The sequence below is a fragment of the Dromaius novaehollandiae genome, chromosome 11, assembly GCF_036370855.1.
Source record: "Dromaius novaehollandiae isolate bDroNov1 chromosome 11, bDroNov1.hap1, whole genome shotgun sequence".
Classification (NCBI taxonomy): Eukaryota; Metazoa; Chordata; class Aves; order Casuariiformes; family Dromaiidae; genus Dromaius; species Dromaius novaehollandiae.
The window spans coordinates 7741868-8784481 of record NC_088108.1 but is presented as its reverse complement, the minus strand read 5'-3'; the positions used below and the strand labels follow the sequence as shown (position 1 = coordinate 8784481).

Here is a 1042614-nt window from a genome sequence, read left to right as displayed (position 1 = left end):
TAAACTAAGGGATTTAAGTATATAGATAATATTTTTCACAGATATTATAAATTTCAAAGTAATATTAATTCAGAGCATAATATGTTTAAAAATTGGTTTCAGGGAAAATATCGCTGGCAGCAGCAATTGCCATCACCATCCCAGGGCGCTTTTGATCCAATCTCGGGTTCTCTGCTGCACCGCAGAGAGGCAGAAGGCAAAACTAAGGCATTTGCCAACATTTAGGCCTTTCCATTACAAGAAAGCTGTTTTAACCTAACGTCTTTCCTCCTTCCCACCTCAGTTACTTACCTTTCATGCTGCTCCAAGCACAGGCTGTCACAGGGACCGATCCAAACATACCAAGGACGAGGCTGATGGTGGCCACAGGGCCCAGGAGATGGCGGCCATAGGGCCCACAAGATGGAGGCCACAGGGCCCACAAGATGGCGGCTCCAGGAACAATGCAGGGCTTTCTGCCGCCAGAGCTCGAAGCCTGCACTCATCCCCGCAACCCTCCACACAGAGCAGTGGCAGCTTGGTGGCAGCACAAAGCCAAATTTGTGACAGCAAGTCTCTTCAGCTTCAGCCACTCCAAAGCTTTTGCAAGAAAGAACAAGTGAACTGGGCGGCCAGGTGAGCCCTGGCAGGGCCGTTTCCCTGCCCTCGGCGCAGCCCACCTCACTGCGGCCCAGCCCTGGCACTCACCCCTCGCTGGAAACGCGGCAAGGCCGGCACTGCGCCCCCTGCTCCAGGCCGTGCCGCCCCCAGGAAAGGGCTTGCAGACAGCCAGCAGGGCCCACGAGGCTGCCCACAAGGCTGCAGCTGCGGTGCAGCGTAGCCAGCCCGCGTGGACTGGGGCTCCCTGTCTTTATCGCATTAGCTAGCAAGGGAGGTATTACTGAAAATGGGCTGTAGGGTGGAAACATATCTGGCACAGCCACGCCAGGGGTGTTTGTGCACTTTCCGCAGGTGCTCAGCCCAGGTACGAGGGTGGCCCAGACCGCCGTGCCTGCCTTGCTAGGAGGCCTGCCGCCACCGGCAAAGGCCAGAGCAGACAGTGAGGGGGCTGGCTAGCCTTTCTGCTTACGCTTGCTGCCTTTCTGTTTGTCCACTCGTTTTACTTGAAGCTTGTCTATATGACAGCTTTCCCTTTGACACCATGGCAGTGGTAGGCGGATGTGCTCCACGTAGGTGCCACTACAGGCTGACACAAGGAGCAGGATAATGAAACCTTTTCGCTTATAAAAAGCATTTATTTATTCTGGTTTCTAACATTGAACTGTTATCCCTAAATTATTTACTATGTCTGTACTATTTGAGGATGACAGGACATCTTACAGAAGAGCACGAGGACGAGGTCACGATCAGAAGCGGTGGGATGGGGCGTGAGCAGGACGGAAAGCGTAATGAGAAATGACGGATTGGGGGCGAAGGGAGACAGAGGAAAAGGGAAGAGGAGGCTTTTGAGATAAGCATTATTTCCAAATGGTGAAGGGGCTGCTGACATCTCCAGCAAGCAGGCAAAATTGACACCCAAAGGTGACCTCGGAGCCCATGTGTAGCAGCAGACACAGACCGTAGCGCATCCACAATGCAGTGCAGAAGAAGCTGTGCCCACCTGGCCTGGCCTGCCCCTGGGAGACGATTACAGGGAATCCACATCATTTTCTTTCAGTTTCAAGTATTACTTTATTTTGAGGTGTGTGAAAGAAGCAGTGAATAGCTGAGCTTCACCATGTAATATGAGCAAAAGGGAGAAGGCTGTGAGAAATGACTGGCCAACCTGACACCAAACCAGGGCTGAGTGCTCAGGCCAGGCGTGGAAGAGCTGCCCAGGCGGACCAAGGCGGTGCAGGTCTGAGAACAGGGGCCAGCTGTACAAGGCTGCCAGGCACATGGCTGATTAGCAAAGGGTTAACAAAGACCTGCACAAGGCACCTGCAGCCTTCTACAGCCAGGACAAGGCACAATACAAATAAAGCATGTAAGAAAATGCACAATGCAAGCCAAACATATGATGCTGGTAATGGCTGGTGCTTTATATAATGTTTATCATATAGATGAAAAAATTAAGCAATTAATGACTGTGTGGCAGATACTTGATATGTTAAAACCAGTAGGAAAATGGATGATATAACACAAGACTGGATTAAATGCATGTACAAGTTGAGCTCAAGCTGGACAGTGAGCAGTCCATACTTGGGGGAAAAAAGTCAATACCAGAAGGCCCTGGTCCCCAGAACACCATGAGTGCCCAGAAAGGCAGATCTGGGAACCAACCAGGTGCAGCAATGGGTCTCTTTCCCATTTGTAAAAATCTAACATATTGACCATTAAGAGCATAGCAGAGTGTTTGAACTTAGATATGAGACTGCAGGCACTGAGAACTGGACAACTAGTTCTAATGGTGTCTATCTACTTAAAAACAAACACAAACTTTAAACCTATGAAGTTTTGGCTTCACAGAAGTGTTCTTGTGCACAATGCCAGTGTTTGGAGCAACACTGACATTCAGTGGCCAGTATGGGTGGGAAGTATTAATTTCCTGTGCTTACCTATTTGATACAGCACGCATATCCTAAACTCATTTCCCTGCCTACAGCCCTGACATTACTACACATTTCCAATGTGGAGCCAAGGAGACTCAGCAACAAGCAGAATTGACCCCCCAACAAGAGTTACCCCACCAGAAGCCCAGTACATGCCCCTTACTGAAAATCTCCCGAGGTCAGCATGACCCTACGAGAAGCACACAGCTTTGTGCTGCTGCCAGCAAGTCCGCTCAGTTCAAGCTCATGGTTTTGCAGTGTTTTTGCCACTGTGTAAACCTGTCAGTATGAGACTAAATCACTTCTATCCATGCTGCCTTGAAAGCTTTCTGTCCAAGGCTGGCATTTTCAAAAAAGCAGAGGTGTTTGCTCTGTGAGCATATTTTAATATGATTTGAAGCTTTTCAACAAACACTGAACTTGAATTCCAAATATGGGCTGAGCAGGCTAATTACCAAAAACCTACAAAATTAATGTAAGAGCCACATTTTGATCTGAGGCAAATAAATATAAATGGTATTTATTTAATATTTCCCTGCCCTTTAAACAGGGGAAGTTTGCCATATCTTATTATAAAATAGCTAAAGTTGTGACCTATCACAGATGCTGTAGATTATACAGAGTGATTAGAATATCACATCAGACAGGCTGCACCAGAAACTGGGCTTAATTAATGACTTTTTCTTTCTTTTTTTTTTAAAAAACAGATTTTCTTCAGATGCCATTCATGTAGTATTTTGCTTTGTAACATTCCCCAGAGGTGAACATGCCCACAATCCAGAAGGAATGGGGACATTATAGCTCCCCCGACGACCCAGGTCTGCAAGCCCCATGGTGAGTCAGTGCTCTCATGCTGGTGCTGGTGCCCTGCTCACTGGCTTGCGAGCCTGATGCCAGCTTTCCTTCTCCCCTGCAACTCAGTTGATCAGATAATCACAGAAAAGGCTATTGAAAACGCAGATGAGCACATCCCCAGTCTTGCAGCCACAAACCTGCCCCGGCTTGAGCGCCTTCCTCTCTTCCTGCACTTTCCTGCCTCCTTCCTCCAGCATCTCGCTGCACCCTGGGACTCGCTAGACATGTGGTTCCCATCCCCAAACACCCCCACGCTCCCGCTGATGTCGCCATGCATACACCCAAGCCCTTACAGAGTGCCATGCGTGAGAAATAATTTAACTTCCTTTTAGAAAGTTTCCTGGGCAGGGGAGGAATAATCCCCTAGGCATAAGCTGGGTGACTGTTATTTTTTATTAGCCTTTTTAAGGAAACAGGAAGCTTCAGAAAACATTGGGAGTTAACCCAGGTACATTATGTGCTTTCAGAAAGTCAAATAATTTCCTTCTATTTTGATTGCTGCAGTTTGCTGCTGTTAACTTTGCACTTATCAAACAAGCAACAAGTTCCAACTAAGCATCCCAGTCCCACTCGATTCTCCTTTCCCAGCACAGCTCACTGTGCCAGTACAACCACTGCGCTGCTTCTACTGCACAATCAGAGACATCGCCGTTAGAGGATAAATCCTCCTGCCAGTACAGGGACATGATTCCTTGAAGTTTATTTTTAATGATTATTTCATTTCTGTCTGAGCTGACAGATTCTCTTCTGTTTCCTTTGAAGATTACACTATATTCAAAGACCCCAATATGACCTTTTTCTTTGCTTCGTTTAATCCCTAAATACTGACAGATATCTTTCAGAAGCCAGTTGTTACCTCCCCAGCTGTTTGTCATTTACACAATCAGCAAGCCAAAGCCTGATCTCATTTGCACTCATCTAAATCCCAAGGGCTATAGTGACTTTGATGGAAGTATTCCATTTCATACTGCCCTAATAAGTTAATTAAAAGCTTGCCCAAGTATTTAGCTTGCTTACTCTTCTTTTTAGCAATTCTTCCTCACCTCTAATTAGCCTGGTAACTCTTACCCGAATCCCTTCCCAATTTGTCTCTTTCTTGCACTAGAGGACAAGGATTTGTAATCTTGCCTAATTCATTCAGAAATAACCTTCTATTAATAAGGACAAATCTAATCAGAAGAGTTTTACTGATCAAGTCTATAAGCACTACAGTTCCTGGATAGTCAACACTAACTACAGCTGCAAAGAGGACACTGCTCTGTCCCAAATCCCAGATTACTTAAGGCACAAGCTGACCTCCACAGAGCACCAGGTATGTCCTACTTGTGATTCAAGTTTATTTTTTCTAGACTATGTGAAAACTTTTTAAAGCAATATTTAGCATACAAGTAAACATTTGTGTTGAACACTACTAATAGGTGATACAAAAATGTTAGGGTTATCATTATAGTCAGCAAATATTCTATTAGCTTTATTCTTTTCTTTATGATGTTGAAACAATGCAAAAAATGTACTTCTAAATCCTCTTGAGAATAAAACATTAATTTGCTTCATGGACAGTGCCTGTAGGCCAAGATCTTCATTTTGATTAGAAACCTAAGTTACAACTTTACAAGGCTGTAATTTTAAGCAGGCAGGTGCTCAATCTCCTGACAGTCACAGTTCGTTTAATGCAAAAAAGCACCAGGCACAGGAGTACCACAGATCCCCATCACTTCCGAAAACAAGCAGGCTCATTGCTTCAGGTAGGACAAACAAAGTCACTTTAAAAATCGTTTACTAAGAGCAACACAATTCTAGGAGAAAAAATTGCTATTTTGCAGTTATGCTTAAAAGGTTTTTATAACATTTTTCCTAACATTTGTCACATGTATTTTGAGAACCAAAGGAAAAGAAATCCCTCCTGTTTCAAAAGGCCACTCACAGTGAACACCCCTGCACAATTAGTCCCAAGTGCGGCAGGAGCATGTACATTTGTCTGAAGTAGACACTTGCAATGAACTAACAGAATGAGAATCACAAGCAGTCGAGCTATGTGCATTGGCAATTTCCCTACTTCTCAAACTAATTTCTCTAGTTTAAAGACACTCATTAACTACAAAACAGAATCTCTTCACAGAGATGTTTAACATGTGCCTCAACTGGTGAACAGGAAAAGCAGGCTATGCTAATTATTTGTAGCAAGTATTTCAGCAGCTGTAACATCCTCAGACAACTAAGTAATGAAAGATACTCCTAGAACTGGGAAGAGAATTTAAAATTAGTTGCTCACTAGTTAAACAACTAATTCCTGATGCAATTTTATTAGGCTCAAAACTGTTAAACACACTATCCTTTTAACACAGCACGTACATTTTATTTACACATTTTACTATTTTAAAAGTTAACATAAGCAAATTCTAAACACACACTGATACAGCTTCATAGAAACATATGCTCAGCACTTGAGTCTCAAGCCAAAACAGACTTTCTGCTTCATCTTTTAATAAAGTTATACTGACATAACCCTATTTGTAATCAACTATAGTGCAGTGTATTTCCTTGAAAAATAAACCACCCTCAATAGAAACTTGAGCTCTTAATGCCCTCTTTCTCCTAGCTTCATATAGGATGCTGTTGGATTATGGGAAGAGCAGGAAAGAACAAAACAATACAGATGTGACATTTCATATAAATCAAAACAACTTTGAACACAGCATACAACAATTAACTTATTTGGAACATGATTTAAATTGTTAATCTGTCATCCTTATTTCCTTGTGAGCTTCTAAAATAGAAGTTCACATGAACAGAATATCGAGCACTTAAATCTATTAAACATGTTTCTCAGATAGAACAATCACTAAAAATTAGTTTACTCTAGCAGAGTTGAATTTTATACACTTCTCTGTGAGCAAACCCTATTTTCCAAGGCTGTTCAATAAGGACCAATCTCCCTGTGTAAACTTAAGTTGATTTTTATCAATTTCACTAGTAAGCATCAATGAACCTCCTTTCTGGTCCACACAGCCAACAAAGTACTTATGGGAATCATCACTACTAGAAATGAACTGCTTAGCACAGGTAAGAAGAATGAATCAATAGGGAATGTTGCTGGCAGTAACACAAACCAAAGCAGTCAAATGAATGGAATAAATTTCTTGCTTGGAAACCTGAATGAATAACCCTGAAAAATGTCATTGTCCTCTTATGTTGGAGGTTATAAGAATGAAAATATACTCCTTTACAAAACCCCCTTAAGGACTGTATTACATAAAGGAAAATAAATCGCAGTCCTAGAGGAAGTTGTACCTATGAGAAATTTTGGTCTCAGCTGTATAGATCACCTCTCTCTTTACAGGGGTTCAGTCTTTCAAGCTACTTGGATCCCACAGCTCCTGTAAGGCTCTGGTCCTTAACTATCATGACTTCATCTTTGAAAAAAATTAATTATTCCAGTTAAAGAGACTCTGATTAGTTTTATATTTGCTGTGACTTCTAAAGATGGGGAAAACTTCTCTCAAGCATTTGGGCAGCAAGCATGGTAGCTCCCACTACTTCAGCTCCTAATTTTCTTAAGTGGCACAAGGATAAAATTTAAAAGGTTTGTTTTACACTTTTGCTAGTTATTTCAGTCTTAATATTGTGGAACAACTCCCACTAGCATCAGACTTCCTCCCCAACATAGTTTTATTTAATCTATTTTGAAAAGAAAGCAGATTCTTGTCAAAGGGATGAGCAGAATTTGATTTAAAAAAGGAGTAGTAAACACAAAGGCTGCAGAGAAACTACTCAGTGCAGTTTCATATTACAATTCAGTTGATTTGATTTGTGTCACCAGAAGGGGGGAAGTTGTCTCCTCCCCTCCAGGTCACTGCTTCTCATTCTACCTTATTGATTAACCACAGAGGCAAAGGACTTCTTTGTATCACAGGACTCCAGGCAGACAGAAGGAACAACTGCATTTGAAGTTTACTCAATCCTGCAGTATTTGCTGTAGAGAAAAACACATAGACGCACACTGTCTCCAAAATACAAGAAGAATCTAGGTGTAACAATGGCTCCTGCCTTTCTGTCAGTACAGATTCATCCTGTATTTAAACTACTGTACCCAGGCCAAAAAAGTTCATGTTCCAACTCTACTTTTTTAAAGTCCAAATAGCAAACAATTTATCTGGACAAGATATTAGCATCAGCCCTTCTCCAAAGAATACGAACTGGCATTGATTTCACAATCCACATTTTCTAGTTCAAACAAACTACTGATCCTTTTAATTCAAAAAAACCCCCCACACCTTGCAGGTGGGAGGAGGAATTAAACTATTAGTCATAAAGGCAAACTTGAAGACTTCTAGATCTGAAGATTTCTTATCCAGGTGAATGTCTAAACCTCACCAAAAATACAGTGACCTGCTATATCATGTCTTATGCCAGGCAGAGTCCTTATTGTCAGGCATTAAGGGCTGTATACAGTCAACAACATTTGTATTTACTTTTATGAAATAAAGAAACAACAAATTAAGCATAGTATCAGTCAGGCAAAAGAGGGCTTCAGATTCCTTCTCTATCTCACACTGCAAATGTAAAGAACATCTTAAGACTGCTCAAATTAAAGTAAAAGAAATTTTAAGGGACCCTAAATCAGTCTAACTTAGCTAGATTAGCAGATCTAGAAAAAGAGTGTCAAAGATTTTAATGAGCTTTAGATCAGGGACAAATGCCTCAAGAGATAACTGTAAACTTGACGGAATGCAAGTAGTCAAACCCTGAGTTCTTCCTGAAACCACAGTTAAAGTGTAATACACATCTGTGTTTCTACACTAGGCAGATGTGCTCGGGTTGTTGACACATCATAGATTCGGACCCTTTCAAGAGGCATCTGATCAGCAAGCAAGTACAGAGGACTCATGCATGGCAAAGACAAAACACCCTCACACATTTCCACACCCATTAACACCAAAGTTTCATAACAATACATAAACTAATAAAGCGACCACACACACACAATGATTTACGACCCATTGAGAAAACTATTGTTTATTTAGAAAAAAGGTTACACTGGTAGAATTCAGCAGATAAAAAAATTTTTTTGTTTTTTTTTTTAAAAATGTCATTGTGAAACTTTTCAGACTAAAGTTCAGCGATACAAAGCTCCTGTAGCTGTAATTGAAACTTAATTTATTTCAGTTTTGAAGAGAGCATTTCCAATTAATCTAAAAACATCATGACAAACAAAAGGTGTGGCAAGGGACAACTGAGCACAGGTTTAGGGTGGGGTGGAAGGGACGGGGTTCGTTCTTTGTTTTTTAAACAAGTCAACGTTGTACACATAATATACAAATAATCCCTAAGCATTGCATGAAAACAGTGCTCCCACTTGTTTTTTTTTAGTCACTGATATTAAAAACAGGCCAAGTAATAAATAAAACTGAGTTTAAATGAGGTAAATTCAAAAAGGTTCAATAACTGTTTATTTGTGGTTTTCAAACATCTAAAAGAATGCATTTCAGATCGAAAGAATTACTAAACTCAGGCAGTATTTAGACAACCTAAAGTGGAACTCTGTACACATGAAACCTCATTTGCACTATGGCAACTGTTTGTTTGCAGCACATTGTGCTAAAATATGGAATAGGTAACACTTTCAGCCAGGTACTGAAAATAAATGTGTAAGAAACTAAGCAACAAGTTAAAATACAGTAATGTACAACTCAACAATTAAATCTTCAGCATGGGGGAAATAAAGCAGAGAACTGAATAATTTAAGGAGATGCAGATGGGTCCTCTTCATTCACAAATTTCTGTGCAATCTATACTCTGGAAAATACATTGCTGGTCACAGCTGGATATCTTCCCATTTCAATTTCACCTGCAATCAAGGCATACAAAATTGCAATTAGATGTCATTCAAAGAAATACTAGTCTCACAACTCAGCATTTTATTCCATTCACAATTCAAAGAATGAGGGAAAAATGAAATTTTAATTAGTCATTCTTCCATTAACTCAAGGTTACTCTGTAACAAGAGTTGTATTATGTAAGCATTACATTTTAAGTAGTGAAATACTAACTTAAAGATACAAATAAACACGCCATCACTTGTCAAAGTAAAAGCTGATTTAGAATTACAACCATCCTCAAAATGTTAGTATCTCTAAACTAGACAAGAAAAATAAATGCAGTCAATCAGAAGCTGTACATTAGGAAGAATGTTTAAAAAAATTAACAAACAGGTACACAGGAACATTAGATTTCACAACCGTGTTGCCATAAAAAGCATTTTTTATACTTCACTATGCAAATTATGGAGAAGTATCAGTATTTTATGCCAGATGCTCCAGTTTAGCCCATTACATAACTGGATATGAATTTACTGCAACTGACATTTACCTAAGCACTTTCCTTAAATCATGATACAGTCATAAAAGAAATGAATAAACCTGGGATCAATCCACAGAGATCAGGCAATAATGACTTTGTTGGATGCAGAATCCACCATATACCATTAATTTTTTCCAGAGGACTGCTCCCAATCATTCTGTTTGGAAGCTATTCACAGAAACATCTTCTATTATTTCAAGAAGATAAAACAGCAATAATACTAAGAAGCAGTAACCCCAACTCTTACTCTTTTTCTCCTCCACCAACACCCTCTAAGGAGCACAAGGTATCAGTGTGATCTTTGTTACCCAAAAACCCCTCCACATATTTGCCCTTGGCTTCAGTGGCTGAGCAAGCAATGTCACCAGTCGAAACTCCTGAGATCCTTTTTCCAATAATCCCCCATTGCTCTTTGAGGCAACAATCCACCTGCAGAGATTATCTTCAGAAGACATTTCAGGATGATCAGAAAATTTCAGAAAGTTTCTTCCCCTACCACAGCTGCATATTGGAAAAAAGACAAAGCAGCTTTCCTGCATCATTAGACTTCTGGGTCCAAAGCAAAAAGCCTTTGCTATCCCATCAGAAGTTTTGTCACAATTGTTTTGGGGTTTGTTTGTTTTCTGACCCGACCAAAGCACAGATACTGCTGTAATTCTCTGGTAGAAGACCTTTCCAAAACATTCCTTCGTAAATGTTATATAAACCATTTTACTACCCTTACATCTCTTGAAAAAGAATTACCAACAACAAAGCGTTTACACCTTTCAGATTTGGTCTTTGTTTTACTGCAGCTGTCAGATGCAAACAGGATGTGGAACTGCGTCAAGGTCCCTTTCTCTGTCACCTAAAGCAAGCATAGCCACTGCAAGCAGCGTTAATTGGAGAGTCCACAGCCAATAACCTCGCCAGTAAGTTCTGTCATATAGTATCACCTTAGGTATAAATATTCTAGTTCTCAAAGCAGGATATCCATGTAATTGAATCACAAAATCATCAAGGTTGAAAGGGATCTTTGGAGATCATCTAGTCCACCCCCACTGCTCAAAAGCAGGATTATCTAGAGCAGGTTGCTCAGGACCACATGCAGCTGGATTTTGAATATCCTCAGAGATGGAGACTCCACAACCCCTCCAGGCAGTTCTAGTATTTCTCCATTCTCACAGTAAAAAGACTTTCTGTTTAAGTGGGATTCACAGCAAGTCATTTTGTGAAAGGTAGCATCTTTTTTTTAGACTAATCAATGTAGTCATGAAAACAAGACAAATTTTCAGCCTCATTAATCCTTCTGCAAGATCTGAGATGTAAAGAAGGACTTGTGCACCTAGTCTTGTCTTCCCCCTCCTCCCCAACTGTAGCCCTTTGTCTAACAAAGATCTCCTTCCACATTCTGCCTGGCTTATATATTGTATAGTAATCAGAACAATATTACTCTGAGAAAGCAGACATTTCAAATATCAAAAAAATGTGCAACTGCATAATAATAATAAAAACGGTTTCAACTTCATTTCTCCTTGTGTTCACTTGGAGTGCTCACAGAATCTACAAACAAAATTTTCACAGAAATAATTCATCAATTCTGAATAAAGAACAAACACGACAAAAATAATAAAGCACCAAGACAACTTGCAAACAGAGAAAGTGAGAAGCTCTATCTTTCTGTATTTGTTGAACATCGGTCATTTTCATATTTTCCCAACCATATATACACAGTTTATAGAATGTAAAATTGTCATTACCCTATGGAGAAAGACTGGTAGCGATGTGTTGACTCACAGGTTAGGTCGGTCAGCTGAACTAATTTTAAGTTCAGTGCAGCACTCTCCTGTGCTTCCAAAGTAACTGAAAATGAATTATTCTGAGACTCCTAAACTGCTTATATGCAAAGCAGGGGGGGGGGGGGGGGCCACCCTCGTAAAACTCAGTTTTAGCCTCCACATATCTGAGTGGGTCTGAAAAAAAACCTAGAACACTGCTTTAAGCACAGCTTATTTTTCTCTAAGTTCCAGTTTGAATATAGGTTAATCAAAATATACAGTTTGAAGTTTCTTTACATTCTGTAAAGTAGAAGTTTTCATTTGTTATAAGATGTGAAGAGGAAGAGATCAAAGACTAAACAGACATAATTAACTGACTTACTGCTATAGGACAATTTTTAATTACGTTTCCAACACATACGGCAAGATATTCTCAATTAACAGGTAGACTACCAATCCTGAAGACTATCAGGATTCAGTGATTCATCTCTTTGATTTTTTAATCCACCTTTCTTAGAACAAGTACCAAATGTGCAACCGTGCCCCAACATTCTTTACAGCCCATTTTATATCTTTTGTTTGGCACTTGCAAAACAGGCTTGAAGATCTAGTCAATTCCTATGCTGAGGATACAGAAAGTTCTCCCTGAGCTAGAACAGAAAAAAATGTATAGTTCCGTTCACACACAGGCTGTTTGTATAGTATACCAGTCTATAGTGGCTATAGGAGCTATCAGTCAAATAAAACAAAGCATAAAAATTTTACCTTCACTGGAACATTCTTCATTATCTGTGCTTGTCTGAAGATTTATGAGTAGATTAAACGTTAAGGACAAATACATCTTATTACAAATAATGAAATGAAGCTACTTTTCAGTATTTATCTTAAATGCTGATGTGTTAAAAGGATATTGTTTCTTTTCTTCTTTTCCTCCAGTGCTGTCTCGTTTTTCTTTCTTTTCTGTTTTTTCTTTATCATGTCTTGATTCCTTTGCAAAAATACATATATGGGAAATAGTTTATTATGGTATACATTGTATAGTCTGACTAGAAGGATCATGCACATTTAAAATTATAACTAGCCACAGTGGTTCTACATAAAGAAAACTGACAGAGTGAAAGTAATCAGATTCTATGATTTGAGATTTTTGTAACTTTATCTTACAGTTTTACAGTAACCTCTATCACTAAAGAGTTATAACAGCTGGGTAATATTGTCTGGTCTTTTACAAATATGGTTACAAGATATTGCTCTAGTTTCACAAAAAAAGCTGTGCTGACATGTACTTAACATATGAATATAAACAGACTGGTTTATACATAGATAAACCCTGCTTTTACATATTTGCTCCCCAAACTAGTTTGCAAATATACTTTCAGTGTTGAATACTCTCCCATAATTTATGAATTTCCTTGGCAACTACCAAAAATAACTATTTCTCTAATTTATCCAGTCAGGGTGACTGCTGACATATGTATAGCCACAAGATACCAGAAATTCCAGAACATTTTGCTACACATTCACAACATGTCTTTTTAATTTAGGCCATAAACAGACAACAAAATCTAGAAAAAACAATCAGCTAAATTGTTTATAGGGAACAGAAAAAGAGACTAGCTTATTTTACCTTTTTGCTACCAGAGGAACTCTTCTCCAACTTCTCTGCTTTGATTGAGTCACCTTTTTCTTTACCTGAAGATTTTGATTTGTTCTTCTCCTTTTCCTTTTCATTTGAGCGAGGGGAATCAGAAGGACTTTCGCTTTTACTATGTTTTGAAGAACCAGCTAAAAACAGAACAGAAAGTTGTGATTCACAACAACAATTAGAAAACCTAACACACACGCACACAAAATAAAGTACATACTTGTCCCATTTTCCTCTTTGCGTCGTTTAGTTGAATCCTGTGGCACCTCCCGGTCACTGTTTGAATGATCCTAATACCAAATACAATTATGCAAATGTTAGCAGACTAATACAGTCATACTCCTGAAGTAGCACCCTACTTATAATCTAAAGAACTTATTTTTTGAATACTTAAAAGGTAACTGAGATGTCACATATTGTTTAAAGCTTCTGGAGATTGGTTTTGAAGAGTAATAATTTAGAATGTATTAATGTAAACCGACCTTTGAAATACTGACAGAACAAAATAAAACACAACCCTGATTTGGGTAACTTCTGCTTTGATAGGTTGTACCACCAGTTATTATTGCAAGAGTTTTCAGCAGAGAGCTTTCCAAGTGTTTAACAACTTTCTAAACTATTTCATAAAAATTTCACCAACCCTTTTTCGATCCTTCCTGTCCTTTTCATCTTTCTTCTCTCTCTCTCTTGATCTTTCCCTTGACTTGTCCAAATCTTTCTTGTCCACTTCTCTCTCCTTACTCTTGGACAGTGTTGGAGTAGTGTGGTTAATGTAGTGCTGTTAAATTAAGGCAATATCATTGGATAATTAACATGTATTTCTAAATGTGTAAATGAAAGTCTTACTCTATTGTACCAAATCTAGCTCAAAGAACAAAATTAAATATTGGTACTATACAAGCAATAAGTAAATAAATTGAAGATGCTTTCAAACTGGTCATCTATAGTTTAATCTGTAATACTGTTTTCTCAACACTGAAAATCCAAGAACTCTTTCACTTAACTGAAACACTTATATTGAATACACACAAAGTTGTTTACCAGTATTGTTTGATACATCAAAGCAGTACTATTGATACAGGATGTGCAGATTCCTGGACTGACTTAGCACTTGCAATTCTGCCTGGAATGAATGAATGGAATCAGTTTCTTAAACAGGTTCTAATTTTTAAAGAATGACCTTAATCCACAAAGTATTTAAGCCAATACTTTGAACAATGTTTTTTTCAGCTAATATAATACAGAATTCAACGGTAAACCCTAAACTTCAAAAGATAAAAGTAGCTGAAACTAGAAGACAGTTGTGTTTGCTCTGCAAGGTTCTAGCCTGTTGTTCCACTCCTCTTTCTAACCAATTTTAATAAGCTTTGTAAAAAATACTAGTTTCAAAGCTAAATGTTTTTATATACTAAACTTTTTTGGGGGGAGGGGGAAGAAAACAAATCACAATAGTGTCAAGTATAACACTTGACAAAGTTCAAAAGCTACTATGTCTATATATAAGGTAGCGCATGTTTTGAGCATCAAAACGTTATAGTAACTAATTCTGTATTTTAATACAATTATTTTTTGTACTCAGATTTAAGAAATACTTTTCATAAATATAAAAAAGCCCATTTTAAATGAAAAACAGCATTTACTAGTATTTTAGATAGCTAAGTTATAGCAACACACAGATTTAAATCAGTACACTTGAGGTTTTTTTTCAAGTTCTATAAGCTATCAATTTTGTCTGGTTTTTCAATTGAAGTGTTCTTTACATTTCTTTTTAGAGAGACCTCCTACTTAAAAGGACGCCACAGGAAGAGCCAAGAGCAAGACTAGTTTAAAACAATACAGAAATCACTTAAACTAACAAAATCAAATAGGGTTTCAAGTAATTTTGTTCTTTTAGTCATGCTAATCCTACCCCTCTCCAGTTTTGAAAATGTTTAACTTGCCAAAACTTCATGTCACTGGTCTTAGGTTAGAAAAACAATGACAGTATCTTGGGTCCCTTTACTTTTTATTACTTACTGGTAATTTGCTACTCTCCTATGTCAAAGGCTGAACCTTCAGTATCCCTTTCACTGGATACTTTTCTTCTTTTTGCTCTTTTCCCCTCACTCATCTTCTCTTGTTCCTTTCCCTGTCTTTATTTTACAAGCAAATTTATCCTCGCCCCCTTGTTTATTATCAACTCTTAGCAGTGACTTGCAGACATGGTTTCTCAATGCAGCCCTATTTATCTGCCTTCCACGGATGCCTTCTACGTTAAGAAAGCAAAGACTTAACTCTGCTTTCCTCCTTCTCTGCTCCTTACATCCACATGGTCTTCCATGACAGATTGCACTGCTCATCTACCATTCCAATTCAGAGTTGTGGAAAACTGCATTTGTTTGTCCTTTACAATAAAAGGCTGGATCTACCTTGTCAGGCTTTACCATCTGGCTTCTAAAAATGCTGCTAGCTGAAACCACATCAAATTTGCAATGCTGCTGTGTGTTGTGTAGTCTGGGCAAAGGCCAAAGTAAGAATAATGCAAACTCAACTCAAGTCTGGCAACATTTATTCTACAACGTGCAATGTTAAACACCACTTCAGTGGTCTGGCCCAAAAACCCAGGCTAAATCGGGAAGAAAGCAAGCCTAAAAGCATACAGAAGCACTTGACTTCTGTGAACTTGCAATGAAAGCTGAACTCATAAGTCTCTTACAGGCTTCTGAATATCACATCCTTTCCCCAAACAAGTACACAAGAGTATTTAACTTGTCTTATACCATACACAGGCAACATAGTCAAAAAGTGCCTTAAGTAGGTTAAAATGGCACTAAAGAATGAAAATTAGTTAATTAAGACAGAGTAGAAAATAGCACGTAGAAGCGAGCAAATAAGGGCTGGGAAAAAAAAAAGCACTTCACAAGCAATAAATCCATGGAAAAAGTCACAAAACTGCAACACTTCCAACTACATCTATACAAACATGTTATAGTTAACTAAAATTTAACTTTTGATATTGACTAAAAATTCGAGCCATTTTTGATGATTTAATTACAAATAGCTCCACTGTCTGATTGACTACTATGCCAGTGCGTTGACATGTAAAATAAATTAGCTTTAAAAAAAAATATTTAAGTAAAACTTAACTGAAGTTTAAATTAACCAATTGAAACTTAACTAATATGAGAAGGGAGGGGAAAAGGAGAATAAGCAGACTGCCAAATACTACACTTGGTATAGATGCGAGTTCAAGACATGTTATCGTTCTCTAAATTCAAAAAACTAAGTTTACAAGAAAATAAAGACAATGACTTATAAATATTTTTTGAAACTATCTGGATTGGATCCACAGAAGCTATCATCTAATCAGTTGTAAATTATGAGAATCAAAGGATGCCTCCCCAGTAAATACACACAGCTGGCACTGGAAAGATTCCATTAAAAGGCATCAGCAAATGTCCATTATAAAAATCACAGCTATTCCAAATTAAAACACACAAAGTGTTCTGAACACCTTGTTTAAACAGAGAGCTACAATTAAAACATTAGTGCAGCATACAATATAGAGCAAGAAGTGATAAATCCATTATGCATTTTTAAATTTACTTTATAGGGAAAAAATGTATAATTCTATTGGGTCCACTGTACATGTAAGCCAAGGCTAAGGAAAAAAGAAAAGCAACAAGATAGCTGCAGAATCTGTTTCTAAAAATATCACAATATTCTTAAATTTCATTCAACGCTTAGAAACTTTCTTTAGCATATATTCTCATAAGATATTGAATCTGAAGTGCATTTATAAAAAGGAAACACACAAAGATGGTCATTTAGAAGTTTGGCTATGATGTTTAGAAATACAGTACTTGAAATATCTGTTGGAACATATCAATACAACAGCAGTAAGGGGAAAGGAGAACTGATATTCCAGGTGTCTCAAACTTTTTTAATAATTAAAATTTCTTATTGGTACCAAAAGAGAATCAACTACTCTAAGAGATGATTTGTATGTATAAAAATGTCTTTATGTTTAAGCAATTTATGTAAATTTAAATATTTCAGGAAGGACCAGAAAAGATATTTAACTGGTACAGAATATTCAAATAGCCAGCATTTTTTGCTTTTTTAATTGACTATTCAGGTACACAATTTTGTTTACTCATTTGGAAATGAGTAAAGCAAAGACAGTACTGACAGCTGTGCTTTATTTCTTCCTATAAACTGAAGGTAAAATTGTCAACTATGGAAGAAAATCTCTGAAAAATATCAAAAGAATGGTAAATTCAGGAGCTATTTTTTAGGTTGCTTCCACACAAATTCCCCCATCACAGACCTGCAGGCAAGAGTGGGCCTCAAGGATAGCACAGCACAGAAGTTCTATGCACCAGGAAGGAGAAGGGAAGAAAAAAAGAAAAAGAAAAGAAAAAAAGAACAAAACAAAACAAATGGGGCAAAACCCGCCCCAGCCCATTCTGTTACTACATTAGCATTTACAGGAATGGAATTTGAGTTTTCTGATGGAGTTTGCCACAAAACCAGTAATAAGTTTTCTCCGCAACAAAACACAAGAGTAATCTTTGGTGGTGTCTAAAAGATTCAAACCTTTGCTGAAGAGTCCTTGAGTTCGCTGAGGTTGTCCTGTAGAAAATGAATGGAGATGACACGTAAGCTGGAATAGTTTTCAGAAACCAGAGGAACTTTGGGAAGCACGGCCGTACCCTCGAAACAAAAAACAGCTACTCCTTCTGAAATAAATCTTATGTTAATACTTTACACTGAACAAGGCTAGGAACTACAGTAATTTTTAAAGAAGGAAAAAAAGTCATATCTATTCTCTACAGCCAATTATACCAATAAAAATATGCAAACTACAAAATTTCTTTATATCTAATTTTTCATAAAATATTGAAAATCTACTCTCCCACCAAGACTTCTGCAAAATATGAAAGAAAAAAAAAATCTTAACTCTAAATACAGCTGAACCACAGGTGAAATACAAGTTAAAAAAATTAAACCTATCTTCTCCACTTTCAGTTAAATGTGGTAGAAGTCACTCTAGAATGACTTTACATTGCCATTTACAAAAACAAGTAAAAAAAAATACTGTCACCCATTTCCTCGAAAATAATTACAGCTATTTTGGAGTTCTCCAAAATTAGTCTAAATCTTTCAAGTAAATCTTACAGAGAAAGAGAGGTAAACTTTGAAAAAACAAAAAACAAAAGAAAAGCTTGTTCTAAAGTTGGTAAGATGGTGAAGTTTAAAAGCCCACATAATCCATCACAGTGCTCTTGATGAAGTATTAGTAACTTACAGTTTTAAAGGTTCAACGTACTGCAAATTCAAAGATTCCATGAACATAGAGATGGTTTAGAAATAAAATAAATATGGAGCAAGGATTGGCTACCCTGAGTCTTCAAGTAGGCTACACCCATGGTTTTGTGCTGCGCTTGAATGCTTGGGGTTTCTCTTTGCTGGTTAGTAGGCTTGGTTGCCACATCTGGTTTTATCGTAACGCAGGGCTCAACACGGTGGGAACCCATTGGAAATAAACAAACCTCGAAGGGAAGGTAACAACAGAAGCTGCATGCTCACTGAATACACACAACTACAGGAGAACTGATCACCAAGGAGACTTTAAAATGGAACGCCTTTCAAGACTCCTCCTTAGAAGGCACATATCGGTATGATGCTCATCAAGAAGCCTGATGAATTCAGAGGTATTGTACATCCCGTATGATCCAGGAATCTTCAGTGCTATAGATTCTTCAATAGAAGTGCAGAAAAATATGCTCCACTCTGCTGCAAAGACTCATTTGCTTGTAGCTACCATTGCACTCCAAAAAAACTGACTGCTTAAAACAATGAGGCACTTCTGTGTAAAAATTCTCTTGCAATTTCCAAAACTATTTACAAAATTTGTGCTAGGTCCTTGAAGCTTTATTTTGGTTAATTAAAAATATTTTTTTTTTTTAATACAAAAAAGACAGTCCGCCAATAAAGAAAAGGAATGCATTTTCTAATGCAATATAAAACCTCCAGTGGTTCCAGTGTATACTTGGCACAAAACTTGAAGGAAGTCGGATACTGGCATCCCAAACTTGTGAGCCTAACATGGACGCTGCCTTCCTCAGGCTATACTAACCTTTACTGTTGAGGAATGTGATGGAGAAGAATGGGTATCAACTTTGCGGCGTTTTTGTTCTGAAGGAAGAAAAGAACAATAGCATTATTAAAACACAAGTAAAACAGGATAAATCTAGTAATATGGCTTTCTGGAGTACCAAAAGAATTTAAGTTAGAATTCAGGTTTTACCACTAAGGAACCTAGCAATAGCAGCATGCCTCGACTGTTTACGTAAGCTTGCAGGGAAAAAAGCAAAACTTAAAGAAACTGTGCTGCAAAATTATGCTCTGTTCAAACTTTCACTTTAAATATGTCTATACCTAACTCTCAAAGTTGCTAGGAAGACTGAAAAGGTGAACCAAATGTAAAGCATTCCAACCCTACTTTACTTGATGTGCAACAAATAGAATATCCCAACTATACACCTCAACATCAGTCTCAGATTGCTATAACTTGAAATGTTGACATTGAGGACTTGTTAATCCTTAATAAGGAAGGAATTTAAAAAGCTTCCTGTGCCCTTCTAAAGGGTAAAAAGGCCCCTATCTCCTGTTTCCTTTCAATTCAAAGTTTATGATGAAACTCTCAAGGATTGAAGATTTTTGCATTAACTCTTGGCAAACTATGTAAGGCCTCAGTTACAGCAACACATTATAATAAAGATTTAGATTTATACTAGAGGTGTTCAAAATGTCAGCATAACTAATTACAAGCTGATAGACTATATGAAAGTGAGCACTTACTAAAGATATGGGAAGTTCAAGCATTCACATCATTTGCCTTTTGAAGAGAACCTGAATGACCTCTTCTAGGCACTAAGATATTTAAAAGCCAATGCTAAACACAAGCTGCTATGTCGTCATGCTTTCTCACCATCTCCGGGACATTTTGACATTCATGGATTTTTCTAAAGACATAGCCTAAACACACAAACTTACCCCTTTCAGATTCTGATGTTTCTGATCGGGGAACAGGTGACTTCAAGGACCCAGCTACTGGCATCTTTTCTCCTCCTTTAGCATTTTCCTTGGATTTCATATCCTTCGCTACATCTCTTTCTCTGGACGGCTCCTTTTCTCTCTCCTTTTCTGCAGCTGACTTTGAATCAACGTTGGTAACAACTGTCTTCATTTTTTCTTCTTTTGAAGTTTTTTCTTCTTTCTTGGCTTTTTCCTTCTCTTTGTCAGATTTTGGCGTTTTCTCCTTGATCTCTCTTGCTTTATCATCTTTATTGGCCCGTTCTTCCTTCGGTTTATCTTTTCCATCCTTCCCAAGTGCCTTGGTCTCTGGAGTGGCAGCTGGAGTCTTTTCTTTTTTTTCTTTATCTTTTTCCTTCCCACCTTTTTCTTTATCATCTTTTTCTTTAATAATTTTGCTGCATAAAAAAAATAAAAAGGCCAATTAGCGTGTATACAAAACTAGCTTTAGTTTTATCACAAGAGTTTTACTTCTAACGATTTGATATATCCTCCTGAAAACACCAGCAGTCAGTCAGATTTTTTGCTGTCACTTTATCAGAACAGCAACAAGCAAGCACTCTAATTTATTTCACATTTTTTAGCTGAAGTGGAATGCATTTAACAATAACATCTGCTTAGTACAGCTGCATATTTTGAAATAATTTTATTTACTAAACATTGAAGAAACAGAAAAAAATTATATGGAATATGAAAGCAAAAAAGAAAGTCAGGTCACTTTCAAGCACAATTCTAGGGTTTGGAAGGAAGAAAATGCGGAATATTGAAGACTAAGTTCCTCACCTATTAGAAGCACTGTTTCCATTGCTTGTTGTCACCTTTGGCGTAGCATTGACAGCTTTATTAATAACTTTCACAGCACCCTGAGATTTCTCCTTTAGTTTATCTGCTTAAAAAGACAAAAAAGTTTGTTTCAAGGGAATATAGAGCTCACCGATTAAAATAAAACAAACATCTCCACTTATTCATGCAAGATCAGTTGCAACTGACTGTTAAATAAGTAACAATACAGAACACCCTCTCTCAAAATCCACTAAAAATATGTATTTTAAAGAACATGTTGGCCCTATTTAGTATCACATTTAGGATTTTTTTTTCAGTTTAACAATCCCAATTTTCAGGAAGTTGTCTATAATATTATAAGAATTCTACAAAAAGCAGAGGTTTACCAGTCTCCTCAGCAGTGCTTTCTTCCAGTTTAGCTGTATTTATTGAGAGAGATGTAGGCATCCCAGCACCACCTGGCCCATTTTGTACTGTTGCAGCTACAGCATTCCTGGCAGGTGGGTCTTTGTGGTGGAATTCATTTTCAGGTACCATGTAAGGCTTCCTACTTTTCAACTGCCCAGAATAGCTGCAAGTCGCACAGATTGTTAAATATGCACAAACATAAAGCAAAATATGGGTTGAATTTAAAATGATTTAACATAACGGTTCATCTGTTATTTCGCAGTTTTCCCCAAATGATATGCAGTTTCTGGTCCCTTCAATCGCCTCCAAAAAAAAGAACCCAGAAACCAAAAAACTCACCCTGACTACAAAACCTCTCCAATCTCTCCCCTCCTTCCCTACCCAAACACACACAAAAAACAACCTATTGACAAAACTTCAACTGTTATAGCAATCTGAACGGGCCATCGAGCACACAGATGATTCTGCATTCACCACAGAAAGATGTAAAACATAATTAAGCATTTTAGTTTAACATTTTAGAACTGTATAAACTTAGACCAAAAACCTACGCACTTAGCTTTCTTCATTTTTACTCTATCTGCTTGTTACTACACTATTTCTCTAAAATTAAGTTAAGCTCTTATGAGTGGAAACCTTTACTATTAAATGTGCTTTACTAGAGTCTTGTAAAGGCAATTAACGATCATCCAGCACGAACTGTAAGTTTTCATTCACACTGCCAGCCCTGAGATGCAGGATAGCGAAATCTTCTGCGATAAGGTAAAAAATCAAATGTGTTAGGACTGCAAAGTTCCAAGTCTTTAGAAGCCTCTCATGATCCACTTCTAATCACTTTCTTAAAGTAAGGTGTTGTTACCCCATAGCCAATGCATATAGATCAGGTCTCTTCTCTTTCTCTTCCTGACATATCTTATGTACTCTTCTTTCCAAGGCTTGGCCCAGGTTCAATACTTTTGGATACCACGGAAGGATTTTGGTCAGCACAATCAGGATATTTCTGATGTGTGTATATTCACCTGTTTCAAGGCAGTGTACAGAAGCCTAGAATACAAATTAAACCCAGTCAAGATTTTTTCCATTAACACTTCCACAAACATGAACTTCCCAGCATCCTTATTTACCTTAGTTAACTTATAGTGCCATTTGTGTACCACATGTCTAAAATTCTCATAATCCAATTGATCAGCTTTATTTCCGCCATCAAATCCAGTTGCCCGTAATATAGTGAGGAAGCCTGGATAGTTGCCACATTCCTACATGTGCATAAAAGGAACAAAAAATCAAGTCTTTTTCAGGAAGCATAAAAATAAGAATTCAGCAAAAGTTAATACGACAACTTTATCACCAATGCTGCTGAAGATGAAAATGGGAAAGGGAGAGGTTATATATACTGGAGAGGGAGATTCTGGATTAGAGGTGAAAAGATTCTTTACAATTTAGCTAACTTTTGCAGGAAGTATTAGGAGAGTCTCTCATAAGCTCCCTAAACTGTTATCTTCATGACAAACTATGAGAAACCAGAAATACAAGTCATATTTTATGTATGAATTTACTTATGAATTTATGAATTTACTTATGAATATTAATTACAGAAACTCAATTCTAAAATCAGAATACCAGAAAAATTCACACTTAGTTTTCACTAAATCCATCTTTATTGGGCCTGATTATACAAGTGGACATTATATAACTCTTTTCATGAGCAAAGATGTTTTAGCAACTATACGTACCTTTTCATATATGACTCTGTCACTGTGCCATCTAGTCACGGTCTCCAGCATACAGCATAAAAACCTGCCATATCTACTAGCTTCATTTTCAGTGCAACTTGCTACTGTATATATAATATCAGAAAAAACCTAAGAATAATAATAATAGAAAGTTAGCTTTGACTTGTTCAGTTTACTGAATTACAAAGTAACAAGAGCCAGCAGAATTTAAATTTCCTCTAGTCTAAACAGCTGTTAGGCTAGTTTCTAAATATAACAGAATTCAGGTAACAGAAATATCTGGAAACTGCATCTAGTCTGATGAACCAAATCTCATTCTACTCAGAGAAACAAATAAGAAAGGCAGCCTTGTCTATTATCTACACAAACACTTTATTAAATATTCTTAGTTTGCTTTCAAGACTTTTTTCCACCCCAACTTTCAGTTCTTCATAAATAACCTTGAATCGAAAGTACATACACATACAGCTGCTGGCGATGTACAGTTTTCCATAGTTAAAGTGCATCTTCAACGGCATATAACTGCTTTGTTTCCAAATTAAGTATTTGGTTGAGCAGGTAGAAAAAAACACCTAAGCAAGCTGATGCAAAAGGATGTTTTTTTGCTAGCTGCACAGGTTCATTAGGCAGTCAGTTGTACAAAAAACAGCAAAACCCTACTTTTGTCACATAGAACATGGACTGAAGATTTGAGCAAGAATGCCATTTTAGACCCATGAAATCAGAGTGGATACCTACTTCAAAAGTCGTATCTGAAAGGAAACCAGAACAACTTTTAACTCAATGTTCATAGGAACACAGTCTCCACCCTAATTTTTACAGTACAGTCCCACATAAATCCTTTTAATCAAAGCTCACAGTCCAATCTGTTATAACTGTACAGATGACTTGCTAACTTACTGCTATTAAGAAGCTAAATTAAGTGCCAGAATGGTTCTGATATCCTAGAACTGTATACAGAACCAACAGCTGTTGGAGCTGAATCCATCCTGCAAGATTCTTTCATCTACACTCATCCCTTTTTCTTCCACAGGAAGAAAAAGAATGGCTATGCAAATGGTGAAAAAAGTCTGAACAGCCAACATCTCTTCCAACTGCCCTGTTTGACCCAGAAAGTCAGGCTGCGCTGCTGCTATCAAAAGTACTCTTTATGGCACCATATCCTCCCCTTCCCATGCCTCAGCAGTGATACAAATTTGTCCCATCTCCGCAGTACTGTACACTTGGGTCCAAAGGATGATGCTTGTTGGGGGAAGCATAAGAAAGCTCCTACCAGAGTGGTAGGGCGCACAGCTGGAATGGGAGGGTAGATGAGGTCACGGAAATGCAAGCCACAGGAAGCTTGCAAAACCTGAATCTGACTCCTGTGACTGCTAAGATTTGGATCACTCTAACCTATAACAGATACAAATGACTTTGCTCTGAAACTCTATCCTCATTAGGATAAATCAGGAAAAAAAGTTTTTTGAAAATAATCCTCTGAAGCTCTAGGAAAGCTTAGTTTGTACAATCCTAAGCCCATAAGGGAACTCCTGATTACCATGTAGATTCTGGAATTAAACACAGGTAGCGATTTTGTTAAGATCTCTTCAAAGCAAGGCAGTAGGAGGAAAAAAACACCACAGAAAATACTTTCAAAAATAATAATTAAAAATATATATACTGTTCTAGCTACTTACTCTATCATAACAGAGAAGTGTTGAGAAGTTGGGTGTTTTCTGCTGATGCACCAGTTCTACAAAGTGAGCACAATAAACCGCATCGATTGCCGAAAAAATGCAGCGAGGAAATATACACAACTGCAGAAATTTTGTGATAGTCTCATTTTTGGTAGACTCTTCAAAAACAAAAAGAAATTAAGAGGAAAAAAAGACAGTAAATTAATGAGATAACATTCAAAACACTCTTTTCCCCAAGAAGTTCAATATCATTCATCTATATTCCAGAAGTGTATTATCCTACATTGTAGGTATATCTTTGCTACTACTGGGCAAAAGTCAAAATACGCTTTTTAGTGGTTTAAGAAAGAGGGGAGTGGTAGGAATGGGGTGACAGCAAATCTTTTTTTCTTATAGGGAATCTTTTCTGTTTCTCAATGGAGGAAAAACAAGCTCTAAACAACTGTGATAAATTGCTTCAACTATTCAAATTCTGTGCGTTAGCAAAAGGAACAAAGTTTGCTATTTCCTCTAGAACATGTATTTTCTCCTTTCTAGATGGGACTAGCTTTCAGCTCAGTTGCTTTAGGAAAAGAGGAGCATGCTGTCTGTGTACAGTCTCTTAACAGTTGTTTCTTTCCCCCACCCACCAAGCAACCAAGAAGCAAAGAAACAGAGTAATAATTTAGCTACCTCAGCTTCCTGTTGTGAAAGTCCCATTCTACCACTGAGTAAAAGCTCAACAATTAGCCGTTCCATTTGACCCACCAGTGAAACACACATCAAAACTAGTCCTATGGCAGCTCTTGCCCAGTTAACAAGGAATGTAAGAACAAGCTGAGAGGGCTGTGCAGCACAGAGGAAGGCATGAAGAAAATGAGCAAATGGAAAGAAGAACTGAACTGAAAACTGAGAAGGTAAGCTAAGGAGGAAAACCAGTTGCGATCCTCATGACGGCAATTGGCATTACTGCACTGGGACTCTGCACAGGCTGCAGGGCACAGTTCATAAGAACCAGGGTTTATTTGCTCTGATTCCATGATGCTCATAAAATAAAACTTCTTCAGGAAAGGATTATCAGCTTCTACTTAACTAAAATTTCTATATTAATTTTATTAAATTTTAGTATCTACCTATCACTCACAAGTTAAAAACAACACTTAACCATTTTTAATGAAGTCTAGACAGTCATGCCTGATACAGACAACTGTCCAAGTTTTAATTCAAAAGTTTAAGTTAAAAAAGCAAGCAGTCATACTCAGATTAGCTACAGTTTTTTAATGTTAAAACTAGCAAACTAAAGTCTGTTTAATCAACAAGTTATCCCACTGTTAGCAATGTAACCACTCACAGGCAAGAAAGCGGTCTGTAGGACTGTAACCAAAACAAAAAACAAACAAAAAACCCAGCTATTACAGAACTGTTACTACCACAGTCAATGTGCTGCTCAATTTCCTTATATAGCAAGACCACAGATGATTTGTTTCAATGTGGAAAGTGGATTCTTGTTTAAAGTGGTTAAATATCCCTTTGCAAGGAATATCCCCTGTGAGAGACACAACAGTAGTGCCTCTCAGGACAGATTTGAGGAGTTTTAATAAGTTATTTGAAGAACACAAGAACTCCAAAAAGAGAACAGTAATTATTGCAGACATCAGACCTTGTTCTCCTTTAACTTTTATTCGCAAAATGGAACAGAAGTCTGTGCACAAACTGAGGTACAAAATACCTGCAGTGGCCCTAGAACCTGACGAATGACAGCAGCTAAAGCTGAAGACGTAACCACATACCACTGAAATAACTGCTGCACCATCACAACAGAAGCAAGCATCTCAGCTAGGATCAGGGCAATTTCACCAAGACAAAAATTCCTCCAGAGAAGAAAACTGACTAGAGAAAAATATTTCAGATTAACCACACTGATCAGTTCTGAAAATTCTTCAGAAGTACAAAAAATTACAGATGTTCTGTCACAGAAAAAAAGTTCTGCCTCCTGCCTATCTGCATTTGTTATCTTTCATTTCACTATTAAGCTGACACAATACTTATTTTGTCATTGGACTAGGGTTTATTTTACTGTCTGAATAACAGCATATAACGCTGTACATGCTCCTAATCTTGTGCTCCCATACACTCTGAAACAAAGTTAATTCAAATCACTCATCTGGATTTTAATCCACACATGCCTGTTCCTTACAATGTAACAATCAGTTATCCTGACTTTAGTAGTGTCCTAAACAGCAAGCCATTTTGTAATTAAACCTTCACTGAATTGGTCGATCTTATATTTATTTTTTAAAGTAAGTGCAGTACTTAAAAGGTCTCTGCGTTGCAAGAAGCAAGCAAAACATCTCTCTGAAAAACAATTACTCCACATTTGAAGTAAAACTTTTAGCCTGAAGATAATGTGTCTTATCTTGTTAATAGGCCTCAACATACGAGATCAAATTCTAACACCAACATTTAGAGTACCAGTCTATCAAGTCTCAGATCAGATGAGCTTTTAGGTCTGGGGACAGGGATGACTACAAAAACATCCAGAGTTTTTCCCTGCATACTCACTTGCCAGAAGCCAGTTATCCTTCTCCAGTTTCAGTCTCTGCAGAACCCTTTGCACATGCTCCAACTGTTTCTTCTCCTCTTCAAGAAGCTTGTCCTGAAGAGCTGTACAGCGTTCTTTTTCTTTTTTCTTTTTATTTGGAGGCTATAAATGTCAATGCAATTCATTTAATATACTAACATTTGCTATAGATAAATCCCTAATAATGCTAAAGAATATTTGAAAAGCTTTCTATTTCACTAAATAGTACACTGCTGTAGTAATCACCTGATTTTACCTACAAAAACTGAATGATTAAAGCCAAGATAAAAGTGAACAACTAAACTAGAATACAGAGACAGGTATCAAAGTCTGTTTTCCAAAACACAGATATTCCAGTAATTTTGATTTAGTGAAGCCACTAGTATTTTTAATATAGGAATTCTCAGGAAGACTCAATCCAGATTAAGTGAATGTGAGAAACCAGAATGGATGAATTAGGTTATATTAAGCCTCTCTGAATGGACCCACTTATTCATAATTAATAAGCTTTGACTTTGGTTAGCTTAATCCAAAAATATATTTACATAAAATAGGCGAGAGAGCAGCTACCTAAGTGATTTAATTCAACATGGTACCTGAATTGGCAATCATTTAAATACAGCAAATTAATAGTTGATTTGTCATATATTTCTAGCTTAAAAACAGACAGAGAACAAAATCACATACACTAGCATACAGACTACCTTACTCTATGAAAAAAAGCAAAATTTAGAACACAAAAAAATACGAAATGTGTGTATAACTTGCATGCCAGCAGGGACAGAACTTTCCCTGCAACTACAATCAGTAACAATATCACAGCAAGCAAATACCGTATTTCCTTTATTCTCTTCCTCAGCACTAAGAAGCACATACAAAAACATTATTTGCATAATTTTTAATTCTTTGCTATTAGCTATACAAATATCCACCATTATCCAAAAAGAAATAAGCAAGTCTGCAGAACGTCATTTTGAAAAATACTACTATGAGATGTACACAGACAGTTGTTTTACACTGTTTAGATATGGGGTTACAATCATCTAATATAAGATTTCATAAAGCAAAGTCTTTCAACATTAGAAAGCCTAAACCGGAACACAAAATTATATAAACATACCATTTCCTGATTGTCATCTATGGCTTTCATCTGGACTTTAAGTTTATTGACTTCTCTGTCATAGCTACTATGTGGGACAGCAAGGTCATACATTGTCAGTGACCAGAACGTAGCATAAAACTGAGGACTGATGTCATCCCAAACCTTGGGAAGGTGCAGAGAGATCACAGCATCATGAACAGGAGCCATCACCAGCTCACATGATGTAATGTATTTGTGAACTTTGTGCTGCTGTTTATTTCCCTTCTCAGCTTTTTTTAGTTCATCATACTTTGACTGTGGATTAAAAATGAGAAATAGAAATATGTAATCTTTGTACACATAAAAATACCATATAATTTTCTCAAAAACCTTTAAGAGTTTACACATGGCGTTTGTACACATAAAACACTAAAAAAGTCCCACAGAACTTTTAGTATTAATCTATACTGGATGGATTTGATCTTTCTTCATTGATGATGTTATATTCTTCCAATTCACCAATTGTTACAGGAAAACACTTTACCACACCAACAAAAAATTGCTATCAACGTTTAACAACATTCTAGATTCAGAGGCAAATTCGTTTCTGACACTTCCTGGCCTACCACATCTGTCTGCAGCTGCAACACTTTCCTCCTTAGCAAAAAGGCATCTAAAACACCTGTCAAAACTTATACATTTGTAGGAAGAAAAAGAGAACTTCTTGTCATCACCCAAATCAGAAGACATGACTTCACTGGCTACAACTTCAGTTGTGCAGAAGTTGAAGAGTAGGCTGTATTTTCTATAAAAATATGGCATAATCTTTGTTTCAGTCCACAGCTTATTTTCCCTGCCTTAATTCTTCATAAAGATAAAGCTTCTGCAAGGTTTACTTAGCAATCAAACTGTAGAAGACCCTAACACACACAGTCATAAAACACAATATTGCAGCTCTAAAAGGAGACGAAGAAAAGAGTTTTACTTACTGAAATATGGTGCGCATACATGGGTCTTGAAAGGAAAAATGCAGCATCATGAGGTGTGTGAAACTCATTACAGAGAACATCAATAGAAGGCACTCGCTTAATGTAATCCTCCGTGCTTAGGTTGGATGCTAAAAATCCACCAAATTGTACCAGGGTGTCATGGCACTGCATATAAGAGAAAGTTAGAAGACAGTTCAGAAGTGAAGGTAGAGAGGGCTTAATTTTTTTTTTTTTTTGAACAACATACATCACAGTAAGAAATTATTATTCCCTAAATACTTTTTTCCAATGGGGGAAAAGATGCTAAATTTTCCATACCACATCCTTCTGTCATTCAATGCTGACTCAACCACTCCTGCACCTAAAAAAAGCCCCACAAAAGCCAGCAGAACTAAGAGCATTCTGTTTCATTAGAATGAAACAAATGAAGAAAGGAATTAAGGCTGCTTCTTGAAAAAAAAGAGGAAGTTTCTCTAACAAAATAAGATCAGAAGAGCATAATAGTCAACTTAAAAATATAAATTTCTTGTTTCCTATAACAAAGGACATCTTAATCTTTCACTCAGAGGTCAATTGAAGGAAATGACAAATCATCAAAAGCTTATGCAAAGCAGTAACCAGTGTTTCCTAAGAGAGACAGACATCTTACTTTACATGGACAACATGTCAAAAGTGTTATCTTGAAAATATTTTCAACTGTATTTTTCTTAGTTTTGTACAGTCATTACCATATCATCTTTTGTTGAACTCTGTTATCTGCAGTTGACTCTAAAATAGCAACTCAGGAACAAAATATGGGGACAGGGAGTGTGGGAGAACAGAAAAATGAAAAGAAAAAGAAAACATCACACCAAAACCCAACTTCGTATTCTTTCAAACCCTATATAGGCAAACTGAGCCATACATCTAGAGAGACAGGACCTCAGCTGCACACATTCACAGCATAATGCACATCTATGTCAATTTATTAAATGAGATCACTGCAACTGGTTTTGCAAATTCTTATCTACTGTGTTGATACACCAGAATTTACCAAAGAAAGGGTTCTTACAAATGCATGCTTTTACTTGCCTGATCATAGAGCTTTCCCACAAGCTTCAGATGTTTTTCCCCTCCCTCTTGAAAGATCACACCATTTCTCTGTTGAGCCATAAGCAGGCACAGTGGAAGGGCAAGATCATGGTCCAACAATGCATCCTTCAATCTCTGAGAAGATTTTTTTGTGTTCCTGATTTGGCCAAAGTACCCACCCTGCATAGTAGAGACAAACTCCCTAACTTTAGAAATAGGGCATCATAAACATATATGTATATAAACTGTATATGCTTCTGACTGAGAAATTGCATATAAACAATCTTCTGTCAAAAAAATCTCTCTCTGGATCTAATACTGTAATTTATGTATATAAGAATCAGAAATAAATAGTCCTGTACGCAATTAGTCCTCTACACAGTAAAGAGTGACATTTTAATCCCCACATCTCTCCCAGAATCATTTTTACATCCACGTTTAGAGCAATATTAAGATCACAGTAAGTGAAAGCATCCTAGACTACATGACACTGTACTTTAGACTTAAATTTGCCATCATCTGCTCCAAGTCTCTTCTCTGTTTAATAGAGATACTTCAGACTTCAGTTCTGATTAGAGATATTCAGCTCCTTAGAGAGCATACACAAGGTCTTTGATGCAAAAACTAAAACAGATTTAACCACTAAGATGGTTTAAGTGTTACTGTACTCAACAGTGTTGCTACTCTCAGAACAAGTCCTGCAATAACAGGACTACTATACTGGCTACTATAATTTGCAGACTGTCATATAACACTGGATAATGAAGGCTGTTTTCATTAGTATGGGATACCGTGAAGCACAGCAACTACGGCTCACACGCACTTTGTTTTGGCTGCCTGTCTGCAAGGCCCTTAAGCTCACTGGAGTGGGCAGCTCTGCAATGAAAGCAGTAGCCTCTTTTACAACTCTGTTGCCAGAATTCATGAATCAGTTCTTCAAAAGCACCCCTAGCAAGCAATAGCTATCATTAACCTACTAAATAAACTAACATGAACACACCTCAGCTTTTAGCTGTTCTCCACCAGTCATGGCTTCCAACTGTTCCATTGTCATTTCTTCAGTAATTTCTATCCCAGCCATTTTTTGTACCACCTCTTTTAAAATAAGCAAATCAAAGCTGCACAGAAAACAAAAATGGAGCAGAACAAGAAAACTTCTGTAAGAAAAGGAAGCTATAATATTCAGTACATAGTACAAAACAATGCTATAATGCACATTAAACCAGTTTTTTTAAAATCAATTAAGATATAACTAGTATGTTGAGTACATAATGGCTTCTTTCCTGCAGGCGAAAAGTTATTACTTAAAAGCAACATAGACCTTCAATAGCTGGATTTCAGAATGCCTTGGGAGAAGCAGTACAGCATTGATTTTAGAAACAATAGTGAGTGTAGTAACATTAAAGTATCAACAAACTAATCATAAAAATGTAATTGTTCCTTTATGTTGTTTCTACACACTTCACACTGTATCTACCTATACAGCTATTTCATCTATGATGAACATGGAATTCTCTGGGAAATTCCCTGCCCTCCCCCCTTTTGTCCCCCCTGTTCTAGAGCAGTATACAACCTTAGAAATTTACTGGCAAAGTCAGTCTAGCAAGCTTATTTTGATCATGGACACTGTGACTTAAAGCACAGAAAGTACAAAACACTCCAGTAACCATCCCCTCCAAAGACTAGGCTTTACTCTATGCCCTGAATTAGAAAGAGAAATGACTTTTCCTCAACTGAAGCCTCGCAAATTACACCATGATCATTCAAATCTGCAATATTTTGTAGCAACTTCTGAAATTTGTGACCTATTTAAAAAGAAGTGTCGACCTATGCCCTCCAAAATGAAGTTTTATACTTAGACCTTTAGATATTTTTATTTTTCATAGGTATACTTTGCTTGCTTACTGTTCCAGCCACAAATATATTTTTTGTTTAGGAACTGTACAATTCCAGTATATGCTCTAAACAAAATATTGCGTCCCATGGAACAGGCCACACTGCTAAATCCACTTTAATTTTACCATCCCAAATATTAAGCTGAATGTTAAAACTAATTTGATTTTTTCAAAATACTTAAAGCCTTACTACTTAATAGTGGGCAAATACAAGAAACATTACTTACCTTTCTTCTGTAGTTCAATGTGATTGTACCATCATCAGAATACAAAACAAATTGGGGACAAGGGAGCACATGAGACTGAGCGTCTACATTGCAGGGAAGGGAAAAAACTAGATTTCTCAACATGAATACCCTGAAGTAACATGCTGCATTATCTCCACTGGTAAGCTGCCTTTCAGCAAGCATATGGGGATTCATAACAGACCGTATTATAAATCAATACTCACCTACATGATAAAAAAAACATCCATTCAAAATAAACAAAAAAGAAAAAGCAATAATACTAAGCAATGACAGGGAAGGACAACAGAAGGAACAGGAAAATTGAAATTGCAAAGTTTGTTTAAACGAAGTTTTGAATAAATGATTAACATTGATGTATCAAGGAGCAATTCAATGGTCATTAAATAAATCAAAGAATTTGAGTTAACAGAAACGTTAGAGACATTTCTGCAGAAAAGGTATTCTGAGACACAGTAAAGTAAAACTGTAACAATCACACCCTTTGCTATCATGGATATTTCTTTTTTAAATAATGTACAGTAGTTTCTATGATAGTATTCCAAACAGGGAGAGGTTTTTTTACTTTTTGTTCATCTGGTTGGTTAAGACAATTGGTATCAAAAATACATTGCCGATAGAAACAGTACTTCAAAAATATGCCACAACTATACAATCAGAGGAAAAAATCTACTAAGTATATCATTCTTTCTGCTAATTTAATTTCTTAACTTCTGGATAATAGAAGTTGAGTTTTACCACTGCTAAAGTAACTACTCAGAAGTACTGCCCCTATAGTGCCCCTTGAGTGCCCTTGTATCAGCTAATGAAACATCCAAAACATCCATTTCACATTATGAAAATAGAGTTTATAAAGAACAATTGTGCAAGACTTGCCTTTTCCCAGCTTTCAGTTGGTTGGCTACATATTGAAGTAAACCAGCAAGTTCAATTGGGTATTTTCGGAAAACTGCACCACAAAAGCTAGCAAGGCCTAAAGCAAGAAGAAACAGCTGTGACTGAACCCTATGCAGTATTAAACATAAAATAAGTATTAATCAAATACATGTGGGAAGTCAGTAATATATATTTTGTACTACAATGAAAGATACAAGGAACTTACCATCTCACTGCTTTGTTTGAAAAATTAACTAGTATGGCAGACCATAGGAAAGGCAAAGTATTTTAAATACGAATGTAATACATAAAATAAAAATACTAACTCTGCAGCCAGCTTGAGATTGTGGTGTCATCATGCTTCATTCTCTCCTTCTCGGGATTTGCCAGAGCTTCAATAATACAGTCTTTAGTGGAGTTAAAGAGAATATTTTGCCTCAATTTGTCAAAAAAAGCCATACAAATGTTGTTCCAGCTTTAGAATTTGTAATAATTAACGTATTATGCAAGTATAGAAAGCACAGGACAGGTGATCCACTAACAAACAGCTATGATATGAATAATATAAAAGTCATAAAAGAGACAGCAACATAAGAAGTCTTACCTCACTATTTATAGGATTACTAGGCCTTCAAGAACAGAGTGAAAGCAGTATAATAGCTTAAAAATAAGATATCATTTTCATAGTGTCCAAGTGGAGAAACAACAAATAAAAAGAGAAGCTCTGTAACACAGGAAGTGGGCAAGATACTTGCAAATCTTACTAAAGTATTTCTAGCAAAAAGCAACAGTAAAAGAAAACAGTATTTACTGAAGGACAGCAGATATAATCTGGAATTCAGCTACAGTTGGAACTATTAGTTCCAGTTATTAGATATATCAATTCACATTAAAGGATACATGCCAAGACATCGTAATTCAGTGAAGTGAGGTATTTCAGTGAATCAACAACTGGAGTTATTAAGTTATCATACTTCTGTATTTGTGATAAAATCTGAAAATTACAAAAGATGCATTCAGCTGAACAGGAACAGTATTCCACAACTTATCTTTTCTTAGTAAATTAAACTAATAAGCCAAAGTTTGTCTCCAAATCCTAGAAAAAACACCTTTTGTAATTAATATTAAAAGATGTCCTAAAACACTTCCAAAGTAAAAGGTAATCTCACTGATTTATCTAGTATCTTAGAGACATCAGTGAAGCATGCTTTAACAGGTAAAAACAATTCTGTGTTAACATTTTTCTTTAAAATGAAATAGTTGCAGTTTTCAAACTATCACAAAATAAAAAAAAAAAATCCACAAAAACATTTCACTGATATTTTTCCCTAAGTAGGAACAAAAAAAGACAGCCACTTTCCAAAATACCTAAAGCTTAGCAGTAATTTTCTCTTGCTGGTTATTATAATAAAAAATACAAAAATAACCTAGGTCTTCATTCTCGTGTAGTAATATGAAAGAGAATAAAAATATTCTGTACTAATCCAATTTTAGAAAGTTCTTACTGGTATACTATAGTTATATACAATTAACATACTAACTCTTTGAAGCAACATCTAACTAACTAATAAAATCACAAATCACATCTGTAAATAAGGTGGAAATCCATCAACATACTTCTATAGTTATCAGGCATTCTGTAATATCAAGCAATCTCAAAAATCCTCCCCAACCTTGTACTTAAGTTTTCAGCTAAAGGACCTCAGGTATAAACATACCTTCGTCTCACACACGCACAACTGCCCAGAGCAGCCTAACTTGAATTTGTGTGATTAGCACAATACTTGCATACCTTTGAGTCTCACCTCAGCCATCTCAAATTAAGTGCTTTACTCCTACACAAAAGTGGACACAATTTTCAGGGCAGTCGTGGTTATCCAAGAGCTATTGTAATATTTAACATCTCAGATCTGTGTTTCTATGCTATTACGGAATTATCATACTTAAAGCTGTCATCAAGAGAGTCAAAAATACTGATTTTAGAATTACCCTCTCATCAAGACTGCAGGTTCCCATATTTAAATACCTACAGACAGGACCTAATAGTATTCAAATACATATAATTACATACATAATCGAATAAAATTGTAGGATTGCTGTGGCTGAGTTTTCCAATTTGTCTTCCAGAGGGTTTCACATTTTCCTTTGTTAGACGCCTGTAAAAGAGAATACATTTTATTGCAATAGACAAACTATCAGAATCCTAAAATAATGGGTCAGTTCTGATGAAGAAACACGTTTATCAGTTGCACCGATTAAATCCTTACTAGCAGATATTTTTTTAAAGAAATCTAAGCATAGTAATACTATTCCTCTGGGAGTCTGAATCATATAGCCCTATGATGTACAGTGGGTACAAGCTAACAAAACAATCATCCCCACATTACTCTGCACTGTACTCTATTTTCAACTCGGAAGCTATCAGTGGTGCCTATACCATATTTGAAGATAGCCTATGATGCTTCTACTTTCTCCTGCAAATTTAGTTTAACTGCTGCACAGTTATTTTTACATTTGTTGTGTTCTGTTCATTGGAAAACAATACCAGTTTCATTGGGTTTCACTTCAACAGCATTCCCTACTAAAGATACAAGCTTAATAGTAAATCTTAAGTCAATGTACAAAAGTAAACTGCACATATAACTATTAAAGTAGAATGGTGACACTTTGGCACTTTAAGCTTTACTTATTTTCAGTCCATAACTCACACACATATGATTTCTGCTTCAGTGACTGTAACATTACAACACCACCACAATCCCTAGTAATTTGTCAAAAACTTCTATGAAATAAGAATCTACCATAGAATCCAGGATTTCTTGCTGCATGTTCTGAAATGATTGATTTTGTAAATGTAAATTGCCTATACCAAAACCAAATCAAGAGCATAAGAGAAAGCATGGTATCTGCACTTAAAAGAAACACACCTGCAAAGGTTACTTAAGAGAGAAAAGGCCTCATTGGTTCGCAGGGGTGTGTGTGGGGGTGTTAAACTATCCAGCACAAAAACAAGTTTGTTTCGAGTTACCACCACCAAGCCTCTTAGTTAAACAATACTTCCTGGGAAAATTTCTTTTGTACTGAGATTCATATTGTGAAATTTAGTTAACGGTGACTGATTAATCATACTATATTTAAAGTGTCTGCAAGATGACTTCAGTACTTAGCACAGATTTTGCAACTTTTTGAGTTAGCCTCCAAAAAACCAAAACAAAACAAAAAACAAAAAAACAAAAAATCAAAACCACCTCACTACTGTACAAGTAAAGAAATGTAAACTTTTCTGGCTTTTTGGGTCTAAGCTAGCTATGCAGGAAGTCATAAGAAAGATTCATAATCATCCCTTCTAGCTTTCACATCTGCAAGTCCAAAAATCTTTTACCAAATAACAATTATTCTGTCTTGACTATGTAGAAAGGTTCTAATTATCCACATTATAAAACCACAGCATTTACTTTTGGTCCAAACTATACAAAAGATGGAGAATCCAAATGCCTGACAATGATGTAGGAGAAGCATTATATTTGAGGTAAATCTAAAATTGCTGCAAGCCCACATGAAAATGAGAATAAAGCATTCCGTTCAATTCAACTTTGAAGAAAACCGTCCTACTTCGAAACCTACAGAAACTGTGACAACAAAAGTGAAGAAAAGATTTTTGAGATTGTTGCAATTAAATGATCTCCATACCCAGAGAAAAAATTCTGCACTAAGACATTTCTTTAAGTAAGGCAATTTATCAACAATCACATACCTACTATGGAAAAGGTTAAAGAGTTTAACTAGACTTACTCTTCACAGATGAAATACCCTTTTTGATGACAAACTAGTCTGTACCACTACTTATGAGAGTTTTTAATCATAGTGCATTGATAATTCTTGTTCATAAAGTATTTAATGAAAAAACGAGTCTAAGAACAGAGTACTTTTGTCAAGTTTTTCTTCCTTTGGTGACATGAAACACAGTATGTCACATTTGATAGTTACCTATGGAATTCAGCAACTTACTTCATGATATATTTGGCTCGGTCTATGGTTTGAGCTTTAACTTTCACTAGAAGTGGGTGACTATTGTATGTTTCATTCTTCCATTGTCCATAAAGACGATACCTTGAATGATTGGAAGCAGAAAAATGAAAATTATTGTTTATACTGACAACTTAAGAGAGATTGCTTCCAAAAAATGGAAACTAAAACCATTCTACTCACCGGTACTGGTACGGAAAAGTTTTGAACATTCCCCACAATTCTTCAGACATGCATGCATTGCAGTCCATCAAAGAAAGAGATGGAAGCAATACTTGATCGGTAATACTCAACAAACAGCTAAATAAGATCTCCTGAGATAAAGGCAATTAAAAAAAAAAAACCAACAAGTATATCAGAAGCAGTAACATTCATAAGTTACACATCTTAACAGACCAATAAAATACAAGTTTATTTCAAATTTATGACTTCCTGAACAAAAAGAAACATCTAAAAGGACTTAAATACCTCCCACCATAAATCTTCTGTTAGCTAATTCATGGACTACTTATACTGTCAATGTTTTATCTGCCTATATAAAATGCTTGTAGGAAGCAGATGAAGTTCTCAGCAGGCTGCATTCAAAACTTCAAAGAATTCATAAGAAAAACAGATACAGGGTGGACTTGTATGAAGTGCAATAGGAGAAAAAGGATTTTGAAAATTGCTTTCAATATATTCAAATATTTCTTTCCATTACCTCCATTTTCAACATCTCAGATTAAAACCTGAAAGCATTACACCTGTTCCCAAGGCACAGTGACAACTTCCATGTTTTCTGTATCCTATTCCCCCCCCCCGGGCTATGTCAGAACACTGATAGGAGCAAAAAACAAACAAACAAAAAAACTTCTCATCTTAATCTCTTATGTAATTGTATGTAATCATTTATTTGTAGTCATAAGTGAGTATTTTCACAAAAGTGACATTTTTCATGTGATATCACATCCTACTTCATATTCTGTAAACACTGGAAAAAATTGATATTATATATATAAAATGTACATATAAGACTGATATATATATGTAGATAGCTATCTATCTATCTATCTATCTATATATATATATATATATATCAGTCTTTGTGTTTAAGTCAGCACACAACTCATATCTCCATGCATGAGGGAGGATAAGCACTTGCCAATGCCTCCAGCTGAGATTTCTGCACAAATGGCTCAGCCACAGACAGGACAAGTCCAAGAGTCTTAACTCCTTGACAGTTATGAGCTAACATTAAGCAGCAGTTTTTTCTTAGTCAGAAATGACCAATTTATGAACTGCTTGGCAGTGTCTCACTGCTGAAAGTCAAGCCTTCACAAAGGTGAGAATGAGTGGGTTCAACAACACCTATGAAAAAGCAGTGATCTGTAAAAGACTGCATGACTCACACTCATCTGTAGGCCGAGAGATCATAACAGAACTACAGATGACATCAGTCCAGTTCTTTGAAATCTTACGTAACACTGATCAAACTGAACAGTGACTCAGATTTACTCTTAGTGCTTTTAGGAACAGTTCAGAAATTTTATTTTCTCTGCAAAATTTCAGGAAGTCAGGAAGTCATGACAAGTAAGATACAGGAGTAATAAGTACCTGTTGGAAACTGTGCAGACTTCATATTGAGAACTTATATGTTAATTTAGAAAAATGAATGCTTATTTTATAAATTAGATCTCATTTGGGCACTAAGGTTTGGTGGTAGTCAATCTTGAATTACTCAAATCTTAACGAAAAATTAGCCATTCTACTATAAATACCTCCTTTACTTCCAATTTCCTTTTCTCTACACTTTCCCTAGTAATTCTTTAAGATGCAAGCTGCCACCAAGGCAGTATATTTACAGAATGAAGGTACCTTTGCTGATTCTGAACAAATAAAAAGTAGAACACACTAAACTAAAAGAACAAGACTAAGTTTGAGCAACCTAGGAAAGAGACACAGCAATAAAATGTGATGGGCTCAAACTTGCCTACAAAATCACAACAGAAAGTCTATAGTGAGCATTTGGCAAAGAGTAAAATTCTACTCAGGAAGAAGAGTTGAGTAGTTATTAAATATTAGGTCTCACTTACAATCTAAAAACAAAAACAGCTTCCTCCAAAATAAACTCTTTCCTGAAAAGACAGGATCAGTAAAATTGAGAATACTGCACAGGTTGAGCTCCTTGAATTAAAAAACTGTCATCTTACTGAACTAATAATAAAAGCGCTGTGCAGGAGGAATGACATCACTAGAACATTTTATGGCCAAAATGGTACAACCCTGTCAGTGAACAAGCACTAGTTCTACTAGAAATATTACGTTCATTTTCAGGCGGAGAGTCTTTAAGAAACTCACCATTTTCTCTTTATCTTCTTGTTTGCTTCCATCAGACTGAAACTGTAACAAAGACAGTCATGTTAACTGTAGAATAATTAACAATTTTAGAACAAAGCTACCTCAGCAAAAGCATGAATCTGAAGGGCCACATGCCTAGTAGATGTTTAATTTTCCAGATCTGTTAGCATTTAAACTGTTGTAGGCCTAGTGAGTGGAAGGGCACCTACAAAGCTACACACATCCTCACCAACCTTGCTACAGTGTGTTTGCTCCCAATTCCACATGCTGCAGTGCTCCCATCTATTCAGATAAAGGCTCTTTCTCCTCCACCTCTCTCTCTTAATATCTGCCTTTGTCTCTGAACTTTATACTGGACACAACTAAGCCTCATGCATAAATACTGTCTTTTATCCATTATGTCATGCAGGATTTGCAAACCCCAGATAAAGTTTTAAAATACACCTTATAATGCACCTAAGATTCCAGTGGGTGAACACTTTTTTATAATGCTTCTGGAAGAAAAAAACAAAAAACAAGAATACCCCCACACAATTCATGGAAAACTGAAACCTACAGGTAGTTAAACTACTGGGGGGGGGGGGGGGGGGGGGGACGGGACAGGGAAGAGGGGAATAAAAAAAGAGAAAGTCAGACTTAAAATGTTATGTCACTTCACTAATACGTACCCAAGAATATTAAATTCATTTTTGTATCTAGCACATACAAATATGAAAACCTGGTTCTCCTGCAATCAAATTACCCACTTTCACTTAGCCAAGATTTCAAGTAATTTTTTTTTAAATCTAATTAAATTCATAAGTAGATATCAATCCTGTACATTTTTTCTAACATCAGTGTTTGTTCTAGAAAACACTGCAAACTATACACCAACTGAAATGATTAAATTACTTATTTAGAAACATGCTAACAATCTAAAGACAGATGCCATCCTGCTGGGGTAAGTATTTTTGCTTCAATATCCTGAACAGCTTTTAAAGCAATGCACAGTGGATTAGATTATTCTCAGCAATATGCATGGCTCATGAGATTATTTTGCTAGTATGAGTTCTGGTCACCTCCCAAACCCCTGAAAAAGGGAAACTGATCTCCTATAATCCAAGATCAATAATCTAACTTTCACATGAGCTTAAGAGGGAACCAAAAAGAAGCTTTTCGTTCACATCTTTTTCCTGTGTTTAGGCAACTTGTTTTCAGCTCAACAAATGCATCATCCAGAACTGTATCTTGTGGTCCACTATGGAACAGAAAAATGCCTGAACTTCCATACGCTGAGCAATTCAGCAACAGTAATGCTGTGCTCTGCTGTGATGCTAATTTGAAGTTTCTGGCATAACAAAACCAAAACATTTATCAGAGTTGATAAGATTTACTGCTAATAAGCAATAGAAAGAAAACATACTAGCCACGCAAATTCTCTGGTAAATCAGTAAGTACTATTACAATTTCTCAAGAACTTCTAGAGACAAAAATATTAATACATTCGGGAGCTATTTAATAATCATCATGAGCAGAATCAACACGGAAATAGTATTTTTTAAAAAAAAACAAATTCAAACACGTATGAAATATATTGCTTACATATATAGTGACCTATTCTTTTGTTGAAATGTGCAAGAACTAAAATATCAAGGAAATGTTTTATTATATAAAACACACTGAATTTTCTTACTGAAGAGAGAGAAGCCACATCTGGCATTCAACTTCTTTCAAAATGAATAGGACTTCCAATCCAATTATCAAGCACAGCTATCGACTATATGTCCAGCTTTCCCTCACAATAAAACCCATTCAAACTTTTAGTTATTACCAAATTACTCCTTTTCTCTCTTCTTGTTCCACTCACCATGAAAAGCATATTAAGCCTACAGAGCAGTAAGTGCACAATATTTTAAAGTTACACTTGAGCACAAAAGCTGCAGTGCAATGTTAGTAAACTAACTTTTAAACTACTGTATAGGTTAGCTTACAGTCAAGTAACCTCCAGTTATGTTTCTTTTGTGTGTTAAATGTAACTTTTATCACTATATAAACAAGCTGATGGCAATAAGTGCATTAAAAAGAACTTTCCCTATGTTACCTTAACCACTCCGTCACTGATGAATTTCTTCGCAGTTCCAACCTAAAGCAAATAGCTAAGATGTTGCTCATTCTTGTCATAAACGCGTTAAGCTATCATATTTGTGTATTTAAAATAAAACTACATAAGACTTCTAAAACCAAGTCATCTGCCTTTTACTGTAAATGTCCACAAAGAAACAAGGGCTTTCTCACAAACCCTCAGTAATTTGAGCTTAATTACAGAGTAGTCCCGATAGTTTGCTCGCAGCAGTAAAGTCTTCTCGCAGTAGTAAACTAAGTTATACCCTTGAAATTATAATTTCCAAATTAACTGCACTGTCAATGCAAAATATTGTATCATTCAAATACCAGTCATCTTATAGTTCAGCAAGAAGTAAGTGTGCTATGAAAGTGGGAGTATCAGCCACTGGGAAGTCCCACAGCTCTGACAAAGATACCAAGAAATTACACTTCCTACAACAGTAAGAAAGTAGACGAAAGAGGGAAATGCTTAAAGTTACTGTGACATTACTGCCATCAGTAATTGGAAACCAAACTTAGTGTAACTTCTGCCACCCAATCATTGCAACTTGGAACTTTGAGTTAGACCAAACTCACTCGCCCCAAATCCAAAAGCTTGACAAGGAGCATCTTCAGTCCCCAGATGTACCTGTGTTCTTAGTTCTGCATCACCAAGTATAGCTGGATACAAGAGCATCACCTCGGGTGGGTATGTTCAGAATACAAGTTTTGAACATTCCAATACTAGTTGTAGTCGAAATTGAAGATACTTTATGAAAAAAGTTATAAAACTGAAACACCTCCCAATATAATTCAGATCAACCAACACATCTCTTCAATTGTTTTGCTGTTAGAAATTATCATAAAAAGCTGGAAAACAGGAACTAGTGATTTCCAGTTTTTTTATATATAAAAAAGATATTTATTCCAAAGACTATAAATTCCAAAGTTTGTCCAAACTGCTATTAAAAAAAAAAAAAAAAAAAAAAAACCACACTTCATCTACCCTGATTTTTTTTTTTTTTTTGGGGGGGGGGGGGGGGGGGGGGGAAGATGGTAAATAAAAATTGCTGGTCAAAGAGCATACTGCCAGAAAAGCAGCAGAGAAGAATTTACTGGCCTCAATTTGAGCAGCTAATTACATTCTAAGGAAGTTTAGAATAAGTTCACTTGCACCCTTTTAGAACAGGTCACGCTATCTATCCTTCAACACATACAAAGGAAATTATGGTCAAAGACAATAACAAACCTCAAGAGGTCATTCTATTTTTAAAGCCAGTTATGTTAGGCTTTATACAGTATCTTAGATCTCCACATTGAACTCATCATTAGTGGCACCCAGAGAGTATATACTGGTCACTGATACAAGTTCAAAAACAGCAGCATTTTAATTGGAACAACAGGGACACCACACTAATAAAAAAAAATTAAAAAAAGGAACATGCCCTACTTAACCTAAGAGGTGAAAGAAAAGAACAGTTTTAGAGTACTGGATCTGTACCAGGTTACCATTCTCCATTGTTCTCAGGGTCGCTCTAAAAAAATGTAAAAGTTTCCATGCAATTAATATCACACCTTCATTTAAAAACAAAAAAATCTATACAAGAATAATGTTGTAAAAATAGTACAATGAAGGTGGTCTGTAAGTGGGGACCATATGAAGACTTCAACGAGAAATTAGTTATCACTAAGTTACTGGTTGTAAACCTGGTATGCTTAAGCTTTTCATAAAAACATCTATACTTGACAAAAGCAGCTCTGATTAAGAACAAATTTGGAGATTATTTTAATTTTTTCAGTTCCTTATGTTCCAGTACTTGAATATATACATTTTTAATAAGAATCAATACCATTTTCTGACATTAGAAGGACTTGGCTATTTCTTAAGTTCAGACAAACTGTTCTTCTGTTACCAACCTCTTTCATAAATGCTTTTCCAAGGCGTACCACTTTTGCAAATAAAATGGGATCATGGGAAAGATGAGGACCAAGGTAACAAAGCATGTTGAACACTTCCTTTCTCAAGTCTTCAAAACTGTCTGCTTGTTTTGGTGCTCTCTTGTTTGGCAAAGAAGGAATTGGTGACCCTTTAGCCCCTTTAGGTACTCCAACTCTGGAAATAAAATGAACAGAATTTCATGTGAGGCAGATGTGAAAGTCTTTGAAACATGTTAATACAGTTAGGCTTACTAGTGAATTTACGTTTACAAATGTTATGTAGTTTTCCCACATTTAGCAATAGAATTCTACTCTTCACTTTACCTGCGATACAGAGGTTCAATTGTCACATGTACAAGCTGACAAAGGGCAATTGCAATAGGCTTGTGTGAAGTGGCATAAAATGGAGGCATCTGATCCATAATACTTTGTGCATGCTGCCAATCACCAATTTTTAATAAAGCTTCCAATAAACCAAGCTTTTGATTATCAGGTGGCTGCAAGACAACAAACAGTTAGTGAAAAAGTGCATTCGTGAAATCTTTCTAATATTTCCTCTTAACCAAAACATAGCTGTAACTTAAAGCTAGACATAAAACTAATGTTATTCCAGCTATGTAATGATGCATTAATAAAAAAAATATTTAAAACAAATATCAGCCAGACATTTATCCGATAAGCACACTTCAACAACAACAATCCAAGTAGAAGCAAACGTCAGGATCAAAGTTAAAAATACTGAGAAGTTAAAGTTTAACAAAATGTCTGATCATACTTCTTAAAATATCATAATCTATTACAGCTGGTTTCTTTACATAACATTAAGACAAATGCAAGTATTTAAAAACACAGTGCAAAGTGTTTTGATCTGGATTTAAAAATGCAAGTTTTTCTTGCATTTTCGCCAAAGAATTTCTCTTACAAAAACCAAATTTTAAAACCCGTCTCTTATAAATTGCTGTGTACTGTAATTTTCATATTAGCATCTATTCTAGAAAAATATAATCCTAAAGGTAAACCTACAAGTTTTCCACATATCCCAATTTGCAAAATAGGTAGAAGAGGGAATAGGGGTTCACAATTAAGACTGCATCTTGAAGCATTTTTGCAGGGTCATAGTATTGATACATTGCATTGCTATAAATGGGTTTTCCCTGTTCCTCCATAGTACAGTAGATCTTCTAAGTGACTAAAGAAGGAGAAAAGTGACTGCAAACTACCTGTACATAACTACGATGCTAAGATAATTTTTACATTGAGGAAGGAAGGATTACAGAATCTAGGATAAAACATTTCATTAAGTATTTTAAGGTGACAAGAAAGTTCTTTTTAAATTAAATGATGCAAATAGACAAGACAGACTGATAAGAACGAAAATGAAATACAGAGATGCTTCTGAGGTTAAGGTTCACATGGATATTTTTTCCCTTTTTCAGACCACTTTAGCACTGGCAGCTGTATTTTTTCTGACAGATGGTTTATTATTTTCAAAATTTTCCTTTGCGTGTTACTGTATAATAGTTTCAGAACAGAAACATGCATAGATCAATTCAATATTCATGTTGAAATCATGTAGTAATGAAAACAAAATTTCATCATTTCCTTCAGAAAAAGATGCATATGCATACCAGATCAGCCTCTAAAAGATTAAATACATATATGGGAGATCAGAAGTGCACATGCCAATCTTATTTTACCATGAATTATAAGACTTTTAAAATGCACAGGAACCTTATGTAATACTTTGCAAGTTCCTCTGACACCATAGATTGTTCTTTTAAGTCAATATACACCACATTAACAAAACAGTACAGTGATCCTTTACTGAAGTTTCTAAAAACTTTACTTGTGCAATATAAGCAGGAAGCTTGAAATCCACACTCAATGCAACATACTTAAAATAAGTTTATTATTGCAGAAAAATCAAGTCATAATTATTTAATTGGTAAGAACACACTAGTAAACATCAAATTGTATTTTTGGGTGATCTCTAACTTCAGTTGAATCCGTATATCTAAACACACCATCTTTCCAGAACTTGTGTTAATATGCTATTACTTTTCTAAAGCAGTCACTGCTCTCACATATACCCTGCTTGACCGTCCCTCTCTTTAAGTAAACATGCTATTCTGGAACAAGCTCTCCATAAGCGAAAGCATGTATAGCACAGAGAAGAGTCACTCTGGACTTCCTGTCAAATCTACTCATGCAGCCGTTCTCTGTGATCTCTCAAAAGTCTGACTCCCCCCTCCACCTGCTTTCACTATTATTTGGTTATCTTAAATGCACCTCAAAAGGCAAGAGTAGATACATCTGCTAATGCTATACATTCGTTAACACTAACCTATTCATATCACAGTCATGGCAAAATAATAAATATTAATCACAAGAGACAACATTAAATAAGATTAAAAAAGGTTAAGCCAATAGTGGTTCAACATTTTTTTCTACCTTATTCAGGCATTTTTTCATGGTATTACATCAAAAGTTGTAGGTTAAAACTGCATACGGGTTACAAAGTATTCAAACTTAAACTGTCAACAGCTTTTAGATACAATTACTCTATTAATTGCTATGAATTGCATAGCTAATCACATATTAACATAGAAACAAAGCTTTCAAGAAAGGGCATGCATTGCCTAACTCAGTGTCTGAAGAGTCCTAGAAATTGTTTTTGTTAAGTACAGCTCTCCATTTTCTCACCACACAGGCTCAGACTTCATTATTTGTCATTGTAATCTCTCAGAAAAATACTGCAAGCTGCCCAATCTGACTGTAGAAAAACGGACCAAAACTGTGGTGTAGGAAAAAGGCATATTGAAATAATGAGTGGGAGGGAAGTCAGAAACTTAAAGCTAGTGAAAGGAATCAGCTTAAGCAGCAGATGTGACTGCAACTGAGAGCCAAAGAGCAGTGACTGCATCAGCTGCCTGAGGGAAGAGAATGAAATTAGATTTTTCAAGCTAGGCTAGAAAAATGGAAGGAGGAGGGAAGGTTAGAGATGCACTGAGCCAAGGTGGCATAGAACAAATGGGAATGAGTAGACAGAACAGACACGCATAATGAATCCAAGAGCATAAGGAAAATTAAGAATAGAAGCTGTCAATATTGATGGATTTCCCTCCCCACATACACACTCTGTGCCTCAGTACCCCATTTACAAAATGCAAGTAACAAGCTTTCATTTCACAAGTATTTTTAAAAATAAGATATTGGGTAGCAGTCAAGACACTCAAATGAAGAGCATCACAGAAAAGCCCCCCAGAAATTAAATGATTTTGTTTTAAAGTAAGCTTTGAACACACTGTAGCAAATTAGACCCAGGGCAACATGAACAATACATTGAAAATACGACAAGACATAGTAGCACTTTAATAAAAAGTATCCATTTACACATACACAGGAACAGATGAAGCAGAAAGCATGCAGACTACCCTACAACAAAAACCTTCTTCATAATGCAGGATAGTTACACAAGAATGGCAATCTTTTCAATTCTAGACTGAGGGAAATAAAGAATGTGCTCTTACTATATCTGCTTCTTTAAGAAGTCAACCAGAATTATACTACAACAAGTCCTAGAAAGTACAGTTGTTAGAAGTCTGTACAGTATATGAGTGCTGTGATATACTGAAGCTGATAAAAGTCAAAAGGAAGAATGAAATGAATTAGCCATGGAACCAAGAATTTTAAATTGAATTTTTTTAATTGAAATCCAGAACGAATCCTAAACCTTGCATCTTTGGAGGTGAAGCATATCCACCGCAACAGAAGTGCCATTAAAAGACAGATGTGAACACTATGAAAAGTAAAGATACGCGTATATCTGTATTTGTATTTCAAGCAAATACAAAAATGCTTTCATAATAGTAGCTATGTTAGGTTTAAAATTGTTTTATTGAAAAAAGTTGTACACACACACCTTTTCAGTTTTCTCCTCCTCCTTTTCTTTTTCCTTCTCTTTTTCTTCAGTCTTTTCAGAGGACAAGACAACCATTGTCAGTTTTCTGACAATTTGCTTAGCTTCTACTATCTCTCGCTTGTGTTCCTCAATGATGGCATTATCCCCTGGAAGAAGCTAAGATGACAAAACATATACATTATTTCTGAAAATTTCAGTGACCTACAGCTACTTTTGATCACCTGAGCTCCAAGCAGACCTTATGTCCTTCCTTGTTCTAATCAGATGAACTTATTCTATGGAAGATTCTTTTCCTTGCTACCATCATTCCAAAAGGAAATATGCTATTACTGGACCATTTTGAAATCAAGAACAGCTGAGGAATAACACTGTATGCCTTCCTCACAACCATTAGTTGTGTAAGCCCTATGCCCTGGCCAATTTAAAATTAATCTATAGCTGTATTGTTACAACTACACACATATTTGATGATATCATTTACAAAATTCAACAGCTTAAAGTGAATATTCAAAAGCATCATATATTTTCACTTGCACATCTAAATGCAAGAAAAATTTCATCACTAAGGAAAAACCAGGTAACCAGCTTAGATACATGTTTTGATTTCACTTCATTGCAAGGAATACCATTACAAATTAACCACTATTTCCTGTTTATCAGTAGATTCTTTCCGGTTAAACACATATAGCACTTTTCCTAAGGAACAGACCTTATGTGCTTTAGCAAGATGATACTTAATATCGATTTAAGATAAAGCCTCAGCACAATGTTGTATGTGACAATGATGAGCCTGAGAAAGATATACATGGAAGTTTAAACTGTGAATTGGGAGAAAAGATTTTTTCCTTGACAGAACCAAACTTCAGTTTCATTCAGATTTAGTTTCTAAAGTCATAGTTAAACTTGAACTGCAAGTAACTAACCATAACTTACTGCGGAGTTTTAACCTCTTTATATACCAGTATTTTCTTCTATTGGTTTTAACAAGGGATGATTTTTTTAACATGAGACTAAGCATCAGCTTCTTCAAGGATACCGTAATTTCTGGACTTCGTAGAAGTTTGGAAGAAGGAAGAGTGAGTGAGTGAGTGTACACCCACTTTAGTCTCCCCGTCCCAACATGAGGCCAAAATTCTTCATGTAAAGCACTAGCTTTCTCCACAGTCCTGACAGCTGCTCCAGTATGAAATCTGCACAATATATGCCATTTAAGATGAACACCTACACAACAGTAAATTTTCTTGAAACTCCCGTAACAAGTGAAATTAAGCCTGACTGAACAGAGAAGAACACATTAGAACAAGAAAAGGGAAGTAAGTAGAGAGGCTGGAGAATAAACACAAAGTCAAAAGACAAGACCACAGACTAGTAGGGAAACTCTGGAAAGAAAGAGGAATGAAAGAGGAGGCTAACAACCAGCATAACACAAGCAGGCAGGAAAATGAATAAAGGGGACATTCTAGCCATGAGACCATCATAACACATGCACACTTTTACACAGGTCTGAGTTGAGGTTACACAGGCCACCTTAATTCAGAGCCTGAGCATTCATTTTGTAATCTTACTAACACACAGCATTATTGTCATGCTTTTATCACATGCTATTGTCATGCAGTTTCTGACTCTACACTGATTATCTGAAAGCTACACACATGGACTCCCACTCCTGCTCCACCTGACACTTTTAAACAAAAACAAAACAAAACACACACAAAAAACCCACAAAGCCAGAACCAGTAGTTGATGAATCAGATCATGACTGCTGTTGACTGCCAGGAAAATTAACGGAAGAAGGACTACATTCCAGGATTTCTATAGCTGTAATTAGAGGCTGTTTGCTTCATTTCAGTGAAAGAGTCAAACCTCTTAAAATATCTCTGGATATTCTGAAATTAACAGCACACTGGTGTATAACGTAAAATATTTTGGTAACTGTAACATTCTGTTTATCAGTTGTCAAATTGGTATGTTGCTTGTTTGATAGAGTGCTAGACTGGAGAGAATAATCCTTCTCAGATAAAATCTGAGTGTGATAGGCAGTTACTTCTTTCAATCTAACAAAGGGTCAGAATTCTTGTAGGTGGAATTAGGTTTTTTAAACTTTTACCTAACCTTGAGTTACCTCTGAAATCCTGGAAGACCTCCATTATTAAACTAAACAAACACTGCTAGAAGCTGACTGTCGTATCACTTTTTTCTATAAACTGAACTTGAAAAGCAAAACATTCACAGGGTCTAGCTCTTGAGGAAAGTAACTCAGGCATTTAAAGTGTATATAAAGTTAAAACATAAGCTACTTGTATTTTATTTGCAAAAGATCTGGAGGATACCACATGGATAAGATGTCATATCAGCATTCACATTTCACTATGTGTTTGTTGAAATATGCACCATTCGTAAGCACTGGGAAATTTAAAACACATACATCTACATATACAGGTATTACAAGATATTCCCTGAGTCTTACTCTAGGAATGACAAAGTATCTCGCTTTCTATTTTCAATTATTTCCTCGCTTGTGGCATTTGACGGAGGAGCATTGTCACTTACATGAACATAAAGATCTTCCAAATCAATGAGATTGTGCTGCAAAAGGACAGCAGCAACTCTGTATAAGGAAGAAGGTGTCTCACCACTTGGATCCTAAAAAAGACAAGACCACAAACTTTAGGGTGGCGGGAGGGAAGCAAACAAGCCACTGCAAAAGGTTATGAAACAAGAAAACCTGTCTGAAGTTGAGAGGAAACACGTATTAACCCACAGTTCTCCTTACTATCATGTTATTTAAGTGCTACTACTCCAGTGCCACATTGCTTCATTATTAGACTAAATTGGAATACAGAATGAGAAGTTTTAGAAACAAAGAGATTCAGTTATCTTCACACCTTATGGTGCTTGTACGCAATTCCTATTCATACATTTCAGCAAGCTTAAGTATTGTATCAAGTATTAACCATGACTCCTTAGCAGACATGCTCTTCACTCCTGGGTGAACGATGCAATTTCTTCATTAATGCCAACCCTTACTGAACTCTACAACTTCGAATGGAAGGTGTCACGAAGAAGATGGCTAAACATTCTCTGAGACAGCCAGATGAAAATTTTCTCCACTAAAACATGTTAGACACTTCCATTCAAAACCATGAAATTGTTGCTTTTAAGACCTAATTTCTATGTTAAAAAGAAAACACACACACAAACAACCCTGCAGCAAAAACCTATTATCACTGCAGTTCAACAATGAGTACGAACAGCTACCAAAAAACAAAGCTTCAGAATGAAAATACATTACCTGATAAAATTTGAATTTGAACCCAAGGATATGGCAGAGAGTTTGAGGTTCACACATGTACATGTAGGACTCTATCAATGGTACAAAGAAATCATCATACTCAGGCCTGCACTCATAGACTTCTAGGATAATGTCCAAAACTCTGTTAGGATCAAGGTTAAAACATCCTAGTGGAGAAGAACATAAAACAGAAAAGTTCAATATGGCTACTTTTCACTTTCATTCTGTTACTAAAACAAAGGCATTAATTAAAAAAAGTTAATTCTGCCTCAATTTCAACACAAAACAGTTATCCACAGCAAAATAATCTGGATAACCTACAAATACAGCACCAATCATTTTGACTTGTATTATGCCTAAAATTGAAGCAGGTAATGAAACTAAGCAGGATTTTCAATTCAGATTAAATGAAAACTAGAAATTACAGTCTTAAACCAACTTTTAACAACTAAAACCCAAACCTCACCAATCCCAACACTGCCACCAAAAGGGATGGGCTTTTTCTGCTCCCCTTGTGCTGGCACTCATTCAGACAACCACAAAAGTCATCCAGCTCGAAATTATTTTAAATCCAAAAAGTATTCTTGGTTTGCAGCTGGACTCAGATCTAGCTGTTTGTACTGTCATGTTAATTCAGTCTTACTGCTAGCATTAGGGAGAAGGGTTTCTTAATTCTGGGGGAAGAAAGGAGAAGGGAAATGAGCACTTTTCCTTTAAGTAAGAGCATGGATTTAGATCAATTTAAGCCAACATTGTAACTGTATCTACTTCTCATTATCTGACCATTTTCAGCAAAACTCCAGAAGCAATGCTGACAAAGAAATTTTACTGGTATCAGAAGAATTTTGTGAACACACATCCAGACTATTTTTCTTCCTTGTGCCATGAGAAAACACACATGCACGCACACATCTACAATGCAGGTATGTAATTACATCAGTCTTTCATTCTCCAAGTCATTTCCACTACAGCAGAACCTGCTGCAAAACAATGCTTTAAAAGAACTGCTATTTTATAGGAAGTCTATTCACAATTTCTAAAATTCTGGAAGAAAGTAAAACGGTCTATTATAAATATTCTTCAAACTGATTATGTATTTTTTACTGTAACAACTCAGGGCAGGGAAGATAATGGAAAAGGATCAGTTACAGAGATGGTGAGATTTATTCAGAGATCTATAGTTTCTTTGAATCTTACTCCACTCTTCATAAAGGCAGATCTCATTGGGTAGAGATGAACAAAATCCAACAACTGCATTCCCGAGAACGGAGTAATTTCAGATTGGCTCTTTCTTGGAAAAAAAAAAAAACGCATCTCCTACTTTTAACATTGCTAATTTCTAGATCTTTGAAATAAGGGATGTTAGCATAGAACTTCATGCTGTTCAAGAACACATATGTTGTAATCGCTCTAAAATCTTTTATTGGAAGGGGAATAAAAGATGGGATTCTTGTTCTTTTCTGACAAAGACTTTAAAAGAAAAAAATGTTTTCTTAATTGTAAGAATAAAGAAGAGGGCTGCACTGGAACAGAGATTTGGAATTCCAGTATATTTGCGAGTTCTGCACGTTACCCTGAATTATTATATATCCACACATACACATCCTCTTTTACATGACAAAGATTAACATTTACTGTCAGTATGGCTATGTTTGGGCAATACATACAAATGTTCTTAGCAAATTCAATTGTTTAAAGTTATAAATAATTAAAAGATAAATTTATTTAGATGACTAATTTGAACCTGGGATGGTGACCATTTGAAAGAGGCAAAATAGAAAGGAGTGGTCATATTCAGGAAGACTATCACTGCAGAAATTCTTTAGGAAAAAAAATTTTGCAACAGATTCAAAATAAATTCTTTATTCCATGAATGAATGAGGGAAAGCAGCCAAAGAACTGGACAGGAAGAGAGAGAAAACATCTGTAACAGGCCTCAGCGCTTTAGGTGTGGATCTGCCAAAATGGTGCACAAGCAAGTTCCTAGTGAAAGACAATCACTTAGTGTCATCCTTTCACTTATTATAATAAGTAAACAATGCAACTTTTATTTAAACATAGCTGTAAGTCTGAAATAACAAGCTACTCCTAGCTTGAGGCTTTAAATGGTAACTAGAAGCAGTCTATGGTTTGAGATACGGCACCGATGCTCCACATTGGTGTGTTACCAAGGTTACTTTTCAGCTCGATTTGTCCCCTGACTTACCACATAACATGGCAATATCAATTGTTCTAAAACAGCGGTAAGGAAACAAGCAGGCAGGGACTGCTTACATGAGTTTTTTAAACAGATAGCCTTCAAGGTTACCTGTGTGAAAAATTGGAACTCAAACTTCTAATCATGCAGCAAGATCATTAATAAACAGTCTCTACAATAATATAAACTTTATATTTGAATCACTGTAATAGACATGTTAAATATTTTGCACTTTTATCGTGACACTCCTTTGCTAAGATTCATAATTTAGAAATATGGATGAACCACAACTAGAACTCATGCCACTTCATTAGATATCACTTATTCAACTTCTTTAAGAATACAGGAGAACTCATGCATTGAATTCAGTACCTCAAAATGGAAAAAAAAAAAGATTACTTTGTTACATTCTAAGAGATGCTGAGAGATGACAAGTGCATCCTCAAAAATATTATTCTTGAATACCTATTGAAATGAATGAAAGTCACAGCTTGCATATTTGGGGCTGTACTACGAACTCAGTATCTAAATTAAACTACACAACATTCCCAAAATTAATTTTTTTTTTTTTTTTACAGAAACAGGAGCTTCCAAATTTTCTAATTGGGTCCAAGATGGTCTACAATATAATGTATTACTACCAGACAATGTGCCCGCATTACTTAACATTTGATCCACAAAATCTCAAAGAGCAGCATAAAGGCACTTTCTGTAGTCACAAGACTATGTAGAAATACCAGTATCCATATTCCTTCAGCAAATTCCTTACCTATTAAGGATTTGATATTTTCAAGGATTAAATCACTAGTGATATTTCCAGATAAGTCTTGCCCCAGTTCTGCAATCAGCTTTGCATAACCTTCATTCTCCTCTCTTAACAAATTAAACTTCTGTTGCTTATAACTGCAAGTAAACAAAAATTAAACATCATTAATTGGATACAAAGTTAAATATATTTCTACAGTGATGCCTGTTTATACTATCAATATTAAATTTGTATACAAACTGCCAATTTTGAATACATTTCTAAGAACTTGTAATTTGTTTCCACTATTGCAAAAATTATAGGACAGAGTACAATAAGCCACCTTTAAACATTTGCAAGGTAGCTAGCATTCTCCAAACAAATCCAGCTCTCCTTTAATTTCAAAGGCAGTCCATTTAAAAGCAACATTATGGTTCTACTCAACAATAAAGCTTGCTCTTGCATGCTTTGCTGGAAAAGCGCTCGGCACCTTACCAGATTGTTCCCTAAGGACCTATTCTCATTTTAAAAGTTCTTCTTGGATATTGAGACTGAAACTCCAGACACAGAGGCAAACACAAACATACACATACAACACTTTGCTAAGAGAACATTAAATATTTTATTGAAAGAAACATTACACACTTTCAGAAAACATTATTAACAGTTACCAGACTAGAGTACCATCCCTTCTCACCCCCCCCCAAAAAAAAACATACCCCAAAACTTACAACAGTTTTGTCTTTATTTTAACAGATTTCTGATTGAACTGTTGAGACTGCTTGATAAGTCCTAATGACTCCAGTGTTTCTGGGTCTAAACGCTCTTTTAGGACAGTGTCAGATACAAGATACTATAAAAAAAAAACAAAGACCAAAAACATGCATCAGATTTCTCAATTACACAAACCTAGGAAGAGCCTAACCTTGATTTTAGACTACACAGGTACCTTAGTAAAACAGGAGGTTCGAATACAATGATATACCATCATGCTAAATGCATTCTGTTTCAAACACTGAAGTGGCCAAAACCGAGGGGAAAAAAAAAAAAAACAAGCCCTGCTTAACTGAAATTAGATTTTAGAAGTGTGCATTTTATACTAGCAAAACACCTTGAATAAACATGCCTAATGCCTAAATTATTGGTTACAAAGTCTACATTGTCTAGCATCTAAGGATTTTCCAGTTTTACCACAAGAACTGCGTATTTACAAAGCCAAGTTTCCTACAGCTAAAGCTGATTCTACACAGTGAAGAAGACCACTTCTAAAGATGGAGGAGGTTGCATGAACAGGAAGTCCAACTGGAAACATACTTTAGAAGCAAAATTTCTACTGAACTGAGAAGAGAAAAAAAAATTTTAAGTTCTCTCAAAGTATCTTAAAGTGAGAGCTATACTATATTAGTCTACCATAATGCTTTAAAATGCAAGAAAAAGATATGTAGAAAGTACACTTTTATTAGATCAGTTAAAATGGACAGAAAACGTAAAAACACTTTTTCTACTTCGCTGGTCCAATAAAAGATCTCATTCCCCTTCTTTTCCGAATACTTCTCTTTTTTCCCATTTTAGAAAATTTTTAAAAGCCTATCTAATCAAATTTACAAAAAGGATAACTTTTTGAATTTTAATGCATTTTATAATGGCATCTGTAAAAATGCCTTGGTATAACTGATATAGATATAATATGAAGACCAGTTGGGATAGCATTATAGGAGATTTTTAGATTGAGAAAACTGAAAAAGTATGCATCAATACAGATGCTTTTAGGAACCTGAAAAAACAGTCTCAATTCACGATGCAGGACAAAATTCTGGATCAAAACTGTGTGTTATGTCTCATTCCTGAACAATCACTGTTTGTTTCTGATGGCATGCATTGTATTTATGATTGGTCTTGTTTGATCATTTCTGGGTTCTCTGTGATACATCTCCCCAGTCCACAAAGCACTCAAACAACCAGGCAATAACCTTACTGCAAGACAAGCTTGTCTGGTCACAGAACTTCTGAAAGCCACCAGATGCTTTGCATAGGGCTAAAAATAGCAGAAATATAAATGCACCATTCTAATACAAGCAACTCTGTAGTTCATCTTCATCTAGGTTAAACTGCAGGCCCATATTATTATAACACTAAAACAAAAAATAAATACTTTCCAAGACTGTGAAAAGTAAAGTTTTCCCACAAGCTGGGCTGCATCTTTAATTTTCATCTAAACTCAAGGACAACAGCTAGAACAGTGACAAAAAAAATGAGCATATAACCACTTTACTTTTCTTTGATGGATAGAGCTAACACTTCCCAAAGACACCTTCCCACCCAAACTAACTGCAACACAGAAGATACAAATGAAAAGTCTGATAGTCCTTTCTCAAATTCTTCCAATCCGTATGAAGAAACAGAATGACTGCAATAAAAAATTATCAAATGCACAGTAATTTGAATGCTATTATAAACCAGTTATCAATGACAAACTGTATATATATTATTTTTTTCTCTGAAACCAATTAACAGATCATTTTGTGCAATAATAGAGCAGCAAGTTCAAGTTTATTTGCATTGAAATATAAACAAGAACCTACGTATTTGCCAGTCTGATAAGACAACAGGTCTACCTCGTCTGATGCCTACTACTCTAGAAGATTGAGGAATTGTTCAGCACTATTTTTATTGTAGACAATAAACATCCAAATATATAGTAAATTTTAATATTTAAGATATCTTGTAAAAACTGCTCTTCCTAAAGATTTTGTAAATATTTCATAAAAATCATAATATTTAAACTAATTTTAAAGTAGGTAGTATGTTATAGCATTTTGATAGCTCAAAAATAAAAAGCACTCAAACTCTCCCATTGTCAGATTTAAACATATACTTTTATGTATCAAAAAGAATCTAAGTACAACTTACCAAACAGGCTAATACCAATTGGGTAAAATGATCCCTCTTACTTTTTTCTTCTAAACAACTTGTTTCAATATCTAAAATAAAGGAAGGTGGGGAAGAGGGAATAAAAATAATAATAATAAAGACATCAGTATTTCTGGAAGTTTTCCTCTCAGACATCACCACAGAAGAGTTTCTTCCTTTCGGAACTATTCTGATGGCTCCTAGCCATGACAATGCAAAGCAGTTTATAACATGCTAGCTCCCTGCCACATTCCGGCTACATCATATTTTGATGACAGTTCTTACACATCCATAAGTCTCATGAAAAGGTAGACCAGACAAACTGGAGGAATGCCACAGTGATCTTTTTTTGCCCTTCCCTGTCAGAATGATGATTATGACAAGCATTAAGAATCAGTTATAACAGGAAAGGAGAGAAACATGAGTTGCAGAAAACATGATGATCCTATCCTCATTGTAATGATATTTTAGTATCTTTTCCATCTTCAGAGTAACTACTGTTTACTGCCTGGCCTGCACTCTTTTACCAGTTTTAACTCCATATTTTCACTCTTCTTTGAACTGTCAACTACTAAATGCAATTCATGGCAATTCATTTCTGTGGGAGAAGAGGCCCTAAAACAATGACCGAGTAAGTATGCCTATTTTAAAACAAAAAACCCAAAACACATGCACACGTATGCATGCATGTGCATTAGAACTAAGCAGAAAATGCCAACAACAACAATCTGAGCAAATCCCCAAACAGACTGGGGCCCAGTGATGTAGGGAGCCTGGGAAGCGACCGGATATCAGAGAAAACCAGTTAGCAGACTTGCCAGATGTCTGGACCCTAGCACTCAAGCTTCTTAGCCATGAAGAATCTGCAGGAAAAAAAATTAGTCTAGGAAATATGGATGAGTGGATAAAGACAAGAATAAAAATTCTGATGTATTGAGACATACTGACTATAAGAATACATTAGAAAAAGATGGAAATATTAGTAGATAGAGTGCTAAAACACGTTAGAGGGGATGAGACAGTTCGGGAAAAACAACCAAGAAAGAATCTCAATGCCATTTGTCCCCAGAGTTTGAAACCTAGCTCCTCATACCGTTCCTCTGCTACTAATACAGGCAGAGCATTTGACCTCGTACTAGCTTGCAGAAGAGGGCAAACGCAGATCTACTATTTCAAATGACTAGTAGCTCAAGCAGCAACTGATCTGAGTTTTCTAGCCCAGCTGAAAAACCAAAAGGGCATCAGCATAATACCACACTACAAAAATTGATTTTAGAACAAGATGACAAGTACACAGAACGAAACATTATGAATGAAACAGTCAAATTCATCCATTAAATGCTACAGAATTGAGGATGCACATGCAAACTTAGTTAAGCCTCACTGTGCATATGCCATCACAACACACGCTCATATTTTTTTCTGGAGAACCCCTGTCTCCTTCAGTATATAGGACAGTCTGTGACTAATGGACTGTCAAATTAGTTTGCAGAAGTTTGTTGAAAAGACTAAAGAGATATACAACAGGGCATGGATTGCAAGTAGTTAAGAGTAAGACCTGATAAGAAATAAGTATGCAGGATTAAAGTTCTCAAAGCATGAGAAAGCAGCTTTAGTTCAACATTATACAACATAAAACTCCAGAGGTTACTACCAGAGTAAGAAGTACAGATCTTTAAGTCCTTCTCAGTTCGCAGATCATAATTTTGCACACAATGCCAGCTGCCTTGAGATTTTGGACAATTAGTATAAGCTTCACTTCACTAACGATGACTATGCAAACAAAATATTTACAAAATACATTCTGAGAAACAGAAGATCTACCTACTAACAAGATAATAATTTCTACAAGTATTTAAAATAAAACTTATTACAGAAAGTCACTGATTACATGAGCTAACAATCAGCACTCTTACAAGCTAGCTCCTTGAGCTTTTCTTGGCACATGAATTCCCACTGCCTTTATATAGGTAAACATACAGAAACTGTAATAGAAAAAAAGCAGAATTAAAAGAATTAAGATATAGATATATTGAGGAAGAATCAACGCAGGTTTTGTAAAGGGAAAAATCATACTTCATAGATGTAAAGAGATTCCCTGAAGAAGTCAACAAACAAATGCATAAAACACATTTCTACAAATCTGTCCCAATGCTGAAAGAGAGGGAACACAACTTACCTAATATGCAGAACACATCAGCTAAGATGGAGGGCATGTCTTCACGAAATTCCTAACAAGGAAAGAGAAGATCATACATAGTAGAGACAGAAATCTCAATATCTAGACTTAGAAAATTATTATTCCATTGCATAAAATAAACACATAATTGATCAAAAGATAAGTTCAAATTCATTAATAGTGCATATAAAGTAAATGGAGCAGTTAATTATTGACTAATATCTAAAATAAGTGTTGCTGATGTACTGATTATTGATATAATGGAAATGTATTGAAAGACCCAACAAGAAAAATGTTGGTAACATCTGAAAATCTCAGGCCAGAGTAATCTGCAGATACATTTTAGGCTGTTAAAACTTGAAAGGGTACTTGTATCACTAGTCACAATTTCAGGTGCCCCTATACACGTGCAGCTATCAACTTCAAGAAACAAATTCTCCATATTTGCTTACAAGTTGTAGAAAGCAAAATATGAATGTGCACACATTAAATATTCATATATATATATATATATATATAAATATAATATATGAATATCTAAAAAAAAAATCCCCCTCCCCTACCAAGGGGCTTTTCTCACATTCTGGAACACCAAAGTGAAAAATCTAGACTCTGTAAGAATTCATGATTTCCTTAAGGAAACACACACACAGCTTGATGCATACATGTCAATATTTAGGTATGTCAGTAACAGATATAATGATGAGATCTCAAATTTCCAAATTCACAGGCTGTAAAATAACTAACATTGTATTAATGCAGACTTGGGTTTTGTTCCCCAAAACAAGCACATCCATCTATACACACACCCCCTCTTATTTTGCGCACATTACAATTACAGAGTTACAATTACTCTTACACTGACTGCTGATTAAGTATTGTTAGAAAAAGGAGACTTCAACTAGCAGTTACCCTAAAGATAACATCCTACCTCTGAGTATCTCCCCTTAACATCCAGAATAAGGGTAACTGACTCATAGTATTAAACCTGGCATCAAACCAGCAACAGGCTTCTCTTAAATTACAAGTGAGTAGTTAGTTTACCCCTATCCCAGGCCTGCCTTCATCCAAAGAACTACTAATTGGGAGAACAAATTCTTAGGTATATTTTCTTAGCCAAATCCTGAATCTTAAACCAAAAGTCCCTGTGTTTTTTAAAGCAAGTGAAATGCAGATAAATCAGATACAACTTCTAACTAAAAAAACATATAGCATGGTGCTGAGAACTTATTTTTCTTCCTGCAACTTCAAGTATCCCATATTCTTCTACAATAAATATATGAGATACGGAGCATGAAAGGGTTAGCTCGTATTCTAGGCATATGAGAGAAACTAAGAAAACTTACGGATTTCTCATCAAGCAGGACTAAATTTGTACTAAAGTATTGCCTCCGGCAATAGAATATCAGCATCAGAAAAATTCCAGTCCTATCAGCCTGAAACATTTCCAACAGTTAAATGAATTGGCCATGTCACTATTTGAAAAAGTAATCTAGATCCGATTTAATGCACACTTGTCTATAATTGGACAGTAAACAAGTTGCAGTTCTCTTCCGGAATCCTTGATTATCTGCTATTATATACAGTGGTTCAATTATTGTTCTCTTTACAATGCCTGTAAGTGTAAACTTCAATTGGACAAGGGAATTACACAAATTAATTGGTAAGTGTATTCATAAGATATTACTAAAATACTTGTTCCTTACTTCACCTTTCCACCATATTCTTTCCATTAATATCATTTGGTCTTAGCTTTAGAAAAATTTTAAAGTTACAGTAAAGATGCTTAACCCTAGCATATGATTTCCAGCTGTCTTAGTACACCATTTAGAGTCAATGTGTTGCAGTATCAATATGATAATCTCTTCTCTGCTTACAACTAACATAAAACTGTAAGAGACTACTGACTACTACCTGTGTCAACAAGGAAATTGAATATACTTTAATTTGCTAAAGCGCTGGAAAGCTAAAGCTTCTATTTTCTTCTCCTCCAATTCCCTCTGAACAGTTTTATCCAGCTTCTTCCCAATTAAATCACTCGGTCCTAATTCAGGCTGTTCAGAATTAAACTGCCTTTAATTTTCTTTATACAAAGCAGATACCAGATTTCTTGACAGCTTAGTATTGCAGACATTAGGAATGCAGGTATTGTTAACATGAATTTTCCACTGGAGAAAAGTATGGATAATTTTACAAGTCAAGGAAAAAAGTTATGTAAATACTCGTGTAGTTGTGCAAATATTAAGTGCCAATTGCCAGAGTTTTACATACAAACTTTATTTCAGAGTCAATCCAAAACAATTAACTGAAATACTTCAATTAATAAGATCAATTCAAAAAGAGAGCATTTAAACTAAAATATATTGACATTTTCAATGAAAGGAACCACAGGAATCTTAACCATTACAAAATAAGCTGACTAAATATTCCAAACATAATGCAACACAAAGTTTTGTTGACAATTCTGAAATCCAAGTAAGCCATTGATCTTTAAACATAATTTGACAACACAGCAATCATCTTCTAATACAATTAAAAGAAAAAAAAACATAAAAGCAACTTTTTTCCAAAACTAAGCCCGGGGGGGGGGGGGGGGGGGGGGAAGCAGGAAGGACTCATTCAGTTCCCCTGCTTCCAGCAATTCTCAGTCTAAACCAATAAATGTCAAAGTTTATTTTGCTATACATTCAAATGGCAAAATTAAGAACTATTTCAATTCAAGAACCATTTTCAAGCCATCACTTGGATTACTGATTCTTTCTTCTATAGGAATAGAAATGCTAAAGCAAAACAACTATATACAAAAAACCCACACTAGCAAACAGGAGCATATTTTCTCTAGCACAATGGAACTTTGTCTGAAGAGCTACATCAGCCTATAGAGTAAACTACACTTTCTCATGCACCAACCAAATTAAAGTTTCCTACAGGAACTAAGATCAAACATTATCAGATACCATCCCAAGAGCAAGGTGTATTGCAGCCTTGGTTTCTCTCAAATCTAAGGCAGAAGTTTGAAAACCTAAAAAGAGTTATCCCAGAATAGATTTCTGCAATACCTGTTTTTCTACTTAGTGTTCTATAGATGTAAAGATAGTAATCCAAGAACTGACAAAGAACAGGAAATCATTTTAAAAAGCTACTTTTTCCTGAAAAAAATCAGTTTAAACAATTTTTTTTAAACACACAATATTTTGGGAATCTTAAAAGTTCAGAGGAAAATATTCTTTTCCTTTCTTTTTTCCTAAAATGCTTTGATTTTTAAAAAAGTGTTTATTCAGTCTAATGCATTATTTTAAAAGTCATCGCAGGACTCATTTCAGTAATAAAATGGTAGACAAACGCACAGTTACGTTGTAAGAAACAGATGTAACTAGAAAAACCAGTAGGTGGCATTCCATTCACACTGCAATAGCAAGTGAAATCTATTTTAGCACACATGAAAAACTTCAGCCTCCCCATACCCACAAAAACAAAAAAAAAACCTTAATTTGTAACTTATGGTAAAATTAACATATATTTATTCCTCTCCAAAAAGCAGGAATTAAATAGAAACCTTGACAGCCTACATATTTCAATTGCACGTAAGTGAAGAAAGAAGACCTGACATTAACAATATCTTGTTAGATATGAAAAATCAAGTCTGTTGACTACTGTCCTGCTTGATTTTTATTCAGACTTTTACAATAGACTACAAAAATTTAGTAAGTATTCAATTACTCGAAATATATATACTTACTATAACATCACCAAGAACGTTAGAAGCTTGATCATGCTTTAGGTTTCCTCTGACAACATGATATGCAAGCTCATACAGAGCCTGTTGGATATCTGTTGAAAGACAACGGATGGTTAAGGAATTCTTCATTTGACTTTTAAAGCAACATCTGCAATAATGTTGTAGACTTCAGACACTTCACAAGCAAAGATGATATGCTTCTCCTTACAATGAGGGGGATCATTTTTATTGCTACTGCCAAATTAAATTTGAATGGCTATCTGCTTGTATGATGTCTTAGACATTGTAAAAGGTGATCCACTTCTGAGAGATTTTATGGAACAACAGCAAAATACAATGAAAAACTGCAAGAGCCCTGAGCATGAAAACTTGAGTCCCAATAGTCAGTTAAATAAAAATAAATAAAAACAAAAAACAAACTTTCAACCTGTAATTCACATGAACTACATAAACATCATTTTATTACAATACTTTTCCTTAATCATATCCCATAACAGATTTGCTTTCAAAGCCTATTTCTCTAGAAGAAAGTAAAATTAACTGAGAAAAAGGGTCGAACAAGGATTTCTTGAGGAAAGTCTTCCATAACTGAAGGATGCTGTCTTACAAAAGCTTGCATATGCAATCTTCACTGCCTCATGGAACATGGTACCGCATTTGAGAAAAAGCTTGGAATGTTAAACACAGAGGCTGCAAGCACAGCTATGGTAAACTTCTAAAGAATTGTTAAGTAGTACCCTGCAATGCCATTATACTCTTGAGTACATGAAAAACAAGAAAATCCCATGCTTTCGACTTGCATTTGTAACATGTAGTCTGCTTAAATGATATCCTAAGTGGGTATACAAGCTACAGATCTTAATGACTTAACTCAAGTACTCAGTAACTTAGTGACCACAGACCACCATAGCTGCATTAAAAGATGGTAATTTCAAAATCTGGACAGGCTAGTTAGCACTCTGCTTTTCACAGAGTACACTAATTCCTCAAGGCTGGGATCTAGCAGGATTGGTTCACGCATCCATTCTACGTAAATCATACCCATACTACTTTGGAGGTCCATTTGATAGCACATTTCTGAGCTGTACCCAATTTAAAAATTTATGATTAAACCAAACCAGCCATAAATACAGCCTCACACATGTCTCTGCAAGAGTGGTCTCCGTATTATGGAAAGTTTGTTATGTAAGTACACTGCCAACCCAACCTGCCTTCATAACTTTGTGGTATACTATGCTTCAACAAAATGTCTTTCTGGAACTAAAGGGCAAGGCAGTACTGTGCAAGTGCCAGTGTAGTCTTACAGAACAGGATCCAGGTCACATGAACTCAAATTCTTAGCAGTCAATATCTCTGTATTTTACAGCAGATCATCAATGTTTTCAGGGTTTTTCTATTACCTGAAGGACCTCAACCACTTCTACCCTTTACTAATTCCTTGAAAAGAGCCCACCGAGTATACAGTCATTCCTACAGGATCTGTTAGATCTTTGCAGCAAGGCCAAGAAAAAAGAAAACAGCACATAAAAATTGGTCATCCTTGGTCTAGAATAGAGAACATCTGGTGACCAGCCTTAAAAAGCTTTGGGAAGAGCAAGTTTTGCTTTGTTGAACAATAAATACTTCCTCTTCAGTAATGTTACTTATAATTTATATTGAAATGATTTAGTTTATTTTCTCTACTACTATAGCTGCCCATAATGACTATTTTAACAAGAACCAAGACACCACCTGAACAGTGTAGCTGTTTTGCTGTCTTTACAATATAGAAACTTTTCTTCCAATGGATTCTGCAGAGCAAGTTAAAATTTATTTTTCCTTTAAAACTTCGAAGATTTCTTAAAATAAGAATTTCAAAAACTTAAAGACAACAATGTATTTCACTAATGAAGAAGAAATTAAGGCTGTAATTCAAATAACTGTTTAAAAAAATATATTTTTTGTAGCAGATAATCACACTTGCATACATCAATGGTTTCTATACAGAACTTGCTTTTAGAGTAAAACCTGGCTCTTCACAAAGTAGTAAACAGTCTTCCGTGAGCCTTCTTGTATGCTGAGTTCAAAGAACCGTATTTTCTACAGCACAGTGCAGATAATGGACCACCCCACCACTGTTTATTACTGTCTGAGAATCTCTCTCAACTGGACATCTGAACCTAGCTGCGGATGGTTGTATTGCCTTGCTATTTATAGTATTCTCCATTAAGATGCATCAACTGTCACTGCATATGAACAATCCAAGCAAATACATGCATAAACATTATAATCAACTGTTTCTATGCTATGTTTCTTCAATAAAAACAAAAACAAACTTACCTCTGAAACCCATATTATCATGGCTTTTGTTTTCACTGAGAGTGCGGCATAGTTGCAAACTGCAATAGAAGAAATAGTATTTATACAATTTCAATCAAAAACAATACAAAGCATAAAAGCAGTCCTGTATTAGTATACACACACCTCTGTTTCAGTGTTTTCTTTCCTGGCTAAAATAACTTTAAACTTTGGCAGTTTAAATGCCTGTCTACATTTTAGTTTTCATAGAGTAAACATTAATTCAGAGAGGTTACACAGTAAAGAAATACAGGACTCCCAATTTATAATATACAGACTAGGGCCTTTATACTTCCAAAAACTACGCTTCCTCACATTGCTCTTGTTCAAACACAGAAAAGCAAGAAAACAAGGCAATATAGGGATATAAAAGGAGGCATGGGAGTGCGAGCATTAGCCTACTGTTAACCAACAAGCAAATGCTTGTCTGTATCTATGACTTCTGACCATTTTCAAACTGGCCTATAGATTTAACATTCAGCCATGTGCATGATTTCCTGATACACAGTCTTAGCACAGAAAAGACGGAAGTTTACTGGTAAGTACACACTCTATTCACTAACAGAACTCACTATAGGCTGGGAAGACCTGTTATGTTGATGTCCTATAGTCACTTCTGAGGCCTCCTTCAACCAAACTAGCCATAAAAAAAAATTTTAAATACACTACATTGACATTTTCTAAAGGGATATCTTTTCAAGCTACAGGGATTCTCTCGTCCTTCACCTTTTTCTGTACAGGTGAGGCTTTTAAAATGTTTTTTCTTCATATTTAACAGCAACAGTATTCAAAAAAGGTAGACAGATCTATACTATTATAGCCACCAACATATATCCCAAGAACTGCCATCACTCTTGCAAATTCTTAATCAACTGTTTCATGTATAAGAAATTATTGGATAAAATATGATCTGTAGACACTGAAGATTGTAGCCTTACATTACACAGGGATACTGTACAGCTCTGATACAATTTTCTCCCGTAGGAAATTTAACAGCATTCTCTTACACAGTGCATGTGTATAATTATTAGATGCTTACCACAAAAAATGAACCATAAAAAAGGATGCTACAGCAATCAGTTACCTCATTTTACTTGCATCCTATACAGATTATTACCTCTCTAGCAGGGCCAAACAGCTGTTCCAGCAGTCAGAGGATTATATTTAGCAACTACAAGGCATATATTCATATCCTTTAAAGACAACTGGAATATGGGCAATTTGGCATACAATGCAATCAGCAAAAATATACAAGTGCAACAAAAAGTGATGGTATACCCAAGATGTTCTTAATACTATTGAACAGAATGCAGTACATTTTGACATAATGAGAACAGACATGCCAAAATAGAGTAATGGGTGATTTATTTTTCACTAATGGTGATGGTGGTTCTCTCTTTCTCCCCACCTCCGTCAAGCAATAGACTTCTTCAGCTGTCCCCAAAGAATATATCAATTTGGCCTAAGGCAGATCTTCTTAAGTTTTAATTACTACCCCTCCATAAAGAAGTAACCCTATATGCATTCATTTCTAAGCTCTGCATACAAATAGCAACAAAGTGGCAATCCTACAAAATCCTATCTGAGATGCACAATTTGACCTCTCTGTCATGAGGTAATGTCATCAAACAGGCTACATCAGCAGCTACACTGGCTGCTTGGACTGAAGAGCTCACTTAAGTATACCTAATACAAAATGAGAGTTTTAGCTTCTTCTAATCCGCGTTTCAACAATACCAAAACAGTAAAAATCAACTTCATGTTACCTTATGTTGATCAAACAGATTTGTACCTTATCAAGAAACCACATTGAAGATCAGTTTGTAAGACAATTTGCTTTATATTTATCATTAAAACCTCTTAAATTATTAAAATTGAAAAATAAGTACTTAATTTTCATCAAGTGAAGGTCTACATGGGAAGTTTTGCTAGTAAGAAAAGAAGATGCAGGTACTGTTTGGATCTAAATTAATATGATTGTGCTCTTGTTCTTCCATACAGATGCCCTTTCTCCAAAACACAATGACCTTTCCTGAAGGTGCTGTCAGGCAGTACAGCTGAGCTGATTTAATAGCTTGTTGCTGCACTAAGGGGCCATTTCATTGATAGTTCATCCCTTCCTTCCCTCCCTTCTTAGCCATACAGTTCAAGCCCTTGTGTCAGTTAAATAACCTGACAAACCTGGCATAAAACTGATCAAAAAGCAAATTTTTTGCCAACTTTGCAAGTTGGATCAGCTTACCAAGAGATCAGATAAGCATAAGATTAAAGGGAGCCATAAGAAATGAAGACGAGGTAGAAGCACTCCTTTCCAATACCAAGAAGGCATTAGAGTAATTCTTCCAGTCTTAACTCAAGACATGTTAAACTAAATCAAAATAGTTGCTCTTTCACCAGAATAAAAGTGTCAGCATTAGTTTGATTAGTAAACCTCAAGAAAAAGCCACCACAACACTTCTCCACCTAAGCAATGACTAGGAAAATGAAAATTTATTAGGCCCACTTTTCAGTTCAACAGATACAAACATTAAAATTTCTATTGAAACATTTATTACTCTAACCTTGTATTTCAGTTGTGCAAGTTTAGGATGGATAAGAACTCCAGTGTCCTACCATAGCCTATGCCCCTTCATTTCAATGTAAATATATAATAAATTTGAAATAAAATTAAAAAGATAACCTAGAAAGTAATTTAAAAAAATAAAATCAGAATCAATTCTGAAAACTAAGGTTTTTAAAATGGAATTGGTTTTGGACTAAGATGGGATAGCTTTGTTTAAATAATAAAGACAGATTCTGAAGTACTGTTGAACAGCTGTAAAACAAGTTTGCATGGCAGAGCCAGAAACGGAACCCAAGCCTACCAATTCACATGCAATGCCCTATATTCTCAACTATACTCCCACACATAGTATATGGCAGTACTTACCACAAAGTGCATGTGCCTGCAAATATTTAAGTATATGCATAGTTTAACTGATGTTGGCAGGTCTTTTGTTGAGATAAAGCACAAGCAATTGCATTTTACAGTCAGGATGGCACAACTACAACTAAATCCTGCTTTCCTGACGATTACGTTTTCCTGACTCCCAGTCCTTTATCTGCTACTTCATATTATGGTGCAAGCGAAGCAACAAACGTGTCTAAAGCGCTTGGAAGACTGAGTATCAAAATTTCACGTTCGCAGAACGTTACGCTCCTTCAGTTTATCTTGAAGCTTAACACATTACATAAACCACCAGCCAAATAAACTATTAAAGCCATACTTCTCCCTTGAAGGGTCCTTGATATGTTCAGTCTATCACAAAACAAGTAGAGGCATCACTGTATTAAGTTTTTATCAGTATATGAGTATTATCAAAGTATGTATCGGCTACAGTCACAGACCAGCATATTATTGTGGCAGGCACTATACAAAGAACAAGTTTCTTGCCAGAAGAACCTACAATTAAGTACAAAAGAGAGTATATAGATACACAGCTAGTACAACAAGGAGTCCAGACTGATCAGCATACTAAGCAGCTGCACACAGATTCCAACACAATCTCCGCACAGTATCTGGCAGCAGAAAAACAAATATGTAATTTAAAGTGTATTTAGACAGAGATGAAACTGAAGAAAATAACAGACATATATAAGATGACCACATCCTGGCCAATGTCTGGCTTTGGTAAATAACTTACTTAGAACAGTTGAATCTAGCATATAATGTACATTTTTATATATGTATTAGATATTATTACATACCAGCAACAGAGCTAATTCAACGCATGTACAGTTATGAATAAGGGTTCCAAAAGAAACTTCTAGGAAGTAAATGGTCACTACTGCTTAGTTTCTACTATGCTGCCTTACTAACTCACATAATGACACTCAGGATACATACAAAAACCTTATCTTCCAGTTTTTAGACAGTAAGGTCTTATGTTAACAAAGCAATCACATGAGCAAAGCTAAAGTTGGTATTCTTCATAATACTTCAAAAATAGAGAGAAAAATCATTATTTTAAAGGTGACTTCATTACTGGATTTCTTTAAAACACTGTTTTGTTTTCTTTATCAAACAAGCAAACTTTTTAAAAAAAACAGCAACTCCTACCAACTACAGTAATATTACAAATCCTATGTTTTAGGGCATAGGCTGATCATCACCCTACTACACAAGATAATATAAAAATACCAAAGATTGTCTTACACACTCATTAAACACAGTGGAAGCTGAAATGTTAATAAAGACACTACCATTTCCTTCTCTCAATACAGCAAGTGTCACATTCCCCAATACACAATTTTATGTCTTATTTATTAGGTAGCTGCTAACTCTGCCAAATACAGTCTTGGGCTGATCTGCTCAGATCCCATAAGCCATTTTATATACTGACAAATAGGTATTTCCTCATATGATCTAATCTTTTCTTTCTACTTATAGTAAGTTTTCTTCTGTAATCTTTGATTTTCAATAAAGTTTGGTATTTCTCTCTCTGTGACTAAGCCCACCACTTTTAAAAACAGATATCCATACAAGAGTGGATGTAGCCTGACTTTGTGCATTGGCTTTAATAGACCAGGCCTCCATACAGAAATATGAATTTCTAAGTTTTTTGCAAAACTCGTATTTGCTAGAATTGTCAATTTTGTCCTTTTATAACCTTCTCCTCCCAACAAGTCTTTTGCAAAATACCTAATTTATACTTTGGGGAGATTTGTAGATAAATAATTCAAGAAAATATGAAATATTGCATTTGTTCCTTTTTTATTGTTACTAATGTTTAAAAAAAAATACTGTATGTTCTTCATTTTGGTAAGAAAATAATAGCTTTTCTCTTTCCAAAACTTCCCAACTTTCATTTTTCCCCAGTAAAATAGGATTACGTTACTCAGTGAAGACTCACAAAGAAAACAAGTTTTCATTTCATAAAAAGTCTCCTAACTATTTGCTAGAGATGGCAGTCTTTTCCTTTTAGAAGCTATTTCATGCATTTTTTTATACATGTATAAAGCTATCACTGCAAAAAATGACAACTGTAATCTAGACATAATCACATTTTCTTTAAAGTTCCTTTAAAAAAGTTTTTTTAATCGTGTACAGGACTGCATTTAAGCAGTATTCCAAATCAACTGGAAACGCCATATATGTAGGAACTTAGCCTATCATTTTATTGGCCCCACAGTAAACTAGAATACCCCCTCCAAGTCATAGTTAAGAAATAAAACCAGGGGAGGGAGGGAAGGGGATCATGAAAGGCTTTATCACAGTAAAAAAAATAAGCTAACTTGCACTTCCCACAGCAAAGTTTTGAGAACTCAAACAATGCAGCAACCATTACATGATCAACTGAAATTTCTCTTCTCATGCAAATTTCATAAAATCTCAGTAACCATGTGAGTTACAAAAAGCTGTAACCATATTTGACTTCTTTGGGCAAAAATGACTTAAGTATCATAACAGAAAAAAACCCCCAGCAAGTTCATCTACCTGAATGCACTATTATATATAAAATATAAAAAGACAATGTTTTATTATAGCCACTTAAGCATTTTCAAAAGGTATCAATTAGTACACATTTGTACATTTCATTCTTTGTTATTCATACAGAAGTTTCTAAATACTTAAGTATAATAAAAAGGCCTCGATACTTATCGCAAACATTGCTCTGCTGATAAAAATTCAGTTATCACCATACAATCTTAAGGAGAAGGTGATTTTAAAAAAAGCAATACGAACCTCATCTTTTTGGGGGGATTCCTGAATACTCAGGTTATTATTATCAGAAATGCAGCTACTTTTTGCTTGGCCTTTTATCATTCACAATACATACCAAAACATGTTAACCTGATGTGCTAACATGATCATTGCTTCAGCACAACTCAAGGACAGTAACAACATGGCAAAAAAAGAGGGGGGAGGGGGCTTTTCACTATGAACTGGAGGGTCTGGGTAGAATGGGCTTTTTTGTTTTTTGTGCAGGGAGCCTGTTTCCTATTCTCTATCTCACTACCTTTTCTTCCATGCATAGAGAAGATTACCACTGTTGCACTACCTTTTAAAAAATATGAACAAAAGGAAATAATATGAGAAAGACTACTAAAAAGTCTCTCATAAAGTCACTCCTAGATGTCTATATTTCAAACCTTTTTTAGTTATAATAAACAGCACAAGTGAACAGAAAATTAAAATAAGAACTTTTTTTTTCAAATATAGACAATTAACCGGGAACCCACATCCAAGTTAACATATTAATGTAAGTTTGAGAAACTGGTAAATAAACACCTGAATGGAAGCGCTCCTGAAACACAACAGCCAACACATTCAGTGAACCTGCCAGCTTAGAGATTTGCTCAAGACAGAAATGTTAAAGACCCTGAGAAGGAAAGTCCCTACCACACCTGGATTGATTTGGGAAGCTGTGAGGAGACCCTTTAGAGCACAAAGGTTGCCCTACAGGATGAACGGGAAGAACTAGCTGATCCTACCCAGCCTGGATCAAAGGAGACAGCGCTAAACACCTCGGAGGAGAGAGAGCAGGGACAGGGGTCGAGACTTCAGCCAGAAAGGTCAACTCTGAGGAGCCAGTGAGGCAAGGAAGCATCAGGCTCCATCTTACCTCCGGCGGCCCGGCTGAGGAGAAGGAGCCCGACACCCGATAAACCTGACCCAGAAGCAGGAAGGGGGCGCTCGGGCCCGGGCAACGGGAGCCAGGAGAGCTAGGCCTAGCAGGCGAGGACGGGGCCGAGTTTCGGCGGAGGTCGTTAGCAAACGACAAAAGCGGCCGAACGGCCCGGGAGGGCGGTCCTGGCCCTCCACCCGACCAGCGCTTCACCCTACGGCCCGACGGCGAGGGCACAGCCCCAAGCTGCGTCCTCTCCGCCCGCTCCCACCTCCGCCGGCCTCGAGCGGCCGGTGAAGCCCCGGCCCTCCCTCCTTCTCTCCCGCAGGCCGGCGGCCTCCAGCACCCCCCCGCCCTCCTCCGTCGAGACCCGGCACTCACAACTCGCTCTTGCCCGCTTTCTCCCAGTTCTTTATCCACTCGGCAGGGAGCGCCGCCGTCGCCGCCATCTTCCCCGTGTGGCGCCGAGAGCCCGGATGGGGGAGCGACGGGCCCGGGTCAGAGGGGACGGAGCGGCCCGCGGGGCATGACGGGACGCGAGCCCGCGGCACCCTGGGAGACGGCGCGCGCCGTTCCATGGCCCGCCCCTCCCCCCGCGCGGCCGCCGCCTCAACCGCCGCCGCCCCCTAAATACGGCGGCGGCCCCCGGGCGGCCCCGAGTAGCCCTCCGCGCGCCCCCCCGAAGCCGAGCCGATAGCAGCACCCCGAGCCGCAGGCCGGCCGCGGCCGAACAGCCCTGGCTCCACCCAGGAGCCGTCTGCGGCCGGCGCTGCGCTGCCCCGGTATCAAGTGAGCGCCCCCAAGCACGCGGCGCGCCACACAGCGCCGCTGCGCTCCGAGTGCCCGCCCGCCGCGCGAGCAACGCTCTCCGCGCCCCCTCCCCCCCCCCGCCCCGGCCTGGTATGGCGGTCACCGGCCGCCCCGCACCGACGCGCAGATTAAAATCTGTGCGTGTGCGAGGAACCTCTTCGGGCAGTTTATAACGAGCTGCGTAGCCAAAAGTCAACCCTCTGACTGCGTTACGATCTCACTGTGCAGCTCGCGTCCGCAAGTCTTTAACAACAGTGTGAATTTGAGTATTTTTTAACCACCCGGTTCAGGAAACTCACCAAGTGAGACCGCTTGTTAAATGTATTTTAAACAAAGGTGACATGAAATGTAATTTGTATTCCAAGTCCATTAAAAACCAGTTGTAACAGTTCTTTTTCAAATCTTAGCCTCAGAACTCAGATTCTGGATTCAGCATTATTTGAAAAAAAGACATTCAAAAAAAATTCAGATTCTAGAACAGGAATAAAGCTACTAACTGCTCTCAGGTCGCTTTGCACCACTGTTCCCCCCAAAACATTCCTGAACTTTTAATCCTGCATAACGTGTTGGCTGTTGTCACTGCTTCCCAGAAGCAAAGAGACTGTTTAAGGGTGAGAGTTAACACGGAGCACAAGGGGATTATACGCTTATGTCCTCTTTTGGTCCACTCCTCCAGTAAAGCTAGATTGAAAATATATAAACACTTCTGGGATGCAGCCTTCCTTGTAAGCAACCTCTTCCTCTAATTTACAGGTACTCAAAGCAGGGGCTTATGTAAGCAGTGCTTAGCTTTGTACAGATGCGTGAATAACTGTCGCATGAGCACAAGAGCCAGATCTGGACTAACTGACCCTCTGAGAGCTAACACACAAAATTAGGGTTAAAGAAAAGCACTTAAAGGAAAGAATTTAAAGGAAACAGAATTAAAATGTAGGTATGATTTTCAGAGCCTAGTGCACCTGAAGGTTATGTGCTGCTCAACTGGTATTTTGGGGTATTTTACTTGTTCTTAAAGTTCTGCATATTTGGAAAGTCTTCGTCAAACCAGTGTGTGTATGTGTGAGCGCGCACATGTCTCCAGTTGTTGTAAATACATGGAACTGCAAAACGTTATAATCCTATAATCATTCAAAATCCCGAGATCCTTGTCCATGTTGATCAGCTCTCTCCACATCCTTTGTGAACCATGTTACAAAACAAAGAGTGTTTTTCTTTCAAAATAAAAAGCAGATTTTCTTCCTCTTTTGACACAACATTTTTACCAATAAATCATGAAAATAATTTTTCAATAACAATTTAGATCATATTTTGAAAACTAAAATATTTTTCATTACCCACTGACAAGTTGGAAGTAAATTATTTTAATAGGTTATTTCATTTATTAAATTAATTAAATTAGTAAACTTAGTAAATTCAGTAAAGTATTTTAATAAAAATTGTAAAAAAAAAGTAAAAATGATTATGAAAAATCTAAACTTTTTATTGTATGTTAACCTTCAACTTTCCTCAGACATTTTTACCACAGTCACACTCATAATATCTTTGCGAGGTAACTTTTGTATAAGCTACAATATCGAACCCCAAACCTGCAAGTACACACTTCTTTAATTGATAATATCGCATAAAGTTTTGCATATATTTAAATCATTTGCTTTGAGCTAGTGAGGTCATTATTTACAATAGCAACAACATACCATTTAAGAAGTGAAATGTACCATTTAAGTGTTTTGCACTCTGCCACCTCTTTCCACAAAAGTATTTTATACTTATTCTGTTATAGCCTTCAATAGAAATTCAAAATATCAGTGATATATTGTACTATGTTTGCATCTTGATCTTTTTTCAGTTGGTGCACCCTCTTAATTACGGATATAAACATTTAAGCAGCTATGTGGATGTTCTCCTCTGATCATCATCCCTAATACATGTGCCCATCTCATTATGTGTTGTTCATCTCTGCAAGTTTCTCAAAGCTGTTAATTTATTTTGGCTGCTAATTAAGATAATATGAATTAAAAAATACTTAATTTGCTCAGGCAGCACATGTCGTTAGTTTTCCCATAAATTCCCCTTGCCCGTCAGTTGTAAAGTCTTTATTTTGTCTGCCTTCTCAGTCTTGTACATACTTCCTCATCTATTGAGGTTTAAATCATTTCACAAAAATGATGAAACTGAAAAACAGCTGTGAATCTTAGCTGCACATTTGCAAATGTGAAATTTTCATTTCATGATGAGGGTGAAAGGAAGCTAGTCATTGCAGCAGCAAAAAGGTTAAATCCAAATTTATTCAAGGAAACGAAACTACTTATTTTGTGAACTATATTGGCAACACACTGGAACAGGCAGAATATAAAGGTAGCCATTTCATGCAATGTAAACATATATGCAACAGAAACAATTTGAAAATCTAGTTGATAATAACTAATATTGTATAAAATCTGTGAAAAGCGTGTACTTGTGATATGTTTCTTGCTGGAACATAATCACTTTAATATCAAGATCATTGGTTACGTTTTATTATATGTGTACAAAAAGTCATTTCAGGTCAATATAGCAACCTTATTTTTATTTTCATTATAACACAGGGAAGTTTGTCTTCATATGATAATGAAAACATCACAACAACAGTTTTCCAGCTATAAATTGCAAAACTCCAACTTTTCTTTTAGTTAGATTTTGTAATTTGACAAGGAGAAAGCTAGTAGAAACAAATTAAAGTATTGTGAACCCAAATATGTGCTTATATAATTGAATTTGATTTTAAAATATACGAATGATCCTGTTATAGAGACTACTTAACTGTTCAGTGTTGCATAGTCTTGCAAAATACTGAGTACTTCTGCAAATGTTTAGATCTTTCAGCCATCACTGATAGCAGTTTCGCTAGAAATAGTCTTCCTTCTCTCTTGGCTAGAGCTAATTAACTTCTTTTTAAAGAACATTTTATATATATACACATATATTTATATTTATGTTTATGTTTATGTTAAAACATTTTAATGTTTACTTCACGCAGTACCAGTTTACTGCCATGAAGTCTGCGGATTTTTGTAGCAGTGGCCTGTGGGTCTGGGCCTCCTACAGTAGTAGATTGCCATGTAGCCCTGATTAGTGACTGTTATTGTATAATGTTTACACTTTAGCTAGTGATCATGATAATTAACAATACAAGGGTAGACTTTGAAAGATATTAAAGATGCAACTGAGTCCATAAAAAGATGTTACAAAAGTAGGTTAGATGCCTAGCTCCCATGGGTTTCAATGGGTCTGTTACAATTATACTGTTGAGGTACATTTACCTAGTAGGCACCTGCCTGCAACTTTAAACCTACAAGTATCTTTGGATAGCTGAATCTGAGACTATATGCAGTTAAAATATAATTAAAGTGTGATATACCTTCTCATTTTTAGGATGAGAGTTTTATGTGGTTTCATGGTTTCTAAAGCTTCACAGTGAGAATGTCACAGAAACGAATTTTAGAAAACCTAGAGGAGTGTTTTACATCAACCATTCAACAGTGATTCAGTAAAAGTGTTTCATTATTGTAAGAGATGGGCTATTAATTCAATAGCTCATTAAATACTTAAATACTCACAGAATAATTAGGCCTGAGATTAAATTACAATCAATGATTATCAAACAATTTTACCAAATCAACATTGCTATATTTACTATATTGTCTATACATTTCACTTATACTAACTAAATGATATAGTTAAATTGTGATGAATGGCACAACTTTTACAATAAAGGAAATGTATTAGCTATGGGTGCTGATATGTGGGAATTCTTTTGTGTGGTAAATACATTGTCAGTTATTTACAATCCATTTAGAGTCTATTCTTGTGAACATTTATGCTCATGAGTAATTTTAGCTGCTGAGACTTGCACAGATTAGATGTGACTTAAGTTCTTCTCTTATGTAAAGGTTTTCAAAATCAAGGACTTATATGTTACATTTTATTTTATATGTAAATATATTGATTTGTAGCTCAAAATTATTTATACTTTTCAACACATTGTAATTCTCAACTCCAAATTATTCTTTTCAGGCTGTTAATAAAGGGAATTTAGAATACTAAATAATTATAGGTAGAGCATTATTAAACACTTTTCTTATAAGTCCACAGGAAGTGAATCTTTTTCCAGAAATGATTATCGAATGGAGGACTACATATTTCCAATTTCATATTTAGAACTACATCATAAAAAAGGGAATGGAAAGCATATATAAAAGTACAACTCGAAATATACTTGTCTTTTAGAGATATATTTATTCTATTCTAGAGTGAATCTTTTTCCAGAAATGATTATCGAATGGAGGACTACATATTTCCAATTTCATATTTAGAACTACATCATAAAAAAGGGAATGGAAAGCATATATAAAAGTACAACTCGAAATATACTTGTCTTTTAGAGATATATTTATTCTAGACACAATCTGCTTTCCATTATTTCAATTAACTTTACTGATACTGTTGTATTTTTCCAGTTTAAGATAGATATGAGACAAAAAACAGATACAGGTCTTTATAAGGGACCTTAATGAAGCTATTTAGCACTTGGCTAAAATATATTTTAGATAGGCATTATGTTTACAGAGTTGAGAGATTTTATAGCTTAATTTTCATTACTGCAATGAATTAACACAATTCAGTATACTCTGTTTCCTTCTGCTTCCCTTGTCTGTATAAATGAGAGCCTTGATAAAATTTTCTGCTTCTGCTCCTTTTTCCACATACCCTTTATCTTCAGGTCTGATTTTCATTCCTCCAAAATAATTCCTTTATGTTCTTGTGCTACGATAATGACAATAACTAATATTCACTCATTCTGAGTACTGCTGTTTTTTCCCTATGACTTTTCAAGTCTTATCTCTCCACCTTCTCACACATCTCCTCTCATTTCATACATATATAAAGAAACATAACTTTATCATTAGAAGGATACTTGGATCATTACCTATTTAGAAAGTAAATTAAAATTGTCCGTGCTCCTTGAAGAATTTCTCTAGAATCTTGAGACAATCCTTTTTCTCCCTGCCGAGGTATTCCTGCTCTGACAGTCTAACTGCTTCCAGCTTCTCCCCCCACTTTCATATGATCTCAACATGTTGGTGTTGATACATAACTTTTAGCTAGAAGAGCCTTCCTGAATTTCTCTTGCAGATGGTTTAGCTATTATATGTTTCCTCCTTGCTTAGTCATTTAAATTTTTCACAGCTTTCAGAGTCATAGAATCACAGAATGATTTAGGCTTGAAAGGACTTTTGGTGGCCATTGATAAGCTCTACTTACAGGCATCTACTTACAGGCAAAGCAAATATTTTGAAAATAATCATGCACCTATTCATCTTGAGATAACTATGTTATTGACACAGAATAGTTCTCACTCCTAGGCTATAAAATCATATTGAAGTTTGTTTTATACTTGCTTATGTGTTGCACAACTTTGTCAATAATAACTGTTATTATCTGAAGTGTGACAAATTACTGGGTTCAAAAGTGAGATATATATTTTTAGTTCAACACAACAGCTTTTTAGTTTATTCTCTGTCTCTTCATGAGGTTTTTGTGTGCTTGAAAAAGCATCATGGGCATCCTAGGATGCCTACAAAAGAGTCAGACACCCTTGTTAAAGGCTAAGATGTTTCTCTCATTTCCAAAATTGATAGATTTCCATTTCAATTGAAATATTTATTTGCCTCAGAGGACTTTTTTTTTACTTTTGGTTCCTTTGATTATTTCTAGAAATTGACATTTCTAAAAATTTGGATAAAATAACATTTTGAAAAGGAGAATCGCAATGACTGCAAAGCTGCAGGACGTTACACCGCAGTTTTAAGTCACCTACTGTGCCTCCTGCCTGAGTAGGAACCAATCTGAATGTTTTGTCCCAACTACATTAGAGTTACCTCAGTTGAGCACTGTGGTAACAGTTGGATAGCAGTAAGAAGTTTTTTAGCTGAACTGCAACTGTAAGGATTTCAAGGGTATAGCATATTACCCAGCAACCACATAGAATTAGCAAAAATATAGTGTTAATGTTAATGTAATTTTATAAAAACATATTTATTCTTGATTTTCTAAATAAATACTGCAGACACCAGTTATGAGAGTTGCAAATGTACAAAAGCAGAAGAAAGAAAATGTCTGAACAGCTCATTTCCTGTGTATTAACCTACTGCATATATTCATTTGACTAGGCACAACTTTACTACCTGGTCTGAGAGGTAAACATCAGCTGACTGTGTTACTTTTCTTGTGTAGACATGCAAGAGTGGCTGTTTGGAATAAAATGTCCTTTAATACTTAGATTTTATATTATGTATCTTTAAGAATTATCTTACTCTAAATTCCTAAAATGTATGCTGTTTTTTTAAATCTGTCATTCTTTGGTGATTGTTTCTTTTCTGGGTATATTCCCAGAATAGAATACATAGAAGAAAAATGGTACTAAGAAGGCAGGCTTCCACATTTTCCAAATGATTTCCATTTGGTCAATGGTGTTTAGACAAGTAAGAATCCCAAACATTAGCTAGTACTGACTGTTTCTATCAAGCTAGGCAATTGAAAGGAGAAACATTCTCAGATAAGTGATTGCCAAATAGATCTTATAACTTTTATTTTTTTAATAGCTAAACAAAGTATTACTTCATCATCCCAAACTATAAGATGTACACTACATTTCTAGAATTTGGGTTAAGATCATTAGTAGTGGAGAAACATGCTGTTTGAGAAAAGTTTGTTTTCAGCACAGAGAGAGCAGGAATGTTTTAGTGAGCATTGTTTATTGTTTGTCTTTCTTACCCAATTCCAAGTACAGGCAAGAGCCAGCCACAGATTTAGGTTCAGTTCCAAACCCTGTTGGCCTGGAAGTATTCTGATCGGGGTTTTGGAACAATATCATTCCTCTTCTTAACTTTTTGATTCTGTGTATGTTGATGCACCTGCTGATGAGGAATGGAAAGCAGAAATACAAATTAAGCTCTCATCTACACAATTTGCTTGCAGAAGTAGCTTTGTTTATTGAAAATGGAGCTGTGAACAAAGCCTAGAGCAATTCATCTGACCTGTGATTGGAACTGCATTTGGTAGGCATTAGACCACTTATGTACTTGACAATATATTTCACGCTACTTTAAATCAGAGTGAATCAGAGTGAATAAGATCACAGTCAATATGAAAAGACCAAAAGACACTGCCCCCCCCCAAATCTATGACTCAGCAATGGCATTGAACAACAGAGAAATCTACAAATACCAGAAAAAAGAGAATTGTCTCTTTAATCCCATTCTTACCAGTAGTCAACTGAAGTGGAGGTCTGCAAGACAATTACTGATAGGATTTATTTGATGGATGGAAACACAAGCTCTTTTGAGGGACTCTGCTTCTAGCCTGTGCTGGAACAGTTAAGAGCAATAATGCTTCCTTCTTGCCTGCCTTCAAGAATAGATGCACAATGGAAAAATAATAAATGCTGTAAGAAGCTTTTTTTTCTTCTCTAGTACATACACCTTCCTAGCAAGTACTATATCAAAGTCCATTATAGGAATCTCAGATATTAGTATGCAAAGTGTGAAAACATGGACAAAACTGGGAATTTTGTATGTTTTATAAGGTGGCAATGCAGGTTCAGTGACAATGCAATTTAGAGACTTGCAGCATTACCTGAGTTCACTAGTGCAGAAAGGTAGAGTACAACTTGTAAAACAGGTATTCCTGAACTCACTCACAGCTCATGCAGTCACTCAGAGTAGCTGAGTAGTCTTCAGGACAGGCCTGCATCATCATGCCTTTTGGGTTGTATACATCCCACAGTAAATTGTATTTGACTTACTGCACTTTGCTGACAAAATCCCTTTGTTAACTTCAGCACATAAGTAGTCTGCAGTCATGTGTATGAAGAGTCCAGCAGAGGAGCTCTGTGGCAGTGGCCATTTGGTGGTGGGAGACCCAGGCAGCATATGCTGGTGTCTAAGCAGCTCCAAGGCAGCAGTCACTTAGAGTTTGCTTTTGCCCATCTCTCACCTGGGACGTGTCCAGAGAAAACTGCAGATGACAGGAGCATCTGCTCAGGGTCGGCTGGGTATTGATGATGCAGGAAGGGTAGGGAGGCAGAGTCTGCAAACAAGAGACACTGCTTATCAGTGGATGGGCAGTAACTGCAGTTTGCAGTAGCTGATTGGGCTGACTGTTACTGAAGTTCACAGGCATTTACCCAGTGACACTTATGAGGAAGTAAAAGTTGGAACACTGCAGTTACCTCATGCCATTTTATTGTGGCATCGAGCAAATATGAAGATTTGAAGGTAAACCCTAAAGCTGGTGAGTCATTATCAACATGGCCCACACACTCATTTGGGTTGTGTACCCCAGATATCAGGCATGTTAACATGGAAGTGTGTCTGTGACTAATGATAATCATGTAAGAGAAGACCTGAATTCCTGAACTTGGGATTTGCAGACCATCAGGCAGTCAAATAAGCTACTTCTAACACTGTCAGTCGTGATCCCTCATTCTTGGTCCCAAACTAGAAAGTACTCTGGTAGCACTTTGTCCATTGTTTCTCTGTTCTGCTTCTTCTTCTTCTGGTATTTTGATTCTGACCAGAGTCCAAAGTCAATATATATTTATTATATACACGTGCTTTTGATATGTGAATATGTCTTTTAACCTGTCTCTTGTAACCTCCTACCTAAGCAGCAATACAAAGGATTTGTGAATTACAGGAAAGTATGCCCTGCTAAGGTCTGGACACCATCTTGAGTTTCCCCCATATACAAAAATTCTTGGACATCATCAACAAGACATGCAGAAGAATGAATGACCAAAGTGATCAAGTAAAAAGGAGATGCTTGTTAACCACACTGTTCCTCTTCTCTCCGCTCTCCCTCTTTTCTCCTTTTAGGATAGCATGTGGTGAGCAGAAAGCAGGGAATAGGCAAGGGATGTTTCCACTTACTACATCACTGTGACTTATATAGTATCTGTATGCCAGCACTAATATTCCAGCAGGAAGGAGTTACAAATAGAAAGCCATGTATTTGGCCATATGCCACATGCTTGCTAAAACCATAATCCCAGCTCTGGATAATTATTTCTTGCATTAATCAGTTCAAACAGAACTCTTTATTTGGTCTAGCTGCTCAATGGGTTTTGAAGGAAAGTAAATACCCTTTGTTTCTTCCTAAGTTGATATCACATGTAAGTGAATTTGGAAGTAGTTTCAGGTAGCAATATACCAAAATATCAAAAGAAGACTGAGTTCTTACATGCTTAAAAGCTAACTTTTCCACAGGATGTATGTACATTGTTGGGCTTAGTACTGCAGCCAAGCTTTGATGCGTTTAATTTTAATGAGAAGGATTTTTTATTACGTTCTATTTGATCAGCAGAGAATCTGGAAGTTACAGGAAAGTTTTCCTAAGATTTCATTGCTAAACTTGAAAAGGCTCATCATGTTTTTTCCAAATATTCCTATTTTTGTACAATGACCTCTAACCCTCTCTAACTTCCTTTTGGACTTTTCCACTACATTCACTAAAATGTAATGAGAACGATGTTTATCACCTGCTTACAGTGGGGGGAAATGAAGAATATGCTGTAATAGTAAGTGCTATGCATAAAAGGAATGGGTGTCAAACTCATCTGGAAGTGAGAGAGTCAGATATGATTTTCTGTGGAACAGCATAAAAATGCAAGACTTTTGTATTCCCATCAAACACTGCATCTCTTCCTCCAGGGGTAGCAGAAATATTGAATGCATGGGTAAAACATACACAGTTTTTTATTGTCATACTCATGAGAAAATGTTTCTTGTCAGGCCACCGTTTTGTCATTTGGACCTTTCATTTCTCCATCACTCTTTTACTGTTTCTCTCATGCTTGTCTCTTCCATTTTTTCATTTGACTGATTTTCTTTCTCTGATGCATCTCTGAAATTCTAGCTCTGCATTGCGTAGCTCTTTCACTCTGTTTGTTAACCTGATAGTAATGGACCAAAAATGTTAGCATTTGAGGGTCATCACAATTCACAATCACAATGGGCTTTATGATTCCTAGGTCAATGGGATTAGTAGGGAATAAGAAGTTACATTAATTTCTTAGCAAATATATCAATAAACACAGATTCCCATATGAACCTCCATGACTCATGACCCATTATCGATCAGAAACTTCATGTCAATAAACTGTTTGCTAAGTCTAGTTTATATTTATCTGACTCAAACAGCTTCAAGCTGATTAAAATCTGTAACATGATTGTGTAAAAAAAAAAGTTTCAGAGCATTTGGTATGATTTGATTTTTCAGTTTTCATTAATTTGTTATGTTTTTAAATCATAGAATAATTCAGGTTGGAAGAGACCTCAGGAGATCATCTAATCCAGCCTCCTGCAGGGTCAGCCATGAGCTCAGACCAGCCTTTATCCAGTCTGGTTGTGAAAACCTTCAAGGATGGAGACTGCTTGACTGTCCCCATGGTGAAAATCTTTTCCTTACACCCAGTCGGAACCTCGTTTCAATTTATGTCCATTGGCTCTTGTGCTTCCACCATGCACTGCTCTGAAGAGCCTAACTCTGACTCCTTGGCAGCCTCCTTATAGGTACTGGAAGGCTGCTGTTAGGTCCCCTCAAAGTCATCTCTTCTCCAGGCTGAACAAGCCCCATTCCCTCAGCCACCCCCAATGATCCTGCTGGTCCAGGAGCGCTGACCTCACTCCAGTTGATTGACACCTTCCTTGTACTGGGGGCCCGAGCACCGGATGCAGTCTTTTAGATGTGAGCTAATGAGTGCTGAGTAAAGGGGGATAGTCACTTCTCTCGATCAGTAGGTGTGCTGCTCTTGTTCCTACAGGCCAGGGTGCTGCTGGCCTTCTTTGCTGCCAGGACACACTGCTGGCTCATGTTCACTGCTATCTGCCAAGATCGTAGGTCCTTTTCAGCAGAGCTGCTCTCCAGGCAGTCAGTCCCCAGCATGCATTGTTGCAAGGGGTAATTCCTCCTCTTGCAAGGAGTTTGTGTTTGTCCTTGTTGAATTTCATACAGATGTGTATAATTTCATTAAAATTCACCACATTATTCCAAAATAGGGTATTTAAGGATTTGTAATAGTAATTTAAAAAGCATTTTTCTGTATTTTTTACTAGAAATGTTAGTTAAAGATACATCAAATTAATCTAGAAATGTTATCAACTTCCCTCCTCCCCAGAGGATATTAGGTCATCTTTACATGAAATGATCTGTAACATTCCCAACATCCGTAATTGTCCATACTACAAAATGTTCATGTTCACCAGTAAAAAATAACAAGCAGAAGTCAAAATCTGAAGAATCTTTTTAATTAGGGCTTCAAATCTTCTTCGCTTAGCAGAAAATCTCCAAAATCCACCTACTGGACTTCCCTTAGGGTCATGCACATGCAGTGGTGCTCCTTTTTCTCCTTCTGTATCTAAGCATTACTCCTTCATTAAGCAAACATACCTTTTCAAGTAAGATCCAGTCAAAATCACCATTCCCACACCCTTCAGATTCCCCAGTTGCCTTGCAATTACCTTTTTAAATGATATTTTCAATGAAGAACCTCAATTTAAGTCAACATTAATGTAATAATACATAAGGTAAGTAACTTTGCTGATACGGAGTTAAATTAAACTAGTGTGATGTGCAATACCAGGCTTGGGAGAACAGTATGTAGCGTATCACCATTTATGCTACATAGCATCCAATTTTCAACCTAACTTGCTTGTTTTGTCACTTATCCATGGCATAAATTGCATATGGGCTGAAAAAAAACTAATATGGTCAGCATGCAGGTACACAGGGCATCACAAACCAGTGTGTACATATGCATACATACACTGCCACACCATAAACTTTTCTTTATCTCACTAAAAGTTCTTTTCATATCTGTAAAATTTTGGTTCTTTTTTTTCTCACTTCATCTCAGAATAAAATACCAGAATAAGACAAAGATACTCAAACTAATCTAAGGACAAGTGGAATTGCTCTGCAGTCAATCAAGGGCAATACTTTAGTGCCTACTGGTCCTTCCACAAAAAGTACACAAAAAAGCCCAATGAGACTACCTCTATAGAAAGTCAGTAAATTAGACTGTAGGCTAAATGTACTAACATTTTACAGTTCCTTCTCCAGTGAAAAGTACCTTAATACTATTAGTTCTAATGTTGTTAGGTCACTGAAGGCATTGCTAGTTTTGGCATACAGTACAATTGACAGATTTGGAATTTTACTTCAAACTAAAATTTAAGTTGGCTAAACTTACCAGAAAACAAAGAACTAGCTTTCATAGAAGATAAACATTTTAGGAGCATTACTGTCTTTATTGTGGAAATTTTTCTTTTCTATTATGATTTCTTGTCTCCCAATTCTTCTAGTTACATGTGTTTCAGGGTTTTTTTTAAGTCTTTGATTTAGAGATCAAAACCTGTAAATGGGCCACAGTAAAAGCACCTCATGACCTCTAGAAACAATGTTTTGTTCAGAAAAGTATGAAAACTTCAACAAAGCAATGACATTTTTGAAAATCATTGCTAATGAAAGTATTAACAATGGGGCATGACAAGGATTTATAAAACTAAATATTCTTGTTTGCATTGTTCGCATATTAAGGTACTAATTTTTTACTGTGTCATACTATGCCGAAGATCATGACATAAATAATCTTACTTTGGACTGATGTGAAGTGAGTTTTGATTGATGCAAATTTCTACTACTGAAATAGAGCTGTTTTGCAGATAAGTAACTGTGTATGGTTATCATCTCAGAACTTTTAGGTAACCAAAGTCTGTCCGGCTTGCACAAATAGTGCCTGCAATGCTCCAGCCTTTTACTCTTGATTGAATTCTTTTAAAGAAGTACAGAATACACATGAAAAATAAAAATGGTACGTGCATACATTATATAAGAGAGAGATGTAGAGGTCTGCTTTATAAATTTTCACACAGTTGTGTGTCTAAAGCAATCTTTTTTCTTGGAATATTTCTTGAGGTCATTTCTGTTTATATTAAAGAACATCCCTGAAATACTTATATTTTATAGTATTTTCCAGAACAATGGCTTGCATTTTCTGTACAGGTGGTTTTCTTGTTTAAAAAGTACTCAATTTCTTGTTTTTACTCTATACAGATGACTCTGAAGGTTTCTAATTATAAGAAGTGCCAAAATGCTGAGAAATTAGCCAAAACATTAAAATTAGGAGACTATAAAAATTATTTATTCTCATCAAGGACTGAGTGCCACAGTAACCTCACTGGCTGACAAAAATATAGAGTCAGGTCTAATGATACAATTATTTTCAAGAACCACTGTAAATTTTTTTTTATTTTTGCAGAACAAGAAATGTTAGAACTACAAGACTTTAGTTAGATTGTAAGCTAAATAGATGATTGTCTAAAGTTAAGGATGTGCATGATCACATCTTTGCGGTATCAAACTACAACAAGTTTATAGCACTGCAATCAGTTTTTTGTTTTAATAGAGAAATGTTAACTAGCATCTATCTGCAGTAATATCTTCTGTGATTGTTTTTATGACTACAGTCTCAGACCCTGTGAACCATTTTTTCCTTTAGTCCAGGGAAATCTTTGTTTGGTTTCTTTCTCATAGGCCCAGATTTACCATTAGGCTACTATCTGTAAATCTAATATTTTAGTTTTAGGGTTATTCTTTTTCTGGACCAGAAGTCCTATCAGAGCAAGTTTTATATTATGTGGAATCACATCTTAACTTTTTGAATACTGTTACCGATTACTGAATACTCATTATGATTTTTTTCTAACTGACCAAAAGGAGTTTGTTAATATTTCATTACTTATAATAATTCAAGTTACTATAGTTACTTTTAGCAACTAGAAGCTTCAAACAAAATTGGGGTCTCTCAATCCCTATGCAATCCCTATGCTTTTAGTCTAAGCCCTGGAATGTGGAAGCATTCTTGCATATTGTGTAATTAGATTCATTGCCTCTGAATTTGTCCGCAGTGCTTTGCCCTAACTCTTCGGAGGCATAAGATAAAAAAATTCAAATTAAGTCTCTACTGAGCATGTGCACAGTGAGAAAACGCTGAAGTGTGACAACATTTTTCAAATCAGTTGGCTTTTGCTGAGGATAGCAGAAAGCATGTCCCCTATATAAAGCCAACTATTTTGGCCACATTAAATTTGCTGCATCAATCATGAGGGCACTTGAGTTTCTGGAGAAAAAAAAAAAAAAGGTTAATGGAATATTTTAATATTGCAAAACAAGTCTTAGTCTTGGAAATGATTAAATGATTTTGGTTACAACTACTGAAGAAAATAACCTGAGGCTTCTATCTGACTCGGGAAATTCCAGTCCAAATGAAATTTACCAAGTTTAATAGCTACAGAAAATGCAGTCCAAAAAGCAAGTCCTTGGCAAAGTTAGTAACAGGTAGCACTACCTGTGCTTCAACATTACCTCTGTTTCAATAGTCATATAATTTATTATTAGACATTAAGAAACAATCATAACAGTGCAAACTCTAAGTATCTTCAGTAGGCATCTCATATCCTCAGTGAATACTTAAAAGATCAGCATCCAGCAGATTATTTCTCAGTTCCCTTGTGTAGCCAATTAAGAACAATCTATGGATTTGAAAATAAATCAATCTTTGCACTTTCATGCCATCTTTCATTATAGGATGACCCTTCACAGTCCTATTAAAAATAGCAACCACAGTCTTAATTAAGCATGCTTTATTTATATCCAACTCGCGAGTTTGTTTGTATCAGTCTTGTGAGCAGGCAGGAGACAGCACCTGTGAGGCTCCGAAGGCCCAGCAGGCCCAACCGGGACGGGATGCAGGAACTCTCCCTCCCACTCCGTTCCCGCATAGTTGACAGGTTTAAGTCAAGTGGTTAACAGCGAGCACCAAGGACGAGAGCCAGCAAAGGCAGCGCCGCCTTTAGCGAGATCCAAAGCAGAAACCGCCTGGGCAAGACCGAGTGAAATGAAGGGGCTCCTCGAGACGCTGAAGCAGGAGAGGGCGCCTCGCTCCCGGCTAGGCCGGGGCGCGGCTAGGCCGGCGCGGCTGTGGCGGCCGCAGATGGGGGGTGGGGTCCGGCCCAGCCCGGTGCACAGGGCGGCCGCGAGGCGAGGCCAGGCCAGGCCCGGCCCGGCCCGGCCCGGCCCGGCCCGCCGCCCGGCGCTGCGCAGCTGCTGCCGCTAGATGCCGCCCGCCGCCGGCGCGCGCGGGGCTGCCGCGCGGCCATGAGCCCGCCCGGGGACGCTGCTCCCCTCTGCGGCGAGCGCGGGTCGCAGAGCATGCCGGGAGCCGCCATTTTGTCGGTGCTTGTTGCTGCTGAGCTGTTCGCGGAGCCGGTGCTGGCAGGGCAGGGCAGGGGAGGGGACGCGGCGCGGTGAGTTGACCAGCTGGCGCGGCCATCGGTCCCCGCGGGCAGCGCAGGCCTCTGGCTGCCCGCTCCGGCGGCTGCCGGCTGCTCGCGCCGACTGGGCTGGGCTCCCGGCGCGGGGGCAGGGGCGCTGGCTCCCGCCGCGCTGCCCGGGCACTTGCCGCCCCTCACACATGGTGCCGCCGTCTCAGAGCCGGCGGGGCCGCCGCTGCCCGGGCGGAGTTGCCATGGGAGCGCGGCGTCTGCCCGAGGGCCTGGGGCGCGGCCGGGCCGGGCCGGGCCTGCCCCGCCCGCTGGGGCGCCCCCACCGCTGGGCGGCTCTCCGAACCGGGCCGGGCCGGGCGGCCGCAGCCGCGGGTACCGCCGCGTCTGGCTTCTCTCTGTGGGCTCCGCCGCGACCCTGCGCCGTGCGGCTGGTGCAGCTCGTGCGGCTTGGGGCTCGCTCAGGGGTGCCCCCCGCCCGCTGGGGCTGCGCGGCGGTTCGTGACAGCACTGCTGCGGTCCAGCTCAGGCTTCTTTAGAGTAGCTCCACTGCTTTATAGCAGTGCAGATATTTCCTAAAGGGCCCCGCAAAACTCAGTATTATTGCGGGACTATCGAAATAAGCACTTGTAAAGTGCTGCTGTGCCAAAGACTCCTACTTTTCTAATGAAAAAGTCTGTGTTTGTCAGGTCTGTTAAACCTTCTGAGGTTTTGCAGGTCTGACAAAGCCTGTTGGCCAGGAGTTATCTTCTGACCTGTGAGAGTGCCCTTCAACAGCACAAAGGCAAGGCAACTTGTCATCTGCAGCCTTGGCAGCTGGATCACTGCCTTTATGGGGACTATGTTTTGAGAGAGTTTTCCATTTTTTGTGTCTTCTATTTCCCTTGTATTTCTCTCCAATATCTACTACTTTTGTCACTGGTACCCTTTCTTAATGCAGATCCCATCATTTGTCTTATTTGGAAATTGGTCCTCTTGGTCAGTGAGTAGTGGCAGACATCTTTTAAAATACTCTTTTACATATCTGTTATATCTTCATGCTGATGTTTTTCTCGTAACGGTTAATATGTTTCCATTACTGTAGTATTGTCTGTGCGATGCTCATGTGCTTCATGATGCCATATAAATGGATGTAAGAGCTCACATTGGTCTTGATGATTTCTGTGTTTTTTTAAGTGTCATTTTAAATTTGCATTTTCTAAAAAGTCTACATTTGTTCTTTAAACTGATTTCAGATAGTTTTACAGAATGGCATTATTATCCTTTGATTACTGTAAATTCACGTTATGATTTTAGTACTTCATATAGCTAAGTGGAAACATTTTGTTTTCCAAACAATCAGAAATTACAAGATCTTCCTACACTAGACCAATTTGGAAGGAAAAACAACCAACTAAGGGGGAAAAAACCATTTTTTTATCAAGACAAATGTCAATTTTTTTTTATTTAGTATAGGTAAGTAGGATGGACTTTACTTAATTTACTCTGTGCATCATGAGCTAAATTGCTACATAACATGGAAGACAAAGTTACTGACTCCAAGAAAAACAAGTTTTCAGGTGGTGGATTTGCTTGGTTAAGCTTTTATTTGGATAGTTTTGATTTTTACGAAGTGCTTCCTTATTGCCATCTGCCTGAACGCTCTGCAGTTTTCCTGGAGCCCTTTAAAGAACACCCAAATACCTCTTTCCTAGAAAACTGTACACCTATAGCATTGGCCAAGAGAAAGGGAAAAGAAACAAGTTAATCGTTCTGTGACTCCTCTGACCTTGCCCTTTGTAACCAGCAACAAAAGTGGAAGAAGTTCTGCTGGGCTTTTTGACTGCTCCCACTGATATGAGACAGAGTTGTCATTTGTTATCAGAACAATTAGAAAATGTATGTTCATATCTAACTTTCAGGAGCTGAAGTATGAATATGGACTTCGTTTCAGGTATCTATGTGCCCATGATAGTTATTCAACATGTCTGTTGCTATCCTTTTCCCAGGGTGGGAAAGAGACAGCTGCAGGGAGATGAAGAGTTTCAGGAAATACAGTTCATAAACTAATACAGAATTCCCTGGAACAGAGAAGAGAAGGCTGAATCATTGGATTTTATTTTGTCTGCTGTTGCACTTTCCCCATTTTCCCTCCCCTCCAGAAATAGATGAATTTTTGAACCTCAGGGGAGGAAGAAAAAATCTAGTTGAACATGAAAGTGGAAGGTATGTTAAGACTGCAGAAGACATGTCATAGAATTTGAATTGGATTGTCCTTCAGGACCCAAAATGTGGAAGAGTTGTTGGTGATCATTCATAATAGCTGTAGCTATGCCATAGAATATTTCTTCTTGCCTTTTCTATCCTTGCTTAGCTATCAAGCTGATACCAACAATAAGACCTTTAGCACCCTGTAAGTTGCTGTACTTTTGAGTGAGTGAGGAAGGGACAGTAACCCATTTCATGAAGGGAGAGTCTTCCTATCTATTTTTGGGAGCACTTCCTTTTTTAGAAATGGAAATTGTAATACTGTAACCATGCAACTGAAAATTGTTACAGGAGAACCTGTCTGTCTCCCATGTTAATTTGGGACTTGAAGACTATCCAGAATCTTCTTTACTAGAGAGCAGCTTCTATTTTAAACTTACTTAATGGGATCTTGCTGTTTAAGTCAAGAAGCCATTCTCAATGGTGAACAGTGTCACTCCCATTATATAAAATGTATAATGAAACTGCACGTATCTTGCAGTTCATCATCTTCCTTCTGTGCTCTGAAGAGTTTCTGTTAAATAGAAAAGCAAGCTTATGTTGTCAACAAGTGCAATCTTCGTTTGTCACTTCTGGTACAATATTAGAATTTATCCCCAAGTCCTCCAAATTTCCTGATAGGCTTCAAATTAAAGTATGGAAGATAACTGAAGAGAGATTTTTAAGTTGAATTTACAAGATGAGTTGTGTATATATACAGATACAATATAAAAAATTACACACACAAGTATACCACACTTATTAATGGAGAAGCATTCATGATAGTGATATGAGGAGGTACTGCAATGCTGCTTCTCTGTCAGGCTACCATTAATGTGAATAATGAACTAACTGGCATTGTACTCACGTAGTCTGAAGTATTAGCTGTGAGGAAGGTGAGCTGCTGAATGAATGGATAATGCAGGATATTATAGGCTCTGTGTGCTTCTGTAGCTTTATAACTTACTGTTTTCTTTAGAACCAGAATATTCAGTTTTTTTCCTGTGGCATTAAGCACTTTGTTATAGCTAAAGTCTCATTTCATTATATCTCCTTGATGAAAGCTGCCTTCTCTTCTCTGTTTTTTCCTTCAGTGCAAAGCTTAAATGATTTTTAACTAAACAGTAAAAGGGTGGGAGCTAGAGCAAAGCTCCTACTTAAGAAAGAAGATGCATCCCAATGCACTACAGTTTTTGCTAGCTGTTTTTCAATACTGGCTAGTCTACTTAATACACTCCTGCTGAATGACAATTTTGTGTTTCTTTATGAAAAGAGCAGTAACTCAGCTCTCTGAGGTTACATTTCTGTAGTGATACACGTTATAATCACAGAACTATACTTTTTTGTATTTCAGTTTTATTTGTATGTAGCTCATCTGCTTCATAGTTCATGAAAGTAGCTTGTAATTTCCACTTTTACGTGGGCGGGAGCTGCATAGCTTGCTTGTTCAAATTGTTTTGTTGTAGCTCAGCTGCATGTATCCTTTTCCTTAAGGAATTTTATGATAGCTTTATAAAGAACTGCAATCTTTCTAGCACATTTTGGAGACTGCTAATGTTGATGAGATTGATTTACGGTAGTGTCATTAAAAAACAAACCAGCCCCCCAAAAGTATGTATTGGTAGGCTTTTGTGGATGGAAGTAAGTTTCAAATTGTATTAAATACAGCTTCTAAGCTGTTTTCTGTTAAAGGGAAGGGTTCAGGAAGTTTAATTGCAGTTTCTTTGAGGAAGAATTTGAAGCTAAATCAAATTTCTGTTAACAATACAGTAGTGAATGAGTTAAATGTTCTAAAGTAAAACATAAAAACAACTTAAAACTCAGACTCATTTCAATTAAACTTCTAAAATGTAAGTGTACAGTACAAAAATAAATCATTTGAAAAATTTTGGTATCCTTGTTTTCCCTTTGCACAGTAGTTCTGTTGTAATACAAAATTTGAAATGTATTTTCGTCATGACTGGTGTAAGAAGCATTTTATAAAGGGGGAAATGGTAAAATATTTAAGCAAGTGTAGTTATTGGTAGGTAAGGTGGAAACAGGATGGAAAAACTAATGGGCTGATTTTCCTAAGTGGGGGAAAAAAAATCCAGAAATGTTAAAATTCTTTCCATATGATTCACCTAAAAAAATACTTACATTATGTTGTTAAACATAAATGGTAAAATTCAAGTGGATTTCTAATTAAAAATTGATGACTAAATCATAGGCCTTTTTATTATCTACCAGAATACAGTGCCTTTCATGAAAAGTATTTCATTATGTTCCCACTTATGCCACCAATAAAACATTTGTCCTAGTGGAACTGTCAGACAAAATTGAGACTGTCAGGATTGCTCTTCCTCCTTTTTTTTTTTTTTGTTTTGATATATGGTTGTTTGAAATCTTGTGTTCTTGCTGCCAGCAATTATCGTGTCTCCTGCTCTTCACTTTCCCTGTTAGTCTCTCTTTCCATCTCTTTTTAAGTAGGCCTGAGGTTTGGGTTTGGATGTTTTTTTTTTTTCTTCTCCTCTACCTTATTTTTAGGTACTGTCATCTGTAGGCAGTTAATTTCTGTGGCAGCAATTGTCATATCTAAACTTCTCCTTTAGAAAGGGTTTTTCCTGCCCTAATTAAAATGCTAATATCTCTCCCATATTTTACCTTGATAAGGTCTAGTACATGGGAAAATAGTTTTCCCGAGACCTTCACTCCTCTTCCTTGGTAACTTTGGATGGCACATTTGTTAAGGGCTGTAATTGGACATGTCTGTCTTTGACTTTTGACATCTCTGTAGGACCTCATACTTATGCTTCCTCTAGGTCATGCTGGGTTTTTTTCTATACCAGCTGATCTTTACTCTTTCCTCATACATGTAGCTAAAATTCTTCTCGAGACATTTATCTTACAAGCTGACAAATGCAAATATTTTCCTTTGCCTTTGGCAGGTAGAAATTTGTCCTACTTTTATCCACTCAGAGCACTGCCATGAATCCATTCTTCACTTATATTGCTTTACCCCATACCCATGTGGTTTATTCTTGAAGAAGAAGATGCCATGAAAATTAGTCTCAAAGTGGTAGGTTTCTATTGGCCTGCTTATATTTATTTCTAAGATTCATGGAGAGAGTGTAAAAATCCTTGTGACTAATGTCAAGTATTGGGAGGGTCTAATAATTTTCTATAACCTTGAGCAGCCGACTGACTTGTTACCACATCAAACTTTGATGGGAAGCTAAGTAGGACCTGTTTGAAAAAACAGACAAAGCTGTGGTAGACTAATTTTCTCTAGAAAATAAAAGTTGTGTTGTTGTTGATACATTTATGTAAGATTTGGTGCTGAATCAGAGGGCTTTGTGTGACCATATAGTCATTTTATAAAATAAAGCACTCTCTCCAAGCAAAATACTTTTTTAAATAGCTGTTGATACTTAAATGTAAATATGCTAAGATTTGTAAACACTGTTTAAATAAATCCTATGTTTCCTATGTTAGTAAGCCTTATAAATACATTTTCAGTTAGTAATGTGTCCTCCTTGATCTAGTTGCAGTTGAGCAGGCGCAAAGTGAACTTCAAAGAAGTGACATATGCATAATCAGTATATCAGCTGGTACAGTATGTTCTGTTTGATATTTAATTGCTGCACCACTCTCACATTTCAAAATCAAGTCAACAATAAACACTAACATTGCTCTCATAGTGAGCATGCCAAGTAGTAGCAGCTCTGTGCTCAATGTACCCTTTGGTCAGGAACATGAGGCGATGAAAGTATGTATCTGACTTGAAGGTTACTGCCACGCTTGTCATGGGGGAAAAGGAGAAGAATTAAAAATAACTCCTTATAATGCCAATCTGATTTAGGATTAAGGATGGAAATAATTGTGTCTAATAAAATATATGTGAGAGGAAAAAAAGCAGTTCTTTTACTTTGAAGCATCTTAGTTCTTGGTAATGTGATGATATCATGTTTTTACATAAAATCATACCTGTTAGTATTTTTAAATCTCAATTGTAAATGCTTCACTTGCAAAACCATGGTTTACTTTTCTTGCATTTTGAGTAGGTTCTTAAATGCTTTAAAATTTTTTTGCTGAAAAAGTTTGTCTTAATTGATTAAGTTTCAACAGAAAAAATACTCTGTAAATTGGTATTTTAGCTAGAGAGTGGAAGGTGTCTTGTGGAGAAACCATTAAAATATTTAAAAGCAGGATTAAACTTGGCTCAGCTTCTGGAAGTGTTTCAGGCTGAAATATGCTTTGTTTACTCACTGCATGTATAAGAAGACATCTAATGCTTCAATAATAGTTTAAAAAAACACACACAAAAAAGTCCACCCTCTGAAGTAGTACAAGTAAAGACTAAGTTTAAAATTTATGGACCTTCTATTTTTAATTAGGATGAGATTAATTAAATCTAAATGTAGAAAAGCTTAAGTAACTTTTATATGCATAAAGTCTATTCCCTGAACTGGCTTGGTGCTGGTATGTATTGTGCAGTCTTGTGTCACATGTTAGTTGGCTGCTTACTATCTTTAATTTCTGTTTCTCAGCAGTAAAATGTTCCAAACTGATTTTACTTGAGCTATCTTTCTTCTGCAGTTAATGCTGGTCTGAGTGCTGTTATGGTGCAAGATACTGTTCTTAATTCTTATTTCAGCAAATTTGTAAGGTGAATGTTAAAATACCTGTGTAGAAATATTATTACTAAGCAACTATCTGGTTTTAATCTTATACTTTGAAGGGTTTCTTTTAACAGACGTTTTAAATAGAAATGGTTAAACCTAATGTTATATTTAAAGCACATGTCTACGCAAGAAATTGTTTGGCTTGATGCTTAACAGAGTATGTTAACGTTAAACTATGAATCGCTTTTTCTCTCAGATAAAATAATACTGAGAGATGTAAAATGGCTATGTTAGAGGGGATGCCGTAGTGAAAGGTCTTTGTGACGTGGACTGAGCATAGTAAAGGCTGGCTGATACCTGTGAGGGATTTGTGTTGCTTCTGTCGTTGCAGTATCGAGAGGTGTGTTAGAGGGGCTCCTAGAATGATGGTTCAATCTTTTTGCTCCAAAAGATCAAGATTATATGATGTGGTTGATATAATCTAAAATAGGTATTTCAGGTTAAAGAATTAATTTGTGGTGGTTGGACCTTTTATCAGTACTAATTATTGATATTTTGCTCTGTGCTTTTCATGCTATTTTGATTGTGAGAATCAAGACAGATTGCATATCTCTGGAGAATCTAAATGTGGCAGACAAGTATTTTAATTAACATCATGTTGGGGACATGCTTTTTTTATACACCATGTTAACAGAAGGAGTATTAGTCTTGATAGTACTATAGAAAAGTAATACCTTTTGAAAGAATAAAGATGTTAGTCTCAATCTTCTGAGTGATGAATTATTGATTAAAAACACTTTGTCAATGTTTATTTACAATCGTATTTTCCCTCAATTGTTAGAAGTGTTTCAATGCAGAACACAGATCTTTTGTCTGCTTTAGATACTGCTGCAGTTTGTGGGTAGGATGTTCTGTAATTTCTGTTGCAGCTGAGGGTAATACAGTTCTACTGATTAATTTTAATTAACTATGAGTGCTAGATAAAAATAAATCACAATTAGCTGAAATGATAAAAATGAAAAAGAACATGTCAGTTAATTGAATATAATTTCCATCCTAATATTTTGGTTCAATCTTTGATCTTCATCCTTCCCTGCTACCTCTCTCTGTCTTTGCCCAAGTGTTTTCTTTCCAATTTCTTAGTGTCATTAAAACATGCACATCTTTCCAGGAAATACCAAGTGGCTTACTGTAAGCAACTACACAAAGGTTGTAGTAAAATTCAAACCTGGTGCATATGAACGTATTTTATTTTGTCCCTTGCTGATCAGCATACCATGCTGAGGACAATTCCGATCTTGAAAACATGCAGCTGCTAAGAAATACTGTGATACTGAGCTCCCATAGTCTGATTTATGGATTGAGAGAAGCTGAATTAGGTCTTTCCTTTACCTTTAAGGTGAGAGTGAATGGAACTTCCACATGTTATTGTATAACTGTTTCAATTTTTCAGTTTATAAAAGCATAGAATGTATGGGAAGCCAGCATAAAGCTATAACAAAAAAGAACTTTTTGACTTCGATATGTTTACTGCCATAGCAAACTTTTTTTTTTCCCCCAGAATGGAATAATTTAAAGATGAGTTGTGATAATGCAGCACTTTAAAAAGTGGTGCTTACAGTAGAACCAGTAGGTAGCTTATGAGAAATATAGGCATAATTAATTCTGTCTCTTTTTGTAACTTGATATATCATACTCATCATCAGAGTATGATATAGAGGTCACCAAATAATGTGCAAGAACAAAGAAACAGAAACCAAGAGGGGACCTGTGTGTCTCCAGTGAATTCTTGAGCTCTATCAGACTTGAACCTTAATCTGTTTTTACTTCTTTCACTAAGGACAGGGAGGGCAAATTACAGAGAATGGCTGAGTAGATCATCTATGATTTACATCAGTTGTTTTGTATGCCACAGACAAAAAGAGAGGTGTTATTCTGCCCTATTCTGATTTTAAAATAAATGTAAACCAAAAAGTTAATATATAAGAAATTTTAATCAATAGGGTGAGTTGTTTTTGCACACTGCTTCCCAACTTGTTTCTGTGTGCGTAAAACAGAAGTAAAGCTACTGCTATTCATAGTTCAAAGCATATGTATTTGTTTTGTTTTTTCAACATACAGGTTGAAAAAGAGTTTCTGAACTTTGGAAGGTGCAAAGTAGGCTTTGTTAGTCTTGTAGTGGAAAATATTTTAGGCTTTCAAAAAAGAAAATTAGTGTGCAGCTAAGGCTATTTGAGTAAAATAAATTATTTTATGAATGCAGTGTAGTAGTAATGATAATCTCATAAGGTCATTTGAGATCTTCATGGAAACAGTGCTAGAGGATTTAAAATAAGATTTTAAAGGGAAATAAACATGAGCTTTTAAATTTGTATTATAAAAATTGTTGATTTTCCATATATAAATATATGTTTTGGAGCAGTTTTCATATTGCTACGTGTAATTACTGATTTTTGTCGAAACAGTCATCTAGGTCAGATTTGTAAATCAGTCAATGAATTTTATTCAATAGCTATTTTTTAATTTGCTAAGCTCTTTTAAAAAAAAACTAAAACAGAAGAACACACTATAAGTCATTACATTACTCTCAAAATGACTTACACAAATAATTAAAGCTGGTACTCAGAACTATAGTCATGTATCCATGATTACATACAGTAAACATGCTGGTTCTCTAACATTGTGTTTTCTCAACCTGCTTATTGGTTTAATTATCTGTGTCATTTTGGCAGAGGATGCAGTGATCCTGCAATGCAGAGTACTTCTCCCTCTCCCTCTCCTGAACTTTAAAAAAGATCTTGCCCTTCCTGTGGTGGCTGAGTCTGGTATTATACTGTGTAAGCAAATGTAATAATCGTAACATCTGTGTTGACCTTACAGAAAGTTTAATCAATATTAATGCAGGTGTTGAGAGGAAGGAGGAGCGAGAACAAAACTCATAGCCAAGTTAGGCCATGCTGGGTTTTAGATGTCTTTAGAGTCAGGCATTTTTTTTAATTTGTTTCGTTTTTTTTTTTTGTTGTTTCTAAGTGTCTCAAGAGTGAGTGCTTCTGTTTGAGTGAATGCAGCTGTCATAAAGGGTTGGATTTTTTTTTTTTTTTGGTGATGGAGCATTGAACTGAAATCTTTGACAAAAACCACTGACAGTATGGAGGATGTTTTTGTAGGATGATAAGTGTTAAGTGTATATAATACCGACAGCCAATTTTTGTTTTGCTTTATATATCTTACCCATATAAAATACACAACAGTAATGGGCATAAGTAGCGGTTGGCTGCAGTGTTTATTTTCTTTTTTAAATTAAGCTCCACCAATAACAAGTTATTTAGATGTTCATTTAAGTATTTTCCCTCAGATGGAGGGACCACACTGCAACACTTCTGCAACTGGAACCTCTTGCAGGGATATGAAATTTTCTGGTGAACAGTCTCAAGATCAGATGCTAGTTTTGCTTCTAGTCTTGGGCTGTCCTGCAAGCTCTCCGTAATTTTTCAAATAAATCACTGATAGTTTGGGGGCAGTCGAAGGAAGAGAAATGTTCTTTGACCACAGAACGTGATGATTTGGTGTGTCGTGTATTTGTATGGTATAGCTAAAAGAGGAATCGGCCTTCTGAATTTGTGATTGGCTTATTGCAAAGATTATTGCTAGGCATATTTTTGGAATTTTTAAAAGAAGTGTAGTACTATTTTTCCATATTATATGCCATTTTTGTTGTGGCGTAAGGGCAGTTTCTTTCTTGTGCAGTTTAACAGCCACTGCTACCGAAACAGTGGTTTTGTAAGGTGCTAAAAATGTTAGTATGTCCTTTAAGAAAGGAACTAAAACTATAATTTGCTTCCTAGCTGTGCTCTAAATCCAGTAGACATTTATGAGAATAAAAGCAAGCAAAGATATAAGGTATCTATTGGTTTTAATTACATTTTACTGGTAGTAAGGCGAAGCATATCCGTAAGTATTTTTAGGATTAGGATCTAGCATTTTAAAATTATAGTTATTAAATAGTAAACTTGTGTGATGTTCTTTTTTTCCCCCCCTAAATATATTTTGAACTTGAGAGTATGTAGGACAAGAAACCACAACTCTTGAAGTTTGAGGCTGACTTGTACCTGAAAAGGATTCTTCTATCTTATTCTCCGTTCAGCTCTGCACCTGGGCAGCATTTGCTGAAACAATGACAGAATTGGTTACATGATCTTGTTTCCTTGAGCAAAAGGTGCTGTAAAGGGAAAACAACTGAATTTAGGTGTCTACATTTTTCATTTCAGTTGATTAGGTCCTGTTGGACCTCTCCAGAGTAAGTAGGATCCACCCTGTTGAAGATTAAGCTATTCAGCAGCGCATACCAGGGAACAGTTCTGATTTGCAATGCTGCCTGTATCTCATTACATTTATTTCTCTTTCTGAGAAATGTAGTTTTTTTTTTTTTCTGTCAGTAAGACACATTGGTTAAAGTAATACACTTAAGTAATAGGAACATGATTTTCTGTGCATCTGTTGAGGGGAGTGTCTTGCTGCAGTAGGCATATTAACAGTATCTTTTTCCTTTTTTGGGCACTAATTTTTATGACAGTTAACTTTAAGGACTGTATCACCTTGCCAAAATGGGTATCACCTTGCCCAGAATATCTGAGCTCAGATATTCCTGGCAAGAACAGAAGAAGGCAATACGGATGACCTGGCTGTTAAATACATCTTGTTCCTGCCACAAGAAACTAAGCTAGTGTGTTCACTTTCGATCTGGATATATCTACAGTCCTGTGTTTTGGTTCATTCAGTGGAAAATTCATGATAGTTCACTTCGAGCTATATCATAATATCACAAGATTAGGTATATTCATATTCCAAATTCTGTTGTTAATCAAGAATCTTGGAAAACTCATGTTTTTCTTCGTGTTCTTTCCAGACTGCAGTTTTTAATAAAAAGTTTTATGTAATATTAGGGCAATATTATCATTTACACTATTGTGATTTTTTTTGAGTGCTTTGTATTAGCAATAACACTTCTAGTTATGTCATATAGTGTATGGAACAGCTATCTATCAATGTTTGTTGTTTCTGTTGAATGAAACGTCTTTGCAAATAATAAATCTTTCCTAGTTGTGTTTTCCAAGCACTGCTGAAGAACTGATTTAGACAGACCATTAGTGTTCTTGAGAATATTTCCTGAATTTTCCAGCTTTCTGTGTTATTGCTTCCCTAGCACTACTGCCACTGCAAAATTTGTGCCTGATGGCCTACCTCATAAAGGTGAGGAATGGAAATAGAGGTATTTCAGGATTCATATAGAAAACTGAGAAAGACACTTGATTAAATAAATAAATACATTTTGTTCTTCCTTATTGCATTTCTTTTTGCTAAATGGTGAATTATTATTGTTTCATACTAATGGAGTTTATTTGGGCAGTCTCCTGATTAATTAAATTTACCACTTAATGAAGGAGTAAGCTTGAGATGTTTTTTCAGCAGTAGTCTGCATTTTACATGAGACCTAAGAAAATAAATACTAGTATCACTACACTTGTCAGGACAAGAGATGGACTTTTACTGTGCTCTAACTTCATCCGTCTTGGGATGAAGGTCGTGACTGTCAGTTTGTGGTTCTTGCACATGACCAGTGGGAAGTGAGTTGCTTTCTCCCTTCCTTATGGGAGAAGGGGCTCGTTTCAGTGATTTGCAGCCTTCTGGCAGGGCTAGCAGTATTCATACTGGCAAAGTGTAGGCAGAAACAGGAATGTGGGGCAGGTGGTAGGGCTAATGACATTGCTGCAGGAAGGAGAGAGAAGAAAAGGTGAGGTGATGGCAGAGGTGTGGGAACTAGTACTTTTGACAGAACATGCAGGCAGGGGAAGGGGTGTGCTGGGCACAAACACTAGTGCTGGTTAGTCCAGGGCACTGATCCTAAAAGTAGAGCCTAGTACCTTTGTAAAGTGCCCCAATGCATCATCTGTTAGTTCGTTTAATCAGAGGTTTTGCTAAAAGGAAAACAACATAAACACAAATCCAAAGGCTTTTTTCTTTTTGATCATGATGTTGCCAGTTAATGCACTGATCTGCAGGTGGACATGGTGGTCATGGTCTTAGTAAAGGAAAAAAATAAAGATTTTGAATCGGGCTGTAAAATCTTGCAAATGTGGTCTGGCTTAGGTCAGTATATTAAATTCAGTAGCTTCATACTTAGGTTTGGAAGCCTTTTGGTAGAGCTTTGCTCAGCCTTTTTGTTAAATAATTTGTTAATTCTATTCTTGTAATGTTTGTTTGTTAAGAGATAGAACACTTTTTTAAAGCTTTAAACATATAAACCTGCATATTTTCCAAGTAAATTTTTATGGGTCAGATTTTGTAATGTGTTTCTGGGAAACTTCATGGTCTGTCTGTCATGTTTATTCTGTGGGGTGGGGGAGGAGGGTGAGATGACAGGGAAAAGGAGAAGACATCTTTCTGGTATGTAAAGGATGACTAGTTTAGTTTAGCCAGTTCCCAGACTTGCTTAGGTGTATAATGGATTCTTTTGCATGTGAAATTAAAAAGTATATGCTTTGTTTAGGGAATCTGAAAGGAGAGTCCTGCTTATGAAGAGATGACGTGTAACGGCCCAGAAAACTCGGAAGCTTGTGCCACTTCAGACACTGGTTGTGACCAGGAATGGGCACAGGAACACTACCGACTAGGAACTTTTGTTAGATTTCCATTTGATTGTCCAGTTTCAGCATCAGTGCTAGCACGAGCTGGCTTTATTTACACTGGAGAAGGTGATAAAGTGAAGTGCTTCAGTTGTCATACAACTATTGAAGGATGGGAGCATGGAGATTCTGCATTTGAAAGACACAAAAACCTTTCCCCAAATTGCAAATTTATTACTGAATCTACTTTTTTGGAAAATAATATTCATCCTATTGTCCAGAACCTCCAGGATAGAACTGAAAATTGTTCCAGCAATTCAACCATCTCCTGTACTTTAGATGACTCATCTGATGTTGAAGCTGATTACCTTTTGAGAACTAGGCAGGTTGTGGATATGTCAGATACTTTGTATCCTAAAAACCCTGCAATGTGCAGTGAAGAAGCTAGGTTAAAGTCTTTTCATAACTGGCCCCTCTATGGCCTGTTGACACCAAAGGAATTAGCTAATGCTGGACTTTATTATACAGGTGTTAGTGATCAAGTGGAATGTTTTTGTTGTGGTGGAAAACTGAAAAACTGGGAACCTAGTGATAGAGCCTGGTCAGAACACAAGAGGCATTTTCCCAAATGTTTTTTTGTCCTGGGCCGGGATGTTGGAAATGTTCCAAATGAAGCTGTTTGTGCTGAGCTTGAGAGAGGTGGTCTAAACAATGTGCAGTATCCAAGGAATCCATCTATGGCAGAATATGAAAGACGGATACAAACCTTTTTAACTTGGAGATACCCTGTTAACAAGGAGCTACTTGCCAAAGCTGGGTTCTATAGCATAGGTAAGCCAGATCTGAAAACTGGTAGTATCTTTTACAAGAAAAACTTTATATGATATGATTTCAGTAAGAATTTCTAATTCTAATGTCAAATGACTTGCCAAAACTCTGCGCTTAGGTAAGAGTTGAAATTCATTGTACTTAGGTGTTTTGTAAACTACTTTTTTACCTGAAGTTATTATTCTCATAATTTTTACTCTTATAAAATGACATATCAAATATTTTAATAGCAAGATATGAAGTTAGCCACAAATTATTTTTTAGCATTAAAACTTTAAAGTGTGTTTTCCTTGCCTGTTACAAAACTGTCTTGAAGATATTTTTCACAATGACAATTATTGAACTTAACATTAGAAAAATTAAAATGGTGTCCTGCAGATATTGTGCTCAGGTCTAAGTAGCAGAACATGGACTTGTGGTTCGTGTACAGGCCTGTGAACAAGGCAGTCTAGTTTGTGTGCCATTTTAGTTGTTGTTATGCATTTGCTTTATCATAGCATCCCGACACTTAAAACAAGCAAATGCTGTTGTTACCTACTGTAAAAACTTTAGGAAGAAAATGACTCTAGAGTGGGAGAGCTTTTAATCTTAGAAATGTAGTGTATGGCTTGGAATAAGACTCTTAATATCTTTGTACATTGGTTTCCCTACCTGGAGAAGGTGAATAGTTTTGTATTAGGTTTAATTGGATGCTGCAGATACAGCTCTTTGAAATTCTTGACCAAAAGATGATGTACAAGTGCAAAGTGTTACTATTATTAGGTCACAAAGAAAAGGGGATTATCCAGGAAAATTTCTTGCTCTCATCTTAATTGGGTTTTCTCTTGGTAGCTCTCAGAACTCTCTAATCTGATTCCATTTGTTTTACTTGTTGCCCTGAATAAAACTGTTGATATATTCTTTTATCAGTGATATATGGGCAATATTTGTAGCCTCCTCTTGTTTCAGTAAACACAATGTCTAAGCAGTTTCTGATGCAGCCTTTGATTGCAGTATGCACAGTACCAGAACTGAGAGAATTCAATTTCTTCTAATGTCCTCTCCGTCAGTTACTGCCATGTGGAGTCCATTAGTCTTAACAGTGAAATGGAGGACCAAGAAGGCATATAAACATCCCTTTGAATTCTGTTTCTATTAATAATTTCCACTCTTGCTTAACTGTGATTTAAATAGAAAACAGAAGACGGGTCATGAGGGCAGATAAAGATGTATCAATTTCAAATAAATTCTTTGTGGTAGAATACTGCATGGCTTGTGTACCAGTGGAATGTGCTATCTGATAATAGAATATTTTTAACATTCTATTTTTAATCTATATAATTACTTGCTAAAATAGAATTCAGAAACATTTTATATGACTCTTATCTAGTATTTTTTTAAGCACAAGGTTTTCCTGAACATTTGTTTCAGATGATATTTATAATGTCCTCACTTAAAACAGTTCTTTTTAGTTGTAATTGCTAATTATTAAAATAAATGCTTTTTTCTTAGTAATGTGGAGTTTTAGTTGAAGAATTATTTTTATGCATACTAGAAGCATGTGACTTTATCCTCGGGTGTTTCCTCAGGTAATGGTGATCATGTTGTGTGCTTCCACTGTGGTGGAGGACTGCAAGAGTGGAAGGAAAATGAAGACCCCTGGGATCAACATGCCAAATGGTTTCCTGGGTAGTGCATTTTTACAGTATTTTCTTGTTGCATGTCTGAGTCTCATTTACAGTACATCTTAATGACAGAATAAAAAAATAAAGACTTCAGAAGGTTGATTCTGGCTTAACATTGTTTAGTTTTATGAAGAGAACTTAACTTTTTTTTTTTTTTGTTACTCTCATCCCTTCTCCAGTCTCTTCTCATCCTTCATTTTTGTCATGTAGGCACTAAAAGCATAACAGTTATCTTCAGTGGTAACATCTTTACTTTTCAGTAAGAAGAAAAGCTTTTAGGGAGGTTTTTGCATGAGGTCCTTATTTTTGTTGTTCCATCTGTTCCACCTTGCTGTAGTCCTGCTGCTACATGTATAAGTGTTAATATATCCTATAGTGGTACATTGGCAGTCTCAGAAGAGGGCATTAATCGAATATCGTCTTTGACAGGTAGGTGACAGTTCTTCTAATGTGCATGGGAAAGAGAGATAAATCTTGAGTGGTTGAGGGCACAACTAATTCATTAGAGGTGATCAAATTCTGAAAGGTTGCTATGAAAACGTACCTTCTGAAATTCTTTATCTTTAAGCCAGTATTGTATTTATAGCCAATCAGGATTGTATTTATAGCTTGTTTGTAGGAATTATTAAAGAGAGGAGATTTAGTGTCTGGACCTACTGCCATCTCATCTAGCAGAATAGTGAAGTTTTGTGAATACAGGTCTGACTTTGGCAAGCTATTAGAATAACGATTAGAATATTTTGCTTGGATAATGAGACAAAGTTTTTATTTTATGTCAAGATACAAAATGACTAAACTTCTGCCTTGGTTCAAGCAAACCTGAAGAAGCCAGTAGTGGTATTGAATTCAAAATGTACTTCTAAATAATTTTAAAGGACTGAGGATTCTAGACCTAGAAGTAATTTTTAGAAAGGTTGCTTGTTTTGTACGAAATCAATTTTGAGAAAAGAAGGAATAGTATATGACTCATTGCTTCTTACAGGTAGATAAAAGCTGTCCAAGTGCAAAGTCTTAGTTATTGTATAAAAAGATGAGAAATCTCTCTCTAATGTGATAGTTGCCAAACTTGTTTTCTGTGGTGAAAGATTCTCTGGAAGCTGGAAGTTAATATTTAGGCATTAGCTGATCCTTGTTTTTTTAGTAGTGGTGCAGGCAGCTTTTAATTATTGGTCTCTCCCAGTTGAATGATTCCAAGTTTTTGGCTTGGCATTGCGAATGATTAAAAGATAAATTTTCTTGCTACATTTCATTCCTCCTCATTTTTTTTTTTTATTATGCCAGATTTGATCGCTTCCTTTCAAATCATTAACTACCTTACATGGAGTTTATTTTTTTTTACACATCAGCTTCAGTAGCAGTGTTTCAGAATCTCTCAGGATGCTATGCATGTCCATGAGCTGCTGAAGGTAAACTAACTCCTGAAGCTAGTGAGCTATTATTGAGAAGTCATCGCGTTCTCTTAATCTTCTTGTATGGAAGAACCATGCCCAGTGGCTGTAAAATAGCAAAAGAAAACAGATAAGGCACCTGCTTATCATTGACTGCTTTTCATTGATTACAAAGGCTAAAAGAACCAACATTTTAAAGTAATGTTAATCTTTCATTGGAGTCTTTACTTTCATAAACCTGTGGCACCAGATGTCATGGACAACAGCTATTTAGCTTTCTGTTTCATTAAAAATGAGAGAGAGACTTACTGCTGAAGTGATTAATTGTTTTTCACTTAAGGTGTTTATAGAAATATTTAATCAACATGAATAATGTCATTTAAACATTTAGAGAAGATTTCAAAGTAAACATTGTCTATGATGTAGTAATTGTATAGAACCTTTTCAAATCATGTAATCAGTCTTTGTTTGCTGCTTACGCAGTTTTCTTATAACTAAGTATTTTGGCTTATAGGTGCAGGTTCCTGAGAGAAGAAAAGGGACAAGAATTTATAAATAATGTTCACTTAAGAGATGGATGCAGCAATTCCATGGTAAGTGCCTTGCTTATCAACCAAAAATTGTTTTGTGAAAATAGGGGGGGGAAAATCTAATTAAGATTTTTTTAGACTACATATAACTGTAGTATGAAGTCACTCTTCTTATCACCTGAATATCATACATCATACTGCTTCTTTCATTGACAGGAAGCAGAGGACACTGAAATATATTTCAGTCCTGTTATACAGGGGTTAGAGATCTCATAGTCCTCTCTAGCTGGATTATGGATATAAGAGATGGGGTACCTTGTATATGTTGTATATTGGTACTGAAGAAGTGGTACTTTTTGTGGCCTAGGAACCAAAGTTTACAATGGATAATTTTCTTGTTTGAGTGTAATAGATTTTTTTTATGAATTTTTATTTCCTGTTGATAGTGAGAACATTGTATACAGTCACTAAAAAATAAATCCGTTGTTACTTTAAAATTCTTCCGTAGGCAAAGAACCATATACATATTATTTATAAACAGGATGGGTTAAAAAGAGAATTTAAATAAAATAATATGAAAGACAGCTGACAAAACACTGATTCCTTTTGAATCTGTTCTTAATAATTGCATAAGTTTTACTCCAAGTAACAGATCAAGTAGCTATTTTTTGTCTTTGCAACTGTGTAGCTTTCCTTCTGTGCTCTCTAGAATTGTAACTTTGTCTGTTTATATTTTTTAGATAGAAGCTGCTGAATTGACAATACTTCCTAAAGGTATCCATTTAAAAAAAAAAAAAATCTATTTTGGACTATCCATATTTGCATGGATAGTAAAGGAAATGGTTAATTTCAAAGATAACCATTTTACATTTTTAAATAAAGAGCTTCAGGTAAATTGTTGAATGGTACTCTTTCATTGCTTCGTTGCTTTTCAACAACTGCAATTTTATTTCTCTTAAGGGAAACCTAGTGTTACATGGTTAGATAAATACTATGAAGTAAAGCCTGTAAACCATAAAAGAAGTATCTATAATATGCATACTTACCTCTATAGCTAGTAAGCATCGAGTATTGAATTAGCAGTGCTTTGGGATGAATATTAAAGAACACTGACGTGAAATAATCGTTGTTGCTTTTCATGAGGAAGGAAGAATTAGTCTGTTAAATAGCAGTAAGCTGAGAAAGCTCAAATAGCTTGTTTTGTGTTCCAGTACTACAGGTTCCTGCAACATTTCTCACAAATACGAAACAATAAAACAACAAGACATTTAAAGGGAAAGCAGGAAGTCAACCAAGCAGCTTTCATCATGGGGAATGATAGCTGTTGCTAGTAAAGGTGGTTACACAAAACCTATTTTAGAATTTTCTCAAACAGTGCTTGCATATGAGAGAATTAGGTTAAAGAATTTAGCTCTTTGAACAATTTCATGAAGTAAAGAAGAAATCAGTTACATGCAATGAAAAGAATAGAAAATAAGACACATGACTGACAAACCTATTCAAAAAATTCCATTGAAAAGAGGGAGGAGGAGGCCCAACTGACTGAAAAACAGTTTCTGTAGTCCTGTGTATTATTGTGGAGAGGCTTGCTTCAGAAATCATGAAATGATTGCTTATTGTGCTGTGTCTTGGTTTTATAATTTCAGTTTATTGGTTTATCTCACCGTATGTATGACAGTTTGGGGCGGGGGGATAGGAACAAATCAATGTAATGTTACCAAATGTTTAGGTATCTATTGTGCTTTGGGATTTTGGATAAATTTCAATTAACATTCAGTTATGAAAGTTGTGATGTTAATTAAATAAGACTATTTTTTTAAGAAGTTATGTTGAAAATGTTGAAGTTGATGTTGAATAGCTAATCTAGGAGGACTTTTATATTATAAATAGGTGGAGGGATACTGGGAAAGCTAGTATTGAAGGAATCTTGAATCTGCAGTTTTCTGAATTTTCTCAATGTAGTTTTTACAAATAGTAAAATTGTCAAATCAGAAATATAGTTTCCTTGGTTAAATACTGTAGAGGTGTCTTAGACTGTAGTGAATACTGTCAGATACTCAAGCTGATTCTTGTTAAATTGTTTTTTTCCTTTCTTCTTTGTTTTAGATGATCTCTTACAAAATCGTTTGGTACAAAATGCCGTACACATGGGTTTCAGCTTGTCTGAGATTAGGAACATTATGGAAAAGAAAGTGCAGGTGTCTGGAGAAAATTATACGTCTGTTGAGGATCTAGTAGCAGACTTGATAAGTGCTCAGAAAGAAAATAAAACAGAAGAAGAATCAAATGAAAGCCCACTAGAGAAAGGTGAACTTCTTAAATTACAAAACCTATATGCATACTTTCATAATAGCTCTGTAGTCTATAAAATATATCCTATAGTTATTTTTCTACCTTCTGACTCAATGCTTAATGTGAAGTTACAATATTGTAACATAAAATTCAATAGAGTATTTTTGGATATAAAAAGTGCTGAAAAAAGTGTTAAAAGTATTTGAGCTTAGCATTTACAAGTATTCTGTCTACTACAAAATAACAGAATAGCACTAATTCTACAAAACTGATAATGTTGAAGTAATAGTCTAACGTGCTTCTTGGAAAGTTTATATGTATTAAAAAGCCATAATTTTGTGGCAATCACATTTTGTTTAAAAAAAAATAAACTACAGGTGTGGAATTCTGGTGGCAGAGTAGAATAAGCTTAATAGTGTTCTGTCAAATACTCGGTATACACAGCTTGAAAATATGTAATACCCCTGCTAAGATTTTTCAGGTATAAAACTTTGGATTAGTTGTAATAGCAGGTAGAAGCATTTTCTTTCTTGGCCAATAAGAAATAATGTACTTCTAGATGGTGTTTCTTCTCAACTTTTTCTATCCTAGCTGTGCTAGGATATGCAGGTCATGCTCAGAAACGCCTTGTGCTACGCACTGTACAAACAAAGATTTCTGATTCAGAAGACTTGTAGTTTAAGACACGCATATGGGTGAATTCATATTGAGGGAACAGACCATCTGTTCGACATGATAGACGGATCTTACCAGCCTACTCTTGTTAAGATGACTTTTTTAATGGATAGTATAGGAAGAAAGAATTTTTGAAGAAGATAGGTGTTATTTTTGTGGCTGTCTGAGGGGAGCTTTTTCCAAGTGGGAAGGGGAAGCCTTTTGAGGTTTGTGTTTTCAAATACACCATACTAGAATAATGTAGAGCTAATGTATAGTGCAAAATTTGTTCTTTCCGTATTACAATTTCTTAAGCTCTTGAAGTATGACATTTTAAAAAACGCATGGAAGGAAACCACATGGAAGGTAATTCAGTGAGGAAATTTGCTGGAAAGGTGAAATACAAATTATTTAACCAGTAGCAATGAGCTTTTCTTTCACCTTCTGTGCAAATTTTGAGAAAACTGTCGGTGGGAAGTCTCTGAAAAGAATGGTGTCTGGTTGAGATATGCATATCCTAGATTCCATAGATATTTTAAACTCTTGCATATCTCTGTATATGTTTATATAGCTATGTATATATCTTGTATTGGTCTGGGAGATGTAATAGGATGCAAAATGGTGGACAGGGAATTCCAGGTGGCAGCTTAGTTTCCCTTACGAAGAACACCTAGTGCTTGCGTGGGGAGGAAAAGAAATGAGATTAGATGCTATGTAAAGTACATTAACTCCTTTCTATGTGTTTGTTTTCCTTAGATCTTAGTACCGAGGAGAAGCTGAGACGTTTACAGGAAGAAAAGCTCTGTAAAATCTGCATGGCTAAAGACATATCGGTAGTCCTTATTCCCTGTGGTCACCTAGTTGCTTGTAAGGAATGTGCTGAAGCAGTTGATAAATGCCCTCTGTGTTGTACAATTATTATAAAAAGACAGAAAATTTTTATGTATTAGTCAAATATACACTACTGAAAATGCAAATGTCTCCTGCTCTATTGCTTTAAATATGTGTGATGCAATAGCAGACGGTTGGGTGTTCAGCAGTCTAGCGCACACATTTATGGGGCTTCTCACTTTAGGGATAATGTAAACAATAAAGCTTTAATCAGCATCCTGAAATCTATGAGTTGACAGTCAGAAGCTGTTAGATTTTTGTTTACAGTACCCATATTCAGTTGCCTCCTTATTGCTGCTTAGTTTGTTGTGTTTTTACTTCAACTGAAGTTATAACCTAAAATAACTGTTACTGTATTCTCAGATCTTCTGTCTGTATGAGTGTTCACAGTTGTGTTAATGTACTACAAATGGAGGAATTAAAAAATATTCTTTCATAAAATGGCATGGGAAAACTGAATGTTCTGATTAAGTAGTAGCTATGCTGCACTGCTTGTTTCACTAACAAGTTTCAGAAAGTGTACTGAGTGAAAAGTAGATTTTTACTTCTGCTATCTATTTATAGGCTATGTTTCTGTTAATAGTCGTTTGCTCAGCTCTCATTTACCAAAAATAGAATAGGTTAACTTTTTTGTGGAGACAAGGATAAAAACATTTTAATGAGAGGAAATAAATTGCTTTAAAATAGAATTTTAACCTCAGAAAATAAATTGAGACAGTAAATATTCAGAACAACAACAAAAATACTTTCTGATTCATTAAGATGCTAGTTAAAATATCCTATTTGAGGGAAATATGTCTTATCCCCTACTAGTGCAGTGTTACTGGTTGGGATTCTTCTATTAATTTTATTCTTGTCTCTTACACGTTGTAACAGTTATATTTCTAGAGCATCAGTAAGAACTTTTGCTATACTGACTTCTGTTGTTTTTCCAGATAAGATTGCCCAAGTGTGGTATTTCCTAGATTCTTAATTAGATGCCTGTACTACTACTGAAAAATGTCTATTTTCATGTCATTTGTATTTACGCTTGTAAACTTCTATAACCAGTCTCCAAATAATCATTAACAACCAGGGTACACAAACATAAGCAACACACAGAAAGAAATAACTCTAGTCCTGATTTTCTTTTCTTTTCTTTCTGGATTGACAAGTTAGCAACACCTTCATAATTAATAGACCCCTTTTAAACTACTCTAAACCTTTAAAAAAAATCATAATTGCCTCTGTATAGCTGTGACTAACAAAAGAAAGAAATTTTAATTGATGGATGTCATCATGTTAATCAGAACACTCATTCCTAAGTTCATTTTATGTGCTGCCTGTAAACGTTGAAAATGCAGTTAATTCCAGGAGGTAACCATTACTTAGATTTTTCTGCTGTCAAGCTCTACATACATTTTAACATTTTTAAAGTTATTTTCTTAATTGAGTTTTTGTATGTAAAAAATGATAATAGAGGGCAAATATCTTCTGTAAGTTCATTTCATGGGCCTGACTGGGCAAAGTCCAAGTAATGTAAAGCTTTATTTATGTGATTGTTCCTCTACTTGTGTACAGAATCAGTCACTACGTAAAACTTGCATATGCTTCTTGTAGAAATTCACCTACTTATTTACATGTATATAGTATCTGAGTCGTTAGCTTCACAAAAATATTATGTGTGATTGAAAATGCTACCTTATTTCTTTACCTTTGGTTGTGACATAATTCAGAGAATATGTGTAAACCAGCTGCTGAAAATTTCACCTTATATTTGTTACTGTTACTTTGCAAGTTTTTGTTTTGATATATAATTCCTGTCTTCCTGTTTAACCTGTAGAAGTTGGCTTTACTTAACTATTTTTAACCTTCAGTTTTTCACAGCGATACATGTGCATATGGAATGAATGTTAATTTAACTCCTTAAAGGAGAACTCAGCAGAAGTGAAGGAGACTTTATGTACCTTTTGCCCTTGATCATGAAAGGAGCTGTCTCATTTTTAAATTCTCCATGAGCACCAAATGGTCTTTATTGTCTGGGTTTTTTCCCCTCATATTTGTAACATTTAGCATTTTCCCAATTCATTTTTCTGCTAGTAGCTTGTGGTGCTTCTGTGTTTTTTTTTTTTTCCCTTATAAGAGAAGATTAAACTCTCTTATCTCCATTAAGATTGATTCTTTTATCTTTAGTGCACAGCTCATTTTATAAAACCTTCATTTTGTTCTTGTCTATCCTGTCAGTTGGCATTATTTAAATTAAAAAGTTAAGAACTATTCTAGCTGTTGTCACCTTAAAAGTCTTTTAATTAAATATTTTGTACTAGATTAATCCTGCATCCTCCAATGTAAAAGTTATCATATCTTTGTATTTAAATACAGCTGGTTTATGATCACTCTGCTCAATTACGTGACTTCTTTATTTGGTGGAGCTACTACTAATACATGTTCTGTGTATATAAAAATTTTATCTTGGATACACACTGAATATATTTAATGATACTTTATACAGAATATAGTTTTTCACATGATAAAACCTTGAAATGCAATGCACAGAAATTTAATGTCTATTTTTTTAATATTTGCTGTGGTTTTATGAGCATTCACAGAACTGACATGTTGCTCTTGTGCAAAGTTGCGAATATTTATAATAAAGCGTAATCCATTTGTTCCTTGAGTAACACATTTGATTCTCACATGCAAAAAAAAAAAAAAAATGTTGCTTTCTGTTGCTTTTTGGTTTTGTAATTCAACTGTCACTAATTTTAAATGAATGTTAGTAAGGACAATAAATATATTTTAAATTGAGAAGAAATAAAATCTGTGGTCTGTATGAATTAAAATTCTGCTTATGTTACTTTTGCTAGCTTTTGTAATATATCAGGTAGACTGTGGTTCTTAGGAATAGTTGATGATTATAATTTGGTAACTAATTCAGCACTTGCATTTGTTTTCCTCTTCTGGAAAAATAGTAGATTTTCTCCATCCTGTTCTGATAAGAAAAGTTTCTATTTTTGCCTTTCTCTACCTTTGCAAAGATTTTAGTGTTTGGGGCAGTTCTTTCTTTAGTGTTTGGGACAGGACTTTTTTTAGGACAGATACAGACTAGCTGTTATGGCAGGTTTGTTTCTAGTTCCCATTTTCAGTGGTGGGGAGGGTTTTCTTTAATTTTTAAGGGAAATTAGAGGGGTGTGTGCATGTTGTGTTTGCATATGAGCTAGTATATCTTGCCTGAAATAGCTTGTTTAGTTAATGTTGCCTAACAGAACTACTTACTATGTGCAAGCCATGTTATGCTGACTTGCTTAAGCAGATGGTTTGTTACCCAACCTTGACCAAAGTCATGTGCGAGAGACTATCTGGATGTGTTAGATCTAACTTATAGACTGAAAAAATTGGAATGAGCACTAGACAAAGCCATATCTGGGAAAGAGATTGACCAAATGGTGTTTAGAATTGTCTTACAAAACTAAATCCTAGTAGAGAGGTGATTATGGATATACATAAAGTATGTAAACTGTTTGAGAAAAGCCTGTAAATAGGTTACTAGCAGTACCATCTAAATGGAAATGGAACAAAGTATCCAAATAATAGGCAAGTTGCATAAAATCCTTCATATTAAAGCTTCTTAGTCCTAACTTTTCAAAAGTGTACTGGATCGCTAAGTTTATCATAATCTTTAGATAAATGTTATAGAAAATAATAGCACTTCAAATTTTAATCATTCTTAGGAATGTTAAAGGGTTAAAAGCCTGTTAGACTACAAAATAACTTCTCTGTAGGTTTGGGGGGGGTTTAATTATAATCAGAGTTCTATTCAGGCTAAATGTGAGAAAATAATTATCATAGTCGTCAAATTGTGACAGCTTGAATTAGGAAGTTGTTTTTTTTTTTTTTTTTTTCCTAAAAAATTGCTGTGATTGTCAGTGTCTTAAACAGAGGATAAATTCCATGGAGACTGATACTGGGCTAGATATTTAAAGAGGTAGATATGGAGGGTGCAAATAAGTGGAATAGAAGCACAGGTTCTTTGTCCTTCTAATAACTGTCTTTTCAAAGATGCCTGGGTAGTTGATTTTATAAAAGAGGTACTTGGATTGAAGAACTATGGAATATATTCAATTATTGGTATCAGCCGTATATATTCAAACATTCAGTAGCTTTTTTTTCTATTGGCTTCTATGTAAAATGATTCTTACTTCCATTTTACTGACAGTGGCAGAACTATTTGTTGCTGTAAATACATGGGAACTTTACATAGGTTTTTGATAAAGTATTTTGGAATTTTTCTCTTTAGAAAACATGGACGTTGCATGCCTAGCTTAAGAACAGAAGGATAAAATAAGGAAAAAAACATAAATTCAAAAATTGTTACACAGTTTGTTTTTTTTTCTCAATGCCTTGAAACATGTGCCTTGAAAAGTAATATAGACTAATTCCACAGAATGCTGGAGCCTGTAGGAAGAACTCTCCAAATACTTAACCATACATATTCTTTCATTCATTTTGGGCTTGATCCAAAGCCTACTGCACAGTGAAGAGATTTTCGTTGATTATGGATTTTTTTTTGGATCAACTTCCCTTTGTAAGTAGAATGTTTAAAACATTTTCTTAATGTTGCATGATTAGTTTGACCATAACACATGCCGAAATGTTTATTTTTGTTGGCTGTACGTGTAGCCTGAAGCTATAGGACAAATACTTGGTCCAAGTTTCCAAAGCATTTCTGTTAACGTGGGACATGGGCCTGTAAAGTTAGCTTTCATTTTTGTTCTTAATAAAATGAACCAGAATTTAAATATAGTAGGCTGTTACACTTGAAATATAGCTGGGTGAGAAGTTAATGCAAACATCTGATTATCATGGTAACATGAAACTTCAAGCTGAAGTGAAACATTGTATACTAGGATTAAACTTTTCAAGGAGCAGTGAAATTTACTGCCATAATACAATATATCACCATAATACAATGAATAACTACTCAGAATTCGTTCTGCTGTTCCAGGCTTACAAGTTCCAGTATATTACGTATAAAGCCTATCCAAAGGGAAGGTCAATTCTTTACAGAGTAAGAAACAATTGTGGAAGCCAGAAAAAAATATTCAAATCCTTTTCTGCAGAGATCTGTACGTGAACAGAGTTGTTGAGCAGTGTTCCTCTCTCACCCTCTGCCTTGTCCTAGACGTCAGTCTGAGATCCTATTGGCAAGCCCAGCGAGAAGGCTGGATGCTGAAGTGGGTGATAGGAATTACTTCTGTGGCTGCACTTCAGGCTCTTCGAACACCCAGCTGGATTGTCCTTAACTCTTGAACCTGTTTGGTGAAGGGTGGCTCCCTTCCCTGTGCAGCTGAGTGGGGAGAGCCTGTCTAGTGAGATCACCTTTCCTCATGGAATTGAAGTATGAGTGAATACCTTTTTTCCTTCCCCATATTTGTGTTTTATGTGCATAAATTGTACTGAGTAGCTTGCAAATTCCATAATCTATTCTTCCTTATGGCCCTGTCCTGCCTTCACACTACTTCAGGTGGCTGAAAATATCTCACTATCTTCATGAATGTCGCTGTGTCGTGTCTCAAAAGAGATGTACTGACACTGCTGCACAAAGCCACACTTGTTACATGGCTTTCTGTAAGGAGATAAATGACCCATGACAATAAAGAACCTTTGCTCAAATTCAGATTTCATGTAATCAGGAGTCCCTATTTAGTAGTTCTACTGTAATGTTGATTTCAATATTGTTTAGAGTTGCTAATTCAGAGAATACAATTGTGTGGCTGAGCTAGCAAAAGAACTCACTTTTCCTAGGACAGGAAAGAAGAGAGTACATTTTGGTGAGCTATAAATTTACTTGGATAAACAAAATGTTCAGGAAAATCTAGGAGAAAATTGTATTGAAATATATATTCATGATATAATTAATATAGATGAAAACAACCTAATTGTCTTAGGATAAGTACTAATTTACACTTTTATAGCCTGGGCAGCTACTGAAGATGGCGGGGGTAAAAAGCTTCTGAAGTGAAAATTACTAGAAATGTACTGGAGAGGTATTTCAATTAGGGTTTTGCTCTTAGATTGCAAAATGAAGCTTACTATTGAAAAATGAAAAACACTTTTGCAGAGTCCTGCTGTGAAAACATCTAGGTGAATAATTACAATAATTATTGAAAAGTCAGGGTTACTAGAACTGCATATGGTCGTGTGCAAATTTTGAAGAATGAGTTAATCTAAACTCAAGAAATTCTCAAGGCAGAGAGCATTTAAAATTATTCATGTTTTTTTTTTAATCTTATGAAGTTAATCTTGCTGCAAAAATCTGACTTTCTCTTACGTAACTTTTTATTTTTGCACAATATGATGAGTTTCATAGCTTAAGCAAAATACTTAATCTTGTAAATACAAGCTTTTTGAAAGTGGGTGTCAAGCTACAGTAGTCTCTTCCTTTTAACTCTTGCACAAGAAGGTTAGCTTCTGGGTCTCAGATTGACTTCAGCATCCTCGTGACATTAGGGGACACATCCTTGTGCAGTCAGTATGGGAATCCTGTTGATCCAAGAAAACCCTATTGCTTCCAAAGTCTTTTTTGGTCCATTGCAAAATATAACATACCAAAAGTAACGTTAATTTGACATCCATTTGTACATTATTTAGTTCTTTTATAAGTTCATAAAGAACTTTATGCTTAACCAGCAATTGCAAATTTTTGTAATGAGGACCCATGCTTTAGGTTAGAAGCCTCACTTCTCTTAGGCTTGTAACTGCAAATAGAGATACAAATAATGGATGTAAACTTAAAAGTATTAGGAGACTGAATTTGGGAATCGCTGTCCTAGGTGCTTATATATCTTAATGTATTTCCTCGTCGTACCTCTTGCCGTGGGGGGGGAACCCAAACACTTCAAGTGCCATTGATGTCACTCTGAGGCTTTCCAATAGTACTATAATCGTGCTAAATTAACTTACGTTCTTAAAAAAAAAAAACTTTCAACTATTTTGAGCATGTGTGAGAACCGCAAATTTCATAAACTAACACTGTTATATTACTTGCTACTTTTTATGCATTATGCCACTTACCCCAAACCAAAATCACTGCTAATGAAAGCAAGATCGCACTTTGCGCTGCTTACACGCTGTGCAGTGCTAGGGAGCTCAGGCAGCGTGAACAGCCTCGAGCCTCACACGTGATTAGGAAGGGAGGTGACACCTAAGAGGCACTGGCTGAGAGAAACCTTAATGGTGGCTGATGAGGAAAACTAAACCAAAGGAAACTGGCTTGAAGATGGAGGTAGGATCTTGGAAATGTGACAAGTTGGAACACTGTAAAAAAAAAAAAAAAAAACAAAAAAAAGCAAAAAAACCCAAGCTTATTATCTGAAAAAGTAATCAGTGTCTCAAGAACCTTATCTCTCTTTTAAGTAAGAACCCTCTACTGCATATATGCCCACTTTAACCCTCTAATTTCTAGCTTTCGTAGCTTATTTGTGGGGAAAAAAACATAGATAAACTGATGCATTGTCAACATCCAAAACTGGTGCATGCCTGAAACTACAGAAGGGAGCTGTCTGCTTCATTTGATGGAGTATTATCTTTAAAGCTCATTGACAATTTAAACATAGCTGTCATTGAATTTATTGTTTAATTGTTTTAGCACAATCTTTTTGCTCTATAATCTTGAGCAGAGGTTAAGCTGAATAACAGTGTTTCTGTCCCAGTTCCACTCTCACCTCATCTAACCATGCCCTTGATTTACCCAACCGGCTAATTTGAAGCACATCTCGGAATCCTGTTTCCTCTGCAGATTTTGTCATTGGGGCTCTTATGGCCCCTGACTTGTAACGAGATCCTTGATTTGTGGTCCCTCTGCTTGGATCACCTGCAGGGCACAAGTGTGGCTTGATCTTGTCTCCCCTGGGAGGAGGCGGGAGGGTGCCCATGGCTCAGGAGGGGTGGCCGGAGTGGAGCTCACCCTTGTCTGCGGACAACACTGAGGCAGCGCCTTATGCCCTCGCGCCTCCTCCTCCCTGAGCCTCGGAGGAGGAGGGCTTTGCGTTATTTTCTGCCAGTACTTGCTGTGGCCCCTACACAGTTTTAGTGAAGAAAACTTTAAAACAGGACTAAGGGATTTTTATCTCAAAAAAGAAGACAGAGCAAGAACACCTCAGCTCAAACAGGAGAGGCAGGCTGGGGCGTTAGGTGGCAAGTGGGACAGATTGCTGAATAAAGCTGCTGCTAATGGAACTAGCTGGGAGGCAAATGTGACTTTTTTCTATTAATTTCTAGAGTCAATAATGAGGCAGGGTTAAAGCTTCCTTCTTTTTTGGTGATAAAGGAAAAAAGCTGGTTCTGTTCTTCGCAGGGCAAGCAGAAATTCACCGAGTCAAAGAAAACTCAAGCTTGAGCGAGGAGTTCTGGAAATGCCTGCTGAGAAACGGGGCCACACCGGGGTGTTGCATGTAGGCAGCAAGAGAAGACATGAGTCGCAGAACAAGGAAAGGCCTAAGAAGCTACTGATGTGAAATCTCTCACCTGCAAATTACAAGAAAGTAACCAATTTTTTGGTCTTTATTTTGTTTCTTATGTAATAGTTCATCTCCAAAAGGATTTAGTCTAGATTTCCCTGGAGTGACTGAGCCAGTTTCAGAAATCTGGGAAATAAAATCTGATTGGGAAGCTTGCTTTTTCCTCTATACTCAGCTAACGAAACAAAAAGAGAGGTATGGCTTCTATCTAGTACAGGTATGCAAGGTGACCACCTCGCTTTCTCACCTTGGCATGAATCCAGCACACAATTTCTGTTGTTTTCTTCTTTTATTTCCAGCTCTCATAAGCAAATCCTTAAAAAAAAAAAAAAAAAGAAAAAAGAAAAAGATGACAAGGGGTTGTGACTTTTTTTATATACAAAAAAGAGGAAACAGTTGCACAGGGAGTTCCTGTTCTGCTGCCCTCAAAGAGAAGGAAGCAGTGGTGGCATAAGTCTCATGCCTGGAAGAATGAATCAGCCTTCTGGCAGCTTGAGTGAATTCAGATCTTCTGTAATGGTGAGCCTCTGGCCATTAACTGAGACATGGACTTGGTATCTGTCCTTTCCTCACACCGTTTCTTAAATGGGTGAATCTGATCAAGAACTCTATTTGGACCCAGCATAATAAAAATTCCTATTGTAAAGTCTCTCTTAAATCATCTCTGAATTGGGCTCAGTGTCAGTAATAGTGGACATTGAAGATCATAAGAATAGCTGTTTTGAGAAAGATGGACATAGTCCCAAAGAATACTTTCTCCTGTCATTTCTCTCAGGCTTTCTTTTCTGCCAGATACAAATCCTTTTTGGGAAGGCAAGAATTTAAAAAAAATTCATTTCCTTACCACACTTGGAAAACACAACTTTTTCCTTCATCGTATTAGGAAGGATGCTACTATTCAAAAACCATATAGAAACTTTGGGATGTTCTTTGATTTCTTCACAGAGTCTGGAAAGATGGTAGAAGCCTGTTCTGGAATTATCACCACCACTTAGCTTAGAAAAAGTGGCCTGCTAGCAGAGCAAATGCTTTTCATCATGTCTTCCCTACTGTACGAGCAGGAAGGCTCAGTCTCACAGGCATGATCAGACAGTTAACAGGGAAAATGCAGAAGTTAGGCTCTTCAGAGTGTCATCTTGTCCCTCCCAAGACAAGAAATTTACTGATTATTTTAAGAACCTGCTCCATTTTTCTGTCCTCTATATTCTTACCCACAATTTGAGGGATTCTTCTGTTAGCTTCTTAGATGTCTTGTGTATAAACTAGTTTACAATAGCTGTGTTTGATCGGAGCCTGGTTCTGTGTTATGAATCCCTCCAGGGCACAGCTGGTCGAGGAGACTCCTACGTCTCTTCACCTGACCAGACTGCAAACATCCCAGGCCCCAACAGGAGTTCACTGCACCTTCACTTGTGCTGATTCAATTGTTTATGTACCCGTACTCCAAACAGGATCTAAGAAATGATCTGGTCAAAAAAAAAAAAAAAGTAAAAACCAATCCCTTAAAAAAGAAGTGATGCCCCCTCCTCCCTCTGAGCACGTACTAGTTCTGCTTAGGCAGCATCCACAGAAACGGCTGAATTGAGTGATCGGGACAGAGGAAATGAACTGGGGAGCACAAAACCTGCTTACGCAGGCTCTGTGACCAACGACTCGCGCAGTGCGGCTGCACCTGGGGTCTAGTCTCTAGAATGTTTCCACATTTGTTGTCAGGAGTCTAAAAGCCAAATTCTGCCATATGAGTCAGGACATGAATCCGGACCTTTAAGGTCTGAGTCAGCTTTGGTAACTGGCTGAACTATCTGCCATGGGGTTGTCAGCACTTGTACACTCATTCCTGCAAAAACACACCCTAAATCTACGTCATGTTTCATTTCTGTTAAATACATTTACATAAAAGATCTCAGCTGTGAAGTCAAGTGTCTTTGAACTATGTTTTCTCAGTAGACCAAATGTCTGATACACATACTAATACTTGGATTTTAAGTACAGCTGACTGATCTGCTCTTGCAGCAGATTGTAAAAATTTTCAAAGTTTCATATTTGAGTTTTCATCTGAGTACTATTATATTTCAAGCAGAGGATACAGTACTTGAATTTCAAATGCTGGCAAAATGTTAGCTTTGGACATGTGTAGTTTATTTTCACATAAAAGCTGTCTTCAACTTATCTGGTAGTTACCAGAAACTGACTTTGTAGGGGAGACACAAATGAATCAGGCTCCTTTTGATCTTTTCTTTCTATTTGTAATTTAACAACTGTATATAACACGTACAAGTTTAAAATTTACCTGAGGTTTGTTTTTTTTTAATTAAACAGATTAACTATCCTTTATTCACAATTCTTCTATAACTTCTAGTCATTAACAGATTCACATTTGACATCAGCAACAGCACCTGTAGCTGTAACTGAAACTGTGAACATAGTTCTCTGACTAGACATTCAAGATACTATTTTAAAGTATTCCCTAAAAGGGAATTTTTCTGCTTATTTTCTTCACTCATATTTTTCCTTTTGTTTTCTACAGAAATAACACAATGAACAATTTAAAACTTCTTTTTATTTTAAAATACCTGAATGTACTCTGCTTTTTGCCTGTTTGCTTACTCCCTTGATCCCTTTAGGCGTTGGCAGGAGGGGAAAAAAGATTCTTAAAGGCAAATTTGAGCTACAGAATATAATTTATGTTTCTAAGTCTGTCTCATGTACCAACCGCCTGATTATATCTGGAATTCCTCGGTGACATCAACTTAAGTTGCATTAGCATTTTATTTTAAACACCCCTTATCTGACCACAAGTTAAAAGTGCCATTTGCCCGCGCTGCCCCACCTCAGCTCTGAAAGAGCCGGAGCGGATGGCTGCTCTCCCGCTAAGCGCCCTGCTTTGTTCGGCCGCCCAGCACGGGCACCCAGCTTAGCGCCTGCTTAGTTATGCTAACCGCCCCCCGAAATTAAAAATGGATAAACACAAGCGGACGATTAAGGGCTAATGACCAGGACAAAAATATTCCTGTGCTGACTAACTAGAAGCTTATGTGCTTATAGCTATACTATTTAGGATAAGTAACATGATTAGCATTACACAAGACCAAAAAAAAAAAAAAAAGGGCAGAGGAATCTAGTGGATTTTGTGTGTTTATAAAAATAAAACAGCCGGATATAAAAGTTGTGATGGTTAAGTACTACTTGTACGTGATCTTTTCAAGTTCGTACGGGTCTTCACGCGGGGAGAAGGGAGGAATCCCGCCCGGAGCACAGGAGCCAACGCAGACCCCGACGGGGAGCGAGCGGGACGCGCTGCGGGCAGGCGCCCTCCGCCGCAGGCAGAGCCCCGGCGCCAGCCAGCGCCGCTGCCGCCGCGTGCCCAGCCCGCCCCGGCTGCCCCCGAAACGCCGGCCCGAGCACCGGCCGTTAACCGCCGGGCAGCTGCGCCGAGCGGCTCACGAATCACTTCAGCGAAACCGGACTTCGTGCCAGCCGAACGCCCCGCGCGCAGCCGCGACGCGTTGCCACAGCGCTTCAGCGCTACGAGCGGGCCGCGGGGGACCCGGCCCTCGCGGCGCCTCCCGGCTCCTCCTCCCAGTCCTTCCGCCCGCCTCGGCTACTCCGCCCGCCTGTGAATGGAGCCGGCAGCTGGGCCCGCCCCCACCCCAGCCGCGGGCCGCCGTCCGGGGCCGGTGTCCGCTCGGCCTCCCGGCGGCGGCGGCGCCCACTCGGGCCGCGGCCCGCGGCGGCCCCGCCCTCGGCGCGGCGGCCGGGAGGCGCGCGCATGCGCCGCACCTTGTTTACCCCGCTCGGCGCGGCCGCCCGCGGCCGGCCGGCAGATGTCGCCCCACGCCCAGGAGAGCCGGGCTCGCCCTGTGGCCGCCAGGTGGCGCCTGCGCCCTCCATTCGCTCGCGAGCCGCCGAGCAGCGAACACCCCAAACAATCCCCAGCGCCGCCGCCAAATTAAATAACCTGCCCGCTCCCAGCGCCGTTCCCAAACCCCCCCTCCGCGGCGAAGTCTCCGGGCCGGGCCGGGCGCGCAACCGGCAGCCGGGCCGGGGATATAGGAGCGGAACAACGAGCCTGGGCCTCCTCGCTGCCTACGCCGACACTGGGCAAGGTAAGTTAGAAAATGGCGGCGAAGCTTCTGGAAGTTTGGCGGGGGGACTCGGGATCGGCGTGTGTGGCTCGGGAGAGAGGCTGGGGCCGGGCCTGCGGCTCCCGGGCCTGCGGGGACGGCGCGGGGCGCTAGGCCGGCTGGCCACAGGGACTCAGCGCAGCCAAGATGGAGGACGGCGGGGCCGAGCCGCGAAAACACTCCAGCCCCCCGCTTCCCCACCCCCCTTTCCCAGCGCGCCTCGGCGGGGAGGGGGGGAGAGAGCGAGAGCGCGAGCGAGAGAGTGAGAGGGCGCCGAAAGCGGCCCCCACTGCCCGCCCGGAGCCCCATTCCTCCGCCCCGCAGTCGGCCGCGGGCGAGCTGGGCCCAGCGCTCACAGAGCTAAAATGGAGAACCACCTTCTCCTCCTCCTCCTCCCCCCTTCTCCCGAGCCGAGCAGGGGCTGCTGGCAAGATGGAGGACTCGGGCATTGTGTGTGTGTGTGTGTGTGTGTGTGTGTCAGCGAGCCGGGCCGGGCCGCTCGCGGGGGGAGCGAAGGGGGGTCGGGGCCGTTGCGGACGGAGCGAGCCGCGCTCGGGGGAGGAGGGAACTGGGCCGTGCGGCGCGCACGAGAAAATGGTGGGGCGGCTGCCGCTGCCCTGGGGTTGAGTGTCGGAGGGAGGCCGACGAGAGGGGACTCCCGCACCTGACAGTGCTCGCTGGCGGGCGCTCCCTGCCCCCCTGCTTCCCGCCGCCCAGCAGCTGAGCTCTTCCTGCCAGCCCCGCGCTCCCAGCTACTTCCCCGCAGAGAGAAGTGTTGAGGGCTCAGGATCTCCCTCCTCCTCCGCTCCTGCCCGTCTCTGCCGAACTGGGGCAACTCCGGCAGCCTCTTCCCGGGCGACTTTAGCGGAGGGCCGGAGAAAGAGTTTCCTCGACTTAAGTGAGGACATGGGGGCTGACCTGCGCGGTTCTCCCCCCTCCTCCCTTCGCTGCCTCTTCCGAAAGAGTTGGCGAGCCCCCCCTCCCCCCCGGCTCCGTGGAGAGCCTTTGTGGGCAGTTTTTCTCCCTCCGAGTGACTTTCAGCGAGCTACTCGGCAGCTGCTCACTAAGAGGAAGAGTTGTGGCAGTTTCCGTTCGGCTTTATTTATTTTTTTGTAAAGAAAGGGCAATTGCCAACTTGTGTGGGGGACGCCTGATGCCGGGAGCCGCGTGTTGCTGGAGCCCTGCTGGGCCCTCGCCGGCTCCGCGGGGGGAGGGGAGGAGGAGGAGGAGGAAGAATGCTTCTTACTGGGGGGTTTTGGCGCCACTTTTGTTTTAGATAGTGCTCCTCTGCCCCCCTCCTTCCCGGCACGCACTGAACTGAGCTGAACCCTGCCCAGGTAGGAAGCGAGAGCTTTCCTGGTGTTTTTCTTTCCTGGGCACTTATTTTCTCTATACGCCTAAAAAATACAGTTGTTGACGTGGTTAGGAGCTCGTTGGGGACAGGGGAGATCAGGAGCGAGTGGCGGATTAGAGGAGAGCGGCAGCAGATAGTTGGGCTGAACTTGGAGGCCCTGTTTTTCATAATTCTTCTGTCGCTGCGTGAGCACATCGCTCGTTTCTGGCGCCTGGGTTTATTGGGTGTGAGTGTGTGCATCGATGTCCTCGCTATCTCCGTGCTCTGTTTCTCCATGCTTCCTTTATAGCCAGTAGCGTTGTATAATCCTTCCGTCCCGTAAAAACCTGGGACGGACCAACTTAATTTTTTTCTCCCCTCTCCCCCCCCCCTCCCCGAACATAGAAGATTCTTAACTCTCGGTGCTTTTTATTTATTAATTTTATGTCGTGATCTAGTGATTACTTTGTTGTCTTCCCACGAGATACTGTGTTCGGAGTTGATACAAACTTTCAACAACCGCCAGTCCTGAGCTGTAGTTACTGGATTTTTTTTTTTCGTCCGATACTTCTTGGCAGGCCGGTTGGAGTGATTGCCCCCCGCCCTGCACTCTAAGCGCTCTCTTCCCGTGTGCTCGCTGGGGCCACACCCTGTTGTGTCCCGTCTCATCAGGCGCTTTATCTGCTTATTTGACCCCTTTATGTTCCTCTCTGTCCCCTCGGAGGAGCGCGCGGTCCGCCCGGCGGCTCCCCTGCCCTGTAAGGCTGTAGCGAGGAGCCTCGGAGGCCGCCCGGCGCGGGCGAAGTTGCGCCTTTCGGCGGCCGCCGTCTCCGTCGGCGGGGTGAGGAGGGGCCATGTCAGCGCAGCGGTCCTGCGGGGGGGGGGGGGTCGGGTTACCGAAGTGCGTCACACGCGGCCCCGCCGGGCCTGCTGGGGAGCCGCGGCCGCTCCGTGCCTCCGCCGCGCTCGCCCGCCTCCCTCGCGCCGCCTCCCATTGGCCAGCGCGCGGGCGGCAGGCGGCGGCTTCCTCCTGCGCCCGGGGCGGGCGGGCGGCGGGGGAAGGGACTGCGTCCGGCACGTCCGCCGGCTTACGGGCAGCCGCGCTTTCGGCTAGTTTGTATTTACATTCAGAAAGCGGGGCTTTCACAGCTGGTAGTACTTGAAATGTGCTTAAAGTGCAGCTGTTTCAGAAACCCGACTTCAGCGTAAAGGTCACTTGGTGTAAATTACTTCCATATCTTTAGAATTTCGTTGGGTTTTGTTGAATTAGAAGGTGAGAAAAACGCCTGTTGGATCTGCTCCCTTGAAGCCATTGTGGGATTGTTTTTATGCTATCTGGGAGTTTTGTTCAGTCTTGTTGTAAATAATCAAACTAGAGTTCCTACAATTTTCTGTAGTAGAACATTCTCCAAGTATAGTAGATCTTACTGTTAACTCTTGCCAATTGATGACTTCTTTCTCATTTATAGCGCTTGGCCATTTGAAATGACTTTTCCCCTTTTCCATATACTCTTCTCCCTAAATGCGATATTCTTTTTATTTTGATTTTCTTTTGACTACTCCAGTATTTTCTCTGGTATTGAACTGTCCAAGACTTCCAAAATATCTGTGTGCAGGCCAGTTGGTTGTGTTTCAGATAAATATCAGGGATGATCATGCAATTTACAGGCATTAATCTTTGGTTTTTTGGTATTTGCTTGTTTATCCCCAACTCTAAATTTGTGGATTGATCACCACAAAGATTTATCAACAGCATCGCAGTGTCTACCAAATCTTTTATGGGGCTGTTTACTCGGTAACATTGATTCTTTCACTTATAGCTATGGTGATAGTTTAATTTGAAAATGAAAAAAGTGGGAAAACAGCCACCATGTTGTAGGCATAAGCCTTAATCTGTTTTGCTGCTTTCTGCACTTGAGTTGGATGGGATGGAATCCCCTAACTTTCTGATAAGTTAAATGAAGACTAAGAAAGTATCAAAATGATACAGAGGAGAAAAATGTGATCCTCCCCCAACGACTTGGGTTGGCTTGTTAGATTAGGAAAACAAAAAACCTAAGTTTTTAACATGTCTAGCCCCTGGGGGGGCTCCCCCAGCCCCTTCTGTGACCAGCGGGGCTCTAGAGGTTGCTTTGTAGCAAAACCAGTGATGTTTTGCTGTGTCATCTACAGGTGGGTTTTAAGCAACCTGTGGGAGAAGTCTGTTGATTTTTGTTGCTGTGGTGAACTTAACACTGGATGTCGTATTAGCTTAAATTCAAACAAACAAGAAAACAGCCATGTGGATGGGGTTGAGTGGGGGAGGTATTCCTTAATTTTCCAGAGAAATTTCCTAGTGCTCAGATAATTCCCATATTATGCACTTGGGCCAGAGTTACATGCTTGAATCTTTTTCCATCCATTTATTGTTTCAGGAAGATAATGCTCAGTAAAGTTAATAAGCAATGCTATGGGTTAGTTAATCTTCCTTGTCCCTACAAGCTCCTAACCATGTCAACAGCTGTTTGTGCGCAGCTTATTCCTTTTAGACATTAAGTTTTCTTGATATTTTACAACCAAAAGCGTTAGAAATTCAAACCAAATGTTAATTTTTTTAATAAGTTTATTCAAATTAATAATGCTGCGATACTTTAATATACCAAAAACATTTGGGAGCTGTGTAATAACAAAAAGTTTGGGTAGTTTCATGGGTTATTACAATATTTTCAGTTAAGAAAAGTGGTGTGCTGCTTGATTATCTGTTTTCAAAACAGCAGTATTCAGTTAGTTGCCGGTTAGTCTAACTCAATTTCCATTAATATATCACATTGCTGCTTTACATCTTAAAGTTCTTAAATGCAGAAATGTATGGAGGGAATTAATTTTCACTTGGAAAGGGTGTAAGTAATGTTTGATAGTTAAGTGGTCTCTTTAGTTTTACTTTGTTTCAGTAAAACTTATAAAACAGCAACTGAATCATTTTATAAAAGAAATGTAGACAGCTTCTCTTGAATATTACATGCTAGTACAGCCTCCTATAGAAAATAGCTGCAGGCTATAAGCCACTTGAAAGTGAGTGCTCTTCTTGGTGGAAGCAACTGCATTAGACTTATGCTAAATATTACTTCACGATTTGACTATCGGAACATTATGAACTTTTTTTTTATTAGACTACTCTTTGTCATTTAAGGTTCAAATTTAGTATGATCTGGGAGTCCTGACTTGTGTCATCTTCATTTGTACTGTTACTGTGTCAGTTGTCTTACTGCAAGCAAATGTTACAAGAGATTAGGTTTTATGGAACTGAGTGGCAACATAAACAGGTTTTAGGATTTACAGTAACCCTGAACACTCTGGCTACTTATTTCTGACAAATGAATCCCAAAATGTAACCAAGAATTTTTGATGGCTGCTTAAGTTTCTTGGTTGTATTACTGGAATGCTGTGTTTTGTCAAGTAAGATGAGGTTTTGAACTCAATAGTATGATCTCTGCCTACAATGTGACCGCTTTTAATACCTCTGATAAATTAAAAAACCTCAGAGGACATCATTGATGTGAACTTCCAGAATGTTACTGTGAGGAGTTCTTGAGTGGGTAATCAAGGGAATGTAGTAGAAAAAGGTGAATGTAGGTGGTGTCTCTGTCAGCTAGATGCTGGAGTTTCTAAGAGCTTCCTCTGCTTCGTTAATTATCTGTAATGGAAATAAGTGATTGATAGTAGCCATTAATGATAACAGCTTAATATTCTCAGTATCATTTGAAACAGTTATATTCTGAAAAACTTCCGCATGGCCTTTAACTTCCTTATATGAGAATCACTGACAAAGAAGTGGAGAGAATGAAGTGATAATCCAGTCCTTGGAAAAACTAGGGTGAGTGAGGGAACTGTGGAGTTGTTAGTTTGGAAAATAGGAAGGTTATACACAGAAAATCTGTGGAAGAATGGACAGAGCTCTTTTTCATATGTGCCACAGAAGTTTAAATGGTGATGGTATGTAGGCTTATTGCATAGATTTATATTCAAAGCCCATCTCACATTTAGGGCCACCTCTACTTTTGAAATAAAAGGGTAAATATAAAAAGGAACCTCTGCTTAGTTCCATTGCTGCTCTGTCACTGGCCCTGGCAATTCTGTGGTCTGGTCTTCCTTCCCCCGACCTGCTCCCACTTCTGTCCTACTGGCTATGGACATAGGTGGAACTAAATAGGGCTACAGGCAGATTAGAAGGCCTGGTTAAGACTTAAGATTTATACCTCTCAGGAAGGAGTTTGTGCCCTGTTACCTCCTTTAATCTGTTGAAGATTGGGCTCCTTCTGGAGCAAGTTCTAGAGCCACTGAACTGGTTTAACATGGCCTTAGGTAGCTGCTGTTGCATCAGCTACCCCTGCACCCCAGAGGGCGCTGCTGAGGCTTTGAAAGAGTTTTCATGGAAAAGCCATGTTGGGAGGGTAGTCTGTGAAGGTAGGAAGACTTGAATTTTTGTTTTAGTAAATTAAAACAGGGGAACCTTGTGGTAACCTTTGCAATATTACATCAGCATAACTGAAGTGGTTGTCTAGCCTTTTTCTGCTAAAAAGATTACTTCTCGAATAAAATGGTTAAACTCTTCTACCTTTCTGTGAGCAATCTTCATATTTGAAGATTGGTCCAGTGACTTGGGTTGGCTTGTTAGATTAGGAAAACAAAAAAACGAAGTTTTTAACATGTCTAGTTTCTTTGTGGTTTAAGGGTGGGTCTTGAAATCCAATGCAACTTTTAACAAAGCCATGTATTTGCCTCTTAGTGATATAATAAAAATCTTTGAGAGTTGAGAATTCAAAATGTGTTTTTGTTATTTTCGTTCAGATTGGTTTTCTTTAAATTCAGTTATTATCTCACGTTGCGGTTCATGAGACTCTGGTCAAGGCGCTTTCCCCCCCCCCCCCCCCCCTTTCCTTTAGAGAATAATTATGAAGTGACAGAAGCTTCTGAAGAAGGCCCACCTCATGTAGATCACCACAGGCAAGTCTAGAGCTAATGCTGACCTGTTCAAGTTGGGAAGTTTAAGGGGCCATTGCCTGATCGGGTTCTAACTTGTGAAAAACATTCTACTGTTTACAAAAAAGTTTTTGTGTTAATAGCTCTTTATCCTTTTAGTACTTTTCTTCTTTCTGACTATAAAACTTCTGGGAAAGAAAAAGGAGAGTTTGATGGTCAGGATCACTAAGACTAGACCAAAGAGTCCTAAATTTGACAGGTTATGCCATTGCAGTGTTTCACAACACTATACTCTGTCACTCTTTGGTATCTTTCTATCGTCAAGTATTGCACCATTAAGAAAATACATAGACCTGAGGTCCTGGATAGAGAAGAAGGGAAAGTGGAGAAGAGTTTCTCTTGTCTCACTAACTTTTTCCCTAGCTGGTCTGGTCTAAGCAAGGATCTGCCATCTAACTTTGGAGTAGAGGGTATGGAAAAACTTGATCCTAGAGATTATTCCAACAGTCCCTTGGCTTTCATGCAACAATTGGCTCTTTTCTAGCTTTTACTGGCTACAGAGAGACAGGTGGGAACACAGTTTGTTTTTAAGTTCCTTTATTCCACTCTGAGTCAGAAAGTAAAGCACATGTAGAACTCCAATTGTATGCAGTAACCTTTTGTCTTACTGTGACTTTGGAAGGAAATGAAAAGTAAGCTGTCATGTAACTGGTTTATCCAGATACATACTTTACTGTTGTCTCTACTATACATTTTTTGACTGTGTAACTAGCTGTAACTTTTTTCTGCTCTGGAGGGCTAATTTTTGTAAAACAATGTGATCAGAGGAGTCAGTGAACATGAGAAGATTGGCATATATTGAAGAGCAGATTGTGATGTATCATTGAGACGATAACCACAGTGGCTGCCTTAAAACAAATATCTAGAGAGAAGAACATGTGATGTTTGGACTGACATTGTGTTTTCTTATGGATTGGAATTTGATGGTTCATTAGTCCTGACTTTACACAACTTCTTATGCATTTTATTTTTCTGTTTTTGTTTTAGTTAAGGGTAGTCATTGGTTTAGAAAAATGGTGCTTACAAGGGAATTTACAAGCTTGCCTATAGCTTTTGATTATGTTTTGAAAAAGTTTTCATGTATATATGCTGATATATTTTGGTATGTATTATGTATGTCTGCCGTTGTCTAGATTAAGCAATTACAGCCTGAGTGCAAATTTGAGGATTTTCTGTTAATAAGTCATGAAAAGAAATCAAACATACTAAAATTTTGGAATGCACAAAATATTTTCAAAACTACTGACCACTTAACAAACCTTAGGGATACACGTTTCATTTAGCTGGGATTGCATTCCACAGTCAGCCTCAAGCTGCTGCCAAGGTTTGGTGAAATGCTGCTCGATTTTTGGCCAGTGAATGAGTTTTATGTGATCTGCAGGACAGCTAACCTAACCTGCAGCTTCCTCCTGAGTTTCTTCCTTTCCCAGTAGTACCCCATCCCCATTGTGTGACAGGCATTGTTTAGTGTATACATGCTGTCAATTAGACACTTCTTTGGAAGACATGGCGATGTCACGTTGCAAAGGTGACTTAATGCACGGGTTTTTCTGTTGCTTAAAAGGTGTAATCTGCCTGGATGGGCATTGATATCTTTGATTTGAAGGTAACGCTGCAGTTCTTGGTTGTGTATTTGGTGGGTTTTTTTTTTTTTTTTTTTAACCTAAAATAGGATTTCAGCCTAAACTTTATGGAATACCTTCTTTATGGTGTCTCATATGGGGAGAAAGACTGAATTTTACGTTATTTTCAAATAGAAATAAGCTATTTAAGGTTTTCTCTCCCTTTCATGCAGTTACCTGTTATACTTTTAAGTAAAGCTTCTCTTGCTTAGTTCTTCAAGAAAGGGAAACTGGAAATTTGGACCATATCATGTTTTAATAAGCAAATAATATGCAAGTAATATAGTTGGAAGATTTTATTTGTGTGAGTATAATCTTACATCAGGGAATGTTTAGTATGAGGAAAGTTTTTTACAGAGTGGGGAGGTGATTTGAGAGGGAGCATTGAAAATCTGTATTTTTTATATGATATTTTTATTATCTGACTATGAGCAATTGAATAGATAGGTAACTGAAGGTTACTAAAAAAACCCAATGTAGATAGTAAATGTAAGGAGCACAGGTTTGTAGTGCATGTGGCATGGGTTTAGGTTTCTAGTTCTCAACTTTAAGGTGATGCTATGTGAGTTCTGGAATAAGACAGTCTGGATAAAGTGGTCAACTAATTTAATTTGTCTGAGTGATAAGGAGGCACATCCTGACTACGGGCAATATTTTTCATTTTTATTTCTCATTAGAAGCAGAGAACTGATTAATCATAATGTTTCTCCCTGGGGGGAAAACTGGGGAAACTTGGTCAAAACGCTCTTGTATGGTGGCTTTTTTTGTAACAAGAATGACCAGCGACCGCAATCCAAATATGGCAGCACTGTGCCTGTGGAAGACAAATGGGAAGTGAAATTGATGGAGACTAACTTCCTCCATTCGCTATGTTGATTCAGAGGAAAGAATAAATAAAATTTAAATCAAGTTGAAAAGAAATAATGCAGTCTTCATAATTTAAGATTTATAGCATAAGTAGTTTTCAGATGTTATTACTTTGAACTATTTTCATGTGAGGACTATATTCTTACAGAGAAGTTCCAGTTTTGGCATGCTGCCATATACTGTTCTGTTTTGATCATTGCTTCATGTGCATCTTTGAGAACTGGATCCAGGCTACTTTCTTTTAATTCTTCTAACATGAAATAAAGCTTTGGGTCCTTACACCTCTGTTCTAAACTGGCAACTGCTTCCTAGAAGTGATACTGCAATGAAGAAATTACGTGTTTTAGGTCACAGAATCATGTAGTATGGAAGAATCCTCTGGAGGTCTAGTCCAACCTCCTACCTAAAGCCTGTCCAGTTAGACCAGGTGCTCAGGAATTTGTCCAGTCAAGTTTTGAATATCTCCAAGAATGGAGTTTCCATGATCTCTCTGGCAACCAGTTTCAATATTTTTGTTGGAAGGGTTTTTTTATTTCAGTTCTTAGGTTGTCTTAAATTACTAAAAAGATTGTTTTATTTTTTCCCCCCAAACCCACAATGTTTGGAAAGTACTGCTTGATCATGGAGGCTTGGGAAGCTGGTGACCTGAGTAGAGCTGATTGTGTCTTTTTTATTGGGAATTGTTGGGAGAAAGAGAGATGAAAGACTACAGAAAAAACTCACTCCAAAGCTTTTTTTAGTGTGTACTTTCTTCTTCCCTCTGGTCCTAATTATCATCTAACCCCCCACCCCATGCTTCACTGTGTCTATGACAAGTCCTTGCGAGTAAAACTTTCTTTTCTAAGCAAGTCACCTGTTCACTTAGGCATCATTGATAAACCTATCAAAAAGGTTCTTACATGCTCTTCTCTTACATACAGTTTTTGTATTTAAACAGTGATATTTTTACTCCTTCTCGTAAGTATAATTTCAAGAAATCTACAGCTCATTTGAAACTATGGTAACCAGAAAGGAAAACTGCACAAGTGTCTGTGTTCCATCTGTAGTATAGGTCTGTCATTACTTGCCTAATAAAGGATTGGCCAGAAAAGGTGAAACTGACTTTTGCATATTGATCTACCAAACATGAAAATGGTTTATTAGAGCAAAATGTTTAAAGCAAATGCTTCAGTAATGAAGGAAGAATGTTTGTTGTTGGGTGTGGGGTCTTTTTGTTTGTTTGTTTTTTGGTGTTTTGTTTTGCTACCAGTTTGTTTTTTGTCTCTGATGTTCCATGTCTGATCTGCTCTTGTTTTATTAAGTGGGCTTCCATTTGACTTATTTTGGTAAGCCCTATTTTCAAAACCAATGCACTTACACCAATATTGGCTTAATTTTAAAAATGTTTATCAGTTAAAATGCATCACTGATGTAACAATGTGCATACCATATTACTGCACCAGTATTACATAGAACAGCTTTTGTAAGCTAGAAGGCATGTGGCTTGACAGTTGAAAAATAATCAGAAAAATCAGCCTCTGGGCGTTTTATTTTCTTTTGCTTCACTGCATTGTCTTTCTGATTATACTGCTAAATTTCTGTTCAGTGATGTGATGGTATTATGAAAATTAATAAAGTTCTGTACTTGGAAGTTAGTATGTTTGTGCCTTAGAGCAGCAATCTCTGTGAAGTAAGACACAGGTTGTACACATCAATATGATATGAAGGTGACAAACATTTTTAAAAATTTCTAGCTTGATCACACTGTGGGTAGAAGAAAATACCAGAAGTCATCCTCTCTATGTGCAGTAGGCCAGGCATTAAGGTTCTTCATATGTACCTCCAAATGCAGTAACACTTAATCTCTGTAAATCTGTATTCTTAGTTTCTCTCCCCTTTGTGTCAAGGGGGTATAAACTATGTTGGACATACCTTGAATACAAAACTAGTTAGGGAAGTTTTATTTAGGGAGAGGATTTATGCATTCTTGCATAATCCTAATCTCCAATGGAGAGGAGCATGGAAAATCCGAACAATTCATTCAAGTGCAGGATTGGGTCCACGTTTTTAGTAGATATGGGATTCAGGAAACTTATTGAAGTTCTTCGTTTTTCTTTTACAGTAAGCAGTATTTTACAGTAAGCATGTATGGAATTAAGCATCCTAGAAGATGAAATAGAATTACCAAGATGAAGGAAATAATACCAAGGAAGATGGGAAAGAGATAGAAGTGTAAGAGTATATTGATGCTCATTGCAACCACTTTGCCTTTTGGGAGGCACAGGAAGGAAAAAAGGAGAGTGGAAGTCAGGCTGGTAATCCAGTGAAAATGGAGAGGGGTGTGTGTGTGTGTGTGTGTTTAGGTTGTGGTGTGTGTGTTGTGTGTGTGATTTCCCCCCCCCCCCCCCCCCCCCCACAAAGGAGGATAGTTGATGGAGAGAATTATTATTTGAACTGATGTGAAAGAGCAGAGTTGGGTGGTTGCATAACTGGAAGTCATTTTAGATCATACCTCCATGTGCAGTTGTTTCTTCCTTCTTTTCATACTCTTCTTTCTAGCTCCTCCCTTCAAGGCACTGAAGATAGGCCTTTATGATGTAACTAAGCCAGTCTAATGGCTAGCTGTCACTAAAAGGGTGGTCTTGCTTCCATGTCCTGTCCGCATGCTTCTGTGTGCTGACCACATGCTCTTTTTGTTTGCCTTCTGTTTGTGCTTATGATCACTTGAACCCTATTGGTGCACTGGCATAAGGAGCTAAACTGAAGAAAAAGGAAGTAGCTTTCTGTTTATTTAAATCCCTGTGGAGTTGAATGGGTGCTCCTGCTTGCAGGGGAGGGTGCAGGAGCTTTCGAACAGTAGGAGTATAGAGTTGAGCTGGGCGACCCCTTTCAATAGTTGGAAGTGTTGTATCAGTTGTCTGGTGAAACAGCAGTGGGAACATAACTCCTGTCATCTGCTACTCTTTTACCTGATCTTACCTTTAAAAACTGTTTCGGCTGTATGCCAGTTCCAGAAGTAATTCTATAATCTTTGTGATCTGTGTTTTATCTTTCTGTCTAAAATGTTACATAGTCTGTAATAGACCAGTTAGAGCACTGCAAGGAAATTAAGGACTCTGCTGCTGATTTGTATTAATTTATGCAGGCAGGAAAATTATGTTGGTTTTTCTTTAGTTTTAGGCCATGCGCTTGTCAGAAGTTTAGCAGGTGTTACTCGGATAATTGGACCTCTAGGAAGAAAGTCCCCTCCCCCACCCCCATCAAGATTTTCTTCTGGTCTTAGCATGATTATTTGTACGTTAGATGCTGTTGGTCAAAATCCTGCTAGACCTCCTTTTTCAGTTGGATGCTTACCAGCCTGCTGTGGTTAGATCTTGTTATGAGCCTTTGCACTCAAGTTTTCCATGGTTTAAAGAAGGTGCAGTGCCAGTTCTATGCTTCAGGGTTGTCTTTGGCCTTTTTATAGAATGGACCATCCTACATGGTGATCTTGGGTCCCACCCCTGCCAACTAATGAATTTTTTGGGAGATGTACTGTGGTTGCAGGTTTCAATCTCCAGGAGCACCTCATAATATACCAGATACAGCTTTTTTTTCCCCCCTCATAAAATATTAATGTCATCCTTCAGAGATACTGAGGAATAGGCAATACTGAGAAACAGGCAAAATAATGCCTGAATATATTCCCTGCCTCTCTTTCCTATTCCACTTCAGGCTTAGTTCAGAGCAATTTGTTTTCAACTGTAGACTTGCAGAAGGTTTTTTATCATGTGGAATCAGCTGGTTTTCAACCAGCTAGAAGATGCTCTGTGTAGTGTGTATATTGGGGGGGGGGGGGGGTAAGCTTGTCTTGAGTGATCAGAAACTATTGCTTAATTACTCACCATTTTAGAATGTAGCTCTGGAGAAACTGATCTGCTTTAGGCAGAAGCTATGATTTGTAGAAGGAAGTTTCTGTGTGAAATAATCAAACTGACAGCTACACTATATGCTGTGTTTTGTTTTGTGAACTTGTAGTCTAGTCAGCAATACTAGGCAACAGGAAAAGCCACACACATAAAAGGAGGTTTGGAGTTTTGTGAAACGCATGATGTCAAACAAGTTCCTTAGATTATTTTAGATTGTATGGAGGATTAAAGAGATTCAGGTTGTTCAGGGTCCATTTATATTGCCCCTCGTTGGAACAGGAGTCATTTTTAGATGCTATGTTTGCAGAAGGCAGTGGGTAGAGTGTAGCTGCTGGGAACTGGTTCTCCCAATTTTGTAGGTGCTCCTTAGAAATACTACTGTTGTGAATTTAACTGCAATTGCCTGATCTATGTCAGTTTCTTTTTACTGCTGTTAAAATGTTTCTGTGGGACTTCCCAGCTTGGAGGAATGCCAAAATGAGTGTGTGGGAAGACTTAATACTTGCTACTTGCATAGCATTTTGTATGTTCAAAGTCTTCTGCAAATATTAACTAATCTTTATTTAAGATGCGAGTCCAACTTCTGCCAGTATACATGAGTAACAGCCAGTTATGACCCGTACTTTTTTGATGTCAAAAGAATGAAATGCTGTAACTAGTGTAGTTAAGAGTAATCTTTATCATCTTACTAGCATACTGTTTTTGTCATTCCGCTCTTCTGGTTTATTGTGGTGGAGAAAGAAGTTATGAATAGAATATAGTACTACTCTTCAGGAGGTCCCTGAGTTGCAGGATGCTAACTGCTGGAAGGAATGGCATTTCACTTTGTGTGTGATATTTTGATCTTTTCTGTAGCAGTTTTTGTTTCTGCTCTATTAAGATTTGTTTCTTTCCAGTCTGAGGAGCCATAGCATATGCATAACAAGTAATACTCCAAGAAGAATGTTCGTTCTGAGCTTGCCTCTTGATAACTGTCATTCTTGTAACTTAAAACATAGTCTTAAGCTGAAAATGGTTTTGATTCCTACAGCATATCTGTGCTAAAAAGTTAAGGTTTCCCCTATCTATGTTCTGGCATGTTAACAGTAATTTTTAGTTAACAGATTATTTATTATGTGTAACCAGTATACCAAACTCACGAAGCTGCAAGTGTAACAGTAAAATTGTAAACAAAACTGAAGTATCTATGGGCATTTTTTCTAGGATCCTGTATTCTTCTTTGAAACTTAAAATTGAAAAATTGGTATTACGCTTCTTATTGTTGTTTATGCTGTTGATTAGCTGAAATTGGACATGTTTTCATGTTAGACATCCTGGCTTCAGCAGTTCTGACTTAAACTTCAAGATGTCATTGTAACTTTTCCTTAAAGACCTAAAGGTGAAAACCTGCAAGAATGTGTCTACACAGTAAAATGTATGCTGGAAACGTTATGGTGTTCTACTTGGACTAACAGAAACAAACACTGAAACTGTGGCCAGTTAGCATAGGTAAGGTACAGTGTTAAAGGAGCTTTCTTTCTTGCATCAAGACTGACCTGGATACTTTCTTGTGGCATTGTGTTGCACCTTGGAAATATGTATAGATTGATTAGGAAAATGGAATGGTGGGTAGGGCATATGACTTAAACTTTTAGCAGAGGGCTGAAAGAGAAATCTCCTAAATGGATGCAACAAAGCTGGTCTGATAGATATATATGGTCTCTGGGGATACATAGAGTCATTTTCAGTGTTTTGAGAACAAAATTACATTAGTCGGTAAGCGCTCATGAGTTTAACTTGTAACGTTAAAAACCCTACATTTCAGGGGAGGAAGGAAAAACTGTCTATAGAAGTGGGTCAAATCCTGTACCCCTTGTTACTTTTCCTTAGCCAAATACTCCGCCACTCTTGCATTGATTGTTGCACATTAATCTGTTGCTAGGTTTTGGTTCATGAGGGTTTTTTCCCCTTTGTTCTAAGGTTCCATAGCTTTAGAAACTTGAATGGTTTTGTGACTTTAGATCTTCACTAAGAGAAACATTTAGATACCAGTTTATGAAAAGTAGTGTTGTTTAAAAACAAATCCATGAGTAACCCATATGCTGACCCAGTACTGCCTTTACCTAAGATCAGGAGTTTGGAATTTTTTTTTTTTTTTTTTTTTTTTTTTTTTTACGTTTCTATTTGATTATCATCTGACAAAAGGTTAGTCAGAACAACTCAGGTATGAGCACAGTCTAAAACTTCAGTTTTGTTTGTTTTCTGTAATGGCGTGATTTTAGAAGATGCACAGATCAATGAAGAAAATCATTAGAAATAGAACTAGTTCTCATTACATACTCATACAATATTAAATACTCAGTGGTGAGTGCAGTCTGTAATAAAGCTAGTTTTGGCTTTATATAGAGTAATGGCAGATTCTAATCATGTCTGATATACCGAAGAAACATTGTAATAGTAATGGCTTATAGAACCTAAATGCCACTACTCTTAGCTGTACTTGGTAAAATGAGCTAGTGGTTCTTTGTTCAGCAGGGATGTAACGTGTTTCTATTTCTGTCACATCTCTGCTGCTTTCTTTGCCATTTTATATAGGGTTTAGGCAAAAGTGATCAGCTACTGGCTTGTTAACATTTATTCAAGCACTAAGGAACGGAACATGTTCAGAATTTTTTGTTATTGTAGGAAAAGCAGCAAATTGGGGCACACTTTTGTTTCATAGCTGGCTAGGTAATATTTGATAGTGGTATTTGGGTGATGTACTGAGTAATGGCATCACAGTGCTGTAGGAAGAGACAGTAAACTAGATTTGGAGCAGACTATGGCAGCTTTTGTACCAGTTTTAGCCTGCCAAAATCACAGGGGGACAACTCCCTCTTCCTTTGATGTAACTGGGTAGTGGATCATATCTGTTGTAGCATCTCACTCGTTTTGAAAAGGGCTGTTTCTGTGTACCAGCCAGAGGACTTTTATTGAGCCAGTTCAATTATTAAACCATTGGAAAGCTAATTTATTCAAAATAAAATTAATAGATTGTTGTTCAGCTGGCTCAGCAAGGGATCTGACAAGTGCCCTTGGCCAGGAGATATGGCCAAAAGCAAACACAGGGAGAAGGGTCAGTGGGACTGACCCTTTTACCAGTAGCAATCTATGTATTGTATCATCAGACCACTGGTTACTGTTTTGGCCTTGTTCATGGTTTAGCAGCAAAGAGACTAGGTATATTTAATGTAGTCTGTTCAAATTGGCATAAAATGTGCTTTCAGTTGATAATTGAAAGGAATATTGGAAACACTTTTTGAAATGGCTAATACTTTGCCGACTTGTTTCCATTGGACAACTTGTTTTCTGGAGTCGAATGACAATTCGAGAAGGCATGTAAGAGGCAAAGATTGTGACATACAGAAAGAGGTAAGTGGAGATGTCATAAGTTTTAAATGGGATTTTGTATAATGTGTGTATAATGTGTTTTATGTTATAACTAAATTCTCAATGAGAAGAGTGTAAAAACTTTCAACTGTTAGAGCTTGATGATTTTAAGTACATACTTTGGATGTGATAGTTTCTGCACAATAAAACCTGAAAGGTAAATGGCATTTACAAGTCCTTAAAATAACATTTTGGATTGAAAGATACTTGTTACAGGTTGTACAATGGGACCCATGTGCATCACTATATTGTAGAAGATTAGTCTAGAGTGCTAGAATATTCTAGGTCATCTGTGTTGTCAGGTTGTTAAAAATTTTACCATATTGCTATTTCCATGTAAGTGGTTCTCTGGAGCCACTAATCTAGAAATATATTATACTCCAACTAAAATGGAGGCAAATTGTTCAAATTACCCAAAGAACATGTATATGAAGGAATTAATGAATTGAACAGGCATGTCAAACAGTATAACCTGCATGTTGTTGTAAAAATATTGCTATTTTGGGCATAATAGAAATTTTTTTCTTTCTTTTTCTTTTCTTTTTTTTTTTTTTTTTAAACTAAGTGTGAAGTAGTATATTGCAAATATACTCAGTATTGCTGAATGATGCAAAAGATTATGCCATTTCTCTGGAGTTGTATAATGCTCCAGAAATATGCATGGGCTGCTACCAGAATCACTTGAAGAAAAAAGCTTAACTATTTATTTGCAACTGTCATGCTCACAAATGATATTTTATAGCAGATCGGTTACATCAGTTAACATCTTTTATGATAATGAATTAGCAAAAATTTTGTTACTGGCATGCAAAGAAAAGTTATTTGAAAAATATTTAACTATTGTTGTGCTAGATCTCCAAATCCTGAGAAAACAATGCTAAGGGGTGTCTCTTTGTATGGTGTACATGAAATGAGACCAAAAGCAGAGTGGTTTAAGTTGAGAGGAACCTATAAGCTACTACGCTGAAAATAGAATAATCAAGAATTGTAAGTTTTAGTAAGAAAGTATTTGATTAGAATACTTTAATGACACAATGTAATGATGTATCAGCATTGAAGGAAATGAAAACTTAGGAGTGCTGTTAAGGAAAACTTAATAGAAGGTATTTGATAATGTGTTTGGAAATACTATATTGCTTTGCTGTTGGGCATATACTGTAGTATTTTTGGTTTGTTGTATTTCTTCTATATTGGTTTTGCTGGACAGAAAGCCTGTTTATCTTTGCTTTTGGAGATATTTTGTCCTGCTAAATAGTTTAGGGTGGATTTTCCTCTTAAAGTCCTACTGTTTTAACTTTTTAACTTTTGAATAGCAGTGTCATCTGCAGCTATGCATATGCTCTGTACCCTCTCATGCATTCCTTTTTTTTCCTCCTCTCCTTTTTTCTTGTGTGTGGTGGGTTTTTTTGCGTGTTTTTCTTTTTCTTTTTCCCCCCTCTCCAGTGTAGGCTCTCTTTTAGAGAGAGCACATCTAGGGACTAAATTGAACAAGTGTTTCATAAAATAAGGACTTAGGTTATACATAATACTGGTCTTAGAATTGCTTCGGTTAGTTAATGTTTTTATGATTTACAAAGCAGTCATATTCGGTACCATCCTTTGTGAAGAAAGCCTGGCAGCACACTAAATCTATGAATAAATCAAAAATGCCACTGCTACACGTCAGAAAGGTATTAACTCATTCTGCCTGTTTAAAAAAAAGATCAGGTTAATTTCACCAACAGGCTCAATGTTGAATCATATCTTGTGTCCAGCACAGATTTACATTATCTGTTCCCACTAATTTAGCAGAAATGCAGTTGTATGTTTCAGTCCAGCCTATATCAAATTATCATGAGTGGGTGATCCAGCACTATATTGTCCAAGTATTAACAATTGTGTTATCACTGTTGAAGGACTCTCTCAGTGTACTTCTGTGCCCTGTAGGCATAGAATGTGGATATTTATGCAGAAACCTGAAAGATGGTGACTTGAGTATCTTGCTACAGTTTTTGACTGTTGTGTAAACTACATCTCCCTGTGCTTAGACTCTGCCTCTGGTGACTTAATTTTAGAATTAGACTATTACTTCTTCTTAGAATTCTGTTAAGTTGTTCAGAAGAGACTTTTTTTTTTTTTTCTTCCCCTGAAGGTTGTTCCCTGTGGAGTGTGTATGATGATAGTGTAGACGAGCATGCCTGTTAATGCGTTATCCGCCCGTATTGTTTTATGGTGTGCAAATAACATCCATAACTTGTATTATTACTGAAGTTTCTAATAACTATGAATCATTACTAAAGAATTATTGCTAAAAATTACTATTTTGCTTAATAAAGACCAAATTACGTGATAGGTAAATACAGTCAATTTCATTATGGCTGAATATTAGTAATCTTATTCTGATTTGGCAGCAATTACATTCCTGAACTAATTCTTGATCCATGACATTTCATTTGTCTCCCCCTTCTTCCTTATTCTTGCCTCACGTATTTGGATTAATGAATAACATCTGTCTTTTAACACTGATTCTAACTCCTCTGTCTTGTAGAATTCTCTGTTTATACACCTGTGTGAAAGACATGGCAGCACAGCCCTATTTAATTGCATTAAAAAATCTTTTTCTTGTATTGATATTTGCTAATTCTTCATGTGAGGTAAACTGTCTTCCCTCATAGACGATAGAAACAAGGGAGTTGTCACTAATGGAGATGCAGGCTAATGGATCCATGTTAGCAACCACTACTGAGTAGGCATAGGAAGCTTAATCAGGACTTTTTTTTTTTTTTTTTTTTTTTAAAAAAAAAAAGCTGTTAAGAAAGACTAGGTGACACCCTTTTTCAGGGAAACTATTCATATGTACGGAAGTAGATTTGATCATTTAGTGCCAGGTATGGCAAAAGGCTGGAGAGGGAGAAAGGAAGTATTTTCCCTGTGTTTCTGTCATTCACTATTAGTTGGTTAGAGGTGCAGTTTCCTTTGTAGTAGTATAAAGGCTTGATTTTTAAGATACGTTGTTATGCGTTTAGGAGTTTCTTCCCCACAGAAATGTGAAGTCCCAAAAGCAAGTTAGTCATAAATTCAAGTTCATGAAGCAATTGTTGAACTGATTTTTTTTTTTTTTTTTTTTTTTGTTCTTGTATGTATTGATGGAAAGGGGGAAAAAAGTGTCAGTTCACTATCAGAAGTTTCTATAGTAGACCAGTCAACATTAATTGAAATGATGAATTCAAAGGGAAAACCAGTACTATACCCCTGAATAACAAAAGTTGCTAAGAAATACTCTGTTAACGTAATTCTAGTTTTTTAATGTACAACGCTTATAATCTAACTTGGATATGTGATAATGTGTGCTGCTTGAACTGCGCTGTGAAAACTCAAGCTTAGAAAAATGGCTATTGGAAGGCCATAATCAGCTGGTGAGTGGGCATGTTGTTGAGTTCTTGAGAAAAGTGTAGTTGGTTAGGGATAAGACAGATGAGTGCTGTTGCCCATACAGAAGAATTTGAAAAATTGAAAACAAGAATTTTAAAAGATCATGTGAGTATCAGTGATCTTGCCATTTGTTTTAGGTAGTTTTAACAAGGAAAGCTAAAAACTGGGCTGTGCTTTGGAGTTTCAGTTGTTCTTCAGAGTATCCGAAAGCACCTGGGTAGCTTCACAGTAATGGGTGGTTATCTAGTTCCATATGCTTTTGCGAACCATATTTAACTGTTTGCAGTTCTGTGTACAGTATACCTAGCTTAAAGATCTGTTCTAAAACTCATACCCATCTAAGAAATACTCTGAAAACTGCCCTAGTATCCAGTCATGAAAGAAGAATTTACTTTGCACAAATTTGTATGCATTTGGGACCTTAATTTTTCTTCACATGAACAAAGCATGTGAGATTCAAGTAAGCAGCCTCCAGAATTAAAAAATTTGGAGATTGCATAGTATTATCAATAGTGACTTAGATTTTTAAATCTGTTTTTCCTGTTTTAGTGCCATTGGTTGAGAGAACCATAGCTTTTTCAGGGAACAGTACAAAGCTTGCCTTGTCTGAAAGGTAACTGTTAGGTTAATAGCCTGTTTTCAGGAATAAGTTTGATATAATTAAAATGCTCTTTTTTGTGAATAATGGTCATATATCTGCAGATATTAGCGACAGACAACGTTTTTGTCTATATGAATATTCTGCTAGTAGCTTTCACTGCATATCTTTTTGCTTATAGCTTTAGAATGATGCAAGAGCTTTTCTTACTAACCATTGATAAATCAGCTGGTGGGTTATTGCCTGGATCTGTCCTTTGATTGCCAGCACTCCCCAAGTGGCTGTAGGATTTTTAGTTCATTAAAGATTTGTGGAAGCCTCCCAGAAGTTCTGAATAACTTTCAAAAGTTGTAGTGGGATTTAGAAAACTTTGTAGAAATGTATAACTCCCACCTTCCTTGCAACTGTAAGGTATCCTACAGGGTGTAGGGAGCCTATGCTGCCAGGGCAAAGAGATGGATTGTTAGAGGCACAAATTGAGAGTGCTGTCTGTATGCTAATACTTGAGAAGGTTTTGAGAACTAAATATCTGTTGCAAAACACGATCCCTTCTCTCCCCCCCAACATATGAAAGTGCAGGCAGCACGAGAGCTGATATAGTAGAAATACTGTCTACTGTAAAATGGCTGGAGAAAGACAAGGAAAAGGAATATGACTTGTTGCAACTCTGCAGTGTTCTTTGGAGTTTGGGTTATGGGTGGCCTCTATTCTTTCTGGTTTAAAGTTGTTTACTGGAAAATAGATGACTTGTATCCAGTACATGTAAAAATTTTTCTTATGTATAAAAAACTGTGAACTATTTGTTTTAAATGACTGGAAATTATGATGTTTCTCAAATTATATAATGTCTTTAGTCTTTCTTTAAAGTGCTGTTCTTCATCAGTGTTTTTTAATCTCTCCATTAAAAATACTCCAATACCAGTATTTCCCATGAAAAAAGGGAGTTTTCCTAATATTGGATTAACAATTTTTCTTATGTTAAGCCCTCTTCACTCATTACAAAATACACATGCATATTTTCAAGTGGTTGAGGGGACTGGAATATTGCAGTATTGCACCTTTTTTGATCCCCCCGCTCCCCCAAGTCAACACATGTGATGTAGTCTTTCACTTTTTTTTTTTCCTCTCAATAGCAGTGTGGGGTGATTGTTACCTACCTGTGCATAGCTGGATATGTGTTACTGATGCTGCTTTAATCAACCATAAGTAGTTTCTACAGAACATCTTGAAGGCACATGGTTTCCTTGGGGATTTATTGCATTTTCAGCATTGCACCTCCATTCCCATTGCTTACGGAATATATTTATTAGCCATTAGTGCTGAATATTTTAACATGGTCACTACCTAGTGTTTCCCCTCTCATTTGCAATTTCTATCCCACTTCTTATTAAGATTTGCTCCCTAGTGTGTCTAGTCTCTGTTCACCTCTTTCATGCTCTGTGTTTATTCCTGTACTTCCCACTTCAGCATAAGTTCTTCCTAGTTGTTAGCCTTTGCTGACAGAAAAAATGATTTTTTTAACATCTTTTTTTTTTTCCTTCCTTTTCTCACATAAGATGAATAAAAGCTTCTTTCTTTTACTAGTGGTGTCAGTCTCTTTAAAAAGATTCATTTAAGGTGGGCGCTTTCTCCCCCCCATCACTTAATCTTGTATATATGCTTTAGAAGACTGAAAAATCGCATCAAAATTTTTGCATTTTGCCTTTATGTTGCACAGATTAGAATTGTTATCGAGTAATACGTCATATTGCACAGTGGAGACTTTGATATATGTGAGAACGTCAAATGGTGTTTCAACCCTGATTTATTGCTTTACAGCATGCATTGATATTGTCATATTTGTTTACATCCTTTTGCAGTCCTTGAAATAGGTGTGTTTTTAACCATTGCTGCTTAGGTGAAACAAAATTGTGATTTCAGAATTTAGTTACTTTATATCCATATATGGTTTGGGATTTTAAGATGCTGCTACTGTTTTAATCTGGGAATGGTAAGTATCAAGACTAAAGCTTGTTCTTTGCATTTCAGGATGCGGAATCTTACAGCACAAACCTTGGTGTGCTAATTAGTAAGAGATTTGGATTGAAGAGGCAGCTATGACACTTTTGTCTTTTCTCCCTTGACAAATTTTGGCTTCCATTTTGAACAAGAGTATTTTGATAATGGGGAACCATTTAATGGCATTATTTTATGCTAGCACATGAGAGCTGTAAGTATACAAGGAAATACTTGGATATTTCCTGAGCTGAGAGTTGCTTCTTGGGTTACTTCAAGGAATTGCCTCATATTCAGAAAGTGAGTTACTTGATGACTGCTTGACTCTCCTGAGGGCTATTGGAGGAAGTGCAAATATTTTGATGTCTGCTTTCGAAAATAATAGCAGACTGTAGTCTTTTTTTCTTTATAAAATACTTTTTTCCCTTTCCAGAGAAATCAGTTTCTCCAAGTTCAGATGGAAGTTAGGTAAAGATATGGTAATACCATGAAAAAACTCAATTTTTTAACTACCAGTGTCCAAAGAGCTTTGACTTTTCTCCCTGAGGTGCTCAGGGGGTGTGTGTGTGCCTTATCTGTAATTAAAATTTTAAAGTATGTGTACTCATTTGTGCTGTGATAGCTAAATATAAAAATACTCTAATAAAAAGAATGATTAAACCTTCATTGCTGTAGGATGTTACTTGTAGTCTGTAATCATCCTATAGTTAATACGTTGTTATATTGTCTATATAGAGAAATAATACCATTAAATTATTTTTCTCAGAAAGAGATTAATATTTGTATGTGCTACAGAGAAACCTGATGACGTCCTATTAGGCCTGAATTGGTAAGGTGTCCTTTGTAGGTTGGCTTTTTTGTAGACAGCATAAAATGTCAGAATTATTTTCTTAACTATGTCCGGGGTATTATGGTTTGTATATACTTACTTGTGAGAAAGCTATGTGGATAATAACTTAGAGTACTTTTTATTTCTCTGTCTCACTGCTGCAAGGGTGGTAAAGGTTCCTTAGGAGCTAGTCATTGGAGTGCATGTTTCTTGTGTGTAAACTGAGTGCTAAGCTGGATATCTAATTGTCAATACTTAGTATACTTTTTCATTTTTATTAATCTTTGGGTGGTTTTGTGTGTGTGTTTTTTTTAAATGTATGTGGGTCTTCTAACTTACTAGAGTTGATTCTCTGGTAGAGTTGTGCAGAGTTCTGCAAGTCAAGTGACACCTTGAGTTCTTGTTAAAGCTTTTTTGGCTTTTTTTGAAGGACTAAAATAGAAGAATGACAAAGCTGCTGCTGTTTCAATAGTAGAATGATTAGAAGATGTTTTCACCATATTTCTAGCCCTTCAAATGCTCTAGCTATGTTCCTAGGCCATCCCTTACCATTTAAGTTAAATTCTCAAATAGCTAATTACTACTCATTCTGTGGTCCATCATCAGTCTTCTCTGAACTTACCTTTCTTTATTCCCTCCCTGCAGCGAAGACTTTCAGAGTTTTCTAGTTTGTTTCTTAACAAGTATATTTTGCTAAGATCAGCTATGAGAAGTGCTTGCATGCTTTTCTTTTTTTTTTTTTTTTTTTTTTTTAATTCTTTCTTGTTTTCCTAGTGGGCTGCCTATTATACAAGACTCTGCAATTCTAGAGTGGTTTTTACACTTAGTACATAAATTGCTACATGAATTAACTTAAGACTTTGTTCTGTAATTAATATTTTTGACAGGCATCTGTTTCATAGGAATGAATTGATAGCAACTCCTAAAATGTCTGTGTTGATTGTCTAGAGAATTGTAGGAAAAGTGGCATTCCAAAATCTTTCTTATAATTGAATCAAATGGGCTGCTTTATGTTAACCCATCTTTTCTTGGAAAAACTTCCCAAACTTTGAACTGAACTTTATCCAAAAAAAGGAGGGTTTTTTTTGATGGATTGTTTTTCTCTTGATCTTTGCGTTTAAAGGGAAAATATTCTTTTTTCAGATGCATCCTAAAATAAAATTAGAAAAAAAAGTATGCTAAAATACCCAGAAAGAAGGTTTTAAAACAAAATTGATACATTTTTCTCTATTATCACACTTGTCTCTACTTTTGAACAGCAGGCAAAAAAACATGGCTGTGATTGCTGGTTCATTTTAGGTTGCTTGCAAGACTAAATTCGTAGCATTTAATGATCTAGGATTTTTGTACCCTAGGGCAAGATTATAGTAAGTGGAGGTCAAGCTGAACAACCGCCAAACCTAATTTACACTCAGATAAAAATGTTCTTGTCTAACAATTAAATTGAATGCGATTGCCTCTTTCTGTAACTTTTGCTACATCTCATTTTATGTTGTTTTGAGACCAAGATAGTCTGATGCCAAGTAAAGATCCTTCGAATGGAATATTAGACTCACCCTTCTCTTTTATGAAATTGTACCGTATCAGGTATCAATATTAATGGCACACAGTGTGCTTGTTCTGGAGGGGATATAAGACAATCCAAATAGAACATTTTTTTAACCTATAAACTTTTCCTTAATACAGGGTCTCTAAGAAAGCAGCAGTCAATAAAAGTTACTTCTTCAGATCAACTGATGTATTAGTAACCTGTGTCTTACTGCCTATGTAAAAAGATCATGACCAAAATAATGAGAGGGTTTTTCAGATAGGTTATGTGAGGAAGAAAACCTTATAGGTGACTCTGGTACTTCGAGTATAACTTACTACCCTTAAAAGTGTGTTTGCATAAATGAAAGATGGCAAATAAGTTTCAGCTGAAGTAATGTGGAGACTATTCATTATGTGTAGCTATTTTGTCAGGTAATGTTAACTTCTGGTTGCATGTAAGTGTAGGAATTCCATTTAAATTCCTGAAAACTTCAAGTGCAAACCAATTTGAAATAAGGTATTGTACTTGTAATCCTGATTAGCGAGTAGTACAACAGCATGAAAATTCTATACTGCTGTTTAATTGTAAAAGCAATTCTAAGTATTAAGGCACTTTTTGAGTGAGCAGAATGCAAAGTTGGCATTTTGTATTACTAATGTAAAGAGATTAATATAACATAGCTTATTGCTGATCTAGCGTTCTTAAGAAATCAGTGCCTTGTGCGTTAAAATCATGAAAAAGATTACTACTTGATTATACTTCAGAATGCCAGATTATTTTTTTTTTGTTGTTGTTAAGGTATTTTAAACGTGCATGAATTCTAGTCCAGTTGCTTCATTGTTAGTTTCTTCCCTTTTCCCATCATATATAGCCAGTCCTGTAATAAGAAGCGATACATAATTTAACAACAACCCCCCCCCCCCCCCCCGGTAGACCTTAATTTCAGGAGCTGTGAAGGAGGTGTAAGTAGCAAGTACGTAATTCTTATCAGGTTGAAAAACCTTTTACTTGCTGTTAAATTTTATGATTACATGTTAGAATCGTGAATGGTGGTCACAATCTGTTGGTAGAAATCCTGTTTGAGAATAACATGTTAACCATAAATAAGAGCAAAATCTGCTGAATTCAGTACAGGAGTACTGAAAAATTATGTAATTAATGGCTAACGAATAAAGTCAAATGCTGCTCTTGAATAAGTAGCTATAATAACCAAATAACTTAATATGGGGAATTCACCTAGATTTCATTTTTGTATTTCAGAAATACAAACATGCAGTTTAGAGAAAGTATATTGACTGTTACTCAAGCATTGCAATATTTTAACAGCGTACAACGTGAAAAAAGGATAGAAAGACCAAAGCAATCTAAAAGAGGTATTGCCTATTTTAAATAATCCCTCTTCTTTTTAAAATACTTAGTTATTAACTGCTAGAAGGTAGAGAAACTAAGATGAGACTGAAAAAGAAAAGCCCTGTATGCTTAACAGTACTTTTCAGGTGGTGGTATCCATTTCTGATTTGAGAGGAGTGTGGGGTTATGGGGAATATGTATTCATACAACACAGAGGAAGAGAAACCTTTGTTAAGAGTAGCAATGCAGTTAATTGTGAAACCACAAAAACTGTTGGGGAAGACTTGGTGGCAGATACAGAACTTGCAATCTAGCAAATTCTTATTGTAGTAATTAGAGGTAATTTCAAACTGATAACAGTCAAATATGATCTTCAACTGAAAACCACAAGAAGATGATACAGTTCAGATTCTGAATCAAAAGCTGAAACTATAGTGGGCGACTGAAGCATTTTTTCATGCCATCGTTGGACAACTATAGCTTTTGATAGCTGTCTTCTTGTGACTCTTACCATGGCAGTTGACAGTTTTCCATACCTTTGTTGGAGGTTACCACCCATGTAATGTAAGTCAGTGAAGTGGAATTTGTCAGCTCTTCAGTTTCTCCCCATTTGCAGTTCAGGATATTAGCTTTAATTGTCTGAAGATCAGTTGTCATTAATAGATCTGACTGTAAACTAGAGCATATGAAATGTGGAAACATGTTAATTCTTTCTCTCTGACTTCCTCCCTCCTCTCCCCCTCCCCCCTTTTTTTTAAATGCAGTGATGATAATTGATGCAGTTAGGGGTTGGTTAGTTTGTTTGCTTAGTCCCCTCCCCCCAGGTAGTAACCTGTCAAAAGTCCTAGGAAGGAGTTTAGCAGTAAATGTCTTTGAATTTGTCACACAAGATCACAAGTACTAATCTGCTGTGCAAATTAAAATACAGTTACTGTAAATACAGTCAACACTGCAATGGAATGTTAATTTACATTCTATAAATATTTACTGACTACCTTTATAGTAGAGAAAAATGGTTTGTTGGTATGCCTCGTGCTGAAGGAGTTGGTAAACTATGTCAAATGAAAGGGGTGTTCTTTTTGTGTTTAAGGTATGGTGAAAATAGCAGTTAAGATGCTTTGCTTATGCCCAAGATTGCATTTTTGTCTCAGCTGCTTAAAAAAAAAAAAATCCTTTAACATGTGAGATTTTTCATGTGCTGAGGTGAGTATATCTGTACATGACTGTGATACCTTGGAGTCGCGGAAGTCTGCTGAGAGTTTCATGGGTCTGCTGGGAGTTTCATGGAATTCGAAGAGTATGGCAGCAGTTCTCCGAACTCAGTTAAATGGCACTGTGGGGTACACCCAGTTCCAGATTTTCTTTCTTGGAGTGGGGGAAGGGAGGGGGGGGGAAATCACAGCATGTTTAGCTTGTTTAAGAGACATCTGGCATTACTATTCCTTTTATTTTTATTCTTTTTTTAAAAAGAAGGAAAAAAGCCCCACAAAGAAGGTGAAAGTAACTAGCTTACTGGAACAGCTTCTACTGTCTTGCTGAACTAATAAGTGCTGAAATGGTGGTTTTAAAAATATTTTCTAGGTATTTAACATTACTTAACTGAAATATTTACTTACTAATATTTACTAAGCTGTACACTTATTTTAGATCTCTGGAATGGATGTGCTCCCATATCCCTGAGATGCCTAATGCATGATATTTGAGAGACTTACGAGAATGTGTTTCAAAAGGAAGAGTCCTACCGACCTTTGTTTCAGAATACTGGCCTTTGTTTCATTCAGAATATTTTTTACACATCAACAGTTTCTCGTTATTTGTCAGCTTACGTATTAAAACGAACTTGATCTTGAAAAATGTTTTTGACAATTTGAGTATCTTTATTCTTCACATTAGCTTTTATAGAATAGGCATAGCACGTTACAGCTCTACCAGTTGGCATAATTCATTACCTGCCACAAGTGAGCAATTACAGAGTTCAAAGAACTTATTGATTTGGATAATGTCAATATTTTTTCAATGTTTTTAGGATGTATGCAAGTGGCCAAGCTAGTTTTCTGTGGATGTTTAACAAAATGCAGTAGCTAACTCCAGGTCTCCATAAGTGAGCTTTCAGCACCAGTCTTTTCTCCCATAGAGCTGTTTTCTCTCTCTCTCTAAAGAGGACTGTTTTAGGATGAGTAGAGAAAAAGGAAGAGAAGGCTTTTTGGACTTGATGATTTTTTTTGTTTTGTTTTTTAATCTGGTAATGACTTCATTAATGGATTATTAGCATTCTGCATTGTGGATATATTCAGTTCTCTAAATTGTGTGGGGGAAAGCCATGCAGATCACAATTGCTGTTTCATATAAAATTAGTATTCAGCGCTGCAAATCTCTGAACAAATCAAGTGGGATTTTAGCCCAAATGTTATGAGGGAGAACAGGAACAAATGTTGGGTATTAAAAATCTTTAAGTTATGACTGATGATGTATGGGGCACAGATGTTCTGAGGTTGGCAGAATTACAAGAATAACTTTTTAATCTGCAGATAAGATTTTATCTATATTTCTTCTGGTGTAGAGGTGAAAAAGCTTCTGAATACATGAGTGGTTGCGTGATTTTATTTTATTTTTTGGCTGATTTAGATTGATCTTTGAAAGAGCCGTAAGCCACTTCTGACAGCTAAAACTGAAGGCTTTCATATTGCTTGGTTTGGATGCAGCATGATATTTGTTCCTTTTTTCTTAAATATTCCTTTCCAATACTAATGGCATAGGTTTAATTGCGCCATTTAATTGTCTTCTGCACTACTCAGCCTGCCATTTGAGTTGGGGAGGCGGAAGGGGGATGGACAGCTGCTGTTGATTATTTACCTCTGTGTTTGTGTAATGGCAGTTTTGGGAGCTTCACTATAAATAAAGTTTTATACTGCCGTTGTGCATCTCATAATGACAGTAGTTACCCAACTGAGACCCTGATAGAACAGGAGAGCACATTGCGTGGGGGTGCAGAAGCTGCTGTATTCCTGCAGGTGGTCCCCAGGGAATCTCAGAAAGTGATGCCTTCTCTCTAGTCCAGGATTGGTGAGCCATGATAAGGCCTGTTACTTAAAGGAGAAGCTGAGGTGGCGGGGGGGAAGTAGAAGGATGGAGCATGAAGAGAAGGGAGCATGGCAAAGGCTCAGCAAATATGAGCAAATGCAGAGCTTGCCTTCAGAGAATTTGTGGTTGCCTCTTTGGGAAATCAGGGATACCTACTTGGTGCTCCTCTCCTTTTTCCTTTTCAGGAGATACATTTGGGTGTATGCAGGTGTGAGGAGGAAAACTTCATATGACAGCTCTCTAATGGTGAAAGCTTCTCTTAAGCATCTATTTTATTTTGCCCAAGTCTTGTGATCAAATTATAGAATGTATCATTCAGGAAAATGTAAGAAAGTCAAAGTACTTGTATAAATATGCAGTGAGTTAGACTCAGCCAACATACTGGCCTTCACATTTTAGAGCAAGGCCAGGAGAGACCAGTAAAAGTTAGTCTGCTGTAGGTGAGTCTTGATGGCTGGAAAACAGCTACTGGTTTATCTAGATAGGTTGCAGATTAGGTTGTCTGTAGATCCAACATACCTGAGTTGGTTCCATGCAGACTGATTTTCCCGACCCCCTCCCCTCTTCTTTAGATCTAGTCAGACTAATTGTTTGTCCTGTGCTTACTCTTTTCTACTTGTTTCTATGCTGAGCTTAGTCTCTTCAGTTTTCATCTGGAAGCAGTTCAGCCATTTTTATGTAGCGTGAAGCTTTAGCTAATAAACTCTGGTGGATCACAGCTGACAGAACACAGAACCAAACTGATTTTTGCTTCTCTCTCCCTGCCTCAGAATGCTTGGGATCACAGTGCAGAGAAACCTGGCTCCTCAAAGGACTATCCAAAATTCATTATGACCTGGGCTCATATGAGCTGACTCTGGGAGACATGCTTGAGAGGTTTTGTTTTCCACTCCTCCCTAGTTCTATCTGATGGGGTTTTCCCTTATTCGAGATAACTAATATCTGACTGTTTGTGTTATAGTAGCAGCTGATGCTATTGTAGTACATAGTGTATATAGTCTTTCCTCCAGAGTGTATAATTGGAGGCAGTTGTTTTTAGAAAGGCCTAGACAAAGATGTGGGCACAAAACCCTGGTGATCTGTTTGACTAGAATTTTTAGAGGAAAATCTATATGGTAGGAGGGGAAGCAGAGACTCTCACTAAGTGAGGCAACTTGCAGGCTCACATTGATCAGTAGGAGAACAAAAAATAGAACTTGCCAAATGCAATATCTTGTCTGTTGGAAAACTGTACCTCTGAGCGTACTGAAGCAATTTATCACCATTCACTGCCCATTTGAACAACGCTAGTTTTGTTCTAGTCTTATCTTTATTGTGTAGGTGGTTACCTGCTTGCAATGGACAGTGTGTGTGCATCTAATCCATATTGCTTACAAGAGAGAAAATGTTGAGAAGTGCAAAGGCGCCTATGTTTTTAAGAGATCAGCATGAGGAGAGCTGTATTGATCTATTCCATGGTTTAGAAATTTTGGACAGTTAGCTGAGAGTTATGCTTGCCTTGTATCCGAAACTAACTAGTAGTTGTCTTTTTGGCCTTTTTAATAAGTTCTTTTTTTATCTTGGTTGTCATCCGACTTGGCTTTTATTCTTCCTAAGAGCCTCATTTTCCACGCAGTCAGACAGCAACATCTGGAAGCCATGTCTTCTTTGGCAGGGAAAGATGTGACAGATAAACTGAGCTGTAACTTCTACTTGTGTTACTCTACCTTTGCTTTTATTTATTTATTTTTTTATTAAAGGAAAGACATCCAAAAATGTTTAGATATATGGGAATTTTAGGTCTTTTTTAAGAAGCTCAGGATGAGTAAGGAGAACATTGTTGAGTAGCATCATTAAAATTAATATAGGTAACTTTCCTTTAATAAGGATGATAGCTGATTCATTTTGCAGTGTTTTGTGATACTTATGAATCATTTTAAACCTGGATGTTACTGGACAGTGTAAATTAGTAATTATATCTATAAATTCTTTACATGGTTTAAACCATAATGTATTTATATTACAAAATATTTATTACATTGAGGATATTGACATCATTGATATTACTTTTATGAATAATCATGTAACTGAAGCACTGCAGCAAACTTTCTTCCTTCCAGGGTAGTTGTTGCACATGCTTACTCAATAAAACCAGTAGAAGTCCCAAAAATATTTTTGAAGAGGGGGACTATTTCATGGCTAAGTTGAGGTTGATAAAGTTAGGGTGGTGCAGAGGTCCTTATGTTGTTCTTTTTCAAATCTCCAGACTTGCTGTAAAGTCTAAACATTTATTTAGGATTTATCCTGCCTTTTTTCAGATGCCTTTTAAACTTTTTAAATAAAACCTGTTTAAGCTCATTAAACTGTGAAAATATTTTGCTCCTCTGTTTCTTCTGTTTGGCAGTGTGTATATCTTCAGGGACCTATGTTCTTTGTGTGTTTTACCTTTTCCTGGCTGGTCTCTTTCTGAGGGCCCACTTAGACAAACCTGTGGCCTGGATGGGTGGTTCTGGTGGTAACCAGCATAGGTATGCTTCTTTTCTGAAGGCTAGTAAGAAGCAAATTGTTAGTTAATGTGCAGTCTGCTGTATAATGGAAATACAGGAAGCCTTGTGAAAAGGAGGAGGGGGAATGCTTTGGAACAGCCAAGACCAGGCAGATGCCTGATAGCATGTTCAGCCAATAGTTATCTTGGAGGGCCCTGCCCCATGCTCCTTGTGGGTTGTAGATTAGGTGTTTACCTGAAGCGCTGCTTCTAGGCATCTGCAGGTAGACAGTTGCAAAAGTGGGAGCCCAGCAGAGCTAGCGCAAGGTCTGGGGCTTACCACTTACTGCCTATTTGAGAGACACAGAAGAACAGCCTGTTCGTTGTCACCCTTCCCCAAGAGAAGGGTACGAGCATATAGCAGTAACTATTTCAGGGACTCAATTTTGCCATTTCTCTCTTTGGCAGGAGCAGTAGTCAGAAAAATGGATCTCTGGGGTTACCCGTTCTCACTGTGTTCCTTCCTCTGTGGCAGCAGAACTCTGCCCCTGCTGTTGAGGCCTTGACATAACAACTGAACCGATGTGGTGTGAATTTGTCAAAGGGGTGGATTGCAGCCACCTCTGTTGTATTGCATCTAGTGGTTTGTGTGACTTCAGGATAAGCCGATTCAATGGAGTGGTAATGATACCAAAAAAAAAAAAAAAAAAAAAGTGAGGGAAGTAAAAGGATGGTTTTGTTTTCAGAATTTTCTTTCTGTTGGGTCAGTTGAGTGCTAGAAGAGAGAAGGGAGCAGAAACTTTCCTGTGTGTTTGGGGAGTGGGAAGGAGGACTACCACTTTCAGCAGCAGCCCACAGTTAGAATATTTCAGCTGTGTCATAAAAGCGTGTTCTAAGATGGCTCTTTCCCACTTAATCAGCAAACTTGTTACATGAATCAAAGAGCAAACATCATGAAAACTGAATAGAGGGCCAGGGAATAAAAACAGTACAGTGTGATGACACAGTATCAGTGGCCACCATAACACTGCTTCTTCATCCTTTAAATGATGAAGGCAAAGTGAGATGTGTGGACAGAAGCACTGGGGGAGGTGGGAGGGAAGAGCTGGAAATTTTGAAAACATTAAGAGGAAAGAGGTTGAAAAGATGAGACGTATAAATTAGGTCATTTAGTTTTTTTTTTTATGGGAGTGATAACTGTTTGGTGACACCATGAGCTGTTGTTATTGTGTATAAAGACAGTGTTGCTGTTTATAAGCATGGAAGAATGCATATGGATGATGTCTACTGCAGGTGTTCTTGTAAAAGAATTACGAGACTTACTTAAGTGTACGGCACAAAAATAACTGTGCGTCTAAAGGTTTTAATTGCATTACTGTTCAGTTTAGTCTTGATTATGCTATCATAATGGGATCAAAACTACTGATATGGTTATAACTAAATTGTATTAAAATACAGTTGTTACAATATAAAATGCAATTTGAAGAATGTTTTCTTTATTTTACTCAAATTACAGAATCGCTTTAAAGCTTGATAGCAGTTGAAATACTAGGGTCTGCAATATTAGTAGAAATAACATACTCTTTCAGGCCTGTAGGGAATGTGTCATACACTTGCTCAAAATCTCACTCAAAAATTTACTGTATAGCCTTACTCTAATATGAATGCAAATGTAATAAGCATATTTATTACTTGGAAACTCCCCCCACAACCATATTTTTAAAAAAACCCAAAGTTTAGGTATACTCTAGTCTGTCTCTCTGAGGAGTATGAGATGTGATATTGTTTATATCAGCTTTCTCTACTAAAATAGTTAAAAGGAAAATTTTTGAAATACTTCTGGTCCTTGATTTACACTTTCTCCAGCTAGCATTCTATTGTTGCTGCATAATTGGTTTTGAGGCATCAGCACCTCATTCACGGATAAATAAATAATTTTAAGATGAACAGCTTCAGCTGTTACCATTTCTATAGCTCAGTGCATCACAATTTTAGAAGTCCTCATTTTCTGAATTAAGGTGGTGAGGTCCTTGTTTTTAAAGATGTGGAACTGAGTTGGGGGGAAAAAATTAATTTGCCTCTGAGCAGTCACTTTACATCCCTTGAATCTTTCTCCTGTCCATGCAGCCATTTTTAATCTTTGCATTTCTGCCTTGCCTGTTGCTGATTTGCCCTATAAAACTTCACATAATTGACTCTAAGCAAAAAACGCAAAACAAACGAGAAAGATGATGATGATGATAAACCCCAAATCCACTTTAGCTGAAGCTCTTTTCTGTGAACTTGTTAAGTAACTCAATTTACTGTATTTATGTGAGTGTATGAAATGCAGATTCCTGCGACAAATCTTCTGATTCTTCATATATTTATATGTAAAATATATACACACTGCATCTTAACAAAGGCTGCTGGCTGAATAGTATTAATGTTTGTTTAGACTCTTTGTGCATATAATAAAATTGCCAGAGGATGAGTGGCACTCAGCAGCTGTTAATTGTTTTATGTGTTATTGTGTGAATTGTGCTGGTGTATTTTGCCAGACTTTTGCCAGAGCTCAAATTCTGGCTGATGTATTTGAGTTAAAAGTACCACCACATCTGAATGACTTGTTTATGTATAAGGGAAAAATATTCACCTTTTAAATCAGCTTCTTAGTGAAGGTGCATTCTAGTTCTTTATGGTGCTTTGGGCTTAGCTTGCTTTTCCCCCCTTCTTCTCCCCCCCCCCCCCCAAAAAAAAAAAAATCGGTCAAAATATTTTAAACTGTTACATTTAAAGTTGGCAACATATTATGAGATTAGTGTTTTTGGATTCCTTTTGTTTATTTCATTAGTGTTTGGTTGATTAAAAACTTTAAATGAAAAGATGCAATAAAGGGATGCATTATCTCTGCTATTAAAATATATCTTGAAATTCTGCTTCCTTTTTTAGAACTATATACTCAGAGTGGTCATACTGCAGCTGCCAGATGCATCTCTGTCTTTAGAAAATTCATTGAATCAAACATAAGTATTTTTTTTCCAAACAAGAGGCAGGAATCTTCTGGTGTCTCTGTATAATTTAAATACAAATCTAAAGGAAATGGGACACAATATTATTGCTGTTTCAGTAATCTATTATAAAGTTTATTGCATAGAAATAACTAGGTCAACCTCTGGATGACCTGTCTTTTGGAGTTTCTTCAGTTAGCTTTAGGCTAGAGCTCCACCTTGTGATCTTTCAGCAGGATACATTTTCTTTTTAAAAGTTAATAATTTAATTATAATTTCACAAAGTTGAGTGACTTTTTGAAAGTTTTCATAGACTGGCAGAGAGATTTCAGTATCTGCTTGGGAAATTTAAAGCTGGAATTGTGTGAATGTGCAAACAGGCAAAAAACCAAAGAGCTGCTTTTATGATGCATCCATTTTAGTTTAGGCAGATTTAACAGCTATTAAAAGAATGTGCTTATTAGGGCACATCAATGGATAATTTAGACTTCTGCTCTTTGGAATGGCATCTGCAAGAGTTTTTTTTTCATCTGCATTATGATAAACTTGCATGTATTTTAAAAGTTCTAATAGGATACATATATGGACAGTGTTCCTCTTTCTCAACAGCTTTCCATACCTGGCTCTTTGAATGAATCATCAAGTATGTGCATGAAGAGAACGTGACTGACAGTCTTTTTGAGTTTCCGGAAGGCATTTGCTGAGATGGAGGATAATAGAGAGTGACCAATGACAGTCTTTTCCAATATTAAAACTAAAGAACATCAAATAAAATCAGGAAGTGATAAATTCAAAGCAAAGAATGTTTCTTTGCAGTATGCACATAGGCTGTGGAAGTTCCTGTTGGGATATCATGGATGCTGAATATTGGATTTGAAAAGTAATTGAAAAAGTAATATTCATGTGGGGAAAAAATATTGATTAGAGGCTATAAAATGCAAAGATAGTCTGCTTGGCTTAGAAAATGCTTAAGTTATTTCTGGATGCTGGGAGGATATTCAGGGAATATATCGCTATAAGAACAAAGCAGATGTCTTCCCTGGGCAGCTTCTGTTGGCTGTTTGCCATTATCGTTTCTATAGCTGAGTGCATCACAATTTTAGATACTCTTTATGTAAAACTTTTAAAATTATCTTTCACAAAGGGGTTTTTGGTCATTGCTGGGGCCTGAATGTGATGATGTGGGAGAACTGTTCCTGTCTTACCTCACATATTCTTCGAAAGCATTCATCTGTAACTCTACTGTTTTCCATAATATCAATATATAGTTTGCTACAGTACATTATTCATGAAATCTTATGAATTCTAGGACTTGTATTATGGCACTGATGAAGGTCAAGTATCTTCTTCCTTCAAGAAAAATGATTCTTGAAACAGAAATCTTAAATCTAGCTAAACTCTTCAGCATCTAGTAAGAACTTGATATTTCTTTCATGTTTTGTATGGAGTGATTATGCCCAAATGTTTTGTTTTCCTTTTCTTGTTTGTTGCTTGTCTCAATGTGAATGGTCCTCACAGGAGATGCAAGTTGGTATAAGGTGCAGCCAGCTACTTTTATCAGGCGATTTATTTAACTTGTTCGATGCAGAGAATATATAACTTAATCATTTGCCCATCCTTTTTCCTAGTTTGTTATCAATTTTTTTTTCTTTAAAATGTTTCTTTGATTTCATGAAACTCTTTTTGAGAACTATTTTTCCAAAATTTGACAGGTAATAAATTAGATATTTCTGCATGGAGCTAAGAATACATCCTAGTTCTTTCTGTGACTGAACAATTTTGGTTAGCTTTCTTTGTGTCTCTATGCCTTCAAGTTTTATGGAATATGTAATTGTATTAGTGTAAATAGGTAGTATTAATGAGCCATAGTACTGAAATTTCATGTAAGCTTTCTGATCAGTATAGCAGTTTTGTGTCACTTTTCCACATCTAAAAGTGTAAACTAGAAAAAGCCAAATAATATGTTGACAGGTTGAACTTGATACTGAGCAATGTGGTTTGCGCTGGGGTAGACTCACAAGCATAGATCAAAAAGGACTTCTGCGGATTGGATTTTTTTCATTTAGGTACACTTCTGAGTGGGCAGCAGCCTGATGACCAAGACACTAACATGTACTGTGGGATTTCCAAGTTCAGGTTGCTGATCTGAATCTGAGCAAATCTTAGAAAAATTCTTGGCCTTGGTATACTTGGAAGAATTATAATCCAAAATGTAGAGCATTTCACCCATGTCACACATTGCTAGTGTGGTTTTTATTGAGAGCCTGGATGGCCTAATAGCTCCTTGCCACCAAAGTAAAGGAGTCTTGCTCTTCCCTCCTCTGCTCGTGGCTCCGAAGTTTGTTTACCGTGTGTTAGTTCTGGATGCCTGCTGTTGAACCAGTTGATCTGGATAATCCAGGAAAAATAATCTTGAGGTATATTTTGTCCATTTTATTGGGGAATTAAATTGTGTAATCCTGAATGGCAGAGCCTACAAAGATAAATGATGGGGGAAGGGATGTTATCCTACCTGTGAATAATTGTTTGCTAGAGACAAGGTATAACCAAGCAAGAATGTGAATGCCCAGGTTATGCCCCTTTGGTTTTAGGGAACGGAGGAGAGGAATGACAAAGGGTTGTTGCTGTTCTCCAGGAACAACTTTTTGAAGCCCTGATGCTTTGTATCTTCTACTGTGTTCTGAATGGAATGTGTTTCAGTAATTGCAGACCATCTTGAGATGCACCAGCCTATCTCTGACCTTGTCTCTTTTTGCCACTAATTCTCTTGGCTCTGATTTCTCTGTCTTTATATTATTGCATACAGTGAGAAGAAAGAGAGCGTGAGAAGTTCAGTATTTACGGTTTCTCTGATTTCTACAAATTCTGGAAGCTGTAGTGGCCCCTAGTATTTGGAAGAAGCACTTGCAGGAAAAAAATCTACTGGCTTTATCTACATGCTCAATTTAAATACAGTCTTTGAAGCATAGAGCTACCAGATGTTAAGCAACCTGTGCTAAACATGCCAAAATTAAATCTTGCTTTCAAATACCTAATTGCTCCAACAAGGTCTAAAATTAGTAGAGGTGCTGCCTCTGAAGGTTATTCTTCTTGCTGTTTCATCTTTAAAGTAGTAAACCTAATGTTTTCTTAATTTAACCATGTAAACTTCATATGAGGCAGACAGTTGCTCTGGAAGATTGTAGCCTGCATGGTTAGGTCTTACATTTGAAGCATTTAAGGAAGCTTTTTTCCCTAAACAAAGGAAAATCAGTTAAAATAAATAGGTGGCAATAGTATAATTAATATAAAAACCGAGCATTGCATTGTGTTGTGCTATGCTTATTCTGGTGGTTTTTTTTTTTTTAATAAAATGGGGATGATCATATTTTTCTTGATGTTAGTTAGATGCATGTCACCTGCTTTAAATGTTAAAACTATTGTAAGCCTGGTTTATCAACTCTGGAAGACAGAGTTGTGAAACAGCTGGTTAAGTTGTAATAACTTCTTAAAGAGTTTATCTTTGCAGAAAATGCTGCGAAAGCTTACAAATCAGGGGTACAAATGTGGTTTACATAATGTACTTAAAGTTTAAGTCTAACTTAAAATCTGTGGTGATGTGTTGTAATTAACCAGAGTATGCTTGTGTTGATAGGACTGTTGGGCTCTGCAGTGCATCATTATAAGTTGATTCAAATTTAATAACTTTTTATTTGTAACCTATACTAGACTTGCAAGATGTTTGTGAAAACTATTCTGGTTTGTTTGTCCTATTCAGAAAGTGTTTTCTGTATTCTCTCTTACTGTGATGCCATTAACATTTGTTGGGATGTTTTGTGGTAAGATCATGGGAGGAGTCAAATGTATAAAATCTTTATTTAAAAAGGAAGAAGCTTGGTTGGAAACGGATGGTGGTATGATCTAATGTTTTCTAGGTTGCCAAGCCTTCTCTTCCCCCCCCCCCCCCCCCCAAATTCACGTGAGGAAAAAATTTTCACTCTATTTAACTTTTTTATTATTATTATTATAGAAATTGTCCATCACAAAGGAAGAAAAGCAAGTAAGCTTGTACTTCAGACTGGTTTTTGGATATCTTTCTAATACAGTGGTGTTCCAGAAGATGATAAAGAAATGATAGCAGCTCCAGAAATACCAACTGATTTTACTCTCCTTCAGTAAGTGCTTTAAGGATTTGCTCGTTTGATTTTTAAGTGTACTGGTACTTTCTAGTGTTAATACTTGTGCTGGTGGTCTTTTTCTTGCTGGAGAAAACAAAACGAGGGAATGGGGTTCTAGATTTTTTTTTTCCTATCAAGAAGTTGATAAATATACAGCATTGCTTGAATTGTCTCTTTTGATATTCAAAGGGAATTAAAATAGGCATTATAGAAGTGCTTATTTTTTTCTCTCTTATTTTTAAATCCTTTTAAAGCTTTGCTAGTGTGGAATTCATCACAACAGAAATATTTTTTCCCTTGTATAATGTATTTTTCGTGAATAAATTCCTTCATGAGCAATACCAAAAATCTAGGTTTCCTTTATTAAGCTGTCTTCATAGAGATTAAGTAACTGAGGTGTTAGCCCATAATAACCGAGGTGGTCATCTAATACTCATGGTACTCTAGGGCCAAAAGTTTTTGCTATTGCCAGTCTTAACTTCCCTCAGGTATCAGTTCCCAGGTGTTTGTGATGACATTTTACTAGATCACTAATCTTCCTACAATTTTTAAGAATCGGTATCTGATTTGCCAAAGTGTAAAATCAGGACTAGATTACGTTTTGGGCAGAGAAGTAAAATGATTAGTAGAAGTAGACTAACTTAATAACTAAAACAGGTTCTCACCTTTTTGTTGTCAGTAGACATGAATCCATTTGATTTTTCTTCCATAATTCACTTAAAATCCAAAAGTACTTTTCAGTCATAACTTCAAGTGAAAACATGGCAAGCCTGCAGATCCTTAATTGAGAATATTAAGACTGTCCAGAGTTGATGAGATTATTTTAAAAAAAACCCATAATTTGGCACATACTTGAAAGTACAAAATTAAAGTTTTTACTGTTATTTTCAAAGCAGTCGAATCCCTGGGAATAATCTTGTCTGAATTAGATCTATTCAAATGTAAAGTCTATTAAGTTCTTCCATGCTTAGACTTCTGTTTGCTGCATCTCACTTTCTCCACACAGAAGGAGGAAAACAAATAAAAGGGCAGTTGAAATAATATTTGAGAATTTTTGGAGCTAATTTGTGCACAGTAACATTACATCCTTTATCTTCTACTTCCTATATTTTTAGAAAGATCACTCTTTAATATATGTGTTGGGGTAGGGAGTTGTTTGTTTCCTTGGAAATTGCAGAAAAAATTTCTAGGTTCTGTGTAATGTCTGTCTTTGAAAGCTGCACGGATGTGTGAAGAATTAATAAGACTAAGATGACACGGCTTCACCTTCTGCAGAGTTTAAAAGTTAAGAAAAAGCAGATGAGGCTTGGAATCTCAGCAACTGGTTGAAATAATATTTAATTTAAAAAGTCCAAAAAGATGCAAAGAAAAAGTTTTGTGGATTTTGTATGTAGGGTTTTGGGGTATGTTTTGGATTGTGTTTGTAGGATTTTTTCTTTTTAATGAGAAGAACTGAAAGGAGAATGGTTTAAAGATAAACAACTGTATAAGCAGTATTTTAAATGTTTTTTGACTAAGCTGCTATAGTTCATTTCCTAGTGAAGTGTTTGGAATTTGTATTCTGTCCTTGCCTACAAAACTAAGAACACTTAAGAGATTTTGAAGAAAGATTTCTTGCCATTGTTTACAAATTTGGAGATGTTTCCAGTGCATATCAGAATGCCACACAAAGCTGATAAAACCAGAAATGCCAAATAGGTGTTACAAGGCAGAAAACTCCTTTTAGACAGTTTTACAAGAGTGAGAGACCTTAAGTTTTTGGATTATTTAAAAACTTGCATATAAACACATAGAGAGGGGTCTCCCCCCCGCCCTTTTCTTGCAATCTTAACAATTGCATTTTGAATCAAATCAGGTAGTGCATCTCAGAAACTTGTGATAGCAGCCTGAATTCATCGTTCTGCCTGTATATGTTAAAACAAGCTGTAATAACATCATTTAAGTTGTATTTTAACAGGAAACCTAAAAATAGAGATTATATAACCTAAGCATTCTTCCATAATTCAGGTGATTTTCCCCCCCCCCCCCCCACCTTGGTGTAGGTGCTTAAAATGTTAGTATTTCGATGCAGCATGTTTTAATGAACCCCCCCGCCTGCCCCAAGCTGCAGATAGCTTTTGAGCAGAGAAACTTCACTGGAAACCCCCCCGCCCCCCCCAGTGTGTGCAACTCTTGTCCGTTTGCTCAGCGTCTCAGAGCATGAAGAGACCTGCTGAGGCACTTCAGTTGTGAGGGAAGCTGGGTTTTCTTCTTTGTTTTTTCTTTTCTTCTTTCTTTCTTTTTCTTTTTTTCTTTCTTCTAAGGGTAGGGTGTGAGTGTGAGAGATACTCTGTTCCTTGACAGTGGACTTAAACAGAAGGGGAAAAAAACTTACTTTACTATTGGAGTTGACTTAGGTTTACTGAAGGTATTATATGATTTAGGTATTTTTAAGAAGGTTTCTGATGAAATGTGTAACTGGTTTGTCTTTTATCCTTGCAGGGAGTCTGAAACGCACTTCTCTTCTGATACGGACTTTGAGGATATTGAAGGAAAAAACCAAAAACAAGGCAAAGGAAAAGTATGTTGAGTTTATGGGGACACTGTAATACTTAAACTGTTCAGCACTTGTTTTGAAGCTGAATGAGCTAGGAATAGTTTTGAAGATGCAAGTGTTGTGTGAAGAGTTCATATTGAAGTGCTTGCAAGATGCTCTCTAAGTATTGTAGAGGCACAGGAATAAAAATACCTTGATTATTCTCTGTGTGTGTGGTCCATTCTGTACTTAAGCTTGCTGCTAATATTACTTTTTGGTTGGTGTTACTAATTCTGGCTCTCCTTTCATTTTAAGAGTGCTTGCACAGAAACCATTGCATGTGGGGTTCTTGAGCTAGGTGGTGACAAAGCAGCTGCGCTGCCTGGGTGGGAGGTGCCTTGTGTGTGGGCCCCCCCGCCCCGTTCCTCCCTGCCCTTTGATTGGCCTAGCAGCCCCCCATGAGCCTGCACTCCTACAGGCTGGAGTGCGGGTGGGGAGCACCTCACTGTTGTGAGAGTGTGATAACTATTTTCAAATTGCAGCAGTTTAAATTCTGCTTATGGTTAAGTTTTTTTCCTACTCTAAGTCACCCTTGGTTCAGGTGTCTGTTCTCTTATTTGATACCCCGTCTACTCTCACTTCCACCCAACTTATGCTTAAATTAAAAAACAAAAGGTTGGTGAGTTCCAGAGGAGACTGTTTCTTATGCAATGCATTAAGGGAATTGCTATAGCTGTTTTAAGTAAAATCTGGATAATCTATTTCACAATTTAAACAAGAGGAAAACTTTTTCGTGTCATACGCTGTCACTAATCGCGTTATTGTTTACTGAAAGATTTTGAATGAAAACCTGATGAAACGGAAGTGATGAATCCCATTAGTCTTTGTGTCAAATCAGAATCAGCTAAAACTGTCAACTTCGAATTTTAAATCTGATTGCCTAAAACAAAAGTCCTTGTATATAGCTGTCACTTAAGAATAGTAATTTGTTTTTTAAATTACTATATAATAACCAAGTAAAACTTCCTTTGTTTGTGTGTGTGTGATTGCAGACCTGTAAAAAAGGAAAAAAAGGACCAGCAGAAAAGGGGAAAAGTGGAAACGGAGGAGGGAAACCTGGTGGTCCAAATCGGATGAATGGACATCACCAACAGAATGGTGTGGAAAACATGATGCTGTTTGAGGTAGTTAAAATGGGCAAGAGTGCTATGCAGGTAAGACTTCGGATCTCTCTGGGACTTACATGAATATACAACTTAAATATAGCAGTAGTATTATTTTTCTGTAAGGTATGATTTAATAAAATTAAGCCTAGAGTGAGTTCTGTGTTCATTCTGTAGTTTTTAGTTCCAGGTTAAGATTAAAAAAACACCCCTGTTTTTGCACTGTTAATATTTGAATTTGAGAGACCTGATTTTTCATTTCCAAATGCCAAACTCGGATAATCACATATATAGCAGAGAAACTTAAAATACCATTCCAAGTGAATTCTAGTGTCCTGAGTGAAGAAAAGTGAGTTTACGCTGTATGACTTCTAAGTCCTTTTTTTTTTTTTTTTTTTTTTTTTTTTTTTTTTTTTTTTTTAAATGTGGCTGTAGCTAAATAGAGATGTGGTTTATGGCCATGCTTGTCAGAAACACTTGGCAATAAATCTGTAGTTTGTAGGTGCTCCCAGCACATAGGTTTTCTGAAAAGAAGTAGCTGTTTATTCTTTCCCATAAAATAACTAGCTGCAGCTGAAGTTTTGACTAAGTTGATGCTCATGTGCATTACTGCACTGGAATTGGCTGGAATTTGGGTTAGGAGAAATTAACCTGTCAGAAGTTTCTGGATTAGGCACTCTCTCCTTTAGGTAATAGGACTAAAGTTGGTCTGTTAAAAAATGAAGCTTGTTAGACATTTTTATATGGAAAATGAAGTTAAATAAGTAAAATGTTTGCTTGACTTTGTAAACTCTCCAGTGAAGGGAGGGTTAAAATGTAAGCCTGTCAGCCATGAAGATTTCCTGCTGACTCACTCATGTGACTCCTCAGCAGCCTAGCAGAAAGACTATCTTTGGGATTGAAAATCTAGGGTTTACAGCTTCTCTGATACGTATGCAGGAAGTTGGGTCTATATGCAGTCCTCTCAAGATTCGCAGGCTCCTGGGAACTGGGGACCTTGAAGCGTGAATTCCTTGGCAGAAATTTAGTCCAGACTTAAAAAAACAAAAAAAACAAAACAAACAAAAAAAACCCAACAACAAAAAAAAGACTTTCATTTATTTGCACAGGGAAATTATATTTCTGTCCTTTGTTTTGTTCTGAGTGTTTTTTTTAACTTGATATGGAATGGGAAATGATCTGGTTGTTGCTCTATGTGCTACATTTTCAGCCATTCATCAGAGATTTTATTTTTATGACATTCTAACTGTGTATGTATGACATTCTAACTGTGTATAATGATAAACAACCAAAATCTTTTGCTGTAGGTAGTTTTTATGAAAACTTATTGTGAAGACACACTTTCCAAGAGAAAAATGGACATTTGCCAGGCTAGATTATTAAATGGGAGAATTGAGATCTGGGCAATAGATTGAATTTTAGAATGTATATTTTTGTCAAAATTAAGGAAGAAATCTATGCTCAGAGAAGATTTCTAAAGTAAAATAAACTCCAGCGCTCACTATAAGAGCTTTTCTCTGTAGCCCTGAGCTTGCTTGGTTACCTCAAAAGACTTTAATAATTAAAGAAAAAAAAAATCTGTATTTCTGTTCTGTTCCATTCCTTCTTCCCATTTTGTCTCTGTTCAACAAACAAATTGTTCATCCACTGAAACAAAAAATTTAAAGCAACTTAATCCTCTGCTGGAGTGTGTGTGTGTGTAGATTGGTTGGTTGGTTTGTTTTGAAGCTTTTTTTTTTTTTTTTTTTTTTTTTTTTAAGAGAAACAGCTGCCTAAATGAAATGCTTTTCCCCCTTGTCCTAATATTATCCTAGTCTTACACAATGACCTTCCTTATGGGCCTAACATAAGACATTTCCAATTTTCTTTCCATAGTCAGATCAGTACCAGTTTTATAATTTTCCCAGTAGGAACAGAACCTATGGAAGTTTCACTTTGAATGCTTTTTTTCTTTTTCTTTTTTTTAATCCCTCTTGTCTTGCTGACTGAAGTTGTATGTCATGCTATGACCAATTTCATTCTAAGGAAGAGGAATTTAGCTATGTTTCTTAGTTTCTGCTCAGGAAGTTTTCAGCATGGCAATATGTCACGTTGCCTTCACAGCACTGATGTCTGGAAAGAGTAAGCTCTGAGAATAAGCAGGAATCATGGTAGGCTTCAGCATCTAATTGTCTTGAAATTTTGAATTATTCTGTAGGCTCTTATTTAGAGTAACTCTAGGTTTTAGGGCAAGATATCAATATATTAATCAAAACTGCACTTTATTTTCTTTCAAGCTCTCAAATACTTGTGTTAATAAATTAATTGTATTGATGTGCATTTTTATATGAACTTCGTGTATTGCTATTCACCTATGGATGAATTTAAAAGCTATTGCATGTAAATTCTTTTTTTCCTTAACAGGAAACTTGTGATAACATTTTTAATTTGCTTCCCTTTAAGGTTTGGTAGTAAAGAGTTCTTGAACCTATTTTGTTTTATTAGGCAGTTTGCTCTGGTTAAGTAACACTTAAGCAATTAATGTCCATGTAGCATAGGAGGGTGCAGTTCATCCTGTTACTGCTAATGTGCAATGAGCACATTAACAAGAGACATCAAAGAGACAATTTCTGAAGAATATAGGGAGTTGTAGCTGTTGGATTTGAACACCTAAGTGGTATCTGTAGAGAAGCTTCACCAGTTTAAAAAACACCCCCCCCCCCCGCAAGCCCCAGAACTGCTTCTATACAACTTGCTAATTTCTTTTTGTGATCTTCCTCAAAAAATACTCATTGTCAACTTTGTGCTTGTATGTTTACAGAATAAAGAGAGTTCTTTTCTTGAAAACTGATTCTGTGAAAGTAAAGGATGATTGTAAGCGTTTGTTCTGGATCTGTCAGAATCTATCAGAAGATCCAGAGTTCCATTTAGTTCTGGAAGAAACAAGAATCACTCTTACTGCAAAGCACTTAAATAAAACTAACTCTTTTCAATTTATAAAAACTAAGAAGTGCCTTTATGTATTTCTTTTCAGTCTGTAGTGGATGACTGGATAGAGTCATACAAACATGACAGAGATATAGCACTTCTTGACCTCATAAACTTCTTTATTCAGTGTTCAGGCTGCAAAGGTAAGATTTTTTTGAAGTATTTTAGAGCTGTACTCCATTTAGGCAATTTTATGGCATGTTTCTCTTTACTTTTATGCCACGTATGGTGTAGGACTACTCCATTCCTGGGGCTAGTCTACATTAAGTTCTTGTAGTATTTTTGAGATTGGGAGTGGGGTAGGGGGGAGTGGGTGGTTTAGAAATGCCGTAGAATTATTTCAAAGTGTAGATTAAGCCTGATTCTGACTGGAGAGAATGCAGTACTGTTACGTAACACTTCCCACGTCTTCCTCAGTTGCTATAATTATTTCAGAAAGCCATCTCTCTCTCTCTCAATATTAATAGTTTGTTTAACTTGCTTAATCCTGGAATTTTAGTTTGGATATATTGCCTTCATTTTGGTGAGTGTTCTAAGTTTGTATCATAGCCTTTTTGGAGATACTTGATTTAAAAGAGATTTTGGACAGCTCTGTAGTAGCCTGTCTGCAAGAAGACTCTTCCCATATTTTATTCTCCCTTTTGCGGGGGGCTTCTGGTTTTCTTTCCTCGATTTCACATCCTCCATTCTTTTTCTTCCTTACCTCCTTTTGAAGAGGAGAAGGTAACCAGCTCACTTTGCTGTGTCACTGCACTTGATAGACTAAGTGGGACTGAGTATAATTTGTTCTGCTGAAGTGTTTCTCCATCCTGATAAACTTTTAATGTGCATAAATCTCCAGAAGGCTAAAAGTGTACCTCAGTAGAGGCTTTCCATGCTTTCAAGAGCAGTGAATCTTTTGATTATTTTATCAGAAAAAAAGCTATGGAATCTTTTTATGCCTTTTGAGATAATCCTTGCATGTATGATGCAGTACACTTCAGAAGGTCTGTTTGTTTTTATACCATCTTTTACAATCTAATGATTTGAGTCGAAGGAAGATAGAAGTTATGTGAAATCACTGAGTTTATCACTGTACAGAAGACAGTAGAGTAGCAATAGAACAGTTCATAATTGTCTTATTGTACAATTTAGAATCTTGAATCCTGAAAGGTCACTTCATATCAGTGCAGCCTCTCAGCTGATGAAAAGGTCTAGCACAAATATCTTTGACTTCTGAAAATGAATGAGTGAATTTTAGATTTTTTGCATGTGTGTATACAACACACACATATGTACATAACTATATATAAAAAATATTGGTGCTGAGCACCTGTTATATACAAATGTGAGGATGAATAATGGGTAACTTCTTAAATACATGTCTCATCTGTAGACTACCTGAAAACTCTCCATTTTTATATTGTAGCAGGAGGCAGGTTATCTGTCATCTAAGTCTTTTCATATTAAAAGTGTTAATAATCTAATGTCTATATTGTAGGAGTTGTTACAGCAGAGATGTTCCGACATATGCAGAATTCTGAAATAATCCGAAAAATGACTGAAGAATTTGATGAGGTAACTTAATATGCTAACAATGTATTGATACTATTTTTTAATTTTCCCTGTCCTCACCTTACTGGATCATGTTGCTACAGGTTTGTTTCAAGGATAGGGTCAGCTGTAGAAATGGCCAGTCTTTCATGAATGAAAATCTTAAACTCATTTCACTGAACTTTTGAGACTATAGAAAATAAAGGTCTGTACGTAATTGTTTTATATAATAGTTTAACAAATAAATATCCACACTCTGTTTTAGAAAGTGGAAACCCCTAATACTGAGGGGCTGCGCATGTTCCCTTTGTGTATGTGAGGCTCTAAAATCTTTAACTTTCAAAATGATTGTTAAATTTATCTGTACATGTTCATTAATCCACAAGTCCTGGGGATTTCAGTTTGATTAATCTCTAACTGAAGACTTTGCCTTTTATGGGACTTTCTGGCCTTTTTGCTTTTAAATGGCCATTTTATTTTTTGTCTCAGTAAATGTTGATGTAAATGAGATACCCTTTTTTTTTTTTTTCCTTAAGTTGGGTTCCATGTGCTCTGCGTTCCAAGCAACGTAAAAGGGGCTTTAAAACTTTCCCAACGTTCATCTATGACGCAAATAGTTTTTTCTCACAAATTAAAATCCAAAGAGCATCTGCAACATCAACAGAGGGAAAAGTAGTCTGCACTGAAATTTTAAAAGCTTTGTTTGGGACTGTTTATTCAGTTCTTTGATCAGTGGGTTATACTCACTCTTCTAACAGAATTCTAATGAATAAGTGCACTCTCAGATTTTTAATCTCTTCTCATGCATGCTGCCTTCATTTTTAAGTTGTAATGTTGTTTAGTCTCTTAGAGTAGGGGGTTACAGAAGCACTGAGAAAAATTATTGTTGATTTATTGTTGATCTTTTACATGACATTTAGACCATTATTTGTAAAGATTCTCAAAGCAGAAGAGGAAGAAGACACTATTTTTAAAGTGTTATAGTAGGTTGTCTTACGATGTCAGGAATTTTCAGTCTGATGGAGGAGCATCTTCCTATAAAAGTTATCATGGTCAGAAACTGAGTGTTCCTGAATATATCAGCTAACTGTTTGTGTCATGGTTCTCTGCTTCTAGTGTAAACAGAAGCAGATGTGTAAGGGGGTGTAAGGTTTCTTTTTGGGGGTAGGACAGAGATAGGAAACTTAGAATGTTAGTTCAGTACGTATGGTTTTGTGTGATTTTTATTGTACAACGTGTTGAAAGTTGTCTCTGCCTATAAGAAACCTGAGCTGGAAAGCACATGTGTTTTTGTGTAATCAGGTTCTTCAGATGAATTGTTTCATGCCATCAAAAATCTGGGCTCTTAAGTTGTACCTGTCTCTTTTTAATCTTTATTAAATAAATAATTTTAAGTTGTTTTGAAAGAGTTTCGTATTTGCATCCCATTTTGTTTTTTAATAGGATAGTGGAGATTATCCATTAACTATGGCTGGTCCCCAGTGGAAGAAGTTCAAATCCAGCTTTTGCGAGTTCATTGGAGTACTTGTCCGACAGTGTCAATATAGCATCATATATGATGAATATATGATGGATACTGTTATCTCACTACTTACGGGACTGTCAGACTCCCAAGTCAGAGCATTTCGGCACACTAGCACACTGGCAGGTCAGTGAATTTTTCTGTGTTCTGTTTCCATTTTACTCCTGTGTATTTCGCAGGAAGAAACTGTTCTGGATAAACTTCTTGATATTAAATACTCAACTCATGTTTTGTTGTGTGATATGTTTTTCCTCTAATGCAATTTGTTTTGGTAAAGCTTTCTGGTATTGTCTTTGTTTTTCATTATTGGAAAACACAAAATTATTTTTAAAGTATCCTTATCAGCTCTGTAGTATTTCATTTTTGTTAGCTTTAGATGTAACAGGAAAAATAAATACGAAGAAACTGAAGTTGACTGTACAAGTTTTTCTTCTGTCATAATTTTGTTCTGTAGTAATCTTTTGAAATGTGGTTGAACCTGTCTGTCTTGCATTAAATCAAATAAGAGTCATTGTATTTTAAATTGGATGTAACATTTACTACAAATTAAAACTGCACTTTACATCGAGATAGTGGCCCAATGTAATTGAGGGTGATGTTTTCACTGATTACACTAGAAATAAATTTGAACAACAACAGTACAGCCACTGAGTTTCTGTATGTTTTTAAAGAATTGTCCTTCTTTACTTGATTTTTTTCCCCAAAAATCTTTTAAATTATGGCTGTATTCTTTATGAGTTCAGTATGTTAGATATGTTTGTTTAAAACATAAAACCCATTCTCCAATATCATATGATAAGTTAGTTGGTTCTAAATCTGCACAGATTAATGAAGAACAGTCTCGTATGGCACCATGTAGCAGTCCAGTCATGTAAATTTTTTTTCTTTTTTTTTTTTTTTTTTTTTTTTTGGTAGCAATGTTAACCTGAACAAGGTGAATTTAGGCTGCACAGGAAATTGAGTTTTTACCAGGCTGGAAGTAGTTTGTTAGCTTCACAGAACTGATTGATCTGCAGCTAACTTCAGTTGTAATGATCTGCTCAGTTGTTCTGTTTCACTGACAGTCTCTCTTAAGTATACGTTGTAACAGCACACTTTGGGCTGTTGCTGTCAGACTCCCGCTCCCGAAGGCATTTTTCGTAGGAGGAGTAAAACATTTAATTTCAGGAGAATATACTAATTCTGCTCTGTTGTCAATTCAATTATCGTACCTATGAGACCAATATAAATTTAGAAACAAGTTTTTCCCTTTCTTGAGTTGTGCCTGAATAAAAGTTGCACATATCACCCTGTTGCATGTTTATTTCTATCAGATGAAATAATTTTTAGTAATAGTCTGTTTGCATTGGTTTGCATCAGTAGTTTTATTGATTCTGTTTACGTAGTGTCATTACTTGTGCATTGCATATAAAATTACAGCTCATATTCTTGATGTATGAATTTTGTTTCAGATAGAGACAACCAACAAAATCCTTGTATCCATCTTTACTGCTATTTGCAGTAATTTTGGTGTCTATGATTAGCTCTGACTTGTATTTTTTTTTTCCATCCTGATATCCTTAGATATCATGGAATGTGACGGTATTTTGATAGGTCTGCATGTCTTTATGCCTCGTTCATCCACTTGATGCTTTATGCTAGTGACACTCAAACTTTTTTTAATTGCTGTTTATATGCTCTCTCTGTGTGAGCCCTTTCATGTCTTGTTACAAAAGTTCATAAGAAAAACAGGTATACTTTTGGCCACCTTCTGTTTTATGGAAAAGGCATATTTGTCTGTACCCCTTTTAAAAAGGGGAGATTCAGAAATGAAAACATACCTACCAAAACAAAAACCCCAAACCACCTAAGCGTAGTTTCCCTTTTTGTCAATTCCCTGGCTTCTAGTTGGCTAATATGCCTTCTCTGCTTCTGTTAAAAAAGAATACTTAAAGCTGCCTCTCATTAAAATTAAATTGAGGAGACAAGATTGGCATACTCTGGTAGTGTTGCTTGTCTAAACCACTTCCTTTTGAAGGAAAAATCCTCTTCTATGTTTGAGGTTGAATGTTTGGGTAATACCATTCTATTAACTAATTTTAGTAATGGAATCCTTGTAATGTTTCTTGGGGTAAGCATGTGAAATTTTACAAATCAGCCTTTTTCTGGGAAAGCATATATTGCTCAATTCAACAGTAATGCTTATAATAGAAACTGAACAAAAGGAATAGAATAAAATATAAGATTTTATCTATCGTGTTGATAAGTAATGGTGTAGAAAACCTGCAATTTTGATAAATTAATACGATTTGGTAAGGCAGTGCTCAAATCCTAAAGTTTATGTATCTTTAAATTTCACTGAATATGTTTCACAATATTTTTGTAAGTCCGAAAATTATGAATAGGAGGAATCAGGATGTTTATCAACTTTCTTACATTAGATAACTTCTCTAATAATCCTTATTCTTTTCACTTTTTTTGTAGCCATGAAATTGATGACTGCTTTAGTGAATGTGGCATTAAATCTTAGTATTAACATGGACAATACACAACGGCAGTATGAAGCAGAACGAAATAAAATAATTGGGAAACGAGCTAATGATAGGCTGGAACTCTTACTACAGAAAAGGAAGGAGGTTAGTGTAATTGTGTGCAGCTGGTGTGCTTTAGGACTGCTGGAGGTGTAGTTATTAGCCCTTCTGTTTCTTTGAATTGTACATTTAATGTTTGGAAGACTTAATTACTCTGAAAGGTGCTTCTGAACTTTTAGTTTTATATATATGAGGTAAATGCAGAATTTCGGATGCTACCTTCATAGTAAAGTTAGTAAGAGAGACTTGGTAATAGGTGAAATTCTGTTTATTTCTTGACTGGTGTCTTAAAATGAGCTCAGATACATAATGAGCGTTACCATCCATTGACTACTTTTGGCCTCTAGAGAAGAGCCCCGTTATCTTGGTTCAGAACATTGTTTTTGTGATGTTGTACCAATCTCAGGAGAAGGTGTGTTTAGGGGATTTTGATAGGGTTTTTTCTTCTACAGAAAATACTATCAGAATTGAAATTTTAATTTACTTCTCTTTTTCTTCCTTTCTGTGTTTAAGGGACATGCTGATTTATTACTGACAGCGCTGTCTTGTTGTGAGCCCTAGTTCATTCGGATTTTAGTTTTTATATTCTGGGGAACTACTGGATTTTTATTTTTAAGATGTTAGAAATAGTTTTCGGATGACCAAAGGCAACACCTTTCCTTTGCTTTTCACCTTTTGTGCTGTTACCTATTATATTTTCACTTGCTTGAACAATTAAGATAAAGTAATAACTTTGTCTTCTGTTCACCTCCCAAGGATCTTGGAGTTCGAGACATCCTTTAAACACTCAGTGTCGTTAAATCTAGTTGTGCTGAATGTGTGTGTCCGGGCCCATCCACACACTATAAATAATACATGTATACACAGAGAAAGGCAGTGAAGTGAAAATCGAGACTTTCTCTATCTCAGTTGCTCTTAAGTATATTGACTTTTAGGATTTTCCACCAGCAGTTTTAGATTTGATTTTGTTTTCCAATTTTTATTGTACTGGATGAAAGTAAGCTTCAAAGTAGCATTTGACTGTATGGCTGCATTCAGGTTTTGTTTCTTGTAACACAACCTTATCCAGTATAGAAATTATTTTATTCTTGATTCTTCTTTTTCTTTTGCATATCTTTCATTTTCATATTTTGAATGTACTACTGTGGACAGTTGTCGTTAGACTTACTCCCAGAACATGTTAGATATTTTTAGTTTGTCTTTTTTTTTTCCTTCTGCTTAGCCTTTCCCCCTCTCCTCATTGTATTTCCTTATTTTTTTCATTCCAGAATCCTACTGAAATCTCTACTTCCTTAGTCCTTGAGTCTTCTCGTTAATATTGTTTTAATCTAGCCTACCTTTATATTTCAGACTACAAAAAAGTATGCCATGTTTGCTCCATTCTCTCCAAATCTTTTAATTGACTTTCTTGCACCTTCCAAGCAAATATAAATTACTATTTCTTTGTTTCAAAACATTGTGTGCACCACTTATCACCTCATTTGCATGTCTTGGTCTTGTGTTGTTATCCCAAGAGACTGGATTCCATCTCCTTCATTGTTTCACAGCTTGGTAGTCTTGAATTCAGTTCTTCTGCAATACCTTCTTCAATTTCAGCTTTTTTTTTTCTGTCAAATGTTAGGTGAGGAGGAAAGAGGTATTTAAAGCAGTGTGTGTGAATCCAACTTTACTGCTTGTGCAGCCATTAACAAAGTACTTCTGTATCTTGTCTATTTAGATTATAAGTTCTTCAGGGTACAGAACAGGCTCTCTGTAAGCACCTTACAGGATTTGGGTATTTTTCTGATAATATGTATCCATAAAAATATTGCAAGTGTGTTAGAAATTAGCTTGAACATGAAGCTTAAAAGATACTAATTAGAAAATTAACTTAAATTAGTTTTCCTTATAATTAATTATATCAGGGGCTTGCAGAAACCTAAAACATGTCTGTTGCAGTTGAAGAGCAGTTTTCCGATGGTCAGAACTATGAATATTGATATACTGTGATAGACAAATTTCTTAACTAGTAACATATTCTATTAGCAACTGATTTGTGAATATTTCAGGGAAAGATTTAATAATCATACTTGTAAATGTTAACTTAGCTTAGTTTGTCCAGCACCAGTGCTATTTAATCTGATTGTAAAAGTCCTGCTCAGTTTTTGATGTACTTTGTTCATTCTTTCAGCTTCAGGAAAATCAGGATGAAATAGAAAACATGATGAATGCAATATTTAAAGGTGTTTTTGTGCATAGATACCGGTAAGTTTTTCCTATGAAGTAGTATATAACTTCATTAATTTTTTTTTAGAAGCTTATAATAAGTTATTTCTAATTATCCATCTCCTTGATCCTATTTCTCCCCCACACCTCTCCCAATAGAGATGCAATTGCTGAAATAAGAGCTATCTGTATTGAAGAGATTGGAATATGGATGAAGATGTATAGTGATGCCTTTCTCAATGACAGCTATTTAAAATATGTAGGATGGACTATGCATGATAAGGTAAGCTGCCTTCAGAAGAAGGAATAGAACCATCAAGTGTAAGTCCATATACTTGGTCTTTGATCTTGCCAAACTAGGTTCTGATCTGTTAATTATTCTAATGAGTACCTGCTTTTATTTTGTTAGTCTGAAACACTGATGTTTATGTATAAAATAGACTTAAATAGTTTTAGAGAGTAAATTCAAATTTTTAAGGAAATAGCTTTTTTTCTTTATTTTGCTGATGCAGACCTCTTTTGTAATACCTAATTATTTAATGCATTTGGTATGGAGTAACTCAGTCACATGTTCAAACTGTTTCTCTGTTTTGCTAAGGTAAGAAATTGTTTAGCCTCCTCAGCTAACTGTAAAACATCCACGTAAGAAGTCCTCTTTAGTGCTGGCCAGTGCCTCAAACTGTTAATTATCAGCTACCAGCTAGAGATTATTCTCTGCTTGGAGCGGTGAACAGGTGTAGTTCATGAATGCTGCTTGATCCACTATAGAGTCAGCAGATCAGCTCAGATCTCACATTGAAGACTTTAAGCTATTGACTTTGCAGTGAAACAAATAAGGGATGATCATACATGTTCATTGGTTTGGCTGCAAAGAACAATAACCTCTGGCAGTGGGGTGATAATAAATTGCATGGAGATGGCAATAGTCAGTTGTCCTAGATGTTTGCAAAGTGTATCTGAATCTACACCTTAAAACATGTTCTCTGATAAAGAAGAATTCCTTGTCTCAGTAACTTCTTTTAATTTTAGTATAATGAAAGACTCCCATTAATGATGTAAGTGTTGCTGGTTTTAATTGAAGTGAAAGGAAACACACAGAATTCTACTTAGAAATGTCTTGAGCATTTAGAATGTATCCTGTGAGAATGAAAAAAGTGTATTTTGACTTGCATAGAAACTAATTGCAGTGAGACTTTTTTCTTTCACTGGCTTGTTATGAGACAGGACGCATTCTCTTGGCATTAACATTATTATTGATAGCATAACTTGGCAAAATTAAGTCTTTGTCTCTGAATTAATTCAGGCTGTAGCAGGTGAACTGTATGATTTGAAGATCGTATCTGTATCCTATACTTAACTTTTAATCCAGTTCTTAATTTTATTTTAGCAAGGGGAAGTAAGACTCAAATGCCTAACTGCTTTGCAAGGGCTTTACTATAATAAAGAGCTTAATTCCAAATTGGAACTCTTCACCAGTAGATTCAAGGTTAGTACCTTCACACTTTCTAAAAACACTTCAGTGTTTTGTAGTTATTTTTTCCCCTCTTTCCTCTTTGAAAATACTTTCTTTTTTGTTCTTAGGATAGAATTGTGTCAATGACTCTTGACAAAGAATATGATGTTGCAGTCCAAGCAATAAAATTACTCACTCTTGTTTTACAGTAAGTATATGTATCTGACCTGTATCAAATACTAAAACTGAAAGTATTCTTCATATTTTCAGGCAAGGACAATAGCTCAACAGAATTGAGATAAAGTCTCAAGAAATGTCTATGTATCTTATACTAGAACAAACCGAATTCTAAAAGTAGTCTGGCTAGGACACTGCCATTACTTATCCACTACAGTAAATATGTGAAAAGGCTAGAAATGCAGAATTCAGCCTCCCGGATTTGAAGCTATTGTACAAAAGATTTGAACTGAAGAAATGTGGCATGTATTGAACATTAGACAATAGTTGAACTTTCAGCAAACACTGACACTTTATCAGTATTTCTCAGTAATTTTGTTTAGGAAGACTTTGGAACAAAGATATCTTATTTCTTTCTTTAGGATGATAATTTAAAGGAAAAGGCTTGAGTTCACCTTCATTTCCACCTATATCATTAGAGTTTATGTTCTTCTGAGTCAGCCTGTTTTTTCTCTACTTCCCCCCACCCCAGGAGTAGTGAAGAAGTTCTGACTGCAGAAGACTGTGAAAATGTCTACCATCTGGTTTATTCAGCTCATCGGCCAGTAGCAGTTGCCGCAGGGGAATTTCTCTATAAAAAGTAAGGGGGGAAATTATAGTTAACTTCATACTTTGTTCGAGCTTCTTGTAGATTTTAGAGTGCATATTAATACTATGATTCTGATTAGCTTTAATTAAGAAAAGGAAAACCTGAATAATGAAGTGGGCTTCGGAATTAACTTTTAGAAAATGTAACGCTATTGTAGTTCTTGAATTGTATTTTTTTTCTTAATGGGAAATCAGAAGTAATTTTGAAGCCTGCACTTTAAAAGCTTGTACCTGCAGGGAATATAACAAAACACTTTTGTTTTTTCTTACCCTCTCCTTCCTGTTCTTGTGAAACATTTAAAAATACTCACACAGAATGTACTGAAACCTTGGGCTTTTATCATAATATGGGTATGTTTCTTCCATTTGTAGTCCCATTATTCTTGTTACAAAAAGAAACTTTCTGAAATGGTCACCTGATCCAACTTCTGAAAGTTTTGTTCAATCCTAGATCATGTCTTAAAGAACAAAGTTTCCATCTAATACTTTTCGGACCTTCTCCCGATATTTCTTTGCTACTTTAAAGTCTTGTGGGGAGATTCAGCAAATGTAGTTTCCTAAAGGGGAGCAGGCAAAAACTTCTGCAGTTATCACTGGTTGATTGTATTTTGTGATAATTATATGTTCCACTGGAAACAATCAGTGAAATACCAGCTCAGCTAAATATAAGATTGTTCAAAAGACATTTGTTTTAAGGAAATGATTTGGGCCAAAAACAACACCATGTAGAGCTACATGGCAAAATACTAGGTGCATGTCTGTAAAAACAGTATCTTGATATGAACTGACTATGGCAAAGGTAATGAAGAAATTTTGCCCTGAAATAACTTGTGTTTTAGGCTTTTCAGCCGCAGAGATCCTGAAGATGATGGAATACTTAAAAGGAGGGGAAGGCAAAGTCCAAATGCTAACCTTGTGAAGACATTAGTATTCTTCTTTTTGGAAAGTGAAGTAAGTAGAGTTTCATGGGTTAATTTTCCTTCCTTAATAACCACGAATCTATTTGAGTTTTCCACCAGTGCTTTGACAACCTGGGGGAATGAAACACAACCATACCGAATAGCATCTTAAAGGATCTGTCCAGGGCACAGTATTGAGATAGGCTATGAGCTTTACTGTGACAAATACTCTTTCCTCAGTCTTCATGGTATTATGTAGATGGAAAGAGATGTTGATTTAAGAGCTTAGTAAGAAGAAATTTCCCTTATAGAAATACAAGGTTACCAAGTATTCTGAGCACCCAAATCCTGCTTCTAAAAGGAATTGAAAACCTCCTTTAGATGAGAGAATTTAGTATTTTTGTTATTTCTTAGGGTCATTACTCTACTGTAGGACTTGTAGTTATGAACGTTGGGCACACAATCAGTGTTGTTTATGCTGTTCCAGAAGCTATGGAAAACTCATGTTTTTGCATTCTACCATTCTATACTGTTCCCAGCAAGTAGCTCCTTAAATGTCAAGTAGAAAATAAAAAAGTAACAGATTCTGACAGATCTTCTAGCACTTTATACTATATTCTTTGTAATAGTTGATCTGTATTCATCTCTTAAGTGTACTGAGGGAGAGAGGTTTCTGTTGTGCCAGAGGACTCCCAAATTTTCTGTGGTTTCCTGCTACTAACAAGAGGCAGCAAGAAAAATTGATTGTGTTGTAGCAATTTCTTTAATCAACTTCATTACTGATTAAGAAAAACTGTCTTCTCATTTTTAGCTGCATGAACATGCTGCTTATCTTGTGGACAGCATGTGGGACTGTGCAACAGATCTCTTGAAGGACTGGGAATGTATGAACAGTCTTCTGTTGGAGGAGCCTCTCAATGGAGAAGAGCGTAAGAGATTTTAGTGGATCTTTCTGTATATTGCTATGCAGTTCCTTTTAGTCCTGATTCATGAGGAAATAAGAGGTGTACATTTATCAGTACCCATATATTCTCTACTTTTTTGCATTGCTGTAATAAATGCTAATAGTAATTATAAAACATAAAGTGTAGAAAGAAATCACCTCTGGTGTGGAAGTGAGGTACTCAAAAAAAAAAAAAAAAAAAAAAAAAGGGGGGGGGTGGGGAAGGGTAGGGAGAGAAGAGGGGGAATAAGTATGTAGTGTCCAGTTGCTTTGCTGTTTCACAGGTTTAGGCTGTGCCTGTTGATATTAGAGAAGCTGGAAGTTGCCTGTGAAACTGGTTCTTGTATTGAATGTTAAAATTACTGTATGGAAAAATACTGTCTTTTTTTTGTTTGTTTGTTTTAATGGCACAAAAAGAAGGATAATTCTGTAATTCCGTAGGTCCTATAAAAAAAAAAAAACCCTCCAAATAATGAAAAGGAACTAAAATGATTATAAAACTTGATATTTGCTTCATCCTGTTTTGTGACTCATCCTATGCAATTTCCTCAATTTTGAATATTTTTCTGTGTTGTTTTATAGGGTGCTTCTGGGTGCTTCTCTTGTGTGTCTTTCCCCACCAACACACCCAGAGAAAGGAGCTATTGGCCCATGTGCCTCTTTTTTAGCAAACACATTTTTGTCCTTAGATACTAATGCTTACAGAAAATGACAAATAAAACAAGCTGTATTAATGTGTTTCTTAAATTTCAGCTTTAACAGATAGACAAGAAAGCGCACTGATTGAAATAATGCTTTGTACAATTCGACAAGCAGCTGAATGTCATCCTCCTGTGGGAAGAGGAACAGGGAAAAGGGTACGAACTAAAAGCCACTTCTCTAGAGATGTGGGAATGGCTAAGTGGGGACAGTGTGGGAAGAAGGAAAAGATTGTAGGCTGTTGCTGCTGAAAGGAATGAATTGAAAAATACAGATTCAGTCTCCATAGCTGCCAGTATTTGATTACTTTGATTAATTCACTTTTTCAGGATCTTGGTGTGTGCCGAATTTTGTTTGTACTACTGTATTTGTTTTTACTATTAGAGCTATTTAAAAACTGGTTTTAAAGAAGTATTGTTTGGAAAAGAGAGCAAAATCCTGTGTTTGGAAAAGCTAAAATTATTTTCAATTTGAAGAATAGCAGTAAAATGGGGGAGAGGGGATATACTACACAGTCTCTTTGGAAGGACCACAGTCCAGTTTTTTGCTCCCAGCCATTTGGTGTTTTTTCTGATATGTATAGTATTTAGGCAGCCCTGTTTTAATGAGGGGTTAAGCAGGGAAGTGAGGTCATTTAAAAAGTCATTTAAAAAGCTGTTAGTAAGAAACCTGTTCAGATATGAATTGACAGCTTGTTTGGATGTGAAGACCTATTTGGAATATGAATTGAATAAATACAAATCATTAAAAATCATAAGTAAGCTGAAAGGTTTGCTGTTCTGTCACTGTCAAGAAAAACATTCTAATCATGGCATTTGTTTTTAATGAAGATAAATTAACCTTTTGTTTTAGATTGTCAATTCTGATTTCAAAGTAATGTGGGTAATGTTAAGTGTAACTTTTAAATTGCCTTTTTTTGATAGTTGTAAAAATGTTTATATTGACCTTTTTGAGGCAAACATGAGGCAAACTCTCATGAGCGAGAGTGTGATTAGTACAGTGTATATAAAAAAGAATTTTATGTTAGTATTTTACAGTGATATTAGAAGGCCTGTATACCTAACTATCATTTTCTTTGTGCTAATGAAACTTTGTATCAGAACTATTAACTATAAAATCTTTACAACAACTATACTTTAGGTGCTGACAGCAAAGGAAAAGAAAACCCAGCTGGATGACAGGACAAAAATTACAGAACTGTTTGCAGTGGCACTTCCTCAATTGTTAGCAAAGGTAAGTTTAATTCCATTACTTGCTGATGGGCTGCTGTTAAAATGTTAAATAGTATAGTTTCTGTAATTAATTGTATGATTCAAACAACTCTGTTTTTCATATTAGCTATTATTAATGTGTGATTATTTTAAGACTAACTGTACTGTTAGAATATGTCCAATATACTTAAAATTAAACCTTTTCTTGTGAATTTTACAGTATTCTGTAGATGCAGAGAAAGTCACCAACTTACTACAGTTGCCACAGTACTTTGATTTGGAAATTTACACAACAGGGCGATTAGAAAAGGTAATGTAGCACTCAGTAACACTTAACATGGAAGGAGAAAACCTGAATTTAAACCTTATTACTGGAATTTCAGTCACCATTGTAGGTGCAGGTTTTTTTGCATATATGTGACTTGCTTTATTGTAAACCTCATGGAGAATGAGACCTGAACTTCGCAGTCTTGACTGCCTCCTGTTCATAGCCTGAAAGTTTGAGTTTTCTAAGGCCTCTCTGGCCAGTTTTAACAGAGAATCTTGTCACTAGTACTTCTTGAAAAGAGTTGAAAAATACCATATCATAAAGCATGCAGTTATTCCTCTGAATTTATCAGCTGTGGTGACAAGTTGGTGTAAGCTGTTCTTGCCTTTACTTCCTCCTTCTCAGGTGCACTATTTTGCAGAGCTGCATTGTGAAGCAGGTAGCTGGAAATCATTAGGATCAAAAACGTAATGAAATATTTAGCTGATAGCACAGTATGGAGGTGATAAAGAGCAGCAGAGTGAGCAGCTCTTGAATGAGGGGAGGCACGTAAGAACTGAAGTTTGCATTAGTGCCTGAAACCTGAGTGTTATGAAACTAAATCTTCAGTTATCAGGACTGTGTATAAATGCTTGTGTGGTAGGAGATAAATGCTGTTGTGTGTTGTTCAGTTGTCATTGTGGATTCATGTTAAATAAAAACATACTGATGACTGTGAATTTTTTGGTTTTTTTTTTTTTAAACATAATAAATTTATTTTAACAAAACTGAAGCAGGAGCCTTTGACAAACTCCTGCTTCATTTTCTTTAAAATAAATTCACTTTACTCTGAAGTTTAACCAGTTTCCCAGAAGTGTTTTGTGTTCTATATCATAGTTATGAACTTAATAAATTGAACTTCTCTTTAAAAATGCCCTAAGTTTTACAATTGAAAAAATACTTCTTTTCTTTTTTAAAGCATTTGGATGCCTTACTGCGACAAATCCGGGATATTGTAGAGAAGCACACAGATATAGATGTTTTGGAAGCCTGTTCAAAAACGTACCATGCTCTCTGTAACGAAGAATTCACAATCTTTAACAGAGTTGACATCGCAAGAAGTCAGTTAATAGATGAATTGGCAGACAAGTTTAATCGACTGCTTGAAGACTTCCTGCAAGAGGTATTATAATGTGCAAGATCATCTTTTCCTGCTCTTGTAAATATTTCCAGTATGTTTTTTGGCCTTCCTATGCAAGTCAGTTAATTAGGGATGTAAAGTTCTCTCTGACTTCCAAAACTCTTAGGTCAAGTGTAGTAATACAGTGGTATCATTATTGTGATATGTGAACTCAGATTGTTCTTTTATATTAGGACAGTGGTTCTTTAATCTCCTTTTGGACAAGTATCTTTTGGGAATTTAAGATACATTTCATAGGAACTATGAAGTTGCATAAATTTTTCACCTTTGGGTTTCGAAGTTCATGTTGCTGAGAGATGTAGCTTTGTAGTTCTGGTAAGATTCTCTTCAGATGTACTAGTGTTGCTAGCCTTGCCTGTGGTTGCATATTGCTGTTCGTAAAAGATGAAAACATCTTTAAAAAATAAAAATTCTTAACAATCCCCCTGCCCTTCCTGTATGCACATAGATGCAGTTAATAACTAAAAAGCATTTTGTCTGTATGTTATATTAATTTGAAGATTAAGAATTTTCTGTTCCGTTATTTAACTTCATTCTGTGAGCCTCTGATATTCAGACAATACCTGTTTTTCTTCCTCCTTATCTGTGATGAGGGAGCATGGGGTGGTAGCATCGCTTTGACTTCTTTTTTCACAGTACTGAGATGCAGACTTCCTATTTTACTAAGCTTTGCTCCTGTTCCCCAGGCTTGTTGGCCTGAACTAGGATGCCACCTTAGAAACCCTAGACATACATGGACTGTGGGGAGAAAAGTAAAAGGTGTATAGTAATCCATTAATTCCCCCTTTGTGAGAAAAGAGAGAACCAGGAATTTCTAGAGGTAAAATAGGAAAAAGAAATGTCAAATAGTTGACCTGAAGGAAAATGGCAAATGCTGTACTACTGTTGAAATCCATGGCACTTTGGTAAGATAAGATTGTGCAACTACAGAAGTGTAAAATTCATTGGACTTACGATAATCTCTCATATATTGATCAAGGTTCTTCGTGGTCTCAAAGAGTTAATATGTAGATTAAAGATAATCCTTCTTTCCTAACTGACAGTTAAATGTTTTTGAACCCTTTCTTTTTGCTGCTTTTTTTCTCCAAATGCAAGTTTATAAGATGTTTTGAAAAAATTAGAATAAAACATTTCCTTTATCTCTCTTAGAGACTTTCATCTGTGATTAATGTAAGATTGAGGTACTGACCTGTGGCCCATCTAGTCCAGTATCTATTGTCTGATAGTGGCCTCTGCTGGATTCTTCAGAGAAAACTGAAACACCTACATAATACATTGTATTCAGATCCTAGACTTCTTTTTTTCTGTATAGCATATTTCTCCTTGAGCTGCTGATCATCTTTCTTCTAAGTGTGAAGGCTGATTACTCTTGAAGCACTGTTTGGAATGTGCTTTGTGTTACCGTCTCTCTCAAACTCTCTTAACTCTTCCAAAAAATATGCATCGTTTATAAATGTTTAGATACTTTTAAAATTAAAGTTCTGTAGTTTGCTTAGCATACTTGTTTGCAGGATTTCTTACAGTATGATTATTAAATAGGGAGAGGAACCGGATGAAGATGATGCTTATCAAGTCTTGTCAACACTGAAGAGAATCACTGCTTTCCACAAGTAAGTAGACTTGTGTGTCACCTTTTTTTTTTTCTCTAAATTGGTAGCTCTAACTCTGTGCAGCTTTTTTCCATTCACTGAGAACAACTGAGCGTTGTGCATAAGTCCTTCATTCAAAACGTGTCACATTATAAGATTGCACGGAAATACACACAAAACTATCATCTTCAGTTTTGGTTTTCTATTAGGGCAGTTAAGTTTTAAGTAGTTGTCAACATCAAATTGCAGATAATAGTTTAATAAAATGTTAGTTAAGTTACATATTTGCCTCATTTCCATTGTTTCCAGTGCTCATGACCTATCAAGATGGGACTTGTTTGGCTGCAACTACAAGTTATTAAAAACTGGCATTGAAAATGGAGACATGCCAGAACAGGTTCGTAGTTGAAATGTGCTCTTTAGTTATAACAATGAATAGCTTTTGCTGCTGTTTATCAGCCTTTTTCATCTAATACTTTTTGTTGTCTTGATTGCAGATTGTTATTCACGCACTGCAGTGTACTCATTATGTAATCCTTTGGCAGCTAGCGAAAATTACTGAAAGCAGTTCCACAAAGGTATGCCTTGTTCCAGTTGTGTTGGTAAATAAACATTTGCACGTACCTGCAGTGTCATCAAGTGGGAAATGTGATGGAAAGGATTAGGAGTCACAATTTCTAAGTAGTTATCTGCCAAAAGCTGCATTTCTAAAAAGTTTTTGTGATTTCATCATTTTAATTTTGGGAAGCTTGATGTTTAAAACCTAATTTCTCTAAATTGTTATGTTTTTATTTATTTACTATTTAAATGTCAATATTATGTTCAAAATTACAGAATTTTAAAGCAACTGTAGTAAAAGAATTAGCCTAACAAAGTAACAATACTTAGGAGTAGAAAACCAACTCTAAAATACGTCATGGTTTGTAAACAAATTCAAACCCAAAACATACCTAAGAGTAGTAAAAGAAAACTGTACTGTGTCAGTGACAACTCAGTGAATTATGAAAATAAGAATTGCACACTGTCATAGTATTTCGGTTGTTCTTTATGTTGCACTCGTACTTTGTTGCTCTTTGTTAATCTTTTAAATGTGTTGTTAAATGAAGTTGCACAAAGATTAAGTTTAAAAATCTCAATTTCTCAGAAGGATAACAAGAGTTTCTTTTTCAGACTTTATAATAATCTTGGAGGGCAAAGCTGTGGCAAATGTCATATTTATAACTTCACTGTTTGAAAACTCTTAGAGGAAGGATTAGGGTTTCTTGCATGCACTGGGCAGCATTGCTATAAGAAGGGGCGGTTACATGGTTTGCTATGTGAAGTGCCTAATGCAAGGCCAGCCAGTTTAGAACAGACTTTATAAGTCAGAGCACAAAGAACTGTGCTCTGGCTACCTATGTTAAAATTAGACACTTTTTTGCAGAAACTTTCTGTAGTCCCATATAAGGATCCATTTTGTGGTGTTCCACCTGGAACTTACATTGGAGTTTCACTTTGTTATTGGAGTTACTGATGTCACATCCTTTGCCAGAGCTGAAAAAAGCACATTTTGAGCCTTTTGAAATCCCTTGATAGCCATATTTTTAATAAATAATAAAAAAAGTTGTAGACATCTCTGGTAATTTATTAGGGAAAAAATAAGATAACTCAATAAAATATAAACAGTAAATTATAATTTAATATTAATGCTTAATTATTACAATAAAATCTTTTTCATGTGAAGAAGTATACGTTTTTTCTTTTTTGTTATTTTTGGATATTGTAGTGCGAGTATCTGTTAGATGATAAAAGTGAGCGGCATTCTGTATAGCTTGTATTAGTTTCTTTTATAATATAGAACACCTACTGAGTTAGTGTGGAATCTGAAGGTCTGTTAAATAAATGCAAACTTCTTCAACACACACTGGCTGACTATTTTACTGTCCAGCTTTTAATAGTTTTTAATGTTTACAAAGCCCCAAATATCTGACAATAAGTGTATATATAAGTTATTGAAAACTACTTATATGTGAATGAAAAATTTGGAGGCTTTGTTAGCTTACTCTTTACAGGGGTAGTAGTGGTCTGAATTTTTTGTATTGAAACTGTGGAATATTTGGTAGTACTTAAGGCTTTGTCACAAGCCTAATTGCCGAAGCTGGACAAAATATTGAAAAGTTAGGTTCATAGAAATGAACATTAACTTAGCTATTGTGCAGTAAAACATAAACCGTAACATTTGCAGCAGGAATATAGAGAACTTTTTTGAAAAAGTGATCCTTTATTGAGATTATTTTCTGTTCCTGTATAATAAAATGTTGTAAATTAAAGCTTTCATAGCTCTGGTTCAGAAGTTGAACCTGATGGTTTTATTTAACTGCTTGACTGCTGCCAAACGTACCAGGTACGTAGAGCAAGTTCCATTGATTTCTGCTTGGTTGCCAATGGAACATAGCAGCAAAGAAGATGAAGCACATTGCCAGTGATGTCCTGTGCTCTACTTTTCTTTTTAAACACGTTCTGTTTATGAACAGATTGATTAAGTTTGGGAATTAGGCTGTTAAATTAAAAGACTGTATAAGTAATTTGATATCTATTAAACTTTAAAAGAAAAATTCTGTATAAAGGAAAGAAAATATTCACATCTACAGTTCTCTTAACATCAGTATAGTAATCTGACTGGTGAATATTGGGAGAAGAGTTTGTGTAGTGAAAGGGTTATTAAAACATGACATACTTAAACTCTGTTCAGCCTTAGGCAACAAGCAGCTGTTGCGTTTGTGATTACTGTTGGGATTAAGTGACACACTATACTGGTGTGTTACCTGGCCTCTTGAAGGCAGAGGCCTCTAGATGCTTCTTTTCAGTTGTCTTACCAATTACAAGATCTGGTACCTAGTAATAACGTCTTTCCTACGACTGCAGTGTTGACAGTCCTGGTCTTTGTGAACCAGTCACCCGATGGGTGAATATAGTTGAGAAAATGGCCGAGTGTTCCAGTCCGATTCTCCTTTCAGCTCTGCCACTGTCTTGTCGTTTCCGTTATGTCTGTGATACAATGCTGCAGGTTGATTTCCATCTGAGCTATGGATATGTAACTGTCAGTCATTATATGCTTTTGAAGCCTTTGTTGTTCACTTGTCAGCTTGAGTCAGAAACTCATGCTCTCCTGACTTTGAGTTCAGTGGAGCTCTCCCTCCTCTAAAAGGTAGCATTTGGAGTATTGTACTCCACGAGAAGGTACGTGCCTGTGTTGCTACTTCCAAATAAATAATTTCTCTTCCAAATAAACTTGTAATTGCTATGCACAGAAGCAGGCATTGAAAAAAAATTAGTATGCATATTATACCTTATACAAGTGTGATACAGTTTATGTATGTTTGAGCTGAAGGATAGCATTGATTAAATGAACCAGGGGATCAAAAGGGGGCGAAATTTGCTTTTAATTGAAAGCAGTTCTGAAAGGGCTCTGAGCTTCATAAATGTTTCATGGCAATCAGGGTAGTGTTTTGAAAACTCAGGATTCTATGTCTTAACTATTCTTACTTTCTCTTGTAACCCATCTTTGTTCTGCTTTCTTTTCTTTTGCACCCTGTTTTCCCTTTCCTCTGACAAAAAGGTGGGGTGGTTAGGTAGCTGAAGTCTTGGGATTTGAATGAAGTTACTCCTAGGATAGATTTCCTTTTATATGCAACTTTCACATACTAATTTATGTCAGAGAATGAAAAGAGAGGATGGCATAATTTTCTTTGTGCTTTTCTTAACAGAATCATATGTAGGAGCTATAGAATTAAATCTCTTTAATCAAAGGCACAAAGTGAAAATGCAGCTTTTTGTTTCAAACTAAGCTCTAGAAAAGTGTGTGTGTGTCCAGGAGGGTGGTTGCATGTGATGCTTTTTTCCTGCCTCCCTTTGGTGCGTTTCTCCTTTGTCTGGACTGATGCTGGTTATACACTTGGTCTGTTGTATATGAAGTATATATGAAATATGTCATCTTCAGTTCCACCTGGGCTGGAGTCTTCACCTATGCAATTGATACGGTAACTAGGAGCTGGGGCACTAGATATATACTGCACAGGATGATATTTGTACAGGGTGGATTGTTCCAGTTTGCCTACTTTATTTGCTCACTAATCTAGTTTTTGGAAATTATTGCATCATTGAATTACCTTTTTATAGAAGATGAAAAATACCCAATCCTTACCTGACATTTTCCTCTTTCATCCCCAAGCTGTGATTTTTTTTTTTTAATTATTTAAAAAATTACTTAATTACCATTAAAATGGAGCCATGTCTGTTTTGGTAACAAACAGCTATGCAAGGTTCATAATCTGGGTTGAAAATACAGGTGTATATGTAAAAGAAAAAAGGCTTTGTGCTCTGATTTTTTTTTTTTTTTTTTTAAACTAACTATACTAATTTTTTCCCAACTCCTATTTCTATTTGTGGTAAGTAGAGCATGACAAAAATGAAGAAATTGCTACTTATATTTGTAGTGAGCTTAACTAAGGTGGTGGGCTTTGTCAAAACTGCTTGCAAGGTCTGTAGTTGATAGCTCTGAAAAGGTATGCACTACATTGTTAATATAAAGATGAAAAAGCAAAACTGTTATTTGAAATTCTTCTCTTTTTAAAGGAGGATCTTCTACGTTTAAAGAAGCAAATGAGAGTGTTCTGTCAAATCTGTCAACACTACCTGACCAATGTAAACACTGCTGTTAAGGAACAGGTTAGTGATTGTTACTTATCTGTATAGTTTTTTAATACTGTTATGCTTTTAAAGTGGTTTAGAAACATTAGCAAGAGGAACTTTGCACCCTTAGGTAGCAATGTGGTGCAAGTGCCTTGGATGCTTACTCTTAGTGCCCTTCGAGGCTGCGTATGTACTGTACTCCTATATTTGTCTGCCTTTAGGTGATTTAGGTAGGAATTCAGAATCAATTAAAACAACTCTAATAATTTTACATAGTGTAAACTTTTATTTTCCTTAAACAGTGACTGGCCAGGTGCACTGTAGAAGCATTCTAGTTTGTAATTTAAGTGGGAGAGTTCCATTTCAGAACTCTGGCTAACATGGGTTTACACATGTACACTCAGTGGAGCTGATTACTGATTCACAGCCTCAAGTTCAGCAGAACTAGGGGCAGTTACTTAAAAGAGAGAAATTATTTTTTTTATTCTTTAAAGCTTTTCCCTTTCCACATTTGCACTGCGATATGTAGGTGCCCAAGCACTCAAGACCCTTTAATAAAACAACCTTCCCCCTCCCACTGTAAACCTGTGGGCACATGCATGGGCAATTTCTGTCTACCCGCCATGTTGCTGCATACAGAATATACACCTCAGTTCTTCAGAATCCCAGGATTTTGAGGGTCTCTAGGTCAGGATAAAAAGAATGGATACGTACCATGAATATATATATGCACTGTACAGGAACATACACACACACACACACACACACACACACACACACACACACACACACACACACATATATATACACACACATATATATATACACACACTGTAACTGAGGTGATTTTATTGTTGACAAGTGGTGTTTCTTTTGTGTGGTCACCCTTCTGTATGCTCACACGCTGATTAACTATTAATAGTATTGTTTAGAGGTAATGGGAGATTATTCTGGCAAGTGTTTGGTAGCCTCAATAAAGGTGTACTGCTCAGAAGGGATATGAGCAGAGCTTCAGATACAAAGTATTAGGACATTGAGTAAAGCTTGAGACTTGCTTGAGTTCTAGCAAATTGCATTCTGGTGGCTTTTTTCATTTTACTGGTTTCGTAGTCAGTCATTCATACAGTTGTTGTTCTTGTGGTAGAGTTTAGAGGCATGCAAGTTAAGTATCTGATGCCTCAGGTAGGAGACAAAGCTCTGGCTTTTTGAAGAATACAGGTGTGAGGGTTTGGGGCTTTTTTTTTTTTTTTTTTTTTTTTTTTCCCCCTATTGAGACATTGTCTTGGGAAATACTTGCTTTGAATTCTATGAGTAACTGCGTTGGAGAAGAAGGTTAAGCTATAGGGGCTGGGCCTCTTCCAGCCTATGGTCAAATAGTTCTCCAGTCAGGACACTTCTAGGAGTTTCAAATTCTACTGAAGAGCGCAGGTTGTTGATAGCAGGAGAAATTAAAAGTAAATCCCTTAACCTTCAGAATGCTAAAATGAAGAAATAAATTATCTCTCTAGGGGAAGGACCAAACTGTCTTCTGTTTGCCTAATTGAATAAGCAAGGAGCTGCAAAAGATAAAAACTTGATTGAGCTTGAAGTTGGAAATCTAGTCCACTGAATCACACAAGTGCAGCTTTTGAAGTTCTGCTTGTTATAACAAGAATATTTTCTTTCTGGAGCTGAATAGGTGTGCTTTAAGTCTAAGCGCTATCTAGTATCAAAATCACAAGATGTAGGGTGTGAAAGTGCGAGTAACATTATTCAAGTTCTGAGAAGTTCCATTTATAACTAAGGTCTGGGTCTGTATAGTCTGTGATTCTGCTTGCCCCCTCTAATCGCATGAAAAGATGCAAGGGACTTGAGGGGAGCATATGTATTTCCTTGACCAAAAAATTGGTAATATGTCTTTTGAGGAGTTTGGGAACAGATCTCCTTGTTAGAATGGAAGTACTTATGCCCTCAGAGGTGAAGAAATGAGGCCCAGTGCTAAGCAGCATAAGGTTAAGCAGGTCTGTTAGTTTGAAGAATGCAAGTCTGGTTACTGATATGTTCAGAGCTTCCAGGGGAGTAGAGTACAGAAGTTTGAATCTGGTGTCAGATGCAAAAGTTTGCCAGCAGAATGAAGAGGTGGTTGCTTTCTTAAAAGCAAGACAAACTAGGATTTGAAGGGATTGAGTGGCCTCAGCTGTGTTAGACATTTTACAAGTATGATCAAAACCATTAAAAAAGCAAGTGGACTGTGCTGTGGTTGGTATCTACCTAATGTAACACCCTTCAGGCTGAATTTGAGAGATTCAGGCTCCTCTTGATTTAGTTTTAGAATATTTTGATACTCAGTTGGCTTCATTTGTGCAGTATTTTTATTTACAGATCCAGCCTCCATACAGCAGTCTTGTACAAGAAACTCTATTCGCATATTGGCCTGTTCAGTCAAGTAAGACTTAGAGGCCTGTGTACAGAGTTGGGCTCTGAATAAATGCTTTGTTCAGTGCGAATACAATATTCTCTATTTAAATAAATCAGAATTAAAATCCAGTTTCTAAAGAGGTATTTATTAAGGCTTCTTTTTAATAGGCTTTCACAATTCTATGCGATGTGTTGATGATCTTCAGTCATCAGATTATGACGGGAGGGCGTGATATGTTGGAGCCACTTGTTTACACTCCTGATTCTTCATTGCAATCCGAACTACTCAGTTTTATTTTAGATCATGTCTTCATTGATCAGGATGATGATAATAATAGCGCAGGTTTGTATAAAACCTACGTTTCCTTTCTTTATATTATTTGTCTAACTAGTATATTTTGTTTGTGTATCCAGTTCTGTGGGGGTTTTCTCGTTTTTGTTGTTGTTTTTTTTTTTTTTTTTTTTTTCTCCCCTCCCCGGCCTTGAAGTGTGCATGAGCACAGAGGTAAGTTTGCCTTTTAAATGTCAGCAGCTGACTAAGCACTTTATATTTTGGGGACATGTTGTATAATCTTGGTGAAGGCTTGGCTTAATAGGCATAAGTATGTCTCCTTTTCAGAAAGAGACACTTGTCAGTGGGCAACGAAATGCATTGCTGTCAGAACAGAGATTTGAATCTCTGAATCCTGATTGTTAGCCCATATCACTTTTATATAACACTTAAATACGAAGTATTTGAACCTGACACTTTTCATGTTCTGAACTCTTATCAGATGGACAGCAGGATGATGAAGCTAGCAAAATTGAAGCATTGCACAAAAGAAGAAATCTACTTGCAGCTTTCTGTAAACTCATTGTATATACTGTGGTGGAAATGAATACTGCTGCAGACATTTTCAAGCAATATATGAAGGTACATCTGAAGCCTAGTCGTGATGCTTCATAAAACTACTAAAATATAACAGTTTGGGTTTTTTTAATGTTACTATTTAATTTTTATTCTAACAAATTTCAAAATATGAAGATTCCAGACATCCAAATATTACTTTGTAGGCTTCTAAAAGTTCTTTTTCCATAGGGGGAGGGGGGAGGAGGAGGAGGAGGAGGGACTGGCTGAGATAATTCCAAACCTTGTGTGGGTGATGGTGGGGAGAACCTGATAATTGTTTCTACTTTGTTTTTAGTAGGTTTATTTCTCATCTTGATTCATTATGTATTTTTACTTCAGTAATAAACTTAGCAGGCTTTCTAAGAATTTTCTTACAGAGATTAGCCCAGTGTTTAGCCGTATCAAATAATTGCAACTTAAATTTTGTAGAAGAGGAGAAAACATTAGTTGGAGAGTTTACTTTCTTCCCAAGAAAATTGTATTATTTATATCTGTTCCTATCTTAGTTCAATATAAAATCCCTTCTTGGCACCTGGGATTCACAACTGCACAATGATGAGAGTTCTGTTTTTGTGAACATGGTAAAACTTTGCTCCTTTGTGATTTACATTAAAAAAAAAAAAAAAAAAGAAAAGAAAAAGAAAAGGAAAAAAAAAAACCTTGCAGGCCAGCCTGCTTTTGTCTGTCTGACATCTTGAATCACTTAATAACTAATTGGGTCTTCAGTGAACTTTAAATATTTTCAAAATCAAACAGGCAGTTGTCTTGATTGGAAAAATTATGGCTATGAAGCTATCCATAAATACTTCTTTTCAGTAGAGAAAATGGAATTTTCCTGACAGAGTTATAGGAGTTGCTGAAAAGATTATCCTGTGCTCTAAGGGAGTCAACACGTGTCTTTCACAAATGAGTCATGAACTTGATTCTGCCACTAAACTGATGCGATGACTTTAAAAAAGTATGAAAAGAAGTGGAAATCTTTTGGGGTTTATGGGTATTTATCATTTTGGAGATATTTTAGAATATAATATCGATGATGGTGTAATCACCAACATGTTAGTATTAGTTTTTCCTTTTCAAAGTGTCTTAAATTTTTTAAAGCGGCGTATCCTAACTGTTGTTTTCTGAAGAGTTGGGTAATTGTAATGTTTTCAACTAAAATCAAAAGTTAACCTATTGCGTTTGGATTTTTTTGTAGTATTACAATGACTACGGTGATATTATTAAAGAAACGATGAGTAAAACAAGACAAATAGACAAAATCCAGTGTGCTAAAACGCTTATTCTTAGCTTGCAGCAGGTAAGAATGATTTACTTGTAATATTTTATGTATGAAATTCCATACTGTAGAAGATCATGTTCTTCTGTTTAATAGCTAGAGTAAGAAATTCATGAAGGAATTTGTATGGAATATAAAGATAAATAGATTTGAAATGAAATGTGTTTTCTGCAACTATTTGAAAAAACTGCTAGAAGTCTTCCTGTACTTTTTCAAACTTTGTCCTGCTGAAAAGTATGTGGGAAGGATGATAAATATCAAATGGAGGTAATAATGATACCTTCTTACTCTAAAATAGTAGTTCAAGTCGCATATACAAAATGCATTGTGAACTTTGTAGCTTATTTATTCTTGAACAGATAAAGAAGGAAAAGCATTTCCTGATTTTTTTTACTGTGCCTGTTCTGAAAAGTAATGAGAAATTTTGGTAATTGAGTATTTCTTAATGTTTGGTAGGGGCTTCACCCATCTTTGAAATTAAAACATAATTTAATGCACTCTTCAGTAAATGGTCTTACTTGTATGGAGACCCGATGAATTCAGTGGAGGTCAGTCAGATTCATCTGCTCACATAAGCCATCTGCATGAATCTTGCAGGAGTGAGGTGATCAGAACAATAAAGCCATAGCTCTGCAATGCACTTTAATCCAACATAGATTGTGCTTTTGTTGAAAGGAGCAACGTCCCTCTGTCCCCTCTCCCCACCCTTTGGTGTCAGCAGTGGAGTTCATGGAGCCGTGTACTGGATCTAGATCTAGATATCGATCTGGTTGAAAACTAACCTGAAAAAAGTAGTTTTCAGTTTATGGAAGCCTCTGATCTGGTTAATGAATATTATTGCCAGTACAAGGGAGGAAGAGACCTTTCCTTTTGACAGCAGTGTGACTTTAAGTAGCTGGGGGAACTGCAGTGTGAAATATACAACTAAATGCTAGTTTCTCCTTTTACAATTGTTGATGACTTTTCAAGTTCACAGTTTTGTCGTATCGGAAAAATATTTTCCTTATTAATCTTTTCTGTTCCATAAATAACCTGTCTTTTTATATTTCAAAGGACAGACAGAAGAAGTGGATGTAATGGGTACAGTTACACATGTAATAGGGCAGTTACACAATCCTAATGTGCAAGAAGAATAGTAACATGAAGGGACCCAGATATCTTAAACAGACATTGAATTTAAACATGTAAACTAGTGTTTTTCCAGGAAAACTTCTTAGAAAAGGAACCAATCTGAGAGGAAATACTAGAAGAGATAGTTGATAAAGGGAGTACCGAATTTGCAGTGAGCTGTACCAGCATAAAAGGCAATGCAGCACTTATTAACTGTTTGGGCCAAAAGATATCTAAAAAGTTAATGTGCAAAGCCCCAGTAAGTCCAGTTTTGGTTTATTATATTCTGGGTTATCTGGGGGAAGTGTAATAGACAAAATTAAAACATAATAGAAAAATTGATTAGAGAATTAGGGTCCGATTCAGCAGGATGGTGAAAGGATTGATCAAAGAAAAAATTTACAAAGATCGGCATGTTCAGCTTTGCCAAGTATTGATGGATAGTAACAATCTGAGCCTTGGTGGCAAAGCTTCTAGTGTTTTCAGCAGCTTCCCCGAAGCCTTGTTTTCATTTTGGATAATTTCCGTTATATTTCTATTTGGAAAAGGTACAAAAGATGAGTTAGGAATTAGTAGTTGAATCAGTTTTCACAAACTGTAGCAAAAAGGCCATGTGAGAATTTACCCTATTTATTTCTTCTCTGTTAGTGTACAGATCAGGGAGTTTTATTAATTCTCACTATTCTCAATTCTAGAACAGCTCATTTAGGAAATTATTGAAACCACTCTTGTTCAGCATATTTAGTTTGACACAAACTTGTACAATGTTGGCGTTTCAAGGATTAACTATGAAGTACAGACTCTTTAAGAGGAGCCTTGTCTTGACTTTCCTAAACTTCCAAGTTTGTCTTTTGGGGTTGTCTAATTAAGCAATAAAACACATTTTGAAACTTTTAGCTCTGCCTAGTTTTGTCCAAATTTGGCATAATCTTTAATAATAAATGAAAATCTTTTTTTCTTTTTTTGTACAGCTTTTCAATGAAATGATCCAAGAAAATGGTTATAATTTTGACAGATCATCACCGACATTCAGTGGTATAAAGGAACTTGCTCGACGTTTTGCTTTAACATTCGGACTGGATCAATTGAAAACAAGAGAAGCTATAGCTATGTTACACAAGTAATTGTGTGCTTTGTATTACTTTTTTGTAAATACTTTGTTGGCTGATGTGATTCCAGAATCTTTTCTGTCTTTCAAAATTAATTTTGAAAGTGCTAAGGACCTTTATTTTGACTATAACCTATTTACAAGTTAGGAGCTGACTGCATTGTCCCTGAACAAAACCAAATGTTGAATAATGGTGCTGCTGTTCAGCATCATTGTAGAAGCCTGTAAATGATAGCGGTATTGGTGCTGTCACGAAAAAGCATTAATGTTTTGTCCGTAACAGTAGTGACTCATCCTCTTGATTATTTGTGGTTGTTATTTTTGCTATGTACAGAAAACTTTAATTAAAGAGAATTATGAAGCATTATGACAAAAGGAGTGCATCCAGGTTCAAATTACGACTAGTTTTGACTTTTTAAGAATATGGCAACATCTAAGAACTTCAGCTGCTGTCTTAAAATAGGGGAATGTTGTTCAGTTTCGGTAGCTCACTGTGCTTAGAACTCTTTCTTTTCTTTTTTGCCTTATGCAACTTAGTTCCTTTTGCTTTTTTAACTTTAGGGATGGCATAGAATTTGCCTTTAAGGAGCCTAATCCACAAGGTGAAAGCCATCCACCACTGAACTTGGCATTTCTTGATATCCTGAGTGAGTTTTCCTCCAAGCTTCTCAGACAAGACAAGAGAACAGTGTAAGTATTTTCTTAGTATTCTTAGTATTTTATTTATAATGATAATTATCAGAAAGCATGCACCTGAGTAAACCTGTATGTATGGGTATTGCATTCATCTAAAATGAAATCTTTGGCACATAAGACAGTTTTAACCTGTCAAGTCAGTTGAGTATAATCACAGAGGGTAAATTGTTTTTATCCTTGTCATTCTCATTTTATGGTGGATGGAGAGAAAACATATTCTGAATTTGCTGTGGTTAGAGCTGTTTGTTAACTAGGTGAGAAGAGCCTTGGGTGTTAAAGTAGTTGTTTGTCTTCACATGTGAACATCATCTTCTTACCAATATTTTGCATCTTTCTAATTACTTTTTCTATTTAAAGGTATGTTTATTTGGAGAAGTTCATGACCTTTCAGATGTCTCTACGAAGAGAAGATGTGTGGCTTCCTCTCATGTCCTACAGAAACTCTTTGTTAGCTGGTGGGGATGATGATACTATGTCAGTCATCAGTGGAATCAGTAGTCGAGGATCTACAGTAAGAAATAAGAAAACAAAGCCAGCAACAGGGAAACGGAAAGTACCTGAAGGTTGCAACTTTTTCCTATTTTAAAATTTACCAGAGTAGATATTCAGGAATTACATTTGTCAGTCATTATTTTTGTTAGCATGAGTGAATTTGCATACTTTAAATTTCTTTTAACTAGTGTAACTTCTGTACGTGCATGACTTAGTGAAAAACTGTTCATCTTGGGAGTCTGCTGATGCACAAAAGGAGATGAAGGAACTATGCTACTTATAGTAGCAGAACATAGAAGTATTTTAAACACTTTAGCCAGCAGTAACATATAAAGGCCTTTTGGGGCACACTTAAGAATTTATGTATCAAAAAGTAAAGAAATTGATTTGCAGGATGCATTAAGTCTTACTTAAACATTTAATGTTTGACTAGTTTTGAAAAAACTTTTACTGATATCCTGTTTCATTCCAGCTGAAGAAAGCAGCAGTAGTGACAGTATGTGGCTGAACAGGGAGCAGACAATGCACACGCCAGTCATGATGCAGACACCTCAACTTACTTCCACAATAATGAGGGAGCCCAAGAGATTGCGACCTGAAGAGAGTTATATGGGTGTCTATCCTATGCAGCCTGAACACCACCAAGCACCACTCGATTACAAGTACGTAGAGATGAGTAGATCTGCTTTGTGTTAGTGTTCATACACAAAAACAGTTCTTGTTTAAAATAGAATAATGGTCTTTTTAAGCACGCAAGTAACGTGGATGTTGGCTCAAAGGCAACAGGAAGAAGCCGCACGACAACAACAGGAGAGGGCAGCAATGAACTACGTCAAGCTGAGAACCAACTTGCAACATGCTATGTGAGTTGAGAATGAAATGTTATTTCAGTGGTTTAGAGGGGGGAAGGTTTCTTTAAATGTAATGTTACTCCTGTATCTCTTAAAAGGGGTACATGTTCTAGTTTCTGAGTAGTGTTTAATTACACTAATTATGATCTAGGGCAGGAGGGAAGGTGACACAGGGGTTTTAAATTGCCTTCCTACCTTTGGTACTTTGGGTACATCCACATAGGAAAGTGGTAGTAAAAGTACATGGGGATGCATTTAGCAGAATAGATTAATCCCTTTGATTAGTTTGTCTTGTTTAGTTTTGAACTAAAATTCCAGAAATGTTAACTAGTTGTGAGCTTCATATTAAAGGTAACTGGGTATATTGCTAAACTGACTGCTATCTCTCTGTGGCAGATTTTTATAATCAATGCAACATGTGAAACATCTTTATGTATTGTGTGTACACAGTTCTCAACTGCAGAATCTTTTTTTTAGACATAGGACATTAAAATGCACTTTAGGATACATGTCTCAATGTGTTCAGAAATTCAGTTCTACTGTTTTTTTCCTTCAGACTTCTGAGTTGTATGTTTAGGGTTCAGCTGCTTTCTTTTTAAGAAAAATACTCATTTTAAAGAAACTGTTGTCATCCATTTGTGATTGACATGGGTTTTGTCTGATCGGAACCCTCGTTAAGGTTGAGAGGAATACTATAGTACCTGAAGTCCCGTTGTATACGTTGATTATCCTCCAAATCTTTTGTAGGTCTTTCCAATTCAAAACCACAAAAATAAAAAAAATCTTGTGAAATCTTCCAGTTTATAAATGGAGATGAAGACAGGCCAGTGTTTCTTAAATGAACGCTGTTTTTCAGAGACCATATATTCTTAATTTAATGGCATTTACTTCATTGTGGTTGATACAGTGTGCATTTTGACATGCACACTAGTGAAGTTATGCTTCAGAGGTGGTTTAGCTGAGGAGGGGAAGGCTAGTTTTAGAAGTCCTCTGTTTATATGATGCCTGTATGGTTCTACAGAAGAAAGGTAAAAGTTTTAAATTAAATCCCTGGGCATAGATTAAGGAGTGTTACATCTTTCCCTTGCTTGTTTTTAATTTTTTAACACCAATACTTCACGTAACACAGTTTTAGGATTCTTATGTAGTGTCACCAATTAGTGTAACTACAGCAACTCCTTATTGTTCTTATGGGCTTAATGTTGTATTTAGAAGCACCAAGGAAGGGGGACGAAGTATTGTAAAGGAATGTTTGACAAATGAATTCATACACCTACTTTATAATAAAGATGTTACTTTGTGGCATGTCATAAGGCAGAAAAAAAGTTTTCTTTAGGTGGCAAACACATGTTCTCTCTCTCTCTCTCTCTCTCTCTCTCTCTCTCTCCCTCCCTCCCTCCCTCCCTCCCCTGAGCTTGAACATGTGCATGCAAATCTGTGGAGTAGCTGTAGTTTCAATCTGCCTATCAATTCCTGCAACCTCTTGGTATACCTGTTTGGAGAAGTCTTTCAAAGTTTCATAAACTGATCTTAGCTTGTCATTCTCTTAGTATTTTCTAGGTGATTAAGTACTTCTTTAGTAGTAGTTGTGGGTGAGTTTATTTTCTTTTTCCCTTTTTTTATGATTACTGAAAACAGTTCCTTCTGTTTAATGGACTTGTCATGTATTGGCAGTTCCTTATTAAGCATTAGCTCTTTAAATACACAGATAAAACTTAGGTTGATTTGTTTGCTTTTTCTTTTCAAATTCAGTCGACGTGGCACAAGTCTAATGGAAGATGATGAAGAGCCGATTGTTGAAGATGTGATGATGTCATCGGAAGGGCGAATTGAAGATCTCAATGAAGGCATGGATTTTGACACCATGGACATAGACCTAGTAAGAAACTTGCTTGGCTTTTACTGGATAGTGGTTTTATTTTTCTGTTTCTAAAGTAAGGTATTTGATTCATTTTTTTGTTGTTATTGAAACAAGAAATAATTCCTGTTGATCTCTTGCATTCTTAAACAGCTGTGCACGTACAGTTTGTTCACACATACCTGCGTGCACATACAGTTTGTTCACACTGTCATATGAAAAGCAAAAACATTTGCCATAATAATCATGTGAAATACGAAAATTTATCCCCAGTAAACTCTTAACATTTGACAATTGAACTTCATCTATTACACATAAAAACTACCTGTGTGTTTTTTTTTAATGGAATTACTGCTAACGTGTTGAATGGCTGTTCATTTGCTTGCTTTTCTTAGCCGCCATCAAAGAACAGGAGAGAAAGAACAGAGCTAAAACCAGATTTCTTTGACCCCGCTTCAATCATGGATGAATCGGTAGGTTAACATCTGTAAGAGCAACGTACGTAGAATCAGTCTTATGTTTACAATACTCTTACTTAAAATTTTAAGTGGAAGGAATTAAATTTTTAGGTTGTCCTTAGTATTTCCTTATTTTGACAGACTGCTCCGGTGGTTGAAATATTCTGTGCTGTAATTTGGCCTTATAAATTCCAAAGTAGTTAATATTCTTGAGGTCTCAAAGTAGAGAGGGGAGAATTACCATGCTCATACCAAGACTTGCATTTATAGGGTTTTTTGTTTCTTAATACTTTATATGTAGCTATGTAGAAATCAGGAGCCTTTCAATCTAAGAACAAAACACATCTAGTGTGGTGAAGAACCTTGCAGAGGTTGGTAGGGAACAGCTTGAAAAAATAAATAAAAATTGCACACACATGACATTAAAGGCAAGTTTCTTGTGATGAGCTAATTCAAGGAACTCTGTCATTACCAGTGGATACCACTGTCGATACCAGTGAATAGCTTGGGCTTTTTCTTTAGTTGGCATGTTAAATTTTGTTCATAAGTAAGGTAATAGAGAAAATAGATAATAGAGATAATACGGATTTCTGCTTATAGAGATGAGAGGTATCTTTTCTTTCCAGATAAAGCTTTAGGTCCAAACATCTGAAGCGTGTAGTTTCTGCTTGCAGTTGCCCTTTTTTCCGACTTGATAATATCATCTGCAGTCTCTATTCTCTTTTAAAAATCTGCATGAGTGATCCGTTCTGTCTTGAACCACTTGTAATGTATGCAGCCACTTTTGACCTTGTGTAGCTGGTACAAAATTACACTGGAAATAACAAGCTGCAGCAACCCAGCAAAGGACAGTACAACAAGGCTTCCTGGGAATCTTGGACAGCTTGGTGGAAATTGGAAGACGATTATATGCTTTTACAGTATTATTGCAGCATGAAACTTTTCTTGTTATGGGGGAAAGAAGTCTTAAATACTGTTTTAAATGCAGATCCGTATATTTTGTACTGGTAGGCATTTGTTTTAGTAATGACGAATCAGATTAGGTGTGCATCTAGCTTTTGTGTGTTCTGTTTTGAAGTAACACATAGAAAGTATATCTCCTGTTTTTTGATTTTCTGTTTTTAAAATAGTTGTTCCCCTTCCCTTCTTATTTTTAACTAATTGGTCTGTGAAATACCAATCATTTTTATTCTTCCTACAGTGATGAAAATTTGGTCAGCTACAGGTATTTCATTGATTTCAGAAACCTTGCAGCTTTTCAGTTTCTAAAGCAATTAAGAATAGTTTAATAGGTTTACCGTTAGCTAGTGTTCTTTCCTGTTACTTTTTCTCGTTCTTTTTACCACCATCTCATGTGAGTGCAGGATTTGCTAGGCACTCCTTAGCTGCAGTTTGGGAGTATCACCACATGATGGCAGCTGGTTACAGTCACATTGCGCTGCAAGCTTTTGGAGCCTGTTTGGAGAGACATGCTAGCAGTGCCCTGCCTCTGTGTGCCAGGAGAACAAGCTGTACACTATTGCTCTGCAAGGAGGGAGCAGTGGCGCACTCAAACACATAATAAGTTGGCACTCAAACATGTAATAAAAAGGGCGTCATCTAGCAAACCTTCTTCCCAGTCAGGGCACAGCAAGGGTGCATATCTTGGAACCAGGACTGCAGAAAACAGCTGCATCATGGAACACAGCTGCTCTTTAGCATAAACTCCACCTAAATGAATTTAAATGGAAAGATCTATTAACTGTTTCAGAGACTATGTTAATCCATATTGAAGCAGAGCTGAAATTATCACTCAGTATTTTAAATGTAAAAAATAGTTTCATGAACACAGATCCCTCAGAGCACAAACCTACTTTGCTTTTTTCATATAATTTCTTGCAGAGGTCCATCATCCTTGGAGTTGGTGTGCTTGTTTTTGATAGACCTAGATGTAATAAATCTGTTTTTTAGTTTATTCTGATGCACATGGTTTAGACTCAAAATTTTAGTGATCCTCTTACCATTTTATGATGTGTCCAGTTATTGCTGGCACCTGAGGCAGTTCGTTTCTTAGCGCACAATATTGTATGATGCATCTGTGGTGAATTTGATGCCAAGAACAGTAAAAATTGGTTTGGAAGCAGATAAATATGAACAGCAGTCTTTAACTTCTTGGTATTCAGGAGAATTAGGTCTTTTATGTACCTCTATGGCACTTTTTGATTCTATAGTCCTGTAAAAGGTAGGGCAGTCGCAAGATCTGGATGTTCCTCTTTTAGCATATCAGTAATACCTGCTTTCATTGGCATAGAAAATATGGTTTGCTCCCACTTAGGAAGTGGAAATTGATTTTTCATTTCAGGCAGGCTTTTTCTTCACTTAATCATATAGACTCCCAAAGAACAGTGCTTTGGTTTAACCTGATTATTTTTTGATTTTTCATTCTCTTTCCGAAAGAGACAATTATTTAATGCTAAGTTTGTGTCCTTCCTAGCTGCTGTGGGATGACCTGTTGTCTTTATAAACACACGCAGCAGCAGGCAGTATATAGAGTGTTCTGGCCCAGGCTTAGCTGCTACACGCTGCACACTTGGTTTCAGATTAAGGCCTATAAAATTACCATTGTCAAAGAACTAACTGAAAATTTTTTTGCAATTATTATCAGAGATAAGTAAAGCACAGTCTTTATTGCATTCATACTGGATCTGGTTTTAATTTCAAGTGTTGAGAAACATTTTCTAATAAATGAGGTGCCCTTTTCATATTATAATATAAATCATAAGTGTGGTGAATTTGGTTTGGAAGAAAAATAAACTTACAATGCCTTAACATATCTTGAAGTGTCTTAATCTTATCATATACTAATTGCTTTGTTTTTGTTAAATGTATAGTAGACTACAAATTGACACCATTTCTAACTTTTTTTTTAGGTTCTTGGGGTGTCAATGTTTTAATACCAGAGCAGCAAATAAATCAGTGGTGAAGTCATTTTCTAAGTGGAAGAGGAAGTTTTTCAATACAAAATTGTGGTAGATACAGTGAAATTCTGAACAGATTTTTCTCTAAGGAGAATGACATGCTTTCAAGATCAAGTGCATTGAAGGGGCAGTTTTGTTTGCCTGAAAAAAAGAAATGTAAAGGACAAGTAAACAATTTGAGGATAAGCTACACTTTTTTTGTTGGAAAAAATCAATATTTTATTTATGTACTCTCAATTTATTCCGGATCATAAGAAGTATTCCCTCTTAGTTTTAATCAGTCTGAGAGGTGTTTGGTACAGATTTGAGCCCCTCTCTTTATACATTTGCTGGCTATCCTAATTAATCATGAGCTCTGCTGGATTGCTGTTTACATCCATGAACTGAAATAATAGATGGATTGATTTTCTTACAGTGATAGAACCAGAAGAGTGTCAATATTCTAAATTAAATGCAAACTTCATCAACAGAAGCTTTGTTTTAATTAATCATGTGGAAAAAAATGCCTAAAAGTGGAATTTCAACAGCTTTTTTTCATCTAAAATGTTCCTTTTTTCCCAAAAGCTTCATGCTAGCCTTCTCAGAAAGGTCCAGAAAATATGAACTACCAGAAAGTAACAGATCACAGTCATGCTTGCCCATTACCAGCCCTGAAAGTTTGCTTGTCCTTTAAGAAAAATGTAATGTTGTGAAATTCCTTCCAGTAGTGCCACTGTATTTTGTCTCCAAATAAAAGAAGCTTATTGTAGTATGTTTGCAGAAAAATTCTAAACAAAAATTATACAGCTTATTAGAGTGTGGGAATAGGGATCTAAATTTTAAATAAAATTATATATATATATAAATTGGTGCTGATTTTATAATTGCGCAGTTTGTTTAGTTTTTTCTTACTTTTAAATTCCAACTTAAAATTATGAGGTTTCAGAAATATATTGAAAGTTTAACAATGTTTAAAAATAGAAGAGCATGAGAGTTCATGCTTTAAAAATGATTTTTAAATTTGTATTTTATATTGTTTTATCTATCTGTCTTTGCAAGCAGTCTTCAGGTTAAAGATACTTCTAACAGGTTACAGTACATTTCCTCTGTATGTAAATTAGATTGGATAATAGAAATTCATAAACAACCCATAATATTCTTTGAAAGCTAAGCTTTAAACTTCATTTTGTGTCCATTCACAAATAAATCAAATTGGTCTAAAACAGAAAGTTGGATCTATGCCATTTTGACATCCACTCATTTTGCAAGGCTTAGGCAGCTAGACATCATTTTAAAGGAAATATTAACTTATATTACATATGTATATTTTTTGTCAGTTGTCTCTCAGTTCTTGAGGTATATTATTTTAATCATTCCATGCCTTAATATGCTTGCAATACAAGGATCTCCCCAAATGGGTGAATACGAAAAGGCTTCCTGTTTTTAGACTCAGAAATTAAACATTCGGCTGTGGTAGCCAAAAACCATAGATTATCTAAAGGATCATGATAAAATATAATTATTTTACTAAGTCATGGGGTAACAACAAACTCAAAACTAGATCTGCCTAACTCATTTTACATAAATAAATACTCTCATGTCTAAAAGTACTGCCTATATTGTTTTTCACACCACTGCATTTAATAGAACTGCTGAGAGGACTGTATATATGATTTTAAACTTAAGTTGATTTTTTCTTACTCTTGAAGGAGTGTTTCTTTGTGAAAGCAGTTCTTACAGCTTTGTTTTCAACCAGCTAAAATGTTTTATATATTTACCTTAACCTGTTGTCCTCCACATTCTATTGTCCTAATTGTACTGTTTTCTGATTTGTATTTATGTCTTGAGACAGTAACTTTTTGAATAAAAATAAACCTACAGTATGTTGTATGTTTGATCTTTTTAAATCGGGGGTAAGGGAGGTCAGTGAAGAAAGGGGAGTGAGTAATGCAAATGTTATGTTTATAAAAATCAAAATCTTTTTCCATGTCTTTTAAGTGTTTGTCTCAGAGTTGGGATAATGTATGGAAATCTGCACTGTTTTATATTTGTAATAAATTGTACAAGTTTTTAAAATGTGAATAAAGCACTAATTGGGTTAATAATTTAAAGTAGAAAAGTTATGCAATCATGATTGTTTTAAATATGCTTTAATTTGAGATAAATTTGTTAAAAGAATTAGCAGTGTAAATACAGAGTGAGCTTTTCAAGAGGCTAGTACCTGCAAATAAAATTTTTAAAATTTGTATAGAACTTTTACATGGCAAGAAATCAATGGTTAATTATTTTTGTGTTACATTTTTTAAAAGGTGTGTCAATAGCCTTTCTGTTGGTTTCTTTTCCCTGTTAACTTTTATCTGATGTTCTTCAGAATGTTTTTGATTCAGACATTGGAAGTATTGCATATAACCAAGTTGGGCTATTCGGTTCACTGAATGTGCATACTACTTTCCATTCCTTACGTTTATCATACACCTGATAAAATAAACTTTTTGCCTAACTGAGAAGATGTCAAGAAAACGAGCAAAAAATCCTTAGCATTCCTCATTCCCTCCCCTGCAACAAGCCTGGATGTGTGCTGAAAATTATAAAGGAGTCATTTAAAATCTTACGGATGCATACTTCTAATCCTTGCTAATGTGACTCTGAATTTTGTTTTTTATTTTATTTTCTCATTACGAATGTATCCCATCTCTAAATCCTGCTGCGAGCTCAGATGATTTTAGTAGGCTTTAAATTTATAACTTAAGAAAAATACCTTCACTACTCAATATGAAATCTATTACAGTGATACAATTTTGGTACAGATGCCTGTAAAAGAAGGTATATTGGGTTGGTTTTCTTTTTTTATTTTTGAAAGGCTATGCGATAAAAATGTAGAAAATAACAAGCACTACAGAGAAAGTAAAGACTGTCCTCTAATTTACCAAAGAGGCCATGCAGGAGGTATTGATATTTAATGAGATTCAAAGAAATAGTCTTTGCATATTCTGTAAAAAGTATTTGCTGAAATTAAACAGCCAAAGACAATATGTAAGAAGTTGATGATTGCTCGTCTGTTTTGTCTTTTGTTTTTGTTTTTTTGGGACGGTTTTCCTGTTTGGATGATGTGTTGCTGATTGATACAGCTTACTAGAGTCATTAAATTCCCATCTATTCTAATCTCAATTTAAATAAAGAATTGCCAATTTGAAGTTTTACTCTTCTCTAATTTTCAGAGGATTTACACAGACATTTGTCTTAGCATGGAATTTCAAGGTACTATTAACTTTACGTTTACTCTTTTTTTTTTTTCCTTTTCTTTTTGAGGTGGTTTGCTGCTTTTCAATCTATAGCCTTTTAATTTTTTTAATAGTCTGAGTGTCGTGGACTTCGTTCTTTGAAGCATTTGACAAAACTGTCAATACATGCTTTGGAAGTCTTTTGATAAATACTTTCTGGTTCCTTAAAAATGTACAGATTCTTGCTTAAATGTTTTGACTGCTTTAGTTTAATTTTCTTTAATCAATTTATGGTACTGAAATACAGCTTATGTCATTCCCTCATTGTTCATAATCCTAAGTGATCTCTAGTACTGAGAGTTTAATTTGTTGTTTATTAGCATGCAAGGCTTATGCCTTTGATGGATGAGGGAGATGACATATTTGAAAAATAAGGTAATGTAGGACAATATTATTCTATAATAATGATTTATATAAGGAAGTGACAATTCGAAGTCAGTTGTGGCTGTCATATTATTTTCACCTCTTCTTTGTGTCCCGTTCTCATGTTGCCAATGTGGTGCCCTAAATGTGGTGGTCTTTTGATTAAATCTCTTAGTTTTCATATTTTTAAATAAGCTTTGAACAGCTGAAGTTCTAGTCATTAAAAATATGGCGTAAATGAGTGCCTTCCCACTGGAAGGGTGTGGGGTGTGTTTTTTTGTTTTGTTTTTGGTTTTTTGATACAGTGCTAAATTCTAGAAACTTATATCATAGTGGAAGTACAAATGTTAAAAAACTATACCTGTGCCCAAAAACATCCAAAGCATTTTAAGTCAACAAGAAGTATTTTGGCAGCTGTGTCATAGAACCCCACATAAAACTTGTGTTGTACAGTTCTTTGTAATACAATCATCATTCCCCAAAAGGGATTGTGTAACTTGCGCTAAAGCTTTTCAGAGTGATTTTGATTGAAAAAAGAGGAAAGCACATCATATTTTGCTTACATTAGCTGTATTTGTCTGAAAGAGAGCCTGTACGTAGTTTTAAAAAGAAAATTTCTATGTTCAGCTGATGACAGCTTCAATTCTTTACGTTTAGAAAAACTGGCCTTAAAAAAGCTGTAAGACGAAATTTTAGAAAGATAATAGTCAAAATGACAATTCCTTTGATGGAACTAGAGCATCTCAGATAAGGAAGAGGACCCAGAATTGGACCTTGCTTCATTTAAAACAAAAACAAACAAAAAAACCTCCTCAAATTCATGTTATAAAAGAAAAGGATTTGGAGAAATTGAACAATTAATTAGTCTACTGTTGAAAACAATTTCTAGTGTGTTGAGGTGGGTAATGACAAGGTCAGATCAATGCCAACAGCAGCAAATTGTTTCAAATTTGGTGGATTGTAGACATTCCTAGTGTGCTCTCTTGAATAAGCTAAGAATATCCCATCTATTTCCATTCTTTATGAGTGCCTTGAGAAAGCGCTGTGCTGGATACTAATACAGTTATAACTTACTTGTCATAATTTAAGCAGGGATAGCATGTTTGTTTGGAGAAAGGTCGTTATTTAATCTGGCTTCCCATTAGAGTAAGGCATATCTTTTTAAGGGTTATGATCTAAATTTTAATAACCCTGTCTAGAATGCTCATTTGATATATTTGACCTTAAGCTTAACGTTCTTCCGTGTCCCTTTCTCTCAAAATCGCCTATAACATCTGCCAACAGATATTGTAAGACAGTAGCCTTCTTGGAAATTGATACAAATACTGTGCCATAGTTAATCCAGCTAATGGTTATTTTTGGTTGGCTCAGAGCTGCGGTGTGCGTATGATGGAGGCTTCATCTCAACCTGCTGATCTTGCGCTCATCAGCCCAAGTATTCTACAGAGTGCTTCAGAATTGGAGTACTATGTTGGCAGCTCCACATGAAAGCCCTTATTATTTACCACACCATATGGCCATTCCAGGAAGCCATGCATTTTGCTGTTGCTTTTTAAATAGCAGTTAAACCACAGTTCTTGCGTGACGTACGCACAGATCTCTTATTATTTTAACACACTGTTTTCACAGGTTTATATTGTTTTCTTCTTTTTAGACTGTTGAACTCCACTATAAGCAAAAAAGCAAACCACATCCACTTGTTTTTCATATCATGCACAAAAGCACTTAAAGATGTGCCATATCTTGCATTTAGACTGCTCTTAGTATTTTTCGTCTTAAAATACTGAGTTGTCGTTTGCACAATTCCTCTTAGTATCAACTGACAAAACCTGTCTCTTCATTATTTCTCTTTCTGGCTTGTAATCTTGCATGTTGAAAAGCAGGTTCAATTTTTGTGGTTTTCTTTTACTGAAGTGTAACAGCCAGGAATTGAAGTGATTTATGGAACATAGTATGGATTAGGGAAGTGACTTTGTCAGTAAAATACACTATCTTGTCATTTTCCTCCTCTTTGAGGTACTGATGGTTTATAGTTGAAGGGCATCCTGTGTAAATACTCAAAACTGCAGAAGCCTGCCTGTTCAAACTCTCACTAGTTTTTCTTGTTTAGGAACAGGGTTTTTTTGTTTTGTTTTGTTTTTTTTCTTGCTCAGTTCAATGGCTTGTTCTTGGTGAAAGCAGCTTGTTTGAAATGCTATGAGGCTAAGAGGAACAGATGTTCTATTTTGAGTTGCTTTCATTACAAAGTTGTCTTTTTCTTCTTTTTGCTTGCCTTGCAACACTTCATCTTTCACTTCAGAATGACTTTTAACTTGCGTAGTTTTCTAGCTCACCTTGGTTGGATTTGTAGATCTGACAAAAAGTGGCATACTGTGAAACAGCTGAAATTCTATCCTTAGGACTTTGCATTACCTTATGTTTTGTGGGATTCAATTTGAATTAACGAGATAGTAGTGCACCACAACATATGTAAACAAGATATCTATTTTTGTTGCAGATCTGTAGGGGATTCTGACAAACTGTTTTGAAGCCTCATTTGTTCATGTGCTGTTCCTTTCATCAGAAGTATTAGATTTGGGTCACTCGATCCGTTATTAAGGTTCCAAAGGCATGTCATTTAGAGATTTGTTAAATCCCTACCTGCAAGGAAAGTTAGATTTCTTCTTAAACTAACGTGACTGCTACTCATTGCTTATTCATTTAAGAGAAATGGATGGTGTGTAGAACAGTCAATAGAACAAAAACACACCAATAAGCGATACATAATCAAAAATGTGTTAACTTGGCAGGATGGCTGTAGCGGGTGGATAATGATTCCTGTTCTAGGAAACACAAACATACGTACACACAAATCAGAGCTTCAGGTCTCGTTAAAGACCAGCATGTGGATCTAGGGCAGCAGGATACTCCAACCAACCAACGTTGTTGGGTCTTGGCTGACAGCTTGACCACAATGCTTAGTGGTTTCTCCTCGGGCTTGGCCTTCTACATGGTGTCGAACATCTGCATGCTGCCCACCTCCTCTCTGAAGGGGCAATTAATTTATTCCTGTGTTAGTTTGTCACTGAGCTGCTGACGGCCTTGCCAGTCATGTAACCCTGGATCAGTCACCTCCTGACTCCCACCAAAACAGTTACCTTTGCTGTCCAACTTAGTTTAAACTGATTAACCTTGCCAGTTTGAGCTGGGCAGATGCCGCTAGGTCTCACCTTTCTGAAAGGTGCCCCCAGCCCGGATACATAGTGGCAATAATGGAGAGGTAAACCCTTTACAACTATAAATCATTTTTAGTCAAAAAAAGTTACAGAGAAATTGAACAGTTTGTTTTTTGGCCAGGGCTTTCAGACCATTGTATTCTAAGAATAAAAAGTGTTGCTGCGTCAGTACGAGATATGTCTTACGTCCGTGTAGGTCTTGCTGGAGGAGAGAAGTGGAGAAGGTACTGGTGACCTGCAATGTCTTTTTTCGAAAAAAGTCTTTATTAGAAGAAAAAAGTAGAAATAACCCTAGCTTACTTGCATTTTGTTTTTGAGGAAGTCCTCCTGCTTAAAATGTCACTCTCTCTCTTTTTTTTTTTTTTTTTTTTTTTTTTTTTTTTTTTTTTCTCCTCTCTCCACTCTCAACGTGAATTTAGGAGGCCTCTCTTATTCCACTCTGTATTTAACTAGTCAGAAGAGCAATACAAGTGAGAGTCCATTGCTATTTCCATCCTCAAACAGTGCTGTAGCTAATAATGGGAAAACAGGAAAAAGTGTTTTTACTGGGATGTTCGAATTATGGGTATTCAGAAGAATTTCTGCTTTGGCAAGGCACCATCTTTAACCTGCATTGATTGAACAAAATAATTCTTTTCTGTTTTTGTTTGGTTTATGAGGTATGTTTCTTTCCTTACAGTTTTAAGGTACAAAGGAGGATGTGTGTTAAGGGAATTTGGATGGAATGTTTTGGGGAAAGGAGTCTTGTCTCTGGGGGCAGATAAGTATCATTCAGTAAGCTGAAGTTTATGCTGCAGTTGATTACAAAGAATTATGCTTTCAAAAGATGGTGCTAGTAATGTTTACTTAAAGTAAAGATCAAGTTAGTAATGCTATTTAGCTCAAATCAGTATGAGGTTATTTTCAAAGCAATGGCTTGTAGCTTTTGTGAAGGTCAAATGAAAATCTCTTACTCAGTTTTCATTCTAGTACCATAGCAGTTAAGGGTGAGAGTCGCCTGACTTTTTATGAGCTCCAGATCTGGATAAATAATTCATGTCAACTTACTCATTGAATTTGGCCTCTGATTTGTTCAAATGGTGGGTGTTTTTGCAATTTTATTTCAAGTGCTACTATTCCAAACTTTGAGATTCAGGTATGTTTTTTTCTGCCTCCCTTCTGAATATAGAGAACTCTTCCAGTGGTCACTGGCAGACTTTTTTTTAGTGCCTTGTAGTAGCAGCACACAGACCAGTCCTATAGAAGTTCTGTGATGTAGGAAAAACTGTTGTGGTGTGGTGGTGGGGTTTGTTGGTCTGTTTTTTTGGTTTTTTAAATGTCTACTTTGGAGAGCCAGGGCTTTAAGATGTTTCAGCATAGCTCTTTTGACACCTATCACATTACTGAGTAAAAATTTGTTATTAACAGACAAAAGATTTTTTTTTAAAGTCAACCTCTAATTGTCAGCTGGATTAAGAAAAGCTGTAAATATTTGTTTACAAAATCCAAAACAAACAGGTTATAGGTCTTTCTTTTTAATGATCATAGAAACATTGATTAGAAAGGATCTCTGGAATTCATCTTGTCCAGTTTCCCCCTGAATGGTAGGCTGTTGCCAACACCGATTTAGGTCAACCTTAATTTACTGGCTTTTTCTAGCTGAGCATTAAAAACTGCCAAGGGTGGCAGCTCCACCAGCTCAGGATAACCTGTTGCAGTGCTGCACTACCTTCCCGATTAAGAAATTTTTCATATGCCTCAAGCTGAACATCCAAAGATGTAGCTTTTGTTCCCATTGTATATCATCTGCCATGACCAGGAGAAGTTTGACCCCATCATCTTTGTAGCTGCCCTTGAAGTAGTTGTGGACTGCAGGCTGGTTGTCCTTCCTCACCAGGCTGAACAAGTCCAATTCCCCTGTCCTCTCCTGTAGGTCACATGCCTCTGCCATGACCATCTCAGTAGCCCTTCGCTAAGCTACTCTGCTTTCTCATGTTCCTCTTGATCTGAGGGGCCCAGAGGTGGGCATGCTGTTCCGGATGTGGCCTCACCAGAGCTGAGTAGAGGAAAATAGTACCTTTGTCTGCTGGCCATGCAAACTGAGGGAAGAAATGGAAGATCATGTGTAATCTTCTTAAGCCGGGATCAAGCAGTTCTTACATTCATTTGACTCTTGGCAGACATTTGCAGAATTATAAGGCAAATGTTCTATTTACATCATATTAATATGTCACTACTTTAGAGAGTTATATAGTTAATATTCTGTGTATGCTAGTTTAGTCACTTGATCTGCATGAGCAGAGAGGTTGACTCTAATGGAAAGAGGCCCTCTGCGAGAGTTGTTTTGGAAAGATGCATTGCTTTCTGTGGCACCGCAGTATGCAGACTCACAGGAGGTGATGTACTTTTCAGCAGACTAACAGGTGCAAGAAGACTTAGAAAGTTTTTGAAAGAGAAAGATTTTTGTCTGTCAATTCTAGTTTTTGTGTATAAATTCCAAGTATACTACCTTAAGATAGTGGACTGTAGAAGAAGCCAACCCCATGAAGATGGTCTGCTGTGGAGTATTCTCTTCTGACAGGCAGGTACTTGAAAAAGGAGAGCTGAAATAAAGAGTGTTTCCAGCTCAAAGGTGGTGTGTGGGTGGAGAAACAAAGGTGAGATTTATCACCAGTGTAAAAACTTAACTGAGAATTCCCTAGCTACATTTTGTGACTGAAATTAAGGGAAAAGATAAATCTACCCCTGGTAGTACCTGATTAAGTTTAGGAGGGGTGGTGTTTTTTGGTTGTTTTGTTTTAACTTTGGTTTCTTGTCGGAAGAAGATAGTCAAGGTTTAGGTAAAGCCACATCTGAGACCAGGTATAGGGTTATACAGATTAAATTTCTAAAGATTTCTCTACAGGGGGGTGGTCACTGTTGCTGTGTTACTCATTTTGCATTCTTCTCAGCCTCTTAATGTTATTTCCCATATGCTGTGTCTATTAACAACTTGATCAGATACAGGAGATTCATAGATCTCAGTATTAGTGCAGGACACACGCTGTTTGGATATTTTATGTTGGCCTGGAGTTGGTTTGATTTCCCTAGCAAAATGTCCCTACTGTGTATGGTACCTAGCCCCCCCCCCACCACCACCACAAAAAACAGAACAAAACACTACCACCACCATTGATGGGGAATGTGTAAACTTGGACGTGGACTATGCGTCCAGTGACTAATAACTTCTTTTTCTGTCACTTTGTAGCTGCAGATCTTCACAAATCATAGTTCTTGGTAAGAACACACAAATATGCAGAGCTGTTGCTGTTGCGCTATGGTGAAGAAATCCCTTTTTCCAGAGGAAAGTGTCCAAAGGTCATGATGAGCTACTTTAGGGCCAAGATAAAATTGGTTAACAAGACTCTTTGTAGAGAAGAACAATAGAGATGGAGAAAATACCCTTCTTAAAGCATACTTCAGGGTTTGTACTTTGAGAGCAGATTGGGGCTTTTCTGCTGGGTTTTATAGACAGTGTGTGGTTGTTTTTTTTTTTTTTTTTTTAATGTCACTTTAGTTGACGGAGTTCTGATTCTGCCTTCGAAACAGGCCTTTTCAGAGGAAAATAGAAGGGGGGGAGGTTTCTAGAAGTACTGTTTTTAATACAAAGTGCTTAATGTTCTTTTTCCAAGGATAGATCTGTAGTGTGCTCTAGCAGCCTTAACCTCTGCTGAAACTTCCACCTTTTGGCTCACGGAGGATTACCTCTGTGTTAGTGAACAAAATGGCCAGTACTTTTGGAACTGAAAGGAATGATTTGCTAGATTAAAGTGGGCCAAATTTCGTGTCTTACAAAAATATAAAATGTTAGGAAAACGTTAAATTACAGAAGACTAATGGAGGTTAAAGACTCCAGCAAAAGACAAAATAGGTGTTTACATGATTTTCATGGCTGAGATGTTTGAGAACAGGTTGTACTTTTCAGTACTGTCAGGATGTGATTTGCTGATATTCTGGTTTAGATGTGTAACAGAAGACCTGTTTTACATGCTGGACCATGACTGTAGTGAAGACTCTTGTACTTGCCATTGGAGAGAAGGTCAGGTGAGCCATGTTTGGCTGTTGGACGAAGAGGCCTTCATAGTTCTGTCACTTGGCCAGAAATTTGGGGAAGAGGGTAGTTTTAGTGCAGCCTTGAGAGCCATAAATATGTAGCTAAACTTATTCTAGGACCCAGAATAACTTGGGAATGTGAGTGGCGGTGCCTTGCTCCATGCACCTGTCCTTTCTCTCTGCTATAGCTCCTCCAGTTGCCGATGATTTATTTCGGACACTCTTGAATAGACTTTTCATGGCTGCTGAGTTACCTGGCTGGGATGTAGTAATTTTTTTTTCCTTTTTGTGGTTTTCTGACTTACCAGTAGCATAAATTCTTGGAAGTGCGTTATCCACATTCATATTCAAGCTAGCTATCGGCACCTTTTTCTTTAACCCTGACAATGGCAGTCTCTCAGATGGATGGCACGTCTCAAAACCCTAGTCACTGTAAGGTAGGTAACTGCAAGATAACTTCTTGGTACAAAACCACCAGTAAACCGTAAAACCAATAATATGAGAAACCACGTGGTTACTGTCATATGTTAAATGATGAAACAAGATACTAAATTTTATAGGTATATTGTTTTAACTGCCAACCTAATCAGTTCTTGCAAGTGGCAAGCATGAAATGACTGGATTATTGGAAGTGCTATCCTCCAATCTTTTACTGTTCAAACCTTTTCTTTCTTAAAACTGTTAACATTTCTTAACTCATTAGACATTTGAATAATTAATTGTTAAAAACATTCTTGGCATAGTAAAAGACAAAACCATATTTTTATTTAAGACTGAATACTTTTAAACTTGAATTTATTTGAGTTCAAGTTCAGCTCCTGAACTGATGTCAGGGCCTAAGCAAGCTACTAATCAGTATCACTTCAGAAGAAATCTAGTTTCTATCAAATTTGATACTCTTTCTACTAAATAATATTTTTTTATTTCTCCTCCCTCTCTCAATGATAGTTGAAGTCTCTTTAGTGCTATAGATGGATTTGTTTTAAGCCAGGCTAAAACTCTGCAGGATCTTCCTATCAGTAAGGCATCATTACAACTATAAAAAGAGATGTTATCGAAGAGGCAGTTGGAGCAAAAACCTTTCTTTCTCAAGGAATGACCATAAAATATAGGACAAGTGTTTTTGTTTTTTGTTTTTTTTCCTCCATTTTACATTTTCTGTAATTGGCTCCGTAAGGCTGATTTATGTTTCACAAAATCCCTTTTATACTGCTGTGCTGAGCTTTTGTGGCCTTGGGAGTGGAGCTTGCCCATGCCACGTGTGCCAACATGCCGGTGGAGGCTGGTGCCACGGTCGGGGCTGGTGGGGAGCCACGGAGTGAATTGCCCCTCCAGGCAGTTCGTTGGTGACAGACTGGGGCAGCTGATGGACTCAGGCTGGGTGGAAATGGGATCCTCATGGTCAGCAGGAGCAAAAATGGTGCCCAGGGTGGTGTCACTGCCCTGCCTGAAAGAGCACAGCTTTGGCAGCTGGGCTGTCATGGATAGGTGCGTTTTCAAACTAGTTTTTGTTGGCTTCCTAGAAATAGTGGGTGAGATAGTGGGTAGGACCTGAGGAAGTGGTTGGCTGGAAGGAGGAGTTTTCCACATGGATGAATTTTCGCCATGCTGATACCTTGAGTTCAAAGATAGAAATGCTTCTGCCTGCCTTGGTTGGAGTGACGCAGGCTGTTCAATAGGGTTGTTGCTTACGCAGGCCACTTGAGGCTCTGCCACTCTGGGAGTAACAGAGACATAACCTTTGGAGAATAGGGGGGGTTCCAGCTTTCTCATGAGAACAGCCGTTGTGGACCGCCACCGCGGGGCCACAGGTCTGGGGCTGTCCCTGCTTCATGCCACTGAGGGCGCTTCTGCACGTGACCAGCTGAGGTGGGCACCCAGGAGCTGCTGGGGGAGCGCCACGCACCCTGCTCTGCGGGGGACCTGGTCTGTAGTGAGAACACCCGCGGAAGATCTGGCGAGGAGTCAGTGACTGGCAGAGTACGTGGTAGCAGCCCCAGCGTGTGAAACTACACGCTGACCAAATTCCCATCGGGGCCAGGCAGGCTATTCCATTCTGTTAACAACGTCTAGCTGCTTCCTGGGCAGTAGCTACTCCAGGTTAGCGCAGCTGAGATAAGGAAACAGTTCTAGTAGATTTAAGGGGCCCTTAGGAGCAAGGAGTCGAGTCCTGTCTGCGCGTCCAGCAGCCTCCCATTGGCGACCTCTCCGCACGGCTCCCCGTGCAGCCTGTAGCGTAAGTCCTTTGTTAAACCTACCCTGTTTAACCCCTTATGAACTTTGAGTGTCTCTCCCCTCTGCTATCCGACCCTCTCTTGCCCACGTGGTAGTCACGTGGTCTGTCTGATGAATCCTAAAGCTGCATTTTAGCAAAAACAGGATCCTCTGTCACTTAAATGGCTTAACAGAAGGCTAAGCTGTAGGAACCACACAACAGGTTTTTCACTTGCAGAAAAGGAAAAGAGAAGTATTCTCAGGTGCCAGAATGATTTTCTAAGCAGTTTGGAAGATTTGCTGAATTGTTTCAGTATTGTAGGACTAGTAAAATCGATGATACCTCTGCAAGACTGATGGTTATCTGTACCACATGGAGCTTCTCACCTCATCTATGACTTCCTAATCATCTCTAAGTGCATTGCAACAGATCACTTTCTACAGCTTTTAAAAGTTTACATGCAAATTAAAATCAACCCTTGCCTTTAACAAGTGCCAGATATGTACATCTGAGTAATGGCATGTCTCAGAGCCCAGCAGAACACAGAAGTGTCTGTAACCTGCATCCATTTTGCAATGTGCAGGCACATGATTATGGTAGCACCATGCAGTGGCACTGATTTGGGTCTTTGTGTAGAGGAAGAGATCCTGTAGTCCCTACGAGCTGGTTTCCAGACTCACCTTGAAGCCACCTAAGGGCGGATGGACAAGAAATGGGGCTGAGAGGAGAAAGAGCAGATTTTCCTACAGATCTGCTTAGTTCATTTAGGAATCCTTGGAATTGTGTGGGTTTTTTTGTTTTTGGGTTTTTTTTTTTTTTTTTTTTTGCCATTTTTCTACTGCATGGTGATGTTCTGTATATAACTGATGCAAATCAGTGAAGATGGAAAGTCTTGGAGGTTGTGACATGCATGCAGGGTGGTACCTGAAAAGACAACATGGTGTGAAATGTTGAAAAAAGAGATGATAGGGTGAGCTCTGGTCTAGCTTGTGCATGGAAAGGTCTGGTATGGGCTCCTTGACTGCACTGAGATGGTCTTTCATGCTGGGTGTGTGCACGCAGGGGAGTCCTGAAAGAACGGATGGGAACCAAGCAAGGAGAGAGAGAAAGATATGGGTTAAAAAAGGGTAACTTGAGATGGGAAATAAAGGGAAATCTGTTAATAACAGTCAAGGTGCTTATCTGGTAATTAGATGGGCTTGCACATGTTCCAGGAAAAGAAGCTGTTAGGGAAAAATCAACCTGTCAGCAATGAAGAGAGAAGTGTAACTCATGAGAACCTACTGAAGCTGCTGTATGAAATCTCGGCTTAGAAGAAAACTGCAGTGTTGGGTGGAAAATCTGAAGTCAGTAAAATGGAAAGAATGAGGAAGTTGCAAAGCTCTGTAGAAGCCAACAAGTGATGCAGAAGCCTAATCGTTAATGATCAGGCGGTGGGAGTTCTGCTCAGGTAAGAGAGGCAGGAAATGCAGCTTCCTGCTGCTGTGATAAAAGGCCACGTTTGGCTGGTACAGGGGGTTTAGCGCTTATCACAGACTTATGCAGCTTTTTGAAGATCTTGCATCACAAAATCCCATGTGCCTCAGATGGATGAGAGGGTCCCTGTCTTGCTGGTTGTGGCTCTTCATCCAAAACCCAGCAAAGAGGAGGAAAGCTGGTCCAGGGGATGCGGTGGGCTCTGGCTGTGGGCCAGGCTTGCAGCCCTCGTGCCCTTGCGTGATGTCGTTGACTGATGCCGAGACATGTTCCTAGTGAGAAACGGGCTTGCTCATGTTGCAGGGCTTATGGTTACAGGCTTGCTGTTGATTCTGCAAGTGAAAGCTGCTGGTTTGAACCTGCTCGCTCATAGGGAGACCAGTTTCTGCAGAGGCCTCTGGGTATTGTTGGTGTTTGTAAGGGGAATGATTGCAAAAGGCCCTGATCCTGCCACCAGATGAATGTTGGCAGACAACTAAGATGTGGAAGGGAACCTGCAACATGGAGAGTTCACAGATTTCCAGGGCACAAGGCTTGTAGCAGAAGGGGTTATTGGCTTCTCTTGCTGAGTCTCTTGGCTCCTGCTCTTTCCCTTTGCTCTTCAAGACAGACACTGACAGTCTCCTCCTTCGCAGAAACCTGAAATCTGTGAAGAACGGTGCAAATTGCCAAGAACCGAAAAGACCCTATCATTGTGGGATTGGCAGGTTTTTATCGATCTCCTTGAGATGCTAGTGCATATGGGAATAAAGGAATCCAGCAAGGGGGGGAATAGGAGCCAGGGTATGTTCTCCCAGTAGCACAGATCATAGATTAACAGAGATCAAATGCTAAATTTTGGCTGATTTCACAACATCAAATAAGGAATCAACCTTATACCTAAATGAATGGTTTTATCCTTCTGGATTAAGCATAATAAGGCACATAAAATAATACCTGCTGGTTTCATGGTGAGGTTAATCAGACCTTTTCGTATAACTGGGACAGGCAGCGCTGTGGGACGCCAAACGTGAGTCCCTGGGTCTGTCTGCTAGATCTGTGCTCCTCCGCCTCTCGTCTCTGCACGGGTAGCAAAGGTAATGGGGCTGATGCAACTGTATGGTACTGCTGCTTCCCCCGGGGAAAAAAAGTGGGCTTTTGCTTTTTGTTTTTGTTTTTTTTTTTCCTCTCCTCATTGTCACCGTTGCCAGCTGTGCCCAAGGACTTCTCGGCGTGCAGACGTCCTCTCCGGGGCTGGCCAAGTTCCTCTTTGGTTCCCGTGCAGGCAGTGGAGGGTTGCAAGGGGGTGCTGCTGAACGGGCAGCTTTGGCCTTCCCAGCTGAGTAGCTGAAGGTGTGATATGTTATTGAAATGTTTCCCGAGAAAGAGCTGTGGGAGCCAGCTGGGGAGGGTGGACTGCCCTGGCAGAGACCGGAGAGCCAGGAGTGCCCGCCTGCTCCTGCCCTCCCTTTCCAGGCTGGGTCCTGCACGATCCATACCCCTGCCCCGGTTTCTCTGCTGTAAGGTTGGGACAAGCTGATCTTGCACTGATGTCGTTGTTGAGATGGCCAGGAGGTTTTAACAGCATGCTGCTTCCCGCTGGAAGTGCTGATTCTGGGAAAAAAGGCGTAGATGGAAACACAAAGCGTTGTTGAAGGAGAGGTCTCATTCCCAAGACACACAGGGTTTGGTGGTGCTGGGCAGCTCCGTCCCTGCGTGGTGCCCAGTGGTCGCTGAGCCCCAGCTGTCCCCCCAGTGTCCTCCTCCGGGTGTCCCGGGATTGGGCACTTCGTGCGGCTGGGGGAACCACATGCTCCTGGCTCTTAAGAAACATCTGGCGAAAGGTTTCTTGACCTTTCCAGACTGTTTGGGGAAGATGAAAAGAAAAAAAAACACGCCAGCCTCCTCAGATGCTTGAATAAATGTCACTTACTCTGGTGAGATAGTCATGGCTGCATCACTGAGATCAAACTGAAGTGGGTTTGAGCTGGGTCACCAATAAAAAAAAAAATATTTGCATTTCTGTTTCAAGCAATGTTCAAAGCGCTCAGCTATAGCGGTGGCAATTTGTGAGTGACTAGTGTGCTGCATCGCTTACAGTCCCTGCACACACAACTCTGCTCTGCTTTGTGCTTTTATGCCAGATTTTTGAAAAAGGACAGAACTCACCTGAGGTTGGATTGTAAAAAGCGCACCATCTAATTCAAACAAACAAAAAGCAGATAAATGGTCTTGTAAAGGTGATCAGTTTGTTCATGTGCATGAGTCGGAGAAGCATCTCTTGGAAAATCCAAATATCCACTTGTCCTAAATCAAAGCTGTTACATGCTGTGGTTGTTTTGTTTTGTTTTGTTTTTAAGTATCTGTCTGTTATCACGGGTGAACTACACCTTTAAATGACAGGGTGAGAAAATGCATGCAACCTTGCTGGTAAGAACGTATTGGGAAAGAAATGTGATTTGTGTCTGTGTGCGAGCAGTGACAAAATTGAAGTGTAAATAAGGACTGAGGATATATAAATCTGACACTGCACTGGGTGGTGTGAGACGGTAAATTTGAACACCCTGCACCCCGGATGAAGGGGGAGGAAGCGAGACGTTGGGGTCCTGTCGGCAGGAGCAGGCGGCCTGCTGGGCGCGGGAGCAAGCGGCGAAGCCGGGCGAGGGGCGCGAGCCTGGTGCGAGCCCGGCACGGAGGGGCTGCGCTTCCCATGGGCCAGGTCCCAGCAGGCCCGGGCAGCCCCCCAGTCCGCCGCGTGTTTGCCACCAAGGTGCGTGGGGTGGCTGTGCGGTGTTGCGATGCGCGGGTGTCCTCCTGGAAGGGCGGAGGGACGGAAAGCGTTTCAGCGCCGCAGCCGAAATTCAGCCGGAGCCTGCCCAGGAGAGCAAATTAGCTGTGAAATCCGTTCAACAAGCTGCGTGCTTTCTGAAGGTGTCTGCACTCACTCAGTGCTGTTATTAGCATCCGTAATCTATGTATTTATTTGTTTGGAGCATGACTATGAGAGAGAGAGAAAGCAGCTCAGCTCTTCTCTGTCCCTTAATTTTCCGTGCCGGCGCCTGGCTGTGCCCCAGAGTCACCTGCTCCCAGGTGACAGCCCGCTTTCCCCTCCCCTCCGACACAGAGCGGCAGAGGCTGGTCCCTGCGTGCCGGGACTGAGCCCTGCTGCCCGCGCTCGGCGAGGAAGAAACCTGCGGGTTTCGGTCGATTCCTGGAGGCAGCGGATGGCGGGGGCCCGGGAGCCCGGCGGGTGCCGTGTGGCTCCTCGGCCCAGGTCCCCCACGAGCGCCACTGCCTGAGTCATGGCAAAGCTGCTATAAACTTTGCAGGATTTCTCTCCCAAAGTCCTCTTACCTCAGCGATACCCCAAGCGAGGCTGGTTGTGCTGTAGTCGCGAAGGTGGCCAGCATTTTCAGCGCTGGTTTTGCTTGCCTGTGCTCCCAAGCGCATTTGTTTGGACGGAGACTTCGCTTGCTGCACGTGTCCGACTGGGAGAGCTCAGGGAAGCTTTAGCCACTCGGGGGCTTGTTGCACAAATACAACTTGGTGGTGCTTCAGAGCCCTTCAGGTACCCCGAGTCACGAATAACGCGTGGGGGAATTTACTCAATGCTTCAGAACTCTCATGGGCATAAACGGACACTGGGATGGGAAAAGGGGAGAGTCACTCCTGCTTTCTCCATGAACAAAGCCACGTCGCAGTGGGGCCACCTGGGATTTTACAGGGTTTATGTTCATCTTGCTGCACAAGTAGACGAGGTGGGAGGCTGCCTCGTGTGGCTGCTTGGCCTTTTTGGGCCCCTGATGGGTCTTGCGCAGCTGAAGGGGCTGCGTGCCGGCCCACAGGGCTACAGGGCCACCAGCTCTGGAGATCAACAAGGTGCAGCCGGGAGGAAGGAAGAAAACATCTCCCTTGCTTTCGTGGGGCTTGGCTGGGTCCAAGAGCCGCCTGTGCCACGGTGAGCTCTGCTGGCTGTAGCATGTCCCCGCTGCCTGGGCGGCTCTGCATGGGCCAGGGCCGCGTCCCCAGGGGCCCGTCGCCAGGTTGGATGCGCACCGCGTGCCGTCAGGGAGCAACTTACCCATGAAATCCATTTCCTAAGGGACAGCTGGTGTTGTGACTGAATTTTCCTTTCTGATGGAAAAAACTGGGAGCTGCATCCTTCCTTCCAAATGTTGGCTGGGGCAAATTCAAGTTGGTGTGTGTGCAGCGTGGGGACTGGGGGTGGCGGTGAGACCAGAGCTTAGGAGCTTTTCTAAGCTGTTTAATAACTGCTTTGCACTGATCAAAAAATGATCCAGTTTCCTTACTGGATGTAAGCAGGTGACCTTTCTTCTCTCCTTCCCCACTCCCTTTCCCTTGGGAAGCTCGTGGCCAGAGCACGGGGCTGGATAGGGCTGGTGGGAGCGTCCTGGGGCTGCAAAGAGCTGAGGAAAGGAAATGCGACTTGGGCATTTCCCTGGCGCAGGAAGAGGCAGCGCCGGCTCCTGGGGCTGCTGCTGCCCCTCGGGCTTCGCCCTCCCGTGTGGAAGGGAGGGTCCTGCGGAGCGGGATGGGGGAGGCAGAGTAATTCTCCCACTGGGGTTTTACCACGACGCTGGCAAGCAGGACCGAGAGTGAGCCTTTGGTCTGCTGGTGACCACGCTTGATTCACCCCAGGATAAAACCGCAGTGACTTGCTTATTGCCAGCTTGGATTTTATAGGAAGGTGCCAATATCACCTATTACCATGAGGCAGCAAAGACTCTTCTCCAGACAGCTCGTTTCTGCTGCTTGAGCCAAATGACCAAACCACACCAAAGGCCAAAGCTTCTAGCTAGGGGTTTGCCTGAGAAAGTTGGGATGTTGTCTGTAAGGTCTTGTTTATTTTTTGATAGCTCACGTATGAAATGGATGTCCTCACTGAACTGCGTGTTCCTCCCCTGTTCAACCAGCTGCTCCTGAGGATAACGTGTACAGTCGTGGTGTCCAAAGGAAGCGCTGAAGATGCCCCTCTCGGCGTTCGCTTGGGAAACGTGCTCTGCTCTCGGAGTTTTGGCGTTAACAGAGGCTGGAGGCTTTACCCTCTTCCGCTCTTGCTGTGTTTATCTTTCACATGCTCTTGGGAGAGGTAAACACTAAAAGCCAAGACCAAACTGTACAGCTAATTTTTAAAAATGAATGCCAAGAACACAGCGCGCAGCCCCATGCCCTGGGGACGTCCCTGCAGGTTTTGGGTTGGCCAAAACTAACCTACTAACTAACCTACTGTAAACCCTGCAGGTTTTGGGTGATCCAGCCCTGTGTTGTGGTACCCTCGACGGAAACGGAGGGATGCTCCAAAAACTAACATTACTTTTGAAGCTCCTTTGAATGCAACCTAATATTAAATTGATGAAGTTGCTCGCAGTAGCCCTGGGCTTGTTTCAGTGGCCCAAGAACCTGGAGACACAAGACAGAAAGCGACTTGATTTACCCACTAAGGACGCCGGTCCCGCAGCCTGCCTGCCATGCGCCCAGCCCTGTGCCCCGGGAAGGGCAGAGGACCTGCACAGCCTCAAGCACAAAGTGCCCAAGTCATCGGGCAAGCAAGACACAAGCTGCACTAAGTCCTGCTTGAGAAATCCAGCAAGTCTCTGAATGAATTGCGATTTTAAAACAAGCATTTCAAAGGTGGCTGGCAGTGGTGACAGGCCTTCCCTTAGCAATTACGGTAAGAGCAAGGGTATGGTAAGTATGGTAAGAATAAGATTATATGAGCCATTGCCTGTCGTAATGCTGAATAAGCCCTTTGTGGTTTAAATGCGACTGAATTTTACTTTTTAACACGCGCCAGGGAATGAGTAAATGGCCGGGGATGCCGTAGCTACGTCAACATCCGTTCACCCACAGGATGGCATTTCAAACAGCAGCTCTCACTCCGTTTGCACTTCTAGAGTGAATTGCTCCAGGAGGCGAAGCCGGCAGACCGTGGCGGCTGGTGGGTCCCGCTCGCCGCAGCCTGGGAGCGGCAGCGGAGGTGATGGCACCTGCCAGCACGGCGGCAGGCGGGGATACTGCAACGACAGCAATGACCTCCTTGTGTCCCAAGCTGAACGGCCCTACGGCACGCGCAGGTGCATGGCGGTATTGCTTCCCTGCGGGGCGCGTTTCTCGCCGTAGGGCTGGGCGTTTTGCCCTCTGGCATGGGCTGACTCCCCGCGGGAGCCTCCTTGCCGCCTGGAGCCACGGTGTGGGTTTGCAAGCCAGCAGGATAACGTGGTGGGAAATAACTGTACTGGGGAAAGAGAGTCTGTAGAGGGATGAGATAAGGTAACAAAGGGGTGAATGGCACTTGCTTTCGGTGCTCGAGCAGCCTCTGGCCGTTGGGGGTCTCCTGGAGCCCTTGGCTGCTGCGTGGGCAGTGACGTCCCTGGTGCCCTGCTGGCTCCTCTCCCGCACACGGATGCTCACCGCTGCGGCAGAGCGGGCACCCCAGGAAAATACCCAGCTGGGCCAGAGCTGTAAAAGGGAGCCCTGGGGCGAAGGCACGACGGGTGCAGAGCCGGTGGCACAGGCTGCAGGCTCTCCCCCCCCTCGGCGGTGCCACGGGCAGGGTGCAGGGAAGAGGTTTGGGCACGGCCGGGTTTTGGCGAAGAACTGGGACCAAAGCCCCTGGCGGGGAGGGTTTTCCAATCCCGCGTCTTGCCCTTTGGCCTGTAGCGGCAGATGGAGATGCCTGAATCGCGCTCTCCAGAGAAAAAAGCCTAACCCCAACCTGCCGCCTGGGCGCGCGGAGGGCGAGACCGCGGCGCCCGCACAGCCTGGGGCACCTGTGCGCAGGCCGCCACCGCAGCCGGCCGCCCTGTCGGATGCCGAGAGCTGCAGGTGACGCAGCTGTCGTCACGCAAAAAGTGACGAAGCCGTGCCGATGTCGAGGGGGCTGGAGCTGAGCTTCCTGCCCGCCTCGTCCAGGCGGAGCACCAAACAAGAAGCTGAACACCGAGCCAGGGAGAGCCGGGGCTGCGCGGCAGCCCGCGGTGTCGCGGCAGCCACCCACGTTATTTTGCCTCTGTTTAATTAAAGCTCAGGAAGCGTAAACTGTGACAGCTCTGCAAAAAGGAAACGATACCGCAGATGACTTCCTCAACAGAAGCAATCGTCGTACATTTATGTTTTTGGTTGCAGTCTGTGGCTGTAGGTGTGTAACTGATGTGCGCCGATCCTCCCCACGCGGCGACCGGCCAGGCAGGGCTTGGTGCTGGGCCCCCGGCCGCGGCGCGAGCGGGCAGCCCAGGGCCAGACCAAGCAGCAGGGCCTCTTGTGCGAAGCAACACGCCAAGCTCTTTGCGTGCTGGGTTTACATCTTGCAGTGCTGTCTGCTGTCAGCTGATGGAGAGGATTTAATTCGGCGGCTCGGGTTGATGCAAGTTAAACTCAGAAGTTGTTTGCGAGGTAGTTGAGGAAGGGAGCCGGGGAGCTGAAGATGCTAATTTGCAAACTTATGAACAGGAAAGTTAACAGGTAAAGCAAAAAAAAAAAAAAAAAAAAAACCCAAACAAAACCAAAACAAAAAAAACAAAACAAACACAGCTCTGATTATGGAGCCAGGACCACCTCCACTGCTGTCCGTGTGCGTTGGTCACTTTGGTAGCTGTTACGAGAGCAGCTGAGGACATGGTTTTCCCACGCCACAAAGCGCGAGGTCAAGCCGCTCTGCGTGGGGCTGCTGCCGCGTCCGCGAAGGGCCTGGCTGGGGGGCTGCCGGCCGCCCTCGCTGCCCCGGCCCTGGGGCTGCCGCTGGGGTGTGAGGGGGGAGCCGCTCGTCCCCCTTGGTTCGTTCCCTTTGCTATGGCAGATAGAAGTTGACTCTGGTTCCTCTTCCTCTGGGGGGGCCCTGCAGCACTTTCTATTTGCCCTGGGGAGAGGGGGAAAGGCTCCAGCCACTCGGGTACCCACCTGGCCCTTGGCTCCCACTGGTATGAATGGCTTTCACTGCGTTTCCTGCCTGGGTTTCATCAAAGTTGGCACATTACTGCAGAGAGTTTTAGTTTTGGTTTTAATGAGCTTTTATTTTCAAAAAAAAAAAAAAAAAAAAGTGAAAAGAAAAGAAAAAGAGACAAAGGTGACGAGCACTGTTGGAGCTGCCTGTTGATGATCCCTGCACGCGGCTCCTCCCGCAGCCGGCGTGGGCCGTGACCACGGTGCCCGGAGCGGCATCGGCTCGCCCGCGCTCCAGCCCCGGCGCTCCCGGCACGCAGGAGTCGTGCGGTCACACGTGCCGGCCCCAGCATCCCTCTGCCTGGGCGCTGCGCTGAGCAAGTGGGAGCTGGTGGAGCTTGCTGTGCCGTGCGGGGGGCCCCGGGCTACTGAAAGAGCGTGGAGAAGACCGAGCTGCCGACACCGTTTTCCCAAGGCAGCGCTAAGCCCTCTGGTGAGGTAGGAACGGGTTGCCTTGCCCAAGGTTCATGCTAGGTTAAAGCTCTCGATGCTGTATGTATGTATATGTATGTATTTGCAGAGCTAACAGTGCTGCGCTCTGCAGGAGCGTCGTAAATACGAGCCCTTCCTCGTCACCTGCACTTATCTTGATTTTAGAGCTCTCTATGGCACCCGGAGTATTTAACAGGCGTCCTGACTCTGACTAATGGTTACAGATGCACATAAAATAGCGGGATTAGCAACTCAGCTGTCTGATTAATATGTAAATGTACCCAGTTATGTGTGAGTGCTTTTAATGAAGTAGCTCACACTTCTGCCTCCATATATCAAAGGTGATTGATGGAAAAAGCACTGTATGCTGGAGAGCATGAAAGTTGTTTTTGTCTATATCTTTCCTTTAAAAAAAAAGCTGTAGACCTAAGGCTGAGATTTCCTTAGGGAGAAAAAACAACCCAGTCTGAGTTTAATCTAAACTAATCCAAATTGTTGGCCACGCTCCTGCAGTATCTGTAAATTCTCAGATAGAAATAATCCATCAGGATCTTGTATAACAATCCACATGGTATCTTAAATAAACCTTCTCTTTGGCTGTAGCTGACATCTACTGTAAATTATGTGATGATATTTTATATGAAAGGCTCTGGGCTGAAGCGAGCGTTGGGGGAAACGCAGGAGGCCCCTGCCCAGGGGAAATGTCCCTTTCCCCTTTTTCCCTGCCGGTTATGTTCTGCAACGCAGCTCTGCTTTGCAGCGCGCCTTTCGGGCGAGCGGTGTGCTTTGCTGGGCTGAGCAGCTCAATAGAATAGAAATCCAGAAGCACCAAGTGATTTGTGCAATGCGAAGGGCTGTGGGGAAGGCTGTGTGCATCAGGACGTGGGCTCCAGCCTCGCAGCCGCGGTGGTCTACGGCTGCAGCCGGGCCTGGTGCGCCAGGCGCCTTCGAGAGCGGCTGGGGCCGCGGCTTGGTCTGAACACGGCTTGGGCAGCGATGAGGCGGGAGGGCCTTCGCTCCTGTCGTTTCTGCAGGAGAGGTGCCTCCCGCCGGGGCCGCGCTGTGACGAGGGCGCCCGTGGCGTCGCAGGCAGTGACATACCTTTTCCTCGTTCGAAGGACAACCCTCGAAACGCCACCAGAGAACACCACGGTGAGTCAGAGCCTTCTTTCATCCTGCCCCTGAAAACCACGGTGTATGTTTCAAAATCACTTTTTGCAAAATAAAGACCATTGTGCTGAAACCGGTGTGGGGAGAAGTTTTGCAGTGGTAGTAAAATCCAGACAGATGCTGCCAGCTAAGCATTATATAACGTCTGCTTGTTGGGGTTTGAGCTGTAAAGCTCTCGACTGCTGCAAGACCTCCCAAAGATAAAGCGCACTACAGCACCTTGCTGCCAGAGGAGTGCACAACGTTCAAATCCTGTTATCGCTCTCCCTGCCTCAGCCTTCTCCCTCTCGCAGGGACTTCGGAGGCCCAGAGCACACATCATTTTCACCTCCCCTCTGTGTCTGTGGACGATTCACGACGTGCCATCCCCTTCGTGAGATGGCCCCACTGTTAGAGGCGACCTGGTAGCTCTGCTGATTAACACAGTTGCCTGGCAATTCTCATTATAATGCTGCCTTGCTTTGCTCTCTCCTTCTAATGGTGTCTTGTAGCTGTATTGGAACGTAATTGCTTCATACAAAATTTTCCGTGCCTCTAGCTGTTTTTTGTTTTTAAACAGTTAGGCTTTTTTTAAGAACGAGGGTAGGAGAAGCATGAAGTTTTGTTATTAAAAATATTTGCTGACGTTCTCTTTGTAAGTGAAAATGTTGTTTCCATCAGGATACAAAAGGAAGGAGGAGCAAAAGTGCAGAAACGCAGCAGGTCTTAATGCTGCCAGCAGTAAAACCAGCCACCACCACCACCATGACCACCACCACCATGACCACCACCACCACCAGGCGCTCAGCCCCGAGGGAAAGGCGTGCTGGGGCCACCGCTGGGGCCCTGCTGCTGGCCAGCCGGGCTACTCACAGGGCAGTCCGCGGAGGCTGGGCTGCGGCGTGGGCCACGGTGGTGCCAGAGATCACCACCATGAGAACATGTCACCGTACATGAGCACCATGTGAGGCTCTGCTCTCTGAAGTCTTATTTCTACTTTTAACTTTAGTGGTAATTCTACTCGACTAGTTTCTCCCCTGTCTAAGTGCAGCAGCCTGAACACACACTCTGGCATTTTAAGTATATTTTTCTTATTTTCTTCCAGTTCCTCTGATGCAGGAGAATCAGCTCCTTGTAAGCACTGATGTAGAGAATGGTTTATTGTATTCTGGATGACAAATTAATTTAAGATAATTGTTGGGCAGATGTTTAAAGCTTCCAGTGCAAATCAATGCAATTCAACATGAAATAATACTTCATAATTCACACCGAGAAATACCTTTGTCTGAGGCTAATGTTTCATAATCAAATTTTATTTTAGAACCGTTGAGTCCCTGTAAAGTGGGTGTGAAGCTGGTGGGTCCTGAACTGGGATTGGAACAGGGTCATTTCTCTCCCTTGAAGTCTCGCGGGCTTTCCTGGCTATTCTGTTCTGCTTGCTGTTTTTGTCATAGAACACAGCTCTTCCTGCAGCAGTGGTCAAGGCTGCTTCAGTAGGGATTTGTTTCTTCCTTGGGATGTGTTTTTTGGAGCCCAGTGCACTCTAACACTCAAGGTCCCCTGCTCCTGTCCCTGTTAAGGAAGGATGGTTGCTGGTGGCCAGCCCGGAGGGTGAGGCAAAGCTGGTGGTGCGGCGCCGCTGGAGAGGAGTCCCGCAAGCTGTGCTGACGTGATGAGGGGCCGACCTGCACGCACTGGGGAGAGGTTTCTCTTGTTGCTCTGCAATAGCAGAAAGAGCTCTTGGCCTCAAGGTCTTTGCTACAGATTTTCATCACCTTCGTGCAGTACGTTTTCTATATTGCCTTCTCTTCCCAAGTTTGTGTGAAAGGCAAGTAGAAAAGCAAATCAATGGTCATTTGGGTTTGCTGCATGTTGGTCTGCTCTTCAGCTGGAAAACGTTTAAGCGTTCACCAAGTGGAAAAAAAAAAGTCAAGAAGTATTCATCTCCCAGAGAGACTGGCTAAAAGTACAGTGAAAGATATAGCTTTCTTTTGAAATAAGAGACTGGTATCATTACCCTGGCACGATAATCCTGTGTCTATCAAAGGTAAGAGACACCAAGATTCAATCACTTTTTTTCTGCCTGAGAGGACTCAATTTCATGTCTCCTGTCTTTGGAGACTTCCCTCATCATTAGGCTCTGGGATCCTCTAAATGTGAGCATTTTCCATGCTCCCCTTTTCCATGCTCCCCTTTCAGCCGTGGCAATTGGCAAGAAGGAAAAAGATTAGAAAAGAATAAGGTTGCCTGTGTGGGAAGGGGGCAACTTAAACTCTGGTGGTTTAGGCAGTTCCTGGGAGAAAGGCAGCTTGAGTTCTGATTTTTATTTCAAAAGTCACTATATTTTTACCCAATGACTATTTGGTGCCTTTGCAACTGAAATGCCCTCAGGGTGGATTGAACTTTAGGAATGTCAGAAAAGTTGGCCACTCTCTTATTGAATGGTACTGTAACTCTCAGTACTGATACATATATATAAATATATGTATATATAAATGGGTATAGTCTATTCACTTTGCGGTCATGTAATAATACATGAATAGTCTAATAATTATTAACGGCACAGATCTTACATCCTGCTAGGGGGAGAGTATCTAAAGTTTCAGTAGCTTGATCCTGTCTGAAGGCCTCAAATACCTTGATCCTACATTACAGAAACGTGTTTAAAAGTTGTTCAAGGAACAGACAGTATTTCAAAGCCTTGTTTCTCAATCTGACACCACTTTAAAACTCCACTGCCAAGCAGTGCCAGCCCATGCATTCCCTTCCAAGGGCTCACATGATGGTTGAGCATCACAAGCAGTCCCAGAGCAACCTTGTGTTGAGTTCATCTTCAGTCAGCCACCTGTTTTCACCCTTTTACAGCCATAGCCAGATCTTTTATGGTAGTTTTTTCTCTATCAATTCCAAAGCCTTTCAATGGCAATAAACATATACCTGATCTGCCATGTTCCAGCTGCAATTTATATTGTCTCACATCAGCAGCAACTCTGGCACCCAAGACAAGGAGAAGTGCTTACTGCTGTCAGGCTGGTGAGCAGAAATGAGTATGTGCTATTTAATTAGGAGCAGCAGCAGCTTCCTGCAGTGCACTGCCAGAAGGCAGCATGTGCAAGATCAGCCCCAAAATGGGGGACCCTTCCCAGCTCCCACCTCTCACCCTCGCCAAAGGATGTGGAAACCCCTCCGAGCAGTGCAGGACCTTGTGGGATGCAGCTTGCAGACCCAGCTGATGCTGCTCCAGTACTCGTCTAGGTATAAACTTGTCAGAATAACCTCTAAATTGTCAGATTAACCACAAAAAAAGAGATTCTAGAACAAAGGTTCAATTTGAGCAAAATCTTGTTTTCCGTTTTGGCAACCCTAAACACAATGTATAGCTAACTATGAGGAGTATTTTGCTTGCCATAGGGAGGGCACTGTTGTTTTTCATGCTACAAACTGCTCTGGGTCTGCTCAAGTGCAAAGACTCTTCTGCACGTCCTGCTAAGTATATGCTAGATGGAGTATAAACCACCTGGGACAGCAAAGTTGTCAGTGCAGAAGGGATGCTGGCTGACTAATAAACTCGATATTCTCCAAAATCATTGAAAAGTTGTCAAGGAAGAACGTATGCTGGTGGTGTTCTTTGATCTATTTTTCAAGGGCAGAAATGAAACCCCACTTCCCATGATACAGACATAAAACATCAGGAAGAGCCTGTCAGAAAAGTTACAGTGCAGGGTATTTTCCTTCTCCGCTCTTCCTCCTTGGCCTTGTATGCAGGACGAACACTTCTCATCAGTTTCTGGGATACTCCAAAGAGAGCAAGTGAAAAAAAAGGCTAGGAGAAATACAGACAAAACTAGAAACAGCAGGATGTGGTGGATATATTTGCATATCATTTTGCATTTGTGAGAACAATCATAACCCACTTATAGCAGGGTGACAGAAAGGTCTACGCTGTCAGTAAATCAGTTTTAAGGCACTTCACTTTTTTTCTAAAATAAGTTCTCTGCAGTTATTTTCCTTCATAATCTGGGCACATCAATCTACTTACTAGGATTTATGAACCGAAATTTGGCATAGCTTTATTTTATCTGTCATGCCAAAAGCCAGATAAATAAACATAATCTTATTAAGTGGGACTGGGAACCCCAGAGCTGTGGGATAATTATCAGGATTGGTGTGAACTAGGCCCGCCAGTGAGTGTAAGCAGGGGTCAGAAGCAGGATGTCTCTGGGGGGCTCTGAATGTCTCCAGCCCACCTGATCTAATCATCCTGCCGAGCCGCCCGGGTCACAGGTGAGCCCATGCTGCTTGGAAAGGGCAGCTCGTAAATCCTGTCCCCCCCATCTGGCCCCAAGGCTGAATGCCAAACTAGTCAGTTATTCGAGGAGGCAGCGGTTGCCAGCGCGCAGGAAGGATGTGGGGCGCAGCGAAGGAGCGCCCTTGACCCAGGTCTCGCTGGAGCTCATGGCTGGAGCGGCAGGGAGTATGAGGAAGCCCACGAGGACCCTGACTGCCACATAGCCCAGAGTAAGACATTGTGCTGCCAGCCCTTCACTTGAGACAGCTCCTTGCCTCACCTTGGCTCCAAAATTCTGAGCAGACCTCAATAATTTTAAGAATATTTGAGAAGGGAAGGCATCTTTTGGTCCAGTTACCAGACAAACATTGTAGACAAGCCATTGATAATGTAAGAAAAGACAGAAGCATTTAATGAATGTGTCATGACTGGTGGGAAAAATGCTTCAGCTCTGGTCATATCCCAGGGTGGAGATTCTCACAGTGACCCCAGGGTGGCTGCATAGCAGGTGCCATCACTAGACACTTTAACCTAAACAGGTCCCATAGCTCACAGCTGGTGCTGGTGCTCTGCACTGGTCTGCTGATTTTCTGTGATGCTTGGGTCGTTGTGGTGCTGCAGAAATGAAAGCACGCTACTGTCATGCTATAATTTTAAAATTAGCTGGGGACGACAACCCAGCTTGACACCAATCCTAGACAAAATATGTAACAACTGATCCAAGGGTACAACTAATGAAGGATGGAGAGTTATTCCATCACTGTAGGGTTACAGAAAAGAACTTGATATCTTTTTAATGAGATTGCAAATTAGACTGCTAAAGGTAATAATGTTGCTGTAATTTACTGCGGTGTTTGATTCTTCAAAGCTATTGATTAAGGACGTAGAATGATATAAAATTAATATAATACATACTAAGTAGATTTCAAGCAGTCTGATTTGCAAGCCTCACAACAGGATTGCGAATAGGGCGGCAAGGGGACATGTTTCTGCCTGGATTCTGCAGGGCTCAGATCTTGCTCTGTCACAATTTAACATGTCTGTCAGTGTTCTTGGGAAGAAAAAGGAGCATTCAGAGAATGAGGTGGTAAGTCACAGAGGCTGAGCATCTGGGGTTTGTAGCTAAGTACAAATAGATGATGTTTGTTTTTTAATAAGGTCAAATGTGAAGTCCTGAGTTCTGGAAACAAGAACACAGGCTGTGTTTACAGGGCAGCGACTTCTGCCCAGACACGCAGGGATCCAAGGGAGGACTGAGAGATTATGGTAAATTAAAACTTCTTGTTCAACACTGTAGCCTAAAGGTACAAGAATAATTCTGGCTGGATAAAGAAGGTAATTGCAGCATTAGGAATGAGACACTATTATTTCTGCACTAGATGACATATGAATACTCCTGAAACCTGTGTCCATTTCTGGTCTCTTAAGAAAATTATTGCTGATGTGGAGAGGGTTCAGAGAGGAGGCAGGAGTGCATTGTATGAAAAAAAGTCTGAGAGGGAAGAGAAGGCTGGGCAGGAGCCTGTACTGCCTGCCCTGCCGAGGGGCCTTGCTGGGTATCACGTGCATGGGGCCCTGGGCTGGTCCAGGTGCTCCCAAGAGGAGCTGCGCAAATGCCGCTTTGATAACATGGCTGAGGGTATAAGATCCAGCAGCAGCAAGTTGAAGTTAGGCACAGTCAGACCGAAGGGAGATGAAACACCGAGCGCAGCTAGGCATCACAGCCACAGCCCTCCAAGCGCTGGTGTGAGCATTTCACTGTTGGAGAGTCACAGCGAGGAGCTACATGGCTGGCATGTGCTACAGGGGCTGATTACAGGGACCCCTTCTGACCCTATAATCTATGGACTATGCTGTACTTTTTCAAAAAAATCCCCAGTGTTGGGGGATTGAAAGCGTGCGACCACACGAGATAAGCTTTCTCTCTCTAGACCTCTTGGTTAGAAGGAAGATGTTTGTTCCTGCATCCCCTGCTATAATTTTTTGCACTCTGGACAAAGCAACACGTGCAGAGGCGGGGCGAAAATCAGAGAGATCGATAGGATGCCTTTTGCCTTTCTCCTTTGCCCCAGCCTTTTCCTCTTCTGTAGTGACTCAGTGAGAGCCCCCTGCAGCCTTCAAACATCAGAAATATTTAAAAATCATCCTCTTTGCTTGGGAGAACGATGGTACAGCAAACCATTGCCATGTTCCCTGTGAGATCAATAACACCCTGCAGGAAGTTAAATCGTCCTTTATTTATCTGATGAATTAACCTGATACAGGGAGGAACAGATCAACAGCATGGAAAATAAATGTATGCCCTGCAGCAAAGCTTGTCAGCTATGGAAATGGAACTATCTTTCCTTTTATCCATAAAAAATAAACCTAAAAGTTAGGCTAGGAGACCAAAGTGACTTCTGAGGTTTATCAGTGCTACATGGATAGAAAAATTCACTTCTGTCTTTGAAAAGCAATTACACAATCATGCAGAGATGAGCAGTTTCCCTGCTGTGCCGCTGAATTAGAAAGCCTGAATATCTTCCTCCTTACTTTAATAGGGCCTGATTCAACAAAATACTTAATGCACGTGTTTAAGCATCGGAGTCATCCAGGGGAATATCAGCATTAGCCTTGCAGAATCAGGATCCTGGTAAAAGAAGAAATGAAAAAGCATCAGATTTCCATCTTGTGCTGAAGAGGGCAAAAATAAGGAACAGAAAGAAGCACCTCTGAGCAGATGCACTGGAGAAGTAGAAATGGCACTGTGTTTTTTCCCTTGACTACATGAGAACAAGCCGCCCATGGGCATGTGGGTTTCTTTCGGAACATGGTGTGACCAGACCATTCCTTATAAAATGTGCTAAGTTTTCAGAAAGTCTGTGCTTTTCTTTCAGTCTGGCTCTGCTCCCCCTTGCAGGTTATGCAGTGAGCACCGGGTCAGTCCCTCCCGGCAGCGTGGAGGCAGCTGTCTGGGAGCACCACACAGCCTCACCACGTCCCGCCATCTGCCTGGTCCCTGCATCCGAGCATTCCCAGAGAGAGCAACTCGGCAGCAAGGAGCTGGTGAACATTTTGCTGGTGAAGGGCAGTTACCTTCCCGCAGCTGCGGTTGCTCTGCAGCACTAGCAGGTACGCTTCCTAAAGTCCTAGTAATATAAACGTGAACTTTCACACCTCAGCCAGGGCCACTGGGATGTCAACTCTTACATTATTTAACGTATTCTTATGGTGATGAAACAGGAATTTCAGTTTTTATTTGAAAAGTCTTATATTTCTAGCTTAAGTTGTCAGAAAATGTCTGAAAAAATTTTAAATCAGCTTTAGGTTCTCAGGATACATCAGAATTTGTAAATGGTTGGCCATGGCAAACCGGATTGATAGATATGTCCTTAAAACTGCTATTTTTAGGGAATTTTGTTGCTCTGAAAGATCTTCAGGCAGAAAAAAGTTCATGGATCTCAATTTACTTCCCCAAGAGAGTCAAGGGCTATATTTTTGCTAGTAAATGCCAGAACCTGAGTCATAGACTGAAATACTTGGCTCTCTAACTCAGCCTTATTTCCAACCTATTTTTAGTTTTTTATTTTAGAAAAAATACAAATACACAAATGATCCCTCACTGTCAATGAAGCCATTCTTTGCTAGCCATAAGATAGCACTGAATAGAAGGAAGGGACTTCTGTAGATTCAAAACCCAGTTCAAAGAGTTTACCACCTTCAGTGTCAACTCTTTGCTCTATACCCAGCCCTGTTGGCAAATAGGATTTTTTTTTTTGGAACCTTTAATCTAAAGCACTGAGTAGAGTTAGGTAAATCTGGCACAATGAGGAAGGTTTTTAAACTGTGATAGGTATATCATGGTCTTCTCCCATTCTGTGAAATTGCTTTACAGCCAGGCCATAATCACAAAGACAGGCATGCTTGATTGAGTTTTGTCTCTCTGTTAATCTATGGAGTCGTTTGCAGGTGAAAATGAAGAGCTGTGTGTATCTGTTAAACTGTGTATGCATTGAAAAATTAGCCTTTTAATACTGAGCATGGGGATTCTATCATGTTATTGTATGAGCGCATTTTGGGATTATGCTTTGGAAGCTTCTCATTATAACAGTGATTTATTTTTTAATATTTTTTTTCCATAAAGTAATATTAGAGATTAAGGAGCATATATTTTACTTGATGGTGAGAAACTGAAGATTAAGGTAGGGTATTGAGAATGTGTGTATATGAGAGATGGTAAAGATGACTCATTTCTTTAACGCATCGGGCAAAAGCTTAACTGAAAAAGTAATAGATGAGAGACAAAGCACAACTGGTGTTTTATTGTCAGATGCTGAAAAGTGACATTTCAAACTATCAGGGGAATTCTGCCTGGGCTCTCCCATTATGAGTGCAATTTGTTGTATGTGAAAGAAAGGGATGACTAGGAGATAGATGGCATTTCATGATAGAGTAAGGAGGGAAGCAATGGTGTCCAGGCAAGGTTTTGACTTGCAGTAACATGTCCTGAAGGTGCCAAGGAGGCTGACTGTACCCTCTGCTGGTAAGCATGAGCTCAGGAGCAGTATGCCAAAGCGTCCCTGCTGATGGAGAGGCTCAGAGAGACCAGTCACCTATCAGAGCGGGATCCAAGATTAAATCTGTCCCTTGCAGAATTGGCCATGACCGCTTGGTTTAACAGGCCAGTGCACGGTGCCACCAGGCTTGCCTCTCCTCAGCTCTACACAACCGGGTGTCTGCACTGCTGCTGGAGCCTTGCATGGCTGCTGTCATCCCTGGCAGCCCACGAGGGTTCCCACCACCTCTGGGAAACGAAGAGCGCTGCTTATCTACAAGACTTTGCTCAGATATCGAGATGATTAAGTGCACGCATTTGTAAAACGTGCCTCAGCACTTCTTATTATGTATGATGATTGGGACCAGTGAGTCAAAGTGAAAAAACCAAGTACTAGGCAAAGCACTGGTAAAATACTGTTAAAATATCCAGTTACCAAAGTCCTCTTGTCTTCTGAGGCTGTTTCCCAGCCAGCAGGAGAGATCCTGCTGAAAATCAGGTAGGCCACATTATAGAAGGGGCAGTGGGATGGTGGGTGCTCTTTGTTTAGATGCTACTGTATGTGTTGGTCCACTTGTATAAGAAGAGGTGTCCCCCTGCTTTGTGATCTGGGGTACAGTGCAGCCCTAAAAACACATGCCAGGAGCCAGAAATAGGAAGGAGATCTCTGCTGGGCAGCATGGGACAGACAGGTCTTCCAAGGCTGAGTTCCTTCTTTCACCTTGAGAAAGAAGAGGAAGAGAAGAGAAAGTGAAACAAACGGTATCCTGACACATTGATTGATTTTTATCCCTGAGGTCCATGTCCTCAGGATCCCTGCTATTTCCTCTTGTCTACACCTAATTACACATAGACTGAGATGTTGACTAATGGAAGATCTGATCATACTTCTGTGAAAATCAATGGCAAATCTTCCCCGGTGCAGGACCAAACTTCAGCGAGGAAAGTACTTCTGTGAACTAGCAAAAATATGCAGGAGAAAAAAAAAATCTTTTAAAAAGTTCTTTGTGGTGATAAGCCTTTAAATGTGGCTGTCCAGAGACTTTTGACCCAATGCAAGTGGAAAATTGTAACCTTTGCTGAAGAGCATGATCCAATTCAGTGGGAGGTGACAGGGTGTTCTGGATCTTGTAGGCTTGGACCCAGAGGGAGGTGTGTTTTTAGGTCTCAGGCTGACTAACTTCTCCTCTCTCATTTAGAGAGGGTGGTGTTACTGTAAGGGAGGATATTCAGATGATCATTGCCTTGGGCCATTCAGAAAAATTATCGCATTTTGCATTAAGGGCAACCTTTCTCACATAGTACATCACTGCAATTAATTGTCTTGACACATGATTAGTACCTGGGGGCAAGGACATATCATTCTGTTGATTGGGCAGGGATGCATTATTAATTGTATAAACTGGCTCATAGTCAAAGGACACAAACCAGCGATTACAGTTAGCGTCACTGTGGAGCTGGTGTTTGAAACAGCTCACCAAGATTTGTGGTGCTGTAATGCTCTCTTGACATCACAATATTATTAAGATTCGCTCAGTGCAACTCGTAAGAAATTAGTCTTTAAACCTGATCCCCCCCCCCCAACACGAGGGCACTTTATATTTCCGTTATGGTGCTGTATACTCCCACTTACAGTGGGGCTTCTATTTCTTCTTATTCTTTTTGCAGACATGAAATCCAGCGGACTGAACAATGCAGGTAACTTTTCCCTAGTTAGTAGGGAGCAGTTAAGAGTTTTATACTTAAAAAATGAACTGACTGACCTTGACTCATTCTGAAATGACATATTGTCCCATTTAGAGATTTAGTTCCATTTTCTGCCAAGAAGTCATTTTGAAAAGACATAAGTTTATGAAGGGTGGTACAGGATTTAGCAAAGCAGAAGTAAATAAAATAAAATAAAAATAATGATCATATCCTATCACTTATTCTCTCTGCATCCCATGTAGATGAAGCAATTTTATAGCTATTATTACACTATGCAGGATCCCTTCTTAGTATTAATTTCCATACAGTATAATACAATTCAAGCCTTACATCCTTCAATGAAATGAATGCTAAAGTATTTCACTGCTGATTACAATTTGCATATACCAGTGAGGGTGCTTTGGAGGGTGCACACAGGCACGCAGGAGGCATCTACAGAGCTTGGGCAGGAGGGGAGGCAGAGGATGCTGCTGGGTAGAGGTGGTGAAAGTCAAGAGTCATGGGATGGCGGGGAATAGGTGAGTTTGTGATGCATCATGAAGATGGGGCCAAAGACAGGGTTTCTTTCAGACAGATAGTATCAGTTGTGCCTACGTCACTGCAGCATCTCTGCTAACCAAGGTGCATTTCCATGTACTTCATTTCACTCGTGTTTGTTTGCTGGTTGTTTCCAGGCTCTGCAGGCTCTGGCAACACCAGTCGACACCTGCACGCTTCCGGCTCTGTCCTGCGTGTGCAGGCTGGAGGCTCTTTTCAGACCGTGCTGGCTGGGTTCAATGTAATGCCACGCTAACTGCCCAAATTCCTCATTTTGACGGCATCGCACTCCATCCTCGTTGCGTTAGGACTAGGAATTGTACATACTGACTTTTTAGAGTGACACCTAAAGGGATATGTGTTATGTTACACACTGTTATTAAGTGCCTGAGGCTCAAGCAATCTTTTTTCCTGCCACTATTGATTCATTAAACAGCATATGGAAGTATTGTAGTGCCTCGTATTAGATTATATTCCCCTAGCTAACCAGACGCTGATTTTTCTTCTCCATTTTTATTTCCAGTGTTTTGAGTTGTTGTAATGAAGAACAAATTGCATAGGACACAAAGCACCTCTCGAATTTTTGCTTTTGGGCCTGTGCCTTTCAAGGAGGCATGTGCACGTCACCCCCATGGTTTTTTATGTACTTGAAATTGCAGAGGAAGACTCCTCTGTCTGAGAGCTATCTTGACTTACGCAGGCTTTAAAATGGAGAATGAACGTCTCGAATTTAGGAAATGCTTCATCTGCTTACTAAAGGTGTTAATTAAAATAAATCGTTTAAATACAACCCCGAAGTGCATTTCCTGGGACAAGGCAAAATGCATGCTGCGTGAAGCCGGTCGGGGCCGAGGAAAGCTTGCACGCAGGACTTGGCAAGGCCTGAGGCGCTCACCACTGCCGTGTCGTCTCTGCAGAGGTGCTAAAAGGTCTCAACACCATGGTTTTCGCGGGCCTCATGCACTGCGCATCTTCATGGTGGGGACGTGTAACACTTCATTTTTCAGTTGATCGCCTCTGAGTTTGTGTCAAACCTCACAACCCTAAAATGAAAGCTAAACTGAGGCAACCCACCCCTTGCAAAAGGCAAGGTGTGCGAGCGGCGTCCGGGGAGCGCTCAGGCCGGATGAGTCTTGCTGCCGCCCCGGCATCCCTTGGGCCTGCAGCTCCTGCGCTCGGTGGTGCCGGCGGGCCTGTGTGAGGAGGACGGGCTGGAGCAGCTCACCGCCCCGGGCATGGCGCCTTTCCCGGCAGCTCCTCTGGGCCCCCTGGGCAGGCGCGATAGCTAAGGCCTGTTGTTTATTCGTTTATGTGGGCTTTTTGGAGCTGGGAGCTGGCGGTCTCCATGCGGGGGCATTTCGCTCAGCTCTGTGGGCACGTGGCAGCTCGTCGTGGGGCCTCAGGCGCCCGCTGCCGCTAGGGAAGATGGCTGCTGGCGGCACCGCCACCGCTCGTGCCTGCCTTCAGAGTACTGAACGTCCTCAAGTACTGACATCTTCAGACGGCTCCTAAAATCCCGAGAAGAGTAAAGCTGCAATAACAGTGATATACGCGTCTCTTATAATAAAAGTCAAGTGCACCGTTAACCGAATACTTCACTTCTTAATTCAGTTTGAATCCTGCTGTGACAAATTCGCTCTTTTGAAGGGGACGAAAGGACATTTTCGGTATTGCACTCGTGGGCGCTCTCAGCAGTGGCGGGAGCGGAGGGCCCGCAGGGACGAGGTGAGCGCAGCCCAGTGCTGGATCCGGCTCTGGCGGGGACCCGAGGAGCCCCGGGGCGGCTTTCGGAGGCGCAGGAGTGTGCGATGGCCTCGGGGCGCGGCGGTGGCGACGCGGTGGTCGCGCGGAGGTGGAGGTGAGCGCTGCGTGCGTGCTGGGAGCTGTGCGGGGAGGCAGGTCTGGGGCCCCGGGGCTGTGGCGAGGCCTTTGCACGTCGGTGCTTCCTCCAGTGTCTCCGGCATGCCACGTGCGGGTGATCTCGTCTCTTACTGGTTTTGGTGGTAGGCGTTAATTGATGAACAATTTTCTAAGCGAAACAGAGGCTGAACTTCTGAAGCAAACGCACACAACATGACCTTTATATCACAAATACCACTGTGATTCGCTGTCAGGTTTGCTGAATGCTCTGCACCTTAGCCTTCGACAAACTACGAAGGAATTAAATGTATTAATGTAACCTTTATAAAAATAGTTAAAATGATAGTTTAGTTTTTAATCTCTCACAGTGGCATTAAAATAAGCTCAGTAAACTTTGGCAGTAAGTTGCATTCAGAAGGAACTTAATTTAAGTAACAGTATGGTTATGATAGTGAGCAAGTTCTGTGCTGAACTGATGCTCCAAGGGAAAAAAGGCGATTTAGGGCACAGCTGTTGACCTTATCTCTGTACTACCCAGTTTTCAGAAGTGGATTTGGAACCATAGGTCCCTTTTCTTGCCTCTCCTGCCCAAACGATCAATGGGATGTTGTAGAAGAACATCTCTCAGCAGCCAGAGCAGGGGAACATTATGTATTTGAGCTGCAATTTTGTGTTTGTCTTTAAGGAAAGAGGTGCACGCAAGAAGTACCAGAAGACTATTGGAGGGGAAGATGAAGAAATGAAACAAAAGAATGGGTTAAGCAAGGTCATGCATTTGCTTGATAGCTGAAATGATTTCTTAGATAAAATGATATGGTTTGCTGGGTGAACATTAGAGACCTGTGGAAAATCAGGCTAAGGCTGTGGTTCTTGAGTACTTGTTGCAGATGGAAAATGCTATAGGCTCACGTACACAAATATGTGCTAGGTGCTGGAAATAATGCATGACAGTGCTGTGGGACTCTCGAAATCTGTATGAGAGAGAGAAGTTCTTTCTTTAGAAATGTATATAGAAGAGTGCGTGTGCCATCTTGCACGGAGGGATCTTAAAATATTTCACAAACACATTTTTTTCAGAACTGTTTTACCTGAAGTGCTTTCTTTCTGTAGTTAGTTGTGACCTAGCAGTCTTCATCCACTGGCCTGGATGAAATTTGTATCTCAGTTTTGTCTAAATGGACAAAACATGCACTGGAAGGTGAGGGACACGTGTCGATCATTGGCTTGGTTGGTTGCTTTAATTCACAAGGGATATCAGCTTTCTATTTGTTCTCTTGCAAAATTAAATCTTTCTCCCGTAGAGTCAGCCTGTAGTTGCCTATAGTGTTTAGATAGTACTTGGACAGGAACCATAAAAGTACTTTGATAAATAGGTAGGACTACAAACACAGCTGTGTCTCAGCGCTGCTCTCCCTCTGCTGCATCTGTGCTCCTGAGTCTGTCTGTAGTATATAATGGTAGAAGGGGACACACTGCCTGTCATGGGGAAAGTGCCAAGGAAGTTAAATATAGTGAGAAAATGCACTAATGCCACCATCTCCGGTGGGCCAGGAGCTATTACTGGAGAACTGGCTTTATTTTTTATAGGTGTCTGGAGGTTTCTGTTTCCTTGAAGCTGTGGAGAGTACAACTAAGCAGTAGGAGGTAATGTTCAGTGAGGGGAAGAGAGACAGAGGAATAGCAGAGTTTATACTAAAAGGGAAAATGAGCTGGAGAGAAGGAAATAAATCTTACCTTTAGGCAGTAAAAAGTCGGATGCACATCATGTACTAGTGGATGCCATTTTCTGGAGAAATGGTAGTATCTACTAGCAGATGTTCTGGACTGCAGGACTAAAGGTTCATTGCGTTGTTCCTGTGCTGCTCTGGGCTTACTTAATTTCCTATTTCCTCTACAAAGAAATAATCTTCTGAGTGAGTTTTAGTGTATAATTTCCAGTGAATGTAATCTAAAAAGGCTTCAGTAAAACAGCTCTTCAGCCCTTGAAGAAAATTGAGGAGTAAGAGGTCAAAAATTAGTGATCTGTTTTCATGTTATTAGATTTCCCCCAATCAAGGCAGCAGTGAAGATACTACATTAATAGTGCCAGCTGTGCAGAAGAAATGGATTGTGATTTTTTTTTATAGCAATATGTTTTTATGGTAGTACTATAAATATTTTGTCCCTACGTATCTCTGTCACTGGAAGTCAAGAATGATGTTTAAATCCATGTGAAGAAAGTGCATAATCTTATCTCCATAAGGGTTACTTTCGCCTTTCTGTGACCGAACAGGAGCATGGGGGGAGGGGGGGTTAAGCATCTACCCTTTCTTCTTAAAGTAGATGATTCTGTTACAGACCCTTAAATGGAAGGGGCTTCGTGCCTGTGCTTATGCTGTTATCGCTGTGACCTTAGTCAGGTTTGGGGCATTCGCACATCTGAACAAAAGTAAGCCATAATTTCTCTCCTTCAAGGGGGCACAACTGATAAGAAAGGAGTGGGCTAAAAATGCAATGCTCCAGGAAGCTGTCTGACCCCAAAGCCCTGGAAATTAAGAGGAGTGTTTCCATTGATTTGTATTCTGGACAAGGCTCAAAGTCAAAGGGAAAACATGTAACTTGCTAGTTTTCTTTTCTTTTTTTTTCAGTGGCTATTCCCTTTGTTCTAATAAATGAAATAATGCTAGCTAATATCTAGATTTATCTCATTTTTGTTACTTCTATGTGCTTTTCCTTTTCTTACTCAGTAATTTTTCAGTTATTTTCCAGATTAAGTATATACATGTTATTACACAGAAAATAACATTAGGTTTTCATCTCTGTCATTTTTGTAAAAACTATGGGAATTTTGGAAAACTTATGAAAGAAAATAAAATTATGACTTTGTAAAATCTTGCAGAATCATTCTAGTGTTTATCAGAAATTATGGTTGAAGACAGTGCAGGAAGAAGAGTAAGGCTGGAATTTTAACAAAACAGAAGGGCAAATTTTAACAAAAGGTTTATGTAAAAACTAATTAAACGAAAATTGAAATTGGATTTGTATTTTGCTTCAAAATTTGCTCTAAAACATCTTGGGGGGGAATCCCCCTCCCACCTCACCTTCGATGGAAAATTCCCTGGGGTAGAAATAATGATCAGGCAGGAGGCTTTAGCAGTCAGACAAGAGCAGGAAATTGAAGGCAAACACCTACATTTAGCAGCAAAGGACGGATGTGCAGCGTTCAGGTGCAAAGTGCTGTCTGCCACGGTCTGTGTGGAGCATCTGCCGTTTCTCCAGGGGCCTCGGCGTGTGGCCACTGCTCTGTTTGGGGTGCGAGCCCCAGGGCTGCTGCGTGCAGCGGTCGGCGGAGCATGCCGGCTGTGGTCGCCTTCTCGGGCCGGGCACTGTAATGTGGCACCTCAAAATGTTCCTGAACTGATCCCTCTGTATGCAGGGCCCTGGTGTGTGTTTTGGCCAGCCCTGAGCAGGCTTATGAAGAGTTCATAGTAAAAGCTTCCATGGAGAATATAAAAAGTAATTAAATCTTAAGGGCTCAATGTTTACATTTTTTAAACTACAGATTGGAAAGCCTGAGTGCAAATAGTTCAGACATTGCTAACATCCTTGCTATGAGGGGATTTGTGGTAAGTGTGGGGCAAAGAATGTATCTTGGTGGTCCAGTGTCTCCTTTTTTCATTTGCATTTTCCTTGGCCAGTTAGATGTTAGAGAATGCAGTTATATTTTACAGGGCAGTTCCCTCAGAAAAAGGAGTGATTGCTGTCTGTGGAGCATCAGACCCCAGGGAACAGGGGTTGGCCTGGACCTAACCCAGGAGAGGAGCTTGGGATGAGGCTGTCCCTTAAACACCGCCAGATGGTCCTGGGATGCTGTCCATGTGGGAACCACGATGACTCTATACAAACGAAACAAGACTCAAATGTGAGGAATTTGATAGCTTGTTTTTAGGGGCTGGTCCCACATGCTAGCCAGGCTTGCTGGAGCCCTTCACCTTGGTAGGAACTTGGGACTGACCTCACTGAAACCTGCTAGCAACCTTTCAGGTGTATGTTATGCCAAGTCAAGTAGCAAATTTAATCCCCAAGTTAAATTTTCCCTTTGATGTCTTTGAGGGGCTGATCTTTTTCCTGCTCTCACACCTGGACATTGCCAGCTTACCTTGACTGTGACCCATGGGCCAGGAGATCCATAGAAAGGGTGGCAAAGGTAAAAGCTTTCTTTCAGCCTCGCAGACTTTGAGTTTTGGTGTCTGAGGCATTTTTATTTATCTTAAAATAGAATAGCATGAATCATAGTAGTGCAGTCTTCCTCATCTTGTCCTGATTGCTCGTCTTGACCCTGACATGAAGGGTGAAGCTGTGCTTGGGACATGGCTTCTCAACCAACAGGGCTGCCAAAGAACACCAACCAAGAGGGAAACATCTCTCGCCAAGGGCACGCATGAGAATACTGGCTCTCAAAGGATACCCATCTGGTACTGATTGAAATTGGTGACCTGGAGGTATGTGGATCCTCTGCACAACCTGCAGTCTTCATCTGCTTAGCTTCTAACCTTTGAAAAAACCCATATGCGCTACAGAGAACTGCCTTAAATGCACAGAACCATGACAGTGATGCGAGGAATAGGAGCCTCTCTTGGCATGTAAATATCGCTGTCTTGGCCAGCTCAATTTCGTTTGCTCTTTTCTCTTATTGTATTTGATTTAGCTTGCAATCAATAGTCAAATGAAAAGGACATGTGGGTTTAGTCCACCCACAGACTTTCACTGTGTTGCCTGGAGCTGCCAAATATGCAGGGCTCTGCTATTCTGTGCTATTGCAACGCGGGAAGGATCTAATCAGAAGTCAAATGCTTGGTAGTCCTTGCCTAAAGATTGCTGCTCTCCAAAAATACATGCTTCCTGTTTTCTGCTGAGAGAAGTTTCACCTGCTCTTGCTCTTGCTACAAGCAGGATGGTTCTACTATTGATTTCAGTCAGAACAGGATAAGACCTACTTGTCATTTTACTATTAATGTAGCTTATGATATGACAGTACAGCCTGGTATTGTCGTGTCCAATATGAAGTTTTCTTTCTTGGGCTGAAGTAAAATAACTCTGTTGCAGTCTTTCATTGGTGGGAAAGGAAAGAGTGCAAGCAAGGCATTTTGCAGGAACTGTCAGGAAAAAAAATTAATACATGTGGGTTTTTTAAAATATCTAAGCACCATGTATATATGTATGTGTGTATACACACACATCTTCAGTTCCATTTATTTCATTGTTTTTTTTTTAAGACAGAAATGTGATTTCTCTTGTTGTTGAAGTCTGTGATGTAGGCCAGAAAAGCAATCTGTGCCCGATATACTCAGGTAAAAATTTCAAAGAGCAGATTGTGTCTGTTTTGCTGTCATGCTTGTGATATAAGCATGCAGCGAAATCCACTACCAATATGCTCTCTGTACAAAATATTAGGAGAGGGTGTGTGTGTGTGTATGCGTAATTATCTACACTGAGACCAATGTAACATCACCACAATAGATTTTGAATGATTTATGAAATGAAAAATCTCTCCTTAGTGCAAAGAGGAAATAAATGCAGGGCTGTACTGAACTATTTGCTCTAACATTTAGTTTAAACATGGTCAATAAACCATACCAAACTTAAAAACTTAAGAGAAAAAAAATCCAACTGTTTTCCCTGTGTGCTGTTACAAATAAACTGTGGCTGGAATTTCAAAATATTAGAAACACAGGTTGGAAACAGGAGTGTGCAAACAGTCGCATTTTTATTTTGCCACGAGCAATATTTGGTTCCAGGTGAAGCAGTTTGAGAATGAACAGAAATTGGAAGAACTATATAGGGTGATGAGGTGAGTACAGTCATAAAATAAATCTGGATTATACAACAAACTTTAGAATCAAATGCTAAATACTGAACTCTGTATTTATGAAATTTTGGCATGGTGCAGTTTCTCTCACCCTACAAGTGGTGAGTTGTGTACTGGAAAGCAAGGACTGTGCTCTAGACTAGAGGTTCGTAACAGCAAAACAATTTAGTATGTGCTTCCAGTGCAATGGAGACCCCTAATACCTTGCATGTGTCATCAGCATCCTGAGCAGGAGCTGGGCACTGCTAAAAGACATTGGGCAAAATAAAAATACACAGACAAGAAGGGCTGGAGAAAACACTTCACCATGTGAATCTTTAGACTGAAGTGAAGGCTATTAGAAGAAAAGAACCAAAAGAGAAAAAAAATTTGAGAGGTTACTTGAATCCAGAGAGTAAACACTTACACAAGGGAAAAATAATGGGTGCCAAAGGGTTTTTAACTTAACTTGGAAAAGTGTAATGAGAGCCAGCAGGTGGAATCTGGAGCCAGACAAATTCAAATTGCAAACATGACCTACATTTTCAACAGTGAGTGCGATTAACCATTGGAACAAAGTACCCACAAAGTAGTGGAGTCTCTCCCTCTTGATGGCTTCAGATCAAGACTAGATGTCTTTCTGGGACATGAGCTTTAGTCAAAAATAGTTATGCTTTAGTCAAACACGTTACAGGCCTCAGTACAGAGGTAACTGGGGAGATGTAATGGTCTGTGATATCCAGGAGGTCAGGCCAGATGGAATAATGATCCCTTCTGGCCTCAAACTCAATGAATCTCAGAATGAATACAAATGCTATCGTCTGGATGTGCATTTGAAATAATTGCGGGCAGAGATTAGACACACAATTGCATATGGTTCAGAATTGATTAACTTTCCTCCCCTCCAAAACAAAGACACTTATTTATGCCAGATTACGTGGTGCTGTTGTAATTCAGATAAATATCTCTTAGGAACTAGGACAGGACATCAGCAAGTCAATTTTAACTACTGTATGTGTGTGTGTATGTGTGAAAATCTATTTTTTTAAACTTATATTCCAGACTTGCTCACACATGAATATATCCAGGAAAAGCTCCAGTGTGGACATCTACTCTACCCGAGAGTGTCTTTATATGATTTAGCTCCATCTACTTTGAAGCTGATTAAGTTAAATCACAGAGACACTGAGGTCCTGGTTCTCAAAGCAGTTGAGTGCCTAATGCTCGTGACAATCAGTGCATTGACAATTTTTACAGGAAAGGGTTGTTGAAAGGGTAAGAGCAGAAAATGAAAAGGTGCAAGCTGCTATGACTAGTTTTGCTGATGGTGACATTATCACAAATGGCATCTCTGCTTAGGTAACGCACATGCACATGCACCTGCAAAATAGCCAGCTCTTGCAATGCTTCTGGAGAAAGAAAAAGTGCAAAATATTAACCGGTAAAAGAAACCGCATTAAGACACAGATAACTTTTAATATGATTTTCTTTGTATTCTGTAGCTTTCAATTTTAGTGTTATCTCTCTCACAAAACATTCAAAACAACTGCACAGGTAATTAGTGAGGCCACGCAGAGGAAATAATATTGTTAAAGTTCAGCGAAATGTCATCATTTATGATATGTATGTATTTACCTGTGCTCAGAAGACAAACGATGAGTAAAGAGCATGGTTTCATTCATAAAGGTCCATAACCTTTCCATATCCTCGGTTGTCCCCCACAACTGATACCTATCGAGGCCTTGTAACACCCGCTTTCCAGATGATGAGAATGATTATTTTTTTAAAGCTCTGAGCACTGGACAGAAATCCTCACAGTATCACAGAATCACCGATCCTCAAGCAGGGTCACCTAGAGCAGGCTGCTGAGAAGAGTCTGGCTCCATCTTTACACCCTCCCTTCAGATATTTATATACATTGATAAGATCCCCCCTCAGCCTTCTCTTGTCCAGGCTAGACAGTATCAGCTCTCTCAGCATCTCCTTGTATGAGATATGCTCCCATCCCTTAATCACCTTTGTGGCCCTTTGCTGGACTCACTCCAGCGTGTCCATGTCTGTCTGGAACTGGAGAGCCCAGAACAGAGCACTGGACACAGCACCCTGGATGTGGCTTCCCCAGGGCAGAGTAGAAGGGAAGGATCACCTCCCTCGACCTGCTGGCAATGCTCTGCCTAATGCAGCCCAGGATACCATTGGCCTTCTTTGCCTCATGGGCACATAGCTGGCTCATGGTCAACTTTTGTGATTTCACCTAGGACTTATATTTAATTCGAAGAGGGCAAAAGCCTGGATCTATAATCTCCCTCTCAATTACCCAAACATTTAGGCAGTTCTGTGACAATCCAATCTTCCAGATGATTATCCTTTCTCTAAGGTCAGCTCAATGAGATCTGAACGATATATGTATCCTGGAGTGTAGAGAAAGTTTGGAATCCACATCTGGATCCAAACTTTATTTATTATAACCATCTTCTAATTTTCCTTCCTTTTTTGCTCCAAACAACGTATGTAGCAGATCCTGGCTTAACATGATGGCTGTAGCAATGTATTCTAATATGTGACCCTAAAGCCAAAGCTTCTTTGGATTCTCAATCTGTACTGATGATCAGGACCTTACAGATAATTAGGTATTTACTGATTGCAGCTTGCTTTCCTCAATCTCTTTCATTTCAGCTCAAAAAGCAAAGCAAACATGATAATAATGACTCCATAGATCCTGTATAGAGTGACCAATGTTTTACTGATTCTCAGTATTACTTTCTTATGTGGACATCTATCTACAGATACTATTCCATACAGTTGTTCTGGATATTTTGTTAGATTACACTAAAAATGAAAGTGATATGAAATAATGAAAATCATTTTTAAAGTTAGTTGTGTTTTAATGTGGCTTTTTGCCAGTTAATTTTTTTTTTCAGAATCATTGCAATAGCTGGTGATTTTGAAGCTGCTTTTTCGGTACCTCTATAGAGATGGCATTTAAGATAATACCACTGCACCAGCAAAACTACCAATTCAGTTATCTTAGTTTTATCTTGCTTTATAGCCCTTTATACAAGGTCTTCCTATAACAGTTCTGCAGTGGCATTAATTTCATAAAGGTCCTGAAGGTCATTCTTATTTTCAGTCAAATAACAATATTTGAGAATTTTAATGACGTTCTTGCATTAGTGTTGTAATATCTAGAATTGTTATAAAATCCAACAATGTATGAAAATGTCATCATTAGGGATGAATGAAGCAATTCAGTTCAAAATGAAAATCAGCTCAAATCTTTGCAGGTGTTCAAAAAACTTAAGGTAATTTCTTTTTCTCTCCCCTACCTCCACTTCTCAGGCACATTACAAGTTCCTGTGTCTGGAATATCATTGTAACTGATTTTTATAGGCAAAGGACGTGCTTAGAACTAATTATCTAAACTTAAGTGCAGCATTTAGTATAGTGCCAAATGGGAAATTATTAGCTAAAATGCAAGATTAGTACAAAAACTGAAAAAGTGAGTAGTTGGAGAAGATAAGTGTTGAAGGGAAGGTAGAACTTCTCAAGCATCAGTATGGGGCCTGATACTGCTTAATATTTTTTTACTAATGATGATGGCATAAAAAATAGGTATACATTCATGGAATTTACTGATGGCATAAAGGAGGGAGATACTGTCAATACAGAGGCAAATAAAATTCTCATTAGGAAGAAGTGGGTGACCTTGAGGACCAGAATAAGATAAACTGGCTGAAATTCATAAGGATTTGAGTACAAGTTTCCCTCGGGATTGTTAACCAGGATTCTACTGTACTTGGATGCTTATAGGTAAGAAATGCCTAAGGAGGGGACATACGACATGCAAAGCAAGGCATTGTCACCAGAGTAACGAAGTACCGGTAACGGTGTACAAGGCACTTGGTGGAATTTAGCCAGGATATCGCGCACTATTGACAAATTATTTGTTTCACTTTTGAGAAGCTGCAGAGAAAGCCTATTAGATTGACCATGAGAAGGGAGAGCCTAACTACGCGAGGAGTTTGGGAAAACGAAGGCTGAGAGAGGGCTCTCTATATAACTCATGGGCCTAAGCTCCAGGAACAGAGAACATCTATTTAAACTAAAGGACAACACTGGTACAAGAACAAATGAGTATAAATTGCCATGAATAAATTCAGGTTGGAAATTGAAAGCATGTTTCCAAACAACAGAGTAGTGATGTTCTGCAATTGCTTTCCTATGAGAACAGTGGGAACAACAACAACAACAACAACAACAACAACAACAACAACAACAACAACAACAACAACAACAACAACAAACCCCGAGCTACTTTTAAGACAGGGTGTGATGAGTTGCTGAAAGGGATTATATGATGTTTTTGGCTAAGATAGCAGGGAACTAAACTTGATGACCCAAGAGATCTATGCAGGCCTATCTTTCTAAGCCTGTTTTTCATGGCCAAATATTTCAGAGCACTTTAAAGTGCTTCCTTTCCTTCATGTATTTTTTAGATAATTTTTTCATAGCATACTGCAGGGACTGCTAGCTTGACTGATTTAGCCGAGGCCAAAGCTGTGGCATGCACGAATATGGTGAATGCGCTCCCAGCCAAGTAAGAGAAGGGACCATCCAGCACCCTACAGGGCCAGCCGTGGGGTGCTCATAGAAGTCACCCATTTCCACTGGAAGGCAATGGAGGCTGAGTCCTCGTGCGAGCAGCACCCCTTCGATGCTCGATTCTCAGTTATTTCTCCCACTCTCCAGAGCCTACTGCTGTATTTTGCAGTTTGCATTCTCAGGCTGAGTGAGTGCAGCGTCACGAAAGAGGATGGCAAGCAACAATTCTGTTGCATTTTGTTTCAAAATAAGTGGATAAAAAATGGAGCAGTTGCTGTGAGTCCAGCTGGGTTCCAGCCGTGCGAAGCTGCAGTGAAGACAACTTGTTTGACGCAAGGGAGGGTTTCTCCAGCCTCGGTGGCATGGCGCAGAATAGCAACAGCGGTATCACGGTATCTCTCTTAGCCCACGCAGCACCGGTTGTCATTGGTTTTGGAGCAGTTTGTATTGTGCTCTGTGCCTTGACACCTACCTAGTGTCATATGTCACATAGCTCAACATTTCAATTTCTTCCTAAAAGCTTCATATCCCCTAATTAGCGTGGCATTAAGGGATTTGTATGAAAGCCTTGGCTTCAGGGCTTGTTGGTGGGAGTTTTGTGGGTTCTCTACCTAGCATAAGCAAAGTTCAGTGTTTACAGCCCTTTCTTTTTCAGTAATAGATGCTGCTTCACCAACCTGCTGGAAGTATGCAGATCAGCCAGGTAACACTGTGACTCTGCAATTAAGAGAGCTTCTCATAGTTGAAAGTTTTATAATTTTCTACAAATGCCTGGGTTGAAATCAATGAGTGGGAAAATGATATCTGTGACACTGGATGATTCTGGTTGCTTTCCTTTCCAGCTAACATCACACATATTTCTGAAATCAACGATTAATATTGAAAATAGGCTGAGAAATCGGAAAGTTAGATGAAATCCCCCAGAGTACAGATAGTTTGAAAAAGGAGAAAAAAACGTGCAGCAGCTTTACGAGGGAATGGTGCTTTGCTTATACCTTGTCACCATCCACATTAATCCCATTTGCAGTAGGCAGTAGCTCTGCTTTGTTGTGCAAATACTTTAACAACTGATTTTAAAAAATAAGCAGGAAAGCTGAGTCCCCAGGTTCACCTGAACAGAGTAATGAAAATCTATGTAACAAGCCTGAACAGCTGTAAACACAGCAGTTGAAGCTGTCAGTCCCCCGTAAGCTGAGATTTCCCTCAGCCTTCTCAGCCACCGCGGTCCCGGGCAGGGAGGCAGTGCCTGCTCGGGGTGCTGCCGCGGGGAAGCGGCTCCTCGGGCCTCTGCCAAAGCTGTAGCTTTGCCAGCAGTGACCGGCGTGCGCTGCTCTGCGTCTGAGCTGCCCGTGGCGATCTGGGCAGCAAATGCCCGCCCCTAAAAACAAAAAGTTAAATGGAGTTTGAAAAAAATATTTGTAAGGAAAAGCTGTTTTAAAGGTCAGAGTTGAAAGATGCACACTTTGAAAGGATCGAGAGAAAATATTTTGATTGATGGAAACCTTAAAAAGCCCTTATTTTTGGTTTGATTTTATTTTCTTGTTTTTCTTTCTTTGTTCCTAAGATTTGTGTCTCAATAGACCTATTTTTCACCATACTGAACTTCGACCAAGACACAGTATTCTGTGAACAATTGGGTAAGATGATTTTATTTTGCCCTACCCTGCTAAGAAACTCAATTTGGAATGATGTTTAATCAGTTATAAACACGACCTACACTTCATGCTGTATTTTAGTGAATTCTACCACTTTTACACCCGGTTTGCAGAGTTTTGAGTACATACATAAGACGTGAAGCCACAGCTTGCTGGGTGAGTTTGGGGGAGTTACCCCGGGATGAGCTCAGTCTCGAGCCCGTTGCAGCCGGATGAGCCCAGCGGGACGGAGGAGGAATGTGGCCCCGGTACTGCCATGTGCTGCTGTTCAGCTTCAGCAAGCAGGCTCAGTTTTTCCATGAGTGGAAATATCTAAGGGGAAAAGTAAATTTTCAGCCTGTTTGCAAACAGAGCCATTTGCAAGCAGGAGCTTATCAGAGGTTTCGGATTGCAAGTGTGCCAAGGAAATGTGTGTGACCGCAGGAGCGGCGAGAAACGTCTTTTTCAGCCACGTCTCTGGATTGCTGCTGCCGGCTGGCGTATCGCGCCAGAGCACCTGCTCGCGATGGGGCCAGGAAGGATGTGCAGGGCCTCCCGGCCCGCGAGGAGGCTGCTGCCGCCGCCCGCCCGCCGGGGAGCCCGCGCTGAGCCGCAGGCACGGAGCGCACGGCTGTTTCGAAACGCTGAAGGAAAAACATTTTGAAATGTCAGATGTGGTCCATAAAATACACAGCCCTGAGCACCCTGAGGTTAGTGTGCCAGAGCGCTGGGAATAAAGCATCATCTGCCTCCGAGCGGAAATGATTAGTGTCTCTGACATTAAGAGTGTGTACGCAGCACCGAGCCCTCGGCGCAGGGCCGTGCCTGCAGCGGGGCTGGGGCTCCTCCGGCCCCGCTGCAGGAGCAGCCGCGGTGCCGGCTCTGTGCTGCTGGCTCTGTGCTGCCAGCCCGGCGTAGAGGTGCACGCGGGTTGGGGGGAGTCGTCTCCAGCTCATCTCCGTGGCTTCCCGCGCCTCTGCCCGGCTGTCTGCAGGGGACCGCGGGCCGGTGAGGTGTTTCGAGCTTGCCAGTCCCCTGCTGCTCTGGCTTCAGGGCCAGGGGCCATGCAAAGCCAGGCGCACGAGCCAGGCGCGAGGTGTTTTGCATGTGGTGATAAAGTTTCGAAAGAGAACAAGTTAAAAAAGTACCCTTGCTCCCCGAGCACCCCAGGGCGCCTGTGGCCCCTGCCGGGGCAGGCGGCTGTGGCCGTGCTCATGCCGTGGCGCCCCGTGGGCACCCGCTGCGGGGCCGTTCGACCCGGCTTTGTTCTAGCATTTGTTTTAGGCCCAGAAGAGACAAGTGCCTCACTGCAGACGCTACCAGATGGTGCTGTGATATTGGCGCTCCGAAACCCAAACCAGATTGCACGCTCGCTGGACAGCTGGGGAAGGGCCGCCAGTCCCATTTATTTTTGCTAGGGGCTCCCGGCCTCTGTGCGCTTTGCCACTGCACATCTCTGTCGAGCTTTGGGTTGTGTGAGCGAGAGTAGTGTTCGAAATGGCACCTCGGTGTAATGGGTGCGAGATCGTGAGCGTGTCACAGCCTGAGAAAAGATAAAAAGAAAGCCATGTTCGTTCCTCACTCTTTCCTCAGTGCTGTGCCTCACCGCCAGCCCCAAAAGGCACTCGAGGTGTGAACACATCCTGTTTACATCTGTCATTGAGTCACAGATGCTGGCAGGAGACAGCAGCTGAGGAGCAGTTGGAGGCAGCACCGTGCGCTGTGAGCACCGCTGCGTCCGCCACGCTGGGACAGGGCCTCCAGCGGCCGGGCCGCCATGGAGTCACTGCCGGTGTACCACGGGAGCATCACGCGGGAGGCTGGCGAGAAGCTGCTGCTGGCCTCGGGGGTGGACGGCAGCTACCTGCTGAGGGACAGCGAGAGCATCCCGGGCGTGTACTGCCTCTGCGTGCTGTGAGTATAGCGAGCCTGCGTCGCTGCTAGCACCTCCTCAGCGCGTCCTGGGGAGATCGAACGGCCTCTCCTGGCGCGCTGGAAGCGGGCCTGGCACACAGCCAGCTGGTGGCTGAAGGACTGGTGGCACGGAGACCGCTCAGCAGGCCACCAGCTGGTCTCCGCACGGGTGCTGGTTTCCACCACTGCGTTCAAGGCATGTGGTGTTCCCACACAGCTGAGAAGGAAAATGTCCTAATAGTGCTGTTTGCAAAGACACATGAGAATTTAGCTCCCTCACGTTGACATAAGGTGGAGGAATATGTAAGGAGTGCGGGGTCCTTTGCAGAACCAGGCAGAAAAGGTTTTGCCTCGCAGAGGCCACGCTTCTTACAGGCCTAACCCGGAGAGAGGGGGCAAGCTTGTGCGGGTGGAGGAAGGGCCAAGGAGGCTACAGTGGAGACGGGCCGGGCGGCTTGGCTTGAGGACTGTGTGTGCTGCTTCTAATCCTCTTGCTTTTTGACAATTCTCTTGTGCTTCTCTAACCTGCTTGTCGGTGCATTTCTCAATATCCCCAGCTTCTCCCGTTTTTGGGAGGTAGTTGGGAACGGCAGCGCAAGTCATCATCATCCAGGACGAAGGCTTCCCTTCACTTCTGGGCGCTGTCTGTCAGGTTGTGCGTCCCCCGAGTGATCATACATAGCACAAACTGCCTCAAAGTACATGACACAGTGGTGGGTAATGAACTAAGTGGTAACGTTTCATCAACTGGGGTAAAAGAGGAAAGATCCGATTGGATGGTCTGCCAGAAAGAGGGTAGAGAGGTTTCTCTGACAGAGCTGTGGGACTGTAAAGTCATAGGCCCTCATTTTAATGAAGCATTTTAATTACCCTACTTTTGGCAAAAGCTGAAGAATGAAAAGTCCTGAGACTTAGCACTGCACGAGGCAGTACAGTTGTACTGAAAGAACAAAGATGTATCTATCAAGGCTAAATAGACAATTGCTTCTTACTTTGGTTAAAATCTCAAAGTTGGGGGAAGAAATACGAGAGAAAACTGCTTTCGTACCAGCAGGAAATTCACTAACAGATAGCAAAGACAGCAGTTAGAGGTACCAAGCAGAAAAATAGAAAAGGAAAAGTCATAGGTCGAGTTTTCCCCAAAGGTCTTGAAAACATTTCAAGCAACCTGTAATTAAGCCCTGGGTGAGCATTATTATTCTTGTGATGCAGCCCAGTAAATGGAGACCTGTGAGAAGGTTATAGGCGATCCACAAATACACCACCACCTTTTTGGGAAAGGTCTTCATGGCAGAAGATGTATTCTTTCTTTCTTCTCTCATGAAATCAGAAGGTGAACACCACCGCTAACAAATACTTTACCTCAGCTTTTACCTGCAAGCTGAAAAATGGGAAATATGAAGCATCCTGAGATAAATGAAAATGGAATAGCTGTAGAAAGAGGTAAGGAGTGCTATGATTCCAGTGAGAGGATAGGCAATAAAAGCAGAATCCTTTTTAAATAAATATTAGCGGAAATGGTGATATATCTCCTAAACACTCAGAAGTCATTCAGTGCAGGGGAAACACTAAGGAATTAGAAAAAGGGTCAAGCAGAATGTTACAATGCTGCATAAAACAGAGAAGCCTAAAATAAGTCCATCATTAGTCTAAATCAGGATGTAAGTATATAACAAGGTCTTTCATCTGCACGCAATCAGTTGGGATTTTTTGCTATATTAATGGCAATTTATGTTCTTAGGATGAAATTTCTTGAGTGAAATAAGATATATAAAATGAAAATAGGAAGAACAGAAAAGTTTGTTAACTATGGGCCTTTTCAAGCTTTGGGGAAAAAGAAAAAAGAATTCAATAAGGAACAGAATTCTACCTAATTGTTTCTGGAAATTATGGGACCTTCATGTTATAGCTCTGTACTCAGAGATATACACGATGAGCAAAGGGTAGAGGTAAAAAAATATTCCCGATATATATTATGCAGGCTTCTTATATAATATAGGTCCTCAAAAATGTTTTATAATCCCTAATGTATGAGAGAAATGTTCAATAGCATCTTGGATAAATCCAGCTAAGAAATTAAATGAAAAATGTTACCATGACTATGATCCAATATAGTTGGCTGAAAAATGCCAGCGTTAAGCCTTGGTTCCAATACTTCCTGATACTTCAGTTCAGAATATTGTGTAAGAAATAGATGATACAATAAACAACGTATCACACAATAACTTTGCAGACAGTTATCATAAAGATACCAGGAAATGGTCTCACACTGAAGATAGCAATGACAGTTTAGAGAAATGTGTACCATAAACTAGAGAAGTGCTTTAATGGGCAAAAGTTTACTAAAGTAGAACACTTTTGTAGAGAAACTGGAGGAGCAAGTAGGGAAGACATTAGAGATGTATTCAATGGAGGATGCTAAGCCTATATTTGGCAAAATAAACCAATGGATTCAAACCCCCAAATTCTAATCAGAAGAGCAGGCACAGGGGTGACCCAGGTGACAAGCGTGTATGTGCAAGAGAGCTTTGGTAAAAACCAGGAGGGAAACGTGGTTGTTGCATTCGCTGTTTTTGAAAAAGAAAATAAAAGAAAGTATTTCTCTGTTGTTTTATACTTCCTTCTAAGTAAATAATTAAAATGATAAGGAATGACAAAGTTATTCAGAAATTTATATCTCTGTCCAGAATCTGTGCTGAAGATCACTCTAGGAATACCTAGTATATGTCTGTACTAAGATGAGACAAAACATGTATTTACTAGAAGCGTAGTCATCCTGAAGCAGTCTTTGAAGCTTGGGAAACACAGCTTGTAAGCCATTAGATAAATCATATTAAATATCAGAGCTAAACAAAAAATTATACATCTTTCGGGTGAAAATTTTTAATGGAAATGAAAATGTCATGTGAAAGAAAAAGAGAAAAACATTCAATTTTCCAAAATCAAATCAGTCTGTCTTCTTTATCTCCCTGCATTTCCCTGGAATTACAGTGGAGAAATAAAACAAAACAAACAAAAATCCCCCAGCTCCCAGTGCTTCTTAGTTTTTTTCTAGGGGAGGACAAGGGAGTTGTCAAAATAAAAAAATCATGGTTTTGCTCAAAAGAAAGAAACATTTATCCAAAAAGTCATTAAACGAATATTAGGAGGCCATCGCAGTGACCAGCGTGAGCTCATGGGGACGCGAGCCCTGCTCTCCCAGCTCCAGCTGCAGCAAGCGGCAAGTCCTGCGACAGCTGCTGCGGTGCTCAGGCTCAAACAACATCTCATTTTTCCATGAGATTTCATAAGTTGATGCCACCCCTTCCCCTCCCCTGGGCACCCCCAAAAAACCCTGACATATTTTGGCAGCCTTAGAGCCTCCTCAGGCGCGTAATAACGGCAGTGATGTTTATGGCCAGGCTCAATTGCCTTTTGTTCTTCCAATTAAGAAGTGGAGCCCTGACCTTTAAAAGGGAGAAGAGTCAAAGACTTCCCGAAGCCCTTGCGGTTGACACTGATTTTATAGGGCAAGCATAAAAAAGACAGGTAGTGGCATAAAACCTGAGCTATAGCACTGGGTAACGGTGACAGGCAGGCCCCTGTTGTTTGAACACTTAGCTAGGAAACCCTGCTTCCTCTCCTGTATCTCCTAAGTACTGCTCTATTTTTTATTGAATGCTGCTTTCTACTGCCCTAAGTCACAGTGTGCACGCTGCATGCATGCAAGCCTTCAAAGGGAGCATCTTTTTTGGTGTGGCTGTGGCAAAGCACAAAGAACCCACTTTCATTAATATTTTAAGACCACGATAAAACTATACATGGAAAAATGGAATGGTTTTGATTTGCAGCGGGGTCCCCTGGGACTCTTGTATATGGAGGTGCTGCCTGCAAACTTTCCCAAGGTTCCTAAAATCAAATGCCCTCAAGATCTTCCTTGTATGAATACCATTATTAAACTGATAATATATACTATAAGGCTGTTGTTCTTCCCATTTTGAATGCCTTAATAGAGGAGCACAATGATTTCCTGGAAATTTTTATGGTTGCACTGAAAAGTAAGAAGATTTTTTGCTGTTCTTGAAAACTGGGATAGAAGAAATGTTTATGCTTTAAAAAATATGTAAGTCCTACCTGTAGACAGGTTAGACACTATATGCAGTACTCCAGGGTTTTAATATCAGAAGCTGATTGTTCCAGGGAGCTTTCTTTACTGGTATGTTTTCCTCTTCACTCGATACCATGCTTGACATTTTTAGCACCCTCAGAAATCCTCTGTGCACGTTGCTCCTAATGAAGTCGACAGCGGACACAGGACACAATAATGGTGGCTAGTTTGGGAAGCAGCCTCTTAAACTGTGCCGGAAAAAATGCATAAATAAAATGTCTGAGAGTACCAAAAGCACCACTTTACAGATATAGGAGTGCATATGCAGAAACAAGTAGCTCATGCTTGAACTGGCCAAGATAAAGCATTTGTAGTTTGGGTCTTAAAATTCATATACTTGAAATGTTAGTAGTTGTTTCAGACCTTTAAATATTTCTGAGGGAGTGTTCAGGTAAACACGACATACTTGTCAAACCGTATGTTCAGATTATTTGTTTGAAATCAGCCATTCATGTACGGTGCTGCATTCAATTTGTGGAGAATAATTAAAAACTGAAATAGAAAACTGTTTAGAGCTCTTGAAGCAACAGTAATGGCAACAGGGATAGGCTGCAGTCCTATCGGATTTTACATATGCTATTTTTTTCTGTCACTGTAACCACAGTGCACAAGTTCAGGCAATGTGCCGAAACTTTCTGATGCAGCAGATGTATCAGCTGTGCAGCATGAAGGTGTACTACATGATCACGAGTCGGCTTCCGCTTAGCACGTCTTTTGTTTTCCATGTAATATTTCTGATTGAAATGGCAGAATAATTGTGTTTATTATAACACTGCACATAATAATCATCAGCATTTAAAATGTAGTTTGGAACAAAAGCTTCTCTCCAAGGAGGAGCCCCTCAACTCAAGGTTGCTGTTGTAAATATCACGCACTAGTTTCTGCTACAAAAACTTCTTTTACAGCACAATGCTAAATTTACTGAGGTGAGCTCCCTGCTCCCTTCAGCTCCCTGCTAATCAGAGTAAGCTCTGCCTTTGCTGAGAACACCTTTTTTAGTGGCTTTCAGCTATTCCAGTGGATTTTCTTAGAAAGATCTTAGAAAGATAGACGATCTGAACAGTGGGTAATCACTATGCAAACCTAGAAAGAATGGGTAAAATCGCTGGATAATAGAACCTAGATTAGCTATATCCTCATTTTGCAGGCTTGAGCCTTGAGGACTTATTTTGAGCAATGATTTCAGGTTCAGGAATTTTATGGTCAGAGCCATGCCTACCTTTCTCTGAGAAAAACAAGAAATCTATTAAGCAGCTGCACCAAATGACTCCTATTCCCAAATTATTCCTAAATTACTATTTCATAGAAATATGAAACAGTAACATTTATAGTGATGTTGTCAGTGTTTTATCTATTGCAGTTCTTGTCAGTTTGGCCTAAAATGAAAGAAATGTCACCAGATCACCTTGTTTTGTGAGTTATTCCCTTTGTGAGGAAAGGAAATTTCTACAGGTAATGATAGTACATGAAATATGGTTACTGACTTGCCATAAAGTAAGTTCTTTCTGTTTATTGGCTCAGACTTGATCAATTCTCATTTTATTTCCAAATTTGAAGAAATTCCGGCTTGGGACATCACTTACAGCTGGCTTCACCTTGTACCAGACAGACATAAGCGCCTTGCGAAGGCTACGCATTTGCTCAATAGGTCAGTCAGCAGCTCCACTACGCATAGGAGTGGCCAAGTGATGAAGATGCTGACAATCTTCTATAGCAAACTCTGTGTAAATTCAGAGGTGTTTCATGAGCTTTGACATGCTCTTTTAGACTTCTATTAGTTACAGAACACCAAGACAATGCATTTGCTTTATAATGCCATTATGTTATGGTGTTACGGATTTAGGCTCGAGGCAAATTTTTGCCACAAGAAGTGTTGGTAAGGAAATCAGCAACAGAAGTTTAAATTCAGTGGGGGTATACAGCGAGCTGCTGCGAGGCAAGCAGCAGTAACTGAAAGTGGGGCTTTTCAGATCTTGTAAACACCAGTTTAAACAATTTTATTCGCTCTTGCTGACATTGAACTTATAGCTTGCACATCATCTCAATGTGCTATTTCTTCAGCTTGGGTTAGTTGATGGGCGGTAATTGATAAGTTGCTGTACCTTGATTGTATATCTGAGACCTAAATAAGCCAGGAAACAAGCTGCTTGTCAACCAGAAAATGCAAATTCCAGGACAGAGGGAAGAGCTGTAAGCTTAAATCGGATTTTCTCCTACATTAACTAACAAGACTTTTTGACCTTTCCACGACAAATAAACCAAGCAGAAGCATAGCAATTAAAAAAGAAAGAAAGAAAGAAAGAAAATGAAGCAGAAAGCTAACACACAAATTAGGACACGACGAAGTTACAGTCTGGCTCCTGCAGCCTTAATTGGCCCTGTTTTGCACGGGTGTTACTCTAACGGGCCTTTAACTCAGTGGTCCGTGGGCTCGGCACTGAAAACCACCTTTTTTCTCGTGGACACCCACCCCCGTGCACGCGGCGGGCTGGACTGACCATGTCGTCCTTTTGCTGCCGTCCATGCTGGTTGCCCTGGCGCCGGCCGTGCTCCCTGTTTCCTTGCCCAGTTCATACAGCTGTGGAGCCCCTTCGCTTTCCTTCCACACCAGCTCCATCGCAGCCCAGGCCCAGTCTTCCCCTCCGAGATCCCCAGTCTCAATCACGTTCCAGTTTTTGTCCCCCCGATCCAAGCCAGGTGACATCTCTGGGTGCTGCTTTAGCTTAAGTCATGGAGCTGCTTTAGCTGTGCACCCCAGACGTGGCCGGCACAGCAGAGCCGAGCTGACGACCACTAACCAGCTTCAACAGCCACCGCTGCTTGCTCTTGGAGACCGTAGGAGACATACCTTCCTTTGAGCAAATGTTCAGTCTTGCTTTAAAAATTGCGCAACCCCCCCCCCCCCCAATTCCCCCATGCAACATCGAAGACTTTTTTTTCTTAACATATGGAAAACACATTGTTTTTTCTAACACCCTCATTTTACTTTTCCGTCCTCCACCCCTGAATTAGGTTGTGGTGACACCAATGAGCAAAAGCCTGAAAGTCACCAAGTATGGGCCCCTCCCAGTGCTCAGGACCATTTTTCACAGGTTGCACAGCTGGCTCATTCTTAAGCAATATTGTCTAGCTGAAATCCCAAGGTGAGGTCAGGAGGCAAATGCACCAGGTAAGAAGAGTTGATTATTATAGCGCAAAGACATCAGAAAAGAGAGAGATGTAAAGAGAAGGAAATTGATGTCATTTATTGCTGACATTGCTTTTCCTCCATCTCTCTATCTTTATCCCTTTATATTCCATTTTGGACTCAGAAATGAATACAAATTAATTTAATAAAATTTCCCAACTGAGATGCAAAACATTTGGAAATGATTCTAAAATGTACCATGCAGCCGAAATGTCATGGTTAATTTTAAGCTGCAGCATGCGGCTAATATCCTCTAGCTATTTCAGTGGTGCGGAAGATTGTAATTATTCACCTGTTAAAGAAAATACGGCTTTAGCAAGTCTGATCACAGTTGAAAAGCAGGAGTGGAGAGGACAGGTAGACAGATGCTGTCTTGGTATGTCATCTGTGAAAGATGCCTTTGTAACTCTTTGGGAGGAATTATCTATCTATAAAGAAAAAAAACCTGTCATACAAAGTGGACTGTTCCCTGTCATAGGAACTTTTCCTAGATTTTCCTTTGACAAAGTTTTCCTAATTATGGTATTACAACAGAGACAGTGCTAGTGTTGCTCCCCGCTGGTATAACACACCCTTTGTTACGGAGATGAAAAAGAAAATGAAATATGTGAAATGAGGAAAAAAAAAATCAGTGGTGACTAAACTACTCTTTCTTAAGTGCTGCCCAATGCTGTCTTTTTAGCAAGAGTTGTTTTCTACTTCACCTCACCAGCATTTTCAAGATGCACCAGCATCTTCCGCTTTTGATTGAGAACCTGCAGGGCTCAGTTCACCAAGCTGCGAATTCAGGAATATGCCCTGATTACTTGAGCCTCACTAGCACAAAACGGGAACTTTGCACTAGCGAATCAGGCTTGTAGCAGTCCCCAGGCCAGACAAAAGGACAGAGTTGCCTTTTTTGGGGTCTTTACCTGGATGCGAGGTCATCCTCAAAGAAAGCCTGACAAGCAAATGTCACTAAGAGTCCACCTGAAGTCCTCCTCTGATTGACCTGCTGCAAGTCCTTCTCCTTGGTTTTCCCTCCCGGGGGAGGCGGTCAGGTCCTGGCTCTATATGGGCAATGGCCTTGCTGCATGAGCAGTGAGGTGGGGGAACGGCCACCAGCCCCGCGGGGACAGCTGTGCCCAGGCCACGTGGTGCTCGCTTCACGGGCTTCAGCAGCTCAGTTCGCTGGCAGCACACGTGGGGACATCCTGTAAACGAGCCTTTTTCTGCCATGACCTGAGTAAGCTGTAGAAAACTGAGCTGTCCCCTGATGGTGGCTGGGGAATTTCTCATCTCCTGAGACCTAAGGGCCAATAAGTGCACTTTTCTGCTTGCATTCACCCGGTGTTTTGTCTTTTGCTAGTTGGAAGGTAAGCGTTCTACACAGTCTCAATTTTTAATTTTTTCTTCTGATTTTTATTTTAAGAAAAACAGCTTGTTCCTCCTTCAGCCCCACTGATCTCAATTTATGTTGGATAGCTTAAATCTTAAGATGTTTCTCATGGGAGACTGTGCCCATGTAACAGAGAATTTGGCTCGTCAAAATCATGTCACTCACACACTAAAGGTAGAAAGCACTTTGAAGTGGTAATGAAGTAAGTTCCTGCTGTTTAACAGAAAGTCTTGATAAGATCATATTCGTTAGGAGCGTAATTATCAGAAAAGCCTTCATTCTGTGGAAACAAAGATCCTGATGGAAAGTGTTTTGATGGGAAGACCTAGTTGTTCACATTCTTAACAAAACACATCCTTATTTCTTGGTCCATTCCCTTGGAAGAAGCATCTATAGAGCTCTTGTGTCATCTCCCTTTGCATGTATGGGCTTTCTTTACTGACGGCTTCAGAGCCAGCAACAGATGAGAACATTGCATTTTTCAGCTTAAGCACGGTAAAACCCCTTCATGCCTTGCAGTGTTTCCTCCTCTGGGGGAAAAAAAAAATGCAGATTTGCCAAATGAATTGAAGCTCTCACTTGTCACTGGCAAGGCTGTGACAGCAATGTCATATTCCTCTCATGCTCCGCATCATGCTCAAAGTGTCCACGTTCCCAGATTCTTTTTCCTTTTTCTCTTCTGTATTATCATTTGTGCTTTCCCCAGGCTTGGCTGAGGTATTTTACAGTTGGGATTTTTTTTATGCTAGGTAGGTGGCTATCTTATACCTCATCCTGCTTCAGCCCTGAATATTACTTTGTCTGGACTTTATTTTTCAGCTTGTCCAGCTTAGTATACTCTTCTGGCAGTGTGCTGAAAGCCGTCAGACCTTTGAGCACCCCAACCCCTCAACCACTTCAAGTCATGCAGTCTCTTAGGAAGAGAAAAAGACAAACAACAGATGGTAGTTTTCCAGGCAACTGAGCTGTTTGTGGAAAAATCAGGTTTTAAAGTGATTGAAGCACTTGGAATGCTTCAGGACAACTAAGCACAAGCGCTAGTGATCTTCGCAGTTTATTAGTAAAAACAGGAGGCAAGAGAATGCGTTTTAGATTTTTACAAGTCAGGTCTGTTGGTTTTGAGGTTTGAAAAGAAAAATCATCAGGAAGATATAGTCAAATACCTGTTTCAATGAGAGGGGACAAAATGCAAGAATGGGTTTGGTATTTCCCTTTAGACTGTGGCCTAAAAAAAAAAATCCTAATTTTGGTACCTGTACATTGACCGTTATCTTGCATATAATAGGTGGCAGGAAAGCCCCTTGTGATTTCTAGAAAGATAATGTGAACATCAGCTACTCGAGAGAAGATGAGTATATAGGCACAGCTTGCGGCAGTCTTAAGATGTGGTACTGCAAGACGGTCTAAGGGCTGTAATGGGGGGCACTGACTTCTCTCAACATGAACACATCTGGTGGCCTATCTATGGATGCACTTTAAACAACTGAGCTTGAGCTGTGTTGTCAACCACTGTGACCGTCCGAGGGTGGGACGGGGGGACAGCAGTGCTGGCTGTCCGCGTTGGTCCCCTCCACTACCCCCACAGATTGTCCATGAACGGCACAACAAGGCCACCCAGCTGCTTCTCGGGTCCATCTGGCACCAGCTGGGGAGTTGTGACTCCGGGAAAATTTACCTTTGCTTAAAAGAGGAGGTGGACGAAGTTGTGGTGGGAAGCTGGGCTTACTGTCGGACGTGTATTCCCCTACACGAGCAGCAAGGCAGTTTTGCGGCTGACGCAGAGATCATTCGTGTCCCCAGCAAGTTGGACAGGAGGGACTGTGCTTTGCATCTTAATGCCTCCGCGTTCAATCGCAGCGGGAGTCCGGTGGGGAAAAGTTCGCAAATCAGACCTGAGAATCTGGCTCCCACTTTGTGGTGTTAGAGCAGTGTGACAGCTTCCTCCTTGGCTGAATTTTGTCAGAAACCCCTCTGCAGAGGTTGCTATAATGACTTTTTAATAAGAATTTGTCCAGGAGCCATGACATGGAGCGTAAGTAATTGCAATCGTATGGTATCTGTGTCATTGATGGTTTCCACTATTTTGTAGTAACTACTGTAACACTGCGTATAATTGGAAAGAAATATAGTATTTTTCTGCTTTCTTAAGAATAAGTATTGATGCTGAAATAGCGAATGGTCCCTAAAATCCTGCTGTGCAGTCATGTAATCTGTGAAGTATAAAATATACTTTTTTGTGTCTGATACCGTCTAAACTAATGTTGCGCCCATGGAACTGTTATCAGTTGTCCCTGTTCTAAGTTGAAACTTTGGATATTGGTGTAACGTTTTACCATGTAAATCATTCACTGTCTTGGGTTCTTAGGAGAAGTAGGACTGACTCCAGACATTAATATGTCTTGTGCTGTTAGTGTTTATTCTCAAAGGACTCTAAATAGATTTAAAAAGAAGGAAGCTTTCACACTCTCATAAGGTCCAGGGGCTCCTCTATCACTGTTTGGGAATTGGGAATGTACTGGCAAGGCAAAAAGTAATTTACCTGTATTTTGTGGTTCTAGCTTGCCAAATAAATTACACTCATGGTATCACTTCTGGGAAGATCTGCATTCAAATAGATCACATAGCAGCAATGCTGTCTGACAGTAATACACATTTTCTTTTTCCAGAGAAATTATGTCTGATATGTGTCGGTAAAAGGAGGTCACTGAAAAAGTAAAAATAAAAATAAAAATGCTGAGGCAGGAAACACAACAATGTCATTTAACCTGGAATAACTGGTCTCTAAACTAGATCTGGGTCAGACCAATCCCTCTCATCCAAAAAAAAAAAAAAAAAAGAAAAAAAAAAAGAAAAAAAAAGAAAAAAAGAGGGTCGAAGACCGCTTCTGAGCCAGGTCTCAGTTTTGCATCTAACTAGAGCCTGTATGGAGGAATTTATTAAGAAAAGGTTAGTCTCCCACATACCAGAGTGTACTGCATGTGAAACCTGACAGAATAAATGACTAATAAATAATCCCTGCTGATTTTTTTCACAGGCATCAAGGTTACGTTTATACCTACAGAGTGTCCAAGACAGAAACAGGGTCCTGGAGTGCTGAGGTGCGTGCTTTCCCTTTTCCTTCTGAAAAATCCCTGCATCCTGTTCATGTTGGTATTGATTCAATGAAGTATATTCAAATTATTCATGTTTCCGCATAGTCTGATTTTCATCGAAGGTAATTGATCTCGAGCGAGCCCATCGCTAAGATGTCTCGGTGCCAGTTCTGATGGTCTTGAGCTCATAAATTCCTTCCTTGTTACGTTTCGGCTCTTGCATAATGCAATAGTGCATTATTTTGCATCATTTTAAATGGCAAAAATATTGTGTTTGACAAGCACCGTCAGTATTCAATGCTCTTCTATCATACATGTTATTGATGCCAGAATGTTTAAAGAAATTCAATGTACAACATTCAACATTTTAAACTTTATTTCTGTCCAGATTAATTCATCACTGGTGTGAAATACATATAGGATACAAATACATACATATACACACACATATATATGTGTGTGTGTGTATATATATACAGGATAGCCAAAACCTGATACAAAATGCATCTTCACCTGTCTGATAAGCAACTGGTAATGCAGGTGTGGCACAGCACTATTTGCCGTATAGACCGTGATGTAGGTGGAAGGAGCCTGAATGTTAACCTTTATTTCCTCTGTGAAGGGCTTGTTTTTTGTTTGGATGCAGCCAGCATGTTAAGGCATAACAAGCTTTTGGTTTGCACAGTAACCAACACTGATTTACAAACAGTAAATAATTGCTTAACAGGCTTAATTCTTTGGCCGTTATTATAATAGAAGAATTTGCAGTGCTCTGGAAGACAAGACTGATTTCTGGTGTTACTCAGATCTGGGAGTAAAAGTGATTCACATTACTGCAGAGATGATTTAAAAAAAAAAAAAATTGTTATCTGCATCGTCCTTGGGAGCAGCGCAGAGGCCGGATCAGCTCGTTGCTCGGGCGGGGGGCAGTGGGCACCATCCGCCCCGGGCTGACGCCTCGGCCTTGTGGCTTTGCAGACGGCGCCCGGCGTGCACAGGCGGCTCTTCCGGAAGGTGAACAACCTGCTCACGGCCTTCCAGAAGCCCGACCAGGGCATCGTGACGCCCCTGCAGCACCCCATCGTCCCCGAGGGCAAGGCCAAGCCCCCCGCAGGTACGTGCGGTGCCCGGGGGCCGCGGCGCCAGGCTTCCACCCGCGCGACCCAGGACGGCGGCTCTGCCAAAGCGTCCTGTAGCTTTGCTACTGGGTGACCCAAGCGATGGTCGTCCGATGCTGCCCGAGTCCTGCTAACATGAGGAGAAGGTTGCTTTTGCACGCACTTTCCTGACCGGGAGCCTGGCACAGCTCCCTGCCTCCCTGCAGCCGTCACCCTTGCGAGAGCAAACGTCGTGCTCGATCCCCTTCTTGCTGAGGTCTGCCTGTCATATTTTTGTGATTGTTTTTCTTAGGGAGAAAGGAAGGCCATGACTTCTACCTGCAGCCGTCATGAAGACGCCCCCCCCAAGCGTGGCGCACACGTCCTTCCCAGTCTCGCCTCTAGTCCGTGCTCTAGACCAGAACGATTTATATGATAATACAACTCCATGAGTTTTCTTGTAACATTTGCAGAAATGTGTATGTAATAAAACTTGTAATGTTTTTAGCTAGAAATTCTAAGTTTCAAAAAGTTTCAAAATGTTTTGAATTTAGATTTGCCTTTTTTTTAAGAGAGAAGATAAAAAAATGTCAACCACTAAACGGTGTAATGTTGTTTTCTTTTCTTTTCTTTTTTTTTTTTTTTTTTTTTTTTTCCTCTTTTTACTCCCAAGTACAAACCTTTTCCCCTTCAAGATTAGCTCCTGGTTTTTACGTGACTTGACTTTAGCCTCTGCTGTGCAGACTGCTCTGGCTGAAATGCCTGCAGGACTGGGCCAGGCCCCTTTTACATCCTCAGAGAAGCTGCTTACAGGAAGGTGTCCCTTCCTTGGGTGGGCTGGCTGCGTGGTGGCGCTTGCATGCCCTGGCTAAAGCTCTTCCAGGAGAGGCACCACAAGGCTGCCGCTGCCTTGTCGCACCAGGCTCTCCTGCCGTGCAGTGCAGCACAACCGGCTGGCACAGCCCGTGGGCGGACAACTCACAGTTTTGCACAGGCAAGTGAAAGCCTTAGCAACATGCTGAGTACCCGGGAGCAACCAATGAAGCAGGGAATGTTGTTTTTTAGATATTCTCTGTATGTCAACCCCCGCCCCATATATGATATAAAAACAAAAATTATTTTCGCATGCCATTTGCTCTGCTTTTCCTTACCTAGTTGTGTGTTTTGGTATGCTGTTGCTGCGCTCCTCTAGCACGAGGAGAGTCACATCTCCACGCTTTGCTGCCCATGGGGGTGTCACTGGTGCGAGCTGCCTCACTGAGGCACCGGCACGGCTGCATATGTGGCTACGTATGGGAGACATGCTAGGGAGCCCCATGCACCCTTGTCCAAAACCCTGATGCGACCTCACTGTTGGTCTCCTGGATCCACACGTTGTCACCTTGCCCAAGGCAAACGGGCGCAGGCAGGGAAGGAGCTCAAGGGGCTGCAGCTGCAGTGGTTAAGCAGTGTAAGTCCTCTGCGAGCAGCATTTTGCATTGCCGTTTAATAAGGCTGGCAGTTTTACCTCATTTTTTTTTTAAATGGGTGTGTGTGTGTGTGTGTGTGTGTTTGTGTTAAACCATGTTCCCTGTAAAACAGTGCTGGGAATAACCATCCCCATGATAAAGTGACAGGTGGACAGTACTGTTGTGACTTTGTGACAATTTTTGTTCATTGCTCTAGTTTTCGCTACATTAAGGTCAGCTTTCATTTACAGTGCAATGGCTCCCCATCCTCCCCGCAACGACACATGGCATATTGCAGCGTGCATGGTGTTACAGTATGCATTAGGCTCCAGTCCCTGTTGCATGAACCTGCTGGTTGAACCAAGGTCCTTATCTTAATTGTGCAACACAGTGGTAGATCCAGCTTGATTTGCTCTTAATAAAACATTTAGAAGCTGCATTTTTTTTTAATTATTGTTACATAATTCAGCAAACATGAGCCACGGAGGTGCTCAGCTGAGCATTACTGGCACCAGAGGCGATGTCGGGGAGCGCCTGGTTGCTTTACGCCCATGGTATTGGTTGACCCTTTTGCGTGTTGGGGCTCGCCATTGCCACGCGTCTCCTCCCCGGCCCCTGCCTGCCGGCAAAGGCAGTCCTCTCCCCGACCGAGTCCCAGGTAGCTAATTCTTGACTCAGTCGTGTTTTTACCTGCCCCCAAACCCTCGCGGAGCCCCGGCAGAGCTGCCGCAGAGCTCAGCTGATACTGCCTGCCAGGCGGCTCGTCCCCTTGCGCTCGCCTTCTGCGCCTGCCCCCAGCAGCAGCCCTCCCGGCCCGGCCCCACGCTCCGTCTGCTTTGCACCACATAAACTCCCCTCTCGCCTTAAACCCACCTTGCTGGCAGCCTTCTGCCGCCCCCCTCCCCACAGCAAATGGCGGGTGTTTTGATTTCTTCTCGCAGGCCTATTTTTGATACGTGCAGTCATTCATCACCATCTATTTGAAATAGGCCAGGAAACCATCTCCTGAACGTGTAAGTGCTGCAGCTTTGCTCTTCGGCCCCTCGGCTGCACCCACTCACTTCTTGGAAGTGTGCTGATGTTTACCAGAATTTTTTTTTTCTCTCTCTCTCTCATTTTTCTGATGAAATGTAGTCACCTGTGCACAGAACTAGGTTGTGATTTCACATGCAGTGCTATGAGAACGATATGCATGAACCTATGGTGAATCAGAAGTAAAATTAAATACTGCCGACAACAGCCCTCCCTCCCCAAATTTTTGCATCAACAAACACAGTTTGAAGCCTGTATTTAGGAAGTGCCTCATCAGCTGTATGGAGGTACTTTTTAATGACAGAATCAGAGTATCCCACATATGTGGTGTAAACAACGACACCGTCCCACGCGATCAGTTTGCACCTTTATTTTTTAAAAATGAAATAGTCAAAGTACTTTCTTTTTCAAATATCGACACATAATATATTAACTTTTAATATTTACAGCGTGTTGCTGGGATGTTCTTGTAGAAAATGCATGCTTCTGGTCTGAAACCCAGAGCAAAATGCATCAGACCATTTCACTGCAGCCATATAACATAAACCTGTACAGTATCCAGTCACTATTCAGCACAGGAGTTAGAGCAGGAATAAAAAAATTGGAGCCTATTGTTTCCTAGCAACAAGGCTTAGGCCATTGTAACACAATTTCTGTAAGATCAGAACCTCTAACTGATGTTAGGCAGAAACTGAAGATCTTGGCATACATTGTAAACATTTTTACTTTTCATGAGAAAGCTAAAAGGAACATTGCTCTGACATACAGTGTATGCTATGCTTCTCTTTCTCTTTTACTGACACGTTTGCCAGAAGAGTATGAGGATTTTAATGTTTTATCATGGTTCATACAAGTAAAATACTGTCAAGGACACAATCTGATATACTAACATTTATTAAGAGGCTAAAGTCCACCACAAGATCTAAGGAAAGACTGGTAATCGTCAAACACGTTTCCTTAGACAAATAATGGCCGATGATGAACGCCTAGACAAATCCACAGTACGAAGTCGAGCTCTACCGGCATCAGTTTCTGTGGAGAAGTGATTCTTCTTACAGTCAGGATGCTTTTGACCTGAAAATGTTTTGTATCAAGGACAGGTTTAAGTAACAGTCAGCATTTGCTGGGGAAAAGCCCTCGGGGCTGTCTGCGGACGCAGACGGGCGTGCGGCAGCACCTGCCCAGCCCTCCGCCCCGTACGCGAACACCTGAGCTCCTCCGTCCACCCCGCTCCGCTTGAGCAGCTGCACCTTGGCTTCCACAACCTTCATCCCCTTGAGAGGCTACCGCTCGGTAACCCCGACACGGCGGCCCCCTCCCCGCGGCGCGGCTGGGACGAGGGCTCGGCCGCGGGCCTCTGCGCAGAGCCTCTTGAAACGAAACTTCCCAAAGCGCGTGAACGCATGGTAAAAAAAGGGAGGCCGCGTCTAGCTAGTGTACAACTGAGAGGACGCTGAAGATCTCGAACTAAACAGCTAGGATGTGTATACCGAGTTGCACATTGACCAGTTCATATATATTTATTTGGCTATGTTCTACATATATATCTATATATATATTTATACCTTTGAAATGTTCTAGATTTGCTAAATAAATATGAAAGCAAAGGAAACATTACTTGTACGCACTATTTGTTTGGCTGTCATAAAAAATATAAAGTATCTTCTCATGGTAGGTACTTCACTACAGGATAGTGTGCAATAGTGTTTTTTAAAATTTAGTTTGTGTTTTTCCACTTTCAGAACCTCGTTCACAGTGCAGAATGCTAGCATCAAATTACCTCATCTAATTGACAAAAAATTTTCTGTGCCATTAGTAGTCTTTTTGTTTTTTTTCTCATTTGGGTTTCTAGGCTATAGTGCAAAATTAAAAAAGAAAGAAAACTACAAAAACACTCAAAAGCTGGCCTAACTACCAGAAAATAAAAAAAAAAAAATGGAGACAAATATTCTCTGCCTCCATCTGAGGTTGTTCATGAACAAGATGGTCCAAAGCTATTTGTTTGCCATAGTTCTCATCAGTCACTACTGGCTGGCCCACGTGTAGATGCACCACCAGTCTCCAGTGCTCTTCTATTAATTATTTGTTTCTTTAGCACTGTTACCTCAAAATGACATTTATTTTTAGTTTTCTAAATTCCTGAAACTGTTATAAGGAAGGTATTTTTTTTTTTTGTTTGTAACAGGGCGATGTAATGGCATGTGATTCTTCTTACATCAATATTCTTCTAAGAAATATTATTCAAAAATGTACCTTAGAATGTCTCCCCAGGAACTGGGAAATGCCAAATCTACTTTCAGAGACAAACCTGTAATACATTTCACTCTTTGACCTTTTGGCATAATATGAGAACAACAATAATCAAGGCAGTATTAAAAAACACAGCTGTAGGTAATACAAAGTGCATTTCCTGCATATAATACAAATATAAATTTAAGAAACTAAAGGCACAAGCTAACTAAATATGTATTACATACTAGAAATGCACAGTTCAAGGTAATTCTAAGAGCTTCAAATATTTGTTTATAATGGATATTTAAAGCAGTTTGAAAATGATACTTCATTAGTGAATTGCAAAAAAGTGTAATTGCTTAAAATATAAGTAAAATAGACTCTAATATTGACATCTTGGATCAGTGATAAAATACATCATCACGTTTATGAATGCTCTCTCTATATACAGTTCATAAATCATTCTTCCATTGATTAAAAGCATATTAGAGGCTCAAGGACTTTGAAGGTCCATTTTTAGGCTGGTGTGGAGGTATTCAACTTCTCCATGATTTTATGGAAAATTACGGAAATCAGAGCTATCAAATGTGGATGTTGCCAGCTCTAAATTCTGTACACTAGTTAATGATGAGCCTGATCCAAAGGGGTGCATGCGGATTTCAACCCAAATTCCCCGCCGGGTCAGGGAGCAGAGGGTGCCCTTGGGGCCAGGCTCTGGCTCAGCCCGATCCTGCAGAGCAGCCGCGAGGCCCTCAAGAGGCACTCGGGGCGCGAGGCCGAGACCCGAGGCCGCAACGATGAGCGGGCATCCGCTCTGACAGCCCAGCTCAGGCTCATCTCTAACGTCGGTACAGTCTGCTCCACTTGCCCAAAAACTAGGGAAAAAAGAAAAGTGGAAACAAATGAAGAAAGACAAAGAAAGCACTTTGTTGCCTTCGGTAAATATGAGCAGAAATTGTTTCAATATATTTGCTATGTCTGTTTTGAAAGAAATGTGCGATAACATCACTGTTACGGATACACAGGCTCTATAACAAGACTTCTAGCTCCCTCTGAAAGTCAGGAAAGGAAATCTGCTTACCCATCCCACCCCCCATGTGCCTCCACCCCCCCAAGATAATCACGTCTTTTAAAAATGACAAGCTAAAAAAAGGATCGCCTACTCTGCTATGAAATAACTGTGCCAGCAGCGCATGATACCTTGGGAAATAAAAATTTCTGCCCATGCAATATAATGTTTTTCTGTGCGCTCTAGATATTGAGCTGAAAAGTGAAGTCATCTCCAAAAGGTTCTACATTTATCAACATATTTACTATCCACACTTAGATTCATCAACTCCCAACCCACCAATCTTCTTCAGACTCAAAAAAATGAGTATTACAACAGGATTATTAAACCAAGATGAAAACAACATGAGGCCTAAAACCAACACTGCGATTTACAAATGATTTGTGAAGAGTCCTGGTCCAACAGATACAGGGTGTCCTGCTCCTGCAGGGCTTGCTTTCTAATCGCCACTCGCACCGCACCAACCCTCCCAGCTGGGCGACAAAGGTTGTCCCAAAAGCACCGAGTTAAAGCCCAATCCAGAGAGACCGGAGAGACTCCTGCTGACTCCAGTGCTATCAAAGGACGTTTTTGTCCATCTCTGACACTCGGCTGGACCTCAGCAGCGCCATGCGGCATCGCACCCCCTGGCCAGGGCGCTCTGCAGCTATACTGGCGTTAGCAGACTCCAGCATAACCCAGGGCCCACGGAAGACCTCGGGGTGAGAGGCCACCCCATGCAAAACCAGACACAACGTGGCATTCGTCACTGAGTGAATGAGAGGCGGCTACGGCCGAGCAAAGGTAAATGTCATAGGGGACAGCCTTTACGCACCGTTGTATCCAATATAAGCTGTATTTTCCAGGTTTGGAAATCCCTGACATCACAGCTGTGAGAAATGACATGGGCTGGGTTGGTGAGCAACTAGGAAGCTTCCGTACCCGGTCTGGTTTCCGCACGCCACCCCTGAATGCATGGGACATCTCACTGGAATAAAAGCTACCCAGGAAATACGGGTTGCAGAATCAGGCTCTATAACCTTTTAAATAACTGGTGAATTAAAATCAACAACAAAAAGGACGTGTTTCTTTAGAAGACAGCAGAGCACGCTGCGTTCTCAGGCACCCTGCGCGGCGGCGCGGGTCGGCCGCAGCGGCCCCCCGTGCTCGAGCTGCGCCGCCGGACGGCTAGTGCTCTGCCTCGGAAACGTCTGAATACTGCCACACGAGAACTAAAAATCTCCGCTGTCATCTCTCAAAGAGTTAAACGAACAATATTAAAATACCATCTTCTGTCACATTTAAAGGCAGTTGGATATGTTTTTTCCTCTATATTTATATATACAGAGTTCTGATCTAGAAAAACCAATACAATAAACCATTTTATGTTTAAAAACAGGCAGTCTTTGGTGACGCAAAGGCAGAGATTTTCTTTGTTACCTTCTGCCTATTTCACTCTGTCTCATAAAGTGAATATTATTGGCACTGTCAGAAAGTTCTAGATACTGCTCCACAGATAAAACAAAATATCCATCGTAGCCTTGCACCCGCCCAGTGCTTAAGAGCTGCTGTTTCTCTCCATCTGTCCATGCCCTAATCCCTTCTTCCCCTTCCTGCAGCCGTCTCTGTTCCTTAGTCCAGGCCTGAGCCACTGCTCTCTGCCTGGCTATTTCTAAGACATGGTTCTTTTCTTCTTCTATGGTTGTTCCATACCGAACGTTAAAGCACAGTGCACCGTGCTGGAGCTGTATATCGGCAAACCGTCTAGTCCTTCCATTTATCACAGAAGTCATCTGAGACACAGTGACATTGACACCATTCTCCAAAATGCGTCGTCCACCGGTGTTGCCAATGAGCGCCAAATCTTCTTCTAAAGACCCCAGCTTGATGAAGTAATGGGTGTCGCGGCCGTCTATGGTGAAATGCAGATTCTCCAGATAGTGAGCGTTGTTGAGGATGGCAGCAATGCGCCGGCTGTCCTCGTTAGCCACGCCTATAATGTCTGCTGTCACTATACCATCCTTGATAGCAAATTTGATGCCTTTTCCAAAAACTGAGGGAATAGCGGCAAACCTGGCTTGCTTCACTCCTTCGTAGCACTTGCCGTCACTATATCTGGGTGTCATAGGAAGCTGATCCAAAGATATGAAGTTCCGGAGTTGCTTTTGTAGCTCACACTGAATACCAAGGATAGTCTGGAAAAGGAAATACCAACAAAAGTTAAAGGAGAGGAATTCTGCAGTTCATGACAGTGTCTCACAGTCCCTATTAATCTCTCAACTGCTTAGAACGGATCTTCTAAATCTGTTTGCAAATCGTCACGCACATCCACAGAGCTTGGGTATATGCACAGGACTTCCAACTGCCTACGGTATTGCTTTCTGTATCTTGGACTCTTTAGTTTCCATGAAACAAATTGAAAATGTGTTTATCACAAATGTTATTTTCATGTTTATTCTTTCTTTTCTTCTCCCTCTCCTCCTTGAATTGTTATTCTAATGGCTGGTCTTTCAGCTTGTAGGCTTGGGGAAACGCGAATTCAAAGCTCTACCCTGTCATGTGATTCTAGACAAATCACTCAGTCTCTGTGTGTCTCATTATGTCTTCTGTAAAACAGCAACAACATTTTTTATAGCTCATTCCTTAAGGAAAGCAGACTGTGAAGGTCTCAAAACAACAGAACAATAGGAACCAGGAAAGTACATAAGATCTGTAGATCTCACTCTCCACTGAGGATAAGAAAATCTTACTTCCAACCATCTGTTTTCTCTTTTAACACTACCTGTCACTGCACTCTGTGCCTTTGTAATATCTTCTTTAACCTGTGAGAATTTTACATGGACATGCTCCTAAATCTGGAACCAGCTCTGACCCTCCAGCCCTTTGCACTTTGTGCAGTCATCTGTGAATGGGAAAGGCATCTCTTCTCCTCCCTCTTTTTAAAACATGCTGTTTTGTTCACAGATGCTCATGTGTTTAAATGCAAAACATGAACACCTGCTCAGCATATCTCTTGGTAGTTGGGCCTGTGGCAGTTTCATGGATTGCTGGACACTGATAGCTTCTGCATGGCTGTTCCTGAGGGACACTGAGCCCTGGAGCCCGGTTGAGCTTTACTGCTAAAAAACAACTGCCCCCTCCCCCCCCAAATCCACAACAGCAAAATTTCTGTTTTCCTGCAAAAAGTTTCAGAGGAATAGACTTGTAAAGCTGTTCATATTCTTGGCTGCTGTGGCACCTTTGCAATCAAAGATGAAAATCTGTTGTTTAAATTTTTTAATTACATAAAATTTTGTGTAGCTTGTTCAATTTTCACACAAGCACCTTTAGCCTTTCACCTATGCTGCCCCCCGCCCAGTTTTGAGGGTTTCTCTGTAAGCAGGTTTCCTCATTATATGTTCCTATAAGCGTCTCCTTACAACTCTCCTCTGTTGTGATGCCAGTAAACAACGTGACAAGAGCTAGTTTGCTAGCATGATTAGACTATTTGCCTGTCAAGTTGAAAGATATTGCCACATCATTTCCTTGGTCTCCATTATATTCTACAAAAAGTTCCTTAATTTAGAATTAGAAACATTTGAACAGCCTGAGTTTTTGCTAACCTTTCCGGGATCCCACTCTTGGGTTTTTGTTTGAAGCTGTAAAAGTTCGTATGTTGTCTCCAAAGCTTCTATCTCTGGTTTTGGGAATCCAGGTAGTACGTTGTGTAACTGGAAACCAAACAGCTCTAGCCAACTTCCAATGTCTACAAAACAAAACAAAGCATTCTAGCAAGGCCATCTAATTAGGCATGTAAATTTTAGAAATCCCAGCTATGTAGAAATAATGATTTCAGATCAGTTTATGTTTTCAGTACTGGTTTCAGCATTTATTGAAGAAAACAAATGATCTGATTAAAAAACATAGCTATACTGAAATCAATAGCGTACCTTCTTTCTACTTAAAATGGAAAAAAATCAGATTATGCTGCCTCCATTCTTCTTCTGATTTTGGCATGTAGAAAAGCAGCAAATACGACTATCAATTATTTTATCGATTATCTAAAAGGCTATAGAAAATAGATAAAGCTCTGTAAGACGGTAGCTATTAAAGAAACAACTTTAACATATGCAAGAGCAGAGCCAAATAGTATTTTCTGATGAGTGCAAATGACTTCTGAAGTCTTGGATCCATACAGGAATTTGATCCCAGACTGTATTTGCATAAGAAATATATTACTTTTACCTGTTGTATACTTAGCAACATCCTGGATTCTGCCAACGGGGTAGTTATTTTCAAATGAGTAGAGATTAAACGGTTGTGGGACAGCATTCAGGTGCTTCCATATATGATGATTCGGTGTTGTCCACCGACCAGCAATAATATCGTAATCCCTCTGGCCCAGATGCACGAGTTTAGTAAGAGAATCATAGAGTCCTCCATGAAAACCAATGATAACCTGGAAATCTGGATTCGTGTCCTGGTAGATCTCTCCGTAGGGAGTGTACAAAATTTCTTTTATGACTTGGCCCCGACTGCTGAATACAGCTAGAGGTGTTCCAGTATTATCGCAAGCAACATAATACTCTTCTCCACTGCTTAATTCCATTGCAATGAGATGACCTTGAAGATCATAATATAGAGATGTTATTTCTGAGCTAGTATGATTGTACAAGTGAGTAACTCTTATTGGGTTGGAGAGATCAGCATAGAAGAATTGTAGGTGTTGTCCTAGACTTGATTTGCTTGCAACTCGTCTTCCAAGACCATCGTAACAGTATTGCACAGTCCAGCCAGACACTTTATTGTAAGCTTTGTTCAGTAGACCATTGGAGTTGTACTCAAAGATTTCATTGCCTCTTTGTCTGAGAAAACCATCTTCATCCATTTTATACTGAATTTCTCCAAGTCTGGTAATGCGATCCCTAAGATCATATCGCAGAGGAGTGAGGCGAGCACTATTTCCATGACTCAGCAAGTTGATGTTGCCATTAAGGTCATAGCTGTAGCGCCACTGGGTTTTATCATTCACAGACACAGTCTGAAGTTGACCATCAGCATCATATTCATAAAAGTATCTTGTTATATTGGCATCTACACCTACGCGTATATCGCAGATCACCATACGACCCATATTATCATACTGGATGGTCATCCAGTAAGCAATAGATTTAAGAATCTCATATTGTACTTCGATCACCTGGCCATTGGCGCTAAAAATTTTGGTATGCTTCATCACAGTGGTGGTTATAACTTGGTTTAAATCATAATTAATTACACTGAATTTCCCAAACTGTTCAGTCCTGCCAGAGACATCAACGTAACGGTATAGGTCTATGGGAAGAGGTGTCTCGTTTATCATGGCCTGCATGCTTGTGACACGGAAATTGTTGTAGCTGTAGTCAAACCTGGCATTTACAAGTCCTTCTTCACTAAACCTGAAGATCTGGCGACCAATAAGTGGACCTGTGCATAATAAATAGGAAAAAGGGCAAAAGCAAGGAAAATAATGAATTATGTCCACAGTATACTTACAGAACTAGCAAAGACAAGCTATGAATTCAAATATACCCCTGAGTCTTGGTACTACTTGCCTGTCTCAGACTGTAACATTAAGTAAGAATATGTTAGATTATTCTCTCACAAACCTTTATTAATGCTTGCTCTTCAAAATATTTATATTTTATTAACATTTGTTTAAAATGAATGCTATTTTATTCATAATTATGATTTCTCTTTACTTATGAGATAATTCTAACTTGAACTTATTTTACATGGTGATTTCCTTCCTCATATAAACAGTCCCTTTGAATTTATGTTCTGGTATGGTATAAACAGAGAAACTTGAAAATACAAACAATAAAACAACCTGATTTAGTATTTAACAAATATCCACACAGTGGAATAAAAACAATCAAACATTAGGAGAGCTATTCCATATCAAGCAATAAAAAGAAAACTGTGTATTTCAAATGGGACAGCTATATATGCCTGTGGACATAGACATAGAGATATACACACGTATTTTTCTATTAAAACATAAAAATGAGAACATTTATATATAAAAAATAATGGAATTTCATGCCAGGCAAGTGTTGTTAGCAGAATCAAGGCCAAAAACTTTAGCAAAGTAGTCACAGTTACACGAACCTGTTTGCCTGTATCTGATGGTGCAGATGAACCCATCATGCATTAAGTGTATTGTTTTAATAACCCCAGAAGATTCCTCGTAGGTGAAGGTGACTTGGGTAGTATCATAAAGAATCTCTGACAGTCGGGACTGTTTGGTGTATTTGTAAAGGACTCTGCGTCCTGTTCCAGGATATAATGTTTGCAGAAGGCGTCCATCCCTGGTGAAATCTTGTATGAACGCAGCGTTACTGTCGGGCGGGGTGTAGACGTTTCGGTAGTACCCGACGGAGAGCATGGTCTGCAGGCCGTGGCGCACCATGCTCGGCATGGTAACCGAGAGCAGGTAGTCTGACTGGTCGTACTCAAAGATGTAGCGGCGCTGGCTGTGCAAGAGGAGCATCACCGACTGCAATCAGACAGGAACGGCAGTGTCAGTGGCCGAGCAAGCAAATGATCATTAATCTAGTGAGGGCCTGAAGATTAAGGAAATGCTGAAATGACCATCCACTCTTGTAGTTTGCTCTTACTCTCTGCACGACCCAAAATAAAGCTCCAGGAAACCTGGCCGTCAGTGTGGCTCAAAACAGAAAGGGAATGATAATAAGTCAAGATGCAAGGACCCCAAACTGGAAGGCAGATGTGGCTCTCAGTAGCATTTCAGCCTCATGCTGACTTGCTATGTTGCTCTGAAATATTTAGGTCCTTCTCTCAGGAAGCAAAAACAGAGGGAACCTGTCCCCCCCGTGCACAGGTGGAGCATCTGTTCCAGCAATGGTACAGATGGTGTGCATGAGGTGCTTAGCTTTTATTGGCACTGTGCATATTTCTAGCATAGACATACACCCCTGTGTATCTTCTACTAAAGGCATATTGCCCTAGAGGTCAGAGTATCCCCAGGCTTATGGATGGATCAAAATGCTCTGCAGGTTTTTTGGTGTGACTACCTCTACCTCTGGCATTTAATATTTAAAAAGAAGAAAATTTCTACACCAGTACTTGAAAACTGCCCTGTGTTGGTTAATCATGGTTCGTCAATGACATCTGGTTGGTTTGTTTGGCAGATGAATGTGCAAGCATGGCAGACACATTTTCCTGTGCAAATTTAAAGTTTGCATTCTCTAAACCCTTTCCACCAGTCACGTGTAAGGTCACAGAGCGCAGAGTACAAGGCCACTGGTGAAGCGTCACTGTTGAAACAAGCATAATGAAAACACAGAGGGAAAATCCACGGGAGAACTTTGTAGCGTTCTCCCAGCTCTAATAAGCTGCTTGGCTGTACTTGAGCGCTGTGCAGCCTCACCACAACGTCTGAGCTTAAACGTAGCTCTGATATTGCAAAGTTCTTGGCCCAAATCTACCAGGTGCATAAGCAAACTTGTGCTTTTGCACAGCTGAGGCAAAACAAATTCTTTTGAGAAACACTGTAATTGTGCTTTTCCACAAAGCATTGGGGAAAGAAATCAGAAAAATTGGGGAAAGAAATCAGAAAAAAGACTTTTTTCTCTAAGCTCAAGAAACTCAGGGAAGAAAACACCAAGGGCTCAGCCTGCAATGGGTTAAGTAACATTGGTCTAAGCCACTTTGCTCTGACAAAAGCCCGAGGTGCCTACCTGAAGGGTTGAAGATGGGCTAAGCCTCAGCCATCCTCCTTCCCCGCTCCTTCCCTCCCCTTCCCTTCCCTGCTGCCCTCTCATGGTGTATTTCTTCCTGCCTTTAGCGAAAGACATCTGTCACCCGTCCGCAAGCCAGGGAGCACCAGCATATGCCACTCGCAGGCTAGCCAGTGCCAACTGGTGATAGTAGCCCTTTCTACCAAGCTTTTTCTGACCGCTTTATTGCTGGTCTGCCAAGCATTTCTAACATACACAGTGTTTATTTTATTTTCACCTTCAGTCACCAGTCCCCAGCCTGCAGTAAACCACTGGCTGAACTCTCTCCTAGCACTGATGTGATGCCTCGCTCTATATACGGCTCCCGGGCCTGCTTTTAAGCTGGCTGCCATTGACAGAGCATGAATAACAAGATCAGAAACATCTCTAATATAACTTTAGTGCCCCTGTGTGCCACTTTTGCAGTATTTTGTGGCTTTTCCACTTTTGTCCAGGATAGTAAAAAGATAGACACTAGAAGGACTGGAGACTTAGTATCCTGTCTATAGTATCAGAGGATACTATGAAGAGAAATGAAGTAATTCCCTATTCATCCTAATAATATTACAATAGATTTTTGAACTATTTACACAAATTGGGCTCTAATTGTTTTAAAGGATTTCAGAGGGTAGCTCATAAAATATCCAAAACCCTGTCATTTTATAAAAGCGACTGGAGCCCGGTCAGCCTCCTCTGATTGATGTCGCATGATGCATTGAGAGAAGCAGTGGCGATTACTCGGCGCTCTGCTGGGAATACACAGAAATGCTGCAAATGGCCACTAGATGTCATTTCTGTGCAACACACACACGCCATCGCTCATCTGTTTTGTCTGGCTGTAAACAGCAGGATTTCACACCTAAGCTTTGAGAACTCAGGAGATTTTATATGGCCATTAACTAATTACTGAAAGGGACCAAAACAAGGGAAATTGAATCTGATTAGTAAAAGCCATTTACAGTACCACTATCATAGTGCTTTTTAAAATTTAAATTATTGTGACTAACCTTGGAAAGGAGAGATTCATGAAGACATACAATTAACTCACAAAGTGCTAATAAATGAAAAAGTAAATACCTATAAATTGGAGGTGAACTATATAATTGATTTTTTGGTAAAAGGAATCACTGGGTCTCATCAGGTTTCGGACGACCCTTAACAATCATTACATAATTAACACAATGAGCTATTGACTTCAATGGGGCCACAAAATGGTACCTCAATGTCCAATTTTGACAGTGAATTTGTTTTTCTTTGCAACAAACAGTGATGAAGGTACATTAAATGTCTGGGAGATTACGTTCATGGTGTCTACGACTTTCAGTAATTTTAATGACAAGTTACAGCATCAATCAAGCCTATTTCTACCCGAACTAGTATGCTTTTGCCATTTGCTTCTACGAGATCAGGATTTGTCCATTTGTGCAGGATTCCAGCACATCAGTTTTAAGTTACATGACTTATTTATAAGCTTATCATAAGCTATGAACAGATAAAGTGGTTTGGAAAGATAAAAGCATACATCTTTCCAAATTTATGGTCCATTAGGCCCAAAGAAGAAATAAAAGACTCTCTGAAAGGCACATTGCCCAAATATTTGAAAGCTGTACTAAATGCCTGTTTACTTGCAATTTGCAGAAGAGCATACAGACAAAAGAAGCCCTGACAAATTTATCTGAAGCAAACTTCTGAAGCTTCTAGGGCTTGCCAATCTTGTTAACAAGTGCGAAAGCCACTCTGCATGCAGACAAGGAAAGAACCACATTTTTATGCATTCGCCAGCATGAATCATTTTTTTCTCTGGGTTAGATACAAGTTTTTTGAGGATCAGGCTGAAACACATTCAAAATAAGTACAGCAAAGTTTATCTTAAAAGTACACATTTGGAACTTTTAAATATATAAATAACTTCAAAGTCATTGGATTTCTTGCGTGTAATACTCCAATCAGTTTTACCTCACCTGCCCCCTTCTATCCTTTCCCTGTGGTTAACAGGTTCAGAAAAAAATGTTTTACAAACTCAGGGTACATTGGAGAGTCTACGCCTGTGCTATTTAAATAAAAGTTTAAAAGGACTTGTGCTATGTGAATATAAATTCACACTAAGTTCTGAAAGCTTTAAAAATGCAGATTGGCTTTTTGGGTTTGAGAGAAAAAATAGTATCAAATGAGATTCATCAACAGATGAACAAGATGCAGTTTTCAGTGACTACTATATTTTTCACTTTTTGTTATACAGAATGGCAACGTATTTTTCAACAGTGACAGCTTCACTTGAACTTGGACTGAGACCAATTTTACCTACCTACTAAACAAATGGGAGGTGCTAATAAATTTCTCCATAACTAAACTATAGTTGGTTTGAGCTGGTGTCATATGGGATTAAGCATTTTAATCTCCACTTTTTTTTTACATCTGAAAACTATCTATCTACAGGGTTCTGATAAAATAGATGAGCTGAATTTAGACAAAAAGTCAAAGTTGGTGGTTTAATTCAGTGTGCCTAATGTAACATAAATGTGTGACTGAATAACATTACAGTCTGTAGCATTATTTATTTTGCATCAACATTCAGATTTGAATTTCTTTTGGAAATAGTTTGTTTTCAAATCTATTTGTAAAAATTAAATTAAAAAACATTTCACTGAATTTTAGTTTTAATAGTGATTAAACACAGTTCTGAAAAGAGATGACTGTCCAAAGACATCTAGTTATATAACTGTATGCAATTTCTGTTTAAAAAAATCTTAAACACTCTTGCTAGAGATATGATTATAACATTGTTCACAATACAGTATCTTCATCAAAACAAATATTTTCTCCTTGGTTCAACAATCCACTTTTAAAATGATTTACCTTTTCTAAATATGTGTAACTCCATATTTTACCATCTGCCCATGTTCTGGAAATAATGTTCCCACTTGGATCATATTCCATTTTCTCAGTCCAGGTTCCTCTTTGGATATAGGTCACTAATCCAGAATGTGAATAAGTGATATTGACCTCATTATACTTGCTGATGGGTGACCACAAAACTGGGCGTCCTGTCTGGTCATACATAATCCGAAGAGTGAATTTTCGGTGATCATCATAAATCTTTCCTGTTCTGGTTACGTGATCAAAGTCAATGGACAGCAGATTTCTATTGTGGGCCTAAATACAAAGATACAGCAAGGTAAGAAAAACAATGCATAGTAATTACATACAATAACTCTAATCAAAATGTGCAAAGGTTTAACAGTATGATTGTTAACTCAGTGCTTACTAAAGACAGGAAAACAGAAAAATATTCTCATGGGAAAGAAGAGGACCAAGAAACAGAAAACACTACTTGCATTCGGTTTCACTATGTGTCACATTACACCATGCTTCCTATATCCATGTGCTCAACTTTCTTTCCTCTCTGCTCTCCTCTTTTCCTAAGCTCTTCTTCTTTCCTTTCTCCTCAACTTTCATCTTGCTGTGGATTGACTTTTTGAGGCCAAAGATGTGCAGTTGAGTTGGGTTCACAAATCAACAGAACCACCTTCTCTTGCATACTCTCTCCTGAACTCCATTAATATTGGTAGGTTAGCTGCTCCTCGGAGATAGCTGATGGTGGGCTGCACACGGACACTGGGAAGGGAAGAGCGATGTTTGCGGGTACCCACGGCCCTGCTCATGGTTGCCCTTCTCCTTCGTCCCAAAGGCAGCCCACAGCCAGGGCTCGGGCCGCTCACACTGGCGGGGGAAAGCTCTCATGAGAAGAGTCAAGTCAAATGCTGAGCCAGATTCCCAGAGACAAAATACATTTATCCAGTGCTCTCATCATCTGCCTTCTTAAATGATGCAAGTCACTGGGCAGTCACTATTAACATTAAACTCCATTTAAATCAGGGATATAATTTAGGTAACCTTAAAACATTGTTTATTGACATGTCTTTTTCAGATCAATGCTCCATGCACTCATTGCATTAATTCACTGTATTTCAGCATCATTTGTATTAATCTATTCCAATTAATAAATTGCAAGGTAATTCCTCGCAGCAGAGATGATGCCAGTTTAGGTGTTCGCATGGTGCCCAGCACAGTGCTTGGTCCTCACTGAGACCTGCAGGCATAGCTGTAAAGTAAATGGTTAAGAATGCCTGTTTAATAATTCAAGCTGTGATCATATGGTGGCAGTGATTAGAAAGAACATTTTTTCTTTCCTCTTTCTGTTTTTAGATACAAAATAATTTGAAAATCTAGAAGAAGCAGGTGTTCTTTCTCCAACTACCATTCCTGTGGTTTTATATGCACACATGTCTAACTTTAATACTGCTCATTTACAATAGCTGTAAAATACCTATATACCCCTGTAGACTGCTGTAACTATTACGATTTATGCTCTAATGATTGGTAAGGAGCCCAAGTAAAATGTGATGCTCAGTTCAACTATATTTGCTTGTATGCAGTCTGATGGATTAAGTTTATGATAATATATTTCTTTGCAAACTTCCTGCAATTTCTGAAAAAACTGCTCGTGGTAAAATATCTGAAAAGCAAGCAGGGGATATAGCCTAGCTCATATTCATTTACTATCTATGTACATATTTAATGTTCTTATTGCTATTATTATTGTAGGATACAGACAGTAAAAAGGAAAGTCTTGAATACAAATCTCTTGCAATCTAGATTTCAGGAATGATACAATCAGTAAGAGTGAAAATCAAACAGACGCAGAATTAGCAGTGAAGAAGGGTAAGAGCAGTATTTAAAAGCTCACATAGTTAAAACAGGTATGTGTATATTTTATCACTTCCTTCGTGTTCCGTATTTTATGTCTCGTTTGTTTACTTTCTTAAACAAGATTTGACTTAAAATCTAACACCGTCTCAAGGCAAGACGGGGTAAAACACGGACACCAGCCCTCATTTCTATGTTGTCACTGAAATGTTCGTTTCAAATCTCCATGGTTTCTGGAAGATGACTCCTCCAGCATATATAAAACTTAGTAAGGTGCTCCTAAGAGAAAATGGAGCTCCTGTATGTTATTACAAGCTAGGAAGAACTGGTTTCTAAAAGCTACGTCAGGCCAGAATTTCAGCTGATGAAAACAGGGAAAAAATTCAGCTGATTTCAATAACAATGCTAATGGTTCATAAACAGACATATTTACTATATATTTTAAAACAGTATTTGGCTATGCTTTCATTAGTTCTAGTGCCAGAAATATTGCAATGTAAATAATCACACAGGTGTATCGTTCTTGAGTTTAACTCTCAAACCTAAAGTATCTAAAATGGGTAAACTGGAGGAGATGATTATGTTACTTCCTTGTCTGTATTTTGATTTGAGTGGAAGTAGATTGATACACAGTAGCTCCTCAGGGTCCAGAGGACGTCCTGTCATTAGGACTTCCTATAAGACTGGTTAATAAAGGAGAATAATTTCCTAAATACCATAATAAATATATCTATCAAAGCCTATATGTAAAGGACTTTTGAATTGAATTGGGGCCAATGCATTATCTCCATTTTTGTTATTTAAAAAAAGAAAAATAGTACGCATAAATAAGTAAGACTGGCCAAGCATCCAATTTTCAATTTTGTAGATATTCACTTACAAAAACTGGATTACATCCAATGCCAAGTTCCTTCTAAGTTATGCAAAAGACAGGAGTGAACAGAGCTGAATTCTAATCAGTATATTACTATGCATCATGCTCGTTGGTTTTAACAACAGCCTTTGCTTCATTTTTAGAAGTCAATTAAAATAGCGATTCAATTGATAAAAAGAAGTCTTGCTAGATCAAGATTGATGTTAAAATGCCTGATTGTAGACAGATTTATTATTAATATAAAATGCATACAAGCCTACAGACTGTTTTATATACTTTCAGGAAATACCAGGGCAGGCAATTCTACACTTACTTAAAGGAAAGCTGTGATTAATTCCCACTTCCCCCATTGAGTCAGATACTGAGATGAAGTTAGATGTCTTTTCTAGCATTTTAGCTAACTTACTCATTTCTGCTCTATTTCTGAAACAGGGAATTCACACCATGCAGTAATTTCAGTTTAAAACACAACTTCTACAATATTCTTCAGAACATGCTAACAGTGGCCTCTTATCCAAAACTGATTTTATACTAATAGCATGACATGCTTTCAAGATGTCTGTTAATTGTGATTAAGAATTAAAAATGTTAGGAAGTGGCAGAGAAGGAAAAGCTTTCTACTTTTCAACAAGGTCATCCTTTTTCGCATTCCCAGTTACCTGCTTTCTAATTTATACCTCTAAGCACTCAAACCATTTGCTTCAATGACTTTATCAGCATTGATCTTTAAGTGACATCTTTAAGCCTGATTTTTTTCAGAAAAAGTTCTTTTTTTCAGAAAACTCTTCCACTGTGCTGTTTTTTCTTTAACTGAGGGCTCCTGCAAGTCTGTTCATTTCCACTGAGAACTGGTCCAACGCCCAGAGCTTTTTCTTACATATATTCTCAAAGTTCAGCATAGTACTTATTGCCCTACATTGCAAGCTTTCCAACACACTTCCTATTGTGCTAATCATGGCATATTAAGTGCTTAACTTTATTTTCAAAATATGACTCACTAGAAGTTTTCTGAGCAAGGTCTCACCAGAACCTCATCCAGCACAAGTGCTTCTATTGCTGCTACCTTTTCTTTTCTGCAGTACTGAAGGATTTGTCAACAAAAAGCCCTAAATCCCTTTCACTACTGGACTTACTGCTTCAAACACGATATGATGGTATTTTTGCTCCTGATTTCTTGCACTTTTCCTTTAATAACCAAGTCACCAGGTAGAGACAGCTGCCTCTGGGTAAATGCTACTGATACTTTGCCTTCCTCTCCAGCGGCACTGTTCCAGCTCCTTACACCTCCATCAACTCCCCACTTTATTGGCATCCCATGCAAAAGTCTCAGCATTAAAGCTGAACACCATGAGCCATATACTTCACCTCCAATGTCCTCTTTATTGGCCTCAACAGGCTGCTTGTCCATTTCTCTTGTCCATATTTACATGGCATATCCTATGCTCAGAATACTTCTCCTCCTCCTTTCCACTATCAAATCCTCAGTTAATACTCTACCCCACCAGATCGCCCCAGCCTTGCCCCATGACAGCCCTCAGCCCCTGGCGGACAGACGGTCCCAGAGCTCAGCGCAGTCAAGGCAGGGGAAAACCTTGTCATACAAGCAACTGACAGGTCTTTTTGAGTAGAGAGGGTCAATCCACATGTGCCCTTAATCTTGGGTAGGTATAAAAGGCAGCTGTAGTTTTGCAGAACCAGTGATGCAACATCCAGCTGCTGGGCTGTTTGTTAGTGGACACTTTTGGAGGGGCAGAAACTTTAAGACAGCAGCACATCAAAGCGATTCTTACACTGCAGATCCTGTCACTGGGCGGATGGTGACGGGGGAGAAAGACTAATACACTAGTGGTTCTGTGCACCAAGAGACTGACAGAGAGGGCAAACAGTTGACCTCTGGATGGCTTAAGTTCTGAACTATTTCCATGAACAGGTGTATTTTAGGCCTGCAGCCAGAATCCATCTAATCCTGACCAATTTGTGAATTTCTTCCCATTTTTTTTTTGGCATGCAATAATAAGGAACAGAGAGAAGCAAGGGAAAATATGTTAAAACAACCTGCAATCAATTTCAGCAATAGAAAATATAAATTGCATTACAGGAAAACTGCAGAATGCAGTATGTTAAAATATAACTGTCAGGAACAATTTGGCCCTTGCAACATAAGCAGAATAGATGACTGACTATGTAATTTCCAATTGAGACTTTTATTATGTAACGCCCTTAAATAAATACACACTATGCAGTTATTTAAGCACGAAATCATACTGAATGCATTGATTATGTAAAGTAAGCCATGGAGGCCATAACTTGCATCCTGCCATCTTGTAACACATACATTTGCCATTGTAATAGGGTAAGGAGCTGTTCAGCAGCATCCCTGGTCAGGGCTATGAGGACTCATGCTATGATGGAGAAGAGGCAGTCAGAGGAAGGGCAAGAAAAACTAAATGAAGTTTTTTCCCATTTGCAACATCCTTATAAAATAATTGTGACTGTGAAGTGTGAAAGATGCCCTTTCAAATGTGTGTTTCACACACGGTGGACAGTCTGGCCAGATTATCCAAGCCTAGGGTTTCTGATTCATCAGCACAATTGAAAATTGACCTGATGAACTTCTTGAGTAAAAAATACGTAGGGCCTGACAATCAAAAGACAATCCAGAGATTTTAACAACCAGTTTGTACTTTCAGAGCTAAAAGATATACTTTGAGAGATGCGCCTATCCAGACAGGTTGCAGTTAATAATGCAGTATTTTTAAGGCTAAAATTCTCAGTCCTACTATTGTTACAGGCGTTTTCAGCAGTATTCACACGAAAAACAACACGGATTTCTTCAAAAACCTTTTCGGCAAGGTAGCAGTCGCTTTGAGTCTTAGCTTTACCTAATTAAATGCTGAATGTTGACCATCTGGCATCGTAGTCTGTGAGTTCTCAGGAAAATAAATACAAACCACGGATGCAATGTTAAAATAATTCTTTGTTAGAGCCATATTGTAACCCAGCTAGTGGAGTGAAGAGGTTTGAAACTGCATCATGGGTAGTATGAGGAGGTAGAGGGCAACATACACAGCCTGCCTGGATATACAGAGAGGCTCTGCGCTATTACTGCATGCAGGAGATGTACTGGCCAGGACACCAAGGGTGGGGGCCCTGGGAAATCATCTGCACCAGGCACAGGCTGGCACATGTTATTTCCCCCAGAACAAAAAGGGCTGCTAGATCTGAGAGAGACAGAACCTGGTTCCAAGTCTGCTGCTGTGCCAGAGTAACTATGCATCGTCCTTTGCTCGCAGCTTCTTCCAAAGGCATAATTAAGTTCTTAGTTGAAAAAGAAGCAGAATAGAAAAAGTAATTATGTCTTCAGGTCAAGTCTAACAACGAAAATCAAACAGAGATCAAACATCCCTGTGAGTGCCGGTGGAGTCTGGTTTTGAAATTCATGGCTGGGGCCCACCATTGATACAAACTTTCCATTGCAATTCTTATAAAGTAGAATATTTCAACTTGGCTTTTGTTCAATGGCTTTCAAAGGGAACACTGCACTTTACACAAGAGGAAGCCTTACCCTTAACCTTCTCTCAAATGTAGAGATATTGCCTTTGGTCTGCTCCCTCCTTTGCCTCCATTCAATGAGATTTGAGTTATGCTCTCCAGGAAGGGAGATATTGCACTTCCCTAAAGTGGGGCTGACGACTCCTGCTAGAATATGAGGCTCTGTGTTAAGAGTGATTTCCATTCCGCTGGCAAAGGTGACTCTCAGAGACCCATCTGGGCTGACCCGGTAGATATTCTGCGTATTATCTGTCAAAAAAACAACAACCAAAACCAGGAAACACAGGAAAGTTCAGATATACAGCTTTATAAAGCAAATGTTAGATGCAAAAGGGTTTTGTTTGCCCCTAGTTTACAGACAGCTGAATACATACCAACTGCAGTGTGATTTCTGCAACCTGTAACCTGCAGGTCTTCCCGTCTGTAAAGAGCTTTTTTATTATGTTTGGCCTGATTATTTCTATTGTGAAGGCTTCCTGCAGCAGACATAAAGAGCTTTTGCTTTCAGCCTAAAAATATGCAGATTTGTAAGCTAGGTTTTGACCGCCGATATTCTGATGATTTTAGCATGTTGGGACATGCTAACAGAATATCACGCTGTTTAAAATGAATGAATGCGCTGAATATCTAAGGTCAAGCATGAAAGCTATTTTCATAAATGTCTAGGATGACAACCGGTCTCCCATTCTGGCCCTTCTGCTTGGTATCACTGTACTAAAAAGGTCTCCTCTCTCCCATTAGTAGCAGGACGTAAGGGTACAGGCGCAGTGATGGCCAGCCACAAGCCTGAGGTCTGATGCACGAAGGACACTGGGCAAGCAGTGCTGGGAGAAAAACAGCCAGTGGTAGCACAGCGAGCAACTCCAGAGGTGCAGGACTGCGCTGCAGAAGGCTGACACCTCCTTTCCCTTGCCTGTGCACTGCAATCCCTTCCCTGCGCTTGGGAGAGGCTAAGGATGTGCACGGGGGAAGTCACTGTGGCTCAGCCGACAGGTGATGACTTGATCCTGAGCCTGTACATTTAGTGCTGAGAGACAAAGTACAAACTCTCACCCTTAAAATACGACTGAATACACAGCACCTTACCAGCTAGTGACTATGAGAAGGATCCTTTATTTAGCTGGTCCACATGGAAGCAATTGGTGCAGCTCTTGGGACATGAATACATGGAAAATATTTGGCCATGTCAGAAAGTGAAGATAACAGTCATTGCATTGAAAGAGACTTTGTGACTCAGACATAAGGTGTCTGATTGTATGTTTACAAGATGCTTCATGATAGTTTCACAGAGATATGGAAATATGCAAATTATACGAATTCATAAGCATGCTAGCCACAACTATGGCTGTTTATTTCTGATGCTGCTTGCAGCACGCTAGGCACTTTCCTAAGATAGAATCAGCTAACATCCCAACCTTGAGAAGCTGCATATTTAAGGACAAACATAATCATGCAGTGGGTAGCTGAAGCAAACTGCAGATGCAATCACCCAAAGACTAAAAGGTGATACAATGCTATAATATAGCATAATACTTTCCACTTCTTCAGCGTCTTCTCTCTAATACATCAGTGAAGAGGAATGAATGCCTTGTGAGGTGAGTTCTTCCTTTTTTCTTTTATAGATTAAAAGCTGAGAGGCAGGAAAGTTCTGTGACTTGCTCAGGGTTACAAAGCTTTTCTATAGCAGATCTGGAAGTAAAGCAGACCTATTTCCCACTAGCAGTTCTCTCAAAGCTTCTCCCCCTCCTCCTGCAATCCACTGCCAACAGTGGATCAACAAAGAGAAAAAAACCCAAATTGATTAAACTGTATAAAAACAGAACTGTGATAATCTGCAAAATCTGAAGGAGGACACTGGGGGACTTTCTTCAGGCAGGGAGTAAGTTCTTCTCAAGAGATATGATATACCAACAGACTGAAGCTGCCAGGGAAGTACTATGATGTCTGCAGTGGCCTAGTCAAAACTTCACCCCAGAGGCAGGCACTAGCCCATGTGGGTCATGCCTTGGTCCTTCCTGCAAGTCCTGCTGCCAGGATGCAGCACTGCCAGAAAGAATCACAGCGGCAGCTAAGCAAGGCACTGCAGTGTTAAAGAGTCGGTAGAGCACGTCACTCTTTGGGCAGTATTTCTCAGAGTAACAAAGCTCAGTGTATTGTAGGTCATTCCAACTCCTCTGAATACTGAAATTGTAGCATATACATAAAGACTGGAGACATTGGAGATTTCAATAAATGGAACCTATCTGCAGGACTGAGCACTTCCTAGGAGGAAAAGAAGTCACTAGTGGCTGGTTTCTAATAGCTACTCCACGAGAATTGTAAGTAGTATCTAGCTGTTTGTACTGAAGCAAGCAAGAAAGAAATGAACCGGCTTTAGTCTTTTTTGGCAAATGGTTAGGAACACAATAATGTCTACAGTTTGAAATGCAATAATTAGGGAAGAAGTAACAGAAATGCCTTACTTACCTTGTTTTAAAGTATATATTGTAGAGGTAGCGGAGAAGTTTGTGGCTGTGATCACATTTTCTCTGTTTGAAGTATCAAGTTCTACTCTTGTCAGTTTTTCAACATCGCTGTGGAAACTGCTAACTTCACCAGTCGGGAATGTTGCGTTGGTCAGATGGCCATCAGAGTCATATCTGAAATAGATGATGATAAAAAAGAGCCATGAACATACATCACTATTGCTTTGCAGATAATCCTAAGAGAATAAAAGAATAAAAGAAAAAAAACCCTTCTCAACACTGCGCAATAAGTAAAAAGGTAAAAATTGTTGCATTTATTTACTCAAAATGCTGCATTACTTTCCTGAATTCCTACTTAGACTGTTTTTCAGTGGTGCTGGATAAAATATAATTGGAAATAGTATGAGATGTCAACTACATGATTCAGCCTCTGCACACCTCTGCGCACCATTTGCGCACACAGTGGTCAGGGTTGAAACCTGCTGCGATGTGATACAAGAGGGTGGCCGCTGGAGGTCACTCAGCATTCAGGCAACCAACCCACCTTGGAAAAGGCGTTTTCCTACACGTAAGTTAAAATAAATCCAGTTCTAAGACACTGCAATATTCAGTAACTGCCTTTTGTTGCTGATGTTTAAGTACATAGTATGAGTGCCAAATTTAAAGAGGATTTTAACTGGACTGAAATCTGCAGCGATTAAGTTGTCTACATGGTATTTACTTACGTGTTAATTCCCATGGGCCTGCTCAAATCAGCAAGAACTTCTCCTCAGAAGCGACAGCAAGAGAATCTAAACCACCACATTCTAGCTAACCTACATGTCACCAGTGCTACAGAAATTCTTTTTGTTTGAGATACTTTATATGAATCAGGTCATGTTACGGAAAAGTGAGTAATTAATGCAAGGGATTTGGAGCAGCGTTTCCAATGGGTCTTCTTAGTTCTACAGACACGTTTGTTCTTTCTGATGGTTCACATGAAAAACAATGCAGAGCAATGATCACTGCTTGATATTCTTACATATTAATGTCTCCCATCTTAAAACCCTATTGATGCTAACACATTTTATTCCTCCAAGAGACCTCACTGATACTGCTGATCCATTTGCATGACTAAAAACAACTCATGTTCATAAAGCAGAAGCCTATTTGTGCAGTTAGGAAAGCATAATTAAGTTTTAATGTTTTATTAACTGTCTCCTCTCATTCACAAAACATGTCCTCAGCTGGTTTATCAACTGGCATAGCTCCATTGCCTCCAATGGAGCCCTTCCAATGCCTATCAACAGTGATCTGGACTTGTCCTCCACTTCGTGTTAGCATCATTTCTTTGGGACCCTCATTTCCCTCAATTAGTCAGACAAAATCTATATGTCACAAAAAGTATTTGGGAACAAATACTTTCTCCCCAAAATAATTTGAGAACAAATACCCTCTCCCTGATATAAAAAAGAAAGACAGAGCAGCTGCTTTTTTCACCTGATACACTGGAGAAAGAACTAGTGAACATCTTGCATTTTTTGACAAATGAATCCATCAAATGTTAAATATACTATAATCTCTCTCTCCTTCACTTCCTATGGCACTCATATACACCATGCAACTTATTTACATTCCATCCTTATGCTGGCTCTGTGTAAACTGACTGGCTTCCACACCCAGCGATGAAAACTGATTCAGATCCCTGCTCTTCATCATTTAGAAAATGCCATGAGCATTGGTCAGTTGTATTTCATTTACTGCTTGATTAAACAGATAGGAGAACTTGCTGGTCTATTTGGACTTTCTACCTTACCTTAGAAAAATCCCCAAATCATGAATTTTTATGGCGTAAATGCAGCTAGCTTACTGCAATGTTCTTGCCCATAAGACTCAGGATCCATTTCTGCTAAGGATCCAGCTCTGCTGCTGATAGTGCTAATGATGAGGCACAAAACTTCCTATGTAGCTGAAAAATGGTGTAAGTAGTTACTGGATGGCAGGACAGATATGGCACTGAGTAATTATAATGATATTGTAGGACACATGTCGATGGATCCATACTTGTGTACCTGATCCCACTGACTTCAGTGAGAACACGCAGATCAGTGTCTCAGTAACGAATCCACAGCACGACCATCTAAAGGGTTTTTTTATTCCCGATTGCTCCAAGAAACCTAACCCTTTGAGGACAGATTCTGCCACCTTTCACATGATGAACAGTAGCATACTTGGAAAAATTCTTGCAGAGCAATGTTCTACCCATACTGATGGGGATAGAATCACGACATATTTCTTGATGTTAATTTGGGGCTCAGTTATGCCACTGTTAATCACGTCAGTGACCATTTAATCATGCAAATAATTGCATTGATTTCAGTACTCACATGAGGAAGTGCTCACCAATATCTGAAATGCACACTTGGGGATATATCTTCACAATCTATTTGCATTTCTATGCGTAGCATACAGTTAAGAGTTATATAATTTCAAAGGGAAAGCAGTCTAATTAATTTTTTCAGAGAGAGTTGTTTCTTGCAGGTGTTTTCTTGTCCTTGATTTAATAGAGGCCCAGTGCCCCTCTCCTCTTTTATGGCTTTAATGATCCAACATTAAAAAAAATCTAGATGACTGGAAATTGTACATTAGCTGTAATTTTATGCAAGAGCTCTTTCAGTACTTTCATTCCATCAGATTAGAGTAGATGGATGACAAGTACTTTTGTAGGTGGTTTTCTACCTCTTAATAATTTCCCTCTGTGAGGGAATCTGACATATAGGTAGATGTTCTGAACAGTTCATTATCTTTGCTCATATTCCCAGGTATGTGTGATACGTGTTGTTAAACAAACTCATCCCTGTTTCAGCTTGACAGTGCCACGGGTTGAACTTTTATATGCGAATGCAAATCTAGCCTAAAAAGAAAAGATGATTCCAAGCAATTTGAAAGTTGTTCATATGGTAATTCTCTTAGCTCCAATACTGTGTTTATATGGGAACTCAGAAGCACTTCCAGTATTAAAGTAACCCCTCCAAAAAATCTAATTTTCAAACTGAAATCAGATGTCAGCTCAGAATGTGACCTGTCTGGAAAATACTGTCTGGTTAAAGAATGACTAAGGACCATCACGCCCCATAACCTACTTATGGCAAAAGGTGGGAACCAGCTCCTGAAAACACCCCTCCCCAGCATAGCGTTAATTGTACTGAATTTTCCCTCTGACCACAGCAGCATGTATGACATTTTATATCTCAGTCTCTCAGGAAGTTGTAATATATTAGAAAGATGACTTAAAATTTTGGACCAAACAATAAATATTTATGACATTACTTCACTATTTGATTTTGCTGTTGTTTTTGTTCTGATAGTAACTGTAGTTCTGTTAAATGCTACTGACTGTCCTGGAATAAAAGAACAGAAGGAAATGGGGATACCCATGGGGAAAGCCAGCTGGGGAGACCCCTGCTTCTCTTGTCACTACAGTGAACCCATTTCTGTGAAGACGACAGCTCAGAAAGGAAGGGACAAGGAAAATCACAATGCCAAACAGGCATCTGGCAGGAGTGCACGGATGTGCGGGGTGCAGTTAAGCTAGTGAAAGTGTGAAAAATGTTTGATTTAGCAAAATATCCTTGTGTTAGTCATAAACATTGTATTATTTTGGAATTTGTTTTTGTCTTTAAGCAAGTTATTCTCAGAAAATGCAACATCCTTCCAAGGCACAGGTATCTTCGTGTGAAGAAATCTGTGTTATACACAATGGGAGGCAATTGCAAGAAGGTGTCATCCTTTAAAAACAAGATCTCACTGTACTTGAGTCATACTTCAATCATCAACTTGCCAGAGGACAACAGGCCTAAGCAATAACTGCATGAAATGGTTTAAACTGAATGTCAATGGGACAGAGTAAGAATACCAAGATTAAAGCCACTGAGAAGCACATGACTACAAATAATCTGCTCTAACATTCCCATCTACTCAAATGACAATCAAGGCCCTGCAACACACGATGTTCGCTATTTTAAGAAGTAATAGGCATGACTTAGAGCTATTGTGAAAGCTTTTTGAAAGCATCATTGATTCATGGTCTGGATTGATCCCATCCTCATGTAGTGATTTAAATGGGGCACTCTTAGTGTTGAAGTTATTACAAAGAAGCATGTATTTGAATTGAGTTATGCATGTAATAGGTGACAGTCTCAGATCAGTGTTAAAGCAGCACCAGGACAACAGTGAGCAATGTTTTGTTTCATGATAATTTAAAATTCTATCAGTAAATGCCTGATAAAGAGAACTGAAGAAGGAAGGCCCTGTATGGTTTTGTTTTCCAGTATACTGACAAAAATGGTCCTCTAATTGTGTATACTTATGTTAACCCTAATAATTTAGTCTGTCTTTGGCAGAATAATGGAGGGTAGGATGGGAAAAACATCCCCTTGAATCCCACGCAATAGGCAGCAGTCTGCTCTGCTTTGATCCTCCTTGCATTGTAATAAAATATAATTCAAAAACCTCTAATGATGGTGACTCAACTACCCCTCTGGGGGATTTATACAGTAACTTAATTCTCCTCAGTGTGTTTTCTGTTCATATCTCACCTGGATGGCTTTTCATCTTAGTTTTTGACCATGAACCCCTGTAAAGCAGGCATTATTACCCTCTTGGAAGAGCTATGAACTAATAGTAAAATGTTAACATAAAATTTCCATCAATCACCTGTCACATCCTCAAACAGGGATTAAGACAACTTATTATAAATAATGAGAATTCCTGATACATCCCACCTCTTTATAAACCAAAGGTGAACTTTTTCTTGGATTCATTTCTCTCTGGGATTGTACTGGGATGTTCTGACTGTTCAACAGCTCTTCTAAGGCGAGTGTATTCAACTGCCTTTGCTTGCCCTTTGGAAGTTGTCAGGGTTCTCCTGAGTATTTGCTTACCAGGCCATTCCCAATCCCCTTATTATATATCCCTTTGTTATTATAGATCCTCTTCCCTGTGGTGGACCAATGAATGAATCTTTTTGCCTTAAACATTTCTTGGTGCATGGGGTGCAGGCAGGCCATAACCCCAAGCAAGCCATCTGTCTCTGGCAGAAACAGGACTGGGCTGCTGCGACCCCCGAGATGGTCTCCCTGCGACCACCCGGGACACACCGAGCCTGCACTGAACGAGACCACAATCGGGCAGAGACTTTGGGATCTGGACTGTAAATTATTGTCCGTTTTTAGCGCAACTTCTATAAGACTTGCTTGATGTGAGTGGCTGAATTTGCTGGAGCCTTGGGCCACACTCCCTAGTTCGGTGAGAAAAGGGCCCCAGAGCTGGTGCAGGCGGGAACGATAAGGGAGTTACCAGCAATTTGCATCTGAAACAGTGCTAATTGCTGGAGTTACCAACTCTTTGTCAGGACCTTGAGAGACAATAGCAGAACCCGAGGAATGGAGACACACCCGTGGAAGAAACTGCAGCAGAAAACAGCCTGCCTAGGAACGACGATGAGATCCAATAAGGAGCAGGAGACCCCAGACCCAGAAAATTACTATTGGTCCAAACTACCATGTGAGGGGTGGAGAGCTTAGACTGGAAGGTATAATTGTCCAGGGATTTCTTTGTTCGGGATCCCTTTTCAGAGGTACCCAACTCGAGCCATGTGAAGAGGACCGACTTGCCACCAGACGGGAGCCCCCCCTCCACTGCTGAGACTCCCAAAGGAAGAGGACCAACGGGACAACGCTGGATCCACGGGTGGTGATATCTTTTCTCTCTCTCTCTCTCTTTCTCTCCTCTCTTTTCCCCTCTCCTTTGTTGAATCAGTAGGAAATGTGTGGCACAGGACTTGTCTAGCTAGTTGGTTATCCTATTTGACCACATGCCTTATCTTTGTGTTAATAAATCTTAAAACTGGTTGGCTGGTGTCGTTTCACCTTAATTCCGTCCAAGGGCATCACGAACTTGGTCGTTTGGTCCCAAGGGGAGGGAGGTCGTCCTGAACGACTCCCTTCGGGCCACGACATTCCCCTACTGCTAGAGACAAGTCCACCCTTGCCTTTGAATATTCCTTCCTTCGAGAGTCTCACTTTCTTTTGTGACACTCCCTTCTCCTATGAGTATGCTAATACTATTTTTTTTTAACCTACTTCAGGAATTTTGCAAATTCCTGCCTCATATTACAACCTGCCTCCTCTCCTTCAGTTACAAAGAAATTCCATAATCATATTTTCATTTAAAGAAACAGAGATTCACAAATAATAAAGTCTAAATGAAGCATAATTTCAGGTAGCTTTTGCTACACTTAATGGGCACAGCTTACAGAGCTTTCACATGTGACAGGCTTTGGTACTTAAGAAATGGTACTTTTGCATTGTATAAGCTTATACAACAGCACTACTTGTCCTCTTATCATGCAGCACTAGTAGCAGGGAGTCTTTTTAAATTGCTAGAATTGTCTAAAAAATTTCAGTGTTCATTTCAAATAGTGTTCTTTACACCAGGCATTTAACGATGTGGACTTACTCATATACAGTTGTCCATCCATTCTCATCACTTTTGGTTGCTAAAAGTCCGGTGTTTCCAGGATATGTCATCAGCGCCAGGTTGTAGCCTTGGGCATACACTCTTTTGAGAACACCATTGCTGCTTATCGTCAGCCAGTACACCTGGCCTCCGGGAACCACCAGCCACAGGGGCAACCCGCTCGTGTCTCTGCGAATATGAACTGAATTCCCATTGCTGCTCGTGATCGTGCCAATATCCCCTTCTCCACTGTAGGTGAAATTGTAAATATAGTCCCTGGTTATGAGGTTGAGCGTGTGGAGGTGGGTTCCATTGATGGTGAACTGATAGAGCTCCTGGTCTGCCGGCGATGCAATCTCATACATATTCATGTCACTGAGATGAGCCTTGTTTCGGCTGACTGCACGGATGCGGACGTTGCCAAGGTCTGCTACATACAGTGTGTCATCAGGCGAGACTGCTAGAGAAGAAGGTGCTTTCAGCTTTGCATCTTTGGCATATCCACCATCACCTAGAGAAGAAACAGTAATTATTTTAGTAATCTGTAATGTCTATATTTTACCAGAACCCCTAAGCCTGCCACACTGCTTCTATTCAGTATCATTTACAAGTCGATAAAACAGTATCTTCTTCCAATGAATTAAACCTCCACTGTATAAAATGGTGCAATTTTAAATCAGTTTCACTGAAGACAAACAGTAAGATACAATATCTCATTTACCCCATTTTTGCTGATTCCCAAACCCTGCCGCTCAGGGAGGTATTACATGGTAAAATGTGAAAGAAAAAGAAATCAAATATCTGAAGTTTCATTCCCTACTTTTTGTCTGCTGGCCTGCAGTAAAAGTAGAATCATGATATAAATAAAACAAAGAAAAAATAAAAATTCAGCTAAAATGACACTGATGCAGAGATTAGTTTATACTTACTAAAACCTCAACACTGTATGAAAACAAATGAAAATACTAGCCAAAAAGTACTTTGAGGAAATATGCCCTTCAATATCACTTGGTAATTTAGATAGTTTAGGTTTTTTAAGGTTAAAGGAGGACATTTTCAAGATCATGGGCTCAACATACATATCAAAATGATTTTGCATGAGCAGAATTTTCTACAACTAGCAAGAAAGTGTATTAAACCTCACTCTTGGAGAAAAGCACATTACTGTTTGTATTGCTCCCCTTCTCCTAGCGGAGAAATTAAATTTGATGGAGATTTTGAGCAAAGCCTATGTTGCCTTGGAAATGCAAAAATTAGCTGGTGTTTCTGACAAGCTGGCCATGCCTTTCACCAACTCAGCACTGGCACAATCATTAGATTTGCCACAATTTTTCATTTTTCAGCACTGAGGGCAGATTCTTCATCCTCTTTCCTGTTTGAACAGGATCCTATTTAGCACAGTTCTACCATATCTGTAACTGAAGCTAGCACCACTTAGAAATGCACGTGATACTTTGATTATCATTACAACACGATGTCAGCAACCCACCTCCTCTGGAAGACAATTTACATTTTTTTCTCTCCCTTCTTGACACATTTAATGTTAGTAATTAACCTTTTATTTGAAAGGGGAGTCCTAAGAATTATGATGACTTTACAGAACTGAACAAAACGATCCTTAGAGATGACAAGGTAACATACTGCACTTGTCTGTATGTCCCATTATGAAACAGATTTTTATGAGAAAAAAAAAGTCGCAGTTTGGTTTGCCTCCCCAGGTGTGTGTGGGGGAGTGCAGCTGTGTTGCTGAGAATAGTGAGTGGCACAGTGTGGGCCTGGTGTTGTCTGTGGCACTTTAAAACATGCAAGAAAGGAGAAGTTCTGAACATTATGCGTTTGCATCATTTTGCTGATCATGCAGTATGACTCAAGTGCTGAGAAGTCATAAGTTTGTGTTTTTCATTGGATGTGGTTATCATCCTTGGTGAAAAGACCTATCTGATCCATCAGCAGCAACACATAATCTGCAAGCTGCATCAGGGCAGGTACCATCCTAAACCTGGGCAGACAAAGCCAATGCAGAAAGGTAGACTTGGAGCTAGGTTTGAACAGTGTGCAACCTCTGTAGTGAAACGGGTAAGGCCACCCTGAGGTTCCTCCAGTGCCAGCTGCAGCAGGACTCACATTTCTGCATCCAGCGGATTAAACAAAGCCATGAAGGTTAGCTAACAAGGTTTGCAGCTTCCCAAAGACATTCAATCACTGTTCATCTGTCCTTCCCCTTGCTACGCTGCTAATCTGCAACCATGCTGGGGATCTCAACAGAGCAGCAACAGGAAATGACTAGCATTGTCTCACCTGAGAAACAGTCACAATTAGGATCAATCTTGCAGTCACAGTCTGACGGGGCTCCAGCAATTACAGAGATCTCGCCATTGGTTGTGACCTGTTGAATACGGTTGATCTTTCTTTCATCCGTTTCTGCAATGTACAGTATGCCACTGTGAGATACAGCGATCGCTCTGGCTGACTCCAGGGTTGAATGGATGGCCACCTTGCTGACGATGAAGTGATCGATGCCTGGCACCTGGCAGTGAATCGGGCGCCCCGCAATTATCCGCACACGCCTATTCTCAGAGATCTGCAGAACGATATTGTTGTCCAGGACATACAGTGAATTGTCTAGTGGGTTCACTGTGAGGTCTGTTGGCCACTCTAACCGCACCTGGAAAAAAAAATTAAGGGGAAGACAGAGAAGCAAAAGGAAAAAGAATGATTAAGTCATTAAAGCAGTTCTGCTCAACCATCTCTGATCATCGTAGGCTCAAGGCATTCAATGGATTCATCCAGTGCTGCTTCACTAGTATAGACCTTTAATTTTGTGTGGCTGAAGAAGTTTTAAAAAGCATACTTTTTTGTAAGATCCAAAATCACTATGGAACAAAACTTGATTTCAAAAGTAATTTAGCATCCTCTGAAAGGTATTTGCCAAGTCCATTAAGGTGGGAACTTTATTATACCTACACACTCATGCAAGTAAAAACACATGCTCCATGTCACGCAACATCAGCTAGAAAATTTTCCAGGTCTGAATGTTATTGTATCAAGGTTGCAGTCAACATTGGCAGAGTGAAAAACAGTTGGGAGCTGTCACTATTCTAACACAAAAGGAAACCTACATTGCAGAGGAGTGCAACATGCTTCCACAGTTTATGCACGAATTTGGAAAAGTTAGCAAGACTTATATGCCATCAAAAGCTTGATAATTCTTTGTAACATAACAGTACACAGTATACCACACTTCCTACAGTACAGTAGCGGATTAAGTAAATTCCTCATATTTAAGGCTAGCCTTTTGTCTTTTTCCATGCAGGTGAGGGTGACAACTAAGCAGTTTTGCAAGAAATGGTATAAGAATAACCTCCCTTTCCTGATCCGTTGCATCAGGATCTGGAAGAATTAAACGTGCTCCCCATTAAAGGTGGGGCAGCCTGTCAACTTGAATGACACCTAATAGCTTGGCTGTCGACTGCAGCATGTATTGGCCAGGGCTTCAAGCTCCTCCTGTTGAAGAAGTTCAGCAGGCTGTGCAGGATTTCTGGACTGGGTAACAACAACTCAGGAGGCTGGTCCCCTTTCCCAGATAATGGTCAGTGCAGGATTTGGGCTGCAGCTTGTCTATAGGAAGATCAGAAAACAGCTGAGCCAGGGAGGTCGTAAGACAGTCTATTTCTGTCTTTCTCAAGATGCTTTGCTTGTTAGCTTTTGTGAAGAGAGGGCTGCTTTTATTTGAGCGGGATTTTTCTGGACCAAGTATTTCAATCAGCAGAAGAAAATAAATGCCTGGCTAAAATGCAATGGTCTTTATATGCAGTTATCACAGAAGCTTCTATTATTTCATTTACTGATTTTGTTGCTATTCTTGTTTGTTTTTCCACTGCACTGATTAAAAGATCTATGAATTTAGAGGCCACAGATGCTAATACAATGTTCAACACTGAAGAATAACATATGGTGGAGAGTGTGGCCATCCCGAGCCACCTGCTTGCCTGGGGTCAGCTCAGGCACCAGGCTGAAGGCCAAGTTTCTTTGGTTCTCAAGCATCAGTATTTCCTGAATAATCTCATTTCCAGAAGTACATTTCTGTACATTGCTAATTCATGTTTTAATATAGCAAGGGCATTGTGGCTACTCTGTCTTGCCCTGCGTGGTTATCTGGTGCACCACACAATTAAGAAGGCTCACTGAATAATCGAAGTCCTCCCTGTGCTCAGTTCATTTTACTAGACAGCATAATAACTGGCATTAAGACTAATGCTGTTGGGTTCAAGATCTCTTCTGCACCAGGTGGTAGAGTCATTCCAAATGATGATAGATGTGGTGAAACAGTTGGAAACAGATTCCAGGCATAAAGGTGCTGATTTCTGTGGATGCATGTGAGAGTGTCTGGATTCTGCCGGATGGGTTAGGGCTGATTTAAACATAGCTGCTAGCTTATGCTTTCTTCTTTGCAACTGAGATTTTGCTGAGAAGCTGAACAAAACTATTTAGGTAGCATAAAATGTCTAGAAGACTACTCTCGTGAAACTTGGACAAACACATATTTGCAACATACCTTTAACACAGAGTGTCTGATTGCTTTATCAAAGTAAGCACATTATTTTTGTTGGAAAACATACACCACCAACCTTAGCACCTCCTTCACAGACCACTCTAGTGCAAAGACAGCCTTTGATTAATCATAACTAGATTGTGAGTGATAAAAACGTTAGGCCAGACCTGACTATTTTTGCCATAATGACACTCCTTAGCATCTGCCTCATCTTAGTAGCTGGTTTTACTTTGTGGGCCAGCCACGTTGCCTTTGCCTCAGCAGATAATCTAAATTCCTCTCACCGTGGAAGTATATCTGGTGTCCTTGCAGACAAACAGGGACTGATCTGGGCCAAAACAACTTTTTTTGTGGTAGATTTGAGGCTAGTTCTGTTTACTGAGATAGAAGCTTTTACGCAACTGTACATTTTCCTTACAACAATGTCCCTAAAAGCTAAGAAGAAGCTAGATTCCTCACAGGTATATTAAGCTGTAAGCACATTTAGTTTGATACTGATCACATTGTAAGCATAGCTGCATTATGATAAAAACAAATAAAATTTTAACTGGGGACACCTAAACCATTTCCATTACTATACCTGACCTCTGTTCCCTAGCCCACTGCAAAGCTAACAGAAGGTATAGCCGTAGCTTCCCATTCCTGGGTTTGAAGCTGTCTTGGGTGTATTCATAGGCTAATCCCAGGTAAGATGATTAAAGCTAGCATGTACATGTCTGGAGACTGCAGCATAGATAACAGCTGCTGCTCACTGCATGCTTACGCTAGTGCAACGAGAGGGGAAAAAAAGTCCAAACAAACAAAACCCTGGCCATTCGTTGAGGAAGAATTTCAAAGATTTAGACAAAATCTGCCTTGCTCATGTCAGGATGAGGCTTCATGACAGCTAAAAGTGGTGTAAGTCGGGGCTGCCGCAGCCCTGTCCCTCCCCGGCTCCCCCGCAGCAGGGCTGGTGCAGTGAGCTGGTCCAGGACACTTTGCTGGCTCAGAACTAATCATCTAAATCACCTTAAGCTGAAGTGTAACTGCACCCTGAGGTTGACTGTTACCTTCAAAAGTCACTGGTTGTTTCTTTTCTTTTAAAGCAAGCTGCCCTCTGGCAGCTTTCTGTGACTAAACCATCAGTTGTGCTTCATTCAAACCCAATAAACATATTACAGAGAAGGACTTCAATTCTCATCTGATATGACTGTGCCCATTAAAAAGTTTCCCCAGACAAAACATTCAGGGTTAGAATATTAAGTCAGTTAATATACTTTTTAATCTCAGGCAACACGTTATAAGTCCCTGCAAATACTCCTCTCCCATACATACACGTTTTTCTTACATCTCAAAACTGGGACAACTGGAAGTGGTATTTCTGATATTTGATGGGTTCTTTTCTTTTTCAAGCAGCGCGCAGAAGTGGCATTGCAGAATATCCCATTATAAACAACCAGACAACATTTGTCTGGGAGCAGGCAGGACCTTATACTCGTCACACACCCATGCTGCCAGGTGACAATCCTGGTGTGGTTCACTGGAGACTGGGTATATTCTGCAATGCAAAGCACTGCAGAAACAAATGAACCCTTGAGCCATGAGGCTTTTTGCATGTAAGTATCAACATGCCAAGGTTCTGGGAATTCAGCTTTTAATTTTCAACACCAAGGCTCTAGCTGTATCTGATAATCAATGTCTGGTTTGAGAAGTGCAAAATTAACACCTAACGGTCTGGCTTTCTAATATATTTTCTCATGTCAAGCATTCTAGAAACACAAAGTGCACTAAAATGGTTTCGGTTTAAATGAATTTTGGATGATAGACCTACATTTAGGTAACTACATAATGGTATTTTTGGGCGTTTGTTTCTTTCTCCCAAATAGATACATGTACTTGTGTGTATATATATGTGTGTGTATGTATATGGTTTTGAAAACTCTTTATATATTTTCCCCGCAGCAAAAGTACAAGTATTACAACTAAATAATGTGGTTTTTTTGCAAAGCAGGACTGGTACGAGAGCATGCACTCATATGCTTCTTAAACGTGTACACACACAAGCACACACATTTAAGTGTTAGCTTGGGAAGGATACTGTTCTATTTTTGGTTTTGACCACACAGCTAAGACTTTCTTCATGTTTTGTGCGGCATTTTATGGCTGTGGCATTTTTGATGTTATTTTTAATAAATCAGATCAAACACATTCTACTGTTCCTATCAAAGTAAGAAAAGTACCAAGGAGAAGAATTATCCTTGTCTACAGATGCAAATTTCAAGAGCTTAACTGTTTGGGGTACAGGGGGAAATTTCACTGGATTAAGTTTCATTTATCATGGATTAAAAGAAGCTGCATAAATCCATACAAAGGCTTCACCTTTCCTTTGATTTCTTGCCATGCATTGCTTGTGTATTTTGATTCAATTTCACGTAGCAGTGTGAAATTCATGCCAAAATTTTTCTGATAGTCCTGAGTGATGGATTACTTCCTATCTGCACTGCTCAGCCTCGAGCACTTCTCTCTATGCTAACTTTGTCTTTACTCAGCTGTACGATGTGCACTCACAGCCCTGATCAGGCCCTCCTCCACATCTCTCTTTTCCTGTTACTTTGCGTTTTCACTTCCTCCCATTCGTACTCACTGCAGCTGTTTCCAGGCCAAACCATTTTCACTCACCACAATGCCCTTCTAAACACTATTTTTCTCTCTCTCTGCCTAAACCCCTCGCTCTGATTCCTTCTGCGCAAGAAATGGCTCTGAGGAAGGACTCGCCGGGATGGCCCATTAGTAATGAGCATGTAGTTTACAAGGCTGACGGGGACCCGTTCTGCCTCCCTGAACCTTTTACAGGATGTCTCACTACATGCATTTCTCTCTATTTTCTCGCAGCTGACAACCGCAGATATTTTTTCATCATCTTCTGTCAGTCTGCTCTAGCTGCTAGGATATCTCTTTTGTTGACACGGACGTTGTCAGCTCCTCTCGGCAGCTTAGCTTCTCTCTTAACGGCGCAGAGAGCGCGAATCCAGCTCGCTGCAGTCTGACACCGGGCGAGCGCTTCCTTACGGTGGCATTACAGCCTTCCTCTCGCTTGGAAAGAAGCCTTTGTTCCTCGTGTTCCTCGCGCGGCATGTCGGGAAATCAGAATGATCCCGCTCAGCTGGAGCAGGCCCTGTGCTAAACTTTGCAAATGTTGCTCTCTCTGCATTCATCGCTGCCTGGTGTAAAACCCAAATAAATGAGTTTTGTATACGGAAATTAGAGGGCCTTTCTGAAGGAAACCCTCTTCACTAGAAAGGAGTTTGGCAGCCTGCCTCCCCCTGCTTTCCATCCCTAGGCTGGGAGAACAGCTGGGGCACATTTACAGACACAGCTCAGAGGTCTGAGGCCACCAGTTCTCAGGATCACGGCTTGGGTAGTCTCCTCCCAATCTGCTTTTACCGTGAATTATTTCCAGTGGATACGAAATCTGGCACAGGAATGCAAAAAGGCAAGGCACCACCATCCTTTCGTTGCTTGTCTTCCTCATTTCACACGCCGCAAGCTTCACTACGCTCTCCCTTTCCACCTCTCTGCTTGTTTCACAATTTCTTATTTATGATTTCTTCTGCTTCACAACTTCAAAGACCATATGAGGAATCTTGGGTCTACTAAATCGATAGCAAAAGTGGATTTCTATGGGGACAGGTTTCACACCATCTTTATTTAATAATAGAGGGAATATTTTCCAGAATCACATAAGCCCACTATGAAAATCAATGGGACTTAGATTCGTAAGCCATTTAAGTCCTTTAAAACATGGTACCATGGTTTATACAGGTTATGAAAAAAATAATTTGTTAAACGCCCAAAGGTAATTTACAAAGTATTTCTAGCAGTCTGGTACCTCTGAGAGGAGGTTGCTTAGATTCTTCAATTAAAATGTCTCAAAATAGACCTTGAATGTGAATCTAACCTGAACGTATCTCTTGTGCTGGAGTGGGAATAGATGTCCTCCAAACAAACCTTTACAGCTAATTTGCACAATCAAAAGGAGCGAGCAGGCCTAAGTGGTAATCTAGCTAATGGAACTGTTCCTGTTTTGCCTTGCCTTCTACCTTGGACTTCCAGACACCATTCTCGCTAAACTAGGCAGTGTAAACGTAAGATTGAGTAAATCTTAGCAAGTCTCATAGAAGTTTTGGCCTCATCTTTCCATTTTGAGCTCAGATATAGAAAGCTAGTGTGCTACTAAAGAAAAGTGGAAGATATTGAAGAGCTTTAATTGAGACAGTGATTAAGAGCTGTTTGAGAATAGTGAGAGGCTAGAGCTAAGTATATTCAAGTGCCTTTTGCTTTCAGTAACTATTGAGGCTTGTAAGAGCATCGGGTCTGAAAACCGAGAGGAAGAGAAGATACACAGAAGTGAAGTTTCCGTATCTGAAGAAAGCCCCAGGCAGTGAAGAAAGCAAAAGCCCTCGCATTGAACAACAGAGGCCATTGTGAATGTATCACTCATCTACTCTGTATGTAGGATTGACTCTTGCACTCTTGCCTGAATACAGAATCAAAGTCAAGATTTCTTTCTTGGAATTAAAACTTCCTATAGATTTGACTTAAACTGCCCAGGAGATTGTGTCCCCATGGTCCCAGGACCATGACTTCTCACAACCATGCTGCTCCCCAGGGCAGTGCTTCCCTGACCCCAAAGCTGGGCAGAAAGTGAAAACAGAAGAAGAGAATGATGAGGACTGGCTGTCTCAAGTGGGAGCTGGGCACACAGGAGACACAAACATCTCCTCAGCTGGATCAGGGGTGCAAAAGGTATCCCCATAGGGACTGGAATGAATGCTAACTTCACAGCTTCCACAAAAAAACACAAATTCATTTCTGTGACTTAAATTTTTTCCTTAAGGATTACAGCATTAAACGACAAAAAAAGTTCTGCAAATGAAAGAAGGATGGGAAAAAACAGATATTCTGCAGTTTATGGCAGAGCATCTTCCTTTGGCAAGTTCCTACAGCAATGATACAGAATTCAACAGCTTTTTTAACCCACTAATTCTTTCATAAATGGAAACAGATAGAGCAAAACAGCTGTAGATAAGTTTGAATTTCTTCCTTATATTGTACAGATTTTTTCATATGTATATAAAAGTTCTAGAAAAAAGAGTAATTGAAATAATGCAAGTTCCTACTTTGGCAGAAATTAGTATCACAATTAATTGTTGTCAAGTCATGATCTTCTGCAACCTAATTTTTCACAACTATTTATATAGTAAACATTTTAACTGAACGAAATCAATGTAATTAATTAGCTATTATGCAGCATTGAAAGCAAACACCTACTGCTCTTTGTTAGATTTTAAAGAGCTAATAAAAGAATTACGGCATGCTATGCAGAGCAAACAAGATACTGTATTCCATGCAGAAACCCTTACGCATGACTATTATTTACATTGATTAGGGACTTGTAAGAAAACACACTGGAGAATGTTTCTTCCAAGCATGAGACTGGAAGCAGGCACTCTGTTTTAAATTTTTGTCAACTAAGGGCATTGGGTACTGCTGTGATGCATACTTGGATATGCAGTGTCAGATCGTGCCAGAAAGGCAAACAAAGATAAGGTTTAACACTAAAGTTTTCAAGCAAAATTGAAGAAATAATCCCTCATGACTAACCGACCTCCTTTAAGCCTGGTGTGCACACAGCGCAGACAGCAGTGGAGAGGCGCTCAGTCTTCCTCACCTCCACAGAGGTTCTAGGCAAAGGCTATACACGTGCACCTGAAAGCTCTAAAAAGACTCTTGCAAAGGAAAAAAAGGGTTGGGGGCAGGAGGCCCATGAAGGGATCCATTTACAACGGCCCCATAAGGGCTCTGGAGCAAGAAAAAGCCCCCAGAACTAGAAAAGGCTGTTGAGAGGCTCCAGGAAGGCTCTGATACTGTTCAATACAAGCTATAGAGGAGATCAAGAAAGGCTCCACAAAAGTTCATGAAGGGCAGCACAAAGGCTCCATAAAGGCACTTGGCAGGCTCTGAAGAAGGCCTCCCAAATGTTCTAGATGGCCTCCAGGAAAGGGTCTAAAACGGCTTTCCATCTAGAGACAAGCCAACAAGGCTGCAGAGCAAGAAAGGCCCCAGATCTACAAAGTTCTCCAAGTCTTTATGAAGGCTCTTGACCGCTCTAGCAAAGCTGCAGATCTTTGACTCTCCAAATATCAAGGAATCTCTGGCAATTTCTAGATCTAGAAAACTCTAGGAATCTCTAGATGGTACAGATCCAGACACCTCTGGAAACTGCTTTTTGAAACTTCTACTTCTTTTTATTCCATACCACAAAATCCAAAGAAGTTGAAGCAAATAGTACAAATTACAAATCTTGCTGGATGGGAGCATATGAAAACTGTTTCACAATTTAATTGCTTGTTTATGGCTAGGCTTCTTCTACCAAGTTTTGACTATCGGACCTTTCCTGATTTTCAAAATTTTGACATATCATTTTATGACCCTTCCAAGATGTTTACTATAGTTAGTGGTAATAATAGTGAAAAAAGTTGGCTTTGTTGTCATCATTGATATGGACACAGAAATCGAATTCTGAATTGGCAACAAAAACAGAATCTGTTCAAATTCTTGCCCTACTAAAAAATACATATGGATGGAGGACCTAGAGGGTTTTACATCATATCATGACTTTCCCCAGTTCTCACTAGAGACAGCTACATGCTGTTCAGTTTCCCATTTTGCTTGGAGGGTTTGATTGAATGGCTATTGAGTGATGTTCAGACATTTACGATTTTTCTGCAATGTGACCTACATTGCTAAACTTCATAAATTTATTCTCCAAGGCAGTGTATCATTTTGCATGCCATAGCTATCCCAAAGGAATCTATCAGCAGGAGATGAGGCCCAGTTTGTAAAAGCTGAATGTCCTTCAGACGTTTTTAGCTAATTTGTTTGTAAATGTGAGTGTTATTGTCAGAATAACACACTGCATAAAATGGTGTTATCATTCTATTTGCGTGTGTCTGTGGCCTAAGCATTGTAATATGTGGCTAAAAAGGTAACCTCTGTATTGTATGCCAAAGACGGATATTACCAATTTCTGTCCTGACATTTGCACTTTCCTCCACTGAGATGATGTCTTTTCATTTTTTTTCATGACAGAAACAATGGTAGAAAAGATGCAGAAACAAAAACAATACCAGGAAGAAGAGAAATCAGGCATTCTGAATTGTCATTTCCTAGGCTGCAGCTCCTTTCACACTACTTTCTGGTGGTTGTCACAGCTTGCTTTCTTTTGACTTCAGCAGGCTGCAAGGATAACTCAAAAAAAACTTAGTCCTATTAGTAAGACTAGAGATATCATTAATACTTCCAAAGCAACACTTCTTGGTACTAAAAATCCTTTCAGTCTTTATTCATAACTAGCTTTGAGACCCTAGAAGCACTGAGACAGCAAGGGAAACAACACCCCATAGAGTTCTCTCTTGCTGACATGCTTCAAAGCCCTGCCCTTCGTAAGCTGTTAATATTACAGCATTGTTTTGACAGGATCTAAAGATTTTCAGATTCCCCTTAGCTCCTGGAGCAATTTGCAGGCCAGAAGTATCGCTGCACTGGCTTTTCAGAGCACCCTTAAACCAGTAACTGCGTGGCAATGTTTTCACTCATGCAATCACATCCACAATTTATTTTGCTGTTTTCATACGCAGCTCTTCAGTTCTCAGCTATGTAAAATTTCAATGAACTCATCAAAGAGTTAAAGGCCTACATTCCTTTTTCCACTTTCAATGGTTTTATTCCTTTAATTTCAGTGACCTTTCTCCTGATTTATGCTGTTATCAAGGGAGACCTGAAGGCCAAAGACCAATCCTCACTCCTCTAAGATGTAGGACAATCTTCCATTGAATTAGTCAATGCAACAACTTCTATCCCAACAGCGTGAGACAGCTCTGCAGGAAGGGCAGTGCCACCTTTGGTGACTGCTGTGCTCTATTTCAGAGATGTCCTGGATTCAAACTCCAGAGCTGTGCTAGCACATTTGGTCTCCCTCACCCTGATGTTGTGCTACGTCTCCAAAAGCCCAAACTAGACTATGTGGGGCAATCTGAAAGGTTTGGAATAGAGGCAGTAAAGAGAACTCCAAGTTAAGCTTGATTATTATTGTTACTCACTTCTAACACAAAAAACCTGCTCCATCTGTGGAGGATCTCTTACTCCATAGATTTGTGCAGGTTGCCTGGTGAATCTTGAACTGCTGCAGGGAGATGGGGTGCTCCTGAGAGAGAAGAGCAGCACACACACAGTACCAGGCCTGACAACCTACAAAATGCAGAATGTAGAAATGCTAGCACAGAAATTGCCCCTCTCCTTATCTAATTACTTATGGTAGGTCTGCAGTAGATGTAGATGCTGTATATAGATATGTGTATATAGATACAGCTTTTATATATATATATAATATACATATATATATAAAGAAACTTATGTAGTCTTCATGAATACATTATGTCAACTATGTTTCCTCAAAAAATGAAAAAAAAATTGATATTGTCATCAATATATCTCAACCCACTGCAGCCTCTCACCAATGTGGCAGAGCTACGCTAAAATTTACAACAGCGTAATTCAGCACTGCAGACACAAGGCCTCTGCCACAAATAACTCACCAGCTAGACTCCATCATACTGAAACAGTATTTAAATGAGAGAAATAATCAAAGGCTACATGTGCATAAGGAATAAAAAGTGAGGCGACCGGGTAAGTGACTATTCCTTTCATTTACACAGTTTAACAACAACATCAAATGAGACTTTGGTTGAGTCTCTCTAGTTAGAACTCGCAGAGCTCTTTCCTGACTAACAAGAACAAATCGTTTTTGCCCAAAAGCAGCACAGGAGCTTTATACTGAGGAAACTGCTCCACAGAACTACCTGCTCCCAAAGACCTAAATGTCTTCCACTAGGTGTGAGGGAAAAATCTGTTCTCTACAAGCTGGAAAAATTATGAGGAGAGGTCTGCCCATTCTCCTCCTCTTCCACATGGATCACATGGAGCTCCTAGCATTCCTCGCTGCCACAAGAAAAGGATGCAATTGCTGAGAGATTTGATTAAAATGTATATAGCATCTTACTCAGTAATAATGCATTATTTATGGCAGATAATTGAAACAAATTGCTGCTTTGCAGGTGACCAGCAGAAAAATATCACTTGGGACTTTGAGGAAAAAATTGCAGTGTGACTTCACCAAACTGTATCTCGTTACTATGACTAATATTTCAAATTCAGTGCTAGGATAATTTGATTAGAATACAGATTAGCTGTGATGAAACCATCATGCTTTCTGTTTGATATTCTAAAAATCACATTACACATATACAATTTTGATTCATGAGTTCTCACAGATTCTTTTCCACCTGAGGTCCTAATCCTCTGAGCCTCTTTTCTCTCAGTTCCTGTTAGAGGGAGGCTACTTAACCTTTCCTCCAGCCTGGAAAAAGGATTGTTTTATCTTCTACCTGAAGATCCTTCTTAAAAAAGGCAATCAGCTTGGTTTTGCTTCAAAGTATGGAGCCTAGTGATTGCTTTTTCCTGCAGATGCTGTTATGACTGGAATTATTTCATATATGTTTATGGTTCCAAAGACTAACTCTCAGTTAATTTAGGAAGGGGACTCATTTTTACAAAGGTTTGAAAACACCTTGATAAAACCTCTGTTCCTTACCAAATTTTGTCCATTTTCCATAAGTATTTTTCAGAACATTGTCTTACGATACAATTGCTCCTTGCTACACACTTGCCACCCACTACCCTTTCAACTAAGCTTGCGAAAGCAACCGGCGCGAAGCCCTAGCTCCACTGAAGTCAGGGGCAACACAGGCACTGATTTTGCTGGGGCCACAACTCCACCTCTGGTTAGCTGCTCTGCAATTGTGGCAAAAATAGCCAGGGAAAATTAAGCAGCAGAGTAAAAAGAACTAGAGAACTTTATATTGGAAAAAACAACATCTTTTCTGGGCTCCTTCATACACCACAAATTAGAAAAAGAGAGTAATAATAATCCTTTTTTAAAAAGAAAATAAAAAACTCTGAAAGTATCCTACAAAGAAAGATCACAAAAAATCAAGGACCTAAATATCATCATTTCCCTTTTTTTGCATCTTTTTGTTCACTGTTTTCAAGAATACATGTAACAATTGTGTTTCTGCAAAGCACTACAAAAAATGGTTCAGGGATTTGGAATATTTAGGATGCATTAATTACACATAGGTAGAACAGTGTACCAAAAGCCTCACACATGTAGGAGCCTAAAAGTAATCAGCAGCAGGGGTAGTCTTACCACACCTTGCTACAGTGAAAATAAAGTTGTTGCTTTTTCATGGCAGGTAGATGCAATTAGAATATTAAATGCCTGGTGTTAAAATAAATCAATGAGAAAGCATTTTGTGCTCTCTGCTCTTACAAGAGTGCAGTATATACTGCTGGGCATGCAAGGAAGCACCTAAATGGCTAGTGTCCTCCTTCAGCCTGCAACACTAACGAATTAATTGGCTCCGTGTAACCCTGCAGTTGCTTTGTGATAACTACTCTCATGCTGGCTTAAAGTACTCTGCTCTAGAAACAATTTTGTTTTTACACTGTCAGTGGCTCCCCCCATTCCTCACCCCTTCATTAGATCAAGCTTGTCTTCCACATTTTCCTTTACTGCCTCCAAATGTACTCAGTTAAAGTTACATTTATGCTTTGTTTATTCTGTCAAGCAAACCTTCGCTGTTGCTTTCAAGTGAGGTCACGGTGTCCCGTGAGCCTTTTGTTCTGCTCAACAGGCTTTCAAAATCCCATCTAAACATACTGTGCCGTCGCAGACACTGCTGGGGAACGCCTGCAGCACTTGTGACTGCGGGAGCAACATCAATGTTTGCATTTTTGAGATAAAAACTATATTTTAAATCAATTCACTCATCTTTACTCCTGATTCCAGCATTCTGTCTCTCACTTCAGTATTTCAAGTAGGTCATCAGCAGAATTACTGTTTTGCTCTCTCTCCTCTCCTCCACACCAATCATTCACAGCAGGCTGTCCAGGACACTGTATTCTTGCAAAGGATGGGTCCCTGTCTAGACACTCCCCTTAAAATCTCATTCTAGAAATGTGTCTTATAATTTGACCTACGCAAGCAAATTGACTACATAACTAAAATTGTCACATTTTTTATGAGGGAGCAAAACATTCTGCAGCATCACTGAAGTTTATGTGAAGCAACACAATATAGATGGATCCCTCACGTGGAGAACTGCCGAACAAAGGCTGATGAAGTGCAAATGTCAAGAAAAAGTCTTCAAATCAGACCTTTCATTTTGGAACACAGCAGTGACAGTTATTAACACTATCAATCAGTCAGGAGCTATTGCTCTGGCACAGAGTCGTGCCTCGTGGAATTGACATCAGTACAAGAACAAGGCCATGGTTATGGGCGAAGAGAAGGCTCTCGGGACGCATTTGCTGTTGCATTGCAAATGTTTAGTCTGTGCATTCGCGGGAACTGTGCTCCAGATTGGTTTAAACTCTTCCCAAATACTAAATGCTAACATTTGCACAGCTATAAATGACTTACGGTTCACAGTGGTGGAAATTCAGCCTACATATTTCTCATGGGAGGAAAGATATAGGATGAAATTGCGAGATGGTAGAAATAGCTGCTAATTTTCTCCTCAGTTTTTGCCACAGCAATGGAGGCAGAAGCGAAATGAAGCTTATCGCTCAAGCTGAGCTGGAAGTGTTTTTACTGTCTCACAAAACCTCCCACAATGTCAATATTACTTCTATGAACACTGGATCTAATGAAGTCTGGCTTCCTAAGGACTTCCGTCGCATGGCTGACTGACTTGGGAGTTTAATAGGGTCCAAGCACCAAATGAAGCCTTTTCTGTGAACAGGGCATTTATTAGATCCTGTGTGGAATCTCAGGAGTTTAATAAAAGTTAGCTCATGCTGCAATACTTCCTTTCAAAAAGGCACTTTAGATCTGTCCCCTCTAACTGGATTAAGATTTTTTATGGAACTTGCAGGAATTTAATTACTGTGAAGACTGGTGTTCCTCTGACAAATTTGGTGGGAATTGGCCAAAGATTTCAATTTACTGGGAGGAAAAGAATACCAACAGACAGACAGACATACTCAAACAGGTGATGTGCTCTTGTTTGCAAGCAGTAACTGGGCTAAAAAAATTCTATTTCCCCTAGAGATGCAGCAAGCACCATGAGATTGTGTGCATTTGAGAAAAAAAGACCTAGAGATGCCTTTGGTATCGACCAGAATCAAGCATAAATCTATCCGGCAGCGAAGCAGAACAAGAACCCCCTCTCTTCTCCTTCTGTCCCTCTCCATCCCAGTCTCCTTCCTCAGCGCTGTCCACTGTGGCAGGCAACCGGGAGGTCCTGCGATCGGGGATGTGACCCAGCATGTCTCTGCTGATGAATAGAGAATAGCCTGTAGTGCAGTAATTTAAGGAGACAGTCAAATATCTTAGGCCAAATTTCATGTCCCTGGTTTAGATACCTACGTACTCTTCCTATCCAAAGGGTACTGGGAAGGCAGGTAATGCAGCAGGAAATGCTATGTTCTCTTCAGCTGGGCCTCAATTTGATAGAAGGAAATATTACAACCATAAGATCAATTAGCTCAATTTATGGGGCCTTCAGCTCAGATGCAGCAGTGTAACCGGTTCAGCATGGGTTTATTATTCATGTACTTAACATACAACAGAAAAACTTCTGCAGAAGAGATGAAGAATGGGACCCAGTCCCAGAAGACACCAAGAAGCAAGCAGTATGGGCACTCCTCTGAACAGTCAGGCACAGAGAGACTAGGTGCTGTATACTAGCGTGGTCAGTATTCAAACTCACAGCTCAAATGAATATCACAGCCCCCTATTTGCCAATCCTGGAAAATGTTTTGCCTTTAAAATTCAGCACTTGTTCACAAGCTAGTAGTCAGGGTATCACAAAGGAAGTACGGGAGAGCTGACCTTAACGTAGGTGTCTGCTAAAATCATGGCACCTATGGTGAGTGCTGAATGTGTGTGTGTGTGTGTGTTCATAAATTAGGCTCTGAAGAACAATTTTCTTTATATTTCCTCCTTATTAACTAGTTGAAGAACACTAAAATCACTTGACTTGCACTGCAGTGAGAAGAAAAAGTCTTCCAAGTTTTGTACATGCAGACATAGCACAGAGAAGACCAGCACACCATATAAATACCTCAGTGTAATGTCCTTTCCCTTCTAAATTCAGATTAACATCCTCACAGTCAAGTATGAGAGCAAAGTAATTAGTCAGAGCTTGGTGGTTTATTTGCCACAACAAATAATCTTCTCAGCCCCAGCTGTCCTTTTTTCCTCCTTTATGAATGCAGAATACTATTGCATGGTTAAGAACGAGAAGGCAGTGAATAACAAGTACAGAATGATTAATATGAAGTGTTTCTGTCAAACTGATATTGGAATAAATGATTAAACCCTTTCATAATCAACTCATATATTAAAGTGAATGCCTTAAAGTGAAAGCTTGTCATTTATAGTAGTATTTGCAATGGGCAGTTATTCTATGTGTTTACTTCAGGAGTACATTTTTGTATTTCTGTAAATCAAGAAATATTGATTTTGAGCAAGTCGTTGATTTTATTGTCAGAGCAAATTTCGCTTTTAGAATTGATTTTATTAACGTATTTCATAAGTTCTTCTAAACATGCAATTTGTGAGCAACCCACATTCTCTTGACGTAAATGCTATTTGTGACTTAGCCAAAAAACAATTCAAGTGGAGATGGGCCAAATTCATCTTTCATTTATATTTATGCCATTCTGGAATACTCTCAGCAGACTTGCAAGGATAGACATTGTTTTGGACCAAGTAAAAATATCATTTTGTTATTTTTCTATAATTTCAGATTAACATCATTTACTTCCATGGGATATGACTACTTCATAGTTTTCTGGTTATCAGCAACAGCTTTCGAAAGAAGACTATCAACCGAATTCGATATAGCTACCTTTCAGAATCTTTGTTCTGGGCATTTATTTAGGGTCTGTGTTCTTCCATGCTATGTGAAAATACTCAAAATCCTGGATTTTGTGAAAAATTTCCATATGACAGTTTGCTTAGTCCCCCACCCCAACAAATCTATAAAGCTGGAAATGCTTCAAGAAGCTGTATATACTTTGGTATTGCAGACTGCCAATAATGTGACTTCACCAATCACTGACAGACAATTATTTAGCAAGATTGAATTAATTTCAATTAAAAAAAAAGTAATTAGTTTGCTTGGCTACTTTCTAGGGGTCCTTTATATGCCATCATTTATTATGTTGTTTAGAATATTTATTGGTTTAGAATATTTATCTCAAAATAATCCCAATCTATGCAGTAAGAACATATCTTGACTTCCGAGAATGTTGAAACATCTGCAAAATTTTACGAAATGTGCAGCAAGAGATTCCTGTAGCATGCAAGCATGGTGTTGGCTTTATTCACGGAAGAAAACAGTTCCTTTCTGCCTCTGTGAAAAGGCAGCACTACCCCATCAAAATGCCGATGCCCTGAGAACAACATGGAGAAGTATTTGCTCTACAACATGCTTTCTGTTATCTATGATTTTGTGGAGGCCCTTCCTCCATGCATTGCAATTATATTGTAGAGTAAGGTAAACTAGACCTGTTCTTTCTGGCAATTAGACAGCTCACCAAATAATAGAATTTTAGGGCCTCCCAAAAGTTTAACTTTGTAACTTCTCATTTTAAAAATAAAATCATTTTGCTTCCACATTTGCTAACCCCCTTGCCACAATTTATTCGCTAAAGTATATTTCCGTTTTTTTAAAAAAGGAAAAAAAAAAAAGAAACATCAAATTTCAGATTACTGAGACATTTTGTTTGGACACAAAATGTGGGTATTTTTTTCATTTCATACAGAAAATGAGCAAAAATTTGCACACAAACACACACTCCCTCATTACGTGGCCAGTGAAGCAATTATGTGCACAGCCCTAAATGCAGATCACAAGGAGAAGGCAGGCAGGGAACAGATATTGCACCTGGCACCATTCCCTACACCTCGGAGATCTCTAATCTGGTTACGGATGCTCCAGGCGGTTGTTATATGTATCCAAGAAATAAGTAAAATGTGCTTCAGGCAGCATTAAATTCCATGAAGCGTCACTCGTGCCAGCTGCTGTGCAGCAGTGGGGCCGAGCGGCTGCTGAGGAGCGCTGGTCGTTTTAGTGGGGTCGTGCACGCCCTCTGCGGGACGCGGTACCCTACAAGAGGTGACAAAGCAGAAGCCGAGGTGTCCAGAGCAATATGAGCTTAAGACATTTACTAGGCTAGCTTAAACTTGGATTTAACTCACGAAAGTCAGTTGATCCTGTTCCATTTACATGGAATACTGAATTTCTAGCGGACCAGAATTTTTTTGCATTTGAAAAAACTGACTGTGCAGTGACATACGAAGTGGAACGAGGATATGTTTTTCTATTTTGATTGTAGTGGCAATAAATCCCAACTCCTTTGGTGACTCTGGCATCAGATTCCATTGACTGCCCCCATGAAATCTGTTACAAACTAGCCAAAATATCAATCCCATATTCTCTGTGTACATGACTACAGGATCACAGTAACCTGCTGCTACTACTCAAATTCTGCATACAAGCTCTTAACAGAACAACTCAGGAAGGGGGGGAAAGGAAAAAAAAGAAATGTGAAATCAACTGCATTCTGGTTATTATCTTATGCATTCCATAATATATCTTTACGATGTTACTTGAATGTCTCAAGTTTTTTTAAATACAGCTTTTCCCCCATTTTGAAGCTGACTAATTCAAGTATTTATTGGCAAACACTAATCCCTTCCTTGTGGTATCTAAGTGTTGTTCACTGACTAGTCAGGAGTACCATTTGTGTTTCTTCACGTTTATCTGTTTATCTTTTTTACCAAAAACTGGAGAGGCAAAAAGTGTTTTTTAGCCCAATTTCTTTTACACTGCTTGTGGAATAAGAAATATTCCTATAATAATAACTGAAAAACACTTTGAGAAATGTACTGAAATGCAGTAGCTTCTGTACAGCACCACTGTTTTGTTGTCATTTACAGGATTTACGGCCAAGCAATCTCATCACTTCTTTTTTAATTGAAACTAATTCAAACTTACTAAATAATCCTCCAGGATTTAGAACAGAGGCTTAGATGTCAACAGAATATATATCTTTTCCATTTAGTGGTTCAAGCAAATCAGTCGGAATGCTGGACCAAAGAAAAGTGCTATAAACTTCTCATCGTTTAAAAGATACATTTCAAAGTAGCAAGTAACTTTCTAAGGCAGTTTAGACATACTCTGTATTCATTTTATAAGCTCCTCTAAACATTCATATGCAATCTCCTGTATAAAATCAAAAGCATGCTTCTGCATTTATATGCTATACCTTACAATAATTATTTGAATGGAAGATCCATGTGTAGCACAAATCACCGCTGCTCTTGAAAACGTGTCTATAAAATGTGCAGTACAGAATTACCTGATTCATCCAGCATATCCTGATACCTAATTTTTGTAGGGGAGACTAAGTTATTTGTCTCCATAAGGTGTAAAACAGTGACAACGCATGAACAGCAGGTGTCTACCTGAGTGATGTCCATCCCAGAGTCACAGCTCAACGGCTGGGTTGATGTGAGGCCATTTGAACCTATTATTGTTGTGATCACACCATTCTCATCAATTTTCCGAATCATGGTACCATCAACGAAGTAAATAAATCCGTGCTTATCTACAGTGATACCTGGATGAGAGGAAAGGTTAAAAAAAAAAGTTAGCACTGATATTATCTAGATTGGAAAGCATGACCTTAAAATGTTTACTCTCTTCTTAGATTCTGAAAATCTGATGATTAAAAAAAGTATGAGTCGATTTTCTCTATTACTTATTTGAAGCTTATACAATTGTATATGGAAAAACATTATCCAGATATCAGAGTGTCTCTGACCTACAGAGACATAAGACACAGAATAAAGCAGCATACGTGCTTGTAACATATATTCATAGAATTACGCTCTTCAATAACTTTGCACCATGTCCTTCATCACAGACAGTGGGCAAGACTAGCTTCTCTAAAACTTACCTTATAGCTGATTTGTCTTCATTTTCACTTTCTTAATTCCCATGCAGAAGCAAAATTCTTATAATACTATACTGTGTGCATTATCAGAGCACAAGGGCAAGTAGGAAGCACCCACGAAAAGCCACAGAGATCCTTTTTGTGGAAGAGGTTATCTATATGAATTGTCTGGTCCCAAGGAATAGCGTACTATTGAACGTCTTGCAGTGCAGTGTTCCCCAAAACACATGGTCATGTACCAGAAACAGGCTAGTTCCCCAGCAACAGAGGGCTTCAGCATACTGCAGCATGAGCTAACGTGGCTCTCTCCCTTCTGGTACCTGCAATAGCTCTAGCACCACTACACTGCACTGCTTTGCAACGCAGGGACAGACGCCAAAGCAAACTAGGAGGGCTAGGCAAGGGGCAGTTCATGTTCTTCTTTATTTCAGTGGGGGAGCTGAGGCGCAGAGCCAGGAGAGCGCTTGCTGTCTCGCGTTGGCCGTGTCCGTGGAGCCGCGCCACGATGTGCGCCCAGCCCTGCTCCGTCCCAGCCTAACGCTTCCCCCCCAGGTCTTCCTGCACTCCTGCTTTGTTAGACTTTTCTGTATTGCACGAAATGTAAGTACAGTCTTTTTTTCCTGAAATGTTGAAAATAGCTAGAAGAGCACTTCTATTCAAGTTGGGTTTGTAAAACACTTTCTACCCAAACCGTTCAATTTCTTGCTTTAAACTACTTCATAATTTCCCATTTAAAATTGCATAACTTTGCAATTATAGCATCTGCTGCGCACAGCCAAGCTCTTTTAATAATGAATTTATGTTCTGCTACATAGAAACGAAAGGCAGAGGACTTGAACAGATGGTTTGGACAGTGGCTTATATGGCTCTTGATTTTTGTCCCCTGCATTTAGCACAACTGAAGGCTGTGTGTATGCCGAGTTTACAAAATGCTTGCTTGCATGCCAGCTTGGAAAACCATACAGCACTTCCATGAGCCATTAAGAAAAAACGAAAAGAAAAAACCCAATCCCCCTCCACCGCCTTGTTGCATGTCTTTAATCTTTCTTTAAATATATGGGGGCAGCCGGGGCATGCAGCAGGGGGAGGACAGGCAGCGCTGACAGGGAGCACGCCAGTCCCCAGGGGCTAGGGACGGGGCAGTGTCCCGGGGCCCGAAGACACCCTCCGCCTGGGAGCTGGATACGCCTGGCAATTACAGACGCTTGAGCACAACACGGTTTCTCTTAGAGCACTAACACCCAGCGGAAGCGCCGAGTACGGCTGTGAAGGGTACAGGCTTTTAGACATGCCCTCTCGTAACATCCCCAGCTGCTTCAGCTCCCATTCGGAGGCACCTTTTCACTGTGTATGACATTTAGGCAGCTCTCCGAGGTCCGAGGGTATCACCATAAAAAAAAGAAAAAAAAAATCCAAAGGCCACAGTAGTTAACTTTTTAGTGTCTAACTCTCCTACCGCGTTCAGTCCTCAGGCTATTGGGATAGTGCTGGTAATTGAAATTAGTACTTTGAAATTAGCAATTTGGTGTATTCGCCTGGCTGTAAACTGCAGTTAAAAGACCGGTATTCACTGTCCTGTCACGTCCTCCATTTTGGACAGAAAGTGCCCAAGGACTGCTTAAATGCCTTAGGACACAGGACACATAGGTGCATCGCCTGAGACGGCTCCCCACCGAAACGCAGAAGGCAGACGTCAGCGGGGGGGCGACGGTCCCGGGGTGCGGGAGCTCCCCGAGGATGATCCCTCCACGCGGCGCTCTCAGAGGATCTTTACTCTCTAATTAGAGAGTGACGGTGCAGGCAGACACTTCACACACAGCCTGGCAGCTCCCGTCCGCCACGTGCTTCTACGCGGTCAAGCTACAAACCCGAACGGCTGGAATGGCTGACGGGGAGCTGAGGTGCAGAGCGCGTCCAGGAACCAAAGGGGCAGCTCTGGTACCGAGGGCACGAACTGTGTGCCCCAGCTGTCGGGAAGGGACTGCACGCCTGTCTGTCTGGCACACACACACACAAGGTGAGAGTTAGGGCTACCGGTCAGACTTTCAGCCTGCTCAGAAACTGAGACTACATGGGCAGTGAACTGCAAAATCTCTGGATGCAAACAAGCTGCAAAAACAACCACCCTAAAACCCAACTGAAGCAAAAAAAGAAATCCAGTCTTAATAACCATGTCAACAAGTAATTAACACACCAATCTGACAGGCTTTTTGCAAATGCTCCTCCCAAGGGAATGCCCGTGGCAGAAGCCAGCAAAATGCACCACCGGCGGAAAGGCCGGTGCCTTTACCGTGATCGGCTGCTGGGAGGCCGGCAGCTTTCCCCAGCAACAATGCCCAAAGGGCCAAGGTATTACCTGCTGTTTGGTATGGGGAGGGTTTGAACTGGCCGCTGTGCATGGACACATCAGCCCTTCAAGAAAGCAGCAGGGCTGGGCTGACTCCAGCACCCCAGCTCGGGCCCCGGAGCACGTGGAGCCCGGGGCCCCAGGCACCTTCTGCCCTCGCGCCGGGATTTTGGGGGTCCCACCACCTCCGGCCTGGGCCCTACCAACCACCAGAGCAGGGACACCGTGGAGCCCAGAACATGCAAATGGAGTAGAAAATGGAAAAGCTGCTAGGAAATCGTGCCGGGGTTTCTTCTCGGATGAGTGATGGGTTGTGACAAAAGCCTCTGCAGCTCCTGCCTCTCTCTGTTTTGGTGGGAGTCTCCGAAAGCCTCCTATTCCGGAGAAAAAGGCACTCGGACTGCTGTGGCCCTGAAGGCGTAAGGAGCAAGGACTGCCTCACGTGATCACTGCTGGGTGCAGGTACGACTGCCTGTTGGGGTGCTTTTAACCCTACCGATGTTACACTGTGGAGCTGTTAGGTGGGATTTCACTTACTTCCCAGCCTAGGTCACAGGCTGAAGCAAGGAAGCCCCCTGGGTGGCGGGGAGGGGGCTGCGGTGCACCCGGAGAGGAGCCCCTGCGCAGCCCGGGCGGGAGCCACGTCGCGGGCAACGCGACGCCACCACCTATCCCCACGGCACGCGCGGCTCCAGGCTCACGCAATTTCCCCGCGAGCAGATGGCCGTATTGGCTGCGAACCATCCATTATATAAAAGTCCAAAATCATGCAGCAGTGAAATACAGCTACTCAGCTGTGCTGCTGAATGGATTTCAAATACTGCCTGTATAAGAAAACCAAAGATCCTTTAACGTTGAGAGTGTGCTTTTCCGGCCTACAACCATCACAGTAAGGCAATCTACGTGCAGGGGAAGTACGTACACCAGTGTAGTAACATGCACAGGACCATGTCCGTGGTATCGGTACTAAAGATAACAAATTCCTGGCACTTCCTTAGAAGCCAAGTTTCGAGCACCAGTTTATACATGTTCAACACAACCACTGCATCCAATGCTTATTCCTGTGGAGCTACTTCACTCAGAAAAAACCCATCCTTTTCTTAGTTTTTAACTTAAACCAAAATAACACCAGTTTACCTGTTGGAAAAAAAGTACTTATGCATTTAAATCTTGTTGACAAATGCCCTACTGATAACACAGCACTGAAAAACAAAATACAGATCTGTGGCTAAACTGTCCCAATTTATTCATTATTAGATGTTGGACTCATTAATGCTCCTGTCACAACTTGCATGATGCTTCACATAATCTGTACTCCAAGAGCTTATTTTTAATCCTTTCGTGACGTACAGTGTGATACAGAAGAGAAGCCCACACAGCACTTCAGCTGCTCTTTAATCACTTAGGAAGTTGGGGAGGAACCATGTACTTCCCAAGTGCCACTGTAAGCATAAATTGCTCTAAGTATGAATACTGCTCACTCCTTGACTGAGTGAAAAAGCTCATTTTTACATATCTTCTTTTCTTTGCACAGAGAGTAAAATGTAGTTTGCCTTAGGGCCTCATTCTGGCTTCCTATGGGACCGTAGCACTGAACTGTATGCCTCACCGACACGGTCTCTGGGCACAAATGTGGCTTATTGCCCACATGACACACCTCTGTTGCTTGGATAGCTGAGATCCCTACTCTAACACGGATGTCTGAATACAGACTAAGTCCTCCTGTGCGAGAACTGGTCGTATCCTTTGACTCAAAGGCTGAGCACAATCTGTTTTTCTGAGTAACATCTTGTCCTGAAGGACTGCTTTAGTCATGTTTAGTCACTGGAACTGTCTTACATGGGACTAGATTGTACGGACCTGAATGTAAAACAGGAGCTCTTGCTAACTTCCATCTCCAGTGGTTTTATGCTCGGACGTCTTAGAACAGTATTTATTTATCATTACAGATCTGTTAATCAGTTCCATTTTAATTCTGCCAACCAACATCAAAAATGCTGCTAGTGCATTCATACATTGGCTACTGCCTATCATCACTAGAAAGGCTTTGCAAAAAAAGTCTTGCTCTTTGCAACTTTTCTGTGCAAAATAGTAGCTAGCAGACAGGCTGGATACAGCCACGGCAAACACAGATGGCAGATGGAGTAACCTCTCCTGTGCTATGCCCTGGGGTGCGAGTCTGGTAAAAGGGTTAACTCTTTTGATAGATCTCCCTTAGTGCACATACGTACACAATTATCAATGCAAGTAACACTTTGAAAGCAAACTGCTCATTTCTGTGCGAAACTAACATAGGTGTAATTTCAAAACAGATGTGAGTATTATGCAGCTGACCTTTATTTTCAGTCTAGAAATCTTGGCCTTGCAATGTTAATGGAGCTAAGCTTACGGTAGATTTGTAATTAAATTACAAAATATGGATTAAAATTAATAAAGCAAGTTCCCTATTGAGATATTTTATCTTTCTTTTTCATAGCATAGCCCACATTGCATTCGAAGACAATATTTTTGTGAACAAATCCTCCTCAAACACATCGATGAACAACAGCAAGAGCTATTATAATGTCCACTTCTGGAAATTCTACTTGACACTTTTTGCCCAGTTAAAAACTGCAAATGAGCTTTTTACATTGAAAACTTCTAACTAAACTTCTGAAGATTTTGTACATGAACATCTAAAACTACTGGTGAGGACTGATAAAAGAGAATGTGCTACCTTCTGCTGAAGAAAAACTGTATTTAGAAGGAACTTGCTAGTCTCATAAAACTTTTAATAGGAAGAAGTGAATCAAATTGGTTAATTACCATTTTATGGTTGGTAAAAGGGCAAATTACATGCCATCCATTTCTAAACTTCTCAATGTCTCTGGTGCTTTTAATTAAAGCTGCCATCTAGAAACTACTAAAGCAATTTTATGCAATTAGTTATTTATAGGTTACCATAATACACCACTCCAAATATGATTCAAATGATTTGCATTCTGTTGCTTTGTGATCTTTGTCATCTTCATTACTTTCTCAGTACTGGCAGCAAAATGTTCAACTATTTTTTGTTAGCTGGAATGACTTCAGTATTTGCACTTGAGTGTCGTTCTCTTTGGAAATGCCTAACAGCAGTGCTGGTGAGAACAGCATTATTTTAAGTACTCATTCTGAATGAAAACATCCCGTTTCCAGTTTGAGACACCATGACTGGGGTCACACTTATTGCTGACAGTGTTTAGCAGAAAAGTAACTTTCTTACGCATTCAGATGAAGGTTGGATGAAATTTAGGAAAACTTGCTTTGCAAAAAGTTTTCATTAAAAAAGACTTCTACAAGATTCACAGACTTCTGAAATCCTAAGTAACTAAAATCACTGATGAAAAAATAAGGAATGCACATTGGTGAATCAAAAATGGAAAGAGCTGAATTTTTTATTTTATGACGCTCACATCATGAAATTGAATGCAATGATACAAGTTTGAAAATCACCTTGCTTTATGGCTGCTTCTTACTTTGCATGTTGATACTGAGCATCCTGCTCCCTTCTGCTTTTCTTTTTGGACTGTATAGAAGGTTTCAACAGCTCTTACAGATTTGTAAAATGGCAGAGACTGCTGAATAAATCTTAGTGACTAATTAGCCATGAAAAGGGGGTCTTCACAAAATGCTATATTAAGAATTGAGTCTGAATCTTACCGAAGCTAATAGGAATCTTTTAGCTGAGCAGAAGCAGACCTTAAATGGGCTACTGTCATATGACAAATGTAAAGGTTTAATCTGAGCAGTTGTTCTTACAGCTTTATTTACTTTAGAAAGTAGCGCTGCAGATGGTGAGCAACAAGACTGATTATTTCGGGATGTAAGCTACTGGTTGGGGGGTATCACCTTTTTCAAACAGTGATTTTTTTTCTAGCATTGCCTTAGTAAAATAATTTCAAGCAAAATGAATAAAAGTACACTGCAGGATTGATTTTTAATTTAAGCTTTCATTTGTGTTGCTAGTTCATGGCCATGGATCAGAGTGAAAAAAGGTACTTTGCTGCGGCTGTGAATAAGGCATCTTTATGCATGGGACTTAGAACTCATTCCAACCTTCTGCATTTCCCTGGTGCTTACCCTGAGGTCACTGCATCTGTAGTGGGGTCACCGCACTGCATTTAAATAGTCTGTACTCGCTGTGCAGTTTTTAATGTCTTCTGAAGCAGTAACTCTCTGTACAACTTGCAAAGACAGTCTGTGCATCTATTTCCCAGCTCAAGAGCCTGGTCTGGACCCAGGAGTCAAAAAGCAGGCACTGCCGTACCTGGGATGCCCAAATCTTTGGATCTAGTGCTTACACTTCTAAATGCTGCAGGTCACCTTTGAAAACTAGCATTCAAACATAGGAGAGACTTAGTGTTTTATTAAGTTACTTAGTTTGCTGTTCCACAATAGCCATCCAGGGTGGATGCTCTGAGGCTGTGACAAATACAAGGTAATTCAAATCAGACATTAATCTACGTCACTTTACTTGGCATACTTACTGAGAGATACGGCAGCTCAGCAAAACGTGGTAACTTGATTGTCTCAGACTCCCACTGCCTCTGTCAGTTAAGCTTGAAAAGTCAAAGGCATTTACATGTCTAAAGCCCACTGACTTCAGAGGAGCAGGGTGAGTGCTTAATACCTTTGATCCAGGCATTGGCTTTGCAAGTGCTAAGTGGAACAACTCCCAGGTATTTCTGTACATTTTAGTGCTTCTTACTCCTCCAGTATTCAGTGACTTACCTAGTAAAAATCAAGATGCTGTCCCTTAGTGCCTTGTTGCAAGTATTAGTCCAGATTATTCAAGCGGTACAGCTGCTGACTAGCTGTGCCAGAATATTTTTACAAAAAAATTCCCAAACTCACCAAACAGAACCCTCCACCCCCAAATTAAAATCTGTTACTTGGTAAAGTTCAAGAGATGGGAATTCAGTCAGTGATTAATATCTTGTGTAGTCACTTCTTCATTTTCAATATCTTCTTGTGTAATAAATGTGTTCAGCTTGTCACAGATCTTATTTTATGTCCCCACCTTGTATCATTTCACATTCTGCTTAAGCACTTGGTCATCTATTACATGACTCATTAGTCTGAGTTCTCTACAGAATTAAAGAAAGTTGCAGTAAAAATAATATATTGAAGTTCAAGTTTCAACTACATCACCCATGCATGTTTAAAAGCATATTTCAAAGTCAGCTCAAACACATACAATTGTGCAAGATTAATGTCCAGTAAGCCCCTTCCTTCTTCTTCGCTCCTTCATAGAGGAGTGGGAACAGACTGAACAAAGCTACACAGCTTGTGAATCACCAGCAAAATAAAAGTTGAGGAAAGTAGATGGAATGGTAATTGACTAGTGTGACTTTACTATGTTTTATTGTCAGGCACTCAATTCTTGGTGATTAGGTAAAGACGGTCATGCCAAATAAAGATACAGAGAAGTAAAAGTTTATGAAAGCCTTAAGTGATTAAAAAGTATTCTAGAACTCTACAAAAAGTACTTGGATGCCTACTGAAGTAGAATAATCAGTGTGAGTTCAGAAAAGTCAAAAAAGTATTTGAAGCAACTTTCACTCAGAAAAGTAAATTAAAAAAGAATATGTGAATTTCCACTTATTCCCATACATTTGAGGAATGTTATCAAACAGTATTAAGTTTCAAATCACTGTTACACAGTAGGTATTGCTTATCAGTTTTATAAATGGATAAACTGAGTCATAGAGATAAGCCTATATTCAAAGCTACAGTGAAAATGTAACTTAAGCCACAAATAACCAAGGTCAGACAGTGACTAAACTGAATTCTTTTCCAGATACTACCTTTCTCCCAAGTAAAACAGCTAAATCTGTTACCTTTTTCATTTACTGCAAAAGAATGAATATTGAGGACAAAAATAAAAAGGTAGATAAAAAAAAACCCAGAGCTAAAGTTTCTCTACATCAGATTAAAAAATAAATGCTAAAATCTTGTCTGGTCATTGAGCAATTCTATCATCTGCATTATCAGGCACATGTTTTTTGTGTTGCAAATACCCTGAAGGATTAGAATAAATTAGAAATGATTCATTTGTTCCTGTGGTCAGATGATACATAATGTTTTGTTGCTTTGTGCCCAAGTATGTTTAAACGTGGACAAGATGTTGGTGAGTCTGTGCACTCACCAAAAATTTTATCTGTATTTCCTGTTTTCCAGAAAAAAGATTTTGCAAACACTGTTTGAATGCAATTTCAGTAGAAATGTGACCTGATATCTTGTGACTTAGTAATGATTCTGATAACAAGCAAAATAAGTGATCAAAATAATCACCAAACTGTATTGAACTACATGAAACTTTTAGGTTTCCTTATATATAATAAATTTACTGGTACTAGGCAAGCACTTCTGACTGCTTTCAAGGTTATTCAACTTCTTGCAGTTAAGAGGAAGATAATGTAGCACACTTATAAGACCATTATGATAATACACAACTAACTGTTCATCGTGTGATGGTGACTACATGTTGACGCTGTACCAGGCTAGGCCCTGTGCAAATATGCAGTGGGGCAGTCCATAACTTCCTGAGATTAAAATCTAAAATCCAAAGCATAACAAATGCAACAGAAACAATTTCAAGGTAAACTGTTGTAATTTAGAGCAGGTGCTTAATTCAAAACCAGCTGGGAGCCACTATCTGCCAATATATGAGCCATTGTCCACTACAGTAGATTTTACTAACTTTTGCTGGCTGCCCCAGAACTGATGAATTTTATTTTTATTGCTGTTAATTTCTTTGTGACTAGAACTTTCTATTGAGGAAGCCAGCTATGCATGGGTATTTTTAAAGTAGAGAGCATATTACAGATATTCACCATACTTCCCCAATAAGAAAAGAAGATGGAACAACTAATTGTGGTGTAATTAGATATAATCAATTGTAATCAGCAATAATACATTGATTTTTTTTTCTGCTAAAGGATCTGAAAACCCTTGTTTTCTACTATTTTTAGAATTGATGCATTACATTAATTAGCTGACTGAAGATTAACATTTATTTGTACTTACCTTGCACTTACCTTCTATCATTAAAGACACGTTAAAGTCACTCTATCTATAATTACAATGTGTCTCTTGCTAAGCCTTAGAACAGGATTATTTGCTTGTCTTAGAAACGTTTCTGTCTGGATATACATTCTAATTTCCTACTGATATACAGCCTTCCTTTATTAGCTCACGAAAAATAATCAAAACTCTCCCTTAGAGCTAGTCATTAGGAGTAAGCAGTTCGCTACAGGGGGAGCATGCTAAAAGCCCACTTAGAGCTTGGCCATCAGAGATGCTGAGTACCCTGTGGTCCCAGTGATTTCAGTGGGAGTTGAGGGCGAACAGCTTCATTAGAGGATCAAGTCCAGAGACTTTATCATAGCTCTAAAGCACGCTGCAAGTGGATTAATTGCGGCGCTCTTGGGGATTCAAGACTGCACATGCATTTTGCCCGTGACAATACAGGAGGTATTCTAAAAGCAGGGTTGCATCAAAACACTCATTTCACTTGGAGTACATGAGATGTTGACACTTTGCAAAGTGTATTTAATGAGGAAGGACAAACTATAGATTTCCAAATAAACTCAATTTTGCTGGCTCTCTAATTTAAGAACACTGACTTAATATGTATGCGTAAGCTCCACTAGCATTACAGGAGTCACCTGAATGCATTAAGTCTCAAAATGGACTTCACACCCACGTTATTTGCTTCAAAGTTAAACATAATTAAATGCTTCCATTCTGTAACAGAACGGTAATTAAAGAGGAGTGTTGCCACACAAGAAAAGACAGCATTTCAGAGGACACTAGCTGTAGTGTGCTGCTCACGCTACTCCCTCATAAAGGATCGCCTGTATCAAATACATGAGTGAGCTTTGTGAAGTGATTTAGTTCACTTAAAGATTGAATCACATGTCAGCTCAGACCCCTTTTTGTATATCCAATTGCATCTGGGTTTCTAAGCAAGGCAAGGACCTGACAGAAGACTACCACTGTGTGCTGTGGGCAGGTTCTTCTCCTACCTCTCGGACTGTTGAGCGAGGCCTCGGATGCCTTCCCGCCATCGCCGCAGTGACTCTGGTCAAACGGCAGGCACTGATCACCCGTGCCGGCCACCACGTCCACGTTCTTGGCCAGGTCCTTCGTTTCAATGAGAGATTTTGCTTTGTAGACTTTCCTGGTGTTTGTATCCGACAAGTAAAGGGATTCTGACACTGGGTCAATAGCCAAGTAATATTTATGTGCAGGACTTGTACTAAAACAGAAGAAAACAGCATCAAAGTTAACTAGTTGTTTTTCCTTATAATCTCCGTTCGCGGTAATACAACGATTGTATTCTCTTACTGATCTGAAAGACACGTCTGTTCAGTTATTTGGAGAGAGACAGAGGCGTAAGTGAGATCGGCTTTAAATTAGCTCATTCAAGTACCATGGATGAGAAGGAAGGAATGAGGACTAGCTATAAAGCCTGACCAGATTGCCAGCTACATGTTAGGGAGCTAGCTTATGCAAAGAGTGCTATTGCCGGAGGTAGCCTGCCATCAGCACCAAGCCAACTAGTATAAAGCTAACTGGAGTGATTTCAGCATAGTTTTAACTATTATTTTCCAAAGCAAGGTCATTTTTCTATATCCACTAAGTCCTAGTACTCCTGACACCGAGAAACCAATCTATGACTTACAGCAGAGAGAATCACAGACTCTTCTGCAGGGGCACAAATACCTACTCCTGGTTATTTTTATCTGTTTTTAAATCTTAGGAAATATGAAGGTGTGAAACATGGTGCCTTAATTCAAGCCTACTGTGTTGTCAGGAGCGAGGCAGAAGGCCAAGTACTGTCAGTGCGACTAGGCATGAATTAATGCACCATAATTCATGCACTGAAGTGCCTTATTGAGGTTATAAAATGTTATTTAAAAAATATTTACATATGTTAATTAAATGGTGAGGATCATAAATTCTAATCAGGGAACTGGGCTGCATGTTATTAAGCAGTAAGACTTTGGGTTTCTTTTTGAGTGCAAAGTTAATTTAGGTTCAGGAAATTGTCTAAGAGCATGGCATGCCACACAGTTGTGCTGAACCTTGTGAGATTGCAGTGGTTCTGATTATAAAACAAAATAAAAATGCAGATGGGCTTAGATCCTTTAGATTATGCAGACTTTTACTGAAATGGTGGGAGATGAGCACAGGCACCATCGTGCTGTTAGCCACCGCTTGTCAGGGGGCCAAAGCTCCCGGACAGGATTGTTGTCGCTGCAGTGTTTCTGCTCTCAGGCAGAGAGCTGCATTAGACACTGACCTTCCCATATTTCCTGTAACTTTATATGGAATTTCCCCACACAAATGTGCTCTCAAGTATTATGTTAGACAGATTAGAAAGGCTGTGAAAATCACACTTGGCTAAGAAGAAATTTTAGAACGTTTTTACAACTAACTAACATGCAAGTGTTGTAACAAAGTTAGGAAAAGAGATTTATTTCCCTTGATTCTGTCAGTTTTGTTTAAATGGTGGATTTGACAATGCTCTATGTACAGCTCTTTCTGCATGCCCAGGTTTTCGTGCCACAATACATTGGGAAAAAAGGAATCTACGTGAAGTATAAGTGGTGAATTGTTCAAGACTCCAGAAGAGATATGTAATGTCTGAAATGACAAAGACTTTTCTTCTTCTTTTTTTTTTTTTTTTTTTTTTTTTTTACTGATTAGATTGAAGGTTAATGGAGCCTCCTTAAGTTTGAAACTTTTGCTTGGATGAGGGAGATGCTAAGCTTCATTAATCATCTATTAGACAGTTCCACCTTACTGAGCAATATTACAAACCAATTTAAAAATACTTATCAGTATCTCTTTTAGTTTAGCAATCACAACTCGGTACTCTATATATTGCTAAGAAAGCTCTAACAGATGATCAGCTGAAATCTCATATTTCTATTTGTGAGAGACTACGTCAAAGCTGTGCCATGATAAATGTGACAGAGCTTGGGCCAGTTTCTCTCAATTCTCATTCCCTGTCCAAAAAGGGGCAGAAACTACTCACCATCTCTGAGGACTGGGCCACAAGCTAAGCTAGCTTAATGCTGACCTTCATCATAAGTTTTTTATAAAAACCAGAAATGTAAAATACAAGGAATGAGATATTCCCACAGTGACGGAACAGATGTGAAACCCAGGGCAAGGAAATATAGTGTATGAGAGAGGACCTTGGTAAGATGAAAATGAGTAAGAGGATGAAGTAAAGGCAATTAATCCTGAATTACATATCACCATTACTACAAAGTTTTGTTTGTTAAAAGCTTTAAGAATCATTTGTGCTCTCTGCAGCAAGCTCAGAAGAGACTGGCTAACCAAAAGATGATTTTTCAATAAAATACTGTTGTGGGAAAAGTTGCAAGGAGAATTCCAGAAATTGTAGATGTTAAATAAATGCACTCTCCATCATGCAGAAACTACAGAGGACCAGGGGTCTTTATATACCCCCCTCATACACACATCTTCTGTCGTCTTTGTCATTATGTTTAATGCACTGGCTTTTAGAAAACTCTTGACGTTATCTTTGCTCGAAGCCTTGAATACTAAGAGGTTTAAATCTAAAAAGTATCAGCAAAAATGGAACAAAATCAAATACTCCTAACCTTCGGGAAAGTTTGCAATCAAATCTAAATCTGGGCCTATTTAAATTAGCCTGTTAAAAACTGCGTCAAGTAGACTGGTACTTACAATGATTCCTTCCAGAACAAGTTATTACTTTCACTTAGTTCAATTTTTACTCAAACTTCAAAGCCTACTTTCCATTTCATCAGTTATCAAACAGCTTTGTTATTTTTTATTAAAATCTCAATGACAGGAAAGTTTAGAAAATTAAACTGGATGAGTTGATTTAAAAAGTCAAATATAAGATCAGTGGCTTTTTGTGTCTTTCCTGGTCTTCAAACGCTATTCTTTTCTACACAGCATTTCGCATTTCCTTTTTTCCTGAAAAAAGAATAATTTTTCCCCCATTCTTTTGGAGACTAAACGCTGCGTTGAGGGCTTCAATTTGGAAGCCTTTTCCTGCTTGCATTGTCAAAAGCCTGACTTCTATTGCCTCCAACAACATTCAGTTGTTGCTCCCACATGCTTATTTGAGCTTGCTGGAAATCTCTGGGACAGGCATAAACCCGTATTCATCTCAGCATGGCTGTGGCCTTCACCAGCTTAACAGAATATATGGTGTACAGTGGGACTGATGAGTACTTCTCCATAACCTCAATGACTGCATCACCTTCAAGTGACATCCTCCAATTTACCACAGACTGCTTCACTTAACTTGAACATAATATAGATAGTTTGGGATAGAGTTAATTATTATTCTAATTAATAGGTCTGGGGCACTTGAGTATGAAAAAATCTCACAGCTTGATTTAACTAAGGTTTAAGCTCCTCTAAAGAAACTAGGAACTTGTTCTAGTGAACAGATATACAAAAGAAACGTCTAAATTACAAACCTGATTAACACTCTGAATGCATTACAGAGCAAATACGTTCAATTTGTGTCTTTTCATCAATTTAACATACAGGCAAAGGGAAATGATCCTTCAGTTAAAATATGGAGCTTACACTTATCAACTAGGAATTATTATTATTATCTTTTTTAACTAAGCTTTCATTTTAAAATATATGAAATGTGACATCTTTTATCAATGAGCTGGCAAATAACCTGTGGCATTCCATAGCATTATTGTGGCTAAACCAACTAACTCCGACCAGTGCTCTCAGGCCTCAAAATGTGCATTCAGTCCACACACTGTTTCCTACTATCCCAGGCAGCCATCAACTTAGGTTGAGCTAGTGCTGCTTTATTGATCTCACTTCTATATTGAAATGCTAAGAAGATTGTCTCAGAGGATGCCGAGCGGCTTGGTGCAATGCCTGCAACGCCATTTCTGCAGATTGATTCTTGTAACTCCCTTACCATCCTTTGCAGCCTACCACCCAATATTCATTGTTTTAAAGAAATCCTTACACTGCAATATCAAAATGTTAAATGAAAAGGGCAGAAGCAACTTGCTTTTGCTATTAGAGAGAAGGAGCGAGGACTGAGCTGTGACCGCTGGCCTCAGCTGTGTGCCCTGCTCCGGACCCCACGTGCCACCTGCAACCGGGGCAGGAGGCACACTTTCCCCTGCCTGGGCACTGCCAAGCCCCAGGCCCCTCGTGGGTGACTCTAAAGGCTTTCTTTTAATTTGCTTGTTTCTCAGTTGCTAAAACTCCAGTTTCCTTGGGCGGCTATATCTGTGATCACGTGAAATGAATACGACAGCTATGAAGAGCATACCCAGCCTTCAGGCTGAAACCTCTCGACCTGTGATCAGCAAACTGATTTTTAGAGACTGACTTCGTCCCTTCAAACGGAACACATCAAACCTTCTTTATGATAAATAAAAGTGAATTTGATTAACATTTACTAAATTCACAGTTTCTTCCATATCCAGACTTCTAAAAGGGCTTTTGTAAGACTGTTTCCTTAAATCCACGCAGTTCACATGCCACTGCTACTGTGTTTTACTCACCTGTGTCTTGTATCTCTATTCCTAACAAGTCAGATCAGTTCAGGATTAAAAAAAAAAAAAAAAAAAAAAGAAAAGAAACAGTAATCAGTATCAGTTAATGCAGCTATATTCTTTGTAAACTGCTTATGGAGCTATCTACCAATATCAAAACATTGCTTATTCAATCACTCAGTATCACTTCTTCCCCTCAAAATTCACTGTTTCCTTTCCACCACCTGTGCATTTTCAAGTTCATCCTGAATGAACAGCATGCAATCTCATTGCCAGTAACATTAACTAGTTAGAGATTTATGGGTTTGAAGTAAATACAAGTTTGGTGTATCAGTGTCCAGAATCATTCATGCCTTCCCCTGCAACTCCAAGAGCGAATCCCAAGCCTAAGCCATAATTACAGGGGAGTCTGCAATGCCTGGGTCGTTCCTGTCTGCTTAAACCCAACCATACTCTTCTGTTACACATGAGGAACAATTTAATTATATTAAGTTTAAACATGGTAGGTCCACCTTCAGCCACAATACCATCATCTGACATGATCTGTATATATTCGCTCTTGAATTATTCTTTTATTCTTAAAAAATATACTTCATGGAAGATTTTAACTAATTTCTGAAAAAATAAATTTACAAAAAAGCCATAGGAAGAAAAATCAGCTCTTTTAATTTTGCACTTTGTAGAAATTCGTTATGCAAAACCTGTTCTAAAGGCCATTTAAGGTGGGTGGTAATGCCCTTTTTAACTGATCACTTTAAAGTAAGCCTAAGTTTTCAGATGAGTTTGTTTGACAGTCAGTGAGCCACACTGTCACTAGGCAACTAAATGTGGCTGCTTCTCTAAGTCACATTAGGAAAAAAAAAGGCTCACTGTAGTTTTCACCAGGATAATGACCACCAGTTAGGGAAAGTTTTTCTTTTTCCTTTTTTTTTTTTTTTTTTTTTTTACCTTAGCTCTAAGATGCCAATAGAATTCCCCGAGGGGAAGACCCGTCTGACAAAATTGAAGTCACCGATATACACACTGCCATCGGGACCCGAAGCAAGAGCAACGGGGGCAAAGAGTTTGCTGTTGAGCGCGAGCCCGTTGCAGGTGGAGCAGGAGACGCTTCGCTGGTGCCCGTTACCCATCACAGTCGAGATGACCGGCGGCTGCTGGGAGATGAACATGTTCTCCCCATTGCCTTTGTGCACGATCCCTACGAGAAAGCAAACAAAAATCACAGAGGAGGCAGTAAAAACGTGCACATAGCAGTTAAACTACTCTGCAGTTTATCTTTGGATTTTGCGTTCCTGTCGGAAAGCGTATTAGCAAAACAGCAATGAACAATCAGACCTTTTAAAGACTGCACCACAGAGTTCCCCTAATCTCTCCCAATTTCATGCAGTCCCAAGTTTCATCATCACCATTTTGTCGATTAGTGGTTAGTGGCTATTTTAAAAGCCAACATCATGAAGAGAACTCATGGTTGGTTAATGCTCTAACAAATTGACTGTTAATTGCAGTGCTATCTGATTTCTTGGGGATTACTACTTTAATATTCATTTTATTCATAAATTTTTATTAGGTAGCAGAGGAATTTCTTAGGCAGTTTGAATATTTAATTAAAGGAGATTAATAGCAGGACTACTATGCATTTTTCAGGAAAGAGCACTGAGTGGCAGTACAAAATCAATATTCAGATTTAAATGCAAGTCCTTCATGGTATATAAAAAGGGTGCCGACGCAGCACAGCCAAGTTAAAAGTGGAGGAGTAATTCTGAGGCACAAGTGTATTTCTTACCAGTAAGGATACGTTAAGTTCTGCCATAAAGTGTAAAACAACTTTCCAATGTGTGAATATTTCAGCACTGTTCTGCAGGATACATTGCTGAAACTCTTTCCAATTACCAGGCTGGTAATATCAAGACCAATACAAACATTTTTTTCAAGGAGGTATCTGTAGGTTTTTTTAAATAACAATGTGGCAATATAGGTAGCAATTACCTTCAAAATGACATGTTATTACAAAACTTAGCTATTTTTGTAAGGAAGATAGGTATCCTTTCAGACTACACTTCCAAAATCTCTTATTTCCATTAGAAAGCCCAGTACTTTATCAAAAAAGTGGCACGATAAAAGCAATAAACACAAGGGAATGACTTTCTGATCGCAGTGCCCCAGTAGATGGCTTGTCTTTATATGACACACTGTACCTTCCATGTACCGAAATCAGCCTGCCTAGCTAGAGCTTGAACAACAAAAATGGGAGCAGAAAACCCCTTTGTATTGTACAATACGCAGCTTTTGCAAAAAATGATCACGCTGAAAGCCGCCTTTGTCGCCGCCGTTAGAGCACGTTTCAGCTGCTTACTCACACTTCCACTGCCTGACGCCACAGCGCTTCATTTTTGCTCCTGACATGAACAGCAAAGCTGCTGCAGGTATTATTTTCAGGAATTTCATTGCTTTTGCTGTCGCTCCATCACTTTAGCCCACAGAGGGTTGCGCAGGCGCTTGCTGCGTGAAGCGCTGGCAGCTCGCCCCTGTCGGCGGACGGGGTTCCCGGCTGAGGCACGTTGTGCCGGTAACGAAGCCACCCCGGCGCCCTCAGCAAAACGCTCCTCCCCAGCTCAAGTGCGAGCTGAGCGTCGGCCCCGGAGGGCTGCGCGTGCAGCAGAGCTACAGGCTGGAGGGCTCCCACCTCCAACCTGGGAACGAGCAGAGGCTCGGTACTGCAGCCCGGACACACGGGGACACTCGAGCATTTTCTCGGAGTGCGACAGACGTGTATGTGTACTTTGTCTACCAAATTTGCTTTGTGGCTTCAGGTAAGTCTGAAACTAACATTCGCCTTGAAAGTTACAGGGTGTTGTCATTATTTTTTCAAAGGGAAATCTATTCTTTTAAATTTATTCCTGAACGGCAAAGGACAGAATACATATATTTCTTTGGAGCTGAACGCTGGCATAAAAAAGCATCTTGGAAATATGCCAGCATAATTAACGGCCACTTCCTCCCTTACCTACCAGATAAAAATACCACTAAATGAAGATGCTGCCTTTTGGCTGAAATTACCAACGTGAAGGTAATCTTTCAACTGCCTCGTAGAAATGCCAGTAAATAATTAGGGCTCTGGAGAATACGTTTTGCTCTCAATAAAGATAAGCATGTGCTCAATCCCAGGCTCGCAAGTTGCTTCTTTAATTTAAGTCAGCGCTGGGTTGGATTGGGGCTACAATTACCATAAAGTCCCTTTAAAATTACTCCTCCTTCCCTCAAATAAAAATGAAATCAATACATTTGACAATCAGAGAAAAATCTAATTCAAAGAATACTCTGAAAATGATTAATAGCGTATTTGTTTGTATTCATGAGCTATCTGGGCCTTTAAAAGGACTCTATACGGGCACAAGCATTTATGGTATGTGTCCTCTACTTGATTACGTGAAACGCTGTGAAGATCTTCTAAACTGACCAAACCTTTGTGCTGGGAAACATTAAATGAGAATCATGTCACAAACTGTAAGTGAACAAACCTCCGGAGTGGGGGAAGAAAGTGGAAAAAGAACAGTTTAGTACAGCTGAGAACACAGTGTGATCCATTATCTTCGGTAACATTACATTCTTATTGGTGCAAAAATGTATTCATCCAAAAAGCTTGAGCTTCCAATGACAACCGTGTGGGAATCACACACAGCTTTTTCACATCCAGTCTACTGGAATCAGTTTGTTTGTTTTGTTCTAGGTACTTAATCCACCAATAGAATATGGTTTTTACTTTGTATAGTTTCTACATATCAATATATGTACCTCCAGAGCTTAGACTGTGCTATGAAATGCAGTTCTGTGTAACTGCATCTATTTATTTTCACAACTTTTCTATTGTGTGATTGAATTTATTTTCTAACGTCTCTAAAATGAAAGGCCTTTATGGGCAGGGAAGGAAGCATATACACCTTGTCTGAGAGGAGGAGAGCACACACAGCAGCACATCCGCTGCAAGAGAAGGTTTACTGGTAGAAGTTAAACATAAGCTCTTCACGAACAGTTAACTCAGCAAACAGAATGGTTTTAGTTTTAGTCTGAAAAGAAAACTGTAATTTGCAGTGGAGAATTTTTAGAAATATACTTGTATTATATTCCAGTGCTATTTCTGTAGTTAATCCAATGACAGTATTTCAAAATGGGTGTAAATTTCATGCTTCTAAAATATGCAGCTCTTCATATGTACAGAGGGAATGCTTTAATTAAAAATGAAAATTTCAATATATCATGCTTGAGAAGGCTACTCATGCTTTCCATTCCACTCACAGTGGTGTGGAGGTAAGTCTGAAACGTACAGTTCTAAGTCTGAATCACAATTTGGTCCTTATTTAAAAGTACATTTTTGCATATCTGAAATTGAAGAGCGGTTCCCTAGTCTCTTGAGAAGAGCAGAAATGTACTAGTTATTTTTATCCTTTTGACTGACACAGTTGATTATTTGGTTTGTTGCTTAACACGAGACTACAGGCTACTTTGTTAGGTGCGTACTTCACGTGGTCATTATTTTTCTGGTCCTATACATAAGCCAGATGTGCATGGCCAAAACCTGTAATGATCAGAGGACCATCTGCGCCCAGGGCCAGGGCAGCAGGCCCAGGCCTCGCACTTTCGGGGAGGAGACGTGCCCCGTTCCCGTCGGCACTCGCCGGCATTTCCGGAAAGTTTGGGCCACACAGCTGAAAACGGCCAGGGAACAGTTTGTCACCACATAGCCCACGTTCAGTAAAGCAGTGATTTAGCCCTGCTCAGATTATAATTGTGTATTTTATAAAATCTCAAAACACATCAGTGCCTATGGGGTGAATTATAGTAGTAACCACTGCAGTTAGTGGATAGTCATATAAATTGGAGTTACTGCCAGCAATTTAGTCTGGAAATTAAACTATGCAAGTGGCAAATTGGCACTAAGGAGGAGACTATGGGGCTCACAGTTGGGGGCTGAGCTGGCTGAGGTCAGATTTCTCTTTGTGTTAAATGTCAATAGCTGGCATTTAAAAGAGACAATCTATACAAACCAGTAAGACAGGGTATGAAAGAACGGCTGTTTAAAATGTCAAACTATTTTAAATCAAAACAGAAATCCAGATAATTTACAAACTAAATCTGACCTTTTGTATTTGGAATATTTATACTGTAGTTGTGCATTCAACAGCAGAACTTGCAAAAAACCTCACAGCTATACATCTGTGCATGGATCTCCATTACAGAAGTTTGCAGATGGAAATAGATTTTAGTGGACAGACTCTCAGCTGGAGCAAATTGAGAGAACTTTACCGAATCCAATACTATCCTGATGTGTATGTGCTGAAATATGACCCTAAGTTTCTCTTCCCCAGGGAAGTAAGATATCTGTTTATCTGCTAAATTATATTTTTCCGGTTACCATAATTTATATACAAGTATTGGTTTAATAAATTAATCTCACTAAGAGTAATTCCTGATTTTAGGTGTTAAGCAATGAAAAACCCAAGAATAAAATAAGAGCAATGAGAAAACAGATGAAAGTCTCCATGCCTGAGGAATCTGTACACAGGGTTACTGTTAGAACAGCACAAGGACTTACAGATTTTTTTAATGCCTTGGACAGCGCTGGGGGGCAGCTGCCAAGGCCCTGCCTGCCAGGCTGCTCGCGGGGCCGGCCGCGCTGCCTCACGCTCCGCTTTCCTGCTTTCGGACACATTTGGTGTCTTTCTGTGACTGCCGACAACACTATTAACAGATGTTAGCTATGGGTTGTATTAGGGATGTAGACACTTCACTGAGAATATGACACACTATAAACTGACTTCAAATTTAGCGCTGCGATACCAACAGTGTGGGGATGAAAGTTTCTAATCCCGAATTAGTGTGCCCTTTGCCCATCCAAATGACCAAAATGAGCCAGAATATTAAGAATATCCCTTCAGATGGCATTTACAGTCCAGGTCTCAATAAACAAGGGGACATATTCAAACAAAAAGGATTAAACATTATAAAGTGTAATACTGAAAATCTGAACAATTAATTCTTTTAAAATTTGTTTCTCTTCCACATGGCCAGTGAGAGAAGGAAGGACTTACCGCTTTGTGGATTCAGCACGTGGTGTTTGTTTATAGACCAGCCTCCCAGGTTTGAAGCATCCATCTCAAAGCCTTGAAGGATTACGGTTCTTTTCTCCCACAGAATAAAATCGGGACACGTTTCATATTCATATCCCACAGACACTGCAAACAAATAATTAAAGATATATCAGTCTAGCTTTTCTCTGTGAACTACAGGGTAATTTTTCATTCTAGGTTTCAATATCCACCTGTCAGGTAATGATGCCACTAATTATCTTCTGCCTGATTGCTAATGGGGGAGGGTATTTACAGAGTTTAAGAGATTAGTATCTTGTGAAAGCTCCGGTTACTACAGTTTCAAAGCAGAGTATTTCCCGCAGTATCAATTATGGATTGTCTTATGAATATAAATCCCCTCCAGTGACCTCTGACTTAATTGTTTATTGCATTTCTACTAACTACCTGAATAACAGCTTAAACAGAAAAATTCTGCATTGAAACTGAAACTGTTTTTGTTTGTTTGTTAAGCCTGACAATATCACTTCTAAATTCGCACAGACTGGATAATTTTGAAGCTTCGTGATCTTTATCCTAAAGGTCTTGTTGTAATTGTAAGAACTGTGGTTGGGAAGAAATGGATTGCCAGCTGAAAATTTCTAGAATTAAATAAAAAATCTGTCAGCAAGCTTGCATGTCACATGCCTCCCCCTTACAGCTGGCCAATGCACTTGCTGTAAATCTTGATTTTCCCTAGCAGTGGAGTTCTTCAGGGGATAATTGGCTCAAGCTGACCGAAAATACTTCCCATTAGTATTTCAATGAAACAAACAATTCTTCAAAATTTAATTTTTGGTAACTCCAAAATGACTCACTCCAACCAATATATTTTCTTTATATTTAGTTACTTTTCTCCTCTAGTTAACCTTTTTACATTTCAGTGGAATTCAGTCCTAAACGAAGAACGTTATTTTGAAATCAAGTCCCAAAAGTTTGATCTAGGAAACGCTGAAATATTTCAGCCTTTAAGAAATAAAAACATCTTTAAATATATATGAAGATGAAATACAGAAGTATTTTAAGAAATGTAGTCTTCTGACATTTTCAGTATTTTCCTCTCACTTTGTCCATCTAGCAGTTTTATTTACTTTTTACCTGAACCATAAATAGTTTTAATTCCATCAAAATTCCATTACAGGATGCAATCAAAATATTTTGGCCAGCTATAGCAGGGAGCATTTGTGTTTGTAAGATAAATATTATGGCAAAGCGAAAGCTGTTGCCAACAGCGACTTCGCTTAGCAGAGCTGCTTCATCATTTTCGCAGAAAGAACCTGGTTTTGCAGCTGAACTCTGACTCCTAAAAACACATCTCCTCAGGTACTGTGCCTACGGTATGTTTATTAAAACTTCATAGGTTTTAGTGGTTATTCTGAGTGCCCAGCAGCCACTTTGTCCAGTTGACTTAGCCGAAGGAGCTCCTGCGACCACAACCAGCAGCGCTCCTAGGCAGCTGCGCGGTCAGCCTGCCCCACGGAGAGCCTGCCTGCTGGCACGGTTCCTAGGACGTAGCTAACACCACAAAGCTGCTGCTATTCCCTGCCTGTATCCGACGTTTCTCAGCTGCCAAATGCTCTCCAGAGACTGCTGCCCCCTCTCTCACAAGTGCACTGCTCCTGCTCGCGCTGACCCTGCGCGCAGCTGCCTTTCTGTCCCTTCTCGTCAGTAAGGGACGCTCGGACATACGCTCACTTGGCCTGTGTTTACAAACTTGTTTCTACATATACATACACATATTTAGGAAAAGAGTCTATTCTGCACAGCAAAGAATTTCTGTGTGCCCAAAGGAGCATCTGTGTCATCTTCAAGCAGGATCTCCTGAACCTCTTCGGTGGAGGTACCGACATGCCATCCATGAAAATCTCCTCACTCACAACTGCTTTGCGCACGCAGGCATCAGGGTGAAGCATAACAACTACAAAGTCAACCAAGTGACTGCGCTGCCACTTGAAAAATATGTATTTTGTTTCTGGCAGGCTTTGCAGGAGGCTGCAATCTCATAAGCAAAATGACACGATCTCAGTCAGCTTAACTCCTTGTGGGGTGGCACTTTCTGGGCAAACTCGCTCACAGACAGCAGCCCATTTGGGAAGCGGCTGGGATTTCACTGCATGAAGGAATGAAAGAGCAGAGCAGTAGTAACTATGTTTTTGGAAAGTAATAACCAGCAAGTACAGCTGCAGCCTCAAAATGGATTTCAAAAGATGATTTATTGTGCACCAAAATCTACTCTTTTCATATAATTATTTAGAAGAATTAAGATTAAACTGTTTATTGAGCTAGCATATCATAAATCACGGGCTGCTGCTGTTTCTCCTGATACTGTTGCAAAATACAGGTAAGAAATCAAAGACATGATTAAACTGGACGTAATCTCTACCTCATTCTCTCCTGAAGTATTTGTACTTACCAGCATCTTCTTTGACCAATAACCGTAATGAACTAAGCTAAAATAACAAGTAAACTAATAAACTGCGAAGACTTAAGAGCATAATGTTTGAGGGTTGGTTCATACCCTGTCCAGAACGATCAGCGCTCACATGCCGCTGCGTCCTGCCGTGTGGGAAGCCAGGGCTCCCAGGAATAACCCTGACATCCACGGAGGGTCCCGGGGCAGTTACTGAGATTTCCACTGAAATCTTCCCTTAAGCTATGTTAACTCCCAAGAGCGCGTAAACTTCACCGCACAGGTTTTATGTGGCAACATCCTCATGTTGTTTTTATTCAGAACAAAAAAAGGCTACTTTATCATCTCTGCTGTTACTTGGAGAAGAGAAAATGGCCTCTCTGCTAGAGACTTGTGGAATAAACACACATTAGCAAACATTTCTCCAACAAATTTGAACAGCACCTCTTGTGTGTGCAAGCATGCTCAGAAAGCCTTCTTTTCTGTAATGGGTTGTGTGATCATTGCTGTTGATAACCCTGAAGAAAAATAGAGATGCTTACAGTATTTATAAAACTAAAGCCAGATGGTTATATTCCTGAGTTGCCAGGACCTCAACCTGCTGCAGTTTAATGTAATTAAAATGAAATCTGAACAGAATGCAGTATTAAATATTGGTAATATACAGGCAGAGGAAATAATTTTGACAAAATTCATATAACGGATGCAGAGAAAGGTCCCCGAATGCTACACTGTCAAATTAAATACATCTCTATTGGAGTGTAACAAACCATGCTAACAATGCACTTAAATATAAAGATTTTTGCTTCTATTTTGCAAGAAGCATAATTAAACTAAACCTTTAGTAAATTAAAAAAATTAAGCACCAATTAAATAATTAAAAGTTGTTACCCAGCACTATTGTATAGGTTTTATTCATATTTAAACATGACTCTCATCTATTTTTAATTTGAGATTTAGGTAATGGATGCACCATTTTATAAGAAGCTAGGTATGTATTTGATTTAATTTGGTTATAAAGTCCAGATATGCACTGGATTTCATGGTCATGGAAAAGCTCTTAAATGATCCAGAGGGAGCTACATATGTGAGTGCTAACATGCGAAGCATGAACCTGCACAGACGGCACGTGTAGATGCACCAGTGGGCACATCTGAATGGGTTTCCATTTCTGCACTTGCACAAGTACATGTAAGTTGAACCAATGACTCATTTAATACCTTCCTGCACTGCAAGACACTTGCAGGAATCGATACTTGCAATCGGTTAAGGCCAGATTTCACACCCTCACAGAGGTTTTGTGAGACGGAGGAGCCAGAAAAGGCTGATGTGATGAATCAGGTGCACATGCGATAGATCAACTCAGGAAAGCCTGGGCTAAGGTTGGAGTTTTGATTGCTTCAGACCAATCTAAAGTGTGAGCTACAGCTGAAATGTGTAGACCTGCACTTCTGCACTAGCATTCATAGCAGATCAGGAAACTAATGAAGCCTAAAATTTATCACTTATTTTCTGGTTGCTTCACTTTTCAGCTGAGTTTGTTCCTGATTTGGCTCATTTCATGATCAAATGAATGTGAGTGGTGGCTCAGGGGAGAAGGAGGGAACGTGGGAACGTCCCTTCTGGCAGCAGCCTGCAGTAGTATCTCTTTAAATTGATTGTGGAACCACAGCCTTAGAATACGCTCCTTATTTTTTGATATATTCCTTTGTGCATTGCATGATGTAAGTTATACTCCATATTTTTGACTATAACATTATCCTTTGCTGACACCAGTGACTACGTATGCACCACTCTCCAAGTAGAAGTGACTGTGGAAGCGATATATTCCTTCCCTCACCCATCTCCTCTCCCCACAGCTGCCTCACAAACTACCTGAGTGCACATGATAACACAGTGAAGTACTAGATATATGGGGACTTGTAGGATCCTGAGAAGCCTGAAAGGCACCTTTTCACTGTCTGCAGGCCAACATAGTCTGTACGGCCAACACAACGGGCACTGAACAGAGTTTCTGGCTGCCCCTCAGAACAGCGTTGCGCTATATGGAACGAGACAGCACGCCTTGCATGGATGAATGGCTCCATGTAGTCCTTGCTTATCCTTGTTTTATAGTCTGATCCTGCAAATTTTTCTTGTTATAATTCCCCTGACTTAAAAAGCAAAACAAACCCTTTAAAAATCAAATAATTTAACTCATGAAAAAAATGCCCTGGCTAAATAAAATGTATTTTCACAAACAGCATTTCAGTAGCAATTCTCACATCTGCTTGTGTCACTTGGTAAAGAAAGCCTAGGTAACATGATGATTTTCACATAAACACCTTTAAACAAAATACTAAGAAGTTTAAACTCATGGGGACACGAAACGTAGTGAGAGAGGATGCCTGAAAGTTAGAATTTTGCAAACCCTAAGTGGAAATGACATTTTAAATGTCACAGCCAAAAAATGACAGAGACAATGACACACCAAAGGTCATATTCAAAGTAACATTCAAAAATAGAGAGCGCTGAATATAATGCCATTAGCATGTAACTACTCTCAGAGGGAAAAGGGGATTTTCAAATTGATTAAGTTAGAATGAAGATGTTGAAGGAACAAGAAAATAAATGTTTCTAGAAAATCATACAAGTCTTTTTAATTAGTTAAAGAAGCATTTGATTGAAAACTATGCAAATGAAGCAGCAAAATATTAAGTTTAAGTTTTAGATTAAATTTTAATTTTCCTGGCTTCATATGTGTTAGTGTTTCTGCTTACATCAAGGTGATTCTACATACCCGTTGCCTCTGCCAGACCAGAAACCTTTTGCCCATATATATCTGTCTTATTCCAGGCAAACGTGTAGACCAAATTGGTTGCAGCAGGAAACCATTTCTGGAGCAGACGTCCTTCAACAGCAACTATCAGATGTACTTTTGTCATTCCAGGAGGGATGGTAGTGTGTGTCAGAATAATGCGCAGCAAAGTTTTATACCCCGGTGTTCGACTGCTGAGATAACTAAGCTTCACAAAGCTGGAAGGAATTGGGATTTCCTCCTGGACCACCTTGGATAAAAACAAGCATATGATTATATCTATGGCCAAGAAAAGTGCAAAATTATGATTATTTTTAATAATGACAGGTGTTTACTTTACATTTCACAATCATGATCTGAATACGGTATCACTTAAAACACTGCTCTTACGTGAGTTTATTTCGGCAATGCAGTAGCTAGGCATAATGCAAAATCTCCAACACTAAAAACTGCTTTTTCATCTTGTTGGATGGCAGTCGGTCTACTTTGTTAAAGAACCTCTTCCTCTAACTCTTCACTATTATCCCCAGAGATGCGAATACAATCTCTGTGATCATATTCATATGCATGAGCATTACAGCTGCACCTTGGCTTTATTATTTGGTCTACTTAATGAGTCTTTTAACTAGAATATAATTAAACAAAAGGTTTTTTTAAGTCTGTACACACATTATGTATCACACAACGATTTCAAGACACTGTCCTGCTTTGGAGGTAATGTGGACCTGCCCTAACTAAGGGAGAGCGAAGAAAGAAAATAGATCTTGCTGATAAACCAGCTGCTGGGCAGAACTGCTTGCAGTGAAGCTAAGCTGCAGCAAGCAGGGGCACGGCACAGCACAGGAAGACATGGCACAACAAGCTAGCTGGGGATATGCAGCACTGAACAGGAAAGCAGCACTTGGGTGTCAGACTCATCTCGCTAACAGGTAAAGTCCCCAGGGCGTGCTGTATAGCTCAAATCCCATTGCGCTGCTGTCATTGCTGCTGTCTGAAACAGTTGGCGTAAAGCTGGCTTGGATGTGCCCACTCTGGTGCAGCGAAGATACGCCCTCAGCAATGAGAGGGACTGCGGAGGCCGCAAGCTCGTGGGGGAGGGAGAAAACCTGGCCTTGGCCTTTTGAATGATGGGGGCCTTGGAGCTACGGAGAGGGATCTAGCTCCCGCAATGGCCTGAGAGCAAGCGCTCTTCTGGGAGCAGCTTCTTGGATGAGTCCATCAGGCACTCACAAGCCACCGGAAACTGGTCTGTGCTCCGGTTAGGTTAACCTCCAGGAAGGTCAACGATTTTAGTACGCTGCAGTAATAACAAGCCAATCTGTCACAATGTTAAATTAGTACAGCTTGAAAAAATACAAACTGTGTTTGGTTTATATTCCCCAGTTTTTCCTTTTTTTTTGTTTTGTTTCTTTAACCATAAATTGCTTCACTTTCAAACCCCTTTTATTTACATATTGCCACAGTATCACTGTCACAGGATTGCTGCAGTCCTGCTGGAGGCCTGCCAGCACTTGTCGTTTGGACATATGAAATGCAGTGTTGCCAGGGAATTCCTGCTCCCTTTACTGTTCCTGACTTGCAGTGGTCCCCTCTTTCCTGCTGACATCCCAGCTGCCCCCTCTGTCATACATCTGACATCTCTTCTTATTTTTTAATAGAAAAAGAGGAAGAAATATACATGTACTAATATATTTTGATATATCTCTTTCTCTTGCTATTCTGGGTTACTTTTTATTCATCTCCCAGTCCTGTACAATAAAAATCAACACTCTAAGGACCCTTCATTGCCAGCAAAGGGACTGGGAGCAGTTTCTCTTATGAGCAGACTGCATCTTTAGGTACCTTACTGCTTAAAAAAGACCTAGGAATACTTCATGTGGAATAATGTGACCCAGTTTTTTCTTACTAGTGTGCATCAGTTATTCTTAATCTATGTTCATTAGTTTCACCTATTATGTTCTATGAAGCAACACTGTGGTCATCAGCTAGCTGAAACAAGATAATGTGTTTATCATTATCCAGATGTTTAAATATCGTTGAGTTCAATCAGAGGGCTCCTACATATAGGATAAGGGCCCTTTGTCAGTAGCAACCCTTTTAAAAGAAAAAAGGATGGAAATACTCATATTTACAGGTAGCCACCAAAATATCTTCCACGCTTCCTCAGCAAAATTAAAAGAGAACCCAAAAGAGGTCTTACTGCAGGGCTTTGGCTTACAGTTTATCTGCTCAAATAACATATGGAACATTAGGGGGGTTAGCATGATCTAAAATCTATGTAGTTGTATTTTGCTGGATGTTTGACTTCCACCATCTCTTTTAAGTCCCAAAGAACAGAATAATTAAGTGCAAGGCTAATTAGAAAGCAATTCTAAACGCATATTGAAGGGAGACTCAAGAAAATAAGACATTTAAATATAACCCATTGGAAACAGCATGTTAATATTGTTCTACCTTGGAAAGAAAATAAAAAAAAAAAACAAGGAGTAACACATAGCTGGAGATGCCATCATAAATAACTAGAAGATATGAAAGGATGAAAAATCCCTGGGAATCTTCACAGCATGCTGGGTAATGTCTCACACTGATGTATGGTGAAGCTGTGCTGTTTGTCTGTAACCTAGGAATGGTTTTGTGCATCATTATAAATAAATCAGGATTTCAATAATAAATCATAGTAGCACTCCCCATCTTCTCCTTTTACTTGGTGGGAAGAAATAAACATCTTAAAAAAATGAAGAAAATTAAAAAAAAAAGGAGGAAAGTGCTTCGCTCAGCAGTGCTAAAGAAGCCTGCACTGATGTCATTCTGAGAAGTGCATAACATCCCAGCAGTTAAATGGTCATTATCTGGTAGCATCCCCTTCACAGCAGCACTGCCAGAACTTTCTAGGAACAAAGGAAGACGTTAAGGCAGTGTCACTTGTCCAGTGAATACCCACCACACACCATCGCTCCAAATTAGTCTGAAAGCCTGAAACTGTAACTTTTAAATGGAAAGTTCAACTTCCTATGTCAGTGAAATCCAGGTTTTTTAAACCCTTATAAGTCTAATATCTATGTGCTCTAGTATTTATGCATGCACATCAGGAATATATATGATTTAGGCAGAAAAGTTTAATAAAACTTTTATGATAATACACTGATATGAGCAATTGTGCATGCAAATTTAATGATAAAGGTTGGATCTGCTTGACATTCAGTGTCAAATTGTCAATATCACCAAATAATTATGTCGGTTCCATTAATAAAGGTCAAGAATGGTAACTTTTAGAATTGCCTAGAATTTTTTCTGGAGCTGAACATTCTGTTAATTTGAAAGCATTTTTATTACCTGTAACTCTGGAATAACGGTTCCTCTTTCTGGACAGGAGCCTCCAAACGCTGTCAAGGGTGAAGGGAGTACGATGGGATTTGGGCTAATAAAACTACTGATGTCACAAGATGGTATTTCTGACTCTGTTCTTTGCATTACAACTTTGTCTACAATGATAAATCTATTCCAAGGTAACCAAAGTGTCCTTTTTTCAGATATGAAAGGAGATCTGTCAAAAACTAGAGTGACAGAGATGCCTCCAACAGCCACAAGGTCAAAACTGAAAAAGACAAAACAAAATGCTTTGTTTCATTTTATTTTCATCCTCATACTGCCACAACTTTCAATGCATCACAAAAAACCTCTTTATATTGTTCATTACAACCTTTCATTTGCTATGTGAAATCATTCCAGTATATTTTTCCAATGCCACTTTGGCATTCATGCAGAAGCTTGATCTCTTTCTGCTCTCTCCCTTACTTATCATTAGCCAGGTACGGTACTCCACTGTTACCTGTCTACTCTCCCTCGTTTGTCAACTAGAATCACTATTAACAAGTAATCTATAACAAGGGTGGGGATCCAGTTACTTTGGTCCGTATGAAAAGAAATTCCTAACCCACCAAAGGGATGCTACTCAGAATCTATGCAGGTACAGCATGCAGAATAAAGAACTCTTAAGCCGGAGAGGCCTTTTCTTTATTAACATATCCTTTTCCCCTTTTCTGAAAGTAGCAGGAGGAAAAGGTTTAGTACACTGAGCAGGAGACCAGTCTGTGCAGGATATGAAGATTTTGGGAAAGAAGCTGATTACCTGTGCTGAGAACTGAACCAGCTCTTGTACGTATGGCAGGTGCTCCTCTGGGAGCTATTGCGAAGAGCCCTTGGCATATGTGGGCTGCAAAGCAGTGGGACACAGAAGGCAAGCTATACACAGTCTCAATTCTCTGAGTTTCTGACATCTATAGTCAGGTACCATAAGGTAATATGTAAATTGACACTTCACCCTCTGTATTATTGAATGCATCTATTACGGAGGCTTTTGATGGTAACAAACTGTGATAAGAAGTCAGACTTAATTATGCATCTCTCATCACATTTCCCAAATGACACCGATTACATTCACAGCAAAATACAGGTAGCATATCTTTATGCAACAACTTCATCCAGGCTAGCGTAAACAGGAAATGATAATTACTAACTTTCAGTAGCGTGATTTGAAAGTCAAGAAAATAAGAGACAATCAATATGCATGCTCTTTACTTCTAACAACTGACAATGCCCCCCAAAACTGTGCAAACAGCAACAAATTATTTCTTTCCCTGTTTGAAGATATCTTCTAATTTCTTGTCATTCACAACACAGTCAAGGAAGATGAAGTCTTTAAGAGCCCTTAGCAATTGAATATGACTAAAGTTCAGGGGCAAACCATGACTCTAATGCAAATGGATGGCCAGTCTTGGAGTGCAACAGAGAACATACAGGAAGTCGTCTCTTTTCAGGAACTAAACTCAGCCCCAAAAGGCTGGGGAAATGGGGGAGCCAGGATTGCTCAGGTTTGGCTGCAGAACAGCAGTTTAATCATTCTGGCTCTGGTAAGAATCTGTCTTTATTTTTATGGGTGTGCCTCAGGTGATCAGCTAAAGGAGTGAACTTTACTGAATCCTCAATAAACTACTTGAAGATTCACACTTAAAGACAGAAAAAAAGAGGGAAGACAGGGAATTCTATGGAAAACCTGACTACTGAAAATACTGAAATGTCAAGGAGGTTAGTAATATGCCAAGCAGTATGTCATCAACACCATCTCAGAACAGAGACTCACTGGAGGTGCCATGACAGCAGTACAGTCGCACTTGGACTCCAGGTGTTTGAATGCCACTGTAATTTTCCAGGTGCTATTGTTTTTTTATTCTTCCTTTTCTTTTTTGGCCTCTTTACGACAGAGAGCTCTAATTAGATGTGCTCCCAGAACAGAGGACCAGATGCCATCCTCAGTCCACATTACGAACAGCGATGTCTATGAGAATTTTGCACATGAACAGAAGGCGCTGGATGGCCCCAACTGTAAAAATCTAACTCAATGAGAGGCCATACATAAAAGTCTCACCTTCCATCTTGTCGACTGATGGTATATCCATACTCGTTGTGGTGTAGAAAACTGACATTCACTCCAACCAAAGGTGTCCCATCTATTGCTACCACCTGCCCTCGAATGACACAGGCACGTCTGTAATGAAACAAGCAAAGGTAACAGTGTGAGACACATAAGGAGGGTGAGAACAGTATTATCTCAGAAACTCTGCTACACTTCTGTCCTGAACACAGGCAGAACTACCGTGAAATCATCGTGACTGTTGATTTTGAATGAAGATTCAAAGAAGCCCAAAAGATTGATTTGAAAAAGCATTATCTCATGAAGAAAACACATAGACTTCGCTATGAATTTTTGGTGTATCAGGAATATATGAATACATTTCCATTTCCAGCTATCTTTCAGTACACCGTTTGTTCTGCCATTGAATAGTGTTGCAAAGGTTTCATGATAGCATGATTTAGCTTGCTGCAGCTCTAGTGGTGATGATTTGTGAAAGGGGAGAACCAAACCCAATTCTCTGGTGCTAAGAATGGAGCATCACTGTCTGTTAGAGAAAAGCTGAACTAATGTGATAAGGCAGCAGTGAGACACATGGCCTTCACTGAGCTTTGGAAAGTTATATAGGTAAATCCAGAGAGAGCCTAACCAGGTGTAACATACATCACACATTATGCCTTTTAAAAATCCCTCTAGGAGGAGTTAGACTTGCACCCATTTACCAGCATTAAAAAAAAAAAAAAGTACGTGTACGTGTAAAGTACATGTAAAGAGGGGGTTATATGGCAGAACAGAAGAACATATCAAACTCACTGGACAGGAAAGCGAACTCATAACTAAGTGGGTCTAAGCGGAGGCTAACAGAATCACGGATCATAGAAAATGAGAGCTGAAAGGAAATACAAGACTTCATGTTGTCCATTTCTTTGCCTCAGGTAAGATCAACTATACCTACATTATTCCAGACAGATGCTTGTCTAACTCCATAACCTCACCATGCAACCTACTGCAATGCTTCTGTATGAGTGCTTTACTCATGGCAAGTCTTTCCTACTGTGTAATTTGAATCTCTACGCTGCCCTTTAAGACCAATACTTTCACGCTAGCCATGGATATTGTGAAAAAAATTACTCTTTTTCTTAGCTTTAGTCTTTTATGCATTTGAAGACTCATAACCTGAAATATAAAGGAAACAAGTCACATCAAAGATGAGGAATAGGACATGAAATACTCTCACAGTGCAGATTAAGACCTTGTGAGATTTTGTAAGGGCTTACACAGCTCAGTTCCACTGAAACCGCTTTCATATTTTGCCCCACGCCCTCAGGTCTACATTAGTATACTTCCATTGGCTCAAAGAATCTGGGTTTGGGTATCTAGTGATACAATTGCACAGATGAAAGGTAGTTTCAAATAGCAGAGTGAACAGTGTATCCACAAGACTTTTCATAACAGTTTACATGTAGACAAAGACATGTAGGGTCAGAATGCCAGAATACCTATAAACATTTCCGGTATTAATTACTCAATATAAACAATAAGCATAAATTTAGACACTCTTAACGTTTCTCTCTCAAGTTACAAATTTGTACTTGTCCCAACAGACACATCCCACCTTTGCACAGTGACTATGTATTCTAAAGGAAAAAATCAATAGCTCTTTAAATGAAAGTTATGTGAGAGTCTATATGTGAATTTAAAGAAGATGCCTTGAGAGATTAATTGATTTTGATGCAATGAAATCGTATGTGCAAGCTGGACTAATAATTTCTCAGAATTCTGACATTTTGTAAGATCCCACTCTCCAAAGCCACTCAACAGGACATTGATTTATAGCTATGATACCATCAAACTCAGCTGACTGCGCCCTGAGAAAATGCAACTGGTAAAAATTAACCCCTTTGGGAGCATGCCGTTCACCACAGTGGCTCACACTAGTTCCAGGCTCTCGGCATGCAGACTGATAGCAAAGTTGCTGAAAAACCCAGCTGAATATGAAAAGTAGGCTGCATTACTTTCAGTATGCAGAACAGATTTCTAATTTACCACCTTTTAGTTTTCTGCGTTACCTAAGTTGGTTGTGGCCCTATTTGTGGGCAAAACCAGTTGCTCCACTGAAGGCAATCAAGCTCTCATATGTCTCAATAGACTGTGCCAGGTTCCACTACTTTTTGATTTGTTAGAATAGAAACTACAAGTGTCTATTGTTTTCTCATATTTTCTGACATCTACAGACCTGTCTTTCCTTTTCTAATCCCTTTATTTGTGCATTCCATATATTTACCAAGTACACTGGTTTGAGGGAGAGAGTCCCCTAAGAGTCATCATTATTCTGTACATTATTCTAGTGTTCCTCTGTTTGCTCATTCACTGTTTCTCATTCTGCAAAGACTTGTCTTCTGACTCTACTCCTTCCTCGTATTTTATCAAGCACACAGATTTGTGTGATAGCAACTCATCAGTCTTCTTTATTTCATACGTTGTCTATCTTCCCTCTACTCACTCACTTTGTTTCTCATTATTCATAAACAATATTCAGAGACTTATCTTTCAACTTTCTTATTCTTTTTGTATTCTTTGTATTTTATGAGCCACACACATTTACAGTATGTGATAAAGACTTACAAACCTCATTATTCTACGTTTATCTGTATTGAACTGTCTTTGCAATTTTTTAGATTTTAAGTGTTCTAAGCCTGCCTGTATGTTGACCTCATTATTTTCTGTCTTTTTATTATCCTACTCTGAGTTGAAGAGTCTTTTCCTCTTTGGCATCTTCTTGAATTACCAGCACCTACTAAATCTTTGATTAACAGTATTCAATCCTAATTGGTTTTAATTTCTGCATTTATCACAGGCTCTGCAGCAGGCTCCCTCTCCTCCCTAACGCCTGCCATCTCCCGAAGGGGATGACGGCACTCTGGAGGGCGCCTGGCTCGCTTGCAGTGTCCCAGCGCCTTTGCAGCTTGCAGGAGACCCCACTTTGTTCTGACCCTTATTTAGGGTAATTTTAGAACTTTTTTAGAGCTGATAGAATGTGTTTCCTGCAGTGATGTCACTTTTGACACAACCACCATTTCACACTTTTCTGACTTCAGCGTTCACTCTCCTTCTGGCAGAGTTGGCCTTAGACCTTGCTACTGCTTGCTGCTCTTCTTGATTCTAGCAGAGCAATCTCTGGAGCCCACCAGGCCTCCTCAATGTGCTGTATTTCCCTCTTCCACTCTCAGCCTCTAAGGTTTATTCTACACACTTGTGACTGGCCTGCTTTTATTTCTCATGCGGATAGTAACTCATACAACCTTTCTAACAGTCATTTTATTTGCAAAGATTGCACAATCTTGGACTAAGGCTGCCAAACTATAACGTCCAAGCTGTGTAAGTGCAAAAATGTCTTCTCTAGTTTGAAAGAGCTGGAAAGCCTGGCGTCTATTTTCTGTCTTGTATCTGGGGAGGAATGTGTCCCTGATAAGCTGCCTTAGTCTTCTCAAATGCATTAAAAATCCTTCTGGTCCCCTGGCAGGCTGTACTAAATCTGCAGCTCCAGAGGGAGCAGTTGCTTTTTGAGAGAAAGCAGAGATTCCCTTGGGCTGCAGGGGCATTGAAGAAGTAGGATTTCTTTGTAAATGCCTCATGGGTCATTCCACATGTAGCAGAGGATCTCAGATCTCTGCCATGAGGCAGTTTGTTTGACATCTCTAATTTAAAATATAAATAGGACTTTAAAATTCTAGGTGCATTATTTCACTACTTCTGAAGCATTTTATTATTCCACCACTGTTCTGCCTTGCTCTACTACTACTTATTTGTTATTCTTTCACTTCTGGTTTTTGTGTTAAGTTTCCAATGTTCTCTGAGCACCTCAGGCTGAGACATTAGGCTCAGACATGTAACTCTGTCAAGGAAACTTGTGAATTCGCAAGTGTCATGTTATCAGAAGATGTCATTTACTGTATTACATTTCTGATTAAAATCTTCAATCAGAGAAATTAAGCTAAAGGCTAGTAAGGTACATTCATTTCTTTCTCCTGACAATGTTGCTGTAAGCAGCCTTTGAAGGGTAATTAATTCAGTACCATGCACTGGACTCTTTTTTGCAGGCAATTTGCAGCGAGTCAAATAGCTTGCCAGCAGCACGCATTAAAAATACTCAGTAAAGAAACAAGCTAAAAACCTTCCTGAGAACATAAGTTGCTAAAACATTGTAATCTGCTACACTCCACTACATGCAATGGGTCAAAATAATTCCTGATGTAAGCAAGTACACTTTCATTTATTCTCAGTTTGTCTAATCTGCCTTTAAGCATGTCACAGTTAAAGTAGGGATTTTGTAGAAAGCCAGTACAAATAACATAACAGAAAGCAAAATACACTTCTAAAACATTCAGCTCCTTAACATTAATTTTGGTCTAGTATTTGGCCATGGCTCACTCCCTGGCCTTGACTGTGTTGTAGAAGCCAAATATCTGAAAGCTTGAAATAGCTGCAAGATCTAAGGTAAAGTCAAGATGCAAATGCAGAAGGAAAGATGTCCCAGCAGTTGTTGGAACAAATAATTTTGGTATTTCAGAGGATGCTGAGAATGCCAGCATGTGGCAGAGACCAAACGCTTTCACAGTCTGAAGACAGAGATAATCTTCGCCTTCTTTCGATAGCATTCCCAAATCTATGCAACATCACCTTAGCCTTATCTAGCAGGAGATTCATGCAAACATCACCCATAACAGATATGAACTCTTGAGCACCAGCAAGGAGGAGATAAAAACCCAAACATGCTTTGGTCAGTACCAGATAGGCAGGTTCACAGAAGTCTGAGGTATTTACAGTAGTAACAGTTGTTACTTTTTGCTACCTTCTTTTCAGTAATCTTAATTCCCAGGAGCAGAACAGACACTAGATGACAGCCTGACTGACAATGTCAGGGGAAGATTTCTGAACAGAGGCAGCCCAGCTAAGCCATTGCTTCCTCTGAGACACTACTTATCTGTGATCCTTAAGGAAAATTTTGACAGTTTTTAATAATATTTGACTTATGGATGAGCAATTTTTCAAGAGCCTGGAAGACTTGAAGATCAAGGAAAGTGTGGACCAATGAAGTCCTTAGGGTGCCGCAGACATCACAGATTACTGTTGACAAAGCCCAGGAGACACGACACAGCGTCAGCCTCTTAAGGCACTGCCCTGATTCTACACATACAGACAGCATCATCTGAATCCCAACAATCGTCTCAGTAAACTAACCAGTAATTTCTTTACAGCGGGAGGAAATGATATCTGGGGTGTGAACAATGCAGGAATCCAACTACAAGTCATATTCCTTATTATTATAAAGTCTGAAGTATCAAACCATGGCTAGGGTGGGCTGCTGGCCATGTACTGCTGTTTGCCAGAGCCCTCCCCCCCTGCAGTTACAGCAGTTTCTAAGGACAGATCACCAACAGACCTTCATTATTCCTCATTCTCCAAAGGCATGCCAGATACCAGGGTAAAGAAATGAAATACTCAGAAAAGTCTTTTAAATCCAAGTTAAATCCCATCAATGATAGCTTTAAAAGATCAGTTCCTTATATCTATAAAAGCACGTTGATGGGATTATGTGCAATCTGGCTGCTAACATTTGCCATGCCACAGAGCTCTGTACGGGCGACTTGAGTGCTCACCCTCTCTGTGAAAACACCTTCCTGCGAGGCATTTTGATGAGGAACATCTTTCACTGGCGACTTTTTGTTTTAAACTGCAGTATGCGCCGCTACGTGTACAGTTAGCCAAGGATGCTGCATGAGGCGCAGCGGCACTCTTCCGTTAGTGACGGACACGCCGAGAGACCCGGCATTGTCAGGTGGAGGCTTTCCATGCAGTTCATTTCCACGCACTATTGTTCCACATATTTATAACATCCTGTTACATTATTAATAGTGATTAAATGTTTAGGTATTTCGGATCGATAAAGACTCAGTCTACATATTTATTTTATTAAAAATTAATAAGTTACAATGAAAGAGTGCACTGAGTTTGTGTGCAGCTACAGAATGAAGGCAAGGTTGTGATCCAAGTGCTATTTACTGTACTATGAAAATAAAAAATTCTTATGCTCTCATTATTGGAACATGGTTTATCTAATGGACAGGCCTAGTTGACAGGGCAATAGTCAGATGATGCGGATGATTTGTGGATCTCTTTGTCAGCCTGTAAGTTATAGCTTCCCAGGTGAACTACAGCATAAAAACTTATGTGCCCCTATATTTCAGATGTTCAAGAAAGTCCGTGCTATCAGGTTTGCTGAGCTAGTGTGTGCCCCTTCCTATTGCACAGTCTTTTCCTCTTAAAGGATGTGCCAATCTCACAAACACTCTGCACTATCTGCATGGCAGTTTGAGAGTAACCTGCAGCACAAAATGGTAAACTCCACACATTGCTGGGCAGAAAGGTGAGGGAATACAGCTCATATGAATCCAACCCGTCCTTCTGCCTCCTGCCATCAGATGCATCTACAGCATAAAGAGCTGAGCTTTCCCCCACTTATTTTTGAAGTACAAGGCAGTTTACCTTCCACAGCCATCAGTCTTCTTAATAAAAGCAGTACAGTTTGCTACAGTGACACTTTTATGAACTAGACAGAGTAATAAAGAGAATTTGACAAAAAAAGATTCTGAGCTGTTGTGACCTGGAAGTTTACTATCCAAATATTTTTTGATCATCAGTGAAGAATTCTCAACTATCGATGTGTCAGTGTTTTTTCCTGGTTAAGAAATTTCACTGCTGCTCTTAACGTTCAGAAAAGTCTTTCATGTAAAAGAAAACCTACCTGCTCTCAAATGAGACATCTCCGGGGATTACATGAGTGCTTTCCTTCCCAATGAGGAATCTGATTCGATCATAGAAGAGCCTTGGAGGATGCTGCGAGAAAGGCGGTTGGCTGTGTTGAATAAGGTCAAGGGGATCAGGGGACCCTTGGCAGAGAGGGCTTGCGTAACAATTGCTCTGCTGACAGCAGTCAGGGTCTACACAGTCTGTCAAGCCATCTGAAAACAGAGAAAATAGAAAGTTCAGGAAATTGAGTGTTTCTGAGAATAAAGCAAAGTGCTTACTACTGGAAAGCACAGGAGAAGAGGCATTTAATCGATTGGAAGGCATGCTGATTAGGATGACACAAAAATTTAAATTTAATAAAGCATTTATGTACACGCTTAATTCAAGGTGGGTATTTCTGTCTAGTCATCAACACTGCGTGAGCTCAGAAAGTCCTCACCAAACAGTGAGAAAATAGAACCTATAAACTAAGTGAACATGGAAGAGTGTGACTGTCTTCATCACAGAACAGACAGAAAAAGAAAATCACCACACAATACTTGTTAGTGTGTAGCTGATTTCTCTAAAAGTCATCTACTGTCACTACTGTCTGTTCACAACTGTGAAGGATATACATTTGCTACTGAGTATGCAATAATCTGAAGTCTAAAATGTTATCTAACTTTCATAAGCATCTTCACTGTAGCGGTTAAAAAAAGGTTTTTGTTACAGTTTTCCGACTTGCATTTTAAGCCCTACAATACTTTTATTAGTGCTTTAGGATGTTTATTTCTCATTTATTTGTTGCTACACTAGAGTGACCCACAAAAGCAGAATCATGACTACACTCCTTTTGTAGTTAGTGCTATACAAATACACACCACGATGCAGGCGCTGACCCAATAACCTGACAGATACAGTCTTCTCCATGGATGCCTGCCCTCAGGGAAGCAAATTTGGAAAGTGGAGATAAAACTATTCCTCTTTTCCCCATTTTCAAGCAGGAAAAATAGGAAAAATAATTATTAAAAAAAAATCTACCTTTCTTCATGGAAAAAAATGCAACTATATTTGTGGGTGAAATTGAATTACTTGAATATCCAAAGCTTGTGATTAAAAGTGTAGCACTGAAATTAGTCTAAATTAAGCACCTAAATACAACTTAAAATTGGGCTATCAGCATTTAACTAACTGCTTCTACCTATCATCACATTAGACGTCTACATTGCCTAAATTATATACTCAACCAGAAACAGTCAGAGTTAATACAGTATGGTAAAAATGTTCAACTACCTTCTTACAGGCAACATTCATTTTATGACCTACCAGTTGCTAACTTGCATATACAGCAAGATGAGGCATCATATCCTTCAAGAAAAGACATCTTTTTGTATTTTTAACAAGGTCAGGCTGTACAAATGCTAAGTCATCATCTCACAGGGCAGATTTCCCTTATGTTAAAACTGGAAGGCTATAGTATCAACATACTGTCAGACATTTTCACTTCATACTTTGACTTTTTATGCTCTGTTCCTGCCAACACTTTGGTTCCTATAAAACCGTATGTCCTCAGGGCAAACTCCATCATCGGGGAAGCTACTGTAGTTCTGTCATTGACTTTAATGGCTGCAAGACCAACCTGCAGACCAGAGCACCTCTCCTCTCTCCTCAGTAGAGCACACGGCACGCTGCACGTACTTGCTAAGTAACAGTATGAAATATTTGCTTAGAGAGGAAAGCAAAAGCCCTTCTGCAGAACAAACAAGCAACCCGAAATGGACTTCCCCGGAATCGGAAAATCCTTGCCTGACCTTGAGCGAGGGAACTGTTTGCCTAAGCAAAAAATATTAACAACTCTCTCCTCCTGCAGCTGGGAAGTCAAATAGAGCAGCCTTGTTTTTGTGACAATGAACCAAGCGCAGCTGTAAACAGGCAGCGACAACGACGGGAGAGCCTCAGACTGGGCAAAGCTGGGCACAGCTACAGGTCACTGCACGTGTGTTTCAAAGCAGTTTTACCTTCCTTCTACACTCCCCAGGCCAGGCATTTTCCAGCAGCGGGAGAAGAGCTTCACAGGGTGATGCTGAGTTTACTGACTTGGAGTGTGGCAGTCGCTTCTTATTCGGAAAGCTAAAAAACTACTGAAATTCTCCCGGAAATCAGTAGGCTGAAACAGTAAGGGGCCTGCAGCCTAAACAAAGCCATGTGGGAAGCTGATGGAGGCGTTAACTATACGAACCAAAGGGGTTTTTATTGTGCTCTGATGAAAAAAAAAAGAAAAAAAGCTTTTTGGGTTGAAACCTGAACAGCAGGCTTGGAGCTGCAAGCAAAGAAAATATCCTCTTACTGTTTCCTCTTTTGTGTCCAAGGAACAAAACTCTCTATATCCTTAATAAGGGAACTGAAAAGCATCAAATTACTACTAAATTCTCTAAAATTGCAAATATTAAAGAATTCTACTAGACTAAAAAGGCAATAAAGAAATAGAAATCTATTGCTCTTGCTTTTTACTGGTGTGGATGCCTGCAGGGGGTCCTTCTGCGGTGAGGCGCAGCTACTCCGGGCAGGTTTCGGCTGGTGGGATGGCTGTGGCACTGACAAGTCTTGCTCAAGAAGTCAAGGTACTTTCTGGAAGATACTAATTTCTACAAGCTGACTGCTACCTGCCTGGAAAATTTGAAAAATGTAGCTCTGGCAGAACATGTATTAATCAGAAAAAGGCATACTTACTCCAGAATAACAGCATCCATGGGGAAGCTATTTATTCCACAATAGCTATTCTGATTAATTATTCCTTGTCAACAAGCTATTAGATGTGTGAACTGAGCTGACCTGATTCTCTCATTTATGTAAAAGTAAAAGTGAAAATTCATAGAAATATTTGAGCCTGAAAATGTGTTTAGAAAAGAAACAGCCATAAAAAACGACAATTAAATATTTCACTGTTGCCTCATTCTTTTCGGCACTGGTCACCAGCTTACATGCCTGGCAATCAGCACCGTGCACTCACACTGTCCGCACAGAAACCAAGCAAAGGGAAAGCAGTCTTCCATTTTCCAGTCAGACTCAATTTTCATCTTTCTTTTTTGCAGTCTACCTGTCAGCAAAATGAGTATCTTATAAACTCTTACAGATTCTGCTAATGGAGTTATTTCTGCTCAAGTGACTTGCACCTGGTTGCCCTCATCTCTCCAGGCTCTCAGGGCTGGGAAGGGGTGGGTTTCCCATTAGGAGGGGTGTGAAATCTTAGAAGCAGATCTGAATAAACCGCGAGAGAAAGGTACTCTCCACCCTAAGAGCATCACAAATGTACACTGTTCTGGACGCACAAGTCTGAGACTGCCGGCAAGAGGTAGCAGTCACTAACCAGGAGATACAAATGTCACACGCAAAGCAGTTTTCTAGGCTACAGATAATCATTAATGGCGCCTCTCTCTCATACTATATCTATTTTTCTTTTCATTTTTGGATCTTTTAGTTGATTAGGTGACATTTTATTCCAATCTCCCTTATCAGCCGTGCAGAATGAAATGGGAGGAAAATGCAAGGTTTTGAGAAAATGCTCCGTGGGCAGCAGGACAACAAGCTCCGAAGCAGCAATTTCTCAACAAACTCTTAACACTACGTATTTGGCTGAGGCCTAACAAACTCAGGCCAGCGTGTATGTAAGAATAACTAACTAGAATTGTATGAATACTGCAACTATTTTTTTCTAAACAAACAAATTTAGAAAAAAATCAGCTTGCACAAAACTGAAGAACATTTTACCTGCTTTGTGTTGATGTAAAAGAATAAAACATTTGAAACTTTGAGGCAAACGTGGAACTCTTGAGCCAAAATAAAACATTTGCTCCACTCCAGGCTCATTTAACCCTTTTGTTTTAACTTAGATCCATTTTAGAAAAAGAGAAAACCCCCAGACCAAAAAAGAAACATTTTGTTTTGAAACATTAATATGAAGTGTTCTGTGATCTGTAAACAGAACAACTTCATTAATAGATACTGAAAGCAATTTGTTCCAGTCCCCTCCTATACATAAGTCGCATTATTTGGACCTAGTGACAGAGAGAAATGAAGACAAAAAGCCTTTCCTCACTTAAGGCTCCATCTGCAGAACACTTCAGGAGTCAGATATTTCTGCTTCCTATAAATATTTTCTTCAACTATAGCGTGGCTGTTTACTATGGTAATTCAACATTATACTCATTAAAAGGAATCTGGGAAAACATTCTGGTGCAGACTCTCGAGTTACATATGGAGGCAGTGTACGGTACTGCAAATCACATTAGTAAGTGCATGTGAGGATAACATTTTCAACAAGCCAATCCCATGCTGTAAGTACATTATTTTCAATCCTCAACCAACGGTCGTGTTTTTTAGTTAAATTTTCATACCAGAAGCCAACTATTAAAAAACTCACAGTGTTAAGAAAGCAGCAAGGTTTCTATTAAATCTCAAGAGACAACAGTCAGGAGTATGAACAAACTACTACAAACAGCAAAAACTGTAATTCATACAGCAGGGGAGCCTCTATGCTGAACTTTTTACTGTCAATTACCACACAGAGCATCACAGCATAGGTGCAGACTAAAATGTATTACAGAGGTGTAAATGACTTTGCTTTACCATTGGCATTTCTTTTCTTTTCTTTTCTTTTTTTTTAATATAAAAGACAGCCAGGCACCTCCACCAGTGCAGTACAGATGATATAATAGAGTGATTCAGATTTTGATGAGTCAGATTCTAAATTCATGAGACACCTAGTAGTATGGGTTCACATCTTCCAGATACCTTGTTTTGCACGTGAGAGGTAATGTTGGACCAGATTTTTCCTTTTAATAAATTAGACAATGAAAATATTTCTAACACTACCGCTAAAATAGGATTCACAAAGACCAACCTGAGGATAAAGGAGCACTTCATAGCACTCTCAAGTAATTTAAACAGCCTCGAAGAAAAGACAGAGCACGCTAAAGCAAGTGGCTCTGTTCTCAGTCACACTACTCCTCTCCACATTGCTGTAGCTCACACAGTTAGGACAAGATTTTCCCATTTCCTTGCTGGGGAAGGGATCCTTTCAGGAAATTTTCTATAAGGAATGGTATTAATATTTACTGTATCAGGAGTTTGCATCAGTGGAATCATAAAGTGTTGTTCATCGGATGAGACACATTTTCTCACATGTATATGTGTGTGAATATACATATGTATTTCCTTTTTAATATGATGGAAAGAATGTCACAAAAGTGATCCAACTAACTCCTCACCTATATTTCTATAGTAATCACTGAAGACTCCATTTGTGCTACATACAGTACATTCTTAAATGCACAGATCGTGCAAGCACACTCTTACACATGCACGGCACCACTGGCAGCTAGACAAACTGGGAGTGGAGCTATGGACCAACCCCTTCCTTGGTTGCTCTCTGGCAATATGCCTATTTATTTACCACGTTTGGGAAAATTCTGTATGGTAACTGTATTTCATATTTTTTGTATTTGAGCTTTATGTGCACTTCACATCATCAATATTCTCAAGAAAACAGAACAACAGTTGGAAAAGAAAAAGGTCAGCTTTGAAGTCATCTTATTCACTAACATAAAAGTTAATATAAGGAACATGAAACAAGCCAAATATTTAAGGCCTGATATGAACATTTCTATGCCAACCCCTTTCCAGATCCTGGCTCTTCTAGTCTTCTCACCTACTCTTGCATTTCCTGCACTTTATGACTGTAAATCTGGGAATGTCACAGTAACACATGTTGTTGAAAATGGATCTGTGTTTGCAATTAGTACAAGTTTTCTCAGTAGCGGAATACGATCAGCGTAATGGAGATCAGGGCAGAGGCTCGGGAAAGGCGAGCGCAGAGCAAGGCGGCGCTCGGTTCCGAGGCAGTGGCCTCCCCAGCTCCCCAGGGCAGCACGCGGCAACCTTCAGAGCAGCCTCTTTTCTATCAAAACACTGAGAGGTTTTATTAACTGGATATGAAACGACAAATTCAATCTGACTATCTGCTGTGTTACTGAGCTACTTATTTAAACTAGTCACTATCATTCAGCTCTGCCAAGCAGAATACAAATAATTAATAAAGACTCTTAAAATTGTTATTCTTACACTTTAAAGTTCATTAGGAGAGCACAGTTCTCACCCCTTTAAGCTTTCAACATATTTGAGAAGACACTACTAGCGTTAGCCACATTAGGTCTGGAGTTTTAGGATTAACTCCAGAACAAGAATGCTACAATTAATGCTCACATAATGTGTGCATGTAATGCACATGCATGGACAGGTATGCCCACATATATACACAAACACACACACACACACTAATAAATGGAGATGCTCTGTCACATGAAAGTCAAGTCCTTCTCTAAGCAATATGCTATTATTTAATATCAATAATACCAGTGAGCTCCATTTTCACTGCTGCGGTGCAACCTTGAGGTGTGCGTGTATGCACTCGCCCTCTCTGTACAGAGCGCAGCGAGCCCACGCCAGGGATGGAGCTATGAGAGCCTCGGCCCATAACATTTTCTCAGAGAGCAAATGGGCTATAACTGTCTCCCTTCAGCAAGCAGGTTTTGTTCTCTGAATTCCTTATGTAGGACAACCTAAAAAACACAGTACCATGGCTCTCAGCTCTTGAGGGATTTGAGATTTTCCGTCTTTATACTCATGTAGTCAATAGCTTAATACTATTGTTCTTTGTGGAAAAAAAAGTCCACAGGAGTCTTCACCTTATGTTTACTTGCCTTTTTTACAGATTTCACACAAGCATTACCCAACGCCTGTGCCTACCTGCTTCACCACAGGCTCAGTTAAGTCCAATCAGAGTTGCCAGGAACCTGAGCAAACCGAATTAGTGAGACTGTAAGGCTCATCTGTTTGCATTCATCCAAACTGCTTCTCGAATTTTAGCTGTAATACGTAGCACTCCCCAGCAGCCAAGGCAGCCGCTAACTGAGCGCGCCGCGGTTTGTATCAGGACATTTGAAACCAGCCGGTGTGTGTGTGCGGAAAGGCGGCACCGTGTTTTATTCAATGAATACCAGTGGTGTTTGGCCTTCTGCACACAATAGGATGCAAATAAATCAGGGTATGATTTTCAGAAACAGTAAGCATCCCTGGGGAGCCCTCGCTGCTCAGCAACAATGAAAATCCTTCCCATCAGTATTATATGTATTGTGTAATAATAGCATATTACTTATATATGGACTCAATATCTCTGTGATGGATAGGCTATTAAAATGCCAATGGATGGGTCAGAAATACATCAATATTTTAGATGCACTGGCTATCAACCAAAGGCTATGCTGAGTCATCTGTTTTCTTGTGCTTGGAAAAGCTTGGAGAACGCTGCAGTAAGTGAAAAGTGACTGAAGGGACTTTTGGAAGCAAATCCAAAGCTTGTAGTAAACAGTACTTTCCTTTAAAACAAACAGTTGAGATTGATTCATGAAAGAGAGAAAATGGTGAAAAGAGATCCAGGCAAATTTAAAACAGAGATCAGTAACAAAGAAATTAAGGGGAACGATGGGCTGCATCTTTGAGCTTGTACGTACAGCATCAGTGTAAATATATGTAAGGACAGCATGTAAATTGTGGCTTGGCAGGGCAGAGGAGTGACCCGCAAGGCGGTGCCCAGCACTCTGCACGTCCCAGGGCTGCCGCGCCAGCGTGCTCCGCCTCCCTGGGCCGTGGACAGCGATAGTCGGATTAACAGCACTCAGCAGAGCGTTTCAAGCAATCTCCTGGAGCTACTGAAGCTTCCAGAAGAAGTCAAAAGTAATGGTAGGACAAGAGAAAATGACCTGCTCAAATGAGCTGAATAGTCATCTTATAAATTGAAAACGAAATCATGTAAGTCATGACAGTGAAAGAATGAAGATACGAAATGAGAACAGGAAATAACGTAACGCTGAGGAAAGCCATAGCGAGGCAGAGCATATCCCACCGCAAAGGACATCTGCTCGAGATCGTGGCGTTGCTTAATGGACATCGCACTGCTAACAGACTGCAGATGTATTCAGCAAGAGCAAGTGCAAACCATGTCGTCGTGCATCTGTTATAATGCTAAGACCTTTTGAATGATATTTGTAGTGGTATTTGAGCAGGTAAACATGCCCTTAAGTCTGCAAGTAGGAAAAAGCTAACAGAGAGTTATGAGATGGAAAGTCAAAGATGGTCACGGTACAGCCAGGGTCCAAGTACTGCAGATACTAATGGGATCTAAAAGAAAAAGTACTCCCCCTTCTTGGGAAAAGTATTTCTGCATGTGTTTAACCTTATCACCGTGAAAAACTGCACTGATGTGGAACTGGGGCTTCAGTGTCCGTAGGACTGGGACTCACGGGAATATGTTTTCAGCTTACCATGCATACTAATATAGCAATCCCTGAAAAAAAAAGGAACTGAAAACTTCCTCTCCCCCAAAGCTTTTGTGCTGTTACTACAGACCAAACACTAAAACTAACACTTCCTTATTCCAAGAAAGTGACATTATTTGATGCCTTGGAACTAATAAAATACTTTTATTTCATATATTAAAGTTACACATTTTTTCTACCACGTATTTTTATACAGTAAAAATGTCAGGCTTTCATTCTCAAAGTATTGTATAATCAATCAACCAGAAACTGCACCAGATTATCATGGTGACTAACCCCTGAAATTAGAGCTTGCTTGGAATAGTAATTGTACAACATTATTACAACTTTATCCTTTGGTTGTGACTTTCTCCTAATGAACTTGAAGCACAAAACAGCCCCTAAGCACTGAGATACAAATGTTTGATTTAAACACAATTGGGATAAATAAGACCTTTCCTAGGTGAGAAAATCGTGATCTGGAATATACAGCTGCATTAAACTAGGTACTAGAGAGTGATCTCCTGTGGCTGCATGTCACTGGCAGGAATGTGATCACATCATAACTTCAGAAGTTACTACCTGTCAGCCGAGTTTCTGTAACTCACCTACGTGCACGCTCTTAGCTCACCACAACTGCAGGCAAAACCATATTAGCTTCCATCTTTATGAACCGAATCCAGTTACGTAGCTTGACAGAGGGCAAGTTGTTACGCTGCCACAATACGCTTATAGCCTACGCAACCATCTCGCGGCCAACAGGACTTCACAGATGATGTCACCTCGCTCTCCTGCTTCCTGTTTTCATCACTCCGCATGCACAAACCCCCAAATCCTAGGAACCAGCTTCTGCTTTCGTATTAACTTAACAGTGGTGCATCACCAGTGACTTTAGGGGAATTTTTTTTCTAATTTATGCTTATGCCAAATCAGGCCTTTGAATTTCATATATAAAGAGAAGTGGTTTCAATATGTAGATATAATTTTCTTTTTTTAATATAAAATTAATTGTGAAGGAAACTTAATTACATTTAGCCCATCTGTAGTAGTCAAATTAATTAAATATTTCTCTCTGCACTTATCTCTAATTGTAATGTCAACAGAGCTGTCCTAGTCCATGTTATGCTACCATTAAAAAAGAAAAAGAAAATTACTTTTAAAACCTGCAGTGAAATGATGTTAAGTGTCTGCCTTAAATTGACAAATTCAAGGAGATTTAGAGTTAAGACTGCCAACTCTTTCAATAACTCACTGCTACTGCAGAATATAAAGCATACAAAATCACGATACAGGGCAATTTATACAGAGCCAGTTCTCAGAGTGTATCAGAAAATGCTTTACATACATTATGGGCTAAGCAGGGCTTTTGTGGACAGATTTAAGAGCGCGAGTGACTCAGTGGCTCGGCCGGCAGGGGAGAGCAGCAGACAGATGGGAAAGCACGGGGGAGGCAGCGAGCCCAGCTGTGGGCACTTGTGTGACAGGGATACGGCCCGGGCCACCGAGCCGAGAGGAGCCGAGTGAGTGGGCAGAGAGATGGTTACCGAGGGCTTGGAAATAAGATGGAAAAGGAAGAAGGATTAGGGAGGGATAAGGCAATTTTGAATGGGATTCAGAAATGAGGAAGCCTCTGCCAAAGGACAGCATGGTCATAGAGCCCACAGGATACAAAATCAGAAAGTCTCAAAATATATCCGTAAATGAGGAATCATCACTGAGTCAGAGTGTTTCTACTGAGGTCCCACTGTGACCTCAGTTCTTGGCCCTAAATCAAGCTTATTTTGTCAATGACCTAGAAGAAAATACACAATCATTATACTGAGGTTCGACACAACGCTGGGGTGTGAGATCTCACCCAAGATACTGAGATGGTCTGTTAAGTGTGACACAGGCAATTAATACTTATCTCAATACATCCCAAAGGTAAATTTAAGGACAAAGAATATAACCATGCTTGGGGCAGATATAGTCACAGTCTGAATGAGAAATCTGCACAGCTCCAAGCATGGGAGCAAGCACACTGTAAGGGATGGTAATAATTAAAAAAGAGGAAAACAATAGTCCTTTCTGATTGCCAGGTAAAGAAGTATTCCTCATTAAAAGAAAAAAAAAAAGAATAATTAACTCCTAGAACAATCAGTAAGGATTGCTGTTGCTTTTCTGCCACTAGAAGCTTTAACATAAAGACAGGATATTTTTCCTCAAAGAAATACACTAAACCATGCGTTAGAATGAACTGCTAGAAATGAGGCAGAATAATTTGTGCAAGAACTATGTTTTTCCCAGTAGTCCTAAAACATATAAAGCCCTGGAACGAATCAAGGCTACCGAGGGCTGAGGTAGGGAACACCTAACTGCAAATGCCTTGGTCCAATTGGTGGGAAAGAGTGAATGAGTATTTTTGCAGAGGGCTCTGTTTATGGTACTTTCGGAAACTACTTCTGCACACTTTCTACACTGACTCGCTCAGCAGTTGTTCAAGCAGAGGTCCAGATAATTCTAAGTACTGTGCTGTATCCCAAAGGTAACATTAAGAAACAGAAACATCTCTAAATCTATGCTTTATGTTTGCAAATGTGTTTATTTAATATTAATGTAAGACTAAACTGTGGATGCATTTTGTCAGGCATGGAGTATTAGGATAGACGGTTTCTTATTTGGGTCTCAGTAGGATTTTTTTTTTAAATACATATTAGAGCTATTTTGAATGTGAGGAAGAGTGGAAAAGAGATAAAAATAACATTTAGTAGTTACTATTAAAACATGCTTTTCTTGGAAAACACTCAGGTACTAGGACAACAGGGATGGCCTAAGCCTATACACAGATTCTGCCCTCAAGAAAATCTAACACAAGAGTCTGATCCTGCAACTGTTCACTCACTGCCCTGGTTCAGCTCCAGTCAATGCTACGACTGCCTTGAGTAAACAGGCACAAGACTGACATTCTGTGATAAAAAAAGAAAACATACACCAAAACTACATATATATATAGAAAAGACACTCTAGGATGTGAAGAATAAACAAAGAGACATGAATTATGTATCATACCTCCATCATTGTCCAGGTTATCTCCACACACCATTTCCATGACAACATTACATCCTGCACCACTCCAGCCCACTTGACAAACACAGTGCCATCCGTTCTGATCAAGAGTGCATCTCCCATTTCCATAGCAGAGCCCTGGGCAGCCATCTATAACAGAAAATGTACAAAAGAAGCCTTCATGAAGAAGTTTCGTTCTCTTCGTTTTAGGTTGTAATTACTCTATAACATTCTTAAAAGTAGCATCGTACTTCTGGCCTTCAAATTATCACAGTACAATACTTTGTACTCCACTTATATTCTTGGCTAAGTATGCAAAAATCTTCATCCTGGTCCCTCCCTTTGCTTGCCCAAGAAGTCAGGTCTCAGTGACGAATTATACTGTTTTAGTATGTGAGATTTTGTGCAGAGGAAAAACTCACCAGTGAATAAATGTGCAATAAGATATTTAACAGCCTGCTGTGTCCGTCTTTCTCTCCCCGATGCAAAAATATGTTGTATAATACAAGGAAAAGCACATACATATGCAAGGCTTTTATCAAAGGTATGCACAGAAAATATTGTTTAAATGACAAATTGGCTTTTGTGGGCATACTCCTCCTATATCTCATAGGGAGGGAGATGGTCTTTTTATTTTGTTCATAAAGACTCAGCTGAACAAGAGAAAGACGATTCGATTCATTCTACAAAACAACAATTTTTTCCACAGAAAGAAAACAATTATTTCCTTCCAATGCCCATTGGCCGCTTCCTCACAATGATGTATCTGACTCAAATAGGACGAACACTTGCCCTTTAGTGGCTGTGATTCTAGATCAAAACTGGAACAATGATCGCACCATCCCTGGATTATATGCTTGTAAACTCTGAATCAATAGTAATTTGGACATTCTCAGCTAGATACCTCGCTCTGTATGCCTGTAAGAGGGACGGAGGGATTGTCTCTTGGATGTGCACACTCACGTCCATCTGCTTGCAGAGTTTGGTGCCAGCTCAGACATTTGTCAAATCCTCACCATATCACACAAGGAGCCGAAGGACTGTGGATAAAGCTGAGCAATAAGCTCAACATCGCAAGTGGCATCCCTTCTAAGAGGGCTCCTTTCTCTTTGCCAGCACAGACTTACAGGAATTGACTGCTCTCCTGTACTTGATAGTCAACATCGACACTTCTGTGTTATCAGTGGGAAATTTTTTTTTGATGAAGAAAGAAAACGACTCAGTCTGCATGTGTCTTTGGCAGCCTCAAGGGATAGATGCTCCAGCAGGGCCTTGGAAGAGCTGACCAAGGAATCAGAGAGCAGGTACAACTGGTCTATCAGGTTGTGACCCAAAGCCCAGAATGCAGCACATTTCCTGGCAACTTTGCACATCATCCGTCACCTCCTCACTCTCTGGGCAGTTCATGGATCACAGCTGGACACTGGGAGAGAGGTCAGTCTGGCCCTCACCTTACGAAGAGCTGGAGAAGGGAGCACCATGTTTTTGCACGGGAATTCGGGAACTTGCTGCTCTGAAATTGCATGGGGTTGGCAAACACCATGTACACTACGAAACCCATTCTTTGCCTCTTTTAGAGGATTGGGGGAAAGGGCACGATTTGAGCGTGGTTCTGGGTAAAGGGGATGTTTTTCCACTTTAATTCACTGTCCAGCTGTGTTACTTCACTATTCGACTATGATTATTTTGCTGCTCTGTGTGGTTATCCTTCCAGATTATAAGTCTAATCAAATCAGTGCCTAACCTTTTTATTATTATCTAATTCTGAAAATAAAAACACAAACAAATGCCCAAGTCTTTGGAGAATTTTGGTTAGTTTGATATTTCTGCTAGGAGCATTTTTGAAAGGGGCAGCGTGCATTGTTGCTCCGCGCAGCATGGCTAAGACGGAGAGGGACTGCTGCCAAGCGCAGGGAAGGCAGGTACTTGTAATCGAGCAGGACCTCGGGCAAGGCACAGAAATCTAATGAGCAGCACCAGGCACAAAACAACATTAAAATTTAACTCTTGCTATCAAGTGATTTGAGGAGAACTACATCACATATAGACTAGAGAGTTTTGAAAAATGAGAACTTTTCTATCAAAAGAAACTTACTCCAACTGCAAATGACAAAAATATGTAAAATTTTGTTTTCATGGAAGACAGGGTCAACAATATTTTTTTCCAGTAAGTCCTCAGCTCTGTCATTATTTTGGAATGGTAACCAAGAGCAAAAATCTCATTTGCCTAACATAACAAATTAGATATCCACATGAAACATGCTTACATTGCTACAACTTTGCAAATGAGTTGAACACACTTTCTGTTAAAAGCTACATTTTTTCTGTATCTCTCTCTATGTATATACATATACCTCTATAATCAAATATCTGATCTGTTCTGGCAACTTATAACAGTACAAAAGCTCAGACAAAACAGGTAACACAGAACACGTCACTCCCACTACTTTTCTATCTTTTCATTATTCTTTGCAATGCTGATATGAAAAACTTACCTCGAACAGCATCTAAGTAGTGAGCTTAAAAAAGAAAAGAACAAAACTGAGATGGATTGAATTTCTGTACCAAAATAAAAATACAGAAACCATTTGCTTATGGTTTGCCACCTGCTGGTTAGACATAAACTGTCTCCCTCTTATTACAGTTAGGTCTGTTGCTACTACTATGATCAAAACACATTGCTTGTGTGTCTGCTCTCCATTCGATCACAAGGATGCGGAGGACAGCTTGGGCCATACCTGGTAGTGCCTACAACGTGATTAACAACGACTTAGGAAAAAAGCTCTATTTCCACCTTATTATTCAAGCTCTATTGTCATCATATTATTATTTTTGTCCTTTCTTGATTAAAGATTATATCCTTTCTGGATACAGAGCCTTTTGAAAATTAGGCCCTTCTTCCTCACCAAATCTAATTCTAGAATTAGCAAATACAATTCAGCAAATTCTAGAGCTAGTGAACAAATTATCTTAAAATGATCAAGATAAAGATAAAACATTCTACTTTTTTATCAAGAAGCAAGCACGAAAGCTTATGCTGCTTACCTCTGAAAATTAGATACCTAACTCTTTCATGCAATTAAAATATTTATGAATAATACTGCTCTGGAAAATTATTAATGACATTTTAGATAGAACCACTATAAGGCTTCACAAAAAAGTGTCATATTTCATTAAAAATATAACAATTACATTTGTACAGTAGAGTAATGACTTTGGAAAAACCCAGACATTTGTTAGGACCCAGATACCTTTATATGTTTTTTTTTTCTTTAATTAATGCATCAGTGCTATTTCTTATAAACAGAAAGCTGCACTGAGTTGCCATTCTGCGGGACGAACAGGGTGCATCATCACCAGAGAGGCACCTTTTCACACCTGGCCTGATTCTGTGTCCCTGGTTTTTCAAAATGACTTGAATCTGACTAATGACTATAGCAGATGTTTGTATAACTGGTTTAGATCTTATTTGTTTTATTTCTAGGGGTACAAAAGCCTTACCGATGGTGCAGTGGTCCCCTTCCCATCCAGGGCTGCACTCACACTTCCCATCTTTGCACTGGCCATGCTCAGCACAGTGAGAGTGGCAGGTGCGTTCTTCACAGGTTGGTCCTACCCAGCCTTCTTCGCACTGGCATATCCCTCTTGAACAAACGCCGTGGCTGCCACAGTCCAGGGTACAGAGCTCTGCACAGGATTACAAAAATGGATAAAGTGAAATGGCAATTTCATACTGGATATAGACCTTGCATGGATAATAAACATAACCAGTTCCAGACTAATGCCACTCTTCAACTGGATCAAATACCAGTTACATCACCCACTTCAGATCTCACCCAACCTGACTGCTTCCTTCTTTAGCAGATATCTGCAAGATCATCTATTTGTTTGGGCTGGGGACTGCAGATGATAGTTTTGCATATGGTAGGGCAATGGGTCCAAAACAGACCAGTGGTGATGCAAAGAAGTCCATTTCTTTTGACTGACTTCAGCTGAGGCCTTTGAGCAATTGCGTGCCATACCCAGTCCTGGGTTGCACTGGCTTACTTCTGGAATCTACTGTAAACGCAAATATTATGGGTGGGCTGAGACAAAAAACAAAGTGGCATGTTAAATACACAACAGCAAAACAGTCTTTGAGATATTCAGTGGTTTGTAGTGACAGTAATGGCATTCACTTCCAGTAAGAAGAGTCAACAGGAAGGGAATACTGAGAAAGAGGAACAGCAAGGAACCCACTGTCATGGCAGCATACAACATGACATACCATATATGCCATGCAGATCCCCCTAGTTTGAAAACGGCTTTCAAGGATTAAAGCTTTTTTCCCCCACCTCCTGACCCTCCTGAGCCAACTGCTAAAAACCCATAAAAACCACTGCAGGAAGACAGGAGTACTGTCATTTCACTCAGAACAGTTTCTCTACCTGGGTGTTGTAGAGCTCCACTTAGTGTGAAGTGGAATGAAAGTCCTGAATTGTTTCAATACATCACAATATGCCAATCGCAATTCTACCTCCACTTAGACTAAAGTTGCTCTGTGAAAACAATGGCTTCATTATAAAAGAGTTCTATATAGTTTAAATTTATTTAGAATAATTAGTGTCAGGAGACAGAATTTGCTTGTTATTCTGCAATTAACCTGCCATAGAAATGTTTCCTCCTTCCTCCTCTCAGAGAGCAGCTGATAGTACTATGAGTGCAAGCCAAATAACCATGGCTGTGCCGATTTAAAATGCCAGTGCTACATATTTAGTAGTGGAAAGATTTTTCTCTTGACAGATTTTAAACAATGATCATTTATATCTTGGAACTATTGTACATACACATTCCTGAAAGCATCCGTACTGACAAACACTGCCACTGTCCATACCAAGCAAAGTTCATAAAGTTCAAACTGAAATCTTATTGACTCCAAACATTATAACACGAAGAAAAAAGCAGCACAGAGATATAACTACCCAGTGACACCACCGGGGGGTCCGGGGTCTGTCTTGAGTCAAGTTTCAGCCATTATTTTCATTAATAAACTGGCTCACAGTATATATGTATAGAATTTGTGAGTGAAAAACTGGAAGAGAAGGGTCAAACTCAAAATTACCCTCAGAAGCTGAGGACTTGGTTAAAAACCTCAGTAAAAAAAGTTGCAATAAAATTCAGTAAAAGCAACTATCAAGTACTACACTGAGGAAAGCAAAATAAACTACATAAAAAATGACTAATTTTATTATTCAGCAAGGGACTTGTGAAATATTGGAGCACAAAATAAACATAATTATCTGATGATATTCCCCCAAAAGAGTAAATTATACCCTCTTTTGCATATAAGACAAGGAAGGGGACTGCTTGGCTATACTCTGCTACAAAGATGCCCCAAATAAAAAACTGTGCCCAGTCTGGGGCATCAGCCTTTAGAAAGACTTGACGGCTGCCCACTGATCACATATTAACCTAATGCTTCATGCCTTGGACTGCTTGCCTGCAGGTACCAGGAGGGATTGTGCATCATTTGGCTTGGCTTTTTTGTTTTGTCACTTGTTTGTTCCTTGGAAACCTGGGAGATGGCTCAGAGAGCAGGGGGAGGACTTGCTCTGTCATTTCATTCATATCAAAACCACTCACATACTCCGTTCTCCTCAGATGAGGAGGTAACTCATCCCCAGTTCTGGGACCACAGAAGAATCCTCTCCCCACCGCAGGCCAGACCGGCAGAGGATCATTGCAATTATTTTTGCTTACCTTTATAGCACGGGGCATGGGCTAACTCCTGAGAATTAAATCGAACAAATTACCTGCTACTTCAAGGATTTAGGCTGTTCGAGGGATGCCTTTGATCTCTTCTGATCCCCCTCTAGTTCATTAAAATTATAGCTTTTGGTATTTCATTATAAGCGGAAAAGATTGCAGAGCAGATTTTAAGAAACAGTCTGTGGCCTACACTATGTAGGGCTACGTGGAGTAGATGGTTTTGGACCATTCTGGATTAAATGTCCTCTACACAGCTTTTTGCAGTTGTGGGACTGCTTTAGCTCAAGTAATGCCAAAACTTCAGGGAATATTCAAGACATCAGTATACATAACTTAACTTCAACCTGGAAAGTCTGAAGTGGGGAAAGACAGTGATAGATAGGGCTTTCCTATCTTTTCAGCAGCTCTAGCAGCTTCCTCCACTTCTCTAAGTGCAAATAAATCTCAGAGAATGAGCTGTGGAAAACCTTCCTGTACACATTCCCGTACAGCACGCCTGCCTCACCTCTGCCCACCTTCCTACCAGGTTTACTCTTGACACTTATGTCTTCCAAAGAGAAACAAAAGAAATATGCATTATGGAGTGGAAGGGCATGTGGACATACCCCTGCTCTGGTGGGAAGAAGAGACTGTACAGATCTGGCGCATGTTATTATTTTATAACCCAGGGAATGAAATGGACCTACATGTCTGAAATTTTTTCATCATTTTTTCTCCATGTTCCACACTAGAAATAAAATGTTTAATCACTATTTAAACTCATGAAGTCAATCAGATTAATGACGCAGAGCTAAAAGACTTCCTATCTTTTTAACAGTATAATGGGCCAGTCACTATACAGTCTTTAACTACAAGGCTCCTTTTTCTTATTCTGTTTTGTCACCTAAGATGAGACACAGCCAAGCAAATTTTCCTTTACTTTTAGCCTATTGGAACACAGTGGCTTCATCTATCCCAACCAGACTGACTTGGAAAGACAACATAGTGGCACAAATCCTGGATGCCAAACTGGTTCTCTGTAACAGGAGATGTGAGGTTCGTTGTCCTGTGCCCCCTTATTCAGCTTTTACACCTAATCTCTGCTGTGAGTCCGAGCACAGTAACCATGTACCAGTATCTGCATAAGAAGTGTTACAAGAGGAAAGCCTGACCTAATTTGAATCGGCATAATTTGATTTTAGTCAATGCAGTAATGCAAATGCATACTAGGTGATAATCTGGCCCATCCTTTCGTTGCTAGACAAGTGGATATAATTAGCTGCACTGGAAGAACTTACCAAAACAAGAGAATCTAACGACATTGCAAGAGGGCTTCTCAAGAATGCTTTGTCAATAACCAAAGGAGAAATACTTAACTTTATCTGAACTTTACATACATAATGCCATATAGTGAGACACACATGCGGAATTTTGGAACAATAAATTATTTCAGCAAAATTTCACAGTCATCTATATTTTACTTACAAGAGAGAAGGCACCACAGCTGCAAGGTTATTATTTTTATTAATGTAACTCTTTAGAAAGTGTTACCTCATGAAGTTATTGCTGGGCATAACTATGACCCCAGCACATTTCAGTGAACTGACAATTCAATGCATGTGGTATAAATTAAGGAATGAGAAAACTGTAAGGAAGACACCTGAAGAGTCAAACAGTCCATCGCTCTGCACTGAGGCACAGTAAATAACCCTGCCTGGTCCCTGATGGACCTCTCTCAAACTCATTCCTGGTGGCCTCCAGTGAAGGAACGCCAGAATGAGCTCACCTAGTCCTTGCCTTTCCTTTCCCCCCAACCTCCCAAATATCTAATCTAAATCTTCTTTGATGCAAATCAAGAACAGTGTTTAGCCTGGATAAACACTTCCACAAGCAAGCAGACGTAATGAAGTCTGGTTTCTTGGTTTGGATGAGGCATTTCCCTCAGTTACCCCAGTTGTCCAGCTGCTCAGGCCACTCTCATTTTGTGGCCACTAAGGCCAATCTGTAGATTTACATTTGCTTCAATGATATAATATGAGGCTTCAGAAGTGCTGTTTATAGTAATAATGTAGTCTTGTGCCAAGCAAAACCAAGGGCAGTTCCTAAGATTCTCCCCAGACTTCTGTTTTCATGCCAAGCAAGTGAACTCAAGCCTAACATCATCCTATGTATGCTGTGGTAGTACATACACCTTTAATCCACTTCCAATTCAAACAACTAAGACTAAAAAAAATATATATATCAGTTCAGGTTGTCCTGTTTTTAATGCAAAACAATTCCTTAGTTCTTTCTGCGGATAAACAAGTACAGAGAAACCAGAATAGGAGGGGGTCCCATTAGCATTTGCATTTGCACTGTGGGACTGTGTCTCCACAGCAGATGTGACAAAAGGAGGTATTCTCAGTGGATGGTGACCAAGTGCGATGGAAAGCAATATATTCACTTGAAATAGATTAAGGGCTTCTTACGAGGCTGATGTGGTTAAAGGTCAGACAGCAATGAAGTCAGACAGCAAGTCAGCCATCAAGCAACTCTGCTGTGAAACGGAGGCCTTCTCCTCCCACCGCCGCGGGTGCTGGTGGGCTCAGAAGCACCTCAACGCAGCAGGTGCGCCAAGGAGCCAGGGCAACTGAGCGGTGGTTTTGGGGCTGGGTAGACACAGGAGTCGAGCCAGCCCAAGAGCTCCCTTCTGCTGTGAAGTGCTACCACGCTCCCCTCCTCGCCACCCGCCTCCTGGCTGTGTGGACCCTGTCCGCAGCTCGTGCAACGGCGGGCAGCTGGCTCACATCATGAGCCGGGCAGGCAATTATTCACTGTACTCTGGTGTAGTACCTGCAAGCTTGCTGAGGGCGCAGGTGAGCTCCACACACAGGGCAGGAGAGGAGATGGAGACCCAGCAGGACGGGGCCTGGCCTGTTCGGGAGCCCCGAGCTGTTGCACCAGACAAGACTACAAAGCACATGAGCAAGGGAGAGGTGACTTATTTAAGACAAGAAAGCAGGCAGATGACAGTTTTGATCAGAAAATTGGACTCTGGGGGATACTACATCACTAGCCTCTAGTTAGGCTGTTGCAATGATGTTCATTCATTCTCACAAGGTATAGCACAATACACATCACTAGTGAAGCCCTTCAACTGTGCGTGTGCTTAGGCCTGTGGACCTGCATGAAAGCAATCGCTTCTCTCCTGCTCCTCCATGGCACAGGCTGGCGGGACACGCTCCCGCCCGGCGGCCCCAGCGCTCCAGGCAGGTCCCCAGCGCTCCTGGGGGAGGCGGCTCGAAGGCTGCTCTGCGGCCGGGAGAGCAGCTCCTCAGCCAGCGACACTTCTCCCTGCTCCAGCAACACCAGCTGAATCACCCGAATTTACAGGAATCGAAGGCCTGTCTCGGCATTTGCACGTGTACACTTTGCAATCAAAACAAGGTTCTCTAAACACAGGGCTCCTTATTTAAAAAAGCCCTAGGCTGTGCAGACTGACTGCGAGCAACGTGCTGACACGTTGCTGCGTGCTGGGAGCTGGCCTCAACCAGACCCTGCCATTTCTTATAGACTTTCACAAAATACATCAAATACTAAATTCAGATTCCTCAGATATAAACCAAGCAATGAGTAAGAGACTTAAAAACTGTTCAGTTCAAGCTTCCTAGAATCTTTAGTGATATGTCCTTAATCCTGAATGTCCATTAATTTTATTGGAAGAAGGCAAACTGGAAAAGGAAGCATTATTTGTACATATGCTTGAGAAGGAGACAAATACCTTGATCGTTCCTGAGCTAATCTGAAAAGCATTAAAAATTCACCCCATACTTTTCATTTTAATTACCTAAGTCAACATTGAGTCCTTTTAAATGTGTTTTATAATAAGCTTTTACTTATGTAAAATGAAAAGGGAAATTAAAGCTAAATATTTTATAATTTGTAATGATAAGGGAAGATTTTAATGTTAATTCAACATGTTTCAGGAATAACTCTTAGAAAATCAAGTCAAGAATACAAAAATATATGTAAACAAAAGTGGTCAAATAATCGTAATATGAAAACACTTTCATTTTACTTTTCTTCACATTCAAATGGTGAGTCGTGCAACAGACAGTCTAAACCCTTAAGCATTATATTCATAACTTGGCTATCCATTTTTTAATAAGTGGATTTCCATAAAGATTAGAAATTAATCTAACCTGACTTTCACCCAATATGTTTAAATGCTGGAGGCAGCAAAAACCCACCTATCTAGGCCTAATAAAGAAAGTTTTTTCAATTTAAATATACATTGCATTTAATAAGCTTGCATGATAATTTCAACAATGTTCCTGAGCTTTTCTAAATTACCTTCTTGCTGTGTCCTGGAGACAACTCTGTTCTAGCTTTCATTTTCAGCAACTGATTTTATTAATACAAGTTTTTACATCGTAAAAAGGTTCAAAAATGTAAAGTTTAAAATTTACAGTCCAAAAGCACTTGAGCCACTTTTTTTCAGTAAAACCTAATGGAAAGTTGTCCTCCCTAGAGAAGGTTACCTGATGGAATGCAGTATAGAGGCTTAAAACCAAGTTTTGCAAGTCTGTAACAGAAAAGGTGTTATTTTTATGGTATACCTTATATCATTTCCCCGATTTAAACAAGCTCTCTGGCAATGTGGTTGTTCCAACTGCATCTAATCTGGGCTTCTCCTGATGGAGTTACAGCACACCAGTTAGGTGCACAACTTTGTACTTTCTTAGCCAGCCACAACTATACGAACAAACTTTTCAGCTAAAGACCTCAAAGCTACAGGCTGCATAAAAGGTGTTCTTTCTATTCATTCTTTCCTATTTTCATGGACAGATTAGATATCCTTATTTCATAATAGGACAAGAAGGAGAGACGGTTAAGGAAAAGAAAAAGCATAGCAAAGGTAATAATCAATCTGTTTAAGCCATAGGTATTTCATTTTTGCTTCAAGAGAAAAGTAAGGATAGTTTATTTAATTTAGTACTTTGATAGCAACAGATAATTGGAGCTCCCACATAAAAATTAGGCTGTCATTCTCACCAAAACCTAATACCCATGGCGACACTCAGCTGAAGCATGAGAATTTTGTTATTGTCTAGGAACACATTTTTAATGTATCATTTGTAACTTTTTGATAATACAGCTGTAATTCCAGTCCCACTAAATAATTACTTTCTTCTATTAGTAAGTATGTTTGTAGGTAACATGGTGAATCAGCATAAAACCAAGAAACTGCAGGCTATAATCTTTCTATAAAGGCAAGGCAGAAGAATCACAAGGGGTATGAGAGCATCCAAGAGCACCTGCTCTTCAAGCCAGAGCAGGAAATCGCAGGGACTTGGAAGTGTCTGCAAAACATGTCTTTTGAAGTCTTAGGCTGTCAGCTGTTGGTGTCTGTGACCATGCTTCCTCCGGCAAACCGAAATGAGCTTCCTGCAGGCAACACGCAGTAAAGGTCCCTTCCCAAATCGCAGATAAAATCCAAACAATTCCAGCTACATAGTCTATCTTTCATACCATCAAGCAACACTCAATGGGAAAAAGCTATAGAACTTTACACAAAATTTGGTACAATCAAAATTAAATCAACATGCTATATCGATCATCACCAACCGACAACTGTTTGCATGAAACAAAAGCCTCTACTGCCAGCGTACTAAAATAACATCTATGGTCACGACATGCACCTAGGCACATAGCATAGCTGACCTCGCTTTATGTAGATTTATATAAAACAGGACTGCAAAGGCCTTCATATGATCGTCTAGTCCATCCTCATTCCAAATTAAATATTTGGCACCACTCAAAAAACTCCCAGCAACAGAGAATGTAAGTTAGCACTAGGTAATCTATTCCATCACCAGACTGCCCTGTGACAAGTACTTTCTCAGTCTCAACTTCTTTTGCTACAGCATTTCTTGTCCTATTCTCCATGCATCACGTACTCAAACCGGACAAGGAAATATATAGGTCATCTAATGATACCACAACAATTTGTGGATTTAAGTAGTTTGTTCTATTTGTGTGAGTAAATCAAAAGCAACATTTTAATGCTATTTAAATGAACACCCTGAGTCTACTGCACTGAATTTATTCTTACAGATATGTCCAAAATCATTTCCACAGATTCTGTTTCTTGAACAAAGTGGGACATGATGGCCCATCCCCATATAAGACACACAGAGGGAGATCCATCTCAGGCAGCTTCAGCATCTGTATCTGAAATAGTTTTCTATTGAAAATCCAGATCAAGTTCAAAATAGCTAAAGGTTAGCTTACCAGTAGTTTACATTCCCAAATTTTTGATTGTGATGAAGAAAGAGAGCCAGCATACAAAGCTATGTTCAGAAATGGTTTTAGAACGGAGGAATGGTTTTGGAAAAATTCTCCACGAAAACAAATCCCACTCCAGGTCATATTTGCCCTTATTTCTGACTCAGAGGATCATAACATATTACAACTATCTGTGCATTTCCATGGGTTACGGAAATATAAGGACATTCCCTAAACTTAAAAAAGAAATAAACTAGTAATTGCATCAAATAAGTTCTTGGGTGTTCTCACGGAAAGACAGTATAAGCTAACTGAATGGAGGGCTGACTGTGGCACTCCTGTCCACACTGCGACCTGCTTTACCCCAGGAGGGTTTCTAGCAGGGGGGCAGTAAGGCGGCACAGCAAGCAGGGTCTTCCTCGGGCTTGCCCACGCGAGCGGCAGGGATGCACTGTTACATGATGAATGTCCTCAGGCCAAATGGGAAAACCTAGACTTCACACAGCCCAAATTATTATTTAGGATAACTCAGCCACGATTAACACACAATCATCAAATATTTCCACGGGCATAGCAAAGCCAAAACTTCTCCAAACATTGTTTCATTTTAAACCTTTTTAGCACAAGCTTTATGCAGTAAACCTTTTTGGTATCTTGCTTCACAGATTTCTAACTACCTTTCTTATCTTCTCACCACAGCCCACAACACACAAAACCAGACCACTGGAACTAAAATGCCATATCCTCACTATTGGTTATTCATACTGTTTCCCCATCAATCTAGTAACTGTTTTAATTGCTTTCTGGAAATAATCCTACCCTCATCTCATTGAACTTACTCCTGATGCAGTAAGTACTCTAAAAATAGCTCTTCTGACTTCCAGTAGGAACAATGCCATTAACAGTGTTATGTACCTTAAAAGATATGAATGCAATTGCATTTTTTTTTTAACTGTAATGTAACCTCTCATAATACTATACCTATTTGGAAAATATCTTTTCCAAACTTGGGAGCCCTGATTTGCTTGAAAATGCAGTCACGTGAGAAAGTAACCACTGGGCAGACAGAAAAGTCTGAGAGGCTAATACAGCAAGCAGAGGGAAACGATAGAGAAACACCACTTCGGTGAACTTTTCCCCCTTTTTGGATCTTTTATCACACTTTTCTTTCAGATTTATTTTTCATCTGATGAAGAATATTTTCTTCCTGATCCAAATCCAATTTGTATATATAAAAAACTTCACCCTTTATTGATTTCACTGTGCTTCAGAATGGTATTTTTACAGTGCAAAAATTTAATCAATACAATCTTATGAGTCTGGACTGGTAATGGTAAACATACTAACAGATATTTCATTTCAAGGAGCCAAAGCTCTGAAAATTGATATCACTGAAAAGGATTACTCATTTGCCGTTGGGTATATCTGTGTTTACCCAGCCATAGTGTTGGTGTAAAGCAGAATACAATTATGCTGTGCTTGACACACAAGGGATTTTAGCTGCAGAACCTGTCTCTTTCTTGGACATGATACAGGTTGGCAGGTCAGATAAGGCCTTTGTGGGAAATGTTTAAAATAAATGAGCAGAAATATAACCTAACAGCAAGGAAGATTAGACTGACACGAGGGTGAGGAGAACCACACAGAACTCTGACCAGAATAACCTTTTCTTTTAATATTGTGCTTCCCAAGTAAACACCGAGTTACTTCGTCAAATTTTGTCCTGTTTTATAATTTGTCTCCACTATTTGATTTCATCTGTACATGTTGTAAAGCACTGAAATTACAGCAGTCACTGGAGATTCATACTCTGACTAACAAGCTTCATAAAATCCCTCACAACATACAGAGAACCACAGAAGGAAACGTCTGTCTTGTGTGATATTTTATGTGATCGGGAGACTAGCAAGAAAGCAGGCCAGAACAACCTCTCTTGAGCCAATAATGAATGAGACGAAAGCTATGAAAGCTAAGGCTTTGTGCTCACTCACGGAGGGAAAATGCAAACCACGGGTCCTCGGGCTGAAAAGCCGGGGGTATAGGAAAAATGGAGAAAAAGGAAACCTGTCGGGTAAGTGACAGACGGCGAGAATCAGTGAAGGGCATGAGGCAGCGTATGATAATGATGAGGAACATGGAGAGCAACCAAATTGTTCTGCAGGAAAAAAGGAAACAGGCGAAGCAACTGCTCAGTAGGTACATTTAATAAAACTGTCTCACAGGTACAGCCTGAACTAATACAGTATCGAAAGAAAATAAAAGAACAGCTATTTTCAGCCAAGGTTTGCAAGCTTGCCCAAATGGATTGGGATGCATCTTTTATATAAGCACTAAATCTTTCATGATACACGGAGAGGTATTAACACAGAATAGGGCTCTACTCTGAGCATTAAGTTTTCAAAATTGATTAGTAAATTTGATTAGTCATATTTAGTAAAGAAGTAATGGTTTATTTAAGCACTGCTTCCAAAGAGGAGGCACCAACTTCAATTCGCTGGCTTACAGGTTGACCTTTGAGCATGGATCTAGTCCCCAAAATGGCTCTGTTGAATGCTTAACTCACCCAGATCACATGCTCTGTACGTTAGGAACAACTGCTGACTTCAGTAATCAAGATGTATTTTACTTATCAGACTTCTGAAGGGCTCAAAATGCTGAAAAAGCAGGCACTGGTCCTACTTCTCATACATTATCACGAGTATCCAGATTCACTTGTGTAAAAGCAATGGCAGCCCCAAACCCACAGAGGAGCCACTGCCGACCAAATCTGGCGCGGGGTTGCTGCTAAGAGGGAAAGGAGACTGACTTGTGCAATCTAACTCAGCGTTGCAGGACTGGCGGTTTTTGAAAGGAATCCCTTTTGATATATGATAATAGCCAAAAAAAGCACATACTTCTCTTTTGACCAGTTTTTTCAGTGAAGAAGCACACACCAGTGACAGACACGGGGGATCAACCAAAATAAGCCTTAGGGACTCCGTGTTCCCAACAAACAAACAAAATATCACAGTAAAGACTAATATCAGAAATTAAAGGTCACTACCAGGTACTGAGCAGCACCTCAGTTTCCCAAACAGCAGCAAAAATCAGCTGAAGTTGGCCTTGCTACCTGTCTTTTTAGCACAAGTAACTCATTTTGGGGGCAAACTCAGCCGAGGCAGGCGACCCGAGCTCTCCCCACGAGCAAGGGCAGCCGAGCACCAGCAAGAGCAGCCGTCGCAGCGCTCAGCGGCTGACTGGGAGCACCGCCTACACCAACAGCCAGTAAACGCTGGTAGGTTTAACTGTCTCCATTGCTGCACTTGTGACTTTGAGTACAGAGAGAGACGAAGCAGCTAGCAGCAAGCAACTTCCTCTGTGTCAGCAACACGAACCGAAATAGCAACACGCATCTGGCAGCTGCTCTTCTGCCTCGTCGCTGCTCAGAGACGCAGCGCCTGCCTTGCAGGCTTCCTCCTCCCGCGGGGAACGGCAACCCGGCGCACGGCCCTGGGTGCGAGCGAGCACTGCTATGCCACATCCTCAGCGTCCCTCTGTCCTGCGCACACCTTCCCGCTAACTCGGCACTGCTCTCCCGTTCTTCCTCCCCCTGCAAACACTTTGCTGAGTTAGGTCCAGCATCGCCTGGACGTGCTGCCCAGTCACAGGCTGCTCAACAACCAGTTTGTCTCCTACGCGGCTTCTTTTCACTCGGCACGGCTGGCAGAGGCACGCAGGGGCCATCCTCCTTCCAGCCGCGTTTGTAATGAGCTGCACGGGCGAGGACAGAAGGAGCTGAAAATGCAGCAGGTTAACAATCCGCTTTCTGCAGTCCCTCAGAAAATGATTTTGGATCACAAGGTGATAGATACTATTTTAATAAGCTGCTTATAAAATGGCTGAGGCTTCCTAAACAGCAACATGCATGAACATACACCGCAGCTACAACGTGCGTGGAGTTTTTGCTCTATCACCGCTGAAATGTTTTTGCATAATTACTATAATTCTATTTAAAAAGTGTCACCTGAGCCTAAACACTTAAGCAAAAGTCCTTGCTTAAAGAGGGCAAAGACCAGTAATTCTTTAAGATGTCTACATCTATTACCCTTGCAATTATCTACACAGTCGAAAAGCTCAACAAGGCAATTTGCAGGAGAAATGAAAGTTTCCAAGCAGGAAAAGGCTTCCATGATTTAAACTTTTACTGATAGCAATTTCCTAGATTCAGAGGCAAGTTAAATTTAGCAGAAAGACTCTGCTGCATATTGAAATGATAGCTATTTTTGTAAAACTCTTACCACAACAACAAAAAAATGTTTTAAATATCTGTTTTGGGGGGGACTTAAGCAACACATTTTGCAGCTGAGTGTTCTGAAATTCACTGAAGGACAAAAACTCCGGTTGTTTTGGTTGTTTGTACTCTTGCTCCAGCATTTTGCTTTCCCAGCTTTGAAGACGGGATGCTTCCTCCTGACATTAGCACCCCCTTGAAAGGCCGGTGGGGTGGCTGCCTTCCCGCTGGCTAGCAGCTTGCTGGGGTTTTGTCACTGGCACTGACTTAGCAAATTAAAAGGTGAAGACCCTGCATACCGTTACCGCTCTCGTGTCTGCCGAGGCTCTTTATTTCCACTCCGTTATGGCACCTACAACACCAGCAGAAGCTATTCCCAACTTGCCTGCCCTAGAGTTAGGGTGGGCTACTGTGGAGCATCGGCCTTTCCTATTCAGAACTCCTCTCTTGGTATTTTCTTGGACAGAGTATTCGTCAAAGTCCTTCCCATACAAAATCCTGTCAGCTGTTTTACTGTGGTCCTCAATGACTTTCTAGTAGATCTACTACCATGTAGGTAGTAAGGATGAGATGTTCAAAGGGATGTAGGCGCCTAATTACAACTTTAATTGTCTAAACCCAAGATGTAGATCCTTAAACTTTTGCTCAGCTTACCTAAATTGTTTAAATTACTTAGGCACTTGAATTGCTACCAAAATTCACACTTATTTGCCAGGTTTTGCTACTAGATAATCGTCTAGCTGTCTTGCCGTACAACCTGGTGTTAAGCCCTCTGGATTCACAATTGGCATGTTCCTTACGTGGATCTTGCCTGCGAATCTTAATCAGCATCACTGTCAAACCAGATCTATTGGATTAGGTCTAGTAGAAAGCACACTGAAGCGGGTGTTTGCTGGCAACACCAGACTCCCTATACAGGTGCCATATTGTGCATGCACAGAGGAAAGTCTCTGTCAGCCCCCAGGAGGAAGGAGAGCCAGGAACAAGCTGCTGTCACCAAAGCAATTCCTGTATCTTGCCCTCGGATAGGGGAAGAGCGCCTGGGACAGGAACAGCCGAACTTGGCTTTGCAGATTCCACCCAATGGACTGAGTAATACCTTTTTCTGGATTAGACCAGGATCTACAAAAGCTGACTTAAGTACATTATAATTATATTTCAATGAGCGATATTTCCAATAATTGCCAAATGAGGAGTAGACAGCAATAGATTAAGAATCTTAATTTTCAGGTTGAAAAAGAAATAGCCATTATTTTTGGCATATCTGCAAAATAAGCAGCAATCTGTTGAAAAATATCCCAAGTTTCCTCATTGTATCTCTCATACCCTTGACTTATCCTACTTCTTAAATCAATACATGACTACACCAGGTCTTCCTGGTTCCCTCTGGACTGATTTCAACAGGCAGGAGAATTAATTTTTATTGGAGTACTTCTTCACTGCCTTAAATTTCTCATATTTTAAATTCTCCAGCAACACGTATTCAGCATTGCAATCTTTAACTACTGAGTTTTTAATAGAAATCTTGCTCACCAGATATCTTTTTGCAAACTCTTGCAACTCTACAGGAGATACAAATCAAACTAGTCACATAGTTTTTTCTTTTCAGTGAAATATATAGCAGTAGGAAGAGCCTTTCTACAATGTCAAACAACGTACAGCAGGGGAAACTTCAATCATCCTTTTAATTAGCATAGCAGTAATAGTCAAAGCTCCTCACAAATTAAAGAAACAGGACAGTTAGACGAAATTAAGTAAGTCCATCATTTCTGCAGAACAGAACAATGAGGGATGGTTACAGTAGATAAAGTTCTTCAGATTTTTCTAAAATAGGAAGTACAGTAAAAGTGTCAGCATAGAAAAGAACAGTCTGTAGAAAATGCATGACAGTACATCATGTATGGAAGAAATTTCAAGGCTATTTTCACTATTTGAGTTGTTTGTATTGAATACCCTTGTCCTTGGCAAATCAGAATGACTGACACCCATAATCTGCAATTTCCTAAATCTGAAGAGTTTTCTGATTGCAATGAAATGGTTTTACCTAATTATTTTTTCAAGTTGCAGTTTTTGATGTTTAATTTTGAAATCAATTTGAGATGTCTTGAACTATATTAATATACTGTTTTATGCCTTCATTTCTTTTTGAAGCACTTTACTTTAAAAAATGCATACTTCTAATGATTTTTAAATTACTCTACTCTGCACATATCAATTTACAACAATTACAACATTTTGCATTTTTCAAAGCACTTCAGTTTAGAGAGGTTTTATGCTCTGCAAGATACTGAGAGAAGAGGCTGCTGATCCATTTTTACCCTTTGGAAAATTACCACCAATCTTGCTAGAGAGAGTTTAACCAAAAATAGATATGCTAAATATATACCATCTACATATAATCATTTTAGGATGAATGTTTTCATGACAAAGAACTGCCACTATTCTTTTACCAATCATAATTAGGTTGCTTCAGTGGTATAAATGGATTCAGTGGAATTATGACAAATGTCCTGGAGTAAGGAGGACAGAAATTGGCCTACTTTGGCCGAATTGAATAGAGTCTAGAGAAATGAATACAGGACAGGATGTCAGAGATATCAGCTCTGTCATAGATTTCATTACTTTTCAGTCTATAATATTTTGGGCACAGTGCAGCAATTAATTAATGACTCAGGGCTGGAATCTCAGCTGAAATACACTGGCAATGCTTTGGTGGAATCACTGCAGTTATACTAATTTATGCTAGCTGAGGATCTGCCCCATTGAACAACCCTGTCATCAACTTTTGCTTGATGTTTAACTCCCTTAATCTCAAGGCTCCGTGTTACAGACGTCAATCTAAGAAAGGAGGATGATGTTTCCTCTTCAGTTTGTTCGTGCTGCACTTTCACAGAATCTCAGAATGGCTGAGGTTGGCAGGAACCTCTGGAAATGGTCTACTCCAACACCTGCTCGAGCAGCGTCAGCCAGAGCAGATTGCTCAGGACCAGGTCAAGACAGCCTTTGACTGCCTCCAAGGATGGAGACTCTGCAACCTCTCTGGGCAACCTGTTCCAGTGTTCAATCACCTTCTCCGGAAAAAAGTGTTTTCTTATGTTCGGAGGGACTTTTTTGTGTTTCAATTTGTGCCCATTGCCTCTTGTCCTGTTTTAATATTTCTGATGTTTTATTCACAAGGTTTAGCTTTTTAATATCCTGACTAAGGCAGGTCTTGTGGTCCTGGTTTTATCTGTGGAGACAGCACGATCTTGGAAAAGTCACTCCTGCTCTTTGGGTTTTATAAAAGCACCAAGCCATCTTTTTTACAGAGGTGGAGTGAACTAATGACTGTATAATGTGAGAATAGCATGTAGATCAATCTAATTAGCTAGAGCTCCCTTCTATCTGAAAAGGAGCAGTCAGTACCTGCAAGTTTGAGTTTGTCTTTCTGAAATGTATTGCCTATAGATCTCAAAGGGAAATCACTCATTAACATCAAGGGATTTTGGATGACAGTCTATAAATAAAGCAACAAAGATACACAGACAATAAGCAGAATGTTGACTGTACTGATGTCCTGGTGACATCAAAATAGTCTACTATCAGTCTTCCATTCTGCTATTTTATTTTGCCATGTATGCAGTAAATCACCCCCATGCTGCACAGGTTAACTGAACGATATATCAGAGGTCTGAATAATAATGGATTTTCACATACAATCATAACTGGATTCAGGATGGTGTAAAGCTGCTGCGACTCTGAAATAGGCAAGGATGACCTTTTCCAGTACAAGCACTTTTCACAAAAAATATTTTATAATCAGTCTCACTTGGAACAGAATATGACATTTCTATTCTCTATACAGCTTTTAGGGGAGAGGGAAGACTAAGTGAGAAATAGAACCCAATCTCTTGTGCATCTCTCTTAGGCATATCCACAGTCAGATGACTGAATCAATAATGGCCATAAAGGAGGCAAAATCTACATCTCTAACTTCTTTGGACATTTTTGCGTGAGTTGCCAAAGGATGAACAAACTAGGAAAAAACCAAAAACCAAAACAAAATGAATAATGTGATAAACAAGATAGTAAGGAATGAATTCAAACACAGAATACTCACCTTTATACATTGAGTAGTATCATGTAAAGCATTTCGGTGCTTTACATGAGGGCAGCATTTCTTTTTCCACAAATTAATGATTAGAGAGAAAATCATACGTTTTTTATGAGCATCAGATAAACCATGGTGATGCATGAAGAAGAACTATTTGCTTCACGGTATGTGTGGTTGTTGTGGTCAATGTTGTGGACAGTGTGGAACTATAACAGTGCTGGCTTTGTTTCTTTTGGTCTTGGAAATACTCTAGGAATCAAAAGGGTGGAAAGATAGCAAGCTGGTCTCTGCTACGCTGCAGACAAACCCTGGCCTCAGGCCTCTGATGATAACAATGAGATCTTGAAGCGCCTCAGAATCATCACCCCTTGCCTAGAAGTTGGCACAGGTGCCTCATCAGGAGAGGAGGACAGTGGTCTTGGCAGCAGGCATCTGCTCTCCCCAGCTCCGAGCTGTTAACAGTATGCTCCGGTATTGCAACGCTAGAAAGGTGACTGACTGCCAGCTAATGCTCCTAAGTAAAAGATACTCAAGCTGACAGGTCCCATGAAGGACAGTTTAACTAGAGCAGCAAGTCAGATGGATTCTAGCCTGGTCATAGGTGCTTGGTCCAGTGCCACAGCTCTCTTCTCCACAGGCATACATAAGGAGTATCTCTAGCACCAGTTATGAGTTATTTTTGGATACTTCTATTCAGTAATTCTGAGCTCTAATCTTAAACTAGGGAGCTGCCCTAGTTACACTGGCCTTTGTAGTACAGATGTTGTCTATCAAATTATTCTACTCTACTGAATAAATTAATTCTTTAAGAATATGCACGAGGCCTAAAGAAAAAGGAAGAGCTCCACAGGAAAAGCACTGTACAAATTCAATGGGCAATCTGAGGCATTTAGCTGCTGACCCCAAGAAAGAGATTATGGCAGATTCATATCCCTATATGGAGGCCTCCAAGCAGGACCGTGCAATATTTAGACAGAGCACAGCTACGGCCTCTTCATTCTCACAATCCTTTTAGAAACAATGCCTCATATGAGGGACGACTGGAAATAAACCCCACCCATTCCATTACTCTGTACATTTGTGCATTTACTCCCCCATCATACCATCTACACATTTCTCCTTTTCTAAACTAGCCACTTCTTACTACCCAATTAGTTCAATCATGTCAGAGTTCAGAGTTTGTTATATCCACTCTCAACAAGCAACTTCTTGTAAAATCAAGTATATACAAGAGCAACTAACTGCTTGAATGATCAAGCAATACATCTTTAGCAAAATGGCATTTCTTTAAGTGAGAAAAATGATAAGTGTTTCATAAGAAACACGGGAAAGATGACTCAGTTAAGGCATAGGTATCTTCTTTTGTCTTTCCTTGACCTTTGCATGTTTAAGCTTAGAATTTTAGTGTTTGCTTGATGTCATTTTACAAAAGCAAAAGAAAACTCTATGTGGTCAATCATACTTCCAAAAGGACTACCTGAAAATACAAAATGCATAAAATGTTCTGCCTTTTTTGGCATTATATTTTTATGAAGGGAAGGAGGAAAGGAGAGATTAAAAGAGAGAGAGAGATTTGTGTGTGTGTGTGTTTGTGTAGGTACAAGAAATGCATATCATTACAAGAAAGAAATTGATGTAAAATATTGGCTCCTTTTATACTGATTTCTATAATCATTAAGGACAAAAAAAATCAGTTTTGAAAACTTTTTTTTTTTTTTTTTTTTTTTTTTTTTTTAAAGTCTGCCTACAGATGAGAGTCTTTTTGGCTTGGTTGCTTTCTTTTTGTACTGTAGGTATACTGGCGACACTTAAAAAGCCTCTCCCATTTTGAGGAAAATTACCAGAATTAGCACCACTCTCCATTGCATATATGAAAATTTCCTTAAATCAGTAAAACTCTAAAAAGTAAAGTATTTCACATTCACACTATTTAAAGTAAAGATAGACTGGCTCTTACAGAATTCCTGCCAGATCATTCATTTTAACAATAAGATACACTTCATTTGAGAGCACTTCTCCATCCTTACCTGCATTGCTCTATCTTTTTAAATACACTTCCCTGATTTGGAAAATGTTTAGAAAGCTTCCAGTTGGACACAGGATCAGATGATTTTCTATGCAACTAAAAAAGTCTATAGGAAAATGAATCAATGGGAAGAACCCCTTAAGGAGATCATTATGTTAGTTTTAGTTTACTGAAGAGATGGATAAGAGGTGAAGAGAGTAGGAACATGTAGGAGAAGAATCTGACAGTCTCATCTAGCAGAAAGAGGCACAACAGATTTTTCACCTATTCAAATTGGGATTAGAAAGTGCACGTTTTAGCGGTAAGGGTCAGACATGATTGAACCAATTTACCTAGGAATGTAGTAGATTACCGTTCATTTGCAGTCTTTTGGTGAAGGTTGAATTACTAAAAAATACACAGTCTATGAGCGTCAAGCAGAAATTGAAGGATCATTTTTTTTTGGTACACATTCTACAGAAAGTCAAACTATACGAACACTATGGTCTTTCCTAGCCTCAAAAATCTCTGAATGACTCCATTAGATTTCAGGCTGTGGCTCCAAACCTTGCCCATCCTTCGGGATATGCATGAGTCACACCCTCACTCTTCATCTCTGTCCATACTGTTTTCTTTAAATGTCTGCGGCATTTTAAATGGAACTTCATGTTGTATGAAGAGCTAGAGATGGGCAGGCTGGGGAAGGTACTGTACAGATGGCTCACTCCTTTGCCAGTGAGCCACAGTGTATGTGGGACAACATAGTCAGAAGTACTGCAGTTCCTTTGCTATTGCTGCTTTTTACAATACAGCAAGACATACTAATTTTCTAATTAGGAAAACGTGAAACTCAAAAATAATTTCCCCTTTTATTTTGAAAATGCTTGGCATTTGCTGGGGAACGCAGAAAGTGTCAAAACAGAAGCCCATGCGCTTGACAACAATACAGAAAGGCATATTTTCCCATTGCCAACAACGACTCTTCCACTTCTCTGGCTTGAGGTACTGAGGTGCTGGGAAAGTGCAAGGGTTTGAGACAGGCTGACAGACTCCTGGTATATCACTTGCAAAGTTTTCCTTTCTTTCTGATTACAGATGAGTGGTCTGTCCTTTATACCTTTTCATCCTGTTCACTATACAGAACTTCACGATTTTTTTCTATTCACATAAGAAAGCTTTTACTGTGACCCTGTTGACTTAGCCTTCTGATGTTTTCCTTCCTAAGATCAAGTATGCACAGTAATCACTGAGCCTAAGAAGACAGTCTCCAGCAGCAAATGAACATCTACGCTTCAGTCTAATCCTCATTGTATTGTCACAACAATCCTGAATCAAGTTTAATAGCTACGAAGAAAGAGAAATTTGAAAGGAGAAACCTGAAGTATCTAGCTATAGAGGTATCTGTTGGTGGTCATGAAAGCATCCTGTAAGTCTGAAGACAGTAGGGACAAAAAGAGGTGTCTTCCCTACTGGTTGATGAAAGTAAAGAAAAAATTACCTTCCAAGAATTCATCAAAATAACTCTGAAATTGAGACAAACATGAAATGAAGATCCTAGAAGACAAGACAGCAGCCTCTTTGCTGCAGTCATTTACTATCTCCATGTTCTTTTACTTAATATCCAATTGCCCCATGCAGCTGACACAATAGACCCATTAGAGATTAACAACTCCTTTTGAGCTACAGTAACTTCCTATTAGAACAGAATTATCTTGTATATTTTGTGGGAAACAAATTTAGTACATAACTAGCACCTTACCTAATTATTTGCTTCATTACTGAAACTACCACTATATTACTATCCTTCAGCAAACATCTTCAGCACATAATGAAACACATGATAAAAATCCAAGCAACTGGAGTTTTGCTGAAAGCCAGCACAGACAATTCTTGTCAAAGCATCACCTCCAACAGTGTCAGACTGACGTTACACGTATTATTAATTTCAGAGCATGGAAATCGGGGTCTTTGTAACAAACACTCAAAATTATTTTTTTCTTTGGTAACGACATGCTCCATTACAGGAGTAAAATGCCCTGAGCATATTCATTTCAAGAATACTAAATCTACAGGTACGAAGCACATAGAAAATCCATTTGAACTCTTAAACAGATTCAGTGGGATTAAAACTTGATGGTCCTCTCAGAAAAAACAATCTTTATCCCAGCAGGAGAGAACAGGCAAATGTTTTGTTCAACATTCTTTTGACAGAAGCTTCTTACTGATGAATCATTAGGTTTAGACCCTGTTTTCATATATCTCCATATTCTCTCAGAGTTGTGGACTCCCTCATTGCATTGGAGGCATGATCCTAGGAAGTGCTGGACAGCATGAGAGAATCCTGCTCAACTCCAACCACAGCCAGGAGGCAGCTGCCCTCCCGTAGGACTACCGAGCTCGCTGTCACGCCATCAGTCAGAGTTCTTGTCACGAGGAAAAAGCCATTTTACCCTTGCCAGGAGAAAGCCAGCTGCTGCCAAACTCACTTGTGTATCCCACAAGAAATCAGACTTCAACACCACAGCACCTCTGGTTCACCTCATCTTGTGTTTTAAACTAATACTTGTACTTTCTAACACAAGCCCAACAGAAAACAAAAGCTTTTAACAGGTTTCATCAAGAAAGTAAAATCGTGTCATACCTGTTGAACAGTCTGAACCCGTCCACTGTGGCTCACAGCTGCAGAGTCCTGTATCCAGGAGAAACGTGCCGTGACCCGAGCACTGCTCCTGGCACACAGGGAGAGACGTCTCGCAGTTGACGCCGCCCCAGCCGGCGGAGCAGTGGCATTCCCCTTGGACGCACACGCCATGGCCAGAACACATCGGATCCAGGCAGTCCTCTAGAAAACAGGGAATGTACAATTCATGGCTTAAACCTTGCACCTTTACTGCAAGCCTTCCTAGTGAAATACAACATCAGGGATTCGGGTTTATTAGGTAAAAAAAAAAAAAAAAGTGACTTCTGTGCAAATACTCCAACTGAAACAATGTTAACGAATAAACAAGAAAAAACAGTCTATGCTAAGAGCTGTGCAAAACTGTAAACTGAAAACAGGAAAACAAGTACATACGTAGATTGTTAGAGATCTAATGATTCTACCTGTCATTTGTATTTTCTTATTTTTAAAATGCAGGTTCCCTGGAGAGATTCAGTGTTCTAAATTAGCCAAGTCTATGTTTCAGTAGCAGGAGCTGGCAAAGAACTGAAGCAATTAACAACTATTTCTACAACTGTGCATTGTATTTCCATCTGGGCCTTTGCGGTCTATGTTTTATTTACATTTGTGAAAAGAGATTTATTCTTTGAAAATTCCCGTGGAAAGCTACTTTTATAGCAGAGAATTTGATCCCCCCAAAACGGTCATCCACTAACCTTGAATAGTGCATCTTTGACTGAACACAAACCACAAAAATCTTATACACTCATAAAAAGTATGTGCTGGGCAATTGCAGATAATGAACAGATTCATAAAAGACATAACGTACTGATGAATAATTTGCAAACAGACAAAGAGCAAGATTTGTTCTCAACTTGGATTAAACTATTCCTAGTGAAGAATTCAGGAGCTCTGTAGAAGAATTTAAATCAGCTGGTTAGTCCTGTATAATCAGCATATTCTTTCATAAAGACCCAGCATTTTGTTAACAAGGCAAACGTTAAGCAGACCACATAGCCTGCTCTCTCTGGAGGCACCAGTAAGACTGCTTAGCTGAAGAGAAATTTGTGGGGTGTCCGAGCACGCAAAACAATCAGCCAAAAGCCTATCTATGTTAGATCATGCTTCAAGCTAGTCTTAAAATGGCATCTTGAAAGTTCTTCTATGTATATTTCAAGTATGAGCATCAGATCTTCTTTAGTAATTTAATTGTAAACTTAAAACCAGTATTCTGTGCTGCGTGAATGAAGAGACCGCTCTCTGTGTCAGTGACAGAAGACTCAATACTTCAGACTTACAGACTAATGGCCTGCACTTCACTGAACCTTTTGACCAAAGAATAAAGAAGTGACAGCTTATCTTTTGAGCATGCTATGCCACCAAGGCAAGATCTTATTTCAGGATTTGTTCTGTATCTTTTTCAGCCTTCCAGGTGTGTGCACAGTGCAATGGACTTAAAAGGGGAAATCAGTGTTTCTGGACAAAGTACATCTTGCTGAGCACACGACAAAAGTACTTGGCAACGTTTTCTCATCCTGAAATACAGTTCTTTGATGTGCTGATCTTTTAAAATTAATTGAGTGATTCCATGAACAGTTTAAAAATTATCACTTAGGACAGTACTGATAATCTGACAGGACAAACTGAAAGGATGTCCATAGCAATGAATACATATGGCTACTGGTATTCTCTGGATATTACATCTGTTACTATGTCTGTGATGTTAACGATACTGCTATAATACTAAATTCAACAGTTAATGATCCTCAGGTTTACATACAATAATGTAATTTGAATTATTGATAGAATTACTTCCACATGCTGTGCAATACAGTAGATAGTTAACAGTCATGTCATGCACACATTGTCACAATAAAAATGTGCCGTACAAAGTATAGGTTGTAAAGGTCTGTTTCATCCATCCTATGCCTACACAGTTCCCCTCTTTTTTCCATTTAAGTGTTTTTCTCCTTTTAAAAACCCCAACTTTTTCATGATCTTAGTTTCAATGGCTGTCTGAACACATTTATCTCAATTACTTTTTCAACCGTTTTACAGGATCACATTATGTCAACAAGCAAAGCAACTGAATAAATTTCAGTCAACCTTTCATCAGCTACAGGCTTGTTCAGTACCATGGCCTCAGTGTGTAAATGTGTACATTGCTTGCTTTTTTTCATTTCATTTCTTTTTTTTTTTTGATTTTGTCCATTTTTGAAAACACCAACAACCAGGTATGCCAGAAGCGCTCTCTTGATCTTCCCTTTTAAAACCATATCAGATATGTAAAATCCATCCAATGTATCCCGATCTTCTGCATTTTTCTCATTAGAGAATTCAGGCCATGTAAGAACTTCCTTTGTGTGTTACTCGAAAGAAGTACCTAAAATCCATACAACAGGAGGCACGAAGTGCGCTGTCACTAGCTTCAGGGTAAGGGGACTACTGAAAAAATCACCAAATCAGGGCAAGCATGAAGAACAGTTCTGCTTTTCATGGCTATGCACAGGGGAAGTAAGTTGTAGCTGATGAGCTCTCTCAGAAATGCTAACAGGCAAATGACAGCTGCTTCTTGCTACAGATGAGGGCAGACACACATCGGTACTATAACCAGCTAAAGTACAATTACTTGTTCTTGTAATTTCCCACATTTTATCAGCCAAGCTTTAAAAGATGCCATTTTAGTACCCTGAATATAGGCTCACAGTAAAAATGACATACGACAACAGAATTACACAATACACTCTGGTAAACTGAAACTGTTTGCTGCTATCTTGACTCTATAAAGTCAGTACATTCTTCATGGAAAAAATCTAAGATGAACAGAATGTAGAAAGAGAACAGCTGATTATGACTGGCTGATTACTTTGGAAAATGACCACATTATATTTCATTTAAATGATCTTCCAGTTGTCTTACCCTTAGCCTTTGACAAAGGAAAAAAAACTGCCCAGGCTCTGGTAGTGCACACTATGGGACTAGGCTACTGGTTGCAGAGAGGCTCTGTGGCGTTAGCGTTAGCCACCCTTACTGAAAGGAGCATGAGGAGTCTGAGAGAAGGAAAGTAAAGAGAAACAAGTCAGGATGATCTCACAGCTTTCACAAAAAATAAGAATCCTTGGCTTGCAGGGCCACTTTGCAGGAAACTCCTGAGGGACTGAGAATCCATCACTCGCTGAAAGGCAAGGACTTCCACCAGACCTGGCTGTTGGCATTCAATGGCAGGAGGCAAGTGAAATCACCTGCAAGCTACAGTCTTCCCAGACCAAAAGAGAAAACGAGCATTTCAGAGGTCTGCCTGTGCTACAGTGATTAGATATTCTAATTAGACAATGTTAAATAGCTTTAATCTTTTAATCCTGGAAATTATGTGATCAACTCCCACAACTGTCATTGGGCCTAAATGACTTCTATCAACATTACTTTCCATGAGACAGTAACGGTGCTTTTCAGAAAAACAGTACCACTTCACAGTAAGTTTCTTACATCTATGTGAGTTCTTAACTACCGTTAAACTTAGAACAGGTTGGGCGATTTTAAAGACAAAATCGAAAACGCTAATTAAAAAGAGGGAAACTTCACAAACCTTCCTCACAAATCTCTCCTTTGTATCCAGGGACACAGATGCAGACTCCCATGATACAAGTGCCGTGGCCAAAGCACGTTGGATCAATGCACTGTTCTTCTGGAACGTCACATTCTGGTCCCTTCCACCCATTTCGACATACGCAGTGACCTTTCTCATATTCTCCGTTTCCACTGCATAGCACTGGGCATGAATCTGAAGAAGGCAAATTGACCTCTGTAATGTATGTAAATACTCACATATTATAACGCATAATGCATTTATCACTCTGTAATTCTTTTGTTTCCATTCCAGCCCCCTCTGCTCCCCACTTTGACTCTGGGCTGTGGCAGGCTGAAATGTTTGAAATAGGAAGCGCAACAGTAATATAAGTTGCCTCATCCTGCCTTGCCAGTATACCTTAATTCTGACCTGAAATGGGACATCTCAGAACACAAAAATGGTTCCCTGCTCTTGACTTGCCTCTGTTGAGATTTGCACAGTGATGCCTGCTTATGATTTTCTGTAATATTAGCATTTGTTCCGGTGAACTGGAGCAAGATATCCACCTTTTCTTCTTCTAAGTAGACTTAACATAATTGAAGTTTGAGCCGTTACTGATCTGAGTGTAAACCAGTGATCTGGAAGCTTAGTTTTACAATGCAGTACCAATTTCTGAGCCAACCAATCTCTTAAAATATAAAGTCAATCATAAATTCGAGGAAACAGTAGGAAAAACATGAGAATCTCCAGACATAATATACTGAGTATGTCAGATAATACTCACAGAAATATATGAAACAGAAATAAGCTCGCTTACAGTATTTTTAGTAAGTTTTTGCCTAAAACACTGGAAAATAGTTTCTAAAAGGTTTCTCTTCTACACCCTATTCAAGTTAAGGCCACAGAAGCATGTGATTGTCTCCTGCATTTCTTCAAAATGAAACAGCTGGTTTGTCACTTTTAAATAATAGTACACATATGCTAAGCTAACATTTGTTAAAAAAACTACATTTGTTACAAATGTATTTTTAAGAGTGGGTGCAAGGAGGGCTGGAGGAATTTTAATTCCAAAGGTCACTGAGGTAGAAATGGTTGAGGCATCTTAGCAAGAATACAGCATAAAGAGACTTGCGATGCCTGTGCTTGTACTCTATCTGCCATCTGGCTGGAAAGAGGAATTTAATCTCCCTTAATCACTTTGAATCTTTGCAAGCACAGCAGTCACACACAATAATCATGATCCCTGTCATGCACTGTAGATCAGTTAATATGAGATTACCTTTTGCACAATCAGGACCAAGGAACCCTGGGAAACAGTGGCAGTGCCCAGAGATGCATTCACCATTCCCATTGCAATTAGTAGAGCAGTCATCCAAGGCTTCTATTTATCCGGAGAGTTGGGCACAAAGAAAAACAGAAATGGGTTGACTTCTGAAATGAATGGCATCTTCACCACTCTGCAGGACACATCTCAACATACAAGTAGGTGCAGAGGCAGTAAATGGCCCATTTCCATTCATAGGGAGCATAAAACAAAATTCCTGTTCAAGCAACTTACGAATATTCGATTTTGCCTTGACAGCTTGGAGATAACAAGTGCATCATTTATATTACACAAGAAAGCTTTTAAAGTAAGTGTTCATGTAAAATTTACCACCATGAAAAGCACTATAAGAACCAAAGCATTTGCTGAGAAAAGTCCACCTTAACCACTGTCTTTTATTGTTGAAGTAATTTGTTTGAAACCTGCTTATAGAATAAATTGTCTTCTAAGCTGTTCATTTGAACCATGTGAGTGGACTTCAATGGGGAAGGGAAAGATTTCCATTTCCACACAATCAGATGAAAAAAACCACCGTCTTATGTAAAGTGATGAAGCTCAATGCAATAAAAGACTAAGAACTAGATCTCAAGAAAAAAATCTCAGTTCTGCTCTTACATGTGCACGTTCCATCACATGGTTTTGGCTACGGAACCTCTTAGCCTTACACATCTCAGGGCAGTGTGGCACAGGATGGGAGGTGGTCACAAAACTGCAGGAACCAGGCAGCCAAAAGACTATTTATTGTGTTGGCACAAGCACCCAGAGACCTGGGCAAGTACCGCTGGCTGCAGGAAGACGGAACGTGACCCACTCCTGCAGAGTAACAACTGTTGGGGAAACAGAAGAAAACCCAGATCCTTTCGAAGAGTCTCTGTCCACAGCAGATGTTTTGGGAGAAGAAGCTTTTCTCAGGAAAGGCCATACCATTGGAATATTTAAGCTGATCAAATCTGATACACTTTTAAACTCAAATTTAGCTTGTCAAAAGACTGGCTATAAGCATATCCTACGACTAGTACGAATAAATGAAATACATTTATTTTGATCTTACTTATGGACACTCAGACAGATAAGAATTAGTTCCTCTTGGAAAATCCCACTGTTTTTTAAAACATTTGCTTCCTTTCAGATTATCGGTTTATACCAATGAAGGTGCATTTGCTACCCAGCAGTTCACCAGATACTCACAATCAATACTCAGATGTCTGTTTCAAAGACAAAAAATTAGCTTTTTTCAGAAGTAATTTTTTTTCACAGACATGCTGATCACTATTAATTTTTACATATCATTGTTCATTATCAAGTCTTCTCTTATGCTGTAGATATCTATCTACTTGCCTGACTTCTCAGCTTTCCAGAACCACCTGGTAAGTTATCCCTACTCTGACTTGAAATGAGGAATTGACAGTCTGCAAAGTGAATTCCTCCGGATGCAAGGTCCAGTTTGGGCTGCCCTTCATCCAGTCCATGAAAGTACTTGAGGCGTGCCATATTTTGCATGCAAATTAGACAACCCTCCAGGGGAAAGTCTGACCAGGGCTTTAGCAGAAGTCCTAGCAAAATCCATTTTATACATAACTGAAACCCAGCAACTCCAAACACCGCCTAACAGGCGCTGCGCAGGAGGGCACGGCTGCTGCACGCGGGGCCAGAGGCATGCGGCAGAGACGCCGTCAAGCTTTCTCTGCATCCGCCGTCTCTGCATCTGCGCTCTGGTTGATTCTCTCGCCAGGAGAGAGAGAAAATACGAATCTAGCTCTAGACACCTCCCAAAGTCTAGGGTAAAGAGCATGGGCCAAGAATCAGAAGACAGTTGGGGTTATTTTGGTGAATATGAGAGCACCAGGGGAAAAACTCCAAAGAAATGAAGAACCATCATACAAAGGGAAGCGTGAGAAGAAAATATACAGACTGCGGAGACACAATAGCAGGCATTATTTTCAAATGCATCAGCAGTAGCTTCTTGCAGCAGGAACCCTCCTTCTCCTCCCATTTACCTCCTCACAGACGTTTCTGAGTGTAAGGATGGGGCATGTGGCCTGTATGGTGCCCCGCGCTGCTGCCCGCTCCGAGATCCTGCCGGCCAGGGGCAAGAGGAGGGATGCAACGCCGTCTTTCTCCCCAAACGGGACAAGAACAAAACTGCAGCTTTCTCTTGGAGAGGGTATGCTACTCAGCAATGAAATATTGCTTAGAAATGCTGGTCAAAACACTTCTGTGTTATAGCAGAAATAAACAAGAAGGAAGGTGTTTGTATTCTGATCTGGGTTGCAGCTCAGCCAGGTTTCACACTCTTCATAGAGCATCTGTGAAGATGCTTCACAGACTCCTCGAGTATTACTTTCTCCTACAGGATTGACTAATGGCATCTCTCCTGCTAGTAAAAGATGCTTTTTTCTAAACTTCACAAATAAGAACTTTCTCACATAAAATCATCATTACAATTCAGGGTTTTTTAAATTATTTTGTGCAAGCCCTTCATAATCTTGGTATTTGAATGATACTGTCATTTTCTGCAAGGTATTTACCATCTAGTAAAAATAGCATCTAATTGTTCTAAAGAGCAGATGGCATGTCCATTACTAGTAAAGACATCTTGCTAAACATATGGTTGAACAGGTTAACTAAAGGGCAAAGTGGTTAAGATCTGACAGCAAACCAACACTGTCACAAATACTACAACACTTTACCTGATATTAAATTCCAAACAAACTCTATGTGTGAGCAGTGCTCACTAACAACAACTAAAGTTGCAAACATTTGTCCACCTTAATTTATTAAAAAAGCAATGGCGATTTAAGATGCCACTGGGACAGTGTCTCCTATATTTGCCTTTTGTGTTCCAAACAAAATGGTGCAATGAAATAACCATATAAAATAACAGCAACTCTCCATCAAACAACCACCACCACAACCAAGCCCACAAAAGCTGCCTTTTAGATTTTCTAAATGATTAACATAATGGGAATAAGAACCTGAAGTCTGGATTTATGATTCCTATATAAAAAGAGAGGACATACATATTCTCTTTTACTTTGAGCAAGATATCACCAGAAATTACTCAGATACTTAAGCTAGCATGTAATAATCTTAAAGCACATGAAAATGTCACAGTTCTTGATAATATACATCTTTAATACAGAAATGCTGTTATTTGTCTAATACTGGCATAACCATGAAGCTACTCCACTGAGGTTAAATATACTAAAGCTGAAATAAAACTTACTTAAGAGCATATTTAAGAGAAGCTGGAATCAAGGTCAATGATATCTTTTCAAATGCAGTTTCCCAACATAAAAATCAGAGCAACAATTTTATCGTAATTGTCCTTACCAATCGCTGTAGTTAGTACAAACACTTGCTCCACTTTCTTTCCATCATTGTAAAATGCCATGTGCCAAGCTCCTTGATCCATATATTCAATGAAACCTGTTTCTTGCAGTGAAGTTAAGATCAGATTCCTGGGAGCTTGCTGAGGCTCCTCTGAGTTTCTTGGTTCTTGTTTAATTAACTGTTTTCCATCCATCAGTTTTACAAAATCAAACTGAAATAATGATGAGTAAAAATTAACCACCTGGCAAATTTTTATAGAATGTACTCTGCACTGCTTCAGTCAAAGAGGGCTAAACCATTGAAATCTTCAGAGGAGCTGCCCGATTGAATAAGTATTCACCAATGTGAACAGAAGTTGCATAACCTGGTCCATTTAGCTTCAGTCCTTCATTCCATATAAAAAAGACCTATAGCAGGTCAGAAATCTGGCATCAAAATTTGCTCTCTGCTACAGCTGGGTAAATTCAGACCTGCTCCATTAAATTCAGCAGACTTACTTCAAAAACTACATCTCTTCAATGGGAACAATTCCAAAATTTTGAAGCTGTAGTGCCTAGGTTACACTGTGATTAATCTCAAACACTAAATATAGATTAAATAGCCTATCGTTCTATACCAAATTTTTAAATGTTTGTCAGTTAAATACCACATATCAACACCTGCATATACTTTTTTCTTTATATTTAATTTTATTAATGTAAATAAGCATCTACTTTGTGACACTGAAATAAGTAATACTTAATAGAGTGGATACCGACAGCTTTAAGGCCAATTAACCTCAAAGTATGTGAGAAGATGTAAATCTTTCTATCAATCCCTGTTTAAGCGATGGATATATTTCTCTAGTTTTTTCTAGGCATTCTCCAGCCTGATTTTCAGAAAAGTTCAACTTCAGCTCAACTGAAGACACAGCTTCAGTTAAAGCCAGTGACAGCTATGAGCATTTAACATTTCTGAGATGAAAGCTCTAGTGAATCATTTTTGAGGTTGTACTTGATTACCTCCAGAGGTCTCTTCCAATCAATCTTTCCATGATTCCATGTATTTCTGAAAATTTATTACATACTGTACGATCCTGCTATAATAAAACTGATAAATCTCTTAATTATCCACATAAATGATAGTTTAATGTGCCAAATATTTTGTCTAAAAAATGATTCAGCATGACTAGCAATACTGCATATTCTTATTGCTTAGCTTATTGCTTTGTTTTCTCCTGCAAAATCCCTCGTAGTAAACACTCAGAAGTTACTTCCATATTAGAAATCAGAATTAGAAACAGCTCTTTTTTTTCTATTAGATCTTTACACTAATGATGTAATCTGTTTGTTTTGATGGAGATGAAATACTTAAAAGACTAAAGCATTTTCAAATGATCTGGCACACCAGCCCACTGCCCCCACAGAAGGTGCTTGTGCCACTCGGTTACGCAGTGGCACCCATCCAGCCTCCCCCACACTCCTATGGTGTGGCCAGAATTGCCGACCTTTCTAGTACCATCCTGTCCCTCCGTCTGAAATAGCACAGCTCGAGGGTATAGCCAGACCTCAGTAAAAGAAAGGGATGAACAGCCTGCTTTTTGTGGTTACATCCAGTTCCTTCCTCTCATCCTCTGTGCTTTGAAAGTGCAGTGTGAACACTAGCATCCACTTTGCTCTTTGCTGTTTGAAAACATAAAACATGATAGAATTACTTTATTACCAATTACCTGAGTATGAGTAGGTGGAATGTTTCTTCTGCCATAAATTCCCAGCAGAGAATCCTTCGCCAGGGAAATGTTAAATTTCAGGTACATGGGGTGATGTATAGTAATCTGAAAGCGCCAGAATAAACCGGGTGGGATGGTCTGCATGACTTGGGCTCCAATCTCAACTTCTCCTGTGTCTATGGCCCGTCCCTTCTGAAACACTGATTTTCCAGAAACAAAGAAAACAATCAATTGTCATATTCATAGTGGGTGAAAATAATAGGTCAGGCCCTCAGATATATTGGAATATACTGAAACCAACCCCTAAACTGGGGGCATTTCGCTGAATCCACTGTATTTTTTGTTCAATTAATTGAAAAATATAAACAAACTTACCCACGATATTTACAACAATACACACCACAAAGCATTTTTGCCCTGGACATCTTTGAGCATGTTCCTGATTAGAGCAAGGTCCCACTGACACTGAGGTAACCACGGTCTTTTCATGTGACCATCAGGCTGTGCAAGCACAACCACGCAAGTGTGAACGCACAGACCGGGCATGGGGCAGCTTCCTCGGGCACATCATCCAGACTACCGCCGAAGGGCTACCGCATCAGCTACAAAAATGGATGCCGGTGAAGGCAGAAAATGCATCAAATCTGGTAAGTTGGAGACTATGTCCAAGCCTGGATTTCTATTAACCACTGTTGCTAATGATATTATTATGGCAGAGATATTCTAGTCCTAGAGAAATAAAGAACATCTGTTTTTGCTTGGTCTTCCTGCATAAAAGGATATACAAGGGCATAAGGACAGGGACAGGCATTAAATCTATAGCAAAAATTGGCATAACTTCACAATGCCTAACAATAAATTTGCAGACATCTACAGTATGTAACTTTACACAAGGGTATGAGAGAGCTGAAATAGAAAGGGAAATGGAATGTGTAAAGAAGCCATTGCCAAACTAAATGGGAGCTGGCTTGCTTTGCTGGCTGGTATCACCATCTTTCTGTATTTTAAAGCCTGCCAGCGATCAGCATCCTGACAAGCTGCAAGTCATGGACTCAGTCTTGCTAACATCTGAGGTAACTCCATCATAAAATTTGCAAAACTCGTGTTCTCAACTACAAAAAAGCAAGATAAGGTGCTACATCCAAGAAGGACCCAAGAGCAGAAAAATGAAATCAGCAGCCTTAGCCATTTATGCTTCATTTCATTCGAACATCAGGATGACGAATAAAGAGGAGCAATCAAAAATGACTGGAATCTCACTTTTTACAATAACGCAAATAAATATATAATACAACATAATCTACCTGAAATAGTGTAAATTTCCATTGGAAATGAAAATGGCAGTAGCAAAGCTATGGCCAGCTTTCTCCTAAACATTATTAGCATTAAGATCCTTGGTGGGCTTTTATGTAGGCTTTAACTAGCGTAGGAGGTACTTAGCATTCTTAATGAATAGATACTTAATTTACAGGGCAGGAGCAATTCTCAGGCTATTGGATCTTCCAGCTTTATGGCTGTTTTGTGTCACCAGAAACAAAGCTACAGCAAAAACTAGAAGTGACTTTCAACACCTTGCCATGTAAAAACATCTGTTCTTAGAGCACAAAAGTTATTTTCTAGAACTCCAAAAAACACACGTTACTTCGTTCATGAGTTAACTTATTTTAAAACTGCTGCTTTAACAGTGCTTTTTCAATTTTTTGTGGAAACGCCCCCAACCTTGAATATTCAGTTTTGAAAATATATTTAAGCTTCTAATGCAGTTGGGCACAAAAGGGGCACCTTCTCCCGTCCCAGCCCACATACTAGATCCTACTTGGCCGATGTAAATTTAGATTTTTTCCCCGTATTTTCAGTACTCCAGAGATATTAAATCTTAGTGATTCTTTGCAAGCAATTACCTTGGGTTAAATAAAACACTGAGGAACTTTTTGGTGTTATTGACACACAGTAATTAATGAGATTCAATTACAAAATGGCAGAGCACTAGGTAGAAAGTCAAGGATACAGTATCATTTCTGAAGTTAATGGCATTATTGGTCCGTGTTCAAGGTCCTTTAAAAATAGAGTAACTGTTTTTCAGTTTCTCAGAGTGAAAAGGCCCAGTTCTTTGTTGAAAATAAAAAGCACCACATCTTTAGTTAGGGCACAGGCATCCTTGGAGAAAGAGTATTTTAACTAATTGATGCCATCCAATTTTGCTTAATTAATGTGCTAGCTTTGCTAGGCTCAAAACAACATATCTCAGAAGTTTTTCCACATTTGGCTGAAAATGCCTTTGTTCTGGTAATGATTTCATGTTCTTCATGTTCTCTTTAAAAAAATCACATGCATTTAGATTTAGTTTTATCTCATTATATATGAAAGACGTGCATGTTGCTATTGACAACGGTAGCATAAAAATATATATATATATATATTGCCCAGAGAGAATGTAGTTGCAGCATCCCTCCCTTTCACGTTATTTTTTCAGATAATCATACAGCATGAAATGGCTACTGTAAGAGCCATGTCTGAAGTGCACATCTTCATATTCACTGAGCTATTGTTCCTTCTTTATAGAAAAATACTTCAGCTATGCTTAACTGAACTACACAGGTATTTGGCTGTACAAACAAGCCATCTGAAGATGCACTATTCACAGACTATCCTCTTATGCCTTCTTGCTCTTCTCTTGAAAGATACCGTGAAATAAGCATTTCAAATTACAATACAATACAAGTCCTGCACTTGTTCTCAGAACATCTTTCTTGTAACAGCATCATCCCTATGAAAAAGCATCATTTAATTATCGACCTTCTATTCCTGATATAGCTCCCGATCTCACCAGCTGGTATTACATCTTTCCTACTCTTTCCAAGTACACTTTCTTTGTAAGTCTAAAAGTCTAAGATAGATTCCTAATCACAGGTTTCTTTTGGCTTCAAGAAAGTAAAACTCTGAACAGCATGGTGCCAATTATCTTCACAAGAAAGTACCCATATGCTGATTATTACTGATCCTGAAACAATCAATCTCCTTGTAATCCCCGGGTAAACACCAGCGTCAATAGGATGTCTGAGTTTTTAATGACATTGCTACGTATTAAAATGTTAACTCATAGCCACGGGTCAGTGTGTTATAAAATGATTTCTTAAAGAAATCTGACTTGCTGGTTTGTCAACTTGATTTTCATTAAAAGATTAGTTAAAATATATGCTTTCAAAGTCTGGCAAAGCATCCTATGCAGCTACATAGAGTTGGGAAACTGGGAGGTCACAATAGCTGGCAGTACTTATTTATTCCCGTGAAATCGCACTAGAGGCTTCAAATTTAGAGGCAAAAGATCAGCTCTTTCTGTGGTACACTGCTGAAGGGCAAGGAGCTGCCTGTTTCCAAATCCTCCTTCCCACTGCATCTACATGGAGGATTTGGTGCAAGCACTGGGAATAAAATTACTGGTATCTACTAAAAAAGATGGGGGGATAGGAAATCAAAAAAAAAAAAAAAAAAGAAAAAACAGAAAATAGCCAGAGCCCATGTACCGATGCCAGGTAGTAAGCTTGCACACTTTTTTCTTGTGCTTTACCAAGTGTATCCTCCCAGTTAGCATGCCCTGTACTATAGGTTACCCCTAAAGGTGGACAGGGACAAGGTGGGACAACGGTCTAACTACATTCAAGACTGGCCTCTGACACTGCTTGATGGGCTCTCAGCGACAGGTCTGTGCTTCAGTGTTTTTGGTGAATCCTGTGGCTTCACATGAGGTTCGGACTATTCGGGGCAAGCGGATTCATTTGTCTTTTATCTACCACATCGAGTCACTATTGACCCACATCTTCTCTTTTCTGTTTTCAAGCATCTCTGACTTTTAAGACCATGTTTTTGATGTTTTTCCTGTACCTCCTCCTTCGGAAGCCTAATGCTTTGGAAGAGCCTTTGTTAAATCTGTAACCTATTGAAAATTTTTTTTAATGTAGTTGAGAAGAACTATTTGAGATAGGTTGGATGTTTCCCACAGTGTACCTGGACAACAATACCAAAGTCTATAAAACATTTAATGTAATTCACCATCAGTCCATTCTAAGGGAAGAAATAATGGAAAATAACAATATCATTGCTCATTTATCTAACATGATCTCTTAGCAGTTTTGCCACATTGACTTGTAAGACTACTGTTGTGGGATGTTATCTTCCTTCTGGGGGGACTGGAACAATAACGCTCCACCTTGTCTCATCAGGAGTCAGATCTCACCTGGCATACACAAAACCAGACAGCTGCTCTGCCACGGAAGTCGAAAACTCTGCAGATATCATATTTTTGCAGAGCTCTCAGGACAATTTTACCTTCCTTCTAATGACTGGTGTTTGTATTATACTCCCATTCACTTTTCTCTGATCTAGTCTATTTGATTTATCCACTTTTTCTTTTTTCTAAGTATTACAAGAAGAAATGGGAGGGCCATCTGCTTCCTACAGTCATAAAATATCATTGTCGTCAGTCATCACATAGTGGTCAATGGAAAGTATGTGTCAGAGCTTGTAACTAATACAAGGGTAGTTGATCTAGCAATATTAAATGAAAAGATTTGACAGGAAAAAACTGCACGTCTCTCCAGGATGCCCTGCTCTCTGCTTCACTCCTGGCTGTGCAGGCCTGAGCCAGCCCTGGCACCTGTCTGCCCCTTCAGAAGGGCCAGCTCAGCTCACTAACGTGGCAGAAGACTATCCACCTTCCCCCCAAAGCCATTTTCTGCCTGCAGAGCAAACTGAGGTGAGTCACTTGCACCTCGGACAATCCCTGCAGGGGCACGAGGAAGCTGTGAGGATGCACAGCGAGAAAGTGGGGCGGGAGCCCCACCGTCCCGGGGCTGCAGGGAGCCTTTGGACCAGCACAGCCATTACGTGAAACCTCAGAGGATTCCTGCAAGCTCAGTCACTACAACTGGGTGAACCAGGATTTGACAGGGATGCTGTATTTTAGCTTAAGCCTTAAAGGATTGGATGCCTTTAAAGTCATTAGGATTTCTAACCTTCTATGTGTTCTGGCCTGTCAGTACAAAGATGTTCACTTTCCCTAAGACTGGCTTTGGTCTATGAGACACAGGCGCAGCATTGAGCTTTTGCATAAATGGGGTCTTGGCAGATAGGGTCTCCCCTTTCCTGCCTTAAAAAAGAACCCCCCCAAACTCTCTAACCTCCTTTCTCTCACAGAAGAAAGGCAATTGTTTTGGTATGGAACGTAACTTTCCTAAAGGCTTGGTTCACTCTGGTAATTTCAGTAAGAGTTCTCCTAAAGGAAACGTAATCAAGATAGGGACTTTTGATATCCATTTTAAAATTATACCAGAGAAGATACAACTTTTATTCAAAATCTGCAGCAAATACAGAATCAGAATTGTAGTAGTGTTTAGATGTTCCTAAACTGTCTTCCCCCCCCCCATTCATACATACCTTTTTTTTCTGTTTTATCAGAAACTTTTCCTCCAATCGGCGAGTAAGTAGTATCCGTGGATTCTGTTCCTCTGTTTCCTTTGCTAACTCCATTTTCATATAGCTGCCCTTCAACAGGCTGTAGTTGCCAGGTTAAACCAAACAAGTGTACTGCTGCAAAAAAATGAAGCCCAGTTAATTGATTTCTAAGCTACGGCACCATCAGTCAGACTAAAAAAGAATGCTATGACCCAATTTCTGCAAAGTGAATATTATTTAGTTCTGTCAGGAATAAATCAGAATTCCATTGATTCTAATGAGCAATTTACTATTTTACCTTAAAACTCAATGTTTAATTAGCTTCCACACTTTCTTTTGGAGCTCAGCCAGTTCAGGGTGATGAATTTCTACAGCAATTAATGGAAATACTTGCAATAACAGGATAACAGTTGCATGAATTAAATATTCTGTGACAGACTCTAATGCTACATCAATGTTGTCCATCAACTTTCAACTGCCAAAGAGCTCAGAGTTTGTCTGATTAAAACACTAGCATGAAGTAAAATTTCTAACCCTTTCCAACCCAGTTCTAAGTGAAATTGTGCCCACTGCATTCCCAAATCTTCTCATTTAGATTAGTCTAAACATGAGTAAAAACACTGCCTTGGATAGATTTACTCTAGAATTACACTGCAGATAAGATCCTGGCTCTGTATCTAAAATGTATGCAATTGGTCTATAATGAACAAGAACAGAAAATAGTTGTTATTTATGCACTGGGAAAGCTATTAAAATTATTAATCCATTCTTGAAGTTATAAAATGTATCTTTAGCTACCTACTCCATTCTGGCTACATAGCCATTCACTTTTTATGTTTTCCTTTCGGTTGCTTTTGATCTGAGGCACTGAAGGATGGTAGGAGAAAGACAGCAACAGAAGATCTTATTTTAAGCATAATACAATTGTACTGCAGTCCTTCTAGCCAATTACCTAGGTCTTACTGAGGAGGACAAATTATTGAAGGAAGAGGTTGCCTCAGCATTGAAGTAACTCAGCAGGGAGGACTGATGACCCACTAAAATATGGATTGAGGATACCCCTCCACAGACAGGATGAAAACATCATATAAAGGGCAAAAACTGAGTAACAGTCTCTTTAGCCACATGCAGCAATTTGCATCGAGTAGGAGCTGCCCACCACGGAAGCCTAAAAATATAGGCAATATATTTGCTTTTCCTGAATGGTATAGGAACCTCAAGGACGCAGAGGAAAAATGAGGGTGATCTAGCATGGGGCCCTGCATTTAGAAAGTGTATTGCTTTCTCTTACACTTGCATATACTTTGAGAAAAAATCATGATATGAACAGGAAACCTACACATTGCAGTCTGCATCTGTTTTCTGGGCATTTGCTCACGTCTCCCTTGCATGCTTAACAGCTAAATTGTAAAGCAGAGACCCATGCCTGCAATGGGTTCTTGCCAAGGGCTTGCCAAACCCACCACAGGAATGCGAAGCTGTCAATCCACCAGCATTAATTCCAGATCTGTGCCCTCCTGGATCACCCAGCAGTAGAGATATGAGCCAAGTCAGGCACAGGCAAATGACAGCATTTCTACTGAATTAGTGAGGTGACACTACATAGACTCTGTGCCACATTTGTATTTTCATACTGGCTTCAGGAGAAGAGAGGCAAGTTTACTGAATTCTCAGACCACGGCTTCAGGATCAGACCTGGGCTCTGGAGACATCACTGAAGTGTAAATTCCCACTGCTCAGAAGAGATGCTAGAGGATTACTCCCGTGTCAGAGGAGAGCTCTCAAGCCAGAGATTTGCCTCGATTGCTTCGTATTTCATTGACTGGAAACTGCCCAGGGACCATGACAATGCTTTGAAAAGGGGGCTTGCAGTCAGATCACACAGACCTACGCTCTGATCCTCAAGCTTATTAATGCAAGCCAGATTACTGCTACGTAAAAAAGGTACAACAGAAATCAGCATGCCTTCACATCTCCAGAGCATGCAGCATTTGCTCCTGGCCTGAGCTTCTGGGCATTATTATGATTTAAAAAGTCAATAACAACAAAAAGGAACAAAGCGTAATGGGATCGATAAATAATGAATGCATATTTAATTTATACTAATGCAAATAATTATATTAATACATGAGACATTAACAGCAGATGCAAAGCATAACCGCATATATAAAATTGTTTTTAGTGGTCATACAATCACAAAACATAACCTATACTTTCTTATGCTATTTTCATTGTTGTTACTGTACCTATCTTAAGATAGTATTTGCATGTGCTACAGAGGGCACATCACAAAAAATTTACACTGAACGTGTAATGCATATTTTCCCTTACTCTATGTCATTTCCAGATTACATACATTATGCATTTTGTCATCCATTCGCACCAATTTGACTAGTTTGCTTGCTTTGTCTTCCCTTCAGGCTGAGGAAGTGCTGTTGTTTTTATAGTTCATGCCAAAGCTTGGCAAGCTAGCAAAACTGTTTGTATGTATGTTTGACAGTCTGTTTCCTCCCTGAAAACACCAACTGCCTTATAGAGATGCTGGTCTCTGCCAGCCTTGGACTCCTGACTCCCAGGCTGTGGGAGACTGCGTGTGATACTGGCAGACCTGCTTCCTGCTAAACCACGCAGAGATGGAGCACTTGAAAACAAAGCACATTGCTATGAAAATAAGTTCTACCTGAATTTAACTGACTGCTATCACTGCAGAAACCTGGTCATCTTGCAACGCTAAAATAAATCTGACTTTCATTACATTACCTATCAAGTCGGTGTGCAGGCACACTGTAGCTCTTGACAAATTACCTTCAGATCCAGGTATTACTCTAGTAATAATCAGACTACATACAGCACCAAAAGCCACTAATTCTTAGAGACACCTTTTCCAGACTACAGGGAATAATACATGTAATACATGTATATTTAGTAGACGCAGAGCCTTAGCTTGCCTATTTGTTTTCAGTGATACTTTTCTTTTACCTAAGGTAGACAGAATTTGGATGAAGTCTCTTTCCTGTATTGTACATGCATTATATTGTAAATATTCAGATACTTCACCAACTGAGTTTAACTTAAAATTTTCAACTATATCTCTCTCAACTCTCTTTAGAAGATCGTAAAGACAAGTAAGTAGGCATGTACTGACTTTTACTGAAAATATCAAAAGATCTTCTCTTTCAAGTCAGTCTCCCTTTTAATTTTCCAGTGGATTTCTGGCTTTTGCTCTTCCTCCTGTACACAAAAAACTCAACACACCATGGGAAGGATGACATAGATGCTGGACTGGAATCGAATACAAGGCCACAATGTTTTTTACCACCACATAAATACATTTGTAAGATTCAACTGTGCTGGGTAAAAAGGAGAGAGATTTGGTTTCTGAGGAAGGCATCTGCCTTTTCCTTGAAGTTCAGTCTTCCAGACTGATATTTATAAAGAGAGGTCTGGACCTTGCCTACAGCAGTTCTGAGGCTGGCTGTTGACTCCTCAGTGGCACTGAACCCCACCATTACGACTGAAGATGCACTATTAGGCACAGGTCAACTTCTGACAGAACACAAAAACAGCGCTTGTGGTTTGATGACTACATTGCAATTACAGAAAAAGCAAAAATCTATCTACTTAGGCTCTGCCCACCTGGCATTTCAGAGAAATTTTGCAATCAGATATCTTATATTTTGCACCACTTAGAGTATCTTAGCTACTAGCAGGGTGCCATAAGATCATTGGTGAATTCTCCAGTTTCAAGCAAAACCACAGACTACTGGGTAAGGGCAGACTGAACAGCTTCTTGGCCTCAGTGAGCTTCACAGCTGCAAAATTCCTGCTTAAAGTTAGGAAGGGCTGCAGTGAGTCACCAGGCGAATCAACCCATATCCCCTTATCTGGGCCTAACCAAATTTCTCATACAAAAGTTGAGTGCCAATATTTACACTGCTGCTAGCAACTGCGCTTCTTTACCTGGCATTCTTGAACATCCACCTTGATTCCTCTGTTTTCTTGATTCTTCCATCCCACTGCAAATCTCATCTGAAAAGATATTGTTTCTTGGCTTGCTTGAACCTTCAGTATATTTGCCCCTCTACCATTATATTATTTCTCTGCTCTATGTTACTTATGAGTTGCATCCTGCTATAAGCAGAGTTCTACATTGCTCTGATTAGGGTGATTTGGAGGCAGACAAATATATCTAAAGGCAAAATTTGACCCTCTTTACAAAATGTCTGGAGATATTATCTGTGCTCATTAATACATTTTTAGATAGTCCTGTTAAATTCAAATAAAGTTTCAGATAATACTGTAACAAAAAAGTGGATGTACAGTTTTTACAAGATAGATAAGGATTTTAGTCCAGCTACTACATTTGGTGGCGGTAAAGAGAATGGCAGGTGCCACGTGCCTATGGCGAAACCAAGTTTCTTCTCTGGACAAGCTGCAGAGGGGAGTCACTCAAGGTAACTTTAAATTAGTTATCCTGAACACAGGAGATTCTATTTGTGGTAGTGCAGAGTTTCTCTTGGCTAATTTATTATGCCTCTTAGGAAAAAAATAATTATTAGGTATAAAACAGATCTCTTGCAGAAAATAAATTAAAGGCCTGTATCTTCTATCCTACCCATAATTTTCCTTCAAGGAAAAACGACATGAAAAGCTAATATGGCTTTACGCTGAGGGATTTTCTCTATCCAGAGGCAGATTTTTGGTTACTTCACATTACTGCTGTAATCAAAGCCAGCTGGGATCTGTTCAGAACCAGAGCTCGGGCCTTTACCTGTGAAGTAAATGACCAGATTGCTTATTTTGTTCAACATTTAAATAAAACAAACCAACACTTTCAGATAAGATAATTCAGTTCTTGTAATTTTGCAGCATACTCAAGTAAATATTCACAAACATATAAGCATTTTTTTCAGAACCGACTTCGCAAACTGGATTAACCCACCATCTGCTATGAAGCCAATGATCTAATTTAATTTATTCTTATCTACCTTCTGTGTAAGCACAGCTTGTCAACTCCTGTGCTACATGCTTGGCAGTATGTGAATAAGAGGCTTGGCTCAAGTGCAAAACAGACTCTCAGTAGTGAGGAGATGTCAAAAAGTCCTGTGCAATAAGTACTTATCAACCCCCAAGATGAACTTCAGAGGACAGAAATCCTAGAAATGTGAATTTCTCCAAATTGTTGACCTGCACTATACGCTTTTGTTTAGCTTTCTGTGCTGTGTTTAGCTATTTTAGAAAATCTCACTGGATCATCCCCCATGAAGCCTAGACTTTAGAAGAGCCGTAGTAGAAAGCAGATCTGCAGCTGACTATTCTTTCTGCACCTGCTCTGAGCAAATGCCAGAAAAGCAGTTACCTGCTAAAACTGCTAGCAGGTTCTGCTTATAAAACTGGATTTGACTGTGGCATAAGGCCACTTTGCGCATTACTTCTTCAGTTCTATTTGGGCAGTATAAAGGAGAATTAATGTGAAAAAATCTAATACAGCTAAGAGTCAAGAATCAAATTCTGCTGCTGAATCCCAACCTACAGACAGGGTGCCTTTCTTTTTTAGGCTTGTTTTGTAGATAAAATGCTAATGTCATTCTACTATAATGAAATTTGAGACTGTTAATACTGGATTCAGCCTGAAGCATCCTACCATTTTTTTTTCTTTTTGGATTTGCATTGAAGTGACATGTTATTCTGGACCATACAGTTTTTATATCCATCTTAACTTTCAAGCATTCTCCTCTATCTCAAGCAGCATCCTCTTTATATATATTTTTTATACCTGAGAATGAAAATATTCCCCCTCCCCTGCAATCCTCCTACTCAGACATAGAATAATTAGCCTGGTCTCACTTTTCATTACTAAGCCGTCTGTTAAAGTGAGGAACAAAGTAATCTTAGACAATAATACAGCGTTGTCAAGCCTTTTCCTCAGTGTAGCTGAAGGTTTGCGACAATACCAGATTTGCCGGCGAGACCCTGGCTCGGAGGGAAGAGATGCCCTGATTTCCAGCTGGGAAACCCTGATGTATGCTCCTCGGTGAGAACGATCCCACTGACAAGCTCCTTAATGCGACAGAGTTGCACATCTAGACCTGACGCATTTACCAGTGTGTATTATACCATGACACTCTTCAATGTAAAATCAGCAAATTTACTACTTCAGCCTTCTCTGCCTAACTTCTAGTTCTCAAAGGCTTCTATTTTTCCCACTGTTCTTTATTGTGTAAAGCCATAAAATCAATGTTACAAATCTATGGACTGAGACACACACGTCCTCAAAATTTGGCCTAGCCTTTCCGCTGCTAAAGCCATCACTCCTTTGCCTTGTCCAGAGTATGAGAAATGAGAAAACCAGTGGCAAACAGCAGAGAGGTTTTAATTTCCTCGCCCTCCATATGAGCATAATCTTAGACCTAACAACCATCTCCACTGCCTGCTCACAAATAGTGGTAATATCGTGAAGGGCAGGGATAACTTTGCATTCATACTTGAGAATTCATTTGTATATAAAATAGCCATTTTGTAGTCAGAGATGGTTAAATCCAGGAACTTGGGATCCAATTTTCAGAGGCACTGAACATTTGCATCTCCTCTTAAAATCAATAGAAACTGTAGGAGTTCAGCACCTTTGATCAATAGGACCAGTGATTTGCAAGTCCTAATCAGATACTGATAAAAGGGTAAGACATCATGGAAGAAAAATCCTACTGAATAACGGGCTAAAAATAACTGACTAGATGAACAGTCACACCATCAAACATTGTATTGTATTTAAAGAAAATAGTATAGTAGTGAAGAACTACAGAAAAAATATATACTTCTTATTTTAACTCTTACATTTGCCTTATATGCTCTTTTTAAACTTTTGGTCAAATTTTTGTTTTAATTGGTGATGGATTCTAAGGTTTTTATTACAATAAGAGTAAAAAAGAGAATATTTAGCGATACTGCTCCAGAATGGTAAGCTATCTCCTACTGTTTACAGCAGCACAGACTAATAGATGAGCACAGAGACACAACTATCGACTGCACTGAATCAAACAGATACGGTCGTTTCTTTCATGTGATAATTAGGAATCTCTGTTATGGTCATTAGACGCACCTCATGCCACAGACAGAAATATGCACCGACACAAAGCCAGGAATTTATCTGTTTCTCTTTTATAATCAAAATTAAAAACTTTGACTGTAACTGTATTTCTATAATTTTCCCTCAAGTACAGTCAGATTTTTTTTAATTTAAGCATTCATTCGCACATTTGCCTAAACCTTTAAAACATGAACAGTTTATACAGCCTCCAGACAGAGCGTGTGCTAGGAGGCAGATTTTGCCCACTTCACACTGCTTCTTGGTAGACAAATTGAAGCAATTGTGCCCCAGATGGGCAGGAAGGCATTATTGTTGCCAACATATATGAAAGTATAAACGAAAAATATATATATATGCCTTTATTCAATAGAGAAATAATTCAATGCATTTACAGAGAGGAGACCAAACACCCTCTTTATGAAATGAGCACTTAGCAATAGTAACTACTGTGACTTTACAACCTACTCATAGAAATTACTCCTGCTAAGGTGAAAATGTTTTACTTGCTAAACTAAATACTGTGACTAAAGGTTTTCAATAAATCAGCTTTTATACAAGCATTTACAGGATTCTATAATTTCCTTATCGCCCATAATACTCAAATTTATTTTGGCAAGAAGGACCAAATAATAAACATGCTTAATTATAGGGCAAAAATGGGAACATAGAGAAAAATCTATATTATTATCATTTTTTTTTAACTGACTAGGAGTTCAAAAGTTAGAAAACGCAGAAGAAATATGTGTTCTCAATTAAAGTTTCTGTACTGGGACTTACTGATAATAAGGAAAGACTGAAAAGTAAAAGAAGGAAAATTTAATAATTCATCTTCTGAGGAAAAAGAAAACAATGACAGTTTACACCAATATGGAACAGGTCTTGGTTGGTTCCTTATAAATTTTAGAGCCATTTGCAAATTTTTGATCTGGAATAAGCCTTGAATTTTCAAGACTTTGGGCCTGTTCTGATCTGATGCTTAGATATGGGCCTTTTTTCTTTTTTAAAAAAAACAGTAACACATAGCTCTTGCATCTAACAGTAGTAAAAGATAGTTGATAAAGCACACTTAAGCTATTAGATATGCATAAGAAAAAGCTTAGATGTTAAATTTTGACCTAGGTTCATCTGGCCTAAAATCTCAGCTCATTGCATGTTACTGTAGACTATGCCATAAAACATATGATGGAAATAATTCTGCCTTTACAAGCTCTCCCTTATCCTTCCGGTAACAATCACTGAGTTGATCGCAGAGAGGTTTGATCCTGAAAGTAATAGGAACTTTGCTCCACAACTTGGGCCCAAGTCTACAGTCCTCGCTCACGGGTAACTCCCTTTGACTTTAAGGGAAGCTTCCTGAAGCAAGGACTGAGGGACCTGACGCAATGCGGATCACAGCGAAAAGAAAATACTTGCTGGAGAGTATTTTAACTGGAGAGTGTTGCATGCAGTCTGATTCTGTATATTCACCTACCGTTATTTGAAACTTGCACATTTAAATTCTTGGCATGAAAAGATATGCAAGTATGAAACCCTAAGAACAACTGAACTTTGAAAATAATTTATATGCTATTATCCATACTTAACAAAAGGGAAAAAATTAAGGTACCTGACTCAGAACAACAGACCGTGAACATATTTAAATATTTAACCAACCAGAAATAGGCAGCATAAATATTAACTTGGAATAAGTTTACTAGTATTTGCATTTACAAGAAAACTTTTGCAACTGAAAAATTTCTGGGGCAAACAAAAAGAAATAAGTGCACTTTGGAAATTTTTCTGAATTAATATTTCTGGTTCAGAGATTTGTATTTTGCTATAGAAAACATCAGTAGAAATACCTATAAAATATAAAACATAAAGATATATTACTTTTAGTTAGTCCTGCCTAACTAAAAACAGGTGTAACACCTTTGTGATGCTGTGTTAAGATACGTACAGACATGCCTATAGGGAATTCACATAGGGCTTTTCCATTCGCAGCGGTGCGGAGCTCCTACGGCGTTCTCAGGCCGAGGATGTGTGGCACTGTACTTCTGCAAAGTTAAACAGTTTTTCCCAGTGGCAGACTGAGATCTAGGCAGGGATGAAGCAGGCAGTGTTTCATCCAGATAAAACTGAGATGGTGTGGGTGGGATATATATGTAGCAAACAGATGAGGCTGCAAAAATTATACAGCCAGTCCTAAGTGAGGGCATATGCTCACCAGCTGTTATGTAAATCTGCAATTAATGTAGCTTACTAGATCCTCAGGTGCTTTCAAATAATCATACGCCAGAAATGATCAAATCTGCTTTCCCATCTGCATTAGACCAGGGTGTTAGAAAAAAATCCCTCCTGATGAACATCTCACTGATAATAACTAGACCTTTGTCACTGTGGGACCAAAAATACAGTGGAAAACAAAATGACTGGAATTTTCAGTGGGACTTGGTTTAGAAACCCAAATCCCTCATAAAGACTTTATTCAGGGAATATAGAAAAGCAATGGCTTCTCTTCTGGTTGAAGGTATATCTCAGTATCCCTGCACAAATTCTCCCCAGTGCAAACTCCTCTTTCAGGCAAACCCAGAGACATTCCTATTCCAGCTAGAAGTTGCTGGTGATACTCTGGCTCCTGCTTATTTGCAGACTGGCAGCTACATCAGCAAAGTAAGAGTCTATGTGAGAAAGTGAATCACGCAAGCAAAAATTCGTTAGACTTCCTCGTGTTTATGGAAGCCACAGTCACATCCTAAGAGTCAGCATAATGAACATCCTGTCATACTTACATTTCAGATTGCAAAACCAACATGGAAATTAATGTTCAGCCAATATGTCATATATTAAGTCAAAAAGATTTGCTCTCTAGTGTATGATTTTAATCACACTCACTCCAAGTGCGATTCAGTATTTATTTTCCAAATAAAAGGAAGGAGTTTCTAACTACTTTGATAAATCCTACCAATCTATTGTGGTAACAAAATTGCGAAGTTACTTACCAAAAATGAGTTTGAAATTAAATAAGTGCACTTCAATCTATGTAACATTTTTCTGAAACATAAATTCGATACAGGCACAGCAAAATATGTCTTAGAAAATAAGGTATAAAGTGCTGGGTATTTTTAAAGCTAGCTACAAGTCTAACCAATGATGCAAGGGGAAAATACAAAAGTGTTAAATTTTGATCAGATCAAAGAAATGAAAGAAAGGCAGCAAGGCAAAAATACAATAGAGAGTTATCAATATCTTTTATGAAAAACTATTTAAGAGTAACAATATTGTAAGTCTTAATACGAAAACCAAACCTTTAATTTAAGAAAAATACCACGGCAATTAAAATCAGTAGGAGTCCTCTGCTAGTGCAAACATGTCATCTTGAATAATATTTCTTTCTCTATTAGGCAGTATTGAGGTTAACAGAGTAGAAAGTTAATGAGAACTCCATGTCGTGTGCAACCTCTAGCCAATCTAGTATTTTGCTTGCCAGAATTTACAGAGCACCCAGTGGCAAATAGTATTAGTAAAACATGATATTTATATTAGTGCAAAAGCAAGCATGACAACAGAACAGAAAAGGTAAAGAATAATTCAGCGTAGAAAATAAACAGAGGCTTACCGATAACATAGGCTAGCAACAACGCCAGTGTAACTGTAATAGCAGTAGCACTCAAAGCAGTGCACTTCCAGTTGCAACACCTGTAAGGTTTGTTAAAAGTGAAGGCAGGTCTAGAAAAGGTGCTTCTAGGAAGAGGCCTAGGAGGTGGAGAGTAAACAGTATTGGATGTTAAAGGATAGTTCTGACTGGCTGCACTGAAGATAGCTGAAGACCCAGATCCGTGTTTAAATAGGAAATGCCTACAAAAAGAAGACAAAGAACCACGTTGTAAACACCAGTCTGTGCTTCAAAAAGTGAAAGGAACTACATAAGCATCGTAGCATGACCAATATGTCTATAGAAAGCATAAAGACAGGAAAACGTATACTTGAACACCCTCCGAATTGGAAGTATAGCATTTTAACCACACCACAAGATCTTCAGTGATTTTTTAGTGAGGTGACATCAGGTGAATGCACTCCCCGTGCCCCCAGCAGCTCCGAGCGCGCGCGGGGCAGGCCGAAGGGCCCGGGCAGGACGGGCCCCGCGCTGCCGCAAACGCCTCCGCCCAGCTGCGCGCACCTCACCCGCAGCATACAGAAAGCGCAGAAGCCACCACCGCTCTGAGTATTCACTTCTTTGTTTTTTACCACAGATTCTCGCCAGAGAATAGGGAAAAAATAAAAAAAGGAGAGAAAGGAGACTCCCGAGTGGGAAATCCACAAGGACAACCCATTTGAAGGATGCTAGTTACTGTATAGGAAAGTACACAATCTGCTTAGTATTCTTAATTGAGCTATATCGAGAGCAGCTTTTCTTCAAATGCTTTTCCCTACAGTGTGTGGTTCTCAAATATACCAAGTTAGCAAGCTCATTTGGAGACCTATTTCAGTACGGGTGGGAGGACTGCCTTCAAGAAGGAAAAGCACCCAAGCAAAGACTGACATTAGCATCAGAAATGTGCCTTGCAGAACAGGCTCTGCTGTATGAATGCTGAGCAGTAATCTGTAGGAAGATGGAAGATTTTCAGGCCTGGCAAGTCCTCTCCAGGAAAATTAGGGAAGGGATATTTAATTTTTAAAAAATAACTTGCTGTCCTATGTGCTCAGATACTGTGGCAGTAAAGGACACAATCAAGTCTGACCATACAAAGTGTTCTTCTTTTGGAAGCACCGATTTTTCTGCACTTCTTTCCTTTGCTTTATGTGAGCGATAAGCTGGCACTGCACAGCGTGGGCGAGCAAGGACTGCCTTGGCCGCAGAGCTGCCGCCGCGGGAGCTGCGGCTTTAGCCCATACGTCTCTGTGGCCCGTAGCTAACTGAACCGACCCCTGGACAACAGCGGCATTTCTAGGGAGCAGCGCTAGCTCTCCCGAGCCAGCCAGCTCCTTGCTTTGGGAGCCAGGCCCCGGCGCGACCCTTCTGCAGCTCAGGTGCTCTGAACCGTAGGCCCGTTCGCACGAGCTCCCAGCTTCGTAACGGTGCGCGAGCGCCGCTGCTGTCGGCTCCTACGCGAGCCGCGTCTCCGTTCGTCCACCAGCTGCGAGACTCACGAGCGTCCCGGGCAGGGCGAGCACCGCCACAGCCCGCGTGCCGGGATGAGGGGTAAGAGCCACGGGTGAACGGCACAAGCAACCCAAACGACACGGAGGAGTTTCCAAGCTGAAGCTCACGGACGAGCACTGACATCATTTATGGCCTTTCAGATGACCAATGTGCCTTCACACCTCCAGGAAGGCACGAGAGAAGTTCTGGATGCCCATATAGATCGGTCACTCTGGCAGGAGTCCCCTGGTACGTCCACAGCGGGACGCACGCAGAGTCAAACGCTCGGGGGAAACGTGAGCATACCGTGACGTTTGACACAAGAATACTGTAAATCCAGGCTCATGAAAAGGTAATTGTTAAGATGGTGCAAGGGGTATGGTATTATCTGTTTCCATTGTAGGATTTTAAAAGAAAGGTTGCAGTTCTCCAAAATGCCAGATTATAGAAAATAAAAAGGTACTACAGAGCAGATTTACTTGTAAAGGGCCTTTTTTCAGGCAGTTACATAAAATGCAAATGAGAACACTGGATAACTTGTGTTACCGTTTGCACTGCCTACATACATGGATTCTTTTGACAAACCATCGAGAGCCAAATTCTGCGTTCCTTGCTGTGTTGAATAACATACCCAGGCTTCAGACTTAGGACACATGTAAGCAGTACTCAGCCCGATACAGACAACCGAATTTGACTGAGTACAGCACCCTGGGGGTACGTCAGACAACGCAGTCGAATCTGCTTTCCCATTCACTAGCATTTCATAGCTGTAGATATATAGAGTATGGCCCTTATTTAATAATGGCAATGCTCTGAACATGTTAATGTTCCCTGTAACTATGAGTTCAAAAGTTTTAAATTCAAATACAGTCACATAATAAATTCCAATGAAATAACATAACTGTCTATAAGACTACCTACTTCTGCTTCCCTCATACCAGGTCATTGGAAAATGCTTGGTTATTCTGGCTTCAGTATTTCTTTAGACTGCTTCACCGGCACGCATGAAGGCTTTCGCGAGTGTGTGGTTGTCTTGATTTTTGGTCAGCAGTTAACAAGATACACGGCCACCTAGACTTCGGTGGTGGTGACCTTCACAACAAAATTCCTCCTAATATTCAAGGGACCAGGAGCAAAATCACAATATAAAATAAGAAAAGTATTATTACAATTTATTTTAACCAGTCAATAGTTCTTTAAGTGGTTTACATGTTCAGGATATAATGACAAAAACCTACTTATCTGATACTTTTTCATTTAAAAATTTCGGAAATTACTGTAAAATGGCCTGATACTGGCAGTATTGATCGTCCTATATGGTGCACAGTTCAAAGATATCAGAGGTAACGGCAAGGAGATGCTGAACCGAAAGTTATTATTAAAGCTCTAATAGCCTAGCAATCAATAGCCAGGAATAATTTCATTCTCTTGCACAAGGATTTATAAATGGGGCTTGATAGCCTGATGGTAAAATACTAGTGTGCAGGGGGATTTCTTTAATAGCAGAAGAGCATGAGAATCTGAGTACACACAAGATGGATTCAGCTCACACCCTTTCAGCCAGATAGAAAACTATAATCACACACAGGAGAATTTATATAGCTCTAATTTGTTGTTATAAAACTGAGATCATGATGCAATACTACACTGAAGGTGAGCTACCAACGAAACACTGTCAAGAAAACGTTACAAACGGCAATTGTTAATGCATCCCATTTTGGGGAGTGTATAATGAGCACCTCACGACATTTCTGTAGAATTTGAAAAACACTGGTGGCACAGAGACAAATTTCCAAAGCTAGACTGTGACTATGTTCTCATAAACTCCGATGACTACTCATCTGTCTAAGCACACCACTGTTCCCAAAGGACATTAGGACACAGTAAACTGTTGCTATCAATTCTATAATATCAGCCTCTCTCTAAAGAGCAAAATAATAAAAATTGGAGTTCAAGAGTTTATATGTGACTATAGCTTGGTGTGTGCCTTAATATTCGATCTAACAGAAAAGGAGAGGCTTTTTTCTGAATTGAGAGCACAAGAAAAATCAGAGGATTTATAAGATTGACAGATAAGACCACTCATAGTGAGTAAAAAAGTTCTAAACGTTCACAAAAATGTCAAAAACATTCATAAAGACAAAAATACTACTCTCTTAGAAAAAGAAACACAAGACAGCCTGCAAGGCATCTGTGAAATAAAAGTCACTTAATATAAGGCTGATAATTCCAAGACATAAAAATATTCAAGGCTCAGTAATAATTTCACTGCACAAAACATACAGTTGGAAAACTTTCTTTTTTAATGTAATCACCATGTCTGTTTGCCTATCTGTCTACTTGGTCGTCTCTACAAATGCAAAACCTCCGAACTTTGAATTCTTGCAAACAAATCTGACAGGAAGAAAAAGATCCTACCAGTCTCATGAAAATCAGCAATGAGACAGAGGACCCCAATGCTACCGAGCTCCCATTAATAACCTCAGCTCCTCATCCCCTCTGCAATGCTCCCACCAGCTGTGCACCCTGCCTCCTGGGGCTAACGACTCAGGGTGCAAATCGGCTGGGAGCACCAAGGTCCAGACCTGCTGCCTTGACTCCCCCGGTCAGACAGGGAGTTATTGGGGAGCTCAGCTAACATAAGGCATGAAATCAGCCCCCTTAGTCCTGCTGATAGCAGAAAAGCTCATTTTCAGTAACGGAGGGGTTTCACATGGCTCATCTAAGCGTTCTTGCTCTTGTTCTACCTCAAGAGGAACAGCACGTAACTCCAAGCATCCAGCTCACACAAAAACATTGAATTCTTAGTTAGGAAAAACTTAGAGAATGGTAATTCATTTCTTTCTTTACACATTCCTCTGTCAGGATGTTTTGTTACATACTTTTGGCTTCTTACCTGGAGTGGCAACCTAAGTCCTATAAAAGCTACACACAAAGCAACATCCCAGCTGAATTCATGAGATGGTAATGGAAAACCATTACAGAATCTAGATTAACCACACACAGCATTCCTTAATTAAATCCTGAGAAAGTATTTTGCTATCCCAGTACTGTAGCTGTGTCCCTCTACTCTGTTGAGGGCTTGGCATTGCTTCTGTATGTTGTAAGCACTTGCCCTATGTTTCAACCTTTAATCTGTGGGCGTAGAAGTTTACCTTGTACATTGCAACATGTTTTCCTTCATTTTATTAAAAAATACAAATTTGTAAGAGAAAAATGAAGGATGAAAGGAGATTTGAAAGCAATCCAATGGAGGAATTAGGAGAAATACAAATGCAAAAGAAATCTTGCAATGCCTGGGCCAAAAGATTTGTCTGCATTTCTCCTGGATAAAGCAAGTAGGAACACATTTGTACTTGCATGCATTTCAGTTTCAAGCAGCTATTAAAAGCCTAATAATCTACTGCATAACTAAGTGACAACAAAGCTAGAAGGTCTTTGGTTTGGTCATGTAAGTATTTCAACTTCTTTTTAACCGAGTTAGGTAACTGTATACTCAAACTTAACCAGGCAATTGAAATAATTCTAATTTAGATGCTAACAGAAGCAGCAAGGGGAATTCTTTAATAGCATAATTATTGAACCATAGGAAGAATGCTCTCTGATTTTTGGCATATCCAAAAAACATGTAAAGATGGTAGCCAAAAGATTAGCTTTAGAATTGATATAGTTGCCAATCTACTTTGGCTAGCATTGACCACATGCCCACAGCCCTTTTTAGTTGTGCAGTATTTCCTGTGACACTGGAAAGAATTAGAAACTTGCTCTTTACTGATTTTCTATCCATTCTACTCTATACCATGAATGTGAGGAGAAGGAAACTCCTAAATTTAGATAATAATCCGAATATGGACCTTTGTATATAAATCATTCCTTATCTCCCACGTGGCTCTCAGTGAAGTATATAGTATAAAAACAAGATGGCTGTTCTATAACAATAATAAACTAATTATACTGTCTTGTTTAAAACCAATCTGGCAAAAAGGTATATGAATTATATGACATGACTCATAATTACAGATAGAATCTGACCTATAATTGTATCTGGTGCAGCGCTGTGCCCTATTCTAGCTATTTATTTATGAGAACACGGATGAAAGAAGAGGGAAATGGTTATGAAAAGTATGTAGCTAATTTATTATACGATTCTATCTTTATATGTATAATTGAAATTCATTTAAAGACCCATCAGAGATTTGTCTTTGGGAATACAACTGCATTGTTTTAATTCCCTTTTGAGTTGGATTTGCCTTCTGAATCATTTACACAGAATTGCCTCCCTTTACGCACTCATGTTTACTTTGCATGGTGTTTGAAAACTTAGCCCCGTGACCCTGCACACAATGGGATGTGAAAAGACCGTCTGTGTCCCTTGGTGATCACTTCATTAGAGAGCACCAACAGAAGTGACACGACGCTGAGCCGCTCGCCCGTCACTGCCCTAGGCAGGCTCACGCGCTCAACCAGGCAGCTCAGCTTTCAAGTCCCCGGCACAAATCTGGGACAATAACTATATAAAAGCAGGACACTGCCAAAAATCAGTCAAGAGCAGTTCTAATATGGGACAGTCCTCTGAAATACAATCTTCCTCCGGTTTCATTGGCCATTTACTGAAAAAGCAGCCAAAACAAAAGCTACCATATTGGAGGCAGAAATTAGTCCGGTATAGATTAGTATGTGCTTTACTGTTATGATGCACAGTGACATTGCTTTACCAATGCCATATTTTTAAATTCAAAGGGCTTTTCTGTGGATTAGGACCTTAACAAACAGTACAATTCAAACAACATCTGAGTAAAACTGATCAATGTACACAAGGATTAGTGGGGCAAACACTATGGGAGCTCATGGTCTAGTCTATTTTTTCAGTAATTTTCTAATTTTCCATTGGTAAAATGAGAATGATAGTACTTACAATACCATTTACAAAGGTTTTATAATGAACAGTTAGGTAATATCTGAAGGGTACTTTGAAATCATAAAGTGAGAAGGACAAACACATCAATACTGTGGTTTTGTTGCTCACATCCGTGATTATAAGCACAGCTTAAAACAAAGGAATGAATATGAGATAACTAAGGCAGAAATAGTTGCCCCATAGTTCTCTTTGCCATGTATTTCCTCCTGTGGGTGTTCATGCATATTCCTTCCTACTTTTCCTCCTAGCAGGTGAGCCGACATCCAAACACCTACACTCCCATGCAGATAGTCGAAAGCCAAGCTGTACTGCAACAGTGACAAATAACACTCTCAACATATTCAACTCGGCAAGAGGTGTATCACCTTACCTATCTAAATATTATCTAATCTTCCAGAAGAGAATACCTGGAAGGAAGCTCTCTGGGGCACGGATACATGTTTCCAGGCAACAACATTCCAAATATGTAAGTTTCTCCTTAAAATGAAAAGATACGATCTTCTGCATACCTATGTCCCTTTCTGCTACATATATTCTGTTTTCCAAATCAGATTAGACCCTCTGTATTAACCTGTTAATATTTTTCTCTTTCAAAATTTATACTTAGTCTGCTTCTGTTTTAGTAAATGAAAATACTGTGCTTTATAGAAAGCTACCAGGCCAACTTGGTTATTGGTGGCCATAAAATAACGACATATTTTTACTCTTATTTATTACTTTATACACTAGTCCATTATTCAAAATGAGCAAAGAGTATCTACAGCATGGCATTTCAAATTACTATATCCAGTCTGGATAAAAACACTTGCACATACAAATACTATCATACTGTTCCAGGGAAGCCCAAACCTGACCTTCTCCCAAAGAAAAATTACAGTAGAATAAAAAACAATTTAAATTGCCTTATAGTGACTGGATTCCAGATTATTCAAGAGAAGAACAGAGCCTCAAGTGCCATAGCTGGAGACATTAAAATTGTAATTCATTGGAGTTGACAAATGTTTGTATTTTTATTTCCATAAAAGATGGTTTCATCCTTGCATTATTAAATTTAGGGTCATATTTACAGCTTTTATATTAAGTTCACGGTCATATTTATGGCTTTCAATATATCTTTTTCAATTCAGAAGTCTTAAATATTTTTAGGTCTTTTCTTTTCTGCAGTGAAAACACATGGGACTTTGAATTTCTAACCCTTACCATGTGTCTGCGTTTAATACGATCAGCCTCTCTGTAGGTTAGATTTATTGCTTAATTAGGTAGAAAATGACAAAATACAAGAACCATATCAAAATAGCAGATAGCGAACAACACGATTTGAAGGAAAGATCATAAATGAAATCTCCCTGCATTTATTTTTGGAATAACCACAAGTAAGGCCATTTAACTCAGGAGCAAGTCCCATTCACAAACAAGGTACTGATGAATTGCACTGCTCAAACAGTAATTGTCTCCTTGCTTGGTGCTTTGTGGTCATCAACACCTGTCTGCCTTCGGAGCCGTAACAAAACATTCCGTTTGCTGTGGAAAACCTGGAAGTGGGAAAAGGAAGGCACAAAAGCACTTTCTGCATCTCTGCAGTGGGGCAACATTTTCAGGATGATGAAGTGACCAAGGAGAAAACTGAACTTTGTGTGTGCATGTACTTTTACGTGTTTTATTATTATTTCTGCATGTAGCATGACTCCAGCTTAAACTGACCAAGACTGAGTATGCACAGGTTTCTGTGGTCTGGAAGACTATAAACATATGTGCAAATAATTATGAGCTTGATTAAAAAAGGGAAAACCATAGTACTGAATAAATGTTTTGGTAAGTGACAGTTGTTAAGATCATATTAAAAAACACCACAAACAAGACAACATTTTCATGAAAACAGAAATCCAGAGAATCTTAAATATGCACCTTTAAACAACTACATGATATAGAGAGGAATGACACTGTCTGTATAAGGGGCTGATTAAACTTCTTAGACTCCAAAACTCTTAAAGTTTTTAAATGCTTAGAACCAGAATCAAATTTTAGGGCTCTGAAATATTGCTGAATAATAACTAAAAATCACAACTGCCTTGAACCCCAAATACTTCTCTTATTATCCTACAACTTTAAAGTTTTATAAAAATTAATGATAATTGAATCTCAGGTTCATGGTCTGGTACCTCACTGTCCCTTTAGAGAAGCTATTACCATGGTGATAAGATTGCTTAAATTAAGCTGTCTTTTCCACAGTACTTGGCTCATTGCCAGTGCACTGAAGGGAGATTTCAGTCCATTCAGCACAGCATTAACCTTACTGCCAACACTGCTAAATGGGTTATAGGAATGAGAAAGAAATTTGATTTAGAAAAAGAAGGAACAAGCAAATATGTAAAATCCTGAAGCACAAAATACAGGACCAAAAAATACACACTTTGAAACAAAGTCAGAATTAGATAAGTTTTGATGTTTTGACAGAGAATTTAAATATCACAAAGTAACACGCACCTAATACCCAGGGAGTCTAAATGCAAAACCATATTCAAAATAAGCCTGTCCAATGGTTTATCCATGAGAGGGAACTGTAGCATAACACACAAAGGATCAGAAATAGTATCAACTGAAATACACATTTAAAATCTAATCTTTTCTTTGTATTTTGGAAATTGACTGAAAAAAAATAGCAAGCACCAGAAAAAAACAAAATATCAGGTACATAAACAAACGCTGAGTCAACTAACAGGGAACAGAGAAAATGAGAAACACACTCTTCTGAATTGTCAGGGTTTAAAACATACTCCATAAAAAGCAGTAAGCCATGTTCAAATGGCGCTGTCAGAGATAATGACAATGTATAACACTGTAAATCATAAGATTTGAAACATTAGAGGAAAGTATCTATGAAACCCAAAAAAACAATTATTTTAGTGGAAAGGAAGGGAACAGGCAATAGGTTGCAAGTACTTTATTCTGGCGGAGAAGAAAAAAATCAATTTATGTAAAAGCCCAATAACATTATGCTGCTAAAAAAGAGAATCAATGTTTCCTGTGTTTTTATGTGATGCAAGAGAACCTTGCAGTCTTTTCTTTGGCAATACTTACAAATTATTTTCTGTGTGACACAACGAAATTACTGCATGTTCCTAAGTCATTTTAATAATGAATAAGTTGTGTTCAGTACCGTATGTGCGTGCATACAGATAGAGCACACATTTGCATTCGCAGGGACGTCACAGCCCTGAAGGCTGCAGCGCGGTCAGCTGGCAGGTTAAGCTGTCACACTTCCTACAGGTACAGTTTTTCTCCTATTTCTTCATCAAGGACTATTCTACATCTCATCCTCTGAAGCCGTAAAGGTGTTCCTACTCCCTGGCTTCACCTGGGCTGCTTTCAGTCCGAGCAACAGCCGGAGGCAGAAAACTGGCCCTGACAATGACGAAGACCTAGATTCCATTTTTGGCTTTGCCAAAAGCTGGTGTGAACTTGAAGGAGCCATTTCACCTTTCTATTTCAGTCTACTCATTAAAAAGGTGGGATAGCAGGTTGGGGCCTGGCAAGAGTGTTTTGTGGATTAGTCCGTGCCTGCAACACCTTGAGATGAGGCACAGAACACTTACAGAGTTTCTGATTAGCCCTTTTCTATGAAAACATAACAAAGTTTTACTCTACAGAAAAACTGCTGGAACATACCACCTCTGCATAAGTCTCTACTGCACCCCTTTCCAGTCTAATGTAGGTTTTCAAAGCCTAATTATATAAGAATAGATTTCTAGTCAGTATGTTAAATATATTTTCAGAACTACAGAGTTTTCTTTCATGTAAATGTGACACATTACCATTACAAGCCAACTCATAAATGTGCTTCATTTCTGACTATCCAGAGCAAACAGGACTTGTAGGCAAATGATTAGTTCCAGGAAATCTTCTCCTGTCTGAAAATTCTCCCATATTATGCGATGATAGCTAAACTGTGCAAACACATGCGCTGTTTATGGATTAACGGGAGATTCTGTTGGATAGAAAGGCTGAACATGTGCATTGTGATTTTTGTCCAGTTATTACAGTAGGGAATAAATTACTGTCTCTAAATCTTCTTTTTGATTGCAAATGTTCCAAATTAAAAAAATAAAATCTGCTTATACATATTAGGTACAAATATATTAGGTAGATTTTGTACTATTAAAGATTTAGCACAGAAATACAGCTGCCATTGACATGTTTCCATTTATTTTGCAGGATTATTTTTAATGGAGGGCTGAACATTAACGGAGGAGAAAAGGAAGAGAATCCAGATATTAGGCCAAAGTATTTTCAATTCCATCTGAATCATTCCCCGTTAAAGAAGGAAAACAAAGTTCCAACTGTTCTTTTTCTCTAAGACTGTGTTGTGCGGTACAGACTTCTGGGAAGTGGTGACCACAAATATTTTTTATTACAATGTTCCCCTGCTATATCACTTGTCCCTACATAAACTGCAGATATACCTTGGCGAACAGTTTTGTAGATTCTGCTTTAAGACTATATAGCCTTTCAGGCAGGTTCATGAGAGGCTGCAGCTAGCTTCCAGAGGGTGCTCAAAATCAGCTAAAACAGCCACTGAAGGTTAGCAACGGGGAAAATTCCCAGACTTGGTGAGTCACCGAAGTGTAGCCTACAGTATGTTCTACAGGTTGGATTCCTAATCCACTGCACAGCCCTCTCACCAGGATCCAGTCTGATAGAGATATGTATATATCTAGAGAATACCCTTCATGCAAAGATTCAAATTTGTAAAAATAGTAAGCCAGAAAAATCGAAGAGCTTACAAACCAAACCAAAAATCATAAAGTACTTCCCCCAATAAGGAGGGCTGAAGAGAAAATACTAAAGGGATGGAGAAAGGCTGCAGAAGATTTACCTAAGTGTTAACCGAAGACAACCAAAAAGGACTCAGTGGGTCCAGAATGCCTACAGATCAGGTTCAGAGGCAGCAGAAGGTATAGATATACAAGCTTGTTACAGAAATGAGAGAGATTTATCATTATAAAAATTAAGTAAAGAGGAATTCTGATTCTATTTATGGAATACTGAGGTTTTTAAAAATTTATTTAAGAGATAATAGAATTTGACTGATACTTACTGATGAATGAGTGCTAGAAATTTTTATTTTTTATAGTTTTCAATGTATATTATGTCACTGTTGTTATCACTTTTTTTCTCCTCAAGTTCTCATCTCCAAAAAGCTAAATGTTTTCTATTTTGATTCAATCTTCGACTAAAAAATTGTATTCTGAAAAATGGATAAATGTGGTTAAACATGAATTTCAAACAGAAGCATTTAAAAAATTGCTTCCAGTTCATCTATTTGATATAACTTTGAAAAAACACAGATTGAGGGACTAGTGGGACTAAAATTTTGCATATGTTCAGCTTGGGGAAAAAGTTTCTTTACTCCTTGATTATTTTGTGGTATTTCAAGCAGATATCCTTAAGACAAAAAAAGAAAAGTTTTATTTCAGAATGAATCAGCTCATTCTTCAATTCCAATTCAACAGCCCTTCAAAGACAGACTTATTCTACATGAGATTTCTGTTTGGCAGCAATTATATGTTTAAAGATTTATACTAAAATTAAATTATGTTATAAAATCAAAAGGGTTTAAGTGATTAAATAATTGTGATAACTGGTAATTGGACATATATATATATATTTATAAAGCCACATTTATGCACATTACATTATATTCTTTGGGTCAGGTTAGTCCAATGTCAGTTCATCTGAGTATCACCAAATATCTTTCAGAGAGTCCTGTGCTTTTTATGTTGTAGACTGTTAAAACCCAAAGGAAACCCTAGTCAAAACTTGGTGCTATATTCACAATGATTCTAAAAGGAAGAGAAGTGTTGTAGAAAATCAAGGGCTGATTATATGCATCAAGTCAGCAGACACAACTGTATTTAAAGGCCATCAAATTAGCTAATACTTGCCAGGAACAAAGAAGCTTATAGCCAGGAAGTCAGGGGAAGCTGTGCATGCACCTCCGCAGGCAGAATTCTGGGTACTGAGTCACAGGTTTTCCAAATACGGAATGTATTTGCTTGCCATTATTTTCCAAAGTAGATTATTTGTGTAAATTACAGATGATTCTGAAGTTGAACCCTTTGTGCTCTGCCTCCCAAAAGTAAGGCTTTTCATGTTCAATACATGTCTTTGGCCTGTATCATTTCTATATTATCAAATGATTATGGTATTCTTTGTGTATATATGCATTAACATGTTTAAACAAACATGGAGGAAAAAAAATACTTCAGCTTTATTTCATATCTCTTTTTTATCGCCAGGATGCCAAAGCCTGGACTGACTCCAGAGCCGCCAGAGCACACCAGTTAAACAAAACTTCCCCTATTTGCGGCTTGCTGCTTGTGCAGAATGTCCCCGGGAGAAGGCGGGATGGTGGCACAAGTGTGCAAGCACCAACCTTGCTTGCACACAAACCAAACCCAAGACAGCTGTGTAATGTACACATCTTAAAAAAATCCACCTCTTCCCAAACTTTACAAAACATGCTTTTATGAGCACTAATGATCTAGACGAACCGAATAAATACGGCACACAACAAGACGGCCTCAGATCAACATGCTTTGGCAGGGCCTGAATGACAAATCTGTAATGGCCTCTAACCTCCTCGTCAACGTGAGGCCTCCGCCCCAACTTTTTCTTAACGTTTCAGAGCTGCTGGGTAGCAGGGGTGGGTCTGTACCTGGTTTCCAGCGGTATGTTGCTGTTCAGGACCCAGCTGTTGTGGAGATGCACGGACTCCTGGGCGCTGGCGGGGGGCGTGGGGGCCGCGGGGCTGGGCTGGCTGCGCGTCGTCATCGACCTCCGCTGCAGAGAGTCGCCCGGCGGCGGCGGCTTCCGGCTGCAGGTGCAGGCGTGCGGCGGTGGCGGGGGCGGCGGCAGCGGCCTGAACGTGAACTGGTTGTGGGGGCTACCCGGCATGTCTGAAACAGCAAAGAAACCCACGGCGACTTGTGATTTCAGAACAGAGCAGGAGAGCGCGATACAACACTTAACGGGATTAAAGCATTGTGCAACCGATCACGCCGTTAAGTCGGGTATTTGTAAAACGTTACTGCAACTCGCAGAATAATTTAAAATACAATACTCTAATGAAATAAAGAACATTATAAACAGAATAAGGAATATTATACGTGCTCCAGCACTGTAGTTCAGTTCAGTTAAAAAAAAGAAAAAAGACAACAGAGCATTGATGTAATTTGTCATAGGATTTTTTGGGGAGGAGGGTAAAGAACAAATAAATCAAGCTGACATTGAATTACAGCACAGATACCAACTGATTTCATCAGGTATAAATCTCATTTAAGAACAGCTGTGAAAGAAACAGACACACTATAAGAATAAAAATCTTGCACTTCAAATCAAACGAGAAAATAATTCAGAGATTCCTTTTGCAAAACCACCGCCTAACGAGCATCCTCCACAAAATGAGGTTAACACAGTTCTGCAACTATTTTACTGCATTTGTTAAATTAGACCTGGGGAGCGGATCTCCTCGAGACTACCTGGAGCACTAATTATCCACACGCCTGAGTAGCTTTTATGGCAGCTGGAGGTGGCCCTGGAGCCCACAGCCACCAGCTCGGGCTGTAAACGGGGGCGGCGTGACCGAGGCTCCGCGGTCCGTGCGGCGGCAGCTGCCCGCGGGGCAGCGTGGCCGGGAGCAGCCCGCAGCGGGCACCACGTGCTCACGCGGCCGCTCTGCCTTGGCGCGTGCTGGGCTGCAGCGAGCTCGGTTGCCTGCAAAAGGAAGACGCAACTACGGAATAGCGGCATTTTGAAGGGACAATAACATCATGTTCTCTCCACTCCCCACAAGACTCTCAGGGCAGCAAGAAATGAAGTTATGGAGAACTGAGGCTTCCTTTGTAAAGGAACGATAAAAAATACCTTGCAAATGCTGAATAAAAATTGCTGCCAGATTGAGCAAACTGTGAAGCTATTAACTTGAAACTCTTCCAGTCCTAAATCTTGTCTTTTAGAAGTTACCGACTTACTAAGAAGTAGTTTTTGACCCTTTCAAAGGACATAACTAACGAAATGACCCAGATGCTTTCAGAACCCGTGAGCAGCCCCCCCAGCGAGCTTTGCGCCACACGTTGCCCTCACACCCTTCCCGTACGTCGACAGTTTCCTTGGGAAGGAAGGGGAGCTTCCGCTTGCGGGCTTGCACGACCTCGAGGGCTCGGCTGGGTTGCCTGGACAAGGGTTTCTGGCTCTCTGCAAGATGCCCCGGGTGTCCAGGCGGCGTGCGGGGGCGGTGGGCATGCCGCAGCACACGCGGGGCAGCGCTGCTCCGGGGCGGCCGCCGGCAGCAGGTCCGAGAACACCAGCGACGCCCGTGAGGAACCATCACACCCGCACGTCCCACTGCGAGGACCCTTGCTATGTCGAAGCACCCAGAGGTACAGGCATTTTCCTTCTGCATCACACACGCCTATGCAGGGGACAGACCTATTTGCTAATTAGTTTGTAGGGAAGAGCAGTTAAAGCGACCTTGCTGTCAGCCTCCAGGGAGCGGTGATGGAGGCATTTTTTCCCACCACAGCAGTGACTACTGCTGCCTCCTGTTTCTTTCCCTACAACCAGCTACACAGCCCCTCTCATGTAAGACCTCTCAGCTTGCAGGCACGGCTCACAACAGTTTCCGATGCGATAGCCAGGAGTCACACAAGGGAATTCAAAAAGGGGACGGGGCGGCCAGTGCACCTCGGCCGCGGCTGCTGCTCTGTGCCCTCCCCGCCCGCCCTCCCTCCCCCCGCTTTACCTCAGCCGCTTACACTGCAGCTAAACCTGCACCAGACCCAGCTGGAAGGCAGCTCCCCAAAAAACCCCCTGCAAGGAACTATGGTTGACATCCACTGACACCACGCAGTTTGGGGAAACTCCGGCAGGATCCACCTTCGTGACGCAAGGTGAAAGCGTGCCCCTGCCCTTCTTGGAAAGGCCGGCGGGAAAAAGCACTTTTTCCTCAGTGCCGACCACAACTTACCCCAGCTGGAGGAACAAGGTTGCTTAGCGCTCAGCGTAAGCTCTTCCATGCTGTGGTAAGCAAAGCTGTCACGGATTCGGCCCAGGTTTAATCCTTTTAAATTTCATTGATCTTTTATCAAGGCAGCATTCTTACATTTGCATTAAGGTTTACACTGGAATATTAGTTTGCATATACCAGAAAAGCATTTCTAAGCATATTAGAAAACTGGAGACCTCAGTAAATTAAATCACTGGAGTCAACAGTCCAGAGCTCTGAAATAATCTGCTATGCCACTTTCTTGTAAAAATTAATCTCAGTAAATCCTGTATCCTGCTATTTTAGAATCGAAAGCTACCAAAATTTTGGACATAATATTTGATGCCCAGCATCCTCAAGTATTTGATCAGTGACTTTGCCTTATTGGTGGTATCAAACCTATTTCCACCCTACAGAAAATCTGCAGGATTATTATACATCCCATAATTTGCATGACAAACCATTTTAATAGCTGTGCCACTGTCCTGTCAGCTAGAATACAATGATTTAAGCGATCTTTGCCATGACAGGCAGATTCCAGAAGGCACGTCCAAAGCCAAGCGGCAAACGCTGAGCAGTCGAGGCAACTGCTTCTGCAAGCACGGGAAAATGGTACAACCTATTTAGCAGCACGTTTTTTAGCTCCTTTCTTCTCCTTTTCCTGTGCTACCCCAATCCTGTTGACAGCACACCATTATCCAACAGATAATTTAGTTTGTTCCATGCGATAGGCTAAAGTTATTCGGCGAACCCTGCATTCCAAAAAATATTGCTGGTCAGTAGGGTACCTTATCTCCCAGCGCTGCTTCCCACAAGGCATTAATGCATCTGCGTTCACGGGGATTCGACTTTCATCATCTCACTTATCACCCCTCTGTGCAGCTACCGCCGCCACGGAAAACCTCACATCAGAGTCTACGGGATTTTAGTGATTTAAAGACAGATCTGCATCAGACCTTCCCTTCAATGAACCATTGTAAATTCACTGAGCTGAGAATCTGGTCTGAGTTTCTAATTAGTATTTACAGACTGTTTCTAATTTAGCAAAGTTATTTTTATTTTGCTTGAAACTAAGTCTACATCTCATTGACTTTATTTTTATTCCATTAAAAAATGTTGCTTGTGATAAAACAGCATTGTATCTAAATCTCCATACTGATGATTCTTCAGATCTCTGAATGAACAGCAGACCCTGTAAAATAACTTCATGCAAAATCATTTAAATATCTAAAAAGTGAAATTATGCATGATAACTTGTCTAAAGCCAACAAGTATCTGGAGTGTATGGGAGTGATATGGAAATTAGCTTAGTTATGAATTTTTATCCCGCTGCTATTGTTCTGCATAATGCTATCTATCCATGACAATATTTGTTTCTATTTTTAATGGTTGCTGATAGAGTAATGTTCAGGTTTTATTTGATTTCTCAGATCAGAAAGTCTACATATGAAATGATTGATACATTTATTGACATGTTAACAATCTCCCTTCCTCTAAAAACATAACTATAAAACTGATTTCAGCTAAAACTTCTCATTTACAATAATTTGCATCAGATCAGATTCTCATCTGAGGACCGTCCAAACCAGAAGACACCCTCTTTGGCCTCATGACGCAATGTCATGTGAAGGCAGATGGCCCCCACCTTGCTCTCCTTTGGAGATTGAAGGGAGGAGCTCTGGTTTTGACCTGCATGTTTCTTCTTCTCTGGCTCTGACTCATTCTTTTGGACTGCCCTTGTTCAATACCGAGCACACGGTGCCCCTGGCAGCTGACTGCTGAGGTTGGTTCCTACTCCTTTTCCACTGCTCAGTTCCAACCACTGGGGCGTTTTCCTTCTGGGAATACAATAATTCAGATTTTTTTTCTACTGGGCCTCTGCTTTTCAGAAAATGGAAAGTTAATTATCTTAGAAACTTCCATTGCTCTATCATGTTCGGTTGAGTGTCGCCATTCTGCTCAAAAGTTATTGGAGACACAGACCAATGGACACCAAGAGCATTAATATAAACTCATTTTTCTTAAGAAACAGGCTAAAGTGCCTTTGTGATCACAAACATGTAGCTGAATTTTTATAGACAAAGATGAAACAGGATGCTTTATCCGCTAGTTAGCTCCTGATTAAAAATTATTTTTGAAAATAAACCAGGCCTTTTGTTAAACCCTTTTCCTAACAGTTTTGAAGTATACTCTTTGGATCCACTAAATAAGCAGGGGTAATTGAACTGTTTTATCATTTACTGAGAAGGCTACAATGCTGAGTGAAGTATATCAGAGAGAATACAGTAAAAGTAATGAACTTTAGAAGGTCTGCATTTAACCTGTAGTGCTTTTGAGATATTTTTTTCAGTTCCTAAATTCACTATATACATATACATATATGTATATGTGTTTTTTACTAGATGTGTCTCAGCTGAGTATGAATTAGCTTGCAATCCATTATTTAATGAACTAAATAGTAACATATGTTCAGAGAGTTTAGTGTAGGTTTCTATTTAAAAGTTCTGTGGGTATAACTCAGTTTCAAAGCAATCTGTAATGTTTTATCAAGCAGAGATGAATGAACATAATCTTATTTATGAAAACAGAAGCTACGAAGACAGCATCATACAGAAAGACATGTCTGATAACACAGAAGAGAATACAAGGATTATGCCCAGAGCACTGTGCCCAGTTTATACAAATGGGCACTGAAGAACTGGAAAAGACTCAGTGCAGGGAGGACAAAGACTCTGAAAGCCTAGGAGTAGAGCTAAAAAGCATATACTAAAATTCTTAATTTTACAATGAGATTTATGCTCAGGGTCTAAGATGACAAACTAGGAATTAAATGCTGGTGTTACAGTTGCAGAATGCTGGCTCTGCTCCATGTTAGCGTATGTACTGATCTTGTGAATACTCACACCCTTTCCTTCCATTCTGACTCCACCAGACTGTATCTTCAGACTTAAAATGTTTTTTCTACCTATGTCGCTATGACCTTATCAAGCCTCTAATTATTTGTTGCCTACTTCTGAATTCCTTCTTTTTTTTGCTGTTATGTACTTTGAGAAAAGGTGAATGTGAAAGAGAATTGTGCATGAGATTCTCTGTTGATGTATAAATTTACATTGTGTTTTAAGTAATATATTCTATGCTTAGGCCTTCTGATACGGCTCAACATGTAGTCAGCCTACCTCGGGTGCAAAACTCTTTGCTTCTGGAACTTTGTCAGACCACTATGATATTATATTTTTTGTTGTACATAACTTTTTTTCCATCTTACTACACAGTAAATCTTCCAGAATATAAAATATTAAACATCTCTAAAGAACGCTACAAAATACACTGTTTTATGCAAGATAAAGATTATAATGCAATGAAAGCTTATAAACTAAAGGTCATAGGAACTAAAAGCTTACATCAGTGATGCTAAGTAAAAGAGATCTAGATACCTCCAGAGACCAAGGCTACTCCCCTGCACGCTCTGCTGGCTTGTGCCTGCGGGGCTCTGAGCCAGCCTTGGGGAGCTGGTTGGGATGCTCCAGACCAGACCGAGGGAAAGAGGGAACAATTAAGCCTTCCAGATGATCAAGGAGCCCTGGGCCCTTTATTTATCAGTATAGATGCACCCTAAAATAGGCAAGTATATAATTTCCTACCATATTACCATTCTAACAGTAGAATGCACCCCCTGTATCATTATTTAGGCTTTGCTGAAAATACAACCGTTCTGAAGAAAAATTAACAGAGGTCTTAGATCCTCTATTTTCAACTGTGTCAATGAGCATAAAATACTGACAGCTGGATTTGCAATACAATAACCTAATGATGTCAAACTAGTGATTTATGATACTTAAACCTTCAGTCCAGTATGTTCATATGGATCCCATTAAATGTTTCCATTACACTCTTAGTAACACATATATTCAATATACTTGAATCTCTTACAGTTATACGGCACACGTTAACAGCTTCTAACTTCTCATTTATGGGTCATTTTAACACAGATAGATCTGGTAAAATAAGAATTCTAACAATTTCCTAATGGTAAAAGAAACTTATTTCTTCTGCTTTTCTTCAACATATTAAAGTTTAGCCATATTTACAAATGAAATATGATGGCAATTTAATTCTCTTTTAAAAGCAAAAGTAATATTTATGTTGACTGTTGTATGGTCTAACTCTATAGCAAAAAAAAATCTTTTCTGTAGACATCAGGATGGTAAGGGCTTCTTCCTTATGAACTTTGTGCAATGCTTTCTTTCCTATTCTTAAATTAATAAAAGATCTTGTACTGTGAGACATAAGTGACTATAATTTTTAAAGACTGATAATGAACCTCTTTCTAGCAAACTTTATGAAAATGTAACTACCCAGCTTTGAACACCAGGGTAAAACAGAATGCTGGGAGCATCAGCAGAAGGAAATATTTTCTGTTTCTTTAACTCTGTTTAGTACAATGCCCTGTGAAATACTATTATTCAGCTAATTTTCTATCTGGATTCCATATTTATTTATGCAGATTAATATAATCCTAGTATTCTCTCATTACTTTAATTTACATTTTTGTTCTACTTTGAATAGATACACGTTGTAAAAATTTCTATAAGGTTAACATGAAATTTTGAAATGGATTACTTAATCTTAAAATCTACTAGAAACTATGCAATTCAAACAGCATAAACAGACCGAAAATTATCTGCATATGAAATTGATATTAAATATGAATGCCTTATGACTGCTATCAACATAGAGCATTAGCAATTTCCATCATCAGGACTTCTGTATTTGGGTCATTACTGTTGCATGTCAGAATGGTAACGCGGCTGGGCTCTATTTCTGGTAAGACATCAAACATGATGCTATCAGCCCATCATTAGCAGAATGATGAAAGTGAAAAAAATATCAGAGATAATGTGTTTTTGGAAAATAAAAAATAGCTACCGCAGAAGTACCTCCGCAAGCAAACTGTTTCTTTACTCAGCTGCAGAAAGAAGTGGGAGAATTTTTCAGGGTAAAGAATGGAGGTTAGAATTCATTAGAGACGGAAAGGCAGTGATTTATCACCAGGGAACTATCACATGGCAGCCCTTTCTAACTTTGCTGATAGGATGTGTTTAATAATAGTCTGCCTTTTAAGATTCAAAAGATTTTAAAATTCTGGCATCTGTCTTCTTTGTCTACCATGTACTTAGCTTGTCAATTTTTACTTTGTAAAAATCTTGGAAAAAAGACTGATTTATTTATTTCTTTAGGTGTGTGTGTGGGGGTGGTGGTTTTGCTTTTTATGATGACACAAGTGTTAATACACTCAAAGCAAAAGAAGGGTTTATGTGCCCAAAGCTTATCTATTTTTGTTTTCTAGCTGTATCAGCTGATGCAATAAAAGACATTACCTTTCCTGACAAACTTTGCCTCACTTAGAGGCACTTATATCTGTAGATCATTAGCGCTACAACAGCACTACTCCTCCTTAATTAACTCCATCACTCAGTGTTTTAACTTGAGAGTCTGATTGCTGAAGTAGAATAATTTTGGACATAAACACTGCACTATAAGATGCCACTCTCTGTGCTGTAGTTTGTAACCAGAAATGACTTTTGGGTTATAACACTGCGTACCATGGATAAGATGCAAGTTTTAAATGTTATCATGCAGTAGCACCTGACACTGTAATCGCACAGATGCTTGTTCATATAAAATAAACACTGCCAAAGGGGAGTGAATAACTAGAGCTCCTGAGGTGTTTTTATTCTGCTGAATTGTCTGAATTACAGTTTTGCTTTACACTATTTGTTCATATAGCTGTTAAATACCAATTCACTCTACATATAATATTTATGTGAAAATCTATCACATTCATGTGAAATGCTGAAATGCTCACATTTGTGTCAATTAATAAGACAAATTAGAAATGAAACTATCCTACTCGGTCTTCTCCATCTCCTTGCTTGCAGGTGGTACAACAATGCACTAGAAGCCATGCGTCAGATTTTCTCAAATACAGATCAAGATCATTCTCTTAAACCACTACAGCATGTTCCAACACAAGACCTGTCGGTGGCTGAGTCACACAGGTCAAGGGAAAAATGGGGACGGAGAAGCAGAGAGGCAGTCCAATTACGAGGGAGACTGAGGGAGCGATTGGAACAACCCGCTCTGGCTTCCAGTGGCTTGTTTAGCAGATCAAGCAGCTGCTAGTACAATTAACGTCACGCAGTATTCATAGGATAGACGTGGAGACTGACAGCTCCCAGCCAGCTTAAAGGTGATATTTCAGGAGAATGCATAATTCCTGCCATTACTTACAAGTGGTGGGTTCAGTCAACAGCATCGGCTGTAACTTCTATCAGTGGCAACTCGCAGGGGACAGTAAATTACTATTCTAAACCTCTGAACAAAGAGAGGGAGATTACAGCTTACATGGTAAGCCTATCATCCAGGTTTACAAAAGCCAGTTACACGTAGCCTGGCAGCAAATGTTGCTGACCTTACAGGTGAACAGATTTTGATTAAAGAGCAGTTTATGACTGGTAAAATAGGTTGCAGCTAGGCATGGCTGTAAATATTAACATTTCCACAGTTACTGACAGTCTTCAGCAGGGTGGTATATATTCAAGTTTTGGCCTTTGCATCACTAAATTCATTAGTAGTGAGAGCTTTTTAAAAGGGATCTATAGGTAATGGCATTAGGAACTATAAATTATAATGAAATACATAGTGTATTTAGTCCAGCAGTTCAGTGGAAATATGAATATAGACATATTAAGTCACTTTGTTAAGGAGCCTTTCTACAACGGCTAATAACCTTGCCTGTCTACCTCTGATCCGTTGCCTATTTGTTCTTGTTATTTTGCAGCATTTTTACAAAACAAGAACTGCTTGAGGTCAAGCCATGTTACAGGCCCAGATCAGGTAACAGAACTGCACCCCTCCAGTTCAGCACACAAGGATGGCTCATGACCCCTTCCATTTAATCCCATGCCCTCTCGCGTTTGGGGACAGTGATACAAGATACATTGATTTACTGACAAATAGAATCCTATTCAATGAGGAGCTCAGCCATGAGAAAGATCAGTTTGTTAGTTGGTATTTTGATAAATACAAAATACTCTGTGGCTCTACAGACACATGAAAAGATGTTAAGGCCTAGCTCCCGTTTATAAACTTGCCAGTGATGTCAGGAGTCAAACTCAAGCCCTGCAGAATGTGCTCCTGCACAGCTCCTAACACTGCTGGCGTCAAAATCCCCAAATATCCCCATCTATCCAGGTTCAGGCAGTGCTAGCGCTTGGTTGGCAGCACTGGAACCTTACTACACCTTTCTTTCAAGAAGTGCTTGAACTTTCCAGACTCATGGACGAATCACTGCCCAGTTTCTCCAATCTGGACAGACAACAGCTTTGCATGGGACACCTAATTCTCTGAATTCCAGATTATTGTGTGAAATCCACATCTCCAGCCTGTCTACTGGCATTACTTTGCAGAGCAAAATTTAAATACTGGATCCATTTTTATCATCAATAGCATGTACAGATAGAGAAACTTGAAGCTTTACCAGATCATTCAGTAATTGTGTCCCCGTGCCCAGATATTTATTTCATTTTTGTGACAGTCCCTTCAGAAAGATAGCTATGGGGGAAATATTGGGAGAAATATGTACTAGTTCTTGCATTCACAATACTCTGAAGAATGTGTTTATAGCTTACGTGAGAAAATAAAGGTCTCTGTGTTATTCAGTGGAACAGTACCCCACATACTTTTCTTACGGATTTCATATGGTCACAGAATTTCTTGATATGAGTATCTTCACAAACATTTCCAGTGACTGTTACATGACTATAGGCAATATCAAAAAAAATCATGAGTTTACCTGTGGTTATACAGTAACCAGTTGGGGGGAACCCTCTGCCCAGCGTGCACATAGAGACGGCAAGCTTTCCTTTACTCGACAGATTCCTTAAAGAAGAATTCTTTAAGACAAATTGCAGTTTCAAAATATATATTGTCATTTTGAAGTTCTGTTTCTGAAGCAAGCTACCTTTTTTTTAAGCACAAGAAGCATGGAAATCTTAGCTGCAGGACAGTTATCATCAGTTTATTTTTGGTAACCCTTAGAAGTGCATTTTATTGTTTAAGAAGGACGCTGTACGCAACTGTCAGATAATTCAGGCTTAATACAGTTCTACATTGTATCTACACACTAAATCACTTTTAAAAGGGTATATGCATAGACACTTTAGCATGGGATTAACTGACCAACTGTTTCTGCCTTTTACCCCTACAGGTAGCTAACACGTTCCTGTCCTTCTCAACTTACTCCACAAATAACCTAAATACTCTAACAGAAAGATCTGTTCTTGCCATTGACGTTGGTAATATTTTCTTTAGGAATGTTGACACTTCTCCTACCATATTAAGCTTGCTTGGAGGAAAGACAACGTTACAGGTGTAACTGACAGCAAACAGTAAGTCGATTATTTTTTAAAGCAAGGAAAAACTCCTTTGGGGAAAGACAAAATAACAACAAATAAACAGCTGATGTAATGCCCAAAAATGAACATACTAGGGTAAGCATAAACCCACAGTTTTCAAGTTAGTCTCTCAAATGTGCATTTAGACATTTATAAACAAGCATACAGATTTTCAGAAATACCAATATGCCTAAACCCTTCCACTCAAGTGGAGGTTGTGGCCCAGTTCTTCGATCTATTTAGGACTTTAACTGCACACTGGGTTTTATTAAGAGTTAGGCACTCCTAAATACCCCTGAAGATCTGAGCCCGGGTACCTCATCAAGTACCAATCAAGTCATTTGCAAATAAGCTGATTTAGCTAGTTAACATTAGGAAATAAGGTTTGAAAAATTTCTCCTGTTATTCTTGCTCAGCTTGCAAAAGAAATCTGGTGCAATTCAAAATTAATAAAGTTGACAGTATTTTACAGCATTAATAGGTTATAAGAGCTCTTGGCGACCGTTTTCTCAGTTCACCTCACAATACATTTCTAAGGTGCTTTTCATTCAAAGCTTATCTATATACAGTTATTTAAACTCTTCGTAAATAAGACATGCATTTTTGAATATTACTAGAAATTATATCTATAAAATATCAAATAAAACCTTCAAAATAAATGCATAAAGAAGTATCTAGGGAAGCATACTTTTTCATACGAATCTAACCAACAAAGTATTTTAATGAGTGCACATCTATTAAAAGAATTCTCAGGATGCCGTAATTATTATTCATTTTCTAGAATTGTTTCACCATGAAGCTTTATGCTACTACGGGGACTTTAATGTTTATGTTTTGTGACGGCTGCGTTGACTATTAAAAAGCAATTTGGCTGACATTTTAGGTCTTTTGTTGCCAGTTTTAATTGGATTGTTCACCAAGCATCAACTCCCCCGTTAACTGCAAAAATTAGAGGCCAACATCAGTTTATAGTAATGACTGTTTAATGATTTTATCCTGTCAGTATGCCAGCTTCATATGGATGCATGCATGATTAGTTTCATATCAAGACCTGTAATTAAATAATGGAAACCTAAACAAAACAGAATATCGAAAAAAGAACACATCCTTCAAAAACACTTGAAGATTTACCATGATACTTGCAACTAATTAAAGACAATTAAAGTTTCGAGTTCAAATACTGCAAATATATTTGAGTTGGTGTCAAGGGAAAAAATTCTCTGCATCTTTTCCAAATTCAGGGCTATAAATTTAGCCCTGAATTTTACAGAAATTTCCCCCTAAGTGATGCAAAGTTTCAGAGTGCACTGTTGCGAGCCTTTGCTTTATCATTCTTAAAAGCAACTCTGATTATTCAGAACTCATTATCAGCTATTTTTGTTTGCTTTCCAGACTAGGCAGAGCTACTTTTATAATAATTATTCTAAGATATAACAATAATTATACCTTGACTGAAACTTGCAATGACTACATTCAAAGAACAACAAGCCCGTTAACTTCTCAGAAATTTTGATTCTTGAAAGAAAACTGATTATTATTCTTTGTTCAGTTCTGAACCCTATGTCAAACTCCTACCTGTTTTAGAAATTAAAATAATTACAGCAAAAAAAAGACTTTATACTCGTAACTCTTTGAAAGCGCGGAATATCCATGAAAGTGAAGTGAGACAGAAGGACTCCCAAAGCAGGGCCAGCACTGCAAAGATGGCAAGTGCCTCCTCATCCTGGTCTAAGCGAGTTCAGTAAGCTGGGGGCTTCTTAGGAGAATTTCACACCTTATGTCTTTGGCCATCACACATGGATGGGTAACTTTCTCTGGGTATTTAAAGTTCTGATATTGAGCAGAACTTGATATCCCACACATTTTGACATCTGAAAAAACCACGGGGAAAAATATTATTGTCCGAGGAATAGATTTTTAAAAGGTTTTCACTGACTTACTAATAAGCACATCTGCACTATAAAATTTGGGATGGGATGTGTGTGCAACAATGTCTCTATAAACTGAGAAACGAACCAGCATATGTTTATGGATTCCCATTAAACTTAGCCCTGAAAGGTCAAATACCAGACTTTATTGTGTTATGCATTCAGGAAGTATTAAGGCAAATTTCAGCAATTTATAGCAACTTAGAGGAACTTATGCTCATCTGTTTTCAGACTTTGACATTTATAGGCTATAGTCACCTACTAGAAAATATTAACCTACTGGAAAGTCAATAGATTTTCAAGGTTGTTTCATTTTTATGTACAAAAAGCTGTACGCCTCACAGAATCATTTATTTTCCTTTTATTGCCAGGATGATGGCTTAAAACCTGTTCTGACCAAACTTTTGAGCAGATGGCTTTATTTGAAAGATTTAGGTGTAAATTTAGGATCCATCTCTTTTCCCAGTTACAACAGCATGATTTCAGATTAACTCAATTGATTTCAATTATGTTATTCTGACTCAGTTTACTAGGTGTAGCCACAGAGGCTAGCAGTCCTCCCCTGAAAGGGCATACCCATTTTTTTACAAATTTAGAAATAGTACATTTATCACTTCAAAATATCAGCTGTGGAGCACCCCATGATTCTATTCCAGAAATGGGGTTACTGTATTTATATGTGACTTAGGAAGGGATGAACATCAAAATGGTAAAATACAGGTTGATGCAAACTTATCTGAATTTGTAAAGATAAGAAGACCGAGAACATTTAGCAAGGTCCTGCGGAGGTATGTGAAAAGGCAGCAATCTTCATCAGCAGATCAAAATTCATGCTGACAAATGCAAAGTACCACAAGTTGGTTGCTGAGATCTAAATTAACTGCAAGTACTCAGAAAATGGACCTGTGTCTAGCTGTTAGCAGCTCAATGAAAACCTCTTTTCTGTATACAGCTCTACTACCAGAATGTAGCAGTATCAAAAACAGAGAGAACGAGACAGAAAGTAAAATGCAAAATAGCGTTACATCATTGCATATACGTGCTGTGGAGTACTGTGCTCTACTCTTGACACTTCTCTTCAGATCAATTTAGGAAAAAGAGAGGTGATTTTACAGACAGGTGACTAGATTAGTGGTATGGAAAAGCCACTATATGAGGAGACACTAAACAGATTGTGTGGCTTAAAGACAAGACAAGTAAGATCTAAATGACAGAGAAACAAGATAATGAACTCAATAGGAAAACAACTATTTACATTCACAATAAAAGTACAGAGGATCCCTAAATGAAACAGGAAGCAAATTTAAAACCAATAAAAGGGAATACTCTTTTTCTTCTTTTTTCTTTTTTTTACAACACAGTTAATCTGGGAACTTGTTGCTACAAGCTATCATTGAGAAAAGAGGTTGCTAGTATTTTCTTTAAGTGTAAAATTTTATATAGCTAATTATTTATCTATATGTAGAGTTGGAAGTCAATGTACACACAAACCTAAGCACATCTGTACTTAAAAAGGATGCATTTTATGTGTATATGTATATAATACATACACATGTATTTTATGTATACATATAAATATAGATTTTTTCCATCTCTTTCAGGTGGAGATCCTGTAAGGAAGGGGGAAAAGCAAGGAAAGGAGGGCAAAGACAGTCAACCTTAATGTACGTACATCTCTCTAATACAAAGCTTCTGCCAACACGTTATTAAAAACCTCCACTGAACTGAAATCACAACCGAAAGAATAAAATTTAGACTGATATTTGCTCAGTTCATTTACAAGACTAAATTTTTATTACATTGAGGGATTTCATGTCATACCACTGAAAATAACATCATGGAGTAAACTGCCCTCATTGCTTGCTCCTGGTACTGATCAGAGAACATTAACCAAATCCATTGGTAAAAGTCTCCCTATCTCATCTGGACAATCCTGTTTTAGTCAAAAGACACATATGGGGATAACAAGAAGAGTATATAGTTTACTCAGCCAACTGATGAAAAAAGTTTAAGACATAAACTTCATAGCTGTGAAAGAATACATCTGCCCTGAAGTCACATACCACCAATAATACAAAAATTAGAGGCCAAAGACTTGATTTGCACATTTTGGACTGAGGTAGGTACTGACACTTAAAACAGCACTTTTAAACTTAACATACGTAAGTAGTCCGTAAAGCCACATCTATAGGATGTTGTTCAGAATACAGTAATAATTTCAGAATCATTTTGTCCTGACATGTTTAAATTCTAATTTTGACACTCACTTACTTACAACCTTTTGAAAAATGTGCTCTTAGTAAATATTGCAGATAACTGCATACAGATTTTGTGAACGCTACAAATGCAATTACTGCACTCAAACCTGAGTGAAACAATAACCACAACAAAAATACCTGATACCAAACTCATTTCACAGTATTGAATTTCTGCTTACATACCTGCAATGTGCTTCATCCACCTGCCTTTCTTTATCACGGATTATCCAGACTGAATACAAACAAAGCAACTGTATCATGGAGGTGGAGGAAAGAGCTGGTTATAATACAGACTACAGTTACCTTTTTCTAAAGAGAATGGACAGAATGGGTGAAGATCACCAGACAGTTTCAACTTACATAATTTCTAAATGATCTGTGAAATGCAATTATTAGAGCCAAGTTGTAGCATTCAGCTAAAATTGAACTCTTTAGAATTTCATGCACTTAGGAAGTAGAAATCATGAAAATATGCATCAAAAAGGTGTGGGCTACTCAGACCCTGCTTTCCTCCTGCTACAGTCTGGTTTTACATCTTACATTAAAAAAAAAAGTGACATACCACATAGCTATCAAAATAAAGCATATCCTATTGTAGAAAAAACACATAGCTGAAATGAATGAACAACTAAACCACGTTAATTAATCAGTTCCGACTGCAGAAAGTAGAACTGAGTACAAAGATCCAGTGTAAGACAGCTGTATGGTAGTTCATAGTCCAAATCCAGATGCTTGGGATGAAGATTTTGCCCAGTAATTTAGGAGGGAACATGAGATGGCTGCAGAGACGCTCTGAGGCTAGTTTACAGCCTGTAGTAATCTCCAAAGTCCTAATTCTGTCCTTTTGATTAGAAAAGGGAAGGGAAGGATCTGTCACCGGCTCTGTTCTGCAGCGTACGTGCTAGCACCCCTACACAGCTCACTTTGGGACCGTGCCGGTCCGTAAGTAGCTGTGAAGAAAGAACTGGAACATCTGCAGGCACAAAATTCATCTCATGTGAATATCCCGGCAATTTGATAGTGCAAATAGGATTATATTGCTACATCATTTATATTAAAAACTTTGCTGTGCACTAAACATGACAGCATAGCTAATGCAAAAGCAACTTTTACTTCATAAGACAAAGCTAAATGACCAAAACTGTAGTTGACATTTATGGTATTGATCTGGCTCCAAAGCTTAATACAAAGTAAAAAGGTTTGGGAAGTTTATCCATTTACTGATTAGTGATTAATCTCCTTCCAGATGATCTCAGAGTATGACAGTGCTGTGTATGTTTGCCTTCACCTTCACTGGGAAGCATTAGTTCTATTTTGAATGACGTTTTCCAAAACTTGATAAAGGCAGCACTAAAATTGCTGTGCTTTACATATATAGAACTAAACATTTTGTGCTGCTTTCAAAAAGACTCTTTCCTAAAAAACACAGGGAAAACTCAGAAATCACAACAGCAAACTCCATCTCTTGTAATAGGAAGCCTCTTAAGCCATTAGTCAAAGACTTCTATTCAGTTAAATTAGTAGAGAACCCTCGAATGGGCCAGGTTATAAGTGAGTACTTTTGTTCGTGTCAACCCTCAGTATGTAAAATCACCAGGAAGATTTCCAGCACAGATTCCATGAACTATAAGGAAATGGTGCACCCAGTCGTACCGTGAATTGCATGCAGAGCAGGACCGTGTACAACTGCTATACACGGTATACAGTGAGCACAAGCATACAAGTTCCCTAGCTGAGCCATAAACCAGGGCAAACTATTGTCATCAGAGCACAAGCAACCCTCTGAGATGCTCCTTCCTAAAAGTGGGAAGGGAGAAGCACTGATGAAGTGGGACTCTGGCTTATTTCCCTTTCATACTAGCCAGGCGAGCGCAAGGGAACTGCAAATGCCCTCTCCTGATGCATACAGTCATATCCAGTCTCTCCTGGTGCTTCCAGTGGTGCAAAGCAGCTCTTCACTTTCTGTTCTGCAGTCCCTACCGTCAAGCAAAACCAAGCAATGAATGGGGAAATGCTTCAGCTGAGAGCAGACTTTAGTATTTCTGTAACACCTGGAACATAGAAATGCACTATAGAAGTGCTAGGACGCATTAAGCTTGGCAATAGTGGATGCAAGGTGACAGTTTCCCTAGCAGTGGCAGTACCGTTCACCACAACACGCCAGGGTGGATAAGCACAACCGGGCCATGCAGATAATACGTAAGGGTAGAGGAGAGAGGGAACGATCCCTGCCGCGCATCGAGAAACCCCGTCTTACGGCATCCACCTGAGCACGGGAGCCTCAGCTCTACTTGCTCTGTCTGACACAGAAATGGGACTTGCGCCTCAGGCTCTCACACCAGACACCTACCACCTGAGAAGTGCCACTTTGTACCATTAAAAATCAGTTGGCACAAGGAACTGAACTTCAGTCCACCACGTAATACTGGAGTGCCTGATCACTGAGCTAGAGAGCAAGCTGGGGCCCCTGTCTCTCCAGTCAATAAATACTTGATTATTTACACACGGTGAAGTATTTCCCAAGAGATTATGAGAAAGAATGAGAAAAAGAGATGACTACCTCTGTACCAGGTGCGGGGATATCGTTTCTAATCCTCTCCTTCACCATTATCTGACTTTCCAGGTGACCACCTCCACAGCCTCCTTCCTCGGGAACCTCTTGCTCCGACAAGGAATTTCACCTCCAAACAGAGCAGGCCGCTTTGGGGAGAACGACACTGAAGCTGACACATTTCCTGAAATATCTGGGTTTGAACACACTTTCAACAAAATGCAACTTTACATTTTAAAGATCTACGGTAGACATATAGGGAGCACTGTAGGGCTAGACCCAAGTTGCAGCAGAAGACCTCTCTCCCGCAGACAGTGGCTTAAGCCTTAACTTGGAGAGGACCTTTTCTGCCTGGTTTACCGCAGCCTCATGCTCTGCCAGGCCTGGGCACCCACCCTCGGGGCCAGCAGGCCTACCTACATGGCAGTGTCACCAGCTTCCACCGCTCTTATTTACTATTACTACCAAAAAATAAAGTAAACAAAATCCAGGCTAAGTACGACCAGCAGGAACGCATGCTGGTTTCACTAGGAACTGTATATAACCATCCGAGTGCATCACTTCAAATCTGTTCAACATAGCGAATAACTAATTCACTAGTTTTTCTTCATGGCGCAACACAGGAGAGACGAACTCCATGGATAACGAACGTTTCCATCCAGTTGCACTGCTGATGCTATAAAGACAGACTAATTCTACTATACAGCCCAATAAAAGCTGGATACCTGGTAATCTGCCTTCGTGCCGAGCAGCGCTTCCTCTGATCTCATGCAGCAGAGATAAGAGATGGCACTGAAGCTAAAAGGACAGCGCTTCAGCCCTTTGTTTGACAATCTCAATAGACAGCGTTTTTAAAAAAATTAAATGGGTTGTATTCAAATGCAGCACAAAAGGAGATGGTGTCTAGTTCAGGCTGGGCCCAGCAACCTGCCCTAGTTTGCGGCAGAACAAAAGCGTAAAAGCAAATGATAAAGTTCCATTTTGTTATACAATATTTCATTAGGGAACTAATTAAACAGGCTGCACTCTAACGCAGCATATAAACAATATTACACATGAAGGGGAGCATTTCTGGAAAGGTATTAGCTGATAGCACTAACATAAATGATTTTAATTTTTTTTCTTTTCTCAACAGTTAGGAACAAAAAGCTTTTTTCCCCATTACCTCATCCTAAGTAGTTTTTCAAATCAAGCCCGTGTTCACACTCACGCTGTCACTGATAATGGATCTTGTGTCAAATAAGAAGAGAGTAAAGGACCTGATAATAAGTGCAATTATAAAACATCAAAAATGGTAGATCAAAGTGGATTTCCTTTATTCCGCTGTGTACAGTCACTTCACAGCTTTTCAGCGCTCCTGTCGCGTGGTCCTGACAGCATATATTAATTTTCTCTATTATCATAGCAACAAGAATGGCACACTTCAGAAAGCAGCTGACAAATGCAGGTCCTTATTATTACTCTGTCTTACTTTTATTCATTTTGTTTATAAAAAACACTTTTTAAACCCCCTTCTCCTGAGACTTTCAGGCACAACGATAGCCACCACAGGCTCGACAACCTCGTGAGAAAGGAAACTCGGGGATGGAGCCTCAAGCCTTCAAGTATCGCCGCTCTCCCAAGAATAACTGAAATCTACAGCCTACAAAAATCTCAGACTTCATAACAAGTTAACATTAGAAGAGCTTGAAAATTTACCTACGCATTCCCACTCCCACTCTAAAATGCATAATTATGCAAAAGAACACAGACCGGAGCCCGAAGAAGGCATGAGATGAATCAAGCAAATTGCACCACACAAACGAGCCTATGCGAAAACAAAAGTCCTGAAGCAATATAATGTCATATCAAATTGTACATCTCTGTTGAAGTGAGTAAGCCGTAACAATTTACACTAAGTGAAGATCTAATATTCACACTAAAAACTCAAAATATTATATTCCGCGTGTAGAATTTCGTAGGATAAATCCTACTCTAAACATGCATGCTAAAACAGAGCACCATATCCAAAATCAATGATGTTATCTTGGATTTAGAGTATACCGTACCACTATTGACTTTCATGACGAGTTCAAAAGAGTAAATCTAAATTCACGAATGCAATTGACTCTCACACAACTCGGCACAGCTGGAAATCAGCGGAAGTACCGTTCTACACTGCCATCGCAAAGAATAACTATCTTGAATATTAGTATAAAAGCGGATGCAGCAGTTTCATATCCTATCATTGGAATATTATGGCAATGATGCGTAGAAGTGATTTACATCTTCATTATTTCTCGACTGTAAGAATCGCTATTGCTAGCACTTTGTAGAACCGTTTGCTAACATTTAAGCAAGTTATGATTAATGCAATTTGAATAGCACGCATATTGGACAGATAGATTATAGCCCTGCTGATACTGTATGTACAATAATTAGTACTGTGACAACAGCTAATTATTTTTAATTTTAAAGCTGAAGGATTTTATCCATAAATTTTGTGGCTGGAGTTAATAGTTCAGTTCTTTCAATAGCCAAAACAAGCTGACAGAAAATATGCATTAAATAAATGAATAATTTCTTACCAATATTTAAATTTAATGGAGTGCCAGTCAATAACAGCACTAGACTTTTAAACCACTGCTACTAAGCATTACTAATAAAATTAGTATGTATTTCATAAAGCACCCAAATCATCGACCCACCTGTGGTGCCAAACAACACAATGAAACATATTAAAATTAAAAACATAAAAACTACCTCCTTGAAATTCAGGAGAACGAAGACACCAGCATGAAACACTGCTGCAGATGTATGGAAGCCCATCTGTCTGCCTAAGAACCGGAGTGGAAAACCAGATTTTCAGACAAGCTCAAATGGAGTTACTGCACTGACTCTGCTGGGCTGCTCTAGGAGAGGAAGCCTGCAGCCGGCACCAGGACCTTGCTTAGCTGCTAATGCTCAAAGTAATGCCCTGCACAGCATGAACACACACGTCTAAGAATTTAGATAGCATGACGCCAGGAAAACTATGAAGAATTCATTTAAGAATGAACAATGGGTTTATTTCAGACAGGAAGTTGTCAGTTTAAAATATTCCCACAAGTTTGAAACGTTAGAAAAAAGGTATTCAAAGACTAACATAAAATTCCTAGAAGCCAAAAAACAAACAAAAAAAATTAGTGCTGGATTGGCACAAGCAGACGCTGCACAACATGAAATAATCTGTAAGTATGCGGAACTTATTCCAATATACGGTATGTCTCAGCTACTTCAGCTACAGGTATGCTATGGGAGGACAGCAGCATTGAGGAGCTGCTCCCAGCACCAACTCCTGCTTTTTCTATCCCAGCAGAACTCACCAATTCCCCAGCAACTGGTTTGTGCACAGTCTATAGTTACTGGCGTGAGCTGCCGCCAGACTGTACGGTCAAAACCCAACATTTGGATGGCCTAAAGTAATGAGGCCCTGAATACACTATAGGAAGGCAAACAGTATTTATGACCCCAACTGTTCAAAAACCATGAATAAAGCCCCAGGAAACAAGGGATTAATTTAAACTGAGGGTTTTTTTTAAACCCATTTATCTATTTCCCTGGGAATTTTTTTTAGTCCTGAGGGCACTTTTTTTTTTTTTTTTTTTTGGTTAACAATTGAGAAGAACACAATCTTCTTGGAAAAGAAAGCTGAGATTCTCACATCACCCTGTGATCACTCCTGCCTCACATGCTGCTGGGGAGGGGACGAAGCTGCGAGAAGGCCGTGCTCTTGCAGCCTGGCCCAAATCTTGGAGGAAGCTTGGGGCTGCACTACGTTATGCTCCATTATACGCATTTTCTTTTAGCCCTTCCCATTTTCTGGCAATATAGAACATTAATAATTGATGCTCCATTGATTTGGTTATTTTCTTTATAAATGTGCAAACTTCTTCCTCTGCTACAATCTGCACAGTGCTCCCAGACACATTCCTTTTTATCTTTATTTCTCTGACTGGCTTAAAATCAGTTTATTAGTCTTAATTTGCACCCTTGTGTCTAACATGCAGGAAGTTATTCTTTCACTGACTAAAGAAACAACCCTTAAAAACAGAAAGTAGTAAGCACAAAAGCTCTCCCAACAGAATAGTATTTTAAAATTAGCAGAACAAGTTTCTTGGTTTCATTTATTTGGGTGGTAATTGCTTGGTGCAACTAAGAAGCCATTTCTAACAGACGCCTCACATCCCTAGCTCCTTTAAGTGTTTTCGTTATCAGATTAAATATTAATACAAAATAAGCTGTGCTGTTCAACTACCATGTATGCCTGCTTATGAGCTACTATTTGACACTTCTCTGATTCAGAATATGCTGGCATTACTTCTCTATAAAGCATCACATCCTGAATTAGATGCGAGACTCTCTGATGTTGATATGAAATGCACTTAGCTTTTCTTTAAAGTCAATGTGTTTTAATTTATACAAATAGAAAGGTACTCATCTTTTTGCACTTCAGGTTTTCCTGAGCATCTACATCTCAGAATCATTGCAAGATGAAAGAAATGGTCAGAAATACAAAAAATATAATTTATCAGGCAGAAGTTCCTTTACAGTACAAGTGGAAAAACCTAAGAAAGCAGTCAGATAACTATGCCCAAACATGAGTCTGTTGAGAGATCTGAAAAGCCAGCAGACTCACTCATAATTTCCAGGTGTGCTGAACAAGTGAGACTACAGTTATTACAAAGGATACACTACTTCACTGTGTTCCTGCCACATACCTCCGTACATCCAAACATCACTACAAATTCTACCTTAATCAGCTTTATTTAGAATTCAGCACCTTTTGTCTCATGGGGTATTGAATGAGGAAGAACCAAGAAATTTTTCAGCTACTTAAAACACGTTCTTGCCTGCATACACCTGAAGAAGGAGCAACATCTCCTGCACAAGCAGACTGGGCGACGTGATCTGCGAGACCAGCAGTACCAGGAGAGGTCCCAATGCCAACGATTCCGAAGCTTCCTGAACAGCCCCAAATATTATATATACTCCAATACACTTCAAAATTATATTGGAGTACGGTTGAATGGAAGTGGCTCTACCTGCTCCAAGCAGCCTGCCAGCGCTCATGCTACTGTACAGGGCGGTTCTCTCGGACAAAATGGTGCCCGATAACAAGTATTCTTTCAACAATTTGCACACAATTTGGCCAATGCTTCCCACGCAATGCTGAGATGCCATGTCCCACGGTCCCCTTATGGGCCGTGCCCCATGCACACCTGCGGCTGGCAATGGAAGACGTAACCAGAGGACCGAGCCTGACGAGGGACACCGAGGCCGGGGCAGAAGCACAGGCTGCCACAGGGGGGTAGTCAAAGCAGGGGCCTGTAACTCCTATGAACTGTAAGTGCACTAATCAGGAGACAACCAATACTAACTTGCCTTGAGCTCAAATACAAGCATCCTAAAACAGTATATCCAACAGCAGCATGCAAGTGTTTTGCAACGCTTGATGGCCCAGCTGGACACACTGTGTGAGCATCTTGGGTAAGAATGTGATCAAGGGCACCAACCAAGGGGCAGAGACTTACACTAGGTGTCACGGAAAAGCATGTACACCGTGATCCCAGTAACAGCGTTTGCAGGAGAAAGAGCAGGATAAGCACAAGGGACTGCAAACTGACAGGACATCCTTACCTCAGCGTGTTGTTAATGAAGAACTCCAGTCAAGTTTTGTTTTAAAGTCAAACAGTGGCCTGATTTAGAAGACTGACCTAACCACTCCCACCACAGCTATCGCTAATTCCCTAACTGATGTATGTATGTATGTATGTTTGTGTATATACAGAGAGAGACAGACACACACAGACAGGGATATATATGTGTTCAGCTGCAGCAGAGATGACCCTGCCTTGCCTGAAATCTGTGAGGTTTGGGGCAGGCCTTATGCCCTTTCGATAAAGACTTTAGTCTCACCAGGTGATTAAATGCAATCTGACTCGAGTTCCTACTTCTGCATTATCATCCAGAGTGTCTTCTCCTCACAGGGCTGACATTTCAGAAGCAAACAACAGCTTGAAGCCCCACAGGAATAAAGACTGAAAGTAGTAGCAGATGCCTAAAAAAGAAGCTGAAGCAGGAAAACACAAAAAGAAGCATGGGTGACACAACTGTGTTCCCATGGATTTTAATGCTTTTTTAAAAATCATAATTGGCACTAATTGCACTATTTACATGTTAATGAACAACACCTGGCCTCAGCTGGATACAAAGAGGCTGACAATATTTTTCTCTCACCTCACTGACAAAGAGCGGAACGTGTGCGGTTTTCCAGCGACGGGCTTGCCACGTAGGAGGAGGCACCAATAATCAGCAGGGCAAGGTGAAAGCAAACTAACCGCTTCACAATCGCTAAACAAATGTAAACAGTCACTGAACTTAACTTATTCTGAATTGTTACAGAACTGGACTGGAACTGAAAGAGTCTAAAACACAAATATGGGAGAAAAAGTAAAAGAGGAGACTAAGCCCGATTAAAGAGTTTGTCTTTTGGCCATAAAAAAAAAAAAGACCCAGTTACCTTGTGGATGAGAAGTAGATAAAAAAAACTCTGCTGAATAGATAACCTACTATTTATCCTTATGATAAAAGTCAGTATACTGCAGGACACACAGGCAGAACCCTCACACGATTCCAGCAGCGGGAATAAAATAGTGATTATCAAGCTCAAAATTTGGATCTACCTGATTTCTCACTAAAGAGCTTTCTTCCTACGAAGCTGAGCTGGACCAACTGAAAAATACATTACTTATTTTTGATTAATCAGTGAGCCATTTCCAAAACAGCAACTTTAAAAAAATGTTCCAGTTAATTTGCTTTATCTCATTTAAACATGCACTTTTTCAACAAATTTACAGCTGCTCCTGAAAAGCTCCCTTATTGTGGCTACTGTTCACATCTCTGGGCTTTATTTCAGAACTCTGGTCCTCCAGCAGCTCCCAACTTAAGAAACAACCACAAAACCTCCAAAACCAAATCAAAGAAAAAAGTAAAACCCCCAACCTCCCCCCAACCCAAACAGAAAGCAGTCAAAGCCCTAACACAGGCCTGATCAAATCCTAATGAATACAAATCTGTCCCAACTAACAGCGACGTGCGAGCACAGCCTGAAGGATTCTGCCCACCTTCTGAGCATCAGACAAAACGTACTCTGGATGTGAGCTAAGGATCTATCAGTCTCTTCTGATCATACATCCAGATCCCCTAATCATTCTAACCAGATTCACGTAGTATGTTCAGAAAATATTGAGATTTAGTTTTTAGTTCTGTTTCATTTAAAAAATTTAGAAATATCTTTCTCAAAAAAGTAACATAATTAATTATATGGTGCTAATTTTACATTGTTTAAAAATGTTGTTTTAATTGTTAAATGTTTTGATGTTCTAATTATGTTTTTCCAAAACGCCAAACATCATTATAGTTCAAATGACTATTGTCCCATACAAAATTTGTCAGAAAAAACATGCAGAGAAGCTAAATCAATTCAATACTAGCGTTTGGTATGAACTGCTACTGACGTGCAGACAGCATTTATACATAAGAAAAATATAACTTTGTTTTGCATATAACAAAACTCAGCCTATGTTAAGTAAAATAGGCTCAGAATAACTAAATATAATTGTATTTAACCATACGGTATGCAACAGAATCGAAGCAAATGCAGTCAGACACAAGTCTCCCAATGGAACACAACCTAAGGGGACTAGCTACGATCATACTTTAAGCTGAGGACAAAAAAGGAGGAATTGTTTAAAAGAGAGGGCCAAACATGGCTGCAGGAAGAACTGCCATGTTTAAAGCAGAGAGATTTGCTGCAAATCAAAAATGCCATTTTAACAAAAACGTAGTTTAATCAGGGTTTACAGACATACTTTAAGGATAAGTAGGACTGCAAATCATGATACACATAAAACGAAGGAACAGACCGTAGAATACCACGGCTCATTTGCTATTTCTACTGAAGCACCAGGAAACGGTACTATCTGTAAACAAGTTTTACGATACAATAACAAATAAATGCACAAAAAAGACATAGATGTTAGAGGGAATGCAAAGACTGCAGGAGCAAATGGAGAAGCTGCTGTAGGAACTTTAGTTATACTATCAGCATTACTTTGAAGAATGAAGACAGATGAAGCAGATAACTAACTCCTACATAAACTGCGTGCGCAAGAACGAAATTTGCTCCACGCCTATGCGGCCAGAGCAATCAGGCTTCCTGGGAGGATCTCCCCAGGGAGATGCTTGGAAAACTGTGCAGAGGCTTTGCTGCAAGTCGCACCTGGGACACAACGTGCTGAGTACACCTCTTGGTTCCCACCCCAAGGACCTGTCAACAGCCTTTCATTGCCTCTGCAGAGGATGAGGTAGAAAACAGGGAAAACCTAAGGACATTTGTACAAATACACACAGAAGTTTAAAGTGCACTTCAAATATACAAAAAAACACAACAAAAGCCCCAGTAATATAATGCCTAGTGAGGAAGGTCATTGCAAAGTCAGTGTTGCATGGACAAAATACAAATATTAAATTAAAAGAATTGCAGTTAAAAAAACCCAACAACATGTGCAGTTCTGACAAGGTCTCTGAAGTCAAATACATCTTATCCAATTTTAGCCTATTAACTGAAATGACTAGAAAAAGGGCCCTGAATTTCCCATGTATATGCTTCCAAAGGGCGCTTAGGAGTTCAGTCAATTTTTGGAGCTACATGTCTCTCCAATGACGACGGAGACAAACGAGGCTCTCGGATAACGTGCCCCAGGCAAACGCCCGAAGGCCAGAAGGGCGAATCCAGCCCTCAGCACACGCATACGGCAACGGCACCCGCCGACTCCCCCGCAGCAGCACGCAACCCTTCACGGCGTGCAGCTGAGGGATTCGGGGTCTCACGCGACGCCCTGCCTGCCTGGCCTCCATCGCAGCTCTGTTTCCCCATCCCACTTCATGTTCATCAAAGCTCTGTACTTCACCACGATAAAACCTTTACACTGATAGTTTTTCAAGTAATTTCATATAAGCAGGAGAGACGTCTCAACAGTGTTGCCATTTAACACAATGGAAAACATTTTTATATGTGAGGGTTCATTTACATAAATGCGTATATATTTTTATCATAAAAAAACAGTCTAAAGAAAAAACTCTGTTGCAAGTAGCCTCTTCTCCAGCTGCCTGTCGCACACTGTTGTGCACTCCTGGTTACTTGCCAGAAAAAACTGAATTATGAAATTTATGAATCTCAGAAACCCACACAAACATAAACATACACAGCCAGATCTAAGGCCAACGACCAAAGCAGTCACATGCTCTGGGACGTACCGAGAACAAAAAGGGATGAAAACACTAGACCAGGGCATGGCACAATATTAATCACTTGCGTACAGTGACAAAAGACTCTTGTCCAAACTCATTTCTCGGGCCAAGCCTAATTCCAAGCCTGTACACCTACAGCATAAACACACATACTACTCACCCCACCACTCCCCCTATAAAACAATGCCATGTATGCATACACATGGTATGCATGTGCTAATTAAACTGCTGACATGAAAACTTTCGTTTTCACTCTCATCTTTAGAAACAGGATTTAGCAGCAACAGCAAAAGACATGAAATACAATCTTCATGAAACTCAGTGCTCCATCAATCACCCAAGAAAGAGAGAACTTTATGAGAATCCTGGAAGAAAAATCTAAGGCTGCAGCAGAACGTAAGAAGCATTTGAAAAGGGGTCTGGTTTTGGTGAAAAAAAAAATGAATGTGAGATGAGAGGCAGCACTTCATATAATGTACAATTGACACAAAAAACAATGGTTACATATGTGAAAGATCAATAGGGATAAATAAATTTGACAATAAATAGCCAGAACTGCCTTTAAGAACAAAATGACAAAAAATTAACTACAGTTAAGGGTGACATTCTGTAATGAATGCCTTTGTAAATCACAGCTGACAATTCCAGATTTTATAGGTGTGAAACCACTTACAGAGACAATTTTGTACAGATCTAGCATTTGAACTTAATTTCTCACTTTTTGTCAGTTCAAATTATGCCTCTCTTATTTATCTGTATTATAAAAAAATCACAACACCTTTTCAACAGTTCTTTTCCTGAAAGCTAAAATTGTACTGTACTCACGGTTACTGAAATATTGATTTGTAACATAGATCAGCAAACACAAGTGCTGGAGTAGCTTCTTTCCCAAAGGAAACCAAAGCCAGGCAATGGTCATTACGTATACCTGAATCTGACAACAGAAAAACCTACAATTTTAATGCTGAGCTTCAAAGTAACATGGCATAGGTTTGAGGCCATCAGTTTTTCTTCACTACGAAGAAAATTCGCTTCATTCGAAATTCGCTTCATTCCCTCCTCTCCATAAACAACAGACCTTGCTGGCTGTCTTCTCGAGCCCTGAAGCACCTCTGCTTATGTTCCTAACTGGTATTTTACAAAGTGAATATATCAGTTCTTTCTCTTTGGCTACTGAAGTTAATCTACTTTAAATAATGTGAACAAGAAAAAGTAAGTTTGGTAGAGAAAATGACCATCTTCACCTTCTTTACATTATAACCTTCTACTATCAGAGAGAAAACACAACTCTCAATTAAAAAACCTTTAATATGAATGCTCACCCTTGCAAGAACTCACGGAATAAGGGAGAAGATCCCACACAGGCAGAGTTAACAGATGAATGCATACGATGTGATGTAAAAATAAGAAAAACACATTTAGAGGGTCTTGCTTTGGCTCTTTGTAATCACATTATTTCTAGAAGTTTAGATTTCATAGCAAATCATATGCAAATAAGAATGGCACAGTGTTTTAGCTCTTTTGGTCTTTTTGCTGAAGTCTACTATCGCCTCCTGCACCGGAAAATTTTTAATAAAAACGGCTAGCATTTAGCAATAAGTGTGGACAATCACTAAAACCCACTGCATGTCAACTGGCCGTCAGAGTAGGCGGGTAAGCTCTCCCATTCTGCAGCACTGATTCTCCTCTCCTGCGATATGTTGGTCATGATGTTTTTATACCTGTTCCTTTAACTACCATTTCTATCATTTCACTTGGTCATGAAATCAAGATAATAAAGCCATCAGTAAACATCAGGAAAAATCCTTGTCTGACATTTTAAACTGACTTCCGAATTTCATATGCATTTTTCCATTATATTTGTTAATAAAGCTTGACTTTCTCCTCGTTAATAACCAGACTTGCTTTGCCACGGCCTGGCGCCTCCGGGCCCACGTGCATGAGCGGGGGTGCCGCGCTCCCAGGGAAGGGGCTCCGGCCCGGGAGGCGGCGCTGCGGGGGCCCCTCTCCGCCGCGGGCTCTGCACGCCTGTGCTAGCTCCCCGCACGTATTTTGGAGGCTGCAAGGGAGATGTTTCCTATGCATTCCCCCCACAAACCGAAACGGCAGAGGGGGCCACATCAGCGGCCAGGTTACTTCAGGGACGAGAGTGCTAACAAGCGCTTTGAGGCAACGGCAGGGCCGGGAGAGGAGAGCGCACGTAGCGTTGGGGAGCACACAACCCCAACCCACACGACTTCAGCACCGTCTTTCGTGAGAATGACCTTCTTGGCTGATACCATGAGTGTTTACAGTACGCTGCAGCGCTGAAGCGGCTCATCCCAAATGTACAAGTCTACAGGGAAGGAAACAAACTAGAAGAAAAACCCGGCTTTACACTCACAGTTGGGGAGACAAGGAGATTACTTCTGTACTCAGGTTTTATGTGGTACCAAAGCAGTATGAAGAGCATCGCTCTTATATGTCTTGACAGACTTGCTACAGGTATTTTTATTCAGCAGATCCGTTAAGAAAATATTAATCTAAGAAGTTCCTAGGAGTCAGTTTCATCACATTTCTGCACTGGCTGCTACAAAATAAACCAGGTTTCGCAGTAGGGGAATAGCACTCTGTAAACTAATGGATTTTCCTGTGCACTGACTATTGTTAAGGCTTTCAAAGACTAATGTGCACAAACACACAGAAAAACTTATGCAAATGTCAATCTGCAGACCTCTAGCTCTGCTGACTTAACCTAACTGCTAAGTGACATGCAACGCTGTCCCCGCCAGCAGGCAGAGGGCCTTGCTCAGCCACAGGCCGGCTGCGGCACTCGGCGAATCCTACAGGAAAACCAAGCAGGAGAACAGAGCCAGGAACAACAGCTGCCGGCTTGAATACTCAACAGCATCCTCGATAAGATGGAGCAATAGTCCTGTCTCCATGGGTATTAGGAATAGGTACGCCGTGGAACATGCGTGTTAGTATAAACGGGTAAAAGTCGAGTAACACACTGGAGAAACAGGACTGAGCACAGACCAACCCGCTCCACAGAATCAGCCGCTCTGCCACCATTAGCTAACGGAGAGCAAGCTCTCAGGATATTTAATACATATTCTCAGAGAAAAGGGTGGATTTTTTTTCCAACTGACCTTCTAAAATACCTCCGCAGAATAGAGGCCTTGTGATAGGTAATTGTGAGGATCTCTCACAGCAGTTCAAAGTCACAGAGAGGCAGTTGCCGCCTTGGAGAGAGACTTGTTTCCATTGCATAGCATCTCCTCCGCAGCCCGCCAGGCCACTTACGTGGCTCTGCCCACCGAGAAGAAAACACAAAGGCTTCTGTGACTTGGATGATTTTACTGGGATGAAGCTTGTATAAATTATAGCCAAGATTTATGACCTTAATAACATCCACGGGCTTGTCAGACATTGAAAGCTGCCCAAATAATTTCAGAAAAGTAAAGCCTTTCTGCAAGCTTATCCCGCTTGAAAAATGAAGGCCTGCATCTGGAATGAGACGTCAGACAGGAGTATTAAGCAAAACTAAAATACCTCCCGGTCTTTTTTTTTTTTTTTTTTTTCATTTAAAGTGAGCCAGTCACAACGAGCAGCACAACGCATCTAGAAACTGAGCGATACAGAGAAAACTGGTACTGGGCAGTCAATCTCCAGCAGCTATTTCAAAGCCTTCAGCCATAACATAAATTTTGAATACAAGAATAATTATTGAACAAAAGATGATAGCTCCACTTTTTTTTTTTTAATAGGTTGATCTCTTCCTTTCTGTTACAGTCACGAAAAATAACGTGCAAGAAAATAAATATGAGAAAAGCCTTGAACTTACAGGACTGAAGCCCCTACGTTAAAAGCCAAAGCATGTTAGGGCTAGGTCTTTCCCCTTTTATCTTGACACCGCTCAAAATCAAATGTAACCCAAATTAATAAGCTAATCTGTGAATTGGTAAAGCAGGAGTCTGAAGAACATGAGTCTTCTGGGGTAACGTGAAGTTAAAGTGTCTAGCTGCTCATGCGTAGGGAGCGTGGTCAAGCCCGAAGGTACTGAGTGAGCTTCAGCCACCCCTTCAGCAGTGTTGGAGAGACGGCAGTATTCACAGGAGCAGAACTATTTGTCTGTGCAAACTGCAGTCAAAATTGATGCTGCAGGACTGAGCTGGTAGTGTTTTATATTGGCAATCTATTGGAAGAGTCAAACCTTCCTGCGATGCAGTGTTTACAGTTTCATTAGCTGTGCTAAAATACAAATAAATTGAAATATTCATCAAAACAATTAAATGCAAGTCAAAACCTGTTGAGCAACAAAATCTAGCATGCCTTCCGAATGCCATTTTATCAGGAGTTCATGTTGCTACAACTCGTTTGCTAAATTTACCATTTGCTTTCTATCCCTGCCAACTTCTCACAATCCATCAGCAGGTCTTCAACATGACATCAGCTACTACACATCAATTAAAAAACCCACAAACAAGCTGCCTGCTGGAAATTGAGTTAATCTGAGTAAGAGAAGTTGGGGACTCTGCTTAAGCTCCTACACCATCCCCTCACCCTGGGGAGGGCATTTTAGGTTGATGTAACTCAGAGAAGCCGTAATTCTGTTCTCTGTCCCATCTCTGGTTACTTCCCTTGTGCTGCTCGCTCCACTGTCTGTGCAATTGCATTTCTTCTCCTCCTGAGCCTTCTCTGCTATCCCATTCCTTGGGCAAACACACAGGGCAGCGGGGGGTCCTGTCTTGTAAGTATTTCATGGCAGCTGAACGCTCGCCGAAGTCGATGGCAGTTTTGTACGGGAGCTAGCAAGACAGGGACCCTCGTGTAGCAATGGTTTCATAAAAAAACTATTTTAAAAGAACTTTTTTTTTATTTAATCATCTCAGTACGTATTCTTGTCATTCTGGGCAAACAGCCAGGAGCAGATTAGGAAAAAATAATTCTGCAATAGTAAGAAAACACATGAAATTGGTAATGTTATGATTCAGCCATTTATTCTACATTCTACAAATACAAAACAACACTTTGTATTTTTAGTTTTAAACAGGTTCTATTTTCTGCTAAATGCAGTGAAGGTGCTTAAGACAGATCTTTTAAAGAAGAAGTAAAAGTTGCAGACATCATTACTATTAAAATGCTGTCTTTAAGCTTCAGTTTTGCCGACTTCTTCGAGAAGTCTGCAGTGCTCATGAAAAAATCAGGCTGACAGCCCTGGAGCCTTAAATCTGTTTCCTACCAAACAAGTACAGCACCTCTTTGGTGAGAATACAGTTAATTCCCTTCGATCTTCACTCAGTCCTTGGCCTATGGCTGACACCGACAACAAGGGCACCCATTAGTGCCAGCTGTGGTTTTGTGATAGGAAACCTAGATGCCTAATTATGAGCACTTACATGACAAGATCCCTTATTAACCATTTCACTTTGGAATTGCTAACAGCTAAATCAAGGTAATGTACTTTCTAATGCACCATGATATTCTTCTCATGTCCTGACCTTTCATTCATTTAAAAACATGTTCTGTGAGAATCAAATTAATAATATATTTCTCTCTTTTCAGCAGCATTTCTAAGTCTGCTTCAGACAGGTGTCAGCTCAGGGAAGCAGTTGCTTAAGTGTGTTGTTTGGTGAGGCTGCAGCAGTGAATGATGGATGTAATAAAAACATTTCCTAAATGCTTCTTAAATGGAGAAAGAGTAGCTCATTCTCGTAGTCCATGTAGGATTAAGAGTGCACAACATAGGAGAGCATTTTTACAGCATTTTCACCACCATCATCATTATTCCCTTTGTAGGGTGGCTTCCACATCCACATGCTCCATGTTCTTCAAACTGTAGTTTCTCCTAAAGTTTCTAACAGCCTCTTTCCACTATTATAAACATTGTGTAGATTCCATCATTTGAGTATTAAAACTTTTGATTACTTCTGAATTACCTCCAAATAACACTGATGCAGTAACCTCTTGTCCATTCTGCAAAGCACAGACTCTTTACTCAGAGATGTTTTTAAGCATTCATAAACGCTTTGCACATTTGAAGTGTTAATTTCCACCTTTTCATTTCACTAACAATCCCTCCTCCACAGACTTTTTACTGCATCACATATTCTTCACCCCTTTTCACAATGAATGTACTAAACACCCCTATCAAATTCATCAAAAACTCAAAAGCTAGGATACTGATAATGACAAAAACATAATAGCAGGTTAGAAACATTAGAATATGTGGAAACTGAGAAATCTGTGGATTATTTAAAAATTTCAATGCAATACTGCAAAAATTCCCACCAGCTTTTCTTAATCCTTGTTTGAATGCTAATAGTACAACAGTGAAGATACAGAGTTCCAAATATGGAACTGTCAAAAAAATTAAGGAAAACAGATTAAAAGTCATTTCAAGTATGAAACTAATATTCTGAATCAGTTCATCATTTCATGTACACACGCAGCTAAAGCGTGCTCCAGCAATACAACAGAATGATTACTCAGTTCCTTTGCAACAACAAAACTCAAACTACTATTACAAATTTTTAAAATTGGCTTTTATATAACCAAAAAACCCCTTTAAATTACAGCTTAACTAAAAAGAATAGTTTGTGGATGATGACTGAAGAGCAATAAGACAAAATTGTTCATAAAATGTGAATTCAATTTACTGTTCTTTTAGCTATATGGGATTATATTATAACTCTACTCCTGACAAAAACAGTGCTGTAAGTGAAAACAATTAATTATGTATGTCCAATGACAACATTTTTTGCAATGACAATTTAGTAACAGGAATACTCCTGATTTTCTAAAACCAATCTCCCCATGCAGGCAGTATATGTTGCCATTTACAAATATGGAATAGTGCTATTTAAAGTTAGTCTCTCAGTGTGGGGAAAAAAAAAGGATTTATTTTCCTTTTCTATTCCTTAGTTAACATAAGGCCTATATAAGGTTCTGGAGGTAGAAAGCTAGGTACTGCAAATTTCAGTTCACACAGACATTCGTATACCTGAATCAAACAGTTCTGCACTAATTTATTACATTTTTCAGGGATCAATTTTGCCTGCTTGTATAATTTTAAAATTAAGACTGCAATTTGTTCAGTAATCAAAATGCATGGCCCTCAGTGAGGAAAAAGATCATAGGTCTTTCTCAAGTCCAGTATGTTCTTATCTACAAGCCTAGAAGCCAGTATATCCTCCAAGTCAAAAAGTGATAATTTTCCTGTGCCAGTGCTATAAAAGTAACCATTTCTAACTTCAACAGATCACAACAGATCACAAGTCTACCACTGGAATATTGTGTTTCTTGTACCTAAGCAGCACAGAAAAAATCCTTGAGTAGAGGAAACCTACAGAAAAATTTGCCTCTTTTTTATAGATTTTTTTTCTGGTATTTTTATTATAGCATGAACAATGGTTTGCTAAACCTAATAAGGGTGGTGCAGATAGGGCTGCTGGTGGCCACATATTCTTCCCTGGTATTATTAATACATCATGCATAACCACTAGGAAGACCTCAAAGTGATCTGAAGACTCTTGAGTTCCACAAGAACAGTCTATTGAATACCTCTTGCGATATGTAATTTATAAAGTATTTCAACAATCCATACAACATAAGAAAAATTATAAACTGAAAAAACTTGAGGAACAGCACAAAAATGCTAACTCAGAGAAAGCCGCAAAGCAGGCTGAATGGAAGGAAAGCTAATAAATCTGAATGCTGTATTCCAGAGGAACATAAAGATGTCACAGCGGACTTTGGTATACATTCAGAAACTACAGTCCTATTGAATAAAAGAACCAGGAATGAAGTGTAACACCACAAATATAACACAGGTGTAAAAAACAGACAGGAGAACCTGTCTTGAATGAAGTGTGCGGGAGAGGAAAGAAGGAGCCTCAGGGGTGATGGAAGGCCCATGAGAGGAAGAGGAAGGAAGGAGCTACCTTGGTCCTCAAAGCGAGGAGACTGAGGAGAAAACAGGAGGAAAACAAATTCTTCCGTAGTCTCCCTTTTCCAATGGGGAAAGGAGGCGCCGCACCTCTTATCCCGGGGACCATGGCTGAGGGCCAAGTCACTGGGATACTTGAGGTGTCCTAAGCCTTTAGAAGTACGCTGCAATCTACTTCAGCAATATGCATTTGCTTTTAGTAACCACAGGACACAGGGCACGTGAGTCAGAACAGTTTGTGCAATGGGATATAACCCAAACAATAAAACTCAGGATCAAGGAGGTTTTCTCCATTTGTCTGGTCGCTAAGTGGTAGCACATGCTTACTTTCATAAATAATTCAAGCTAATGTAAGTATCAACTTTAAAGAACTTATTAGCAAAAACAGTGCTTTGTATAGGAAGCACAAACAGCAGTATTAAAAAAAATCAGTAGCCTTGGGAATAATTTCATTTACATTCATTAAACCTATCTTTTCCAAGGACATCAATGTAGATAAAATGGGGTATTGTATAGCATCCCCTGCAACATAAACATGGCACCGAGTGGAAAAAATATTTGGCTGAATCACAAACGCTGAACAGGGCTGAGACAGGCCAGGCTGCAGCGGAGCTCCAGGTAAGGCCAGGTGCCTTAGCAACAGAAACTAAAAGACAGGTGTATTCTTTCACATGGTATCACTGTTCTCAGTAATATTTTACACCTAAATAAGATGGATGCTCCCCAGAATGGATTTTTTTTTTTAAACAAATGTTAAGAGCACTCAAACTAGGGTTTTTTTAGAATATTTTTTTTCTCAAGGCATAAAATATGTATGTCAAAAAATAAGATCAGGGCAGTTTGCAGAGAAGGATCCAAGAAGTAAATCATCATCATAGCAGGAATTAATATTAATAACGGTTTCCTCATATGAAAGAAGAGGATTCATTTTTTCCCAGAAAAATTAGGGGCCTAATCCAAACCCAGTAATAAAACAGAACTCATGGGGAAACTCTGGATAACGTCTAATGCAGGAACATGGAGCTACCGGGCAGGATGCGTGGTAACAGTCTAGCAGCGCAGATGAAACTATTTTGGGTACAATCGAAGTGACTATTTGGTGAATGTTTTTAGGCTAGGGGAATATTGCAAGTATCAGACAGCAATGTTGTACACTAATTATGACTGTTAGTTCACTAGCTTTTTAAATTGAAATTCTAGCATAGGATAATTACTACACAGCTGAAAATACAGGAAAAACAAACATATTACCGGTAAGTTGAAAAACCCTCAGGCTACACATCACATCTCTTACTGAACTTATATATACATACACACATATTTTTTCCACAGCGTCAATCAATTATTAGGTACTGCACGCAGACACGACAAGCAGCAGCACATGCACTTACCAAGCGAGGCCGAAAGAGCCTCTGCACGGAGCACTCCTGACTGCTACAGCAGTCAAACCTCCTGGATTAACAAGCTCTGTAAACGTATCCCTCAACACCCAAACAAGACAAGCAGGACAGACCCCCAACGGGCTAAATGTGCCCCGCTCCCCAAGGGGACGGGGACAGGGACAGGGACGCGTCCGCAGGGCGGCAGCAGCGCAGCCGGGGCTCCGCGCGCCCCAAGGAGCCACGGCTCCTCCGCCAGCGCCAGCGGCAGAGGAAACGCAAGCGAAGCTTTCTGGCTTTCCAGGGAGATGCCAGCTTCGTACAGCACCTGCGTACGTACGGCGAGGTAGGAACAACAGGGCTATTTTAAGAAAGCCTAAAAAACTACAAAGGAAGCAGCCCGTAAGGAAGTTTAAATTTTATAACAGGCAACTCTCTAAGTATGTGCTGTTATACAAATTTGTACTTCTTACAAATTTGCATTTACAAAATTTACATTTATTAACATACATCCTCAAAGTTGATATGCACTGAAGAGTTACATCTGCCCTCCCTTAGAAGGAAAAAAAAAAATCTTACGGAAAATACCCCAAGGTTTTCCTTCATAACTGCCCTCATCCTTCATTTTTAACATTAACTGACTATCTCTGAACAAAGATTTTAGCAGGGCACGCTAGAAAATCTTTGTACAACTCAATTCTCCAGCAACGTGTAGAGACAGATACCTGCCTTTTGACTACATTATAGGATATGCCTAAACTCACGAACATCTGCACTGATTGTGTGTCCAGATGTGCACAGTTCACATAACCTGAATCCCTCATTCTGGTCACATCACAAACATCATTCAAATCAGGATCATGTGACAGGAGCAAGCTGGAAATTTTGAAGGAAAAGGATGGCAGATTAAATGAATTATAGGGGGTGGGGTGGGGGATTGGGACCATTAGTTGAGTGGTCAGACAGACAAAAAATACAAAAGGAGAGGAGGGCAGGAGCACAGCCCTTGAGCAAGACTACTGAGATCAGATCTCCTGAAGACTGGTACAGTAAAGTGACTGGAACTGGGAAGGAAATCCCAAAGGGAAGAAATTAAAAATGGCACAAGTGTTACCAGTTCTCAGCTGTCAGTTAACATCTGAGATACCCGAAAGCAATACATGGACTCCTTTGGCGTTCAGTGCTGGTTCGAAGAGGAGGCAGCTTTTGACTGCTATTGACAGCTCACTAGCTCAAGCAGCCTAAGTCTTTACATTGAATCTAGGTGTTAGAAACTGCTCATAAACCAACTGGTGTCACGTGATATTTCAACTTCTCATTTTGCCTTTTTGTAAAGCTACAGAGCCGTAACTGAAGTCAATGAGAGCTATTATTATTATATTGCACTAATGTTCAAAGTATTCTGAAAAAATCAGGTGTTGGGTATTTCAAACTAGACACCCAAGCTTAGCAGGTATTTGACTTTAATCTGTATGTATGTGAACTCTCCACCCATAAAATGGAGGTACTACCCTCATCATTTTCCAGGGTTATTGCAAAGAGAAATAAATGAGTTTGTGAAGTATTTGAATACTGTAGTGATGAGCACTGCAGAATTGCCAACAGGAAATTAATACTGTTGTAGGAACAAGGTTTGAATAGCAGTAATAAATAAGGCTTAATGCTATACGTTGAACAATAAAAAGAAAGTAAAATACTGTATTGCTTGTCATTAAGCTGGCACACTCTATCCTGTACACTGAATATGAGAGAGTTCCTGTGGGAGAAGGGACAGTGAGATAATACAGATAACTGTAACATAATACATATGTATACGCACCTTTAATTCTGATACTTCCTAATTTTTGGACTACTAGATTTGATATTCATAGATTAGTGATCATTATCATTAGAAGGAAAGCACATAAATACAGAAAAGCAGCACTGTTCACATGAAAAGGTAAACAACACTGAAAATACACCTGTAGGCAGGTAGGAATATGCGGTATTGCTGAAAAGATTAAAGTTCTACAAGGTGGTGGATGATAGATTGTAACATTTTCTGCCTGACTTCTCTTAATCAACCAAGGAACACTTACTCTAACTGAGGAATAAACGAACACATGAGTTTCCTTTGTCCTGGATCCTTTTCTCTCTGCACGTATGTCTGCATACAACCACAGGAGATCATTACTCCGACTTCTACAGGAGCATCTTTAATTTCATGGTATGATAAGTTACACACACCTATACACACCCTTACTCATTCACCTGTTCACTTCTCTGTGATCTCAGCCTGTGTGAGGAATAAAGGTGATTAAGTAGAGATTTTTTTTATTTTATTCAACGTGATAAAGCAAATTCAGCTTCCATTTAATCTAGATTTATATCGCAACACTGAAACCTTCCCATTCATAAAATGTATGGATTAGTTAGCATACAAGTGTCAGTGATAATTAAATTAATTTAGTAACATGTATTTACACATAGCGAGTGCCTTCTTCATGATCTATTATTAGCACTTCTAAACTAATTCTTAATGAGGTAGCAGCACTAAGCATGATGAAGCTAGCGAAGTATCTGCCCTTTCAAAGCAACTTCTAGGAAAGCCCATGATCTTGTCCCTACTCTGGTGAGTCACCTTCTCCTTCCCAAATCATGCAACCCTTCCTTCAGGTAGAAAACCCAAGTCAAACCAATTTTTCTGCCCAAGGACACAGTCGGAAGGCAAACAGAAGCAGCCGGGGCAGCCCGGGCTGTGCCGGCCACGCGGCGCGGGGGGAAGCCCGTCGGTTCCCTGCCCGTTCCCGCGTATGGCACGCGCTGCCTCTCGCATTGCACTGCCGTCACAGCCTCTCTCTGGGCTTTTAAAATCAAAACAACCTGACATACACTCTAACTCAAGCTCTGGACTGCATTAAGAAATTTCAGGGCCGCAGGCTGTCGATTCGTATCACCTCACGTTGATGGGCTGGTCGCGAAGTATGCCACGCGAGCAGCAGATAACCAAGCACCTTCCCCTACCTCGCTACATGGCGCAGTCACAAAAGGAAAGCAAAACGCAAGTCAAACAGATAAAAGAGAAGCTACCCAATGACACATCTAAATGCTTGTGTAAATGCACTTAAAACACTGATCTACTGAAGCAGAGTTAATATACTGTTTTACACTCGCACTTCAGTCTGGTTTCCCTGGTTCTCAATGAACGCTGACAGCATCTGATTGAAAACATTTGTTTCAAGGTCATTTAATTTCTTCCACTGGCATCAAACTAGTCACACATCAGTCCATGGACAAGACAGATGCCTGTTAGGTTTCTTCTAAAGAGAAAGTCTGTAAGGTTTAGAAAAGCATAACTCTCTCTTCACATTAATTGTTGCTCAAGGGTAAGTTGAAAGAGAGTCACCATCCTAGCGCGGTAACAGAAAGACACATCCTGGAGAGACCCTTCACAGACACAGGACTTACAGGGCAAATATGTTCCTGTGATATTAAAGCTTTGCTAAGAAACAGAGGTATCAGCTAGGATGATGTGCTTCACACTTAGAAAGGAATCAAAGTGAGGACAGAAGAGGACTCGCCTCATTCACAGCTAGTATTCAGCAGGTAGCCAGGGGAGACCACAGCTGAGTTAATCAGGCTGTGTTTGTATCATCACATTCCTAAATGCAAAATAAGCTATGCTAATTATGGCCACTCCCACTGCAGTCCAGTCTTTGTTGTTTAAAAGAAAAAAAGAAAAAAAAAGATGTTCTTAAGATAACTGACTTAAGATAAAAGTCTAGCGAAAGCACGGCAGACTGTAAATTTTGAGTCATTAGGTCAAACTTAAGTCTGCCAATTCACATTAAAATGACAAAATGGCTTTCCTGGATCTTAGCTTTAAGCTAGTTAATTCAAATATTAAAGGGTTTAATGTTTTTTTTTTATGGGGAGGTCAATGCTAAAATTCAGAAATAAAGACAGAAATCCTAATAGAAGACTTTCATTATCTACATCAAGTGCTCTGCTAGAAATACAGACATGCTCAAGAGATTTATGAAGTCCTCCATTCCAAATTTTCCAAAGCTAGTACCTGGAAAGTGTGTTTCTGTTCGAAGAGATGAGGAGTACTCACAAGCAAGATAAACTGCGACAGAGATGCTGGGGATCAGCCACTCAAAACCCATCGTCGCCCTGAGGGGATTCATTCGCATCGTGTCCAGGCTTAAACACGAGTTCTGGGAACTGAAAAAATACTCTGTGTGGATCCATGAGAAGACTGCAAACTGAAACTGGGCTGGCAGAACCAACGTGCTTGAATAGACAGCAATCTTTCACAGGAGACGGGACCTGTCCTGGGAGGACAGCAATGAGGCAGGGTAAAGGAGGGAAGGGTCTGATTTAACCTTGGTACAACTTGATTAGATGTGTTTTTCTTTGATTTCTTCACTTTTACCTTTTAGAAAGGTTTGTCTGTTTGGGAAACCATGAATAAATACCTTTGCTTGCATGTTACCTCAACTCAACTCCCCCCTTAGTTAACTACTGATTGATTAGTGTACAAATATTTCTCTTAGGTTTTGGCATTATTTTACAAATGGGTTCTACCAGCTCATTCCCAGATGTACAGTCTTCAGATTCAATAAGCTTTCTGTATAAACTACAGATTGAATGGCCTTTGTCCTTCTCTGCGGATAGAAAATTAATTTCTTGGTGTTATTTTTCTTTCATTTTGGGCCAGTTGTGAACTTACAGTGCAGCAGCTAGAACTACAGACAGTATCACACAGAGATGGAAAGATCTATTAGGCTATTTTCTTCAGCTACAAACTCATGAAGAACTGCAATCAATGAATCACATGCCTGTCATGCCCTCTACAGCATATACTCAATTGTGCTGGCTAGTTTTAAGTGACGGGAGCCCCACAGCCACTTCATTTACTACTTCATACTACTCTAAACAGACATCATGTTTGAAAAATGTAATATTCAGTAAAAACATAATGGCTTTACAGATTAGGAAGCTGGAAAGAGTTGATGTGCCCATCCAGTCTGATCACCTTCAAAATCAGAAACACAGTTTCACCAGCAACTCTCACATTAGCCCTAATAATGCAAGGTTCAGCTTAAGCATGTTTTGAGAAATATCCAATTCCGAAGGGCCACAGGTATTAAGGACTTACTGTCCTTTAGCAAATTATCACCATGCTGAATGACTAAACTGTTCTAAAACTGTATTTGATTTCATGTTTGAATTTCTCAGACTTCAGATTGCAGCAACTGAAACAATATTGACAGGTCCATGGCTGGCAGCAGATACATCCTTACTGTGCTGCATTCCCCCTGCGTCCGTGACACTGTGTGACTTTGAGATGGCCTCAAAATTCTCCTCCAGCCCATGTTGCTTAACGACATTCACGGACTTGTTTGACAGTTATCACTTCTCCCTGTTAGAGGTCTCTTGGCCATCCTCTACATATTCAGTCCTTTTAAAAATCTTTCCTCAAATAACAAGTCTCAAATAACATTTTGTGCTCCTCTGACAGTCTCTTCCATTTCATACATTCCTGCTATTGAAATGCCCCAAACTGACTAGTCTTAGCAACATCTGCTATATTTCATAACTCCTTTACAAGATGTACCTACCACAGCCCAAAGTAGCATTTGACTTGTGTGCTCCATTTATGTCATTTACTGGCCCTCTAGGTCTCTTTCAGCATTACTGCTTTCCAAAGTAGCTCCTACTAAGTATTTTATTTTTTCTACTGCCCCCAACTCTGAATCTCATTTGATTTCCTTCGTATCCTTCTGGCTCTTGAAGTCTTCTATATCCACTTCTATGCCAGCAATGACATTTATAATGTCTTCAGCTTAAACATCAGATTAAGTAGCATGCTGCTGACATCTTTCATTCCAGTCTCTCATAGGGATGTTCATGTCCCTCATACAGATATGTGGCACACTACATTTCCTTTTCCTGTTTCGGATATTAAAGGGGCAACCAGATAAAAATACTAATATTGTAAGAAATATCTGTATTACCTATTGCCTGCTAAATTGCAAAGAATTTACGAATTCAAAATATTGTATTTAATTATTTCTCAACATAAACAACAGTAATAATGTAAGCAAGTGCTGCTTTTTATGGTCTGCTCCACTTTCATGTTTTAACTTCCAGGGTGCAAAATACAACAAGGAAACAAAGGCTTTCAGTAAATTAAAAATTAAAAAAAAAGTCCTTGACATAATAAAAGCTTGCTTATACAGAAAATAAATATTTGGGCAAATTCTGACTTGATGCTATCTTAACAACAGATAAGAAAAGGATAATAATAAAATTCTTCACAGTTAGTAATGAAGTTCTGTATCTAGCAGCTTTATGTATATTATATGAGACTCAGAATGAACCTGTGAATGATAACAGAGATAAAGTGATCAATCTACGCATAACATTTGGGCTCTTCAGAAGACTGACTCATCTTTTAACTGTCTGTGTAGCATAAAGTAAAGTAAGTCTTGATTTTGATATGGATCTATTAGTATTATTGTAATAGAAATAATAATCACTGCCCAGAAACGTTGTTTAGGAGACTACAGAAGAATTTCACAAAACTGTCAAATGAAAAGGTTAAAATAGTCAGCTAAAACCTTTTGTCGTGAGCTGCCTCCAGTGTCCTATTATGATTAGGACTTTTTCTTTCTTCTTCTTCATTTTTCCTACTCTTCCATTAACTTAAGAATAAACTCAATTATGTATATTGAACCTAGGTAAACATTTCAAAGTAATTTCATAGAAACCAAAAAGAAGAGGAAATCCTCCTGTGTTATGAGCACAACTAGAGTATTTCTAAATGCTTTAAATTCCATCCAGCAGAATGGGACTGACTGCAGCTCAGGTACAGCTTTCTCATCTCTACAATTTGTCACGTTTAAGCCTCCGAAGCGACAGCTTGATGAAACTGGGTTTTCTTCTTTTTCTCTATTTTGTTTTAGGATGACTACAAATTTCAATCAGAGTTATCAGTTTATCGCACCACTGAGGTGACCCAGAAGCATGTCTAACTAATCCCCTAGGTGCCCCCAGATTAGCAGACACAAGCCACATTCAAGAGAAAAGTCAAGAAATTAATTCAAAGATGTGGATTTACAAAATGCCATCGTATTTGGTAGGCATTTAAAATTAATCAGGTTAGTTTAGCAGAATGCTGTTCCTAGTTCTGCTCTTAAGGAAATAAAATGACTGATCTGACTGTCTGCCTTGAAATATATTTAAGCATTTGTCATTATCTGTTTTGAGATGACTATGCCTATTAAAAACAAACTTGAAAAATATTTTCAGAAGTAATTAAATCAGCTAAACACAGTGAGTCTGTAAGAAAGACCTACTTATAGAGGAGAACTTCAAATTAACTGTGCCTAATTCTCTTCTCGCTGTTCTAGTGGTTCATTGGGGGGCATCCAAAGAAGGGTCTAAATCTGAAATTACCAACACAAGTTGCTTGAGGTAAGTCAGTGGGAAAACCGCCAAATACAATTATTATTCATATGAACAGGAACAAATGCTGGACTGCGAAATCAGCTGCCCCTTGGGATGTTTGCTTTTCTTGTATTTGCATGTGACTCGACATGTGATAAAAAGAGGGTGCCTAATCTGAGGACTTTTGAAACATTCACTGGCTTTTCCAATTAATTGAAATTTCGATGCAACAGTTGTGCAAGTCAAACTAAAAGACAACAGCAAATTTACCAACTGAAAAGAACAAATTCTACAAATGCTTTCCACCTGCTCACCTTTTTCATTTGAGTACTGACTGATTTCCGTGCAACCATTCATATTTGTGAAGTTAAGTATATAAATGCTTTCAGGACTCAAACTTTTCAAGCTGCTACGAGTAGCAGCTTTATTGAGCCAGAGCATGTGGGTATTTGTTATTTAGCAGAATAAGCAGTGTGGCCAACGCCAAGAGTTACATCCTAGAAGGCAACCCAGAAAGAGTCTGACTCACACTTCAGAAGATCTCTTTCGGGATGACATAGGTCACAGGAATATAACCAGGTCCTCTGGTTCTCCATGAATGATTGCTTCAGAATATTATATAGACTTGTCTTTTTCTTCTTTTTCCTTTCTCTTTTTTTAACTAATTTAGCACCTCATATTTCCACTTCTTGACTCCTGTCAGCTTGATTTTTTTCAGCTTTATCATGTGGGATTCAAGCTTCAGAATATTATCAATCATAGACTTTATCAACACCATCAAATAAATATGTAGGTGTCCTTAGAGAACATAAGGAGACTTTAACCGAGGCAAGCAAGCAGAGAACATTTTGACAGGAAGCAGGGAAAGCAGCAGGATGGGAAGTTGCTGCCACGACTTCTTGGCAGCTATGCTGGAGACCTGAACTAAACGGCTACACTTCTAAGAGGACTCGACTACTTGTTCTTTCCTATGGGCATATGAAACTGCAAATTACATCATTATACACTGAAAGGGCAGCAGTGACAGTGGCAGTAGTGCAGGCGGCTCTGCATCTGTGGTGATGGGGATTCTACAGGGAACTGCCGTCAAAGATGATCATCGAAACACGACCTGAGCTGGCAAAGCTAACAGGCAAACATCTCCGCTTTGTGGACTGTCCTTGCTGGTTTCCAATCTGGCTGCAGGTTATTTATGTTTTCTCCCTCTGCCTCCTAATGCATATTTCCCCAGTGGGAAGCTACAACCTGAGTTCTGCCAGATGTCTAGAGGTTGGATCAATTTACATGAGTTCACAGCCAGGAACTATATTTTATTTCATGACTGCACAAACCTAAAGCTTTGGAAAAAAAAACAGCTAAAACAATTTGCTTTGATTTGATTTGAGGCTGAAGCCATTTGAAAACAGCAACTCACAGTCATTTTTCTTAACAGAGACTACTTGCCACAGATTTGACCACAGTTCAGTTTCTTAAGAGCTCTTATCAAGCCTGATAGAGAAACCTAACTCAAATTTCAGGCTTTGATGTAGGTTTCTGCAACATGAAGAGCTGTAGAGTTCTGGTTTTTATTTTTGTTTTTTAGCAGATGGTAGATAATCATTCTTTCTAAACTATTGTAGAGGCAATGAATGAACAAATAATGCCACAATGATTTATGCTAAAAGTTTACACATAATTGATTTAGACCGTTTCCTTATTATGGCTCTTTTTTAACATTAATAAGCATGGCTAAAATTCTAAAGTAACTGCATATAAAATGTCTATTTTATCGTATCCATAACCATAATATTTTTTAAAAATGCATTCAATATAAAATCTTTCTACCTTTTTTCTTCCAGAACTTTATAATATAGTCTTTTTGCCACTATTAGCCACCAACCAATTTTTAAGATACCTACAAGACAGCTGAAAAAAATGCAACTGCAGTAAGCTGGTAAAGTACAGAAAATGCTTTCTATTTGATTTTGTATTAAAAGGAAATTGGATATCACAAGACTAAAATGGTGATGCCAGTCAGAAAGATATTTTGAGATAAAATGTAGAAGACTGACTTCAGAGAAAAGATGTAAACAAAAATGAGTGACTGAAATTATGTGGACCACTTCAGACACGGATGAGAGGTACTAAGGATCAGAAATAAATTATTACGCTCTAAAATGATCTCATAAAAATCGAACTGTAGTGCAGTAATCAGAAAATGTATCGGGAAAAAGGATAGGTTATAAAAAGAAAAAGGAGCTTTCAAGCACTGCGGATTATTAGCTGCTAGGGAGAAATCTGTATTCAGGAGATTATATTTCTAACAAAATATGCAAACATCCAAACACAGTTGAATTTGCTGTTTGAAAGGAAGTGAATTATAAAAATTACAAAGCCAGAGTGGAGACAGAATCACCAGCTGGAATAAACACAATCCGCGCAACCATCAGCAGGAAGGTGGACAGAGATGGGACGGACGGAGCACACAACCAGGCAGGTTGACGAAGAATGACTCAATTATATTTTCCCCCATGGGCAAAACCACAAAAAAGTCGCAGACACATTAAATATCACAAAAAAGCATGTGGGCAATGCCCCTCGTTACAAAGGGCAAACAGCCAGTCGAAATGGTGAATAATTATAGGCATTGTGGAAGAGAAACAACCTCAGGGCTTGGCTGCCTTTGGGCCCGGCAGTCCCGGCAGGCCGCAGCCTCGGCGCCCGCCTGCACCGGTGTCCAGCAGGTCGCCTCCCGCCGGCGGGAGGTCAGGCCACAGCACCACCACCTGCCTTTACACCAGCCGCGGAAAAGCACTGATGGGCCGGCTTCTCACTGACTTCTGAGCCTGGCGTGGGGAGGAGGAACGACTTCTAAGGGTTTTTGAAGGTGGCACAAAACCCTTCCTTAAATAACTTGCTGCTAAATTGGAGCCAAGGGAGAGAAGGGACGCAAAGGCTTCCTAATGTGCCCGCACCACAGATAACATCTCATAGTCTCCCCGTATCACACCAGGCAGATTTCTCAGGACTGCAGCATCCCTCACTCCACTGAGGCAACAAAACATACCTGGGACTTGGCCAAACAACGACAGCCAGCCCCAAATGCACAGCCTACGTCTGAGGGAGCCCACACTGCATCCAGTCTGAGGGCAGCACTGTGCACAGAGCAGCAGCTTCTGCTTCCCCTCTCACTGTGCCACAAAAACAAAAAAGGATGGATCCTCCCATCACGTTTAGGCTACTGAGGTAAAAATGTTTCTTGAGAATCAACATAGCACAGTAAAGCCTGAATAAATTGACTGTGCTGTAGCACAGTTCCCCCAAAAGGGAAATCTGGGTTGCAGAGCCATGCACGAAGATGGCTTTTCTCTGCTGGACTAAATTGAACGAGCTACTACAAACAAAACGTGCATCGCCTTACTTCCCAACACATGACCTCTGGCTGGACCTACGCTAAGCCTGTTATAATTATACCAGGAAGGTGACCATCACAGGAAGCTAGGGCATATTCCTCACCTCAATCTCAGCATTTTTAAAGCAGTTTCTGTGACTACAAACGCTGCTCCATCACTATCATCTTCCTCATCAAGGATATTCAGAGGCTTTTGGTCTCCTGAAAAAAATTCTTAAGTACTTAAAAACAAATTTGGAAACTTTCCCTTCACCAAGAGCAATATGCCTTATAGCCAGTGTCCAAACCCCACCTGTGATTAGCAGCATATTCTAAAACAGCACCCCTTTCTGACAATGACTGCAGGGCAAATAAGCCATTACAACCCCCAAGATCAAGCGCTCCTGCAGTAAGTAAAATCTGGTTCGGGCAGATTGCTAGCGAGAAGAAACCACAAACCACACCATTAACTTTCAAAGGAGTTTGAGGACCTATAACAGTAATTATAACCCAGGTACTTTCTGCTACTAAGATATTTGAGGTAATTGAAGGGGTTGCAAGTATCCATAATTTGTACTGCCAGAAATATAAAGCAAGCAAATTAAAAGTCTCTGCTGCTGAGCTAGAAATACTGCACTGCTCATCAGGACCCATTAACAAGGCACTTGCAGCAAGCAGCTCTGTTCTGTGATCCCAATATCACGAGTCCAAGCAGATTCGATTGAAATAAGAATCAATTTGTAAGTTACATCAAATATCTTGTGATTGTGCAACTGAATTTATCTGTCCATAGCAAAGTACACAGAAAAGCACGAGTCCCGAGCATGCATTGATTCCCACGCTTCAGCAAACAGTCAAATACCTGTTCTAAAAGGGCTTAACACAACAGAGCAATAGCAGGTACGCACTCTCAAAAGCTCTGTTTGGGGAAAAGTTAATGAAATATGAGGACATTCTCAAACCAAAAGGGCCACTTTAAATTGCTGTTGGATGAAGCAATGAGAAAGGCATTAAAGTCAAAACAAGTGTTACCATGGATGTAAGTGCACTGAAACTATATGTCTTATTTTATATTTACCCCGAAATAATTGTAGGCAGAGAAAGAAAATCGTATTGCATATACATTTCAATTACATAGGAAAATATGAGCAATACCCTTTTGATTAAATGTATTTTGCTCTGCTAACTACACTTTTCTTTTGGTGTGTTTGTGGTGCACAGACCCTTTTTTCTCCTTGCTGCCTCCCCGTAAGACAAAGGCATTGCTTCAGGGAGCCACCTAACACTATGGCAAATGCTAAACTTCCCACCAGTGAGCTGTGGCTAAGCGGAGTGACAGCACGCCGAAGGTCCCCCGGGCTAACTTACCACAGCACAAGCAAGCAGTCTCTTTCACCTGCTGCTCCTAAGTTTCTTGAAGTTCTTCTAGGGACAGCGGTTCATTAAAGAAATTGTTCCACTCATGCCAGCATAAGATATGCCTTTCACCCTCCCGTGGCTGTAATACTTGAATGACAGGGAAATGTAACAGTATTTTGGAAAAGACAAGAATAAATCACCATAAAATAATCCAAGCTCATTTACAAGCGGTATTTCATTGCAGCTTCAAAACAAGTGACATGCTTACTGCAGCTATATAAACAAGCCCAAAGCAACATTCAGTAACGCTCATTGCAATGACTAGATTTAAAAGCCAGAAGAAAATTAGTAGTTCATCGGTAACATTCAACTCCTCCACAAATATACCCCCAAAATGAGACAACATTGGCTGTATCAAACTGGAGTCATTCTCTGCAGAATCATTAGCATAATCAGCATAAAACTAAATGGGGTCTTCAGAGAAAGAAAAATAGGGAGAAAGCCTAGTACCTACAGTCACAAAAATATTTCAAAATCATTGATATGCATGTGTTCAAACTTTTATAACATGGGTATCACTTGGGGACAAAGTGAAATTAAATAGGAACCGATAATTATCTCTTTTAACTTGCCTTTATTTGAAATACTGATGCTTTTCCTTCTCTTAGCTTAAGAAAAATTTTCCAGTGTACCATGCTCTCTTGATTACTACACATTTCTAATTGTGTTGGAGAAGATATAAAGCTCTAATGTACAAAACTGGGGAGGTGGCAAGGGAGCAGCACTGTGGACCATAATAAATGCTATACACAGCTCAGCGTGCCCCTATCTTATCTTTGGTCCCGTGAGTTTCATACATTTTCTTGTTAGCTCTTAGCAAAGTCTCTGGTGGATCAATCTGAACAAAACTCTGACCTGATACCCACACCTTCACCCTCCTAAGCCATCCTCAACTCATCATTTTCTCCTACATGCAGGTCTTCCTCAAGACTTCTTCTAGCTCCTTTTCTGGCCAACACCGGAGCCAGAGGAGCAGAGCTGTTCTAAGGCACCCCGGTCTCTGTGCCTGAAGGGCTGCTCCCCTGCACTGCCAATGCCGCTCGTGATGAGTAACTCGCCATCAGATGCCAACATGTGCTGCTTGATCCAAAGTCAGTGTTGTGAAACACTGTATAGAATTTACATTGCAAATCATCAGGAGTAAAAGCTTAAGATAAAGGAACCACATTGGCAATATAACTAGTCATCAGAAAATGTGAATCTAATTAAAATATTACTCAAAAACATCTGTTAGGGAGAGGAAGCAGCCTGAAGGAATTACTCAGTGCTCCTGGACCCGTGTTCCAGAAGAGCTAATTATACACAATTCCTCTTAAGCTTGTTACAGAATATGAAATTGTGCACAGAGCTAGATATGACTGAAGAAAACAAAATTAATATCTAAAACATTGTGTTACTTTTTGTAAGACCTGTATATGAAAGCAAGGAGAAACAAGCAGTATTCCATTCTGTATTATTCTGTATAAACTAACTGTAATTTCATATACAACTTCCGATTCCTATCCTACCTTCTATTGCAGAAAAAAGAAATACAGGGCCTAGTATGTTTGTTTTCTCTTTCACTTTTAGAAGACTATGAAGGTCACAATCACCTTTTACCATTTACTTTTAAACTCTCTGACCAAGGCTATTTGCTGCTATCAATACTTCTCCTTTGTAAAATGAGGATATGACAATATTTGTAATTCTGAAAAATACAGATTTATGCTGATCTTCATCATACTCCCACCACAATGTGAAATGAAATACTATCAAACCTGAAAATGGAAAATATGACTTTCCTCTGTAATTTAACGCACGAATTAAATGTCATCCGTAGGTTGACCTAATACATTCTCAGAAGCTCTCATACTGTCATGAAGAAATGTTATTTAGATTAAATCTTGCTATCCCTAAAAGGATAATTTGTCAGTATTTTCCACTTTTCTACCAATCCTGTGCTGATTTCCTAGATCCTTTCTTTCTATCTCATTTACAGCAATTCTATTTGGAACAGATGAAAAGCATTCTGCTGGGGAAAAAAGAGCCTAGGTATCTCCGTATTTAAAAATCTCACTGGCTGAGGAACCCACAAGAGTAATTTGACCTTATTTATCTAGCAGCCTTAAGTGTAATTCTCCTGTGATCAGAATTCAGAGGACTCCTGTTTTACGTGCAGCTTTCAGCGGAACATCCCCGACTTTGATGAAAAACATGTTCCAACTGTCAGATCTTCTTAGCGGGACTGCGACTTTTTGAAGATTATACAGTTATGAAATAAACTATAACAATCTTTGAAAATCTTTACAGTATAACTACAAAATTACACAGTTTGATGTAGTAGCTAAGGTTTAGCATAGTAATTATACTGGTTTGAAAAAGTGGTAATTCCCTTCCCAAATGTCATCGTAACATTGGTTGCAGCTCTACCAGTCCTCTTCCTTTCCACAAATACCCAAAACTCTGATATTAACTGTACATGCTTTTCCTTATATGACACTATTTCCAAAATCAAACACTACAGGCAGGTTTCCTACCTTTCAGATTCAAACAATATGCATAAGAATTCCTGCACTGTTAAGTGATATAATTAATAATACAACTTCATTATATTTTCTTCTTTTACCTAGCAAATTACTTCTGAATTTTATACATTTTATAAAAATAATAATAAAATAACATAAAAAAAATCAGCATAGACACGTCTGTTGTTTAGAATGCAACTGTTCCCAGCAATATCCTAAATCGGACCTGCTCTCACGTAGGGTTAATGACACACACTGAAACAGATAAAAAGTATTTTGTTCTGGGTCCCCCCATCCTCAGGGAGCTTGCCAAAATGAAGGGGCAGCTGATCCTCGTGCTTTTGCACTGCAGCACTCTGATAGGAGCCAGGCGCTTTCCGCCTGTCCCGTCTCACCTCCGCCCTCCGGGGCAGCCCAGGTAAACCGAGTTCCCACAAGCGTCAGCAGCACTGCAGCATCATTTTGCGTTGTGCAACGTTTGTGGGAGTATTTTTCCTGCACACGCATTTACACCAACAAAAGTCAAAAGGATCCAAAAGAAAGAGGGAGCAGTAATTACAGTGCTACAGGCTCCTTAGCCATATGTGTTATCCCCCCTGCATAACACAGAGGAGGAAAGCCAAGTGATTTTTTTTTTGAGCTTTTGAGCCAAGTTACTCATCTCTGAGATACAAATTAGTCCTGACTGTTCTCCTCAAGCTTCCCTCCCTCCCCTCTCTTAGTAACCAATAAAAGAAAACAAAACTGCAGGGCTAAAAATAATACACAATCTTGGGTAAATATATAGCTGCATTTTACTATGCTGTAGGCAAGGGTCATATGGATTCTGGAATATCAAAAATATTTCTGCTATATTCTAAATATTTTTTCACTGTGTTTAATGCAAAATACTAAATACTGTTTGATATTTGTCCTGAAATGAATGTTCATTGGGGTTACAAAATAAATACAAAAAAGAAAGGGAGTGTTTTAACACCACTGTATACTGATTTTAATATATCATATGAAAACTGTAAAGGCTGAAACAGATATGCAGATGCAATACCCTTGTCAGTCAGCAAAACTAATGATGACAGTTATTTCAAAGGACAGAATTTTTCCCCACAATTCATTTTTAACTAGATTTTCATATGTGAGCAATTTCGTAAATGAAATTCCATGAATGCAAAGCTTTCACAATATTACAGGTGAGATGGTGTTATAGAAGCATCTCATACTTACCCAAGACAATTCAGATGACTTAAATGTCTCCTGTGAGACAGTAACATTTCTAAAGGAAAAAAGCATCTTACATTATGTAACTGCTCTGTTGGAGTTGTCAAATGTCAATGTATACTCCAACACTCCCCAAAAGTACTGCTATGTTACTGCAGAGATTCACGCACTTCCTCTGACACCGAGGAGGCTTATTTGAAACAATGATGAATGTAGTAGAAGCAACCAATAAAAATATTGTTTAAGCACTAGAAAAGAAAAAAAAAACCATGACAGAAGCAAAAGAAGTCTTGTATTGAGAGGATTAATGGCCCTTTTCTATCAAATATCTTAGAGAATATGTCAACTATCTGAGATGTGATCTTAAAACTCCACAAATTCAAGGGATTTCACCATAGGGATTTGCATTTTGTGTAAACTATGTGGTTGCCCAAATCCTGTGGGTGACTGGAAACATCCAATGCACGACCATGATTTTACATACAATCCATGCCGCAACAACAAGGAACGCTAGGAATGGAGAGGAAAATATTAAATGATTCAGATAAAAGGGGATTAAGACTGATGTTTACCTTTATATTTTCAAGGCTTCTTACATATATTTGACCTAACTGCTCTACTTGCAAATTAGTAACTCGATTTCTTAATTGCTCCATTGTAGATAGAGAGCGACAGGACCAAAGCTAATGGAAATACTTCAGACACAGCCACAGTTATTACAAGCAGAGTCCTGCACAGGGAGTCACGTGGGTAATTTCTCAGCACATGTATTGTTATTATAATGTAGCTGTTGGCAATAATTTCCTGGAGAATTGAGAAAGTGAGAGACCAGCTTAATGACTGACTTGTTTACAAAAGAACAGTAAATAACAGCAACATTAATCCCAAAGCTCTCACTGTCTTGCATTAAAACACAACACTTCTATGAAGAGCTGAATTCAGGTCTAATTTAAATAGGTGTGATTTCACAGTAGATCTATTGACACCCACTCTAAATTAAATCAGAATCTTGTCCTTAGTTAAATTCTCCCCATGTTTGAAAAACTACAGTATTCACAAAGCTGCATATTTAAAATTTCAGCATTTCTTTTATTATTTAAGCATCTTTATCCCTTTAACAGATCCTGGAACTGAAGTGCAAAGAGCTGAGGTGACTTGCTCAGAGCCACCCACCTGCCCAGCAATCAAAGGATGGAATCCCCCCCCCCCCCCCCCCCCCCCAAGATTTAGGGAATTGGAGTCAAGAGCTCTATTAAATGGACCATTGCTCCCACGATGTAAAACAAATATGTAGGTGAATTACACAATATTAATCTTACATGTTTCTGTGTCATTAAACTCAGCTTTAATCTGTAACCTAGCACAATAAGGATTTATAGAGGCAGGCATGTGCCATCCAGGCTGGAATGCTGGAACTGCATTCTGATCTCATCTGAATTGACTTATATTAACTTCGGTGAAGCTATGCATGATTTTAACTGGCATATTTTAAATCAAAACTTAGTCCCAGGAGTGAGAATTAGGGAACATCTGATTCACTATGTGAACACAAGAAAGTAACTTATCTTCAGTGTTCCTTAGTTCTCTACTACTTCTACTTATTAACATCTGGCTAATATTTTATTCTGTCTTTGTAATCTGCTGTTTAAAATTCTTGATATTATTAAAACATTTATTACTCCAAATAGAATTTGATCCTGAATGTTGATGTTAAGAGGCTTCCCAATAATTTCTGTGGGAAAATGGAAACTCTAAACTGTGCATAGCATTTATTTTTTAATTTTTTTCCCTTGTTTTGTTTTAAAAAAGACAAATATGTTATTAAAAAAAATCCCCTGCCCAGATCTTAAGCACCCCAAAGTGATATTCCATGATCAATCTAGTCGTACTTCAGCCTGTACAAACACCCTCATTTCTTGCCTACAAATCTCAGAGAATCTACTGAGAACTATAGCCAAAGTCCAGCTTTCATAAAATTGTGCAGCCAGAGGAATGGAGCATGTATCTACCCCCAAGAATGAGGATGCATTTCATACTACACTGGAAGCTAGTTTTCTGCTATTGGTTCTCACCATTTAGTAGAGAGGGGTAATTAATCGCATAAAAATATCCAGGTCCATGTCAGAGCTAAGCCGAACAAGCTAGCCTTTAAAACAGTTCAAAACAATCCAACTGAACTTGAAATAGGCTAAAAATTCTGTTATTTTAGAGATGGCTCAAGTTCCTTACCACCTCTCAGCTGAGATATGGTACCTAAAAGTAAAAGAGCAGATGGTTGTGCTAACAAGTCAAATGTGATTCAAAAATGCTTAGTAGGCATTGCATGGCATAAGCTTGGGATACAATACATTGCTTTACAGGATACCTATGCAGTTGTAAAACAGAACATAAGGGCTGCATGAACCATTTAATGGGGAAGAATATAGGGAGGCAAAAAGAACTTTAGTCTCATTCACACGCTAGCTAGCCCAAGATGCAGTCCCGTGTCATATGATGTATTTTTAGATATATGACCAAAGAACAGCCTTTTTTATTTTTTCCCTCCCCAGAAATCAGGGTTATATGCTCTCCCAGATCAGATCTTTTACTTCATATAAACAAAAAAACAGAAGCAAACTCAACATAACACAATAGTGCATCTTCATACAGTTCTCAGAAGCAGTAGAAAGCACTATGAAAGTAGTTTCAGGCCTGTATTTTCATTCCAAGATACTGTAATTTAATTAAAAATGTATCTGTAGATATTGGAGTACGCTGTAACATAGAGTACGTATCAGCTCAGTCTTCCCAGAGACTAAATAACTGAACTCCTGCAATAACAGATATCATCATTCCGCTAAATGAAGGGTAACTGCAGTTTCCTTCAATGAAATAAAGCAACTATACTTAATATTGTTGTTTTGCAGTGTTTCTGTTGGAAGTCTACATTCACACATTGTAGGGTAACACTGTTCATGATAAAATAGAGCTAGTTATACCATAACAGAGATAACCAATGATACCCAAGAAACTGGCCATTCATTACTTGCAGTTAAAATATATTTTGCTTAGCCTCAGGCAAAGCTGAAGGCAGTTTGTGCACTAATAGGCTATTATTAGTTGCCATTAACACTGACAACACTAATTTAAATGGGAATGTTGGTGTTTCACACAATCTGTTCAATGCTTCCAAAACAACCAGAGAGTGTGTTTAAACAGTGATTATTTCAGACCTGGTCTATGTGCCTGGGAATAAAAACAGTCCTCAAGTAAATTCTCAAATGTGGCTACTCAGAATACACAATAAATACATATCATGTTATAAATAAACTCAAGAGGAAATATGCACCCTCCATGATCTACTTAAGAGTAAGAAGGTCCTATAAGCTACACAGGTCAAAGCCGAAAAATTAGAATTTTTTGACCCAGTACTTAAAATTTCCTAGTAGTCTTAGATACTGATATTCTGTTCTAAGTGTACCATGTACACATTTCTAAGTGACCTTGTTTTTCTACATTAGAGCATGTATTTTCACAGCAGCAGGCAGCATATGAGCAGGCACTTACCCAGAACACTGACACACTGGGTTTGACAAAGAGCAGAGAAAACAGACTGAAAAAAGTCTCATGATCATCAGTTCACTTTTACAGCTGTAGGGATAGCGCTGATCTCAGTTATCCGCGCTCAGACCACTAGCATCACAAAGATTATGGGGTTTAAGTAAAGGTTATGCTTAATTATTCATTAGTAATTGAACTCTCTTGCACGTTACTACTACAGATGCACTAACATTTACCATTGTCAACACTGAAGTCACATGTGCCATTTTCACTGTTTCCCTGATCTCTTCTTAACTACTTAAAAAACTTAACTGCCCTAATATGAAGCTATTAAACACAGAAATTAAGAAATAAACTGAACTTGCTGATATTGACATGATAAATTTGTTTATTTACTATACACTGTAGGAAATATTTTTAGCAGATTTTCATTATTTTCAGCTTGATGCACTGAGATAAATAATAATCCCATTTTCAACCCTCTGTTATGCAACTAAAAACACACTTTTTCCTTCTGTGACACACTACGCACATAAGCAGAAAAAAATCCTGGAACAGAACAAATAGTTAAAAATAAAAATCTAAGCTGAAATCCCACCTTCCACGCACAGAGAAACACAGAAAGGAGATATGAAAGGGCCCTGTTCAGTTCTTGTGCGCACAGCCCAAAAGTCTTAGCCCCAAACTGAGTCTTAGCCCGAAATGATGGCTGAAGTTAGTACTTAGGACTCCAAGTAGTCTCTCTGCAGCCACCCGACTGCAGAGTCTTAAAGCTGCACTCAGGAGCCAGCACGTGCAGGATGGATCGTACACAAAATATACGTGATAGAAACGTGTAAACAGGAATTTATTTAGAACCTAATTTCTAGGCCATTAAATTCAATTGATATACTTCCTATTGCATAAAGATTGGAAAGTAGTTGGTCTCTAGAAGAATTACACATTTTAACAAAACCACTGTCTCATTTTTTGTCTTAGGGTAAGACAAGTGTAAGTTTATGCTATAAACACAAGTATCAAGTAATATACTTTTTACCTTTCATATAATACAGAGACCTAAGGAGGAAGGAAGGAAGGAAGAAAAAAGAAAATGAAAACAAACGAGAAGAAGGAGAAGAAGAAGAAGAAGAAGAAGAAGAAGAAGAAGAAAGGTTCAACTTCACTAGTACTACTACTATTTTAGCGCAGTAGATGCATCTCTTTATTACCATTCTCCCCATCAGACTTCCTCTCGTGGTCAGTGTCGGTCAGGGACAAGGCGGAGTTTGCCCGGCTCGACAAGCAGGAGCTGTGCTCCGATTTCATCCCCCTCATCCAGAGGCGCAGGGCATGGTCCGGCGAGGCGCCGCCCTCCGTCTCCGTGTCCCCGTCGGAGCCCACCTCCAGCGGGTAGCTGTGCTCGGCCGCCCCGCGCCCGTCGGCCTGGTAGCCCGAGCACAGGATGTGGGGAGGCTCGCAGAACTCCATGTCTGCAAAAAAAAAGATGCAAGAACAGATTTAGAAGAGAAAAGCAATATACACTTGATTTTGTTCTGGAGAATCTGTTTTGAGAATTAACGCTGTTAATCCAACTGGACAGGCAACTTGGTCAATGGCTCATGTGGCCATCTGATCTACTCTAAATATAATAAAATCTAAAAGAGTGTAATTCTAAAATATGTAAGACTGTACTATAATTGTGCCTTTTTGTCTGATAGAGATATATATTACAGCTCAAATGTGTGTATTTACACGTACACCCACGCAGATAGTACCACATCAATTTACAACTGAACTGAGTAAATATTAAAGACTTAGAAAGACAGATAAATGCTTGCTTTTTTCTCTTTTTTTTGCCATGAAGGAAATGCTTTTAGAATTAATCTCACAAATCAGAAACCTCAAAACTTTTTATGATAGGGAAAGTGAATTCAGTATTTGCAAATAGGGAATTTACAAAATTACGTTTGACGTTTTCAGTCAAAGGCAGAAGAAGAGGCAGGCTACTTACCAGGGAGGCGTGCTTTGAGAGCGCTCTCCTTGCATATTCACACCAGGGCTCTTGGCTCTCCAGCGCTGGTGAACTACAGGAACTTCCCCGAAGAGCACTGGCTACCAGGACTGTACAAGTGCCCTCTCACGGCACCAAGCAATCAGGGATTTAGAGTTGTACAGCGCTCAACGCATCCGTTGCTCCTACTAAACACCGTAAGTGCAGGGCAGCAGGACTCCGAGGGAAAACAGGAGGAGGACAGGAACCGTAGTGTGAATATGCAGAGGAAAGAGTCTCGCCGAACGCCGGGCAGGCAACGCACGCCAGCCAAGCACAACTTCCCTTTGAGGTAGCCTCTGCATATTCTCACTTGTGCGAATCCAATTACAAGTGCAGCTCCCAGGGAGCACGACAAGGAGCTCTAATTAAATAAGGATTACCGAGCCGTACTCCCTAATTGAACAGCAGACCTGGGATGCCATCTTGAGAGACTAAATACAATCTCAAACACGCATACAGTATTTTTTTCAATTTCTAGAAAAGAAACATTAGAGACAAGGGGCACTGATAGAGACGGAGACCAAATGCTCTCTTCTACTGTCATCCTAACTAAAGCCTTAATTTGACAGACTAATCCACTTACCAGCCAGTGAGAGGAACGGTTCTCATTTTAAGCATCCTCTCAGTGGTGACAGAAAGCCCTGGTACTCTCCTGAAGGTCTTGAACAGAATCCACAGACCTAACGCTAAGCTATCATACACTGAGGTTGCTCAGTCTTCACTTCATCTGTGTATCTTTACTTCGCTATCCTGAAGGTCTCCGTTGCAGTGATAACCCCCAAGAGCTGGCTCGGTGCTGAGGCAAATTACTTTGCTACGGCAGCATGTTTTCGGGAGGGCATGGGAAATGGGAGGACAGAGAACAGAAAGAAATGAGCATGGCCTTAGGCAAGGGTCCTGCAAGGCCATCGCGGCCCCATGGCTGAGGAGGCAGCGTTACTGCTAGGGCTGGCCTGCGCCAGCAGCACCAGCAGTCGCTGCCCCGCTCCTCTTGCCTGGACCAGGGTGGCCAGAGCAGCATGCCGGCTGCCAGGCTTTCTGCAGAGGCCTCCCTCACTGCTCTCCCTGCTTCTCTGCCCTGGACTCACAGGAGGAGGACTTGGTCCCAGCCTTACACTTGTGAAGCTCCAGAATGATGCCACCTTCCCTAGCTCTGCTCTCCAAGTCTCTCAAATGCTGTGAGGGGGCCTCTGAGGCTTGACAGAGATGGTTTGGAGGAAGTAGCCCAGACGGGTGGGAAGGAGCTGCACAGCCCAGGCAGCAAGGGCAAAACCTGGCATTCAGGCGCGTACCACTCGCACAAGGCTTTCCCCTACCACTATGGTGCAGTGCTCCTCCATGCTGTCTGCGGCTGACTGGCAGAAGGAGGAAGAAACGGGGTACGAGGCAGGATGGCGGATGCACATGGAAGCTGGGGGTCACTACTGGTTCTCCATCCTACACAGATGCGCAAGAGAAATCTTGAACCCTACAAGGGCCGCTGGAAAAACTCCCCGTTTCTGTCCTTTGCCTGTGGTGAGGATGGTAAGCACAAAACATCTAGTCTCCAGAAAAGCCCCCTTTTTCTGAGATTTTCAAAGCTCACTGGATATTGGAGACATACACAGAAGCAATCTCACAAAATGTTACTGCATGTAACTAAATATAGTGTTGTTCATACAGTGCCTTATTTCAGTTTCACTTTAATTCTGTATTATATACACAACAAACAAGCTCTTCTTGGTTTAATTAGACAACATGGGCCAAATCTTTGTATGACGTGAACACTGCTGACATTGATGCTGAATACTCAACCATCATAACCGCACTACACTCCCAGCTTCTACTTTCCTTTTCAAAACATGAAATGAATACAAACCCTCTTTATACAAAACACGAACTCAAACGGTACATGCCAACTCTTACTCTTGACTAAATTAAAGAAAAAAAAAGACTTATACATGAGCCAACAATTAAAAAGCCAACAACAGTGGTAGATTATTAATGCAGTGCCCAGTATCAATGAAATAAAGACTGAATCGGGTAAACAGGCTCATTCGATTCCAACTTGGAAAGATTATATTGTGCATTTAAAGGGAAGTTGTGGATGTAACTGTACACTACACACATTATTCAGTAACAAAAACAGTAAGTAAATGCTTTCTTGGAAAACAGCTGATTAAAAGTTCTGCTTAAAAGAAATGAACTGCCATAAAACAGCGCCAAGAGCTTCACTCCGCATACTACACCTGAGCTCTGAAAAAAAGGCGAAAGCCAAATCTCGCTGGCAAGTGGCTCACAACCAGCAATGCAACTAGCTCTTGTCACATGCAGGGATAAAGTCCAGACTGCTCACTATATCAAACAGTTATGATGGTTAACACATGCTTTAGCAGATGTCATGAGAAGGGGGAATTATGAGTACTGCCATTTAAAGAAAAATATGATAAAGAAAACTAAGATTTATCTGCTAAAACCATTAAAATTCAGGGAAAGCAAATTACGCTCATCCATTTGAAGAGCTGTATTTAAAAACACTAGTAGGTATAAGCAGTAATGAGAGAGATTTCCAAAGAATGATCGTTTATTGCAGTACATTAAGAAAAAATTATATTGAAAAAATATTATTTCCTCATGAAATAGAAGAGGGCCAACAGAATTCGCTACCAGCCTTGGTAACAGTCTCAATTTTGATTAAAACGGGCATACTCTAAGAGAACAATTGCACTGATTTTTGGATTTCACCATCCTAACAGTTGAGACTATTGCTCAGCTTGGAGCAAGAGAACGTGCCTACTTTGCAATGGCCGGACTCCGTTCCTGCGCGCGCAGAATCCGAAAGAAGCAAGGCCAATTTGCTGGTGCAAACTCCAGCAAGCCCCTTACGGCTCGTCTCATAATACAGAAACAACCTGCAATGAACCTGTCCCACGATGGGTTTTTTTGTTCTCTCAAAGAACAGTTTTATTCTCATTTGCAAACTTAAGAGTTGTGTAAAGTATGACAGCAATGCAAGGCTCTTGGATTATTTCTTCTCCTGTCAACTAAAACTGTGATCTTAAGAGCTGTTTTGCACACACCTCCTTTCCCTTCGAAGCAGATTTTGCCTCCTTTTCACCAGTTAAGGAGCCTCCCCATAATCACACGCGGCGCCACGTGGCCGACGCCAGGCCCCCGCGGAGCGGGGACACGGCCCTTCCCGTCCTGCCGCCTGCTCCGGGCAGCTCAGCCGCCACCGGCACCTGCAGCCCAGCCTCTGCCCGTTTGCAGTTGCGCAACTAAATCTCACAAATGCTAATTAGATTACACATGTTTACAAAACACAGAATTTACCCTTTGCTTGGTATGTTAATTCAAAACGTAGCAGCTAGCATATTCAATATTGTAGCTATTTTTTTTCCGGTGGAGCAGCAGAAATTGACTTCTTTATGCTATTACTCATATTCAACTGACATCCAACACAATGCATTCCCTTAACAGTCTATTTCTGAAGTATACAAGCCTTTGTAGTATTTTAACTCCCACAGGATGCATTTTCTGAAAAGCACTTTAGAGTGCCAAAAGTGGCTGCTTTTAGTCTGCATACCTAACCTTGTTACCTAAAATACTACTTATTTCCACAAGGAGATAAAGTTCAAGTGGATTTATGATAGATTTAGTCCATCATAAAGTCTATCGTACACCAAAAAGACACACACAGAAGATGAATGAGGAAATACTAAGATGAAATTCAAGTTTTTGCCTAAACTACGGACAGAGGAAAAAAAGGTTGCAGTTATGAATTTATATGGAGGATCACAACAGGATTTTATGCCTGGGGCCTGGCGGAATAGCCCATTCTAAGTTAAAGGTTAAAAAACAAGTATTTCATCCCCTATTTTTGTTAGAAAGTTAAAATCAAAGTAACGTATACAGGAATGTAAAGTATTTTATGCTATCGGGAAATGGAAAGAAGTCTGGGTCCAAAAAAAAAAAAAATTTAGCATTTCAATTAACAGATCCTTTCTTTCTGCCCTTATGCAACATGTTTTTCTCTTGAACAAAATCTTCACAGATGAGCAGTCGAAGAGCAGTCTTACCCCTGGACAACGGTGCCTTTGCCGCTCTTAAAGGTGCCCTTGGTGCTACGAGACCCAGGCAGTGGCCGGGCAGTGCCCACGGCCCTGCTCCCGCCCTGCTTACTGCCCCAGGCAGCTGCCCACAGCTTCTGCCTTCTCCCTGCCCACACGGGGACTTAGCGCAGCACCAGCTCAGCCACGGGTGCAGGTAACAGTTTACAGTTTGGATTTTCGTATTTATGTAAAGCATTTATCTCAGTGCATTTTCAGGACCACCTCCTTGTCCTCTGAACGGGCAGGCGTGTCTGTGCGTCAGCTCCACTCTGCGCACCCCTGTTTCGTTTCTCCGACAGCAGCAAAAAAAAATTAAGCGAGTGAGAGAGCATGGAGGTCCTCCTTGGCAGCTCAGTAGTTCTGCAAACTTGAGTAGACCTGCAGGATTTGGGGAATTTCTGCATTGCTGCCAATTGCCAAGGATGTGGCTGATTTCAAAGAACTGCCCAGGAGAGGAAATAAAGAAATCTTTGTTTCAATAAAATATTTAACATAAAGAAAAAGGACTGCCAAAACAAAGTAGATAAAAGAATCACAAAACTAGTGAATAAACAAAGACCACCAACCATAAAGAAACTTCCTTTCAATTTTTCCTATTCCCTTAAGGCAAAATGTTATTCTTTATTAATAACAAAATGGCAAATAATAATACCTATTACATAATAAACTTACCTGTTCAGCTAAAGAAAAAGCTTACACAAAAACACAAGATTGTTTATAAACTGGAATAGTTTGATGAGTTGCTATTATATCCATTTTATGAACTCTATTATATAGCTAAGTACTTTTGGCTTGCATATTTTAAAAGTTTCTTTTAACTTCATCTATTTACAAATTTATTTTATCCTCAACTCTTGGTATGCAGTTCTTTTTATTCTGAGGAAAAAAACAACCTCAAAAACACACAAAATCAATTATCGAAATGAAAACTTACAAATTGCTCTGTCTCCACAGCAGTAAAATTATAAAGCAAATCTGTAAACAGAAACTGGGGGGCAGGGAGCCTACTTAGCTGAAAAGCATGGAGAAAATGACAATATATTGGAAGTTCAAATCCATATTACTCATTTCTGGCCAGTGTCCTTCCTCTTTTACACTTATTTGAGAGTAACAGGACTACCAGAGTCTAGAGAGCCGATCCTCTCTTGGATCCTCTGTAAACATCCTGAACAATAATGAAAGGAATTACAGAACTGAAAAAAAAAACCTTGTATTAACCTGAATAGTGTTGTTTGACATTAGTCCCCAAGCTGGTGCCTGAAGGAGTGACAACAGGAATGCAGGTGAAAAACCCCCCAGCGCTCAGGTTTTGAGGTCACCATACGGTGCAGGATGTTCTAGTGTGCTATTTATCACTGAACCTGTGTTTGTGGTTTCCCCACTTCAAACTTGGGCCAATAGCTTAATCAGCAAGTACATTTTATATGTTTCAAAATGAGAAGAAGGTAAGGGCAGCTACTCATGCCATAAGAAGATTGAGAGGGAGGAAGAAGGGGGGGAGGGAGAAATGTAAATCAAATGGGAAAGTGAAGTTCCCACTCAGTTTTGAAGCGGTACATATGCACCCTCCTAAACGAGAAATTTTGAGGGCTATTGAGCACTCTGCAAAATTCAGAGTGTTCAACGGCCCTTAAAATTTCTCATTTCTCACCCGAGCACCATGGTTTACTGGCTGTACACTGGACTTGAGAATTAAACGCACGGAGATCTTAAGGTACTCCATAAAGTCATTTGTGTAACACAACCTGCTAGATAAGCTTCTGAATTTCTTTCTGTTTACATTCCATTTAGTCAAAGTCTTTTTTTTAAAAAAACTTGTTTTCATGTTGAGAACATGTTGCATCTTTCCTAGGACAATATAATTTAAAGACATTAAACTTCAGTTAGCATTCATATGAAAATCATTGAGAAAGAGACCAAAATTCAATTAATTTGCAAAAGCACATTACATTGGCTATTAATTTGCTCTGTAAGTCTTCTGTTTATCACCAGCTACACAATTATCACAGTCCAAAACAGATTTAAAGTTGCATTTATTTTAATAAAACAGAAAATTAATTTGATATACCAATTACACATAGGTAAATACTCTACATATAAAATATGCCATTTGCGCTTTTATACTTCCGTACCAAATACATACTAGTGCGTATGTTTTCTTTTACCGCATTTCAACTTCTCCTTACATTTCCTCCACTGTGTAGTTTATTTTCCTATATTATTCTGCAGTTACCAGCAGAGGTGCTGGAAAGTTAATAATAATAGTAATAATCTAATAACAAATAAAGAGAGATTAAAATGGGAGTCAGAGTCTGCAATAGCACTGAGGAGTTTCATGAAATTTGCAGATTAGGCACCTAAGGGATTAGGAAAGAAGTCTGCACTTTCAGAAAGCTCTTTCTTAGAAATTTATGAGAAGGAAAGCAACTTTATCCCTCAGGGCCTTCCCTAGAGGAATCAAAAAATGAGGTTGCACCCCAAGCCTCATGGCAAATACGTTTCTGTTCTCTTCTTCAATCCAATTCTTCAAACGCAAGAAAGAGGACAGGAGCAGAGCTGCACCAATTTTTCGACATGTGCCCAGAGCTCTCAGATAGCTTTTTTTTCTTCTTTTTTTCTTCTCCCAACTGCTAAAATCAACAGAATAAGGAAAGGTACTTCTCAGATTCTGCATGGCATCCGTCCTGATCTTACGAGGACATAGACCACCTTCTTCTTCCTCTGGAAGTGTAACAGTCTTTCTGTAGATCATCAGAAATCTACAATGTTAAAGATTTGTTTTTCAAGAGTCACTAGCAAGATGCCAGAGGTAAGGCAGTGTAGACGTAGTAGGTCTCAGTTTTAATTTAGGAAGAAACACTGTCATCGTCAGATCAGATTATCAGACAGGGAATTAAATTCTTCAAATTCCAATACATCTGAAGTATGGGTGGCTAAGGCCCTTCCCATTGCTGGAGCACGGCTTTGTGATGTGAGGGACTTCCACTCGCATGGATTTTGTTAAAAAGAAATTTCTACTGCAGGCACTCATAAGTGTATCTCCTTTAATGAATTTTAGAACTATAAAACCATAGTAAACACTAGGAGGTAGCATTTAACCTATATTTCTGATAAAAGAAACCTACTTAATTGCAAATAATGACCACATTAACTCTACTCTATTAAGAAGAAAAAAATCTGATTATCACAGATGAGAAAAAGCATCACTATCATCTGAGAAGAAAAATGAAGTTCCTAAAATGCTACAGCTGAAATAGAGTTTGGATAAACTTGCTTTACAATACATTCAATTACAATTTCATTTTCCATGTGCAAAAATGTATTAGGAAATGGAGAATTTTCATAAAAAAATCTGTTTTTCCCCCCAAAACTGTATTATAAAGAAAAAAACATTCCAATTTTCTTTCAAGAACGTTAAGGTTCTTTGGTTCTGAAACCCCTTTTTCAACCAGAAGCTTTGCAGTTCTGGATGTGTGGGTAAGTCACGCTTTCAAGGAAGCAATAAATAATGGATCCTTTCCCTTTTTCATTAACTTTTCAAAATTAAAACCAGTCACAGTGTTAGTCTGTGGACTTCATAAAGTTTGTATATAAAAAAAGACAAGACTTTCATGAAAGAGAGCTGTGCAGCTAATCTATACATCAAACCATCTACAGCAGATTACTAACTGACTTTTCTTTTTGAAAGAGGTTCAGATGAACAAATATTCTTCCTTAAGACTCCAAAAAGTGGAACTGTGAAGTGCTGATAGCTTCAGTGCACTGTGTTTGCAGCTCCAACAGGCAAAGTTAAGATGGTGGTTCTAATCTCCCTGAAAGTCTGTATCTCGTTCAAGAGATGAAAGATTGACCAAATTTCCCTTTATTTATTTTTTTAAACAGACTTATATATCAACATTCTTTAAAAAGAATTTACCCTCAGGCTGTTGCTATATCCCTACAAACTTGACTCCAACTCAGAGATGCTCTTCTGGATGTAATCTCTGCGCACACTTAAATTTAAAGCAGAATCACTTTCATTCAAGCATCAGTTTTTGGTTTCACAACAGATGTCAATTTCTGCTAGAATTTAGGGTGGAAATATGAAGCTGATTACTACCAATGGTTTTGACTGCAGATTATAAAATAAAGAAAATTTACATCTTGTGTTTCTAAAAATATTAAGATTGCTTCCTCTTTTAAGATCCCAGTAGAACCACTGACATAAGTGACATGAGTATCAGAGCCTTTTTTGAATGAAAGGTGTGTAAATTAGGTATCTTTGTATTTTTCATCAACCTAGCATCAGAAGACAACATATTGAAAAAAAAGAAGTCCAAGATGAGATTTCATCTATACTGCTGTAAACCCAGGAATAATTTCTGCAAAGCCAGCAGGCCAGATAAAGAAGCCAGCGCTGAGGCTTCAGGCCGGCACGACGCTCTCAGGGTAAGCATCTGCAAGCGCACATCTTCACGATAGTGGAAATGGTTTTAGAAAGCTGGTGTGAACAGAAACGTACCAGACACCGTCTCCTTTCACGGTGCGATATCCAAGAGGCCTGAGAAGCGCAATTCCCCGTGCGGACAGACCCGAGGAGCCTTGCTGCGGTCGCTGCGCTGCCGCCGCAGAAACAAGGCAGCTCCTGGAGGAGCAGCCTCTCGCCCGACACCATGTCAAACTAGGTAACATCAGCTGGGGGCTTTGCTGTCAGCTCGGAGGCCTGAGCCGGCGGCGGCAGCGGCCGAGCGCGCGGCTGAGGAGCCCTGCCTTCGGACGCGGCTCCCCCTCGGCAGCCTCGCAGAGCAACCTTCGAGGCAGAGCACAAGATATTTATTCTTTTTAGCATTTGAGTGGTTTTTGTTTGGATCTCAGGGCTTTTCTACAAAGGCTATATGTAACTGGCTGATTGACTTTGTATTTTATTTTTTGCAATTATTCTGTTGTAGTAGTAAGTCACAGAAATGAGTAACTAAGTGAGGTTTTATTGCCCGCTCAAACCTCAGCAAGTAGCTGGTACTTTTGAGCAAATATTATGTTGAAAAGGAATGCGCTGCTTTTTCCATGTCCTACTACCTCCAAGCGTGTGGCTGGGCTTGGTTGAAAAAAGGCAAAGCAGGAAGAAGAGACTCTATGCAAGCAATTGCCCCCTGTCCAAACCAACAACTCCCCAACAGGATTAGCATACGTATCCTCTCCTTTTTTGTTGTGAATCAGCTAGAAATCCAGAGCAGAAAATTTGCTATCACAAATCAAAAGAGAAAAAGCTGCAAGTGAGAGACAAAAGGCAGCAGCATCAAGAACAAACATCTTTGTAAATCCCGACAGACACTGCAGGCTTTGCAGGGTGAACTCTCTGCTGCAGCTTTTGACAAGACAGGAAACAGAACGAACCAGAACAATACTATATAATTGTTTGAAAACTGTCCCTTTCCGAGTACTCACGTAAAGGCTGATGAACCCCAGCCTGCCAGCTTCCAGTGCCACCAGGTCTGCTGGGCAAAGGCAGCGGAGCCATACTGCCTGCCAGCCTCTTCAGACCACGGACGCCGCCAACCCTGCGCGTACGGCTCGTTCCTCTCCCAAGCACCCACTGCTAAGGGGGACGTCGAATGAAGACAAGATCTGAACATTTCACCCACTCTCTTAGTGTCATATCTGACATCTGCAGAATAATATGCTTCATTTTGTACTTCTTTCTCTCTTTTATATATGTATACATATGCATGTATACACACACACACACACACACACGCATGAAATATTACATATGCATAAATATAGATATGGAAGGATATAAAATTGTAGAATCATAAAACAACTTAGGTTGTAAGGGCCTTTGGTGGTCATATTGCTCAGGGCTTTTAATGAAGAGCATTAAAGTCCATTTACTGAGCAAAGACTGCTATCGTCAAATGCAGAGCACTAAGAAGCATTTTAGTATCAGGTGACGCTTTCAAAAGAGACAGTGTTATGCCTCTAAGAATAAAGCTTGATATCCAACTTTGTTTTCATGATTTTGAAAATCCCATCCACACTGATTAAGGTTTCACTGTTAAAAGTGAAATGCTAAAAACCCATCCATAAAAATCCCATTTGCCCTAGATATTCACTAGTGGCTTTTTAGTGTGTAATCACCTTTCCCACTAAAAATCAACTCAGACTGTGAGGTAGCTCCTACTTGAGCTTAGGACAGCTAAACAGACAAACTTTGTCCTTCTCTGGGTTAGGCATGCACATATCTCCATTTTTTCTTCCTTTTTTCCACATCTCTCTCTGTATTTCAAAAATTTACATGTAGCAGACACAATCCTAATAAATGAACATCTATAATGCATGCAGCACTTTCCTGAATTCGGATTAAACCACTCAAGTAACATTCAGACCAACAATGTACTCTTCTGATTCACCTTGGAACAAGAGTGTGTGTGCGTGTGTTGTGTGTGTTTGTGCACGTGCGTGTGCACGCGTTGTGCGTGTACGAGTGTGCACAGCACACACACCCCCTTTAGTACTTCCATTCACTTCCCATTACTTCCAGTTGCCAATCTGACATCAATGAGAACATATGCAAGACAACTTGGCACATCTGCTACATCTGATTAGCCAATCAAGGATACAGATTGTCAGTCAAATAACCCCTCTTTCCCCAAAAAAACTCTTGAGGGGATAATCATCAAATGTTCCATCTGACCAAGAAATGGGAGATCAAACTGCCCTCAAAAACTTCTGACCCCTTCTATCCCCTTCTTTCTTCAAGCGCTCAGTTTACCAAAGGGACTTCAAAAACAGCAGCTCAGACTTAAACATCAGCCTTACAGCAGCTTAAGTAATGTTAAAGCAATTTAACAGAAATAAATGTTTTCAAATTTCTTATTTTTAATATATATGGCCACAGTAACTATTTAACAACTGTTTATACTCCCTTCCTTCCAGGATCTTTATTAGATTTTCTGCTATTTCCAGATATTATTATTTCTTCTAACTACATTTCATTTACAAATTACTTGAATTATACATATTCTCTCTCAGCAGCTACAAAATGGGCTTGTATTTTTGCTTTGATACCATCAAGATGTGTCTAAGTAAGTCACCTGAAGATGGTGGGGTCATTCCAGATGTGTGTCCCCCAAAACCACACTGTGATAATCTTGCATAAACACCACATAGCAGCATTACTGTTCAAGTTAAATAAACAGTTCTTGAGAAATATTTCACCTCAAAATGCACAGCGGAAAAGACGAAAATCTGAGCCATTTATGTCAGCATAATAAACCGAGATTCCTACGCATATTACATGTTACCGACAAAATCCAGAGTTGTTAAGGTAGAGAAACTGAGCACAGAAGGGAACAATGACTATACCTCAAGAACATTTTTCAAAATTAATCTGATAGCATTTGTTTTTATGTTGTTAATCTACTTAAACATGTGCTACAAGAGGGCCAAGTCCCTGTATTTTAGGAGGGATATATGTGTTTGGAATACCGAGCACTGTTTTCACTTCCGTTCTCACCTCGCCACCTGATGCGGAGCTCCAGCAGAGGCAACAAGCACCACAGTTCCTCGTCTGTGCCAGAGGGAATTAAGCATGCGACCAACTCCAAAGCACACCAAACCAAAGACCACTGTACGTCTCCACAACGTTTAAACTAGTGCTTTGAGTCTGCATGATCTATCAAAACTTATCAAAACTTTGGGAACAAAAGGACAAAGCCACTACACTGAGATAATTCTAGTGTTTTAATGTAGGGTAGGAGGACTTGGCTACATTTTTTGGAGCTCCAGACATTTTCAGCTACCTTGCACTTTCTTAATGTGAGTTCTAATCGTTTCTAAATACTACCTGGCTTATTTAGGTGTATAATACTCCTTTCGGTAGCTATTCTAGGCACTGACTCGGAAAACTCCAGCCTGTGGTTTAACCACACAGCATCTTATTATCTTTATCTTTCAGTCAGACACAGCCATATACTTGACACTTAGCAAATAACAAGTCACTGCCTGGGAAACATTAAAATGCGACTGCTCTTCTTTGAAACTGAGAAGGCAGGCACCAGCTCTTTCCAGTGCAAACGTAATGTTGACTTCATCATCAAATCAGTGGATTCAACTGTATTGCTAATGTGCATAAATGTGCATTAGGAGGCTGGTTACCTACCATGAGATATCTAGAAATAGGTAACTAAAGAATGGACTATTTTAGAGAAATCCTCAAAAAGCAAATCAGAAAGTGAAATTATTAGTTTGGAGCTTAATGGACTGGAAAACGCAGGCAGAATGAACCACGGTATTAGCACTTCACACACAGAACCTGGAACGTCTCCCGACGGCCGCCGCTGAGCCCTTTTCTGGTGGGACGGCAAATGCGCAGCGCGGCCTTCCAGCACCGCGGCATCCCTCGCGCTCGGCCCCCGCGACCCCAGCTCGGCAGCGCAGCCCGGCAGCCTGCGAACTCACCATAACTCATCACTCTGCAGAGAAGCTGCTTGATCAATGATGCTTGGGAGAGGCAAGTTACGAGTCTCCACAGCAGCTGAGAGTACTCTAACCCACAGAAAATAAATCAAACCAAAAGGGCAAGATATCTCACTAACAGATTAGCCTACAGCAGCCCTGTATACTCCCCCATGCCCTGAAGGAAAGCCTGCCATGGGCAGATAAGAAAAGCTTAAGTTCGGTATTACTGCAAATGTTTCGTGCCTCCTTATTAAGGAATTCACACAGTTGGAGGTGAACTAATTGAGGTGGTGGAGACAGTAACACAGAAGGCATTTAAAATGTAATTAAACCATGATCAGAAAGGGGACACATAAGGGAGAGAACACTCAAAATGGAGACTCCGGGGAAATACCAGAGTTGAGCAAAAATGAGAGCGACTGCATATTAAACCACATTCAAAGACATTCATATATACTGGTAAAAGAATGTGTGCAGTTATCAGTCCAAACACTAAGGCCACTGCCAGCCAGGAGGAGGAAGTACGCATCTGTTGTAGACTGGGGACCTGAGAGCAGGAGCTCCGCTACCGGCCGCAGGTGACTGCTGCCCAACAGGAGCAATCCTGTCTGAATTCCCAGGGCGTTATTCTATAAAAGCATACTTTACTGTTTTGGAAGGACTGTAGCAACAATTATTTCATATACTAAAATGCACAGTTCACACATACACTCTACTATATATATTAAGGCATGGTAAAAGAGTGAAAAACAGGTAAATATAAACCTTACAATCTTAACCTAATGGATGTAACAAATGTTCCCTTTGTGACAAGCTCTGTGGTCTAGAGTGACCTAAAGTGCTAGTCTACAGAATGTGTATCCTAATTTTCCCCCCTCAATGTTAAGTATTTTGCAGCAAAAAATACAAACTTCTATCCAGCTACGAAATGAATTGTTTTCAGATCAACAAAAAAGAATGTTTGCATATCCTTTCGTCCAAAGTCTTTTTTTCTGTCAGTTTTATGCCTTAAACAGACCTTAAAGCCCTTTTCCATTGTTTCTCCTATTAAATTTGTTTTGTGCAAGCATGCTGAGTTCAGAGTCTTCACGTGAAACAGTTCCCCTATACAAGTCACCTGTGGATTTTGTCCTTCTGCACATTATCTACTACTCAGTATTACCTCATTTCTCTGCCAGCTGCTTCACCAGCTCCTGCGCTGCACCATCTCACACTGTGTCCGATATTAGACACAGCGGTGGCAGAGCACATCGGAAATAAAGAGCACAGCAGATCAGGGTGACTGGCAAAGGCTGCAAGTGGCAAATCTAGAAGTGGCTCTGCATCAAAAATACCCCACATTTGTAGGAACTTAAAACACTTCACTGTTTTAAGCGCAAGACTCTCACTGACTTTGCTCTCCTCGGATGGCGCTTAGCACCAGCAGCCAGCATCCGCCGGCCTGAGCGCTGAGCCAGGAGGAGGCATCTCCTCACGCTGGAGCTTCCTCGGGAGGGGGACGGAGGAGGAAAGGCTTGGCCTCGGTGGGCTCAATACCAAGGAAGATGAACAGAGAATTACAGGGCTGTAATCAAGAAAGTGAATACAGCAGAGCGAACCCTTTTCACCAGGCTAGTAAGAACTATTTCCCTGGATGGTCTTTCCAACAATGAAGCACTCAGAAAGCAGCGCACATCCCTCACCCTGTCCCCTTTCCCCCATCTCTCTGGCTTATTCCTATTCAAAATGGATAATGTACGAACAACAGGGAAAGAATGGATGGACGCTACGACAATAACCAGAGCAGAAAGAGAGGCAACCTTTGAATGAACTGTTACAGAAAAATTTAAGTGATACTGGCCAAAAAGTCTCACAAGTCAATGTCTTCCTTTTTAATACGGCTGTCTGCCTGCTTGGACTAGTTTGCTGAAATCCTACCTGGAGGATTGTTGAAGCAGGCTCGGGGATGACTTTTAGGAAACAACAACACAAATAATGTAAAATTTTGTCATGAATGTTGCCAAACACACCAAGCAAGTAAATACATCAGTTACAGAAAATCTGGTGTTGAACCCTAACCATTGCAGATACTATGGCTGATCTTCTCTAACAGCTTCTATTCCTATTGCAGCTACTTTTTATTTAGGGCTTTTATTCATCTTAAAAATAACTTTTGCACAAAAGAGAGACAACTGCCTTTATGTTCCTTTTTTGCTTCTTCAGTAGGACTTATTAGGCATTTCAAATGTTTTAGGCCTATAAGTCATCTAAAGAGATAATAAAACTAAATTGAAATACATGTATTTGCTAGCAGCATTATTCCACTCAGTTGACAGTCCAGGGAAATCCATTACAATAGCCAATTTAAGGACCAAGATTTTTTTAATTGCTATAACCGTTGAGAAAAACTTGAAAATACTGAAATACAATGCCTGAACATTTAATCGATCAAAGCATATATTCTCAATTAAAGCACAAAGTTTCAGGAAACATCCTTGTTTATGTCTGTTATGCTGTTACCTCAAATTCAGGTGTGGGATTTAAGGCAGCACACGAGAAGATGAGTGGCAGATGCCTCTTCTTTCCCTTTCTTAAAACCTCAAGTATTGAATAAAGGGAAGGAAGAGTTTCCTAACCCCAGTCATGGTCATTTCACTCAAAATTTACAGCTCAAATGATGGAACATTATTAAAGCATGAAGCTTCATGCTGCCAGAACAGTGGCAGAAATGATTGGTGATGTGAGAAGTTTGGGTTATTTGCATGGAGCTGCTGAGGTATGGTGATAATTATCTGTCAAATAAATAGTCATCACATGGGTGAATACCAGGCTGAATACTTTACTGGAGAGTGGTAATAATGTGATGGAGAAGTTGGCCAAAGCAGACCTGGTTTACTTTGTGCTGAGGGCTAGTGCAGCTGCATGACATATATACGGGTGCCAGGAGTTCATGAACTGGAGAAACCGTCTGCAATAAGCAGCCTTGTTCCCTGCGTTAGTCTCTGAATACAAGGTTGAGAACTATTTAAACATACTTTTATAGCCTTGAAGGCATGCTCAGCCCTACAGCAGTAAATACAGGGCTGCTATTGATTCTGGAAGCAGTAAATAGCACTGAGGTACCCAACATTACCTATTCCTTTTCTCCAAAACTCCAAAATCTTCTCCTATCAGACCATCTCATTTAATTAGAGTAACAAAAATTTTCAGAGGCAGCAATTCGAAAAGGTACACTTCATCTGCTGATTTCCTTGCTACTGGTATAACCCTCTGACTACCTGGTTTGAATACCTGGCACTTGACTCAAAAGAACAATGACCATCAAAGTGGGACTTCAGCAGGAGACTTTAACACTCTTTATGAACTTTTTTTTAAGTAGATGTCATCAGACTGCAGAAGTGTAGGAAAAAAAAGGAAATGTTTAAGTGTATAAGCAGTTTTCAACTGTTTAAAAAAAAATGCAGACCGCAAACTAGATTATTTTGAAGGATCCTTCCCTTCATGACCAAAAATGAGCTGGATAGCTACATGGGATAACAGAGACTTCAGGAAACAGAGAAGAGCCCAACAGGATAATGAAAGAAAAAGGAAACACTCTCTGTATCTTCTGGTTCCAAAAAAGCATGAACCTACACTGACTCTAAACTGCAAAACAGCAGTATTTAAGTGAATAACAGTAAATAAATGTATACAATGGTGAAGGTTGTCATTAGAAATGGTAGACACTATATATCGCCGTCTGCGTGACAGCTTCGGAGTCACAAGGAAGGCACGTGCAATCCAGCCAGCTGACCGGAGCCATCACTCCCTTTCTGCATCTGTGCCATCTCTGGGAAGCAAGCCAAACTTTAATAATGGATAGTACTATTAAAAAATAAAAATAAAAAGTGTAGGGAGGAGCCAAGAGATATTTTAAAGACATGGATCATGAAGATCTCAAAAAATCTGATCCAGCAGCTAAAATATAAAAATGGACAAATAATCCATTATGGCTTTTTTAATTTTTGATTGACTGAAGGCAGATTCTTTTTCTATACACAGAATAAAAGCAAATTATTAGAATTACTCTTCCTGAACACCTACACTCTACAGATCAATAGCGGACAATCCATTGTGAACATTCGGTAATCACTACTACTATCTCAGCTTAAACTAATGTCAAATCTATAGGCACAATTCTCACTGATACTAGCAAGAACTGTATCCCTAGAATCGACAGCTGAAGTTAATCCTTTGAGAACCTGTGTACAAAGCAAAATAGACAAATAAACCCTATGAATATGTCCTTTCTGAAAACATTCATTATATATTTCTGATAAAGCACTATTCTGTGTATGCATTGACACAAGCTACATTATTAACAACTAAAAAATTACAAATTACATAAAGACATGATTATTTTCTGATTTACAGTAATGTGACTAGGGAAGCCAAAGGACTGATGGCATACAGAATTAGTATGAATGACAGAAAAACTGAGACTTGTGTTTTTCATATTACTAGCCATAAGCAGAATACACAGTCTCAATCCAAAGAGCAAAGCACAACACGAATGCACATCTAATAGTTTCTTTAAAGACTAAAAATCTGTAAAAACTAATGTTTTTTGCATTATATAGCAAAATGAATCCTTGGGAAATGAGAGAGAAAAAAAAAAGATCAACAGAAGAACCTAAAAAATACCCAAGTAAACATCCTAAAACAAAGTTTAAATGCTGAGGAAGTGATGACGAAACCGTAAGGCAGAAATTCAGCCACCTCTTTGGCAGAATACAGTACCGAGTAAGATGCCTAAGTCCATTTGTTCAGAGTTAGTTTTACCTTTGGCAGCGGCATAAGGCCTGTGAAAAGGCAGGTGACAAGGACGCTTTGCCTTTTGCTACACGCACAAGGTGAGTGGGGCTGGGACACCGAACCCTGCGCAGCGCACAGTAAGGCTGCACAGACAGATAATCCAGTACATTTATTATTCTCTTGCTCATTTTACTTTTCTAAATAGAACACACTAAATACTACCGAACACAGGAGTGAATCAGAAAAGCTGGATACACAGGAAGATAAAAGCAACATATTTAAAGGAACAAAGATATACTTTGCGTGACAGTAGTGACAATGGGTGGAGAAGTGCTGTCAATGCAGAGAGGTGTATTGTTATGTTCATCATTATTTTCATAACAGATAATGACAAGACGGCCATCCAACATACGCTCACATGAACGAGGACTTTTCCAGTAAGAACAGGCACATAATTTCTTCACTCTTTCTGTTGAAACACAAGGATTTTTTCATACCATGCCTTTCTCTTTGTGAATTTGGTATTGAGATATCCTTCCACAGAGAAATAAATTTTGCAATCCAATCCCACATACACGGCGAGAAAAGAAACTACAGTGATAGAAAGCATGCATTTTCCAACCAGCACAGGGGAATGCATTTGGGAACAACTATTAGATATTTCTAATATTTATCTGTTCCAATATGTAATAACTGACTCCAACCGTAGAATCAGGGAATGCAAAAATTATTCCAATGTTTGCATGCATGTACACACACACTTCCAACTTTCGCATTTCCTTTAAAATATAGCACCTCCAACATGTACAAAGAAATCTCAGAAAAAAAAATCTGGGTATTTTTCTGGAGTAGACAGGATACAAAACTGCACCTTAAACTAATGCAAGTAAAACTTGTACTGTGTCAATACTACACACACTCCCCTCTGTATTTATACACACATTTGCAGCAAGGAATTTGAAAATTCCCATGAAAATAACACTGGGAAAATATTGTAGAGAAATTTTAAAATCAATTCCTGCCTCCAACTGAACTAAACAGCTGCATTTATGTAGAACACTACGTGATCCTTTTGTTCAACTAAAAATAATTAAGTAACAATCTCTTTAATTTCATTATTAAGAAGGATTAAGGGTATGTACCAAAAGTACATGACAGAAAACCATGTAATCAGTGCCCTGATATGATTTTTATTAAAAATTATAAAATTACAATGTCTTCAATATAATACCATAAGAAAACGCAAATTTTTTTCTTCATGCCAATAGACAGTGACATAAAGAGGTCAAGTTGGCAAACCATTAATTTCATGCAAGTGTTTGAAAGGTAAGAAAAAGTTTGATATTTAAACAACACATCAAGATCCTCTTTGATCACGATTCAAAACTTTCATTACCAAGAAAATTGTATGCCTGTTTCACAGGCCACAAAAAGGCATCTGAAAAAGAAAACTTCACCTTTTTTGTATTATTGCATTAATCATATTTCCACATATTGTGAATGTTTACTTTTATTATTTACTCACATCCTGAACAGTGTTGGAGCAAAGCATGCAAGTCCCTCTGTCGAATGCCGGAAGTATAAAATTTTATAATTAATCAGTGAAAGCACAAATAAGCTTCCCTCTTCCAGCTACCAATAAACTGAGTGCATCAGGAAATTAACATACCAGTAAATAATCAATCATTATTTTATCCGAATTTTTTTAGAATTTTTGTACATAACAAAAATCTACTCCTAGGATATATTGTTTTAGATGATAATGTTAAAATTAGATGTGAATAATTTTGCTATGTAATATTAAACGAATAGAAACTCAAATTTTTAAAATACTTCTAAATACTTTTCATCCTATTAAAATAGTTGGAAGCAAGGGAACCTTACGCACTTTTGGCAAATATTTTGCTGCTTACACTGTTGTCCGCTGTACATCAGGAATCCAAAACCATCAATACCGGGCAAATGTTAGAAAGCTTCAACAAAACCTTCCGATGGAGCACACAGTTTAAGCCATTGGGCCATACTACCCCCCTACTTAGATCACTTTTAGACCAATACACCTTCATTTGTTTAAATGCAAATAATCTTTACATTTATGTATTAATTAGTGAGAAAGCATCTAACAAATCAGGTGAATAAAAACCTCTCTATTCACTGGGAAAACCAAAATTCAAATAAACTTAAAAATTAGATCCAAATATAGCTTAGCCTCAGGAAGCTTAGCTACTATTAACTTTGTTAATAAAGTTTTGCAAAACAGTTCATGTATCTACACTGGATTTTTCTCAATACTTGAAACAGTTACACAATTTTTTTATCTTGTGGTAACACCCTAACAGCAAACCCCACCTATTTTTCTAAGTAGAGGACTGATCACATTCGGTCCTTCCACAGGCCACCTTCACTGCTTTTGTTCAAGAGGCAGCAGTATGCTTTTTATTTCACGTGTACTTTGTGATATTTTGAGATGCCATCTACAAAAAAGTAGTGCCTCTTGGTTTTAGTAGACCTTAAGAAGCTCTAGGATTTTAAAGTTAATCCACCATTCTTTATAGTTTCATTTCTATTTTTGGAGTTCCACTGTTATACAGCACTCTAGGAATTCCAGGAAAAATGCCTTAAGAGTAAAATGATATAAACAATGTTTAAATTAAGAAATATGCACAACAACATTAATTTCACTTATCAATAGCCATGGTTAGGTTGCACCTACTTGTTCACTGGAATGGGTGTTTTAAATGTCTTAAGCAATTGATTAAATAATTAACTGAAAATTAAACACTAACGGAAATGCAGATGAGAATGCACACTATTATTTATGGTGCTATCCCGGGAGAGCAAACAAAAGAGGGAAACCTGCTATTTAAGGAAATATTCCAACTGCTTTTGCACATCTCGACTGTCACCAGAACCTCTTCAGCTCACACGGACGGCTGCTGACTGCAAACGCGGATGGCCTCCCAGAGCCCCCGCTCCGCGCACCGGCGAGGCACGCTCCCTCCAGCGCGGACCTGACCTGCACAGCTTTGAGTGATACTGCCCGAGAGGTGGTCCCTTGTGGGGGACAGGGGCACCTCAAACGTCAGCTGCGACGACCAAGGCGCCGCTGAACCTAGCCCGTCGGACACGGCCGTTTTCAGTTACCATAAACTCCGTAGGAGAAAAGCCCCGTCAGACCGGCACCTCCGATATTCAGTTCCTGAGACAGTCCATTGCTAGTTTCTTTCCAAGAAGAATTAAAACATCTGTAGCAGTTATTAATTCCAGCCCATTAATACTGAATAAAATACAGTTAATCTTTCCGAAAGTTTGCCTAGCTTGACTCATGTTTCATTAGTCACCATGCTAAGATTATGATTTGAATTTGCCGACTCCATAAGCTCCTGGTGATTTTCACACAAACTAGTTATATTTTGATATGCAACTTTTCTAGACTCTCTGCCTGATTCCTGAGGTTGCAGCAGGAATTGGCCGTACCAACCTCGCTCAATACTCATTCCTTCATTGTATAACTGGTACTTGGAAAAAAATCAATCTGCTGGTGTTGAACATTACTTTATTCCTCTCACGCTGCTTTTCCCACCTGAGCTGAGGATACTGCATCTGCTTGCAAAGCCTTCCTAATGAGTGACGGTCGGGGGAAACTGCAAAAAACTCCAAAACTCCAATAAAATTGAAGCTTTGAAAATAGAACCTTAGATTTTAAATCACGTATATAATTTACTTAACATAAATACATGCAAAACTAAGTTCAGAAGTATTTGAGTCTAATTCTCAAAGGAAATACTAATTCAAACTCTAAATGACTTAAGATATACCCACCCTGCTGCTTCACCACATTACCAGCAATGTCATCTACTCACCAAGTTACATCTTGACAGTTCGTTATTTCAGGCAGTACAAAACCTTCTGACAGATACATAATTGAGAAACACAGGGAAGAAATGTTATTTTGTTTCAGCATCTGCTCTATAAATGAAGATAAGCAAACCAGAGTTTATTTCTAGTTCCAAAAAGAAAGACAGCTCTTCTTTGTTTCAAAAAGCGTGACATAAAAGCCACAGCAAGAGCGTGTATGATAAACCGGCTCGTGGGACAGACACGGAGTTGCTTACTTGTTCCCACGTCCCATAGTACTTGCTCAGTTATTCTGCCGTGACGTTTGGTTATATCTCTGCTTTAACTCATGGAAGATCTTCTTGGACACTTCAAAGTGTTATGGGAAGATGCTCTACTAATTTAGCAGAAGCATTTCATAGGTATTCTGGTATCATTTGCACACTCTGACAAATATAATGCCAGGCCAGAATGCACAACATATTAGGGTAACCCAAAAGCTTAAGACACTACTGGAGAGAAGCATTAGCACTGGGTGATGGTTGCTGTAAGGACTGCGGTACCTTGGCATCTGTGAATGTGACTGGGTTCCTCGCTCCTGATTTTTATATCTATGACTTCTGGCATTTTACACTACAGAAATGTGGTGATTCTGAGAAGAAAATGGAAATTTGGACCTTCTTTTACATCTGTACACTGCAAAATGGACTGTTAAGCTTTTTTTTAACATTTGGGAAATGTTTTTTTATTCCTCAGATGAGATCTGTTAACAGGGGATTGGAAATGCACTGTAATCTTTCTCTAAATTATTTCCTTTTTTTTTGATAGCTTTTCCCCTCTCATATATTCATTTTTTAATCAAAGGAATTACTTACAAGAATGAAACTCTTTTTGAAAAATACACAGCATTTTTCACTGAAATGATGGTAGACATTATAAGGTTGGAAACAGCATTATGGAATGGGGACAGCAGGTTGCAAGGTTTTATAACACGTTTGTCATCTAGTAAGGGAGAGTCCACTTCAGTCTAGGGGAAAAGAGGCTTTGTACATGCTGTTCGCACATGTATATTGATTTGACAAAGGGGAGAAGAAAAGTATTCCTACCAAGATAAAGCCACGAAAGATAGTTTCCTCCCCCCAGCTTTTCCAAGGAGAGAAATTTCCAATTACTTGGCAAATCAAACAAGAACACTTATAGGAGGCCTGAATCTTTTGTGCCTCTTTTCCTCTCCTTGGAGTTAGCAGATACTCCCCGCTTCGAGGAGAAGGCTTCAGTCCAGGAAGCCACAGGGAACTCCCCATCACACCGGTTTTCTCTCCGAGACAGTAACATCATTGTAATTAGCACAGAGCCAGCCAAAGGCAGCACAGCACAGCCCAACAGGAGCCCGTGGCTCTGCAAGGGAACAGGAGGAGACAACGCACTAAAGCTTTCAAAGTGTGGGTTCTTTTTCTCCGCCCTGCGTGCAGTTTTCTTGGACAATATGAAGCTCAAACATTAAGACCAGATGGTATACAGCAGCTTGAGACTGAGTTTACTAGCTGTTGCTTCCCTCCATTAGTATATGCAGAAATCTATAGGGCCTTTTAAATCAGCCTTTACTGAAAGATGAGTCCCTCTCAGGAGGACAGTAAAAGGTATATATTAAATATCCCTAATACCGACATCTCTTCTTTGCTGTGTTTCAAGTTCCTGCTCCAAAGTATGTAGGTACAAAACTTACTTAAACTAGGTTCTCAGAGGATTTTCTAAAATTAGCAAAAATAATTTTGAAGACAAATAGCAAGGAAAACTGCAGTCTAAAGGTTAAACTTTTGGCATATACAAACAAGCGAGAACAGATTCTTACAATACAAAGTCCCTCAGGATTTTTGAAAAAAGCCCTATCCAATAATAATGTATTACCAGAAATCTTTTATCTTTGTTTTCTTCCTTCAAGCTATGGAGTTTCAAGGTAAGTTCTTGCAAAAATGACTGGTTTCTCTTGTAACCAACCCATTCCCACCCTCTTCCTCGGGAACTTGGGAAGGGTTCCTTCCCCAGTGCAGAGTACCATCACCTTCCTCAGCACCTCAACACTTCGTCCTAAATGAACTATGTAGCTTGAAGGTTTAAAAAACAAAAACAAAAACAAAACAAAAAACCACACAAACCCCACCCTTCATTAAACCCACAAATATCATCATAAAGAAAATGTTGAGAATGAGAAAAGTATATAACTGCCCAACTGAAGAGTTTAAATCTACCATATTTCTAAAATGACAGTGGTTCTTTTAAGGGTGAATTTACTTTTTGTTTCACAATTTTCTTTGCCCTTTTCAAAACTAATGAGCTCCCTCCCACTGCAAACATAGAAAATGCATTTTGCCATGTCCCATCTACTCATCAATATATAACCATTAAAATATTCTGAGGCAGTTTTTGTCTCATGAATAATATTGGCCAGTGCTCCCAAGTATGCAACTAGCATGTAAGAGCTATATTGAATTATTTTATCCTCATCTCATTAAATCAGGAGGGTAGCACTCATATGTGAACACTACCTTTTTAATATCCTAGTGAGAGTTTGGGGACGCAACCTAGTAGAACTAAGAGAGTATTAACTGCTCTTTAAGGAGGTTTAAAAGCACGGAAGGTCTAAATTCAACGAGGAAAGACTCAACTTTCCAGGTTTCAATAAAGTTACGCCAATATACACAAGCTGTAAATATGACTGTCAAAGTTAAGCAATAAAGTCTTCCAAATGTCTATTAAAGTGATGAAAAATCACAGGCTTTCCATTGGCATCAATTTTCTCTGCGAGAGCTGATGAGACCATGAACTTCGGGTATGCCAAAATATTATTCTAGTGTTATATATAAAACAGGTTAATGGAAACAGCTGATAAAAATTGGCTTTTTTATCTTTATATGTCACTTAAAAATACAGCAATTGAAACAAGGAGCACTTGCTACACGCAGCCCAAATTCTACTCTCCATGGCCGTGGTACACAGCAGATCCGCAGGCCTGGATGGAGTTACGACATCCTTAAATCGGAGAGGAACATAGCCACTGTGTGAAAAGCTTTTGCTGCTTCACAGATGACAAAAAAACACCATGACATTTTCCTGACAGGACAATTTCCTACTAGTACTTGTCAGCATGCCTTATATTTATGTCTCTGATGTTAAATAAAACTGTTTTTGACTGGTCATATGAAGTTAGAGCTGCTTGTGTTTCAATCTCCCTTCCTAGTAAGCTTAAATTTGCTGAAGTTAAAAGCATAACAAAACAGACTGCCAATTCCTGTACTTTGCACATCGTTTGTCTTTTCTAAGGAAAAAAAAGTGCTTTCCAGCATCAGAGTGTTTCTATTGCCCCCACACTACAACCAGAGCTAGAAAGTTGCAGAAGTGCAGCAACGAGAATGCGATGGCAAAAGCAGTAAGGCGAGAATCGGGGACGAAACAGAAGGGGCCCGGAGCCGCAGGGCCCCCCCGCGCCGCCCAGCGCCCAGGCCTCCCCCCGCGGCCCGCGCAGGTCGCTCCGGGAAGATCTCGCCCGTTTACCTGCATCTGTTTACTCAGGGCACCTGAAGGCAATTCAGACACGTTTTCTACATCTGGTCTGCGCTGTCACCAATCTTCAGCTTTTGTCCTACGAACAGGATTTCTCCTCACTTCTCAGACCAAAAGCAGAAAACGTCCATTTTGGTGAAGTAGTCTAAAGTGTTTCCTAGAACTAATAGTAACACTAGTGGTTTTTTTCTTTTTTCCTAAACGCACACATTTACCAGAAGATTTTTACTACTGGATCTTCCTGCTAGGAATAACTCCAGTTTGCCTTGCCCATAATGCAGTTCAATACATTTAGCTTGCCAGGAAATACATGTTTGTCTAACCAGAAATTTACTGCCGTATGCTCATACTGTTAACGATCAATAAACTTTATGATGCCAGTGACTCAATCCCAGATGCTTGCCCTACCAGGAATTCGCTCCTCTAAACTAGCCTTCTCTAGAATTAGCCCAGAAAGAATAAAGCTTCTCTATATTGCCAATATTTGCAGAGTTCAATCCCTTTCACGCTTATTCTGGTGGAAACAGAGGAAACTGTGGAAGAAAACAGGAGTGCTGGCGACGTAAGCAGGCCACAAAGAAACCAGAAGTGCGGTCTCTGTCCAGCACCCCTTGTGAGAAATTTTTCCTCCCAGCCAGCTCCATCAATCCAATCAAGTTTCCTAGCAAAAACAAAGTATCGCATAAGTTCTGCCAGTTCTACAAAACACTGTTTACCAATTCTTCCAAGAGTTAATTTACTAGGTTCGCCAATATCTGAACTCTATTAGACAGGGTCTGCCAGGTACCATACAGTCGGGGTCTGCCAGGAATCCACCCTGTAGGCTCTCCTTGCGAGGACACTGCATTGCGGGTTACACACCCTCCGACCGACAGCAGTTTGGACGTTTCAATGATGAAAAACTCTGTCTTTTAAGATTTACACATTATGCGATTAGCATTTCATCCTCAGTAGTGAATTAATACTTTGTCAGGAGGTTTTTGCATCTGCTCACATCCACTTGTTAGGCCAGTAATAGAGCTCTGCCTGCCTTACGTGTTAAACCTAGATCTGTCAAGTAAGTGCAAGTTCCTGAGGTAAGTAACTCCGAAGATATCATTTGTCTTACACTGGAAACTCCAAGAGGGACATCAGTACTAGATCTCAGGAATAATGTCTAGAAATCACAGCTCAAATAATAGTCTCTCAATAGATTAATTCTGTATTTATTGTTGATTTTTTCTTTCATATTCCTACCTATAAGACTTGTGAAAAATAACAAAGAAACCAATCCTTTTGGAAGAAGCTTTGAGATACAGTTTCAAGAACTGTAAGGAATACAAGAATATTGAAAAAGTTAAAGCATTCTGTGTATTGTTTTCAACCTATAAAGCCAAGTAGTTCACAATTTGCAAGATCACAAGGCTCTTCAACAAAAACTATGACGGAGAAGATATTTGTCAAAATACTAATAATGGTATCAAATACTGTAGGATATGTTTGAGAACACTGACAATATTTACTTTGGGTTCATGCCATATAAACTTAGAGATCTTGTTTAGACAGATTGTCTATATATGCAAACACAAATACCCATACATAACAAATTTACACAATCTCAGATTTCAGCTAAGGTCTTCCACGGAAATTAATCCTCAATGTTGCTAGTCAAAATTAAATAGTAGAACTGCTAGTAACAAAAAACTTCATAGGAGGCAAAGTGATTTGGTATCAATATTTTGAGAAACATATCACATTTTACTCTGAAGCTATTTAAAGGGCAGATGAGATTGCCCAATCTAGTTTATAAAAACTAAAATGTTTAATAGCAGAATACAATGTCCTGATGCACATCAGTTTCCATAAACATTTGAACTGATGATTCTTTTTATAAAACTAGATCAGTACAAACATATACCACTACGTTGTTCCTGATAAAAGCTTCTCTTTATTTTTTTTTATTGTGAAATGATTTTGCTCTCACACTTCACAATTAGAACTCATATTTGATTTCTCTCTCATCCTCCATCATTATCACTTTACTCATGACTGTAGTGATGGCTGTTTCCTCATCTATTCTCACACCTTTCATGCATGAACGTCAAACTGAATGTTGGATTTTACCCTAACTTTGCAATTAATTCAGCATATTTTAAGGATTGAGCATTATTTCACACCTAACTAGTGGCTGAAGAGTAACACTGTGTCACTACTTGGGCTGGCACGTATGGGTGTTCCTTTTACCTCTGTATCTTAGCTTTTCTATAGAGAAAGAAAATAGGGCTCCATATTTAATATTCAGAAAATTCTTATATAATGGTCATATGCAATTGCCTCGAATAGCTTTCTCCTTGCAGAAAAATCCCCTTTGAAAAGGGACACTGCAGAGGGTTTTGTTCTGTTTAAATTGGAAAGATGTGCCAAACATGAGAAAAGCTTTCTTGAAGCAATGTTGAAAAGGAATTTTAGAAAAGGATATATTTAAAACACAAATTCTATATACAGTTTTACGGATTCATGCCAGATTCACAATCCAAAACTGAACCTATTATTTTCTGGTATTGTTTGAGCAAGTATCAAGAATCTCCAAGAACTCTACAATTCCTAGGACTTGTACCACTAAAGCTGGCTGTCCTTTCAGAAACAACACAGCAGAACTGTAATCAAAGCAAAAAAGTTGATGAATGAAATTTTATACTCAGCTTTACAACCTGTTTTGCTGTTGCTTGAATTTTCAGCTCAACCAGTTTTATATTTCAAATCTCTATGATGCCCGCCAGGCCAAACATTTGGGTTAAATTTGTGGCAGAGCAAATCTGTATGATTTAAACCACTAGAAAGATATGGGGATGAATTCCTGGGAAGTCAAACAGATATGCTTAGCAGTGCAATTACTAACTGAATTATACCAACCTGAATTTGTCACAGGAGAAAACTGATTTTTAGTATGACAAGTGAGGTTCAGCTCCATCCTCACAATTCAAAATACAAGTACGTTTTTAAAAACACCTTTATGCTAAATATTACAACAAAACAAGCAGTGTATACTAAATGATAAAGTGTGTAAAGGTAAGCAAGTATTCAAGTGCTGCCTTGCATACTGACAGACTATATATAACACAGGCAAAAGTGCTTTTCTACAAACATGGACACCCAGCCTCATACTACAGTTTGAAGGAGTACAAGAATATATTACTTCCAAGGAGAAAAATATAAATGCTCATAAAAGAACCGCAAACTCATACGGCATGTTCCAGATGCTAATTTTACGGGAAAAAACTTTAGACATATATTTCCAATAAAACAATCTTACAATGAGTACAAAATACTTGTTGGTCTGTTCAAGCATAAGTCTGATTCCTAACAGGCCAGCCCTGAATGAATGGGAAAAAACTCATGCCTGACAACTTCTTGCAGAAATGCACACTAATTTGACCACTTCTCCAAAATTATGAGCAAGATTGTTTTCAAAAGTACTGATCTGGAAAAACAAATTCAACATATGACATACAGGCTGATTTTTTTATGCCTACAATATAGTGATTGCAGCCATTATCCAAGCTGGCTGGGCTAAAACTAGCTTGGGAACTGATTGTATCAAAGCTTGGTAAATGAGGAGCTCTTCATAGGCTTAGTCAACGCCAAGGTCATGCTTTCATAGCCACAGCTATCAGTAATGAGGAAGGTAGTTTAAGTAGATCTACAAGTACATCAACATGATCTCCAATCACTGCAGCACAGACTACCTTAGTTAACCAAATCCTCATATCTTATGCAAGATCAACTCACTTCTCATGAATCAAACATATGTCTTTGTACAGAGTAATTTGTAGAAATCTGTATTCATGACTTTTTTCACTATTGCAGTTCTGTAATTGTACTGAGGGAACATCTGTATTGAGGGGGTCTCTGGGATATCTGGTAGGGATAATTTCTCCAATGAATTATAGCTACTTTTAGACAACACCAGTAGCACAAAGGTAATTTGATTCAAAATATCTGCAATAACAACAAAACCTACAGTGATCCAAACAGCTCTTTAGCTACATAGCACTGCTATTCTAATTTCTGCATTAATTTACATACCACAGAGGAGATGACTTTCCATCCTCAAGAACAACTTTTGATCTTCTTGTCCAAAAGGAAAATTGTTTTAGTATGCAAAATAGGGTCGGGGTGGTGGTGGTGGAAGAGTTTTTGGGTTGGCTGATTGGTTGGTTCCCCACCACCACCTTAGAAAAGTACCAAGCTTTCTAACTCAGAAATACTGGCCACACTATGATGGATCCATTTAACCACTTCTTTGAAGAGCAGCAAGCCACTTCCCACAGTGTATTGTTTCTGCTGTTGTAAAAGGGACAGGACTTTCTTGCACTGACAGGCACTGCGATTCCAAAAAACATTCTCCTTCCTCCACCATACAGTCACAAATTGTGACAGAGATAAAGGCAGTACATTGACACTTTTTGTACAGACAAGTGGGTTAAACACAGCAAGCGGGTTCCCATGAGAAGCAGTCTATCAGGGAATGTTGCAGTAAATCCTGCTCATTTCCTTCCTCACCTCTTTAAGCCCATTCTAGTTTTTAGCCTTTATCTCTCTCCAAACAGTAGCTTTTCCTAATGTCGGCTCAAACAGCATAAGCTCTCAAATATTTGTCCTAGACTTTGGTCCATGTCATGCAGAAGCCTAAAAGGGAACTTAACTGTTTACTTTTTTTCTGATAAGACATTATTTATCCTTCAGTTTTTAACTGAGTTGGCTATTTGTAGGATTAGATGATTTATTTATTTATTTATTTATTTTTTAAGAAGACTGTTGCATTTTAATTCATTCATAAGCTTTATGAGCACATGCAGATATATCCTACAACCTCAAAGCTGATTTTGTACCTAAACACAACATATATAAAGGTAATAAAATAATTAACCAGTCAAGGTTAGTAAGGAGAGTAGTCACTACTAAAGATAAATTTATCCATAATTATCATGCAATGGTCTCCAAAATAGTGGTCACTCCATCTCGCTAGAAAAGTGATTTTAGTTCAAAAAAAATTGCTACTTTTCTGATATTACGGTTCGTAGAAGTGGGTAAAAGAAGTCAGTTGTTGCAACAAACCTTTGAAAGCAAAACGTTTGCCTTTTTAGTAAGTAACCAGAAAGCAATAATCACAATTAGTAAATAAAATCAACAATTTACCTTGAGCGGATTGGTCAACGGGTTTTCTTTTTCTGCTATGACTGTTATAATTCAGTCTGAGCTCTTGGCTATACTCATTCAGAGTTTCTCTTGAGTCGTAAGATTGCCGCTGCTTTCTCCCATCCTCACTTTCATCTGAAGAACTCGTGTAAGTTAGATCCACTTCATGTTTAACTTTAGACAGTGGCTGGTAGGGTTTGCAGTCCATCTGCTCCATCTCTGATTAAATAGGCTTAGAGGCATGAAAACAAGCAGCTGGAATTCCTTAAGGAAACAGTCCTGGGGGAAAAAAAAGGTCCAAATCAGCTATACATAAATATTCAGCTCACAAAGGCCCAATTTTATTTTTAATCAATATAAACCAGTTAAATTGAATTTATATCACTGCTATCCAGGAAAGAATCTGGACATGTTTTATTGTTTTAGTTCTTTTTTTAAATACTATTAAAATAACATTAAATTGAAGAAGAAAAACCAAACCCAAATCCTATGCACTGTCCCACTAGATCTAACAAAAATGGTACTTTTTGCATGCAATATGCTACAAAAATACCAGTTTGGTATTAAAGCTCTGACTGAGCACTTGTTACATCTCTAAAGAGGGGCACATCTATCTTAAATGACAACCACACTTTGTATCTTTTTAAAAATGAGGCCTAGAAGCCGGAAAGTTCACCCTTCTGAAGTACTTTGCTGCAAATCAGATTACACTTAATCAAAACCAACAGAGTGCACACTTTAGAAAACCAGCAGACATGGCAAAGAGGCAAGAAACTCCAGCCTGTTCCTCTAGGAGGACATGCAGGGCTTGGGAAACACGGAATTTTCCTTCTAAGCTGCGTGGCGCGGGCGTTTCCAGGAGGCAGCGCGTGGCCGGCAGCCCTCCGCCGGCCGCCCCGCTGCCGCCAAGCCCGCGGGGCTGCACCCGTCCGCTGACCTCGCTCTCGCCCCGCTGCTTCCACCAGCGACCGCGATGCAAATGCTGCGGCGGGGTAGCAGGGACCACACAGCACCCTGCAGAGCGGCGGGACGGCTCCCCAGCCTCCCCCTACAAGAACAGCCATCTCTTTCTTAAAAAAATCATTTTTTTTTTTAGATTAATAGATGCTATTAACCTAGGAAAACAAATGTAATAACAAAGGCAGCTCCATCATTGCCAGAGGACCACGGCCACAGGTGTTGAAGGAGACCTTGCTCAACTAGCAACCATTGCTCACGGCTTCTTGAGGACTAAAGCAGCAGCAGCAGCAGGGAGGAGCTCGCTGTGGGGTTCGGCACCGGGTCCCTCCCCGTCTCAGACAGGGGCTTCCAACCCGGCACCTTCTCACCTCTGAGGGGACCTTTCCATTAGCCAAAAACCAACCACAGGAAACATGGAAACAAACACACAAAAGGCAAATGTAAGAAACAGAGAAAGCGCTTCGCTGCTGGTCGGTGCGCGGAGAAGTTTAATCCACCAAAACTGCCTGGAAAGCCAGTCGTGAAATAGCTCTTCGGAAGCAAAGAGACCAGCACCTGATAAAGAGCCGGAGCATAAACAAAGCAAAGTTCAAGTCTCCTCCTACCACAGTAGGATTGGCAGCACCCCAGGCAGTAAGAAAGCTCTCTTAGAGAAAAAAAGAGACCTAAGAAGCGCTACGCAGCCGCCTGCCCGCCCCAGGGGCTCCCCGCAAACTCCCTGCAGCGTCGCAGCGAGGAGCCCCAGTGCTTCTGCACGGAGCGCGCCTGATCGCGTCGGTGCGCAGGTACCGCCGTAGACAGGTTACTAACAACACGTACACTTTCCTTCACAACGAGTATTTCCTTAATTTGCTGCTATTTGCCAATGTTTCACTAAAAAGCTTAGTACTTGCTCGCGACACAGCAAAGAGGCTCTGACTAACAAGCGTGGGGTTGGTTTACCTGATGACTCTGTAGAGATGCATGGGGACAGCAAAAAAAAACCTTCCTCTATAACCCGTCTGATGGATCGAATGGAGACAATGCTACAGAAACTGGGGGAAAATGGGGAAAACTTAAGGACCTTTGATAAGATGTAGGAGACAAGACATATATTTTGCCATGAAGGCAATGCATGCAGACAGCCTCAGGTGCATGCAACGGTAAAATGTTTGGCCCTACAAAAGCAAAAAAAACCCTCAAACCAAACCAAAACAGACAAATGTTGCTCACTACTGGAGTTTAGATTTTTTTGCTACTGTAAAAAAATAATAATACTGCCCCCCCAAAATACACATTTCTGTGCTCATCTCTTATATTCAAGGTACAACTGGAGACATAAAAAACTCAGTAAGATAGTTCTGCACCTTGAGTCTTCAGAAAAACACACAGACGATCCCCCTAAAAGATAACCTTGCAGTTCATCTACTTAGCAGTTGTTCTACAAAAGATGACTCCTGCTTTTTTTTTTTCTTTTTTATTTTCTTTAATTAAGGAATAAAAATAATTAGGATGGCATACAGATCTGTGAAACTTAGGATACAGAAAACCAACTGCTTAAAATCATAATTGACAGATCCTGAACTGCTGCCTCGTTCACCAGCCAAAGGAAGATGCAGCTCATATGGCCACCTCTTCCCTCCCCACCCCGAACCAGCTCTGCCCACTCTAGCGACAGCCCTCCGGCACGACGGGCTCGCGTAACAGCCAGAGATGCGGCACCGAGCCTCAAACGGCACGGGAACCTTGCACCTCCACTCACTCACACGCGGACTAAGCTTGGGCTGCCTTTATTTTCGCGTAGGGCATTAACGTGTCGTAAACCCACAGCTACCCAGCCTGGTACGAAAGCAGGCAACAAATCATTTGCAAGAACTGCCAAAAGACTTCACAGAAACTTCCAGCACACCGCTCTCCCGGGAATCACAAACACGCGACAGAACAACAGACCGAACGTTCAAGCTTTTCTTGCACTAAGAGAGGTTACGATACCGCAAAGCTAAACACTGGCAATTGTAACCTTATTTCCTATTTTACTTGGAAAAAGGTAACGTAACAAACAACACCCCAAAATGCTGGAGTTCCTGCACTGGATATCCTGCTCCTGCTGGATAAAGCAGGAGTTCAAAGCATGTTGCCTGCACCTTTACGCAGGCTTTTCCAAATAACTGGCTGTCAGGTAGCTAAACAAAACATCCAGCTGATCAATACCAAGCTGACCTTGTCAGCAAAATGATAAAGTCTCATAAAACCTCACAGTCCTGTTAGTGACCTTTGTATGAGTGTCTCGATGCTTTCCTTCTCACAAAGAATGGCTCTTTTCCGCCCTTTCCATCAGTGGGTCTGTCAGTGAAGGTTTTAACAAAATATATACGTATATACATACACAAATATATATATTTTTTATTTACTTAGGCATCTAATGGCAGAGATAACTCTCAAGTGTACTTTAAAACAGATACCATACAGAAATTTTAAAGAAAAGAATACACAACTAAATATTTAAATTTACAACGAAACACTGGTTTGCAAAATCAAAAACATACTCAAAAAGAATTATTAGAAAAGAAAACACCATCTTCTAAGCAATGCAACCAATACAGATATGTATATGGATGTATTTTTAATGCATGCTTTACGCAAAGTTTGTTAGAAGACACTATTTTCATGTTCTCTTTGCATAAACACCCTCTTAGATCAAAACCCTACTTTCATATTCTACTTTTTCTAAAACCCTAGTTGCTCTGGAACAAAATAATGTTGGAACAGCTGCGGCTTATGAGAAAGGCCACGATGAGGCTGTATGCAGTGCGCTGCTAGACAATAGGTATTTTATAATAAAACTCACAGTATGCATTTGTACTGCACACAAACAAGCTCTCTATTCAAACACAGCAATGCCAGAGTGTTCACAGTATTTTTACAGTGCTTTGAATAAATTCGTATCAGGCCACGCTGATGGAGTGCTCCTTTATAATAAAATTTCCATACCTATTACTACCATCAACCCCATCAAATAACCCATGGTATATCTGCTTTGTTAGCGCTACAGTCCAGACCTGACTGGAGACGTCTGCATATGGGTGACACTGAGTGCCTTGCAGCCGAAGAGGGTGTCCCGTAAGTACAAGACAAAGCCATGAAGTACTTTAACCTTTTTTTGGCTTCAACTGGCCCCATGTTCAAGATTCAAATATTCCAAACTATATAGAATTAAAATGAAATTGTAGCTATAATACCAAAATATAACCAGGAAACAGCTGTAGATTACATAAAATCTAAATTCAGAGACAGCCTTCTGTATTTCTACTTCTCACTCTCAAGGGCTGTTCAATCAACAACCAGCCCCAACTGCACATTTGCTCAATTCTCTCATTTATTGCTTTTCTTCAGCATACACTCTTACTTGAAGGTTAGCAATGGCTTATTACTTCCCCAAACCAGGGATTCCTGAAAATGAACTACCAAATAGTAATTTCAGCTCCGGTTTGATGAAGGCATAAGGAAAAGGACCTTCATTCTAAAAGGCCTTTCTGAAATGTGAAACCATAAAATATGAAAAATAAAACAAAAGCAAACACTCTTGAAACCTTTAAGAAAGGCAATATCAATAAAGAAAGAGGGAAAAAAAGTCTAGCCTTGTATAGATCAACAAAACTATCACCCCGAAATGTTAGTTTATATTTTACAAGTGTTATCCTTAAAGCTCTCTGTTTCACATACGGGCTCTATTGCAGTATGGGCTCCAGCGTAGCTCCTGAAGCAGCTACAAGGAGCCCAGAGCTTTGGAGCGGCACCTTGCCGGAAGAGAGAAGGCATCAGCTAAACAGCAGCAGCGCAGAACAAATTACATTTCCAGATGATACATGGAATTAGATGAAGAAATGTGAAAGTCTGCCTAAGGTTGCAGGATGGAAAAAGATAACACTTTCCACTAGAGTAAAAAATTCATACTAAAACCAAGAAAGAATAACTGAAAGCAACATCTAAATGATTGACTGAAGAAAGATCACACAGAATTAAAAAAAAAAAAAAAAAAAGACAAAACCACAAACTTCACATGTACATTTTCTATCATCATAAAGTCAAAAGATGTTTGAAGATGGCATAATGAACTGTGAATCACCGAGTATGATGCCACTGGTAACCCTGTGTGTATGAGTGAGAATCTGAAATATCGAGACATCCATATCCATTTTCCTGTTCAGCTTTTCCCCATAGCCATCTTACCAATTTCTTTTCACATGAATACATTATTCCTGCCCGGAAATGGACTACATAGTACATTTTAAAAAGAACAGAGGTACAGATAAAAGAAAGCTATGCAGAAATATGTTTATTTTTTTCTTTCCTTACTGACTTCTTCCTATATCAAATATGCAAACGCAAAACACAGCTCTCAGGGACATACCATAGGTTTAAACACACTCCCTGGAGGATTTGTGGTTTTAGCCTAAGAGTAGATTACACTTGTCCATACATTTGTATTTTTCATTGTGATATATGCAAGAGGGGAAATATTCATTTTAATATTTAATGGTCTTCATTTAAAATTAGTGAAAGCCTGATTTAATTCTAGCTAAAGTAATTCAAATTATTGTCCATTTTATCCAAAATGTCAGAAAGAGCACACTACGGAATACAATTGTACAGGAAGTAAGTGAGGTGGTTGCAGTATTTTGTGGCATATGGCAAACCTGAAAGTGAACTGAAGAAACATGAGTTATGTCAGCTATTCAACTGCAGCACACAACTCCCAGCTAACATGTGCCCTTTACTTTACTTGGAGACTTGCCACTGACTATAAAATCCCACACCTCCTTATTGTTTTTCTTTTGGAAAGCAGTTGTTGGATGCTAGCGAGTACGAGTCAATGGCGGTTCTAGAGCGAGAGATTAAGCTATGTGGTGGGATGAAGGATGGTTAGTTTGCGTGATCCAGGGTGATGCAGGCTATCCAATGAACTCTAAATTTTTCTGAAAAAACTGTAATTTGGGTTAAACAATTCTTGATTACTTTGCAAGGTAATCTGCAAAATTATTTGATAATTATCAATCATTTGACAAAATTATTATAATTTGATTACTTGTGATCATATAAATTCTAGTAATGAAAACACTATGACAAGTATTTTAGAGTATCCCAATATCTGGACACTTTGACTAGAATTGCTGCAGAAAGTGAAGAAAGTGCAGGCTAAGCTAAACTAACCAAATGCTTGACATCCACAGAGCTGGTACAGAGCACATGGGCAGGGCACCTGATGTCTTTGCGACTTAGTTCCTCACTGTAAAACAGGGATAATAAAGAGAAAGAAGTAAAGGAAGTCTGGAGCATGTAAGAGTGTAGGCTGAGCTACAGCAGCGGCATTCCCATATGGCCCTTTCAGCAGTCTTTTCCCTCCAGGGAGGAGAAACGGGCATGGCTCTACGCTCTTAGCAAAAGACATTATGTTAAGACGAGAAGAGAATTTAAGAAGCGAACACTCCCCCTTCACATTCAAGTACATCTGGGACAACTAAGTGTTGTCCCTCTGTAGAGGGGACCATCCATTAACACTGGATTAAACGTTAAAATGCTTTTCAATGGAAGTTCAGGTTGCTCTCCAAATTTATCATTACAGCTTTGGTGTCAAAGGAAAAATTTGGCATTTTAAAAACCTAAAATTAGGAAACTGCTTAATTACCAAGTTTTTACATGAGAGATGCATTTTAATCTTGGAACTCTCCTGAACAAAAGGGGTAAACAACATCATAATGTAAAGTCAAAGTTGTGGTTATGCATATATTTATTTTTTTAAGTGTTTTCTCTACTACAGATTTTTTTTTTAATGTATACTACGTAAATGCTATCATTTATCTTACAGCTTAACACATTAAAGTTAGGCATACATTAAAGTGAGGTTTATGTATAGGCACATATGAAAAATGGGATCTTCATTGTATTTATTTAGTAATAAGCAAGTATTGCCCTTTGTAAGGTACAGTGTTTAAAAAAAGAAAAACTGGGCTGCCATAAAGTAAGTACTGTATTCATTTATACATGACAAGAAAACTGAATTCTGCTTTGGCCATTTGTTGATAAAGCAAACTGTATGACCATCAAATTGAGATAATTATTGCTATGTCTCTTTTCCAACTGTGTGCTTAATTAAGAAGACCCAGTAAGCCCTAATTAGCAACAATGTAATTTTTAAAACCCAATTTAGTATCTCAGAGAATACAGAAATGGAAATTAACATGTTCCACTTAGATATTATTAATTTTTTGAGATACCAATTTAAATGTTGTACCATAATAAGGTTAGCACATGAGGATAATGTACAACACATCAATACTATGGAACATCTAAGAAAACCCCTAGAACTATTAGGTCATTTGTCACTGTTATTAGGATGCTTTGGCAACGATATTTAAAATATTCAGCTCGGAATTTCATCTACATTTTCATTTTTCCTCTTTTACTTGGAGGAAGAGGTCTTCGCTGAACACTCAGAGTACTTACGGACATATTTAAATGTGAGAAAGCATTTAAGTCCCATTACATTTGACGGAATATAAAAGCTGTGATCAGTTGATGTTACAGTAAACAAAGGCACAAAAAGGGAATTTTACTGGTAGGCTTTATTTTTTTCTGGTACTTTTTTTACGTTTTCATTGTTGTCTCTTAAAGAAAGATCCCACAAGATGTTGGAAAATGCCTCAGGTGGCATTAGCGATTTTCTTTTCCAGATGCAGAAGCAAAAACTCCACAAAAAAGAATCTCCAAAACAAAATGCTGAAGCCTCCCAGCTGAATAGAGACTAACAGAACATGGTATCTTGCGCATTACCAGACTCTCCCTAGCCTTTCCTACTCCTCAGCTTTGCTGCAATTTGCTCATATTTAGATTGATGACCTTTCTTGAGGCAGGTGTCTTCATTTATTTCTGCTGCATTAAGACTAGATTCTTCCAAAATAAAAGCAGTATCTTTAATAATTCAGTATCATGTTTATTTCCAGTGTAGGCTCAAAATGTCAGCCGACATATACTAGGCACACGACTTAAACTTCAACGTCTATTAAGTTTACAAATAGTCAAACAAATGATGTCCCAGTGTGTAAGAGCTTCCACTTATGAAGCCACCATTATTCTCTGCACCTGGGAAACGAACTTCTCAGCCTTCTTCTTAGTCTTCTTGACTTTTGCTCTTCTACTGTCGAAAGAAATACCACTAATTATTTCACAACTTTGACATCAGCCAAGTTAAAACTTAAAAAGCTTTTCAGGCATTTGAAGTACTTCTTGCAAGAAGACCTGACTACTGTTTCACCACTTTTGAGACTTCCTGACCACATGACCAACATCTGCATCACCTTCGTTTGAAGCATCGCTCAGGTTGCCATTTGTGTGCATGACACTCTTGCGCCTGAGAAGTGATCTTACTGCTCCTTTTCTTCTTGCTTTGATGTCTGTCAAAGTACTCGGCATCTTCAAGTGCCATTGTTCTGACAAGCAGACCCTCCCAGTGGACTTGTACTATATAGCATGACTCCCAGAAGTGCTATTATTTGAGCTGGTGTCAGATTGATTTTCTCTCTGTTCATGATAGTGCTATGATCATGCAGGCTTGAAATTACTGCTGATTTATGCCTTGATGCAGCCCCTCGAGAATGGGCTTGTATCAGCATGTCACCTATGAAAAGGTACATGTGAATCCTCGGAGATCTTGCTGGTGGAACCTTTGTTCTCATTTCAATAGCGAATCTTTTGTAATGAATGTCTGCTAGAAATTTCTCCTGCAAGTAGCAGGTCTTCTGTAGCGAAAACTGGAAGCATATTATGCATGTATCCAATTTTACCAGTCAGAGCTGTGGGAGCCTTCTTGCCAGAGATGAATTCAAGACAAGCTCTCTCTCTCCCCAACGTTATGCTTTTTGCAAACTGATTATCTCATTTTCTTCACAAAGACAGAGCAGTAAAGGTTGTGCTGCCAGTGAAGAGTGGGAGTATTCCTTAGCTTTATGTCTAACGGCTCACCTACACAAGGAAACATAACAGACTAAATACATACAATTAAGCCTCTAGTGTTCTTGTGGAATAATACCCTTTTACACCAGGGCATTGTTATATTTGCACTTGGAAACAAGAATTAATTTCCAGTATTGTTGGGACATTATTCACATTTTTTACATTCTGAAGTTTCTGTGCATCAGCGTCATGGATGTTTTTTTGCATTCTCATATTATAAGAAGCCTCTTCTCTACATCTTTTCAAGCAATTTTCCCCCCAAATATAATCTCTATTCAATAAAAATGCAGTAACAAGTAGGTTGGTTTTACCTTTAAACAACTCTAACCTGGTAATTTACAATTCAAATCTTCTTGCCTGTTTAGAAGATCAGTCTCTGAAATCTTAAAATAATTTTCTTTTTCTTCCTGTTGGTAGAACTAACTTAAGTGAAGTAAGTATTTTCTCTTCATATATGCTTTCCCGCCATGATGAAGAAGACAGGACAGACATGGGGGATTCAGCAATATTTATTATGGCTTTATCAACAACTTGGCCATTTAATTCTACACTAAGGTATGTTTCTATGCTAAGGAATTTTTTTTAGGTAGATAAAAAAAAACACCATATGAATTCAGACAGAAGTTCAATGTTGAACAAAAATCTGTTCAATGAATGTATGGGAAAAAAACCCACTTCAGCAATTGCACTAAAACACGAGAAAGTTCTGATGCATTTAAGAAGTCCTTACCCTCACTAGAAATTAATCATTTCTACTCGGGAGCGCCTCCTTGAATACAGATTGTTGCATCTACTGAACTACACGAAGCGCCTTCTCACTAAGACCCCTTAACTGCTATACAGGATTAAAATAAATAAATCAATCAATGAGGGGTTGCTGACTACTTCACTTCCCGTTTGCCCAGGGCTTCTCAGTGCAGCACAACTGACACCAGACATTGCTCTTTCTCCTAACTTAGGAATGACAAACACCGCTCTTTTCAGGAATACCGCAAGAAGCAAGTTATTTGGAAACTGGTGTTCTGCAATAAACCAATCTGAGCTGAAAATTAAATGAAGTGTGCTGCCACTGATTCTTACTACTAAACAAACTTCTAACAGAAGTGTCTAAGGAACCAAGTGGTCCTACCTTGCCCTCTAGGTGCTGGAGGAAGATGAACCTCCAGGAAACAGTCCGTGACTATCAGCAGAGGCCAGGAAGGCTGCGACATTCCTACCTTGGGCAGTTCAGTTCGGAGGAATGAACCTGTGCCATAGTTCGCTTTGTAGAACAAGTTCTCGAAACTCTCAGCTCCTCACATCCTTTTATCATACACCCAACACATTACTGCTTCCTGCGACCACCCTGCTAAAGCACTTGGCAAGAACACGTCCTCCTCGGCACGGGCGCAATGACAACATGTAACTTGGTTCCCTTTCTTCAGTTGCAAAAAGTCGTAGGAAGGAGACAGAAAGGATGAAACTGGGGCTTTTGTCTGTTGCCTCTGTGTGTGTGTGTAAAATATTATACACACATATCTATACTAGCTGCATTAAAGAAAAAAAAAAAAAACAGAACCATTACCCTTGCCTTAATACGAGGACTGGCTGCTGTGTTCGTGAATCATTCTTCCTCAAGGATGCTGTGCAGATAGCAATTCAGTTCATGCGAATGCTATTTACACTGGGAAAAAGCAGGACTACTGTAACACATGTCTAGCTGTGAAGCTGCATTTCTTTCACGAGCAAGAAAAACGTCACTTGCCTTTCCCAAAGCACCCAGAGGCTCCTTTCCCTGTCACAGAATGCAATTATATGTTAGGGCTCTGCTGTCTCTTTCCAGCCAAGAAGGCAAGAAAATGCCCTTTCCTTAACCTTTGGCTAAATTACATTATCCTCAGCTCAGTGAGCATCCCATTTTCATTCTCCTGTATCAAGTGCCTTCTTACTGAGGTTACGAGATGGGCACCCGCCTCTCACACCCTCCACTGATCTCATTTTTTCCATAAAACTCGCTTTCATTTGAGGAGAGATGTTAACTCTCATCCCACATTTCATTCCCTGGTCTGTAACATTTGTAAATATCTGAAAACATTCAACGCTGCGGACTGACTCTGCCAGCAGCATTTGCTGCCTGGCTGCTGCCTTTCGCCCACCACGCGCCCATCCGGAAGGTCAGGACGAAGCGTCTCACCCCCCGCTGCCTTCCTCGGGGTCGTGCTATGGTCTTGCTCAGAGGCGCAATACCCCAAAACAGCCCTGCATCCCACCGCCGGTCTGGGGAACCGAGCGTCTGGCCTGACTCCTTCTCGGGGTATCTTGGTGAGGGAAGACAAGAGCCGCTGCCCGTGACCCAGGTGCCGGAGCTGCTGCCTGGCTGACACGGGCGAGATGCTTGCGGAAGCAGAAAAAAGTAGCTGTGACGTTAATGAAGTAAGAGCCACTATTGATTTCCACGTGAGAGCAAGTCAGCAGTGAAGGATTTGTGAACATGATGCTGAATGACAAATATCATTGCTGAAGAAAACTGCATCTGTAACAGAGTATTTGTTTTAAAATGAAGAAAGTTCAGACATGAAAAACCCACCACACAAATCATTACTTATACATATAGTTCATTCCCCAAATAGCCACATAAATAAACTTCCCGAGAAAACATTTAACATCACTGTCAATCTGCAGAGAATTCCAGGTCTTATGTATTATAAATATTCATTTTAATCCTTTTAGGTGTACAGGAGTTTTAAGGTTTGGCAATTTATCATGTGACAGAAGCTTTCTGTCAGCTGTTATTAAAGGCGACTCAGATTAGTATCTCCTCTGCCTAGGGAGGAAAGCCTCGTAGCCTAAGGACGGCTTCCTAAAGGCTCCCACTTCGGCAGCCCGGTGGTTCCGGCAGCGCGGAGGGTGCTGCTGACGTGGCGGGGAGGTGAGCCACGGCCGGTAACCTGCTCTGCGTTAGTCTCATGCAGAACGGCGGCCTCTCAGACCCTTAACTCCGAGGTACTGCTGCGACGTTACACCAAACATAAATGAGAAGCGCCAACATTCAAAATAAACTTAACAGAATCATTGCTTAATAGAAAAAGAAATCGGTGTACGGCTGAACGACGACGTGGACAAGGCCCTCGTGTACATCCCGAGGTGCTCTGTGCCCACGCGCCCGTGAGCCTGCGGAGCGGCCGGGGCTCCATGTAGTTGTGTCATTTTCAATGTTCAGTAAACCTGAAAATCCCTTCACCTAGCAGACTTGCGATACAAGGTAGACTTGGGCACGACACGCAGATCCTATAGATCTTTAAAGTACCAAATTCTACTTCTGAATGAAAGTACAGTGAAAAAAAAAAAACCCAATGCAACGTTCTTTACATATACTGAATGCCCCTGCATCAACACGGTAATCCATCAAGACAAATTTTTCCATCTTGACACTGGTGACTTTTCGAACTGGTGCTGTCTATGGAATTCGCTGTGAACTAAGGCTAAAGATCTTTATCATCAATAACCAAAAAATCCTGAAAAATAACTGCACTAATTCCTTTTAAGACTACCCAACAAAATACAGGCTTTACAGTTGCCTGCAGCAGACTGTATAATTACAATGTCTGCAACATCCACCACTTTCCTTAACTGACTTTGGAAGTTAGAAATGTGTGTTTTTCTAATCCCCCCCCCAGCAAAAACTACATGCATTCTTGGGAAATCTGACGGGAACTGTCCTCACCCGCAACGGCACACATACGTTCAGAAGCGAACCTCATGCATGTAGCAATTTAATCTTGTGATTACTTCTTTGAAGTTCAAATAAGAGAACTTACTCATTACAAAAGCACTTTCAGATAAACAGTGGGAGAAACACTGGAAACAACTGTCCTAGCAGCAGCTTGAGACGGTTGGTTTTACAGCCACAGATGTTTGGAGGTCAAACTTCCTCAATAACTTGGCCTTAAAGGATCTTAAGCTGCGTTTCAGTCCAACAGCAGTTTGGATAACAGACAGCATTAGGCGACTTTGGAATTAAAAATCCTCCCTTATCTATTCGGTAGAAGGAAAAGGAAGGACAATTTTGCTATTTTAGAGGAAGTGTGAGGCATGTAAAACGTGAAAAAGTGAGTTGAGAATTTACTACTCCTTTTTGGGATAGCATCCAAATGTTGGTTCACTAAGCTCCAAAATTAATTAGTTGACCAGAATACTGAGTATGTTCATCTCCCTGATGAGTTTCAACAAAAAAAGAAAGACATGAGCAATTGAATTTTTATATAAATATTATAAATATATATATTTATATACATTTATATAATATATATTATATTATTATTATACTATAATTATATTATATAATATGTATAATATATAATATATAATATATATAATATATATAATATATATAAATTATATATATTATAAATATCTTGGCTGAAATCCGGAGGGTAATCAACATCATCATATTTACTGATAGTCATTAAAGACTTCAGGTAATGAGTACCATGTGTTTATCAAACTTCAGCTTGCTAACCTAGGCTGATCATCATTTTCCAAATGAAATTACCAAGCTATAAGTGGCCAGTCAGTGTTTAACAATAATCAAATGCCTTTTTACAACAACACTTCCAAAACAAATTTAAACACATAATACAGTCTCATTGCCTTAACACACAGAAAAGGTAAATTGATCTGCTTGGGATACTGGCATTCATAATATTAAAAAAAAAACATACATCATAAATTAATGTATTGCCTGCCTTGACAGGATTAGAAAGCAGCAATAATACCCATTTAGTGATCTATGTGGCTGACACTGACAGTATTAACTCAGATTTTAGCTAATGGATATTCATTTTCATATCAAAAATTCAATCTGTAGATTGCAATAATCAATACGTTTAAGCATTACATAAATATTGAAGCACCCTGCCCACGAGAAGTATCCTGCTTGGAAAGAATGGATCCATAGAGAAAAGCAGAACAGAAATGACAACTCGACATGGAGAAATCCGTCAGTGCTACACATGCACAGGCGATTTCCAGAGAGAGGGATACTACCAGAGGAATACTGGCACTGCGCAGCCTGTAGGATGTGGTCCCTTCCATCAGCTCTGCTTATTCCAAAAAGCGTCATTAAAGATAAACAAAACCCAGCACTCCCAACTGTCAGGTTTTTCAGCTCAGTACCAGTGCTCTATATTCCTAACCGATGAAAGATGATTCCTGACTGAGCCACACATTAAGCGCTGAGCTCCACAGTCAGTTTAGATTTTGTAATTCAGAGGTCTTTTAGCAGGATTAGGTTGATCTCAGCAGAGATGTACAGATTCCTAAGAAGTTAAGGTCTCCCAGATTTAAAATAAATAAATAAGTAAATCCAAGTTAATCGGCAGAAACAGCCTAATCAGATTAAGGTTGTGAACTCTGGACTACCACAGCGTTCTCCAGCAGCTCAGCAAGCTTAATCCACAAGTGGATAATATGATACAAAGCATTTCTATTAAGTATTCCCTTGCAAGACACTAAACCTATCATTTTGGTAAAGGAAACAAGTATCTTTGTTAAATCTAAAAAGAGATTTAACAAAGACCTTTAAGCGGGCTATCAAGGGCTACAATTGTTGCAATGTTAATCTTTTTTCTCACAACATCTTTCTTTGGGTATTCAACTTATCCCTTCAAATTATCATTTGAAGTAACATAATTAACCAAACACTTCAATAGGAAAATTTTGAAGTATTTCCTTCTTACCGCAACTTCTTGTATTAATAACTGATTTAAAGTAAGATTTCAAAGCCATATTTCCATGACACGTGCCATCAAATACACAACTCCTCCTCCTCCTATGCATGCACCCTACGATTCTCCAATATTCCTCTGCCATTTTGTGTTCCCTTCTGCATCCCTCCTTCCACCTTGGAGCTTTCGCAGCCTCTTTCCTCCCACTCCCTAGGCACGTGCCCTGGCTCTGACACTGGTATCCCAACACAGTTCTACTTCAGGTCTGATTATTTAAGAAATATACAATGCTGTTTTACAAAAGCATGTATGCTAAACATCACCATTCATACATTACCCTCTGTACTAAATTTTTCCACTGCATTAGAGACTCAAAAGACTACAGGTTAAAGCTACTATTATTTCCAGAGGCTTATTTTTATGGGCAAGGGTATATTATAATGCTGGACATGACTAATAAGCAAAGCCAAACCCCAAAACAAGCTGCTTTAGAAAGCTAACAACTCCTCTGGATACAACAAGTGGCAGGGTTCCCCCACTACTCAGTAATTTTATTTTAATTTTGTTAATGTTATCTTTAAATGCAATTTTATTTACTGGTTAGTAGTAAAATACTACTGATTAGTAAATAAAATTGCATTTAAAGATAACATTAATGCCCAACAAAAGAACTCCTTCCCTGACATCTATTAGTTTAATTACTGTCTATGAAATATAAGATGACTTTCAAGAAAACATGCCGCTTCACCTTCATCTATACTGGTAGTAATGAGATGCAACAGTACAGAAACACTTGCATTAGAAGTGGCTTAGTTTCCACTACATGTGATGTAACGTGGACTGCCTTATTAGCAAAGGTCATCCCATAGACTAGTATTGTTGGCTCTCTCTCATCCATAAGTTTCTTTTGTGCACCTCTCTGTCCAAAAACCTAGGAGTGCTTTTGTTGCTTTTTCTCAGCGCTGCCTTCACGCTCCCCGTCCGGCTTTCCACACCACTCTTGATTGGTGTCTCTGATCTTTCTCTTGTTTCCCTTCACATACTCTAAGCTCCTCCTTGCTCACAGCCAGCCACCCTGAAGGCACCGTGCCCACAGGCAGTTCAGATTGCCGTGCATGGCTACAGAAGATGTTTGGAGTAAGGGATAAAATTCTATATTTCAGCTCTCATATACTGTAATAGAGGTTAATTTTTGCTTATGCTTCACCTGAAAGAGTGACAGGAACTCTGTCTACCAGTTTTCAGATTTATCTTAACCGCCTGCAGAAAAAGGATTAAAATTTCATGGAACTGAAAAAAGCTAATCAGACTATTCATGCATAATCCTACTCAATTTACAATGAAACAAACTACGTCTTGAGAACATGCTATTTTGGAATATAAATGGACAATCTTTGAAGGCTTCAGAACTTGCATTTTGCCATTTGGATACTGGAGAGTACACGATAGTGTCAGTATTTCTAAAGCACTCAAACTCTACAATCCTCCTCCCACTGCAAAGCTGAGGGTAAGGAAGAATCTTCAAAGGTGCTGCTGCCGTTTTCCTACACTTTCAGGCACAGGATCCATCCTTAAACACAGCGCCCAACGTGACAGCAAGAAGCCAAGGCTACTGAAACCCTGTCCAGAACTGCTCTTAGGGACAAACTGCCACAGAAAAGCAGCATCTTACTAAAAAAGAAAAACAAAAAAGGTAGAAGATGGTGCTATGTAGGAGGTGTTCCTGGCTGGAGTTTCCTCCCAGCACTGATCTCCTAACAAGCAGGGATCTTCACAGAAGCAGGAGAAGGGCTCCCATCTTTCTGTCTACAAAACCCCAGGCAGAAATAATGTGCCGATGCCACACCAAGCAGAGGCACAGGGAGTTTGAAGCCTCTGGAAATGTCAGACCCATGGTGCCTACCCAGCGCAAGTGATCTGTGCGGGCGCAGGAAATCCCGGGTACTCGGGATACATCACGCTCGCCTGCTACGCACAGATCCCCGGCGCAGCACCCCTTCTACGGCGCAGGCGCAGCCGAAAGCTCCAGGATTCCCCAACAACTACATGAAGGCAAATTTTGCCCAAAGAAAATTTCTGCAAAGAAAAGAGAACGTGCCAGGAAAACATGCCTGGCTGTACCATATTTCCTAAAGCGGCCAAATATGCTTTGTGGTTTTCTGACTGACCCATGCAAGGAAAGGGGGGAAAGAGAGGCACTCTTCTCCTGGGACATCAAGGGCTGGATTAATCTGCAGCAAAGCAATATTCAGGCAAATAAACTGTTTGCCGGGAAAGACAAAAGATAATCATCCTTTTAACTGCATGCCTCCCAAATTTGTGGGCATACTCAAGAGATATACTGATAAACATTGAAAAGAACCCTCATTCGGAATAAATATCGGTAGTAGGTTGCTTAAAAGTGAGACGTGTAAGTGCACATGTATTTGTATGCTAACAACCACACAAACAATATTTCATTGGCCAAGTATTTTTCTTCTGACTATAAATCAGTACTTGCATTTTTCCATTCATTTTTCATAAAAATGCTTTGAGTATCTACTGGACTGATTAATTTTCCCTGGTCTTCCAGAAAACAAAAACATCTTTCTTTGGAACAAAGCAATCTTCTTGAACAGGAACGTAAATTAACTAGCTTCTCATTCTCCAAATAGTACTCATTTTTCACCATAAGTATCAGATTTAATGCCAGCAGATATTTGTTTGTTTTTAAATAAAATCATACCATTCTCCAATACAATTAATGGAAAACAACTTGACTCTGAACACATTTTTTCAAAGTACAGCTTAAGCAGTCATATTTATAAATATTGTCTCAATTTCCTTAATTACTGCACTATTCATTTGATTTTTATGAAAGTTACTGAGACAAGCTTGAAAGGGACAGGGCAGACCAGAGCCATTCACCCCTTCACTCATGAAAGAGATGCCGCTGACAACAGGATCATACATCTAAGTTATGTACAAGCACTGGCCCAGTTGGATTTCTTTGATAATGTTTATCCTTTGTTGGTTTCTGAACAGCACCCATTACTTGATAACTGTATGCCCTTAACAGGGCCTTTAAAAGCTATTGTTTTACAAATAACATACTCCTTTGCTTTGCCAATCTCACCAGTAGGAGACGTTAGCTATGCTGGAAAAATAAAAATATTCCGAATAGCTACGTGAACTTGTAATTTCCATCAATAGGGGGCAAAACTGCTATGTGTAACATATGCAGCATACGTGCTTATGTACATGTTTCTGTACTACTATACCAAGACAAAAATGTGGAAGGAGGTCCAGCTTGAGTAAAATGCTGGGCTTTTTCACACCTTCCTTCTTTTTCTTATTTCAAATGTTACTTGACACTGTTTTTCAGCTACATACAGTTCAGAAGTACCTGGCCCCTGGGCTTTTTATAAAACATACTGCTTATACCACAGTATTTTACACTATTTTAGCAATCCCCTCGGGAGGGGGCAAGCCACACCAGCTGGGTTCGGAGACAAGTGGGTGGGTCTGGTCCCGCAGCCAGGCGGTCCGGGAAAGCGCGGCTGCTCGGGGGGGGCAGCGGCTTCTGCGCCAGCCCTGCGTGCCTCCCCGCGCCCCGGCAGCCCGGAGGGCACCGGGCCATCGAGGCAGCCTCAGCGGAGCCGGGTATTTTGCTCCTTTGTCATCACGCGCAAACTCTGGGTTATGGCGCGATGCAGAAAAAGGTCCAATTCCTGAACGGAAAAAATAACACACACAACTCTTCTGTTGAGCCCCAAAATCCCAAAGCGGTACAAGTGTGTGTGGCTCGTGGCCAGTGGGCAGGGGCCGCCCCACGCGCCCTGCAGCCAGCCCGCCACCACAAAGCACAGCACACCCACTAATTCACTCTCCAGGTATGTCCCCCCACCCCCCAATCTCTAGCATACCAAACAAGAGCAGCACTTTAAAGCCTAGTGCTACTAAACCTACATTTCTATATACACTATCGGTCTATAGAGAAAAGCTAAACCTTCAAAGAGATAGGATTATACAATGAGATAGCTGCTCAACACACACAGATACTCTTTTGTTATTTTCTCAACTACATTCATCTCCCTTTTTGGCAGTTTTTTTTTTTTTAACTAAATAAAAAAATCCAACTGTGTATTCTCAACTGATAAGAAATGTATTTGGGTGTCAGTGCAACAGGAAAGCTGTAAAAAAATTTGATAAAAGCTCCAAAGGAAAAAAAAAAAAAACAACCCAGCATCCAAGAGGCTGAAACAGTGTTTCAGATACCATGGTTACAGCTGGCCAGGGAAGGAGGCATCCTATATTACTTATCTTCGGCTACTCCATTAATATCCAGTTTAACAGCAATGCCACATGCTGGTTAGGGTTCAAATACGATAAAAGAGGCGTATAAATGAAAGGGATTTACAGATTACCTTGGTAACATTAGAAGTGATATCATAATTTAAACTACTTCAGGTATTACGGGCATAGTTAAAATCCATCAAGACTGACATAACTTTTGAATACCGTACAGATTTCCACACATATATACAGATATGTCTCAATACACACACATTTGGACCCACACCCTGTTTTTTTCTTATCCACAGTGCTATCTTGGCAGTGTCATGAAACTCTTAGATTAGTATAGAGCTTTTATCCTAAAAACAAACAAACAAAAACTGAATGTTTTAATTGCTAGCATAATGCAGCCACCGCCAGGTTAAACAGCTGAAGCTGAAGACACCCTTATGTGCGCGAAGCAGCAGCACTGCTGGTCGGCTCTAAAACGGGGGGGCAGCGCGAACCAACGATCTTCTCAGCTACATGTCCAACTGGTGGGAAGTATTTTGTCTATTGCTTTAAAAAGGTCTGCCAGATTGAAGCCTTTCCTCCTTCCCTCTCCTTTCTCCTTATTTATGTCTGGTTTCAAAACACGCATACACATGATACTAAGATGGCAGCATTCAGAGTCACAATAAGTAAGGCTGCAGTGTGTACTTAAAGTTATTTCCATGCTTAGAGAGGATGAAAAATGATGTCCCTAAGACTGCAATCCAGCATGGACGGTGTTTGAAGGCCAGCATGCAGGCTTGGCACAGCAGCGAGCTCCAGCAAAAGGCATCTGTCACCCGGAAGCCACAGGATTCTTCAGCAAGTCTGCAAAATTCCTCCTGCTCCTTGTGGGATCCGTTTGGATGCCGAGGTATTTATATAGCTTTAAGATGGTCATTCGTTTATTTATTTATTGCCTCGCAGGTAAAACAGTGCACCAAAAATGTATGTAGAATAAAAGATGCATCTACATTTTCCCCACATGGAAATGTTTGTATTCTATTTATGTACCTCACCCTCACAGAACAAGCCATCAACCTATCTAGTTACGTCTTACCATAAAGGTTTAGTGGTAATTTATGGAGAATACATAGCAGCTACATATTAAAGTAATCCTAATAGGTTTACTGTTCCTGAAGTACTAGTAAATTCACCATACACCCCATCTTCTACCTTGTTTCTTTACCGCAGAGAATTATGCATCATCCAGTTATGAAAAAGGTGGTTAGCACCATTCAGAAATTTTCAAAGAACGGTGTGTAATTCAGTGGCAAGTGTCACAGTTAAAATAAAGATTTCTACATAAATTATCACAGATGAAGAACCACATATACGAGATGACAGTAATCTAGTCATTAGTTTACAGAGGAATCCAAAGTTTTCTAAGTGTGCTATAAATCTACATAATGTCCCTACTGCTAGACTTTGCTTTTTATCTTTGATTTACCTGAAAATGCATAAAATATCATATCACTAGACAGCTCTTTATTGGCTATCCACCCGAAGATGCTCAGGAGAGTTATTCTAGCAAAGAAAGATGGCAGTAATTTACAATCAATAAAAAGGCTCAATAAATTGATCTTTTTTTTTCAGAATGGTCCAGGAACTAACCAGAAGATTTGCTAATTATCTCTATTCCTGCAGGTCTGCTATCACATATTTCAGGGTAAGATGGTCAAAACAAAGTTAATTCCGCACGAAGTCTCCCATTACCTTCACAGATAGAAAAAATGTTGCATATTTCAGAAATATGTATCAGCATATCCTCAGCAGAATCTGGTTTAGAAAACATCTTTTGATGGGAGAATCTTGATTTGCCTGTTTATAGCCGTTTATAACCTGGCTTTATTTTTATAAAAAGACAAACTCAAAACATTCTTTAAACAAACCATTTTTTGAAGTGTAAAAGAAGAATTCCCCCCAATGGAAGCACTGGTAAAGCAATTCTAGTAAGCATACCCTGGCTACACAGAAAAAAAACAAAGTCTTTTTTCCTCCAAAAGGATTGCCACACACTTTAGAAATGCTCTATGGTACGTTGATTCACTTCATCCTTCACTTAAAGGCAACCACCTCTAGCAAGACAGACAGCAGTGCTCCACAGCATGTAAAAACACCTCCCTCCAGTTAAAGATAAAGCAGAAGAACTTATATAGTAAGTTAATTCAGTTTATTCAGAATGTAGTTATCTAGCACAAACCATACAAGTAAGCGCGTTCTCTGAATGTCTCACAAAGACGATCATGTAGATGAGGCTCATGTAAGACATACAGAAGAATTAAAAATATGCAAGTAATACTCACACACGTACACACAAGCAATGGGAAGGAAGGCACAGGGAACTGCTCCAGTAGTAAAACATGAATGAGAACAGCTAGAATATGATGAGCCATATGAAGTATAATCACCCTAAAATAATGCATCCTTGAAAAAAATAGGATTACTCTAGCAAAAAAAATCTTAAATTCTTGAGACAGAACACTGGATTTTCAGTCCTTACTTCAGTAAAATACCTTACAAAAATGCCATCAACAATCCTGCTACAGTAACTCCCTGGAGATAACGGATGTGCCAGCTCAGATTCTACAAACAAAGATATGTTTCTTGAGGGGAAAAACAGAATATGAAAAATGACAGTATTTCTAAGCAGATTCTAATACGCTGAAGTGATTTGATCGCGACATAACTGAGTTGCCCTCTTGTTCCTTCTCAATTTGATTAGTATAGTCTGATCTGCTTTTATATAGTGTTTAGAAATAATCACAGCTAGCTTCCATTTGATGCACCTTGCATGCCAGATTGGCAGTGCACTAAAAGTTTAATTGATAATAAAGACAATATCATTGCCTCACATTTATATCGCACCTTTCATAGGGAAAGATCCCAGAGGCACTGTTGACTTACAGGTACCACCAGAGCAGAATGTGATTGCTGTTTACTGCCATATAGTGAAAGAGCTGCAAGATGGAAGACAAAATGAAATTACCCAAACAGGAATCAGAGCAAGGGCAGGCTTAGGGGCTCCACCTTCCCCTGCCCATCCACCTGCAGCCCCAGCTAGGGCTTTGGTTCACAAAATTGAGATTTAACCTTCAACCCTGCCTTTTCTCTGCCCAGTTATTTTTATTGATATCTGAAAGAAAATGCAGAAGTGAGAGATACTGTGAAGAAAAATTAGCAGTAATTTAATCGCAAAAGAAGAAGATCCTCTGAAGCACAAGACATTAAGATAAAGAAATGTGCTGGCTGAATGATAATCTGGCCATCTTCTTTCCCAAAGCCTGGATGTACAGCTGCCCCGAGCCTTCGCCACGGCGGCATCTGCAGACGATGGCACAGCACCTCCGTTCCCTGCCCACTCAGTCCTAGCCAGGTACAGCGGAGAATTACAACTCAACTCCACTGACTGCAAAAACTCTGAAACAGAGTCTTGAAAGCACTCGGCTTGGCTCTCAGGGCAGAGGTAGTCACTGCCTCCAAAGGGACTGGGAGAGTGGGGGAGCTTCTCCTTTGCTCTTCAGGCATACGTTAGTCCAACCAGCACTAAAGACAACATCAAACTACCCTGGGTGTTTTTAACAACTGTTTGATAGAAATCGGCTGTTCAGGAAGCAGAGATGCTAGCCGAAGCCTGATGGCTGGCTACTCTCCTAGACACAAAGTCAAGATACTGCTCAAGGCGTGAGGAAAGAAATCAGCCTCAATAACACGGATGCACAAATCTCCTTCCACAGATGAATGGTAAACAGACATCTGTTCCCATACTCCTGGACTTCCCTACAGCGTTTAGCATTGTGGATCAATCAGGGAGATGGCAAGAATCCAAGGAACTGTACTCAAGTCAGTTAAGTTTTTTCTGAAGGCACATGCCAAGAGTAAGGATGCAAAACAGCAACCCCAGCAATGCAAACCTCTCCTTAGGAGACAGAGAGAGGGATACAGTTTTTCCATTTAGATTCAGGACAAAATGGACTCAAGAACCAGCAACAGACAAATGACATTGAAGCCAACGTTGTATTTTCCACACACAAAGCATCCCAAGAACTACGATTTTGTAATGTTTAACTGAAATCAGAACTAGTCATCAAATTCAAACTGAAGACTCACCCAAAAACAGAACACTGAAGAGCTTGCAAACATGAGTCTTATGACCGATGACAAATTTCAACCACAGGCATTGACACTTGGCCAACAGTGTCACAGTTCATAGTTCCTGCATTCCTCATCGCTTCTGGTTCCTGGAGTGTATTATTTAGAAGCAATAATTTCTTCTACTTCCATTACTCTCATCACTTAGCAATATAGTCTATACCGTATTTGGTATAAATCACTTGAAGCCAGTCTAATTTTGGACAGGGTGAGAAACACCTTCTCAGTAAAGCACACCTATGAGTCTGCTGAAGAAGTTACTTTTCCAAGCCTACGATCTTGTTATATGTATGTCTGAATACATAAATTGTTCTTTTGACAGCAAGGAAGGAAAAAGGCAGACAATTAAGTAATTCAGAATATTTTCCTATTTTTAAAAAATTGTTAATTGAGCAACCATGATCAAATTTGTCTCCAATCTCCAGCTGACAAGCCAGTTTACTTTGCCAAAAGAAGGAAAAAGGAAGACAGTCTTTCACTCACACTTAAAAGATTTAGTTGTTTATTTCAAAGAAAGGAAGAACTGCTGAATTTGTTCCCTCTCACTTTAAACTCAAATCTTTAACGTATGAAGGGTACAGAAAAAAACTATCTTTTTAAAGTATCATGCAAATTAGAGCCATTCCTTCCGAAACATTAACTTCAAACCCATACCAAACCTTTTCTGCAAACATGATCTTGCTCTCATCTGCTCACTTTGTAGGTCTGTACAATTTATTTCAACTGAATTAATGTAGTGTTACACACAAGCCCAGAAAGGGGTCCACTGTGTTTACAGTGGACACACACAAACATTTTGAATTTACATCTCTGTTAAGATTACAGTATATCTGCACTTTGTATTTTCTGTTCAGATATTTCTCTACATATCTATTACCTCCACGTATTCCAGAAAAAACAGAAAACCTCTAATACTCTATTATTAAGAAAAAAAAGAAAAATATGGAAATACTTTATGTTCTGTGCTTACAAGAACAGATGTTTCTGGCAACAGAAATACTTTTATGGACGAGTTGCATATTAAATTCAGAAGAGAGGGAAGCTATTAGTAGATTCAGATTAATTCTACTGTCAACAGATGCCAGGCAATGCATTCATACACACAACTGGGCTCTGAATAAAGTGTATTTACTCAGGAGAAAGACCTGATAGTGGAAAATAACACAAATTAAAATACTAGGGTGCATAAAAACAGAGTAGAAAGTGAATGATTAAATATTGTTAGTGACATCTAACATACATGCTAAACCTTCTTCGGAATATTGTGCTTATACTGTTTATAATAAAAGTAATAGAGATTCAGAAATAGGCAATGAAAATGATTATGAGAACAGATATCCTTCAGCTTTTGAACCCTCTTTGCATGTCTTACGTGCAGCATAACCAGAAAAAGCTAGCTCAATTTTGCACTGAGCTATAAACTAGAGATGAGGGGAAAAAAACAAAAAGCAAACAAAAAACCCCAAACCCGACCAAACCCCCCCCCCCCAAACTACCCATGCATACAAAGGTCTAGGGACTCTACAAGAGACTGGCACACTCCCGCCCCGATCGCAGTGCCACCGCTCAGACTCGCCGCCGCGGCCACGCAGGCCTGGTGTCGCCCGCTCAGAGCATCGGCAGAGGGTAAGCCAAAGGCAGCGACTCCGGGGATCTCAGCCAACCCAAGGCCCAGAGGCTCGGTTTCGGCTTAGGAGCTGCACCACACGTGCTACACTGAACGCAAACACTGAATTTCGCCAGTGAAACATGGATGAACGGCTTCCTCCTCCCTGCCCGCCACCATCACGGGCGGTTGACGCTCTGCGCTTAGTCCGAGGAGTCGTTGGGCTGACGCATGGGCTCCCATCGTGCGTTCGGCTGTGGGTCCGTCATGCTACCACCACCACAACAGGCTGTCGTGGTCTCAGGCAGCAGAAGGCCTGGCAGTAAACGCCTCGGCAACAACAACCGCTGCCCGTACTGCTGTTAGGCCTTTTCACCCAGCTTCCCCGCGCTATTACAAATGTACACTTGCATTAAGGGTTTTTTTTTTCCCTGTGTATATTACCACAAGGGAAACTCTAAGCCATTCCTGCCTCGCTGATCTGTAGGAGCCTGTGGCTATTGCTGATTTGTATTAATTGCCACTGAGAATTCAAATCTGCTTCTTCAAAACAGGCCAGAAGAGCTGCCTCCATCATTACAGCAACCGAGGCAGCGCTTCACACGCCGAGCATCCAGAGCCGCCTCCAACTTCAGAGCAGGCAAGCAGTCATCTCCTATGGATTATGCTTACAAAACTATCTGGTTCCCCCCTACCCCCACCCTTGCAACAGTGATTTTAATAAGCATTTCACTCTTTTCAAGTCCCTTAAAGTATATCTGAGTTCACCACCGTTTTGCCAACCTGTAACATAAAGTTTTCTTTGTATATTTAACTCAAAACATTTACAACTTCTTCTTTGGAACAGTCTTTCCAGGAGAGTAAGTGTCATTTAAATTTGGTCTCAATTTAAACAGCTACACTGGAAGCCCAAACTTGCAAACGCACAAGTAGATATGCAGCGTGCAACCCTCGCACCTCATCCAGGGCAGCGTCAGCTCTGCCTTAGCAGGACTGCACGAACAGGCACAGACCTTGCAGAGTAACACAATTAAAGAGGACCTCTAACCTCTCCTTTCACTTCTGAAAATTCAAGACTTCATGAAAATTAAGGCACACATGAAAACAGAAAAAAGCATTTCCCTGTTAGAAAATATTATTCATATCTGAATCTATATGTAGAAATGTTTCCAAAGTTTTCATCCACGACCAGATATATCTGAACTGCAATGCAAAACTTCCCCTAGCTTTGATATCTATCTAAAAAACATTTCAGTGTATGCATACTTACAGGCAGACTAATCAGAAAAAATGAGTTTGCTTTAAAATTCTTATTTCAGTGAGCCAATCGTGTATAAAATCCAGTGGTGCTGTCTTTCCCATCAAAGTCTACATTTTATTAGCACAAGAACACTTACAATAGAGCCTTTATACACAAATACTTTTACTGTTTAAGTAATAACTTGAGATACTGCATGTACAAATACAAAAGACTAGCTTCCCTCATTATTAGCATTTCCAGTGAGAGCAAGCACTGCTTCCCCAGAACAGATGCCAAGAAACGAGAAAGACTAATGCACAGTTGAAATAAAAGGAAAGGCTCTAGTTGCCATAGAGGGAAGTGGCCAAATAGTTTCAGTTATTTAAAGGGAACCAGAAAGTTTGCAAAAAATTAAACAGCTACAGAAACAAAACTTCATAAGGAGACCAATTAAGGGCTCATCAAAATGTTCACTTGAACCTGAAGACGGAATTTTAACAGATTCTGATAAAATGGTAAACACAGTTCAACCCCAAAAGACTAGAATCTATGTTGATTAAAAAACCCAGCTCACTGTGAATCTAGTACTAGTTTGACCTCAGACATTGATACAAACATTTCTAAAACAGTAATGTAGCATTATTTTCATTTTAATATGTCTTATTTACACGTCAAAACTGCTATAAAATGAAGTCGAACTGCAAGCTAAAAATCTTTCTTTTTTATTAAAAGACATCTTGGTATCTCATATGCAGCATGCAACCTCCGCTGTGAAACATGGAGTTACCAAACACCTGGCCAAGTGGAAAAAGTTAGGTTCTAGGGTTCAAATAAGAGTAAACTGATATGCTTGTTTTAGAGTCTCACTGAAACCAGATAAGCAAGAAAGCTTAGCAAACATAGCGGCCTGCAGCAGAAAACATGCTATTACATCATTTTATGTTAACTACTGGTTTTCATTAAGCTATGAGAGACACCGTAAACAAAAGAACCTTCAATAAGCTGTAAAACATCTCTTCCTCTAAAACTGCACAATTTGAAAGTCTGAGCAACAAGCCGTACATCTGAAAATTCAGGAAACAATTTTCTGAAGTTAAAATAAAGGAGAGAAATCAGAATACCTAACGATACCTATCAATAGTTCAAAGGCAAGATCAATGACAAAATTTAGGAGCTATACTAAGCTCAACATCAAACTTGGTTTAGCCTCTCAATCTCAGAACTCTCCTAAAGAGCAACAAAAAATTGCAATCTGGTAGGGAGGCAGGCTTCAGCTGAAGCCTGGTAGCTGGCATCTAGGTCTGCATCTCAACATTTTATGGTCAGGTAACAGAACACCCCGTGTTTTAGAAGGGGAAAACAAAACCAGCCAAACCTAAACAATTTCAGTGTACACTGCAGTCGCTGTCAGTTTGTGGGGAAAAAAAAAACATAGTTTCAGTCTACAAACATTTATCATTATTCAAAAATATTGTCAAAAAGTTCTCTAAAACTCCTCCATCATACATCATCTGTGTCCTACAGAGGATTCATGTGGCAAAAAGCAAACAAAACTAAAAAACTTACGACCTGAAAGACACTGAAAATAACACCACAGACCAGCAAATGAAAGTTTCAGAGATGCTATTGTCAAAACAAGCAAACAAACAAAACCTGTATTCACTGAAAAAAATATTCTCTTACTTTAAAGCAGCACACAGTTCATGCTGCCCGGTCTAGGACTGTATTTTGCTTTGGAGTTTTCAGTTCTTCCTCTACTTTTTCACTTCCAGGATTCAAATCCTGGCTGAACTAATAATGATTCCTATGGAATGGTTTCAGTTTAACTGTTTTGCTCTTTCACAGGCATATCTGATGCAAAAGTTCACCAGTCATACAAAACATGATATTCAAAGAAGCTAGAAACTCAAGGCTCCCATCTTGTGAGACGACGGATTCTGAGCAGGGACTGAGCTGAGGCGCTGGCTCCGCTCTCTCTTTGCAGCCTCCTTTACCCCTGCCCAGGGTAATCCCAATTCTGTTATCATGCAAGACTACAGGAAGGAGATCTGCATAATCAGGAGAAGGACAGGAGATTCGGATCTTCTGCTGGGGCTTTGAAAAGCCCTTTTAAAGTGCCATCAATAAAACAGGAAAATATTTTTCCTAATCCCGCAGCATGGTTGTAAAACTTCATTCACTACTTACAGTTTTTGAATGCTGAAGTTGTAACCTTTGTGCAAATGCCGACTAAAGAGACTGAAGATGTGGGTATTTGCCAAAGATGGGTGCAATGCAACACAAAGCTCATCAAACCAGTCACTCTTGGGAAAGATCACACATGAAATTTCCTCCCAGAGTATTAAAAAGCCTCAGATATTTTGGTGATGTTCAAACTGCACTAAAAACTTAGCAACTGTTCTGAGCTATCTTCAAACCCAGAGAGTAAATATCGCCCCCATTTTGCCCACTTACTTACTTACCGACATGTTGACTGGAGTTTACCAATTACCTTGACATCCCGTTGCTACATACATTTCTTGTTTAGCTGAATTGGACTCATTTACTTGATTAATATTTTTATGACTCTTTTCTGAAGAAAAAGGACTTGAGATAAACCTCTAGAACAGGCAATAATTCCCTGAGAATATTTTGACACAGAACATCCACAGACAATTCTCCTTGCATCTCTGGTAATTCGTATCTGCTACATATGGACAGTTACTTCTCAATTCTCAGGAACTTCTCAATTTTCTTTTTAGCTAGCCATAATGAACCTTACAAAGCAAAACAGAAAGCTCAAACCCTGCTGTCTTTGGCAGAAATAAAGTCTCGGTTCTCTTAGCCCTGTTCTCCATTTATGGCTCGAATTCTAATAGAGTTCCCAAAAGCGAATCTCTTCCCCACACCCGAGCAGGTTTACGCCAGCAGACACCTGCATTGTGGTAACGAGGGAGGGAAGCTTGCTAGATGGGGCAGAAAAGAAAGACCTCATTGAATAACACATAAAAAACCATCTCTCATACAATGAAGTAATTTTTCTTAATGTTTTAAATAAATGCTGCTTTTCATTCCTCCCAGACTACGCTTATAATATAATTATACGATTGCTGGGGGCTTCATACAGCTGAATTATAGGGTGTCTCTTCCACATTAAGGTTTGTGAAAGAGTCTCTCAGCTTCTTTTCATATTTTTCCAACCACCGACAGGGATACTCACAAGGCATTCTATAATTCAATTACAACTATCCTCTGAGAAACATATAATTTTATAGAAAAGATTTAAGCCATCATCTATCCATTTTTTTCCTGTTATGAAAGCATTTGTTTAAAGTCTGGTATTAAATTTAAATAGGTCTGAAACAAGCTCAACCCAAATTCAACTTTCACATTTCTTTCAACTGCGCCATGTGACAGTTGTCACGTTGGCACAGCCCCCCAGGCTCAATTTTAACCTAACAACTGTGTGCGCAAAGTACCTGTAAGAAGATAATTGTATGGAAAACATCTCACAGGAAACGTATGCAGGGTTGGGTGCACGGGTGCGCATAAATACACACAGTGTATGTGCTCATCTCAGTTTCTATGAAACTAAGTTTTATATGAATATACACACACACTAAATAGATTCAATGCAATCTGACATAACCTCATATTCTTAGCTGCTGTAGTATATATGTTAAAGCAAATATCTGAGTTAATTACTAGATGACATTATATTATCAAAACCTCTTCCACGTCAAATGCAATTTTCCAAGCATAGATATACCAGCTTGGGGGCGGGGGGGGGGACACAAAAAAACCCACACACCTAAAACCAGAAAAAGTACTCAATGGAAGATTCTCACTCCACTAATTCTCATATGCTTTGCAGCAAAGGAGGGCCCAGTAAGTACAGGTCACTAGCCCAAATAAGATATGTATGGTCCGAGTTTGTAGTATGACAAAACATCCAAAAGCTTATACATAGCATGATGTCTAAAATCACTACATAGCTTATATAAGCCCTTAAATTTAACTAACAGAAGTAAAAGTGGTTTGGATTTGCAAGTTAAAGGTAAAGCTAATTTCCATTACTTTTTTTTTACAAAGTTAATTTAATTTGTAGAACTAAAAACTAAGTCTCTTACGTTGTTTACTTTAAATCCATAGTAGGAAGTTAAAAAATTAAATCATTTCCATATACTTTATTTTACCATTTAAAGATTTAAATCTAGTATTATTTTTCTAAAAAGCAGTATTTTAAGATATAACCTACATTTCATATAATGAGTGACATCCTGCAGCTCACAAAGTATTAATACAAGAATACGAACATTTGAAACTTGATTTTCAGCTTGATCAAATAAAATAAGATGGAAAAGTGAGTCAATTGTAAAAAAAATAACTAGAAAATGCAAGTAATTGTAATGATGAGAAAAAGCAAGCAAGCAATCTGTCTGCCACTCTGCAATGCTTGGACACTTGATTAATTTTGTCTCCTCAGCAGAGAAGTAAGAGCTTGCATATCCTAGCACAACCGGGGCGCTCCGGTATCAAAGACTCCTGGTGGTAGGGGGTTGAATTGTTTTTACAAAGCTATTCAGCAACAGTTTTCCCAAGTCAGAAGAGAAACTAGCTTTGATATATTCAGGAGGAACTTTTATATCTTGAAGCATTTGGACATGTTTATAAAACCAACAGATCTGGAAGGATAACGCTCACTATTGCTCAACTCTGGGACTAGACCAATGAAGCCGGTGTCGAGTCCCATGAGCAGGTAAGTAACACTCAGCCTCCGTGACAATCTGCTCTTGGTAAAGTCTTTTCTGATCCAGCGTTTTGCAATTATTTTAACCATGTAGCCAGAAAGCAAGAATTTTCACTCTTAATACACGTTGCTTTGTTTATACACAACAAAAAATACCTTGGTATATTTAAGTAATCACTGGTGGGTTTTGCAAGGCCACCTGAAATGGAGTCCGAAAGCATCCCTGGGGCACAAGCTCCGGCTGTACCGTGCAAGCAAAACAGACCCTGCGCGTTTTCAAGTCATCTTTACTTTAGTTTATTTGAGCTTTTTTGAAATCTACAGCCTCAAAGCAATCTCTGACTCATCTCTTTCCTCAGTAAATTCAAAACAAGCCATCAGAACAATTCAGCTGCACCATGGCAGTTATTTTCTATTTCCTAGTATTTCAAGCATGACTGGATGGCAGCCAATGCCAAATGCTGATTTTTGTAAGGGTAACCACTAGCTACCTAGGGAAGGGAAGAAAGTTGCCGGATGACATATCATATTTCATCTATCATAATATTTCAGCTAAAGCCAAGAAGGGTTTCTAAAAAGACAATCTAGACAGCACTTCAAGAGTTCGATTTTTTCACACAACTTTCACAGTTAAAAAAACAAAAACACCCCAAAACAAAACAAGCCACAACCCACCCTGGGTCTTTAAAACTCTATCAGACTCCTGATTAAATTAAGTAGATATTGAGCTATCCCACAGTTATTTTTAAACAAGGATGCATTTTGGATCAAGCAGTTCTAAAATGATGTTACAAATGACACTGCAGTTACACTAAGTTGACACTTAAAATTAGAGGTGAATTTAATTTCCTACATTTTGTAAAAGTGCATTACTGTGACTTTCAGCACACAATCTGGCTGTTCTGTAGCAACAATATAAATATTAAACATACTTCAAAAATAAGTTATTTGTGCAAATTCAGCCATTTCAACATCCTAATTACTATAAAATTGTGACCTAAGTCACAGAAATTCCGATATAAGTGCATTTGAAATCTGTGATATAAACTTAATGAAAGTTAAATCCTCTACCAAGACAAGAAAATAAAAATTTGTAGCTTCAGTTATATTAAACAATAGATACCTCATGAGCTGCACAAAAATCAACTGAGTGTAAACCATCACGCGAGCTCTGCTCTGCAATGCCTAGCTACTCTCGCGCTAATGATCTTCAAGCAGAGATCAAAATGCTTTATGAAGAAATGAAAAAAAGTCAGCATTCTAGTCAGATTTTTAAGTATACACCTACAGGTATGCACAGCTGCCAATATTTTATATTCCACTTGATTTGGATGATTGCTTTTCATTAGAAAATGTTGGTGGTAATGCAGTAATATTCAATTTTGATATCACTTTTCACTTGTTTTCTTTTAATATGAAATATCCCATCATATAATAATCTTGTGCAGTAGTTTTAACTGTACATAAAATAACATTTATTTCTGCAATAAATTCAGTCTTAAATTAACTAGAAGAACATTTCATCACAATTCTTTCATTTAAGAAAAGCTGTCCAATATTTACCCTTCAAGCTTGGGGCTTGAGAAACATGAGCTTCCTCCTCAGTCATACACTGCCCAACTGACCTTGCACAAATCACTTTTCAATGTGTAAGACTAAGATAACAACACTTTTCTACTTCATAAGAGTATTTTGTGGATAAATACATTAAGGAGTACAAACTGAATGGAAGCTACAACCCTGAAAACTTCAGATAGAGAGAGATTTCTCCATTTAGTCAATAATGCATTGTCAAATTCAGGTGCAAGAAGAACAGGCAAGAGACCTGTAAGAACAACTTCTTTCCTTGGATTTTCAGGTACCTCACAGCAACAACAAATAATTTTATTTCTTTGTTAATAAAGATATTGCTTTGCTATCACTGTACAGATCAATTTGTTGATGCCTTGATACTTGACAATACCTAGCAATAAGAGGCAGACTATCCCACATGGACCTCTGCTTCCAACCCTTCTTTGCCCAATACCAACATTAGCAAGAGCCTTTATTTGCCTTAAAATATCCGGGACTAATTTATTTAGTCCAGATCCAGGATTAAATTCCAATCTCCTTGCACTTGAAACCGTGATTGCGTATAGAAAAAAAAGACAACACATTTTGTCTAGAATCAAAAGATGATTTTTCCTGAAGCTGCCAGACTGGGTGAGCTTTTTTGTAGTATCATTTACACCGAACGATGATCTTGGACCGTTATCTTTGCAGTTGGTCAGCCTTCCACAGCCAGGCAACCATGGACTGCGTCAGTCCTAACAGCGGGATCTGTGAGCGTGATCTAACAGTCCAGGACTAGCGTTGAAGAATTTTAAAACAATAACACCACCACCACCCAACATCACACACCTTGAGATGAGCACTAGCACACCAGATTTTTCTGAAAAGACGACACATCTCTTGATCCACACAGACTGATCTCTTCACTGTTTTCAGGTTGCGATGGTAAAGGGCACAAATGGCTTCAGCCCTCACAATGTCTCCAGCTGCAGTAGTTAGGGCACTTGGAGACATACAACGCATCTGAATCTCGAGGCATTTCATTTCCTTTCACTTGCATGCCAGGGGCACAGACACGCTGGGCATTTTTTCTTTGTTTCAGTACTGGTGCATATGTGCCTTGGGGAAGTTCATCAGCAATTCTAATGAGTGACTACTATTCTAAGATACCTTACAGAGCAACCAGACTCAGCTGTTTGGATATCAAAGCAATAAATTGCAATGACTGACCTGTTCCTTAAACATAAAAATGCATTTCGGAAAGATGTAGGAGTTTTCAAAATTGTGCTTCAGATTTGCTAACACGTGCCCACCTGCGGTTCCACATTTCCCCTACGCCGAGCGCCACGTTATGGAGCAACATGAGTTTGGACAGTGTTGGCGAGCTGCCTGCAGCTCCACTTGAGGCCTTGCTGCTGCCAGAAAGGACCCTGGGCTAAGACAGGCAGCCAGCTTGGATAGAGGGAAAAGATTAGTACAAAGAGCGGAAAAAGGAGAAGTAATGGGATAAAGAACAGTGCTGCAGGCCTTTAAAGACAAAGCTTGCTGCAAAGAAAATATCACATCAGATTTGTTTGTAATAAGAAAGTGAGATTACACTGGGGAGTGCTGAAGAGGAAGGCTGCTAAATCTTTGTGACACTGATCCTTGGAACACAGCGGAATAATACATTTTAATGGGGTGTTGAATTTTAACAAACTGCAAAGGCCTTATTAACTGTTAAGTACAGAAACAAAAAATCATCATGATTTTCTAGTATGTGAATTCCTCATAACTGTGTTTTTAAGGGGAAATAAAATACACTAATAAAAATATAGCAGGCAAGTATATCAAATTACCCTGACAGTTAATGAATAATCACCAAAAAAAGCATAGGCATGCTTAGATTACTGTTGTGACAAGTCATATGCAGGGGTAAACTACACAAAACAAAATCCCTCTATTTTCTATATAACAAATGTCATAAGATTAAAATGATATTTTTATTTTTTTGTGTAAATTAAAACCTTTTTCAAGGGAAAACCTCTTACATGCTGTAATACTTCCATGAGTATTATAACTTGGCTGTCTTTGCAGCAGGACGAAAAAATGATATGGAGTTCACAATATTTCCTTTAAAATGCCTCATTTACAGGTTTTCTTACAGCTTCCAAGAACAGTAAAAGCAATCTTGAAAACCTAGCAAAAATTACTACCTTCCTGTAACAAACACACACTGTTAACACAGTATGCTGAACTCCAGAGATGTTTCTTTCTCATTCTCGAGTCCCGTTTGCAGACGTTTAAGCTTAGCAGTGACCCAGAACACAATAGCTCATTGAGACTAAGTGTGTATTATCCAAAAGACTGAGTAAATATTTAACAGAGTTAAATCAGATTATTCATCCAACGGATCATACAGGGGCTTGACATAGTAGGCCTTAAAGGGCACTTACCAGGAAGAAGTTAGAGCTACCGAGATTGACAGTGGGAGGAAATGGAGGATGAGCAAGGAGGTCACAAAAGGCCAGTGAAAAGGCTGTGCTGGTCGCCGCGAGCATCCTGGACACCTCCGTGAAGACACCTCGGTGGTGACAACAAGCCACCTTCCTTAGCTTCCCCCAGGAGGCTGCCAGACCCAGGCCATGCGGGAAGATACAGCACGGAAGACAAGGAGAGCCAAAATAAGTACTTGGGGTGCTGAGACCATACGCTTTGCATCTCATGTCATCAGTCTTTTTCTGCGACTAGTCTATGAAGTTTCTGAAGAGACCAACAGAAACAGAGAAGCATTGCCCCCATGTGCTACCAGAGAAAAATATTTCTCTACAGGTGTAGTCTCTCAATTGTAGATTAAACATATTGCTTGTGTGCTCTCATAAAATGTATTCTTACTGAACATCTAAGGACTAGCTTGTATTCTCCAGATGTATCCTCTTCTGCAATACAGACAATTTACTGAAGATGTTCTTTTGAAAATAATACCAATGCTGTATACTATTTCTCAAGTCCTATTAGATGCTCATGAAATCTACACTGACACGTAAGTGTTAACAGTACTTCTGGATTCCAATTAAAAGGTCCACAGAAATTATTTCATCCACTATCCAAATTAAGACCACATTCTGCCACTGCTCCCTATGGTGAGCAGATTTTTATTCTGCAAGAAATCTCATAAAATAAATTACTATTTCACCTACATTAGCTTGACAAGTCTGGCATATAACATTTACTAGTCATGTGCATCAGAAGCTGTTACCAAATAAAACTCATCCACTCATAATATCTGAACTGAGTTTTTACTCAATGAAAACCTTAAATCTCAGTACTGCTGCATGCAGTTCGTAACTACATATATTTTTATTATGCTAACAGTGTAAAATGAGATAAACTTTGCCTTCTACATAATAACAAGAAGTAGGTGGTCTTTGAACAAGACTACAAAGTAATCTTCAAATAAAATGAACAACAAGGAAGCATGCCTGAAAAAGGCAGATCAATTGCTTTCATTAAACACATGCTAGTATTCTTTCATAGGTCCATTTCTTTTTGATGATTAATTGATGATAAAAGAATCTTCCATGTCTTTTCAAGGAGTGACTATCAGACCAGCAAAGTCTCAAACTAAACTGAGTAAAATATTTGTGAAAATCCAAGGGGAACTTGTATTTACAAGGAATTCATATTTATGTTTGCATAAGAAAGGGACACAATATTTTATTCTGCCTCTGCTCCCATTTTTTCCAGCTGCTTCTAGTAATGAGGGCTGTATTAATGACAAAATACATGCTACCTAACATATGTATATCATCAGGTTTAAAAGCCCATAAAGCTAACATCTCACACATTTGAGCGTTTTGTACTCAACTACAGTTTCCTTAGCCAATTTTAACAACCCTTTTATCACAAGCATCGTGGTTGCCACCCACCAATTCTCTCTGAAAAGATGCTGGTTAAGTATTGCTGTAATTACAAATATATAAGCATCATATTTTGGGATGGAGGTTTTTGTTTTGTTTTGTTTTGTTTAAAACAAAAAGCAGCAGCCCTTGTAGGCAGTCCAGAAGAACAACCCCATAAAAACGGGGGCTTCCCACACGCAAACTTTGGCAGGCTCCTTGCTCACAGTCATACACTGTCTTTTTGATTATTTGTACTCCTTGAAACACATGGCCAATCTTGGAAGACAACCATTTCTTTGTATTTTTCTGAAGATTTAAAATAAAACCAGTAAGTCTGGAGCGATAGGGAAAAAAAAACCAAGCAAGCAAAAAGCCCACACTACTGACGGCTATTACTAATGCCAGCCATTTTAACCATTTCCTCCCAGCAGCAGTTGGATAAACAACAGTTTCAAGAGCTTGTTGAAGAGAAAAACTCTGAAGACATAAAAGCAAACAGGAATGTTTGGGAATTCAGATGTATCTATTATACTTTCAGAGCGCTTATACTGCATCAGCACAAAACCTGGCTGGTAGCATAAGCAGGAGGGAGATGGTAGGAACTGATGGCAATTTGCAGCCATGTCTGGAATTGATGGCACCAAGGCAGGTGCCATGAGTTTCACACAACAGAGTCCATCTAGTAAGAACTGGATTTATTTGTAAGCCCTTATGGGAAAGTTTCAGAATTCAACCTCTTGTAAGTTATAGAAAAAGCACCCAAAAGATGGGAGAAAGAATGTAATTCTAATTGTACAAATGGTGAAGCAAGGCAGAGATATAGTAAAACTATCCAAAACAACATATAAAACAATGCATTGTTGCTTAGAAAGGGGGTTTTCCCACCAGAAATATGGCTATGAAAGGAAATTCAAGTGTCCTATTTCATGTTCATTTCCACTGCAAACTACTGCAATTAGCACAAATCATCACTGAAGCCGGAATGTAAAGGAAGCAAGGGAAGAACTCCGCAGATTTTCATCTCTAATATTATTTACCTTAGCTTTTCAACTACTCTGGCAACACTCAGATACTTAAGTAAGCAAAACACCAATATTTTATACATTACTGGAGAAGCAGAACTGGTAAGCCAAGCTGAATCCTTGCTGGGTAACTCTATTTTTTGTTAATACCTTTCAGCCAGCAGCCTCTGAACACTCTTGTCCTTGTAGACTTTCCTTCAGCCCTCCTCCTCTTCCGACACATCCTCTGCTGCGATTCCTTCACTCAAAGTATTCCTTGAAATCTAATCACAAATGTCACCAATGGGTTTGTCTTTGAACCTTTCCTCTGTCCACATTTACTTTCCCCTTTTCTTATCATCAGCTTTTTCTTCCCATTCTTTTTATATTTTTGAACAAAACTATTTATTTTGACCTTTGCAAACAGAGCCTACTGCATTATCTTAGTCAGGGGAGGAATAAATCCCAATTCCTGGGTTCTTCTTTGTGCTCTGCCTCAGCAGGGGAGAGGGAACGAGGCTGAGGCACATCCTACACCATCACTGCTGCTTTCCATTTTTCTTCTCACACCAGTGTTACCACACACATATTCCCAAGGCAGGAACAACCCCGATGATCCTGTCGCCCTAGGTACCAACAAACAGCTACATATGTGCTAATACAGTCTTTTTATTAGGATATACACAGCCTTAGTTATTTAACAAAAATGTAACAAATTCAGTGCACTGAATAAATATAATTTTTTTTAATTGTTAAGGGCCAACTGGAAAAAGGCAATGAAGCTGTCTAGAGTTGAAAGGCTTTTTAACCCCAACCCAACAGCTCAAATTTAAAGGAAGTATTTCGAGAAAGTCAATGGCTAAAGCAATGATACTGGGACTTAGATGACCATTCCTTTATTCACAGCGCTGCTGTTGAATCAGGACACGACAATGCAGCACATGCGAGTACAGAACGCTAACTGAAAATTTAAAGAAAACACCTGCTTTTGACATTAAGTTGGCTGGTCACTAATAAAAAAGCTTCTTACAAAAAAACGTTCGACACAGAACATGTCAAAAACTGAGGGAACTATTCTCAAAACTTTTTTTTCCCCCCTCCTTGATGTAACACGCGGAGGCCTGGGAGGGCCGCAGTCGGTCCCCCCCCCGGCGCGGCGGTCCCCGCTCTGCTCGGCAGCTCGCCCACACTGCTCCTGTGCTTAAAGCCCGCGTGGGGGAGATTTTCAAAGCCATTTTGCATTGGACTTCACACTGCTCCCACTGCTCAGCTAACACCAAATGCTTCTGAACATCCCAGCCTACCGGTCTGCTAGCTGAAAACGCTATCAATATAGCAAAAAGGTCAAAAAATATCCTTTTTGCTACTTCCTATATTGCAGGACCATAGCTATTGTCTATTAACCCCTAATTTGTAAGGATTCGGCATTTTTCCTTGTTTTGAGATTTCTGGCATGCTTATTTTTGTTCCATCTTGAATTATGTTCTTCCATTTTTTAATGGGAGGGGATGAGAGTCCATAACGTACTTTTATTTGTTCGTAACACCATATATTGCCAAAACGTCTTCTGTGAGGAAAAGGTCAAAGTCGTATGTATACCACAGAGAATGCTTTTACTTAACCATTTTTTGCTTGTAATGATGATGTATACATGTGTGTGTATACATATATATACACTCTCTGTGTGTGTATGTATATACATGTACTAACACAACTCATTTCACATGCATTACACAGGCAAGTTCTCTCCTCACAGATTATACTTCCACACCGTTAACGTTTTTCTAGAGAAACACAATGGAAGACAGAAGTCGAAAGAGCAATGCAAATCAAACTATGTAAAACAGAAACACTCTTAAAAAGAGCTGACCTTCATACCACACGCAAGTCATGTTAAAATATCTAAGCTTGTCTCGCCCAGCAGCAGAAGCAGCAGTACCGCAGGTAGCTACTACTTTCAGGACTCAGGCGCAATGCGCTGACGAGACGTACTGCCATCCACGCACTAACCTGGCCAGGGAGCAGCTCTGCCAAATAGGAGCTGGAGGTCCTGGTAGAGCCCAAGGGCAGCCTACAACTCCTTCCATGCTGAATTATCCTACAACTTCACCAGTGAAGTCTACAGCATATACTAGAGGCAGCTTTTCATTAGTGACTGAAAACTACCGTAACATTTTAATTGCATTTCAACACACACTTTAAAATGTACTATTAAAAATATATTTTAAGAAAATGATTACCTAGCAACTTTAAGGTTAAGAAAATGATGAAGTAATATTTGCAAGAAATGAAATAATATTTAATAGTGTATAAAAATAGTATTTAGTAGTATAATAATAACTGGAAGAATCAGGAGAAAGTCCTGGAAAACTTATTTCAGGGCATCTACAACACAGTCTACAACTGTGTGCAGCACAGGTGTACAGTGCACATAAAGAGCTGCTGTTTTTCTGTAGCGAAGCTAACCTTAACAGAGAATGCTGTTATTTATTTATAGTAAGATCAGTGCACACCCTCCAGTAAATCCCAATTACCATCACAATTACAAGAATGGAGCTTGTAGCTTGCTGCCCCAGTGAAAGGCCCAAGAGGTGGCTCGGTGCTCTGCTGCGGATCTGCGCTACCTCCCAGAGCCCAAGGGTCCAAAACAAGTAGCTGTCACAAGCCCTGAAAGGTATCAGGCCTGTCCCCCCCCACACCTTTTTTTTTTCCTGAAAGAAAAAAAGATGGCAGCATTTGCAGCCACGGGCCTGGAGGGGACAATGCTGCCATATCACCTCAGAATTTTTAAAAGGTTAATGAGTTCTAGCATGAAGTAATATCAGTGCAATAAGCAATCCTTGAACTCTGATTCCAGTAGATTTTGGAATATCCTACCACACTGAAATTATCATCAACCTCAATGAGAAAAAAAACCCACTACTGACTTACAAAAACAGTTATTAAATTCACTAGAGCAGAGTATGACAGAACGGTGTGCATGAGAAACTGATGACAGAGAATAAGAACACTGAATTCCAAACTTTCTACCTCATCTCCTCCAAGCACCTTCCTGTGATACTTTGCAAGAGAAAACAGGTATCTGAAGACAAAATTTGTTTTCAAGCTGCCAGTTATCTCCTCCTCTCATTGTAAAGTCAATGCCTTCCATATATTTTTACGTTTCATGTGTTTTGGACAGATAGACCCAGCCCAGTGGGCAGGGACGAGAGCAGAGAGTAGAAACAGGGGACAAGATGACTGTACAGGCACAACCACAGCACATGAAACAGGACTTTGCACTGCATCAGCCGTGCTAATAGGCATGTTGTGGTGTCATTCACAGGACTGTCACAAGGTCAATACACTTCGAACTCCCCAAAAGACTAACCAGTTGCAAATAAGAGCTGATAAATAGCTGCTGCATGCATAGAATTTCACAAACAGAATTAGTAATATGTGCACTAGAGAATCGGCAATGTTTATATGAAACATGACGCTCTGTGCAGGCTTTTCACACATACTGTTTTACCAAGCAGAAAAGCACTTCCCCCTCCCATCATGTTTAGGTGCGCGTCTTGTTAATAGTCTAGTGAAGGAGGAAGGGCTTAATATTCCCTCCTTATAAAATTATTTAGTAAAACCTGGAGAAGAAGATAAAATTTTAATCTCTGTAGAACCATGGGCATGATTTAGGAACAAGAAAAATATATACACCCAAATCAACATCATCTTCCAGGATAAAAGCTGGAGCCCTCGCTGTGTGGTTACGTGGCTACTAAACTCATCAGTTGGACAACATCTGGAGAAAGAATTTGCTTCAGTCTGTTCCCAAAAGAGGCAGAAAGATGGTTTTTTGTATTTCTGTTCACCCCTCCATAACGTTTGTAAGCCTGCTGTCCATATTTGGATTTGGAAAATACTATCTTTACTTTGTATTTCTATTAATTTTTTTTGTGTTAAAAGCGATTTCAACGTAACCAACCAAAAAAAAGGAAAGCCCCTGGCACTCCATCACTACAGACGTGACAGTCCTCAAAGGCTGTGTGCTGAATGATGGCCACTGATGGGGAGCGCTGAGCGAGCCCGTAGGGCTGCACAGGAGGTCAGACAACGCTCCTCCGCCAAGTCCCGCGGACTGAGGTAGGAGCTGGCCAAAGAGGTGCGTCTGAAGGGGATGTTTTCTTGACATTCAGCAGAAAAGGAGATCCCTTTCATTCCTTATATCACTCTCTCCCAAGCTCAAATATATTGAAACAATTTCTTCACTCTGTTTCCTGCTGTCAGTCTGGTGGGTTGAGTAGTAAACCCCACGGTACCACATGGTAGAAAACACGCTGAGACATAAGCGTGTGGTATTGTGTCAATACTAATGACTGAAAGAAAAAGTTGAAAGAACCTAAACATCTGGCTTAAGACCACGAAAGCAATGAAAATTCACAGTTAAGGATAAAAGCCTATTGTGTAGCCAATACCAAGTATTTCCAAACTAATACTGCACTTTACAGACATGGGGTACTAGTTCTGCTCCCTGGAGTGGTCCGAGTAAAACAAAATACGCATTTCCTAGATCTCCTAACGAACAGCTCAGTGCTGCTCTCAGCTGTGCCTAATTGCTCCGTGCTGCTGGAAAAGGATTGTATAAATGTGCATTTATCTTTCTCCATTTAAGTACAGAGACAAACAGAAGACAGAAGAACTAAAAGTTATTTTGAGACTCTCTTCAGTGCTGTTTAGTGCCTATGTCAAATTCAGCTTGAAAGCAGATATCCAGAAGCAGTCAGACAAACACTTAGCATTTGAGAAAGTGTAGGTTTTAAGATCCTTCCAAACATTTTAGTTGCAGTTTAGCTTAACATCAAATATACTGACATTCAAGGCTACAGTCTCAATCTAAAAACAGACCAACAAATATACATAAGTATGTATTTATTTTAATTCCTATAGTTCAGTCTTTCCCACTAACTCCATTATATCCATGATCGGATGTAATGGCTGCAAAATTATGCTCTTTATTAATATTATTATTCATTTAGCATAACACTTCAAAATTAGAGAAAATTAAATCTCCAAGACAGAGTTGTCGAAGCCCATCTGCATGGGCCTAGGTTCACATAAGTATCAGAAACATGACAGATGCTTATTGAGCAGAAGAAAAGGTGCATATACATGCAATTACTACATTCTGTTAGCTTTGTTTAGGTATTGTATACTCACAATGAAAACTGAGACTCTTCCTATCTCTGATTTGCTTCCAATACAATACAGAGATTTTGGTAGACATAGTTTAATGCATTGATTTTATTGGTTTCACACCTGCGAGCATCTGAATTTCAACAAAACTCTATAGTGTGTCTCCCTACTTTTTATAGTTTCCACCTTCACCACCAAGTCCACTGGTATATTCAGGCATGTGCCGTACAGCAAAGAAAACAAACAGAGGTGAGAGTTCACAAACTCCGAAGAGATTACTCATTTAAGCTCTCTGGTTGATAGAATGTTTCAATTTTGGTACAACTATCAAATTTTTCTGAAAGATTTACCCTACAAAATTAACAAAGTCAACTATTCTGTTACTTCTTAATGGAAAATTAAACATGACAAATTTCAACTACTGTTTAATGTAGTAAGAGTAATTAATTGAAAGGAGTTACTGTAAAACATAACTCTGAATAGAAATTCCACATGTGCTAAAATACCAAATTCAGGCCTAAAGAGATCTACGATATTAGGAAGACTACCTTGGACAGCAATCCTAACTTCATGCGCTGATGCTAAGAAGTTTGCCTGTAATTATTTAATAACAAATGCTATGCAAACACGATGAGATGTGTTTTAAGGTTTAGTAAATTTGAGTTTAATATCTGAACAATTAGAGCTTAATTCAAAGTTGCTAAATAAATACTGCTGTGGAGACCCACGTTGCACTTCCATTTTGCTGCTAGATAAGCGGCAGCAGGTTTTTGGGCTCCTGCGCCACTTACAAAAGGGAGAACTGAGGCCCCTGACTTGTCCCTAAGCTCCAAGCAATCTGTGAAGCACAAATGCAGAAAGCAGCAGCGAAAAGGACAATGTAAAGAAGTAGAAGAACAGCTTCTCTGCAACATGCTCACTTGGAACACACCTCGCGCACAGCTTAGCGATGCTCCAAACAGCGTTAGCTATTCCTCCGAGCCCCCGCTTATTTCAAGGAGTTTGCAGACTCCTATTCTAGCAGATGCTGCACAAATACAAAATAGAAGTGATCTGAGTCAAACAGTTTACAAATCAAGAATGAGAAAGGAGGGAACAGATGAATACAGCAAGCAGATGGGAAAAGAAAAAGGAAACAAATAATGAGACAATACTGGTTAAAATGCAGCCTCAGAGCATAATCTGAAGTGACTGGTGTTAAGTATTTTGCAGCTACCATGAATGCAATGAGTTCTATGAAGGCATTTGAGGATGATGAACTAACTTGGCAGATACTCACGGGCAACCTTTTTGCTGAATGAAAGGGGCAGAGGTGATTTTCTAAACACTTTACGAGATGGAGACGAAGCTTGGCACAGGCCGATCCATGCATCTAGTTGTCCTCTCTTTGACATTACGAAAAGAAGAATTAGACCACAGAGACCCAAAAGGAGAAAAGTCAACCAGTTTATATTTGATGAGGCACAGAAAGTGAGTTAGGAGGGAGGCTGAAATGACAAGCTAGAAACCTAGTTTTTACAGAACAGTTTTTAATGGTTATAAAGGGAATATGATTAGCAAAAACTAGAAAAATGGCCACAGTAGCCAAGAATGACAGAATAAGAGATTTAACTCTTCTGTCAGAGGAATGATTTTACCAAGGAACGTGACTACAAAAGCACACTCTGTTTGCCTGTTTGGGTCAACCAGAAGTCCTAAGGACGGGCCTGCTGCAGCACTGAGCCCGAGCAAGTGAACCCTGCCAGGTTCCTCCAGGCAGAAGGCAACAGCGGGCAGCAACAACTGCTGAACTTGTCCTGACAACGCTGCCCAGAGAGAAGCCGCACCATGAGAAGCGGGAAGGACACCAAGGACAGGTATCTAGGGCAGACATAATGAAAACTCAACTGTAAAGGTAAGAGGAGGAGGATGACAAAGAAGGGATTAGACACAAGCAGACGATCCAAGAGAGGTCTGCGTCATGAAGGTCAAAGGAGAAAATGGGGTTTCAAGAACAGAATGTGGTCAGAGGTGTTAAGGGCATGCAATGGCTTTCAAAGGAAAAATGGCTTTTGTCCCGACCTTTTCTTCAGTATTATTTCCTAAGCAAAATAAAAGTCATTCAGCGACTCCCCCAACTACTGTCACAGGACTGCTAACAAGTTATCAAAATACTCTGTCACCAAGAGTTATCTTTAACAACCTCTCAGAGTTGTGAAAAATCAACACAGCCTTCACAAAGAGGTTTCTGCCAATAGTTCCATGATATTTTTAAGAAAACTTTATAAATTATTATACTTCAGAAACACAAACTCAAGAATATACTGTTTATTGATATTTAATGTAAGCCGCAAACCTCCTGCTGCTCATACGAGCACTAAAAGGGAATCCCAGTACGTGCGGGGATGCAGAGGCCCCCGCGCCGTCCAGCAGCCCCAGCGCCGGAGACAGCAGACTCGCCGGTCCTCTGCGACGGCAGAGCTCAGCAGCAGCTTCACGCGGCAGCCACGGCCACGTCCTCGCGCTTGGGTGTGCTATCCATACGCAAGGAGGAATAAAATAAGGGAAGGCTGATGATGTTGCTACGTGTGAGAATGCTACATATGAGAAGGATGAATATGAGAAGCAGCACCAGCCTGCATTTTAAAAGCTCTGCCTTTCTTTTTATTTAAAGAGTCCTGAACACCAGTAAACGCATTTTGGATTAGGACAGTGGAAAGCAAGTCACAAACTCTAGGACAACTGTGTAGCTTGAGCTGACTTTTCACAGGTGATTACTGAAGGTAATGCTACAATGATACTATAAAATAAATTACAAGAAGTCAGCATTTAGGCGGACTTACGTGCATGCTTAGACTGCAAAGCCAGGAAGCACCTTTTTTAATCAGACATAATACAAGCTACATGATTTTACCAAATTAATTCTTCCTTAGAATACGGCATTTTAAAAAAATACTGCTATTCTAGACCTAGTTACAATCGATTTACACAGCCCAAAGTTACTACAAGTCAACTGATTTTTTAATTGAGAATACACCAACTTTGACACAACATCAGCTAAGGAACTGACCCAGTGTTTCAATTTAGAGATTCAGGATCTTTATCCTTCTTCACTAGGTTTTCCTGAATAGTAGTTTCATTTGAATTTGTATATTAATTTTTTTCTTCAAAAGGAAGAGTTATACATATATATTGTGTCAAACCCTAAAATCCCACTCATTTTTATGTTTTTTAAGACAAATACATTAGAAGCGTCCTAAAAAGTGAATTCTACTTTTGTAGCAGGAGATATTGCCATCCTGACAGAGGAATGGAAAGTTTGAACTTTTGTTTTTAAAAGCAAATCCACTGTATAAATAGGGCTTTCTCCCCCCTTAGCATTATATGCAAGTAGACAGAGTTATTCAGCTTCTTTTCTCTTTTTGTCTGAAAAGAATATGTAATAGTTATCAAAAAGATATGTTTTTCATCCAGTTATTCTTCTTTAAGGTATGACTGCAGTGAAAAATAAAGAACCCCTAGCCCAAGACTGACTTCTGTATCCTAACTGTCCCATGAATTTGTCAGAAGTGACTTGACTTTTAAAGGCAAGAAGATGCTGAACCTTATCCAAGTTTGTTAATTAATAGCCTCCCCAGATAAATTCCTTCTTACTGTTGTACTTGATTACTAAATCTCTCTGCTTCAAGGCAACAGATGGCTTAAGTTCTTCCAAAATTAAAAAGTCCAGAACTCTCTGTACTTCAACAACCTAAATTTCGGCAGATGCTTAGGTGTCAATATTATTTTTTAAATGAGTAATGAAAGAATGATGGATAGATGGACACTGCATTCTTGTAATTTTCTAGACAGTTTCAAGTTTAAAAAATTATTTATAGATTCCACTTGTTTAGTAAATTGTTGATTAGCACTAAGAAGGTAAACAAAAGCACCAAATCCTTGACACCAATTCCAAAACTATTATGTCAAGAATGAGTCAATCACACCCTTCTGTGAAAATTGTTCATCGAACGTTCTCCAGAGTACAAAGATAAAAATACACTACACTCCCAAATTTTCAGTCAAATATCTTCAGCTGTATCTTCCTTCTTTAACTCCTTCCCAACAGTCTGCATAGGGGGGCAGCCCTTCTGAACTGACCTAGATTAATTGCATAGTTTAAGTGAAGGCCACAGTAACCATTTTCTTTTGGTGATTATACAGTGGAAGATTGTAAACACACACCACTTATTTCCTCCTATTTCTATGGCATCATAACCTGGGGGCCACCAAAGTCAGCAGAAATCTTTTAATTGATTTGAAAGTGCATCTTACCCCAATCTTGCAAAGATCCGCACAGACAGATCCTCGCATCAATGACTGCACACTCCTTGGCAGAACTAGCGCTACTAAATACAGCAGCTGATTCTTTGGAGAAAGGTATACTGTTATCAAAAACACTGCAGGGTTTTTCTTCCAAATTATACTGAACCCCTAAAAGGAAAAACCTGCATTTTTGCACTGTGTGAAATTGAACCCGAGTGCAAAACAAACAGGCTGCTTCCCAGGATCGCTGTCACAGGGTTAATATAAATTCTGCTCACATTAGTGGTTCTGAATGCATCATGTCTGTTCATTTATTAAGGCTTTTATTATAAAGTTTTAAAGTTATATTCTTAAAATAGCTATTTTAAATTTCACCCCACACTATGTTCACTCTGCCTCTCTAGAGCTTGTTTTAGCTCTTATTTCACACAAAGCACATCTATCTGAAATTGTGGACTTGAAGAACTTTACGCATATTCCATTTTACACAGTGCAGTTGCTTTTCAATTGCCTTCTCCAAAATTAAGGCACAGAGAGGAATTCATCAACATTTCTACTACCTTTACACTAAACTTGTTTTTTTTTTTTAATTTAAGTTTTCAATTTATTCATAAGTTGTTGTTTCATTAAAATTTAAAAGAAAGTCAAACTTCCGGGAGCTGAAATTCAATTATATGTATGCATCTCCTGGTGTTGAGAGAAGAGTAAATCTGTATGTGGAAACCACTACATAGAATTCTCCATTGGTTTATGTAAGAAAAACAGCATTCGTCTTCTAAAATAGTCACTACAGAATCTACAGCTTCTAGCTGGATTTTGGGTTCTCACTAAAAATAGGGCAAGAGGTGGTTTTTTTTGTTTTTTTTGTTTTTGTTTTTTTTTTAGAAACAAATCTCTTAAAGTTTTCCAAGAATGCATATCCTGTAAACCACTGTAAAAATATATAAATGTTTTTATTTTAAGCCCTGCCACCAAGAAGAGCAACAGTTTTCTGATACAGTTTGACAAAGCAGACTCACAAAAAAATGAAACTGAGATTTGAGAAACACTGATAAACTTAACACAGTTATTCAGAACTATCTATTTGATTTTATGAAAAGTAAGGAAATTCCTTTGCCCAAGATATTTTTATTACCAAATTCTGTGTATGTAGTTACTTCCTTCCCAGAAGCTCTTGAAGGTACAGCTGTAGAGATGCCCTCGATCCAAAGGATATCCTACCAAACACACCACAGGCGTCCCACTGACTGCACTATTACAAGCACAGACAGCAAAGAGACCTAGATTTGTGAGAAAAGTTCAGGTGCTGCAGTAAGTGATGCTGATGGAATAATTTAATATACCCTTGCCTCCTCTAGACTGAACTGACTACTTGAAAGCCAGTCTAATGCTAAAGGTACTCTGGCAGGTTCTAGAAGAGGTTTGTTCTATCTGGTATCTGGACCACACCAACACTTGTAAGTTTAATTAAAAATTGTGTTCAGTCCCTTCACTGGAGTGCCTCCTTTCGTACCTTTTCCTTTTTTCATTATATTTGGGTGAGTTCCTTCTGAGATTGAATAACTGTTGCTTTTCACCAGCAAGAAGGCTACATTTCTTGTAAAGAAAAATAATCCCAACATTGGGCAGGTAAAGTCCTGCAGTTCTTATTTACAGCTCCACTGAAGTCTGAAGTCAGTCACAGGCAACAAAGCCACAGGCTTCAGCCCAGTCATTTAAACACACGATCGGAGACCGACCAGTAGATTCACTGCATTTTGCCCTCATCTGGACGAGCGTGAACCCTTTGATATACAAGGTTTACCAATTGTTTTTTTTTGAGTCAGAAACCACTAAGTTCCTTTAAGCCTACAAAATTATCCAATTATTTGATAACAATTCAGCTTCGAATTAGAATAGCAGCAGCTCTAAATAGCTTGCTACAAAATAGATGCTCAAAAGCACTGACATGATTCATTTGAATTCCTAAGTACTTACATATGGCCAAGTGTGTAATTCAGAGGAAAACTAGATATATTCGGTGAAATTATTTCTCATTTCCATTCACTTTCTTCTGTCCATATATTCAAATGTATTAAAACAACTTAATTTTTTTTATTTTTATGCCTGTACACTTAAGTTTTCAGAGATAATTACTGCACACAAAGCTAGCTTAAGTAAAACAACAATAGACTATCATAGTTATCTCGTCATTTATTTGCAAATACATTATTCCAGGAAGACTCTTTCTGTGTCACATTTAATTGCCTTTGAAGATCCTGCCATTTGAATCTGTCTTCTGGAACCTGCATTTCATCATTATTTTTTAGCCTTGTTACATCAATCACCACAACTGCTATAGAAGATTTCTGGGCTGTGAAGTGATAATTTGTTCCAGCGATATTAATGAGGCAAGCAGTGGTCTTGAGGGAGGTGACAGCCCATTGCTTTACAGACAGCAGCAGATTAAGGTGTTGTACTAGATACATAGTTCAAAACATAACACTGAATCCTTCAAAATATTATATGCTACTTCTTAAGGTATTTTTGCCACCTATCCTACCAATTACCCATGGAGTAACGTTATGTCCCTGCCCCAGCACACCGTCATTTAAGGAAGTGATGCCAACGATAGGTGGCTGTGAGCTTCCGGGAATGACACCGCAGCCCCAGAAACGAGGATTTGCTGGTGCTGTAATGCCGTTCCCAGTATACTGCTGCAGGAAGCGGTACATCTGGAAACAACAGATGGTCTGCGTTTAAATGGGAGCGAATAGAGTATTTTAATACCCACACATCTCTAATTCAGTTCTACAAGTTTGATTTCTGCATTTTCCGAGATTATGGAGTGTTACAGGATCTGTATGACAGGCTTTATCCATATCACAGTTACTACCAGCATTGCTGGCTAAAACCCTAATGTTGTACTATCTTTATCTGTGAACTCTGACTTTGCCATATGTGCTTTTTCAAAAAAGCAGACTTGGTCTTAAAACAAAGCCTTAAACAGAAATTTATATGAAATAAAATACTGTTCATTATAGGCCAGATGCTCTACCACCCTGGATCATTGATGATCACCTATTTAGCCTTTTGCACTTACTTTACATAGATAAATTTTGTACAGGTACACATGGTTTTACAGAGTATAATTTTAACCAAGAGAAAAAGAGGCAGAACATTCAGAAATCTTTTCCATATATCCTTTTCATATAAATGCCTCAAGCTCTTAACTGATTTTTACCTAAGAGCCACTTACAGGCATTCTGAAGAATTATCCCAACCTTGCATGATTTACACTTACACATTTTGACTCAAAAGAGGAAAGGAAAGAGGATATCACCATCTGTGCAGCTTCAAAGCCTTCTGTGGGTAACAGCTAGCGCTACCAGCTCTCCCAGTTACTTATGCCAGATTGAACCGTTTGTAACTGGTGCATGGAGAACGGCTGGCTAAAAGCTGGAAGATAAGCTTCTAAAATGTAACGAAAGCATCACTGCATATACCTTTTAAACAGAAAGCACAGTTATCTTCCTGATGATTAATCACCAGCAGAAACATAACACAGTAAAGATGAATGAGGTACAAATCTTCTAAGAGCACCTGGCTTTATCTTCTTTTCAATATAATGCATTCAAGGTACTGGATTTTTAAGTACAGCACATCCTAAGACAAATTTAACAGGTATTCAGCAGGTTTCACTGCAGATACTGCTTCATGCATCACACTGATGTAACAAAAATACGTATTTTCTTGGCAATATGAAGACCTGTTTCTTACAGACAAAACCAGAAATTTTTTCAACCATAACTAGCCCTTTTGGTGATATAGAGGTCAGCATCTGTTTAAAGCAGGATTTAACATCAGCTAAAGCGTATGGATAGGAATCCAAACCCTTTTCCTCATTAAAAATACACATTTAATTTGGCTCAATTCAGGACGATTGGCAATAAGTGCTCAAAGAGAAGCTTACAATTGGAATAGGGAGCCGTTGGCTTGGGCAGAGGCACACGCACAGAAGAGAATCCAGAAGCTCACAAAGATGGTCTGTATAGATCATGCCAGACTATTGCTAATGTTATTAGCTCTTCATTTCCTAAGCACACAAATATATTAAGTAAAAACATTCAGCCAATAAGAAAACTATAACAACTACTACATAAATAAATATAACATGTAATGGACCTCCCCAAAATATCCAGGGCCCTATCTTCCAAGCTTTCTAGAAATAACCAAGTACCATCCCTCCTCCTCCCCCCCAAGAAAGTTTATTATTTACATCTAAACATTACTAAAAAAAAAAAAAATATAGATAAATTATCCATTTGAAGAAACCATAACACCCTGATTGATGGTTTATAAGGATGTGCAATCAAATCCATTCTCAGGTCTTCGGTGCACACACAGTTGCTGAACTCTGAGGTTCAACGGACGTGGCAATTCAAGAAGCACGTTAAAGAAGAGATTTTATAAGCAAGTTACAAGCACTCTCCAGCTGTCCCAATGGAAACTAAAAAAAAAAAAAAAAAACAAACAAACAAACAAAAAAAAACACCCACCAAACCTATGACATAAATTATAGAGACCTCTGTCATCTTAACCTTGTCAGCCAGGGGAAAGGGCTCTAACACCCAGGGTACGCACACGAGCTACTGCAGACACTGGTAACTCACCATTTTGTAAAGCTACAAACTACCTCCTTCGTAAAGGAGGGGCTACATTCAACATCTTAAAAATAATTATTTATTATCACTGCAGAGGTTTTGGGTTTGTTTGTGTGTTTGTATTTTTTTTTCCCCTCCTGAAACCTAAATAACAAACTAGAAATAAACAGAAAACTCATGTGGTAGTGAACTAGTACCATCAGCAGTACAGCTAACTTAATGTTTTTTATCCAAGTATCAAAAGGTTTTTGCATAAAATTACAGACAGAAGTCAAAGGAAACAAATACAGTGGATTTTTTTTTCCCCATACAAAGACACAGTTTTAACTAATAAATTCACAGGAAATGCACTCCTATAAATTTAAATTGCACTTCATATGATTTAACTGAGGTCATCTGGAAAATAGTAACACAGTGGTTTGAACTTTAAGACTTCAAGACGGGTGCAAACCTTTAAAAAGAAAACTAAAAGCTGCTTTCATCTAACTTCCTTGCATTTCCTCATTTTACGTGCTTAGTATTTTATATATCATCTTGCTATAAAGAAACCCCAGAGAGTACATCCCCGTCTCCTTCTGCCACAGGAGTATCTTCTGCCCACCCACCGTTTATGAACTGGATGAGCCGGTAACGCGAGACAGCCAAATGTTTTGGGGATTACTATTACTCTGCCATGATACAAAGACGCACGCTTGCTCACCGCTTCCCTAGCTTTTACAGCAAGTGACCGAGAAATTACTTTTCTGCGTGCCAGTATTTCTAGCAGTGATGCTGAATTGCTGGTACAATAGAGCATACAGAGTCTCTCCCTCTGGTCACAGGAGTTTAAGTTTATTTGTGCTTCGTTTCTAGCTTTGATTTAGTAGGATGGCTATCAAAAACCTTGCCTTGGGGCTCGTGATAAAAGCCCTTTCATGTTCCCAGGGCACACTGCTCCTGGGCACAGCGTTAGGATATAAAAGTGCAAACTTCATCAGTTCTGCACAGCCTCCTGCTTCTTCTCACTCTTCACATTAGCCATTCAGACCCTTTCTATTCTACCACTACGTTTTCCACACATTTTTACCATGACATTTTATTACAATAATTGCTTTTTGTCTACTAGTCTTCAGAATTCCTGCTGTGCTATGATGTATACTTCTGGGACATATTAATCTACATATTCTCCTTCAATAAACACTGCTATAATTGCAATAAAATGTTTGCTGGGAATGTGTACAACTAAATTTATTTCTATGAAGACAGTCTCAACCTCCCACCCCAAAAAGCCACCTTCTACAAGAGACTTAGCAGAAAGGTGTTCATCCCGAAAACAAACCTCGCAATCAACGGAAACAAGGTGGACGTTAAGGCATCTTCTCATTTACAATTAATGCACTTATATAACACTTTCACATAAAATGTATCTTTTACAGAGTACTTCATAACACCATATTTTAAATGTCTTTTGTTAAGAGGATCATTAGATTGTGTTTAATTACAGACTCTTCTCCCAGAGAAATATTGGGAATCAAATTTTTGAAAAAAAATGCTTTATACTCTAGCCTGGTTCTGGGTAATTTAAAACCCCACGATACTCTATTCTTGGACTGTCGGCCTGAAAAGCAGAGCAAGCTAACCAGATTTCTAGTCTCTCCTAATAGGACTGACTATTCTCATCAAATATGTGGAAGAAGAAAGGGAAGCAGGCATTTATTTTTCCTCGTTTGGATTTCTCAGCTGGCAAGAAGACACTTACCAAACAGTGTGAAAGATATTAAAGTAAAGCCTAAGTCTTTAGCTGCATAATACAGTCATTTTCAGAGGGTATTCTCTCTTGGTGTGCTGAATATAATAATATTAAAATGTACTTTGAGTGGCACTGCAATTTACCACCAGTTTGAAGGCAGAGCAAAGCAACAGACATCACCATCCAACACGGGACTTTAATCTGACTAAATCTAAGAATTTGCCAGCACATCAACACAGCTTACAAGCAACTGTTGACTTAGAATAAACATTAATAATAATAAAACACACACACAAATACTGTAAAATGTTCTCCACTTTACACTTAAAATGTCCAATGCATATAAAAGACACTTTCACATCATAATCATTGCTACTAAAATTTGCTATTTGCTGTATATCAAATTTGCTCGGTCTCACCCCCACAGCTAACAAGAAATGGAAATTCATAAGGATTCAAGTGACTTAATATGATTTAAAAAGTACAGAGAATTTGTACAAAACCACTGTATTCTAGACAACAATAATGAAAATATGTAATATATGAGCATATTAACATAATAAAAACAAGAAAAAATATTCCTCCTGTTTTTGACAATAAGACTGGCATGACTGTAACGTCAAGAGCCACAACATGTTTCAAATTGAACATACATTAAACATTACCATGCAGACAGTCACAACGCTTACACCGTTTTTCAAAATAGCATCTAGAACCATGTTCAACCACCTCACAACATGGTTTGTGTGTGTGTGTATACACACACACACACACATATGTATATACATACGCATGCACACACACTTGTAGAACTGTCAACAAGCAGCATTACCCTACATGGAGTAAGTATTACAGCATCTCAGTTTTCAAACTCTCATAAAGCAAGACGAGAACACTGAATTAACCAACATACGGCCACTGAATCCACGATGGCTGGATTTTTTTTTTTTTTTTGAAAATAATCAATATATCGCAACAGAAAAAAATTTGAAAAATTCTTCGCTAGCTCATAAAAAGGCTGTCACTCTGACAACTCCTAAGTGAGGCAAGCTTGTACATGTGGATCCCTCTGAAACTGAAGGACTGTTTTTCTAGTTAACCATAGTACATTTGTCTATTACTAAATATAATTGGTCTCCAAACCAGAAATAGAGGCATTCTCAGAAGAACAAAAACATGCATCTCTGAAATGGAGTTTTGCAATATTTCTTTTGTTCAGCCTGGAGCAGATTTCTAATTATAAGTGAAGGTTAGTATTATTATTTTTATACACTAATTAAATCCTCTCAAAGCGGTGATTTTATAGTAATTATTTTACATTAAAGTTAAATATTTTGAAAAGGAGGAGTTGATTTTATTGCTCTGACGCAAGATCTTACTGCAACTTCGCACTACATATGGCCCATATACAAGGCCAAATGCCTTGTACAAATGCCAGCATAGAACTAACATATCACAGTCCCATTCCTTAATTTGTTCTTTTAAAGAAAACTACTTACATAGTGAATACCGTACTGTTTGCACATAAGCAGAGACCCAAATGTTTGTTTTTAATCGTGATAATTAAGTTTTCTTTAATGTAAAGGAAAACCCATAGGTTTTTACAATACACAACTTTCCAATGCATATGCATATGCTGACTCCCCTAACTGCTATGTGTTACTAGGTTATAAAGTGCTGCACAAACTCTTATTACTCAGTACTCTTTCATTATATGTAGTATTAATACAGAAGTCATCCTATTATTAACAAGACTGTCATTTGATAAATTTTGAAATAACAGCCAATAAATTTTTATATCTGAATGCAAAAAGGAATTAAAATTTTCCATCTGTTTAATTGCAAAAGGGAAGAATCGCGCAGAAGCCATGCGAGGTACACGTTCTTGCACAGGGCAGAGAACACAGGTCCAGTTCAAGCCGCACAGGGTTCAGTAAGTGACCCGAGAGTCAAATCCTTGCCACAGACCTTGGCTTAAGGCGATGGAGGAAAGCAGGAGGGAAATCAGCAGCACTCGCCACTGTAAAAAACCACCGTTCTCAGTATAAAAGTCTTCAAACATCTTTAAAACTTCTTGCCCTGGCCCTGGGTAGCCTTTGCAACCAGAAACACCACTGCTATGTAAAACCGAAAGTCGAGCTGCCTCACATCTTCTGTCATTAGGCCTCGTAGCAGAGGACCTCCGTTTGCTGTTTAAAGACTGGATTACAGCAAATACATCACAAAACAAATCACCTCTTGACTAGGAAGACTCACTGACAATACCATACTCTAACCCAACTTCTCCCTTGCACTCAGTTCCAATTCCAGAGTTTAGGAAGTACTCCAGCTTAACATACAAAGCCTGGTTACTTTAAGATTAAATAAAATCAGAAAAAACAGACTTTTATCCCCAAATTTCCAGCAAAGGCTAACCTGGTGCACCCCAGAGCAACCTCCTCCAGGAGGGCGGTGCAGAAGCTGTGGCGACGGGGGCATGGAGCCCCTGCCCTGAGAGGCGGCAGCAGCACGGGTCGGGCAGGCAGCCGCAGCAGCCGCAGGCACAGCACAAAACCTGCTCCCTGACTTTCAACCAATTATACAAGATTTGGTTTAACACCTCTTCACCTAGGAAGGCAGAGTAATTCAGCAAGTGTGGGCACTTTAAAGCTAAAACAGGTGTTTTGACTTCCACTTTCCACCTTCAAATGCTAAAACAAGCCTTGCCTATTTTTAATAATGAAAACAGTTTAAATAACTTTGATGCATAACACTAAAAATGTTGACATTTTTTAAATAGAAAAAGTGTTTAAATCCAAGAATACTACAGCTAAATGTAATTTTGCTTTGAATCATTCCCTTTCTTTTTGTATAATCATGAGGACATGAAGATGATATAGAAGATGCCACGCATCCCCTTACAACCGCTGCAACCAGATTAACAAGAACGTTCTCTTCGTAAAGACAAATAATTCCCACAGACAAGTTTGCTCAGAATATGGTGTCAGGAAATATTCTTTTCAAGAAACCATACTTTGAAATATATGTAATAAGGGCTATGTTTGTCATTCCTTCTACTGGAGTAGATACATATGAAAGCTTTACATACCATATGCACTCCATGCAAAGAAAGTCTTAGAACACAACCTCTCATTTCAGAGTAGGGGGTTTTGTTAAAATATGTCTGCAAGTATGCAGAAAAATTACTGCTGTACATTGCTTTCAGGCAACAGGGATGGTTTATCTAGCAGCCCCCCCCCCCCTTTTTTTTAAACCAAGGACTAAATTAATAACATTTTCTGAAGGCAAGACTTGCACTGAAGCATAGCGCACATACTTAAAGCATTCGAATCCAATGCCTATCTTCATTTGCAGCCATTTCCTCTACGAGTAATAAAGCTGGTGAGGTTCCTGTGAGAAGTTAAGACAAAGAAATGCAACCTCTGACAAACAGCAATGACCAGTTCCTCGCTTCCCATTTAACTAATAGGGCTCTGCTTGGCTATACAGTAAAGCTAACAGAGACAATAAAGCTGGACTTTAAGCATCAGCTGCAAGACTGCAATGCTTTTCACTCCCCAAAGAGAACATTTAATAGGGACGCGCTACCACTTTTCATTTGCCATTTTAGGTCAGACCCAGACAAACGCAGCAGGGAGATGAGCAGAGAGGAGTCGGAAGGAATTCTGGCATCTTCCATGGCCCCTCTCCCGACCAGCATTCAACCAAAAGCTCAGAATTACGACCCAATCAAGAAACTAACATAGAAGAAATATTTTCTATTAAAATGTGTTTATTTCAGACACTATTCCTACTGTATTACCACAAAATATTAAAAATATACAAATAATATGACTTCCAGATACAACAGATCTACTTCAAAGAATGAAAGAGTATTATGAAGTCTTTGGGTTTCTTAGCTAGCATACGTGCAACAGGTATAAACAGTTTTACAAGCAGGTTTATTCTCAAACCTTACTGAAATCACTATTTCTTAGAAACTATTTTAGTTAACTTCGTTCTCCATATAAAATCGACAAGATACTACTCTTTACTAATAAAGATCTTAATGATGGACTAGTACAATGATAAGAAACAAGAAGAACATTGCCACCTAGCTGTTTCAACAGCGACCATATAAGATGGTATATTCAGTTTGTCTCTCTCAAATACTCCAGAGAAAAGCTTGTCCAAACCAGACACATGCAAAGGGCTACCCAGAAACATGGGGCAGGCGTAAGAGTTTCTTATTTTTATCTTACCAGCTCTGGAAGCAGCTGGTTCAGCTCTAAAAATAAATAAAATCCAAGAATTAGATGCAACAAAAGCCTTTTGGAAAAAGTGATTCAGTGCAATCACGATTCAATGTTTGACACTAGCTTTTTATCAGTTTGCAGCTGAAAGTCAAGTAGACAAACATACAGGTACATATGTCAGCATTTACTACTTAAACAGCACAGTGAAATTCATATAAAATCTAGGATATCGTTATAACTCAATACCTCTGATACACAGGCATGTTTCTTGAAGTAGTCCTAGCGTTTTATTTTAAATTCAGTTAACGAGAGCCACACTTGAGAAGTAGTCACTGTACAATTTGCAGCACAAAACCGACGGAGCACAGGCAGCGTAAGGACTTCCCCGACATCGCAAAGCGGGACTGCAATACAGTTATGTCCCCTCAATTTTACACCAATTTAAGCTGAACTATTTAACATCAACATTTTTATTATATTCTAGCAGGAAATAGAGAACCATTTGTCAAAGAAGAATGGGGTTTTATTTGTTTTCAATACTTTACACCTAATTCACTTCATTTGAAGCACAGTAAAACAGAATATTGACTAGGATTATATAAACTTACTACAGGTCAAGCTAATTACCAACTCTAAGCTACAGCATTAAACACCTCTCACTTCTTCGACTGCTTCATTAACCTGGAACTGCAGGGTGATTCTGATAGGCTCCAAGAGGATGTATATGTCTACACTACATTCACGTGTACACCTGAACTTGGCAAAATCTGCTTATTATGTATACGAATAGTTATTCAAGATAAAGATTATGTTTCCTCAGTAATTATAGATGAAAAAAAGCAATTCACCTGGAATTTATAAGCAAGATCCAGATTTCTAAACAGAATTATGTTAGCTACTGCAGATATGTCAAATAACTAGTTACAGACAATAACCAATAATCAACCTGATAAACTTACAGGGGAAAAAAAAAACAAAAACAAAAAAACCCCCAGGGATTATCTAGAAACTAATTCAAGGTTCTCAGTATAGATAATTTTTTTTACAACATCTTGAATAAACGGGTAGCAATAGTCCACCAAATAAGGTACATAAAAAATACAGCAGTGAATTGATTATTTTTTCTAAATGGAAAAAGGAAGTACCCACAAAAAGACAAAATGGCCTAAGCAGACAAAGCCAAGAGCTTTACTCTAAGCTATCCAAAGGATAGCACTAGTTAGGAAATCAAATGCCACACCCAGTGGTCTGTGCAGACACTGGTGTGCTTTGAGCACGAAACACCAAAGGACTTGAGAGCACAAACTGGTGCAGAAATTAAGGCACGCAGCATAATTGTTCATTTGTTTATCTTAAGTGCAAATCACGCTCCTTAAAAGGAAACCTCCACCTTTTTCTCTTCTGTATTTCTGGACTGAGAAGATTTTATACCTTCACCAATGTGAGGTATACATATTGCTATTAGTACCTCGTAGAATTAACCTTAGTTGTTATTTGTTTGATGACAGCTCGATCTCTGCAGAGCTTAGCCTGCAATAAAGAAAAAAATGCACATAAAAGACCCAAATTTTAATTAATCTTTTCCCACAAGCATTTACGGTTTGTCTGTGTTTTACAGTGTGTCATTTACAGTTTGTCATTCATATTAGTCATCATATTTTCCTTTTGCACTCATCAGACATGAAATCAGAGTATCAACCTACACGAGTAAATGAGACTTGCATAGTCCATCCATTCCCTTCCCTGCCTTATCTCTGCCTTGTGATTATCAAGCTCATTGGATCAAATTTGGTTGAAATTATTAAAAGATATCACACTTCCAAAACGCTCATGAACAAATTTCCACCTAGATATAACACAACTCTATTTAGTGCTCTCACTGGGAGAAAGGCACTGAGCTTCCACGCCTATCTCTTCTCTTTGTCCAGCTTGTACCGTGTACATTCAGACTAGCCACAGCAACTACTGTCACATCTGGCAAGTGAGGACCAAGATAAGTAACAGATACCAAAAGAGCAAGGATACCCTGGAGACCACAGGAAGAAGCTCAGAACACTGCAGGGTACTCTTGCAATGAAAAAAATTCTAAGACGAGAGGGTCTCCAGACCTTAAAGGAAAGATCTGGCAATAGCAACTATTGCAGAAAGTGCAGGACACAATCTTCAGAAAAAAAACACATTGAATTTGTTTTGTCTTTAGAAGAAAGAAATTAAAAAGATAGTTAACATGCATTCAGCTTTTGTAAAACCCTGAACCAACAAGAGGCTGAGCACCAAACAACACTGTCACGCTCAGCGCAGCTTAGGCTCTAATCTGCAGCCCTTCTCTCAACAAGGAGCAGAAGAAGTACCTACCTACCTCAAAAGGATATGTTTGCAATATGCTTCCAAGAATTTGTTTTACCTCTATATATACACTTTTAAAATATTTATATATATATATACACACATATTTATATATGAAGTATTATCAACTAAAAGAATGCAAAGAATTTCACAGTTTAAGCTTCTGTGACACAAAGCAAAAAGATGGTCACTAAACAAAACTTGACACTGTACTCATGCAATTGCCACTGAATCACCATTATCTACTTTGATCCAGTGGATCTGATGGATACTAACTCACAGAACCATTTGCTTGGATACTAATTCTATCCAGGTACCTCATAAGCATCTACTGTATACTGACTTATATCTCACCACTTTTTATATTTGTTCTGATGGTCCCACTCAAGCATCTATTGTTCTGGACTGCTGACTCATTTCTGAATACTCTGAAAAGTTTGTCTAGTTTGTGTAGTCCAGCTGTAGCTGGCAGGTAGAGAGAAAAACTGTGCAACTGAATATGGAAACAAAAGTGTCTTTTATTCCAACATGAATTTCACAGACACATTTCAGTTCTTTCATATTTGAAACAGTGAGGTTTCACTAAAATTACTCATGCATCAAAACTAACTATTGCTTCTTCACAAGACTTTGGCCATCTTCAGCTCTAAGAGTGACCAGAGCTTCTGGGCAGAAATTATGGCTTATTTCACATTACAAGCCACATTATGATGTACCGTATGAAATGATGAAGAAGAAATGCCATTCTTGTTACAATATGCTCTGACTTTCATAGACAAGGCCTGCAATCCTAGCTTCCTATGTGCTGGAAGCAAGAAGTCCTGCAGCTGCCTAAGAAACTATTTACCAGCTGAGGAACAGATTGACTTGCCAATGCCCCCATCTATGATATGAATTTAATAATGGTCCTACAGAAGAACACAGATGAAAAAAACAATCCTACAAAGCGATACAGTTCCAAGACACGCACGCCAGAAGAGTCAATACAGAGCCAGATACTTGGTGTACATGATAAATTCTCTGAAGACCCAAGTTTCAAACACGCGCTCTATTGCCCAGACCGCTCTCCTGGTGATGATGAGCCAAGAAAAGACACCTTCTCCACTCCCGATCCCTATGACACTATAATAAAACCAGACCATTCATGAATTGGTTGGGTAGCGTATGACTATATAGATTTAATTTTAACGACTGAATTACAAAAGGGAAGGCTACCAACATCAGGATTTTATGGTAATGTGAACATTGTGTGATTATCTAGGGTTTTCATCAAAAGAGTGAAGAAAAGTGCATTTCCTGTAAATCCCAGACGGCTCAGAATTCACTCTCCTTCCACGAGGCCCTTCCGGAGAGCGCCCAAGGCTTTCCACACATCTCCCACCCAGAGTCAAACCCCAAACTTCACTGCACGAAACCACTGGACAAAGCAGATTCTCAGGCTCAAGGGAAGAAAGAATTAAGACCCTCTCCGTGGTAAGACATCTGCAAAATGAAGCAATTACTAGAACTTCGTACAGTTACCAAGGAGTAATGTGAGTCATAAGTCTCTCCTTTGCGTAAGCAGGGGCTGCAATACTGCTTTTCAAGACAGAGTTAGAAAAAGGAGATGAGCAGACAGCCTAAAACAATAGTTTAACTAAGGGAAGCAGAGAGAGAGCTTTAAGCCTGGAGCCCCAAAATCCTGAGCATTTTATGGCAAATAAAACACTTCTTTGTTTCTATTGATGAAAGATGCTCCCTTCCCCCCACCAAAGGAAAAGGAATTCACTACTTGGATAATCAATTACCATTACTTTATCACCTTAAATGACAGCCCCAAATATTAGCAAAGCACAAGATATTTAAACACTGCCTAACATGCTGCAGGCTTCGCTAGAGATGGGGGTTGGGCAAGAGGGGTGGGAAGGGGGTCAGAGCACCCACCTCAAGAGCTCCACCCAAACGGTAAGAAACAGCACTGCACTTTAGTTTAGACATTTATGAATATTTTATTCATGCTGGAGGATTGACAGTTATGGAATAGTTTGTAAAAATATTTCCTTTCACCAATATGTTTTTCATCAGCTTTGACATGTAGCAATTAATTGCAGATAGCTGTTAAATATATATGTGAGTGTGTGTGAATGTGTGTGCATGTGTTCTTATTCATACATAAGTAAGAACTCTTTCCATATGGGTAATCCAGTACCACGAAGGAAAGAAAACCCCAAGAATAGGGATAAAACAAAAGCAGCTGCTTGCAGTATCTAAGGAAGATGCATGGAGAGGTTTGTTTTCTCAGGCCCAGAGTATCCAAGTATTTTCCATGATTCCAAGACTAAAACCAAAAATAAAAGTTGTGCAGCGAGTGCTACTGTGCAATTCTCAGCAGTCACACATCTAAAATAGGTGCATACAGAAAACTGGAATTGCTGTATGAATCCCAACACTTGCCTCCAGGAAACACTGCATAAAAATCCCCTTAAATTTACAGTGCAAGTGAAAGAAAAGTTGGAAGAAAAGGGGAGGCTAACTGCAAAGTTGCTCTTGCTTTTAACTGAATTTATGAAAAGAGGAACAAGCACCAACTGTGAGAAAAAAACAGCAGTAATCTTGCACAAAAAGGGTATTACTGCTCAAACAAAATGGAAAAGAATATGAGCCGAGAGATGCTCAGGAGCAAGGAAGCAGAAGGCTAATTAGAATGTGGGCCATTGTCACTCACATAACGTAAAATTACAAGCTGATAAAGGCTGAAAATACCTTTCACAGTTCAGCAGCAGGATTTCCATAATTAGAAGTCAGCCAATGTTCTCCCTCTCCCTGCCCTCCAAATCTGTCTGATACAAATATTTACTTATTTATTAACATTTTAACAAATTTAGGAAATTCAGCACAGGAGAGGAAAACTGTTTGGCATTTTTGTTCATAAATTTCAGCTCTAACATACAAGTGGTAACAGAAGGTTAATAAGTATATTCTCCTCTGAGCCACATTTAGCCCCATGTAAATGAAACCTTTCTCCATTTCAGGAAGAAAAACAATACTTGCATAAAACATGAAAACATGCATAAAACTATTTTCTTTTCAGCGTGCAAAAGCAAGAAATAGGATGAAATCCCATATTAAGAGCACTGTTTTGCTAAGGTTTAAGCTTTCAGGATGGTAAAGAGAGGGTCGTAAGGGACTATGGACTAGGCTATTCTCATACACAGAAACTGAAAAAGGAGATGGGGGTGAATGAGGAGAAGGATGTACTCTTTTCTTCCATTTCACCCCGATCTCTACTACATAAACCCTACAACTGGTACAGCAAAGACAGGAGGGGGAAAAAGGAAGGCACGAGAAACCAATACATTGTTGCCAGGAAAAAGAGAATTCAATCTTCTTGACAAAGATCTCATTAAAAAGACACAGAAAAAAGAATAAATAAACACAGTAACTAAAGGATTTCCAAAATCCTCAAAGATCTGGTAGGCAGAAGTATATGCAAATGGATCTTTTATGAAATATGTTGCCCACAGTAGTTCCCTCACTGTTTTGGCAAAGCTAGCAAGTGCTGCAGCACCAGCGCTCTCTGCCTTGTAGCCTTGACAACCTTGATGGGTTTTTTCCCCTAACTTTGAAGTTGCTCTCTGATCACAAGCTCAAGACCAGTCTTTCAAGCAACGATTTTACTAGGAAAAAGAAAACAACGAACAAACAAAAACAAAACACACCTAACAACAAGCACCACTAACTGCCTCATCGTAGCAGGTAGTGCTGGAGTACCAACCCCACCTGCCTGGAGCTCCCCTTGGAGATACAACCCCGACCAGCAACACCGAGCACTGCGGCCGGCGGTATTCGCCTCCATAGGCAAATTCTACGAACAGCAAGAACAGCCCCTCTGGAGCCTGCAGGAAGAGTTACAAAGGTGATGCGAAACCTGTGTCATCGTAGGTTACTTTGCATGAAGACATTGATTTGGACTTCCGACACCCTGCGTCAGGCCAGAGTGCTCGTGCAGTCTGCCCGCGCCTCCACTCTCACCGGGACCAGGCGAATGCTGTGTGCCCCAGCAGAGAGGTCTACAGCCCCAAACGGAAACACCTGGATTTTCTTTTTTTTATAAAAGTTTATTGATTTACAGCTAATGGTACTTAGTGACAGTACAACTAAATGAAACACAATACACTATTATAAATAAGACATCCAATGTAATTTGGTATTAGATATTCAAACTTACTACACCTAGTAGCCTGTCAGCTGTCCTGTTCAATACTCAGCACACAACTTTCTCCAAATTTAAAGACAAAGGATAAAGTAAGTAGAAGTTAATCTTTATCTTAAAGCTTAAAGCAAAAATTACACATAAAAACAGTACCAAAGGACTCAAAAAGAGAGTACAAATGACATTTATCATAGTTGAGTGATACACCTATTTTGAAGGGGAATATTACAACATCTTAAAAAAAAAGTCTATATCCATTTTCAAATGATGCTGGAATACTATTTCAGCCGTTATATTATTGTAAGAGCAATGCAGGAATCACATCGCAGTAACACTGTGCTTATTTCAGTACCAATGCCAGCTCATTTTCACTGCTTAACAGGAGCACATCCAGTGCCCATGGATATGCTGTTTGAATATTCAAAAACAAGTTTCATTACACATAATGGAAAAAAAAAATAAAAGGCAGTTTTATAGTCTGCCCTGGTCTTCCACTGTGAAACCTTCTTGTGAATGACAGCCTATGAATAAAAACAGATGGGTTATATTTGGAGCACTGTATTTAATACATATAGATGCCTAATTCCCGTTAACCTCTTAGTTCCTTAATCTTTCCATAAGTAACCTGCACATAATGACTGCCATCCAATTCAAGTTCCAAGCACTCCAAGAACTCATCAGCATATGTAAAGAATATTGAGATTACCAAAGAAAAATTGCCATAGATGGAAATGCAAAATATTACTGATAGTAAAGCAACACAGCTCTCTAGTAAGTAGCAATGAAAATAAAGAACAGAAAGGAATCTCACAACTATTCAACACAGGATCCCCAAGATGTTTATTGCCCTTTGCACTGGATGCAGCAACCTTCCTTTACGTTAAGGAGAGCCTCTTGCTCAAATGGATTCGTACAGTAAATAGATGGGGGGAAAAGGGGCACACACCAGGAAGCCCCAAAATGAAGCTTTGCTAAGCTGCCAATACAGCCACAATAGTGTAACCAGAAATGCTAGTGAAGAGTTAGGAGCAACAGTATAATAATACAATTAAGTGGAAAACTATTGGAAGTACATGCAGAATTTAAAAAAAAAGAATAGAACTGACTAACAAGATGGGGAGAGGAACAAATCTTAAGCAAGGCTTGCTACTGACAATCACTAGTACGACTCTGAAAATTTTCATTGCATATGACTTCCCAGATGCAGGTGAGCATACCTGCAGAAGAAACATCCAGAGTACTCCTCCATACATTTTGGAGCTATTCTGTGCTTGTCTTTAAGGATTATCAATGTCAGTCCAAATCCGAATGCACGATCAGGTAGCCACTACACAATCTCTAAAAGCCATTTTGCAATTCCAGCAGAAAGACAATGAGTCTAGCCCTCTACTGGCTTCATAATGTACATATTGTCCCTTTCATTCCACGATGAGAAATAATAACACCAAACCTAAACGGCCGCCTAAAAAAATAATTTTAGCAATGGCAGGCCACTCCAACACAACCAAATCCATCGCCATTCCTAGAAACAACTAGTATCGAAAGAGCAAAAAGAAGGAAAAACAAATTTCAGAGAGCTCATATAGCCACATACCACTCTCCAGGATTCCTCCCATAAAAAAAAAAAAAAAAAAAAAAAAGAAACAAATCTCAGATACTAGCTAAATTGACTTCATCAACCATACCACAGCAACCCCACTGTGGGCTAGGATCTGAAATCCCAAATACCATGGCTTTGGAGAGGTAATGCTTCAGAGTCGGGCTTCAAGCCAGTACGCTGCTTATCCCATTCTATGCCGCAGGGCAGTGTGAAGAGGTGCTTGTCTGGGACAGCATTGACATTAAAGTTTAATAGAAAGGGATTAAAAACAAGAACAACAAAAACAGGAGAGAGCCAAGGCGTGAACAGAGTTGGTGCAAACTCAGAAAATCCAGCCAGAGGTAGCTCAGAGTTACAGTCTCAGAATTACAAATACCCAAAAGGCACAAAATAAAAGAATCTAATTAATCTTAAAAGGATGAATCACACAAACAATTTCAAAACAGTCCAAACTCCACGTGGAGAATGCAGCGTTCTGCAGCTGATGATACAGGTATGTGTCCAACACGTCCTGCTGGGCACTTCCTCTGCTAAAGAAGTAGATAACAGAAGCTTAAATTTTGGCACATGTTTAAGTATTTTCTGCATAGTATGTTATATATTAGGCGCTCAAGAAAAATAATGGGACTTATGCCAGTGACCCTCAAAACACAAAGCAGAAGAGTTTTTATTTGAGTATTTTAAAAAATAAAGTCTATTTTTTTTAATTTATACTGATATGAGAGCTGTGAGATGCAGTATTTTGCACATCATGTAGCAAAAACAAATGTGGTACTAAGGCCTGCAGAAGTTATGGATATTTCCTTAGTATGCCTGCCAGACAAGTTACTACTTTGTGGCTAAAGGCTGCGAAATGCTTGTTTTTCTCTTCTTATCTGAACTTGAAAAAGATATATTGACATTTTTACACAGACACATAAGAATAAAAGGTTGAGAGTCCGTTGCCTCAAGAACTATGCAGATAAGCCTTACCCTCAAAATTCCTTTAGAAAAGGGGCTTTAAATCCCAGTCAATCACCTTATCATTACAAGTTACATCTTCGGTCCTGTCAGGCAACTTGAAGAACAGATGAAATTGTAGCGCAGCAACTAAATTCCCAAAGTCTCTATTTTTTAATATTCAGAACCAGTCATTGCTAATTCCCTTCACTCAGTCTGCAAAAGGCTTGGAACCTTTTACTATGGAAACAATTTTATCTGACTTCCATTGAAATTCTTTTGTCTATTGCACTGCAAAGGAAGAATGAACTGCTTCTAATTAATTTTTCAGTGAAATAAGATAAAATTCCAGGCAATTCTATGCTCTCCAGAATTCAAATTGACATTATGGGATCTCGAATACGATTCATTAAAAAGCATTCATCTCTAGATTTATTTTTTTTAAGCTAATGGTATCTATCCTTAGATCTATCATTTAAATAGGTTTATTAACAACAGGACTTGCATATTAAACTCAGTTGTAGTGGAGCTCCCACTGCTTATAGTCTCTACAGTCAACTGAGAAGTGGTTAAATCAAAACAAAACCCCCTTATCTTGATTTTAAAAAAGCCTAAAACTCCGAAGAGATTTAGCAGATCACGTCACCAACCAACCAAGCACACCTACATACTCACGTATTTCAAACAATATAAACGATGCAATCCAGGGCTTGGTACTCCCATGAGCACTGTTAAGAAGCATCTCCATGGAGCAGCACCCTCCGTGCGCTTTCCAGACACCTCTGCTTCAGGAGTTCCAGCCTGACAGTGCAGTCAGGAAAGAGTATCCTGAACCAGACCATCCACTTGTTTGATCTGGAAGGCAAATCCGATACCTGAACCTAATTTTATCCCCATACCCATCTAAAATTGTTAAATATGAATGCCTGCAGCAAAGTACTTTCTTTAAGAGTTCAAAGCACCTTCCAGTTGTAATACCACCACCCAGTTTTACAGACATCTGGAGAAGGGAAGAGGAGGGAAAAAAAGGCAAGAAAAGAAAGCAGAACATTAGAAGCTTTAAGTTATCTGATCCGTTACAAACCTGCACAGTACCCTTCTTTCAGGTCTCTAGAGCTGTTCAGGAAATGGCAGGAGAAAGAATTAAAGGAATATTCTTTAGTCTTTTATTCACATAAATAAACGCAGAAATGGATGCATACTTGACAATGCAACTCTCTGGTTCTACAAACAATTTTTCTTTATTTCTCAGTCTCCTTGGAAAAGTTAACAAGCTGCCCCAGGAGCATGCATGTTACTTTTATTCTTTTTAAAAATAGAAAGATAACGTATATTTAAAAGAGGAAGAATTACTTTGTTTGATTCCATGTAATAGACAAAGTATACATTTAAATAAGTAAACGAGTATAGATTTAAATAAGCTTTGCTGCTTTGGAAATGCAGAAGGCTAAAAACCCAGGCAGTGCACAGCTGCCTAGGTATGAACACGCAGCAACCTCCAAATCTGTTCCCCCTCCGCTAGAAAAATCTGCCCTATGACTTTCTCTGGACCTATTTTATTCCACCTCCAACAGCTAGTCACAGAAGGTGACTTAAGGGACCTTCCCAACCAGCACTAAAGGTCATGTGAGGGGAGGGAAGCCCTTGATGGGGGAGGAGAAACAGGCCACCGAGAGGGAAGAAGACAGGAAAGCCAGGAACCAGCAATCCTGCAATACTAGAGGGCAATGCTCCTCACAACAAAATCTCTCATGCACTTGTAAAACCAAGCAGCAGAAATAAGAGCTTTTTTTTTTTTTTTTTTTTTTTTTAAAAAAAAAAAAACAACCATAGTACCAAAGGGGTAACAGTGAATTTGGATACAGGCTGGGAATGCTTAGAAATTGGACACAAATAATTGCACTTCAGGGAGTGTCATCTACACGTTCCCAAAACCAGAAGAGGATTTAATTTCTGCAAGCAGGAAACAACAGATCTCTATTTCTACTTATTCTGTCATCATTACCCCTTAGGCCTATACAGCTCATGCACTATCCCATTTTAGCTTTATACTCCTCAGAAACATAATATTTCTGAAATAGTGTCCTTCCCTGCCCTTTTTTTAAACATAAAAATCTAGTGCCAAAAAAAGCATCAAAACATTTAAAAGAGCTAAAGTAGTTATTCCTTTAAATGGCCACAGCTTTTAGCACGTATTGCGTAACCATGAGCTCTGTTTAAACCACTTGGGTAGATGCAGTTCTGCTCTCCCTGCAGTCCTGAACCATGCATTTTTACTCAGATGGAGCAGGACGTTCAGCTCCCAGGATAACGATTAGGAGAAGAGCTCCTCTTCTGTTCTGCAGACAAAGCAGATACCATACTGAAGTTTTTGTCCCTAAGGGCTGAAACCGTAACAGAACACAAGTTTTGTTAAGAGTTTGTGGAAAAAACCTTTTAAAAGTTTGCATGCTATACAATTATGTCCTAAAGCAATTTTGATTTGACTTTCCTACAGTTATAATCCTCTTCATGGTACATATAGCCATCTTCTGATCTATTAACAGTCTTCTAATCCCATAGCCCTTTTGTGCTGGAACACTACATTTTTCAGCTTTGGAGGGGAATGTCACACAAATGCAAACAAACAACTTTTATGTTAATAGGAATGATACTATTTAAGTGTTTCAGTGCCATGATCTGTAGACAGCAGGATTCAAGAACACATTTCTGACCCCCAGGCAAGGCATCAAAGAAGAATCTAGAAAACTTAGAGGTTTATTTCTTAATTACAATGAAGAGATTTGCCTGCGAATTCAGGGTATGACACAGTCTTCAATTGATCACATTTATCCTCAGCACAGAAAATGAATATTTAAATGTTTTACAGGCTCTCAGTTTGTAACAGATAGAGATATAGCCACACTCTAGTAATCTATTTTAAGAAAACCTTCATTTCCAGTTCTACTTTATTTCAAACTATGCCACTCATAAGATTCCCATTAATCTTTTTTTCTGGGAACTACTGTCATTTAGTTATGAATCCATGTGCCAAATAACAACGCAGCTCTAGAATCAAATAGCTGATAATGGATTTATTGTCCTCCTTTGGACTCTCTCATACTCTTCATATGAGATCTCTAGAATAGGTCATATCTCATTTAAAACACACAAAAATCCCTCACATTCCAAAATGTAGTTTTCTCCTTAGAAATCCCAGCAATCTCAGTAATCATGTTTAGGATGGATAAGGTATGCAACACACCTTTACAGTTTTCACTCTAACAGAGCACAACACTTGCAAAGACACTCAGGAAACAGCAGACCTTGGATTACAGAGGACAACCTGGATCACAGCACACACAGGTCAGCCATCAACGCCCCTTCTTTTCAGCACAAAGTGATTGCTTCCTTTTCCGGTGGAAAGCTGAAAATATTTCCCCAATGCCTTCCAGCTACCTATTAGACCTGAATTTATTAATAGCCTTTTGCTAAAATACATACACAGACACACACATACACTAAAGACGTTCCAGTGAACAAAAAATAATAGAAAACCTTCCGCTTTCCCCCTTTGTCCTAAAGGTTCCTAGCATTTCTCACAGCAAAAAAAAAAAAAAAAAAAAAAAAGTTATTTAAAAACTAAAAAGATTAATGACACCTGAATACAAGTGGAAAATCCAAGACAAAGTGAAACCACCTAAGCAAGAGAACAAAGACAAGCACAACTTCAAACTGGAGCAACTCACAGCTGATCTATCAGTGGATGTCACAATCCAATGTTAGTTCCAAAAACGCTGTCAAGTTTATGGTTGTCAATGACCCTGTTGCCATGAATCTTCCCATGAGCTTTCACATAAACAGAAAATACACAAAAAGTTAATTATAGAAGATCACTCTGATCTAAAGCAAGCTCAGAGCTAGTGGAAGAGCATGCTCATGTCACTACAAATATTTAAACAAGCAGTTCAGTGTTTGATTACATCAGTCAAGGCAAATCTGGAACTGTTCTGACCTGCCAAAAGCACTTTTCTATCAAGTGACATCCAGAAACAGGCAGCTTGTATCTGCCTGCTGCAGCCTAGCTGCAACACAGCAGCAAAAACTGCCTTCCTTTTCTACTGCTCCAAACATGGAGCTACGTGTTCCCACTCTACGTCACCTCTTCCGCTCCTTCAGCAGCATTTTCTAATACCATGCTATCACCTTCAGCATCTTCAGCTTTGCACAGGCCTATAAATGCAGCTAGTTTCCTTCCCTTCTATTTTATTTCTCGCTTTACCTTTCTCCCCAAATCTTTAACTGATGCACAACCTGAAGTCTTGAAGTGGCTGCTTTTCTCCGGTATCATACTAACAAACTGAAAGAAATAGCGGTATCTGATGACAGACTCCAAACAGAAATGCTGTAAGAGGATTTTCCCATTCGTTGCATTCCATGATTTTTGCTGCTTCTACTCCATCTGTTATTTCCTTTGTTATTTAAATTAGCTTATTAACTCTTGGGACCAGGGGCCAAAGTAGATTTTTCATTATGTATTATCACTTGCAAAAGAGGAAAACAATTTTGTTGAAGTTTTTCTTTGAAGGTATAGCAGGTTTTCGTTACTTTCTGAGGTATATAGCTTATCCTAGGCATTCATCCTTTCCGCCTTAACTTTACACTCATCCAGAAAGGGACAGTCTTCATTTTCACACATAACATGAAGAGACATATAATAATAAAAACCTAGACAATTCAATGTTCAGTTTATTTGGAAACAAAGACAATTACTAATGGCACCCAAACTGTGCCCTTCTATGCAAATGATTAGGTCATCAATAACTTTATTAAGGATCTGGCTTATACTCACAAATATTCTTTTAATGCAGTATTTTTAACTGATATGGTGCTTATGCTTGCAGAATGTTTTGATGCATTTACATTACATTTGTGATTTAATCTACAGTTCTACACTTATCCCTTAGGTATGCGGTAATCCCTACAGTTAAAAAGGCAAAGCAAAACAAAAAAGCTGAACACACACTATTTAAGCAATCTATTTTAAACAGATGTCAGAGATATATTTTATTATTTCTAAATTGGACCATTGATCAGCAAGATGAGCAAAGAAAAAGATCTGCTAACCTAAAATGTGCGACTCTTATTTACACTGCATTTCCAATCAATAAGGTAAAAATATTACTAAAAAATGAAGATTCATGGTTTTGATTTACTGCTGATCCTCATGTTCTAATGTGAAGTCCACCTTCATATTGTACCAGAGTTGTTTATGCTTCATAATATTATCACTTTGTCACTGCTACATATTAATGCTCCATTACTATGCAGAACTGGTTGCAGAAATGATTGCTGTATGATCTGAATTGATAAGGTTCAAAAATTTAAGCTACAATAGAGGTGCTAGGCATCTCTGGTGGCTGACACAGCTGTACTCTTGGTCATTATCCCAAGATAGCAGTTCATCCTGCATGCATCTTGCATACAGATGATGAAATTGTTATGATGAAATAAAAGCTTGCAAACACTTACTCATGGTTTTTTTTTCTTTTAAAGAATAGGTCTGCTGTAGAGACACTTAATGTCCTCTATTTATTCGCAGACAAAAGTACATGTGGAGGAGGAGTGGGCAATACACATTTCTCTTGTATCATTCCTCTATTTGACCTTGAGTAATTTCTTTTAAACATGAAAAGGTAACTTGTCTCCATCTGAGAACAATAAAGACAGCACATTTAGCACCTAGCATGATGATGTTTACTGAAATGTCAGCGGTCACTCATTACGAATAGGACCAGAATGACTAATACTTCAAAGACCACATTTTTATTGGCTTGATGATTTATGGCACTGTAGTAATAAGTAATAATAAACGGCGATACAATCATAAGCCTGTAAAAAGTTCGGGTCACTGCAAATTTAAGCCAAATTTTAAAATCAGCAAACAGAGGTCTACCTTCTAGTGTCTGAGAACTGCAATATAAAACAAAACATTTTTTAAAGTATTTTGGACTTTGATGATTTTCATGGATTTGAACATATGGCATAAGTTTAGTGTAACAGTACATGTGCATATATCAAGGAGGCTAGTAATATCAGTTTCCACATGTCAGCATTTCTGGGTACAGTTATTTGGTTAAAAATACCAAGGATTACCTGGCTAAACTGTAATGAGATTCCAGGAGCTCCCCCATTCAATATGCAGTCAACAGAACGCAAGAATTCAAGATGTAGATAAGTTATTCCAAATAGAGAAAAAGTATGTCCCCTACATACCTGTTTTCAAACATGACCCCCATCCTCAGTCCCAGCTTGTGAATCTAACCATCACATTCATTTCTGATTTTGCTCCTGCTCATGCAAAAATGGAAACAAATTGAGTCCAGTACAGAAGCTTCAAGAAAAAGCCACAAAACAGAAAAGGGTTTAGTGCTATTGATGAGTGAACTCCTTCTGGCAACACCAAATAGTTTCCTGTTTTTCAGTCTAACCGGAGCTTTAATAGAGAAACTCTGAAAATACCAGTGATATCAACACACAAAGACGACTGAAGTCAACTAATGCTTCCACGCTGTGCAAAGGGGCAGGCGCATTCAGACTTCTGGGGCTCAAGAAAATAAGGAAAAGGAACATCAAAACTTACTCCATGTAAGTAAATAGGGAGTATTCAGCAACGAGAAGAAGAGAAATGTCCTGTCTCCTTGCATGATAGACTGTTCCTCACACAGTTGTCTGTCTTATTTTCCCTAGGGACTTTTTATGGAGATTAGTTTATATGACTTGTTTGATTATTATTCAAGAAAGTGCTTTACATTTTCCTGTTCGAGCATAAAACTAATAGTTAAGTTATAAACTGTGCTTTTTAGGATGCATTTTCCCCAATACTTTAGAACTCATTTCAGCTTTTAAAATACCTTGAAATTACATTCAACACAGAAGTTACGATAAAGGAGTAAGCATTTTCATCCTTTGGATGGTATTTTTTCCTGACATTTAATTAACCTTGTGTCCATGATACTAGTATTTCAATTTCCACTAACATTACATTGCTGGTGCTTTTTTGTTGTTCAAACAGGTTTTTAGATCTACTAAAGGTACATTAAGGCATAACCAATGGCATTTAATGTAGTGAATTAACTAAAAAGGTAATACTAACGGGCTATTTGAAAAAGCAGAGAAACATCTAAATTACTTCCTTAGGCAAGTACAAATACTAGTGATATTACCATGTTATATAATGCTAACTGCAGCCATAATTTATACACAGAGATTATACATAAATAATTCAGAAAAGCCTTATCTTGCCTTCTTGATTAGACATATCTGAATTTTAATCATTTGAATAATTGTAAGAATCTGAAACAGACTAACGAAATATCTTATATCAAACTTTAAGTTGGATCAAAATCAGTTTTAAGTTTGGCTTTCAGGCAAATGCATTTAAAAAAACAGAAACCCCCAACCATCAAAGAAAAAAATACAACTTTTCTAAAGTTAGCCAGTGATGGCAGATACTAGCTTTATTCACGCAAACTGATCTCCTAAGCCTACCAGTAAGTGGTTTGTTTTTTTTTGTTTGTTTGTTTGTTTTTTAAGTTAAGTGATACTCAGTTTCAACCATAGGCAGAGATGACTGATGATGGAAATCTGCTAGTTTAAGTACACTCTCCTCATCATGAGACGCAATGGGAAATTCTCAAGAACAGACTCATGCAAAGCATCAAGAAAAGAACATAGCTAGTATCTTCATTACAAAAAGCCTCTCCTTTTAACTTAAGCAGCAAGAAAAATAGTACTTCAACTCACTGGAAAATAAGATTAACATAATTTCCCTCTTATTTCATTCAGGGAGACCTGATCTGCCTTTGCACATTTATGTCTCCTTTTTAGGTAATTGTTTGACTTAGGGGGAGTAGAAAGATCGTAAGATGCAACATACTCGGTACTCATGTTGAAGAAGGCAGGCTTCAGACAATTTCATCATCACCATCATCAAAACCCTCTACAGCTACGCTATGGAAGGCCCTCCCAAGTCTTAGCTTCAATGTGATTTCCCAAGCGTGGTGAACATTTAATTTGCCAGACTATGTTTTTGTTTCGTTAAGAGATGACTGTAGTCAAACACTGAAAGCAACAGCAAGAGCTTAAATTCACCTAATTGCTTTTACCTTGTGACATTTATTGGTAACCGCTTCTTGGTTTTACATGTGCAAGTTGCAACAAAGAGAATCCCCTCCGTAGGAGGAGGGGAGCACAACCTGGGGAAACAGAAGGCTTGGGCACTGGGATCACAAGTCAGCTCCAAAAGGCAGGCGTTAGCAAAATAAGCACTGTGTCTCCTTTTCTCAACCTGAGTAAGTGCTGTGAGAGTACTATAATACTTAATGCATTTAGCAATTAAAAAAACAAAAAAAGCAGCCAAACAAAATCACTACTATGTAAAATGGCTTACATCAGTCTTTCTTAAACTCCGACTTTATCCTGCTTTCCCTAATTTCCAAGGCAGAAATCCCTGTAACTCAAAATAGGTGGTATGAGGACTGAGCCTTTCAAAAGAAAGCAAAACTGTATTAAAGTCTGTTTCATCTCAGGAAAACAAACTCTGCTTTCAGAACTTGTCTAGCATTTCAAGGAGACACCCTAAATTTCAGAAGCTTTTCTAGTTCTTCATTTTATATCATCAAATTAAATGGCTCTCTGTCTCAATTTTTTTTGTCCTCAATTTACTCATAAAATAAATTTCAAGACATTTCTGGCTTTAGTTCTATTCCCAATTCTAAGAGAAAAAGATGCCATTGGACATGAGATGCTAGATCTGTCTCTCCCCATATTGCAAGTCTTTAAAGATAAACTATACATGCATTGCATAGAAAAGACATCAGTAAAAAGCACAAGGAAAAAAACATGGAGAAACCAGGGCATCTTTCCCTCATTTCACCATACGGACTGAAGGGTTAGTTCTATGACCTGAAGTTAAGTGCATAAGATAAGTCTCAGTTGATTTCCATCACTTGTTTGTTTGTTTTAATTAAAAAAAAAAAAAAACTAAAACATCCTATAGTTTCCATGCTTAGAATAAAATAAATAAACAAACTGCCAGAGGAAAAAACAACATAAATCAATTGCTAACAGCACTGACCTTGTTGATATATTATCTAAATGAAGTCTCAAAATAGCAGTACAGTAATTTATGGTAATCTCTCACATACTTCACAGATTTGCATTTGGGAACGGTAACATCAACATATAAAACAATTTCTCATGGCCTATAGCTGGTACTCTAGAAAACTCAGTATGAATTGCTGAGAGCAGTTCAATACAGCTCACATGCTTTGTGATTCCAAAATTCAATTTTGTAACTCGTAATCAGCTACAAAAATATTACAAACTGAATATGAGCAACATTAAAAGGCAATTTCTTCTTACTGTTGACTATTTATCAACCGACAACTTAGTCGGTTGAAATTAAAACAATAGATATATTTTATGGTGATTGGTAAAACTGCTGACCATAAGTAAAATTATTGTGCTTCACAGACTTAAAGTCTCTTAATCCAAGCAGCCACTTGAGTAATTCCAAAGAAAGACAACGTAACTTTAAATAAGGTATGTTTAATGAAACATTAGAAGGTTGCACCATTAAATTATAGGTGAAAACATGAACATTAACTCTTCCTTCCAGTATGTCTGCAGAAGTAAGAATCTGCTTTAGTTACACAATAAAATAGCAGACCGTGTCACAGAAATGATGGCTATCAGTCTACATTCACAAAAGTATAGATCAAAGACATTTTATGCCCTCCCTCTTGCTCCCTGCTCAAACCGTTAGTCAGGCAAGCACGACAGAACCAAATCCTCAGCTGAACAATATGGTACGAATTCACTGATATTCAATGGAAATACTCCTGTTTACACCTACATGAATTAGGTCCATTTCCTCTCTATTAATGCTTTATTTAATAAGCGCCACCAAAACATTAATTCTCAAAACAGCATTGGAAGGTTTAATCAACAAACAGCGGTGAAAGTAAAATTCACACACTCATCTTCACATGCTGCATCTTCTGATTTTTTAATAACTGGAACAGTTGCTTACTGCTCAGATTTACTCTCAGACTCCAGCTCCATTTAGTCCACAGTGACTCTAATTTATTGAGATGTATGGAATTTATGGAAATCCACAGTAAAGCTAATGAGATTATAAGCCCCAAACATTATAATACTGTAACAACATTGTAACAGAGGTTAGTTATGTTTTAACAAACATATATGAAAATGCGTAACACAGATAATGAACACCACCTTTAAGGGACACTAAATTAGCTGGACAAATGCAAGAGACATCTTTACGACAATACATACAATAAATTTTGCATATGTGCTGTATCCCAGAGTTCCCAAGTATTAACCTAAAAGCTTCACTAATGACCAAAATTCAATTTTGCACAAGGAAAAGGGTCATCATCACTGGTAAATGCAGCCAGCCTATATGCTGTAAAATTCCACCTTGTCCTAAGCTAGGAAAGATCCAAGTGAAAATTTTTGGCTATATGCTTTTTCTTTTGAAATTAACTGCCTAACTATATTAAAAGGAGAAAAAGGAGCATCAGAAAGTCATTATGCCTACAGACAGGTCAATGGCACTTAAGAGCAATTAGCTAGCAATACATTATTGTTATTAAAATTTGTACTAAGATATGCATTTTACTGGTTGAGGGCATTGCACAGGCTCTACATCAAAAGGGAGGGATCTGTATTTTATAGAGCTGGGATTCAAGTTGCTTGTAGCAGCAGAAGACCGCACAGAAAGAAGGCAAGGAAAAAAAAGACTAAAGCAAGCAAAATCATATAGGCTTCTCAATCCAACGCAAAGCTAACGTCAGAGAGCCTAGTATGTGGCATTTTCTCAGCGTAACGTGCAGTAATGGCGGTATTTCCTTCCCACATTAGACCTGGGTAAAAACATAGAGAAGAGAGACAGTGGGGAAAGGCCTAGCTTTGGGAGAGACTACAAGAGGCAAGATCAAAGTTGTGAAGGAAACAGCCAAAAGCAGAGCTGTGTGGATTTCAATTTGCTGGACTTCCATAAAGAACAGCAGGGCTCGACAAGATGATACAGAGCTCTGCAAAAGAGCTAACGACGTTTCAGACGATTTGGGAGCTCTGAGAGAAGAGCTGGGGAAGAAATTGAGGAAAATGAAAAGAAATTAGAGTAAGGTCATAGGTACATCTATAACGTAGGTGCACAGAAGGTGAAGGATATTTTGTCGTTATGGTATACAAGGAGCACAGGGCGGCTGCGAGAGAACTAGGGCTATGAAAGCGGTTCTGAGATGCAAGAGATCCAAATTTTGCTGAAACTTAAGAGGAAAACAAATGTTCAGAGCAGGAAGCGATAACAGCTGTGCAGAAAGGGGCATAACTAGAATCCAGAAAGGAACAGGAAAGACTGTCTGGCGAGTACGGTGGAGAAAGAAGTCAGAAGCACATAGCAGTAGCGGGGAGCAGGAAAGGACTGGTGATAAAGAGGCACCAGAAGCACCTCTCTCTGGAAAAGCACTGTGGGCTTCAGCAGGTGGGGAAGGCTCTGGGGCTGGTGGCATGCGAGTGCAGAGGAAAGCATCTGAAAGAGGAAACTTGTATTTGGGAAGTAACAGATATTGCTGCTGGAGATGGCTGAAGGGATGAGCAGAAAAGCTTGTGTAAGAACCAGCAGGAAGCCTAGAATGAGTAATGCCCCTGGGTTTCTTTCCTTCCCAGTGCAGTGATGTCTCCCTGGTCCAGCAGTTGGCTAATGTCTCGCGTAAGAAACAGAACTCCAAAGCAAAAGGGGCTACACAGCTAAACCAGAAAAATCATGCAAGAAATCTGAGAAGCTGAAAGAGAAGAAAGTATCTTCTAGAATTAAAACGCAGGTTAACAAAAAAGTAGTTTCCTTTCTTATGTTTTTAAAAAAGGTATCTGTGCTGCTTGCAAGGTGTCCTTGCAACCCTAATGCATTTCTTACTCCACAAGAAGAGAGTAAGGGAGACCTGGCAAGCTAGACCTCAGAGAAGCACAAAATAAGTCCACCTTTACCTGCTTCAAGTCTCACTCCTCCAGCCAGCACCTGAAAGCCCCATGAGACTCCCCACTCTGCTGCTGGCTGCTACCACCTTTTGGAACCAGTTTCCATAGAAACGGAGCTCTGGTAGACAGAAATATGGCAAAGGACAGTCAACTATCTCCCTGGCTCGGATTCTGTCAAGCGCAACAGTCCACCATCCGTTACCACGGAAACGAGAGTGGAACTTGTCGAGATCTGGAGTTCTTCTATCAGGGAAACAAGAACTTGAGGTTACAATAACTGATACTCTACTTTTTTGGAAGAAATGTTAAAGTAGTGGTATCACTTAGTTGCAATATCCTTAAAGGGAGTGTCCAAGCTGTTGATATAACACTTGAAGCAGTTGAAGTCAGCGCAGTCATGCTCACGTACGACACTGAAGAACCTTTATCCTTAAACTGTTCTCTTCTCAAGATGTTTCTATGGTTAATATGAGCCAACCCACAACTGTGTGTGTGGTGTACCTGATCTATCAAACACATTGCAGTCAATATTCACTTAAGGACTACCTAAGTCCCAAGAGACTTCTTCTGTTTTAGTAGTTGTTTCTTTAAAAGTTGCTTTGATACAAATACATACTGCTTTGCATCCCAAACTAACTTCATCTAGCAGTCTAGGAACAGAATTATGCATAAACTAATTACCACTTAGAGTGGAAAACGATGCAAAACTGACTGCATGAAAATGGCATTCAAAAGTGTTCTAAAGCTGTTCATCTAGCTACAGTCCTAAAACCAAGCTAGAGAAGGGACAATTTGCTTATGACACTTCAAAAAAATTCATATTTTTGTTATCAACATGTTACTTTTTAAACCTGAAAAACATATTGAAATTTTGCCAATTATTTCAGTTCATACAAACAGAAGTACAGATAAGACACACACACATATATGCACACACACCCACACACACACGAACTGGGAATACAAGTACCAAAGCAGAATTTTACACTTTGAAAACTCAAATGTCTGCTTTTTTTTTTTTTTTTTTTTTAAATGAGTTTGTGGAATTTTCATAGCCTTCAGCAAACATCTGCCTGCACTCAGGGAAACAAACAAACCAAAATGCCAAATACCCCAACAGCCTACAGGCAAACCAGAAAAACACATATATCATTTGGAGTAAGCAGCAGTATCTACTTAACAGAGGCTCTGAACTGGCAGAGTGCAGTAACTACTCACTAGGGCTACTGGAAACAAGCACTGCTGAGTGAAAGCTTCCAACGCCACAAGCCAGTAATAAGCCCAATTCTACCCAGTCATTTTAATTTCAATATATTTATACACTACCATTTAGCTAGAAGTGATCTTTCCCCCCCAGTGCTACACTATTTATTTTCTAAAATTCAGAAATGAGGAATATTCTGTACTAGAAAGTAGAGAACAATACAGCAATAAACTCAAAGAGTAGCTCCAGCCAAAGTGACAAATATTAAGCTATATATAAATATTTTTTAAACAGAGAAATTCAAATAAAAACAGTTCACTGTAACAAAAATGAAAACAAAGAATACTTGCTTTCGGTAACATACTAAATATGCTGAAGATATACAAAGAAGCAGCTTAAGTAACTTTTAACCCTTGTATCAAAATATTTATGCTCTGAAAAACAGTAAAATACAGCACAAAAAAAGCCAAACTTGTTTTCTCAGTAACTACTACACTGGGTATTTAACAAGTTTCTGTGGACTTGAACTGTCAGGTATCCTCAATATTTTACTGAAAGCAGTTTTAGGAAAGATAGGGTCTCACTAGAAATCCTAGATAACTAGGATATTCAGGAAAAAAACTCCCACAAATACGTATTTCTCTAGGCCACTAAGGATAGTTGTAGCAGATCCTGTTCTTAAAGATGTCTGGGTCTCTGTTCAAGTGAGGTAACAGAACAACAAGACCACGGTGTATTTTCAGCTTTATCTGGCACCAAGTCCACTGTCAAAGGACTTGGTACACAGTAACACCTGGGTGGAAGGTGATGTATTAGCGAGACACAGCCAGTGCTACTGAACTCTTTGACTTGATGCTTTTTACAGTTACGCAATACTGAAGGTAACTCAGTTTTGTTGGAGCATGAAATGTAATCGACAGGCAACAGAATCCAGGTGAGCAAGCAGCAGATAAGAAATAGGGAACTCCTAAATTTTAGATATAGCTCCATCACCAATCTACTATTCAGTCTCTCGAACGTTTTAAACTCTGGTCCCACAACAGTCCTTGCAAGATTCTGCCAGTCATTTTGACTGACGCAAAAAAAGGGCAGTTGTTCTCCCTGTCTGTAAAATGGGAACAAAAATTATTCCTAAAAGAATGCATGGGATTGTTTTTCCATAACCAGAGCCCTGAACAAATGATAAATTAAGTGGCATTATTTCTTTTACATTTTTCAAAAAGTCATTTTAGGTTAGGATCATTTAAAAATTAAATTCATACCATTTAGACCTCATGAATCACATTGAGATAATCTCCTGCCTGCTCCAATTAACATCAATGCCAATCCTCGAAATTGCCAATCTTGATGAAAAGGAGAAAGTATACACCTACCTATTTTTAACCCATTAGAGCAGAACAAGGACATGTTTGTGTGTTTCTGTACACACGTGAGTATGGGCACACGTGTGCCTAAACATGTCATTTCGCCAGTTTTACAGACTGTAATTTAAAATTATGGTATCACACCAAGCGAGTAATAATAGATGTCCTTTGCAGCACCTTTTCTCACATGACACCGGTTTTATAGAACTTTGAGCACATTTCAACAGCTTTATATATATATAAGCCATCAATACCCCACATTCATTTACTGCTACAGCTGACTACTCACGGTTTTAAGGCTAGTAATTCGCATTCTTGCATTCTTGCATTCTTTCTCAAGAGCTACTTTTTAACAAGAATTTGTTTTGTAATTTACACACATTATTTATATCTTCTAAAATTTACAAAATGGAATACGCATTTCCCTTGAAAAGAAAAGGTTTTTTTTTTCCTTAAGTATTTGAAAGGGGGTATTCTGTGAATGCCTAATCTTTAAAAAGAAAGATGAACAAAACCTATTGGGAACACGCTATTCATAAAACTTCTAATCGTTACTTGACCTGAAACTGTGGTATAACAAACAAAACATAACACCCACAAAGACTCCTGTATCTCCAGGCTGTTCGAAGATTTGAGAGTTCTTGCCACGAGCCAGACCTCCAAAACACACAGCAGGATTTTAAATACATTAACACCTTCTGACCATTTTGCATTACTGATATATGCCACACATAGGGGAAAAAAGCAGCGATCAATTTATTATCAGCCCTGCATTTCATCTCGGGAGAAGTATTTTGAAATGAACCCATAACATAACACGAGTTAGACATACAGCAGGCTTCGGGAACGAGCTACAGGGGCGGGCGAAGGAAGGCTGCCGAGGACGGGTCTCACCTGCTGCCGGGCAGCTCTCCCTGCCGCGGCGCTTCTGGCTATTTACGATGCGCGCAGCGTCCCCGCCACAGCCCCCGCAACGCCGTGCCTCCGACGCCAAACTGCCGCGCGCGGCGCTTCGCAGTCAGCAGCCGAAACGGGCACTAGGAAGGGTGGATTTCTGTCAGCGCAAAAACATTTGCAGAGGGACGAAGCGGGGGTTTAGGATGTTTGCCCAGCAGCACGGGCGGCTGCTATCTATTCCCCTCCCCGGCGCGCCCGGCTCGCTAATCGCCAGCGCGGCCGCGACGGGCAGCCGCAGCCTTCGGGTGCCACGAGCCCGACCAGGGCGAGGCTGCCCCGAGGCGGTACTGCACGGCTGGAGCGGGCAGTGTGTATTTAAGGTAACGGATGGGGCGGGGGAGTCTTGCGTCTGTTTTGAGAAATTAAAACACGCGGAGTGCCGGTCGGCTCAGGCAAACGTGTGGGCATTTAGCAGAATAATGTCACGCAGCGGGGAACGAGGGATCCATCGCGCAGCACCGCCACAGCAGCGGCTGCTGCGCGCAGCCACCAGCCGAGCCCGCAGCACCAGCCCCGAGCCGCAGCCGGGGGCTGTTCGGGAGTGCAACCGCGGCTGGGAGCAGCGCCGCGTGCCGGCGCCCGGGCCGGCGGGGCACAGCGCGGGGGCGGCGAGCCGCGGCGCGGGGAAGGCGCAGGGGGCGCGGGCAGGGCGCCGCCGCCGCGCAGCCCCGCGGGCGCCCGGGCAGCGCGTCCCGCAGCCGCCGCCAGGTACAGGCGCCCCCGGCCGCCCCCGCGCGGAGCCCGCGGCAGCGGAGCCGGCCCGCGCGGAGCAGAGCAGAGCGGAGCGGAGCGGAGCAGAGCGCACCGCCCGCCCGCCGCCCCCCGCAAACAAGCCAAGCCGGAGCCGCGGGCGCGCAGCGGCAGCCGGGGCGGCGGGACCGGCTCCCCTCGGCGCGGCCGCCCCCCGCGGGCGGCGAAGTTCGGGTGCCCCCGGCGCCGCTCCCGCCGCCCCGGCAAAACTTACCGAGCGCGGCCACCGGCCGAACTTTCAGCGGCGCCGCGGCTCAGCCCCGCCGGCGGCTTCGCCCATCGCCTCTAGGTGCGGCGCCCCGCTCCGCGGCGGCTGCGGCGCGGGCGAAGGTAAATCCACATTGCCGCCGCCGTCCGCGGCTCCCCCGCAGCCCCTCCGCCCGCCGCAGCGGCTCGACTCGCAGCTGGCGGCGCCGCGTCACGCTGCCAGGAGCCCGGGCGCGAGGGGACGCGGGGCCGGCTCAGCACAGCGCCGCCGCGCCTCTCCGCCGGCTGTGGCGGCAGCGGCGCCGCTCGCTCGCAGGGTGGGTTTTTTTTTTTTTTTCCTTCCTCCTTTTTTTTCCCCGTTTCGGCTCCCTCGCTGTTAATGAGCATGCCCGGGAGATCTGCGCATGCGCCCCGCCGCCCGCCGCGCCTCGAGCCGCCTCGCGCCAACCGCCACGGCGAGCCGTGAGGCGAGCGCTGAGGCGGGCGAGCGCCGAGGCGGGCGGGCCGGGGGCGCGGCGCCGCCGCAGGGCCCCCTCGCCCCACTCCCCCCCGCCGCCGGAGGCGACGCCGAGGGCGGCGGCCGCGCGGCTTTCGGCGTTAGGGAAAGCGGCGGCGGCAGCAGCGAGGCGGCCGCCCCCCGCCGGCCGAGAGCCCCGGCCCCGCAGCCAGGCCAGTCAACGGCCGCTCGCGCGCGCGGGGAAGCCGAACCACCACGGGGAGCCCCGGCCCTGCTCCGCGCCTGGCGTCGCGCAGCACGCCTGCCTCCGAGTAACTCACTGTGCTGAGGGAGGCGGACGGAGAGGGAGTCGAAGCTTGGGGCAGCGCTGCCGCTGCGCACGCGGCGCTCGGGCCCTTGGTGAGCGGAGCTCCCGCAGGCGGGCGAGAGTCTCCTCTGGGCGCCCCCGCGCCCAACTGCCCTGTCTGATGATGGTCTCTCTGATTTCATCATTTATACACCCTGTATCCTCAGGAGGACACGCAGAGGCGGAAGGGTGATCACAGCCTGCTTTATAACCGTTAAATATGCATCTGCAGTTACTGTAAAGGCTTTTCAAAGGCGCTGGGGAAGGTGGGCGTCCCAGGCCTGACCCCTTTCGCCATGCCGTCTCCATCCCTGTTTCCGTGCGCACACGCTCTGCGTACACATATCCATCAATTCCTTAAAACCGCTGTGGTTATTTACATCATTAGTTTGTACATAGACATTCTTGACAAAATATAATCAGTAACAGGCACACACCAAATAAATGTTTAATTCACAATTCCTGATACTCCAAGCTTCTGGGTAGACCTAAAGTCTAGTTCCTCTTTTTACTCCTTGCCTTGCTGCTGGGACATACTTAATTGGGGAAGTTAGTTTACCTCATTTACATGAGTACTTGGGAAAAAGAACATGTTAAAGGCAATTGCTACTCTTAAAACTGGTTCACAAGGAAAAATTACAGTTTTGCCTATACAGTGTGTTGCAGTACATAAATCAAAAAGAATAAATTAGGTAAGGCCAGCTGTGGCTCTAGTATATAACTACAGCCACATATATAACTGCTGGTATATTTAACATTTTTAACATTTTTAACATTTTTAACATTTTTAACATTTGCTCTTAAAGACAACCCAGCTTTGAGACTGTTCTATTAGAGAAGCAAAATTCAGGTGCCCATGAGAAATTTTATTGAGTCATGTTTTCTCAGTCCTGGAGGTAAAACTCTTCCAGATGTGGTTTTGATATTCAAAATGATTTCCTGCCAATGTGACTGGTTTCTAGGAAGCAAAGCAAAAAAACAAAACAAAACAAAACAAAAACCCCTCACCAAACAGTGTTGCAAAGGTGAGGAAGAAATAGGCCCAAAATACAAATCCTTTTCCCCAAAAATGTATCTGCATAAATACGAAGCAATGGAGATGTGTCTCCTCACTGTATATAGGCTGCAACCCAATTCTGAAAATACATTCAAGGTTATAGTAATTCCAAAAAAATAGCTGCTAATGTGAAAAACGAAGTACAAACTTTGTTCCTTCCTTTCTAGAAGTTAGGTCTATTATTCTACAAGTTCCTAAAGACAGAAATATGAACTGGTTAAGATGAAGATTTTGGTCTAGTTCTTCAGAATGGAATCTACCTTAAACAATGCTCCAGAAATCTAAATCTGCCTTTTCCTAAAGAATGCACAGCTCTACAGATCCTGAGGTATACATAGAGCTCTTCAGACAGGCCAGGAAAAATAGAAATAAAAATCTTCCTTAAATGCATTAAATTAAATGCATCCTATCCAGCAGAAAGAAAATCTCAAACTATTGGCCATACATCTGCTGCCTTAGGAAGCCCAGAAGCCAACCCATTTTTAGTGAATCTTGAAGCCTTTAAACAAACTTCGCGTGAACTGAATTTAAAGCTTCCTATTTCAATCATTTTAATTCAGAACACTCTTCTCTTAAAAGTTTGTCTCCAACATCTGCAATTTAGTTCTGGCAGGTCAAAAAATTCCTGAACAGTATAGATCAGTCATGAACTATTCTGAGCCATAGGGGATGGAGGGGGGGAATAGTAAATTTTCCTTCCTAGGAGACCTAGTTGTTTTGGTTTCTTCTCTCTTTGGGTAGACTTTAACATTTGCTTTTCATTAACACAGAAATAAGGTGGCAAAGGTTGAATGCAGAAATAGTTCAAAACAAAACAAAAAAGATCTAGAACAGAGTTGGTACTTCAGTCACAGAAATAAAAAAACAGGACCCCCCCATCAGTCTAGATACTGGGCTTTAAGATACTAACATAATCATCATAAATATTACCTTGCTATTAGCAGACATAAAGATCACAGAAAATATTTTTAATGCTTCTGCTCGGAATGCTTTGGAATTGCCTGCTGTTGCAGTCATTAAAGGATGGTAGCTTCATCAAGGGAGGACATAAAAAGAGTAGCAGTGGAGATGGACATTCAGTCCTATCTTTGTCTGTTCAGCCACTGCTGAGCCAAAGTTGATATCTCACTACAGAAGAATTGTTGCCAGATATGAAATGGAGTATCTGGCATATATGGTAATTTCAGATACCCGTGGAATGCTGCCTGGTGAGTTGGGGCTAGGGAAACTGAAAAGGTCTGCTTTGAGGACCATGCAGGTATTTCATATGAAGATGATGTACAGAAAGGTGTGGAATTTCAGGTATGTTATATGCCCTCACCAACTTGATTAAAACTAGGAACAAATTCCAATGCAAGAACCATTAGAGGATGAAAGTATTTCTTTAGGAGAAACTGAAGAAGAAACAGATACAGATTTTTTCCAAGAATCAGAACAAACATTCTGGCAGAATCAGAACAAACATTATAATTGGCAACAGGAACCCTTGAAGTACATAGGTTTGCCTAGATGTATCAAATATCAGAAATGCATAAAGCCAAAGAAAAAATCTGACCCTCAGATTTCCCTACCAAGTATGCTGAACTGGCATTGAAAAAACTGATACCTAACAAATGGCTAACTACTTTGGTGCCAAATGAAATTTTTTTGAGTGAAAATGATTTTCTCCAGGAGTCACAAATTACGGTATCTCCAGTGCACAGCTGTAGTACCCACTCAGTACAGTACTGATGCTAAGGACTGGCTTGATACCCCTTTGGCTAGCTCTGGTTCAGAAGAGCCTCTTGAGTGAGTCATTGCCTTTATTGGTAATGGAAGTTATGCTGAAGCACTGAATTTAAAGCAGTCTCGTGTCTTCCATGGGACTATTGCTGCCTGCACTACCGATACCTCACAAACTTCTCTGTGAACTCTTGAGGAATTTTCCTAGTTCGTGTGACTGCTTCCTGGACAGTTTTAGGATAGAATACTATATTCCCCTAAATAATTGTAGTGGTAGTTTGGTGTGCCATTTATGGAAATTACTCCTTCATAAACTTAACACGTTTTAAAACACAGAGGCTAGAAATAAGCCAGATCCCAGCACTGACTACTCTTTATAACATAGTTTGTTTGAAACACAAGGATTGGTGTCTTTCTTTTACTCTTGAAAAGACTAGAAGAAAGCTATTTTTTTAAAAAAAGATTAAATATTTACAGTAAGTTCCTCAATACTGGTAGAAAACCACCCACATATGAAAGACATAGATATCCAGCTGTCTGCCAAAAAGTGATGGAAGGAACTGAGTAGCACTAACATTGCCCTACCCTTTATGTAGTGGGGAAAAAAAAAAAAAAAAAAAAAAGACATCTGAGATATTGTCAGATGCCCAAAGGACACTGTAGAAGTTCCTCCAATTTCCTGTGTATTTCAACATGGGATCCCAAGCATACCCCAACAGGTTAAGTTATTTTTAAAATCCAGTTTATACTTGATAAACTAATGAGACTGATACCTCATTTACATCACTTATAGCTATGCACAGTGCTTTTAGAACGCTGCCATTTTTTAGAATAATACCTTCCATCACAGCCTGGTGTTAGATGTGGATGTAAAACACGAGCAGTACAGAACAGCGCTATTCTAGCTGCACCTGATGTACATGCACTTTGACAAGGTACAAATCATTACACAAACTGAAACGTAAAGGAGAAGCAGGATCACTATATTTTTTATTGTTATGATTATAGCATTGTTACTGAACAGAAAATTGATACACTTAACAAAAGTGACATACGAGCACAGTCTTGCCCTTCGCCTGGGAGGATTCAAATTTGTAAAAATGAGGAAGGGGAACGTGGCATAGGAAATGCCTATCAAAAGCTTTTACTTTCTGGACCAAAGCAGATGCTAGGTAGTGGAAGTGACTCTTCTACTTCCCTTTCATCAATAAGAACTGAATTTCTTGCAGGTAGACTAAATACAGGCAGATATATAAAACCATGTAAGAAATTGCACTCCCATATTATTCTGAGCTCTCGGCTAGCACAATTTTTGACCCAGACTTTCCACCAGAAACTGCATATCATGTATGAGAGCTCAGAGACAAGTAAAGAATTGCAATTTCTGATGGGATATCACTTTTCAGAAATTGTATCCCCAGGGCCAAGAAAACCAGACACTGGTATTTTTGAAAAAGAAATGAAAACCATGATATCTTTGTAGTTATCTTGGTGAAAAATCTACCAGAAATACATTTGTTTACAAAGTATTTTCTACCATATGAAAGACTGAAGAAAACAAAGCTGCTTTGTGCCATGTTTACAGGCTATGAAAAATTAATGCACACACACCATGTTGACTACCTCTCCAAGGCTTTCCATCATCACACGATGCCAGTCTCCTTTGCTCACTTTAAATTTTCAAAGAAAATACCTTCATACTTTTTTTACAGTCTTTTCTCTCACATTTAGGAAGAACTCCTGTAAACAACTGCAAATCTTCTTTCAAAATTCACATCCAAACTCTCTTGTTCAAGGATGGCTATGACAAACCTGACGATAGTTAGGCTGCTGCTGTGCCAAGACCACTGCCTAATGCATTGACTACAACTGTGAGCTTGTTTCCTGATACTTTCCCATCTATATGGATGTATCGATTATTTCTTGTTTTAAACTTACAGGAGTACCATGTCCAAAAATATGCACCTTGTCCACAAATAAGGAATCCTTATAAATACGCAGCAGAGCGCATCGAAGTGTTGCAATTTTAATGGCTGAAGAGGGTGTTGCGTACTTATTTTCCTATCACATGAACACAAGGTGGTGCTAATGCTCCTGTCACCAGTAGCGATTCTCCTCTCCCCCAGTAAGCCTGACCTGGGTGATGGTGGTGTGTTGCCAGTGTATCAGATATTTCATTTTCCTTAAATTATTTATAAGAAATAATGTCCATTAAAAGACAACATTTTGTTTGAAATATTTAAACTCTAGGAGTTATTTTTGGTAAACTGAAAAAATTCCATTTCCAGTCAACATAGAGAAATATTTTCTTCACTGTTTTGGTTTGAACCTCAGAACTCCCCAAACAGACCAGCTGTATCCCCTGTTTTCCTTCAAAACCTGAATAAAAATGAATTCTAGGTCAAGAAAAAAAGTAAAAAAAAAAAAACAAACTTAAGAGCATCAATATTTTTCAGTTCTTAAGAAAGAATTTAATACATCACATGAAATGAAGATGCGAAATTTATAAGCATTCACCCAGACTATTGAAAAGTACTAGAGATGGGAAGAGATCAGTTTAAATGCTCTCCTGCTTTTAGAGGGAAGTCCTTTGGTACTGCAGAAAGGTGCATCTAAACTACAAGATTAACAAAACCTCCTACTAGGAAAGATGACTATTAAAAATTGTTGTTGAAAAAATATTAAATCAAAGTGTTTATTCCTGAATATAAGCACATGCTGAAAGAGGTGGGAGTCTATCAGCTTGCCCATTAGAGCAGAAATAAGGTAAAGCATCTTTGAAGAGAGATTAAACTTCCAAATAGCAGGTGTTATTGCCTTCCTAAATAAAATAATAATAAAACTTCTCAATTACATTTAAAGTTGACGTTGAAGAAGATAAGTAACATAAAAAACAAAGGAATGTTTCATAGAGTATCAAACTCATGGTTAGTCTACGAAGTAATTTATTTCATAGGAAGCAAGTCATAATAAGGATTTTTTTTCAAACATAGTGGTATAATGACATTTGAAGAATAGTCTCCTCTTATTTCCCTTCTTCCATATTTCTTTTTAGGTTCATCTGATAATTACATTATTATTGGGTTAGAAATCAGTTCTCTGCTGATCATTTCTACTGATCTACTACCAGTTTACAGAATTTGGACTCAGAGTAGACTCACATCTTTTGAGGCATTTAAAGATAAACATACTTTACAAAGGACCATCTACCCAACCTGCTTCTTCCTTTTCCTGTTCCCTTTTTTTACTTAGCACTTTCCCATGTTCCTGCTGCTTTTCTTTTTTCCTTTATTTTTGTTGATCTCTGTTGTTCATATTTTATTTTTCCCTTAGGAAAATATACCAAAAGAAGACCAAATGTCTTAATCTCTTCAGCTTAATTAGACATGAAAGTAACTCTGGCCTCATTTAGAATTGGCCTAAACCAACAGGTAAATGCAATCAGACTAGTAAATAGTTTGAAGTTTCATCCAGAGATCTGCTTGTCAGGTGGTTCTAGTTGTTAAAGAAGCCTGGGATATGGCTAATGTAGAGAAGAGAAAAACTACATGCTCAGTATAAATCTCAGCGGAAGAGATGACTAATTAGAGATAATTATACACAGATTTCTTGCATTAAAAGTGCTTTAAAACATAAACATTCAAATTTTACTTAGGCTCCCAAGTGCTTCCCAGGAGGCAAGCTTGCAAAAAATGTCTTTTAAATCACGTCAAGCACTTTTTTTTAAACCAACTGACTATTTTTAAGAGGCATCTCATTGAAAATTTTGATGCCTTGAATTTTCTTGTTCACCTTCAGCTTAGTTAGAAACAGTAATAAAGTTTATGGCCTAAGTTAGTATCCTAATTGCCTTATAGCAAAGGTAATCAAGAATCATGCAGTACTAATTTGCTATCATTCACTGACAGTTTTAAAAGCTGTACCCAAAATTTACTTGATATGAAGACACTGAACTCTTCTGAACTCAAGTCTGAACTATCAGAGCATTGGCAAATGACTTCAACAAAGGATGCTGTGCTAAAAATATAATATCTATGAGACAGGAAAAGTTACAGTCAGGACAGACAATCTCTAAAAGGCAAGATTTCTGGAATATTTATGGAAAATTTCCAAAGTCACTGTCAAAAATTGTGTCTAGAATGTCTTCATCCCTTCGTACTACTTACACTGGACCAAATATGGAATTTCAAATGATATATGAACTCCATTTTCCTTTCAGTTTTATATTTGGCATCAAAAATCTTTTTAAAAGGAGCAGTTCATTAGGAATACTCTCCAAAAATCCCCAGGTCAATAATATACTCTGAAACTGTACTTTTTTTTGAGATACTATCTTAAGAAACCATAATTCACAGTGCGAACTTTTGAGGAGTTTTGCATAGTTACCATGAAGGCATTTAAGAAAAGCTGTATATATTTATTCAAGATTCATTGAGAAGTGCCAGTTTTTCATCTTTTAAAATACTGTCAAGTCGTACAGTTGATTTTGGAGAAGCAGCAAAACACAGCATTCACCCATGTAGTTACCTGGTTCTTTATCTTATTATTGAATTTTCATATTAGAAGAATGTTTAATCTCTTTATTGCCAACCTGGGCAATGGGCAAAGATGCACACTCAGTATGCTGGCGGACAATATTGAATTTTGGTGTGTGGTCAGTACACTGGAGGGCAGGGCTCAGAGGAACCTTGATAAAGGAAATACAGTTAAATGCAAAGTCCTGTGTCTGGACAGAACAGTCTCATGTGCTTGCACAGGACAGGGGCCAATAGATAGAAAGCAGCTGTACAGAAAAGCACCTCGGGGTCCTGATGGGCGAGTGGAAAGGGAGTCAGCAAAGTGCCCTTGCGGCAGAGGAGGCCAACAGCAGGCTGGGCTGCACGCAGCAGGTTGAGCTGCACGCAGCAGGTCGAGGGAAGTGATTTTTCCCCTCTATTTGATACATCTCAGACTGCAACTGGCTGTTTTGAGCTCCCTCGTACGAGACAGACATTGACATACTGGAGTGAGTTCAGCAAGATGGGAGAGGACAAGAGGCAACACACTCATGGGAAATTCCAGTGAGATATTAGGAAAAAAATTTTCACCAGGTTGCACAGAGATGTTGTGGGATCCCCATCTTTGGAAATATTTCAGACTTGACCAGACCAGGCTCCAAGCAGGGGCTGGACCAAATAACTCCAGAGATCCTTTCCAAATTAAGATATTTCATGATTCTATGATTGATCACTTTTTTCATTACACCAAGAGAAAATAAGGTTGAAATATCTGTATATAAAACCTTCCACAATCACTGTAACAAAAATTCTATAAAACTTTGAAGTCTTTTAATTGATTCAACCCATTCTTCCAAGGAGACGATAGTCCACAATTTCCACAGAAAAGACAACTGTTTTTTTTTCCATGCAGAAACCTCAATTTCAGCACTTCACCTGAACTTCAAAAGTTACAGTTTATATCATCATTACCATTTTACTGAATTACTGTCTTCCAGTTAAGGTCACTGCTCTCAGTATATATTTAAAGAGATGAGCTAGTTTGAATATGTAAACAAATAAGATATATAACTGGTCATAACAATAATATATGTTTAATTACTACTAAATTAAAAGAAGCAGTTACTTAGGAATACAAATTTCAGTTTTCATAACTAGAATTGATATTTTGGTACTAACCATACTGATAGTTTGAGGCTAATAATAGCAAACGTACAAGGTTAATATTATCACTGTGTACCTTATTCTCACTTGTTTACCATCGGAATGCATGGGCAGAGAAGATGGGGACAGAGAGTCAACTAAAGCAAGCCATGTGGACACATGCAAACACAGAAAACATACTGCAATGAAAATAAATACTGCAGGGGACTCTATGAATGTCGGGGCAAAACAATGAATTTGCAAAATTTGTAATGCCATTCCAAACCAAAATACGAACCTGAACTGCTTTGGTATAAAGAGGAATATTGTGGCCACATTTGTTTAAATTATGTCACTCAGTGTTTTTAAGTAGAAAAGAGAGAAGATTCTTTTAGAGGAAGTCTTCAAGACAGAACTGATTTGGACAAGTGTTATTTATCAGACAGAAAATATCAGTCTCTGATTGGAAGGTGTCTGAGTGTTACAATGTTATAGCATATAGATGACCACAGAAATGTCAGAATTATTTAGGTAATTTGGGCATGCCAGCTGCAGAGGACTGGGCCCCCCATTTCGGAGTGCATGTTTAACTAAAAGTAATGTGATGGAAGTGTTAGTATTCAAGACTGCTAGTTCTTCTGTGCTAATTTACATTTATATTCTTAATGTCTAGGTTGAGCCTAGGGAAATTTAAAACTCTATTTCATTAATGCTAACTTCTACGGAAATCCCAATATGCACAGAAGTTCCTAGATTGCAAGGCTAGTTAGATGAGAATACAGAAGCTAAGCATAATTGCTGGGTGGTTATGACAGTTAAATATGTACTGTCAGTTTTGACTTTTGAAATCCCTATGGACATACACCTCAAGTTCTAAAAGTTAAAAATATTAAGTAACAGAGTAATGAATTAAAACATCTTTAAAATAGAAATGATTTAGATTAAAACTACTGTTTGCAAATATGTTTTAAACTCATAAGAACATAACGTTTAGCTTTGTCAACAGAAGTTTCTGTCAGGTGTTAGATAATTTAATCTCTTTTTCTAGCTTTTGAATGGATTGCAAATTACAAATACGTGTGCAGCCATTTTAACAGTCCAGATCGGGTCGTGTTCTGGCAGGCTTTTCTGAAGTGCTGCAGTTTTACAGCACTAATGCAGCATTAATGTGCACCCATTTACTGGCTGTCATCAGCTCTGTGCAGAAGGTTCTGATGTAACCTCTTAAAAAAAAAAAAAAAACATTTAGAGGTCTGTGTGCAGAAATCTTGGCTCCCTGCAGAAATCTCTGCATATATATAAAGATGCAAATTAGAGACACAGCACCTGATGTTTTGGCTAAACTGGCTGTATAACTTTTGTCCTGCAAAGCTAAACAGCTTCTGTTTTTATGCCAATGAAAATGAGGACTAGAAAACAGAGTAAAGGCATATCAAGTCTACACATCTGCTTAGGCAACACTTGGCTCGGAATGAAGAAAACTTGCTAGTTTTGTTATCCAATGATTTAGGGCCGTTCAGCCTGCCTGCAATTTACAGCAGGGACGTTACTGCAAAGCTGAAGTTCTGTCCTGCCTCAGACCTATGCCACCTACCTAATGCGTACCCACCGAAAATATAAATAGAGCATGTTTGCTTTAAGTGATGAGAAAGTTCTGTTTTGGTCTAGTTTGCATCCATTTTGCATATAAGAAAGACTGTACAAGTACAAGACTATGGAGAATCAGACCTAGAATACATACATTAAAAATGATTATAAAATATGCATGGGGCATTTATATAAAACCGTATTTTGTGCAAGGTAATACCTTATGAAATTTATAGTACAGTATATCACCAAAGAGAGAAACTGGAGAAAAGGTTAATAGTTGGACTAATTATAAATCCAGATATATATAATTCAGTCTCCCAAACAGCATCATGCCCTTGTGGTTTAAGTAAGAAGTTATAAGGGAAATATTCTTTTGGAACCTATTGCTCTTTTCTGTAATATTTATGAGTATACTAGTATTTAATTCATTATTTATAGGTTTCTGACATGCATCTCATTTGTTTGATATATAATTTTTATCAGTAGTACTTTGTACTCAAGCAAGTACTTCAAGGAAGCAGAATATAATGTAAATCTGCAATAGCCTTTGGGAAAATGCACTAAGTATGTAAACCTGACTAAATAATGTGTGGAGATATCGGACAGTATGTTAAAGTTACAATTTGCTGTAGCTGAGATAAATTTTAATGTTTGTGTTATTCATCCTAATTGCAAAACCTTTGATTTTAATTTTCTCAATATAGCAGTGGATAAGAAAAACAATCATTCCCTTGTATTTTATTCAGAACTAAAATGCCATAGAGTTGCCCAATGCTCCTTTACCCTAAGGCTCCTTTATGTTGTTTATACATTGGATGGGAAGCATAAAGTATGAAATAGTATGAAACAATCCAGCATAATATTTGGAATATAAGAAGTAGTGATTGGCATTGAGAGGTCTGATTATAAATGAGTGAATTATGTGCAATTTACCTGTTCACAAGATAATAAGTATATATATGTAATTGGTAGTTATAATGCAGCACAGAATTATTACTGCGCATCTTTTTGCCTGTAAATGGAACACACCTACAGTAAAGAAGCTCTACTAGCCTTGAATTGTCAAATTTGGGGTGACAGAGCTTTAAGCCTATGTACTATTTAAAGGAGACTAATATCTGTCTGTGGATATGCATAGGAAGGGTTTGTGGTATGAGAATAAATAAGATCTGCCAATCTAAGAAGAAAAATACAGAAATACTATTACTGATGAGGAGAAATACTAATAATGAAATATAGGCCCAGTCAAAAGATAAGTGGAAAAGTGAGGTAATACTCTTTGAAACTGGTTTTGCAATACAACTTAGCTAAACAGTATGTATCTGATCAAATTTTTACAGCTGAAGAGAATTCTATTTGGGTTTAAATGCATTGTTTTTTCTATTTAACAAATCTTGCATTAATATAACTGCCATGATTTTAAATCATTTGATAATTTCACACAAGTTGTCCCAAAAAGGTAATAAATTTCTTTAAAGGCCTCAGAGGTAATTATCCTTTTGCTAGATAAACTATCAAATACTCCAAGAGCTTCTCTTCCATAAAAAACCCTCAGTGAACATGGAGAAGAACAAAGAATTGCAGACATCCGTGTACTTTTAAAAATGACTAAAAAGTGATAACTAAGTCAAGCCTCTCAGTAAGTGCAGCTGAATTCAGCCTTCTTTGGAGCAAGATTCATTGCCGACATTCCTCCCAAATCCTGTTCCCTGAGTCCTTGCCGGAGATAAAACGCAGGAGCACCAGGACTGCTTGGGATGCAGAGCTGCAAAGGGCAAGTGAGTTACTAGCACTGAGTCATGCTGGAATCAGTCTGGGCAAAAGGGAAGTGGGAAACAAAGTCTGACCCGGCCCGCAGCTACTGCTTTCTGCCTGACTGACGTGGGAATAATGCAAAAGTAAGTAACGCCACCATGTCACTGTTTGGGAACCACTGACCTAGCAAACGAGTAGCTAGTTAGGTCTCTGGAGATTGGGTTCTACTCCCAGTTCGGCAATCTGACCGCGTTCTGGACCTCATTTTTTTCCACCTGTTAGAACAACACTGACCTTTGCAAAGACCATTAGTATCAATTAGGGAACAGTACGTCATCAGAGAAGAGGCTCTATTGCTTGGAAGAATAGGCGAGAAAAAGGTAATACGTAATCATTTTACAAGTTTAGAAAAGAACCTTTCTGGATATTTAGGTGTATGAAGTCATGTATATAATGTTTACTTTTGAACAAATAAACTATTCTTTTTAAAAGAAAAAAAAGAAAAAGCAATTGATAGCAAACTACTTCAATAAAATTGTGTTTTTATTTTCAAATGTGACTGAATAAATACTTTAAAAACAAACAAACAAACTTTGCCACAGCTGGAAATCTCACACAAGCCTCCTATAAACATGAACACTAAATCTTTAACTCATTACCTCTTTCCTTGTTAGAGGCTAAATGATACTTCTTTCCATTGTAAGAGGAATGAAGAGCATGCATTTTCTGAGCTGCTGAAGCTTGTTATTGAAATTAAGCTTTATGACACTGCTGTTTTCCATACTTGGACCCTGTCTATTGGATTTGTGTGGCTGCTTCCAGAAATAAGAAGGGCAAATGTCAACGTTCTTTCAAAAGCAAAGGCAAGGAACAGGTTGTTAAATGGGCTGAGTTAAGCAATCTGCTAGAAAGGACACCTACTAAAAGTAGTGTGCAGAAGAGCTTGTCCGAATGTGCTCCTCCATTTCTGTTACAGCACAGTCCAAACTCAACAATGTCCTTTCCTTTAACATTCACATTTTATACCTTTGCATCTCTGTGGTTTCCAGTAAGATTGATTCCTTTAAAAAGGCTGGATGGCAGAGCAAGTCTCAGCCCCTTCACTCATCTTTAAATAAAAGAATGTGTATTTCAGCGTTTATGAAGTAGTGAGAAAGTAGTGCCTCTATTTTCCAAAGGAGTCATGTCAATTTTCCTTTCCACATGTTATAAACCATATTGATGTGAATGCCTTCTGAAGTTACTCAGTCAAAAAAGTAATTCATTTCAGTAGAATGATTTCTGAGGCACATCACTGCCCTGCAGATTTTCATCAGATTCCTTTCTTCACATGAAAAATGAGAACATTTCTAAACTGCAATTTTAAATATTGAATAAAGCTACTGATATCAATAAGTTTGATTATTCAAGACGTGATCTTACAAAGTGTTGAACACTTCCTCTGTTGTTGTCAAGGTACAAAGTGAGAGCGTGCAGCCCTTTCGACGTAGCATGCAGCACTTTACAGGATTGGACCCTAGACAAAGAGGATTAACAGTTTATAGGAAATAATGTAGAGAGACTGAAGCCAAGACATTACATAAGCCCAATATCTTGCCTTTTAGATGATAATAGATATCTTTAAATTATATTAAAAACACTGTCAGGCCTGCATCAATAGACTTTTTTTCAATTTAGTTCTGTATTACATCTATTCTGTAGTATTCCTATTCCCATGAATCACAGAGTCAGCAGTTCAGGTTATTTAACACTTCGTTTGCACGGAGCATTAGCATATAACAACAACAGGTAAGGGCATTTGTTTACATATATACTTTACAGTTTAGCAGCATGCACTTAGAATTAGTACAGAGGGTGAGCGAGAAACTCGTAATGCTAATAATGGCATGGCACTGAAAACCAGACATTTTCTATACAGAACAGTTCTCTCTGACTAGTTTACTTTAGATGCTTTAAGGACCTGAAGGGCTTCTGTGTTAACTTCATATTTTCACATGACTAGAACTAGAAGATAACTGGAATTAGGTCTATGATTACAGCATAGATGTCTCTGAGATTTGTTAGTATTTTACTGTGGGCTATTTCTAGAGGAAAAAACAGTCTGGTTTAGCTTTGCATCCAGCCAATTTTTTTCTATTTGAAAGTCAAGTGAAATTCTGATGAAGAATGGGCATAGATTTATCTATCTGGCATAAATGCATCATTTTGGAGCATTAATGTTTCCACTAAGAAATATGTTACATTTGTTGAGCACTTTGATAAATGACAAGTGCACTTATTTGTGAATTAGGATCTTTGTTCAGTAAGTTGATTTTAACATACTTAATACGTGCTTTGATTTTTAGTGCTCTTTATCTTGGTTCTTGATTTCTGGAGAGTTTTCTTCAAGGAGTACATGCTTTCAGGTGCACGTTTTGCTGTTTTGCCTAGGGTATTCTGATTCATCTTATTCTAGTGCTTTTTCTGTTCAGATAGTTGTCATGAATCAAAAATTTGTTTTCTTTTCATCAAGAGCTTTCTCTTTCCATGAGGTATAATTTTATTTACTTTTTCCTTACTTTTTTGCCCTTTCTATCTGGTTCTTTTTGATAATTCATTTAAAGGAAGCAACATTTTACTTAGTGCCATTAGAAAATGTCACTGAATATATTACTTCAGTGTAAATGATTTCTATTTGTGTTTTATGGAATATTGGGATTGTAGAAATTTTGTAAAGTCAGTAGAATAACTTGATGGGTGTCCTAAAAACAGAAGCAGGTATCCTCTCATTTCACTAGTCTAGAGCCTACAAATTGGCTAACAATACCATCCTCTCCCTCCCATCTGGTTTGGGCAACAGCCATCTTGCCCTTTGAACACCTAACATACTTACTGTACTTATTTTCATGACAAAGTAAAGTAAGCAAGGACCAAGGAGCCTGCTTTGCAGGTGGAGAATTAAGGAAAAGTAGGTAAACCTTTGAAAACCTGGGCTTGAACTGTTTGCCCCAGATGTTTATGCTGGACCACATGTGGAACCAGATGTTCCATGAATTACAGTGGCATTGGTTTTAGTAAACCTCTTCCACTCTGCCTTTCTTCTGAATCTTTTACATGAAAATTGCCAGATACTTAACAGAAAGCAGTAATTACTTTGCTCATCTTCAAAGTCTGGCATTTCAAATATAAAATCAAAATACATTTTCTGGGCACAATGGAAGACTCTTGCTTTTAGTTGGATGATATTGGATAGAAAATTCTTTTTCTCCGAGGTGGAATTAATATTAGAGCCTTTAATCAACAGTATCTCAACCTATTATTCTGTCTTTTGTAATCTATAACATGAAATGTATTATATACTTAAGAGATTAGGATATGTGTATTTTCCACACTAAAAGGATAACAAAGAAGGAAATAGTCATAAAATATGATCAAATTCAAAATTTCCACTGGCAAATAAACCATTTGAAAATGTAGTGCGTTGGGTAAAGGTGAAAGATTAGAGTTGTCTTTCTCCAGTCCCAGGTACGAAGTATGCCTTTTCCGAGGCTGCACAGGCAAGCTGTGGGTCATCACTCATAACTGCTTTATATGGAAAAAATAACTGACAAAGTTGGGGGGAAAAAAGGCTATATGGTTTTTGCATGGTAACTATGCTTTAAGATTTTAAAATGCAAAGATAAAACCTTGATTTAAATTTCAGATCAGCAACACATCAGGTGCAGCTTTAAAAGAAGCTGATGACATATATGTATTTTTAATGAAACTTTTACAAAAAGATGCAGAAAATGCTAAATAAGCAGAGCAATACAAAAGATGAAGTTCAGACTAAATTCTCTTAGCCTGCTTTTGCTTACACACGTGCACGAACAGATGAAAATTCAAAGAAATTATATACAAAAATGGCAAGAACAAATCTTGTAAAATGAGGATATTGAAAAAAGTAACGGGAAAGAAGGCCAGTCACACTGAGTACTGGAACACACAAAGAATAAAATATAACATAAAATATTAGAAAATATAGTTTTAAAACAAGAGCTTTAAAAACAACCTCTTTAAAAGGATGGAAAGGTAACTATTGATGTAAGAATAGCTGCAGCTGCTCTTCTTAAAGGTCTCTGATGGAACAGTAGTTACAGACACATTCTTCAATGAGCATCCAACTTTCACTAGCCTTGTAAGACATGATCCTTACAAATGTGACAGCTACTACAATTTATATCACATTAAGAAGAAATAATTAAAAGCAAAAATTAAGACCCTGTTTTACTTTATACATTGTTAGAAAACAGGGTTCTCAGCAAGTTAAAAGGGCACTAGTGTGCCTGGAAGGGACCTGAAAACAAGAATATTAATTCTTCTATAACATTATTCTGTCTTTTAAGGGATTGCCCATTTCATTAGAAATATTAATCTTTTCAGTTTCACCAAATCTCAAACCTTCATATGGAGGATAGGTATTCATCTGTGCTACTATATTTTATGTGATTTTGCTTTAATTTGTGTATCTGAGAAAGTGAACCACCCTGCAAAGTGGCTCCTTAAATAACACTGGTATTTTGTATCTTTCCGCAATGATCCCAGATTACAGTCCTTTGTTATAAATAAAATGGTTCCTGTTTTAGGGCCATAATTAATCTTGAGGTCCAAAGATCAAGCTCATGAAAACATGATGATGATCTAGCAACAGACTGTGGAGTAGGAAAATGACATGACATTTATTCTTTTATAACTCCACTGTCTTAAATTATGTTGCCAATTTAATTTATCCCAATGGAACACTACCGAGAAGGAAATATCTTAACTTTTTCATTATAAAGTATTCTGTGGATTTCACTATTACTAATGTGAGAGGTACTGAGGGTTTTAACTTCAGTAGGAAACTGCAGAGCTGCAAATGAAGGTATGAGTTTTGAGAATAGATCACAAAAATATCTTTATATTTCCAATTTTCACCTGTGAGTTTCTGTATTTTGCCTAGAATTCTGGCCTCTGTATAACTTTTCAGCTACGAACTACTTGCAGCTGGGAACAATTTAACTACATTGCTGAGCTAACATCCAGAATAAAATCCAGTTAAATCTCTCCTACTTTTGTTGGTCTAACTGGGAGAAAACATGGCAAGAAAAAATATTTTTGTCACTAAATGCCCTGAATATGCACAGAAAGCAGTACTGTTGAGTAAGCAAATATCCTATTTGTAATGACTTGGATATGCTCCTAGATTCATAAATGGTGAATAATAAATGTATAGCTCAACAAAATGATGGTTACTTTTCTAAGTGATGTTCTTGCATATACCACAGTTTCCTTTAAACTTTTGAATGATGGTCTGTCTGGCAGTACGCATTCAAGTTGCTCTTGGAAAATACTATTCATCTGCAGTAGCTCTGCAACTTCCACATACATGCCATGTATGTTCATGCTTTTTGCAGTTTTACTGCAAATGAAGGTATGAGTTTTGAGAATAGATTACAAAAATATCTTTATATTTCAAATTTTCATCTGTGGTTTCTGTATTTTGCCTAGAATTCTGGCCTCTGTATAACTATTCAGCTACGAACTACTTGCAGCTGGGAAGAACTTAACAACTACATTGCTGATGTAATATCCAGAATAAAATCCAGTTAAATCTCTCCTACTTTTGTTAGCCTAACTGGGAGAAAGATCCCTGACAAGTTGCCTTCTTGTCCGAGTAGCACTGACTCCAGTTTTTGCAAAGGGTTTCTCTTACATGCATGATACACAAAAGGAAAGGGGTAACAGACAAGGAAGGGCAGCTGGCAGCTACCCATGTGAAAATATATGCTGTCTGATCCTTTAACTTTCCACAAAAGTTGATCTGCTTATTACAGGATTTCCTGCTATCATTCTCTGGTAGCTGTCTGTGGAAGAAATCCTCAAGCTGTTATCATCACATCCAGCAGAATGATACTCAACCCTGTGGCTTTGGATAACTAGAGTATACCAAGAATAGGTAACCAGTATAAAAAAGGAACCACCTTCTTCCTGAGAGCTAGTGAACATTGATGGCTATCCCTAATCCTGAGAACATCTTTCAGTTTATGGTTGGGATACAGGCCTATTTTCATCTCATACTGAAAGAAGCATCCATCTCAGCTCTGAGCGCTGCACACCCGCACGCTCAGACAGAACGGTCTGTCAATTGGTTTAGGCAGCTGTGATGGAAACTTCTTATCCAGAGGACATTTCAAATACAGAGAAGCAGCAGCATACTGACATCTGACATAAGTATGACTGAAGCCATGTAGCTAGCCTAAACAATGTGCCTTGCTATCACCTCTAGCAGTGGCATGCCAGCACTCGGATAGCAACAGTCAGGTCCATAAAGGTTGCTATGTACTGTATTTTTCTTCTTTTATTTAGTTTTGAAATGTACTGTATTTATTACACTGCATGGCAGAAGAATAACTGAGCAATACACAAAATATTTTGTTGTAATGTGCAAATAAAAATAGGAATTGTTGTCCATGATCTTCACTGATAGTCAAAAGCCACATAATTCTCCCTGGAACCACCCCTGTTGAGTCTATCAAGGCAATGCTGAGTGATATAGTTAACTACTGTTAAGGGAAGGCTTCATTAGCAGCTTTGATAAAGAGGCAAGGAATTAAAAGTGGACAATGTGAAACTTTATCTTGATTTTTAATAATGACTCTCCAAGGTCATGGCATGGTGGTACTGAGAAAACTCCATTGCTGCAGTCCATGCTATGTCTGCTCTTTGCAGAACGTGGCTTTCAGTGCCGTGAATGTACACTTTTCACATTAGAATTTACTTTTGAAAGATAACTATAGCATCTGAAATATGCTTAAATCTATAAATATAAATAAGCCTTTTAGCTTGATATGGTGCCAATGAATATTGAGGAGTGAATATCATTCTGTTACTATACTCAATTTTTTCCTTTTTGTTATCTAAGAACTCTGATCTGTATTCCTTTGCCCTTACTGAATGGCTGCTCCAGTCTTCACAGCATTTTGATAACTCTCGTTTTTAAATCTATTTGTTATATCTATTGCTTTCCACCTGAATTTGTCATCTGCATGGAAGATATAATGCTGCAACCCTGAGTTAAAAAGGATGAACATACTGAAATAGTGGTTTTCCAGCCATATATTTACATAGCTTTATCTTTGGTTGGCCTATGAATCACACAAAATTAAGCCCCTATTTTTCTGTGCACTGGGCAAACAGAGTAGTAGATTATTTAGAGCCTAAGACAATCTCAAGGCAGACCCCACAGACAGCTATGAGATGTACAGCTAACAAACCGGCTGCTGTCTTGTGTCATTTATTATTGTTTTGGAGACACGGATCTCTACAGGTAGGCATGAAAATCACACAGCTGACAAGCCTCGGTGAAGGGCGCCAACATTTGCCCATTTCTAGACATTCCCCTCCTTTGCTAGAGCTCCACCTGCCCCTCTGGGCTCACTCGCACGGCACCTTCTCACCTCTCGCCCAGCCCACCACCCCACGTATAGCACGAAGCTGAAGGACAAATCACTGAAGACGTCCTCGCACTCAAAGAAACTGTCTGCAGCACATGCTTTAGCCTCTCCCCCCGTCATTCAGCCACATATCTCCATCCACCAAAAAAGGAGATATTTTAGACTGTATTTCAATGTGTAATTCATCTACTAACATGCTTCTGTTGGAATCAATGATTTTGGAAGGTGCAGGATTCAGTCACAACTCCTGATGAACCCCCCAACAGTACAATACTAAAAATCTCAGCTGTATAGGAAAGGGTATAGAAAAACAATGACTTCATTTGCTACATTTCAAAAATACGTGAAAAATTATGATTCAACTAACAGTTCTGAATCTGCTTTATTTTTTCTAAAGCCTTCAGATTTCGGTGCTATCAGGAGATCTTCTATAAGATGAAAAGCATCCAATATCAAGAAAACTACTGCAAAATAGACGAGTCCAAAAGGATATTTCACAAAGAAAGAAAAAGAATTTTTTTATACAGTGTTCCAATATAGATTTTTTTTAACTTATTTTATGAACCCACAGCACTAACGACATCTCAGATAGGCTAGTGACTTAACTTTGTGATTTTTTTTTAATTCAGTTACATCTTAACATTATTCTTATTTTATCCTGAGCTGACTGCAAGCTTTGTGTATTCCCTTTAATTCCATCTATAAAGTAATGGTGTTGCCACTGTTTTCAGGTTTTCAAGCCTGCTGTTAATAGACACTTTTCTAACAGTTTTGTACAATATTTTCCATTTTAGTTCTAATGTTACTGACCTAAGAGCTTCCATCATACAGTGAGAAGTGTTGGAATAGATGTTGGTTGATAAAGATTCATAAACCTCCAAGCCCAAAAATTTCTCACAGCCATGGAAAAATTACAGGACCATGTTCTCAACAAAGAGAAAGGCGTTCTAGAACTGCTAAAAGTAACACGGGTTATTTGAACTGTTTTTGAAATGTCACTGAAGTATTAGTACCAGCACTTAAATTGACTGTGAGTAGCTGTTTTATATATATATAAAATAAAAATATATATTATATATATATATATTTTTAGAAACCCCACCTTCTGCGTTGGAACTTAAAGAACTCATTTGATGTAAGGTTCATGTTCTTGTACTGTAAAGTCTGTTAACAAGAGTGACAAACAGGACATGGGGAAAGAGTGTGCTCTTTCCACTCCACCTAAAATTTAACAAAAGTGAATTTTACATTAATTTTGACAAAACTCTTTTCGGCATTTGAGCTAAATACAAAGCTTCCAGGGAAAACTTCCATGCGAGAGCAGAAGGATCATCAGATGTATGTGTGCTTTGTTTGAGTCAAGTTGCAGGGGATGTACTGCAGTAATGTTTATTAACATTTGGATTAAATGTATTTCAAAGACATTTTAATGGGAGCAAAACTAAAAATCCGTGAATTCTCTGCAGGAATCCACTGTAGAGATATGTAGGGCCAGCCCAGCTGGTGGGATTGAGGTCAATGGTGTCCTGCCTGTTCGTATCCTCTGAGGGTCCCGCTGGGGCTTGGCCACCCAACGCCTGGGCAACACAACACGGCACCACGTAGGGCGGCAGAGCCTATTGGGTTTCTAGGAACAAACCCAGCAGCCCTTCCACAAACCGCATTTCAAAAAGGATAAGAAAGAAAACTCAGTAAGTGGAAACTCAAGTTTTCTTATTTTTTATGCTGGAAAACCCCACACAGATCTAATTCAGCTCTGAGTGTCAGGCTTAACTTTGAATGACCTGTTTTTGGCCAAATGTGTCACAGCTTTAATGTTATTTAAATGTAGGGGTTTTTTTCATCTGTGAATATTAGCAAAGTCCTTGCTGCTTTAGATAAGCAGATGACATTCCATTCCTCTTCGTTTCCCTCATTAAAGCAAAGAAGCTGAATATTAATGAGTGTGGAGAATTATGTTGTCATGCATGTTAGTCTAGAAAATATAAATTCATCTCATAAAAAAGTCAAAGGATCAAAGAAGGTTTTTACTGTTAATTAGAAACAAAGTGTCAACGGTGTCCTGATTTAAAGGGCACTCAAGGATGATAAGGCAATTTTTTTTTTCCAAAAAGGAAAAATAATTAAGGTAGAAGTAGAGTTATTATTAGCACTTCTTTACTAAAATCCCTTTTTCATTGCCTGTGGCATTCAATGTGGCATTCCCAATGTTCAAAGTAATTTTAAGAATCAAAAAATATATTACTGAAAACATACTTCAAAATTACTAACGGTAATATTTTTATAGGCAAAAGCACTTTAAGCATTACGGTTGAAAGCATTTTAAATGTTGTAGTTTTATATGCTTCTTTTCAATCTACAGAATTTGATGAAAAAGGTACTGGTTGCATTAGTCTTCTGGTAAGTAAACTTAAAAATGATGACTTTACCTCATAGGCTAATTAATAGTTAGACAGAAAATAAGATAGGATTAGCTCCTCATTCTGGACTTCTGAGCTCACTCCTAATTGCAGCAGTAAAAATAAAACCTGTGCTTGCTGAGTGCACCTAGAAATACTGCATTTCACTCGCACACAGTCACAACAAGCTGAGCTCCTGCTAGCATGGAGTATAATATTACCCAGAACTGGAGGAAACGCTAACGAATCTCAGCGCACACAGCACTACTACAAGCATGGCTTGACTAGACCTCAATAGTAGCTTGTAAGAAAGAGCAAATGTCCTACAGGTCAGAATAGAGAGTATCACAGGAATACAGACTGGAACAGTTTTATGTCAGTTATCTCTAACTGAATACACAAACTGTAAACTTTAAGGGGGAGATTTCTAGGTTTTCTGATGAGATAACCTCTCTGCCTCTTTAAAAGGCAAGGTTGTTTGGTTGCTATTCACTGCTTGATTGCAGTGTTCTTCAGATACGTCTTGCAAAAGGGTATTATTATTGACTGCAGCAACAGTAACTAAATGTTTCCACATGAAAAAAAATTTTCTGAAAAAAATTTGAAACCTATTAATTTAATCTGAAGAAATTGTGCTAAAGTCAAGGGAATGTTGCAAATATAATCTGAAACTTTTCTGATATGTCTTTCTACATGATGTCTAAGGCAAAGCCTAAAAGGTTACAAAGTAGTAGTTTAGGCATTCAATTAAAATGAGTTTACAGCGATCAAGCCATAAAATAAATTTATCAACAAGGCAAAGTCCAAATGAAAACATTTCATGTGCTTCCTCTACATGCATCAGCTGAAACACTATGAGAATAAATACTATTTTACCACTACTGCATTTTACTAGAATGCTTGTTAATACCACCAGCAAATAAGAATTATAAAACAAGGATGATAGTACAAATCATTACTGTTTGCTACTACTACTAAAAAAAAAAAGCACAGATCTCTTAGAATTCACATGATTACAAATGCAGTGGGTGCCATTAAAATTTTAACATGTGCCACCCCTTTTGTCATTGCAATTCTTTGTATATTCAAGGACAGTAAATTCGGAGTTTTTAAACATCTGCTGCATCTGTATAAATTGTGAATTATATGTCATTATCAAATATTTTGAATGTTCTGCAGATGGGATTATTCAGTTGGCTGAACTTTCTGCCAATTTTTTTTTTGTTCAAAGATACTCTGGGGCAATGTCAACCTGATGGACTGCTGCATTGCTATTTTTCAAAACACAGACACACAATTCTAATTTTAAAAAATTTCAAGACCATTCCTCCTGCTTGAGGCCTAAGTATGGCCCCTTCCTTTTGTTGGCAGCTAGACCAGAATTATTTCCTAACTAGCCTTCAGGTCCTTAATTTGCAGCATATATTTATGCCCTTATTTTCATAGCATGTGTGTCTTAATGGTATTTTTTGCATATTATGCATCCACATGCTCTTACGATTTCCCCACTGGTGCATACCATCTCCTTCAGGAACTTCATGGAATAGTCTGCCCTACAAAGGCACAGATCTCCGCTATCGAAAATGAGAGACTCATCCTGTGTCAGCAGTCAAGAAGCACTATTTTTGCCAGGAAAGGGCAATGGAATATGTGCATGCTTTCCAGTTCTGTGCAGTATTAAGTGACATTTCTTGTTTGCTGATTGAGCAATTCCAAGAGACATTTATTAATGTTTGGTGGTACATTTTCCACAGAATCACTTGACATTATCAAAAGCCATAGGCAGAAAAGACCTCAAAGCTACAGCTAATCTTATTTTTATTTAAAGCTGTCAAGGTTGGACAACTCTTCTGCTCCTCTAGTTTTGACATTATGACCCAGCTGTTTGTCTAGCCTCTAGTCTGAGGAGTAAGACTCTTTCTTTGGAGTTTGAATCTCCTTAGACTGAACAGAAAATACAATCTAGTCTCCTGTTGTTTTTAAGGGTTTGCTCTAATGCTCTTACCGTGGGAAAAGAGCTCTGAGGAATCTCACCAAGGAGCAGCAGTTAAAGTGGCTGCCCAGGTTTGGTGGGTGCCCCGGCTGTTGGCGCAGGCTTGGCGTGCTCGCTCCAGGCTCCGAATCGTGCTTGAGCTTTGCTGCAAGCTGGGTGCTGAATCACAGGGAGCAGGCAGCCCTGCATGGCCAGGGCAGCAGGGCTCCGGGCTGTCGGAAGGGTGAGTTAGTCAAGAAAGTCCCCTCTTGAAAACAGTCAGGCCTGGGGAGAAGTCTTAAGAAATATGCCAGCCATCCCCCTGTGTCCTATGGGAATGCTCTAAACATGAGTTGAGCCCATACAACTCAGCCCTCAGAAGCAGGGCTTTGTGTGCATCCTTGGATGGGGAACACCCGTCGTCATCTCCAGCGTGACAGGAAGTAAGACCTAACGTGGTTAAATTAATCATTCTTTCTCCTGACCACTTGAGACATAAAGGGCAAATTCAGACTGGAGAACTTTGGGAATGCATATCCAGGAATGCATGGCCAGGTGCGGAAGCTTTTAGGTTTTTAGGCTGTCTAATCCTACTAGGACATCCAAACACTGATTTCTCCAGAAGGACACTGTTACCTCCTTCAAAAAGGAGGAGGCTAGCTTCAACCCTGTGCTGCAGAGACTTTCAAGGTTTAGACCTTGAAATGACATAAATATGCTTTTTTATTAAGCTCCAGTGAAAAGATTAACAAAATAAGATAGTCACTAACTGAAAAAAATATTAACTTCTTCAATTACTTGCTTTCATATGCTTGTTTAGATTTAAATATATAATTCATAGGATCAGTGCAGTTAAAAGTATACAAGACCTATTCAGGTCACCTAGTCTATCTTTGCCAGCACAGCATTATTTTCACAGCGTATTCTCTATTTTCTCTTTAAACCTTGATAATCTGTAAGTCATGTAGGGTTTATAAACTGGGTGCTTAGCAGAAATGTTATTTGCAGATGATAATCACAAGCCAAGAAAAACCGACACTGCAATACACAGTAAATCTATTGATTTGTTTCCCCCATTGTAACATTGCTACTGGTTTGATTTGTTTTCCCCATTGTAACATTGCTACTGGTTGTATGAAGCTATCAGCAGAGTCAAGTACCAAACAAATACACGATTCATATTTTTACATATTTTGGCTGCAACATGCTACACAAAATTGTGTTTATTATTTGAACTTGGCCTAGGAACATTAATTCATGCTAATGTGCTGGACAGCAGAATCATGTTGTTCTGTAATTTCTTTAAAAAAATATATCCTAGATCTCGCTAGCACAGATACTGTGCTGTAGAAATGTGCTTCAGGATCTGTGCGTGTATGCACATAGAGAAGGAGGCTATTTCTGGAGGTACCTGTTTAACAACAGAGGGAACCTCTACAACTAAGAAAGGCTAGCTGTCTGTCGGTAGTTAAAATTAGTTAAGGTGAATCCAGCATTCACTTTTTCTTCATTATCATAAATACAAGGACACCTAAACCTGCTACTGACCCATGAAGAAACAGCACCTGCAGTAGGTGGGTACCATGTTCCAGGAGATACGCTCAGAGCTGCGACTTGCACTGACATGAAACAGAACAAATACTTATGGCTTGCACAAAATCCAAGTTGCCTAGAAAGAACTCAAACAGATACCACAGGGGTGAAGCAGGACTCAGAAAACCCTAAATCAAGTAATATATATAAAATTACTTTTCCTGTTATGAAGAAAATATTCAGTCTGGAACCCAACGTTAATAGGCTGCGTTTTGTTACGTCTTAAAAGCCTGAAACAAGTACCTCTAGGAGCTGTGTATCTGTACACTTTCTCAATGCAGCAGTGACTCTGGAACATCATGAGAACAATTAAAACATCAACACTGTTAATTGTTGTTCTTGAGAGCATTTTAACAGAGACCTCTGACTCCTGAGGTTACCTGCAGTCTGATAGAGTGGCAAGCTCCGGAGGAAGGAAGAGTGGAAAAGGTGCAGTCTGGGAAAGATTTCTTAGGACAATATAGGCTGCGTCAAATATAGATTTGATGTTCAGAACTTTTGGTCACTACAGCCTCTAACTGGAAGAGATCCATTTCCCTACATCTCCTGAATCCCCCAACCCAAAATCTTCCTTGCATTTTTATACAAGCCAGGATTGTCTCTAGCCAGCTGTCAAAGGCTCTAGATACAAATTACTAGCTTTTATCTCTTTTTTCAGAAACAAACGCCTCTGCAGCTATCTATGGAGTACTCTAATTAACGAAAGCTCATGCATTTATTCTGCGTAGTATATAAACATACCTACAAAACAAAGCAGAACTAGGTCCATCACATCACTCATGATCTGAGCTTCCCATTGCTGGAAACCAGTAAGGCTGGGATTCGTGGACAGATTCAGGGCATGGGATGACAGTCCCATGGGCCCAGGGAGGTTGCACCATCTCCATCCCTGGAGCTGTTCAAGACCTGATGGGATAGAGGCCTGAGTAACCTGGTCTGGCCTCGCCACCATCCCTGCTGCCGCAGCAAGTTGGAACATACAACTTCCTCAAGTCCCTGCAAACCTGATTCTATGGATTTTTGTCTCCATGTTAAAGCTGGATTTAAAAAAGAACCACCCATACAACAAAGAATAATCAAGATAAGTGATAAGTAGAGCCAATTATCAAGGGTTAACAGAACTCAAATATTACCTGAATTCCCTCCCAAAGAGCTTTGATCACCCTCCCATTTCTAGGAGCCTTTTCACTTTGTGATTATAAAGTGCTTCAGGATGAAAAGCACTTCATGAATGGCATGTATATTCATTTTTCCTGTTTTTATAACCTACTTGAAGAATCAACAGAGACACATTTTGCTTTCATGACGGTTACCTGTTAATTTTGTTCTGCCTTGTGGAAATGCGCAAGTAATCTGAATGCTATGGGGAGATTCATTTTCCTGTTTTATCATCTTGGGCAACTCCCTCCTCTTAATTCAGGACATTAAAATCTATGCCAGCATGCAAGGGATTCAAAAATACTTCATTATTTATTTTGTGTGTAAATCTACAATCTCAGATTAAACTGAACAACCAGAGCACAAAGATTCCATGATATAGAATTAGTGTGCAGCAATAATCAGGCTTGTAACCAGGATTATGAACAGAGCAGATGAAGATTTAAAAAATATGAATATGCACAAAAATTCATACAAAATTCCCTCCAGTGAACATTATATAACTCCTTGTACGATCTTATTTATTTTAATTTTATTCTATCATTTGCCTTTTAGTTCATGAAGAAGAAAATGTCTGGAAACATACATTTTCTTCTCCAGCAGTCTCTATTTGATTTACTAGTGTATTATGTTCATCAGCATCAGTTGTTCTGATACCTAAGGAACAACTGGAGGCATTACAGAATGAGTATATCAGAGTGAGATTGCTTCCTCAGCGGTGCAGAATTTTCATCGGAAAATATGCATCATTCCCATTGACAAACTGTATCTTGGGTATCCTGGCAAAAATACTGAATTTATAAATGCAGTGGAATTACTTTTCCCCACCTTCTTCAGTACTGTTATGAGATGAAATGCATTCAGCAGTATAGGAGTCCACTAGATGACAGTTTTGGGAAAAATGTAAAGCATAATATTATATTTAATGGAAGCATCAGTGGAAACTTAATTGTGCATACTGGAATTTGATGAACATATCTAGCTTAACATAACTTTAGTAGTGGAAAGTTTCAGGGGATCTGAACTTTACTGACTGCACTCATTCAAAATCTCAGCTCTTGCAATGCTCAAGTCCTCTGCCCTGAAGGCAAGACAAACTTCCTAAAGAAACTTTTTCTTTTTAGTCTGTTGCTTGCAGTATTACATTCTGCAGACAGTCTGAAGTGGGAAAAGGGGAACTGTAACAGAGAGAAAGGAAGGAGAAGATTGCCTACACGTAAACAGACTTTTCTCCCAAGATTCTTCCAGTAACTGAAATAACCACTTGGTTTTATGAAATCCAGGAAATCCACCATGTACGAGTTCATCCCTGGCCTCGCAGCAATACTTGAGAAGGCTGAGGTGGGGGCTGAGCCAGTTCCCTTGTAAGTTCATCCCCTGATGTTACAGCCCTGAGTCTTGTACACTGCTTCAAGATGAGTTTCTCTTCAATCAAATACTAAGCTGACTCACATTTACACTGTGAAACCGCAGGAGACTGTCAGGTCAGGATGGCAATTCTGCACACCACATACTCGGAGATGCTCTTCTACATTCCTGGCTTCAGAAAGAGACCTTCTGGTGCCCATCCCAAAACTAAAACCTGTGTTATAAAGATTGAAAGTCTATTAAAGACCTGAAAATAGGTCATTTTTTTAAATTTGAAATGGCATTGTCAGTCAGGTGGGGCAATGCAAAAGTTTTTCAGTTCATGAGTTACAGTCAAACTATGACTTACTACCCCTGGGTAGCTAACTAGGTTTGAACTACAGAGTACGTTTGAAAAACAGCTTTAGCAAAGATATTTGTTTGATAATTTTGTATTTCATAAAAATACAGATATATTGCCGTGCACAGATCGTTAAGAATAGAAACAAGGTAACAGCCACAGCAGATATATAACATCCTGGCTATGTATTTCACTCATCTCACAGAGATCAAAGAGAGCCAGTTCCTTTAAACCAAGTTGCCCTTGTAGATAGACTGATTCAACTTGAATTGGGATACTGATATTGCCTGTTCTTGTGGCAGACGACATCAAATTGCCTTTCTTGGAAAGACCTCCTCCAGAACATCCTTTTTGACCACACGTATGGCATTGATTCAAGGCCAGCAGACACCCGAAGATAACAAAGCCTGGTACGAGCCTGCCAGCTCATCTGCACTACAAGGTAAATATGCTCTTGAATATTTTCTAAAGTTTCTAAAGAGTTTGTACCTGAGTTTTCTCCAGGCATGTCCTAGGAGAATTGCCCTATAGACTAACGGGCATCACCAACAGTTGAAGAACGAACAGGCGGATGAATGTGGCCTTGAGCTCAGGCTCAAACTAGGTCCTGTATCAACCTGGAAATGCAACTCCTGAACTCCTTCCTGAAGAAATACTGTGCACTCTACCCACATACAAACTTATTACTGATGTACTTGGGACTCATCTGAGCAGAACAGACAGACTGTGCCCCTTAGATCTGACAATTTGTGTAAGAAAAATAAGGTTTAACTTGGAACGGATCTATTTGTGACAAGAGAATGATGGATAGAGCCACTTTATATACCCTGGCAGAAATATCTTTGTTGATGAGCTTTGTGTTTTGCAAAAGAAAAGGAACAGTGTGTTTATCTATATTTCTAAATGTAAGGTGAAATATTGCATTTTCCATTGGAATCTATAATTTCATAGATTATGAGTTTTGTTTAATGACTGACTGCAAAAGTGATATTTTAGCGTTTAGCATTTCAATGATTTATGGTCTTGTCAGCGAATTTTTAATATGTTTTATGTGCACAGATGTTTCTGCAGTTGTGACATGCTATAAAAATTCACAGTGGTCAATTGTCCTCCAGTGCTTTTCATGTCAGGTCTGTGGCAGAAAAGTCCGAGGACTGCATAGTGGAGCTGCAGTGGGTAATAGGTTGGATTGCTTGTTATTTACTTGTAAAGCTTTTTGTTTGTTGTTAATCACTGCTTGCAAAATCACCTTCCAAAAGTGTCTAGGATAGAAATATTATTAAAAAAAAGAAAGAGAGAAAGAGAGAGAGAGAGAGAGAGAAAATTCAAGGGAAAACTTTGCAACAACAACAACACTTTTTCAATTAAAAAAATACACATACAGACCTGACTTCTTCATAGCTGATTTGGGGCTAAATTCTTCCAGCTACATAGAAATAACCTAAGTAAGAAACAAATTACCAGCGTCTCTTTGAAATTATTGCTGTCACTAGAAAAATCTTTGACTCCACAAAACAAACAGGTGGAACTGGTTGGAGTAAGTGGATTTTATGAGATTCCTGCAGATTTCACAGTATGGTGCTGACTGGAGTAAGGTGTTGCCCTCTCACTGGTCTGGCATCCATCACAACAGTGTGGAGGAACCAGCACATGCAGTAATGCTGTTTGATATAGAAATATCTGTGTAATCTCTTGACACACATATCTGTAAGACCTGCATAAAATTACACATCAAAGCACCCTCAGTTCTCACAGGCAGCATTTACCTGATCCCAAGACTCCTCTTCCAAAAGGAAAAGATCTGCTTCTTTGTTTGTTTTAAGGTTTATTTCTATCCTTCTATTGCATTCATATCATTTTCAAAGTTGTGTTCACTTGCTATAATTCTGTTTTCATTAGATTACTTCTCTCTCATCTTAGGCCTGTGAAAGCAGCAGAGACTTGTGAGATTACACTGTTATGTGGCAGACCAGGGATAATATAGTCAGCTTGGTGCTGATTGGGAATTTATATCTTTCCTTTAAACTGTTTTTTCAGTCAGTCATCAGTTTCATGGTTTGTTTGACAGACCTATTTTCACTCTAACAGAGCTCATTGAATTGCAAAGGAAACTAATGAGTATGAGCATTGCAATACTCCCACGCAGATAGGCCCTTCCAACTGGATGCCTAACTGCCACACAAAACCCTCACACAACTCAACCAGATTTGTTGAGCAACAGTGCTGTATCAGAACAACAATAAACCACTTAAAAAAAAGCTGTTTGTTCATATAGATAGGTGAGAAGATGAGTAAACAAAGCTACATTTTTATACATTTAGAAATATTCGTATCGAATGTTTGGAAAATGAAGTCAACATTGTGCATCTAGAATCCGTATGTTTGCTCTAATCTGATGATAGTATAGCTGCTTGGAAGCAAACATAAAACAAGAAATGTGCTTTTTTCCTTACTGAATAGCCCGATTTATCTAATACAGTAATATTAAAAGCACATGAACAAAAGAAAGCAATGATGACCATCATGATCCCACTAGACACTGCTTCTCCCACAGCGTGGGACCACCAGCAGGTCTGACTGCCTGGCCCAGGGCTCCCTGTGATCAGAAACATCTCCGTAAACTCTCTGGATCTTGGAGACTTCCACATTTCTTCCTGGATCCCTGCATGCCTCCCCACTACATTTCAGCAAAGTCTAAGGACCTCCGAGAAATCAGCTGTTTCTCTCCAGCATATAAAAGTCAACGACCCAGGATATTCCAAGTACGGCCACATTTGCCCACGCCTGCTTTGTAACTAGCTGCATGCATTAACAATGGTTTTCAGTAAGAATAATGATTCCTGCTTCAAAAATAATCTCACAGACTTGTTATTTAAGAGTATCATTAGAGAGGAGCCATATTGTAAAGTAACTGCTTTCTCTAGTCTACTGTCCTAGCATCACATCCAACTTTATTGTTTATCTTTTATAAAAAGAAAGCCAATAAATTTAGCTGTGGAAAATAAGACAAGCCTTAAAAAAGACTATGAGTAGTCAAACACATGGCAACAGATTTCAGCTGAACTAGAATGTGAACAAACTCCCATATGGCAGCATGAGCAATCATGACCAAAACAAGATATAGACTATATATCTAGTACAAGGAATAACAAACAACTCAGTTTTACCAAAAAAACCAAACAACAACAAAAAAAAACCCACTGCAGTTCTCTTTGCATTAAAAAATAATCATATTTTCTGAAAGTTTAGCAACAGGAATTACTGGATTACTAAACCTAAAATGTCCTTTCCCAAGCTGATTCCAGAAGTAATAGATGATCATAAACATCTGATATTCTTTTTCTTCTGTAGAAAAATGTTCATTAAACTGCATAACAAATAACATTTTATGTATATCACTCAATTCAGATACAAGAATATTACTAAATCCTGATTAAGAGAAAATAAGCTGAACCATAGGGGGAAAAAGGTAGAAAGCAACACAAACTTGGACAGTCTCCCTAACTGAGTACATTAAATACTCCAGTAGAAATCTAGGTAGTGAGTGATATACACTACTTGGGCTCACGGTATAACGGTTTGGGTCCTCTGCAAGAGCTGCCCAGCCACTGCAGGGCTGTGGAGCCCATCTGAATAGCTCAGAGCAGAATACTTGCCTCTCCTGCTGAATGGTAATTTGCTGGGCAGCCCTAGATAAGTGTTCTGCATTTCTTCTATGCAAAAGTGGAACGTGTTGGCTATCTGACTATTACAGAAAAGTGCTCTTACCTAGGAAGTCTTTATAGATTTCAATATATATGCACTTATGCTCTAACATTAAGCTCGCCTCACTGAAAATGAGATTGCAATGAAAATTCTTCTGCTTTTTTTAATGAAAGAATGGTAACTTTTGTGATTTTAATGTTATCGTAAATAAACACTACTGCAATATAAAATAAAGGTAAACAAAGCACTGAGGTGATATTCTGTCCCCTACAGAAGAACTCTCTGTGATTATGGCATATTTTCCCAACAACCTTCTACATTGCTTGCCAGGTGGCAGGTCTGACCTCAAAATCTCTTTCCAAAAAGCCTACTGTTTCTAATACAGTCAAAATGCAAATAATTCCTTCAAAAGAAGCAAGCTAGATCAACATCCAGACAAGGTCCAACACCTATATATGTTCAATATTAATTACACTTCTGTCTAGTTCAGTACTGTACATCTGGCTTAATAAAGCCATAGAGAAGGGAGCAACTGAATGGACTATCATTGCACTAACGAAAACTAGACATATGTAGACCAACAGCCTGCTCAGCTGTGTCAGTCTCTTCTCTCTCACAAGCGTCATGCACAATCCATCTCCCTTTAGCATAAGGCAAGTTCATGTAATTATGTAGCCAAAAATGTTAACTTGCTAAAAAATTATCTTACAATATGTTCATACATTCATCAAGATGTTAAAAACAGCTAACTCTGTACTTTTTGTATATTATGCATTATTCTTATGCTGTACAAGACATGATCAAGAATTTCTAAAGTGCACACAATAAATAAAAAAACCACATCCTCGTTTTGCTCTGGAATCTGCTACATACTTGTGAGTTCAATTTTAGGAACTGCATCCCCTCACCAAATAACACCACCATCCGCTAGATAATATTTGAACTTTTTCATTTGTGTATCTCAAAGCACTTTGCAAAGAGATGAGTATCAGTATTCTTACTTTACAGCTGAGCCCCAAGGAGGTCACTTGAACCCTGGTGCAATGTGCTGTCTGTTACCTTACATGAATACTGCAGACACTAAAAAATAGCTGGATAGCAAACAACAGACCTTGCCTTCCAGGCAAGGAGACACTGTATGCACCAGCGAGCAGCAGCAGACCTCCGAGCGCCTGCGGCGCGCTGCTCCCATTGCACAGCTGTGCACGAGCGCTGCACCAGGAGGGGAGGGCTCTGCGCTCTGCTTAACTTCCGCAGCCCCACGAGCTACCTGGGTTTTTTTAATGGAGCTTGTATTCTGATCGTGTATAGCTATATGAGAGATGGTTATTTTAATGATAATGATGCCAGGAAGTGAACCAAATTTCTACTGGACTCACTCAGGTCAAGCTTAGTCTTCACCCTGCAAACCCCATTTCAACTGTTGCCAGTGATTAACGAGAAGCGACCCATGCCAAGGATTCCTGCCAGCCGTAAAGTACACTCTGAATAAGTGAATTCATAAAATCACGCAATCTCCTCCTTTGCTTTGTGTGACCAGGGTCTTCTGAGGTGCAAAGCTGAAAATAGGAAACTTGAGTGTAACAGTTCTTGAATTTCTAAATAATTTCGCAGTCTCAGTCTGTTTCTTCCTCTCCCATCCTTTTTTAAGGTCATTTAAAATGCCATAATGATAGTTATATAGAGAATCCTATTGGAGATTTATATATACAATATATATATATTTCCTTTGTACCTTTATAAAAAGCTTTATATTTAATATGTTTTAGACTAATTGGGCTGCTTGCCAGTAATGAACTGAAAAGAACATCTGGACATGTGCAAAACACGCAGATTCACCTCTAGCAAACCAGTCTGTTGGTGGTGAATCTTAGTTTGCTTCTGGCTATTTTTTGACTTGTGGCCAATTGCTCTTGACCTCTAAAAAAGACAAAACATTCCTCTACTTGTAACTCTTAAAATATACACTTCTTGTTTACCCTGCAATATCACATTTTAATATAGTCTGAGTTCTGCTGTGGGCAAATAACTTACTATTCATGATCCATGGTATTAACCCCTACCTGATGTTCACAAATTAATATAGATATTTAATGGCAGAGGATGTGCTCATAAAGGAGTTCAGTCTCTGGTGTTTATTATTCCTGTTGGAAATCATGCAGTGCATCCAACAAAGTGGCCAGATTCCTCCCCACTATCACCGTCCTGAGGTCAATGGTGTTAAAACTGCACTGAAGTAAGAAGTTGCACCAGGCATTGAACTCCATTGGGATTTCGCATGAGTGGCTTAATGTTACAGGGTTTGAGGAGTCTGGTATGATGAGTCCTAACGAAGAACGGAAAATGCTCAGCATCCAAGAGGAGCTGTCAGCCTGCTACAGGGCTGAACCCCATGGGCAGACAAAGGCCAGTATTACCGTAGGACACCTCAGCCATAGGACGCTCCTGTCCAATTACACACTTATGTATGTTTAGATCCTTTCCTAAATTCTGAAACAAAATTATCATAGAACTAAGTCAATATTTATGAATCGGCTGTTTGTCTCTATCTTCCACATGATCTAGTGTTCACAGTTTAAAAGACGAATAAGTGTCATGCCATCCCATGAAGCTGAAAATACACTCTAGTAAATATAAATATTTCTGAGGCATAAGTAGACTACACAAGGATTTAAGTAAAGCTAAAAGAGTAACTCCATGGGTGTGAGCTCACTCAGAATGAGCATAGTGCTGTTCCCCAATCCTCAGCACTACTTTTTACTTTTCTCATGCAATGTGGTGTTTGAGCAAGAGCAATCAAAAAAATAAAATAAAATAAAGCCAGACAAATACAATACCCTAACCTAGAAAATTAGTGTGAATAAGATTATGGATTTTTTTGCAGCCTATAATACCATACAAGCCTGAGAATTAGTTCTGCAAAAGGCATTAGGAAATAATAGAGACATTGATCAAACTTAAGACTTCTTATTTTTGCCTTCAAGGGATAGAGTGTTTGTGGTAATCCCCATAGCATATACAGAGCAGTATTTTTAAAAGCATTGGGCAGCTGCTATCCAGTCCCTGTTTTCTTTTCTTTAAAAGAAGCATTCCTAGTTGTCAGAGGCAGGAGGAGGAGGTCGGAGACACTGCAAAGCTGTTCCAACTGATACAGCGATGCCCTCCTGCTCTAGCCTTCATTTCAGTAAGTCTTAAAGCAGATGCTAATCATAATTTAAATATCAGCACCGTTAACCATTTTGCTGAATTATACAATCCTTAAGGTTTAAGAGTGCATGTGAGTTTTGATGTCTCGAAATGTGCTATGTATTTATAAATTTGGGAAATTCTAGCACAAAGAACTCTACAGCCCAGGAAGGTAAGAACATGAAAAGCAATGGGAAAAACCTTACACGTGTCCACAGCTCTCCACTATAGATTTAACGCTACAGGAAACACAAGATTGTTAAAACCACCCCAGGTGCCCCAGTATTATCCTGAAACTCCTATACATAAACAAACCTTCTCAGAGCTTCACATCACCACAGACACTTGTCAGTGTTCACTAGCCTCATTTCTTCTTAAATGCTTTCTAATTAATAAGAAAATGAACACAGGTGCTTAGCATGTGCCTTTTACATGTCGATACAGCTGACAGATCAGCAAGAGCTGAGATCAATTCTTAGGTCAGTATGATTTTGAGCAAGGCTGCAATTTTCTCCGATTCTTGCTTTTCGATCTGAAAACTGGAAAATGCTTCTCTGTTGCACCAAACCAGTGTGAAAATAAGTTTGGCATTCTGGAAACTTTGTAAGCAGAAGGGAAAATCTTGACATTTGTAACATGTTCAAATCAAGCACAATCTTTATACTGGTAACACTTTTCTCCCGGTAAAGAATGGTAATGCTGCTAGCAGAAAATTTCCACCAAAAGTAACGGCAACAATTACTGTCTGATGTTAGGCAAGTTCAGATCTATTTTTATGTTCTTTACATTAGGTCTAAACACTCAGCTAGAACTGGGGTTTTTTAAAAGCACAACAACTGAAGAAATGCAAAAGTAGTTTAGTTTGCCTATATAAAGTAAGAGACTTTGAAAATGCACAACTTTCTGCTTTACACAGTATAAATAACTAGATAGATGAAATAATATAATAGGTTATCAAAAATACAAGCTTTGAAAAGCTTCTCACAGTATGCCATTGGCTGCAAAATGGTATTGCTGATATCAGTAAAGTATATCAGTTTATTTTTTTCTGTTCATTTATCTCTGTACTTCCCAAGAGAATATTTTAGAGGTTAGTGTATAATTATAATCAACAGTTATTTTATGAGGCCTACAAGACCTCGTTGAACTAAATGTTAGTCGCAAGCCTTTCTACGGTGCTAGTAATTTATCTAAGTGGTCAATCACATACATTCAGATAATAGCAATCTTTATTGCTACGGGCTTCAGCTGATGTATCAATTAATGAAAATACCTTACGTAATATATGCTTTCATAGGCAGTTATTTCTATTTTTGTTGCTATTTTTTATCTGAACTGAATGGATGTTTGACTCTGAAAACATCAGTGATTTTGAGCAGTCCTGACACTTGTAACTGTGCTTTCTCAACAAAAAGAAAAAAGAAAAAAGGAAGAAAAAAGAGAGAAAACAGGCAAGCCACCTCAGTTAAAGGGTGTTAATATCTTTTGTTACTTCTATGATTATTATATCTTCCTGTTCATTATTTTCCCTGTAAAGAAAAGCCTGCCAAGCAATTCATTGCTACGTAATGGCAAAGAGGAAGGAATATTTTCAAAGAAATTTTCAAGGTCATTTATATTTACAACAAGTGAGAGTACTTTTGAAAGACGTACAAACAAGAAAGGGCTCTACTCACAGCCCAAATTTCCTTTTACAATCACTCACATTTTTCTTCCTTAAACCTCTGACAGAATACAATAAAGAATACAAAATTAAAATGAAGTGATACTTCAAGTTTTGCAGAGAAACATGCCATTTATAACGGTTATAGCGATTGTATATTGTATACTATTGTACTGCTTTTCATTGCGAAAATGTGGTTTACAAGTTCCACCGATATTGATTACACTACCTAAATTAGAGAAGAAGTTAACAGTTTAATGTCGGGAAAGATAACAACTATTATTTTTGTATTTCCACTCGGAGGAAGACTTTGGGAGCTAACGTTGTACGTATCAGACAAAATGCAACAGATGGTCATAGATAGCTGGGGAAATACACAGAAAAAACGAGGTCAGAATAATATGTTGGTGGGTTTAGAACAGCCAAAGCAGCACCACGATTTTGGGCATTGCACAGAAGAGCGCGTTAAGGACCTGAAGCAGAGCAACGACGTGGCTTCCCAGGTGTTCACAGAAACACTCCTCCCCAAGAGCAACGGGGAAGGAAGGACGAGGCTGAGCATCCCCAGCCAGCTGCAGGCAGAAGATGACATCCCAGCAGCTGACGGAAGATTACAGACAGCGGGGATGAGGAGGACAGGATCATAAAAATGAGGATAAAAGTTTATGCTTGGTGCGGAAGAGCCAGGAGGAGGACACCCACAGAGGAGCGGCATTGCCGAGGTGCAGCCTGGGAGACGCGGCCCTGCGGCAGAGCCGCCCGGCAGGGTTAAATAGGACATCGCAGCTGCGAGGCGGGAGACGAAACGCCTCTCCTGAAAGATGTTACTTGGCTCACAAAGGGATGGTAAGTAGAAGGCGAATGGAGAAATGAAACTCCTCTGAGGATTTCTTACAGCTCAATTACATCAGAAAAAGCGGAGCCTACGCAGGGGGTAGAGCAGCACCTGAGCATCCCCCGGCCGCCGAGGAAGAGATCCCGCTTGCTCCAATTGCAGCCTGTCTCAGAGGTTGCTATGAGGCCAGGCTAACTTCCCAGCAGGACAGCACTTGTTGCTTTTATTTCATTTCGTTTAATCTGTACAGATATATGTTCTCTCTTTTTGTTTCTCTCAACTGCAATCTCCTCAGGAGAGGACAATTTCTTTAACTTGACATATCTGCACTCGGCATAGTGGATATTTAGGTACCATCATACCTCAAACATGAATATTGATGAAGTTGTGTGAGCAGAGAAGTTAAAAAAAAAAATAGATTGGTTGCAAAGGGTAGTTAGAGGAAGTCCCTAGAAAAAAATAAATGAATTAAGTAAAAGCAGTGCATTTTACGTAGCATCTACTCCATATAAGCACACAGCAGCTAGTGAGGTTTGCTCATACAGTGAGCATTCCTGCCAAGCTTTCACGATTATCTCTAATTAAGAAACATCTCTTTTAATTTAAAAGATTCCCACAGTCACATTATTCACCTTCTTTAGTTTGTTCTGTACACAAAAAAGCTGTTGGACTGGAAACATCCATCATCTACTTAAACGAAAAAAACACAAGGTGTGTGTTAAAATGAGATAACGCATGCCCCACTGGCCTTAAATGATCCAATAAAAGGACTATCTTGCAATACCACACTCTTGGAAACGTCTTACTGTGATAATGAAATGGCACCCAAGTTCATTTTGTTGTAGAAAAGCTGTGTTCACTCATCTATTATTATGAGTATTTTCCATGGTTGCAAGTAAAACCATCCAACCCCTCTGTTCGTCTCAGGTACAGCAGAGCAACACCCACTACATTATTAAATATGAATATTAACTTTGTAATAGTATATGATAGATATAAAATTCATTTTATACATACATATATATATATAGATCATCACCACCACCACACTGCAGCAGACCAGAAAGACACTCGGTGCTCTCCAAGTTTCCAAGAAAATTCTCAACAGGAGACTGCCACTCTTTCGCTATCACCACCACTGCTAAAATACTGTGCAAAGGGGAAGAGAAATCTGTATTTATTTATAGGTCTAAGTTTTTTCCCCTAGACCTTAACTTTCTGCTGTTATGACTGAATTCTTTTTACTGGACTGTTATCATCCTTAGCAACACTAAATTTGCTTACCATGTCTAGTGCTCTGCAATGAATACTTGCAGGCAACACAAATATATCTGCCACCTATGCAATCATAACAGAGACACTTGAAAAACGATAAATCCTAAAAGACAGACAGGAGGCAGCTGAGGCATTGACAATCCTGCGCCGTGTTTCCAGCCATACAGCAGAGGACACGGGGCACCTGCCTGAGCAGGGTGCTGGACCCAGGCACTGAAGGCTGAGCTCTCCCTTTTCACCCTGCAGAAGGGGACTAACTACCCTCTCCCCAGTATCCTCTCCCACCCTCTCCTCTCCTCTCCGATGGGCCGCTAAAACCGAGCGACTCGCGCTCTAGTCCAACGCCACCACCAGTGCCTGGCCTGCTGGGTACACTGCCGTTTCAGCTTCCCCATGAAATAGGAAGAGAATTTTTTTAGTTTTGTAAAATGTTTCCCTCCCAGTGAAATACTAGAAATCAAAGAGCTTAAATTGCCTACAGTCCTACCTAGGGAACAAAAAAATTTAAGTACTTTGGAGACTCAGCAAAGGCCATCTTCAACTCCTGTCCTTCAAAAAGGAAAAAGGCTGAGAGGAAAAACTGAAAAATAGGTCAGGGAAAAGAAAAAAAAAAAAGCCACTACATTTCCAAACCAGTTCCAGTGTTATATTTGAAGCCAAAGTACGAGACAGTGAATGATGGTTGGGAATTTTCTTTTTCGAGTCTTTTTTTTCTCCTCCCTGTCTTCATATCTGACATAGATAGTCATTAGGGATAATGTTACTTCTCTATTTTGGCTGTGAATATTAAGATAAAGGAAGAAATTGGCTAGTCAGTTGTGAAATATTATAGCAATAAAAGTCTTTGGTGGAAGATGAATCTTCTTCAGAATAGTACGTTGGTGTCAATAAATGAAGAATAATGTGAAGATCACATATATTTATTGGGATTGCAACATTTATCAAAGTCATCAACATTTAATTGGAATTAATATACTTGCCAGCTTTTTGTTTCTTTTGTACAAGTTAGTTTATATATTTAGTGATAAGTTCTAGACTTACTGACTTTTCTTTTAACTCCTTTGGCTTTTTACCCTCCATCTTTAAGCGGATAGGTATTTGGAGTACACCCATGGCTTTGCACCCGCAGGGCAGCAGGGCCGCTTCGCTCCCGCGCTAGCCAGGGCAGAGCCGCGCATCTGGGACGCCTCGCCGGAGGCAGGAGCAGGGGGTAACACAAACCTCCCCAAATAACCCCAGGCAGGGAGCGCGGGCAGCCCCGGGCCCTGCCACGTGCTCAGCTGGCCCGCGAGGAAGGGAGAGGGCAACGCTGGCGGCGGTCATCGCAGCTGTGGTCACGTCACCCGACGGAGGGGACCCGCGTGGTGCGACCGAGGGTGGCTCTTCGCTGCGGTTCGTATTTCAAATGGGAATTTGTGGAAGTGGGAGTGTGATTCTTAAAAAAAAAATCCTCGAGTGCCCTGTAAGTTGTAAATCCCGGGCGGGCTGTAAGCAGGCTGTGTTGTTTACAGCTGTTTAGATCCACTAAATATTTGTGGATTTGCTTCCTCAGCTATAGCAGGAACTTACTGGTCATAACTCCCTGCCTTGTTCAATAACTTCCAGTAATTATCATGAAGAAAATGCAATAAATTTACGTAATAGACTGCCCCTTTGCTATAATATACAATGAGAAGCAATCAATGCACCTTACAATAAGGAGAAGAAATACAACTGTGTTTTATTTTATGGCTGTGGTAATACAGCTCGGGAAACCACCAGAGGGAGTAAAGTTAAACTCCAGTGGTCCAGTTCCAGAGTCGTAAAGCACAGCCCAGGGCTGACGTCTTAGAGCAGCAACGCGCCGAGGGGCCGGTCCTTCCAGGCAGGCATTTCATCTGCTCACCCATCGAGCAAGCACAAGGTCCCCGTGAACTGCTGCTCTTAGTTCTTATGCAGAGAAACTGGGAAGCTAGATGAATCTAATAAATAACCATCAAACTTAACCTTTGGCAAAATAATTACAAAAAAAAGATGATGTAGGAAGATGATAGCAAAATGTCTACTTTTGCGGTTGCCGACAATATATTGGAAAACAAGATAACTATATTTAATCACAGTTTTAATATATAGTTTTACTCTAACTTAAATCAAAGGCCATTTCTGAGGCCTTGCTAGTTATGCTTAAAGTATAATTACACGCTACATATCTCAGAAAGTAAATGAAAGCCTTTTCTTGGTGATTTGTTATACATTTCTGTTTTGCCTCTGGCTAAGTGAAGGCCAGGCCTCTAAAGAGTTTCAAGTATAATCCACAGTGAATATAAAACAGTCCATTAATTGGGATAATAGGTCCCGGCATGTAATTGCATTGCTAAGGTACTATGGATAGCTGCTGAGTGAAATGGTATTTATTCAAGGTTGTTAGTCACCCGTGGATAACTTTATTTGTCCACTGATGCTTAAATAAATGCATCATCCGTCAGTAAGAATATTTATAAAAAAATTTATAACAAAAATCATTAACATGTCTCAAATTACAAAAGGAAACAGTATATAAAAATTACTGAACAGTGGTACAATAAAGTCATGCCATGCTGCAGTTTGCTTGTTTTTCTGCCAGTGGACAGTAAAATCTGGTTAAAAAAAAAAAAAAAAAAATCAAGACTGGATGGCAAGTTTACCTGCTTACAACACTTACCATAGTCACTGAATATACTAACTAGATTAAAAATATATATTTCTAATAATTTGCTCTAAAAATGCTGTGGAAATCAGTAATGTCTAAATAGGAGAAATATATTCAAATAATTCATGCTTTTACTAACTCTAATGAAAAGAAAAAAGATAGATAAGGAAAGAAATACTTAATAATGACAATATATATATATAAGTAAGGCAGCATGTTTTGCTCATGTCATCCTTTTGTTGTTATTTGGCAGTGATCACTAATCACTGAGAAAACCATGAAAAGCAAATCATGCATGCACAATACTGAAGCACAGGTATTGCTTGATTATGGACAACCTTACACAGAACTTTAATAAGACAGCAAAGACCTATAGAGAATTCCCACCGATACTGCCGACAGCTCAGCTCCAGACACCTTCATCTCTCTTACAGATAAAGGAGGAAATTATTACTTAGGACCTGATTTTCAGATAGAGTGCGCAGCCCCCTCCCTTTTTATCTTCAGCCAGGTATGCAAACACTCATTATTTTGAGATTGCTGTCCTTAAGATCTGATCTTGTCATATGTTCCTCCTGAATACAGCTGAGTAGTATCTAACATATGGGGGATACAAGTTTCCAAACAAGTTCTAGAAGGAAATGCATGCGTTAATTGAAATAACAGTGCCCATAACTCCAAACATCTCTTTATTCATATTTATAAGTAATTGTCAGCATAGTTTAGCCAGGACCAGACTGCCTGGTCTGTTGAGTTCACGAGGATTTGGTAGGGTATCCCTTTTCAGAGGGTTGGCGTCAGCTTGTTAGATAGACACAAAGAAAAAGCAACTTCTGAGTTCAAGAGCGCAGCAGAAGCCTTTGCCGCTCCTGGCGCCCAGGGGCAGCTTTGGCCACGTCCGACCCCGCAGCCCTGGCTCCCCTGGCACACGGGCACCTGCACAGTTTGCCGAGGGCCAAGTCTGCCGGCTTTACCCAGCTCCTGGGGCCATGCCAGAAATGCAAGAGTTGGAGGAGAATGCAACCCACGTTTAAAATGCTGCGTATTTTTAATAGTGCAAACAAGAGTGGTAACACAACCATCGCTGCCCACCTTCCCAAGAGACACAGCAAATTTACAGTGCAGGAGGCAGGGAAACTCCCTCCCAACTCACATAGAGGGTTATTAGTTACTTTAAATAAGAGCTGATGAGTGAAACCTGATCCTGCAAACACATGCATGCCATTGACCTTAGCTGTACAAAGCACCGCAGTGATCTTCGCGAGACAGCTCAGGGGCTACTTCACCACGCAGCAGTTGCGTGGACCGGACCCAGCAGCATGCCTTGTCCTGGAGACAAGTCCTCTTGAGGACTTTTGGGATGTGTCAAGTTTTGTAGCTCAAATAACATAATGCAGTCATATATCCAACAATAAACAAACAATATATGGAAAATAAATGGGGAAAAAAAAATGCCAGTCCTCCCTCAAAGATAGTCTCACCCTCCATCCACAAGGCAGAATTTATAGCTTTTCCTCTGAATTCAGGGGCCAAAGAGGGGCTCTGAACCTCACTGCATACTACTCGATTTTCACCTCTCTAGACCACAACTTCCCAGGTTTATCAACTTCTCTTCCAAACACACGTCTTCAGTCTATTTGAAAGCATCAAAGTATCAGGGATTAAAAGCAGACTACCAAAACAGGGAAATGTGGCCTAACAGCTATTCTATACAAGCTGGTTTATAAAAGAGGTTTGGTTTCATATTAAATCTCCATTTAGACACTTCAGCTTTTATTGCTGCCACACAATGAAGTAAGCATTTAATGCTGAATCTGTCAATAAGCACGCACTGAACTTTTTCTTCTTTGCTATTAGGTAATTCAATATCTGCTTCAACTACACTTAACTTGTGTAATACTCCAACCCAGGAGCATCACTTAACACTTATTTCCATTGCATTTAACTTTCCACCTCCTGGTCCACTCACTCAAGTTTATCAAAATTACACTGTAAAGCATCTGCCACTTAAACAATCTCTTTACTTTAGTATCACCTGAAATATTTATTACCTTACATGTTTTCACTTAAATCAATAATTAAAATATTAAAGAGAAAGATCCTAACAAAGAAAACAAAAGGATTCTACAACAATTTCAGGAAAAAGTGGACTTTTTTCTTCCCATGCACTGCTATTCTGCTCACCTATCTGTATTCAAAATCTTAAGCCTCCACTTCATATTCAGAGTGGTTATGCAAAAATCTGTTGTGTGAAACTTTATAAAAGGCTTTCTTGAAACAGAGAAATATTAAAACTTTCCTCCTCTTCCATTCACACTTAAAGAAGTGACCTTATTTGCTTAACATGACTCACCTTTCACAAGCCTTGCTGACTCATGCCCATTAAGTTGTAATTTTCAAAACATATCCTTTTGCCATCCATAAATTAATATAGTCTTTGCTAACATACTGATGATGTTACACTTCCCAGGGCTCTACTTTTCAGCCCTTCTTCTACGCTCTCATTTTAAATACAGTATCTAAATTCACTATTTTGAGTCTGCTGGAGACTAACGTATCAAAGATGCATTAAAAATAACAACAGTATAGATAGCTTATTTTTACTATCAATTACAAAGTATTTGCTTTATCTGTTCTTATACTCCACCTACCTTTAGGTCGCCTTAATATTTGCTTACTAGCACCATCAATAGAACATTATTAACATTTATTCATCACTTAATAAAATCTCTGGTAGCCCTTTCACCGCGACCCGTTCCTCCAGCGCGCAGCAGCCATGGCAGGTCAGACGGACCCGCAGCCGCCGCCAGGGATGGAGCCCAGGAGCGGAGACGCATGCAGCCCTTCTCTCCAGGACGCTCCTCCAGCATCCAAAATTTGCTGCTGAAGGACTCCCAACGCCTCTGCTCCGCATTCGTTCACACCAGTTTATAAGCATTTATCTGAGTGCCAGTAATATCCTCCTCTCCTTCCACGTGTTTAACTCTTGGTTTTATTTATAAAGAAGGATTGTGTGCTTCTGCCTTCTTTTCACCGGGCTAAACAAGAAGGTCCTATTATATAAAACACTTTAATCTCTTCTCATATGATAGATTCTCTGTTCACTTAATCATTGTAATTGCACTTCTTTCCATCTGTTCTCATTTAAATTCATTTTTCTTGAACAAGGATGACCAGATTGTACCTAGTATGCTAAATAAGATTAATGCCTTCAGGGGCTCTCATTCTTCACTATTTCTTTTGGAAATACTTTGCATGATCTTAATGGACTGCATTTGCTGTTTTATGAATGTATCACATGGTAATTCAGTTCTTCTGTAACCCAGTGGCTCGTCTGGATCAGCTGCCATTGACAACTGAAAGTCTCCCCACATTTTAATATCAAGATCTACTCATAAAAGTTGTTGCTTATGAATTTTGATTTTAGTACGTGAGGAGTCCTTTGATATAAACAGATATCAGTGCTACACCATGCACCAGCTAACACCCTGAGTTTCTAATCTTAAATGGTACGTACTTTGCAGTATTCTGCAAAACTTACCTCCTTTCAGAAATTATTTTGCCTTATAGTCTATGCATATGACCAGCAAGTTTGCAATTCACCATGAAAATAAGGGAAAAATGGCCTTCATATCAGAATTTAGGATCATTCTTCTTTTTATCCATTTCCACTGATTCTCTCCACTTTTCCCCTAATATCCCACAGCAATACTAGCTGTCAGAAAACAAAACACAACACAATATGGCTGTCTTACTGTCATGAATACTTAAAAGTGTCATCAAGCCAAAGAAACTAGGGTAGTCATATATTTCTTTTTTCTTTATTATTATTTTCCTGAACTAATTAGTAACACAACTGGTACCACCAGCTACATAGTGAGAGGAATGAAGAGCTGTCATCAGAAAACCTTCAATATTTAATATGTGATTTGTACACAGGGGAAAGAAAAGCCAAAAGTTAAAAGCTTCTCTAATTTACTTGCCTAATTCAACAAGCAACTTGTTTATTAGAAATTCTGTGCAAAAAATATCCACTGAAAATCCAAGCCCAGATATAAGGCTTTAAAATGATGAAATTCACAAAGAAAAATATGCAGAGGCTCATTAAGAGAGCCAGCCATATTTTAGCAATGAAGTGAAGCATTTGCTCTAAGGGCTCTGGAGTAAATTAGATTTTTAAAAGAAGCTTCAGAAGTGAATTCACATTATTAAAAAAAAAAAAGGAGAATCATTCTTGCTATAGAGCACCACACCTCATATCTTAAAATCTCAGCACTTTCAATTATATGCCATTTGTAGATTATCCAAGGTAATACTAAAGAAATCCAAATATATTTTGGGTCCTATTGTAAAAAAAAAAAAAAAAAAAAAAAATCAGAAAAACATTGTCCTCTCACTCCAAAGCACTTCCTATTTAACTAAAGATATAACAAGCAAAAAATACAAACGAAAAAGGTAGGGTTGTAAAAGAACACATCTGTACTATTGCAGAGCACCATTAAGTTAGGGCAGTTAGCTGTTTCTGGAATGGGATGGCACAAAACAATGAGGATTATTTTTTCCTCTCTATGAGGAGCATACTGAAGGCATATCACTAAAAACTGTTAGATTGCTTCATGCTATAAGAAAGCAAAAACAAAACAAAAAACAAAAAAAAAACCCAACCCCACTTGGAAATCATGCAGCCCCTTCAACCCCAGAAAAGCCTAGCTCACACCTCTATGACTGCACGATCTCCTGGCTATTCTATTATTTACATAAACACAAAACACATAAAACAATTTCTCTATTTTTCCAAATACACATTTGAACAATTGATATCAGTAATCAAAAGAGAAGAAAAGGCTAAAGCAAAGGCCAGAGATATGCTTAACCAGGAGAAGAATTTTCATTCAATTACATACAATTTTCACATTTAATGCTCTAAAACAGAGCTTATCCCTTGGTAATGTTAAATCCCTTCATATTCCTTGAAACCTGACAAAGAAATAACTCAAAGGAAACCTTCTTTTCTTACAGCATCCCATTAAGAAGTTGCCCATACAGTTCTAGAATTCAAATACACCGCATGCACTTTTGATTTTTCAAGTGTGCTAATTTTGGCAGAGATTAAAATTCTACAGAAGACTGCACACTAAAAACTAACACAACAACAACACAACAAAAACACCACCACAACAATAAGAACTAATGTTACACCTTAAACTGACACCTTAAGGCTGTGGTCTTTCCTGTTTCTATCCAACTCCAACTTTGAAATCAAAATTCTTTAAGTATAAGGCAAATAATTAAAGGTAGAATTCCTGAGCATCAAGCTTAAGTCCAGCTATTGGCACAGGGAAGCATTTGCCTAATAGAGGTACCAAAATAAAAATACATCTTTATTTCCCTTACATTTAACTAAGGTATACATTTTAAAATATCAGTTAAACCCTCCCCACATATTTCAACGCAGCAACCAACCACAAATCCACCAGGCTGCTCAGTCTAGACCGGGTTTCACTCACTGGGAACGAGAACCACCTTCTGCTCCCTCTCCTGCTAGCAGCAAGACAGCTCTGGTGGGCAAAGCCAGGCCCTCCCTCTGCTGGGGCACATACAGGTAAACGTAACAGCTCCTCAGCTGACTCTGTTCAGGCACTTCTCATCACTCAGCAGTGATTTTCAGTCATTCAGCACAGCTGATTTCCTCAGCAAGTCCCTAGTGTCTCTTGCACAGAGGACTGCAGATGCAAACCATGGCATTTCACCGTCGCAGGTGGTTAGTACATCTCATCCCTGAGAGTTGCTTAGATGCACAAGCAACGATGGACTCATACGCTCTAAGTGGATGTGAAACAAATATTCACAAGATATTCAGGATCTCTTGTTTCAAATAAAATTTCCTCTGCTTAAAAAGACAACAGAATAATTCCACTCAAAGAAAGGAGTACATGGGACCATTTTAGTGACACGTCGGAGAAGGAGCATACGCCCATTGTCCAGTACAAAAATAACTATCAAGTAACACATTGCAGATTCCTAAATACACTCTTTGAGTTGAGCACCAGCAGCAGGGGTGCGGGGTCTGGCCAAGGCTGTGCCGCTCGGCGGCAGAGGGAGCGCGGGGCTGCCGGGACACCTGGATCCCCTCCGCCCGGATCTGCCTCCAACGTGGCAGGGAGCAACCGGATCCAGCATCGCCAGCCGCCCCCAAATCCACCAAAAGGCAGGAAGGGAACTTAAACCAAGGAAACAACTGGTGCATCAAGTTATGGGACAACCTACCCCTTAGGCTTACTACTTCCCTTGCAAATATCCCCTTTTGTTATTACTAATTTCTAGTCTTCAATGGTGCAAAGATGCCTATTTTCTCAGGATAAGTATAATAGCACCAAAAAAAAGTCATGTGTGCTATATCCCTCTATCCTGCTCTGAGCACAACAGGAAAGTCTATTTTAAACAGCGCAGGAGCCTATAATGAAATTACTGGTACGCTTATTTTTAGCAGGAACGTTAGCTGTCAGTGGGACTCATAATCCGTTTCTTGTTTTAACAATTAACTAAAATTCCCAAGCTTTCTAAAAACCAAAAATACAATTCCATCCACTGAAACCCTACCAACGAAAGATACCCGCCTATCTGCAGAGTGAGTCCGGGCTGGAGGCAGCGTGACGGCGGGACTCCAGACTCGGGCAGGCAGGTCGCCGTGCACGCGAGGGCGAGCGGCGCGCCGAGAGCCACGACACCTCTAGCTGCTAGATCTGTGTTGAGCATGACAGTCTCAACCAGGACTTGACAAACTCTCTTCACCTGACAGCTATAACAGTAGAGCTAAGCAAACTTACAATACATGCTACTACAATACAGCACAAGGCACCTATTAGAAAATTATATATTTCTGCTCTGTTACATATAATGAACGATCATTAAAAATGAATGCAAGCTTGGTTATGTTTTATTTTTCCAATGCCAGAGAAATAGAGACACAAACCTGGTCTAAACGATGCTCAGAGAGGTGCACCATATTTTTTCCAGTTGTCGCAGCATGCAGCTTGGGAACAAAACCTGTGCTCACTTGCAGCACCCTGGCTTCCCCGCCGGCAGCGCGGCGGAGCCTCCCCAGCTCCCGCGCTCACCCCGCGCAAGGCAGCCTGGCCGTGCCTTAACCCCCCCGACAGGCTAATGCATGGCTTGCCCTGGATTGCTGCTAATGCACGCTGCCACTTCCCTAAATATTAGTTAGCTATTGGTTAGCTAGCAAATTGGCGTGCTGATTAAATTTAGATTTAAAGACATTTATTAAACATGTTTTAAATGATTAAGGAGCTGCCTACATGGCCCAAATGGATTTTTATTAGCGCAGTACTAGTAGCCGATCCCATTTTAGAAAGAGTATAAAGACTGTAAGGTAAAAGCTCCATTTTCAAAAAAATCTGCATCTCCTGCTTTTCTTCCACGGAATTGGCTGGAAAAGGAATCAGAAGGTCACAGGATTTTGATGCAAGTATTTGAGGATTTATTTTCACAGAAATCTGGTGATAAGGAGCAAAGCTTAGAAATGTAAATAAGTTAATATTTCAAAACTTAGTCTTTCGGTCTGCAGGTAATTAAACAAGATTTTTAAATGTATGGCAATGTGTTATGAAGGGAAGGGTAATTTGCCTCTTCCTTTGTTTGCTATGCTTTGCTGAGGCCTTTGCAGAGGCTGCACCTCCTTCCCTAAGCCGCTCGACACATTTATACCAACCTCGCTGAAAAGTCACTGGCAACTTTGTTTTTCTCTCTCTCCATCTGTCGGCAGAGACTTCTTGAAAAGTCTGAGTAGCAATCTTAGCCCGCTAGCATAATTACAGTGTCGTTCCTCGCCATGATATATTCTTAGTTCTCTTAACAGCAGAAGTGGAACGCGCATTAAAACAAGCTGATAGTTGCAAACAATGTCAGTTCCCTACGTGACCCTCTTCCACGTAAGTATGAATGGGCTGATTATTTCCCGGGGCTTTTTTTTTGAAAGACCTATCTGGTGCCTTTTATGTGAGAACAGAAGTATGTTTAACATGTTTGTTCTCACAGTAGTCCACAAGGTGACAAAGAATGAGCTGATTTATGGAGGGCAAGCTGAAGCACAGAAGGGCTCACCGGTCCGGTCCAGTCCAGGCAGGGAGTCCCCAGGTCCCAGCCTGCTGCACTAACCACGTGTTTCTCTTAATTTTGGACAACAGAAAAGCCAAAAGGCATTAGAAAGAAAACAGCATTTCAGAAGAGCAAAGCATTCAATAAAGTTCTTTCAGAAAAAGTGCATTACGTTCCAAAGGTGGATGTGTTTATTACTTCTCTTCTAAGTGTGATAATTCTCAGTTTTCATAAATGGTGGCTATTATTTAAAAACATATTACCCTCAGCTGAAGAGCACGTCACTCTTGGTCAGACTGACTCCTCAACGGAAAAGTTTCTATAAAGTTTCAGAAGCTTCAAGAAAACCGTCTTCGGGTGTGAACTGTGCAGGCGGAAGGGGCTTTGCCCCCGCACGGCTCAAGGCCGCGGACGCGCGAGCCCCACGCCAGGCGCGACGGGCCCCGGCCCCGAGAGCCGCGCGCAGCTCGCTCACCCGCCCGCGGCGCTTCGGCCGGGAGGAAGCCTCTCGCCACGCGGTCGCCGGGGCCGAGAAGAGGCGGGCCACCACACCTACGCGGGAAAGAGCCGTTTTTCTCTTACTTTTTGGAAAACGTGACCAGCTCGGCAGCTTATTGCAGTCTGGAGCAACACATCTGAGGTGAGATAGGTCCAAGCGCGCTTGGAAATGGAGCCGGATGGCGTTAGGAAGCATGAGCAGTAAAAACACAGGCGTCACGTTCCCCTTTTCCCTTTAAACATCTAGCAAATCCCCTCTGAGCATGTGCGGAGACTTTTCAAAGGCTTAGTATTTCACCAAGTACAGGCTGCTTTTCACAGAAATGGCAAAACACATATTTCTGACACAAAGATTTCCTTCCCCCTGCCAAATTTCAAGCTTCTGCTTTGTAAAATGTAAATCAAAGTGGAGTCAGACCTTCCATTTTCAGAATCTCTTTGAATTTGCCTTGACAGTTTCCTACTCTTTAATGAAATAAAAATGAATCATCTGAGAACTCCTGACCTATACTGCAAGTTTGTTTTGGTTATTGGTGGTTTTTAAAATAACTGGGTTTTGTTTTCTTTAGGCGACAAGTCTGTCAAAATTAAGACAACCATTTTTCCAGCTGTATTAATGCAAATATTTTTGAGAAGAACACTTAAAAACAGGAAAAAAAGAATCTTTTCTACAGCTTTTTTGACAGGCTGCTTTTACAATAAAGTTTTTCAGCAAATTAAAAGTCAAATCTTTAAGAAAAAATCTTGCATGTGCAAAAAGGCATATTTATGAAAGCATAAGCACTTGAAGAAGATCAGTTCAAGTATACATTCATTCTGGATAAGGAAAATCTGCCTGCAAATACATGAATTCAGAAGAGGAGAGAAAAGGGCAGGATGCAAAGTCTGTTTGGCTTTGAAATCAAACACTTGGCACAAGTGGGATTGGGTGGGGAAAGCAGGGAAAAAACTTTCAAGAAATATTAACAAATGGATATATATATACAGACAGATATAGAGAACAATAAAACACTTACCAAGATGTTCTCTCTCTTTCAAGGGACAAAATTTGTCATTTGGGATACAAAATAGTAAAGGAGTTTTCTCTTTTTCTTTTGTATAGGTATTAATTCATAGGAATTAAGAATACTACTAAATGAGAACAGTTAATTGAATAAAGCAGTTCTGTTTATTTCCACTTCACGCTATAGTAGCATGCTGTCTTTTGCAGTATGAAAAATAGTGAAAAGAGTCCAATTTTCTCCTAGGTTAGGGAATGTAATGAAGCAATAAACAAGTATTCTTCTGATACTTTCTGCTTTTCAAACTGCTGAACAGCATTAATATTTAATACATGAAACAGATAAGTAGTATTAGGGGTCCAGGACAGAAAGATTATTTTATTTGCTAAAGACCGCAGAGCAAATTGGAAGCAAATCTAAGTTGCAGATTTCTATATGCTTGTGTCCTTTAATTTTTTTTAAAAATTTTACATTCTAAATAAAATTTTATAATTTAGTTCTGGGGGTGGTCCACTAATTTACCTGGCATCTTTAATGTAAATCTGCCATAGAAGTATTTGTGGCGAAATCTTCTAGGTGACGGGGAGCCTGGTGCCTCCCGCTCCCGCTGCCGCGTCCTGCCCGCCGCGCACACCGCGCCTGCCCTGCCGGGCTCCCCCCATATCCTCCCTTCTCCTCGCCTCCATTTCAAGCACAGGAATGATATTTGAAAATGCCTCATATTCTTTTCCTTTTCTTTTCATACCAGCATTTTCACATTGTCAATATCCTTCCAGTACACTATATTTTTTCCATAATCATCATATTTTCATTCTCTCATCCTGTCATAGTTATTTAAGCACTTGTGAGGCAAATCTAGCTCCTATTGAAGTTAATGCATGCCTTGCCATTGATGTCAGGGGAAGAAGGATTAGCCTCCAACCTCCCTACCTTGCTTAGTCATCTTTCGGGAGAGAATTTAAGTCTTAGGATGCTTTATTTCTTACTTAGCCATATAGCTATTCCATGTATACCTGGTACATTCCCTTCGTTTTCTTTACACGTTTTCTTCTAGTTCACATTTCCATATTAAAAACCTTACTCTTTTTTACTAATATTTGAAAATGCATAATTGAAAGCACCTGAACACGGTGTTGCCACTGTTGGTCCTTTCTCTGCTGTCCCATCTGCTCACGCTCCGCAGAGAAACTGCTCTGCTAACGCGCACAAGCCCTATTAACTTCCCGGGAACTGCCCAGCTACAGCTCACAGCAACATTTCAGGCCTTACCGGAGCTGGAAGCCACAGTGGAGCAGTTTAAAGCAAACACAGCGCTGTGACAGATACCGTGACAGTACGGCTTCGCTAGCTCATGCTGCGTGTGTCCACGGCAAGTCACACCAGAGCTGCCAGGTAACACCGGTCAGGACAAATCCTTTAGCCCCAGTCAATCACAGTGCCATGCTCATGACACCCCCCTCCATCTGTGTATCCTGCAAAAACTTACTTTACCCCATAATTTAGGGACAGCCTCAGAAAGGGATGCTGAAGGCATCAGCCATAATGTTGCTCGTGTGCAGCACTGACCACCCTGGGCTGAAGTCCCGGGGGTGCAGGCACCCAAGCGTGCACTTGGCAGGTCTGCCACTACATATGCTTTCAACAGAGCAGCAGAGTAAAACAAAACTAAAAGCATTAAAACAAAATAACAGATTCTAATAGAGTTAATCATGTAGATATCTTTTTACAGCTGTAAGGTTTACAGTGGTCTTGATTATGGTCCAGATTAAGCTCAATTTCTAAATTTTGCTTTAAAATATGAAGCTGTGATTGAAATTAAAGCCAAATATATTTTTTATACCAGTATAGGAATCTTCAGGTGTTGAGAAGGAGTGCTGACCATTAAGCAGAACTGGGCCAAATTCAAATAATATTAAGAATTTAAGAAAGATGCAGCAAAGTAAGATGGGATGGTAAAGTTCAAGAGCTGTGTTCTTAACGCACTACTGCTATTTCAGAGACTTGATGCAGTAGTTATTATTATATCCAGCATGTCATGTGTTCTGCAATACCTAAGAGAGAGGTAGCTATAAGATTTCTAGCTGAACACTCAGGTTTCTTTGCACTTTTGTTCATCAGATTCATCAGCATTTAAGAATGCATAATTATTCAAAAAGTTACAACTAATTTTCCTTTACTTTAAGAAAACACTAAGAATCAGGAAACTGTTTTCCATATATCTACTAGTATTATATTTTGTTTATGGGAGTTAAAGTATTGCAATTTGCTATTGCTTTTTGTCCTTTGACCTTCGATGAGATTTCCCATGCTATTCTCCTGCCCCCTCTGACTGTTCTGCTCCTTCTTTTCGAACTGATTCAGCTCTCCAGCGTCTTCCCCACATCTCCTGCTGCAAGATCCCATCCCCGTCCCTCCTCAGTGCCCGAGTGAAGCAGGGACCACAGCCTGCAGAGGGGATCCGGAATTTGCCTTTGCCCCAAAACCCAACCAAACCCAAAGCTGCTCACTGGCAGGTCTATGTCATGCAGCACAGCCTGGTGCAAAGACGCGTGGCTGGCTCGGCCTTCGCCCGCCCGTATTTCCAGATGGACGGACGGATGGCGGTTCGCTTTACTTGTGGCAGCGTGAGCTGCGGGGTGAGCTGGCTGGTGAGGGGAATAGTGCTGAGGGGGGAGGCAGGCCTGCAATCACCTCCGGGACGAGCCTTACACCGGGATGTCCTTCTGCACAGCTGAGAAGCCAAGGCAACAATTCGAGCATCATAACCAACCCCAACTAACCCACCATGAGAACGAGCTGGAGCAGATGCTCTACGCCACTGCTTCAAGGGATCTGCAGATGTCCCTCTGCAGTTGATAATCTCTGCCTTCGGTCTTCAGCTAGCTATCATTTCCTCAGAAAATTACTAGTAATAGAATCATCCATCTCCTTCTGTTGAGCAGGTCTATTTATAATTACAAACTCGTGGCCTTTTGTGGATGAAATATTCATGTAAACTCAACTGCCAAGCTGCACTTATGGCATAGTAAACTGCAAACATTATCATATTAAAAGCAATTCAGCAACATGCTTCATGCCAACTTAATAAAAATGTCATTTTAAATATTGTTTAGGAGCACTAGTCTAAAAACTTTTACAATGCAGGACTCCCAAAATGCATTCAGGAGACAGTATATCCTGAGAAAATGAAATCAAAATAAAAGGCAAAGGTTTGAGCTCAGGTAAGTAATTTCTGGGTACTGGCAAGGCATTTTATTTGGTGAAAAGTTTTGGTTCTTTTCAATAGCTTCCTAAGACCTACTATGGATATTCTATATTTTCATATCTTTGCAAACATATAACTAGTCATTAGACATAAAGATAACTGAAGATTATTTAGATGACATTTGAAAAGAAATGTTATAATAATATTTGCAAATTTATGTATATGTATACTGACTTCAAAGATTTGTAAAGACTGTAGAAATCTGTTAGGCCTGGTGATTACTTACACTGAAAAGGGTCAAGTATTTTTAACTAAAAAAGTAATATGTATGTATGTAAAAATAAAGATCATTTACACAGTGCAAAGGGATTCTAATATTTATACGGCTACGTCACAAGCTTCACTAATGAAATGCTCAGAAATAGCATCTTATTTTTATTCCTATTTTGAGCAGGAGTGCTAAGTGTTAATGGCAGTAACCTGAAATCAGGAATTTCTGAAAATGGCGCTTAAGCTGTCAGACTGCACAGTGAAAAACAAGCCTAATGCAAAAATTACTTTTCAAGTAATGCAAGGTCAGCTTGTTGTTCCAAATATAGGACAAATTTGAGACAAATCGGAAAGATTTCTCTTCCCATCAAAAGTAAAACCAGATTTTTTTAACACAAATTAAATGAAGTATCTCTATGTCATTTCTGACGCTATTAACCAAAGCAAAAGCAATGCAAATGAATCAAAATCACCATTCAGAACATGAAAGTAAAAATGGTGGTGCTGGGACTTACTTTTACGCTGCAGCTAGTGGATATGGTCCCAGTCTCTGCTTTCTTAAATATTTAAGTATTTTATACAACATAGAACAGCATCAGCAGTAGAGACTGAAAGCAACTTAATGGGAATCACTCTGCTTATTCTCAAGGAATAGTCTATATTCAGATTTTCCTATGAGATTGCTGCTGAAAACTCGAATACTCTGTGGCAGAAAAGGGAACTGAACCTGTCTTTCACCTCCAGGCTAAGTAAGCCCTGAGTTATTCTGCACACTATCTGGGGATATCTCCACTACTTTATTCTTGCTGGTTTTGTGACTATGCACCCTGTTCACAACACACACTCCACCTAAATCTTTTCAACCACAGGCACTGTGCTATTTCTTTCACCTTTCTTTGCTGTCCTCACTCAACATACGTCCCCAAGACCAAATTTTGCATTTATAGCACTGTAGCACTTTTAGCACAAGTGACATCCATAGAAACTCCACAGCTTTATGCAGGTATTAACAAAACTGAAAATAATCCCTGTCAATAAGGATAAGATTGTTCTCTCCCATAGAGATAAAAACCTACAGCATACTTGACATAAGGAGGAGAGGAAGAAAAAAAAAATCCTCCTTCCTCAATTATCCCTGTGTTCTTCCAATGGAAATGTGAATGAAGTTGTGTCCAAGGGGAAATAAAGCAGGAAATCACTAATGGGGGCCAGGAAGCTTACCCCAGGAAGGTGCTCTTCTCAGAGACGCCTGCCACCGTGGTTCTCTGCTAACTTCTGAAACCACTTTCTTTCAGAACAATACCTCTACACCTATAACCCCTGAATTGTTTTTAGCAGGGCAATTATTTGTCCATAGGGAATCCTTTCCTGTTCACAGCAGTGCAGTTAGCATGCCATGTGGGCTGCCATAAATTTGCCAATATTCTAGTATGATTTTTATAATTGCTAAGTTCCAACAGCTTTTATCTCCAGGAATTTTATTTTAAAATGTTTCAGTTCCTCAGGTTCAGTAGATAGTTCCTGCATGGGAAGAACTTTAGATGTATGACAGAAACACTAAGTTTTACTAGTTACCATATCTTCCTAATTCATGACAGACAAACTCCATCATTTCTTTCCTTTTCTTCCTAACAAAAAGATACAAATGCTGAAGCTGGGCTTTATTACTAAGATTTTATAATATAACAAAACAATATTTTCTAGTATAGTATTTTTGTAAGTGAAACAACACTTTCCAAATTAATTACTTTACTAATGTTTACTACCATTGCAGTACTCAGTAATTCACAACAGTGTTCTCTGCATCAATAACCAAAATTGCTGTATAGAAGTTCCTTGATAGCAGAAAGGGTTTACTACAATTTTAACTCCAAGGACTTCAGCATATTGCAGAGTGCTGTTGCATTTCTTCCACACAAATGCAATGCAAAATGTTTACAGTTCTAGGGTATTGGCTGAATGACTCACCAGAAACTCAGAAGACATTACAGTACTTAATCAATAGAAAGATACCACATTGCTTATAAAATCCAAAGAGCATGGTCTTCCGACTAGAGCCACCTGCTGTGTTTATTACTAAAAATGAAAAATATATTTATTGGTGGTACTTCACATTATGGAGAAGAAGAATGATTTGCAATTGCTATTCGACATGTGAACCCTTTCATTTAACTCTGAAACACACTAATTGGGCAATAGTATCGGTATGTATCGTAAGGAGGAAGGTGTAAACACCTTAGGTGAAAGTATACTGGAATGTACTTATATACATAGGTATATGCATGTGTGTGCAGGTGTGTGTTTGTCAGCGTTAATCTATAAACTTTGTTTACAAATTAGGATTCCATGTGCTTTCAACTTTTTTCAAAATAATTTTCGCACTATACTCATAATCACCGTTCTGTTACCTGTCTAGAAAATCATGAGTCCCTATAAGACTTATTAAACTATATATCAGACTATAAGCAAAGTAACAAAAGATTGAGGTATCTAATTAAAATTTACAAAGAAATTATTTTTAACAAGTTGTCCACCATGCTTACTGTGTGCACTTCAAGCCAGAATGCAACAGCAATAGCATCTTTTTACACCAAGATCACAGTGTCCAATATTGAACTCAGAAACAGAGTACTGCCCATCCTGGTTATAATGTAAATAACATACATCACATCCTACGCTTTTTCCTCTTTGCATCCTGTACTCCGGCTGCTCTGCAGAGCAGCTGGGCGTGCTGCGAGCCACCGCTCGGGGCGAACGCATACAATACTAGCAGCATCCAGCCAGCGCTTGAGGCCTTGCGTCAAGCTGCTCTGATTCAGTCTCAAGTCTTATAAAAAGAATACATAATTTTCACAGTCATCCAATAATCAGCCTAAATCCCGATTAACTTGTTAAATAAATAAAGTGACAAATATGCATTATTTTCACTTGGGCCATAATGAGTGAAGCTGTTCACACTTTGAGCTCTGGAAAGCCAGTTTTAGAGAAAATACACTTTCACTTGGAGTTTTAATCAAGACTTTCAATGTTCAAAAGGATTTAGAAGAGAAATATGAAGGATTTAGGAGAGAAATATGGCCGAATGCCTTTTTCAGTTCTACATTGTTTTCAAGAATACTGAAAGACCAAAGCCCGACGAAGTCCGCATAAGAACTGTTGTTCACTTTATTGGGTTTTGAGCCAGGCTGCAATGGCTTATTATATTTGTAAAATGCTGTATCACACTGACTGTGTAACTCAGTAACAAGACAATAGGGAAAAGTCCATTATTAGAAGTATAATCTTTCAAATAAAATGATAAAATGATTTCCTTTTTGCTACTCTTTACTAGTGGACTTAGATGGGAATGAAAAATCAAACAGTTCATTTTGGAAGGACTGGTAATAGCTTCTTCAACTTTATCAACACTATTTCTCTAAGGCTTTTGTTTAGATTAGGAAAGTATACAGCCACTTGAATTGACTCTGAGCAGCTGAGTATGTTTTTGAACACAAATTGTCCTGTGTATACTCACTACATGTTCTTGATTATTGTGTTAGTAAAAAGTGTTAGCTAACAAAATTTAAAAATAAACTTATTTGCTTGCTCTAGACATGACCCAAATGAAATGTCTGCAACTTTGTAGGAACTTCTGGCTGGTGAATACAAAATTTCTGCCCTTTTATCTAAACATATCTGTGCTATTGTGAGAAAAACACATCCCTTCTCCCTGAATTTGGCTTCAAAGTGGTACCAAGGAACATAAACTCTGGGTCTGCAAACCCTGCTGGAGTCCATGCTGCAGTGCAAATGCAGCTAAATAAAGCCAATGGCTAGCACCTTCTGAGGACTTTAACATCAATTGTACTGCTTTTCATTTTTTTTGGCATTAAAAAAATAAATACTGTAGCTCCTGAGCGTGATGGCAAACAAGCTCCTGAAACTCATCAACTTCCTGACTCTCCCACAGAAAGTTCACATTTTACCAGGAGCCTGACTGCATGATGAAGGCTCAGTCTAACATAAATGATAAAGAGCAAATCTAAATAGTGCTAGGCCTTTGGGAAATTCACACTACTCCTTGTGTGAAAAAGCCAACAGACCCACTCAATAAAACACCACCTTCCTGACAATGCCGGCAAGTTGCTAAGTTCTGTCCCCAGGCATGATTCACAAGAGAAGGTCGCTTGTCTACGTACAGAGAGGATATCATCATCTCCACTGCTGTTAGCGCTCGAGTGTAAGAGATTCATACCAGAGAATTCATACCAAAGAATAATTTGGATAATCCTGTTCACATTTGTTCTCTTTCTCATTTTAGTTAGCTATTCCTCAACTAAGATGAAAAACTGATGGTGATGACGTTGCTGTACTGCCTAGCAAGGTCTTACAGGACTCATGTGTCCATATTTTGGCCCAATAAAATTGTTCTCTAAAGTCCTACAAGATTTGTTGCTATAGGTGGTAAAAGTAGTATCTCAAATAATAAAGAACAGACATATTTCAAAACATATAAAATTATTGCACCCTACACAAGGCCAAAGCAACCAAAGGTATTCCTCTTTTAGAAATAAATGATGTTCACAAAACTACATGAATTATTAAGGTTTCAGAATAAAGCACTCAAATATTAGGAACTGTCATTGTACAGATGGGCTACTTTCTTAGACACTATTCAGTCTCCTTGTAATAAAGCTCCAAATTAATTTTCAACAGGAAAGAAATGCTCTCAATCACTGCACAAGATGGGCAGAACTCACTTAATGAGTACGTATTCAATATTAGGTTTTATCCACACTGTTTACTGCATGGTGACATGCCTTGTTTACTGTACACTATTCATACTCGGTAGACTAAATGATTAATTTCTTCAGAGCCTTTCTGCGACACTCATCAATGCAATATTTAGGTCCTTCCCATCACATTCATAACAGCTATCTGAGATAAGTGCATATTGTTATCCCTGTTCTAAAGATAGCAGATGCAATGCCAGAAATCTAAAATCTGATTTAGTCTTATATTGCACTTTATATATCCAAAGCAGAGCAATTTACTGCAGTTGCAGCTGTGAGGTCTCAGCACTGCAATATATTACAATCCCAAGTCAGATGTCCAGAAAATATGCAGCTAAGGTAAACCCCTTATCAAGTGTGGTTTTAGTAACCAGCATAGTATTACTGTGTGTCAGGAGCATGAAGAAAACCAATTCTCCAGGTCACTAACCATGAGGCCATCTTTTTTTCTTCTTATAACACCCTGCCTCATGCACTGAATGCTATCCAGCTGCTGAAATAAATGAGACACAGGACCTAAATAGTCTTCTTTCCACAGAGAAAAAAACTCTACTTCATGAAGTTGCTATGCCACAAAGCGCTGGAGACCTGGAAAGTTTTCTGGATGAGCATCCCTCCGGTCTTCTCCTGCTCTGCTCTCGCCTAAGCACCCCCTGTAGATACTTGTCTGTCACAGGCAGCTGGGCTAGGTGGACCTCTGGCTTGAGGCAGAATGTAATTTGTTACATATTTTTCTTCAAAAACCTCTTTAATCCCCTTATTATGTGACGACTTGTTTACAGTCATGTAATTCCTCAACAGTGTTGGGACATTATGCCCATCACATAGGTCCACATGCTGTCATCTTCTCCATGGACCAGTTCTGAAAAAGGATACAAAATTTCAGCAGTGGGTTTCAGATATTTGCTGACAGCTGAAGTGTGGGAAGATTGAGCTCTTTCACCCGCTCTGCCTAGGGGCTACTGAGGATATTCCTGCTACAGGCGGGAGAGCTCTCGTGCTCGCATGCTCCAACCCTCTCCTGGCAAAACTACGACAAGCAACGGCTCCAGTTGCAGGTGAACTTGTGTTTGGCTCTGGGCCTGGATAACACCCACTGTGAATAAAGCTTTCATAAATTTTGCTGCTAAAAAATAAGTCTGAGAAAGCAGAACTTACTAGAAGGCTTTAAGTTGTTTTAATTTTCAGAGTTTCATATTACATATTCAAAAATAATACCCTGTATATGAGTCACACTTTCTCCTATCTACCTAGGAATATTTAAGAATGGCATTATGAGGAGACAAATTATCTTTTAGATGAGCAAACTAACTCACTTTCCCCTTGTCTCATTCTAGACAGTGTATACTTTTTTGCTGACATTTTTAAAAGTAAATTCAGACTGAGGCACAGTTTTCATGTACGGAGTCAATGCACGGAGTTAAAGACTGATACAGAAATGTGAAAACTAGGTCTTATGATGGAGAGAGCTGGTTAATGTTGATTTTGAGTGATACTTCCTGCTCTCCTTATAACAGAACAAGGATGCCCACATATTTGTCCACACATTTGTCTTCTCAGATTGTCACTAAATCACACTAAAATGAATATTCAAACTGCTGTTAATCAATACCCAAATGGCTCCATGGAGTGCTGCAGAAAAGAGTATGTAGTGAGTCCTGACTGAAAATTCAACTAATGAAAAACTCTGGAATACCAAGAAACCTAAGAGTAATAAAATTTTACTTAAAGCAAAATGCTGACTATCTCCGAGCAATTGATGTAATTGAGCAAAATGAGATGGAGAATATCAAAACATCACAGTGGAATATATATAAAAAAGTATAATATGTGAAATATGAATCCCTTGTGCCACTTAGAAAATGGTAGGGAAACGAAGAGAGGGAGAAAAGAGGAAAGGAAAATTTTCGGATTAGTTTGTTATTACAGAAAATGTCAGGTCAGTTAAATTTACTTCTCCCCTAGTATCACTTCATTATATATTTAATAAACATGCTGATTTATTTCAATAAATAAGTTAACAGGCTCTTATTTTCAATTCTTTTTCTCTTTTTAAATAGAGCATAAAGTTAGACAAATATTAGCCAGGAACAATTTTGGTATAGTTGATCTTGGGATATAAGAATGAACTGGAGGATCTCTTGAGACCACTTCCAGGTCTAATCTTCTATCATGAGTACCCAGAGACATCTGTAACCTGATGCGTCTTATAAATCAAAAAATAAAAAAAATGTGCTGACTGCATAGCTACCATTACAGCACTATTTCTTGGCACACAGACACTCTAGCACTGATATGTTATTTGACATTAACTGCCACTGTCTTATTTTTCTGATTCTTACTGTAGATGTCGAATCAGAAAGTAAACTCCATATGAGTATCTGTACTTCATTTAGCAGTGTATCACCTGTGGGCCCCCAAGCTTCAGCTACTCTGCTCTGACACAAACCCAATGACAATATCTGCATGCTACGGATGGGGAACAGGAACAGAGATTAAATGACCTTCATGAAGTCACAAGGAAAACCTGCAACAGAGGTAGAAACTAAATCCACATCTCTAAAGTCATAACCCAGAGATTTAATTGCAATATGATCCTCATTATAAAAGAAAAAAAATACAAACTCTGATGCTTGACTTTTTAAAGAAAATGCATGGCACAGTCTAGACATCCCCCACTACAGAAGCCTATTGCTTACTATTGCCAGTATTCCCACTGCACACATCATTGTCATGATACAAAGCACTAAATGTTTGAAGGACTGAGATTTAAATAAGTCAGCATATGCTCAAGTAAAGTATATTAAAAAAGCATCAGAAAGACAATATATCCGAAGTCTTACGACAAGCAGTAAACAACAAAATTTATGCAAATACTAGTGTGCTAGAGAGAAAGAAAACTCATTCTTTTTTATAATTCCATGTATTTCCTCACACATTTCACATTCCTTGTTGACACAAAGCATAGTATTGTTTTATCTCCTTGTCTACCCATTCTTTCATGATATAAAGCTTTCCCTACCTCAGTAATATCAGCTCAATCTATCACTTCACCCTAATGCTCTCATCAAAACCATGCAGTCTGACTCCATTTCTGCCTCACAGGATGGCACTGATTCATGCATCTAACCTGCCTTCAGAACTCCGGCAGTTCTCCTGTACCTGAGCACGATTTTAGTCCTTTCAGTCGTTACGCAGAACGACAATGCACATTACCCAGCAGCCACAAAGGAGATGTCAAACAGTACACCACTCATCTGATGCAGACCTCGCTCGCTCAAGCTTCTCTTTATGTTTCTTTGCTGACTTTCTGCAATTGTGTCTATATATAACATATTCCACACCGTGCTTTCATAAGCCTGTTAAATAGGACTAGCCCAACTTTAAGTACCCACTATATATCCAGAGTCGACACAAGGTCTGGATGAAGTCTGAAAAGAAAATATCTAGGAACATGTTTTAATAAAACCCAGAAATTCACACTGATAGCAAAGTCTTCTGTCCCCACTTTTGGGGAAACAGAAATTAATTTTCATGTACATGTAGTAAGAGGCAAGAAAAGTAAGGAAAAGAAAATAAGCAAGAAAAAACACAGCACCAGAAAGAAAATGTGTGGCTAATTAACATCTGTGAACATGAGACAAAAAGAATCAGATTATAAAAAGATGTGGAGGATGCAATTTGATCACATAAACCATTAATCAAACATTTCAGGGCAGACAGCAGAAACAGTGACTATTCAAATTATCTATTAGCTACCTGTAAGTATTCTCAGCTCTGTATACATTTCTTTCCTACAGCAGCATCTCACCCTAGCCCTGCATCTTCAGCAGAGCAGGGCAGAATTATTTTTCACAATGATCTTTTAAAATAACTTCTGGCAAACCTAATGAACCTCAAATTATATCTATGGGTTTTACTTTCCATAGCATCAGTCTGGGACTATTGACTGAAAACTTAAGCTGTGCAGTCACTGACTGACTTTTTTTTTTTTTAATAATCTTTCTCAGATGAGTGTCACTGTCTACCATTAACACTTCTCATTTCAGAAGTTTATACCTTACCTTTCTGATGTATATACACTCATATATTCTTTGGAATTTAGTTAAATGGTGGATTAACCTCAATTACGGTGTGGGTTGCTCAGTAGAATAAACACTTTTTTCAAGCTAGCAGTTCTTTAATACTCAAGGATTGACAATGATAGAAGGCACAACCAAAAAACAGACGAAAGGATGCTTATACTTGTCATAGGTGTTCTAAGAAAGTAACGTAAATGTGTTTATTGTGACCCAGCGAGCCAGATAGTCTCACAGCAGGATGCTTGGGTACCTCAGTGGGCTGGTAATGAAAATGATTCACCGCTAACTGATGAGTTCAGACCCGCAGTAACTTGAAAAATTTATAAGCTAAAATGCTGTTTGCTGGGCTATCTAATGGGTTTAGTCCTTCTTTTTTTTTTTTTTTTCCAGGCAAACACATGCATCAATACAATACCAACATCACCAATTTGGATTTCCATCATCATTTTCAAAGACCAATGAGTAAAGAGACTAAATATGTCCTTCTACAAATGAAAGAAGGTACGGTGAGAGCGCTTTATATTATACTTCTCCATATTGTACCAGCTCAGAGAAAACTCCTCCTTTTTGCACTTAAATACCTTTCACAGGAGCATTGAGTACAGTAGTGTTAATAAAACTATTTTGGCAAAGTCTGCAGTAAGAACACTAATGGTAAAGTCAGTATGCTCTTCCAACAATCAGCATAAAGAGCCTGAGAGCAGGGAAGATGGTATCCATCGTTCCTTCTTTGCTTCGCAAGCTAAACTTTCAAATCAAAAATTGCCTTTCTAGGTTTCCAATGTTAAAGATTTACTGTTTTTAGCAGTAAAGCATACCTGTGATGTAACGTCAAAATTTCTCTGTAATATGACTTAGATTTTGAAGACAGACTTGAGAAACATACCTACCTAAATGAGACCAAATTAACTACAGAGTAATTATTAAAAAAAAATTCTGTATTTTGCTATTGTATGCAATAGTTGTAGTATTTGATCAGTACGCAGCCATCACCATAGCACCATTTTTGTATAAAAAGAATGAAATTTTGGGTTTATTTAAAGTTAGGAAGAGTCTAGCCTAAAGAATCTGTAACTGTTTTATGACCTATTAGACAAATTTTCCATTTTTCTTCTTTTCCTCATCCATCATCTACACCCAGTGCTGTCCTTATCAAATTTACATGCCAATAATATCACATGGGGCAAGGACAAGTGATGAGAGCAACGGAGATGATCACTTCTCTAGGCCCGTCTGCAAAGGCCCCTGTGGTCTCTGGAGACCACAGCTCCCTCTTACCCGTGGACGAGAACACGAAAGCCACCCCGCACCCTTCCCTGTGCCCTACTCCACACCCAGCATACCTGCTCTGGCTAGCCGGTTAGGCAGCAGTAAAGATGCCATTACATTTTCCATTTCGGTGAATAAATACATCTGTTTAGGCCAGTAGTAACAGCAGTACTTACATACACAATGATGTGCAACTTTTTCATCCATAGCTTGAAAAATTCTTCACAAAGTAAAATGGGCATCTCTATTTGCAGTTTGCAGCTTGTAAAGTTGAAGTGAAGAAAGATGACACGATTTGCTCAAGACTATCCACAAGTTAATGCAAAAAATAACATAAAGACCTGCTCAACTTGTGTCTCTTTTAGTGCACTGTCCCAAATTAATTGATATAATATGGAAATGCCTAGAAACAATCCTAACAATATAAAAAGAGTGGAAAATAAAAAAGAAATATTTTTGTTTGAAAGAAATAATGGTTAAAAAGCGCCAAAAATAAGATTGATTTAAATTTAATTTTCGTATGTCTCATCACCTTGTAAGTGAGAAAAAAGACGGACATCTAAAGCTGCTTTCTATTGTCTCTTTTAGGGTTGAGTTGCACTGAAAATGATTTTTCTGCTGGCGGCCTTTTCATTCAAGTTTTTTCACATCCAATTTTTGTGATGCTCTAATCAGTTCCTTGGTAGCTATACTTATTGTACTAGTTGAAAGAAGGTATCAAACACCAGAGTGTAAAGTAAATAGACAAAGTAAAAAGGGTTACTGATTTAGGAGAAAAGGTTCCATTTATATAAGTGTGTCTAAAAGACAAACAAAAAGACAAAATAAAAGGAAAATGAACATTCTTGAAACTGTTATAAAACTAATATTGTTCCAAAGCGCACTATCGTGTGCTGAGGTGTCTCCAGGCATCATCTAATACCCCAGCTCCAGCCCTCTGAAAATGTCTGCTCATTTTTTGGCATTTTGGTGAGTTAAGAAGCTCCCTTTGTTAGCATTTCCCAAAATATCCTAGAGCTATTCTCCAGAATACCTCTTCTACCTCTGCCTTTTCTCAGAGTATTCAAAAACTGCTTTTTTTCCCCTTAAGGCAGCTGTAAAATAGCACACTTTAAACCTTAACCAGAAGTTCTGGAAGACTGACTGGATCAGAAAGCAGTGTTTCATTTTCATTTTTTCTTACTCCAATACAGGATTGTTAAGGCAGTAAGCTACACGTAGCCAAATCACTGCTTTTTCCCTATGAAATTCAAATTTTTACCTCTTTTTATTACTTATTGTAAATGTCCTGATTGACATTTAACAGTTAACAACAGTCTCAGACCAAGGAAATGAAGAACTAAACAAATGGTCAATGCTTTGCTTGACTCAAGAACAGCAAAGTCCTAGAGCCAAAATGCCCTTCAGTATAACGATCGCAAATCATGACTGTGTGCTATTCTACTATTGCTGTATTCTCCCCACAAGATAAGAACTTCCTATCTGTAGGCATGTTTGCTAATGTGCTTACCTGAAACATTAAAATATAGTGATTACTTCAAAGAGAGATAAAGCCACTTTTTCATGTGTTAACATATAATAAAATTCTGATAATAAAATACTGATTTATAATGCAATTAAAGCATAGACATTTATGGCATGTAAATGCTGATGCTAGTTACAGAGAATACTAAATATATAACAGCAGGGTTGATGCCCACAGCAATTCAGATATTTATAGAGAAAGTCCAAGCCAGCTTGGCACATCTAAATGGACATGCTTTCGGCAGCTGAAAACCATAAACATTGCTGGAAGTAGCATCCCGTGAGATTTTAAGCAGCTCGTTACTACAGTTCAAACAAGAAGGCAATCAATTTGGAAGCTTTTTGGGAAGAAGTGTCGTGGTCGAGGATCAGGATCTCCAGCAAGGGTCTGCACCCTGCTCTGCCACTGCGATAGTTTTGGCAGCCCTTGTGGGCCACCTCCCCGCAGGGTGCTTTGGACCAGGCCAGATGATGTGCAGAGAGCTCAGATTAGAAATGTCTCCAAATGTCTTTATAAAATTCTGAGTACAGTTCCTATTCCTCTGTCTGTCCTGAGCCTAACTATGCACACCTTCACTGAAGAATAAAAACAAACAATTTTAAATTAAAAGCATCTATATTTTTCCTCAAATGGTTTTGCCATGTTGTTGAGGGATTTGCTTTTTTGGTAAGACCATGCTTTTTTCAAATCAAATATGTGTAGTTTACCAGGACCAAAAACTTTTGTGATGCTGACATTTATTGCTAAAATAAAAGTCTTCATTGCTATCTACTGAGCAGCAGTATCTGAGACACCCAGAAATGTCCATAAAAATATCAGTGGCAATTCAGACTATAACCTGAGGTAAATGTGAACTTGTAATTCACTTTAACAATGCAAAAAAGTGTAAAAATCCCGGTTTCTAAGTAGTAACAAATATTTGTCTCTATCACTTGCAATTTGCAAATCATTCTAACATGAATCTTTCTCAGCTTCATTCATGAGCACAATCCCTTCCAGCATTATGATGCATGTGTGTTTTTTCACTTTTGCTTGTGGAGATTTGGAAATTTTGTGCTTGACTGAATATTGTTTAGTTGTACCTAGTAATTTTTTAAACAAACAGCATCAATTTAAAGCACTTAGACTTGTTAGGAAGGAGATGGGTTAATCTGCAGACCAAATGTAAGACTGTCAAAACTGTGTAATGAACGTGGTTTATCACATGGATATCAGTACTGTACGTGTGGTAAAAATGGGAAAGATTTCTGAAGAGTAAATTTCTAGTTTCTATCTACCATTAGCTGTTGAAGATCCAACTAGCCCACTGCATGCCAGTCCCCAGCATCTCCTTCTCTCCTGCTCCATTGCAAAACTAACTAAAAGCTAACTGCAAACAGAAAATAGGTCAAGGTTATGTGCACCCGCAAAAGCTAAAACTCTAAAAAGATAACTAGTTTGAGGCTAAGCTGAAAAAAAAGGCCAAATGACACAGTATTAAGAATGATTTTCTCTCTAGCTTTTGCCTCTTTATGTGTAAGTGTGTGTGTAAACATACAAAGTGTGCACAGAAAGCCCATCTATGAATGTCAGAATACTCATGCATGAGTTATATACATACTTAATCCCTACCTGTTAAATAAGAAACTTGATAAGAAACTTCAGAAAAATTCAGAGTCCCCTAGATGTGCTAGAGTGCTGTTTTGTTGCAGCGTATTGCAGAGACACTGCATCCATGCGGCAGAAATCACAACTGTTCTGCACAGTGCCATCAGGCAACCACCAATCCATTGCAGACGCTCCCAAAACTCTTGCCCTTCGCATGCTATTGATATATCTTGACCTCATTGTTGACTCTTTAGCTATTTTAAAAAGCTTGCAGTAAAGAGCTGGCACACAAGGCAGTGGGGGGGTAGACAACCAGCTACTCAAGAAAACTGATAGTGTGGGAGCCAAAATACAGAGGTCAAAATCCTAAATTATTTCTTGAAAATCATCTATTTGTTTGATCATGCTAAATTCAATCTTAAATGTCTATTTAACAAACTATAACAGAGACTATTTTAGTTCAGAATGTAAATGTTGCAGGACCTCTGCATTCCAGTGGTTTTTTTAACCTAAGATTATACTTTTACTATTGTTACTGGTAACATCACTACTTTTCACATGCTATATTTAGTGAAAAAATAAAAAATCTCCACCAGCACCAGAAGTGACCAACAGTACATTAAGTATTACTGACCTACGTAGCTCTGTGACTGGCTTTCACGAGGAGAGGGACTTCCGTACCTCGCTGCTGCTGGCGGGGAGCGCGCTGCAGAGCCGCGGGCCGGCGGGCACGGCGGCAGCACGGCAGCAGAGCTTCTCCCGCCGCAGCGGCAAAGCGGGCAGGCAGCCTGCGCGCAGCAGAGCACCGCGTCCCTCCGAGCAATTTTCATGTACAATTGAACATGCTCAGCACCATGGGGATGGCTATGTTATTGGGCACTAGTTACTACTGTTTAAATTAATCCATAAAGCAGTACAAGTTCCTACGCTTGTAATCAGATGCATGCGGACAGTGTCCAGATGAATGAGTCCCATATCTGCCCACAAGACCAATCTACATATCCCAGATGTAGACTACCCTGAGGCACACATTAAAAGGCAAATTACTAGGTGGCTCACCCTCTCCCTGCAAAGTGCCACCACCACCTTTCCCCTTCCAGCCCCTCCATGCCATCAACTGCTCTGAAGATGTTTCCTGGCAGGCGACGGCCCAAAGCAAGCTCTGACCGCTGCGTGGTGGGCTGACCGGCAAGCCCCGCTCCTGCCGGGTAAAGCCTGATAGAGAAAACGTTAGCAGCTACCGGGGGATGGATCAGCTCAAAGAAACCTCCCTCCCAAAGAAATACACACATCAAGGTCTGCGAAGCAGGAAACTGCTGAGAGAGAAACGGCACCGTGGGCACGCTGCACCAAGCAGCAGCGTCTGGGCCCAGGCAACAGCAGCGAAATGTCAATAGAATTACTCAAAATGTTTAAAAGACTCTTTAAAATCTTCAGTCTAAGGACTCTTTAAAAGACTTAGAAATAACTACGAATACTACCATCTGAAAATACAGGAGTAATTCATGCTTGCTCCCACTCCCCTGTCCAAGCTCCTAAGTTGCACTTTCTCTTTGCATTTTAGGAGTTATGGGGCTAGCAGAACCTCTGCTATGAAACCCAACCACCTTGTATTCACAGCATACTTATCTTTCACCATGCAATTAATCGTATAACGCAATTATTTGAAAAATTGCAAATTAGAAGACTCCTGTTTGGACTATAGAGCAGATTATAGGTACCCTACAGATTTGTCTTCCACTGAGCCATCCCCGGACCATATCACAAAGTGCGGGTGCCATATACTCACCTGCAGTTTTCTGGTTTTGTGTGGTGGTGGTGCTGGAACTGAAAATACACAGATTATGGAATATGTTTGTTCACGTTGAAAGACTGCATTGAAATGCAGGTCTCCAAGTCCATTTAAAATAAGGAAAAGTCATGGCCAAGTGATCTGATAAATGAACTAAAAGTTCAATGATGTGAAAATCACTAAGACCTTATTTCACTCCAGGCTTTCACATTTTGCTCAGGAATAAAATAATGGAAGGAAAAAGAGGTAAAAAGTGTGATGGAAATTTTGTATCAAAACATCAGAATTTTTTTAGATGTCATACACTTACTTCTATTGTGATAGGTTAAAAAAATCCAACTACTTTAAGGTCTTTGCTTGATAACTGGAACATTTTAAAGAATTCTGAATTACACTTTAAATATTCTGCACAATACTCTCCCCAGCACAGCCACGAGTTCTGTCAATTCTGTGACAGATACGTCCGCTAGAGCTTTTGGAAAGTGACTGAGGACAAAACTTTGTCTAGTAAAGCCAAAAGGCATTTCAAGGCTGATTTAAATGAGGCCAGGATTTCCTCATCGGATCCTTCCCAGCTACAGAACAGCAATCAGAAAGGCCTGAACTGTAAAACCTTGTACCGTCATTTGTAATTGACATGTAAAATCCCAATCTGAAATGCAACATTTTCACTCCCAAATTCCAGTTGCTCTAGTAACTAGGTACTTCATGGGCCTCAGAGATCACCCGTATTGTTTTTTCTAATTACATTCGCAAGTAATTAATGCCATTGCTGCATTCCTGGATTTGCAGTATTCCCTAGATATTCCTGTACTGAGCAAAAGGGGAATACTGTGATAAAATAATCTAATTGCAAAGTCCAATTGTAAAGATTTTTAATAGCAATCACTGTATAGCACTTTTAATTTTCTGTGTGCTCCATGAACATTAAATAATTATTTCTCACAACACTCCTGTGAGTAGATTATACCGCCTCTGTCTCCGCGCTTGGTAGAGTGTGTCCTTACCCCTCTGCTCTGTCGAACACGTTACACACGAGAGGCAGGTATTCAGACGTGCCGGTGTTGCACATGGCTTCTGTCATTAAGTTGTATAAGTTTTTAGCATCATCAATAGAAATTTACAATGAATCTTACAACGTTAATATGTCCAAAACATATTTAAGTCAAGTATAGTTTATGGGCCTTGATCATTTGCACTTTTTTTTTAATGCTATAAGCATTTGGTCTTTCAAATTGAATTGGGAGTATCTTGTATCTGTCAGTCAAAGCAAATTTTTCTTTCCGCCTATCACCCGGACAGAAGCCCAGTAAGCCCAGTCAGGCGAAACTGAAATTTTTTTCCATCTATTTAGATAACCATACATAGTCTTCTTTCAACAGAGTTTTCCCCATTAAGTTCAGAAAAAAAATAAACGAATCAAGTTTAGAAGGCCAGTCAGGAAAAATCAAAATGAAACAAGGTTTACTATGTGATCTAGTCCTACCAAAGAGAGATGCTTGAAAAAAGAACTCGCATTTGTTATTAAGAAGTTAATACAACTTTGTCAGACTGTCAAATTATATTGCCAGTTGACTCCATGAAATGACAATATGAGCTATAAAGGAGCTTGAAGAATGATTCTGTGTATGCTAAATATTGCATAACCAGTACTCATTAGTTTTCGGCACTATTTTTACAGACTTGAAAGGTTCTAGTTAATACGCTGGACCTACTGTACTCGATGGGAGTTCTTCCATTGACTTTAAAAAAAGGAAGGATTTCTTCCTCAACTTCCTAACGCCTGCCTGCGAGCATCAGGACTCTGACCACTGTCTGAGTGCCAGCACTTAGCAGCCCCATTTAATTTTATCTGCCCATCACATTTTCTAACAGTGGTCAATATGGAAGATGTTGGAGACTTTTTCCATGAAATTAAATCAGAACAGAAGGAATGGGGGAAGAAAAGATAAAAAGCTGCAATCTAAATCACTCATGGTTTAAACCGAACAGAGAGATAATTTCTCATACACATGAGATACGTGGGGCCTACCTGTAAGAAGGTTATGCAAGAGGAAGCATTTAAGTACATTTTACTTTTTGGTCTACTCCCTATTCCATTTTTCCGCAATCATTTTAGAACAATCAGAGTACTCAAACGCATTAATACAGCAAAATTAGGCAAAATAACCTTTGTGAACAAAACTGTCTGACAAAGAATTATAATAAACAATTCAACTCTTAATGTACTCAGAATTTTCTGTCCTTTCGGCTCATTCAGGCCCTCTGTATAGCATCATTTCTTCCCGCATTTCTGGCCAAAGCAATGTCTTTACTTGAAAAACAGCCTCTTCTGATCTGGGATATAACTTCCCAGAGAATTAGGCTGCCCCATGCACATCACTGGGCCCTTTCTTTGCACCCTGGGCCCTTTCCCACGCTCGATTTCTGTCCCTTCTCCTCTGTGCTTGTTTTTTTTCTGCTCCCTATTCTGTTCCTTTTTCTGCAGATGTTTTTCTCCTCATCCTTGCTGAGTCCTTACCGATTCTGCAGGGTTTTGCTAATGAACGGTCACAAGACTCCTATGAGATTGATGCTGGTAGGTAGGTAAAACTTGAGGAGAAAAGCCTAGTTAGTCTGACCAGGCCCCTGAAGGATTTAAAATGAGAGGTGCTGTTAGGGTGCAGATAGCCCTTAATATCATTCCATAAATGAAACAACGAGGTGAGTATTTATTAGCTGCTGCATTAGGAATCTGCCAGCAGCAGCTCGACTAGCACCTTCCCCAAACCCCTCTGTGCCTCTCGCAGACCCGCACGAAACACTGCACCTGCACCGTCAGCTGTAGCCTGACCAATTTATGTTTTTTTTACAAAGAAATCAGTACAAAAAGCTTTTCTTCTTACATGATCATATTCCATATTCAGGGCTTTTTAATAGAAGGACTGATAAATTACTTTTAATAATGCTTGAAGGTTTGCTGTCAGGATCAGAGCACTCAAAATCGCAGTGGTGGAAGGGAGGTTGAGCTAATAAGAGCCATAGGCTTAGAGTGTGGAGACCAGCTTAACATAAGCATCTGCTATCTAAATAAGCTTAAAAAAAAAGGATAAATAACCTCTATGTGCACGAGAATGTCATGACTCTGAGGGGGACGAGCAGCAGAGAAGCTGACCAAGAATCATTTCGTGGAGGGGAGGGAAGCCCCAAAGCTCAGCACGCGTTATTCGCACAACCTACCAAGCATACGTGGGTGAACGCTGCTGCTGCCGCTGCTGCACTGCTTCTCGCTTTTCACCGACTGCAGGGAAATCCGATGTCAGGCCAGACAGGACCAACTTCATTCAGCAAATCCAGAAGAATCTGGGCTGCAGCAAAACACTGAAAGAGAATTACTCCTTGTGGCATGTATCATCTTGTCTGGAAAGGTTATTTTTTAATTAGTTTATAGCATATGTAGGAAAAAAAACTTATTAATTTTTACCTACAGTGTAATGTTTGTCTAGTTATGATCCTTATTACCTATTTTCCTCATATTTTGGGGACGTAGGAAACAACATAGACTGAACTTATCATTCTCTCAAGAGTATTAGAAACAGATATCATTGCTTGTACCTTCATTTCAAGTGCCCCATCAAATGGCTGGCTAGGGAGCAAAACTCGTAATTTCATGAGGGTAATTGGATACATTTTCTTCTGTTGCAAGCAAACTGCCCCCTGGCACAAGAATTTTAAAACCTTGGCAGCGGACCTCCTGAAACCCATCTGTGTTGAAAATTAATTTTTTGCTTTTGGGTATACTATATTTACATATTTTGGTTTTATTTCTCAATATTTAATCTAGTGAGAAAAAAAGACTTTTAGGCCAAGCATTGAAACTTCTCAACAGATTTTAAGAAATGTAGCTCCCCAGAAGAAATTCTCTAGCCACATTCATATAGCCAATAAGCACAACTGGACCTGACCCGACTTATTTATTTAAGCAGTCAAATGCTAATTATAAGCACACTTTTTTTTGAAACATTCATTATTTATGCTATCATACTGAAGAACAGCTGATAGCATTTGCTACGAATGTAAACTGATGACTGTTCTTTCATATGCCTATATTTTCCCAAAGCTTTCCTTTGGGTGAAATTTGTCATGCATGGTCTCTTAGCAACACTGAATTCCTGTTGTTTTCAAACATTTTTCTTATTTAATATAAAGAAATCACAAAATAATTTTGACTATCAAGGCACAGGACACCTGGGCACAGATTCATCTACCTAACTTCGGGTGACAGTCCCCTCGGCAAGAGACTGACGTTCCCGATGGTAAAACCTAAGGTGAACCCTTAGGGAAACTCTTAGGTGGGTTGGGTCACCCCTCTTGGGTTGCTTCTGGTCAACATTCATCCTGCAGTTGTGGCGTTGCAATGGAATATAAAGAGCAAGTTATGATTTCACCAGTGCAAAAGTAATTTTTTAGTTCCACTTAGTGTAAAAAATTCAAATAGATTTTTGGAAAAAGCAAGAAGTGCAAATTCTTTGAAAGCAAAAATGTGGTTTTCTAAACCAACGGTATGCTCAAGGGACTTGCTGCCATGAAATGTGTTAAGCCCTCCATCCTTCTTAACATTGAAATATGTCAGCATGCACAGAAGTTTCTTCATGTTAAGTGCTGTGCGTCCTAAAGAGAAACACTCACTATAAAAGCTCGACCTCTGCTGTAGGAAATGTGCACTTTAACTGTTCCTGCTAAGACAACAACCACTTTAAAAACAAACAAGAAATACTCAAGGTTATCAAGGGAACAAACCATGAAAACCACAGAGGATTAAAAAAACTGAAACTCAGATGAGCAAAGATGATTTACAGACTTGAAACAACTCTAAAACCGTAAGTGGAAAAAGCTAATGCGACATTTCAAAGGACACATGTTGTGAAAACCATGAACTTCAGGGCATATGCTTGTTCCCAGATGAGGTCTGGAGCAAATTATTTTCTTCTGCAGCATCTGGCAGTTTCTTCTGCCAAAGCGCAGGGACCCACCGCGCTGGTCAGCAATTTCTGTGTGCCGAGTTATCCGAGGAGCTGACACCTACACACCCTACCTACACGGCGAAGGACAGGAGAAACTTCCTTTGAAGGACAGACACCAGAAATTACCCGTTATTACAGCCATATGAAAGGGCAGAACAATCCAAAGTGTTATAAATGAAAAATGCCCAAAAAAGCCATCCCAGCTGTGAACTAATGCGAGCATGGCAAACGATATCTATTCATACGGACACGGTCTGAGACGCTGTTGAGCCGCATCCCGCTCAGCCTTCCCGCGGACGCCGTGGATGTGGCTCTGAGGGCTCGCATGGACGGGACAGCACCTTAACTCTTTGGAATAACATTTTCTACAGCGCCAGATGACTGAAGCGGGATGAGGTGCCAGGTGAAATGTCGATCAGAGGATGTGAAAGGTTTTAAAGCAACGGACCTGCAGGGAAGGCGAACGGACAGTGCCGAACTCTACCACAGCCACCAAAGCTAATAAGATGGTAGGCGTACCCCTTTCGTTAGCTTTAAACATTCCTTATCTCCTCGTTACTCCCCAGCGGGTACCCGTGGGCGCCGGCCGCGGGACCCCCGGGCACTGCCACAGCGAAGCCCCTGGGCACAGCTCCATGCCCCAACCCGCCGCAGATGGCAACACGAACCTTCCCCCCAAGTATCTCCTGCTATTTTCATTTTTATGGGATGCATTTTAATTTTCCTCGCTTTCCACGTTCTGGAGAGGGTGCCAATCTTTCAGTCGTCATATGTCACGTTTCTGGCAGAGAGTCCTCAGCCAACCTTAACTCTCTGCACGTCTAACGCCGGAAAGCTAAGGAGCACCAAGATGGTTTTATGGCCTTTAATGACGACGATCATCCTTGTGATTATCTAGTATTTTGCATAAAACAAACCATAGTATTTTGTTGAATAATTTCCACATCAACCCCCAGAAACACGAAAGCTAAACCTACACAATATAGTACTGATCTAAAGAAAATTTTCTAGTTATAAAACTGGTGAAAAAGACCCTAAAGAAATACATTCAGGACATATTAATACATTTGGAATGGAAATGATTGAGTAACTAACAACCCCCCCTACCTTACATGTTGACAAATACAAGCAATAAAATATATGGGGAAAAACTGAACCATGTTTTATGACATAAAATTACATGACTCAACTGTATTAATATTTCTTAACAAAGCAAATAGGCCGAAATCTCTGGTGCTCATGATGACGGAAGCAGGAGGAAATATGAAAGTAAATATAGCTCTATTTGTAGCCAAACCAATGAAATATTCTTTGTAATGTCTTGCCACGTTTGTGTTACGCTAAGAATATCAAAGGAGCCTAGGAAAACGCCTACTTTCCAAAACATGAACTTCAACAAATTCAGGACTGCCACCACCATACGGGTACCAGAAGCAGCCCGCAATTCCCCACGCCCACTTCACCCCAAGCAGTTCTTCTCTAAATTTTTTTTTGGTTTATGACACCAAAGAGCTGGTTTTGGCAGAAATCTTAAACAAAACTATGCAGAACAAAACAAAAAAATTGTGTGATGGTGAAAGAAAGGGAATTTTCCTCTGAAAGAATAGCTACATATTATGTGTATCTAAAGTACTGTAGTATTTCATTTGCATTTTCATAGCATTTATACTCATAGCATAACCCCCAAAAATAATACAGAAAGAAATTATCATACCTGCAGCTATTTGCAACCTTTGCTCATGAAAAAGATTAGGCTTTTCCTAATTCTTCAGTAATTTAACAAAACCTTCTCTCAAGCAGGAGGAAACCATTTGTTTTGTTTTGCTGTCTTGAGTATTTGTAAAGAGGGACAGTATATGCTGCCTGTCAGTAATATTATATTAGATAATAGTATTCCTGAATTTTAAAGTTATGAAAAAGTAACATTGATTTTTTGGACCAATCTTCCCTGAAAAAGAGATAGCACAGCTTCTGTGAAATAAGCCACATAATCAGATTAGCTTTAGAGCACTGATTACTGTACTTCACATTCAAATAAAAAGCCAAAGAATAATTTATTTGATGTACTTGTTAAACTAAAAATGCAGAATAGACAGAATATGGAAGTTCTTTGATCTTTTGTAGGTATTCAATATAATCTCAATGCTTCTTGGTGAGTGACAACAATTCATAATGTTTTAAAAATAAACCCCTATGCAAAGGAGTTTTTTTTAGCTTTAGCTTATACTTTCATTATATAACTGCTGCTTTGAAGTTTTTTTTCATATTTAAACAACATATTTTATTCTCATCTTGGAACGCAGACCTAGTAGCTCAAATAGTTCTGCAAAAAGGAGAACAAAGTTGACTCAGATCCTTTTTAAAGAAGATAACATTAAAAATATGGTTAGGAGAGTAAGCTTCTCATTTACGTTCCTTTCCAAAAATGATAAAAAAAAAAAGTGGTAAGAGTCAATTTGGGCTCATTCTTATAGTATCTAGGTATTTTTCTGAATGCCAGGTACAGGGTGAAGCCTGCAAATTTGCCTCCCATTTCCCACTTTCTTTTTCACCAGAGAAGCAAAATTGTGCAGCACATAAACGGAAATTACCCACTGTGAATGAGCTCCCCGAACTCTTTTCCCAACACACTGCTACTTCTGGGCACCCTGCAAGAACAAGAGTCAAGATTTTCAAAAAAACCCACCTAGTCCATTATTGAAACCAAAGGAAAAACTTCTGCTACTCTTGGAAAATTTTAACAAAGAGATATTTTTTTCTTTACTAGGAGAACTTTTACCTTTCATATGAGTTCCTCCATCCCCTCTCCTATCCCTCACCTTTCTGTGCGATTCCAGAATTGAACTAACTGCTGCAGTTTGCAGTGTTTCTTTAACAATTCTGCAACAAAACAATTCATTGGATTGGTGACTTCTGGTCTGCAGTGGACAAAAGGGCTGTTTATTTCCAAAGGCAGAAACGAGGAATCCCCCGTAAGTATGCAGTCTGCGCTTGTCATCTCTCCCAGCTCTCTATCAGAACAATTTGTGTAGAGCAACCAGGTTAGCGAGATAATGGGGGCGATACATTCGGCCTGGCTGAAAATCCATTTTTAGGCAGCTATTGGGGTTGGTAAGATAATGGAGAGAGAATGCATTTCACAAGCTGTTCTTCAGTTATTTAACTAAGCTCTGAATTTGCCTTCAGAGGAATCTTTGCTATGAAGCGATTCCATCGGTGCTGTGCTGTTGAAATACAGTCGTGGGCTCAGCAGAGCAGAACGGATCAGGCCATTCACTTTCAGCAAGGCTACAGTGAAAAAGATTTTAATGCAATGACCTAAATGTAACTTGGGGAGGGAGAGGGATTTACATTTCCAAGAGATGTTTATTTTCTTACCTTGTTTATATAATTCCTAACGTTGTTTCCCAAAAGAAAAAAAAAGAAGCAGAAACTATTATAAAATTTGAGTTTTAAGTTATATTCTAGGGAAAAAAAATGAAAATAAACCTTACATGTACTAGGTATGTGATTCCAGGTGCAAAATGTTTTACATATATGTAATCATAATTCTCACAGTGTTGGTATTTGGAAAGAAGTCAGTGGGTCTTTAAAAATTTTTTTTGCTTCTTGGATTTCTGAACTTGGACTTCTAAACTATTTACATTACATTTTTTTTTTTTAACGGACACTGAAACCGGCTTTTACAAGTCAAATTTCTGATTGGTAATATAACCACTTAAGCATCAAGACATGCTTCTGCATCTATGATTGCAGCAAAAGAGTTAGCCAATTAGGGAGGGAGGGAAGGAAGGAAGGAAAAAGAAAGAAAGAATGAACGAAAGCAAAAGGAAGGAAGGAAGGACGGATGGACAGAACAGGACAGGACAGGACGGAAGATGATTCCAAGACATTCATTTCTTCTGAGTTTGTATGATCTTCTTCTACAATTCCACACCCCAAGAAAGAAGATGACGGATATCTGGAAAAGGATTTACTCCAAAGAACATGCATCAAGAAGCAAGTAATATTGTAAGCAGCTGTACTAACTTAACTGCCTTTCTTCTGCCTAATGTATCCCCACCAGCTGAGCAGCAGCTCTCTTGGCTCCTCTTTTTTTGCATTATCCTCCAGTCATTTCTGCAGCTTCCCCACTTTTCTTCAAGAGGTCGCCGTCCTCCTGAGCCACAGACCCTGCAAGCTCCACCTGCTCCTCTGCCTCACAGTTGCTGCAACACCCCAAGTTTGCATCCTCCAAAATTAATTGCCAGTCTAAATGCTGTTCTTCCTGTCTTCTGTAGAAATTACTCAAGCCTGCCTATTCTCCTCCTCCAGACATTGTGCACCCTCAAAAGCAGAGGATTAGGCTATTCTGGCTGTGGCATTAGCTTTCGGACCTTTGTCCTCGCAGGCATCGTTTAGGGGCATGCACAGGCCAGGCACCTGGTGGAGCAGCTCCTACCAGCAGTTTTATCTAGGTTGTTTCTTTTGGACCTGAATATTTCAGGAGTGTTTCTGCCAGAAATCACAGTCCAACTCATCAGCTTTAAGTGGCAGAACACAATGTGCGGCAACTGGTCCCTGTTCTGTAATTCACTGGATTCTGACTTGCTTTGAAACACAGCTTTTGTAGGCTGCCTTGACTGTACGAAAGGATATATTAATTAGATTCCTAATGTAGTGTTATGCCATTTCATATATCATCTTGACTGTTTTCTATTGAGATAGATAATCTTTGTATTTATACTTGTCATGCTCTTCTGCTCTTTGGCCTCCTTGGCATTTTGTGTCTTGGCACCAAACCACCTCTCTTCCAAGTCCATGCTGCAACAAAACCTCAGTCTTTGAGTAGACTGTAAAAAGGACACTGGTGGCTAAGAAGACTCAGCTGCTCATTTCTGCATCGAATGTTAGCATCAAAAACACTCTCTTCCCTTGATTAAGTGCTGTCACATGACCTTGTAAGTTGAGCTCACGCGGGGCTTTGTGAAAACCTGTAGTCTGGAGTATGCAACATCGACTAAACTCCCTGCAAATCACATGCGGTTTACATAAACGAGCGGCTCGGCTCTCACACCGGCAGCGAGAGGCCCGGTTACTAACACATGAAAAATGCACTCCCAGACTTGGCACAGCGCTTTTGCAGCTGCCAGATATGCCCCCTGTGAGCAGGTTGATGAGGAGGGCAACGAAAACATTTCCAACACTGCTAGCGACAGGAAGAAGAATGAGAATTTGGTTTATCTTGTTAGAGATTTTCTGATCATATTAGTGATTTCATTATGCTGCTCCCAGAGACCAAACCTTCCAAAATGGTATGGAGCTCAAAAATGCCCTAGGAAAATTGCTGCTATAAATCAGACTCGCACCATATTAACAGCACGGGAATCACATGGTGTCATGAAAACACGGACGCTTCCTGAAGTTGGGTTTGAACATACTTTTACATTCACACAGGTGACCAGGTCTCCACCCCCTGGGTTTCCCGTTCTAGTCCCTGCTTTGTGGCATGGCCTGGCTTCACCATGGCAGGTCGGCAACACCAGCTATGGCCAGATTCGCTCTGGTGCTTTCAGGCATGTGCTAAAAATTGAGGGGATGGAGGAGGGATGGAAGCGAAGCACTTCAGAGCAATAAACACAGTCCAGTCACGACCCAGAGAGGCAGGATTCTTTTAAAAGCTCAGAAAATTTCTAACTGGACAGAGAAGTTTCAGAAAGGGAACCTCAAAAATCCTGGTGGTATATGAAAAATCTAGGCTGAATCTTCTTTAACTGCTCAGACTCAAAAAACAACACGTAGCCCAACTTTCTTACTTGTGTCTTTCATAACCAGATTGATAGATGCCTCTAACAAGTTCAGAGGAATGTTAACATTAATCTGAACATCTTTGGCAGACTTGCTCTTTTCTCATGTGTGTTTGTAAGCATTTTCATTTGTTTATTCAGATTGTTTGACCTTCACCCTTTTCCCTCTCTTTAAATAATAAAAATACTTTACTATGCCTCTATATGGTCTCTCTCCCCATCTTCATCTGCCAGATGATCTCATCTCCTGTTTATCAAAACCTTCAGAAATAAAAATAATATCCCCCACCCCCCCCAGTTGGAGCCATCCCTAACCACTTATTTCAAGACTTCCTCTGTCTAACAATTCAGAGCTATTGTTACTCACCTACATCTTTGGGTAAGGACAAATGCAATCTATGTAATATAAATGACTGCAGAAAACTGTGTACCATTATTAAACCTAAACATTTTTTAAGACATACATATATATTCAGAACAAAATATGCTTGTACAAGTTATTTCAAAATGACTTGTGAAGAGCTGAGAGCAGCACAATCATTGATGAAAAAACCTACAACCACCTGTTGCAGAGTAATCCAATAACTATGGCAACACTATGACAATAAAAAGTTTTATCATGTGAATATGAGTATATTCTTATCATTCCACACCACTCATAGACACTGAATCGTCAACTAAAATATAGGAAGTATTTCCATCAGTAATTATCTCTGTAGCTACATTTTTCTTGCTCTAGCCACAATCAGGATTTCTAGTCCAATTATAATTCACACTTTTTAGTTTTCTCATTAGAGCTATTACAAAGTCTTGTTTGACACTCATGCACTCAGCTTCAAACTGCTGGCTGCAAAAGCTGAGAAGAAAAGGCTCTAAGATGGTAAGTAATTCTGAGGACATCATTTTTCATGAATAGACGGTGAGAAAGAGCTGATGTTCGTGCTTTTTCATTTCTCCCTATTCATGGAAGAGAGGAGGAGAGAGTAATAGGACACCAACAAAGGAGCACAAGGCAAAATAATTTTTGGTTTTACATAAGAATCTTAGGTTTTGCTTGGAAAGCACAACAAAAAATGGAGTTAGGCTTGGAATCCAGGCAGAAGCCAAACCTTTGGAGGCGAGTCTAAGTATTTTGCTTTGTTTTAAATTAAATTTCAAGCCAAAACTCCAGGGATTTGAGCCTATGGCCCAAACTCAATTACTACATCAAGGGACTGTGTCCAGTCTCTTTAACAGAAATTGGAGCAAGCCCTATGTGAACTGAAAAACAAACTGTTTGCTGAACTGTCTTTTAAACATCAATGTTTTACTCAGTCCTGCTTGAAAGGGAAGAAAAAGTGAGCTTGTACTGTATATAGCTGAGGCACGCCATCTCGTCCATCATTCGAGAAGAGATTCCAGAATATCCTGGACTCTGCATGAGAAAAGGGAATCTCATTCATTTATGCTAAAGCTCCTAAACTGTAAGAATATCCCATTCTTGACTTTCTTTGTATTAGCTCACTTCCTATAGGGACAAAAAGCATCTCATCTTCCTATAGGCAGAACAAACTGATTTCTTTTCAGAGACATTCAAAATTCCTTCACGGCACAAGAAGGGGGGAAGATAGAAAGAGACATTTGGCTGAATCTTTTTCATGGTCTACAGGGAAAAAGGCAGACAGGATTTATCCAGCATACAAAATCCCCTCATACTGGACTGACCAGAAATAAGACTCTGCTGAGGTATCCTAACTAATGTCCACTTCCTGGACACTTAAAAGGGAGTATCTATATCAGCAGGGTAGGAAACAAATGCAGCACTAAAGACAAGAAGGGAAGATCAAGACTATTTGATATCTCTGATTATTAGAGCACAGAAAGCATTAATTAGATTTGTTATGATATACAGGACCTATTCAGTAGTCTTCTGTCTTTGAATTGCGGTGAATTGGGACAGCACTACTGAACAGTTTCCATCCCCTTTGATAAAAATTACTACAGCACATCCCATGGACTGAAGAGTTGGGGATTGCACCTAAGTAAAATGCATCTGAATGTGCCTCAGTTGGCATGCACAGATGAATCCAGGTAAATTCTCCACAAAATTTATGAGAGCATTTAAAAGATTACAGTAGTATTCTTCAGTAGGCAAGCAAACAATTTACAATCTCAGCAGTCTTGCATAAAACTTCCTCATTAAAACCTCTTATATATACATTTTATCTACAGTATTTAGTCTACAGTATAGTGCATCCACTGCTCATTATTCATTATTCTATATTACTGTTGCTTCCTCTCTGATGTCCCGCTCAGTGATTAGCACTGATTTATTTTTTCTTCTTGTTGCCTCATTTTATTCTCCTGCTTTCTTTAAAATTATTAACATTAAAGGTCTTATCAGGACACCTGTACCTTGATCTTATTCTCAGGGTAACCGTCTCATAAGCACAGAGTATTGCATCCTCTGTGCTGAGCCCTAACCTTCTTGACAGCAAGAGATGCCTCACTACACTGCTGTGCCACAACCAGCAAATCCTTGATTCTGGTGCGGTGCACATCACTCTTCCCGGCACTTGCAACAGAAAAGGCGCCCTTATGGCTTTCCTTGTCTGAGCAATTAATGTCTCACGATACTGCCAAATTATCTAGGAACTCAACTTTCCATCTAAAGCTGCAAATAAAACAACAACCAGATTGGCTGATGTGCCTTTCATTCAATTCCTTATAATCATCTCCTTCTCCCTTGAGAAGAAAATGCTAAGATAAATGAAACACACTGTAGAGGTAGAAGTGAAAGAAAAATATAAAAAATATAAAGAAGTGATATCACAGATGTTCTGATGTTATGAATGATTACAGGATTTTGAAACTAATGTTACTCATTGTAAAATGAAAAACACATACTTGGTGGATAAAATGACCTAATGGCATGACAACGATGATACTTACCTGTTTCGTGGTTTATCCTTCCCTGATGGATTCTACAATGCTTTGCAGATATCATAGTTATATACAAAAATAATACACAGAACTACTCAGTGCACCATTTAATGGCTAAAAACAGCTTATTGAAGCAAAACTTTACAAAAACAACATAGAAACTCCTGATCTGGATCTTGAATTCAACAGGTTAAGCTATTAGTAATAATATGTACAATATTCATGTGGAAAAATTCAGCCATAGGCCTGTCAGTCTGTGTGATTAATGTGCATCCCATTAGTACTGCTCCACTGCTGATGTAACTCATTACAAGAAATGCCTCTAAAGGTACAGATCAGGTAAGTAACTATTGCTTAAGCAAGAAATGTAGAACTAGAGCTTTGCAATTTATATACTATAATTTACAGAACAGACTTTTTCCCTTTTTGCATTTTAGTCTTCCATTGCTCAATGCGAAAGTTGTGTCCTTCCAGCCCATAAAAATTCAATCAGACTTTTCAGAGAAATCCCTCCTTGACACTCTTCAAAAAAGAGGACTTGCTTTTCAGGTAGAATTATATATTCCCTTTCTTCAGTTATTACATGAGATATCACTACGACATGTCTCTTATGATATAGGTGACTCTTAATTTAGTTGTCAGATTGTCAAAGTCCTCTATGTTCACAGTCTTATTGTGTATACGCCCCATTTTACGGAGTGGCTGCACAGTAGCTAAGTAACTATGCAAATATATTCCTTATCAAAATCTTATAAAATTTTCAAAGATACATGTGATCATGGAAGCAACAACAGTTATTTGACATATAAGATGAAGAAAAATAGGTTCGTCATACATCAGAGGGATACTGGAAAAGTATCCATGTACATAAGAAAGTACTGAAATACCTAAATTTCCAAATACGATAATATCTGAGAATGCAAAATTGGAAACACTAATTGCAATTGCAAAGCTGAAGACTGGAATTTAAAACCTGGATGTGTAAATTTCTTTGGCCATCAAGTACCCTTCACAGAAACTACACTGGATCTATCACCCTCACAAAATTCCCCACTGCTGCCCTGTGCCAAACTGACTGCCGTTCTTTCGACCCTTTGCACTGCAGAAACATGTAGAAAGCTTCATTACTGCATTTCAATGACAGTTTAGCAAGAGGAAGCAGTGTAGCATCTGTAGATGGCTTCAGCTTGAAGAGAAAAGACAAGTAGGTTTATTTCATATTTTGTTTTTGCAACTTGGCAAAAGCACAAATAGAATTACATAGCCAACCATTAAAAAAAGTTTAATTTTCTTACAGAGACCTCGCTCAAGATAATTCCTTTCTAACACCACGGATGATGTTGTGGTGTGTCTTGTAGTGGCTCCTTTTTCTCCATTAGATTTTTTAAAAATTTATGTCTTTCATCAAGACTATTTTTCCTTTATTTCATGTATAGCAAGCAAATGTAATAAGCTTTCTTTGGAAGAATCAGGCTGGAATAAAATCATGCATTCTTTATATAATTTTAGGAGGAAAATGGTTAACATTTTAGCCTCATGACTTGCAAATGAAAGAAAATAATAACGCTTAGCAAAAGACATTAGAAGAACACATTCACCATGAATCATATTGCCCTTGAAGGTGCAGCTTAAAAAAGCAGAGAAATAGATTTGACACCACTTGGACTTGCAGCTCGGACATGCTGCATTAAACTGTTCAAAATTAATTTAATCTGAGCATGGAGAATAATAGCCTCTCAGTTCAAGGCTTCTGATAGCAGTAATTTGCACTCGAAAGTACTTCCAAAGGGAAAGAATAAATGAAGGGCGACTCTCCAAAACTGAGTGAGCAAATGCATTCACTAAATGAAAGCCTCTTGATCACCCTGTAAAAGAGCATTCAGGAAAACGACACGTTCTATATCATTCTGTGGCTTAGGAATTTTTTCTTCAACCTGCCCAGCTGCTACAAGGAGCGATACTGCTCTTCTTGGCCTGATGATGGGGTAAGAAGCTCTTTTCTTTGAGCTCCTGCATTTCAGCTCAAAAGCCACGAGCTCCATTTGCCTGAGAAGCAAGCAAGTAGCGCTGGCACAGTCAAAAATCCCTGCTCGCAGTACGGCACTCGGTAGACTCACCGCGTACTGCGCATCGGCAGCTCCCCTTGCTTTTCCAGCAGAACATTAAGAGCTAGCTACATAACAGCGGTAACACCGCAGTGCACAAAAAGCACCTTGCCAACCCAAAGCATTCTGGGCTCAGAAAAGTCTTATCCTCTTCACTTATATCTTCATAAATTTCAATTCTGTCCACCATGCCTACAACTAACCTCTCTGGGTAGCTGTCTGGTTTCTCGCCCAGTCCGGGCACTGGAGTGGGCGACAGGAAACCCTGCACCGGTGGACGTCCTGTACGTGGTGTCTCCTGCCCCATCCAGGCTGCAGGTGCTGCTCGGGTTGCCCGCTGCTACCCCGCGCAACTGGTCAAGTTAGGTCAAGCGCTTTTTGCTGATGTTGTGGGAAAATGCAGAGTTGGTTGCATCAAAAGATTTCAGAATTTTGAAGTGACTTGCTTTAGTTTTAATGAAAGGAAAAAGAAAACGAACCTGGGAAACAGAGTGATTGCATTTACGCCCTTGTTCTGAAGCTCAACTTCTCATTCAGACTTCTGTTTCTTCCTGAAATGTGTTCCCATCCCATTTTAAAAAAAGCAGCAAGAATGCTTTCAACTGTTAGCATATAATCTCTATTTATTACTAAAGCAGACAAACTTAAAACCCCAGCAAATAGTTATTTACGCACTCCTAGCAAGGAAGCCGTGAAACACCAGTGAGAGCTTCAGCAGGCCTAGGACAAGGCAGTGATATGGAGACGACTCCAAGCCCCAGCGACGCTTGAGGGTCACCATTATTCCATTATCGTTCAGTCGCTTGGGCTGCATCTCTTTAGCTGTGCTTCTGAAGGGAAACAACACAACGTCTGGTTAGGTGTGTGCACACCCATGTACACACATGCCCACACACGCACAAACACACAGGGCATGGCTTTTCCTTTCTAAATCTAGCGCTGCTTGCAGATATACCCGTGTATGTACTGCCCAAAGCAAACTGTGTGTGCTAAAGGAACAGTAAATAATAACCAATGACATCCTTAAGCAGAGAAGCAAGGACAATGGCTTGCAATACAGTGTATTGACAGAATGAAAGAACAACTATATTCAATGAAAGATAAAATTACCAAGCAAAATGAGTTCTTGACTTTCTTTCCACTCATTTAAACATTTAATCTCTTTTTCCTCTTTTTTTTTTTGACAAATTATAAGAATTCATTTTTCTGATTGGGTTTAGCGACTGTGAGAAAATCTTAGAAAGAGGTACAAAGAAAGAGTTTCATCAAACAGTGGGAGAGTAAATAATGCATTAGTATTCAGGTTTCATTTCCAATCCCACAGTTGCATTACTTTTGCAAATTTACAATAAAGAAAGCCAAAAGGTCTTTTAAAATTCTCTGGTACAGCTTAATTTCTTCTGAATAATTTACCTGCCCCTAGCTGTTTGTTCTATAATAATTCAAAGAAAACTGGTTATGCCAAAAGTCTAAAAAAATGGAAAGTGTTTCTAGAATATATTAAAAAGTTAAGATGAGTTGAAAGCCTTCAGGATATTCGAACTCATACACAGCTGGCACTGAAGAGCATTGCCCATTACTGGCACTCAGAAGAGCAGAACTAGTTTAAATGTGGTGTTTCTGGTACCTCCTACTGGACCAAAATTGGGGATAGACTGTGAAACTTCCATTATCGTTATGAAAATTATTGTTTGAAGAAAATACAGGATGCAAATAAAAGTCATTCAGGTCTCGGAGGGCTCATGCCTTTATATCCAGCCACCTTCTTGTCATATCTAACTTCTCATGCTTTAACGGGAAGGACGTGCTAGTTTTTAAGCTTGCTCTTTCCAGTACACAGCCCATTTCGTTGGATATGATCTATCGTATTCCAGGCGAAGCATGCTCCTGTTTAGCCCTTGACTCTGCAGGTGACGTAGCACACCAATAGCTGAGTCACCTACCGAAAAACTAGCCTGCAAGCTAACAAGTAAAGAGAAAACAATCAAGTATGTTATCCCCCGGTGTAGGGCCTTACGAATATTGGCAGCAGAGTGTAACAGGGACACAATTACTGCTGGCCACCACTTCCACTTCTGGCTGCCCGCTGCAGAACGCAAGCGCGGCTGTACGCACGCTGCTCTTCGCCGGCCCTCACTCACTCTTGCTCCAAATTACTCTTCAAAAATAAAAAGGCATGGCTACTATAAGAAATAGTGGGTAACTGAATGAGCACTTAGGTCAAGAATTCACCTCTCGGGAATGAAAGAACGCAGTAATAGCAATCTAAAACTTTAAATTAAATTAGACAAAATATTAGGAGTAACAAGAGGAAGGCCAAGTTATGCCAACCTCATTTCCACTTTGCCACAAGGAATGAGCTTGTGGAGTTTGTAATATTTCTAGGAGAAAAAGTATTTGGTTTTATAATATTTTAAAACTTACATTGGTTTTCAATATTTAGAGAGGTAAAAAATAAACACTCAGACAATTACTAGACATTTTGTTAGGCCATAAAGTTTGATGGCCCTGGTACATCTGGAAACTAAAAGCCTTAACACCTTTGTGAAGAATTAAATGGTATAAAGCGGTTTAGTCTAAACATTACATTTTTGCTTTGAAAGATAAGTGCAGGCAATTAACCGGTTCGATGACCTCTGACTGCACACCCAGTCGAGGAGCTCCCTCACGGCCCTCCACCAGAAAAACACCATTTCTAAAGGTGAACGGAGCGACCTGGGCCCAGGGTTCACCCAAAGTTTATGCAATCAAGAGATTAACAACATTCGTTAGCGGAAGGAGGGAAAGTCCTTCCCTGGCAAAGCAAGATTACTCACATGACTTCCCCGCGTTGGATGCGGAGCCGTCAGAGCCGCACCGAGGGGCGGTGGGCAAGGCGGTGGGCAAGGCGGTGGGAAAGGTGGTGGGAAAGGTGGTGGGCAAGGCGGCAGGCAAGGCGGTGGGCAAGGCGGCGGGCAAGGCGGTGGGCAAGGCAACATGCCGAGCAGCAGCGCCCCGGGCCGAGCCGCTGCCTCCTGCACACGTGCCGTGAGCGAGCACGGGGTCCCGCGCTCCCGAAAGCGGTGCTGTCGTCGCGCGGCACGGAGGGGCCCAAATCCGGCACCTGTTAATAAATATTTGTTATAAAGTAAAAACAGAAGACTCAAGTATGCAAGTCTTAAAAAAAAGAAAAAAAAACAAAAATGAAGAGATGCAGATTCATTTTCACCATCAGATGGGCACCTATCAACTGCACAGAAAATCGGAGGAAGCCAAACCAACGTTCCTAAAAATTTTGGGGGGGCTCCTCTTGTTTCTTTGTGTTTTTTTACAGGTATCCTGAGGGCTGAAAGCATTTACAGACATTTGTCTTCTCCGGGTCAGACGGAGAAAGCGAAGATGCCTGTCATGACGATCGTTGGCAACAGGATAAGCACCTTTGTGAGCTCGCTCACAGTCTGGGACCGCGTAGCAAATTTCCCAGTCTACCTGCTGTGTTGATAAGCTTGCTAACAAGCAATTTCACAGAAATCTAAAAAGTTTATGATCCCCTACATGGAATTATCTGTGGAAAATGAATCTGAAGTTGATTTGAAAAGTTATATCCCTCTGTTGAGAGAAGAGTGTCAGACCACATGAGTCTCAACCAAGACCAGTCAAAATTGCTCTAATCTCAGGCAACTCCACCCAATTTACAGACCACTAAGTATTTCCGTGAGTGAGCAATGATAACCAGTTACATACCTACAGTAACCCATCGATACAGATACAGTGGTAAAGGAAGGAGGGGAGAAGCCGTTCTAATGCAGCATTATACAGAGAACCAGAAAATCCACCAACTACCAAAGCCTGGTCAGCCTTGCACACGTGTATCTTACTGTGCCACAACTTTCACAGCTGACGGAGGACAGGTTCCTTACAGCACATGCAAGTATTTCTCCTATCTGAACTGCCAGTGAGGACAAATTACAAAGGTAGAAATAGTTGAAAATAATATAAAATTATTTTATCAAGCATCAAGCCATTATTCTTCAACCTGGCAAAATCAATATCTCTGTTTACTGAAAGCCAACAGACCGCCACTGGAGCCCCTATTATTTAAATGATGCACAAGGTCTAAGGAGCTTCGTGGCACCTCCCGGCTCGTTTCCGACCCCGTCCAGATGCAGTCTAGGGCAAAACCAGCATCCGGACGGGTGGCGGGTCACCACTGGGCTCCTCCTCACAAAAGCTGGCTGGGTGCTGAGCCAGTATGGTGGTAGCGTCACGTAGATGGATTCATTAAACAGATGAAATGATTTATATGGGATAGAGAAACTAGAATATCATTTTTTCCATCTCAGGAATACCACTAACACTACAAGAATTAGAGTAAGGTAAATAAATCTACTTGTATCTTGGTGTCTCCAATGGGTAGTGTAACAGTCGGGTTAAAATCCACAGATTAGATAAACAGTAGGGAAAAGCATATAGTTTATTTTTAGGACTGTAAACACTGTGTTTGGCCCTCCTACCAAAAACGAGTGAATTTGTCTTCTGAAATGACACAGCTGATACAGGCTGCTATGCCAGACCAAGAATTAGAGAATGCCAGTACCGTGGACTACTGAAAAAACTAAAATAAAAGGTACTGAAAAAAATCAACTCCCTCATTATATCATAGCAAAAGAGAAATGCTACTTCTACAGAACATCGCAGTTTAAAGAATAACCGAACAAAAGCAAAAACATGAACTATGAAAAATATTAAACAAGCAGATGGTGCGAGAATAATTTGGGAAGCTGATACCCAGTTAAAAACACTGCCTAATGACTGACAAGGCAAGGGATTGGTGGCATTTGTTACGTAAGCGGCTACATTGTGTGTTCTGCTAGCTGAAGACCAGCTGCAATGCAAAATTGCAGAAGGGAAGCAAAAGGAAAAGAAGCAGAAGCAATTATTGCAAAGAAGAAATAGAGCAGAAAAGTGGAAACATGGAATTGAAATGAAAGCATGGCAATCAAGCAAAAGTAGTAGGAAAGCCAAACGAAAATATTGTGTTTCCAAACAATTAATTAGAAAACTAATTTGGGATCTTTATCAACCATAGCTGAAGTCTACTGGATATGGATCACAAACCCATATCACTATTATTATTGCATTAGTCACCACTGTTTTATTAACTCTATTACTTTACATCACACTTTGTTCATGCACTTACCGATAATTAAGCACCTCTCTTATGCTGCATCTTTTTAACACTCCAAATCACCTTGAAAAATGCTGCCGGCAGAGAGACTGACAGCCCTCGCAGCACACACATCAGAAACAGGCCTAAGAACATCAAATTAACTGTGACTGATTTTAAGAATGATCTTTCAAGAACACATCTTCACTTGACACCACTCCGAGCCTTCTTACGTTCTGACAATGTATTTTTACCTTGCAGCCTACCCGGCGAGCCTTGTTAATCTTTCTAGGGGCATGTATGTCACCAGATTGGTGATAACAGATGAACTGCTTTTTAAGAAGCCAAATGTCATCTCTATCAAGGCCTTTTAGCACTTTTGAAAATGATGATGGACAACCCAGGCCTTTCACTATGCCCCGTCTTACCCTCTTAAAGAGATTAGCCCCTACAAAGCTTGGAGAACCACAGCCCACACAGATCTACTCAGAAACTCTCCCAAATGACCAAATATTCATGGACACCACGTCAAAATATTCAACAGCGCTCCTGCAGAAAACCAAGCTTTCAAAATCTTTTGCCTTTCCACTTCCTCCAAGGAACTACGTTACAAACTATGTGCCACAGAGCAAATATTTGATGGCCAGTAAAATAAAACACAGCTTTCCCTACAGCTACTCTCTGCTTTTTTTTTGTTTTTGCTACCACCTTTATTCAGTAAACACTTAATAGTAAATAATCCTCTTGCAAAATCAGATTCATAAAACATATTGTATTCACTTATACATAAATGATCCCTTGCACTTAAGGACCAAAGATGATGGGAAAAAGCAGAAATGTTTGTGCTGCTTCTTTAAAGGATCATCTAGTCAGTTATGAGCATCTTTGTGCTAAAAACTTTAAGGAGTTAAATGATTTATCTTTCCATGTGCACCTGAATTAAATGTCCCTCTTCTCATTCAGGTCATGCAGTATCAATTTCATTAAAACTAGAGCATGCCCTCAACTGTGTGCTGCTAATGACTGCAATCACTATGATCTTTTTGTAGAGCATCTTGTACGGGAGAAGTGGCTGTACAACGCGATTTTTAGACTGAACAGGAGACCCTTTTCCAGTCTTTCTTTTTCTTATTTTTATCCATCTAAAATAAATATATCTATCTTTTACTTAAGAAGATAGTTGATCTTTTGGTTCAAATATCTTTCTCACTATAGGGATCGTTAAACCCTATACCTGTCATGGATAAAATGGAAGGATTTCTCAATTTTTCACTCCAGGACTTAGTTTGTCATTAGAACTGTTTTCAGCTGTTTTAATTACACTCTCTTAGCTGAACTTTAACCACATTACTAAATCACCACCCATTTTAGCCTATTCTGCCTTCACACCGCACTTTGGAAGGGCTCAGGACTTGGTCAGTAAATGCTAAACAACGTACTCACTATATCTGACTGGAGAGGACAAATACAAAAACATCCCTGGATAAAGAATTGAGACACTAATAGTGTGAATGTTTGGGTCTTGATTAATACAAGTGCTCCCAAGCTACCTTTTATAACTTCAGAGAACTTCACAAGAATTAAATAACTCTGACAAAGCTGGCATATGATTTATGCCATATGTATAATATGGCATAAGCAAAATACTGTCAGATGCAGGAATATGCATATGGCAGTACTTCGAGATCATTGTCTAATGGAAAAAAATCTGGACAGCGACACGTCTAAAGCAAACCCTGTTTGGTTGATATTACTGTAGCATATTAATTAGACTAGGATGACTTTTCAAACTCTTAAATGAAGAGCTGATTATGTTGTCATACTGTGTCTTGGATGAAAGATCTAATTGTAAAATTGCACAGTATTTATTTTTATTCATATAATTGATATTCTTAAAACACAGTGTATAATTATCTGTTGGGCACAGGTTCATATCCCAGCAGAGATATAAACTGAATATCCTTGTGCTATTGTCAGGTGATTCATGGCAAATATATTCAGCTCCTCAAAAACCTGCTGAGCAGTTGTACAGAGGAACACGTCCGTCAGGGAGTGTGACAAGAAGCCTCTGTTCCAGCCTGGGATCCTCTGCGGGGATCACTGCTTAGCTCAGCTGCCTTCCTCTACACAACTTACCCCTAGGCTCGCCTTCAAAAAACAACGTAATGCGTTAGATGCTGTCATAAAGGGTGCTGGAATCTACCAGTACAACTCTCCTGAAAGAGGATTTTCTTTTCTTACTGAGACTAAAGAGCAAATCACTAATCTGCATGGGAAATCGTTTCTGTGCCTTCTAAAAGAGATTGGGCCTAAAATGGGACAAACAGACAAAAACTTAAAATATCTGAAAGTAAAGAACATGTAATCTGGGTCCAGGTTTAAATTTTGCAATGTTCCTGATACCCTAATTATCTTAAATTTCAAATTAAAATACCTTTTGTACCCCATATCATTCTGAAAGGCTGAAACGAAAATATTTCTCAACTTGCTTTTTAATCCTGGTATTTTAACCATTTCTAAATTTATCCTCACACAGGTTAACAGAAATATCTAGCAAAATATTCTAACTTCAAACGTACCTTACCTATGACACAGTATCCAGCTGAGAAAGGTCAAAGCTATACAATGAAAGTGAGTTATGAAAGCCTAAATTCAAAGAATTTTTCATTTGCTAGCTTGAGATTATTTTAAGTTCACTTAGCATCTTGGTATGAGTCCAATACATTCAGGAGTCTTGTCAACAGCCCAGGCAGACATATGCAGCTTAGATTAGAGACCGAGAGCTGTGAAGAGGTAGCAACAGCAACCTCGAGCATACCAAGAACCTACAGCATTTACTGAAACAGCCCGGGCTGATGTTCGTGCTGTCATGTCTTCACTAGTACCAAAATAGATTATAGCTCAGTTATGTGAATTATTCATGCAGCAATCACAGCTCTGTGTAGGGGTGGGGGCTTAAAAAAACACATGCAGTTTTTCAGAATTTTCAAAGCACTTTTTCTGTTCAAACAATTTGGTGAAATCAGTATCAATTCTTAAGTGTTTTAGTTGGCTAAATATGGGGGGGGGGGGTGAAAGTAAAGGTTCACATGCTGTGTATTCCAGCTTTGGCTGAAACAAAATGTTCGGCTGTTAAAATCACGAGAATGGTTTGCAAGTGCTGCTATAGTGGAAGATGCACACTGGGGATCTTCACTGGCAAATACAAAATCTCAGGTGCAACGAATACCTCTATAAGGCGATAGCTCCTGTGCAACAGTGGCTTAGTAGGTACGTGCCACTCTAGCTTTAAAGAGCTGGCTGCAGCTAAGGCAAAGCAGTACCTTTGGGACGCCAATGTATTTACCGACTTTTGTGGACTTTGCAGCCAGAGTGACTTCATTGCAGGCAAAATAATAACATAACTGTTATCATTAATGTTGCCTGTAGACAGAGGACTGTATTAAGAGACTTGGCTTCTATTCGTCAGACATTTAACGTACTTTACCAGCTTAGTTTCTGATATTTACAATGAAATCCTGATTTTTAATATGCATACTGAGTAATACATTTGGTTTACATGCCTTAAAGCCTGGAACAAAATGCTCAGATATTTATAATGTCATATTAAAATTATGCCAGATTCTTTGTTCCAGCTGAACATTCAGTGAGAACTTCGATAATGATCAGCAAAAATAAAATACTGTCTTTAGTGTCATTTGTTTTGACTGGATAGCTGTCTTGGTCTGATTATTCTTTATTTTGAAATGTCTATATTTTAAACATCTCTTTATTTGCCCTCTCAAATGAAACATGTTCTTCTGGTCTTTGGGATGTTTCTAAATTACTTGGTCTGTTTGGAAGTAGGTAATATTCAACATCATTAGTCATTTTTCCAGGCTATCTCCAACTTAATATAATGATAATGTAAATGATAATTTACTTCCAAGCCTTTTTTTTGTTAGCAGTACAGAATAAAGAAGAACATCACCAGATAGACCAAGACTTTGGAAACAGTGGTTTCACAAATGAAAATACTGTATTAACTCTCCAAAACCCTAGCCTTACAACCAGCTATTGCCTCATCTTAAAGGCCAAATGGGTCCACACAGGACACATCACATGTTCAAGAAAAGCATGGAAAAAAGTGTTTGCAGAAAGGTGAAGGTGTACCTGGAAATACTATTTTAATGCTATTATAATTACTCTTTTTTTTTTTTTTTTATCTTCAGTTAACCACCGATTTCCACTCATTCAAACGAGAATTTCTTTAATTGTACTGTCCCTTTCTCTACACCTTTTTGGCCTGGAATTATTTTTATACATATATTTTCCAACCTCTAAACAACCCGCAATGCATTTTCTCAGCAGTGTTCTCTGTGCCTCTGCTCAAGCTGTGAGAAGGCAGAGGTGAACAGTGCCTGATCTGGGGAAAGGGCTACGCATAACCATAAAAACTTGCATCAATCCAGTCAATAAACAGTGTTCGAAGAGAACAAACACTAGATTACTATCTAACTAATTACACTCAGAAATCCAAAAATTTACATAATAGTTCATTGATTTTCTCCTCTGTTTTTTAAAAGCTATTGGTTGAGTTCATGCAATACATACATACAGATACAAAATAAATTTTAGAAACTGATCTACTTACACATATTCTAAACAGACAGCAGTCTATGATAATACCTTACACTAGGATTTTTTTTTTGTCAGATCCAGCTAGTAGTCTGAGGGGCCACAGTAGTTATCTCGGACCATATCTAGGACCACGTTAGTTATCTCGGACCATATCAGAGACCCGTATCTCAGGCCTCTGCTGTGCCCATTAATGTGCTCAAATTATTTTCACTTATTACTGGCCTAATGCTACTGATGTATCCACGGCTATTGATGTTCTGACTCAAGAAACATCTTGAACATCGCCTGCTGCTCCCTCGGCTGCTAACGAATGCCGGCCTGAGGAAAACACTGTCAGGTCAAAACACCCGTCTCGTGCTTCCCTCGTCTGCTCCGCCTGGGACGCAGACTGCAGGCACGGCGTTCGGTAGGCCAGCACTGCGACTCGCTTCCTCCCGTTTCCCTGCGTAGCTATCTCTTGAATACTTCAGAAATCCAAAAGAGTCAGAAAAATATCAAATACGCAGTTCCACTGGCAGATAGAAAAGGAAGAAGGCCATCGGTAAAACACAGCTTTACTGCAGGAAGTTGCTTATGCTGTCGTTGCAATAATTAATCTCCAGACAAACTTGCTAAATAAATTTGTGAAAAAATATTGGAAAAGAAGATGGCCCCATATTTTTTGGCCCCATATTTTCCCTGACACAGTGGAGTAACCAGATGTCAATCCGTGCTGTAAAACGCTCCTTGGGAAAACAAAATACGCCCTGAAATCATCTTTAAATTCTATCTGCTGGTGTATAAAAATATTTTAGAAGGCATATGAAGCATACTTTTATTCTCTGAAGTCTTGGAACCTTCTTGACCTTTCTCATGTTAATTGGGTCCAAATACCACAAAGCAGTTACAGGTACGCACCCTGACTTTTGAACAGGCATATTCCGGTTCCAACAGAATCCATATAATTATCCCTCAAATTAGTCAGTCCTTCAGCCAGCCATACTCCATGAAGTCCTGACTACATAATAAAAAATTAAATGAGCATCCAAATATGAAGTATACTAAAAACCATAAGCGAGTGTCCGTCTGTGAGGCAAAGCTCCAGAAAAATATAAATCATGGAAACTGATACAAAAGAAAGCAATATATCACATCCTCAGCTAATGTCATCTGGCTTTATTCCAGTTTGCCTTCAGCAAACTCCTACAGGTTGAAGCAGTTGAGGAACTGCTTTTTATTTTGTTGACTAGAAAAAATATATTATTCTGATATTTACTATGTTTTAATGAAGCACTGTTAGTCATACTTTGCAACAAATGCATATTTATGATTAATACATTATTAATTTAGAAACAATTTATCATTTGATATCAAAGTACTGCAGTTTTTAAGGAGAAAACTCTTTCAGGCTATTCAAGTATTTTTTTGCATATCACATTTAAAATGGGACATTTAAGGCACGACCTATGGATGAGATAAGAACCTGGCATGCAAAAGCTGTATTGTTGTAAGAAAATCTAAAAGGTTCCTACCTACAGACTCATTCATTTTCTGGAGAAGGTAGATGTCCTCACTCAAGAAGGAAAAAAACAATTAGGACTTGCCCCTCAAACTAAGCAGAAACTGTGAAATTTGAAGGACAAGTAAGGGAGGCGTCATCTAAGATTATGGAGGACGCCATCTACTAAGAGCTCCACCGAAGAGCACCTCCACTGCACGTTTGGTCTCCTGTGGCTCTGACCCGTGGCACCAGGCCGCGTTTCCCTGGACTGCTGATCCGAGGAATTTAAAGCCATCTCTGGCATGCTGCATTTCAGGAGGACTCTAATGCCTACTTGGGTGGGGATGAGAGACATTTTTCTCTGCAGTCCTGTTGCCTGTCATTTCTCAACCAGAAACAAACTGAAATACAAGAGCCGAGGGAAGAGAGTGAAGAAATGAAAGGACTTACAGAGCAGGTAAACTAGAAGTTGCACATGCAGCCTTACCTTAGTTATTTCTGAACTTCTGAGTGCATAACTGTTGCAAGTTCAATAGCTGTTTTATTGCAATTCTCTCTCAGAATCCCTAATTTCTACTTCCATATTTTAACCACCAGTCCTAAATACATCAGCTTGGTGGATAGTGTGATATGCAGTTCAGGAGCCGCTTGACATTTAATCAGACTGGGGGTATATTCTTTTCCTTTCAAGTGCCTAGCAAATCTGCTGCTAAATTTGGTATCTGTGCTATTCATGGTATTTATAAATATTTGTGGAAACCAAATAAACTTACCCCTTCCCTCGTCCTCATAAAACACTCCAAGAAAATCCTCAGTTTTAATGATTTCTTGAGCAGGGTAACAAATAGTCTGTGACTAGACTTCTGTATACAGAAGTTCTTTTTGAAACTGTGCTGACATGAAGTGAATGTAAACTAGAAATAACCAATTTTAAGACCTCCGCTGAGGTTTGTTCTTTGACAATTGACAGAAAGACTCAGAAATTAGCATTTTGGTAAAACCTTTATTTGTTTAAGATGCCTCTTAGCCAAAGAGACTGTCTGTACAGAAGGATTAACCTATTGACAATGACTTTCTAAATCCAGACTCATTGAATAACAAGTACTGAATGTGTTTACCTTCCTAATGCACCCACAATTCACAATGAAGCAGGCTTTCTTGAAAAGGTCAAAACACATGAAGAGCTGAATTTCAATAGGAAAATGTACAAAAATTTAGAGCTGAATAGAACAGAATTTATTTAATATAAAAAGCAGTAGGATTAAGTGCATTTTGGCTCTCTAAATAATTGAATCCCTTAAAAAAAAGATTTTAAAAGACTGTCCTTCTTGGCTTTTTAGATTTACCTGTTTGATATTTAATTGTTTGTGTGTTACTATAACATCCAATCATTTCTCAACTAATATACTAGATATGAAAATGCTCCTTGGTTTCATAATTTTAAAAGACCATGAGGTGACGTAAATAACACATTATTGTAAGTTATTTACACAAGTGCATATATGCATTTATATTTTGATATTTACCACAGCTGTGTGTCACTTCTGAGTTTAAACATGTGTAATTAACCAGTGGCATTTATTTAAGTTCTCTTCTTAGGAACCATTTTGCTATGTGAGGCAGATACACTTGAAGGGTCATTTTCTGAGCTGATTAATAGAGTTTTATATAAAGCTGTTTTATATATTTTACATGGTAAATTGATACAAGTTGATTATCCACCCATAAGGCATACTGAATAGACAATTATTAAGATAGATCACTTGTCATACATGGAAACATTTTTTCAGGTAAGAGAGCAAATGCAAATGGAGCAGTTTAGATCTGGCAGTCGTCAGAAGGTTGCACATACCGTAAGCTGAGTGCTATGCATGTGAAGGAGAAAGCTTGCGGAGAGCAAGGAGAAAAAGGCAATGGAGTCAAAAGCAAACACGAGGCTTGTAAGAATAAAGTCTTCACCACGTTATGGAAACATAAGTTTCCCTTGAGTGCTTTTGCTAAAATTTTCCAAAGCCCCTGAATTATGCATGGAGCTTAAAAGTCACTTTTAGAGCGTTACTCAGGCACCAAGTTCAGGTGCGGTTTTAATGAAATTTATCCTGATGGATGGATAAATCATTTCTGAAAGCAATAGTTGAGCACTTAAGTCCATTTGAGGCTTTTGAAAACTTTACCTCAAATCCATACTTTTCTTATAAGTTCTTAGGCAACCTTGTTTCTCAAGACTGCAATTCTGTCACTACTTCCAGTGTACATCTGTCAGGAAGGACACTTAGGTCTTGTCCTACATCATCATGGCTGGACCATGACTTCTGAACTGCTCCAAATTAACCCAACCCGTTCATCCTTTTATGGTGCTAACAATGGCAAGACTAAGGACATCTTAAACATACAAAGTTGGCAAAGATATGAGCCCCTAAATGGAAACATTTTGAGGGGAGTTAGCCCTGGAGGGTTCTCATGGCCTGCACTGTTGGGAAGCAGCTCCCCCTTTGGAGACCATTTGCTTAGATGGTTTCCACGATCACAGAATAATGCCAGCATTTCACTCAGCATTGTAAGTAAGAATGACAGTTTTACTATCACTTTTTGGCTAAAAGATTCCCATGCTGATGACGACCTCAGTCAATCTTTCTCATTTCAGTGTCAGACTACAGCAATACAATCAGTCCAGACATCAAGTTTTATCCTACCAGGTAAGTGCAAGTAGCACAGCATGCAGCAGGGCACAGCATTCGCTTGATTACGACAGGCTATTGCAAACCCAGCAAATCTGTCCTTGTTCTTGGTTTCTTTCATAATTTCAGTACTACTTCTTACCCCAAGCTCCTAAATTAAAGGAGTAAAAAAGCAACCTATAAGCGTCACACTGTTGGCAGTCATTTTCCTTTTCAAGCACAGGAATTTCTACAGTACAAATAAAATTCACTTGTGTCTTAGACAGAGCTTTCTGAAAGTTATCCTAAAGAGACAGTGCAGGTGACAACCAATGATCATCACATCAGGTAAACCTGATCACCATCTACTAAAAGTAGAAGGAACACTTCTTTAGTGTTGCTTTGTCTCATGCTTCTATAGATGAGCTACCAAAAGACTACACTCCACTGCGAGCACCTCTGCTCCCGGGGTGCAGATGACAGAATAGACATGATGGAACATGATAGAAACACTTAATGTGTTATTGAACGTGTTTAAATTGGACAGAGATGAGGATGATTAAAAAAAAACATGTACAGAAAGGCATAATGATCATTATTGTTTTACTAAATATATGCCACAGTGCCCAATGAAATGAAAATGCTAATGTAAAAAAAAAAAAGATTAAAGAGCAGCTTATTCCATCTATAGGAATACAGTAATGAGATACTGTATAGTAGATGACCTCATTAAAAATGAGGCAGAATGTTCTGTTGAAATAATAATTCAATATTACTCAGTGAGGAGCTTGAAGTGCAGCTTGTGTGTGTGTCTGTATATATAATTACATGTATATACCTTTATGTGCCTATATTTAATCACTGGTTTGCCCTTCAGGATATGGAACATCAAATAAGTCGGGAAAAAGAAGGGCTAAAATAATAGTGTTATGCAGAAACTCATATATTTCCTTGTTTTGTAGCATAGAAACCTGAATCTTTGTATGCAAAATGGATATCGTGCAGAACAAGCTCTGAAATGTAAACTGCTCAGATAATCAGACTGAAGCTGTCTGATTTTCAGGAATGTGATTTGGAAGACAAAAGCTAAAGATTTAGAAGATGACTATTGCCATGTTAATACATGTAAGTGGCAGTAGATCATTCAGAACAGTTCAACCAAAGGATGACTTTCCATTAATACCAGCTGAGACAAAGACAGAAATTTAATATATGGTAATGACAATAGAATGAACAGATGTAAAAACCATTCTTAGCCATGAAGCACAAGGAAATGACAATGTAACAAACCTATGCAACACACGTTTGAGAAGCCTGTATCAATTTGCTCTATGATTTGAATGGAGTTCCACCACCAGTATAGCAACTCCAAAGACATCTCCAAAGTTTTAAGAATCAGAAAGGATTACTGTCGTCAGAGGGAAATGGTTATGACAATTTCTGACATGCTACCATGCACGGTATCATTTTTTCATTATTCCTCAAAAACCCTGCACAATTTTCAGGTGCAATTTTGATTATTTAACTCAGTTCCAATATTAACTAGAATTACTAGTCAAAATGGAAATATTTATAGGTCTTTTAATTACACATTAATTGACTGCTGTCCTAATAAGGTATAGCAGGATTAAGTCTACAAATTAATTTATTTAGGGACAAACCTGCATTCACACACAGTCTTACTGACATCAGCAAGAGCCTATATATATCCAAGGGTCTAATTCATGAGGATCTCTGCACAAAAAACACAACTATGTTCAAATTTATGTAGGGTATTATTTTCTTTTTATCTGACAGCTTATCTTAAAAATACTGACTATGAACAATAATGTTTAAAATCAAAGGGTCCAGTAATAAACTAATTTTGCAGCTTTGGAAGCAATTTTTACTTTTTAACAACTGTCTGAAAATACTTAATTGAGTCTTCTCCTTGCAAAAATTAACTGTAACGCTGAAACTTTGTTATTCAAAATACAAGTCAGTAAATAAGATATGGAAATTAAACATCTGGATTATATTTTAATTGTTGCAGATAAGCGAAATACATTTAGAATATCACTCTTTTTAATCCACAGAATGTGTTCATGTGTCTGTCTAGTTGTCCCCTACGAACTGCACTGATTGCATGTTCAAGATAATGGTCAGCATAGTTTTTGATCCTAGAATCATTTTCATATTTGGTTACTGCACCAAAATCAAAAATGTTTCCTTTAATTTAAAACCACTGGACTCAATTCAAAAATGTCTTATGTGCTTGTCAGGTGACAAATATGTCTCAACAGTTATAGGAATAGCCAATAGGAATAGATTAACCTAACGAAATAATGAAGAAAGGGTTCTCATTTCTTATTTCATTTTTCTATATGCATTTAAAAGCCTGCAGTTCTCTGATGACTCTTGTTATATGACCTTCTTCTTTGCTATTTCTATTTTAACAAAATCTTCCTCTGTCATCCTTTTGTTTATTTATGATAAATCAAAGAATAATACAAAGTGAACAGTCAGTGTTTCTGACCCACGGAGAGCTGTAACTGCAAATACAAGAGAGCCGTTACAGTGCTGTATTTAGAGCAGGTCAAAATGGAGACACAGCTGAACGCGTTTATTTTTCCCTTGCTCTCCTGATACGGTTCAATGTGATTTTCACTTTATTTTGCTTTTCTATTGTGGTGGATCAGTTAGAACAACGCTGAAGCAGAGTGTCGGCGCTGAAGGTCGCACTAGTTATTGACAGTCCTATCGCAATGAACTGTTCACCAGATGAGGAATAAACATGTTACCAAGGTCCATGTGCACGTAACCCTCTGCGCTCCTCTCTGCAGACTCCAAACTCTGAGGAGCCAAAGAGCAAAGCAAAAAATTACAAAACACTGCTGCTGCAAAGATGTTTATTAACTTTTGCAGGCATGCGGTTTTAACCTCTATGCTAAAAATAACCCCGTTAAAATAAACTGTCTTTATTTGTTTTATACTGGTTAATGTTGTTATTTTTTGTGTGCGTTCCCACACCAATGCAACAAGTCTAAAAAAAATGAGATGTGAATTGGATGCCTGGTTTTAAATGAGGCTGTTAACATAATAGGCATGTCAGAAACTTGGTGGAAGGAAAATAATGAGTTGAAAACTCTAATATCAAGAAACATTACATAGAAATAACGCAGTAAAACAGCCTGCTGGAGAAGAAGTGTCCTGTGTTGAAGAAAGCTTAGGACCAAGTAAAGCAAAGAAGTTACCTGTATCAGGGATTCAAATTCCAAGTTTAAACAGAAAGCAGATTACTATGAGACCTATAATTGTGACAACTTGACCAGGGGCAACAGCGATTATGAAACGCTAAGGCAGATTAGACTGCAAGGGCAGAAAACACAGCAATATAGAGAGACTTCAATTATTTCCAGGTAGACGAGGCAAATGTCACAAAGGGTTGTTGGTTCTCACCTCAAATTTACTTTTACAGAGGACACAGTTGTCTCAGGCAGAGGTACGAGGATTTTCATATGCAAAACAATACACGTGCTCTTTGCTCTCCTCTTCCTCCCAGGGTCCCCCTTTCTCCCAACTATGCACTACATAGACAACATATAAAATCTAAAAACAAAACAAAGCAAAGCAAACCTACACACTACATAGACAACAATAAAATTACAAACAAAATTGCAGCTCTAATTGCTCTCTGACATAGGAAGAGCAAGATGATATCTAAAGAAAGTTGGTGCACGAAGTTATGGAAATAATAATAGTTGACAGGTTGCAATTTAGAAGTAGTGGGTCACTGAAATCTGGTTTCAAGCTGAAGTTGTAGCTGTATGTTGGCTACATTGGATATTATTATCTCCTATTCTGAGTTAAAATACAGAAGAGAGCTCAACAGCATACAAATTGGCTAGTAAGAGAATAAAATCCATAACAAGATGATCTTACTTCCCACGGATGCTAGGGGAAAATTCTGCTATAGATGAGGTACACCTTTCTGCACTCCACTGAAAAGAGTAGCTATACTCTTTTACATTCATGATACTTCTTCAAGTACAAAGAATGGGTTAGAAATAAGGTGCAAATCATACGCTGGTTTTGTATTGCTTTATCTAATCCTTTACACATATATTAGTCATATTGTAAAAAAGAGATGTAATTCTCCTTTGTCAACTCTAACTAAATCTTAACATTATGCAAATAGACATCTGCTCTTTAAAACGAAGCTAAAAAACAATCCATGTTTATTACAAGATAACACAGGATTAAAGGGTAATGGAACATAATTTTGCCTTTACTTTATTTGCTTTGGCAGCATCAGTGTCTAAAAGGACTGACTTTAACTATGACTAATCCTAAAAGTAATCTGTTCCTTCAGAGTGCAGGTACCATAGTGAGAATCAATGTACAGCAAATCAGCACTGTTTGTATGCAGCATGTTTAAGGTAGATACTCCCTTTAAAAGAACAGCCTCCAGTATGATCTATGTAATTAGATCAGAATATCAGAAAAATATCAGAAATCAGGATGATTCAGAGATTAGGATGACAGAGACAAATGCAAAGTTCTCAGGAAAGAACAAAACAAGTATGGAGACACGTTCTGAAGCTCTTAACGCACTTCACACGGGCAAAGGGCACACTATTTTAAATGATACTCCTTTCTGAATGGTGATAATTTTAAATCACTGTAAAAATCTGAAGATATGGTCTAATAATCTTACAAAATGCTATAGAAATAGTATCAGGGCTTCTAAACTCAAGATCAACATAACTGTTATGGTTTGAAAGATTCATGCAACAAGAGGCAACAGCATTGCTCGTTTAGTTACAATATGGCTTTCTCATACATTTGGGATGGCAGGGAAGGCAAAGGAAAAATAGAAACTACTCACAATTCTTGACATTATCATGCACATGCAGCAAAACAGCTCTCTGGTCTATTCTTTATTTCGCTTTTCCCTGGACAGAATGCAGATCATGCAGCTTTCTACCCATAGCAATACTGCATGATAGACAGAAAAAATAATTTTTATCTTCTAAGATTCTTAGTAGTGGCTGCTTTGAAGAGATGTGACTTTAACCTAATATTCAAGGGGTTGATTCAACTGAATATTAGATTTTCTTTATTGTATCCAGAAAAACTACGTGCTTATTTTCAAGACAGGTCAAAATTGTTTGAATTCCCTCAAGGGGCTTTGGATTTTTGAATGCTGTGTCCAGGAATACAAATGAAGACAGAACTTAAAACAACCCTTTTTTTCTTTGTATTTCAGATGGTAAGAGACAAGTATTAGACTTCTTTTAAATAGGGTATGTGTGTCAGTACTGGAGCATACCTTGTACAAATTGCTCATTTCTGATGAGAAACCAGCTGAGAAGCCACATGGTTGGCAAAAAGCCCCCCATCTTCAGTTAAATATAAAGCAAGAAAGACAAGTAAGTAACCAACATTAAAATAGTATGTCAGAGTTATACATCTCTCTAAAAAGGAGTTTTGAACAATCTATCTTGGGCTTCAGGGCTTTTAGCACATTTCTTCACATTCTAGAGGAGTATTTTTCAACCTTTTCTCAATTTATAAATCTCAGACACGTCATGGTAGAGGTAGGTCCTTGTATACCTAATGCCTGAGTCCATACCTTCTGAAATTTTTCTTTCTCACTTTTTGTAGACCCCATTAAAGAAATCTGTGACCCTCCAGAGGTCTGTGGAGGCATCGCTTTCCTACAGGCTGCTACTTTGGTTTATCGGCTTGCTCTTCTGGGTATTGTTTTAGCACCATTTTATGTGACTGGAAGAGAAAGCTGGGGTCAGCCTTCAGCTAGCCCAGGACCTGCTGATTTCGCATCACCTATCACAGAAAAAAGAGGTTTTCTATCTGCTCAGTTTTGTTTCAACAAATGTTAGGTTTCTGGTTTCTGATTATTGCATTGGCAAGTTTACTAGATATTAGGGAAAATTATATTTTTGCTCTTTTCAGGACAAAGCTGTTGCCAAAGCTGTTGGAGCACTAATAATGAGGGTCTCCGGCCCTCTCCGTGACACTGCTCCGTACGAAGCGACAGCCTGATCTGGCTAAAGCCAGTCTCTGCATAAGCTAATTACATGCAGTAATTTTGTCTGGAAGAAGATCAGCTTGAAAGCAAATCATATTTAATGGTGAGGAGATTTCTACAAGAAACATTTCATTGTAAGCGTGGAAATTCTTTAAAGTGCTAATTTTTCACTTCAATTACCAGAATGGTTTAGCTAAGATTTTAAAAATTACTTAATATTTACAAGATATTATTGACACTATGAAACGGAAAGCAAATATTGTGTTTTTTTAGTGTTATAGAACAATATAAGGTTTTGATTAATTACCATAATACTTCCATTACATTAAAAACAGGCTGCTTTAACTGTTTCAATTGATTTCTTAAAATTTCATTTGAAACACATTAATAACACTACTGACAGTAAATCTGAAGAGTTTCTTTACATTTAATATGAATAGTTCACCAAAGGACAGAGATCATTTTCCAAGTGCATTTTAAAAACTACAATGAACAAAATTTGGCAACCTATCCAAATTCTCTTTTATCCAGTTTTCCCAGTAATTCAAATATAAAATAAAACTGCATAGAGGGAAAGGCTTATGGTGCGCTCGCCTAGACTTTAAGGCCTGTCCCCTTTCCCGCAAGAACGCACAAGCTTTGAGAGGGAGGCCGGGGAGATTGCACCAGGGCTTTCCTTCCAGGAGCGGCGAGCTCTTCCGGCACGTACCCGCGGAGCGAAACCTGGGCCAGGCTGACCAACAAAACCAGTGTGTTTCAGAAGCTCAGTAACAAGTGCTTATTGCTCAGAGCTGACTTACAGTCAGCTGAGGATGAAATAAACACCAAAATGAATCAGACCGCATTAGAAGCTTATTTTCATGACAACTTGTTCCTTTTTGTTTAACCTCTGAGAGTTTATATTTAGCGAACTCTCTCAATGGGCTGTTTCATACGCTTCTCCTTTGCAGCAAACTCTTTTCTTTTGCAACAAGTTTACATTCTTACATGAGTTAATGATGTAATTTCTATTTATGACTGCCTAAGTCTTCTTTGTGTGCTAAAATATCTGAAATGAAGTGTCTTCAACAAAAATACTGCATTTGTTACATTTGTTATCTCCATCTGCAAACTAAGGCAATCGCCAGGTCTGAGAGAAAACAGACCACGTGATATGATGGCAGAACGTACGTCTTCAGAGATCACAAAAATAATGATAAAAAAATTATCAAATCTTACCCATCAGGACAAGCTCCCCTTCTTTCTCACCAAAAACACCCCAAATGCCAAACCAAGCAGAGCTATTTTTATCTGAAATCCCACAGAATAATTTTGCTAGTGATCAACTCAAGGCCCAAAAATTCACGGCAATAGCATTTCTCTGTCTGCAATGTGCTAATTCTTAATACTGTATCCACACAAGCTTGAAATGCTCTTTAGCGGACAGAACAGTATTAATTTCATGAGGATTGCCTCCCAACCATGTTAGTGGAGCCAATATTTCAAAGGTCAAAAAGCAGCTTGATGGCAGCCACAGAGACACTCCAGCATAGTAAGGCCCCAGCTCCCAGCCTGGTTTCGAATGCTGCTGCCCTGGATGAGTCCCTAGCACATAACGCGAGAAAACAGTACTGGTAGGAAGGATCGGAGACATGTAAGAGAAGGAGAAACAGATCGACACTGGAGCTGCAGTAGGATGCAGAAAAGGCTGCAAAAGAAATCTCTTTTTAGAGGTTCTTCTAAATACGAGAAAACCTTACCTAGATATTACACTTTTAAGCTAGGAGCAAAATCATTTAAAAATGCTCTAAAAGGACACAAAGGGTCATGCCCACATCTCCAAGGAGTTGGACTATGTGTGCCTCAGTAGAAGGACTTTTATTGTGGGGAAATTATTTTGAGAGATTTAAAGTTATTTCATATTTTGTAAGAGACCCTGATGCACTAGGTAACACAGGTATTAAATTGCCAGTTCACTACATTTGCCTTGAGTTTTGCTTATTTATTGCATTGGTTATAATTTAAGAGCTTGTAGAAAGGCAGAGCAGTGGAAAATGCAACTTCAGATTTTTCAGTGGCTTCCACATTGCTTCCAAATACAATTTAAGCAGTGGATTTTGATCCCAAAAGTGCTAAACATTTTGTACCCCTTGGACCTTGGTGACTACTTGTTCCCTCCTGTTTACAGAGCTACTTTCACATAACAACCCCGATGCTTAAAGCTGGGATTGCCTAAAGCAGTGTATTTGCAGGAAAGGGTTTTTGACTTTGTAATTTACTTTACTTCCTCCATGGGTTTGCCAGAGCCTGAATCTGGTTTTCTTCCACATAGGAGGTCTGGGCGGAAGCATGAAAATAAGCAATACAAAACATCATTTTGATAGAGATACTGGACATTTTTCTTTGTATATTGGCCCAACCTATACATTATGTAGCTTTTTATTATATACATTACAAAAGGGATGTATTTTAGAGTACCTGAAATATATAAAAGTTTCATGTGCAAAAACGAAAGCCTAAAAACCAGTTTAAGTATCTTATAATTGAAAAATGGGATTAGCAAGTGTGGGAAACTGATACTCCAAACTTCCCTCATTTGCAATAGCACAGGAAGGATTTGAGCTGGTGAGCTGCTTAGGTATCAAGAAAGTGAGCTCCTGGCCTCCAGGCAGGAAAGCGACGGAGCCCCGGGACGCTTCGCCATTCACCGAACCGCCGCCTTTCTAAGGAGCTATTCTGAGGACGCCACGGCCCTGCTGACCGTTCCCTTTCGCCAATTAAATCAGTAGAACCACTTAGGAACACACAAAAGGGATTTCGCCAGAGGAAAATGGACTTCCCAGCGCGCGCAGCAAATCTGAGGAACGCTGGAGACAGCCGAGCTGCCAGGAACAAGCTGTTCCTTCACCACCGCGGTGCACACGCTGCAGGGACCGCCGGGAGAGTCTACCGCTTGCTGCAGTCGACCAGAAACTCAGCAGGGGTGGGAGGAAGCCCTCGCTTTCCAGGAGTGGCTTTTTGCGGAGTCCACACTTACTATAGGGTGCAATATGCTTTGTAACCCTATCATCATTAAATTCCAGATTTCAAATGCTTTATTTCAGCTGGTCAAATGAGCATTACCTGAAAGTGCAGGACATCAATGCAATATCTTAATTTATAAGACTGAGGGAGGGAGGGAAGCAGATTTGATTTAGCTTTGCAACTAGAGGTACAGCTGAGTGAGCTCCTCCTTGCATCTGTGGCAGCACCAACCACTGAAACAAATGGAACTATTTTGTTTAAAAGAAAGACTAAATTTCAAACTTGCCAAAGCTTTAGCAGGGTCAGAAAAGTAAATTATATATTCATTTTGAGTATGATCTTACTTATCATAAAGTAGCTAGACAGATTAAACACAGTAACTTTGAGGAAAACATAAACCTGTCTGACATTTATCTCAACATAAAAAGGCATTATTATGGTGGCATACAAAGTGCTTTTGCAGTTGACAAAAGGTTCCATTAAATAGATTTTTATACATGATCTAATTTCTTTAGCATGGCAATATGATATCCTATATGCTTTTGTGAGCTATTATATTATTTATTATTAAATTTGCAAAGGGTATTATTAAAAAAGGAGTTAAAATTCACAGCTTCTGATGAATAGAAAATAAACGCCAGATGGAAATTCAATGACTCTGTGAATTATGCGCTAGTCAGAGGTTTTCTATGGATTGCTCAGCAATTGTGAAGAGTGCAAAACTGACCACAAACAGGTAAACTCCACAGTTCTACCAACCCCTTTTCTGCATGCACAAATAACAGCCTCCCTCTTATCTCCTCAAAAGAAGTACAAATCAACACAGAGAGCAATACTGATTAAATCACAGTTTTAAAGGCTTCCTTATTTCAGGTATTTATTAACACCTGGGATGTTATTAACTAATTTGGCTACTAAAAGATAGCTTTAAAAAAAATGTTAGTTAACAGAAAGAAAAAATTAGCAACACAATTTTTCTGTTTTCTTTGTCATCACCATTTTCATTCTAGTTTGGTTAAAATGGTTCTAATTAAATCTTGATTAGACTAGGCCTGTGTGACAGATGTGATTATATTAACATTTGCTGATGCTTTCTTCCAAAATTTTGCACAGAGCTGAGACCATCTTGTCAGACTCTCACAATCTGAAATCGGAAAGTTCATTACAGAGGTTGTTCTTGTGCAAACGCTCCCCGCTTGCCAAGCTGCCCGACCCCTGAGATTTCAGTCAGACAGCGACTGGCGAACGGGTCTCTTCCACTTGCAATCTGTTCAGCCTCTCCAAAATGTTCAGGACGTGATGGGATGGGAGCCTAAGATTTGGTTCATTACTATAATATATCTTCTTGCACATAATAGTCCATCCAATCTTTTCTTTATTTCTTACAAGACATTACCCTAGGAAAGCTGCTCGCCTAGGAAAGTTTCCTTGTGGAGTTTAATGCCAGGATTGCATTAAAGGAAACTGTGACAGAGCTTCCCTGCTATTTCATGCTTTGCTTTATTTTTGCTGATAAATAAAAGAAATAGTGATTTGTTAGTGAGCGAGCACAAACAACTGCTGACTTAAGGGAACTAACAGACAGCTAATGCTTGCTACTCTAACAAATTTGCAGGCTGCCCAACATGTGGCACCGCTGTGGAACACTCGCTTTTAGAGCCAAGTGGCAGGAACGCTTTCTGCATAAAAAGCTCTGTGCAATTCACAGGATACCCAAGAAGTGGCAAAAAAGCAACATAAAAATCATGGACATTCTATAAATCTACAGATTTTAGGTAGTAGTATTTCATTTGTAGAAAACAATGCTGCCAGTACCAGCAAGTGCAATAGAGGTTGCCCAGTAATGTGTCTGTGTGGGAAACAGGGCGCTCATTCACATCACTGTACAGCTCCAACTCCCCATTTTCATAGTGGCTGCTACCTTTGCTAAATGTACATTTATGAAATATTATCTGGACTTCTCCCCTTGTTCTTTAAGGAGACTAGGGGAACAGAATCCATTTTTGCTAGGAATCTAATAGAGTTATCGCATTTATTCAGAGCAAACAAGGAGTAAGGTTTGCAAACACCCTCAGTTCTGCAAAGGCACGTTTTGAACTTGTAAGTGCCCTGTGGACATCCAGGAAAGCAATTTGTGCTCTGAGGAATCTAGAGGCTTAGAGGAGAGAAAGGTAGAAATATTTCCTGATTTGTGTGAAAGCTGGAAGTCACTTTTGGCAAAAATCCCAGAACTATTCTTATTATTGCTTTGTTGGGAAAAAAATATATAAGAAGATAGGAGCAGGAGAGCATGAAGCTCTAACTCATCAACCCAAACACAGAGCAAGCTGGAAGGCAGATCTAAGGTCAAAAGACTAAGAGGAACGGAACCAGTGGTTGAAATGAAAGTCCATCATAAGGCTCAGCGCTGCATTTAGGTCCCATGATGGAAAAAAGGGAACTCGTATACGGGGTCGTATGGGGGACACTTTGTGGAAAGACTGCATTAAGTTTGGATGTGAACAAATCTGTTTCCCTTAATGCCTCACCTACAGTAATGGTAGAAATGTTTGCAACCTGAAGCACTCTCAGCTCCTTTCGGAGCCTACGAAGTGCAATACAGTGGAAACTAAACGCATCTCTCAGTAATCTGCTCTGCCATGCACTCTGTGAGAGCTTTTAAAAACAGTAGAGGCATTTTTTTAAAAAAATGCATGTGAAAAATAGGAAGCAAAGCCTAGATCAACATAACTGAATACACATTGCTCCTTAATATGCAAATCTGGAAATGTATGAAGGTCGGTGTCTTCCGAGGATGTTTACTGAGACTAACAAAGCTGGCTCGTAACACCAAGGGAACAGTTAGGAAATCTGGGGATCAGAGCAGAAGTACCAGGCATGTTCTGAGATGGCATCTAAACTGCAGGTCCAGTCATTTCTAACCCACACAAATGCAAAACACTTACCCCTAAATACACCCAAAGGTTAAGCGATTTTCCTGCATTTCTCCATAGTCCGGAACAGACACAAATTTAGTGTCTTCTTCTTCTTAGCACCTAAATATTTTTATGGATGACACAGATAATATGTTAACATTTTTCTCCCTTCCTCTGGAAAGACACAATTCAAACCAAATACTTTGACTCTGAAAAGTAATTAAATTGATATGCAAAGAGTTCTTCAAATTTTGCCTTTTAAGCAACATAAGCATTACTAACCTCACACAGGAAGATTTCCAAGTGATGGAGCCATGAATACAAAATAATATGGCTTAATCTATACGTGGCGAGGATGTGAAGAAGAGAAGAAACATCTTGATTTACTGACAGTTCCCAGGCCAGGGTAAAGCGTGCAACCCATCATTCTTGCCTCACAGGTAATTTCAGTAATGATTATAAACAATTAAAAATAAATACAGTATTTTATGTTGATAAGATCAGTATAGTTAAAACAGTGAAATGATTCGGATAGGATAAAGGGAGAGGGTCTTTTTACCAGCAAAGCTGGCAGCTTTAAATGGAGATGTCTAGATTGAATCCACTGTACCACAAAACATGCCCCAGCCGGTATAAGTAGTGGAGCGCGTGTTTCTACCTTAACTTTCAAGCTTGTGACAGTACGGTAAAATGAGTTAATCTAGCAGTTTCCACCACAGAGTTGAAGTCAAATTTTGCATTACAACACACAAAAAATTTTTTTTCTAGTTACTATTTTTTCCTCTACCTATTACAAATGACTGCATAAATAATGTTCAGTTAACGTCCCTGGGAAGCATAAGAATAGATGTGTAGATACACCACTGAAGTTTGATGTATATTGTGAAAACTGTTTATAAAAAAAACATACACTGCCCTTACACACAATGCAACCAATGCTGCTATCTATTTTAAATATTATATTGACAAACACCCCTAAGAAAATAATATTTTTGAAAATAAATAAATTACAAAGCTCCTACCACTGAAATATAAGAATTATGCTCTATTATTACTATTCCGGACAGAATTTTTTTGCTCATGTCCAGTGACACAGTCCAAGAAACACTGCATTTTTTATGAAATAATTTTTCTACGGTCATGACTAATTTTTTGTTCCTACCCAAATTCTAGCCAATATAAATGGATCTTAAGGGGGCAAAGAATACTATTTGTGGGGGGAAAAAATCTCAAAGCTAAAAATCACATTAGATTCCAGACTTCTACGTGAAGCCAGAGGAATGGCAGCCTAATACATGCAAAATCCTTTCCTGAAAAGTGACATGAAAACTGTCAACCTTAGTTGACAACTCTCAACAAAGGCTACAGCTTAAATACTGGACACAGAAATGCACAAGTGTGATTTAGCATACAGTCAAAACCAAAGAATTTAATTTAGGAAAACTGTAAGTTTATCATGGATCAGTCACAAAACAGTCACTGTACAAATTATTTACTGTTCCGCAGCAGGACAGTGGATAATGGTGTATTTATATGTATTTATATGTATTGAATAATAAGTTACACTGCACTTCTGCCAGTGTTTAATTGATAAAATGAGCACTTAAAAAATGATCAGTCTTTTTATGTCAAAGCGTTAAGAACAAGTGATGGCATTTGTCTCCCTCTCTAATTTTGGTTTGCTAATATCAGTGTTCCCTAGATTTATGAAATCTGACATCATTAAAATCTCAACATTTCACGATAAATCTCTCAATTTAAAGTAGATTCAAAAACTCTTTATGTCATTCTACTGAGAGGCTCAGATATAAATGACTCTGAAATCAACGTATGGGCTTCAGCAGAGGCCTCCCGGCAGAGGCAGCCACTCCAAAGTCAACCGCGCAAGGCGAGAAGTGCTCAGTGCAGACGCTGGACCAAAACTCCCTTTGACCGCAGTCCCGGCTGTGCTCCCCCCGCGCGGTGGACCCTGTTAGCCTGGGCCAGGCCATACGCCTGGGAGGGGCTGAGCTCACAGCGAGGAGACCAAGTTTTGGAGTGGTTCACCCTTACGCATGCCCCGTCCACAGCGTACGATGCTCCTCCACGCAGCAGGTTGTGGGAGCGCTGCCTTCACCCTGTCCCACCTCGCGGGGATTTTCCAGGAGACCGCACAAGGCAGAGGGCTTTTCTTGCTGTGGGCAGGCTCGTCTCCAGCTCTTGCAGTTGATCCACTGGGTAAAAAAATCCAGTCTTCACTGGGCCAGGAAAAATGTGACTCTCGGCCTTCTGGGTAAGCACTCAAGAGGGAAAAGAGCTAGGCTGCAATATCCATGCTCCAGGAAATTACTCCTTTATTTTTACATGAAACAATTATTGACAAAATGTAGTTAAAAAAAAAAAAAAAAAAAAAAGCCCTAACAGCAGGGCGTGAAATACCAACCTCTCCCATCAGCCTAGCACCATAAACTACAGAATATGCTCTTGCTGACGGAGTCAACATTAAATATTTTACCAAAGCGTAACCCGTTCCTAAGGAGCCAGTGAGGAGATGAGCAGGGGACATTTCCGCTAGTGCAGTGACTCTGCTGAGAGGCGAGAGAGGTGGGTTTGGGTCCCCCAAGCAGAGAAGAGAAGAGGAATCAAAGTTGATTCCTCAGGAAGTTTTCTAACTGCTAAGGTGCCACGTAAAATAGGGCTCTGCCATCATCATTTTTAAATAACAACAACAAGAAGCCTTGTGCGGTTCGTTGGAAGGACAGACACGGCTGTACCTCTGGGCCCTCTCTGCCGTGATGGCACTGGGGGTGAAGAACGGCCCTGGGTGCAGCACAGCTGAACGCAGGCAGAGAACCAAGCGCGAGAGACCTCGGTGGCCTGAGCAACGAATACTTTGTCATAAATATTAAACTAAATGCTCTTTCAGGAAAAGGTTGGTGAAGATCGGTCACGCAAGTAATTTTTTAGAGTGGCAGCGTATCTGAATTAAAATAAAAATAAATTATTGAGGAAACATTACTTCAGTGTGCTGTGAGAAGATCAAATGCACTTTTCCACCATCAGCTGCTCCGAGCACTAGCACAAATTGAATATCCTTTTTATTTTTAATTTTATTAGTACAAACTAATCACAGCTCTCCAGTTCAGAGCAATACCGCTAAATCTACACGGCCACATGACGGCCATTACCTAAGTACCGCAGAATTCACCGGTTTACCGCGTTCACCTTCTCAGGCCCCAAAGCTGGACTCCCGACCCACGGGCTGCTACGCTGGCTCCCCAGGGGCCGTCTCGTCTGCGCAAAAAGCTTTTGTTTTGCAGCCCAGTTTTACAGGAATTTGGGCAAGTGCAAAATATTGGCGGGAGGGCGTGGGTGAACTTTTTTAATTCCTTCCCAACAAACTGGCAATTTCACATCCAATGAAGAAGTTGCATAAGAAGCTTTTCAAATGGTTTTTGAAACATGTGTGCTGATATTTGCACTGGCCGGTGCGGTCACCACCCAGCTTCAGAGGCTTCTCGGTGGGGACCGGTGGAGAAGTCCCGAGGCCAGCAATGACCCTCGCTGCGATGTCGCTGGAGCACTCCTCAGCCTGGTGCCGACAAAATTTGGGCCAAATAATACTTGTTCCTAAGTCAATTATTTGAAAATAGAACCCGTAATGTGAGATTTAGTGTGATACTGTTAACTTTGTAGTGAATTGAAGTGTTTGCAGCATCTGTAAAATTGATGGATTGTTTCTCATACCGCCAGCACTTCAAGAGAGAATACGGCTTTTATGTGCAGAAAAGCAGCAAGGTCAAACAGCTGTGAAGGGTATACTGGAAACCAAACTCATTTCTAGGGGAATAATGCATGCATGAGAACTCGCTGTTTGTTTCTTTGAAAGGAGAGCAGATATAAAAATATCCACAAATGTAATCCATTCTTTTTATGCTAGCTTCAGGTACCTAAGATGAACAGAATGGCTGGGAAAAAGATTGCTGGGTTTTGGTTTTATTCTTTAACAGTTTTCAGTAGAGAGAAATCCTTTCTCAGGAAGATTTTACAGCCTCAAAAATATGCTCACTTCTTCCCAAATGCAGAAGGAACATCAGGTATGTCTGTGTTACTGCCTCCAGAGCCCAGCACCTGCAGCAGGGAGACAGAACCGCTTCTCTGCTCTCCGAGCCGGGCAGAAAGCAGGCGCAACTTGGGAAAAAGCAATAGGCATCTGAATTTTGGTCTTCATTCCCTTCCCTCTATGTCTTCAGTTTGTACTTCTATTTTGCATGGGGATGGGAAAAGGCAAAATGCAACATTTGAGAGAACGGATTTCTCTACGGTATGAAAAAAAATGTATCTCAAGTTATTCAAAGCAAATGTCCATTCAGAAATTTACTGGGGAAAATGCATCGTGAAAGACCATTTTGATTTAAAAATGACATCAAATAACACTTGATCAGATCTTGCAAAGAACCTATACAGCCTGGAAATTATCTGAGTTTATGGTACGGTCTAGTTTAAGGAGGTTTTTGGCTCTGACTGGGGTTCACCATCAGTGATCAAATACTAACTTTGAATAGTAAAAGTAAAATATAAATATCCTATCAGCCTGGAAAAGCTGCCCCGACTTGTGCTAGTACACAATCAAACAGCCCTAATCAACATGCTAAGAAGTTAAGTGCGTAAGGAACTAAGCAATTATTATGGGACCTCCGTTCAGTTCCTGGCTTTGTTAGTCTTTCTGTGTGACCTTCAATGAGGCATTTAATCTGTCCTGTATCAAACAGTAAATATTTCGCTGAGAATGACTATGGGATACTAGAAGGGAAAGAAGCAGCAGAAAAAGAGTAAGATAAATTATTCATCTGTTTTATGAAAAGCTTACCTCCAATTGAGTGAGTAAATAGAGTTTTTCAGTCTGAATTACAGTGTATGCCTAATATTTTCTTTACAATGAATTCATTTTATTTGCTAACTACATTATGCTCCTCAAACACCAGGAAAATGGTGTCAACCATTATCTTTCAGGTCATTTATGATGAAATTACAATTCCACTTATTAAACTTACATCTTAAATACCATCCTTAACTCCTTAACGCTGACTGGACTCTCCAAGGTGTAACAAGGGATGCTAGAGACTTGCGAGATACCTTGCCCTAGTGGAGAAATTACTTCCTAAACCGAGAAAGTGGTCAAAATCCCAGCATCCTGCAAACACGGTGCAAACTACACCGCCCTGAGGAGCAGGTGTCAAAGGAGGATTCTTGCATAAATGCCAGGTAGAAAGATGAGTGACATAGGGGGTCATCTAATCCTTTCTTCCTACAGTAGAAGCCCATCAGAAACACCCGGGAGAAGAGAAACCCGCCGTTCCCATCGCCGTGCTGCTGCTGCGAGGCGCCGTGCCCAGCCGGGGCCACCGTGCCGCGTGCCCAACGCGGACAAGCCCGCTGCTGCCCCGCACACCACCGAGCGGGTCCCTCGCCAGTTCGACTGCTTCCCCCCCCCCATTTCTCTCAATCTTCATCTAAGCATCAGCCTTAGGGAAGGGTGTCATTAGCAGAATTTCAAAAAATCGTCTTAGCATAACGTTTTGTCTTTTGTTTTTCTTTCTTGTTCTATTTTTAACAAACACAAAAAACCATGATAAAAAGTAGAGAGCAATAGGTCACTTATTTAAAACCATTTGGCAGTCAACTTGAAACCAAGTCTCACAGATTTATCCTTCAACTTAAATAGTATTTAAGTGGCATTGCTCCAGCTGGCTCCTAATGACAGGTCATGCTAGTCATCCTTCAGAAAAAGCAAAGGTAAGAGTGCTGCAGCAGCGGGTGCTCCGCAGCCACTCAAGATTGCGTGGTGCAGAAAGCAGATATTAAAAAGCTGATTATACACACATCCAGTGACAGAACAGCAATGCAATGACAGTAAAGTATTTCCCTCTCATTAAAATGCATATAATTGATTTCAAAGCTGTGCATGTCTAATAGGATGCCTTGCTATTTAAAGAAGCTTAACTCTGCCATGATGTCATGAAAATAGATCCGTGGAACTTCTTTCCTATCTCATTTAACAAGATGCAAATGTAACTAATGTTTCCCTAAAAATTGAGAGAAATATCAGCATAGTGCCTAATCAACTTCACTAATGTTATGCTGTTTATCACCAACCACAAGTGTAAAATTGCTTCTGCAAAATAAATAAGTACCTCTTTCAGTTTGCACTGCAATTTAAGATAACACTCAAACTGAGAAACCTTTTAGCTATGAGAAGATGAACAACAGATTCAGATTTTGTTTTAATCTTTCATCATGTACTACTGGGCCTGATTCATACACAGGTATTCTAGGACAAATTTATGAAAGTAGTTTCGGTGAGAGAAGTGGATATATCAAATAAATACGATTAAATAACCCATATAATCATAAATATATATATGATTAAATGTTACTGAATTTAAGGCAGTTGCAGAAAGTTAAAGCAAGAGATCTGGTAGTAACAGGGCAAGCTCTATTGCACTGTTTGGTTTTAGCAGAATGAGATATGAGTTCCTTCAGTGAACATCTCACATGTAACTAAAAGTCTAATATACCAGAGACAAAAAGTCCCACTGCTTGCATTCCTGTTACAGATAACCCTGGTGAAATAATTCTGTATTTGATAAGCAATTCTCCCAGTCCAAGTTAAAAGTAATCCTGCATAACAGTAACCATTAGCATGTAATAAATGGAGAACAAAGAAAAAGTGCAAATTGGTAAAGCACAATTTATCTTAGAGTGTATCTGATACCAAATATCAGCAGACTATCCTAACTATCCCTTCAGTTTCCTTGCAGCTCTTACACATCAGCAGAACTTCTTCCTGCTGGTGGTTCTGGATGACATTAGGTAAAATGGGCACAACAGAAGATGACGTGGGTGCTTCTTTCTTTCACGCTCCAGTAGGAATGAAGCCAATTATTGATCATAAAGAAAAGGAATGACAAGTAAAAATAACTGTGACATAGAAGTTTCAAGGCTGACCTTAGAAAAAGGTAGCATGTTTTTAAATGCAGACATATATTAATGCTTCGTAATTCAAGTCAGTGGCAATATAGTACGTGTAGTGTCCTGCAGTATGGTTCTATGATTTGCTAGGTTAGTTTTACGGCGTTACTTAGCACTCCTCAAGTCCCCCCAACCCCATTCTCAAATATCCTTTCTCCCCACTCCCAGGACCACCGTGTACGAGCGCGGCCTCAGCAGCGTGGCAATGTGATATTTCTTGGCAATACGGCACACATTTAACAGCCACTCTCACTCAAAATCTGGTGCAGTGCAGAGAGCCTGGGAATCCACCCCTCTCCGGTGCCCAGGCAGCTGCCCTACAGGTGCTCACAAGCAGCTCAGGAGGATAATTTCTGGTTGGGAATCACGGCAGGGGTTTTGGCTGGTACAGTTCTCCCCAAGAGAAGCAAGATTTTGGTTCTGGACCACAGCCTGGAAAGCGTCCTCCAGCCAGCACAATTCACTTACACCCAAGCAATTTCACTGGTACAAACAACATCAATACACACGTCAACTGACATGCATCAACTAACACATCAACAGGCATAAATGAATTCAGGAACCGGGCTCCTCATTTCTACTACATATAACTCCATCTATAATCAAAGAAGTTTTTGCACAAACCATAAAACAGTTTGAAAAACGAGCTATGGCACTCGAAGCAACCTCCGAGCATTATGCAGCAACCCACAAGACCTTTTTTTACTAGAGATCCCCAAAAGAGGTGAGAATCCAGATCCTCCTACCACCACCACAGCCGTTACTGGACCACTGGGATCACTAACTTCACTTGACTGAAAATGAACTTTCTGACTGATGTAAAATTCAAAGTTACAAAGATTTAATATGTATTTTCAATCAAAAATAAAAAAGCCATGGTGCATTAGAGTTTTATATCAAATAAACAGAGAATAATTTAGCACTACACTAGAATGATCTTTTTCTGTTCAGATGCTAGTGGAACATGTGTCATTTGGCACTGAAACCCTAACTACTGAAAAACAATTGCTTGAAAGATATGGACAGGCACATCAACGGTTTGAAAAACTCACTGCTCTTCTATTCCCAACCATACTTGTACAGGAAGCCACTAAACACTTCACTACTTGTTAGTCACTCAGAAACGTTCCTTCTCTGGTTTTGCTACAGCTTTTATTACTCTAATTTCACCCAACTTTGTTATTCTTTGTAGTTAAGTCTTGGCAATGCCTGCATACCCACTTCAAGTCAATCAAAGCGTGAATGAGCCTAACATTCGCTAAAGATTTTTAGCATTACTGTGCCATAGAAGTTAATATAATTCAAAAATAATGCTAATTTGATTGATTTTTATCAAACAAGGTTCAGTGGGCTTGCAACTTTCCTGACTTTTCAGCTCAACCCTATTCAATAAACTCTCTTGTCATATTCATATTACTCTGGTTAATTGATCAAAGACAATGACAGCCATAAATGTGCAAATGGAATGAACTCTGTGCCCTTCATATTTCTTTGCAATCCGTATTTGCTTGGGCTACTGAACATATGTGAAGCAATAAATCTCTAAAAATTGTTTACTGGGAGGTGTAGAGATCAGCTTGGAAGTTAAGGAAGCATAATTTATCTTGAGACACAAAATCGCCACTAAGTTCTTAATAAAACATGTCTTGTACCTTTTGCTGAGGTATATTGGTGAACTTACCATTTTTAATGAATGCTTTGCAAAAAAAGCCCTCTAAAATGACCTGTCCCCCAAATGTAAAGTGAAAAAGGTTTTTATTAAGTTAACAGAAAATATAGATGAAGGCTTTTAAAGTCTATTTTGGTATCAACAAATAGTATGGCACTTCTTCAACTTTGTTATGTTGGTACAAATTAAGAATAATATCAGTTTACACTAAATCTAACTGATGGTCATTATCCAGCTAAATGTCTTTTATTTGGTGTTCTTTGCTTGCACAGCAGGAATGCAGAGCTGATGCCTCCACAACGGAGCTGAGCAAGAACTTAGCTTGGTTCAGCAATATTGTAACTCCAGATGCTTTTTTGAAAAATAAAAAGAGACGAGGGAGAGGAGAGAGAGCCAAGAAGGAACACCGTTCAACCAGTAGAAACAGGAATGTGTCAATACCTGATGGCTCTCCAGATCTAAACGCAGACGCCAAAGCTGAAAATACTATATTTAAGTTTCTAATACCCAGCTCAAAGCAGCCACAGTGTCATTTTAGGCAGACAGAACAGCACCAGTTCAGGCTGCCAAGAAATCCCTCTGCATGCGCAACAGGCAGCATCATGCTCCTTTTAGGACAGGATCCAGACCGTCTCCCCTGCCCAGGGCTGGTACTACGAATCACCATTAAGACAACACGAGGAAGCGAGAGTTAACACAAGCGCAGTAGGCACACAAATGGTTTCACAAGTAATACAGTACAAATGCACCAAAATTCAAAATCATCACACTGATGCTTTCTTGCTATTTTCAAAGAAATGACACATTAAGCGCCCAGCTCAGCTGTCTCCTTTGCCTGCTGAAGGCTCAATCTTACCCAGCTATTGACACTCCTACGTCCATCGTTCCCTCTCGTCAGCTCTCTGGTCTCTAGCTTTACCCAGAGAAACGTATGCTCCAAAGGCTGTCGGTTTTGGGCCAAAGTAGCAGCCTTCTACAATCAGCGCTAAGGCTCCTTGACTTCAAGGGACTTCAGATCAGATCTCTGGCTAACTTGCACCTCATCAATACAAAGATGTCAAATTTTATGAAGTCAGGGGTTTAAATTACCCAGTTTTGAAAGGCACTCCATTATTTGGCAAAGTGGGATAATGGGAATAGCTGTAACAACCACAGAGAATTTCAGTTTGAATAGGAGAGTTTGAGCTCTATGTTGTCATTTGACCTGAATTCCATTTATCTATTAAATGTCTGCTAGTCTGTAATTAAAATGATCCAGTTTTCACTTCATGGTACTGACACTTTCTGGTCAGGTAAATAAGTAAACGATTAAGAGACTGTATTTATGCACAGTCTGAGCCTATAAAGAGTTAAAATCAAAGAGAACAGGGAGGATCATCTGAGTTGTACTGGCAGGAGACAACGTTTCACACTGCCAAACCCAAGCTACATCCATCAAAATAAGGAAGGAGCTCATCAATTTTGGTGTTTGTCATCCCAAGCTGTCTAGGTTATACAGCTCTGATGTGTTGCATCATCTTCTGATGGGATGCAGCAAGAGGAAAAAGAAAAGAGGTTTTATCTATATTGTTATAACGTGCACGTTACTGTCATGTATATACATTCACTCTGGGATAAGGAAATTTAAAAATTGTTGTCCATAAGCAGCTGGTGTGAAGACAGCCGAAGAAAAAAGATATGGGTACCACTATGCAATGTGTCATTTCCGCTTCCATTTTCACGAATGACAGCATGTGAATTTGGTTAGAATGGAAAACATGTATTGTTATAGCATGTACACTAACTATAGGGACAGAGACCCCTACCTAGAGAGCGGCCAATGAACCTTCCTGCATTTAATGATATTTGGGCTATATGACATTTTGGATATCAGATAATATATAAACCATAAATTTTATCATCCTTTAGCCAGTAGGAAGACCTAAACAGGACATTTCTCCCATGAGTCTCTGCCATTGATGCAGTGCTATTAGGAAGTATTGGAGCACTGAAAAATCATAGCAAGACTGATGCTTGAAGAGTTGCCTCTGCTTGCAAAGATTTTTGAGTATAGCTATTCAAACAGCTTCAAACACATACTACATTTAAAGAAATCAAGAATGTTAATTCCGATGGAAGCTTTTGCTCAAGTAATCAACTTCACAGTCTTGGAAATAGTCTGAAGAGCTTTCAGCACTGGCAGAGAGCTGTGTGGCGACTGACAAACCCTGTACTGCAAAATTACAGTTACGAACACAGGGTAAATTCAGTCCCACCATATAGGGGGGAGGGCAGTCTCTGTGTCTCCTGTGTGGGGTCTCTGATAAAAGCAAATAAGAAACCTCAAACAATTAAGTCCTCACAATACAAATTTAACTTAATTATTGGTGTGCATTAACAGATTACACATGTATTAGCTAAAAAGTTAAGATTTAAGAGACAGACAAAATAATTCAAATGTTTTCACTTATCAGTTTTATAGAACTATAATTAATAAAAAATATTTGCCATGATATTAGCTATTGTGTTATCTTTGTGACAGACTATCTGAAACATATAATAGTTATACCCGTGTCCTTATTTCCTAAATTAGGATCACCAATTTTGTAGCAATTCCCTAGAGCTCTTTTGAAAAAAGAGATTTCTATTTTCCCATTACATTTTAATACCACTTCTTGCGGGCTAGTAGAGAGCTTTTGCTGTAAACCTAGGATATTCGTTTCAGACTCAGTTTCAGAATTGTTTAAAGATGTTGGCCGAGTGTCCCAAGCAAGACCGCGCTGCAAGATGAAGTGGAACCGCCGCGCAGGCAGTGAGCTCTGCAAAGAGGTCAGCCTTCGGATGAAGGACAGAGTGCTTCTTCTAACACAAATTCCCTCTTAAGGGACAATCTTCTAAAAGTTCCAAACTTCCACACAAAATAATCAAAATTAGTATCCAGTACAAGGTATTGCAAGAAGGTACATGACTTCAGTCAGCTTTGTTATCGCCAAATTTTGATCAGGCCCCATTTCATTCAAAACATTCATTTCATTCCTAAAAGGAAACACCACGATAATAAAGGATTTCCTCACGATATGCAGTTCTTGGTTCACCGAGCAGATTACACTGAACACAGAAGCACACAGTTCCTGTGAGTAATACCAAAATCCTCATGCACAACCCCAAAACCTGAAATTAATTTATTTTAAAATTTCTTCTTGGAGCAACTTGCTTCTTATCGACTCATCATTTGAACAGTGCACATCAAAATTCTGGTACAAAACCGGGGAGTCATCAAGCCCTCTGCACAAAGATTTTATCATCGAAGCAGGCTTAGAAAAAGGCTGCATTCACGTTTGCTGGTGGTCGCTGCTTAAAACATCGCAGAGTGACTAATGCTGCAAAGTTTGATCTGTTTCAGCTAACAAAAAATGCACAATCTTTCCTTGTTTTCATTGCTATTTCTTTGTCAAGCCCTTTTTGTTCTCAGATTTGCACTCTGACAAAGATGAACCTGAAAGTGAAATCCAAATTAACCCTCTGCATTATTTCATGGGGTTTGTATTTTGAATCTCAGTCTAGTTTTGCAACTGGTAGCTTCAGCTAGCTCTCATTTCAGGTGTAGACTAACTTCTTCTCAATACTCCAGTAAGTCTGCTATTTTTCTGGATGCCCATTTTGCTGGAACAGCGTCTGTGATCTGTGAAGCAAGTAATTCTGCCTATCAGCCTACCGCCAAGATCCAGCAGACACGTAAATGGCAGAAGCTGAGATCCACCACCGCGCCCAACGAATCTGTTAATTTTCATGCCATATTTGGGCTACATCCTAGTGCTTTTCTCCTCATGCTCAGCTTCAGTCTGTGGTTATTTTCATTTTAAAGGTTTTCAGGGCATCAGCGCAGGATGCAGCTGTAACAGCCAGAGCCGAACCGCAGGCATCCTCAATGTCCTTTTCATTTAAAACGTTTTCTTCTTTGCTATAAAAGGATTCTTGTAGGTCAGGACTTCAACACACACATTTTTTCTAGGAGTACTTTGCATTCTCTAGGAATGAATTCACTAACATATTTATCACTCATCAAATTTCTAATGGGGGCATCATTACTCTCTCCCATGCAGTTAAGATATGGCTGCATCATGTCAGCCACCTCAGCCCAAAGGTCCTGGCAAGGCTAACATGCTTATAAATAATGTAGAGAAGACCCAGGGCTTTCAGGATTATGCATCCCATTTTCCCCATTTATCTAATGAATATCTTCAGAAGAGATGTTATCAAAATAAGCGAAGAAGGAAAAAAAAAGCAAAGGTTTCCAAGAAACCACTGATAATGTCAAAACATTTTCAAACAGAAGAGTGCAGAGGAAAAAGAACTAATTTCTAGAATTAAAAATCCTGTGCTTTTTCTGAAGAAAGAAATAGAAAATGAGAAACTTGAGGTAGCTGTAAGTAGTGTATGTGCTGCATTTAGAGCAATAAAAAGGAAGTGTACATAATTTTAGTTTGCATAATCGTTAGAGCTGGCCATTCAAGCATAAAAGTGGATTTTCTGCTGTAGCAACAGTTTTAGTTTCTGGTTTTCATCATAAAACTAATTAAAAGTAGAGATGGGTTGAACTGTTAGGGGGGAAAAAAGAGTTTGGGTATATTTGAATATTGGATTATCCATTAAGGCATATATCACTTACCAAACAACTCACACAGCTCAGGCTGTACCACCTTCAAAAAGCTGCAAAGGAATTTGCCTGAAGCAGACTTCCACAGACTTAATATCCCTAAAATTACCCTGAAACATGATTTTTTCCCCCCATGTCTTTCTAAAAAAATTATTTCCTTTTTCTCCGGTTGTTGCTGAAGGACAACATTCCAGTGTGCATTTGCCAGGGGTAAGCAGCTGCTGCAAAAGCTATGTAAAAGATTTGAGATATTTTATTAAACAGATACAAAACCCCTTTGTTACTCTTAGAGGCTTGCTCCTAAACTCCTCAGCTGTGCCACATTCCTTTGCAAATGCACGTAAAACCAGTGGGAACATTGCTTGATGTAGAAGTGCAAGCCTGAGCTCTAGGTAGCCAACGTTGGAAGATCTCATCCAACAAGCCCTCTACGTGTAAGGTGTACGGATGGAATTTGAAACATCTTCAGGAAGGGGAGTAAATAGAAGAGAGGCTGTAGATAAGCCACATCAAAACTCAGGAGATATTTTAACACAAATACAATGGATGTGTGCTCGGAATAGTTACCAGGACTTGATAGAATAGAGACCTGGGGGTCAGAAGATGGGTAAATGAACCATAACTTTCCAATTCAACTCTCGAACTTCACATTTGAAAAGCAGCTTACACAATGAACATGAAAATAGACACACCGAGAATCCTCTGTCCTTCAGTCCCGAGCTGCAGGTTCCCCCCAATGTGCACACACTGAGTTTTTGTGATATTTTGTGTTTCCCTTTCAGAAGAGCGTGCACACAGGCTAGCTCCAGGCCCGGCATCCGTGAACATGGTCCCTAGCCAGTGGAGAGAGACTGGGGCCTCAGCAGCATAATTCAGCGCAGAAGCTGAAGCAGTTGGAGCAAATTCATGGATCAAAGTGGCAGACAAATGCGTTGCAGAAGCTCCACCAAGGGCACAGGAACACGAGTTACCCTGGCAACTCGGGGAGCAATGGAGCAGCAGACTGCCAAAACTGGGGAGCAACCCTGGGTACGCACGGTGCTGCCCGGCCCCTGGCACCCAGGGGAGGGGAGAGCCAGCGAGCCTGGCTGGTGACGGGCGCCACCGACCCGTCCCCACCCCCCGGCGTCATGGCCGTCCTAGCAGCTACCAGTCACAAACATGCAAAAAGGTCTTCTCAAGTGTACTGAAACAAGATGCAATGATTTTCACAGTGTACACTTGCATAACAAACACACCTGACCCTCATCTCTCCGGAGCAAACGACTCGAGCGAACCCTCTCTTCCTGAATTTTACAGCCGTCCCACGGTAAGCCAGGAATGCAAGGTCCTGTCCATTTGCTAATTAAAAGGTGTGAATGGAAAGCTGACATTCTGTCGTGCCGGAAAAAGATTCATTCAATTTTTTAATTCCAGATCTGCAAATGATAGGCCATTAATTAGTCTGAGTAAGGGTATTCTACGCAAATGCTCTAGAAGTTGGGTGTTAATTTGACATTTGAAATATAGTATTTCTGGTGTTCTCGTCACACAGTCACTTTATAATGTTCAGACAAATAGTATGTTACCTATCATAGCATTAGAAGTTCAAGTACATTTGTCTTAAAGGCTTGCAGCCTAGTAAAACAATTTCAGTGCTGAAGAAATATGTATCTTAACATAAATATAAATATTATAAATAACTAGATTCCTAACTAAAAGTGCTTACAAAGCAGGATTTAATTTTTAAAAAACCTGAAATGGTCTACAGATACATTTGCTTATATATTCAAAACTTATTGGTATTTTAATTGCTTTATTTGTCATTGTTATAGATTGTTACTATAACAATTACTATGAAGATAAATGCTTTTTATCATAGTTCTTCAAAAGAATGTTATTCAGATTAAAACAACACAGTAATTAACATTGTAGCATAAAACAATAATTCACTGCACCAAATATATTGTTTTAGTTATACCTTGGATCAGCTTAGAAAGCTTATAAACTTATAAATGCACATTTTAATGAACAATTATCATATGCCATAGAGATTAAGAGAAGGATCAAGAATACGATTATAACTGAGGAATGTGAAAACACATATGTATAAAAAGAAGAAGCTAGAATTGCACACCCTCGAGAAAGAAGAAGAAACCAGTTTCATGTGACACGACTGAGGAGAATCACATTGATTGCCCTAATTTCTTTTACATAAAATTCTGTTTTCAGTACAGGGCATTCCTATTAATACCTGCTAATGAAATGAAATCTTCCCAATTACCTGTATCCACGCACCTGCTACACGTGCTGCTGTTTCACACGGGTTATAGGACAGACGTGACGTTACTAAGGGCCCAGGACAACCGCGCAGAGCTTGGCTGCGGATCCGCGGCACGCTCCCGGGAGGAGAGGACAGGCAGCGGGAACACAAACGGACAGCAGAGGAAAGCAAACAGCCATTTTTGTAAAACGCTAACTCACGGTTGGTTTTGGTTTAAGCCGGCCAAACGGGTGACAAACAGCACGTTTTGCCATGCGGGAGCAAACGACGACAGAGCGGATTGCCCCGAGAGCTGCCGGGGGGAGGCAGGGCCCGGGGGGCGGCCCGGCTCCCTTCGCCCCGCGGCGGCATCGCCCACGGCGGCCACCTCACCCCGGCGGCAAACCCCCGCCCTTTCTTGCAGCCGGAGCATCCACAGCCCTATGAGAAAGGGAAGCTAGGGCTCCCTCTCCAACCGTGCGGTTCAGCTGGCAGCCTGGCGGAAATTTAGAGAAACATGTCCGTGGCAGTATTTGGGAGAAAATTACAGCAAGTGGTTTAATCTCCATATCTTTCATACTCATGACTGCGATTTCTTCAGGTACGCGCACACGAAAGGGCCGTCGCACATTAAATAACCAGACATTTGCACCTAGCAATATTTTCCACTGCAGAGACAAATTGGAGGCCAGTTTGAAACCTCCGGGCAAGCAGTCTGCCGGGTTAATACGAAAGCAACTTCACTTACTCAAGCTAGGAAATAACTCTCTGACATCCTAACCACGGGCCCTCCAGCAGAAGTCGGATTTACAGACTGGAGAGGAGAGAAGCCGGGGCCACGTGCAGCCTGGTAACTCCGGTGCCCGCGGGCACTGCTGGGAGCTGCCAGGTCCCCTCGCTAAAGTAACGCCACATGTCACTTAACAAAAGCAATATTTCTGCTCCAACTAATAATTACGCTCAAGGAAATTCCAAGTAAATGCTCTATTAGTGAATACATGTAAGTTGTACTTTTAATTTCATCAGGAGAGGCTGAATGAAAATGAAAATGCATGTTCTAATTTAACTTACGGCCTAATTCTACAAAGTGATCACTTCAAAAATCCTCTGGCTCCTATGATGTTACCATTTGGTACAAAAATGGTATTAATAAAAAGCCTGGTAGATGTTTTGTAGCTTTTTTAGTGTATGAATTAAGTTCTGGAGACAGTAAAAGCTTATAAACACAGCGCAGTTTATCCTGATAGCACGTAACACACACACTGCTGTTGAAGACCCCCCTGAAACCATTTCAAGAGACACATCCAGCCGCAGCCAGGTAAGTAAAGGTCTGCTTATAAGTTCTTCTCAGTTTGGTTGCCAACCCTCCTTCTCACTCTTTCTGTAATTATGTGGCTTTTCCTTGGCTTACAGTCTTTTGCACTGGCTTCTTGATGCCACCTTTTGCATTCAGGCCCCAAACTTTCTTGGTCTGCATGGCTTAACTGCTACTCTATCTAAATCCCACACCTGATGTGGGTGGTGATTCGTGCTGCTCTGATGACTATCAAGAAAGGAGCTTATTTGCTTTTTAACCTGAATTAATAATGGCTGTTGTGTCCAGCAGCTTCACTGTGCTTTCATGTCTCATCATAATATTATTTCATACTAAAATATATATACACATACATAAATATTTACCCTACAGGAAGGACCTCACATTTTCTGTCGGTGCCCAAATCTTCACTCTTCCCAGCTTTATGAATACCTCACAATTAACTGCGGCGAAATTGCTTCTGAGAAAATACTGAACATGCCTGGTTCCTCTGTGATTTCCCAACTGAGAAGAGACAGAATGGCTCCAGACAGCCTATAAACACCAACTCCAGGGTAATAACTTTGCAAAATGAGCACAAAACGAGAGGAGCCCATTAAGCTACTAATGACTATCTCTTTCCCCTGGTGATGTGCGGGAAGAGCAGGAGCTGCGTCTCAACCTCCATGCCCGGCACACAGCTCGCATGAAGTGCTGAGAATCGGTTTCCACAGCTGCCCTCACCGCCCGCTTACAGAAGAGATTAACTCTAATGATCGAGTACATTTTACACCTTTCAAATATCAAGGGGTAGTCAGGATGGGGGATTACGAGTTACACAACCCAATTTAAACAAGATTCTTTTCTACCTATTCTTACCCTAGGGAAAGGTGGAGATTGATTTTCACACCCTTTGAACTCTTCTTCCAACTATACCTGAACATTTTAATAGCTGTTAGAAGTAGGATCTACTACTTTTTCAGGATCATTATTGCTTATCTTTGCTTAAACAATTTATTTTCATGTACAAATATCAGCTACTATATTTGGTGACATTTGTTGGTGAGCTTTTAGGCTTCCAAAAATGTTCAAAAGTGTAGATTATCACAGAAGTTGATAATCAAAATGAAGAAGATGAATTTTTTGCAATTTGGAGGTGTTTAGATGCCTGCATATATCTGGATTGGACTTTCATAACTACCTCAAGCAGAAGCATGTCATTAGATACAGCACTCACAGCAACGCTTTATGGTTTCAGTGTATTTCTAATGAAATACTGCAGAATGGAGCCACGCTTTGCAAGATATTTATCATTAGTTAGTGCTATAAAATGTGAATGGGGCTCCTTGTAAGAGCATTTAATAAGGGTTCACACTTGCTGTGTGACAACTGCTACATCAGCTCCTCTCCTATTCCTGTTCTATAAAGCAGAAATAACCATTTATGCAACCTCAGGAAGGGCTGTGAAATGTATGGATGGCCAGTGCTATAAGAAACAAAAATTATATGATAAGATACAAATAAAGTATTATTTTATGGTAAAAATATATGTTACGCTGGATACTGCCTCTCCCAAGCAGCTGTTTGTGCTCCAGCTGAATGCTGAAAATGAAGAGAGACCTGCTACGTCAGCCAAGGAAAAGGACTTTCCTCTTTGAGCTCATTTCAGCTGCCTCTCTCCCTGTCTGAAGTAAGGGAGGTCCCCATGAGACAGACATGTATTAGTAGTGTCTAAGGTTGATTTATTTCAAAATGCATAAGACACACAAGTTGATAAAGTATTGTGTCGTCAAGGAACAAAGTGAAAAGCTAATGTGCTGTAACAGCCTCTTCAGATTTTAAGAAGTGAAACGGGAGTTACAAAGCACCTATCTGGAGGCTGGAAGGTCAGCCACTCTTGTTTCACCGCTCTCCATACTTCAAAAGAAATTGGAAAGATTAGCGTGCACGGCATCAGGGGAGTCAGGTCAGGGGAAGCTGCGTGTCCCCAGAGCGAGACCCGCACCAGGCACACATGAATGACCCAGTGACCACAGCCAAGAAACTACAGCTGAGCCCCTTGCACGAATGCCGCAGCGACGTGGGAGCTACCTCCTCAGCCCCCGTTTCTTCACGGAATGAAAAGAAGGGTCCTTTGAGCTCTTCCTTCCTTCCCTCCTTCCCTCCTTCCACTCGCTCTCTGTGTGTGTGTGTACACTCCTCCGTCCCTCCCAAAGGGCTAGTCCAAGCTGCATTTTAATCAATGGGACTATTCCCATTGCCCTCCAGTCACCTTGGGTGACCCTGCAAAACTCCAGCTGTACATCATGGCAAGCAGAGCAAACCTCAAAACCATCTCTACAAAATTTTCGGTAAACTCAAGAAGACCCAACATGGTAATGGAGGCTTTGGGATTTTAACATCACAACTCCTTTTACTGGAATTATTTTGGAAATTAATTTCAAATTGGCAAGCTTTCTGAAACCCAAACAGCTAAAATTGGCCAATCTACTATTTAGATTAAAGTGAAATGTGTGCACCTTTGTTGTTACTGTTCCTGCAGAGATTAAGCAATTTCCTGCTGAACTGCTTATTGTTCAGTATTATAATTTACAATATTAGCTGTGCCAACATTCTGCAAGAAGGATCCAAAGAATACTCCTTTCTGTGCCTTTTTGATGAAATAAAACATTCCCGGAAACATTAAAAAATGCAGGAACCGATAACGTTCCACTGAATTCAGCATCTGCAATGCCTACTGGACAAGAGAAAAATACCAACCTGTGCAGTCCGTACTCACAATGAAATCTAACTTTGTTCTATCCTTTATACTTATAGATTTTTTTTTCATATTTTAAAATATTTGCATACCATTTTGTCATTATCATCTTTGCTGTGCGAGGAGCACTATCTGTCACTGGCTGTGAAAGAAATGATTCTTCCCAAGTTGCATAGTTTGATTACATTTTTACATATAAAAGAGAAACAACTGCAAAAAACAGGACTGCATTTAAATGTATGTAGCAGGTACAACATCCCAGCTGGAAACTGGATTTGATGGTGAGTACCAGTGATGGACTATTTCCTGTGGAGGATAGCGCAGCGTAATAGAGTAGCAGTTGAAACAACACTTTCGGTAACACATTATACTGGCTTCATTTATCTGTTCAATGAATAGGAAATCTACTTAAGCCACAGTGCCAAGATATGCTATTTCTTTTGCCTCAGATGCATTTTTCACATTGCCATAGTACTAATGGAAAATGTGCTATAAACAACAAAAAACGTGTTTTATCTCACTGAACACTTAATTCATGCAGCGAAGATTTTAACTAAAGTTTCTATCATTTTAGGTAAGGAAGAGGTTTTTTTCCCTCTTTTTGAAACTTCATAATCACTTTAAAAATGATATATTCAATATAAGTTGAAAAAAACATACATCATGGTTGTCTGTCAGCAGCACATAAGGCACATGAAATATAAATGCCTTCTATTGAGGGCGTCTGTCAGCAGATTTTAGAGTGGTGGCCAGTAGTAGAGGATTACCCCATGCATCTCTTCCTCTGCTCTCTCAAATTTCAGTAGAGGACAAGAAAGCCTTTTTCCAAATTCAATTGGCAAGAAAATTGTTCCCAATTTACTGTGCTGTGACCGTAATCATAGTGATGCATGCCTTCATCTTTTCTGTGCTCGACCAAAGCAGCGTGATCTATCTGGGAGGTGACCGCTGAGTCACATGGAGACTTCGGCAGGTCCAACCAGAGCTGTCCACAGGGCCACAAAGCAGTGCACACCAGGTGTCTTACTGTATGATGGCTTCCAAGTTCTTGTTAAATATACATAACAGCATTTCTCAAGATAACAAGAACAAGGGTGGTTTCCAAAACTGTTTCAAGAAAAGCTATCAATTTTTCATGTTAGCACTGTTCCATGCGCAAATGGCAGAGTTGGCCTTGACTCAGGACCACCTACAACTGTAAGGATGTCCTCTCAAGTGACATAAAATGCCCACAGAAAACTGTCTAATGTCATCCTATATAAATAAACATTAAAATGCATTAATATAACGAGAATGTTGAGCAGAATGAGTAATGATTTCCTAATTCGCAATCACTGAATCACATCAAGTCAGAGGCCTGTTATGTGATACTACATATCACCAAGTTATACAGCTTTATTTTTACAGAAACAACATAGGCAGATGCACAAGATTTGCACTTTCCAAGTTTAGCACTCTATATACTATATATTCAAAATCAAAGTACCGCAGCTCACGCAACAGATGACTTTTATGTGATAGAAGAGAACCAATAACAAATTCAGAGCTAATGGATATTTATAGCGGATAAAATGTTTTGAAATTTCCTGCAAGGGAAAGGTGTTGAAGGCAAGGGTAGTACTGTATTTATTTCTCAGATTTGCTATCTATTCTATAGATGCTCTCTTAAAAGATGCACAGCTATAAAAGGCCACTGTTCTGCTATGACAGCACTCTCTACATTACACTCACTGAGGATGTTGGCAGAACAAGAAAACATTCCTGGTACTATTACAGTAAGGAAATGATGGAAAATAGCATCAGATTTTGTTGTTTGGCTCTGTCATTGGCATCAAGGAATATTCAGAAATATTTATGGACTTTAAAGTTTACCTGTTCTTTAAATTTCACTTATACTCAACAGGTTCAGGCAATCCAAGTAGTCAAGCTTTTTAGCATGATTTTAGGTATGCTGCCCCAACTCACATTAAATTGTTTTATTTTCAGTGCTGCATGGCTGAATTTTTTGATAGCACCAAGTGCTATGAAATAAGTTCTTGTGATTTGTGAAGGGCACAGGCAATCAAACACAACTTTTATGCCATTACCACTGCATAAAACCGTATGTTCACTACAACATTCTTGAGCTATAGGAAATGCCAAGTAAAAGAAAAACAACGTTTGATTGTTTACTCACTCCATTTATCCCACAGTTATGTGAAATAAATAAAGGAGCTATAATGGGGATCCAGTGGCACACTACATTTAACTCTTGCTGTTGAAAAGCTAAAACCAGTTGGAAAAGAATATGCCATTTCCTTTCCAGTACAGCCTGTATCCCAGAACACGGCAAGAACAGACAGAGGAAAACATTTAAGGATATGTATTAATTTTTCATGCAAATTGCATTGTGCATTCTATTGCAGGTGAAAATCTGATTTCACTTAGGCAGATAGCTATAGCTATGCAAACATTTTGATGAGTAACTCCGGTCTGTTCTTCAGAGCTTTAGCCCATTGCAACGGGAGGTGGGACCGTTTAGGATCCTCACCAGCAACTGCCACAAACTGCCTGGAACCCTTCAGAGTCTTTCTTAGTTAAACATATATTTTAATTGCCATACACACTGCACTTCGTTTTAGATAGTAGAGAAAAGCACATGGTTACTAGGTAGATGTGGCACATAGTTTCATATTTGTCTTGCAGATAATCTTTTACTCCACAGAACTCAATGTTAACAAGAGCAACAGATAGAATTGACTTGTATATTTTGACTTGAGATGCACAAATAAACTTGTGAGAAGGATTAGCAGGTCATGAACATACGATACAGCTGCTGAGGCACTGTACCGGCCTATGCTGAAGCTCTTAGCTGCAGCACGTGTGAAGGATGCTCCCTACATCACGTTATCCCACCCGCTGTAAAGCAGAGGAGGCTTCATAACATGCCGCCTTAGCTTATTGCAACGTAATGTGTTTGGATGCCTTCATGCTTCCATGCGTCAAGGGAAAAGAGATGTCAGTAATACGAATCTTCTCTTTGGTTCATACAAGGACTAAAATCAAGTTAATGATAGTTTTAATGAAAGAAATGTTTGTAAACTGTCCTCTCCTTTCTCAGCCCTGAAGATCGCGGTTGCACTGTCACACTCTCTGAGTGACACATTTCTGCTGCCACATTAAAACAGCAACTGCCGCACGGGCTAGAGCAGTAATGCACCCAGCCCAGGTACCGGCTCTTCCAGCGCCCAGCAGCTGAAGCTTCAGTGTAACTTGGAAGAAAATCTGCCTGGACAGAATAACCTCAGCGAGGAAATTGTGTGTGACCTCATATAGCTGGTGGTTTGGGTTAAGCTTAAAACTTGGAGACTTTTATCCCCTTTAAAATAAAAGTTTACCCACTGTAATTGCTTTCTCATTATCCACACATAGTGCCAATCCTTTTTAAAATACTGAACCTCTAGATCTCTCATGAAATCCTCTTTTTTTGAGTTTAGAGCTTGTCTTCTTTCTTTAAATGTTTAATTTACTACTTTCTAATTTAATTTAAATTTCTTTTGATGTACCATGAGAAAGGGGAAGGAGAAATGCATGATATACTTCACTCTGCTATTTAATAACTTCTGCATATCTCTATTGTGTTCCCAAGTAGTTATCTAATCTTTTAACTAAACTTTTCTCTCTTCTATACCTCCTTTTCAAGTTTTCCCATACTTCTAATACTTTTCTTTCTCAATTACACTTGTGTGTTTAAAAATTTTTAAGAACAGGAGAGATCGTAATAGTGCAAGGGACAGGTTACTGTGTAACATATTTTCAGTGCTTTTGATTACTCCATTATGTATTAGGTTTACTGAAAAAAAAGCACCATCAAAAAATCCCCAAACAAAACAACTAGGCACATAGACCACTTCAGCCCTAAGGACACCTAGGCCCTGTTCCACAGCACTACACCCAAAGCCCAGTAACAGGTATAGAGAGCTGAACTGTTTTTCCACCCTGTACTACATCTTGAATTCATCAAATTGTCCATACACAGCTTATTCACCAAGTTTGTGAAAAATTTTGGGACCCCTCAGTTTTCAATAGCATAGCACAGAAAGGTGTCTTCTGCAGACTCTCATACCCCACCATGCTCAGATAGGCAGTAAACCTATTAGGCAACATTGTCGTCAGCATACACTTGAGGGCTTGACTACAATATTAGCCTTTTGCCATGCTGAAAATTGCTCATTTATTTCTACTTTTTGTTTTCTCTTTTAGCCATTTTATAATCCAACACAATACTTTACCTTTCAACCAAAACTACTTAATAGCTTTGGCAAGGGACTTCTTTAAATTATGTCCTCACTCTTTATTATCCCCTATTTTACAAACAAGATAGGCACATTTTTTTCTTAAACAAAGGCATACTGGTTTCTTCCTATCCAATATAAATGTTTGTAAAACACATTTTTTAATTAAAGCTTGCCATCTGTAATTTAAAAAAATCCTCACTCAATTTATGAACATAATTGACAGGAATTAGATCTTGAAAAGACAGCCACAAAACTGAGATAACTGAGATGGATGCAGCTTAAGAATACAGACAGATTAAAAAAAAATCACGATAAAATACGACGACAGTACAAACCCAGCCCCTCCAGTGACTGAGGTTCACCTGCACAACAATGTGTGTTTCTCGAGAATTTGGTTCAGCTGTTTCGAGATAACATAAACATGTTGCTAAGGTAACAAATGTTTTTATGCTCGGAAGAATAAACAGGCATGTACAACCAGTATAAAATCGACAAGTAATATCTTGATGCCCTGGGGCTTTTCTAGTTTATATATGGCACTTTGCGCAGACACTTGATATCCATCTTTCACGCCTGATTAGCCCTTCCCTCATTTAGAGATTCCTTTAGAAACCAATTGCAGAAAATGGAGAAATGACTCAGGATCCGGTGGAAAGGGCAAGGCGGGCAGTGACGGCAGCGCTGCCCAGCCCCGCTCAGCCGCTGCGTCCGGGAGCGACCTGCTGAGCCTTCCCGGCCAAAGCCCAGCAGCGCTAAGGGCAGCGCAAAGCACCTCCCGCGTAACGGACCTCTAAGCCGTTGCAGAAATAAAACAAGGCAGTGCGAGAACCGCAGACGTTACCAAAACATCACCCCAGAGGAGCTGACTCCAGTCTGAAGGCAGTTCTGCTGGAATCTTTTCCCCTTTCATGTTTGTTTTCTATCACCTATTACATTTTATTTGCACAAGTCTTCTTGAAAAGTGTATTAAAACTTGCATTATAACAGAAAATTTCAGAGCCCAGAGAAAAGTTACTCACCCTCAGCACCATAATCACTGTCCTAATACTTGGGCAATCAAATGAACCGGGCGGGGTTTCACCATAGACTCCTCACTGCACGTGTTTAGACGATACGGGGCAGAATCACAGGCACGTTCCTGCAGCGCTAGCCTTCACCGGTGCCTCGCCATCAGCTTTTATCCAGAGAGGACAGAAACTGAAGTGTGAGAGGTTTCTGTTTTACCTGAGTGCCACTGCCCTCTCCCGTTATAATCTTTCTTCCTGCACTTCCTCCCTCCCCTCCGGTGCCCTTCCTCCTCCCAGGAAAAAAAGCATTAATTACAGATTAGGGATTCACAGAAACCTGAACACCTTGCAGCTTTGAATCAGGTGTTTATAATAAGGAACTTAGCTACAACTCTGTGGTTTTTATTCCCTATAAATCAGCTACCTACGCTCTGGGAAATTGCTACCTTTCCATCTCTTCCAGGCAGCTCAAAGCTACCCCTTCCCTGGCGAGGGAGGGCACCGCTGCAGAAGAGCCGCGGGACAGCTGAGATGGAGGAGGGCTGAGAGGAGAGGACAGCAGCTCTCGTGGAGATGGAGGAGGAGGGTGGGGGCCCCCAGCAGCAGAGCGGGCAGGCCGGCGGTGTGGGCTGGGAGGGGCTGGTAGGAAGGGGGGTGGAAGCCCCGCGTCCACCAACGCGAGGGGCAGCCCGCGTGGGGCGCGGGAAGGGCTGGGGCTGGAGACCGCAGCCGTTTACTGTGGCAGCTCGAGTGCAATCCCGGGCACCGCGCAGCTGGGCAGAGGACAGCGCGCGCAGAACCGCCGGGCCTCTCTCGCCGCCCTCTCTCATTCAAGTCAAACGCGCTCCTCTGGCTTTCAAAACTATGGCTTTCACTGAAAGTCTTTCTAACTACAAAGCTTTGGGGAAAAACGTAACGGCAGAGGATCACTGTGACGGAAATTGAGATTGCAACGTGATGCAAACAGCCTGCACAGCTGCAGCACTGCAGCATGCCAGTTTAGGATCTTCCCATACTCCAAAAAAAGAAAACCCAAACCCTACAACCTACAGTCAAACACAGTCCTTTAAAACATTAAAAAATGTTTAAAAAGAATAGTTTGAAAATTATGTCTTAACGCAGCACACGTTGTTAGTCTGCAAATTATACCCCACCCACATCAAAATAGCAGCATATTCAGTGACAAACAAGCCTTAAATTATACATAATTAATGCAAAACACTGCATTTATTTAATAAATGTTACTATATAATACTGCGGATTTAACCTTAAGGTTTCTCACTGCCAATAGAATATATGTAGTAATTTTCACTAAAACTTTGACTGTTGATTTCGTCACCCGCCACCCGAGATGCGCCACACTCACCCATACTACACAGCGCGGCACAACACAGCAGCTGAAGCTATGGCGGCTGTTTTGGCAGCCTAATAAAAGCTCTGCAAAACACTGAGGTAAAACAGAAGAAAACAAAAATTTAATATGCCAAGCAACTGGCCAGCATAGGCTGCTGATACAGAGCTCTACAGGTAGTGTATCATAACCCTGACAATTACCCAATTACCGTCGTCATTTGTCATATTCAATTACCAGGTATTCAATAGTTGCTATCAAGGAAACAAACAGTGGACAAAACATGTTTACAATAGTCTAAATTAAGTGCCAGGTGGTTTTTTTTACATTACAAAGCTTCCTCAACAAGCCCTCAGAAAAACGGCACCTGACGGTGGAATTACAGTGCTAGCCCAGCCATGCATTTATCCCCACATATTAATAAGGTGTTTTTAAAACTTACTTTAGAAGGAGATTACCATAAAGCTCTTTAAAATACCTTTTCTCTTACAAACAAACCCTTACACTAAAAGACAGTGTTTTCCTCCTTAATGTCTCAGAAACAATCCCTCCATAAAATAGTTCTTCTTCTTGCTCATTGATATCTTTGATACCATCGGATAATTCTTCTTTATTTTCAAAAGAGGAAAATATTTTAAAAAAATGAACAGAATTAATAGTATTCACAACTACAAGTATTTTTCTTCACATTCAGAGGGTAGAACAACCCGAGATTTCCCGTTTGAAGGGTGAGAGATTTTTTTTGTTTTAAAACCTCTAATTAACTTCAAACCTTCATGACCAAGCAGAAGCACGGGAAGGAGGAACCTGTCCCTGCACAGACACACACCAGTGTGCTCATCAGCTGAGAATTAACTGCAGGCTTCGGGAGCTAATTCGAGGGGTAATTAGCAAAAGCAGAACAGAGGTCTGCACATTTGCTATCCCGTTTCTTCTCTTTTTTTGCTATTAAAAGCAGGAACACTTACACTGCAACTGCCCTTGCTACTTACTTCCCACCTGAAACCTTCATTAGCAGCCAGTTATGATTTCAAAAGATTGTATTATAATTTAAGGCTAATAAAGTGTTACATACATAAATGTAAACTTATGAAACAAAGTTGCTTTTCTTAAAGTCATGTTTATTAACAACTATTTCAACAGCTTTTAAACAGTTGCCCACAATAACAAGCTCCCTAATTAGAACGTTGTGGATGCTTTTTAATAAGCTTTGGAAGACTGAAGAGAAAATCATCATTTTAGGCTGATTGTGCGGTATGTTGCATATTACGCCTAAAGTGCTGTGCATTAGAGAAATATTTTCCATACATTATTCCTTCTCTCCATTTGAATAATGTCATGAGTTGACCTGGACCGTAATAACTCTAAGTGGAACAAACAGAGAACTGCTTCCAAGTAATTGCTACTTTTTTCCTCTAGGGAAAAAGTGCCAAATGTGAATGATCTAGGCACTTGGGCGCGTTAAAAACAAAATCCACATTTCTATAGATCTTACTCATTGATCCTTCCATTAAGCTGGCCTGCTGCTTCAACTGCTCGGAGGCCTCAGGGCAGCACATTTGCACTACTGCCAACCCTGCAAGCTTGCAACCTTGCGAGCGGTCAGATGCTGCTCCAGTTCCTGCAGCTCACCATGAAGAGAGGCTTGCCATGACGGCCTCGTGGTCCGAGGGAGGGAGCAGAACACCGGCAGAAGTTAAGCTTGCTGCTTTGGCTACACCTTATTCTGAAAATCTCGTGACACAAAAGTATATGTGTATCATGGAGCCTCTTCCACGGGATAAAAAAACAGGCGCCCCAGGCCAGGTGAGCAGCTCGGTGGTGTGGGAAGCTCTCTGCAGAGCGAATGATCAGCCATGCTCCGATGAGGCTCAGCCCCCGGCATCTGGGCTGTGGCTAGAGACACCACCACAGATAAGTGCGTCTTCTCCTGCGAAAGGAAGCAGGCTACCTTGGCACAGTCCCAACTTGCCAGAATGGCTTAGCTTTGATTATATGCATCTGATCACAGAAATTTAAAAATAGCGTAATGCCATTTCCTCCAGTCGTGAGATTCAGAAAAAAAAAAGTGTTAAATGCCCCATCTATCAAAACAGTAGGAGAATTCTAAATTTTGAATAACCTTGATACAGATGGAAAGCAGCAAAACAGCTATATCTCAGGTTTGAGAAGAAGCATCCCATTACCATCACGGAGCTGACAAGAAGTGACAAACGTTTGCTTCGTCCTATAAGCTTGTTTAACAACCAGAAGGGGACAAAATGTAACGTGTCTATCACAGGCATGCTGTTCAGGATTCAAGTGGTAGCTCACGATCTCGAATACAGAATTTGAAAATGAAAAAAACCTGTGTGTTCATTTCTATTAAAGCACTGCAAGATGCAAACTCTTTGTGATAGCCCTGTCATCCAGCCTTATCCCCAGCTCCCAAAACTTGCACAAAGAAGTTTGCAATCAGCTTCAGGATGACACAAAATCTCCCAGGTCCTGACAGGCATAATCCTCTGGTAAAATAGGCCTCTTTATCTGTAATGTTATCATCTGTTGACAAAAGTGATGTGATGTCACATCAAGGACAGCATATAATGTGATTCGGATATAGATAAAAAAGTTCGCTTTTGAATGAAATAATCTGATTTAGAGATTTCTGACAAGCACTGTAATTATTTGAAGTACCTATGACAAAGTGGCATAATTTGTCAATATTGCAACTATAATTGCAAGGTGAGTAATCAAAATAATGGTGATTAAACCACTTTCTAGCTATTGTTTAGAAGACAATATAACGAGAATGACAATGCAATCCAGATACTGACTTTTAGGATTCCTGGAAATAATTCAAATGGAATAGTAACAGCAATAATGTAAGGGAGAATGTTTTATGCCTTGATTTTAATGTTACAAAGGTGTTTTCAGTGCCGGTACTTTCCTAGGGACCTGCCAGTGAAAGTCTTCTGCTTTGCACAAGATGTCCCCTCAGCCTGTCATTACCGTTCTGTCCTGTGTATTCTCCTGGAAGAGACACACCACTTGCCATTGTTTCACACCAACCTGCGTCCCTTCAGAGTGTCTTGGATTATTGCAAAATACTATTATCTCATGTGTTTTACAGCCTTTTTCTTCAGGATTTCTCACAGTTCACTACATTTAACCATTATTCCACCCACACACAGATTTTAAGGACAGAGGGGACCCCTTTATGATCTTCCAGATCAGCCTCCTGCATAATGCAGAACCAATAATTCAGGCAGCCAGATTAAAAAATATGTTAGAAGTACAGTTTGTCTTTTGAGAAGACATCTGCTTTTGATTTAATGACTTCCAGCATCAGCAACCGCAACACAGTCTCACATAACAAGCTGTTTTCTTCTGCACCGTGGGGCACGGTACTTCCCAGGATCACCTGGGTATTCTACCAAACTCCATGCTACTCTGGTAGGCAGCAGTGATGTCCTTGATCTCTCCTATTCTCTTTCTGTTGCAAGCTATAGCTGCAGGTTTTGGTCTTTTAAGGTAAGTCATAAGTTTATAATAACCAGTAGGTAAGTGTTTTGTGGCCTGTACAGTGCAGGAACATTCAAAAAAGATGTTCCTTTACGCACTTCAAAGCTTAACACACATGCTTGACTGTGACTGCAAGCAACTGGATTATACGGCTACCTGTAATTGCAAGGGACTGGATTTGCTGAATCAAATGGTATCTTTCCATTCTATATTTCTATATTGTTAGAATGTTTAATGGCCCTATTAAAAATTAATATTGCAATTCTTGTATGACTGTTTCCTCACTGATCTTGTTATGTCTTTATCTACTAGTTTAGAGAACCACTTAAATCAAGATCTTCTGCCATGCATGCAGTTCTAGGTATTTTTTCACAGGAAGTCATCCTTTCACTTGGGAAAACTAAGGAGACAGACTTAGTTTCTTATTTTGAGCGAGACCATTCTTGTATTATTTTTTATGAACCCTTTCCAATTTCAACACAGTTTTGAAAACATGGTCTCTATTAATGACATTTAATGTCGTCATGCAAATTTGATAAAGCATCTACTTTGACCTAATATCTTCCAAACTGAAGACAAGCATTAAGGTTACCTCTCATAGACATCTTTTCATGCAGGGATAAATTCAGCTGGGTTTCACTATGTTGACACTCAAGTTATCTTCAGAATTATATTTTTCCAGATGCATTGTCACCTTCCCCTCACTCTAATCACCCTCTTTCAAGTAGTAAGGCAAAGATTTTTTTATTCCTTGAGGCATAATCTTTCATTTTAATAAAGAAAAATGCTGATTGTTCTATGCGCCTAACTTGCAAAGTGATCTAAACTGCTCTGTTGAATTAAGCCCCTCTTTAAAATATACTCATTTTTCATTCAGTTTTTAGAAACAGTTCATCCTCTTACCAAACAGTTGCAACATGTACAAAATGATGTTATTTCTTCCCCTTTTTCTAACCTCGACTGCAAAACAAGACTGATTTTTGCACAAAGCTATAATTAGTTCTCTATTTTGAACTCAACCTTTGGTTCAGATTCTTTCTACTGCTTTTAAAAAGCTATTCAGGTTCGAGCACCTACGGCTATGCCTGTCTCCGCTTGCGGGGAACTCAAAACATGACGACTGGAAACCTTGTGTTAGTTTTGTATGCTACCATTATATCAATAAAACAAAATGTATGTGTGGAGGTCTGACTTAGGTATTCATCTTCAATGTGGAAAGTTTATAGCAACCACGCCGGTCCGAACACAACGCTCTCTTCCAGAGCTTCAACATGTTCACAGCACCTAGCGAGCACACCTGCTGAACCCTCACAGTCCTGACAGACTCATACGGCTATAAAAAAAATACGATGCCAAAATGTACCCTTGAACTCGGGAGGGCATTGTGCAGTAGATCATTTTAATAGCAATTTGAGAGTCAATGTCTTCTGGTATTTTAATAATGCCGGCTAGTATTATAGTAAAAATAATGTGCTTGAACTTTGGAAAATGCAGTTAAACTTGTGTGGCACCTTCAGAATTTTGTCCCCTGTACCTAAAGTCTATTACACGAGAAGACTGATTTATCTCTTGGCTGGGTTTAATAAAGCTATGACAATTCTTCGTACAGAAGGATGGAAAATATTCATTGCCAGAGCTTTCATAATCCAATTTTTAAAAGAAAGTATTCTCATTTCCCTTTAATTTCAAAATACGCACAGCCTTATAGACATGACATTTCTTTATCAGAGCAGAACTACTCTTTCAAGCCTGATTCTCCAACTAACTCCAATTCTTGCTTCCCAAATTAAACTCCGTCTTGTAGAAAAAAAACAAAACAAAACAAAACCCAGATGAACATTTTCACGGCAGTGTATAAACAGAACAGACAGCATCTAGACAGAGCAGACAGCAGGGGACCAGTTCTGAGCCCTGATTCCTACACAGGTAGTCCCAGTCCTCTAAGGACAGACCTGCACCTCACTGACCACACCTCCTTGGAGACCATCGCTGGGAAGCCCATGCTGTAGCTACTCCTCAGCTATTCAGGCACGACTGGGTGACTAGCCAGAACGTTTCTAGAAAGCAGCTGAATACTGCTTGCACTGAGCAGAGACTGCCAACCGGCCACCGACAGCCACGAGACTTCTAAGAATTTGCATACCTTTAATTCAGTTGAACCTGGACAAGGTTTGAGCAAAATAACGTACCTGCACTCTGAAAACGTCACCCCCATGTTCCAAAGATCTCCCACAGTGAACAACTGAGAATCTTCCCCCTAATATTTCCTATTTCTATAAATGCAAGAGAGGTCTGGCCTAAGAGGTAGTGACGGACCTGAGCTGCACAGCTAATGCCGGGGAGGAGGAGGAGGAGGTTTGCTCTGAGGCTTTAGGCTTTAGCTCAGTACTCAGAACCTACCAAAAACGTGAAACACATGTTCATGAAGGGAACCACCATTTGTATTCTGCAAGGGCCAAAGTTTCCAAATGGCTTCACAATTTGTATCCTTTAACACAGCCCTTGCTGGAAGTGAATTCAGGCATGACTGTAGCACTGTTTGCATTAGCAAGGAAAAGGGGTGATCTTTCAGCTAGCTGTAAGGATCAGAAAAAACACGTGTTACTTTTGCTCTTGAAACCAAGATCAATGCTCCAAAAATAACTGAAGTTGGTAGGTTCTTTTTTTAAAGAAGCATAAAATAAATCCAACATAAAAGACTTGCAGCTTAGGTGAATCTTCATCTGATTCACACTGCCAATCAGTGTCACTTTTGCCCTGCCCGAGCAAATGCCTCACACCTGGACAAGGCAATGGAGGACCACGAACACAAAAAGGAGACAGCGTAATTGTCACATAAGTTATAGCTAAAAATGATGATAAATAAACATTCTTCAGGAAGGATAGAAAAGAGAAAGCGGAAGAAACCGAATCATACGTAAAGGTATATGGTTGCTTTAAAGTTCAGGAATGAATGAGAATCATTTATGTTAAATGTCTTTGTTTAAAGATACAAGGGAACAAAGCATCAGCAGTGTCACACCAGGAACTTATTTCAGATTACCTTCTGAGAAGGAGAAAGTAAGTGAGGGCTTCATCTGAAAAAATCAGAAGCTGCATATAAAGACTATGAATGTGTAAAAATGGGTGTCTTTGCCATGGTATCTATTGGAAAAGGAAAGCAGCAACACACAGAGGCATCCATTTTGCGTGATGTCAGAAACAACTTTTAGAAGTATATGGAGGAAACTGGCCTGGGAAGGGATCCTACAGACGTGATTAGTGAAGAGCTTCAGTGTTTCGGACTAGTTTCAGACTCTCAGTGCCCAGTGGGGCTGTTTCAGGAGCTCTTTTGTGATCTAAAAGTCAAAATGGCATCCTTAAAACACTGGAATGGAAAACAACTACTATGATCAGATAGCTTGGTTTGACTGGGCTTTCTACCAAGATAAAGCCCAGACACAAAAATAATCGAATAGTTTAGAATTATTCAAGTTGGCAGATCAAGTGTAGCCCAGCCTAGAAAAACGGTCTCTGAGCCTTTAGTTTCTGAAAAGCTACTGAAGGCCAGAGCAATAGAAAAGAGAATACCCAGGGAATTACTGGCCTTTCCTCCTAATTTTGAAATCTGTAAAGAGCAAATAACTAAGCAATCACTTTTGCAAGTAATCAACTTGATTACTGAAAGTATGCATAAACAGTCAATGTTAATTTGACAAGAAGAAATTGTGTCAAACAGCTACAGTTTTCCTTCTTGATATTAATAACAAATTTCCATTTCAAAAGAACAGTTCTTATAGGAAAAGATACAAACTTGATTAAAAGCAATTAGTATCTGTTGGTAAGTTTTTTCCGGTGGCTAAGTCATTATCACTATTAAATGTTATCTCATTTCTCTAAATTTTTCCATCTTCAGCTTCCATTTATTAGACTTTTTTAACATATATTTTTAAACCTTTCTCTGCTTGATCTAAGCCACATCTGTTATTTTTTTTCTACTACACAGATATTTAGGAAGAATCTGATCACCATCTTCTATTTGATAAACTCTTCAAGACTTAGCTTCTTGAATGCTTTCTCTATAAATTGCATTTTCTCCTTAGTCTTTAATCTGTCTCTTTAATCTGTCTGAGCCTCTCCACATTTCTTTTAACATCCATCTTGAATTGTGGACACAGAGAGTTTGAACAGGGATATAAACTTGTTAGGAACTTGAAAGAGGAGATGCATGTGTTTGCCTAATCACCGTCATTAGAAACCCAAAGAAACAAAGGGAGAATAAAAGCTCTGTCCAGCTCTTTACCCCACATGTAGATAGGTAATATCTTCTGATTAACAGCAGACTACACTACATAGTCATTTAACAATATTTCCATTGCTTAATGACCACTATCCAATGCCACTAAATCAGGGTATGACCCTATGACACCACAGACTAAACAAACTTAGGCAAATCCAGATATTCAGATCTTCCCAATACTTTCTGTTAATTTATCTCTACCATTTCAAGGACATCTTTTAGGATTACAGCTGATTAATTTCTTAGTAGTCCAGTTCCAATCACATCTGGCACTGAATATTTTCAGTTAATGCACCTTATTAGCAGTGCTTTTTACGTTGGGATCTCTGATCTTCACATCTGAGTTTTACAGAGGAAGAACTTTAGACTTTTAGAGGAGCATCTAGAGATGTGCTATTAGGAACATGTCCAACGCTGGCTCATGAAAGAGGAAAACAATGTGAAACTTAACTTTGATGGGGTTTCTTTAATACTTTTAAAAATTTTAGTACTCGGGAACGAGATTGCAAACTTTCAGGTTCAAGTTTCCAAATCTTTTTTCTTTCTTTCCAAACAGTTTTGCTCCCTGTTAAAAGATATTTTTGTTTCTTTTTTTTTTTCCTGTGAGTACTTCCCTCCTTTCTTCCTCCTGTACACTTTTTAAAGAAACATGCCAACCTAATGACGTTTACAATGTAGTTTGCTTTATCTGGGGTTGGATAATGTTGGATTATTAAGGTGGATCAGGTGAAAGAAATTTGTTTAGTCTCAAACAGAATAAATTGGCAGGCCATGGCTTTCAGTTCACCCTCCTGGTCACCTAAGTAACACTCCTATGCAATTGACCCTTTTTTAATACACAGAATCTAGCCTAAACTGGTGATTTGAAGCCAGTTACTTACTGCACCTGAAGAAGAATGCACTTAAAGTCTACTTATTTATATATTAAGCTGATAGGGGACAATGCAAGTAAATGAGGAATCAGTGAATAAAACAAGCTAACAACAAAATTTAGAAGGTAAAATGCCCTCTTCTGGTCTACAGAGAGCACATGCACAAACACAGCAGGAATGTGAGTACTTCATCGTCCTAAACTGAATCTTCACCATTTTATTGTCATCTTTCAATATTTCCTAAACACTTTGGGAAGCTGTAAATAACAGCAAACCATATTCTGTTCATGCCATTTTAGAGAAAGATTGATGTATACTCTTCTGCTCTAAATACAAAGCAGAGATGTCACAAACCTTTGTGGGGCCATGATTTTTAGTAGTAGTAGAGAAACATTGCTATAATCATTCAAAATTACACTGGACTCTATAGTCTTCTATTACAGTAATTTTTCAATACAACACCCCATCCCTACTTTTAAAGCACAGTTGCACTCAGGAGATCATAACAGAACTCAGATAATGGAAATAATACTGGTTATTGTAATCCCTCTGACATAAGCAAGCCTAGCAGTAGCCGAAGTATCCTCCCATTAACTTTCCATTATACTTAGCGTCATTTTTTGCTGCTGCTGTGCTATTACTTTCAATAAGCATCACTGCAAAAAATAGCATCTGTATTTTATGGTAGGAGGTCAGCTAAACATCTAAGGAAAAAAAGACAGACAAAGCCATACTCAAATGCTCCTTGTAAACAGAAAAGGGATTGTGTAGGGGACAGAAGGAACGCATGGTCCCACATAGAAACAAATGACATGAGCCCTCTGGTTTGGAAGATGACAGGTAAGATGTGAAGCAGCATACAAATGTCAACATCTGACATTCAAGGGAATCATCTGCATAGAAGTGAATCAACATGACTGACCTCCTGGATCTCAATCAGCCCATAGAATGATGGACAAAGCACTGGCCAAATAAAAAATATTTCCTCAAATACTTATGTTGAACGAGTGATAAGGGTCCTTTTGCTTTATTTTCATATCCGGGTAACTGAATAAATTACAAAATTGCTGAAGTAAATTTTTATATGTTTTTGCTATGATAGGTCATAACCTCCGCTACTAACTCAGCTGAAGGCATTCATCAGTAGACTGAACTAGTTCATCACTCCATATGTCACTTCCACCTACCATGATAAAATAAGGCACTTTTTTTCTGGTGATGATTTATGACTGGAGCTCAGAAATGCACCATGTATTTTTCATATTCAAATTCACTTCTTGCAATCTAAAATATTTTTGGAAGAGGTGATAGTTGATTTGTAAGTCTGCTTCTTAAATAATATTTATATACTTTGTGTAACAATACAATGACAAATAAAACAGAAATGAAAGCTAAATCTAATTTTGAGACAAATGCTTCTTTTACCAAACTGCAGGAAACTTGGAGTTGCCGGTAAGATTATACTATCAAAACCAAAACAAAAAAGAAGTACTGATTTTTAGGAGAGAATACAAGGAATTGAGCTTCTCCTCTTATGTTTTTTCATCATCATAAACTAGTAGTTTCCATTAAAATCCTAGATAGGTTTGAAGGTGATAGATGCAGCTCGTTGTTTCTCTTTTTCATATTGCATGTTCCTTCCATATTTCTCAACACTCACTTGATTCCATTTTTACGATTTCCCTGCATGGTCACTCCAAGCTGCTAGCACATTATCCAAGCAGATGCCCACCTGATGCAAACACTCACGGATTCACTGACTTAAGGAACAACCACAGTTTATACCAGCTGAGAATCAGTCCATAGAAATAAGCATTTGCATATAAAACTAAACCATCTACAAAGCATTTTTACAATTGAAGAGAACACAAGTTGAAAATGTAAACTTGCTAAAAGAATAATGCCATATTTATTCAGTCCTTCTCACTCTCCTATGAAAGACTAAGTTGATCTATTTAAAATGGTATATTTAACATTCAGATTTAAGATGAATACAATATTATCAATACAAAGTGCTTTGTTCTCATTTCTGAGATGCAAGTTCTTTGGGCTGAATCCATGTCTTCCTTCTTTTTATACAACATTTTGCATATTATAGGCACTGCTGGAAATATATAATAACAGATAATGAAGTTTCCTTGGAAGAGACTTCAGGATGAGTGAACTGAGAAATCTAAGATACAAAAAGGATTGTTACGCTCAATGCCTAAATAAAAAAGGTACTTCAATCAAATTCTTCCTCTACAGCTTGACTCAACTAGGGAAAACGGCTATGAGAGAAACAAATAAAACCCTACATATGTTCATGTTTTAATTTTCCCTTTTTGCAACTACACAGACAAATACTAAATTGATACTGCAAGGTATTATTTTGATAACTCATAAGCAACTATGATGCTAAATAACAGTTCTCTAAACCTTAAAAAAAAGGAATTAATTTAAAATACTTCTGCAGACTTGCATAATTAGACTTTGAAAAATTGTTTTGGCCAACTGCAATCTTCATGGATGTAAGATGCTATATGTGTGCACAAATCACATAGACATACAGTTAATGAACTGTTTGCACAAATATCCATTTGTATATGCAAAGACAGCCATATCCACAAATATTACAGTCATTGTTAAGATACCCACACATATGGCCCCATGATTTAGATAAATGCTGAGCAGTAACTACGATTTCAGTTGTTTGGTGTTCTTTTGATGCAAAGGTTTTAACCAAAACCTTAATACATTCAAAACGTAGAACCTCATTTGAGGATATGTTAACTATATAGGTAAGGATCAGCTAAATACACCCTTAAAGAAAGATCTCACAGTCAGGCCGAGAGAGAGAGATTGGGCTTACACTACCCACTTACATTATGGCAATTCATTTCACATTTGCATATTCTATTTGTCAAGCAAACATACAAATAAATAGTTTATAGTCTCTCTCTACGCATTTATATTAGTCATTATATGATAGCACTTCAGTATATCACTGAATATAGTCACTTTGGTACACAAATACAAAACTAGGAACTTTGATTGGAAACAGAATGTTAAAAACCTGCCTCAGTTCTAAATTTCATGGCTCAGTATAATAATCTGGTTCAGCCCATTCACCTTGCATGTGTCTCCCATTCCTCTCCCACCTTAATTACCGTCACTATTTATTGCACATCAGCTAGATATTCAGTAAGCCATTTTTATTACTAATCCACACTATTTCCATATGAGGCAAAGGAAAACCAGTAGCTGCCATCTCTCAGCATTTCACTGAAGTATTTGATATGATGCCCTAAGGGAAAATATTAGTATGGTATCACAAGGTAGAGAAAGAAAGGATTAAAACAGGAAATGGAACAGGGAGCGTCATCAAAAAAAACTGAGCGGAAAAAAGCTAATATTTTATTCCTTAAGTATCAGTTTTGGACTCATCTTGTAAAACATTCTCACTAATAAAGATAACCCTTTTTAATAAACAGTGTTTTGATAAAATCTGGTGAGGAAACAAAGTTGGAGATGTCATCAATGCAGACAAAGCTCAGAATATCATACAAAAGGAACCAAATGTCCTTGAGGACTGATGTAAAAGAAACAGGATGAAGTTCAGTAGTGCAAGAAAGGCAAAGCTGCAGAACCGGAAACTATAACCAAAAGCATCTGCTAGAGTTGAAAGATCATGAAATAGAAAATATGAGAGAATAAAAATGCTTGGGCACTACACAATAGACAATGAGATGACCAGCTGCAGTGCTAGGATGCATCAGTCAGTGAGACTTGGCTGAAAGAGCCTCAGTAGATGTACCGAAATACTAATGCCTTTCAGACTGGCCTGCTGTGTATAATTCATCATACATATTCAAGGAACAGTGCTGCAAATGGAAACTAGATTCAAAGGTGAGCTACCTGACTGATCAAGAAAGTGGACATCTTGGCATAAACAAAGTTGACCAGACTTTCTCATTTTTACTCTAGCAGAACCAGACAAGAGTGCGAGGCAAAGTTTGGCCCTGAAGGCAATCTGAAATCCCATCGTGGAAACAGACAGCACAGCTGGCTTTCCAACAGGAGCAGTTCAGTGCACACCTTTTTATATGGTTTGCTCTCTTTAGCAGAAGTTTTCTGTCTCAGTTTGTAAGAGGGAAAGGTAATTAATTGCCTGTGAGGTGCCTACACTCGCAGATAGGGAACATATAACTGCAGACAGTTTTATGTGTTAGCTGTTCACACCAGCCAACGAATGAAACAACTTCTATAGCATATCTGCAAACCATGAACCTGGGAGACCTTATTTTTCTTTACCCTTCTTACTGTGTTGTTTTTATAACACATTAAAGATCTGCACCACAATGACTTCAGCAAAGCAGCCCATCACCATGTCTGCTTATTACACCCAATTACGGAACCTGAGCTGCTTTTTTTGAGGTATTCATTAACCTTTTCAGGACTTATTATAAGAAATCTAATCAAATACAGTGGTAGGGTGCATTCTGAAATGAGAATAGTTGTCATATACAGTAAATTTGAATACCCTGACTCTTCTTAAATTAGCTAGTTTTATTAAATTGAATGAGGTGAATTCCTTTTCATCAGCAGTAGCTGTACAAAACAGGAATTCTTCTGCACTGTAAAAATAACAGATATCTGCAATGAGTGCTACAGACTATTTTGACTTTCATTCAAATTAAAAGTGCAGCATTTATTAAATCTATTCTTTTTCATTTTGTGCCAGCTGAATTTGAATTCTTAAAGAAATTATATAAACAATAATAAACAAGCCTAATTCGTTGCTTTAGTATTTACCATTCTTGAAGTACATAACGCACTTAAAAATAAGTAGAGACTGAAATGGCAGACAATATAAGAAGCAATTTTACTGAAATAATCACTAATTACCTTACAATACTATTTGAGACAATAGCGCTGCGAGAGCGGACCAGATACAAGCTGAAGCCAACGCTGGCAGGGGAACGGGTCGCCCTGGCTGAGGTCTATAACCCTAGAAAAATCCTTCTATGAGAGACAGTCTGGTTATGAGAGCTCAAGATTTAGCTCTTGGAGAGGGATGAGCAAATACAAATAGCTAATTATATCAGTCTCCTGAAAGCTGGGACATGTGGGACTTAGTCCCTCATCTAATGAATATTTAAATATCCTGTATGAAACGAAACAGCTTCAGAAGGGAGGACTACGAGGGGCCTCTGAGCACGTTATAGACTGACACTTCAGAGAGACCCTTGGGAGGAGCAAGGCAGTATTTCAAACCTTTGCTCTGAATGGGCAGGGGGGAATTTGCACCTGGGTCTGTTATATCCCAGAAGGGCGTCACAACTGCCAGAGGTGTATTTTGTAAATCCTCATTTTGTATCTAGCCTTTCGCCTTTATTTAAAAAGCTTGAAAATCAACATGGTTTCCTTTGGTCTGAAATAATTATTTTGATGTACCTAAATCATAGAGGAAAAATCTTTTGGGATGAAGCTGAATCAGACATTTTAAATGGCATATTTATCTGTGACTTTCTCTAGCGTTAAAGCAGTGGAACGGCCGTAGCGAAGGATCGACTCTCCGCGGTCGGAGCGGTGGCTGTGAGGAGGTTGTCCTCACAGGGCAAGGGACGGGAAGGCACGCCGCCCGTCTCTCGTCTCTGCAGCCTGACTGCCATAAATGGCCCTTCCCTAAGGGTGGTTTATCTACTCTGCCCTTTAAAAAAGCCCAGAGAAGCTGACTCTGTAACCCCACTGGACAGTCTGTTTCAGTACTTACCTATACTTCAAAACTTCAAATTTTTCTTAATATTGAACTTTCCCTTTTTTCTTGGCTCACCTCCAGGGCTCTGCTCTGTGATAACCTTTTCTACATTAGAAAACCATTCATGTTCACCTCTTTTCATGGTTCATGTATTTTCAGTCTTGTCTTTTCTAGATTCAAGCAATTCAGTTCCTTCAATTATTTGGCAGGTCATGTTTTCCAAAGCTCTTTCCTGTTACTCTCCTCTTTCTCTCTCTCTCTCTCTCTCTCTCTATTTATTTTTCAAGATTATGTTTGAAAGTGGGAAAACTACCCCATCATCACATGCTTCACCACTGACCAAGATGTCTTGGGTATGACACCAGTGCTAATACATCTAAAATGCTACAGCCCTTTTTTTCAACCCACATCATAACTGTTGAGACACAGTCACCCTGTAAGCCATTATAATCTGCTTTTTTCTTTCATTTGTCCAAACACTCCCTAGCACACATGTGATTTTTCCCCCATAACACACTTCTCTTTCAACCTAAACTATTTTAGATAATTTATTTAGTTTTTAAAGCTCATCTCAATTTTTTTCCTTTTCCAAAGCACTTGTAGATGCTCTTCACAAATCCTCTTTCAAACTCTCCAGTACATCATTCCTCCGTGTGGGAGGACTGACAGAAGGCAAAGAGATTTAGGGCATGTATCTCAGGCTCTATCAGTAATGACAAACTGCATACTTCAGCCATGATACAGTTGTCCTTTTTTTAAAGATTTTCTGTTCTGTCTGGTTTCTTCCTGTTTGTTTTGAAGTTAGCACTTTTTGGGGTGGGGGGGTGGGGTGTTATTGATTTCAGTGATATGGGATTTGGTCAAGGTTCACACACAGATCTCGATGCTACTCGGCAGATGCAAGGCAATACTTAGCAACCTTATGCTACCTGTCTTCTGCTGCACAGTATCAAACTGCTCTGAAAAGAACTGTGCAAATGTGCATGAAATATTTAATGAGATGACAATTTTTAAAGCACTGTTAACATTCATCATTCGGTCTCACGCACTGAGAATGGGCTTGCTGCTTTTTGAAGCTCTCTAGTGTACCGGCAGCACTCCGGGAAAATAAACAATTTCACGGATTACAGTAGATACCAGCTGATAAAAATCCACAATTAGTGCTGTAGTTACTCTGTTGTTTAGATGTAGGAAAGTTTTATGGTGAATTAAGGTTTTAAGGAGAGTTTTACGAAATATACAACATTTATTTACCATAAGCTAGGTGCATATGTTTTCTACCTCCTCTTGCATCAAATCCTCATAACCTGTCTCAATGATAACAACCAGTTAATCATCACTAATTATTCAAGGGATTATTTCACATGCATAATTGCAGTTTTTGGTTCACCGATTCCCTGTAAAATATTGGCCTATAAAAGCCTCTGTTAACCTGACCTTGCTGTAAAATACGTTATTAAATGACTAAAGCTATTAGTGAAGAGAACTACAGGCCAACGTGTGAAGGACAGAGACAACTACCTCCACATTTAAATATCTCCATAAGTCGATGAAAGTATATATGAAGCCAAGGTCAATTAACTGATTAAATCCTGACTCTTATCATCAATTTTCTTGGGTAACTGAGTAATAGTAATTGTGGGGGCTGAATGAACATGAAGTTCAGTAAACTTGTTGAATTTCACTGATTCAAAATAAAAGAGTTGAGGGAACAAGGAAACATTGGAAATTGTACAGTGTGATTCCAGTGCTGAAGTTAATACAAGATGCTCTGAACTAAGAGACCGCTGAAAAATTCACAGATACAGGAGGCTGTTTAAAAGCTAGGAAGTGAAAGTAAGCAATAGGAAAATATCACTGTCCTAACTGCAGATATAATACAAATCTATTAGGCATCAATGCTTTAAAAGTATCTGTTTCATAAAAGTCTCTCTTCTATTTTGGGGTACTTCTGGCAGATACGCTCTGAGATAAAGATGTAGCTGCTAAGCTAAGACCTGAAAACGGAGCAGCACAGTGGGATCTCAGCAGTTCTTGGATTTAAAGTCTATCCTGTGATCTTCATGCAAGTCAGCCAGGCCAGATTTCAAAGGTCTTCAGACAGAAAGAAGTTTTGTGGGCTTTTCAGAAGATACATAATTTACACTGGTACAGAAAAGTACGTATCTCCTGGAAAGAACTAGATATCCCTAACAAAGCAACCACCTGGAGGAAGAAGATAATTTTGAAATATTACCACAGAATTACCACGTGATCCCTTAAAATCCTCCCTCCAGGTCAAGGTTAATCCATATGCACAGATTCTCACACCTTGGCTTCCCACGCCATTATATTTGTTTAAAGACATTGACCATCAACATGTGATGCCATTCCCATAAAAATACATTTCTTAAAAATATATACCAAAATGTCAATACGCAGGACAGATAAGGCCAGTGTGGAGTGAGGCCCTGCAAAGGGCCACAAAGATGAGGAGGAGGATGGAGCACGTGACACGAGGAGAGGCCGAGCGCTGTGTTTGTTCATCCCGGGGAAGTGATGGCAAGCGGGAGACCTTACTGCCATCTGCAACTACTTAATGGGAGGGTGTAGAGGAGACAGAGCCAGACTCTCCCTGGAGGGACACAGGGACATGACAAGAGGCAACAGACACAAGTTGGAGCCTGGGAAAGTCTGAGTAGATAAACAAAATAAATCTTTTTACCATGAAGGTGGTCAGATTCCTGGACCCGGAGGCCCAGAGATGTTGTGGAATTGCTATCCTTGGGGTTATCCAAAACTCAGCCGTACAAGGCCCTGAGCCTACACCCAGCCAATTAGAGCGTGCTTTGAGTTGGGCTGGGACCAGAGATCACCAGAGGTCTCTTCCAAATGATGTGATTCTGTGAGCCTAAGCTCTCCCGGGAGCCTTTTTGGGACAGCTACAAACTACTTCACTGCTTCAGCAATCCACTGAAAAGGAGCAGATCTTTCCACCACAAAGGCTGTTCTTCTGGTAATTCACTAGCGTGCAGTATTAATAACATTTTTGCTCACAGTAAGTTCCAGGAGAGCTACCAAGCTGATAACAAGTATTTATTGATAGTTTTCTAAATTTGGCTCCTGAAATGTAGCAACACTTGTTAATAATGCTTTCCAAAACCTACAGCAGATGCTCACTTCATGTGTTTTCAACAATGCAATTACTAATTCTCTGCAATCAGGAACACACAAAAAGAGCTATCCTGGTCAGCACAAGGAAATAATATAAGAACATAAAAAGTATACCACGACATTTCTACCAGCAAACCCTCCCAATGCATTCTGTGGTATGGAGTTCTGGTTTTGGAGTAGTATTACTGTTTATTAGGATTCAGATTTTGATGCAGATCTAAACATTAAGTTGAGAAAAATATTCTGAAAGAAAGAAAATTAGAGTAAGAAAAAGGAAGTAACCTAACATCTGGAATGTAACCCTAATGCATAACCCCAAAATGAATGAAAACAAGATAAAAGACCACATAATCTCAGGAAGCTGTGAAGCAGCATGAGGGGAAGAATTGTTTATACTGGTATTGTTTGTGATCATTTTGATTTTACATGCAATTCTGTTACTTCAAATATAGAGCCTCTGGGCAAAGAAAAAAACATTCCTCAAAGCATCCTTTCCTTCCCTTGTTCTCGCAATGAAAAGACAACAAACTTTTTTGACTACATCCCCCACTGAACAAATGTTCTGCAGTGTTCAACAACCTCAGAAAGAAAATGAAAGACGAAGGTGAACTCTTTTCCTTTCGGTGCATCTGAGCTGCAGCACTGCTGGTGGAAGTTGGCAGTTCTTCTCCAGCGCACAGCACTGCCTGTCTTCCGCTGACCTATCCCCCCTCCCACCCCAGCGCTCGCTTCCCAGTCCCTGCTGCTTTATCGTACGCTTCGCCATCTCATTCTCTTCCGTAAAACAAAGAAAAAGTAAAAATTCAAAGTGAGCTCATGTGTACAGGGAAACAGTTCAGTGCTGCCTTGATTGTTCCTACATGAAATACTGCAATTTTTCAACTCAAACAGTGGGAATATTTCAATGTAGATCAAATTGTTTCTTAAATAGATGTTTCAAATAGAATTAAAAAATGCTAAATAATGCAAAGCCTGTCTTAGGTGACAGCTCAAGGGATAAGAAATGGTTCTAAAACAACAAGGCTTTTTTTTATTTAATTTAAAATAGAAAAGCATTGTATGCTTGGAGAGACTTAGGGATGATCTTTTACAACAGAAAAGTCACAAAAAAACAGTGACAGTCTCTACAATTTCCCTGTTAACCATGATGTATAGTGGACAAGTACAGCACCGAGTGCTGTGTGGACACTGCCCGTCCAAAGGGCTGCGTCTGAATACTCTGCTGAAATTGGTATCTGCAGATATGTGCTGACTGTATACCCTGTACAAATTCTTACCCAGCAGCTATAATCCAGGTTGAACTTGGAGGCTGTCACAAAAATTAATCTTGTATTCACAAGGTAATCCAGCGTTAAAAACAGCTCTGTTTTGAGGTAGCTCCATAAAGCCAGTCAGCGCTCATCCCTTCACCTAAATACACTGGCACGCTCACACTTGCACAGGGCCTGCTCACCCACCAGCTGCGTTGTCTTGCCCAGCAAGTGCACCCCAGGAGAACAAATAGTTTATACCCCCCCCCCCCCCCAAATCAAAAAGGGAAATTATTTGCAGTAAATTATTCAGTTCTGCTTTCCTAATCATACATCTCCGAATACATCACACAGAATTCAGTTCAGCCAATAACTGTCTATATAAAACGCAGGCTACCAACAGAGTATGGCAGGCCGCTGGCTCCGCTCGCAGAGGTGAGTGAAAGGCTTATTGTCTACACGTGTCTGCTACCTGCAAGTCAGCAAAAGTAGGGCGGGCAAATGTCAATAAAATTATTTAGAAGATGGGCTCAAGTCAGAGCCAGTAGTGCATGGAGTGATGGTTTTCACATTTGTGATAACTGGCAAAAGCAAAACAGAAGCTGAAGAGGCACGTAGGGAGCACAGTGTGAGCAGAAAGGAGTACAATTTTTGTACTTTATTTTTTTGCCATATTAACAAGGTACATCTTAACCTAAAGCATCTCAAGCCCTCATTAAAACCTGGAATTGATGTATGTTGTCATGGATGACAGCATGCACCTAATGTGCTATTTTAATAGGCTAAGGAAGCCAAAAGCATCCAAAGAGGGAACTACTCCAGCACATGGAAATAAAGCACAGGGGCCGTCTAAAGCCAAGGGGGAAGAGCCCCCGGATCCTGTGCCTGGTGCCTTAGGGAGAAGGTGGCTTCTCACCAGCAACAGCTCTGGGGCTTTCTTTTAAGAGGCGCCAGGGAGCTGTGCTGCACTGCATCCGCGGCCTCGCTCCCTGGCAAAGACTGCAAACACCTGCTGGAGACGGTGTGCTCAAAGCCCGCACTTCAAACCCCTGCTCCCCAATTTCTGGCAAAGATCCCAACCATCTACCGGGCCCTCTTGTGAGTGGTAATTCATCCCACGTAGCAGATTATTTCTGCTTCTGCAGGAAAAAAAAAATTGGAGTATATAGCTTCTCACTTATTTCTTTAGTGAATTACTACATATCATGAAAAAGAAGAATGTAAATTTTTCTACAAAAAAAGCAGAATGTAAATTTATTAGAACTGTTTTGCACATCCTCAATTTAGACATCCTTATTATTATTACTAGATAGTAAACTTTAAAGCAGACTGGTACATAGCAGATTGATACAAAAAGGGGAAAATATACTACCTAGTGTGCTCTAGCTGCTTTTCTGAAAACTGGAAGACTTAAACACTGAAACTGAGAATCAAATGCACGGAGTGAGCCACGCTGCCCCGTGTGGATGGCGTGCTGTGGCCGGCAGTCGCCTGGCCCCCTCGCCAGGTGCCCAAGCGCACGCGCGGAGCTCGCTCCCGAGCAGGAGCCCACGCCGCCGCCGCAGAGATGCGGGTGGCTCTAGGGGGCAAAAGGGCATCCTTCTCCCCAAAGCATCCCCAACGCTGTTCATGCTCCTGTCCTCCAGAGGAGATACGAAACCCATCTCCCTACCTAGGGGAAACACTTCTTCCACAGGGATGGATGTGGCAGTTATTTTGTGCAGCAATATAAAGATAGGAAGCTCCTCTCGCTCCATCCGTGAATGAACAGAGCACGTTTGAGGACTGTCACATTAAATACTGCTCTTTGGAAATTAAACAAAATGATTATTTTATCACCGCTTGAATTTGTTTTGTATAGTTGTGTTTTAGGGAAGATTAGAATTTAGTTCTCTATTTTTAATGAGTTGGATGTATTTTGAAAAAAAAAGACAGACATTTATACTACAGTAAAAATGGATAATCTTAATGCTGATATTTAGCTATATAGCAGACGGGGTAGAGTGTTCATAAGTAAATTAAGCTTTATTACTTTTTCTTTGTATTTGCTTAAAGCGTATTTGTGAATTCATAAAAGTAATTCCTCTGGCTAAATGCACTTTTTAATTAGCTGATGTTCAGTGATACACAGAAATGTAATCTCTGTGACAAGGCTGGTATCCAATTGCTCATGTAACTCAGTATCAGCAGGGGTGCGAGGGAACACATTCACACATCTCGGCTGTTTTTCACCATGCTAAGGCTAGTGTTAGTGATAGTATTACGGTAACCATGCACTTCGGATGACAACAGATTTATTTGCAGCTTAACTTTTTGTAGTTAAACCATAAAGAAGTCTGTGCCAACTAAGCTTAAAAGTATGGTAAGTTATAAAAGCAGGTTGATCTGAATTTAGAAATTATTCTCTTTCTTCTACATGTCTAATGTGAGCATCACCTAATAAAAGGTCAGATTATACAGTGAAAGCATTCATGAACTACTTACCTATTGCTATAAGACTTGTACCTGGAATTTGGAGAGATTTTTTGTGCCTTCCTGCAAAAATGGCTATTTGCTTTTTATTGTCAACCTTTTTCTGCAGCTTCAGAAGAGAAACTTCAAGGATGCTCGTGACCCAAATATTACAAGACTGAGAACAACTGGAGCTGTGTAGTGCTAATTATTTTTGAAAATCTGACCACTTACTTAGCTGGAGGACTATGTGGGAGCAGAGCTCTTCACAACACTGGCCATTCTGATGGAGCTCCTTTGAAAATTCAGACCATGAATCACATGCAATACTAAAGTTTACTCCAGAAAGAAAATTGCCACTCAGGAGAGTTTTCTTTTAAGACAAAGGTCTAAAAATGAGAAATTATAACATGAGCTGGCTTTTTCTCATTGATTTTCTTCTAAGTCTTATTATTTCATCTTTTGTTTTTAGAAGTCATTCAGATTGCTAGCAACTTTTTGCATACAAGTAGCAGAATCCAAAACCACAGAATAATTTAAAATCAAAGAAGCCTCTATGGAAGTAAGTAGTTATCTCAAAAGAATTATTTCATGCAAAGGTAATAAATCTATTCAGTAAGCAAACAGAGAAGAAAAATAAAACAACAAATGAGCCATGAGCACATGAAGAAATAAAAAATTGGCAGAACTACCGTCTACGGTAACAAAATAACTAATCCCAGTGGATGAGAAAACAACACGGACTTTTAGGAGAGTTTCAGCTGCCAGTGGGTGTAAAGAAGGTTTAGGCTTGATACACAGAGATACGTTGTGCTGGGGAAGGATAAAAAGCCAAAATTCCCAGCTCCCTGCATTAAGTTTCCAGATGTTATTTGAGAGTTGCTGCTCTATACCTTCATTTTCAGAGACTCGGCTCTGCGTGTAATAAATACACGAACAACTGACTACGTAACTTCTCCACACAACTGGCACGAGCGGCCCAACCGCACCGCGCTCCGCAGCACCCTGGGGAACCAAGCCAGGAGAGGAGCAACGAGCCGTACCAGTGCCACTGGTGGGAGGCAGCAGGCAATACAAGATCTGTGCCCGGGACAGGGAAGCAGCAGTAACTTCACTAATGCCCCTAATAATGCTCTTAACTCCACAGTTGTTTCCTGTCCTACAGAGCTGGCAGTATGTAAAACTACCTGCTGAAATACGTAATGATGGTAGCATAAGGATAAAGATAAGCATTAGCGTTGACCAAATTTCATGTTGATGATTAATTTAAATCAAACCCCAATTTCTATTCTTTAAATGATGCTTTAAATGCACTATGACAGTGTGCAAGATTCATGCACGGAAATGATCTAGATTGCCGACCTGCTTTCTGAAAAAAAGTGATATTTAGTTATGACTTCTGAAACCCACTGCATGCTTGTGGTCTAGATGATGCACAGAAAATCAAGTTAATAATGGCTGTAGTAGAAATATTTCTCAGAAATACATTCAATCAGTCTCAGAATGAAAGCTTTTCCTTCCATTTTATAGAAGACTTACTATATAAACTGAGAGATTTCCTAGTGAAAATAAGAGCTACTGTATATTTTGGCAGTAGACCAAGGTCACTGAAAGCTAGACAACAATGTGATGACTACAAAACAAAGGTAGTTTTCTTGCTAAAAAAATTAAAGAGCGGTATTTTCTACTTTCTGCCAGGAAAGCCACAATGAATTTCCTTACTCCAATACACGCAGTAAGGCGAGACAGATAGCAGAACACCGAATCTCATCCTGGCATTCACATTTAATGAAACAAACAGACAGTTCAGGGACATTAGGAAAATGCCAAACCATGAATATTCACCAAGGAGAAGCCTGAGAGTTGACCTGGGCACAGACGTCTCCACCTAAGGAAAACCCCTACAACTGAAGGGGGTGGAGATCTGGCAGCAAAGCAGAGTCTTGTAAGAACCTCAAGATGGGCAAACGTGGCCCTGACACAAGGCGTACATTTTATATGCATATATAGATTTTTTCCTCTCTTGATATCTTCAACTCAGGATCATGTGGAGGATAAGCTCAATAATTTGAGTGTGAATAAAATAAAATACACGGGCACTCAGGGTAAAATACAATGGCCTGTGATATACAGAAAGCTAGATTAGATTATCTAACAATGCTGTTGGGCCTCAAACTGTGAAAGGTGGCTCTTCAATCAACAGGAGTAAAATCTTTTTTGAGCTCACACAGCTCGCACAACACGTTATACTATTGCACTTTGGCAAAATTCAGTTATCTGAATTTCGAGTAACACTATTCTGATATGCACAGAGCTTTATCTTCAGCATTTAGTGTAATGAAAGGACAAATATATTCAAGGCAGAGCTGTTCTGATCCCAGAGACCCCGTGGTCACATGAGCCAGAACCAGAAAAAATAGAGAGTATTGATAGATTTGTGCTCTGAAATAAGTATTATGCCGCCTAAAAATCAAGTAAATATTTAATCTCGACTGTCTGTATTCTGCTGTATGTGATGGAAAAACTTCAAATACTCATCCTTTCTCAGCATTATTTTGTTAGTTAAGAACATCTCACACACAAATTAAGTAACTGCCAAAGCTTTTAATGCTTTAAAAAGCCATTTGATTTTAAATGTTTGGTGTCTTAAGACAGCTTCATTCATTTATTTGTCTTGGGCTGTGGGTTGGCGATTTTTAGTGGTGGTGGTGGTGGTTTAAGATTTTTTTGTTTGTTTTTGGAAAAATGTGTGTTGAAAATGCTGTATTGTTGCCATTGATGAAGTATCCTCCTTATTTCATTAAAAATTAAATAAAGACCCAAGGGGTTGAAGGAAAATGGATTTTTCATATTTCTCCCTTTTGCTCTTGAGAATGATTTATGAAGTACAAGTGCATTCATAAACTAGATACTATACCCTCGAGAAAATAAACTAGATATTATTCAATTGTTAGTGGTTCATATTATAAATGGCCACCACGAATTTTACGTTGTTTGTTGAAATCATTTTTAACCACATAATTCTCACTCAAACCATGAAAAATTGGATTGAAAAATGCTCCATTTATCAGACAGATCAAAACTTAAATCCGAACGCCTCTCTGCCACAGTTAAACCCCAAATTATATTGTCATGTTTTATTCCGTTCATTAAAAGTTACGAACGCACTAAAATAACACGTCGTAACATAAGCTGGTCATTTTCTTGGTTGTCAGATTTAAGAACGGTCGATAAAGCGGCAGGCTTGGGAGCGACTTGCAGCCTCCTCGTGGCCTGGCTCTCTCTCGAGAGACTCACAGAGAGGCCAAACAGCGTTATTTTGAGTAACCCATGAAGCAGCTATGAAGAAAACGGGAAGGAAAAGACTAAGGGTGGACGCTTAGACGAATTTGAATGCAGCAAAGCGGCACGGGCAGACTGACGCTCCAGCGAGGCCCGGCTGAGGAGGGGCAGCACGGCCCCTTCGGACAACACCACGCTGCGCCCTGGAGACGTTCTCCAGGTCTTCGGAGCAGATGAGAAAAGACTTAAACCCCTTCACACCGTTCAGCTTCAGAGATGATCCGCACATGAATTAATATCTATAAGTCAACCCAAAAAGAAGCTGACGTATTAGATACCACCACCTCCTGACTGTAGAATTTAAACAGAGATTGAGTGGGGCTTTTTGGTGTTGTTATTGAATATACAAGTTAACAAAAGATGTATCTAAGTTTAATAAACACAGGTGAAGATAGTGTTTTAATGATTTTAGAAAAACACTTATATTTTAATGAGAGCCTATATTGTCTTACAGTGCTTGACTTGTACTGTCTTGCCATTTGGGCTAATACCACTGCCAGACAGAAGTTACACGTGCATTTGAAGTTCGATAAATAGCCCCTGGCAGTGATATCGGAAGGAGCTGCTGCAAACACAGCCACTGCACCACTCCTTTTCGGCTCGTTCCTAGCTGCAGAGCTGTAGCTGCTGCAGCCAAGCTTTCCAACAGCTCACATTCATCGCAGCTGTGCTGGAGAACGCAGCTGCCCTACGCTGACCCTAAGCAAGGGCATCTCTGAAGTTTAATTAATGATGAGCCAAAGAGTGCATTAAGAAGCCCATTTTTAGGGGATGAAGTAACGCAGCCCCACTGCGTAAGTATTTGCCAGCTCTAGGAGACTGCGCAAGGAGCACGCACGGAAAAGCCACGAGGCTCGACCAAGCTGCGTACCTGTGCCCAGGCTGGAGGCGTCCCCGGCTTCACGATCCCGAGCTGAAGGCCGAGGACACCTCTTAGCAGCTCCTGGGCAGCCGTGGTGCCCGTCAAACTCTGGAAGCTCTGCCAGGTGTGAGCAGCAGGCACTTATTTAATGTAAAGGTCTAAGGACACAGTTTGTCACACTGGGGAGGCAGCTCGAACGCACTACGATTAGCTGTCTAGCAGCGGCGCGGTCCAGAAGGGAGCAGAAATGCCAGCGAGAGCCTCTTTTCCCCTATTAACAAGACAAGTCCACCGAGAAGCAATCAACCCTGCCACCGCAGAGCCTGCGCGAGGATTGCTCGGCACTAATAGACTGGAAGAAAGTAAATAATGACTTTTTAGTATTCTGAAAGCTCTCTCTAAATCACAGATGGCTCTAATAGCATAGTTACGCATTTAAAAATCATATTCACGTTTCGCTAACACAAAATGCTGGGAATGATTCATAGAGCAGGTATCAAAGCCCTCCCATCCCCCACCACATTGCAAAGTAGCAAGAAGCCGTTGCAGCAATGCTTTTTGCTTTACAAACACGATAGCTTTTGTTTAGTGCCTCACCAGTTGGCCTTTAAACAATTACTGAAATAGCAATTTTAAAACGAGCACTGAATTCAGCTCAGTATTTTAAGAAAGGCAATGAATTCGGGACGGATGCAAATCACACATCCAGCCCGCCTGTATTTCTTCCTCGGCGGAAGCCGAGAACAGCCTTCGCTAAAAGGCAGGTGGCTGTTTGGGCACCGCTGGAGCAAGGACACAGCTCCGGGAACGGCTGCCGGATTTACAGCTCTCGGCAGCGTCGAGCCTTAGCACCGCTTTGGCACCGCTTCTTCTGCCGAGCTTCTCGGGCGTGCCAGCCCTCGAAAAGGGCATGCAATTTTTACAAGAAAGAGAAAAGGAAGTGTATCTAAGTGAAACGTGGGTGAAAATGCTGTGTGTAAGAAAATATGGGCTAATCTACACTTATTTGTAACCACAAATTTGGTACCGTTCCACGAATTAAAACACAAGAATACATCGCCAAGGAAACACGTGGCTTAATGTAGAGGCTGCTTGAAGCTATTCCTGCATTTTCTGCCATTTCGGTCACACAGGCACTACCCACGCAGACGAAACGGCTGCACATACGTCCTAAGGTACAACACGGTCCTGTTTCAATGGCATAGGCAGAGTATTTATGATGTTCAGTATCTGTAAATACTTACACCAATTAACAGCAACTGCTGTATATGTTCCACTCTCTGTATGTGCTATAATTGTATATTATTTAACAACGATACCATATATAAATGATATTTCATGGTTCTCTTTCCAACTGTGACCACCTTCGTTCACATAACATCAGAAATCTTGGCTACAGTTGATTTTCTAAAATAAGTGGACAATTGGGCAATCATCATACTATTATGCGTCAAGTTGATGAAGATGAAGGAAAGAGCGAAGTTTATCCAGAGGAGTATATATGGGCTAATTAAAACTTTGAAAAAATGCATTCCTTTGGAAAACACTGGGGCATTCTAGACTGAATATGTCTTTTTTTTCCTCCCTCTCCTTTTTTTTTAACCTATACTTGCCTTTTGATTTAATTTTTCCAACAGTTCTCCACTGAACTAACTGGTACTTTCAGGGGGAGGGGGACATCTGTGACAAGTATTTCAGAAATGACACAGCAGTGATCTCTGGGTAGCTGGCAGGTACTGCAGCTTAACAGTCTTCTCAACCGACTACCAAAATAGGAAACCACATAATATAAGTTCTGCTCTACGACTCCAGAAAGGCTTCGTCATAGATGCGGATACAAACTTCTCACAGAAGAACTATTCACTTCAGTGGCCAGTCAGCGCGGGGCAGCGGAAAACGGGGAGCGGGTCTGCTGCTTCCCCCGTGCCGCTGGTCACACCGCTTCCAGCCGGGGGCTGAGAGCTGCGTCCCTTAAAGATCCTATCTAACCAAGCCACCTCTGCTTATTTTTATTTAAAGCAGTTTTTGACAGATTCTTTCTTCAAAGTCTGTTAGAGTAACATTGAGGGGGAAAAAGAGTAAAAATTAAAAAATATTGCAATAAGCAGAGTTTTCCTCAGACTTTCACAGCTAAACCATGATATTCCAACAGAGAGGTTTCGGACGCGGTAAGCGATCGCCGCAGCCCACACGTACCTCCCTGGTCCCTCACCTCCTGCCACCAGATGCGTGCAGCGCGTTACTTTGGAGTTACACTAGCACTTCTTAAAAGCTGGCTTTCAGCCTGGATTCTGTTGACAATTAAACCACTACATTGTTCAGATTTATATAAGCCAAACTACACATAAATGAAAACAAAACAAATACAAGAAAACCAATAAATCCCATTAGTTGTGTAGCTCAAAATATAATTGTTGTGTAGCTCATAATATAATTGCACAATGGCTATTAAAATATTTCACACCTCTTCTGTAAGAGATAGCATCTAATATATCACTGCCTGGTTGTCTCGGATTTGCAGTAAGCCAACAAAGCTGCGAGGGATGTGGTTTAATTACTTTATAACTTCATTAACTTATTTAGAAACTGCACAGCAATGAATTACACAGTGCAGAACAGCAACCACCTCAGAAAAGGCTCCATTTCACTCACAATGTTATTAAAAGCTTTAAACAGTTTTTTTTCTTTTTTTTTTTTTTTAAATCAAGGATAACTACCTCAGAATAACTGGTACTTTGATGCCTAGGAATTGGGGATGAGGGTGAATCCTGGTCCTTCCTGTCCTCCTCCTGCATCCTTGCAGTGGCCACAGCAATAACGAGCCTGAAACGATCCCAGTCTCTGCTGCTCCCTCTTTCCTGCTGAGCGAGTGATCATCAGGGCACTGCCATAACCCCCGGGCTCTATACGAAGTCTCCTCTTCTCAGAAATCCCCAAACATCCTTTCTGCCCGCCAAAACTTCTTCTAGTGTTTCAACTCAAAGGATTTACATGGAACCAGACCTCTGGGATATGCCGGTAGGGGTCCAGTAATGAGCTCGGAGCTTCTGGCTCTGCTGTCCATCCGGACTCCCAGGCGGTTCCCTTCCAAAACGGGGCCCGAAAGCTCCCTGGGAGGCCGCTGGCGTCACCCCGCGGGCTCGGCGGCCCAGGGAGCGACAGGCGCCCGACGGCGGGGAGCACAGCAGAGGCCGGGGCCTGCCCGCCCCGACGCCGCGCCGACTCGGCAGCACGCCGGCAAAGCGGCCGCGGGCGGGGCGGTACGAAGCGACACCGTGACGGTGCCCTGACTGCTGCTCGGCATCTTGGCGTTAGCTGGCACAGCCATGGGAAACTAAATAAAGATCTCATTTCTAATGAGAGGGTCACTGAAATGCTGTGCAGTGCATTGGTGCTTACCGGGATGAAGCACGCGGGGACAAACTCCCCTTCTTCCATACGCTGCCTCTGTGAGGGATGGATCAAACTCGAAATCTCTCTGTGTCAGAAGGGCTTACAACAGGAAAAGGGAAGTTTCCTGGGTGTCCAAGGCAGATGGGCATGCCCAGGATAAATAAAAGTATCTGAACGATTTTGAGAATTACATTTTTTTATAAGCTATTTGGTTATAACACTTTTGAAACATTTGTAAGCTCTATTTTAAGCTAAAGGATGCAAAATTTTGTGATGAAGCAGACTCGTGCCATATTTTTAAATACTGCAGTAAGTGTACAGGAGATTGAAAAAATCATATATTAGATCTCTTTCATAAATAGCTTCTTATCCAAGAAGCTAGGACAGAGATTCAGTGACAGAGTATGTGAACACGGAAGGGAGATTAGAGGTAGCTCTGAAAAATAGGAACAGACTATGGTAGGTAGAAAGCTGATACAGAAGTATGGAAGAGCATGAGAAAAGAGGCAAAGCTAAAAGGTGAAAACATAATTGGGGAAAATATACAAAGGGTAAGCAGCGTAGATTAAATGCACTAAGAGATAAAGGCAAAATACATCAGGACTTTGGGAGATGTTTTGACTGCTGGATTTGGATGCAGTTAAATTCCATGATGCTGCAGAAAAGCTTAAAGAGAAAAACTAATATGTTTGGAGTTGTGGAATGGAAGATTTCTCATCAGATCTCTCCAAAACAATTGCCAAGCAAGGTGAAGGACAGGAGAAGAATAAAGACAAGACAGAATTTAGCTGTATTATAAGAAGAAAACGCTAAGGCTCAGGTTAAAAAAAAAAAGGATAGAAAAAAAGGATAGAAAAAAGGATAGAAAAAAGGGATAGAAAAAAAGGGATAGAAAAAAAGGGATAGAAAAGGATAGAAAAAAAAGCAGGTAACATGTGAAGTCTGGAAAGGAAAAGAGCAGCCATCAGTGGAAATCAAGAAAAAGGTAATTGAAAATTCAGAGACAACATGATGAGAAGCCCAATTTTGCAAACAGAGCTGTGAGACCACATTTTTACTTATTTAACATCTGTTTTTCTTTTTTCCCCCTCTCTTTCTTTTGTGCTAGCTTTAAAGTAGCCAGTCAGAATGGTCTCCAAAGGTTAGAGAAGAAGCATCACTTGCATGAAATAACCAATTTCTTTCTGGAGTATTTCTCAGCAAAATTTTCCTGTTATGTCAGCAATTACCTACCTGCATTAAAATACATCATCAATATCTAATTGATGTTATATTAAGTCTCATCTGTCTTTTTATTTGTTCCAGGCAGAACATGTACCATTTTTGCACAGAAAACAATACCATGTCAATAAAGAAAGTTTTATCTACACTCACTCTCCCTCTCTGTCCTCCATTTCATTTATAAGAGCGAGAATTTTTGTGCTGTACTCTGCAAATACACACACTATTGTACGAAATTGATACTTTAGCCTTTTCAGCATTCTCTTTAGGATAACGCAAGTCTAGTGTCTCTGCAGATACATTATGAAATGATTGATTCTGCAGAAGCATTCCTTTGTACTTTTGAACATTTTAATGATACAAAAATAAATTGACTTTGGGACTTTCCATCCTTCTTCTCTCTTTTCTCTCTGTGGGGAACATGCATTTTTTCTTTTTTTTAAAGCAATCACACTTCAGCCATTAGTGTTCTCACTGAAATTGCAAAGCATCACACTAAATGCACCAGCATCCCTTTGACAGACATGTAAGAGCACCTACTCACTAGTGTAATGGAAAAAGTTAGTGATTATATATACTGAAGTGACTGAGCCAACAACTACCCTAATGGAGGGAAAAAACCTTGATTAATAACAAGTGCCACTAAGAGAACAGATTGTTTTATGAGGAATGAATCACAAAAAAGCAGGAATACAATATGTCCTTGTCCATTGGCTGAGAGTTGGTTACTGAAAGAATATAAATATAAATGCCTGAAGATCTGTAGCTGTTTTGCTAGGCAGATTTTAAAATAAATTTCTCCCATCATCTCCTCCACCTCAGTGTCCAGGTGTATCAGAATGTAATATTACATGACTATATGTTTCTGACTATATGTATTCTTCCATATTAACTACGCATGTGTTATTCGTGGTTCGCATTTAACGTATGTGAAGCTTCAGAGGATGTAGGGTGCTTTACTGTCAAGCACTTCTTTCGTGTGTTAAGTTAGCACACCATTTCTATAAATTCACTACTGTATGTTTACATACTCACACTCTCAGTTGCGCACGCGTGCACACACACACACACACACACACACACACACAAATGCCTTTGGAGAACGTTACTCCTAGGTGACATCCCCGGCAGATAAACCTTCTCATCACTGCGGAAGGCAGAGCTTGGGGAGAGGGTTACAAAGCACTTTCCGGTCTCATGCCAGACACTTGCATGCAACAATATCATCTTCACAATTCAGCAGTTTCACTGTAAGCGTAAATACCTCCAAAAATTTCCACCTCAGTATGAACATAAAGAAGATACTCTGCCAGTGCAGCCTGGCTCCACATGTCAGCAGTGAAGAAGTGAAAGGTTTTCCCCAAGGAAAAGACCTGAGGCAAAGTCACTCAGCTGCCAAGAAGGGGCTTTAGACCAAGGTCTGGGAGTGGACAACGTTGCTGGATCTCACGGCAGGGCCTGGTTCCTTGGTGCTGCACAGCAGCTATTGGGCTCCAGCCCACGGCAGATTCATTCCCCTAACAGCCAATTCATCCCCCGACGGTGAGGTCAAAAGTCTGGCTGATGTGATCTGAAGGGCATTTTGACAATGGATGTTCCTGGTATTGGAGAATAGTATGGCTTTCCTTCTAAAAACCCTTCTCTGACAAATAAAGGCTTGACTAAATGTATAATGGTCATTATAAAAATAGAATCATCTTTCTCAGAGATTCTTCAGGAAAAGTCTACCAACCTGTGCCACACAACTCCTCCCAATTATAAAGCTATTTGTCATCTTGAAAACACAAATCCAACTAGATGAACTCATTAAGTACAAACTAACCCATCCTTTAGCAAACAAATATCCAAAACCAAAGTTCAGTTTTTGCACCAATTTTAAAATACCCTGCGGTAAGACCATGCAGCTCCCCGGTGAGGTTGGGCTGAGCTGAGATTGCTCTGATGGCTAGACGGGAAGGATGTCTCCGTTCAGCCCATCTGAAGACAACCACGACACTGCGCTCCACGTCTTACCCTGAGGACACTGCCTAACTTCAGCTGCCACACTTTAAAAAAAAAATTAACTCGGCACCTCAGAAAGCAGGCCAAAGTCAGATTTTGGGTAATATGCTTTGAGACATTTTAATCTGTTTTACTACACTGTATTCAAGTTCCTCCTAGAAAATAGTTAAACCATAATTTTTTGTGTTTTTATGCAAAAAAGTTGGTTGTCTCTGTTTCACTTCGTATGCTTTTCTGCATGTTCTCCAGGGAGAATAGTATTGGTAATAAAAAACCCAGTATTTTGAATAAATTCCTAGCTGTGTATCTAAAAAAGCTATTTTCATTCATAGAAGCACTCAAAAGAGGCAGCTTTTCTTACTCTTTGGAATATTAAGTCAGCACATTATATATACAGCTAGTTCAAAGTAATGAACTACGTTATTTTTTTTCACTGCTGAAAAAAAACTCCTTTAATACTTTATTTCACTGAAAACTTTATGTCAGAGCACATTCAGTATCAGTGCTACGCTGGAGAGCAGGAAACATCGGGAAAGGTTTCTTCGCGTGTTAATAAACATACCCATCTCCAGGGCCACGAGAGAGGAACGCTTTCCCGGGTAAGCCAGGCCCTCGCACCGCCTCCTGCAGTAATAGCCATTCCCATACTCAGCATGGTGCAAGCACATCACATCACATTAAAAAAAAAAAAAAAAATCATGGATCCCACAGAGTTATCTAAGGCCACAGCCCTGCAAACTCTTATGTACTGTGCTAGCCACAGGCAGGGCAGCGGCTCCGCACATTTCAATGGGACTGCTCTTAGGAATAAACTTATGCATACATTTATATATTTGTTGGGTCTGGGACTAAACATTTTCCTTATTTATAGCTACCAAGTGATAATCTCACAGGGTTGTAGCTAAATCTGTAAGAAATGTGCACGTGCTCAAGACTCCTGAATGAGAAGTGGGGGTGGTAACGGCGGCAGTAACCCCCGGGGCAAGCGGGGCGGGAGCGCGCGGGGAAGCCGGGGCTCTGCTCCCGGCTACGGAGAAGCAGGTCCTAAACAGCCATGCACGCTACCCAAATTGCACCAAAATGCAACACCGTGGCTCCCAGCTCCTCATGCTGAGCGCGGGGGCCCAAGGAGGAGCGCGGGGCCAGCAGCACACGTGCAGGGACCTGGGCTCTCCGAAACGGCCTCTCCGGCTCCGGCGGGGCACTCGGGAGCTGGGACCGGCTATGCACAAGATGGGAGGGGGGACTATACAGGGGAAGTTGGTTTTAGGATCTCTGTGTAAGCTGGTAGAATTTGTTGCTTAGACAAGTGCATTTTTTATTAGTCCAAAATACCTATAAACATCCTTCATTTTTATTTCCGAGTCATGCAATGCCAACTTTTGCAATAAACCAAACCGCCGGAGGCTCGGCTCTCAGAGTGATATGATTTGATGATGAATTCATTAACAAAACCACAGCCAAAAATCGTATTAAATAGAAAGGTGTCTGAACAGAAAAAGTATATGGAAACAAAAGAAAGTCTCCTTGAAGAGTTAGGCAGAAGTGCTTATTTTTAATACTGCTGAAATAGCTCTAACTTTTAAGCAATACAAGATTACAGAAAATGTGATCCCAAATGGTTATTGTTTAGTCTTATGTACGGTAGTGAAGAAAACGAATCAGTGCCTAAATGAATCATTTACTATGATTCCATAAAAACCTTCATATTTTTGTATAGACAAACACCTCAATTTTTCTGAAGGAGAAAATGGGTCAATTTAAAGAACAACTGTAAAACACTGACAAATCTCAGCAGTATTGCTATTCCCGCAGTACTTTTGGAAGCACTGTGCTGGCTAAAGTTTGAGAACTGCTCAAAACAGGAAATCATACACAAAACTACACAACCATCAGCAAAAGACTGTCAGGGATCATATGGAAAACAACTTGCTGTCAGTTCTTGTTATTAATGACAAATGCCAGCAAATAGAACTTGAGAAAGATTTCTAAGTCAAAACAAAAAAGTCTCAAAAGGAAACCTAGAGATTAACTTTTTTCTTTTTCTCTGCTTCAACTACAGGAAACAATAGTTCTGCAGAAAATTTTGTTTTATGAAGATCTTGGATCAGTTTAGTAAGACAATATATTTTACAAGTCAGTGGAACCGATTCCAAAATTATTTTCCTGTTTTACTAATGACTGCTTATGTATCTTCCTGACTGCTAAATTCTAGGAAAAAATTCTCGGTTACTTTAGTTTTCAATTTTTGGTTATTCTATGGAATAATTATGGTAGAAGATATTTTAGTCACCCGTGTGAGACATTCAGAACTATACATTTTATAATTTAAAAAAATAACTAAAGGCTACATCAGTGTGTTTCAGTGCCCAAATAAAGATGCAGAGACAATCTTTCCTAACACTTCAGACAGCTTCACAGAATTGAACTGAAAATCCAGCTTGTTTTTACTAAAAGTACAAAGCAGCTCTGCAGTTATTTAATTTCAAAGTTTAAAACAAACATTTCAGAAATTGTTGCTAATGAAAATTGGATAAAGAATCTACTTTATTTTTAAAAACAGCAAGAAAAGACAAGGCATGATCATGTGACAGAGATAATCAGCAAGAATTTTTAAGGAGATAGCTTAAAGACTTTTGCTGAGGAAAAAAACTTGATTTTTAAGCAAGCACTGAAATTTGGTTTGCCAACATCATATTTCTTTAGAAGGAGGTTCCTACGAAAGGGTGCAATATTGTTCAGAAATCAGGCTGGAATTCCACCTTTTCCTGAAGCTGACTGAAAACTCCGGGTCCTACGTGACGTACTTAAGCCGCAAGCACTGCTTCCCATGACCAAGTCTTTGCTTTTTGTAAAAACAAATACAAGCTGCAGGTAACATTTTTTTCCCCCCATCAGACAGCTAGAAAAGTTTCCTCTCCAGTTCTTGCAGCCTGGCAGCACTGACGAGCAGAGCTGGCGCGCACCTCCCGGCTGGAAGGAGCGAGGCGGGCTGCCCGTCGGGACTGAGGGGCACCCCACGGCCAAACCTGCAGCTGCCCACCTCACCCCGAGACTGACGCGGCTCAAGGAGGGGAGCCGCCACGCTGGTGCGGCAGCGTCGAGAGGAACAAAGCACGCCTCTGCCCGCACAACTCAGGGGAGCCCGAAACTGCAGCCGCCGACAGCTGCAGCACCCGCGGTTTCCACTGATCTGGAGGTTTGGTCCTCTAAGCAAGTGGCTGAAGAATGGCTTTAGAGATGCAACAGAAAGCCCATGATTTGCCACCAATTTCAAACTGACAGCACTAGACTTCAGACGACAAATCTCATCTGCAGAGTCTTGTGCCAACACCCATGCACTTCTCCACTATGGACCAACAAACACCAAAGCAAACGCCGCTGAAATTTAGTTCTTAGTCCATCTCAGTCCGTTCATGTTTGGACGCTATTTTTGTGCATTCATGCAACTGCAACCCTCCCCTAAGATTTATTCCCAGCAAAAGTTTCCTAACTACGCTTTCCAAAAAGTTATGGAGCAGCAGGACCGTGCACACCACGCACACACACCCGCACACACCCGCAGGAGAAGCTGTGGTAGCCGCCAGTAAATACGGCACCACCAGCAGCAGGCGTTAATGAAAAATCACCTGTGCTGCTGCGGCGTGCAGTTCTGGATATAGCCGTAATCAATCCATTCCACTGCTTCTGTATTTATCAGGTTTTTCCCCTGTTAAAAGTGTTTAAATGAAATCATAGCCAGAATGATTTATTTGGTGCATATTTGTTCCTGATCTTCTCAGGGGGATGAACAGGTTTGCTTTCTTAAGAACTACAATCATAGCCTCTTTAGCAATAACACTAACCAGATACCGTTTTTCTGCTGAAAACATCAACATCTGTTGCTCCACAACAAACTGTTTCAGACCTTGGTATCAGAGTACAGCAGCCTGAGAAACCTATTTGGTGAAAACGAGAAATAATATGAGTACAAGTAAATAAGCGAGTCCTCCCCACTAATTATCACTGTTCTGGGAACACCATTTGCAAACCGATAACCACCAGCTTGTGGTGCAGACAGCGCTAGGTTATACATTAAGAATACGGGACACAACTAAAGTTAACGATGAAGTATTCAGGAATTTGGTTGCCAGACTGCGAGTGGTGCCTTCCCGATGTGTCGGGCTTTGCCTCTGCAGAGTGCTTGAACGGTCTGGCTCTGAATCAGCACACTTACCTAAGTGTCTTAATAGTATATTTATACTAATAAGTATAAAAGTCATTCCATTGATTTTAGTGGCACAACTCACAAATCTAAGCACATGCTTACTTTAAGTATTTTTCTGCATAGTGGCCTTTAGTGTCTATCTCAATAGGGCTGTATGTGTAATTCTGTGTTTACAGTTACTCCTGATCTCAGCCTGAAGCTTTATATTCCACAAATACCTCTACATTTTACTTTGAAAACAAGGTAATAGGCTTCCTTTCATGGTAGTTTAAAATGGAGCTTTCTGCTGCGGCCATAAAACAGACCAGCAGGCTCAATAGAACAGAAATAGGAAATGGGAAAAATCCATATTGATGACACTGTATTATTAATAAATTACCTACTGCGAACTTCCTGTGAATTATTAAAGCAAATAAATCCTGTTTTAGAGTAATATAGATACTAGATAATTTATAAATATAGGATGATTGAATTATAATTCAATCTTTTCCTCTGATCTCTGTCCATATTTCCATTTCCAAATGGCTTTTCAAATGTCCATGCAATATTATTTGGTATAGCTGTTTATATATGAATTTGAATATTTCTACTTCAGTGCACTGTTGTCAAGCCTGAAATGTACCTGTTGCTCTGCAGGCACCGGGCAAGACTAGATGCTTATCCAGAAGCTGCCCTCTGGGATGAGCAGACCCAGGTGTGACCTTCTGCCAGGACACCCGCACATTTCCTTCTGCACTAGCACACAGATTTCCCTGTCCCTTACTCCTGGATAGTGAATGCATAAAGGCAGTTTAAAGAGACTGAGAGGGGAAAGGCAGGTAAAATGTGAGTGCATAGGTCAATCGCTCAAAGAACAACTTTTACTGAGAAGTAACCTTTCTTTCCCCCAGAAGTCCACTTCTGGACTCTAACAGTTGATGGCTCCTGGCAGTTCTCCTGCCATCACATTTCTGGAAGAGAATCTGAATCAAAGCGCTCTGAGTAAGGAGTCGTGCAGGACCACTCTGTCTAAGGCTAATTTTGATAATTCAGGAATGGTGTAGCACCAACCAAAGATACAGCTAGGTGTCCAGCGTGTAGACGTCCTGTTGCCCAAACTATGGTAAAAGGCACTGAGAGGTGGTGGAAGTCCTCTGCCCCCATTTCCACAGCCTACCTGCCCATATCCAGAGATCCACTGGATAGATACTGTGTAGAAACCATAAATTTTGGATATCCCACTGACAGAAACGAAGAGCCTGGGTGACTGGGTGATTGTAATGGGTCTGGACCTATGCAGTTTAAAGAAAGAGCCTGCCTGACATCGAGGACATGAGATAGCAGATCCCTCCACAAGGGATTGCAGCAATTTCAGGAAGCTTCATCTCCTAGATTTACCTGAATTGCTGGCCCTAAACTTCTTGAAACTATAAGGAACAAGCCACCCTGTTAAAACAGTCATTATTGAAAGCACTGAAATATCCAGCATTACTATCACGATACAAAATTATTGTTTTATGTTGAAAATAAAATGTAAAACCTCCTTTAATGAAGGAACAGAAGATGAAGGGACAAGCTCTCTAGGCTTGTAAGCCTACAGGGAGCTTAATGGAAAATATTGTGCATTGAAATGATCTATTTTTATTTCAGCAAACGCAATTTCTCTCTCTTCTGCCTGCTGTGTTTCAGATACAAATCAAAATAAATCTCCAGTAATTAAATTAAGAGCTTAAACATGCTGTTTCAGTTTGTTTTCAAGATGAGTTTTTTCATACTCCACACTTCTTTATATATATATAGTTTTAGCCGAATTTAACATTCATGTGTATGACAAAGGATGATACCACCAAGACAGTGTTACATTACTACTCTTCACACTTTCCCACCTACCTAAGTCCTGACCTGCGACACCTATTCTATTAAGCAGTGAGCTACTTGAGTTCAAAAGAAAAAATAGTGAGATTACTGCAATTGTAGTTTTAAGATTTGGAAGAATGCCTACCAGGGATTACGATGAGATCAGTCTATTTAAATAGAGTTTTATCTAAGTCTCTGGAGGCAGAACTTTAGTGTATTAATCCACCTGAAAGCTACGTAATGATTACTATTCAAGAAAATCTCCAAAGAACTGTTGTGGGGAGAGAGGGAAAAGCAGTTGTAGTAGAGGTTGCTGCAATCGAAGACATATGCTCAGAATATTAATTCTAAGGCTATCCTTTTTCCTTAGCTGCTTACTAAATCAAATTAACACTAAAAGCTATTCTGTACAGACCTAGTCTGAAGGAAAGCGAAACTCGCCAGCAGACTGTTGGTGACGGCGTGCTTAGAGGAACGGCCCACACACTGCGCTGCCCCGACTCACGAACACCATGCAGGCTCAGGCGCCGGCGCAAACACACTACAAACTCTGGCAAAAGATCTTGAAGCTACAGTCTTGCTACAAACCTGCAGTATGATATCACCAGGATAACAGACACCTCTGGGCTCTTGTGCCTAAAATGATCCAAGTTCCTCTCGTGGCTTGGTATTTCCAGTCGTGTTGTTCACTGGAAGCCTAAGAGAAGGACAGCCTCGTGCTCATTTCCTTCTAAGCGAGGCAGCAAAACTTTGACCCCAGTGTTCAAATTGTCTGGGGAACTGCTGTTTGGTGCCCTAGACCTCCCTTGCTCTCAAAAATATTAATGGTTAAAAGATAAAAAGAACAGAATATGATCAGTTTTGTGGACATACAAGTAAAATGTGTCAGGCAGAAGACATCATTTATTGACTTTGTGATGAGAGCAAAATACATCACAGAGTGTGCTTATGTGATCCTTCTAATGCCGGTAAGAGCACATACTACTATATTTATACATGTAGTGTACAGTGATCAGCTTTATCTATTCCAAAGATGTTTTATCTGTAAAATTATGGCCTACAGGCAAGAGAACAAAAATAAACTCATACTGTAAGCATCTCTGGTCTTTGGTCAGCACTGATATCTGTTGACTTATTCATTTTATCTTTCCTGTTACTGATTCACGGTTTTATAAAACATGCTGGAAGAAGTAAGAAACAGCTCTACCACATATGTGTTACAGCCAGTAAACTCAGTTAGATGATAAAGCTATGTTAATACATCAGTGATTTCTAAAATGAGACTTTAAAGATGAGAAAATAATTTGAATTGCATAAAGATACATTTATCTTATAGGACAGGACTCTGGAAGATTGCAAGAAACTGTCTCCATGGTGAATTACTGAGAAATTGCACTGCTGGAATTCTATAGCAACTTCTAGTTTTATATTTTATGTACATAATTAAAGGAATAATGACATTTCACTGCTTGGTAGTGCAAGTTCTCTCTAACAAATGCTTAATTCCGTCTTAAGAAACAGCATTTTGTTACATAAGTAAAAACAAGGACAGTATTTGAGATCATAATTCAAGTGATAGGGTATATTTGCATGTGATTTATAGCACTGGACAGTGTAAAAGATGTCAGCAGTGCACGATGGATTTCTGTTGATATCAAAAGGAGTTTTTGCTGTACAAAGAACAAGGGATAAAATGCACAGCTGTCTATTTTGCTATCTCTGTTCGATACACTGACTTGGTAAGCATATCTTGGAATCACTGTGAAATATATTGCTAGTGCAGTTTTAGACTATTGCCTGTGAAAGTTGGTATGAGGTTCCAGCAGACAAGTTAATAAGACACAAGCAGAATAATTTGCCAGGCGCTTTCTGATAGTGGGTAATTCAGTAGTTCCTATCCCACATCAAGTCTTCTTAGCTATGAATGATAAACCCAGCATAAAAGTTTCACATTAATACACAGAAATCACTGTAAAATTTGAACACTTTATGAAATTTTAGTAAGAAACATTGCACTTAGTGTATTTGACTTGGAACAGGAGAAGAAAAAAAGAAAGCTTGTCAAATACAGCTAAGACTTTGCCATTTGAAGCTTGAGTAGCTGTTTATTCCTCCATAATTCATGGTTGTTGATCTAGCTTTTCTACAGTGTAAAACAGATTGCATGCTGAACATAATACTTCTAACTAAGAAATTCTGTCTACCTGGGCAAGGAGAATACTGCTTTGGAAAGCTGATTTCGCTTCCAGGAGATTCTTTCTTTCAAATTTTACATCGAGTTAATAAAAAGCTCAAGATGGACCAGAGCCCTGAAGCCTACGACCAAGAATCAAACTCAGGCCCCAAAGGCAGACTCCAGAGTTGGGAAGCTGCAGGTCTTGAGTGTTTCTTGAAACAGAGCTTTATGGCTGTCCAAGAAGGTGCGCAGAAACGGAGACCAGCAAAGGGAGATTGGGTTTCCACAGTCATATAACGTAGCCCTTGCCCATTTTCACCTCAGTTTATGGGTTTCTAGGCTGGAATGCTCACAGGGATCCAGCTTCAGCACTTACTGTACCGTTTTATTAATGTTTGTAAATTGCTTTCACAACCTTAAACAAAAATGAAAAAGACAGTATTGTTGCAATGCATTTTTCATTGATTGCCTAGAGATTCCCAGCAGTCAGTCTCCTATTTCACTCTGGCAATATTAATAGAAAATCTCTGATATGAGAACCAGTAGAAATGAATGTTTGAGATCCTTAGAGCGAACCATCCACTATACGGTGGAGAACCCTCAAGCATTTTAAACTGCACTATATCTAAAATAGAAAGTGCAAAGCATGCTTTATCTTTTATAGCTTGCAGATCCAAATGCATCTTGAAAATATGAATACCTTAAAGATGCATTAAACAAATTATCCTGGAAACCACATTTCATCTTGAAGGCCTGTAATACTATCTAGCCTTTGGCAATGGCTAGGAGCCACGTGTTGACATACATTCCATCTACTTAAGGATTTCACTGCAGAACCCTTCTCTGTACGAGCTAACAGGAATTAATAAAATAGTAACATAAAACATGGTTATAACAGTGATGCCTAATCACATACCTAGTGTACCTAATAACTGAGATAAATCAAATTATTTCATCCATGGCATAAGGTTTGTTACTGTTCAATATGAACAATAAGCTGTTCCATAAGCAAATGAATATTTTTCTTATAGTTGCAGCTGCGAGTATAATAATCCATGAAGCACAATGCCTGCCAACCACATGCGCGATAATACTTTTGGTTTTAAACACAAAAGCTATAATCAGAAAATAGATGTTCCTGTTGTTGCAAGATTTAGCCCTTTGCTTTGACATCAAATATCAGCATCTTACAGAGAAGCAGGAAATAGGTACCGCGAGGAAAAGCGAGGTGTTGAGCGCACACAGGAAGGCAGGCAACCCCGTTTCCTCCGAGCAGAACCCCAGGACAGCTCCCTGCTCGCACAGAGTCTCTCCCCTGTAGATCCCCCAGGATTTAGAAGGTCCAGGCTCTGGCTGCAACACCCCTCTGAACCGGGGCAGGTTTGCAAGGTCTCCTTCTGTTGTAGAAACTCGTATAGGAGCTTACAGAGCAGCCTTCCTTTAGAAAGGGCACTTAAAATATATATTTTTTATTTTATTTATTTATGTTTTAGCTTTTATTTATGTATATAAATTTATACTCCTTTTTCTCTGTGCAGCTTTGTATTTTAGGAACCTAACTCTCTTTCAAAACTATCTTCCTGTTGACATCACTGGATTAAAAAACCTGATGATACTGGGGGATACAGACATGCAGACATACCAGCCTCATACATATGCATTACTGTAATCATATAAGCCTTGCTTTCATTAGAAATCACAAAAAAATTTGGATGTTTTCATTATCATTGGGGGTCCCAATTAAACTGCATATATACTTAGCACATTACTCATTTCAGCCACTTGTTTAGTGTAATAGTTTTTTTTTATGTCACCCACATCCATCATGATAAGGCAATTATGCTTATAAGAAGCTAATAATTTCCGGGATTATCTGTGTTAAGTTGTTAGTATACCTCACTAACAGAGTTTTGAAGAAGCAGGAAGGTTTTGAAGGCAAAAAGGTTAATTGTTTAAACAGGAAAATATCAGAGAATCTCTAAGGCATTAAATCTGAGATACCCATCTATTGAAAGAATAGCTTTAAAAGGCAGTTACGAGGCACTGAAAGAAAGTTGAAGAGATACTGACAGTTCTAGTGTACTTTTTTCAAATCCCATCAAGAGCGGTTAATTTAAGTTTAATTAAATTTTTTGAACATGGACCCTATTTGTAACTAATTTGACTTAAGCACCTCATTTTCTTTCCATAAGCAAGGCTGGGAAGTTATTTTTATTTAATTACAGAAATGTTTTTGTTTCATCATCTTTTATACTCTCAGAGACCAGTACAATGAGATCTGTATTGTAGCTGCTCAGTGAATGGATTATTCAGTCAAATTCTGTAAGATCAAATCTCAGTCCAAATGGTTTCCTGGGAATGTCCCCAATTCTTAGCAGAAATAAAGTCTCAGATGGGCAACACAGATGACAGCTGTGCCAATGAATGAATCACTGGTGAATCTGAACATAAAGCTACCCTCAAGCCCTAGGAAAAGTTTTAAGTATCTGAGACTGAATTTAGGAGTTCTGTTTCAGCCACACTTGGAAGTTGAACTGAATTCAGATTGATTGCAAATATTTTCTTTAGTTGTCTCTTGGACAGATTCTGTAATACATTATTCAATGATATAGGTATTATGTACCTTAATATATGTTAGGTATATCTCGAAAGTAACTCACAGTAATCACACTTTCCTCTTCAATATTTACATATTAACAAGGGTCTTAAGGTACATCCAGATTATAATGACATGGAAAGGGCTGACCCTGTGGGTCTAGGTATGTTTATATTGCTTTGATTCAAAGGCTTCACACATTTGAAACTAGCCAAGCTAAGGCAACATACAACCTTGCTGAAGGCAGGCTTCTCCTTTTAGGGCTCTCCCTGCTAGCACAACCTGACTTGCTCCTAGTACTTGAAGAAGTGTGGTTAAAACTAGCTCAGGCAACTCTAAGCTACATTGCAGTCCATTTTAGAGTGAATATAAAACATTATTTTGAGTTAATTTTCCTATCTTTTATGATCACAAGGCTGATCTCAACAGTGGATATTTTTGTTCTTTACCAGCTTAGCTCTTTAGGCATTGTATCCTGCTCAGATGATAACCATTACATTAAGACTGGATTCAGAAACCATGAGATTATCTGGCAAGCCCTCAAGGACTTAAAGAGCATATCCAGCAATCTACGTATGTAAGAATAATTTCCAGTGCCAACTGTAGAAGATACTTTCTAGAGTGCCTGTAACATTTGGTCATGTATAAACCTACCAACACTGGGTTCAGAGGCACAACTCCCCCTCAGTAACACACGTGCTTTAAAAACACACAGCTAAAACCAGTTTTAATTATGGCTGACAACAAATACCAGCTATCTTCTGCATGGTCTATGGCTACCTATGCTCTGATGATGCCGCGCTGAATGTTTTCTCCCACTACTTCATGACAGCCTTTATATTACTAGAAAAGCAAAATTATATAGTATTTGTGAGAGAGGCTCTAGATAGGTGCATGCTTAATAATCACAAACCGAATCATGATATTGCGCATTGAAATACAGAGAAGCCAAAAGGATTTCAAGTCTGCTGGTTTTCATCCAAGGAGGCTGACATAAAAGGATATTCAGTAGCCCCTGAGCCTGGTCTGCACCAGTGAGTGTTGACCTGACCCTCGGCTGAAATCTGGGAATGCAGAAATCGAGAGTGAGCAGGGGAATGAGACATGGACTTCCCAATATTCTCTTGTTGAAGCCAGCACTGACTATGGAGGTGGCCATCGCTGGCTACGCTTTTCAGACTCAAGAGGCGCTTGTGTTTTTTTCAACGGAGAGCCTCCCTTACATCCTCAACCCATCAAGGCTAGATCACAGTATTGCTTTTCTCTCAGTGTCACCTCTAGTTATGCTTGCCATGTTGTACATTATCGCAATCCAAAGCAACATAGTGAAAGTCAATTCCAGGTATTTCAGAAAGATCTATTACCAACAACAAAGGACACCATGCTCTAGGTGATGAAATGGGTAAGTCTTTTAATACAATATCTAATATTGCATTATGCATATTTAAAGAACATAAATCTAGACTGACCCCAAACTGGATTTTAAATAACTTCAGAAATGTTAATTATATTCGTAAGTTCAGCACCAAGATGTCAAACACTCTTTTAAAGGACCCAACAGGGAGGTGCATTTAGCAATTCCAGTGCTCCTATTCCTATCAGTCATTTGTATCCTGTGGCTACATCAACAGTAAAGCTCTCAAACACAAATAACCAAACCCTCCGTGTGTGCAAGGACTTAATGGTAGTTACAGACCCCTTAGAATTAAGATGCCTCACATGAGCACATTTAGTGCTCAACAAATAATTTTTTAATGTCATTGATCTTGGGTTTTTTCAAAGCTACTTTCTGCGCCTTTGACAGATGTGCTATGCTGCATTTCATTACTTTCTCTGCTTACCTCGTTCTTCTTTTGTTTTAGATAAGTGATGAGGCTTTCGGAAAAGATTAAGCACTGGCAGGCAAAGCAATGGCCCAAACAGAGTTTTAATTGGAACCTCAAATCCTGTGGAAAAAATAAGAAATTAAACCATTAATAATTTAATTTTACTAGCAGACAGAGTGAGTTGATGTATTCTGTTTTAGGCTGCTTTTACTTTATTTCTTCATATTTGATTTCAACAGGTAGGCAATCCGTTAGTCAAATCACATTAAGAATAAAATGATTACCACAAGATTTCAGTGAGATATGCATGGGGCTGCAAAGAAATGCTGATGTGAGTAGTTCTCGTCTACAGAAGCAGTCCACTGATTACTAGCAGTATGTCAGCATTTATTTCATTAAGCCTTAAGCCCCCAAAAGCTTTCTTCTCTAAAGTCTAAAAATCTTCCTGCTGTTGTATAACATTCATAGCATTGTTTTCTTATGCTGCTCTTTGCCCCATGAATTCTTGACAGAGTACAACCATTATATAGCAATGTGACTCAAATGCAACCAAGACATAATGCTAAACAATTCAAGCTTCAAGACAAAAAGGTAGTGAAAGGAATTTCATTTCTCTTGAGATTGGTAAAGGCTCTAAACATAAATACCTCCATAAAACAAAACCATAAAAGCAATTTTTTAGAGAATCAGAGGTTATATGTTGTAGTACTGGGCAAGTGGCAACCATAAAACCAACAAAATCAAACAATTCAGCTTAGGAGAAATTTGCTTGTTTCTGAAATTAAGACATTCTTGCATTAGTAATTTCTATTCAGACATACACTATACCCCCCCCCCTTCCAGACACGTCACACAACAGCTCCAAACTTTCCCTGAAATTTTCGCTCTGTATTTTAAAATACCATAGGCCCAGATTTCTGTAGACAGTAATTGATCCTGATCCAATGACTTCGGTGGCTCAGCAATAATTTCCACAACTAACCTGACCAACAGAGCTGAAATTTTGTAGGTTCTCAAAGCTGAGTCAGGAGAGGAAGCTGTTGTCACACAGCAAGTATATGTAAACTTAATTTGGGACTAAAATCAAATGTACGTACCACGACCTCGGACACACTAGCCCACTGGAATTCAAGAGATGTTTTGCAGTAGGTAACAGGCTACCATTACAAGTGTTCAATTACATGCACTGCTGTTATTCAGTGCAGTAAATATATCAAAAGTCCACAGAGAAGGTGGCGCTTGGAACTGCTGTTAGACTATATATGTACAAAAGCTCCTTTAATAATGATAGTTTGGATAAGTAGTGCATTTGTTTCTTTATTATTTGTTAATTGAGGGCTGCAGGCTGCTATGGGGATTTAAAAGACTAAATTGATACTTAGGACTAGAACTGGTGGTAATTTTTTGACTAAACGTTCTTTCCTGGAGAGCAAAATCTCAGCTTAGGTGGAGCTGGACCCGAGGCCAGCACAGCAGCCATGCTAGCTTCACTGCTAAGTCCCCTGATCGCAGCTTACTCACAAATTTCTAACGCAGCACAGGTAGGAAACAAATGATGCTAGGACACCCACAATTCAGTCTGAGCGATTTTTAGAAGTTTAGGAGATCCCTTTTTCCTCCTGAAATTCAGAAATGATCTTGAGGGGAAAATGGGATATTTCTTCCTAAAAGCAATTCATGGTACAAATATCACTCCTTCAATTACTTTTTTATCAATAAATAATTTTAAATACAGTTACTGGGCTTTTTTGCGTACACATCAAAAACATCTTACAGGCTGCAAGCTCTTCAAGGAGCGTTCCTCCTTTAAGCAAAAAGAAACATTTAAGTCAGCCATTCAACGCAAAGCCATCCCAAGGCATTGCTGATGTTTCACCCAAGGCAATTTTAGAGCTTGGTGTTCCAAATAAGACCCCAATAAGTTACCAAGTCTCCGCCTGATTTTTAAAATTTGATTTATAAGGACAATATCCTCTTATCCTAAGCAGTAGAAGCAGGACAGAAGAGCAACTAGGTCCCCTTTGGAAACGTGTGTACCCCGAGGAGGGGAATCCAGAGGCTGGCGTGCTGTATGCGAGGCACAGCAACACTCTGGTTGGGATTCTTGAGTGCAGTAATTGAAAAAAGTCAAAATTGTTGAATAGTTTGGCTATAAATACACTAACTGATGATTCAGGCATAGAAAACTCAATAAAGTGCTGAAGCATAGAGTAAAACAAATCTCTCAACAGTCTTCAAATTAATTCACATTCTCAGAATTATCATAAAGATAACTTTAAAAGACGGCAATGAATACTTGAAAATACTTGAGAAATAACTCCATCTGACTAACAAACTGAATATTTATTTGGAGAATAAATGTATTGCTTTATTTACTGCCAACATGTGCTTTACTGCTCTAGCTGTTGCATATGTCCACTGGCATTTATTTTAAAACAGTCACATTTTGCAGCATTTGAAAGACAGCCACACCTCCTCAAATTATGATTTACTACAAAATTAAATTTCTTGTAAGTCTAGCTTACCACGATCAATATGTGTTTGGAGTGGAACAAGAGAAGACATGCCATCGTCTCTTCCGCAGTGTGTTTGCGTAAAAATGTGCTTGAAAGAAAGAGCATGCAAGAGCTTGACGTGTCCTTGGGGTATGATTAAAAGCTTGTAAAATAAAATATTTCAGAAAAGACAGTTCTGACTTTAACCACCACTGGGGACAAGGGATCTTTCAATTAAGACATACCACTCATGCATAGGTATAACTCAAACCATACATTGAACAAATTTTAAAACCTGATGATTTAGATACAAACATAGATACGGTAGACCCAAGTCAGAGGCCCTGTGGGTGATCCAAAACATCACAAAGTTTAACTCTAATTTCATTTTTCACAATAGTAGTAAAGCCAAGCCTAAAAAACTTACCCACTTCATAACGATAAGATTAAATGATAAAGAAAACTACATTCAAGGAAAAAAAATCGAAGAGGGAAGATATAAAAATCCCTATGTGGAATATGACTTCAGCAGAGAAGGAATCTTCTGCCCCATGTTTTCTGTCTAAGGCCAAGTCTCCATTACACCAACTCAGTTCATAACAAAGGTCGGTGTTTATTCTAAGCTAATGAGATTTGTAACTCATGCTATTTCATGTAATTCACATAGTACTGTTTTTTAATCAGGTGTACTTCATTAAAGACATTATTTTCTAAGTTGCAGAGTCTGTTCTACTTTTGTGAATTCCTTTATTTCCTTTCTGACAGTGCTATAATTAACCACTTAGAGATTAAAAAAACTGTAAAAACCTGTAACAAAACCCCACATGTAGAAACAATTTACATAAGCTCTCATCTCACCCAAAGTCATCTTCAACAACTGCTTTAAAGACTGAGACTGACCCAAACATGAGACCCCAATATCTGAACAACAAAACCAAACCAGTATCTAGCTGTGTGAACAGCAGAACTAGTGAAGGCTGGTTCTAGAGTCCAGATTTTCCTTCTGCATGGATTCTTTGACATCTAGAAAGTTCAGGATTGAAGTTAAAATTTTCCAAGTGAAAACAGGGATCACGTTCCTCTCCCATCCACAATAGATGGTGTCCAATAAAGAGCAAATTCATGCTATACCCTCAAAGGGAGCATATATATAAGCTGCAGATAAGGTCTCAGCTACTGAAGCTTGACTGTCCACTACCGGCTATGTAGAGGACTGTCAATTTGCAAAAAATTACCATCTTTAAAGACCTCTATCCCTCTGTGCAATGTGCTTCAAAATAATCTCAAAAGTTACCAGGGGAAAAGCAGATAGATGCAAGGCATAAGCCTTGTTTCTTTAGCAAAAGAAGCCAAAATATATTGCATTTAAAGACATTTTCAGATTGGAATGAATGACCTAAAAGACAGATTGGGAAAATCCATTAGATTGTGTACTGTGTTGCAGTGTGCTTAGCTGTGACAGTGAAGTCCTAATCCACTGGAAGTTAAAAGGAGTTTTGCTGTCGACTTTAGTACAGTTAGAATTTTGCTCTGATTCTGTATGTCTGAATATTTGGAAGGCAGAACTGCACAAAATTCTAGATGCTGAACACTAATGGGACCCACAATCCTAAACTATTTCAACTTTTTTGAAAAAACTTCCATCCTTTACGACTTGCAGAGAGCAAGAAAGGGACTTTGCTCCTCATTGTAAGGGGTCCAGATTATTTCAGTGCTCACCGTTAATGCAAATGCAGCTGATATTGTCAGTGTGGAGATGCTATGAAAGGATGACTTCTGCTGATTCTCAATAGTAATTATACCATAAGGTTTAAGTTTCAATCAAAGGTCCTGAATGCTTTACCCTATCATTAAAAAAACAATCTTATTGGACAACAAATTCTACAACAGGATATTTGATATTATTTATTCTCACAACAATATTTACCGTTTTCTCTGAGCCAGCTTCCAGCTTCCATTTAGCACCTTCTGTATTTTTTTAATGCAGAATTGCTTAAATAAATACAAGAGAAAACAAAAGATTTGTTGGATGCCTCCTTCTGTATGTTTGCATCTTTGCAAATTAACTATAACAGTCCTTTCATATTAATAACAAACAAACTAATATTAAACATTAGTAACAGACAGAAGCGATTAGGAGCTAGTCTCTTTGTCTTTATCAAGCACGGATGTCAGCCCAGACCGTACAGAGCGGTTCAAATTACCATCTCGAGCGTGCAGGTGTCAGGATTTCGACAAGCCTAAATATGCAGGGCTTCCTGACAGAGACGGAAAATATCGGTTTGCTCCAGCTGAGGAAAGGTATTTACAGACAACAAATTTAACACTAATAAAGCTGTTAAAACTCTGAAGGCATTTTTATAACCCATGAATTCTTGATGTGCTACAGACTCCCTTTTCTCCAGCATCCTCTTCACTTCAAAGACTTTCCTTAACTTGTTCCAAAACCTTCCCTTCATTTTCCAAAATACGGGTACCCTGTTTTTCGCCCAGGTGACTCTTTGGGCTCGGTTCAAGGCCTACATTCTCACGGCACTTGAGGATTTTCCCTTTGTCAGTGTGACACTATTCAGATTTTCTATTAGCTTTCCAGGCCAGACGCCCCTCCACGATCGTCCGCTGGTGCCTGTAGAACAGTCTCCTAATTCAATGTGCTTATTCCTGACCAAACACAAACTGTGGTTTTTCTGAACCCCCGTCCCTTTTCTGCTGCCGAGCGACGGGCGGCCGGAGGCACGCTCCACCTCTCACTGAGAAACTGCTACTCTTCCCTCCACACGTTTGTGCTCTCTTCCCCTCAGAGTGCTTACTTCCTTCTGCCTTAGGAATATTTTCAATCTTATTACTATCAATAATTAAACTGGTTTCAATAACAACCATTTAATTCAAATTTCACTTAAGCTGCATCTTAAAAATAAATGTTTCCAACAAATAAGCAAAGTTTGTTAATTACTTATCCCACTTTCTCTATTATTTGCTGCTGAGTTGTGGCAACGCGAGCACAGAGCTGCCCTAGTCCCTACCCAAAAGGACCCACCATTAGCATGTAATTACTTAGTTAAGCTTCTAATTCATTTGCTGTTAGTTTTGTTCCTTTGAATAGTTCCTCATTAAGTTATTGCAGGGAACTGTGTTTGCACAGCAAAACAGAAGAATACAAGCTATCTTTATTGCATACTTTTAATACCCCTTTTATCTTTAAACCATCTAATTAGCATATTAATTAACTGGATACAGTACTCATGATTCTCCAATTAACCGCGGGTACCACATCCCACTGACTTAGTGTAATGCCATTTGTACTGTCACAGTGTCTTCACTTAGCCTTGCTCAGACATGTCCAATATTTGAAAACTAATATATCATCATATATTTTAGTAGTAGTTAGTATCCAAGTGAATTTTTTCTTGATCAAAACTTTCCAGTTCTAGCAAATAAACACACCAGGCTTATTATCTGCCTAAGAAACGAAACCCCACAGACCCCACCGCTTAAAAGCATGTTCCTGCTATTTTACCAGCCAAGCCTCTATTTCACCATCTTTTGCTTTCTGAGACCCAGCTGCTTTTCTTGCCAACTTCCACAGTCCCCACAGCACTAAACGTTACCAGGCCAGCAACAGCTTCGAACGAGAACAAACGCGGGTACATTCGACACCGGCGCTGCGGGCTGGCGCTGCTGCCGAGGGGGGCTGTGGGCACCCGGCGGCACCGGCCCCTCTCGCCCTCCCGGGCCGGCCTGCCGCGGCTGGCGTCGCGCCGAACCCAGATTAGCTCAGCCATAAACCGATAGTGGAGCAAACACTGCCCACAGTGAGGCAAAAATACTCTGTGTTTGTGGGGTTAATGCACTACACTTCGGTCCATAACGGTCAAGGTACCTCTGAAAGGCAGTAAGCATCCGATGACGATTCCAGCGTGAGGCCTCACATCCCCCCGCAACATCCCGCGGCTGGAGCGGTAACGTTGGCCTCTCTGCAGCTAAGCATGTTACAACACGAAGAATTCATTTAAACGCAACATCCCTTATCCTCATGAAACTGTGGCAGCTGAGATCTACCTTTTCATACGAAGTCAAAAGGACGTACACAGCTGATAGCCTGAATACAAAAACACTTATCCAAATAGTCACAGTGACTCCAACAGGGCCACTACAAGATGGAGGGCTAGATGGGTGACCATGCTTGGAGAGACACCACTCCTGCTTTGCAATTGCTCCCAAGAGAGTCAAAACCTTAAAAATCCTCTATTCCTGTACAGTGATAGGTCTCAGCCTTGTCTGCAGTACCCTCTTTCTTCATCTGCCCTATAACTCCTTTTTGGACAAAAATGCAAATCAATTAAAAAAAAAAAAGAGAGAGAGAGAAATTACAGTGCCCACTCATCATATTTCTATCTTTGCAATAACATTTCGATATTTACAGGTGTTTCTGAAGTCACATATACAATAAGATGACATTTCAAGCCAACTGTGGCCTTGTGTGAATGTACGTAATCCATGTTATACTTTTTATTTGAAAAACCCAGGAGACCTGGACATTTTATATTCAGTTTCATACAGACACTGATACATTGGGTGATTTACAGTGTGTATGCTTTGCATTTGTTTGAAATATCTGTGACATGTAGATATTTTTGAATTAGTGATCTAAAGATTTTTTGATGATATAATTATAAGCTTGAGGCTGAATTTTTAGAAATGAATTTGGTGGTAGATTTGCAATTCAAAGAAGTTACTTAAATTAACAAAAATGCCCTAAAAGAACAGCTGTCTACCTGACTGATCCAAGAAAATGAACACTGAAAATAAACAGCTGCCCTGTAGAAGACTATGTGATAAAACTAATCACCCTTTGCATAATGTATTTATTTTCCCTGGTGCTTATTGCAAACTTGGTGAGCCTCCAAAGCCATAAATATTTAAATGTAACAGGCATCCCAGGCACGTGAGTTCAAATGAGAGTAGGATTTCAGCAGCCTGACTACAGCAAACCCAGATCTCTTAAATAAATCACAAGTTCGGATAGTTATACGACACTCCAAAACAATTTTGGGGGTAAATCTGGTTAATTTGGTTAAATCTGAATGTTCTCTGAACACCGCAGGGCTCAGCCTCCGGACCAAGGCTACAGTTCATTAGCATTATCATAACAACATAGTAGGTATTACAGCGAGCAAAAGAATAGTACATATTTTAAGTTATTCGGATAATAATCCCCAACTGCTACACTTTATCACAGATCCACCAAAATCAAGTCACTGAAGTTAACTGAGTAACGACAACATCCTCTAGCTGAGCTGTCTCGGCTATGTCGTCTTCTCTGTCAAACAGCTAGGTAGAAGCACAGAGAGGAGCAACGTCTCCAAAGCGTTTCAAGGCACAAACTAGGGTATTAGCGTTAGATGTAGGTATTTTCCTGGCCGTGAGGACTCTGCAGCCATGACACGGATTAAGGCAGTGCGCGGTCCGCGTTTGGACAGCCTGCTGTACGACAGACAAAATGAAAGGTTTGAAAACAGATCGACTTCCCTCTTATCACGTCCACACACGGAGGGAGGTGGCCACCCCTTCCTCTGGGCCTTCCTTCCAGTCCAGCAGTTTTCAGTGGCTTCTGCCTTTGAAACACACCCCGCACCATGCCGTTCCCTCGGATCCCACGGAAGTGAAATCCTTTCTCCCTCCCACATCACCCGAGTGGCGGCTCCTGTGGGGAAAGTCCAGAACCAACACTGAGTTCAGCCATGGCAAAGGGCATGCGAGATAACACCTACGGCAACTCCGCACCACTTTGCCTGGCGGTACGGGCGCGAAGCCCAGCCTGCCCTGACCCCTGAGGAAGTCCGTGGTGTCCCCAGAGCCTGCTCAGATGCTGCCACCTGCACCGAAGCAGCCAGAAAGCTGCGACTGCCACGGACGTGGTCGCTGCCCTGAAGTGCCAAGGCTGCACCCGTTGGAGTTCCATCCATCCAACAGCCCCTACCGCACGCAGGGCTTCCTCCTAGCTGCCGCCTCCGCCAGGCTCCCTGGCTTCTGCCAGCCCTGCTGCCGTAATGCCTCAAACAAGCACGTTTTGCTGTGCTCAAGGGTGGGACGAGCTCTTCCCTCGCCAGGGGCTTGACTGGACTTGGCAGCCAAGGCACGGGGAGCAGGCTGATACCCAGACATACCCTCTTAAGCGCGATACACAGTCCCCACAGAGGTGACTGAACGATTGCGCCGTTTGGTACACTTTGCGTTTTGCTCATAGCTGCATACAGGTCTTTACCAGAACTGCTCACACGCAGCTGCAGGATTCACTGGGGAGAAAGACCATGGATAAGCAAATATGCAGTATTTACTACCCCTGAATCACTAAACTGGTCAGCTTCAATTTATGCTAATTTATTAAGGTGAAGATCTACCTATTACCAAATCAGCCCATTGCCTCTTTCACATCCCTCCATTAAAAACCAGTCGCAGTTGTCACTTGCCCGGATGCCCAGGCAGAAGAAGCAAGGAGCAGTCTTCCCTTGATTGTGTCATGAGGGGTGCATTTTAAGACTAACCTCTGCAAAAAGAGAGGAAAGTACGTAGAGATATTTCAATCAGTCAGCAGAGGTGGCAGGCTGGAAAGCAGAGCAGAAAACATACCTCACGACTGCTCTGCCCAGATGTTCCCAGCAGACATTTGTCTTTGAGGCACACATTTTTCACTTTCCCCTTTCAAAGCATGCCTTACGAAGAAGATCCGGTCCCCACCAAAGTCAACAGGAGCCTTTCAGTTGGTTTTAGTGAGAGTTAGAGGTTTGGCACGACCCCTCAGTGAGCCCAACATCTCTCTCTCTCTCTTTTTTTCTAATTTCAAAATTGCCTTGCCCAGACTGCCTGGAAGGGTGAAAAGCAGATTATCAGCAGCATTCTGCAGCAGCTTAAGCTAGCAAAAAAATACTTTTTTCTAAAAGGTCTCAGTGCACTCAAATGTACTGCATGCTATGAATATTCAGTACAGACCCTCCAGTAGCCGTTCTTCACAATACTATTTTTATTAAAAGCCATTTTGACATGACACATAGAAAAGATAAGACTTTTTACGCAAATAGGATTCACTAGAAATACTTTTCTAATGAAATTTTTATACCGTTAGCTAGTCTGCTTGCATTGCTTTGGCTCATCTGCCACTGCTACAACACACTCCACTCTAGTCTGCACCGTCAAAAGGAGGACCAACATGAGCATCCTCGAGCCTGTGTATATGAACATGCCAGTATAATCAGATGATGACCCTGGAATTTCTCAGTAGCGAAACACTCAACTTGCACACCCTCACTGCGCCACCAAAATCGTTACACATGTTCTTTAAAATTAATAACAACAATAAATCTTAAAAAACCATTAATAAACATGCACAAGAGAAAGGAATTTTAAATAGCTCATGTTAATTGTGTTTATCTCAGTGTGAAGCCATGTCAAAAAGCCTGCAGCAAATGTATTTTGTTAAAAGTACTACTTGCACAGCAGGCATTAAACATCAGAAAGCAAGCTTGTCATTAGTGGGCTACAATAGAAAAGGCTACTAAAACTCAAGTAGATTATTAATATGGTATCTTACAAATTTGAGATGTGGATTTAAAACTGCTTTTTTACACAGTACATGATTTTAATGCTATTTTTTCATTATGTTATTTTGTTAGTAATGTCCCAGCTTTCTGTATACCTTAGGAAGAACCAGAGGGCAGCCCTGCGCCAGCCCCAGTTTGCAGCCTTCATTATGTAAAATCCCCACTGCTTTCTGCCCCTATTCCTGGAGCTCCTGTGTTTCACTTGTGTGCTAATCCAAATGGAGCTGACAATATTGCTTGCTTTCTCTCATTCTTTATATGCTCTTTTATGGTATCTTAAGGCATATTATTTTTCCATTGGATCAGCCACACTACAGTATGGACAAAAGTCGAGAGCACCCAGGTGCACGGCAGGAAGAGGGTGGGCATTGCAGGCAGTAACTTGCCATTGAATTAGCTTCCTCGCATCATGGCATCGCAGCCCCAGACCTGTGGTTTTAAAGAGAAAGGCTGAAATCTGGAAACTATCGATATCTACTAATAAGTCCATATATGGAATATCTCAGTGAAGGAAATAAACTGCGTATTGCACAGTCTGCTTAAAGTTTCCCTTGTTCTTGTAACTCATCAACAGCTCTCCACTATCAGCAGGCAATACACAGACACAATGCAACATTTTTCCTGTTAAGTCTTTGAAATTTGACAGAGAATGAGAAAGAGGAGAAATAAAAGAGATCCCTTAGCAACACAGCAATGATCAGAAATTGTGTTGCTTTAAAATGGGAGCAGGCTCTCACCTCAGCAGGCTATAGACTCACAACCAACAGCTTCAAGGGTCAGTGCACGCACTCATCTACCACACTGAGAACAGAGTTTCTGGGGGTTTGAAGCTAAGTTTGTTTTATTTTTCGCTTGTAGAAGTTTACTCTCGTTCTACAGATGGCATTTAGTCACACAAACATCCTGAAAAGACAACAAAAGCCCAAGCACGCAATCCTGTCTAATTCCTGTAGTTGAAAAGGAGGCACAAAAGGTTGTGTATTCCAATATCATCACGGGTCACAAAGCAAATACTCTATAAAAGGATTATTTTATTCAAAAGTATTCACAATACACTTGCAATTAGCTCTGTGTCCTTTGTGAAGCTGTTGTTTGTTTCTAACTTCAGAGAGGACCATGAGATGACATGACACGACACGAGGCAACTCAAACGGGTTGAAAGAAATCTGCAGTGGAACGTACCTTGATATCAAACATGAATATCACATTTGCTTTGAAATTGTTTGGGAAACAGTGAGAGAAAGAGTAGCTAATTCCACTGTGAGCCTTTGCTGTTGCTAGAAAGGAAGTGCTTGAAAATAGCATACTCTTCTCCCCTGCCAGGTTCAAGAAGCTTGTCCCCTCACCCTGCGACAGACGCTACGACAAGGACAGGACACGCATACGTGCACCAGCGCAAGTCGGGTAATAGCCCTCTTGTAGCCCTCTCTCTGCCACCCTCTAAATGAAACTTAAGGCCTTTCATTTTACTTATAAAAACTTAATGTCCAGGTCCTGCCTATTTGAGGAATCATATTCTCCATAAAATATGATATTAAGAAAAGTATTCAAGCCTGAAAGCCCTTTTAATTTAAAAGTGTCAAGATACTATCCATCATGCAACTCCAGACCTCCATGTACTCCTCCTCTTTAATTCACTGAAAAAAATACAAGTTTTTGGTGATTTAAGACAGCATTGTTTTCCTCAAAGATGGGAATGATCATCAGCTTCACTCAGCTGGAGAGATGGACAGGGACAAGAAGAGCCAATCAAAAATCAGGATTGCCGTATCACAGGAAATTGTGTCATTTCATATTTTTATCCAAAATTGAACTTAAACAACCAACTCAAGAGTTCCTTGAATAAGGAAGCTTCCAAAAGCCTTCTCTGGGCAGACTGCCCTGGGAGCTCCACAGAGCCCACGTCCTCCCGGCTGGCTCCTGCTGCGGCAGGGACGCGGGGCTGGCTCCGGGGACTGCTCCACAGCCGAGGAACTGCCAGTTCCCCGCTCCTCAGGCAAAGCAATATATTTGAAATTCAGCAAACAGCATTTCCTATCCATCTCCAGCTGGCAGATCATTTTGCTTTGTTTGTTTAGGTTGAATTTCTTATTTTAAATGACTGAATGAGATTCTTTTTTTTTCAGTAAATCCACGTCTTTGGGGAGGTGTGTTTGGATATATATATATTTTTTAAAACAAATCCAAACAAATATAGTGAAGTAAAACAGAGGGAAGGCAAGAGACAGTACAAAGCCATCTGATAGAATTGGAGAACAGAGGAGACAAAGGTGAATTTGCTGTGCTTAGCTGCTTCTTAGAACATAAGGATCTCACAGCATTAGCTATCACTCCAGTATTTCTCCCATTTCTACTTCGGGGTCCAGTCAGCTACAAGAAGAGCTATTGAGCAGCTCTCTAGTTCCAGTACTCACAGTATTAAAAACATCATTAAAATAGATTTCTTGTCATACCAGTCTGTTGCTTTACTTTTCTCCCCTGTTTTTATATGAATATCAGTGTTTCAGACTAGAATAAACTCTTAGACTACTTCAGTCGTTCAGCCTTCCTGAGCAGCCTTATCACTCACTGGGTTTTATAGGGAGGATCCCAAATGTTGATACAAGTGTTGTAAGGTTGACAGATTAAGTCAGCAATGAATAAAACCAGTACATTATTGCAGCAAGGATGTAGTCAATGTTGTGTGAAATGAGGTGGTCTCTCTATTTTGAGTTTAGGAGACTGGGAAACATGCAGCCACCCCTCTGAGCACGGTCAAGGCCCACTTAACATCGATATTTAGAAATACATAAATAAATCCCAATAAGATCAACACTTTGCTGAAGAGGCAGGTTAATTGCCCATTTCTGGGGAATTTAGGGTCTATCTAGGGTCTTTTATCTTTAGAATGATTTGCAGAACTACTCAGGTGAAAATGGAAAAATATTTTCATCAATATTATCTCAAAAAAGCACATATCATACTAAAGGCTGAAGACATTTCTGCTCGACATTTGAGTTGTTTGAAGCTTAGATCTGACAAAGGTGCGACTACAAAGCATGCAGCCTCCATGGTAACCTCATCTGTGTCTGCTGTTCAGGTAACGGAGGTAACCCATCTCACAACAGCACCACCAGAGCCCTGCAGGTTCTTCAGGAGTTGGCAGACAACCACATCTCATGGAAGACACTTAAGCATGAGACAGAATTTCATGACAGAAATTCAGCAATCAGATGATTTTTATTTTTACTTCATGGAGTCCAATTTTCTTTCTTTTTGCGTTCAATCAGTGGCTTATATTACAATGCTTTATGCTATCTTGCCGTGTCAGAGGGATGCCTTATGCTTGTGTAGGAATCAGCTGCAATGGAATGAAGTAATAAGTCTCTCCTTCATTAACGGTTAAGCACAAAGAATAAAATCGCTACAGGTATTAGCTCTTTAAATACAGACATTCTTTTGCACTAATAAGCTTCTTCTTTTTCATTTTAGTCATGATGAATATGGAGGTAGGGACTTTGTGTGTCACATCTGTCAAACAGTGAGGTTCTGACCTACTTTGCTGTTATAATAAGGACAATAGTCCATCCACAGAGCACGGCAATAAAAGTATTCCTTTAGCAAAATTTTTTGGAGTGAGTAGTGATAGTCTTTTAAGTGAAGGAAAATACTCTTTTGGGAGGGAAACGGATGGATATTTTAAAAAAACTCAACTTTGAGAAAATACCCCAAAGAAACATTATGAAAGCTAGAATAAATCATGATCAGTCATAACATCCCAAATACTTATTTGCCTAAAACAGGTAGGAAAAAAAACCTAGACAGATGCATTGACATTTTTCTTGGCAGATTCATAACCTTATGGTTCCCAAAACTTTAATGTTCAATAACATTTCATTAGTATACTCCAGTGTATTTATTACTATGCATTATTAATACAGATATGTGCCTAGGAGATGTACAGTTTGTAATTATTTTTCCTTTCAAAACATAATAGCTTCACACTGGGCTTGTTGCAGCTACGATATTTCATCTCCGAATGCTCCTTCAGACATTCTGGGGCTGTGACAGAAATTTGTATTTGAACAGAAAAGCTGTCAAGAAGGTGCTGTGGTGCTATCCATCACATTTTTAATCCTGACCATACTTAGATGTTAGTGAAGCTATCTGTCCAGGACACTAAACAAAGATTGAAATTATGCCTTCTATTCTTACACATCAAAGCTGCAAAGTTAGGCTGAAAGCAATAGGCCTGCATTACACTCTATTAATTTCCTATTAGTTCTCAGCTATGCAAAATCCAGGCGTGGTGTCACTACGGTTTAGACATGCAACCTTGATTCCAGCATCAAAAAATGGAGCCTGTCACTTCCCATAATTTTACAGGAGATTCTACAAATGTAGGTCTTTTTTCATCCTGTCATCCTTTTATGTCTTTAATGAGTTTGCTCACTAACAGTGCAGAATCTTAATTTCACATTCAGAAATATTAACAATTACTATAACTTTAAGCATCTGAAGTAGCTGCTCAATTAAAGTGTAATTTATACTTAGTTTCACCAACAGTCATGACATGTAGCTTTTCCATTTTCTTTCTTCTTCCCTCCCTTTCATATTTTCACTCCCAAGGAAAAAAGTTGCAGCTGAAAACTGAACTGAAGACTCTAAAATAAAGTCTTCAATCAGGAGCACGTTATGTGGAATAATACGATTCCTTAGCAGTTAAATTCTAACATTTGTAAAAACAAATGGCACACACTTGACAGGCAAATTACACATGGATTACCATTTGTTAAAATTTCATCATAGAAAATAGTTTAACTGTTGTGGATATGAGCCAAGATCAGCCTGACAAGTACTTTACATGAAAGATTAGCATATTCTCTTCCAGAGGTTTATGCTTAATTTAGATGCATCGACTTTTTGCCACCATTGCTGACCTTTATTCTAATCGAAGTCCCTTTGAATCCAAATCCCCAACCTTTTATCTCTCCTGACAGCTTTTAATTTGAAGGCTTGTAATAAAGTCTATTAAAATTCAAAACGTATCTGTGTTTAAAGCTTCGCTCACTTTGCTGCATTTTCAGATACAAAACTTTAAATGGGCTGATTACAGAGACTCCAGATTTTTCATTTTAAGCCATACGCCAGGCTAAAAAAGCCCTCTGGAGGGATAATCTGTTGAGATTATTGGTTATAATGCACAAAGATTGTATTTGTGGCATAACTGTAAGACATGAATATTTCTAAATAGCACTGTACATAGATATTGTGTAAGTTTGGACTGCAGTTGCTTTTGTGACAGTCCTGGATCTGTGGTTAATTTTGCATCGTGATTTCTCCCAAGGCAATCGGTGTTGCTGCAGGGGCCGGCACGAATTCAGCACAGGGGCCGGAGCGCGCCCGGGCACGCGGCCCCGTTACGCCGGGTGGGTGCCACCACGCCGTGCCACGTCCCGCGGGGACCACAGCACCTCCATGGCTGAACCGGCCCCGGAGGAAACGGCGGCCAGAGAAACATCTTCCTCCACGTCACCTGCAACTGGCAGGTCCCGGGAGAATAGGACTATCCAGAGTAATCATCTTTAAGATAATTACTTTAAAAATAATAAATTGTTACAAAACTGCTGAAATTTATGATTCAAAGGGTTGGGTTTTTTAAAAATCTCCTCCTGTTCCACTATTCTGTTTTTCGATTTGAATTTTTCTGCCCTCACAGCAGCATGCATAAACCCAAACATCACATAGCTGGTTATCACACACAGTTTATCATTTCTTCATGTGCTGTCATCAGAAAGGGAGCTGCAGACAGAAAAAGGGGATTAAAAAGTAGCCTGAAATAAGTTAATGATGAATTCTTTTACAGAATAATAGCAATAATGAATAGACACATATCTGAAGTCTACAATGAAACATGAATGCAAGTAAGACTTCGTATCTTCGTGTGGGCGTTGGTCACGGGACAGTGTGAAAGCACTGCCGTCCCCGTAAAAAGCACAGGAAAATCAACGTTAGCGCAGAAGGGCTCGCAGATCTCTCCATACAGACCTCATGGAAGTACAAGGACTCCATGTAGTTCACAGAGGGAAAAAAAATCTATTTTCTAGGGCATTTTATTTATATGCACACGATTTAAAATGCAGAATTTGTTACAGCACTGGAGTTCTAAACTCCATGTTCCTTAACTGCCACAAAACAGAACTGTAATCAAACTATGGGTTTTTTTTAATAATGTTGTTCTTAATCCTTTACAGCTGCTTGCATTCTATTACAAAAAGGGGAAACTTCTTGCATCTCATTAACTTACTTCTTAATCCCAGCCCAGCAAATTCTGCATCAGCCTCCTCTGATGCAAGGGAATTGTGGGATGATGAAAAAGAGCAACTTTTGAAATACAGAATCTAGGACACCAATTCCAAGGCTGCACTGGAGAATCTAAAAAGGCTATTTTGAAAATTAGCTTAGCTAAATATACAGAAAGAAATGTCTGCACTTGTTTCTTAGTACCAAAACCCCTCGGAGGCTGCAGCTGCAAGCGTAGCTAGGCTGCAGCAGCAGGCATTTGTCTTCCCTGTATTTCCTCCCGTTGTTCATTGCACATATTCCTCTTTATGGTCTCATTACGCCTGCCTCCGTTTCAGGGCTTGATAACTAAAGCAAGCTGCATATCTCCCACTGCTTCAGCTGTTTTCCAGACATTACGGGGCTCTTCCCGAGGAGGGCCACATCCCAGCCTGGCAGCGGGGCTGCCGTGCAGGCGTGCTCACCGGCACCTCCAGTCCACAACCCGCCACGCTGGTTTTTCCTAAAACAGCTGTTCTATCACCCACAGCATTAACAAAAGTACAAACTGGTTTATACGATTTGTGTGTGTGTCTACTGAAACTAGCTCTGTTTTGGTCTCATTAAAGATTTATTTATACCCATACTGAATAAACACGTCTATGAGCCTGTCATTAAGAAAGTACCCATTACTTTACCCTACGTCACTGGCCAAAAATAAGAGTGAGAATTTCTCTGGTCCTGAAACATGCTTTGGAGCATCTCTCTTACTCTGGAGAGTTTTGTTAAAAAAAAAAAAAAGTTCAAATTTTAACTCATTTTTCCTTATAGTCCTCTTTGTACACAACTATTAGAACACTTTTTTCCATCTCCCGTAAGCAAGAGTTGTGCCTGGTCTTGACAAATAGCAGCCTTCCTACGTTTCAATCTTTGAGTGAGTTAAGTGCTTTATTTTAAAGCAGGAAGTGATTTTAACATCATTTTACCTACAAATAAATAAGCAAATAAACAAAAGCTGAACTTCAAATTTCACAGATCTAAGTGAGAAATCATCAACAAATATGACTACTCTAACCAAGAATAGTAGTAAAAATACATTCATGATAAATGATGCATTTATATTATAGGCTTAGATGCTGTGGTGATATAAAATCTCGCAAATCTATCAGTAGCTTCTGTATCTACAGAGATGCAGAATCCCTCAGATGTTAAAAAAAAACCCAAAAAACTCACTTCTACAGTTCTGGAGTAAGAGTTTGCAGAAGTTTAAAGAGATGGTCAAAACACCACCAACATATGCAAAATCTACAGCTCCCAAACCGTGTTTGGGTTTTACAAATTACCGGTCAGCCTATTTGACCTGACTTGCCTGGGATTTTTGCGGCAACTATGCAAAAGTCTGCCTACAAGCTGTAGCCAGGGAAAAAAAAAGAGAGAGGGGGAAGATGATGAGAGGAGTTGGACACCACCATCATTTTGGGAACATCTCATTTGTGTGACACATTGCTCTGCTGCGTTACCATGGATTTTGTCAGTGTTTGTGGGCTAACATAAGTAAGAAGCCCCTACTGCTGAATCCCACCGTGATTTTACACCAGCGTGCATAATACCTGTTTGCATATCTGCCTACACAGATACCGCCGCAAAACCTCACTGCCTGCTTTGCCCAGTGGCCCCCGGCGAGCCAGCTCCGGCGGGGCTGCGGACGGCGAGCGCCCCGAACCCGCCCTGCCTCGAGGGCGGGCTGCGGTAAGTGCTAGGGTAGCTTCTTCGTTCTTGCTTTACTTTGCATGCCTTTCTTTATTTGAGTGGAGACAGTTTATTTTTCAAAGTTAGAAGGCACATAATTGCTCATTAAATCTAATTACACAGTTTCGAAGTTTCAAAGTTCATCCCTATGAAGAGAATAAAAAGGGGCCAGTGTTTTCCTGCTCATTTCCTAAAATGAACAAATTAAGGAATCTTAATCAGCTGCACTGAGTGATTTCAAAAACAACCTTTAGACCTCTCAGCCCAGAAAGGCAATGTTTTAGGAAACAGTGAATTCTTAGAGCAATCTTAAATGTAAAATCTTCAGAGACCTCAGCTCCAGTGGTTACGATGGACAGACTGAATTTGCTTCCAGGGCCCCATGTTAAATTTCTCCTTCTCACAGTTCTGAACAAGAAAAAAATGCCCGACTTCCATGCACTGCTCAACCCTAGCTTTGAAGCGGTCCCCTCCTAGTTTCCTTTTTTATGTTCTTCCTATGGTTGCACACAATTGCTCGTCAAGGCATAACTTAATTTTTCTAACAGCCCCAGGTGGAAGGAATAGCTACATTATCTCCATTTTACAGATGAGGCACAACAAGCATCAGGTAAATAGAAAGTCTGCTTATTTTAGACGCAGAATTTGAGAATATAGGACCTCATTGTTTAGATAATAGCTAGTATTTTATTTGACAGCACTTTGTGTTTTCAAAGCACAGCTCCCACTGACTTCAGTGCAAGGTGTCAGTGCTCAGCATTTCTGTAAATCAGACCCTAATTATTAAGTTAGACATCAACGAAATGAAAACCAGCTGGTGACTATCTGAAACACCTGTTTTTGCCGTGCATGACGCAGGAGCCTGGGGCAGAGACAGGGACCCAGTGCAGCCCTCCAGCAGAGCACTCGCCTGCCTGCCCTCAGACTCGCTCTCTTTGCCCCCCAGGCCTCGGCATCACTCCATCTTCCGCAGCCAACAACCTGGGGCTGCTCCGGACGAGATGCAATGCAGCCCACTCCTGAGTAACCTCAGCACATCTGTTCAGGCAGCTGTGCAGACTGGGCTTTCCTCTGGCTCCCACCAGCGTACCCGCGCCCTGCGCCTCCGGAGAGGAGGAGGAGGACAGCTCTCCCACGGGATCGCTGCCACCGCTTTGGCACAGGGCTGGCCCGGTTCTCTGAGGAATGCCAGAAAGAGCATCTTTAGGAACGCACAGCAAGGGAACCTGATGACTGTGAAAGTACTACCAATTTCAAACATGCTACTGAACAAAACTTTAAGATTTACAATATGCCACCAATCTAAGCAGAAATGACATTAATATAATTATCCATACTTTAGGGAGATAGTATCATTTTAGCTAATTAAGTCAAAATGTCAACGAAGACAAAGGAAATTGAACTTTTTTCTTCAAGATTTCCAGAATCTCCTTGGATAATTTCAAAACCCAAATGCAATATCCAGTGGAACAGTCAGCATGGTTAAGGACTGAACATTTAATACTCAAAGCAGACAGATAATTTTCCATAAAAAGCTGGTTTATGTAAAAGACTAATCAAAATATTCATTTTCTGTTTGTAAGTTAACTTTAGCTCAAATCAATTAAACTACAACACCATAAAATATGTCTAATGGTTAAGCAGCATTAAAATGCTTAATGAGCCCAATGATACTTTCTAATGCCACTGCTCCTGATTTGCATTATTGGAAGAGGAAACAAAAATTGGGTTTAATTCTCAGTTGAAATACAGCTTCTCTGCTGGCAGAAAGAAGCAGCAGCGCTAGCTGATACAGCCGGCCGGGTGCTCAGGTAGGAGGGAGAGGACAACAACGCCCTTCACTTGTCCTTCCAGCACAGGTTGGGTCTAGAGGTAGCAAGTACAAGCTAGAGTAAAATCATCTTGCAAAAACACATGCGAGACGCAAAGAAAAATGTTCAGTATCTGCAGAGCTGAAAGGTGAGAGTGGGGCTACTAATTCTAAACCAGAAAGACGAAATGGAAGCTACCTGAGACCCCAAGCCAAGCCTCCCTAGGAGGGCTAGGTCCACATAGGGAGAATACCTACATATTGGGAAGGTTTTCCAGGAACACCGCATTAGGAGGTAACCTGTTTCCTATTTGCCAGCATCCAGATAATATCCAAGTAGCACCAGAACAAGAAGTGACATTTTTCTCTTCTCAGTTTAGCTACCCAAACTAAAAGGTTCAGGAAGGCACCTAAAAACAGTCTGTATCTGCCAGTCTTTAATTAATGGCAAAAAGCATATAAAAAAGCCCTTGAAACATACACGCAGGAGGCCCAGTCTACTGTAGCTAGGAGGCCACTGAAATAACGAAGAGAAAAACTGGTGAGATTTTCTATATATTCTAAGAGATGTCTTTTGTCAGGATTGGAGACGATGGAAGAAAAGAGCTGTTCAGCTTTTCACGACCAGTTCAGGGCCTTGCCAGCTCCAGAGCATCTCGTTTTATAAAAGCACCTGGAACGGCCCCAGGAGCGAGGTCTGCCAAAGAGAGCTAATTGTCTAATTTATCTGCAGAAGCCTTTCTGGGGGCCCCTCAAAATAATGGTCCTATATATTAAAACATCTCATTGGATAACCTCTAGCCCACAGGTTTTTAAAGGGGGGAACGCTCTCCTGAGTAACAGAAGCATCTGCAGAAATGCCTTAAAATTCTAGAAACCTTCCAAGTAACTTCCAGAATAATCAAATCCCACTGGAAACAAATCAAGTTATGCTTCTTAAACAACCCCTTCGTATAGGTCTTGAAAAGCAGTTTTTACTTTCACTACATGAAGCATCTACCTAAGAGATCCCCTTACACTGCCGCTTAGGGCAATTGCGTGCCACCAGGCAGGGACGACTCTGTGCTGCACGAGCTAATGCCACCGTCGCAATGCCCGGGTCGCACAGTCCCGAGACACCCACACGAATTCACTGGTTCAGGGTTATTGTCTTGTATTTCATTCCAGAGGACAGCTATACCAGAGGATATCTTTATGGAGAACGTGTTGATGATTTTCCCAAGCTGACTGTGAGGAAGAGGCCGAATCATTCTCCTTCAACACTTACACTGCATTTGTCACCATCCAGTTCTGGCTCTCACAGGAGCACGGGGCTGTTCCTTAGCACAGCCTGCAGCAACAAGAAAGCTCTCTGCTCCTTCTGCACGGCTCTGGAAACGAGAACCGGCGCTTTCTCCAAGGAGGCAGGTCGTAGCCACGTCCCCTACCATCTGCTCCTTGAAGCCCACTAAAAGAGGCAGAATATACTGCATTGCAATAGTCGCCATTAACAGGCAGCCCCGCAAGGACTGTATCCAAGGGGGGAAGTTTAGAGCAACCTCCAGACTTCCCTGAGCGCCACCGGGGCTACAGCTGCCACGGACCGGCTTGCTCAGTAGGAACCTGCAACCATCTCCTTCATCTCGTCCCCCTTTTACCTCAGCTAATCTGAGCAAATTTGCATTCAGAAACTATTCGTACCTGAAACTCAACTACTTTTTCATGTAATCCGCTTAATCAGCCACAGAGCATTTATATATTTAATTCTAGACTACATTTGATGATGGTTAATACTTTAATTAGCTATTTACACATGGTAAAAATTACAGAAGTAATTAAGGATATTCAGATTAATTAAAAGCATTAAGCAGTATTAAATGTGAGAGAACAGATTTTAATTAAATCTTTCAAGTATTTTTTTATAATCTCTTGTGTTGAGAAATAAACTATAGTAACACAATTATATCTGAATCAGATAGCTTTGCACTACCATGACCGCAATGTTGCAAGAGAGCCAATAGCGCTGCATGAACTTATCCTTCACTGCTTATTAAAAACAATATCCATACAGATTAACTTTCTTTTTTCTCCCCGTATTTGTTTTACCAGGGCTGATAGGGAATGGCTGGTAGTAAACTGAACTGATTAAAATGCTGCCACAGTTTCACTGCACCTTTTTTACATTCTCCTAAAAGATCTGAGATAAATACATTTTAGCCTGTCTGAAAAAACACTATTCAGCGAATCAGAGACAGATCCCTCTTTACCTACTCAAAGCTCAACCAAACCCAGAGGCCTGCAGACACTCTGGATCCCAGCATCGCTGCTCGGGCAGAGTAACCACGTCCCGGAGGTGGCTGCGGTGGGCACAGGACCCGGCTGCTAGGACACCGTGCTGCGTCCCCATGCCCCCAGCCCGCCCCGCTACCGCCTCTTCACCGGGAGGCTGGAAAATCACAGGGGACACACTAAAACACCCGGATGACCGAGTTCTGCGATACACATCAACTGTGAAACGTGAGATCTGCTTTGTAATGGGGGGCTTAAACATCCCGACAATCCCGAGGCAAAAGCAAGAGCTGGGTCCCAGAATAAGGGCAAACGTTAGGCTAGCCGGCGTCGCGGCTGGTGGCTCACTGCCCTGCCACGCGAACCCCAGCGCCCTGTGGCTCCCCGGCTAAGTCACCGGGAACCACACCAGCTACAGCACGATGAAGCGAGTACCACAAGGTCATTTAGCTCAAGCAGTTTTGGATGTCAGAGCGCACAGAGGAGAAAACGTTGCAGTTGTTTACACACAGACTATAAGATGCACGCTACTCAATCACATGGATTTTCAAAATACCACCGTAAAAACAAAGACATTTATATTTAGCGTTCCTGCTGTACGCGCCAGGGCAAGATGGCCAAGCTCTGCACCCTCCTTTATTCACAAATGAATCATCCCCGCGAACGCCAGCGCTGTTTGTTCCCTTCCCATATGTTCCCGAATATTATTTTGTCCCACTTTTGTGTGTATACAAAATTAGAATTGTAAGATACATCAAATTTAATCTTTAAATGGGTTTTACTTACAACCTCTAAAGTTCCTTGATTATTTCTAGTAACGTTTGCATCAATGTTTGGTTAAATTATTCATGACATTTCAGTTATATCATTGGGTGCTTCAAAGTAAAACTCAAAGTAACTTTTCTTTCCTGAGAACAAAGATATACTTTCCTTGCTCTCAAGCAAAAATTCACAGGAAGATCAAAGAAATGCCAAGAATTGTTAATAAACAAATTTGTGGAGTAAATTATAAACAGAAATATGAAAATATTCCCTGTGGAAAAAGAAAACTCTGTCTAAAAATGCCTCTGAACACCAATTAAGGGGATCGAATTAGAATAATATTTATTTAGGTCAGTGCTCAGAAATTTTTTGCCGTCCAAGTACCATCCGACCTGGATGCTCGTGGCCGCGCGGGCCGTGTGCCGGGGCGAGAGGCGCTGCCGTGAGCCGGGTCCGGGGAAGCGCTGCCGGCGCCGGGCAGGTGCCGAGACACACGGGACCCTTGCTCTGCGCTGGGGCAGCCCTCGCTCGCTCCGGCCTCGGGGCTCAGCAACCAGACCGTACAGAAGCACACGACAGCGCGTGCACGCATTTCTGCCTTTCTGGACAAGAAACTGGTGTTACTGGAACGCCCCACCGTAACCTCTGGAAAACAGGCAACAAGTTTCAGAGTCCTGTAGATGCCATTTGCCACAATCTTAACTTGTTTTCAGGTTTTGGAAGCGAGACAGACATCATATTCATGTATCACAGTGCAAGGGCATCGTGAAGCTTTCGATTCAAGGCCTTGAATTGCACTTTAAATCAAAAGCTTTTCTTATTTCAGGGAAGAGGCATAATGACAATTTTTGGTGAATGTAAGCAATGACATTTACGAATGAAATGCAGCTTCACAGTAAATAAATTACCCATTCAATTTAGTATTATGAAACGTGGCAGTAACATTTATTTTAAAGGACTGAAGTGAATTATTCCTCCAAAGAACCAAATACAAGAAAAGTACAGATTTATTTTTGATAGTAATTGAGCTTCATCAGAAGGTTTCCTCAAGTGCATAATTAAACATATTTATGTTTTCACAACACATTTATGATTTCACACCAAACCATGTGAAATGTGAGGTTTCCTATGGCTTTGAATCGCAACCAAGCGGAAGCGCGTGAAAGGTTGCCAGTATTTCCCTGGAACACCCCGCTGCGACAGTAGCAGCTGATCCTGATATGAAAGCGATAAGTAGGTCGCAAGGGCTCCCTGAGATAGGTGGTCTGTTATTTCACCAGGAGAGAACAGAAAATACGGTTTCAAAGGAGTTTCAAAGATTAGGACTAAGCCTCCTGCTTGGAAGAATGGTTTCATTTGGGGTGGGGGGAGACAGTGCTAAACTAGACTCCCCTCTTCACCAGCTTGTGCGCTAGTAAGCAGCAGCTCCAGCGATGGCCAAGGAGAAGGTTTTCACGGTGCTGAAGTGACTCACGTCCTCCCCGCAGGAGGAGCGTCCCAGGAGGTACCATGCCCCTTCACCAGCTCAGCAACCGAGATGGCCAGGGTACATCAAGAAGTTTACTGTCTGACCGGAGAGCCAGCCAAAATAAAAATGCTGATTAAAAAACTTCACACGTGCTTCCACGATGCCTCACACCCTTCCTCTCCCCGCGCTGGGCTTCCTGAGGCTCCGTGGCCACGCAGCCGCTCATCAGCGTGGCAGATGGAGAGGAGGACGTGCCAAGGGGCTGGCGAGGCGAGTGGGCGCCAGCCGCGTAGGGCACCGTGGGTACGGTGAGGAGAAGGCAAGACAGACAAAGGGTTACAGTAAGGCATTTCGGCTTTTTCACTTCTTTGCCTTCCTCAAACTTAATCCCAAGGGAAAAGAAGAATGATCTCAGAAGGAATATTATTTTTAGTGATATTCCCATTAGCCAAAGTTTGAATGATGTCGTCATCTACCACATTGACAAGAGTGGGTGAAAGCCTTAGAAATAAAATTCACATTTTAAAATCTGCAAATATTGACTTCCTTTATGACACTGGAAACAAGGAAGGGATACAGTGAAAACATTTGTTAAACCATTAAAAACTGTTCAGGCTTAAAGAGATATTGAATCTTAGCAAGCACACACAGATATCTTAAAAAATAACTATTATTCTATGCTAAAGAGCCCAAAGAAATGGTCTGAAAAAAGACAGACATCTGCTAGGCATTATCTGAACAGAAATAAATGACTAATGATGTAAAGCTACGGAGACAGATGGTCCACACTTCACGAGCTAGCCTGAAACGCAGAACAAGCTTAAGCCGTTCTTCAGGGCTAGACTGGTACAACGGCACAGTAGGAAGCTATTTGCATTTGTTTGAATTGTTTTGGTAATATTTTCTTTATAAATCTCTTGCAGTTTCTTGGAGTAGTGTCTGTCATCCTAACACTTGTATTTGATGTCAATACAATTAGAAAATACCAAAAATATTAAAAGGCTACAACATATCCCAAGAGAAAAGGTGAGACAGGAAACAAATTCCATTTTTAAACTGCACATCATGGGACTGAATACTTCTGATACAAACAAAATAAGAAATCGGGATTGCACAACTGGGCAAAGTAAAGATGCCTTCAAAATGTAGGAAGCAGAAGAATTTTTAAAGGCAATATCCTAACATTTCTTTCTTAAGATGCTGCTCAAGGATGCTGTTCTTATCTTAAAGATCACAAATTTCACATTTCCTTGAAGAAGCATGCTCTTGTTGCTACATTACGGAGTTGCTCACAAGGTGACATATAACTTCAGAGATGAAAACTGCCAACCTAGTTAAATTTTATTAAGGCAGTCACATTCTTAGATACAATCACACTGCAAACATTGCCAATTAAAATTACATCATTTGACCTTCATTGGGCAAAAACCTTTTGTCTAGCTAAAAAGAAAATCAAATTATTATTAAGATATCTACACACAGAAGGAAGACAAAGGTTTATTTCTCCTTCACAGATCAAACAGCTATTATTTTTGGTACTCTTAAGATCTTGAATGAATGTTGAAGAGTTGGAAAGGTCTATTAAAACAATTCATGGGAACAGAAGCACTATCTTGTGTGAAAGATGAAGGAAGTTTTCATTCTGAGCTGCAAATACATCAACGCTGACATACAATTTTCACTAACAAAGAGTTAAAATTTAGCCATGATAGTATCACACACACATAGATAAATATTGCCTTTATTTTCCTATTCCAGCTCTTGCAGTAAATTGTGTTCTCAAATATGTTGTGTGGCAACCACTAGAGCAGGCCTCCAAGAAATAACCATTTGATTTAAAATCGTTTGGTTCCTGAACTCTGGCATGTATGAAAAGGAGAAGAGTGTCCACAAGTTTACAGGAGAGAAAAAAGAAGGGGAAAAAAAAAAAAAGATATAAGAGAAAATTCTGTAAAGCCTGTCTGTTGTCATAATTTCAGAGATAAAACTAAACATATCTCTTATAACAAAAAGTGCTACATTAAGTAGAATATTATTTTGGAAACATGCTGTGCTGAGCGTTAGCACTGTTTCTTGATACACGGGTAGACCAGAGACCTCACAGTCAGCACTCATTGAAAAACCTTTAGTGATGTATATTGAATGACGAGTTCTTTTCTTTTTCTCCTTAATGTTTTACTATCTTTCTTCCTTCTGCTCCACTAAAATCCCTTTATTATAAAGCCGAGGAACCATTTCTTTTGCTGTCAAGATAAATATTGGCCAAATCAGCAAAGTAAAAGCCTTTGGTTTTCAGACATATCAGCCTGACTCTGGTTGTACTGCATTAGGCATTGTATGAATGTATATATTAGGATGCATCTTCTTTTCATATAGTCACAAAATAACTCACTAGGCATTTGTCACAGTCTATACCAATAATGTCAATATTTCAGCTATTTTTAAGGATGCTTCCTACAGAAAAAGTAGAGTTATTTTGTGCTATGTGTTACTGAACAGCAGGAAATGACCTTTGAAATGCAAGTGTATGCATTTATATACGACTAGCTGTCAAGACAAGAAAGCTGATCTCACTTGCATGAAAAGCATTCCCAGACAAACTAGCCACAGCTGCTGGAAGAACAAATTCCTACCCCTTCACTGCCCCCTTCTCCAGCTATAAATAAATAAATAAAGCAGCATCAGGCAAGTTAATGGCCATACATCTGAACAAGGAAGAAGAAAAAAAACCCCTTTTTCTCTCCCTCTCATGATTCACATTCTTGGCTTTACGAACGTGGCTCTGCTTCTGCAGACATATGGCGCAGCTGTAAATAGCAGTGCTTGTTCCTGGACGAGACGAGTCCCTCTCAGCGCTGTTTAACAAAGCGAGGGCTGTGCTTGCGTCCCGCCGCCCCGGCGCGTGCAGCTCGCTCCTCCCCAGCGAGCTCTTCGGCGGGACGCCGTCCTGACCTGGACTCGCTCCAGAGCGGCCGTTTGCCATTTGCTCAGCTTCTGGTTTTGAGCAGGCCCCAAGGTGGTTAGGTGGTAGGACTAAGAAGTACCACCAAGCTCCAATAACTCCATTCTAATTAATTAGGGATTTTGAGGCACAAATGGGATGCTTTACTTTTAACATTTGTATTGAAACAGCTGCCCTCTCAGAGAGTCCTCTTATAGAAAATCCGGGGCTAACTGAACCCTTTCAGCTGCCAGAACTGACATTTCAGCTTCTCTTCTGCTCTGCAAAATGAATACCTCATTAGGGACTGTGGAGGGTCTGTTCAGGAGCCGTGGTTTTGAGGGAATTTTTATTGTACTTGCTATGTTAAAATATTTGTCAGTGCTAAGGAGCACTAAAATTGTGATTTAAATAAGGCTGCTGATCTAAACTGCTGGAAATATTTATGACTAGCAAAACCTTAAAGAGCAGTTTTTAAATAAATATGGTGAAAGAGTGAGATGTATAAAAAACAAACGCAGCAACAAACGATGAAAGCTCAGAGGGACGCAGCTCCCCAAGACACTGCAGGTTACTCTGTGCACCTTTCTTCTTCAGGTAAATAACTACGACCTCATTGATTTACTGTCATGAAGGCATTTATCCTTGACCACGTGATCAGGCAAACGGAAGAAGAAAAAAACCCTACCTTTTCCAGAAGAAAAACAATTGCTAATCCTAAAGGTCTGTTTCTGAACAAGGCAAAGCCCTCGGTGCTGTTGCTCTGCCCCGACTTGCCCCACGCTCGGCAAAGCCAGGCAAGTACGGCGTGTCAAACGCAGTCTGGCCCCAGACCTCATCAGTTACATTTTTAAAACCCCCAGTCTAGACTCAGACTAAAACAGAAGCAAAGCCTGCACAAGCCATGGCTGCCTTGGTAGCTGCAAGCCAACACAAAGCGCTCTGCTGAACCCATCCTTCGCCCCCGCCACCGGCGCCTGCCACGATGCCTCCTCTGCTGCCACTGCCCCAGGCCATGCTCCACTCGGCTTTCCTGTCTAAAAGCCTTGCACTCAAGACTTTTTCCACATAAAAAACTCCCCTCTTGGTCTGGACAAAGGTGCCTTACCGTCCTTGGTAGGAGACCCTTTAGGCTGTGATAGACTTTCTCCTCCACCTGGAAGGGGTTTTTCCCCACTGCCTCTTCTGCTTCCACCTCCTCCAGGACAGTAATTCTCAGACAGAAGCGACAGGGCACGGATGCAGTTTGGCTCTGTTCACAATCCTCATAACATGCAGATGACACACAGGTACAGCTAGCTCCCCAAAACACATGTCTAAAGGCCTAGGTTGGTTACGGTTCCCGTAAGGAACAGACCCGTTACACCTACAGGACAGGAAAGCCCCTTACAGGCTCTCGCACATGGTCTAAAGAGAACTACTCAGTTTCTAAAGACTGTACGTTTCTGCAAGAACTGCCCCTTCGCCAAACACAAACACCTATGCCAACCCTATTTAAGAGATCGTGTAAGAGCCTGGGCTACACCAACAGTGTTACTGCACTTCTGTAGCTACGGACAAACTTGGATAACTTGCATGAGACCACTGTCCCATGCCAGGTGATGCTAGACTTTCCTCCTCTTGTTATCTCTGAACGTTAGAGAACCGTATACCTAGCACTGAAATTCATGGGTTTCAGGAAAAGTAATTCCAGTCTGCGAGCAGTCCTCTGTGCCTTGTGTCAGAAATTCCCAGCACAGCATCAACGCTGGACCAAAACTTGAGCTCCAAAGAGCTCAAGTCCAAACTTTCCTGGCCCAAAGCTGTCTTCCACAACCCAACTCATTGTGGCAAATTAGCACTGCAGAGATTTTCTACTTACAAACAAACATGTTATTCAATTGAAAAAAAATCCTTAATAATTAATGAAAAACAAACAGCTTTAATAACATCCATCAGTCAATGGTTTACCATAGTCTGCTTTTATGATAATCTTATCCAATGATTGGAAATTGGAAAAAGGACCATGCCTCTGAAACACTGATGCTTATAAACAACTGTAGCTTAGAAATGACAGTGTATTATAATCAATTATCAGTTATATGTGTATCTATAAATATTATATAATAATATACAATTAATATATAATTATATAATATATGATAATATATAATATATTATAGGGATATCAATTATAATTAATATCCCTATTAACAACCTAGCTGTTTAATCCCATGAGTCTTTCTAGGCTCACCATCTGATAGGATTCAACAACACAGGATTCAGCTGCAAAACTGCATATAATGTGAGCAGGGAAGCACTGGCTTCCTTGAGGCTAATCACTTTATAATGAGTTTAGTGAAAAGTACCTATGCAATAAGTTGTAGCTGACAGCAGCCCAAGGGAACCTCTAAGTGCTAAAAATTAGCTGCTGAGGGATGTTGAACCTCATCTTTTTGAAGACAGAAAACAGATTTCTTTATAAAATACATACAGTTTAAAGTAGACATAAATCAAACAGATGGTAAAAAAAAAATTGGTTTGCTATGGGCTTTATACTGTTTTTATTCTTTCATCCTTACAAGGTAATAGATACTTTGAAAAGTATCAACAATTTTGCAGATTATTCCAGTATTCCTTAATGAAAAAGGCCATTAAAAACTTACTCATTGCCTATTAGGCCAGTTAGGTGAAATACGGTATGTAATTCAACACAATCTCTGTGGAATGAATGAATTTATCAACTATGTGAGATTTGCATTCCCTAATCTATTATCTGTATGCATAACACCTATTAACCATGTCTATCAATCTATCCTGAAAAACAAATATATATAATTGAATGGAATCAGATAGCCAGCTACTTGGGTATTAATTGACAAACACAGACAATATACCAAAAAAATCAAGAAAACAGTGTGACTGCTTCTAAAATAGTCATTCCAAGCTCTCCAAAAACTGGTATAAAACTATTGTGCTGTGACATACTGTAATTATACCTGACTTTCAACTACACAGTTAACTGTGATTCTAATTTGCATATCCATCTGCATTCATAAAATATATACCTGCTTATTATACCTAACACCAGGTTGCTCTTTTGTTTAAAATTTTAGAATATATAAAATCACAATTATCAGAACAATTTCCTCTATAGTGTAGTAGAGTGTTAAAATGGTAAAGAAAAATACTTGCATTTTGCACAAAGAACATTATCTTCTAAAACTGTTGAGAATATGATGAGTAATTCAGCTTAAATTAATTCTAACAGTCATTCATTCACGTAAGTGTTAAAGTTCAGGTTATGTTTTGTGTCATTAAACTCTGCTGAGATATGAAAAAAAAATGATTTAAGACTTTATACCAATATTGTTTCTCTTTTTTATTTACTGTTTTCAAAGAGATCAAAGACGTATTTTCAGAGGCACAAGAAACCTTTAAAAAAGCCTGACTGCAGTTGAGTTTTGCAGGCCCACAGTATTCAAGATAAGCTTCAAATATGAAATGCTGGATGCTTATCTGAATTGGAATCCACATCCAAACCTTTTCAAGTAAGTCAGTATATCCAGCAGTCTTTAGGTTGCTTTAGTAATCGGCAACACAGACTTCATTTGGAGATGGTGTGAAATTCATAATTCAATTACGAGGACGACTGCCTAATCCACTGAATAAAATGGACATAAAAGGTAAAATAAACAAAATGCCCACTTTATTTTAATGAGATTCTTTGGCATAAAAGAGGTAAGTGTAGTCAGTTGGTCCACAGATAGATGCTGCAAATGTAGATACTTATCACTGAAATCCAAGTTTAATTGTAGCATAAATTCAGCTTAAACAGAATGGGCCATGTTACAACTATGTTGGTAGTAACTGAAAATACGATTCATCCGTACTTAATGCTTAACACTAGTATGGGGAGAAGGACCATTTTTGAACTATGACTCCTGCTTCAAATCCTAAGTGTGCGAGGCAAAATTCTGCTATCGATGAGGTCAAAGCCACTTCCTTCATTGTTCCAAATTACACCACTAACTGGTGCTCTCTTTTCCAGGAAATATTGATTGCTGCAATTGATACTGCAAGTAATATCTACCAAGATGCACCAGTGATAACTGAATTAAATTAAATCTGACAAATAAAAAGATATTAATTATTAATTTAATATTAGGAATATCAAAAGGCTACAAAGGAGGAAGACAAAGAGTAGTGAAAGTAGTTTAATTTAGTAATGAAGGAAGAATTTCTGGTACGTATTTGAAATCCACTGTGATCTCGTGGCAGATAAAACTAAAACAGTTTAATTTTCAAACCAAGTATTTTCAGACTCAGTTCATCGTGCTTTATAACTGCTTTATAACAAAAATAACTGCTTTGTCTCAGCCTTTGAAGCAATATGCCAATGTGTTCAAAAAGATTTTAGGAAAACAGTTCTTTCAAGAGTTGCACAGGGATTTCCTGAAAATGCATACACCTTTCAAAGGGAAAACATTCCTATAAACCATACTAAGATGAAAAGTAAACATAGAATGGGGAAAAAAAAAAAACCCATAACCAGTCTGACTTTCTGCCATGATGAAATGTCTGCTGACAACCAACAGATTTTTTCAACATGAGTTAAAAGATCTGGAGAAATATGCAAACTTCCAAGTACATGTTTTAACAAAACTAAACACGTGCATTCAGAGGAAGGTGCACCATTAACCAATCTGGTGAACTAGAAAGCCAACATGATATTAGGACACTAGTAATCATCACTCATGCTGACATGAGTTACCGTTTCAGGCAGCATATTTGTTTTTTTGCTATACAGGGACGCAAAGTATGTTTGCAATATGTTTTGTTGCAAAAACATTACAAAGGTCTGCTTATACTATAACCATAGTAAATGAACTTTTTGTTTACTGCAGTCATTTCTACTTCATTGATATACAAGGGTAGATGTTTCAATAAATTTTATAGCTTTGCTCCAGTCAGAAAACCTGCCCTTTGAGTACTCTACATAACAAAGATGCCAAAACAGAGCCAAGAAAAGACCACATTTAATAGAAAAAATTAGCATTCTCCATTGTCGTTTGCAACTGAAAGAGTCTCTTTGAACACGTAACTGCTTTATGTGACACAGAATAGGTAGATTTATTAGCTAGGAAACACAAAGCCCCATAAAAGGCTAAATCTTCAAAGAATATTTTCCTGGTGTCTGTCACTAAATAAATATAATCTATAAATTCCTCCAAGGTTAAATGGAAGAGACAAAACCCACTGTTATAATTACAAGCCAAAGATATTAAAACACACTATTCACTTCATGAATAAATATATATGGAAAATCTCGCACTTGTAGTCGCTGCTGGTACATCCGCTCCCAGGGGTGAGATAATAACTAAGAAGAAACAGAGACTCAGCAAAAATGGAAAAGTTTATGTACCGAAAATCAGTTATATAGTCGCATTTCTTTTTACTGGCAAGCAGTGAACAAACAGGTCAACATGCCTTGGCATCTAACCACCTCCCTCAGGACCTAGTGAGTAAAGCATCAGGGGCAATTCAACCCCCTCCCCCTTTTTTTTTCCAGTGGTGCACTAGCATTGGCGCACAGCTGAAATACTGCAAGCATCCCCGTTAAAAGGTCAAGAGAAGACCTGTTTTTATATGGGGCTAACTCTGCATTGCACCAAGTCCCCTTTAAAAAAGTCAATAAAGGCGGTGATTTCCTAATTTGAGAATACTCCTCGAGTCCAGGGCCTTCGGAAGATAAAGTGCCAATATACCCAGCTCTGTGCCGCAGTGCCTGAGAAGCCTGCAGAGTCGGAAGTGTGCTCGAGCAGATGTTGCCATGACAGGTCTTGCGGACTCCAGTTTTTGCAAAAATTCAGATGCTGTCACTCAATTCTGATTTTGCGAAGCTGGTTTATTAGATGGCTGCATAGTAATATTTGCTTCCTTGTTGAGTTCCTAACATCAGAAAACCCTCTCTGTTGGTGTGTGAATAAGAGATGGCCTGTAGGTTTTCTTCATCCATTACTTAGAGGTTATAATCACTTTCTATATAAAAAATGTCCATGTTAAAAGGCATGCAGTTCACAGACACCGCTGGACAGGCGAATTCTGATATATCCATCTTGAATAAGGACAAAAATGACAGTAGGCATTCATCGTTACAGACAATTTCTCAGAGCATAGACAAATCAATTTGAATTCACTTTGATGGCAAAACTAAAAGAGAAAAATCACACAAGCTCCAGTCCTGTTATTGTACCATTGAAACTAAAATAAGTCTTTTTCCAATACCTTACCCAACAGAGACCTCAACCTTGTGATATAAAACCCTTACTGAGATTTTGTTCCCAGCACCTGCACTGACATCATTCACCCAAGTTAACAGTCCTGTTACACTAAAGAAAGCTGTCCTGTTAGTGAAAAAAGTAAAACACTTATTTTAAGTCATGCAAGAACACACTTTACTTCTGAAAAGACTATTTTTAGCATCTAAAGTGCATCATCACACTGCTTTGTTGATTTATGAGAAAAACCTCTTTTCTCCACCATCATCTCTCATAGAGCCTGTTTATCCAATCCTAAACCAATGTATTTGTTCATCTCATTAAGAAAAAAACAGTAATAACAAGCTTGCTTTTGTTCTTCTTCTTCATTGCTCTGAGCTCCGTTAAAAAACAGAGCGTTCAAAATAAATAGAATAATTACCCTCTGCCTGTCTCACCTCCCAGCCTCAAAATCCCTCATTAACAAGCTTGAAGCATTTAGACACAAAGCAGTAGCCCTCCCTTGCCCTCCAGCTCCAGGCAATGCAAAGGTTTCATCTTGCCTTCCTCAATCACAAAAATAGTTCTCTACGAAGTGTCCAAAGCACAGCCTCTTCCACAAGGCGAGCTGCCGCTTTCCATTACCCTTCCTAGAGCTGAGAGCAAGCAGAAACTCCGCTTCGTTTAATGACGGAACCAAATGAGAACATATGCGATATTTTGTAAATGCCGAGTCATTAATTTAACAGTATTCGATGTTACTGAAGGCACTTGAGCCGAGCTTACATAGCCTACCTCCCGCGAAGCACCCGACAGCTGCACGCACGGATTATTTATTTGTTACTGTCTACACTTGATGCTCCACGCAAATGCAGAACCAAAACACACAGATTGCTTATTCCAACATAAGCGATAAGACTGGCTTCATGGGTCTTCCAAAAGAAACGAGCCAACAAGTGGAAGCGAAAACTCGCTGAAGCAAAGGGTTCACGGGCTGACACTGGTCTCTAACATCTCTGCAGCAAAGAGGGTTAAAATCTATGACTTTGATTTGGGGCAACCCCAACCTAAACTATTTAATATAAGAAAGGGCAGATCTATTTGGCACTGTTTGAAATAGAAATAAGTTTTATTTCTGAGATTTAAAAAACAGAAGAAATAGGTACCTCAAATGCAAGTGGACACAGAAGATCAGTCTGTAAGCGTGTTTGGGCTACAATGATATTTCACTTTGGGATGAATCTGTCTTTAAGAAAGGAGGACTAAACCCCTAAATTTACTTATAAAACATACTTACTATGAATACTAAAAATGTAAATCAGTGTTTAGAATTTGGAACTAAAATTATGCAAAGAAAATATTAGTTTGTTCTATGAAGAGAAAACAGAAATGAAGTAGAACGGAGAACTTCATTTCAGACCTGTTTTAATGCAAGATTTCAAAGATACACTCTCAGTATTAAAGTGACACTGGCAAATATTATTATTTCACTATCATTACAATTCTACTACAATAGTCCTAAAGCAAAATTGAAGATAATCCCAGCTGCTTTGCTACCATTGTTCCGTGGCGATTCAATTGTTCTTACAGCTGGCTGCTTATCTGCCAAGTAATTGCTTGTGCTGGTTATTCATATCCCATAAAACCATTCAGCTCCAGAGCTGGACAAATACGTAACAGAGCTGACCAAATATGTAACACAGCTGACCCAGGCAGAGACGGACCCAACGTGCCCCTCTGCGACGTGGCACCTGCGTCGGCTCCCTGTATGCAGCCCAACCTCCTCCTCCTCCTCCTCCTCACTGCCCGCAAGAAGCCCAAGCTCCGCTCCTGCCCACCCCAGCCCACCCGGTGCTCCTTGTCCTTCCTAGGGGGTGGCTCCTCTTTGCCATGGTTCAGTGCCCAAGCGACAAGGAAAAGGGCCAACCACCGCCACAGTGCTAGGGAAACATCACAGACCTTTCCAAAAGAACTAGATAACTAACTAACTAGACAAATCGGCTGTGCATCAGCTGCTAGAAATCATCTCCCAGGCTCAAAAGTTCAGGCATCCACCAACACAGTCACAGAGCAACAACACTAATATAATTAAACTCTGTCTTAGCCCACTTCAAACGCAAGGCCATACAGAACCGTGATGGATTAGTGCAACTCCTAAAGGATAAACAGTCAGGCTAACGTGTTCTGAACACAAGAGAAGTGGCAGTTCTGGCATTCACAGCATTTCTATCTTTTTTGGCCATTTATTGATATTTCTTTTTCTTTTTCTTTTTTTTTTTTTTCTTTTTTTTAAACAGTTTATCAACCACTTTGCAATCACCCCGTATCTAAGCTATGCTTTCAGGAAAACAAGCAAACCAAACCCTTGAAAAACCACTGGCTGACAACAAATTATAACCCTTCCACTGTTCCCTGTAAGTCAACCGGTCATTGAAGGATATCGCTGAAGCCACAGATTTATGGGAATTGCATCTCAATTTTTTTATTATTATTGTAAGCATTAATGATCTTCTAGACTCTCTTCAAACATTAAAAAAATGTGACTTCATGACCTAAGGGACCTTTATGTTCAGGTCCATTACGCTTTTGTTTAAAACAACATCTCTATAACTTACACCAAACACTGTTTGACCCTTACTGAGCATGTCTGCCCTAAGCAGCAATGTGCCTTTACTAGCACTTACTTCCAGTATCCCAAATGATTTAACAGCTATAAGAAAGTTTGCTGGAATCAGCTGTAACTTAGAACAACAACAGAAGTCAACACAAAAGAAAAATATTTCTAAAACCTTAGAAGAAACTTGTTATCTTCACAAACCTGCAGTCTATTGACCTTAAACAGACTTTCAAAAGGCCATCCCTTCAGCTTTAAAATTGATTATCATCCATTTGTAAGACAGGTCAAAATAACAGCCTTCTTAAGTTATGTTCTTAACCTAAACCTTGTTTGTAAAAAGTATCAAGAGATTTTTTTGGATTCCATTACCTGTTTTCTTTATGAAAATAGTTGTCATCCGAAATGACATAGTGGATAGTGCTGGTCTGTTTATAGCAATAAGAGGTGGAAACAATTCAACTTTAAGGAATTTATTCAACAAATTCTAGGTAGATACTGCACATTTATTTACAGCCATTTAATTGAAGCTCAAAGAACTGACAGGATTTCATGCTGTTGATCCCAAATTCTTAAATGCATATTAGTTAATGGGTTTGTAAAATTATGCACATCTTGTCTCAGATAAATGCCTAATTAAGAATCCTACGGAAAAGCCCTATCTCTGGATCATTCCTGAAAAAAGAGGTTAACAAAGACCTGAATGCAAATTCCTGAGCAGTCAGACTGTGCGCGCTAGCCACAGAACCCTTCCAGCTTGTTCAGTGGAAACGTTTCTTGTTCTCCTAGTAGATTACCGAAGTAAATAACACTTGCTTGATTATGTGTTTTGTAGAAAATATATGTGGGTTAGTTAAGGTTTGTGTCAGAGTTTTGTCCCTCTGGCCCTCAATCAAAGCTTTGATTTTGCATAGCTCTATGGAAGAAGTTAAATCACTTTTCCAATTACACAGTCGAAAATGCACTTCTCTTCAGAGCATCAGCCTAGGGTCTAAAAAACATTTACATCCCTATCTTGCAAATCACACAATTTAGGTAATCTCCTCCATCCACACTCATTGAAATCAAAGCCAAATCTCACAGGTACTACAGCCTATACGTGCAGGACAAATTGAAGAGTCAGGGCCACATACACACACTCCCATCTCAAAATAAAACACGAGATACTTCGATGCATTATTCATTTTGAGCCAAATTTCTTCAGACTTCTAATTTGGATTTTCCCTACCAGGAGAGGCTGAATTAACACTGGCAATTAAGAAACCATTTATAAATGGAATCCGCTGACATTTCATCTTAAAACCACTTTTGTTAGTGTGTGATACCTTTCTTCCTGTTAAGGAGGAGAGTATTCCTGCTGTTTCCAGTAATATCCCTAAAGAAAATACTACCCCATGTCAGGCTGTTGTGACACATCACTCAAAGTATCGATAGCAATGCAGTTTCCAGCAGGAAGCATCCTTCATAAAAATATAATCTGATAACAGTGTTCTGCCACTCCTTTCACTCATCTCAGTGAATAACAGAAGTTGTGTTTTTAATATAACTGGAAATAAGAATTATGGTATTTCTAAGCGTGCATTGTCTGTATCTATTTGACTACAATGACCTCGGCAAATCGAAGGCCATCCACTTATGAAACTACTGTCAGATTCTGCCTTCTGTATTTATTTTAGTGAGTTAAGAGTCTAGAGAGATGTCATGTTTACTCTTGTCATATACACGTAAATTAAGAAGCTTTTCCTCAAAAATATTGTAAGTTTCTGCTTCAAGAGGATATTTTCACTAATCTAGACCACAAAATATGTGTTTAGAGAGGACTGCATTAAAATGTTTTTACTGAAGATAGAAAAGAAGGGTCCTATTTCCAACCCCTCCTTTACTGATGCTCACTCAAAAAAGACACAGTGCAAACGAACCAGGAAGACAGAGGTGTCATCTCCTCTTTAGCAGGATTCTCTCCGCCTTCATTTCTGTGTGCATGGCATGTTAGTTAAAAATGCAAATGGACACAGTGGATAGATATCCTCTGAGCTGAGGTAACGTCAAAGGAGTTGAAAATCTCAGGAAATCACCAGAATTTGTTTCAGTGTAACTTTGGACAGCTTCCAGTTGAGCACCGAATGGCTGAGTAACAGTCTCTCCTGTCGCATTTTACTGCTCCTGAAACAAGTCCCTTGGCTCTTAGCAAAATTGGCACGATAACAACACAACCCTGAAGTACGTACCAAATAGCCTTCTTGGGTCAAAAGGTCTAATTATTTCCCATATACTATGTAAACTTGTTTGAAAATCCAAATGTAGTTAGATTTGTCTCCTGAAGAATTCAGCCAAAGGACATGTCTTGCCAAGGAGGAGTTCTTACCACCTTGAAACACCATCTGGTTGGAAACGCTAAGATGAAAGTGCATGGATCCGCTACCTAGATTTAAGCATACACACCAGGTTTTGCAGCAGTGTCAGAACCTGACTGCTGCAGGTCCCCACTCCCAGCAATCTTCCTAGCTAACCACGTACCCAACATTTACCATTCAAATGGAACCACGTAAACAAAATAAGGTGATGGTCTTCATCTGTGTCTGGAAAGATTAAACCTATTATCTTTATATGAAACCCTTCTGGAAATATTTATAGAAACTAAAGATTCACTGAGCACAGAAAACCAGCCATTTTCTTCCACCTGCTCTGGGGCAGGAGCTCAGTGCCAGCAGGATGAGGGGAAAGCTGTAGGTACCAACAATGTCTCTCATTTTCTGCAGCTTAAGAGATGACTTCATTCCCCATTGCTGTTTCCAAACAATGCTTAATTTAACACATTAAAGCCCTGCTTTGGGCATTCTTGTTATATTTTTGTTTTGCATAATAGAATACATTTAGCTCTGAAGAATGCTGCTGCTACTGAATGCTGCACTGAAATTACAGAAATCCAAATTTACTTCTTGAGATTTCACTACTGTTATCCAAAATCACGGCAAAATGCAGTGGAAAACCTGGAAGCATGGAACGAAGCAATGCCTGCAGCTGGGGCCTGCAGCAGTCACCACTGCTGCCATGAAGCCGAGGTGCTGGGCCCCCTTCCCTTCACAGAGACTGGCACTGGCACTTCCTTGTTCTGAATTTTTCAAACTGATTATATCTTCCTAAAATATGCCATTTATGAGGAAAGCCATTCTCCTCCCCCATCGCACCTGCTCCTAGCTGCTGTGACAATAGATGTTATTCCAAAGCTCCTGCTGAGCTAATATAGGAGTTTTTAGAGATGCTTATTGTGCTCACCAACATCTCCAGCATCTTGGGAAGGTTAAGCTTTCACCAAAAAAAGAGATCAAGAGGCCTTTCACCAGCTCAGATAAGCTTTTGATTCAGGACAGACAGAAAAAGCCAAATATCCATGCAATCCTGTCTTTTGCTTCATGTACATATCAGATAACTGTAGAGCAAACAATTTGACTAAAAAAAGTCTCACAGGACGCTTTGCTTTCCATGTTTAGTTTTCTTCCATCTTTACTTCTAACTGATACTGGAAATTTCACAAGGACTTTCAATAGCTCAGCTACCTTATAATTTCTCCTAACACAAATTAAACAAAATTGCAGAAAATGTTTCCTTTCTCCAGCTCATTTCTTTTAGAAATGAAGAACCAGGCATGAGAGGCATAAACTAAAAATTTCAAAATAAAACATACCTGATCCAGATAAAAAAAATGCCAGGGCCGATAAACTATAGCTTATAAAGTCACAGGTGGCCGATAATGCATCGCTTACTGCCCTTACCCATGTGCCCCCCTTTCTGCAGCCAGCCAACCCCAAACCTGCACCTGCTCACAAGCCAGAAGCATAATGAAACTACTATACTACTAAGAGTATATTTGATAAATTGGGATCTTAGTATCTCCTTGTCTCAACAGTTATTTTAAACGGATTTTGACTGCTATCATATTTTCTCCTTGGGATGAAGAAGTGAAAGGAACAATGCTGCCTATATATTCTATGCCTTCACTTTTTAAAAACACTCTTACCTACTACTAAACCACATTCAGGTTCCAGCATCCTAATTAGAGCTAACATTTTCTGGAAAAAAACAGTGTTTTCGATCTCTCAAAACCACCTTAAGAGCTCCTTGCAGATAGACAGCACAATAACAGCTCTAACATAAAAATCTCTAAAGCATTTTGAAATAAAGTCTTAAGATGACAAAATATATTCAGACCTAACTGAAAACCATAATACCTTATTTGGCTTCCCAGTTAAATAATATGATAACATACTCCAGTATTCATTTTCATATGGCAAACAGCAGTATGTTAGAAGTAGCAACTTGGGCCCCAAGATCTGTCTGCAAATGAGTTCTCCTCTTTGCAGAACAATCCTGTGAATAAGCAAAACGTATTACACACACAAGCAGTTTCCCTGGTCTCTATGAGATTATCTAAGGCAATACAAACAACTCAGATATTAAGTCTTTACAGGGGATGAGCTTATAAATGCAATTAAAATGTGCGTTTTGACATTGGTACAGGCTCTCCACATATCAGCACAGATACCTGGGACTTGTCTCCGCAGGGATTAAAATCCTGTAATAATCTGGTTTTAGCTTCCCTAAATCAAAGGATAAAATTGGTGTTTAATGCACCTTGTGGTGCCCAGATACAGCTGAGCTGGTTCCTTCTGCAGGGGCCAGAGAGCGCCCAATTTTGTCGGAGTGGCTGGAAAAAGCCGCGCTGCAGGTGGGTGCCGGGAAGGCGGCCGCGTGCGCAGTCACGGTCTGCTGGCGGTGTGCGCGTGAGTGAGGGAGCCGCATCATCGCGCTCCTACTTCAGTAATCCCTCCTCAAAAAAAACAAAAACAAAGCAACCCCCACAGAAAAGCACATCTCTAATCTGTTTATTGTGATCACAAAGCACAGAAGAAAATGTGATAATAAGCAGAGACTTATTACTTATCTATTGTAATTCACAAAACAAGAAATTAGGTAATTATGTTAATGAGATAATATTCGCAGCCCAGAATTTAAAGAATTATTATGCAAATCACATCGTGAATAGGGAAAGGAAGCAAAAGAAAGGTTTGTGCACCATAGTCAAACAGTTATGCCAGAACGCACAAACCCCACTGAACTTAAATTTGAATGAATGGAATTAAATTATGTTTTTTCATACTCTCCTAAACATGAAACACAGCAAGGTCAAGTCCTCCTGGTACGGGCAGTATCCATGCATGCCAGCATGCACAGAGAGCATGCAGGCTGCACAGGAGCTTATTTCATTAGAAATTTTTTAAAACTGACTGGAGTAGCTAAGCCATACTGTTTCAAGTAAGATCCATGCAAAAACCTCCATTTTCTTTGACTAGAGTTTCGTACAGGAAAGCGGATGCTTGATCAGGTGCTCCCTTCCCGCCCCAGTGCTCCCTCCCATCAGAGCCTGCAAATCAGGATGAAATGCAGAGGCTCTTAGGAAACCACCGTGAGCAGCAATGTCTACCTAATAAAAGGTCAGGCAGAGATAAGAGTAGGGGCATAAACAACCCTGTGAGAGAGGGATACTCGCTAACCGAATTTAGAAAGAAGAATGCATGTCTAATAGCTGAGCCCAGGGCGGAGAGGCAGGAATACCAGGTTTTATTTGCAGTTACTTTACGGGCTCTCTCAGCGAGCTTCAGTACGTTATTTTCCTTCTCCTGGCCTTCTAATCCTTGGTGCCGCAGCTGGGGAAGCTCCTTGCATAATAGTGCTCGAGAGCTGTCTCAGAAAACGAGAGGTGAGGAGTTGTGAAATCCTCAGATTTAGGTAATATTCAAAGGCAAATATTTTAATAAACTGCCATTGTGGGATCCTAACACACTGACTCTTACACAGCTTAAAAGTTCAATGACCTGATAAAAAGTCTCCAATAAATTACAGCACTCAGTTAACCTACTGTAAGGTATTTCAGCTCTAAAAGGAGAATACTTCAGCTAATTGAGAGATATCCTTAAACTCTGGAAGTGGAGCTGTGGAAAAATACATTTACTTGAAGGTGTTATTCCGCGGCAAGACCAATGAGGCCGTGAATGAAACCATACTGTAGTCCCCTTTAAAACTGTAAGGTCAACACATTCATTTCTCAGTTCGTTAAACCATGATCTCAGTGGCATTTTTTAAAAACCATGTTGATGAGCTCAGGCTAATTCCAGCGGCAATGGGAGAGGAGCCAAGGAAAAGTCTGAATCCGAGCAGCAGTGTGACCTTGAGGAGCCGCTGGCCTCTGCCAGCGGCGGGCCGGGCCGGCAAGCGAGCAGCCGCCTCGGGCAGCGCGTGAGGTGGCCCAAGGTACGCAAGGCCGCACAGCACAGGAACAACGCCCGTCAGTCTGGTGTTTGTCACCTGCACCCAGCGAAAAGGAAGGTGACCCCGGGACAGCCCAGTCCCTCACAGCGGGGCTCCAACGGGACCGACCGTTTCTTTAACGTAAGCCGGACTCTCCTAACACGGAGGCGGCCGCTGCCAACCCGGGCGAGCGTTTCTCATTAAACTGTCAATCCCACGTTTCTACAAAATTGATGAAGCAAGGTGCATGTCGATGAGCCTGTGAATTTTAACAGCGCCGAGTCGATTACACCAGCAGCGCAGCACTGGCTTTCAACGTTCAGGCTGGGGCTTTTTCATCTGGAGGAACTGAAGGCTTGAGGCCAGGAGGCAAAGCCTAAGACGCGTGAGAGCACGAGCAGCTCTCCCCACCTACCTTTCGTGAGATGCACCCTCGTTTCAAGCATCGCTAGAATAAAACGCAACACCCAGCTTGGCTTAGAAAATGCAGCTGAAGCATCCCTTCTCACTGCCTAAAATTATCCTAAAATCATCCTGGTGGAAATAGCGTTTCCTCCTGCTTTAGCTGTGAATCAGATTAGACAACATAAAGACAAAACAGAAGCTGATGGTGGAGAAACTCTAGAGGTATTTCTACCTTTTAGAGCTGGAAATGGTGCAGACTACCAACATCAGGAGTCACCACACATGGCCGTCTCTGTCTGGGGAGGAGTACAATATCCACATGCCTCAGCAATCCTAACTATTGGAAATACGGAAATGAAAGCCAACAAATCAGGAAAACCAACCAAGCTTAAAAAAATAACCTAGAACTGTTAAAAATGACAGAGGTAGCTCAGGAAACTATACTGAAGTGTTTTAACAGCGAGTCCCTGATTAATGGTCAGGCATTCTTAAATTCTGCGGAAAAAATGAATATATTTTCTTTCCTCCTCCTTGCAGCTGCTACCCTTTTAATTTGCAAAGCTGCAATTATAAAAACCTGGTGGCCTGTTTGTGCATTTGACATTTCCAAGACTGTAGATAGAGTGAGAACTATTTTACTGTTAACACCTTCATTAGTTTAAGAAACAGATTACTGTTACGATGAATGAGAAAGACTTTTTTTTTAATGGAGCATACCTTTTTGTGCAACAATTGTATCAAACCATAATGTTAGAAAAGTTTTTGTTGGTTGGATTTAGTCATTTTTGGCTAGGTTAATGCTTAGGAAATTTTTCTTAGGGAGTGAATGTTTAAATTTCCATCTCATTTCAATACTTTACATAAACATGAAAGCTTAATGTTATGCCTAACTTTCAGGAGAGAAGAGCAATATGCTGCATATTACTTTTTTTTCAAAATAAAAGGGAAAAAAAACCCTGATTCATAGTTCTTTGCATTAATTTACTCAGGTTTAGTGACTGTTTTCCCTATTTATGTTCCTCCTACTTGCCCAGCATTATTTCTTATTACAGACATGTACGCAGTAATATTTTGCGGAGAGGAATACTTTATGTCAAACACAAGCCAAGATTTCCCTGATACCTATGATTTTGCTACATGTATCTCATTAGCAATAGCTACATTGCACTTTTAGTGATAGGCATTCACTACTTTCTACATACACTTTACAGGCCAAAACAGAAGGGGACCAACCCTTAACACCCTGTTCCCTACAGAAGCATTACTTGTATACCAGACTTTCACAAGAACTGGGGCGGGGGAAACTAGTTTTGGAGAAAAATAAGAGAATACATTTTTTTCTTCCTGTTAAGTGATTTGACTCAATTTGACTCAAACAACAGGTTTGCTTTCCGCTTCGTCTACATCTATGACGAGTTTTAGTATCTCCCTGGTTCAACACAGACTGTCAGTCCACGCCTGATTCCTCGCTGCAGCCCGATGCACGAGCCTCGCTCCAAGAGCGATCCCGCCAGGACAAAACGGGCCATCGGCTGCTGCAGGGAGGCGTCACTAACATGGAAAAGCGACATGGAGGTGCCTCAGCTCTTGCTCCGGGCCGGCTGGGCCCCCAGGTGCGGCTCAGCCCAGTGAGCGCGTCCTCATGCAACCAGTGCTCTCGGCGTGGGTTTAACCTTAAGCAAAGCATGTTTCCCTATAGTCCCTGGGACTGTTCTGCCATCAGCCGACATCAGGACAATGTTCAGGTGCTTGTTAATTTAAGACCCAAGTATCATTTTTATCTATTCTTGAAATCGTGCATGGATGTTATGGTCTTACTGGTATTTCTTAAATGCATATTCCTAGAGATACTACTATGGAAGAAAAAAGTATTATTGTTACTATTAATGGTATTCCACTGTATTTTTACAACAAAGCTTTTGTTATCCTGCAATTAAAAAAAAACCTTTAAATGACTGATAAATTTGGTTTATAAGTGAGCTATCATATTAACAGAGGTTAATTTAAGCAGCATCTGGCTTGAAAATATTGTTAGATTATTTTAAATGAGTTCATGGATCTAAAACAACGTATTCTAAGGCTATTCTTGGTGTTTTACCTCCCCGAGAAAGAAATACATAGACATAAGCTGAATGAATCATAAAGTATAAATATGAAAAGAGTATAAAGAACAGAAATAACTATTTTACCTATGTCAGAACTTAAACATTTTCATGAGTGTATGACACATTTTACTAAAAAAGGATCTCGGGCATTTAACATGAAATCCCCCCTGCAAGTTGCGACTGTGCTGTTTCATCATCACTAATTTCCCCCGTCTCAGTGGGAGGGGCTTATTTAAATTCACCATGATGCAAAAGGTAAACCAGCAAATACTGCATATGAGCCATGGCTAACCCAAAATCTAACTGATGACAGGCAAATTGATCTGCCAAAGACAGTGCTTATTATGCTCACATTACTGCCTTCTCCCCAATAAAGTACTGAATTTTCATTACTTTGCTTCAGATTTAGTCCAAACACATTTAAACCTTCCACAGTAGAACTGCACAGTGCCCCATTCGCCAAATCAATTAACCAGTTCAGTTTTTAGCAGGCAAGGGCAGCAGCCGGCTGGCATTTCTGAGCGGTTCCAGAGGCAAATTCTGCACAGACCCACGTTTTTAAGCCCCTTTTATTGGATTGTTTCAGCGTTGACCTCGGGGACGCCGAAACATCAGATTAGAGCTTGTGAATTCCAGGCTTCCGCTGACAAAATTGGATTCCTCAAAGTTTGACCTGCGGCAGCGGTTTCGTCGCGCTTTGCCTTCCTCCCGGCGGCAGCAGTTTGCAGAACAAATGACACACACCAGGCAGCGCGCGCGGCACCCGGCGTCACAACGCGCGCGGCACGGACAGCGTGAGCTGACAGTCAAAAGGGACAAAAAAAAAAAAAAAAAAAAAAAAAAAAAAAAAAAAGATTTAACAGCATTCATCTTCTCCCGTGCCTGATGGATCATCCATTGGTTCAACAGCCGACGCGAGGCACGTTTTGCTGATAAATCAGTCGCCTACGTGAATCTCTGAAACGAGAGCTGCTCGAGCCTCCGTGCATCAGTGAGGCTGTTCTCCTGCAGCGAAGTCCGGGGGACCTTTGAGGCACACTTCTGAGCACAGGCTGCACAGACAGCACTTCGGCAAGGGCTGGGTTTAGCTCAGCTGCGAAGCCCAGCAGGTCTCGGGGCCGGTGCAGGCCGCCCCGGCGAGGGAGCGCGGCGCCCGCCAGGCCGCCCCTTTCCAGCCCCCGGCCCGCAAACCCGGCTGCAGTTTGCACCGGGGTCAGCTCCTTCTTCCCGTTATTCATCATCGCTCACAAACTGCATTTTCACCTGATATCAGGGCTCGGACTAGCGGAGAGGGAAAGGTGATTTTCCCTCCCTACATTCCCCCCTTATTTTTCTAGACGGCTGCAATGCATTTCACACTTATATCTGCTCCACAGATTCTTTTCAACCTTTCAAATCCCTCCCAAAAAGGCTTCTCTCACAGAAATCTTTCTCCTCTCTTTGTATACGTTTATGATATTTTATTTCCTGAATAGCTTTGTTAAATCACTGCCAAATTTCCATCTCCTAATACCCAGTAGCTGGAAGCTGAAGATGGACTGATTTAGATTACAAATAAGGCACACAATTTTACCATGTGGATAATCAAACCCTAGAACGATTTACCTACAGGTGTGCTGAATTCCCCATCACTTCAAGTCTCTAAAGCAGCATTCGATATCCTTTTTAAAATATAAGCTCTAAATCAACCAGAGACTGTTGTACGTGATGCGAGAGTTACTGGGTGAAACTCTATGCCTGTGGTACTCAGTGATCATTATAGGCTATTTAGCCTTAAAATCTGTTAATATTTTATCAGGAAAATTACACAAAGGCCCCATAAGCCCATGTAGTTATTGAGTGGGAAGATCAGGAAGACAACCCAAAGCAGTAAAACCGCTATACCCGATAGCGGAACAGGGAAGCAGCATCTGAATACAGTGAGTTTCAATTAAGATTGGCAACTCAGACAACGTTTCAGTGAATTACTGAACTTCCTTGAAAATATACTGCAATTTTATACTGATAAAAGCCATAAAAACCTAAAATAGAAAAAAGTCTTCACTGCACTGGGGAGATCTATGGGGGAAGATTTCTGTACACCCACTGAGCTTTGTCCATGGAGTGCTTGCATTAATAAAGCCAGAGTAATTAAAAAGGATTACTGTCAGTGATGAGTAACAACAAAAAAACAGGCAAAAGGAGCAGGCAAACAATAACCACATGATAAACAGGCTGGGAGGGGCGGGGGAAGCTTTCACGAAGAAATAAAACAAGGTAAGCGTTCACTCAGCAACGCTGTCCACAGATAACTATCTTCATCAAAAGGGAAAGTTACTTTAACGAGGCAACAGCACTGCTGAAACTTTGCACGTTTTTTCCTACTCCTTTGAGTAACCTCTTCCCTTTTGAAGAGTACTCACGGAATAAAAGAAGACTCGTGACTGAGAAAACGTGCGCGACTCCTCAGTTCTCCGACTCAATATGTGCATTGCCTGCTTTCATCCCACTAACAAACAACATGCCAAGTAGCCAGCACCCTTTTTTTCAAGTGATGCTTGTCTGAATAAATCAGTGAGAAATACAGTGAAAGAAGCTGATCTGCTGAGTGTAGTGTTCTGCAGCACCGTAATAAAAAAGGGGATAGTAAAACATGTCCGGATAAATACTACTCTGTAAAAATTACTGGGCACAAGTAGAAGTCTGGAACTTGGGTACATTTCTCTGATCTCTCCCCTTTCCTTTATTAAATCCCTTGTACACAGCCAGGATGAGACTCCGCTTCTCTTACAGAAGCATCAATAGCCAGACCTCTCCGCAGTGCCATCGGGTTAAACTGATTCCCGATTTCTCTAGAACAAGGCAGATCTATTTTCCTATAGTTGAATTGTTTTATATATTAAATTATTAATCCTCTTAGCTACAATATTGAAAAACTACGTATTCTTAAATCTATAAGCTGGTCTTTATGCTTTTTTTATTTTTATTCTTTTTTGCAAGCCTACATATGTTTGCACACCCTTTTGAACTGCCTGGGTATTTTTTTTTAAAGGGCAAAATAAAACAAAACAAAAAACACTGTATGGGCAAAGCTGAAAGTGGAAAATGAAATTTCAACTCAGAAAAGATGTCAGACAGGCTGTGAAGTTTTAAAGTTACATCTACTACCCTGGTAATATAGCTTCCTCAGACGACCAGGCACATGTAGGAATAATTCGGTTTCCATTTCTGAACTCCAGCTACCACAGCGGAGGGGAGGAGGAGGAGGTTACAGCAGGGTGGATGCCTCCCAAAGTAATATTACGATAGGCAAAGTGAACAAAAAAAAACTATCAGAAGGTCATTATTTACCAGTGTTTAATACTTCAATGGAAGGAAGTACAAGAAACATAATAGCGAGTGCATTGATTTGCACTGTAGATTGTTGGAAGTTTTTCTTTTAAAAATCATGGCCAGCACTGATAACGCTGGGCGCATCCAGACTGAATTTTAATGCAATGTTGTGGCTGAGGCCATCCACCCTTCTCGCTACTTTGAGTTTGGAAGCCAGAAGAAGTTACAGAATGGATTTAACCAATATTCCATACTTTAAACTTTTTCATGGTAGTTGAATTAGAGGCTAAGTTTAGTGCAAGAGCAGCAAAATAGCCCCCAAGAGAGCACGACTGCACTTTAATTACGATGTAAGAGCCAACCCCTCAAGCTCTCCTGTGTCCTATCCTTCACACAGTTAGTGCTAAAGAATTTGGTTTTAGTATAGCTAATGATTTATATTTATTAATAAAAATGACATACAACCCTCTTGCCAAGTTCTCTAAGTAGCAAATGTGCCCTGCATTGTTAATACTGTTTTCTGAAAACGTTACAGTCTCACCATACAGTGGGACGGTGCCAATTTGGAAGCTGCTACCTGATTATCAAGATGTAAGGGCATAAGCCTGACTGCAAAAAGGCTGCTACTGCAAAGCACAGAGCATTTCTGCTCTAACTTACGATATTTGCATTAGGCCAATCAATCTTTCTAAGTGATTCTCCTGTTAGCTGGACTTGCCGAGTTCAGGCAAGATACTGCTCTCCCCTCCCTACTTGCCAATGGAAGTTTTAGCAGTTTTATCCTTTCCTTTCAAATACTAGAAAACAAAAATATTACATTTCATTAACTGCCACACTTGAAATATGCAAGGGTTGAAAAAAGACTCAAATATACAGAAATAGCAATTCTTTGTGGATATCAGCTAGATGGCCAATAGAGTTTACTATCTACTAAAATTAATGTATTTTTCACTATCAGAATAAAACCACCTTCGTTTTCAATTTTTCAGAATTACCGTATTCTGCAAGTAGCCTTCAATTCAACAAATCACTTGAACATAGGCTTGCATTTAAATTGATTTTCATAGGGCTACTGTTATATTTGATATTAGGCATGTACTTAATTTATTGAACATTGATAATGGCACACTATGAGACTTCATATTGCTTTGCTGGCCCACCTTGCATACCTCTCAATGACTGTCACAATTTCAGTTACATTTGCTTGAATTAGTAGTACAGCACTCAATACATAGGTATGTTCAAGAAAGACAGCATTTATAATATCATAGACCATTTATTTTATTGGAAAATTTCTGCAAAGACTCAGACTCAAATTAGCACCAACCCAATACCCAACCCTTCACTTGTAAGAAATCAAGAGCATAAGTTTCTTTTGGGCTATAGAAAAATATAAGTTTCTGGGGACTCCTTGGTGTTAAGTTTCCTATGTAGAAAACTTCATGCTCCAGTCTTACATACCAAAGGACTTAAGGACAGAACAATTTCTATCAGTACAGATTCCAACAAAAAAAGCTTCAGATATCAAAGTCTACCTTCAGCAAGCTTTTAGATCTTGCGAGTCTAAGGGCAATTCCAAGATGGTATTCTGAAAACGATCAACCAGAGTGTCTAACTTGCCATAAGCACTGTTTATTATTAAACCAAATTATTGCAGAAAATACTTTTCCAAAGGAATTCAACATTGAGCTCATTAGACCTAGCATTTTTCTTTCATTTTCTTAAAGCATACTTCTCTGTTACACAGAACTGCATTACGAAGTTTTCCTATTTGGCATGAGATGCATATAGGAAGACAGTCTGCCCTGAGGGTCTCTTCTGAATTAATCAGTCAACCGGTTTCTGCTCAAGTTTCAGCTAACAATTCCAATAAGGTGATTATGGCAGTTTTTGGCCTGCTTCACTTTGTTGCTGCCCACTGATGGTAACAAGCACCCAGAAATAAGCCCTGAAATTCAGCAGAAGCTGAAATGGAAAAAAGGAACTTCTAATGAAAAATTCTCACATTGATCTTTCTTTTCATCTTCTTGACTTGTAACACCTACTCTTGTGGTTTCCCCAAGCTCTGTATTATTTAGATTGCCGTGTGCATCTAAGTCCTTTTCATTTTATGTAAAAAAGGGGTAATTAAGAAACAAAGAAAATATATCGTCTCACATCTGAAATGACCATTTCATCTTGTGAATAGGGGGATGCAGCTTCAGCTGCACTGTTTTTGTGTTTTTAGGGAAATGGGACGTTACAGGTGGAAGAAAAGCTGTCTATCCTCCAATACATGAGGAATTTGCAAAAACAAGTAAAATTGGATTGCAACCCTAGCCAGAATAAGTAACAGCTGGCTCTGGTCGTCTCATCTTTTGCATGAACCTTCCAGGGTTGCAAGCTGTGCAGCAAAAATCCCAAGGGGCGGTGTGAGCCCTATTCAGCAAAAGCAGGCGTCGGTGACAGGAGAGACACAACAGTGACAGGAGATGGAGACAGGACACCCACGTGGCTGCTCCTTTTGCACACCACTGACACTGATAGCGTTTGCAGCCAGTTCCCTTTTTTCTTCTGCAAGTGAAATCCCACCTCCAAAGTACAAATACCTGGAGGAGAACTTCCACCTCCTTTTTCTTTAAGATCTCTCGTATAGATTTTTCCTGCTGTGAACAGTTTACCTCATGCTAACCTGAGGCTCACGGCATTACAATATTTTGAATCTCCAGAACCTTTATGATCAGTTTTGTGGCTTCTAGAAGATTTAAGGTTCCATTCTTTCCAGAGGAAAATCTTATGATTTTTGGAGACCTGCTAGGGAAGACTATCACTCCTTTCAGCTGGCCTCCTAAGGGCTGGCACCTCTCTCTGCAGGCAGAGGAGTGAGGGGATGAAGCTGGGCTCAGAGGTGAGCACAGTCTGAACGCGCCCCACCGCTCAGACCACCCCGAGACCCTAGGCTTTCTGGCTAGAGGCCCACACAAGGTTTCCAAGAGGCTTGGTTAGCCCCTTACCTATGGTGAAATATTTTAAAATCCTCAAAACATGAGGGGCAATTCCAGTGCTAAATACTGTTTAATCATGACCAAAATCCTGCCATAGATGTTTAGACAATGGAGTTGCCAGATGAGTTGCAGATAACTAATCTTTATAGAAAGGGCATCTGAGATGTTATTTATTGATAACGGCTGCTCAGGTCCACATGAAGAAATTCTCTGATATTCCCTCTACTTTGGTTTCATCTTTATTGTGCAACCTGCTTTAATAGCAGGCTGTCACTGTTGCATATATTCATGTATGTTAAAGTGAAGAGTAATGAACAGGCTGATTACATTTAAAGCTGTTTTACTTAGGCTTCAGTGTATGCTGTGGATTCATCTGTGGTCTTGACCTTAGTAAAAGGTATCTGAGAACCTCAATGGTTGACTCATTCCTGATGATTACAGCACAATGTCACAACATACGGCAGCTGAACTACTCAGTTTTCAGCACATCCTTTTCTCCTCACCTTGTAGCGTATTTATTTTTTTCCAGACGAATGACTCAAAAACCCTAAAGCAATCTTTCAAGTTTCTCACTGAAGACTCAGTAATGTTTAGTCATCACAGCAAGGTTGGTCAATATTGTGAGGTTAAGCATCTGCATTTTGACCTCACCAGGAAACCAGTGCTGAACCTGGTTTTTACAGTGACAAAGGCCAAACTGGCAAAACTGGGCTTAAAGAAAGAATGCAAACAGAAATGAATTATTTCACATATAAAAGACAGTTTCAAAGGGAAAATAAAGTATGAGGTATAATTTAATTCAAGTCACTAGACTATTCCCCACATTATACCAAGTGTTCATACAATCACTCAGGCAAATAAGTAAAATTCAATAAAAATGGATAAAGTTTCCCAACAAATTTTAATGCATTTATCTCTTCTACTATGAATCATATACAGAAGTTGCACAGGTCTCCGAAGGACCACATTTCCAAAAACTAATTACATCCATCCCAGATAAAGGAATATATTAAACACCAGATTGTTCATCCATTCATTTACAGAGATAGTTCATTATGAAAAACAACTGGATTATGAGCCAAATCCCATTTCCATTGTTTTCTGCAGCAAAGCTCCCATTCACTTGGACTGGTTTGTCCATAGCATGCAGTTTGCAATAATGTCAAAGACATGTATTGTGCAAAAATTAAAAAGCCCCAGCTTGAGCCAGAGCACATTCAGGTTTTTATAGACAACCATATTTTCATGTGAAAACATATTTTCTACTTCCACAACATCATGTAGCACTGCACCGAATAATCGAGGCACTAATACAGAAGCTATATGGAAATAGATGTTTAAGATAAAGATGTCTGGATCAAATTTCCACGAGCACTCCTTCCCCCGCACTCCAGCCAACTTCCTATGACTACTGGGAGCTGCAGGTGCTTGGCAATAGATGTTTGCAAGCTGGCATCCAAAAAGAATAGATATGAGAATATAAGCCTACGTAATTACCTCAAGTGAGTCAATAAAAATGTCACAAGTCATACCTACCTCTAGCTATCGCACAGTGACTGTATAGACTAATGGCTATTGTGTAGTGTAAAAAGATGCGCTAATACATTTAAAATGCAGAATTTTAGAATTGTCAGCCCACACCCCCAGTTCCGCCTGATCAACAGAAGATAAATGCCAGTGACACAGGGACTGAGTAGCGTGCAAATTATCCTTTCACAATTTTATTTATAAGATTACAACATTTTCTCTGAGACACTGCAGCAGGGAAATAGCAACACATGGTGCATGAATCATGCAGGTTTTTTTTTCTTTCTTTTTTTTTTTTTTTTAAAACAGAAATATCTTTATGTCCCTATAGCATAATGTTGTTAGAGAGATTTGTTTTAGAATTTAGTGCTGGAGTGGACAGAGAAAAACATTATAGAACAATATTGCCAACAGAATACAAATGTGAATTGTAAATGACACCAGCCCAATTATACAGAAAACAACTGGAAATGTTCTGTTGTTGATACGGCACAAATACAATGCAGTTTTTTCTGGCCCTGAAAGACACAGCACAGATTCTATGCAGATTCTCTGTTGTGGGCATCGCATGGACACACCAGGGTTGCATCTAATAGGGTCCTATATAAAAACCCTCATAATTACTTTTAGAGGGAAACCATTTCTTCCTTTCCTGTGAAACAAACCTGCCTTTTCACTCTCCCATTTACAGTGTTGACTCCTACCCCCTGCTTTCCAAGCCACAGCATCTACTGTAGTTCAAGGAGAAACTGAATCAAAGATAACATGGGGCTTACGGTTCAGGAATTTTTGCTTTTCAATAGATTCTAACCTCATCTGCATGAATTAAAGTACTAATGAGCTAAACAGCAATGAGACAGACTGGAGAAAATTGAAATGGGATGATTTTATAATACCATCTATACGCACTGCAGAATAAATCAAAGGAACTCATTTATTAATATTTTATTGATTGTAACTTAATAAAGAAAAACAGCAAATTCAGTGGTCAGAGTGGGTATAATAAAGCAAACTATATATGCCACACACCGCCTTAGCAAAAATGAGCAAAAGTGAATCTTTAAGTAGTAAAAGACCTACTTTAAAAAGGCAACTCTTTTTGAAGATACCTCATGTGTCTAATCAACTAGCTGCACGTCACTTTTCACTAGACTAACAGAGTGCCTACGAGCAGTGGGATGTGCCAGCAGCGGGACTGCTGCGCCCCGCTGAGCGCGAGCGGCACCGCGACACTGCTGCTGCGTCGGGGCAGCTGGCTCAGAAGCTTCAGCCTCACTTCTAGCTCCTTTTTCCAGAGCGCGCCACGGTTCAGCTACCATCTCAGCAACATGCAGAAAGCCTAAAAACCCAACAGCGTAACACAAAAGAGTCATCAAGTTCATCTTCTAGCCACTTTGCAGACTTAAGGCCCAATTCTACCACTTTGTGGTTTGGAATGAGTGACAAACCTCAACATGCCCAACTGTCCTTGAAGTCAGAGCGAGTCAAGCATCCAAGCAAGTAGCCTCATTTTTCAAAACCTCAGATTACCATTTTCTCCTCTCAGACTCTCCCTGCTATTACCCCAGGCTCTTCGCTGCTGTACGGGAGGCAGCGTTTCAGGAAGCCTCTCGTGCTCCATGCATGGGCATGCCAGAAGCACACTTTGGGGGGAGAAACAGCATGTCGCAGCAGGGGAGAGGAAAGTATTTTGGGCCATCACAAAGGACTTCAGCAACCAACATCCTTTTCCTGGGCACGAAATTACGCAGCAGAAGGAAAAGGGGACAAAAAGACCCTGCTTCTCCTTGCTGTCCAAGAGGATGGAGGACTACGCAGGAATGATGGTGACATATCATAATTTGGCTCCATGCAATCCACTGGAGAGAAAGCATTGATCGTGCATCTCATAATAGGCTGCAGAAACGTTAATAAAGCATAGCAGCAGTCTGCAGAGGGGCATGAGCGTTGTCCTAATAAATCATTCACGAGCTTGCTGCGCAAGTGCCATCCTGGGAGGAAGCTAAAGACTAAAGTAAGAGTATGCCAAAACGATACCTCTAATGATAGTGCATGTTGGCAAACCCACTTTAAAAATTCCCCTGCCAGTTCCCGCTCAGTGAAAACGTGCTAGATAAAGATGTATAGTTAGGGACAAATTTGCCCGTTAGAAAAGGAATCTCTGCTTATAGCAACTTTTACTTAGTTATCTTGAATTACTTTAGAAGGACATGTAAGGAGGTAAAAAACATACATACATACACAAAAAAAGAAAAAAATCCGCTAACTTCGCATGGTTCGAAATTTGAGATTCAGGTTAATTTTGCAGTCAGGCCTACTTCTATGTGACTGCATGCAGGAACACATTGTTTGAAACATCATTTTCAGGACCATTTATCCGAGACTATTTTCTTTCACAACCGTTCCTACACTATTACCCTATTACCTCCAGGTCTAAGTTTAATTGACACAGTTTAATGTGTTCCTCCTACACTAAGATGGTACCTATCTCGTTTTCATAGGCCTTTTCACATAGTGGAAGAACAGTCACTGCAGAATGTGCAAAACAACATCCCCAACTGGAAACACTTGCATAGGGGCTTAAGCTTTCCTTGTATCTGAATTTAATGGAACAGTAACAGGACTACTCACGTGCATGAATAATCTTGAAGGCCAGAAACTGGTTGCAAACCATCTTAATGCTACACAGGTCATCACTGAGTTACTCATTCTATGTATTTGAAGCATCCGTTTGGTTAGGTATTATGAAACCTAAACACCATGTAACAAATGCTTGAGTAACTAGTGGGGGTGAAATACAAACTTTTTATCACACTAAGTAGCAAAACACAATGCCCTTCAATTTGAGTATGAATTTCTAACAACTGTTTTAACTCACTATTACAGGATCCTTTTATTCGTTACAAAAACAGAAATTCAAATTCACAAAAAATGCTTTAGATCTATCTGTGGTATAAGTTCTAGCAAATCTATACGTTTCACATAATTTATGCAGAAATTTTCTTTTAACAGAGGAGAGATTGAGATGACTACCACTTCTCCCTTTTTGTGCTGTGAAGAACAGCTAGACTCAGACACTATGTGGACAAACACTTTCGGCCACCTAGCTTCAAGTCCTTAACATGATAATTTGTTTTTGCTAGAAAACCTGTTACAGTTTGGGGAGGTGAGAAGAAGGAATTTTTCTTCTTCACTCGGAGTACATTATTGTTTGGCATTGATGCTGTAGGATTCTTTTATCCAGGTTTCCAAGGACGGGTGAAGTTATGTTGGAGTCAAACATAGATCACAAGATAATTTTTCATGCAAAATACAAAAAAATGCACATTGCTAAACTAAGTTAATGTAAATCTCAAACCTACATTTCTGCCAAACCATTAGTTATGTGCTTCTCACATTTCTTAAGTCACTCTTTCCTTCAACAGCTTGCAGTAACTTCCTTTTCACCAAAACATCTCTCTCTTCAGTAATGGAGAAGCCTCGAGAGCTGGTATTGTACCAGAACCCTAACAAAAGAAAGACAAAAGGAACTAGAAGAGCAAGTCACTGTTCCTCTCCATTACCAGTATCAGAAGATGGTTTTTGTTGCCTCAAGAGGTGAGTGCACTGGAACGGGTAAAGCATCCATGCTCTGACATCGGGTGTGAAGAGGCAAGGGAGGAATGATGAGTAATACTGCAAAATTTGGGGGGGGGGGGGGGGGGGAAATGAGGAGAGTTCCAAGTTGAGAGAGATGGAGACTCTCAAAACTTTTGCCACTGGTGTGTTGAGTCACACAAGTAAATTATACAAACATACACTCCAATTTGCTCCAAAATTTTCAAGCTGTAAACCCAGGTCTCAAGTTTCATTCACAATGCTAATACTAGCTAGTTTTTAGCTTAACTAGAGTGATGGTTATAGAATGCAACTATACCGATTTTCAAAATATAACCAAAACTTTTATTTAATTTAATTCACTAGATTTTGCTCAGGTTAAGCCTACACAGCTAGACAGCCTGTGATACCGAGAGGTTCAGTGCCATTTCCAGCTGATGCAGAGTACGGGCAGGGTAGATGCACCTCAAGCCCATGCCCATGCAGACATGTCCTCCGAGAGCGATCCTGTATGATATGCATAACATATTCCCTTCCCTTTCTTGCAGTTGTAAAATGCCACTCCTGGCCTAGTAGACACAGGAAATAAACATTGAGCAGAGCAGTGTTGAATGTATACTTTTCCCTGAAAATATCATTTTGAGTCCCAAATTATTGACCATTTTCTTATATTCAGTGTTCAAAAAAAAACAAAAAAAAACAAAAAAAAAACAAAAAAGAAACACAAAGGCAATAGAAACCATTTAAAAGTTAGGAAGAAGGTTATTTTACAGAAAACAATTACCCTTAATTTTAGCTACAGCAGCTGAAAGCATATTATGGGCAATCAGCAGCAGTAACTGAGAGGAGAGTGGCTCATAGGGTTGAAAGCCTTACCACTACACCTTTCCTGAAAAAGGCAACCCCAAAGAAACAAACACCAAAACCTTCCGAGATGAATTTTTTTCTGAAATTTTTTTCAAATATCAGAAAAATTATTCTGCCTTATATTTTTGCATTCATGAAAGCCCCCATCATCTATTCCAGTGATACCTTTGGCAGCCAAAGGCATTCAGGGTACTCAAGCAAATGGCTTATATGGTCTTCTACTACAGCAAGGGTGTGGATTCACTTACAAATTTAAAACTGTGGGACATGAATGAAGGGCCAGACCTGAGAACAGGTAATTTAAGGGTCCATACAGAATATGATTCACAAAAAAAGGATCTATTTATTGTATCTTTGGCAAACTAGGAGAAAGCTGGGGAGGACAGTGAGAAAAATCCACTATTATTTCAATGTTGACTAGGTTCTTATTCTGTATAGGACACTGTAGCAGAGCTAGGTCTTTTCTCAAAAAACCTGAAACAAAAAACCCAACCATGGTCCAGACAAATCAAAAAAGGAGTTCATATGTTGACTATACCAAACTCCACATGTCATATAACTGAAGACATGATGGATTTTAAAAATATCGTAATTTACTCCTGTCAAAAAAATGAGAGTCAACAAATTGGGGGGAGGAGGGGCCAGAGGGAAGAAAACACATCCAAACACCTGAAAGTCTGCATCTCCTGAGCTCCAGAAGACCAGTCTCTCACTGCATCACTAGATGGCCATTCACACATCTATCCACAAAGTCTCTCATTTTGTTTTCTTACTAGAAATAATAGCTAAAGAAAAGAACAGGATGTAACTGGGTTGACAACAGATATAAATTCCGAAGAAATGTGAGCAGGGAAAAATAAGACCAAATGAAATTTGGATTTCACAATCTTGACAGCATGACTTTAAGCTTCTCTTTACAAAGGCATTCCAGATCTCACATACACACAGTTACAACAAAATAAATTCAACTGATGTGGAACATAACCTTCTCATCTATCATGCAACTTTGAAATCTGTCCCTAAAGGTAAAGATTCAGCCCCAGTTATACTGAAATATATACTGAATATACCATACGGAAATATTTCACATGAACCAGTTTAACATCTGGATGGTGAAATACATTCTTGTTATGCCAAAGCTGATTTTTGCAATTAAACAAGCAACCCTCCCCCCCAGCCTACAATTAAAGAAGCCATTGCCTTAAAATCAGGATTATAAAGAGCATTTATAATTAATGGATTGGCATAATCCACTTAAATTTTAGAATAGTAATCTTCTAAAATCTCTTTGCAGAATTAATAACCAAACTAAATAAAGAGGACAGTATTTGCAGTCCCACTGTGTATGTCTAAGCTGTATGCAAATTATTTTGCAAATTCCTAAAAGTAAATGTACAGGCCACGCAAACCAAAATATCTCCTTAAAGTCAAGTGAAATAGGTTTGTAGATCAGATTTCCAAGAAGTGCAACATGTTAGACTGATAACTGCTAAATTCTGAAGAGATTTCAGAATACTCCAGTAAGAATACTTTGGAAAATTAATGTCTTAATAAAAATGTGCAGAAGCAATAAACCCCTGAGATTAGCAGTGGAGCATCTGTTAAGTAGTTTATTTTTTATGTTAGAATAAAGTCTGACAGAGGTCATGCAGAGTTAGTATGTATGGCACAAGTTACAATACATTTATTTCTCTCTGAACCATAAAATATTTACTATACTGTAATATGTTGCCAATATTAAGTTATTCCATCAAAACCACAACACATGAAGGGTTTTACAGATTTCATAAGAAAATACCAGCATAAATCTTAGGTCTCTATATAATTAACTAAAACAGCCAATAGACCTTGTGTGATTTGTTCAGACCTCTTTGTTTCTCTGGGCAAAAAGACAAACAGATTTTCTTCAGGGAGAAACTACTCAAATATACAGACATTGATACTCTGGCTTCCAGCTCAACCATAACCCCATTAACTCTACTGCTGACCTGAGCAAGGACCACCTGTTTTCTCAGTTACATCAACCCAAGCTGACTTTTAGGTAATAATGGCAGTGTAAATAGAAATCAGCACTTTTGCATTACCTAAGCATGTACATATGATATTCTGACTTTTTCTAGTCATTGCTTAAGCACATCATTTCACATCAGGATGACAGCAGCACCTATGGAGGAACCATCCCTTGGACAGAGCCTGAGTCACTACCGGAGTTACCTAACAACACTGCAGTAGGAACGGGAAATTATTCATGCTTGTATCTCTAGGAACATGCAAACTAAGGCATTCCCACTTAGTTTTCAACGTGCTTATGCTACTTGGAAAACAGTTCTTTGCTAACTATAACCAAAATACTCTTTTGCTTAGATATAAGTGCTTATGTTTGTCTTCAAAACCAACAATTTGTGGTATAAATCTCTTATACTGTCAATGCAGTGGCTGTTTACTGCTACTTACTATTCATAAGCAAGTAATACAGTCTGTACTACACAAATTTGGAATTGCTTCAACTACATGTTCTGAAAATGGTCACTTTCTTCTTTAATGTCACGTAAGCCATATTTTACTTCATAAAATTATCATCCTTACTATTCTTTGTGAAAGCACAACAGTTGGGGACATGGAAATTTCATGTAATTATAGCGGTTACACTATGGAAAGCCTAGTATTGCATTTTATTGTATGATTCAGTGACTTTAATATTAAAGTTAAGAAACAACATTCCCTTTAAATATTTGTATTTCCATGAATGTTTCAGAAGCAAATGGAACTTTTCATTTCTGTGGCTGATTGCGTTGATTTAAAGGCTACTACATAATCAATACCATTAAACATTCTTTTAAATTTACTACTTATACCGTAATTTAAGCTACTTTAATAACTAGGATAGACTGTTTTAGAACCAACATTTTCAGTTAAAGATCAGACAAGACTGGTCCAATTCCTCCCCCCAAAAAGGGAGGAGGGGTCTGATACAGTCCTATCCATCTTATCTGCTAAGAGTATTTCCGCATGTTACCTAACAAAGTTCCCAGGTCTCAAATTTTATTGATTCTTCTCAGATTTCTTCTCATCTTTACCAGTAAAGAGAGACATGCCCCATCCTAACATCTCATCACACATCTGCCATAGAGCAAATGCATCTGCTCTGTCATAGCGCTGAAGTGGTTGTGAGCCTTGGTCAAGCTAGGAAGTTCTTTTCAGAGCTGTGAAACTAGTTTTCTTCCAAAGCACAAAATAGAAAGAAAATACAAACAAGTCATCAAAAACAGAGTTTCAGAGTAAGGCTTCCTTCAAATCAAAGCTCTTTCCAGAACTCTGGACAACTGCTACATGTTCCTTCCCAATGGGTCTACCACTGTGACTTTTCTTGTTTGCCCTCCAGTAGTATTTGAGACAATTAGTCTCTGCTCTCGGGATAACTGGAAACATCTAACCCTCACATCTTTCTCAAAGGACTTTAAACAACTTAGACTAGAAAGATGGGACAAGGTACTCCGTTCATAGCTAAGTCACTCATTCAAACTATGGATTGACTAACCACGTAGTTTCAAGGCCAGTCTCACCTCAAGCGGTTCTACTTCTCTTACGTAAGGACAGCTAGTAAATTGTCTAACCTTTTAAGAAACCTTTACAGGATTCACTGCACCTGTAATTAAAGATGGAAAAAAAATGAAATAAATTTTGCTAATAGCTTTAAATGCACGTGTTACTGCATACAACCATGTTTTGTCCTAGAACTAGGTTTTCCTAAACCCATTCGATATAAATAACAGTTTTTCCTTTCTGCTTTCACATAGGTATGAACTTTTACAGGGCAAAACATAACTACTACTTCTGGGAGAAAAAAAAAAAAGTGAGTTTGAAATGCACTTTGACTGACATGGTTAAGTGAGCACTGCTTCAGCACACACTTTAGTTATTTTGATAACGAGAAAGGACCATAAAAAAATACTGCATTCATCTTTGTCAGATATAGAAGACCTTTACCAAGTTGATCAGGCCTTAAGTGGTTAGCGAGAAGACAAGAAATGCAATAAACAAGTACAGATTGAGGGATTGTTCACAAGGACGAGGATCAATCCCTTCAGCTGCATGAATGATCAAACCATATCCTCAGGCTTTGTGAGACAACTTACCAAAATAATTGTTTCAGCATGAACCAGTCTATTCAACAATAGCAGGGGACAACACAGGAATTTCATTAAAGGATACTTACAATATTCAGTTATAATTCAAACTACAAATGAAAAAAAAGAGCTCTGAGAGAGCCTGAAGCTACTGCATTCCATGTAACCTGTGTATATTAAACCTCTAATACCTAAAAAGAGTTGTGATTAATTATAAAATGGAATAACCAGGAGATGAGGGGGATGAAGAGAAGGGGCATTGAAGATAGTTCATGGAATTTGGTGGCCTGTCATTTCTTTATCTCTCTTTCAGAGCGGAGCTATCTTGCCCCTCAAAATTTAAGCACTATTTGCTCTCCTGCAAGGAAATAAGTGACATATATTAAGTTCTGGAATGAGAAGTCACTCTAGGAAAAACCCTATAATGAGTGCTTCACCCCCTAGTTCCAGCTACTTTGTGGTATAAATGAGCACAAAACTTCCGATTCTGGTTTGTCTGAAGCCTCCCATCCAGTCGCTAATAAGGACGGTCAGCGAGCTGCCTTTTGAGCATCTCATTAGAAGTGCTGGCAAAGGGATCAAGCCCAGGACACTGCAATATAGAATTTCTGAATAACGCTAGCTGACAATATAGGGAAACTTCCCAACTTGGGTAACTCCCTTCTTCACCTCTTTCCAACACTACCACAAGTCTTCCTAAGAGTAAATTCACATGGGCAGACGCAAACAGAAGTTAACTCCACAGAGCGGCCCAGAATCAGGGAGGCTTTTAAAAAAACAAAACAAAACAAAACAAAACAAAAAAAAAAAAAACAAAAAACCCCCACACACCTTAGTTCCCACAACACAGACTGCAAGTTTTGTGCCACTCCTCGAAGCAGGGATGCCACCACAGAGATTTTGAGACCCTGTATTACAGAGGTAACACAAATGTCTGGGTAGACCAGCTCCAGGAGAAACCACTTACTTTGGTCATGAGATCTACAGCAGCTCTGCAGGGAACCTCTTCACCATCCCCACTTCCACACTGGCCACGTTGGCAGGGGGTCTCCACATCAACCATTTTGATCCACTGAACTTTACCATCTATCCTAAATTACTTGCTAATGTAGGCTGTTATCCTGCCTCCTCCTTTCAAAGGATTCAGAGCTTAGACAGAGTAAGCAAACAAGCTATAAGGTAAGAAATCAAACAAAACTCACAGTATATTTATTCCATTGCCCCTTATGATTCTTCTCTGCAAGTCTGTCAAATAAAAATCAAGGTGTATTTTGAAATTTGTTCCAGCACCTGCTTTCCAGAAGAGTGCTCAGCCCTCAGAAGACAGCAATTCACAGCTCTTCTAAGCTTTACTGAAGGAGGACGTTTGCTAAAGACAAATATTATGCACTCTATGGTGGCTATAGTTTTATATCTGGAGACAATTCAAGTCCAAACAAGCTCACTAGTGGTCTCAACATTCACAGCTTATCAGATTTAAAGGCAAAGCAAGGGGCTTTATTTTACAATTTAATAACTTGGAGTGCTGAGACCAATTGCGAATGTAGCTTGCAAGGAGTAAAAATAGAAACAGTTAGACCCAAATTATCAACAACCTACAGAAAAAGATGTGTCAAAAATTTCTAAGGGCTGTTGTAAAGAAATCATTTTTACAGGTCAAAAATCAAAGGTCTATTAAATGAAAAGTCCTCTATATTGTGGTGGTGTACTGATTGGTAGATTTTTCTATGAATTGTTATTCCCTACCCGAACCAAAGCAGCGGGCTGCTCCCCACGCGGCCCACGAGGCCACGAGCTGCTCTCCCCAGGGCACAGAAACCTGGTGCAGCAGCAGGGAACGCAGAACTTCTTGCATGTGCAAGACATCATTACCATTTTAAGGGACTCATTTTTGCAATAACTGTAACTCATAAAAATATAAAGGAAGGGCCCAATCCCAGCCAGCCATCAAATGAAATAATTGAAGCTGGCGACAATTAAAGAAACTTACTCCAAGCTGTATAAGAAAAATGGGAAAACCAAAGACTACGCTCATACAAGAAAGGGGTCCTTCGCTGGACGCACCTAGTCCCCTATGTAATGACGTATCCTACTATGACCTTCCCATTTCCTGCTTAGCAAAAAGTCTATGTGGGAACAATTTCAAGCATCATCCTCTCTAGCTATGGGGCCTTTTGAAGTGAACTTACTCTGCAGCAGGAAGTCTTCAAGTTTTTAAAGGCTCATTGTAAAGGAAGAGAAAAATATAGCTGCAGGAAAATCCTCAGCTATACTAGAAGTCACACAATTTATACAGCACGCTGCAACGCAATCGGATAGTATTGGTTATGTGAGTCTTGCAAACCTGTGCCACAAATCGCAGCCAATTGCCTGTAAACGATAGCTGGACTAGACTAGTGTTTTTATTCTGAACTTAGGGGGAAAAAGAATCTCTTGTATCAGGAAATGGGCAGAACAAAACTCTTTAAAATAACAAAAAAGGAACAGACACACACATATCCACAAGAGATTTATAAACAGGAGCCTTAGGTTAACACACCAAGCTATTTCCAAAATCAGGACTGAGAAAGGGTTGATTTATACCTCCCAAACAGTTACCTTGAACGAGGGTACCACCACGCAATATTGCCATTTAACTTACACATCAGAGATAACAGCAAGCATTCGCGAGAAATGACCCCGGCTCTTGTACAGAGCTGTTTCTACTTCAACCAAAACTACAAGGGCATTTTCACTTCACCCAGATCTGGTGCGACCGCAGGCTGCTACCCAATGCTTTAAGAGTGACGGCCCGGCCCTGGGTCTAGCACAACCGGCTGCAGTAGCACAAGTATTTGTGATCAAAATCACTACCTGTTCTGGCAAGGACACCTACCCGCTTTTCAGAGCTAAAAGAAGGCTGAACAGCCTCGTGGAGCTAAGGCTTCGGGGTGGCCCGGGCAGCTGCGCGCTGCCGTCGGCACCCCAGTCCCATGCCGGCACGAGGGGCCAGAGGGTGCCACATGCAAACTGCCCAGCAAAGCTCAGCTCAGCACAACCGCAAGCACTCGCTTTTGGCCATTGATCTACCGAAAATGTGAAGCCCGCTGGCAACATGTTTCTGAGGCGCTGGCCAGCCCGGATGGCTTTCGGTGCCGAGGGGCTGGGCCCGGTGCCGAGGGCCCCGCAGCGGCTACCCCACGGCTTCAACCCTCCCGGCTTCGCCCTCTCCCCCAGCACCGGCCGCCGAGGGCCCGCATGGCGGGACGGTCCCCCTCCTCGCTCGCTCCCCCCCAAGGTCGATAAATACGTAAAGCCGTCTCTGCGCGGCGCGCAGTCGTTTATCGGGGGCCGGCTCCGCTGGAAGCTTTGGGGACGAGCCCACAGCGCAGCGCTCCAGCGGCAGCCTTGCGTTTGCTCAACAGGAGCGGATAAAACAGGAAAATCAATGTGAACAATCATAGCGGTTAATGCACTCCGCCGGGGACCGGCAGGCAGAGAGGAGTCGGGCACACAGGGTACCGAAACGCGCTTGCTGCCTAGGGCGGAGGGGCTCAAACACAGTATTTTAAAAATCTCTTACTCTGCAGCTAATGAGCTTTTAAAATTTAATTTATAGCAATGCTATTTTTCCATTTTTTTTTAATTTTTAATTATATGCTCATTAACCTAGGAACAATTTACTCCTACCTACCTCCTTATTGCCCGCAGAGGTGACGGTGACAAGGAACACAGCAGTGCCACAGCGAGGAATGCGAGCCAAGCTTCAAGTCTCTTCACACGCATTTCCTAGCGGCTTAATTTATTTTTTCATACTTCACACATCATTCTTTTACCTGTACCTTTACAGTATTATTTATTTATTACAGTTAAGCAATCGGTCGTCTTTATTTTCTAATCTGCTGGGGTGTACGGTTTTAGTCTGTATACAAAGTGACTATCGAGTTAAGATCAGATTATTAGGGTACGTTAGACATGCTGCATAATTATGGGCCCAGTGGAAGACTAAAAAGGATAATACATGTCTCATTTACTAGGGGTTTTCTTATTATTACATAAATGAAGCTTTTCCTATCTTAAATTGTATCTTGAATTCTTGCTGAGCTTGAGAAGCGTAGGCCCCTGTGTTCAAAATGAATGTTGTTGCACTTTGCCGTGTGTCAGCAAAAGGGATCTGAAACGTAAGGGCTCTCTGCAAAAAATGTAGCAACAAGACCTTCACAACTAAGGACCCCAATGCTTTATTACTTGTCAAGAAACATCAAAGCAAAATAAATAAATAAAAATGATGCACCACTTTAGCGAGAATGGCAGCCTGTCACATAAATTTAATCCCAAGGATTTAAATTGGTGTTCCACAGTAGCATTAGAAAAAGACAGAATCCAATTAAAACCATGCTGGATTCCAAGGACATTGCGATATTCACTCTGCTTCTGTCATGTAAAATAAATTTAGACCTGATTCAGTGTCTAGTGCAAGGAATTAGATTCTGTAATGATCTATTTCCTCGGGTATTTTGCAATGCCACAAGTTGGCTGAGCCAGGAGGTGCAGTCTTATTTATAAAGTATACCCAATTATTAGGCAAATCAACAATTTCGGACCCAAATTTCAAATCCGGATGCAAGCATCAGTCTACACTGCTGATCATTATAAGTCATTAGTTGCAAAAACGATGAATTATGCACCTGAAGGTTACGTGGTTGAAGGGTAAAAGGATTTGCCTTCTGCCAGCATAGTTTTGTTCCAAACTCAGAAGTCTGAAGCAATTTTCAGTTGGTGGATACGCACTGTGGTTTTGGCCTCCTCTGCCCCATGCGCAGTATTAGCGGTATGAGAAGAGGTAACTATTGCATGGGGCCACGGAGCAGCGTATTTCCCCCCGCCCCCCCCCCATAACCTCTTTCGGGCAGGATTGCATAGGGCCTAGATCCAGCACTTGCAGGCAGGTTATTTGGGTTATAAATCAGTCTTTCATGGGCCGAGTCACGCATGGCAGCTTTGAATGAGCTATTGTGAGCTTGGTACTTATACAGTTGCATTTAAATAGATCCATACACTGTTTCTGAGCCTACGCTGGCGCATGCCTAGATGTGCACGAGGCGGACTTCCCGGCCTCCCTCCTGCACCGGGAGCTCCAGGCTCCGGACTCATCCCTGCTGCCAGGTTCCCTTTCTGCCCTATAAGCCATAGCTGTAAGCTTTTCTAAATGGCTTTGTATCATTTGGGGGTTTGTTTTATTCTCCCTGAACACCAGTGGTTTCAGTGTGGTTGTCACCATGTGACTACAGACACTAACCCTAACTTACAACTTCATGTGATAATGGTGCTTCTCTGCATAAATAGATTCTCTCTTAATGTCCACCTCCCTCTGACAAGGAAAAACACAAAATATAAGTACAACCTCAATTATGGGAAAGACTATTCTAATAATTTGTGGAAACTTCACTTAAAACATTAAAAAAGTGTGGAGGTTACTTTCGCTGTGGGTAATTTGGGCAAAAAAATCACAAAATACGTAAAGCACCAAGAACAGGTAAGGTTCTTCAGTGACTATAGACTTTTTGCTTGCTTGAAAATTAAGAATGCATTGATCTATTGCACTGTAAGCCAGTCTTTGCCAGTAGCCACAGTGCTTTGCTTCTTTGTATAAAAATAATTCAATAGCTTTGTGCTATAAGGAAAAAAAATCTATACATTTTGAGTACCACTATGCATCTCTGAGAAGCAATAAAATAAATACACTTTAATTGTTTCCCATTCAGAGTTCCCTTCACAATTCTATCTTCATAGTTTGCAGTATCACTAGCTCGCTGATATTTTAATTGGGTAACAAAAGCAGAAAAAGCTACAGACAGTTTTAACTTCAAGTAATGTAAGAAACATGTTTTCAATAGAAATTCTATTTCCAAGTATGATTGCAATTTTTTTTCTTTTTTCAAGTTTGAACAATAAACATGGTATGCTTGCATTCCCTACAAATATGCACTGAATAAATTGGAATATGGATAACAAATGCTGCTGAAAATATTTTAGGACAACCATCAGTGAAACTCCTCACTCAAACAGTAAATCAGGATACAGACTGTATGAAAAATGCATCTTAGAGCACTTTCACTACCAGCGATTAGTATTTTTTTCTAGTAGGGGATTAATACAGCCATTGCTGAAAAATTAAGTTCCAATAGTTGCTTTTCAATATAAAATGTTTTACAGTCAGTTCTAAGAAAGGTCAGTCCTATGTAGAACTCTAACTCATGCTGAATTCAAATACAGTATCATTTCTTAGATTTCTTAACACTATGATGACAAAACCTGTTGTAAGAGGCTACTTGTGCAGCAGCTCTGAGGGAAAAAATACGTTCTGTATCTTCATTTCAGTACATGGAGGATTCTACTTGTTATCCTGCCATTCTACCACTGCAGAAATGAAAAACCTCTTTGCTTTAAGTAAGTTTTCGCCTTTTATCTGCAATGACCTTTTTGGCAGTCTCAGGTCACAAATGATATATCCTGGCGACCTGAGATTAGCGATCAGTGAAGAAAAGGGCACATCTCTATTCTCCGTCTGCTGAGTAGAGACTTGACAAAAAAGCGCTTCATACAATCCCTGGGTAAAATGGCCAAGTTGCCCTTTCTGTAGGGGAAGGGGAGATTCCCTTCCCTGCCCCCCCCCCCCCCCCCCGCCCCAAACTAAAACGAAACAAAAATCCCACCTTGCAGCATTTCAAACTAGAGGAGAGAGAAATCTCTCGGGCTCAAGGAAAAGCCAGGTTTTGTTCATCTTTAACACCACCATGAAGAAAATCATGTTTCCTAACAATTATTTAGTATTTTACACAGCTTTTTAAAGCAAGGTGAAAGGTACAGACAGAGCTACATAGACAGTGAACCAAAATTAATGAGAAACATTATGCAGAGGCAAAGCCTCAGTTGTGTGCGTCATCATACCACAACATTTTGTCAGTTTATACTACCTAGAGAAGTGGCCCATGATTTTTTAATGATTTCTTTCACGTTCACACTCATTTTTATTTGTTCCCTGCAAATATTCTGGCAAATACAAGGCGAATATCCACAGAAAGTTAAAAGTCATAATAATGATATGTACACAACCAACCAGAAGTTCTATCCCAAAGCTGAGAAAAATCTTCCTGTAAAACAAGGCGAAAGGTAATTTCTACAGTATTGTATTGGATGAATAAAAAGATTTTGAAAAAGGAAGAAGAGAAAAAAGGGAAAATGGGAGAAGTTTTCTACTGACACACTAATAAAATACCAGCAGACATTCTTAAGGGCCAAAACTTAAATTGCATACTAGATAAGTACGTATTTTGTACTTGCTTTACTACTAACAATACTACAGAGAAGACAATTTCATTATTTATGTTGTTTGTTACTTAAAACTGTGAATATCAATGAAGTTAGTTTTACTTTCAGGCTCAGAGTTGTAAAAGTCAGAATTTCAATATACAGAGGGGATTATTTTTTATTGAGCTTTAAAAAAAAAAAAAATTCACGAGAACACCTTCACTGCAGTGTCTGTGAGACTTGAACCACCTCATGACTGAAAATCTCCCTCGATAACCAAATACGGAACTTGATCAACTTGATTACAACATTATTTTTAAGAAGTGACAAACACACACTAAAGGATAGTAAGCTTTATGAATAATTATAAAAACCCTGTTGTATCTCAAGCAATTGATCTGGATTTTTTTTTTGAACATGTTGTTCGTTGCTTAGTCACTGTATCTTACATCAGACCCTCAGCAGAAGCCAATACAAGAAAATACAGAGGTGCAATCTACCCATAAGCCCTCAAGAACCTGGTCCAAACTCAAATTGGAAGGCTACGCAGCTCTGAAATTTGAGCATCCCAGCAAAGTAGGTCTTCTGATGTCTTCTGAAGTGCTTTTACTAGTTTTACAATTATTCATTACATGCACTTTTTTCACAAAATACAAATAAGCCAGGAACTGCAGAGTAGACCAGCTGCCAGGCTCGCACTCCTGTTATCCACGCTTTGGACTATCTCAGCTAAGCAGGGCAGGCAGCTCTTTGGGATCGATTTCCTTTCTCTGTTTCCCCTTGTGAAATATTCAGTATGTTCCACAGTGACTCAAGAGGTGGAAAATCTCCGTTAGGGATCACGTTATACTGAGAATGATTTGTAGTTGGATGTGAATAAATATAAACCAGACACTTTCTATGCCAATCCCAGGTTTCTGCAAAACCTTCCTCTGGCATAGTTGGTACTGTGATCGCAGTTTACACAAATATGGTGTTGCAAACATTATCATCCTCTCCTGGGACAGATACAGTCACTTCATCTGCAGGTTTCTGTAATCTATGAAACTCTTCAGTATGTATTTTAATCAGCCTTAATCACCGCCATGTTAGACCAAATTGCTAACAACAAGCACATTGCAAAATGCAACATTTTAAGCACCAGGAGGTCAGGTGAACTGATTTGAGTACAGATTCATAATCCATGTATTGCTCCACAGTTCTAAGTTTGGAACTTCATAAAGATATCTGAATTACGCAACTACACATATCCATGTCATTAAAAGACCATTATAAGGAATACAGCACTGGTCGGAATATAGAAGAGGTATCTGAGGGCCATTCAGATTTATTTGCAATGCAGGCACCTCCCTTTCCCCATACATGCCCAAGGAAGTTACAGAGAATGAACGGGGAAATAAAAAAAAAAAAAAAGCAGCAATTTATGGATCAGACACAACCCCATCAAGCCAAGAACAGAAATAAGAAGGAGATGCAGCTTCGGCATCTGTTGAGAGCTTCCTTAAAAGCAATGCGCTACTTCTGCTTTACAAGAAAACACGTGAGGAGTGCTCAGACATCTAAACACTTCACATCTAACCCACGTTGCTAATTGTCTACATTATTTGGGGATGTAAATCTGTTGCTTGAATAATTATTAATCCTACATTGCATTTCCTTCTAAAAAGTGCTATTGCTTACTTTCCAACTGAAAATTATCCAGTTATATCCAATAAATCATATCAACACCCTCATATGGAAAGCAAAATAGTATGAACATTTTACCTGTGGGCTGGCAAGTACCACAAAGTTCATTGCTACATCAGTTTCTGTTGAACCGTAAAACACATCAACATTTACTACACGGATTCCAATTTTTAAACCTTTAATAATACATTAACCATGTCCATTGTGAGGAAACCAAATGAATATAAATGTAAAGACCTGAAAGAGAATTTCAAATAACGATTGCATGGCTAAGTACAGTAAGATGCAAGATTCATATTTTATACTTACTCACTTCTTCCATCAGCAAATATGATCTATAATTTAGAAGGTGAGCCCTAGTCTCAAAATACTGGGGTCTTGCATTATAAACCTTACATGTTTGGAAAATTTCCTTTTAAAACACAAGCTCACACATGTTAGAGTAAAGTCAAGTCTGACTTCAGTGAGCACAATGGATAATTCCAAAAATATTATAATTATGAAAATATGCTACAACAGCAGAGAAGTAAATACTAAAACTCTGGACAGTCATGAGCACAGATACTTATAATTATGGTATCTCACTGCAATGATTTCTTCATCACACAGTATTTAGCAAGAGAATTATTCTTGCATTGCACAAACAGATTTAAGACAGGTCTGCCAGATTAGCGTGCTTCTGAGAAGTGTGGTGCTCTCCTCCTCTTCCCCAATTGAACATTTTAGTCTCTAATGCTACAGCAGAGCTACCTTTCAACTGGAATTACCAGCAGCCCTGAAGCTGGAGGGAAGCAGCACCTCCGGGCAGCCAGGACAGGCACATCTGTCTGCTAGCTCGCCCTGCGCTCGGCTGAGCCCCGCCAGAAAGCTCAGGGTCTCCAGGTGCAACCTGCTCCCATGGCCTCAGGTGCACCGAACCACACGGTGCTCAGCTGGGAAAAAGCCAGGAGACTGCTGCTGTCAGTAGTAGCATATGCTTATGCACATGCTGACACAGGAATGAAAAAGAGGAGATGAACAGGTCCTACAGAGCTAGCTCACTCTTCCTCCAAGTATTTGGAGCACGTGGACAGAGATCCACTTTTGCAAGATACAAACAGCTCTACTCACATTTCCAGAATTGCTTGGTTCCTACAAAGAGGGAAAAAAATGCCTCTCACGAAGCAAAGGGCAGATAGGCTCTGGCCTGTCAATGAAGATCTACTTTCATTATAGAAGATGATGCTCAAGGAGAAAACAAGTGGTCACCAAGCCCCAAAAACATCAGCTTCTTGCTTTCTGCTCTTTTGGGGGTTCATTGCTCAGTGACAAAGTAAGGCTGTATGATGGATCCTTTGGTTAGCTGTGCTGGGAAAAGTTAGGAAAGAGGCCAAGAAGTAGCATCCTATTCATCTCTCCTGTCTACTAGTTTAATTTCATGAACGTAAATCAAATTAATAGGCTTCTCTGAATTTCCATGGTGATCAAGAGGGGAGTCGCGTTCCTAAGATTTTTGTTTGTAAAGCTCCAGTTTTTCTGTCTGTGATGGTACTAGGCTGATAAACTCTTAACTTGTTCTATGCCACTGAAGCCTTATGACAGGAAACACATTTTCACAAAAAGTGCATATTTGAGCAACATTAATAGATTTCATGTCAACTTATTTTTCAAAGCTCCACCAAAGACAGCTCAGCAATTATCCTGCTGAAACCCAAAGCCTGACGACAATTAAACCAAACGCCAGACGCACGCAGTGACATCCTGCTCGCAGTCATTCAGCGGCACGGGCAGCCCTAGCTGCTCCCGTAAGGCAGCCCGACGAGAACTGCGGAGAACGTCCAGGACTTTGACGTTTACTGGTACAAGATTCCTGAATGACTTGTGCCTTGCAGAGGGTCAAGTTTTAAAATGCAGAGTTAGTGAGCACCGGGGCAGAATCCATTACCACAAACATCAAGAGGTTTCCAAGCGCATTTCGGCACTGCTCAAAGCTGTGAATCCCACACCACAGCGGAGTGCTCAAAGGCAGCGCAGAGCAGCCTCTAAGACACGATCACTCTGGCTCTGTAGTGGTCGCAGTGGCTGTAAGCTTGTACCACTGCTCTATTTAAATAGTTGCACATTTTGTCTCAGTCAACCTTGGTAGCATTTACAGGGTATGTCCAGACTTGCAGCTCAGGACACGCAAGACCGCACTGAGCGCTGACTACATCGTTAACCTGTAACCACCACTCCCTGTGCAACCCCCCCAAGCCCAAACCTTCAGGGCAAACTAGTGAGAAATGAGGCAGCCGTAGCTGCACGATGTCTGTCTGAGCGCTCCCAGTGAACGAGGCTACCCATTTGTATCAGACTTTGCGAGAGACAACGACACTCAACCACACTGGATTATTACTGAAAGAAAGTAAGGAAACTTTCTTTTATGCTGCTGCTGCAAAGGGAATATTATTCTTATTCTAGCAGAAGTAGCATGATACTGTATTCTAGACTGCAGATCTGCCAAATATTGGCAAGTCATGACATCAGGTCACAAAGGCGGCAGTAAGACAGGCTTACCCAAACTAAGAAGAAGTTTGGTTCCTTCTAAAATCTTGACCTTTTTGGACTACTTACACACTGCATTTGCAAGAACAGCTTTAGTGTAACCAGGGGGATTAGCATCTTGCAGCATTGTTTATTTATATTACATCTGAAAGGATACAAATGTGACCACAGTACTCCAGGAGACAGAGCTTTAATGGAAAAAAATTATGTCATGACCCCCCAAATACAACTGGGAGCAGGCAACTTTGCTCCTGGGACAAGACAGCGGGATGCATTTGTCACTACAGCTCTCTCCAAATCCTGTAGCTCTTGAAACTGTCTCCATTGCAGTAGGCTGCTTTATGCTAGGTACCATTCCAGCTTCCTTTGAAGCACTTTCCTCTGAAGGGATTCAAAATGCTGCTGGCACCTCTCTTACAGAGATTTACAGTTTCAATGAACTTGCAAAAAAATGCAGTTCTCTGGTAAATTGTCAAATTTGAGGCCTAAGACCTGTCACCATACAAGTACTGGCTGCTGCTTTTCTCTTGAACTCTGGTTAAAAACACTTTTGTTAAGGGGACGTCGAAATTCACACTGACATCCACAGCCATTTTCTTTTGGTATGCTTACAAGAGCCAAGAGCTGCCTTTCTAGCTTAGCCTCTTTCACATGCTCAAGAACAACCCATGAAAGGAAAATACAAAAGAAAGAAAATCCTTCTTCAGTCCCAGCTTTCACCTCTGGAATGAGTCCATACAGATTAGCCAAGAGGATACCCTCATAGAAACAGCAAACAGCGGCTGCCACTGAAGAGTATGTAGGGACCAAAGGCTTCTGGGAGCCCAAGTCTGCCCATTTGTCTGCTGTAATTATTGGTACTTGGTAATGAACTGGTAAACACTGATAATTCATCCTAAAGGTAGAACTGTAATAACTCTATCACAACTTTTTCCTTTCACTACTTCTAAACCATAAGTAAAAAAACACTTTTCCTACCTGAGATATCCTTATCTGAGTACATGCAGAAAACTAATCTTCTATTCGATCTCCGACAGATGCCACTACCACCAGAAAATCTGAAGTGGGAGGTACATGAAAAAATCTCTTTTGGGAAAAAATAATATAACTGTTTGAAAGATGTGTGCCAGGTACAGAAGCCTATCATAGAGGCATGAAGAATCAAATGAATGTTAAGAAGGGGATGTAAGGAAGACAACATTAGCAATCTTAACATGGTGACTCTTTCAAAAAATTAACAAAGACAACAGATTTTTTTTTCCCCCCTCAACAGAAAAGAAAGAAAAATTTTTCAATAAGTGAAGATGGATATGTACAATCAGATTTATCTCCTGAAATGAGTGTATCACAATGTGATCTTCAGGCCAGCAACTAAAGGTTACTCGTGTTATTTTTAATAGATAGCTCCAATATCCTTAGCTCTCTAAAGAACATATCCTAAGACCTGGGGATGTTGATTATTGAGATTCAATAAATATATAAAAGGAGGAAAGAGACCATATGCAGGGGAAAAAAGAAAAGAAAAGACTTTCTTTAGAGGAAAGTTTGGGCAAGAACTGTTATTCCCATATTATTCTTCCCTGTTGAAAATGCAGCCTAATTTTACTGAGATCTTGAAATAAGCACCTACTAAACATGAATCTGAGTACTTAGTCTCATTCAAAACATTATGCTGAGAATACTCTCATCTAAATAGATGCACCAAAATAGAGCATTAGATACAGCAGAGCAGTAGCCCACACTAGTTATAATCCTTTCGTATTATGACAAGCAATCATTTTTGCCATTAAAATAATAAGTTAGATTTGATCTGAATTGAGGTGATTATCAGCACTCTTGAGACAGCTGAAAGGCTAAAAAAGACATTCTTAAAAATTATGATTCCTGAGAACAGTGACCAACCAATATTTGTTGTGATTGCTTAAGAATTGAAAAGCAACTTGGTCTCCAAGTGATTTCCAGGTGCAGTATTTCTCAGCTGCAAATCTCTGCTGGCTCCAAGGAATGAAAAGTGCAACCGAAAGCAGAGGACAGTGGACAGGAGCCTCTGCGGGAGGCTCAGACCCCGCTGACAACACCTCCTCATTATTTAATGGCTCTCTTCACGAGATACCTGTTGGCACAAAAGCTAAGTCATTCCAGACGAGGATAGAAATTTGGGGAAGCATTCTCATTGTGCTGCATCTAGTCAGTATTACTTGAAAGACTTTTGTGAATGCTAAAAATCACTTATTAAACGAAAATAGCAGAAAAATACCTCTTTCTCCAAGGCCTTATTCTAGATTCTGAAAAAATAAAATAATATTCACATAATGTATTTTTCCTTCATTTATTCAAGCAACCAGCTCAACGTTCAGGCCTTTGTGGGTCGTTTCTGTGTATGTTGCTTATGATAAACAACACTGTGTTGATGCCTCACTTTCCAGAGCTCAAAAAGAGGGTAACGGGGGTTCGAGAGGCTTCTCCCCACAGCTCTCCTTCACACACCGCTGAATGCAAAGATCTCCTAGAAATTTCCTGGAACTTGATTTTTCAGAGCTTGTTCAGACTTCAGCTTACTGTGATGAGTCCCCTATGAGCTCTCATATGTTCACAGTCTCTCCCACTTGCACATCTAGTCTATCTCCTTTCTCTGCATATTCATATTAAAAAGTACGTCTTCATTTTGGATGGTGAAGCATACCTGAGCCTGGGAGGAAAGCCAACACCAATTCATAAAAGCTTCATCGCTGGCGCTTGCAGATGGTTTTTACGAGAAGGCAGTGGTTACACTAACTTCCACAGCATTTCATCAAAACCACACCGCCACAAATGAGATAGAATATTCTTGCATGAATTTCAGCAGAAAATTCATGTTAAGCTTAGAAAATAATGCATTAGCATAGTTATGAAGCAGATGCCAATTCAACCCTTATTAATCAGTATGTTTAATTTAACTCCCTATAACTTCTAACAAATATTATATAGCCTTAAATGCATAAAACAATCTAAATTATGGCAGAATTTCCTGTATTTCTCCATTACTGTTGAAACATGTATGCATTACATTAAATATTGAGAATCTGAGCCTTTCTAACATTGCTAAGCCTCATATTCCACAACTTTACCTGTAATAGCATGTTATTTTAACTGAAAATACTTGGAAATAAATTATTAGATGATTATAATAATGACCAAAGTCTGTCTAAGTCTATTATCTCAGATCCAGCCACAGCCAGCAGCCTATATCTGGAAAGAGGATAAGAATAAGGCATATTTAATGACTCTTTTCAGGTATAATATCCCGTGCTCCAGTGTTTTGTGGCTCAGGAACTTCCTAAGCCAGAGGTGGCATCGTTTGTGTTTCAGCAAGACTAAAAATGCCAGAATCTAGCCCAAAGCTATATTCTGCAGTTAATAAGCTAAAGTTCAGAGAAGCTCCAAACTGATAAAGAGAAAAAACCCTAAAACACCAAAACCACTTGTACATATGCTAGAGCAGGGAACAAGAAGTAGAAACTGTACTCTTTTTAAACAGTCTTCTTCCAGGGCAGTACATGAGAACGTTGCAGAGTCTCAAGCAAGGTGAGTATTGCTACTTTTGTTAAGGTGCAAAACCACAGCTCAGTCCTGCTCCTTGGAACTTACCACGTGTACATGCACACATAGGCGGGCACATGCTCCCCCAAAGCCCCTTGGCTCTACATGCAAGCTTTACGCATGTGTGCGTGTGTGTATAAATATATTTTTATATATATATATTTTTCAGAAATGTGTATAAATGCTGTTCCTCTCTCCGTACTTGTTACTTTTTGTAAAGATACTTTTGACATCTTGGCTTACAGGAAAAAATTCATTCTTAAACTGTTAAATCCTGTTACATTTTCTTTTTTTAAAAAGAAGAATATGGAATTGACATGTTATCTATGATGTTGTTGGTTGGTTCAATGCATTCATGCCTTATCCATGCACACAGCCACAGAAACTCTATGTTTTACTTTGTTTCAGCTGATTCTGTACTTCTGCAGGATGTGTGTGCTTGCGAGCCATCAGGTGCTCCTAGACTGCCACCTTCTCAGCTGTTACTGCTCCATCCTACCTTACAGCACTGCAAATTCTCCCCCGCTGCTGCTTTCCCCGCATCTGTAGGTAACGTCCCACCTTGAATTACATGGGTGACAGACAGAGTTGGCAACAGATTATTTTAATGCTGCTAACAACAGTTTGTTGAGAGTCGGGGGCTGTCAGAAAGTTCTCCAGTAACGGTTTAGTCAGGGATTGCTTTCAGAGGTTATTCTGATTTAATAACTACTGGAAATCTTTCCCTGACAACTGTTTAAATGCTTAGTTTAGTGATGAGGAAAAACAAGCAAACAAAAAAAGTCCTCAAGGGGACTCAGTTTCTGTTTAGCAGTAGACCTGTAACAGTTGATGTCTTGCTTTCATTGCAGTCAGCTCAATTTATTGCTTCATTTGTGAGGCAGGTATTTCTGATTAATAAAATGCTTTGATATATCAGGGATCACTCCAAAGCGAGCTGAAATCAGTGAGGTCTGTAGGATGCCTCCCAGGAGATGATGATACGGACCAGATGAGCCTGGAAAAGGTCAAGGGCAGAGCTCTCTCCTTGCAAGCGGCTCCTGAGGGACATCGCGTTGGAGATGCAGGACGAACACACTGCTGAGCGAGAAAGACGTGGCAAAGAGCAAAAGGAAGGCAAACAGAAGGGAGATTACAAAAAGTAAGAAAACATCATTCAGAAAGCTGAAGAAACAGCCAAAATCAGAATTCATCAGCATAATACAAGCTGGCAGGTTCAACGTAGCAGCGTAGACAAGCCCACAGTGCTTCAAGCTGACCACAGTCCAGAAGGGCAGCGGATGATCAGGTGCAGAAGAAGCACTTGGAGAAGATAAGGTGATAGCAGAAAAATTAGGATATAGGTTTGCTATGAAGCCAGTGAAGGACAAGACAGATGATCAAAGAACAGAGCAGCGCCGGCACAAGGCATGATTAAATAGCCAGGACTCCTCAGGCATGAGGGAGCGCTATCGAAACAGGAGCAACGCGGGGAGGAACTCACTGCTTGCGCCTTCTAAGTACAGCAACGAGGGGCATCAAATCAAGCTTGCAGGTTCAAAACACAGGGGAGGCACTTCTGCATGACGCTCTGCAATGGCTGGCTGCAGGGCGCTGCGGGCACCAAGGCTGCACGGGGCAAAGGCAGGCTGTGCTGTCCCAGAATAAAAGTCTGGCAGTTCATGAACTGTTGAAAGACCAGCCCTGGCTCTGGGAGCCCTGGACCCCAACTTTGGTGGTATCCTGGGGAAGCATCGCTGGCTGCTTGCTCCATCTTCTGGGTCTCCCTCGGGCATTTGCAGCAGGCAGCTGTCAGGGACAGGGCCCTGGGTTAAAAGGGCCATTCTTATGCTCCTGTTTTTATGTGCCAGATGAACGTCAGAGCTACAATGACATTTGCGTTCTTTGAATAACGCAGGGAGTTCGTAAACAAATACTTTGTATGCTAGTAAGAAGTGTGGAACATGTATAGACCATCTAAGAAAACTGTCTTCCTTTTTGCTTTTAGTGAATGAATCTCTTTGGTTTTGTACCACGTCTTTGGCAGAAAGCAGATGCGACTAGAGCAGGGTGGCAGGAGGAGGGAGAAAGAGATGAGTGTTCTCCATCGCTTGACCTCATACACTGACCTGTATCATACTGCGAGCCCCAGTGTTTTAGGAAGGCACAAAGACTTAACGCTAGAGCTCTTAGAATACAGGAAGCCGATTTTGAAACCGCTTTTCCAATAAACTTTGTCCTCAGACGACGACCTCGTGGTTCGTTCTACTCAGCATTGCTATGGGCTCAGTTCCCACCAGTCCAGTGGGAGCTCAAATTGTCAGATACCTCGTCACTGAAAACTCCAGGTTTGAACCTCACCCGCAATTGTAACGTCTACATGCATATTAAAGATTTCTTACCTATCGGTATAACTAAAAACAGTATTTTAAATGTCATCTTTAATAATATTCCATTTTTCTTTCCTCTTTTTCTAACAGCCTCTTTTTTTCCCTTTATTCCAAAAGAAAAAAAAAAAAAGCAGCTCATATATTTTACCTAAGGTTTTTTCCTTCCAAAATAATAGCATGAAAGACGTTAGCAGCCCAAAGAATCTTACAATATTGGGACTTTCTGAAACTAGGTTTTGCATATCTCACTTGGCAGCTGGCAGCACAATGTGACAAACGAGAATTCTCACTTCAAGCTGCTGGCTGCCAGTCATGAGTTATCTTATTCCTTGCAGTGAGAGCAGACCACAGAAAAACAGGCAAGCAAATAGGCCAGAGATACAGGGAAAAGACTGGAGAAAATGAAGAAGAAGAAGAAGAAAAAAGAATCAGCTGGTGAATGCAGTGGTACTTGTACTCTCAGTGCTTTATTTAGCATTGAGAATTCTTGTGTCACATTATCACTGGCACTGATGAAGGTTACACAAAATTAAGCACATGGTCCTTGCTGTGGGCACATTTTAATTTGTTCTTCAGCCTATTTGAAGTGTGTCAGCTTTTAATGGTTCATTTAGAGGAACCTGTGATGAACCAAAACCCCTCACAGGGGTTTTTTATACAGCCCTATAGCTAAGCCCAAGGGCCTGCTATGAGACTATCTCCTAGCTGGGATACTACTGACTTCAGAATACGTTCTCACCAAATAAAACCTGTTTCAAACCAAACCATGAACTAAGCTACCCATCTCCCCAAAGACAGGATTAAAGTGAGAAACAACATCTCGTTTTCTTGCTTACTCTTGTGCACAACACGTAGTGTATGCTTTTACCGTGTTTTCTGCTTTTAACTTATCCACTGTCAATTTTTTTTCCAAGAGCCTCCTCTTTCCCAGTCTTTTCACCACCCACAGACCATTGATCTGTTTGTAAAATTTACCAATTCCCTTCACACACATGCAGACCCCACCACCCCACCTCATAGATTAGAAACTGGTAACGGAGCAGAAAGGCCAGACAACGCGGCGGTATTTGAGGTGGTTTCCCTGGAGGAAAGCACTGCCCCAGCTACGCCGAGGCGAGGGCGGGCGGCTGACCCAGGGGCCCCCCCGCTCCCTCCCCGCCGGCTCCCGCGCGGGACCTGCGCTTCCCCCTGCACCTTGCCTTAATATTTTTGTGCGAGAAACATCTAGAGAGATACATGGCCAGTTGCACTGAAGTTTGAAGACGCAACAGACAAAGAAACAGCTAGCACCACCACCTATTGGTGAAAACAGGGAAAAGATTATTGTTAATTTCTGTTGTATCAGGTAATTTAAATTTGTTATTATTTAAAGTTTTATGTAGGATATTGTCTGTTCAGAAGGCTGGGTGCGTATGCTCAGCATTACCTAACGTACAGGAAAAAGATAGGTGGCTTGTGAAAAAAGGAAGGGGGGGGGGAAGGGGATTATAGAAGCAGCAAAGCTTTGTATAATCTTGTTGAGCAGCAGTAATGAACAGCCAGGAGCAGGAGGCTACACCCAGGCGGTTTCTTAGGCTCCATTTTTTTCTTTGACTCTTTGGATTTGCTTGAAGTTTAGAAAGACTTTAAAGAGGTTACTTATTGCCAGAGACCACTGCAATTACAGCCCCTGAAAAGGATTTATGACTTTTCAGGCATTTCATGACAATACATGCAGGAACTTCACAGAATAGTAAGAAGTTTTAGAAAGCAGAGGAAGGGGGCGGGGGGGAAAAAGACATGCATTATATTCCTAATATCTTGCAGCTGTGAGGGCTCTACTGAGATTTAATCCAATATAATTTTAAACAGAATCTTGTGGTTTCCTAGATTATGGAGCTGGCACAGTCTTACCGAGCCTTAAAGATTTCACACGTCGCACAGTATTAGTCACTGTCACACAAACATTTTTCAGAATTAAGACAGTATGAGATTTTTTTTTCAGTGACACCATTATCTGCTGCTTATCCGCCTCGCTCCTTACCTATCCACGGGAGTCTTTTGGAGCAGAAGCTCCCGGATTAAGAGACACCCCAGGGCTGTGTTGATCGCTTCGGAGAGCGTATGCCACGGGATAAAACACTATTTAGTTAAACACCACATTTTGCTAAATGCTATTTAAGTGAAAACAGGGATTCCGCTGGTGTTTCTTAACAGCATGAGTTATAAGTAAAGAACGGGAACATTTTCAAATCACAATGTGCGAATCTGATACTGATATTAAAAACAATCTGGACTGACATCTGAGAAGTATAATATTGGAAGATATTCCCTATTAAAATGGAATCAGAGGTCTTGGAAATGGATCCTTCCAGTAAAAGAAATAATAAGGCCTGAAGTAGCACACTTAGCCAGATGTGCACTAATTCAGCACTGTAGTAATTGAAGAGATATTTGTAAGCATTGTTTTTAAAGATTAGCTCATTTTCTCAGTCATTAATAAATAACTTCTTTCAAACTACTTGTACAAAGAATTTCTGACCGGTGACATTTGTCTAGGACCTAACTGCTTAGAACGAAAATGCTGATGCCTAATAAAGCCTCTGTATGTTTTTCACATAGATAATACCTGAGCAAATCTTGGATAAAGTCACAGAGCAAAACATTGGAGCTACTTATATTCATTGACAGTAAAATAGAGGATGCTTTAAGGCATATTCCTTGGGTAACTTTTTCTGCAGTAGATCAGTTTCCTTTGGAGGAAAGCTATTTCAAAGAGACAGAGCAAGATATTGGAGATGAAAAATTTCCAGAAGTAACCACAATGAATCAATGTATGAAAAGCAGGCAGCAGCAGAACTAGGCTTTAAATGAAAAAAGATCTTGCTTGGTCCTTGAAAGACCAAGGAATTTAACCCACTACCTTCAGCAGCGGATGGAAACCCATGTGACTGTTCCCAGTCACATTCTTTTCCATCACATCTCTGAAAACAGACAATTGTATCCAACTGAAAAAGGTTAGTGAGCATTTTGCTGTAACTTTTTACTATGACATTGGCACAGTTTAAAACACAGCAATTAGATAAGCATTCAAATTTTCCTCACTATCAGTCATTTAAAAAATAACCCAAGAGACACAAGCACAGTCTGACAGTCATTATGCCTGAAAAACATGATTTTTGATGACAACTCGGCCACCACCTCAAGTGCCTATGTCAACCGAAAGAGGGAGGCTCTTACAAAAGGCAATTCCGAATTTCTAGCTTAAGAGTGTCGGAGGTTATAAATCCCATACCCTTCAGTGTAAGGGCACAAAGAGGCTATATAGCAGGTCCTACCAGAGATGCATCTAGGCCAGTATCTGGTCTCTATCAGTGACCATCAGATTCCTTGAGAAGAGTAAGAGCACAACAAGCCCATATGATACCCTCTTTCAATGCAATCCAGTCCCAAACATGTTCATATCAGAGCACGTTCTGAGCCACATCTGGTTTTGCATATTTAGTAATCCACAGGGGATGTCTCTCCCAGACATTTGTCCAGGCACCACTTGAGCTTTTAACCACGTGAACTTTTAGCATCTTCTACACTGTATGGCAATGACTTCCACAGATCTACAACCCGTTGTGTGAAGAAGCCCCACTTTTGTGGTTTGAACGTGGCTCCTCCCAGTTTCATCTGGCAACCTACTGTTCTTGTACTGGAAGACAGGGCAAACCATGGATTTCTACTAGAGAACAAAACCAATCGTACATTCTGCTATATTTGCTTTCTAGTAAACTAGCATTAAATTCTGCCAAATCACTCTTGAGCACTAAGTTGACATTTTCATGTCAACTATTTCATTTCAACTATTATAGCTGCTAGGTCCTGAGTGATCATGGTCAGCTTAAAGCTTTGCATTTAACATGCAAAGTTAGGATTTCTCTGCCCCCCCCCTTCACTTTACATTTATCTACAGTGAAACCCATTGGCTGTCTCATTATTCAGTCAGTCTTATGCCCCATCGATCCCAATAGTGACATGCAGGAAACAGTCATTATTTTACTGATGTGGAATCATCACTATCAAAACCAGCCTCCAGCCCCCCACACAAAAGCAACTTGCTCTTGTAGTTGCATACGGGTAACATTTTCAGAAACACAAACCTTAGCATCCACTGCCCCTTCACCCTCAGCAAAGCCTACCCTTTGCAGACTGCACAGGCACAACCTCACAATCATCTCTCACATGCAGGTTTCTATATCCTAATCAATCAGGCTGATTTTAATTAATCCTAATTGTCCTATTAAGGTTCCTGGCTAACAACAACACAGCACAAAGGATTCCCTAAGCAGCCTAATTGACTTAATCAGCTCCTTAGTAATCCTTCTTCAGGCCTTTAAAATGAACTAACCTCTAGTTCATTTTAATAAGCATATTGAAGAGAAAGATAAAGATAACGATCCTCAGAGTCAGATTTCACAGCTGCAATGAAGAACATGGTGGGCAATAGATACGTCGTGATCTGTAGAGAGGAGGGTTGTATTACAGTGATGTGACCAGCTTTCCTCTGCGCAGGTAGAGGCACTAGAGGAAATGCACCTTGCAGAGGGGACCCTGGCTCTGTAATCTCAAACTACAGTTCTACTTGTTGATGTCTTCAATGTCTAATAAGACAAAATTACAAAATTATAGGTATTAATATTGTCATGAATTAAAAACCCTATAAATGAAAAATCCCCCGGTTGAACTAACGGGTGAAAGACTAGCAAGCAGTTTTTAGAGAACTTTTAGTGTTGAACTTCTGGCTGAATATATATTTTAGCTGTAGGAGGGGGCAGGGGGACTAAGTGCATCCTAGTTAGTTCTGACAATGATTTGTATACCACTCAGCAAGAACGAAAAATCTTCCTTTTTCAATATTTTTGTCTGCGCTAAAGTCATGTCAGCTTACAAGAACTCTACCTGCGCAGCATACTCATCATGCATTTTACCTCATTACTCTTATTTGTATAGCAGTAGGAGTATTCCTGGCACTTTACAGACAAATGAGATGATAGGTTCCTGACCTGAGGAGTTTGTCATCTGGGCTCTTAGATATAGATTTTTCACAATCATTAAGCCTTTAAGGATGCAGATGAGTCCCAATGGGATTGTCAGCAGCACCTGTGTAGGATTTATTTTTTTAAAGCATTAAGTACGAGTAGATATATGCCCTCCACCAGCTCTATCTTTGACATATAATACATGCAAATGACACTTTATATTCACCTGTCATTTCACTGAAGAAAGTGAAATCAGCACAGTGTTATAGCATGTGTGAATCAAAATGAAGGATCATAACCAAAATTGTAAGGATTCTAATAGCACAAAGTTTTGCTTCTGGGCCTAACAAACCTTTATTCATAGAAGTAGTCATTAGTCCCACAAGTACTTGCCCATCACCTATAGGTAGCAGGCCTACAAGTGCAAGCCAAACTCTAAGGAAAGGTCAATTACAAAAGCAATGTGCACTATTTGCTTTTGGCCTTCTGATGTACTGCACATTTTAAAATATATGAACTAGGTAGTATAAACAAAACAAATTAAAGACTGTAGCATTGCTTCTCCTCAGCTGATTCATCCTAAAAAGATCAAAGCTTCTTAATGAAACCAAGTTTGGCCGAATTCAGATGACTTGGAGCAATCCCTTTCCTGCATGCTGTTTAGAGTGCTCCACATAAAGATTTGTGTGAAGACCAAATACATCTTGAGAAAGCAGAAATACATATATAGAATGAGAAATACAGAATCACTTTACATCCAAGCTGCTTCCATCCAGACAACCTTCAGCTGATGACAGCTTCTCCTCTTTCTCAGTGAAAGCAAGAACAGGCTTAAGGTAGCAACAGATACTACTGCCAATTCCAAAATGAGCCAGGTAAGTGGATTAGGTGCTATTTCCCAAGCAATCTTCAGAGCCAGTAACATGCTTCCCTTACAGTTGTGTGGGCACACCTCTCAGCAGGACTCATAATGGTAAAATAAGCCATTTGCAAGAGTCTCTAGTGACATAAGGGGCTTCTGCTCCTATTTGGGAATCCTTCATTTCAGTAGGTAATGATTCTGTCCTCTTCTCTTCATGACATTTTGTTCCCTGAAAGCTAGAGGGTGTGCGAACCATCACGAAGATACTCTGGTCAGTGCAATTCAAGAGAGAGCAGCTTCCTTTAGAATAGTTACAAGCTTTAAGACTGAAAGTTGCTGCTCATTTAGAAGTTAGTTTCCCAACAGTCTTATTACGAATTAGTCGAGGTACTTGCTTCAGTGATTTAATCCTGGCTTAAAGAGCATTATAAATAAAGAAGTTGAAGACAAGGCAGGAAACCCCTTCCTTGCCTTGATTATCGCACTCACTGAACACACAAGAATGTAAGAAATCCTGTGAGTTGGAGCAAGCGTCTCTCTAGGGCAGTAGCCTGTGTCGAATGCAAACAATAAAGAGGACCAGCAGGCATATCCCTGCCCAGTCCTCCTAGTATCCATTTTTACATTTGTCTTCCATAAACCTGCGCTGTTTTTTGAGCCTGCTGACACCACCTGTCTCCACAGCCTCCTGCGGCAGCAGATTCCCAAAGCTCAGGTCCACTAACCACACCTATTGTGTACAGCACCAGTTTCTTTAATTTGCTTGAAACTGTCCTCCTACGAGTTTCACCAAGTGTCTGGCATTCTCCTATTGCAGGATTTGATGAACAACTGTTCTGTATTCAGCTTACCCACCACCTCTGACTTTGCAGATCTCCAGCCTATGCTTCTCTCAGCTTCCTCCCTCCAGATTGAAGAGTCTCAGCCTGTTTAATCTCTCCTTTTAACGTGGCTTCTCCATCTCCCCACCATAAAGACTTTCTACATATGTAGGACTTTTCCCTTCTTCTCTGCAACTCAATTAAGAGAGGTCCTTCTCTCAAACTCTGTAAAATAGAGTATGCAAAAAAAAAAAAAAAAAAAAAAAAAAAAAAAAAAAAAAAAGACAAAACAAAACTGCATGGATACTACTACAAAGAAGAACTAACAGAGGAAAACCTTGAAAACCTTTTAACACCGAGGCTGTAGAGAAGCATACAGAGAAGTTTTCTGGAGCAAGACTTAATTGGAGATTAGGATCAACAGTGCATGGATAAAACCATCTTTCTCAGGAAGACTTACTACGCATTAGGTTCATGGAAGGAATATGAGTTGATCGGTACACAAGTAAAAGTCATATTTTTAAATATTTAATGACAGAGACAGATTTTGCAAATGTTCTCAAATTTCATGGAACTGCTGAATACACCAAGAGCACAAAAGCCAGCCAAGCTAAATGACATATTTGCTCAACTAAAAATTCATTGCATTTTCCTTTATCCATGAAGTTAACAAGGCAGAATGTAAGAAAACTTGTTCAGGCAGTGAACAAAAGGTACTGACAGAAATGGAGATTGAAGGGAATCTGAAGTCATGTGTAATTACATCACTCAAAGATGATGATACACAAAAGTATTAAAGATATTAAACAAATGAAAGCCATTCAGCTATTGATATGTACTATGTTACTGAAGATATCACAAATTAATGGTGCTTCCAAAAAGTCTGAGTACATCAAGTACTGAGAAAAGCACAAGGGAAAGTTATTGTATAACTACCCCAGCACTCTGGATGAACGTATCATCTGTAAAGTGGAACTGGGGGAAAGAAGTGGCTCCTGAGTACTTCCATTTGGAATTTGAATAGTTTCTTCTAGAGCCCTAAAACTGGGGAGGGAGGGATTAGATTTGATTACCATTTTCTCACGATTAGTTTTCACGGAGGTTTAAAATTAACACTGAAAAAAAGTAAACTATTTCAATTATTTGAATTGCAATTAATTTCCTTTGGGGTCTTTCAGAAAGAAAAATAATGTTTTCTTTCTTTCCAAAATCAGTTAGAGAAAAAAAAAGCCATTTTCTAGAATTACTTAAATTTTTTTTGTAACACTGGAATAAAAAAAAGGTTTGAATGCAGGCCCTGGGCATTCAGTTGCCAAGCAGCGCAGGTCCGAATTCAGGAGCATTCTGACTGGTATCAAACAACGGTGCAGCATCACGGTCACGACGTTATGGCATCCCCGTTGTTGAAAGGGTGCCTCTTCAGCGCAGGACCTAACTTTCCGTTATGCTTTAAAATAAAAAGTAAGCCACGAGCCAGTGAAGTCAACAGTGAAATTCCAGTTCAGGGAAACCAGAACGGTCCCAAACTGTGTGTCAGAGCTGCCGGGTGTGATGGGGTATCTGAACCAACCAAGTTTCCCAGCAGAAGAACATACAAATGGTTTCTGTATCCATCTTCTCACACACCAGTCCCTTGGCGCTTTGAGCAAGTAAGTTGCAGAGATTTTGATGCTCACGTATATACTAGCAACTTGAATAACTACAGCTACTGAAAACCAGCCTCATGCTGGAAATAACCCTTTTACCTGTGTTTTTACTCCAGCAGCCAAACCCACACTATGAAAGGACCAAGTGGAATTTGCATGCTCTTGTCCTTCTGCTGTACATCCGAGAAAAACAAACATTTCTGCTTAAGCATTTAATCTACTTAATCTTTCAAGTTCAGTTTGGTAATTATTTCAAACTGACAAACCAGTATGATTATTTCCTCTTTAAAAGGGACAGAAAATGACACAGCATGTTTAGCCTTTGCATACACATGCATATTATACAACTGCTGATGAACAGTAGCATTTTGGGACACAGTAAGAGCCAGTTTGCATAGGCACACCTTCTGATATCTCTTAAAAGTTGAAACATTTTGCATTTAATTAGCAATAAGGTCATCATCAAAACAGAATTCAGAAATCTTAAGATAATTGTTTTTAAACCACCCATTCTCTAGCTTCTCAGGGCTTATTTAAACCATCCATTTTCTAGTTTCTCAGGGCTTATTTAATGGAAATGATACATTTCCAGGCTCAGGATGAGCCCTCAGTGTGCTTATGGTACATTAATAGCCCAGAGAAATTCAACACTAGGTTGCTGCTGAAATGAAGCTCCCGTAATCGCGCTACCATTCTTCAATTCACTAAAGGTCAAGCTGCTAGTTGACTGTCATTAGGCATAGTCTCCTGACTGCTTAAAGGTTATATAAATATTAAATTTTATGAAGTCAGCTATGAAACTTCCTTTTCAAATAACTTGCCACATTATTTTCAACTTTTCCAGGAAACAGCTATACGACATGCAAGAGGGTAAGATGCTTTTCTTCCAAGACAAGTACTTGCTTTTCCATAAATAATGGCTTTTTTTCCGAAATCCTAACAAGCAAATAAAATATAAAAGGATGAAAATCTTAGCTAAAACAGTGATGACTCATACTCTAAAAAGCTATGACTTTATCCATTAATCCAGACTCCAAAAAAGTATGGCTTTCATTATTAGGTTACAATAGATCAAGATTTACGTTCATACTAACGTTGCCCTCATTTCCATTTATATTAAACCGGTATTTGTTTTTTTAAAGGAGGCACATGAATGAACAGAAACTTGCCCAATCTCTGTTTGTTCAGCTTGTAACTTGCACAATAGCAAATTCAATCTTGTTAAGAGGTTTATTCTTCCTTTGTAGGACTTGAATTGCAAGAAAGTTGGAATCTGCATGGGCTACATGTTTATGTGAAAGAAAAGGCAAATTAGGAAAAGGGAGGTTTGACTCACACTAATAAATTGCATATAACGGGCTCATTTCAAATATCCTTTGCCCATTCTGTTACGGAGCTCGGAAAAATGCCTTCGTTTGACAATAGCAAATGGAAGTTCCTCCAGCAACACTGCAGCAATAATAATGAAAGCCCACGTTCCTGCCCCCCCCCCCCCCCCCCCCCCGCCAGCTGCTAGGGCAATTTGTCACCTGAACATCCGTCTTTGCCCACTGCTCAGAGAAGGGAGGAGAAGTCAGCACTCCTGCTACGATGCTCTGGCCACAAGCAATTAATGAAAAGGCCATTGTTGATCTTAATTGTTCGCCTGAGCTCTGCTCCCAGCCTTGCTACCGACTCGCTGTGCCCTGTCCTCAACAGGTTGCTTACACTTGGTTTTCAACATCCCGGTTTGTAAAATGGGTGAAAAAAAGGAGAGCAATCTGGTAAGGTCAGAGGGGTTCCCAGTTCTGCAAGATTCCAAAGCCTGAACTTTCAGTGACATTACTTCAGCTATATGAGGGAAATATCTACTGAATCAAGTTTAATATCTTGTAAAACTCATATTCTTGAAATGAGGTGCTGGGGGGAAGCAAGCTCCTGTATTTCTTTGTTCTGTTTTCCCTTATAACAAAGAAAAAATGTTCTTCAGCGTTGCTGACTTATTTCCGAGCAACATAAAAAGGAGCTTTCAGATACGTGACTAATTAGGACATGTGCTATTATTGACTGCAAGTGTCACATGCCATTTCTTCTTTTCTTCAGCAACTCCTTAAAATATTTAATAAAAGTATTGCTCAAGCTTCTGATCACTTGTTAACTTCTGAATTTTTTGGCTGAAAACATATATTAGATCTGTTTATCATCTTTGTTGAATGTGTCTTTTTGCTGCAAGGAGGAGATCTCTTTTCTCTAAATTCTTAGCTGTTTTACAATCGCTTCTTCATACCCACATTTGTCGCTCTACATAAATTCCCTAATAAAAAACAGAAGAAACAAAATATTTTTCTGTTTACAATAAAAAAGTAATTTTTTTATGAAGTGAAGATAAAGAAAGACTATATTGCCAAACAGAATATGATAGCAAACCACTCGAGAGAGCAAACAAGTAGTATTACCAGCATTATTTTCTTTTTTTATAATATGCTTCTTAGTTATGGTTGCTATTCTCTCACTGAAGGGAATATATATTAACTGTAACTGTCAATTACATACTCACCAGGGTGAGAAGAGTCATTTTCTAATGAAATAAGGAGTATTTAGACCAGCCCATTCAGTCAGACTAAAAATGAGTTATCTTAAGTTAAAGCCAAAGTAAATACAGAAATGCTTTCTCATCCCAGGAGCGCCATTAAGAATCAGATTCCTAGCTCATTAATTCCTGTGGATAAAGAATAGTCTAAGTGTTTCTCGAACAGAGTTTTATGAAGGTTCAGGGGGTCATTAAAGTAGAAAGGTATCTTTTCCTCCTAGGAAGCTGGCTCTTTGGAACTTGCTTATGCGGAAATGACTGTCCGAAGTAAGGGATGAACAGATGCAAGAATAAGGACGTTTGCTCAGCCATTAGCTCTGTGTTGTAGGCAACTCGGGAGAACTTTCTCTTTTTCTCTTCTGCAAATATTACAATTTAAATATATAGGAATTAGGATTCATTTAACTGTAATATTAGAGTCACTGGACAAATCAGTCAACCACAAGACTTCAGCACGTTCTGCCTCACGGCCATGGCCAAGGGCCCACCTTAGCAGTGCCAGTTACAGGGACCAACAGAAAACCAAAGGGTAAAAGGTGTTTTAACTGGCAAGACGCTTGACAGGATACTGAAATGGCTCTTTCCAGTATGCGCTGTTAATGCTCTTCCTGGCTGAGATACTACCAAGAGTCATCAGGCTTTTAGTATCCATGAATAAAAATCCAATGTTGATTACTCTTAAGTTTTTGAAAACAGATGGGAATACAACATGCTCGAGGTTAAGGGTAGTAGAGAAATCACCTTTCTAGGGCAAACTGAAAAGGTACCAGCTTGGTAGAGCTTGCTTCCACTAACAGAAATGGCCTAGCCGTACTGTTTAGGCATGGTTACTGTGGGAGGGGCATGCAGTATTGCACGTCGCAACCACAAAAATGGTTTAGACCACTGGTTTTGCCAAGATCCTGCTATCTTACAGCCAGAGAAAACATAATATAAACTTCAGCTGTGACTTTGGCAACTACAATTTCATGTCCGAATTTGAAAAATTGACGGATGGATTATTGATACGAAACCTTATCCTCCGAGAGCCGCAGCTCCGAAACCAGCGTCAGGAGAATACGGCATTTTGCCAGCACCCACGGCTCTCCGCAGGTTGCTCCCCGGGCAGGCGACAAGGCACCCCCATTTTCCCCAATTTCAACAGAAGATTCAACTACATTATGCGGAAATATGTCAATTGCATTCTCTAGCTGGAATTAGATTACCTTATTTTGTTAACAACTTAACCCCAGCTCCCCAGACATATTTTTGCACCTGACTTGTCTTCACTTCAAGCACAGCAGCCTGGAGCACGGAGGTAGCTCAAGCTTAGTCCCATAGTGAGTGTGGAATATTTATTTCATATCATTACTATGCTATTTAGCATTTACACCCTGCACCTTCATTCATTATGTAAGCAAAACCAGGAATATACCAAAACCCTGTTGAGCAGCTAGGGAGAATTGGCTTTATATTTAAGATCCTTCAAGACCTAGAGCAAAAAAAAAATGCCACTCTGCTGGAAGACTGCAAACACAGACTGCAATAAAAAGCAATTGAATTATTAACTACAGGGTTTACCTAAAATAAGTGTAATCTTTAAACATCACTTTTAATATACTCTGCCAAACACTGGGTTAATTATCAGAGTTATTATGCACCACACACCTTTCAGAGCTACGGAAATAATTGAATTTTCCTGTGGAAATATCACCTCCAAAGAATATCATCATTAGATATTGAAAAAGAAATTTAATTAAGTATTTAAATGCACAAGACCAACAGAGAGATGCTCAGACAGACAACAAAAGAATTTAGTGAAAAAGTATTGCAGTGTTTTGATGTTTTCTTTTCAGTACTACTATATTTATTTCAAAAATACAGTGCAAGATGTAAGCTACAAAGCAATATAACTAATCTATATAATAGGCCTGGAGTGGGAAACAGAAGTGATATCAACATTTTAAGCAGCAGCAGGTCTCCAGGAAACCTTTCCTAAATATGAGAGCTTACCGCAAGGGAAAAGACACTACATCACACTGCAGAGTATACTTTAAATCTGAAGTGATCATGATGACTAAATAAAATTGAAATTAAATTCTGATTTTGAATATTTATACCTACTTATTTTTTTCAGTCTAGTTTTTCCTCATGTGAATAGCATCAATTTTGTTTGGTTCCTGAAGTTACATTATTTTTTCATACTCTAAGGTGAAATTCATTCTGATGAAGAGGAATCCCTTCCAGGTAAAACACATTGATCTTCGGACAGATCAAATATTTAGATTAATAATTTAATACATTGGTGACTCAGTCTATATTAAATTGAAGGACCCAAAGGACAGATTTTATACTCTTTCATTTCTGTAAGTTATTGCTGTTTCGGGATTGATACAAACACAGACTATTTTCGAAGGGGAGGAATTACTGCCTGTGTATGTAGACCCATCGGTTTAGTCTGGCAGTGTTTTTCCCAACACTGTTTTTGTTTGTGTTAGTTTTTTCCCTGTTAATAGCGTCTGTAATGACTGATGTTAAGTTATTTGAAATAATGAATTATAGTACAGAAAAATTTAAACCTTACACAGTGTAAGCAGGGTTAATCCTGTCTCTGTAACCCATCTCCTCAAAAGGTACTTAGCTACCTAAGTCCTATTAAGGAGAAGCCAGAACTAAGCATACTTAGTGTTTACATAACTTCTGAGGCTGGAAGAGCTCATTGACTCCTGATGACATTTAATGATGTATGATAAAAGGTTAAGTGGAGTTGCTCCATCTGAACACGGTTTAGTTCAGACTGGCAGGAACAAGATCCATCATCTCCTCCGCAATGAATCACCCGTGTCTCAGAACAATACCTACACTCCCAACTTTTCAATACTGAAGTTTCAGGCAGTGTTGTTGCTTTAGGCAGAGCAAAACTTCTACATAAACATTCAGACCAGCGCTTAGTTTGCCCATTTGTGTTTCTCAAAGGCGGCAGAGGAGCTCGGCAGAAACGTGGTCCAGGGGCTGAGAGCTCCCAGGGAGAACTTTATTCTAAGGCCTTGTCCGGCTACCGTCTGAGGGCGAGTTTACGGTGCGTTAGGTCCTCCTGCTAAGTCCCGAGCAGACACTTCGAGTGCGTCCAGGCAAAGCCTTGATGGGAGCTAACTTCTCAGCTTTAGAGGTTTTCACAGAGCAAGTTAGCACGAATGGCTAAACACACTGTATAAATCCACACTGCCCATTAATCTCATTTATAGATAAACCTAATTTAATACTGCCCCTGTAGCTATTTTAACCTATGAAGTGGTCGGCACGTTGAAATGGGTGCAGAAATCACTATAATTCACATTTGTCATCTCAAAGATATTGGGACTATATTTGCATAGTTTGCAGTAAAAGCAATTTTTTCCCTCAAAATTACCAGAGCCATACAGTCAAGTACAGACACGGCTGTTCATCTCGCTGCTTCGCTGCAGGTTTTTACTTGTCCAGCACGAGGACAGAATCGATGCTGCTGCCGGGGTCTCTGCTAACGGAGGGGCCCCGGGCGAGCCCCCCGCGCCGCTCTCCCTGCCGGGCAGCTCTCCCGGCTGAAACCCAGCAGCTGCTCGCTTCTCCCCAAACGCACCGAACTTCACTGCGCGCAGGCCGCAGGAAGAAGGTGCCAGCTTTAACTTTGCTTTTTCTGGGGGTGGATTACATTTAAGAGCTTTTCCCTACCATACTGTCACAAGCACTGCTCTAATGGAGGGACATAACACTTGCTATAGTAACATTCCCAAATAAAAGAAAACGGCCGCAGTCGGTGAGTTGCAGTGATTTATTTGGCAATATGTAGAATTAAAAACTTTTAAAACTCATTTAGTGTACTGCAGGTGACACGTGGTTGAATATTACCGTAGGACCACAGCTCCCAGCACATTTTCTCAACATGTTATGTTTTCCTATGATATCCTAAACGCAGGTCTGCCTTGTTTTATTTTCTCCGTGCACGCTCTGAACATAAGGGGTAGATGTTTTACATTAAAGCAAAAATGGAGAACTAGTGAACGCGATTACTCTGATTCTCATCATTTAATTTGTCATCTACAGTACCAAGCACATTGTAACAAATTATATTAAGGAAACTATTAACAATAGGCCCTTGTGTTCCCTTCCCAAATGATTTTTTAAATAGCTTTTCCCTAGACGGTCCAGAGTTTTCCATATGGGGCAGAAGGGGAAATGTCTACCCGAAAGGCTGCAGATAAGGGCTGATGAGAAAAAACAAACACACACATCTTACCCATCAATACCATAAGTTACTTTTGCCATTGTTTAAAATACCTATTTAGTTTTGGATACATATACTGCAATGGGATTAAAGTTATTTTTTTTCTGAAAAATTAACAAAGATTATTTTAAAAATCTATTGGGAACAACATGTTAGTACCTTTTAGACCACAGCAGACATTCTGAATGAGATTTTCTTTTGCCAAACCTGACAAAGTTCAGCAGATCAGAGCACTTCAAGAAACATGTATTATGAGAAAAAAAGTGAAAAAGAAACAAAATGTATAATGCTTGGAGCAGCTTGTGCTTCACAAGTGTTTTTTTTTTTTTTTTTAATTATGCAGCTGTAACAAAAACATATGCAATAAAATATTTCCTGATTAGTTTAACATTCAGTAAAACTTACTTTTTAGATATTGTTAGGCATGGCTTTAGACACTGCATGGTTTGATCAAGACAACAACTATTAGCAAAACACTGAAAGGAGGAAATAGAGGATAATTTTGCTTAAAGAGCTTCCCTGTTAACTCCCCTAAGAAAGGTGCATTTTTGAAAAACAAATTTTTAAACAAACTTTATGAAAATACCCAAGGATTTTTCTCTTCTCAGAAAAAGAAAAGACCAGGTGCAAAGTGTCTCCCATCAGCCACAGCTCATTGCTGCAGGTGATTGACATTTGTTGCATTGCTACAGAAACTAAAAGTTTTAAACAATACTGAAAATTATATAAGTTTTAGCCCTGAATATTTTATTGTAAGCTTTCAAAAGAAGAAATTACCACAACCAATTATTCATTACAAGTTGTGTTATGTTTAACTTGCTTTGTAAAAAATAATTTATACTTCTATGACATATACTTGTGATAATATTTTTTATTTTCACACATTTTTCATCTGCTATCCATTTTATCCACAAAGAGTTGTGATTTAAAGATTTTATAGCAGTCTTTAAGTTTTATCTGTGTTGAATAATAATACAGACAAGGCTATATCCTTAAGTTATAAGGCTCGTGGTAGAATGGATTTTTTATTTTTTTAAACCAAATTCACTGAACTACCAGACTGAACTTGAAAATATAAAACAATTAGTCACAAACATTACAGCAGTCTCTAAATGCTAAGATTTAGGAGGACTCTGTTGTGGGTAATCAATTCCAAAAAGCTACGTAAGCATACCAACAGCAGCAGTGATTTTCAATGACACATCCAGTGTTACAAGTACGTTTAAGCAGCAAATTGATTTGGGACATAGTTGTGGTGAATAAGCACATTTGCCATTTATGAAAATGAAGGATAATTCTAAGCACAAACCATCCTTCTCCCCTCTCTTCCAACTCCCTCAATTCCTTTTCCCAAAATAATAGTGACCCTAAAATACAGGGGTCAAATTCAAGACAACCCATCATTTCCACATCGGGGATTTTTCTATAGCTGAAGCAAACATGAGAGAAATATTTTGCTCTGAAATGAATCAAAATATTTCTGCAAAAGAGGATTGCAAATGAATCCCTACCTAATGATTTTTGGATGTGCAAGTCAGAGAAGATGGATGAACTGTGCTAAATTTGTATACTTCTACTTACACATCCTAATTTTTTATTTTTGATTTTGCATATTGCCATATGCATAACTGCACTGTAGGATTTTGTCTGTGGAGCACAGGAAAGAGTAAACAGATTTTTTAAAAAAGAAATATCATGAATTTACTCCTGACTGTGCCCTTAACTTAAATACCTTGGTTATTGCATACCAGTGTATTTTAACTGCTTAAATGCTTTGGCTAATACCGAAGTCATAATTTTACCTTGCCATCATTTCCTACGTAACTGTGGAGAGCTTCATGCTTGCAGAATTCAACAGAGCTAAGGGAAAAGGCATCGTCCAGGGCGGGGGAAGCCAGAAGAGCACTACAAAGGGTTTTTATTACTAAGTTTACAAGAGCACACACTACGTACTGTAGATTTGAGCAAACCCTAAATGTCACTACAGATTTGAGGAATGCGACTACATAACCCAAAAGTTAGCCTAGCAAAAGAAACAGGTTTTGTAGGCATGGGTTTCTGCCTGTTTAAATCGCTTACAGCAGGATCTGCCCACTGGCACACACAGATATGTTCAGGAGGATTTCAGCAGTTCGTGATTAAATTTCAGTGAAATGCAAGAGAAAAACTCTTTTAACCTCTCCCAGGAAAAGACTATAACATGCATATACTAATAGCAGGAAATGAAAAGTATACATAAGGAAACAAATGAAAACGAGGAGGTACTAAGTTAAATAGTGACGGATTTTTGTTGCTGTCAATAGTAATTTTGATAACAGTGCCTGTAGTAAAAGCAATGCATTAAGTCCTTTGGCAACACAGAACATTAATAGAAACATATTATTTGCCTCCACACATAGGAAACAGCAGCCAGCTTCGATTAACTAAAAGTTTCTCTTACTCCCATATTTCGGTACCAACATTTCAGTCTACGTTATAACCCAACTACCGAGCCTGGTACTCCTGTCTTCAGTTATTATTTTGCAGTCACTGAGTCGGACTCAAACGCATACCCAGGAGACACAACCTTCTCGCCCTACTGAAGGCGAAGCACAAGGGCCGAGGCAGCGCCGTGGTCCTCCCAGCCCGGGCGCCTGCGGCACAGCGCGCAACACCGCTCACCCGGCGAGCGCCCCGCCAGCTCGCACGGCAACGGCGCGCGGGGACGGCAGGCGTAATCCGCAGCTGCGGTTCGCTTTTGGGTTCACATTGCGGCTTTTCAGTTTATTTCCACCAGATGGCAGGTGGAAGTTTTGATTTCCATACACAAAACTCTCACAGGAATTACGATAGTAACACACTTCTTGCGAGCGGTCTCTTGAGCCATTCACACAAAGCGCTTGGCGCGGCCCGGAGGCAGCCGCTGGGGACACCCAGCTCGTCACTTCAACTTCCAAATTAAAAACGCATCAAACTACCTGCTTAAATATACTCAACAATTCGGATCCCAGTGGAAAAAGCAGCCTGAGGAGGCAAGTCAGCTCTGCCGGGAAACACCACGCTCCTCTCCCGACCAGTCGCAGAGGCAGCCAGGACGACGGGAGCATCCCGCAATTCGTTCCCTCCTCCGTATTTGCTCACTTCTAGGATTACATCAACTCTCTCAGGCCCGCTCTCACTTTTTTCTGATTCCTCACCATTTCCACTCAATTATTAATCCCAAGAAAAAAGACCTAACAGGGGAACACTGAGAAAATACCTGTTCTCCTGGTTTGAAAGGAATTAGGAACACAATAAAACAAATCAGAAAAGCTGCCTTTGCAAGACTAAGTCCTAGGCCTCAAGTACGGGCCCGTTTCCGCAGCGCATGCGAGACGTCACCGAGGACCGGACGAGCTCGAGCTCTGCTCTGCAGCGCAGAACGGCTCTCTGGCTGGCGCAGGGCAACCCGCTCGCGTCGCTTCCCGCGGCCGCCCGCTGCTGCCTCTCCCCAGCGCCCGCTTACCGCCCGTCGGCTCGTCCCGCGGAGCAGGCTCAGCCGCCAGGGACGTCGTCGTCGTCTCGGGTGAAGCCAGCCCAGGAGGGCACCCAACGCGCTGCGGCCACCGCCAGGCGCTCGTCCCAAGCAGAGGGAGCCCCGGGCACAGCCTGCAGCAATTAACCTCTGGGCCCGGAGGGGAGCCCAAGGTGCTGCGGCTCAGCTCAGCAATCAGCACCAGCTGCGCTGCCCCTGCTCAAGTGGCCTGGAAACAAGCTGTGTACGCGGCCTTCCTCCCGAGAGGAGGTGTCTGTGGCAAAAACGTCGCGTTACATGGAAGTAAAGAGCGTGCAAACATTTCCCCTTGCAGTGGAGCATCTAAATCCTAGTGGTGTCTAAAATATAGTTTACTGGATTTTTTCTCAGTTCTCTACAGCTTTTCAAGACTTGGCCTTTCTCTCCTCTCCTCTAATACTTAAACATTTCAAAAAGAGAATGTATAAAAAACAGGACATAAAATGGACAATTATCAGGCTGCTGAATCTTCAACCAAGTGCAGCAACCTGGATTTATCAGATCCTAGAGACAAAACATCTGGAAACTAAATGGGGACATTTGTTAGAATAAAAATATTCATAAAATAGATCTAAGCAATATCTAATATGGTTTAATTATAGTAGTCCACACAGAATACCATTTTTTATCTCAATGAGAAAGGATGGTATTACATTCAGAAACTCCTATGCAATAGGATTCAAAACCAGCCCTTGGTTTCTCCCATAAGCTCTGTATTTCATACTCGTGTACGTATTTTTACATTCTTTGCTTCATATCTCTTCCTGGAGCTCTGCCTTGAACTTCTACAAAAGAGGACCATTACCATACAGGACACCTACATCTGGCTAGGATTAACTAAACTGTTATCATTTAAGAGCAGGTTATCTCTAAAAGCATATTTCACCATGACACGATGTTTACATGAGCTTCATAAAGTTACCTTTACAAATATGCTATAAAATGAATACGTAACAGGGGACTTCAGAATTCCAGGACAGTTAATAATGTTTTTACTTATAATTTCTGGATTGTTATAAAATATTGCTGACCCTCATTTGTTTCCTCTCTTAAACAAAATGAGCAGAGCCTGACACGTGTTATTTAAGGGTCTTTCTTTCAGCTGGAGCTTGGACTGAATCAAGAAGCGTCATTAAGCCTTTAGGCAATAGGCACCAATTTTTACAACACAGAAATAGTAACCTTTTCGTCATCACTGCTCCTCCTTCCAAAAACCATGTACTGTTATTGCTCAGATTCTGAGAAAAAACTTCAAAACATAAAAAGAAAGCAGAAATCCCCTGTACCCTTACAGAATGGCACGTACCCGCGTGTGCCTGCACACACACGCACTCTGCTACCGTGGCGGACGCGCACGCGGCCAAGAGCTCCCCGCCGACGGACAGCTGCTGCAGACAGCGCTGAAGAGACGGAGCGCGCACCTGCACGTCACCCGTCGGTGAAATGGGACACACTGAAGGTATCAGGGTTTCAAAACTCCAGCTCATCTCAGTATCCCTCCTTAATAGCACTGGCTGAGGGAAGCAGAGCCAACTTTCCCATCTAAGCTAGTTTCCCACAGAACGTGCAGCTGCCTTTGCAGCCTCAGCAGCTCCGGCGGCTCGGGATCAGGGCACTGGAAACGTTACCCTACGTGCCAGGAGGAAGACTATTGACAAGTTGACTCTTGGGACACCATGGGATTTTCTATGGGGTTGAACATGGCTCCTCTGTGCAGGAGACACCGACCTCTCAGAGTGCCCCGAGACTGAGAAATCAAATTTCAGCCTGGGAGGACAAACCTCATCACCTTCTGTTCTAAGAACAGAGCACGTTCCTTCATATTGACTTCTATAACAAACATACGGAGACAATGTTACCTAAAAACAAATACACCCTACTGTTTTCATTATATCTCTTAGAGAAAGTATGAGAGACCAATGTTCTCCCTGATCGTCACTTTGCTTAGCGCACTGCTATAAGGCGCTCAGAAAACGTAGTGTAGAGCAAAGTAAAAAAAAGACTGCATGCACTATATGATAATCCATCATCCTTATGCAACTAACTTCCAGGGAAAAATGTTTTCAAAACAGTAACAAATATCCAAAAACAAATTCACCCTTGTTAAAATGTGTTCTCCCCCTACTACCCACATACACAAGCAATCCCACAAAACAGCATCAATATTTAAGACAGCTGTTTTTCACAAGAGTCTAAACAGGCCTATTCAATTATTCACTTTGCCAGAAACTACAAGCACCTGCCTATCTTGCACTTGGTCAAATAGCCAAAAAAATACCCAAAAGCCTGTCAAAGGGGTGTGGATCTTACTTCCACTACCAGGTGTTCCCTAGTATTATATCTATCACTGATCAAAGTACTGGAGTCCTACAAAGTGAATGAGGAGCTCAGCCTAAGAAAAAGCATCTCATTTACCAGCTGAAGGAAGACCGCATGTAAGCAGCTAGAAGAAATTGTAGCCACATGGTAGGCAACAGAGCAGTGCAACTTCTCATCGTGTCTTATAAAAAACTTCTATATCACGTGCAGTGTTCTGCTGATAGGCATCACAGCGATCTCTCCCTCAAGTCTTGTTTACCCCCTAAATCCAGTGGTTTACACAACTCTACACTCAAAAGAATGAAGAGCCAGTTGAAAAGCTAAGGGGAGTCTTTCTTGTAACACCATAGTTGGGTAGCTTACTGGCCAAGGGACAATTCCATGCCCGTCAAGTACGTGGAATAAACTGCTGCTTTGATAGTTCTCACTCCTAAATCAGAACGGTGACAAAATCCACATCCCTGAGCTTTAATGATCTGAACGCAATGTTAGTCACAATCCCTCCTGCCTCTGTGTAGGAAGAAAAATAGGCATGCAACCACAATATTGAATAAACGCAAAAATAACCCCACCTGCTACTCTTTTTGTGAAGAGGAAATGGCAGCATAATCCAGTGATTCTTTAATGCCTCATGTTGCACTCCTAAGGTTCTTCCCCAACTTAGAGTAATGTAAAACATAGTTCTGGTATGTCCTTTTGAAGTCTCTGGCTAACTAATGAGCCACCTTGAAATGAGAACAAGCCTTGAATTTTATTAATTTATTGGACTTGTAATTGGCACCTTGAAACAGAATCCCTGCTACAAAAAGTTTACCATCTGAGTTAATAATAGGCAACACACTTCACAATGTGCCAGATGAGATGGTCCAATCTCAAAATAAGGAAATACATCAACAGCTGCACTTACCATAATCACGCTTACTTCTGACTCTGGTGGAATAAAGCTGAAGAACCTGGCAAAAAGATCCAGCTGGTCTTTTGCCAGACCGCATTCCCAGAGGGCCACATTCCTACCCAAGTCAAAAGTGCGAGGAGATGGCCAGGACGATGGACTATTGCAGTGAGATATAGGCAGCAAGAAGAAACGGGAGCTGAGGGGCAACACAGGCAGACTTCTGCAATATTTAGATAAGGACAAAAAGACTGATTTCAAACCAAAGAGGAACAAGCACCATGGTCTGAAAAGTTTAACTGGAACACAGCAGCTCCCTGGGATTGCTACTTTCCTGCTTTACATCTGCAGCCTAACGCTGCCATTCCTGTGCAGCCAGGCAGGGCAAAGGGAGAGCGTAAGAAGCTTTTCCCCAACACGGGGGGATCACGATCCTGCTGCCCAGAACACAGAGATCGCTCTGGTTCAGGTGAACAGGGAAGCACGGAGGCAGCCCTGGGAGCGCGCTCGCACCCGTGACCGCGTGTGGCTCTAGGAACCTGAAATCCCGCTCCCGAGCTGTAGTCGATGCTAGGCAATGCAGCTGCCTCTTCAGCAAGTGTGCATCAAATTTAAAAATTATGGCTCAGCTTGTTTGTTTAAGAGAGAGACACATTCCTAATATAGGAATCAGTCACACAGGAAGCTTTTGTAAGATTAGAGTTAAGGTGATAATGGAAAAAGAATTTAAAAAAAAAGAATTTAAAGCTGTAGTATCAGAATGATTAAGTATCAAGTTTTCCTAAGTGCAGAAAGCAGGCCTGTTTGAAGCAAAGAGAATGCATTTTATTTAAAGAAATGTTCTGAGGGAATTTTCAAAGGAACTGGAAGCAAACAGCTTTCTCTTTCAATTTAAAAAAAAAACTGTTTAGCAGATAAGCTTTATAAAAAAAAGATAAAAAATCTTTTTATTAAGAGAACCATTTAGAAAATGTTTGTGTAAATATGTCTCACTGCAGAATGAAGCAAAAAACTGATGAGAATGTTCATCAGGTCCAGCAACAGCAGGACTATTTTTGTACTGATCTAATCTGGAATTTAATGCCTTTAATCTCTATCCCAGAAAAAGATGTCTGAACACAAGCTACCTTCACAAACACAGTCTCCAGTTTTTACTAGCTAACTTCACACTCTTTGGTCTCAGAAAACTAATTATAGCAAACATAATATTTGTATTTGCTCTGGCTAAGGACAAGGTTTTGCCTGGCTGCAATGCACAAAGCGTCAAGGCAGGCAAGAGCATCACCACCACTTGCATTGCTGATGTGTTAACTGGGCACATTGAAGCCTAGGTGTTTTGGCATGGGATGTCCCTCCAGTCTGCCAAGGACAAACCAACCTCATTCTGCGCAAGAGAGCACCAAGAAGCCTGCTGTAACCTCAGAGGACCCCGGAGGGAATTTCACCAGCATGCTGAGGAGCTTCTGTGAATCACCACCCCAAAATGTCAGCTGTACGGCAGTAATAGGCTGTGTCAGCTGCAGTAAGAAAAACCAACACACGTATTTAGCGGTGAACAAGCAGACTATTTCAGACTAGGTATTTTACCTCCCTGAGAAGACAAAGAGATGTTGGAAAGTACATGTCAAGAAAGGCAGGTGACTCCCTCATCTGCACCTACAGAGGACACACAACCATTTAGTAACAAATAGCTTATATTGTTCATCCATTTGAAATGGAAATTTGCTAGTATAGGAGAGAGGATGCAGGAGGTAACTTTGTTTCTGAAGTGTGGGCAATGTTGAAAACACAGAATTTAATCGAGTGGAAAAGTAAAAACTGCTGAATAAGTTAGACAGAAAAGCCTAATTCTTCCAAGTTGTCTTCTAAACCATCTAAAAGGGAAAACTCCGTATTGCTTCGTTTCTGTATCAGTCACACTCATAAACACTTCCAACTTTCACCCCATGAAAATTGGAAAGATATTCTCATAAACTAATACTAGAGGCCAAGAAGCAAAAGTGAAGTGGGAAAGCCAAACCAGCAGTACTGATGGCAAGCAACATACTCCCCTGGGCGTACGATACACTGCAGAAGTCATCGTGCCTTTCTTCTGTATGTGTAATGCAGAATCATTACTCTCGTAATGATCCTTAAAAATAAAGCCAGTAGTTAGTTGATCACTGAAGCTAACTGAAGTCTCACAACAGTATTGTGCATCTTAATAAGCAGAATGGATTTCTATGACTAAACAGCCTCTTAAATGCTCCAAGAACAATTTAGAAGAACAACAAAACCAAAACACACAAAGCGTACTCTATTCCAGGTTTTTGGTCCAGATTTTTGGACCAAAACTCTCAACTCTCAACTGAATCATGACCAAATCATAAGAAACATAAACTAAAGGCAGGCGCTATTTTGAAAGAACCTGCCCTATGTTAGATTTTATATGTAAATAACATTCATCTGAACTCTTCTCTATATGGCCAGAGGAATCTGGCAATACTTACAGAGTTTCGCTAGCCAATATTTTGGACAAATTCAAAACTGAAATGCAAAACTTTTAGCAAGGAAAGTTCACGTGAACTGAAACAAAATAAATAACATGTAATTTTAGTTTGGAATAAAGCAAAATAATAAAGAAAATTCATGAGTAATCAGAAAGCCAAAGGGATGACAGTAATAACAATAAATGTGAAAAATCCCATAATTTATCTCATAACAATCGAATACATTGTTAATCAGTGACTTTTGTTAAAAGGACAAAGGAAAAGGAGAGCGTCCTCCCAAAGTAAGATCTCTATTCAGATTGCAGACACCTCAGGTCTTAAAAGCTGTCTGAATCTGTGAATGTGATTTCAATACTATCTCCAGAAAACACACTGTACAATCTGCTATGTCTCACAGTCCCAGCAAACGTAGCGTATTTCTGTCTGTATTATGTAAAATTATTGCCAGAAAGATACCAGAGATCATTAAAAACATACGCATACTTTTAAACATTGCTATGGCTAGCTTAAACTAAAAATTATTCTCTGGGTTACTCAGAACTCCCTGGGTTTTCAAAGGGTACGCTCCCTCTAACAGCTTAAGGGAGCTTATTTTTTGCAGCCAATTCTCCACGTTTTGTGGTTGTTCTAAAGAATGAATCTGAAATTCTTCCCATATGATATCTCTGCTCTCCTGACACGGCCTCGTAGAATTTAAAAACAATTAGAGACACACGAAGGTTGTCCATGGCAAATGTAGAAGTCAGTGGACTGTCAGCTGCTTACATCCTCTCTTAATTTGCTCTACAGTTTTGTGCGTTGAACATCTCTGGGTGTTGCACCCTAAAAAGCTGGCTAGCAGATCAGTGCCCGGTGAGTCACTGTTTGTTTACCTGCCTACGACGATACTGCCAGCTACGCCATGGATCCCCAGCACTTATTTTAGGACAGAGGACACACATACAATGTATATCATAAATGTATGTTTCCTTACTGTTTTCCCATTCTCTGGTCCTTGATTAGCATCCCTCCTTCAAGGTACTAATATATTAATATTAAGAGAGCAGTACTTGGTCCAACACTCAGTTGTTGTTGTAAAGTAATTAGACCTCAAATGCACTCAAACAGTTTCCAGGCTATCAACTAGATAAAATGTTCATGACTTTTTTGTGTAAGTACCTGGATTCTGATTTAACTCTTTTCTTTCTTAAAAATCAAATGGCAGAACGTATTAGCACAGGAGAAGAGAGAAAGACCTCATGCTAGCTCAAACTTCTAATTACATATGAAATGGAAGGGTTAGTACGGCGTAGCAGTCAGGCTCGGTAACACAGGTGGGTTTGCCTCCTTGAGATTTAACTCTCGGGTTTTTCTTTTCCTCCTTCATCAGCATATTAATGCTCTTCATCATCATTCTGGGGAAGTGTGACACATCTCACATTCCCCGTCCTGCCGAGCATATGGTCTGGAACCGCTCAATAGCGGCGGTGAGATGATTCTGGGCTGCTGAGCGCAACTGATTGGCACATTAAACTGCTGGGAGACCCTTATCTGGGGCACGCAGCATTCTTCCCAGTGCAGTCCTAAGGGGCCCTCCGTAATGAAAGATAGTAATTCTAAGTCTTTTCCACCTGTCGGTTGCCAGGCATTTTAAAAGGGAGTTTCAATAGTTTTTCTTTCCCTGTAACCCGTATTAAAGCAAATCAAGTGCAAGCCAGAAGAACCTGGAGAGCTTCACTAGAGGCCCTGCGTGTATCAATTTAAGAATAGGTATTTCAAAGTTTATTTAGCCTTACTTTTAAGGCTGTAAAGCAGTCTAGCGTACAAAAGATGTTAATACAAAATAGGTATCGAATTAACTAAATAAATACAGCAGTAGAACGTTTGGTTTATAATTAAAATCTCTTACTATAGAAAAGACTTTGCCCTTTATTACTGAATCAATAAAGAATAAAGAAAAAAATAAATTATTTTGCACATAAGCAAGATTAGGGAAGCTGAAATCTAATTGAAGATATAAAATTTATCAGATATAAAGAGATTCTTCAGCTACTGCAGCTTCCTCCTAACTGTGATTACAGGGATAAGCACACTCTCTCTCATTGGGAATGACACTGAATCAAGGATTTGCTTCCCATCCCTGTTCCTTCATTTAAAAGAAAAAAATCAGTTTCCAGAATCATGACTTTTTACAAAATAAGGGAAAGTTTTTTCTGAGAACAGCAGTTATCTGAAGAACTACTGCCAAAGGAAATGGATACCGGTATCATGCTCTAAGGAGGGAACTTTTGTGGCTGACATCATGGCAACTTAAATGGTCTACATGTATTACCCTCTAACTCAATAACACAATACCTCACATTCTTTCATCTATAAAATGAGAAAGACCAATTCTTTCCCCCCTAGTGTATGATTTATCATGGTTATACCCTTAAACAGTGGCTGTGTTCCCTCTGAGGAGACAATATTAAATCTTGAAAAGATATACAGGATGTACAGGAGCTTGCAGCAGATATACTTTCTGCAGTAGTACCCAAAACCGGATAAATGGAGCATCTCTAAGAAGTCTTGGGAATTTCCTCACTTGCTTCAACGTTTTTACGCACACAGTTTTCTTCTTTTTGTTTTAAACATTGGTAACATTTTTTGCACTGGGTGCTTCATACTCTAAATTCTAAATGATGGTTTCTGGAAGTTCATGAATTTTCTAGTCTCTGTCATGGTCTTGCAGCTCAGTAAATAAGAATATAAATAATACGAAAAGGATTTCATTCCATGGGTGTCAGCCGTTCGTACTACACAAGGTGTTGGAAATTACAGTTCTTGCATTTGAGATCGCAAACGGATTCCAGAGGGATTTCTTCACATACAGTTCCTCTTCACCAGTGTTACTATCTACAACTACTTCTGGTTTGCAGGGATTAGCCATTACTGTTTGTGTTTGAAACATTTCATCTCAGGAGAAGCAATCACTTTATTTTAAAGCTGCTACAAGGAAATCACAAGCAAAACTACTTATTTTCACATAAGAGTAATATTTAAATAAAATGATAAACAAATTTGTCTTTAAGCCTCACATAAAAAGGATGTTAACATTTGGACTGACAGTTTTACTCATTTGGCTTCCATGTTGATATCTTAGAAGTCTGATTTCCTCTGACATCATTGTACAGAGAGGTTCTGGCAACGTTATTTGCATTCAAACAGGAAAAACCAAGTTCTCAGTGGTGATAATGTCTGTGCAAGTCTCCTACTTGATATTTGCAAGATCCCTGATTTCCACCTCTCTCGATAAAAGAGAAAACCTCTTATTTGGAAAAGTTCATGTGGGGGTTCTTCTGGAGTAAACCCCTGTGAAAGCCCGATCTGTGGATCTGAGCAGGACAGCAGCCCATGGAGGGATATCTTGGACACACAGAGGTACCTAAAAAAATTTTTGTACCCATTTTATGTTTGTTAATGCCTCTTCTACATGTGCTTCTCTGTGCAGTATAAGAGTCAAGAAGGAGTTAAGAGCAGTGCAGCGGACAGCAGTAAGGATAATAAACACTAATTTAAAGTGGATTGAAGGGAAGCTTTCACATACTGGGCATGAACTGTACTTTTTCTGTGCTTTTAGGGAAGAAACAGCAGGTATGTAATTATATGAGATATGTTTTGATGTAATACCACTGTTGCTAGGTATGTGAGCTTTATTCAGATATGTATATATTAAATTAACAGTTTACTCAATTTATAATAGGCTTCTTGTACTTAGCCAGATATCATGCTCTAGTCCAAATTTGGGGAGAATAGTAGTACAGGTCAGAATTTTTCAATGTTTTGTGTCCCGTTCCACAAGGACAGATAACACATCATTAGTATGAGGTAGTTTTTCACACGTGATAATAAAAAATTAAGAATATCTGTGGTATGTTCTAAATACTTCAGGCAGTCTCAGCTGAGCATCTTTTCTGAATGATTTACCCTTGAGGGTTACTGAATTGTCCTTAAAAGTAAGTAAAAAGAGTTCTTATTAAGTTTTGTTGAGTGATAAAACTATCGTAATTGATTTTAATACAGTTAATAAAACAATGTTATAAAAAAACAGAGGCAAAACACAAGCCATTGTCTCTTTTCTTCTGAACTGTTATCTTTGCCAAAGAAAGTTCTAAAAACTATGAACAACTTCAATGAGTCATATTTTTAATTAACTGTAAGATATACTGCAATTTGGGGAGAAGGCAGCATGCTGAAGGCAAAGGAGAGTGTGATGAAGGAAAAGTCCTAGTCTTTCCTGGCTTCTTCCCGTTCAGATCTCGGAGATCTTGTTCCTTTCCCTGCCTTGACCAGACACCATGTTCCCTGAACGACTTTAGAAGGAATTCTTCCTTGAAGCAAACAGTCTACCATTAGCACGAAGTAATCCTTACTATAATGGTCTTTAATTGCCTTTAATTATTTTATATCTGAATTACTGTACACTGCAGGACATTTAAAGCCATAATAATAAAATATCTTATTATAGTAGCTTATTGAAGTACTACTGGGCTTTCACTTCTGGGAATCATTCTCAAGTCCAGCAGTGACTGTAAATCATTCTGATCTCTACTGTGTAAGTCAATGGGGATACTGCATACAAAATTGAACTTGTAAACTTTAAAACACTAATTCCTACCAGAACCAAAGGCACTAAATTCCCTCACTCATCCTACTTGGGTTAGGCTAAAGCTTAAAAAGCAAGGCAAACATCAAGTATGGCACAAAATCAATGCTTTCTTTTCTCCTAAATATACAGTATTTGTGACCCATAAAAATCCCTGAAGCCAGCCCAGTAAGACAAACACTGCTGTATAGTTATTAATGCTGCTTATACACATGTCATATCCTGGAATCATTACTTAAATTTGTGCCTTCAATCTGGGAATGTTTGGGGGCAAGGTTATTTCTTGAAAGCCAAGGATAAAAAGCAGCCTATCCTCCAGCGGGATCTGAGATAGTAAAATTGTCATTAGGAAAGATGTTTAACATGCTTGCTAAAAGCAAATGAGTTTTAAAACAGAAGTTGACTATATTAGCGTCAGAGGGGTATTTTAAAGTATTCAGTAGCATCAATAAAGCACTTAAACCAACTCTGAGCAATGGCAGTTATTTTTGGAGCGAATGAGGACAAGGTGCAGTGGAGACACCAGACTGCCACCACATAGGCATGGTTTTGCTATACAGCGAATGCCTCATTAATATATTCTTAATACTCCTATTAGTCCATTGTATGATCTTGCGCATACCTCCTCTCTGGGCCAGAATGTCCACACGTACAAAATGGAAGCAGCAGTGGAATGGTATGCCTGGCCTATGACTTCATGGTACTGAGACAGGGATTATCTTCTAAGGATTCAAAGTAATGAGAACATGAGATGGTTTCATTATTTATGCAGTGAGTATAGCACCTCCTGTTCCCAAGGTCCAGATGTGTTGGACACCGCATAAATGCAGGAGAAAGTCGCAGCCCAGGCCTTGGAGCAGGCAGCTGAACTGCGGTACGACAGCAGCAGAAGGGGGAACACAACGCCACGGGATGACCGTAACAGCCAGACGTCAAAGCCCACCAGCTCCCAACACATGCAGCTTTGCTAAGGCATCATTAAGAATTTGAATTGTAGAGTGCTGAGCACTCTTACCAGGGTCAGCGGGACCAAGAGATCGGCAGCACTATCACAGCACCAACCTGCCCCCCGCTTTTTTTTTCCATTTTTTGGTACCAAGTTTACACTTTGCAAGAAGGTTTGCACTTTTCGAAGTGCACACAACTACTTTTCACCTGCAGAAAGTCACACAGTGCTCTCCCATAAGGTAACAATTTTAAATAAAGTATGGCAAAACTAAAGACAGGGTTTCATAAGAATTTATCTGGAAAACAAGACAGACGTGAATCTCAAGGCTGAATACTGGACATCTCATCAAATAACTAACTGGCAGTTTCAGAACTTCAGCTGGTATTTTTAGTGACTCTACAAAAAATAAATCAATGGAACATTGTGATTTCAAAGCATTTTTATACATCTTGAAGGCATTCACTGAACTTTCCTATTACTCATCCTTGTGATCATCATCCTTCTTTTCCCATTGAGTACATAAGGCACATGTCAAACAACTGCAATTCTCTCCATCACAAGCTAGTTTTACCATCAAATCTTCTCTGTTCAGATGTAACAATGGCATTTTGTCAATACTGTGTCACAAAATGTGTCCTCGGCAGATCCAATCTATTTATTTTATTATATTTTATTTTATCTTTCGTTAATAGCACGTATTAAAAATCACTTTTGGAGAAGACAAGCAAATATAGACTTTGCTCTTTGGAAGGAGAAATGTTTGTTAAATTTGTTGGCATATGCCTACCAAACCAGCATATCTGAGACTGATAAATAAGAATTTGATTAGCATTCAAACTATAACTTGTCCATTCCTCTTCATAATGACAGCTTGACTGAGATGGTGTTTATCCATTTTCAGAGATGAATAACTGTGGCATTTAGTAAAGAAGTGAGAAAACCATGTTTGGTTTTTAATTTGCTTTAATGACTTTCTTGGCCATGGTTATTTGAAGAAGAGCCTAGCCAGCTGCCTTTATTTCCCCTTCTGTCACATTATGATCTCTCTCAAAACAATACTTGAAAATGGCTCTTCTGAACAAAATTCACAAAGTGCTACAGAGCAGCTGACTAGAAAGACAAAAGAAATTGCGGAGTATTACAAAGCTGAATTCAAGGTATGTGAGCAAAGTAGCTTCAGCAGAATGATTTGTGGTAAAAACATGGAGAAAATAATTTGTCCTCAATTTTCCTTATAAATAATTTGAATTATTTTCATATGCATTATAGCAATAGGCTCTTCTTTTTCTCTCTGTCCTGAGGCATGTAGTGTTGTTAGACACATTGTGCATTATGCATATACAATCCATAAGTAAAGATAAGATATAGCTTTATGCTATAACTTAGAGACATTGCTGTGCATATCTATACAAGTACACATGTAGTGAACATGTGTGAACCTGCCTGGTATGTGACTGTCGATTCTGAAATGCAGGTTAGAAAGTATGTTTCCTAAAACCGCACCGCACACTAACCATCTGTAATGGGCACATTTTTCTTCGCAACACCGCAGCGAGGTGGTACGCCAACCACGAAGATTTGCTTAAATCACTCCGCCTCCGTTCTTCATCACAACGAAGCAGTATTTCCAGAGGTGCAATTTCCTTCCCTTTTCACAGGAGATACTCCACACTAACAGTTATTCCCACGTGCTTGTTCCATATGATGAACAAGGAAAAGGAGGGAGATTTAAAGTAATTTTATGAATAGAACACTTCCATGTAGTAAGAAATACAAAGACAAATCTGGTCTTTTTGTGACCAAAGAGAACGTGCAATAGATCTTAGACCCTTTTGTACTGAGCAGAATGAAAATCATCTGTTTCCCTGATTTCATTTCCTTCCTTTCTTTACATGAAACATTTCAGATACTTTATTAGTTACTCTGAGCAAAATCACCGATCAGAAGGATAATATTTCAGTACTGTTCTTCAGCATCCTTTCCCCTCCCACTCACTTCTGTGCTCTGCTGATTTCATGCTGCAGTGAGGATTTTTACTCATTAGTTTTTAGGACACGGAGGATAGACCAAATTCAGAAATTAGTGAAAGGGAATGCAAAGATCTTACCTGAACTTCAATAGCTGTAACCCAAGGATGGAAACCAGGAAAAGACTACGTGGAGAAGAGCAATGGGAAATGATCTGTCACCTGCTCTACAGTAAGGGAACACTATAGACAGCTCTGTTACCTACTAGCTACTACTAGCACAGGGATTAAGATACGCTTTTGACAGTTACTCTCAAAATGATCAGACGCTTTACAAGCCTCTCATGCAGGTTTCAGTGATGTGGTTTCTGCTCATGTTGCTGATTTGTCACCTTCCTACATATGCAAATGGTGCATGCTAAAATAATGTGGAGTAACATAGTAAGAAATTTACTTCGTAAAAGTCACAAATCTCAGAACAGTGTCTGAGAACATTAATGGAGCAGCAGGGACTACAAAAAGTCATAACCTCACGTGGGAGAACTGTTGAGTCTATGGTACTTCAGCACTAAGGCATGAAAAGTACATTTCACAAATCACTCCTGGGTAAACCGTTTTCCTGTTCACATATTCACATTCCTAACTGTCCGAGTGTGCAGGCACACCTACTCGCTGCGCTACGGACAGAGCCTGACGCCCACGACTGACGGCAGGACAGCCTGCACCGCGCATACTGAGCAAAGCGCTGCTTGCAGCTGCCAGCGCCCTGCCTGCTGCACAACCTGCTCGCTGCAAGCGCTGCCCTGTACGGTACAATGTTTAAAGGAGACTGAAATTGTGGAATGAGGGCAGGGCAAAGAGGTGAGGCCAAAAATCTTATCAAGCATCTGAAGCAAGTTGCCCCTGTTCATTACACAGAGTAGTAAGTCACTGCATTATGCAAATTAAAGTTTATTTAAACATTACACTATCCAAAGATCACTAATAAGGGCAGAATAACGTGGCCATCTAATTAATTATAATAGTCATCTTATGTATTTATGTAAGAATCTATCAGGAAAAATTTCAAAAGTTAGCAAAATATTTGTCCATTCTCAGACACCTGACCATTTTTGCTTAGTGAAGATCTGGGAACGCATCTCTGTGCTGAGTTACAAAAGGCTCTCTAGTATGGCAATTAACTGAAATTCTCATGTGGCACCAGATTCACACCGGATTAGAATGAGCAAACAGGCTTTCTAGTCAATGCAGTACAGTATTTGTCTCACAATCACCTAAGACGTTTTCATAACAGAGTAGTTCAGCTGGTTCAAAATAATAGCATCTATTTAATGCAATCTTAACCTTCGTAATGGAAATCGAAACATTCTGTGTATTAACAATATAAATCCAAGAACTTCTAGCATTCTCAAATTGAAAGGTTTGAGAGGAGCAGTGAGAAAGTTGGGTTGAATACAGCCTGATTTTACCCAGATTCCTGGGTTAGCAGAGGGCTCTGAAGTTGGAGCGCATCTGGTGTGACTGGCAAAAATCAGGACAGTGTCCAGAAGCACCTTCGCTGCATGGCTTTGCAACATGTGGGAGCTAGGATATCCATGCACGTAAATCCCCTATGCATACATATGCACACCATGCAACCTCACACAAAGACTTAGGTACTGATCTTTTTAACTACATTAATGAAGGTGAAAGAGATGTATAATCTATATATTGTGGTATTTTGAGCAGATGCATGATTTCAAAAGAACTCACTTCCATGTTTCATCTTCTTATGGTATTTCATATGTATGCAGCTGCACCCAGAAACAAAAACTGTCTTATGGGTTTGTAAAGTTTGAAATGCATCAGTCTGGAATATCTTTTATTGGGATACTCACCGCGTTCACGTGCCTTGACCATTCACTCTTTCTGCATCTTCTTGACACTTTCACATTTCATTACTATTTCCTCTTTTGCCACCCTCATGACAAGATTGACTGTAACTTAATACTCTGAATAGTTTCCTGAATTCTCTGTCATTTCTTCTGTGAGCTACAAATAATTCTGCATGCATTTTGTTAATGCCTTCATAATTATCTTATCTCACCAACAGCTGTAATATAGTAATAATAGCTTACAGCTACTGGTATGGATGAGGCATCTTCTCACCCATGAAAAGCAGAAGATATGGAATAGTTGCTGTTCCCAGCAGGCTTCCTAGAGCTGGCTACAGATCCTTTGCGTGTCTGCACAGGCTCTCGTACGGCAGACACTTTTCTGCAAACCGTTACAAATATGCAAATGACAAGAATGCCATGGCTGTAGATAAGGGTTACAGTGAAGACGTTTAAACAACAGCTGTCAACCGTTCTTGTACCTTATCCTTGCTCTCCACAGCTAAAATCTCACAATAGGAGGGAAGGGCGGCTCTAGCAGCGCACCCCAAAGCACGAGGAGCAATAGCCCCTGTAGCCACGCGAAGTGGCAACGCGAGCGAGCGGGTGCCGATGCCCGGCTCCGGGGACTCCCGCAGCGCTGGCTCCTGGGGAGGAGCCGAGGCTCCTGGAGCTCGGCTCAGCTGTTAAACACACCTCAGCAGTTTTGTTACTACACACTTCAGAAGAAGCTGTTGATGAATTTTAATAGAGACTTTTCCTTGCAAAATATGCTAAAAAGTGCTTTCTCTGATATAGAAAATGTGATGCATATACTGCAGGTGCTCTGCTTGTAATCACACTTGCCCATTCAGATGGAAAATGATTACGCTTGATAACTTGTCTTGGCATTCTTGTCCATGCTTCAAAGAAATGGTGCAGCAAGAATTACTGCAAGATAGTAAAACACGGTCCCTTGGACAGACTCAGAAAGCATCAGTCTTTCTTAATAAAAAGACATCTGCAAAATGTATATGTAATATGAAAATTATAAAGGATGGCTACTTTTAGCGCATATATTTGCACTAAAGCATATATTTGTATAGCTCAACATGTATTCACAGCTGCCTTACATTCCTGACTTTAACGTCATTTGGTTTACAAACCAGATACTCAGGTGATAAAAATCCTGATAGTTGTATTGCTTTCCTGCACCTATGTTTATTTAAAACAATCCAGAAACACAGTTCCATAGACATCTTTACAAATTCATCTGTGTGGGCCTAAATGTGCAGCAGTGCAAAAATCTCAAGTACCTACCCTCTATTTTTACATATTTCCTCTTGCCTTGGAGAACTTAGGCAAGAAAAACTGCAGTTTCACATGTCACATTTTGAAAGAGAATATCAGAATGAGTCAAGAAGAAGCATTTTTCTGATCTGGATCCTGACGCTTCACAATTGCAGAATGTAAAGACGGCCTAGTATTACTGCTGAGCTGTCTGCACTCATCAGACACATTGAATTGACATGTTCCTCCCTTCTGCAGATTCAGTTCACTAAGGGAATTCAAAATGTGAGAGAGAAAAAGACAAAAAAAAATGAAGAGGAATAGAATAGCTTCACACCATCTCTGTCATTAAAATGGCCCAGTAACTCTGGTATTCTTAAAACGTGAACGCAGAGCACTAAGCCATGACACAGGATTCCAGTACCATCACATCCAAGATTCCCCAGTTGCCATAGAGGTAAATCCATGCAACTCAACCAAGGCATCCGAACTTCAATGTCATGTATATATAGTATCGTAAAACATCATTTGCTGAAACTGTTACCAAGAGAAAACTTTCTGTCTACCTTCTTCAAGATTCACTCGTCTTCACTATCTTCTTATAAACTCTGGTTAAAATTTTCGTCCTTCACTTTTGAGAAAGATGAATTGTATCTGAAGAAACTAATAAATAAAAATATACATATAAATTGCATCAGATACTCAGAGACACAAGTGCACCTTGACATGAATTTATTACTAATACAGAACTCTCATCACACCACTTACAATTCCATTTTCACCTGCCTAAGGGGTTATTGGCATTAATGTTACTTATTGCTTATAAGCAGCCCCAGGCTGTAGGTAATCCTTTTTTTTTTTTTTTTTAATCATTTCTACTCTTTGGATCTGATCCTCTTTAATATCAAGAGTTTCTGAAAGGTGCAATGTTTTCAATTTACATAAGACTTTGATAGAAATGGGTGATATCTGAAACAGGACCACTGCTTTAATAGTTTTTAACTCATATGTTATACCTCTGCTGGTGTACTTGGTCAACTATATCAGCGAACCATAAAAAGGCACAACCTGGACAGTTCTTAATCTGTAAGATAGCTGGATCTGTTAAAAAAAAAAAAACATTTTTCATCTGAGTCTCATCCTTTAAAAAGAGGCCTTTAAAAAAGTCTATTCATCCAAATTTCACAAGTGGAGAAGCAGTGATAAAGACAGGTTAACTTGCTCTTACCTAAGTAGAATAGTCGAGACTAAACATTTTGACTTTTTTTTATTCTCCAAGATCAGAATGACCTTCCCTGTTCTAGAAGTAGTCCTCCAAGTACAGAGGACTGTACTGACGGAGGACAGTCCTCCGAGTACAGAGAGAGTACATTTCTGCCTCCAACTGGCAGAAATGATTTCAGATAAGGCATCCTGAAGAAGCTGTATCCTTCTGGCACCACTAAAACCTTTATTGTCTTCCTTTATCTCAGATCAGACAGGCATCAACATTCCTTTTGTCTTCCTTTTACTTCTAATATATTTATTAATTTCTTGCCATGGTTCTGGCTTACTTACACATAAATCCTTACAACTCCCAGCAGTGGAGATGGCATTGTTAAACTGCACCACAGCTTACTGGGTTTTGCATTTAAATATAATCCAGCTCTATGTTTATTTCCTCTGCAGCGAAATAACGAACCTCAACACCTGGAAAGTAGCTTTCATTTAGAAATGAGCTCACTGCAGTTGATGATCCAGTTCAAAAAAGTGTTTGTTGAGGGGTGGGAGAGCCACAAGAGAATGTGTCATTATCTTATTAATGAGGAAGAAACGAAGCAGGTGTTGAATACTTACTGGCCTCGAGAAGGAAGATGCAATAAGCAGCCGCGAGGTGTAAAACATCTACTTTGCAGTGCCAAGTTTATCTATCCCAGAGGTAAAAGACAAACTCCAGATATGTAACGTTAGAAACCAGTCTTTTAAAGGTATGTGGCTGATGAGAAGAAAAGACGGATGAATATAAAAGCCTGATTCAAAAAGGTTAGAAAGTGATACCTGATAACCGCTAGAGGCTACTGATCATCTACCTAGCTTTTTTATAAATTCGGTCCTCAGTATGGTATTTGAGTGATAGAAAAATAAAGACATATAGCCTTCTCCTCTATTTCTTTTGAGAGGAAAACAGTATTAGTTGTTATTGGGCACCTATGCTAATGATATAGCAAGAGTTCAGATGCTGGTATCTCTGAAGCAGCCATTAAGTTAACATTCAGAAACAGTCAACAGTGAAGGAGCCACATTTTTTTCATGCAAGTCCCTCTACCTTGATTTGTAAAATATACAGCGGGTGACGACGAGACTGTTAGCCAGAGTTTCTGTTCACGTGCATTTTGCATTCCAGGCACCAAAGGACATGCAGCCTTTGCAGAGACACCTCTGTCCCGACAGCCTGGCGGGCAGCAACGCCGACCCGGCCGGCCGGGAGCTTCGGCGGCACCAGGCTTCACCAGCAGCAGCAGCCAGGTGACGAGGCAAGACGCTGATGACAACTACTAGGTTTACTCCACACGCTAGGGACTGGGGGGGCTTAAGCATGTTCCTTCTTTGCAAATGTGATTGTCAAGTCCATCGAGAGAATTAAAAGCCTTTCTTCTTTACCTTGGCAGGTCACTTCTCCTCTTAATTATAGAAAAGATAATCCGCGAATGTCAGTCAGTTGCACTGAAATTACAGTAAAGGTTTCCTTATTTTGAATGTGTTAGAAGAAAACCTAGACTGTATGGCACCCCTCAGGATGGCATTTTTCTCAATGGCACCTACATCATCTGTACATCCTTTGCCTACCCGCTCGCTCTCTAACTGCGCCTGCTCATTTTTTACGTTTGGAAATAGCAGTAAGTTTAGGACAACAGGCATCTTGTGCAGGCAGGTGATAGTCTGAAGGGATAAAGCTATGCAGTTTTACTGGAGATAGGCAAGGCAATGGGGAAGACCACCAGGTCTCTGCTTGAGGGAACACGCAGGGACACCACGGGGGAGGATCACTGCCCTTTTGTTAAGAAAAGGAAAAACAGGATTTCCTTCATTACAGATGAGGTCTCACCTGCAATTCCTTCCGCCTTCTGAAGGCTGGAGTTTAATTTTAAAAGGGAAAGAAAGCCACGAATCCTTCATAACAACCGTAAGATATTAAGACAGTTTGCATGCAAACAGTGTCTTTGCCTTCGTGCACTCGGCGAGCCGGAGCCCTCAGCTGCCATCTGGCAGGGACAAGGAGGGGTGTAGGTGCCAGTTGCAGGGGAATTCAGGATTCAACAGGATTTGTTGTACAAAACAGGTGGCATTGGGAGGCTGTGGGGCTGTTTGCTAATTTAAGAGATCCATAACCAAGCTAGAGCTCATTAGATTCCAGCAGTGATGATCAGTGTCCTCTGGGCTCACATCTGGGCCTCACCGTCCAAACGGACTGCAGAAAAACACCGAGCTCCGAGCTCGCACTGGAGCTAGTTATCCATGTAAATACAATACCACCAGCAGCATTTTACAGGGGAGAGGGACGGGCACTGCTAATGCGCAATCATAAAATATGGTTTAATTTTTAAAGTTTGCCATGTTGGAGTGAAATTTTCACTCTCATTTCAGCATGTAAAAAAAGGTTTATTTTGTTGTGATGAAGCTAACAATATTGCTCCGAGTAAAAAAAGGATTTAACAAAAAAAGGATTAGCAAGTAGTTTTTGTTCTATCTGTGAAAGAGTGAAGTTTTCTCCCTATACTTAATAAAACATGCACAGCACCAAAAATGCCCTGTTTATCAGCTGTCAATACAGCACAGTAACAAGGCAAATATTAAAAAGGATTAATGATCCAAAAGCATCATAGTTTTGCAAGCTAATCAATTGTGAAAAGTATAATATATTTACCAGTAAAAGGCCCCAAGGTTTCATATGAAATCCAATGTTTAACATATTTATTAATGGCATTGGGCATAAGCAGTGGGCTGGCAGTATTTGCAAATAGCAGATCCAACTCGGGGAAGGCTCTAAAGAATTTGGGGGAATTCTTCCATTCTCCGTGAACGGGCAATGAATGAAATAGTGCAGAGGGAAAGAAAGGAATCAAACTATTTGCACTCCTTATAGTTTTGGACTTGGTCATTGCATCCCAGAAAGCTCAGTGAGAGCCTCTGTTCACACTATTATTATATTAAGATGCATTAGGAATGAGTGGAAAATGCTGTGCAATACATTCAGCTGCTTCTGGAATGCTATATGCCCTACTAAAGGAGGACAATAAAAATAACACAAGCATAGAGAAACTCTCAAACAAAGAGGGTTTGAAAGACCTAGCCAGTTTATCTTGGAAAACAGACAAATAACAAAGGACACAAAAAGGGCATATTCAAAAACAAAGTGACAGAGAAGATAGATCTGGCATTACAGTTCCGCACACATCATAAAACAAGAGCAAAAGGAAAGCTAATGAAAATGAAAGATGGTTGAATTTAAATCACCAAATGCAGAATAATGTTTTCCCCGTGCACAACTGGACGAGGGAACTCCCTGCCACTAGGGACTACAAATGCGAGGACGTGTGGGCAGGGGCATCTCCTCTCCCAGTCGCGACTGGACGTTTACACCTACAGTAAGGACGCTCCAAATTACAACAGCTGTGAATAGAGAAGAACATCAAAAAGAAAATCTAACCTCATCCTGTAAGGTTAAATTGATGTCTACGTAGGCCAGTTTAAAATCAGACCTCAGGGAGACAGGGGGATGTGAAAACACTATTTTACATGTATCCCCTTCATAGCTGCCCAAGTATCTGCTACAAGCCACTATCAGAAGACAAATTCTGAGCAAGATGGACTGGAGTTTTCATTTAGTGTAGCAATTCGTGTCTATTAACGATTAGCTTCCCCAAACAAATTATGATTTTATACATTTTTAAACACCGCATTGCTCAGTCTTCCCCCCCAGCAGGCACTTTCTGCACCAGAACTGGCTCTGGGAAGAGCCACAATGTCTGAGCCTTCAGACACATCGACCCGCCGGCCTCAACACACAACGCAAGAAGCCACCTCCCGTCATGGTTTTACATATCTGTTCAGGCCTCCATACGAACGCTTATCCGAGTGTCCATCTGGGCTGTCGAAACATTTTCCTAACATATACCCTGGTTCTGCTGTAAATAGGTACGTAGTGTAACACTTGCAGGAAGGGGTCTCAAACTAAAAAACTGAAAGATGCCAAACTGCTAAGAGTTGAGCTATAATTATGAATTACACCTGCAAAAAAACATAATCATGTTTATAGAGCGACCTTAAAGTTATTCATTAAAAACAAACAAACAAAACCACCAGTTCCACTTACTGCTTCTGAGTGTTTCCCTTGGCTACCACATTTAAATCAACAGTACTGAAGGGAATTTGCTGCTGTTGTTTTGATCCATTAAAGTATACAAAACCCCACTTCCCCTAAGCAATCTCAGAAAGAAAAAGATACAAATGTCCAGTGTCTTTTACGTTTCCACAGTTTGCTTGCTATACCATAAGAATACTTTTTTTAAAATACTTTGTTTCCACTCTGTAGTATAATACAGAGAAAAACATGATTGCAGGAAAAAAGTCTAATAACCATACTAGCCTGATGCCCGAAATTACTCTCCAAGAGAAAAGGCTTTCACTGCAAACACACCATTTCAAATTCCTTCTTCTTCAAAGGCTTTGAGAGCAGCTCTTTCTCAAAGGGGCTGTGGCTAAGACGTACACAACAATCATACCGTCATCTTCACCCACAAGGTCTGGATATTCACGTGCTGCCGGCTAGCTTCCATCGGAGCAAAAGGTAACACATTAGTTAAAAAAAAAAAAAAGAAAAAAAGAAAAAAAAAACACTCTACAATCTTCTTTTGCCAGGCTACAAGATGACCACATCTAACAACGACTTCTGCAAAAGTTTTACAGTGTTTGGAGATCACCAAGATTACGCTCTCCCCCTTTCAGAGAGGCCACGGAGCCACCGAAAATGGGTGGGGAACCACCTTTTCCATTTGCACACAGACCAGCGTAATATCCTCCGCTTTCAGAGGGAAATAACTAAAACCAGTGCTGTTGCTTCTGAACAGCTCCAGAATGGATCCTGCCTGCTTGAATAAAAAAGCTTCCTCCTGCTTTCCCAGCACACTATGATTTAGCTCTCAGCTGGTCCTCGCAAGCAGATTTAATCAGCAGAGAAATAGCTCCCCAGTAAGAGCAGTATTTTGAAACGGTTCACAAGTTCTTTCTGAATTAGGGTTTTCAAGCTGAAAAAAGCTGAATTGATCATTTTCTATTAATTTTACTTCCATAAAAATGGATAATGACTACAGAAGTGAAATATCACACAGCAAAATCAAAATATAGCTTGGCACCTTAGTCGATACAGCTTCAGTCAACTAGTGTAACAACTAAACTTTAAACAGCAGCACATCTGAGATGGATAGTCATCATTATCTATTCAAGTGGACACAAAATAATTTGTTACAGTCACTTGGTTTTACCATTACTTGATATTGAAAACTGACAAGCATCATAACTCACTGACAGTTCAAAATCTCTTGATATTTTCATCCTTTACAGATTTGTTTTCATTAGGTAATCTAGGGCCGGCCGGCTAGGCTAACAGTAATTAGTTTCATAAGCATATTACTCTCGCAACGTGCAGCATGGCAAGAATGAAAATGATAAAAAGGCCCTGTCATGGTTCACACTATCGGTTTCTCCAAGCTCTTTGTGAATTCTCCAGGCATATCCTCCTCGGCTGCTGCCCTTCAAGTCCTTTATCTCGGGGAAATCACAGGAAGCCTTCAGACCAGAGAGTGCCCTACTGATTAACCACTCTTATCAAGAGGGCAGTGCTCAAACCTTATTTATTTTTTCTACCCAGGACTCCCTCCTCTGCATGGTATATTCTGCTCCCTCTCATCGCTGGCGCAGCCGTTCTCCGACGGCGAGTCCCCGGCTCCCTCTGCTCCCGCGGCCCTTCCTGCCCTCCGGCCCCGCTCCCCTCCTGCCTGGGAACATCCTCCGCCACGTCACCTCTCCTCCCCGGCAAGAACCGCAGCCCGGTGAGCTGCCTTCCTTCGCATTCAGCGTCTTTGTGCACATCCAGCCACCAAACCCCCAAGCCATTATTATTATTATTATTATTATTATTATTATTATTATTATTATTATTATTATTATTATTTTAAGCTGGATCCATTCCTCAATCCGAAACACCAGGTAGCCACACAAGCAGGGAAGCTGACAAGAAACGTAGGTGCTGCTTAGGACAGCTTAAACTGTGCTGCTGCCAAATGAGCTGCCACTGCCCTGGTGTCCCTTCATCGCAGCATCCAGCGCAGGTGGGCCCTTCGGAAACCTGGCGGCCTCCCTGGTCCTGACTCCCTGGGGACCTCCTTTGAAAGCAGCCACAGCTCTGTGACCTCTGTATCCACTAACCTGGACTTTCAAATTGCCAAACTTAAGAGCAGGGTAAGAATAAGCCTGCAGTTATTCAGAAAAGTGCATAAAGTATACAGTGTTCAGAGCTCGGCTTAAAACTCATCACACACAGGTTAAGAGCATCCATCTGGAGAAAACACAGAACACATCGGCGAAGCAGAACTTAAAATTTCCTTCCGTTTTGAACTCAGGTAGCTCTGAAAATCTAATGTTCACTCCCCACACTGACTGGAAGGTCCCCAAAGTTTGTGATACATGCTGTACTGGATGCTACCCCCCTCTAGTGTGCAGTCCTTGTAAAACCCCAGCGATACCAAACTGCATAACCCTTACAATCCACTCTAAACCAAAACAAGGACAGCTGCAGAGCTGGCAAGTCTTTAAAGCCTACCACCTTGCAAAATCATCTGAGTTCTTTTCAGACTGCAAACAGCATTTGGTCCTAGTGTGTCTTTTCCATCTTCTGAGCGCAGCATACATAAACAAGATAGAGCAGCCATGAAGCTCAGGCAGAAACTTAACGGTGCAAGTTATTCTCAGAAATTCTCAGTCTCTCCCAGAAAACTCAGACTAATCTATCATCTAGGACTTGTGCGAGACGGTGATCAGTAATATGTAACTCATTACTTTGTAGATCCAGTAATCAGACATTTGTAATAGAGTACTTAGTCAAACCAAATGTAAGAAGTGTGTCAGAATTTGTTACAGTCTCACCCAAAAGAGGTAGTTGTTCTGAGTGAATTTTCCACCAACCTACACTTGATTTACAAGCCTGCAGTAAACCAGCACAATCAGTCTGAGCATTATTTGAATCAATGTAGTGCATTTATCTTGCTGACAATCTGACTTTTGCCTAAATTGTGGATAACTGTATGAGAATAAGCACTCACGGAGAGATCTATTTCTGTCACTTTAAAGAATAATTGGGCTTCTGCTCTTCATCAGAATATTATGGGCTACATTTTCAAAACTAGCTCCTTAAACTGAGCATTCGAACCCTGCACTCGCATGCAAAAAATGAATGACTTTCCTCTTGGACAATCTTTCAAAATTCTCAGAAAAAGATTATTTTTCTCCCCAGCCTTGAAACCAAATGCTAACATGCGATGTCAACGCCCCGCTGGACCATGAGAGAGGGGAGAGACATTAAATCTTTGACTATAGTCAAAATTAATGTTCCCTGTCTTTCCCAGTCCCCAACTTCTTCCCATCCTAATGATGTCATTCTCTTAAAATAAGTATGTTATTAATTACCAGTAAAGACTGACTGTCTAGTGACTAAATAGATGCAGATTCATGCCTTCTTTCTCTCAGCCTGTGTCTGTGGGCAACTCGCACATTCCCTGAAGGGAAGTCCCGTGACTTCTCCTGAGCTCCCCCACCAACATGCCTGTCAACCAGCTGCATCTGGCACAGCAGCCCCTGGAGCTGCGAGGAGCTCTGCAGCTGTACGGTGCTGCAGCCCGCAGACAATCTAGCAAATTTGAGTAAACACGTTTGATAACTACCATTAACACTGCAGTAACTAGACAAATGTTAAGGTGTTAATAGCAAGTAGGCAGAAAGGAACTGAACATACATACATATATATTCTTTTACTATTGTTACATAACTTGAATTTCCAGGGTCCCTGAGAAATTTGGAAATGCTAAAGAGGGAATGTATGCATTACCAAGAATGTACTACGTCTGCCTTGAGTCACACTTCGGAAAACATCGCTAAGATTGTGTTTTAAATGAATGCTAATCTGCATCTGAAGAAAAATACACCTTTATGGTAATTGTGAGAATGGATGGTCCACAAGATGAACAGGCTACCTGAGAAATAAGGCATTGATGGACAGGCGACCTTCTCAGAGTAAACCACTTCAACTCACATAATTTAACCGTGCAGTTAAATCATCAGAGGAAATTGTCCCTTAATATTTGGTCTAAGATTTTGCTGGTTATGTTTTATTGCTCTGGTTACCTGCCTTTCAGCCCTACTCAGCTGTCTGCGGAGAACATGAGAAGGATGCGCTGGAATTAGATGCAAACGCAGCAGCAGCAGAGCGTGCACAGCCTCGTGCCTCTCGGGTGGCCCTGCGCAGGGTGACGGCACACGCGCACAGCATCCTACTCCCTGTGTTACACTGTCTTGTTAATTGTGTTTAGGACCCTTTCACTCCATGTTCTGCAGTTTGCATAACGGCATCAGTGGACTGAATTCAAGGTCACCCAGATGGCTTTGGGAGCCTTTTCTATTTAATGAGCAATCATCCTCTTTCTTTCACTCCCTCAGAAAGTTTTTCCTGTTCTTTCAGTTGGTGCATCAGGAGCAGAAGCAAATATAATGAAGCATCTTTCAAATAACTTAGGTCACATCCCACACAATCAAGTGAAGAACCTTCACGTCCTACCAAGTATCCGCACGCGGGGTGAGGAGGGCGCTGCCGTACCCCTTTCCCACGCCGGGTCTTGCAGCTTCGGGTCCCACTAGTTGAGTAGGTGGGGGTTAACAAACCTATTTCTAGATGCATTAGGAGTCCTCTGCCCAGCCTTCTCTGTAACAGAGATGGGCAAATCACTTTTTTCAGACCACTTTTCCCTACTCACATTTTGGGTGTAGTTACAAGATGTGCTGGCAGGGCTGGCTCAAGTCCAGCTCCCTTCCATTTTGGCTACTTATTCTCACCTGAGCTGAATTTCACTGTCCCTAACTTTACTGAAATGGTCTGGGTTAAAAATAAACTTCTAAAACAACAGCAGAAAGAGAAAAGAGGAAAAGGAAGAAAGAAAGAAATGCAGAGCTCCACGGTGGGTATCGGGGGAGCGGCCGGATCCGGCAGCTTGCTGCGGTGGCCAAGCTCCCCGCGCGCGCTGATGTACAGTACTGCCTTCAGGGAGGGACAAAACCTACTGGAACAGTGTCTGGCATAACATGGCCTTTGTCTCCTGTGGGAATGCTAGGTACCATACTACAAATAATTATAGACTAGAAGCAAATATACCATTTAAATCTTCAGGATTTCTTTCCTGTGAGGTTCCTTTTACTTTAGTTGTGTTATTTCACCATCAGGAGCTAGGATTAAGGAGCCCGTAAGTTATTTTTAAGAAAGTACTAGAAAAGGTAAATGCTTTTCACACATTAACTACTGAAAATAGCCATTTACAGAATATACACTGCAACACTTCAAATCATATTTGGAGTATCAGATTGATTCAACCTTGAAATTGAAACAAAGATCTACCTGTTTTCTCCTTAAAGCCCCAAACTCCGTTAGGCCCAGGCCTGCAGATATGCAGTTTACAAAACTACTAACTCAGTAAGTGTCAACAAAGCTTTAAAAATCCTACTCTTTTAAAAAACCTTACTTTGCAGGTCTATATTTAAAATCCTATGGCATCATCATAATTGCATTTTTGTGTATTTTTAAAGCCATTTCTAGTGAAGAACCACGCTCAGACTGGTAACAGTAATGATCTTCTAGATGCCCATCTGTCCTGTTTTTTATCCATTCAAAGTATTTCCAGCCTGTGGCTGTGCCTGAGGCAAAGTTATATCATCTTGACACAAAGACATACAAAGTCTTGCCTCGGAGATTTCCCTGGCTTGAAAGTAGCAGCACTTGTTTAAAAGCTCCAAGGTGTTATAGCTAAAAACGTATCAATTAGTTACACAGTCAACTAAAGCAAAATGACCGCTAAGAATCATTTTCATCCACACAGCAGCCCTTTCACTGCTCATCAGTGTTTGTACTTTTAAATAACCAAGTAAAAAGCTGTGTTGCTTGGAGAAAAGGCACACCAAGTGGTCTTAAATGCCCCCGAGGATCCCTACGAGCTGTACAAACCCTACTTGCTATGTATATATTTAACATGCATTTCAGAAGACATCAACTAACATGCAGATTTTCTGACTGCTGCTCTGGGCAGCTGAATACAATGTCTCTCTCTAGAAATGTTAATGTTATTTTAATAACAGACATGAAATTGGAATTTTAATTAAAGAATGCTTCTTTTTGGTATTTGATCCTTTTTGGTATGTATACAAATGTGGAATATAATTAGAAACATTGTAATTAAAGAAATAATTAGGCACCACAGGCTGGTATCAGAAACATTTAGGGCAATTTCAAGCTTTTACCACCACGTCACATTAGCAAATTCCCTCCCTCATGCAAAGTTTGCTAAACAAAATCACCAGTTCTTTAGCCATTTAAAATGAATAAGATACATTAACAACAGAATGAACATTTTATCTTGTTGGGAAGGGGAATAAAATGATTCCTACATAAATTAAAATCCAGAAATCAGTTCTACTTCATTGAATGTATGCAAACAAGTTGCTTTTCATGGACGGCTTTATTTTATTTTAATTAAATAAATAGACTCAACCCACTGCAAATAATTGTGTTGTTAATCTCACTACATTACCTAAAAGAGAAACCGAGGAAAACCTGGTCAATGTTAGCCAATTGCCTTGCAGGAAGAAAGCACTTTTTGGCAGACCTGCATAATGGATGAAGCACAAAATGAGATAATTGGGAGATGTTTGTTCTAGAGGGTGCAAAGTTTGTAATTATACATAAAAAGTTTCTTTATATTCTTACGTTATCTTCTCTGCATGCATGAACAATATATGCTCACAGAAAAACTCAGCAAAGTAGGTTTTTGGTAACTGTGTCAGCTATTTAACCCTGTGCTTGCTTTATCATGCTAATGAAGGTCTTATCATTCAGCAGACTTTCACCTCAGGAGATTGCCATATTCTGCAAACTAAGTTAATAAAACACAAGGAGCATGCTTAAAATTTGCCATGTACTTACTCTGCTTGTTTTATATATATATATATATACAATAAGTGCAAAGTACACAAGTTTAACTGATGGCAATTTAAACCTAACTTCGAAAACTCTAAATCTCAATATTTAATTATTCCTTTATTCTGGTTCCTATCATTGCTCCCAAACTAATATAATAAAAACTGACAGCCCATTGCAGGGAACAGGAATGTAGAGACAACATTTTCCCTGGAGAGGAAAAATATTGGGATTACCTGGTAGATGATAGAGTCTGCCATTATCCTCATAAGCATGATTAAGCAGAAAATCTAGGGATGGTCTAAAGGAAGACCCACAACCTTAGAGTAAAATTTGCACCCGAAGGAGGAGTGAGGGAGTCTTTCCCTCCTGAAAGCTACTGTAAGACACTGGGGTGTTTGCCCTATTTTTGATTTTTATTCATAGGACTAAAAAGGTTTTATAAAACAATACTAATTCACACAGAAGTTGATAAACTACAGTGAATTATGGACATTCTTTTACTATATCAGATTGGTGAAGACTGGGTAAAAATTCTCTCATTAGAATGTTATTTTTTTTTTGTGTAATTGTAACATGGGTTTGGAGCAGAATTTTGCTAGTACAAAAATAGAATGTACTGTTTGCTTTAATTGTAATATTTTGTTTTCCAATACCTTATGCTGTAAGGTCAAGATTTTTTAGAAAATTGATACCTAAATGAGGACAGCCAATGTGCCAGAGGAACCTTTCATTTTTTGCCAAGCACCACAGTGAGAGCCCTGACTACCTAGACCCAGGAACGACAGTAGTAAAAGCAGCGTGTCGAAGTGCAGTCCTTGTTCCAACCGCAGATTTGATTCAGTAAGTTGAATTATTCGGCAGAAATTCCACAGTATCTGGTTAAATATTAGAAGTCATCTTTGAATAAAAATAAACAAAAGCAAACTGGGAAAAGCTGAAGAAATGTATCTCCGTGCCCAGTTCTGAACACTTTCTCCAGGACTCAGCAAAGGACTTTTAGATAACTTTTCTAACTTTTACTTACAAGAATTATTATCGACAGCGCTGGAACAAGCGTGTTCCAATTTGTGCACCTTCATTATATGCTTGCCTGAATCACAGGATTTATTTTAATAGGCAAGCTCGCAAACACCGGCAAGCGACACGTTGATCATGCAGAAGTCACCAACGGCACCTCTCCGCCTTCAGCCGCCCCTCGCGGCCGGGAGCAAGGGAAGCGATGGCCCGGGTCAGGGTCCCGCCGGACCCCAGGGGCCAGCCGCCGCGGGGGCTCGCCGCCTCCAAATTCAGCCCCACTCCTCCGGCAGCAGCTAGCTCATATTCCAGGCAGAGACACTGCAACGTCCGAGAGATTCGGCAAGCCTTGCGCGGGGAGGACGTTGCCCTTTGCAAAAACCCCGTCTATAGCAAGTTATGAAGAACATCTTTAAAACATTACAAACTAATGACATTCAACTAATGACACGTTGCCTGTGGGAAGCAATACAGATCACGAGTTTCTACCTGGCTTTTAACACTGCGGGAAAGCAGGCCACCTACTCCATCCCGTGTTACACTTCTCTTAGTCCGTGTTACCTTTTTCGCCCTTTGTCATGGTTTTCCGCCCGTCTATGAAGGTACACATCTGCCACTATCAACACCTAAATTGCACATCAGTGTTTCTGATGAAAATAAAAAATGCCATGGCAATAAGAGAATGTTTTGAAAGCATGCCAGTTTGTCACTAAATTATAAGCTTCATTATCATAAAACTCTAACAAATTGAACCCACATCTCATTAACCGAAAGCACAATATGACTGCAGCAATATTCATTTCCCAGAAGAGTGCTTATCTATAGGAAAGAAAAAAAAAGAGAAAAGTTTTGCTGAGAGCTGCCACTAATGATAGCATTAATTTTATTTATTAAAGAATATCTGAACATTTCTGAAAATATTTCCACCTTCCACTATGCTCTTCTGATTAAGTAAGATACCATACTAACAAATTATATGAATTTTTAGCTTTTCTCTATCATAGGGCAGTACTTTAAATTAAAGACAGAAGTATGTTTTATTTCAGGTTTTATTTTCAGTGGTTTGCAACTCTCCCATCTCTTCCAAAAGAATAATCTGCAAGTTGAACTCTCTTCTGACCTGTTCTACTCTTTCGGCATATTCATAAGGAATATTAAAGAAAAACTACCCCGTTACTATTGAGTTAGCCTAACTTACTTTTCATTTCTAAAGATATTTCTTCTGCTCTACAGACTGTTGGAAATTTAATTATATCACAGACACCAATGAGAAATGTCTGCTCTGCAATACGCCAGCAAAGCATTCTAACGATGCCGTTAATTAATGAAGGCGAGTATTACATTAAGATTCCCGATCGCTTCACATTTCCTATGAAAGCAATCATTTGGTGCTCTCAGCCAACACCCTACGCTCACACCGCTAGCAAGCGGCTTCCCCTAACTGTTCAGTAAAGAGCAGGTGCCCAGGGCGAAAGACCAGGGCTGCAGCTCTCCCCATGCTCCGAAAACCAAGGTCTTTCCAGCACACCTGTATACATTCTGCTTTAAGGCAGCAGTAGAAAAAATGACCTAAATGACAGTCTTCCTTCTAGTCCTCACCGATATTTCGTGAGGTTTATAGGAAATCTGTGTTGCATAAGGCCAAGTAATTTGCTTTGATCTGGGATTCACACTTAGAATCTCCAATTTTGGTATATAAGGAACTCTCCAGAGAAACTATAAATCTTCAACCATCAACAACTTTTAATAAACCATGCAAACACATGCCCCTGGAATCTCAGCAATCCCACTTTCACCAGCTGAAAGGCATCTTTTTTGTACAGGAAATCCATGCTATCAAATTAAATTCATCTTGCAGCATACAGAATTGGTGGAAGGTGGAACTCGAGGGTCACATTATGATCTAATTTGATTTTAAAGCATGTATATAGCAGAACAATTTACAGACAAAATGTTAATATGAATATATATTGCAGAGTAATTACTAGTTCTGAATCTCAGATAGTTCTTCCCTTATGCAGTAATGAGGTCAGACTGTTTGATTTTCTCCTGTGATGATAATATATACTTAAAAAAAAAATTGCAATTCTCCTTAAATATCACACAAATCAGTAAAAGCTTATTTTAATATTGCTTGCTTTCCAAATGTATTTGGGCCTCAATACTGGACTCTAGCTTACAAAAACTACCATAAAAAGACAATTCTGCAACTTAGAAGTCAAAGTAAGTGTTATATAACTAATTATTTATGCTGAATGGAAAACATCAACTCCCTATAGTAAAATCAACTGTGGCTTGCTTGAAAATGATATTGCAGAGCTTAAACTGGCTCTCCATATGCATTTTGTGAAATCCAAGGCCTCTGAAATTGTTTCATAGGAGAAGATGTTTTCTAAATGCATGAAAATCGGGAGAGAACAAGAATATTTTATGAAAGTATTTATTGTCAAAGAGGGGAGGAAGAAATACAACTGAAAAAAAATACTCTGCAAAAGGTCAATGAACACTCCAGTGGTGCAAATCCGAGCAAATTGAAGTCCCTGCACTAACACATTCCCTCCCAGCTGGCGGCTCTCCGCAGGCCCCTTGGACTTCCCTCGGCACCCGATACCGCTGCTGCTCTTCATGCCGCGCCGCACGACTGCCTCCATCTCGGGTCTCCCGTTGAAGAACCAGGGTACTAGCTTATTTTGAAAACTCCCTCTGAAAATGCAAAACCAACAGCAAACAGTCTGGCTGTTGCCAGGACGTTGTAAACGTTGGGAAGCCCACGGATGCTGCGCGGACTGAGGCATTTAGCCTCTGCGAGGCTCCGGGCAAACCCGCTCATCCTGCGTATCCGTTTCCCTTCCTGCAGGTGCTCTTGCACGCGCCACTCTGCACGGGCTACTGCCAGGACTCCCACCCGTGCTGCTGCTGCTGTTATTAGCTATAGATGGGTTAGTGGAGAATGATGATTTTCAAATTTATTTTCTAGACCTAAATTTTACTAAACCTAAACCCCCAAATTCCAGACAGCCCCATATCCTAAAAGTGTCTAATAGCTGTTAATATTTATTTTCACTCTGACCCCAGAATTCTCCTTCAATCTAATATTTCTAGCAGGTTTATACTAGTTGTAACACATGATAAATACAGTTCATATTTTCCTCAATACAATGGAAGTTTAATGAATGAAAAGGCCTGTTTACGCTAGGTTTCAGAAAATCATTATCATGTTTTTTTTCTTCTAGGTATTCAAAACTGCAGCTATAAAAAAAATCCTCTTGGTAGAAGAACTTCCATCTATTTCCAAATTGCCTATATATTTGGGCAGAAAGGAGGACATGTCAAGGAAGGGAAGGTGATGGAATTTGGCTCGTGACCTAGAACAACACTGAAGGCGATTTTGTAGCTCTTCTTACCTAGATACGTCCATCCTAAGGAAGGACCGAAGCTACAGCTGAGGCTGTGGGCTTGACTCATACACAGTGTAAGGTCTAAGGTCAGCATCTGCACCTGAACAAACCTCTCCCAAACCAGGTCCTTACTAGACTGTCATCAATACAAAATTAGCTTTAACTCCTATCACCATTTACAAGGGGAAGGAGCTACCTTCACCATTCCTGGCTTATCAGAATTATAATGCTTTGACAATACTGATGGAGAAATGCGATTCAGATTTTTGTAAGGCTCTGGCTGCAAACAATTTCAAATAACGTGCTCAGTAAAAAGACGTGAGCTGAGAGATGAGCTGAGGCAAACAAAATAGATTGAAAAGCTGATTAAAAATAAAATGTAATAAAACTTTTAAGCATGTAATTGGATTAATAAAATAAAAAGGAAAGCAAACACTAATTAAGGCGAATCCACAGTATTTATATTTACTAAATTCACATTTGAATAACTTCTTCATTCTTGTTTCTACAGCTGTGTTTGCTCCATTACTCCTGCAACTCAGTTAGATTTTTCTGCTGGATCAGTGGCAAAAGTTTCAGCCTCCTTGATCACCTTTCCATGACACGTCTCACAGCTATGACATGCAGACAAGGACATGAACATTAGCATCTACGGCAGCAAACTCCTCCTGTTCCTGTGCCAGGATACTCTCCTGACAACAGACCTGGGCGTACGGCCCAGATATCCGCAGAGAGAGAGATGCAGGATCCTGGTCCTCTCGGTCCTTCATTTTGGTCCCTGCCTGCCCCTGAGACACTATCCCAAATATCTGTGGCCAGAACAGGAGGGTACTATGGTGTACTACAGCACAGCAAGCAGAGGCTTGCTGGGACACTGCGTGAGCGTGTGGTGGGACACAGGAGGCCCCTACGGGCCTCGCGAGGCTCTGCGGAGCAAAGGAGCCAAACCTCCTCCGGACAGCGTTCGCACCGGCTGCCAAACCTGGTTCCTGGCCTCAGCTACCCTTTGGTCTTGCCCAAGCTTTTCTGCCAAGGAAATCCCTTGAGACTCTTCAGAAGCGGAAAACAAAAATTGTATGTGGAGTAGAAAAGTAAAAGACCAAGAGCCCAGAGGAACCAAGGCACCAGAGGGTGGGCCCAGGGGTATCACTGGGGCTGAAAGAGGCCTTCCTTCGAGAGCTCCATCAAAGACCACGGCCCTCATTGATCATGCTTTCCTGGTTTGCTTTTTCAAGCACTAGCTTAAAGCGTGAGATCTGAAACCATAGCCCACCATGGTCAAGTTGTGGCGGACAGGTGAGTGAACTTTTGCCTTAAACATTTCTTGGTACATAAGGTGCAAGCAAACCATAACCCCGAACAAGCCATCTGTTCCCGGCAGAAACAGGACTGAGCTGCTGCAACCCCCGAAATGGTCTCCCTGCGACCACCCAGGACACACCGAGCCTGCACTGAACCAGACCACGATCGGACAGAGACTTTGGGACCTGGACTGCAAATTACTGCCACTTAGCACAACTTTTATAAAACTTGCTTAGCATGAGTAGCTAAATTTGCTGAAGCCTTAGGCCACACTCCCTAGTTCAGTGAGAAAGGGCCCCAGAGCTGGTGCAGACTGGAAAGATAAGGGAGTTACAAGCAGTTTGCATTCCTATGCGTCACACTCCGGGAGGGAGGATGTCAAGGCTTTGAAATAAGGCCTGCTTGCATGCCAGGACCCTGGGAAACAAAGCCTCCCCTCACTGCTGAGACTGTGTTAATTAGGGGGGGGTCTGGATTATATCCTCTTCGTCAGGACCTTGGAAGATAACACCTACTGTCACTGCTGGGGCAGTGCTAATTGCTGGAACAACGCCTGTTGGTCAGGGCCTTGAGAGAGAAGGGCAGAACCCGAGGAATCAAAACACATTTGTCAGCAGAAACCGCAACAGTAAAGATAAGGGAGAAAAGCAGCCTGCCTGGGAACAACGATGAGACCCAGCAGGGAGCAGGAGACCCCAGACCCAAAAATTACTATTGGTCTGAACTACCGCGTGAGGGGTGGGAAACTTAATTTGAAAAAGCTATAATTGCCCAGGGATTTCTTTGTTCAGGGTCCCTCTTCGGAGGCACCCAACTTGAGCTGTAACTACTGCACGCCTGTCATTACAATTTATTTATTTAATTTGCCTTGATTTGGCTCCGAAATTTTCAGCGGGAACCTAGGGTCGGACCCTGCCCGAGTTGTAATTACTGCACGCGCATCGCTACAATTTACACCCAGGGTGAAGAGGACCAACGGGAGGCTGCTGGATCCACGGGTGGTGGTATCTCTTTCTCTCTCCCCCTTTTCTCTCTCTCTCTTTCTCTCTCTCCTCCCCTTTGCCTTTCCCCACCTTTTCTCCCCACTCCGTGGAAAATAAAGTTAAAAGGTTGTACGATATTTGACCGGTTTTAGGGTCTTAATCTCGTCCTTGGGATTGTAACGAACCCCCCCCCCCCCCGCCCCGATATTGGATCAGGACACAAGTCTAAACATTAACAGACTTTTCATATCATTAAATTACTTACTAAAAATCTAGGACCTACCCTTAAAAGAATTGAGCCCTTATTTTGGTGGAAACTTCGTTATACATTTAACGCCTCATAGTCTGTGTTACATAGAGTAGTTGCTTTCAGGTTGGCATGTCAAATTTAGGTTCCATTAAATTATTATATTATATCTGAACAACAGTTGTGAACAACCCTGTGGGTTTTTGTGGCCAGAAGGGATAATTTTGTACCAAAAGGTTCCTCCAAGCATTCTGAAACATTTTTGACTTTGGAAGACTTTGGAAGTTAAAATGTAGCCCACAGTCCAGACAAACTGTATGTATATTACGATGAATAATGAATACATTACATTGGCACTTCTAAACTTCTCTGTGAATAAGCCAAAGCACATAACTGCATTTTAGCTAGGCTAAACAAATATAATTTGTTTTTGCTGCGTGAAGTTATTGTTTGTTTAAATGTTGTAATCTTTATGCTAAATATAAGATGAAATTCAATTTGATGGCACCAGTAAATATTTCAAAGCAGTTTCATCAAAGCTACCTACCCTGGTTTTTCTTTCTTGATGACTATTTTACATTTACATAATTAGAATTCTTTACAATTTCTCCTGCTGTTTTCTCCAGCTTGGTTAACAGATCTTTGACGAAGGAGAAGGAAAAAAAAAAAAAGAAAAGAAAAAAGGAGCAGGACTTCTACTAATCTGTGAAAGATACTTTGATTTCTTGCTACGTATACGTAAGACACATATATGCAGATGTTACATATTGAAGAAGAAAGCCAAACAATGTGCCTGAGATTTTTCTCATTTGTTTCAAATACCCATGTCAACCCTGGTAGATGGCTTAACCCCAGTCTCATCGATTGAGGCCTATGCCATGCTTAAATCCATGGCATTTTTTAATTCCATATGTGAACATGATCTATGATGGTAACAGCTGTACTGTTTAACTGAAGCAGAAATGTTGTGTTGGAGCACAGGCACAATACTGAGTATCATTTTAGAGCTGCCCTGTCACCAAATGACAGGCACTCCTACCTTATCTTCTAGCATGTGTTTAAGTCCACCTGTTACATGAGGTGAGTGCATGACGTATCTTCACATTCCTGAGTTTTAGTGCCTCAGATGTAAGGATCTCTGCTACACTCCAGTCACACCATTGGAAGGGGGCGAGAGGGAAGAGAGAAGGACCTGCCTGAAAGGCTGAAACCTTTCACACTGCATTTGTGCAGCCTTTGAACACCACTGATGCACGTGACACAGGGATCCCAGCCACGGACAACCACTGATCCAGTACCAGCAGGAGGCCAGCAGCAATTTTTGCCTTGTTGGATCTTCTGTCATCTTTGGACACTATTTGTTAACACCTGTTTCTACAGCCAATCCCTCTTTAGTTCCTAACTGCACAGGGGAAAAAATCCTTAAGTGGGGATAGTGAACATTTGCAGTGCTTCATCGAGGATATGAAAACCACCTGGTTTAAATGCTGATCAGTATGTACCTGGGCGAGTTGATTACACTAGCACATGGCGTATTTATACAAACACACACACACGCGTGCCCTGAAAGATCAGTGGAATGGGTGAAGAGCAGGAGCTGCAAATGTGTTTGATCGGGGGCTCCTAACTCCATTGGGCTCTTTTCAGAAGTCCAGTTCCAGATTTGCCCGCGTCCAGACCACGCGAGCATCCTTAGCTGACGCAGCACCAGCAATGCAAATACGCAGTGCTACAGTCCCTGTCCCAGCCAGTTATAAAGCAAACAAAAATGAACTGGGAAAGGTAAGACTAGCCTAAGGAGGAAACCACCTTCTCTGCCTCTCAGCCTGCCAGCGTATCCTGGGACATGCTGCCTTTTTCACCTTTTCCGAGATCTCTTTCACTGAGCAGTCGGTTGATTTTGAATAAGCACTCTAATCTCCTGTCTCCAAGTGGAGCCTGTCATCTCTAAGCCTTCTCCTGACAGTTCTGCCCATATTGTCGGCAATCCCATCACAAGAGGAGAGAAAGCAAAGTCCTTTGCTCCTTTGGTTCTCCAGGTATGGTTTTCCGCTCACGGGAATCCATCTCACACTTCACTTGCTTGCTTTAATCAGTTTCAGTGTAAGAGCAAGATTATATTTATGCTTCCATTACACTGCAATTTATTTATTTGTTAATTTTGAATAACAGTGAGGTGCAGAGCACTGATTGGCAAGAGGCAGTATGAAATATAAAGGGTAATTACTATTCCTTCAGAGGAATGTCCCTCATCAAAGGCCTTGAAGTCAGAGTCTAACCACTGACTTCAATCATCTTGAGATAAGACCTGATGAATCTCAGCCCTCCAGATTAAAAAACACTTAGAAAACAGACTGCAGCTGAGTGTAGTAAGATGAAAAAAAAAATTAAATTTGCCACTACATTTTTAACTCATTAATATGAACTTGCATTGTGCTGCTAACCCAGGAGGGCAATGGCCTCTATTTCAAACAGACCTGTCGGTCTGCAAGTCACAAATATCTGCAACCCTTAGTCCCAGCTACACCCAGAAGAAGTTGTGCAGTTGGAGAGGGCTGTCAGGCTTTTCAGCTGGCAGTCGCGCATGTACTTCATCAACCTCTAAATGCTGATGCAAATGCTGGGTTTTGCATGTGCATATATTCCATCTTCAGACACTATTTCAAAATTTGGACCACTCAAGCAAATCACCTATAAACTGCTTCTTGTTTGTTGGTTTATGTCTCATTCACAGCAGCTTAAACTTTGCACACTGATTTGTACTGAATGTTTCGTTTCTTTGCATAAATAAAATGGACGAAAATCAGAACAATCTATTTCCATATAATAGGAAACAATTTCAATGCAAAACAGCTACCTTCAACTGACATTGGACCCGCAACGGCACTTCAGAACCAAGGAAACACTTCTGTGTTGCACAGCTAAAAGCAACAGCTAATAAATGTATTTTCTTTGGTTCTTAAAAAAAAAAAAAAAAAAAGCAATATAAAGAAAGGAGTTTGATACCAAAAGACAAGATAAACACACACTGAAGGGCATCATGACATGTCCTACAATCCTTCACAAATAAGGAAATAGACCCTTTGTCAGTAGTGGTTAAGAAGCACTTTTACCAAAGAAGTGACAGCAACACAATAACGCTGTGTAATTTAACAAAGAATTAGGACTACTCCTTCTGGGTGGACTTCTCATCACTTTAATTTTGGGCCTCATCAGCATATTTTCTTGCATCTTGAATTATAGGAGCCTATTATGCTTCATCTTGCAAATTGTTTATTTGACCTTGTAAGGAAAAAGCTATTACTGAAATTTCTTAAATGCATCAAAATCAATCAGTCAAATAATCGTTCTCTAAAGGAACAGAAAATAGCCATCACTTTTCCTGACTCATTTAACTAATCGTCTGAACATTTTCAGCTTTCCTTTCTGTGAAACTCCAAATCTAAACCAGTTCCTGAAAGATGAAATGTTGATTACAATCTGCAGTCAGAAGAAGGGGAGGGCCACGTTACGCCAGAGACACGGGTAAGTGCTCCTGGCCTCCCCTCGGAACGGCAGGACCGCGCACATGTTGCTCTACACTGGAGGCAGCAAATGGAAGGAAATGAAACAGTTCTTATGTGCGGCCGATGTGTTTTATTGTTTTCTGATAGTCTCTGATAAGGAAAATGACAGCAGCCAATTACACAGGGGTTGAAACTCAGGAAAAAAGCTATTTATTGCTGTGGCTTAAGAGTATTAAGCATCAGAAATGTCATTGCAACTCTTTAAAAGGGAACATAGGTCTTGGCAAGACTGCTTTCTGCTTAATGCAGCGAATAACAAACAGACGAACCTCAGTCAATACTTTAGTAACTTCCATTTTTAATACAGTTTTGCTTGCTTTTTTTAAAAAAATGAAATTATATTCAGGCACTTCATACCAGTCAAACTGGCAATACCCTGTTTTGCAACGTGACCTGTATTCGCTTAAGATACTACAAAAAAATCCTGTGGACTTAAACAGTCGAAACCCAAAACCCTTCTGTGGGCCCCAGCGAGCCCGAACGGTGCGGCAGGAAGCCGCTGCAACCCTTCCCCCACGGTGATCTCGTGCAAGTCACTTCACTTTTCTCTCTCAAGACCCTCCATCTGTTAACTGCATATAATAATTACCCTTCCTATAAACTTTTGCATCTACCTCATGCTACAGGTGTGCTAAGTACAGTCTTGTTAGGTGCAAAATGTTCTCTCTGAACGCGTATGTGCTGCCTCTCCCCGGCTGTCTCCCTCCAGGTCCAGCCAAAGCACACGAGTCAGAGTAGGAGCAAACCAAAAGCAGCTAACGAATACAAACAGCAGTGTAAAGGGGTGCCTGGAGCTACTCGGCTGCCGAAGGAGTTGCTATTGATTTAACTAGAAACTTCTTATCCTTGACTCAGTCAACTTTGTATAACCGAGTTCAACCTTTTTCTAATTTGACCTTCTTGGCCTAATTATGGAAGGGATTTATGTGAGTCCAGGGGCTGCTGCTGACTGACAGCAGTCTTTTACCCAGTCAGAATCCCAATGCACCTCCAACATAGACATTTTAGCTTTTTAAACATTTATTATTTACTAATTACAAAGTTCCCATCCTATGGTCTCTTAGCAACCCTTACAAAATGAAGCATGAGACACTATCCCAAAGCAGCGTGCTCACAGCTGGCACTAAGCCACATCTTTTAGCAGATCTCTTGTTTTTCAGATTTTGCCTTATGGTAAGCAAAATATCTTAGAGTTTTGTTTTGTTTTAAATACAAAAAAACCTTCTGGGACCTGCATTATATATGAACTAAAAATGACAAATTTTAAATGGCACTCTCTCTATTCTACGTAAAGCTCATTGCAAGAAAAATGGTATTGTTTTGGCAGTAATGCAAATTTTTAACTGCTTCTCTTTTGTTAGGAGAGAGTAAACACACACACATAAGATTCCCAGGTGGAATTTCAACACGAACCTCAAAACAGTTCAGCAACAAAGGAGTAATCTTTGAATTTATCCTTTCAATTGGGAGGCCATGGGTAACTGTCATGGGCTAAATTCTCAGCTGCTTTCCTGGCAGGTCCTCAATTTCTGCTACCTCTCCAGCCCTCCCAAAGCCAGAGATTTTTGCTCTCTAAATGTCTGTATTTCCCCCGCTCTTCATCAGAACTTAGAAATTGCAGACTACTCATACAACTTCTTTCACTTCCAACACCAAAGTGAGCAACATGGCTAGATTCAGCTTCTTTAAGAACTGAGGCAGAGAACCAAGTCCAACTTGCTGCCAGACTCCGGCCAGGAGGCAGATTTAAATGCATCAGAACAGGTAACAAGAGGGAGCTCGCAAAAAGGATGGTGAAAACCTGAAGCAATTAAGAATGATTTCAAAAACTCAGGACAAGAAAAAAAGTGATCTCAACGTGCCTTTCCAATGCCAAACGGGGGCTGTAGGGAAAAATCTCATATGCAAAATCAATTTGCAAGAGCACCAAAGGCATAGAGGGAATAGATTTAGATTAGCATTGAGTTCATTGACTTCTACAGTAAGACTGTGAGAAAAGTAAGTAGAATTATAATCCCTTTACAGAAAATTAAGCATGGTCCCACGTATGTCTAAATTGCAATTGGAGTTATGAAGGCAGTACAGGTAGCATAAAGCCAACATAGGAGTACCCAAATTATGTGTGTGTGCAAACGGCATTTCAGCACAAGCTACAGACACCTATCGAAGACTCCAAGTAAGAAGCAGTTTTGGAGTCTGCTCCAAATTTCATGTTGCTATATTTTCCTCTTTACTGTTTCCCAGACCAGCACAAGGATATCTCTGAAAAGATGCCCCTCAGCCACAAGGGCTTCGTAATTACTTGGTCACTAACACACAGAAAGATTCAGCTTAAGCTCCGGTCTAATTCCCACTGAAATCAAATGAAGCTACCTTGACAAATTTGTTAGGAACATGCTCGCAACACGCTGCTGCGATGGAGACTGACTTAGTGGCAGGAAGGTGTACGAAATCTTAAATCCTGATTTATATCTCTTGATCTTCAGCCTGTAGATTGCTCAGACTTTTACAGAAAACAGGCTTCTGATTTTTGATCTTCAAATATTAGTGCAGCACCACCTTGAGTCCACCACTGAGACAGTATTTAAGTCCGTAAAGCTATCTGTGATCTCTGGATGACAGTTAAGCAAATACGTATTTTGCTGGAGCCCCCTGGACTGACTGCCACCTGAAGGAATCTCCTTTGGCAGGTGATCATTATGCTCCAGTTTAATTGGTTTCATGTATATCAGCTCACCATCCTGTCCAAAGCTCAACATTTTGTGCCAGCTGGAAAGCTTAAATGTTAAACTTTCAGTTCAGTCTTGGTAAGAGCTTGATGAACACAAGCAGGCTTTCTTGCGAGAACAAGTAGCCAAATCCACGAGGAATGGATGGCGAGCTGAAGTTCTGACAACGCATCTCGATTCCCTGACACAGCCAAGGTCAGCATGCAACAACGCCAATAGAAGATTTCCCAAAGTGAACAAGTTTCTCTTTAAGAAGCTAATTACTCTTTCTTCTTAGTTATACCAATCATACAAGTGGCAAGAAGAGATTTCAAAGGGCATCTAGATTTTCTGTATGAATTTCCAATTGTACTACGCACGTTGTGAAGTTGGAAGTTACATTCCAAAAAATGACAGTGGCTTGGACTGATGCATGCAGCCAGTCAGCTTGCAGCTCCTTGCTGTGAGGGGGCTTAGTCTCAGCGTATTAAACATTTCCTGCATTTTCAGACCTCAGAGTAAATGAGCTGGGAATCATTATGAACATCAAAACTGTTTTCTGTGCTACCTGCAGCTGTAAAGCCCATACCAGATACAGACAGTGTGTCAACATCTTGCTAGCTAACTGGCTCCACAGATAGTTTTATAAAGAGGTGGTGATGATTTTATTCCAGGTCTACAGCCCTTCTCACTATCTTATTTTTTATTCAAGCCTTTTGTAACTATTTATTCACCTTTATCCACAATTGTCTCTATGTTACATTCTAGAATAGAGTGTCCAAAGCTAATACATTTAAATCTTTAAGTCCCTTGCAAGGTTCTGTTATACTTTAAAATTCTTTTTTTCATTTTTACAATTATAGACGCTTACAGCACACTCATCCAAGGAGAGTTCTTGTTAGTACAGTAAGAACGGGTTAAGGATTCTCTCCCCCTTATGCTTGTTACAATCATTATCACAAGAAGAGATTCATGTTGTGCTGTTTATTATTTATAGTTCTCATTATATTCTTTGTCACAAGACTGCAGCATCAGAATTTTAATGCCTCATATATTCTGCGGAAGATAATAGTAAAGTGTACTACTTTGACCTTTTCAGTGTCCCATAGTTTGATTCATTAGCCATTCCTATTCCCTCCTATTAACAGCATCAGTAACCTGGGAAGAAGAGGTAGCATGGGCAACCAATCACAGAGCAGAATATTGAAAAGGTTAAAATCTAGATTTATAAATCTATTCAAAGTTTATAATCCTTTCCAAAATATGCTCAGTATTAAAATTACATCTCAGTCCTCTGGCAAAGACTGTAGCTGGAATGCAACTAATGCAAATAATCTACTTCCATTAAACTTTAAGGTTAAAATTCTGTGATCTTTAGCATAAGTCAAAGGTCAGTGAGTTCATCATATAGTCTATTTGTCATATAACACATCTATCAATTTATGTTCAGGTTATAGCAACAGTTAGAGGCAATATTGTAACCATTGCTTCGTCACGTAATAATGATATTAAAAAGTGTCAGTGAGAACTGTGGCTTATAAGACGTTGTAAGAATACTGAAGAATATGCTTCTGTTTCATAGCAAAGATGGTTTTCAAGTTGGAAGGCTAAAGTGGCTTATACACAGTTATTTCGTGACCAGAAAATATCGTCGTATGATTTCTTATGCAGTGCCTACGGCACAGGAAGACTAGACTCCTGAGTACAGTATCAGGACATTCTTAGTCTAACAAAGATGATGATACTAACAGAAAATGAAAAAAATTATGGGACTACAGAGGACAAATAAGAAATTCATTCATATCGCCATTCCATTTTACTACAGCACAGTCATAATTTACAAGCAGAATTATTTTAGATTTCTTTAAAAGTTAAACAAACTTAAAGAGCAATAAAACCATGCCCTTTATATGCCTGTACAATAACTTAAAATGTATCACACTATATACTATTGTGCTATTGACTGTAACACATAGGATAATCTACAGTTCAGTAATTCCCTAAACAAAGTAGTATTTTATAAAAATTAGGTTATGCTAAAACTCCCAGAACTACTATATTTCTCAGCACAATACAGTATTCAAAATGGAAGATATAAATAAACAACATGAAGTAAACAGATTCTGTAAACTCAGAATTTCTTTGCCTGATTTTTATTGAGATTGGGTTTTACTACATAGCCAGTGATAAATGACAAGAACTACCGGACATTTTCACTGAAATTAGCTTTGTTAGTGCAATAGCCCCATGGAGGATTTACTCTCTGCTTAAATACTTTACTGTAACAGACACTGATGAGCTCAGAAAAAAAGAAAACTCTGTGCACGTTTTTTCTTTTTAGCTATCTGAGAGCTTACTGTTTCCCCTTTTTACATTCTCTTTATGCAGTTTAACAATTTGCAGATGGGAAGCTAGGAGGAATATACCTGTTTTTATTCAATGCAGTCTTCATCAAGCAGCCAATAAACGTGTTTTATTGCTCTTCCCATAGTACGCATTATCACCTCTGCTATGTACAAAAGGCCATATATTTTGAGTCCTTATAGTCTCTCAATAGCTAATCAGGAACTCATACCATTACAAACACACTCAAGACAATGTATAATGTCACAGCCCCAGTGCTGATTATTCTTAAAATAAGGAAACTTCTATTAGTAATAAGTGCAGTATAATAGCTAACTCTAGTCATAACGTATGTTTTTTGAGACAAATATATTTATAGAGTAGGCATTCTTTAAAGATCATCAATACAACATTTTCTATATACATATATTTTTGTATGTGTGTGTGTGTATATATATATATGTATAAATATATATATGCAATCTACATGATAAAAATGGTTTCCTGAAAACTAGCCTCATTCCCTCTTTTTTCATTACTAGGACTGGTCCATAAACTGTATATTGCTGCCTCTGCAACCTCAACACAAATGTCTTTGGCATTTGGAAAGGTTGCTGTACTAAATTTGTTTTCTTTATTTATAAGCTTTAACACTTCCGTAGAATGCAGTAAACACACCTGTATTATTATTATGTGCAGTACTGTGGAAGTATCCGAGCAGTTTCATAATGGCGCCAGCACGTTACGCCCTTGCGCTGCCCTCCTGCCCGCTCTGCAAGCTCCCGCAGGGCTCCGCGCGCCCGCTGCTCACGGCCCAGGGAGGCCCCGGGAGGGACTGGCCCAAAAGCTCCCCGCAATCCTGTAAGCTACCGCTCCAGTTCACCGCAACAGCTCCTGAGGAGCTTAGCAACAAGTGAAAGTCAGCTAAAGAACGCACTTACCTGACAACCAACCTAATAACACAGGATTTATCCTGAAAACTATGAATTGCAGAGACAACACAAAACACCTGTTTCTTAGAAATATTATAGTCTTCCTGACCACCCCTAAGGTTTGGATTAGGGATGTCTAATTGGCCTTTACTCTCCAGGGGTTCTTCTGTGACGCCCTGGCTCCAGAGAGATGTCCCAAGCATCCCGCTCATTGAAAAGACGTGGTCGAGATGTTTTAATCAACCCACTCCTGGAGCTACTTTTAACTTGGAAAATCAGAACTGAGAAAGGCATGTGTCCAAACTCTCACATATTTTAAGTGCATTCCTCTATGTTCCATTGCTTTCCTTCAGGAGTACCACAGAGGTCTTCCCCATATGCTTGGTCGAGGGGATATTTGAAACAAGATGATCATGTGGAAGATAAGCCATTCTACGATATCTCCTATGGCAAATTTTAAGCAGATTTCCTCCTCAGCACAACAAGCATTTAACTGGATTAGAAAAGACTCTGCAGATATTAGCATTTCACTTATGTTATATCTTTGAAAAAAGATAAAAATAACTTGCTTTTAAATTACTCATGTGAGATCTAAATGTCTAATATTAATTCTTCATCTGGATATATTCTACATTTTCAGAGAATTAATGCAAGTGTCATTCAGTATTTAGAATATGAACTAAGTCCAACAGCATTTTTAAATTTCGTAGTTTCTCCTAGAAAGGAAAGAGATGGTAGATTTTTAGAGGAAATCTGAAAAATGAATTAATTTCCCCCCCAAAGGCTCCAATTAGCATCATAACATTTCTGCAGACTCTTTCATTTTGTACCTGTCCCTAAGATACAGGATGCAGATGCCAGTCAAGATGGAAGGTAAAATACTTGAGAAACATTCACAGTCAGTGTGACATAGCGGGGTATGTTTCAAGCATACTGAATGGAAAAAAAAATACCATCATTATGGTGTTAAAAAATTTAAAGCCCTAATATAACAATTAACATATAATTACAGTATCATATTATCCTACATACTGAAATTCCAGGCAAAGTGCAATTAAGAATGAAGCCCTTTCCTCTTCATGAGAAGGTATCATGAATATGTTAATAACACACTTTTCATGAACAAAACAAGTTTCTTCCTCGTATACCTTTGTTTGCCACATTTTCAAAGCACGTTACATGGCACACAACTCCTTGAATGTAAATCCATCAAGCACTGCAGATCTATTCACATTTCAAGTGAAGCAACTTACTTAACAATTTCTTAGGAAATGTCCCTCGGGTTTAGCTGTAGGCAGGAAATGAAGTATAATTAGCACTTTTATGTGGCATTAACAAACAATCTTGTTAGTTCATTACTTTTTAATATTTGCATCAGCCTTCTGAAAGCAGATTAAGACCAACTGTAATTTCCATATGTGAGATTCAGCAACTATAAAGCTCAAAGAATGTTCACTTTAATCAAAACCACTATGATGTCTTCAATAAATTTTTTTCCCCAAGATCTCTTTGCAAACTTATTTTTATGTGAGTAAAGTGCTAATCTGTAATGTTTGTTCACTTGATTCTGATTTTTCAGTTCACAGGCATGGTCAGGGTCATAAGCAAATGTTGCTTATACCAGCGAAGAGCTGAATCCCTTTTTTATGGGAAAAAATAACATTAAAATACTGAAATGCAATATATATTCTCAATTAAAGATAGCTCTCACCTGTGAAGTTAAATGCTATGTTCAGCCTTCTCATTCCTCTATCTATAGGAATACTTGAATCCTTGGGTTTTATCATTACAGTAGTAGATACTTGTAGTTAGATCCCGATATATGTTTGGATTCTGAGCAACACTTTCCCAAGACGGTTGGTATATGTGGTGCAAGGTAATAAGATTTACTACATATGTTACAAATGAAAGTGTAGTGAATCAAGTGGTCTAACACTCGCATTACTCAAATATGCATAGCTCCCCATAATATGCAACAGAGAGAAGAAATTTTAAAGACAAAAGTTCTTCAAAGATTTAGCATCATGCTGATGCTAAATACAAGCATAACTTTTTAACTGTTTATGATGCAAATCAAGACGGGCAAGTTAGAGTTTGCATTTAAATTGAAAGTATCAAAACAGTATTAAAACTGCTGTAATCCATTGTTTCTATATGCTTTTCATATCTCATTAGCTTTGATTGTAACTCCAGAGAGAAGATACTCTTAAGACACAGCACACTAAATTCCCATACTCGCGGAGAGCCCAGAAGAGGTCTATTTTACGATATTCAGGACTCCTCTTTAGCCACTGGTTTTACACTGAATCAAGGTCTTACATTCATGACATTTTGTTACTAAATGACAATATAACCATTATAGGAAATTCACTTTTCATGGCCACAATTTACATGCTCGGTTAGCTTCTTTTCTTTTGAGTCCACTTTGCCCCCTGCTGTACAGAGAGTTAAATACTACAGCTAGCTTACAGATGTGTCATGTGGATGCCTGTTTTAACAGGCATCTCCGTATTTCATTCAAAATATTCATTTTCATGAGCTGGCAGTTCTGTTCACACAATCGTCACACTTCTTGCTGTAATTTTGTATCCCAGGGGTGCTTGGGAAGTCTTAGCCACAGCCTGGGACTTGGCCGGGCTCCCCGCTGTGCAGAGGGACAGAGGTGCAGGGCGGGCGAAGAGGAAGAGGAAACCACTGCTCAAGCAGCCTCTGCCCGCAGGACTGCCAGTAACCTGAGCACAGGAGGAAACCAGACACTATGAGAAGTTCATGAGCCTCATGCCAAGGAAACTGTCTTGAGAAGGACCTTGAAGGTGTATGAAGACATAACTTAACTGATACGTATGTGGAATTTTTTCCATATGTGAGGAGCACCGTGGGAGAAAAGTACTTATTTTTAAGTTTAGCATGTGGGCAAAGGAGCCTTAACAATGTTTAATCACAGTAGTGAGGCAATTTCCCATTCCCGAGAGAGGAACGTTAGGCAGTGTGTGATAAGACTTGGAAACGAAGACTTTCACCCTTTGCCGTAAGAGCCAGAACTAACTGCCCAATGGCACCAGCGTGGGGCACATCTGGATCATAAGAAATTTTCTAATCAGTTTTTTGGGTTTTTTTCAAACAGCACTCATCTGTTGAGTCAGATTTTTTTTCCTCCAAAATATACTGGGTTCAGTTTACTTTCATCTAACCCAAAGCAGGATCATCTACTACACGCTTTTACACATTCTACGCAGGTTTTGCCTGTGACCAGAGGCAAATTTTCTCAAGTTATCTAGGAGGTCTGCTTCAGAGCCAAGGAGCCTGAAAACTACTGGGGAAAACTGTAGCAACGGCAAAACCAAGAAAGCAGCATACTTCACACAGGCGGGGGGGTCATGCTTAATTTTAAAAAGGAAGGAAATCAGAACAAAAGAACAGAAAAAGAAGTCTTAGATCTGGAAACCTACCTCCCCAAACATTTCTGGTGACCCAACTAAAACAGCGAGCAAGGAAAATCTGATACATTATTCTGAATAGATAGGAGTGGGGGAAAACGTTACCTGTCGACAGAGAAAATGAAGGCCCTGTAATCGCGACGTGGTGACCAAAGGCCACACAACAGAATCCGCTGTTGGTTAGAGGCCAAAGGCCGCAGCCCAGGAGCCACGACAACCGCATGTAAAACACGGCAAGCGCACCAGAAGAACCACCCACTATACTCTATTTGGAGTGAACTTTCTGCCTCCACGAGTGCTTGTCGTGCAGGCCACCACGACGCGGAGGTAAAGTGAGGTGAGCTGCAGACACGTTTGGAGGCAGTAAATGTTGGGCACTCTAGCTTCAAAGTTCCCTATACTGTGGATTTTAGCCAAATCCTTAATGGTACTTGAACATTTTTATCATGCTAGCGTTATGTACTAGCACATTAAACATTTACTACAGGCATTTTCTGAATACGAGATAGAAGACTTGAAATACTACTCAACATCTCCAAAGTGTTCTGAAAAAATACATAGAGACTGGATATATCTCAACATTTCTAACTCCAAACTGCATGACAAATAAGTGTAAATTGAGTAAAAATATATGTGCATTTCTTACTTTTACTTAAAATTCAACACCCTGTTTGAATGCCAATTTTTGCTTTATGGTTTGTATTTTCTCTCAAGGATGGCAAAAAGAAACAACTTTCACAATGTCTGTAACTAGTATAGTATTAAGTTGCTTGATGAGTTATACCATGGTGTCCAGGTTTTTAAAACATTTTGAAAACCACATGCTCAACTCTTGACAATTTAGCAACCAGTGTCAAAATGGGAGGTGCTAGCAGGCACTCTTCCAAGCCTGGCCATTACTCAGGCACTTAGACATGAGCTGAGCTCTTTTGGTCCCAACTGCAGATGGTGAACTTTGGAAAATGTGGCATTGTATTAATATTGGTGAGCAATGGTTGATTTTTTTAATACTTACAAATGCAAAGTTATCACAATGGAAAAGGATACACACGTTTCAGTGCCTAGAGTACGTTATAAGAAAAAACAACAATACGCCAGTCTTCAAACCAAACGGAAACACAAAATAAGCTAAAGCCGCATATTGTATACTCTTTCTTCTTAAAATATTTGAAATGTGTGTATTTTACAGTAAGGTATGATCTATTAAAAATCTATTTCATACATCCTCTTGCTCTTCTCCTAATATCAGCCGAAGAGCTGATTTGGTGATCGGAGGCACCGTCAGCTTGTCACATCCTGCAGCTCAAGATGTCAGACGCGCTGTGAACAGGCTCCCAGCCAGGCAGACACCTCCGAGCGCAGGCTGCCTGCGGAGCTCGCGGGTAGCGGAGGGATGAACCCTCTTGACATTACACAGAATAATGCATGAGCCGATAGTTGTTATAAGGGCAAATTTCCTTTACGGGATGATGATGAGCAGGATAACTATGGGCACGGGTGCACCTATCACCAGAGCCCCAGCCAGCTCATTCCTTCTCCCCCAGAATTACCCTTTAAGGGACTTGCATGTGCTATCAGTATAAACATGCTAAAAGAGCTGCATATTTCAACAACTTTTCTACCAGTTTTGTGGATTTTTTTTCCTCTCTCCTTCTCTAAACTGTATGACACACAAACGGTAGAGCAGGCTGCGGGAGATTAAAATCTGTACAGCCACCAGCGCAAACAAGGACTATGAACGGCCTTGTCAGGTTTTGGAGCCATCAGCAAGAATCTAAGTCCAGAGAGAATGTCGTTTTATGAACACGGTCACATTTTTCCAATTTCCATATAGGCAGAAAGGATAACTTGCCTCTTTATCATGATATATCTGCCTGAAAGCTACTTAAAAATGTCTGAGTTAGCCAAACACTTGTTAGAACGAGGAAAATACTAGCAGCAGTGCATTATTATTGTGATTACACTTCTGGCAGACATATATTTGTTAAAAAGAACTTTTTTTCTTTTTCTTTTTCTTTTTTTTTTTTTGTAAGGAAAGGGCTAAATTATGCTAGCAACTGTAATAAGCCCAGGATACTTTAATCATACTTTCCCCTGGGACCAAACAGTGAAACTATGAAAGCCCTGCAACTTTGCTTTTCACAGGTAAAAGCACACCTTGAAATTAGTCCTCATGTCTTTCTGCTAGCAACGTTCCCAGTGGACAAGGGGTGCCCCACTTCACACACAGCTGGCTTGCTAACTCTCCCACAGAAGTGCTCCAGGGACTAAGAGGGACCGATGACTAATTATGCCCTAGAGGATAAAAGCAGGACTCCAAAAGATTCAGAAGCACTGAGGGTGAGCTACAACACCTTTTCATCTATGCCAGCTATAGTGAAGAATTGAGGAGAAAGCCCATAAAGGACTTATGATCTTACACAAGCCACTACCTCTGAACTGCATCTTTCTTCCTTAGCTGAAATAGTGAGGAAGGCTAGAAACCACACAGACAAATGTAAGCAGGTCAGAAAGACCAGGCACATCTCATCTGGATCACACAGAGGCCAAACAACGCTCCACGAGCAGGCCAACATACCTTAAATTGTACAATGCTCGTGGCTTTGTTCAAAAAACGTGCTGGGAGCAATCTCAGCAGTCATTAATCTGTATCAAGACCTCTTTTAGCAGGGTAAGATAAATTTTAAGTAGGAAAACGTTACTGATCATCCCTGGCAGGGTGTTCTTTTGCTGAGTCTTTCTCAATCCCTGAAATGTAGCTCTAAAAGCATTAGCATCAATATTAAACATTTTTATTCTACTGGTCCAAATGTATTGGTGCTAACACCAGCAGCCTCCACTTACAGAAGCTGGATAGACTGAGCACTGCTCTTCACGCCTGGCCAGGCCAAGAAGGTTGTGGCAAAATGTTTTTGTTCCCATAAAAAATTTACGCAAAAGGTCATTCTTCTCACCAATTTCGTCAGCCTCTGATTCCAAGCCAAGTGTTGGCAAGCTATTGGTCAATATTTTAATCCTTAAAGGTGGGGGGGGGGGTGAGGGAGAGGAGTGATTAAAGTGTTTCATAAGTTGATTGGATATTTGTATCAATTATATACAGAATTTAATATTTGGAAAACTTCCACCTCTTTGCTATTTTTGCCTAATTTCAACACAAGTTTTATTGATTTACAGTTTTATTTTACCAAACATTCAATCTCATTGTGATACTTCAATCATTCCCATTCTGCAAACACTGAATTACTATTTATATCACCTTAACTCCTTAGTGAAGGCACTGGACTTGTATGTGGTTACCAAGTGTAATCTCAGATTAATATAGAGAATGTTCATGATCAATTTATTCCCGATACATGCATGCACCTAAACTAATCTCTACATGACTGCTATCTACCAATCTTTGTTGAGACAATTTGTGTTTACTGTGAAGGGTAAAACATCAGATTTCCATTACTCAGGTGGTTTATTTCAGCAAAAGCAGTCTCCTATTCCACTACTTTAGAGAAATTCAAGATGGAAGATGACTGACACTGCCAGACCGTAGAGAAAAGCAGCAGGGGTTCTCACAGGCACACGAGGATCTACCAGTAAGAAAAGACAGAGCATGAGATGAAGGTAGTGTTAGACAATGAGATTTAATGCACATAATACCAGAAGATGAAGGCTGATCCATTCAGTCAAGCAGCTACCTACGCAGAATGGTTCAGGACCATTAATGCTGATGACATGCAGTTACAGTTCTGAAAGATGTGCTAAATATTGAAAGACTGCAGTGGAAAACACAGGCAGAGGGAAACTATAGTCCTTGATTCAGGCTCATACCTGAACGATACCTGGCTACAAAAAGAAGCATTTAATATGTGGCTACAGATATGGTAATGAAAATGAGAGAAGGCAATATAGAACGAAAGGTATTTCTAAATATAATAGATTTTATATACTCATTTTCTTAATGTACTTGATAAATTCTCTGTAGGTGCAATAATGTCTGTGGACTGGGAAAACTAGTTTCCCTTAAATTCCTGCTTTTGCACTGGTGCAAAATTGGTGCGAGTGGGATTATGATCAAACCTGTTACTTGTTCCCTAATAATATAATACTGCTCTCCTTTAGTGTTAGTAATAGAAATTTTACTGTTAGTTCTACTGGATTTTTTTTTGTTCTATTTGAAAATGTTGCACTATCCAGTTGGGTTGCTGTGATTAATTAATCCATCAGCTGGCTGATGAGGAATGGTGGCTGTATGTCACAATCTCAAGGATAACTTCAGCTTCTCAAGGATCTTGAGCAGACATTTTCCTGCAGACAAGTGGTCTAATGGAATTTCAATGAGCTGCAAATCAGGTCTTTTTAGACTTCTTAATTTTTATAAGTAGTTTTCTTTGTGACAATCCTATTATAATTACACATTGTTCAAAATGTGCTACCTTATAGCTCATAGCTGCCCTAAATACAAGTACTCTTTCCAAATCTATTACCTTAACTTTGAAAACAGATGACTCTCTTTGACTGATTCCTTGTTGTTCTTTTTAACTACATCTATAGTGGGGCACTTGGAAGCACTTCTGAGCAGCTATGCCTTGGTTTGCACGGGAGCCATTTTTAACCCTTTTCAGGGAGATGAATACTGAGGCGCCATATAACCCTCCTTTTCCCCCACCTCTGCTTGCGCGGGCAGGAGACCGGAGCGCCTGGGAGGGAGCTGCAGCACAATCCCCGCCTGGACTAACCAACGGCGGGATCCCTGCGCGCCTCGTGATACAAATCATCTGCTCATTCTAGATGAAGCCTCTGAAAGTAACAACTAGAATAAAAAGTGAACTTCATGAACAGTGGTTACAGCAGCATATCCTAAATCAAGCTCAAATGGCATCAAAATAACCTTATTCATCCCAAGATGACAACGGCAGTACATATAACTAATAGCACCTGCTAACACTAGTTTATTCATATTAGAAGCATGCTTTCTTCTAAATGAGAACCACACTTTTTTATATCTCAGAAGTTAGTAACAGCAAGACTCATTCTCAAAGATATCACGTCTAGAGCAGCACACTGCAGCACAACCTGAACTGCGAGGTACGGTCTGCACTGCAGCCAAGTACAGGCTTTGCAGTGCTGCATCAGATCAAGTATTCCCTACGGCTACAGGCTGCTGACTGCTGGTGGAGAGAGGAAAACATGTTTCTTCTACGTTTCTGCATTCCTTGGACATCTCTCCAACTGTATGTAATACAGATTTGCCACGTAACTATGAGCTGAGTGGGAGCAACGTTCTTGATGGAGCAATGTATTATTCACGAGAAGCAAAACGCAGCGAGCCAGCTCTGGGTTGCCGAGTTATTTTGTTCCCTTTCTGAGAACAGTGCTTCAGCTTAACAGCTCCCTTGCTAGAAGATTTATCTGCTGGGCCTTCTACCTGGCCTCTCCAGTCTCTTCAAAAGAAGAAAAAAAAAGAGGCAGTACCTATGGTAGGGAGAGTCTCAGCTGAACGTGTCCATCTCGGGAAGGCTGGTGTCATCAGGAGAGGAAGCAGTAGTCACTGCCGAGAGCTGATTTGAGTCAGCACAAATTCAAATTGAGGACAGCTGGGGAAGAACCTGCTTTCAAAAATACCAGGTTGAAACTAGCTGACTGCATGTGCAAGCAGCACTAGGCACACAGCGTGCCGCATAAAGGAGAGGACCGTGCGCACAGCGAGGCTGGGCTGGTAATTAGCCGGGAGAACTTGAAATGCTCATTCAGCCACAAACTTTGGGAATAAGTGTTCCACTCATTCTGGGTATATTTGGAGCTCCTAATTTTAGAAATATGCAGGCACTAAAAGCCATTTCATCCTTTTTAATGTTTTAACTCCAAACCCTCTAAGATCTGGCTTCTCGATCTGCAAAACACGGACAGGAATTTTATTAAGACTGAACCTCCTAACGACTCAAGTGGTGTCAAGTTAGTCCTCCCACTTAAGTGTACATAACCCCCCCCCCCGAAACCAGCTAAAACTGCCTTCCAAAAACTTCACGCTTAAGTCTTTAGAGTACCTTAGCCACCTTGTCAAGATTTTTTTTTTTTTAGGTTTTTAATTATTTTAAAGGTAATACTTACCTCATTTGGTATGGGCAGCTTGACTAACACAAAGACACTAAAAGCAGAGAGCAGTACTACAAGGCTGCTCAGGTATGAATTCCTCTCGGTGCACTGGCTGGTACAAAACCGAGTGATCGTCTTACGCTCTCCCTTCATATAACTTCTCCGTTATGATTACAGTCAGGTCAAATTCCAGCCCACTATCCCAGTTCAACCTGAGTGTAATATTTTTAGTGCCTGTGGCTGAATTAGTGAGAAATAAGATAAATAATTACTTTAGCTAAATGTACTCTCTCTTTCTTCATTCATCTCTGTATTGGTACCTAATATATTTTTGCTGTTCTATTTTCAGGAGGTTTCATCTTTCCGTGTGCAGGAAAATCCCATTTACTTTTACCAGAGAGCTCCCAGAACGCTGACTTTGTCACACCACCGCTGCACGGCCTCCTCAGCCGCTCCAGCACCCGTCCCACTGCTAAACCTGGGCTCCCATCAGCACTTCTATGAGCAGACCATACGGAACCATTGCAGCTTACTTGCACACAAAAGGTCATTTAGTTATTCTTACATCTCCTAATAAATCTCCTGAAATGCACCAAGTGCCTAATCCACGGACACAGCCTACTTAGAGGTAAAAAAGCAGGCTCCTGAATACAGTTACATAAAAATAGCTGTATCAATACCCACACTTTGCATATGAAGCCCTTCGCTAAAGCAAGTGCTTTCTGGGAGTGGGAGGTGGAAATGTATGAGAAAGGCTTTTTATTTCCACAGCTCCATCACATCTATTCAATCCCTGTGAAAGCTGTATCTGCTGGCAGAAATGGCTCCACTATGAATGAATGCTAAGTATATTCACAGAAGTTAAAGAATGATTGCAAATGTGCATATACAATCAAAATCCAAGGTTTTGATGAGTCATTTAAGATGAAAGCAGGATTAAGCAAAGCAGCAAACAAAACTTTCTGAAATTCAAATATTTAAATGACCAACCAGTTCTTCCCTGTATCTCTGAAGCTCGAAGGGAATCTTCTGATTCTGCAATGACGAGACAGCTGTGTCTAGCAGTTACAGATGTGGCCACCCCCTGCCAGTTGCACTAGTAACTCGATTTATTACTTTGGCAAGTTGTTTAAATGTGCTGTGCTTCAGAAATCCGGTCCATAAATTGAGAAAATGATTGTTTGTAATTATATTGAAATCTATGGGTGAAAAGAGCTATATGAGAATAAAGTATTATCTACAAAAGAAGAAAAAGGGAAAAAATCACTCTTCTGATATATTTTGTACAAACATGAGGAAAGAATAACAGAGGAAAAGGAAAATTTCTGTCTGAACCCAGTCCCTCAGACAGCACTGAACTATAGTTATAGCCTGTTAAGGACTGGCAGGGCTGGAGCCCAATTTAACAAGCCAAGATAGCTTAGATGAAAATGATAAAAGTTTATTACACAACAGCTGGATCCTACTGCACGATCCACACATCTGTCTGCCTTCATCTACATGCAAGTTAACAAAATGCTGGAGAAAAAGCATGCGATAACACCATTCTATGCGTCAGCCTGTCAGACGAGAAATATTTAACAGCAGGTCCTTGGTAACAGTTTGGGACGTTAAGGAAGGCAAGAGATCCCAACCGGGGGCTCCGGGCGGCACAGCGAGTGGGAGGCGGCGCACACCTCTCCCGGGCTCGCAGCGCAGGGCGGGCGACGGCGGCACCGCTCGCACTTAGAACCTGACTTAGCAGCTAAAAAGGAGTACCTTATAAAAGGCAGGCACTTATTTAATCACAAATACCTCTTCCTTGAGAAGAGTGTTCGGCAATTTAAGGAGATCTGTACCTAACGTAATGATTAGGTTAATCTTGGGAGCTGATACCAATTTACATCAGAAATGTATTTCTGTAAAAAGGAAAATAGACGCAGTCACCTCCCAGAGGATGCTTTATCCACTCGGGAACAGATATTGGTAATTAACTTAACGGACCACTGCATGCAATCTTTCCTTCATACACATGAAGCTGGGAGAGCACTTACCAGAAAGCAGAGGCTTCTAAAGCAACACAACCCAGGAACGACATTTGCAAGTAGTTTTTCACAGCCTGCGTTGCCGGTAAAATTGAATATATTTTAATCTTCATAAATTGACAGTTTCCCATAATCAAAAGTCAATTAACCATTAAAAAAACATTAAAAAGCAGAGCAGGTTTCAGAAAAGCCAAATGAATGCATTCCAGTATACCCAAGTCCCTTTACTACAAAACTCCTTCTGTAGATGTAAAATAAAAGGCTGGATGAAAAGTCTTACAGAGCTCCAGAAAAAGAGAAGTTTATAAAAGGAATTGAGTCTGGCACATATGACATTTTCCTTTTCTATTTGTGCGTTACATTTTGTTTAGCTTCCAGTATTCGTATATTCCTTTCCATGTTTCCTGAAATATAAAACTGGGTGAAAAGCAACGCAATACCCTAGTCTATGCAATGTCTAGTATTACTTTATATCGTTCTAAAGATGTTCATAGAAAGTACCAGGAATTTTAACCTTGACAGAGGCAACACGGGAGCGTGAAAGGTGCCCTTTGATAACCTTTAAGTCTATTTAAATTTTGTCAAGCTGCAAGTCAGTGTTTTAGTACATAATAAAAGGCATGAATATTTTGTATCCAAATCTACAGAGGATGGGCGCAGACACACATACGAATGCACCATAAAATGGCTAAGTACAAGTTTCTGTTTCATGATGCTTTGCTGCAATGTACGTAAAACACTTAACTTCATGTTTTCTATTTAAATAACTCTGAGAATAAACAGAAAATTATTTATTAAAATAAATACATGGTTTTCCTTATCTTCAGTGTTAACTGGAAATACGGGAGAAGCCTGCAGATCCCCAGCACAGGAAGAAAATGAGGGCAAACACTGGCTGTTGCTGCTGTGATATGTTATAAAGCAACATGGAGAAATCCGTCACAAAAACAGAATGCACACAGTGAACCTGATCCCTGCACAGAGCCGCACCAAAACATGACCTGAGGGATGCCCACAGTGACCTTGTCCCCTGGACTGACTCACTAGATACGCACGAGACCACTTCAACGCCCCACTGAAGGCACCTAAGCCTGCAGAGACACCTCCACCTCTTGCTTTCCGAATTACCAGGTGGTTTCTGGAGGGAATCACTGGGTCAGGGAGAGACGGGCAATGCGACCGGCCCCTGCGGGAAGCCTCGCCGAGGCGGGAGAGCCGTCGCAAGGAGGAGGGGCCTTGCCCTCCGTTTGCCTCCTTTTTATCACCATCAGTTATTGCTGCCTTTCCAAACGAAGCCAAGACCTCCCTCCTCTGCCAAGTCCCCGGCATTCCCAGACCTCCTTGTTCCAGGATGGGAAGCCCCGTGCGCTTTCCTGGAGGACAGACAGGTCGGGCTGCTTGCTTGGCTTCATTCGACAACCTGCAGCTCCCACTTTTGCAATCGTTGCGAAGCAGACGGAAATCATTTTTTACAAGACGACCACGTAGCTTTAAAAGGCAAATTGAAGCCCATAAGCAATTTTTTTAAGGAGCAGCAGCAGATTGGGACAAGACCACAGATGACAAAGAATGTCTCTCAGGTTGCATTTAACCTGATTAAATAGGAGCTGGTTGTCTTTACCCACTCCCAAAAGCCTTTTTGGAGCTAAGACAACAGATGTTTGTCACCACAGCTAGGCACATGATGCAATTTCTCTCTGGTGAACATATTTTGGGAACAAGCTAATGAGGCGATCTGCAAGAAACATCCTTGGTCCCCTTTGGCTAATATCTCCTTCCTGATGTCATTTATCCTTCATTGTTAAGCAAAACAAGCTGTAATTACTTTCTGCTCTAGAACATATCATAACACGTAATAGTAGAATATTTTATAGAAATGTGTCTAAAAAGTCAAATTTGGACAAGAAAACGCATCCTAACAATTGTAAACATTACCATTGATATGAATTATGGCAAATTTGAATAATTCTGTGCTCCAAATAGTTCTCAAATGGTCTATGTCTATACACACAGCACATGCTATTAGCTCATAAACTGAATCAAAACAAAACCATGTGCAAGACTATAATTTATCCCTTTGCAAGGCATTTTTCTCAAAACTGAGATGCAGTTCTCCATTGCTTCTTGCAAAGTAACGATTAGAGACAGGAAAAACAATTATTAAACTATAAATCCCAGGAAGGCACATACTGAGATGTTAATGACAATCTATATTTTTAAAAATATTAACGTGAAGTCAAGTTAACATTTAACTATCAAAAGATGATGCTCTGAGCATATCAAGCGAGTGACAAGGCTGACTGCAGTAACTGTCTCACCTAACAACTCCTCAACCGGAATGAAGAAATTCTGATGGGAACTGAAATGTCTGGCTTTGAAAGCTCTTGGGTTTTACGTCTTCCAGGAAAAAATTTGCCTCAGGAATGTTATATTATAACAACCTCAGTACAAATTACTAAAACAAGCTCGCCAGCATCTCGTTCTCTTCGGATTCTCTTTAAAAAACTACGTTCACAGTATACGTCGCAAACATAACATAGATCGGCACAGAGCCTGGGTTCAACTCTGCTGCTTTGCTAACCACACAGTACTAAGACGTCAAACTTTCCCAGCTTTCACTTTTGCTTTTTATTTAGTAGTTTTATTTAAGAATGGTGTAGATTTTTATGTATTTTAAAGCCTGGGTATCATCCGATGCAATTTTAAAATACACAATATATCAAAGACTCAAGGAAATTATTACATTACACCACCTCTACTAGATCCATCCAATCTCTCTGCAACAAGAAGAAAGTGGGGGGTTTAACCACCTTGCTCATTAAGTATCCGTATTTCTCCATAAAAAGACATGTGAGAAACCAGGTGTTCAGAAATTGAGTATTCCCACCAAAATTTGAAAGACTTGTGAGATACCTGCACATCTCGCTACCTTGCGGCGCAGGTTGTCCGCCCGCCACGGCCTTCGGAGCGCACCTTCGCCCACCGTCCACCACAGCCGCGGCCTGCGACGACCACAGCGGCTCTTCCCAAACACTGCAGCAGGCCTTGCAGGTTTGGACAGACTTGTACTTTTCATTCAGAAGTTGAAATTTTCCATGGATAAAGGATCACTTTCCAATTCTTTCTGATTTTGGAAATTGAGACCTCAACAGCCCAAGTTCCTAAGCTAAGCGCTCCTCTGGCCAGCAAGGCCTAAAGCGTCAGGAAGCACAGCATCCCGCACAGCCTTAAGCGCGTAGCACTCACAGTAAGATCCTGTTAAAAAACGAAACCAAAATATCCTTTATCTGAGGTCAATATTACATTAGCCAAGAGAGGTCTAACAACTTTGCAGATTGCATGGAAACATGTTCCTGGAAATTTCACACCGATACCGTGTAATTAGTCCATGCGTGCCTGTACTCCTCACGACAGCAAAGACGGAAAGAAAAGCAGCAGTAAGAAACAAAGTCAAATCAACAGGAGAAGCAAGGGAAACTGGCTTCTACTGCTACATGCTAACAACTTACTGTGCATTTCTTTAATGAGACATTTCCACGTTTACATATAGTCAGTTAAGAAAGAAAACTAAAAGTAGTTTCTAGCACCACATCTTCCTTTAAGTCATTTTGCCAAATTCTGTGATATTACAAGCACATTGCTTTCCAAATGTCTCTCTCCCTTCAGTCGCTGTGTGAAGTAATCAGACATAAACCAGACAAACGGAAAAGAAGTCTCTCGCTTATGATAATGCTGTCATTTGTAACAATGATGGGAAAGAGTTATTGGACAGAAATATAATGCTTATGTAGAAGCATTAAGTTTAAGGTGGATATCAAATTGTTTTTCATTTATCTGCAATGGAGCTGGAGAATCCTCTTGAAAGCAGGATAAAATATTAATCTTACTGGGACAGTAGCTGTGATACTGCTGAATATGATGAACTGAACCGCAGTTTTAAAAGACAGCAAAGAAAAGCGGAAGAGCGCTCAGTTAGCTGCCCTTATACTCTGCTCAACTCGAGCCTAGCGAGATCAGCCAAAGCATTTGCCAAGTCTGGAGCGAGACGGGAGAGGGCAAAGCCGCGTGGCGCAGCCGCACCCGCCCGGGACGGCCGAACGGGGAGGCACAGCACAAAGTCACCCCCAGAAAGATGCAGGGCCTTGCAGCAAGTCTCAGAATTAATATTTTTCCTTGACCTCTTAATTTTTTTTACTCAAGTTTTATGTGGAAAGTCAAAGGAATACTTTTAAGAACGGCACAGTCAAAGAGTTTCTCTGCGTGTTTGGAGCCAGATCCTACGCTCATAACTGGGAGAACCGACGATTTACAAAACCTCGCAGAATCCGTTGTCATATTTATAAAGAAAGAGCTTAGAAGAAGGAATAAGGAAACATGAACTGAACAGTCAACTACAAATTCAGTCTCCAAATAACAAAACAACTTGAGGTCATGTATTAGCCGTAAGAGCAGAAGTCAATTTAAAATTGATTTTTTGTTATAAATTCTCTCAGATGAAGAAATATGCACATTTTTTTCTCACAGATTTTAATTCAAAGTTATTCTTTCCAGCGCTCATTACAGTTATAAAGAGAAAATTTACACAGAATAAATTAGTTCTTGAAATGACAAGTTTTTACTCTCTTGCCATAGCCTTGTACGAATTAATAACAAAACAGCCATAGGAAACTTCTTGCTTTACTTGTTATAACACGTTAGAAGCTGAAATGAGGATAAGCTGCAAATCACAGTGGAGCTTTTTCCCTGCCACGTATCCGAATTTGGCGCAGGAGCCCAGCACGCAGTCACTGCAGTAATTCAGGAGACGTGTAAAGCCAGAAAAACGTTAGGTATGTCCTTCTGTCGCCTCCAAACAAGTGTGTTTAGTTACACCCGGAAATGCAAGTATGTAAAAATCATTCTCAATCCCTCTCACTTGGCAAACCCCAAAGTTGCGCCTCAGCAATTTCACAGCTGTGACTCAGCAAAGCCCAGTCTGAGGCTCAGTGGTTCAGTGCCGTCCCGGGGCCTCGGGCACACGTGAGCCCATAGCACCGGGCCTGGACCACGCCGTGGCGGCAGGGAGCGGTGAGTCACCTGCGCTCACTCGCTGCGGGATCCGCGCGCGCTCACGGAAACGGGGGACTCACAAACCACCTCGAGTGCCCCTTGACGCCCCTGCACCGTACACGGTAGGCATTTGTTTATCCTGCGCCCTGCCTTCGTTTTGTGCTCTGCCGTACTAGGGAACCTAAGAACCAACAGCCTCCAGCTAATGAAACTACTTATTTAAACTAATGCAAGTGTCTATGTAGTACAAAGTAAGTGGGCTGGATGGTTTGATAGATTTGTTGAGGCAAACGTGAGTTATTAACTGCTTATAATATGAAGACAGTTCAATACAGTTGCTAAGATTACAGATTAAAAATATATTTGGAGGAAAAAAAAAAAAAAAAAGAACGGCAGCAAGCATAGAGCATCTACGGAAATGTTGAACTAATTAAGCCCAGCTGAAGGTGACACACAGCTAGCAACACGGGCAGCGCCCAGCAAACCCCTCCGCGGGACAGTGGGAAGAGGCAACACAACTTCCAGGAATTTAAGCTCAGGTCTTGGGCAGACACCTTAAAGTGAATCAGATTTTAAAAGTCACTTCGTCACATAATACGAACCTCCACCCGTACACCCCACCAGCTGATCAATAGTCCAGGCGGAGCAGTTGTGAGCCTAACATGGCAAAGCAATAACAAACAGCCCAAGGCGGGTTAGATACCAGTAATATGCAAGAATGAAAATAATCTCAATTAAAATGTATTAACCTTTGAAGTCCTAAAATAGATCTTTAGAGCTTTTTAACCTCTCAATCTTTAAAGTTAAATAAAAAGTTTTAGAGCTATTTTTAATGATAAAATTTTATTTCATCTTCTAATGTCATAGCTAAAAAGTGTATATTACAATATTTCAAGCTTGAAAAAGTCATCTACTTTGATATTTAATGAATTAAACTCATCAAATTTATCAGTAGCAATAATGGTGTGACACACAATGATTTTTTCAGCATGCTTCTAACTTTTTTCCTATTTTATTCCAAACTTTTTCACATGGAAATATTTCTGACCCTCTTCTTTTGCATCTATACGCATACAAAATTCATTTCTTAGATAATTCATTTCCTTCAAACATTACAATTATAAAACACATAATGCAGTCCACGATATACAACCTGTTCAGGTATTGCTCATCTTTGCTCTTGTTCTATTACTATATGAATTTCCATAAACATTTCTCACACCCTTTTCACATTTTGGACCAGGTCGAAAGGAATGAAGACTTCGTGACACACGTGAGGAACCACAAGAGCAGGGAAGGTTTGGGCCGCCGCGTGAGCCTGCCCTCCTGCTCTGCGGGACATCGCTCTGCCCTCACGACAGCCCCGAAACGAGCTGCTCTGTCAGCGCGGGACTGAACCAGGTGGGGTTGGGCAACCAGACAAAATGTCTGCTTTAAACGCCTTCGGATGCAAGTTTGCCAAACAAGCAAGGGACAGAACAGGCGGATGTGGGGGAACACGAGGTAACGTGCAGAGCAGTCGCTTCACAACAACGGGAACTAACCACCACTCTTCAGGACGTGCCCAGAATTAGACGCCTGACAATTCTCTCGCCATGGTGACAGCCCATGTTGTTATTCGTAGTGACTTCCATAGTGTTTTACAGGAAATAAAATGACAATATTATTAGCCAGGCTTATTAACATTCACTAAACAATTGCCACTAGTTTGTAGTGGAGAAAGAAAGGACTGAGCAGATAAACCTCAGCTCTAGAGACCTCAAAGTCAGTGCATACAGGTCTGCTCCCAAACAGTTCAGAAGTTTTTAGTAGTATATTTCCACAGAAAATGGCACTTGTGTTAGAGCAAATCCAGTAATGCTGCCAAGGGGCACAGCCCGTGCTCAGGCCCAGCCAGATGCAGGGCAGAGAGAGGTAGAGTCTAACCTGTTCTTAAGTCATGGCTGCCATAAGATCAAAGCAATGCTTCTAGGAGAGCAAGTTGTTGACCCCCTCTGGCAACATCCCTTTCAGTTGCTGGATTTTCTGAATAATTGCATAAACAAACTATGCACTTTACTTATTTCTGTTCTCATATTTAATGATATAGTGTGGCTGTGACTTTCAAAATGATGATGTACAGCACTTTAGATTACTATTCTTGGTTATTTCTATGATATATGTGCTTGACAAAATCATATAAAGTGATATTATTTGATATATATTCCAAAATAATACGATTTTTCAAGAAAATGCAAGCTGAAAACATACTTGAACATAAATTATTTCAAAAATGCTCTTAATTAAATTTTTAAGTGTAAATGATACAACAAGCAGGTAAAATATATTTATTTCATCCTATGTTGAAATGTTTTGGATTATGACTGCAATATTTCAGAGGATAGAAACAAAATATATATTCCAGAGGTATATCAAGTTTCAGTATTAAGAAAAACATAAATTAAATTTTGAAGGAGATGATAATTTTCATTTGTAGGAAGTAATTCAGAAATGGTGTCATTTCCATTATTTGTCTTTTTTATGCTCAGCTGAAGTTAGAAGAACCTTGATGATAGGTTCTGGAGGTTACAGGACATGCTCGGTCTTTTAAGGAGCTGCTTCTCCTATCACAAAATCAGTACTTACTGCATATAACTTTTTATTTTCTGAATCTCATCCTACTATACACCAGAAGTCTAAATCTGTTGAGTTAAGCAGGGACTACTTGCGTGAAGAAGGTGTGTTCCTCTCAGACACCTCATTCAGTGCACAAGCCCTGGACAGCCGGCTGCTTAACCGGACACGTCACGGTGGTGGCCGTGCTGGAGCCAGGAGCCCCAGGATCAGTGCTCACAATTCGTACAAATGAAGTGTACAGACTCGATGGTTTGGTGGTCCATTGCCAAATCCCACAAACTACCTTTCCGTACTCTTGCTAAAGGCTGTCACAAATCAAAACTTGGAGCTCTACCTACAAGCCATTTCGTTTGCTTGCTAAACACAAATTGAAAATAAAATATCTTTTAAACCTGCTTTATAAACTAAAAAGGCCAAAAACCAAATAATAAAGCAGAAAAATAAACTGTTTCTTTTCAAAGGCACAATGAAACTTTGCCAGTCTTGCATTCTGTGAAACCAGAAACGCTTTATAAAACTTTGTGTTAAAATTATTTACATAGTAAAAACTGGTACATTGAATTCATGTTGTTTTCTAAGAAAAACTGAAAGTGATTCATAAACACTAATGGAGCAAAAGAACACAACTGAGGATTACATTACATTCTCTCATAGTTATTTGTCAGAAGCTCCCTTGAAAATTGGAAATGATTCAATCATTTTGAAGTATAATTTCACACTTTTGCTATAATTAGTGAATTTGTAGCATCATAGTGCTTTGAAATCCCTGAATGAAAGGCTGTGTATCAGTCTTATTTCTAGAAAAAGTATAATTTTAAAAAGTTTTATTTTCAATTTAAGAAAAAGTACACTGATTTTAGGACAACAGAAATAAAAAAGAATTGCTAGTGGAAATAAAAGTTGATTTTCAAGGACTTTGGAGATTATAAAAGTTGTAATAAATTGTCCTCATTGCAAAAGCCTCAGAAATATAAGAATGATCATAAGAAACTAATTTAATTTATAATTTAATTTTCTTAAAAACGTATTTGAGGTTTTAATGTCTTTCAGCAAGTATAGTTTGCTAATATTTCTCTTTATCTGCTTTTACAGATACCACATTTCAGGCCTTTAGGGAAGACTGCTGTAAAAACAAAACATTTATTTTTGACTTGATGTAGACTAGCTTAGACAGAGGAGCTTATTAAGCTGAAAAAAAACCTAGGCATATATTAGGGAGTGACTGTCAATTAAGCATTTAGAGACTCCAGACGGGCACATGCATCGGCTCTGCATTTTACCTATTTCTCAATCTTTCCATTTCCATAGCGGAGCTCAGACGAGGCAGGTGACTCCCCCCAGCTCCCACCTGGCGCCAGGAATGGGAGAAGCAGCTCAGCTCTCAAAACACTTTGCGTGCTGGCATTTATTCATGAAGCCTTATTCTTAACCCAGGGGTTTTGTGTGAGTGCAAAACTACAAGTTTGTGGGCTTTTTGTTTTTCTTTTAAGCAGGAAAAAGCATGTACGTTCTCTAAGTGATCACTGCAAGTTGAGATCAATGATCCGAGGGACGCATACCTCCGCAGGGGCAATACCCAGCCCACCTCCGAGAGCGGGAGGGCTGAGGCTGGGCAGCGAGAAAAGGAAGAGGATAACTACTAAACAGAGTTTGAGTTAAATCCACATAGTACACTCTAGTGTGGCTGGGTAAATAAGAACAACTGATCTGATTGATAAAAATAGTACACTTCTTTCTCGCATGAAATTTTGTTTCATTTTTCTGCTTTCGATTTAAACATTTTTGAAAAAATGCTCCTTTGAACCAAAAAGTTAAAAAAAGAATAATTTAGAAACTGTTGAAATGAATCACTGCAGCCTTTCTGAAATAAAAGTTTTATTTTTAAGGAGAAAATTAAATATTTTGTCATTTCATCATCTTTTCCCTCCCTTTTGACTCAAACGTTGACAAATTTAACATGAATTTACGATTATTTTCAGCCCCTCTATCTTTTTTTTGGTGGGGAGGGTAAATTAAACAGGAATTGAAACCATCCTTTCTAGCTCTGTGTAACTCCCCTTTGATGTAGGCCAACTAACATTAGGTGACTAATACGAGCCTACGTCACCCTACAAGGCCTAGGCGAATCCTTGACTGCTTTACCCAGGCAACCAGCTGGGATCACAGGAGGGCCGACCACAACACTTTGATATACAGACAATATGGAACAAAAAAAAATTCATCGAGCAGCTATTATTGGCCTTTTTTAGTCACTACATATCTGGTTGATGCAAATTTCAGTTTTTACTTAGGCAAGTCTTTTTTTTTCTTGACGTTCATTATCAGGATTTAGAAAAGGATACAGGGTCATTTTAGTAACAGGAAAAAATGTAACTTTTAATTACTGAGCTCAACTATCATAAACTAAATGCTAAATAATCCAGAAATGCTAATTTAAACCTGCTTTCACTTCTGTGCAGACCGCATCGTAATGAATAAGTAACACACTCTCCTCCAAGGAGCACTATACTCTATCACAAATCACGAGCTGAATTTCCTCCCTTATTTTTGGTCCAAAATGTGATTCCAAAAAGATATTATTAAGTTATAACACCTTAGTCATTTCCAAGCTCCAGGCACTTAAGGTGCTGAATTTTAGATTGCTTTTTTATATTCTGCCTGTGCCTAGCTTCCTTACTCTATGTTAAGTTATTAAAGCTGTCTGCTCCCATTTCCCTTCTGCTTAGGAAGATATGACAGAAAGATGAAAGAGACTACCTTTAATCTTGAAAAACTAAACACACTGTAAAAAATGAAAGAGTGGAAACTCTAAGGACAATAACAGTGCCTCGCCGAGTGCACTCTGGTCACTGAAACTGCACTAAGCTCGGAGCCCCTGGCATAACACACGCTCGGCTTGGTTTCTTCCACACTTCCACTTTCTAACAAGAAGGCCCCAACATAAAAGGCACAAACTGAAATTAGTCTCATTATGATTTTTTTTAAACAAACTGAAAGGTTATTCAGCACAGTAACAATTTTTAAATTTAACTTTCTATTTAAATAAAAAGGCTAACCTTGGGGGAGTGGTTTCAAAATACTGATTAATGACTAGAAATTTAGTTTGAATCAATCTTCCTTACTGTATTTTTTTAACTGCTTAAATTGAATTGTATCCTGGCAATATGTTTGCACTGCAACTATTGCTTTCTTAGAAAAATAAAAAAGGATTGGGTACTGATCTCTGTGACTAACGTACTGGAGAGTACGTTCCTACTTGTAGCTGGAATTCAAGGTTGCAGTAAATACTCTTACAGATCCTTCCACAATAGATGGTATATAATTTAGGGAAGAAAATGAAAACAATGTATTTGCATATATTTATGCAACTAAAAGCCATCACCCACAATCACGTTTTGCTTGTTCCCCATTGACAGCTGTCTAGATGTTAAATCTCTTCCGATAAACTTCAGCAGAAACAAGCACAGGAAGGACGTGGACCCCTGTGCAGCTGAGCAGAACAGGGCAGGCCGCGAGGCTGACGTACTTGCCGGAGGTGAGGTGCAAGGCCCCATCCCAAGGCACCGTTCGCTCGCCCACGGACCACGGCAATCCTGCACGTCTCCAACGCCGCTGCCTAGCCAGGCAGGGCAAAGGGGAAACCACCACAGCACGCTGCCCAGCCACCCGCCTGCAGCTCCTCACAGGCTTTTTCCCTCCTATAACAGTTCAGAAGAAATATCCCAAGCCATTTATAACACAATGGGTAAATAAAATAGATGATTTTGGAACAGAAAAAAAAATGCACTGAAGTGGCTCAATAAGCTAAACAGTGCAGATGAGCTGGCACGCTCTTATGTACCAACTCGAAGGGGCTGGATATGGAAACCCCAAAGACAAGGTGATTTTGCACCACTCAGGTTTGATGGGTGCCCGGGCCGGGCTGCACGTCCATCAGGGCAGCGTTTGGCCAACACCACCGAGCTGCCTCGCCGAGTGGTCACACCACCGCAAAGGGAAGCACCGAGAGCCTCGGAAAGCTCGAAAAGTAGCGTTACGGCTTGTCCTGAGGGCATCTGTCACTCAGGCTCACGGGAGCCTGCCCGGCTCCGGCCGGCGAGGGAGGGCACGACGCTGCGACAGCAGCACCGCTGATTTCATGAGACGCATCTGCGCTAGGGCTACGCTAACACCTTACTTTTCAATGCTAGGGCAATCTAACATTGCAAGAGGGAACAATAAACCCATATTTAGTCACAGCTACCACATCTTCCTCAGGAAGGGCCTGCAGTTGATCTCCCCTCGCCAACAAGGGGGAAACACGGCACCTCGGGCCCCCCGGGAGATGAGGGAAGGTGGGCAGCAGCTGGGGACAAACACGTCCACTGGTGATGTACTTATTGCATAGCTGGTAGCATTTTCTCAGGTGGAGATTATTATTATTTAGCAATTCCACCGACCGGTTCTGCCAGGCGGATGGATAGCAAGAAGGACTTCTGCCCCATCGGGTGGCTCAGCCGCGTGCCCCCGACGCGGCGTGGGAGGGGGCGCAAGGTGGTCCAACCTCTCTGCCACGCGCCGCAGCAATCGAGAGAAATTATTTCCCTAGGCTGCAAAAAAGCAATATCTGAGATTTTGGCTCCTCTTTGTATCCCGCAAACAGCTCATCTGAAAGATCTGATAGCAAGAATTCCCTTTTAATTAGTGAGAAGAAACGCGGATGTGAATACACTGTAATTACACAGCCGAGATAAAATCCACCCATCCCGCTCCACGCAATGAGATGTGCACAACCTACTCCAAGAGTCAGCTTAAAGGCGAATAACTCTAACACGGACTGATACGGTCTCTGAGTCACATAAAGGACAGCATATAGCAGGAGGAGGAGGAAAAATGAGTACTGCCATCAAGGTGATTACATATACATTGCTTTTTCTTCTGCCTTCAAATGCAGCTTCTTGCTGTCTTCCTATGCTACTCTCCATTTCAGAAAAAACAACAAAAGCAGTAAGAAGAATAAACACAGGATTTAACTCGCAGACATAGTACAAACCCTTGTCATTAAAAAGAAACTGATTAATTCACAGATATATAAAATTGGATTTCTATTAAGTGCTCAGGCAACAGGTTTTTGAACAGACTGAGAAATGAGATGTCTGTGTACTTTGGTTAATTGAGATGTGCTAAAAAATACTTATTTCAGAAAACTACACACTCAGTATCGCTACTAGATAGACTGTTAGGTAAATAACGAAGTAATTTCTGTAGAAAAGGAGAGAAATGTATTGCAGAACAGCAGTGTATCTAGTCTCAGTGTTTCCATTTCAGCCGGTTGGGCTGCTTCGTTGATAGCTCGGTGTGCATTACTTGCGTGACATCTGCATTAACACGTCGACTGCAGGGATGGGAACCCTTAGACGCTTCCTGCCCCAGGGCTCAGCAAAGAGAAGAGATGTTTACTATTAATGCAGCAACAAACTGAAAATGAAAAGTCACGATCTGGTACGTACACAGTGGAGACTGGGAGATAATCCAGGCTCATTTTAAAGACCCTTCTATCTACCAGAAGGAAAACAATAAATCTCCTAAGACTAGTCTATCTATGAATTTTTAAATAAGCCCATGCTATTTCAAACATCCTCCAGCAAAAAATCCATCTGCTTACAATCCACCTGGCTTCTGAAAAGGAGGCAGAGTAGTTGTGCTATGATTACGTTTTTGCAGTGATCTCTAACAAAGGATATGCTAAATAAGATCTCTCCTTAAACTACTGAGATCGTAAGTACAAACACTGGTTTAAACATCTAGTGTGAACTCACTTTCCTCATTGACATGACTCTCTGAACAGTGAAGGAAATGGCCAAGGAATTTAAATCCAAGTCCTGGCCAGACACCAACAAATGTCAGCATCAACCTGAACCAGCAGAAACCATTCACTGATTTCTATTCAAATAACTCAAAGCAATGGTGGATATTTCCCAGACCACTAGAATAACCAGAAGTGCAATACTTTTATTTTAGTCGTTTGAAATTGTAGCTAGAACAACAGGGCGTGAACAAACCCTCAGTTTTCCTAACATTCTTCAAATCCTACTTATAAAAGAAAGTACAATTTTACGTAGTAGGGTCCATGAAGTAGTCAGACTGCGTAAATGTCAGCAATTCATTAGCTCCTGTATACTGCTCCTGTAAGGATCTTTCACCCATCCTCTGCTAAACACTTGACAGACATAGCAGAATGCACACTTTGCTGGTAGGGTGAAAGGGAAAAATTTAAATATCTCAGTATTAGATAACACAAATTTGGTGGAGCTTGCAAGGAGTGGCACGTGAAAATAATTGAACTACCATGATCATGAGCAGATGATAAAAATATACAATGTGTAGGCAGATTAGAAGAGAAAAGCAAATACTGATCTTATCTCACTTCTACAATGTCCTTGGCATGGAGTTACACATCCTCACCAGCAAAGCAGTCACGGATTTGCAATAACCATAAACAAAACACTCTGATATCTCTTATATCGGTGGGGAAATAACAGACCAAAGATAAACAAAATTTTGATTTTTGGTTTTTTGTAGACTGACTATCCATTTTCAAGGTCACTTGATGACTTTCTGATCCATAGGACATGGCATCCAGTATTTTGTTCTGTATGCCTGAATCTGGGTGAGCATGTTATAGATAAAATCATCCAGTAAGCATATACAGAACCACATTTGTGTTCCCTGTATTTAACCCCTTTTGGAAATGGAAGCCCTGTATGCTATTCTTCATTAAGCTTTCAAAAAGAAGTGTTTCAGAAGAGCTTAAGAAACACTTCCCTTCGCTATAGCAACCTCCTCCTTGAGACGCTTAGATTAAGATTTTTGGAAGATGGCAACTTGAAGAACGTGAGAACTTTCTCAGCAACAGGCCTCAGCATGGAGAAATTATTACCAGAAAACGCAGATATGAAAAGTACAGCCAATACTGATTTTCATTAACACATCTTCAGAGATGCTCTCATTTTGCACTAATAGGCAGCAGCCACTATAAAGAAAGAAAAGCGTGAAAGCAGCCCACGATGAGGCGCAGAATTTCTGTGCAACTTCTACAACAAAGTTTGAAACCTGCGAAATGACGGCGAGAAAAGAATTCTGCTTCCGGTGCGACAGATGTGCCCTGCGGCTCTCATACACGCACTGCTTTAAGAAGGCGGTAGGAAGAACAGCAGCCCAGGAGGGGAAGAGAAGGGATAAGAAAACGATGGAGAGAATGTGATTTCTAACTATGTAGTCTATTTGCACTATCTCTTTCAACTAGTCTTTTGTCACGGAGGAGAAGCCCAGCATAATCTGCAGATGGGTCGGGCAGCTGTGAGTATTTGGCGCAAAGGTGTGTCAGCTTGGATGGGCGAGCGCGGCCGCCAGCAGGCACGCTGCGCGGAGGCAGGGCATGGGACCCATACCGACGCATGCTAAAAAGAGCAAGCGAGCGTGTGCGGGGCAAGTTGTGCCTGTGCACGTCTCGGTTTGCAGAGTGCCTCCTGCCACCGCCTCTCGCTCGCTTCCCGGCTCTAACAGGCTCACTCCCAGAGTCCGGGTGCTACACCGTGACTTCTAGAACCAAGGTAAATATGGGCCTGAGTTAAGACGCTGTTCTCTCAAACACTAGCACTGTAAGACTTGATAAGAGAAAACAGTTATCTTGGATGATTTCCCCTCTGCAGAGATAAGATTTTCTTTTTTTCAATTATTTACAATTAAATATTGTTCACCCATCATCTATGTAAAATGTTAAATCGTGTTTCAGCTCTTAGTTGCCCAGGTTACACACACACGCAATTAAACGTGAGCAAGAATAACCCAAATGGCGACTTTACCGCCCTACGATCTGGAAAGGGGTTATGTGATAATTACTATAGCACCAAAGACCAATAAAGGAATATATCTGAATCTTCCTAGATACTTTTGTTGGGTATTTCAGTGATATTTCTGTTCCAAATATTTGAAACTAGTGCCGATGTTTATCTGTTTTTCAGTCTCTGATATTTCTAAAGGACATCAATTTTTAGTTTAACTTATTTGTGTGTGTTTGAGCATGTATTTTACTTGCTTCAGTAACCGATCTTCCTTAAAATACACCAAAAGGAATGTCAATACTTTTTCTTTTTTCCTTTGGAGAATGGGAAGAGGGGGGAAAAGTGGGAACAATCACCAGCATTTTTCCTGCCAATTCCAGTTGCTTACTTGTAGTGCTGTGCTTTTGTGCAATTCAAGATTGTTTCAGGATCATTTTATTATATATGTTACTGATTAATGGTCCTCTGAAAGCTCTGTGTTCCACAGACTCCTGTCCTTGTGCATGCAGAGAGGACAGCTCCTGTCATCTTACTTGCAAGGCGCATAACCTTTGTCTTACATGTCAAGCTCCTGGGGTGCCCACATCAGCATCTCATATTTGATTTTGATTTTAAATAGTAATTTCATGATTTCAAAAATCTGGGAAAAATATTAAAATGAAAATCAGTATTTAGCCAGAATTTTGAGGTGTATTAATGCACTCAAATTTTATATTTTTACATAACTTTTCTGATTTAAGAGCCATCTCGAGGATTTTGAGCCTGAATTCATCATTTTTGATAAGGAATATTTTATCTACATACAAATGAATACGATTCCCATGCCAGAAAAATATGGTCTGTATTCATTTGGTTGGTTTGAGACTACTTTTGTATCTAAAACTACACAACAGTACTTGTATTTTTTCCCCCCAAGAGACAGACAAGCTGATCCGGGAGCCGCCACCTGCCCAGGTTCCGCAGACGGAGCCCTGCTGCGGGCTCCCCCGGCCCCTCACTTCTCACCCAGCTTCCTCCAGTTTATTTCTTGACACACATGTTGCACCTACACTTCTCATTTTTCCTCCAAACATAATTGCAAAACTGAGGAAAAGAAATAAGAAATAATAGTAACACTACATATGCAGCAATTCAATGCCTAGCAACCTGTGATAGACCGAAGGAAGAAATCACAAATTATCTGCAAGAGGCAGTTGGAACTAGGGCTCGGGGTAAACAGACACACAAACAACATGTCAGCCATGATAAAGAGTGTAAATTTGAACAGATGTCACTTCCAGAGCAGCAGCAGGCAGATTAAACAGAATTGGCTTTGGACAAAATCCAAAGAAGAGCAAGAAAATATGAAGCTTTCACCCTGAGCTCTCATAGAAAACTAGTCTCCAGAACCTCTTTTCTTTAGTAATCGTAATTTAGCAAGGCTAAAAAGAGGAAGAGACTGTAAGAAAGCCAGTTTAAAATAAATACTTCGATTACATATACATATCCTTCTGTAAATATTTCCTTTTCAGGAAAAAAAAAGCAAAATAAATCTAGCTGCTTTGAAGAGTTTAACAGAAGCCATAACTATATAAGGAGTCTTCAAATAATATTAATTTATGGCAGTAGAGTTTCCATCAGCATATTACTCCTGCATAATGAATCTAGGCCAACTCCTGGAAAAAAAAATTAATACTGGATCTCTCAAAATTAAAGAATAGTCATAAATTTTTGCTGCACCTGTTGTCTCTTGAGTAACTCTGGTTGCTAGTGTTTGTGCACGTGTATTTTACATCTCTGTTTCGACTTACTTGCATATAAAACTGTATCATATATGAAGTACACTGATAGAAAGAGAAAGAATACAGACCAATTGATACCTTGAGTAAGGAGATAACAGATTTCTACTCGGATTTCCCTCAAAAATTTCTGCATCTCTCCCAAGGGAGTAACTCTGTTACTCTGCTTGCTTAACGTGGTTATTATATTTTACAAATCCCAACTTCTCTAAAGACTGGCCAAAGTCTGCAGCAGGTACATTCACGTTTTTTTTCCAGGAATGCAATGTCTCCTTGGTTTCCAGTGCCAAACAGGGAAACAAAACATCATTTCAGCGACCATAAGGCCAGTGAAACCATCACCAGAAGAGGCACATTGCCCATGACTTCTCTCCAGAAGCGCGCAACCATCCCATTAACCTGGAATCGTCATAACCAAGAAACAAGTGTCACTATACTGTCAGCTGCCCATGTTCCCATGCTCTAGAGTCAAGAAAACTTTATCTAAACACCCAGTAATAATCCTGGATAAGTCTGTCATCATTATCACCATTATTACTTCCAACTGTTAGATGCCAATAAAGAAAGGAGGAAAACAGGATTTTGAGAAGTTATAAAAGAAAGAAATCAAAGAGGTAGAATATCAAACAACTTCTATTTTCAAATAGTATTACTGAAATGAACTCCATCATATAGCTCAGGATTATTCCTTTGGTTGATTAAAGAGAACTGCTTTCTGTACAGTGCACAGAGTAACAAAAGCAAAATGAATGACAAGTTATTATTTCTCAAATTAATTAATATCAACTTTCCTAGTTAATGCTAAGTTCCATGTGGAAGAGATAAAAATCACACACTTCATTTAATATGCATAACAGATGCCATTATATTTCCACACGTCTGAATAGCGTTTTCATATTTGCAAGTCAGTATTTCAACCTGAATTGTCGCAGGGTTTTTCTAAGTCAATAATACAAGCCCACATAATTAAATTGCACTACTTGTGTCAAACACAACAAAATCATTGTTTGTTTATTTTTAAGGTGATAATAAAAAAGATTAATGGTACTGCCGGATAATGAAACAATCTGCCATAAGGCAAGCTGCAGAATGTAGAGTGAGCCTCTAGCAACCATCCTAAGAAAAACTTCAGTTTTCTCCCAAACACATTAAGAAGTCCCTTTTATCACCAGGTGACATTTTTGCATTTAAAAGAGTTGATTTTCATGCAGTGCTTAAAGGTCAAACAGTTAATCTACCTCTGTAAGGAGAGCGTTTTTGTCTGAAGAGATTTCTAGAGGACATCAAATCAATGGAAGTCATCAGCCTCAACGAGAATAAAACCCTTCAGTGTTCGCCAGGCAAAAGCTTACACCAGTCTCACAGAAATTGGATCCAGCTCACAAAATTTTTTCACACATTATGCAATATAAGAAGTAGCAACTTTTATAGCTGAACATGGATGTAAAAGATTTTGACACCATTAATTCAGAAGTCTTATTCAGTATAGAAGGTACAAAAGTATCAGTTTCCTCACACGTATTCAACTGGGCCTTTTCCTTGCTAACTGGTAAAAACCAGTGACAGCTGCAGAAGAAGGTGGGCTCACCATGGCCCAATACATCGCAATTTTCACTGCTGTTTTCTGTGGCTCTCAAGCCACATGTTAGGAAAAAGCAGGTTCCTGCTGAAGGAGAAGGAGGGAGAGGGAGATGGGGTCCTCAATATAAAAATAAGAGAGTAAATCTAGCTGGACACTTGCATCTTTGCTCAGTTTATTAGACATAATGAACCTGTTTCCTGGTATCCTAAGAAAACTGCTGCTTGACTTGCAGTTCCTGCCCCGGACACAGCCTCCTACAAAGGTTGCTTGCATCAGTTTCCCGTTTATAAAATGGGGATAATTAATAATACTTTTTTTTGGTCTTTTCTAGAGACTGGGAACTCTTCAAGGTAGAACTGTGTCAAGATAGGAACTGTATATCTGTATATCTATATGTATACATATATACAAGAAAATGCCAACTGGTATCGTAATCTCATCTAGAGCTTCCAGGCATTTCTGTAACAGATGGAAGAAGTGGCAAAAATAAAAATAATAATAAAATCGGAAGGCTAGCTTTGATCTTCATTACAGGCGCAAGACTTCTGTGCTTACTCCAAAGGAAGGGCGGGCTGTGAATTACACTGGAACACTACATCTTCCACGAGGACGGCAGTGGAGTGCATTTCTGCATGTATGGAGTAGTACTATTTACGATGCTTTTGCTTCTGAAGCAAATAAGATATGAAAAAAGAAAAAATAGACAGGGAAAAGAGACTGAAAGAAGGAAAATGTTACAAAGAGGTAACAAATAAAGTGAGAACAAAATAAAATCCAAGCAAAGTACAAAACTAAAACCATACACAAAAAAGACAGTACTAGCAAATAATTATTTGTTGGAAAATAATTACTCAAGCCACAGAAAGCAATACAGCTGCCTGGTGTATCTCCTACTTGAAGTAATTCACCTTGACGGTGACATTGTGATTTCTATCTTACTATTATTTTGAAGTTATAGTACGTACATTTTTAATTTTCATTCCCTTTTCAGCTAATCTAGGATAAATCTCAATCATTACTCTGCCTAGCTTGCTTTCAACTCCAGGAATAAAAAATCCATAGTATATAGGCTTTGATGCTTTTTGTTTATATGATAACTGCTTTTAATTACCATTTTGTTTGCCAGTTCTCTTCAATGAAATTTAAAATGCAATTATTTTCCACTCAAATATACACAGTAATTTGAATGACTTATATTTTGATGTAATTAAGGTAAAACTAATCATTATATATAAAACATTTTTGAGCACTTCCTGACAAAATATTATTATTTATTTTTGAATTCTCCCTTCATTCATCATTCATTTTGAAACCATTCCCAGAGCTTTTATTGCATCTGATGATTGATTTTACTGTTATTAGATGTAAAATTGTTAGGAGAATGTTTCCTAAACAAACCTATCTTTCTAATTATTTTAAACTATCTGGAGAAGACTTCATTTTCCTCTTCTGATTAATGTCTTTTGCTTCTAGATGCATTCATTTTTGTTAAAAATTTTCACTTAAACAAATTAAACTCCTTTGGAGGAGAACCAAAAATCCTGAACCAGGCCAGAGGAGGAATACAGATTAGAAGAAAATTGTGCTTTCCTTTGTGCGCGCTCCCAGTCCGTCTACCAGGCAGCATACCGGGCAGTTCACAGAGCGGCTCATCCAGACTACACCTCGACCCTGCTGCAGAATAACCCCCAAAGCCGTTACAGGGCTTAGGATATCTGAGACATGAGCTAGCAATTGACTTTGAAAAAACATGAGAGAAACAAAGATATACCAATTCCAGCCCTTCAGGGAGACTGAAGTTTTGGACATGACCTTGTTCACAGTGGAAGAGTGAATACATAGCCTTTAATAGAAATCAAACTCCATAAAAAACATCACGCACACAATAGAGTTCTTTAAAATCGTTCAGAAAATTACTCATTTTCCATTCTTGCCAGCTTGCTTGCATTCTGCCTTCTAACCCGTCTTCCCCATGAGCACATTTTGCACTGCAAATGACCAAAATATTTTGCAAGTCAATACCATGAAAACTACTTTTTCTTCCTCTACAAGGTTTAGCCAAGAGAAGTATTCCAACTCTTCCCTTTGACAATTTTAAGATCTGCCCTTTGGAAAACTTATCAAGTTAAAATACGCACTGAAATCCAAAAACACTCGTTCATTTAGACTAAATCAAGCTGATACAGTCTTTTCCTCTTTTTCCACATCTTGAGCAGTCTAGTCCCAGGACAAGATTAAGGGTGCAATTCCTCAGTGGTTTAAGTAAAACTAAATCTGGGGCCGTCCCAGTCCTCCCTTGTCTAGGAGTCGGTTTTTGCTCAGAAAGCTCCCTGAGCCGGCTCACCACTGGGTCACGAAGGACCCCGCTGGCTGCAGGGGGGTTTAAGCTGTCCTGCCCTCCCGCCCTGCGGCCTCCTCCTCGCACCCTTCCAGCCCGCACCGATAACCCCGCAGCCAGCCCAGGAGCCAGTCGCAGGCAGAGTCAGCTGAAAATCCTGTTAAAAATGTTGCAAACTCAAGATCTTTTGCAAGATGGAATGGCTGAAAACTATTAAGGATAGATAATAAAACAAGATCATCTAAAAATATAATATGAAAACAGAAAAAAAAACCCTGTCTGTTTTAAACACCATATGAGTTACAAAACACTAAATTTTAGCAGGAGACTTGAAGTATAATTCACCTGTTTGCAGGTTTACAAAGATGGTCAAACCAAATTTCTTACTTAAGGGGTTCTTTGGTGAACATCTAGATGCAGATACTGGGCTTGTGAGCAATGTAATATAACCAATACCAAGTCACCCGTTCTTGTCAGGAAGTTAGTAGGTATTAATAGCCTGCTGTTCCCGGAAATTTTACTTGTGGAAAATAGACAGTACAAGGACTAATTTACCTCTGATTACAGTATTTTTCTTGATGAAAGTAGTGCAAAAGATGCACAACACAGAAGTCTATTTCTTCTCCAAGAAAACAGTTGGGTAGAATAATATAGGGATAATGCAGACATTTGCTTTTGAGTAGACAATAAATAGGGACACAGTATTAGATGAAAGGACACAGAGGGAGAACCAGAGTACCAAATTTTCCATGGCTGCTTATTCCCATAACAAAAAAGAAAGCCAAATTACCAGCATCAGCTGGAAGGGAAACTATTGCACAAATGTTTTGAGCAAGTTTCCCAGAGGAAACTCTCCTTAAAATAATTAGTGTCCTAGAAACATAAGCTAAAATGTTAAAGCAGTACACAGGTGGGAGTACGTTAACACGCTTCCTTACCATCAAACACTCATAGGAAAGTTACATCCAAAAACTGTATCTTATTTACTTTAAAATTTTACTAAATCAACTGCTCGGTTTTAGCCATTGCTTTAACTAAGGACTGTTTCTAAGAGCGCATTCTTACAGCTAAATGAATCAGGAATGCTCTCTTCTGCAGCACGCTTTTCTTTGCATCTGTTGGCAGGATTCTCCAGGGGTTTTGGAGCACTTTCCCACCAGGAGACCCACCAGGCAACCGAGCGCAGCCCAGCCCAGCAGCGCCCGGCTCCGGCTCCGGGCGGGCTCCCTGCGGCCCCTCGAGCGGAGGCAGGCAGGCGATGCCCCGCTCCCGGCCCAGCGGCCGAGGGCACGAGATCGTCCCTGTGGGATCAGCCCCACCGAGAGCCGCAGCAGCGGCCGCGGAGCCCTCAGGGCTGCGCTCCCCGGGGCGGGCTGGCTGCCCCACCAAACGGAGAGCAAACGGCACCAGCGATGCTGACAGCTCAGCACCGTGCAGCAAGCGTCTGCCACTCGCAGATGCAGACCTCTTCATCTCTCTACATTGTGACCTTTGGGGGTCAAATAGTCTCTCTCCTTATGTATTTATTTAGGACTTGCACTGCAAGAAAAAAGAAGCAACAGACCTTTGAATTTTCTAATACTAGCAATAATTTACAAACCGATACGAGATGGGACCTGACATGAGTTGCCCACTCTACATTATGGGGATTTCATACCAAGTTTTGGATTATAAGAACTAACAGCAATTTTGGTAAAATCTCTCTCTAGTGGTTCAGGAGGGTGAATGTGTAAAAAATAGACTTTCTCCCCTCTCTGCTAGACAGTAATTGCCTACCCCCACTCCCTGCTCTCACTAGCTGATTTAGGGGAGGTGGCTCCAGGTCCGTTTTTGACTAGTTGCTTCCCACCTGAGGCTGTAGTTTCTGATGAAGAGGACATGGCTCTTAAAAAGAGCAAAGGCTCTCAAGGATGAGTCAGATGCACAATGTTCAAGGGAAAGGAGACAGCTCCAAAGCACATCAAGGAAAGAACTGGTCAATGGCATTAACATACCATGAGAATATAGCAGAAACCAAGTAGAACTTTACTGTTAAGACTGTCCCTATTTGAAGGGGGATAAAACGGTATTTTGGAGCTTTCTGGGATTTTTAATATCCCAGAGGAAGTGGGATGTTCCTACACATTCAAACAAGAGCTGTGAATTACCTCCACAAACAAGTTCTGCATGACTTTGTAGAGACCAGTAAGAGAAAAAAAAGGCAGCCCTATCACATGCTGTATTTCTATGAGATAAATTTATTAATTATCTGAACCTACTGACTGACCAAACCCTGAATTGGATATAAGTCATGGTGTACTAAGACTTTCTCACTTGGCTAACTAGTCAGGTTCCTGGACAACGGACAGGCAGGTTAGAAAGGTCACACTCTCCAAGACAATCTGCTGGTGAATGTAAGGTTGCTTCCCAGACCCAAAAAGTGCTGAGCATGACATGCACAGCAGCTGCCCAAATCTGCCCTAACCTCAGGAGGAATGGAGGAAACCTTCCTGATGTAGGAAAGCATCTTTTTCCTGGTGTTTGAAACCATGCAAGTCCTTCCTTGGATGAACAAAACCTAACAGGCTTAAGTTGAATGCTTCTCTCACCCCATCCATCTCAAACTCATACAATCCCATACTTTGGTCCTTAAACATGCAAATGGTTCTTTCTCCTGCTGGTCTGCCAAAGCTGCTTGTTACATATCAGAGACTCAAATCTTTCCACATCACACAGGCCACAGGTTTGCAAACTATGAACGATAAATAGGCATATTTAAAGCTGCAAATGATAACAGAAGAATCAGGCTGAGAGCAGGATAATTTAGAAATGAGGTTACTCACATGGCATCTGTGGAACTGACCCAAAGAGTACAAGCTGAATGTCCATCTTTTTCACAGTTTAAAATAGCATCCCATGGACTACATCCAGGCTTTAAGACAACTCCTCCAAGGAGAGAGAAAACCACCTTTCCATTGGAGGAGATAAGGCATATCTGACTGAGCAACAAATCAAAACAGCCCAAACGCCTCTTCTCTCACTTGCACAGAATCTGAATTGCTGCCATTTTCTTACGGAAAGCAGAGTATAGTTAAAAGTATGTCTGTTCTTGTGTATGTGCAGGCAAAGCACAAAGGACATGTAGTGAAAATCCTGTTCCTATGTCCCAAAAGAAGAGTTCTGCAGCAGATGAGATTCAACTATTTCTTGAGTAATCCATGCAAAAAACAAACAAAAAGCAAAGAAACCTTCCGCCTTGCAGGTTTCAAGTAAAGAAACTTAAATCCAGTGTGATAGTGTTATTTTTCCCAAATTTGCATGCACAAATTCATATTAAATACATTTCAGCTATCACTACCTCCAGTACCCCTCAGTAACAATTTCAGTGTGCTCACTTAAGATGTTCCTTCTTATTTTAAAGGTCATCAAGGTTTAAGAGCTATGTTCTATACTTTAAAAGTTCCCTCGAGTTTTAGAGTTACTACTAGATCTCATTATATTTTCCATATATGAAGTGCATCTCTCAAAGTTTACATTAAATTTTAAATAACTAGAGTTTTGAAAGGTCAAATAAATAATGAGGTGACTTACTGCAACAGGAAATACATTCACTATTTTGCCACAAGCTTTTCTAACTCAGTTTCTTCTGGAAGAAAATCCTTTGCTGTATTGACTTGTTGCATTAAATTCTCACCACGCTTAGCATTACAGAAGATACAATATAAAACCAAGCTAGACAGAAACATAATAAAATCTGTGGTGATGCTTTAGGCATGATAACCTTTTCTCATCACAGAAATGAAAATGAACTAAAACACTTAAGATTAGTGCTTCACCACCACCAGAATGAGTCCTATAGCATCATGTAGTTCCTTTATTGTTGCTTTCTCATTTGATGACAATGATAGAGATTAAAGTCCACGTTCCCCACCTAAGCTTCTAGGACACTGAATTTTTCCATAGGGGACCACACTGCCTGCAGACTAATGCTGCCCTCAGTTAAGAAGCACCGGCTTCTCTTTGCATCATTCTCCTCCTCCCTGGCTGTTGTTGGCACACCAGGTACGCTGGCACGTGAGTGGCATCAACGTCGGCCCACAACTGGTGCTCCACTCTTTCTGACTGGCAGAAACACAGCCCACTAAATTACCAAAAAATATACTCAAGTTTTTCATGCAGGCAAGTAGCACAGCATCACTGTACTCTTTCACCTTCACTGGTCCAATTCCTTTCTCACTGTATCATACATTCTCTATCCACCGATAGCTTTTTCATTTTTCTGCTACACTTCTAACTGGTTAATCACTTCATCTCAAAACTAAAAATGCCCTTGAGTGGCAATTATTATCAGCAGCATCTGTTTAGGTTTGCACACTAAACTGTATACCCTCAGAAGAGGTCTGAACTTTTCCCAGGCTGCAGGTCCGCATTGTAGGATCGCAAATGAACAGTCAGGTACAGCCATTTCATAGCCTTGTGGTAGACTATTTTGTTGGTTAGTTTATTGCTCAAGAGCCACTCTGTTGAACCATCAGTCTTTCCCAGGTACGGCTACACGTCTCTCATAGAGTGAAAGTGCCAGGTCTCTCGCTTCCCAGGCTCGCCCGGTGCTCCTCAGCTGCAGGCTACGGCTTCAGCACGGAGCTGAATCCCCGGTAGCGCAGAAGCAGCCTGCTAGGAGCAGGTGAAGGAATGCTTTGACACTCAGGCCTGATAATTTAAACTAAGCTCAGAGAACACCTAAGTCCAAAATGATTTCTGATATATAAGGATAAGTGGATGTCTGTCTGTCTGTAACAGGGGCCTGAAACTTCACTAGCTTATGGCCCAGCTGAGAGGTCCCACAGTTCAGGGACTGAATATTCTGGGGGAGACTGTCTCACACACCTTGGTGAGCTGGTCTAGTTTACTGGGGAAGTAATCTGAATTCCCATCTCTTAGTCAGTCTAGACTATAGACTTTATTTCTCTCTGTTGTTCAATATAAACTTCATTTGAAAAAAGAATTCTTACAGTTCCCACCAGAACACTTTAATCACTGGACTAATTCAGTATTCTGAGGACCCCTCTGTCTTTTTTTATATGAAAACCAGGCAAGGAAATACTTAGATTGAGGTATGTCAAATGTTCGACTCCAGAAAAGGTTTCACAACTCAGGAAACTAAGTACCTGCTTGACCAGAAAGAGATATCTATTTCTAGCTAGACGTACCAGACTGCTGCAATTTAAATCTCATCCTTTTTGTTTTATTCCTTTATTTGTTTTTATCTTCTCTGGAGACAACTCCCTGCACAACCGATCCATAGTTGATCAGTATGAGACTGAGGACTCCATTAGGCTGCATGATGCCCAGCAGTCTGTAAACACTGCAATACTTCACAATTTCTGAGAAAGTGGCACTTTGAAAATTAAGAAACTACATCCAAGAAAAAATGCCTTGTGATTAATGAAATCTCCATTAGATAAATACACTTGTTACTTACGATGGACCATAGCCAAAATCTTAAAGTGGTTCAGAAGAGAAAATCTGGAAAGAGACTTGAGCAACAGAAACTAGAGTTAAATCCAAAGTGATTTTTTTTCCAAGTTTGTGGTTATTTGGAATAAAGGTCTATCCTAGATTAGAACTTTCAACCCTAACTTGTAAGAATGTTTAGATATCCTGAACTTGGCAGTCACATGAGTCAAATACGCCTTAGCTTTCATTATATGTAACTTCCAGTATACACTTCTATGTTTTCAAACTTTCAGTATGTCTGTCTAAACAGTTTAACTTTCCTAAAAATTTTTACTTGTTAAAGCCCTCTGCAAATTTTACAGCTGGATAACATTAATTTCACTCAGAGTTATGTAGTATTTTCACTTATTTGAATAATTTCCTCCACCGGAAAATTCTTTTATATTTTGTTTCTTTGTCATAATTGTGTAGATCTGCCTTGAGGCAAATTAGAAATGTAATAATCAATAACTGAGTTTTAATATGAAATTGAATTTAGATACAAGTACAAACTGAACAACAAGGTACTGATTTATTTTGCTACTCAACTTTCTACATAAGATTTTTTCAGCGAGATACTGAGTGAGACAGAAGTTCATACTGGTGAATAATGGCTCTTCTCCTTTGGTAAATATTTGTAATCGTTTTCAGTTTTTGGATTCAGCTATGATCTTACAGAGATGACACTCTCAGCCAATTAAACCACATTTTCTATGATCACAAAACTGTCTATCTAGAAATCTTATCACTCAACAACTTCTGAGAAGTAACAGCAGTTTTGTGAATGACCCATACGCTGCCACTTTCTTACTTATTTTGTGGATGATGTGGAAGGAAGAGCTGGAAAGAGATACAGTGAAAAACATCTCTACATTTTTCCACATAACTAGCATTAGTGAATTTGGAAGAAGAAAAATATGATCTGATTACTTAAGTGACTGAGCACAATAAGAGACAGAGTAAACCACTTTGGACATTGCCATAAATATGATAACTATCAGTACACTTAAATATGTTGGTCTAACCAGAGAAGGATGGCTCTAGGTATAGGAAAACCAGGAGGCTGCCTGGGACAGCAGGTTGCTTGGGTCTCCCTCTGATTTGTCCAGCCTGAAGATCATGAGGTAGTTCAGGGGAAGAGAAGGGATGGTGCTGGGTGAGTGCAGCCCACCTCCCACCTCACTTCCTCCTTTCTGCTGGGAAGAAAGCAGACTGCAGTTAGGGCTGGAGATACACTCCACCTTTCATTCTCTCCCTTATTTCTCGACCAAGTAGCGTTGGGACCTAATAGCTACTAGCATTGCTGCAGCAGTGCATCTACAGGTCCTAAAGAGACTGAAGGAGGCTGGGAAATGGGTCTATATCACTGGGAAAAGGTGAACAAAGTGAAGGCAAAAGCAACTCATACTTCTCAGAGCATGGCAACTTGCACCCTGAGGGCCTGGTCCAGGCTTGGTCTTAAACCAGCACTGCCTTTTGTCTCCTGCATAAGATGAAGAATCTCAGAAAGAGGTACCAGACCCCTGACGAGATCCAATTAGCTGGATTAATGTCAGCAGACTAAGAGGAGGGGCAGAAGCAGAGAAAAGCGCTTCCCACTTTACCTAGGACCATACAGCCATTCACTGTGCCATCCAGAAATCCTGCTGACTCTTTTTCATCCCTCCAGCCTCTCCAGAACCTGCTCTGCCATAACCGTAACATTAAACTTTGCCTAACTGGTTGGGAATCACTGAGACGGCTCTCTGAAATCTTATCAGTCATTCTGCTTTGTTGAGACTGCTCTCCTGCATCTGGATTGTACTATAGTAATTTCACAACAGCAAAGAGCTAAGCCTTCAATCATGCTATCTCTCACTGACATAACACATTTAATCACTGGAAAGTTAAAAGAAAATATGCAAAGAGGTATTGCCTTTTCTCCTCTTTCAAGTCTGAAATAAATGAACAAATCGTCTCACACTATGCCAGACCTGTCGAAAGAGATCTGTAGCTCTTGAAGAAAAGGGCTGATGCAAAATAGGAAAGACAAACGGAATTAGATAAATGATGACCCAGAGAACATTGATTTTATAACCAAAATTATCAACTATTCCCAAGAAATTCAATAAAAAGAAAGGCGTGGCTTTGAGCAAACATTTTTTTGACCTTTAAGAGAGACCGTGATTAACACAAACTTCATTAAAAAGTAGAATCAATAGCTGAACGTCTAAAAGGAGTTTCTAGGCAATAACATTTTAGATAGTTGGAAACAAATATAGTACAAACCAGTGGTGAATGTGTGCTATAGAGCATTTTCTCCAAGTACATTCAATCCATATAAAACTTTCTTTTGGTTCTGGAAGTCTCTCTAGGTCAGTCCTCCCATATCCCCACTCTGCCAGCCAAGATGGTAGTCAGCACAATAACGTAGATAGTACAATTGAGGCAGTGGTGAAATAGGAGTGTTTCAAGAACAGAATATGTAATTATTTTCTTGGTAACATCTTACAGTGAGGTTCTTTCTGCCATTGTTCCAACTGAGTTATTTTACCTGCTTACCATCATTGCATCAAATAAATAAGTAATCCCAAGTGCATCCACTGTGATTGTCATAAATGCTTTGTTTCAACTGAAGAAAACTTAATCTTAGCACAGATCTTGAAATAAAGACATTTGGATCAAGAGGTAGAACTATCCGAAGCTACCTTGTATGGATAAAGGATAGTGATTGAACGCGGAGGATGCCATCACAACTTTCCTCTTATATATATGCAGGAAATGAGGAACTGAAATGGATCCGTAAGCCAGGGCCCAGTGGCAAATACAGAGAGAGGACATGAGAGAGGAGAGGAGTTATGCATATGAATGTTTTTATCAACTCCACTGAAGTTAACTGCTTAACTGAATTTTCTGAACAAATTCTATGATATAGTGAAAAGTACCATTAGGTAACTATAAGGAAATGTTAATTTTTTGTGAGCTCTTGAATCTACCACCTGAATACCAGAATTATTCACTGATTTTCTCTTTTATATGTTTTTCATAAATATTGTTTTAGTTCCATCTTCAGTGTTCCATCTTTAAGGCAGTGTTATGGGACACAATCTGTTGTATTTAATGCATTTTGTCCAATTTTTCAGTTCCAACCTCGAAAATCCAAAGCCAGAGCTCTGACACATCCGTCACACAATCAGCTAAATTAGGCTACTCCAGTTGGTTTAACTGGCAACTTTCAAGCATGCAAAACAAAGCAGCAAGGTTTTAATGGTTTAAAATCTCCAAAGTGGATCATAATATAAAATGTATTGCTCATCAGCTGGCATAGCAGGCAAGGAATGCCATATGCTTTCGGTTTCATTTGTGTTGTTTATCTTTAATACTAAACCCTAATGCAATACACTTTCTATTATTCTGTCATGTCAATCTTTTTTATGTGTAAGGGGTTCAGGAAAACAAGACAATATTGGTTTCAAGAGTCACAAGCCAATACAGGCTCTCCTAATTCCAGGGCAGCTGAGAGGTGCAGAGTAGCAAATTACATTTTTTCATGCATGAATTAGAAAGCATATAATTAACAATACAGTCAAAATACTTGTTTGGATAGCTACCTATAAGCCTGAAGTTAAAGTTTAGACTAATTTGAAAACGAACCAGCAATAACTCAACAAAATACGGATGGGCAACTCAAGTGTTAAAACCTCCGCAATAGTTAAGTCCTGGATACGTAACTAGAGAGTAACGACCCAGTGGAGCAGAGTGACCTGCCAGACAGCACCGCACTCATGGGCTCGAGGGACAGGGGGAACTACCTGTTCACTTACAATATGAAGCAAATGAGAGTGTCTCGATGACAACGACTCTGCACGTTACAAAACAAGAGGTGGGCACTTATGAAAACCCAGACTCATTGGATGCAACTCCAAGATCCCCACAGCCCATCTGCTAGGCTGCTGCTGCTTCCTTCCGTCATGTTCAGCGCACCCATACGCAGTGTGGGGGAAGGCAGCAATAAGCACCTCTGAAATTAAATTTAAAAAGGCAAAAAAAAATCATCTTTAAAGTGAACAAAGATGAAGAGACTGAAATACATTCAGATAAGCTTCTGATCTGGTCTAAAATGTTCCTGGAACCCTCTGCCCTTAAATTATCCTTTCAATCACCAACTTTTATGACTCTTTTTTTTTAATAAGACAGCCAAGGTTTCTTGAAGACAAGCTGTCTTCATAGGTATATAATGTACATATACATTACTACCTTGTAAAAGTACTAATAACCATGAAGTGATTTGGACAACATCAGCATTTTTCTGTATCATCATCTTCAAAAAAAGTGGTCAACTATATTTGTTTTGAATAAGTGCTTGTCTGCTTACTTCTCAAATCAGTAGATCCAAAAAACAGAATAGCCATGAGATTGGCCATTCCTACAATACCTTTATTTTTTTTTACTTCTCAAATTCTGGTTTCCTCAGAGAGCTCACTCCTGCATGTATTTCTGCTAGAGTCACCTAACAGAAGGTGTTATATTGCTTCCTTGCTCCCTTTGCCATTTGTGCAGAATTTGAAGTACTTTCCTTGATTCCACCGTGATCACTTCTGGTCCTCTGTCTTTCTCTGGACCTGAACTACCCACTGCAAACAAGCCGTATGCTGGAACATGGCAAGAGAAGAGCTCAGACGAGGAAGTTTGCCAGCTGGCCACTGTCCTGAAAACTCTCTGGGAGAACGACAGAAGGCAGCAAGCTGAATTGCTAAAAAGAGTCATGGCTGAAGACAGAAAATGCAGCTTAATAGAGATACTGTAGAAACCAGAGTAGGAATCAGAATGAATCAGATATATCTGCTGAACACTGAGGAAATGGTCACCTAAAACAGCAGACTCCAGACCTGAGAAATACATCTTGAAGCAGAGTAAGAGCGATTGTCTGGTAAGGAAATAGGAATAGAGATTGTTGATCACGTTCAGTTCTGTTCGCTTGGACAACAGAAAACTGACGGATATTCAGCTGAACAGAGAGAAGGAAGAGTTAAAAAGCAAAACAGGTTTTGCTGAAGAGAAGCACATTAATTATCTTCTAGAGAGAATTAAGTCCCTGCAGTCTTAAAACACTTTGAACACAGTTTCACTGGGATAAGGTTAGGGAAGCAAATGTTTTGTTCTCAGTTAAAAAAAAAAAAAAAAAGAGAAAACCCCCCAAACAAAAACCAACTCACTCCCCCAGGGAACCATACATTTTCTAAATTGTCTGTTTTATTTTAGAAAAAGCAATTAGAAATAAAAATTAAAATACAAATCCCAACCCTCCTTCATGTATCTGTGAAGTATTCATCAACCCAATGACTATATTTCTCAAGAACTGCTTAATACAGAATAAAAAGGATACCATGAGTTAAAAGTTTCTTCTTGGGGAGGGAGGCGTATTTGCAGACCAAGATGACTTTCAAAGAATTCACTAGAGATGTCCCAGAGAGTTAGAGTTTCCTAGTATAAATCTTTGCTTTGATGGTTTTAAATAAAACACTGATCTTAATGCTTACTCTAGAAGCTCATGACACAGCATTCTCTGCAGGTTTTACAATCTTCTCTAGTGCCAGCTTTAAGACTATAACCTAAGAAAGATTTCACTAAATGTAAATGTGCTAAGACATAGATTAAAGTTTAATTAACCAGATTAATGGTTTTCAGTGTCATTTTTGCAAGGACAGCCTATATAATTGTAGAAAAATATTTATATAATTTTAAAATTAAGTTTCAAATAGTGCAGCAGGAATATAATTCTTTCAAAAAAGGTATTTTATTCTTATCCTTAAAGTGACAAAATTCAAGCCTATACAGCTGAGAAGCCTTGAAAGGCTTTGTTTTGCATAAAATAGTCCAATCTCTATGTTTGAACTCAAGCTCACTTTTAGGAAAACATGTAATTCTTGGTGTAAAAATCCTCAGAGCTCTAGAATTTATTTAAGTCTTGGCAAATTTTCAACAGTAGTTACCTTTGCTTAAAAACCTGCACTTTTGGTCTGAATTTAGCAAATTCAGCTTCTGTCCAAGGGCCATATTATCACAGAATCACCAAATCACTGAGGGTGGAAGGGACCTGTGGAGATCATCTAGTCCAACGCCCCTGTTCAAAGCAGGGTGAGTTAGAGCAGGTTGCCCAGGACTGTGTTCAGTTGGACTTTGAGCATCTCCAAGGATGGAGACTCCACCACCTCTCCGGGCAACCTCTTTCAGTGTCCAACCACCCTCACAATAAAAAAGGTTTTTCTTACCATTAAATGGAATTTCCTGCATTTCAGTTTGTGCCCATTGCCTCTTCTCCTGTCACTGGGCACCACTAAGAAAAGTCTGGCTCCATCTTCTTTTCTCCCCTCTATCAGATATTTATATACAGTGATAAGATCCCTCCCAAGCCTTTCCTTCTCGTAGCTAAGCACTCCCACCTCTCTCAGCCTCTTTCCAGGTCGGATGCTCCAATCTCTTAATCACCTTTGTGGCCCTTTGCTGGACTCACTCCAGTTTGTCCATCTCTTTCTTGTACTGGGGAGCCCAGAACTGGACACTGTGCTCCAGCTATAGTCTCAGTGTATTCACAAAGTGCACACACACACATGTGCATATGCCAAACCAGTGAGCCTAAGAATTTTTTATCCAATAGTATTCAGAGAGGTGCAGCATAAGCTCCTTCTCTTCACCATTTATCTAATGCAGCTTTTGTGTCAGCTACTTTCAACTGCTCAGCTGTGCTAAACATTTTGTTTTCTTTTTACATGGCACATTTATCTCCATTTCTTCTCTAAGACCTTTTTCTTCACATCTTTGAAAGCTGAATTTCTATTATGCATGAATTATGCTTTGTTGACTAGCTCCAGGAACTGTATTCTGGGAAGTGAGATTTTTCTCCCTGGATGGGCACAGACTGTTTTGGCACAGAGCACGAGCACTAGCAGGTGCTCCATTTGCTTGGCCTTTAAAACAAGAGCCAAGAGGGATCGACAGTGGCATCTCTAGGAGTTTAAAATTGCCAAGCCTACCAGCTCTTTGGTAGCCTGCAGTTCTAGGAGTATCCCCAAAGGTTCAACCCTCTCTCCTACTCCCCACCCCCCCAAAAAAAAAAAAGAAAAAAAGATTGGATAAAGAACTTGCATGCTTTCAAGGTCATTCGCTGCTTTGCAAACCTTTCCTCATTACTGCATCCATATAAAACACTGAGCATTCAAGAGCTGTATGCTTTTCAGTCTGCTCCCCCTGCTTTGGTACCAAGGACCTTCCAGGGCAGCCATCACCCAAGCACACCAGTTTCCTGCCTGAAGGAAAGGGACTTGTATGCACTACTCTGATCTCTGTAACCACCTGCCCTGAACTCTTCTAGCAGATTGAAATTCAACTAGTTTCTAGAAATATAAACTGATTAAATTTCAAAATTCCCTAAAGATATATCTTTCCTTCTCCAGGGAAGTAAAAGAAAAAAAGTAGGCATTAAAGACTCTCTTTAATTTAGGTTTTGGTTACACATTGGCATGCATCTGCGCCTGAGTGAGCTGGATATCACTGCGAGCAAATTCTCAAGAGGAAACTAAAGCAAGCTTTTAAAATTACACCTGTCCTTCCTTTATATTATCACACAAGCATTCGCAGTAAAACTGAAACTTTGTCTACTTACTCATTGTCACAGTTTCTGTAAACCCACTTGTCGGCTACTGTTCCTCTCGAGAACGTCCATTCCTGCTGCTAGTCTTCACTGCTCCGAGTCACAGAAGGTCTACCTACACCACCCAAATTCAGCGTCACAGAAAAGCCTCCCTACAATTGCCACCATTTTCTGAGATTTTGGAATAATCTGCCAGGATAGCTTAGACCCTATCCCAGCCACAACCATACATATGTTCAGTTACAGAATGATTACCAACAACTCTAAGAAATTTTAGAAAGATTTTCTTCTATTCTAAGCTTTCCCCAAAGGAATCCTCTGAACTCTCACAAAATCTGTAGTTTTTTTCCTTTGTTTGTTTGTTTTTTTTTTAACCACTCATCAGTTTCCTAGGATCCTACTGCTTAGTAATGCAGTGTTTTTGAATATGGAATGGATATTTTAGTAAAAATACTTTGTCTTCTTGCAAAGCAACATCTAAGGGAAGACAGAAAATACTTTATCTCAGGAAGAGATAGTAGTTTTTTGTTTATGCAACCTAATCCTTCTTTCCTAATAGCTGTGGCAGCCACTGAACAAATAGACAAACTGAACCTCTCACGATAAATGAATAGAAACAAACTGACACCTTTGCTGAAAGATTTATTCTTCAGTCTCAGTAGCATTGCGAATTTCTATACATAAAGCTCTTCTCCTGAGATATACTCATAATCCACTGGCTCAGTTATCACCTCTATTGCATTTTATCTGAAGATTTTACAAGAGACTCCAAGCATCCCTTGATGCTTCCGACAGAGTGGCCAGATCACTTACAGTAGGATCTCTGGGCATTTTACATACTAGCCACCAAGAGAAGGTCGTCTGACCATCTGTATTTTTGTCCCTATCAGATCTCATTACTCTGACAAGATCTTCATAAGTTAGAGGTCCAGAAACGGGGGCTTTAGCTTTCAGCATGCCTTTGGACCCTGTCCTTATCCCTGCAGCTCTCGGCGCCAAGCCAAAGAGGGTCAAGAGGCTTTCCTTCCCATTTAAGTCCCTAACTACTCCCATTCAAGAGCCTTCTGAGGGCAGAAACTGTCAAACCCTTACCAGGCTTTGCAACTTACAATGTCTGATACAGGGATTTAAGATACTGTGCCATGATGTTACCACCTCTCACCCCTCTCTTTCTGTCCCTTTTCATGGGCTTCTCGTGAGAATCTGTTTTACAAGGAAAGAAAAACATTTTACTGAATAGACTAAAACACATTATGTTATGCCACCATATAAATATGTGATGAGCCTGCATCCTAAATACTGCATGCAGCTCTGATCCCCCCAACTCAGCAGAATACATTAGAGTCAAAAAAGATAAAGAAATAGTCAACAATGGTGATAAAAGACACAGAACTGTTGCCAGAAAAAGGAACAACTAAAACAACCAGACAATTCTGGTCTGCCCAGACCAGGATTCTTCAGCTTGGCAAACAGACGCCTGTGATGTCTTGTCTATATGTACACTCGCAATCCGCTCTGCTAGAGCCTCAACAAGGAACAGGGACTCTCTGGCTGAGAGGACCTGAGACAGGTACCCACTCCATCCTTTCTCAGCCACGCACACCCCACAGGAGGGTTTTACAGCGTATTCTGTAGGTATCAGTAAGGTAAATAACTATCCCACTGACAGTATGTGTAAGTAATTTTCAACTCACACTATGAATCACAAACTCGTAGAATAATTCAGGTTGAAAGGCACCTTAGGAGAGAAGGTAGTCCGAAGTCCTCCTCAAATCAGGGCCACCAGTGAGGTCATGCCAAGGTCCTCAGGCCTTTATCCCAGCTGGGATGTAAATACATGTGAATATCACATCGCTAAGACGACCAACTATAAGTAAAATGTCTTCCTGAAGTATGGATAATAGAACCAGAAATTGTACTGCAACAGTAAACAACCTTATATCAGAGGCATATTTGTTAGTTAACATGTAACAATATCACCTTTCTTCTCCTGTCAAATATTCCCATTTATACAGGTCAAGGTCAAGATATTATTCGGTTAGGAGGCCTCTGTCAGTCCTTCTGGAAGCATAAATTAGTAATTAGTATTTGCACTAATTGTGAAGCTTCATCTGCTGGACACCGCCAGAGCTGAATGCGCTAGACTTGGGTAACCCTCGGCAGCAGCCACCTCCGGGATGACCTTCCGCGGACTCACGCCCTCGTCCACACACCGCCCACCTGCTTTCTCTGCTGAGTATGATTTCACAGTCAGTCATTATAAGATATATAACATCGCTCACCATGTCCCCTCCCTATAAATGAAGTATCTATTTTATTATTTTCCACCTCTAATCTTTACATTGTCTACAAATCTCAGTAGCCGCAATATTTTATTTCCAGGCCACCAAAGGAGTTAAATAGTGAAGGGTCAGAGCCACAAAGGAGAGAAAAAAAAAGTCACTTGATGATTCTAAAATTGCATTTTGAAATAAATCCTTTTTTATAATTTTAACATGTTATGTTAATTCTATGCAATTTTATTCCCTTAATCAAAATTTAATGTGATATCAAGTCCGTTGCTTTACAGTCGATTCTATCAACACTATCACATTTATCATTAAAAATTGCAACCTAGAAAGAAACATCAAGATAATTTGAGAAGTACTCTCAGTTAAACAATGCTCAATTTTATTTATATACACCTATTTCTTTTACTAATCAAACCAGATACAGGGTTTATTTTGACTTTTCCCCACACCTATGCAACACCAATAGACCTATGACTACACCAGTCAGCTCTTTCTATGTCCACCACGCTAGCTTTGCCTCGGCGTTCCAACAAGTACTCTTAAAATTATTTGACAGATATTGCAGGACCTGATTATTCAAATTAAGTTTGATTTAATGTAACAGTTCCCTGACAAACTGCTACAATGAACAATATTTAATAAAATATGTATTATGGGCATATATACCAAATATGGAGGGCACATATATATTGCTCAAGTATACATTACATAAATTCCAGCTTTTTCATAATAAACCAGTACCTTTGTTAAAATTATTTTGTTCTGAGGATCCTGTTTAAAACATTACCTGTTATGATCGTTAGGTTTCTGTTTTCTTTTGCTTCCTTTATCATTTTTCTCTTTAGTGCCTTGCCTGTAGTATGTGTTTATTGCTATTGACTTCCCACTCCCCTCATTTGCTGTAGTGTTTTCATATTTCTTACAGGTGATGCAGTTCCCTCTTTAAACCAGGTTTTATAGTATAGTATATCTTTTAAAAATTATTTATATCTAACAAATTCTACAAGATTTTTCCTTGAATGGTTGTGTACAACACAAAGCTCTGAAAACACTTGACTGATATAATTAGAAGTAAAAATCTGATGCTTTATGTTAAAAAATCTCACAGTAATAAGAACTTACTATTTAATGAGCACTTATTAATCAAAACTATTATTTTGTCATATTACCAATTAATTTAATTTAATATTAATTTCAGTTTATTACAGATATTATAGGCACCCCCTAGTTTCTAATTTCTTTCTACCCTCTTTGGTTCATCTTTCTAATGAAGTCACTTAGGTTTGGTTTGTACAAGGTTTAAATTAAGAAAATCAACTTCTGTCCTGGCTTAGTATACGAACAGTGTTATAGCCAGAGCCTAGAATTCACTGAATATTAATGAAACTTTTAATAATCTGTCTGTGTTGCCTTTTGACTAGAAAAATTTGACCTTTAAATTAATACAATCTTTGCATTGTTTTATTTTAGATTTCCATGAATGAGCATTACTTTGCACACAAAGCAGTTCTATAAATTACTGAAATATTTACTGAGGAACATACAAGTAAACTTGAAAGTAAAAGCATACAATGAAGTTCTAAGAGTAATATGTGAACAGATCTACTTTAATGGACTTATCAGATCTTACACCAAGTTCATTAAGAAAAGTCCAGCAAAGTGCAAATGTCTGATTTAATTTTAATGGGCCTGGACTAAGCTTAATAGAGATTATTTTAATTACTTGGAGATATGGCCAAGTTATAACACCACATTTCTCCCTATTTTGAAGGAATAAAATGGTGGCCTCATACAACAGCTAAATAAAGCAACCTATATGGATCATCATTATTATTTACAAAAAGAAAGCATTTTCAGTCCAAATATCTTGAAATGAGTGCAGAAAGCTGGCCATTTACTAAATACTGTATTACCAGTTTACAAATACAGCTGCTGCCTCGGATAGAGCAGGTGGCAATAAACAAACCCATCTGCCAGCGTATGCTCCAGGACTGCAGGTAAAATTCACTTAGATTTGAGTCAGGGAATTACGACAATCAACAGAAATATTTTTAAAGGATTTTTCCCCTCTCCCCTTAACACAATATTTGATTTAGAAAACGCAGCCTTCCACGAGAGCAGAAGAGAGGTCGGGGCGCAGGAAGGCTCTCCCTGCTGCCGGCAGACCCTGCGCGGACCCCGAGGCGGGTGCCTGACCCTGCCTCGTGCCGGGCAGCGCAGTGGGGACAGCAGTCCGTGGGGACAGCGGTCCGTGGGGACAGCCGCCGGCAGCAGCTCCCGGGCCAGGCGGCCCCGGGGAAGGGAGCAGCCATCGGCAAGACATGGTCTGGTCGCGGACCCTGGGCTGGGGCAGAACGATTCCCATCGGACCCCGAATCATCACAAACACATGCTAACAAATTCACTATTATGTTCCCACTTCATTTTTGCATGCATATTTTTTTTCTAAAAAAAGAGGTGGCTATGGGTAACATCAGTCATAATGGGCCTTTTAGCTGGTCTTTGCTGTATGAACTGTACGGAGGTATGCGGTTTTGGCAATGAAATGATGTAGTTGCCACATTATAAGCACAAAAAGATAGCATTTTATACTAAGCACAAAGACCATTTTTCACCCTGACATAGTGATGTACAAACAGAGGCATGCCTATTTTGTCTGATTTTCAAACAAATGCACATGTTTCTTTTCCCTGTTTCAGCACCTCTGTAGCTATGTACTGACTGAAGACTTACTGCAGCAAGCTCTAAATGTTGTATGAAATTAAAAATTCCTATTCAGTGCATAGAGTGTCTTACACATTCACCAGGGTAACATTTTTCTAAAACTCAGCTCAAACATAGTAAAAAAAAGTCTAAGAAGTTTTTCTATACTACTGTTAAAGGAGTCACAAAAAGAGTGAAGAAAACGGTTACAAAATCCATGAAAGTATCCTGAAAACCAGATTCTTATCTATTTCTGGTAATTCTTATTTTCAAGTACAACCGCTGACCAGGCCGAGCAAATGCCTCACAGATTCACAGAATGGCTGAGGTTGGCAGGGACCTCTGGAGATCTCCTAGTCCAACCCTCCGCTCGACCTAGCGCAGGCTGCCCAGGACCACACCCGGCGGGTCTGGAGCATCTCCAGGGATGGTGACTCCACACCCTCCCTGGGCAACCTACGCCAGTGCTCAGTCACCCTCCCAGCAAAAAAGCTTTGTCTTGCATTAAGCCTCAAAATAACATTGACTGATGTGGGAAGATAACATTAAAAATACTTGAGAAAATATATTCCACTGTTGCTGGCGTAATACTGTGCTTTCCTGCTGCAACCAACTATTAACTATGGTGGTAAAAAAACAGACTTGATCTGGTAACATGATCCAGATAGGCAGACTCCTGCATCCCCTCAAGGCCCAGCAGCTCTCTGCATCTGGCTTTATATGTAGTAGTACTGAGAATCAAAGATTTTTAAGACATGTGGTGCCTTGGTTATGTGTTGATATACATAAGGGGGGGGGGGGGGGAAGAGACAAAGAAAGAAAGAAAGAAAGAAATCCAAAACGCCACAGAAAGCAATTTGATGGAAGTTGTCATTCCTTACTGCTGAGAGCATCATTAACATACCTGGATGATATTTTTTCAACCTCAGGGGCTCAATCCCCCAGAACCTGACTTTAGTACAATCAGAACGGATCTTAGCTGAAGAACATGCTGATATTGGGACCAAACTTGACACAAGTTAAAATTTCTTTAGTAATACCAAATGTTTTTATCATATGATATAAATCCTTCCCATAATTACCACAAAAATACAAGTTAGAAAAGCAAGCATAACATACAACTACTTTGAGGAAGTATCTTGGTGTTCCAGTACCTCTCTGACACATAAATAACTTCATGCAAAAGCTTTACAAATTTAAACATTTAACTTAACATTTTCTAGCATTCAACTAGTTATTTCTTCCTGCATCTCTCCAGGGATCCATCATGACTTGAAATCAGACTCTGGCCACTAATTCAACTGCACATAGGAAGCTCTTGCCCAGAATTCGGTACATTCCTGCCTCTTCTGTCATCTAGCAGATTCAAACTCGTTAGCCAATCCTTCAGACATGGAGCAAAATGTCCCACAACGAATCTTAAAAACTAACTACAAGATCTGAAATCAGCAGCTACACAAACACTGTTATTACAGATTATTAGTTAGGGAACTGTGCGTGGCACAGGGCGCAGAACTTCGACATACAACAGAATGGACTAGGCACATTAATGGCCTCTCCTAGCCACACCAAGTTTATGAAAAATTGGTAGTTTGAAAAGTTTAAAGAATAGTAAGTAATTTACCCTGTCCCTGTTTAAGGAAAGATTATAATTCAATTCTAGGTACATATAGTCTTCTCCAAACTAATTTATATTACTAAGAAATAGTTATTAACTAACATTAAAAGCTCCATGGTCTTCCTCAAAATTACTATGCCATTTTCTTTCACCACTCACAGGCCAGATCAGGAAGAGTAGCTTTCCAAGTGATACTTAAAGGGTCTGCCATCTCTCATCCTAACTACATGCCCCACCTGCTGCTGTTGGTGGGATTTCACTGCAGTTGATAGACTTGTATCTTTGCACAATTCTCTATCAGGTATTTCCTTCCTCACATCATACCCTCCAGTGCCTTTCCATTGACCCAGTACTTTATTTTTAAAGGTATTTTGTTGGTTTTCTTCCTTCTTAGCAGCAGTCCATGTCTAAAAGATAAAGTGTTTCTAGTTACCTAAAAAGTGGTCATCATCTTTAACTGTTTGGATCAAGAAGTCACATCAAGAAGTAAAAGTCAAATATTCTTTTAAATTTCCTCCTAGTAATAGGAGAAAAATATTTTTAGTTATTTAAACTCAATAAGCTGCTGACTGTTGGGCAGGCTTATTCAATATTCCCATTGTCTTAGCATCTGCTTTGTCTTCACTGATATCATGACCCATTTTTCTTCTGGTTTCCTCTCCAATGATCCTTTTTACAACATCTCATTCTCTTTCATGAAAGCCAACTCACAAACAAGGCTTACTGAAAAGGAATACTGACATCAACCAAAGAAAAACAACATAAAATTGTAAAAAAACAAAACAAAACAACAAACACACACACTTTCCATATCACCTATGCTTTTTTAGGGACATTTCCAGTTAGTTGAAATTTTGTTGACACGCGGAGCAAGCTGAATGTATCACTAAATATATGAAGACAAGAAAATACCATATAAATAGACTCTTGAAAAAGTAATAGCATTCATCAGGCTCGTTTCACTGGTAGGGACAGTAGATAAAAATGAAGTTTATAAAAGAAGTAAATAGAAGCTTTGGAAAGAGCCACCGTCTTTGAGGGCTGTGCATTCGGAGCACAGGAAGATGGAAATGACATCCCTGACCTTAAATGTAACACTTCTCTTTATAGATTGGGTTGTGTTAGAAATGTTAATCAAATATGGCATGAATATCTTTCAGCAGCTGCAAAATTTGATTAAAATTCAATGCAGACTTTCTTTTTCCTAAAGTCTGAAGGCATTTAGATGGTCAACTACCTGTGAAATTATGATTTTGCTTGTTAATTGTTCATGAGTTTTATTGTTAGAGAAACTTAATCTTGCCTTGTTTTTAACCAATGGGCAGTTATAAACAGGTCTTTGATATTAACACTTTCATATCGGGGGCAGTGTCTGACGCTCCTTTTATAGTTTCATGCCACCAGCATTCTTACAATAAATTTTATGCTTAATACTCTACTCTGAAAAAAATTCTTAAAATATTTGCAGGAGTCATTACGAGAAACTAGCACTTTGGAACTTAGGAAATCCAGCTCTGTTCAACTTGATTTCTTCCTCATTCAGCTTAAAAACCTAGGCTGTCTATCTAAATGAGAGTTGGAATGATTTTAATTATTTTATTGATATCTGTGATGACAGTCTACCAAACATAGTCATCTATCATGACAATTACTAATTATTATTTCTCTTATATAAAAAATGATGCACAGTCCTGAAGATACTTATCTATCAACTGCTCTTTAAATATAAGGTAAATTGCATGAATATCAGAAAGATACAATTTTTATTCATTTACCATAGCTTAGAAAAATTAAGCTATAACTAAAATAATTCTGCTTGCAGTAATGTGAAGCCTCTAGGGTTTTGAGCCCTGATTTTCAGCTTTCCTCCAATCTCTAGAAGTAACAGTTTCAAAGGTGCAAATAAAAGTGAAGTCTTTATGCTTTATGATTCTGATCTCAGCTAGATATGTCTATCTAATTGTGTCCATATTTCAGATGCAGTATTTTTATGATTAAATGACATCAATTGCACTTATATTATCTGCAGCTGCAAATTGGAAGACTGGATTTAAAATTCTTTCTTTACTCGTACCCCCTTAAAGCGAGTAATTTTAATAATCATGATATTCTTTTCATCATAGCCTTTAAGTTTGAGAGAAAAAATATATCCAATCTTTCTTTCATGGGAGAATTGTAATAGCACCATGCAATTATTTTACTGTATCAACTTATGGAGAGAAACAGTACTGTTGGCTGAAAGCAGTACAAATATATATAGTATGTGCATCAGGTGATATGCATGGATTGTCTCTACATATGCAACCAAATTAGTTTGAAGTTGCATAATTTGTTTTCTCTCCCTCCTGAAGTCAGCAGATAGAAAGGTTGCATTTCTTTATTCATCACAGTTAAACAAAATTGTTAAAATAATTCTAACAGTATCATCTAAATTGGTCATAATTTAGTGCTTTTTAAGGTAGTCAGTACAACAACAACAAAACCCTCCAAAGAATTACTGCTAAATTTTATTCCTGCAATACTCCATAATTTTGATCTCAAAATCTATTCTATTTTTTTTCCTATTTATCAATTTTACAATGCTGGAACATTTTTAGAAATATTCTTTGTAAAACTATATAACCTCCCGGAGCTAGCACTGAAAATTATTTTTATTTCCCAGGAAGGAAACCTTTTGACATTTAGAAGAAAGTGGAAATATTCTGAGAACTGTATTTTAGAGTTTACCATATTCTTTCTACTATCCTTTCAGAAAATGACAAATGTTTGTAAGAAGAGCTAGTTATTTGGCAAATACTGTTGTACAGAGCGAGGATTTGGGATATTATGTTGCATCACTGCAGGTACTTTAACCTGTATTAAGAGTTCTGCATAGACACTCTTATAAATCGTTTTGGTTCCTTTGATTTCAACACTTCGCCTTTGCATTGACTGTGATAGGTTGCACCATTTTTCCTTCAGGGTTATTTGGTGATCTGTTCCAGTATAAGATCTTGCTTTCAACTGCTTGTAACATCGCTGAATTTCAGCTCTGCAGACTGGTGGTTTCCACGTGGCTGGAAGATGTGTGGAGAGCAAGGCTGAACCTGGGGGAGAGCATACTCCCGTGACGCTCCTGGCACCCAGGCCCTGGACGGGACCCCAGCAGACTTGTCCGACTAGTTCTCTGTTATCAGTATATACCTGATACTCCTGGGCTAACTTGTTAACTCTTCTTTTTCTCTAGCACGCATCTGCACAAAACATTATTACTTCTTTAACAGTTATCTCATTAGCTCAAGCAGCAGAGACGTGGGGCAGATTTAAAGACTGTTACCAAGCTAAAAAGCCTTGAGGTGCGAGGCACACAGTTGTATCCTGCTTTCACGGCTGCTTTCTGAACGCCTAGCAGATGATCAAAGGTTGTGCTAGAGAAATAACATGACCACAGACTGGAGCTGAACCTGGAACCCTTGAATCTAAAATAACCTTAACCAACCACTGCTTAACACGATGGATCGCCTGCAGCTACCTGAGGACGGTGACTTACTCCAGGTTTTATCTGACAGCCTGTTCATTAGCAAGAAACACCCAGTCATATTACCTCAGACTGGGTAACATCCAGAAAAAGCTTAAGACAAATGGAAGAGAAAATACCAGTTCTTTAAAACCATAACCAAGAAGAAGAGACCCCAAATCTCTCAGGCATGCTGACCAAATTTATTATGGAAATCAGTGCTAAAGAAGAATGTGAAAATATGCTAATTCTCTTAGCACACTAACAGGTGCCTAGTCCAGCAATACACACCAAAGTCACTCCTTTAGTAAAAATGCAAGAGCTGCATAGTTTGAAAAGTTCAAGTCTTCTAATTGTATTGATAAGAAGTTTAATTAGTGCACAATATGCACTATACATTTTCAGATTGCCTCCTGTAATACAGGAGGAAGAGGAGAGCTGTTGTAATCGCAGCAGCTACACAGGTGGGATGCAGCTCCCTAACGCCCTTCCCAGCCCAGCAACACCTGCAGCAGCCACTGCCCGTCGCTAGCCCAGTCCTCTTGAATCATCCATCTCCCCCTCCATCGTCATTCAAGGAGCCATTCTTTCTGCTTGTCAGCCCTGAGTTTCCTCCACATTTCTTATAGTGGAGAGATTAATCCAAATCAGGAGGCATGTTTGTTTTGTTTTGCTTTTCCCTCCACCGCAGAGACTCGGAGAGTTTCAGCTTCCCGGCGTGGCAGAGGACCTTACGCAGACCCGCGCAGCACTGCACGCGTGTCCAGGCCAGCTCGGATGTCACCCACACAGCCCCGGATCTTGCCATGCAGATACAGCCTTAAATTGAGTGCACAATAGGGATCTGAAGGCCTGAACCCCAGAGGCATGATCATTCACAGCTCCCACCAAAGCAATATATGCAGTCGGTCACTTAAGCTCTGGCACTTAAACTGGCAAAACAGGAACAACCAACCTTCAAAGCCAAGGGTTTACCTATTGCTATAAAGGCCTGCCCACAGACAGCCAACTGCAGTTTCAAGGCCTTAGCCAGCAGCCTCTAAGATTTCTACAGAGTAGATCTCTCCTATAAATAGATTAGAGATTTGCACATATTTTCTAATTTATCATTAGTGTTCAACTCAGGTGCTTTATGTAATTATGAAGAAAAACTTATAACAATAAAGATTAAAAAACCTAGAGTAAGATAGTAATATCTTACTATTCTGAAAGTTAGAATAACTTACAATTTTGGCAGCAGCTCCTTTGCGACCTTTCAGTTCATTGAGTTTTTGCTATAAGGACAAAAGTGCATACAAGGCTCTGGTAGCAGAAGCAGTATTTGTTTTTTCCAGTTCAGCTAGAAAAGTCAGAAGGCATGTAGAGACGACAGTTTTATGTCAAAAGTAAGTCCTATTTGCATTCAGGGAGAGATCACAAACGTGCAGAATAACATATAGGTCAAAATGAGGATTTTTTAACAGGCTTACTCTTTGCACATCCTCCCGCAGTACCCGTCAGCCCCAGATCACAGCGTGTGCTCTAGGCATTCACTGCTCTCACGTTCCAAGTTATCTGTATAAAGCAGAGTCAAACGTGCCTTTTATGAACACAGCACTAACTGTCAGCAGGATAAAACCACCAAATATTAGTACCAATTTTAATAGAAATATCATCCATTCAGTCAACAATTTATAATAATAACAACCAGGCTACTATTATACAGACCATAAATATTATATTAGCTTAGCAGCTGACAATACATTTTACTACATTCCATGTGCTCTCCACTTCTTTTTAATTAATGGGTGAACATCACAGATTTCACCACTAAAAACTGTATTTTCTATTTCTCTGAGATTATCAGAGGTTAGATAATAGCATATAAAATATGTTATTGTTCTTACCCATTAGTCATGACTTGATAGAGGAGGATGAATATGTTATCACACTTAAAATAGAAAGATGGCTCAAGTTGTCAGTGGGAACTTGATTAGTTTGCAAAAGAAACTTGCTTAATTTGTATGCTTATGACACACTGCCAAAGTTCTGGAGGATTAAAGACAGATGCCTTGCTGGAGTACACAGGCAAAGATAATGTCCTCATAAATGTACCATCAATCCAGACGGATTCACATTTTCCAAAAAGCATGATTTAATTCGGAGAGGCCTGAATGCTCTTCACCAAAGTGTAGTAAGTTTGAGTGCTGAGTATCACCACCAGAGAGATTTCTCATCAGCGTTTTACATTGACTGACATCCTTAAATATCATTCTTACTCTTTGAGCTAAAGAAAGGTAAACTTTTCTTATTCTGAATGTGACACAAAGTACACAAGAACTATTTTGGATAAGGAAACCTTTGTTCCAAAGGATGGGAAACAAAATGAAACTGCAATGAAGTATGCTATTCTGTGTCCACATTCTCACTCACGTTTATTACAGTACTCCAAGATAGCTATAATAATAACTCAAGCAAGGCTTATTATGGACAAACCTCCACTCTTCACTGTGACCTCTACAGAGCCTGCTAAAGTCGTGGCTGTGGTGACTTATGCATCAGAAAAAATACTTCTGATTGATTCATTCTGATTAAGCGCAGGGACAAACGCAGGTGTAATGCGTACGGTGCTGCAAAGTTACATATCAGTGAATGCAATGTCAGATGTCAGGGAGTCTTAATCTAAAGGCAACTGTGCTAGTATAATTCACGTGCCAAGACACTGGAAGAAAGTGTTTTATTTGAAGTAGGAATATGCAATATTAACCTACACTTTAAGTTGTTGTTCTTACTAAACCAGGATGCCCTGGCACATAAGCAAGTACCAACAGAGGCTTCTTACGTATCTGTTATTTCAGAAGGGATCTGTAAGAATCTAAATCCTGCACCAGCAAGCCGCAGTCAGTCTAAGCAGTCTAAGCCGGTGAAGTAGCCAGTGTCGAGGGAAACAATTTCTCTTGAACTGCCTTGGAAAGTGAATTTGAATACCCCAAACTGAATAAGGGCTTACAAGATTTGCAATACCCATGTATTATAAACCATAGTAGTAGTATTAATCACTTGACAAGGAAAGTAGAGACCTAGAAGTTTTCACATATCTCTGTAAAATCTCTTTTAATCTAGCAACTAGTCTGATTATATACACTTGCAGCCAGTTTATACACATTCTCCATTTAGTAAAAGCTTTGAAAATACCCCAGCAACACAACTAAAATACATTAAAGATGCTTAAGAACAAAATAAGTAAACCACAGCCAATTACTTTCTTGCTCCTGGATGGCTTGCCAGTTCCCTAAAAGAATTTTAATTACTGATGAGTCTTTTTTTGTTATTTTATGAATTCTCAATTTTATGCTTACAGCAAACTTTTCCAATATTTTACAGTAATAATAAAAAAACCAGACATTATTTTAAAGAGAATTTTGGAGCATCAAACTGTTCACTGAGTGGAACAACTGCTTTGGCTGATCTTCATGTGAACGAAGATTCAGACATTTGTTGGATTATTTATCATTGCCCATAAAAAAAGAAAGGATTGCTGCATGTATTTCTCCTTAGCTTTATACAAAAGAAGAATCATCTCATCGTGTGAGAGATACCTGCACAGAAATACAACAGCTTTTAAACTTGCCGCACACATGAAACACACAAGTTACATGATGGTATTGCTCCAAGATCATGGTGATTCTCATAAAAAAAAATTCTACTTTGCTACCAGAAGTTGTAAGTTGTATGTTATATGCCATATATATTGCTCATTAATAAAACTATGACAGGCAACATTAGGATAGGCAAGCATTTGTGTTGTGGGGGATAATGAGCTTAGAAGTAAGCATCGCTCCTTATTTTGGCACCGAGAAGCAGATGGAACTGTCTTGCCATTTCATGAGATATTCGGATGTCCACACCCCAAAGCCTGTTAATAACATCTGTTATTCTAATTACAAAGAATGTGCATCTGCATTAAATGAATTTCTAAGTCAGCTAGCTTCCAGCACATCTATTACAACTGTTGATTTGAAAGGCTGACAAATTATTTTTTTCAGGGAAATAAAAAAACTCCAAACCAAAAAGCAAACAAAAACAAAAAAGCAGTCTCATCCCCTCCTCCCCCGCCAGGCATTTAAAAGCCTTAATGGATCCAACTGGTGTCCCTTTGCTAGGAAACAAATTTGCAGCTTGTGTATATGGCACAGAATATGAGGAAATATGAAAAGGTCTTTTTAAAACTAGTATTTGGAGTTGCAGAATTTTGGGCACTATTTCAGATCTTTCTAACTGATTTCCCTCACTTTTTCTTTTCTTCTTCTTTTTTTCTAGCTAGTTCCCAACACTGTTTTGTAATGCTACTAATGCTTTGCATGCGAGTGCGAGGATAAAGGGGACACCAATTTCCACAAGCTGTTCTGAGGGGATAATTCCGGAGCAGAAAGGCTAGATCTTTACTCTCAAATGGATGATGCTAATGGGGGAATTATCATCATATTATCATCTGTAGCGTATAAAGGTTTTCTTTCATTTTACATTTCTTCTGGGGGCAAACAATTAAATGTCTCCGTAGTAAAGCAGGTAAGATTAACACCTCCTGGCTAAACACAACCATGCATTTAAATTAATCTAGGTTTATAGAGGATTTACATCATCATTGCAGTGTGGAAGAGCTTGGTTACACTGGCAAACCTGCACTATTAGATTTACTACACCTGAGCTACTGCAGGGGTTTTCATTCAAAATGAATGGACTAATTGCATCATCTCCAACACTGCCATCAAGCCTCAGGGACTCAGCACCATTCGGGGATCCACTTTGGAAGGTGTAATTCCAGGGGAGCTGGATTTTTACCATTGCCAGACTACCTCTCTGTTGTTGACTATATAGTGTTGACCATCAAGTTTGCCAGCAGGGATGATGAAACTACCACTTTTTTTTGTTTGTTTATTTTTTAAAAGCCCGCTATAATTTTAGAGTAGCACTGGCTGCAGTAGTTACATTTTGTTTATGTTTAAAAATGGACCCAATGACTGAACAACTTTGCAGGTCCTGAACAACTTCCGCAATTACAGTAGGCAAATTAGTAGTAGCTTTATTGCCCACAAGACAAAATGTTTGGATTAGACTTCTATTCCTAGACTGAAATTAATTTGCACACATCATACACTCTGAGTTTATATTAAGAAAAAGCAAGATTGAAGATGCATGCCTAGCATCTGGAGCGGGAGCTCTGTAAGGACACTCAGTCCTTGTGGGAATTTGTCCCACAGTCTAGCAATATTCCCAGGAAAGATCTACTTGCTAGCAAATGAGTTTAACCCTTTCTGGGGAATGCTCCATGCGCTTCGTCCTAGAAAGCACCATCATCCAAGTGATCTTGGAGAACCAAATGTTGAATAACTAAAATAGAGCCTGAGAGTTCAAACTTGGCTATGGATTATGGACACGGTATGAATTCAGCATGAGAGAGGGAGATCAGGGGAATTGCTGCTATAACCTGACTGGCCTAGCTATAATGGTGAAGTCAACATCAAATAGCCTTCTAAATATCTATAAAATACTTTCTTTAAAAGGTTTTCCAAAATCAATCAAACAAAAAACCCACAAAAGTATGAGATGCTTAAAAATCCAATATATTAAAATTAGGCTCATGGCTACATCAAAACCAGAAATTTTGGAAGTGTTAACATTTTTTATGTGGCAAATTGCATGTAATATTATAAAATCTTATGGTACCTGAAGTACGATTTACAATATCTCTTAAAGAGTAATATAAGCAGATGGATGAAGTTTTAGTGGCAATCTATTCTATGTGCATTTCCAATTAAATAATGAAACGAAACCTCTCTTGTCCTGTGATGTTACAATGATATAGTTAACTGAACTAGGCTGTGGCACAACTATCTAATAAAGCTTTCTATGAATCGTACCTTTAAAATTTAGAGAAACAACTCCATCTGCTATTCAGGCAGATACTGTTTACACTCAGATAAGTAAAACATAAGAAGGTGAACCGCTGCTTGGAGATTTTTTTTTTTCTCTGAGGTACTTTCATTTAGGTGCACAAGAGAACACAAATAAAAAATAATATCCAGGCATGTTGAAATGCCATTCCTCTGTGGAGTATAGGGCCAGTGTGGCATTAGCCTGTGATCACTCCGTGATATCTCAGCAAACTCTGGAGGGCTTTTCCTGCACCTGAAGACCTGCAGGCCAACCCACGGCCTCGGTGCCAGCGTGCTCCGGGTAGCTGAACTCCCCCAGAAGATGCCTCTGCGGGTCCTCGGCAGCTCTCCTTGCTGCCTGCGGGACCTCTCGCTACTGGTGCCCTGCTGCTCCCTTGACATGGGAAAGCAAAACAAAACCCCAAACTCCAGGCCTCTGCAGCACTAAGACTCAAAAAGCAGCCAGTCACCCTCAAGCCAACTCATCGACATGCACATTTAAGCCCAGCATCACTATCCGTTAACTTGAATTTATGACTACGTCTGCCGCACGTGTGGGCAACCCAACAGCACCGGCCCAGACGGTGACTCCTAGGGCAGAAGCAGCACTTTTGAAAATGAGGCACTGAAACCCAGTGAGGTTTTAAAGGTCTCTGTTAGGCCAAGCTTTTTGCTTGCAGATGAATGGCTGTTTGGAATGGGCAAGGACAGCTTTTCCACAAGGTTCACACAGTAAGAATACTCCACTTCAACTTGGTATCTCACGCTTTGCTTGTAGAAGTCTCCCATTTGCTGTTATATACTATGTGACTAATTTACATTTATGGTCATGATAATTTCATTGTCACATTCTCGTTACAAGCTCCCTCAGGATTAAGGAATGTGTGTGTGTGTGTGTGTATATGTACACACACACATGCACACAGAAGAGTGAGCAAAGTGGAAAATCTGGTATACCTCCTAAATCCTATAGTATGCAGATTAAACTGACACTTACCCCACCTCTTCTGAAAAAACTGAACTCCAAGCATAATAATTTCATATCAGTAAGAGTCACTGCATAGTGGGGACATTAGTTCATAGTTACTGATAGTCTACTCTGGTGGAAAAATTGTCCTTTTGTCATTTAAAACGGACAATAAAATGCTCTGCTTCCTTACTGGCCACGCAGGATGCTGTAACTCTTCTGCCTCCTTGGCTATTGACTTTTTAGTGAAGAACACAGCAGGGAGCAAGGCGAGCTCGCTGGTGCTTCGCAGGCACTGCTTGAAGAGGGCTCTAGCCTGGCTTCCGCCACTGACTTGCTCCATAAATTCACCGAGTAGCTTCTTTTCACTTTAGTTTCTAAACCCAGTTTGGGGGGATATTTTCCCATTATATAATAATTGTAAAATGTTTCAAGATTGTTGGATGAAAAGCATGACAGAACTACAAACACCACATGCTAAAAAAAGAGCTGAGTGAGACTGACGAGACCAGCGAGACTCCCGTCCTCAACACCAGCTGCACTGAGCGGGGGCCAGCGGCAGACCTCCTCACGCGACACGGCTCTGTCTCGCTCGCTGCGGGGATCCTGCTTTCCCTCCTATAGTGGTTAAGAGTTGCCCGGGCATTTCTGAGCACCTCTTTGGTTTCACGCACAACGCAACAACAAATACTCGGAAATGCTGATGCTCTAACATAGAGTATGCACATCAACAAGTTTAGGACTGGCTTATACGGTCATCTGCTTTGAGGTAACAGGACTCAGAATTACGTAAATCCAGTGACCACGGATAGCTAATTAGTCTCCTAGTCCTGTACTAAAAAGGCCAGTCAGAGATATATTATTGAAATTAGTAAGACAGAAACAAATTCATAGGCTGCTCATGATCTGAACATTTGAAAAAAGACCAGCCTGGTGACCGATGGGAGAAACCACCGGCTCCTTTTGTTTCGCTCTTACAGCATTTCCCATTGAGTCACATAACTTTTCATGCCGTTTTATGCTACAAAAATATCGAGGTCACTGGGCCTGATAACGCTCATTGCCCTTCCTGGTCCTTCCAACTTCCACTGCTTTCTCTGTTTACACAGGATGAAAAAGAGGACACGAGAACAGTGAAATATTTTTTAAATAGCACTTTGTCCTTTTCTGTGAACATTGTTTTTTGACTACATAGATTGTACAACTTTAAATACCTTTGCTGAATCCAAAGCTTTCAATATAATAGTTTTGACAAATAAGGGAGAAGAGCACAACATTCCTTCCCAAATAATTTGAATCATCAGACATCACCAAAGTTGGAAACATTTTGCAGTAGGTTTGGGGGGTTTTTTTGTTTTTTGTTTTTTTTTTTACAAGTACCAAACTAGGCTTTTATTTTCTCTTGTATAGCTGATAAAATGCTAAGTGCTGCATTTCATATATCTCTCTGCATTTAGTTACAGAACAGCTGTCAAAGGCTCTGTGCACTTCTGAAAAGGGGATGAAATTCCACTTTCCAAAATGACCATGTGTTGCAAAAGACACTTCACCATTTTCTATCTTTTCCTCTATATAAAAGTCTTTGTTGAGACACCAGATATAAATAGACTTTGCTTTGTACACTAGATGTGTTTCTCTCACCCTTTCTTCTTCCCTGTGATTCTGCCCGTTGAATAAGCACCTTGCTGGAGCAATTCAAGAAGTGCAGCAAAATCAAACATTCTCCTGTCTACATAGAGAGGGCTGCCTACAGTCTTTTAATATGTTTCCATCTACTATGGTGAGCCAGAAAATTTTTTCCCAATATTTTCATGTGTTACAGCTGATCACCGTGGTTGGTTTTTTTCTGTTGTTTTTGGGGTTTTTTGGTTTTTTTTTGGTTTTTTATTATTTTATTCCTCTACAAGTCAGTTAATGGTAAATTACATTTGCATAAGGAAAACCTCAGGAGGTGTTCCAGTAGAGACAAATCTGAACAGATTTTCACTCCAAAAAAAAAAAAAAAAAAAAAAAAAAAAAAAAAAAAAAAAAAAAAAAAAAAAAAAAGCTTGTTATCTCACATTTGACATCCCAATCTTTCCATTTTTGTACAAAAGGAAAAAACTACCATGGCCATTCCACAGACAAGATAGTGCCAAAACATGGAGCCAGGAGGTAAGTCAGGTCAGAAAGGTGCAGGTAAAGAAAGGTGAAGGCTCCCACTGACACTACAAACAGTAGAAATCAATCTTTAAGTCAGAAATATGCTCTCCTACACTAACCACCCACCCAAGGGGATCAAGGACAGCAAATCCCCACACGTACACACAGTTGCGGTCGTTAAAATTTTTAAAGCTTAAGCTAAATATCTGTGCTAAGAGAACATTGGTGCCTGGAATATTCATAGTTCTCATGCTATTATTTAAAGAGTTTCCACAGTAGCAAGACACAAAAACCTATATGAGATCTCCTGATACATTTCTGACTGTAAAACAACCTCAGTTGTAATCTCTAGCATATTTTCCACATAATGTGGTTTGGAAAACTGATAGGTAAACAATCTAGTACGCATTTACAACATCAACATAACACTTCTCAAATACTGAATGTTAAAAACTAGCAGCAGAGGCAAATCTTAGGTAACAAAATTCACATGACATTTAATAGTTTTAGACAAAAAAAGTGAATTTTAAATTTGAGGTCGTTTTTTTTTTCTAGCTCTGCAGTTAAAGACTTTGAATACATACCTGTAACATGTGAATACATAAAAAAATCAGTGTACATGAAATTTAAGACCAGGTTAAACACCAGAAGAATTTATTTTCAAAAATATTGTTAAAAATAAATTTTCTCTTATTTTCACATCTACTAGAAGATCAGAATACTTTTGTTTTCAGCAGTTGAGACATTCCTACTACCATAGCTAGAAACCACCAGCCGATATCCATTCTCCTGCTCATTTCTGACTAAAGATACCATGGTATAGAGGAGTAAAACTCACAGAACATGTCTTTTGTTTTGGCAGTACAAGCTGTTTTATGCTCATGAAAACTGTGCAAAGAGATCTCTTATGGTGAAAGTTAAGCTTATGGTCATGTATTGCTGTGGACTAAGAGTCAGCCTAGATATCTGTCAGACCCCTTTCAAGCTGGGGTCTTGGAAACAGTGATCTGGTATCTTATGCCGCTACACGAGTTTCTCCTGTTGTGAATTCCTTTTTGCAGCACCTATCCACCCCCTCTGGGCTTGCCCCAAATTCCCTCTGGGGCCACTTAGTCATCTTACTCATTACACTGGGCATTTTCTACTTCCCTTACACTAAGAACAAGTTCACTAGCTGCATCCTTTCTGTTTCCTCATGTGATTTTTGTTCCCCATTTTGTTCCCATTAAGGTGTACAGAAAGTTTACTATTGCTTCCACATGATCAGCCAGTTAAGGAGGCCAATCTTTCGGAAGAGAGACTCTGTTACTTCTAGCAGACTTTGCACAACTACGCATATCTTACGAATCCCTGCAGGAACACCTTAGACCTCTCTGTGCCTTCTGCAGATTTGTACCTGTCACATACTTTGTAGGATTCATTTTCAGACTGAGATCTTCAGTCCATGGGGGAAAAAAAAGTTGCATTTACTCCAGTAAATTAGTCCTGTTGATTTATACAAGCTGATGAATCGGTTTCTACCATGTCCTCAGTGAAGTGTTCTCCTCTGTTACAAGGATATGGTTACTAACAAATTTTCCCATACGAGTTCTTATTTTGTTCTGTCTCTTTATTACTAGCAGTAATAACATTATGTTCAATTTAAGAATATAAAATAATCTAATTTTCTACATTTCTTCTGTCAGAACATGTCACATTTTAGCAAAGACTTGGAGCAAAGAAGAGAGAGAGGGTAGATTCCTTGTTTTGATTTCTCTGTTTCCTGACTTTTTGGATGCTAACCAAAACACTGAAAGAACAACTCTTGAGTCTCATAGCCATGTTAAAGTTGTTCAGCACAAATTTCTGGGACTAGAATCAATGTTTGAAACAGCCAACAGCCAATGCTAGCAGCATTGTGAATAACTTGAAAACAACATTTGGGGTTCTGAAAATATTTTTTCTACAGCAGAGATGTGTAAGGGATATATTTATATACTACTCAGTTCTTTCTTATATCAGGAGCTGTTGCTTTGAGATCCCAAAATATGTCTGAATTCTCTGCTGTTCAAAAAATGAAATCGGAGGGGAAGCACAACGTGGGTGGATGCAGCTGTATTAGAAGAAACTCAAAGTTACTTTCAGTTGTGGAGATTGGACGCTAAGGCCCAGGTCCACCCTGGGGATAAAGTCCCAAGTTTTCAAAACAAACAAACAAACAGAAACAAAACAAAACAAAACAACCCAAAGCAGTGAGATGGCTATCTAGGCTGCCTCAGGCTAGCAAAATGCATTTTAAATAGCAGATTTGACTTTCTTCCTTACTATACTCATGCCATTTTAACCCAAAATCTAAAAAAGCAGATAGCTCCATTCCCAGGGTAACCCCATTCCCAGGGTAACCCCACTTCGCAGGTGGCTATAAACAGCTGTAATTCATTCCAATAACTACCTTTTCCTTAAAGTTTCAGCTGTATAAGTGATTTCTACAAGAAAACGAGAACACAAGACTAAGTGGGGAGAAAATAAAGATTAATTTAAACTAGCTCTGTAGCATCAGTGAAAACAAGTTTTTTGTTTGTTTTACAAAAACCTACTGTTATGTAGTAAGTTTTATGTAATATTCTAAACTATTTCAGCACCTGAAATGGAACCTATAACATCCCCTTCATGAATAACCATGCTTGCTTTCTTCTGCCCCTTCACCCCATTGAACTATTTCTCCTATGACCACTCAATTTGAAAATGCTACATTCCAGTATATTATCTGAGGAACAAAAATACTTTATCTGGGCTTACTGCTTTTATTCAACACCCAGAACAACCTATGTCTATTCCTTTAAGCTCCTTTGGATGTGAAAAAATGTGGTTACGTAAATCTTTGTAATCCTAAGGGGAGGATAGCATAGAAAGAGTTTACTGGCATTAGGATTAAGCCTAGTGTATTACAGTGCAATCTTTAATCTGCTAAAATCTACCCCACTGTTCCAAGCTGTTTTGTGCTACTAGATGAAGCTTTGGAAATAGGACACAGCTGGCAGCAGTGATAGAAAGAAACACTTAAAAAAAATAAAATAGAAAAACCCTGCACAATTGGTGAAACCGCTAATGAGCTGATTGGGCACTGACTTGCACGCTGGGTATTTTCATGAATCTAGAAATGACAACTGTGGAAACAGAAATTAGGAGGACACAAAAGCAGAGTTTTCAGAACACACCACAAAATCCTCTGTAACACTAAAAAGTCATTTTCAAACACCATCCCATACACATCTGTTCAAAGGACGTGGGCATCCTTCAGGAGGAGGCGGAGCGATGCTGTAATGTGGAACACAACTATCTGAAGGGAGGGAAAAATGCGTTTCTAGAGGGCATAAGTGAGGCTCACATCAGCATTCAGTCTTGCACTGTGGCAGAATTAGGCCCTGGATTGGATTTGACAAAAGATCCAAAATCCACAATATAAATAAACTTTAAATTCATGAAAGTTTGAAATGATGGTACAGTTACCAAAGAAAACTATAAATATGGAGCAAAATCCACCTAAAGATCTCATGCAAGATACAACAGTATTGCTCGGTTTTGAGATTCAGTGGTCCAAATGAATACAGCAAATATGTCATAGTTATCCAAGAAAACTAAAAAATACCTCCTGGTGAAATAGGTTTTCTGTTCTCTTCTGACTAAACCTTATTAAATGAAAACTTCGCTGGTCATTTACTACTTGAGAGAAACATGCAAAAGTTTTTTTTTTAAAAAGTTATTACTACACATATTTCTAAAGAATAGCATAGCTTTTCTGTTTGTTCATTTTACATTTGGACTTGTGATTTCCTCATCAAATACTTTTCTGTGGAATTTAAGGATTCAAAAGGCCAAAAGCAGTGTGGCTCAGCAAGGGAAGTACAGGCCCGACTGGGAAAGCACTAGGGGATGATGGGGACACTGATTTTTAGCTCTGCCACCTAGGCTAAATCATTCTGCCTGCATAAGTTTCAGTTTCCTTTGGTATTTTGTCTACCAGTTCAGGAAAGCACATATATCCATAACAGAATTTAAATACCTGTTTAAGTGCTATTATGACCACTGTTTTTTAAATGTGTGGTTAACTGATAACTTAATTAACACCTTAGATAGTAAATACAGATTATATGCTTGTGCTTATCCAGAAAAGAGAGTTCCCTTCATTCTTTTCCATAGCTGAAATCCCTAGGCACAGGTGCATCACGTACAATAACAAAAACTCATGAAGCAAATTCTTCCCCTTCTCCTCTGCAGACACGCTTGAACTACAAACCTGAAAAATCACTGCTTTGAAGAACCGCAAGTCTGAGCATAATAGATTGTTAGACATCAACACAAACTTCCGTATCTTCTCAGGACAATTTAGGATGATTTTTTTTCCTTCTTTGTTAAAAATGGAGATGCATATTTTTACATATTTGTGATTTTTCCATCTACCTTTGTCAAGCTTTGAATATGCTGGATTTCTTTAAAAGCTAAATATGAACTCTAGAACACAAACATGTTTATCTGATAAAATTTATTATATAAATTTATTATATAAAATTTATCTGATAAAATAATCCTGCATATAACTGATATTCATCAGTATTTCAACAGTTACTTAAGTTTTGTTTTAAGCAATACATTTCCAGCACTGGAGAGAAGTATTAGCAGAAAGCAATCATGGTACTGCAGAATCCAGAAGATTGTAATGTAATAATGTTTCTTATTTAGTAGTTCGCATTTCCAAAGTGCTGCACAATCATGAACAAATTAATCTAAGGCTTTACACTGAATTTTATAGATAAGAACATTAAAAGCCTTTAGCAAATGTTTAATTGAAATAACTGCCACACATTCATTCTGAAAAACTTGTTTCCATATCATACAGATTTAGCAAACACCTAATGAGAATGAACTCAATATGCCCCAGTGCACAGAATCCTGTATGTGCTTTTCTTCAGTCTCAGCTAGCAAGAAACAGCTCTGAAATGACATCTTAGGAGCAAAAGAGGTGCATGTTAAGAACAGGAAGAATTTGACGCCACACAGTCCCGCAGAGCGCACAGGCTGCCTCTTCGCTGACAGCAGTTTTTTCATGGAGGAAAACATTTGCACTTTGTCCTATCAGTTCTGAATCTGACTCCCAAATCCAAACGCGTGCCCTCTCTAAAGCCCGAGTGACTGTCACCTATTTTTCCCCTCCAGGATAGTAAGCTACTTCTAACAAGTCAGGGAAACCGAGTGGAGGAGGCACTGTGATAAACTCGCAGGTTTTCTCACAGAACTGTGTTTCAATAAAAAGGTATCACCACTTCCTCTGCGCTCCAATTCCCTGCCGCAGGCCTCTGAACGGTGTGGCTTCCCTACAAAACAGCACTGCCCTAGCAGAAACGGGGATTGCCGTCTTCTGTTCTCTCTGTGCACTGGCAGTTGAACAAAGCGTCTGGTCTTTTCCCCATTAAAGGTCGTATGGAAAGAAAGAGTGTGATTCTTCACATCCAGCTACCCATCTCCCAACTCATTTTTACGCTGGAAGATTTTTGGCACATCTCACTGTTAGGACATTCTTTTTCCCAGTACAAAACGCATGGAGTTCTGGAATCCATAACCAAAAGACAAGTGGAAGGAAAAAATCAAAACATACCAGGAGAAACGGCCATTAACGTTTCCCTAAAACATGCATATTGCTTATCAGCAGGCATCAGGATCGCATACGAGCGTAGGGTTTGCAGCCCAGCTGGGTGGCTCTCCAGAGGTGTGCTGTCCACTTTCCCTGTCGAGACGTACAACCGGCCGGCCCGGTGCCTTATGTCAGGCAGGCTGCTCTGGAGGAGCTGCCTCTCGCCCTCGACGCCCTGCCGCCTCCGCCTCCCTCTGCCAGACGCCACGTTCCAGCACCGGGCTCTGCCTCGGGCTTCGCGCCTGCCCCGCTCTGGGACACAGCGGGCAACAGCGGAGCCGTGGGGCCAAGGAGAGGGATGGAATAAGGGAAGGTGGATGGCAGAGCACTGGGAAGGGAGCGGAGCACAGGGGAGCGAGTGACCCTTTTTGTGGCAAGAGGGTAGGCTGAAGCATACCGTATTACTAACGGAGGACGTCCCGCTGTTGGAAACCTGAGGTCTTCCCGAGATCCACCCATGCGAGTTGAGCCTACCTGACCTACGCTTTCCTGAATGTCTGACATATCCTCTCACCTTGCATCTCCCTCAGCTATGTTTTTCCCTCTCTCTCTTCAGGGTAATGTCTTCGCTTTCAGATTAAAAACAAACGTTTCAACAAGCGTCTTTTGTATATGAAGATAGCATGCTGAATTTCAATCTAAAATCAATTCTCCTTAAATAAACTTACCACAGTCAATAAAATGAGTATTGTTAAGAGGCAAAAACCAACAGAGAAACATTGCTTCAGTAGGAAGCTGGTGGCAACCCATAAAGAGCCCAGATAAGCAGACGAGTTTTCGCTTATTCCAGTATAACTGGCTTTAATATTTGGTCATTCTTGTTATGGCTGACTTTAACAAATAAGTGTCATTCTAATATTTTACTAAATAAAGCTGTACATATTATACAAATCAGTCTGTGCTCAAACAACATGGCAATGAACAGAATACAAATATACAGCCAAATGTATTCACTTCTGGGGCTTATTAGAAAATGAAAAAAGGATATATAATCCAGTTAAAGTCTGACCCAAAGGCTGACTGGCTGGCTTTTCTGCAGGCCTCCCCAAATCCTCTCCTGCTTCCACAAAATCAAAACATGAGCACTTTCTGTCATGCCTTAGTAAAATTAAAACGATACCTGACATAACACAACACCAGAATTTACCAAGCAGATGTACAGTGAATGTAATTCTTCTCAGAAGATGGACAGATGCAAACATTTGCCTAAATGCTAGACATCAATATTTAAGTTACACTGCTTTGCATTATTTCAATTTCTATCCCAAATGAAGTCAAAGAGGGTATTTGTCACCAACTCCAATGGGACTCCAATTTCTGTAATATATTTAGCATGTACAAAAACCCACTGATTTCACTGAACATCAGAGTTCTTTGATCCATAAGGGGTAAACTTACTTATTTTCAACTTTTATACGAGAGGGGAAAAAAGAGAAAAAGAAACTCTCCATAACCTGTATGCAGACTCACAAAATAATTCCACAGAAGAATTAAAGCTACAATGAACTGTGAAAGAGTGTTGAATTGTAGGGTGGGGTTAAAGCAACTTCCCATTACAGAAATATCCTTTGGTGGCTTCACTATTGATTCTCTGTCACCATCATGTTAGTTCTTTTCCAAATTAGTTCTGTGGCTTGAACTTGAAAAGATCATGATGTGGTGTCCACAGGTTCATTCTAATTGCTGTTTTTCCTGGTGGACTGCACCACGCCAACCTGCCACTCATCAAGACCATTTGTCTGTGAACAGACTTAATTAAACACCTCAAATCCAATTTCTTTGATCCTTTCCACTATTTAAAAAAACAAACTTACTCCATCGGCTATAAAGATTTTTCTGAAGAAAAGCCTCCTTAATATACTCATTGGCATTATTCTTTACTGTTGAAGAAATGGAGAATTCAAAATCAAGAAGATTAATCAGGAAGGGATAATAAAATAGGTCTAGATACAACACAGAATTTGTAAACTCCCAAATGTTCAGCAGAAGATTAATGGATGATTTACAGCACCTTCACTTCTTCCAGCTTTTTTTCTCTTCTAAATAAGATCTTCAGTACGGTCCAGTGTTGACTTGGATATGGATTTCAATAGTTGCCTTTTTTCAAATTTAAACAGGTAACTGCATTATGTTTTGTGAAAGAGGCAGGTGTTCTCTGCATCCTTTTTGATGACTTAAATATCCAGTCCATTGCTAGAAATGGTTGAAGTGGAAACACTTCAAATATAAATATGCAGAGTACTGGTGAGAATGATATATGAGGTGCTTTTGCTTTCTACTATAAACAAACATTCTTGCAATCTAAACTTTAGTCATTCAATTGTTTCCAACTAACATTTGCTTGAGTCTATTTTTATAATCGCATTTGCCAGGTCTTTTGCATTCACAAGGTCTTTTGCATTCCAAAAAGAAGAAAAAAAAAAAAAAAAAAAACCAAACAAACCTCACAGCTATATAACCTATATAGTTTACTCTGCATTTGTTGGGTATTCACTGTACCACCACCAATTATACAAACTCTTGCTCAGAGTTATAATTTCAAAGGATTTCTTATTCCTTACTAATAAATTAATTACTATTTCATACTTTGGGAAATACATCACATTTTAGAAAATGCTGTTTGTGTAAGAGGCTTAATGAAAGAAAGCTACTGGTTATAGCTGTTTTTACTACTGCAAAGTCTTTTATGCCTGGTGGGCTAATTCTTTTTTCTTGTTGTCAGTTGAGCATTTTCCAGAGTGTCACAGCTGTGCCAGAGACCCGGTTCTCTGAAGCCATGTCTGAAGAGGAGCCCCTACATGACCGATACTCAACTAGCTAAAATCAGTAGTACTGTACTTCTCTCAGTAAAGCTGAACTAATTTACACCAGATTAATTTCAGTCCAACCTATAAATGTTTGCTGTACTATGAAAACATTTGTGGATTCATATCCTTCCCAAGAATAATGACAGACAAGTTTGATTAGCTTGTTAGTTTATTGCTTTATCTGTTTGGAATTTGGGAATACAAAGTTCATGTCATAAGGACATTTAAAGATGAAATGCACTGAAGTTTCAGAATTACTTTGAATTTCTGAAACAGTGTTCAAATATTGCCACAATGGGCTCTGTCATTAGAATTTAGATCCTTCATGTTGTAAAAATTTAAAGGGTTATTTTCATGTTTGGTGAGAAATAATATAAACCTCCTTAAAATACAATAGTAATCAATCTTGGAAAGATAAAAAATACATCTAAAACATGCACATCTCATCTTTGCAATGCTGTGCTTGCCACTTATCTTTCACTGAGTTTCGTCAACTTTGAGAAATGTAAAAATATAACAACAGTTTCAAAAAAAAGGCAAAATAATGTAGCTTGATTGATCTCTGGTGTCAGGACACCAGACTCAGCCCTGTGTCATTTGTAAGGCCAGAAAAGGGACTTCCCTTTAACGGTCAACAACATCTTATATCTCTGTAGCTGCCCTAACATCTACCTCCTAAAAATGCATATTAGTTCTTTGTAATGCTAGTAAATCTTTCTGCACAGGAAAGTTTTATGAACTCTACATACCACTGGGATTGCAAAAAAAGACTGAATAAATTGGTTGCTCTTCTCGGTGCGATCTTTTACATAAATGAAAGGCACTTTTCATGGGATGAGGGAGCAAAAGTGAATTAGTCAGGATTCAAAATACTATTGTAGGTGATGGTTTTGACACATTTATACAATACTGTTTATCTTATGCTCAGAGAGAGATCGGACTTTCTCATGTTTCAGAAATGCTTTCTTGGCTGGAAGACAGATTTGTCAAATATCGGTTCTCATTCTGGGGGAAGTATAATAAGGAGAAAACAAGATTTTAAAAATGTTATCTGCTTCATAAGAATCTAACTTACAAAACCAGGCAAGGGAACAATATGTGTGATCACTGTCATCCTGTGTAACAGGAACGTAAGAACTGCTCTACCGAGTCAGTCCATCTGGCTCACTCTCCTGTCTCTGACATGTGCAGTGGTTGAAGCTGCATAGGGAGAGCACCCAAGCCTGGCCACTTTCTGTGGTCTGTTCCCCTTACACTTTCCCCAGATCTCTAACTGTATTAGTGATGGTAGCAGGTACATTGTCTCAGTCCTTTCTGTACCCCCTTATAGACCTAGAGTTTGTGAATTTGTCCAACCCTTTTTGAACCTGCTGGTCCTGCTTGCTTCCACAACCTCAGTGGCAGCAAATTCTGCAAGTGCCCTCCCCTCTATTCCTTGTATCGAGGGACTTGGTGAAAAGCACTTCTACATTCAGTTTATCTACTGCCTTCGTCATTTTGCAGACCTTAGTAAAGCACATCCCCTGTCCTAGTAACAACCATTTCGTGCATCTGACCCAATGCTCCTCTCCTCCATATCACAGCCCAAAGGGTGCTAGATATGCCCAGACTCGCTCCGGAGCAGGTGACTCCCAACAGGAAAGATGTGGGTGACAGCCCACCTTGAGAACATTGTGAAGACACACAGGCCATTGCACGTGGTGAACTCCAAGGGCGCTTGGCAGTACCAATTGCAGCTAAGTTAGAGACAGTGAAAGAAAACAAACCAAGCTTTGAAGAGACAGTTACCTAATGCAATATTTTTTGTCTTCACACTGCTGACACAGTTCGTGCCCAGCAATTATCACCTTTACCTTATAATCTCATACTTTTTAAGCTCATCCTGATTCAAAAGATTTTTCACTCCCATTTCAGACTTTAGTATTATTAACAAAAAAGCGGTATAAATTTTGAATGTACCAAAACAGCTAGGACAGGAGGGAAAAATCAATTTATAGATAAATTAAGATCAATTCAGTAAGTGGGTGGTCTCAAGTCTGCCAATCCAGTAATGAGTTCCAGTTCAGGATCTTTTGTTCTATAATTGCACTTGGAAACTTTTTCTGATTCCCCAAGTGAGCACAGATCAATGTGTAGAACAAGCAAGACTTAAATGCCACAGTTTATGGTTTTAACGGGAACAGTAATTGCCAATCTTAAGCTCTTTTGTCCACCAGAATAAAGACTGTGAGGTCAGCTTTCCTAAATCCCTATTTTTTTCCATGCTGTGCTTTGGTAAGACTCCTCAGTTGGCCTCTCTATAATGTTACAAAGTTGATTAGAAATAGCTAAAAAGTCGTTCATTAAAACTTTGGGATAAACTTTGCACATATATTTGTAAATAAAAAATTTGGTTCTGTCTTGAATTCAAGTATTTTCCTCCTATTAACAATCCATTACGGAAACTATGTACAAAAGTAATTGAATTAGAAATCTCTTTAGAGTACATGGTACTTTATTGTTTACGAAGCTTTTAAGCACCTTCAGACAATGAAATTCTATGTGGAGAATGTAATAATTTCCTGAATTCTTTTCAGAAGCCTTTTATCTCTTAGCACAATAAAAACTCAAATTTGTTTTAGGGTTTACTTTTCATAAATTTGTATTTCATATGACAGAGACTTTTAAGATTAGAAAATAGATGTAATTGCTATTCCAGTCTCTATACAGAACACAGGTACATTTTAAAGTTTGAGAAGCTGTAGTGTACACTTACATGATCAAAGCTGAAAACTGGCATTAAATCTGATTCAATAAACCAGTGTTACAAGAAGGTAAAAAGAGCCTTGAGCAATGCATATAGTCTCAAACCATTCCCATTTTAGCTTACTACACTCATCTGTGTTATCGCTTACTATAAGAACTACACAAACATAGCATAGTCATACATTGCTGTATCTTCTTCTAATTGAGACAGTATTGCCAAATTATTACCACAAATTATTCCCTATATGTACACGGTTACAAACTGCATATATATATTTCAGAATATCCTGCTTTTAGTCTTTTTCCTTAAAATGAACCCGAGGAGAATGGTCTTATTGTTCCTATGGGCTCCTATCAGTAAGTCTGCCTGTTACTGCAAGGCCTGATCACACACATGGACTTTCAGACGACAGGGCTTTCTCATGACTCAGATATTTGCAATATTGAAAAGTAAAATTACAGTTTCTACTACTTGACAAATTATCAGAAAAAACAGTGATAAATTCTGCTGATCTAAAAACTACAGCCTCATCTTAAAAAGATTTTAAATGATCATGAATGTATTTTCCTTTGTACAGAGTGGTGCATCTATGTGGTAAATAGGTACTTACAAGATGTCATAGCAATCCCTCTGTCTTCAAAGTATTAGGATTTCATCTGTACTGAAGATGCCAAGGAAGATCTGATCTCTGCTAACATGTCCATGAACAGTTTGAGGTTGCTTGCTGAGACCCAGAATGCACTTTTTGCTCTGTTTCCAGACAGCATGAACTGACATCACTCTTCTGGATACTGATATGGTATCATCAGTACTTGAGTGTTAAAAGGCTCAAAGCAAGGTGATATTCAACAAAGACTCATCTGCCATTTCTCATTATCCCAAGCAAGTCCTATTTGTAGTCCATGATTAGAAGCTACTTTCTGAAGCAAAATATCAAACACATATAGGACGTCTCTTGATTCAAGACATTGTAAATAATGTTAAGATGAACTAAGCTAACTTGCTTTTAACTACACTGCTTGTCAGACCTCGTTACCATAACTCCTCGTTACCATACAGCCATAACTGTACTTCAAAACAAAATCAACACAACATTTATACTGATAATTCATAGCCCACAATCCATTGGAATTTTATGACAAAAATCACTGAGAGTGAGGACAAGGGAGAGCTTGCTAATACAGCCAACTCTGATTTCCATTAAGTATTCAACTAGGTCCATACCAAAGGCTCTCAGATTAATCTGACATGAGATAAGAGGGAAGGTCCTCATAGGGATAACTAGCTGAAAGATTGGAAACAAAGAGCTGCAGTAAATGGTCAATTTTCTCAGCAAAGGGAAGCCACTAGGGGAATCCCACAGGGATCTTTGCTAGGGCAGCAGCTACTCAACGTATTCAGGAACGATCAGAGAAAAAGAATAGAGCAGAGATTAAGTTTGCTACTGATGCTAAGTTTATCAGGGCAAGAAAAACAAAAGTTGACTGCAAAAAAGAGTTGCAGAAAGACTGTATGGCACTGAGTGATTGGGGGTAAAATGGCAGATGACATTCAAACTAGACAAACGCAAAGTAGTGAACTTGGAGAAAAGAAAAACAGTCTTAACATTGCATTCACAGTGATTGTTTCTGAACTAGCTGCTACCACAAATGAAAGAGATCTTGGGTTAAAATAACATCTTTATGAAAATACCAATTCAGTAGCTCAGGAGTTATTAATTAATGGAGAACAGCCCAGAAAACACAGTGCTACTAGATAAAGTCAATGTTGTGCCCACGTCTTGATGATTGCGTGCAATTCTCATCCTCCTACCTGAAAAAAGGATGTAGTAGAATTTGAAAAAAGGTTGACAAAGGTGATCAAAGTTATCCAAATAACTCAGGCAGAAGGAACAACTTTGCAGGCAAGGGCTCACAGTCTAGAAAACAGCCGACAAAGAGCTATGAAATCATGGCCAGCACGGAGGAGGTAAAAGGAAAATCAGTTAGCCTTCTCCTCCACTACAACAACAACAAAGCCTCAAATGCAAAGTAGCAGGCGGCAGTTCAAAATTAAAACCAGGCATGCACTTCTTCACACAGCACAACGCACCTGTGAAACTCCCCGGCACAAGGCACTGCGACAAACTCGCGTGGATTCCCAGCTCTGGGACAAATCCACAAAAGAAAAATCTGACAGGCTATGAACAGCAAAAAGACTATCCCTGCTTCAAGTGGCCCTTCTTCTTCAGAAGCCATGAGAGCGGTCAAGAAAATATCACTCAAATGTCCTGTTCTCTCTTCCTCGTGCACTCATTCAGCCGCTGCCTGAGCCAGGAGAGGGACTTAGACGGGACCTTGGCCTGACCTGCTGCCAGTGTGGCCATGGACTCCACAGACGGGATGCCAACAGCCAGAGCAGTCACCATCATTGTACGGAAGGGCAGCGCCAGCACCCCGAAAGGCAGCAGCTGCAACATCCTCACACCTCCTCAGAGGACTCTGGCTTATGTGACAATAACCAGGCAGTCTCTCTTCAGCAATTCTCTGCAACTTTTGCTCAAAAAGTTCTTTTTTGGAAAGAACCATGTCCATTTTGGAGAACAGGTTGCTAGTCGGGTGGCAAAAAGAATTTAAAATGAGAAGAAAATAATAATATACACACTAACAAGCATTTCACAGTCATCTGTTGATTCAAATGTCCTTTATAAAGGAAAGGAAGCTAAATAATTCTGTTTTGCAGATGAGAAGAATAAACAGGAAAGCAATTCCATCAAGCTGAACATAAAATTAACCTCATTCGGGTTCAGCGTTCTATATGCTGAGCAATCTGCGAGCAAATCGCTAGGACACACAGGAAAACTTCAAATAAACACTTAGATAGGGGTTTTATTCTATACATTATAATGAAACTTATTTTGGTTCCCTTGGAAGTAATTTACCCTTCAATCATACAGCTGGCCTGAACTGCCACAAATGTGTCATGAAAGTCCTAAACGTGTAAAATAAACAAATAAATAAAAATCATTTCTGCTAAATTCACAGTTCCTGTTACAAGTATGTGGGTATTTTTCCTTCATTGAACTGTATTTAAAACATTATTTATCTGCCTCCAATTCCCAGAACAGAAAATGAACCCTACAGTACCATAAAATAGGGGTAATTTTGACTTTGAAGATTGCTTGAGCAACACATTTTGTCCTAGCAAGTGTATTTTGATTTTAGAAATCCTGCTTTATCATCCACCATGCATGACCTATAACCAAAATTCTTAAAAAGGTTTTCAGGATTTAGATCCTTTTTTTTAATGCAGCACAAAACTACATAACTGCAGTTAATGGTTTCATGTTTTCTTCATTAACGTTGGGAATTTCATGATATATTGGGTATGTCAAACTATATCTGATATAGTCCATTCTCTAAAAAATTTTGCAGCATATGATAAACAGAAATACAGCAAAATTTGGTCACCCATCTGTATACTGAAGTGGCTATAAACAGCTTCAAAGCATAAGCCAGTTTTGGTTTTGAAAAATCAAAAAAATAACATCTGGATTAAACATTCTGAGCAAGGGGTGAATTTACCTAAGTGAATATATGGAGTTACTTCCCATCACCTCCCACTGCAGGATTAAAAAAAAAAAGTAACACATACTTTAATGACATCTCTAATTTTTCAGAGAACAGTTAAATGTGAACGTTTGCTAAGAAGGGCTAACAACATTCTTCCTCTTTGGCTTGGTGGCATTTTTTAAAGGGGCTAGAAAAAGTCCAGCATAGTTTATAACAGGTAAAATCTCTCCATGAGTCTACAAATGATAAATTAGTCTGTTCGACATTTCAAACACTTGGATTTGTGATTTTAGGCTCCTGGCAATAGCTATGCTATTGTTTATAGCAACACTTCCAGCTTCTGCTCCACTGATTTTACAGCAGCGTATTCCAACAACTAGTATACGAAAAGTGCCAAACAAAAAACAACACAAATTTTCCATCAAATTCATGTTAAGGATAGCATAAAACTAATGGAACATATAATGAGAAATGAGCTGAATTTCAAATGCTTAACACCCACATGCCTTTGGCTACCCAGCGCACACCCCAAAACAAGCTAACGTCAAAAGTCATCTTCTTGTAGAAGCAGCACGAGCGCAACAAAATTCTAATGTTGCAAGACCAGTATGTCCAGAGCAGTAGCAGAAAGCTAACTCTGGGAGGTAAGCACAAACAAGAAGAAACTGAGCTGCCATAGTACTTCCTCAATTTTACAAATAGCCTAAAATGATATTGTCAGTAATCTTAATATCGAGGCACGCTAACACACAGGCGGCGTGGAGATCAGGCAAGCCTCTCTCTGTGTTGGCCACTGAGCGCCACTGAGTTTTGAAGATGATCCGTTTCAATGATCGAAGTGAACAGCCCTTTGAATGCGCTCTAGCCAAGTCCATTAACGTTCCTCGGCCAGGGAATCTCTTTTTGTAAAAAGTTCACAATCCAGTCCAAACTATCATGCGTTCAGCTGATCGACGGCTTAGAAAGACATGGTACTGAGATGAGTGTTTGGGGATGACGAAAGAAAGGAAACAAAGGAAACGAATACTGCTCTTGCATTAACACATTTAACAGAGAAGGATTCAAACAGTTTAAAAACAGATGATTATTGCCAGTATTTTGCAGCAGCAGCATTTATTGCATTGCTAAGAGGAGCTGAAATTTTGCACGCAAATCCTTGTAACAATTGGTTCATAAGTAGATTTTACCTTTCTGTTGTTGCGTTGGTGGCATTAGCTTGTTTTCCTCTGATACTTGCATTAGACTAAAAACCAAGTGCAGGCAAAAGTTTAGAAGTGCCAGAATTAGAGTTTCTCTTGCAACATTAGGGCAAACACTGCTCTTTTTTTTTTGTGGATGAGGTTGTGCGGTTTAATAAACCACCGAGGCATCAGCAGGTTAACAAGTAACTGCTGAATATTTTCTTGCATCCTCGGATATTATTTACTGCATAAAATTCAAATTGTGAGCTGAACATATAATTATTAATTTTCTCATAGATTTTTCTATGGCACTCATCACTATGGCATCTAAGTTATTCACAAACAAATTAATTCATCTTCACAATGCTCCTTAGAGACAACAAGGGCCAAATTTCGCAAAGTGGTGAGTGTTGTAATCCAACAGCCTTAATTGTAGTATTTCCTTGCTTCTGAGCACTGGATTTTGAAACTATAATAATACATGAAATACAGGCTGGTAATTCTTTTTCCACCTAAAGTCAGAGGAGTGAGGGGGGGGAAGAGGTTTGCTGGTTTGGTTTTTTAGGGAAACTGAAAATTAGGCTCATTTCACAGTATTCTGCCACTGGATCACAGGGTTACTGACAGAAGTATTGTCTCATCAATTTTTGTAGTCAAATTAGCAATAAAGACTCACTCATTTTCACTCAGAGCTACTTTACTTTTCAAGGTAAAGTATATGGTACTTGCAAAAAAAGAATATGATATTAATGAGAGTACTTTAATTTATCAAACAGAAAAATATCTGCAGGATTTCAGTGATATAGCCATCTGATCTTAGAGACCATGAAACATCTGAATTAGTATTGGTAATAAGTTATTTTACAGTGAAATTATTCATACTCAGTAGGAAATTAAATTGTCATAACATGATAAAATGTTAAAGAAATAGCATCGCTTATCCACACTTGCATATGCTAATATGCTATATTAAATCACTGAGTAGTAGTTTTTCATAGTGTTATCTGTAACAGGTTCTACTTTATACATGGGCTAAAATGATGTTGATTATTTAGTACAACACTTTCTGACTTCATTAACATTATATAAGTACTACCCAAACTCAAAACAGTTAAGTGAAGCTGGAATAGCTGCTCAATGACTGTTATTACAGAAGACAGTTGATATGACTCTCCCTACCCAATAATCCAAGATTTGACTTTACAAATATATAGAGTGATTCATTTAAGGTTTACGTGATTTCATAGTAAAGAATAAATTCTGCTTGCAAACTAAGCATAAGTTCTCCATATTCTGATTTAAACTTTTTTTCTTTTGTGAGCATAATACCTAAAATTATATGTTGGTCAGCAAGGTCAATAAGCATTATTATTTACACTTTGACACTTACTATACTAACATAAAAATGCAGGCAAATGTCCAACATCAAATATCAATCCTTTGCTTTCAGCTATATATAAGACAAACTTTTTCTCGGCTTTTTGTTATGTCCTATAAATAATTTAAAGATCCCAATCCAGTTGTATCAGATGAGCATACCTAAACTCAATTACCTACCTCTTACAATGGCATTGTACATTACAATCATAGAGAAATGAATCACAGCGGAGATACCCAACCCACTTAAATGTATTAATTCAAGATTTTCATATACAACAGCTGCAAATCAATATTTACCAGTTATGACCTAAACTATTTTCTTGTTTGAAATAGGATCTGTTGAGGTATCTCAAAAAATTGCAGAATAAAAATGGTTAATAAAAATATCTTCTCTTGATTATTACTGTACCTACTGAATAACTATTTCCTCTGGTAAATTCTTAAGGAACTTTACCCTAAGTCTGAGATCCAGCAAAGTACTTAAAAAAAAAAAAAAAAGAAAGAAAAAAAAGAAAAAAAAAGAAAAAAGCAAGCATCACCTAACTAGATGACTATGACAGTCCTTCAGTCTTAGTATGAAGCATGAGCATAAACAGAGCCAAAATTTCTTGGCACATATCTTCCTTTAAACAGCAACATGAAAAAACAAGCAGGTCTTAGAGACTTCTCACCAGTGTTAGGATACTGGGATAGATATTCAATGATGTTGATACCGAGACATCCACCAAGCCAAAATAAGTCGCCTGACCCCCAAATTGTCAGAACTTTAATCTGTACAAACAAATTCATTTTCTTTAGAGACATGTAAATGAGTTGGAGAATGTCTGAGCAACCTCAAAACATTTTCTGCTAAGCTTTAGGGAGACACAAATTTGATTCCAATTAATTAGTAACTGATTTAAGAGAGAAAATTAGGAATTCACAGACTCTTGCTAGCAAAAATAATGCTAACCTCTGTCCTGTGCAAGTCTGTATATGCTAATTTAAAAATCCTGTCTCTGCATCTGAAATTAATGACCTTGCTCAGCACAAAATCATCATTAATTGTATCCATAATATAACTCTTTTTAAGTATGACAGTTTTTGCTAAAGAAACAAACCTGTTGAAGGGACAACTGATAAAGTACCAAAGAAAATGATGTGGGAGTTTTTCATTGTGCTTCATAATTTAGGTGTCTGGTTAATGACATTTCCCTACTGAAGAAAGAAGGAAAATTAAGTTGGGGGTCGGAAAATGTGTGGAATGAAATCTTATCCTAAAGCCCTGTTTTCCAGGCCTTGTTAACAATTTAACATGGTCTTAATCTCATTATTCTTTTCCTAATAACTATAGCACTCACTGAAAATGTGAAAGGGCATGAAGGACTTTTAGCTTAACGCACCTATCAGTCAATCAGTTTTGCTTTACCAAATAAATATCAGCCTCAATTTAAAAAAGAAAGCTTCATTTCTACGTTATAAACACCTCTTGAGAGAGCAAAGTCATCAGTACAATTATATGTGACCTTTGCTGCTTGAATTCCAGGGAAAATCACCACAATTCATACAGTTAATTAAAAATATATAATGCTGCAGAAAACTGAAAACTGAAAATAAAGAGAGAAAATTTTATTCAGCAAGTAAAGCTCCAGGTGCACCTATTTCTCAGATGATTAGAATTTTTTTTAAAGCCCTGCTGTTATAATTACAGTAGTAGTTATTATTCTGCAATTTCCTAAATTTTCCAGTCTCTTGAATAGCATGGTACAATCCTACTGTTAAAATTGCATCTGCTGATAGATTAGATGTTCCATAGATTGGCCTAAAGCATAATTTGATATTTTGAAAACCTGATTTGCAGAAAAAAAGTCTGTTTTTTTTCTGACGTTAAAAAATGTATTGTTTCTGTATACGTCTGCCCTGAAATGTAACCAGTAGGTCTAATGTAGACCCCAATGTAATATCACATGAAAATAGCAGGTTTGCTTTCTCTTAAGAAATTTTAAAGATATTACTCAGATTACTCTATCTGCCCAATTTGGGATGCGTATGATTCTTTTATGACACTGTTACTTTAGCATTCATTGTTTATAATAAACAGACATAAGAGCTCCAGCCAAAGAGCTCCGTCAGGACTGGGATCTCAATAACGCTATTCACTAAATAAACCAGAGACAATCCCTGTCAAGGAAATTTATAACCGCCTATTGTGTGCATTATATCAAAGCACAGCCTACTCACAGGAATCTCACGAGGAAGTAAACAGCAGCGAGGGTCAGATCAGAAGGCTGCAACTTTCTGCTCTCTACAGGGAAAATAATGGCTGAATTACCCCTTCTGTTTGGCAGCAGTGCCACATGAAGGGACTTATTTCACTCTTCAGACATATAAGCTGTTCTAGAAAACCATTTCCCAGCTTATTGTCATAGAGGTCTTCTATTGATCACAGGAAAAACAACACCGTGACTGATCCCTCCTGTCTGTTGTATTTCCAATATGGCTATAAACTAGAAGTGCAGGTAACATTTATGTTCAAGTTAATTGGACGGTATGTTTGAGCCTAGGTTACTCAGCGTATGTACAGAACAGAGACCAGCCTCTTTATGTCTACTGGTTTTACTGCAAAGGATCAGCAGACATCTTAGATAAAATTGCACATAAAAATACTGCTCAACAGTGCTGCTTAGATAAACCTATCACAACATATACATATCTCCACTGAATCATACTGATTTTTAAGTTTTTCTATCCTGGCCTTAGGAGTAGAGTAGCTGTTGTATTTATCACCTCAGTGTTTAATGCTGTCCTCTGTTATTTCACATCTTACCTCCTCTTCTATTAGGCTCTTTTCCAGGCCCTATATTTATACTTGCCACTGAGGCTCACTGTGGTAACTGGAAGCCTTTATTCCTCTTCACAGTTTACCTTGCCGGTTGACACACGTTCTGTGCACACATGCCACCGTTTTTCTAAATAAAGCCAGTCTTTTCCCAACAGAGCTTACCCCATTAGCATGCTACTCAACAGGAAGTGGAAATTGGAGAGAGAAGGAATCAAAAAAACCAGTAAAACATTTGACGAGGACAAAGCCTGCATGCTATGTAGTCAACACTAGAGCAACGGCTTTGCGCGTGCATCGTGTGAAATCTGGACTTAGTTCTCTGAAACTGATGCACATGCACGCTTCTCTCCCTCTTGCTGCCTCCATGCACTACTTTATTGAGACAGTCATGAGCTTACTAAATAGGGCTGCCAAAGCAAACGTTGCTACAAGAAGATGAGAGAAACCATCCACAGTTTAAAACTGATCTCTTTCTCAGGACCTCCACTTCTTGTGCTACTTTGGGCAACAAGGCTCAGAAAATGAATTTCATATTAAAAAGCCTCTTCTCATTAAGCGATAGGAAAGGATATGGAAAATGGAAGAAAAACAGCTAGTATTTCTCAACATTAATGATGAAAGGGAAACAGGAAATTAAGTGAAGAAGTTATTCAAGTAGCATAATTCAGAATTGGTTTTGAAGGAACGACAACGTATTTTTCTTTATGTTGCTGATGTCCCACTCTTTGTTGGGTATGTGTAGTGTGCTCACGTATCAGCCTGCATTAATATACATTTGAAACATGAAACAACAGCATGTAATGAAAACCATAGGAGCAGCACAGCCTTGATGTGAATGGGAAAGGACCAGTGAGCCATAATTGAGAGTTACGTGGAAGCACATATGGCTTAAGACATCACTGATTAGCCAGTGAATCAAGAGACCCTTTAACTCCCTTCACTCCATCCCTGAAACATCCACCCTTGTAAATTTACTTGGGGCAATAACAGTGTAGAAGATAAAGCAAAAGAAGGGAAAGGTGAACTCTGCAGAGAAAAACAACAACATTGTAGTCAATATGGAGCAGGGTTGTTTGCAATTTTACCATAAATTAAGGGTTTTGAATGAACCATTCCCTGTAATTTGAGGTCTGTTATACTAACCACATATGAACTCCGGAAGAAGTTACAGAAATGATGGGAATTATGATTCTCCTATGAAACAAACCCCTTCACTTTTAGGAGCTAAATCTAGAGGTGAAAAAGATAATTCTTTGCAATACTAGTTTCATTTGTTCATCTATTTCATTATATGAATTCTTTTGGTAAAAATCATATCATATCAAATATCATATCATATTTGGTAAAAATCACAAATTTTAAATGAAACACTTCCACAGACTATTTTTCACAGACTAGATATGGTGATGACTCCAAAATACACCTGTTACCCAAAAATCAGCTCTGAGAATTGGCAAGAGATCTAGAACTTTGGCTGTAGTATGAGGTCAACTTGCAAAGAAATTCAATCATAATAACAACTCATCCAGTACTCTGTGGCACTGATGAAATTCTCAGGGCTGGAAAGTAGCATATATACGTTTTCAGTATGCATGTTTTTCTTGTACAATGGGAATAGCAGTCCCTTCGCCAAGCGCAAACAATGATTCCCATGGTAGAGGGCTGTCTACAGTCCAAAAGGGACTGCAGGCGCAGAGAGACAGAAAGGACAGAAGAACATTTACATGCGCAGAATTCTCTCCCAAGGAGCAGCAGGCAATGCCTAGATGTGCAAATGCTAGTACTAAAGCTGACAGAAGAAGCATCAGCTGTAGATCTGGTTAACCTTGGGACAGAAAATGCAATCACCATACGGTACCTTCATTGTTGCAAAAAAGATATTTGGAATTTAAAATATAATTAAAATAGGTATACTTCATCAGCAATGAATCTTGAACAGGCTTTTCTAAATAGCATTTGCAAAGAAATGTTTCTGTGAATCTTCGGTTAAATTGCTGTATTACTTCAGGAATAGGCAGAGAAACTTACCTATTGATCTGCAAGTCCAATCCAGCTTATTCAGAACAAAATTTGGAACAGACAGTCTTTGCTCTTAATAATGTGTGCATACACATAATCTGCATATTAATCATTATTTAGATAAATGAAGGAAATTTTAAGTTCTACACAAATCAGCCCTCAAGAAATGAAATATTTATGAAATGCTTATTTCTAATAATTGACTGTTGTTTTTATTAGTTACTACCTACATTTTTCCGAGGCTTCAATCTGATACCATAGTTGCAATAAGGGCATTTATAGCAAAACGTTGCTGAAGCAACTTTTTTTAAACTTACCTAATTATTAGCTCCAAACTTCTTTCCTTTCTGGAGACTCTAGGAAGCCTCTCATCTCCTGCATGGTCAGCTGAAGAGTGTGACAGAGCCGTGGTGCTGGAAAGAAGGTAGATGAAGACACTTTTATTCAGATCTGAAAAATACAGTTCAGCTTGCAACAAAGCTAACATACAACAGGGCCGATCTGCTCAAAGCAGTCGTTTTAAAAGTAAATGCAAGTCACACTTCTAATATAACAACTTTAAGATTAAACAACATTGTTTAATCAGAGCATTAAGGATATCTGTGACCCTCCAGCTTCAGCAGTAACTTCCACCTCTGGATTGCCTTTCATAATAAAAATACTTGCTTTCTAATAACACAGTGAAATATAAAACATATTTAGTAAGGGTAGAGAACCAACACATAAAAGCAGGGCACTATAAAGAATGATTCTATAACAGAAACCTTCTTCCACAGAGAAAATATCAAGGACAAAAATCTTTTCTGTTCTAGCAGGGTAAATTCACTATAACTCCATGTGATTTGCACCCATGCAACTGCAATGTTTAAGTCCCTCTCTACTACTTCAGAACTTGGACTGTGTTCCTTAATTAACAGATTTGGACTCTGACTCTAGGTACAACATTTTATACATATTTTGAAAGCCAAGATATTGCCTGGAAAGAGACTCTGTTACATTAATACATTTATACAGCACAGATTAACTAGACTGCAGACTATTCAGAAATGATTAAAGGTAGTTACACATACTGCTAGTCTATGAATTGTAGATCAGGCTACTCTGCAATTTCCTTCCACCTAGAAAATGGAGCTTTGTTTACATTTGTATCATGGTACAATTTTGAGATCATCCCTTTTTTTCACATGCATTAGAATACTGTATTTTTCATGCTGTGAAAAATAAATATATTTAGGAGAGCTGCAAAACATTGCAAAGAATAATTGTCTTAACGCTCACACTGATTTCAAGCAGATAGAACATACATTGTTTCATCCGACTACCAACATAGCTAAGGATCAGGAAAAAAATTAGCCAGGTCTATATTTCAATTACATTATCTTATTACTGCATCCTTTTCTGGTGAAAAAATACCATGTATGTTCAGCTATATCAGAAAACAAATAGTGATATATAAGGAAAATGAATTCAATAAAAGGATCCTGGGAACCATACATATTGGTCATCTTAGATAAGCTAATCTGGCATGAAGGAAAAATCCTGAAGCATTTGCTAAGATGTGAAGTTGCAGTATGTGCTCTGCTGGCAGCTACTTGAATACATCAGGTGCATGGACTGGCTCTTCCTCTCCTGAATTTCAGTCAATCCCACAAAGACAAAAATATTGTCTGCTTGTTTTGCCAGGCGATACTTGTCTTCTTGCCACTGAACAATAATTAAATTTCATTCAGAGAAATAACATTTGGGTGGCTGCCCAATATAGATTGCTTCTTCCTGGATACACTTTCACAAATCCATATAAAAAAAGCTATGGGTCAGGTACGAAGACTCTTCCCCATCAAGACCACAGGACAGAGCCTCAGATGCTGCTGGGGATGCTAAAAGGAAAGACTGAAAAACACAGGCACCTCAACGGCCTTTAGCCACCCAGACCTGACTCGCGTTTCAGTAGGTCTGCTTGCACCCTCGCCTACCCTAGGGGGGAAGAGGTCCAGAAAACACAGAATCAAACTTGCTTTTGCTCCAGCCAAGGAAATCTGTGAACATTACTTTTATTTTATTTTTTTTTTTTAGTGGAAGGTTTCTCTTCAAAAATACCATAATGCTTTGTTTAAACTAATTATAACAAACATTCCTGAATTTTTGCTTTAAAAGAGAATTTTGTTTAAGAAATACTGGGGAAAAATTTGAATAAATTAACTAATTTGAAAGTTAATTTTCAGGTCAAATTCTGTATTTTTGGCTATATTTTAGAGATTATTTGTCAACTTTTTCTGTTCCAAATCTTCAAACATTTCCGTTTTACCTCCAACCAATTTTTACTCAGGTATGTTTACAATACAATTTAGTAGAGGTCATATTACATGTATATATTCTACATATCATTTTAATCTGAGGAACAAACTATAGGGGATGGAAGAGCTGGTGGCGCTCGTAATTTCTCTCCGCAGTTGACCTTTCAGCCCCCCATCCAGTTCATTGCTGTTTAATCACCTAGCCAGGATTCTCCTTATTCAACTCCTCTCTAGGTATTTTACAGTTTTTAACAGTTTTTTTGCCATAGTTCTTTTCCAATCAAGTCTGACAAAGTTCAGTTTTATCAAAACATACTTGGATTTTTCATCAGAATTAAAATATATATATATATATATATATATATCCACCGTGGTTGGAGGTAGTATATCCTTCATCGTGCCGTAAACAATGTTAAAATAGGGCTCTTGCCCTGAACCGTCGCAAAGAAACCCAGTTGCCCAATCCAGGTCAAGTCACGCTATGTTTATGCAGGAAGAAATCCTCTGTATCCATTAAAAGGCCAGTCACAGATTTTTAGAGTTTAATGTTACCTCATTACAAAAAAGATTTATAAGCCATCAGAAAACAGTTCTGTTTGACACTACTGGCTTTCTTTCCGGGAAAAACTAGCTTTTCATTAAAACAAACCAACAAAACAACCAAGCTGGAATCCCAATGGCTGAAAGTTTTTCCAAAAATGATGAAAAGAAGTTATTTCCTATAGGAAATACTTCACAGTAAGTTTCGTTTTTTATTTTTAATCCAGACCTCCAATATCTTTCTAAACGTTTCAGAGGAACAGCCTGGCTGGCAGCACCGCGGCGCCGGCGCGGAGCCTCACCTCAGCGAAGGGGCGAGGGGAGGCGAGGGGAGGCGAGGGGAGGCGAGGGGAGGCGAGGGGAGGCGAGGGGAGGCGAGGGGAGGCGAGGGGAGGCGAGGGGAGGCGAGGGGAGCCCCACGCCGGCCCCAGCCCCGCGCAGGCCTGGTCGGTAATTCCCGAGGCAGGAACTGCCAGACGTGTGCCCACGCACTTTGGTAACCCACAGTATGGAAAACTATTCAAGCTGGAGCCCACAATGTAAATAATAATCCTTTCAACTGTCTAGCTTTAAACTAGCAAGTCTGCATTTATACTTTTGATAGTTTACTATTTAAGTTGCCTTATATTTAGATTAACCTTCATGCTTTTCCAATATATACTGTGAAGTTTGATTAACATCTTTGGGGGTAGAGGGTTTTTTTTATTATTATCATTTTTGACAGTTTCATCCTGAAAATCGTGAGGTCCCTTGGAGCACCGTACGTTTCGCCCCTCCTCGCGAGCAGGGACCAGGTTGCTGTGGCAACAGTTGGGCGACTGGGAGGGAGCAGCAGTTGCTGCCACTTGCAGCAGGATTGCCGTCCTCGGCGCAGGGGCCGGCCGTGTATTTCATTTCCCTTGCTGAAAAGAGGGTTAATTCTGCCTCTGCAGTCAGGTCATCTTGCTTGTATGTATAACCACTTCAGGGACTGACACTGTCATGATATCCCCTGCATCATTATGCACATTAACTGCCTTCCTCCCCCACCTCTTTTTTTTTTAATTTTGCAGGTCGCAGCGTAGAGGATGAAGTGGGGTCACAGGCTAGGCACGCGACAGCCTTACCAACCCTATGACATGAAGCACCTTGCGTAGAAATCACAGCAGCCCTACGGGTGTGCTAACCAGCGGGGCACCCGATGAGGTGCTAGTACGCTATGAACCTACCCACTTCATCCTTGAGGAGCGCCAGGAGCTGGGAACGTTCCTGAGGATCCCACAGACTGAGAGAATCAAAGTGGAAACGATACACAGATTAGTGTCCACTCTTCTGAAAATTCCCACTCACACGCCATAAATGTGAAAAGGCGCAACTTCCCTTACCGCCGGTGGGACACCTGCAACATGTCCTTCCAGGCACGACCACCTGCCGGATCCCACCAGCCTCGGACACAAACCTGCGCCCAAGCCAAAGATCTTGCGCATCTTCAGGACTCTACTGCACCAGCCACTTTTCATTTACAATGTGTAAGGAATATAGATACAGGCATGACAGTGAAAAACAGATAGGAAGACAGTCATGTAAGTTTTTGAAAAAAAACTTGACTCTCTAGGGGACTGATAACCTGCACCTCCTTGTGCAGCCAGCATGCAGGAGCTGCAAGTTCAACAGTTTGGTAATTGCCATCCACCAGTGAATTCCCCCAAAAGAGCAAGTTGCAGGCTAACCTAACTGTTCAATCATGTATATGCTTGATAAAGCACACAGAAATGCAAGGACTAAAAACAAGAAAAAAAGATGGAAAATCCCCTCCAATTTAGAGTGTTTTAATTTTGTTTTGCTGGGTCAAAAAAGGAAGCTGTTAAAAGAAGTTTAACAGCTCTCAAAGTCCTTCCTTCATCATATTACCTTCATTATATATATGTACTGCCCAATATCATATCACATTAATATCAAGCTTCAGGGCAAATTCCTAATCTCTCTGAAGTCAGTAAATGTTTTATGACTCAGCGTCCTGGGGCCATAATTTAATTGCTGGAAAAGGTAAAACTAGTCTAAGGAATATGCAGGTGCCATACTGTAACTAATATAGTCTCCAAGGTAAACAAAATCCCCAAAATAACTTAGCATTACCACTATTAACCTAACATTCCTTTAGCTCAAAAAGGGGCTCGTCTTCATTAAAACTGCATCCAAATATCACTTATTAAATTGGCAGATCTCATTAGTTAGATTTTACCTCTAAAATCTAATCAGTATCATGATCCCAAATCATTTTTATGCTCCTTTCTCATTACAAAAACTGCTATTTTCCATTTAATCAGCTTCGGTACTTGGTTATATTTCATTAGACACAGAAAGCTGTAAGAATGGGGTAGTCTATTAAAGAAAACACTATCCCAGAGTTGGGTTTCTGAGAAACAAAGTGCTCTATGGGATCCCTCGGGGAAGAGTCTGGGGGAAACAGCATCCTGACAGAAATCAAGGGACTCTACTTATTATTATTATTATTATTTATTTATTATTATTATTATATTTTATTTATTATATTGTTACATTACCCTTACAATATAATATACTTTAAAAGACCCTCAATTTCATTGAACTGGAATTATTCCTACTGTATAATTACAGTATTCTTCGTGTGTGCAAACCTGCTAAACCAACAAAAGTAGCATTCAAATCTCAGGTATGCACCTCACATCAGGAAATGGAAACTTACACGGCTAATAGCAGAAACTAAAGGATTTTTATTTCGTAAGTTGCACATGTACTCATTTACTTTTTAAGTCTGCACATTCATACTAAAGGCTGATCATTTATCAACCCTAACTAAAAAAAGATCTAAGATCATTAGAGATGGCAGTGACAACAAACAATACTGAGCAAAATCCCAAGTTCTCGCGTTGTCTGAACATCATGACATCACAGGGATGAGCTGGAATTCCCCCCAAAACACAAGGAAATAGACTTCACAGGACTTTCTAAGACAGACATCTGGCTCTTGCCATTACAAAGCAATCTCTATTATTGTATTTTGCTGTTCCTCTGATTGTATAAAATGTATCAAAAGATGACCAAAATGTTTTTGTTTCTCAGCAAAAAGAAATTGATTTAGTTTTTGTTCCTGTTTAAGTCACAGTTCAGTTCAATTACACCTTCTATAAGAAAAGTGAAAGAAAAACACAAATCAATGTGAAATACTGAAACGTTGCAATGATATTGTGGAGAAGACCTTATTCAAATTCAAATGGGTCTAGCTAAGAGTGACACTAGGTCAGCAGCTTGAGCTCCATCAAGCTCAAGGACAAGTATTTAAAAAACAGTGTCAAGAGCTACCGAATGCTCAACTTGTAATTTCTTAAAAAGGCTAGTTTATCACCAAGGTGCTAGGTGAAAAATCACAGTTCTACAAGCTGCCTTCTGTACAGCATCCACAGACAGGAGCAACTCATATCAGTCCTTAAACCACAGCTTCATGAGCGCAGCCGTCTGAGCAGGACTGTCAATGCCAGTGTTAGGAACATGGCATTTCAACCAGACATTAAAACACTCAGGTCCTGGCTTATAATATAAATCGCACTCTCAGAACAAGCTCTAAGTGAGGATTACAGTCATGAACATCTTTAATCCATTTCAGTGGGAAGTCCAGCTGATAGCTTAAATGATGACTGAGCACTAGTTTAAGTCAAGTTGTTTGATTTTCCTCTGTGGCAGACCGAGCGCCCTGACCACAGTTCCCACGTCACAGCGGAGGGTGGGAACCACAGGCTGAGTACAGCAAACCATCCCAGGTCTACTGTCACCACGTACGCTCTCCTAAGCGTACCCTGCAGTAAAGGCAATTTAGCAACCCAATTACCGATAAGTTGGGGTGTGCATTTCTAAAGTCTTCTCTCTGTTTAGCTCCCCCAACTACGTAGGAACAGGCTCCGCTTGCTGCTCATCCCGTGCCAGCCACAGCCAACTGTGGGCTGCAGTGCGATTTGGGACACAACGGCAGCAGGTCAGCGCATTTGTCCAGCCCAGGCCCTACCTAAACCACGTAAGAGGAAGAGATCTGTGAGTTCAGAAGAACAAGACTGCTAACGTCTCATTTTTGGCAATGTCTCCTCCAGCCCATTCTTTTTTTTTCTAGGAAGTGATGCATATTCCTCATTATCATTGCACAAAACCCAGGAAAACTGTAGCATTAAAATATCATTTCCAAAGGGTAAAAGATTGTGCCACAGTACTGCTTGAATACAGGCGAGAATGTGCATGAGATAATCCTCAGATACGTAAGAGACACTGCTGAAGTGTGCTGCCCAGAAAAAATTTACGGCACAAGCGTTGTATGAATCAGTGTGATGGCTGCTGTCAGCTAGAAATATCATCTGCATATTACGCACCTACCGCATGCAAGATTCTCCCACAATGATCTTATTAAGGAGACTGTGCCATACATCAAAATAATGTTATACCTACAGCAGGCTGTAGGGACTAAAATATGCCCTTCCTGCTTGTTTTGTACACAGTGAAAAATGGCACACTTGTGGGTAAACTCGCTCATTAATTCTGACAGATAATTCAGAATACATGCTTGATACCACAATTTAAGTATATGAAAGCTGTAGAAATAGCAACGGTCTAAATGTCAGTAAGAAAGAAAGAAAAAGGGACAGGGACAGAAATGACAACACAATTATTTGAGCTACACAGAATTGTAGATGGGTAATAATTAGCTTGCTGCCAAGTAGCTGAGATGAGTGATGGGAAAATCCCCAAAGCTTTTTTGAGTATCTAAATATCTAGGTCTGAAACTGAAGAGAAAATGTTTCAAAAATGATCACTTCTGAGTTTTCTTCTTCCATCCTTTGTGGGAGAACCAGCTTCTTTTACACACTTTAATGTCCAAAAAGCTAAAGAAACTCTGGAAATAAACAAGCAAGAACTGAGGGCTAACCTGTCCTTGTCCATGGCCCTGAGTTGAGCAGCTTTCAGTTGGGTGGAATAAGACTGAAAAGAGGAACTCAAAAATAGTTCTGCCTCAAAAAGGCACCATGAATCCCCAGGCTGCCTGTACATGGTTTGAGATCACACCTGCCTTGCTGCCTTTGAGCAACTTGTACTTTCCTCCCATTTGTAGCTATTAACTTCTATGCACAGCACAGGGCATGGCACGCTACTCAGCAGCCAGCTGCAAGAGCTGATGCCTCTTCCTACCTTAGTCAGACATACAGACACCCAAGCCAGGGACCGACAGCAGGAGGAGGAGGAGGAGGAAAAAGAACTCCCTTCTCAGCCAAGCACGGGCAATATGGTTCCCAGAAGAGGTAACAGCAGCAACAGAAAGTGCAGAAGACGGGTTTTAACACGTGTCAGAAACCAGCTGTGATTTCACCAACTAATATGATCAGACTGAACCAAAACATCTCTTAGAACCGCTCTGTCTTGAGACTCGAACTTGCACCAGAGGAATAAAACGAATTCCTCTCCTCCACCTTTCCTTTCCTGTAAAAAGCTATGCACAATTCATCCTTTCCCACATTTTTTACACAGGACAAATTACATTGTTAGTTAAAAGGTAAGGCTGACACATATGGCATGCAGTTCAGCACAGTAAACATTAAAACATTTGCTATTAATAATTATAACCCCCAAGTAAAAAGTAAACATAAATAGTTACCTACAAAGAATATTTCATTTTCTATAAAAGGAGGTGGCAGTGGATGTTCACTAGCAACGAGTTGTAGCCAGCAGAATAATTTGAAAATTTATATACGCGGTTGGTGCTCCAGCCAGCAAATAATGTAGGCAATTATTGCTACTGTTAATGTGCCTGCATGCCTAATTTCTGGAGCAGCATGCTGAATGCTTTCCCCTTAAGGTGGCTTGAGCAATTGGTCTGTATTTTAACAGAGAACCATATGCAATGAAAGCAGATCCTTCAGGAGACAAGCCATGGGTTTAACATGTCCTTGCTGCCAGAGTACTAATTGCAGTAAAATGGAAAAAAACAAGTACACACCTACTATAAACAGATGGCTAATAAAAATTTGGGGAGCTCTTTCACAGAGAAATTGAGTAGTCTAAAAAGACACCTACATAACAAATGCTTGGACATGTTGTCTCCCTTTACAAAATCCTTAAAGATGTGCCCTTCAGCTCAGCAGCTGAACTCTCTATCCCTTTATTGCCTATTATAAGCAGAAGTTTCAATATACACGTACACCAAATATTTAACCTTTATAATATTAAATGCACTCCTGCAATACAGGCAGTAGGTATTAACTATTAATGTGACATACCCAAATACAGTAGTGAATTTTAGATCATGACTTTCTGATCTATCCTTATTATGTATATAGAGGTCCTGATGAAGTTAGAAGGTTACAATGTACAGTAAAAACAAATCTTTGTCCACGGAGGTTTACTCACGTCTGCAAACATCTGCTCTTGTTTTGTACTTCCACTTGAAGACAAGAACAAATACTTCCATTTGCTCCAAAACGTTGACAGGTGAATCAGTGTTTCAACATTAAAGTAGGTCAGCCCACGTTGCATTATTCATTGTAACAACATGATGCTTCTAAACGATAAAATATTGTCTAATACAAATTTGAAGTGATACAAGCATATATCTGCTTTCTGCAGAAGAAAAGCTGCTTTAATTTGAAATGGTCCCTCCTCCATCTGGAAGAAAGGTTTGAAATATTACAAATCAATTCTTTTTGCCTGCCTGTCCTCTTCATCCTAGTCAATAGCTGGGCAAACACATGAAATAAGGACAAGCGCATGGCTGGTTTGAGGAAGCAGAAGTGACAGCAGACTTAAAAGGACGCCATCAGCTTCGAATAGAGTCAAGGAAAAACAAAAAGAAGAATTAATGCTATTTCAGGTGCTACAAACATCCTGGATGCTGCCTTACTAGTTTTGGGAGGCAGAGCTATCCCACTTTTCTATCTGTTAAAACGTTTTCTCTCCCCCGTCCCTTCCATGAAAGACTCCCATGCCTAAGGAAAACTCGGTTTGGGCATTCCACTGCATTATCTGTATACAAAAGTACCTGTCAATGAGAAAACTAAAATAAGTCAGCACCTCTCACCTACATCACTTGTAGTAATTCTATGTAGCACTTTTAGTTATAGGAAACTGATGAAATCCAGGAAATATTTTTGAAACAAATATTTACCCCTGAAAACAGTACTAGAAATCAAAATTAGATTTCTAAAAGAAATCAATAATATGTGACTACACTCACATGTTCTTATAACAATGTGTTATTCCGTTGCAGATTGGTGACGCCATATATCTGCTTTTCATGGAAAGAAAAGAAATTTTGAAAATTCCAGAAACAGACCTAACAGAGTGCTATCAGAAACAACTTAGCTCAAGTAGCAGTGCTCTTTTTTGGAACAAGAGCAGCCAAGTTCTTTTACACTCCAGTAGCTTTCAGTCTCTCACATGGTCACAGGGTCCAGAAACACAGCTGCAAGAAAAACTGAATAAACGCAGTAATTAAAATACAGCATCAGAATTTTCAAAAAGAAAAAAAAAAAGCATCACATTCAAGTGTCCTATGTATAATCTAGGGAATTATTTATGAGTTAGAAAGATCACTGAAGCAAGGTGCTTGGTACTTATTTTCCAACACTAATTTATGCAAGTGAGAACCCAGCCCGAAATGCCAGTTTTGGCATTGTGGAGAACAGACTCCACAAAGACCAATGAACATGCTTAAAGTTGTGTCCAAGTAATCAGGTTGTTCAGCAAACTACACATGCTCTATAGTAAAGACTGTATATCTCAAAGCTAAATATACTGAAAAACTCTTGCAGATGAAACCTGATATGATGAAGGAAAAAATCTACAACCTTCTAGAGCAATATTAGCACAGAAAAAAAAATGTGGAATTATCCAAGGATGGAGAAGGAAGAGCAAAGTCTATTACAGTCATATCACCTCCCCATTAGCAGCCTGCTCCTGTGCCATGTTTTATTTCTGCCTTTGGCCCTTAACAGATATCATGTAATAGCAGAAGGTGCAGCACTTTCCAGCCACGCTTCACAGCACCAAAGGGATCAGAACCGTCTGGAGCCTCTGAAAGTAAAGTAATGGTCTAACTTGTCATAGAAACCAACTCTGATGTCAACTGATTTCCCTACAAGTTACTGAAAAAAATAACTGATTATGGCAAAGCTTTATCCTAATTTTAGAACTTTTCAGATTAACAAAAAAATAAATTAAAAAAGAAACAAAATGCCTCAGAAACTCTTCAAAAACATGCCTTAAGAGAAAACTCCCCAACAGCTCTGAGCTAGGTATGTATACATCTGAGAACTTCACTTTGACACTTTCTGTTGAAAAGGAGAAGAGACATACTAAGGCAGGGATTACTGTGAGCATCATTAAAATTCTGGCTGAATGTGTGGGTGGGAGGCTTGGTTCTGGCTACTGGCACTAGCTCTGCAACTCAGAAATTAAAGAGGAGACGAATCTAGCTGAAACAATAGTGAATAAAGTCACTGATACTCTCACTGTCTCTCCCCAAATCATCTGTCTTCCAAATGCCCATAATGTCATTTTCAGCACGTGCCAAACAACCCAAAGCAGTGTTCCAGACTGAGCAGCACGCTTGCTCCCACATGCTGCTGATACTGCACAGGTAAACACAATAGCCAACTACCTAGACTGCATGAATTTCTATGAGTATGCCTTCTTGAACATCAACTCTTGCATATAGTTTAACAGCAAAGCTGGAGAATAAAGATTTCTTAAAATTTCAGATATCAGAACCAAGCCTGTGCATTGTGCCTTAAAATACATTTTCTTGCAACTAGTGCTCCCATCAAATACTCATCTGCATGAAACCACCAAGAGATTTTAACTTTGATCATATTTAAGGTTAGTCACACTGAGATCATTCTTTTATACTTTCTGATCAACCACATCTTAACGAGTTTAACTTATTAACAGGCTTCCTTGCTCTATCTGTCCCAGTCGCTGTATTTATCAAGGAGTTGTGAATGGGATTCCCATGGAGAACGCAATCCTAGTCTTACATTTTTATTTAGCTGTTTCCTGTTTCTCTCTTTAAGACACTTATTACAGCAATTTAGAGGCTCAAAATGTTGCACATAGCCATCACATTGTCACACAGTATCAGAATGTGAGCCTTTAAAATGCCTTGAACTGCTCTCGCTTCCATCCAGGTAATTTTAATCATGTTGCAGAGCCAGATTTCCTCAATATTTACAAATTGATAAATGCTATCATCAAAAGCATGGATGAATAGTTTCAGATGCTGTTTTTCCAAGCAGGATTTGGCAGTAGCTGCACTAGAAAATAATGATAACATTTGTTTGGATTTTTTTCCTTTGATTTTGCTAGTCTTTTTTTTTTTCTTCTCCATTTTCCTTTACTTATGGCAGTAGAACACATGGCATAGAACAATCATCTCCTTTCTGAAAGAAAACTTATGAAAGGTGACATATCAGTTACTAATTTTAATTCACTTATTTTTACTGTGCCTTGAGAACACCAAAATAAGATTGTTTTTCCTATTACAGCGTGATTCTACACAGATAACTGACTAAACAGTGACACCATGGGGTGCCTTGTCTATTCATGTTAATTAATTTTCACCTAAAATTACATAGCACACTAAGCATTCCACCTGCTACCTCTGCATAATCCATCCTAAAGAAAAAAAAGTTCTTTTTTCACCTGCCACATCACTAAATACAAAAGTTTAAAAACTAGAACTGAGCTGTGATGCCCATCAAACACCGCAACCCAGTTGCTCTTCCACAGCTGCACTGGACTGTCATGGGTGACACAGAGTAGGTGACACTCATGTGGGATCTGGGGGCTGGGTTTATTTAAGGACCCAGCAGCTTAGGGCCTTCACCTCTTGCATGCTGCGTTCAGCAGGAACTCGCACCTGGCCCAGCAGAAAGTTGGGTCTGTTCCCACCATGCCAGTTACTGGTGGCAGGGAACATGGGCCAGGGTCCCCGGGCGTCCGCTGGCATTTGTCTCCGCATCTCCCTCTGATATCTAGGACCTTCCTCTAACTTCCATGATCTTTCCTCCAGCCAAGACTTTCACCTTCTTCCTTCTGGAACTGGCTCTTCCTTCTGGCACCCCAAGCCCCACTTCTCCCAATCCAACCAGCCTGGGTGCAGAAGCACAATACCAGACCAGCTTCCCAACCAGTGCCTGTCCATGGTGGCTCTCTGTTAGCTGGTGGATTCAGGACAGGCCACTTTGGTTTAGCCTGGGGCTGCCCAGCCAGCAAGCTTGTGCTCCAGAGTTCAGAAGTTCAGTTCCAGACATTCGCCCACAGATTCACAGAATGGTTGAGGTTGGAAGGGACCTCTGGAGATCTAGTCCAACACCCCCTGCTCAAGCAGGGTCACCTACAGCATGTTGCACAGGATCACATCCAGGTGCATTTTGAGTATCTCCAGAGAAGGAGACTCCACAACCTCTCTGGGCAACCTGTTCCAGTTCTCTGTCACCCTCACAGTAAAGAAGTTTTTCCTCATGTTCAGATGGAACTTCCTGTGTTTCAGTTTGTGCCTGTTGCCTCTTGTCCTGTAACTGGACACCACCGAGAAGAGTCTGGCCCCATCCTCTTTACACCCTCCCTTAAGATATTTGTATACCTTGGTAAGATCTCCTCTCAGTCTTCTGCCAGCAATTACTCTAACATACCTCTGGGCCACCTGGCTGGCCCAAAGCACATGACTGAACCGGCTTCCCGTGGCTGTTTTCAGCAGGCAACAGGTAGCCAGGCAAGCAGGTCCTATGCTCCCCTCCTTGAGTAGGGACAGGTACGCGGTGAGGGAACCACGTCTGGCCAGTTCCCAAGCACTGTGATGGACCAAGACGTCGCAGGTTAGCATTGCTCAACATGCGTGACCACTCTGATCTCCTCTATTTGCAAACAGTCTTGCATGTAGGCCTTGTATTGCTCAGTTTTTCTTTATTATTAGGAGATACAAATAGGAAATTTCTCTGAAGAGTTCAGCTTATTTCTCAGAGGCGTAACACTTTTGACGATGCCATTACCATCCAGGTACAGGGTTAAAAAGTTCAAGAAAGGTTGAAATGAAGACGCAGCATCCTATTGCTGAAATTCCCGTGCCCAGGTCCCAGACTTCGCTGGCCCTGCACGTTCAGCCATATCGCCCTGAGACCCAGCAGCTTTTGCACACTTGGCTTCAAGCTACCACTCTTACACATGCAATAATTTCCTCCAGGAGTACTAAATAGAAACATATATTGTACACACCAGGCCAAGACATCTTTATAATGACTAGTATTTTTGCTGAGGTATTAATGGGCCCCTATTTTGAGCAATTAGATGCTCAGTCTTACATTTTGCAGAGCTACTATATAAAAACTCTTTTACTGCTTTCTAAACCAATACTTCCCAAAATAGCAAAATAATGCTAACTGCAAATTAAGCTGGGGAAGCTGAAATGGAGCTAACTTCAGAGACAGCAAAGTTGTAAAGCAATCATTAAAATGCTGGTGACAGACAAACACAGATACATTTGTTTTCCTGCTTTTTTTTAAAAAAAACACAAATTACTTGCTTTCATTTTCACTTTTAGAAAAAATTTAAGTTAGAAAAGCAGTTTTAAGAACAGATGAAAAGATAATTCTGGAGGTGGAGATAGAGGTACAGAAAAAGTTTTTATTTTTAAAATAATTCTGATGGTCACATTTACATCCAACCTGTTAATTTAAAAGTCTGCTGCAATTATGGCTTTGCCCATAAGTTTGATGCTGTCTCTGACAGATCTTATTTTGAATCCAGAGCAAAATCAGTATTTATTATTTAGACTTCAGTCACATGGATCCCAAATCAAGATTTGGGGCCGCACTGTACTTGGCACTGTACACAAAAACATGACCCAAACTTTCTAACATACATGTAAATATGTTTAAAACAATACATTAAGTAAGAGATAAAATCAGATATAAAACACAAGGAGACTGCACAACAAATAAATTAATTTTTTCAGTATATCCAGTTGTTTCCCATATTGCACCTGATCAGTCTTTTTTTTTTTTTTCCAAAGGAATTTTCAGTTCTTACTTTCTTAGACGATGAGAATGAGGTGGTTTTTCACAGGTTGAACATGCTGCAAAGCCAATTCAAGTAGTATGTCTAACGCAATTGTCACTTTAACAAGCTGGACAATTTTCTTCAAACAACTTCGAGTTCAGTCAATATCTAAATTGTACTCGGCATGTCTGACCCTGCCCTGCTGAAGTAAATGAGAGGCTTGCAGCTGACCTCAGTGCACCTCTGGTTCCACCTTTCCTGGTTTAGAGATGAGGACAGCTAGTAGCTGAACCTCGGATCAGTAAATTCATACAAACGTGGAAAACAACCAGATCCAGATGACAATTCAAATCTGCACTCTTACCTCTAATAAGAAAAATAATCCCTGTTCTGACTATACATCAAGAAGACGCTAAGCACAAATCCAAGATTTATTTACGACTGAGACATTTCTACTACAGCCACTAAGCTGTGAAAAGAGTAAAATACATTCATATATACCATCAACCAACATATCCAAGCACACACAAACCCTTAGGCTGATGCTACACAGTACCTTCCAGATTTCCATTCATTTAAAATATACCCCTTGTGACTAATAGCTTTGAATATCACAACTTTTGAGTGCCAGAAGTGAGATATCTCAGATGAGTTCCTTGGAAGCAGACCCACTGAAGAGGCCACAAACTGGGTATCCCAAAAAAGGAGGCACTTATAATCAATTTTGGAAATGCAGGTCACTGTGCTTTCAATGAGGAATAGAAAGAGAAATTAATATTACAAAAAGTATATCAACTCTTTCATAAATGAGGTTCAAATACACTGAAAAAATGTATTTGGCCTAAAGAAATGAATTTAGCACAGTGGTCTTGCTCTGGTCAGCAGTACCCCACTTGTCTTGGATACACATCTCTAGACACAATGCCCTGGGTTATTATTTGTTTTCTAAAACAACCCTTAACTGTGTTTTTCAGAAATCTGTGTCTTTTTAGATTTCTCAGGGTGACATGGTACTGTGAGAGACATCACATCTGATTACATCAGTCAGCCTGCATTAAGCAGTGTCAGTAATGACTGCCAACGCGACTGATGTAACTGCGTGTGACACCCCAGCACACTCCCTCCTGGTCTCTGAAATATGAGATGGATTTTGGAGCAGAGGAGACAAAGGAAAAGAAAAAACACTAGAATTTCATACCAGTACAAAACAAATTTAAAGAAACCTGTTCCTGTGCTCCCCTTCAAAACCAAAATTGATTGAAAATATTTTATTACTTTAGGGATAAAGATAACAGTAGTCAGATAGAAGAAATCTCTGCAGCCAGCTATGCAGGTGTCCATGTTGAACAAGCACATCTTTTTAAAGAAAAAAGTAAGCGAACAACAGAATGTATGCCAGGAAGCACTGCTTGCGTGGAAAGCTGCGGGCCACCCCTTTGGCACTTGCAGAAGAATGCTGTCCTCCTTAATTGTTCTGTACATGTGAACACATCAGGTAAAACAAAAACAGTCTAACACTTGGACACTTCCAGAAAACTGTTAAAATTTGGTGGACCCCAAAGGCTCTCTATTACTGTTGGGCAATTAACTATTATTATGAACATGCCAGCCACTAACAATTTTCCAAGACCTCCTCCTGAGCCATCTGATGCTTCTGGCACAGGTTCAGACCTTCAGGTCCCCTCCTGTTCCTGGGCCCAACAGGAGACCACCTGCCGAGCCACCAAGCCTGAGGAGCAGAGCCTGGGAAAGCCTGCACTAAAAGGCCTTCAAAAGCCTCTGTCTTTCGAAACTAATGTAGGCTCACAGATGAGAGTTAAGCTAACTTCAGCAATGCCAAAATTACAGAAGCCAGCATGTTACTTGCCATGGATACATCCTCCCTAACCATCAAAAAACTTGGCAGATGTAAAAATCCAAAACAAATCAAAGCCTGGAAAGCAATGAGAACAGTAAGACTTTCATATGGTACACAGCAGAAAAAATCAGCTTCTTTCAAGGCAGATCACTTCCTAAAATCCTTCATGAAACTAAGTCACAAAAATGATGAGTAGCAGCAAACACATAAGGGTCATTCATTCTTCTTACTTCCCACTCTTTTTTTCTGCCCAGTTGGAGATTTCTGATGGCCAGATCCTCAGAAGAGCTGTATATGGGGTGCCATATTGCTATTTCCAATGTAAATCACTTCACTGGAACTGGGGACACCACACATTGAGAAACAAGACAAATCGGTGACCCTTCATCTTCCATCTTTGCCTATGTGCTGAAATTGCATAAGGCATGTTAAAGCCCTTTGTACCACCAACAACAGAAACTGGAGTTACTAAACATTTCATATGGGCTGACACACCCATGATCATAGGAATTAACTAGTGTCATACTTCCATAGCAAAGGAAAATCACAAGTAATCAAATGGTTATGTGAAATGTGAGTTTACAGTAGCGAGGGTTCAGAGAAAAAGAGCAGCCTTCTGGTAGGTGGCAACTGAGGTAAGAACCTAAGAACCCCCAAAGTTACAAAAGAACAAATTTTGATGATCCATAGATCTAGCATTAGCTTCTACTCTTTTACTTTGTATTAAGGCCCCAGCAGAGGACCTCTGGGTTTGATATCACCCTATATGTGGTGAAGAGAGTTCAGTACTGCCAGGTAAATTAACTGCTATTAATTAAATCCATTCCAATAGCTGGAATTATGTTCCATATACTTCTGGGGAAAAAGACAGCCTTTTTTTAAGGCCCCTCAGGTGTTCAGGATGTTGTTCCCTACCAAAATAATACAGTAGCCACACAGCAGCTAGTGGAAGACAAAGTCTCACACACCCACCACGCAAAAATGCACATTTTCAAAGCCAACATATTGATCCATGGTAACCAATCCCACAGCATGCTCTCTGCCAGGCGCTCAGTCCTGTATTAGATTTAACTGATGGCCCAGCTGCAGGGGCAGATGTGTCTGCCAAGCAGGCCATAAGCTCACGAGGCAGTGCCATTTGCGGGGAGCGGGGGAAGACTGCTCGAGTTAAACACATCTCCGTTCTGCTTGACAGCAACAGAGCCAACTCGATTTTAACCCCAACTACAAATGACTCTACGTGCAGGCCAGTATCGCGGGGCAGCAGGAACTACATTTCATAAACAACAGATAAAAACTAAAGAGTTTGCTTACTGTGGAAATAAAACAGACTGAAATATATTTTTCCATATGTGCACAAAAACAAACACTTTAAAAAGATTCATGTAAAGTGTTTACTTGTTAAAAGATTTTGTATTTACACATACGGAAACACCTATTGCAGACTACAAAGGTATTTAAGTAAACAGACAGTTCTGAGCTTTAACCTCAAAGACTTGGAGACGACAAGCAGACGAAGAATAACTGGCCAGCTAACGTTTAGATCACGCAGGTACACTGAAGGTCCATCCCCGTCCTTAAATCCCATTTCTAAATGCATCCAAGTGCTCTGATAAAAATCAGCCCTCAATGTGAAATAGGAAGCGAATGCGTTTTTGCTTCATTTCAGCCTTATCTCCGAAGGTCATCTCCCCCCCCGACACATTTTGCTTACAACAGAGGAGAGGCTATATTTTCCCTGATGTTGCCTCAGTAGACTGAATGAGTCTAATTTGTGTGTCCATTTTCCACAAAAAGTTTTCTGAAGCCTAGAGCTGTATACAAGAGAGTAAATAAAAATATGTATAAATTTGTTGTCTTCAGAAGAGTATTATGCGAAAATTGCAAATGCAAAGCCTGCATGCAAGCTTTAGCATTCAAGAGCTGACGAGAATGCAGCATAAGCCTATAGGTGGAGATAATATTTACTGCAAAGGGCTTCGCATCTCATGCAGAAAAGCTGCCTTTGCCACTGCTCCAAGTTACACTCTGCCGAATAGAGGTGAAGTTACAGGATATCACTGGTTGAAGTTCCAGAAAGGAAGAAATTAATGATATTTCTAAAATTATTTCATCAAACTTTAATTCTAATTTCTAATTCAACTTCTCCTTTCCAATTCCACAACCAGCCTTGGAGAGACAGAATTTTCAAGAGTCTATTTGAGTATCTAGTTCCAGCGAATTTCACCAAATAGTATTTCTAGAAGACAGCAAATGTTGCTGCTTTTTCTTGTTCAGAACTGTCACAAGGCTATACGAACAGTGCCACCTACAAAACATTAGTTCGTTATAAGGGCATGAGCTCATGAATACCCAACTTGATGGGCTACTACTTCTTACCCAGCACCACTCAGGAATCAGTGCCTTTCTGCACTAGTCTTGTCTTCAAAATATCTCTCCATGAATCTGGGTAAAGGGTTTATATACCAGCATATCAACATTTGATTTACTACCTTTTTTTGGAAATGACTCCTCTGAAATACAAAGCACCAGTCTTACGTATAAGATCATCAGAAGTGAATCATGCGTGTCATTTCACAACTTTTCCTCCATTTTCTCTTTTTGCACAGACGGAAAGGGTGTTCTAGACTTGGTCCCTCTGTGGCTGCCCCCATCTTTCACAGCTAAGCAGCCGAGAGTCCTCAGGAGGTTTCCTAGTTCAGAATTTAAAAAAGCAAAACTACAAAGGAATGGTGAAAAATCATCTCTTCCAGACAATGAGAGTCATCCTTTCCTCCCAGGACCCTGGATAAATGAGTAGTTTACTTTGGTGTTCTCCACTCAGCCATCAGAGAAGGTGTGAAACAAATTCTTTAGTAAGAAAACACTTTTCTCATGGGAAACTAAACTGCTATCAAGACGTTACACGTCTGGAAGGTAAGGCAGGGTGCAACTGCGTAAGGCCAGTGGAGTCCTTCAGTCCGGGCACTGTTCACCCTACGATACCACTCCTTCACCCCAAGGCAGCCCACGCGGAGGCTGCTGTATCAACATATCTGCGTGCTACCAAGCATAAACCTACAGCAACTCTTGGAGCAACGGAAGGAAGACAGGAGACGGATTCACGGTCTCCTTCCTGGTGATAGGGTAGCAGAGCCTGCCACATTTTGTTCTAGGCACTCTCTATTTCAAGAGACCAAATTATATTTCAAACACTTCCAACAGCAGCCAAGTGAAATATGCTGTGGCTCTTCCAGCTAGAGCAGCTGAGACTTTCCTGCAAGCGTCCCTAATGTGCCACAGGCCACTAGCACCCTTGACCGTGTATAGGACACAAAAGAAGGTATGAGCCCTGTCCAGAGCACACGACAATCTGAAGACAGCTCTAACTAGGTAAACCCAGACTTAGTCCCTAGAAAGGCACGTGCTAGAAAGCAAACTCCCTGCCAACAGCGCACACAGCATAAACTGTGAAAAGCTAAAGCTAACCAGTGCGACGACACCTCGGTCCTCGTCCTGCCTGACCACGAGCAACGAACGGGGCCGCGGCCGAGGAGTCTGCCTGGACGCCATCTCTAGCGCGCCGCGAGCAAAGCGAGCACGTGCTCACGAGCTTGGCACCGGGGCCGCAGCTGCCAGAGCGCCGAGCGGCCTCGGGGGCTGCCTGCCCCGGGAGGAGGGGGCACGTTCGGGCGCAAGCGCCTCCAGCAGAGCGGCCAGAACAGGGCGGACAAAAACCCGTCAAGCACCAGAGGCGTAGCTGTCTCCTCACCATTCCTATATTGCAATGTAAAAATGGCAATCTTAACTGGCGAGCATGTGTCTAATGCAGGCAAGTCGGCACCTGCCAAAGAGGGTTAAAAATAAGGGGTGAAAAAAATGGTCAGAATGCTGAATGACTGAGGGGAAAAAGCAGTTTACTTTTCTCCTCCGTGACTGCTCACTGATCTGGAGATCCCATTTGTATCCCTTTTCCATCATGCTCCAGCCAGCCCTCTCCCCATCCCTGCGGTCAGCTGTCATTTCTTATTAGGGGAGGCCGCCGCGCCGGGTGCCAGCTCTCCAAGAGCCACCCTCACGACTCCACTCGCGTCCCCGACGGCCCTAATGTAAAGGGCTACGTGAAAAGCAGCAATAGTAGAGGTGAGCCCGTGACAGTTTAGATGCAGGCTTTGAAGCTTCACTTCAAAGTTCAGTCACCTGAGGGCATTAACAAAAATTCACATTTAGGTGCAGTTTCTAATTCTGTCTCTCTCTCTCTCTCTTTTTTTTTTTTTTTTCTTTTTTAAAGTATGAGACTGCAAAGAAGGGAAGCCAGAGAAAAAGTCTTCATAACAAATTTTGCTTTGGGCTCATCTTCTAATAGCAGATTTAACAATTTAAGCCAATTGGACACAGCGAAATCGGTCTGAATGCCAGCTCTTTATTTTACAAGCACTTGCAATGTTACATTTAAGAGGTCATTTAACTCAAATGCCAGCGAATAGCCGCAGAGAGACAACAGCACGATAGCCAGCAAACATCTGCATTTTCCTCTTGCTTTTGAAGAGAGGACATACAAAGTTGCCATACTTACTGACAAGCTTGCCATAATATTCAGAAAGACTTTTTTTTCTGCCCTGACTTCTGTATATCACAAAAAAAAGATATTATCCGAGTGAGCAAAGTAGACAAGTTGTCCGTTGCTCTACGGTACGTTACTGGAAGGCGTTCCTCTCACTGCCACATGCAGAAGGTTGGACTCTAATTCATGAGCTATGACCAACTATGACATAAGTCTGAAGCTCTGGTCCTTGATACACGCTCCAAGTGAAGACTCCCTGCTTTCTTTCCACAATTTATTCATCTAAGCATAAAAAAAAAATTGCACTAAGACAGGAAGACACAAGGTGCAAGGGACTGGCCAGAAAATGCTTAGTTACCTATGAAGAAACATAGGCTGAGGAACTTGTGTCAATTTTCACAGCTCCAGAATTAGGATAACGGGTCATTAGCAGCATTTGTAACAGCAAAAAAAGTCACTACCCCGGTGAACTCGCATAAAATCACTCCCTCTCCTCCTTCCAAGATACACCTGCGCATAAGACGGAAAGCTCTAGCAGTAGGAGACTGAGAAAATCCTTACAACGGCACAGCTGGGCACCGTGCAGGAGTAAGCTGGCTGTACCCGCTATCTGAGTGCGGGAAGGAGGCGGCGGGACGGAGCCACCCTCCCGCAAGCTGCTTGCTCATTCTAGCAACAGACTCTGTTAGTAAAGATTCTCATTCACTTCTCACACCATCATTATGTCATCTCTATACATATTTTGATAACCTTTTTTACATACAAATTAACAGAACGACAGCAGTTAAAGACAATTTTCCTCATGAAAAATGTCTCGCTAGCAATAGGAAGCATTATTTCCATCTCATGGGGATGAAATATAAATTTTCACTTTTCCTACAATATGCTAAAGGATGCTTAAAACTTTATCAAATCCCAATATTTTTGACATCTAGCCTTCTCCTTTTCCATTTGTTCCTTTTATCTATAAATGCATCTGTAATAATCAAGTATACACACAATACTAACAGACATGATCCCTTAATCCACACATATTCTGAAAAATTAGCTAAATCCCTTCCTGTTATTTCCTATCCAGCTTAGCAAAGACACATTTGTCCCAAACAAAACAGCTGGACCTAAATTCTCCCTTGTAGCCTTTTTGAAAATGCAAGAAATCAGTTGCTATGTAACCATAATTACATCATAGTCTATTAAATATGTGAAAAAGGACATGGTTTAAGTGCCTTTGTTTTTAACTGTAGCATGTTCAAATTTTTAAGGCAGATGATAGATGTGAGCCACTTGAAGTGTGAAAGGAAAGTATGGATTAAGCTCAAGCAGAACGTTCTGCAGCTACATAAAAGCAGACTAATACCCTTGACGGCCTGCAGATTACGATCCATCTCCACATCCACTTACTCCGAACGCTCTTCCGTTTCGTAATGGCACTTGCCAGCTCAGAGTCTGGCAGCACGAGTGCCCGGATGATTGACTCAAACTGACCAGCTGACACTGGCATTTAGCACTTGGTTAGTATCCAGCTGCTAGTTAGATGACTTACCAGGCTGGCAGTTACTAACCTGACCCTGTGCACCGGGGCCATGCTGCCATCGCTGCCCGTAAGGCACAGGTTCAGACGAGCACGCCAGCCCAAGCAGCAGAGGCTCCTGGTGCTGCCGCAGCCCCCGGGCCCCGCTGGCAGGCGTGCGTTTCCCTAGGCGCCGGAGAGGTAGGCAGCAACTGAGGATTTAAAAAAATTCTGCATGGCACTGCCAGGTTTTGAGGCAGCTACAACTCTATGCTTTATTTGTAGCAGAGGAGGAACTAGCAGTTCAGAAGCACAGATGTACTTAATATGTTCGAGGCTTACAAACAGTAAGCTTAAAAATCAATGAAATTCGGCATTCTACTCATTTAGGTGTTTTGTTTAGCTATCTAATTGGTCATCACGTCGCACCTACCAGTGGCTAAATACCTTCATATCCATTTGTCTTTATCAGTATGCAAAACAGCCCAGATGCACGTTAGGAAGAAGCTGTCTATCTTCGTAGCATTGTTTTACATTTATTTTTACATGGGATTCTGAAGGTATGATGAACTGTGAGAGACTCACAACATCACATTAAGGAAAAACATTCATAGCTTTCTAAACAATAAAAAGGGTATTGTTGTTGGCTCCATTAATGCCCATCTTGGGATAACAGACTGGCTTTCATTAAAGCCACAACATACTCTGTTACTGCTTTCTTCTCCCCCTCTCCATCCCACGTTCCCATTACAGACTACAGCACAAGATTTTCAGATCTGATGCCTGACAATGAAATGGCAATGCTACTAAAGCATTGTAGCCAATCATCATCCCAAATCTCATTGTAAATTAGATATAACCTACAACTTGCAAAGCCTTCTAGTTTCAACAACCAAGAACAATGGACTAACCTGTTTATTACCATTACCAACTTTTTACCAACCTTTACTTACATTACCAACCTTTTTCAAACAGTGAGATAAACAGAAAGACCTGAACTATGCAGACATCAGGCTGTGCAAATGCTGGATGGGCAATTTAGAAAAATGAGGAATGCTGGAAAACATCAAGGTAGAGCTGCTGTAGGGAGGACATGAATCATAAACCCACAGATTTCCAAACATTTGCTACTGCTACGCATAAACATCTGAAAATGTAAAGGGAAAAACATGGAGGTCCTTTTACAACCTGATAAGTTTAATCTTTGTACAGTGAGTATTTTTTTTCTGAACAAATGATACATGTTTGAAAGTATTGTGAGGTCTTTTTCTTCCCCATCTTATACCTACATTAAAACCACCAAGGAATGAGCTCCTCAGCTCCACTGTGATGGGACTCCAGGCTGGCAATAATTTTGAACTGGAGCTGTCCCAGTCTTTCTTGAGAGTATCAAAGGACACCAAAGGTTTCCAAGTTGTGATACTGTTTTGTTAGAAAACTAATTAAGTAGAGCAAAATAATTAAGCAGAGAAAATTCAGATCTCTGCATATGTTAAACAAAAAGTTTAAAGACAATTCTGTCTCCTGCCCGCATGCTTTTGCAAGGCAATGCGTTGCAGGAACTCCTCCAGGCGCTCCTTCTGCTTGGGCTGCCATCAGGCTGCAGGGGACCTCTGGGTAACGCTAGCTCAAACTGAAAAGACAGGGCAGTGGTTAGTGTTTGTTTTAAGCAAAATCCCACAACAAGTGGCTCGAACGGAAACACAGCACTTATGTTCTGCTGGCCCCATCTCTGTCTTGTCTTCATCATGTCGGGCTGCACTCTGTTGCCCAAGCATGAGGACCTATTACCGGTGGAAGTGCCCTAGGGCATCCGAGATGTCTCCGTGGCATCAGATACAGATGTTATCATAGGAGTTAGTAACTATTTCCAAGAATGCAAGGTTAGGGAAATGAATACCAAACCACTATTATCTTCATAATCCCCCAATGAAGTAGGGCTGCATACAGAAAATTCATTATTTATGTGCCTGACTTCTAATTTTAATTTAGAGATAGTTATGCTCATGAATAACAACTAATCTAATGTGGATTTCTTATATGTTTAAAATGTGATTTGCAGAAAATGCACCTTCTGTTTCATAAAGCTAACTAGCTTAGATATAGCTCTATTAATTTCATTAACATGTAACCAGCTTCAGTGAAACATTACCT

The 1042614-nt window shown here is 39.6% G+C and overlaps 5 protein-coding genes and 1 long non-coding RNA gene across 17 annotated transcripts; 3 read left to right on the top strand and 3 right to left on the bottom strand.

Annotated features, from left to right (window-relative positions):
• Positions 1–8375: 8375 nt before the first annotated feature.
• Positions 8376–72429, bottom strand: THOC2 (THO complex subunit 2). Of its 4 annotated transcripts, none has more exons than XM_026123134.2 (40): positions 72242–72429; positions 65235–65293; positions 62916–63007; positions 59177–59228; positions 56998–57068; positions 54819–54940; positions 54112–54245; positions 51146–51312; positions 50404–50496; positions 47854–48009; positions 44256–44428; positions 43911–44106; positions 41992–42033; positions 39912–39953; positions 37758–37888; positions 37557–37658; positions 35620–35704; positions 34449–34542; positions 33875–33955; positions 33549–33645; positions 31533–31650; positions 30533–30712; positions 29462–29626; positions 28512–28787; positions 27373–27514; positions 24832–24989; positions 23153–23281; positions 22544–22675; positions 22279–22463; positions 21398–21582; positions 21012–21117; positions 20190–20626; positions 19270–19328; positions 17727–17762; positions 13789–13926; positions 13369–13438; positions 13131–13288; positions 12415–12491; positions 12269–12316; positions 8376–9234 (listed from the first exon to the last, which is right to left on the bottom strand). In XM_026123134.2, the coding sequence occupies exons 1-39, from the start codon at positions 72307–72309 to the stop codon at positions 12289–12291; spliced, it is 4836 nt and encodes a 1611-aa protein (XP_025978919.1). In that variant the 5' UTR covers positions 72310–72429; the 3' UTR covers positions 8376–9234; positions 12269–12288. The 4 variants fall into 4 exon arrangements, with proteins under 4 accessions (XP_025978919.1, XP_025978920.1, XP_025978921.1 ...); XM_026123135.2 differs by having other exon boundaries at positions 21012–21114; positions 72242–72428; XM_026123136.2 differs by lacking the exon at positions 41992–42033 and having other exon boundaries at positions 72242–72428.
• A 15511-nt stretch (positions 72430–87940) lies between these two features.
• XIAP (X-linked inhibitor of apoptosis) lies at positions 87941–112572 on the top strand. 2 transcript variants are annotated; one of them, XM_026123102.2, is made up of 8 exons: positions 87944–88074; positions 93204–93334; positions 101428–102334; positions 103900–103999; positions 105898–105976; positions 106654–106687; positions 108020–108220; positions 109616–112572. In XM_026123102.2, exons 3-8 carry the CDS (start codon positions 101461–101463, stop codon positions 109807–109809), a joined length of 1482 nt encoding a protein of 493 aa, XP_025978887.1. In that variant the 5' UTR covers positions 87944–88074; positions 93204–93334; positions 101428–101460; the 3' UTR covers positions 109810–112572. The 2 variants fall into 2 exon arrangements, with proteins under 2 accessions (XP_025978886.1, XP_025978887.1); XM_026123101.2 differs by lacking the exon at positions 93204–93334 and having other exon boundaries at positions 87941–88074.
• Positions 112573–115711: 3139 nt separating this feature from the next.
• LOC112997209 (uncharacterized) lies at positions 115712–123441 on the bottom strand. Of its 2 annotated transcripts, XR_003262640.2 has the most exons (4): positions 123037–123441; positions 119460–119714; positions 118496–118563; positions 115712–117046 (listed from the first exon to the last, which is right to left on the bottom strand). It is a non-coding gene; the product is annotated as an uncharacterized LOC112997209 (long non-coding RNA). The 2 variants fall into 2 exon arrangements; XR_010391022.1 differs by lacking the exon at positions 119460–119714.
• On the top strand, positions 122101–205084 carry STAG2 (STAG2 cohesin complex component). Of its 4 annotated transcripts, none has more exons than XM_026123100.2 (34): positions 122101–122354; positions 160767–160911; positions 163396–163474; positions 164482–164643; positions 167606–167702; positions 169040–169116; positions 170536–170740; positions 173078–173229; positions 175355–175428; positions 175549–175672; positions 176777–176875; positions 176971–177050; positions 177552–177659; positions 178507–178618; positions 179378–179495; positions 180263–180366; positions 181349–181441; positions 181640–181729; positions 182646–182849; positions 184407–184477; positions 184766–184853; positions 184954–185034; positions 189071–189163; positions 191693–191867; positions 192298–192437; positions 193612–193713; positions 195774–195922; positions 196472–196600; positions 196964–197169; positions 197571–197760; positions 197878–197961; positions 199702–199828; positions 200203–200280; positions 203175–205084. In XM_026123100.2, exons 2-34 carry the CDS (start codon positions 160868–160870, stop codon positions 203196–203198), a joined length of 3759 nt encoding a protein of 1252 aa, XP_025978885.1. In that variant the 5' UTR covers positions 122101–122354; positions 160767–160867; the 3' UTR covers positions 203199–205084. The 4 variants fall into 4 exon arrangements, with proteins under 4 accessions (XP_025978885.1, XP_025978882.1, XP_025978884.1 ...); XM_026123097.2 differs by having other exon boundaries at positions 122102–122354; positions 197848–197961; XM_026123099.2 differs by lacking the exon at positions 203175–205084 and adding an exon at positions 200892–201214 and having other exon boundaries at positions 122102–122354; positions 197848–197961.
• Positions 205085–254046: 48962 nt separating this feature from the next.
• Positions 254047–267694, top strand: SH2D1A (SH2 domain containing 1A). The gene is made up of 4 exons (XM_026123122.1): positions 254047–254244; positions 265991–266054; positions 267027–267162; positions 267459–267694. Exons 1-4 carry the CDS (start codon positions 254108–254110, stop codon positions 267497–267499), a joined length of 378 nt encoding a protein of 125 aa, XP_025978907.1. The 5' UTR covers positions 254047–254107; the 3' UTR covers positions 267500–267694.
• A 2286-nt stretch (positions 267695–269980) lies between these two features.
• On the bottom strand, positions 269981–1018549 carry TENM1 (teneurin transmembrane protein 1). 4 transcript variants are annotated; one of them, XM_064518175.1, is made up of 35 exons: positions 1018278–1018397; positions 1017988–1018083; positions 787838–787942; positions 678420–678560; positions 522114–522392; positions 491411–491671; positions 434555–434795; positions 421398–421636; positions 410695–410847; positions 405262–405461; positions 403554–403764; positions 400176–400277; positions 398915–399109; positions 395311–395511; positions 373809–373994; positions 372803–372826; positions 370311–370457; positions 358907–359123; positions 352117–352236; positions 350025–350286; positions 346674–346941; positions 341449–341592; positions 336311–336560; positions 335372–335392; positions 330842–331074; positions 319953–320107; positions 301060–301426; positions 298762–299272; positions 292265–292437; positions 289812–290047; positions 283522–283818; positions 279035–279422; positions 277130–278350; positions 276508–276650; positions 269981–275100 (listed from the first exon to the last, which is right to left on the bottom strand). In XM_064518175.1, exons 5-35 carry the CDS (start codon positions 522328–522330, stop codon positions 274342–274344), a joined length of 8142 nt encoding a protein of 2713 aa, XP_064374245.1. In that variant the 5' UTR covers positions 522331–522392; positions 678420–678560; positions 787838–787942; positions 1017988–1018083; positions 1018278–1018397; the 3' UTR covers positions 269981–274341. The 4 variants fall into 4 exon arrangements, with proteins under 4 accessions (XP_064374245.1, XP_064374248.1, XP_064374246.1 ...); XM_064518178.1 differs by lacking the exons at positions 372803–372826; positions 1018278–1018397 and adding an exon at positions 1018435–1018549; XM_064518176.1 differs by lacking the exons at positions 678420–678560; positions 787838–787942; positions 1017988–1018083; positions 1018278–1018397 and adding exons at positions 603883–604025; positions 604910–605302.
• Between the last annotated feature and the right edge of the window lie 24065 nt (positions 1018550–1042614).

Excerpts from the sequence above, each read along its gene's own strand:
- THOC2 (XM_026123134.2), bottom strand. The coding sequence starts at position 72,309 with ATGGCGGCGACGGCGGCGCTCCCTGCCGAGTGGATAAAGAACTGGGAG. Across the intron at positions 31,651-33,548 it reads CAACTGAAAGCTGGGAAAAG|CTTTGATTTGCTTATTTTAA; the intron begins GCAAGTCTTGCA and ends TTTTCTGTGCAG. Across the intron at positions 30,713-31,532 it reads GAGAACAGCTAAAAGCTGAG|GGTGGGTACTTTGGCCAAAT; the intron begins GTGTGTTCATGT and ends TCTACTATGCAG.
- XIAP (XM_026123101.2), top strand. The coding sequence starts at position 101,461 with ATGACGTGTAACGGCCCAGAAAACTCGGAAGCTTGTGCCACTTCAGAC. Across the intron at positions 102,335-103,899 it reads AGCTGGGTTCTATAGCATAG|GTAATGGTGATCATGTTGTG; the intron begins GTAAGCCAGATC and ends GTGTTTCCTCAG. Across the intron at positions 104,000-105,897 it reads CATGCCAAATGGTTTCCTGG|GTGCAGGTTCCTGAGAGAAG; the intron begins GTAGTGCATTTT and ends TTTGGCTTATAG.
- STAG2 (XM_026123097.2), top strand. The coding sequence starts at position 160,868 with ATGATAGCAGCTCCAGAAATACCAACTGATTTTACTCTCCTTCA. Across the intron at positions 169,117-170,535 it reads TGACTGAAGAATTTGATGAG|GATAGTGGAGATTATCCATT; the intron begins GTAACTTAATAT and ends GTTTTTTAATAG. Across the intron at positions 181,730-182,645 it reads CAACAGGGCGATTAGAAAAG|CATTTGGATGCCTTACTGCG; the intron begins GTAATGTAGCAC and ends TCTTTTTTAAAG.
- SH2D1A (XM_026123122.1), top strand. The coding sequence starts at position 254,108 with ATGGAGTCACTGCCGGTGTACCACGGGAGCATCACGCGGGAGGCTGGC. Across the intron at positions 266,055-267,026 it reads CAGGGTCCTGGAGTGCTGAG|ACGGCGCCCGGCGTGCACAG; the intron begins GTGCGTGCTTTC and ends GTGGCTTTGCAG. Across the intron at positions 267,163-267,458 it reads CAAGGCCAAGCCCCCCGCAG|GGAGAAAGGAAGGCCATGAC; the intron begins GTACGTGCGGTG and ends TGTTTTTCTTAG.
- TENM1 (XM_064518175.1), bottom strand. The coding sequence starts at position 522,330 with ATGGAGCAGATGGACTGCAAACCCTACCAGCCACTGTCTAAAGTTAAA. Across the intron at positions 434,796-491,410 it reads GAAGTCTGATGGGGAGAATG|ACATGCCGGGTAGCCCCCAC; the intron begins GTAATAAAGAGA and ends TTGCTGTTTCAG. Across the intron at positions 299,273-301,059 it reads TAATTGTGACTGTTTCTCAG|GTGATGGTGGATATGCCAAA; the intron begins GTGAGACAATGC and ends TTTCTTCTCTAG.